Genomic DNA, 975633 nt, shown 5'->3' with positions numbered 1-975633 from the left:
AGGGAGAGAGAGAGAGAGAGAGAGAGAGAGAGAGAGACAGGGAGAGAGAGAGAGACAAGGAGAGAGAGAGACAGGGAGAGGGAGAGGGAGAGAGGGGGAGGGGGAGAGAGAGAGAGAGAGAGAGAGAGAGAGGGACAGGGAGAGAGAGAGAGAGAGAGAGAGAGAGAGAGAGAGAGTGGGTGGGTGGGGGCGGGGGGGTAGTTGTCAGGCCCCTGCGCCCAGCTCTGGAGGATAAAGGACCTAGGCACGGAAGGAAAGCCCCTCTCCCGAGCCTCCTGGAGCAGCTCATTCCCAGTATCTCTAGTTTCCGGACGCGTTTCTCCGCCTCGCGTTTCCCTTAACACCACGAGCCGCTCATTCCATGCAAGCCAGCTCCCGGCCTCCCGCTTCTTTGCTTCCTTCTTCGCGTCTGCGTCTCCCGCCCTGCCTCTCGGCCCCCGGCCGGCCCCTCCCTCGGCGCCGGCTCGCACCTCTCCCCATCCGGTGCACCTGAGGCGGGCGCGGGCGCGGGCCGCGAGCGGAGTGCCAGAGGCGCGCCGGCGTGAGAGCGAGGCGCGCTGACGGCCACCTTCAGCCCGCGCCCGGTTACCGCACGCCCGGCGTTCGGGGACCGTCCTCCTCCGCCGCCGCTGGAGCTACGGGAGGGCAGCCGTGCGCCCCGGGCACCGCCAGCCCCGGCGGCCGCTCCTTCCGATGCCAGGGCCGGGGCGCCGGGCGGCCGCCGGCAGGAAGATGAAGGGCTCGGCGGGAGGAAGGAGAGAAAAGCTGCTGGGCTCTCCGAAAGCTCTGCTCGGCCGCGGTAAGTTGAGCGCAAAGAGGTGGCTCGACTCGTGTGGTGGAGTTGGCGGGGGGTGCTGGCCACGGCGCTGGGGGGTGAGCCCCTGCGGGATGCGAGGCGCGCGGAACGGGCATTGGCACGGTCCGTCCCCGGGACCTCCAGACCCCCGGGCCTCCAGCCCCCGGACCTCCCGGGCCCACGCTCCCCCTTCTCCCCCCATCCGCGTGCCCTGTTCTATCCGTCCCCTGCCTCTTGCCTCCTCTGTTCCGCGCCCCGCTGAGAGGTTGCGGAGCGGGAGTGGAGAGCGCGGAGCTTGAGGGTCTCCGGACACAAAGGCTGCCGAGGACCAAGGGGTCGGGGAGGCAGGCAGAGGAGGGGCGTAGGGGTCGGCCTGGCTCTGGCCATCGCCGTCGAGGGCTGGGCCACCGAGGCTGGACACCCCGCCGCGCGTCTCCTGTTGGTTGCGTGCGGGGCGCGCTCCCTCCTCGGGAAACCTGGCGAAGTTGTTGGGATAAGAAAGCACAGCGGGCCGGCTTCCTGATTGCCTTTTCATTTTCTTCCTTTCCCCGTGAGAAGCAATGGTGCTATGGGAAGCTTCTCTCCAGAGGAGTTATTTTGACTTTTAGGGTGGGGTTGGGAGGCTGAGGATAAACCAGCGCCCCTGGATCGGATCGCCCTCCTGGGCAACTGGGACCGCGTTAGAAGTGAGAGCACAGGATGGGTGTAGCCTGCGACTTCTTGCGTTTTGGGAGAAGTTTTATTGCGTGTGCAGATTGGAGTCAGAGGAAAGCAGTTGCGCCCCATATGGTGTCACCCCTTGTGGAATGTCCAATTCCTCATCTGTCCCCCTTACCGTTCAGACTTGGCCGCATCACCTGCTTCTGGAGGCCGTGTTTATGTCTGCTTTAGCCTGAGCTGCGGCTAAAGTAAGGGGCAATGAGCTGTTCCTGGGTGTTTGAGTGTCTCCAAGTTCTGGAGCCGTAAACCGACTTAGGAGACTATCCTACATTCTGTAGGTATAACTAAGGACCCTCATCTGGCGCTTTTATATGACGTTCCTGCGGTGCTTTCTGAAATGCGATGGGGAGATTTCTTTTGAGGCAGTTTGTTAGCTGGTCTGTTAAACGTGGCTTTCACGTGTCCGCTTCATTCTGATTCACCATGTCCCCAGCAATCGACTGAAAGGTGTCTCAGCCTCTGGGTTTTCATGCCACCCTTGCCCCGTCCTGGCTAATTCAGTCACTAGTCTCTGGTCTCTGAGCATGAAAGGCAAATATGGGTCATTTCAAATTATGGAGGTTGACGCAGCACAGCGAGGCTGAGGTTTGATGCAGTTTCTTCACGTTTCCTTCCAGATGTTCCTCAGAAATGAATTTTGGCCCTCTTGTCATGGAGCTAAAATATAGACTGGGGGAAAGGACAAATATCTTGAGTTAATGTATTATCTTAGATTTATTTATTTATTTAGATTCTTTTTTTTTTGGCTGCGTTGGGCCTTTGCTGCTGCTCGCGGGCTTTCCTAGTTGCAGCCAACGGGCTTCTCACTGTGGTGCCTTCTCGTTGCCTGCAGAGCACAGGCTCTAGGCACGCACGCTTCAGTAGCTGTGGCACTCAGGCTCAGTAGTTGTGGCTCACGGGCTCTAGAGCACAGGCTCAGTAGTTGTGGCGCATGGGCTGAGTTGCTCTGCGGCGTGTGGGATCTTCCCGGACCAGGGCTCGAACCCCTGTCCCCTGCATTGGCAGGCGGATTCTTAACCACTGCACCACCAGGGAAGTCCCTGTCTTAGATTTAAATAAATGAAGTTTGGAAGCTCTCTGGATTAGGAGAAAGTGACCTGAGACAAAAGTTAGGGCTTTTGGACTATTTTTGCTGTATGACAAAGTGGCTGAAGGACCTCTGGGGGCACTTAATGATGACAATAATAAAAATAGTATCAACAATAATAATAGTAATGGTGACATCAGACATTTGTTTCCTGTTCACTGCACACCAAGTGGATAAGGAAAGGGAGGCTTCAGAGATGTTAGATTTGGAAAAGTTCCAGAGTCAGTGTTTTGGAACCCCAGATTGCTGGACTCCAAAGTTGGTTCCATTAACAACTACGTGACCTCTTTGAGACTCATTTGAAAAGTGAAAGGACAACCTAAGTTCTAAATCCCGTGAAAAGGTAGTAAGTTGATGACAGTGTCACAGATTGATTCATACACAGCTATTTCAAATGTATTTTTAATGTAACAAATGTGGAACTCGTGACTTGAAATCAAGTGAAAATTGGGTGGCCTTTATGTAATTCAGCCTGCCAGCTCTAGAGAGGACTAAATGCTGAGGTCTTGGTGTTTACCTTGTTGATGTACCTTCCTTGAGCCCGTTATTATAAATCAGTAATAGAACTAAATATATTATAGCCCTGCTCTTAGAAGTGTGTAATTTATAACATCAAACCTACCTTTGAATGACTCTATAGAGTTATCCTGAGGTCTGCCTGGACACTGTCCTATTTCAGCCAGCTTATAATTAATGTTTAGGTCCTAACAGGATGTTGAATTTCTGTTGAGATACTAGCAGCCTGTTTTAAACATTCCTCTTTGTTTTCAGCTGTATTTCCAAAACAATTACACCCCCTGCTGTGATTTGCTATTTACTAGGTGCAGCAAAAGTTCAATCATGAAACATGTTTGCAGTTCAACAAAACATAGTGTTTCATCTATAATGACAACTCTGGCTAAAAGATTCACATCTAATCTAGGGCTTATTTTATTGGAAATTTAATTAAGACATTTAGTTTCTTATTGCAGTGCAAAGTGTGTGCAGGTGGCTGAGTACACATCTTGCATTCTTTTCTCGTAATCTCCAACTTTATAAATTCATTGCTTGTGAGTTCTTCATATGTTATTGTCAGTGCCTGTCGAAAGATTTTGAAGTTTTTAAAACTAAGAGCAAGAGCAACAAAGATGTATTTATCATGTTCCTTCACAAGCTGATATGCTTGTTCGAGGAATAGTGGTAAATCACAGATCTGATTCGCCTGCACTTATGGAATTACCAAATAAAAGTGTATAAATCTATTGGGGTGCTATATTAATATGGTAGAAGTGGGAGCAGCTTTGGGAAATAGAGAACCTTTGAGGAAGATTTTACTATGTTTCATTTTATTGTACTTGCATGGCATCTTATTGTTTTCAAATAAAACTGTATTTCTCTGTACCAGTAAACGAATGGTTATTGCCATGTTTTCTCTTTTGTTTTAGGGCTAAGTTGTATTTTCTAGTAGTAACTTAACATTTCATGAAATATACATTTTTGTCTTTTGATACAGTTGAAGTCTTAAAAAAAAGCCTATTTTTCCAACTGAAAACAATACATTTCTCAATATGTAAGGGTTTTAGCAGGAGTATAAAAATAGAATAGTAATGATTTGCCTAGAGGTTTTGTTTGTTTTTTGAAATAATGAGGTTGTTATAGAGGCCAACATATTTAACCTTAGTAGTAAAATATTGAAACTAATTATAAACTTGAATTGCGAAATACTTTATGGTAGTGGGAGTCTTATGAGTTAACCTTATAATTACTTGAACATATGTCCTCCCATGTTTCGCGATTTTTGAAGTTCAGTATTTGCACAGTAAGACTAATAGTTTATTTGATAGTATTGGTGATTTGAGCAATCACATCTCTGAAAAGTGATTTAAACTCCATCATCATCTGTGTCACACTGATATCACAGTTTGAAGAAACTCATATTGGGGAAGGGTTTGTAATTTTGAACGTTTCAAGAGCCGAGAACTCAAGGTAGATGACGCTTAGTTTTTTGACAAGGGCTCTAAAGTGAGAGTTTGAATAAAATGAAGCCTGTAGATGGACAAGCAAGCAAGCACTTACATAGCCTCTTAGGAGACCTAGATCAGCACAAATAGACTGCAGGCCGAAAATTCACGAGTATCATTAATCTTTTGACCCGTGGATAACACATTGGAGATCAATTTTAAAACTCCAGGACATTAAAAATGTATACATTTATATCTTCTAGGGCCGACTAAAATCAGCAATCACTCCTCTTTCTGGAATAACCCAGTCTTAACTTAAAAAAAAAATAAATAAAAACTGCAATGAGAAAGAAGTGTAAAGATATTGAGGGGCAGAGATGAATCAAACTCCTTCACCAAGTCTTTATTCCATTTAAAATGTGACTTTCATCCCATCTAGATAATTCTAGACCCCTTTCAGCATTTTGTCTAGACTGAGTATGAGTTTTAAAGAGTATCTTACTCCTAACCTACTGATGCACTTGGAGAGGACACTAGAACACAGTTCTAGAATGGGATAGGGACTTCTAGACCACTTAAGGGCCTGGGTTACTTTGCCTATAGTGTCATCCAAACAAGCAAGTGTGTAGCACTTCTAAACAGGTCCTTTAAGTGAGAGGTTGGCAGTGAAGGAGGGTTCTTATTTACCTTCTGTATAGTTCTGTAGCCCATCTTTCAACAAACAGTACCAATCTTGGACTATCTTGAGTTTAGATCTATGTGTCTCCAAGAGAGGAAAAAAATATTACTATGGTGCAGCGTCAGGGAAGTCCATGGGGGGATTTTCCTAAGGATTTCTCATAACATGGGGTCAGATGTTCTCGATTTAGGTTTTTTGTGATCTTGTCCTGTGTTCTGTTTTTATATCCAAGGAGTTCTTCATTGCTGTCTTTATAAGGTATTATTAGAAATTATCACAGATTTCTTTTTCCTTTAACTATCTCTCATCTACCTTCATGAAATGAAAGGAAAGTGAATGAAGGTTTCTATACTATCTTTACTTTCACTTAAACAGATGAATGGGACTTCCCTGGTGGTCCAGGGGTTAAGACTCTGAGCTCCCAATGCAGGGGGCCCGGGTTCGATACCTGGTTAGGGAACTGGATCCCGCATGCCGCAACTAAGGGCCTGCAGCCAAAGTAATAAATAAATAAAAGAAAATAAGTCTCCCTCTCGGGGAGTCAAGCCATGTTATAAAACAAAAACAAGAACAGAAGCATACACAGGAAACTCCAAAAGGCATCTTAAAAAAATCGAGATTTTTAAAACTGCATTTTGTTGAGAACAACTTCTGAGAGTTAGTGTCCGTGTACCAAATCTATCCAGATTACCTAGAATTTAAGAATAAATGTTTCAAGTGCTGGGTTGAGTTCTCAGGTGTTGACCTATTTTACATTCATAGTAAAACATGACATTAAAGTAGTAGAGGCAAAATAGTCAGTTAACATGGTGTAACACTTAAGAGTGCGAACTCAAGAACTAGAATTCCGGGTTTCTCTCCTTGCTCTGTTTCTTAAAAGCTGTGAGAAGTTCGTGAACTTACTGTTCATCTCTTTGCCTTGGTGTCCTCGTCTATAAAATGGTGATAATAAACGATCTATCGCATAGGTTGATTGAAGACTCAATAAGATATATATGGTACTTTGTATATTTGAAGCACATATAAAGTGTCTAGTGTACTAGTGTCTAGTACAAAGTGAATACGCCTTGGATGTTAACTATTTTTAATTATCATCATGTATTAGTTTCCTGTGGCTGCTGAACCACATTACCGCAAACGTGGTGGCTTAGGACAGCAGAAGTGTATTCTCTCACAGCTCTGGAGGTCAAAAGCCAGGAATCTGTATCACAGGGCTGAGATCAAGGTGTTGGCAAGGCTGTGCTCTGTCAGGATGCTTGAGGAGAGAATCTGCACCTTGCCACCTGCAGCTTCCGGCGGCTATTGGCGTTCTTTGGTTGGTGGTCTTATCACTCCCCTCTCTGCCTCTGTCTTCCCTTTGCCTTCTTCTCTGTGAGTCTAAACTACCTCTGCTTTTCTCTAAGGACATCTGGGATTGCATTTAGAGCCTGATATTTTATTGCTGATAGATCAGGATAATCTCCCATTTTAAAATCCTTAATTTAATCACATCTACAAAGACCCTTTTCCCCAATAAGGTGACATTTACCGGTTCCAGGGATTAGGATCTGATGTAATTGGGGGGAGTGCACACTATTTTGCCTACCACAATCCTCCTCCTCCTATTTTTTTTTTTTTTTTGCGGTACGCGGGCCTCTCACTGTTGTGGCCTTTCCTGTTGCGGAGCACAGGCTCCAGACACGCAGGCTCAGCGGCCATGGCTCACGGGCCCAGCCGCTCCGCAGCATGTGGGATCTTCCCAGACCGGGGCACGAACCCGTGTCCCCTGCATCGGCAGGCGGACTCTCAACCACTGCACCACCAGGGAAGCCCGAGCCCATCCATGTACTTTGATCAATTCCCAGTGCTGATACTCTTTGTGACGAGTTGAAAGCTGGAGTCCCCTGAACTCTTTTGGGAACCTGAGGAAATGGATACCTTCCGGGAATGGTAAGGATATCTCTGGGGTAGGAGTAGTGGGCAAGTTGATATTTGCCCTAAGAATTAACAAGTAGGGTACAAGGAATGAACTTGGATTTCCCTTGATAATGCAGCTCTTCACAGGTCGCCCTGAGCATCAAAAATTGAGATAATAATAGATATAATCCCATAGATAATAATCCCATTATGGGGAGGGGAGCTATGTTTTATTGATCTTTCTACCACCTGCAGTGCTTGTCAGTGCCTTGAACAAAAGAGGTGTCCCAAAACATTTGTTGAATGAATAAACAATTACATTCTACTGTGTGGTAGACATAGAATTTGTAAAAAATTGAGGTAAATAGCCTAAAGATACTCTGAAAATTGCCTTAAATACAACAATAATTTCTCAGATTTTGATATGTTTTGTCATTTTCTCTCTCCTGAATAAAGGAGACACAGCTCTGTTACTGGTTAATTGATGGCTTTTAGTAGGTTGAGTAAAGTTTTTTAGCATATCATAAAGAAGAGTTTGACCTGAGGAAATTGCTTTCAAAAGACCATTTTTCAGTTTCCATGAACTTTGGCGAGCACTTCGCATTTATAAAAATTCCTTTTTAATTAGTGGCATGATTCTTAATTATTTATTAATCATAAATTATGTCTGATGCCAATGTATCCTTCTTTGACTCTCTATAAATAAAATACCTGAACAAGTTAATCTGAAGAGATGATTCTGGGGAAAAAAACAGTTTTCTCTTTTAAGATCATAAATTAGAACATGTCTTCTTAAATTTTCAAAGTTGAAGAGAAACTTTTCAGAATTCTGAAGAAGTTGGAAGAAATAATTCCTTTCTTAAAAGATTGCCTACTTTAACAAGAGTAAACGTTTTTCCTAATTAGGATATTTTAGCATGCATAAGAAAATTTGAGAAAAATGAAATCATATTCAGGGTAGAAAAGGTTGCCATTACAAATGATGGGGTTCACATTTTCTATGTCCATTTAGAGCAAAAGTTTTTTCATCTTTTTCTACTAATACACATATTAAAATCTCATATGGAAATAGTGTTTCACAGAGTACAAAAATGACATGTGAAATTTCTCAATGGTTTCTTCCCATACTTAGGTGAGTAGGTGTTACCATTAGCCTTATTGACAATTTTTTTAAAGGTAAGGAAACAAAAGAAAGGTTATGTGATTTTGCAAGGTCAAGTAACTCGCACTTGATAACGTTGAGTTGTGAACTAACCATGTCTGATTCAAAGCCTGAGCTTCCCTGTACTACCCTGAAAAGCTTCCTTTTTTTTGCCACATACACAGGGAAATAGCTTCTGTTAAGTCTATCAGACATTGGAATGATTTACTGGAGGACAGTGATAGTACATGAATGGAGTGGAGATGAGAACAGTCAATAAACGACAGTATTAAGGGAACCCTAATGAAACTTTAATTTGAAAATTGCTCCGAAATGTACTCCAGGATAGGCTTTATAACCATACTCAGATTCCTTATGAAGATAAACTAATTTTATGCAAATGCTAAAGCGACTTTAACAGTGATTTTCTATACCTTGATGTGGTCCTTAAGGAAAATTGTCAGGTCCATTAATACGTTTCTAAATTGATTAGGCTACTTTGGTACTCCAAAAGGCATCTTTCTATAAATTAATGCTCCCTGTTACGTTCTGATTACAACGAATTGCTTGCTGTGCCCAAGTCTGAAAGTTTCGTTTCTGCATTTTTGTGCCTTCTCAGCCACTGGCTTTCCTTTTCGTCTTACCACGTGAGAACAATGAATCATCTTATCCTTAAGCTGAGTTTGGAAATTCTGTGTTATTCAATGAATTTGTTGTTACTCCACCCCTGTGATCATTTGAAACCTGGCAACTTCACTACTTTCCCAAATGTGTTCATGATACAAAATCAACTAGTTTTGTTTGGAGCAGCAAAGGGCTGCCCTGGTTTTTCATCCTTATACATCAAATGGACTGTTTTAATAATTGACATCATATGTTTCAGAATAATAAAAGGTTTAAGGTAATAATAGCTAGTGATCTCTAGAGGGGCAGCATAATCAAATAATATTAGAAGGTTCTCAGTTTTTCTGACCTTAAGGAAACAGAAATGTGCCAACTGAGTGATCACCCTGATTAGCAGAGTCTCTTAGGAATGCACAGTCATTCATTTCTATTTCATGAATTCCCACTCAAGAAGAGTCAAACGTTAAAGTTGCAGTGTTCTTTGTTTCTAACAGTGAAAGCATGAAATAAACAGAGGGACATACAGCCGGACAATGTATGCCAACGCAATGGGCCTCTCATACCCCCTACAGGAAACAGGGAAGATGACGGCCTTGGTATCTGCTACACTTTGAAAGAATTTTTGAGATTTCATGCCATTGCTTTGTCATTAAAATAAATAGCAATGAATCTTGGAAGCTGGCTGTCACTGAGGGGTCAGTAGTACAGTCTAATAAATGATGATGGTAATAAGTTATAGAAATTTGGTTGATTGCCATAATGCGTATAGAGAATGTAGTGAAGTGAAGTATGATCTTTAGGAGACTGCCAAGCGCTATGTAATAGCTCTTGTGTCTGAAACCAGAATTGTGGAACTGATTCCAAGAAACCAGAATCGTGGAACTGATTCCAAGAATACGACTCTGTGTGTGTGTGTGTGTGTGTGTGTGTGTGTGTGTGTGTGATGTGTATCTACAAGCTAAAGTAGTTTAGAAGGCATTGAAAGGTTAGTTTGAGGATGGCTTGGCATACTTTTGTGGAAAACCGTAAAAGGAGTTTGGTCTAAAAGAATAAAATAACGAGGTACATGTTTTAAAGAAAGAAATCGTGCTCTTAAAGGTTTATTTGACTAGCAAAGGTTTATTTGACTATTGCTTTATTAGTTCCTGAAAGTTTTCAGAAAACGTAACAAGTTGTGAGTGTTTGACTGTCAATGCTTTCCAAGATAACATTGGGAATGTCCCCAAAGAGGATATTGTTAAAGGTGATCAAGTGCTGTGACTTTAATAATCACGGTAGTCCCAACCTCAGTTTTGTCATGTTGTTTGATCTCTTCTTTTGCCTTCCATTCAAGTAAAAAAAAGTGGTCCCATAAACAATTTTGAGAACTGAAACCTACGTTCAAAATACCTTTTTCTTGAACATTATGCTGCCTTCAATACATGTAGCTAATCCTCTTTTCCATGAAAACAAATAAGTCATATGGCCAAGTACCATAAATGATATACACATTGGTTTGCTTATGTATGATTCATAACTTAATTTCTGTACCAGGGAGAGATTTACTGTCTCTCTAGGGCATCATCTCCTGTCATTTCTACTGGAATTCCTGCTGTCATCTCAAATCGTGTTGATCATTTTGCTCCTAAATGCAGCTCCACTTCTTTTGGACTTGACTCTTTCAATACCAGCACTGTTCTCTCAGAATTTAACTATTTCTGTACATTTAGACAGCAGATACCAACCTTGACTTACAGTGGCTTGTAATGGTTGCTTTGTTATTGTCGTACATTAAGAATCAAGGGAACCTTAAGAAAGGTCCTGTAGTTAGTATCATTACATTTCTTTTTCATATCTCACCATTGCTGAGACCAATACTAAATTCCATCAATATACCCAAGGTAGCAGAACACCTGCAAATATTCAAGGAAGATTTAGCTTCATTTGTGAGGAAAACGCAAAAGCTGTCTATTTTATTTTTCCTTCCTTTACAAGGCTAATACCAGCTCATTTTTAAGGAGGTATTGGATTCCACAGGACAGAAAAGTCTCTTGGAAGTCACATAATAATATTTCTGTGTATGTTTTAACTGAGTTGAATCAGTTCCAGCCTCCTTGTAGCACTACCCAATGAGAGTAGATTTACAATGGCCACATTGAGAAGTCATTCCACAATTACGTTTTTCTCTCGTTCCCAATTATTAAGTCAAAATGGCCAACCATAGTTGTAGAGTTTTTTGTCCAGGGAGTCAAAGCATCACATTTTTTGCTGAATGATAGAAAGGGGTCATCTGGGCCTGGATTGTAACCAGTTGGTTTGGAGGATCATGCCATCGAGTCACTAAATCATATAGATGCTTCTAGTAACTGAGGAGATGAGTGTTTGCTTTGCCATTTAAAATTTCACTCCAACTGGACATCCGTTTTCGGTACTGCTCAGCCATTCTTCCAGTTCCCAGTAGGTCCTCCTGTAAAGGCCACTCTAATTTGGTCCTGCATGTCAAGTCTTTTGTCCAGTGCCTGCTCTTACATTCAGAATATGATCTAGATTCAGTTTCTCAGATGAAATAAAGACCATTAGACAGACACATCTTCAAATGTTCCTTCTTTCGTTACCCATCACAGCTTTATCTACAACCATCAGATCACATTTCTCTCACAGAAAGATTTCCCAGTCATACACCTTTCTTTTTTTTTAAAATAAATACTGAAGTTCAAGTTAAAAGACATAAAATAATGCAAAATATAGACACAATTATAAATAAAAATGGACATAAACGTGTTGAAACGATTGTATGTGTGTGCGTGTGTGTTTCCTAGTCTCAACTGTGAGGAATAAAAAAATAATTTGCATATAAACAGCTCACTTATTTTATGGTCATACTTCAGGAGGAGTTGCCTCTTAAGGACTTCATCCATCACTCATCCTCTGTCTTAAACTTTACTCTCTCTTTCCATCTGTCCTCCCTGCAGACCTGCTCAACTCTCCTTTTTACGCAGAATAACTTCCTTTGAGCTGCTGTCCTAAATCTCTTCTTGGGATCATGGTCAAACTGTGGAAAGGGCAGCCCCCATGCTTTCCCTTCATTTTCTCACCTCAATTTGTCATGCTTCCGAGACACTTTACAATGATTGCACATGAGCTTTGTGTCAAAGCCAAAGGTCTCTTTTCAGTATCATTTCCTCTTGAACACGCTGAAATATTTGACGCTGCCGACTATCCTTGTTTTTTATTCAGCAGTGCTTATCGAGTACCCAGTACTGTATAAGGTTACAAATTATACATCTTGGAAATATGGATAACTTTCAACACTTTATCTCCAGGAACTTAAAAGTTAACTGGGAAAGGAGGAAAGAAACCGTTTAGAATAGGGCATATCCAATGTGGTAGTGATTTGATCTATTTCCTAATATTTCTTCTTCTCTTCTTTCCAATCATCTGGAAGGATTACAGTTCTCCACCGCCTGAAGTTAGGTTATGACATGTTATTTGCTGTGGCTGAGACCGTGTGAATGGAAGTGATGTGTCACTTTCTAGCAGAAGACAGTAAAAGCCGGTGTGTGGTCTGTTAGGTTTTTTTTTCCCCCTATCACGGAGACCATTGGTGTTTCAGATGGTAAAGGCTTTAATAGCTGTGACCCTGAGCCAGGATGCATCGGAATGGAAGGCCTGCTGACCTGAGATACACATGTTGTATAAGCAAGAAGTACGTCTTTGCTTCTTTGAGTCGCTGAGATTTTAGGATTTTGTTATTGCATCACAACCTAGCATATCCTAACTGATACAGTGCTCTATGATAATGTGAGTAAAGCACCATGAGAATATAACTAACTCTGTGCTTTCAGGCATTGTTATCTGCACTTCCAAAGCTTCCTTCTAGACTTTTCAAACTGCATGTTCCAAAGTCACCTTAAAACTCACCGTATTAAAAAGAAGTTCCTAAAAATATGAAAGTAATTGCTAAGCAATAAGTGAATTTAGCTGTCTTGCATCTAACTGAAAGGTAACAGAGGGTCTGTGAGAAAATCAATTCACAACCAACTATATATATTTCCTAACATACTTGTTATTGTGATTCATGGATACTCTGAAGTTTGCATTTTCTCCTTTTTAAACTTCTTGAAACTTAAAAACATTGCAAGTTCACTTAGCGATGTGGGGATAATGATATGCTTTGGTCTATTTTTCTTCCTATCTGAAAGCTTCATTGTGTTAAGACTGGAAAAGTACTATGTAATTATGTGTGTGAACTTCTTGATAGTCTCAACGACGATGGAATTTTCTTTTTATGTGCTAATGCTTATTCCTGCACTTTTCATGTAATTAATATCTTCACAATAATATAGGTCCTATTATAACTTGCTGTCTCACTTCCTGTCGACACTGAAGAGAGGGCATTTTTTGGCTAGTAAATGTTTTGCTCACTTAATGCTAGCCTTTTATTTTGTTACCACTCTTGCCTCTTGTTCTCGATATTTTATATCATGTTCTCCTCTCTTTTAAATATTTTATGAAAGACTTACTTTGTAATATGTATAATTATATATAATCGAGGATAACTTTGAATTGACTAGACCCAGAAATAATATCCCGTTGGAATGGCCTTATCTGTGCTCATAGATGTCATATATTCCTCTGTCCCTATATATTAAGGAGTTAAGCGATAACAATTCCCTATCCTTCCCTCCATCCATCCATCCATCCATCTTTCTTTTTCCTATCTATATGTGTGTCTATCTGTCTAACCTTATTTCGATACTTGCAACCATATCTTTACATTTTCCTGGGCTCTTAGCTTTATGATCTGCTGGGAAACAGAATTGTAGCATAGAGGGCCTGCTGGATTCCCATTAAGACAGTAGTTTCTGTGGCCGCAAGGAAAGGACACCATTGTGTTTGGCTTCTTTTTTCTTCACTTCCTCTGCCTTCCCTATCTGCTGCCCCACCTCCAGGTACCCCATATAAAATCTTTCTTTAAGAAATAAAGGTGATCCTATAGAAAAATCACACAAAGATAACACTCAAAGCAGCAATGTTTATAAAATTTTACATGCCACATTCATCAAACTATACCTTCTGTACAGTTGCAGTTTCATGTGTGGACCGTCTTACAAAGGCTCAATAATCAAGGAAAACAGGACATCTGTGTTGTATAACACAGATGCTCTGGTTACATAGCATTTTCATGGTTTTGGTCTCTTGATTTCCACCTCCAGGTAGTCCTTGGCATGCAAAGTAATTAAATCTCAAACTGCTTAGAACATGCACGTGTGCTTACACAGATGCATATATTATACATCCACAAAATAAAAGTTTTTACTTTTCCACTGTATTTTCTACATGCTTGTTTTTGGGAAAGAAATCAGAAGTATTTGCAGCCTACATGCAGAAAAGATAAATACTATTGAAAGGATAACACAAAGCATTTACTGAGTTATATGTCTGTCTGTTGTAGTGTAGTTTTTCATGTGTCCTACCTTCTGTGCTTTGGAAACATATTTTTCTTTTTCAACGGGCTCTATGGTTAAATTTGTGCTATACAGTTGTATACAGTGTATCCTAAAAATTTTTTTATTTTTTCCTTGGGTTAGGACTTAATGAACGTTCTTTTCTTATACTCTGCAAATGATGCAAAGTCATAATACATTTTAGCTTGTTTCATATTTGATACTCTTGTGGGTTTTGAAAATTTTTCCTTGAAATTTTCTTTTTTAATCTTTTTCTTCATCAGCTTACTAATATTGTCCACTTTTTCTTAATTTCTTGGAATCTGTTTAATATTCCTTCTTTAGGTTTTCATGAAACTCACTGACTTCTTGGTCTCAGTTACTTGCTAGACCTCTTAAGCAGCTACCACTCTGAGATTTTATTTCTTCTTTCGTACACTCTTATTTTCTATTTCTTATACCCCATATCATCATTTTCCTAGATCTTACTGTCATTTTACTGGAATATATAACAAGAAACTATGTTAGAAAGGATTTGTATGATGTAAAGTAGATCTGAGTGTTTGCAAGACTTGACAACATATATCCAAAGTTTAAAAAATGTGTGTCATTAGAACTATACTTCAATTTAAAAAGAAAAAAGAAAAAAAATGTATGTCATTAGAGATAACAAACATCTGGGAGTTTCTTCTAAAATTCATTTATTTAATGAAAATATTACAGCGCCTATACAAACTTCATGATAAATTCATAGATGCAACTTTTTTTGCAAGACAATTGGAGACCATATAGAGGGCCTCAGAATACAACATGATGGGATACATGAGGTAGCCAAAATGTATCTATTGACATTGAATTACACTTAACTGTATTGTGAGGAAATAAAAGGAATCACAAATACATGTAGATTACAATATCTATTAAATTTTATAATTGTATGTGTGTAATGAAAAGGGTATATAGACAGTGCTATGCAGTAGAACTTTCTGTAATGAGGGTAATGTTCTATATTTGTTTTGTCCAATATGGTAGTCACTAATCACATGTGGCTATTGAACATTTGAAATGTTCTTAGTGTGACCAAGTAACTGAATTTTTAATTTTGTTAGTTTAAGTAACCACAATACAGTATAGGACTGCTTAGGTATAGAAGACTATTATATTCCAAGATGTTAATGGTGATTGTTTCTATGAGAGAATCATTTGTTACAGGTTTTCCTTATGTTTTTTGTTCTCATCTATAATTTTTAAATGATATTTATAATAAAAACAATAAAGGAGGCTTTATTTTGACTAAAACATGTCTGATGGATATTGTCATATTATCAAAACCATGGTATCTAAATCATTATTTAACATTTTAATAATATATAAAAGAGTGCTCATTTCCTTCATATCAACATCTCTGTCATATTTCAGAATTAATTAAATTTTTAAAAGTGATTTGCCTCTCTAGGGTCAAGTTTGTGTTTTTAAAGGACAGAAAGGTATTTTTAATAATAGCAACAAAACAGCTAACATTTATTGAGACCTAGTGCCAGGCACTGCTTTACATGTATTAACTCTTTTAATCGTTATTGTACATAATTGAGATATGTACTAATACTTTCTCCATCTTACAGAGGAAGAAACTGAGGCCCAGAGAATTTAAATAGGTCGCCTAAGATCACTCAGCCAGGTGATCTGAGTGTGCAGGGAGAGAATCTGGCTTTCAAACCCAGGCAGTATAAAAGCCCTATAATGAGCATACCCATGTGTTTGTCCATATTCAGCAGAGGGGGGGGCTAGTGAGAAGCAGGTGGAGCATTAGATTTAAACAGGGTTATGGTTTGGCCAATTAAGAAGGAAGAAAAAGCCAGAAAAAGGCAAGGGAGTGGAAAGTTCATGTGTGTTTGTGATTAGAATCATGGAACTGATCCGTAGATTAGTTCATGGAAATTATTATTATTTTTTGCTGTATGCGGGCCTCTCACTGTTGTGGCCTCTCCCGTTGCGGAGCACAGGCTCCGGATGCGCAGGCTCAGCGGCCATGGCTCACGGGCCCAGGCGCTCCGCGGCATGTGGGATCCTCCCAGACCGGGGCACGAACCCGTGTGCCCTGCATCGGCAGGCGGACTCTCAACCACTGCGCCACCAGGGAAGCCCCATGGAAATTATATTTGGTAAGATGGACAAGCAGAGCAGAAGGAAGAGGAACACTAAAGTGTAGGTGGGGATAAAAAATGTTTCAGTCCTGGTAGTAAAACATCTCAGCAGGAAAGGTAGGCGCTGGTGGCCAGAAAGTGGGATGTCTCAGATCTTGGAGGGGGTTCAGTTATTTGTGCAGTTAAGATTAGGGTAGACGTTCATTGTAACACCACGATCTAGCAGGTAGTAGGTAACTGTATCAGGATGTCATAAGTTCCAATTGGGCATATTTCATGCATTTGGAGGGCTACCAAATAGTACAGAGAGTGCAGCTGTTACCGAGTCCAAGCTGCTACTGTTCACTGCACAACAGGCTAATAAAATGAGAGACGAGGTGTTGGAGCAGGGAGTAGGGACTTTATTTGGAAAGCCAGCAGACCACCTAGAACGTGGTGGACTGGTGTCGCATCTGGGGAACCATCTTCCCCGGATTAGAATTCAGGCTTCTTGTATACTAAAAGTGGAGGCAGTATGGTTGGTTGTCACAAACTTCTTAGTCAGGAATCCTTTGTTCTTGTAGCTGTCCACATAGGTCCGGTGACATTGTTCCTATAAACCTCCAACAAGACAAGTGTTACTCTCTGTTTTGCCACTTTTTATCTCTATTGGAATGGAAAGTGTTATACCTTTAAAGGTCAGAGCCTTGAGAATGACCTCTCCTGTATATTTCAGGCTCTAGGCAACATTCTTAACTTGTAGCAAAAGCAGTGGAATACAAAGGTTAAAGTAAAAGAAACATCCATAATGAAGTCAAATTTGTTCTTCCCTATTAGGCAACAGTAAATCAGGGAGGAGTGATTGTATCTTATATGTACGTCCCTGAGCCACTGACCTGGTCGAGAACTTGATGCTGCTGGGTGTGGATATGGTCCAGGAGACCCGGTGGAACTCAGAGCAGGAGTGTCAAGGGAACAGACCATGTCTGTATCACTGGTGCAGCACAGATGAGTGCATCTCCATGGAGAGAGGACCATCCACTGGGTGAGGAGACCCCAGCAGCAAGAGGCCATGGCAGGGCTCAGGGCTGCGGGTTTAGGTAAGACCAGATCTCCACACCAGGAAATAGCTTGGATGCTGTCCACACAGAGGAAATCACAGGAAGGAATCTATAAGCTCACTATTGGTTAGTGAGATTTTTTCAAATAAGGAACAAACAATCACAGGAGAAGACAGCCAGATCTCCAGGGGCTAGCACAGCAGGAAACACCTTTTCTTCCTCTTCTTCCTTTCTACCTCATCTCCAGAGGAATAAGAAGCTTTTTTGGGGGGGGGGGAGGAAAGTTGTGACCACAGATGAGGCTTTGTGTCACTCCACACAGAACTCCAGAGCTCAGAAGGAAGGAGGAAAGCTTTTAACCAGATATGAGACTGAAATCTGAAAATGGATCTGAGTGACTCGAAAACTGAAAAGAACTCACAAATTATAGAATTAGGCTGAAATGTTGTTAGGGGAGGCTGTTACCTCATGGAAAAGGAGCCTTCAACAGAAAATATTTGGTAACAGTTTTTAGAAAACCATGTCTGCCCCCCAATTTTTACTGACCGAATATCTGTGGAGTGAATGAATAACTCAGATTCGATTACAATTTGATGCTGCATTCTTAAGATCTGAGACATTGCTACATAAATCTTCAGTGACAGGAGATTTTATAGACCTGGGTGACGGCTGTGTCCTTATCAAGTCAAGATGAAACCCCTCCTCTAAAAATTTGTTAGGAAATAAGTATGCTGCGGGAATCAGAGATCCAAAGAAATCTTTCATTTTGGTATCCAGGAATCTTAAGACAATGTTCCCATCTGGGCTGTGAATTAACACTTCTCGCCTCGGAAAATGCTAACCTGGGTCACAACGTGTCACGAGCAGGGTAGGATCACGTGTCACTGTGAAAATGCGACAGTGGACACACACTCTGTCACAAATACTTAGCAATACTTTGGTGAAGTCTGATCATGTACATAATTGAATATTTTCATAAGCTTTGTAGATGAGGGATGACAGGAACTTTCATCATAGATTTTTAAGCAAGAAATGGGTAACTTTTGTCTTACTTTTTTTTTCTTCAGTTTTTATTTTATATATGCCAGGAAAAGTAAGGATCATAAATTCCTACCTATTTGATGTTATTACATACAGATTTCTCAGCCTTGCAGGGAGAAAGCAAGTCTGTGATACCCATGGTGCTGTGAATGGTTTCTTTCCCGCTTCTGTGGAAAGGTCTGTGGCTGGATCAGAGAAGGAAACATGCACAGACTCCCTTTATTTGGCTGCTGTGAACAATATGAGATAATGATACAAAATATATATAAAAGCCCCACATGAGGGTCAGAAAGAAGAGGTCAAGTAATTCTTTCGCTTCCAGTTGGCACCATTTTTATTCCATATTTGGAAGGAAAACTAGCTTAAACTTCCCACTCATACTTAACCTGATTTTTGAATTGCCTTTATTGTTTTGGTAGGGAGGGAAGCAATTTAGATCTTTAGGCTGTGAATCCCTTAACTGTACCATTACATGGAAACTATTCTGAAGATATGAATTAATCTTAAACATGCCCTGTGTCGACTGGTATTTATTTGGTCTTAAACTACTACCACTTTTCACTGTTGGCTTGTTTGCATTGGATTTTCATATTCCTCTCATTCTGTAGAGTTCTTGGATGTATTTGTATTTCAAGCAACTTAGTTAAGGCAAGCATACTACTTATACTGCAGCTTGGTATATAGAAATCTAATTCAGAGTTTTGAAATACAGCATCGAGGAAATGACCCTTCAAATATTTTTCAGCCAGTTTGGCCAGCTGTTTTAGCAATTATGCTTGTTAACTTTTAGTGATTATATTTCTTGGGTCTAAACATCTCATCTCTGAACAAACTGCTCATTTCTGAAACAGAGAATCTTCCTATGTTCTAAAAAAGAGTGGTCCAAGGACAAACCATAGGTGAGCATTACATTGCTGTGCTTTTTAGGTGAGGATTTTGGTAGAATCTCAGGGACTTTAAAATGCAGTGTATTGGTTTAGCTAAACTAAAGTTGCTATTTTTGTGCAAAATGAACAGTTCCGGATACTTTGCTTTCCTTTTTTATAACCTGGGTGGTTATTTTATCAGGCTAATTACTTTTTTAATTAAACTTTTTATTTTCAGATAATCGTAGCTACACATGCACTTGGAAGAAATAACACTAATTACCTTTTGCTGGTGCCAATATAGCACTGTGGGTTAAGAGTAGGTGCTGAGTCAGAGAGAAGCAGGTCTGTTGAATCTGTTCTGACACCTCCTACTTATGGGACCCTGTGCAGCCTCATCATTGAGAGTGAAATGTGAATAATAATTTAGACCTCTCAGCACAATTTCAGATGCACTCAGGGTGCAGAGTGCAACAGCTACTCATTAAGCAGTGGTTATTATTTACAGTATCTTTAAAGGGTTGTTGTGATGAATTCTAGTTTTTTGTTGTTTGTTTGTTTTTTTGCTTTTTTAACCACAGCAGAACACATTTCCCACATGGCAAAACACAGTGGAAAATATCTGATATTTTTACATTTAAAATGGGTGCTCTTTCAAGAAATGGATCCATTTCCATAAAGGAAGCTCTAATTACCTATGGAAAAACTCAGAATGTTTATCTTCTATATAAGAGATATTACCTCTAGCAGTATTGTTACTCGAGTATATGGTTATCTTCTCCCCTAAATTATGAGTTCCGTGAAGATAGTAACTGAATGCTATTTTGTACAGTATGTCCTCAACAAATATTAGTTGAATTAACTAATTCAACTTGGCAGGTTTGCCAAGCCCCAAATCAATAGCTTACACAAATAAATTTGTCTTGGGGTACTGTTCTGAATGTACATAGTTTGGACTTTGATTAGTAATGAGGACTCTTTTTCATGGTCAACATTTTATTAAGATTTCATCCACACTTGGGTTCAAGGGTGAGTATGTAAACACATGAGCAGTGCCACCTAAAGGGTTAGCTGTACACACACAAAATTACTGAGGTATTTCCCAGTCATACACCTTTCTTTTTTTTTAAATAAATACTGAATTTCAAGTGAAAAGACATAAAATAATGCAAAATGTAGACACAATTATAAATAAAAATTGACATAAACGTGTTGAAACGATTGTATGTGTGTGCGTGTGTGTGTGTGTGTTTCCTGGTCTCAACTGTGAGGAATAAAAAAATAATTTGCATACAAACAGCTTGGCCTCAAGTCATGGGTATAATGAACTGGACATCCGGAACTTAAGCATTGTGAATTCACAGGACAAGAAAGAATTTTAGTAGGTTCTACTGAACATTTTATGGTTTTATCCTAAGCAGTTGAACTGAACCCAAGTGTATACACTTTTTACTTAACATAACCAAGTTTTATTTCACTTTTTTTTAAAAAAATATTTATTTATTTACTTTCGGCTGCATCAGGTCTTAGTTGTGGCACACAGGCCCTTCGTTGCAGTATGCGGGCTTCTCTCTAGTTGTGGTGCGCAGGCTCCAAAGCGTGCGGGCTCAGTAGTTGTGGCTCACGGGCTCAGTTGCCCTGCGGCATGTGGGATCTTAGTTCCCCGACCAGGGATCGAACCAGGGTCTCCTGCATTGCAAGACAGATTCTTAACCACTGGACCACAGGGGAAGTCCCCTATTTCACATTTTACACAATTGCATTATTATTATTTTTGTCACTCTTGTTTGATAATCTTTTGCCTCTCTCTTACAATGTTATGGGTGGTTACATCTTATATTATTAATTGGTTAATGTGTGCTACTCTACAATTCAGAAAATTAAAAGAAAACTGTGGCCATGCTTAGAAGGTCATAGAAGTTTGTGGTTCTGAATACATGATCACCTTCATTTCATTCTCACAATAAGTGTTAGACTCGACTGTAAATATCACTTTGGAAACTGCATGAGAACTCAGATGCCCTCTTGATTTATGGTCCGATGCACTGACTATCTTTCACCCATCCCTGATCATATATGGCTTCTGTTTTTTAAGGTGAGGGATGCCAGCAACAGTAAAACATTGGGTTTGGTCCCAGAAATGTCAAACCTCATAAAAGATGTTTTACAAAATATGTTCTCTTGTTTGTTCCTCACCTTGAAGGGTAAACGCTTAGCACAAGTTAGGTAAGAATGGTAGATGTCACCAGCGTACCGTGATTTACTCAGCGGATGGCACTGCCACTAGAACGCCTTGCTTCTGGTTCCACATTGAGCAGTGTTTCTGCTAAATCACAGTTTTTCTAAACAGGAGCTCCTGGCACCACTGTTTATTCACACCGACGGTGAATATGGTGCATGGGTAACTGGGTAGTTATCCTGGTTCAGCTTGAAGCTCTTCTGCTGTTACTATTGTGCAGTCCAAGAGCATTTGTTCACTCACTCCTTCGCGGACTCCTCTTCTTGAAGCATTTAATGCATGTTAGACTCCGTTCTATTTCTCTGCCTGCTAAGATTAGTAAATACTGTTTTTATGCCCTTGAGAAATCTGCAGTCTGGTAAAGGAGTCACAAACTTCTAAATTTTAAGCAAGTATTAACCTAAAAGAAGACTAATTAGATAAGTAAGATAGTGAGATTGACGAATTGCTTGAGTCATACATGTAACAATCAGCATTTGCTCTGGTTGGAATCATTTGCTCTCAGATAAATACCAGAGTAAACAACTTTATGTGGTTACGGTGTGTGATGACTAGCTTTGTCTACATGCCTGTCTTCGTTTGCTAGGGCTGCCATAACAAAGTACCATAGACTGAGTGGCTTAAACAACAGAAGTTTATTTTCTCACAGTTCTAGAAACCAGAAGTCTGAGATCAAGGTGTTGGCAGGGTTGGTCTCTTTGAGGCTTCTTTCCCTGTCTTGTAGATGTCAGCTTTCTCCTGTGTCTTCACATGGTCTTCCCTTTGTGTCCTAATTTCCTCTCCTTAGAAGCTACACCAGTAATATTGGATTAGGGCCCACCCTCATGACCTCATTTTATCTTTATAACTTCTTAAAAGCCTCTTTCTCTTAATATAATCACATTTTGAGGCAATGGGGGTTCAAGCCTCAATATATGAATTTGCGGGGCACATAACTTACCCCATAGCGAAGTCTTCATAACGGTGGGCTTATATTATTTTTTAAAAAGCCCATTAAACAACTAACAAGTTGCCTGTTTTCTCCTGTTAATGTAAGCTCCATAAAAAATATGCACCAGGTAAAGAACATATCATATATTATTAATGCTCTCAGTGTAGTTAGATTTCATGCATGCTGCAATTGTCACACCCAGAAATGGGGGTACTGCAATTTCCCCTGGAATTTATTCTTATTTTAGGTGATATGAGACACAGCAGTCAAGTTATAGGCAAGCTCTCGATTTGTACCTAGTTATTTGAGTGGTGGGTGAGTTTATAAAAATAAGAAACTTAGAATTTCCTTCATTTATATGCAAATTTAAAGTTTATTATTTGAGAAACTATATACTCTGATATGAATGTGGCTCTAGAAATTTTGTTTTAAAGATTTTAAGGAGTTTCCCCCATTTTCATCCTTCTGCGGATTCTGTGTTGTTATGCCTTACATAAACTTAGATGGGCTTATCATCATTTTACAAACTTACCCAACAATTTAACCTAACCTTTCTAATGACACTGCCACATAGAAGAACCTATTTCCATTTGGCTTGCAGCTCAGCTTTTGATTTTGTTAAGCAGTAAATGGTCTAAACTTCTATTGCTGTGTCTGATTGTTTTGAAACTGCAGTTTTTCTAAAGTCAGGGAGGCTTTCCTGAAATTGACTTGGCATCAACTTTACTTTTTCTTTTTTGAGGGCTACTGATCAAGTACTGTTTTTTATAATGATTCTAGGAGAGACTTTTTGACTTCAATTCATAACTGCATGGATCAGAACTTGGGGAGATAAGTCTTTCTTCCCTGCGGTGATGTGACCTAAAATAACTGTGTTCCAGTGCTACCAATGATATATTTTCCTGTAAATTGTAGTTTTTCCCAACCTATTCTTTAAAAAAGATCTATGGTAAATTTAATTAAATGCATCACTCAAATGTGAATGATTTTTTAAGAAAAATGTTTTAGAATATAGTTGATTTACAACGTTGTGTTGGTTTCAGGTGTACAGCAAAGTGAGTCAGTTATACATATACGTATATCCACTCTGTTTTAGATTCTTTTCCAATATAGGTTGTTACAGAGTATTGAGTAGAGTTCCCTGTGCTATACAGTAGGCCCTTATTAGTTATCTATTTTATATATAGTAGTGTGTATATGTCAATCCCAATCTCCCAATTGATCCGTCCTCCCCTCCCCCCATTAACCATAGGTTTGTTTTCTACATCTTGTGACTACTTCTGTTTTCTAAATAAGTTCATTTGTACCATTTTTTTAGATTCCACATATAAGTGATATCATACAATATTTGTCTTTCTCTGTCTGACTTGCTTCACTCAGTATGACAATCTCTAGGTCCATCCATGTTGCTGCAGATGGCATTATTTTGTTCTCTTTTTATGGCTGAGTAATATTCCATCATATGTATTACCACATCTTCTTTATCCATTCATCTGTCAATGGACATTTAGGTTGCTTCCATGTCTTGTTTATGGTAAATAGTGCTGCAATGAACACTGGGGTGCAGGTATCGTTTCGAATCATGGTTTTCTCTGGATATGTGCCCAGGAGTGGGATTGCTGGATCATATGGTAGTTTTTTTTTTTTTTTTTCTTTCCTTTGTGCGGTATGCGGGCCTCTCACTGCTGTGGCCTCTCCTGTTGCGGAGCACAGGCTCCGGACGCGCAGGCTCAGTGGCCATGGCTCACGGGCCCAGGTGCTCCGCGGCATGTGGGATCTTCCCGGACCGGGGCACGAACCCGTGCCCCCTGCATCGGCAGGCGGACTCTGAAGCACTGCGCCACCCGGGAAGCCCCGTATGGTAGTTTTATTTTTATATTTTTAAAGGAACCTCCGTACTATTCTCCGTAACGGTTGTACCAATTTACATTCCCACCAACAGTGTAGGAGAGTTCCCTTTTCTCCACATCCTCTCCAGCATTTACTGTGTGTAGAGTTTTTGATGATGGCTGTTCTGACCAGTGGGAGGTGATACCTCATTGTAATTTTGATTTGCATTTCTCTAAAAATTCGTGATGTTGAGCATTTGAATAAAAATACTGTGGACCAAACCATATGATTTTTCTCTGTAGCTGAAAATGAAATAATTTTGGAAAGGGTAATGAAAAAATGCTATGTAGTACATAATATACTGTATCTTTTTTGTATCACTTTCCTTTTTGCAATATCTTACTCAGTTACTTGAAATTTTACTTCTGTTTCAACATTATACTAGGTGGTATTAAAAGCCTCAAATGGTCAATACCTCAGGTGAATACTTGGCTTTTGCATTGCCCCACTAGCATATTAACAAGATCTGAGTGATCATAACCAGGACAAAATGAAAAAGAGCATTATGACAGGGGAGTGGAACACTCTGGAGAAAAGAAAGGAAATTTCCTTTTTCTTTTTAAAGTAGGAAAAAGTGTCAGGTAGTATCTGAAATTTACACAGTGGGAAATTACCTGGTTGTCTTTATTTTCAGGTATAGTGTAAGATGTACTGGGTTCCTTTTGAGATGGAGTTAGAGAATTAAAAAAAAAATTTACTGAAGTATAGTCGATTTACAATGTTGTATTCATTTCAGGTGTACTGCAAAGTGATTCAGTTATACATATGTATACATTCTTTTTCATATTCTTTTCCATTATGGTTTATTACAGGATATTGAATATAGTTCCCTGTGCTCTACAGTAGGACCTTGTTGTTTATCTAGAGAATGAGATTTTTAAAATAAGTATATGAAATGGCACCTAAATCTTAGAAGAGTTTCTAAATGGTTTAGGAAATGACTCTAAATGGTGGCTGAGTGTCAATGTCCACTGCCTGGGTTTAAATTAAAACTAAAATTTTATCACCTACTCGATTTGGTTCATTGGACACATTTGTTTACACCCATTAACCTCAGTTTTCTTCTTAGTATAATGGGATAAAAATAATTTGTAACTCAAAAATGTTTTCTTGGGATTAAACAAAATAATGAATGTATTTGATGCATAGCAAATGCTCTATAAATGTAACTTGCTAGGATTGGTGTTTAAACCTTCAGGATAGAGGGAAGGAACATATTTCTCAGTTAAGTGCCTCAAATACACCGGATTCTCTTTTCTTCTAACAAAGAAGTCATTCTTTCCATTTCAGACAAATATTTTGGGAGAAAATAATGAGTATTTCTTTGAGGCCAAAATTGGATCCTATTTTTTTGAGCCGAAGAAACTGGTAGACATGAATTTATAGAGAGCCTGGCTTATAAATTAGGTCATTCCATAAGCATAAAGGCTAGTGGGAGCAGGACACATGAAATAAATTCTGATAGGCAAGACGATGCCAGGAGAGGCAAGCAGGCGTTTAATGTTTATTTCCAGCCCAATCGCAGTCGGGTTCCAGGGGAAGCAGGCTCTGGGAGGAGATTAGTGTGCGAGGGTTTATTGGGGATCAACATGTACGGGGGAAGAAAAGTAAGCGGGACTGGGGTAAGGAAGAAGGTGGATTATGATGCCGTCACAGAAAGGGTTCAACCAAACCACGAGCTCTAGAACTGGGATGACCCCGTAGACGTGTCCCAAGTTGGTGCAAGAGTCCAACCTTTCTATCCCCACATTGACCAGTCATTGAATGCTGGCTGTCCTGGAGCGGGGACATGACCTGGGGCGAGGTAGCTCTCTTCACCTGCGTGAAATAACTTGAGAGGTATGACAGCTGCATATCAACCAGTAGCATTTCTAGAAGCTGAAAAATGAAGTCACTTAATCCTATGGGGGATCTGCATGGTACAGCACAGAACCCACAACACAGCCACTCTCTTGTATATAATTATTTTATATTCCCTGTATATAAGTTATATTAAGTATCTGTTTATTTATTTGGTTATAGTCTGTCCTTCCACCAGAATGAAAACTCCGTGACAGCAGGAATGAGCCTGTCTTGTATATATTCATTGGCTAAAATGGTGCTTGGGACATTGTGATCACTTGAAGTCCTAAAAAGGAGTCCAAAATGTTTTTTTAAGAAAAGGATTTGAAGCCTTCATACTGTAAAAATAAGCGTTTTAGTTCATGTGTAATGCGGCCAGTAATTACCTAGTCTTTAATCATTGGACAAGTAGGTGCTTTTATTTTTGAAGTCCAGACAAAGAAATTTATTATTATAAGGCTGAGGAGAACTTTCTGCTCTGTAGCTAGTATGATCTAGTAAAGAAATCACCTGGACAGTCAAATAATTGGGTTAGTAGAGAACTACAACAAATGCAATTTCCTAATAAAAACAATAATGCCATCAATCATTATTAATATGGTTTGCAGTTATTACTATGATTGCTGTTGTTATTACTATTATAGCTAATAATGTATCACATAGCCAGTATCTTTTTTTTTGTTGTTTTTGCGGTACGCGGGCCTCTCACTGTTGTGGCCTCTCCCGTTGTGGAGCACAGGCTCCGGACGCGCAGGCTCCGGACGCACAGGCTCAGCGGCCATGGCTCACGGGCCCAGCCGCTCCGTGGCATGTGGGATCCTCCCGGACCGGGGCACGAACCCATGTGCCCTGCATCTGCAGGCGGACTCTCAACCACTGTGCCACCAGGGAAGCCCCAGCCAGTATCTTTTGAATACCACCTGAGGGAAATGTTATACCAGGACCTGTGGTGGTCATAAACAATCACAATACCTTGTAGGGACTTAGAGCTAATGCTTTTCAAAATAAGGTCCCTGGACCACCATAACAGAATCACATGGGAATCATGTAAAAGTAGGAGTTATGGGCCCAAAGCATCTCACTAGGTTAGGGTAGGCAACTACGTTTTTCAAAATCTCCCTAGATCTCTCTAATGCACAGTAAAGCTTTTGATCAAGTTAGTTGATGCCTAGACCATAAAAGAGAAAGAAGGGAGAAGAGAAACATAACCACCATTTATGTTTGTACCAAGACTACATTAGATGTTACCTTCATTAATTTTTATTAATCCTAACTTTAAAAAGGCTGAAAAGTAGATGCTATTGTCCTTACTTTAAAAATGGGACTGAGCTCAGAGGAATTAGTAGTTCTTTGGTTAGGAGTGAGTGGAGATGAAGTTGCAATCCATCTCTGACTCCAAAGCTCATTTGCGTATAAATATTCCTCAAAACTCTGTAGGCAAAATAGAGGAGTTTGGTATTTATCTTCACAGGAATAGTATACAGTACGTGCAATAAGGTCACAGCAGGGAGAAATCTCTAATTTAGGGAAGGCGTCATGAGGAAGGAGAGCTGGGTTGGACAAGAGAGAATTAGAAAGAATCTTCTCAGTCGTTCAGCTTAAAAAAAAAAAAAAAACTAGAGTGGTAAAATGTTACATGTGCTCTGTATTCTTGCAACTCAAAGTGTGGTCCATAGTCCAGCAAAATCAGCATCACCTGTGAGCTTGTTAGAAGAACAGAATCTCAGGCTTCCTGCCAGGTCTGCTGAGTCACACTCTGCATTTCAACAAGACCCCTGGGTGAGTTGATACATAGTGAAGCTTGGGAAGCACAGCTCTGAAGGACAGTAGTGGATTGGTGTTGCTGGGACCAAAAGTATAAGTGAATTGTCAGCAAATAGACATACGAACCAGATCGTGGAGTACTTCTTCTTCAAGACTAAGGCATTAAGATTTTAATTGTCTAATACCGTATCAAAACTCTAAAACATAGAAATTAAGCAAGCTAGAAAAAGTAGGAAAGAAAATGCTATTTATTGAGAAGACCTTCTAAAGGAAGCAGCAGGAACAATAATTACTAGGACTGTGGTTCTCAAAGTGTGGTCCCATGGGGCTTCCCTGGTGGCACAGTGATTGAGAGTCTGCCTGCCGATGCAGGGGACACGGGTTCGTGTCCCGGTCCGGGAAGATCCCACATGCCGCGGAGCGGCTGGGCCCGTGAGCCATGGCTGCTGAGCCTGCGCGTCCGGAGCCTGTGCTCCGCAACGGGAGAGGCCACAGCAGTGAGAGGCCCGCGTACCGCAAAACAAAAACAAAAACAAAATCAAAGTGTGGTCCCAGGAGCAGCAGCATCTCAAGGGACTTGTTAAAATGTAGATCCCGGGTCCCACCCACACCTACTGCATCAGAAACTATAGGGGTGGGCCCCAGCAATCTGGGTTCTAACAAGCCCCTCAATGATCTTGATACAGTCCATTCAAAAGCACTGTACTCAGGGCACTGCATGCAACATTATTTCCTAATGAGAGGAACAACAGTAAAATATTCTAAGTGTTGTATTTAATGTTATTAGATGCAAGCATAGGAGCTAACTTTTCTTAAGCTGGATCAGAATTTATTAGAAGGTAGCGTTTGATTGAATACCTGGAGGACTATAGCCTCTCCAAGTTGACACAAAAAAACAGGGAAAGAAACAAAGTCCTCATAGGAGGGCTGCTATCTCTCAGAATATCCATGAGGCATCAGGTTAAGTTTATTTTGAAAAAATTAAGAAATCCTCTCTTCATACCTTTCAATATGCCATAACTTTTTTCTTGGGAAACTATGCAGGGCAAAAAACTCAAACACAACTGAGCAAAACAAGGGATAAACATAAATGGTTTCCATTTCAGAACAATGGACCTAGTGCGCCTGGTTGCCTCCTTTTCCTCCCAAGTGGATTAGAATTACAATAAAGGAATGCTTAAAGAAACAACTCCAAGTGCCCGTTAGGAAATCAGGAAAAACTCTAGGCATTTCAAGCATAAAGGGAATGAATACAGAAAAAAAAAGAAGTTTACAAAATAATTGGAAGGGCTCGAAGAGGAAAATAACAGGAATAAACAGCTCCTAGTTCTTTAGGCCACACAGCAGCAAACTGCAGTCAAGAGGTTAGGAAACTACCACCCAAGTTCACAAAGCCATAGTTGCTCTCAAGCCAAAAAAAAAAAAAAAGAGAGAATTTATTAGAATGCTATAATAAATTTATTATAGCATTACAGAATGCTATACAGAGGGAGCTTATGCTATACAGAGGGAGCTTACAGAATCAGTGAAATCACTGGGGAGTGAGGTGAAGGAAATAGGCAGAAACCAAGGGTGTCAGAGGATCAGAGAACCTGGCCAAGATGAGGTCACAGGTACAATCTGTGGCTGTTGCCACAGACACTGTTGCCAGTGGACGTGTTCTGCTGCCCCGACGGGATCATCTATAACTACTTAGGTACCTAGTGGGTCTGTTTATCCCTTCAGTTCCAAAGTCCTGGGCAGGAACCTGATTGGCAGAGCTAAAGTCACACGTTCAACTCTAGGTCCAGAGAAGAAAGAGAGGATACATCTGGGCACCTTTGGTTTCCGCAGTGAAAAATTCCCTAAAATGAGACAGTAGATATGCCAGAATAATTCCTGGGTTGTATTGTTGTTGTTTTGTTTTTCTGTTTAGTGAATGGTTTTAGAGATACTGACTTTTCCCCTCCATCTTTATTGAGGTGTAATTGACAAATACAAATTCTATATACTTAAGACGTACATACAGATTGATGTTTTGATATCCAGTGTCAAATAATCGCCACAAATGAGCTAATTAACATGTCTATCACTTCACAAACTTACCATTTTCTTCCTTTTTTGTGGTAAGAACACTTGAATTCTACCCTGTTAGCAAAATACCAAGCGTACAACACAATATTGTTAACTATATCCCCATTGCTGAAACATTAGATCTCTAGAGCTCTTCATCTTGCATGACTGAAACTTTGTACCCTTGAAGGACATCTCCCCATTTCCTCCCCCCACCCCCAGACAAATAAATAAAAGATATCCAAATCTGAAAGGGAGAAGTAAAAGTATCTCTGGGTTTCATATGACTTGATCATACATGTAGAAAACTCTAAAGACTTAACAGAAATACTTAAAACCAATAAACAAATTCAGTAAAGTTGTTGGATACAAAATCAGTAGACGAAAATCATTTGTGTTTCTATACACAAACAATAAACTATTCAAAAAGGAAAATAAGAAAACACTCCCATTTATAATGGCAACAAAAATAATAAAATACTCAAGAATAAACTTAAACAAACAAGCGAAAGACTTGTACTGATGACTTTATTGACGGGTCATTGAATCACTTCTTTTATACCACTGTTGTCAAATAGAAATACAAGGCAAGCTATGTGTATTTTAAGTTTTCTATTAGCCACATTAAAAAAAAGTAAAAAGAGATGGGAAAATGTTAACAGTTTATTTGGCCAAACGTGTCCAAACTGTATCATTGCAACATATAATCAATATAAAATTATTAATGATATATATGATTTTTTTCTCACTATGTCTTTGAAATGAGGTGTATATTTTGCACTGAATAGCGCATTTCAACTTGGACTAGTCATATTTCAAGTTCTCAATAGCTATGTGGAGCTAGTTGCTACTATTAGACAGAAATTTTAGATTACTAGGGATCTTCGATTGTGATTTGGAATATTCAGGAGGCTTTTCAGCCAGAAGTCTCTTATACAAGTTCTTTACAAAAACATTTAGAGCCTATGACTAAATTATAACCCAGTGAAGACATTTCTAGAAGAGTTATAGGGTGTTATATGGTCTGTATTCTTTGTTTGTTGTTCATCTAACTTAATTCATGGAAAATCATGTTGCAGAATACAGGAGACTCAACAGTTCAGCACTGCTTCTCTTTTCCCTTTCTTGTTTAAACTCTCCAGCAACTGTCTGTTACATATAGGTTAAAATCTGTCCTGCTACAGAGATGTATTCTTCAGGTAGATGTCATAGAATTCTTTCACGCAGTAATGTGGAAATCACGGGTTATATATGAGTTTCTAATGGACTTGTTTAGGCAGAAGGAAAGGGAGACGATTCTACATGCAGGGAGAGAAGTCTGGAGACTCAGATTCATGAAGTTTGCCAGTAAATAAGCCACAGAATTTGATTGTGGGTCTATAGGAGATGTTAAGGCCAAAAGTAGGGCTGAGGTTTTAGCTCAAGTAACTGGTAAAATGAAATTATCACTAGTAGTAATTCATTTGATCTTTTAATTCATTCATTAATTAAACAAACTTATTAAGTGTTTACGATTCCAGAAGCTGGGGCTAGTACCATAACTGGTAGTCACAGCTCAAATTTTTGGAGCACTTACTGTGTGTCTGAAATTGATATATGTGCTTTACACGAAATAGTGTTGTTTTAAGGGTTATACGGTATTAATGCATTAGGAGATAATGAATAATTAAGTGGAAGAGCTCAGAGTATAACTTAGGAAGGTTGCTACCATCTGCACTTGTGTGTTTGATACTCATAATCCCCATACTTTACAGATTTTATTTTATTTATTTATTTTTTTTCTTGCGGTACACGGGCCTCTCACTGCTGTGGCCTCTCCCGTTGCGGAGCACAGGCTCCGGACGCGCAGGCTCAGCGGCCATGGCTCACGGGCCCAGCCGCTCCGCGGCACGTGGGATCCTCCCGGACCGGGGCACGAACCCATGTCCCCTGCATCGGCAGGCAGACCCCCAACCACTGCGCCACCGGGGAAGCCCTCCAGATTTTAAAAGATATGATTGTATAATGTTGACTTTTGTGGCACTTACCTCTTACGATGAATAGTAATAGAGGAAGAAGAAAAAAAAATCCACTTTGTCATCCAGATAATGAATATATATTTTTGGTTCATTTTGGATGTGTGGTGATGGTGCCACATCCAAACATTGCTTTAGCACAACAACGTAGTTGAAGATACAGGATTGACAAGTCATCAGAGGAGAACTTGGGGATTTATTGGTCAGCAAACTTTTTCTGTAAAAGGTCAGATAGCAAATATTTTGGGCTTTGTGGGCCATATGGTTTCTGTTGCAGCTATTCAACATTGTCCTTGCAGCAAAAGAAGCCGTAGGCCACATGGCATGGATGGATGTGATCCTGTTCTGGACAAATCTATTTACAAAAGCAGGTGGCAGGCCAGGTGTGGCCTGCTGTTGTAGATAAAAGTGTTACTATATCACTCAAATGAGTGAGTTTGAAGAGAAATCAGTAATCATGAAGTTCAACCTTATTTTTGTAGGTGATGAGAAAACAGAAGTATAAAGGAAGTCAAAGACTTTCTCAAAACCATGGATCTTGCTAGAACTGGATAAAGACGCCACGTTTCCTTGATCTTATTCTAGGTCTCTAACCATTGTACCTTAATGTTCTATTTTGAAAGACCTCAACTGTCACCTTAATGCTCATAGAGCTATACTATGTGACAGGCCATGGCCTGGACCTGCCATTGACCTGATAACATGGGAGGAAATAGAATATGGAAGGGAAGAAAGTCATGGTAGCACAGCAAAGAATTCCCTTCTATGACAGTAGATAAATATTAAGGCTGGTAGGGCTCCCCCCTTAGCCTAAAGGCATAAAATCCATGGCTCCAGCTTCCTTTATCCTGGTGGATTCCTCACTCCATGTGGGTGCAGTTAATCACTCATGTTGGTAGAACATTCTTGTGGATCTAAGGAGACCCTTGGAAGGCGGGACCTATCATGCCCTTGACTCTGCATCTCATGGCCTATTCACATTGTGTTTTTGAGCAGAAAGTGAAAGCAAATTTTGGCCTGGGTGTACATCTTCATTCATTCCAATTTTAGAACCTGGACCTACTCTTTCTGGTCTAACACAGCTCAGACGTTTGTTATCCAAGTAGCAGTTTCACAGGCTTGCTTATAATTTTGTTTAATTTAAATCCACCTTTCGTAAGAATAATTTTTTTTTTCTGCCACGCTGCGGGGTGTGTGGGATATTAGTTCCCCTACCGGGGATCCAATCTGCACCTCCTGCATTGGAAGTGTGGAGTCTTAACCACTGGATCACCGGGGAAATCCCAACAATAACCTTGAGATAAGCAAAATTCTGAATGTCTCGCCAAATGGGTAGTGTTCCATTTTCATTCACAGATAATATTTAAATTATAGTTTACTTTTTTAAATAGAATTTTCACGGAGCTTATGAAAAATGGCTGATTTTTATGAAGTAGAGAGGGAAGGAGTATTAGTATGTAACTGATGAATCGGCTTTGAGAAATGATTCCAGAAAGTAGAAGACACAGAGAGAGCAACAAATGGTATAGAGAAGTGCTCAGAGAATCGGGAGGAGAAACTCAGAGAACCAGAGATTCAGAGGGGAGAGTTAACAAAAAAAAGGTGAATGTTGAACAGTATTGAAAATTGCAGAAATGTTCACTAGATTGATCTTTCTGGTGATATTTCACTATGCTGAGTCCAGAAACCAGTGTATGGATGTCTAGGGAGTGAGCAAACAGAGCAGGTAAGCATTCATTCCAGAAACCTGGGAAAGGAAAATGGATCTTAGAAGAGTATCTTGGATACACACCTTTCTTTTTTAGAGAGAGACATTTATTTATGTCTGAACACTAGATGGAAGGGGTCAGTAGAAAAGTAGCAGATTCATACCTAGCATGTATTGAGTATACTGAGAGCTTTCAGCTCAGATTTCTGTCCTGCATACTTTCATCTATAATAGCCCCTTGTGGGTAAAGATGGTTAAATAATCTTTGGATATTCAGTACATACCATACTATAAGGCACAGAGTATGTATTTGTTAAATATTAGTTAAGCTAAAAAGACCAGGCCCTGTTTACAAAGAAAGTGAGAGAATGATATGGACAAGAGTGAGTTATACCAACATAACAGTGACTAATTTCCAAGTATTCTAGCTCTGGACGTTGGCTATTTCAATGTCTTTGTTTTGTGGTATCAAGCTTTTATAGTATTTAGTTATTGGGCTTCAGCAAAAACTACTCAACTTTACAAATGATGGAAAGATAACAAAACAGGGAAGGGCAGTTTCTAAGCAAGGCAGCATGCAGGAGCACATACTTTATTCTTTTTTAATTTTTTATTGAATATAGTGGATTTACAGTGTTGTGTTAGTTTCAGGTTACAGCAAAGTGATTCAGTTACATTTGTGTATGTGTGTGTGTGTGTGTATATATATATATGTGTGTATATATATATATTCTTTTTCAGATTCTTTTCCCATATAGGTTATTACAAAATATAAGTATAGTTCCCTGTGCTATACAGTAAGTCCTTGTTGTTTTTCTATAGCATATACTTTAAAACACATATACATGCATAATGCATGTATATGTGTGTGCACATATTTATGTGTGTCTGTATATATGTATCTACACACATATTCAAACATTGACAATATTTCTTTTTTAAAAGCCCAGTAAACATTGTTTTGCTTCCTACTATCTTTGTTTCCTTTACATTCTTTTCCTATTGCTTCATAACGAATTTCAGGCCTAAAAGTATTGCTGTGTTCTGTACTCTCAAAGCACTTCTCAAAGTAGAAAGAACAAGTAGCTACAACCGTTTATATTCAACTTATTCTTGAGTTAGCATCAATTTCCATTCACTCTGCATTGATATTTTTGTAATTTCTTTGTTTATCCATTGTAAAAATCACATTTCACACTTCTTTCCATACAGTGAAAATTCAATCTGCACCTACACAGATCTTGAATTGCTAAACTGCTGTGAAATTCTGTGTTATCAAAATGAAGAGATTTTCTCTCATTTGTTTCTGTCTCTCTCGGAATTACTGAACTAGAAATTTCTGTAGAAATCATATATTCACCAAAGTGTTTCTCAGAAAATAGAATATTCAAAGTGTCATTTGCTTTAGTCACGTTTTATACTGTATGTAAAATTAAGCATGCACTAAGTAGAAATTATTTAAGATAATTACTTGAAAAGAACCTACATTCTACATTGCTACATTCTCTTCAGTGTTAATAGCTAACTTTCACCTATCATCTCCAGTTTTCCAAGTTATTAGAAAAATATTTCAACCAAATTTTAACAAGACGTTTCTATGCTTGCAACATTTTATGAGAAGTTCTGAGACAAACGATGTGTAGATGAGACAGAATTCCTATCCTGTGGCAACTCCAACTCATGTTCAGAAAGAGGCTGTGTCTTTTCTTTATTTAGTCAACTTGCTGTATGGAAAGTTAGTTGTTAAAGTCAGAGGATTCGCTGTCTGTACTTCCATGAGGCCAGGTCACCTCCGAGTTAATGTTCATTATTAACTGGATGTAAACCTGGGATAGCTCTGGTCATCCCTAGGGCTCTCCTATCATCTTGCAGATATGAAGCTAGTGTGGGATCATTCCTCGCCTGTCCTTTTGAAATGCTATGAATCCCTACAAATATAAAAGGATAAGGGAAGAGGAAGGCTGAGAAAATAGAACCTTTTCATTATGTCTGCTATTTAATTTCTATCAGCATCGGTCTCATCTTAAAATCAACAAACATTTTAAAGTACATGTCACATCTGTCCACTCTTCTGTAACCATTGAGTGAATTGGTCGTTTGGGGTAGGTTTTTAATACCAAGCAAGCATCTTAACTATATTAGTTCTGATAAAATGTGTGGAACTACCCATTCTTATAGTGAGTACAGCACGTTAGAAAAAAAGTGTCACGGAAAAAGTTAAGTTTTATTTCCAAATGTTGACGTGCTTCAGAAAACATCATTAGAATGATTTACAAAGTGTTCCCAAATGTGCCATTCTTAATGACTTTCCACTCTTTAGTAGCAGGCAAATGAATGTGTTTTGAAGACTCTTCATTTGAATCATTATAGGCAGAGAAAACTACTAGGGGTTTTCATTAAAGGTGCATAAGATATCCCCTCCCCACTAACACAAAGGTTTTTTCCACAGGAAACTAAAGCACTGTTTGCACCATGGTTTCAAGGCTGTCACTCATCACCATTATGTCTGTAATAAACCACTTTAGGCACATGTGTTATTTCCCTTGAGCACTCTGGTCCTACATATTCAAGCTCAGTGTTTCAAGATTACTAAACCACGTTATGTTAAGATTTGGGGTAAAACGTGGCTCTGTTTTTAGGCATGCTGTAATAAAATAGTTTCTTTTTCATAATAATAATACAGAAACAATTTTAGTCTAGTTTGGTATTTAACCTTGCCAGGTATAAATATGAACTTGGATATCAAGTAGTGAAACACTTGATAATATGCTGTGGAAAATAGCTGTCATATGTGATGAGATAAAAATACCTAATTTCCCCTGTTAGGTCACCAGCTTAACTTTTGAAAATAGTAACTTAGAGACTTCTTCAGCAAAAGTCGCATGGCGTATATAAATAGCCTATGTGTCATTAAGACCAATAAAAAAAAAATTAAAAGGCACACAGTGATTTAGAGTTACTGCTGAATAAGTCAGTGCCATAAAACTCTGATACAGTTGGATGGTTTTTGAGTTCCAACAGATAAAAACAAAATTAGGTTTGGTGTAATGCAAGTTTCAATACTATTTCACTTACTACCCTAGGAGGATGGCTCTACTTTATGTATTTTACTTAAAAGTCTATATTACATTATAATGGACTAGACCTTTTTAAAGATGTTTTAAATTTTCTGAATTTTATTTAATTCCTTATTGTAGCTTTCTACTTCAGGCCAACAGTTTTACTGTGTGAACCTTATCCAGTGAGGAGACAGACACATTGTCTGGGTTCCTTTGAAGGGGAGGATTAGTCATATTCTTTCCTATTATTTAATTTAATCTAGATCAGTAATTTAGTGTATTTAATCTATAACAGTGCCAGATAGTGTTTTAAATAGAGTTGAATTGTTTTAGTGGACTCTGAATACTAAGTACGTATACATTTTAGGATATGCAGAAAAGCCCAAAGTGAAAATATAAATTATCCAAAAACCCACCACCCAGATATTCATAGTATTTTCATTTTGGCAGACAACACAAGGCTACTGCATTCCAGGCAAAATATGTGATAAGAGATTCTATACACATTTACATAATACTATCTACTAAAGGTTCACAGATTGACAAATTTAAACTATTTTTTTTTTTAATTTGCAAAGACATACATGTTTAAATCTGGAAAATGAAAGAAGAAAAAAAGATCTTCCTCAGAAATAACTACAACACACTTTTGGGTTCGTTTTCTTGTGGTTTTACTTCTACACATATGTTTACATATGTCAGAGACCCCCAGGAACACACCTGTGGTTGAACGAGTTGGGTTTATGACCTGGTGTAGTCAGGAAGAATATATTACTTGGGGAACTGCTGAGTAAGACTGCATTAGAAAGGAGTAGAATAGGGTATTAGAAAGGACTGATTATAGGATTTAGGCTTTGGTTAGGTGATTTGGAGGAGGGTTTAAACAACGAAGGCTTTGCTTTGAATTGGGTGCTGTCAGGAAGCAGGGCTAATTCTATGATTATCTTAAGAAATGTTTCTAGAAGGAGGGAAGACCAGACGGAGACTGTTGCTGTAATTGGTGAAGAAGCAACAGTCGCTCACATCAGCCAGGAGAGTGGCCATTTTTGCAGTTTGACACTATTCATTATTTGTCTGTGTTCAGACGTTATGGAGTGATCTTATTTTTGTCTGGAACTATCATGATTATAGAGTGGCCTTATCTGATAACCGACGGTCTGTGAAATTATTTACGTTCCACAGGAGAACAAGCCCTACCTGTGAGAGCCAGGTCAACTTGTAGCCATGCCAGGGCCCAGCTCCTGGATCACAGGGGCTCTTTCTCATATATTATGGTCATATTTTATATTCATTATAAAGGATAATACCCTAGGAGAGCAGGAAACCTTTTCCATTTACTGTTGCCATTGCCAGTATCTAGAAATCTGCTTGGCTCACAGAAGCTGCTTAATATTTGTTGACTGGATTTATTGGTTATTTAACAAAAGATATGTGCTCACTATAGAGAATTTGATTAATGCAGAAAAGAATCATGAAGAAAATAAAACTTATGAGAATTCTACTTCTCACTAGATAATCTAGTCCACCACTAGATGGTGGACTAGATAATTAGGATCCATCCTCCTAGGACAAATATGAAACTGGAAAAAATCTGAGGGATTCAAGAATAATCAAAGAATGAAAGAATTATGAAACTTGGAGGAGAAGAAAGCCCAGGGGACCAAGTCTAGCCCTGGGGCCCCTTTTCCTGAGAAACATTTGGTTGCTCCAAAAGAAGAAGCTGAGGGGTTGAGAGGTAAAAAGAGCTTTAACAAAAATTGGAGTCTCAGGAACTTTGAGTCCTCCAGGACCAGACCCTAGAAGTAAATGCAAATCCAGAATTGACCAGTCCCCACAAGTGCTAAAGACCAGCTTTGAATCATCTCAATCCTGGACTGGACTGAGGTAATCTAGGATGGCTAGGACTCTTGCCACCAGCCAGGTATAAAAGTAAAGTCTCTCTGTAGAATGATAACATCCTATTAGACTTCAAATAATGGCCACAGTTTTCCATGCGCAATATCGTGCAGTCAATCTAAAAATAGCCAGACAGGGCTTCCCTGGTGGCGCAGTGGTTGAGGGTCCGCCTGCCGGTGCAGGGGGTGCGGGTTCGTGCCCTGGTCCGGGAGGATCCCACATGCCGCGGAGCGGCTGGGCCCGTGGGCCATGGCCTCTGAGCCTGCGCGTCCGGGGCCTGTGCTCCATGATAGGAGAGGCCACAACAGTGAGAGGCCCACGTACCGCAAAAAAATTAAAAAAAAAAATAAATAAAAATAATAAAAATAACCAGACAATGTGATGAAGAGCCAGGAGGAAACATAGCCAATAGGAATCCAAATAATGTAGTGATCAGACACAACTCTAAAGCAATTCAGTCTATTTAAGGACATAGAACAGAAGGTTGTAATTTTGGTTCATGGAAAATCGTGAAATAAATCCAAATAAATGCAATTAATGACTTTAAGAGTAAGAAGACACATGGGAAAGGAGAATTAGCCAATTGGAAGATGGTTTAGAATGTATCCAGAATGAAGCACAAGAAAAGGATACCAAAGATAGAAAAGAGAATAATAAATGTATGGAATACAGTAAATAGGTCTAACAAATATGTAATTGGAGTCTCAGGGGGAAAGATGTGACAGAATAGAGCAGAAGCAGTATTTGAAGAAATATTCGTTAAGAATTTTCCAAAATTTGTAAAATGCATTAAACGATAGATTCAAGGAGCACTAGGAAATCTAACCAAGAGTTACAAAGGAAAACCCGTAGATGCACGTTACGATAAACCTGCTAAAAAGCAAATATGAACACAACTATCTTAAAAGCAGCCAGAGTAAAAAGACTGTCTTTAAAGGAGCAATAATAAACTTTCACCTGCCTTCTCAACAGTGAAATTGAAAACAATGGAATAACATCTTTAATGGTGTGAAGTAAACTAGAATTATATTCCTGAGAAGATGTTTCAATTATTGTTGTCAAATAGTGACATTTTTAGACAAGCAAGTGGAGAGCTTTCATCACCAGAACACTCACACTGAAAAAATACTAGAGAATGTTTTTCAGGCAGGAGTAAAATGATATCGGGTACAGGATCCTTGGAGATACAGGAGAACAAACATGGACTAAAGGAGAAATGAACAGCAGTTAGGTAAAGTGTGAGTAAATTCCATTGGCTTTTCGAAATAGTAACGTATTTAGGATTTCAGATATACACATGATTTAAAGATATGATTTGTCAAGAGAATGAGAACAGCCAAAATATATGCAAAAGACGCATCTGATAAAGGACAATTATCCAAAATATGCAGAGAACTCTTCACATTCAACAGTAAAAAAAACAAACCATTCTCTTAAAAAACGAGCCAAAGCCTTTAATAGACACCGCGCCAAGGAAGATATACAGATGGCAGAAGAGATGCTCCACGTCACGTGTCATCAAGGAAATGCAAACTAAAACAATAAGATACCCCTGTACACCTATTAGAATGACCAGATTGCACAGCACTGACAACACCAAGTGCTGGCGAGGATGTGAAGCAATGGGAACCTCATCACGGCCGGTGGGAATGCAACACGGCGCAGCCACTTTGCGTGACACTTTGGCAGTTTCTTTGGTTACAAAACCAAATGTACTCTTACCGTATGATCCAACGATGGTGCTCCTTGGTGTTTATACAAAGGAGTTGAAAACCTATGTCCACACAGAAACCTGCACAGGAATATTTATAACAGCCTAATTCATAATTGCCAAAACTTGAAAGCAGCCAAGGTGTCCTTCACTAGGGGAATTGATGAATAAACTGCTGTGCTGGGTAGATACCAAAGAGCATGACTATATGCATATTTATATATAAATAATTTGGAATCTTAATGGAGTTTAAATGTTCTAAAGTCCTTTCATTCTTAGGATTTGAGAAGTAAATAATACTCCCCTAATCTCTGTGATAGGCACTAAACATGTAATAAAAGAATATTGAACTATAAAGCCAGTAGGAGTGAAAAATTGATTATTAAGAAGAATGAATTCAAAGAAGGCAAGTAAAGGGGAAAAAAAGTGACATAGAACTGGCAGAACAAATAGAAATTAAACAATAGTTTGAAGGTTATAGTCCCTTTAACACCAAATATATCAGTGATAACAATAAATTTAGGAGAACTACCAGAGTAAATAGATAAAAATTGTCCATCTGCATTTACCTTAAATATATTGATGCCCAAAGTAAAAGTACGTATCACAGGCAAGATGAAATAAGCATAGTCTCCTCTGTCCCTCCACTGAAGGTAGCTCTAAAACCTGGCAAGAGTAACTATTTGAGGACTAAGAAAAGTCTAATAGTGGACAGACTGGGGTAAGACCAGAATTTTCTTCTCTCTGGGATCTACCAGGCTACACCCACGGCCCTCGGAAACCTGGGTGTCTGCATCAGCACAGATGGAGAGAGTGCCAGGAGAAATCATTTGGTTAGCACTGAGGAGTGTGGAAGGGGTTCTCTTCTCAGTGACAGAGAGGCAGCTGTTATAAATATGCTCTGATGAGTCCGAGTGAAACGTATGGAAATGAACGGAAATGTAGAAAGTCTCAGGAAAGAAAATAGAGGGTGTCTAAAGAGAACCAAATGGGAAATTTTAGAACTAAAACATAAAATAGCCAAATTAAAACTTTCTTTTTTCTTAGCAAATTAAAACTTTCTTGATGGGCTAAATATCAGAATGGAGATGACAGAAGAAACTGTAAAGTAAAATTAAAGATAGTTGATAAGAATTATCCAATTCAATTAACATAGAGAAAAAAGATTGAGAAAAAAAAATGAACAGACCATTAGGGACATATGGAACAGTACTGAAAAGTAGTTTCCAGCAGTATGTACATATACATACTGCTGGAAACTAAAGGCAAAGAAAAATCTTAAAAGCCACCAGAGAAAAACCTATTAGGGGATTATGATTCAAATTACAGTAAATTTCTAATCAGAAATCATGGGAGTCGGAACAAAATGGCACAACATTTCAACGTGTTAAAAGAAAAGACCTGCTGACCTAGAATTCTGTATCCAGCAAATACATCATACAAGAATGAAGGTGAAAGTGTTTGCAAATATTGAGTCATTACATTGTACACCTGAAACTAATATAATTCTATATGTCAATTATACCTCAATAAAAAAAGAGAATGAAAGTGAAATAGACATCCTCTTATGAAGATCTAAGAGAATCTGTTTCCAGCAGGCAGAAGGACTAATGAAGGAAGTTCTTTCCCCAGAAGGGGAATGGTATCAGAGAGAAGCTATACTTCTCTAATATGCTGGTTAATTTCTCAGAAACATCTAAATTCCTAGTCCGAATCCTATTCTTAGCCCTTTGTAGTAAAATTGTTTTCCTCATTTTTTTTCTTCCGTAACCATTTGTTTCCACAGGCTGAGTCAAATTCTTATCTTAGTTTTCCGTATAAATTGCATTCACAATCTGAAAAATGAATTAAGTTCTTTTTTTACCTTTAATTTACTTTGTAATTCTGCGATTGCATTTTTGGTTCCTTTCTAATCCGTTTTTATCCTATTACTCCTCAGTTTTTAAAATTCACCCTGTTATCTTTTAATATAAGCCTGTTTTCCCCTTATTGACTTCAGCTCATAAGATAGAGCTGCCATGCCTTCCTTCTTCTTTGACTAATATCAAATAGTCTTCAAATTATTTTGTTCCTATAGAAATCATTTTCATAACTCATATCTTCAATCAGTTTTCAGGCTAATATTCGTTGTGTGTAGGAAAAAAAAGTTCATTTCAATCTGTGAGGCCATACTAGATGAAAACCTGTTAATTAGTCTCTGGGAACTGAAATACTTGATTTACAAATAAACTTGGCATTATAGCTGTAGTTCTGAAATGGAATTTGCCTAGCCCTCAGGTCAACTTGTAGTCATGGAGGCAAGTATTGGGGTGCTGGGCAAAAATAATGAACATATCCTGAATATTGGTACAACTAAGTGTTAATGGATCTTCTCTTAGTCAATATGGAAAAATAAAATGTTAAAGGTTAGAACAAGATATATTTCAGAAGGAGTGGAAAGGACTGCTAGCCTCATGACTAGTAAAACGTTAACAACTAGATTAACTTGAAGATTTCATGAGTAATCACTGCATTATTCTTTTACATTTTCTGCAGGCTTAAAATTTTTCAAGCAAATAAGTTTCAAATAAAAATCTAATAGTTGATATTTAGAAAAATGAGACCACAAATTTTAAATCAAGTGCATGGATCCAGAGCTACAGAATTTAGAAGTTACCTAAACCCAAATGATACGATTTTTGAATCTGATAATTACAAATTTAATCATTATCATTACTATTTTAATGATGTTCCTTTCTTAGGAGAATTTTGAAAAATGTAGGTGGATCAGTAGTGCTTCTCAGGTAATTCCTAGCAAACATATAGGGCAACATATAGGTAGCCTTTGGCTGATACAAATTTTATTCCGAGTTCTAGCTAAAAGTACCCTTCCCAAAGTTTATTCTTTCTCCTTTCTAGAGGCCATCTTCGATTCTGTTTTGGGAAGAGCTATGTCTGAAATTTTGTGATGTGATTAAAACCCCCCCTGAGTAGTAATGACAAAACTGGTGCTTTACGGGTATATTTTATATAACTTAATTTCATGAAATAATAGTAGTAAGCTTTCATTCATGTTATAATTATGTATAGCTGTTAAAGTAAATACCTCATTATAAAGGTTTTTTCCTTCATTCACATTATATGCAGAACAGTTAGTACAGTTTCTATTAATATAATCTATTTATATTAATTGCTAAAATAAAGGTAGGTTATTAAATGAGTGTTGGAGAAATACATGCTTCTTATAAATTATTTATTCCGATTAGTGAGTTTTCATGGACAGTCCTACGTAGACAGGACTTGACAGCCACTCATACTGCATAACCTAAATGAGCTTTTTCATCATAAAGCCTGACATGAACTAAAAAAATAATAAATGGGCAGCATTACTGAAGTCCAGAGTAAAGGCACTGAAATACTTGTCATAGGACTACGTAATGAATAGTTTGCTCTTAAATCAATTTATAGTAAAGTCGGCACTTGGAGTTTCAGCTTCAGTAAATCTTCTCTGCTGCAAATACAAAGCAATGATGAATAAACACACTAAACCAAAGAAATGCTATTTACAGAGAGAGCAAATACACATATGACATGTGTAGCAACACAATAAGGTAAACATGGCCACAGACCAGAAAAGAGGCAGACATTGGGCCTTCTGAGTTCTGCATCTAAATGTTGGAGTGGTTGTCCAGAGTTGAACCTGTGGGGTTTTAGGGACAAAAAGTGCAAAGTGGAGGCTCAGGCTTGCTATCCAAAGCAAGGATTTGATTGGGCTCTCCATTTATTCAATAGTTAGTTCAATAAAGACTCAAGCCCCTATCATGTGTCAGGCACTGTTCTTGTGCTGGGAATGCATTTGTGCAGACATATTATGGTGAAAAGAAGCTCATGGGCTAGCTAGGAGACTCTGTCGTAGCAGAAGAGGAGCCGTGACCGATCCTGTAAGACTTGAATTTCGGAGGGTATATGGGGCTATATGTATACCTATAGCTGATTCACTCTGTTACACAGCAGAAACTAACACACCATTGTAAAGCAATTATACTCCAATAAAGATGTTAAAGGAAAAGAAAAAAACGACTTGAATTTCAACTAAGAATCCCAGGGATGGAGACAAGGTCAAAACTGTTACAAGAATAAGAGTGAAGTCACCAACAAATTAAACAACAGATAAGCTCCAGCCTAAATGATCCAGCAAATCTAAATTCCAAAACCCTTGAATAACTCTAACTCCAAGAAAGACGGTAAAAACAAAAAATAAAGCACTAACCCCAACAGTCAGTACATGAATTCACTCCAGATAAAACTGATTTTATGGAACAGTCTGATGAAGATTTTAAATAAACATGTTTGAAGGCTCAGATGGATAAATGCAGGCTTAATTTCTTTTGGAAATTAAAAGTGAAAGTATGAAGTAAAAGCAGGCAGAAGCGATATAAGAAAAGTTCCTGTAAAAATGAATCAATTAGAAATTTTGGATGTAAAACACGCTGTCATTGAAAGAAAGAAAAACTCAATAGGTGGAATAAATGCTAGTCTAAGCTTAATGTAAAGGAGAATCAGTCAGTTTGCCATACAGATAGACAGGGAGATAAACATACAAAAGAGCAGTTAGGAGACACAGAGGATAGTTTAGGGTTTATAACCCAAGCTGACCAATATGGTAGCTATTAGCCACTAGTGACTTGTGAGCGTTTGAAATCTGTCTAGTCCAAATTGGGATGTGCTATAAGTGTCAAATACACACCAGGTTCCAAGGAAGAATGTAAGATATCTTATTCATAATCTTTATGTTAACTACATGTTGAAATTATAATATTTTGGACATATGGTGTAAAAGAGTATTACTAAAATTAACATCGTCTGTTTCTTCTTACTTTTTAATGTGACTGCATAAGAAAAATGTTAAATTAATTATGGGTTGCATTACATATCTAGTGGACAGGGTTAGTCTGTATAATATTTACTCTTATGCAAGAGTTCCAAGAAACAATATCACAGGGAATGGTAGAGAAAATATTTGAAGAGCTGTTAGCAAAATATTTTTCTACAATTGAAAAAAAAGGTAGGTGTCGTGACATCAATATGGTACATCAGGTAATGGTCAGGATAAATAAAGTAAGTTCATACTTAGGAACTTTATAGCGAAATTGAAGAACCTCAAGTATAAAGAGAACAACTTTAAAACTGCTAGACTGCATCCCACAGGTTACCTAGGAAATACCAGTTGTATCGGGAGTGGGTTACTCTGGAGGGCACAGATGATGGAGTAACATTTAAATTAGTGAGCAAAAATTACAGTCAATCTAAAAACGTTGTACCAAACTAAACCATTATTCAAGTAGGAGGGAAGAAGAATAAGGAAAAAGATATTGTCAAATGAACAACATCTAATTAGTTTAACGTCCAGAGATCCTCGCTAAGAGGTCTTGAGGGAAGTACGTCAGCATGGACAGTGGACCAGAGGAAGGCATGGCTTGTGAGAAATAGTGAGTATAGAAAGTGATAAAATATTAGTAACTTTAATTCATTTTTATTGAGATATATTTGACATACATTATATTCATTTCATAATGATTCAACATTTGTAATATATTATGAAATGGTCACCATCATAAGTCTAGATAACATCCATCACCACACTAGAATCATTTTTTTTCTTGTGATGAGAATATCTAAGATCTACTCTCTTAACAACTTTCAAATGTATAATATAGTATTGTTAATGATAGTTACTGTGCTGCCAATGACATCCCCATGATATTTATTTCAAAACTGGAAGTTGAACTAACTCTTTTTTATTAACATTTTTAAAAACTTACAAAACAGGTAAGGTTGAGTAAAAGTAATAAAATGGGTCAGGTAGGTGTTCAGTGTATAGTTAGTGTGTGCTAACACCCAGAGTATAGAAATACTGAATCATTTAACTGCAGCAGACTCATTTATAACCAAGAATATGAATTATGAAATTAATGATAATCCCTAAAATAATAGACATGTAATATAGAGTTTCCAAAGTAGAAAAGAAGAAAAAAGGATTCTGTAAACATGTATCAATCCAACAGAAGCATGAAGTGAGGGATGAAAAAAAAAAGAGGTAGTGAAAGTGGATATAGTAAGCAAGAGACAAGAAATAATATATATATTTTTAAAGTCCAAATGGATCAGTAATCACATAGGATGTAAGTGTGTTAAACACATTAAAAGTCAGAAATTATCAGGTGAAAAGGAACATAACCTAAACAAAAGGCATTTGTAAAAGACTCAGATAATGGAAAACAAACATTAAAAAAAGGGACAGAAAAGAAATATATTTAGAAGAGTGCTCACCACATACCAGCAATTCAATAAATGTCCCTTGTCTTTTCGCAGTTTTCTCCCAGATGATGGATGTTTTCATATTAAAATGACTAGGTTCTTTTTTTATCCTTTAAACTGTTGAAACAGAGACAAAATGAAGAGAAATGCGTAAAGACAGCAATGTTCTTTTCTGTCCAAGGACAGCATTTGCAAAGCGTAGGGGTGAAGGCGGTGCATCACTTCTGCACAGCATCGCTGAACCATGTCTCCTTTACTCTGACCTAGAGCCTAGTTAAAACATACAGCAACGCAGATGGACCTAGAGATTGTCATACTAAGTGAAGTTAGACAGAGAAAGACAGATATCATGTGATACCACTTATATGTGGAATCTAATTTAAAAAAATGATACAAGTGAATTTACTTACAAAACAGAAACAGACTCACAGATTTCAAAAGCAAACTTTGGTTACCAAAGGGGAAATGTGGCAGGGGAGGGATATATTAGGAGTTTGTGATTAACATATGCACACTACTGTATATAAAATAGATACCCAACAAGGTTATCTATATAGCGCAGGGAACTCTACTCAATATTCTCTAATAACCTATATGGGTAAAGAGTCTGAAAAAGAATGGATATATGTATATGTATAACTGAACCACTTTGCTGTACACCTGAAACTGACACAACATTCTAAATCAACTACACTCCAAAAAAAAAAAAAAAAAAAGCATCAGGTTCTCTCCATCTGCCATGCAGTGGGCAGTCTGCTTCCGGGCGGGCAAACTAGGCATGAAGATCTCTGCAGAGAGAAGAAATTCTTCACCGGGTAGGTGGGTTTCCATGCAGATTTGTGTTGGGCTTCAGGAAATGCTTGGAGTCCCTGAAATGAAGCACAAAAATGTGGCTCGATGCGGTTTTCAGCGTGCTGGTCCATCGTTTGTCACCGTTTTCTGGAAGGCTTGTACCCGCCCCACCCCCCAGGCTTGGTTAGCTAATGTGTACCCGTAGAGCTCAGAGACAAAGCCAAGAGGTAAGCTTGCACATTTTTTGGTTTTCCCTACTGATAGTTTAACTTAGGAAATTAGATTTCTCCTTGTCCAATGATTGTCATCTGAAAGACGAGCCTTTCTCCCACTCTCTTTGCGGGTAAAGCTGTCCCTACCTTCTTCAACTTGTAAGATGTAACACTCCAGACCACCCATTTTCAAATTGAATTTTGTGGCCTGTTCTCAATTAGACTTGCAAATGAGGGAGGATGAGTGATGAAAAGAAACTCCGTCTCCAGACCTCATGTTAACCAATAATGTCTGCACTTTCCCCATTTATTTATTTTTACAAGAAGTTAAAATAGGTTTCAGAAATAAACCATCTGGATTTCACTTCCATCTACTGACCCTCTGGCCCCTAGAGTGAAGGTGTTAATGACACAAAGCAAAAGACCTGGAACCTTGTAAATGGCACAGGGAGTTTACACATGAGGTGATAGCGTAGTTTCTGGCACGCCAGCTGCTTTTATCAACTTACTTTCAGCCTTATGATAAATGCAGGCATAGGTGAGAATAAAGAGTATAAAATACTTCATGTGTTTTATTCTCCTAAGTTTCCTTTTTTCCCTCAGGCAAAATCTCCATAAAAGTTAACTAATAAAAACCAATGTATGATGTTGCATTGGAATTTTATGATATTGTTTTTATGTGATATGATAAAATCATATCACTTTATGGGGCTGCTTTTCTAATAAGCCAAAACCTTGACTTTAGGTGGTCCTTTTGTATTTAGTAACCAAGCTGCTGTGGGTATGGCTCTCAGATCAGCCCATCCTACGGAGCTTAACTTTGGGGAATAATTCCGTATTATGTTTTAGTGTGTAATGCAGTTTATCACAAAGATATCACAAGTATCTTTTAGTGAGGACTCAGAATAGGCTACCAAAGTTTGAATCTCAGCTCTCCTGTTCCTTATAAGTAGTGTGACCTTGTTTACTTGACTTTGCTAAGCCTCAGTTTTCTAATCTCTAAAATGGGCAGTGGCATTGTCATTATCAACATAACTTATAGGGTTATTGGGAGGACAAAATGAAATAATTCATGTAACACGGTCTACACAGTCACCGGCCCCTTTTCGAAAAAGGAATATTTAATAAAAGACGTGATTCTCCTCTTAAGTAGCCAGGTGACACCTTCCTTTTTCCCACTTCACGATAGCAAATGCAATACTTTATCGCTTTCCTCTTCTCACATATTTCTGACTATTCCTAAAGAATGGTTTCTTGATGCTATAAAGCAGTAGGTGTGTGCTATGGACAATTGCGTACAAACTAGGAAAGAATCTCAAATATTGATTCAGAGCCAGACACAGAAGATTATACACGGTCTGATTCTGTTTGTCCCTTGGATGGGTCGGATAGTGATTGGAAGAGAGCAGAAAGGGACCTTCCGGGGTGCTGGGAACGTTCCATTTCTTAAACTGGTTGCTCCTTCCATGGCTGTGTTTAGTCTGTGAACATTTATCAAGCTGAACGCTTGGGATCTATACACTTCTATAAGTAGATTTATTCACAAAAATGTCTTGAAACAAATGCTGTCTTTGGTTTTTATTTATTTTTTCTTTTTTAAAAAAATTGTATTAGAGTACAGTTGATTTACAATGTTGTGTTAGTTTCAGGTGTACAGTAAAGTGATTCAGTTATACATATACATGTATCTATTCTTTTTCAGATTCTTTCCCCATATAGGTCATTACAGAGTACTGAGTAGAGTTCCCTGTGCTGTGTATATATATGTATATGTATATATGTATATGTATGTGTATATATATATATATATTAGTGTGTGTATTTTAATCCCAAGCTCCTGTTGCTGTCTTTTGTTTTTAAAATACCAATCCATCTAAATATCTTGACCATCCATCTGGTACTGATGTCCCATTCTTGGCTGGTTTCTTCTTGCTTTCTTAAGTTGCCTCTACTCTCTGCTCACCCCATTCTATCTCGCCCTGTATGTGGATTCAGACCTCTCCCTTTAGTGCCCAAAGCATTGAGGAGAATAGATGTTAATAAAACTTTCCTTGTGAATAATAGGAAAGAATTAAACCACATGCAGACAAAGCCTAGGAGGCAGGTAAGGGCTCGATCCCAGGGCCGCAGCATCTGCACGTGGCTCTTGGCTGGCTTTCTGGTGGCCCATGGAGTGACACTACCTGAAGCCCAGAGACCCCTCCCTTTCCCCTAACCACAGAAGTTTCTTTGACAGTGTCATCTGTCTAGCCAGGATTTTGGGCCCCTCAGTTTCTCTAGGGCTTGGGAAAGGGAGTTTCTGCCTCACGTCTCAGACCCAAGTCTACCCCCAAATCAGCGTAATCAATGCAGACAGGAAATTTGACCACTATCATTAGAGTCAAAGGATCCATGGCCTTTCCCCTTGTCATGTAATGAATGGAGATCCAGACTTAAGTCCAGATTCCAAGAGGCAAATTTGAGCCATGCACTTTCAGAACTGAGTGGGCAGGGGAAAAGAGAAGGGAGTGGGGGAATGGGGATGGACCTCCCTTTGCAGTTGGCAACTAGAGGCCGAGAGGAAGGGGAACCTGAGTGGTGGGCTGTGTGTGAGAATGGGGAGATCGCAGAACCACTGTGAGGGGTGGTGCTTTTTTTGGGAAAGAGATGGATAATGAGGGTTATTGGGAAATTCTGTCCTGTGTTATGTGGTAAATTTCCTCTGGGCCACCTCTCAACAGGATTTTCAGTTAAGAGCTACTAGGCTTTAGAGAAAAAAATGTGTTACCTTTTCGATCCCTCATGATACCGAGACTGGCCTTAAGAGAGGGTGAGATGGCCCAGTTTTATCAGATTACATGTATCGATGCAGATATAAAGATTTTTAGTGCACATTTCCAGAACTTGCCATTTAGGAGAGTTTTTTTTTTTTTTTTTTTTTTTTTAGGAGAGATTTTTTACTTTGTTGTTGTACAACTAAAGGATCAATTCAAGGGCCTAGTCCATCTGCCCCCTTCCCCCACTAAACTAAGAACAAGGGTACATTAGCACTCCGGCATCCCTAACCATATTTAAGCAGTTTCTAAATAGCTTATTTTTCATCCCAAACTCTAAAAGATTTTGGAACAATTTTCTAAAAACTCAAGGCCAAAACACCTGGACTTTCTTTTCTTCAGAATTTATTATAGTAATAATCATATTTAACAATTATGTCGCTCTCTGTGGCATGCACTGAACTAAGAACTTTACCTTTTCACTTAGTTCATCCTCACAACAAATCTACAAAGTGGGTATTATCATTATAACTCTTATCTCCCTTTTACTCTAGAAGAAACTGACGCACAGAGAGGTTAAGTGACTCGCCTGAGGTCACACAGCTGGTACGTGTCGGATTCAAACCCAGGCAGTTTGAGATCTCTGCTTTTACGCACTATGTTTTACTGTCTCTAAAAAAGCCACTTTGTCAATCTCATGCTCAGCATAGATATTGGTGATGATAAATCAAAGGGGAGGTGGTATTGAAGGGGAGACACTTAGGATGAGTGGAGGGCAAGACATGTAGGGGGCAGTAAAAGATTTCTCTTTCCAAAATGCTCTTGCTACATCCTATATTTCCTTTTCCAAGTGCACTTTAGAATGAGCTTGTCAGATTCCACTAAAAAATGCTGTTGGGAATTTGAGCTTGTACTGAATACATAGATAATATGGAGAGAGCTGAAATCTTTAGAATATTGAGACTGCTCATAGGATCATGCATTGTTTTTCCATTTTATTTTCTTCTTTTGTATTAGGCAGCAAATTTGTGTATTTCTTCACCTAAGTTGTGCACATTTCTTTTGTTTATTTCTGGTTTTATTTGTGTTGCTACTGTGAATGGACTTCCATTATGTTATAAATCCTATTCTTAGTACACAGAAGAGTCATTACATTGTGTGTATTTATTTCACAAACGGACACTTTACTGAAGTATCTTATTAGCTCTAGACAGTTGGGGGCAATGATTCATACTTATCACTTAGCACACTGCCCGACTCAGAAGAACACAGGGAAGGTTACCTGCTATAATTTTTATTGTTAAACAACAGATTCAGTTTATTATTTTGTGTATGATTTTGCATCTCTATCCATAAGCGATATTGTTTTGTAGATTTATGTTTTAGCTTCTCTCTCTTTTTTTTTTTTTGCGGTACGCGGGCCTCTCACTGTCGTGGCCTCTCCCGTTGCGGAGCACAGGCTCCGGACACGCAGGTTCAGCGACCATGGCTCACGGGCCCAGCCGCTCCGCGGCATGTGGGATCTTCCCGGACCGGGGCACGAACCCGTGTCCCCTGCATCGGCAGGCGGACTCTCAACCACTGCGCCACCAGGGAAGCCCTAGCTTCTCTTTGTAAAAATCTGTCTTTCATCATTTTTGAGAATAAAACAGTATTTAGTGCTCCCTCCCTTTAAAAGAAGAAATTAACCATCTTTAGCTAAATTCCATATTCAGTTGCCCCCGCCTTGTACTCTTGAGGTTTTGTACTCTTGAGGTTTCAGGTCTAGATGGTTGTTATAACCACACGTATAAGCGTTGTCAGCAATCAGCTAGCGAGCAGAAGCCAAGGTGGGGGGGCTGGCGGATCCAGTATTTTACCCACTTTTTGCTCTATTCCCCACTCTCATCTACTGGTTTTCATAAAACCCTGTGGAGCCTTATGAATATCAGAGATAATGGGAGAGGTTTTCTCAGTTATGAGCCCAGCATGTCCTTGTTTGTTTGGTTTTTTTTACATCTTTATTGAAGTATAATTGCTTTACAGTGGTGTTAGTTTCTGCTGTATAGCAAAGTGAATCAGCTATACACATACATATATCCCCATATCTCCTCCCTCTTGCGTCTCCCTCCCACCCTCCCTATCCCACCCCTCTAGGTGGTCACAAAGCACCGAGCTGATCTCCCTGTGCTATGCGGCTGCTTCCCACTAGCTATCTATTTGACGTTTGGTAGTGTATATATGTCCATGCCTCTCTCTCACTTCATCCCAGCTTACCCTTCCCCCTTCCCCTGTCCTCAAGTCCACTCTCTACGTCCCAGCATGTCCTTGTAATCAGCAACAGAGAGTCCTGGGCCAGGGCCACAAAGGGATACATGCTAGGAAGAGCTTGACCGATGGAAACCCGAGGGCCCTGGTGTGGGAATGATTGCTGTTAAAACCAGATGTCTGTGCCAGTTCTCCTGTAAGCCACAAAGAGGCTGGGCATGTTTTTCCTGCCCCTAAGAATGCGGGAGGACCAGGAACCCAAAGAGTGCCTCTGCTGAGGCCCGTTACACATTTCCTGGCCCTAAGGGTAGAGACTGCCTGCTTCCACCATCTTAAGGAGGGCTGTCACCTACAGTCCTCCAGATCCCATCAGAGAAAAAGACTGTTTAAGATACCCCAGTAATGACAAGGGAGACAGGGCTGCTAGGGAGGCATGTGACAACCCGATTAAAAATAATCAGAGGGCTTTCCTGGTGGCACAGTGGTTGAGAGTCCGCCTGCCGATGCAGGGGACGCGGGTTTGTGCCCCGGTCCGGGAGGATCCCGCGTGCCGCCGAGCGGCTGGGCCCGTGAGCCATGGCCGCTGAGCCTGCGCGTCCGGAGCCTGTGCTCTGCAACGGGAGAGGCCACAACAGTGAGAGGCCCGTGTACCGCCAAAAAAAAAAAAAAAAAAAAAAATCAGAAGTGCTTGAGTGAAGACTATCTAGGGCTTAAAAATATTTTTGAGCTTGATAATTCCTGAAAAAAGTTGAAGAAGAAGGAAAGCACTGAATGGTTGGGCAAATGGAAGCGCAAAGCACAAGATGGATAAGCATGTGAGGAAGTATTTGTAAGAGCCTTGGAGGATCACGCAGTAGATGTTTTATGCAAAGAATGGTATGCCAGTGGGACAGAAAAAAAACAGACAAAAGAGAGTTGATTAAATAATCAACTAACCCAAAGGAATCGCAGAGTGGCCAGATTGAAAGGGCTGTGTTGATGAGAAAAGGCTGGGATAGACTGTAAAGTTCCTCATGTGTGAAGTTAAGGGGGAAACCTTATAAAATTCTGCAAAGTCCAGTCAAGTTTCCCCAAAAAGTCGGACTCATCGTGTTGCTTCTTTATAGCACTGTGAGATACAGTCAAGTGAAATAGTGTCCAAACTTCACAGGGAAACATCCTACAGTGTAATACGACTGCATTCAGTCAAGGTATCCTTCCCCTATTTAGATGAGAGGAAACATTTGAGGATATAAATAATTCAAAGAGTACATGCTATGTCCCTCTCTGAAGAAGGTGTTTTAAGAAAAGACTATAAATAACAAACAACAGGTAGCACAAGTCAGGGAAAGAAGAGAGTAAAAAACTAGTGGTGAGAAATGGTATATAGGTATGGTAAAAATATATCGCCTGGAAATACATGCAATGTCATTGTGAGTGAAGGACCCTAGAAAAGATACATGCTATAACCAAGTTTAGTAATAGCTCAGACCTAGATGGACTAAGTAGTCTCAGAAAAAACAAACTATGAGCTGGGAGAGGAAGAAAGTTTTCTAAAACTCTCATTTTATGGGGGGATGTGAGGGGAATAGAGATGAGGAAAAGAAGTGATGAGAAACAGTGGAATAAACAGCTTGTATAAGTCAGAGAAATAACACTCTAACACAGAGGAATTGTAGCTGTATTAAGAAACTCAGTAAGGGAATGATAGCTATTAGCTGAATTGAGACCATTAAAGGAACAGAAAAGCCCAATAGATCTTCCTGTTTAGCAAGGAAACAAAAGAATAGTAAATTATTAATACTAGGAAATGAAAGTAAAAGAAATAATTAGGAAACTGCCTTTGAAATAAGTAATAAAGCAAGTTGAAAGGAGTAAAATAAAGAGTGTCAAGTCATTGCATTAAATATAAATAGCCTAAATTCCTGTAGAAAGGGTTAAAAATAAAAGGGATATGTGTTATTTACATGGAACATGCTTAAAATAAAGTGAAAATGAAGGGTTGATCATAAAGTGGTGGCAAAGATACCAGAAAATAGAAAAAAAAAAAATCCAAAAAACAGTGTAGGAAGGCCAGGAGTGTTAGTATCAGAAAGGGTGAAATTTAGGGTAAAAATCCAAACAGGATGAAATATGATATTAAATAATGACAAAAAGTATAATTTGTGAAACATAAAAGTCAGGATCTTTGTACCAATTCACACAGCATGATTTATCAATTATATTTTTCCATAAATTGATTTTTCTTGCCTTAGTTTCAACAAAATGATTAATTTTATTATTATAATAGATTTTAGTTGTAGTAAGAGACATAATCTAAACAATGAAAAAGTAATTATACTCAAAGTGTACAAAATTTCTATTTTCATCAAAAATAGAAATAAATGCAAATATTAAAAAGGTAAAAATTCATTTACATATGATCATTATAGTTCTGTTCCTTTAAAAGTATTTAAAGTTATCTATTAAAAGTAAAAGACAAAATAATAATATTCTTTAAGGAAAGGTGACATTTAAAAATCAACTTTTGTTTCTAAAAATCTTATATGTTCTGGTATAGTGTTATAAGTCATAATTCTAGTTATTACTTTAAAATGTATATCTCAGAAATAACTAAATTTCCTTGTCAATTGCATTATTATGAACTTTCATCAAATCTTTAACCGTGGTCATTTTTAAGTCTTTTGTCATTTACAGACAGTTCTGGGTGAACTCTGATGCTTTTGCAAATATGTTCCTATAAAAGGGTTTCATCTTCAAGGAATTCATGGAAAAGACTCTGACAAGTACAGGTTTCTGGTAACTGACTATACTGCTGAACTGAATGAATAAGCATTTTCAGAACTCTAATGGAAAACTGATGAACTCATAAAAGTGCTAACAAAAGATCAAGATGAAAGAAAAAATTAATTACATGGGACTGAGTGAACTGATGAGGATGATTATAATTTTTGTGACTTTCTGTTTGAATAATAATAATAAAAATCCCACAAGGACTCAGAGGCAAAAATATACAAATCAGTTTTCACTGCAAAGTAAAGGAGCTGTTACAGTGGAGGATTCCTGGACTGAATGTCAATATTATGACATAGTATGAGTGTGTTTCGTGTTTGGTAATTGCAATCATTGTTGCTTTTGTTGTGGTCATCCATTTACAATGCTTGGTGTCAGTCTGTTTATCACTCGTAAAAATAAAATACAGTGTGTGTGTGTGTGAAAAAAAATAAAAATCAACTTTTGAAGATTTACTTCTATTAAATATTTTAATAAAATAAAATTTCTCATTCTAATATATTCTAGTATTTTGGGAGTACTAGGGAAATGATCCTTCATGAAATAATTTATTGCATTCATAGCAAGTGAGAGGAAAGATTTGGGACAGTTACTTTTATTAGAGTACTAATCCCATTCACATCCTCTTTGAGCTCGAAAGCAATGTCCATCTCTGATATTAGCTGTAGAAGAAACTATAAACCTTGATGACATTTAGAATGAGTCCCTTTTGATTTTTAAAAATAATTTGATTTCATTAATATATATAAATACAGAAGTAGTTCTCAAAAGTAAACATCAAGTTATGAACCATTTGATCATGTGTGTGTGTATACATGTATGTATATGTATTTCTGAAAAACAATTATCAAGTTATCAGCAAAGATTATGGTTGCTTTGTTGGCTTATTAGGGTTTTACTTTGGTTTTGCTTTTGTTTAATTTTGTAATTTTTCTACCATGGACATTTTCTGCTTAAAAAAAGTTTTACTTTTGGAAAAATACACAAAGATGAACCATCCTTCAAGTCCAACTTTTCTCATTCACACATTTTTATTGTATTTTAATTTTTTGTCTTGCCATGAAATATGAATTTTATTTCACAATGTGAAGTAGCACTTAGAGTTGACAGAGAAAAACAGCAATTATTATACTATAGTATGCAGCTTTTGGTAGCTTCGAATGCATCCAGTACCCTAGAAGCACAGACCTACATAGCATCAGGAAAGACTACCTTTTTTTCCCTCTTTTTATTATTATTATTATTTTTAGAGTCCCTTTTAGTTTTGAGGACATAGGTTAGGAGAGGGGCAGAAATGTTTTCCCTGGGATGTTGGTGTGTAGCCCATCAGATCCCACGTGAAGCACACACATACGCTTCCAAAGAATATTATTTGAGTGCATGTTCTCTGTGGTGTGAAAAGTCCTCCAAAACAGTACCCTGGGCAGGGGTCCATTTTGCTTGTGTTAAAGGCAGTTCTGTTTATAAAATATCTTGAAATAATAAACAGTAAGGTAAATGTTTTCTGTTAAAATTTATGGGACTAACAAGCGATGCCCTCAAAGAAAATGTATGACTAAAATGCTATCATTTAAAAAATCTGGGGGACTTCCCTGGTGGTCCAGTGGTTAAGACTTTGCCTTCCAATGCAGGGGATGGGGGTTCCATCCCTGGTGGGGGAGCTAGGATCCCACATGCCTAGTGGCCAAGGAGCCACAACACGGAACAGAAGCAACATTGTAATGGATTCAATAAAGACGTTAAAAATGGTCCACATGAAAAAAATCTTTAAAAAAAAATCTAGTAGAAATTTAAATCACCTTAAGGCCAACTCTTTCATGTCCAAATTAAGGAAAAGAGTTGTCTGCAATATCAGCTTTGTGCTTGTTGTGGCCTTTTGATTCCCAGTTTGTCCTCGTCCCTTTGAATTAGACAATTTTGCTGATATTTTCAGAGGGCATCATCCAGTGACTTCTTGGGAACAGAGCTTTTCACAGGAGGAGATTGTGAGTCAGGGTTCAGGGAGTGACAAAGCAGAGCTCAGGAGCTCATGGAAAGCTAGGGGTCCCGGACGTTTTAAGAAAAAATTTGCATTTGTGCTTAATCGCTAATTTTCTGAGTGGAAGATTCGGGGCTTTTTACCATATTCTCAAAGAGATCCATGAAGGAGAATGCTACTGTGAGCCTCTGAGTGGTTTTTGTTGAGATATTTCTTGTTCCTGCCATTTGAAGTACCGTCTTCTAGTGTCCACTGTGGTCATTTGCCGACTTCCCCCACCCCAATTTTTTGGTCTTGTTTTGTTCTTTAAAGTAATTTATCTTAATGTTGTCTAAATTTTAGGATTTCTAGCAGGTTCCTTTCATGAAAACCCACTTTAATATTGCATATTATTCTATGGAAGTTATTTGTTGTGACCTTTTTAGACATGAATATCCATTCAAAATGAATACTTATTTAATGTTAATTTAATTGATGAACGTTCCAGATAATATTAGACACAAACTTTGTAAAGGTCTTTACCTACAGTAAAGATGAGGTTAAAATGTAGTTTTGGTCTTTTATATTTTCCATATCCCTTTCAAAAGTGATTTATCATTTCTTGTTCTCCCTGGCATTTATAATAGGCAGCTGCATGATAGTAATAAATTTAGCTTTTGCATTGTGCTAATTTTTGGCATATTTTCTGAAATGGAAAAATTTCTAAAAGCCTGCACTGCAGGCATTTTAGGTAACCTCTTTGGTCATTTATAGGGAAAATATTCATGCTTTTAGAAAGCAAAGTATTCTACCTCTTTCAAAAAATGCATTCTAGAGAACTTAACCTCTGAGTATTTCTTCTCTGACTACAGCTATCAAATTCCTATTTCTCTTATTTCTAATAATATTTCTCTTTATTCTCACCATGACCCCCAGTCCCCTAGTCATTGTCTTTTTTCACAGTACATCTTCCTTTCATAGACAGTACATAACTACTTCAACTATGTTCAGTCCAGTGTGCTCTGATTCCTCTCTCTCAAAAATGCGGGATTTCCTGGGATCATTCCTTTCTGGTTTAGTGTCGCTGATACTCAATCTTGGATAATTCCCGCCGCTGAATATCTGTTTCTCTGCTTGCTGTTTGCAAACTATTGCTGGAAATGTCAGGCAGTGGGCCAGTTTATTCGCCTACCAATTCAGTAAGTGCTAATTCATCTTGGTGCCCCTCTCCATCAGAAACACTTGTACTCGACTTGAATTTATCTCCTGGTTTCTTCTCCCCATTTTTTTTTCTTTTTCTTTTTTTTTTTTTTTTGCGGTACGCGGGCCTCTCACTGTTGTGGCCTCTCCCGTTGCAGAGCACAGGCTCCGGACGCGCAGGCTCAGCGGCCATGGCTCACGGGCCCAGCCGCTCCGCAGCATGTGGTATCTTCCCGGACCGGGATACAAACCCGCGTCCCGTGCATCGGCAGGCGGACTCTCAACCACTGCACCACGAGCGAAGCCCTCTTCTCCGCATTTTTAGCTCCAAAATTTTCCATTTACCTCAAGTATCTGAGCTAACTCTCTTCACTCTGGAGACAACTTATCTGATTCTTTATTAATTTATCAAGGTTATCTGAGGTTTGTGTTTTTCCTGGTTCTCCTTTCCACATCAGATTTTCCCTGCATCTTCATTCATTTTCTGTCTTGCCTCTTCTATCTGATAAAGAATTTTATTTCGTCCCACTTGGAGCTTGCTTTCCACTCGGGCACTCAGTCCAAACTTTGTCTGCTTCCCTTTGGACCAGTCTGCTCCACCCTTGGCATTTTCAGTATTGTAACTTTCTCAGAATTCTTCCTTGCGGTTAAAAAATAATAATCGCCAAAGGATACTGAGTACTCCCAATCTACTGACACTCTACTGCACATTTTATGTTAAGTATTTCATTTGATCATTAGGATAATCCTGTGTGGCAAATACTATTATTCCATTTATGGATGAGCAAACTGAATCTTACTCAAAGTTCAAAAATGGGACTCAAATCTAGACCTGTATGACTCGAGAGCAAGGAATCTTAAGAATCTAGTTCCCTATAGTGTTACTTTTCTTCTTTTTTTTATTATCAAACTTATCGGGGAGGGGGGAAATCTACCTTTGATTTCTTAAATGTTTTATTCTCAGTTTGCTGGTTAATCACATCAGTGTATCTCATCCATTGACATAGGCCTCCTTCATGTAAAGCCCTGTCTTAGCTCAGACGTCGGTGGTGTTTGACACTGTCATCAGTGAGACAACTTCTGTTGTGAATTTCTCTTCTCCCTAGCCTCCTTCAATCTTGTGGTCTATTCACACCTCTCCTCTCACTCATCTTTCCTTGGTATCTTCTTCTCTCCCCAGATAGTATGTTCCCTAAGGTTCTGTCTCTGGGTTCTGTCTGCTGTAGAATCTATACCCTGGGTATCTCCCCTTCTCCTAAGGTTTCAAGCACCATCTATAGGTTAGTGTCTCTCTAACATAAACATTAACTTGGAAGTCTCTCTCAATAGCCAGATGGGAATTTCCAACTGCCTCATGGTCATCTCTGAGGGCAATCAATATATCCATAAAACAAGTCATTATTTCTCTGAAGCCTTCGTTCACTCAACCTGACTTGTTTTCTCATCCAAGACACTGCCAGCCGCTCATATGGCTAAGAAGCTTTGGCCTCTGCTTCTCCTTTATCCCCCATAATCAGTTGGTCATTGGATCCTATTGGTGCTGTTTCAGAAGGTTCTGCTTCCTTGTTCTCCTTTCCTTTGTCTCTTGCCTGTGCCCTTGATTTCACCATCTCTCTGTGAATATCACCTATCACAGTAGCCTGGACCTCTTGCCTCTCACCATTGCTTTATTCAGTTCAGTCTTTGCCCCAGTAGCTTTGCATAAACAGAGGAGGAGAAGAAAGGAGGAGGAGGGGGAGGGGGACACACGGTGAACCTAGATATGACTTTATTCATTTTTTTAATTTTTAAATTTTTATTTATTTATTTATTTATTTTGCGGTATGCGGGCCTCTCACCGCTATGGCCTCTCCCGTTGCGGAGCACAGGCTCCAGACGCGCAGGCTCACCGGCCATGGCTCACGGGCCCAGCCACTCCACGGCATGTGGGATCTTCCCGGACCGGGGCACGAACCCGTGTCCCCTGCATCGGCAGGCGGACTCTCAACCACTGAGCCACCAGGGAAGCCCCATTTTTAATTTTTTTAACCCTAACTCTACATCAGTTTACCTTTCTCTTCATCATAGTTTTGTGCATTTCCCTTTGTTACCCAGTCTTTCCAGCACCTGTTTTTTTATGTGGGGCTGACTCCATTCTCACCTGGAGGAGATCACGTGATCCATGCCCAGCCAGTCAGCAAGTGACCATGATAACTGGCTTAGAGTTACAGCCACTCAGACTTCAACTAGAGCATGGATTCCCCATGGGGGTGGTAGTGCCCCCAAGGAGGTAAAAATGGGCTCTTGGGGGGCGGTGAGAAAATCTTCAAATCACATGACAGTGATTTGTGGCCCTCCAGAGCTCAACCCTACTGCTCAACATTACCTGACAAAAATCTTATTCCTTAGTTTCCTGAGAAGGGGACAACTAGGAAAAACTATGTTAGAAGTCTCTTTAGGGGAATGATAATGAAAGAAGCTTGAGAAACATTGAGCTATTGTAACTGAAAGAGAGAGATACTTTCATTTCTTGCAGGACTGGGATCTGAAAAATAAACAAAAAACAAACCCTAGGTTTGTATTTCTGCAGCCCTCTAATACCACAAAGCAATAGTATGTCTGAAAGTAGAGCCAGAATGAGGAAGCAAAACCGAGGATGAATGGAAGAGGTTGGGTCCTGACCACATCCTTGTGCCCCTGAATTCACCTGTTTCTCAAGTAAAAACTAATGGTAGGCTTCTGAATTTTGTAGGCAAATTTTTATTTTTGGTTACGCCATTTAGGGTTGTTTTCATTTTATTTTACTTTAGTTTTTTAATGAAAGTTTAGTTGATTTACAATGTTGTGTTAGTTTCAGGTGTATAGAAAAGTGATTCAGTTGTACATACATATATATCTATTTTTTTCAGATTCTTTTCCCTTATAGGTTATTATAAAATATTGAATAGAGTTCTCTGTGCTATACAGTAAGTCCTTGTTGTTTATCTATTTTATATATAATAGTGTATATAGGTTAATCCTAAGCTCCTAATTTATCCCTCCCCCTTCCCCTTCTGGTTATAAGTTTGTTTTCTATGTCTGTGACTCTGTTATTTTAGTTTTTTAATCACTTTCCACCGTAACAACACTTAAGGATATTCTGACTCTGCTGGTGTTTATACATACTTCTCTACTACCCATCTTCTCTTTCAGTTTTATCATAAATTATACATTCATGTCTTGTCTTCACTTGAGTTTTTGTTCTCAGCCATAAAGTTCTTAGGTTTCTACATTGTAAACTCCTCTTTTAAAGACATGTTAAATATGACATGTATATACCATAGTCTTCAATGAATCTCTCCCACACCTTACTGTAATAGAAATTTATCCATAAATAATCTTAGAATTTTTCATGATGTGTTTTTTAAAAATGTTGATATGTCTATTTCTTAGTGAGATGGTGAGATTTCGGAGTTTTTAAGGACACTTTTATTCAATTTTGTATCTCCAGGTACTTGTAGAGTGCTTTCAAAATAAGAACTGCTCAAGAAAATGGATTTAATTGCATTTTCACTAGCAAATTGCTGTGCATATCTAATTTTTCCTCAACATTTCTGAAGAGAAGAGGGAAGCTGATTATCAGAAAAGTATCTACACAAATCAAAGAATTAAAACCTAACCCAAAGGGAAGACACTCAGGATTCCATCAGTGATGAAGTAACTGGGTCCGTACACACTTAGGCAATTTTGCCACTTGAGTGAATGGAGTGTGTGAATGGGTGATGGGAAGACTCTCATCACAGTGGTCCAAAATGGTGGTTGGTACTGAGAAGAGGATCATTATAGAGCTCCAGTGTCCCCAAGGGATGTGCTGTTGCATAATGCATGAATCGAGGCTAATTTTGTGTTGGAGCTGACATCCTTCATCAGACTAAAGGCAAGTATGCCACTTGACAAAATTATAGGTGTAGAGCAGAGCTGCTGAGAATACTGATTTCATAGCCTGACAGGGATTATAATAGTAAAAATTGGCACATTTCGTTGTAGCAAAGCTGACTTTCTGAAGCTTTAAAAAAGACTAGATTTTCACCATATTATAAGACAGCAAAGCTTTAATATTGTCTTTTCCTCCTCTGTTTTCATCATATCTTCAACCAGAATGTTTTTCCAGCTTTATTGAGACATAATTGACATATAACATTGTGTAAGTTTAGGGTGTAATATGTATATGATTTCATATATATATTTATCGCAAAATGATTACGACAGTAAGGGTAGTTAACACATCCATCACCTCACACAGTTACAGTTTTCTTCGGTGTGGCAAGCACTTTATAAATCTACTCTTTCTCTATCAGAATTCATATTGCAAGTTTATACATGCACACCAAGTACAAAATTCTGTGGAGTTTAATTTAGGATTAAATTAAAAGAATAAATTAAGAGGAAAAAAATCACATTCACATAAAATCAACTTATCTTTTTTCTTTTCACTAAATGTAATTTTACTCAAGTTGAATTAAAGTATTTAATATAAAATAAAAGTACTAATACTCGTAGTCATTTATATGTGAATACAGTAAAGACTTTCTAAGCGTAAAATCATTGTCTGATACTAGAAAGGAAAAGACTGATAGTTTTGACTTCACAAGAAATAACAACTCTTCAACATTAAAAGTTTCATATATAAATAATTGTATTTAACTAACATGACAAATAGAACAAAAGCCTTTAATATAAAAATTGTACTTCCAAATCAATAAGAAAACTGTTAATTAAAGTGGATGAATAACATTTACATTAGTACAGAATGGAAGTAAAACTATGAAAGAATTGTTGAACTTCAACAATCTTAAAAGTGAAACAAACGAAAGCAGCATATATAATTTTCACTTGCAAATTTTGAGAGCATTAGAGAAAATGTTCCTAATGGTGAGCTTAAAAGATAAATGACTGGTAGAAGCATACAGTCGTTTTGCCTTTCAAGCAAGCAATTTGACAGTAAATATCAAAATATTTAAAGATGTTTATTTTTATTTTCTTTGAGTCAGTAATTCTGCTTCTAGGAATTTGCTGTAAGCACTAATCATTGATGCAACTGTGGGTTAATTGCAGTAATATTTATAACAGTGAAAGCTTGGAATAGCACAAATGTTCGAAATTTAATAATGGATCAAACGCATTATAGTATAGCACAAAATATAAGCATTAAATTATGCTTTCAAAAATTTTAGTTATGTAACAGTCATGAAGGTAACCATGTAAAAGTCACTGATTATTTGCCAAGCCCTATGCTGAAGACTTTGGTGTAATACCTCATATCATTTTCACAGCCATCCAGGAAAGATAATATTTTAAAAATGTTTATTGTTTTAGCATTTTATTTATTAATTTATTTATTTTGGCCTCACCGCTGGCACGCAAGATCTTAGTTCGCCGACCAGGGATCGAACCCATGCCCCCTGCAGTGGACGCGCAGATTCTTAACCACTCGACGTCCAGGGAAGTCCCAAGGAAAGACGATTTTTCTGTTTTAAGCATAGTAAAATGAAGCTCAGAGAAGTTAAATATCTTGCCTTTGTTCACAGCAAGTAATTTATGAAGCCTGGATATAGATCCAGGAAATTGTCTCTGGAGCCCACTTTTAACTTCTATACCAGACTGTCACCGGAATGGTCAGTGATCACAATCCAGTATGGTGAAAACAAGTATGATATTGTGCTTAATATAAGGTGTGATCCAGACAGGCAGAAATATTTACTGGGGGTCTTATCCCTGTTCTGGTGCAAGTAACTCTGACCTCTCAAGGGGGGTACTGTTTGTTCAGTTGAACGGGACATCAAGCCTCCATGCCTTTATTGGGGATTGGCAGGTTTTCTCCTGTTTATTTTGGGTCTTGTAATGTCTATCCCTTCTGGGATGTAAAATTCCACCCGATCGGCCATTGGTACCGGTTTCCTCTTGGGTATCAAGACTGGTTTAGAATAAGGTGGTAGAAAGAATGGAAAGTTGAAGTGTGAAAAGAGTGACTTGAAATGTTAAAATAGATCAGTCGATTACAAAGATGAGAGGAACAATACTCTTGCCAAAGACTGACTAACCTTTGAGATTTACCAAAAACAGGACATTTGATTAGGTCCTGTGACTTTGGTCAGCATAATTGTCAACTATTGCCATTGACCTTCTACTTATTTTAAAATACAAGAAAGCTATCTAGATGCATTCTAGTTTATTCTAGATCTGGCCACGATCTATCTGGGAGCCTGTCTTTTACATTTAAACATTACTTGTATATTTTAACGCTTAAATAAAATATATGTTTGACCTTATAGTTATATTAATACTCTCTCTACAAACAGCCTAGACCAAAATAGTTTGATATCCTTATTTTCATCTTTAGAGGTGAGAAACTGGAACAGGGTCATGTCCTCTTAAATCCAAGGAGTGTTTTATTTATACCTGCTTTCCCCCTTCCTTTGTATGCTTTATTAGAGGAAGGATTACCACATGAATAATTAAAGTTTTCAATGTACACGGCAGAGATAAGTAAATAATTACAAGCAAAAACTTATTTTTATTTAAAGTAACAGCAGCTGCAGAGGAGAATTTAAGATGGTGCTGACATTCTCAAGAAAGGACAGGTTCCTTCTACCTTCCCACATTTTAATACACTTATTCAAAATGGTGAGTAGCCTGGAGATTCTCACAAGGACCACTTTTCCTCTTTTGTTTCAGATCCATTAGTGGAATATTTTGGCACCCTTAGAGCTGCACAATGTGGTTTTCTGGGTTACTATTTCCTTTCTGGCAGTATTTAAATACAAGTACAGAAAACGGAAAAATTATCTTTGTATCCTCCATTTTATTGCAGAAGCAATGCAGGGATTAATCAATTTGCAGCTAGAAAAAAAATCCCTAAATTATTAAGCAAACTTTTAAAATTTATTAACTTGCAATCTGCAGAAGGATTTTTGCTATCTTTGTTTTCTCTGTTGCTGAGAGAAAATTAGAAACTTACATGAAAAATGGATTCACCCCAAGTTCATATTCTGCATGGTAATATTTGTGTAAGCCCTGTTAAAATCTCCACGTTTTCATTCTCCAGCATGAACTCTTTTTGTCGCTACTCTGTGTTTTCAGAACATTTCTAGTCTGGCGTGAGTTCCTCTCAATAAATTCCCATATCCATAAATTCCAATCTCAGGGCCTTTTTCCCATGCTGCCTCTCTGGGGGCTCTTTATCTGTTTCTCTGCCCCATCTGATCAGTGCCCAGTGAGGAAGAAGCCCTCAAGAACTTTTAAGTCCAGTATTCAAGCAGAAATTAAGGAATTAAAAAAGAGAAAAGCTCTAGAACCTATGAGACGTTATTTGAAACAACAGCACAAAGAGTAGCATAATACTCTAGGAGCAGATAAATGATGCCATAGTTTAGGAGAAAAGAATATGATTATATGCATATTTAGGAAACATATGCTTTGTGTCCTTCATAAAATCTAAGAAACTAGTAATTCTTGAACAAAGGGATTACAAAGAATAAAGTGATAAAAAAGATAAAGGGAAGCTGCCAGAGATGAGAGCTGAGAGTAAAAGAGAGCTGGATGAGATAAGGAAGATATTTGGAGATTAAAAATGCAAAAGTGTGGGCTTCCCTGGTGGCGCAGTGGTTGGGAGTCCGCCTGCCGAGGCAGGGGACACGGGTTCGTGCCCCGGTCCGGGAAGATCCCACGTGCCGCGGAGCGGCTGGGCCCGTGAGCGGTGGCCGCTGGGCCTGCGCATCCGGAGCCTGTGCTCCGCAACGGGAGAGGCCACAGCAGTGAGAGGCCCGCGTACCGCAAAAAAAAAAAAAAAAAAAATAAAAATGCAGAAGTAAAATGGAAGTCTTCATTGGATATAATAATGAGCAAAATTGACACGATAGAAAGAGGAAGAATATTGGACTAGGGACTCAATGCTTTCATTATAAAAAGAAATAACTAAAATAAATTCATGATTTTACTAAAAGAAAGAAGACAAATTTAATGACTGTTGGAGCAGATTTTAATTGAAATACAGGGAAACAAAAAACAAAAAGTAGCAATGACAAATAAAATACCTGGCTACTTAGAAATAAAAAATAGTTCTTACATGCCTAATAATATAAAGACAGAGGATAGTAAATAGTCAAACTGACAATAAGAAAAATATTTTAGGCATAAATGTGAAAACATTTTTGAAAAGAGAACCTTAAATGTGGTTGCAGATCTCATTATGGTAATCATTGTTCAAGAAAAGTTATACTGGGCTTCCCTGGTGCTGCAGTGGTTAAGAATCTGCCTGCCAATGCAGGGGACACGGGTTCGAGCCCTGGTCTGGGAAGATCCCACATGCAGTGGAGCAACAAAGCCCGTACACCACAACTACTGAGCCTGCGTTCTAGAGCCTGAGAGCCACAACTACTGAGCTCGCGTGCCACAACTACTGAATCCTGTGTGCCTAGAGCCCGTGCTCCGCAATGAAAGAAGCCAATGCAATGAGAAGCCTATGTACCACAATGAAGAGTAGCCCCCATTCACCACAACTAGAGAAAGCCCGTGCGCTGAAACGAAGACCCAATGCAGCCAAAAATAAATAAATAAAAAAATAAAATTTATAAAAAACAAAAAAAGTAAACGATACATTATCAAAATTGGTGCCTGAAAAAGTAGCAAGCATGATTATATCACTAACCTTGAGAGATACTAAAAATTTAAAAAGAATTATCTCCACTAGAGCCCTGGCTGCAAAGGTTATTTCAAAATTTCTGACACATAAAGAGGAAAGTCTTTAGTGCATTTTACAGTGTTCACACAGCATTGAAATTAATACTAGAAAACTAACAAAAAAGAACATTGCACATCAATGTCAACTAAAATAAATGTATCCAGGAATCTTAAATAAAATGCAAATAACTTGAATTCAACAGGATACAAATGAGGAACAAAATGAATTGGACTTTTAAAATATTTTATCTATTAAATCACAAAATATAATCTTTTTAACATCTTTATTGGAGTATAATTGCTTTACAATGGTGTGTTAGTTTCTGCTGTATAACAAAGTGAATCAGCTATAAATATACATATATCCCCATATCCCCTCCCTCTTGGGTCTCCCTCCCACCCTCCCTATCCCACCCCTCTAGGTGGTCACAAAGCACCGAGCTGATCTCCCTGTGCTATGTGGCTGCTTCCCACTAGCTATCTCTTTTACATTTGTAGTGTATATAGTGTAGTGTGTATATGTCCATGTCACTCTCTCACTTTGTCCCAGCTTACCCTTCCCCCTCCCCGTGTCCTCAAGTCCAGTCTCTACGTCTGCGTCTTTATTCCTGTCCTGCCTCTACGTTCTTCAGAACCTTTTTTTTTTCTTTAGATTCCATATATATGTGTTAGCATATGGTAATTGTTTTTCTCTTTCTGACTTACTTCAGGCTGTATGACAGTCTCTATGTCTATCCACCTCACTACAGAAAGCTCAATTTTGGTTTTTTTATGGCTGAGTAATATTCCATTGTATATATGTGCCACATCTTCTTTATCCATTCATCTGTAGTTGGAACGTAGGTTGCTTCCATGTCCTGGCTATTGTAAATAGAGCTGCAGTGAACATTGTGGTACATGACTATTTTTGAATTATGGTTTTCTCAGGGTATATGCCCAGTGGTGGGATTGCTGGGTCATATGGTAGTTCTATTTCTAGTTTTTTAAGGAACCTCCATACTGTACTCCATAGTGGCTGTATCAATTTACATTCCCACCAACAGTGCAAGAGGGTTCCCTTTTCTCCACACCCTCTCCAGCATTTATTGTTTCTAGATTTTTTGATGATAGCCATTCTGACTGGCGTGAGATGATATCTCATTGTAGTTTTGATTTGCATTTCTCTAATGATCAATGATGTTGAGCATTCTTTCATGTGTTTGTTGGCAGTCTGTATATCTTTGGAGAAATGTCTATTTAGGTCTTCTGCCCATTTATGGATTGGGTTGTTTGTTTTTTTCATATTGAGTTGCATGAGCTGCTTGTATATTTTGGAGATTAATCCTTTGTTAGTTGCTTCATTTGCAAATATTTTCTCCCATTCTGAGGGTTGTCTTTTTGTCTTGCTTACGGTTTCCTTTGCTGTGTAAAAACTTTTAAGTTTCATTAGGTCCCATTTGTTTATTTTTGTTTTTATTTCCATTTCTCTAGGAGGTGGGTCAAAAAAGATCTTGCTGTGATTTATGTCATAGAGTGTTCTGCCCATGTTTTCCTCTAAGGGTTTTATAGTGCCTCATTTTACATTTAGGTCTCTAATCCATTTTGAGTTTATTTTTGTGTATAGTGTTAGGGAGTGTTCTATTTTATTCTTTTCCATGTAGCTGTCCAGTTTTCCCAGCGCCACTTATTGAAGACACTGTCTTTTCTCCATTGTATATTCTTGTCTCCTTTATCAAAGATAAAGTGACCGTATGTGCATGGATTTATCTCTGGGCTTTCTATCGTGTTCCATTGATCTATATTTCTGTTTTTGTGCCAGTACCATACTGTCTTGATTACTGTAGCTTTGTAGTATAGTCTGAAGTCAGGGAGCCTGATTCCTCCAGCTCCGTTTTTCTTTCTCAGTATTGCTTTGGCTATTCAGGGTCTTTTATGTTTCCATACAAATTGTGAAATTTTTTGTTCTCATTCTGTGAAAAATGCCATTGGTAGTTTGAAAGGGATTGCAGTGAATCTGTAGATTGCTTTGGGTAGTACAGTCATTTTCACAATGTTGATTCTTCCAATCCAAGAACATGGTATATCTCTCTATCTCTTTGTATCATCTTTAATTTCTTTCATCAGTGTCTTATAGTTTTCTGCATACAGGTCTATTGTCTCCTTAGGTAGGTTTATTCCTATGTATTTTATTCCTTTTGTTGCAGTTGTAAATGGGAGTGTTTACTTCATTTCTCTTTCAGATTTTTCATCCTTAGTGTATAGGAATGCCAGAGATTTCTGTGCATTAATTTTGTATCCTGCTACTTTACCAAATTCATTGATTAGCTCTAGTAGTTTTCTAGTTGCATCTTTAGATTCTCTATGTATAGTATCATGTCATCTGCAAACAGTGACACTTTTATTTCTTCTTTTCCATTTTTGATTCATTTTATTTCTTTTTCTTCTCTGATTTCTGTGGCTAAAACTTCCAAAACTATGTTGAATAATAGTGGTGAGGGTGGGCAACCTTGTCTCATTCCTGATCTTAGTGGAAATGGTTTCAGTTTTTCACCGTTGAAGACTATGCTGGCTGTGGGTTTGTCATATGTGGCCTTTATTTTGTTGAGGTAAGTTTCCTTTTTTTTTTTTTTTCTTTTTTGCGGTACGAGGGCCTCTCACTGCTGTGGCCTCTCCCGTTGTGGAGCACAGGCTCTGGATGCGCAGGCTCAGCAGCCATGGCTCACGGGCCTAGCCGCTCCATGGCATGTGGGATCTTCCCGGACCGGGGCACGAACCCGTGTCCCCTGCATCAGCAGGTGGACTCCCAACCACTGCACCACCAGGGAAGCCCGGTAAGTTTCCTTTATGCCTACCTTCTATAGGATTTTTATCATAAATGGTGTTGAATTTTGTCAGAGCTTTTTCTGCATCTATTGAGATTATCATATGGTTTTTCTCCTTCAGTTTGTTAATATGGTGTATCACATTGATTGATTTGCATATACTGAAGAATCCTTGCATTCCTGGGATAAACCCCACTTGATCATGGTGTATGATCCTTTTAATATGTTGTTGGATTTTGTTTGCTACTATTTCTTTGAGGATTTTTGCATCTATATTCATCAATGATATTGGCCTGTAGTTTTCTTCTTTTGTGGCATCTTTGTCTGGTTTTGGTATCAAGGTGATGGTGGCCTTGTAGAATGAGTTTGGGAGTTTTTCTCCCTTTGCTATATTTTGGAAGAGTTTGTGAATTATAGATGTTAACTCTTCTCTAAATGTTTGATAGAATTTGCCTGTGAAGCGATGTGGTCCTGGGCTTTTGTTTGTTGGAAGATTTTTAATCACAGTCTCAATTTCAGTGCTTGTGATTGGTCTATATTTTCTATTTCTTCCTGGTTCAGTCCCAGAAGTTTGTGCTTTTCTAAGAATTTGTCCATTTCTTCGTTGTTGTCCATTTTATTGGCATATAGTTGCTCGTAGTAATCTCTCATGATCCTTTTTATTTCTGCGGTGTCCATTGTTACTTCTCCTTTTTCATTTCTAATTCTATTTATTTGAGTCTTCTCCCTTTTTTTCTTGATGAGTCTGGCTAATGGTTTATGAATATTTTTTATCTTCCCAAAGAACCAGCTTTTAGTTTTATTGATTTTTGCTATTGTTTTCTTCATTTCTTTTTCATTTATTTCTGATCTGATCTTTATGATTTTTTTGCTTCTGCTAACTTTGGGTTTTTTTTGGTTCTTCTTTCGCTAATTGCTTTAGGTGTAAGGATAGGTTGTTTATTTGAGATGTTTCTTGTTTCTTGAGGTAGGATTGTATTGCTTTATACTTCCCTCTTAGAACTGCTTTTGCTGCATCCCTTAGGTTTTGTGTCATCGTGTTTTCATTGTCATTTGTTTCTAGGTATTTTTTGATTTCCTCTTTGAGTTCTTCAGTGATCTCTTGGTTATTAGTAGTGTATTGTTTAGCCTCCACGTGTTTGCCTTTTTGACAGATTTTTTTCCCGTAATTGATATCTAGTCTCACAGCTTGTGGTCAGAAAAGATACTTGATACGATTTCAATTTTCTTAAATTTCCCAAGGCTTGTTTTGTGACCCAAGATATGTTCTGTCCTGGAGAATGTTCCATGAGCACTTGAGAAGAATATGTATTCTGTTGTTTTTGGGTAAAATGTCCTATAAATATCAATTAAGTCCATCTTTTTTAATGTGTCATTTAAAGCCTGTGTTTCCTTATTTATTTTCATTTTGGATGATCTGTCCATGGGTGAAAGTGGGGTGTTAAAGTCCCCTGCTATGATTGTGTTGCTGTCAATTTCCCTTTTATGGCTGTTAGCATTTACTTTATGTATTAAGGTGCTCCTATGTTGGATGCCTAAATATTTACAATTGTTTTATCTTTTTCTTGGGTTGATCCCTTGATCATTATGTAGTTTCCTCCTTTCTCTCTTGTAATAGTCTATTCTAAAGTCTATTTTATCTGATATGAGTATTGCTACTCCAGCTTTCTTTTGATTTCCATTTGCATGGAATATCTTTTTCCATCCCCTCACTTTTTGTCTGTATGTGTCCCTAGGTCTGAAGTGGGTCTCTTGTAGACAGCATATATACAGGTCTTGTTTTTCTATCCATTCAGCCAGTCTATGTCTTTTGGTGGGAGCATTTAATCCATTTACATTTAAGGTAGCTATTGAGATGTATTTTCTTATTACCATCTTCTTAATTGTTTTGAGTTCGTTATTGTAGGTCTTTTCCTTCTCTTTTGTTTCCCACCTAGAGAAGTTCTTTTAACATTTGTTGTACAGCTGGTTTCGTGGTGCTGAATTCTCTTAACTTTTGCTTGTCTGTAAAGCTTTTGATTTTTCTGTCAAATCTGAATGAGATCCTTGCTGGGTAGAGTAATCTTGGTTGTAGGTTTTTCCCTTTCATCACTTTATTTTATTATTATTATTTTTTGCACTACGCAGGCCTCTCACTGTTGTGGCCTCTCCCATTGTGGAGCACAGGCTCCGGCCACACAGGCTCAGCGGCCATGGCTCACAGGCCCAGCCGCTCCGCGGCATGTGGGATATTCCCAGACCGGGGCACGAACCCACGTCCCCTGCATCGGCAGGCAGACTCTGAACCGCTGCGCCACGAGGGAAGCCCCATCACTTTAAATATGTCCTGCCACCCGCTTCTGGCTTGTAGAGTTTCTGCTGAAAGATCAGCTGTTAACCTTATGAGGAATTTCCTTGTATGTTATTTATTGCTTTTCCTTTGCTGCTTTTAATATTTTTTCTTTGTATTTCATTTTTGATAGTTTGATTAATATGTGTCTTGGCATATTTCTCCTTTGATTTATCCTGTATGGGACTCTCTGTGCTTCTTGGACTTGATTGACTATTTCCTTTCCCATATTAGGGAAGTGTTCAACTATAATCTCTTCAAATATTTTCTCAGTCCCTGTTTTTTTTTCTCTTCTTCTTCTGGGACCCCTATAATTTGAATGTTGATGCGTTTTAATGTTGTCCCAGAGGCCTCTGAGACAGTCCTCAATTGTATTCATTCTTTTTTCTTTATTCTGCTCTGTGGTAGTTATTTCCACTATTCTATCTTCCAGGTCACTTATCCGTTCTTCTGCCTCTTCCTCAATAGTTATTCTGCTATTGATTCCTTGTAGACAATTTTAAATTTCATATATTGTGTTGTTCATCATTGTTTGTTTGCTCTTGAATTCTTCTAGGTCCTTGTTAAACATTTCTTGTATTTTCTCCATTCTGTTTCCAAGATTTTGGATCATCTTTCCTATGATTACAAAGTATAATGTTGTTTGTTATATTCAAAACACATTGCTGATAAAATGTCATACTTAGTAGAAAAATGCATGATAGGAACATTTATTAGAGAAGACAAGAAGAGCCTGCTCTTGGCTTTTTTATTGGTAGTTATATGGGAAGATCTATGGAACAAAAAAGAAATAGAAGTAAGTGACAACAAAAATTGTAAAAAAGGAAACAAACTGATTTTTCATTGAGGTTATGTTTTCAACATTAAAAATATACCGTTAACTTACATAAAATATAAGGAAGTAAAATCATTGGTTGAATTTAATTATAGCCCTTTGGTTTAGTATGTAAACCATAAACTCTACTGGGACAGAAAAGCTAAAAATCCCATATAGAATATGCTTTAAAAATCACTCTAAATGCATAGACAAAGTGATCAAAGTCAAAGCAAATCTTCATAAGCTAAAAAGGATGGGTCAGGATAACTGAAGGAGCTGTAGAGCTAACAGCTGTCTTGGGTACACCAGCATATCCATGGTGGTTCGAATTTTTGTTTTTAATAGGTCATATGTGTATTAAGGGAGTAGGGACAGGGGACAAAACCTGATCATGTTCAAGGTGGTGATGCTGAAAACTCGACCTCTGTGCACCAGTGCTGAATCAAATCTTGGAGACAGAGTTTTGGGTGAAGTAGAAAAGAATAACTCTACTGGTTTGCTAGTTAAATGGGGACAGAGCGGGATCATGCCTCAGAAAATGTGTGTCCCAACCCAGGGAGGTTTGTTGAGGAGTTTTATAGCAATAGTTCAGGGGTGGAGTTGCTGATAAGGATCTGGGTGTGTGCAGGGCTTGCGCTCCTTTAATCTGGTCTCAAGGGGTCTCCTGATGAACTTCTCTGGTTATCAAACTGTGACCTTCTCTGGAATGAAGAATGCTAACATCTTCCTTTTGTTGGGGGTTTTAGTTCTGTAAAGACCTCAAAGATGTTGTTACAGTATCCTTTGAGGCGAACCAGGACCCAGCCCCAAGGCTGCACTCTTGTTTTTTGGCTTCTCCTCCCTTGTCTCTGCATCCCCTCCTTTTCTCTGATTAACAACTGCTTGAAAAGCTTCCATGCCAAGCAGCCCCACAGGGTCCTGCTTGGTTTTGCTGGGAGATCCCACTAGTAGTGCATATACACCAGTCTGCTGCAGGCAGTGCATGTAAGGAAGTCTGGGGAAAGTGGTCATCACCCTAGCAACAAGCGTGGCCAACAGTCTTATTACTACCAAAGAAGGGAATGAATATGGCAGTTTTTGGTGTGTGGAACAAATTCTGACAACTATCAAAGAACTATTAGTATGCATGAATCATGTTCTTTTAGAATACAATTCAATTAGCAATGTTAACTGTCGCCTTTCAAATTTGGAAAAGAGAGAATTCATTAAAATTTTACAGCTTTTCATGAAAACTCATAAAACTAAGAGTAGAGGCAAACTTGCTGTCATAGCCACTATGAGACATTTTAAAAAATATTTATTTTATTATTTATTTATTTATTTTGTTGTGCCAGGTCTTAGTTGCGGCAGGCAGGCTCCTTAGTTGTGACCAGCGGGCTACTTAGTTGTGGCATGCAAACTCTCAGTTGTGGCATGCATGTGGGATCTAGTTCCCTCACCAAAGATTGAACCCAGGCCCCCTGCATTGGGAGCATGGAGTCCTAACCACGGCATCACCAGGGAAGTCCCTGCTATGAGACATTTAACTAGTTCCCTTAGCTAGAGAAATAAGACAAAAGTGTAAATATTCCCTTTAAAATAAAAACAGAAATATTAAGTAACTAAGAATAAGTTTAAGGAAAGACATGTGAAGCCTTGATGGACAAAATATTTGAACTGTTTGGAACGATGTTAGAAAACATGTAAACCAATAGGGATAGATACATAAGCAAGGATACAACGGTAAGGACCTTAAATGTCTCCAAATTATTCTATACCCTCAATGTAATCCAATCAAAAGCCCAACAGAGATGTGCTGTCTGAATTGAACATTTTATTCGAAATGTTAATGGAAGAGCAAAGGACAAAAAAGTAGCCAGAACCATTTGGAAATATAGACCGCTATCCTAAAACTAGTATTTACTCTGGGGACCGATCTGAGCACATGTGTAAACTCTGCATATCACAAGAGGGCAATATGAGCAGGGCAGTCACAGAGGTTGGGAATGAATGGTGTGTTACAGAATTTTACTACTACTTGATAGAAATACAAATTAGAATCACACTGAGAAAGCAACTTGTGCACAGAAATTGGAATCAGAAGTTTCCAGTATTGCGGCAATATTTAAGTGTTCGTGAGGATTGGAGCAGTGGGACTTTGCCCCAGATACTGTCTGGTAGTGAAAATCGGTGAAGCAGTTTTGGGGATGAATTTGTCAAGAGATAGTAAAATTGAAAATCTACATCCCTGTGTTCTGGGATTGTGAATCAATTGTACAGTTTAGAAAAACTCCCCGACTATATGCATAAGGAGACATGAGTAACATGATTACAATCACATCAGTGTCGTTTGTAAAATGTAGACATGTTAACAACATAAATGTCCACATATAGGAGAATGAATATATAGTAAGCTGTGCACTTCGGATAAATAATGATATATGCAGTAGTGAAACAAATTGAAGAGTCTCCACGTATCAGCACAGCAAAGAATCTCAGAAACACAATATAGAGCAAGGAAAAGCAAATTGCAGAGAATACTCACAGCCTGATACCCACTATGTAAATTTAAAAATGTACAAGAAAATAGTATATCTGCTAAATAATATATATTTCTTTATAATGCCACGTTCCTATGCAGTGGCTTGAAATGATGAACCCCAAATTCATTGTAATGGCATCCTCTGGACATGAGGATTCACCCATATTTTCTGTATTTCATTTATTAAGCATATTGGTTAATGCATAGGTTTTTTTTTTCTTTTTGTATGTCTAAACTTTTTTCAACAAAAAAATGTCTTTTTATTGGTATTCTAATAGAATGTTTTACTTGTGGCATTTTTCAGAGTATGGTTTGTTCATTGTTACTCATACATTCCTCTCTGCCCTGTCTGGAGTATCATCATCCTTTGGGTAGGAAATATTCCCAGCATTTGATTTCCTCAGGCCATAAATTAAAGTAGAGACCTAAAGAGTTATTCAGCTATAAAAAAGAATGAAATAATACCATTTGCAGCAACATGGATGGACTTAGAGATGATCGTACTAAGTGAAGTCAGACAGAGAAAGACAAATATCATATGATAACATTTATATGTGGAATCTAAAAAAAAATGATACAAATGAACTTATTTACAAAACAGAAATAGAGTCACAGACATAGAAAACAATCTTATGGTAACCAAAGGGGAAAGGAGGGGGAGGGATAAATTAGGAGTTGGGATTAACTGGTACATACTACTATATATAAAATAGATAAACAACAAGGTCCTATTGTATAGCACAGAGAACTATATTCAATATCCTGTGATAAACCATAATGGAAAAGAATATAAAAAAGAACGTATATATGTGTATAACTGAGTCACTTTGCTGTACAGCAGAAATTAACACAACATTGTAAATCAAGTATTCTTCAATTTGGAAAAAAGTTACTTTGACAGTGGACTTCTTCCATTTTGCTTTTTTGTTTTCTGTCACTTTTTGTCGATATATTCTAAATTGCAGTCATCATATAAATGATAATCTTAAGAGAACACAAAGTCATTTCCACAGCAAACTTGTGTAGGTGTTAGTCATTTTATTTGTTATTAAAGTCACCATCATCCTCTTTCATTTCCACAGCCCCAGTGAACCCTGAAAGCAATTTGAGAAGAGATGCCAGTTCATTATTGATAGAAGCATATTCTCCTCCTGACACAAGCTCACAAAATTTGAATTATGGTGGAAACTGCTCTAGAATACATTTTAATCTTAAAAGGGCCTTGGCTCTGTCTGTGTCCCCTCCGCCAAATCGTGTCTTCTTAGAATTAAGTGGAATCAAAAGAGCATTGCAAGTCTTTATTTGAGAACCGTCGAACATAAAACCAGTGAAATTGCCTGGGTTTGGTGGAAAAATAAAACGAAAGATCCTGAGTCCATGCCCAAGTACTTTCAGGAAACTTTTAAATAGAGTTAGAAATGGATGTACTGTTTCTCAGAGCATTGTGTTGTTTTGATGCTATAAAACTCAAATTCCCCCGAATGGAAATGTGACCATTTTACAATCTTTCATTTTGTTTTGTATCCTTTTTATTTTATTTTATTTTAAATTTTAGGCATGCCCATTAGTATTAGTCCCCGAATTCAGCTGGAGAGACACTGATGTAACACACTAAGAAAGTCACAGGGCTCCTCTCTTCTCACCCTCTGTGTGCTTTTTAAAGTCCCACCTCCACTACTCTGTTTAAATGGCACCTTGCACAGTGACCTTTAAGTCACCAATTGGATGACCTTTCCCAAGTCTTTATTCTCTTTGACTACTATGTCTGAAATTCTGAACAACCTTCTAAAAAATTCCATCTTTAACAGCTTCCATGTTCCTTAACTTGAAATTATTTGTCTAAATTTTTCTGAAGCATGGAAAAGTATATACCTATTTTAATAAATCAACTGATAGAGACACATCTGGGAAGAAGCTCAGAAATTCCCTCTTCTCAGTCCTGTACCTCCACCAATCCATTCCCCCAAAGTGGTCAATGTTAACAAGGCTGGTAACTACTTAATGTTCTCTGTGCTCAAAGCTACTGAAACATACTCATAGATGTATAGATTATTGTTTAGTTTTGTTTCATTATCTATAAATATTGGACAGAAATATACATTGCACATTTAAACGTGCTTCTGAAATGCAAATGTAATTGTGTATCATGTGCTTCTAGATCAATACAGGTATAGATATGTATATGCAAACTCTTATAAAACTAAGAGTAGAGGAAAACATGCTGTCATAGCTACTACGAGACATTTAACTAGTTCCCTTAGCTAGAGAAATAAGACAAAAGTGTAAATATTCCATTTAGAGTAAAAACAAAAATATTAAGTAACTAAGAATAAGTTTAATAAAAGACACGTGAAGACTTTATGGACAAAATATTTGAACTATTTGGAAAGATGTTAGTAAAGATGTAAACCAACAGGGATAGATCTGTATATATATGTGTATGTGTGTGTATATATATATATATACACACACACACACAGGGATATATCTGTATTGAAGTATATGTGTGTATGTATATAGACATCCTTTTTAATATTGTATAGAAAATGTCCACTTGTACATTCTTGTCTGTGTGTTTCCTGTTTCAAAGAAGAATATGAGAAGAGGGAGGGGAATATTAGGTCACCGAGTGCCCCATTCTACTTGACAGTTCCAAGTTCATTAGCCAGTATTGCCCAGACAAAGGGGGATTTCTGCTCTGGGTTTTGCCCTTTGCAGAGCCCTCCTCTGGTCCTCCTCTGGCCATGCCCCCAACCTCTGCCATGTAAGAAGTTTGCAGATCAAGGAACTTGCCCTTTTAGAGCCCAGCTCTGTCCCTCTAGGCTTTGCTCTGGGTACGCAGGATCCTGGAATCCCTCCAGGGTGTGTGTGCCTCTCTTCCCCAGGCTATCCTTCCAAAGGCCGGCTGTGCCAGAGATCGGCCAAAAGACAGCTTTTCTTGGCAGGGGACGGTGGAGGAGGTGAATGGATCAGGGCTGTGTTATCTGGGCTGTCTAGACATCCGTGTGATGGGCCTTACTGGAGGGAGTTCAGGCTGGGAATAAAGGCGGACGAGCCCAGTCTGGGAGCTGGGATCAGAAACCAGCTGTCTCCCTATACCGGCATATTCTAGTGTAAAAACCTGAGCAATGCAAGAATTCTACCTTTGAACCTGGCCCTTCAGGTCCTTAGGAGATTATATTTGTTAAGATAGGAGAATACAAATATTTGAATAGTTTGCTAGTTCACTCTAGAACAGAAATCCAATCTATAACGTAAACAATGAGGGGAGGTAAGAGAGCCCCCATTAATACTTACGCCTCAGTATTAATACCAGTGGCTCTGTCATTGTGAGGATGGGCCTATCAGTGCTTCCATGTAGATGGGTACTTTGGAGACCCTCCGTGAACTCTGTGTCCTGGTATTTTCCTTTCTGGATGGTCTCCTCCCCTTAAACCCTTTGGCTTGCTTTCACCAATAGAACACAGCAGAGGTGGCCCTCGGGGGAAGCGGGCCACTATGACTGGGCCCCGTGTGCTGGGGGGGAGGTCAAGGTGGCTGTGCGACCTTGATCGCTGTGCGAGAAGCCGCGTGGGGGATCCTGCGGCAGCCATGGAGGTGCGCCCCGTTTGAGAAGGAATCTTCCGTCAGTAAGGAGTGCAGGTAGCTGAGAGCCACCGGCTGAAGCTTCTTCGGGCTCCACCTCAGTGCTCAAGATGAGGACGTGTTTTGATCCGTCAGCCGCCAGCCAATGGCCAAGCAGAGTGGGAATGCTAGGGTCTGGCCACTGCTGCCCACTATGACAGTCCTAGCTGTGGAGCCCCAGCAAAGCCTGGGTTGACAGAGGCTTTGTCAGTGGTGCACTGCAGTCAAGAGCTCTTCTTGTCCCGTTCATTCTCTCTGCTAGAGCTGCCAAACCTGCATCCTGATCTCAGGGCGTTCTCTGCTCAATCCGGCTTCTCCCCCTTTAACGTTCACAGGCATCACTCCATCCTCCCCCCAAAACTACTTGAAGTCCTAACTCCATTTCACTGTCTTCTTCCTGGAGGACCCAACTGATGCAGAAACCGAGGCACCTGCCAGCAGTAAGAACCTAGGACTTGGGACTTCCCTGGCGGTCCAGTGGTTGGAACGTCGCCTTCCAGTGCAGGGGGTGCAGGTTCGATTCCTGGTCGGGAGCTAAGATCCCATGTGCCTCGCGGCCAGAAAACCAAAACATAAAACAGAAGCAATATTGTAACAAATTCAATAAAGACTTAAAAAACAATAGTCCACATCAAAAAAAAATGTTTTTTTTTAAAAAAAGAAAGAACCTAGGACTCAAGTAGGTGACACTCATGGGGTCATTCCTGCCAGCCCTCAGCCATTCAGATTGCCCCAGCTGAGGCCACAGGGAGCAACGATGAGCAAATATTAACACAGTGGTTTAAGGCCCATGTTTTGGGGGGATAGTTTGTAGCAGTAGAAAACTGAGACAGAAATTGTTAGCCAGAGTGGGTGACATCCTAACAAAAAGCCTAAAATATATGGGATTGGCTTGATTTGTAAACTTAAATGTTTAGATATTTAGGTATCTGGTATGTGGACCTCCATTTGTGCTTTTCCCCCAGGCTTGCAAATGTTATAGCTGAGCCTGACGTTGGTTCCTGTGAAACTTTACTATCTCTTTTGTTCTCCTTTGCCTTGAACATTCTTATGCACTTTCTCCCGTTTCTTTTTCAATCATCTAAATGTCGTTCTCCTTCAAAGATTACCCCTTGAACAGAAACTCTTTTGGGAGAGACCACGGGACAGGGGTGGTAGCTTTCTCTGATCACATCTTCTAAAGGTGATGGTTTTCGGTGGTTGCCAAGAAGGTGATGGAAAATGTTAAATGAAAAATGGTTAAATATGAGCCTGAAACATCAGAGGTCAGCTGTGTGATGTGCAAGATAATCACAAAAAGGTGGTGCAGGGCTTCCCTGGTGGTGCAGTGGTTGAGAGTCCACCTGCCGATGCAGGGGACACGGGTTCGTGCCCCGATCCGGGAGGATCCCACATGCCGCGGAGCGGCTGGGCCCGTGAGCCATGGCTGCTGAGCCTGCGCATTCGGAGCCTGTGCTCTGCAACGGGAGAGGCCACAACAGTGAGAGGCCCGCGTCTGCAAAAAAAAAAAAGGTGGTGCATTTTTATGTTCATAGTTTTCCATCAACCAAGGGTTCAGGTCCACGCCTTCATCTAGTTCAGCTCTGGGATCATCCCACTGAGGACAGAAACTTCCTTTATTAAGTTACAGCACTCTCTTCTGAGTGTTCTTATCATGACTTTTTGGTGATTCGACCCATACACGTAAGTATATGTCCAATTTACTTTGCAAAAATTTATTTTCCTTTATTTTATTTTCCTTTGTTTTATTCGATGTATTTCTGCTATGGGGCCTGGAGCCAGATCACAGCCCTTGGGCACATGGATGGTAGACTCAGTCATCAATTTCTCTCCCCAGTGTGCGACTACTGCTTATCTACTCTATATCCCACGTGTTTGCATCAGAATTGAAACTTTTCTAGAATACCACCTTTATTTTGTGCAAAAATGACACCCAAACATATTGGGGATGTTTTAAGTCCGATTTTGCTATAATTTACCCAGCCTCTGAATGACCGCCAATTTTAGTTTAGGAATTTTTACAGCTTATTATTCAAGGGTAGAGAAAGAATTTATGATTGTCTACGGTATGTAAGTCCAAACACATGTTATTAATATTACCAGCTTGATGACTTTTCCATTAATAGGAACACTGGAGTTTTCCCACTAATAATAATAGAAATTAATGGGCCATAAGCAAACATTTTGAAACCAGTTATCGTCCTATTGTGAAGATGTGTGAATGTGTATATAAATAGAGATAGATAGTTATTCCTATGGTCCTATAATTGAAACCAGGTATCTAAGTCTTCCACTCCTTTGGATTAATATGTTGAATGCTGCTTGTTTTTTTTTTTTTTTTTAAGTTATTTATTTATTTTTGGATGCGTTGGGTCTTCGTTGCTGTGCACGGGCTTTCTCTAGTTGTGGCGAGCGGGAGCTACTCATCCTTGCGGTGCGCAGGCTTCTCATGGAGGTGGCTTCTCTTGTTGTGGAGCGCTGGCTCCAGGTGCGCGGGCTTCAGTAGTTGCAGCATGCGGGCTCAGTAGTTGTGGCTTGCGGGCTCTAGAGCACAGGCTCAGTCGTTGTGGATCACGGGCTTGGTTGCTCCACGGCATGTGAAATCTTCCTGGACCAGGGATCAGACCCGTGTCCCTTACACTGGCAGGCGGATTCTTAACCACTGCACTGCCAGGGAAGTCCTGAATGCTTCTTTTTAACACAAAGGATATCTAGTAATGGTAATAGACTGAAGAGCTATACTATTTAGTAACATTGTAATAAAAGCCAAATTTTTACCATATTTATATTTACTTATTTATTTTGAATCCTTACAACAATCCAGAATTTTGAGTCATTTTTTTTTTTTTTTGCAACTGAGAAACTAGAGGCTTAGCGATGTTATGTCGCCCAGCCATCAACACACAGCTGGTGATTGCCAGCACCAGCATTCAAACACTGCTCCCTCAGATCCTGAATTTCATGTTTTCTTTTATTTGATTTATTTTAGCCTTGAAGTATTAAATTAAATCAATGTATCCATTTAGCTAACCAGTTAGGCTCATGATGAAATGGAAATATGTTCTCTAATAATAGAATAAGGAAGAGATTCACAGGCAAATTTTCCTACCAGGAGAGATCCTGGTGGCACATATGATAAAAATGTCATTTAATACTGGAGGCTGACCAAGGAAAGAAGAAATTGTACAAAGAGGCACCAATAGGAGTGTTAGTTTTGGGGAATCTAAAACTTCATCTACCTCCTATTAGAGCCACACATACAATGGAATATATATATATCACATCTTCTTTATCCATTCAAAAGCATATTGTAACTCACCAAGAGATGAAGTCAGAAAATAATGGATGTGATAGAAAGTATATTAGATACTGCAGAATTAGTCAATTTGAAACTGTCTTAATCCATCTGGGCTGGTAGAACAAAAATACCATGGACTGAATGGATTAAATAACATTTATTTCTCACAGTCCAGGGTCAAAGCACTGCCAGATTCAGTGTCTGGTGAGAACCTACTTCCTAGTTCACAAAAGGCTGTCTTCTCTCTGTAACCTCACATGGCAGAAGGGACTAGGGAGCTTTCAGAGTCTCTTTGTAAGGGCACTCATCCCAATAATGGGGGCTCCACCCTTATGACTTAATCCCAAAGGCCCCACCTCCTAATGCCATTACACTGGAGGTTAAGATTTCAATGTATGAATTAGGGGTACACAAACATTCACTCTATAGCAGAAACCAATGTTAGGAATTCACCCAAAACTCAAGGAAAAATCCAATATCCAATATTCTCAGAGAGATAACAGAACACAGTGTGATTATCTTGTGTGAAGATCAACCAGTTCTTTATCTATTTTATAAACCCAGCACAATTAAGATACCAAAATCTGAGAATGATAATGGAGGAAAATGATCCTGATCAATTCTACATGTGAAAATTGAAATAAATAAATAAATATGTATGTAAATAAAATATTAAAATTTAATTTTTGTACATTAAGAGTAATAGTATGTAAACAATATGGTTAATTCTAAGAATGCAAATTTTTTCAATATTATGAAGTTTTATAAAGCATCCCATCATTCAGTAGAAAATATTCCTAATTAAGTGAAAAGAAGAGCAAAGATCCCATTATCATAAACTTCCCAATATTTAAAACAGCTTGAAATGTTCTTGATAATGCAATAAGACAGTAAAAAGGTATAATCATTTTAACTATTATAATGAATAATATAAAACTATCATTATTTGCAAATAATATACTTAATCAACTAAAATACATTGGAAATAAAGTTCAGTAGGGTACTCAATTATAAAAGCTATATAAGGATGGTATTAACATTTACATATAGTCGGATATAAAACTGAATAGAAAATTATTCCACTGAATAATTTACTATTAAATCAATGTACCTTGAAATAAGATTATCAAGAAATTTGTGGGACCCAAATGATTTAAAAAAAACACACAAACAACTCAAAGGGGTAGATAATAAGCCTTGATGAAAATGTTGTATAACAGTGTAACTTTTTTCTCCAAATCAATGTACATTTTTAGCAAATCACAGTGAATATTTCAATATTCTTTGGAAGGAGGCTTTTCAAAATGAATTTAAGTTTGTTTGCAAAAAAGAAATCAGAGAATAGTGAAGACCATTTTGATAAAGAAGGGTAAGGGTTAGTAGAAGGAGGGGAGAAAGTAAGAATTGCATTAACAAAAATGAAATAAATTTCATAATCAGCAAAACACAGATAATCTGAATTCAATAACAAAATATTGGGACTTCCCTGGTGGTGCAGTGGTTAAGAATCTGCCTGCCAATGCAGCAGACACGGGTTCAATCCCTGGTCTGGGAAGATCCCACATGCCGTGGAGCAACTGAGCCCACGCGCCACAACTACTGAAGCCCGCATGCCTAGAGCCTGTCATCCACAACAAGAGAAGCTACTGCAGTGAGACGCCCATGCACCACAACAAAGAGTAGCCCCCGCTCGCCGCAACTAGAGAAAGCCCACGTGCAGCAGCGAAGACCCAACACAGCCAAACAAACAAACAAACAAAATATTGAGAATATATAAAGAAGGTTGGATGGCGGACTGAGTTCAGCTTGTTATGGTGTGATATTTAATATGGATGGGCCTTTGTCACCTACAAACTTAGTTACATTTTATTTTTGTCGTTCCCCCCTTTCAAACTACTCACCGGGGGGATTGATTTGGGGTCTTCAGGTTGGTGTAACTGTCAGACATGGTTGATGCAGCAGCAAAATTCTATATGCTTTGCTCAGATCTGGAACATCCGTGGAACACTAAAAACGATACCCAGAGTTAATAGCAGATTTTTGGAAGAAACATCAAAAGGAAATAGAAGAAGGAGAAGAAAGAGAAAATAAAGACAGGAGGAGGAAGTTCACAAAAGACAGAGAAGGGAGAAAGAGAAAAGAGGGAAGGGAAGAAGGAAGAAAGGGAGGAAGCAAGCAAAAAAAAAAAAAAAAAAGAGAAGGAAGGAAGGAGAAAAAATAATAAACTATCAATATAGAGAGAACTGTGTAGATGAATAACAGAAAAAGACCCTAGGAACTATTAGAGTTTAGAATATGATAAAGCTGCTATTGAAAAGAATAGATATTTAGAAAATGGAATATGGGTCATTAATTATTATTGGGGGAGACAGAGTTGGGTTACTATTTCAAATTATGTAGTCAAAGTGAAAAACAATAAAAAGTTTTCAAAATTTGGAAAATGTATGACAAAAATCAAAATCTTTTAGTGTATGAAGGCATCTTATAAATTAAAGGGAAAAAATTATAACACCCAATAGAAAAAATGGGCAAAGGTTACTAGTATGTAATCTGTGAAAGATAAATATAATTAGTATTCACATATATGAAAAATATTTAGGCTCAGTGGTAATAAAGAAAGGTATAATGAAGTATAAGTGAGTGATCATTTATTAACTTAGATTTTGGAAGGATGAACACATACAGAAATACACACCAGTTTTTGGTAAGGATGCAAGGAAATGGGCTTTCATGCACTCTTGCTATTGGTGTATTTCGGGAAGGCAGTTGGGAAAGGTGTGTAAGCTTCGACTTGATGTTACTTCTCTTTTAGAAATTTATCCAGAGGCCGTAATTACAAGGGCAAACAAAAATACACATATTGGTTAGTGGAAATGATTAAGAAAATCTTGACGAATCCATGAGATGCAGTACTATAGAACCATTAAAAGCTCTCAAAGACTTTAAGATATGATATCCTAGGAACATATTTGTAAAGAGAATGGAAGTAGATTTTAAAATCGCACTATGGTATATGCTACAGTTTTATTTACTATTCTGCACATTGCTATTTTCATTTAAGAATACACCTTAGAAGATTCTTCACTAGTGATTAATTAACTTTGCTTCGTTTTAGTTTGATACGTCTTTGAAAAATCTTCTCAAAGCCAGCGTAGGTACTTGTCATGTCGGGGATGTAATTATGGGAATGTGGAGCTGTCCTGAGGCTGCTAGAAAGCCTACTCGTGTCTCCCTGAGGTGAAGAAGGACTTAGAAGTATGTGCTGGTCATGTAATAATAGTTACCTACCAGGGTTCTTGGCTTCCTTAATCAATAGAAATTCATAAGAGGCCAGACTAGGAATTCAGGCAAGGCTTTACTGGGACCCCTGCTGCAGCAGAGGGGAGTGAGAACAAGTAACAGGTTCCCTTGCTTGCTCCCTGAGGAGGGGGGAAATCTGGTTCCTTATATGGGATGAGGGGAGGGGCGTGGCCAGGGGTCGGGCCAGAGGTGTGGCTTAGGTGGTCTGCCCGCCCCTTAGGTGGCGCTGAGTGCAGGGGGCATGTGCAGTGCCCTGCTTTTGCTCCCGGCTCTTCAGAAGTGGCAGTTGAGTTTTGGTCTTTTTGTATTTTGTTGCCCATTATTTGACCCAACCGCACATGCCCACAGTTAGTTTTAGTCCCTTATAGTTTCTTTGTGTTTTGTTGCTCAGGGAAACATTTGTCCAGGTGCAAGCCCTGCAGCAAAGGGTCCCAGGTCCCAGGTCCCAGCCTGTCTCAATATCATGTGTTATGACTGCACTTTTAAAACGAGGTTAGATGGGCTTATCTCTAAGGCTCCTGCTGACTCTAAAATTCTGTGATTCTCTTGTATCTTCATCTTCTCCTAACCCTCTTGCATTCTCTGTAGTACTGTGAACAAGCACAGTATAGAACAGAAGTGCACATGTCCCTTCTCACCTGGCAGGGACTAAGTGGCTTAGCTGATGGGACACACTTTCTCCCCGACCATCTGATCAGCTGTATTGATCAGATAGCTGGTCTTTCACAGCTACCTGGCTGTGACTCCTTGTTCACTTCCTTTGCTGAGAATCTGTATGTTCATAAAATTGCTCTCATAAGACTCTTGGGAAATAGTTCCAAAATTAGAAAGCCGCTGTGTGGCAAATAGTAAGTTGTGGACTGCAGTCTCATGGCCAGTTAAATGTATGACATTCAGCATGAAAATTTTAAACTACTGATTTTAACAGATCCCTTAAAGAACTTTATTTAAAGTTCCAAAAAATAGAAACAATGAATACTCACTTTTTAAAAAATTAATGGAAGGGAATATTTTTATTTTTAAAATTGCATGCTTTGCTGACATAATACAAAGTATGCATTGTGTGAGAGATTATAAATAAGTTTTTAAAGATTTTTCTTTGTCTTTTTGAATAGGTAATACTGTCAGAAAAGAAAGAAAAGGAAGGCCCCCCCTTCCTTTTTAATTCCCTTTGATGAGAAATTTTTCCGATGTATTGGTCAGGTGATTTCAATGTGCATCCAAGGCTGAAAAACCTGAAAAAAGAGCTGCTTCTTAATTCTTCCTTCTAAGCCTCATGGTACTCCTGAAAATTCAGTTGCGTTCCCTAATAAAATTCCAAAATGCTTGGAACCTCCAGTTAGCAAGACTTTTTCTACTCTCCTCTTTTAGGACAGAGGTAAATTACAAGAAAATAAGCACATATTTAAGATCACATGCATGTGTGCCTACGTGTGTGTGTGTGTGTGTGTGTGTGTGTGTGAAAATCAGTTTTTCTGGAAAAGTTCTGAACAGTTTATTGATACCAAATTTCTATACCTATTAGGTACACATGTTCAATGATCCCTGATGTTTACTTTTATGATACTGAGGGGGTACAAATACTTTCAACCAACAAAACAATAATACCAATAAAAACTTCATTTATGGTGAACATATTCTTGTTGCGCCTAAGAATCTACTATTATGTTTTTAAATGATGTTGACTGAGATGATTGAAACAAAATGAGGATTTCCAGAAAATTTAAAAATTCAGTGCTCCCCGTACTATGAGTATTTTTCTTAGAAAGAAGATTTTGTTGTTTTGTTCATTATGCTCTGTATAAGAGTACAGGTGTTAGTGCATTACACATCATAGAAGAATTAGGAAAACGTCAGTTAGTGGATCTTAAACCCAAAATGTATTTGCCAGATTCTATATGTAAGTTGATAAATAACTATGCTGAAAGTGCCTACACATTATAAAAAATCAATACATTGAATCAAGAAAGATTAAAATGTTAACTGTACACTCCTCTAGTCTCTTATTTCAAACCTTCTTAGTGTGTCCTTAATCTGTTTACGAAGGAAATAAATTTAAAAAGAAATGCCCTAGAGAGGTATTAAGACTTACTTGATTCCTAGGTGACCGGGCCACCTGAATTTATGTGTAGCTTCTGTTTGCTGGAATATGGCTTGCAATAAGATTTACAGCCAATACTTCTTTAAAGATTAAATGATGCTATTAATACTAGATATGTATTTTAGGGACAGTTTGTCATTTGGATGAGAGGAAATTCCCATAAACTGACAACCCAATCTTTGCATGAAAGCAAAGCAGATATCACTTTCCAATTAGAACATTTCTTCCTAATTCATTCTTAATTCCTTCGTAGGGGAAACAGTGATATAAAATAAACCCTCAAATTTCAGATATATCCAGTATTTTTCCACCAGCTAAATGGAAAATAAATGTTTTTCATTTGTGATAGTCAAGTGTCTCTACTTAGACACATGAAGTTGAAGATACAGAGGGGTAGGTTGGAGGATGAGATTTGGGTAAATCTCTTATCATCAGAATCTTTGCTGCTTATTTAGAAGCACTCACAAGGTAGTCTATTTGAAGATATCTTCTCTAATGATAATAATCTTACTTTTATCACCAAATTGCTGATTCAGTTGGTTTGCCAAGAATACACTGCCTCTAATCACTGTTGAAAAATTCCTTTTTCTGTCCTTTGAGTTTGTGTGAGGCCAGTTTCCAATGGATTATTCAGCAACATTTAACTCACTATTCAGCAACCTAAACATTTATTCTGTAACCTTTTCTCCTCTTTGCTTATTTTCCTCTGCATCTTGTTCCTTCCATATTCACTTCTTTGTCCATTTCTTTTCCCTGTCTGCCCTTTTCATGTAATAAAATATTCTTCTCTCCAGAATGATTTTTCTCTGTAAAAATAGACTCTCTCAGAAAATGATTTTCTTTTTTAAGCCTACCAGATTCATATTCTTCTTCTCTGCCCTGACATTCTTAAATTACGACTGAGTTTTCCCTCATTTCTTTCCACAAGAATGAAAGATCCGTAGAGCAAGAACGCTGTATTGGGAAGTAGTTATGTATGGATAGTGTCGTTGGTTCCCACTTGCTTTTTCTTTATTTCACATGTAATGAAAAGGTTTTTCAATTTTGGCTGTGCCTTTTCCTTTTTTAAAATTTATTTATTTAATTTATTTATTTTTGGCTGCGTTGGGTCTTCGTTGCTGCGCGTGGGCTTTTTCTCTAGTTGCGGTGGACGGGGGCTACTCTTCGTTGTGGTGCGCGGGCTTCTCATTGCGGTGGCTTCTCTTGTGGCGGAGCACGGGCTCTAGGCGCGTGGGATTCAGTAGTTGTGGGTAGTGGGCTCCAGAGCTCAGGCTCAGCAGTTGTGGCGCACGGGCTTAGCTGCTCCGTGGCACGTGCGATCTTCCCAGACCAGGGCTCAAACCCCTGTCCCCTACGTTGGCAGGCAGATTCTTAACCACTGCGCCACCAGGGAGGCCCTGGCTGTGCCTTTGAGATTAAAATCAGGCATGGTGTGTAAAGGCTCTAAAGGATCACTCTTCTTTGTGGTCTGCCCTACAGTTTAGAATTGATGCACAGCAGGCAAAAGGTTTAGGGCATTTAAAAGATACCTGTGTTTATTGATAATCTTTAAGTAAAGAAGAGGATTCCTTTTCATTGGTGGATGTAGAATGGCGGTTGAAGTATCTTAGTGTAAGAGGATGTCGGATGTTAATTTTCCTGTCTTGAAATTATACCCATAATAAAGAGAGCCATCAGACACAACATGAATGGACTCATTAAAGAGCATTAGCCCCAGGTATGGGAACCTAACCATCCCTCTCTACCCTCTTCCTAAAGATCTAGATGAATTCACGGGTCAGAAGTGATTGGAAATGTATTCCTGTTGCAAGATTTCTCTCTTCCTTTCCTATGGGAAAAAAAAGGGGGTGTAAGATGATACCTTCCTACCAAATACAGGGAATCCAGGAGAAATTTGTTAGTAGCTAACATTTATTGAATGTTCACATACTCTGTGCCAGGGAAGGGAGTAAGCACATCACACTTACTGTGAACTTCTCTGAGGCAGGAGCTGCTATTATCTCATACTTACAGACGAGGAAATTGAGGAATAGGTATACAGCAACAGTGCCTTTCCACTGCTTGTTATGGCGGGATACACAGGATTCCTGGGCATTAAGTGGACACCATAGAAAGTCCAAAGTCCAGGTTGCTATTTCCATGAACCTGCCCAAGAGAGCTGCCTCTCAGGCAAGGGGCTCAGAGAGTCAGAACCATGGGGGACGTCTGTGCAGGGGGCAAGGAGAGGGAGTGTGTGGGAAAGGGCACACGCAGCCCATTCCTATGCCTGGTGCAGGGGAAGGGCTGCAGGGCTTCCCGAAAAACCCACAGGAGAGGGAGCGTTTTGGTTCCTGGCCAAAGGAAAGAATTGTGAACCAAGAGAAGATTATCATTGGGTTTTTAATTTATTTTTTATTAACGTTATTTTATTATTATTTTAAAGTTGTATTTTATATTGGAGCATAGTTGATTTCCAGTGGTGTGTTAGTGTCAGGTGTACAGCAATGTGATTCAGTTATAGCTATACCTGTATCTATTCTTTTTCAAATTCTTTTCCCATTTAGGTTATTACAGAATATTGGGTAGAGTTCCCTGTGCTCTACAGTAGGTCCTTTTTGGCTATCTATTTGATGTATAGTAGTGTGTGTATGTTCATCGCAAACTCCCAATTTATCCCTCCCCCCACCTTTACCCTTTGGTAACCATCAGTTTTTTTTCTAAGTCTGTGAGTCTGTGTCTGTTTTGTAAATAAGTTCATTTGTATCATTTTTTTTAAGATTCCGCATATAAGCGATACCATATGATATGCGTCTTTCTCTGTGTGACTTACTTCACTTAGTATGATCATCTCTAGGTTCATCCATGTCGCTGCACATGGCATTATTTCATTCTTTTTTATGACTAATATTTCATTGTACAGTATATATGTACCACATCTTCTTTATCCATTCCTCTGTCGATGGACATTTAGGTTGCTTCCATGTCTTGGCTATTGTGATAGTGCTGCAATGAACAGAGAGGTGCATGCATCCTTTCGAATCATGGTTTTCTCCGGATATATGTCTAGGGGTGGGATTGCTGGACCATACATATTCTCGCATCTTTAAATGAAAATAAATTTTGTCATTTTCTCTGATCGTTTCTCAAACCCCACCCCCCGAAAGAACTGGAGGAGAAGCAGAAGGAGGCGGGCAGGAAAACTGAAGAGCACAGATTTGCCTTCTGCAACTTTTGACCTTAGCAAAGGACTGGCTGGTGCAGGAGTGTGAAGGGGAGAATTTGGGAGCTAAACTGAGAAGGAAATCACAGTTCAAATTAGATGAGCTGAACTGGATTGTTCAGTACTTGAATTATTGGAAAGTCATTGGATCTGTCCAAGGTAATTTTAGGGGAATGAACAGAACAGGATTAAAAGTGGAAAAAAATGGAGAAAAAAAATGAAAACCTTTCCTGAGGTGTATCCCTAGGTTCAGATTGTTCAATGGATTAGCTACCTAAGAACTCTCACTTCCTACCGCAGGTGAAGAACACTGGCTTCAGATTAGAAATATATTCACAATAATGATGTACTCAGGACAGTGCAAAATGGGAAGGTTTATGAATTTCTGTGACTGTGTGTTTTTTTTATTTCACTGTTGTGTGCTCAATGACTCCACCTGCATTAAGTTTTTCTTTCCAATAGTAATTTATTGTCTATCTCATTGATACTGTTGTAGGTCACATGGTATATTTAACATGACTAAGACACGTTCAGTACTAAGTAATTCAAGGGTACAGTGCAGAAAATGTAATTTCGGTAGATAATTATCACAAAATCTGAAGTAAGTGCAGTGGTGGAGACACACACAATATTAGGAGCACAGTGAGGAGAAATCAGGAAGGCTTCCTGGAGGAGGTGTCGATTAAAATATTTAGAGGCACTACTCCTCATTGTTTGCACTTTACCCACACTGTTTTTTGAACTCTAAGCCTTTAGCCCTACCTCGGCCCTCCCTCCTGCCTGAACATCCTCACTCTTCCAGCACCTAACGCTTAGCCATTCTTTAAGATTCAGCAAAAATGCCATTTCTTCAAAAAAAGATTACCTGAGCTACGCATCTAAAATTTTCCTCCCTACTATTTCATCAGAGCCGGCTATTTCCTTCACACCTCCCCATTAGTAACTTCTATGTTAATATCGTTATTACCTTTCTATCCCAGGAAATTACAAGCCTCATGAGACTGAGAATCTTGTTTTCACTATTGTGCTTCTAGAATCTTGTAGGTGCACAATAAGTATTTGCTACATTAATTTGATTGGTGTTATTTGGTGAATCATTCATCAATGTGTGGTTATTTTGGCTTTTGACACTCATTTCTTCCCCCTGCTTTCTTCAATTTGATGATTTTTTTTGTTCTTGAGCTTTTTTTAGGGCCAGTCTGAATAGGCCTGTTGTTTTTAATTACTGTTGTCCAGCCTACAGGTCCTTTAAGACGATAAAGATTCCTTTCTCTGAATGGATTACATCCAGGGATTCTTCTAGATTCAGCCTCTTGAGGCTCCTTGAACCTTCTCATCCCAAACCCTCTCTTTTTTTAAACTTTTTAATTAAATTTTTTTTTTTTAATTTTATATTGGAGTATAGTTGATTTACAATGTTGTGTTAGTTTCAGGTGTATGGCAAAGTGATTTAGTTATACATATATCTATGCTTTTTCAGATTCTTTTCCCATATAGGTTATTACAGAGTACTGAGTAGAGTTCCCTGTGCTATACAGTAGGTCCTTGTTGATTATCTATTTTCTATATAGTAGTGTGTATATATTAATCTCAAACTCCTAATTTATCCCCGCACGTTTCCCCTTTGGTAACCATAAGTTTGTTTTCTAGGTCTGTGAGTCTGTTTCTGTTTTGTAAATGAGTTCATTTATATTACTCTTTTTTTAGATTCCACATATAAATGATGTCATATAATATTTGTCTTTCTCTGTCTGCCTTGCTTCACTCAGTATGACAATTTCTCGGTCCATCCATGTTGCTGCAAATGGCATTATTTTTGTTCTCTTTTTATGGCTGAGTAATATTCCATTGTATATATGTACCACATCTTCTTTACCCATTCATCTGTTGATGGACATATAGGTTGTTTCCATGTCTTGACTATTGTAAATAGTGCTGCAGGGAACACTGGGTTGCATGTGTCTTTTCGAAGAATGGTCTTCTCCAGATATATGCCCAGGAGTGGGATTGCTGGGTCATATTCCACCTTCTTTTTATATTCATTTCTCTTTCTCCTCTGATTCTCTTGGACTAATAGCCTGGCCTCTGCTCTCATCAATACTAACTTTGCAGTCTTCACATGCCCTCCTTCCCCCAGCTCTGACTTCATTTTTTATTTTTTACTGCTATTTTGGGAAGTTTTAATAAAGGTAGTTTTGCTGTGGAAAAAATAAAATCTGTTGCTAAGAATTAGAATTTTGAGCTGTCTCCTGCTTTGTAAGGATAGAAAAAATAAGCACAAGTAAATGCAATGATATATGACATTATGTTAAAATAATTAGTGCTCATATCTTCTATTTTTCTTTACTGACTATGTAAACTAAAGTGAACACGTGGTTGTAATAACTGTGAACTCTTATTATTTCTGATAATTGATTCATACGATCTATTTTCAGACGCAAAATTTTAGAACAGAAAAAAGAGGCTAAAGTTTTATCCTTGTATTATATGATGCCATTCTATATTTCTTGCCCCTGACATACTCGTAGTGATAATTTTTTATTTCCATGACAGTACCCTCCATAAGCAGCAAAGGCCAGTACTCTGGTTTAATGAACAGCAACAAAAACAAAAAATGGAGATGCGTTTGTGTCACCAATAGTGAAACACATGGTAAAGATGATGAAAATCACATATCTTTACTGTGATTTTTTCCAACATTTCCCAATTGCATTTGCCCATTTAATCCACAAAGTAGCACTGACATAAGCAAGGGGTGTACCATCATCATCAGTTTTAAAATATAATATTTATCTTAGCATCTTTGAATGGCCCGATTGAGCTTACACGGCTGAAGAGTTGGTAGAACTGGGTCTCAAATGTAGGTCTTCTGATCCTTGGTCCAGGCCAGTGCCTGCTAAACTCTTCTACCTCTTTGTAATATCTCTGTGACAGGTAGAGCATTGTCAAAGCATTTACTGAGTGTATAAATCATAATAGTGGCTGCCACAAATGATAATGTCTAGGGCAATTGAAGTACACACTAATAGGAGAATGAATCTTCCTAATTTAAATTCTGAACTTTCATGCTAAGGATTGAATCCTAGTGCTTCTTGCACTGACATCCCAGAAGCATGGAAATGCCCACTACAGACAAAATTGAATTCGTTCCTGAAGAATCAATTTTCCTTTAATGCTTTTTTTTTCTTTTTGCCAATGCCCATCACGACTGTCACCGTTTCCATTCTTACAATTCTTGAAAGAATATTAACGTGCAAATTTATTGAAAGTTGCCGACATTGGTGTTCTGCCAGGAGAATCTTTTGATATCATGTGGACTTTCTGTGATTTTTTAAATAATTTTTATTGGAGTAGAGTTGACTTACAATGTGTATTAGCTTCAAGTATACAGCAAAGTGAATCAGTTATACATATTCTTTGTATATGTATAATATTCTTTTAATATTCTTTTTAATATTCTTTTCTCATATAGGCCATTACAGAGTATTGAGTAGAGTTCCCTGTGTGATTTTCTGTGATTTTTAAAGTTGATCAAAGTATCATTATTGCCTTTTCCTAACTCCAAACATTCATACTATCAAAGGTGAAATAGGATATTTTCTTAGATAAGAATATTCATCTGGCTTTTAACTTTTTGAAATGGCAAAAAAGAATAGTCTACAACCCCAAGATTGGTAGAGAGATGATGCACTTTTTTAACCTCGGCACAAGTGAACTGTATCTTAATAACACCTCAATCTTACCTTGATAAATACAGTTTAAGCCTCCAAGAACCATTGTGCTCTGAAATTACCTTGATTAAAGACGAATAAAAGAGTTTTTACAGCAATCAGAGGGCTCTCAGACTCTCCTGTGTTACCAGACAGTATCTCCCTGCTTCTAGCCTGCAGGTGTGGGTTGAAGTAGGGGACTAGTTATGCCCTCTTGACAATCTTTGATTAATACCTTTTTTTTTCCATTCTGCAAGAGCTAATCAGATTTTTAATTTGCTAATCAAGGTTTCCTTTTGATTCATGCTGTAGTAATTATTTAAGGAAATAGAATACAATGTCCCTCGCTGAAAGTGCACACTCACTACTATATACTATAGTGGAAGCTTTTATCTGTACTATATAGTCCCACTAGGTATTTGTGAGATAGCATATTCTGAAATAATTGAGAAATGACATAGAGTGATAATAAAACCCAGCTGACAAATGTGGCTTATTTGATTCTGATATTTAGATTAGTGATGATCATGGGGTCATGGGATTCAGACTCAATAAAAGGACCTTTCAGTAAACATGACAGCTATCCACTGGTCTGTCTTATTCACTTGTCTTGTTTCCTTACCTAGTCAAACTTAGTTGTAATTTATTATGTTGATTATAAATGTTTTAAATTTTGTTTACATTTTCAGTAGCTCCGTCATTCTGAAGTCTAGTTAAAATATTCTTGACAATTTCAGTATTTTAAAAAAAGAGAATAAGAAAGAAGCCTTTTAAAAAAAATTTATTTTGGGCTTCCCTGGTGGCACAGTGGTTGAGAGTCTGCCTGCCAATGCAAGGGACACGGGTTCGAGCCCTGGTCTGGGAAGATACCACATGCCACAGAGCAACTAAGCCCGTGAGCCACAACTACTGAGCCTGCGCGTCTGGAGCCTGTGCTCCGCAACGAGAGGCCGTGACAGTGAGAGGCCCGCGCACCGAGATGAAGAGTGGCCCCCGCTCGCCGCAACTGGTGAAAGCCCTCGCACAGAAACGAAGACCCAACACAGCCAAAAATAAATAAATTTATTTTTAAAAAATTTTATTTTGTGTTGGACTATAGTTGGTTAACAATGTCGTGTTAGTTTCAGATGTACAGCAAAGTGACTCAGTTATACATATACATGTATCTATTCTTTTTCAAGTTCTTTTCCCATTTAGGTTATTACAGAATATAGAAAGAAGACTTAAAAGTATGAAAATTAAGTTGTTTTGAATCCCAGCCAACATTTTCCTTTCTACTAGATGATGAAATAGAAAAGAGAGTTTAATCATACCTACTTTACTTCCATCATTTTTTCAAATTTAGTAAAATGAACACCTTTGGTATCATTCACTGGAGATCTATTTTCCTGTTCAGTCACTCAAACTGTTAGGAAGCCAAAGGAATTTAACATCTTGATTGCAATGCACTCTTGGCCAACCTTGGTGAAACAGTTCACACATAAATGAAGTTAAGATGGTGAGCCATTAAAAATCATGAGTGATTTCTAGGAGGTTGAATTATCCATGCTTCCATAGGGGCCTATCCTGGACATTCTAAATAGTCTTTAGAAACTTATTGTCTCAATCATTATTTCCAGGCTTATGGTTTTTTATGAATCATTTAATTGGTCCTCCATACAGATTATTGTGCGGTATTACAGTGTCCTCATGGTTCTGTTATAATGAAAAATGATATCTTCTTCCAAAATAACCATTTAGAAAAACCAAAAATGTGATTCTATGCAATAGTTTTAGGATCTAGGAAGACAAAGACAAGAATCCATTATCACGTGTTCTTTTTTGTTTCTTCGATGGGCTCGTCTGATGGAGCATATGTTTTATTGAGATGGAGGTGGAGGAAATAAAAATTGAATAAAAAAGTCCATTTTAAATGTGCACCTTACAGGATAAGGGGATACATTTGAGGAGATTCTGGAAGTAGAATCAGTGAATTTGAAATATTTGTTAAATAGAAATCTTGTTTATATGCTGGCTAAACTCATTCTCTGCTGAATGCTACCCAAAAGCCAAGAATATACTTGGCCAGTGGTAGCATTGATGGTGACCAATGTCTCTACCTCTTCTGCTTTCTGTAGGAAAAAAAAATGTGTATTTAAGTGACAAATTATGCATTGCCCATAGCACACGCTTCTGTCTTACCTGATTCTGACTCAGCCTGAGCTATTCTGCAGTTCTGTAAATTGTAAATAACCTATACTGGTACAATAGAGGTTCAGCTGAATTCCTTCCCCATCCTGTGGAAAAGATAGTGTTGCCTCTATTTGCACCTTCATTTCAAATTCCTAATCTGTAAATGTGTCTTTCTCAGATCCTCTTTTAAACCACTCATGACATCTTCTTGGCTGCCTCATTGATTGGCTGAAATAAAATCTTCAAACCATATTCATTTCACATCCATATGAGAATCATGATTTTATCCTTTTTTGAAAATTGTCTCTTATCACCTCTCTCTCCAGGACAGGTTCTCATCTTCAGTAGTGTTAGCATTTTGGACCAGATAATTCTTGTTGTAGGGGGCTGTTCTGTGCATTTTAGGATATTTAGCAGCTTTCTGGCCTCTACCTGCTGGATGTACCTCCTTAGTTGTGGCAACTAGAAATATCTCCAGGTACTACCCAGGGTCCCCACTGAGAATATTTTAAATAACTCCTGGTTAGGAACCCTGCTCTAGGGTAAAATATATATGCTATAATTTCTTACAAAAAAATCAATGCCCTCTGCTCACTTATTCATTTAACCAATGTTTATTGAGTAGCACACACACACACACACACACACACACAGAGTTTTCTGTTAATAAGACCAATCACAAATTTACTTTTAGGAAACTTGCAGCTAATTCCATTTAGGATCATATACTCTTCATGCAGTTTCTTGTTTACCTTTTGGTGCTTGAAAACTTTCTTTGTAACTTTAGGAAACTTTTCCTTGTTTGACCTGTTTTCTCTTTTTATCTTCTCTGTCTCTTTCCTTGACTTTTTTCATTTGTGAGTTAAATAATGACCCTAATCCTAGCATAAGCATGAGCTATATATCTAAGAAATGTCTGTGATAGATGTGTAAGTGAAAATCATCATCGTGAATAGGACCTTGTGTCCTCCCTGAAAATTCCTGGAAGTTGTCCATGGAGGTACCCCCCAAGTGAAGGATTAAGTGCAAAACTATATGAGCGCTTAGAATATATTCTGGGATGCAGTATGTTATTTGTGTTAGAAGAGATACAGATATTTAAGACTTGTCGAAGATACCACAGTTGAGCTTACCCATGACAAAGCCAGATGAGGAAAAAAGTAATTCACATTTGGTTTGTGGGAAGCAAATACACCAGATCCTCAATAAGTCTTTTGACAATTATCCCCAAAGGAAATATGAAACAAAGTTTTGTGAGTAGAGGGTCTTGATGATGTCATAGTGGTAGATATCAGAATATCCTACCTAAACTCAACTACAGGGTTCATAAGCCTCTTTCCATCACTAAAAAACCTAGGTTACTGCTCCCTGAGCACCCAGGGAACACACTTAAGCAAGGGTCGCAGTAAGGTTGGTGGAAGCATTAAGTCTGGGTCAGTAGGATGTATTTATTGAGTGCATGTTGAGTACTGTCCTAGGAGGTGAGGATATAGAATTAAATTCTAAGACAGACACCCTACCGTCAAGGACCCTAAATCCCCAGGGGGAAAGAAAGTTGTAAGATGAAAAATAAGGTAATTTCAGCTACTGAAAATGTAAAATAGGGTAAAATGGTTAAGCCTGACTGGTGGTTTGATAGGTGGGCCTAGGGAGAGCAGAGAGGTGCCTTTGAGGATAAACATTTGAAAAAAAGCTTAAATAGTGAGGAGGCAGCAGGCTTGGAAAGGTCTGGGGGGAAAGTCGGTGAAGATGAAAGATCAAGTGCATGATTTTGAGGTGGGAATGAAGTTGTTGTGTTTCAGGAAACACAAACCTAGCATGCGGCTGGGAGCATCTCTGGGGTTTCTTGGGAAAGTGGTGATGGTTTTGTAGGCTGGGGACAGATGAAGTGGGGCCTTGAAAGCTATGGTAGGGAATCTCTGCTTTGGTTCAAGGGTAATTTCTTTTTCTCTATGCAGTCAGGTTTATTTTTCTTGTTTTTGTCTTGAAATTATTTGTCTGAGAAAATCTTTGGAAATTTCGAAGGAAACGTCTGCATGACAAAAGACCTTTCTTTTTTTTGTTTTGAATGGATTTCTTTTTATTTTTTTTACAATGGTGTGTTAGTTTCTACTTTATAACAGAGTGAATCAGTTATACGTATACATATATCCCCATATCTCCTCTCTCTTGCGACTCTGTCCCACCCTCCCTATCCCACCCCTCCAGGCGGTCACAAAGCACCGAGCTGATCTTCCTGTGCTATGCGGCTGCTTCCCACTAGCTATCTACCTTACATTTGGTAGTGTATATATGTCCATGCCTCTCTCTCACTTTGTCACAGCTTACCCTTCCCCCTCCCCATATCCTCAAGCCCATTCTCTAGTAGGTCTGTGTCTTTATTCCTGTCTTACCCCTAGGTTCTTCATGACATTTTAAATACCGTATGCTAACACATATATATGGAATTTAAGAAAAAAAAACAAAAGACCTTTCTGAATAAAAAGAAATGGCGTATAGAAGGATTGTGTGGAAAATGAACCCAAATTAGTCTTTTAAAAATTTTACCTCTTCCTTTTCCTTCTCTTTTTCCTCCTCTTTCTTCCTTCCCTCTTGTAAAAGGAAGCTGTTGTAATAGTCACCGAATGATAATAGCTCAAAAGACAATGCTCAGTGTATTACTAAGTGGGTTTCTAATACTTAATATCAGTGGATATGAAGAAATGAATGAGCAGGAGACTGACTAGATGGATAGATGCCAGGGTCTGTGGTTCAAGACGGGAACTGTCCCAGAAAAGTTTTGCTGGGAGTGCAGGCACCAAGGGGAGGTACTTGGGTAAAGACATCGAAGAGTGTTACATGATAACACCAAGAATGCAAACTGTGAAGAGGCTGAACGAACAGAGCAAACTCTTGGGGATTAACTGAGAAATGGGTCCAAGGTAAACAGAGTAAGATGTTGGTGTGATATGGCTTCTTGATTTCAGCAACTTCAAAGAGCATTTCAGGCTAGAGAAAGAGGACAGGAAATTTATATAAGTGAACTCAATACATTTATTTCAATGTGTAGACACTTAAAACAAGATTCAATATACCTTATTCGAGAGGTATATCTCATAGTACAACTCTGGAAAAATATACCACAAACAATGTAGGTTATTACTACACATAATGTAGTAATAACCAACGGGTTCATATCCTTTAACTTTATTGTTTCTATATGCATCCTTAGTGTGGCAACATATATTGAAATTTTGTTACATTACACTGTCATTCACTCTATACAATGATAATAATGTAATTTAAAATAAGGAGTAAGTGTTGCTTTTTGATTTAAATACAGGTATAGCCAACAAGGAATAAGCTCACAGAAACATTTTCAAGTATATTAAAAGAAAGAAAAATGGAGAATGAAAACGTGTAGTAGATTTTGGCAGAGGGAGAGTGAAACGGCCTTCTTAATCTCAAAGCCCCGTTCCATAGCTTCTAGTTTTGAAAACTCTAAGCTACTGTCCTAAAATCCCTCACTGTACAGATCCATTTAGGGGATTCAGAGAAATATTTTTCTGATATTTTCACCAAGTGAAAGGAGAAAGAGGAAGGGACCACTCGTGTGCCATTTGAGCTGTGAGTCAGAGAGGAGCCTTTTTCCAGGGAAAAGAACAGAATGATATTAGGCAGGAAATAAGCAGTCAGTGCTCGCTGCACCTTTGCTCCTCCGTGTGGGGTTCATGGATCAGCAGCTTGTGAGAGAGGCAGACTCTCAGGCTCCACCCTGACCCTCTGAGCTGGAATCTGCCCTCGCCCGGTGCCTAGATGCTACACCGCAGGCACGTCCAGTCTGAGAGACGCTGCTACACCGACTAAGGAGAGTGAGGGCAGTGTGGGTGGAGGAACCAGCCCAGGACAGGACAGCTGTTCACAGCATAGCCCTTGGCGAGCTCCAGTGATCTGTGCACACAGAACCTTTATGTACTGGCAGTGTGCACACACCTATTTTGTTTTGTTTTGTTTTGTTTATTATTTACTTTCTGATGACCAGGAAAAGCTGGAAAATAGGACTGGACCTTTGTTTGCCCCTTACAGGCTATATGTATGGAAATGAACTTTTATTATAGTAGATGGATGATATTACTTAGTTCTAACTATTTACTAGGGATGGTTCTGAGCAAATACCTGAATTAATTCGTTTCATCCTCAAAACAACCCTGTTTCCACCCCCATTTTCCAGAGGAGGAAGATGAGAAGACAGAGGTAAGTAACTGACATAGGTCCCGTAGCTGATAAGCAGAAGAGCTTGGAGGCAGAGGGAGGTCGTCTGGCATCAGAGCCCTCCCCTTATAAAATTCACTTTGAAGCACGTGGTTACCTATAACATAAAGCGCCTCTCAGTATCTTTTGGTAGATGACAGCAATACCTCCCTCATTTTACATTCCAATACCTCTCCCACCCTTTCCTACAGGAGGTCTACAAGCCACAGCCCATGCCAAATTTATTTTATAGATAGAATTTATTGGAACACAGCCATGCTCATTTTTTTACATTTTGCCCACGGTTGCTTTTGTGTTAAAATGACACAGGGTGAGTCATTGTGGCAATGACCTTCTGACCTGAAAAGCCTAAAATATTTCTTATTTGTCTCTTCGATGTAAAATTTGCCAGCTTCTGTTCAAACAAAAGTACAAACATCAACGCATAGCTCATGTATTACCTAAAAAATTCGAGCAATAAACTTTCATATACTGAGTATAGCATTTGCAATGAAACCTAATGGAAGAAAATAAAGAAATGACATTTATTTCAGTCATATAATTTTAAAGTGGTCTCAATCAGAATTAGAGGGTAAATAATTCTTTCTTTCAAAGAGCGCAGCTGGTTCGCTCCATCGCTGAGTGCCCTGGTGATGGCTTCCATGGTCCTGATGTTGGAAAACTGGGGCTGCCATCCATGAAGTTGTAATAGCTACTATTTCCTTTTTTTCTTGTTTCATGTTCCCAAGCTGAATGATACAGTTTTGTTAGTAGTTATTTAGCATAACCTGAAACTTCAAAATAAATTTACGTAATAATTTGTCTCTCGTAGTACACACCTGCACTGTAATTGGAAAAGAAGTGAAAGAATATTTGCTTTGTTTCAGTTATTGGCACGCCAAGACTCAAAAAAACAAAGTATTAACAAGTCAGGTTTGTATCCAGTTCCAGCAATGCTTTTTACTGCCTTCTATTTTGTTTCACATAAAATACGAAAAGTATGCTTTGCATATGCATTTTTTTACTAGTTTAATTACTTAGAGCTTAATTTGTTTTAATAATTTAATAGATGAAATCAAAGTAGAGCATTTGATTGTATATGCATCCTTCTAATCCGGGAGTGCATTTAAGGAAAGCAGTGAATCATTTGCACAAAATCTTTTTATATGACACATAAAGGAAAGTATAATTAAAACAAAAATACGGTGTTTTAATAAAGTTAGAAGGAATTTTTTTCTTAATCATTCTGTTATTGTCCATCTGGGATCGCGAGGCCTTCTTTCTTACTGAGGAATATTGATTTGACTATTGATCTTATTTTCACTGAAATTAGAAGTTTTGAAAGTGGAAAAATCAAACCTTTTCAAATAAGAAAGAGTTATAATTACTGTTAACTTTGCAAATTCTTCTTTACTTTCTGTTTCTTAAAAGAAAAATGGTATCTAAATATGCAGTTTAAAAAATCATATTCTCTGCTAAAATATATTGAAAAACAGTTTGGTTAGAATTAGGAATTAAGAGATTGATTCTTTTAGATTAGGACGAAGAAAGCATCTGAGAATATAAACATACATAATTTTTACTTCAAGTAGTTTAGACTATGTGTGCTCTTTATCCTTTGAAGTTTACCTGTTTAGTTAATTCGGACACATGGTGACTACTTCTCACATACTTTTTCCCATGGACATTTGACGCAAATTCAACTCTCTTTTTGAGTTCTTCTCTGAAGAAAGCCATGGCTTAGTTCATTTATGAAAGTATTTGAATAAGTACCTTGAATACTTTATGTTTTACAAATTAAAACTCAGAAGAAAGCCTAATTTATTTGTGTTTTGCTTTATACGATGCATGTAATGTTTAGAATATTGTGTCAAAGCATTGGGTATTAGGGTCATTGTCATTACGTAACCTCGGTAGGAAAGTTTGTTTGTATTGTTTTGCTTAGTTTTGTGCATGGGACGCAAATGATGGATGACACACTGCCTTTCCCAGAAAAGAGAAGCTGACTTCACTTGGGTATCTGTGCATCCTCATATACTTAGGAGCTTATTCCCTGATAATATTTGAACAGCCTTATCAAATAATGATAAATTTGAGAGCAGTGGCCAAGGAGAGCGTTGCTTTCGGACATGAAATATACATACATATCAAATTATAGAAATAGCAGTTTTACAGCTGGAATAGAAAATTTCCATTACATACCACTTACCTGTCCTAACTGTTCAATTGAGTACTTGATCGGCAAACTTTCCTAAGATGTGTGCCCTTAAAATGTGCTGTTTAATTTCTGAGTGTGCTTTCTCAGGATTCTCAGTTGTCTTCCCAGGTATTATTATTAATTAGAATCATCCTGGTAGCCTCTTCAATGTAAGACGGCCGTCAGCCAGCCAATACGTGTGCACAGTTCTAATCCACACACCTGTTCTTTACCGCCTGGTTTTGTTTAAGCTCTAGTTTCCAGGGGAAAAGGAGTTAATTTTACTCCTACATTCTAATCAAGAGGAGGGCGTTAAGAAGCATTATGATCCTGGGTGATGATGAGTGTCATGCTTTTATTCCCACTATCTGTTTTACCTTTGGTAGTGTATATATGTCCAGGCCACTCTCTCACTTCATCCCAGCTTACCCTTCCCCCTCCCCGTGTCCTCAAGTCCATTCTCTACCTCTGTGTCTTTATTTTTTTTGGGGGGGTACGCGGGCCTCTCACTGTCGTGGCCTCTCCCGTTGCGGAGCACAGGCTCCGGACGCGCAGGCTCAGCGGCCATGGCTCACGGGCCCAGCCGCTCCGCGGCACGTGGGATCTTCCCGGACAGGGGCATGAGCCCGTGTCCCCTGCATCGGCAGGCGGACTCTCAACCACTGCGCCACCAGGGAAGCCCTACCTCTGTGTCTTTATTCCTGTCCTGCCCCTAGGTGTGTCAGAACCAATTTTTTTTTTTTTTTAGATTCCATATATATGTGTTAGCATACGGTATTTGTTTTTCTCTTTCTGACTTACTTCACTCTGTATGACAGACTCTAGGTACGATTGCACCTTTCTTTCATGTCTATAATTCTATCACTTAATGAGTTTAGACTGCTGACTCACAGGCTCCGTGTCATAATCCTCTGTGACAAAATTTGATTTGATCGCAGTGTGTTAGGTTGATGGTGACAAGGTCAATTGAGTTCGATTTGCTTTCCTCTCTAAGTAATCAACTCTGTTCCTCTGGTACGTGGAGACCTTAGGAGACCTGGAGAGTTTTAAATGTTTCTACTCTACAAATGTTTATTATTCAGATACAGAAGAGTTCATTTAAACTCATTTGCCAATAATGCTTCACAAAATAGATTTTGTAATTTCATGATGAAAGCGTAAGTGTTTTGATTCACTTAAAAGTGATTCCAACATTGACTTTTTTTATCCTTAAATATTCTAAGCTTAAACGTCACCTCCTCCGAGAAGTCTTTGCTAATCATATTATCTGAGTAGGTTGCCCTGTAATTGTCTTTAGCTATAGTTTTTGTTTATCTTTCCATGTCAAATAACACAATTTGCACCTCCATTTGTTAACGCGTGCTTCCTTCAATAGTCTGTAAATTCCATGAGAATTAGGGTCAGGTCTATTTTGCTAATCATTCTCTCCAAAGCACCTAATTTTACTTGTGGCATATAAAATCCGTGTTGAAAGAAAAAATTTGTCCATTTTCTGAGGACTTTGGAACAGAAGGTGACAAGGACAACCTAAGGCAACTGCAGAACCCGGCTTGGAAGGGGCCCAATGCAATTTGAATTTGAATCCTTTTCTATTGGGATGGAGAGTGGAATTTTAGACACCTGAATGTTCATTTTTGATAATGAACCTTTTTTTTCTTCATTGCAGTGCAATTCATTGCTGGGTGTACCTTTATTCATTAGGTCATCCAGCAAATGTTCCTCAAGCACACCAGTAGACCTTGGAATGCCATGGGGAAGCCAACGGCAATCAAGTAAACATATACATGAATATATTCTTACACCTGGTGATAAGTATAATGAAGAAAGCAAATGGAAAACCTGTTTTAAACTGTGGGGAGAAGAGTCTCTCAGAAGCTCTTTCTAAGGGAGAGACATTAGGGTCTTACTCCTACCACGTCATCTGCATTTAGCTGCTCTGCTGTGACCCCGGTGGTCGTGACCCTCTTACCCCCACAGGTTACTGGGTGTAGATGATCCCTAGTCCTTGCTGTATGAACACAGATCTGTCACTGACTTATTGTATTCACCTCTCCCAGTGGAATTGCTGTCCTACCCTGATACCTTTCCCTTTTCCCTAGGACCATGTCAACGTCCCCTCCGCCAATCCTTTAACCGAGGAGAAGCACAGAGTTTCCTGTTTAGCAGCTGCTGGCTCACTTCCTGTTTCGGATTCATGGATGAACATTTTCTCTCTCCTACCACCCTCATGTTGTCACACACTTCCTGGATTCCTGTTGGGACTTATTAGCCCATGTTCACTGTGCACATGACCTGAATTTTGATTGAAGTCAGATTCCTCCAACCTTCTTCCCCTTTGAGTCTGTCTTCTTTCCTCTCTCCCTTCTCACTCCATTCCGTGCCCCTCTGGGTTCCATATTTCTGGGTTCACCTTGCAGATGATTGATGATTGTGGAATACGGCAGCAGGACGTATGTAGATTTTTTAGCCTCTTCAATCAGAGTTTCTCAACCTCAGCACTACTGACATTTTATGTCCAATAATTCTGTGTTGTGGAGCTGTCCTGTGCACTGTTGGATATTTAGCAACATCTCTGGCCTGTACCCACTAGGTGCCAGGAATACCCCTCACCCAGTTGCAACAGTCAAAAATGTGTCCAGACATTGCCCAACGTCCTCTGGCATTAGAAATTTCCCAGTTGAGAGCCGAGTAGACCGAGCTTTCAAGTAGCCGTGCGTTTTGTTACTTACCTACTTATCCTTTCTTTCACTTATTCATATTTATCGAGTACCTACTTGGTGTCAGAAGCTATTCACAGCAGTGGGAATATGGCTGTAATCAACACAGACAAAACTTTTGCCTTTATCAAGCTCACAGTTTTGTAGTGGGAAATAGAATCAATATGAAAGCAATGTAGTCACTTCATGAAAAGAACAATAAAGTAAAAGAAAGAAAGCAAGGAAATAGGACACTATTTCAGAGACAGTGCTTGGAAACAGTCTCTTCGAGAAGAGAACCTTTGAGCAGTTTTGTAAAAAAAGCACACTTGAGAGTTTTGTGAAGATCTTGGACAAAATCATTGCAGAAAGGAGGAAGCAGAAAGTGAAATGTCCCTGAGTGGGAACAAGTGTGCTGTGATCGATAAACAGCAAGTATGGTTGGGGTGGAGGGAAGGACACCTGGGTGTGATGAGAAGTCACGGGAGAGCTTTGAGCTGGACTGTAATGGAATCTAATTTGTAATCAGGAAGAGACATTCTGACTTCTCTGGACAGAACTGACAATAGCGAAGGAGCCAAGAATGGGCTTGAAGAGACCCATTTAGGAGGTTCCCATGGGAGGATGAGAGAGAAGATGCTGGTTGGAAGTGGGGTGCTGGTACTAGAGGAGGTCAGATGTTGTTGAATTAAGAGATGCTCTTTGAGGAAGGCCTGGCTGTTTCTGCCGATGAATTGGATGTTGGATGTAAGTAAAAGAAAGGCCTAAGAGGGACTCAAAGGCACAAGAACTTAGGTGACTCTTGATGCCAATTTCTGAGATGGACAAGAATTAAAAAAAAAATTTTATTGAAGTATAGTTGATTTACAATGTTGTTTTAGTTTCTGCTGTACAGCAAAGTGATTCAGTTATACATTCTTTTTTTTTTAGTTTATTTATTTTTTAACATCTTTATTGGGGTATAATTGCTTTACTATGGTGTGTTAGTTTCTGCTTTATAACAAAGTGAATCAGTTATACATATACATATGTTCCCATATCTCTTCCCTCTTGCGTCTCCCTCCCTCCCGCCCTCCCTATCCCACCCCTCCAGGTGGTCACAAAGCACCTTATATTCTTTTCCATTATGATTTACCACAGAATATTGACTATAGCTCCCTGTACTGTACAGTAGGACCTTCTTGTTTATCCATCCTATATATAATGGTTTGCATCTGCTAATCCCAAACTCCCAGTACATCCCCCCATCCCCTCCCCCTTGACAATCACAGGTCTGTTCTCTATGTCTGTGAGTCTATTTCTGTTTCATAGAAACGTTCATTTCTGTTGTATTTTAGATTCCACATATAAGTGATGTCATATGGTATTTGTCTTTCTCTGTCTGACTTACTTCACTCAGTATGATCATCTTTAGGCTCATCCACATTCCTGCAAATGGCATTATTTCATTCTTTTTTATGGCCGAGGAATATTCCATTGTATATATGTTCCACATCTTCCTTATCCACTCCTCCGTCGATGGACATTTGGGTTGTTTCAGCATCTTGGCTATTGTAAGAGATGCACAAGATTAAGAGAGGAGCAGGCTGGGGGTAGAAGGTTAAGAGCTCAGTTTTAGATAATTTAAATATGAAATGGAAATTAGCGGGGATGTTAGTAACACAGTTAATTTTGCCTCAATTACCTGTTTTTGTTCTCATGTCAAAAGTGTGTACAACCATTTGACAGTTGTACAACTAGTTGGTACAACCTTTTTTTTTTATATGAGGAAAGCAAAACTGAGAAATCTTGAGTCAACTAGGATTTGTGCTCAAAAATTGAGACTCTAGTATTTTCCTTGGTCACAACTGCCAAATAACTTTCTGATGTTTTTATGTTAAAACTGGAAAACAGAAAGCATTTGCTATGGTACTTTCAGCAAATAGAAAGTAAGTACAAGTTCAAACTGAAAACACACGTGCCTGAGTAACTTTTATTTTTTTAAAATCTCTGTTATCTCCAGTATTGTTAAAATGAAGGATGAAATTATGAAAAAATATTTGAACGATTGGATTGACCAGAACGTAATCGGATCAACATCCTCAAATACCATTCTTTTTCTTTTTCCTTACACATTCCTTTGTATGAGGTAGTTAACCCATGCATCACTTAGAAGATTTTCCTAAATATTTCCCTCATAGTCAATGCCTGCAGTCCCCAGGCCTCTAACAATGCAGAAATCTCCTTCCTCATAGTATCTCATTATATTGCTACTAAAATCCCAATGTGTTCCATTCTGCCTTTACTAGATCCTAGGCCAAAAAAAAAAAAAAGATGATAACATTAAAAAATAATATTTAGAAGATTTATAACCTTGAAAAAGACACTCTTTGTGAAATGCTTTCAGAATATTATGTTTACATACTTTATATGATTATACATTGAGATTTTAAAAAATGAAATATGTTAATGGATCAGTCTTTCCTATCAGTCGGAGTTCTTGTAGGAAACAGGCGGTACATTCAAATAGGGTAACTGAGGAAAATTTAATGAAAAGAGCAAGGTTAAGATAAATCCACAAGGAAGGGGCTAAAAGCACATTGCCACCCTATGCCTGAGGGGAAGTACGGGGATGGGTTTCAGAAACTCAGAGAGAACCCCTGTTGAAGAGGCCAGCAGATGGACACCATGGCCTTGGGTCGATGACCACAGCAAACTTGAGACAACACAGCAGGGGCAGAGGAAGAGTTCAGTCTCACTATTCCCCACCCTCACATCTCCTTGACAATCGCCACCAACCCCCTTGCCCCTCTTCCCTGCATTTGTAAAGTCCAGTCAAAAAAACAAGAGGCCCATTGGGGCATATCAAAAAGGCCAGGCTCCCAGGCACAAAATAGGGTGGGAAAGGGTGAGGAAGGGTGGGGTGGGGTGGTGCAAATTAAGCACACTCATTGACACTACTTTTTTGTTTGTTTGTTTTTTACAATATATTAGCTCCTGGAACACCTTTGATGAGACATCCTGCTCCATTCCTCTGAAACTATTTTTAATGCTTACTGCACAGGGCTTACCAAGCTAATTCAACCAACTCCTCTCAAAGCAAATACCACTCAATCCATCTGCATACCACTGTGCATTGTAAACCCATGTGGGAATTGTTTTCCTGATCTCATACTGCACCCTTTTCCACCTAGTCTTTAACTGGGCTGTTGCAGTCTCTCTGGCTGCTTCCTCTCTCTTCTCCAACTACTTAATTATTTCTCAAGATCTTGTCTTATGCCTTTACTATACTTTGCTTTGGAGGAATGTGGAAGAGCAGGGAGTTGGGGATAGTATAAATATATAGGTAGGAAGGTAAGTAGGTAGATAGATAAATAATAATTCTGGGAGAAACACTTGGTTAAATTAATTTCAGTGCATTTCTTGCACATATCTGTCAAATAACTATCCTCATCTAAATAATATTAAAAGCAGAAGCAAGAAGAACTACAACCCTGCAGCCTGTGGAATAAAAACCACATTCACAGAAAGACAAGATGAAAAGGCAGAGGGCTGTGTACTAGATGAAGGAACAAGATAAAACCCCAGAAAAACAACTAAATGAAGTGGAGATAGGCAACCTTCCAGAAAAAGAATTCAGAAGAATGATAGTGAAGATGATCCAGGACCTCGGAAAAAGAATGGAGGCAAAGATTGAGAAGATGCAAGAAATGTTTAACAAAGACCTAGAAGAATTAAACAACAAACAAACAGAGATGAACAATACAATAACTGAAATAAAACAAACACTAGAAGCAATGAAGAGCAGAATAACTGAGGCAGAAGAACGGATAGTGACCTGGAAGACAGAATGGTGGAAATCACTGCTGTGGAACACAATAAAGAAAAAAGAATGAAAAGAAATGAAGACAGCCTAAGAGACCTCTGGGACAACATTAAACTCAACAACATTCACATTATAGGGGTCCCAGAAGGAGAAGAGAGAGAGAAAGGACCTGAGAAAATATTTGAAGAGATTATAATCAAAAACTTCCCTAACATGGGAAAGGAAATAGCCACCCAAGTCCAGGAAGCACAGCGAGTCCCATACAGGATAAACCCAAGGAGAAACATGCCAAGACACATAGTAATCAAAGTGGCAAAGATTAAAGACAAAGAAAAGTTACTGAAAGCAGCAAGGGAAAAACGATGAATAACATACAAGGGAACTCCCATAAGGTCAACAGCTGATTTCTCAGCAGAAACTCTACAAGCCAGAAGGGAGTGGCATGATATACTTACAGTGATGAAAGGGAAGAACCTACAACCAAGATTACTCTACCCAGTAAGGATCTCATTCAAGTTTGATGGAGAAATCAACAGCTTTACAGACAAGCAAAAGCTAAGAGAATTCAGCACCACCAAACCAGCTCTACAACAAATACTGACAGAACTTCTCTAAGTGGGAACACAAGAGAAGAAAAGGACCTACAAAACCAAATGCAAAACAATTAAGAAAATGGTAATAGGAACATACATATCGATAATTACCTGAAACGTGAATGGATTAAATGCTCCAACCAAAAGACACAGGCTTGCTGAATGGATACAAAAACAAGGCCCATATATATGCTGTGTACAAGAGGCCCACTTCAGACCTAGGGACACATAGGACTGAAAGTGAGGGGATGGAAAAAGATATTCCATGCAAATGGAAAGCAAAAGAAAGCTGGAGTAGCAATACTCATATCAGATAAAATAGACTTAAAAATAAAGAATGTTACAAGACACAAGGAAGGACACTACATAATGATCAAAGGATCAATCCAAGAAGAAGATATAACAATTATAAATATATATGCACCCAACATAGGAGCACCTCAATACATAAGGCAACTGCTAACAGCTCTCAAAGAGGAAATCGACAGTAACACACTAATAGTGGGGGACTTTAACACCTCACTTGCACCAATGGACAGATCATCTAAACAGAAAATTAATAAGGAAACACAAGCTTTAAATGACACAATAGACCAGATAGATTTAATTGATATTTATTGGACATTCCATCCAAAAACAGCAGATTACACTTTTTTCTCAAGTGCACATGGAATATTCTCCAGGATAGATCACATCTTGAGTCACAAATCAAGCCTCAGTAAATTTAAGAAAATTGAAATATCAAGCATCTTTTCTGACCACAACACTAAGAGATTAGAAATCAATTACAGGGATAAAAACGTAAAAAACAGGAACACATGGAGGCTAAACAATACACTACTAAATAACCAAGACATCACTGAAGAAATCAAAGAAGAAAGCAAAAAATACCTAGAGACAAATGAGAAAACACGACCATCCAAAACCTATGGGATGCAGCAAAAGCAGTTCTAAGAGGGAAGTTTATAGCTATACAAGCCTACCTCAAGAAACAAGAAAAATCTGAAATAAGCAATCTAACCTTACACCTAAAGGAACTAGAGAAAGAAGAACAAACAAAACCCAAAGTTAGCAGAAGGAGAGAAATCATAAAGATCAGAACAGAAATAAATGAAATAGAAACAAAGAAAACAATAGCAAAGATCAATAAAAGTAAAAGCTTGCTCTCTGAGAAGAGAAACAAAATTGATAAACCATTAGCCAGACTCATCATGAAAAAGAGGGAGAGGACTCAAATCAATAAAATTAGAAATGAAAAAGAAGTTAAAACAGACACTGCAGAAATACAAAGCATCCTAATTGACTACTACAAAGAACTCTATGCCAATAAAATGGACAACCTGGAAGAAATGGACAAATTCTTAGAGAGGTATAACCTTCCAAGACTGAACCAGGTAGAAATAGAAAATATGAACATACCAATCACAAGTAATGCAATTGAAACTGTGATTAAAAATCTTCCAACAAACACAAGTCCAGGACTAGATGGCTTCACAGGTGGATTCTATCGAACATTTAGAGAAAAGCTAACACCCATCATTCTCAAACTCTTTCAAAAAATTGCAGAGGAAGGAACACTCCCAAACTAATTCCATGAGGCCACCATCACACTGATACCAAAACCAGACAAAGATACTACAAAAAAAGAAAATTACAGGCCAATATCACTGATGAACATAGATGCAAAAATCCTCAATGAAATACTAGCAAACAGAATCCAACAACACATTAAAAGGATCATACACCATGATCAAGTGGGATTTATCCCAGGAATGCAAGGATTCTTCAATGTATGCAAATCAAACAGTGTGATACACCATATTAAAATATTAAAGAATAAAAACCATATGATCATCTCAATAGATGCAGAAAAAGCTTTTGACAAAATTCAACACCCATTTATGGTAAAAAGTCTCCCAACGTGGGCATAGAGGGAACCTACCTCAACATAATAAAGGCTGTATATGACAAATTCACAGCAAACATCATTCTCAATGGTGAAAAACTGAAAGCATTTCCTCTAAGATAGGAACAAGACAAGGATGTCTACTCTCACCACTGTTATTCAACATAGTTTCGGAAGTCCCAGCCACGGCAATCAGAGAAGAAAAAGAAATAAAATGAATACAAATTTGAAAAGAAGTAAAATTATCAGTGTTTGCAGATGACATGTTACTATATGTAGAGAATCCTAAAGGTGCCACCAGAAAACTACTAGAGCTAATCAATGAATTTGGTTAAATTGCAGGATATAAAACTAATGCACAGAAATCTCTTGCATTCCTATACACTAATGATGAAAAATCTGAAAGAGAAATTAAGGAAACACTCCCATTTACCACTGCAACAAAAACAATAAAATACCTAGGAATAAACCTACCTAGGGAGACAAAAGACCTTTATGCAGAAAAGTATAAGACACTGATGAAAGAAATTAAAGATGATACCAACAGATGGAGAGATATACCATGTTCTTGGATTGGAAGAATCAATATTGTGAAAATGACTATACTACCCAAAGCAATCTACAGATTCAATGCAATCCCTATAAAATTACCAATAGCATTTTTCACAGAACTAGAACAAAAAATCTTAAAATTTGTATGGAGACACAAAAGACCCCGAATAACCCAAGCAGTATTGAGGGAAAAAAACAGAGCTGGAGGAATCAGACTCCCTGAACTCAGGCTATTCCTCAAAGCTACCATAATCCAGACAATATGGTACTGGCACAAAAACAGAAATATAGATCAATGGAACATAATAGAAAGCCCAGAGATAAACCCACGCACGTATGGTCAACTAATCTGTGACAAAGGAGGCAAGGATATACAGTGGAGAAAAGACAGCATCTTCAATAAGTGGTGCTGGGAAAACTGGACAGCTACATGTAAAAGAATGAAATTAGAACACTCCCTAACACCATACACAAAAATAAACTCAAAATGGATTTGAGACCTAAATGTAAGACTGGACACTATAAAACTCTTAGAGGAAAACATAGGAAGAACACTCTTTGACATAAATCACAGCAAGATCTTTTTTGATCCACCTCCTAGAGTAATGGAAATAAAAACAAAAATAAACAAATTAGACCTAATTAAAGTTAAAACCTTTTGCACAGCAAAGGAAACCTTAAGCAAGACGAAAAGGCAACCCTCAGAATAGAAGAAAATATTTGCAAATGAATCAACGGACAAAGGATTAATCTCCAAAATATATAAACAGCTCATGCAGCTCAATATTAAAAAAAGCAAACAACCCAATCCAAAAATGAGCAGAAGACCTAAACAGACGTTTATCCAAAGAAGACATACATATGCCCAAGAAGCACATGAAAAGCTGCTCAACATCACTAATTATTAGAGAAATGCAAATCAAAACTACAATGAGGTATCACCTCACACCAGTTAGAATGGGCATCATCAGGAAATCTACAAACAACAAATGCTGGTGAGGGTGTGGAGAAAAGGGAACCCTCTTGCACTGTTGGTGGGAATGTAAATTGATACAGCCACTATGGAGAACAGTATGGAGGTTCCTTAAAAAACTAAAAATAGAATTACCATATCACCCAGCCATCCCACTACTGGGCATATACCGAGAGAAAACGATAATTCAAAAAGAGACATGCACCCCAATGTTCATTGCAGCACTATTTACAATTGCCAGGTCATGGAAGCAGCCTAAATGCCCATCGACAGACGAATGGGTAAAGATGTGGTACATATATACAATGGAATATTACTCAGCCATAAAAAGGAACGAAATTGGGTCATTTGTAGAGACGTGGATGAATCTAGAGACTGTCATACAGAGTGAAGTAAGTCAGAAAGAGAAAAACAAATATCGTATATTAACGCATATATGTGGAACCTAGAAAAATGGTACAGATGAAGTGGTTTGCAGGGCAGAAATTGAGGCACAGATATAAAGAACAAACATATGGGCACCAAAGGGGAGAAAACGGCGGGTGGTGGTTGTGGTGGTGTAAGAATTGGGAGATTGGGATTGACATGTATACACGAATATGTATAAAATGTATAATAAGAACCTCCTGTATAAAATAATAATAATAAAATTAAAATGCCACTTAAAATTTTTTTAAGTTTCGGAAGGATTCCATGATAAATGCATTTAAAGAAATTGTGAAATCATAGCATAATAACTAGTTTTCTTAAGCATAGTGCCTCACTAAAACTTATTTCCCTAGAAAAATTGGTAAAAACACATTTCTTCCCAATTGAAAATCTGGCTCTAGTTTTTGTGTTTGATAAATTATACATTCAGTGTTTAAAATTAAAACCATGACCAAAAATGTATGGTTGAATTAGCCTTTTTATATAGGGTAAAAGGAGAAGATATTTATTATGTTAGGTCAACGTTCTTCCTTGTTGAGCACATGCAGATTTATAACCGTTTTACTAATGAAGACTTGTTTAGTAGTAAATAGAAATCCTAAAATAACTATTCAATTCATACTGATTTTATTCTTCTCAGAGGAGATTACAACATGATTTACAACCTACCAAAATCAATTTTTAAAAAAATAAATGTATTTATTTATTTTTGGCTGTGTTGGGTGTTCGTTGCTGTGCACGGGCTTTGTCTAGTTGCGGCGAGTGGGCGCTACTCTCTTTGTTGCGGTATGTGGGCTTCTCATTGCGGCGGCTTCTCTTGTTGCGGAGCACGGGCTCTAGGTGCCTGGGCTTCAGTAGTTGTGGCACATGGGCTTCAGTAGTTGTGGCACATGGACTCTAGAGTGCAGGCTCAGTAGTTGTGGCATGTGGGCTACAGTAGTTGTGGCACTCAGGCTCAGTAGTTGTGGCTCACGGGCTCTAGAGCACAGGCTCAGTAGTTGCAGCACACGGGCTTAGTTGTTCCACAGCATGTGGGATCATCCTGGACCAGGGCTCGAACCCATGTCCCCTGCATTGGCAGATGGATTCTTAACCCTGCACCAGCAGGGAAGCCCTCAAAATCAATTCTAATGTAATTTTAATTTATTGACTACAATAATCACACCTTTCAATTAGAATATAATTTAATTTTTCTTAACGTCTGTATTAGCCCAGAAAACCTGAATGAGATGTTTGAGTAACCTATCACCTAGAGTGGAGCATATTGAAAATAACCCGAGCAATTGGGTTTTTACATGAGTAATTGTACACACTGCGTGCCTGTCTCTTTCACATACTGGATTTCTCTGTTTTCTTTATTACCAATTTATGTCCCAATAATCCTTTTCTCTTTTATGTGGAGAGTAGAGAAGCACAAGGTTGGTAATTCTCTTTTAGAGAGCCTGAGAAAGGAAAACTATTTTCATAATAAAATGGTGATTTTTATTTGCTTTTTTTCACTGTGTTGGTATTTCCACTGATACTAAACAAAGCAAGGGTGGTAAAATTGCCAGTACTTAGCACAAATTAAGGCAGTCGCACCAACTCTACTAGTGGTTATTGGATTCTTCACACTGAATGCAGTTATTATTTTTTTTATTGACACTTTTTTAAGAGCAGTTTTAAGTTTACAGAAAAATTGAAGGGGATATACAGAGATTTCCCATATACCTCCTGCCAACCCCCCTTATAGGTATAGCCTCCTTCATCATCAACATCCTCCACCAGAGTGGGACATTGGTTGTAAATGGTGAACCTTCACTGACACACCTTAGTTACCCAAAGTCCATAGTTTACATTATGGTTCATTTTGGTTTTGTACATGGTATGCGTCTGGACACACTTATGATGACATGTATACATTATTATGGTATCATATAGAGTATTTTGTGGCCCTAAAAATCCTCTGCTTTTATTTACGAATTCCTCCTATGCCGCAGTAGAACATAGTACTTTTATTTATTTATTTATTTATTTATTCTGGCTGTGTTGGGTCTTTGTTTCTGTGCGAGGGCTTTCTCTAGTTGTGGCAAGAGGGCCCACTCTTCATCGAGGTGCGTGGGCCTCTCACTGTCATGGCCTCTTTTGTTGCGGAGCACAGGCTCCAGATGCGCAGGCTCAGTAGTTGTGGCTTACTGGCCCAGTTGCTCCGTGGCATGTGGGATCTTCCCAGACCAGGGCTCGAACCTGTGTCCCCTGCATTGGCAGGCAGATTCTCAACCACTGCGCCACCAGGGAAGCCCCAGAATGTAGTACTTTTATTAAATCTCAGACCTTAAGTATACACATCTTTTTATTATTCTAGTGACAAAAACAGGAAGCGTGCATGAAGTACTTTTGCTACATTCTAAAATATGAATCCATTAACCACGTTTGACAGAACAATTGTATTGCTAAATTTTTTTCTGAAATAACTGAAAAGTTTACAAAGAGGTATATCCAATAATATTTATCCAGCCTTGTTAAGAATGGAAAAAAGAAAAGCCCCAAATGCTAAATTAAATAAAGTATGTAGCTAAATTATTTCATTTCTGTAGGATGAAACACACCCAGAAGTGGAACAGTGATATACACTGCTATCTATTGATATCCACATTACATTAAAGGAGGAGAAAGTATAGGTTTTAAAAAAAAGCATAATATCCCGTTTGTGGGAGAAACTCTTGCATAAATATATAATCAGTGTCAGCACTGATTTGCCTAAAGTTGTTGGTGATTACGAAATTTGTTTTTGCTTATCAATTTTTTAAAAAGTGTATACAATAAATGAAATTTACTTGCATATTCAGGAAATGAAACATATTTTATAATGAAATGTGTAAAGAAATGGAAAAATAACCTTAATATAAACACAGAAGAGACTTGCTAGGTCAAAGAAAATGCACTCCTGGTATAGACTGTCAAACACTTCAGAAGGTGGCTGTCAGGGGAGGGGACAACCAATATGACACAGATGTCTTCTGCCTACACTGAGGTATAAAATTAAATATGTACATAGAGATTAACCAGTTTAATAAGCTGATTATTCATTGCTTCTTTAATTTGCATAACTATTGTTAGTAAGACTCGAAAGTTTAAAAATATTTGTTACTCATTTCCATTCCTTTTTTAATAAATTGTTTAGGTATGTTTCATGCTGCATCTGCCTCTGTAAGAGATTCTTTCTCACTCTCTCTCTTTAAGTGATCATAAGGGAACTGTGTACATTAAGGTCCTCAAATGCTTTTTAGATTATGTATGTTAATATTTTCCCAGTTAATTATGGTGTTTTTTAAAACATACAGAAAAAGTTAGCTTTTAGGTACTCATAACTACCAAAATTCCTTTTTTGTTTATTTGCTTAGGAAAGGAGTTTTTAAAAATTTGCCATGTTGAATGATAGGGGAATCTCATTTTACTTTAATTTCCTAATAGTTAAACCAGCACAAACTGAATAATGTTTTATTTTCCCACCAATTTGAAATGCTTCTCTTATCATGTTTATACTTGTTTCTAGATTTTCTCTCATGTTCTAGCAATCTGTTTGGCCAATCTTGTTGCACTGTTTCAGTAATTATACTTCTAACATGTTCATTTATACAGTATCTTCTTGGTTATTATTGTCTAGTTATTCTTTCAGATTAAACTTTGAATGACTGATAAAAATCCCAGAATATAATCTCATTTGAGATTTCAAATAAAATTTCATTGAACCCTATGAAATTTCATACAAAAAAACTGGAATTTTGTCATTGGTGGGTGTCCTCATATCATGGGAAAGTGATAAGTCTTACCTTTAGGCAGATTTATATTTATCACCCTCACCACTATTCAAAGGAGAACTATTATTGTACTGGAAACCCTCCAGTCTTTGTAACTGAAGGGATGGCTGGCTAATGAGAAAATGCTCGTATAATTTACAATTGCTAAGATGTTGAAGTTGAAGTTGAAATTCAAAACCGATGAACTGGTCAACCTAATTGCTTTCCTGATTACCTCTAACCATGTGGTTTCAATGACAATAAATTCTACAAGAGTTTTTACACCAGTATCTTCATCCTAATTCCTTCCTACTCCATCACCAAGACTCCACAATTATTTCCAAAAACCTAATGGACAGCCGCTCATAGAGGTCTCCCCAACACCACAACTTAACATTTTCCTATGCTCAGAAGTGAATTTTTGTGTTTTTATCTCAGTTACTTTCATCACAGTCTATTCATTCCTTCATGACTTATTTGTCCAGGACATGTCCTTCTTCATCTTCTAATATCCTACCAATGATCAAATCCCCTTGCTCCTCAATCCAGGTTCACACTGGGCCACCACAACGGAACAGACTGGGAGTTTGGGATTGACATATACACACTACTCTACATAAAATAGATAACCACCAAGGACCTACTGTAGAGCACGGGGAACTCTACTCAATACTCTGTAATAACCTAAATGGGAAAAGAACTTGAAAAAAGATAGATACATATATATGTATAACTGAATCACTTTGCTGTACACCTGAAACTGACACGACATTGTTAATCAACTGTACGCTGATATAAAATAAGAAGTTAAGAAAATGGAGTTTACTGTGTCATGCTGGGACTTGAAACAATCACTTGTTACTTCTGGTTCCTAGAGATAAAAAATAATGTCTTTAGTCTGGAGTAAGAGACGTTTTTACAGTTTTGGCCACTATGCCTCTTGGTTTTCATTTCTATCTTTTCAGGTCAGAAATACACCTCTGCTTCAACCACACCCAGCTTAAACGTGCCACACATTTTAGTGCCTACATGCAAATGCTATTTCTTTTTCCGTTAATGCTCTTCAGTTTTCCGTCTCTATTGGATGCATTCTTCAATATTGAGGGCCAGCTTCTGCAGCCTTCCTCAGCTACCCAGTGTTAGTTAAATGAGATAATGTGTAAAGTACTTAGCACAATGCTCAGTACCTAATAATCGCTAAATATATGGTAATTACTTTTTAAAAATTTTTTACTGAAATGTAGTTGATTTACAATGTTTTGTTAGTTTCAAGTGATTCAGTTATATCTATAGTATTATATATATTCGGTTACATATATATAACTAAATATATATTCAGTTATGTCATATATATAATATACACATTCATTTTTTACATTCTCTTCCATTATAGGTTATTACAAGATATTGACTGTGGTTCTTTGCACTCACAGTAGGTCTTTGTTGATTATTTATTTTATATGTAGTAGTGTGTAAATTTTAATCCCAAACTCCTAGTATTTCCCTCTCTCTCCCCTTCCCTTTGGTAACCATAAGTTTGTTTTCTATGTAACTACTCTTAATAACATTGGTTTTCTTATGTGTGCTCCCGTGAATTCTGTTTATACCTGTAAAATGTCACTTACTTGGTGATAAAATGACACACTTAAAACACATCTCCCCTACCTCGAAACTAGGACTTATAAGAAGGTATGATCTACATCTTAAGCTTCTCTCCATTGGGTCTCTTTCCCCACGGCCTGGTGACTACTCTTTTCTGATTAAGTCAATGAATATCAAATAATTTTCAAATTGAGGGAAACTCAGTATATTGGCATAAAATCTAATTACCAGTGTTCTTCTCTCCAATTTACCTTTACAAGGATGGACTGAAACATGTGGTAAGAAGGCATACAACTGTTTAAAGCTTCCTAAATGACCTTTTTAGAATTCTGAAGCAAATAATATCACAGTCTGAAGTTCACATTCAAACTGAGGAAAACAAAAGTCTTTAGTTTTGGAAATGTATCCATCTCCGTCTTTTTCCTCCCCGAGTTCTTTGTTCTCATTTTATCGATTTGAATTAGGTTGCGTTTCAATTTCAGTTTTTAAATAACATTTGTTGAATATTTAATAGGTGCCACGTACTAAGCTCAGCACTTTGCAAGCATTATCCATTGAGCGTTGGCCCCAGTCCTACGAAGTAAATCTCACAAACTCTGTTTTACGAGGAAGACGTTGAACTTTAAAGCGGCCGTGTGAATTTCCCGGGTCCATATAACATCTGAGTGACAGACATGGAACTAAACATGGTATCTATAGGATCCCAGGCCCAAACTCTGAGCCATTGTTCTATGCACTCATTGTCTAGGTCTAAGGCACTTTTTTCAAAGGAGACAGCAGGCAGTTTTGCCCCTCGGGGGGCATTTGGCAATGTCTGGACACATTTTTGGTTCTTACGACTGGGAGAGAGGACGCTACTTACACCTAGTGGGTAGAGGCCAGAGGTCCTGATCAGGGACAGGATGAAGACAGCCTTCCACAACCAAGTATTGATATTATCTGTTCCAAAATGTCAGCAGTGCTGCAGTTGAGAAACCCTGGTCTAAGCTAAAGGCAGAGAGCTTCTAAAAGTGACGCAGAGACTCAGAGAACCGGTTGAGGAAAGGGTTACACACAATCAAGCCTTGAAATATATGGTACTTGCTTTATTTATTTATTTTTTTTGTGGGATACAGCTATTATCAGGGAAATATAGATGATGGGGTGCTTATTTCTCTTATCGAATGTAAAACAAGAAAAGCTTACCTTAAATCGTTCAGTGAAGAAAAATTACAGTTGACACTTCTGTAAGGCTTATAGTTAAGCAGGGATGCTAATTTTACGTATCTCTTTCAAAATCTCATGTTTTCATGGCTAATTAATTGTGGTCTTAATTATCTTAGCGAACAGGTATAAGCTAAATCTTTTAAATTTGGTGAATTTTTCTTAACCCGAATTAATATTGAAATTGCAAGTGGCTCAGTAGTCTAATGCGTTTTTGGGCTGGATGTTTTCATTTTGCGGAGGCAAGAGTGATTCCTTGGCCTTCTCCTGATCTCAAGATTGATACACTGAGGGTCTTCAGATGGACAAACCGGTGTGGAAACCCATTTTGCTGAAGTGCTTGGTAGATTCTCACACCCCAGTTGGTAATGTTCTTGGTGGGTTGCTGGATTCCAGGGATGAAGGCTTTCTTGGCAAGAAGGATTCAATTTAAAAACCACTGACGTACCCACAGATTCGGTCCCACTTACTCTCCACTGACAGAATGTTTTGCCTTTTGCTCAATTGGTCACTGCTCTGTTTATGTTGTATTCTTCAGATTTTTTTTTTTTTGACGTATATAGTTGATTTACTATGTTGTGTTAATTTCTGCTGTACAACAATGTGTTTCAGTTACACATATATATATTCTTTTTTATATTCTTTTCCATTATGGTTTATCACAGGATATTGCATAGAGTTCCTTGTGCTATACAGTAGGACCTTGTTGTTTATCTATTCTATTTATAATAGCTAACACCTATGCAGTATTCTTTAAATATTTTGCAGCCAGGTCTGGCTTCATGCATGTGTGACCTGTCATGTGGCACAGGGCTCTGTGCTTTGTTTAGTCCTCTTCTCGTAAACTTGACATTCTTAACTTTGGAACCAGGGGCCCATATTTTTACTTTGCCCTGGGTTTCCAAATTATATATGTGATTCTCCTGCAGCATGTACACTTTGCTTATGTATTGTCAGGTTGAGCAAACAGAGTACTGGGGGCGATATTCATGCTCTCCCAATGAATCAGTTAAAAGCAAAATCACTTCAATCTGAAAAAATAGCGGGTTTTCTTCTAGAAAAAAAACGGAGAGAGGGGTAGCCTAGGGAGGACGATACAGGAATACACCCGTTTGCAAAAAGGTCATCATTTCATAATGCCATTTGCAGCAACATGGATGGACCTAGGGATGATCATACAAAGAGAAGTAAGCCAGACAGAGAAAGATAAATATCACATGATATCGCTTATATGTGGAATCTAAAAAAAGAAAAGACGCAAGTGTACTTATTTCCAAAACAGGAAGAGACTCACAGACGTAGAAAACAAACTTAGTTACCAAACGGGAAAGGGGAGGTGAGGGGAGGGATAAATTAGGAGGTTGGGATTAACATATACACACTATTATATATAAAATAGATAATCAACAAGGACCTACTGTGTAGCACAGGGAACTATACTCAATATTTTGTAATAATCTAGAAGAGAGAATCTGAAGAAGAATATATATATATATATATATATATATATAACTAAATCGCTATGATATACATCTGAAACTAACACGATATTGTAAATCAACTATACTTCAATAAAAAATCATCATTTAACTCAGTGTTTGTTGAAATATTTATTGATAAATCTGTTTTAACATCCCTATTAAAACAAGAATCAAAAATTTTAAAGGCTTTTTGCAATTAAAAAAACCAGGATATAAGCCACTCAGGGAATACTAGACATTTCTCTGTAAAGACATTTTCATTTTTTTCATTGTATCTTATTTGATTGTACAGCACTGCGTTTTGCTGTATATAAATAAAATTGGGGGAACGACTTTAGGTTTATTACATACTTGCCTTGTTTTTTTCCCAAATGACAAATTCGAGAGTGAATAACTGTAAATACTTAGAAAATAGACTTCATTTAACTGTGCTGTATGAATGTGGAGATTTGTTTTCTGGCAAAAGTAAGTTTCCATTTTATGTACTTGCTTTGGGTGATTTGGATAATATCTCGCTGAGAAAAAATGTGGTGCCCAGTTAGCCTGGAAGGGGTGATCAGTATCCTTGTAGGCACGTGGTGAGAGGCATCTCTGTAGAGGGGAGAAGCTGACGTGGCGTATACATCCCTCTCACGATTCAGATGAACTCTTGCGGACCTAAATATCAATAGAGGCAACACTATTTTAGCTTCCAACATTAAGAATTTGAAGCTCAGCGTAATTTCAAATAATGCGCATTTGCACATTTCTTGGAGCTTTGAAAGGGCTTGTCAAAAACCATTGCTGTTGCTTTGTGTCAACCTCTATCCTTACTAATTTCCAAGATAACACATCAGGCTGCTGACTCCATCCCTACGAAAGTAGGATGTGCATTGCGTTCTTCTATTCACACACTTTAAAAACAGTATTTCACATTATTAGATTCCTTAAGTACAGATCAGAATTATGATGATGGAATGCCCTTGGGGTTGAAAAATGTTAGCTCGATGCTTCGGAGACTCTCTTGCTATCGTGTGTATGGCACTCCTTTTGAGTTTCTGACAAGCCATATAATGAAAATGTTACCCTTTGCTTAGTGCCTGTAATTTTCAGGACACTGTACTGACTACTTTAAATTTATTATCACAGTTGCTGCTGTGGAGGATGGGATTCTGATTATTGCTACCCAACACTTACTGGCACAGAACAGCAGCCACTGTATTATGCTTATAGATTGGAAGATTAAGGACTAGGATAGGGGATTCAAAATGGACATGGCTTGTCTGTTCCACAAGTCTGGGCTCTCAACTGGGGAGACTCAAATGGCTAGGAGTGAGTAGAACAACTGGAGTGAAACTATCAGTGTAGCAATCTTAAGAAAGAGGAACAGAACTAAAGGAATAACACTTCCTAATCTCGGACTGTTTTACAAAGCAGTAATCAAAACTGTATGGTACTGGCATAAAAACAGACGCATGGATCAGTGGAACAAAATAATGCGCCTTGAAATAAACTCACACATCTATGGTCAACTCATCTTTGACAAGGGCATCCAGAATACACAACAGGGAAATGATCGTCTCTTCAATGAAGGGTGCCGGGAAAACTGTACATCCGCATGCAAAATAATGAAACTGGACCCTTATCTTACACCATACACAAAAATTAACTTGAAATTGATTAAAGAGTTAAATATAAGACCTGAAACCGTCAAACTCCTAGAAGAAAACAAGGAAAAGGCCTCTTAGCAATGATTGTTTTTTGGATATGACACCAAAAGCATAGGCAATAAAAGCAAAAATAAACAAGTGGGATTACCTCGAACTACAAAGCTTCTGGAATATTTACTTCTAAATGGCTTCTCCACTCACATGAGAGGTGGCTAGGTTGGAATATCAACCAGAGAACTTACAGACAACATCCCCCTATAGCTTGGGCTTCTCTCCGCCTGATGGATGCCTTCTAAGAAGAGAGACAGGTGTAGCTTCATGACCTCACTGACCTCACCTGAAGAGAAGAGCATCACTTCTACTGTGCTGGACAGATCCCAGCAGTCACTGCCTAGCTTCAGGCGGGGAGACCTAACTGCACCTTTTCATGGGAGGTCTGGCAAACAATCTGTAGCACCCCTTGAAAACCTCCACAGCTAGGAATTAGTTCCCATTGCAGAGTTGAAGAAGAGGAGATTAAAGGAGGTTCAATAATTTGCCCAAGTTCACAGAGCAAGTAAGTGACAAAACCAGAATCCACCTCCAAAAGCCTGGGTCTCCTGAAGGCTAATGCCAGTCAGTTTAGCGAGGCTTCTATTTCTCCATCATCATCTGGATCTTAATTGTCTATGTGTAATTACATTTCATGTTTTGACTCCCCATTTACCACTTCCTGAAAGTCAAGGACTATGTTCTTTTTCTTCCTTATATCCCCAAAGCAGAAATTAAGGGCTCAATAAATATTTCCTGAACAAAGGAAGGAAATGAAAGTTTAATGTCATCAAGCTTGGTTAGGACTTAGACTGATTGGTCCCGTAGAGAACGTGTGGTCGTTATACCTTTTGCAGGTGATTGGTGATTGTTGGATTTCTCTTCCCTTAGCAACGTGAGTGATTGACTAGAATAACGTTGATTACATTGGAATGCTAAATGTTGAGATCTGCCTGATTCTGGGAAACAGAATCTTCAGACAGCAAGTTTGTGTAGTTAAGGAACCATTGCATCAGCTTGTTGGAGGACTGCCAAACAGTGTGGTCACATTTTTTGTAGACTTAAAACTTTATTATATGCTTTTTGCTAACTTATTTGTATAGAGTACACAGTACACAGTTCTCGTTTTGATGCATATACTCTTGAATTCATGGGAACTCTGCCTTGCAAGTTGTCATATTAGAAAATTGTGAGAATTTTGATATACAAAGAGCAATGTGTTAAATATTGAAAAACAAATCAAAGTCAGTTTAATCTGTTTGACTTTCAGGAATAACACTGGTTTCCAAAACATCTCGGACAAATCTTCTTCATCAAAATCTGCATTTTCAAGCTCTCCTATTTTTCACTGACATAATTGTAGGTGTAGCTTGCATGCAGCTTAACTTAGTCATCAGCAACAATTTTTCATATAATTTAAAAATCTGATTTAAATTCTGTTATATTTATATGTTGAACATGCACACTTAAGTTTTTACACTTAATTTAGGAAAAATATTTCTTGTTTTCTGATTAGCCAAAAGATATTATTTTTTCTACTAATCACTCAGCTTAACAGAGTAAAAAATTAGCCCTCTAACGGACATGGTTAACAAAGAAAATGGGAAATAAAGCTGCATTTTTATGGCCCAAGAAAACTGAGTGAAATAACCAGAGTTCAACCTCCTGATACCTAGAAATTTAAAATCTAATAGAGAAGACAAATGGAACTCTGAGTGTGTCTTAAATAAAACTTTGTAAGTATGTAAATGAAATTGTGTGTGTGTGTGTGTAGTTTGGGTGTGTATAAAAATTGACATTGTGAGTGTTGTGTATGTGCATATAACTGACAAAAAGGTGCAGTGATATATGCTCCAAATATGTCTAACCAGATAACGTTAGTTATGAAAAAAATTTTGAGGAGTGAAGCCTAATAATTAGAATCACAGTATTTCTAAAGAAACACAGACAGTATTTACCAGAAAAAGTGAAAAAAAAGGCTTGGGTATAGGAGTGTTTAAACAAACTGAGAGAATTAATTGATAGAGTATCTCTCAAAGTCATTTCTGAAAGGACATCCTTTTTTCAGATCTTCATTATAGGATTAAAAACATGCAGTACTCCCCGCTTCTTCCACCCCTCATATCACAGACTAAGAAAATGAAAGCTCCTTGAAGTTTTCTCTTTGTTTGATTGATTGAGTGTGCATGTTAGGCGATACAGATACTACCTCAAATCTTAATATCATAAAGTTAAAAACACTCCCAAGCTTTTAAGTTAGTTTTATGGCAAGCTCAGTCCTGGGATTTGGAGTGAAAGAAAGTCTATCTTTGAAGTTCATCAGTGTGGTTCAGAGAATGGTTCTCAGCTGCTGGTTGAGTTTCCTTTGGCAAAGGTGTCTGGGTGGTTTTTGAGGGCCACCTAGAAGTAGTGGTTAATTCATGTTTTCTGGTATTGACGCAGTTTTTTTTTTTAACACCTTTATTGGAGTATAATTGCTTTACAATGGTGTATTACTTTTTGCTTTATAACAAAGTGAATCAGCTGTACTTATGCGTCTCCCTCCCACCCTCCCTATCCCATCCCTCTAGGTGGTCACAAAGCACTGAGCTGATCTCCCTGTGCTATGCGGCTGCTTCCCACTAGCTATCTATTTTACGTTTGGTAGTGTATATATGTCCATGCCTCTCTCTCACTTCGTCTCAGCTTACCCTTCCCCCTCCCCATGTCCTCAAGTCCATTCTCTACGTCTTCATCTTTATTCCTGTCCTGCCCCTAGGTTCTTCAGAACCATTTTTCTTTTTAGATTCCATATGTATGTGTTAGCATATGGTATTTGTTTTTCTCTTTCTGACTTCACTCTGTATGACAGACTCTAGGTCCATCCACCTCACTACAAACAACTCAATTTCGTTTCTTATTATGGCTGAGTAATATTCCATTGTATATATATGCCACATCTTCTTTATCCATTCATCTGTCAATGGACACTTAGTTTGCTTCCATGTCCTGGCTATTGTAAATAGAGCTGCAATGAACATTTTAGTACATGACTCTTTTTGAATTATGGTTTTCTCAAGGTATATGCCCAGTAGTGGGATTACTGGGTTGTATGGTAGTTCTATTTTTAGTTTGTTAAGGAAACTCCATACTGTTCTCCACAGTGGCTGTATCAATTTACATTCCCACCAACAGTGCAAGAGGGTTCCCTTTTCTCCACATCTTCTCCAGCATTTATTATTTGTAGATTTTTTTTTACATCTTTATTGGAGTATAATTGCTTTACAATGGTGTGTTAGTTTCTGCTTTATAACAAAGTGAATCAGTTATACATATACATATGTTCCCATATCTCTTCCCTCTTGCATCTTTCTCCCTCCCACCCTCCCTATCCCACCCCTCTAGGTGGTCACAAAGCACCGAGCTGATCTCCCTGTGCTGTGCGGCTGCTTCCCACTAGCTATCTATTTTACGTTTGGTAGTGTATACATGTCCATGCCTCTCTCTCGCTTTGTCCCAGCTCACCCTTCCCCCTCCCCATATCTTCAAGTCCATTCTCTAGTAGGTCTGTGTCTTTATTCCTGTCTTACCCCTAGGTTCTTCATGACATTTTTTTTTTCCTTAAATTCCATATATGTGTGTTAGCATACGGTATTTGTCTTTCTCTTTCTGGCTTACTTCACTCTGTATGACAGACTCTAGGTCTATCCACCTCATTACAAATAGCTCAATTTCGTTTCTTTTTATGGCTGAGTAATATTCCATTGTATATATGTGCCACATCTTCTTTATCCATTCATCTGATGATGGACACTTAGGTTGTTTCCATCTCCTGACTATTGTAAATAGAGCTGCAATAAACATTTTGGTACATGACTCTTTTTGAATTATGGTTTTCTCAGGGTATATGCCCAGTAGTGGAACTGCTGGGTCAGATGGTAGTTCTATTTGTAGTTTTTTAAGGAACCTCCATACTGTTCTCCATAGTGGCTGTACCAATTCACATTCCCACCAGCAGTGCAAGAGTGTTCCCTTTTCTCTACACCCTCTCCAGCATTTATTGTTTCTAGATATTTTTGATGATGGCCATTCTTACCAGTGTGAGGTGATACCTCATTGTGGTTTTGATTTGCATTTCTCTAATGAATAGCGATGTTGAGCATCCTTTCATGTGTTTGTTGGCAATCTGTATATCTTCTTTGGAGAAATGTCTGTTTAGGTATTCCTCCCATTTTTGGATGTGGTTGTTTGTTTGTTTGATATTGAGCTGCATGAAGTGCTAGTATATTTTGGAGATTAATCCTGTGTCAGTTGCTTCATTTGCAAATATTTTCTTCTATTCTGAGGATTGCCTGTTCGTCTTGTTTAAGGTTTCCTTTGCTGTGCAAAAGCTTTTAAGTTTCTTTAGGTCCCTTGTGTTTATTTTTGTTTTTATTTCCATTTCTCTAGCAGGTGAGTCAAAAAGGATCTTTCTGTGATTTACGTCATAGAGTGTTCTGCCCATGTTTTCCTCTAAGTGTTGTATAGTTTCTCATCTTACATTTAGGTTTTTAATCCGTTTTGAGTTTATATTTGTAGATAGTGTTAGGGAGTGTTCTAATTTCATTCTTTTACATGTAGCTGTCCATTTTTTCCAGCACCACTTATTGAAGAGGCTGTCTTTTCTCCATTGTATATTCTTGCCTACTTTATCAAAACTAAGGTGACTGTAGTTGCGCGGGTTTATCTCTGGACTTTCTATCCTGTTCCATTGATCTATATTTTTGTTTTTTTTTGCCAGTACCATACTGTCTTGATTACTGTAGCTTTGTAGTATAGTCTGAAGTCTGGGAGCCTGAGTCCTCCAGCTCTGTTTTTCTTTCTCAAGATTGATACAGGTGTTTTTAACAGTTACCAAGGTAAATCATGTCAGTTGTAACAGGCAACATGTTCTATAGTGGACAGAGGATGAAAAAAACACATTTAGTCCTTCTGTATGGGAATCAAGAACTGAAAAATCATTTTGCTATTAGCCATAGAAAGGCACAGATCCTAGTGAGAGAGATTCTGGAGAAGGACAGAGAGGTTTGAAAAGAAATATATTTCATCTTGTGTGAACCATTAAAATATAATAATTGTAATCCCATGCTTGAGTGAAACTTTACATTTCAAACATTTTTTCATTATCTGTGGTTTCATGGATCTGATCCCAGCATCTATTATGATGTCGAAAGTCCCTGGCCAAGTGTTGTGTCAGGAAGTAAAAGTCCTGATCCTAATACTGTCACTTTCACTGAGATTGGTTGGGACAGAGACTTCTCCTTCATAAGGAACCTCGATTGAGCCATGACACTTAAATCCAAACCACATTGCAGATTTTCCTGGAAATGATTTAGAGTGATTATCATTTGATTAGAGTGGTTCTTCATGGCAGCTTCAATCACATTTCCTTCCAATTTGTGACAGACTCGGAAAGCTTATCATCCTTCATATAAGGCAGGTGCAACTAAATATTTTCCACACAAACAAAAAAAAACCTTTTTTTTTAAAGAAAGAGAAAAGGATCAATTTGTTAAACCACTGCAGTTTTCACTAAACCCGTCAAAATTGCTGTACAGTACCTATCCAGCTATCATGTATTGTGGCAAGCTGCTAAATCCTAAACAAATTTGCCATTTAAAAATTCAAATGCTTTCCTCAGGTGACTTTACAGTGCCAAGTAGGGAGAATAGAAGTGGACATGTGCTCTCCAATTTTTTTTCTGATTTTTGTTTGTTTGTTTATCCTGTCTTTGCAAAGTCAAAAAGCTGAGTCATAATTGCAGTGCTTCTAAATACTTGGGAACACACTGGTTTATATGGAATTTTCTGCAGTGAAACCAGAAGTCTGCTTCCCTTGGAAAGCAGAGATCACAGCTGGACTGGCCCCAGGACATTTGTATCATGTGGAAGGAATGTTGACGCTAGGTTGCTGGTGAAAAAAAATCAAGACAGAAATACCATTTCTCTTTACTGTGACACCTCCTTTAATCAAAAATTTTATATAGAATAACCTAAAACTTACTAAAATTAATCTATTTGTTATTTTGACTTTCTTCTCAAATGCTGGAACCTCACAGTTTCCTTGAATGCAATATATAGTAGTGCATTAGTCAGCTCAGTGGTTTAAATAACAGATTTAATTCTTCACAATTCTGGAGGCTGGGAAGTCCAAGGTTAAGGTGCTGGCAGATCTGGTGTCTGGTGCAGCCTGTTTCCTGGCTTGTAATGGCCAGTTGCTTTGTGTATCCTGTTACCAAGTCTAAGTTTGTACTGCTCACCACACGACAGGCCAATAATCGACAGATGAGTGGTTGGGGCAAGGAATAGTGACTTTGTTTGGAAAGCCATCAAACTCAGAAGATGGTTATCTAGTGCCCCAAAGAACCATCTTGCCTGTGATAGAAGTCAGGCTCCTTTTATACTAAAAGGGGAGCAAGGAAGTCAAGCACTTCCTGGTTCCCATCAGCCTCCAGAGGGGGGTGTGCTAATTTCTCCTTTCCTGCTGTCAGTCACATGGTCAGGATGTTTCAGGTGAGCTAAACAAAGGTATTTTAGATTAGCGCTCATTACCTGGGAAGCAGTATTCCCAGAGATGGGCCATTATGTAGAATTTAAGCTTATAGGCACCATCCCTTTAGTGATTAACTTGTAACAGAATACAAAGGCTTAACAAATCTGCAGCCTGTGGAACGAAAACCACATTCACAGAAAGATAGACAAAATGAAAAGGTAGAGGATTATGTACCAGATGAGGAACAAGATAAAACCCCAGAAAAACAACTAAATGAAGTGGAGATAGGCAACCTTCCAGAAAAAGAATTCAGAATAATGATACTGAAGATGATCCAGGACCTCGGAATAAGAATGGAGGCAAAGATCGAGAAGATGCAAGAAATGTTTAGCAAAGACCAAGAAGAATTAAAGGACAAACAAACAGAGATGGACAATATAATAACTGAAATGAAAAATACACTAGAAGTAATGACTAGCAGGATAACTGAGGCAGAAGAATGGATAAGTGACCTGGAAGACAGAATGGTGGAATTCACTGCCATGGAACAGAATAAAGAAAAAAGAATGAAAAGAAATGAAAATAGCCTAAGAGACCTCTGGGAGAACATTAAGTGCAACATTCACATTATAGGGGTCCCAGAAGGAGAAGAGAGAGAGAAAGTACCTGAGAAAATATTTGAAGGGATTATAGTCAAAAAATTCCCTAACGTGGGAAAGGAAAGAGCCACCCAAGTCCAGGAAGCACACAGAGTCAGAGGCAGGATAAACCCAAGGAGAAAAACACAGAGACACATAGTAATCAAACTGACAAAAATCAAAGACAAAGAAAAACTGTTAAAAGCAACAAGGGATAAACAAAAAATAACGTACAAGGGAACTCCTATAACATTAAGAGCTGATTTCTCAGCAGAAAGTCTACAAGCCAGAAGGGAGTGGCCTGATATATTTAAAGTAATGAAAGGGAAGAGCCTACAACAAGATTACTCTACCTGGCAAGGATCTCATTCAGATTTCACAGAGAAATCAAAAGCTTTACAGACAAGCAAAAGTTAAGAGAATTCAGCACCACCAAACCAGTTCTACAGCAAATGCTAAAGGAACTTCTCTAAGTGGGAAACACAAGACAAGAAAAGGACCTACAAAAACAAACCCGTAACAATTAAGAAAATGGTAATAGGAACATACACGTTGATAATGACCTTAAACATGAATGGATTAAATACTCCAGCCAAAAGACACAGACTTGATGAATGGATACAAAAACAAGACACATATATATGCTGTCTACAAGAGACCCACTTCAGAGCTCGGGACCCATACAGACTGAAAGTGAGAGGATGGAAAAAGATATTCCATGCAAATGGAAATCAAAAGAAAGCTGGAGTAGTAATACTGATATTAGACAAGATGGACTTTAAAATAAAGAATGTTACAAGAGAAAAGGAAAGACACTACATAATGATCAATGGATCAATCCAAGAAGAAGATATAACAATTATAAATTTGTATGCACCCAACATAGGAGCACCTCAATACATAAGGCAACTGCTAACAGCTGCAAAAGAGGAAATTGACAGTAACAATAATAGTGGGGGACTTTAACACCTCACTTACACCAATGGACAGATCATCCAGACAAAATTAATAAGGAAACACAAGGTTTAAATGACAGAATAGGCCAGTTAGATTTAATTGATATTTATAGAACGTTCCATCCAAAAACAGCAGAGTACAGTTTCTTCTCAAATGCACATGAAAAAATCTCCAGGATAGATCACATTTTGGGTCAGAAATCAAGATTCAGTAGATTTAAGAAAATTGAAAGTATATCAAGCATTCTTTCCAACCACAGCACTGTGAGATCAGAAATCAATTACAGGGGAAAAAACGTAAAAAACACAGACACATAGAGGCTAAACAATACATTATTAAATGACCAAGAGATCACTGAAGAAATCAAGGAGGAAATCAAAAAATACCTAGAGACAAATGACAATGAAAACATTATGACCCAAAACTTATGGGATGCAGCAAAAGCAGTTCTAAGAGGGAAGTTTATAACAATACAGTCCTACCCGAAGAAACAAGAAAAATCTCAAATAAACAATCTAAATTTAAACCTAAAGGAACTAGAGAAAGAAGAACTAACAAAACCCAAAGTTAGTAGAAGGAAAGAACTCATAAAGATCAGAGCAGAATTAAATGAAATAGAAACAAAGAAAATAATAGCAAAGATCAATAAACCTAAAAGCTGGTGCTTTGAGAAGATAAACAAAGTTGATAAACCTTTAGCCAGACTCATCAAGAAACAGAGGGAGAGGACTCTAATCAACAGAATTAGAAATGAAAAAGGAGAGGTTACAACGGACACCGCAGAAATACAGAGCATCATGAGAGACTACTACAAACAACTCTATGCCAATAAAATGGAAACCCTGGAAGAAACGGCCAAATTATTAGAAAAGTATAACCTTACAAGACTGAACCAGGAAGAAATAGAAAATATGAACGGACAACCACAAGTAATGAAATTGAAACTGTGATTAAAAATCTTCCAACAAACAAAAGCCCAGGACCAGATGGCTTCACAAGTGAATTCTATCAAACAGAGAAGAGCTAACACCCATCCTTCTCAAACTCTTTGATAAAATTGCAGAGGAAAGAACACTCCCAAACTCATTCTACAAAGCCAGCATCACCCTGATACCAGAACCAGACAGAGATACTTAAAAAAAAGGAAATTACAGACCAATATCACTGATGAATATAGATTCAAAAATCCTCAAGGAAATATAAGCAAACAGAAAACAGCAACACATTAAAAGCATCATACACCATGATCAAGTGAGATTTATCCCAGGGATGCAAGGATTCTTCAATAAATGCAAGTCAATTAATGTGATACACCATATTAACAAAATGAAGAATAAAATCCATATGATTATCTCAATAGATGCAGAAAAAGCTCTTGACAAAAACCATCATTCTCAATGGTGAAAGCTGAAATCATTTCCTCTAAGATCAGGAACAAGACAAGGATGTCCACTCTTGCCACTGTTATTCAATATAGTTTTGGAAGTCCTAGCCACAGCAATCAGAGAAGAAATATAAATAAAATGAATCCAAATAGGAAAAGAGGAACTAAAATTGTCACTGTTTGCAGATGACATGATACTATACATACAGTATCCTAAAGATGCTACCAGAAAACTACCAGAGCTAATCAATGAATTTGGTAAAGTTGCAAGATACAAAATTAATGCACAGAAATCACTTGCATTCCTATACACTAACAATGAAAGATCTGAAAGAGAAATTAAGCAAACATTCCCATTCACCATTGCAACAAAAAGAATAAAATACCTATGTATAAACCTACCTAAGGAGGTAAAAGACCTGTACTCAGAAAACTATAAGACACTGATGAAAGAAATCAAAGATGCCACAAACAGATGGAAAGGTATACCATGTTCTTGGATTGGAAGAATCAATATTGTGAAAATGACTGTACTATCCAAAGCAATCTACAGATTCAGTGCAATCCCTATCAAGTTACCAGTGGCATTATTTACAGAACTAGAATAAAAAAATCTTAAAATTTGTATGGAGGCACAAAAGAACCAGAATAGCCAAAGCAGCCTTCAGGGAAAAAAATGGAGCTAGAGGTTTCAGAATCCCTGACTTTAGATTATACTACAAAGCTACCATAATCAAGACAATATGGTACTGGCACAAAAACAGAAATATAGATCGATAGAACAGGATAGAAAGCCCAGAGATAAACCCACGCACCTATGGTCAACTAATCTGTGACAAAGGAGGCAAGGATATACAATGGAGAAAAGACAGTCTCTTCAGTAAGTTGTGCTGGGAAAACTGGACAGCTACATGTAAAGGAATGAAATTAGTACACTCCCTAACACCATACACAAAAATAAACTCCAAATGGATTAAAGATGTAAGACCCAACACTATAAAACTCTTCCAGGAAAACATAGGAAGAACACTCTTAGACATAAATCACAGCAAGATCTTTTTTGACCCACCTCCTAGAGAAATGGAAATAAAAACAAAAATAAACAAACGGGGCCTAATGAAACTTAAAAGTTTTTGCAAAGCAAAGAAATTATAAACACAACGAAAAGACCAGCCTGAGAATGGGAGAAAATATTTGCAAACGAATCAACTGACAAAGGATTAATCTCCAAAATATATAAACAGCTCATGCAGCTCAATATTAAAAAAACAAACAACCCAATCCAAAAATGGGCCGAAGACCGAAATCGTCATCTCTCCAAAGAAGACATACAGATGGCCAAGAGGCACATGAAAAGCTGCCCAACATCACTAATTATTAGAGAAATGCAAGTCAAAACTACAATGAGATATCACCTCACACCAGTCAGAATGGGCATCATCAGAAAATCTACAAACAACAAATGCGGAGAGGGTGTGGAGAAAAGGGAGCCCTCTTGCACTGTTGGTGGGAACGTAAATTGATACAGCCACTATGGAGAACAGTTTGGAGGTTCCTTAAAAAACTAAAAGTAGAATTACCATATGAGCCAACAATCCCATGACTGGGCATATACCCAGAGAAAACAATAATTCAAAAAGACACATGCACCCCAATGTTCATTGCAGCACTGTTTACAATAGCCAGGACATGGAAGCAACCAAATGCCCATTGACAGACGAATGGGTAAAGAAGATGTGGTACATATATACAATGGAATATTACTCAGCCATAAAAAGGAATGAAATTGGTTCCTTTGTAGAGACTTGGATGGACCTAGAGACTGTCATACAGAGTGAAGTAAGTCAGAAAGAGGAAAACAGCGTACCCTTCCCCCTCCCCATGTCCTCAAGTCCATTCTCTACATCTGCATCAAAACTGGGATGAAGTGAGAGAGTGGCATGGACATATATACACTACCAAATATAAAATAGATAACTAGTGGGAAGCAGCCGCATAGCAGAGGGAGATCAGCTGGGTGCTTTGTGACCACCTAGAGGAGTGGGATAGGGAGGGTGGGAGGGAGATGCAAGAGGGAGGGGATATGGGAATATATGTATATGTATAGCTGATTCACTTTGTTCTACAGCAGAAACTAACACAACAATGTAAAATGATTATACTCTAATAAAGATGTTAAAAATTTTAAAAATTAAAATATAAAAGTAGATTAAAAATAAATAAAAATTTTAAAAAGAAAGGAAAAACAAATATCATATATTAATGCATATATGTGGAATCTAGAAAAGTGGTACAGATGAACCAGTTTGCAAGACAGAAGTAGAGACACAGATGTAGAGAACAAACGTACGGACAGCAAGGGAGGAAAAGTGTGTGTGTGTGTGTGGGTGGGGTGGGGTGGAATGAATTGGGAGACTGGGATTGACATATATGTGCTAATATGTATAAAATAGATAACTAATAAGAAACTGCTTCATAAAAGAATAAAAATATATCCAATACAAGGACACATGAATATTACTGTTATCTAGAACCTTATTTTATATTTTGTCTTCAGAATAAAATGTTATTAAGTTGACTTGAAAAAAAGAAAAGAATACAAAGTTTCTTTCCTATTACAACTCTACATTTGGAGAGCCGATACAGTAAGAGTAACTCATCATTCTCTTCTTTATCCCATCATGAGGGCTCTATCCTCATGACCTCCTTACCTCCCAAAGGCCTCTCCTCCCAATACCATCACATTGGGGGTTAGGATTTCAACATATGAATTAGGGGGTCAGGGATGCAAACATTTAGTCTATAACACAGTATGTCTAGTTTTCCATGGAGTTCAAACTTATAGAACATTGAACTGTTCACTCAGAATTCACTTCCTCATGTCTTTGGCAATTTTGGTGCAAGTGCAGCAACTTAAATAAAATAAAGTAGACCGTTTTGCATCTGGCATAAGCCAAGGTCACAGTTCCTCAGGCATAAAGTTTGGAAATCACAACTGGTATTGAGACCTTGGAAGAGTCAGTGACTTGATGTTTATTCTTCTGTGTACATGCCAAGCTGTATGACAGAGGAGCTAAAAAATGTATCCAAAAAATTTTTACCTAAAAAAATCGCTACACCCAGAACATTTTTAGTATCTGCTATTACTTTTGAATACACCTGTGAGGCATGAAATACCTGCATTTGGAATGTTCCATGAAATAGTAAATTCAGTATATAGACTGTGAAGTTACAGAGTTGAGTCATTTGTACTTAAGGAATATTAAACACACTTTGAAACCCATCCTATTTCAGACTTATCAGTTGTACTTTGGGAACTGATGTGCCTGAAAGGGACATTAAATATTAATCATTCTAAGCCTCTCTTTTTAGATGTGATGATCCTGATTCAAAGTACTTAAGGGTTTCACTTTTATTGGCGTATTTGTTAAGAAGCAAAAGACAGAGAAGAAATTCCACTTCCTGGATTGATAATGAGAATATAACTCATATTTATTATACTCTACTTTTCAGTTTTTATATTTTCAATGTCTTTTCATGTTCAGTTGCCTGGTATTACTTTGCTTCAAAGCTAAGTAAGGAATATCTCTTGAAACTCTCCAAAGACTAACACAATTTCAAGATGAATCACTTCACAAGTCTTAGGCAGTTATAACAAAGCAACACATTGTGGCAAACTGTAGGTATTCTAAACCCTGGAGCAAAAAGTTTAATAATGGCTCATTTATTTATTTTTGCCCCTTAGGCAGGTGCTTGCACAGAGTACTAACACATTTTGGAACTGTAGATTTTATAAAGGCTTGTTTACTAAGGGAAAAAAAAAATCTCAAGAGATTTTTCAGTAACTTTATTCTGGTGGAGGAGTGCTAAGTCAAGGAAGAGATTTACTAACCGAAAGATTGACTATTGTCATGGACTATAAATTTCTAGTCATTATTATCAGAAATATAAAATGGATAAATTCCAAAGGTGCTCTTATGTATCTGCAGAGCTTAAGCCCCATATTTTCAGCTGTGTATTGAATGCCCCATTGGATGGAGTGCTGAGCTCCAGGCTTGCCAGGATCAAAGACTGAACATCTGTTAAACCCAAACGGGGCTTCCCTGGTGGTGCAGTGGTTGAGAGTCCGCCTGCCGATGCAGGGGACACGGGTTCGTGCCCCGGTCCGGGAGGATCCCACATGCCGCGGAGCAGCTGGGCCCGTGAGCCATGGCCGCTGAGCCTGCGCGTCCGGAGCCTGTGCTCCGCAACGGGAGAGGCCACGACAGTGAGAGGCCCGCGTACCGCAAAAAAACAAAACAAAAAAAACCCCAAACCAATTTCTTCAACTGACCTGCCCCATTGTTATCCAATGCAAGTTTGTGTGCCTGACACACAGTGAGGCCAAACAGTACGGAAACATCAGAGTTGGGAGCAGAGAAAGGTTTCTTGCAGGACCATGCAAGGAGATGGGTGGATTATGCCCCAAAGAACCCCAGACTCCTCAAAGGGTTTCAGCAAAGCACTTTTAAAGGCAGGGTGAGGGAGGAGGTCAGTTCATGATGTTGCTGTAGACCTCCAGTAAAACAAATGTTATTCTCCATTCTACAACCTTTTATCTCTACATGAATGGACTCTCAGATCCCTGAGAACAGGCTCTCCTGTGTATTTCAGGCTATAGGCAACATTCTTTTAGGAAAGGTGCAGAGCCAGTATGACTAAGCACAGGAAAAGGAACAGATCTAATACGGAGTCAGATTTTGTTCTTCACTATTACCAGGCTCAACACCTAAAAGCTGCCTTTCCCACTTCTCTTTCAAACTATCCAGTTAGCCACTGTGCTTAGGCCTATTCTTGCCTTTCAAGTACTCTGGAACCTCTTGACTTTCATTCCCATTGCCTTGAAATGATTGGGGAAAGGATTCATGTCATTTCTGCTGTCATCATAGTAGACTAATTTCTCTCACTGTTTTATGACTCAACCCACCTTTCAATACACACCTTTTAAGATCTCATTCTTTTGCTCAGAAATCTTCAATAACTCCCCATTGCTAAGGATATAGCTATATATATTTTAGTTTGGAATTTAAGACCTGGTTGCTTTCTTAGCATAATATCAAAATATTCAAATCTAACCCTTGACAGCTCTCTGTGCCTCCCTTCGAAATACTCAGTTTCAGTGTTTCAACATATAGTCTGGCCATGAGGTCTAGAGGTACAGGCAATATTTGGCTTATTTGACCATGTAAAGTGACTACTTAATGCCTCTCCTTGATGGTCTAGGGAGGGAAGGTCACCTTGAGTGATTCAAACAGGTTGACACACTGCCCAATATTTCCATTGATAAGGGGCTCTTTTTTTTTTTTAACATCTTTATTGGAGTATAATTGCTTTACAATGGTGTGTTAGTTTTTGATGTATAACAAAGTGATTCAGCAATACATATACATATATCCCCATATCCCCTCCCTTCTGCGTCTCCCTCTCACCCTCCCTATCCCATCCCTCTAGGTGGTCACAAAGCACCCAGCTGATCTCCCCGTGCGATGCAGCTGCTTCCCACTAGCTATCTATTTTACATTTGGTAGTGTATATATGTCCATGCCTCTCTCTCACTTTGTCCCAGCTTACGTTTCAACCTCCCCGTGTCCTCAAGTCCATTCTCTACGTCTGCATCTTTATTCCTGCCCTGCCCCAAGGTTCGTCAGAACCTTCTTCTTTTTTTTTTAGATTCCATATATATGTGTTAGCATATGGTATTTGTTTTTCTCTTTCTGACTTACTTCACTCTGTATGACAGACTCTAGGTCTATCCACCTCACTACAGATAACTCAGTTTCGTTTCTTTTTATGGCTGAGTAATATTCCATTGTATATATGTGCCACATCTTCTTTATCCATTCATCCGATGATGGACACTTAGGTTGTTTCCATCTCCGGGCTATTGTAAATAGAGCTGCAAGGAACATTTTGGTACATGACTCTTTTTGAATTACGGTTTTCTCAGTGTATATGCCCAGTAGTGGGATTGCTGGGTCATATGGTAGTTCTATTTGTAGTTTTTTAAGGAACCTCCATACTGGTCTCCATAGTGGCTGTATCAATTTACATTCCCACCAACAGTGCAAGAGGGTTCGATAAGGGGCCCTTTGTATGATAATTTCCAGGACTGGATTGAATGATGTGGCCATGCAGAGTGAGCTGTTGGCTGGTCAGATCTGAAGGAAGCTCTTGTTTACTTCTACACAGTAATGCTGTAGGCCCAAGTTTATTCACTGAAGAAATTCAAATCACAGATGCATATGCTGGGACTGATGGAAATGTACTAACACACCTGTTACTGCAGTTTTCCATTGCACAGCAATGGACTGTGCACATTGCTTATGAGGGACATCGTATTGAACATGGTATTGTTACCTACCAGGCTTCTTGGTCTCCTTAAGCGATAGAAATTGACAAGAGACCAGACAAAAAATTCAGGCAAGACCTCATTGGGGCCCCTGCTGCAACAGAGGGGAGTGAGAACAAGTAACAGGTTCCATTGCTTGCTCCCTGAGGTGGGAGTGAGCTGGTTCCTTATATGGGGTGAGAGGAGGGGTGGGTCCAGGGGTCAGACTGGAGGTGTGGCTGAGGTGGTCTGCCCGCCCCCTTTGGTGGTGCTGAGTGCAGGGGGCATGCGCAGTGCCCTGCTTTTGCTCCTGACACCCTGCTTTTGCTCCTGGCTCTTCAGGAGTGGCAGTTGGGTTTTTTTGGTCTTTTTTTGTATCTTATTGTCCATAATTTGCTCCAACTGTGCATGCACGCAGTTATTTTTAGTCCCTTTTAGTTTCTTTGTATTTTGTTGCTCAAGGAGATGTTTGTCTAGGTGCAAGAACTGCAGGAAAGGGTCCCGGTCCCAGGTCCCAGCCTATCTCCGTGTGAATTGATTACATATTGTCATGAAACATAAATAAATGATTTTTATGTATATTTTCTTAGTTTCCCAGATTTTTGGCCACCTTGTAGAATATTCTTTCTTTTCTTACACAATTATTGTTGCTTCTATTTTTTTCTCAATCTCCAAGTTGGCTTCTCCTATGGCATCTTTCCTGGTCACTTAGCCTGGAATAATTTGCTGAATCTACGTAGAAATTATTCTTTTGTTTGTGGTGGGATGTTTCCAAGTATTAATTAATAAAAGTGATGTCCTTCCTATCAACTTCAATTATTTTCTTCATTTGCAACCCCAAACATCCCCCACTTCTGCACCCTGCTTAGAGAATGAAACGTAAGTGTTCAAGTACTTTTCCAGATGCTAAGTCATTGTAGAGGCACAGCATTTAAAGCGCTTAATATAAAAAGGAATGGGTAGACATTTGGAACCTAAGTTTTCCTTTTCCCGAGACTGGCTAATCCATGGGCTGGAGAAGAGAAAGAGAGGGATCATGTGGACAAGAGAGTAATTAGAAACTTCACTCAAGTTTTAACCTCATGACTGGCTCTCCTTTGAAAGCAGCTGGCTTGTTACCTACTGACCATAAAGGACATGTGAGGCTGATTTGTACCTCGAGATTTTTCTCGGCAGCCTTCTTCGAGGACAGCCCTCTTCCAATGGCCAACAGCTCTAGTAGGATCCGTTTCAAACCAGCTGTATAAAGCACCAGTTATGTATTTTTTTTAATGTTTCTTATTTCTAACTGGCTGCAGAATGATACTTTTATAACAGAATAAAAATGAATTGCTAGAAAAATGGAATGAATAATATAGAGACATTAAAAAGTCAAGTCCCCAAATCTTCTGAGAATCAGCAGTCATAATATTATCCTGTCAAATCACTATAGAAGTTTTTAAGTAGTAACTTGCAATGGCTGAATTGATTTCATTTTGACAAATAGTGTCCAGATGAGCATTCTTCTGTGGACCACACTGTTCTAGGTAGTTCCCTGAGGTCAAGTGTGGAGCAGGGACAATCAGAGGTGGTAGAGGACCGAGAATGCTGTCACCTGGCATGTGTCACTGCCACCATATTGGGGTGTGGCCGGGCAGGCTGGTAGTTCAGACAACCTGCCTGACTCCACTGCCAGGGAACAGTGGTCCAGCAAATGCTCTGTTCATTCATTTAATACTTAATCGTGAATTAGTGCACAGCTCACTTAATACTTAATCGTGAATTAATCTCTTCTTGGGAGACTTATCATATAGTGGCCTTAAAATTTGTTTTAAAAGTATTAATCTTTATCTCCTCATTTAGACTTTATTTTCCCCCGAAAGATCTTAAGGTTCTTGGGGTGAGACAGTAAATTTTATTTTTCTTTGCATTTGCCACATTTTCTAGTACACCACCTTCCATAACTGCTGGAAATCACTTATTTGTTTTGATTAAGCAAAAAAGCCAATCAATTCTGAAGAACACATAGCAAACTTTAAATTGTGCAGATAAAATATAACAGCCCTTCGGGTTATCTTTGGTGTTCTGAATTGTCTCCTGCCTACCCAGGTGCAGAATATTTATTTAGGCAACTAAAGAAATGTGGAGTCAAGAAGGACCTTGACTCTTCTAAGCTTTAGTTTGTTTCCCCATCTGTAAAGTAAACATAAGAGCACTTTTAGGTTGTTTTGAAGGCTAAATAAAATAGTAATTATAAAGCACCTAAAATATGCTCTGTACATAGCCGTTGCCCAAGAAGTATTAGTTGCCCTCTTCTTAGCGGTACTATTTTAAATGCTTTGCTCTTACTGCAACCAGTATGCAATATAGGACTGTTAGTAAAATGACATTTTTTTTTTACATATTGATTGCATGCACACAAATATAGCTACTTAATAGAAGAAAATAGTTTTTAAACTCTAAATTCTAGCTTTAAGGGAAAGACAAAACTACTGAATGACAATAATAATATACACTTCCTCCCAGTGCCAGGTTTATGATACTTTCCCTACACATAAATTCCCCAAGGAATCTTGTATCCCTACGGAAATCATCTTAAGGGGACCCAAATATCAATTTTGCCTTTGGGGACACCAGGAATGTGGACCAACATCTTCCCCAGAGGATTGTTAGTGGTGACTTGCATTATTACCTTAGCCAAGATCTCAGCATCTTAGGGTGTAATTTCCCATTATGACTTACTTGTTTTTCATAAGCAATGGAATTTGCATCCTCACGTTAACCGTATCGTGAATTCACAGTTCTCATTCAAGGCTATAGTAGTGACAGGGAAAAATGGGTGTGTTTGTGTTCATGTCTTAGCTTTAAATTTGCTCTTAGGAGCAAATAGAACACAAAATCAAGGATGTTAACTTCTTTTGTGTCATTTTCCATTGTTGCTAGTAGTTCCTTGTGTTTCAGTGTCACCCTTGAGTTTGCCAACTTATAGGTGTTGTTTTTAAGGCTAGAAAATAGGTATGAATGGGGTTTCGTAAGCAAGAGAGATGTACGTATAGCCTGGGGTATTTTTCACTCCTTTTAAATTGCCTAGTCCCAGGGTAAGTATCCCCATGTTCATGTTCTAACTGGGCTCTGTATGCTAAATACTGAGAGCTCCTTTTCCTTCCAAACCTGTCATTGGCTTCAGTAACACAAATCAATTACTTTTGACTCTACAACTTTATCCCTTCTCTTATGTTTTTGAACTTTGACTTGCAAAGTTTCTTATGCTGTAAGTTGTTTCTTCTTTGTCTAACGACTCATGGTTTATTTCTTTGGATGAGGAAGAAGCTCATTTTATAGGGGTTGGCAGAATCCAGAGATTGGGAAAATTAGAGTTAAGCTGTTTATATAGATTCATGTCATGGAAACACAAGATGTGTATTTTCTAAACTGAGGCACAGCCTGTTTCACTCTCAGTGCAGGGGACTAGCCCACAGCTTCAGGACATTGTACTACTCAATATTTACTGATTACTTGCCCTGGTCTGCATGAACAGTCACCTTATGAACTGTATTTTAAAATATATTTACACAGTATACAGCTAAACTTTCAATCAGCTATATGATTTCCTGACACTGTTTTAACACACAATGCTTCTAGGAGAAAGCCTGGATTTCTTCTCTTTTAAACATTATTTGGAAATAATTTTAGATTTATAGAAGAGTTGTGTACTCAGAACAGAAACTACCTGTGTATGCTCCTCCCAGTTTCTGATATGTGAACATCTTACATAACCTTAATATGTTTTTCAAATCTGAGACATTAAAATTGGTATAGTACTGTTAACTAAATTATAGGCTTTATTCAGATCTTACTTACCTTTTTTTCCCAGTGATACCTTTTTGCGTCCCAAGAGTCCAGGATACTGTGTTGTATTTAGTTCTGATTTCTCTTTAATCTCTTCCAATCTGCAAATGTTCTTCCATCTTCCCTTGTTTTCATGACCTTGACATTTTTTTAAGAGTACTGGTCAGGTATTCTTGTAGACTATCCCTTGTTTTGAGTTTGTTGTTTTCTCCTAATTACACTGGAGTTGTTGATTTGGGGGAAGAATACCACAGAGGCCAATTCGCCTTTTAATCCCTTCATAGCAGGGTTTACGTAACATCGGCATAGCCTATTACTGGTGATGCAAATCTTGGTCATCAGGTTAAAGTGGTGTTTGCCAGATTCCCCACTGTAAGGTTCCCCTTCCCTCCCCACTTCTATACTCTGTTCACTGGAAGTGAATCACTAAGTCCAGCTCACACTCAAGGGCAGGAATATTAACCTCTACCTTCTGGAGGGGAACGACAAGGAATTTATTGACAAGTGTTAAAGACGCCACAGTAATTAATATACGTCAAGGATTAGCACATATTTCATTTCTTCTTAGAGTTTTGTCCACTATTTTTATTATCCATGCATGGACTTTGCCTGCAGTAATTACCCTATGGTGTTCCAGTGGTGTGATTTTCTATTTCTTTCATTCCACTTACATCTATTATTGAAATTCTTCTTTAGAGAAGATCCAGCCCTTTTGCATTTACTTATGAACTCAGTCATTTATTAAGATAAGTATGGACATATGGATATTGCTTTATTCTTTGAGTTATAGACAATGCTATCTTTATTAGTTTGTCGCTTAAATTAGTCTAGTTTTGACCATTAAAAGATTTTTCAGGTTGGCCTCTGTCCCCTTTTGTTGCAGCCCATCCTTTTCTGTTTGTTTGTTTAAGCACCTCCTCACTTTCTGACTATAAAATACTCCTTGCTCTCATGTCTTTCCCCTGCCCTATGTCTAGAATCAGCTATCTCTCTAAAGGGTCTGCTATGGACTAAATGTTTGTATCCCTCCAAAAATTCATGTGGTGAAATAGAATCCCCACTGTGATGTTATTTGGAGGTGGGGCTTTTGGGAAGTAATTAGGTCATGAGAGTGGACCCTTCATGAATAGGATCAACGCCCTTGTAAGAAGAGTTCAGAAAGCTAGCTTGCTGTCTTTCTTGCGATCCGTCTTACCATATGAGGATACATTGAGAAGTCGGCAGTCTACACCAGGAAGAGGCTCTCACCAGAAGCAGAATGCTGGCATCCTAATTTCAAATTTCCAGCCTCCAGAACTGAGAGGAAAAAAAAAAATCCTGTCGTTTATAAGCCACCCAGGCAGTGGTACTTTGCTGTAGTGAGCACTCACTAAGACGGAGCCCCACAGCACTTTATCGGAGAATGATACTTAGAAACCAAACTCTGGTGCTGGGTGTGCTCACGATGTCATTGCTTTTCATCCTGCTCAGTGTACGGAGCTCAGTTTCCTGAGCTGGAAAATATATTCATGTATATGAATGCACATGAGTGTGTAATATCACTATTTACCTATTAAAGTAAACATGATTTTATATTTATAATATCTGAGTCTAGTTTAGCAACACAGGGTTCATGCCAGCCTTCCTTCTTTACTTACTTGTGAGTTTTCTCTCTGACCATATGAAACATGGCTCCCACCAACTACAATCTATATAATTATTTGTATAATTAAACTCAGCTCTAAACTACATGAAAAGTGGTTTCAGAGTTATGAATCCATACAGTGTTTATGTACAATTCATTTTATGTTTAGTCTTACGGTGTTTCGTCAAAACGCCATTTTCCAGAAGGACTTAGATCTACTCCTTTTCTCCCACCCCCTACAGAGAGGTCAGGTTCAACAATTGCAGTACATTTAGATTCACTTTAACAATCTGCATCTGTCCCAGGATCTTCTGCCATCGTTTCCTTTTGTTTTCTAAAAACCGCATATCAGATTCACTCTTTGTGGTATAGAGTTGTATGGGGTTTGAAAAATTCGTAGTCACGTATCTGCCACCAAGCTAGCATATAGAATATTTCCATCACCTTAAAAATTCCTTGATGAGGGGGAATGGTGCACGGTTGGTCTGTTTACTACAGAGGCTGAGGCCTGTCTGACTGTGTGGGAGAAGCTGCCATATGTTGCTGGTGGGGAGGGAGCTCTCGAGATCTGTTTGAAATGCAAGTTGAGAAGTTCTCAATGTTTCCACTCTGAGTCTGTGGCCAGGCCATGTGACTACAGGGTCTTCGTGCTCCGGCCGGGTGTCAGGCCTGAGCCTCCGAGGTTGCAGAGCCGAGTTCAGGACACTGGACCACCAGAGACCTCCTGGCCCCACGTAATATCAATCGGCGAGAAATCTCCCAGAGATCTCCGACTCAATGCTAAGACCCAGCTCCACCCAACGGCCAGCAAACTCCAGTGCTGGATGCCCCATGCCAAACAACTAGCAAGACAGGAATACAACCCCACCCATTAGCAGAGGGGCTGCCTAAAATCATAATAAGTTCACAGAAACCCCAAAACACACTAGAGGACGCAGCCCTGCCCACCAGAAAGACAAGATCCTGCCCCACCCAACAGAACACAGGCACCAGTCCCCTCCACCAGGAAGCCTACAAAAGCCACTGAACCAACATCACCCACTGGGAGCAGACACCAAAAACAACAGGAAATATGATCCTGTAGCCTGTGAAAAGAAAACCCCAAACACAGTAAGTTAAACAAATAAGAGGACAGAAAAATATGCAGCAGATGAAGGAGCAAGGTAAAAACCCACCAGATCAGAAAAATTAAGAGGAAACAGGCAGTCTACCTGAAAAAGAATTCAGAGTAATGATAGTAAAGATGATCCAAAATCTTGGAAATAGAATGGAGAAAATACAAGAAATATTTAACAAGGACCTAGAAGAACTAAACAGCAAACAAGCAATGATAAACAACACAATAAATGAAATTAAAAATTCACTAGAAGGGGGCTTCCCTGGTGGCGCAGTGGTTGACAGTCCGCCTGCCGATGCAGGGGACGCGGGTTCGTGTCCCAGTCCAGGAAGATCCCACATGCCGCGGAGCGGCTGGGCCCGTGAGCCATGGCCACTGGGCCTGCGCGTCCGGAGCCTGTGCTCCGCAACGGGAGAGGCCACAACAGTGAGAGGCCCGTGTACCGCAAAAAAAAAAAAAAAAATCACTAGAAGGAATCAATAGCAGAATAACTGAGGCAGAAGAACAGATAAGAGACCTGGAAGATAGAATAGTGGAACTAACTACCACAGAGGAGAATAATGAAAAAAGAATGAAAAGAATTGAGGATAATCTCAGAGACCACTGGGACAACATTAAATGCACCAACATTTGAATTATAGGGGTCCCAGAAGAAGAAGAGAAAAACAAAGGGTCAGAGAAAATATTTAAAGAGATTATAGTTGTAAACTTCCATAATATGGGAAAGGAAATAATCAATCAAGTCCAGGAAGCACAGAGTCCCATTCAGGTTAAATCCAAGGAGAAACACACCAAGACACATATTAATCAAACTATCAAAATACTAAATACAACGAAAAAATATTAAAAGCAGCAAGGGAAAAGCAACAAATAACATACAAGGGAATCCCCATTAGGTTGACAGCCAATCTTTCAGCAGATACTCTGCAAGCCAGAGTGGCAGAGCATATTTAAAGTGATGAAAGGGAAAAAAGCTACAACCAAGATTACTCTACGAAACAAGGATCTCATTCAGATTTGATGGAGAAATTAAAACCTTTACAGATAAGCAAAAGTTAAGAGAATTCAGCACCACCAAACCAGCTTTACAACAAATGCTAAAGGAGCTTCTCTAGGCAGGAAACACAAGAGAAGGAAAAGACCTACAAAAACAAACCCAAAACAATTAAGAAAATGGTAATAGGAACATACCTATCTATAATTCCCTTAAATGTAAATGGATTAAATGCTCACACCAGAATATATAGACTGGCTGAGTGGGTGCAAAAACAAGACCTGTATATATGCTTGTCTACAAACAAGACCTTTATATATTGCTGTCTACCCACTTCAGACCTAGGGACACATACTGACTGAAAGTGAGGGGATGGAAAAAGATATTCCATGCAAATGGAAATCAAAAGAAACCTGGAGTAGCAATTCTCATATCAGACAAAATAGACTTTAAAATAAAGACTATTACAAGAGACAAAGAAGGACACTACATAATGATCAAGGGATCAATCCAAGAAGAAGATATAACAATTGTAAATATGCACCCAACACAGGAGCACCTCAGTACATAAGGCAAATGCTAACAGCCATAAAAGGAGAAATCGACAGTAACACACTCATAGTAGGGGACTTTAACACCCCACTTTCACCAATGGACAGATCATCCAAAATGAAAATAGATAAGGAAACACAAGCTTTAAATGACACATTAAACAAGATGGGCTTAATTGATATTTATAGGATATTCCGTCCAAAAACAACAGAATACACTTGTCAAGTGCTCATGGAACATTCTCCAGGAGAGACCATATCTTAGGTCACAAATCAAGCCTCGGTAAATTTAAGAAAATTGAAATCGTATCAAGTATCTTTTCTGACCACAATGCTATGAGACTAGATATCAATTATAGGAAAAAAACTGTATAAAATACAAACAAATGGAGGCTAAACACTACGCTACTAATAACCAAGAGATCACTGAAGAAATCTAAGAGGAAATCAAAAAATACCTAGAAACAAATGACAATGAAAACACAATGACCCAAAACCTATGGGATGCAGCAATAGCAGTTCTAAGAGGGAAGTTTACAGCAATACAATCCTACCTCAAGAAACAAGAAAATCTCAAATAAACAACCTAACCTTACACCTAAAGCAATTAGAGAAAGAAGAACAACAAAAAAACCCCCAAAGTTAGCAGAAGGAAAAAAATCATAAAGATCAGATCCAAAATAAATAAAAGAGAAATGAAGGAAACAATAGTAAAGGTCAATAAAACTAAAAGCTATTTTTTTAGAAGATAAACAAAATTGATAAACCATTAGCCAGACTCATCAAGAAAAAAAAGAAGACTCATCAACAGAATTAGAAATGAAAAAGGAGAAGTAACAACTGACACTGCAGAAATACAAAGGATCATGAGAGATTACTACAAGTAGCTCTATACCAATAAAATGGACAACCACAAAGGAATGGACAAATTCTTAGAGAAGTACAACCTTCTGAGACTGAATTAGGAGAAATAGAAAATGTGAACAGACCAATCACAAGCACTGAAACTGAAACTGTGATTAAAAATCTTCCAACAAACAAAAACCCAGGACCAGATGGCTTCACAGGTGAATTCTATCAAACATTTAGAGAAGAGCTAACACTTTTCCTTCTCAAACTCTTCCAAAATATAGCAGAGGGAGGAACACTCCCAAACTCATTCTAGGAGGCTCATTCCACCATCAGCCTGATACCAAAATGAAAGATTTCAGAAAAAAAGAAAACCATAGGCCAGTATCACTGATGAACATAGATGCAAGAATCCTCAACAAAATACTAGCAAACAGAATCCAACAGCACATGAAAAGGATCATACACCATGATCAAGTGGGGTTTACCCCAGGAATGCAAGGATTCTTCAATATATGCAAATCAATCAACGTGATACACCATATTAACAAATTGAAGGATAAAAACCCTATGATAATCTCAGTTGATAGAGAAAAAGCTACTGACAAAGTTCAACACCCATTTATGTTGAAGCTCTCTAGAACGTAGGCATAGAGAAAACTTACCTCAACATAATAAAGGCCACATATGACAAACCCACAGCCAACATAATGCTCAGTGGTGAAAGACTGAAACCATTTCCTCTAAGATCAGGAACAAGACGAGGTTGCCCACTCTCACTGCTATTATTCAACATATTTTTGGAAGTTTTAGCCACAGTGATCAGAGAAGAAAAAGAAATAAAAGGAATCCAAATTGGAAAAGAAGAAGTAAAACTGTCACATGATACTATACATAGAAAATACTAAAGATGCTGCTAGGAAACTGCTAGAGCTAATCCATGAATTTTGTAAGGTAGCAGGATACAAAATTAATGCAAGATGAATGGTTAAAGAAGATGTGGTACATATATACAATAGAATATTACCCAGCCATAAAAAGAAACAAAATTGAGCTATTTTTAGTGAGGTGGATGGAAATAGAGTCTGTCGTACAGAGTGAAGTACGTCAGAAAGAGAAAAACAAATACCATATGCTAACACATATATATGGAACCAAAAAAGAAAAAAAAAGGTTCTGACCAACCTAGGGGCAGGACAGGAATAAAGATGCAGACATAGAGAATGGACTTGAGGACACGGGGAGGGGGAAATGTAAGCTGTGACGAAGTGAGAGAGAGGCATGGACATATATACACTACCAAACGTAAAATAGATAGCTAGTGGGAAGCAGCCATATAGCACAGGGAGATCAGCTCGGTGCTTTGTGTCCACCTAGAGGGGTGGGATAGGGAGGGTGGGAGGGAGATGTAAGAGGGAGGGGATATGGGGATATATGTATATGTATAGCTGATTCACTTTGTTATACAGCAAGAACTAGCACACCATTTCTAAAGCAATTATACTCCAATAAAGGTGTTAAAAAAAATTCTTTGGTGGGGCCATTTTGTAGTCAACACCCCTCTCCCAACTGCTGTCAACGACTCTTCTGTTTTCACTATAATTTTGCTGATTTTAGAATGCCTTATAAATGATTGCATGCAGCCCCCTTTTTTGGTTTGGCTTCTTTCACTTAGCAAAATGCATTTAAGATTCATCCATTATGTTACATGAATAAATAAGAGTAGGATTGCTAGGCTGTATAGTAAATGTATGTATAACTTTATTAAAAACAAAACACCAAGTTGGTTTGAAAGCAGTTGTACCATTTTGCATTCCCGTCAGGAATGAATGAGAGCACTAGTCATTCTCCAGTGTTGTCAGCATGTCATATCATCAGTTTTTGCTTGGTTGTTTTTAGCCTTTCTAATCGGTGTGCAGTTGTATCTCATTGTAGCTTAAATTTGCATTTTCCTAAGAACTAATGATACCATGCTACTTTTTATATGCTTATTTGTCATTAATTTATAATCTTTGATGAAGTGTCTGTTCAGATCATTTGCATTTTTAAAAAAATTTAAGTTTTCTGTTTTCTTATTGTTGAGTTTTAAATGTTCTTTATATATTCTCGATACAAGTCCTTTACCTGGATAGAATTTGCAAATATTTTCTTGTAGTCTGTAGCTTATTTTCTATCTCTTAACGCTCTTTCATAGAACCATCACAAAAAGGGCTTAATTCTGACAGAGTCCAATTTACCACTTTTTTCTTATGGCTCATGCTTTTGATGTCCTATCTAAAAAACTTAAGGTCACAAAGACATTCTGTTTCCTCCTCAAAGTTTTATATTTTTATATTTGACATGTCATCTATAATTAATTTTCAGCTAATCTTTAAAATAAAATGCATGGAATATGTTAGGGTTCATTTTCTTGCCTTTGGATGTCCAGTTGTTCCAGGACTGTCTGTTGAAAAGACTGTCCTTTTTCCATTGAGTTTATAGCTGTGTTTTGATAACTGGGAAACAGTCTCCTAACTACAGAGTAAATTGTTATGGTTTCCATCCTAAATTTAAACTTCTCCCTTAGTGCCATCCACAAGCAATATTCTACTTCTTAAGATGTAAATATTTAGAATATTTGTCTCTCTTCTTAAAAAGAAGCTCCTTTACAATAAATATTACTGTGATAAAATATGAGAATAAGTCTCATATTCAGAATATTCAAGAGTTATCTGTACATTGTGTCTAGGATTGCAAATGATGGACATTGCCTTGTAAAATATGTATTAACCACCGTGTAGCTTTTTTCCAGAGAAAAATGTTGCCTTAAGTATCCCTCACTTCAGCCTCAAATAAGGTAAAGCAATATAAAAGCATTCTTGCCTCCCTTCCAGGAAAGAAAGGAAGTGGAAGGTAATATTCTCTCCCAAGCTAAAGAAGCCAAGTGAATTCATTAAGGGCCAAAGGGCTGCAGGCTTAGAAATAATAAATCCCAAACTTGAAGCAGACAAATTCAAATGTCTACAAGTGTGTAAACACAACATGCAAAATAAATCTTGTCCATGATTTGTAAACTGATTTGGAGATGGACCAAAACTGAATCATTCAGAAAAGAGATAAGTCCAAGTAAGAAGGTGAGCGGAGACTGCAAACAGAACAGCTGAGATGAAAGCCAAGAGAGAATGAACAAGGAGATAAGATTTGAGAAATAAATTTGGAGTCAGGGAGGTTGAGTGAGTGGGGACAGTGCCATTTAGAACTTCGTCTTATTTAGAAGACCAGAGCCCTGCCAACTTCCCCACCTTACTCAGCTTTCTTTCACTTTCAGGCTTGTGGTTGGTTTTCTGAGCACATTAGGTGGCACGCATTTTGGGAAAAGAGCAGTTAGGCTGGTTGAGTTTCTCAGAATACAAGGAGCGTTTATGCATTTAATCATCCAGCAAACACATACTGAATATCTGCTACTTATGAGCTCCTCACTGGGTGTTCAGGATTCAAAATATATAAATCTACTTAATTGAACAGGCATTCGCAGGTAGTCTAAAATATGTGTAGTGTGGTTGGAATGTATTTATAATCTAACAGAAACATTGGTTGAGGAAGCGAATTAGTTATACTTCACTTTGATATGCAGCGATAGAAGCATGCACTTAAAATGGAGGTACTGCAGACAAGGAAATGATTAGATCTGTAGAGGTAAAGTTAGGGGGGGAATGCTTCAAGGAGGGCTACTTGGAGGAGGTGGCATGCGTGCTGGTTGTTGACAGGATTCTCTCCCGACAGCCTCGTAGTCTGGAGACAGATAATCTAGTAATCATTGTTTAGGTGTGGTGCCAGGGGGATCCTCAGGAACTAAGTGGAAATTCAGCAGGATAAGGGAAAGAAGGAAGAGAAGGGAGAAGGGAGGAAAGGAGGGAGGGAAAGAGGGAAGGAGAGAAAAAGAAAGGAAAACAAGGGAGCAAATGAAAAGAAATACATGGCAATTTGAAAATTATTACTCTGGGTTTCTGGATTGTAGAAGATTTTAAATCTCTCTACTTTTCTATAGTTTTTTCATTTTTCTGCTAATGTGTATATTCATTTTTGCATTGGGAAAACAGTAAAAGTAATTTCTTTAAAGTTTTGCCCAAAAAAGTCAGAAAAGGCAGCAGAATCCTTTTAAGATAGCAGAGCAGAAAGAATGCTTATTTTTAGGATGGAAATCGGAGAGAATTTCTGGAGCCAACAGCAAGAAGGCAGCTGGCGCTGCAGTAGTTCCTTAAAAAAAATCATAGACCCACACGCATGAACTCTACTGCTGTACGTGCAGCCATGAACTTCATGGCTATGCCACCCCTTGAACTTATTTTCATGATGAGGGAGATGATAGATTTTTTTTTAATCTATTGAAATACTTGCTGAATTAAAGAATATACCTTTAGAGAGTCAAAGGGAAATAGAAATGATGCAATATGATTTAAATGGCTATTAAAACTCCTCTGCAAAGGGCTAGTGTTGACTGAGCAAAGGCAATAAATGTTTCCACTGTGGAGTTCAGAGAGCCTGAAACTGGACAAGGTAAGTGGCATTCTGCAAAGCACTTGGTACATTTTGAAAATCAGGAAGTTTGCCAACCCCTGAACACTGTGTCATTTGGACCCGACATCATTGTTCAGACTCAGGTTTTTTTTTCCTTGGGTCAGTCTTCCTTGTGCCTCTTGCTGACGCGCGTGTGTGTGTGTGTGTGTGTGTGTGTGTGTGTGTGTGTGTGTGTGTTTGATACACTATCTCCAGTTTTGAAAGGGAACAAAATTATCTAGCAAGCAAAACTTAAAGTATCCTTAAAATCTAGTGAGTTGTGAATCTGGCTATTTTCTCTTGTTTTGATACACTCTCCTGCTTTTTTTTCTTTACTGTAAATAAGCATTAATGATTTGTTGCTTTCTTTGTTATATTTTTTCATCTCAGTGTATGGAAAGTAATGCCAGTAGCTTTTTGTTTTTTAATGCAGACAAAAGTAAAGGCATATGAAATGTATGGAAAAATTGAATACAATAAACTGAAGCTTTGAGCAGAAGAGATGATTCCAACAGGAAAATAAAATTATTCAAATGTTATCACCAAATATACTTCTCAAATTACTTAAAAGGTGCTGGAAATAACTAATTTTAAACTGTTGCCATCTTTTGAGGTCCAGGTGGTTTATCATTTGAAGTTAAATGCCCTCAGTAAAATATGGAGTTGTAATATTGTGAAGATCTAGATAATATTAATTATTTATCATTTCAAAAACTGGAAAATATAGAAATGTATTGAGAAGAATTTGCCATCATTCTAATACCATTATTAATGGTACTGCCTAATATCTATCTAGCACTCAGTGCCTCTAGGCACTCTTTCACATTTTCTCCATGGATTGTCTCATTTAATTCTTCCAATAACCTCATGAGCATAAAGTTATTATTATACACCTCATTTATAGGTTAGGAAACTGAAGCACAAAAAAGAAGCCGGTCCCTTAAGATGGCTCAACTCCATTGGTAAAGAGAATTCAAACTGTAGAGAAATGAATTACAGAATCCCAGTAACTAACCATCCAGAGAATTCAAACTGTAGAGAACTGAATTACAGAGTCCCAGTAACTAACCATCGTATGCATCCTGCCCCAGCCCTTACCACTCTTAAAGTCTTTATGTTCCATTCCAAGTTTCTCTTTCTATACATACGTATATTTAAACAAGTGCCGTTGTAATGTATATATATAAAAGTTTGTTTGTAGTTTTATTTAACTTAATATTTATCCTGAAATCCTTTCCATGTTATTAAACAATCATTGAAAATCTATAAGTTTTAGAGTCTCTATTCTATCATGTGGCTAAACCACAATTTACATCATCATTCTCACTTAGGTAGGCATTTAGACAACTTCATATTTTTGTTAATATGTGTAATCCTGAATTTACAATCCTCGTGGCTAAATCTTTGCTCACATCTCTTATCTGTAGTAATTAATTGGTCAAGAATAAAAACATTTTTCAAGTGCAAAAGACCTTGTTAGCTTATTGTAGGACTGTCCTCTGGAATGAGTGTGCTTTTCCCCCCGCAGTATCTAAGAATGTCTTTCCTACAGCTGGCCACCGGTGCCACATACTTAACCCTTTTCAGTTCAATACATAGACTGGTTTACAATGTGGATTTATAATAAATATCTTTGATGCTAATGAGATATTATTTTATAGATTTTTTGACTAATGCAGATCCTATTTTGCCTTTTTATGTACTTTTTCCATATTTTTCTTTGCATTCTTCATTCTTTCTTTTTTACATATAAGATTGCATTATATATTAATCACATTCCAAATGATTTTTTCCAGTTGTCATCAGACTTTTAATTTTTTTATTGAAGTATAGTTGATTTACAATGTTGTGTTAGTTTCTGGTGTATGGCAAAATCATTCATATATATAGATTCTTTTTCATATTCTTTTCCATTATGGTTTATTATAGGATAGTGAATTTAGTTCCCTGTGCCATACAGTAGGACCTTGTTGTTTATCTATTTTATATATAGTAGTTTGTACCTGCTAATCCCAAATTCCTAATTTATCCCTCCCCACCTCCTTTCACCTTTGGTAAGCATAAGTTTGTTTCCTATGTCTGTGAGTCTGTTTTGTAAATAAGGTCATTTGTATAGTATTTTAGATTTCAGACTTTTAACTTTTTAATGGGTTTTTGTTTTTACCAAGTTTAAGTTGTATGAAGCTTTTTTCTCTATTCTTAAAAAAATTAAAGTGTGTTGAAATATTAAACTCACACTGCCAGCCCAAGTTTAAATTCTGTCTTTAGAATTCTTAAACCCCCTCTTATAGCACCCTGCTTACATCTTTAGTAATCTATCTCTCGTGTTGCTGTGAAACACTGTATCCTCACTTGTCTCAGGACGAGCCACCATGACAAAGTATAGATGGAAGTGTTCAACGGTTGGTCTTTTTAATGATGTTTGGCTTGTACCAGTCAATATGTGTCTATCAGGTCGCTGAATGTTTAGCAGGAGTGATCAGGAAGACACTTTACATTACTGAAGCCAGAGTGCTGTCTTCGCGGTAGTAATTGTTTTGCAACATGACTGCAAACTGATCTATTGTTGAAGTCTGTTCTACTGTAAGCTCTTTAATGGCCATCTACATAGAGAAGCTCTTCAAAACTGAGGGTTTTTAATCAGTTATGATTTCCTATCCAGTGCTTGCATTTCACACTGTCCAAGTTTATGAGCTTCTGTGAGACCTCCTTCCTGTTTTTAATTTCTTCATACACTCTCATCTTCTTAGGTATTTAGGTGTTCATTTGCTTTCTTGCAGTCATCCCATACATTTTGAGACAAATTTTTTGTCCATGAAGAGAGCCATTCTCTTCTGCAAATACATTGCCTACATTTGATGAAACAAAAGTTTATACATGCTTATCTAGAATTTACCAGTATTGATCCAACCCTGAGGTTCCAGGAGTCCCGTTTGTGTGATTTTTCTCTCGTTTCCCGAGCAGCGTTATCATAATTTATACGTTCATCCATTCAGCAAAAGTTTAAAGAAAGTTAGAAGATAATGAGGTAAAGGAACACTACAAAAATGTCGCAGGTATGATTAACCTTAAATGGACCTAGATGCTCAGATAAGCGCAGAAGAAACCATGAATCAGCTCGGGAAAGCAGGTGTTTAGATTTCTACTGTAGTTTAACAAAATATACTTAACAATGTATTGCAACCATCCTGTTATTTTTTTCTTCACAAATTTTTGGGTCAGGAATTGGAGAATGTCTTGGTCGGGCAGTTCTTTTGTGGTCCTGTATGAACTTGTAGTCACTAGTTTGTTGGGGATGAGTCACCTGAAGCAGGTTCAGCTACATAATTGGTGGAGCCCAGTGTAAAATGAAAGAGTGGGAACCCCTTATTCACAAAGTAGAAAAAAAAGTGTTGTGTTAAAAGTAGTTTTCCTTTTTTACACAGTCTCTATCAACTTGTAATGACATATTTTATTTGCTATTTGATGTCTTTCTAAGTAAAGAAAAAAATTAAAATTTTTGATTATCAGCATGAGCAGTACCATTCCTCTTTATGTTATGCAATACTAGAGTTAAATGCAAAGCTAAGAATATTTAACTCGTGTGCGAATCACTGAAATTAAACGCAATGTGCAGGTCCATGTCAGCACTCTTTTGTAGAGATATATTTCATAGTATATCAATTTAGGAGAATATGGTCTGAAAAAAAATAAAGCATGTTCATTCAAATCACTACATTACAGAGCAATATCTAATTGGCAAATATTTGAGATAAAGTAACTTAGGAACACGTGGAGAATATATCCCTTAACCAATCGTAAATAAAATCATTCTAAAGGGGTGGACACCATTTGTGTCATCAAGGCATTGCTAGTCATCACAAGACATGTATAGGCCGAGATTATGGTGGGATACTTTTCCATCAAAGAGAAGAATAAAACAGAAGTTCAGGAGTGAAAAAACCTAAAGCATTCTTGGGGAATAGTGATTCTTTCAGACAGGATGAAATGTATGATTTGGATTTGAAGATAGAATTTAATAAGCCTACAGGGGAAGACATTGCCATGGGCTCAGGATTTGAGACTGTCTTCAAAAGACATTGGTGTGATCTTTGTGGTTTATTGAGCTGCTGAGTCGAACAACCACCACAGTGCATTTTAGGCAATAAATCTGATGGCAGTAAATGGAACGCATTGAGGAGATAAAGTTTAAAATGGGAGTTCTGTAGGGAAGGAAACCAGTTGTATCGATAAGACAGCAGAAAAAGGCCTGAGTTCAGATAGATGAAATGGAAATGGAGAATAGAATCTGAATTTGAACGTCCCTAAAAATAATGTGCTTACACACCTGGTGGATCTTTGGTGTGAATAGGTGCAGATATATGTATATGTACAGCTGATTCACTTTGTTATACAGCAGAAACTAATACACCATTGTAAAGCAATTATGCTCCAATAAAGATGTTAAATAAATAAACAAAACTTAAAAAATTATTTGGAAATTTTTAATTTGAATGACTGAGAGATTGTCAGAGATGTTAGGAGGAGCGGCTGGCTATAGATTGGAAAGTGGATTTGTTTTCAAATACATGAACTTGGAGGTGGAGCTGTGGGGTGCAGATTAGGACACAGGAGAGTAGAGAGTGTGATGTTTTCACAAAGGAGAGGATACTTGTAGCTTCAGGAAATCATGGTAAATCATGAGCAAGGCAATGGGTTTATTATTATTTTTCTATTTAACTATAATTGCTTTACAACATTGTCTTAGTTTCAGGTGTACAGCTTCAGATTCTTTTCCATTACAGGTTATTGCAAGATATTGAGTATAGGTTCCTGTGCTATACTGTCAGTCCTTTATCTATTTTATGTACAATAATGTGTACCTGTTAGTCCCAAACTCCTAATTTATCCCTCCCCACCCCTTTCCCCTTTGGTAACCATGAGTTTGTTTTCTGTGTCTGTGAGTAGGTTTATGTTTTGTAACTAAGTTGATTTGTATTATTTTTTTAGATTCCACATATAAGTGATATCATATGATATTTGTCTTCCTCTGTGTGACTTACTTCCCTTAGTATAATAATCTCTAGAACCATCCATGTTGCTGCAAGTGGCATTAATTCACTCCATTTTATGCCTGAGTAATATTCCATGGTATATATATACTACATCTTCTCTATCCATTCATCTGTCCATGGACATTTAGGTTGCTCCCACGTCTTGGCTGTTGTGAATAGTGCTGCTATGAACAGTGGGGTGCAAGTGTCTTTTTGAATTAGAGTTTTCCTCTTTTCCAGATACATACCCAGGAGTGGGATTGCTTGGTCATATGGTAACTCTGTTTTTAGTTTTTCAAGGGACCTCCAGAATGCAACCCATTTAATTGCTTCCAAATATTAGAATAAGAGTAAGAGGAGAAAGATTTAGGGGAAGAGACGTACAAGAAGTATTCAAGTAAGTAGGAGAGTAACTAAGCCATTTCACCCTAGACGTCAAAATAAGAGAAAATTTCAAGAAGGCAGAGACTCCTAGGACTGTATTTGCGACATCCACTGGAATAGTTTCAGTGAAATGGGTTGTGCAGAAGCCAGATGCCGTGGGGCTTATTAATCTAGTTTTGAGGTTATATACTCAATATTTGAAAAGTCAACTTTCTTGAAGTATGAATTACATGCAGTCATATGCACCAGTTCTGTGTGCATTTCAATGAGTTTTGATGAATGTATACATACCAGCATAATAAAGATATAGAATATTTTCATGACTCCAAAGGGTTCTCTTGTGAACCTCCTCAATTCAATTCCCTAACAGGTTGTCCCGGGCAACCACGAATTGGCTTGCCTTCGCTACAGGTTACATTTGTCTTTTCTAGAATTTCTTGTAAGTGTAGTCATGTAGTACTAAAGAAGGGATTTTTTTTGTGCCTGGATTTTTGTACTCAGCATGACTTTGAGATTCATTCATGGGATTGTATATGTCAGTGATCTGTTTTCTTTTACTGCTGAGCAGGTATATATGGTTTTGAGCAGTGTTATGAGTGAGGTAAGATGCTGTAATAGACAGATACAAAAAAAAATTTCTTGCTTGTTTTTGAAGTAGCAGAAATCTAAGGGTGTTTACAAGCAGATAAAAGAATTCAATAGGGAAACTAAATAGATAATACTAAAAAGGAAAGAATTTATCTTAAATATTCCCAGAGGATAAAGAAAATTAAAATATTCATCAAAGTTTAAATAAATAAATAAACAAATAAAATATTTTCAAAGGGCCATGGGTTCTAAGAGGGAAAAAGCCATGAAATAAGAGTACAAATGGGGAATTTACTCTTAGGATTAAACAAGCAAGCAAGACCAAAAGAACAGGAAAAAAGTTTGTTTAACAAGACTGAAAAAGATAAGAAGAGCTTCTAGTTAAAGTAAACATTTCAGGTTGTAACGAATATGTCAGGAATTGTGGCAGAGAGAAGATCATGGGGACAACGTATATCAATGGCCTATTTTTTTTTTTAAGAAAGAGAAGCCATTCTCTGAGTGTGAGAAATGTAGGGTTGGAGTTGGAAATTTGAGGAAAAGGGATAATACTATTTTATTAACATGAAACATGGAATCAGCTGGTGACTTCTTAGTACAGTCAGCCCATTTCTTATGGATTCTAGTAACATTAGAATACTTACGTTACTTTCCATGTATTTGGAAAGTAGAGGGGTGACCATCACAAATGACCTTGTGTCATTGCACAATGAGTTGAGTCTGAGGTCAAGAATGTGAAGGATTTCAGTGTGCCACAGGAAGCATCATTTGAAACCTAATTTGGGGACCTAAATTGAGAAGGAAAAAAAGTCCAGGAAATTGATGGATGACAAGAATAAGAATGGAAATGGAGTGAGAGGAAAAGCAAAAAGAGTGGAAGATTAGAAAACAGCCAATTCATGGAACCTTGGATGAATGGAATGTTCCATAAGTTAGACACCAGTGTGTCCTCTCTGTGAGATGGGTCCTTAGGCGATTGATATTTTCCTGGGTTGGACTAGAAATCTCTGACAGCCCTTTGGGTTAAGTAATTGGAACAACATATACTTCCTCAGAAAACTTAGCGCTGCCTTGCATTCTGTACCATCCCTTTTCTTAAATCTCCCAGAATGCTCTGTGATCCAGTGCTTTTCTCATTCCTTCTCTATGAAGTCCTTGCAGTTCCCACTCTGCCACTTGACCTTTGTCCAGTCATGAATAGTCTTAAGATGAACATTTACCATCATCAGAAGTCTACAAACAATAAATGCTGGAGAGGATGTGGAGACAAAGGAACCCTCCTCACTGTTGGTGGGAATGTAAATGGGTGCAGCCACTATGGAGAACAGTATGGAGGTTCCTCAGAAAACTAAAAATAGAGCTACCATATGATCCTGCAATCCCACTACTGGGCGTATATCTGGAGAAAAACATAATTTGAGAAGATACATGCACCCTATGTTCATTGCAGCACTATTCACAATAGCCAAGACATGGAAACAACCTAAATAACTGTCGGCAGAGGAATGGATAAAGAAGTTCTGGTACATATATACCATGGAATGTTAGCTATAAAAAAGAATAAAATAATGCCATTTGCAGCAACATGCGTGGACCTAGAGATTATCATACTAAATGAAGTAAGTCAGACAGAGAAAGACAAATATCATATGATATCTACTGTATGTGGAATCTAGAAAAAATGATAGACATGAACTTACTTAAAAACAGAAACCGACTCACAGACTTTGAAAACAAACTTATGGTTACCAAAGGGGAAATGTGGCGGGCAGGGATAAATTAGGAGTTTGGGATTGACATATACACACTACTATATATAAAATAGATAATCAACAAGGACCTACTATATAGCACAGGGAACTCTACTCAATATTCTATAATAACCTATAAGGGAAAATAATCTGAAAAAGAATGGATATATGTATATATATAATGGAATCACACATCTGAAACTAATATAACATTGCAAATCAGCTATATTCCAATATAAAATAAAAAATTAAAATATATATAAGTAGGGAAGAAAAGATGAACATTGAAAACAGCTATGAGTTCTGTCCATTACCATCTACATTACCTATATTAAAGCTCCTGGAGTTTTCCTGTACATATGAATAATGAATAATGGTCTTACTAAATGCAGGTTCTGATTAATTGGGTCTGGGCTGGGGCCTAGATTCTACATTTCTAGCAAGCTACCAGAATATGCTGATGTGTTTGAATCACACGCTGAGTAACAAGGATCTAGCCTATGCTTCTTCATCTTGGCCTCTGCAAGCAGAAATAAGTCAAAGGAGAATGAGCTCAGAGATATGATTAAACATGTGGGGAGATTGAATGGAGAGACTGTTAAGGTCATTGGGCTTGTCAGCATTGCAGTACTCAGAAGAAAAACCAACAGAGATGCTAACTCATGCCATATAATAAAATGACAGCTGATGAGGAAGAGGGAGAAGCAAGACAAGAGGGTAAAAAATGTGATGAAAATAAAAATATGACTGACAAGGACGTGGAGAGGACGCTATAACTCGATGACCTAGACTTCAAAAGAGACAACTGTTGAAAGCTTTCCTTGGAAAAGAAAGTCATAGCAAAACATATCATAAACAAATGAAATTCGTCTTCTGCTCCGTAACTTTAATAAGAAGTTGCTAAACAAACACAAAGGAATTATGCCACGTGTTGCCAAGGTTACTGTTTTTACAATTTAAGTGTTTTCTCACCTGTAGATAGGAGAACAAAACAGCTGAGCTTTGGAAGATAACTGTTGAAGGCTGGATAAAACAATAATCTTCTAGGGATCAGGGAGTTCTGAGCTACTTTCTGCTGAGCTCTCTTTGCTTGTGTTGTATAGCTTTCTCCAGTGTCATCCCTTTCCATTGTCTGTTTATGAGTCTAAGATTTCAGTGGCCTGTCATGCTGAGGCCCCATGCTTCTAAGCACCTTGATCACTGCTGAGAGCTTACTTATAATTTTTGTGTCCAGCTGTGGGAAAAGCAAATGCTCTTGAAAAAGGAATTGAGGGTTTTTTTCTTTCTATAGGATAAAACTTGGAAAAGGGACCATCAATATAAAATGAGCAGTACTTAGATAACATTTGTTTTTCGCTTCCATTTCCTTTGGAGAGATAAGATTCTTTTCCACTTATAGTTTATTTTCATGTTGGATCCCCCAGGGAAAGTACAATACTGTTCATTTGGAAGTAGTCGTCAGGGTTTTAATTTCAATGGGAATCAGTGGTAGGTCAAGGCAGAGGGAGTGGTTTAGCGAACCCTTCCCAAGCTCTTTCAGATACAGCATAAGGTACTGAAGAGTGGTGTATGTGCAAAAGTGTGATTACGGCTAAACTAAACACACTGAATGTGTTAGCGTTACGGGCAAAGATCATTTGATAGATGTTAACAAGATCACATTTGTATTAGTCTCGCAAAGAAATGTTTCCTACATTTGAGATGAATGTGAAAATTTGCTATTGCTCTTAGTTGCGGTTCCATCAGAGGTAGACTCGTGACAAGGATTTGAAGTTAAATAGTTTCTTTGGCTGTCGAACCCAGCAAATACTGATGGAGAAACGGAAAAGTGGAACAGAGAGGGCAAGACAGCTTTTGGGGCATGTTATCCTGCAGCTCCACAGCGGGCAAATGTTGCTTAGAGACTCAGGCAAAGAAATGCAGCTGGTCCTTGGACATCGGGCCATTGCACAGTGAAGGAGTAAGGGTGGAAGAATCCGGGTAGGGCACCAACAGTGTCTATATCTGCTACGTACTATGATATAGCAAATTCCAGTTCACGTGTGTTGTCTTTTCCTCCAAGTATATGCTACTCAAACAGAATTAGTTTTGAATGTAAGAAGGAAAGTAAAGGAAGCAGATGATTACTATATGGAATCAGGAATTTAGAGATGTGAAAGTGTGACAGAAACTTTTGGAACATAATCTTAGCTGTAGTTGTAAATAGACATTCATTGTTAATTAGAAATCTGTCAGACTTCTTTTTTTCTCTAGAGAATAAGATATACTAAGGAACATGTTGGTGTGTTTTCGGGGATCAGATATCCTGATGATATAATTCATTCTTTGAGAACAGAAGACAGAGAAATGTGTATTCCAGTTTGGTGATGAACAAAGTTTATAGCCAAAGTGTAGTGAACAGAGGTGAACCGGTGGCTTCTGCAGTGGGTCTCTGGTGTCCTATGGTGGGAGCAGTGCTCGGTCAGTTGAGTTGGGCTGGTGACTTGGTAGGTCTTAAACCTACTGACAGATTGTCCCAAGCTTCACTTGTTTGTGGGCAGATTAGGTTACTAGGAAGGCTTAACTTCGATTGGATCATGGCATGACTTGCTTACAGAGGTCTTCCACATCTGTTTGCCTCTGCTGTATTGTTTCTTTGCGTTACCAGCTTGGGCCTCAGTGTATCTCAGTTGTGTTTTCCATGAGTCTGATACCACTTAATTGTCCTTTGCGAGTTACTGCAAAGCTTTGTTTAATTGACTTTGGAGGTTGTCTACCATGGCTTCAGGTCAGAAGGGCAGTCAACTCATTTGAAGTGTCTTGAAGATATAGCATTATAGAGAGGTAGAATGGAGAATACATGCTTCAAATAAAGATATTTAAATTTAGATATTTTAAAGTACTCACCCAAATAAAATGTATACATGGGGTGTGCTAAGCTGGACAGTGGCAGGTTTCTGACTATGACTCCAGTGAAGATTAAAAATATAAGTAAATAAAAGCTCCAGTTTAATGATCTCTTATTGATCGTTGAAATAATATTTCCCTCCTCTGAAATCTACCTGGATTGAATTTATTTACATTTATATCTGACTGTCTCATTATGAATATCCTCTCTCCTCGTTCTTCTGTTGAGGGTCAAGTTCATGACCAGTTTATCTTTGATTGCCTCAAAATAGGCCAATGCCTTGCATATACTTGAAATGGGCAGGATTTTATTCATTTTTAAAATGCATACCTTCTTTGTACAACTATTTGTGGGGTTTTCAATGAACCAAGTATCAGGTGCTGGGAATAGGCAGTGTATAATGGTGAATAAAATAGGCCAGGTTCTTGAGTTTATATGGCTTCATTCTAGTGAAGTCGGCTTATGGTAAAAAAGAATAAAAAACAAATCCCCAAAAAACAAGAAAAAATCCCCCCCCAAAACAACCAATCAATCAGTAAAAATATTAGGATACTTTAGGTTACATGAAATTGTATAACATCTCTTATAATTTTACAAATAATAATGATTTTTCCAAAATCATTAAGCTACACACACTCAATTTTACATTCAAACTTTTCATTCACTTACTTTCTGTTGACACATTCTTAGGCATCTTTGTTTCTTTGTCTTGTGCATTTTACTTGTTTAAAATTGTTAAAGTATATTCAATGCTAAGCCCAGTGGCTGGCACGTAGTATGCTTTCCATAAACAGTGTTTAAGGTATTTAATGTTAAATATATCATGTTCTGCTAATGGTCCGGAACCCGGCCACATACTTGCGAGCCATCCCTATTTAATTTTCATAACAATTCTGTGATATCAGTACAAGTACTACTATCGTCCCCAATTTACAGATAAGGCATTTGAGGCACAGGGAAATGAAATAATATATTCAATGCCACACCATTCAGTAAGTAATTGTATGTGCAGCAATACATAAAAATGTGTTCCATTTCAGAGCCTACATTCTTAAACACTATACCTCGTAGCTCATATCAGGTCAGTTTGCCAGAAGCAATAACTATACCTATGAAAATTACCAACAATTTCTACAAGAAACCGTCCAGATATAGAAAACATGAAGGAAAAAGAAGCACAATATATTAAATTTCTCATTAGCTGTCTTATCTGCTGAACATTTATAATTAAAGCCTAAATATTTCCTCCAGAAAATTGAAGGAGGGCTAATGAGAAACCAGATAAATGAAATATAATTATTGTAAATTTTATATTCAAAACTTTGAATGATATTATACTAGAAATTATACATTGGTGAAACTAAACTCTTGATATCTTTTAAAAAATGGAAATAATGGCATGTCTGTGTTTCTTAACTGAACTTGGATCTGCTCACTGGACATACAGCAAAGCCAATCTACTGACACCAGGTTGTAGTGGAGGAAAACACAGTGTTTATTGCAGGGCCAAGCAAGGAGAATGGGCAGCTCAAGCTAAAAAGACCCAAACTCCCCAGTGGCTTTCAGGGAAAGGTTTTTAAAGACAGTGTGAGGGAAAGGGTCACAGGGTGTGTGATCAGCTCAGGCACAGGTCTCTAACTGGTTGATGGTGAGGAAACTGGGTGATGTTTCAAGACTAACAGTTGTCAACCTTCTAGTTCCAACTGGTCTGGGCTCTATGTGCTGGTGGTCAGCATGTAGTTAACTTCTACTTGCTGGGGTTTTAGTATCTGCAAAACACCTTAAGAATATCTCTTAGAATCTTATCTGTAGCCCATGAGAAGGAACTAAAGATCTTTGACTTTGGTTTTTTTTTTTTTTTCTGTATATTTATTCCAGGATATAAGAAAAAAACATAGATCACTTTAAAAAAATTATTCAGTGAATATTATGGAATTATATAGTTACCAAAAAATAATTTTATAGGTTAGTATATTCTAAAATTTTATTTTTTCAGTTATACATATACATATGTTCCCATATCTCTTCCCTCTTGCGTCTCCCTCCCTCCCACCCTCCCTATCCCACCCCTCCAGGCGGTCACAAAGCACCGAGCCGATACCCCTGTGCCATGCGGCTGCTTCCCACTAGCTATCTACCTTACGTTTGTTGGTGTGTATATGACCATGGCTCTCTCTCGCCCTGTCACAGCTCACCCTTCCTCCTCCCCATATCCTCAAGTCCGTCCTCCAGTAGGTCTGTGTCTTTATTCCTGTCTTACACCTGGGTTCTTCATGACATTTTTTTTTTCTTCTTAAATTCCATATATATGGGTTAGCATACGGTATTTGTCTCTCTCTTTCTGACTTACTTCACTCTGTATGACAGACTCTAGGTCTATCCACCTCATTACAAATAGCTCAATTTCGTCTCTTTTTATGGCTGAGTAATATTCCATTGTATATATGTGCCACATCTTCTTTATCCATTCATCCGATGATGGGCACTTAGGTTGTTTCCATCTCTGTGCTATTGTAAATAGAGCTGCAATGAACATTTTGGTACATGACTCTTTTTGGATTTTGGTTTTCTCAGGGTATATGCCCAGTAGTGGGATTGCTGGGTCATATGGTAGTTCTATTTGTAGTTTTTTAAGGAACCTCCATACTGTTCTCCATAGTGGCTGTACCAATTCACATTCCCACCAGCAGTGCAAGAGGGTTCCCTTTTCTCCACACCCTCTCCAGCATTTATTGTTTCTAGGTTTTTTGATGATGGCCATTCTGACTGGCGTGAGATGATATCTCATTGTAGTTTTGATTTGCATTTCTCTAATGATTAATGATGTTGAGCATTCTTTCATGTGTTTGTTGGCAGTCTGTATATCTTCTTTGGAGAAATGTCTATTTAGGTCTTCTGCCCATTTTTGGATTGGGTTGTTTGTTTTTTTTGTTATTGAGCTGCATAAGCTGCTTGTAAATTCTGGAGATTAATCCTTTGTCAGTTGCTTCATCTGCAAATATTTTCTCCCATTTTGAGGGTTGTCTTTTGGTCTTCTTTATGGTTTCCTTTCCTGTGCAAAAGCTTTGAAGTTTCATTAGGTCCCATTTGTTTATTTTTGTTTTTATTTCCATTTCTCTAGGAGGTGGGTCAGAAAGGATCTTGCTGTGATTTATGTCATAGAGTGTTCTGCCTATGTTTTCCTCTAAGAGTTTGATAGTTTCTGGCCTTACATTTAGGTCCTTAATCCATTTTGAGCTTATTTTTGTGTATGGTGTTAGGGAGTGATCTAATTTCATACTTTTACATGTATCTGTCCAGTTTTCCCAGCACCACTTATTGAAGAGGCTGTCCTTTCTTCACTGTACATTCCTGCCACCTTTATCAAAGATAAGGTGACCATATGTGCGTGGGTTTATCTCTGGGCTTTCTATCCTGTTCCATTGATCTATCTTTCTGTTTTTGTGCCAGTACCATACTGTCTTGATTACTGTAGCTTTGTAGTATAGTCTGAAGTCAGGGAGCCTGATTCCTCCAGCTCCTTTTTTCGTTCTCAAGATTGCTTTGGCTATTCGGAGTCTTTTGTGTTTCCATACAAATTGCGAAATTTTTTGTTCTAGTTCTGTGAAAAAGGCCAGTGGTAGTTTGATAGGGATTGCATTGAATCTATAGATTGCTTTGTGTAGTAGAGTCATTTTCACAATGTTGATTCTTCCAATCCAACAACATGGTATATCTCTCCATCTATTTGTATCATCTTTAATTTCTTTCATCAGTGTCTTATAATTTTCTGCATACAGGTCTTTTGTCTCCTTGGGTAGGTTTATTCCTAGATATTTTATTCTTTTTGCTGCAATGGTAAATGGGAGTGTTTTCTTGATTTCCATTTCAGATTTTTCATTGTTAGTATATAGGAGATATCTGTGCATTAATTTTGTATCCTGCTACTTTACCTTTACTTTTGTATCCTGCTACTTTACCAAATTCATTGATTAACTCTAGTAGTTTTCTGGTAGCATCTTTAGGATTCTCTATGTATAGTATCATGTCATCTGCAAACAGTGACAGCTTTACTTCTTCTTTTCCGATTTGGATTCCTTTTATTTCCTTTTCTTCTCTGATTGCTGTGGCTAAAACTTCCAAAACTATGTTGAATAAGAGTGGTAAGAGTGGGCAACCTTGTCTTGTTCCTGATCTTAGTGGAAATGCTTTCAGTTTTTCACCATTGAGGATGATGTTGGCTGTGGGCTTGTCATATATGACCTTTATTATGTTGAGGAATGTTCCCTCTATGCCTACTTTCTGCAGGGTTTTTATCATAAATGGGTGTTGAATTTTGTCAAAAGCTTTCTCTGCATCTATTGAGATGATCATGGTTTTTCTCCTTCAATTGTTAATATGGTTTATCACATTGATAGATTTGCGTATATTGAAGAATCCTTGCATTCCTGGAATAAACTCCAGTTGATCATGGTGTATGATCCTTTTAATGTGCTGTTGGATTCTGTTTGCTAGTATTTTATTGAGGATGTTTGCATCTATGTTCATCAGTGATATTGACCTGTAGTTTTCTTTCTTTGTGACATCTTTGTCTGGTTTTGTTATCAAGGCGATGGTGGCCTTGTAGAAGGAATTTGGGAGTGTTCCTCCCTCTGCTATATTTTGGAAGAGTTTGAGAAGGATAGGTGTTAGCTCTTCTCTAAATGTTTGATAGAATTCGCCTGTGAAGCCGTCTGGTCCTGGCCTTTTGTTTGTTGGAAGATTTTTAACCAAAGTTTCAATTTCAGTGCTTGTGATTGGTCTGTTCATATTTTCTACTTCTTCCTGATTCAGTCTTGGCAGGTTGTGCCTTTCTAAGAATTTGTCCATTTCTTCCAGGTTGTCCATGTTATTGGCATAGAGTTGCTTGTAGTAATCTCTCATGATCTTTTGTATTTCTGCAGTGTCCGTTGTTACTTCTCCTTTTTCATTTCTAATTCTATTTATCTAGTCTCATGGCATCGTGGTCGGAAAAGATACTTGATACAATTTCAGTTTTCTTAAATTTACCAAGGCTTGATTTGTGACCCAAGATATGATCTATCCTGGAGAATGTTCCATGAGCACTTGAGAAAAATGTGTATTCCATTGTTTTTGGATGGAGTGTCCTATAAATATCAATTAAGTCCATCTTGTTTAATGTATCATTTAAAGCCTGTGTTTCCTTATTGATTTTCATTTTGGATGATCTGTCCATGGGTGAAAGTGGGGTGTTAAAGTCCCCTACTATGAATGTGTTACTGTCGATTTCCCCTTTTATGGCTGTTAGTATTTGCCTTATGTATTGTGATGCTCCTATGTTGGGCGCATAAATATTTACAATTGTTATATCTTCTTCTTGGATCGATCCCTTGATCATTATGTAGTGTCCTTCTTTGTCTCTTCTAATAGTCCTTATTTTAAAGTCTATTTTGTCTGATATGAGAATTGCTACTCCAGCTTTCTTTTGGTTTCCATTTGCATGGAATATCTTTTTCCATCCCCTTACTTTCAGTCTGTATGTGTCCCTAGGTCTGAAGTGGGTCTCTTGTAGACAGCATATATAAGGGTCTTATTTTTGTATCCATTCAGCCAATCTGTGTCTTTTGGTGGGAGCATTTAGTCCATTTACATTTAAGGTAATTATCGATATGTATGTTCCTATTCCCATTTTCTAAATTGTTTTGGGTTCGTTATTACAGGTCTTTTCCTTCTCTTGTGTTTCTTGCCTAGAGAAGATCCTTTAGCATTTGTTGTAAAGCTGGTTTGGTGGTGCTGAACTCTCTCAGCTTTTGCTTGTCTGTAAAGGTTTTAATTTCTCCATCAAATCTGAATGAGATCCTTGCTGGGTAGCGTAATCTTGGTTGCAGGTTTTTCTCCTTCATCACTTTCAGTATGTCCTGCCAGTCCCTTCTGGCTTGTAGGGTTTCTGCTGAGAGATCAGCTGTTAACCTTATGGGGATTCCCTTGTGTGTTATTTGTTGTGTTTCCCTTGCTGCTTTTAATATGCTTTCTTTGTATTTAATTTTTGACAGTTTGATTAATATGTGTCTTGGCGTATTTCTCCTTGGATTTATCCTGTATGGGACTCTTTGTGCTTCCTGGACTTGATTAACTATTTCCTTTCCCATATTAGGGAATTTTGCAACTATAATCTCTTCAAATATTTTCTCAGTCCCTTTCTTTTTCTCTTCTTCTTCTGGAACCCCTATAATTCGAATGTTGGTGTGTTTAATGTTGTCCCAGAGGTCTCTGAGACTGTTCTCAGTTCTTTTCATTCTTTTTTCTTTATTCTGCTCTGCAGTAGTTATTTCCACTATTTTATCTTCCAGGTCACTTATCCGTTCTTCTGCCTCAGTTATTCTGCTATTGATCCCATCTAGAGTACTTTTAATTTCATTTATTGTGTTGTTCATCGTCGTTTGTTTCATCTTTAGTTCTTCTAGGTCCTTGTTAACTGTTTCTTGCATTTTCTCTATTCTACTTCCAAGATTTTGGATCAACCTTACTATCATTATTCTGAATTCTTTTTCAGGCAGACTGCCTATTTCCTCTTCATTTGTTAGGTCTGGTGGGTTTTTATCTTGCTCCTTCATCTGTTGTGTGTTTTTCTGTCTTCTCATTTTGCTTATCTTACTGTGTTTGGGGTCTCCTTTTATCAGGCTGCAGGTTCGTAGTTCCCGCAGTTTTTGATGTCTGTCTCCAGTGGCTAAGGTTGGTTCAGTGGGTTGTGTAGGCTTCCTGGTGGAGGGGACTGGTGCCTGTGTTGTGGTGGATGAGGCTGGATCTTGTCTCTCTAATGGGCAGGTTCACATCTGGTGGTGTGTTTTGGGGTGTCTGTGGCCTTATTATGATTTTAGGCAGCCTCTCTGCTAATGGGTGGGGTTGTGTTCCTGTTTTTCTAGTTGTTTGGCATAGGTTGTCCAGCACTGTAGCTTGCTGGTCGTTGAGTGAAGCTGGGTGCTGGTGTTGAGATGGAGATCTCTGGAAGATTTTCTCCGTTTGATATTATGTGGAGCTGGGAGTTCTCTTGTTGACCAGTGTCCTGAAGTTGGCTCTCCTACCTCAGAGGCAGAGCTCTGACTCTTGGCTGGAGCACCAAGAGCCTTTAATCCACACGGCTCCTCAATTTGGGATGACTTGTTGTCTATTCATGTATTCCATAGATGCAGGGTACATCTAGTTGATTGTGGAGCTTTAATCCGCTAATCCTGAGGCTGCTGGGAGAGATTTCCCTTTCTCTTCTTTGTTCTCACAGCTCACAGGGGCTGAGCTTTGGATTTGGCCCTGCCTCTGTGTGTAGGTCGCTGGAGGGCGTCTGTTTTTTGCTCAGACAGGACGGGGTTAAAGGAGCCGCTGATTGGGGGGCTCTGGTGCACTCAGCCTTGACTTTGTTTTATGGCTAACCTGTTATTCTTTCCTCTTGCTTGAGCGTTTTCTTTTGTTTCTGCATTTTCTCACTTTTCTGATTAAATATGTTCTTTGCATCTTGGGGAGGACCTAAGAGGCCAAAGGCTTTCTACAAACAAGAGGTGGGGGATGAAGTGTGAGGGGGTTCTTCCCGCATGAAGGTCCCTGCAAGGTCCTGCTTGGTTTCAGCAAGGTGAACTAAATTTGGGGAAAATGATCATTACATGAGGGAAGACTTCAGGGATAATTATCAGATGATTAAAACAAAGCCACATGAAAAGGACACAGTGTGTTGTATTAACTGAGTTATATAATATTAACAGTGAATATTTAAATTCAGCAAAAGAAGCTTTAATAGTCTCAAGATTTTAATTGTCATTTTAAAAAGGTCTCTTCTTGTTTGGTAGCAATACAGAGCAATTATTTTATCCTCTAAAGTTTTGAATACTCTAACTTGCCTAGTAATAAATGAAAACTCACATTTTACTTAACGTTTTCAATTTGCAAACGTACTTTGACACCTTTTCTTTCATTTCGTTTTTTACAGCAGCCATGTTGTTAATCTCAGTTTACAGATGGAAATAGTGAGGCTCAGAGCAGTAAGTGAGTTGCCCAAGTCCATATAGCTAATCCACTGCCCTGCCAGTCTCTGGGTATGCAAGCCCAGTGCAATTCCAGCTACTCTAAAAAGCAAGTTCAAAATGAAGTTGACTCCTCCACTTCTTACTGTCATTGTCCTTATAGAGATATATGAAGAAATGTTCTTTACCTTTGAGGGCCCTTAATTTGAATATATTTGACCTCATAACTTTCTGTATTTTTATGATAATTTTCTGAACAAGTGAATGCAAATTCTATTCATTCACTGGGCTGTCTTCTGACTTTTTTTTTTTTTTTTTTATATTTGAGGCTGGCTGGTGAAGACTATGTAACTTTTACGGTCAGCAGCATTGAGGGTGGTTAATGAAGTCTTTGGTATAAATAGTTTTGAAAAGGATCCTAGAAAACCTATGGTTTCTCTGTGCATTCATTGAGGTCATTCACATCTCTACTCAGTCATAGAGACATTTCTTTCATGGATATCTTAGAGCCTTGGATGAATAAGGAAGACAAAGCTTAACTTGAATCGATCATACAAAGATTAATTTAATTTATATTTAAAGTCAAAATTTTTTCAATCTTTGCACCAGCTTTTTTGTGCATATAGTCTGTAATTAAGTTATTGTCAGCTATGCAGACTACACACCATTAGACTGTCTCTACTGAGAAGTTAAAAAGAACACATAAGTTGTCTTTTTTATTAAAAAGATCAAAGCACAGCTACAAAGAAATCTATTTTCTCATAGGCCCTGAAGTGATTAGCAATCCCAGTAAAATAAAGATTTTTATTAGAAACCTCAATAAACCATCATTTATCAAAATTACCTCTGTGAATTTGAAAATTAGTAAAAATTTTCAGTGTTAAGAACACTCAAAGCAATGCTTATCAAACTTTAATGTGCATACAGATTACCATATTTATGAATCAAATGTTATGATGTTTGGGATTTGCTTCAAAATAAATGAGATTTGCTTCAAAATAATGGGTAAGAAATAGGAGTATAAATCCAATATGATTAGCCATGAATGGATAATTGCTGAAGCCAGGCAATGAATACATAAAGTTCATTGTAATAATTTTACTACTTCTACAAAAAAAGTAAAAATAAGAAAAACATTTATCACTCTAATATCCCATATGTTCATTGAGTGCATATATATGTGTATATATTTATACGTGTGTGTGCACGTGTCTATGTGTGGATATGTATGCCTGTGTATGTTCCTATGTTTCTGTGTATGTGTATACTGTATACACACATACACAATCACACACATGTTGCTTCCAACTAGAAAGCATGGTGAATAAATATTCTGGATCTGATTACTATTGTTGCAACGTTCCGGAATAAATTATATAGAGATGAAAGGAGACTTTTATTTTTCTGTTCTCTAGAGATTATTTTAATTGTCTGTGTGAGAATCAGTTTTTCCCTAAGGAAAAATGGAAGATAATGCATTTTCCAGTAATGTCTTTATGGAATATAAATACACCATACTTATGGGACAAAAGTTATTAAAAATTAAATTCTGCAAACAACAACAACACATCCAAGTTTCTATAGTAGTATAGTAGAAATAATACTTAGTGAAAATGATGATGGTGGTAGTAGTTTGTGATGGGAAGGGGACAGCCAAGGAATTCAGGGATTTAACATTGAATGAGTCTGTAAGAGTTTATATGATTGCGAGGTAAATGGAATTCCTTACAGAGGCAACCACACATGTGAAGACCCGGAAGTATGAAGAATCATGGTGTATATGGAAAATTCCAAGATTAATATGACTTGGGAATAGGCTGTATATTAAAAAGTATTTTTAAAATTCTAGAAAAGGAGAGAGATCTAGATGACCAAAGCCTTTTACCTATAGGAGCTGGGTCCCATTGATGGTTTTACGTTGAAAGGCAGTATTTCCAGTTGAGTTTTAGATGGTCATGTTTGCAACTGTTGCTATAAAATTCTGATTGAGATTGAAGAGATTACAGTCACAGATAACTATTGGGAAGTAACCATAACTGTCCATGTCTAAATTAAAGCAGTGGCATTAGAGAATAAATTGAAAGATAATTAGAATATGGAACTAACCCATCACATTGAATGTACTGAGAAAAGAGGAAGAAAAGTATTAAAAAATTGACTCTTGGATTTCTTACTTGGGAAAAGGGCTACAGAGTTCAGGCCCATAATCATTTATCTACAATCCCAAAATCTATAAATCTCTGAAACCAGGAATTTTTTTATGTTTGTTACCAAAACTCATTTAGTGGAAAACCATTTCTTGAATTGATCCAATACTATTCAAAAATCTTTATGTATTCCACTTACTATAAATATTTATACACTTGATGCAGAAATATTAATGTGTTTAATTATGAGTCATTGCCCTAGAAAGAGCTGAGAGTGTTGTGTAATACATGATGTATATACCTCATTATCATTATAAAATCCAAAATATTCTGTATACGGAAATATCAATATATCTAGTCCTAAAGACTTCTACTAGGAATTATGGATATATAGTACTATTTAATAAGATGTCATTTATTAATAAGATGCCACCTAACCTCTTAAAAGGTAAAATAGCTCTATAAAATTCAAGCATGGCCTTCCTGGGCATTACTTGAAGAATAGGTTATAAAATGAATGACATCAGATTTATTGATCTGACAAAATGATCAATGACTGAGTCACATGTAGACCAGGAAGACTATACTCTGAATTTTCCTATTTCTAGATCTCTAGTGCTTGGCTTGTTTACATTCCCTTGACTAGAATACACATGAATACACATGAAAACATTGAAGGGGCAACTCTGAGGTAGAAATATAAACTAAGACTAAAAATATTAGAGACAACTAACTAGGAGAGCATTGAAAGAGTTCTCTGGTGAGCATAGTGTTTCAGACGCACCTTTGTAGGAAATGTCTACCAAATGTATTGCAAGTTTCAAAGAATAACATCTCTTCATAGTCAGTTCCAGGATACATAAAACAGAAAAAAAAAAAATCAATCTCAGCCCAAAATAGAGCTACAGTAAGTACCAGCTCATTACCATATATTTTGTCTGAGTTATGTCAATGGATTTGCCTTGCTTGTAGCTTAAGCTTTGATACTGTTCAATTGAAATGCCCATCAGAAGAGGAATTATGAAATTATGTTACACTCGTTCCATGTAATTTTCAGTAGTAAATAGAAAGAGTGAGGTCTATTTTTATATACTACTGTGTCAAAGACTAATTGTGCCCTACAGAGCTAAATAGGCAAGGAAGATTTTATTCAAGACTATTGCAATAGATGTTTCAGTTCATCATTGAAGCAAAAGATAAGAGGCTTTTGAAGCACTGGAATCAGCTAGTGGAAATAGTCTCTAGCATATTGTGGAGGAGATTGGTGAGTGTGATTAGGCCATCTGTGTTTGCTAATTGGTACTTATCTAAGTTAGACTCCTACAATTACATGGAACCCTGGAGATAGGGGCGCTATGTTTTGTTTTTGTTTTTTGTTTTTGCTTTGAATTTTTTGAAACTGAAAAAATTCAGATATAGTTGTTGTACAATATTATATAAGTTTCAGGTGTACACTGTTGTGACTCACAATTTTTAAAAGTTATACTCCATTTATAGTTATTATCAAATATTGGCTGTATTCCCTGTGTTGTATAATATATCCTTGTAACATTTGTTTTATACATAGTAGTTTGTACCTCTTTATCCCCTACCCCAATCTTGCCCCTTACCCTTCCCCTCTCCCCACTGGTAACCGCTGGTACATTTCAAAGGGGACATGATCTAAGAAAAGTGAGGTTGGGGGCCCTGTAGTCAGGAAGAAACTTGTCTAAAGTTTAGCTCAGCTGAGAGGGACATTAGTCTTCCTGGTTATCAGGAATCATCTTCATGATGTAATTTTTTAGTGGAAAAAAGTGAGGCATCTACTAATGGCTGACTAGATAATTCAGATGAGCCTTCGCACTAAGGACAGAAGAAATTCTGGACAAAAATCTATACTTTATAATCTTCTTGAAAGCAGTAAAGAACTAGCAAGTCAGTAAAACCTTAGGATGTTGAAAGTCAGCAACAAATATAGAAATATAAATTTTTAATCAGTTAGAAGTGAAAAAGGAAAACAATGGAATAAAGTCCTGGGAGAAAATATGGGCAAATACTAAATTTTGAGGTAGAGAGGACTTTTTAACATGGACACAATAAAATAAATCATCATAATTTAACACCACTTAAGGTTTGACTACATAGATACAAAATATTTCTGAACCATACAACTATAAAAAAAGAAGCAAAAGGCAATTCTGGAAAATATTTAAATCAACATAAAAGTTAGATAACAATATTGCTGTTATCGGAAAAGCTCTTGGGAATAAATATGAGCAAAACATTCCAATCAAAAAAAAGGCAAATAATGTGAACAGGCATTTCACAAAAGAAGGGCCATAAATGACAGAGAAGCAAGGAAAAGAAACCCAGCTTTCCTTGAAAGCAACTCATTTCAAATTAAAACAAAATACCGCGTAGCAATTTGTTCCCTATATATCCAATACTGAAGAAAAATCGGTAATATTCGTACATTTATAGAGCATCTTGGTATTGTAAATTGGTGCACACTATGGGAAAAGAGTTTTGCAGAATGTTTCAGTCCTTGACCTAGTATTTCTTCCAAGAGACTGTGTCCTTGGGAAATAACAATAGTGGATGTATGTACATATGAAATCACCTAAATACCTAATAGTCAAGGAATTTTAAAACCGGTTATGAAACATTTAGTTTGTTTGGCTGTTAAATACTCAAAATAAGGAATTATGTTAAAACCGATATGATTACTTACCCGGTGTGAACCTATGTATAAATAATAGAACATAAAACAAAATATGTTTATCTAAAATCTCTTCCCTATACAATTTTTAATTTTCTTAATCTTTTCCAATAGGCGTCCTAATTTTAAAGAATAAGGTATTTAAAAATTTCAACATCTTTCCCTTCTTCATGGGGCTTTCTACTCTCATTCATTCCCACACCATTTTCTTCTTTCTCTGAAAATTACTAAAAATAATTATATATGAATATAATTGAATGAATATAGACAAATATAATATACATTATGTATACACATATATATGTGTATACACATTATATATAGACACTATATGTGTATACACGTTATATATATATGAATATAGACAAATATAATATACATTATATACACATATAATATACATTATATATACACATATATATGTATATTATATATTATATGCAGGAGATACTGCAGGTTCTGTTCCAGACCACCCCAATAAAGCAAGTCACAGGAATTTTGGGGGTTTCCCAGTGCATTTAGAAGTTATGTTTACACTACACTGTAGTCTATTAAGTATGCAGTCAAAGTATGTCTTAAAAAAAAATGAACATACCTTAATTAAATAATACTTTATTGCTAAAAATGCTAACTATCGTGTGAGCCTTCAGCGAGTCACAGTAGGTCACAAATCACTGATCCCAGGTCACCATAGCAAGTAAAATAATAACGAAAAAGTTTGAAATATTGCAAGAATTACCAAAATGTGACACCAGAGACATGAAGTGAGCAAATGTTAGGAAGAAACAGGTCTCCAGGTACCACGAAGAATTTTCAAATAGCTTGGCTAATGGTTATATGGTAAACTACAGCATCTTCGGTGCTATCAGTTTGGTGACCGTGTCTGTTTTGTTTACTGCTTGACCTCAGTGCCTAGTACAGTGTCTGGCAAACACTAGTCCATTCATAAATACCGTTCTTCAGTGAATGAAGTTTTGCGGACTGCAACTTTTATGCCTGGTTGAAATGGGCTAAAGGTTAACTTGCCATGTTTCAAGTAATTTCAAGATTATTTGAAATTCCCCGTGATCTGGATGCTACCTCCATCTTTTTTTTTGGCTTTGGAGGTAGTTTCCTCCAGCTGCTGCTTCGTAGCTACAGGTAACCAAGATCGCTTACTGTGATCACTTACTGACCCAAGCTGTCTTGGGTCACTGCTAACTGCCTTAACTTAAGCAGTAGTCCAGAGGAGGGTCTCTTCCTTTGTTAAAATTTACGGGAGTTATAGGTACACCCACAGTGACCCTAAAATGAAGCCAGTCCTCCACTCCGTACATGCCCATATGTGTGTGATAAGGTTTAGGTGCTCTTCTAAAAAACAATGCGTTTTCCCAGCTGTCAGATGCACAGGTGAGACATTGAATTGATCCAGCATGACTGATCTACAAAGATCTACAAAGAGGAAACCTTAAGTCCTTGAGTCTGTTTCTGTTTTGTAAATAAGTTCATTTGTATCTTTTTTTTTTTTTTTTAGATTTTGCATGTAAGCGATATCATAGGATATTTGTCTTTGTCTGACTTAACTTCACTCAGTATGACAATCTCTAGGTCCATCCATGTTGCTGCAGATGGCATTATTTCTTACCAGGGGGGAAGGGTGGAGGGGAGGGATAGTTACGGAGTTTGGGATTGACATGTACACACTGCTATATTTAAGATGGGTAACAAACTGGGACCTACTATATAGCACAGGGAACTCTGCTCAGTATTCTGTAACAATCTAAATGGGAGAAGACTCTGAAAAAGAATAGATACATGTATATGTGTAACTGAATCACTTTGCTGTATGCCTGAAACTAACACAACATTGTTAATCAACTATATTCCAATATAAAATAAAAAGTTAAAAAAAAAGAGGAAACCCTGCCTGCACTGGTTGTCAAATATTTAAATGTCACTTTTTTTGAATGGAGAATTTTTTTATTAAAATAGTTGAGGGCTTCCCTGGTGGTGCAGTGGTTCAGAGTCCGCCTGCCGATGCAGGGGACGCGGGTTCGTGCCGCGGTCCGGGAAGATCCCACATCCCGCAGAGCGGCTGGGCCCATGAGCCATGGCCGCTGAGCCTGCGCGTCCGGAGCCTGTGCTCCGCAACGGGAGAGGCCACAGCAGTGAGAGGCCCGCGTACCGCAAAACAAAAAAACGAAGAAAAACCCCAAAAAACATTAGTTGAATATTTCCATACTTGGCTGAGGATTTGGTACGATGGATGAATAACTTTCCCTTTTGGTAACCATAAGACTATTTTCTATGTCTGTGGGTTGTTCTCTGTTTTGTATATAAGTTCATTTGTATCTTTTTAAGGTTCCACATATAAGTGATATTGTATGATATTTGTCTTTCTCTGTCTGACTTACTTCACTTAGTATGATAATCTCTAGATCCATCCATGTTGCTGCAAATGGCATTATTTCATTTTCATTCTTTTTTATGGCTGAGTAATATTCCATTGTGTATATATATATATATATATATATACACACACACCCACGGCTGAGTAGTATTCCATTGTGTATACACACACACGCACACACACACACGCACACACGCACACACGCACCCCACATCTTTATCCATCTGTCAATGCACATTTAGGTTGCTTCCACGTCTTGGCTATTGTAAACAGTGCTGCTATAAACATTGGGGTGTGTGTTTATTTTCTTGATTATCTATTTTAATAGAAAAAATTCCGATAGCAATTGTTTTTGCCGTCTGACTTTGGCCCTGGTATCCTTTTTCTCCCCTCCCAGACTGTAAACTTAGGAGGGCAGGGCCTCTATAACTCCTTTATTTCTCCTACAGAACCTTACACAGTGTCTCCTTTGGATGGAATAGGAGTGAAATAAACTTTTGTTGGATGGCAACTTCAGGTGAAGACATTAGGTTTGTAGTTGTTTGCTAGAACTGACATAACAAAGTATCACAATTCGAATGGTTAAACAACATAAATTTATTATCTCTCATTTCTGGAGGCTAGAGGTCTGGGATTCAGGTGTTAGCAAGTTTGCTTCCTTCTGAGAGCTGTGAAAGAGGATCAGTCCCATGCCTGTTGCCTAGCTTCTGGTAGTTTGTTGGCAATTTTGGGCATCCCTTGACTTGTAGAAGCATCAGCCAGATCTCTGCATTTATCCTCAAACTGTGTTCTCCCTGACTGTGCGCCTCTGTCTATATTTCCTCTATGAGTATAAAATCAGGACACCCGTCATATTAGATTAGAGGCTGTGTTAATCATGTTCTTTTTTTTTTTTTTCTTCTTTCTTTTCTGTATTTTATGATGACATCTTGGGCCATTGCTAACCCCGGAGAGAAAACTCCCCACATACACCCAGGGTTAGAGGTAATATTCCTCTGCCCCAAACATCCCAGCGGCAGGCATCGTACAACTAGGGGCAGCTTCTAGACCCCAGAGCCTGCTGCAATATTGAAGCTAGTCAATCCCAAACTTGTCATCCTGTTCCCCCTGCCTTGGCCGTTCCTTCCCACCAAACCACAATAAAGCCTCTACCCATGCTTCCTGTACACTCTGCCTCCTGGCTGACCCATTGCTTCTCCTCGGGACTCCATGTGGCGTGCTGTATCTCCTGTTTCTAGTGAACTCTGAGTGGAAACTTCTTCCTGTGTGACCGTCGTCTTCTGATTGGTTGACATCAGATCTCACCTACAGTAGTTAAGAGGCTCACTCTACTCCAGGGTGACTTCATTTTAACTAATTACCTCTGCAATGACCCTATTCCAGAAAAGGTCACACGCCATGGTCCTGAGAGTTAGGATTTCAACATAGGAATGCTGGGGACACAACTCAGTTCATAATAGAGGCCAGTTGCACGTATTTATTTGTAGATTTTTGTGTTAAAAAATTCTGAAAACTTCCTAACATGTAACATTCTAGAGTATATCATGTTATGGCAAATATATAGAGTATGAATTGGGGAGAAAAATCCAGGACTGGAAAAACTGAGAGTAGTCTAAACATGGCAGAGAGCTGGAGAGATGATTGAAAGCCAGTTTCTATGCAGATGTTGAAGAATTTCTAATGATACTACCTGTGCAATATTTGTTGCATTTTCTCCATCTAATTTCACAATCTCTGCTCTCGTTTGCAGAGAGTGGGGTGTACTCTTTTACAGAATATCGCAGCAGATCTCCACCCGGTCTCCTGCTCTTTCAAATGCATTGTCTTTTAATGTTTGTCTTTCACTTTTAGACTAATACCCAAAGTTTAAGCTAATTCTAGCTGCTTCAACAGATACATAGCAAAATCCAAGTGGTTTCAACAAAACAGAAATTTAATTCTCATTTATGAAAATTCAAGATAGATGCTTCTATGTGGCAGGTGCTTCTCTTCCCTGTGGACATTTTGTGGTTCACCCCTCTTCACATAGGGCTTCCAGATTAGCCACAGAAGGCAAAAGAGAGTGAAGCATCAGGTCTGGGAGGCTTTTATGGGCCATCAGTCCTGGATTTGCCGTAGGTCGCTTCCAATCATTCTTCATTGGCCAGACCTTTGTCATCTGACCACATGGAACTGTGATGGAGGCTGGGGAATGTCCACCATCTGTTGCCTTGAATTCTACCTGGGACCTTTGCCTCCTCACTCCTAGGTCTCCGTGAAGAAGGTGACTTATCTTTAAAGACCTAGTTTCAGTACCCCTGCCATCATGAAATGTCCCCTCTACCTTCCGGGACTTAAGATGACAGGGCTTTTCCTCTTTTGGAGTCCCATAGCTCTTTACCCACAAAGATTGTGTTGTGGACAAGACAGCTGTGAAAATCTGAGGCAAAAATTATAAACTAAATGAATGTTTATATTCATGGAGCTATGAACATTTTTACCATATTTTGAATCAACTTATCAAATTTGATACCTATAAAAATATTATTTTAATGTAAGAAGGAAATGATTCTGGCAAAAAGAAAGAGAGTAATCAAAGGTTGATTCTACTTGAATATCTAAACAGTTTTTGAAGAAATGGTCTAACTTGAAGGGCTAAGGGGGGTAAGTGAGTTAGAGATACAGTGAGACGTGGGAGTCCCTCAGAAGGAACGTATTGATGTTTTGCCTGAGACATGGAACACTGCAAGGTCACAGAAGCAGAAGTGGCAACCACTCCTTAGCACTGGTCAAGAGAAAGTTCATCTGCTCTACAGAGCTGTCCAGTTTTCACCTAGGGCGGATGTACCCCTAGTTTGATGGATTGGTTCTTAATAATTGAAAAATCTGACTCAAAAAATCTAATTCCCCTTGCTCTAACTCCATAATAGCCAAGTCACTTCTGCTTTATAAATGGCTTCCCATATAAATCTGCCTAAGGATAGGAGAACACTCAGGCCGCAAAGATATAGGCATTTGACATTTGGGATTTCAATCAGTCTCTTATGATTTTCTTAACGTATGCTGAGATTTCTCACCTTCGGTGTGCTGGTGAGACTGCCTTTCTTACCAAGTACCAGAAGCTGGGCCATGGAAAAATTTGTCTTCTGAAACCTTTGGAGTCATAGTGACCTCATAAACAATATTTTCCAACATCAATGGCCTGAAGCTTCCTTGTGGCATTCATCACTTGCTACCTTGTGTTGTAGTTCGAGAGGTATAGTGAAATGACTTTGCCGTATTAACTCTGAATATTGGATCTCAGACTGACTCATTGTGATATCTGTAGTGCATACCCAGCGCTTTGTTAATGACAGGTCGTTAATTAATATTTTTTTCTAATTAGGAGCCAACATGAATGCGAGAGACACACAATATTCTGCTTCCAGGAGGAAATCATATCTGGTCACGTGACAGCCCAATCACCCTTTGCTTTAGAGCAACACACTTCAGCCCATGGAGCAAATATGGTCTATGGCTTGTTTTTGTCCTGCCCATGAGCTAAGGATGGTTTTAACATTTTCAAAAGCTTGTAAATCCAAACAAACAAATAAAAACAAAAAAGAGAGGATATGAAACAGAGACTGTATGTGGTTCACAAAGCCTAAAATATTGACTACCTAGCCTTTTATGGAAAATATTTCCCAACCCCTGTCTTAGATTACCAAGCCAGACTATGACGTTACTTTGATTTACCAATTAGAGTGTCAGGTGACTTATCTCCTGTAATTATATCTGCTCCTTGAGAAATGTCCTTTCCATATGAAAGAAGTTTTCTGAAAAGAATGTGATTTGCAAACTTCTGCAGATTAACTTGCATTTTATTCAGCAGAGGCTAAAAAAAAAAGAAAAAAAGATTTTAGTTAGCATGTTACTCACTACCTCCAAATAAATGCAATCTAGCCGTTATGTTTAAACAATCGTTCATTGGTTCCAAGTGAACACATTTTATGTTCTTTTCATCCTAGTTAATTTGGGAGTGCATCTTAGCCTAGTATGTTACAATTAAGTAATACTTAGTGATTTATTCTCAGAAAGGCTGTAAATAAGAGAACAATTTAGTGCTTTAAGTTTAAATAGTTCTATACTCACTATAGCTATACTATTAGCTTTGCCCTAATTTTACTTTCATAATTATAAAAAAAAGTATTACACATTACTTAACCTGAAGATGAGCTTTTATTTGTCTTTACATTTTCTCACCTAAATCATCTTTATATTGACATTAGAAATGGCCTTTTTGACTTATTTAAAATAGTCACTCAAAAGGGGAAACATATTAAGGCTGATTTCTTTAATGATGAGGGAATAAAGCCTGACATTTTAGAAACGTATTAGTTCTAAGAAAAGAGAATCTCTTAAGTGAAACATCACTAATGTGTTTCCAAAAGGTCAAGGATTTATTACTTTATAACAGGTGGATCAGAGCCACTTGATCTGGGCTAATCAATTTCTTTTTGTCCTCCAAACTTCTTGGTTTAAAAATCGTTACAGGAAGACATAAGCGTATGGGAATGTGGAGAGATGGCATGACGAGATGGACGCATAGAAGTTGTGTGTTGGTTTGTCCTTTTGTGGAGCAGACATTGGTAGATGGCGGAGCAGGGGCTGAGTAGTGGTAGGCAGTGCGAGGATGCAGTATTTGGTGGTCCAGCCCCTTCTATTCACCTTGTATTCTTCTTCCCCTGTGTTTTGCTGTCCACTGGGCATAACTGAGCAAGAGCCTACTAGGCCTTTCTTAAATGTGCAGAAGGAAATAGAGGTTTGTGGAGAAGCAAGTTAGATACAGTGAGGCCAGAGAAACGTTACTTCTCTGTTGCCTCCGTGCCTTAGAAAATTACCAGTTGTGTGGCTATAATTACCTCCTGTCTAAAGAGGATTTGCAGGGAAGAGAAAACTGGAGAAGAATTCTGGATGGAACACATTGCTGAGGTTATCTGCTGCCAGAGGCAGGGTTCATTTAGTTGAATTAAAAACATAGTAAACGGAATATTACTCAGCCATAGAAAGAAACGAAATTGAGTTATTTGTAGTGAGGTGGATGGACCTAGAGTCTGTCATACAGAGTGAAGTAAGTCAGAAAGAGAAAAACAGATACCAAATGGTAACACATATATATGGAATATATAAAAAAAAATGGTCATGAAGAACCTAGGGACAAGATGGGAATAAAGACACAGACCTACTAGAGAATGGACTTGAGGACACGGGGAGGGGGAAGGGTAAGCTGGGGCAAAGTGAGAGAGTGGTAGTGTATATATGGACATATAAACACTACCAAATGTAAAGTAGCTAGTGGGAAGCAGTCACAAAGCACAGGGAGATCAGCTCAGTGCTTTGTGACCAGCTAGAAGGGTGGTATAGGGAGGGTGGGAGGGAGGGAGACGCAAGAGGCAAGAGATATGGAGATATACGTATATGTGTAACTGATTCACTTTGTTATAAGGCAGATGTTAAACACACCATTGTAAAGCAATTATACTCCAATAAAGATGTATACTCCAAAAAAAAAAAAATAGTCAAACTAGATTTAGAAAGGAAAAGGGAGATGAAGGAATTTGCAGTAAGTATATAGAGTGATCTCAGAGACTGGTACGAGAAATTCTGTAAGGTCTCAAAAAAAAGTATACCTCCAAAATATAAGGCATTCAGGAACCACTGGAACCTTTCTTGTCCACTTCCAATCTCTGCCCCACTATCCTCCACCACCCTTCTGTTTTCCTACCCTCTCTCTTGATCTTTCTGCCCCCAGGCAGCATTCTACTTTCTTTGTAGATCTGATTTCTCAGTGTCACGTACAGCAAGAACACACACAGTTGCTCCTACTCTGTATCCCCTCCTAGGTCAACCACCCAAATGAAACACGAAGGCTCATCTCTGAATCTAAATTCCAGTCTTGTCTCTGAATCTAAATTCTCCAGTTGCAGAGAATCAGATTGTCCTTGTTTGGGTCTGCTGCCCACCTGTGACACAAATGAACTGCAACCTCTGGAGTGAAGTTACATGACTGATTGACTATGCAAGAGGGTTCAGGAAACCAGATTATCTGAAAAGGTGGGAGACCAAGATGAGAAGAATGGCCACTGACGTTTATGTACTCAGGACATTTATTTGGTTGTCCAGTCATTGCTAACTTTGAGGAATATTCATTCATTCACCAAATGCTTTATTGAGCATCTGATATGTGCTAGAAATATAATTGTGGATAAGATGTTGTTCTCTCTTTTCAGGAATTTCTAATCTACTGCGATTGACAAACAACTCTGTAAACACTTTCATTCTGTTTAAATCAGTTCTTCAGCTGGGTAAACCCAAGATGTTCATAACAGGAATTTGGGGGGAACTCAATGATTTCCTGGAAAAGCAAGTGAGAGATAAGCCATCTATTAAAAGATGAGTAGAAGTTAGCCAGATGGATAAAGTTGGGGAAAACCATATAGGGTGCTATAAAATTCAGGATCTGAGTCCATTTGTTGAAGATCAATCGTCAAAAAGAACAATTTGTGAAAAAGCCAATTCACCAAAAAGTCAATTTTCCAAACTTGACTTGTAGTAACTTGACAACTTTCCAGTAGTAACTTGATTTTTTGCTGGAGTTCTCAAAACTAAATGGAAAAAAAGGAAGAAGATTATTTTAGGGATACTTAATATGAATAGTCATGCAAAACAGCTAAAAAATTTGCCAGTACTCAGAAAAGAAAATGGTTTGCTTATAGTTCATGTTTATATTTACCCCTCCCAAACCAACTTTATTTGAAAAATATACTAATACCAATAACATAATACCAGATATAGAACAGAGGAATATAAAAGCATTAATAATGATACATAAACAATGTTTTTACAAAATATGATGCCTTCAAAGTGTTGGTAAACTCTAGAGTTGAATCACCTCCTATCGTATTCACCAGACTCTTTAATTAGCTTCTACTGGTAAGTTTAGCGGTTTAGTTAATTTGTATTTATAGGATGAAACGTGTGTGGGAGCATTTGTGACATGTCCCTAAGCTATCTGTTTTGTAGCTTTAAGCTTTTCAAGGGAATATGCCCTATCTGCTCTTCTTTTTGTAACTCTCCCAAGATATATATAGCATGCTTTGTTCACAGTGTGCCTTGGGTAAATATTATGGGCTGCCTGAATGGATCTGAGAAGCAGGATGCTTTTATGGCCTGCAGTTCTCCACTGTAGTACCATTGTCAATGACTCCAGGTGGCCTTATCAAAGCCCGAGATGCTTAACACTTATTGTCTCATAAAGTAGGGATCACCTTGAAATCTGCAAGTGGAACTATAAACTGGCAACAAACATTACAGAACTGGCAACAGAGATCCCTGATACCTCATCACCTGATTCTCTAGGAGCCTTTCCAGCTTTGGAGACCATGATTCAACCCTCCTTTTTCCTGGGTTTTGTCAGCTTGTAAATTTTGGAAACTGCTGACCACTCGCCATCTGATGGCTGACAACACCTGTCAGAAAGCTGTCACGCACAAGAGGCAAATTCAAGGCCCTAGAGCCCTCGCTGAAACTCACCTCACCCAGACACAGCTTCCTGGGTGGGACCAGGAGATTATGCGACCGTTTTCTGTCATCTCTTTGAAAAGTCCTTCCACCTGTTTCTGACACAAAGGAGACATGGCTGAATCTTCCCTAAAGATGCCCTAGCAACTTTTCCCAAAGACCTTTCTCAAGGTCCTGGCTTCTGATGCCACGAACAATATTTCCAATGAAGTCTATGACAGGCTTTGCCATGAGCTTTCTTATATGTTGTATTTTCAGTTAGTTAATCCTTCTATCCTTCTTGTATACTAAATAACATAAAATAAAAGTAGGAGAGAAGGTACATCATCAGTCTGAAGTCTTTCTAGGTTCCCAGTTTGCTGACTCAAATAGGAAAGAAAGACTTTCTGTGCAAAAGCCATCAATAGAACATTTGGATAAATTTTGTAAAGCCTCATTTAGTATCTCAATTTGTCTAACACACCCACTTTGTTGTTGTTGTTGATCTGTGGGGTTTTGTATATGTTTTTTCTCCAGTTAGCAACTGATTTTCTTTCTATCGAAGTTCAGAAGGGAACTGCAGAAAGAATTCTGTGCTGTCAAAAGTATCAATTTAAGATGATTTTTATATCTCTTTTATCAGGATAGCGGATTCACTTTTTTCTTTTTCATATATAAGTAAAGACTTTTTATGGCTAGAAAAATAGTATTTGAATGTTATTTAAACTTGAAGAATTAAAACAGGAATCAAGCACATGTATTTTGTAAGCATCTTCTCTCAGTTGACTTTATCATCTTGCCATGATTGAGATGGAATAAAAAATGAGTTGACCTCTTTCTATTTCTTCCCTAATCAAACTCCTCCTATGTGAAATCTCCAGGGCTGTGTTCTCTAAGGGTCATGGTGGTCAGGCATGGGTTCTGGAGGTTTCAGCTCCCTCTTTGACAGTTTCTAGTTACGTGGTCTTGACCGTTCTATGACCTCCTGGTACACAGTCTCCACCTATAAAATCAGAAAAACACGAATACTTATTCCTCAGGGTTTCATTGATGATTAAATGCAGCAGGGCAGGGAAAGTCTTAAAAGCGTTTCTACTATATAATAAATATCCATAATACTAAATATTTATGGTTACTGTGATTGAGTCTCTTTCCATAAAACCACACTTTATCCTGCTTCCTAATTAAACCATAATTTGTAAATTCTGCCTACACATCACATATATGCATCTCTTTGGTTAACTGTGTATTCATCCTCTTCAGTTCTTGGCCTTGCTGTTAACCATGCCTCATTTAAGTCACAACTCTGGCTTAACTAATGAGAACCGACTGCGTAGCACGGGGAACTCTACTCAATGCTCTGTGGTGACCTAAATGGGAAGGAAATCTAAAAATGAGGGGATATATGTATACGTATAACTGATTCACTTTGCTGTACAGTGGAAAGTAACACAACATTGCTGTACAGTGCAAAGTAACACAACATTGCTGTACAGTGGAAAGTAACACAACAAGCAAGTGTACCCCAATAAAATTAATAAAATAAAAAACTTGTCGCACTTCAGAAAATTTGCTTAACATGCTTGGCTTCAGTTTTCACATCTGAACAGTGAGGATGACAGTAGGACATGGTTTCCAGGATGGGCATAGCCCCTCCCCCATAAGAAGAATGTGGAATGCTAGCTCCCTTCCTTCCCTTTTACAGTGTCCTTTATATGCTTACATAGTAGCACTGAACTTGGAGTCAGCAAGTCTCATTCTTTGACTACATGGAGACTGGCAATGGCCCTTTTGACGGTGAATATTTCCATACCTAGCATCTTATTCCTTTGAGAGGACAAACGTTCTTGCATTCAGCTGTGCTGTCGGCGTTGTAATTGATGCTGCCTCTTCAAGTATGCACTGAAAAAACATTCAAATCATGTTATTTATAATGTCTGTATTTCCTTCCACACATTTCCCTAGATGTAAACTGTAATCTACATTGGGCGGAAAGTTATAGCTCAGTGAAACAAAGGGAAGGAAAAGCAGAGGGATGCGGGGGAGGACTTCATGCCGTAAAATGGCAAAAATAATGCGGAGATGGGATCGTGGGATTGTGTCTTTTGTTCGTTTGGTTTTTTCCCCACAAATCAGAACTAAGAAATTCTGGGATCTTCAGACATTTCAGAAGAGAAACGTGAGATCTGGTCAAGGAGGAGTGATACATGTAATGGTCAATGATCTTGAGATGCGTTGAAGAGCAACAGATGGTGTGGAATTCATAATCTTGCAGACGTTAAAGAAGACAGATTTAATGAGATTTACAGCAACAGGGAAGTTGCTACTGTGTCTTTCCTTCAATTAATATATAGCCTACGGACAATGTAGTAAATTTTAAAACCATCATTTTCTATTTAAAAGAAATGGTGAAATCTAACTTAAGAAAAGGAAGTTAGTAATGGGGCAAGTTCTCTTATATGAAGACTGAGAAAAAGTTATTTGTTGAGTTGTTTACTTTTGTATTAAATGTATGCCTCACAGCTGTGGTTGCCTGCCCTGTACATATTTTTTTTTTTTTTTTTGCTGTACGCGGGCCTCTCCCTGTTGTGGCCTCTCCCGTTGAGGAGCACAGGCTCCGGACGCGCAGGCTCAGAGGCCATGTGGGATCTTCCCGGACCGGGGCACGAACCCGTGTCCCCCGCGTCTGCAGGCGGACTCTCAACCACTGCGCCACCAGGGAAACCCCCCTGTACATATTTTAATAATAGCAATACAAATATGTGGTTATTTACATTTTGTGTTAGCATGAAATACAAGAGAGATACACAATATAAAGATTCTAAAAGGAGATTTTCAACATGCCAAAGCCATGATTTTGTTGAGATCAATTCTTTTTTTTATTCCCTTGCTTTACAACTACTTGCCATTCAATAAGATAGCAAAACCTAACTTCTCTCTCATTTTCAGTACCTGTTCCCTGAAAGCTTATTTATACAAACAAGGACTCATCAATTTTCTCCTATGTATATAAGACTTAGAGCTGTCTTTCACAATAAGGTTAGTACCAGATCATCAGGTATCCTCCAGTTGTCTCTCAATGAACATCCTTTCACAAGTCAGGCTTCGTATGTCTCTGCTGCAAATATCAGTGGTCCCCTCGGCACCACACATTGAGAATACCATTGTCCTCTTCTAAACGTGAAACCAGTAGAAGCCCCGTCTCTATCTTTAAACTTAATCTCATCTTTTAAACTTAACAGGTGAACCTGTCAACTCCAGGTATTAGGAGTTCTTTGTTCATTTTGGTTCTCTTTTCTGTATCATTGCTTAAATTTTCTCATTTCTTTATTATTATGTACACAATTTCTGGCTCTGTTCCCCAGTCTTTTAATTCAGGCTCTTAAAACATTTTACTTTCCTTTACACATTGTGTATAAGTAATTCATGAATACACCCTGTTTTTTTTAAATTTTATTTTATTTTATTTTTGGCTGCATTGGGCCTTTGTTGCCGCGTGGGCTTTAGTTGTGGCGAGCAGGGGCTACTCTTTGTTGCGGTGCGCAGGCTTCTCATTGTGTTGGCTTCTCTTGTTGCAGAGCATGGGCTCTAGGTGCGCGGGCTTCAGTAGTTGTGGCACGTGGGCTCAGTAGTTGTGGCGTGTGGGCTCAATAGTTGTGGCTCACGGGCTCTAGAGCACAGGCTCAGTAGTTGTGGTGCACAGGCTTAGTTGCTCTGTGGCATCTTCCTGGACCAGGGCTCGAACCCGTGTACCCTGTATTGGCAGGCGGATTCTTAACCGCTGAGCCACCAGGGAAGCCCACATCCCTGTTGAAGAGTAACACATACATATAGAGGGTAAAAAGTACAAGAGGATATCCATGTCTGACTATGACAGAATGGTTTGTATCAAGCCAACCCTCTCTTCAAGCACAACTATGAAAATGACATAAAGTAATAACAGACGGCTCTTTGAAATCTGAACACAGTAAAGAAAGACAAGACTTTTGGATGCAAGATGCCAGAGAACAGGAAACAAAGAGAAGTGAGATGGATATTTTAAGCAGCATTTGTCTAGTCCTGAACCGTGGTGGGGTCATCAGTCACTGTGGCTGAACAGAATGAAAATACAAAGAGGATGCAGCTCTAAGAGGAGCTTCTGACAGATGCACAGAGCTGGAGAGACAAACACTGACTTCGTGGTCTAGGGGAAAAGCTGGGGGAGATCCCCCGACTTCCATCTGAGACTCTGGAAGACTCCTACCCTAGGAGTTAGGGCCAAAAGCCCAGACTCTAAACATCTCACTCTCTGATTGAATCAAGAGGGTCTGCTTCAGTTCTAGAAGAAGGCCAGAAGAAAAGTAATCCTCTCTGGAGGAAGACAGATATCTTCTGCAGCCCTTCCAAATTTTTATACACATTTCCCACCATTCAATAAAATTTTTCAAGCAAATCAGGAACACTTAAAAAAAGTCCAAGAGAAACAGTGGGGCTATAGACCAGAGATTATTCAGATATTGGAGATATAAAATGTAACTGAAATTAATATGTTGACAAAAATAATGATATGATGTAGAATTTCACCAGAGAACTGGAATCTATAAAAATAAGTCAAACTCAAGTTTTAGAACTGAAATACATAATCGTTAATTAAGAGCTCAATAGATAAACTGACCAGTCAATTAGTCAAAGCTGAAGAGAGGTCTTCTGAACTGTTGTACAACTCAGTAGAAACATCTGGAATGAAGCACTAGTAGGAAAGAAAATTGTGAAAATACAGAAAAAAAAGATGGAGATACGTGATTCATTGAGAAGAGTTCCAGCATTGTTATAAGTATAGTCCCAGAAGAAGAGGATAGAGTCTTGAGTAGAAATAATATAGATGAAAAACATAAGTTGCTCATCATGTTTGGATCATAGATCTCTAAGTGTAAAATGTAGAACTATGAAACTTTTTGTAGAAAATATAAGAGAAACTCTCTATGAACTGGGTCAGGATAAGTGTTCTTATACATGCCACCAGAAGCATAATTCATTAAAGAAAAAACTGATAAATTCCATTTCATCAAAATTTTAAAGTTTTGCTCTGCAATGAGAATGAAAAGATAAGATATTTAATGAGAGAAAATATTTGCAGAGCTCGTATCGAACAGTTTTGGCTACAGGATATGAGGGCCCAGTGCAAAATAAAAATGCAGGGACTCTTGTTCAAAAAGCAGGAAAAATGGGCCATTTAATGTACTGAAATGTAAAACTTGTCCCTATCTTTCATAGTTTCTCTCTCAAACTTCCTAGTATTTTTTAAAAAGAATTGATTTTTTAGAGCAGTTTTAGATGCACAGCAAAATTGAGAGGAAGGTACAGAGATTTCCCTTATACTCCCTGCCCCCCACCCCCACAGGCATGGGCCTCCCCAATTTTCAGCAACCCCCTCACCTGAGTGGTATGTTTGTTATTATCTCTGGACCTACACTGATGCATCATAATCACCCAAAGTCCATAGTTTACCTTGGGGTTCACTCTTGGTGTTGTACATTCTTTGGGTTTGGACTAATGTATAATGACAGGTACCCAGTGCACTGTATCACACAGGGTGATTTCTGTTGTGCTCTCTGCACTGCTTAGCCATCTCTCCACTCCCCTTCAACTCCTGGCAATCACCGATCTTTTTCCTGTCTCCATATTTTTGCCTTTTTCCAGAGTGTCTTCTAGCTGGAATCACACAGTATGTAGCCCTCTCAGTTTGGCTGCTTTCCACGTATTTTCATGGATTGAGAGCTCTTCTCTTCTTAGCACTGAATAATATTCTGTTGTCTGGATGTAGCACCATTTATTTACCCATTCACCAAGGACATCTTGGTTCCTTCCACATTTTGGAAATTATGAGTAAAGTTGCTGTAGACATCTGTGTGCAGATTTTTGGGTGGATGTAAGTTTTCAGCTCCTTTGGGTAGATACCAAGGAGCTTGACTGTTGGATTATATGGTAAGAGTGTGTTTAATCTTGTGAAGCAGAACAAAACAACTGTCAAATGATCTTTCAAAGGGGCTGGACCATGTTGCATCCCCAGCAGCAATGAATGACAGTTCCTGTTGCTTCACATCCTCTCCAGCATTTGGTGTCATCAGTGTTCTAGATTGTGGCCAATCTAATAGATCAGTAGTAATGTCTCATTGTTTGTGTTTGCTTGATGACATTGATGTGGAGCTTCCTTTCATATGCTTATTTGTCATCTGCCTGTCTTCTTTGGTGAGGTGTCTGTTAAAGCCTTTGGACCATTTTAATCAGATTGTGTTCTTTATTTGGGGTTTTAAGAGTAGTGTGTGTGGATGTGTGTGTGTATTTCTTTTTCATTAATTTATTTTAGCAGTAAGTGAAGGACTGTATATAAACAGTGGGGTTATTGGCAGTTATCAGCATTATGAGTCAGGCTTATCATTCAGAAAAGGATATTGTGTTCCTGTATAGTTTGGATAGCAGTCTTTTCTCAGAAGCATCTCTTGCAAATATTTGATCCCAGTCTGTGGCTTGTTTTTTTTCATTCTCTTGACTTGTCTTTCACAGAACAGTATTTTTTAATTTTAATGAAGTCTTGCTTATCAATTATTTCTTTCATAAATTGTGCCTTTGGCGTTGTAGCTAAAAATCGTAAAGCAGTTTTCACGTATGTGGGTTTGATGGGGTGACAGAGAGAAGGCTTCTTTTCCGTTTTTTTTGGCAAGTGGCACTCCTGACTCTCTTATTTATGGATGTACAGTGTGGTAAACTTTTCTCCTTCTTGTGGTTGAGAAAAGCTCTTTCTTCAGCACCTGTTGTCCTGTTTCAGCACCTGGGACACACTCTATATGTGAAAGTTCCTCCAGGAGGATGGCATATTATTGTTGATCTTCTTATTCACTAAGGCTAATCTGTCTTCATATCTTCAGTTTTATCTGTTGATCAATATTTCTAAGATAATGGAGAGGAAACTATAGCTCCATTAAATAACTACCCTGTGAACCAAATAAGAAGAAACTGCCCATCTCTATGGAGGGAAGAGGAGGGCACTGATGTTGGGACACAAGGGTGGTGCCTAAGATGAAGTGCTAAGCCACAGACATGCGCTTTGTTATCATTTTCTATTCATTTCACTAGAAAAATTAAGGAAAAATAGGATACCTCATGCTGACCGGAGTTTAATGAAACTGACATTCTCACACCTTCACTGTAGTGCAAAAATGGGTAGAATCATTTTGAAAGCCAGTTAACAGTGTAGGTGACAAAAACTAAGTTGCTCATTATCTTTGCAACAATACTTACATCTTTGAGCCTCTGATTTAAGGAAATTGTTCAGAAGGTATCGCTATAAAAAGAAAAAAATCAAAGTAAATGCACAGAGATTTTTCTCCTGGACTTACTTAGAAAAGTGAAAAAATTGAAAGAGCCTAAATATGTAACAGAATATTGTACTTATTCTCAGAGTTCCGCGGAACCCTAGTGCAAAAGGGTCAAGTAAATTAGGAAAATCCTGCATAGTATATTCCTAATTTATAAAATCACAATAAAAATCTCTATATTAAGGATTCTAAGATGTCTGTCCTGCAGGAAAGAATTCTGCCTAACTTTATTTAACCCAGATTTTTTCAAATTAATTTGTTTTTAGATCACATGTTTCCCATGTAGTATCTGTTAATATCGTACATAATGAATTTTAGTAAAATAAGTGTTAGAATAATTGTGTTAAGATTTTAATGTTTTCCTCTGTTTCAAAATCGGTATGACTGTATTGCTTTATAATAGAAGAATACATAAGAAAAATGACTAAGCTCAAACTGCTACCCGTAAAAAGTTCATAATCGATTGGAGAGAGAAAGGCATTTCTAATTAATAAAGGCTGTATTGTGAAAGAGTTATGTTAGCCCTATGAATGAACTTCTAAGTGAACAAAATGATGGGAAAATTAATTCCTCCTGGAGTGGAAGAGTCAGAAGAAGACATTAAGCAAAGTAAAGGGCGTCCCCAAACTGGTTGAGATACAAACTATACCTAAGGAATCATTATTAATTTTCTAACAATTTAAATCTAAGTTGTGATAACTACTAATTTCCTGTGAAGATAGAGTGATATCAACAATTTCTCCTTCTTTACCTGAGATTAAACCCTCTTTAGATAAATGGAAATATGAACTATAGAGTCATACTGAAAAAAACTTAGCCTTTGGTGTTAAGTAGAGCTGTGTCTAAAACCCAGTTTTGTTCCTTGGTCAACATACTTAAGGACTCAGTTGTGATTTGATCATAATAATAACAACCTAGCAGAGTTGTTAAAGGATTAGAGAGAACTGTTCAGTCTTTGACAAGGTGCCCAGTTCATTAGAGGTGTCACTGAACAGTAGCTATTATCAGCACCGTCATTACCAACAGCCCTATTAATACTCTTTAACTTGCAAGTGACCTAAAACCAAATCAAGTACCAGAGCAAGAAAAATAATAGCAAATTTGACACTTACAAATGGGAAGGTTCTGAGTGGAAGGAAAAGTTAAGTAAAGCAGGGCTCAAGGTGGAATTCTGCTAGCATTTTCTCTCCCTTTCTGCTTCTCATTTCTTCATGACTGACTCTACTGATCTTCAGTATTAGTTATCAATCTCTATGCAACAGGTTATTCCAAAACTTAGCAGCATGAGACAATAAACATTTAATATTGCACATATTTTCCGTAGGTTTGGAATTCAGAAGCAACTTAGCTGGATGATTCTGACTCAGGGTTTGTCATGAGGCTGCAGTCAAGATGTTGGCCATGACATAGGCCATCTCTTGACGGCCACTGGGACTGGAGGATCCACTGAAAAGGTGGTTCATACACGTGGCTGATGTGCTGGGGCTGGCTCTTGTCAGGAGGCCTCAGTTCCTTATCACGGGTACCTCTTCCAAAGGCTGCTTGAGAATCCTCACAGTGTGACGGCAGGTTTCCCTCCAAATAGATGAGCCATTGTAGTTTTGCTCTGCATTTCTTTGATAATTAGTTCATTCAAAAAGGTACATGCACCCCAACGTTCATTGTAGCACTATTTACAATAGCCAGGATGTGAAAGCAACCTAAATGTCCATTGGTGGATGAGTGGATAAAGAAGATGTGGTGTATATACACAGTGGAACGTTAGCCGTAAAAAAGAATGAAATAATGTCATTTGCAGCGACATGGATGGACCTAGAGATTGTCATACTCAGTGAAGTAAGTCAGACAGAGAAAGACAAAGATTGTATGATATTGCTTATGTGTGGAACCTAAAAAAATGGTACAAATGAACCTATTTACAAAACAGAAATAGAGTCACAGGTGTAGAAAACGAACTCATGGTGACCAAAGGGGAAGACAGGGGGGATAAACTGGCAGATTAGTATTGACATACAGGTAACTAATAAGATCCTACTGTATAGCACGGGGAGCTCTACCCAATACCCTGTAATGACCTATATGGGAAAAGAATGGATATATGTATATATATGTATAACTGAATCACTTTGCTGTACACCTGAAACTAACACACTATTGTAAATCAACTATACTCCAATAAAAGTTAATTAAAAAAAACAAATAGGTGATCCAAGAGGGTGCAAGGCAGAAGCCTTATGATCTCACCTCAGGAGTGACACACCATCATTACCGTGATATTTCTTTTTTTGTGAAATATGTTAGCCTTATTTGTTGTGTAGGGGGACTCCCCAACAGCATGAATACCAGGAGGGGGGGTCATTGGGAACCATCTTGGAATCTGCCTAGCACAGCTTCATTTTCTTCATTTTATCAAAGGATTTCTTCACTGGGGGATGGGGTAATGCTATTGACAGCCACCTCTAGCATCACAGCTTGCAAACTAGGATGAAGGAAGTACCTCTCTGTATCTGAACATCAAAGCTCACAGAAGGTCTCTGACTGGCCCAGTGTTGGGTCATATGTCCTTCTGTGAAAGAAGTCACCATGATTGGTTAGTCCTGGGATCATGCTCCTAACCCTGAGGTTGGGGCAGGGGTCGATGGTTGGTAGCATCACTTGAATCACATAAGTGGAGGGAGGAGAGGAATGAGATCCAGCTTTTTAGGGTAGCAGGGAAAAAATTACATCTTCTTTTTCATTATCATCCTACCAATGTCTATATGGGAGAGAATTCTATATGGGAAGAACCTGCCTTTGTTAAATGGATCTGGACATTACCACTGATTTTTTTTAGGGTACTTCAGGGTAATTCTGTAAGCATTAGCAGTAAGATGTTGATATATTTTTTTCTCGTGTTTCTCATAAAGTATAATTTTTAAAAGGCTTGCATTACTAATGCCTGGGTCATTTTATTACTTCCCTGAAATATTTTAAATTCTAGTTTTTATTTTAATCATATTTCGTTAGACTGTGCATCAAAAACATTTATTCATTAATTACTGTTTTACAAGTACTACACATTTTATTAGTCTCTTGATTTTTTGGAAAGTGATTTTTTTTTATCAGCTTAAAGGCTTAATAAACAATGGAGAGCTGTATAAAAACATAATGCTCATATTCTACCATAATATTGTCCAGTTCTAGGAGACAGATATGCTCAAGGGGCACCTTTAAGTGATTATGTTAGGCAAAATAGTCCTAAAAAGTCAATATAATACACTATTTAAAAATATACTTAATCAGGCCAATAATAATTATCTAGCCCAATTAACAGTATAGAAAGCAGTTTCTGCTTTGCATTCCCTATGTTTATAAAGAAAAAAGAACACTGCACTTAATTCTCTATGGTAAATCAACAGTTGAAATAATAAATACTGCCAATTTCATTAAAATTGGGCTTCTTTCTTAGAGGTGAATCACAAGAGTCTTGTAATCGGAGGGAAAAACTTGTTTGGATATGAATTTTAGGTATTTTTCAAGCATTTTAAAGTAAATCTTAGAATTTCACAGAACATCCTTTGTAAATAGTAATTGTAAAGTGGTAGGCCACACTACTGTTATTTTAAATTATCTTAAATGACACCCCAAATTACAAGAATGGGAAGCTATCTCTGTGGAGAGAAAAAAGTGCATATCTGTATCATATTTCTTATTTTGTATGGATGTTTGTGTTTAAAGGCTTACAACTTCATGGAGAAATCATAGAGAAGCATAAGGTAATTGGAAGAGATCAGTTTTACATATATATATATATTTACATATATATATATATTTACATATATATTTACATATATATATATATACAACATTTAATTTTACCTCAATACCAGTTTCCTCCAGCTAGTTCTAGTGGGCTTGTTTCACACTGCTATGCTACTGTTTATGTAACCTCGGCCCCGTAGAGCTCGGGATATTAGCAGTTGCTTCCTGAACTTATAGCTGCTAGGTGTTAGGCTCAGTGACCACAGCAAAACCCTTAACACGTACAGTCGGACAAATTCCCTCTTGATACTTGAAAAAGAACTTTTTACTTCTTTAAAATGAAATCAAGGTTACCAACATATGAATTAAAAAATAAGTTAATAGCAGAGAAGAACTATGCTGAAAAAATCAATTTGCTTTACCTGGTACATGCAGCTACCATCACAGAAGGCACAAGTCAGAATAAAATTAACACATGCTGAGGGTTCTGAGCCAGGGGATGGGCTGTTTTGCAGACAGAATGTCAGTCTGAGCTTGAAATGCCCCATCTTGTAGATTTGCATTTTCAACTTTGACTGTATTTGAATATTATTAATATATTTGCCCACAAGTAATTGTTTTAGAAATTACTCCTCAGCAGCAATATAAAATCTCAAACTGTGATGGTAACACTTACCAAGAATACTGTTTTTATTGCTTCAGTACATCCATGGGGCCATTTTTTATCGTTGCATTTAATGGGTAAGTGTTCATTTTCCAAACAGTGCAAACACATCAGGGCAAAAGTGTGTTAGAATTAGTAAAGAATAACAGATGGCGTATGGGGGATAGCATATAGATAGTTCTGCAAGTCGAGCTCACTTTCTAGGATATCCTACTGTCATTTGGAAGGCAGTGTTTGTGCTTGGTGGACAACGGGGCACTTTCCATAGGACATAAGACAACGTAGAATCATCCACTCAGGTCCCCTGTTTGCCTATTAACTGCTGCTTTTGTAAATGCCACACGAAACAACTTGGAGCTATTTAATTTTGTCTTATTATCATCACCTAAAGAGAGACACAGAAGCCAAGTCTAAAAATGTAAAATTTCTGATGGTAAGGAGGAGGATAAAGACTTGTATTCCTGTGATGCCTTTCTCCACGTAATGTGAATCAGTTTTTTAAAGCAAATCTACAAACCCATCCAAATCTGCCCAATATTATCACAACTCCCTCCCTCCCTTTCTCCCTTCCTCTTTTGGGTTCCCCTGTTCCTGACTCAAATCTCCCCTCAGTTTTTTTTTTTTTTTTTTTTTTTTTTGTGGTACGTGGGCCTCTCACTGCTGTGGGCCCTCCCGTTGCGGAGCACAGGCTCCGGACGCACAACGGGCCCAGCCGCTCCGCGGCATGTGGGATCTTCCCGGACCGGGGCACGAACCCGTGTCCCCTGCATCGGCAGGCGGACTCTCAACCACTGTGCCACCAGGGAAGCCCTCTCCCCTCAGTTTTAATTGCCCCCCTTTTTATTGAAGTGTAGTTGATTTACAATGTTGTGTTAGTTTTTGGTGTACAGCACAGTGATTTTATATATATATATATATATATATATATATATATATATATATATATATATAAAAGAATATATAAACATAAGAATATATGTATATTCTTTTTCAGATTCTTTTCCATTATAGATTATTATAAGATACCAAATATAGTTCCCTGTACTATACAGTAGGTCTTTGTTGTTTAATCTATTTTATATACAGTAGTGTGTATATGTTAATCCCAGCTCCTAATTCATCCTGTCCTTTCCCCTTTGGTAACCATAAGTTTGTTTTCTATGTCTGTGAGTCTGTTTCTGTTTTGTAAATAATTTCACTTGTACTATTTTTTAGATTCCACATATAAGTGATATCATGTGATATTTGTCTTTCTCTGACTTAACATCTCTTAGTATGATAATCTCTAGGTCCATTCATGTTGATGCAAATGGATTATTCCATTATTTTTTATGGCTGAGTAGTATTCTGTTGTATGCATATACCACATCTTCTTTATCCATTTATCTGTTGAGGGACATTTTTGTATAATTTCCATCTTTAAATAAAGTTTGAATATTGTGAATTGACACTGATCTAATAAATTGTTATTTAGAATGTCTAAATATTCCTCATGAGAGCAAATTTGTTCCCTCTTACTTCATTACTAACTCCATTCTCCCTACAAAATGAATTAAATTAAAAATCTGTGTACAGTTAAAAAAGTATGCATAGGGGTGTGTGTGTGTGTGTGTGTGTGTGTGTGTGTGTGTGTGTCAGTGTGTATTTAGAAAGAGAGAGAAGGGGAGAGAGAAATTATTCACTGCAGGAGAGCTTTCATATTTTAAAAATTGATTTTTGTAAATTAATTATAGTCTTCAATAGTTCTAAACCACCCCAAGTGCTCCATTAGTTAGAATGAGCTTGAGAAATAGATGTGTATTACCAGTTAATTGAAAAACCTATGATGTTGATTAGTGCTTAGCTATCTTATTTTCATAGATCTCAATTAAATAAATGACTGCAGTGCTTCCAGACTACAAGATGACAGTTTAAGTTTGCTGCTAGAAAAAGGTACTGAGCCAAGAAATGAAGAAATTTCAGGAAAAAAAATGACCATATACTTTCTTAAGAAATTACACATACATTTTCATATGTGAGGGGATTTTAGATTGTAGAATCTCCTCGTTGGTTACAAGCTTGTTTGTAGATATCCTTAGACTGATTCTAGAGCCGGGACCTGAGTTCAAAATCCAGCTATGCCTCAACTTCTTCATCTGTAAATTTGGGTTAATTATAGGATCTACCTCATTGGTGATATTTTGAGGATTAAGTGAATGAATATTTGTAAACTGTTTCACCAGCGTATGGCACCTAGTAGATACTAAGTGCTTCAAATTATTAGTTTTTTTAAAAAATCAAACCAAAACCCCTGACATTTTCATTAGTGTTATTCATTTAAAAAAATATTAATTGTGAACACATTTCAAATATGGTATTGTTGCCAATTACTCTGGATCCTTGTCATGAACAAAACTATTTTATAGATATGGGCGTGTAGTCCATCCAGTAAGAGCATGAGATGAAGAGAAATTCCAGGATTTCAGCACGAAATTACTACCCAGGATCAAAAACATATCAAGTTGCTATGATTGGATTATTCTGCCCTTGCAGACACATCTTCCCATATAAGCAAAGCCAGATCAAAACCGAAAGGTTGCTTGGTGGTCTTCTCATCAGAACAGGAGAGTTGAATGAACCACGAGTTTTAGGATATCAGGACATTGAAGCCTGCAGCATCTCTGTCACCAGAGATGGTCATACCAACATCCCCTGGACAGTATTTTAATAAATCCAAGTCACGCTGCTTAGCGGATCCTTTCTCGTGCTTTCCTGGTTGACCAATCCCTTGGAGTCAATATTTTTTCATAATCTGGGTGCCTTTGTTCAAGCCACTTCAGGTTTCCTCTGAACTTTCTCTCCATTGCAATTTTGCAAAGCTCTTTTCCGACCCACTGTGTATTTATTTCAAAGCTTAATTCTTCAGAGCCTTTTCTTATTTTCAAGTTCCTAAAAAAGAATTCTCACTTTCTAATGCCTGTTTAACATTGAGTAAGCAATTAAGCAATAGGCATGTAAAACCTAATTGAATTTTGAAATATTTAAAAGAATGTGACTGACCAGAAAAGTCTCAAGTTACGCCTATTTTCCAGTTTAGCAAAATATTATTATTAAAAGTTGCATTAAAATAAGCCAGCAGGAGTGAGCAGCTAATATACTCTGTTATGCCAATTTCTACCATTGTCCTGCCTTTATGCAATAGAGTTTGTTCTCAAAAGATGATCAGCAATAACTTGGTTTCCTGGACAGATTTCAGACACAGCATAACTAACATCTCCCTTTCCAGTGGAATTTTCCAGGTGGGACGGGAATCCAGTATCCAAAAACTGGAGCTCAGTGGTTTGCATCATATTTACATATTTGGGAATTGCTTTGAGAAAAAAAGATAGCTGATATGCATGCTTTTGGCACACGGAATTGTCTGGTTTGCACTAAGCCTGCAATAAAAGTTGTTTAACTGATAAGCATCATTGAGTTAGAAATAAGTATGACAGCAAGAATATTCTATCTAAACATTTGTCTACCGTGCCATTTCATTTGGCTTAAATGTTCTCTTAGTATTCTTTTTCTCTCCTTGTTCATTGTTGATCTATACATGCTTCCCCCAAATTTATGATTTTAAAGTCTCCCCAGCCTTTTCCATTTTCATCCCTGGCACTTTGGATCAGAAAAAGTAGATCACTGTCTCATCTGGTAAATTATAGATGTAATGAACTGAAGTTGACAGTAAATAGTAATGAGTGTACTGATTTCAGAATTTCTGGAAGGAAAGACATGTTTGTAAAAACATCTTTCATTTCAACATACCTCAAAACTTAGAATAAAGCTGGATAAAAGAAAGGTTTTTTCTTTCTTTCTCTTTTTTTAAATAGCCACATAGCAGTGCCATAAGTGTTAAAATTGGAGATATATGGAATCACAAATCTATAAAATCTTGGAGTGTGAAGGGACTTCATGGCAATCTGGTGAACTTTCACAGTTTTGATTCTTGGGCCATCAAGGCTTTGCTTGAGTAGTTCAATGCTGAGAGTTTAATCCTGAGATGTGTCAATAAAATGCAACAGTCTTATCAATTAACACACACATTGCTGAAGATTTGAGATCTGGCATCATTTTAAAGGAAAATTAAATGAGAACATGTCTGTGAAAATAGTTTATCAACCTTTACAATCCAAACAAATATCAGATTTTAAAACTTATTCTAAGGACAAAACACCATGTTACACCATCAATAATGGTAGCATGAACATAAGTGTAAAATATCACTTCCTCAACTAGGCTACAGTTTGTGGAATTAGAAGGGAACAGAGATCAGCCGCCTACTTCCCTCATTTTACAAATAAGGAAACAGAGCCAGAGGGGTGAAGGGATTTCTGGAGACCAAACACCTGGAAAATGTTAGGATCAACACACTTTGATGAGCCTTGATCTTTATACAGCTACTGTAAATTCATGATCAGAACTCCTTCAGGTAAGCTTTGAATTCTCCAGAGACTTGGAGTTGATATTTAAATAAAATCCAAGTACTGATAAAGAGAAATTTATGGTTTTGTACCCCACATCTCTCTTTTTTTAAAAAAATAAATTTATTTATTTTTGGCTGCATTGAGTCCTTGTTGCTGCGTGCAGGCTTTCTTTGGTTGTAGCGAGCAGGGACTACTCTTCGTTGCAGTGAGCGGGCTTCTCATTGTGGTGGCTTCTCTTGTTGTGGAGCACAGGCTCTAGGCACGCTGACTTCAGTAGATGTGGTGCTCAGGCTCAGTAGTTGTGGCTCGCGGGCTCTAGAGCACAGGCTCAGTAGTTGTGGCGCACAGGCTCATTTGGTCTGCAGCATGTGGGATCTTCCCGGACCAGGGATTGAACCCGTGTCCCCTGCATTGGCAGGTGGATTCTTAACCACTGCGCGACCAGGGAAGTCACACATCTCTTAAATAAAACCTTAACCTAATTAAAAATTATAACTTTTTTTTCTTTCTAGATTCATTCTTTTTATTGGAGTATAATTGCTTTACAATGTTGTGTTAGTTTCTGCTGTACAGTGAAGTGAATCAGCTATATGTATACCTGTATCCCTTCCCGCTTGAACCTCCCTCCCCCCCCACCCCATCTACGTCATCACAAAGCACTGAGCTGAGCTCCCTATGCTATACAGTAGGTTCCCACTAGCCATCTGTTTTACACATGGTAGTGTTTATATGTTAGTCCTAACCTCCCAGTTCATCCCACCCTCCCCTTCCTGCCCCGTGTCCACCCTTATGTTCTCTACGTCTGAGTCTCTATTCCTGCCTTGCAAATAGGTTCATCTGTACCATTTTTCTAGATTTCACATATATGTGTTAATATATGATACTTGTTTTTCTCTTTCTGACTTACTTCACTCTGTATGACAGACTCTAGGTTCGTCCACATCTCTACAAATGACCCAATTTCTTTCCTTGTTCTGGCTTGTTATTCCACTGTTTATATGTACCACATCTTTATCCATTCCTCTGTCTATGGCCATTTAGGTTGCTTCCATGTCTAGGCTATTGTAAGTAATGCTGCCAAGAACATAGGGGTGCATGTGTCTTTTTGAATTAGTTTTGCCTGGGTATATGCCCAGGAGTGGGATTACTGGATCATATGGTAATTCTATTTTTAGTTTTTTAAGGAACCTCCATACTGTTCTCCATAGTGGCTGTATTAATTTACATTCCCACCAGCAGTGCAAGAGGGTTCCCTTTTCTCCACACCCTCTCCAGCATTTATTGGTTCTAGATTTTTTGATGAAGCCCATTCTAACTGGTGAGAGGTGATACCTCATTGCAGTTTTGATTTGCATTTCTCTAATAATTAGTGGTGCTGAGCAGCTTTTCATGTGCTTCTTGGCCATCTGTATGTCTTCTTTGGAGAAATGTCTATTTAGGTCTTCTGCCCATTTTTTGATTGGGTTGTTTGTTTTTTGATATTGAGCTGCCTGAGCTGTTTTTAATGAACATTTTTATTTTAAAAGCTAAATATAAAAGATGTGAAATATATTTATTGTAGAAAACTGAATTAAAAAAAAAAACTAAAGCTACAAAGAAGGTGAAAACAGTTACTAAAAGTCCTAAGACCTATACTTTGCTAAATTTAAAAGCAATTTAAAAGCAACAATTTAAGGGGAAATTAAAGTTTATTTTCCTACTAACACTCTTTTTAATGAAAATATATCAATGTGAAATATAAATAAACTTTTAAAGAATCTTTTAATTTTAGGAAGATTCCTTGTTATTAAATCATTTCATTCTCTGGAGATCAAAGCACTTGAAAAGAGCAAAATCCATTGTCTTACCTTTAAAAGGATTTAATTTTAACTACCCTAGAGAGATGAAAATCTATTTCAAAAAAGCCAACCAATGAGCTTCCTTTTTAAATGAGTAAATACTCTGTGTCACCTAAATTTTTCATGCTGTAGTTTAAACTCATGTATTATTGCTCTTTCATTGATAGAAATGGACAGAAGCTGAAAATCACCTTCAATTTAATAATATTACTTTATGTATTTTAAGACTGTTATTAAGGTTCTTCTTAGTCGTCTTTTTATATCTAAGAAACCTAATTTCTTGTCATTTAAATGTATAATCCACTGTCTACCATTTAATGATCTTTCACATTTCTTCTTAGACCTGAATTCATATCTATCATGTATCTATTTGGAGTTTAAATATGAATATAACACATTTGAGGAACATGAGTATAAGGAAATCTTTTCTAAACCCTTCTACATATAAAAATCTCTATTATATAGTTATTTTCTGACTTAAATTTACCACCCTGCATTACCTTTTTATTTATAATAACTGCTATAATTTAACAATGTCATTTTCAAATTTGATTGTTTTTACAGGGTCTAGAATTACTGAGTTCTGCAAACTTAATTAACCATCTTCAAGCTTATCATTCAGATGATAGAAAAATATGTTAAATGGTACTATAGTGAAAAATGACTAATGCATTGTTTCTTATTTTTTGGAATACGTTTATACTTTTCTCTAAGTCAAACCTGATATATCGGACAATGTATCTAGTATCTAGTAGAGAAAATAGGTTTTTATCTTATATGGCAAATTTGAACAATTCTTGGATTCTTAGAGTGATGTGTTGAGTATGTGAAACTCAATTCAGGCTCTGAAGGAAAGGGTGTCGTGATTGATTAGTGATGTCTGCCAGGGATGTACATCGGGTGATTTAAATCTTTATGGAGAAAATAATTAATTTACTTTGTAATCTATTTTATTCTAATATGCTTTACATATTTGAGGTTAGGGATACAGCTGGGATGTTTTAACCATTAAAAAAAAAGAGTTAAATCATTTTTAAAAGGTTAGGTGGTAAGTTGTCTGGAACTTTTTTTAAAAATTTTTTTGCCGTACGCGGGCCTCTCACTGTTGTGGCCTCTCCTGCTGTGGAGCACAGGCTCTGGACGCGCAGGCTCAGCGGCCGTGGCTCACGGGCCCAGCTGCTCCGCGGCATGTGGGATCTTCCTGGACCGGGGCACGAACCCGCGTCCCCTGCATCGGCAGGCGGACTCTCAACCACTGCACCACCAGGGAAGCCCTGGAACTGTTTCTTGGTGAGCAAATACATTGCCTTGGAAATTTAGGTCAATTCCCAATTTTTACTATTAATACCAGAGAGTTCACGGGTGTATTAGTTTTTTTATTGCTGCATGACTTTATACATTATCACAGCAAACATAATGGCTAAAAACAACACAGATTTATTATCTCGTAGCTTCTGAAGATCAGGTGTCCAGACATTGCTACTCTGGGTCCTCTGGGCCCTCTGCCAGCTTGCAGTTGATGAACAAAAAGAGAAAGTTAAACGAAGTATCATTTGGGTAGCGAGTTAAAATGCTGTGACTCAGAGTCAGATGACTCAGTGACATACCAGTTACTTTGTGTGGGTTTAAGAGTTTTGGAGCAAAATGGCTCTAAACAAAACACATCATCTGAGCGCATAGGGCAACTAGGTATATGAAATACTGAATAAGAAAGCTGATGAAGGGAGGTTGTGGCAGACCTTTTACTTCTTTTAGTCTTCTAGAAGTTGATTACCAAGGTATCAGCCTGGGCTGTGGTCTCATCTAAGGTTTGGCTGGGGAAGGAACCCCCGCCTCAATCATATAGTTGTTGGTAGCATTCAGCTGCTTACGATGGCTTCAGTTTATTCTTGGATGTTGGCCAGAGACTACCCTAAGCTCCCTGCCAACTGGTCCTCTCCATAAGGAAGCTCATGACATTCAGCTTGCGTTTTCAAAGCTAGCGAGGGAGAGTCTCTCCTCACAAAATAGGCATTAGAGTCTCATGTAACATAATCATGCCCCTTAAGCACATACATCCCATCATCTCTACCATATTCTGTTTGTAGAAGCAAGTTACAGGTTCTCCAGGGGAATCAGCTCTGCAAGGATCTGACTACCATGAGGTAGAAATACTAGGGACCATCATATGGTATGTCTGCTCCAGCTGGAATGAATACATTTTTCAGGGAGCTTTCTCTTAATATGAGAAAATATTCTCAAACAGCCTGAAGATACTCTGTATCATCAGTTGCATCTGCTCTAATCCTCTGAGACTGAGAGGGAGAGAAAATGTGAAAGGAAACATGGAACTTAGAGTGATTATTTCGTTCTTAAGAATGCTTATGGAAAAAACTGGACACGTAATACCATGAGTAAATGTATATATTAGAAAAAGACTAGGCAGGGACAAAAGCTGAAATCACTAAAATGTCAAAATATATTTTAAGAAGACAGAGTCCATGGGGGAAAAAAAAAAGAAGAAGAAGAAATCCTGGGCTCTAAGCACCAAGACTGAGAGAAAGCAAAGCTGTTTCTTAAAAGAAGTGAACAACTTAGCCATCCAAATGCTGAATTGGCAACCCCAAGTGTTAATCACAATAAACATCACAGTTTTACTCTTCCTTAGTGGGTAATTGATCATCAAAAGTCAAAAAAAAAAAAAAAGTCAATCCAAAGTCAATATAACCAAGAGGTATTTTCACCCTCAGACTCCGCGGAGAACTAGGATATTTGCTTATGGGGTGCGTTAATATCCTAAGCGTCTACAAGAGTGCTGGACACAGAGGAGATGCTTAAACTATGTCTGTCCAATCACTTTTTGGTGATTCCTTGACATTACTTTCACCAGAGACAAGCCAAAACAATCTCTGTCTAACTTAGGTCTTCAGAAGTTTTTCTGGAGCAGACCACTCTGAAGTTTATACGAGCTGTTGTAGTTGCAAAGTAGGGTACAGATGAAAGCACAAAGAAATTTGGTACATTCTCAAGAGAACAGGGTTAATATTTAAAGCAGCTTTGTTAAAAATATGGCCTGAGAACTCAAGAGCTCCTAATTCATTTTCAACATCCCTGCTAGGGTGGGAGGGATGCTGGGTGGCAAAATTCTAGGGGGTCATGTGTTGCCAAGGGCGCCCTGAAGACATGACTGATTCAAGAAGAGATTCTCCAAAATAAGAAAAACACGTCAGAATATAGGAAACTATTTGCACCTTGTTTGTAAAGAATAATAATACGTTTTTTTAATAGGACTTTGAAACTTTGAGGGATAACATTAATTACACTGAAATGTGAGATATATCTGACCTATTATTGAATATAGGTTCTAATTGAAGAATGACCTCACAAAATAATTACCTTTGTTTTTATTTTTAAGATTAAACTATGAGCTCCAGTTTTGTATCAAAGATATACTAGCCATGATTTTATGATGAGTCTATTAAAGAGTAAGGTAAAATTTTCTTTATCTGAGGTTTCAAAATAGAAGTTCTGATTCTGAGTTTACAGTACTGAAAGCGTGCTCTTTGAATAAGGGAAAGGAATACATTTAAAAGTTTCGTTCTATATTTGTTCCTACCACTCCCGGTTTAATTTTGTATGTGAATACTTGACTATTTAGTAAGAGTTCCATCAGCTTTTGAAAACCATAATCTTACCGAGACTGACAAATTTAGTTTGATGCCATGAAGTAATAAAAATAAGTTGAAATACTAACCGTTAATCTTGATTTGTCTCATGTAATCTTCTGTAATATTATTTTCGTATTATAAAAGTAAGATATTACTAATTTGAATATCCGCATTTTTAAAGTTTCAAAGTGATAGTTAAGTCAAGAGGCTATATAAGAAAGAGTTGCTGCTTATTAGTAAAACCTTATGATAATATAGGATGATTGATTTAGTTTGTCAGCTTTTCTATGACTTTCCTCCAATTTATCTTGTCTTTTTTTTGTAGGTGTATTTCGGTGAATTAGCACAGAATTCATTAGCTATACTATATATACATGCCACTGAAGCTGAATATTATATATATATATATATATACATATGTGTATGCATCAGATATTTACAAGATTACAATAATGCTATTTTTATGCCTAGTGTTATGGGATTCTCCTAATACTGTAGTTGTAATTTTAAATTCATACTGCACTCTAGTGGAGAATGAGATCAATGCAAAATTTTTCTTATGTTGGTACTTTATAGTGCTATTTATGGATTATTTACACTTTAAAAAGTGAAATGTATAAGAGTGTTGTGATCTATAATTTACTCAAAGGTGAGATGGTATAATTTAAATATTCCATATAATATATGATATTTAACCTTATAGTACATTTGCGTTTTCCTCTAAATTGGTTTTAAAAATAGAGGAAAATTCACTAATGAAACAGTTCATTTGATTTCTCACAGCGTTTTTGGCATATATATATATATTTATACATTTGTATATATGGATATAATTTATACCATGCGGATCCTAATATAAGGAAATATAGAATAAAAGTTAATCCCTCATTTTTTCTAACTAGAAGACAAAAGAGTAGCCAATTTTCTTCCATAAGTTTGAAAAATGAGGATTAGATTTTAAAATATTGGCTTGTAACATTTCATTTTTGATCTTAATTTCATTCAGCAAGTTTATTTAAACTCTGTGGAGGAACCTTTGGCAACAGTATCTTTGTCACCACTAGAACCACCTTTCAAATACCTAGCAGTTTTCTCATTTTTTTCTAAGTTATCTCAAATTAAATTAGTGCTTTTGAAATCCATTTATGGTGTTGTCTCTGGAAATTTTATTCCAAGTAACCAGTATGGAATCACGTACCAGTAGTACATATTTTTTTCTGTTTCACTCCATAAATGCTTATTAAGGATCTCCACAACCTTTTTCTAATTTTTAAGATCACCTTTGAAAGGTTTCTCCAAAATATCTTACAGTTGCAGTTGTGAGATCATACCCTCATAAATAATGACTGAATCTTTGTTACATTGTATACTTTCTTTTTTATTGAGCCAGTCGAGAAAAGTTTCATGAGAACTACAATCTCTATAATAATTTGTACAGATTATACATAGTACAACTTCCCTTTAGTGGAATGGTCTAGATTGATGTGTCCTCCCGAGACATTATTTTTTTTTATAGTAAATTAACTGAGAGAGCTCTTTATATTAGACTCTGTAAGGCATTCAATATTAGTAGATTCCGCTTTTCAGAGAGAGAATTTTTGAGAACAAATGTTGTCATGCATTTGGGCGATATTTAGACTTTGACTTTGATTTTCTGAAAGATATTGGCTTCAGGGAGTTCCCTCGTGGCGTAGTGGATAAGACTCTGCACTCCCAATATAGGGGGCCTGGGTTGGATCCCTGGTCAGGGAACTAGATCCCACATGCATGCTGCAACTAAGGAGCCCGCATGCTACAACTAATGAGCCCTCATGCCACAACTAAGGAGCCTGTGGGCCACAACTAAGACCCAGCACAACCAAATTAATTAATTAATTTTAAAGAAAGAAATTGACTTTGAAAGAAATAGCCAAAATTTATCACTTGCCACCCTCTGTATAAATACTATTAAAACTCAAAGGATTGAAACATCTTATCAAATGAACTTATAATTTCGTATTTTTACTAAACAGTTGGTAGTCATCTACTTAAACTAGTCATTTTCCAACTGTATCACCATGAAAAATCTACAGTTCAAATTTTTATTTTCATCTAGTTGAAAAATGACTCTTAGATGTACTTGCAGACCAAGATTTTTAAGGGATTTCTTGTTTAGTATTGGTTCTGCCACCATTTATGGAACAAGCCTGTGCTAAATGTGTTCTACACTTATAAGTCCCTGTCTTCCTCATTTAAAAATATTTTACGGCAAGAGAAAGCATTGCAAAAACCAGAATATTTTAGTTTAGTTTACTTATGCTGTTTACAGTTGTATGCCTTTATAGGTCATGTGAAAAATCCTTTTTAAAATATGGTTTATTGAGCTCTAAACTGCCTGTTGGCCAAGGTCGTATATTGTCATTTCATTATCAGTACAAATTATTGTAGAACCTCAAGATTCTTGGAAATCTTAGATTTTGACAAGGGAGCAAATCCAAGAACAAGGGATAAAACCAATCATGGGCAAAACAGTGGAACCTGGCTTGTTAACTTTGAAATAAAACATTGAAAGTATTTGTAAGGAAAGTTTTCCATTCAATAAAATTAGGTTTGGTTGTCAGCTAATATACACTCCTTTAAACACTTTTGATTTTGTGTTAATATTGATTGTTGTGATAGGGTTGAAATACTAACCAAAAATGAGGTTTATGAATTCTCAATTATATGGAGAGTGGTTGGATAACACTGTGTGTGTGTGTGTGTGTGTGTGTGAAAATGGCTCATCCTTCATCTTCATTGGAACCGATCATTATTACACACGAGGACTCAGTGGAGGTATGTTAGATTCTTTGTTAATGAGTTGGCAGGTTAGTTATTTTGCTGTCAAAGTTGATTTAGAGAAAATTCCTTGAAGCCATGGTCCATATTGGATTTCCCACCCTTTCCTTTCTGCATTGAATTTACCTCCAAGTCACGTGCAGGGTAGCTTGAGAAACCAGGGTTGTGAAGCCTTGACACTTTATGTTGTATTTGGAAACCGAGAAGATAAGAGAATGTACTTTTAAGCCAGTTTGAAGTACAGGGTCAGGATGGCAGGACCCACGCGAGGCAGTGGGCCTTCCCCTTCCCCTCCCCCTCCCCCTCCCCCTCCCACTTTACTTTTCCTGTTGTGGAGATGAATGAGCAAAGGATGAAGAGAAGAGAAGCTTCTGTCTTAGTTCTTTCCCAGAGTACAGAAGCTCCCAGGAAATTTCCGTTGTATTGGTCAAGGAAAGAGATAGACAATGGTCCTGAACTAGTCCCTAACTCTTTTTTTTTCAATTTAAATAAACTTTTTATTTTAGAATAGTTCTGGATTTGCAGAAAAGTTCCCAAGTTAGTAGAGTTCTGTAAAACCCACCCACCTACTTTTCTTTACTGTTGACAGATTGGTCTGGTGCATTTGTCACAACTAACAGACCAGTAATAGAACAGTAATGTTACTGGGACTCTATACTTTATTTGGACTTTATTAGGGTTTTTGACACCAATGTTTTTGTTCTTTCCCAGGATCCCATCTATGACAGCACATTATTTTCTATTTGTGCAGTCAGTTGCTTTTTTAAAATTTTTATTGAAATATATTTGATTTACAATGTGTTAATTTCAGGTGTACAGCGAAGTGATTCAGTTATATGTGAAAAACTATATATGTATACATATTCTCTTTTGTATTCTTTTCCATTATATGTTATTACAAGATACTGAGTACAGTTCCCTGTGCTATACAGTAGATCCTTGTTGGTTATCTGTTTTATATATAGTAGTGTGCGTATTTTAATCCCAAACTCCTAATTTATCCCCCCTCCCCTTTCCCCTTTGGTAACCATACGCTTGTTTTCTGTGTAGGACACCAACTTTTATTTAGTCCTAATATTTCCTTAGGCTCCTCTGGGCTGTGATAATTTCTGACTTTCCTTCTTTTTAATGACCTTGACGGTCTCCGGGAGAAATGGTCAGATCTTTTGTAGAATGTCCCGCTTTTTGGGTTTGTCCGATGTTTTTCTCACGGCTTGACTTGGGTTGTGTGTCTTTCTGAGGAAGACCGCAGAGGTGAAATACCATTCTCCACCCATCATATCAAGGATGCAGGTCATTAACATGATGTAGCACTGGTGTTAGCTTTAGTTACACAGCTTAGGCCGTGTTTGTCAGGCTTCTCCGTTGCAGAGTGACTTTTTCTTCTCCTTCCACACTGTGCTGTTTGGAAGCAAGTCACTAGACATGTAGCCTACACTTAAGGAATTGGGAGTCATACTCCAGCCCTCCTTGAGGAAGGAGCATCTGTTTAATGATTGGGGATACTCCTATATGGGAGGTTTGTATCTTCCTCCGCATTTAATTTTTTTTAATCAGTATGTACTCACCGATATATATTTTATATTTTGGGTTATAATCCAATAATATATTTAGTTATTTAGCTGTGTTCACAGGGAGCTCCTTCAGTTCACTCCTGTGTCTGTCTCTTCCCCAGCTTTTAATCAGTTGGGTTACACCAAGCTTAGGGTTCACCAGGGGTGCAACCTGTTACCCTGGGATGAGGTGGGAAAGAGATTATCAGCACTTTTTCTTTTTTCATCTTTATTGGAGTATAATTGCTTTACAATGTTGTGTTAGTTTCTGCTGTACAACACAGTGAATCGGTTATATGTGTGTGTATATATATATATATATCTCCCCATATCCCCTCCCTCTTGAGCCTTCCTCCCACCCTCCCTATCCAACCCCTCTAGGTCATCGCAAAGCACCGAGCTGATCTCCCTGTGCTATGCTGCTGCTTCCCACCAGCCAACTGTTTTACATTCAGTAGTGTATATATGTCGATGCTACTCTCACTTCACCCCAGCTTCCCCCTCCCACCCCATTGCAGCACTATTTACAATAGCCAGGACATGGAACCAACCTAAATGTCCATTGACAGATGAATGGATAAAGAAGATGTAACATATATATACAATGGAATATTTACTCAGCCATAAAAAGGAACAAAATTGAGTTATTTGTTGTGAGGTGGATGGACCTAGAGTCTGTCATACAGAGTGAAGTAAGTCAGAAAGAGAAAAACAAATACCGTATGCTAATGCATATATATGGAATCTAAAAAAAAAATTAAACAATGGTAATGATAGGGCTTCCCTGGTGGCACAGTGGTTGAGAGTCCACCTGCCGATGCAGGGGACACGGGTTCGTGCCCCGGTCCGGGAAGATCCGACATGCCCTGGAGCGGCTGGGCCCGTGAGCCATGGCCGCTGAGCCTGCGCGTCCAGAGCCTGTGCTCCGCAACGGGAGAGGCCACAGCAGTGAGAGGCCCGCGTACAGCAAAAAAAAAAAATGGTACTGATAAACCTAGTTGCAGGGCAGGGATAAAGAGGTAGACATAGAGAATGGACTTGAAGATCAGCAGTTTTTAGGACAACCTTCATACCAAAAGCTGGTGCTTTGGTACAAGTGATGATGTTTCAGTTTTCATCTCAGAAGGCTCTAAAGTGGGTCAAAACAATGCGCTAGAAATCAAATTCAACAAGCATGTTGCCTCCTAGGGAAAGAAAATATTGTTTCCAGTTTTATTTTTCTCAAGTTATGCTCAGGTACAGTGTTTAATATGGATGATCAAAGATAAGTTCTCGATGTATGCCACCTTTTAATTATTTCTTTGAATCTGTAGGAGCAAATTCAGCTCCACATCTACAGAATTAAAAAATATATACAGACAAACACCTGATTCCTACAGTAATCATTCCTGTGGTAGTCCTAGTGTTTAAACCTTTTACATGATGCAGTGTGGATACACATTGTTGTGTGAAGCAACAGACTTTCATAGCATTTTAGTGGTTCTGGACATGGAGGTTAGGTGGGGGAAAAAAAAAAGATAAATTGATAAAATATTTTGGGTTTCAGTCCAGTTGCCAAGAGCCTGTGGATGGTGACCACTAAAGTTTTTCTCAATGCATCTTAAATGAGAAAAATTTCCCTTCCAGCTTTTAAATGGTACTTTTACCATATTAGGAGTAAAATAGTAAAAATTACTCATTCATATTGCTTCCTATTTCAGAGAGTACCATTTGAAATAACGGCAGTTTTCTTTCAAAACCTGTACATGTTTTTTGATGTCACACAAGAGTTAATTTGAAATTCCGTTTTTCCTTTAAGAGTTTTTATCCTTGCCCCTCCCCCTCCCAGTGCAAAATCAATTTTGACTCAGGTGGTATAGTTGTCACTTTCTTTTGTGATAAGGGAACTCCTCACATGTAAGCAAATAAATCTCACCGCCTTGGAAGGAAATTTCTTCTCCAGCATTTTCCCTGCTAAATCGTTGGCCAACATTCTTATTTTATAGGTCACGATGGAAATAATCAAGAAAGAAACTATTTCTCTCCAAACATATACATGTATTTCTCAAAAATGTTGTGTCACAAGGACTCGTGTACTGGGATTGTCTGTGTAGTTTGACCTAGTTCTGATAAACATAAACCCTTCATTCAGTAGGTTAGTACAAGCTCTTTTTTGGGCTTATTCCTTTCAAATATATTGATTTATTTTTTCATAATAAATGTAATAAGTGGTCATTAGGTACAATTTTGAAAATACGGAAAAAATGAAGGGGAAAAAAGCCAACTCTAATCTCATCATTCAGAATCAATGACTACTAATATTTTTCCTAAGTCTTATTTGTGTTTTACATAGTTGTAAACATATTATATGTAAATTTACATCTTGTGTTTGTTTTTCACTTGTATAGAAATAATTTCTCATGTTATATAATTTTCCCTATCTGTTTTTATTGCCTATAGAACATCACAGTGATTAAATGCACCTTCATTTAATCATTTTCATTACTTAATGATATTTGAGATAAAAGATTTTAAAAATACAAATTAACTCTAGAAAAGAAGTTTTGAAACATTCTGAATACAACCTGTAGTAAATACGTAAATTGCTTTATTTATATGAAATTAAAAAAGCTAATAAATATAGTTATGTACTTTCCTTTAACTAAAATTATGTGATAATTTTACAAAGACTGTAAATTTTCTTTTCTTTTCTTTCTTTCTTTCTTTCTTTCTTTCTTTTTTTGACTGTGTTGGGTCTTCGTTGCTGCATGCCGGCTTTCTCTAGTTGTGGCGAGCGGGAGCTACTCCTTGTTGCCGTGCACGGGCTTTTCGTTGCAGTGGCTTCTCTTGTTGCGGAGCACGGGCTCTAAGCGCGCAGGCTTCAGTAGTTGTGGCTCGCAGGCTCAGTAGTTGTGGCTCATGGGCTCTAGAGCACAGACTCAGGAGTTGTGGCACACGGGCTTAGTTGCTCTGCGACATGTGGGATCTTCCCGGACCAGGGGTCGAACCCGTGAACTGGCAGGCGATTCTCAACCACTGCGCCACCAGGGAAGTCCCTAAATTTTCTTTTAAATATGACCACTCAAATTGTGTATTTAATATTATTCTAATAGCGGCCACCTGAGTAAGAAAGATAAAGTTTCCTTTTTGAAAAGAGGTTAGTGTATTTTAAATAAATTAGTCCACCAAAAAGCATGAATTATACACTTAAAAGCTTTTACTGTCTTTAAAAATTGGATACTTCAATATCCATTAAGAGATTCAAGTATTAGGTGTTTAGCTTGAGTCAGTAGTTAGATTTTCTTTCATCATTTACTGAAAAACTACTTACACATTGTCAAAATTATTTTGGCATTTGTTATCTCGTTTGCCTGATACCAAAGCCCGTGTTCTTCCCGTCATTGTCAGTAAGTTTTGTAACGGCAGGACCACTCTAGTCTTTTCTTGCCCATCAGTTTTTCTCCAGCATCAAGGAGAGTGCCTGCCACCCAGTAGGCAGTTAATAAATGCATGTTAAAATAATGATTGTTCTCCTCTGCTAATATTTCCAAAGACTATGAAAAGATCTTTGAAGAATCTGGAAAACTGGAATGGAAAATCATATCTGGACTGTAAAAGTTATGCAGAGTCCTGTTAGTAAAAGCATAGAAAAATCTTACAAAGGAGCCAGTATTCTTTTAAGTGATTTATAAATAAACAGTAAAATATGTGTTGCAAAGGTTGCTTTAATTATTACCATCTCAAGGTCAGAGATTCTGCAACTGTCAGTTGCCCATTTCTCTTAGATTTGAGCATACAAAGCTTATATTTATCCAAAAATAATGTATTCCAAAATAATCCTTAGATCTGTCACACTTTTCTTGCACCCTGAGTATGAAGGTATCTTGGATATTCAGAACCTCTTATGTATTTGAGGTACAAACATACATTTGTAGGTACTGGAACAATTTTAGCTTTTTTATATGTGTAGGATGTGTCCATCCAAATGTAAGTGATTTTACTTAATTGGTAAGGAATATGAAAATAAGATAATTTTATTTAGTTGTTGAAATCAAAAGGGAAATATCTAATACATTAATACTTAGTAAAGAGCATGGTGATTAAGAGCTTGTGATATGAAGATAAATAAAACCTAATGCTGATCCCAAAGATACCACTTATTAGGTGTGTGACCCTAGGTGAGTTATTTAAACACTCTAAACCTTTGTTTCTTTAGTTATGAAACAGGAAAAACTATAATTTATTCGTTGTTTCCTTTTCCATTGTTATGATGGTTAAATGAGATAATGCATGTTAACCATTTGTCATTTAACACGGCATTTAACACAGTGTTTGACATAGAAGAAGCAAAGTGGGGCTTCCCTGGTGGTGCAGTGGTTGAGAGTCCGCCTGCCGATACAGGGGACACGGGTTCATGCCCCGGTCCGGGAAGATCCCACATGCCACGGAGCGGCTGGGCCTGTGAGCCATGGCCGCTGAGCCTGAACGTCTGGAGCCTGTGCTCTGCAATGGGAGAAGCCACAGCAGTAGAGGGCCGCGTACAGCAAAAAAACCCAAAAAACAAACAAACAACAACAAAAAAAAGCAAAGTGAAACATTTGCCATTTGTATCCCAAGAAAGATATAAAGGTGTAATGTATAGTGTGAAAGCAGCCTATTAAAATGGAACGAAGTGGAAAGTTTGAATTCTAAGTGTCTGGGACAATGCTTATTTGCTACTCGATTTAATAAGGAATCTTTTCGTTTATTTTTAATTTTTATTTGTATTATTTTTTTTCTATTGAAGTACAGTTGATTTACAATGTTGTATTAGTTTCAGGTGTACAGCAAAGTGATTCAGATATATATATAACATATATATATATGTTCTTTTTCTGATTCTTTTCTGTTATAGTTTATCACAAGATATTGAATATACTTCCCTCTGCAATACAGTAGGACCTTGTTTATTTTATATAGAGTAGTGTGTATCTGTTAATCCCAAACTCCTAATTTATCCCTCCCCCTCCTTTCCCTTTTGGTAACCATAAGATTATTTTCTATGTGTGAGTTTATTTCTGTTTTGTAAATAAGTTCATTTGTATCGTTTTTTTTAGATTTCACTTATAACTGATATCATATGATATTTGTCTTTCTCTGACTGACTTCACTTAGTATGATAATCTGTAGGTCCAGCCATGTTGCTGCAAGTGGCAGTATTTTCTCGCTGTTTATGGCTGAATATTATTCCATTTTGTGTGTGTGTGTGTGTGTGTGTGTGTGTGTGTGTGTGTGTGTGTATTTAGTGCTCCTACACTGTTGGTGGGAGTGTAAATTGGTGCAGCTGCTAAGGAGAACAGTATGGAGATTCCTTTAAAAACAAAAAAATAAAGTTACCATATAATCCAGCAATCCCATTTCTGGGCATATATCCAGAAAAGATGAAAACTCCAATTCAAAAAGGTACAACCCAAATGTTCATAGGAATCCAGGAATCTTGATTGGCTTGTTCATAACTTTCTTTGCCCCCCTAGCTTCTGCATGTGCACAAGATGGAGAGAGTGAGGCTGAGTTTTTACCTGATGACTTTGAAGAAAAACCAGAAAGAGAAAAGAAACATAACAATTTCACTTTGTGCAACGTGTGTAACATTCAGCTGAATTCGGCCGCTCAAGCCCAAATCCACTACAATGGCAAATCGCATCAAAAAAGATTAAAACAACTCAGCAATGGCATGGTGAGAAGCGACAATGGTAAGTGTTTCTAAAGATATATTCTCAGTTTTACATCATCAAGTTATTTGTGTACCTGCAGATGGGGAAGTAAAAGAATAGGGTAATCTGTATTTTTAAAACCAGGCTTAGTAGGTTAAAATAAAGAATATCTCACAGGTTTTTGAGAGAGAAGGGGAGCTTTATTTGTTGTCTATGCTTAAATTTTTTAGGATTGTGATCTTGACCCACCAGGACATTTATGATAATTTGAAAAAGTTGACATTAGGTTTTCTTGATGTTTGACTTTAATATAGTTATTTGGAAATGGACATTCTTTTACATTTTATATAAAACAATGCTTTTTATGTTTGTTTTGTGCATGTTGGGGCTTCAATTGGTTAGTAAGACTGCAATTGATTTTAAAAAAATACCTGTCTTTTCAGGTAGGTGTTTTAACCAATAAAATATGATCTATTAGTATGTACAGATTGTTTAAATTTGCTGGTGAAAATTCATGGTTTGCTTAATCACTTTAGACTGCTTTTTAAAAGTATAAGTTGAATTTAGGAGTAAGCGGATTTTTAAAATAGCACACATATACTTTTGGAAAAGAATGGAAGGTTATTAGAAAAAGCATGGAGTGGTGAGGGAGGGAAGGGTGGAATTCTGCCACAGGATGTAGGGAAGCTGAAACAATAGCAACTCCAAAGAGATACAATATTGTGGTCTGGTTGGATGTTTCATGTTTCATCGATAAGGTATATTTTATCTAAATTTTAATGACATTTAAAAATGAGACTGAATTTTGATCTGTTCCAGTATTTGAGATCAAAGACAAATATAATTTCGTAGTTTGCTTCAAGGAAATTATTTCTACCTTGCTTTCTAGTTTTTACTATGAATGAACTGGAATATTCTAACAGAAAGGACTCCTTGTTTCTCTTTTGTATGTCAAATAGTTAATCATGGATCTTATCAGTGAAAAAGATGTAAAAAATAAAGATCGTCATCAGAAAGTAAATAAGAACTACTAAATTCCCTAGACCCAAGATGAACTAGTGAGGCAGATGTACTTATTAAATCATGTTTAAAAATATGGATTTCACAGTCTCTATCTTGAATCTCCTAAGGAAAATCTTTTCCCTGTCCTTGATATTTAAGTAAAATCATCTTAAGCACAGCATGATTCAATTTCAAGTTGTTTTTCTTTAAGTACAGTATGATTCAATTTCAAGTTGTTTTTCTTTAAGTTGGTGTTGGTGGGGAAGCAGGATCTGGCCTCTTTCCCTGACGCTGAATTAAATCTCAGAGACAGTTTTGGGTGAAGTAGGAAAGAATAGCTTTATTGCTTTGCCAGGAGAAGGGGGACACAATGGGCTAATGTCTCCTGGACATTCTTCTGATTGGTTTGGTGGGGAGGTAAGCGGCAGTCGGCATCATCAACCTTCTGGTTCCAACCGTCTGGGGTCTCTGTGCTTGTGGGCAGCATACAGTTAACTTCTCCCACCTGGTGGGGGTTTCAGTATCTGCAAAACAGCTGAAAGATATTGTGACCTGTATCCCTTGAGGGGGAACCAGGACCCTGCCCTGAGGCTGCACTGTTGTGTCTTGACTGCTCCTCCTTTGTCTCTGCATCCCCTCCCCTCCCTGATTAGCAACTGTTTGAACCTGCTTGTTTGGAACTCAGGGAAGGTCATGGAGGCTGAATGAAGCCTATTTTCTGTAATCAAGATATGAGGGACACGGAAAGGCTTTTGTGCCCAGGAGCCCTACAAGGTCCTGCTCAGTTTCAGTGGTGCTAGTGGTGTCAGCTTTGGTGTTTTATTTCACTTACATTGATATTTACAAACCTCTTCAGAGAAGCAATAAATTACATCACAGAAAGAAACTCAAGAGACATGCCTGGTTTAGAAATTCATATCAGAGCTAGTCTCAGATGAAATTTAGGATGGTCAACAACTTTCAAATCATAATACTAGGAATGATTTTCCTCAAATCAAATATTTTAAAATAATTACATCAGTGCACATATTGTGGGCTAGCATTATACTAAAGGCTTTATGTACATTTTCTTATTTATTTTTTCCTCACAACCAGAGAGATATTTCCATTATCTTCCTCTTACAGATGTGGAAATTGAGGATAATGTCAATTGAATCCTGTACTGAAGGTCACCCACCTGTTAAATGGTCAAACTAGAAATCAGACTCAGGTGTTATTCATTAAATAGGTGTATTCTAAAGTATACTGTCTCCCCAAAATTAATATTCTGTAGAAACTGTGCCTTTCTTTATTCAAGGAGAAAAATTATTTTAAGAGAATATAAAAAGTAAAATTCTATCAGATTCCCAACAGTGCATTGATCAATATAGTACTTAACAAATTTTATTGCTACATTTTCGACATATATTATCTTTTCAAGGTTCTTATTAGCATTAAATTAATAAAAGCAGTTAAAAATGAGGGCTTCCCTGGTGGCACAGTGGTTAAGAATCCACCTGCCAATGCAGGGGACATGGGTTTGAGCCCTGGTCTGGGAAGATCATGCCGCGGAGCAACTAAGCCCATGCGCCACAACTACTGAGCCCACATGCCACAACTACTGAAGCCCATGCGCCTAGAGTCTGTGCTCCGCAACAAGAGAAGCCACTGCAATGAGAAACCCACACACCACAGCAAAGAGTAGCCCCCACTCGGCGCCACTAGAGAAAGCTCGCGCGCGGCAACGAAGACCCAACGCAGCCAAAAATAAATAAATAAAATAAATAAATTTATTTAAAAAAATGATTATGCATTAACGGGAGCACTTGGTTTAGGTCATATTAGTTTGACCTGAAATCATACTTCAGAGGAGCCCTCACCACTAACTCCAGGTGGATCTAACTATAGACAATCCACTCACAACTGAGTTAGTTGTTACTTTACATTAATATAGCAACATATTATTTCTTTTAAATATCCCTCCGTCCCCCCACTCTAAAAATGTACTTTTTCAGACCTGTTGGGAAAAAGAAAGGAGCCCAATTCTGAGCCTTATGTACTTATTAATTGTCGTTCCTTTACCTACACAGAGACAAAGCTAAAGTCAGGAATTCTCAAGAATCATGGATCCTCTAAGTTTTTAGTCGAGAGCAGTATCATTTTTAGTTTATCTAGAGAATGAAATGGGACAGAGAAGGAGATAGCCTTCTCCTTGAAGATGCACACACACACATATGACTGCTGTGGACTTCTTCTACCTTTAGAAAACCAACTCAGTTTAGATTTCAAATGGGAAATATATATTATATATATTATATTTATGTATATAAAAATATAATATATATTATATATTATTATAAATAATAAATAAAATTATAAATATATATTATATTTATTATTTATATATATATATATTCCCAAAATATATATCTATATTTTGACACATGTAGTGTCAAAAAAGGAATAAGATACTAGAGATATTTACCTAGATTCTTCCAACCTTATATGTTACTTGTTTTGAGGAATGCAAATAACATAAATAATAGAAATGGAACTAATTATTATTCCTTGGAGATGGTCTACATGGGAAAAAAAAATCACTTCAGTCCTGAATGACTGTAGAACATTATATAATTGCATGCCTAGAGGCATATCCTAATATATGAGGACAGGAATGAACGAGAGACACCACCCTATGAAAAATACGGTTTCTGTGTTTCTGAGCAAAATGTGGCATTTCTCATGTCGCTTCTCATGTCATCCAGGGAAAATGATCTTCTGAAGATCACAGTGAAAAAATGTCATGTGTGCTAGTTAATTAGGAGGCCATTGTTCCCACAGGTGAGACTTAACTTCAGTTTTTGACAGTTGCTGCCCTCTTGGCAGAGGTAAAGTTACCTAGGACACGTGTCCACCACTTGCATGTGTGCTGTCCCGAGACACCCAGGTCCTTCCTGCCAATCGGGAGTGTTGCCTGCTGAATTCCTCCTGAATTTGCTCCCTTACTGGAGCAAAACCTCCCAGCTTCTTGCCTCAAAAGGCTGTTCCAGCTTCAGATTTGCTGATGCCAGAGTTGCAATTCTATCAAGTCCAGCCCACCCTCCACCAGGTTCACTTTCCTCCTGCCTCTCACTCAGTTCCTGATCCCTAATCCACCACTTGCCCCCGAAATCTTTCTCTCAGAGTCTGCCTGCTGGGAATCCACCTAAGATATCACCAATACTTCCTATATATTCATAAGTAATATGCACAATATGTTTCATTGTGCCAAAGCAACAGCATTTAATACTTTCCCCCATATGTAGTTTCCATTTAATGCCTATATTTAAGCTTTATCATAAAAAATGCCAAGGGAACAAAAAGTGAACTAGTATTTATTTATTTATTTATTTTTAAGAAGATGTTGGGGTAGGAGTTTATTAATTAATTAATTTATTTTTGCTGTGTTGGGTCTTCGTTTCTGTGCGAGGGCTTTCTCTAGTTGTGGCAAGCGGGGGCCACTCTTCATCACGGTGCGCGGGCCTCTCGCTATCGCGGCCTCTCTTGTTGCGGAGCACAGGTTCCAGACGCGCAGGCTCAGTAGCTGTGGCTCACAGGCCCAGTTGCTCCGCGGCATGTGGGATCCTCCCAGACCAGGGCTTGAACCCGTGTCCCCTACATTAGCAGGCAGATTCTCAACCACTGCGCCACCAGGGAAGCCCTGAGCTAGTATTTATTGTTCCAGGTATTTTATGTACATCATTTATTGAACCCCAATCAACAATTCTGCAAAGCACCTGTTACTGCATCTATTTCACAAATAAATTAGCCAAGAATCAAAGGGACTAAGATACTTGCCAAATAGTAACTCTTTGTATTTGTAAAGTTTCCCATGTCTACATTAGAAGCAATAACCCTCATCTCCAGGGCAGACTTACATTCTACTGTCAACAAAATTATGCCATTTATTTGGGTATTTTCTTATGCGATTGACTTTATGTCACTTTTAAAGCACTTAACTTACATTATTACAATAAAACTGATGTTTCCTTAAATTTTCTTTATCAACATAACTGCTGAGGACATTTTGTGCAGTGTAATTTATCACTGTATTTTCTGTTATTCCAGAAATACATTTATGTTTATGTTAGTGCACTTTTTGAAGATGAGGTGAGATACAGAAGTGGCAGCAGTGTATTGCATAATTAAAAGTTGCTTAAATGTGTAGAATTTATCATATTCCAGAGATTCCACGCTTTACCCTTTCATGAAAACTATAAACCAAAGAAATTCCAGTACAAACTGCATGACTTACTAACTTTCTCTTTGGAAAAAGTCTTTATTTTTATATTTATGAGGAATGTAAGTTTTGCAAATAATGATTAGTTTCTGATGATAATAACGTTGTCCTCTCTGAGCTGTACATAAATGTACAAAAATAAAACAAAAATCACCAAGAATCCTACAAAGGTAATTACTTCTAATCTTTTTGTCACCATTCTACCAGGTATGCAAATAAATATGAGTAAACAATATATGTACAATATTACATGCATTATAGCATAATAGTGTTTATAGATGATCACCTTTTTATGACTGCATATTTTTATATGACTGTAAAGAAATTAATAACGCAGTTGAGATTTCTAGTTGAATGTTGGGATTTTACTCACGTTTGTCATTTTGCTTTCCGACTATGTGATATATTCTGTAGTGGAAAAACCTCAGTATTATCATGAAATATAAAATGAAATGTTAAAATGAAATATCACAAGGGGTTTTATCAGAAGACAGAAATTTGAACATAAGAGTAAAAATGCTTCTTTGATTCATAAGAGCGTTTTGGAATACGTATTACAAAGGGTACAACTTTCAGGGTATTGAAAGCTTCTGTGGCCAACTAATTTAATTCAATTTCAGCGCTCACCATGGTTAAGCTCCGATTAATGCTTGTTGAAGTATCGAGTAACAAGTCAACCTATTGTGGCAGCTTTACTTTATATACACCGTCTTTGTCATATTTGAGTTATTTTAATAAGCCTGGTTTTCTAGTTTTATTGGGCTGAAACTGCTATCAAATAATTCAGTTTTATCTTAACAGTATTCTAGACTCTTTTGGTGATCGTTGTCCTGTAGCACATAAATCTAGTATCGTTGCCCTTATCTTTCCTCTTAGCATTACATTTTCTTTTATTTAACAGAGAAGCTAAATAAAATTTTACTTTCTAGCTTTCACTGATCTATTCTCTTTTCTCTTTCCATTGATTATCCCAGATGAGGTTAAAAGTGTCAGTAGATTTTCTATTTACAAGATGTTCCTTCTCCTGCAACATTGGTAGTTAATAAAAACAAAATAGCTTCATAGAATTTTCTGGTACTTCAAGCCTTGATATATACACACACACACACACACACACACACACACACACATATAATATATGTAAATTTCTCATTTACGTATAATTTTGTCTCATCTTTTAATCTCCAAGTACTATTCATGCTTTTGTAGAATGTCAATAAGCTAATTAGAATTTGCCAGTACATTTGTGGATTCTTAGTATTCCCTTTTGAGATCATTTTATTTAACAATGAAACCTGCTTTCTTAATGATATCATATCTATATTAGTATATGACATGCAATAAGGAATATTTCTTTGCTCATACTTCTCTCTTATCAACCATACCCTTTAGAAGGTTCAGTCAAGGGGAGAAAATAAAAAAAATGCTGATGTTAAATTGCCCAACATTATGTAATAAGTTATTTTGTTCTTGTTTGAGTCTTCTAAGTTTATTTTTTATCACTGAGGGATAAAAATATGGGGAAAAGTAACAAATGTTGATTTACTCTGTTCAAATTTTAAGTAGGTCTCTGGCTTTGGTTACTGATTTTTTTCTCCCTGAAGAGAAAACACATTGATTATTCCCAAAGGGATAGATTTCTAGTCATTAGCTACTTGTTTCACCTGGACTTAATATTAATTCCATTGAAGGACAACATCTTTTTCAACACAGAGATTTCTTTATGCAATCTGTGTCCTGAAGAAACCCCTCTTTACTGGGGTCATGGTGAGGTTTTACAAACTTAGGTTGGTAATCTAGGCTGACTCCTGTCAGGAGACCATGCCACTGTGCCCAAGAAAAGTGTACTCTAGTTCTTCATGACCCCTGTTATCCATGACAAATTAGTGAAATGATCATTAAGGGAAACTTGAAGAGAAAAAAGGATGAATTAAATGCATGCCATTTAGTTAGAGGACAGAATTTATTTGAGATAGAAGAGATTTCAGTTTGTGATTCTCTGTGTGTATATGGGGGTATATATTTGGGAGCGTTTGAAGAATTGCAGGAATTGGGGGCTTATAGCAGTGGTGGTATAAACTGGGAGTGCAGAAGAAATTTTTTTGGTCCATCTAAACTTCAGATGTTTAGCATGGGTAGAACTACCTCTTCTTTCCTTACCTTTTTCCTCTTTCAGTCACTAACCATTTCCAACAGAAGCATCTTCCAGTCCTAGTGTTTCCCCACCCTCCAATCTTAGAAAAATAAACATTTTCCCCACTTTTCTAGGTTTGAAAGTATGTTTTTTTCAATTTTGTTCTGTTTCCTTTATACTTCCCCTAAAAGTAATTTGCCCATGGTGACAGTGCTAGTAGGTAATAAAGACGGGATTCTTTTAGGTATGAATTCCCCTTTCCTTAAAAGTTATTTTGCACTTGGAGGCAAATCCTATTTAAATTGGCTTCACAGTTTCTACAGCTCCACCCCAGGTATGTCACGCTTCATCTTTTTTTTTGCACGGTTCTCAGAAACACTAAGCAGTGGTATGAGCCTGTGTGTGTGTGTGTGTGTGTGTGTGTGTGTGTGTGTGTGTGTATGTGTGTGTGTGTGTTTAAGATGGTACAATAGATTAATTGTTAAGTAGACCTTTAAAATGTTAATTTTAAGTCTTTAAATAAGGGATAAGAAAGTAATTTTCAAAAATACCAGCCCAGATACATGTATTTCTTCTGTTTTCAAAACTGCAATGACGTGACACAAGAAATTTGAGAACAAAAGTAAATAAATCCATAGCAGCATTGCACACTTGAGAAGAGTAAAATGGTGAGGAATTTCTGGAAGATAAAAAGGAAATGGGATGAAAATGTGGAAAACATGAAATCTAGACACAAATAAGGAAACTCACAGAAGTAGGAAAAAAGAGCCCTGTCACTTAGGTTTCCAACAAAATTTCAGAATATCTCTAAGGTTGATCTGAGGTAGCCTTAAATGTAAGGCTCACTGTTGGGTGAACATCCTAATGAATTTACATATGTTGATTTGCAGTTAGAAGCTGGGATATAACTGACCTGCCCAGCCTGAACCTAGGAAACTGAAGAGCAAATTACTCTGGGGACTACAAGCCAGAAAGGTCAGAAAGTGAATTGTTTGATGGGGGTAGAGGATAAGAGAGGTAGAGGAAATAGACATGTCTAATATGAATTTTTAATTCGTTGCCTCTGTAATAATGTGTGCTGTAATTCCCCCTTACATCTCACCTGTGGAATCTTCAGTAAAGACAACTTTGCTTACTGACATTTTATGTGAGCTTAGAGTCCTTCTTGGGGACTGAAATGAGCGCCAAGATTATATCCAGGTTGAGGAAGATACAATCACGCAGGTAGAAGGACAAAAGACATATTTCTCTATGCACTGCTCACTTGCAACCACTTGTGTCAGGTACAGTACTGAAGTCAGAGATATGACCAAGACATTAACTAGTCACTTAAAATTTGCCAACCTTGGGAGGAGAAAGCACATGAACATAAATTTCAATTCAAGATTTTACTTGAGAGAAAACAGGTACTGATAAAAAGACTTTTTTTTTTTTTAGTATAGTTGATTTAAATTTATTTATTTATTTGGCTGCGTCGGGTCTTCCTTGCTGCACGCGGGCTTTCTCTAGTTGCTGCGAGCGGGGGCAACTCTTCGTTTTGGTGTGCGGGCTTCTCACTGCAGTAGCTCCTCTTGTTATGGAGCACGGGCTCTAGGCACAAGAGCTTCAGTAGTTGTGGCACGTGGGCTCAATAGTTGTGGCTCGCGGGCTCTAGAGCGCAGGCTCAGTAGTTGTGGTGCATGGGCTTAGTTGCTCCACGGCATGTGGGATCTTCCCGGACCAGGGCTCCAACCCGTGTCCCCTGCATTGGCAGGCGGATTCTTAACTACTGCACCACCAGGGAAGTCCACACATATGGTTTTATTTCAAGATTTTATTTCAGTGACTCAATAGAAGTATAGCAATACAGAGGATTGTGTGAATGCATCAATGAATAAGAGGTAAAGGACTATGGTTTCAAGAAGAGAAGAATAAAAGCAGAATTAATATAAGAAATTTAACTTCCTTAACGCATAGTAAACAAATACTTGTGTATGTGAGAATAATTCTGATGAATAATTAATATTTTCCAGTTCCAAAGAAGATACAATTGGTGCAAAATAGGTCACTTGAAGGAGGAATAAAATAGTGAATACAGCCTGAATGAGGAATTAACAAGGTTCTTGATCGAACCCTGTTTGTGCACTGTGTGTTTAGAATAGTGTGGTTGATGTTAAGAAATTGAACAGAGGAAAAGCTGACTGAAGAATAACAAAGCTGGTAACCTGACTTATGTACATATTCAATTTGTACTCCTAAGACCTGGGTTTTATCCTCAATGGTAGCATAGCTACAGTTGAGGGAGTTATAAAATAGGCAGAAGAAAGAGGAAAAGGGAAAACAACCTTAAAATGTAATTCTTGTAGGAGGAAGAGAAAGGGTATCTTAAGGAGTTAATGAAGGTGTCAGAAACATAAATGATGGGTTACATTTGTTGTGCATTTAATCATATTTTCAGTCCTATTTCCAATGCATGCCCCAGCCCAATGAATTGCCAATTGTGCCAATGACTTATTGATGCCCTCTTCATATTTTCCATAGTGTAGGGCTAAGAAATAAAAATTAGAAGATTTTACTTTATTTTTCAATTCACAGCTTCTCTCCCTAGAAAGAAGTCAATGTGGGCTGGGGCTTAGGTCAATCTGAGAATCACTCTTTTCTTTAAAGACAATTTTATTGAGATGTTTTTATATATCTGTATAAATTGTAAAAAAAATCACCACAGTCGAGCTAAATAACTTATCCATCACTTCTGCATAGTTATCCTAGTGTGTGTGTGTGTGTGTGTGTGTGTGTGTGTGTGTGTGTGTGTGCTGAGAGATTTAATTTAAGATCTGTCCTCATAGGCAATTTCATGTGTACAATACAGTATTATTAACTATCGTCACCATGCTGTCTAGGTGCCCAGAATTTATCTACTCACATAGCTAAACCTTTGTACCGTTTGACCAACATCTCCCCATTTCCCTCACCCCGCAGCCCCTGGCAACCACAATTCTACTCTCTGCTTTTATGAGTTCTACTTTTTCAGATTCCACATGTAAGTGAGATCTGTGGCACTGATCTTTCTGTGTCTGGCTTATTTCACTTAGCATTATATCCTCCAGCTTCATCCATTTTGTCTCAAATATCAGGATTTTCTTCTTTGTAAAGGTTGAATAATTTCCCATTGCATATGTGTGTGTATATGTATGTGTGTGCGTGTGTGTGTCTGTGTGTGTGTATATATATATATACACACACACATATATATATATATACACACATACAGACACACAGTTGATCCTTGAAACATGCGGGTGTTATTAGGGGTGCTGACCTCCCACGCAGTTGAGAATCCTAACTAAATAACTAAAATAATAACTAAAATCCTTGTATAACCCTCCATATCCATGATTCCACATCCACGGATTCAGCCAACTGTGGATCTGGTAGTACCATAGTATGTATTTATTGAAAATAAAATCCACGTATAAGTGGACCTGCTCAGTTCAAACCCATGTTGTTCAAGAGTCAACTTATACACACACACACACACACACACACACACAGAGGCCACATCTTTATCCATTCATCTGTAGACAGACACTTGGTGTGTTTCCATACCTTGGCTCTTATGAAAAATGCTGCAGTGAATATGGGAGTGTAGATATTTGTTTGAGATGCTGATTTCATTCCCTTTGGGTGTATATGCAGAGGTGGAATTGCTGCATCATAAGGTAGATGACTCTAAAGAGACCCACATAGAAACCCATTAGAATCAAATTGTTAAAAGTTAAAGAGAATATTGAAAGCAGCAAAAGCGATTTGTTATACACGCCGTTTCAGCAGAAACCTTGAAGGCCAGAAGGGCGTGGGATGTTACATTCAAAGTGCTAAAAGGAAAATAAAAACCTGCCAACCAAGCCACTAAACGTGGAAAATGTATCCTTCACAAACGAAGAGGAGATAAAGGCATTCTCAGACAAATAAAAGCAGAAGGAGTTCATCACCACTAGAGCTGCCTGACAAGAAATGCTAAAGAGAGCTCTTCAAGTTGGGTCAAAAGGATGCTAAATCGGCAACACGAGAGGGTAAGAAAGTACGAAACTCATTGGTAATGTTAATATACAGACAAAACCAGGATAGACTGTATTACCTTAACAGGGGTGGGTAATCACTTTTAATTCTAGTTTAACAGTTAAAAGACAAAAGTGTTAAAAGTAACTGTAACTAAATTTTGTTAGTGGATACACAGCATAAATAGATGTAAACTTGGAGTCACTCTTTCCCTTCAGTGCTCCCAGACGGTTAACTTTAGCTCCTGGAAGATAAGCCTTCCCAGGAGGCTCAGTAGTCAGTGAGATTGTCTCCCAAGGGACCCAGCCCCAGTTGCACTTTACACATGATCAGATAGGTCTGCGTTTTCCCATGAGTGTCGCTCAGATGAAGCTAACGCCTCCACTCGTTCTATTTATTTACGTTTTATTCCGGGTGCTCCTCTTAGCATATTAAATATATTTTCAACACTAATATTTGGGTTCACAGCAAGCTTGTTAAGCCATGTCTTCACCACTGTCCCTATCCTTCTGTATTTAAATGTGTTATCAGACTAACTGGGTTAGTGGCCCGACGGAAGAAATGAAACATATTTATCTTTTACTTAATACTCAATGCCTAATACTTGAAAGTATGTCTTCTATGGAAGGAATTCCTATTCATAACCTAGAGGAGAAGAAAAGTAAGCATGAATTCTTACTATTAACTGTTGACTGAAGAAAAAAAATTTTGCCTATTCGTATTTCTGGGGATATTTATTCCAAGCATCTAACACTTGATTTCTTTAAGTAAAATCTAGTAGGACTGTAAGTCTTTCCTACTGAGGAATGTTTATGTAAATAAAGCAATAGAGCGATGTATGTATATATGTGTATATAATACACACACACACACACAAATAACTAACAATTACTGTGTAACTTTGAAATGTGTATAAGGCCCTGTTTGAACTTGTAGGGACAGATGAAAATATTGCTATTCTATAAGGAAGATCTTCTTAAACTAAGACTTATTTTGCTGTTGCTACTTTCTTTCCAGTTCATTCTGATTGTTTGTGACATTATTTTATTTACCTTGCCTATTCAATAAGCTTCTTGAAAGAAGCAAATGAGGCAATATAGGTGAAAGGATTTCACCAATCTCTTTTTCATACAAAGATGTGAATTTTAATTAGTTGTTTTTTTTTTTTTTCCCTCTGAAGTGACTCTGAGTTATTTGAACATAAAGGGCTCCGAGCATTTAATAGGAATTTAATTCCATATTAAAACCTAGACTAAAGGTCAGGGAAATACACTGTGAGGATGTGTGAGATTTCTGGAATGTTTCTTACACATCAATTACCCATCACTGCAGTACTCCGCTCTGATACCATCAAAGCCGAAAGATGTAAGACTTAGGGACAGCAGGGGGAGGAGAAGTGGGGCAGGTGTGTTGTCTTTTATATGTGGCCTTAAAGAGGAGGAGAAAATGGGCAGTGACCACTGTGGGTAGGAAAGGAGCACAGACGGAACCCCTAGAACTGGCCACAGAAAGGTGTAAAAGAGTCTGAAGAACTCGCCTGCATCTGAGATGTGGGCCCCGGTGACTGAATTAACAGACACTTGTATTTGGGGGCCTCTCTGTTAGTGCTTCCAGTCAGCATCACCTGCATACTTGGTAAAATCCAATTCTTGGGAGCGTCTCCTGAGTTTCTTGATCCAGAAACGCTGACAGTAGGCCAAGGAATCGGTGTCTTAAAGAGTCCTTCAGGGGCTTCCCTGGTGGCTCAGTGGTTGACAATCTGCCTGCCAATGCAGGGGACACGGGTTCGAGCCCTGGTCTGGGAGGATCCCACATGCCACGGAGCAACTAGGTCCGTGCGCCACAACTGCTGAGCCTGTGCGTCTGGAGCCTGTGCTCCGCAACAAGAGAGGCCGCGATAGTGAGAGGCCCGCACACCGCGATGAAGAGTGGCCCCCGCTCGCCGCAACTAGAGAAAGCCCTCCCACAGAAATGAAGACGCAACACAGCAAAAATAAATTAATTAATTAATAAACTCCTACCCCCAACATCTTCTTTAAAAAAAAAAAAAAAAGAGTCCTTCAGGCGCTTCTGTTACAGGCTGAGTTTGAGAATCGCTACCCTGTGTAATAAATACCATCTCAGAAGCAACAATTTTAAGGTTAAATAATGTAGGCAATGTGTTTGGTGCACACAGGCAGTAGACCTTCGATAAAATAAGATGTAGCTCTTACTATGGTTAGTCTTGTTATACACTATAATCAGCTGGAAGAGAAGGTTGGGAAACTGTCATATACAGGCTTTTAGAATTGATGGTGACCTTAGAAAAATAGTTCAGGGACCCCCTCACATTTTGACTTGCATACAACTCCCATGGGAACTGAGAAGGGCCTGAGGTTCAACACCGATACTCAGCTCTTAGGTAACGACGTTGCTGTTGGTCATACGATCACAGTGTGAATAGCAAGGATCTGGTCCATGGTCCCTCTTACTTCTGCTTGACATTCTTTGCAGCCCGCAAAGTCATCTGAAACAAGTAGGAGTATTCATAGAAAAGGCAAAGGACAGAAGGTGGATAGCAAATTGAGACTCTGGAGTTCATGTGCTCTACTCCCTTGAATTGTGGCTTTTGTTCATCTGTTTTTAGGAAGCCATTCAACAGTTCTCAGAAAAGACAGTTTGGAAAGCAGCCATACATTACTAAAGTTTTCTGGTCATTTTCTATTAACTATATACCTTCAGAGGGAGACGAATAGTACTGCTGGACTAGATAAAATGAGACAAATGCATTAAGCAAGCCGTATATAACCTCCACCATGTAGATCTTACTTTGCAGAGTCACCTAGAAGAATCCATGCTCTTGCTTTGCTTAGTAAACCTTTCACTTTAATTTAATTTGGAAAATTAAAGCAGCTTCTTTTTTGAAGCTAAATTTAGTTTTAATCGTTGACTCATACGCATAGATTCTTGGAGTGTAGCCACAAGGATGCTGCCACGGTAGATTTTTCAATAATTACATTATATTGAATTGTGGTCAGCCCATCCTTCTGCAGTTTGGAGGGTTTTCCAAGAAAGGACTGAAAATATGGTCTCCACTTTAAGGAAGGTCTGTCCTTTAAGCAATGCAGTTAAGTTTAAATGTGTAGTATGATAGACTAGAAGTAACAGAACTTATATAAGTGGAACCCATTTAAGCATAAGACTTTTCACTGCTTCTCATGCTACTCTTTTAGGGTTGGTGAATTTGTAGTTAATTGGATCTGATCTCTCCGTCATGCATGGCTGAAGAGAAATTTAAAAAGCACACATTTTAACTCGTTAGAGCTTCCTTGAATTGTATGGTTTTATATTAAGGTTGTTACACAAATTTTACACAATTGGAATTCTATTCATGCACCTCTTAGTCTAAAGTGGTATTGAATCATAAGAGTAAGGTATAATCAAACTACATTTTTATGATAAGCAGTCCTAAAAACAATGATCACAGAAATGAAATATTTCCTCAGGGTCAGCCTCAGAAACATTGTTTTTTAAAGCCCATTCCTCGGGTCAGCCTTCTTCTGTCTTGAAGCCACCATTGCCAGCAGCTTTGGACCTCCATTGTCCCAGCTTCTCACTCAGTAAAAGAGAATGTCTTTTCCTAGTTACGATAGCAAAAAGCCTCATTTGTCACTGAATTCTATGGCAAATGCAAGACTAGAGAAAATGGGTAGTAGGTTCTAGAGTCAATCCTTATTTACTCTCTCACTGTGGAAGAAATACTTCCTGAGTGCAGTTACCTGGAAAATTATAATTATCAGGTCCCTCTAAGGTATTACAGAAATTTAAAGGATAATAAACATTAACTGAGCTCTTGTATGGGCCAAGACTAAAATCTCCCTTTCAAAAACTTTCTATGGGAAAATCACATAATCTTTGCAAACTCAAAAAGGGCTCTCTGGCCCATAATGGATTTTAAAAGTGCATCTAAGAACATCAGGTCGTAGCCTAGTTTTATATACCTTGTGGGCAGGATTTAGCTGATTTGGGGGTTTCAAAATAATTTGAACTTCTGCTAAGAAAATTAATTTTTGAACATGCAAACATTTTATTGCTTGCTGTCCTCTTATATGTTTAGATTTTAATATTTATCACTTAGAAGGATTTTTTTAGTTATAAATGAACACTCTGCTAGTAGGTAGCCTTGGTTTTAAATTTCAGATTATTCCGCAAAATAGAAAAATAATTTTATCAAGATATATCACATCCTGACCCCTTCAAAAATTCTATCGAAAACTCTTATTAAGAGTACTTGAATAACGAGTTTGTTTGCTATTAGTGTAAACATTACTCTCAATAATTCAAAATTCTTCAAAAATTCTATCAAAAATTCTATCCAAAACTCTTATTAAGAGTACTTGAATAACGAGTTTGTTTGCTATTAGTGTAAACATTACTCTCAATAACAGCCTTTTTTAGTTTCATCGTTGTCGATCTGAGTTTACCTTAGAATGGCGAACTTTTAAAAGACATGTATTATTTGAAAGTAGTTAATTTCATTTTATGAGATATCCTAATAGTGACACTCTAGCATTTTAAAGAATAATCATATATTAAAAAGTTCTTTAAAGACGATAGGAAATATGGATTCCGAATAAAATTACATTCCCTATGAGAGCAATAACTTTAAAGAAGTTTTCTTTTTTATTAAAACACAAACACACACACACAGCATCTATCCCAAGTTAATTTTTTGGGAGGAGGCAGGGGGGACCATTATATAGTAGCCCTCTGCTACCTCAGTATACTCATTCTTGTTCTTATCAGTATGGAGCTGTATTATCAGAACTTTTAGTGGCAAATGTAAAATAAAAATCAAACTGAATTAACAAAAATTGACTTTATTGGCTCATTAATGAAAAGTCGTGGGTGGAGGTCAGAGAGTGAACTATACCTGCCTTTAAGCAGAGCCATGTTTAATAGGGTGGCCTCTGTAGTCAGACTGTCCTGGTTCCACTACTTACTAACTCTATGATATTTTGCTCAAAATACTTAGTCCTTATTGAGCCTCAGTTTCCTCAGCTGTGCAACGTGTTTAAGGTTATCTTTTGCAGAGTGTTGTATGAATAGAATGAGATGTGGTACTTAGCATACAGTATTACCATACACTTTCCATTTCTGAATCCCTACTCCTCAGGTGAGCTTTCCTCTGTATTGACACCATTTTTACCAGGAGCTCTAGGCTTTCATTTCCCCAAGTCTACGGTCAGCAAAAGAAGTATGTTTTTCCTAGTTACCACAGCAAAAGGTTCAGGATAACATTCATCAGACCAACTGGGTTATGGGGCAGTCCCTGTGGCCAGGAACCATATGTCCTACTCTGAAAAGCCAAGTGTGGGTCACACGCCTAGCCTGAGAACTAGTCTTAGGGTGAGAAAGGGTGGTTTTCCAAGAAAAACTGAAATCTTCTTACCAGAAGATAAGGAATTAGATTTGGGAAGGCAAGGGCAACAGCTATTTATTTTTAAAGTTCACTGATTTTAATACTTTGGCTACATACTTTTGTTTGTTCTCAGTTGTTTGGTGTCTTTCTAATTACAAACATTCATAGAATGGCAATAGGAATATTTAGTACTAAACCTTTGCATGGTTTATAAGGTTATAACTATAGCCCTCAATGCAATGTAAAATTCGCTAACAACTAGCATGTAGCTTTTGGTTACCAAAATTTGTGTCTCATCTGAAGAGCTTACTCTATGATTTTTCTGTTTTATCTCCCATTAATAATGAAAACAAAACAGGCTCTTGAAAAAAAAAAACAAACCACTCCCGAAAAAAACCCACATCATAACAAAAAAATCTTCACATAATATGCTTCACAATTTAGAAGAAATTCCAGACACGTTGGCTGACATATCCATTCACTTTATTTTTATAAGATAATCGCTGAAGTGTATTATTTTGATTTGCTCTGCAATCTAGTGTTTTAATCATCCAAATTATTCTATGAAGATTTTTTCAAAGATGTGCGGATTCTTAGCTTTACAGTCTCAGGAGAACCAGAATGTCAGAATCAACGTGATCTAAAAGTAATCCTAAAAAAATATCCTATGTAATGTGCTAATTCGTGTATTCAACAAACATTACAGGGAACTTCTTTTTTTTGCCAGGCAAAAATCTTTGCCTTCCTGAGTTTCTGTTTCAACAAGTAGAGACAGACAATAAAAATGGGCCCCATAAAAAAGTAAATTACACTGTAATAATATAGTGCTAGAATAGCATAATATAGTATGGGGACTGTGTGGATTTTATTTTAGGTGCTCAACGTGATTTATTTCAGTCTCAAGCTTTAGGAAAAAGGGGAAAGACATACGAAAAGTGTTATTCTGTTCAACCCATTGTTGTAGCCTTTGGTTCACAAAAGTTAATGATATTAATGGAGAACACCTATGGAATGCTTGTACTTTCAGCTGGCGTAATTAAGTAATAGGAAATAAAATCATTCTAACTGGAACTACTTATTACATACTATTGTATGTTTCTATTAAGTGAAACATTGTAGACGTGTTACGTCAAGTCGTATAAGTAAAAATGAACCTTTCCTGCTATTTTAGTAGAGCAGATGATTCCCCCCTCAGGCTAATTAATCTTTCCCTTGAATGCTTATGGGACTCCCTTTTTCACTGTGCTTGTTGCAGCCCACCGTTCCTTTGTTTTGGGTCACGTGCATGTGTCATGGTCATTAGTCCTGCAGGTCACTGTTCCATTCTCCCTTCACTGAATAGCCAGTCTCTTCAGGCATGGGCTTTTATCATTGCACCCTTTTGCTCTAAGATCTGCAGTCACTCTACCTGTTGTTTACTCCAGCTAACATGAGGGAAACCATGCTCTTACTGCTTTATGGGGAAGAAAGTTTCCTTTTCTCTGATCCCCAGCTACCTGGAGGTTTATCCCCCTCCAACTCCCATACTGACTTGGACTTAATGGCCAGTGTGGTCAGTGGGTAAGACACAGAGTTCCTTGTTGGGAAACCACTCGTCTCCAAATTCTGTTTTTAGGCTCTCTAACCCTCTGGATCATTATTACCTTGTTGAAATGCAAAATGACTACATCTTTATTCTTATATACGTGTTCTTCAGGTCTGAGCTCTTTTCTGCCAACTCCATCCCCACCCAATCAAGGCTAGTTTCTGAAACTCAAAACCCAGAAATTGTATTTATTTTTTTCTTTGGGTCCTATCGGGCTATCTCTTCCTGTAGACGTAAATCTGGGGATGCTACATAGGAGGAGAGCTAAGGGTAGGAGGATATGCCCAGAAAAGAAGCCTAGAATAATGTTTCAAAACAGTATTCTGCCTTGTGTTTATGACCAGCACCCCAAACTAGGGACTGAGTTCCCTTTGTAGGTGAAGAAGAGAGAAGTCTAGTGAGAAGAGAGAGATGGGGTAGTTTAAAGAGCAGAGCTTTGAGGACAGGGGGACTTGCATTCAAATAAGGGTCTGCATGCAAGCTGTGTAGGCTTGAGCATATTAATTTCTTAGTCACTCTATGTTCAACATTAGATTCACAAAATTATAGCATAGTTAATGATGGTTGTGAGGAGTAGAGAAAATATATAAAGAATGAAATGCAATATTTACTCAATTAAAATATGTCATAGTTGCTAGTATTTAAAGAACATTTGCTAGTAATAGCTCAGGACAGATATAGATAGATATAGATATATCACTGACACTGCATTTTTAGTTATGGTTATTTTATTAATAAGGAAGTATTTATATTTCTAAACATTTTACATTTTCTATCAAGCAGCCAATTCAAACAAAATTTCATGGACCAAAGTTCTAATAAAGTTAGAGATGATCATTAAGACTTTATTTAAACAAAACCAAATAGAATAACTATATTTTATTAATTTTCAAATTCTCTTCTTGTGCATATGAACTTCTCTCCTTTTTTACTTGAATGATATACATATAATAAAAACACGGATAGTAATTTGAGTACTGTTGATCTGTATGCAGTATTGGTGATATCAACTAATTAAGACACCTTAAATTCACTATCATATTCACTAAAAATATAAATGTTTGAAAGGAATTGTTGAAAAGTATAAATTGCTTTACGTTTACCTATTTTTGAAATCCTGGTTCTATGGTTATTCTTTGTGAAATTACAGCTGCCCAATTTTAACCAAAAATTGAATTTCATATAATTGTTAAAGTCCACGCAGATATTTTTTATCAGATTTTCTCCCACAATTAAAAAAATTATGTAATGATGATCTTCCAAGCAAGATTTTACTCTTCAATCAGTCCTTCTATGAAAAGCTAATGTTAGAGAAACAAAGAAGGATAAAATAACACTAAACATAGCTGATGCTATTTATTTTGAGCCCCTTGTTTGAAAAAAAAAAGTCTTTTGAAAATTTTCCTGGGAAACTGCTAATATTAAAAATGAAAAAATATTAATGAGTATGATATTATTTGTAGAGAAGTAAAGAGTTTAGTAGTTAAAATATTACATGAACTTAACGACAGAAAGTTTTACTGATCTGGAAGATAAACTCTTTTATTTTACTTTGTATTTATTGTTTTAACTTTAATGCATAATACTGTGACATGCATGATTTAATAGAATATGTCAAATGAATCTCTCTCTCCATACATATTTCATTATCATTGTCACCATTCATGAACTGGGGGGAAACAAGTGACACTCAAAAGGGTGGACAGTGAAAAGGGAAAGATGATGCTTTTAATAGTGAGCGATTACCACTGCTATTCCCCAGGGAGTGAGGACAGAGAGCTCCTTGGAACCCAGGGCAGGAGAAATCCTGTGAAGAAAGCTTTCTGTTTTTGGGGTGGCATGTGTGGGTATTTTTGTATTCTTACAAATATTTATTTTCAAGTTGGCTATAATTCTTTTAAAAAAGTTTTTATATTGGATTATAGTTGATTTTCAATGTTGTGTTAGTTTCAGGTGTACAGCAAAGTGATTCATTTATACATATACATGTATCTATTCTTTTTCAAATTCTTTTCCCCTTTAGGTTATTACAGAATATCGAGCAGTGTTGCCTGTGCTATACAGTAGGTCCTTGTTGGTTATCTATTTTAAATATAGCAGTGTGTACATGTCAGTCCCAAACTCCCAATCTATCCCTATTCCCCACCCTTGCCCCGGTAACCATAAGTTCATTCTCTAAGTCTGTGAGTCTGTCTGTCTTGTAAATAAGTTCATTTGTATCATTATTTTTAGATTCCACATATAAATAATATCATATGATATTTGTCTTTCTCTTTCTGACTTACTTAGTACAATAATCTCCAGGTCCATCCATGTTGCTACAAATGGCATTATTTCATTCTTTTTTATGGCTGAGTAATATTCTACTGTATATATGTACCACATCTTCTTTATCCATTCATCTGTCAATGGACACTTAGGTTGCTTCCATGTCTTGGCTATTGTAAATAGTACTGCTATGAACATTGGATGCATATATCTTTTTGAATTAGAGTTTTCTCTGGTTATAAGCCCAAGAGTGGGATTGCTGGATCATATGGTAGCTCTGTTTTTAGTTCTTTAAGGAACCTCCATACTGTTCTCCATAGTGGCTGTATCAATTTACATGCCCACCAACAGTGTAGAAGGGTTCCCTTTTCTACACACCCTCTCCAGCATTTGTTGTTTGTAGATTTTCTCATGATGCCCATTCTGACCGGTTTGAGGTGATACCTCCTTGTAGTTTTGATTTGCATTTCTCTGATAATTAGTGATGTTGAGCATCTTTTCATTTGCCTCTTGGCCATCTGCATGTCTTCTTTGGAGAAATGTCTGTTTAGGTCTTCTTCTGCCCATTTTTTAATCTGATCCTTGCCTCCAGAAGGTGAACAGCAGGCCAGTAAACTATTACTAGTCTCACCAGAGAGGCTCTGGAGGGCTCAGATTCACCAGGCTGAGTTTTAAGCATTTTCTACTTTCCATGACAATGCTCTCTTCTGTTGGTGCAAGTGATTGAGAATCAGTCTCCTTAATCTCATAAAGTTCAGCAAACTGAAAAAAGTGGATAGGATTCCTGCTTTGTCTTTAACCAAGATGTAAACCAATCAAGGTTGAGGACAGGTGAGTGGGGGATGAGTTCAAAGTATGTATTTTTAAATAATAAAATGATTTTTCGTGTCTTTTGGCTTTATTAGAGAGATGACTTCCAGAGAAAGAAAATATATTCTTTCAGATCTAGTTTTGCCAGTGGAATTTTTTTAATAAGGAATTAGGGCTTTGGGACTGTTCCTGTACTTCCTCATGAAGAACCGGTGACACTTTACATTTGTATATAAAGCATCCAAAGAAATTTTAAATTTTTTGTGCAGTATTTTTAAAATTTCTTTAGGAGCTCTATAAACCTCTCTTGTTTCTTTAAATGATGAAATGTGTTGCTCTTTAAATATTAGGCTTCTAAATATGTTACAGTTATTCTTTTAATCTCTGAGTATTTTTTGTACTCTGAATTGATCAGGACTTGAATCCCAGTGGCCTTGTATAATTTGTATTTAAGTTCAGTGATTATATGAGCTTCAGTGTACATTATTTCATATAAACCAAGGGTCAGCCGCCCCAAAATATGAATGATTAAAGAAATAGAGTATTGCCCCATTAGCCCTCGGAAAAAAATATAACCCAATCTAGCACAACCTTCTCTTGCCTTTGGCCTTCAAGAAAATAATGTGAGAAATGGCAATATCCTGAGGTTATATATTGACTCAAATTGCCTCCAAACTTATTGACTTTGTTTTATTTTTCCATTGGCATTTTAATTTTTTTGTTTTGAAATAATTTAAGACAATAAGATGTTGCAAAAATGTTGCAGAGAATTTTTATGCACCTTTAACACAACTTTTCCCAATGATAATATCTTATACAACCATAGTACTTTATCAAACCAGGGAATTGGCATTGGTATACTAGTCTTAAACTACAGACTTATTCAGAGTATACCAGTTTTTACACACACTCTTTTTTTTTGGTTTTGCTTTATATAGTTCTGTGAAATTTTATTTCATGGATAGATTCATATAACCACCACCACAAGCCAGATACAGAACTGTTCTATCACCGTAAAGAAACTCCCAACCTACTTATAACCCTAATTCCTACCTTCTTCCCCAACCACTGATCTATTCTCCATTACTTTAATTTTGTTATTTTGAAAATGTTATATCAATAGAATGATATAGTATATAAACTTATCATATTTTAAAAACTGAAGCATAGTTGATTTACAATGTTGTGCTAGTTTCAGGTATACAGCAAAATAATTCAGACCTTTTCAGATTTTTTTTTATGCAGCATAAAGAATTTGAGATTGTGTGTTTCACTAACCAAGTTCTGTGTTTCAATAACCCCTTCTCTTTTATTGCTGAACAGTATTCCACTGTATTGGTGCAAACTCCTGTTTGTCTATTCATTCACCAGTTGAAAGACATTTGACTGTTGCACACAAAGCTTCTAGGCATATTCATGTATAGGTTTTTGAATGGACATAAGTTTTCAGTTCTTCAGGGTAAATACTAAAGAGTGCAACTGCTTTTCTCAAATGGTTAAACATAAAGTTACCATATGATCCAGCAATTCCGCTCCTTGGTGCCTATCCAAGAGAAATGAGAACATATGTCCGCACAAAAACTTGCAAACTCATGTTCATGGAAGCACTATTCATAATAGAAAACAGTGGGAAAAACCCAAGAGTCCATCGGCTGATGAGTAGTTAAATAAAATGTGGTGTATCCACGTAATGGAATATTATTTGTCAATAAAAAGGAATGAAGTACTTCTTAAAAAAAAAGTGCAGCTGCTGAGTTGTTTGGTAATACAGTTGACCCTTGAACAACACTGATTTGAACTGCAAGGGTCTGCTTATATGTAGATTTTTTTCAGTAAATATACAGTTGGCCCTCCATATCCATAGATGTGGATCCTGCGGATGTGGAGGGCCAACTGTAAGGGACTTGAGTATCCATGGAATTCTGCATCCATGGGGGGTCTTAGAACCAATCCCCTGCAGATACTGAGAGATCACCATATACATTTAATTTTGGAATAAACTGCTACGTGTATTTCCAGAGTGGCTGTACCATTACACATTCCAACTAGCAACACAAGAGAAATCCAGTTTCTCAGCATCCTCATCAGCACTTGATTTAACCTGTTAGTAATTTTTTACTTTTTCCATCCTAGTAGGAGCATAGAAGTATTTAAGTGTGGCTTGTATTTGCATCTCCCAAATAACAAATGCTATTCAACGTCTTTTTGTGTGCTTGTCATCCATATATCCTCTTTGCTCAAATGTCTTTTCAAATCTTTTGCCCATTTACTAATTAGATTTTCCCATATCATTGATTTGAGAGCGTTCGTTATATTCTGAAAACAGATCCTTTATTGGCTATGTCATTTGGAAATATTTTCTCCCAATCTGTGATATATCTTTTCATTATCTTAACAATGTGTTTCACTGGGAAAAGGGTTTTAATTCTGATAACGTCCAGATTACAAGTATTTTTCTTTTATCCGGGATTGTGCTTTTGGTGCCATACCTAAGAACTCTTCACTAACCTGAGGTAACAAAAATTTTCTCCTATTTTTTTTTTTTCTATTAGTTTTGTAGTGTTATGTTTTGCATTAAGTATTTTTTTTTTTTTTTTTTGTGGTACGCGGGCCTCTCACTGTTGCGGCCTCTCCCGTTGCGGAGCACAGGCTCTGGACGCGCAGGCTCAGCGGCCATGGCTCACGGGCCCAGCCGCTCCGCGGCATGTGGGATCTTCCCGGACCGGGGCACGAACCCATGTCCCCTCCATCTGCAGGCGGACTCTCAACCACTGCGCTATCAGGGAAGCCCTGCATTAAGTTTTGATCCATTTTCAGCTGATTTTTGTATAAGATGTTAGATTGAGGTTGAGGATTATTATTGTTGTTATTATTTTGCCCATGGATGTCCCATTGCTCCAACGCTCTTTGTTGAGCAGCTAACCTTTATTCACGTAATTGTTTTTGCACCTTTGTCAAATATCGGTTGGCTGTACTCTCGCGGGTCTACTTCTGCACTCTCTGGTTTGCACTATTTGGATCTATGTGTATACCCTTTTGCCAATACCACAGTGCCCCAATTACTGTAGCTCTATAGTAAGTCTTAGTATCACGTAATGTGGTGACTCAAATTTTATTCTTTTTCAGAATAACTTTAGTGACGATAGCTCATGAGTTCCTTTTCCCTTTAAATGGTAGCGTCAGCTTATCTATATCCTATCTATATCTATATTGATAGGAATGCTTTAAACCTATAGATCAATTTGGAGAGATTCGACATCTTTACTATGTAGTGTCTTCCATTCCATTCCATTCCATGAAACTAATCTTTATAGTTTTGTAACCGAAAGTGGGGTCCGGCTGCTTGATACTCGAAAGCCAGTAAAGAGGCCAGGCTGGTGGAAAGGAGGGTTTGCTTTATTTTGGATGGCAGCAACTGGGTGGGGGAGGAGGGTGGATGCCTGTCCAAAGGCCGTCTCCCCCCTCCCCTGACAATCAGGGTGTAAGAGCTTTTATAGACAGAGGGAGGGGGCTACATGCAGAAACAGCACAGGCAGCTCTGACAGTCATCTTGAAATTTGTCATGAAGTGGTCTGATCAGTGTCATCTTGATTGTTTTAAGTACAGTTAATCTTCAGTTCCAGGGTCGGTTTGTTTCCATTTCTTGAGGCCAGCTCTCAGAATTGTGGCAGCTTATGTCATGGCCACAGCATGGTCATCATGTAGTTAACTTCTTCCACCTGGTGGGGGTTTCAGTATCTATAGGACAGCTCACAGGATATGGCTCAGAATATTATCTGTAGCCCTTCAGGAGGAACTAAAATCCTTGACTTTGCTGAATGACTAAATTATTATTGTTTGGTCTCCTTTGACTGTTTTCCATTGTTTCTGCTTTTTCTCACTTCTCTGGTTATAAACTTATTCTTTGGCTAAAGTTTTTTCATAGACAAAAGACAGGCAGAGGACATGGCGGGGAAGGACCATAGGGTCCTGCTCTGTTTTAGTTTCAGTGCACAAATTCTGTATATGTTTCTTTAGATTTATACTTAATTATTATAATTTTTGGAACTATTACAGACTGCATTTAAATGTTCTGTTTTCAGTTTTTCTTGCTTGTATATAGAAACAAGATTGATATGTCTGTATGTGTGTGTGTGTGTGTGTGTGTGTGTGTGTGTGTTTACTAAACTCTCATTAGTTCTAGGAGTCTTCTGTATATTACTTGCAAATTTCTATGTAGCTAATTATGTCATCTGCAGATAGGCAAGATTGCATTCTTCCTTTTGAATCTGTATTCCTTTTTGTTCTTCTTGCTTTATTGCTCTGGCCAAGACTCACCATATGATATTGAATACGAACGGAAAGCATGACTATCCAAATATTTTCTTTCTCTTTAAGATTTTTAGTATGATTCCCTTATGATCAGGAAATAAACTTTGTATTATTTTTAATTATTTTCCATTTGTTGAGGTTTGTTTTGTAGACCAAGATGGGGGCTCTCTTCATGCATGTTCCGTGTGCACTTAAAAAGAAAGTGATCTCTGGTGCTGTTTGGTGATATGTTCTATAACTGTCAGTTAGATTTTGTGGGCTTCTGGTGTTGTTTAGATGTTCTTAATCTTCGCTAGCTTTCTGTGTAGCAGTTTTAGTGATTACTGAGAGAAAGGTTTTGAAGTCCTTAACAACATTTCTCCTTCCAATTCTGACATTTTGCTTCATGTATTTTGAAGCTCTATTGTTGGATGCATATCCGTCAAGCGTTGTTATATCTTCCTGATGAATTGACCTTTGGTGATCTTCTTTGTTCTGGATTCTACATTGTTTTGTACTAATATGGCACTCCAGCTTTCCTTGATCAATGTTTATATGCAATTTCTTTCCTGTCCGTTTTCTTCTTTTTCCAGATTTAATGAGATGTAATTGACATATAATATTCTATTAGTGTAAGGTATACTGAATGATAATTTGGTACATGTATATATTGCAAAATGATTTTTACAGAAAGGGTAATTAACACTTCTTTCACCTCAAAGAATTATCTTTTTTTGTGGTGAGAACATTGAAGATCTACTGTCTCAGCAACTGTCATGTGTATATTGGTAACCATAGTCACCAAGCTGTACATTAGATCCTCAGAACTTATTCATCTTATAACTGGAAGCTTCTGCCCTTTAACCAACATTTCCCCATTTCCCCCATCCCCAACCCCTTATAACCATCACTCTCTCTCTATGAGTCTGAGTCTGACTTGTTTACATTCCACATATAAGTGAGACCATAACACAGTATATGCCTTTCTCTGTCTGCCTTATTTCACTTAGCAGAATGCCTTCCCTGTCCACCCATGTTGTTACAAATGGCAGGATTTCCTTCTTTTTATGGCCGAATAATATTCCATTGTGCATAAATACCATTGAACCTTGAGCAACACAGTAGTTACGAGTGCTGACCCTCCACATAGTCGAAAATCCACGATTTCTTGTAGATTTTATGTAGTTGCATCAATCTATTTTGATAATCTGTCTCTACTGGTTTGTTTAAACTGTTTACATTTAATGTAATTATTGTTACATTAGCATTTGTAAGTTTGTCATTTGATTATGTGTTTTCTGTTTGTTCTCTCTGATTTTTCTTTCTCTGTTTCCCCTTTCCTGCCTTCCTGTAGATTATTGAACATTCTATTCATTTTCTTGTCTGGGTCACTCATGGGTCCGCTCAGAAGTTCATACACAGCTTAAAGAATCCCTTTCAGGCCCGTGTACTGCAAAAAAAAAAAAAAAAAAAAAGAATCCCTTTCACCAGCAGTTACATCTCGCATAACCCTCCCTTTATTCTGTCATTGGAAGGCGGAGAGGTGTTCTTTGCTCTCCTTTATTTTACTTCATGGCCATGGCGAGGATAGGCAACCACACTCCTCCCTACCGTCTGCAATTGCTGTGGGCAAATGCTGCCTCTGCAGTGTTAGCACAGGGTGCGGAGGGCAGAACGGATCTTGCCTTGAGTACTGAGGTCTCTAACCAGCCTGCCTTCTTCTCTCCTTCCGTCTTCTGACGGTTGCTCTATGTATATTGTCCAGGGTTTTTAGATGTACTTAGCAGGAGCGTTAGGGTAGAATGTATGTTCTTTATCTTGCCTCAAACTAGAAATGCGATCTGTAGCAAACTTCTTTAGCATTCTTATTATTTTAATGTGGCCATTGTACTGTGCATAAAATAAAATCACAGCATTTTTGGATTGTTGTTTTGGAAAGCCTTCTTTTCTCTGTCTCTCTGCCCGCACACGCATGTGCATATGCACACCCCACGTAGAGAGTCCGTGTTGAGTATTCTGCTCCACGGTCTGGCTGAATTGCTTTTTTAAAACCTTACAGTCTTCACGTTATTGAGTAGGAGATTAAGGAAACTATTTGTGGGGATGAAGAAAAAGACATGTTGAAGATATGAAGTATGTCCCACAGCCAAAAAATATTTAAAAATATGAACCTTCTTTTGTCCCTGCCAGGAAAGGAACATCTGAGGTCTTTTTTTTTTTTAAAAAGATCATTTATATAAAACTAATGAGTGTTTTATTAAAAGAGATAAATTAACTGCACTTTCAGCTAATAAGCCACTTAAGAGGTTTTATAAACATCTAGAATGTTAGTCGTTGGAGGGACGGTAGCGATTTCCTAGGCTACTTCGTTCATTTTATTGTAAAAAGGAACAATTTAAGGCAACTTCACAATATTTACACAGTCTGAATCTATGGTATCATATTTTTGTAAGCTAATGGAATTTTCAGTGTATAACTGGACTAGTTAATCTCTAAGTGTTGAAATGTCTGTAACAGTTTATACAAAGTACATTTTCTGGAATTTCAGAATGGGAAGAAATCACTACTAATTTATTATAAATATACCTTTTACTGACTTTATTTTTTTACAAGTTTAATTTAATTTATTTAATACAGCAGGTTCTTATTAGTTATCTATTTTATACATATTAGTGTATATATGTCAATCCCAATCTCCCAATTCATCCCACCACCACCCCTACTTTTACTGACCTTTAGATATGTCACTATTAAAGACCTATGGGTACATTATTAAATTTTTTAAGTATTAATATTTCCAAGGTACTAAATCATTATGCAGTAAGTTTCTGCAATGTCAATAAGTTAAAGACCATTGATCCTTATTGCTATTCAGTGATGTTTCTGCAAGTCATCCACAGGAATGTTTTCACAAAATGTATTTAATGGAATGAATACTGTTCGTATAGTATAGTGAGGTGTATTTTGAAATATATTTGGATATAACAGTCTCTTGCATTGATCTTACCGTCTATCCACTGAAACTTTCCCTCATCTTGTTCTTAGTTCTCTCCTTGTGTAGCTTAAATTATACACTTTACCATTACAGTCACTCCCTTGCATATACCCTAAACTGCTTTCCTCCTTTCTCACTTGAAGGACAAAACATCAACTGTAGTTCAAACACCTCTCTGCTTCAGACCTGCACCACACAGCTGAATGTATTTGACACACACAGAGACCCATGCTGGCTTGTTTCATTTTAAATTCATGATCATTGACTTCCTGTGGGTTCTCAATGATGCCTGGGAGTCACACTGAGTTTCCCTGGTTTATTTCTTCTCCGGATCCACTAGATGGCTTTCATACTTTCCCTCAGTCCTCAGACCTTCATGGCCTTCTCCCCATCTAATGAATTTGCTCCGTCTTTCACTATGAAAATAGAAGCAGTCAGCCAAGAACTTCCATGAGCTCCCCTGCGGCATCTGCCTGCCCACCTGCGTCTGTTCCCATCCTCTCTTCTCTGGATAAACATCTGTTCTCTTGTCCCCATCCCCCTGCTCCCCCCCACTCAGCCCCGTGCCTTAGGTCCTGTTTTTCCCTGTGTGTCCTGTATTAGTTCACCCCAGTCTCTCCTGACACATCAGTTTTTCCTTCTCTGCTGGGTGTTTCCATCACTAACCAAATATCCTATTATTCTTTCATATTGAAATCATTCTCTTCATGTTCCCCTCTACCTTCAACCCCACTTTTCTCTTTCCCTTTAGAGAAAAGCTCCCTGGAAGATCTGTTTCCGCTAGTGGTTGCCAATGTCTCCCTCCAGCAGGCATTGCTTCCTTCACCCTGTCGCTGAAACTGTTCTTTTCAAGGTCACTAATGACTTCATGCTGGTAAACCTGAAGGTCAGCTCTCAGTCCTCATCTTACCTGACTTATTAGAAACAGATCACTCCCTTCTCATTAAAAGATGATCTTCATTAGCCTCTAATCTTCGGCTTTTCCTCCTAACCTCCTGACCACGTCTTCTCTGTTTGCTGGTTCCTCGTCTCCCTGACCTCTCAGTGTTGGAGTGCCACGGGGCTTAGCCCTTGGAACTATGGTTCTATCCGTTTAATTTCCTCCGTGATTTCATCCAGTGTCCTGACTTTAAGCACTGTCTAAACATTGGTGATTCCCCAAGTATTTCTAGCCAGGATTTCTCCCCTGAACTTATATAGCCATATGAGATTTACAGGGCTGATGACTACTTAATGCCTGTATTAATATCTAATCAACCAATCAACGATCAATCAACCTCTCAAATGTAGCATGTGTAAAACTGAGCTCCTAATCTCCCCCCGCCTTTTAAGATCTGCTCCTCTTACCTCTGTGACAATTTGGTGTTCAGTCATTCTGTTCTATTCTATTACCTCATCTCATCCCATCGTATCCATTCTATACTAGTCTAATAACTCCCAACATTCTATCTTCAGTATATCAGCCAGAGAGTTTCTACCAAAACAAAAGTAAGATTATGTTCCTTCTCTGCTTACAATCCTCCAGTGTCTTTTTAGTGCACTTGAAATAAAAGCAAAGTCCACAGAGTGGCCTTCAAAGTCCTATATAATCTGACTCCCTAACTCTTTCTTATCTCATTTCTTCCTCCTTTCCCCTTCACGTATGGCAGACCAGCCATACCAGCGTGCTTGCTATTTCTCTGACTGCACACTAAACTTGATGTCACCACAGGGCCTTTGCACTTGCTGTTACCGCTGTTTGAAATACTTTCATCCAGAAGATTGCATGACTCATTTCCTTCCCAACTTAGCTCTTTACTGAAACATCATCGTTTCACTAGACCTTTCTTGACACTTTGTGTGTCCACATTGTGACCCCTTCACACGCATGCTTTCCTTTCCCCTTCCCTCCATAGGACTTATTCAACAAACCATTTATTATACTTGTTTATTTTATCTATTTTCTCTCTTCCCCACTTGAACCTAAGCTCCATGAAGGCAAGGAGTTTTGTCAGTGTAGTTTATTGCTGTATCTTCAGTAGCTAGAAAACACTCTGGCATATACTGGATGCTCCAGAATGTTTGTAAAATGAGTAGAGTGAATGAAGAAATTTTTCAGGCAGGAAAAGAACCCATTCCATATAATTGTTATAACTTTATTTGGGAGAATACTATTGGGAAATGACATACACAACTCGTTACTCTGTAAAATCCAGAATCAATCATACTAGGAAAAAACAAAGAATTTTCTTGGGTAAAAATCGAATCCTGTACAGGTCTTCAGGGATTCTGCTTTTCAGGTTATCTATCTCATTTTTCAATATAAATACAGCTCACACCATTCAACAATTTTCTCTAAGTTTAAGTCCATGAACAGGACGACCAGAGGTCTTTCTGCTGCTTGCTTTGTATCTGGAAATCCTTTGTGCCTTGTTCACAGTGTTCCTCTTGCCAGGCAGACTCACCAACTCAAAGCATTTTCTTTTCTCATCTGAACAGCTTCCCATTTGAAGATTCTTTAATCAATACCTTTTTCCATTTACATCAATATTAAGAGACAATTTGAAAGTTTAATCAAAGACTTCAGCAATTGTTGCTGATTATGCATGCTGAATTAAATCTGGGGGCTGCAGACTTGTGAATTGATTCATGGATGAGGTCCTCAGTGGTGGGAAATGAAGGCAAATAGGGTTTCTCTCTTGTGCTGTGAGCGCTGGGGGGAGGAGTATTGATCTATTTGCCTTTGTGCTTCAGTGCTTACCTGGTCAGTTATTTACAGATCACTGAGACAGGGGATGTTGGGGAGTGAGTGAAACAAGGAGGTTGAATTTCCTGGGCTTAGAGGTTGGCATTAATGATGAGGTTATAAAATGAAAGCACATTGTTTTAAACAAACAGATTCGTGACAGTGGGTGACGACCAGGGGGCTTAATCCAGGTTTCTTTATTTTATTTTTAATTAACTTTTATTGACGTATAGTTGATTTACAATGTTGTGTTATTTTCTGCTGTACAGCAAAGCGAATCAGTTATACATATATTCATTCTTTTTAAGATTCTTTTCCCATATAGGGCATTGCAGAGTACTGAGTAGGGTTCCCTGTGCTATACTGTAGGTCCTTATTAGTTATCTCTTTTATATACAGTAGTGTGTATGTGTCAATCCCAGTCTCCCAATTATCCTTCCCCTTCCCTTTCCCCTTGGTAACCATAAGTTTGTTTTCTACATCTGTGACTCTATTTCTGTTTTGTAAATAAGTTCATTTGTACCATTTTTAAAGATTCTACATGTAAGCAATATCATGTGATATTTGTCTTTCTCTGTCTGACTTCACTCAGTATGACAATCTCTAGGTCCATCTAATTTTTAAAAATTTTTATTTATTTTACATAGTTCCCTGTGCTATACAAAAAAATGTCACTTTAAATAAAATAATTTTGGTACAAAGCATCTCTGCATCTCTATGTGCAATTTTCAGTGGCCTTCCAGATGTTGAATATGGCCCCATCAGAAGAAAAACACAAACTGGGTGATTCATTTTGGTTTATAGGTGTAAAACTAGATGGTCTCAAAGTTCCCTTCTACCTTTAAGAGTCACTCCTTCTCATATGGTGCTCATTTTGTAAGAAATATTTTTCACGAGCCAGATTGTTTCAAGTCCTATGTAATGTCCTGGGGATACAAAAAGTGAATAAGAAAGTTGTGGGTTTTTTGTTTTGTTTTGTTTTGTTTTGTTTTTTGCAGTACGCGGGCCTCTCACTGTTGCGATCTCTCGCATTGCAGAGCACAGGCTCCGGACGCGCAGGCTCAGCGGCCATGGCTCACGGGTGCAGCCGCTCCGTGGCATGTGGGATCTTCCCGGACCGGGGCGCGAACCCGTGTCCCCTGCATCGGCAGGCGGACTCTCAACCACTGCGCCACCAGGGAAGCCCACGAAAGTATTTTAAAACTTCTTTTCTGAGGAACTAATTATGAGTATTACATGAGATAAGCAGTAGTACAGTGAACTAGGTTATATTAATATTCACAAAATATAGATGAAGAAGTTAAGACAGCTTAGTTTTCCTTTGAATATTACGTGCAATGTCACACAGCTAGTAAGAGGCAGGGAGAATATTCCAACCATGGTGGCCTGAGTTCAGAGCTGGAACATTTGTGTGCTGTGAGGCAGGTTATGGGCTGTGTTGTACCCCCCCCCGCCACGAATTCATATGTTGACACCGTAACCCCCAATGTGACTGTATTTGGAGACAAGGCCTTTAAAGAGGTGATTAAGGTTAAATGAGTTTATTCAGGGCAGGGCCCTCATCTGACATGACTGATGCCTTTATGAGGAAAGGAAGAGGCACCAAAGCAAAGGCCATGTGAGGACACAGGGAGGAGGTGGCTGGCCGCCAAGGAGGGCTGCCAGGGGAGAAGCCCAGCCTCCAACACCTTGAGCTGGGACTTCCAGCCTCCAGAACTGTGAGAAGTAAATTTCTACCCAGTCAACCAGTCTGTGATACTTTGTTATGGCAGCCCTCGCAGACTAAGGTGCTATACCTCTGTCCCATGTGTCTGAAGTCCCTTTTTTAGTTCGCCACAGAACCTTGTATGCAATAGGTTCTGAATAAATATTCACTCATAGAGGCTCAGCAGAACGTCCTCAAACAATTCAGCAGAGAGATCCCAACCAATCCTCTGACGGCAGATCCACTGGATTGATGATAAGAAACCTATTTTCAAGTCCACCGCTACGAGAGAGGCCCCAGCGTCAGACCCGCTTGGTGGCGGAAGGACTTATAAGAGGTCCCTGGAAGCGGAGTAAATGATCAGAAGCTATCGAGGGAGACACAGTGGCTCAGAAGTGAGAAACAACTCTGAAAACGTCATAGATGAGGAAGCTTTAGTTCTTCTGTGGAAGCAGAACTAATGAAAGAAACAGAGAACAGATCCATAAAATGTGATGAATACAAAATTATTTGAGCGTGCACACACACAAGCCTACTCCATGCCCTTGAGTGATTTCTAAATGAAACATGTTTTCCGATGAAAGTGGAAGTAAATCACTCTAGAATGAGTTCCAGTTCATATGCCAAGGAAGTATGATTTTAGAGTTTAGAGCAGATTTGTGAAAATTAGTCATAGCTCAATGCCTTCTCTTTTGCGTTTGTTTAGTATTTCTCCTGACTTAGTTTTACAGCAGTGAAGATGTTGACTTGTATCCGTGTATCCTAGTAGCCGACTAGGCATTTATCTTATATGAAGTTCCAAGCAGGTTCCTTCCGAAGGCAGAACCAGTGGCAGAGTTCCTCTGGCAGGTGGCATTCCTGGCAGCCCACGTGGGCATCTCATTGGTGGGCTCTGTAACTCCTATAGAACAGTTACTCTGGACTTGCTTCTTCCCTTATTTAAGAGAATTACTGTTCTTTTTTTTTTTTTTTAGAGTTAGATCATGCCTGAAGAAGCAATACAAATAGCAGGTGACAGTTCCCTGTACACCCTAAACAACTAAAAGCATTTCCATTGGGTCGACAGTGTCGTAAGACTTGTACTTGTTTCTAAAAACTTTTATCCAAAAAATAGCAGTGAAAAGTACATGTGGAATGCTCATCTTTCTACATCTGGGATGAACCAAGAGACAGTGTTAAAATAGTGCTTACCTCACGTTCTTAGGACTGTGAAATTCTAAATCCGGAACTGCTACTATTAGCTGAGGTTGTGCTAAGTCAGGCCAAGGATATTATGCTTCAGAAATGCTGTACCTATCAGGGCTTTGCTTGCCTTCACAGCGTATAGGCTGCCCTTGTACTGCAGTACTAATGGACTTTTTTAACGTCCCAATGACATCATTGGAAAAAAATGTTTAATTTCTTAATTCAAAATACTAGAAGTCCCAATGGCATCGTTTACATGTGTGCTATCATTTAAAAATATTTTATGTGTACAACACCCTTTGGAGGTGCACAGTCTACAACCTGTGCAATTGTATGTAGCAACCTTCCTGTCCCTCCCTCCACCCCCATAACCACAGTCTTCTACTCTGAGCACCATGCTTGTATTTCTACTTGTATTGCAATTTCCTAAGATGTGTTATCTCTTGCTCCATGAAGGAATGTATCAGTTATGGCAAAACAGTTTATCATTGGGAGGGATTACCAACCTGAAGTCATTTTCTCTATGCAAGTCATCTGAGATTACCAAACTCATAGAAATAAGAGCATACTTTAGAATTATAGTTCATAATACCATAAGTAAAGCATACCACATTTATTTTACTTTACAGTGATTCAAAGTGTTTGTGTCTAAACATCTGGTGGCATTCATTATAAATGTAATATTCCTCATGAAGAAAACCACATTGTTTTTTATTTCGTGGTGGTCCTGTTACTTGTCACAGGCTTCATTTAAGCAAAATTAATTTTGGTGATCATCTTTAGGTGGTGTACTTATTCTTCATGCTACGTATGTAATATCCATGAGAGGGCAGTAGAGTACCTAGTTCAGATGTTAAGAAATTGTGCCACATGAAATTCTTTGTACAAACGTCCCAACCTTCCAGTTACTGTTCTGATTGTGTTAAAGAGGGTGCCACCTTTGTCAGCTAAATGCTATATAATATGGAAAGGTGAATCTTTTTTCTCAGTTTCTTCTTTTATTGGCAATAGTGGACATCATCTCATGTAAACACGTTAATGATATTCAGTGATCATATTACTAGTAATTTTGATCAAGTTAGAGGTTTATGATCATTAAGTTTATTTATAAGTAAATATCTAAAATATTCAATTTGGGTCAGTTTTTTTAATTGAGAAAGTATCAAGTGTTTGTAAAAAAAAAATCCACTTGTATAAATTAGTGTGAATTGAGATGCTTTTTCTATTTGCCCTGTTATTTAGTACTTTGATGCCAGTTTTGGTTGAGCAAAAAGCATGTGCCTCATCCCTTCCTCTTGAAGCCAGAAAGAATCATCAATTTGTATTACCATCCCCCATATTTAAGTTGACTCATAGCTAATATTCCCACATACCAAGTTAACTCAGTTAACAAGAAACCCATTCTGTACCCTGTTTGTCTTGGAGGGACCATTTGGAAGTTATATGGCTCAAAGGATGGCTTATGAATGGTTACTAAGTTCCTATTGGATCTCCAGGAGAGCACGGACCTCATGGTGTCAAAAGCCTACTTCTACTTCTAATAATTTAAGACCTTTCTATAATCTCCATATTGCTGGAGTTTTCTGTTCATAACCACTTAGATATCATGACATTGGACCTACCCAATGGGAACTCCTAAAGCCTAGCATCTTAGAGCCTGAGTTTGGAATCATCAACTTGAATTCTGTCCATGCCACTGATGGAGAAGTGATCCTGGGCGACTGATGCCCTCTTTTCTGAGCCATTTGCCTGAGCTGTTGAAAGAGGATAATAATTTTGCCTCTAATATAGGGTGGTTATGATGAATAAATGACCTAGCATTTAATAAAGTGACTAGCACATGGGAGCAACTCAATGAATGTTTATATTTATTAGTTTTAGTGTTTCATATAGTTTCTGTAAAAAGGCTGTTAGAAATAGCTTTATAGAACCTATTGTCCTATTTATAGAAAATATATTTTTGAGGATATAGTCACTATATTACTTGACCCCATGGAAGAAATGTGTCTCTAATTTTAACACTATCATGCCTTAGATTATGTTAGCAATTAATTGACTTTATCTGATGATCACTTTGAATCAAATCACAGTCATGGTTGTGTCTTTGCACTAGTTGTTAGAAAACTTACATTCAAAATTTTGCCTTGTTTCTAGCAAATTTGATTTTGCGTAATTTTACCTCTCATATTTCTTTATGTCTCTTCCTTTATAGACATTTCCCCCTTTTTTCTGTTTTCTTAATTCACTTCTATTACATTTTATTACGAATGTTTTTGCCAGAGGTCTTAAATTTCTTCTTGGACTAGTTATGAAGTTCAGTCATCCATGCAGGCAAATGAACAGAACGAATTTGAGTGGTCCTTGAGTAGGAAAAGTTCTAATATATTGAAAGGAAGGTGATATACACTAACCACTGAATCTTTCACCCTGTGGGTTCTACTAATTATGACCTCAGTAAAAAAATATTATTTGACATTAAACACCAAACGTAGATATACAAGAAGCCTATATGCAACACATCTAGGAGATCATTCAGAGGAAAGTTTGTAGTGTGAGAGACTGATTCTCCCAGCTCTCTCACTCTGAATATCTGTTTGTTATACAAATTCAGTAGTTCTCAAGGATCATCATTCTATCCCAGCATGGTTGAAATCATATTCATGTGTAAGTGCTCAATTCCCAATGCTTGCGTCCTTTATAGGGACACGGGAAAATACAGAAGTTAATCCTGCTGCTGAGATAGAAAAGTTTACCCCAAATAGGCCCTTGTTAACCCTCCAGTTTTAATATGAAAGTGGTCAGGACTGCAACCTCAGAAAGCTTTAGACACGGAGTCAGTTGACTTTACAGTATCATCAAGATCCTACGTTGTCAAACATCTGAGTTTTACAATTAGAAAACAATAAATTTTAAGTTTTCTTCTCTAAGCCAGTATATAGAAGTATGTGCATTCTAGAGGAACTTAATTATGTTTTAAACAATATAGAAATAGCACAAATTCAATAAAATATTCATTTTATTATATCGGGGAAAAAAAGATCATATGTTGTAAAGGTCACTTTATTCTGAGAAGGCAAAGGCCTCTTCCCTTAGGAGGTTGGAACCCCACCCCTGGAGGGTTTTCCTGATAATTACCCAAATCACTCAAGTGTTTCAGAGGTCCTGTGACTAAAGCTGCGCTGCACCTAATTTTCCTTAAATTAAGGAAACTACAGCCTGATTACATGTGGGGCTTTGCAACAAAGCTAATTAAGCTCTCAGAGTTACCACTGTGGTTCACTGGAAGCTCACGTTTCCAGAACTGGCCGAGTCTCCTTAACTTTCTTTGATGTTATTGGCAACCTCTCACTAATTCTCTTTGTCCTTGTTAACGATGGCTACCGTGGAGCTGTAGTGTCTCATCCTTTGAAATACGTGGGCAATGGCTAGTTTCCTTCTATTCACAACAAAGTGAAGGATGAGAGGCAGCAACCATATGATACAAAATAACGTGGGCTCAGCTGTCAGACAGGATGTTTTAGGACATCTGAGGACACGGCTGCTCCCTTTTTAATTTGTGCATACACTTCCTTTTTGTTCATGTTTTTAGCTGTATGATAATCACTGATTTCCAAGGTTTACCCATTTTACTGGAAACTCCATGAGCATAGAGTCTGTGCTTCCTTTTTATGTCTGCAACGTTTAGCATTCTCCCTGGATGTTGCAAATATTGTCAATGCCCTGACCAAACCTGCTAGGTTCTCGCCTTCCACCAATGACTTACTGCTGCCCACCCTACGGTGGCAGGCCCGATGGATTCCTCTGGCCACTAGAGAATACACCCTAATCAGTCTAGAGGTGCCAGAGAGTTAACACCCCAGTATAACTGATGGAAGTTGGTAAGAAAATACCCCAGATTTCTCATCCCTTAGCTGGAAGAACTCTTAGGTATGCTCTACACACTGTCTTCCAATGGCCACCAGTGGGACTGAGCCCAGCTTCCTCATGTCAGTGATCTACTCATGAATGTACCTACTTTTGGCTTCCTTTCTTTTCCTTTTCCTCTTCTCCAACCGCCTAGAGTTCCCTGGGATCACCTCCCAGATAAACTACTTGCAGTCAAGTCTCTGTTTCAGGATCTACTTCTGTGGAAACAACAAGTAGAACATTGTGTATGCCAGGATCACGCTATATATTGGGGTTGGCCAGAAAGTTCTTTTGGGTTTTTCCGTAAGATGTTACGGAAAGACCCGAACAAACTTTTTAGCCAGCCCAGTACTTGGCGAATGATGGATGGATGGGTGGATGCTTGGAGAGGGGTGGATGGATGGGTTGGTGTATGGGTACTTGTGGATAAATTATGCCTTTATTTCAGTTACCAAGTTATCAAGTGTTCTTGTTTTAAAGAGAAATTTAGGTAGTAGCCGATTAGCTCAGGTACCAGTCTAAACATTTTATTTCTCTTTCCTCAAAGTTATCTCTTTGCTTCATATAGTATCAACATATGGTAATTTAATAGCTAGGTAAACTGTCCTTTGTCACAGTAACTGAGAGGAGGAGAAACAAGCATTGTCCTTCATGTGCAGAAAGACCAGTATAGCTATTTTGCACAGATATTTATTGAGAAATAATACTGCACTTTGAATTGAATTCAGTGTGAAAGATCAATCTGTCAAGATGTTATCACTTTCAACTATAAGCATAATACATGCAATGTAGTTGCTATAGTAAGAAGAGAAATCAGATATATTGATGAGGGAAAAAAGGTGTCTGTTACTTTCATACACATCATGTTTTATTTAAAAAACTTGAATGGCGTCATTTTCTGAAAGTTTTCTCATTAAAAAGCACATACTATTTTGCAGTTTATAATAAGTCATATGCTCTGTGGGTCATAGAAAATATTACTATTATTGAGTTAGTATTTTCAGACAATTCTATACAATAATTTTATGTGAAAAAATTACAATTGTTATATGTTCACTGTGAGTAAAAATGAAACATAACATTTTAGTGTAAAATAAACAGTACATGCCCTGTTATACTTCAAAATAACCTTTTAGCATTGAATTCTTGATCACCAAGGCTGCTGAATAGACTTGAACTTCAAGAACAAGATAAAATTGAAAATTCTGAGTTATTTTTCCAAGTGTTGTAACAATACTAGCTGTATACCTAGAAAAGCTTGCTACATAACAATTTTTGCAGACATTGTTTCTTACTCTCTGCAATATTATTTCATAATGACTATAATATAGCCCCACAACTTGATTCCAGAAATTTTATAGCTTTTATGATTTTGTATTACTTAACAATACAATGTAATTATTCTGAGAGTTATTATTGAAGTTTTTATTTCCTTAGATATTGGAGGGTTTTTTATTCCCTAATTTTTGCCACTTTAATCATTTTTCACTCATCCTGGGTCTGAGCATTAAAATAGAATTTGAAAAATGAAAAAAAATTTTCAGTAATGGTTATCTCCTACCTTAGTACACAGAATATCAAATACATGAAGTGAGTATTTACACTGTACTGCTATGCCTGTGGCAGACATCAATAATCAATCTGAGTGTTCATTCCTACTGAGAGGACAAACATTCTTCAAATCCTTCTCAGTATATGTCTCTTGGAAGCTCCTCCCAATGAGACCAAGTTGACAAAAGAGATTATTTCTATTTGCTATTTCAAATATAGAAGTAACCGAATATAATTTGTTAAAACTGCATATTTATGTGCAAATGTGTAAATTGTATATTCATATACATGCACGTACATACATATACGGCCTGTGTATCACATATAACTACTCACATTTTATATTTGCAAACGTTTATTTGAATTCATAAATATTCATATTTCTGCCAATATAAATATTTAATGTTATATAAATCTTTATAGGTAATGTTTTCTAGAGAGAAATAAATATGCAACAAATAGAAATAATTATTTTCACTTGGCCTCTAGCAGTAATTTGAAATCTACTCAGTGTTGCATTTTCATCCAACTGCTATAAACATTTAATTTTAAATGTTTGTAAAGAATGTGATTCATGTTTGCTCATTTCCCTTGTTAAATATGTATTAATTCATTTATAATACTGTTAATAATTATAACATTTATATCATCATATTTATCACTTCTCAATTGGAGTATACGAAGGGCAAATTAACACTTCTAACAAATGCCATGGCTAGGATTGGTGACTCTTGATCTGATGAATGGACTCTAGTATTTTCATTTAATTCTTTTGACCTAGATTAGCCAAGTAGAACTGTGCACTTTAATCCTGGGTGGTAGATATGGTCTCTATTGATATACTCGAATATTCTTGAATAAGAGCCAGGTTTTCTCACTTGCTTTAGCAGAGCAGGCCCCAAGAGACACTGTAGGAATAAACACACTTTCTTTTGTATCTGGGCGTCATGTGGTCAGTCTCCCATCACCCACATCCCTGACTTAGAGACACACTCCTCGTATTTGTCAATAAGACAAGGCTTCCGATCTCCTGGTTCCTGAGTGGCCCACTGTCTGTTTCAGTCTACACTGTCCTTACTGACAATAATGTCCCATACATAAGACCTTTCTCCTTTTTACTTATATGCACATATTTTTCATAGACTTCATTTTTTCCAAGGTCCTCTATCATCGTAGGTTAGCTCTGTCCATCAGTTAATTTGAACTAAGGTGTTAATGATTAGTAATACTTCAGTCTGATCATAGCTGCCTTGATCACCTTTACCAAAAGGATGAACAGCTAGAGAAATTTGAACAATTGCATACAAAGCAATGCAACTGAAGGTGATATTTTTAAGTACTAGGACCTTTCCTAAAGTCTGTTCAAAGATTGCCTGCTTTCCTGATGTGCTTCAGCATTACCAGTTATCCTGATGTTACATTATAGAGGCAGAGAGATTTAGAAATAGGAATTACCCAAGGATAAACCAGTTCAGCGGTAATAAGCAACACTTGAATTGCCAAAGCCCCTACCCGCACCCCATGCTTACTTGTTGAGCCATGACATAGACTCATGATCTGTTTCAATCTAGAGCACCAAGCAGCTTCCTCCAGCCCACCATTATTGGCACGGATGTGAAAATGATTTGTCATTCTGGCCCTCATCTAGTCCCTCATTTTTACACATGAGACAGCGAGAAATTAATGGGGTTGACCAAGGCCATACAGCTGGTTAGTTGAAGAAGAGAAGAAAATTCCATACTTCCTGGGTATGTTCACTTTCACTACCATGGATGTTGTGTCTCTCTATCAGTGATTCATCTCTGGATTCACTCAAAAGTACTTGAACTTGGTAGAAAATTGCTTCTATATTTTTTCCCCATGGAAAAGTGACAGTTCAGCCCCTGAGTAAGACAAAGTCTTAGCCCAGAATGGAACCTGCATTTCTCGACATTACATCAAAGCTTTTTTCCCTTTTTCTAAACCATAAACAAGGTGAAAAGACAACCCTCAGAATGGGAGAAACTATTTGCCAATGAGGCAACTGACAAAGGAGTAATCTCCAAAATTTACAAGCGGCTCATGCAGCTCAATAGCAAAAAACAAACAACCCAATCCAAAAATGGGCAGAAGACCTAAGTAGACATTTCTCCAAAGAAGATATAGAGACTGCCAACAAACACATGAAAGGATGCTCAAGATCATTAATCATTAGAGAAATGCAAATCAAAACTACAATGAGGTATCATCTCACACCGGTCAGAATGGCCATCATCAAAAAATCTAGAAACAATAAATGCTGGAGAGGGTGTGGAGAAAAGGGAACCCTCTTGCAGTGTCGGTGGGAATGTAAATTGATACAGCCACTATGGAGTACAGTATGGAGGTTCCTTAAAAAACTAAAAATAGAACTACCATGTGACCCAGCAATCCCACTACTGGGCATATACCCTGAGAAAACCATAATTCAAAAAGAGTCATGTACCAAAATGTTCATTGCAGCACTATTTAGAATAGTCAAGACATGGAAGCAGCCTAAGTGTCCATCGACCGATGAATGGATAAAGATGTGGCACATATATACAATGGAATACTACTCAGCCATAAAAAGAAACGAAATTGAGTTATTTGTAGCGAGGTTGATGGACCTAGAGTCTGTCATCCAGAGTGAAGTAAGTCAGAAAGAGAAAAACAAATACCGTATGCTAACACGTATATATGGAATCTAAAAAAAAAAAAAAAAAAAGGTTCTGAAGAACCTAGGGGCAGGACAGGAATAAAGATGCAGACGTAGAGAATGGACTTGAGGACACGGGGAGGGGGAAGGGTAAGCTGGGACGAAGTGAGAGAGTGGTATGGACATATATACGCTACCAAATGTAAAATAGATAGCTAGTGGGAAGCAGCCACAGAGCACAGGGAGATCAGCTCGGTGCTTTGTGACCACCTAGAGGGGTGGGATAGGGCGGGTGGGAGGGAGACGCAAGAGGGAGGAGATACGGGGATATATGTATATGTATAACTGATTCACTTTGTTATAAAGCAGAAACTAACACACCATTGTAAAGCAATTATACTCCAATAAAGATGTTAAAAAAAAAAAAAGCTTTTTCTCTTTTTCAAGAATACAACTCATACCTCTTGATTCTCTGTGCATAGCTTTCTCAATATACCACCTAGGTTCATTGTTCCAAACTGCATCTATATATGTCTAGCCCTCATTTATTTATAAAGAGTGAAAATAAAGTTAAATCTGAAAGTGCAGTATATTAATAAAATAAAATATATTCATAGATGATTTATGTAAATTGGTAACGCTGAAAAATATAATTTTGTTTATCAACAAGAAATAAAGAAGTGAATAGTGTGATTAAAGTCCTCACCCACCACTGTCATTCTATTGATGTCCTCTGAAGCTTCTATTCTATGTAATATATATGTGCATTATTTCTTCTGGTTTCTGATGGTTAGAAGAAAATGATCAGTCTAAAATTATTAATTACTGAAAAGGTTTCTTGTGGTTATCCATTAATTATTTTCATTTCCCCGACTATGAAATTCAGAAATCATTCTACTTACAGTTTCTGCAAAAGAGAGACAGTTTTTCAGTTAAAGCTAATCAGATATAGGGCTAATAAATAATACCCTATTAAACAACAGCCTAACCATTTCTAAGTTCAGGAAACTGCCACATTGGTGGCATTTACATGTTAATTTATAGTTATTTATTGGTTTTAATGCATCATCTTGACTTTATTAGTGTTCAAGTCAAGTAAAATTGGTTGCAAGCCCTTGAGATTAGCGTAAATGGAGGTTTAAAAAAAAGTCTGATTAATTTATGTATATTATTGCAGCCAGGTTTTCTACTTTTTAATGACTGGGATGCCTTTGATGGAAGTAGGCAAGCCATAATTAAAACTGAACATAGCCTCTCCTGTGCTTTCCCCTGGTTGGTAGTGTGTTCTCCGTCCCGTAAGCCCAGCCTGTGTCTCTATTCTTTATAGAACCAACGGAACAAGGAGTTAAGTCCACGTTTCCCGTTCAGATTTTCATGAGAGTCCTGAGCAAAAGCATTTGGAAAGTGGTCAAAAGAAACACAAGAAATAACAGATAAAACTTTGATCTGATGCCTTCTACTTTTTATGGGTTTCAGCCTACCATCTACCTACCAGTGTAAGTCAAACAACAAAACCATGAGCTGAATTCACTGAGTCACTGAAAGGAAATATATAGGGAAATCAGCAGTGGTTGAACACAATGCCAAGATGGTATATTAGGAAAAGGCCCAAAGTGTCTAATCCAACAGTTTTCAGTCACTTGCGTGTGGCTTTTTCACGGTCCGAACGTAATGACCTTTGCTGACTGCATCATCCTGTGGGCTCCCCAGGAGTTTGCCAGTAGCTCCAGTGGGGCCCTCTCTCTGCCATGTCCAATCTGGTGTCCTTTGCCGGCGTAACTGCTCTGCTTGCTTGTTTTTGAGTTTACTAAGTTGACACTCTCATCCAGATTTAGTCAGTTTACGTTTACCAAGTTCACGGTCAGGGCAGATTTCTACCTTCCAGATGTTCCTCTTCTTTTCTTGAATTATTACTAAGTAAATAGAGCTGTTTACAGACTCCTTTTCCACATTCAGAAAATGTAAAACAGTCTCCTGAGAGTATAAAGCACCAACATGGAGCCCTGACATGTCACTGCCTTAGTTTAAATACTCATCCGTTTAAGGCTAAATTCTTATAATAGTCTTAGTAGTCTCTGAATTTACACCATTTTAATCTGCCTTTAACAACCATACCAGAGGGACCTTTCCCAAACAACCTGATGACACCACACTCCACAGCCCCAAAGTCTTCAGCTCATCACTTGTTAAAATCATCTATAGAGGGACTTCCGTGGTGGTCCAGTGGTTAAGACTCTGAGCTTCCACTGCAGGGAGCACGGGTTTGATTCCCAGTCAGGGAACTGAGATCCCGCATGCCACGCAGTATGGCCAAAAAAAAAAAAAAAAAAAAAATCATCTACAGAATCCATTTCATGTTGCTGGTCCTTACATACAAGACTCTCAGCTAAATCCAGCCTCTCTTAACAGCTGCATCCTCTGCTTTACTCCCCTTGATAGTACCCCCATACCTTGTGCTGCACCTGTAGTTCTCTTGACATTTTTCATACTACCTTCATCTTCACTATTGCCACTTTGAAGAGCCCTATTTTTCTACAGCTGCATCCATCTGACAAATACCTATTCCTTTCCAAAATTCAGTTCAAAAATTATTTGCTCTAAAAAGTTTCTCTCCACTTGCCAGGGAGAAGCCACAATGCCATCCTTAAATAGCTCAAGCCTTACCGTGTACACACTTCCGTAATGGTAGCTATGACACATTAGGGGCTTATATTACATGTCTGTACACAGGGCAGTATCTTCTATTTATTCTTATATGTCCAGATGCATGTAGTGCCTGGGACATACTATGAGATTAATAAATCATTATTGAGTGAATGAGTATAAAGGAAGGGACTAAATAAATGAATGAGTGAATGAATGAATGTGTAGGGTCACTTCTGGCTGAGCCATCCTTCCAAAATGGCCTGCCATCACCGAGAGTTGACTTTCATTATCTGTAGCTTCAAGGAGCAGAAATCAAGTAGAGTTTCCTTCCCTGATGGGTACACCTTAAGGAAACAGTGGTATTATGGTAGGAGAAAAATAATAACTACTGTATGTTGAGTCTTTACCCTGTGTAAGCACTATTGCCTAATGTTTTTCATACTAACCTTGTTTAGACTTTTATAACACCTTTGTGAAATAATTATAGATTATATCCATTTCACAGATGAGAGTACTGAGCCCAAAGAGGTGAAGTGACTTTCCTAAGGCCACTCTGATAATGAGTTGCAAAGCCTGAATTTGAACTTGAAATTGTCCAACTGCAAAAAGCTTATTAGTTCATACACAATAAACTAATTTGGCCATCGGGTCATGGGGACCGGGATAAAAAAATGTGTCCCATCATTCAAATCTTCCTATCTCTCTCCCCATCAAACTATAGTTTCCTTTCCCCCATTCTTACTTCTTTCCTCTTAAGAAATGTCAGGCCGTGACAGGCCATGAGAAAGAAACTCCATTATATGTAGAGCTTCTGTGTTGAAACTCACCTCTTGGGAGAAAAGCACACACCTGACAGCTGTTCTGACCCAATCTGTGGATTAAAATGAAAGAGAAATTTCTATTGAAAATAAAGCATGATAAAAAAAAATATCTGCTGTGATATTAAGTTTGCCTATGGATGCAAACATACAAAATTTTGTATATAAATATCTACATAAACCAACATTATTAAAATTATACTACCTATGTATGTAAATAACATACATTCATACAGTTGGCATCATGCAACACATACACAGAATAAAGGAGACTAGAGAAGGAATTAGACCAACCACTAGCGATTAGCTATGGATGGTATTACTCAATAATTTTATTTTATATTGTTTTGCAATAAGCATATATTGTTTTTATAATTTAAACAAAGTTACGAAATTATAGTTATTAGAGAAGTCACGTCATGTTAGATTCCTATTTGCATATAAAGCATTTCATTGCTAACTGGCCCCACTTTATTTCAGAAAAATTGAGGATTTTTTAAAAGTTTGACACTTTGATAAACTATATTTCAATAAAAGAAAGAAAGAAAGGAAAGGAAAGGAAAGAAAAAACAACCTTGACAGTAAAGTATATTGCAAAAAGTAAATTTCAAAAAGTTTAACAGTTCGTATTTTCACGTATAACCTCTGCTTTCTATACATCAGTTCATTTTACAATCCGCACTCCCAGAAAGAATCTCCAAAGTTTAACAGAATTTTCTGTCAAAAGGGAAATTGCCTTTTAAAAACCGTAATTGCACATTTTTTGCATAATTAAGTAAGGTCCCCGTATCAGTTAGGTGAGGACCCCTGGGAGCTCCTATCAAGGAGCTGTTAGAAAGAGAGCAGCAACCAGCCAGGACTGGCTGGAGTGGAAAAAGGATGAGCTGACCCCTCCAGGGAAGAAGGAGGGACCAAATCATCAAGTTAAGGGATCGTAGGGAATCGGGGTTGCATCTATGTTGATACAGATCCAAACTGGTCAAGCGTCTCAGCTTTAAGCAAGAGAGAGATTCTGGAGGAAGGTGGGCCATGGAGGCAATTTGAGGAGACCCTGGAAGACAGTTCAGCTGCAAGGATTCAGCACCAGGCAAGAGGGCAGGCAGGCCTTCTGCCAGCTGGGCTCAGGCTCAGGGCTAGGCTTGCAGGAGCTGGTCAGAGAGACTCAGGTTTACTAACAGGGGTCTCAGAGCAGACAGCCACAAGCTAACATCACAGCACACACTCCCCAGACACTCCCGGAAATTTAAAGCAGAAGGTCCTAAAATGCTGCCCGTTCAGGTCCTCTCTGTTTTGTGGGCTGAGCCTATGAGGTGCAGACGTTGATTTCCTACAGCTGAACCCAGAACCATATCTCAGGTTTCTCATCTGTCAAATGGGAGCAATGATCGCCTCCATCTCACACAAGTGTTGGTGTGATACATAATGTGTTGAGTGCTACGTTTATTATTGGGAAAACTTGGTTCTTTTTGATGACCAGTTCCCTTATAACCTAATGTTTATACCGGTGGTTTTCAACTCAGGTCACAAGCAAGACTAGCCTATGGAGTATTTTGTAGTTGCCAAAACCTGTACTCTACTCCAGTCCTATTAACCTAGAATTTCTTGAGCTGAAGTGTGAGGATCTCTGATTTTCCGAGAACTCCAGGGGTGGTTTATCCTGTAAAGAATGACGAAGCATGTGATAGTGACACTGTTTGATTTACTAAAAATTATTTATGATTATTTACAGTAACACAAACATTATTGATGTTTACTTAAAGTAACACCCTAGTAACAGATATATGCTGTTAGATCAGTTCCCAGGTTTAGAACTGAAATAACTACTACACTAGTCTCTGAAGAAAAAAAAAGAGGCGATAAGTTTCATTGTCTTAGGTGCGCTAAAATGCACTATTTGGTACTTGTATTCACAACAGAGAAAAGTGTCATTCGCATGATGCTGTTTCATGATTCTTTTTCTTTTTAAAGAGCATGCACATTTATAGGTTTTTTTTAAAAATTTATTTTATTTTTGGCTGTGTAAGGGTCTTCGTTGCTGCGTGAGGGTTTCACTAGTTGCGGCGAGCGGGGGCTACTCTTCGTTGTGGTGCTCAGGCTTCTCAATGCAGTGGCTTCTCTTTGTTGTGGAGCACAGGCCCTAGGCACGTGGGCTTCAGTAGTTGTGGCTCCCGGGCTCTAGAGTGCAGGCTCAGTAGTTGTGGCACAGGGGCTTAGTCGCTCCGCAGCACATGGGATCTTCCCAGACCAGGGCTTGAACCCGTGTCCCCTGCATTGGCAGGAGGATTCTTAACCACTGTGCCACCAGGGAAGCCCTGTCTCATGATTCTGATAATACAGAGGACCCTAATTTCTTCTGCCTACCTTCCACAGCCCTGCCACATGCAAATGAATGAATGAATGAATGTTGTCCCCAAATAGACAGTAAAAGTGAATACTTATCCTAGTTCCCAAATCTCTTTATAAAGGGATTCCATTTCTTTTTATTGTGCAAAGAGAGTTCAATTTCCAACATGTCAGCAATTTTAATCTTCTGAATCTCTTTGATTTTCTAATCATACTGGGTTGGTATTAAGATATTGTGGCACTTAGCGACAAACTTCAATAAAACGTGGACCGTTCTTCCGAACTCCCTTCAGGTACAGCAGCAGTCACTGGATTCCCTGGAGAAAATATCTTTTTAGTTAATTCACTCAAGTTCATAGACTGTTGTTGTTTTTTTTGATTTCAGACTTTATACTTTCAGGAAGTATGACTTGTGGCACAGAATATGATTCATACTTGTTAGATGGTGCAGTTCATCTCCCATAACAATTCTTTATTTTCTCATGCTTTTGATTGGAACCATTTTTCTTTCTAGTGTGGGTAGAAAGAGGCTAAAAGCTTTGGGCTCATTTTTATGCCGCTGTTTCATGTTGTAGTTTTTATGTAGAGTGCACTAGAAATTCATAATTCTAAAAAATGAAGCAAGGGAAGCACCACTAGGAAGTACACATCCCAACAGGAACTTCCTGCCAAACTCAGGGGGTTGTAAAGTATTGAATGAAACATTTACAGTCAGGGAAATAGAAGAAATTGCTGTGTTAAAAAAATGAGTCCAAGCACCATTAATACTACCTGCAGAAGAACGGCATTATTCTTCCTCTAAAGCAGAGCAATGTCAAGAATCAACAAAGTAGATTATAGTGAACAAGTAATAAAACATCTTTTTTCAAGCAGTCTTTGACAGCAGGAGGCACACTCAGTGAATTTTAGTGCCCATGAAAGCCGAGAGAGATGGCCCTCTACAGAGGATGCCACATGTAGGGAAATGGAAGGTTTCTGCAGATGCGTTCGCCAGAATCCCTCATTGGCAGTGATGGCAATTGCATTGGCAGAAATGCATTTTCCACAAAAGCTGGATCAGTTTGTTTCCAAATTGAATACTACACAGATACCTTTTAAAGACGAAAAGGAAAGGCTCTCACAGGCCTCCATCCCTCACCAAGGCAGGCAAATTATTTTTATAGTGTGATTTTTATGTATAATGTATATTTATATATTTTTATTTATACATATATATTTTATGTATTATATTTTATATATATTTTTAGATATATGATTATAAATGAAGAACAAATTCCTAATGCTGCTCGACTTTGTATAACTAAAGTCAAAATTGATTTACCTATTAAATTCAAATAAAATTTTGAAGCCATACAATTCAGGTTAATCATGCTACTTTAATAAGATGGATGTTAGTGTTTTCTCAAAATGAGATGAGCCCTTCCAGTGTGAAATTACCCCTCACGACTACTCTAAGGTATAGTTTGCTGTTCTGACATGAACCGCACGAGGACTCAGTTCTCCTACTCCTGGCTTCTGGTTGAACTATAATGAGATTTTTATTTCATCAGTGGTTTTGCTTGATCTTCACATGGTACCAGTGTGACCACAGGCACCAACCCAAACGTGGGCACTGAGGTTGCAAAACAGGATTCAGTTTTAATTTTGTGGATTGCCCAGATGATCCAAAACGTTATGTTGGTTTTCCAGATCATCAAAATGCAAAGATAGGACTTCCCTGGTGGCACAGTGGTTAAAAAACCGCCTGCCAGTGCAGGGGACACGGGTTCGAGCCCTGGTCCGGGAAGATCCCACATGCCACGGAGCAACTAAGCCCATGCACCATAACTACTTAGCCTGCACTCTAGAGCCCGTGAGCCACAACTACTGAGCCCATGAGCCACAACTACTGAAGCCCTCATGCTGCAACTACCGAAGCCTACGTGCCTAGAGCCCATGCTCCGCAACAAGAGAAGCCACTGCAATGAGAAGGCCACGCACCACAACGAAGAGTAGCCCCTGCTCGCTGCAACTAGAGAAAGCCTGTGTGCATCAGTGAAGACCCAACGCAGACAAAACAGAAAACAAAAACCATACAAAATGCAAAAATAAATTATCGAAGAGAATTTCTCAATACTCAGATCATTTCCTCAGACTCAATTTGGGAAACAAAGAAGTAGACTGAAAATACAAGCTTATCAAAATCACCGAATCATTCATATCACTTGTAGGGCAGCCCAGGGCAGTCTGGGAGTCTTGGGTAGTATTTGGGACAAATACTTATTTTGTAACCATATGATTTAATTCTTACTTTTTCCCAAATATTTATTGAACACTTACTCTTCCAGGCAAAATGGTAGACACTGGTGAGCTAATGAGAATTTAGATATGGCCCTTGCCCTCAAGAAGCTCAGAGTTTATCAGGAGAGACAAACACATATTTTGAAAAATGACCCCAGTGCAAGTGATCAGTCCTGTCACAATGACCACAGAAGTATGTACGAAGTGCTGTGAGCAAATATAGAAAAGCACGTGACTTTTTTTTTTTTTTTTTTTTTAAATCTTAGAACTAGCCAGGGCTTGGAGAGCAGTCAGAACACCCTCTTAGTTTAAAGATGAGGTAAGGATTTTTTCCTTTTCTTTTAATCCCAGTTTTCCTTTTGTCAACGTATATTTTTCTCATCTCTACCTGTACGTTGTTTGGCCAGTGACACCAAAGAAGTTGCTAACTTTCCTAGGAGGTCCTCAGTACTCCAGAGCCAGCCTATTGCGGTTTTAGACTATATATATATATATATATATATATATATATATATATATTTTGCGGTACGTGGGCCTCTCACTGTTGTGGCCTCTCCCGTTGCGGAGCACAGGCTCCGGACGCGCAGGCTCAGCGGCCATGGCTCACGGGCCCAGCCGCTCCATAGCATGTGGGATCTTCCCGGACCGGGGCACGAACCCGTGTCCCCTGCATCGGCAGGTGCACTTTCAACCACTGTGCCACCAGGGAAGCCCTAGACTATATTTTGAGTAGACATACTGTCCATTAAATCTCAGTGATGTGGGAGATGGGGTGTTGACTTAGCATAACCTTTAAGTACAGGACTCTTGACTCAAAACTGCCAGGATTCAGATCTTCCTCTTACGATCTAAGCAAACTTGCACTCCTAGCCTCATTCTGTTTTGGTTTCTTCACCTTTCAAATGAGAATAAAAATAACTGGATTGCTTCATATAGTAACTAGAAGAATGAAATGGAGTCGTGAATGTAAAGCATTGAGCACAGTATCTGGCAAATATCGGGTGCTTCAGTAAATACTGGCCAGGTTTAGAAGTACTGACAGCCCTCAATGGATAAAGGTATCCCCATGGGAAAGAACACAGACAATACAGTTGTCTTGACTACCAGTCCTGGGGTATTTTGAGTTCTAAAGGAGAACTGATCATGGTTGATGCTTTTCTTTCATAGCAGGACTATACTTTCCCATATAAACACTTTTTAATTTTTATTCTGTTTAGAAAAAAAAGAAAACCTGATGTGGTATATTAAAAAGGTAACAGGATACTACATCCCATAAAATTTGATCTCTGGAGAGGCCCAATTCGTTCACTAACTCATTCTGTTCCTTGGAGTAAATCTCTAGGCTTCAGCTCGCTCATTTGTAAAATTTAAAAGTCTACAGTCGCCAGATGATTTAAAATATGTCCTTGGGTTCATTCTAAGATTTCCAAGAAGTGGACTTTTTTTTTTTTTTTTGATAATTGATTTCATCTTCTTTTGGGTCCACAGTTTATGGGCACCAGAACACTGCTGACTTGGTATTATTTTTGCCAGAGAATCCTTTCTGTGGTTTGTAGCCGAACTGAAACTCTGCAAAACTTACATACCCTTATTGTTTTTTATAGAAGCTATAGTTTGCAAAATTAAATGTGTCATTTTCTATTCTGATGTTGCCAGTCTTTGCACATTATAAATAGAACTTATAGGAAAATGGTTCAGCGTGGGAGTAATAATATGCTATTTTTCAGTCGTTTAGATTAAATTTTAAACTCCATCTCTGCTGCTTATTACCAGGCTGACAGCAGACACATTATTTCACCTCTTTGAGGACACTTAACACACAGACTGGCGTATGGAACCTGCTCAGGGAACTGACATCCCTTTATTTTGCTTTTTTTCCAGCATCTCACATACACACTCATGGAAGTCCAGATAGATAAATAGTTCTCTTTATGTATCTTATTGTTTTGTACTTTGCTGTAAATTAAGCATTTTTTAGTTATTGCTTCATGGTAAATTTTGGTGCTTTTTCACTCCTAAATGCATTTTGAGTACTGCTAGAAAAGACAGTAGATTGTTGATTTTTCTACAAATTGTAGTCCAAATAGAACCTGATTATTTACGAGCATTAGGATTCAACAAAATCTCATTTTCTTTAAGCTTCTATTAACATCAAGTTAATGCACCTCAGAAACCGTAGCATTAAAAACTTTGGGGGTGGCCCATTTATAACACGCCCCATGGATTGCATCGTAGACCTGAGTATTTGTATTCAATACAAGGTTGCCTGACTTCACGTTTACCATTTTATTTATTCCTAAAATCTCTAGCACAACACTCAGAGTCTTATCATTTCTGAAAATATCTTAAAGGCTGACATTTAATATTGGAGATTTTTGATAAAGTGTACTTACCCCGTTCTTAGGCCTAGCATTTTAAGAATTCTACAGTCAGACCCCAATCTGTTTATTCTTCTTCTAATAGCTCCTACTCATTGCCAGGTAAACACTAGACGTCTGGCCTTTCCACAGACCCCAGTCAGGACATGCTGACCTTCACTGGTATCTGGTACTGGGTGTCCTTCCACTCCATCCATCTATTGGTATCCCTCCTATACTTTAAGGTCCGCTGCGAGTCCAGTGTCTTCCATAAGGCCCAGGAGGACTGTTTACCTTAGCGTCTCTTCTGTGTGGATGTGCGCTTGAGGGACTTTTTCCGGTTCTACTCAGTTGGGTTTATCACTTGTTTGGTCAGTCCTTTTAAGCACCTGTCCTCTACTCATACTTTTCCTATAAATCCCACTCTCTCTGGATAAATCCAGTCATTGCAAGGGAGTAAAGGCATAGGTTCTACCTCTCAAAGGGAGGAACATCGAAGAATTGTGGACCTAATTGTAAAACTCCACAGATATCAATGTCTGTTATTTTCTTTTTCCAGTTATCCCTTCCTGTTCCATGTCCCAGACAGCATGGGGGAGGCTAGAAATATCCCTTCATTATGACTGCCTCAAAAAGAAGAGATCATACAGTACAGGGATGTCTGTTTATTTATTTATTTATTCATTCATTCATTCATTTATATTTTATATTGGAGTGTAGTTGGTTAACGACATTGTGTTAGTTTCAGGTGTACCATGAAGTGATTCAGTTATACATATATGTGTATGTATTCTTTTTCAAATTCTTTTCCCATTTAGGTTGTTACAGGGATGTCTTCTCAATTTTATTTTAGGCAAAGAGCCAGTGGCTTTAATCTCAAGGGGGCAGGACATCGAGGAGAAACAAAATTTCTCCTCAGCGTTTTTTGAGGAGTTACGTTCGTTAATCTTTGTATTTGGAGAGCATTTGTCAGCGTTATTCTCTGATAGGGAGAGCTCTTTTTAGAATTCTCTAGGTCTCTAGACCTCTAGGTCTCTAGGTCTCTATATCCATGACCAATTCCTAATTTATTCCTGCTTGAGGAACGGTTGAATTTCTGCATAAAGTGTCTACCATCTACTCTATTTCCAATTCTCTCCACTTTCAAAACTAACCTCAAACTTTCAGCTTTTATCATTAGAGACATATGTTTTAGTCACTTAGAGGAGCATTCTCAAAATAAATTCTATATCAATAGTCCAGTGTGGCATTAGTAGATATAACATGGTGAATACCAGCTCCATGATTCAAGAATTTTGAAATACAGTATACGATATTTGCTAAATGAAAAATTGCCTATTTCTTTCATAATTAATTGGTTTTTCAAATTAATTTATAGTGAATTAATTTTTCTTGAACAGTAGAGATGTTAACTAATGCCAGGTAATGGAATCTTCTCTGCTTTCAAAACTAAGTAAAATAAATAATGGTTTTATTTTTAAAACAGTCAGCAATAGCAACAAAACTAAGATCCAAGAGCTTATTTTCATGCCACAGGTTTTCATAGGCTGCACTCTGGAAAAGTCAGAGAGAGGAGAAGATTCTGTGTGTCAGAGCAGCGTCTTTAGAGGGAGGAATTTCATCCGAGGCTCACAGCAGCCAGAGTTCCACACTGGTCAGGAGGTAGATCAACAACCCTAGAGTCTCACCTCATAGAAGTGGGATATACTGTAGGATATACTCTCCAGAGTCAAACTAGGTAGAAAATATCTAAGAAAATTCTCAAAAGAAAGGTCAGTACCCGTGTCTTCTGATGGAACAGAAAGAGAAAAAATAATGGCGCAAAAGAATTCCTTGAATAAAGAAGCAAATGGATGTGAAGAATTAAGACACAGAGTGGTCCAGAAAAAAATAAAGCTATAATACAAAATTATTTGATTTCAAGGTTGATTTCAAGGATGAAGCATACAAGTCCAGGCACCTAGAAAGGGAAAGAGAGAATGCCCTAGCAGACGTGGAGGTGTGTCTTCAGGAAGGAATGTGCCAGTCGGCCGTTCGGCATGTAGTAGCTGAGAAGCTACAGTTAACACTGTCTTTAAGATCTGCCAGGGCCTTTGATCTGAAATCACATATCTCCTGGTGTGGAAATGTGAACTGCTGATCATGGTGGGGATGTTTGCTTGTAGCCATTTTCCCACCAGCCCAGGACTCATCAGTGGGCAGTCTTGGAACCAGAGTTCCTCATTGGATGGCTGAAATGTTCTCAGAACCATACATCAGTTTGAGGCTCTTCCTTCCTCCCTCTCTCTTTTCATGGGTGTCAGACCTGTGTCTTTGTCTGAAATTTTCCCCTGCACAGTTCTGAACTCCCTCTTGTCTTTCTCTCTCACAAAAGTTACCTCCAATAAACGTCTGGCGCTTCTAAGTCTGTCTTGTCTTTTTCTTGGCCGACTCATCTGATACAGTGCTTTTGTATTTCTGTTAAGCAAAATTAAAATACAGACGGGAGTATGCAATGTCTACACATTTCAGAATTTTTTAAAGATGTAAAACTTAAGAACAAAATACCTAGCCAAGTTATCATTTAAGTATAAAGGCAAGATACATGAAAGAGCCATGAGACTTTTTGGAAAAACAATACTACTTGCTGTTGAAATACAAACATGAAAATGTGAATGAGATCATTGTTAAAAAGGAAGATGATCAATAGAATCCTTGATGTCAGGTGACATTATATTAATGACTATAAGTGTAAAGGAAACACATGTAACAGATACATATTTAAATATGAAGGAACTTGGGGAATTTGATAACAATAAGCCTTTCATTAAAAAATGGACAATGAAATCCCGTTTTTAACTCATTTATTAAAAACTGAAAGCATTAAACTGTTATTAGTTTAGAAATCAAGGTACTAGTTTCCCTGAGATAGATATGGCTAATTAATTGAAGGAAGCAAATGGGCTTGGAGCTATTTGGAGTGATAGTAAAGTTCTATTTTGTGATCTGGGTATGGTTGTATGGGTTTCCTTAGTTTATAAAACCTTAATATTAGTATATGTGTACTTTTCTGTGTATATATTATACCTTCATACAAAACTTTATTAGAACCCATATTAATAATAGAACTAAAGCCTGAACGGCTGTGGGAATTATAGAACATAATCCAAATATTACTAAGCCTCGGGGAAAAACAGAAACAAAAACATGAGTAACATGAGTAATAAAAGTGGGAATTTGGAAAAGGGTAAGTAGGAGGACACAGCTGAATGCTTGCTAACTTTCTGATTGTTTTTCATAATGGAGTGTCACTTGATATAATAGATGAGAATAAAATGTATTGTTAAAATCACAAAGCTGGGCTTCCCTGGTGGCGCAGTGGTTGAGAGTCCGCCTGCCGATGCAGGGGACACGGGTTCGTCCCCCGGTCCGGGAAGATCCCACATGCCGCGGAGCGGCTGGGCCCGTGAGCCATGGCCGCGGAGCCTGCGCGTCCGGACCCTGTGCTCCGCAACGGGAGAGGCCACAACAGTGAGAGGCCCGCGTACCGCAAAAAAAACAAAAACAAAAACAAAAAACAAAAAAAAAATCACAAAGCTTTTCAACCCTTAGTACTTTTCAAAATGTTTTTACTCATGAATGAACTTTTTCATAATATCCTGGAAAAGAAATATTCATATGATGTTCAGCCATTCTATTTATTTTACTTTGACTTCTTTTACTTTTGGTGAAAATCAAATAAAATAAATTTAACATATTTTATTCAAATTGCATTTTTATCAAATTATTTATAACCCTGTATGCTTCTAACAGTGATATATCCTTGAAAATTCGTATCTATAGGTACATTGATGGGTAGGTTGATTTACATGTATTAAAAGGGCGCTTTCTGAATTTTAAACGATGGGTGGTTTGCTCTTTTTAAAGAAACATGTTTTCATTTTATATACTAGTAGAATAGTAAAGTCGTTAGTCTTTAAACTCAGAAAATGATTTAGACACAATTCAATGACTGTTTTTCCCGGTGAGTTTTTCTAATTCTGTATTATGTGGGATAGATTGTATCATTTTGCCCCAGGGCTTCACTTCTCCCAGTATCCACTCTCCTTGTCATGTGACTTTACATCTTCCTCCCACTTTAGGGGTGGGGAAGCTGTGATCCGCCTGCCCCTGGACGCTGGACTCAACTATGTGACAGGCTTTGCTTTCAGCAATAAAATGTTAACAGGAGTGACCCAGTCAGACACGTGATATGAGCTTGTGCATGCGTGTTGCCATGACTAGCAGAGCTGCCAAACCCTCAGCTGACTCTAGACAAGTGAACAATAGGTGCTTACGGTTTGGTTTTGTTTTTTTCGGTTTCTTAATTTTATTTATTTATTTATAAAATTTTTATTGAGGTATAGTTGATTTACAGCCATACTAACATGTTAGTATCAGGTGTGGAGCAAAGTGATTCAGTTTTACATATACAGTTATTTATTCTTTTTCAGATTCTTTTCTCAGATAGGTTATCACAGAATATTGAGTAGAGCTCCCTGTGCTATACAGTAGGTCCTTGTTGGTTATCTATCATATATAGTAGTGTGTGTATGTTTATCCCAAGCACCTGCTTTATCCCTCCCTCCCAACGTTTCCCCTTTGGTAACCAGAAGTTTGTTTTTTAGCTATCTGTGAGTCTGTTTCTGTTTTGTAAATGAGTTCACTTGTATCAACTTTTTAAAATCAGATTCCACGTGTGAGTGATATCATATATTTGTCTTTCCCTGTCTCACTTACTTCACTTAGTATGATAATGTCTAGGTCCATCCATGTTGCTGCAAATTATTTCATTCTTTTTATGGCTGAGTAATATTCCAGTGTATATATGTACCACATATTCTTTATCCATTCCTCTGTTGGTGGACATTCAGGTGGTTTTCCTATCTTGGCTACTGTAACTAGTGCTGCAATGAACAATAGGGTGTATGTATCCTTTCAAACCATGGTTTTCTCTGGATATATGCCCAGGAGTGGGATTGCTGGATCACATGGTAGCTCTGTTTTTAGTTTTATAAGTAACTTTCATACTGTTCTCCATAGTGGTTGTACCAGTTTGCATTCCCACCAACAGTGTAGTAGGGTTCCCTTTTCTCCATACCCTCTCCAGCATTTGCAGATATTCTGATCATAGCCATTCTGACTGGTGTGAGGTGATACCTTATTGTAGTTTTGATTTGCAGTGCTTATGTTTTATATCACTCAACTTTTTGTTGGCTCGTTTTGCAGCATTGTTGGGGTGATCATAGCAGTATGTTATGCTATTATGCATTTGTATTTATCAACTATATATTAGCATTTGACTCCTTTTTGGTGGGGGTAAATCATTAAAGTGTGCCTCAATATATCAGACTAGAACACACGGGCCTCTTGGTCAAAGTCCAACATCCTTGGCAAACGATACAGGCCCTTCGATGCCCATGACCTTAATAATTTTCTAGTTTCATTTCCTATGTGACTTCCCAGGTACTCTCCCTGTGTATCCCAAATATGGTACATCCAGGACTTCAAAGCTTTCTTCCATTATTATTGCATCACTAGCTACTGGAATCCTACTTGTTCTTCAGGATTTATCTCAAACAGAACCTCATTCAGGGGCATCTTTTCCTTCTCCTACACTTCCTAACAGAATCAGGCCGTTTCTTTTTCTCGAAATTTCCAGGCACATTTGGCATTTCATTTGGAGCCCTTATAATTATACTTTCGTATTTCTTTTAGTTTTCATGTGAAAATGTTTCTCACTAAAATGTAAGCATTTTGAATACCAGGATTCTATGATCATCATCTGAAGTCCTGGCCCATGAATAGAATGGGCTCTTGATAACTCAAATGAATGGGTACATGAGTGAGTGAACAGATGAATGAATGAAGCCATGTTGAGTGTGATTTTTATTCAGTTGTATTAACGTATTTTTAAATATAGAAACAAGTGAAGATGCACCTTATGATTAAATATATAAAAATAAGTTATAACTTACTAAAATTCAGGTGTTTACTACTTCTTTGCTGATTCTTCCTTCTGTTTTAAATCTTTGAAAGAGGAACCTGTACTTAATATCAAATTGAATGATATTTGTAGAGATAGGCAAATAACAAAGTACTTTGATTTCATGCTTCTCTAGCCAGGCAGCAATCAAAGAACAAAGAGTACTGTTATGTACTTTAATTCATATTTTTATGTGCCTACAGATTTTCTCTGTAAGTTTCTAATGTTTGGCTTCTACAGAACAATGCCTCTGACAAATTTCCTTAAAAATCTATAATCAGGGTTTATGCTTCGTATTTTTAGGCTAAGAATAAGGATGCTCATAACTAGTAGAATTTTGCACTGTTCCTTATTTTCTTAAGATTCAATGTAGAGATGACTTTACCGAATAGGGTTTATACTTCTAATCTGTTCTTTCTCCCGGAAGAATACATTTTATTTAATGAACAGAAAACTTCAATCCAATTCAAAACAAAACAAAACAAACAGAATACATGGAGTACTTAAATCTCTTCATTTAAAAAAAAATGTAGATTTACTTTTTTTCTTTTTCATGAGCACACATTAAGTTGGTATAAATAATATATTTTAAAGTGACAATAATAAGCATTATAATTGCGTGCATGAAATTAAAATACATTGTTCAAATCTTTTAAATGTTGATTTATATCAGAAGATAGAAAATAAGCCTGTAAAAGTCAAAATGGTTTTGAATTCAGAAGTTGAAATTATGCAAGGGAATTATCAAGATGCACTTTGATAAAATATTAACTAAGTCTGAGTTTTAAATTTACTTTTAGCATGATTAACCGTGGAGATTTTTAGAGCATGCCCAATTAAGCAATTGGTAAAACAACAAATGTGTCAAAGACTGAAAGTGATTTTGCAGAAGAAAAAATAAGAAAGAATTAAGAAGCCCTTCATAACTTTTTTTTTATAAAAAATTGTTTGGGGCTTCCCTGGTGGCGCAGTGGTTGAGAGTCCGCCTGCCGATGCAGGGGACACGGGTTCGTGCCCCGGTTCGGGAAGATCCCACATGCCGCGGAGCGGCTGGGCCCGTGAGCCATGGCCGCTGAGCCTGCGCGTCCGGAGCCTGTGCTCGCAATGGGAGAGGCCACAACAGTGAGAGGCCCGCGTACCGCAAAAAAAAAAAAAAAATGTTTGATGTGAAACTTTCAATAACATGAAATTTCTTTCAAATTCATATTATCAATCAAAATGTTATATGTTATTAAGTAAAATAGTAAATATATATGTAATATAACTATATATGTGTGCATATGTATATATAATATTAAATTTGCCATTTTAAGCAAGGCACCAAGATGCAACAGAAGATGTATATACAAAAATGAGATATCAAACCAAAATGAACTTATCAAACTACATCTAGTTTCATTACTTTTGCACCCCTTATCCAATAATACTAAACCAGACAAAAGAAATAAGAATTTCATAAGAATGACCAGAAACAGAAAAAGAAGACCACTTTTTGAAAACACCTGTTGGAGTAATGTGCATCCTATCTTCTTCCTAAGTAGAGTGGAGGGCCCGTGTCCATTTACTTTAACTGAACTGAGTGAAACTTCAGTCCTTGGAGAATTCGCAGTTGACCCTACGTTTATAATTAACATAACGAAATAATTTTTTACTTTTAAAATATCAGCCAATAAACCAAGGGATGTACTAGATTCTAAGATTTCTTCCTGGATTCAGAGAAAAATGGGCTTCCCCTGAAGTTTAAGAGAATATTATTAGGCAAAGCTAAAGTCGTATTTCAGTTATATCACATCTGTTATGTTTGTTTAATCTTTCCTTCAGAATTACATATATAAAATATTTGCTCTTAATTTTAACAGACCTTTCCGAGATTTTGGCTTCACTAAACTCAGTAATTTTATCAATAAATAGGACCAAATCGTATCTTGCACATTTTTCTTATACAGGCTTTTTTGTAATACTAAGTTTTGATCGGTTTACTAATTTTAACTTTACTTAAGTAACGTTTCAAATAGTTATTTCATTACATCTAACTCACTTTAGATCATTTCAAGAATACATGAAGTGATAAAGAACTTAAATGTAGTGATACAGAACTTAAAAAGGAATGATTCCTGGGAGATTATGATTAAATCGTATCTTACTTAGTTTTCATGCTTTCTTTATTCCCCAGCTAAAATATTGAAATTTTAAGAGGTATATCAGTTAGAATTCGGGAGAAGATGAGAGCACACAGAAGTCTGAACATCAAAAATTATTAGCTGGGCTTCCCTGGTGGCGCAGTGGTTGAGAGTCCGCCTGCCGATGCAGGGGACACGGGTTCGTGCCCCGGTCCGGGAAGATCCCACATGCCGCGGAGCGGCTGGGCCTGTGAGCCATGGCCGCTGAGCCTGCGCGTCCGGAGCCTGTGCTCCGCAACGGGAGAGGCCACAACAGTGAGAGGCTCGCGTACCAAAAAAAAAAAAAAATTATTAGCTATGATGGGGGACCAGCTAGCAATAAACAGAACTGTAAAGAGTATAGTAATAACAGATACAGGAATAGGACCCGGTCCCTAGGACTTCAATAGTGTGCAATGGATGGAAAAGGATCTGGAAGATGCCCCCATGCCATAGACTAAGATGCAAACAGGCACAGCCATGACTGTCTGGATGGCCGAGTTTTCTGAGGCTGCAAAGCTGCTCAAGGGGGTGCCAGCAGAAGCCATTCACAGGTGATGTCCTTCCAGCAAGAGTCTGCCCTGAGCCACCTGAAAGGACTTCTGAGTAAGCAGTCCCTGAATGCCTGGAGCTGGCCCTTTGAAGACATGGGACATGGAGCAGGACATTGCACAGATCAGAGGTGCTTCCGGGCTACCTCAAAGAGCATGCCAGGACCCCGAAGAGAAACCCATTCCTCCTCCAGGTTCTCTTAGCAAACTTTAGCATTGTGCCAACCGGCAAAGGAGAAATGTTCACAGGGCCCAGCTCCATTGTGGTAGAGAAGGCAACGAACTGTGGATTTGCAAGGGTTGCTGGCATTCAGCAACTCGCACAATGAAGTACCGAGTTTGGTTTTTAGCAAGATCAGCCCTCTGGCTACAATAAATCAAATAATGTGTCATGCTTCTCACCGTAGCTCCCTACTCCTCAGGCTGTGACTTGAGCTGAGAGCTTGTCATTTTTATTCTGTAAGTGCTCAAGTGCACTTAGAAAACACCTCTTCTTCACCAAAGTCCTTGTAGCCATCATCACTGCCGTCATGGTCAAGCGCAGCAGACACTTGGGCTCTCGAGACACTTGCTTCAGTTGGCACTTTATCACAGTACACCACAGGTGCTAGTTTAAGTGTGATGTCATTGCGTGCCCTGGGCTCCTAGAATGCCACGTACCATTAACAGAGAGCTCCGCGCTCCAGTCAAGCTCAAGGGTACAACCAAACCCCTCCCGAAACCCATCTTTGCAGATCTGTCCCCTGGGACCACTCCCAGGGCAGAAAATCTCCTACTGATTTGAACAGGAAAGGCTTAATATAGAGAATTGTCGTTATAACAGAGGATCGAGGTAATCATTACAGGCATGTAATGATTCATGATTAATATAGTACCCTAACCCTAACCCTAACCCTACCCCAGACTGGATGGTGTCCATAAGGTCTCTAAAAAATAAAGGAAGAGCACATACAGGGAGCACCCATTACCCCTTGGGTCGAGTGCAGCCAAGGAATCATTAGGAACTGGAAGAACCCCTTTCCCAGGGCTGAAATCTAAACCTCATTGGAGAGGGTGCATCTGAGGTCCACTGGAGAGCAAACGTTACTGAGGTCACGAGCCCCTTGGGGGAGTGGCAAGGGACACTGCCCCCAGACAACTACCATATGCGGGTAGCCACCAGGAGCTGCTGGGAGCCGAAGCCACCCAAGGCTTGTACTGCAAGAGCCTATCCCAGAGTTCATCAGAACCAAGAAAGTTTCCTCTTCCTGGATCCCTTTAGCGCCCTCTGCTGACAAAGCTTAACACCACGCCACTGATACGTGGCAAGTCTTTACAGGGTCCGTCAACATTTTTACAGAATAGACAATGAAGGGTGGATTTAGGGTAGAAAGATAAAAATTGTTGGCTATCACAGAACACTAATGATAGCCGTTAGGATTATATTTGCAAATAATTTTACTCAGCAAGTAGGGACATATGCTCTAATATGATGTGGAAGATGTAGGAGAGTGAGCCATATTTATTTTTCTGATGATAAATGAGTGAAGAAATCTATATATTAATATTGGAGCCAGGTAGGAGCAATGTGAAAATAATAATAACAACGGCAGCAGCAGAAATAGCAATAATAGAAACAGAAGAGAGACTGTTTGAGGAAAACTGAGCCTATTCAATGCACTGGTGGCCCACTCAACATGACATTATAACAGATGTTTACAGAATAAAAGGAAAATATAAATAGTCTAAACTTGGAATAAATTGATAGATTTTTCTCTGAAGTTACTTAAAGGAAGTTTCCATTAATTTATTAAGCTTCATTCTTATGTTTCATTTTGATGTAGCTGTTTCACCCTTTTTTACATCTCAGAAATAGTAAGAGATATGCAAATAAATTATTTTAATCTTTTAAGAAAATAGTCTGTTCAAAAGCTCTTTGCCACAATTAAAAGGAAGCGGTGTCTGACATGCCTTCTCTTTGAACGTTGTAAATACAGTAATCTGTTTAACTCACAGAACAGTTAGGGGTGTAAGGAACATGTATATCTCTGTTGGTTCTTTTGGCTGATATAATCTTTCTTATGATCACTACCTACTGGAGAAAGAAAAAAATGGTACAATTAAAAATTTTTTTTCCATTATATTTTATTACAAGCTATTGAATAGAGTTCCCTGTGCTCTACAGTAGGACTTTGTTGTTTATCTATTTTATATGTGATACTATACATCTGTTAATCCCAAACTCCTAATTTATCCCTTCCCTCCTTTCCCCTTTGGTAACCATACCTTTTTTTTCTTTGTGAGTCTCTTTCTGCTTTGTAAATAAGTTCATTTGTATCATTTTTAGATCCCACAAATAAGTGGTGATATCATATGATATTTGTCTTTCTCTGTCTGACTTACTTCACTTAGTATGACAATCTCTAGGTCCTTCCATGTTGCTGCAAATGGCATTATTTCATTCTTTTTCATGGCTGAGTAATATTCCATTGTGTGTGTGTGTGTGTGTGTGTGTGTGTGTGTGTGTGTGTGTGTGTGTATACACAACATTTTCTTTATCCATTCATCTGGACATTTAGTTTGCTTCCATGTCTTGGCTATTGTAAATAGTGCTGCTATGAACATTAGGGGTGCATGTATCTTTTCAAATTAGAGTTTTCCCCAGATATATGCCCAAGAGTGGGATTGCTGGATCCTATGGTAACTCTATTTTTAGCCTTTTAAGTAACCTCTGTACTGTTTTCCATAGTGGCTGCACCAATTTGCATTCCCACCAATAGTGTAGGAGGGTTCCCTTTTCTCCACACCTTCTCCAGCATTTATTATTTGTAGACTTTTTTTTTTTTTGTAGACTTTTAAATGATGGCCATTCTGACTGGTCTGAAGTGATAACTCATAGTACAGTATAAATTTTACGATTTATATCTTTAATGATATCTTTAAAAAAATATCCTTTTAGATAAACTAGCCCTTTTAATATAGTGCTCAATCTCTTTGAGCCCGTCCCCCTTCCTGTGTTCTTCTCTCAGTGATATCTAGGTGTGAAGGCAAGGCAGCTTAGTTACAGTAGAGAAGGATGAATCTCAGTTCTCACTGGTCAGTGTTTTCTGGATTCTCACTGGCTCTTGCTGTGATGCTGTCTGTTTTTCTCCTTTCCCAAGTAAGGTTTCATCTTGGGTATTTTTGGCAGAGGGGTGATTCCGCCACTGGAGCCCAAGGATCCCAGACTAAACCTCCTCCTGAGTTGCCCACTGGTTCCTGCACAGCTCTGTCTCTCCGCAGACCAAGGACATTTCTAAGTCTCTTCCACAACAATTTCAGACCACAGGAAACTAGGAGCCATGCACGCATTTGCTCTTGCTTTCTTTTTTTTTTTCTTTTTTTTTTTTTTTACAGTACACGGGCCTCTCACTGTTGTGGCCTCTTCCGTTGCGGAGCACAGGCTCCGGACGCTCAGGCTCAGCGGCCATGGCTCACAGGCCCAGCCGCTCCGCGGCATGTGGGATCTTCCCGGACCGGGGCACGAACCCGTGTCGCCTGCATCGGCAGGCGGACTCTCAACCACTGCGCCACCAGGGAAGCCCTGCTCTTGCTTTTGGATGGTGCAGAGCTGAGGTGGGACCTGAAAGTCACCCAGCAACAAAGAAAATGGTTCCCCAGACTCAGTGCTGTCAGGATGTTTCTAATTCTGTCATCTATAAAGATCAGGGAAAGAAATTATCCAGAGCCCCCTTTGTGTGCTATCTCATATTTTGTCTTCCATCTTCCTCTCACGGAAACTTTGGATTTTCTCATTCTCTACATCCTATGTACATTGTACACACCTTTACATGCCCTGTAGCCCAACGTTATGGGTAAAACAGTAATATTTCGAATTACAAATGGAGAAAATTTATGTTTTCAGCCCTTCCTTCCATGCTTGGTTCTGACGTTTTTAGTTAAGTTTGTACAATATTCTCGTTCTAGACAAAGCCCTACTTCAGTACTAGCAAGAGGATTATCTTTTGGGTGTCAGAAGCTGATTATTTACATTCTTTCTACATTCCTGCTGTGACCACCCTAAACCTTTCCAGTCAAATCCATGCTACTGGCAGAATAGCAGGAATGTTGATTAAAAGAAATATGAGAGACAGGGGCCATTCATATAGTTCAAAAATATTATCTCTTTTATACAGGGTTTTTTTTTTGGATAATCACTTTTATACTCTGCTATTTGGTTTTTGTTGTTTTAAAATTATCTCACTGTTTTACTTTCTTTTTCTTATTATTAATAAATTGTTAATTTCTAGCTCACTTTTCTATTTTATCAAATGAGATTAAGTTGGGCCTCAAGTGACCAGACTCAAACTTAAAATCTTTTTTTTAATTCATGTGTATTTCTGTCTCATGTGAAAGTAGGATGTCCTTGGTTGGTATAATGGCTCCAAAATCACCAGGGAAGTCTCCAGATGCAGTGGTTAAGAACCTGCCTGCCAATGTAGGGGACAGGGATTCGAGCCCTGGTCTGGGAAGATCCCACATGCTGCGGAGCATTTAAGTCCGGGTGCCACAACTACTGAAGCCCGCGTGCCTAGAGCCCGTGCACCACAACAAGAGAAGCCACCACAATGAGAAGGTCGCACACCGCAACAAAGAGTAGCCCCCACTCGCCACAACTAGGGAGAGCCCGTGCGCAGCAACGAAGAGCCAATGCAGCCAAAGATAATAAATTAATAAATAAATTAATTTAAAACATCACCAGGGATTCTCTCTTGTTGAAGCATCATACTCAATAACTGAGTTCTACCTCGAGGTCCAAGAACAACTCCGTAGCTCCAGCCATCATGTCACATTTCAGCAAACAGGACAGAAGCCACGGAAGGAGAAAGCATCCTTCTCCCACTCCTGGAATTTGTACACCTCATTTTCACTTACTTCTTTCGGCCAGGTCATAGACACATAACATGGCTATTTGCAAGGGAGACTGGGTAACGTAATCTTTTTTGTTTCTTCTGGGCACCCACGTGTTTAGCTAAAACAATGAAGGGCTCAGAGGAAATGGATATTGGCAGACAATTGGCAGTCTCTGTCACATGCATATGTTACAGATGGTGGCCATGGTAAGTGCGAAAATAGTACCTTGTTTAATTTGACTATCTTGCTGGAATACAAGGCATCATTTTCAAGAGTCATGTGTGATATTCAAATAATCATTGCTCTTCAGAGAATATCTCACAAGCCTATGCTGTGTGGATGAACATACTCCAATCAGAAGAGTCCTAACACTGTAACCACTGTTACCACTGTAACCATTGTAACCACTGTAACCTAACCATTTATTTGGCTTGATAGATTAAAAACACGAAAGGAAACAAAGAAGCAACCCCAAAGCAAGCCATTGCCTTTGGGACTACTAAGGGGAGAAATAGATAGTAACTTTAAGAGAATGGGAGATCCTTGTGTTAGCTGGGGTAATACTATGTGCTGTAAAAAGCGAATCTAACAATTTCAGTGGATCTATAGAGTAATAGTTTGTTTTTGCTGAAGTAGTGGACTGCACCTTTTTTGCAAAGGGCCAGATAGTAAATATTTAGGGTTTTCTGGCCATATAGTCTCTATCACAGCTACTCAGCTCTGCTGTTTTAGTTTGCAAGCAACCATGGATAATACATGCATAAGTGGGTGTACTAATATCCAGTAGATTTTTACTTACCGAGACAGGTAGCTGTCAGTTGCCCCTGACTTAATGTGGGTGTTTCTGGCCAACAGGAGGCTAAGATATTCAATCTTCTAGAACACCAGTCTGCTAGGAGAGCAGGCTGGCTGTGTGCTTAGGGGGAAGAGGAAACTGCTGTGGTGAATGGCTAGCTCATTTCTGCCTCTGCCATTATTGTAACAATTCTGAACTTTTACATTATTTCACAGTTTTAAAAGCATGTGTACATATCTGTATGTTTCACTAGAAAGCTACGAATTAGATAATTTGGATATTAATACAATATTTTGTATTACAATACAATACAATACAATATTTTGTGGGAGAAGGAGGTTAAGGAGCTCGATCAAAGCTCTTAAATGTGAGAATAAGGAGTTAAACTCACGTTCCCAAACTAGTCTGTAGCACACTACTTCTGACATCTTAAAGTAGAACCCATGGGTGGATGGAATATAGGAAGAGGGTAGGAAGAATTTTGTGCAAATAAATTAATAAGCTAACCTAAATTAACAACAAGCATTTAACAAAAATCATTAATTGAGCATCTATTACATTTTAATTGGTAATGTGGTAGATATAAAGGGATTTAAGATATGCTTGTTAATCTTCAGAGATTTATAATATAGTTGGAGATACATAATACATATATATTTTATATATACATATATGTAGATTGAATACCTATAATCTATACTTATTGATATGTTTATATAATCTAGAGCTATTACAGCTATATAGATGTATGCATACAAATAACAACTGTGATGAATATATTGAGGGGCAAAGAACTTACAACTTTGAATTACATGATGACTTTTAGTTTCCTTTAAAGTTTATGAGTTTCTATCAAGATACAGAATGAAAGCAGATTCTTTATTTCCTTGTTGTTTACTGCTCATGGACATTGGGTTCTCTAAAGGCACAAGTAGAATGAGTGTTCTCAACACATGAGTTTAAAGCAGCCGTTGTCAGCTGCATGGATAACTGTATCAATTGTCTATTCATTAAAGTTTCCCAGGGTCGTTGACACAAGATCCTCACAACTTTGGAGCTGTTAGGACCTACAGTATCAGTAACATTCTAACTTGTGTGATAAAACAGAATGGGTTTTCAGGACCCATTAGCTGTAAAGAGGTAGACAAGGAACATACATAACTTCCTAAGTAATTACGTGACAAACTATGGTGGCAAAAACATCTTATGAAATGATCATTGAGGTTGACAATATAGGAGAGGGAAAGGCTTCAACTCAGTGGTTTCAACTCTGGTGTCATGCTACAATCATATGGGAAAATTTTTAAAACATCAATGGTTGGGCCAATCCCAGACCAAGTTAATTAGAATCTCTGGGCGTGGGGCTCTGGAACTGGTATTTTAAAAATTCCCCACATAGGGCTTCCCTGGTGGCGCAGTGGTTGAGAGTCCGCCTGCCGATGCAGGGGACACGGGTTCGTGCCCCGGTACGGGAGGATCCCACATGCCGCGGAGCGCCTGGGCCCGTGGGCCGTGACCGCTGAGTCTGCGCGTCCGGAGCCTGTGCTCCACAACGGGAGAGGCCACAGCAGTGAGAGGCCCGCGTACCGCAAAATAATTAAATAAATAAATTAATTAATTAAATAAAATAAAAATTCCCCACATAATTCAAATACGTAGTTAGTATTGAGGGCCACTGAACTAACTCAGTGGTTTCTCAAACTTTATAAGACTTCAGAATAACCCTCCAGAGTTTCTGATTCGGTTCCTAAGTGATGCTGCTGGTCTGGGGACCACATTTTGAGACCATTGAACTAGCAGAACTAAGGTACCTAATATAAAGATGTGAAAGAGAGGGGGTCCAGTGTACCAGTGGAAGGATGCACCCTTGATGGTCAGAGGCTGCCTTTCTCCATGATCCCAGGAGGGGACGGTGATGGGAAAAGGATGATTGATCTGAGATGGGAAGGTCAATGAAGTATATCAAATGAGAGTTGAGTAGAGGATGGGAGCATAAATTTTGAAGAAAGAAGAAGGTTATTTTCTCATATTGTGAATATTAAGCAAACTATAGAAATACAGTTGTGTTGCCTAAATCCAGCCTCTATTCACTGAAGCCGAATAGAAACCGGGAGACACAGTTTGGGGTGAGGTAGAAAAGAATAGCTTTCTTGCTTTGCCAGGCAAAGGGGGCCACAGCGGGCTAATGCCCTCAAGACTGTGTGTCCCGCCCTGGAGGGGGTAGTGAGGAGTCTTACGGTGTTCAAAGAGGAGGGCGTGGTCAGCTCGTGGACATTCTTCTGATTGGTTGATGGTGAGGTCATTGGGAGTCGGCATCATCAACCTTTTGGTTCCACCTGTTCTGGGGTCTGCATGCTTGTGGGTGGCATACAATTAACATCTCCCAGCTGATGGGGGTTTCAGTATCTGCAAAACAGCTCAAAGGCCATGGCTCAGAATATTCTCTGTAGCCCTTTCGGAAGAACTAAAGGTCTTTGACTTTGTTTAATGGCTAAAGTATTGTTTTGTCTTGCTTGACTGTTTTCCTTTCTTGCATTTTCTCACTTCTCTGATTAAATTTATTCTTTGACTAAAGTTTTTCTACAGACAAAAGGCAGGCGGAGGACATGGGCGGGATCTGTTCTGGGAAGGGCTCATAGGGTCCTGCTCGGTTACAGTAGTGATACTAGGCAGTCCCAATTTAGGTTTGAATCAGGAATTTAAAACGGGGAGGTAGTCTGCTTGTATAATTTTCACTTGCAACAGTCAGAAGTGACCAATGTTTAAGATTCTTGTTCAACTACCACTTTTTAGTAATCTTCTAGTATTAAGCAATGGACCAAATCCTTTTTGCTTAGATCCATCCACAGAAAAATTGAGAGTTGGCTTCTCTGCTAAGAGCTAGATGATAGCAATGGATGAAATTATAGCTGTTGAAACACTTCAAAGGCTGTTTATGGTGGCTATGTGTCTAATTATTCTTGCATTGACATAATCAGTGCCTTCATTCCATCTGATCATTGTGGGATCAGCTTGTCTTTGCCTTTTCTGTTCAGAACAAATGAGCTGGCACAGGCAAGCAAATCATTCAGCTGTTGACATTTGTTTCTGTAAACCCTTTGGGAATTTCACTCTAGATGTCTTCATCATGTAGGTACACCAAAACAGAAAAAATCATCCTAGGAAAATATTAATGTCCACCAAGAGTTACTTAGGGTACCAGAATACTCAGGAACTAGCTTTGAAGATCCCTGGAAATGTGCAGGAAATATTAAATCAATGTACTTTAGGATAAGCAGAAAAGAAAATTAACCAGATTTTTAATAAGTATGTTCCTTTCAACACACAAGGGTAGGCTGCCCTTTTAAAGGATGCAAAACCATTTGTGAATTATATAAAATAATCTTGCTTGTAAAAAGTTGCTTCATGGGAGATAAATGTTTCTCTCGGTAGAAATGGGTATATTGCCTTGGCGAAGTCTATGGGATTGGCATTTAACCTCTTTCTGCATTTTTTATGACACTTAAAAGTGTGCTTCTACCTATTTAGAGAGATTCCAAATGTATTCCTTAATTCAGCTAATAGTTCATAATCCCTACTGTGCAAGCTCCCCTTCCTTTAATGACCACCACAAACTAGAAAGGTAGGGAAGCTAATACAAGCATCCCCCGCTTTTCAAAAGTTTGCTTGCTTTATACCACTTTGCTTTTACGAAGACTTACATTATTTTATTACTTGATTTTGCTAACTGAAAGAAATTCGAAGAGGATATTTGCTTTTACAAAAAAAAAAAAAAGTGAAAAGCAAAAACAGTGTTCAACATTTTTTTTTGCAGCAGCAGCTGTGATAGAGGCAATGCCCTCACGCCCCACCTTCAACCCCACCCCACCCCTGAGAGCGGCATCGCCTCCAAATCCTTCCCCTTCCCCCGGGAACTACACTCAGCATCTCAGCGTCAAGTCACCAATGGCTTTGAACTGTCTCTGTGAGCATCTATGCTTTACCTCGATTTATTTTGTGCATCTGTTAGGTCATTGCATCTTCACTTTACACCATTTCCACTTAGGGAAGGTTTCACAGGAACACACTACTTTCAGATAGCGGGGAAACCTGTATTACCCTCCTCTTACAGGTAAAGAAAAACTAAAAGCCTAAACTAATTGCATAGTCTTGTAATGGGGGACATGGACTAGGCTCCATGCTTTTTTATTCCTTGCCAATGTTTTTCTACTCAAGAAAGGTCGTTGAGTGTGGCTTTTTTTTTTTTTTTTGCGGTACGCGGGCCTCTCACTGCTGTGGCCTCTCCCGTTGCGGAGCACAGGCTCCGGACGCGCAGGCTCAGCGGCCATGGCTCACGGGCCCAGCCTCTCTGCGGCACGCGGGATCCTCCCGGACCGGGGCACGAACCCGTGTCCCCTGCGTCGGCAGGCGGACTCTCAACCACTGCGCCACCAGGGAAGCCCGAGTGTGGTTTTCTATACTCTAAAAATAAGGCAATTATTAAATTTCAAGAAAGATTGAATTTCTGGAAATTTAAACTCCTCATACCCTAAGGAGTAAAGCATTAACAGGGGAGAAATCATGGCGTTTTACCCTTCTCACCCCAACCTCCTTCAGAGGAAATCTGGCTCATTTTCCCTCCCCTAGCTACCAATCTCCTCGTTACATAAAACAAATTTTAAATTAAAGTAACTTAGAAAACGAAAAGCGGGGACCTGAAAGGGGAGTATGATAGGATTTGTCTCCAAATTATGATTTCAATGAATAATTTGGGACTTAAAGATGACTAAAGGTCTGGGTTTTGACCAGAACCTAGCTTTGTTTCCAGCAGGTGTATTCCAAGGGTGCTTTTAGCTTGCTAAGTCCACGCATCTCTGCCCTGATGGAAGCTGTTTTTTTATGTCTGAAGAGCTTTCTACTTCAATGGTGATTTGAGGTACTTTGAGCTGGAAGTCTGCACTTCTGAAAAGAATGAAACTGGAAACCAAATAAGAAGAGAGCTAGCTTCTCTGTGTACTGAGAGCAGAAGCTTTTAACTTGGGCCCCAGGGAACCTCAGTTAGAATCAAGCAGCGTAGCCTCAGGGAAGCATATGTATTCCAGGGCACTAGGAATCAAATCTAGACCTTTCCTTTTAGTTGCTTAGTTTCCTTGGCTCCTCTCCTCTATCCCACCCTTCAGCCAACCTTTAGTATTTCCTCTGTATTTTTGTCACCGAGTCCAAGCTCATACTGCTCGCTGCGTGACAGGCCGATAATCGAAAAATGGTGTTGAGGCAAGAAAGAGCGACTTTATTTGGAAAGTCAGCAGATGGAAGATGGTGGACTAGTGTCCCAAAGAACCATCTTTCCCGGGTTTGGGTCTGAGATGAGGCTGTCACCAAATGTACCACCTGTAAATAGAAAGGGCAGAGTGAAAATAGCATGAGCATATGTATTAGGCATTTAACTGCACAGCCAGAAAGAAAAACTTAGAGCTTTTTTTTTTTATGTACAGCAAGTTCTAATTAGTTGTCCATTTTATACATATTAGTGTATATATGTCGATCCCAATTTCCCGAAATTAGAGCTTTTACTTACCTTCTTTGAGTCCTTGGATAAAACATATGTTCCGTACTTCAGCTTCCTCATCTGCCAAAGACTCAAAAATAATCAGGGATATTTTTGAAGTACATTGAAATATTGAGCTAGTGTTTGTTCTCTGGAAAATGAGAGACATACATGAGACGGCTTAGCTCAAGATGGCAGAGTAGAAGGATGTGCACTCACCCCTTCTTACAAGAACACTGGAATCACAACTAACTGCTGAACAACCATCGACAAAGAAACACTGAAAGCTACCAAAAAAGATACCCTACATCCAAGGACAAAGGGGAAGCCATGGTGAGAAGGTAGGAGGCACGCAATCGTGATAGAATCCAGTCCCATACCCACAGACTGGAGAACAATTGTACCACAGAAGGTCTCCGACTAGAGTGAAAGTTCTGAGCCCCACATTAGGCTTCTCAGCCTGGAGGTCTGGCAACAGGAGGAGGAGCCCCCAGAGAATCTGGCTTTGAAGGCCAGTGGGATTTGATTCCAGGACTTCCACAGGACTGGGGGAAACGGAAACTCCACTCTTGGAGGGCACACACAAAGTCTTGTGCGCACTAGAACCCAGGAGAAAGGAGCAGTGATCCCACAGGAGACTGAATGAAACCTACCTGCTAGTGTTGGAGGGTCTCCTGCAGAGGCGGGGGGCAGCTGTGGCTCACCAAGGGACAAAGACACTGGCAGCAGCAGTCCTGGGAAATACTCATTGGCATGAGCCCTCCCGCAGGCCACCATTAGCCCCACCATTAGCCTGTAGGCTCCAGTGATGGGACGCCTCAGGCCAAACAATCAACAGGGAGGGAACACAGGCCCACCCAGCAGCAGAAGACAAGTAGATTAAAGTTTTACTGAGTATGGTCCTGCCCACCAGAGGGACAAGACCCAGCTCTACCCACCGTCAGCCCCTCCTATCAGGAATCTTGCACAGGCCTCTTAGATAGCCTTATCCACCAGAGGGCAGACAGCAGAAGCAAGAACTACAGCCCAGCAGCCTGCAGAATGCAAACCACAATCACAGAAAGTTAGATGAAATGAAATGGCAGAGGATTATGTTCCAGATGAAGGAACAAGATAAAACCCCCAAAAATAAACCAAGTGAAGTAGAGGTAGGCAACCTTCCAGAAAAAGAATTCAAAATAACGATAGTGAAGATGATCCAGTATCTTGGAAAAAGAATGGAGGCAAATATCAAGAAGATGCAAGAAATATTTAACAAAGACCTAGAAGAACTACAGAACAAACAAACAGAGATGAACAATACAATAACTGAAATGAAAAATACACTAGAAGGAATCAATAGCAGAGTAACTGAGGCAGAAGAAGAGATAAATGATCTGGAAGACAGAATGGTGGAAATCACTGCCGCAGAACAGAATAAAGAAAAAAGAATGAAAATAAATGAAGACAGTCTAAGAGACATGTGGGACAGCATTAAATGCACAAACATTCACATTATAGGGGGTCTCAGAAGGAGAAGAGAGAGAGAAAGGACCTGAGAAAATACTTGAAGAGATAATAGACAACATTCAAATAGATAATATTTGAAAATTTCCCTAACATGGGAAAGGAAACAGTCACCCAAGTCCAGGAAGCACAGAGTGTCCCAGGCAGGATAAAACCAAGGACAGGATAAACCTGCCAAGACACATAGTAATCAAATTGTCAAAATTTAAAGACAAAGAAAAAATATTAAAATCAACAAGGGAAAAACAACAAATAACATATAAGGGAACTCCCATAAGGTTATCAGCTGACTTCTCAGCAGAAACTCTGCAGGCCAGAAGGGAGTGGTGTGATATATTTAAAGTGATGAAAGGGAAGAACCTACAACAAAGAATACTCTACCCAGCAAGGCTCTCATTCAGATTTGATGGAGAAATCAAAAACTTTACAGACACACAAAAGTTAAGAGAATTCAGCACAATCAGAGAAGAAAAAGAAAGAAAAGGAATCCAAATTGGAAAAGAAGTTAAACTGTCACTGTTTGCAGATGTCATGATACTATACATAGAAAATCCTAAAGATGCTACCAGAAAACTATTCATCAATTAATTCAGTAAAGTTTCAGGTTACAATATTAATACACAAAAGTCTGTTGCATTTCTGTACACTAAAAACAAAAGATCAGAAGGAGAAATTCAAGAAACAATCCCATTTACCATTGCATCAAAAGAATGAAATACCTAGGAATAAACCAACCTAGGGAGACAAAAGACCTGTACTCCAGAAACTATAAGACACTATGAAAGAAATCAAAGACAACACAAACAGATGGAAAGATATACCATGTTCTTGGATTGGAAGAATCAATATTTTCAAAATGACTATACTACCCAAGATAATCTACAGATTCAATGCAATCCCTATCAAATTACCAATGGCATTTTGCACAGAACTAGAACAAAAAATGTTAAAATTTGTAAGGAGACACAAAAGACCCCAAATAGCCAAAGCAGTCTTGAGAAAGAAAAACAGAGCTGGAGGAATCAAGCTCCCTGGCTTCAGACTATATTACAAAGTTACAGTAATCAAAACAATATGGTACTGGCACAAAAATAGAACTATAGATCAATGGAACAGGATAGAAAGCCCAGAATTAACCCACTCACCTATGGTCAATTTATGACAAAGGAGGCAAGATTATACAGTGGAGGAAAGATAGTCTCTTCAATAAATGATGCTGGGAAAACTGCATAGCTACTTGTGAAAAAATGAAATTAGAACATTCTTTAACACCACACACACAAATAAATTCAAAATGAGTTAAAGACCTAAATGTGATGCGAGACATTATAAAACTCTTAGAGGAGAACATAAGGGAGAACACTCTCTGACATAAATCACAGAAAGATCTTTTTTGATCCACCTTCCAGACCAATGGAAATGAAAACAAAAATAAACAATTGAGACCTAATTAAACTCAAAAGCATTTGCACAGCAAAGGAAACCATAAATGCAATGAAAAGACAACCCACGGAATGGGAGAAAATATTTGCAAATGATATGAACAACAAGAGATTAGTCTCCAAAATTTACAACAGCTCATGTGGCTTAATATCATCAAAACAAACAACCCAGTGAAAAAATGGGCAGAAGACCTAAATAGACAGTTCTCTAAGGAAGACGTACAGATGGCCAAGAAGCACATGAAAAGATGTTCAACATTGCTAATTATTAGAGAAATGCAAATCAAAACTACAATGAGATATCACTTCACACCGGTCAAAATGGTTATCATCAAAAATATACAAACAACAAATGCTGGAGAGGGTGTGGAGAGAAGGGAACCCTCCTACACTGTTGGTGGGAATGTAAATTGGTATAGCTCCTATGGAGAACAGTATGGAGGTTCCTTAAAAAACTAAAAGTAGAGCTACCATATGATCCCATAATCCCACTCCTGGACATTTATCCTGAGAAAAACATGGTCCAGAAGGATACATGCACCCCAGTGTTCATTGCAGCACTGTTTACAATAGCCAAGACATGGAAGCAACCTAATATCCATGGACAGAGGTATGAATAAAGAAGATATGGTACATATATACAATGCAATATTACTCAGCCAATATAAAGAATGAAATAATGCCATTTGCAGCAACATGGATGGATCTAGAGATTGTCATAGTGAGTGAAGTAAGTCAGACAGAGAAAGAGAAATATTGTACGATATTGCTTATATGTGGAATCTAAAAAGAAATGATACAAATGAACTTATTTACAAAATAGAAACAGACTCAGGGACTTAGAGAATGAACTTATGGTTACCGGGGGTGAAGGGCGGGGGGAAGGGATAGTTAGGGAGTTTGGGATTGACGTGTACACACTCGTATACTTAAAATTGATAACCACGGAGGACCTACTGTATAACACAGGGAACTCTGCTTAATATTATGTAACAAGCTAAATGGGAAAAGAATTTGAAAAAGAATAGATACATGTATATGTATAACTGAATCAGTTTGCTGTATATCTGAAACTATCACAACATTGTTAATCAACTATACTCCAATATAAAATAATAAGTTAAAAAAATGAGAGTCATGTAGAGGAATAGGTACAATTAACTTCAAAGGTGGCTCCTCAGAATGGCCGGTGGTCAGTGATGGCAGATTTGCAGTGGGATTTAATAATTAAAGGTATGATGCGGAGGCAAACGCCAGTGATTTCCTTCAGTTGCTCAGTGATCCCTAGTATGAAGCCAGATGAAATCGTCAGGTTTGCATCTAAACTACTGCTTCTTACTTTCAGAGAAGGATGCATCTGCCCACTGTTTAGATGGGTTGCCGTGTGCCACAAATATTCCTGAGATTCTACATTGGGTAGGAGTTTGATTAAGATGATTTAGAGATATGAAGAAGGGGATGGAAACTGGAATAGTATTTATCTGTCAAATATTATAGTTCTTACAGTAAGAGAGGAGGGTAATTTGCAGTGCAGAAACATGCATTGTTTAACCCTGTGTGAAGCCAACATTCAGCATCCAGGATTGAGCTACTTCATGAATATCACACTGCCTTTCTCTTTCAGAGTGTTCAGTCTGTGGACATTTTGTATTCTGTTCATAGATTTGGTAAATGAACGTGTAGAATGTTTTAAATTTTGGCCAACTATGGGGAATGCTGGATTCAATTGTTTTCTCAATATAGGTTAACATCTATACTTTTCAAAGATGTTTCAATGTACTAAATGCTTTCCGAAGACAAACGAAAATAGAGATTAATAAAAATGATTAAAGTGAGTATATGTACAACTGAAAAAAAAAGTGGCTATAGAAACTTAAAAAAATTATTTAAATCATCTTCAGTTTTTGAGTAATGCTTTATAGTTTTCAGCATAAACATTTGCACATGTATTGCCTGTTATACCCCTCAGTATTTCAAAATTTTAATATTATTTCAAATGGTACTAATTTTTAAATTTCACTTTCTAATTGTTTACTGTTATTGTTTAGAAGTACAGTAGATTTTATATATTAATCATGTATAATGCAAACTTAATAAACTCACTAGAACTTTAAAGGAAGTGATTGAATTGAATCTATTTGAAATTGTAAGTTGTTACAAACAACATAATTGTTTTTTATTTATTTTTCACGTTAGATATATTGTTGAAGTAGAGTTGATCTGCAATATTATATTAGTTTCATGTGTACAGCATAGTGATTCAGTACTTTTATAGATTATACTCCATTTAAAGTTATTACAAAGTCATGACTATATCTCCCTGCACTGTACAATATATCCTTGTAGCTTATTTTTTTATACATAGTAGTTGTATCTCTTAATTCCCACCCCTAGCGTGCCCCTCATTTTTCCCTCCCCCACTGGTATCCACCAGTTTGTTTTCTGTATCAGTGAGCCTGTTTCTGTTTTCTTATATACATTTCTTTTATGTTTTATATTCCACTTGTAAATGTATAGAGTATTTGTCTTTCTCTGTCTGCCTTATTTCACGAAGCATAATCATCTCTAGGTTCATCCACATTGACTCAAATCAAAGAAGTTCATTCTTTTTTATGGCTGAGTAATAGTCCATTGTGTGTGTGTATGTTTGTGTGTGTATGGAATATATATCACATCTTCTTTATCCATTAATCCGCTGATGGACACTTGGTTGCTTCCATATCTTGGCTATTGTAAATAATGCTGCTATGAACATTGGGTGCATGTATCTTTTGAAATTAATGTTTTCTCTTTTTCTGGATATATACCCAGGAGTGAAATCGCTGGATCATATGGTATGTTTTTTTTAGTTTTTTGAGGAACCTCCATATGGTTTTTCACAGTGACTAGATGAATTTACATTCCCACCAACACGGCACAAGAGCTCCCTTTTCTCACATCCTTGCCAACATTTGTTATTTGTAGCCTTCTGATGGTAGCCATTCTCACAGTTGTGAGGTTATAACTCATTCTGATTTTGATTTGCACTTCTCTGATGATTTGTAATGTTGAGCATCTTTTCATGTCTGTTGGCCATCTGTATGTCTTCTTTGGAAAAATGTCTATTCATGTTTTTTACCCATTTTTTATTTTTTTATATTGAATTGTATGAGCTGCTTGCATATTTTCCGTATTAACCCCTTGTTGGTCACATCATTCGCAAATATTTTCGACCATTCAGTAGGTTGTCTTTTCATTGTCAGTGGTTTCCTTTGCTGTGCAAACGCCTTTAAGTTAAATTAAGTCCTATTCGTTTATTTTTACTTTTGTTTCCTTTGCCTTGGAGTCAGATCAAAAAAATATTGCTATGATTTATGTCAAAGAGTGTTATATGTTTTCATGTAGAACTTTTATGTTTTCTGGTCTTACATTCATGTCTTTAATCCATTTTGACTTTACTTTTGTATAAGGTGTGAGGAAATGTTCTAATCTCATTCTTTTACATGTAGCTTCTCAGTTTTCCCAGCACCCCTTATTGAAGGGACTGTTTTTTCTCCATTGTATATTCTTGCCTCCCTTTTTTTGCATCCTTTTTTGTTGTTGTAGATTAATTGAACATAGGTTCGTGGGTTTATTTCTGGGCTCTCTATTCTCTTCCATTGATCTACGTGTGTTTTTGTGCCAGTACCATGCTATTTTGATTACTATAGCATTGTAGTATAGTTTGAAGTCAGGAAGCATGGTTCCTCTGGCTTTGTTCTTTTTTCTCAAGTTTGCTTTGGCAAATGATGGTCTTTTATGGGTCCACAGAAATCTTAGAATTATTTGTTATAGCTCTGTGAAAAGTATCATGGGTATTTTGATAGGGTTTGCATTAAATATATCGATTGCTTAGGGTGGGATAGCCATCTTAGCAATATTAATTCTTCCAATCTGTCAACCCAGGATATCTTTCCATTCTTGTTATCATCTTCAATTTCCTTCATCAGTGTTTTGTAGTTTTCAAAGTATAGGTCATTCACCTCCTTGGTTAAGTTTATTCCTAGGTATTTATTTTCTTTAATGCAATTTTAATCGAATTTTTTTTTTGCTCTCTTTCTGATAGTTCATTATTAGTGTATAGAAAAGCAACACATTTCTGTATATTAATCTTGTATTGTGCAGTTTTGCTTAACTCATTTATTAGTTCTAATAGTTTTTTGGTGGAGTCTTTAGGGTTTTCTATACATAGTGTCATGTCATCTGCAAATAGTGACAGTTTTACTTCTTCCCTTCCAATTTGGATACGTTTTATCTCTCTTTCTTGTCTGATTGCTGTGGCTAGGACATCCAATACTATGTTAAATAGAAGTATCAAGAGTGGGCATCCTTGCCTTGTTCCCAACTTCAGTGGAAAGACCTTCAGCATTTCACCATTGAGTATGTTGTTAGCTGTGGGTTTGTCACAAATGATCTTTATTTTGTTGAGATACGTTCCCTCTATACCAACTTTGATGAGGATTTTTATCATGAATGGATGTTGAATTTTGTCAAATGTTGACAAATAGCATAATTGGAAGTGACCTCATTTGTTAATGTTTATGCTTCTGTAATTGCTTGGTTTACCTATAAACCTGGGGATGCTGCAATGGTTTGCTTTGGTGACATCATTTATCTGGATTTCTTGGACGCTTAACAAAGTTTAACATTATAAATATTCTGATTTTTCATTTGAAAATTTTGTTTACTTTTTTATCATCTTTTTTTAGTGTCTTCTCATGCCCTTTATCCTTGAGTGACTGTAGGACTTTCTGTGACTAAAACAGCTGTTTGGTCCTTTGAAAATAGCCTCACCTTTCTATGTCCCCTCATCATAATGTGTCCAAGGCCGGGAGGAACCCTCATAGAAACTTGTTTCATTTTTCTAAGTGTAAATTTAAAATATTGAACAAAGCACCCAACTAACACCCTCTTACAAGTTATAACGGGAAAAAATTAGCAATGTGTGTGCCATCCAGTGACATGCTAAATATAAAGTTTTAAAATTTAGGAACAATGTATCTAGAAAGCAGTTACTTCACAGACATCAGCTTCTCTGTAGGATGTATTGCTTGTCTTGTCTCTTTAGAAAAATAATTTTCGGTGGTACTATTTAAAAATAAGCGAACCCCTTTCTTTATCCAGGGCATAGATAGTGCTTTAAATAGATAAAATCACCAGTTTTCTAAAAAAATGTGAATAGATAATGTTCATAAAATATAAGTTTGCTTATGTTTAAAGTTCTAAGGAACACATTTGTGGAAAATTATCAAACCAAGAAGGAAATTAATGTGTTTTCAATTCTAGGAAAGCACTGTTATCAATGTGAGGGCACAGTACAGAACTCAGCCAATTTGTGACACAAAAAATAAAGCAATTAGAATAGCAGAGCAGCAAAGTCTCATTTGCCCTAGGTTGTTCTTTTCTCTAAGTGTAGCCAAGAGCTTAGCACTCTGAAATCCATCCTGTACCAGACAGCAGCAGAAAAGCAACAGGGGACATGGGGAACAAAGGAAGGCGCCTGCCTTTAGTTGAGGTTCCCTAGGCTGCTGGCTTGGTCTGGGCTGTTTCAGGGGACACAGAAGGGAAAGAGGGCCATGTAGAGGAGTCCCCGTTTATCAATGCTGTGGCGTATCTACTGCCTTTGCACCTAGAAAAGTGGTCTGGAATCCTGGGGTTTCATCTTCATTCCTCCTTAGGGGAAGACTATGGGAAGAGGGAGTCTTTGTGGAGACATTTTATTTCCCCTTAGAGACCAAAAAGTTGTAGTAGATACCATTCTAAAACACTGATATGTTTGTGTCATTATTCTGTTTCAAACTCTTCTAGGAACTTCAGTTTTCTAGAGTCAAGTCCATCATGTTTAGCACGCCATTTTCGTTGCTTCTCTTACCTTTATATCACCTATTTACTATCTAATCCAGCCCCACTGGGGTCTTGCCATATCCTGAATATATTCTGTTCCTCCTCCCCCCATCCCAAGGCTGACACTGGCTCTTGCCTACCCAATAAACATCCTGCTTTCCCCTCGTATATTCCTTTCCTGCTATAAGAACCTTGACTTGTTAGCCAGTGGCTAGAGATCCTATGTTGTGAGGGTACGTAGACCCTTCAGCCATATTCAAGAGATTATCCATATTAGCCTGAGTCACCATGATCTCACTTTTCCTTTGACTCAATACTGACCAATGAGATATAAGGAGAGATCAGCTGGGGGGAAATTTGTTAAAACATTGGATTTTCTAACACAAGGGACACCTGCTGCTAATCTTGCACTTTATACCTTCCTAGTAATTGAACACAGATGTGATTTCTGGAAACATGGCAGCCCTCTTGTGACAATGAAACACCAAACATAAAAACAAAAGATTAAAGCTGAGGGTGATGGAGAGTAAATTAGAGCCTTGGTATGTAATGATATCTTGAAGTGTCTGTACCAATTCTGAGATACCTTCTTTTATATTTATTGTTAAGTTAGCTTTACATGACATTTTGATCTAAGATACTATTAATAGACTCTCTGTTACTTGTAGCTGGAAGCATTTCTTCACAGTTGTGCATTTGCCAGCACTTCTGTAGCGTCCTTCCTCACATACCAGCTGTAGAAATTCAATTATCTTTGGTATAAGAGTTCAATTAGGGTTCAACTAGGAGTATGTAGAATGAAAAGTTTATTATAGGAATTAGACCTCAAAAATATATGGGAGGGAATGAGGAAAAGAAGATGCAAAAGGGATCAAAGAAAAATCACCAACCAGAGAGGGTGTTAGTGAATGGTGTTGAACTGGTAGGAAACCAGGCACATCCAACTGCTGGAGTAGATCTTCCAAAGAATATAATGAAAGTTAAAGTTCAAGAGTGAGTAATGGACGGGGAGGGAGGGAGGAAATAGAGAAATATTTAGCTCTCAGATCGCTACACACAGATATGCCAAGGATGGCATTTTGAGTTTTGTTTTTTGGGTTTTTTTGGGGGGGCCATGCTATGTGGCTTGTGGGATTTTAGTTCCCTGACCAGGGATCGAACCCACGCCCTTGGCAGTGAAAGTGCAGAGTCCTAACCACTGGACGGTCAGATGCCAAAGAGGGGACAGGATTTGTAGTATTGCTAAAAGCATGGAGCTGGAACTAAACTGCCAAAGAGTTGTCTGGTTCCTGTGAAGACGCAGTGTCACTAGGTGCAAGAAATGAGTGGAGTTAGCACCAAGATATCTAGAAATTATACAGTGATCTGAAAGAGCCTCTAAAATAGCTATGTTTAAACTATTAAAATAGATAAAATGGAGATAAGCCATAATGGAAGAATACAATCTTGTTAAAGTTAATGGATTTTACACTTTATGGCATTTCAATTAATTTCTATTTTTATTTCAATAGTCGCAGGCAGCCAGTGATTGTTACTGTATTAGAGAGGTCTTAGATAATTTTGTATTCTTAAATGGTTGTAGAATAATCACTTCTTTGCTTCTTTCATGTTTGTCATTTGAAGTTCTGGGAGAAAGACATCCTTTCCCATTAAAAAGTTGATTTGTTTACATAATAATAGGCATCAGGTTTTGAAAATTGAAGTGCAGCAACTCTGAGATTGACTCTCATGAGACATTAGAAAGAGAGAAAAATGGGAAATGCACTTCTGTTTTGTTATAGCTCAAAAGAAGATTTTCTAAGGCTTTTCTGAAGCTGTTGCCAACTCACAAACTATGTTGTACAAATCTGTAGTGACTTCATTATCTGTTACCTGTTATCGCCTTGTTGAACTAAAATAAACTGTTGTGTTATGTGACCTATAAAATGGTATTAAGCATTTTATTACTTGCTTTGCTGTCAACTTGAACGTAAGACAGTTATTAAAGATTACATGGAGAAGATTTAGAGGATTACAAATGTTATTTTACAGAGCTGACAGGTTGCCCTTAATGTCTCCAGTCATAAAAGACAAGAAACGGGATAAATCTGAAGCCAGTGATATAAACTCAACAGGCAATGTGATGAATAGAACACAGACACAAGTAATCTTCTTTTCCATAGTCCCTTTTGTTTTTCTGATGCCTCTGCCATTACTTTAACAGCTTCTAAATGATGTAAATTGGAAAGCAGGAACATTAAAACAGTAATTCCACCAAGGGAACCATTCCACCATTCCACCGAGGGAATGCTTCTTTACAGTCGCATTAGATGCCTGAGTGTGATCTAGACTTTCATCATCCACTGCTGAATTTATGGATGTTAGAAAGGAGGGAAACTAAACGGGAATGGGGCACGTCTGACTATAGACATTGTTGATAGTGTGAAGAAACCAGTAGAGGTGAAATTTATTTAGCAACTTGGATTATGTTTCCGAAGAGATGTATTTTCAGTTTCTTGTTCATATGACATTTATGCTCCATCTCAGGTCCTGAGCCACCAACTAGGAAACGTGAGCTAAACGTAAATAGCTAAGTGCGCACCACTTACCTTCACAGGTGTTCCTCCCGAACTGCATTGCTTCTTCTGGTCTAGTTACTGCTACCAACAAAGCTGCCCTGCTTTTACAGTGCCCCCTGGTGCATAGGTAGGGAATCATCTCACCCAGCATCTTTTCACCTTCATTTTCCCCCTTAGGAACACATTTTTGTCCTTTCTTTCATATTTGATTTTTCAAAACTACAATTGTCTCATAAAGGGTCTTTTTTTTCCCTCCTATCTGGAAATATCTTTTAACTCTATCCCAACTTACTGAATGGGCTGAACATAATACACCACAGAAACAGACTGCATTTTTTTTCTCCCATCATTCCTTTCAACCTTTTTCTGGCTCTCCTTTCCCTGGCACTGAAGGCATCTCAGCAAGATACAGTAGGTCTCGTCATTTTCAATCATAAGAACAATCTTATTTTTTGATAATCCTCACTTTCAGGGATAAACAATCCTTAGGTGATCCGATTTCAAAATTGAGCCTCAAATATTACTCGGATTCCCCCAGTCCACTTAGACAAGGCTGTGATCTGTGTTTTATTTTTTCTCTCTCTCCCTTCTGACTTTTCCAGACTCAATGTAGCGAGTGTAGAGATTAAAAGAAAAAGGACAAAATGTCTTTTATTCCTGGTACAATTTGTGGCTACGGGTCATGATAGGTATTTTGTGCTGGTTTTCTACTGCAGTGTATTTTATGTTCTTTGGAAACGACCTCCTTTGCCAGATTTCTGGTCTGTGTATTTGCCTAATTGGAGCAATACATGCTCCAACCTTCCACTTGCTTATTCTCACACCCAGTCCGTTCCTCAACAGATTGATCTGTTTGCTTTGCCCAAGCAAGCAAGGCCCTCCTTGATTAAGGTCCCATCAAGTTGGCTTACACCTGGATGCTGTCATACACCCACCTGCAGGGCCAACTCAGGTATCCCTGCCACACCAACATGGGAGTGCAGACCATAAACGCCTGTTGCCCTACTCTTTGCTCTGCCACTGGGGAATGTTCCAGAGGCTTCCCACCTTCAGAACTTCCTGGAGAAGCAGGCACCAGTCTTCACAATCAAGCAGAGACAAGCTCTCGCAATCACTCTAGACATCTGAGTTGGGTGTCGGTTTGACTGTTTCTGCAGCTTTGCAGGCATCTATCTAGCTGGGGTCTGGGGTATTTATTTCACCCTCTTAAAGGTCCTCCTCCTCTGTTAGTGCTTCTCTTGGCAGATCTCTCAAAGTCTTAGGAGGAGGGCAAGAGAAAAGCCAAATAATTTCCTTACTTATTAATTCCAGAACACTAAACTCCTCTTCTGTATATAGTTAACATTTATATTTCTATTTACATCTACTCTTAACTATATATTATTTATGTTTGTATTATATTTGTACTTATTGAATAAAGTTAGCATAAGGGCAGAAAGGCCAGTCTGGTCACCTTTTGGGGAAACTTGTTCGGTTTCCCCAAAAGGGAAGTGGAGGCGTATGGAGGGTGCTTCTAGCTATTGTTCGCATGTTTGCGGGCTTTAACCAGATTTCTGAGATAAGGGGCAAGGCCCTTCAGCATTACGTTACATTTCTTCTTTGCCCTGTCTTTCTTTTTTCTTTTCTTGTTTTTTTTTTTTTAAGTTTAAGGGTTTTCTTATCAAAGTCTTGTAAAACAATTTCAGAAACTGTACACCAACATGGCACAGACTATAGTACTTTTGTTTTTACTGCACAAAAGTGAAGCTTGGAAACTCCTGTAAGAAAACAGTTGCCTAACTACTTTGCATTTCACATGGAATCACTGTGTGCCTCAGATTACTACTGCAGTAACAGTAACACAAAATTTATTGGTTTTATACAATTATTGAGATCAACTAAAAAGTACATTATCAAGTAGATTTGTCTTATTTTTAAAAGCATATGAAGGTCAATTTAAAATGCACTATCCCCCTTTTCCAACAAGATTAAAACAAATTAATAAAAGTGGAAAATTGAAAATCAGGGCAAGAGATAACTTTCTTTTACAGATGGACTTCAGCATAGGCAGATAACTTTCACTGATGTAGATGTTCAATAAATTATTTTAGGAAAAAAAATTCCCAAACATTTTATGAAAAAGTATACAACTCTACTTCAAAATATGCTATTTACTTACTGCCAAAGACAGTTTGGTTTGAAATCTTGTTTCTGTAATTGAAGTCTAATTATAGCCATCAAAAAAGGTGAGTGCATATATAACCTTTCAAAGTTAAACAAAAGCCACAAAATTTTAGGCACAAGGCTTATCTGTTTCAAATGCTCATTTCCAGTTGTAACTATAAGAATGTTGATTTGTTATGTCAACAAACAAGACCATAAGTAGATCCATCATGCTGGAGGATTTGAATGGCATTTAGGATACTCCTGCCACAATGAACATGCAATCAGCGCATTCTCTACATGGCTCTATTACGGCAATGAATCAAATTCTAGAAATACTGTAAGTAAACTTAATAAAGGAGATCATACAACATAAACGATCCATGCCTACTATAGATGCGTGCAGCTTTTCATTCTTGTTATGAAGCAGACCCAGAATAGTAAAACTGCTTGTTTACTCAATCAGATTTCTACCTGTCAAGAATTGGTTACTCATGTATCCTTTTTCTAAAAGCTTTTGGATGTAAATAACTAATATCAACATCAAGAGCTTTATAACCATTTATGACTCAGAGCTGTATACATCTAGATTTGAGATGAACAAATACAGCATTAAGAAATCACACAGCGGAATGACACTGATGCATGTAGACGGTTGGAGTCCCACAGAGGCAATATTCAGTCACTCATATCCATGTCTTCTTCTTGAGATCATCTGCCTTCACTTTGGGTTCTCTTAGTGAATCACCAGTTCCCTTTTCCGCAGAACATCCTTTTGTCTTTGGAGAACCTGGTTCTTTTTGTTTCTTCTCCTCTTTTTCTCTTTCTCGCTGTCATACCCTTGTTCCTCTTCATTGTAGTCCCCGTGTAACCTGTTTTACACCTTTATCGCTCTCTGATTTTCTTTCCCGTTCCCTTTCCTTATCTTTACCTTTCTTCTTCTTGCTTGTGGATCGTTCTCTTTCATCTCTGCTTCTTTCTTTGTCTTTATCTTTCTTCTTCTCCTTTTTATGTCTCCTAGGGGATGTTGAGCGAGACAGTTTTCTTTTGGGAGACCTAGGCTTTTTAGGAGCTCTTGTGCCATTACTGCTTCTTCATCGTCATCTCTCTCTGCTTGCACTTCTGGGACGTCTGGCTGTGCTGTAACTTTCTGGTGGTGTTTTAGAACATTTCTTTTCTTTGTCTTCTTTCTTTCTGTCTCTGTTTTTTGATGTGCTCCTTGACCTTCTACCCCTCTCTCCGGGATGAGATCTTCTCTGTCTTGGACTTTTGGATCGTTGTCTACTCCTTGACTTAGAATGTGATCGCCTTCTTGATCTGCTTTTTTTTTTTTATGGTACACGGGCCTCTCACTGTCGTGGCCTCTCCCGCTGCGGAGCACAGGCTCCGGACACGCAGGCTCAGCGGCCATGGCTCACGGGCCCAGCTGCTCCGCGGCACGTGGGATCCTCCTGGACCGGGGCACGAACCCGTGTCCCCTGCATTGGCAGGCGGACTCTTAACCACTGCGCCACCAGGGAAGCCCTTGATGTGCTTCTTGACCACCTGTGCCTAGAAGGTGAGAGAATCCTCCTCCTCCTAGAACATGATCTTGACCTCGAGTGCCTTCGTTTTTCTTCCTTCTTACCTGGTCATATAGCAGCAGAAATGAGGAAGTGTGCCTCTGGTACGCTCGTCATGGCTTCCTCTATTTCTTTACTAGAGGTATCTGATTTCAGACTTGGTGAAACAAGACGAGCAGCTACATGATTCAACTTGGGATCAACAGGACTCATAAGTTACAGCCACTGATCGGCAGCAAGAGACTGAGAGTCCAAGTTTGCACCAGGAAGCCCAAGTGCAGCAAGGGCAGGACCAAGAGACGAGCTCCCAAAGCAGCCAGTGGAACAGCGCCAATCTGGGTAAGTGGGTTGGGAGTAGGCAGGAGTCCATCACCAGGCAGAAGACCTGCCACTGCATTAGCTGGTGCCAACAGAGACAAAGCCTTAGTCTCATTAGGAATAACTCCTTCTGCATATGGTACGACTGTCAAAGCTCTGTCAACGAATACAGTGTTTGTCAGATGCTGTGCCGCAACTGCTGAGTCTGGATCGTGGAACTTAACAAAGCAGGCTCGGGATGAGAATGGCGAAGGCGAATCGTCAGGCGGGAAGAGATGCCGTTCGTCGATCTTCCCTAGGGAACCGAAGAGGGTCCGCATCTGCTCAGAGCTAGCGCTCGGGGAGACATTAGTCACCTGGATTACCTCGGTGCCGCTCCCTCCCCCGCCCCCTGGCCCGCCGCTGAGGCCCGGGCCCCCAGTGCTGGGGACGATGGTAGTATTGCTTATGGCGCTCTTGCCTACTCGCTCTCGAGTGAAGTAATTCCAAGATATAAGGCCGGCACCGGCAACAGGAAGGGCTCCTCTGTCCTCCTGCCCCAGACGCTGGCGGTGCCCTGTCTTTTAAGATGATCCATTGCAAACATCAGGAAAGTCTCTTTTAGTACCTTTGCTTTCTGTGTTTGTAACAAAAACAGAAACAGTCATCACGTATTGAGGTTTTAAGACGTGGAGCAAACAGCTAAATGGTTTACAGGTCTTATCTCATTGTGATCACAATAATTTTGAGAGGTGGGTCTTATATTCCCTGTTATATGGATATGAAAATCAAAGCTGGGAAAGGTTAACTAATTTATTTCAGAATTTACAGACAGTGAGAAGCTTAACTTGGATTTGAACTCACATTTCTAAGATTCTAGAGGCCATGATCTTAATTCCGACATTATACTGTCAAAACATGATGGGTGCTTGCCTAGGTGAATTACCCTATTGATACACTAGCATTAAGGATACATTATTAAAGAAATTCATATAATAATCAACAAATTCTGTACTTTTTAATAGCTCTTAAAATTGTCCTTGAGTTACCATGCAGAGTATCACAAAATCTCTGCCCCTCTAATTCCATTTCCTATTCCTAAAACAGTAGCACGTAGGTTAGAGAACAATCTCTTTCCACTGCCCTCTGGGGGGACTAGCCTGCATTGCCTGAGGAACCTGAAATGACCTCCCTTAAGACTCAGTGCTGGGTGTCCTCACCACCTCCCTCTGTTCCTCTAGACCCACAACTAGAGTGTAACGCCAGCAGATCCCTGAAGGTGAAGTGCAAAGTGAGACCCACGAGGAGGTGCAACTTGGATTCTCCAGAAAGCAAATTCTGGGATGGAGATTTGCTTACAGAGAGTTTCTTGGGGCGTGCTCTCAGGAGTAATAACTGTCAGAGGGAATAATGGGGCTGTGCTGCCGTCACAACAAAGGCCTCGGCCACCCCAAGGGAGAATTGAAGCTGGGAGGCTTGTTCCTAATTGCACAGCTGGGGGCAGGGAGCTGGGCATTTAAGTCCCATGTGAACCTGTCACTGGTTGCTGGCTGCCCCAAGAAAGGGGCTGTGATGTCGGGGAGGGCAGCTCTCTTCAACTGAGCATAATTCCTGGAGAAGGCTGAGATCAGGGCTGTCAGCAGGGGCATGCCCAGCAGATGGACACAGTTCCTTCAGCCTCGGAGGGGCGTCTGAGGACAGAATCCTCTACCAATAGGCGTTCATTCTATTGTTATTTTCAGTTTAACTACTTTGAGGGACTTTATAAGTTTTCATAGGCTTCAGTGGGATTTCCAAGTATTATGCTCTTTTTTCCCTAGAAATTTTTATGAGAAAACCTATTTCAAATACAGTTTATGCGCTAAGTTTTGTATCATGATGCATTTGGGAATCAAGCTCTCTGTAACTGTGAGGCCTCCCTGCATTTTTATCAATCTTTTGAGACGTGTAAACAAAGTGACATAATATGTTTGCAGGCTCCTTATTGAGGAAAAAGTAAGTAAATCAAAATTAGGGGCTGCCCTGGTGGCGCAGTGGTTGAGAGTCCACCTGCCGATGCAGGGGACACGGGTTCGTGCCCCGGTCCGGGAAGATCCCACATGCCGCGGAGCGGCTGGGCCCGTGAGCCATGGCCGCTGAGCCTGCGCGTCTGGAGCCTGTGCTCCGCAACGGGAGAGGCCACAACGGTGAGAGGCCCGCGTACCACAAAAAAAAAAAAAAAAAAAAAAATTAATTAGGCAGTGTTCTAGTCATTGTGTACAAAAAAATTAATTAGGCAGTGTTCTAGTCATTGTGTACATATGATAAATTGTTTAATTTTCACAGTAAATCGACGTGAGAGATAGCATCATTTCCATTATTCAGAGGAAGAAACTGAGGTTCAGAAAAGTTAAAGAAATCAGGCAAAATTTCATATCAATGGCTGCTTTAGGAATTCCCTGTTTTAGTGAAAAAGGTGTATTATATGTCTGTATTAGTTATACATTGTTGTATAACAAGTCACCCCCAAATTAATGGATAAATAGTAAACTGTTATCATCTCATATAATTTCTGTGGGTCGTGGAAGTGGCTTAGTTGGGTGATTCTGTCTCAGGGTTCCTCATTCGGTTGGAGCTGAGATGTCCAAGGAACAATATGGAGACTAGGATGGTTAAATTGTTGGAAGGGAGTTATAAGCAGTGTGGCTACAGTCACTGAAAGCCTTGACCAGGGCTGGAAGATGCACTTCAGCTGTTGGTTGGAGGCCTCAGTTACTTGCTGCATGGACGTCCCCGAAGGGCTGCTTGTATGTTCTCACCACATGGTAGTTGGTGATAGAGCAGGAGGAAGCTGCAATGTCTTCAAGGACCTAGTCTCACAAGTCCCACACGGTCCATTAGGGGCAGTGGAGATGGGCCACACTTTGGGGATGGGAGGCAGTTGAGTAATTTAAAAATTTGTAGACATATTTTAAAACCATCACAACGTTACGTATGTTAAAGTAGAGTGTATGCTTTATTTACAAAATTTTCATCACAAATTGGGCACATTATAATTGAACCAACTTTCTTCTTTATTTTTAATTGGAGTATAGTTGACTTGCAATATTGCATTAGTTTCTGGTGTACAGCAAAGTGATCCAGTTATATATATATATATATATATATATATATATATATAGTCGTTTTCTTTTCATATCCTTTTCTATCATGGTTTATTACAAGATACTGAATATCATTCCTTGTGCTATACGGTAGGACTTTGTTGTTTATCTATTTTATATATAGTAGTGTGCATATGTTAATCCCTAACTCCTAATTTATTTCTCCTTCACTCCCTTTCCCCTTTGGTAACCATAAACTGTCTTCTATGTGTGTGAGTCTGTTTGTATTTGGTAAATAAGTTCATTAGTGTCATATTTTAGATTCCACATATAAGTGATATCATATAGCATTTGCCTTTCTCTGTCTGAGTTACTTCACTTAGTATGATAATCTCTAGGTCCATCCATGTTGTTCTAAATGGCATTATTTCATTGTTTTATATGGATGAGTAATATTTCATTGTATATATATACCACATCTTCTTTATCCATTCATAAACACTTAGATTCCTTCCATGTCTTGGCTATTGTAAACAGTACTTCTATGAACATTGGGGTGCCTGTACCTTTTCAAATTACAGTTTTCTCCAGATATATGCCCAGGAGTGGATCATGTGGCAACTCGATTTTTAGTTTTTTAAGGAACCTCCATACTGTTTTCCATAGTGGCTGCAGCAATTTACATTCCCATCAACAGTGTAGGAGGTTGAACCAAATTTCTTGATTGCTACAAGAGGCAGGCCTTTTATATGGCAATATTTTCTTAGTTATGAATATAGATTTTCTCATGTACAATGTTATGAAGTGGAATGAATGTTCATCCTTTATGGAAATTTTGAATATTTTAAGTATTAAAAGATTGTCTTAATGTAACAATAAATATTTTCACGTTTAAAATTATTTTATTCATGAGTTTATCCAGTGATTATTTATTGAGGGCATGCTATTCACCAGTACTGTTCTAGCTGCTGGAGTTAAGGCAACAAACAACACAGGAATCACGATATACCTTCATACATCTTGCATTTTCGTGGCAGAGATGAGCAACAGCAAGTGACCAGATGATTACAAGTAATCTAGATTGTTAGCTATGAGTCAGGGTACAGTAATAGCTGGTGGAGTGTCTGTAGGCAGGGACCTTGGTAGGGGGTGGAGGGGGAGAGTAAGAGAGGGCACATTTTTGGTTAGCAAAGACCACCCCTGACAGGCTAACACTTGATATGCTCAGGGGATACTGTGGAGGCTAGTGTGGCTGAAATGGTGGAAGGGAGTGACAAGAAATGAGGTTGGAAATGTGTCCAGGGACCAGATCCCAAGAGTCTTGGAGGCTATAGGCATTAAAGACTTTGAGTTTTCCTTTAAGTGTTATATAAGCCAAGGGAGGCTTGAGAACGAGAGAATGATATGGTCTAACATACATTCTAAAAGCCAGATGCTTTTTGGAGAATAAACTCTAGTGAGATAAAAGTTCAAGCAGGACTCCCAGCTGGGAGATGACCCAGAATCCAGAGATGACCGTGTCTTAGAATAGGGAACAGGACAGGGGAGGGAAATGGTCAGACTCAGGTACATTTGTACAGGACAGAAATAAAGGGGTAAAGGGTAACCCAAAGGCTCTGACCTCATGGCACTAGTCAGTTAATATATAAATGAGTACTTTTCTCTATAATTTATGCTCACTGCTGAAATGTTTTCAGACATTGCTTTTCCCCTTGAAGAAATTCAGAAAACAGCTTAGTTTGAGAGAACATTCTTTACAACGACCAAGTTATTAAATTAACTTTTCCCCTGTTACCCAAGCTTTAGTCACATTAATACTGCACTCAGAGAGCGAGAAATCAATAAAGCCTTTAAATACCCATGATTATTAGTTCATATACGTTTATATAAAATTTGTTTAATAAAAGTATCAATATTTAATCTTAATTTGGTATGAAATGAAGTTTGTTATCAATTTTAAATTTCTTTTGATAACGTTTTTATACTTTAGGAGTCAGAATATTCTATGTCTGGTAATTGAATAATGAAGCAATTGGAAATGAACCTCAAAACTCTCTTCTTTAATTAATAATCACTATTTTTGTAAAATTTCTCAAGTGGATGGCCTTTCTTATTAGATTTTCTCTTATTTTCTGACTGAGCAGTGCTAACCAAATAATAATCTATGTTATGTCATGTATTAAATATTCCAAACTTTATTTCTTCATGCTGTAGGGTCAGTAGTTTCCATGGATGTTAAAATGTTTTAAATGAGAATTAAAATGGATTCACTGTTCAAGTAAGTTTTAGAAATATAAACAAAGTTTAAAAAATTTCCCAGAATTTTGTAGAGCATTCAGTGTATCAATGTGCATTTTCTCTGTCCAAAGAGGAAGTACAATTTACATAACTAAAACTTATTGACCAAGTAATGGTTTAATTTCCCCTTTAGTAAAAGGCTTGCCTATCCTTTTCCCTTCATTAATATTACTCTATTCACTTACTTATGGAAAATAGAGTGTATATTGATAGTGGATTGAAATTCACTTTGAACTTAATCATTCTTATTCATTTTTTTCAATAAATATTTGTTGAGCACCTAGGATGGGTGTTTAGGGCCAGGGATACAGCAGTGAAAAAAATTGACATCATCTCTGATCTTGAGAATTTATATATGGTCTTCAAACTGAGTCCCCATATCTGCTGGAAGAGAAAAAGACATTCCCAGAAACTGATGAATGGATTTAGGGAATACAGTTCCAGATTTGCTGTGCATAATCTTTCCTGAAACGAATGTACCTGAGAAAGCTCTGGCAAACGGTTCCTGCCCACCCTCTTCTCCCCACAACCCTATCGCAAAAGACATTTCTCTAGCTTTGCACAAGAAAGGGATACCATTACCCACCTCTTATCTCACTTATCTTACTTCGGTGCATTGTTTCATGGAGGAAAATCTTCCCAGCACCAGCCCCAGGTTGGTGTTGGTGTTAAGAAAGCTAATAACCCCAATCCCCTAGTCCTAGCTCACAGCCCCACCCGCACACTCACACACAGACACTTTGTCTGTTGTGTCTGTTGTTGTGTCTCCCTCTCCCTCCCTTCCTCCCCCTTTTCCTCCCTCTCTTACACGCACTCACACACAGACACTTTGTCTGTTGTGTCTGTTGTTGTGTCTCCCTCTCCCTCCCTTCCTCCCCCTTTTCCTCCCTCTCTTACACACACACACACACACACACACACACACACACACACACACTCCTGTTGTGCAAGTGAGAAGTTTGTTGTTTTATTAACTCTCAGTGCTGACCAGAAGGGCAGTCACCTCCAGGATCTCCAGAGTGCCACTGGGAGACATGACTCCTGATAGTTTAGTTCCTGAGCCAGGTCAGCAAGTAATTTCCTGGCTGCTTGGCTCTTCCCGATGTGATGTGTCACGTGGATGTTCTTTTCCTTCTTCTCAAGTCAGAGCTAGTTGGAAGTTTAGGAGCGATTGAACTAAAACTCCTGTGAGCTCAACTACACTCCTGGCTAATAAGCATCCCTGAAAAAGATGTTCAGAGGAAAAAGCTGGCTTTAAGGGAAGATACCAGCCTTCTTGCTCTGGAGGTAGGCAGTGGTCCATCCGTTACCCGGCAACAGTCATAGGGCAAACCACAGGACCTTAACCAACTATACGAAGGAAATTATAAACGAAGGTTAAAATGTCAAATTGGCTTTCAGAAGCTCATGTAACACATCATACATTTGAAATAGTGCAGATTTGCAATAAAAGTATTTAAAAATAATTTAAACTATTTAAGTTGTTTCAATGTCCTGACTATTGTAAATAGAGCTGCAATGAACATTGTGGTACATGACTCTTTTTGAATTATGGTTTTCTCAGGGTATATGCCCAGTAGTGGGATTGCTGGGTCATATGGTAGTACTATTTTTAGTATCTGCCATACTGTTCTCCATAGTGGCTGTATCAATTATCATTCCCACCAACAGTGCAAAAGGGTTCCCTTTTCTCATGTCCAATGATAGATGAATGGATAAAGAATATGTGGTACATATATACAATGGAATATTACTCAGCCATAAAAAGGAACGAAATTGGGTCATTTGTAGAGATGTGGATGGACAGACTCTGGACCTAGAGTCTGTCATACAGAGTTAAGTAAACCAGAAAGAGAAAAACAAATATCATATATTAACGCATATATGTGGAATCTAGAAAAATGGTACAGATGAACCTATCTGCGGGCAGGAATAGAGACCCAGATGTAGAGAACAGACATGTGGACACAGTGGGGGAAGGGTAAGTTGGGATGAATTGGGAGATTAGGTTTGACATCAATACACTACCTTGTGTAAAACAGATAGCTAGTGGGAAACCGCTGTATAGCACAGGGAGCTCAGGTCGGTGCTCTGTGATGACCTAGATGGGTGGGATGGGGGAGTGGGAGGGAGGTCCAAGAGGGAGGGGATATAGGTATACATAGAGCTGATTCACTTCACTGTACAACAGAAACTAACACAGCATTGTAAAGCCATATTACTCCAATCAAAACAAAAAGTATTTAAAAATGTAAAGAGAACATATGGTAAGGTCCCTATTTTTTTTAATGTGGCATCACTGAATTATTTAACTCTGAGAACTCTCAAATGAGTTCACGGTCCTGAAATATTGTTTGGCCACACTCATTTGCCTGCCCCCACCATAAACTGCCCGCCTCCCATGCCCTGTGACCAATCAGGGTTGGAATCACAGCCTCACTTTACAGCACATCCATTATCCAATTCTCTGAAGAGGCCATCGTTGTGTGAGGAGTGGGGAGAGCCGAGCCTGTTTTGCTGAGTCAGCAGTTCAGGAGTGTTGCTGCCTTAGCTCGAATCCTGGAGGCTTGGGTCCCAGGCAGCTGTTGATAATCCAAGGCAGCTTTTTGGAAGCAGCTCATATCAAATTCCCTTCCCCATTTCTTATTCTTCATTTAAGCTTCATTGAGTCCCCACTCTTTTGAAATGAAAAGTGTGCTGACTAATACAGTTTGTTTTGTCCAACAAGAAAGTGGATGATACAGTGCCAATAATGTTGAATTATCAAAACATGAATTACAGGAATTTTAAGAAACCATCTCTCTTTCAGCCAAACTACAATTCCTTCCTGGCCTCTGCCAGCTCCCGTAGCATTGCCTAAGGGTCCTGCATGATCAATTGGAATTATTCAGAGTTGGTCTCCCTCCCTCCCTCCCTCCCTTCCTTCCTTCCTTCTTTCTCTCCTTCCTTCCCTTCTTCATTTATTTTCCATGATACTGCTTGATTGGAGTAAACAAGAATATGGCCTAAATGCCAGGCTTAGCAGATGCAAACCATGAATTATAATGATTTTTCCACCAGTCTTTATTTCAACTGATCTAATTATCTGCCAATTTGGTGTTTCCAGGGTGTGGGGGCCAGAAAAAGTAAATTGGGCTTAAAAAATGCTTTGGAGTAATTTACATCTGCTTTTAGTAGCGAGATTGCAATATCAGTTGATATAATAAAAACAAAATACTGATTTTCCTATTCCAAGTCCTTTTCCAAAGCAATTTATAATGATGTGATCTAACATATCATGTTGAATGTTTTGCTGTGTTCCAGGAACAGTGCTAGTCACTTTAAAATGATTATCTGATTTACTGCATAGAAACTATGAGATAGGCATTATTCCTATTGTTATTTCTATTTTAAGAAGAGTAAGCCTTGGGTGGGAAGAAAATGTCCTTAAATACTAAACACCTATAACTATGAAATGCACGCTGTTGGCACCCCCCCAAAAAGTAAAATATTTTATTAACATTTTATAGGGATTCCATGTTGAAATGATACTGTTTTCGGTATGTTGAGTAAAATAAAATTTGTAACTCAAGTTAAAAAAGAGAAAGAATAAGCTGCAGTTGAGAGAATTTAATGAACCTGCCCAGGGTCACACAGCTAGCAAATGGCTTGGCTAGAATTCAAATCAGGTCGATGTCTCTCTAGAGCCTGAGATTTTACCACAAATATCTTACACAGGGTCACACAGCAAATGCTCAGATAGGGTTGGTTAAATTATTAGTTTCAATATGTCATTTCACTGTGTTTCACTTCACATCTCTGCCACAGCTTCATGATGGATAGAGGAACCTTACTGATTTGCCTTCTCATTCTGAGTGGCCATTGCCCATCCTGCCTGGGTGCCACCATGAGACACATGGAACTTATTTGAATGGAACCTGCAGGCTGTAGATGAGCCCAGCCAAACCCACTGAGATCAGCTGAATCCCATCTATTCAAACACGAGCATGAGAAGAAATGACAGTTGCTTTAACCCAATGAGGTTTTTTTTTTTTTTTTAAATTGAAGTATAGTTGATTTACAACGTTGTGTTAGTTTCAGGTGTACAGCAAAGCAATTCAGTTATACATATATATATATATATTTTTTCAGATTCTTTTCCCTTAGGGGTTACTCCAAAATATTGAGTATAGTTCACTGTGCTATACAGTAGGTCCTTGTTGGTGATCTATTTTATATATAGTAGTGTGTGTCTGTTAATCCCAAACTCTAATTTATCCTCCCCGCCTTCCCCTTTGATAACCGTAAGTTGGTTTTCTATGTCTGTGGGTCTATTTCTGTTTTGTATATAAATTCATTTGTATCCTTTTTTTTAGATTCCACAAATAAGTGATTTATGGTATTTGTCTTTGTCTGGCTTACTTCACTTAGTGTGATAATCTCCATGTCCATCCATGTTGCTGCAAATGGCATTATTTCATTCCTTTTATGGCTGTTTAATATTCAGTTGTATACACATACCACATCTTCTTTATCCGTTCAGTCCACTGAGATTTGCTGTGGTTTGTTACACAGCACTATTATGACAACAAGTGACATGTTGCAGAAAATGAATTAAGACGTTCAAAATGCACTGGCTGAATTTGGTCTGTAGACTTGGGTTTTTTGTTTATTTTGTTGTTTTGTTTTTTTGATCAGAATCATTTTCAACTTCTTTCTAATCTGAATGTCCTCAGGAGGACAGGTACCCTCCAATGTGCTATGGTTCCCAAAACTCAAGCCAGTTCTACCTGGGATTTCTTAAACCCAGTTACATTCCCACCTACCTGGCCCTTGACAGAATTTCAGCTTGTGGTCTTTGCCATAGTCTATAATGGAGAGGCGCTAAGCTTTCACCTGGTGTATATTTTATCTCCTCCTTGACTTAAATTTACTCTCTAGAGATCTGTATCACATATTGAATTTTTGGAGTAAGTCAGAAACCTGGATAGATTGTGAAAGTCAGTAGGAAATAGTCACTGTTTTGGGTTGTTTTTATTTAGTTTATTTTATATAAACATATATATTATATTACATTATACTATATTATATTGCACTGTAATGGATTCATAGAATTTTGGAATTTTATTTAGATATATAACATATTAAATATATGTAATATTCAATGGAATAATAGAATTATAAATTAGATTAGACCTGAAAATATAAGGCATTAAAAACTGCTTAGTTTACTTGGAAAAATTAGGTGGCTTATATCTGTTTAATGATTTAATCAAAAGTGGAAGTCTTTACTATTGACATAGAGAAATCAAGTGAACTGTTAATTTATAGTACAGTTACGAGTATAATTTTTCCTTCAAATTCTTCAATTTTGGTCACATAAAAATTAATATAAATCTTAGTGATTGTTCTTTGTTTATTCAAAGTAGGTATAATTGAATATGTACATATATTTTCCAATTACCTGTTGGATACATGCAATATAATCTACAGTAAAGTTTTCCTTGGTTCAACTTTTCCTTTGTTTTTATGGGATAAGCCTTAAAACTTTTCCATAATATAAATTACTTCTCCCAATACAATTTAATTTAGAAAATTACCTGTTTTTGACCATTTTACAATGTGCTCCAAACAGAAAACTGATCTGAGGATGACTCGACTCTATCCATCACAACTGGAATGTAACTTGTCTTGAATGAATTAACCAACAGATGATGGATTTCTTATGCATTAAAAGTAACTGATTCAGTAAACCTCACGGTATTTGCCATCACTTATGTGAATGAAAATGAGAGAAGAAGATGAAAGAAGAAAACATCACTGGAAGAGCAGGGAATTGCTTTCCTACCATGGTAGTTCTCTGAGCATTCCAGATAGCAGACTTGGGGAAAAATGGCTGGTGCGTTGTCCATTTTAATTAAATGCCAATGAACTACCTTAAACGAGATTTTAGTCAAGCCACATTGTCCTTTGTATATGAACATATGTAGCAAAGGGCTGTCAAGGCGTTGTGTTTTTAAGAGAATATCTCTATTGAGTATTCGAGTACAGAGAGAAAGACAGTGAGGAATAATAGTCCTGAAAACATATGGTTAATGAAATTGCAGCAGACGTGAGCAGTTTTAGAACAGTTTATCTGGTCTGCAAAAACGCGTGTTGGTGCTTTGAATTGAAACCCTAAGTGAATATTTTCCTTCCACTCTTTCTTCTTAGTGGCCATTTGTTTATCCCACTTAGCAGATCCCCTGCTGCCTGCTCTACTGTCATTTTGGTTGGAACAGTTGTGCTGAGCTACTATCATCAGTTTTCCTCCTAGTTGAATCTGCCAGGGCTGACAATGATACTAAAAAGGGCTTGTTCAGTAATGTTCAGTCATTCAGATTACCTTCCTCATTATTTTTCTTCCCTGGAGGCAGTGGATATGAACAGTCCCCAGCTCTTCACCTGGGGCTGAGAGAGAGAGAAATTTGTTTAGATCTCAGTTATAATTCTATCTTTGATTAATGGCAAAGAGATTTGAGTCTCATTTCTCAGGAGCAGCTGAGGTCCCAAGTAGCCACATATAGACAACCTAGATATGACTTCAATGTCTCCAGGCTTCACTGGCTTGAGGGAAAGTTCTGGAAACCAAAATACAGAGGGTAAAAAAAAAAAAAGAAAGTAGAAACAGGATGTTCTGAATAATTTTTAAAAGTGATTACAGTACTTTATACATAAAATTATTTTTAAATATCACCTAACCTCAGCATTTGAAATGAGGTGGTATTAGAAAAGTTGTTCATGAAGAGCTCATCTCTCTGAATCTCTGAATAACTTTCTGGCAACTGGAAATGAAGTGAAAATTGGAAGGGAGGTAGAAGCTTGTAGCTTTCTCTTCCCAACAAATACTGTGGAAGACGAAATTTGGTTTTGTGTTCTGGACTGAATCTCCTTCCCCATTTCTTAAAAACCCCTCCCCTTTAATTATCTCTTTTTTCTCTACTAGAAGTTTTCCGTGTGTGTGTGTGTGTGTGTGTGTGTGTGTGTGTGTGTGTGCTATATTTAATTGCACAAAGCAGAGTCTTTACCTCTGCCCCCCACCATTTGGCATCATATATCTAATAGCCTTTACAGTAAATCATGACAAGGAAGTTTCTGCATACAGCATCTCTTTCCATCATCAGAAGGACTAGTTCATTTCCTCTCTGACTCTCCTTCCTCACATTCAGCTGAAGTCCTCATCTTTTATATTTTTAAAGACTATTTTTTTAGAGCAGCTTTAGGTTCATAGCAAAATTGAGAAGAAATTACAGATTTCACATATACTTGCTGCTCCTGTGTATGCATTTGGGGTATATCACCCAGAATGCTCTCTGCTTTGTCCCTTTTAAACTAAGTCACAGTGGCTTCTGCTCTCTGAGTGGCAAAGATGTCAAGGAGATAGCTGTGTGGCAGAGTCAGCCACAATGAACTCCTCACTTTGAAGTTTTGTTCAGCTCTGGAACATTGCAAACTATAGCCTGTTAATAGGGTCCAGGAAATTGGAGAACTGCAACCTATCCTAGTTGTGAGAACTGGAATTTTAAATTAGTCTCTTGATTTGGTGATTGCAAAGCTCAGACCTCTTGCCTAATGTAGAGTAAAAAAAAAAAAAAAAAAAGAGGTTGAATAGTTAGTATTTGACGCAAGTCTGTGATCTTCCAAAGAATCAAACAGGCCATCTCAGACACAAGAGTTCATTTTGATTCTGAAGCTGTACAAATGTCTAGATGTTCTTTCTTAAATTGGAGCTTTACAGTAACTTCAGTTACTGAGCCAGTCTGAGCCCATATTAAGTATCCAACTCACCCTGTTGGTTCATATCGAGCTTCATGTCATCTGAAAAGCCCAAGACCTTTTTTTTTTTTTGCGGTACGCAGGCCTCTCACTGTTGTGGCCTCTCCCGTTGCGGAGCACAGGCTCCGGACGCGCAGGCTCAGCGGCCATGGCTCACGGGCCCGGCCGCTCCGCGGCATGTGGGATCTTCCCGGACCGGGGCACGAACCCGCGTCCCCCGCATCGGCAGGCGGACTCTCAACCCCTGCGCCACCAGGGAAGCCCCCAAGACCTTTTTAATATTAGTAATACTGTAGTTAAGCTATGTCTTCCACATTCGGTATTTTTGAAATTGTTTTGAATTTTGTTGTTATTATCCGTTATCATGGTGTATTTGTCTAATCTAACCCTCGCCCACTGTTCTGTTAATCACATCTTCCTGATTTTTCTTTAGTGTTATCACCCTTCTCTAAGTTGTATTCATGTGTTTGTGAGGATTCATCCCCCTCTCAGAGCTGGGCATGGGATTCGTGTCAAGCCAATCAGATACCACAGTCCTCTGGCCACAGTCCAGTATTTCAGAGCCAATGATATACAGTTCTGGGTCATTTGTCGAGATGTTTCAAAGAGAGTTTTTCTCTTCTGAACCTGAGAAGCAAAATAACAACCCGTGCAGTGACAGGAACCTTCTCAAGAGTAAACATAGAGGAAAGCAGAGGAGAAATCTACAGAAGAGGAGATCTCATCTAATGACATCATTTGAGGCCCTTCTTTAATTTTTATTTAATGTTCACCTGTAGAATCTTCAGTTACCTGAGTCAGTAAATGCTCTTCTTCTCTGCTTAAGGCTGTTTGAGTTGCATCTCTGTCTTTAGCAAGCAAGAGAGTTGACTAATACAAACATAGCTCAGTGCAGCAGTGATTGCCATTCAATGTCATTTGCCTTCTCTAGTTTTTCCAGCCCATCAGCATTTTAGAAATCCTGATTCTATCCCAGCTTTGCATCGTCAGAAAATTTAATGTCGGTCTTCTCTGTATTTCAACTTAGGTCGTTGACACAAACCTGGAACATCAAATGGCAAGTCTCCAGTGTCTAATTAAGACTTTATTCCCATAATTGTTTACCATGTCCCCAAAACATACCATATGAGACAACCTACCTTGTCTAAGGAATAATCCACCCTGCAAACTTGTCATCAGCACGATTTCTTTGTATCAGTATATGATTTCTGAAGTTTATTTTTCATCATTTTACAAAATCAGCATAGCAAATCCCCATCACCCATCACAACCATAGGGTATGGAGTCAGACTGTTGAAATCCCAACGCTACATCTGCAACCAATTGTTTGATCTCGGGCAAGTTATCTAGCCTCTCTGAGCTACAGTGACTTTACCCATAAAGTGAGGATAAGAATGAAATCTTCCTCAAAGGGTTGTAAGAATTAAATGCGAATAACATATATAAAGAATCTAGCCCTGTGTCAGTTAGTATTCCAGCACACAACAGATGACACATTCAAACTAGGGTGGTTGGTTCACAATGGTTTCATACGGAGACCATTTACTAAGGTGTGGGCAGCATGTGGAAGAATCATGAGGATGATGGTGGAGTTGATCACACCACAGGTTTAACAGCAAAAGGAAGGAACAGCTGCAGGAGCTCAGAAGCGGAGTCAGGTAAACACAGAAACCTAGGGAAGAGCAGTGACCATCAATGGGAACAGGGGACGGATACACAGCCAGCCTCAAGCAACTCCGCATGGACAGAGCAGGAAACCAAATTCCAACCCACTGCTCTTCCTTCGCTCTGATATCCCGCCAGGGATCCCCGGTGGCTAAATCCAATTAAGAGCCAGAGGACAAGGAAGCCAGTTGATGCGCCCAATGTAGATTAGTCTCCCAGTCACAGAACAGGGTGGAAAAGAATGGAGAGTCCTGGAGTAGCCAATGGAATACATCCATCAAAAGTTCAGTGCCTAAAACAGTACACTCATAAAAATTATGTCTTTTTTTTTTAACCAAAATCATTTAGTAACCTATTCAGTTTCCCTAACAATCTTGGAATATAATTATCCTAGATTTGCAGAAAATTTAACATAAAATGTCTCCTTTTTATGTTTCGTATTAGGTTGAACCACATGAAATTGTCATTTTGCAGGTCAAAAGTAGCTTACTGCCTATCCTTTCATGTGATTCAAAGTAATACGCTAAAATTGAATATTCTCTAGTCTGATGGGACTAGATTTATGGTACACTTTGCATTAAAGGAGAATGATGGAAAATTTGGCTGGAATGGTAGACTGGAGACAGGTAGATAAGGACATTGGATGTCATGATCAGAAGTTCTAAACTTAGCATGTACTAGTTAAGAAGCTACTGGGGTTGTTAAAACTAGGGTGTGATGCTTTCAGGGTTAGAAAGGTAACATTTTCTAGGGCTAGCATGCCATCTGCCTCTGACGATGAGCCTGCTTCTTACCTGTATCTTATATATTCTGTCTGTTGCTTGGGTCATAGCCAAAGAGAAAGTTTGTATTGTTATTAATCATTTTAGAAGGCTCCATTCATGATTTACATCAGTCATATTGACGTCCTTAGAGGTTTTTAGCTACTTTTGGCAATAGCTTTCCCACTTTTGGCTTCTTTCCATGTTCTGCCTAGGGATCTTTTATAGTCATTTTGTTAGTATGTCATCGCGAAACCCCAAAACCTCCCTTGACCGCTATATAAATTGCAAGGCATTGTTGAAATGAAAGGTAATTTGATTATAATTTGGAGTCTCCATCCTTAGGATCATGCCTGATCATATATATTTTAACTTTCTTTGAGATAATAGACCCAATAATGATAATATCCATCACTGCAGTGTGCATTTAAGAAACATGCTTAACTATAGAGTCTTGGGTGTATATTTCTTTTTTTTGTTGTTTTCCGGTTTACAAATAGATTTATTCAAACGCTTGAGCAAAAATACCTCTTACGTTATTAAGTTTAGCGCAATCAAAGGAAAACTTCTCAATGTACCTTATTTATTAGTGGTGAAAGTACACCAAATAGAGAAATTAAAGTTAGGTCTTCAGTTCACACTCAGCATCAGGATAAACCCCAAGTAATCGTAGAAGAAACATAGATCAATATTGTTATAAATGTGGCACGTGGACATATATCCCAAAACAGCTAACAAAGAAGAAAAAGACAACAGAATTGAATACATGAAAGTTTAAACTTTCATATCGGCAAACTGTCATAAATGACCTGAAAATAGAATCCAAGCAAACTATTTACAATTTATATCAATATATCTGACAAAATTGAAATAAATATGTAAGACCCAAGTAGACAAATAGGTGAAGAAAATGATTTATAATTTACATAACTGACAAAAAATTGAAATAAATATATAAATAACTAAGATTGGGTGTATATTTCTTTGCTTAGCATGTAGGAATCTGTGATGCTTATCATTTATTATCAAGATCTGAAGTTCTTGATGTCAGAATATTAACTGTTTCTTTTCTGCCTACAACCAAAAGAATTAGAATTAAGCTCCCTAAATAAGGCTAGTTTCATGAAACTTTTGATTCATTAAGCTGTCGGGAATGTAAGTAAAGAATGTGTTTGGAACTCTGCTTTAGTAGAATAAAATTTACTTCAGTCTGTAGATTATGATGATAATGACACCAACAGCAACACTAATAACATTTGTCAATGTCAATCCTGCTCCAGGCTCCATTCCAGCTGTTCTGCGTGTATTATCTCATTTAACTGCCTTGAACAACTCTGTGAAACAGGTGCTACTATTATCCCCATTTTTTTTTTTTTTTTTTTTTTTTTGCGGTACGCGGGCCTCTCACTGTTGTGGCCTCTCCCGTTGCGGAGCACAGGCTCCGGACGCGCAGGCTCAGCGGCCATGGCTCAAGGGCCCAGCCGCTCCGCGGCATGTGGGATCTCCCGGACCGGGGCACGAACCCGTGTCCCCTGCATCGGCAGGCGGACTCTCAACCCCTGCGCCACCAGGGAAGCCCTATTATCCCCATTTTAATGATGAAGAAACTGAGGTAAAAAAAAAAACAAGTCAAAGGGCAGGCAGATAGTAAGTAGGACAGCCAGGATTCTAAGGAAGGCCATTTGATTCCAGGGATCGTGAAGTTAGCCAGTAATTTATAAAGTCTCCTTAGTAATTTAGGGAGCCTACCACTGACACATTTTGTCTCTCATGGATGTTTGTATTTAGTTGAGAGACATCTTCTTTCATGTGTATTAGTCATCCTGTTGTCCTTGCAAATCCTAGTCCAGCACTTTGCTCTTGGTTAGTGCAATTCAATGAAATTGAATGAAATTCAATTTTCTATACCATACACCCTGATGTTTATAGTGCTCCTGCTTTTTCTTCTCTCTCTCTCATTCCAGTATTTCCCACTATTCCATTCTCCCTGGGTTTGTGAGTTTCTCACAATACTTTCGTCACTTGATGTAATTCTCTTGCTTTTCCTCTTAGATCACTTCATATATAGAAGACTTATTCCAATCATTACTCTTTTTGGACCCAAACTTGGTGACCTCTGTGTATCTCGGTTGGCAGCATGCTTTAAAATATTGTCTTTTGTGTCTTTTTGGGCTGTGTTGGGTCTTCATTGCTGCGCGGTGGGCTTTCTCTAGGTGCGGCGAGAGGGGGCTACTCTTCGTTGCCGTGCGCGGGCTTCTCATTGCGGTGGCTTCTCTTGTTGCAGAGCACAGGCTGTAGGCGTGCGGGCTTCAGTAGTTGTGGCATGTGGGCTCAGTAGTTGTGGCTCATGGGCTCCATAGTTGTGGCTCACGGGCTCTAGAGCGCAGGCTTAGTTGTTGTGGCGCACGCACTTAGCTGCTCTGCGGCATGTGGGATCTTCCCGGACCGGGGCTCAAACCCATGTCCCCTGCATTGGCAGGCGGATTCTTAACCACTGCACCACCGGGAATTCCCTAAAATATAGTCATTTGGTTGATTAACCATGCTCTGCTGTGGAGAAAAGTGAGTATTATCTGTATTCTTCCCTGTCGTTTACTCCTGAGAACAATTGAGCAGTCTCTCCTCCATGAATCTGCTCCCTTTTACCTATGGTCTTCAGTTGATTTAGTTCCTACAGTTTATCTGAATCCTTTTCTCTAACCCCCGAACATCATTGAGTTTCGTATATGTTGTTTAAATGCTCTTGGTGGAGGCGAGGCTCCTGCCAGAAGGTCCTTGTCCTCCTGGTAAGCGCCCTACCACTTACTGGCACCATATCTTTTTAATCCTAGTTGTCAAAGCCTCGGAAAACGAATACATTTTACTTTGGCTCGTTACTTTCCATTTCTGCTTTTTTCCTTTTAGCTCTGCCTTTTCGCTTGGACTGTTCGTGCTCACTGTACCTAATCATTCATCACTGAGCCACCAGGACACTGCATGTCTTTACTGCCTGGGACACCTGACAGGATCCTTAGTGCTCCTGGATGCCAAGATTCTCTTCATTTTTCTGCAGAGTGGTCATAATTTTGTAGCCTACAGTCTGCCTCTTAGAATGAACCACAACCACCTGTTTCTTCCAGAAACTCCCCTTGAAAATAGCCCTGGCGCATTGCTTCTTTTATAAAAGTCTCCACGATAAGGTGGGAGTTTGGAGGAATGTTTCCTTTAGGCTGATCTGGTCACTTCTTTCTCCTGTCTTTCTGCCGTATTTTCCCTCTGAGCACAGCTTATCAATGATGATTACTTTAGCAACTACTCATGGCTTAGCTCACAGTATTTCAAAACAAAGACAACACTTTTAAAACTCCTTTTAAAATGTCGTTTTCAAGAAACCACTTTTTTGGTGCATGCGCGGTCATGCTCTGGGTTTCCGTGATAAGTTATCGCGTTTTCTTTTTAGTCGAAGGGTATTATGCTTGGATTTAGTGCAGCGTTTTGCTTAACATTCAAAAGATCTTTGAAAGAAAGAAGTAGGGGAGATTTTGCTACATCAGCAAAGGGAACAAGGCTGAACAGCTCTGTATCTCGCGAGAATTTAAATGGCATTACCTGGCCCTGTGAAGACAGGGTGGGAAAGTTTTGTCGGTCTTCTAATATTTCTTCGCACTCTACTAGTTGTTCTGAACCCGATTGCTTTTTAATGGAGATCCGACTAAGCGATATAAGGGATTTAACACTCTTCACCCGGAACATTTTCTATTCACTATACGGTTCACTGAGACCCAGATGCAAGCTAACATTAAATTACTCAGTGTTCAGTGATTTTCTTGCACAGACGGTTGTATATAAATCTGCAGTGTTGACTTTATGTGCAAATCTTTTGGGTAACCTAAAAACAATGTAAAATGGTTAAGTGGTGCTATTTTTAAAATTTGCCCATAAAACATATGTTTAAAAGTATTTGACATCTAAATCTTGAAATACTCTCACACCAAAGGATAAATTCGACACATCTCTGCACTGATTTCAGATATTTGTATTCAATTATCATATGCATTACTTTTGCCGAGAATATCAAGGAAACTAAAATGTGCAATCTTTCATTGCCCTGATTATTGCTTTTACCATACTTAATGTTACTTTTTAAAATATTTATTGATGTATTTTTGAATTAAAATATTTGTGATGATTACAGTATTCTTAAAAATAACATGCCAGTAAGAAAGCTGGTGTGAATTAGCATTGCATGATACTACTTATGAGATCATTTGATAGCTCTAACATCTATTTATATATTTTTATTGCATAATGTGTTAAATCTGTGATACATATTTTTACAGTTTACTATATTCAAGTTGACTTCTTTCTCCCTCATTTTAAATGTCTTTCTGTCAACAAATTTTAACCATGTAAATTCCCTCTTTTGAGATTCAATTCATGATAATTAGGATAGGACTTTAATTTAATGTATTATCCTGGTAAGATGACCAACCATTTGGTTTGCCCAGGACTGTTAGGTTCTCTGGGAGCAGGACTTTCGGTTTTAAAACTGGGACTACCTGCTCCAGGAAAATCACTTTTGTTTGCTTGGGCTCAGGGATTTCCCAGGATGCAGCTTTTTGTGTTAAAATGGCGAACGTTCTCGGTGAACCAAGATGACTGGCCACCCTACATCCTGATTATTACTCTAGTTTTAGCTAGAGCATTTTTAGTCGTGGTTCTTGGTACCGAAGTAAATATTAAAGGTAATCTGGTGTAACCTAATACAAACTGCTCCAATAAGTTTTTACTGGAAATTGTTTTTTATATTTTTAATTTCTTCTTGATCACAAATTGTTCAAGGAAGTTATTCCTGGTATAATCACTTTGCTTTCCATGATGATAGCCATGGAGTTATTTCAGTTAGCCTTTGGGTCTCAGGATGTGTTCCTCCCAGTGGAGTGATGCTCTGAACTTTGACAGATAACATCTCCTTCTGCTATGTCCTTAGAACTTCAGGGAAACTTGAGGTCTTTCCTTCCAGGATTTTGTGCTTCCCTGTGTCTTCAACATGTCACATTGTTCCTCTTCCACTCTGGGACCTCACCCCATGCAATTGCAATGTTTGGATAAGAACTCAATCTCTGAATTTCAGCTCAGTCTTCGTTGCTTGGTGTGGTGGCTGAGAGCAAGGATTTCAGAACTGGGTGGTGTAGCTCAAATGTTGCTCCACTCTTTGCCAGCCATGGAACCTTGGTCAAGTTACCTTACCTCTCTGTGCCTCTGTGTTACCGAACGCAAGTTCGTGTGCCCAGCACACTGAGGCCAAGCAAACCTAAACATCGGAGTTTAGAGCAGAGAAGGGTTTATTTCAGGGCCATGCAAGGAGATGGGTGGCCTATGCCCCCAAAACCCTGAACTCCTCGAAGGGTTTCAGCAAAGCATTTTTAAAGGCAAGGTGAGGGAGGGGCATGGTTAGCTGTTGCAAACTTCTTGGTGTGGGAATCCTTTGTTCTTGCAGCTGTCCACATAGGTCAGGTTGCAATGTTCCTGTAGACCTCCAATAAGGCAAATATTATTATCTGTTCTGAAACTTTTTTTCTCTATATGAAAGGAAACATACCTTAAAAGGTCAGAGCTTTGAGAATGGGCTATCCTGTCTATATCAGACTATAGGCAACATTCTTTTACAAAAGGTGCAGAGCCAGCATGACTAAGCACAGGCAACAGAGCACAAAGCTTAAAGTAAAAGAAACAGATCTAAGATGGAGTCAGATTTCTTCTTCCCTATTATATGTGTACTCTCAGCTGCTTAATTAGGGCAGTAATAGGATCTCTACTTCTTTGGGGATACTGTGATGATTCAAATTAATGCATCTAAAGCACTTAAATCAATCCACAACGTATAGTAAGTATTTGGTAAACATTGATATTATTCATCTTGATTTCTTTTATCTGACAGTTGTAGTAAGTTACCACCTGCCTGAGTGCCCTTACCCTCACCCCCTGATTTTACTGAATTGGTTAATTTGTAAGTTAATTTGGTAGATCATTGTTAAAACCTAAGCATCTAGAACTAAGAAAATCACCTCTTTAATTAATTCTGAACAGTGCTGGACCTTACCTATACTGAGTCCTTTAATGAACCCAGCATCACTGGCCCCAGCCAGCCAGTTCACTGTCTGCTAACTGCAAGGTACCCTTCGAAGTTCTTACTTACAGCCTTCGTCTATAATAAATCACTCCTTTCAGCAATATGAGATTCCTATGACTTGACCTGCAGTATATTGGAATCCATGAGAGAATAAAGTACTTTTGACTGAAATTCACTGAATCCTCATTTTGATATAAAACGCATTTCTTAACTTTCAAGCCATAGTTGAATGTCTGTTTGTTTTAATCAACTTCTCTTCATTTGCCTTTGGCCTGAATCAGCTTTGTAATTTATCTAAACATGCAAAGGGAAGAAACATTGTCCAAATGACTCCATTTTATTCTCAGTGAAGATGGATTTTGATGTAAAACTTTAATTTGAAAGGAGAAATCAGATGGCGTCTCTCAGTGGGATCCTTTTAAGAAATGTCCTATGCTGCTGGGTTTTGAGAAAGTGGGAGAGTGGCATGGATATATATATACTACCAAACGTAAGGTAGATAGCTATTGGGAAGCAGCCGCATAGCACAGGGAGATCAGCTAGGCGGTTTGTGACCACCTAGAGGGGTGGGATAGGGAGGGTGGGAGGGAGGGAGACGCAAGAGGGAAGAGATATGGGAACATATGTATATGTATAACTGATTCACTTTGTTATAAAGCAGAAACTAACACACCGTTGTAAAGCAATTATACTCCAATAAAGATGTTAAAAAATGTTAATAGAAAAGCGATATGTGCATGATAATAACATTATGAGGATGTTCCCACCAGTCCAGGTCTTTGAGTTTAAAGCATGTGGTCTCTAAGTTGACTGAGCTACTTGGTGGCACTAAGCATAAATGAGTTGAGGTGTTTCCTGACCAGGCTCAGCTGCCACTGCTTCCTCCTGTTCTCACGTTTGTCTTATCCCTCACAATCTCTTTCTGCTACTTCTCTACCATTTAACCAGGTTAATTGAAAGTTTCATGATACCATGCCCTAGACAAAGCATGGGTAGGGAGGATAAAAAGAAGAAAAGCCTCAGTGAGGGGGGAAATGTTTGTAAGGAGCAGGCTGAAATACATGCTACCTTTGAGGTACAGAGAACTGTGTACTTTGATTTTCTCTTTATTTCCCTCCTCCAGACTTCCCATTTTTATCTTCAGTTCTTTGCCTCTTCCCTGACCTTTACAGTGTGATCCATTGCTGCCTTCCATGTGAAACAAACAAACAAGCCACGGTGGACTTTTGACCCTTAAAAAATATTCACTTTCTTTTCCTGATAACTATTTTGCATATGTTATTTGAGAGAATAGACGCTATTTCTGAATAGTATTTTTTAAAAAATTTTAAATGTTTTCCTTGAATTTTTTCTTTTCCAATTTGTTTTCTATTCCTTTTTCATTCTTAAAAAATAATCCACTACATAATATTGAGTTTTCTTAGGACTTATTATTTTCTTTCTAGAACCATAGATTTCTGATAAGATCCAGGGTATGCTATCATAGTGTCCAGGCTGTTTACTTGCTTACCTTAGGAAGTTTTGATGTGTCATTTCTTTTTTATTGATTTTTGGGGGATTGTGTTTGTTTTAGGTACAAAGAGCTGAGCTAATATCATAGAGTGATGTGTTATTTCTTGATAATATTAGTTTTCTCTGAAGTTCTGAGAAGCTGAGAGTAGAAAGGTCACAGAGTAAGCCCAAGTTGAGAAAATTAGAATTCGGGGAGGGGCTATTTAATAAAATCAATACTGAAGTTAGTAAATCAATATGGAAATGGGAGTGCAAGATTAGCAATTCAGTAATTAATGTGTGCAATGCTTGTGAGTTAAAAATAACGTTAATAATAATAGCTAACATTCTTTAGAGGATTAATCATGTGCTAGTCTTTGTACTTTATATAGGTTATCTTATTTAGATATTATAATAACCCTCTGAGTGTTACAGTTCTAGGTACCTTATTTATAGATGAGAAACCTGAAGTACAGAGAATTTAAGTTGCCTTAATTGCAGAGCTAGTCAGTGACTAAAACCTTATTCACCCTCAGTTAGTTCTGTGTGCCAATCTGGTGCTGTTAACCGAACATAGAGTCCTTATTCTATACCTCTCTCTGCCTATCCATGTCACAGATAGGGAAACTGAGGCTAAATGAGATTTCATGCATTTTGTCATGTCGCAGAACAAATTAGAGCCAGGTTCCCAGACTTGCCTGTGCATTAGAACGAGCTAAGCGTTCTTTTGAGTATTCCAAGTCCAATCCACACCCTAGACTAGTTAAATCACAATTTCAGGGAGAAGGACACAGGTATTAGTAATTTCTGGGGATGGGATTCCAATTTGCATACAAGTATGGGAAATATTGAGTTACAGGAAGTGCTTGAAAAGAGCCAAACGGTACTCATTCCTAAGCCATTTTCATTATATTAGGCACCATCTTTGTTGTGGATTCCCAAAAGAATCTTTCTGCTTCAACTCTTCTTGAGTACTTAATTATGGACCCGGCATTGAAGTGAGAACTCTACTTGGCTTAACTCACTCAGGGCTCCCATAAAGTACATGAGGAAACTGAAGTTGAGAGAATTAAAGCAACATGTTTAAAGGCACAGACCTAGTTAGTGGTGGAGCCAGGATTCAAACCGCTTGACTCAGAACCCAAGGCGCTGGAATCTGGGAATAATATTGACTGCTTCTATTTTAAAGTCACTTTTCTCTGTTTCCATCCTCGAATACCTGGGAGCCTGCCTGGGCTGTGGGTTTCTGACATTTCTCTTTGCTGACCCTGCCTTCTCCTGAGGCTTTGAGGTTTAGAGCATCTGCATTTAGCCTAAGTCTGGTTGCTCCCATGTCAAGAGTCTTAATCGTGCTAACTGCTGTGTTTAGAGCCTTATCTATATTTAGTTTCCAGCTGTTCTTGCTGATGAATCTGCTGGAGCACAGAAACTGTCTCCATCTTGAGTTCCCCATGGGGTTCAACTTAAAAAAAGAAAAAGAACTTCCACCATCATCCTTGAAATCTATGCATCCAGCATTGCCTCTCCTGCCGGGGTCTCCTTTCAGGGGAGACCTCGCTGGCTGTCCTCGTTTGTGGTGTTCTTAATTCCCAGTCATAGCTCTGTAACTCTACACCACTTTAAGAATTCCTTATCCTATATTGTGTGACAAATCATGGAATAGTTACATAGAATCCAGACTTTTCTAAGCACCCATGAATGAAGATTCTTAAAGAAGAGTGCAAATTAAATATTTGTATTGCATTTTTGAAATTTTATACATTCTGTTTGAAAATCGACAGAGTTGCTAATTTTAACTTAATTAGTGAAACAGTTATAAAATACTTATGCAGTCATTTAATTACAAATGTTATTTCCTTTTGTTCATTTTCTATCACAGCACTGATGACATTGAAAATTCATAAAAACACATTGCGGGGGACACACAATTTTCGAGGGCAGGAGCCCGCTGTGTCCCCCTTTGGCAAAGCAATAAAGCTATTCATTTCTACTTCACCCCCAAAAAAGAAGAAAAAAACACATTGAATCAATGAGTGAATTAGGTTTACTGAATCTCGAAGTAGTAGAGAGAGAAGCAAAGCCTGCTTCCTGGGCTTGTGACTTGTACAGTCACGTGGAACTCCCTGGTCAGAAGGCAGCTTAATGCCCTGCTTTCTGTCTTGAAATTCTTAATAATTTGTAAAACAGGCCTCCCATTTGCACTTTTCACCGGTTGCTACAGATTATGTATAGGAGCGTAGGTTCATGTAGCTAGTCCTGAACGGAGGGTATATACTGAAGCACAAAATTAGTTTCCAAAGTAGTTAAACAGAACCGTAGGGGTACATACACTCCTATGTGAACATACTGGTCACACACCCCTAAGAAATCTTTTGGTTATTGTAATGAGTGTAGAAATTAATACATAAAAAAAAGGATTTCCTTTAGAATTAGGCTGAATAATCACGTTTTGTATATCCGTACCCACATTTCTCGTGTATATAGTGGTGATTAATAAAACACACGTTCATTTAGTATCTTTACTGAATTCATAAACGCTGGAAGTTTAGCCATTACTACGTGAGGGGGGTCAGACATCCGTTTTGACATTCAAGTTGTCCTGGACATAACTGATGCCCTCTCCTGAACCTATCTGAATGAATTAAAATGAACTTTCCCACCTCTGCCCATAGAGATAAAAATATGTGAAAAATGTAACAGTAATTTAAAAAGTATATGTATTTGAGCTTAAATAAATTCTTATTCCAGAAACAAAGTACAAATGCCTTGCTCTGGAATTTCAGATCAGATACTGGTCCTATGTCCTAGGGCCTCCGTTTATTACCCTTCCCGTGGAAAGCAGATGATAGACTGGAATAGAGGCTTCTGCGTGAAGCCAGGACCCTACAGGGGTAGCTCCTCCAAAAAAAGGAATTTAAATAACTCTACCCATGAAACTGGAAGTGGCAAGGAGGTTCTCTGTCTATCCGGGCTGTAAGTGTATATGTGGGTAGAGAAGGGGGCTGAGGAAATTACACTTCCAGACCTGGGCTCTGTAGGTAGAGTCCAAATTTACACATCCTGTGTATTATGAATGTAATTTCAAAAATGAACATTTAAACTCCACCAAATTCTGTGAAAAAGCTGATCACTCTGTAAAAGCAAAGGTCAAATATCTCCGTAGGGACACGCCCACAACCCAAGGCACACAGGATACTATTGCAATCCAGACGAAGGATAAGACATGATGGACATGTGAAGAGACCACAAGGAGGGAAAGAAAGCAAACACAAGGAAGAGGAGGATTACACTTGAAAACTGGATAAAAGGGAATCCTCTCAAAGAAACTCTAAAGAAGAATTTCTAAAATTATCAGAGTGATAGAGAAGAACTAGTGGGTGTCACCAAAGAGGAAATGACAATCACTTAGAGAATTAGAAACTAATCAGATATAATTACAAATGAAAAATATAGTAGAGATATTTAAATCTCAGTAGGTACATTAATAGGCAGATTTGATCATTTTGAAGGAGGAATTCTTTGTGTGTTGGGAGTTACTCATAAGAAAATTACCAGAAAAACTATAAAAACAAGACAGTTATAAAAAGGAAGTTAACAGAAATGGAGTTTAGAGTGATAAGACACAATCTATGTGGTGATAGACTATCCAGAGTAAATAGAGAGAATTAAAAATAGACAATAAAGAAAAAAGAAACTAACCAATGATTTCCCATAATTGTTTAAAGAAAGGCATATATCCTTAACAGACAATAATTATGCATAGTTCTAAATAGGGTGATTGATAGTGCAAAATATCTTAAAAGTAAAATCAAAGTGAAGAGCACATTTTAAAAGAAACCAGAAGAAAAAGACAGTTTACCTACAAAAAATTAATTAGTTGAATTAATATTCAATTAAATTAATATTAATTAATTAATATTTGATTAAATTAATATTAGTTGAATTAATATTTCATTATGAAATATTATCTTCAGAGTACTAATGGGAAATAAATATTGTAAAATTCTAAACCCAGCTTAATATCTTTTAATAGGAAATTTGAAATGAACACAAGATAAAATCTGAATTTTCCATTCCTAGAACTCTACTGAAACAAATATCAAAGTTGTGGTTCGGAACTACAACTTACCAGAAATAAAATGAATAATTGAATCTGTAACAAACAAGTTAGATGCAAGGAGAAATTCAGTTCAAATATATAGGTGAACATATTAATAAATCCAAATATAGATGGTTAAACAATAGAAATATTTTAATTTGGGTAGAACAAGGCATGCTAAAATACTAGAAAGCCATAAAAGTGAAAATGGGAGGAGAAATGTTATTACTTTAGACTTTGTTGCCACGAGTGCAACTTAACAATTAAATGTAACTACTAAAAGTACTTAAAAAGTAGTGGATTCACTTACTGCAAATGAGTATGGAGGGAAAAGTTGAATAAATTAAAATCTATATCACAAAGGGGGAAAAGGGAAAGAAGCAATGATAACACAAAAAACAGTAGAGATAACCCTAAATCAATCAAAGTAAATATAAACATATTAATTTTCTAGTTACAATGCAGAAATTATTGACAAAATTAGAAGCAAAAAATAATAGAACTTTGATTTCCTTACAAGGGATATAGTGAAAATGTAACAACACAGAAGAGTTGAAACAAAGCTGGAACGAGATCTGCTAACCAAAAGACCACTGTATAGCAATACTAATATAAGACAAAATGGACTTTCACAAAAGTGTTACCCAAAATGAAGAGTTCCTTCGTTCTAAAAAAAAAAAAAAGGAATGATTCTCTATGTCTTCATGTAATCCCAAACTGATGTACACTTTACACAGCCTAAAATATATATACAGCAAAAATTTACAGAAGAAAAATGAGCTTCAATTTTGTCTGGAATGTTATTTCTTAAGACAATAATACCTGTAAAATATATAACAGAATAGTAACCTGTATTAAATCTGAGTGGCAGGTACACTGGATCTTTTATATTGCTCTCTGGACTTTAAAAGTTTGAAATATTTTCTAATAACATTTAAAAAGCTCAGTGGCTTTTGCATGTTAAAAGTTAGGAAACTATTGTTCCAAATAAAGTCATTTGAGCTAAGACAGAGTTGTGTGTGTGTGTGTACATATATGCATATATGTATAAATTTATGAATTCAATAAACATTTATTAAATGCCTACTGTTTTTCAGCCATGAAGGCAGGTTAGAAGTTTGGCATGTAAAAATGCATGTCAGGAGGATGGGCTAGGTTATGCTGCAAAAACAACCTTAAAATCTCCAGCTTTTTCACACAAAAGGTTATTTTGAACTTACGTAAAGCCCACTGCAGGGTCACATGGCTCTCACCCTGATACGGGTGGAAAAAGCCTCTACAAAAAAGCCTCTAAAAACCTTTTGGTCTTTACAGAAGGGAAAATGAGAAGATGAAAAATCACAGGTTCTTACACATTCTCACCCCTGAATGTTCTCAGTCATCCTTGGCTTCCATTGATGAAAGAAATTCAGATGGCCCTGTCTGAGTTCAAATAGGCAGTGAAGTGGCAGGAAGGAAAAAAGAACTAGAAAGGTCAGTTTAGCTTAGTTTGCAAGAACACAGTTCTCCTGCCATCTTGGAACTAGCGGTTAAGTATAGTGTCTAGATCGATTTCTTAAGCTCATCACCATTGACCTTTTTGACTGGATAATTCTTTGTTGTGTGGGGCAGTCTTCTGCATTGCAGAATGTTTAGAGGCATCCCCGACCTCTACTCATTAAACGCCAATGGCATCTCCCAGTTATGACAAACCCAAATATCTCCAAACATTGCCCTGTTCCCTGGGTGGGGGTTCAGGGGGATTGTTCCCGGCTGAGAAACACCGTTCTAAAAGAGATAGAAGAACTATTTTAGAGAGTAGGTAGCGAATCTATGAGATCTCATAGTAAGAAGTAGCACGTGCTGCAACTACAAATAAGTTTATCTCCAAATTTATGTTGATTCCCCCATGACCTTTACAAAGCCCTGCTTAACGATATGAGAAACTCTCCCTTGTCTTTTTGGCTTGCCCCCAAAAGGGTGGCAATCATGTGCTCCTGTAGAATGGCCATTGTTTCCCATGTCAGTGGAAAAGATCCATTTTTGACAGGTATGTGGGCACGTCAATCAAGGTGCCAGCCAGAAAAATGCAGGCTTGGGATGTTTCCTAGAACCCTGGCGTAGGTTCAAACATCAAAACACAAGAGTGATTTCAAGCAGGTCTTCATAGGGAAGCCAGGAGATAGAGATCATTTCCAGAGGTAATGCTGAAAGAATATACGGGGACGGTGAAAACAGGAGAAAGACCAAGAACCAGGAGCCAGATGTTTTCTGCAGTTAAGCACTTGTCTCCAGAAACACACAAGAAGTGTGGATGTTCACTCCTGTTCACTCCTGGATGAGTGTTCACAGCTCAGATTTCCAGGCTGAGAGATATAAGTACGAGGGTGCCTGCCTGGATGAATGGACAGGAATAGTACCAAGAGTCACCAAAAACAAAGTTGATAAACCAAAGGATTAGAAATGAATTCCAGTGAGCACTGGGGCTATCTAAGAGGGTGGAGACAAAGTTCTCCAGCATGACAGCTACAGAAAGAGAAAGGAAATAATCAGGCGGAAGTTGAGACAAGCCTGGATATTTTCTTTCAAGTTGCCTTAGGTGTCAGTTTCATGAAAGAGTTTGTATCTTTGCACGATGCCTTATGGAGCATAGGGGAATAAAAAATATATAGTGCAATCTATGTGTTTGCAATCTATTTAGCTATTACCAATATTTATATGCTAATTTGTGGTATAATAAATTGATGAAATGGTCCTATAAAGTGGATCCACTGGCACATTCTGTAATGCTTGACACTGAAGCTATTTGCTTTGAATTAAATCCTGTAATTGGCAGGGAAGTAATTCTTTAGTATCTTTCTCTATAAATTATTTGCTTAGGTAAATAGCAGATAGACCCATCCTATGGCCACAGGTATGTTTAATGTTTAAAAAAGGAGTGATATATGCTTATTATAAACAATTCAAACAATAAAGACATATATAAAAACTGAGAATTCTCTCTTCTTCTGCCTCTAATTTAGTCCCGGAACCTTTTTAAGAGCCACTTTAAACTGTAAACACTTTTCAGATTATTTTGCAGTCTTATAGTTTTCTTTTTAATTTGTGTAAAGTCTGTTTCCAAAGAGTTACTTTTGTCAACCATTTATTAATTTCTATTTTGATTGCACTCTGCATTTCTGTTTTGTGAATATTTACATCGAAATTCCATTATTAACCAATATATTACATTAATCACTATTCTTAGCAGCTTTGTCTACTCATTATTATTTCTTGTATACCTGCCTTCATTTTTCCCTTCAATTCATTTTTCCATTTGCATACACCTATCATATTTCTTTTGGATAATAATTTTTCTGAGTATTCACATATATATATATATTTTCTATTTTGAATATTTTGGAGGGTGGATGTACATTTCAGGTTCAAAACAGTCTTAGCACATTTTACATATTGCTATACCGGTCATTTAGATTTTGTTTTGTTAGCATTTCTTGTTACAAGTGAGTTTGGTTCATATTTCTTCCTAGGTATTCTCTTCCTTCTCTCTGGCAGCTTGTAGGATGGTTTTGTTTATCCTTGGAGATTGCACTGTCCAGGAGTGAGGGATGTGAGGATGCATTGATACCTTTGTATTCTGTGTTCCGGAAGAAACTCTTTCCTTCCTTTAAACTTCTAGTGCACTGAGTTAATCTGTTGCCAATGGTAATTCTATATTTCTATTGAGTTTTCTTTTCTTTCTTTCTCCCCCCTCATCCCCCATTTTAAATTTCAGCAGCCATGCTTTTAATATCTGAGAAAGGTAAATTGGGTTTTGGTTTTTAAATAACAGACCTATTTTTAGAGCTGTAATAGCATCTTGAAACCCTTTGAAGATACAAATTATACATTTATATTTCTCCAAGATTTCTTCTCATTCCTGATTTAGCCCTGTTTCTCAGGGTTACTCCTTGTTTTTGTAGTCTTTCCTGCCAATTATTTTCCTCAAGCAGTTGATGATTTGGGCAGTTTGCTTAGATATGTAAATAAGCGTTGTGACTGACCAAAGCTATTGATGGAGGGTTTTAACTCAGTTAAAAGAAAATCTGTGCGGTTAATCAGAGGATACTGCTGGGAACCTGAGTCCCGTTGTCTTATGTTTCTGTGACTGTGGAACTCTTGTGTTCTAAGAACGGGGTCTCCTCTGCCAGCCTGGGGTCCAGATGCTCCTTGGGGTCTGACCCAGCTTCATCCTCCAGCCCCATCATCCACTTTGGGTCTCCTAAGGGACTGCCCACTTTATTTAGCAAGATGTACTTAAAACTTTGGCCTGGCTGGATCTTCTCAGCTAATCAGCTCCTTTAATTGTTTTCTACCTGTCAACACACAGGTTGATTTTGCTTCCAACCCTGCTACCTGAGCTATTGGAGCTATGTCAAAGCTCTACTGGGAAAATTCACTTTTTTGAGTTATTTTTGGGAGGCCCCAACACAAATAGCCAACACATTAAAGGGTTCCCACATCAACAGTAAATGCAAATATTTTAACAATACAAAACAATTAAAATATTAATTAAAAAATTATTTGGCTTAAAGTAACTAACTTAATACTGTTGTCTCTGGTGTCTCAGTAATCATCATACTTGGGAATTCTTGCAAGGTAAGAATATGTAACTTCATTAACAAATGTAGAAGAATTTTTATATACGCTGTGTACAACAAGACAGTTATTAAAATTTTAAGTTCAAAGCCATTTAAGCAAGTATGTTTTTTTTCATTTAAGTTTTGTACTTTTTGTATTTTGAAGCCAATATATGTTTTCAAAAGTCAAACAAATTTGTACATCTTAAGCACTAATCCTCTTTTTAACCTGTGTGGATTGCACATTTCTTAGCTCTTTTGGGTTTTACCTTCTGTTTGCGCTTACCTACTTTAAATCTTCCATAAAGTCCTCAAATTTGTGTTCTGCTAATGGTCTTCCTCTACTTTCCATTGCTAATATTGGTTTATTTTTAATTTTCTATATTTTTTCTATTATTCTAATGGGATTTGGGGAGATAGAAAAAACCTAAATACCATTGTTGAGTCAACAATCTATGACTAGGAGCCGGTAATCACTTTTGATTGAGAAACTCTCGATTTTCTATATACATTTTAAATGAATATAATCTATTGCCAGTAATTAAACGTAGACAGAAGCTGATTCCACTTCCTAATGATTCTATGTCTAGCAGCTCATGGAGAATGTTCTTAACCCTATACTGTTAACGCGGTGGGTGGACACCCCTGGGGGAGTCAAAATGTATCCAAAGACCAGAATAAGTTGTTGTACTTCCTTGCTGAGTGACAATGAAAGTGATGCCAGCTCTGGAAATTGTCCCCCAGACTACTGTGTCACATCAGTATTCCTCTCTTATGGTAATTATTTTAAATACTCTTTGGATATGAGTCTGGTCTCCTCATTGGACTACAATCTAGGGGTCATAATTTATTCACCTTTATAAGTCCCATTTACGGGACACTTTCTGGAGCCACATGCATTTCCCGGTGAAGAAGAGGGAGAGAGAATAAGAGAATACAGGAGGGGGCAAGGAGGGAGGGGAGAGGGAGGGAGATTTTTATAAGCAATGTTTTATAACTACGAATGCATATTTGTATAGTTTATTAACTACTTTGGTGTTTGGTATGAAGACACATTTGTAGAATATATTTAGTGTGTAATCTCCTTAGGATTCACCAAATCTTTGATCATTGCTAATGGAACTAATACTTTGGATAAAGTTCAGAAAGTGCTATGCATTTCAAGCTTAGCTTGTGAATGTAAGGACTTTAGGACAATAACCCTTAAGATGTCAAGGAGGAGGTGGGTCTTAAACCCTTTCAAGAACCTAGTGTTGAAAAAAGGTGCTTCTTCTCCCCAGAAAAAAAAACAAATGGTGCTAATAATTTCGGAAGGGTAATAGGGTGTCTGGATCTCAAGTTAAGAGTCCTTGTTGCAGAAAATTAATATCCATACAATTACCTGTTTGATAATATCATGTACACATACTGATTATTTTATGTGTATCTTGAACTACAATATTTGAAAGAAATAAAAGAAGAAAGGAGGAGAGGGAGGAAGAAGAAAGCTGCTACTTTTTCGAGTCCTTTTTGAAATGTTTTGTTTGTGCTACAAAATACAAGGTGTTTTGTCGTAGCATCATCACAGTCTTGAAGACTTGAATTTCAGCTCTGTAACTTAGCAAAAGTGTGATCTTAAGTAAATTACTGTGTCACTGTATGTCTCAGTAACTCCCTCCTTAAAATACAATCATAATCATTTTCCACCTTCTACAAAGGATTGTTATAAGTATTAAATGATTGTTTTCTATTTTTATTTTTTATTATTATTTATTTTATTTACTTATTTTTGGCTTCATTGGGTCTTCGTTGCTGTGCGCGGGCTTTCTCTAGTTGCAGCGAGCGGGGGCTACTGTTCTTTGTGGTGCGCGGGCTTCTCACTGCAGTGGCTTCTCGTTGCAGAGCACGGGCTCCAGCCACCTGGGCTTCAGGAGTTGTGGCTTGCAGCCTCAGTAGTTGTGGCTCGCAGGCTCTGGAGCGCAGGCTCAGTAGTTATGGCTCACGGGCTTAGTTGCTCTGCGGCATGTGGGATCTTCCCGGACCAGGGCTCAAACCTGTGTCACCTGCATTGGCAGGCAGATTCTTGACCACTGTGCCACCAGGGAAGCCCCTGTTTTCTAAATTATAGATTTTATTATTACATCATTAGATGTTTACAACCATTCTTATTAATACAACCACTAAGTTACTATTATTTAGATTCCAAAAATTTCCTCTGATCATCCAGGAGTTTATTTTATGCATCAAAATTTTAAAGTTTCTACGAAATACCAAACTGTAACATTTTGTGAATTGCATCCCCTGATAGTAAGAGTTGTTTTCTTCTTGTCTTGAGCTGAGTCTGTCAAGCTCATCGGGGTGAAGAAATGCTGTCAGGTTGGTAACAACCCAGTATTGGGTTTGTTTTTGGGCGGTTTGCTTCTATATTAATGATGGCTATATTGGGAGACAGTCAAACTCTGATGAAGTATAGACAGCAGTGTTTTTTTCTAAGAATGAGTATACCGTTCTTCAATATTTCAGATGCTTTAAAATAGCCATCTACCCACACTTTGTACTTATTTCCATAAAAAGCTTTCTTATTAGGGACTTCTTTGCTTAAATATACTTATTTTAGAAATAATAAATGGTGGAATTTACTCATAAATTACTGCAGTCTTATGCAAAAATAAATCAAGCTCTAAGTAATTATTTATTATGCTTCTGGGAATAATTTAGGGAAGATTCATTAACAAAACTTGTAGAAAGCCATGTATCATGTCTTCAATGAGTTATATTAGTAGTGAAACGTTTTCAATTATGATCAGGTGAAATATTCTGTCCAGGACTCTACCATGTACATGTAGTTCTAAATAGATAATATTTTCACTGGGGGGTGAGTGGTAGGGGCACAGGAGAAAGGAAGGAATAAAAAAAAATCAGACAAGATTTATTGAACTAGCTCTCCTTACATTAGTTTCCCTGTTCCAAATATAAACAACGTCTGCCCAAATAATTATTCTTACAGAAGCACAGAAATTGTTCAGTTCTTATGAGGAGATAGTGATGCACCTGGAAGAATGTTCTGCCTGTACGGTGAGGTAAATTTGTGGAATCCAGTTTGTCCCCCAAATATTTTTGTAGTGTTGGGTCCTTGGGAGCCTCATGTCCAGCTAGAGCCCATCAGAGAGTCTTAGATTGTGGATTTCTAGGTTTGACATGTAGTCATCCCAACTACATCATATTGGGCTCCCAGTCTCTAGACTGGCAGAGATGCAGGTCTAAGCCTGAACAGAGCAAACTCAATAGATGTCTTTCTCCAACCCCACTTCAGCCAACTCGAGAACAGGTTTAGAAGTGAACTGGTATTTGGAGTAAATAGTCGCCCCTGGTGCTAATGCTTCTTTTCTTGCGGAGGCAGAGAAAATTATGTTGGCAAAGTATGTGTACGGAACTCTTGTGAATTTTGCTCTGCCCCAAAGTTAGTTTTCTAAATATTCTGAGTCTCATGACATAGGCGGATTGTATGTTTATGACAACAGCAGTTTATTAATTAATTTATTTGTTTTTGCTGTGTTGGGTCTTCGTTTCTGTGCGTGGGCTTTCTCTAGTTGTGGCAAGCGGAGGCCACTCTTCATCGCGGTGCGCGGGCCTCTCACTGTCGCGGCCTATCTTGTTGCGAAGCACAGACTCCAGACGCGCAGGCTCAGTAGTTGTGGCTCACGGGCCTAATTGCTCCGCGGCATGTGGGATCCTCCCAGACCAGGGCTCGAACCCATCACCCCTGCATTAGCAGGCAGATTCTCAACCACTGCGCCACCAGGGAAGCCCAGACAACAACAGTTAAAATGGCTCCTCTTGATCTTTTTTGCCCACCGTGTTTTTTCATACACGCTGATTTTTAAAGCTAATAAATATTCTTCATATTTTATTAATTGTAATGTTCTAATCTTGAAATCTCTTAGAGTTTTTTTTTTTTTTTTTTTGCAGTAGGCCACTAAGGGCAAATACAATCAGGAAGATGATTAGACTAATTGTAGGTCTTTGATACCAAGTCAGAAGGGAATTTATCCCTCCATTCTCCCCCTTTTTCCTTGATTCTCTTTTATCTCCAGTCTACTGTTTCTATTCCTACTATTATTTCTACTCATATCCTGTTCCTTTATCATTTCTTTTTTATTTTGCTTGTTTTGTAATATTTTGATTACACTATTTACAAAACTATATATTCAGTATAATAAAAATCTATATATCCATAAGCAAACAAGATGTAAAACACAGTGCAACCATTTGCAGCAACATGGATGGGCCTAGAGATTATCATACTAAGTGAAGTAAGTCAGGCGGAGAAAGACAACTGTCATATGATATCACTTTTTTGTGGAACCTGAAAAAGATGATACAAGTGAATTTATTTACAAAACAGAAACAGACTTACAGACATAGAAAACAAGCTTATGGTTACCAAAGGGGAAAGGGGGGGCAGGGATAAATTAGGAGTTTGGGATTAATAGATACACACTGCTATATATAAAATACATAAACAACAAGGACCTACTATAGAGCACAGGGAACTATATTCAATATCTTGTCATAACCTATAAGGAAAAAGAATCTGAAAAAATATGTGTGTAACTGAATCACTTTGCTGTACATCTGAAACCAACACAACATTGTAAATCAACTGTACTTCAATTTAAAAAAAAGAAAAACATGACCATGCAGCTGATGGCCCCTCAGTAGCATTTGAAAATCCCCTGACTTTTCTTCAGCCAGTTCTTTGGAAAGGAACTGCTTTCCAAATTTTGGCATTTAAAAATCCCATATTTCAGTATTTCATTGTATATCTAAAGTTTATACTAATTGTATATTTGACATCACCTTCTGCAACTTATTTTCTCATTGAAATTATTTTTTAAAGATTCAGTTATATTGTATAATTTTTCATAGTATGTATATACTACAATGTATTTGTTCATTCTCTGGTTGAGGGATACGGATAGTTATAATTTTTCCTATCTAGACTTTACTGGAATCAACATTTCCCTATATATTTTAACACACTGTACACCTAATAATAGGATTTCTGGGGATTGCTTGGCTTAAAGTACACTGGCTTTTACTTTTTATTTATTTATTTTTTGTTTTTTTTTTCAATTTTTATCTTATAGTTGATTAACACCGTTGCATTAGTTTCAGGGGTACAGCAAACTGACTCAGTTATACATCTACATATAGCCATTCTTTTTCAGATTCTTTTCTCATTTCGGTTATTACAGAATATTGAGCAAAGTTCCCTCTGCTACACAGTGGGTTTTTAAATAGATATTACGAAGTGTTCTCCAAAGTGGTTTCACCAAGTTGCCCTCCTACTCTCAGTGTATGAGAATTCGATTCCTTCACATCTTTCCTAATATTGGGATTTGTACAACCTCGTAATATTTTGATTTCTGTACTTCCTGTTGTTTCTTATTTCCTACCTTCCAACTTTTTGAAATGTATTTTGGTTTTAATTCTGCTCTCCTAGGTTAGGCATCTCTCTCAGTTTTCAGACTTCCTTCTTTGCTAATATAAAAATTTAAATTTACAGTTGTTATCATGCACACTGATTTAACTAATCATTACTTGTTTTGATTTGCAGTAATTTTATAATTATTTGGGTTTAAGCATTTCCCGATTTTAATTCTTGTTACTCGAAGTGTGTATAGAAATTTCCACACACCTTTTAGCTGTTTTTGTTGCATTTTTAGTTGTGTGGAACCTAGAAAAGTGCTTTCCAGCTTGATTGCATTTTGGTTGGAAAAACAAAGTCTGTATGAAAGTGATTCTATCTGTTGAGCTTTGCTTTATGTTCTAGAAAGTATTTTCCCCAAAACCCAGACCAGTAAAAGCAAGTTTCCTTGTCCTCTGCCTTTGCGTCCAAGTAGATATTTTTCCAGTCTACCTTATTTTGAAAGCCTAGCATTCTGAAGACCTGAATTTTATGAGGAGTCTTAGTTCCAATGCCCATCTAAATAAAGGTAATTTTTGAAAAATAAATAATGATACACCGACTAAATATCCATTAAACAAACAAAATGGAACCCTACTTCTCACCAAACACCAGAATGAACTCCAAATTCATCAAAGATTCAACTGTAGGGAGATGAACTATACAAAGAAGACTAGAAGAAAAGATGTCTCAGTTTCTTTATAATCTGGATGTGGGAAAGCCTAAACAAGACACAAAATTCAGATGTGATAAAGAAAAGATTGATAAATTTGACCCTATAAAAATATTAAAAGAAACCTTTTGTATGCACAAAAAGAAAACCTTATAAACTAAAAATAACATAAATGCCAAACTGGGGGAAAATGCCGTATATCTATTATATATACATCACATGGCAACTTATAGATGATATTTTTATCTGATAAAGGATGAATATCCCCAATATGTAAATTCCTAAAAAACCAGAAAAATTACTGAAAACCGAATAGAAAAGTAGACAAAATATCTGGGCAGTTCAGATTAAACATATACAAATGGGCCTTACACAAATGGTGCTTATTAAATTTTCCTTATAAATTTAAAATGTAAACTAAAACTACACTGAACTCTTATTTCTCACCTATCAGATTGACAAGACTTCTAAAGCTAGGAAGTACACTCTACTGATGAAAGTGTGAAGAGTTTCTGCTCCCATACGTTTCTGATAGTCATACACAACCCCTCTAGGGAAGAATCTGCAAGATTTATCAAAACTGCAGAAGCACACTTCCCATTGAACCTGCAGTGGATGCCATTTATTGCTATATACACTGAGGATAAACCTCCACTCATACCAAACAACTCATACCCAAGGTGATTCATGCAGTGTTATTTGTAATAACAGAATTTTGGAAACAACCTAAATAAAAATCCATAAAAGCCTGATTTGAATCAACGGTAGTAGACTTACACAAAAGACTGTTGTTAATCAAATGTTTAAAAATGAAGTCGATCTCTATGAACATTTATGGAATGATTTCCAGAATATTTTGATTAGTGAAAAAAGTCAAGATGTGGTAGAATGTTGCTAGTTTTACATAAAGAAGCATGAGAATGACGACAGCAACGTAAGGACAATGGTTGTTAATAGGAGTGTGTGAAAACAGGACAGAAGGGGTAGGGATGAGATGGAAACTACTCTGGGAATACCTTTTGATTCAGTGTTTTTCTTAAACAATCTACCTTTTCAAAACATTGTTAGTAAATGAGGATTTTAAAGGAACTAAAATTGAGTCTCTTTGTCTAATTGACACATGAACAACTTCACACTTCACCTGTACCCAAGGTCTAGATGTCTTCCTTGTGGAACTATTAAAACCCAATCCACTGTTTCCACCATCTGTGTGTCAATTTCTACTTACTGCTCTTTTTTTTTTTTTTTTTGCGGTACGTGGGCCTCTCACTGTTGTGGCCTCTCCTGTTGCGGAGCACAGGCTCTGGACGCGCAGGCTCAGCGGCCATGGCTCACGGGCGCAGCCGCTCCGCGGCATGTGAGATCTTCCCAGACCGGGGCACGAACCTGTGTCCCCTGCATCGGCAGTCAGACTCTCAACCACTGCGCCACCAGGGAAGCCCAACTTACTGCTCTTTTTTCCCTTGATTTTTCTTGTTGTTTTTGGTATTATTAACTTAAACTTACCTATTTCAAAGGATGTTTATTATATTTTATCCAATGTTTTTGTGTTTTTGCAAAAGAGAAGTTTTTCAGCAAATCATTTTGCTGTATTGCCAAATATAAAAGGCATTCTTTCTTGATGTCTCATATTTTCCTCTTCTTTCCCTTCTGTCCCACTTCTCTCATCATTCTATAAGTATCTTTTAAATCTTATTGACATTTTATTTCTCGTTTTCCATCCGTGATTCAGCTTCCTTTCTCTCATGTCTATCCCTATTCAGCATTTGTCCCTATAGCCAAAAAGGTTATCTGGTTATTTTTATATAATCATGAAAGATCATATAAAAAATCACCTCTGAAAATACCTGTATTTTCGTAGAGTTCTACATTTGAGATAGTGTGTCATAGCATTTCATTAAGTAAAAAACATAGAAACACAGCCTTGATTATCTTGTGGCTATGAAACACCCAAACCATTTGCAATTGACTTTTTGAAATGGGTTATTAATAAGGATGCAATTTTTCTTCTCACAGAAGCACTGCTTAGTTCCTTTCCCTCCTCTTCTCAAAGAGTTAAACTAAACATATTTTTTTCTAAATTGTGTTCATTTTGCCTCTTTTTTTTTAATGTATCTAAAGATTTAAGAATGATGGGAGCCCAGACCACCCTCTGGAATTAGAACCAGAAGGGTGTGTCTCTTGGGCTGTATTAAATACATAAAAGTGCTATTCTTTTCCTTTACATTTCCAGTCAGAGCTCAAAGAGGCACATTCAAGAGGGGAAAGAAAGCTTGGAAAACTTATAGATCCCCCCAAAATGGCTTTTTGTGTGTTTCCATTTCTGCTTTTTAACTCTAAGGCTCATTCCCATTTCTACCAATGTCTGTTGGAACAAAGGCATGGGCATTTTCAGTAAAACAGTAGCACTTAGATATTTCACATTTAGTGTTCTAAAGATTGTCTAATGGCTCCTTCCTTATTTTAGATTTTCAGAGGGCTTATAGTGGACCATTCCTTTAAGCGGTTGGTGGTGGGGTGGGATGGAGGGGAAGAATGTTGAATGTTGAATTGCAAATGCTGAAGCACACATTTTAGGCAAATAATGTATCGTTTTCAAAGCTTAAGCAATTAGTTTAATGAGTGGACTCTCACTAACACACATTTACTTCCCAAGTGTGTTTTTAGCTCGTTAATATAAATATATATAATATACTATAACTGTCCCTGCAGAAGAAACAGTATGAAAAGGAAAGGGAATAAAGAGAGAGAATGTGACTCTGGCAGGCAAAAGGAAAAAGGAAGAACAGGCAGGGACTTCCCTGGTGGCGCAGTGGTTAAGAATCCGCCTGCCGATCCAGGGGACATGGGTTCGAGCCTGCATCCGGGAAGATCCCACATGCCTCAGAGCAATAAAGCCTGCGAGCCACAACCACTGAGCCTGAGCTCTATAGCCCCGAGCCACAACTACTGAGCCCACATGCCACAACTACTGAGCCTGCACGCCTAGAGCCCATGCTCCGCAACAAGAGTAGCCACCACAATGAGGAGCCCGCGCACCACAAGGAAGAGTAGTCCCTGCTCGCTGCAACTAGAGAAAGCCCACACACTGCAACAGAGACCCAACACAGCCAAAAATAAATAAAATAAAAAAATTTATAAAAAAAGATAAAAAGGTGAAAGGACAATAATATAATGTTTTTGGCAACATGTAAAATCTAGAGCATCACCACAAAATAATACTAACTTCTTTGCACGGCTACTAGACCCTAAAGACCAATGGAGAATGTCTGATCTACTAAATATCTTAGCTATTTCATTTCCAAACTTGACGTTCAGTTAGTTCCCATATGTACGGGCATGTTTCCTGGGTTTGAGTTATTTCTTACAGTTTTATTGAGATATAACTGGCACACAGACCTGTTTAAGATGTATAGCATAATGACTTGACTTACTATATTGTGAACAGATTACCACCGTAAGTTTAGTGAACGTGCGTCATCTTATATAGGTACAAAAAAAATAAAAGAACTGTTTTCTCTTGTGATGGTGTGTTTGCATTTCTTAGTTTCTCTCTTAGCTTTTCTCTCTTTCAAGTGATCAGAATTTTGTTTACTTGAAGTCCCAGTGATACCAACCAGGGTTCTTGGCCTTCACCAATCAATAGAAATTGCTAGAGGCCAGACAAGAAATTCAGGCAAAGCTTTACTGGGGCCCCTGCTGCAGCAGGGTGGAGCGAGAACAAACAACAGGTTTCCTTGTTCCTTTGCGCCCAGAGAGGGGGCGAGCTGGTTCCTTATATGGGGTGAGGGGAGGGGTGTGGCCGGGGGTGGGGCCATAGGTGTGGCTTAGGTGGTCTGCCCACCCCTTAGGTGGTGCTGAGTGCAAGGGGCATGCGCAGTGCCCTGCTTTTGCTCCCAGTTCTTCAGAAGTGGCAGTTGGGTTTTTTGGTCTTTTCATATCTTTTTGTATATAATTCTCCCTGAGCATGCACGCAGTTACTTTTAGTCCCTTACAGTGTCTTTGTATTTTGTTTCTCGAGGAGATGTTTGTCCAGGTGCAAGACCTGCAGCAAAGGGTCCCAGGTCCCAGCCTGTCTCACCAGTAGGATAATTTAATTTGCTCTACCTTTTAAGAAAATGGGCAAGTTGCATTTTAAAGTAGAAACATGTTAGTAGGAATTCTTGACGTGGGGTCTTTGGATAGACTCCAGTAGTCTCTTTGCTCATGTTGTTGCTGTTGTTTGGTGTGTACGTGGGTGTGAGTGTGGGTGTGTGTAATAAGAAATTTTAAAGAAATCACATCCTTATTTTTAGTGCCTCTAAGGGAAATATAGCATTTCTTCCAATTATGGGTATAGATGACAAACCATAGTATTATTTGGGAATTCCTGTGACTTTGTCACCAATAAACATAATAGAAATTTGTTGTTACCGATATCTTGATGTATTCTTTCTACTTATCACCGCCTTGAAATAATGATCATTATTAGACCTTCTAAGACATCTGTTATTTAATGTGGTAATAAGCAAGAACATATATGACCATATCACATTTTTAAAAATTTTGATTACTGATATTTACATGTAGTTTCTTTGCTTTGTAATTATTTGTATTTTAATATTTTATCTTAGGTATTTAAAACCATCATTATTAGAAGTGCCTAAAGGGCCCATTGCATGTACTCACACACACACGCACACACACTCTGAAGAGTTCTTGCATTAATTTATACAATTATATTAAAGCAGAAATTGTCTTTTGCAGTGCATGCTACTTGAGAGAGAATAATACAGAATTCGTTCCCTGGGTTCCTTGGGTTTAGGTTTCTAAAAGGCCTTGCCAGACCTCCTAAGTCCAATCTGCTGTTAACAAACATTCTCATTTTGAGTTTTATTCTAGCAATGCAGCCATATGCATCAGTCAGGCTCCCTGAGATGCAGCATTTCTCTTGCAGTTTTGTTGTTTTTATCTGTAAGGAGCCAAGGGCATTCCACTGCATTAAAGTACCACATAGAAAAAATATCTTCTAAAAAATATTTTCACTGACAAGCAATTTCTATGAAATTAGCTTGGTATCTTCCCTATTGTTGCTTCCATCTGAAAGGACACCTAAGACAAAACAAAGTTGTTTTTTCTTCTTCCTGCCATGTCTGACATTAACATGGACAAGTTTTAATACAATCTAAGCACACAAAATGAGACTATTTAATATTGCTGGTTGATTTCAATACTTTGTGTCTGTTATCAACATCCTTGAGCCTGCTGTCTTCTATCAACATTCCCATCAAATTCTTTAACTTCATTGTATTATTAGAAGGCAGTAGCACAGTCTATGGAGTCAGCCTGACTAATATTCAAATATGATTCTACCATTACTTTTGACCTGAAGCCTAACCAATATCTCTTACGCAGTGTTCTTGTTTATTAAATGAAAATTATAGCAGCTATATCACATAACTCTTTAAGGAGTCAATGAAATTATATACACACATGTGTATACATATGTATATATACACGTGTGTGTGTGTGTGTGTGTGTGTGTGTGTGTAGTGTCTTGGAAAGATCCTGGCATAGAGTAAGTGTACACAGTGAGTGCAAGAAAAAGACTAGACATTACTATATTATGATTTCTAAATCCTTGACACCAACCTAGTTCTCCCTCAGGAACTAGAATTCTGCATTTCCAGCCACCCACTGAACAGAAGAATGAGAAAGTCTTAATGGCACTCAAACAAAATAAGCCTAACACTGAACTATCTGTCTCTCAAAAGGTCTCCTACTTCCCCATTTATGATAAGGGCATGAGCATTTTGACAAGGTTTTCAGACTCAAAAGTTGGGAATAATCTCCATTTATCAATGAGGTCTCTAATCAGTTGGTGAATGCTGTTGATGTAAAACAGTATGTAGGTCTCTGTGTATGTAGCAACCTAACAAACCCCAAGGCTCACCAGCCAGAGATTACCCGGAACACAAGTCCAGTCAGAGTCGGGTTGATTTAACTTGGAAAACTGCACTGCAGGAAGGTATCTTGGGAGTCTCAGTAAAAGGGTGTGTGGGGGGGCTTTCATAGGTTTGGGATTGTGTTGCATGGCTCTTAGGAGGATTTGGGAATGCAGCCCCTGACTTCAGATTGGGTACTGTCAATGCATGGGGCAGCTCGTCTGTTGGGTATCTAACTATTGGGTGACTTCATGGAGGAGACAAGATGAATGAGACAGAGCTATATTCGGCATTGGTACAAAGCAGAAATTACCCAAAAAGGAGGTGTTGTTAGTCATTCTGCAGCTGTGATATGACCTTGGGAGAAACACTGAAACATTTTGTACGTGGCCTTATCAATGTCGCATTGGAAACATTGTTCTTGTTTTGATAGGAACTTCACATTCTGATTACCAGCAAGGCCAATTTTTATTTTCTCACAGTACGGTTCTTTTAGAATGGGGTAATGCCACTACACGTCTTTATTCAGTCTTTAAAGTGTTCCATAGCACCTAATCAAGAACATTATTGCTTAATGATGAGTAAACCCACGATTTAGTCAATCAGCGAAAAATTGACTGAAATCCAGAGTCAACATGTTTTTATGGGAAGTTCTAATTAAATTTGTTTATGAGACTTTCCACTATCTGTTGGGTCTTAAAGATCCAGCAAACCATAAGAGCATGTGTTCTCCAGTAGCTCATAATCTGGAAGAGACAAAAGAGAAGTGAACAGTAATTCCACTCTGATGAGTAAATGAGGACATAATGGCATGTGCAGAAGCAAGCTTTTTTTTAGACAAGTTGGAGAAAACTTCCAAATATTGTAAAAATTAAATTGGGACTTGGAGTTTTATAAAATTCTGTTCAGGGAAAAGCAAAGGTTGAATGCAAAGAGAAGGCTGAGGGATAGAGATTGATATGAATGTTAAAGTATCATCCATATGTTTGGTTTTCAATAAGTGATACTTTTCTCCCAAAGCACCCCAGTGGAAATTAAAATGCAAATTAAATCAATAAGGGACTTTTGAAAAATCTGGAACATTGATAAGAAACTTTTTAAAAGCATATATTGGTAGCATTCAGGATTGGCAAGGATGAAATGAAATGAACAAGCTCAGAAATTGCAGAAGGGAGAACGAATCACTATAACATTCCTGGTGGGTGATTCAGCAATTTGCATGAGAGATTTTAGAAACATTCAACTCCTTTGGACTCCTGGCTCTACTTCTTGGCGTTTATACAAAGAAACTAAGCAACCATGTATACAAAGGCTCATACATGAAGATTTTTATTGCAAGTCATTTACAATAACTGAGAGACTAGAAACAATCTAAACATTTGTCTGGACAAAAAAGGGTAAATACATTATGGTACAGCCACGCACCAGGACACTTTGCAGTCATGAAAACATGTTTGTGAAGAATATTTAATGACACAGGCAACATGCTCATAATATCATAAGGACTTCAGTAGAGTATAAGAACATGCACTCTAGCCTCAGAGAGACCTAAGTGCTTGGCATGTCTTTGCTAACTATCCATATAGCCTGTGAAAAGTTACTTAAGTTATGTGAGCTTCAGCCTCTTCATCTATAAAGTGGGTGAAATAATAGTACTCACTCCATTGTTGCTGTGAGGGTTGATTGGCATGACGTTTAAGGAGTTTAGTGCCTGACACCATTGTAAGGGCTGAATAAAAGACATGATGGCTGATGATGCTATACTTTCAAGTTGCTCTTTTTCTTCTGTCTCATAGAAACGGTTATACTGTCTCTTACTGCTGTCAGCTGTTATTTGTATGTCTTCTATCACGTTTAAAATGAACTTGTTTGGTAATAGCCTAGCGTATCCTTATATTCTGTGTGCAGAGCAAATACTAAAGGCTTCAGACGCCCACAGCTATTAGATACCTTCTAGAGGATTTTCTGATCTTTGACTTTTTCTGGATATCTACCTTCTGTAAAATTCGGTATTATGTTAACCAGTAGGCAATATTTATAGCACTGCTGGGTTGGGGTGGAGGTAAAAATAATAGCAAATAACCTGTGTAATTCTGAGTGCCAGGCATTATACTTATACACAGGCTAACTCATTTAATTCTCATAACATCTACGTGAGACAGGACTGTTACTATTCTCATTCCACGATGAGCATACTGGAGAGATGAGATCATTTGCCCAATATCGCACAGATAATTAGTGGAGAAGCTAGAATTCAAGTCCATGTGGTCTGGCCCTGGAATCCATAATTCATTAACACGCTAAACTAGCTTCTAGGGAAACTGGACTGTAAAATCCATTAAGGCAGACACTATAGCAGACACACGTACTACTAAACCTCCACGTCCTACCACTGTGATTGATACAAAGTCACAACTCAATACATCTTGCTCAAAACTTAACTGACTGGCCGAAATGAAGAGGGTGGACATTGCACGATCCAAATTCAGTCTGTAATCATTCCAAAGCTGCCCATTACCTTCTGGGCTCTCAGGTCAAGTACCTATATGGAAGCAACACCATAATACAGTCTCTCATTGTAACAGCTGTCATGCTAGAGCATCCCTGTTTGCGGTGGGAACATTATTTACCAGCAGTGTGGCCAATCATTTCTAAATCTTGGAAACAATCCACCTAAAAGAATAAGATGACTTGCAAGTTATTTTTCTTGTTTTCTCTGTATAAATACTACAGTTTTATCTCCCCTTGCTCCAAATGTTTGCTAACAAAACAAATGTGGTTTTTGTCTCACTTCATAGAAAATTCACAGCTTTGTGATGGCATGTGGCTGCAGATCTCAAAGCTGAGAGCATGATTTTGGCTCTCGTTTCCTGTTTGCCTGACTGAATAATTTATTACAACTACAATTTTAAAATTCCTTAGAAGCACGAAACATTCGTTGCCAGGAGTACAACTGCTTTGCATCCAAAATGCCAGCGTTTCAGTGTGTCTTGCAACATTTTAATTACTTTGCTTGTGGAACCAAATACATGCATAAAATACTGAAGGCAAAGGAAAAGTCTCCCTCACCATAATTACATCTTGCAAAGGCTTACTTACATTTTCATAATCATTCCAGTGTTTTTGTACAGGGAATTTTACATGTTAAATGGAAAATTATACCTCCATAAAAGCCACCGCAAATTAGCAGCTTTAATATAGCATTTGAATTCTTGGTACAGTGTACTGTTGATTCTGCCATCAGATCACCCACTGATTGTTTGAAAAGATAGATTTGCTGCAGCAACCTGTTAAATTTGAGTTATTGCCAGAAGATTTGTTGTCCTTTAAGGTAGCATTCTGTTTTCAAAGCAAGTCCAAGCTCTACAAACTGTTTGTCAGTAGTTTTAAGAAGCTCAGAATTTCCCCATGTGGGTAGCAATAGCTGTTTCAGCTCATAATCTTTTTTCCACAGAGGATGTAGAGATAGGCTGAGCTCTATAAGAAGAAAAGAAGAAAAATGTTGAATAAGATTCCTGGACCTACATTTGAGTCAACTGATGAATTTATATATTACCTCTAGTATTAGTGTGCCTGATAGACTTACTGGGTTTACGCAAAAATACAATATGTGTAAATTATATATTAAGTACAAATATGATTACTAATAATTACATATTTATAGAATAGAATAGAAATACATATTTGCTCCTAAAATTAATGTTAAGGAATAGAAATGAGTAGAAATTAAAATAAAGATCAATTCTAATCTCACTACCAAGAAAAAGGCACAGTTAACATTATGAGCTCTTACTAGGAAGTTAGGTAGATTCATGCTCTGAAGGTATACAAAATGGAGCGTGATTTCTAACTTTAAATTTGTGAATAGTTCCTTGTTGTTTCTAATTAATCACTGGTGTTGACCAGACCTTTGTTGGATATAATCATGAGAAGAAGTAAATACCACACTTGTTCCACTGTCACTAGATTCCCTAAGATGACAGAGTAATTTAAATAGAAAATCAGGGATTTCAGCTTAGGGATTTTTTTTTTCAGAGAAAATAAGGACCCCATAACAGTTATTCATATGTGACACATCCCTGTTAATTGTTAAGAAAGATCATTGATTAAAACCCTTTAAAATAATAGCAGAGTATTGCATTTGGGGCCAGGGTGAAATGTACCAATTTTTGTACACTCCCATTTAAGATTTGTCTTCAATTGAAGCTGAAAATGAAGGAGATAAGAGAGAAATTGCTGTGATCTGGTGCTGGAAAATTTGCACAGAAAGCTTTGCACTAAATCAAGCACACACATGAAAGCTCCAGGGAGATGGAAGAAGAAATAAATTCTCACTCAACAGCTTGACATATACAGAAGTGTGGAAATAGCAAACGTTGTACCAAAAGAGATACTAAGTTATCAAGAGGCTAATTTTATGTTACCTGGACCAGCTAAGGCATTTAATGGGATTAAAATGAGGAGAGCGTTCAAAGTTAATTAATTACATACTTACAGACTGGAGGGTTTGCCTCTGTGTGTGTGTGTGTGTGTGTGTGTGTGTGTGTGTGTGTGTGTGTGTGTTTGTCCTAAGAACATTCACCCAGTGCTTCTAAGGGTCCGAAGAAAATAACTTTCTGTATGTAGGACTGTGTGAGAAATTTGAAGCATATTTCAGCATTTATTCAAATCTTTGTTCCAAATCCAAAATACCTTTGGAAAGAGAGAATGATCATCATTTGCTAATAATTATCTTTTACATGTCTAAACTAAGAGGTAATCCACAAGTAATTGGTTTCCAACTCTTGCATCAGAACATTATGTCAGGAAATTATGACTGTATCTCCATTTGATTATAATTTGGAAAATGGCAAACACATTGGACAGATGCATCCTGGGTGACCAAAGTCCCATCTAAATCAAGAATGAAACAAATTGGTAGAGTCCCTGTGCAGTAGGTTGAACCATATGGAACGGAGATCTGTGACCTACAAAAAGAGCAATTTCAAAAAAAAAAAAAAAAAAAAAAGAGCGGTTTCACATGGTTCACCCCAATAGTAGTTGTGTTCTATAATATGACACTGCTCTTCACTCCAACATGACATTATTCGTTACCTATTGCAGTGCAAGAAATGATTCTGAAATTTAATGATTACATTTATTATGTCACAGTTTCTATGAGTCGGGAGTTCAAAAGTGGCTTCGTTGAGTGGTTCCACTTCAAGATCTCTTATGAGGTTACTGTCAACATATTGGCCTGGGTTGCAATTATCTGAAAGCTTGAGTGGAGCTAGTAGATCCATTTCCAAGGTGGCTTACTCACATACCTGGCAAGTTAGTGTTGGCTGTTGTCAGGAGGTCTCAGCTCTTTGCCACAATGGCCTTTCTACAAGACTGCTTTAGTAGTGTCCCCACTATACGGCAGCTGGGTTAACCCAGAGCAAGACATCCAAGGGAAAGAAAGGAAGTCACAATGCTTCTTATGACCTAGTCTGGGAATTCAGGCACCATCATTTCTATGATATTTTATTCATTAGAAGTGAATCACTAAGTCCAGCCCAAGGTCAAGAAGGGGAGAATTAGGTTCTGCCTTTGAAACAGAGGATTATCAAAGAATTTGTGGACATATTTTTAAACCACCACAGTAGCAATGGTTACTGTCCATGCAAACATATATGATTGATACTCATACGACATTTCCAATACAAGTTCCTTTGTTCTAAGGCTTGACACATACTTTTCCACCCCGGCGTTCTCCATCTTTGATTACTTATCTCTTCTTCATCTGGAATCTTTCTGCAAAGACTTCACTCTTCTCTCTTTCTCTTCTAAGCATTTTTGCTGAGATGGAGCATCTGAAAAGTAGTAGTTGTTTCAGGGGCCTAAGAGACAAGTATTACTGAACTTTCCAGATTAGAAAGTACACGTTTTACTGGAGGAGGGCAAGAGTTTTATTCCTTCCCTATTTATTTCAAACCTCAAAATCACACATTTTGAAAAGAGCTCCTCCAACGGCTTGTTACAGGAAAGCCTCCTTATTGTTGACCAGAGTTAACTAAGTTGTTCAACTTACTTACTAATCAGCTGTCAGGTGTTGGGTAAGGAGTTCAGTCTCTAGACCTCAGGGTTCCTTACCTCTATGGTAGGGTTGCCTAAGGTGTTATTTAATAGAAAAATATTATATGGTTATGATTAAAGTGATCTGTGGAATTACATGTACATAGTGTAAGAGCAGAGAATTTTATTTTTTTCCTTCTGGTTAGCGCAGTTGTACAGGACAGTGACAAAATCACTCGTACCCCATTTTATTAATTTTTGAAACTTGTCCAGAAAATTCTCCAGGCAAATGAATTATCAACTGTGGATCATTTGGTCAAGGGGACTACTGGAGAAGAAGTTCAGCATGTACTAGAGTCTGTCAGGACTATTACCTGTTGTTCTCTGAGTCATCGTGTCCGATGGCAGGCTCCTGGAGCTGGTGAACCTGGATCCTTGGGAGCTCCATCCAGAGCAAATAAACTTTTACGCCTAAAGTTCTGATTTTGATGTTAACATGAAGCAAGTGTGTTTTGTTTCTTCATAGATTGTATGCTCTTCTAGGCTGTGTGTGTAGAACTGAGGTCAGTTGTGTAGGATACTTTTATGGTGATACTGAACATCTTAAGATAGCTTTCACATGCCATCTAGGCTTACTACCCAGGAAGGCTTTTTAAAGTGTTAATTTGCCAATTTGTGATTATCTTACTGATTACACTCGCGGGGAACCATCTAGAGGCATAATTAGGAAAATGTACTCACAAAAGAGTAGCTGGATAAAAGGGTAAATGGAAAGTTTTACTAATATCCATACTGGTCTAGAGACAAAGGCAAAATCTGATTATAAACATATGAGTCAGATCACAAGCAAGATCTCTAATCTCAGAGAAAATATAGCATGAGTTTAAAGTCACACAAGGGCAAACACATCATAACCTATGTTTGCCAATGATGGCATAGTTCCTGGATTATTTTCCTCTCTCTTTCCAGGAAAAAAAAAAAAGCAAAGGAAAAGTATGTATCATATATAAAATACTACAATATTATCCCTAATTTAAATCCTGCTGGTACATAAAAAGAAACAAGATTGAGTTATTTGTAGTGAGGTGGATGGACCTAGAGTCTGCCATACAGAGTGAAGTAAGTCAGAAAGAGAAAAACAAATACCGTATGCTAACATATATATGGAATCTAAAAAAAAAAAAAGGTTCTGAAGAACGTAGGGGCAGGACAGGAATAAAGACGCAGATGTAGAGAATGGACTTGAGGACACAGGGAGGGGGAAGGGTAAGCTGGGACAAAGTGAGAGGCATGGACATATATACACTATCAAATGTAAAACAGATAGCTAGTGGGAAGCAGCCGCATAGCACAGGGAGATCAGCTCGGTGCTTTGTGACCACCTATAGGGGTGGGATAGGGAGGGTGGGAGGGAGACACAAGAGGGAGGGGATATGGGGATATATGTATAAGTATAGCTGATTCACTTTGTTATACAGCAGAAATTAACACAACATTGTAAAGCAATTATACTCCAATAAAGATATTAAAAAATAACTAAACAAGTCCTGCTGGTAAAAGAAAACACCTGTTTCTTTAGTACTTATTCTTTGACAGGTGCTTGATTAGGGAACGTGTATACATAACTAAATAAGAAAGGGACCCTGTTTGCCAGGATATCACCATCTAGAAACAAGAGAACCTATCAAAGGAGTATAAAGCAGTGAAAGAGTTTCCAAATACATTTGGAACATCTTACCTCTGGAAGTGATAAGACAAGCAAACAAGCAAGCAAACCCAAAAAAAAGAAACAGAGGAAAAAATAGTTTATGCCTTCATATGGAAAAGAAGACTGGAAAAACTTTGATTTATTATTTGTTTATAAATTGTATGGTGGTGGCATTATTAATATCTGTTATTTCTGAGTCTTGCCTTTGGCTACATTAACTTTACTACTAAAGGGGGAGGAATTGCTGGGTAGTTTGCTTGTTCTTCAGCAACATCCATTCTGCTCATTGCTTCAAAGATATACATGGCTGTTGAGTAATCTTTCAGTTATACACACATCCCCCATCCGACCTCCTTTTTTTTTCTTTTTTTTTTTTTTTCCATTTTTGACATTCTCTCTACTGATTAATTCTTCAATTCCTTGGAAGCCAAAAGTAATCAATGTCCAAAGGGACTTTATTAGCTATGGGAGAATGTAAGTGACTGACATTATCCCACAAAACTTTAACATACTCAGACTTTAATTCTTTAAGATCTTTTTTTAATTGAAGTTTAGCGTACGTACACAAAATCACAAATCATAAGTATACCATTCAATGGATTTTCACAAAGCAAATATACTCATTGTAACCACCACTGAGTGAAGAAGGAGAATATTAACAGCACCCACAGCAGCCCCAGTAAATTAATTCCTCTTTAATAATAATGATAGCTTCTACCCATTTTTGAATTGTATATAAATAGCATGATATGGCATGTACTCTTTTGTATATGGTTTCTTTTTTATCATAGTATATTTGAGTGATTCACTGATGTCTTTGCCTGTGGCAGTGGTTCAGTATTTCTCAATATTAAATATTTTCCATTATATGAACATATCAGAATGTCCATTCTACTGTTGATTTGGAACTATTATAAATAATACAGACATGAACAATGTAGTCAGTGCTTTTTGTTCTTATTGCTTGTATATAATACATCTCTTTTGTTCCTCCCTGCACCTTCCATCTGTTTTGCCCTCTGTGCTATAGTCTATATATTTTCCATTGATCTGTCTTCTAGTTCACTCATCCTATCTTCACCTGTGTCCCATCTCTCATGCTATGATTTTATTTTATTTTTAAATTTTATTTATTTATTTTTCATACAGCAGGTTCTTCTTAGTTATCTATTTTATACATATCAGTATATATATTGTCAGTCCCAATCTTTTAGTTACTGTATTTTTCAACTCAAAAGTTTCCACTTGATCATTTTCTGATTTTCTGTTAAAATTCTCCACCTGGTCATCTATTTGCTTGAAGAAATTAATCACAGTTATTTAAACATTTCATCTGATAACTGTATTATTTGTGTCACTTTGTATTTCCTGTTTTTTCTTCTGGTCCTTTTTTCTTCATATTTTAAACAAGTTTGGTTTTGTTGCCAATCTTGCATATGAACAATTTTAATGATGATTTACCCTATCCTCTGGAAGGCCAAAAAGAGACATAGCACCTAAATCCAATCAGATCTTGAACTGACTGGATGCTACTTTACAGTCTTGATAAGGTCCAGTCTACCCATGGTTAACCTTCCACACTTACGTTGTATCCCTCCAGGGGTCCCCGTTAGAGCCTGTAGGGTATTTTAGTGCCATTCCTCCTTGGAGGTCTTGAAGTGCCATTTTGGTCTTCCTAGTACTGCGGGAATGCTGAAAACTCCATGCTACACTTTAGTCATGTTAGCTTCTCTTCATGTATTTTCTGCTTGGCTCCTTTGCACCTCTCCAAAGTAGCTTAATCAGGTAACGACTCAATGGGGCAACAGGTTTTGAGTGTTAGTCTCACTTCTGTGACCCTCATTCATCATTGGAATTACGGTCAATCAAGTCCTAGAAGTCTTGTCATACCAGAACTCCAATGTTTGTTTCCCCAAAGGCTGTGAAATCACCAAACGCTCTTCTGTGTTTTAGGACTCTCAGCAGCTTCTACTACTTAGCAGCATCTGAGTCACATCTTTGGCATATGTCAATAATGTCCCAAGGAGAAAACCAATGTGCAAAAAATTTAGCGTACCTTAATAAGAATTGCTTCTTTCCAAGATCTTGCTTTTCAAAACTGGCTGCTTCAGCAGCTCTCTTGTTTCAAATCCAGTGTTTAAATTTTCATTCTGTTTTTTATTCTTGGCAGCATTATTTGTCTCCTAGAAAATATCTCAACATAGCTGGAAGTGCAAGTTCCAGGCTTGAATTTTTATTTATCCTATATTTTAGAATAAATACTCATATGGTAATAAGATAAAGCTGTTGCCAACATTTAAGACGGTAAATTAGGGAGAAACAAATTGTCTTCACATTAGGGACTTTTAAGGAATTTGCGTAAAGTAGACCAAATATGATTTCCTTGCCCAAGACTGAAATAGGTCAAAGGAGGCCAACATTACCAAAGCTGAAAAGTTAAAATAATGGCTATTACAGTTTCAGGTTTTAGATTTTCACAAGTACCCATTTTTCACAAGTCAAAGATAAAAATTTTCTTTGTAGAACATATGACGGACAGTACTTTGCACAAATATTTGACCTTATTTTTTCCCATCACGTTAACATTTTTATCTGTTTATATGTGTTCTTTTAGGTGTGTATCCGTGGTTTTCTGCTCTAAAACACACAGGCAAACTGATACATTCACATGCATATACATGCACACTTATTCTAAAACATCGGAAGGAAATATGCTAGTTGACACCAGTGGGTTTATGTGTGACACTATTAATTAGCGTAATCGAGAAATCAATATAATGAGTAGCTCTGATTATGGAGCGTGTGCTGCATGTTATAGGTCTGACCCAGTCCATGAAATGCTGGAATAATTAAACTGAAAGCCACAGATGCATCTTTACTAACTTAAAGCTCTTCATTTCTCTGACTTGTTATTGGAAAATGAAGGTGAAGTTCCTTAGCTTTGAAATGTCAGTGAGCTTTTGAAATTTCCTACACAATTAGTTTGTTTTCCAAAGAAACCACCAGCTTTAGAAGCTGTGCCAAGTATTTAGGGATGCTCTTTAATTCATTCAAGTCAGTAATATAATTCTACCTGAAGTCCTGTACTATAAATTATTGATCTCATCAAATCCACTGAGGCAGAGTACTACTCAATATGGAGGAAACACAAAAGTGTAAGTCTGTATTTCTACTGCTGAAATTCTAAATAACATTAACCAAATTTATTTAGCGAATTTAGCAAGATTCCAAAAGAAGGAAAAAAGGAATGGATACTTGTTCAATGACTCTCTACCTTCTCGCCATCAAAGTACCTTTTGTTTTTATATAATTTGAAACTTACAGAAAATTGGCAAGCATAGTGCAAGGACCTCTCAGATAGACTTCACCAAGATTGACTAATTATTTACATTTTGCCCATTTGTTTTATTGTTATCCTTCCTTCTTGCATCCTCCTTCTCTTCCCTCCATGTTTTTTGAGCGTTTTGAGGGTTGTTGGAAACATTTTGCTCCTTTACCCCTAAATACTTCAAGGTGTCTTTCCTAAGATAAAGGGTTCATATTCCAGTGTGTCAGTGAATCCAGTGATGTCCCCCGTAGCCATTTATATGCCATCCAGGGCTGAATCTAGGATCATGCACTGCATTCATTTTCATGTTCTTTAGACTTTTATTGTGAGACAGTTCAGCAACCTTCCTTTATCTTTCTTTGCTTGACGTTTGTGAAGAGTACAAGCCAGTTATTCTGAAGAATATTCCTCAATTTGTATTTCTGACCTGAAACTTGGTTACTTTCTGTATGCCCTGGTAGAATATGTCTAGAAAAATGTATCAACCTTGCTCACTTGTGTTTCCTCATCACTAGGACTGCGTCTTGGAGCATAACAGGTGCTCAGTAATTGATTTTTGAATAAATGAGTGCTTACAGGTGGCATGAGCTTTAGGCATATTACTTCATTTTGAATCCCTGCTACAACTTTTTAATCTGATTATTTTTAAACCCACCTTGCAGATAAGAAAACCTAGGATCAGAGACTAGTAATCACCCAAATTACACAAGCTAGTAACTTGCAGCACTGTGAGGTCAAAAATATCTTCACATTGTCCACACTCTCTCTCTTTTTTTTTTTAAACATTTCAGGTTTTGTTTTGTTTGGCCATACTGCGCGACTTGCGGTATCTCAGTTCCCCAGCCAAGGATCAAACCCGGGCCCCAGCGGTGAAAGTGCTGAGACATAACCACTGGACAGCTAGGGCATTCCCCATGTCTACACTCTCCTTGAGTACAGATTATTCCATCTTCTGAGCATCCTCCTTCCCAGTTCTAGTGTCAACTTTGGTATTCATTCTGCTGGAAACCTTTTAAGGGTTAACTGTAGCTGAGTGGAATGAAATAAACCTAAGGGCTAACATTATTTTTATCTGCTTGATACATGAACACGTGCATCTTCCTAAATTCAGTAGCTTCTAAAGATGTTTCAGTCTCACATTGATCGTCTCCAAATATAGCCTATAATAAGAGAAGAAATTACCTTTGAACAAGAAACAAGATATTCTGTTGCTTCAAAATTTTTGAAATTGGAGTTTCATCTTATTTTCTTTTTTTGAAGGACTAACTGTAGAGCAAGTACTTAAGAAGAATTCTTGGAAGCAAGTGTTTATGAAGAGCCCCAGGGATTTTTTTTTTCCATTTGTGAAAATCTTTTCACTTTGTTGAACACAGAATGATGTTAACTCCAGGTTTTAGTGGATGAAAGATACAGAAAGAGACAGAAAATTATGTTTCATATCTGAAAGAGTTTAAACGTGCTAATCTTGGTTATTTTACCCTGGCTAATAATAGTTGGTCCATTCTTTACTCAAGATTACAAATTGATTTGTGGACCAAGTGGACTATTATACAAAATTGAATTAGAAAAGTTAAAAAAGGGGACTTCCCTGGTGGTGCAGTGATAAAGAATTCGCCTTCCAATGCAGGGGACATGGGTTCAAGCCCTGGGCAGGGAACTAAGATCCCACATGCTGCAGGACAACTAAGGCTGCGCACAACTACTGAGCTCGCGTGCCTTAGTTAGAGAGCCTGCGTGCCACAGACTACAGAGCCCATGTACCCTGGAGCATGCACACCACAATGAAGAGACGGTGAGCCTCAACAAAGATCCCGCGTGCTGCAACTAAGACCCGACACAGCCAAATAAATAAATAAAATAGATAAATATTTTAAGAATTAAAAAAATGAGTTAAATAAGAATAGTGATAATAACTAACATTTATATACCATTTATTGTATTTCAGGCACTGCACTGAACACTTTGTTCAAGCTGATGTGTATGGCTTGTTTATTTATAATCTTTCAAGCGATATTTGTCCTTTTTGCATTAATGCTTCCATGATACGTTGTATCCAGAATAGTATATAACGTAACATTAATATTAGCAACCATTCTAAAACTGCTCGGCTTGTCATTATATATCTGCTCTGAATTTGTCCTCTTATTTTGATCAGCATCATTGCCAGAACTGTCGTTCTCATTTATACTTCATTGCTTTTAATGTATATTTTTGGAATCCTGGGTATACATACCTTTTTTGATTACCAAAGAGAAGAAGTACATAACACCTCTTAAAGAGATCTCTTGAATGTTCATTCATCAAAGGCAGATGAATAGAGACATTATTTGACCACCAGGGGCAGCAAATTATTAAAAAAAAGTTTCTAGAAGTGGAGTTCAGTATTTTGATTGGTATAGACTTTCAGAATGTAGATTCAGCGTAGAAAATTTTATATGTGACACTATGTTCAGATTCTTAGGCAATAAGGATATTAATTTGGATATGGATGGGAAGCAATGACTAGAAAAAGCAGTAGAAACTCTTTCCCCTCCTTATCTATTTTTTTTCCCTTTTTTAAAATTATTTTTTATTGGAGTATAGTTGCTTTATACAATGGTGTGTTAGTTTCTGTGGTACAGCAAAGTAATTCAGTTATACATATACATATGTCCACTCAGTTTTAGATTCTTTTCCCATATGGGTTATTACAGAGCACTGAGTAGAGTTCCCTGTGCTATACGGTAGGTCCTTATTAGTTATCTATTTTATACATAGTAGTGTGTGTATGTCAATCCCAGTCTCCCAATTTATCCCTCCCGCCTTCCCCCGTTGGTAACCATAACTTTGTTCTCTACATCTGTGACTATTTCTGCTTTGCAAGTAAGTTCATCTCTACCATCTTTCTGGATTCCACATATAAACGATATTATACGATATTTGTTTTTCTCTTTCTGACTTACCTCACTCTGCATGACCCCCCTCCCCATTCTTGACTACTTTTCCACAAACTGCAACGCCTAGATCACTGATTATAAGCTGAAAACCTGTCTTCAGTGCTGCTCTCCCTCCTTCCTGACCACAGCCTCCACCCCACCTCCAAACACACCACACACAGAGCCAGTGCCGCCCCAGGCATGAAAGGTGACCTGATGACCACTCTTCTTCCAAGTCATCACTGCAACAGCGCTATAAGCGTCACCGCCCAGTTCAAGCTTTAGCTGCCAGCAAAGCAAATGAACATTTTAAAGGATTTCTAGACAAAGCCTACTGAACCTCTTGGGGCAGGACTATTGTGGCTCTTTTTAAAAATCTTTTCCTTTATTAAAGTACAGTTGATTTACAAGGTTGTGATAGGTTCAGGTGTATAGCAAAGCGATTCAGGTTTATATATGCATATATGTTCGCTTTTAGATTCTTTTCCGTTATAGGTTATTACAGGATATTGAATATAGTTCCCTGTGCTATGCAGTAGGTGCTTGCTGTTTATCTATTTTTAAAATTTTTTATTGGAGTATAGTTGATTTACAATATTGTGGCTATTTTGATTTTTTAAGCCAGGATGGGACTGTTGAATAAAAGATACTCCTTGGGGCAAGAGACTGCAGTTTAACAAAGAGTTCCCAAAAATATAATTCATAAAAGACTAGTTGTAAGAGATGATCTTGGAAAAAAAATGTTTTGTGTTCAAATAATTAAAGAAATGGGTCGTTACCCTATCTCCCTCACACATTAGACTAATAGTAAGTTAGTCTATAGTAAGATATCTTGCAAGATCAAAATCAATTTAACTTTGTTTAATGAGACATTTCCCTGGTACATATTAATTTTCCTTCCTGAGGAAACACACTTTTAAAACCACAAAACTATGAAAATATATGCGAGACAAAGAAGGTATAACACAGAAAAACAAAATGATCATCAGACACAAAAAATTATATTTCCACGGAGGGCTGGACACCTCACCAGCTAACAGAAATGGTCAGTAGCCAGTGTCAATATTGTACCAGATTTCTCTTCTAGGAGCTGAATTGCTGAGTTCTATCTGGAAGGAATCAGTACTCCCAAGTTGTATGTTCTTAAAAGAGAGATAAGGAACCCAATTTTCTCTACCATTTATTTAAAATCCAGACTAAACCTCTTTCTCAACATCACTTTGCTCACCTTTGAAATCCCTATTTATCTGCTTCCCTTTTTGTTTACCACCAGGATTTAATCGAATACATCTCATCTCTTTCCAGCAATAAACATTTTCTGCCTGTTTTTACGTTGCCCATCATCTGTTCTCTCCACTTCGGTGAGAAGCATCTTCGTGCGATTTTTTTTTTTTTTTTTGGTTTGTTTGTTTATTTTTCAGTTTTCCAAAGAACTTTTTTTTTTCTATTCTTTTCCATTATGGTTTATCACAGGATATTGAATATAGTTCCCTGTGCTATGCTAGTCCAAAACTCCCACTCCATCCCTCCCCTACCCCACTCCCCCTTGGCAACCACAAGTCTGTTCTCTATGTCTGTGAGTCTGCTTCTGTTCCATAGATAAGTTCATCTGTGCCATATTTCAGATTCCACATATAAGTGGTATCATATGGTATTTGTCTTTCTCTGTCTGACTTACTTCACCTAGTTTGATAATCTCTAGATCCATCCATGTTGCTACACATGGCATTATTTCATTCTTTTTTATAGCTGAGTAACATTCCATTGTATGCGTGTGTGTGTGTATATATATATATATATATATATATATATATATATATATATATATATCACACCTTCTTTGAGAAGGATCTTTGAAAGACACTCTTATAACCATGTCTCACCCTGCTTTCCATTCTTTAGTGTCTTCCTATTGCTTTTAGGATTAAGACCCCATTCCCTAACCTGGCCTACAGGGCTCAGGATGGTCTCTTGACAACCCAACTCACCTCTTTTGGGGTGATCTCTCACTCCTACTCTCTTCCTTTTAGTCACATTTGTCTTCTTTCAATTTCTTGTAGGTGCTATGGTCCTTTTCATTCAAAGTCCTACAAATGTTCCTCCTCTTTCAAGATTGTTCCTCATCTAGTCCACCATGCTCTCCCATTAAATAATGGGTTTGTGTGTATTCTTCAGAACTGATGTCTCCAAGAAAGCCTTTCCTGCCCCCAGATAACTTCAGAAACCCCTGCTGTAAGCAGTCACTGTACTGTCTGTTTCTACACTGTAGTATTGGTCACAATTTTCATCTAATACTAAATTGGCTAACTCGTTATTGAGTGTTTGTCTCTCTAGAATTAAAGAAAGAGGTAATGTTTTTCATCAGTAAATCCACAAGGTTTAACACTTAGTAGCTGAATGAAGGAACAAAAGCTTCGATGAATGGATGGATAGATGGGTGAGCAGATGGATGGATGGATGGTGGTGGGATAAATGGATAAGTAAACTAAAAAAATGAATGTATACATGCATGAATCCTTGTTCTATAAATATATGAACATACTTGGACTCTGAAAGATAACCGAAGTTTTTATTACTGAATACTTTTGTTATTCAACAATAATTTCAAAGATGAGCTCTCTTCACCTCTCTTTCTTCAAGTCAATTTACTGCAGAAATATAATCTTTGTAGACTTTGGAACTATAACCTGAAGCTCTCCTTTCTTTCATGATTTTTATTTGTATCTCTCGTGTATTCTAATGTAAGGAGGGGTTACCTTCTCTTGCTCTCACATACTTCAACTTTCCATGCCACACTGAATTTGGAGTAACTTTTTTGGGGGGGGAGTCATGTGTATGTTTGTTTGTTTTAAATTATTACCCAATGTTTGGAAGCTGCAATCAGTTCACTTCAAAAATACTAGGGAATCAATTATTCATCAATTGAAATATAACAATGTAATGATATAACGTGTGTGGTCCTACACATCTTAGACATCTTATAGTTCTAGACAAATGAAAGGCATTATAATTCCAATGCAAAATAAACTCATTTAGTTTACCCTTGTAGTTTCTTCTACCAGAAACTTTTGCAGCATTGGAAAGGAAGGAAATTTTTGCAAGGAAATGTCGAAAAATTGCAAGGAAGTTTTTGCAACATTGCCATAATTTATTTCATTGCAATTGAACCAGTCCTACAGTTACTTAGTATTTATAATTAAACTGGCTTCTTTTTTAAAAGGGTTTTTGACAAAATACCTGTTGTAAACCAAAAAGAGAAAAAAATATTAACTTAAAATTTTGTGAAGTCCAATGTTCAGTCCAGTGTTCTGCAAGTGTGATATGAAATTGGCCAAATCGATGACAGGAAAAATGATCCCTTAAGTAAGTTCTCATTCATTCATTCATTTAATAACTAGTTACTAAGACCTTTGACATGCGGGTCCCCCTCTAGGGGCTGGCAAACAGAAAATGAAGAGGGCAGAGCAGGCTTCCGCCCTCTGTGGAGCTCACGCCCACCTTGTGTAAGTCGTGTGATCCTTCTGGGTCAGGTTCTCTATTTTGTCATGGAGTGAGGGAAGCAGTTAGATAAGCTGCCTTCCAGGGTCCCCCTGTCCCAGGCCAACACACTGGCCCAATGCTTCTTTTCCCTGTGCCCATCTTGGGTCCAGCCCCCATCCTCTGTGGAAGGAAACTGGGTGACACAGTCCCCTGCATCACACTGATGGGCTCTGAGTACTTCAACCCCTGTGACTCAAGTCAGGGAAGGATCCTTGGATGGTTGTTTCCAGTGCTCTGAACATATATGGAAATGAATGCCTTAATTGCCTGCATCCTGAGCTGGAGGGGGAAGAGAGAGATTAAATTTTGACTGTCTCACTCTTTCATCAGAAACACTGTGATATTTTATAACTTTATGAATTATTTTCTGTTATCATTTTGGCTTGACCAATGGGAAGAAACTCTTGAAGGAGCAATTGGATTTCTTTAACTGCATTCAGCATGTCCATTTGTTTTTGACTATTCTTATTGCCCTATTTGAAGTGTGTTTTTCATATCCATTGAAGCATTAAGCTTAATTCTGATTTGCTAATTAATTTTATTTATTTATTTATTTATTTATTTTTGGCTGTGTTGGGTCTTTGTTGCTGCACGCGGGCTTTCTCTAGTTGCAGCGAGCAGGGGCTACTCTTCGTTGCGGTGCGTGGGCTTCTCACTGTGGTGGCTTCTCTTGTTGCAGAGCACGGGCTCTAGGTGCGCAGGCTTCAGTAGTTGTAGCACTCGGGCTCAGTAGCTGTGGCTCACGGGGCTTTAGAGCACAGTCTCAGTAATTGTGTCACACAGGCTTAGTTGCTCCGCGGCATGTGGGATCTTCCCGGACCAGGGATCAAACCCGTGTCCCCTGCATTGGCAGGCGGATTCTTAACCACTGTGCCACCAGGGAAGCCCTGATTTGCTAATTTAAATAAATTTCGGAGTGATGAGAAGCACAGAAAGCTCACAATGTTAAAACTAAATTTCCGACTTGGATATCGTATGTTATTTGTGATACTATAAGAGCAAAGGCATTTATGTAACTGAACTATTGGTTGCAAAAATCACTTTTAAAGTGGCTTTATTAACTACATGAAATAAAAACATCAAATACTAGAAACATATATTTTATGCTGTAATCCCAGTAGGTGTTATCTTATAATGTTGCATTTTGAAATCTCAGGGCTTTAAAGGAAGAACATTATGGTTTCCATTTTTTCCCTCTGACAGAAGATGTAACACAATGTTTCATTTACCTTCCATGCTTTCTTTTCCTTGTATTATTTGTAATGAAAAAAAAAAAATACTGGCACATTACTGTAGTAAGAGAGAAAAATAATATTGTAAACATTCATGGTTTATATTTAGTTCATTTTCTGATTGCTAAACCCCAAGCCGTCTCTCTCCGGCTTAATATTTACTTGGATTTTTATTTCAAATACGAAACTTTTGCAATAATTTGGCAATGTAGGCTATCCAGTTATTACATAATTTGATAACAGACTCAACTTCTACTCTGAGCTTATATTACAGGTGAAAATGTTCATTTTCATTTACTGAGAGGAATTGATTTTTTATTAGATATACAGCTTCTTGTCATTGATGATAATGATAATAACAATAAGATTGCCCATTTGTTAGTTATATTCCACATGCCCAGCAAGTTGACACTGTATAAATAATGTCTCATGTGTTCTCACAGCAAGTTTATGGAGAAACATTGTTATTCCCATTTTAGAGATAAAGTTTGAGTTCTGATCTGTCTGACAGCAGAGCCCATGTTCCTGACCTCTGTAGTCACTACCCAATGTCCCTAACTACAAAATACAGGTCTTCTGACTGTGATCAGCTAATAAAATGATTTTGCCTGTCATTTGCGCAAGCTGGCATTCTTAGGTAGGGAAGATGAAATGTGATCCACAAGGCTTAGTTGCATTCATTTTGAAAACGACTAAGGAGACGAGGATTTTTCGGAGAGGAGAGGTAAGCCTGGTCCTTGCTTATTGTACATTTCAATGACGTAGAGGAGTTTTATTAAAAGAGAATGTCTCTATAGCTACCTTGCTCCCCTCACCTTCTCCTCATATGTGCGTGAGTCTGTGCCCGTGGGCAAGTGTACAGAGCAGCCCTTGGGCACATCAGGGGTGATCTGGAGAATCAGGGTGCTGATTTAAAGCGAACTGTTTCATCAAGTACTGTCTGCTACCTGCACCCACAAACTAGTGGTCAATTAGTACACTGAACGCAACTACTGCGTTTATTATTGGGACGTTTATTTACCAGGAGCGTGATGGTGGTGGTGGCTGGGCTACAGATAGAGAATGGGAGGAGAAAACACCAAAGCAAAGTGTTGAGCAGGCAGACCTAAATGCACTGTCTGTTAGTAGCTTCTAGGCTGTGAGGGGAAAATCCACGTAAGAGGAAGTGAGATGGAAATAAGGGGAGATCAGATAGCTATGGTCAGAGGCAGAGGTCAGGAGACAAAGCCCGCAGTGATTCCCTAAGCACACCGTTTCAGCAATATCTTCTTTTTTTTTTTTTTTTTTTTTCGGTTGCTCTGTGAGGCATGTGGTATCTTAGTTCCCCAAGCAGGGATCATACCTGGGCCATGGCAGTGGAAGTGCTGAGTCCTAACCAGTGGGCCACCAGGGAATTTCTCGTTTCCACAATTTCTTATGTACTTCCCCTGGGACCTGGGCAGGCTTGTGCCGTGTGAGTTTATGGAGGTAGAAAAGAGCATAATTTTACTCGGAAAGCTGTTCAGTAGGATTGCAGCAGAGAGCTTTTTCTCCTCCAAGAATGTCCTCCTCTTCAGACGCGGATGAGAGCTGGGATGCTATAATAACCCCCTTGGACGCCATTGTTTATAAGGTAGGAAGATTCATGAAGCTTAGTAGTGGGACAGGATCTGGGGCTTTGGAATCAGGAAGCAATCATCGTGTCTTGGAGTCATTACCAGAACAAAGTTGTCAAATTGAAGTGGAATTTTAAAGGAAGAGTAGAGTCGGTAACTACAATTACTGAATTAGGTCACTTGCAGGGTAAGGACAGCCTTAATGCAAGAAGCAATTAGAGTATCAAGACTAGGGATACAGAATATCCAAAGATAATAAACCTTAAGTCAAGGTTTCATTGGATTACCCGTTGAGGAGAGACTGCGGATCACAGGATAAAATAGTACAGATTGCTTTCTGCTTGAGGTATGCTTTCACTGGAGGTCTGGCATTGGCCCCTGCAGCCATGCATCCCTCGTTCTGAAAGCAGGCTTATTTCATGATTATTTTGAGAGACGATGCTTAGCATAACACTCCCTCAAATGACCAGAATCCTGAACCACTCTTGCACATGTTTATTACAAGTGGAAGTTTCATCCATCACTGGGCACAGGTTTCTCTGGCATATTAATTGCTTTAACTATGCCACCCTGTTGGTCAAGAACTCTGTCCTAATTATTGAAAAGCTAAGTAAAATGGAAAGTTTTTAGTTTTATCGGGGTAACTTCTTAGTTGTCTCCCTTTTAAATGTTTATAATTAGGTCACTATAGAGGGTCCCCCTCTCCTCCCCACACCCAAACTTCATCATTTTGGAAGTCGCCTCATCTTCTTTTTATTGCTATAATACAATTTCAAAGTGAGAAAGAATATCACATTTTTAAAACAAACCCCAAATGATAGGACTGGACAGAATCAATACTACTTCTTAGGGAAAAAGTTGAAACAACTTTATAAAAATACAGAAGCAATTCCCCCACCCCTAGTCAATTAACTATTAGGAAATTAAATAAATTGAATCTTTTATCTTAAAGCTATCACTATTTATATTTACTCTAAAGGCAATGGTTTTGTAAAATCCAGATTTATGGGAATATTTGGTAATTTTATGACATTTTTAAGGTAATGGACACTATGTCAAATCAAAGTTTCCTTCTACATCTAGGAAATCAGCCTTTAGTAAGTGAGTAAGTCAAGCTTGATCATCACAGTGTTATTTCAGTGGTTTACTAAAGGCTGTTTGTACAAATTCAATTAAATGATTAGTTATGGAAACAATATTGAAAAACCGATGATATTCTCTATACATACTCCAAACAGGTTCAATTATATTTTATAGAAAGAGAGTATACTTCCTACTCTTGGTGGAGACCTATCCTCTGGCATGACTGGAGGACTCCACCAGCCTTTCTTATTCTCTAAGTTCTGCCATCTTGGCAGGTGTTTGGATGCTTCATCTTTGGGCCATGTTGGAGCTGGAGACCAGGATGTGGCTTATGACTAGGGCTCGGGATGAATAAAGCTAGGTACTTATCTACTAGTGAAAATCCCTCGAAGATATTCTCTTATCTGAATTATGGAAGAGTTAATTTTCTGTATCATCCCTGGGGCACCTAGCATGTGCTAGTACAGAACTGACTTGCAGTAGGTATCTAAGGCAGGATGAAGTTAACACTCCAACCACCATCACTGGGTGAGTGGATCCAAAATGTTCGATTCTGTAAAATGTGAGTTAGTGAAATGGCCAAGATGAGCCTACACAGCTGACTGGCTAGGAATTTGGGAATATGTGGAAAATTTTAGACAAATCTAAGTTCTTGTTTGGTTTGCCACCAATTAGGGATGCTTGCTTGCCCTGACTTAAGTACTGATAGAGATGATTGTGGATCGAGTGGCTAGCTGGAGCTTCCTGGCCACCATCAGAGCCTTAAGGAATCACCTGTTTAGTTGATACATGTTTGCTAGATCTGGGGAGATGGGTATGGGAGAATGTTGGGAACGAGAGGACCTGTCCTCCCTCTCCCCTTTTCTTTGGGTGGAGTTTCCACCCAGCCTTGTTTCCTTTCCATGTCCTCTCCCACACCCACAAGAAAATAGGAACGTTAAGCTGCCACCTCCTTTACCACCCTCTCCCTCCAGCCAATTTGAGAACAGGGTCAGGAAGAAGAATAAGAAGCCAGGCACCAACAGCAGTGCACTCAAATGTGTGTTATTGTGCATGTGTTATGGGGAGAAGGAAGGATTTCATCTAGTCATTTTCCTTTGTTTGAGAAAAGAACTTGGCATGACTTTCCACAGTGATGCACCACTCATAGTGTCATCAAACTCAGGTTCAGCAGCTCACAGCTCAAGAATCCAATACTGAGAGACAAGTAAAAGGAAAGAAAGCTTTCTTGAAGAAGCCAGCAGACCTGGGGAGAAGGTGGACTCATGTCCCAAAGAACCAACTCCCAGTTACCCATCAGGGAGCAGGAGTTTTTAAAGGGGAGTTTCAGAGGTGTATAGGCAGAGGGAGGGCGCCATGTGCAGAACAGCACAGTCAGCTCCAACAGTCATCTCGAAATTGGTCATGCCGTGGTCTGATCAGTGTCATCTTGGTTGTTTTAAGTACAGTTAATCTTCAGTTCCAGGGTTGGTTTGTTCCCATTTCCTTGAGGCCAGTTATTGGAATTGTGTAAGATGGAGTGGTTGATGTCATGGCTACAGTCTGGTCATCATGTCATTAACTCCTACCATCTGATGGGGGGATTCAGTATCTGCACAAAAGCTCAAAGGATATGGCTCAGGGTATTATCTATAGCCCTTGAGGAGGGACTAAAGGTCCTTGACTTTGTTTAGTGGCCAACCTGATATTTTGTCTTTTGTGACTGTTTTCCTTTGTTTCTGCATTTTCTCATTTCTTTGATTAAATTTATTAGTTAGCTAAAGTTTTTCTACAGACAAGAGGCAGGCAGAGGACATGGTGGGGGGCGAAATCTGTTCAGGGAAGGCTCCATAGGGTTCGGCTCCATTATAGTAATAGGATACGAAAACCTTATTTGATGATAACAAAATAGCTTGCATTTTCATGATAAAAAACAATTGTGTAAGGTCATGGTTCCCAAATTATATGCAAAGGTGTTTCAAAGCACTTTGGTAAACTCACAGGGGTGTCACCAGATATTTAAAATTTTTTTAAAGGCAACACAGCCTGTCAGACTTTGCATACACCACTTGATGGAGGCTGTTCACAGTTTCAATACTACATCACGTAATCACTTTTCATGATGTCATAGTTTTGCAAAACTTAGTTTTTGTTAGCTGCTGTGATTGGAAGCAAATACAACACAAAAGTCAGTGAGGAACAGGAAACGATTGTGAAGGTGTTCAATCAATCTTATCCCAAAGTTTGTGAAAATGTTTCAGACTTAAAAGAGGCATGTGCATCCCATTATTAAGTAATTGTAGTGAATTAAGAATGAAGTAAAAATAAAGTTTTACTTTCATTAATATCTATTCTTAATCATTTTGCTACTAACTTTATTAAGTTGTTTGGCCCCAAGTGCTTAGTGCATAGGACTCATATATTTCTTTTGAGCTGGGAATATCATGTAAAAATTAATAAGACACTAAAAGTACCACAAAAGGAAAAAGTTTGGAAACCTCTGGGTTGAGGAGTTACTCTAATTCCTCTTCAGATCCCTGTGAGTCAATGAAATAACTGAAAAATCTGCATTATGAGAATGTATCAAAACCTGTAATTTTGAGTAAATTATTGATCCCTATGTGGTTACTTGAAGCAAAAAAGAAAAAAAAAAAGGGAAATGGATTACTTAAAGCAAATTCCAACTGCTGTGGGTCTGTCTGGGAGGAATAAATTTTTCTCTACCCTTCTAGGTTCTTCTGTCTGTTCCAAGAATTAAATTGACATGAGACAGATTAACTGGAGAAAATCACACAAAAATTTAATAACATGTACACATGAGAGAGACCCAGAAAAACTGAGTAACTTTCCAAAATGGCTGAAACCCTCAACTTAAATACCATCTTCTACTAAAGACAAAAGAGGATGTCTGGGATAGTGGTTTGGGACTTCAAAACAGAGGAAGGAAATTGACATGAGATGGAAAAGCAAATGTTTGGTAAACAAATGTTTGCTGGACCAGTGGGACACAGAGAGGAATTTTAACAAAGAGACTTTGTTAGGTTCCTCCCGGTCTACACATCTGGTTCCTACTGTACTTACCTATGGTGGTGCTCCCTTCCTGGAACATGTCCTCTGTTTACACTCTTTTAGGGAGTTAGAGGGAAGGTCAGTGTTTCTCCCTGAGTCTTTTGGGTCTTGAATGTTTTCAGCTCAAAATAATCAGCATGCAAAAAAGACCTTTGGAGTGGAGAGTTTTGTTCCCCTATGAGTCAAACATCACTCAATAAAAATGTGTTAAAATTGAATATTCAGCCTTTGAAATTTTCATTGTAATTAAAAGATCCTTGTCATAGCAAATAAACTGAGGCACAGAGAGTTTTATTTACACAACAAAGCAATGAGAACATTGTGACTCAAAATTGTGTGTTTTGATGACATATGTCATGGCTTTATTATTTTCTTAATGGAGATGGCGGGTAGCTGTTATCCTGTAATTAAGTAAGGTAAACTCCAATCTGACTTTTTACCTTAAGCAATTCAATTAGAAGTAACTTAAGAGTACCCTTCTGGGGGCTTCCCTGGTGGCGCAGTGGTTGAGGGTCCGCCTGCCGATGCAGGGGACACGGGTTCGTGCCCCGGTCCGGGAAGATCCCACATGCCACGGAGCGGCTGGGCCCGTGAGCCATGGCCGCTGAGCCTGCGCGTCCGGAGCCTGTGCTCCGCAACGGGAGAGGCCACAACAGTGAGAGGCCCGCGTACTGCAAAAAACAAACAAACAAAAACAACTAAAAAATAATTAAATTTTTAGAGGGTTTATTTTAATATGCAATAAAAATAGGTCCAGTATAAAGACTCTCTGGGTTCACCCACAGCAGAGCATTTTTCTGGAAAGCAAATAGTAGCAATAGTGGCAGAAACCCTAATTTAGACTGGAAGTGAGGGCTAGACTTGTATGAGAAGGCAGTCATTTAGTTTAGAAGCCCTTCAACTATTTGAGATCAACAGCATTCAAATATAACCACACTAAACATGGGCACCCTGATAAAATGTATTAATATAATTAAGAAATGAGAACAGTCAACCCAGTTTTGAAAAAGAAGAGCAACACAGTGGATTGAATGATCAGATGCTATAAAAAGCACTAGTAATTATAACAGTGTGATACAGAATAAGGTAGATATTAATTAGTGGAGTGTATTAGAAAGTTCATAATCAGACACAAGTTTATATGAAAATTAATTATAATTTAATGGCAACATTTCAAATCAGTAGATAGAGAGCGCTTTTTCCAAATGGTATCAGGACAAAAACCTAATTATATTGAAAATTAAAAAGCAATAATTGGATATCCACTTTGTATGATATGATAAAATGAAACCTGGCTGAAATACTGGTTCAAAAGCAACAAATAAAATAAGATTCTAAAGTTAAATATTGACAAATACATAATTCTGGCTTGGGAAAGGCTTTCTAAGCCAATGACTGAAGCAGCAAAGGAAAAGACTGATAAACTTTATGCAGCAGTAAGAGCATAGAAGATAGATGGATGATAGATAGATAGATAGATGTAGAGATATGTCATTATGCCCCCCAAACTCATGGGAATGACGATATGAAAATAATTTGAAAAATGCATGAAAGAGCTCTGATAACTAAAAAAATGTTGTAAATTCATTAAAGAGTAGCCAATATAATGTAAATTTGCCAACATTTATAAACAAGCAATTCAAAAGTATATTTAAGTTATAAATGTAATATTTTGTATCTGTCTACTTGACATCATGTGTAGAGTTATGTGTAAGATATTCCGACATTTTTAAGCACAAGTGGTATATGAGCTATTACAAAGTTTCATGAGGGCAAGTTGAAACAGTCACATCACCTTTGGCCCCCAAATTACATTTTGAAAAATGTATGCTAAGGAATGAATTGTAGAGATTTATAAGAATACTTCTCAAGTACTCAAGCTGATTTTTTGTCAAGAAGGTCAAATGGGCATTAAATCACGTATCCAAGGCAGACGATTATTGAAAGAATCATGGTAGATCTACCCATTGCGATGTTATATGGCCTCTTTCAAAATTGCCTTCATAGAAGACTCTTTACAAAGTTAGAATGTCATTCTTAACATAGCTTAAGTTTTAAAGAAGTCAGCTTTTAGGGAATTCTATTTAAAATACATGTAAGAGAGAATAAAGAAAAATTCAAAGCAGCTGTCTTTAGAATATAATAAATGCAGTTTCAACTTTGGGATCCCTGGAAAAGTATAGGTGAGTGCGTAGGCTGATTTATCTATTGGTTTTCTTTGTACATAATGCAAAACACTGGATAGGTATAAAAATATTTTGTGTATATGAATAATGTAAAACAACTAATAAGCTATACATCTTTCATTTTCTCTAATTATTTCATTTTAAATAAAGGATGGAAATGGGTAAGTTAAAAGAGAAAAGCTGCAAAATCAAGGAACCAGTGCCTCCTCTAAAGAAGAGATCCTAATTTTGTGGTTCACCAGTGTATGACTTTGGAGAAATATATAAATACATTTGGTGAACTGATCCATGAACTGAGCAGGGGTCGGCTCAATCAGCTAATTTGCGTGAATATACACACACTGCATTAAGTAAAATTAAGAGATGATTACTGGGTTCAACTTAAATTCATATTACTGTGAACTGATTTCTTAATTCTTGGAGAACTATGAAATTGAGCAGCAGAATGCAGAATGTGGAATTTATCCTTATTAATATGAGTTCCTTAAAGAGGAAATGCAGCATCGTTTCTAATGTTTCTGGAATATACACGGAGTACCAGGTCATAAACTTGATCTATCGGTGCAGATATTTAAGTATCTTTTCTCCTAAGACATTTAAACAAGTTTAGCAATTTGACTATATAAGTTAATATAAGAATTCTAGTTAAGGATATGATTAAGATGGTACATCAGTTAGGCATGGGATCATTGAGCAAACACATTCTATTACAAGTATAAAATCTATTTTTGAAAATACATTTTTGCCATCATGTAAAATTCTTGGTTCAGGAAAACCAACATTTGTGCAACCTTCTTTATTTTTGACACGAGAGAAATAATTTAATCTTGACAGTCTTCTAATTAGATATGATTTCTGTTTTATAGAAGTTGAAATTAAGTTTTTAAATGAGTTGACAGTTCACACAGCTAATGAATAGAAGAACCAGGCTTAAAATATTTGCTCTTCGATGTAGCAACCATACAACTAACACAAATTTCACCATAAACATGCATTGTACATGCATGAACATCCACATAGATTATAAAAAATGCTTTTGAGGTCCAGACAACATTGGAGGATAGAAATATATTCATAAACGCTACTGAGTCAGGTACCAGTTTCCTGTTCCAGCCAGTGCTTGTTTAGCACAGGAAAATCCCTCTCTGTCTCTGTCTCTGTCTCTGTCTTTCTGTACATTAGACTGTATGTATATGTACATTCATATACAGAGTCAGTGAATATATGCATTCAGTATTTGAGAAACCTTCCCATTATTATGTACATTTTCTAATAGTTTACCTAAGTTTAAATTGAAAATAAGTAAGAATTTCAAATTATTCATATTTACAGTACATTTGTAATATGTTCTGTATAAATGAGATTTCCCAAGCTCACTGTGAACTACTCTACTTAGATGTAAAATGAAGATGAAGGTCTTGACCTTCAAAGTACCTTCCGTATGTATCTATATTTCTATAATTCTCGTTTGCAATGAGTTTACTTACTTATCCTGAAAATAGATGTGGTCAGAAGATATTAGAAAACAGTAATCTGAATTTGACTTTCAAATAATTTCCTAGCCATCCACCCACTTCACCCTATAAATCTTAATGAGCATTTTCTTGTCAAAGATGGGAGTTAAGACATTTCGCATTTCTACAGGATTCTGTGAACCTAGTTGTTCTCCCACTCTGCAGCTGAACAGCTCTGAGAATACAAGGTGCACAACTGCAGATTAACAGTACTCGGATGTCTGGGGTGGATGTGATTTCAAGCAGCTTGAATTAACTCTCTTTGACAAGCCTTGCCTTGCAAACCACCAGCAGCAAAGTGCCTCTGTGGCTACACTTAGAAACTAGGCTCCGGTCTCTGGCAGGTTTCACATTGTTTCTAATGTATTGGTGGTTGGACAAAGTCGAATCATCCCCTATGAAAGCCTGACTGCCCAAAGGGTATAAACCCAATTGCCAGTGGTTTATTCAGCTTTGACAGTTCTCAGTGTGATCCTAACAGCCTTTGGTAATACAAGAAGGCAGGGGAAAAGCTCCAGAGACTTCCTTCTATTCATTTCTGTAATAGTTTTCTTGCCTCGGGACACTAAAGAAGATTTGTACAGCCTGCTGTCTTTTCATTAGCAGCAAGTGCAATGCTGCTGGGTAAGTTAATGTATAAGACTAGGAAAAGGAAGAGTGGTATATGTATGAATTTTTCTTCCATTTAAAAAAAACTGTCCTTTTACTTAAGTTCAAAACAGCTGAAAACAGAAAGAAAGAGTAAATGTACTTTTGTGTTTTCTAAGTCATAGACTTAATGTCTGGCTTCCTTCTGTTTGTTGAACGCAATACCATGGTTCACTGGGTTTTTGGAACAGACGTGAAAATGATCGTTATTGGACGGGCCGGGAAACCTGATTTTGTTTTCAGCACAATCCTAGTTCTTGTCATGGAATGTAACAGTATTTAATGATTTCTTTGTATTTCCCTATGCAACAAAATGCATCAGTATTTTCAAACGTAGTTTGGCCATTGCATTAAAACGCCAGAACTGAATTACTGTTCGTGTAGCATCCTTCTTTCCTTCTTTGCTAGAAAAAGTATATCTGGTTGGTGAAATCTCTGACTCTGGTTGAGAAAAATAAACACATTTATATTGGGTAGAGCACAGTGGACTAAGCTGTGAATATGTGTATATATTATATATATATGAAGAAGATATTCCTTATAAAAGTAATTTTAACAGCTATGTAAGTTGTTGGTTACATGTTCTTCATTTCTCTTTTAGAATTTGTCTGCATTTTATCACGTGGACTAAGTTTTGAATTAAAGATTGATGAAATACGCTGAATATGTTATAAATAGTCAGTAGATGTATCACTTGTGTACTTGAAGTTATTACTGCACAAGTCATTTACACTTTAAAATTCAATATTTGATAAATTGGAGCACAGAGAAAAAGACTAACAAGATAGAATGAATCAAATAAGGAGGTGTTACTCATTTCTTTATGATATTTTTTATTTCTTATAGGATAGACAGAACCAAAATATGGAATGGGTGGACTGAAGTAATTCTTTCCTCATTTTTAGGTCTTTAGAAATAAAACACTAAATTCGGCCTAAAGTTAATACATTTTTTCTGGCTTCTCTGATACAATTTTTATTATTAGAAATATGTTTTTATGTGAAATACTATGACAGATATAACTATTATGTATTGAGAAGATGCCAATATGAACTTAGAAGGGTTACGTTGTAACATCTTACAAGGGGAAATAAACTAAATGATGACTTTAAGACAGATGAACTTGACATTCAGCTTTTGGTAAAATCCTCATGTTTTAGAGAAGCAGCAGAACTGCGTGTATTATATCCCTGAGATTAGAAATATCTCAAACAATGACTTGATTAAAGAACTGCAGATAGAACTGTTCTTTCCTCTCTCTACATCCTTAAATTTTTTTCCCCTGACAGTTTGTGATGGTGTGTTGACATTTTGAAATATCAAAGCAGAGAATAACCATTGATACAGCTGTCTGACTTACCATGGTTCCTTATTATAGCAATCATGTTACCACGGGCCATACTTCTGTCAAGAGCATTTCATCACAGATGCCCCAATTGCCCATATATGCATGGAAGCTTGGAGCACTGCCTGCCAAAGAGGTAATAAATCAAGGAGCAAATGATGTGTTGCTTCTGCAGTGCTTAGATTGTCTTGTGTTCTCATGGCCATGTGCTCTGATCCAAAGTTAGTAAGTCCCTAAACCATGCACTAGCTGGTGGATGAGTCCCTGCATTCTGTTTGTATCATATTTTATAGGACAGAAGGATGACTCACTAAAAATTAGAATGTGGAGCAAATTAAAGAGCCCTTTACTGGTGCAGGCTTTTAGGAAAGGAATTGGAAACAATTATTATTTGCTTATTCGTCTCCGACTGCTCAAAATAAGTGTCATTTTATTTCAGATACAGGTTACTTGAGTACCACATGTGTATGAATTATCTGAAAATGAGAATTTATTAGTATATAAGTAATTTTTTAAATTATCACATAAAATTGTTGACAAACTATCGGTTGCTTGAAGTAATACCAACACATCGTTACAGTGTTATTGTTTTGTATGCTCTTAGCTATAATGTACACATGTGCATGCATATGCATACGTTGTATATATTTTCTTTATTAAAGACAAAGTTTAGTCAAGTAGAATTTCCCAAAATCAAAGAGGATAATCGTAGGTAACCTGATGGTATCTAGTTATACCACTTGTTAATAGTACCTGAGTCTGTAAAAGAGAAAGAACAAAATATTTTTTATTTCATATTTCTTGCCAATCACAGAGCTTAAGGATTTAGTTGCTGCAAATTAATTGTAGAGTGAGGTGGGCCATAATATATAAAGTAAATGAAAAGTCACGGAATTAAAACTGGAAAAGACTATTGAAAATGTACAGCCTAATCACTATATTTTATAGACCATTATTTTTTTCACTTGTTCTAGTTAAGGAGGAAATTTTATTATAGCTGACACTTGATTTAGCTTTCTATGTACATATGATACTACTTTTTTCCCAAAAGATATCATATTTTTACCATATAGTATATTGCTCTTTTCCTAAAAATGAATTTCCCACAAAATTGGCATCATCAAAACAGTAACGTTTAAGTTATATAAACAAACTCACACAGCTAAGAAAAATCAGAGCTTGAGGACCCAGATATTTTGTTTGCTGAAGCTTCTCTTTGAACCACCACACAATAGAGACAGTACTCAGGTCATTTTATTTAATAGTTTGTTCTTGAAATAACATAAAGTGGGTACTTAAAAGGAAATATATCATAATTTCCCACTGGCTGAAATCACACTTTCAAAGACAAATCGTTTTTGTTTCTCATTGATTGTTACCAGTTATTTGTTTCAAACACTTTAGATTTAATATTCTTTGTCTTTCATCCATTGATGAAATACTAATTATTCAAAAGTGTTTGGATGGAACCTCTGTGATGCACCTCTATTTGAAGTAAATTCTTGTAACCTTGATAATATTTTTGCAGTATTCAACTAAATAGAAACTTTTCTGAATCATCCCTTTGTTGACAGATATTATATTTAACATATTTTAACATACGATATTTTCTTCATTAAGAACAAATCTGTATATTGGGACATCCCTGGCCACCCTGTCAGAACTGTTCACACCCCTAACCCCACTCATATCCTCTCAGCCTGTGGTATTGCTCTTCACAGCACTTAACTACAGCTTAAATTATATTACAAATTTATAATCTGACCGTTCTCTTTGTCCCGAACTCGAATATAACTTCCTTGACTGCACGTAGACTGTTTCGCTTTGTCTTCTGTTTGTTTGTTTTGCTGTACTACAATAAGAAAAGGGGGTTTCCAGCATAAAATATAAGCCTTTTGACATGGTTGTTGAAAGAATCGATAATAACCAGAGCTAATATTGTATTTATTATGTTGTAAAAATGGTGCTTTGCATATAGCATTTTCAGTTTTCACATCACACTTGGCAAGTAGTTATGATATTCTCCATTTTCTAGATTAAGACTGTGAGATTTATAGGGGGTAAGCAACTTGCCCTTAAGTAGTTGAACTGGAGTCAAATCCAGCTCTGCCTTCAAAACTTGGGAATACCCGTTTGCCACACCACGTTGTCTGATAATATATTGCACCTGAAATATTTTTCCTTCACATGTTGAAAAAGAAAAGGAAGTCGGGGGAAGAAAGAAATACTGGCAAAAAGGGTCATGGTTCATGATTGGCCAGAAACTTAGAAAAAACATTTAAAAAAATGAGAGTCTTCTAAGACCTAAAAGACAAAGGCCCAGGGAAGAAAAGAGGAGAGGAAAGAATGGGAAACACATGAGGTAGGCACAGAGAAAATTCTTTTAGTTTCAACTTCCCTACCACTCTGGTCCGGAAGGCTGGCCTTTCTCTTTTCTTGGGGCCACTTTCCAGCCTTTCATCTGTTACTCCCTGTGTGGACTCTTCGTTTTTCGGATGAGTTTATCCAACGTCGTCTGAACCAGTTCGTCTGAACCAGAATGTGCTTTCCTTAAGACATCTCCTCCCAACTCTGAGGTCTTCCCATTTAATGATACAAGCGCTTTCCTTTCCTTCCCCAAGTTCTTCCTCCATCTGATCTATTCTCCGAAGCCTTCAGCCTGAGAAGACTTGTTACCCCCCATAAAAACTCAGGGCACCAGTTACTGGACACATCACATTCTGCTGTTAAGACGTGTCTTATTTTGCTAAATGTTTATGTAATTCTTGATTTCTTGACATCCACGTAAATTTTATTTTTCTGTTGAATTGTAGTTGGTTTACAATATTGTATTAGTTACAGGTATGCAGCAAAGTGATTCAGTTATATAAATATTTTTCAGATTATTTTCCACTATAGGTTTTTATAAGATATTGGATATTGTTCCCTATGCTACGCGGTAAATCCTTGTTGCTCATCTAAATTTTACCCTTAATTATATAAGGGTTGTATATTTAATGCCTTGTATATTTTACAATATCAATGCATTCAACAAGGTTTCATTGGATGATTATTTGAGATTAATGTCTTAGTAAAAAGTACATAGTTTTTTTTTGTTTGTACGCGGACCTCTCACCGCTGCGGCCTCTCCCGTTGCGGAGCACAGGCTCCAGAGGCTCAGTGGCCATGGCTCACGGGCCCAGCCGCTCCGCGGCATGCAGGATCCTCCCAGATCGGGGCACGAACCCGTGTCCCCTGCATTGGCAGGCGGACTCCCAACCACTGCGCCACCAGGGAAGCCCCAAAAGTACATAGTTTTTAAGAAATCTAAACTCTTCAGAGTTCTGTGGTAAAAAGTTTTAGAGTTAGACTGAACTAATTTTTTTTTAACATCTTTACTGGAGTATAATTGCATTACAAAGGTGTGTTAGTTTCTGCTTTATAGCAAAGTGACTCAGCTATACATATATCCCCATATCTCCTCCCTGTTGCGTCTCCCTCCCACCATCCCTATCCCACCCCTCTAGGAGGTTAAACGGGTCTTGTTTTTGTGTCCATTCAGCCAGTCTATGTCTTTTGGTTGGAACATTTAATCCATTTACATTTAAGGTAATTATTGATAGGTATGTTCCTATTACCATTTTCTTAATTGTTTTAGGTTTGTTATTGTAGGTCTTTTCCTTCTCTTGTGTCTCCTGCCTAGAGAAGTTCCCTTAGCATTTGTTGTAGAGCTGGTTTGGTGGTGCTGAATTCTCTTAGCTTTTGCTTTCTGTAAAGCTTTTGATTTCTCCATCAAATCTGAATGAGAGCCTTGCTGGGTAGAGTAATCTTGGTTGTAGTTTCTTCCCTTTCATCACTTTAAATATGTCCTGCCACTCCCCTGTGGCTTGCAGAGTTTCTGCTGAAAGATCAGCTGTTAACCTTATGGGGATTCCCCTGTATGTTATTTTGTTGCTTTTCTCTTGATGCTTTTAATATGTTTTCTTTGTATTTAATTTTTCATAGTTTGATTAATATGTGTCTTGGCATGTTTCTTCTTGGATTTATCCTGTATGGGACTCTCTGTGCTTCCTGGACTTGATTGACTATTTCCTTTCCCATATTAGGGAAGTGTTCAACTATAATCTCTTCAAATATTTTCTCAGTCCCTTTCTTTTTCTCTTCTTCTTCTGGAACCCCTATAATTCAAACGTTGGTGCGTTTAATGTTGTCCCAGAGGTCTCTGAGACTGTCCTCAATTCTTTTCATTCTTGTTTTCTTTATTCAGCTCTGCGGTAGTTATTTCTGCTATTTTATCTTCCAGGTCTCTTATCCATTCTTCTACCTCAGTTATTCTGCTGCTGATTCCATCTAGAGAATTTTTAATTTCGTTTATTGTGTTGTTCATCATTGTTTGTTTGCTCTTTAGTTCTTCTAGGTCCTTATTAAACCTTTCTTGTATTTTCTCCATTCTATTTCCAGGATTTTGGATCATATTTACTATCATTACTCTGAATTCTGTTTCAGGTAGACTGCCTATTTCCTGTTCATTTGTTTGGTCTGGTGGGTTTTTACTTTGCTCCTTCATATGCTGCATATTTCTCTGTCTTCTCATTTTGCTTAACTTACTGTGTTTGGGGTCTCCTTTTCACCGGCTGCAGGTTCGTAGTTCCCGTTGTTTTTGGTGTCTGCCCCCAGTGGGTAAGGTTGTTTCAGTGGGTTGTGTAGGCTTCCTGGTGGAGGGGACTGGTGCCTGTGTTCTGGTGGATGAGGCTGCATCTTGTCTTTCTTGTGGACAGGACTCTGTCTGATGGTGTGTTTTGGGGTGACTGTGAACTTAGTATGATTTTGGGCAGCCTCTCTGCTAATGGGTGGGGTTGTGTTCCTATCTTGCTGGTTGATTGCCATGGGGTGTCCAGCACTGTAGCTTGCTGGTTGTTGAGTGGAGCTGGGTCTTGGCGCTGAGACAGAGATCTCTGGGAGCGTTCTCGCCAATTGATATTACCTGGGGCTGGGATGCCTCTGGTGGTTCAATGTCCTGAATTCAGCTCTCCCACCTCAGAGGCTCAGGCCTGACACCAGGCCAGACAACCATGATACTGTCAGCCACACAGCTCAGAAGAAAAGGGAGAAAAAAAAGATAATTAATTAATTAAGCTTATTAAAATAAAATATTTCTAAAAATATTATTAAAAGAAAAAAATTAAAAATAATAAAAAGTAATATTAAAAAAAGAGAGCAACCAAACCAGTAAACAAATCCACCAATGATAAGAAACGCTAAAAACTATACTAAGATACACATAAAAATCAGAAAGTCGTCAGTCACATACAGCAAACCCCAAGTCTACAGTTGTTCCCAAAGTCCTCTGCCTCAGTTTTATGATGATTCATTGTCTATTCATGTATTCCACAGATGCAGGGTACATCAAGTTGATTGTGGAGATTTAATCTACTGCTTCTGAGGCTGCTGGGAGAAATTTCACTTTCTCTTCTTTACTCGTGCAACTCCTGGGATTCAGCTTAGGATTTGGCCCCGCCTCTGCATGTAGGTCGCCCTCTGCCATATGTTGTTCACTCAAACAGGAGGGGGTTAAAGGAGCAGCTGATTAGGGGGCTCTGGCTCACTCAGGCCAGGGGGAGGGAGGGGTACAGAATGCGGGGTGAGCCTGGGCCGTAGAGGCCAGTGTGACGTTGCACCAGCCTGAGGCGCATTGTGTGTTTTCCCATTGAAGTTGTCCCTGGATCACGGGACCCTCGCAGTGGGGCTGCACAGGCCTGCTGGAGGGGAGATGTGGATAATGACCTGTGCTTGCACGCAGGATTCTTGGTAGCTGCAGCAGCAGCCTTAGCATTTCATGCCCATCTCTGGTGTCCACACTGATAGCCGCATCTCGCGCTTGTCTCTGAAGCTCGTTTAGGCGGTGCTCTGAATCCCCTCTCCTCACGCACCCCGAAACAATTGTCCCTTGACTCTTAGGCAGGTCCAGACTTTCTCCAGGACTCCATCCCAGCTAGCTGTGGTGCACTAGTCCCCTTCAAACTGTGTTCACGCAGCCAACCCCAGTCCTCTCCCTGGGGTCTGACCTCCGAAGCCCGAGCCTCAGCTCCCAGCCCCCACCAGTCCTGGCTGTTGAGCAGACAAGCCTCTCGGGCTGGTGAGTGCTGTTCGGCACTGATCCTCTGTGCAGGAATCTCTCTGTTTTGCCCTCTGCACCCCTGTTGCTGTGCTCTCCTCCGTGGCTCCGAAGCTTCCCCACCACCCATCCTCATCTCCACCAGTGAAGGGGCTTCCTAGTGTGTGGAAACCTTTCCTCCTTCACCGCTCCTTTCCACTGGAGCAGGTCCCATCCCTATTCTTTCGTCTCTGTTTTTTCTTTTTTCTTTTGCCCTACCCGGGTTCATGGGGAGTTTCTTGCCTTTTGGGAGGTCTGAGGTCTTCTGCCAGCGTTCAGTAGGTGTTCTGTAGGAGTTGTTCCACGTGTAGATGTATTTCTGATGTATCTGTGGGGAGGAAGGTGATTTCCACGTCTTACTCTTCTGCCATCTTTAAGGTCCTCTGAACTAAGTTTTAAGGCAATTTTCACTACTCTCTTTTTATTTATTTATTTATTTAGGCTGCACTGGGTCTTTTTGCTGTGCGCGGGCTTTCTCTAGTTGTTGTGAGTGGGGGCTACTCTTCGTTGCAGTGCACAGGCTTCTCCTTGCAGTGGCTTCTCTTGTTGCAGAGCACAGGCTCTAGGCATGTAGGCTTCAGTAGTTGTGGCACATGGGCTCATTAGTTGTGGCTCATGGGCTTTAGAGCTCAGGCTCAGTAGTTGTGGTGCCTGGGCTTAGTTGCTTCGCGGCATGTGGCATCTTTCCAGACCAGGGCTCAAACCTGTGTCCCCTGCATTGGCAGGCAGATTCTTAACCACTGTGCCACCAGGGAAGTCCCACTACTCTTTTTCTAAAAATCTTTTTTATATAGTAGTGTATGTATGTTAATCCCAATTTCCTAATTTATCCCTTCCCACCTTCTTTCCCGTTTGGCAACCATAAGTTTGTTTTTATGTCTGTGAGTCTGTTTCTGTTTTGTAAATAAGTTCACTTGTATCATTTTTTAGATTCCACATATAAGTATTATCATACATTTGTCTTTCTCTGTTTGACTTACTTCACTTAGTACGATAATCTCTATGTCTACCCATGTTGCTGCAAATGGCATTATTTCTTTATTTTTTTATGGCTGATTAATATTCCATTGTATATATATTGATATCTTCTTTATCCATTCATCTGTCGATGGACACTTTAGGTTGCTGCCATGTCTTGAGTATTGTAAATAGTGCTGCTATGAACAATGGGGTCCAGGTATCTTTTCACATTAGAGGTTTTCTCTGGATATATGCCCAGGGGTGGGATTGCTGGATCATAGGGTAACTGTTTTTTTTAGTTTTTTAAGGAACCTCCATACCATTCTCCATAGTGGCTGCACCAACTTATATTCCTACCAATAGTGGAAGAGGTTTCCTTTTTCTCCACATTCTCTCCAATATTTATTAGTTGTAGACTTCTTGATGATGACCATTCTGACTGGTTTTGAGGTGATATCTCATTGTAGTTTTGATTTGCATTTCTCTAATAATTAGCGATGATGAACATCTTTTCATGTGCCTTTTGGCCATATCTGTATATCGTTTTTGGAGAAATGTCTATTTAGGGCATCTGCCCCTTTTTTGATTGGGTTGTTGTTTTGTTTTGCTTTGTTATTTTGATATTGAGCTGTATATGCTATTGATATTTGTATAGTTTGGAAATTAAGCCCTTGTTGGTGGTAGCATTTGCAAATATTTTCTTCCTTTCTGTAGGTTGTCTTTTCGTTTTGTTTATGATTTCCTTTGCTGTACAAAAGCTTATAATTTGATTAGGTCTAATTTGTTTATTTTTGCTTTTATTTATTTTACCTTGGAAGACTGGCATAAGAAAACAGTGGTACCATTTATGTCAGATAATGTTTTGCCTATGTTCTTTTCTAGGAGTTTTATGGTGTCCTGTCTTACATTGAGGTCTTTAAGCCATTTTGAGTTTATTTTTGTGTAGGGTTGGAGGGAGTGTTCTAACTTCATTGGTTTACATGCAGCTGGCCCACTTTCCCAACGCCTCTGGCTGAAGAGACTGTCTTTTCTCCATTGTATATTCTTGGCATCTTTGTCGAAGATTGAAGGCTTCACTACCCTTATCTGCTGAATGGTCTTTAACAAGTCCCTTGCTCTAAAACTCCCTTTCCTCATCCATAATTCAGAGATAGGAATACCTGCTTTACAGCATTGTTATTCATTGGTATTTCAGTAGGCAAACACAGGGATTTTACCACTATTGTACCCTGGCAATGACAGCACAAAGCGACTTCTCCTTGCCTTTACTGAGTGGATTTCTACTTCCTGTTCAGCTGTCAGCGTGGAAAATCAGTTCAGTGAAAAGTCTGTCTCTTCAATAGGACACCCAGCACTGTTAGTAACCAAAGTACAGATGCCAAGAAGCACAAAATATGGGCCCTGACCTGGGAGACCGCACAGTCCAGTTAGATGACTACCTGATGATCTTGAAATAATTAAACACACACACACACACACACACACACACATACACAAGCACTAAATTTCAAAATAATGACTCAAAGTAGAATGAAAATAATTGACATGGACTGAAACTGGATAAGGAATCATAAAAGAAATGAACTTGGTATTGATTTGAGGGATGAAGGGCTTTGTACTGCATAAAGGTAGAAAGATGGACATTTCAGATTGGGGTGTTGGGATGGACATTAATTTTCAGGCCAAGTGCACTTACAACACAGTGAGGAAAAGAAAACACAGAGAGGAATAAATGAGTTTAGTGTGTGTTATGGTTGAGGGATATTAAGTGTGATTGACATGGCAGGTGTCTGACATAGTTGGAGGGGAGGAACATGGCAAATTATAGACATGCTTGAAATATAAACAAACATTTATTGTGAGGTAGCAGAGAGTGGATAAAAAATCACTTAAGCATCTGGGACTGTATATAATGAATGATGGTCTGACAAAGGACTAATTCATGTATGGGAGGTGGGCAGGCAATAATTGAATGGAAACATCCTGCCTACTTTCCTTCTTTGGTCACTGCCCTCCTTACACTGGCAGTTCAGTTACCTTCCTAGGAGATTCTTTCAGGTTTGGACCTGATACACTTGGATGATAACAGGCAGTCCGCCCCAGGCACCCTCATCTGCCAGGCTCACCAGTGTCAGTGCACAGAAACGTTCTTGGTGTTTGTTATTCAGAGCTTGGCCTGATTGGGAGAAAGCCCTCACCAGCTATAAAGTCAATACCTACTTAAGTGTTAGGGTGACTTTTTCAACTTAAATGAGTACATTTTAAAATATTCAGTGGATGGGACTCCCTGGCTGTCCAGTGATTAAGACTCTGCGCTTCCAATGCAGGGGGCATGGGTTCGATCCCTGATCGGGAAACTAAGATCCCACGTGCCATGCGCCAAAAAACAAAAAAAACAAAAAAAACAAAAAATCAGTGAATAAGTAAAATTACATTAAAAAATGAAGCTGTCTATAATGTTCTATGCATTGGGATTTTGTTTTGCTGAGTATTCCTTGAAGCAAATTAAAAAAACTTCAAGCTTTTTTACATGGAGATTTGGCACTGTGTTCATATTTGTGTAAATTATGCGTCGGGCATATGGACAAGTTTGGACACATTGCAGGGAGGAGAGTTTTTTGGTTAATATTATTTTCTACTTGTTTTCTTTTGGTTTTGGCTTGAGTCTTTGGTGATTGAAAAATATGTATGTTTTAGAGACCACTTTAAGCTATACACATAGTTTATATTGAATGTTTTAAGAGAATGTTGGGATGATAAGAGCTTAGAATATGTATAAAACAATGAAAATTAGTGATGAGTATTACATTCATCATCAAAAGGAAAACACCAGTCATTTTCCTGTTAATATCAAACAGTAAGAACACTTATGGGGAGAATTTTTCCATTAATTTCAAGAAAAAAGAACATAATAAAGTACAAATAAATGTCCTTTGTGTTTTTATTTCTAAATATAAATGTAAAGGTAAATAAATCTTTGAAATTTAAACAATTGTGAGAAATTCAGTATAGTTGAAATGCTTCATCATCAATAACACAAAACATCTTTTAAGTTTCTTGATTAGATTTTACAAAGACTTAATGTGGCTAAAATACCTCTAGCATAAACAATTATTAATACAATGTCCAATAGGTCCTTAGGTGAACTCAATTACAGTGGCACAATGGGACAAATTACTGTAAAAGTCATTGGCATTATTGTTCTCCAAAGGTCAAAGGCACTGGAGTGGAGAATGGTGAAATTAGATGACAGAGCAGAATAAGAGGATGTGATTGAAGATGTTCTGGATCACAGACCTTTATTGTACTTTGATTTTTTTTAAAGCTTACTTTATTTGGGTCTTTCACGTGTGGAAAAAAAAAATAGTGTATGCCGTACTATACTTTGCTTGAAGTAACTGAACTTTTACGAACACTTATTTTTTTCTCCCCTTTCAAGAAGTACTTTTTCTTTCTTGTATCACCTAAGCTGTGAGGCTAACTTCTCTTAGTTATAATGCAAATCTCTCTGGTCCAGAGAGTGCTTTTTTCTCTCTGCTTATTGCAATGTTGCATTACAAACCTTTTGTATTCATAAATATTTCACATCCAAGACCCTAAACAGTTGAAATGTTAATAGGGTTTAACCACTTGGAAGAAGAGTGTTTAAATTTGGCAATTCAACTATTCCTAATCTTCGATTTCTAATCAAAGCCCGAGAAGTAGACAGACTTTGATTTCATTTTTCAACATAGTAAAATGGATAACATCTCTCGGGTGTTACTTAGTTTTTTAGTTTCTAAGTTTTTGAAAAAACTTGGCTTTTAATAAGGAGAAGAAACCTGGATCATTTATTTATTTACCTTGTGCCCAAAACTGTGCTAATAACTGGGTATGCAATGCTGTAAAATGAGATAAAGTGCATGTCTTCATGAAGATTTCAGTCTAGTGGAGGAAAGAAACGTTCAACAAGCAAACATGTAAATGATTAAATAATTACAAATTATGATAAATGCTCTGAAGGAAAACGTACGGGTTCCATGAGAAAGTAATAGGAGGTACTAATTTAGATTGAACCTTCCAGACGGGGCTTGTAGTTACAGGGAGGGAACTATAGTATTGGTCAAAAGTTTCTCTACACAGACCAGGGCTGACATAGCCAAAAATATTCTACATCTCAACTAAGATCTATTTTTACAAAGCTTTAGAATTTTTAGCCGCGTTATGCTAAAGTGGTGATTGAAATAAGCCCTGATGTGCATTATTCAGAAGTCACATTTATCTTCTCTCTTCCAGCTCTATGCCACCTTCCCTGTCCTTCAGCCCCACCCCCCCCAAAAAAAACAAAAAGATTCTTCTCGCTCCCCACACTTGAAGCTCTGGAATCACCTTGGATTTCTCTCTTTTTCTTGTCCTTCTTCTCTGGCCTCCTCACCCAAGTTACCTGATTCATTCGTTTCCCTAGCCCTTCAGTGTCCTACTCCAATTCCCTCTGCACCTTTCCACAAACTAGTCCTCAGGCGTGGCTTCCAGCTGTCATTTCTCTCTCTGAGAACCTGTAGCGGCCTCCTATTCTTTTGAATTTAGACTGAAGACCTCCAACTCAACATTCAAGATCCTTTCACACCGAACTCAATTCAAATACACTAATTTCTGTTGACACTATGTTGTGACGATTTCCAAAACATCACATGGTGTGGGCTCCTAGGACACTTACACGCCAAGCGCCGGCAAGAGTAGGTACTGCTGTGAGGTATGCCCAGCTGAACACCAGGCGGCAAAGTAGAGCTGAGACTCAAGTCCAGTGTCTGTTCAATCCACTTTAACTTTGCTGTCCTTGGACTGATCTCTTAGGGAACCTGAGTCAGCCAGTGTAGTCTTCATTCTATGTGCTAAGAGAGGCCATTACCAAACACACAAGCAACGTTTAGTCTGTCCAAGAAAATAGACTGATAGGAAATTGTATTTGGTCAATAAAACTGTCACGTGTACAGTCGTGAAGTGAACTCTGAGGGGACAGGGCTGAAAACACCAGCAGATGTTAGAAGCCATGCCCTGTGACATGACTACCTAGGTTCAAACCCACTTTCTAGCTTTGGGACCTCAGTGAAGTACTTCCTTTTATACTCAGCTCCTGCTTTCTTCATCATATGGGGTTACTACCTAATCCTATAGTTATGCTGAGGAAGAAATGAGTTAATAAAATACTTAGAAGAATGTGTGCTGCTTAGTAAGAGCTGTGTAAATGTTTACTATATAAAATAAACAAATCCATGTTTTAGGAAAACAGTGTTCTCATGAAGATTATTTTAAGGAGTGCATGGGGCTGAAAATCGACTTATTAATCACTAACACCAACAGTGTATACTTTCCATGATCAGAGGGCAGATACTCCTCCGCCGCCTTTCCTTCTGAACAATTTATTTTTGTTTTTATTTTTTTTTGGGGGGTTCGCGGGCCTCTCACTGTTGTGGCCTCTCCCGTTGCGTAGCACAGACTCCGGACGCGCAGGCTCAGCGGCCATGGCTCATGGGCCCAGCCGCTCCGCGGCATGTGGGATCTTCCCGGACCGGGGCACGAACCCGTGTCCCTTGCATCGGCAGGCGGACTCTCAACCACTGCGCCACCAGGGAAGCCCCTGAACAATTTATTAATAGATCATTGCACATTTAACTACATACATCATCTGTAAGGAGGACTTATTAGACAAATCAGGTAAATTGTGATGTAGGTTTAAGGAATATCCTTAATAATAACAATACAACTAAGAACAAAAGTGTGCCAAATAGCATGGACAGTGAAGTAAAAAAAGTTTTTACTCAACTTCTTATTCACATCATTTAAGCTGTAGGTAATATTTGTGCAATCAGTCCTCTGTATTTAAGAGGAGTTGAGAATTATTTGGTAAATAAAAAAGTGGAGGAACAATGTGTATAAATCAAATTAATTATATTTAACAGATTTGTTTACTCATTCACTTGCAAAACAAGTTCATCTGTCAGTACAGCAGAGCTGCCAGCCAAAGCAGCGTTCCTCCGGGCTGAAATTGTTTAATTATCTCTTAACTGGAGCAATTTGGTCCCCCAGTCTGAACTCTTTTACTGTATCACTAGGATTCCCTAATGCTGTGTTATCAATCTGGAAACATTTTTTTTTTTTTTTTTTTTGCGGTACGCGGGCCTCTCACTGCTGTGGCCTCTCCCGTTGCGGAGCACAGGCTCCGGACACGCAGGCTCAGCGGCCATGGCTCACGGGCCCAGCCGCTCCGCGGCATGTGGGATCTTCCCGGACCGGGGCACGAACCCGTGTCCCCTGCATCGGCAGGCGGACTCTCAACCACTGCGCCACCAGGGAAGCCCTGGAGCCAGTTTTTGATCATGAATATATTTTGTCTTTATGGTGGAGTCAGTAAATAGTTTAGGTCTTAGGAGTTAAAGCTATATTTATTCTCTGCATATGTGATTACAAGAAGGGGTTATCTGGTAAAACAAAACAAAACAAAACAAAACAAAAAACCTTTTCCCAGATCTTTACAGGTTGCTGAATATTTAAGAATTTATTACAAATCTCAGTATAAATAATTGATGCTGGATGCTAGTAATTTAAAAAGCAGCAACATAAAGTTTTTTGGAACTCAGATAATCTTTTAGCAGTTATTTCTAAGCAACTCTTCTTATTTGAAGGGAATACACAAAGCATAGAGAATAGTTCAACCAAATACAGGCCCTGGTATTCCAGGTTTTGTAGACTTTACATAACTCTTAATATATTCCTATCTAAAAGAGAAATATGACACAATGATAGTTGTTTTCATTTGATTTTCAAAATAAGAACCAACAAAACTAATAATATTTGCCTCTCAGAGCTAAGAAAAACATTATAGGACATGTTGAATATTGGTTCTTTTCTTTGTCTGAAAAACATAGGTTTCTTTAACACTGAAAAACAATGTTCTCTCTAAATTTTCATTTCCAGTACTTTTTCTGCCAAAATTAGTTTTATTATTACTAATGAATTACTATGTAAATAATAATTAATGTTTTTCCTTTTTTTAGTGATGGAGTAAGGTTTATTCCTTTAAACACTTAAACATGCCTTGCATATATCTTAGGGCAAGCAGAATCTAATGCAATTTGTATATATGGATAAACTTGCATTGTTAAAAAAAATATTGAGCCCTTAGTTGTTGCTTACAAACATAAAAATCAGCTATTATAATTAACATGGACCCTCTAATAATATATCACTGTTGGGAATAAGAATTTTTTACAGCCTTTGGGTTTTTTTTTTTAATTGAAGTATAGTTGATTTACAATGGTGTGCTACTTTCAGGTGATAGTAATTTAAAGGCAACAACGCACTAGCAAACTTTGCAAGGTACCTGGCAGTCCTATGATCTCAAAGGAATTAAAATTAACCCCTTTTTGGACTTGAAACAGAGGCTAAGGAGCATCAGTGCTATATTTAGGAGACCAGGAGATATGAAAGTTGTACACATTTTACTATTTTAGGCTTTTTTGAGTTGACTTGAAAATATTTGGACTTTCTCAATAAGATTTAATTTATTTGAAGGTTCACTGGTAGAGTGGGACCCATTTATCAAACCTGTGTATCTATATTTGTCGCATATATAGAAATTAATAAAGGTTCTCCACGTTTTCTCAAGTAAAAAGTTACTATTACGTTTTTGTTTTCCCTGTCAAGCTAAATACCAGGTTAGCCCCAATAGATACAAAACAGGTCTAGTGGTTTCAGTCCTGAGATACTAAGGAAATTATAGCTATGATGCATTGGCCTTTCAGTAAATGGGTAAAAAATTCTGTATATTAATATCTTCTTTAATTACTGTTGTTACTGACCAGGGTTCTTGGCCTCTTTAATCAATAGAAATTAATCAGAGGCCAGACGAGGAATTCAGGCAAGGCTTTATTGGGGCCCCTGCTGCAGCAGAGGCGGGGGTGGGGGGGGAGCGAGAACAAGTAACAGGTTCCATTGCTTGCTCGCTCCCTGGGGGGAGGGAGAGCTTGTGCCTTATATGGGGGTGAGGGCAAGAGCGTGTCCAGGGGTCAGGCTGGAGGTGTGGCTTAGGGGGTCAGGCTGGAGGTGTGGCTTAGGTGGTCTGCCCACCCCTTTGGTGGTGGTGTGCGCAGGGGGCATGTGCACTGCCCTGCTTTTGCTCCAGGCTCTTCAAAAGTGACAGTTTGTTTTGGTTTTGGGTTTTTTTTGGTCTTTTTGTATCTTGTTGTCTATAATTTGCCCCAACTGGGCATGCACACAGTTATTTTTAGTCTTTTATAATTTCTTTGTATTTTGTTGCTTAAGGAGATGTTTGTTCAGGTGCAAGCACTACAGCAAAGGGTCCCAGGTCCCAGGTCCCAGCCTGTCTTAATATCATTAATCCCATGATATATTTATAAACCAGCTCACTGTTACATGAGCTGCACTGTGAATTTAATAGCCAAATCTAGACAAAGTCAAAGAAATTTCTTTGGGGGCAGAGAAGCTAAAAAAGCTGTGATGAATTTTTTCAGTCCTTTAGGTCCCAGATCAAGAAGACCACGGTGTGGATGGAGAGGAGGAAAAGCAACATACATTATTCTTTCATCTTTATCTAAGTTCCCAAGTCAAGGCAAATGTCAATAGTGTAAGGTGCAAAGAGTCTTAATAGCACCTGAGGTAAGCGTTCCATAGGAATCAGTCCAGAGCTGCAAAGTTCAGGAAGTTTCCCTTTAATTCCCTTGGGTTCAGAACCTGGTCTCCTGAGGAAAAGCTCACCCAGCGTGGTTTGGAAAAAGCCATGCATCTGCTCCATTCCTGTGACGTCCTATCCATACAGTCAATTTCAGAAAATACTTCACCAGAGGTCCAGGTAGCCATCCATAAGTAGTTATTACTGTCATAGTCAATATAACCAGGCTCCTGAAAAGGAACCAGCATGCTAGTAAAATTGTTTTATAGGCTGTTTTTATTCTGTGGCATTTTCTAGGGCAGAGAGGACTGGGTGTGGCTGATTTTGAGATGTTGTTCACCTATTCTCTTTGAGAAAGCAGAAAGCCAAGAAATAAGGTTTGGGGGGTGGTTTTCGATTCCAGAGTGTTTTCTCCAAGCTACTTAACATTCTCAAGAAAAGAGTAATCCTGACTCCAGCTCAATTGACTGTTCAAGCTGATGTCTCCCCTACCTAATCAGCCTCGCAGAATAACTGCTCTCCAGATGCTGGTCAAGGATTATAGCGTCAACTCACCGCTATTCAGCATTCAATCAAAAGCTAGGTAGAGAGGGACATCATACCTATGGCAGATAGCCTGAAGGAGATGCTGCCTGCAGCTTCAGGGTAAAATATCTATCCCCGTATTAAGCCACAATCAGAGGGCTGCGTCATGACACGAATACTTGCTTTCACTAATTTCATATCACATGGTTTTCCTAGCCCTAGATTTAGGAACATTAACAAAGTCAGCTAAATCTGGTGTGGTAAGGATGTCATTCAGAATATCGTTTCCTGTATCCCAAAGGGTCTTTTCTCTTTTGCTTTGATCCACTCACACTCAAAATTTAACACCTTTCTTGAGGTATTGTTTACATACCATAAAGCTCACACACTTCAGTATACGATCCCATGACGCTTAGTACATTTACAGAATTGTGCAGACATCAACACAGTACAGTTTGAACATTTCCATCATCCCAAAATATCCCTTTCGTCTGTTGCAGTCAATTCTGGCTAACACTCCCAGCCCGAGGTAATGACTAATATGCTATCTGTCTCTATAGATTTTCATATAAATGAAGTCACACAATGCGTGCACCTATCCATCCCGCATCTTTCAGCAGCATAGTGTTTTGGAGGTTCATCCAATTTGTAAGGTGTTTCTCTTTATTGCTGAACCATATTCCACTATGATATGAATATGATAGAATAAAAACATTTCGATAATCCATTCACCAGTTGATGGAAATGTTGTTTCAACTTTGTGTTACTGCAAACAGTACTATAGTGTGCATTTGTGGACACATCTTTGTGTGGACATATGCTTTGCATTTCTCTTAGCTGGATACCTAAGAATGCAATTGCTGGGCCATCTGATAAGTTTACCTTTTTAAGTCGCCAAATGGTTTTCTACTGTGCCCACGTCCGTTTACATTCCCGCCGGCTATACTGTACGTGAAGGTTGCACTGTCTCTGCAACACTTGTTGCTGTCTGTCTTTTTGATTATAGCTGTTCCGCTTTCATCCCGTGGGGGTTTTAATTTGCCTTTCCCTAATTACTAATGATGTTAAGCATCCTTTGTATGGTTATTAATTAGCCATTTGTATCTCTTATTTTGATATTCAGATCCTTTGCCCATATTCAAAATTGGGTTGTCTTTTTATAATTGAGTTGTAAAAGTTCTTTATATATTCTGGATACAAGTCCATTATCAAACATGATTTGTCTATATTTTCTCTCCTCCTGGGGCTTGGCTTTTCATTGTCCTAATGTGGTCATTTAAAGCACAAATGTTTTGTATTTTGATGAAGTCGAAATTATAATTTTTTAATTTTTTTTTATTTTGCGGTACGCGGGCCTCTCACTGTTGTGGGCCCTCCCGTTGCGGAGCACAGGCTCCGGACGCGCAGGCTCAGCGGCCATGGCTCACGGGCCCAGCCGCTCCGCGGCATGTGGGATCCTCCCGGACCGGGGCACGAACCCGTGTCCCCTGCATCGGCAGGCGGACTCTCAACCACTGCGCCACCAAGGAAGCCCGAAATTATAATTTTTTAATTGATCGTGCTTCTCGTGTCGTAGCAAGGAAATCTTTGCCTAGCCAGAAGTCCTGAAGATTTTTTCCTATATGTTTTATGGTTTACTTCTTACCTTTAGGCCTGTGGTAAACTGGGGAGGTAGGGGTGTGTGTGTGTGTGTATGGTGTGATGTAAGCACTGAAATGTATGCTTTGCATCTGGATATCCGATTTTCCTAGTACACATTCTGGAAAGATTATCCTTGGTCACACTGAATTGCCTTGGCATCACTGCCAAAAAATCAATTGGCTATGAATGCAAGGATTAATTTCCGGTCTCAGTTCTGTCTGCTTCTGCCAGCATCACACTGTCTGTATTAACAAGGCAATCTAAATCTGGCAGCATTGATGAGACTTTAATATTCATGTGCATTATGCAATCTCCAAGAGGAAAGATGGGTATGGAAATAAATAGTTCCCCAAATTCTTTGACCAAGCCCACCCCTCCCCCACATGCCACTTTATTTTTTTTTTCCTTTGAGAACCTTTAGATGGAGATGTAATTACATACAAGAAATTAAGTGGGTCTTAAATGTACAGTTCAGTAAGTATTGGCAAATGCCTATACTCATATAGCCCACAGTAAAAGCAAGATATAGAATATTCATTCTAGAAAGGCAGGCAGATTCCTTTTTGTTCCTTCAACTTTTTATTTTATATAAAAGTATAAAATATACTTTTATATTTTATATATAAAATATATATATTTTATAGTTGATATAGTTGATTAACTATATAGTTGAGTATAGTTGATTAACACTGTTGTGTTTGTTTCAGGTGTACAGCGAGGTGATTCAGTTATACATATACGTGTATCTATTCTTTTTCAAATTCTTTTCCCATTTGGGCTGTTATATAATATTGAGCAGAGTTCCCTGTGCTATACAGTAGGTCCTTGTTGGTTACCCATTTTATTTTTTAAATTTATTATTATCTATTTATTTTTGGCTGTGTTGGGTCTTCGTTGCTGCACGCAGGCTTTCTCTAGTTGCAGCGAGCCAGGGCTACTCTTCGTTGCGGTGCACGGGTTTTTCATTGCAGTGGCTTCTCTTGTTGCAGAGCACGTGCTCTAGGCACATGGGCTTCAGGAGTTGTGGCACGCAGGTTCAGTAGTTGTGGCACACGGGCTTAGTTGCTCCGCGGCATGTGGGGTCTCCCCGGACGGGGGATCGAGCCCATGTCCTCTGCATTGGTAGGTGGATTCTTAACCACTGTGCCACCAAATACAGCAATGTGTACACGTCAATCCCAAACTCCCTAGCACTTCCCCCCACCCTTCCCCCCTGGTAACCATAAGTTTGTTCTCTAAGTCTGTGAGTCTGTTTCTATTCTGTAAATAAGTTTATTTGTATCATTTCTTTTTAGATTCTGCATATAAGTGATATCATATGGTATTTGCCTTTCTCTGTCTGACTTCACTCAGTATGACAATCTGTAGGTCCTCGGCAAGCAGATTCTTAGGGTACTTTTATTGGCTACACGGGGAGCCCAGTACCCCTAGATTCAGGTAATATTCTGGTCCAAGCCTGGTTGTACGGAGTCTCTCATCAACTTCAGGAGAACACCAATTCCTCTCAACAGCAGCTGTGTAGTTGATCACTGACAGCTATAAGAGGTAAGGGTTAGATAGGTTTTCCTTGGTTTGTTAGAAAAGCAGTATTTTATGATAAAGAGGGACCACGGGACCTGGGGACTTTGAGCTGATTCCATGCATTTGGGTGAAGAAGAAATGAGGGAGCCTTATAGCATCTTCAGTGAATCCCACTTATGTATTCTTATGTAGTTTAGTTGGGAACTTCAACTGCTCACTACTAAAAGAGTGACATGGCATCAAAGGTTTAAGGCCCCTGGAATCAGAGTCCCCATAATCTTGGGACTGAATAATAAACAGTGCAATCAGAATGACTTTTGAAAATAGTCCATTCTTTCTCTTGGGCCAAAATGCAGATTAAGGACCATCTGTCAGAGCCCAACTAATTTCTTTTGCTTCCTTACCAGGAAATGTCTATAGAAAAGTAGAGATATTTTATATTTGTGTATTGTGTTATGTAGGGGTCTAAGAACATTTTCCAAGATGAATTATTAAATAGTTTTTTTTTCTAGTTTTACTTATTTTTTTCTTTTTGAAAATTTTATTGGCGTATAGTTCATTTACTATGTTGTGTTACTTTCTGCTGTACAGCAAAGTGAATCAGTTATACATATACATATATCCACTCTTTTTTAGATTCTTTTCCAATATAGCCCACTACAGAGTATTGAGTAGAGTTCCCTGTGCTATACAGTAGGTCCTTATTAGTAATCTATTTTATACATAGTAGAGTGTATGTGTCAATCCCAGTCTCCCAATTTATTCCCCCCTTACCCCCCAGTAACCGTAAGTTTATTTTCTACATCTGTAACTCCATTTCTGTTTTGTAGATAAATTCATTTATAACCTTTTTTTTTTAGATTCCACATATTAGTGATATCATATGATATTTGTCTTTCCCTGTCTGACTTACTTCACTCAGTATAAGAATCCCTAGGTCCATCCATGTTGCTGCAAATGGCATTATTTTGTTCTTTTTTATGGCTAAGTAATATTTCATTGTATATATGTACCACATTTGTTTATCCATTCCTCTGTTCATGGACATTTAGATTGCTTCCACATCCTGGCTATTGTAAATAGCGCTGCAGTCTCTTCAATAAGTGGTGCTGGGAAAACTGGACAGCTACATGCAAAAGAATGAAATTAGAACACACTGTAACACCATACCCAAAAATCTCAAAATGGATGAAAGACCTAAATGTAAGGCCAGATACTATAAAACTTTTAGAGGAAAACATAGGCAGAACACTGTGACATAAATTGCAGCAAGGTCTTTTCTGATCCACCTCCTAGAGCAGTGAAAATAAAAACAAAAATAAACACGTGGGACCTAATTGAACTTACAAGCTTTTGCACAGCAAAGGAAACCATAAACAAAACAAAAACACAACCCTCAGAATGGGAGAAAATATCTGCAAACAAAGGAACTGACAAGGGATTAATCTCCAAAATATACAAAGAGCTCAATATCAAATGCAGTTGAATATCAAAAAAACAAATAACCCCATCAAAAAATGGGCACCTAAATAGACATTTCTCCAAAGAAGACATACAGATGACCAAAAAGCACATGAAAAGAAGCTCAACATCACTAATTATTAGAGAAATGCAAATCAAAACTGCACCAGTCAGAATGGCCATCATCAAAAAATCTACAAACAATAAATGCTGGAGAGGGTGTGGAGAAAAGGGAACGCTCCTACACTGTTGGTGGAGGTGCAAACTGGTACAGCCACTATGGAAAACAGTATGGAGGTTCCTTAAAAAACTGAAAATAGAGCTACCATATGACCCAGCAGTCCCATTCCTGGGCATATATCTGTAGAAAACCATAATTCGAAAAGATACATGTACCCCAATGTTCATTGCAGCACTATTTACAATAGCCTGGACATGGAAGCAACTTAAATGTTGAATAGTGTTTTAAGCACTAATGAACATAAGTATATTTCTGGGCTCCTCATTCTGTTCTACAACAATTAATCTCTTTTATACTAATACCAATGCTACATACTCTAAATTACTGTGACTTTATAACACTTGTTGTCTGATAGGGCAAGTCTTTTCATTTCATTTTTTGCAAAATTGTCTTGGTTATTCTTTGCCCTTTTCTCTTCTGTACTAATTTTATTGTCATCTTCTCAAACATCACACAATACTTTTTGAGATTTAGATGAAATTTGAAGTAAATTTATAGTTTAATTATAAGGAAATTAAGACTTTATGACATAGATTACTGTTATTTATTTAGGTCTTCTTCAACGTCTTTTAATATTCTTTTCTCTAAAAAAATCCTTCATAGTTTTTGTTATGGCTTCATTGATAGGTTTCTTATATTTAAGTTGCTGTTGTAATGCTATGTTTCTTTTCTCATTTTATTTTCAACTCTTTCATGTTGCCAGAGAGGAATAGATTGGTTTTTATATTGATCATGAATCTAGCTGCATTGTTAAATATTACTATTATTTTTAATAATGTACAGATTCTTACAGTTTTCTAGAGTACCTTGGAAGCAGTGTTATTTGTATAGTTCCTTTTGCAAACTTTTGGGCTTCTGAACTTACTGTTCTTCCTGCTGTTATTGCCCCAACTGGGATGTTCATATTGACTACACGTGGTGGTGGTGGGGATCTTGTGTCAATGCTGATTTACAGGGAAGATTTCCCCATTAAATATGATGACTGTCTCAACGTTATCTTCAGTGATTACAAAAATGAATATTTGGAAATAAATCTGAAATTGGTTATGTTTCTCAGGAAGTACCATATTTCACTTTTTTTTTTTTTTGCGGTTCGCGTGCCTCTCACTGTTGTGGTCTCTCCCGTTGCGGAGCACAGGCTCCGGACACGCAGGCTCAGCGGCCATGGCTCACGGGCCCATCCGCTCCGAGGCATGTGGGATCTTCCCGGACCGGGGCACGAACCCGTGTCCCCTGCATCGGCAGGCGGACCCTCAACCACTGCGCCACCAGGGAAGCCCCCATATTTCACTTTTAATAATTCTATTTCTGAAGAGTTTGTCTATTCTTGGTATCTTAAGACGGGATAACCAAAATTATGTCTTCCCAAATGTTATGCTTACCTAAAAACCTGTTCTTTCTTCCTTGTTTTTCCTTTGGGTTCCCATTGGTCAGCATCTACTCCTACCATCCATGAGCAAATGGCAATAATGTCCAAGACTGATTGCCACTATCTGATAGTCCTTTCCCAGAATAATTGTGTATGTGAGCACAAACTGAGACTTGAAAGGAAATCTTAAACATTAACACAGATTTTGTATACATGTTCTTAAACTCACCTTTGACCAGTCATTTTTTTTTTAATTCTATGCAGCTTAAAATGTTAAAAGGAATTGTAAAAGAAATAAAAATTGTTGGGGTATAGATTTTATTTTGACATGAATTATCTGAATTTTATTTCAAATGGACATATCCTGAAAACACATTGGATCACTTATCAGTTAACTTTGCATACATATGAATATATGAAAGCTATATTTTCTAATTTTAAAATTAATTTGTGCTCAGTCTAGAAAACTTGGAAGGAAGAAAAAGTATAACCACTGTAATGTAGTAAAATCTGTAACACTGAGAGTCAGCGACTCTTGAGTTGTTGGTGCTTTTTCTCTCAGTCTTTTCCTTATGCTTAGGATTATTAAGCAGGTACATTTTTGTATACTATTAAGGATGTTTCTAAATCAATACAATATTTTTAATGGCTGCACAATACTTCTCTATATAGAGTAGAATGACGAACTGTGGGTCTGCAGTCCAAGTACAGCCCACAGCCCATCAGCAAACAATGGGATTTACACTTCTAAATATGTGCAAATATCAACATATTATTAATAATATAATATTTTATGACACATGAAAATGTATGAAATCCAACCTTCAGTTTCTGTAAGCAACGTTTTATTGGAACACAGCCGTGCTCATTTGTTTGCGTATTGTCTATGGCTGCTTTCCCACCACCAGCGCAGAGTCGCAAAGTTGTGACAGAAAAGGTTCGACGCGTAAAGACAGAAATATATTCTATCTCACTCTTTACAGAAAAATTTGCCAACCCCTGATACAGGCTCACAGTGCTTTATATAACCAGCCCCATTTTGTTCAACAGCAGTTGGTTCCTATTTTTTTCAATTTATTTTATTGAAGTATAGTTGATTGACAACGTTGTGTTGAATTTCTGCTGTACAGCAAAGTTAGTTATACATATATATATTCTTTTTCATATTCTTTTCCATTATGGTTTATTACAGGATATTGAATATAGTTCCCTGTGCTGTACAGTAGGGTTTTTTTGTTTATCCACTCTATATATAATAGTTTGCATCTGCTAATCCCAAACTCCCAATCCATGCCTCCCCCACCCCCTCCCCCTTGAGGAGGGGTTGCCAAGGTTCCTATTTTTGATTATTCACAGACGATCCTGCCATGCTCTCTCACCTCTCTGTGCTTTTGTTCTAGGTGTACCCTGTGTCTAAAAGTCCTCTCTCCCCTTCTCTACTTCAAGGTGAACTCCTCCCTGTCCCTAAAGTCGCAGCCTTCACCATATCAAGAGATAGTGTAGGGCTTCCCTGGTGGCGCAGTGGTTGAGAGGCTGCCTGCCGATGCAGGGGACACGGGTTCGTGCCCCGGTCTGGGAAGATCCCACGTGCCGTGGAGCAGCTGGGCCCGTGAGCCATGGCCGCTGAGCCTGCGCGTCCGGAGCCTGTGCTCCGCAACGGGAGAGGCCACAACAGTGAGAGGCCCGCGTACCGCAAAAAAAAAAAAAAAAAAAGAGACAGTGTAAGTCCCTCAAGGTCCAATATTTCACAAGGCTGTGTATTTCACTCTCTCATCAATGTCAGTAATGATAAAAACGTATGCCGATTGAGTGTTTACTCTGTGCCCCAGTTTATGCCGAACCTTTTACATAGTATGTCATTTAACCCTTGACAGCTCCATAGGCTGTGTACAGTTATCATTATCATTTTATATATTTGACCACTGACTTAGGCAAATTAATTTGCCCCACATTACACAGCTAGTAAACAGAGGAGGAGCTCCTGGATGGCCAATTCTGGTCCCCAGGGTTACACCTTTCAAAATGGATTATGACTGTAATTGCCTGTGTTTGCAGCTAGAATACCCATCTCCTTAATGCCAGGCAACATGTATATTACATCTTGTAACTGCTAGTGCCAAGCCTGGTTCCTGATAATGGTTGACCATCATACATGCTTGTTGAATAATGAATGAATGAAGACTGAATCCTGACATTATTCTTCAACATTCTCTAAATCCCTCAGCAATTTTACAACGGAACTATCAAAGGCAAGACATGGGGGGCAACTATTCAAACAGATGTTATTATAGAGGACCATGTTCCTGATGCCATTTAATACATTATGAAACCATCTGATAGCAAGTGAAGAGATTTTGAAATTAAGGCTGTCTTTATTTGATAGGAGTGGGAAGGATTTGAATATTTCCTCTTGGATGTTGGGATCTAAGGCCAGCATTTGAAATAACCTTGGAGCTAATAAGTAACAAAGGCTGGCCCTGAAGATAAAGACATTGCTTAATATCACAAGATCTCCCTGTCAAGAGTCATTGCAGGCTCGCAATTTAGCTTAAATGATTAAAAATTAAAGGGAGATAAAATGACTTAAACATCACACGCTTCAGTGAATAAAAAGATAAATACAATATATTGCAGAATTATAAAATGATGTTGGAATAAAGAAGAAGAGAGGGAAAATGTCAGAAGAAATGAACAGGGTTTTTTTAGCCACAAACAACCTAATCCCCTATGTTATTTTATGTTTTGTATCAGATTACTAAAGCTATTGACATTAGTGTGAAAAGGACAGTTATGAATGTTTCACGTATATTCTCCAATTTGAGGGATAAAAATATTTATATCATTCTTACAAACCAGAGACAATTTTCTGAAATATCAAGGAAGGAAATTTTAGACTTACGAACTCCACTGAAAAAGTCACTGATTCTGATTGCTGCATTCTTGAATAAAAGCACCAAAATAATAACGCCGATAATAACTTCTTCCAATACCCAAATATCACACAATAAAGGACCGAGTAGATAAATTGTTGTAGATCTTTACAATAAATAGTATGAATTAATTTCAGTTGCTTGTGCAGAGAATGTTTACTTGATAAGACTAACAGAGTGTTAAAATTAAAGTTACAAAGCAGTATACACGCTACACTGGAAAAAATCATGCCTAAAGTTATATGACTGACTATATTCAAGCATATTATCAGTGGTTAAAATAATTACTTTGGGATTTAGGCATATATGTCATTTTTGTTTTCCTTTTTTGCTTATTCTATTCTCTAAAGTCTGTAATAGGTATTATTTGTGTAAAGATGACATTTTAAACATAAATGCACAATTAAAACCATGCATCAGGGCTTCCGTGGTGGTGCAGTGGTTAAGAGTCCACCTGCCAATGCAGGGGACATGGGTTCAAGCCCTGGTCCAGGAAGATCCCACATGCTGCGGAGCAACTAAGCCCATGCATCACAACTACTGAGCCTACACTCTAGAGCCCGCGAGCCACAACTACTGAGCCTGCATGCCACAACTACTGAAGCCCGCGCTCCTAGAACCCATGCTCCCAAAAAGAGAAGCCACTGCAATGGGAAGCCCGTGCACTGCAACAAAGAGTAGCCCCAGCTCGCAGCAACTAGAAAAAGTCCACACACAGCAGCAAAGACCCAATGCAGCCAAAAATAAATTAAAAAACAAAACAAACATAAAAAAAAGCTATGCATCAGAAGCAGCCAAATACAGAATCAAAACCCAAGAGAAAAGTAAATAAATGATGTGGAAGATCAGCTTGAAGAGCTGACAAAAAATAAAATAAGAAATAAGATTCAAATACTACAAAAATATGCACACAGTATTCATTACTTAAGTTGATAACCTCTAGCCAGGAAAACCTTTATTAATTTCCAAATATTCTAATTTTCTTTATTCTTTGACTATAAATTCCAAGTTCTGTTGTGTTCAGGTAGCAGAACATGACTTAGAGAGTTTTTACCTTTTGATATATATTAAGCTTTGGTGTGGCCTAGAATACCTTCAATATTCATGGACATTTAGAAAGAACTGTTTCTTATATTAAAGTAGGAAGTTTGAAAAACAAAGTCCAGTACATACTTGGTTGTTATTGGTTATCATTTTTGGTTTTAGGTTAGAATTTTATGGAACCAGTTTAACTTTTAAGCTGCCACTGGCTGGTGTAATAAGCTCAACATCACTAATTATTAGAGCAATGCAAATCAAAACTGCAATGAGGTATCACCTCACACCAGACAGATTGTCTATCATCAAATAATCTACAAAAAATAAATGCTGGAGAGGATGTGGAGAAAAGGGAACCATCCTATATTGTTCGTGGAGATGTAAACTGGTACAGCCACTATGGAGAACAATATGGAGATTCCTTAAACAACTAAAAAAAGAGCTACCATATAATCCAGAAATCCCACTTCTGGGTATGTATCAGAAGAAAACCATAATTCCAAAAGATACATGCACCCCAGTGTTCATTGCAACACGGTTTACAATAGCCAGGACATGGAAGCAACTTAAATGTCCACGAACAGAGGAATGGATAAAGAAGATGTGGTACATATATACACTGGAATATTACTCAGCCATAAAAAAGGGCAAAATAATGCCATTTGCAGCAACATGGATGACCTAGAGATTGTCATACTGAATGAAGTAAGTCACACAGAGAAAGACAAATATCATATGGTAGCACTTATATGTGGAATATTAAAAAAGGCTACAAATGAACTTATCTACAAAATAGAAGAGTTACAGATGTAGAACATAAACTTCTGGTTACCGGTGGTTAAGCAGGGGAGGAATAAATTGGGAGATTGGGATTGACACATACACACTGCTATATATAAAACAGATAACTAATACGGACCTACTGTCTAGCACAGGGAACTCTTCTCAGTACTCTGTGATGGCCTATACGGGAAAAGAATCTTAAAAAGGGTGGATATATGTATATGTATAACTGATTCATTGTGCTGTACAGAAGAAGCTAACACAACATTGTAAATCAACTATACCCCAATAAAGATTAACAATAAATACATAAACTATAAAAAATAAAGTAAATAAAACAACAATAAAATAGGAGACATAGCCATGACAGTCCCAACAGGAAAATCTCATTTTAAAATAATCTCTTGACGTATATGTTGAAACTCACACACTAGTGACAACATTTTTCCAAATAGCCCTCCATTTACCCTGAGTCTCATAAAAGGTAAGAGGTGTGGACAGTGTCTTTGCTTTCTGATGACTCAACCTACCCTTGCTATTCTACCCCCTTAAGTCTCTATTCAGCTGGCCCCCTGGTTGTTTGTGTATAGGGATAGATACCACTTTTGCTATTTATTTTGTCATTTTCTCCTTTTATTGTGGAAAGGAGGGGATTAATTTCAGTTCTCTTGAATGAACCAGTTGCTTTACTGTAACCACTAATGTAAACCACTAATACAGACAGTATGTGGAGAGAAACTGTGATAATTTCTTTTACCTGATAACAGAAAAAGAATAGTTAAAACAAGAACATGAAAATGAGGGCAATACACTGACATGGAAGAGAAGTGTGACAACATGGCTCAAGTTACACAAAGCTGTTCCGTGTTTATTCTTAGAATTTTGTTTGCATTGTCTTCCCTTAGCAAATACCTGCAACAATAATAACACCAATCCTAAAAAAAAAGAAAACTAGCCTCAAACCAACATGCCTTTTGGGAAATGAAAAACAGTGTGTCAGCAGTTCTATAGCAGGTGGAATTTTAATGAGCTATAAACCCTTTTTCTGAGATTCTGAAAGTATTTATCTTATACCCAAATAACTATGATACTGTCAAGGAAACCACCCTGGGTCCCTGGGTGCTAAGAAAAATATGCCATATAAATGGAATGACAGAGAACTACGCGGGGTGTTGAGAAGCATGCAGGGATCTTCTTTGTTGTGTTTTTACTAATTCTTAAAGTAATTTTCACACTCTGGGTTTCTATTGATCATCGTTTTGTTGACTCCCATGAACCGAGTCTCAGAGCTCTCCCTATGTTTGTGATATCTGCACACATACTAATTTTGAAAATAACTTTTTATTGATTTTTTTTGCCATTCATTTTTTTTAATGTTCAAAGCTATTTGTACTAAAGCCTCAGGGTAATTTATCACAACGTTGTTAGCTTTGATAGGATGTGTTTGTAAAAGAAAGACTTTATCTTCCTTTCAATACAAACGAACCAAAGGGCATCTAAGATATTTTCAATAAACCTCTTTTGTTTTAAAGATGCCATAGAGTTATAATTTTATATTTCACTTTCTTTTTAGCAAAAATACACAGTTTTTATCATAACTTCCAATTCAGTGGAATGATGTAAATAGATGCCTTTCATCATAACCTTCTGTTTCTAGAAATGTTCCTAATTTAAATAATTATGTATCTTGACTTCATGCCAATTAAGTTTGTTCATCTAGGGACTGAATTTTAATGAGGCATTTGAATGAGTTTTCATTGATATGATCTTTTGGCCGGGACACAATCAAATGAGAAAGGGTTTAATCTCATATATTTTCATTTCTTCAGTATTTGAAAAAGACAGATAAGACCCTTCTTCCCCCAGAAAACGTCAAATAGAAGCACTGAACAGAAGACGGGTTTAAGTACATTCAAAGATCCTTTACTTCCTAACACTTGAAGTCAGCGTGATTCATCTCAAAATTATAATATTAAGTGTTCACCCGCTCTCTTCAAGAAAATTAAAATAAAAACCACAGTGACCAAATTTGGTCATGCTTGAAATAGTTCACTAGTTTTAAAGAGGCTATCCACCAAAATCTGGAACTAGCAACTGATTTAAAAAGCCTCCAGTGTTAAACTGTAAACTACATGGCTATATGTGTCTCCCTGGGACTGGACAAAGCATAGTTCCCCGGAGGAAGAGGATTTTATTAGCTAAATGCCTAACAGCTGCCTCGCAAGCATGAGCCTAGATAAACTAAACAGGCAGCAAATCTGTGCGCCCTGCATGAAAGGCCACATAATACAAGTTGATTACGTTAAGGCTTGTATTAATGTGGCTGTGAATAAAAATAACCAACAAGCAAATCTTTGCCTGATTTTGACAACTACTGATGAGAAAATCTAAACAGATGGATCATTATGAGGTGTGGGTTTATGATGAATTAGCATCGTGATCAAAGGCCAGAGGATGGCCACGATGGGGAGGGAGGTGGGAGTCTGATCTTCACCAAGGAGGAGTTCTGATCTCTCTGCAGAAAGACAAGCATTTGGTACTTTCATCCCAAATTGATAGAAACACAGTAACCTTTGTATGAACAAAAGGAGCTCTAAATGAATTTGGATTTGTAGTTTAATAAAGACAAGGCTTTTGATGTAGAAGCTTCCCAAAGGTAAACAAAATAAACAAAATGATACAAGTACCTGTTTGGAGAAATCCATCTTTTCTAGAGGAATATGAAAAGCCATCACTTTAAGGATGGCAGTAATACCTGGAAAATAGTAGTCATTTAGAAAATGCTTTTGAATGAATTAGCAATACAAAACAAGGAAATTCATGTAGGTGGTCTCCTTCTGATGTGACGTTTGCTAAATGAAATGTGCTGAACTTTTCTAGTGGGTTGTTTCATACAACAGCGGAGGTGTAACCTGAGGAAATAGTTATGCATGTGGAAGATAGAGCTACAAGAATTGGGTTGTGTAGGTCAAGGTACCAGTTATAACTAAGACACACTGCAGCACTGCATGGTGTCTCTCCTAGCCCAGACCTTCCTTCCCTGTGGCACCTACACCTGTGGTCACGAGGATTCATTTCTCCTGGTGAGAAGGTAGCAAATTACTCACATTTGCAGGAAAATGGTCTCTCCAGCGAGAAGATTCCGTGTGGTTCAATCACTCTTCTAGAGTACCTTTGAGGAACCCTGGTCCAGAGCAGTTATCCACTGGTCTGAAAAAGTGAGAACCCTATCCAGAAAGTGACAGATTCACCATTTATTTATTTATTTTTCATCAATGCAGTTCTGTTTGTCTCAAAAAGCAGTAGGATTGTCAGTACAATTTCAATTTCTTAGATGTGGAAAACAAAATAGTTTAAGCTTCCTCTAGGAAGGGAGCCAAATGCTTTTTCAGAAAAGTGTTCAAGAGTAAAGGTGCAGGCCTCACCCACTTCCTTAGGCAGCAGCTCCCACAGAACTGCTGTGGCTCCCAGTCTTAATGAGTTTACTCAGGTCTCACCAGCTAGCACAGGGTCGGGTTCCCAGAGGACGCTGTCAGCTGAAAAGCCATGTGGCTGACAGAGTCTTGGTGCTCCTGCCGGGTGTCAGGCCTGAGCCTCTGAGGTGGGAGAGCTGAGTTAAAGACATCGGACCACCAGAGACCTCCTGGCCCCAAATAATAAGAATCGGAAAGAGCGCTCCCAGTGATCTCCGTCTCAACGCTAAGACCCAGCTCCACTCAACGACCAGCAAGCTACAGTGCTGGACACCCCATGCCAAACAACTAGCAAGACAGGAACACAGCCCCATCCATTAGCAGAGAGCCTGCCTAAAATCATACTAAGTTCACAGACACCCCAAAACACACCACCAGACGTGGTCCTGCCCACCAGAAAGACAAGATCCAGCCTCATCCACCAGAACACAGGCACTAGTCCCCTCCACCAGGAAGCCTACACAACCCACTGAAACAACCTTAGCAGCTGGGGGCAGACACCAAAAACAATGGGAATTACAAACATGGAGCCTGCAAAAAGGAGACCCCAAACACAGTAAGTTAAGCAAAATGAGAAGACAGAGAAACACACAGCAGATGAAGGAGCAAGGTTAAAGACTCACCAGACCAAACAAATGAAGAGGAAATAGGCAGTCTACCTGAAAAAGAATTCAGAGTAATGATAGTAAAGATGATCCAAAATCTTGGAAATAGAATGGAGAAAATACAAGAATCGTTTAACAAGGACCTAGAAGAACTAAAGAACAAACAAACGATAATGAACAATACAATAAATGAAATTAAAAATTCTCTAGAAGGAATCAATAGCAGAATAACTGAAGCAAGATAAAATAGTGGAAATAACTACCGCAGAGCAGAATAAAGAAAAAAGAAGGAAAAGAATTGAGGACAGTCTCAGAGACCTCTGGGACAACATTAAACACATCAACATTCGAATTATAGGGGTTTCAGAAGAAGAAGAGAAAAAGAAAGGGACTGAGAAAATATTTGAAGAGATTATAGTTGAATACTTCCTAATATGGGAAAGGAAATAATCAAGTCCAGGAAGCATAGACAGTCCCATACAGGATAAATCCAAGGAGAAATACACCAAGACACATATTAATCAACCTATCAAAAATTAAACACAAAGAAAAAATATTAAAAGCAGCAATGGAAAAGCAACAAATAACATACAAGGGAATCCCCATAAAGTTAACAGCTGATCTTTCAGCAGGAACTCTGCAAGCCAGAAGGGAGTGGCAGGACATATTTAAAGTGATGAAAGGGAAAAACCTACAACCAGATTACTCTACCCAGAGTTTCCCTAGTGGTGCAGTGGTTAAGAATCTGCCTGCCAGCACAAGCAACACAGGTTTGAGCCCTGGTCTGGAAAGATCCCAAATGCCACGGAGCAACTAAGCCCGTGCACCACAGCTGCTGAGCCTACACTCTAGAGCCAGTGCTCTGCAACAAGAGAAGCCACCACAACGAGAAGCCCATGCACGGCAATGAAGAGTAGCCCCCGCTCGCCACAACTAGACAAAGCCTGTGTGCAGCAACTACTGAAGCCCACACGCCTAAAGCCTGTGCTCTGCAACAGGAGAAGCCACCACAATGAGAAGCCTGTGCACTGCAATGAAGAGTAGCCCCCGCTCGCCATAACTAGAGAAAGCCCATGTGCAGCAACAAAGGCCCAACACAGCTAAAAATAAGTAAAAATAAAATAAAATTTAAAATATTTACCCAGCAAGGATCTCATTCACATTTCACGGAGAAATTAAAATCTTTACGGACAAGCAAAAGCTAAGAGAATCCAGCACCACCAAACCAGCTTTACAACAAATGCTAAAGGAACTTCTCTAGGCAAGAAACACAAGAGAAGGAAAAGACCTACAATAACAAACCCAAAACAATTAAGAAAATGGTAATAGGAACATACATATTGATAATTACCTTAAATGTAAATAGATTACATGCTGCAACCAAAAGACACAAACTGACTGAATGGATACAAAAAAAGACCCGTATATATGCAGTCTACAAGAGACTCACTTCAGACCTAGGGACACATACAGACTGGAAGTGAGGGGATGGAAAAAGGTATTTCATACAAATGGAAATCAAAAGAAAGCTGTAGTAGCAATTCTCATATCAGACAAAATAGACTTTAAAATAAAGACTGTTACAAGAGACAAAGAAGGACACTACATAATGATCAAGGGATCAATCCAAGAAGAAGATATAACAATTGTAAATATTTATGCACCCAAACATAGGAGCACCACAATACATAAGGCAAATGCTAACAGCCATAAAATGGGAAATCGACAGTAGCACAGTCATACTAGGGGACTTTAACACCCCCTCTTTCACCAATGGACAGATCAACCAAAATGAAAATAAATAAGGAAACACAAGCTTTAAATGACAATAAACAAGATGGACTTAATTGTTATTTATGGGACAATCCATCCAAAAACAACAGAATAGACTTTCTTCTCAAGTGCTCATGGAACATTCTCCAGGATAGATCATATCGTGGGTCACAAATCAAGCCTTGGTACATTTAAGAAAATTGAAATCTTATCAAGTATCTTTTCCAACCACAATGCTATGAGAATAGATATCAGTTACAGGAAAAACACTGTAAAGAATACAAACACATGGAGGCTAAACAATATGCTACTAAGTAACCAAGAGTTGACTGAAGAAATCAAAGAGGAAATCATAAAACACCTACAAACAAATGACAATGAAAACACAACCACCCAAAACCTATGGGATGCAGCAAAATCAGTTCTAAGAGGGAAGTGTATAGCAATACAACCCTACCTCAAGAAACAAAAAAAATCTCAAATAAACAACTGAACTTACACCTAAAGCAATTAGAGAAAGTAGAACCAGAAAACCCTAAAGTTAGCCAATGGAAAGTAATCATAAAAATCAGATCAGAAGTAAATGAAAATGAAATGAAGGAAACGATTGCAAAGATCAATAAAACTAAAAGCTTGTTCTTTGGGAAGATAAACAAAATTGATCAACCATTAGCCAGACTCATCAAAAAAAAAAATAAAGAGAGAAGACTCAAATCAAGAGAATTAGAAATGAAAAAGAAGTAATAACTGACACAGCTGAAATACAAAGGATCATAGAGATTACTACAAGCAACTATATGCCAATAAAATAGAGAACCTGGACGAAATGAACAGATTCTCGGAAAAACACAACCTTTTGAGACTGAACCAGGAAGAAACAGAAAATATCAACAGAGCAATCGCAAGCACTGAAATTAAAACTGTGATTAAAAGTCTTCCAACAAACAAAAGCCCAGGGCCACATGGCTTCACAGGTGAATTCTGTCAAACATTTAGAGAAGAGCTAACACCTATCCTTCTCAAACTCTTCCAAAATATAGCAGAAGAAGGAACACTCCCAAAGTCATTCTACGAGGCCCCCATCACCCTGGTACCAAAACCAGACAAAGATGTCACAAAAAAAGGAAACTACAGGCCAATATCACTGATGAACATAGATGCAAAAATCCTCAACAAAATACTAGCAAACAGAATCCAGCAGCACAGTAAACGGATCATACACCATGATCAAGTGAGGTTTATCCCAGGAATGCAAGGATTCTTCACTCTACGCAAATCAATCAATGTGATACACCATATTAACAAATTTGAGGTTAAAAACCATATGATAATCTCAGTAGATGCAGGAAAAGCTCTCAACAAAATTCAACACCCATTTATGATAAAAACTCTAGAAATTAGGCATAGAGGGAACTTACTTCAACATAACAAAGGCCTTATATGACAAACCCACAGCCAATATCATTCTCACTGGTGAAAAACTGAAACCATTTCCACGAAGATCAGGAACAAGACAAGGTTGCCCACTCTCACCACTCTTATTCAACATAGTTTTGGAAGTTTTAGCCACAACAATCAGTGAAGAAAAAGAAACAAGAGGAATCCAAATTAGAAAAGAAGAAGTAAAACTGTCACTGTTTGCAGATGACATGATACTATACATAGAGAATCCTAAATATGCTACCAGGAAACTACTAGAGCTAATCAATGAAGTTGGTAAAGTAGCAGGATACAAAATTAATGCACAGAAAAACCTTGCATTCCTATAAACAAATGATGAAAAATCTGAAGGGGAAATTAAGGAAACACTCTCATTTACCACTGCAACAAAAAGAATAAAATACCTAGGAATAAAGCTACCTAAGAAGACAAAAGACCTGTATGCAGAAAAGTATAAGACACTGATGAAAGAAATTAAAGATGATACAGATAGATGAAGAGATGTAGCATGTTCTTGGATTGCAAGAATGAGCATTGTGAAAATGACTATACCACCCAAAGCAGTCTACAGATTCAATGCAGTCACTATCAAACTACTAATGGCATTTTTCACAGAACTGGAACAAAAAATTTCACAATTTGTATGGAAACACAAAAGACCACAAGTATCCAAAGCAATCTTGAGAAAGAAAAACGGAGCTGGAGGAATCAGGCTCCCTGACTTCAGACTATACTACAAAGCTACAGTAATCAAGGCAGTATGGTACTGGCACAAAAACAGAAATATAGATCAATGGAACAGGATAGAAAGCCCAGAGATAAATCCATGAACCTTATCTTTGATAAAGGAGGCAAGAATATACAATGGAGAAAAGACAGCCTCTTCAATAAGTGGTGCTGGGAAAACTGGACAGCTACATGTAAAATAATGAAATTAGAACACTTCCTAATACCGTATACAAAAATAAACTCAAAATGTATTAAAGACCTAAATGTAAGGCCAGACACTATAAAACTTAGAGCAAAACATAGGCAGAACACTCTATGACATAAATCACAGCAAGATCCATTTTGACCCACCTCCTAGAGAAATGGAAATAAAAACAAAAATAAACAAATGGGACCTAATGAAACTTAAAATCTTTTGCACAACAAAGGAAACCATAAACAAGACAAAAAGACAACCCTCAGACTGGGAGAACATATTTGCCAATGAAGCAACTGACAAAGAAATAATCTCCAAAATATATGAGCAGCTCATGAAGCTCAATATCAAAAAAAACAAACAACCCAATCCAAAAATGGGAAGATGACCTAAATAGACATTTCTCCAAAGAAGCCATACAGATTGCCAACAAACACATGAAAGGATGCTCAACATCACTAATCATTAGAGAAAAGCAAATCAAAACTAGAATGAGGTATCACCTCACACTGGTCAGAATGACCATCATCAAAAAGTCTACAAGGGGCTTCCCTGGTGGCACAGTGGTTGAGAATCTGCCTGCTAATGCAGGGGACATGGGTTCGAGCCCTGGTCTGGGAGGATCCCACATGCCGCAGAGCAACTAGGCCTGTGAGCCACAACTACTGAGCCTGTGCGTCTGGAGCCTGTGCTCCACAACAAGAGACGCTGTGATAGTGAGAGGCCCGCGCACCGCGATGAAGAGTGGCCCCCGCGTGCCACAACTAGAGAAAGCCCTCTCACAGAAACAAAGACCCAACACGGCAAAAATAAATAAATTAATTAATAAACTCCTACCCCCAACATCTTCTTTAAAAAAAACACAAAGTCCACAAACAATAAATGCTGGAGAGGGTGTAGAGAAAAGGGAACCTCTTGAACTTTTAGTAGGAATGTAAATTGATAGAGCCACTATGGATAACAGTATGGAGGTTCCTTAAAAAACTAAAAATAGAACTACCATATGACCCGGTAATCCCACTACTGGGCATATACCCTGAGAAAACCATATTTCAAAAAGAGACATGTACCACAATGTTCATTGCAGCCCTATTTACAATAGCCAGGATATGGAAGCAACCTAAGTGTCCATCAACAGATGAATGGATAAAGAAGATGTGGCCCATATATACAATGGAATATTACTCAGCCATAAAAAGGAATGAAATTGAATTATTTGTAGTGAGGTGGATGGACATAGAGACTGTCATACAGAGTGAAGTAAGTGAGAAAGAGAAAAACAAATACTATATGCTAACCCATATGTATGGAATCTAAAAAAATAATCGTTTTGACGAACATAGGGGCAGTACAGGAATAAAGACACAGATGTAGAGAATGGACTTGAAGACACAGGGAGGGGGAAGGGTAAACTGGGACGAAGTGAGAGAATGGTATGGACATATATACACTACCAAATGTAAAATAGATAGCTAGTGAGAAGCAGCCGCAGAGCACAGGGAGACCAGCTCAGTTATTTGTGACTGCCTAGAGGGGTAGGATAGGGAGAGTGGGAGGGAGATGCAAGAGGGAGGGTATATGGGGATATAGGTATACATATAGCTGATTCACTTTATTATACAGCAGAAACTAACACAACAATGTAAAGCAGTTATACTCCAATAAAGATGTTAAAAAATAGGTCAGGTCCAAGATAACATGAAATAACTGAAAGTATTAAAGTGACTTTTACAGAATTCTATATAATTTGGCTATTATTTTAAAATTTCTAATATAATGGCTTATTTCTATTGAGTTTTATGCCAACTGATATTTCAAATGCGTGTATTTTGTTACTAACTTTCCTGGAATAGTGGAAAATCATATTTTTGTCTCTGATGAATTACTATTTCATATCACTAATGTACTGCCTTATAACACCTTTTTCCTACATGAAGTATTAATAAATGCTTATATTTGAGGAAAAAAAAGTAAAGGGGCAAATAACAGAATAGGAATGCTGATCTACTTTACAACAGCTTTTCTGTAGAGGCCCAAGGGTAGCACAATCCCTGTTGGTATATTGTGGAATATAATAGAATTAATTGGATTTTTTTCTTACTTAAGTTACAAAAGAGTAGGGGGAGTTCTAATGGTATCCATTTCCTACTGACAGACAACTGTCTCTTGATTTTTGTGCACTAGAGAACGATCCCCTGGATTTCTTTGAATGGCACATGACTTTTAATCGAAGTATGACTGTTTAGTTTCCTCTGCACATATTCAGATTAATCTGTACACCAATGGAAAGAACACGTTACCGTTTAACATCAAGAGGATATAAGATATTCATATATTGTCTAGATACCATAAGAGTTATCTTAAAATTGGTGTCCACTCTCTAAAAGTCCACTAGAGAAATCTGTTGATGAAGCAAAGCTAAGTTTCTTAGACCTACCAGGGAGTGCCAGGGAGTGCATCACTTAGAGCTAATAATGTCTCAAAACAGGAAATCAGGGCAGGCATTTAAGCAGTGGTAGGACAAGGATGGATAAGTTTGACAGGTTCTGCAAAGCAGAGAAATGTGCTGGTATGGACAGCAAAACGAGGGCCCTGAAGTGAGCCTTCATAGGCAAACTGTGAGTCTCGATAAATAAGCTCTTCAGTTGATTTATAGTGTCAGATTCCAGGAACAAGTATTCCTTGGAGCAAGAAGCTAGGTTAATTTCGTTTAGAGTACTGTTTAGCACAGAAATAAGACCTTATTTTGTTTTCAATTCTGATTTTATTTTCAAAGTCCTAAATCACTCTCAAGTTTATTTTTAGTTTGATATATTGATAAATGTCCATTTTACTATCTTCTGTGACTTCTGAGAAACTTTACAAAAGTGATCATATTGTAGTTTTTTAGAAATCTCTTGTAAAGTACAATTCTCTCTGAATCTTGGCGTGATGTGCAAGGATGATAAATACCTATGTATAGAGACATGGTAAATCCATCCTATCTCTCCAATTATAATAAAATAACTTGTTGGCCAATAGTTAAATACGGAAATATTTAATGACTTTTAATGGAAATAAAAATTGGACAATGCTAAGGGAGTAGATCTTAAATTTTCTTACCACACACACATAAAAAAGGTAATTTTCTGAATGATGGGAAGTGTTAACTAACCCTTTTGTGGTTATCATTTCACAATATATGCTTGTGTCAAGTCTTCTTATTGTACCTCTCAAACTTACACAAGGTCAGATGTCAATTATATTTCAATAAAGCTCAAAAATCAATAAATAAAACGCAGTCAAAATGTTCTAGAAAAACTGTGCAACTTCTGCGATGTAGCTTTTATATTTCAACAAGAATGCTAAAGTATACTTTGAGCATTTCCAGTTTGTCACGTTGAATGATTTATGAGTATCATTTTAGATCCTTTGATTCTCAAAACCACTTTATGAGGTTAATATTAGGAATATGCATATTACCAATAAAAGAAACCCTTAAGAACCTTTGTAACTTTCCTGGAGTCATGTAGCTTTGTAGAAGGCACAGGGAGAACATGAACTCAAGTGTCCAGCCCCCTCATAGCACGACCTGTCACAGTGACCAGATTGTCACCATGAAACCAGTGATCTCCAAAGCACTTTATGTTTTCTTTAATTTCACTTAGAATCTTAACAATAAGGTTTACTAATATTTCTTAGAACATGGATTTTATATAAGAATAAGAGCTGATGAGCTCACATAAACTCTTATTTTTTTTTTAGTTTATTTAAAAATAGCAATTCTGTTAAGGTTGATCATTACCTAAATATTCCCAGTTTTAGGAGGCATGAATATTTACAAGTTCATGTGGAGTTTTAAAGTATTTCCAATATGAAGTGTAACAGATGGTTAAACTCTATTATTTTAAAAACATGGAGATAACCCCTTTTTCCTCCTCAGCATCCTTCCCCAGCACAGAGCGCAGTACAAACACACACACACATTTCATTCTTAGGAATTTTAGAAAATATGATGTAGTTTTTCAAATACTAATTTAAGACTCGTATGTTTATTTTTTATTTAAAACAAATGTATATATACATTTAGTCATCAAATATGATGAAATTCTCCTATGAAATTTAATTTAAAGCCTATTTACTCTACATTCTGCAATTATGAGTCATATTTATTTTGTTCCTCAAATGCTATCATTTTATAGTCAGGGAATGTATGGAGTGTTCTGTGCATTCTCTCCTGCTTTCTCCAGTAAAAGCCTCCTTTGTTCCCCTTCCCTAGCCCGTGTCACTTCCCACATTTCCGCATTTAAATTTTGACCGGTCAATCATATCTGTACATGAATATATTATACGTGAGATGCAGTGATTACCGGTCTCTGTGTTATCGGACTGTTGGTTAGACTTAAAAAACTTTAAACTCACTGCACTAAAGCAGCTAGATATTATTTTTTTTAATTATAATTTTAATAATTTCCTGAAAGTAGTAAATTCCAGTTTTTAGTGTTTTTGGCAGCAAGCGAAGGAGACCCTGTTTAAAAGAGTTGAAAGGAAGTGCAAAAGCTCTCTGTATTTGACATTTTAAAAGGTGGTTGAGCTAAGAAATTTCAAGAGGCTTATTTTAACAGTTTTTAATAAGCAACTGTCTCTTACCTATTTTAGAGATCTAGAAACTACATGAAATAGATGGAACCTATATGATAAACACATAGAACAGATATAATGCCTAGCAAATCTTATCATTTCCAACAGTGAACTAAATGGCTGAATGAAACTCTAGAGCCGCAGAGCTTTTGGGGGGCAGATCAGTCATGCTGGAGAGGGAAATAGGACAGTGATGGTTTAGGAAGAAGAAAGACAATTAGCAATCTGTGAGCGTGTGTGTGTGTGTGTGTGTGTGTGTGTGTGTGTGTGTGTTAAATATATGTTTAACCCATAACTAGTTGGATCTATACACACTTTGAAATACAGCAGTTAGCTAAATAGTGTTAGTATCTGAAAAGCAGTTTAGTACTTTTTCTCCAGCCATCTTTAGTTTTGTGTGTTAATTGTCAAAGGCTCAAAAGCAATTTGTGGTAAATTCTTATCCCATATAAAAATAATGATGCATTATTCATAAAGATAGATTTCTAACACTTTATGGTTTATAAAAAATTTGTCCCATATATATTCTCATTTTGCTCTTTTACATAATATGTTCTCATTCGTGGTCCCATTTTGCATTCAAAGAAACTGATAGCCATTCAATTTTAGAAAATGGTTTTGAAAGCGTTCTGAGAATTAAGTGACTGGAATGTGTCTTCCTACTCCATATACGGTGTGCTTTCTCCCTGACAATAACCAGCAGACCTGTGTCAGTACTGTGGTGTTTACCCATGCAAAATGGGGTAGTGATTGCAGGGCCCTTCATTCAAAGCCTTGACTGGGTGTGTGCCCAGTAGTGGGATTGCTGGGTTATATGGTGTTTCTATTTTTAGTTTTTTAAGGAACCTCCATACTGTTCTCCATAGTGGCTGTTTCAATTTACATTCACACCAACAGTGCAAGAGGGATCCCTTTTCTCCACACCCTCTCCAGCATTTGTTGTTTGTAGATTTTCTGATGATGCCCCTTCTAACTGGTGTGAGGTGATACCTCATTGTAGTTTAGATTTGCATTTCTCTAATAATTAGTGATGTTGAGCTTCTTTTCATGTGCTTTTTGGTCATCTGTATGTCTTCTTTGGAGAAATGTCTATTTAGATCTTCTAAATTTTTTTATTGAGTTACTTGTTTTTTTGATATTGAGCTGCATGAGCTATTTGTATATTTTAGAGATTAAGCCTTTGTTTGCAAATATTTTCTCCCATTCTGAGGGTTATCTTTTCATTTTGTTTATGGTTTCCTTTGCTGTACAAAAGCTTTGAAGTTTAATTAGATCCCATTTGTTTATTTTTGTTTTTATTTCCATTACTCTAGGAGGTGGGTCAAAAAAGATCTTGCTGTGATTTATGTCAGAGTGTTCTGCCTATGTTTTCCTCTAAGAGTTTGATAGTGTCCGGCCTTACATTTAGGTCTTGAACGCATTTTGAGTTTACTTTTGTGTATGGTGTTAGGGAGTGTTCTAATTTCATTCTTTTATATGTAGCTGTCCAGTTTTCCCAGCACAAACTGCCATATGACCCAGCAATCCCACTCCTGGGCATATACGGGAGAAAACCATAATTCATAAAGATACGTGCACCCCAATGTTCACTGCAGCACTGTTTACAATAGCCAGGACATGGAAGTAACTGAAATGTCCATCCACAGAGGAATGGATAAAGAAGATGTGGTACCCATATACAATGGAATATTACTCAGCCATTAAAAAGAACAAAATAATGCCATTTGCAGTAACATGGATGGACCTAGAGATTGTCATGCTGAGTGAAGTACGTCAGACACAGACAAATATGATATTACTTATATGTGAAATCTTTAAAAAAGGGTAAACATTAACTTATTTACAAAACAAAAGTAGAGTCATGGATGTCGAAAACAAAGTTATGGTTACCGGGGATAAGGCGGGGGAGGGATAAATTGGGAGATTGGGATTGACGTATCCATACTACTATATATAAAATAGGTAACTAACAAGAACCTGCTGTACAGCACAGAGAACTCTACTCAGTACTCTGTAATGGCCTATATGGGAAAAGAATCTAAAAAAAAAAAGAAAAACAGTGGATATAAGTATATGTATATCTGATTCACTTTGCTGTACACCTGAAACTAACACAACGTTGTAAATCAACTATACTCCAATAAAAATTAAAAGAAAAAAAACCTTGACCGGGAGATTACAAGGATGAAATAGAATTTGAATGCCTATCTATCAACCTTCTCTCTTTTTACATTTGACTGTGGAGCTCAGTGTTCAGCTATATTTAGAGATAAAATGATTGTTACAAAGATTCTGTTACCAGTAATGATTCCCACCTGCATATCAGCCAAGAGGACAAGCTTTCCTAATGTTGCTCTCAGTAATATTTGGTTCCTTTTCATTCCCACCTGACATAATGGAGAAATGAAATGTTGCCAGGTTTTCAGAACGTCAGAGTTATTTTGTGTCGTTAAACTGAATACTTGCTGCATACCAAAAAAAAAAAAAAAAAAAAAAAAAAGTTGGGGGCCGGGAGAAGGTTGTATTTTGTGCAGTGACAGAGTTATATCAAGTGGTTCCAAAAATAGGATGTGATTGCTTCCATAAACAATCCATATTCTATTTGCATGAACTTACATCTCACAGGACGTGGCCATTCTGTAGGAAGAGAAGTTATGTAAAGCAATGGAACATCTGTGTTTTCTACAGTTGCACTATCAATGAGCAATTAGCTCTTTGTTCAGACACTGAGACCTTTAGAGAAACAATGATTTCAATATTGGGAACTGCACTTCTGCTTTGTCTTACCATATTTTTAAAAGTACTAATTTGAGTTTTCTGTAACTTTTCAATAGCCTAAAAAACATGCGATTATTTACTATATGAACTAGAGCTAGCCCACGGGAATAATGTCTCACATTCTTTAGTAATACAACCATTTTTTAACAGCTGAAATTGTCATAACATTGACACGTGCGCCTGCGTGTTTCTCAGGCAAAGGTTATTTTAAGGAGCTAAAATGATCCCTGGCAATGTTAATACTAAGAGGTATTAAATATAGATGGAGGTGGATTTGAGAACTTTGCCCATGCTCTTTCCTTTCCCTGGAATTTTTCCTGTCCCTTTGGAATCTGGCCAAATCTGCCTCATTCACAAGCCCTGATTTACAAGTTACATCCTGCACGAAGACCTTCCTCCCTCTTTGGGTGGTTAAGCCTACCTTCACTATGTTCCAACAGCACTGTACCAGCCTCGGTTTGAGAACTCAGCCTGTTACAATGTTTCCAGCCATCCTCCCCTGCTACAGGTGATTTCTTTACAAACTGGGATTCTCAGCATTTATCCTCAAATGCTGACATTCTCAGTAGGTGTCTGGAATTGTTTGTTAGAATAAATGCATCATATACAGCAAAACACCATTTTCAACAGAAAAGGTACCTGTTTCTCAGGCAGTGTCAATAGGGCAGGCTCTTTCCTATTTCCAGTGCAGCTTTGCATCCTGCGATGACACTTTACTTTTGCTTACGGTTTCTCGTAATCCACCCATCTTATTTTCAATTCATTCACTTGCATCTTGGCCTCATCTTTCTTTTCCTGTTTCCTGTTTCCGAAAGTCCTTGTTTTCATAAAATACTTTAAAAAGTAAATAAATTACTTTTTCCCCAGTTTTTATCAGTAATGTTTTAAACATATTTTTTCCTCTTCATGTTGAATATAATGTTCTCTGTTCTTTAAATGTTTCGCCCTTTCACAGGCCCCTTGTTGTTTTTATTTCCACTGTTTGTTTATCCTTCCATGAGAAAAGGTCTTTCTGGGCCTGCTGTTTCTAATAGGCAAGTTCATGGATTCTCCTTCCTCGGGTCCTGTTAGGATTCCTGTCTCAGAGCATAAGCTGCAGGGAACAGTGATGAGCGCAGCCTGTAGCAACATTTTCTTTTGCTGGGGATGTTAGTCCTTTCTTATACTTTACTGAATTTTTTCTAATCTGACTAGTACACATTTATGATCAAAATTCCACTGCAGTGCCTTTTGTAATGGTGAAACAATGAAAACCACCTAAATCCCAACCTTAAGGAATTATTCGCATCAACATTGGTCATCTATACAATGAAATGCAGTTTAGTTATTTAAAAGTATACATATTGACATGGAAATGGATTTTCCTGTATACAAAAAGATTTCAAAGGGCAATAAAATGCCATTTTTCATAATAACGTTTTTTATATTTATGTACTGTAGAAGTAAAATTATGAAGTGTATTCCATGCTGTTAGCAGTGTTTATCTCTGGATGGCAGAATTATAGCCATGCTATTTTTTATCTTATTGCAAATATAGATAGATAGATATAGATAAACTTCACTAAAGTGAACATTATTACATACCTAACAAAAAGTAAAAGAAAAACTAAGGTTTAAGAGACCATTGTGTTGCCCAAGGAGGTGGTGTGAGAGTTCTGATTAATGTTCCTGATGGTAAGTGGAAGGTGTATTTTCCAATGGTCTGGTGCAAGGGGCCAAATTAGCCACACTAGAGATTGATGTCAAATGGATCGTGGGTTGATGCAGTATGATGTGGCAGCCCTCTGAAGAGAATGACCACGTTGCTAACTGTTGAGCGGTGGGAAACAGGGAGGAGAAGAACTCTAGAATTAATACAAAACTCAGGTTGACCTGCTGTTACCAAACTCAGGTCCGGCTGCCCACCACTCAAAAGCCAGTACTCGGGCTTCCCTGGTGGCGCAGTGGTTGAGAGTCCACCTGCCGATGCAGGGGACGCGGGTTCGTGCCCCAGTCCGGGAAGATCCCACATGCCGCGGAGCGGCTGGGTCCGTGAGCCATGGCCGCTGAGCCTGCGCGTCCGGAGCCTGTGCTCCGCAACAGGAGAGGCCACAACAGTGAGGGGCCCGCATACAGCAAAAAAAAAAAAAAAAAAAAAAAGCCAGTTGGTAGAAAGGAAAGTTTGCTTTATTTTGGAGACTAGCAGCTGGGGTAGAAGGTGGGCTTGTGTGCAAAGGCCAACTCCCCTCTCCCGATCAGGTGGCAAGAGCTTTTATAGGGGAGTTTCAGGGGTGTATAGGCAGAGGGAGGGGGCTACGTACAGAACAGCACAGGCAGCTCTGACAATTATCTTGAAATTGGTCATGCCATCGTCTGATCAGTGTCATCTTGATTGTTTTAAGTACAGTTAATCTTCACTTCCAGGGTCGGTCTGTTCCCATTTCCTTGAGGTCAATTCCCAGAACTGTGTAAGATGGAGCAGCTCATGTCGTGGCTACAGTCTGGTCATCATGTAGTTAACTCCTTCCACCTGGCGGGGGTTTCAGTAGCTGCAAAACGGCTCAAAGGGCATGACTCAAGAGTATTATCTATAACTCTTGAGGAGGAACTAAAGGTCCTTGACCTTGTTTAATGACTAAACTATTATTATTTGGTCCTGTTTGACTGCTTTTCTTTGCTTCTGCATTTTCTCACTTCTCTGATTAAATTTATTCTTTGGCTAAAGTTTTTCTATAGACAAAAGGTAGGCAGAGGACATGGTTGGGGGGCAGGGGATTCCTGTCCTGGGAAGGCCCCGTAGGGTCCTGCTCCATTTCACTGCCAGTGGACTTTGAAGGATGCAGAGGCTAAAGACTGAGAACTGTAAGTGCAGGGACTTGGGGGTATGTCCTCTCGATCACACGATAAGTTCTCTCAGCTGTTCAGACTGCTGGCAGCTGGGGGACAAGGTAGTGTGGCAGATACACAAGGGCCCGGATTTGAGAACAATAATAGCGTCCAGAATCCAACCCCCTCAAATAACTTCTAAACAGCCTAAGTCTCTGGCCAAACCTGTGGTTTTCGAGCCAAGGCTGGGTGTAAGAATAGAGTGGCGCTGGCCCAGGGCTGGGGGAAAGGAGCCCACAGAAACCAAAGAGAGCATATTGGGTGAAGGGAAATTCAAATAGGAAATCAGAAGTGAAAGAGGAAAGCAGAGGCGAGATCTGGATCCACCCTGAAAGTTCTACAGAAGTAAATGTTCTCCGGGTCATAGATGGTGGTGAAGCCCGAGGTGGAAGGGTGTCCTGTGATAGTTAGGGAACTGCTGACCGAAACTGCCTGCCTTTCCCAGTGTCTCACGGCAGGAGGTCCTGATAAGGAACAAGGTGCTGCCACCGGGCGAATTCGGGAGGGGCCAAAAGGAAGAGGGAGGAGATGATATTCCTGCCAACCTCCCAGAAGCCCTTGCGCTGGAATCCATCTTGGCTGAGAGATGTGTGCACCACCACGAAGGACCCTGAGTCAGACCAAATGCGGGCCAAGCAAGGGACAACCCGGAAACTAACCCCATCACCATAAAGCCTGAGACCGTGAGCCACGTGGCAGAGCGGTTCTCCTGGGTTCCCTGCCCCTCCTGCTCTCTACCTGGACGCCCCTTCCCGATAATGTCGCTTGCTTTGTCAGCACGGGTATCTCCTCGGACTGTTCATTTCTGAGTGTTAGACAAGAGCCCACTCTCAGGCCCTGGAAGGGGTCCCCTTCCTGCAACGTGATGATCATTTATTTAGGGCTTTGCCCCACCTCGAGAGGTCAGAGCTTCAACCAGCCAAGGTAAAGCTCCACTGGGATGCACCAGCTAAGAATCTGTAAGTCAAGGAGCAAGGCGGTGCATCTTTCAGGGATCAACTTCGGTCAGTGCTGGGCCAGCCTGGACAGGAGCTCACAGTGGGCATGAAGCTAAGACGGAGCCAGTAGTGACATTTCAGCAGATCGATGACAATACAAAATAGCAGGTGCTTTAAAGAAGGATGAACCAAATGATTTGAAGGAAATAACTTTTCTTGGGGAAATACTGACAGCCTTGCAAAGGCAATGGTCATTTGCTGGTGATGAGCGCTGAGACTGTGGAGGGGAAGTGCTTTCCAAGTAGAAGGAAATTCCCGGACAGCGCTGTATCCTTTGACAGGACTTGAATCTTCTTTCACGACATTTCTTTGTAGGTTTTTGTCCCAAGTACCCATGATTGATGTACCCTCCAGTTACATGGCTCAGCCCTTTCATTTTAACTTTCTTTTTTTAAAAAACGGCAATTTGCTTTTCAATTTAATTCTTGATCCTATTGTTAAAATATAACTTTTAAAAAGTAAAATCATGATTGCCAGGCAAATAAAGAACGAACATGTGGAATCTTTTATTTTTCATTTAACTCATTCATTAATGACACAAAAAGTAAGATGTTATGACCAATTAGGAGAGCATTTAAAAAAAATAGGTGTATTATAGACCATTTAACAAAGAGATATTAGGTTAGGTTAATTGAGTTAATTTTTTTTTAATTATAGATAAATGTCCAAAATACCATACATTTTGGAGTTATCTGTTTCAGGAAAAAAAAACATTTGCACCTCTATCAGACAAAAGTAATTAATGTAACAAGTAACTTTACCAAGTTTGAGACCTTTAATCACTAGTAAGTAATATGCTGAACTGAATATATTCCTGTAGATAATCCTTGAGTGACCTTTGCCCCTGAATGACACTGAAATGACGTGCCACCACGTTTGTGCATTGTGTCCAAGTTTTTGATGATTCTTCTGATACTTTGGGCTTCTATCATTTGTTTTCCTTACTTTACCATCTATCCTCCAGCCTCTGAGGGGTTTAGATTCCCTGGGCAAATCCATTATTCTGTCAACTCTTCTTAGGTTGTGAAGTGTGCCCTGATTTGAAAGTGAGAAAGATTGTCTGATGCTGACAAGTTAAAGTATGGGAATAAATGCAACCTTGGACAAAATTTAACCTTTACGTGATGAGAGAAGACCCTGCTGTTATCTGTGAATATTTATCTCTAAAATATTAATCACAGCTTGGCTTAAACATGCAAAGTAACAGCTACGTGAAGTTGTTTTTATGCCTTTGCCTTTACAAAAGTAGTATAATCAAGACAGGTTAATTATTTTTGTATTTTATCTTAAAATACTGGGCCACTCTCTGACCTTGAGTGGGGAAACTGGTATAGATGATCAAATTCCTTTGTAAATCCAAGATTCTCTAACGTCATAATTTCGAAAACATATGGTTATTTCCACAAAAGTCAAGGACGGGTTTGACTTCTTCCAATGGAAGATACTTTAATCTAGTATACATCTTTTGTTAAAATATTAGAGATGAATCATAACGTCATTTCCTTTTTATTTTTCCCTCCTCAATAATGTTCTTTTTCTTCCTAATGTTTTCCCGACAACCTCAACTTCTAGAACATTCCTTCTACCAAATCCAGTCTACTGGAAAGAAATTAGTATCTTTAGAGTGTTTACTCTGTGTCTCACTGAGATAACTAAAAATTTTTTTCTCATTGTCTCATTAGCACTGTTCCTTTCTCCAAATCTAGTACGACAAAAGAAAAGAAGGTATTAGGTAATAATAAAAAGAGAAAATTTTCAGTTAATAAGAACAGAGCTTCTAATCCATGAGCTAAGTATGATTTATGTTGTTCTATGTCATTGGGCATTATCTGGGCTAGCCCCTTTATTTTATAGAAGCAAAATTAGAGATAGCTCCAGAGAGATGATAGGACTTTTGCCAAGGTCACACAATCAAGGTCGTGTCTAGGACTAGGTGTTGCCTCTTAGTATATACATTATTACGCATTTAGGAAATTAGCCTACAGAATGATACATCTTAGATATATTTTCAATAATCCCAGAGAAGTGTGCTACATTTTATTTTCTTGAAAGAACAAGAAGATGCACTCTTCCTAGTTAATGTGCATATATGGGGATATAAAGTTTGGAAACCATTGAGCATGCTAACACACTCTCATTGGTTTGATAAAGGAAAAAGCAAATACCAGAGGCACATGTTGAGTGATGGTTTTTGTCTTTGAGTGTAAGATGAAGCTCCCAATAGATCTCTAATTACCATCCCCAGTTTCTCACCAAGAATTCCTTCTGCTCATGACTACACAGGTCTTAAATGCTATATTTAATCTTTATTTGTGTGCACCCAGAGCTGACTTCATGGACTTTTATTGCTTTTGCCCGAGAGGCATGTGTTCATGGTCAAAACGGACAGCTGTCATTTTTTTAAATCAACTTTACTGAGGTATGATTTCCATACAATGAAACATGCTCCTTTTAAATGTATGGTTCAGTGAATTTTGAGAAACATTTACAACCACGTAACCACCGCCACAATCAAAATACAGAAAAATTCCGTCGACCCACAAAGTTCTGTACAGCCATCAATTTTGATTTTCATAGAATGCTTGCTTAGACACTTGGCCTATTGCCTGCCTGAGATGGTGCAGTTAAGCCAGCCTCGCAGACATCGAGGATCTTTTAAAATAGAGCACAGGTGTGAATGTGACACAATGGACCTTGGGTCCTATTTTAAATGACTGAATCATTGCATCAAATATTATATTTTGCCCCCGGCAGTGGTTCTTATTTGAAGTATGCCTTCTCACACACACATCTAATTCTGTGATGCTGTATTTGAAAGAGGAGGAAATGCCTTCCCACATCCTTCTAACCATGAGTTTCTGCCCGAAGGCTAAAGAGCTTGTGCATATCACTAGTTATTAAAATGGATCGTCCCTTTTTAGAAGATAACGATGGTTTAGTTTATCTTATGGTGTCAAGACCTCATGTCATGGTGTGACAGATGCAATCGTTTTATAGGTGTGGGCTTGCGAAGCAAGCATGGCGAGTTTGTTTACTTACAAATCATCATACCAGAAACTAAATTACTCTTCCGCTAGGCCAGTAGTGAAGTTTGAGTCATGGTCTCAAAGACTAAGGAAACAGGCTTGTATTGATGAAGCTAATTAAAGGACAAAGACCATTATAATTCTATAAAAATAAAGCAGCTGGGCTTCCCTGGTGGCGCAGTGGTTGAGAGTCCGCCTGCCGACGCAGGGGACACGGGTTCGTGCCCCGGTCCGGGAGGATCCCCCGTGCCGCGGAGCGGCTGGGCCCGTGAGCCATGGCCGCTGAGCCTGCACGTCCGGAGCCTGTGCTCCGCAACGGGAGAGGCCGCAACAGTGAGAGGCCCGCGTACCGCAAAAAAAAAAAAAAAAAAAAAAAGCGCCAAGTGTAGTTTGTTCACGGGTGCCAGCTTCCAAGAATGGCAGGGTGCTCAGAGGTGTGCTTCAGAAACAGGGTGTCTCCCTCTCCAATGGGGGACAGGCTTTACTCTAAACTTCAATTTCCACCCTTCAAAAGAAGGATGCCGGAGTCAAATCCAACACTGGACCTACATAATTAGACCCAAAGTTGCTTTTCTCCATGTCAAAGTATTTGTAGAAGTACCTAGTACCTATCTGCCTTTAAAATTTTATTCCATTCATTCCAAGTTCATTTTAAATTTAGTGCAAAACCTTTAAAGGCTGCACAATGTTGTGTATAGGTCGCAACAACTCATAGAGGCCTCAAACTATTGATCACTCAACATGAAATAGCTTTTTATCTGACGGTAATAGATCTAGTTATCTGACTTCATGTTCTGCTCCTTCCTCATTTTAGAAAATGAAGTCATTTTCAATGAAAAAGAAATGAAAGGAAGCAGAAATGAATGGAGTTTGGGAGTAAGAATGAGTGGAGGTTATTCAATAATCAACAGAATGATATCACTGAAGATTATTTTTCCTTGGGTTACTGTTTGTATTTATTTTTAGTATTTTAGTTTTATTTTCTAGGAATCAAGGCAAAGGTGTCTGAAAGAAAATGACATTAAAAAAAGATTTGTGATACAGTTATTTAATAGGAATAACTACCTGCTTTTTTGTGTGTGTGTGTGGTATGCGGGCATCTCACTGTTGTGGCCTCTCCCGTTGCGGAGCACAGGCTCCGGACGCGCAGGCTCAGCGGCCATGGCTCACGGGCCCAGCCGCTCCGTGGCATGTGGGATCTTCCTGGACCGGGGCACGAACCCGTGTCCCCTGCATCGGCAGGCGGACTCTCAACCACTGCGCCACCAGGGAAGCCCCACTTGGCACTTTTAACACCACGCTGTAGGCTCATCCAGGCCTTCCTCCCTTTCGCAAAGATCATTCACCCGTGATCAGTCTTCCTACCTTCCATTTTACCCTTAAAATAACCCGTCAGCCTGGGCCTTTCTCTCCCAACTTGTGTCCTAATGCTTTTCCCTCTCACCACTTTCTAGAAAGCTGTCTGTTGTGCAGTTTTATACGCTGGGTGAGCACCTATGGTTTGGAGCTAAATAGTTGGGGGATAAAAATCCTAACTCCAGCAGTCAACAGGTCACCTAACCATTCTAGACCATCCCATCACGTAACCATCACTTAACCATCCTTAACCATGACTTTCCTTGTCTGTGAAATGGAGATAATGATGTACCTTAAAGGAAGGTCGAGAGGCTAAATGGCAATATGTTTTTTAAAGTGTGTAGCATAGGGCCTGGTGTCTGGGGCGCAGGTAATACATGCCAGCTGTTGGTATCACTCTGTAATTATCTTACTTGCACTGTTAGCACATCACTACCTAATGTATATATTGCCAGCTATTTAGTGTACTTTTTGAGAGGACATAAATGACAGTTGTGAATATTAAGATGGGATTATCTTTTCCTGTCCATGTGCTTCTTGCAAGGAGATAGGGAACAAATAACTATGCTGGGGATTTTTCTTATTTATAAGAGCTATTGTAAAATCGCCACTTGCAACTTTTTAGATCTCTCTGTTGCCTGTTTAATATCTCTCTGTTAAAGTTGAGAAGGGTTTTCTATCCACTGTTAATGTCAATGGGATAACATTTTGTTGAGTGTTTTTTTCTGATTCTTTGATGCTAGCTGGGATTGAAGAAATGACATTGACCTTATTCTCATAAAGACATATTTTAGTAATAAAAAAAATCCATTTTAATTCCCACTTTTCACACTCCTCCAAACTTTGGAGAGTAAACCATTGATAAATTTAATAATGAAGATTTTAATTTAAACCAGAGTTTAGGATTTGGAGGTGAGGGTGGAAATGAAGAGCTAAATCAAGGCATATAGGGCCTTCGCACAGGGTCCTTAATCCATAATAAAGTAGCAAATCCCTAATAAAGTAAAAAATCCCTCTTGCAAAGATGATCATCAGTGAAGAATTTGTTTCTCCCTCTGGATTTTTGTTCCCCTTTCTTTCCTCATATTAAGAAAATTAAAAGTTACTTTAAAAAAGAGAATAGGAGAAAGTGGTTTATGTGTAGCCTTTGAAATCACGCAGACCTGGTTGTAAGGGTTCTGTGACCTTGAACTATCCTCTTGATTTTATCATCTACAAGTGGAATAGATAACAGGATTATACTGAGAATTAAATGGGATAATGCAGGCAATTTGCTTAGCCCAGCACTTGCTACTCAATAAATGTTAGTCTTTAATGGTATGATGTTTATTATCACCATCCGAGGGCAACACCAAAACTATAGTAGAAAGAGATCTAGAAGAGATAACGAGAGAGAGATCCAGAGCTAAGCGTCATTGTGGCCCCTTACAAGATCAAGAAAGAAGTTGTCTTTAAGGAGTTGTCTTGTAGGAAAATATTGCTCCTTATGGCTGAGCAAGTATTTCTGCCAATGGGGGAGGTTTGGTCCATGCATAATGCAGATATACAACACACAGTGCGGGGAGAGAGGAGACCAGAGGGCAGAGAAAAAAATTTTATGTTTAACTTTTTTCTTGTCTTGCCATAAAACGTGAATTTTATTTCACAGTATATATGTACCTAAATATATCAACCACAGTGACCCTACCCTAATACTACTGTTGTTATTTTTTCAGTTTACTTTCTTGACTTAGTTCCATATTATGGTTCATCTTGAGTGACTTGTCAGTTCTTATTATTTTTCTATCTATTGTCTTGTAATTTTCCCTTTAGAGCTAAATGAGCACTTACAGCGTATGCATAGTACCCACTTTCCTGATATATTTAAATGAATGTTTTTCTAATATCTCTTCCTTTTTCTTTTAGTGTGTTCATAAACTAGGGTATGTCATCATCATTGTCAACATCATCACCATGAAACAGCCTAATGTTCTCTACCATTCTTCCATAAATCTAATAACGATCTCATTTTATTTTCTGTTTGTTTTTATTTTCCATAATTTGATTTGTCTTTCTTATTTGATTCTGTCGTCGTTCTAGAGTGACATTTGCTAAATAGTGTCAGGCATGGGCCCGGTTATTTTCCCCTGTTCACCAACATCCAGTGTTTTCCTTGTTCCCTTTTTGTCAAAACATGGAAAATATATCTTGTGGTTCTTTTAATTGACGTTTCTTTGTTGGTTAGGTTGAACATTTTCTCATTAGCAATGTGTATTTCTTGTTTTGTAAATAGCCTGTTCAGACCCCTAGTGCAATTTTTCAAATGTTATACCTGACCAGAGGGCTGGGAAAAGAGCCTTCCTTACCAGCAGCCCAACCCTATACGTTCAGCTGCTTCACCTTATATTGAGGAGTACATTCTACTTAGAAGAACTTCAACTGGTCTGTTTTTTCTTTAATATTGTTCACATTTTACTATATTTTAAACACAACCTTCAAGGTTTTTGATTTTCTATTACGCAAAACCAGTACCATGGAGGATGGGGCGCATCATTTCAATGGGAAATTTGGTTACAGAGGAGTCTAAGCTCACCAAGTTGTATAAAGCAATATGCCTTTAGTTAATTGCCTGTTTTACTAGTGAGAAAGCGGAAACCCAGAGAGGTTAAGTTAGTTGTCCAGTGTCACAATCTGATGACTGCTTATTCCCGATCTCCTGGGCCATAATCTTAACACAGTGGTTCTCAGCATGTGGTATATGGACCAATAGCTAAACATCACCAATATATAACTTGTTAGAAATGCAAATTTTTGAGCCTTCACCTCAGAACTACTGAATCACTATGTCTGGGAATGGGGTCCAGCAATCTGGGTTTAACAAGCCCTCCAGATAACTCCTATATGTTCTAAAGTTTGAGAATCATCTATCTAATAGATTTGTTTCCCTTGTGGAAGAGACTATTGATGTATTGCTAATAGAACCTTGACTTTGTTCACTTATCCAAAGGCAAACCAACAGGGAAGGTGAATGAAATCCTGGGACCTTGTCACTATTGATATTTCTCAACCTTGTCACTATTGATATTTCGGGCCAGATAATTTTTTGTCGAGACTGGCTGTGCTGTACATTGTAGGATGCATAACTGTCCTCTATTCACTAGATTCTGGTAACCGCAACCCCCCACCAAGTCAGGACAATGGGAAATGTCTCCAGGTAGTGGCTGTTATCCCCCGGGCCTCAAAACCCCCCTTCTCCTGGTGGGAATCACTGCCCTAGAGGAAGAGTCCTGTCTAGTAAAGTTGGAGATGCACAGGCGTTAGGTCTCCTTTCTTCTTTCTCTTTGGACATTATCTTTTGCATCTGGGATGTTTGGAGTGGTGGCAGCCCCCGCATCATGAGCGGAATGCCTGTAAGATCGGAGGGAACTTGTCATAACTGAGCTTCTACGTAAGTTAGTCCAGAAAACAGCTACCATCAGGCCCCCTGTTATTTGATAAAATCACCTATTGTTTTTGCAGTCGTTAGTTGGTTTGTGTTACTTGGCGCTAAAGCATCCTAACTGATGTATGCGCTATGATTGGAGATAATGCAATTACAAATTGTTAACTATGCAGAAAAGGTTATCTGGAAATAGTTTATGTATGAACAACATTTTATGTGTTTATAGACGAAGTTTGTCTTCCAATAGCAATGAAAATGAAACTCTTCAGAAATCACATTCAGGTATCTATATTAGGAAAATTCCATTACAATGTGCTATTTTAGTAGAGAGGAGTGCCATTAGGCTAGATCTCAGGGGGGTTTTATTAGTGACTATGTGCCCAGGTGTCTTTGCTGTTCAGTGATAATGAATCATTTTGTGAGATTGAACATCACTGAAATGTATCTCTTTATTGCTCATTGTTCCTTTTTTTAGTTTTAAAATAATTGGCCTCAAAAGTCATACTTAACTTCTAGAGGAATGGAAAGTTGTATTTTTTTTTGTTTGTTTTGTTACGGTACGCGGGCCTCTCACTGCTGTGGCCTCTCCCGCTGCGGAGCACAGGCTCCGGACGCGCAGGCTCAGCGGCCATGGCTCACGGGCCCAGCCGCCCCGCGGCACGCGGGATCCTCCCGGACCGGGGCACGAACCCGTGTGCCCTGCATCGGCAGGCGGACTCTCAACCACTGTGCCACCAGGGAAGCCCAAAACTTGTACATTTTGATGCATGTAACTCATGATCTAACATTTCAATGAACAAAAATACCATTCCAGTGCTCATGATTTAGTCATCTATGTTAGAAAAAGAAATTTTAGGTGGGTAAAAATAAGGAATAAGTTTTGGTTGATACAAAGCTAGAAGCTAGATAGTATAGCTTATTTACAACTAAAAAATAATAGCAACAAAAACTAAAAAATCCATGTTGGATTTTGATTAAGATTTTGCTCCCTCCCTTCCTACACACCCAGTGATAAGATGTAACTCTCAGATCTAGTTACACTAACGTGATGGCCACAGATGAAGTTGTAGACGCATAATTCCAGATCAAGAATCTCTGCTTGATGTTCAAGGCTCCTCCTGCTTGGTGACTATCCTACCTCAATATTCTGAAACCTAGGAAATAAGTTATAAAGTTAGCTACAACCAGCACATCCTGTATACAACATAAGGGGAAGGCGGGTAGGAAAAGGGTAATTAGCTGGCATAAGTAAACAAATACCTGACAAAATAAGGAGGGAGGAAAATTAGGATAGCTGCTGCAGCCCTGATTTCTGAACATGAAACTATAAATACTCAAAAGAATCACATTAGATCTCCTGGGTTCAATATATATTTTTCTTTCCTAAATGTGGTGAAGCACTCTATTTCCACTTAATAATCAAGGTCAGTCACCCAGGCAATGTATCCATCCCTTTTTGCCTGTTTTACAATAGCATGAGTAGTCTGAAATAACCATGTGGCAGCCCCAAGAGAACCACCGTTATATTCATTGGTCTAAGCATCCTTATTCAGGTATTTAAAACCTCTAAACTGGCAAAGCCCAAAGTGGCAAGTCTAATGAAGCCTGTGGCTAATCAGTCAGCCTTCGTGGGGCTCTGCATGTGCCCTTGGATGGTCATTGAAGTAGCTGTTTCATGACTACTTACCACGGATTACCAGTGCTCCATTCTCTGATGATAACTGGTTCCTCACTGACTATCAACCCATCCATCAGAAAACCAATCCCAGTTTCTTGTTTACTTAAGATTCCACTGCTTTCAGTGACTGCTGATACTTGTGTACTGGTCAACATTCTTAACTGCAGACAACAGACTCCCCTCTGTCTAGGTTAAACTAACACCATAGACAAAAATAAACTCAAAATGGATCAAAGACCTAAGTGTAAGGCCAGACACTATAAAACTCTCAGAGGAAAGCGTAGGCAGAACAATCTTTGACATAAATCGAAGCAAGATCTTTTTGACCCACCTCCTAGAGTAATGAGAATAAAAACAAAAATAAACAAACTGCACCCAATTAAACTTAAAAGCTTTTGCACAGCAAAGTAAACCATAAACAAAACGAAACGATAACCCTCAGAAGGGGAGAAAATGTTTGCAAACGAAGCAAAGGATTAATCTCCAAAATATACAAACAGCTCAATATCAAAAAACCAAACAACCCAATCAAAACATGGGCAGAAGACCTAAATAGACATTTCTCCAAAGAAGACATACAGATGGCCAAGAGGCACATGAAAAGATGCTCAACATCACTAATTATTAGAGAAATGCAAATCAAAACTACAATGAGGTATCACCTCACACAGGTCAGAATGGCCATCATCAAAATATCTACAAACAATAAATCCTGGAGAGGGTGTGGAGAAAAGGGAACCCTCTTGCATTGTAGGTGGTAATGTAAATTGATACAGCCTCTGTGGAGAACAGTGTGGAGTTTCCTTAAAAAAACTAAAAATAGAACCTCCATATGAGCCAGCAATCCCACTACTGGGCATATACCCAGAAAAAAACATAATTCAAAAAGACACATGCACCCCAATGTTCATTGTAGCACTATTCGCAATAGCCAGGACATGGAAGCAACCTAAATGCCCATCGACAGACGAATGGATAAAGAAGATGTGGCACATATATACAATGGAATATTACTCAGCCGTAAAAAGGAATGAAATTGAATTATTTGTAGTGAGGTGGGTGGACATAGAGACTGTCATACAGAGTGAAGTAAGTCAGAAAGAGAAAAACAAATATCATATATTAATGCATGTATGTGAAATGTAGAAAAATGGTATAAATGATCTTATTGGCAAAGCAGAAATAGAGACACAGATGTAGAGCACAAACACATGGACACCATGGGGGAAAGGGGAGGGTGGGATGAATTGGGAGTTGGAGATTGACATATATACAGTATTGATACTATATTTAAAAGAGATAACTAATGAGAACCTATGCTATAGCATAAGGAACTGTACTCAGTGCTCTGCGGGGACCTAAATGGGAAGGAAATCCAAAACAAAGGGGATGTATGTATACGTATAGCTGATTCACTTTGCTGTACAGCAGAAACTAACACAGCATTGTAAGGCAACTACAATAAAAAATTTTCTAAAAATTCAAAAAAAGAATGCATTGGAGAAATAAAAGAAACAGACTCTAGGGTGAGTGTCAAGAACATTTTCCTATTTCATGTCACACACCTCCCCAAACCTCACCACTCCCAAGAAGGAACTGCTGCCTCTGTGAAAATCATGCCTTATTGATCGCATCAGAGAACTACTACACAGTTGCTGGCTCTAAAACCACTCAACCTCTACCCTAATCAGGGGGCTCCCAAAGGGCAGCTGCTTCCATAGCTCTTGGTTCCAAAGACATGCTGCCTGTTCATATCTCAGTTTAAAATCAGAGTCTCCCATGTATGACATCTGATTGTAGAACCCAACTCACATGTATGTGTCTTAGTATTGGGGGAGGCTGTGAAAAATAGATTTTCTTTTTCTTTCTGCTTTGGGAAGATGCCATCTACACTGTGAGGGTTATCAAATTATGGTGTTTTGGGACAGCCGTGAGTGACATATATCTAAGCAGCAGTGCTTACCAAAGATTAGCTATTGCCCACTCAAACTCCACGTTTGTAGAATAAACCATCAGGGGCTGGGATTGCAGGTTTCCCTAGCTTCCCTTTTCCTGGTTTCCTTCAATATTCTTTCTAGTAGATGCAAAGTGTCACAAAATTTCTTTTATCGACATGGGAACAGAGATAACTCAGAACCCTGAATGAGTCCCAGTGTTAAAGAGAGGAATCCCCTTCTCATGTCCCCAATTTAATTTTAATATGGTCCAAATAACTATTTCGCTTGCTAATGTAATTGTCATTGACGATATTACATAAGTTTCCAATGACATAATTTTTAATTTTAGAAATTCTACATATTGGACATTAGTTTGAATGCAGTGTAAACCAGGCTTCTAGAAGACATCACAGACATATTTTCATTTCTCTGCCATAACCTAAGATCTTAACACCCCTTGACTCTGTCTGCTTAGTTCCATCTTGCAATCGCTGGCGTTCACTTCCTTCTTACCCTTTGTTTGTTTGATTTTCCTAAAAATGACCAAGCTGAACTCCCTGAACTTGGTTTCACTCCCTGTTGTAATCTGTCCCTCACACCACCACTACACTTATCTTTTTTCACATGGAAATCTGTCCCTCACTCCCTTTTTAAAAACACTTCAGGGCTTCCCTGGTGGCGCAGTGGTTGAAAGTCCGCCTGCCAATGCAGGGGACACGGGTTCGTGCCCCGGTCCGGGAAGATCCCACATGCCGCGGAGCGTCTGGGCCCGTGGGCCATGGCCGCTGAGCCTGCGCGTCCGGAGCCTGTGCTCCGCAACGGGAGAGGCCACAGCAGTGAGAGGCCGCGTACCGCAGAAAAAAAAAAAACCACAAAAAAACACTTCAGTTTTTCAACTACCAAGAAAGTATGTTCCAGTTATGTCACGGGAATCTTGTGGCTCCACGTTCAGATCCCCATCTTCCTATAAATCCTTAGCTCTTACAAGTTACCAAGGGACCTCTCTAATCAATCAAACAGAAATACTTAATTTTCCCTATATTCTCAACTATTGTATGAATCTGGGTCTTTGAACGTGTTATTTGCTCTCTTCGTCTGGAACGTCCTACCTTCCAAACCACGTATCCATTGAGAAGTCTTCCCTGGTCTACCTGCCCAGATAACTCACTTCCTCTCTGGGGTCTCTGCTCCACTCTGCTTTGCCACCATAATAATTGTGCTCACTTACTTCACTGGGTTTTGTTAGGGGGCGCTTTTCACTGTTTATACACATCTGTGTCACCCCTTTAAATTGAGCTCCTAGAGAGAGGTTGCCTCGTATATTGAATCTCCAGAGGGTGGTATGATGCCTGGCATATATTTTTAAGCTTCGCTCTTTTTTGTTAAATGAATAAACAGAGCAACCGTTTATGGTTACACGCTCACCTGATACTTACCGTTCCAAGATTTAAACTCAGAGAGTTTGAAACCGTAGCTGATCATTGCTTAAACAAGCTTAGTGGTTTAAAATGACCACTTCGAAAGATTTGTGGATGCTAAATTAGCCACTGGAGGGAGCCCATATACCATAGATTTAGAGAATTATTATCATTCGCAAGCTGTATTATTTGAAAATAATCATAAAGTAGACCTTTACATTTAAAATAAAATGAGTTTGGCAGTTCTAAAGTAATAACTAAACTACTCTGTAATCCTAAAAGAAATCCGATAAACTTCTGAGTCTGTTTTTACCACAAAGACAAGTTATGTTATAGAAAAGGGAGAGAACAAATGGGAAAAAAAATAGGAAATCCAAAAATCATGGGCTTGAAACATTGGTCCAACAATTTTTCTTTGCATTTATAACAGCATAATCTTTCAACTTTTTATTTTAAAAGCATGTTTTCCAAGCCATGATATTAGTTGAAGAGACCAATTATGACATACTAGTTCTTAAGTCATTATTAATGGTATTTGGAATGCTTCATTATTAACTTAGAGGCCTGAATTTTTTCATTTTAATTAGTATGGATATAAAGCTGTGTCTGTCTTGTTATATTGTTCAAGGAGAAATAAATCAGAAATTATCTAGATTAAGGCAATTTTAAAATATGATTTGATCTACACAAATATGCAAGTTCAAAAATGTTAGAGGTTTTAAGAAATGTGAAACACATGTCTAACTGCCTAGAGACACATATACAAATATTCTATCATTGGATCTTTCAGAACTAAGTCCAGAACTAAGTCTAGCTGAAGGTTTCAGATATGTTAAAAAGTTGCTTTTGTAAATTATCTAATGCAGTGATTATCTTTAGATTGATCTACAGCCTGTACAATCAAAATTATTTTCTTTTTGGATGATAAAATTAAAAAAATATATTCTATCTCAGGTGATGTTCTTATCAGAAATCTGCACAGAGTAGAAACTGATGATTGCCTAAACCCAGGTACCAAAATTTATAACAATGGCTTTGATAAAATGTAGAATGTCTCTTTACTAATTCTCCAAGTTCTAGAGCCAACAACTGGAATTCTAATTGTTATCAGCTCTTAATATCAAAGTTCTTTTTATAAAGCAACTTTCAACCTTTGGGCCACTACTGAGGCTCTCTCTCTGGGCACATTATAATTTCAGATGGAATTCCCAAGGTAACTAATTTGAATGAGCTCAGTGGAAAAACTTTCAAGGAGGTAAATTATCTGAGGACCCATTCAACATTTAAAGGGTTTTCTATTTCACATAAATGCTAAGTTATTTATTGTTTAGCCTTTTAAAATGTTGTTCACGGAGATCCTGACTCAACGGTGTATATCTCATGTGCCAGCTCCCAGACCACAGTCCAGCCCAGGAAGACAGGTTGATGACTTGGGTACCAATTAAGACTCAGTTGGCTGGCTGCCATGTGCAAGACACCTTTTTTGTTTGTTGGTATTTTTACCAGTGTTTTAAATGTTGTGCCTGATCTCCCTCGCTTCCATAAATAAGCAATTCACATTTGGAATGAGGTATCGCTGTGATAAAAGCAGGTGTGGATGAGATATAATGTCAGTCGAATTTGCTCTGTCTCATGTTCAAGGTGGTTCTAAATCTACCAGTATTTTTCCATTTCATCACCTGGAATTATCGCCATCATCTTCAATGAGAAATTTGAGGCTCCCAGAGGTTACTGACTCAGTGTCAGACAGGGAGTGTTAGAGCCAGCATTCAGGCTAGGCCTCTTTGCGTCTAAATTCCATTCGCTTCTCTGTTCCAGTGTTTTTCAAACTTATGTTTGGAATCTCTTCTAAAAAGCACATTTTACAGGAGACCAAATGTAGATACACACAGTAAAAACATTTTCAAAAAATACTTATCTTTACAACATGTGATTTACTCTGAGCCTTTGCATTCGATTCTACTCTACTTCATTTTGTAAGACATGAAACACTAAATTGATTTCCCGATCCGCAAATTGGTCACAAGCCATGGTTAGAAAAACACTGATTTTCACTTCTGGACTTTATCTTGCTGTACAAATAAATCGTTTTTGGAAATTAACTTCAGAGGGTCATGGACCCGTTGAGGTAAAAAGGAGTAGGAAAGTTGATGGAGAAAGTCAGTGTCTTTTAAATTTAATTTAATTTAAATTTAAAATCCATTAAAGACCTATGTTTCATTCCTTTGAATGTAAATAGGACTTGTGGAAGAAAACCAATACGTCTTAATCTTGATATTTCTTCACGTGTATTTTGAAAGAAGACATGCTTATATTCACAACAGTTTTACCTAAGTAAATCAGTAAGAATAATAATAGTTTTAAATCTAATGAGAGTAAAGGACAAATAAGTTTATTTGGCGCAGCAATATTGAGTGAAATATAGGAGTGCATTTTGAGAATGATTTTTCTGGATTGCTACATCCTTAGAGATTCCTTGAGGAATTTATTTGGCAACCCTGAGGCAGTCATTTACTATTGTTTTTCCCCTGAGGTTTCTATGCTGAACCAGCATATCCCTGACACAATAGGTTTTCAAGGTTGTAAATTACGGGGTCTGAGAAATTCAGGCAAGCATCTCTCTTATACTCGAAAAACCTAGCTTCTTCCATTTCCATTTTTAAGATAAAGTACCATCCTATGTGTTTTAATTTCCACTACGTTTAGTCATGTTTTCATTCAGAATGCCTCCTACCCCATGAAACAGGTATTGGTACTTAATTTTTAAAGTAAATTTTAGTCGCCCTTGAAGTGAGTAGATACCGTGTATTGCTACAGTTGAATTAAAATGGATGTTTTGCATGTATACATGGAGACCTATATCGTTGTTGTTGTTGATAGTATTTGTTTGATTTAGTATGTTGTGATCAACTTAGATCTCTATTTCAAAAGGCTATTAAGCTGACAGAGTGGACCTTTGCTAAATCACATCTCTGACAGATAATCCTGCTATGGATTGCTGAATTTGGGGAATTAGTATCGATTTAAAGTTAACAGAAACTTACTGTGTCTTTAGAAGTTTAACACATACACCATTTTGTAATACTGATAGTAGAATACAACCTTGTTAATTTGTATCTCAGATAATTAGGAAATTTCAAGGCCTTTCAACTTTATTTCAAACTGATTCAGCCACTTGGTAGAACATTAGCTGGATTAGCTGGATATTAGCTGGATATTTGCTGTTGCTATGAAGTTTCTTATTCATTTCTTCAATGAACATGTATGTTTCCTGTGTGCTAGGCTCTCTTCTAAGCACTAGATACATACAGGTGAAACAGACAAAACCCATGCTTGTATCATTTACCTTCTAGTTAAAAGGAAAGATAATAAACCACTACATAATACAGCGTCTGGTCGTGATAAGGACTTTCAGGAAAAGTAGGGTAAGGGATTGAAACATGAAAGCTGGGGAGGTATTTTAATCAGGATGGTTGGGGAGACCCTTCTGAGGAAAGGACATTTGAGCTCAGTCATACCCTTTCTTAGAATTTGTGTTTCAAGGTCTCAAATGGATTTTTCTCTTCCTTCCCTACCCATGTCTTCAATTCACTGCCCTATGCATTTTTTGCAGGAGAGTTAGAATACCATACACTTAATACTGGCAAAGAGCTTACCCTTAGACATTCCTAATTGATTTCCATTTAATGTTTATCATTGCCTATGAACAATGTTGAAGAACTTTCTCCAGAAACAGCCTAAGATGATAAGATTAAATAAGAGAACACTAATTTTCTGTTTTATCTGCATATTGGCCTCATTGATGCATAATTTTTATTCTTTGAAGACAATTTTTTGTTTTGGAAAGGACTTTTTTTTGACTTATGAGCATATCTTGACAGACCATTCTGTGTTTGGTTATTTTTGGTTTTGTCTTTAATAGAAGGTTGCAATAAGTACCATTTAAATCATGTTTTTCCTACCACCTTGACAAATACAACTAATGCAATTCGTGGTCAGCAGTAAGTGGAGATATTTATTAATAATTATTGGAGAATGAGGGAATAGACATATCAAGTCAATCAATGTTGTGAACTGGTTACTCACTGAGGACTCCCTGAGGCAGCTGTGGTAGATGGACCCTAATGTGACCTCCAAGAATTCTTTTCTCCTGGTGTCCTCACCTTTGTGTAAGTCCTTCCGCTGGAGTGTGAATAGGACCTGTGACTTTCTCCTAACTGTAGAATGTGACTAAATGAATGAGCTGTCACTTCTGTGAATATGTTATGTTCTCTAAGACTCCATCATAGCAGAATGGAGCTAGAGATTCTCCTTATGGGCTTAACGATGTCAGTAGTCATGTTGACGAGGGCCACGTGGTTAAAGAGCTCTGGGTGGTCTCTGGACCTGTGGGAGGCATGCAGCCTCAAGGAACTGAATTCTGCAAACAGCCTGCTTGAGCTTGGAAGTGGCTTCTTTCCCAGTTGAGCCCCAGATGAGAATGCATCCCAGCCAACATCTTGATCGCAGCCTTGTGAGACCCTGAACAGAAGACTCAGTAAGCATGCCTGGACTCTGGACCCATGGAAACAATGAGATGATAAACATGTGTTGTTTCAAGCAGCTAAGGCTTTGGTAATTTGTTACAAGAGCAACAAACTAATAAAAAACATACAGAACTCCTTCCTATCCTTTTACCCCAATCACCCACCAAACTTCCAAATCTGAAAAATGATGGTGAGGATGACGATGATGATGAGAATCTTAACGCTGAAAACAGAGCAGGGCTTCCCTGGTGGCACAGTGGTTGAGAGTCTGCCTGCCAATGCAGGGTACACGGGTTTGTGCCCCAGTCCGAGAAGATCCCACATGGCGCGGAGTGGATGGGCCCGCGAGCCATGGCCGCTGGGCCTTCGCGTCCGGAGCCTGTGCTCCGCAACGGGAGAGGCCACAGCGGTGAGAGGCCCGCATACTGCAAAATAATATATATTAAAAAAAAATTACAAAAAACAGAGCAATAATAAAAATATCTACTATTAATTGAGTACCTACTCTGTGCCAAGGAGTATAACAGATCAGTGCTTTCCTCTATTATTTTATCTATTTTTCATAAACATTTGTAAAGAAAGTATTAGTTTAACCATCTTCCAAACCAGGGAAACCTAAACTTTTTAGAAAGTCTGCAAAGTGGCTGCATAATGAGCGTTAGAGACAAAATTCACACCTATATCTGTCCAACTGCAAGTTGGTTTGCGGCTCTGTTCTGCTGCTTCAAAACTCACTTTGTCTCTTCCCCCTTTCAAACACTTAAGTGCTGCTGGGGACAAAAAGTAAACACAAAAACAAAATCACACAAACAGTATGGTTTGAGGCCACTGCAAGTTCACGGTTTCTCTTCTCTTTTGGCCTCTGGATACCAAGAGTCAATCTTTATTTTGCTTTCCCTTTCCCATTACTCCTCCCATCAGCAACTTTCCTGCTGCTCCCTCCCCTTGAAAACTTGAGCCACCTGCCCCCGTCCCGCCCTCCCACCGCCACCAACTTCATTCTCCCTCTTATCCTCAAAGATTACAGCAATTGATGTTTCCTTAGACTCGCTTGTGCCCCTCACCCCTTTTCTTATGCCCACCTGAGCCCACCACCATTCTTTCTTTCCTACTTCTTTCTAATCTTAAAGACTTTTTTCCTACTTTGAGGCCTATCTACGAACTTAAAATCCTTTCCTTTCTGGTACACATCAATTATTCCTTCTCTTGCGTATACTGAAATGGAGCAGGACCCTATGGTCCTTGCCCGCCATGTCCTCCTCCGCCTGCCTTTTGTCTGTGTAAAAACTTTAGCCAAAGAATAAGTTTAATCAGAGAAGTGAGAAAATGCAGAAACAAAGGAAAACAGTCCAACAAAACTAAATAATAATAGTTTAGTCATTAAGCATAGTCAAGGACCTTTAGTTCCTCCTCAAGGGCTATAGATAATATTCTGAGCCCTCTCCTGTGAGCTGTCTTGTAGATACTAAAACCCCCATCAGGTGGAAGATGTTAACGACATGATGACCAGGCTGTAGCCATGACATAAGCTGCCACAATTCCGAGAATTGGCCTCAAGGAAATGGGAAGAAACCAGCCCTGGAACTAAAGATTGATTGTACTTAAAACAATCAAGATGACGCTGGTCAGACAACCTCATGATAAATTTCAAGATGACCGTCAGAGGCGACTGTGCTGTTTCTGCATGTAGCCCCCTCCTTCTGTCTATAAAAGATCTTACGCCCTGATTGTCAGGGGAGGGGGAGAAGGCCTTTGGACGGGAGTCCACCCTTCCCCCCGCCCACCAGTTGCTGGCCTCCAAAATAAAGCAAACTTTCCTTTCCACCAACCTTGCCTTTTTATTGGCTTTTGAGCGACGAGCAGCTGGACCCCACTTTCGGTTATAATATAATCTGTATATTCAAAAATTAGGTCTCACCGGGTATTATGGGTTGACTGTGTCTCCTTACCCCCCCAAAAATACATCAGCGTTCTAACCCCCAGCACATCAGAATGTGACCTTATTTGGAGATATTTCTTTAAAGAGGTAATCAAGTTAAATGAAGTCATTAGGGTGGACCCTAATCCAACATGACTCATGTCTTCATTAAAAAGGAGGAAAACAAACTTACATTACCAAAGAGGAAAGGGGGGTGATAAATTAGGAATTTGGGATTATAATATACACACTACTGTATGTAAAATAGATAACCAACAAGGACCTACTGTATAGCACAGGGAATTACACTCTATATCTTGTAATATATATATAAAACTGAATCACTTTGCTGTACACCTGAAACTAATGCAACATTGTAAATCAACTATATTTCAATAAAAATTTTTTTGAAACACAAAAATCCCCAAAGACAAAAAGCAAAACAAGGGGGTGGGGAGAATTCAGACACAATCACACACACACACACACACACACACACACACAGTTGCCACATGAAGACTTATGCTGCCACACACCCCAGTACCCCCAGAAGAGCTAGGAGAGAGGCCTGGAGCAGATCCTTCCCTGGTGTCCTCCGAGGACACCTTGATCACAGACTTCTAGCCTCCAAAAATGTGAGATGATAAACTTCCGTTGTTTTAGCCACTCAGTTTGTGGTCTTGGTTATGGTAGCCCTAGGAACTGAACACACAGGGTGACATGAGAAAAAAAAAAATCTTCATTCTTTGCCCCACCCCCGATATCAGAGGGGCTGTAGGTGTTTCAGACATTCTGCTTGGTGCCTCAGCTACTTGCTTCTCTGTAGGCTACTTTCAGTGTCAGATGCTTGTCTACTGCGTCCCCACAGTTGCTCTAATCAAGGTCTCTGAGCAGTGTCCTTCCTGTGTCTCTCACCCGATTTCAAGGGCACTCATACTATCTACTCTATCTCATCTGTTTCCTAAGTTACTCTGGGCGTCCAGCCTCTTTTACTGGCATGGGAGGGAAGAGTAGAGTAGAGTCATTTTTCTGATGCCATCCTGCAAGTCCCTTTTGAACAGGTATTTGGCTGGAGATGGGCAGTCAGGTAGGAGCCGCAGACCTGGCCCTCTGCCACCGCCTTGGTACCCCAGCTCAGGGGAACTGGCATCTCACTTTGAAAAACTTCACTCCCCTATTATTTTGCTATCAATTTGAGGTCTTGGATGATATTGAAAACAAGTCCAGCTTTAATAACCTGTTACCATTTATCTTCAACGTCCGTCACCTTACCTACCTGCCCTTGCGTGTTATTTCATTTTCCATTTCAGCCAACCGTCCTGAAAAAAGTAGCTAGATGTGTTGTTTCCATTGGTCTCCACGTAGTTCTCAGTCCTCAGCTCTATCTTCTGTTTCCACAGCAACACTGAAAAGTGTCTTTGAAGAAATTACCGCTAAACTCTTAATTGCTTCATCCAATGTTCAGTTCTCAGTACTGACCACCCTGTGGCCTTTTTGAACCTCAGTGAACCACTGTGAACATCCCCTTCCTCCTTAAAACTCTCCCCCGTGTTCCCTGCCTTCTTATCTTCTCCTTCTCTTATCTTTTCCATCTCCTTCCAAAAGCTCCTCTTCCTCTATCCATCATTAAATGTTTGTCGTCCCCAGGTTTCTTCCTTGACACCTTTTTTTTTCTCCCTTTCCCTTTACAATCTAACCCAACATAAAAGTTTTTTTCACTAATCACTTCCAAATCTAAAGGTCCACACTAGCTCACTTTCCTCAATTCCAGATCATTATTTTACTACCTAATGAACATTTTTGAAGCTAGGCAATTTCGAACTATTATTCTTGATACAAAAATTTTACAATCTAGACAATGGAGGGAGGATTACCTGGAATGAAAAGCATTGAAGAGAAGATCTCTCCAAAAAAGAGAAGGAGTAATTACTGAGTGTGAATAAAAGGAAAAAATGAAATGGAAGTAAATTCTTAATCATTTCATCATTTTATTTTAAGAGTAATTTTTTTCACTGTGATGTAATTTTCTTCACGAAATGCTTGTTATTTTATAATGTATTAATATGCTTTCAGTTGAAATATGTCATCCATCTGGAAACATTCTGTTATAAGTTTTTAAAAGCAACAATTTAAATCATTTTACCAATTTATTCGTTATGCTTTTTTTCCCCTCTCTTCAATTCTGTATATTTCAATTCTGTATATATATCTCGGTGATAAAGGAGAGGGTAGTAGGCATCTTAGAAGTATCTTCTCTATACAGTTGCTATTTAGAAATCATCAGAGCCCAGAACAAGTTTGAACCACTTTGTTAGGTGATTTAAAATTTATAATTTTCCTGTTCCCCTTGCTGAATGATTGTTATTCATATAACTTATTTTATTTTTGCTTTTATCACAGTTTTGCCCCTAAACAATTTGCAGGAGAGCAAATGCCATCTGTGTTGTCATTTTTTGTATCCCCCACGTGCAGCAGCTGTTATAAAAATGTTTCTTAAAAACTAAAACAAAATTCCTTTTTATGTTTATGTCTAAGGCATTTATCAATCTGCTCGACTTCTAAGACTAAGGTTTTAGCTGTTGATGTTGTTTTTTGCTCTCCGAAGTGCTCCAGACACAAGTATTGTCTCTTCATCCCACAAAATCATTTTTTATAAACTATGCCATTAAACAGCACAGTTATGTTTCCTTGAAGGATTTCCAAAATGTTAGAATCAATTACTGGTAGTAGATAGCTAAAGGGCACACTCAGCAACAAACTCTCTGATATTTAAGACTAAATCCACAAAAATTAAACATCCTTCATGACATTTCAGTACATGAAATAAACTGCCCCTCCACGGTTGAGAATCGACAAACTACAGCAACCCAAGTTCAAGTCTTGTTCTCATAAAGGTTTACCCTAAATACAGTTTTTCTGTGAACCCGCCAGAGGCCAGGGACCATTTCTTTCTTACAGTTGTGAGCACACCGGAGCAACTTGAAACATCCATAGAAAAAGAAATCAGTAAATGCCGCTTCCAGAGGGACAGACTTGGAGAGGTGAGGAGGGGAAGGAACCCTTGCCAGGTCTTTTGAAAAAGTCTGGCATGGAATGGGATGACAGACGTTCTAGCCAGGTGGCCCACACATACAAATGAAAGGATATGCTAGAAGAGGACCCATGGGGACGCGGTGCGTCCAATCATGACCGCAGCTCAAGATTAAATTCATACCATTATGTAGGAAGAACTATTAAAAAATACCTACGCAACCCATTGTTCGATTTGCTTATTCAGAGCCAATGCTAATCATGCATTTGAACTCAGATCTCATCAACCCTAAGGTCCTTGCCAAATGGAAACCAGACGGGATTCCATAAATATATATCAGCTGTCCATGTTTCCATTTCTTTGTACAGAGGCATGCTAATTCAATATAGACAAGGAAGCATTCTATGATTTAGCAAGACTAGGCTCAGAATTGTAAACATTGCTGTGGTTTTTCTGAGTCATCGATCACACTTCCACCAGAGGCTCCATTTCTTCAGAAGGGATAAAGGCCAGAGCTAGTTACAGGGACATCGTGAGAGAGGGTGATGCTCAGAGAGGAGGGTGAAAGGATGCCAAATGCAGGCAGCACACCTCAAAAGGTTGCTGACTTCTGCATAAAGGTTCTCCCTTCTCTCCTCCAAGCATCAATCCCACCCAGACCCAGATCCTATATCCACAGTCATGGTGCAGTGAACTGAGTGCGGCCCCATCTGTACCATGACCCCTAGAAGGGAGGAACTTCATCCATCCTCCAGCTGTATGTTTGAAGTAGAAGTAGGAAGCTGAACGATGTGATGAAACAGGCGGACAACCCAAGGATATGGGTGTCATTCAGTGTGTGCCGGTTGATGTTTAAACGGGCTTCAAGGAAAAAAACAAACAAACATGCATGTATGTATGTGATGGTTAATCTTATGTGTCATCTTTTCTGGGCCGCGGCAGCCAGTTAGTTGGTTAACATTATTCTGGATATTTCGATGAAGATTTTTTTGGATGAGATGATCATTTAAATCAGTGGACTTTGAGTAAAGCAGATTACCTTCTGTAATGTGGGAAGGACTCATCCAATCAGTTGAAGGCCTTAACAGGAACAAAGTCGAACATTCCCAAGCTAGGAGGAATTCTACCAGGCTGCTTCTTTTGGACTCTTCCCTGGATCTCCAGACTGCCTACCTACCGTGTAGACTTTGGGCTTACCAAACCTCCACAATCATGTGAACTAATTCTTTAAAATCTCTCTCTCTCTCTCTCTCTCTCTCTCTCTCTCTCTCTCTATCAGTCAATAATCAAAGATACCCATCCTTGATTTGTAGTGTTTGCTGATGTCCACGGTGTACGTTTCCCATCATGGTTGATTTCAAGCTACCAACATGTTGTGGCTGGCCCTGAAGTTGGAACGAGATGCGCAGGGCCACACCATTGCATAGTATTTCCGCTATGCAGACAACAATACACATCAACAACCTCAAGAGAATAGACACTAATAAAATGTAGTAAAATAATGAAGAACTGATGAGTTCCAACCATTTATTACCTTTGTTTTTAATATCATTTAATTGTAAGCATCTATAATATATATTTTTTAATATTGGCTATGTTGACTAACTGGAATGCAAAAGTTCCTGAAAATTTTAAACATTAGCTCTTGTGAACCAGTACAGGCTGGCTCCAAAACACCACAAGCCAGGATCAAGATCCAGCTTAATAACCGGGTTAAGGCCGTGAAACTCTTCCAGGGGATAACTATGGGTTAGGAACAGAGATACGAACTGCAGACATTAGAAGGGAAACTCTGCAACAGCAATAAAGGAATTTTTTTTACTTTGACAAAGCTACTTTCAGAGTCGTCTACTGATTTTCAAGGCACACTGTACCAAATGCCTGATAGTTTCAGTTTAGCAACATTCTGGGTTGAAAAGGATTTTCTAATTTGACCAGGGAATAAAATTATCCTATAAAACACTACTTCTATGGAAAATAAATCTCAGGGTCCAAACAACCAACTTCAAAAGGTCGTTTTTAGAACAACACTGTGTTCATAACTTATAGCCTCCCTGTACATATACAGAGGACAGTCAGTTTTGCATGGGTAAATTGTATTTTTCCCAAATAATATGAAATAGAATTCACCGTGATAGTTGTACTAAGTGTTTAATTTAGTAATCTTAATTTTTTTCTTGCAAAATAGTAACAAGCAATCAGGTAACCAACCCTCAGTTTTCCTTACCCCTCTGTGGACTCCCTGCATCATGACTGTGTGTCTTGTGTTACACACCAACACTGAAAGTCTTAGCATCACCCATTGACATGCACTAAGGATACCATAAAATCATGCATGAATTGATTCCCTTTGAAAGACAAGAAATTTGACTTCGTAGCTATGATTTCCTGCTGAGGATCGGGAAATGGATGAGATGGCGTAGCACGTCTCAATCTGAGACCAATTGTTCTTACCTGTGGTTCAGCCTACATTAGCTGCTGAGAGCACCTCAGAGATGGTGCTGGAAATGCATTGCTTCAATAAACAATCATGGTTTCCACATATATAAATTCTACCCTTATGGGTGCAACTATTTGATGAAATACAATCAAAATGAAATGACCTTCATTTCTCTAGTCAATATGCTTTATTTTGCTCTGCAGAAAGCATCGTGTATCACTACAACCCATTTCTCATCATTTCTAGTAAATTTATTTAAACTTGTACCTTTTCAGGTTTCAGGAATCTTGGCAAAGTCTGCTAAACTGTATGTGTTCCTTCATATCATGAAATAGCATGAGTGAAAATAAATGGTAGAATCATATAATCATAATTTTTTTATATCTGAATATATATTATAAAACCTCATGGTCAGATAAAACCTTCTTGTTCTATAGATAGGAAAACGAAGATTTAGAGTATGTAAGTGACATGGCCAGTTTGGCTAGATATTGTCTCATTAGAAAAGGTTTATTTTTTGTTTCATGGAGGAAAAAGGAGTTTGTTAGTATATTTTTTTAACTTTTTATTTTATATTATAGTTGATTTACAGTGTTGTGTTAGTTTCAGGTGTACAGCAAAGTGATTCAGTTATACAGATACATTTATCTATTCTTTTTCAAATTCCTTTCCCATTTAGTTTGCTACATAATACTGAGCAGAGTTCCCTGTGCTATACAGTAGGCCCTTGTTGCTTATCCATTTTAAATATAGCAGTGTGTACATGTCAATCCCAAACTCCCTTAGTATATTTCTAAAGATAAAAAAAATTATTTTAAATGATACTAATACATGTTTCTAGCTTTAAAATCAATTTGACTTTTCCCCCATGGATTAATTCTTGTAGAACAAATGATTATAAAATTAAAAAGTAGAGTTCTTGATGGGAAGACAGACTGCTAACACATTGTCATAAATCTAGACAAAAGGGTGAGATAATGACCTTTTACACATACAGACTAACCCATAAATGATGTATGGTGTTTTCTCATGACATTTTTTTAATGTGGTAGGAGACATAGCATAAGTCTGTCACCTCCAAATAATCATAAATAATATTATTCCAGAAGAATCTTTAAAGGAGTGTTCTGTTAAATAGTGAGAACTATTCAACTGTACTCCATTCTTTTTTCTTTTCTTTTTTCGGTACGCGGGCCTCTCACTGCTGTGGCCTCTCCCGTTGCAGAGCACGGGCTCCGGACGTGCAGGCTCAGCGGCCATGGCTCACGGGCCCAGCCGCTGCGCGGCACGGGGGATCCTCCCGGACCGGGGCACGAACCCGTGTCCCCTGCATCAGCAGGCGGACTCTCAACCACTGTGCCACCAGGGAAGCCCCGTTCTTCAAAATAAATATTCTAAATGTAAACACTATAAGCACGTTTTCCTAATCACTCTCTACCTTCACCTAAAGGCCCCTGCACACTTTTTTTGAGGACAAAGTGGAGAAACTGGGAAAGTTTCCAAGTAACTGTGCCTTTTATTTAAAAAGTCCACATAATTGGCTAAGCAAGACACAGTGTTGCCACTGCTCATGTACTTGGTCTAACAAAAATTAAAAACAAAATTATTCCTGACTCCGTGGTGTAGAGCTATGTTTCTCAAACTTTAATATATGAGAATCAGGGGATCTTGTTAAAGGGCAAATCCTGATTTACGAATTCTGGAATGGGGCCAGAGCTTCTGGAGGTCTAACAAGCTCACAGGTGAACCTGATGCTGCTGTTTCAGATCACATCTGAAGTAGCAAAATTCCTCCGCTATAGTCATGTTTATACTTCTGGAGCCTTGAAAGAACGCTGTGGTTGAAAGCCACATGCCCGTTTGAAGCACTTTCCATGGTTTGATTTACACGTTACTTGCATAGCCATCACAGTTTTACATTTGTAAAGATCACTTATTAGCTTTATTTTATTTATTTATTTATTTTCTGGTCACGCCACGCAGCTTGCAGGATCTTATTTCCCTGACCAGGGATCGAACCTGGGCCCTGGCAGTGGAAGCACGGAGTCCTAACCACTGGACCACCAGGGAATGCCAATTTGGTCAAAGCAAAGTAGACTGATGTAAGCGTTCAGGGGAGTATGGGGAAGGGTTTGCTCACCTACTTCTACTTTGTTTCCCGTGAAAGGCGAAAACATTAAGAAGGAAGAAAGATTGTCACCTCAAATCCCCTCTGTCCATTTTAAGAGCAAAGGGATCACATTCTGAAACCAACTAAAGGCTCCTGTATTCATGATTCTCTGATACTAAAGTCTGTAAGCAACTTTCCAAATGAGGACCCTCTGGGGCCCTTTTATTTATTTATTTATTTTTTTTTTTTTCAAATTTCTATTTTTTTAATTAATTAATTAATTTATTTATGGCTGTGTTGGGTCTTTCTGTGCGAAGGCTTTCTCTAGTTGCGGCAAGTGGGGGCCACTCCTCATCGCGGTGCGCGGGCCTCTCACTATGGAGGCGTCTCTCGTTGCGGAGCACAGGCTCCAGACGTGCAGGCTCAGTAATTGTGGCTCATGGGGCTAGCTGCTCCGCGGCATGTGGGATCCTCCCAGACCAGGGCTCGAACCCGTGTCCCCTGCATTGGCAGGCAGATTCTCAACCACTGCGCCACCAGGGAAGCCCTCTGGGGCCCTTTTAAATGCAGCACCCAGTGGCTCAGAGACAGCTATTCATTTTATGTTTAGTGATTCTTAAACCATGTGACTCTTTTTTTTTTCACTGAAGTGCTTCTGTGTGTTACAGCACTTGTGAGCCAAGTGTTATATTTAGAGTGTGTGTGAAGGACTTGATACTTCAGTTAATAAATTCATCTTAATAGCTTCCTGCCTCTGAAGAAAGGTTGGTTTAGAGCTGATCAGCTAATACACAAAAGCCTACACCATTTCAAGATTACAGCCCTGCGCCTAATATGAGGGGTTAGGATGACATACCTTTGCTTAATGCTAAACAACTATATTAAGAATAGAGACAAGAAGCATCTGCAAAGGTAGCAGAGAGCAAACATCTAATCCCAGAGATGGCAATAAACAGGCTCCTGCACATCCTCTCCTGAGCACACATTCTGTCATTCAGATGACACTGCAGTTTCGCTGAAATCACTCATGAAAACAGACACTTTGGAGTCGAGAGCACTAAACTCATTGTGCTGAAAGAATATGAGAAACAGGACTTTTTTTCCCTATTTATGATTTTTTTGATCCAATAAGGTAAATTATCATATCATTTGATTTCTCGTTAGTGTCATCTGTGACAAGCAAACTGTCGCTGTCTTGACGTTTTACAAATTTGAGAGGAGTTTGAATGATGAAAACTAACAGGGGCACCTGTTGTCATTCTGGTAGGATATAACAGGAGGACTATTCTTGTCAGCAAGTCTTGTCCTAGCCCTCTGCTCTCCAAATAGATGGAGTTCTTCATACAGAATATCTTTAGGGTGTGTATGAACCTAAATAAACATGGTATTCCAAAGGATTCTCTGCATAACACAGAGAAGCGCTTCAAAGGAGTTTAAGAAATAACTGCTTTAATATATAGCTGCAAATAATTTACTGCTTAGCAACAAAATGCAATATAACAGATATGGTGTGTTATAGCTAAAATATTTAAATCTTCTAAAAAGCAAATAGAAGTGTATCCGTGACCCAGTAATTACAATTCTTGGTATCTATCTAGACAATAATTTGTTTACATGAGAACATTGAAATGTTTCATACAGGGCTGTTTATCATAGTGTAAACATGAAAATCACTTACATGTCCATTCATGTAGTGCAATATTAAGAGGGAAGTTAAGTTAAAGGACCCCATGCAAAAACTATTATTGGATAACGAAAGCAAAAGAGAAATCTTTGCACAGTATGATACATTCTTCTATAAAAACACGCAGAATACTCTGTATTTTCTATTTTATACATATTAATCCCTTCTTCATGCCGATGGGATATACATGAAACTGATAGTGGTGGTTTCTCATCAAATGGTCTTGTTCAAATGGCACCTGAATCATATCTAAATGGGTCCATGAGACATCTCACAGTAATTACGAATTGAGTCTGGAACCAATTGCTTACATTTGAATCACAGTTCTGCTCTTTACTAGATATATCACATTGAATAAGTTACTTAAGATCTCCCTGTGCTTTGCTTTCCTCAAATATGAGATGGGACTAAAAACAGTACCTCCTTAAGAAAGTTTCTTAGAAGATTACTGAACCTAAGATGCCATCACTTCTAAGATGTGCTATTATGATACATCATCAAATCCAAAGACGCTAAAATGGGGAAAGATGAATATCTTGGTTTTTTGTTTTTTTTTTTTTTTTTTTTTTGCGGTATGTGGGCCTCTCACTGTTGTGGCCTCTCCCGTTGCTGAGCACAGGCTCCGGACGCACAGGCTCAGCGGCCATGGCTCACGGGCCCAGCTGCTCCGCGGCATGTGGGATCTCCCCGGACCGGGGCACGAACCCGTGCCCCCTGCATCGGCAGGCGGACTCTCAACCACTGCGCCACCAGGGAAGCCCGATGAATATCTTAAAATGGAAAAATACACGTAAAGCATTTATAAGGAGCACTTTATATGTGTTGCTTATCATTATATTCTGAAATCTTCACTTATTGCTATTATAATTAAGATGCATAAAATAAAGAAAAGGCGGATAGATTTTAACGAGTCCGTCTATGACTTCAAAAGTAGGTTTATTTTGGGAAACCATGAAACAGACTACAGCTACCCCCATTAACTATTTCCACAAGCAGGCACACCAATGCCTCAGCTCTAAAAATTAAGCGGCATCGGCGGAGTTAATTTTCGTAGGTTCATCCATTGCAAATCCCAATTCCAACAGCATCTGACACCGCGGCTCATGCATTCCCCTGCAGGCCCCTTAAGAAAATCAGCTTTATTAACTAAGTACTAAAAATAGTTTATAATCCAGAGCCAACAAGAACTGTTACACAGCACAGCTGTGTTTTCCTTGAACCATTTCGGAGGCTCTCCAGAATCCATTATCACCAGTAGTCTATTGTGCCTTATAGTTCTAGGGAAAGGTCAGGTTAAATTAATTAACTTTCAATAACTACCAAAGTCTGTGTGACACCACTGTCATCCTTCGATTCTAACACATTTCTGGGAACGTGCATGCTACCTAGAATCACAGGCTCAGAGAATGGGTCATAGATTGAGGGCATCTGCTCTTGAATTGATTTCCTTAGTGGATCAAAATTCTGAGCCACTGTGCTTTTGAGACTTGACTGCGGGCTGCAGTAGGTATTTGGGTACAGCGTTTGCTGGGTTCATTCTCAGCTTCACAGAGGGTCGTTATTATAATACTTATTCCTATGCAAACAGAACATCCAAAATGACCTTGCTTATGGAATCTGAGTGCTTTGGTGCCCCACAAGATAAGCCTTTGCCTTCTTGTTCTACAGGTCACACAGGGCAGCAGAACAAACCTGATCCCATGGCTCGTAAAACCCTCCAGGAGTCCACAGTCATGGTGTTTTACTGCAAATGCAAATGGATCGTAGAAATTAAACGGAGCTTTAATGGTGTGAACAGTTGCTCTGAATCCTTCCTTAGAGTGGGAAAAGGGTGGGGAAAAAAATGCTGCTCCGGTTAATGGGCAAAGGCATGATGTAAACAATGATTCTTTGGAAGATTAGCAATCCTGAAGAAAGCAATTAGAGAGAGGAAGAACGTTTAGACAGAAGCTAAAGCTGAGTAACTTGCAGCAGGGTGTAGCTGTGCAGAATTCTATTTTCACATTAGATGGAATCCTTTCAGAGCTTTTTGTACTACGAAACAGGAAACTTGAGTTTCCAACGATTCCAAATGGTACCAAAAATTACATGAAATATGAGAACTTTTCCAAACTCCTATGTTATTTTCTACCTATGACTTATTGTAGAACAGCTATTTTGTTCTTCATGTATACCCAGCTGGGCACAATGCCTGGGATACAGTAGGTGTTCAATAAATGTAACAAGTGTTAGTTAATTGAAAGGGTAAATGAATGAAAAGAAAGAATAAGTGTATATTTTACTCTCATTTTTCTCGAAGACCAATGCCTGATTAATTTGTGTTGAGAGATGAAACTTATTTAGGTGTCCAGGAGATCTTCAGTTGTCCATGGTAAATTACTTTGTCTACCCATTTTGTCCAGGCAGGAGGCGAAAATCACTGTGCAGTTTCCCTAGAAATAAGTAATAGAACAAAGAGGAAGGATCACCAGGTTTGGAATAAAAAGTTTGACCACTAACAAGATATGCATTTTGGCAAATCACATACATTTTCTGTGCCTCAGTTTTTTGCTTTTTTCACATTTATAAGATGACAACAGTATGAATTCTTAATATCTCAGCATAAATTGAATGCTATGTTATGTGTGAAAACGTTTTGAAAGACTATAAAGCAACACTTCTCAAACCATGTTTGATGAAGAATCTTCCTTTTTTTTTTCTTGGTTTTTCATTTCCGGTCCATCGAGAATGGATACTTTTAAAACTCCACATTTGCATGTCGCAGAACTGTTACGTCGATGTCAAGGTTTAAAATGCTTTCTTTCAGTTTCCGTCATTATCTTATTGTAGAGCAGTATGAAATGGTTAGCTAACCGGCCAGGGTCTCCCAGGATTTACTCGTTGAGGAGCGATGCTATTATTGTCTGTACAAATAGAATGGGGATGACGATGATGATGATGATGACGATAGCAGGATAATACAACAGTGACAATGACACGGCTGCTGGTACTCAGAGTGGACCCAGATGGGGATCAAAGGCTGGACTGGATTTGAGCTGGCCGAGTGGGAAGGGAGAGGACGTTGTATGTACGAGAAAGTCTGAGCAAAGATGAGATGAGAATCATAGGACACCATCAGGACCACTTCACACTGGAGCGGATCACATGCCTTCAGAAAATAAGTTTGGAGGGTGAGATCTTGAAGAACATGGGGGCTTTAGCTGGTGAGCCACAGGCTTGAAGTGGTATCGAGAGAGGCTACATTTGGCAACTTTAGGAGGGATATACTGAAGCAGGAATACAGTTGAACGTTCAAGCTACGAAGTGAAAAGAGTCTAAACTAGAGTGACTAAAGTGGGATCCAAAAGGAATGAATGGATACAAGAAAAACAATGAAGGAAGCTGTGATCTATTGGGAGGATGAGAAGGAGAAAGGTGTGAAAGGTATGCAACCATGGTTTATTTCATAGGTAGAAATAAGTAATAAACATGGTATATTTCACAAGTAGAAATATACAGAGCAGGGTAATATATGTGAGAAAAAGCAAAGAGTTGAGAGTACATCTTGTCTCTGCCACTTGCTCCCTGTGTGCCTTTGGATCGTTCAGCTTTAGGAGATTAGTTCTTCAGTTAACTAAATTTAAACACGTATACCTCGGGCTTCCCTGGTGGCGCAGTGGTTGAGAGTCCGCCTGCCGATGCAGGGGACACGGGTTCGTGCCCCGGTCCGGGAAGATCCCACATGCCGCGGAGCGGCTGGGCCCGTGAGCCATGGCCGCTGAGCCTGCGCGTCCGGAGCCTGTGCTCCGCAACGGGAGAGGCCACAACGGTGAGAGGCCCGCGTACCGCAAAAAAAACAAACAAAAAAAGTATACCTTATGTGTTCACTGTGATTTTGAGTGTTATGACATATGTAATATGCATAACATATGTAAGATGTGCTTACATGTGTGTGTTTCATGAACACACAAATGCACCCATGTCTGTGTTCGTAAACCACAGCATTCTCTTTCCATCATCTAGCTGTCTACCTCACATATGTACTTTTTCATTCCAGTATATATTTAAAATTATCAAGATCCATTAGGTACAAATACAGATAAACTTTAAAAGAGGGAATGAGACTAAATTGTGTGCCGTGGTGACCTTGATTTGACCTGGATCCATGCTCTCCTTCTACACAAATCAGCTGGTAGGAAATAGAGGTAACAGTTGTGTCATCCAGTCTTGAACGCACAGGACGGCCATTCAACTGTAAATAGATGTTAAAACTGTTCTGCACGCATCCTGTGTTATTAATACCAACATTATCAGCTGTATACCCTCAATGCTCTGATTTACATGGATCCAATTACATCTTTAAAGAAACTGTGTTAACAAGGCAGGATGGTAGTGGCTGTGACATTTCCTGAAGATTTGCTGTTAAGTTTTGTGATGCTCCTACTGCTTCATAACTTTAGATTTGCAGGCTCTGCAAACTGTTTCTCTCAGGCCATTTTTACTATCCACTGAAAGCAACAACTTCATCATGGCCTCAGGGTCTGGTTAGTACTGCTTCACAGAGGCATGGAAACCATTCTAAGTATACAAGGATGGTATGGAAAACCATGTAATTAGATGACTTCTAGATTAAGTGCTGTAAGTTTTAAACTCCTGTCCCTATGGATGTGTTGTTATTGCATAAGACCAATATATTCTAATTTGATTATCTACAATACCTTCAGTATTTTCAATTCAATAGAGTTCATTATTTCAAAAAACATACGTATTGAGTTCCAGTTGTGCATTGTGTTAGGAATATACATATGATGAAAGATAATTCTTGCCCTCAAAGAGTTTACACCCTAGGATAGCACGCACTATGGGAAAATGCAACTTCAAACACACTCGAATAAAACCAAACCTTGCTAAGGCTGTCCAGCTGTCTCCAAATATATTGAATCATGCATCAATATCAGTAAATTTATATACTGTTTGTATGTTGTATATATCTATGTACTTATAACATAAATAACCTCCTACTCATAACAATGTACATAAACATCGTCAAATGTGGGCATTAAATAGGATGTAAAAAACATATTTTAATATATGTGCTGTATTTATGTTATATAAGAAAAATGTTATTTTTTCTTCTTCGTTCTCTCTTCTTCTGTTATATGCATTATATATATGACCTTTTGTAATTTTTCCATGGTTTTTGAATATTCCCTTTTTTTTTCCATTCTATTTTCTCTTTGTATTTGAAGTTAGGAAATTTCTGACACATCTTTCAGTTTGCCCAGCCTACTGACAATTCCTGTACAAGTATTCTTCTTTTCCGTTTTATGCTTTTTCTTTCTAACATATTTTCAATTCTTAGAGTTTTCATTTCTCTGCTTACATTATCCATCTGCTCTTGCGTGTGGTCTGCTCCTCCAAGTATAACACTTAATATATTAACCATAATTTTTTAAATTCCCTGCATGATAATTCCAGAATAGGTGTTATACCTGAATCTGGTTCTGACACTTGCTTTGTCTCTTCAAACTGTTTTTTCTCCTGTCTTTTAATATGCTTTGTAATTTTTTTGTGGAAATCTGAACATAATGTTTCTGGTTGTACTCACTGAGATAATGAGGCATTTAGTGTGAGGTTTTATGTTAATTTGGCTAGAAGCTGAGCTATGTTTAATATCTGCCATAGCTGTAGGCTTCATTTCCTTTAGTTTTCTTTTTTTTTCTTCCTTTATATCTTGGGGTTCCCTAAGAAATCCTTCTTAAATAGAGCATGTGTCTTGCAGCTCTCTCCCTTGTACTTCCCTGTTATGCTGAAGCCCTGTGAGGAAGGAGAAGCATTCTTTAATCTTCCGATTAAATCTCAGTTTTTTAATTGGCCTGAGTCCCTGGGCTGTGACCTTCAGAAGAATTCCTTAGACCTTTTATTTTTCCTTCTATTAGGTGGAACAGGAAGGCTAAAGTGTCCTGGAGTTATTTAATTGTCACTTTCTCAAGCCAGATAAGGCCCTGACTGGAATGGTAGGTGTTTTTACTGGAGAATGCCCTAGAAGTATTTCAAAGTTGACACTTTTCACCTCTATCTTCCTAACACAAGAGTAGATTTTTTTCTAATCTTCATTTTTGAGAAGCCAATGAAATTCTTAGAGGTAAAACTCATGAGCGTGGGAACTCCCTCTTAAAACTCAATCCCCCAAACTCTTTGACTTCCTAACTAGTCCAAGCTAAGCCTCCAGCAATTCATGAAATCGCCATTTAAATTCTCTTATCAGTTACTGGCTGTAGGGATAAGGTGTCTGCAGTTGTCACTCTCTGTATTTACCTGTCTCTCTAGATTTGAGTGTGGTGGTTTTCCCCGTAACCTCATTTCTGAGATGGATCTAAGAAAAGTCATTGAATTTCAGTTTGCTCAGCTTTTTTCTTATTGTAAGGTCAAGAGACATAGCTTCCAAGATTTGTACCTGTTCATATTTAAAACTGGGAATGTGTATTCTGTACACTTGACCTTAATTCCACAACAGCATATAAAAGTACTGGGGTTTTTTTTTTGTTTGTTTTATCATCTTTACTTACAAACCTTCTTTTACCACTTTTGAGCTTATCTGTTTTCATCTAAATTAAAGAAAACTCTTCCCTAATGCTAAGTTGCAATTCTCTTTTTAAGAGATTCATAACTACTTTATTGAACAGCTTTTCATACTCCTCGGGCAAGAAATGTATTTAAATAATACTTAGGTTGGTTCTAGGCTTAATTTTCTGTTTTATGGTGTAAGAATCTAATCTGGACTCAAAATAGGTGACATTAACCAATTACTATAATGCATAAAATATTTAATTTTCTTCTTTTACGGCATTAAAAACTGAGGATATTATACAGTCTTTTTCGCTTACGAGTGCATCTGAACCGTATCATTAAGAACATGTAATACTTCTTAAGCCTGTATTTAGCTTGTCAATTATTCATTATTAATCCCTCAGAATATCGTTCTTATGGTACTTATTCAAGTAGGTGGATTTTGCTGACCTTCAAACCTGACAATATCAGGCTTGCTCTCCAAATGTAATATATATTCCTACTTTAAGAAAGACACCTTTGTGGGACGTGGGGATGTCACCTGTTGAAGAGATATTTGATGTGAAGGTTTGTGATAGTTTCTATGGACATTATAATTAATAACAATAACTATAATAATAATAAAAAATAAGTTGATGACTATGTGTTGGGGAAGTTGACAATAGAATGTGTGCATATTGCCTCTGAAGAGGATTTCGGGTCTCATCTGAATGTTATACTATTTGACAGCGCACCTCTACCCTATCAAAATACACCTACCCGGGCTTCCCTGGTGGCGCAGTGGTTGGGAGTCCGCCTGCCGATGCAGGGGACACGGGTTCGTGCCCCGGTCTGGGAAGATCCCACATGCCGCGGAGGGGCTGGGCCCGTGAGCCATGGCCGCTGAGCCTGCGTGTCGGGAGCCCGTGCTCCACAACGGGAGAGGCCACAACAGTGACAGCCCCGCGTACCGCAAAAAAAAAAAAAAAAAAAAAAAAATACACCTACCCATTAGCACGGGAATGATAGCCTTTAAATGCGATGATAAAGTAATCTCTTTCTGTTGCCTTAATCTATGTGCTAATGAGTTTGTATAATGTCTGGGCCCCTCAAAGCATTGTTATGCAGCACATAACTATTGTAGGAGGGAAAACAAGCATTTTCCATTTAAAAAAATAATACTGAACTCCAACTGAAATGAAGATAAAATGAATCCCGTTTTCTTCATAATTCTTGGGAACTGATGTGGCATTTTATTTTATTTATTTATTTATTTTGGCAAATAGAAGGCATTTATTCATTTAAAAAATACACCCAGTCAATTATGCTGTAATTATGTAGAAGAAGCTGTGCAAATATACCTTTTTAAAATTTGTAAAGTTTTTTGATTGAAATATAGTTGATTTACAATGTTTCGGGTATACAGCAAGGTGATTCAGTTATACATATATATGTATATCTATTCTTTTTCAGATTCTTTTCCATTACTGGTTATTACAAGATATTGAATACAGTTCCTCTTGTCATAACTTTGCATGGTGACAGAGGGTAACTAGATTCAAAGTGGTGATCATGTATAAAAATATTGAGTCACTATGTTGTACACCTGAAACTAATATAATACTGTAAGTGTACAATACTTCAATTTTAAAAAAGACTAATAAAGGAATGAAAACTGATACAAGTAAAAAAAAGAAAATGTATAAAATAAAAATAAAGAATCTGGAGGCAGGGGTAATAAGCTCATCTTTAACATCAAGGATGTCATCAATATTGTTTTACATTGAAAAATACAGTTTAAATATCCACAACAAACACTTATTTTATAATCTTCCTCTTTTTTAACCTTAGAGGAAACTTTTAAATCTTGTGACAAAACCCAGTAAATATCTTGTGTGTGTTGTGGCATTTTAATGTGTCAGGTAATCTGTAGACTATGAAAGAACCTAAAATTTTACCTCTGAAAATAAAGTTTTATTCAGGAAGGCATGGTTTGCCTCGAGCTCCCATGTAACAGACGGATAACATGTCCACAGTGAAATAAGAATGCAGTTAGAGAAAGTATCACTATGATTGAGAATATTATGCTCTATTCAGATAAAAATACACCATCTTCTACTAACCTATTCAGATGCTGGAAAATTAGTTTTACTTGTCATCTGATTTACATGTGTGAAATAATGTGCTTTACCTCACCATGATATGTTCAATATACATTTTGGATTAATGGCAATATATTTAGAGTTAACAAATGGCAAAGGAAAAAAAAAGAATGATAAGATTACCAAGCAATTCCTGAAAATGGCAGCATGGCTCATTTAAAAGGAATGGTAAGAAGAAGAAAAATGAGGAAGAGGAAGAAAAACAGGAAATAAGTATATTGTTAATATACTGAAATAACAAAAATATACTGAAGGCCATTTTTTTAAATGTGGATGAAAGATTAGTGTGTGTATGATAGGTTTCTAGTTGTTGTTACTGTTCCCATTCCTGTTAATGGATTGTTTCTGCTGTATTGCATCCTATGTGCTTTGGAGCAGGTGTGTACCAAATTGTCTTTTTTCTCAGTAATAATCACTTACTGAAGACATACCCCTCCTTCATCTATTCACGGTTACTGCAAACGTCTTCACCCCATGCGTCATATAGTTCTATCTTAAGAGTTCTAAGATATCTGTGTTGACTCTACACATTTTGACATAGTTTGTTTTAGATAATACAATGTCAAGACTTGAAGCTGTTTGACCCTATTGATTGCTGGGTGACAGTTACATCCCTTTGACCTAAAACTCTATTATAATATAAACCAAGATAGCCACATGATAATAAATTATAACATTGCTTCTTGTGTAAACACAAACTTTATAGCCATATAGACTGGTCCTTCCATAGGGTGTGTGTCTTCATATTACATTTTTCAACTTTCTTCCTTACTTTTAATTCCCTTGGGGGGACTTCCCTGGTGGTGCAGTGGTTAAGAATTCACCTGCCAATGCAGGGGACGCAGGTTTGATCCCAGGCCCATGAAGATCCCACATGCTGCAGAGCAACTAAGCCCTTGTGCCACAACTACTGAGCCTGTGCTCTAGAGCCCGTGTGCCGCAGCTACTGAGCCCACGTGCCACAACTACTGAAGCCCGTGTGCCTAGAGCCCATGCTGTGCAACAAGAGAAGCCACCACAATGAGAAGCCTGCGCACCGCAGCGAAGACTAGCCCCTGCTCGTGGCAGCTAGAGAAAGCCCGCAAGCCCGAGTGCAGCTACGAAGACCCAACGCAGCCACTGAATACACTGAATACATACATACATACATAAAATAAATTCCCTTGACTAGCTATGTTTTATATGGTAGAGAATACTCTTGAAACTAGACCCTTGGAATATCTTTCTGTTGTTTAAATAGTGTATTCATGCTTTTCCTACTTAATATCTTAAAGAAACAAAATATCTTTTTTTTTTTTTTGTATTCTGCCAGTAGCCTAGCAAAATTCTGGGCAAATTGAATTGAATTGAATTCTAGTAAAAACTGATCTCTAGCTTCTCTGAAATACATAGCTTCCAATTCTCTAAATCAACTTACAATAATTTATGAACATTGCATTTCCGTACTCAAACTATAGGTTTCCTGGAAAGAATCATGCCATACTCTCCTGAATCCCACAATAGTACCAGCACTATACCTTGAACATAATAGGCATTTAATTTCTGTTAAATAAATTAATAAATATACATGGCAGATCAGCATCTGATTGTTGAATTTAATAGTAATATACATACACTCACATAAATGTTTAACTGCTGTGTAATAACTCTCCTTTCTGGCCAGAAGCTGGAACCAAGAATTGCCCCATAAAGTCCCAGCTTACAAGAACCTTACAATAGTGGGCCTAACAATAATATAAGGACATTTGTCTCTGAACAGATAACCAGGAAGGAATGTATGAGAAGGAGCTCCTTATGATGGATAATTCGTGTCAAAAAGTTGTGTCTTTCAGTTCCAATAAAATGATAATCGGACATAGGGAGGGGAAAATGGAAGTAAGTCTGTCTAGTAGAAATAAAACCCTTGTTTGGAGTGGCTATGTACTCACTTTCTGCTATTAATTCTTTACCTATAAAATTGTAGAATTATCATGAACAGGGGTCTACTAATTAAGCCCCATGGGCCAAAACTCACCTGGTGCCTATTTTATAAATAAAATGTATTGATATATAGCCACACTCACATATATAAATTGTCCAGGTATGCTTTCACTATAGCAGCAGAGTTGAAAATTTGCAACAGAGATCACATGGCTGAAAAGCTTAAAATATTCTCTGGCTCTACAGAAGAAATGCACCAACTGCTTATCATGAGAATCAAATGAAATAATGCGTATTTATTCCTTAACAGAGTTTAGCACATAGTATATCTTTAAGAATCATTATAGGTATGTATGTATCTATCTATAGATATGCATGTATATACTAGAAGTTTATTACATATATATATATAATATTAGAAGTTTAGAAAATATTTCCTAATATTCATTACAGTCTGGTTTTGTGCTAGATTAAGTTTATCGTTTAAGGCTGTTCTGTCCAATAAGGCAGCCGCTAGCCAAGGGTGACTATTTAAATTTAAAATAATTAAACAAAATTTAAAGTTAAGTTTCTTCGGTGCACTAGCCAAACTTTAAGTGTTTAAAAGCCACATGTGGCTACTGGCTACTTATTGGACAGAGCAGATATAGAAAATGTCTATCAACTTAGGAAGTTCCATTGACCAGCTCTGTTCTAAGCTCTTAAAACTGACTAAAAAAGTCTGTTGAGGATTGTTTCCTACTATAATCTATTTCCTCTTGGCATTATGTGAGGGATTTAAAGGCATTACAATAAACTAATAAAATAGCATGACATATTAAAATAGAGGTTAAAATATATGCCTTTCTGGTAGAACATTTATAAATACCTAAAAACTAGAGATTTAAATGTACATAGAGAAAATACAAATATGTGATCAAGACCTATTGGTCTGGGCTTCCCTGGTGGCGCAGTGGTTGAGAGTCCGCCTGCCGATGCAGGGGACACGGGTTCGTGCCCCGGTCCGGGAAGATCCCACATGCCGCGAAGCGGCTGGGCCCGTGAGCCGTGGCCGCTGAGCCTGCGCGTCCGCAACGGGAGAGGCCACAACAGTGAGAGGCCCGCGTACCGCAAAAAACAAAAACAAAACAAAACAAAAACACACGAAAAAAGACCTATTGGTCTCTTTCTCTCTGAAAGAGAGAAAGAAAGAGAGAGATTGGTGTCCATGATGATTACAGCCCTCCTGGGTAGAGAGCGATAGAGTGCACATTGGAATACAGACCCTAACGTAGCAGTTCTCAAGCGTGATGCTTGGTCTCAACATTGGTCACACCCAGGAATCACCTGGAGCGCTAGTGAGGCCTGAGTCCTACCCCCAGAGATTCTGACTTAATTGGCTTGGGATACAGCCGGTGCATCCGGACTTTTAATAGCTCTCCAGTTGTTTCTAATAGACAGCAAAATTTTAGAACCACCGCTATAGAAACCGGGGCCCCAGGTTAAACCTACAGATGTGAGGCCCAGGTATTCATATTTTTTTAAATACTCAGATGATTCTGATGATTGATTTAAAGTATATTATGATAATACATGGGAGCAAATTCTATAAATCGTTGTTACAATGGGGAAAAAATAAGAATCAAAAGAGAACATCTAGCTACTGTGTACTTCAAATAAAAATGAGGTGTTCCAGAGCAGGGGATCTCAAAGTGTGGTTGCCAAGACCAGCAGCAGTAGCATCAGATGTGGGACCTGTTAGAAATACAGGGTCCTGGGTTGCACGTCAGGCCCTACTGAATCAGAAGCTCTCTCAACAACCCTGCCTGCCGTGGAGTCTGACACCAAGTCCAGTTTGAGAACTAGTACCCCAGATGCAGAGTATGTACTCAGGAAGCCTGAGCAGTATTTTTTTTTTATTTCCAGATTATAAAATCAAAATAAACTATTTTTATATTGCTACAACTTTAAAATCACCAATGTGCCTATTTATATGCACACATACTAATACAGACTTATATTATACCAGCATATTATACTTATAATTATGCATGAGGCTTTAATCTAGTATCATTTGCCAAGCTAGGGTTTGGTCATTTGAAACCCAATGATGTAAACTTTGTGAGTGTCCTTTGCACCATCATAGCATTCGGTAGCTCAAACCAGATAAATTATAGCTCTAAGCTGCAAATGAATATTTTTGCACTTAAAAATCTCTTGGTGCTATTGAAGTAGTAAAGGGTACACATTTGAATAAAATGACAAGATCAATTATGCAATATTTGAATCTCAGGTACCTTGGTATTGAGCAAAATCAATTTTTTTTAATTTTTAAATTTAATTTTATTTATTTATTTATACAGCAGTTTCTTATTAGTCATCAATTTTATACACATCAGTGTATACATGTCAATCCCTATCGCCCAGTTCATCACACCACCACCACCGCCCCCCGCCTCTTTCCCCCCTTGATGTCCATACATTTGTTCTCTACATCTGTGTCTCTATTTCTTCCCTGCAAACCAGTTCATCTGTACCACCTTTCTAGGTTCCACATACATGCGTTAATATGCGATATTTGTTTTTCTCTTTCTGACATACTTCACTCTGTATGACAGTCTCTAGATCCATCCACATCTCAACAAATGACCCAATTTCATTCCTTTTTATGGCTGAGTAATATTCCATTGTATATATGTACCATATCTTCTTTATCCATTCGTCTGTCGATGGGCATTTAGGTTGCTTCCATGACCTGGCTATTGTTAATAGTGCTACAATGAACATTGGGGTGCATGTGCCTTTTTGAACTATGGTTTTCTCTGGGTATATGCCCAGTAGTGGGATTGCTGGATCATATGGTAATTCTATTTTTAGTTTTTTAAGGAACCTCCATACTGTCCTCCATAGTAGCTGTATCAATTTACGTTCCCACCAACAGTGCAAGTGGGTTCCCTTCTCTCCACATCCTCTCCAGCATTTGTTGTTTGTAGATTTTCTGATGATGCCCCTTCTAACTGGTGTGAGGTGATACCTCATTGTAGTTCTGATTTGCATTTCTCTAATAATTAGTGACGTTGAGCAGATTTTCATGTGCTTCTTGGCCAGCTGTATGTCTTCTTTGGAGAAATGTCTATTTAGGTCTTCTGCCCATTTTTGGATTGGGTTGTTTGTTTCTTTAATATCGAGCTGCATGAGCTGTTTATATACTTCGGAGATTAATCCTTTGTCCATTGATTCATTTGCAAATATTTTCTCCTGTTCTGAGGGTTGTCTTTTCGTCTTCTTTATGGTTTCCTTTGCTGTGCAAAAGCTTTGAACTTTCATTAGGTCCCATTTGTTTATTTTTGTTTTTATTTCCAATACTCTAGGAGGTGGATCAAAAAAGATCTGGCTGTGATTTATGTCAGAGTGTTCGTCCTATGTTTTCCTCTAAGACGTTTATAGTGTCCAGTCTTATATTTAGGTCTCTAATCCAGTTTGAGTTTATTTTTGTGTATGGTGTTAGGGAGTGTACTAATTTAATTCTTTTACAGGTAGCTGTCCAGTTTTCCCAGCACCACTTATTGAAGAGACTGTCTTTTCTCCATTGTATATCCTTGCTTCCTTTGTCATAGATTAGTTGACCACGGGTGCGTGGGTTTATCTCTGGGCTTTCTATCTTGTTCCATTGATCTATGTTTCTGTTTTTGTGTCAGTACCATATTGTCTTGATTACTGTAACTTTGTAGTATAGTTTGAAGTCAGGGAGTCTGGTTCCTCCAGCTCCGTTTCCTTCCCTTAAGATTGCTTTGGCTATTCAGGGTCTTCTGTGTCTCCATACAAATTTTAAGATTTTTTGTTCTAGTTCCATAAAAAATTCCATTGGCAATTTGATAGGGATTGCATTGAATCTGTAGATTGCTTTGGGTAGTATAGTCATTTTCACAATATTGATTCTTCCAATCCAAGAACATGGTATATATCTGCATCTGTTGGTATCATCTTTAATTTCTTTCATCAGTGTCTTAAAGATTTCTGCATACAGGTCTTTTGTCTCCCTAGATAGGTTTATTCCTAGGTATTTTATTCTTTTTGTTGCAGTGGTAAATGGGAGTGTTTCCTTAATTTCTCTTACAGATTTTTCATCATTAGTGTATAGGAATGCAGGAGATTTCTGTGCATTAATTTTGTATCCTGCAACTTTAACAAATTCATTGATTAGCTCTAGGAGTTTTCTGGTGGCATCCTTAGGATTCTCTTTATATAGTATCATGTCATCTGCGAACAGTGACAGTTTTACTTCTTCTTTTCCAATTTGTATTCCTTTTATTTCTTTTTCTTCTCTGATTGCTGTGGCTAGGACTTCTAAAACTATGTTGAATAATAGTGGTGAGAGTGGACATCCTGGTCTTGTTCCTGATCTTAGAGGAAATGCTTTCAGTTTTTCACCATTGAGAATGATGTTTGCTGTGGGTTTGTTGTATATGCCCTTTATTATATTGAGGTAGGTTCCCTCTGTGCCCACTTTCTGGAGCATCTTGATCATAAATGGGTGTTGAATTTTGTCAAAAGTTTTTCTGCATATATTGAGATGATCATATGGTTTTTATTCTTCAGTTTGTTAATATGGTGTATCACATTGATTGATTTGCGTATATTGAAGAATCCTTGCATCCCTGGGATAAATCCCACTTGCTCATGGTGTATGATCCTTTAATTGTGTTGTTGGATTCTGTTTGCTAGTATTTTGTTGAGGATTTTTGCATCTATATTCATCAGTGATATTGGTCTGTACTTTCTTTTTTTGTAGTATCTTTGTCTGGTTTTGGCATCAGGGTGATGGTGGCCTCATAGAATGAGTTTGGGAGTGTTCCTTCCTCTGCAATTTTTTTGGAAGAGTTTGAGAAGGATGGGTGTTAGCTCTTCCCTAATGTTTGATAGAATTCACCTGTGAAGCCATCCGGACTTGGTCTTTTTTTTGTTGGAAGATTTTTAATCACAGTTTCAATTTCATTACTTGTGGTTGGTCTGTTCATATTTTCTATTTCTTCCTGGTTCAGTCTTGGAAGGTTATATCTTTCTAAGAATTTGTCCATTTCTTCCAGGTTGTCCAATTTATTGGCATAGAGTTGCTTGTAGTAGTCTCTTAGGATGCTTTGTATTTCTGCAGTGTCTGTTGTAACTTCTCCTTTTTCATTTCTAATTTTATTGATTTGAGTCCTCTCCCTCTTTTTCTTCATGAGTTTGGCTACTTGTTTATCAATTTTGTTTATCTTCTCAAAGAACCAGCTTTTGGTTTTATTGAGCTTTTCTATTGGTTTCTTTGTTTCTATTTCATTTATTTCTGCTCTTTTCATTATGATTTCTTTCCTTCTGCTAACTTTGAGTTTTGTTTGTTCTTCTTTGTCTAGTTTCTTTAGGTTTAAGGTTAGATTGTTTATTTGAGATTTTTCTTGTTTCTTGAGGTAGGCTTGTATAGCTATACACTTCCCTCTTAGAACTGCTTTTGCTGTATCCCATAGGTTTTGGATCGTCATGTTTTCATTCTCATTTGTCTCTAGGTATTTTTTGATTTCCTCTTTGATTTCTTCAGTGATCTCTAGGTTATTTAGTAACGTATTGTTTAGCCTCCATGTGTTTGTGTTTTTCATGTTTTTTTTCCCTGTAATTCATTTCTAATCTCATAGAGTTGTGGTCAGAAAAGACACTTGATATGATTTCAATTTTCTTAAATTTACTGAGGCTTGATTTGTTTCTTGGGTTTTTTTTTTTTTTTGTGGTACATGGGCCTCTCACTGTTGTGGCCTCTCCCGTTGTGGAGCACAGACTCCAGACGCACAGGCTCAGCAGCCATGGCTCACGGGCCCAGCCGCTCCACGGCATGTGGGATCTTCCTGGACCGGGGCACAAACCCGTGTCCCTTGCCTCGGCAGGCAGACTCTCAACCACTGCGCCACCAGGGAAGCCCAAGGCTTGATTCGTGACCCAAGATGTGATCTATCCTGGAGAATGTTCGGTGCGCACATGAGAAGTGTAATCTGCTGTTTTGTATGGAATGTTCTATAAATATCAATTAAATCTGTCTGGTCTATTGTGTCATTTAAAGCTTCTGTTTCCTTATTTATTTTCATTTTGGATGTTCTATCCATTCGTGTAAGTGAGGTGTTAAAGTCCCCCACTATTATTGTGTTACTGTCGATTTCCTCTTTGAGAGCTGTTAGCAGGTGCCTTATGTATTGAGGTGCTCCTATGTTGGGTGCATATATATTTATAATTGTTATACCTTCTTCTTGGATTGATCCCTTGGTCATTATGTAGTGTCCTTCCTTGTCTCTTGTAACATTCTTTATTTTAAAGTCTATTTTATCTGATATGAGTATTGCTACACCAGCTTTCTTTTGATTTCCATTTGCATGGAATATCTTTTTCTCTCCCCTCACTTTCAGTCTGTATGTGTCCCTAGGTCTGAAGTGGGTCTCTTGTAGACAGCATATATATGGGTCTTGTTTTTGTATCCATTCAGCAAGCCTGTGTCTTTTGGTTGGAGCATTAAATCCATTCACGTTTAAGGTAATTATTCATATGTATGTTCCTATGACCACTTTCTTAATTGTTTTGTGTGTTTTTTTGTAGGTCCTTTTCTTCTCTTGTGTTTCCCACTTAGAGAAGTTCCTTTAGCATTTGTTGTAGAGCTGATTTGGTGGTGCTGAATTCTCTTAGCTTTTGCTTGTCTGTAAAGCTGTTGATTTCTCCATTGAATCTGAATGAGATCCTTGCCGGGTAGAGTAATCTTGTTGTAGGTTCTTCCCTTTCATCACTTTAAGTATATCATGCCACTCCCTTCTGGCTTGTAGAGTTTCTGCTGAGAAATCAGCTGTTAACCTTATGGGAGTTCCCTTGTATGTTATTTGTCATTTTTCCCTTGCTGCTTTCAATAATTTTTCTTTGTCTTATTTTTTGCCAATTTGATTACTATGTGTCTTGGCATGTTTCTCCTTGGGTTTATCCTGTATGGGACTCTCTGCACTTCCTGGTCTTGGGTGGCTATTTCCTTTCCCATGTTAGGGAAGTTTTCGACTATAATCTCTTCAAATATTTTCTCAGGTCCTTTCTCTCTCTCTACTCCTTCTGAGACCCCAATAATGTGAATGTTGTTGTGTTTAATGTTGTCCCAGAGGTCTCTTAGGCTATTTTCATTTCTTTTCATTCTCTTTTCTTTATTCTGTTCTGCAGCAGTGAATTCCACCATTCTGTCTTCCAGGTCACTTATCTGTTCTTCTGCCTCAGTTATTCTGCTATTGATTCCTTCTAGTGTAGTTTTCATTTCAGTTATTGTATTGTTCATCTCTGTTTGTTTGTTCTTTAATTCTTCTAGGTCTTTGTTAAACATTTCTTGCGTCTTCTCGATCTTTGCCTCCATTCTTTTTCCGAGGTCCTGGATCATCTTCACTATCATTATCGTGAATTCTTTTTCTGGAAGGTTGCCTAACTCCACTTCATTTAGTTGTTATTCTGTGGTTTTATCTTGTTCCTCCATGTGGTACATAGCCCTCTGCGTTGTCATCTTGTCTATCTTTCTGTGAATGCGGTTTTTGTTCCACAGGCTGCAGGATTATAGTTCTTCTTGCTTCTGCTGTCTGCCCTCTGGTGGATGAGGCTATCTACGAGCACAATCATTTTAATGGGAACGAAATTCAGTCTTTGTAAATGAAAGCTCAATTTCTTCCCCAAAGTAAGTTCCTCAAGCTGTAAGCTTTTAATTTACCAGTGTACCCAGCAGTGTTCAGCAAGTTCTCAGTAAAAACCTTCTGAGTGATTTTTTAAAATTTGTTTTGTAATTTTCAAGATTGTAAATGTACAATATTGTCAAGGAAGATTTGCAGATTCTGCTTCTATAAATTGAAAGCAAGGTTGGTGTTTGTCACACTGTTTGTTACACTGTATACTCTTGGATCCATTAAAATACCCTCATAATAATATATTGTTTAAGAAAGGTAAATGAACTTTTTAAATTGTGTAGCAAAGTTTGTTTTCTCCTTCCAGAGATAATGCAAAAGCACCTTCAGTCAGACCTATGTCCAATAAATCACAAATTCTAAACTAGCATGGAATGAGTTTTTGAAGTTTCACTGTGTTTTGATTCCATCCATTTATAAGTTGTATAGTAGATTCATGGTATTTCTTAATGGCTCCAGAAGCCCATAATGTGTAGCAAATACTCTAATTACTTGCAGTGCTCTCATAGGCTAACCTTATAAATAATGACGTGAAGAAACACAAATGTGTTATACCAAAGCAAGGGGTGGCCTCCTCCGAAAGTAAAACAATGCCCTTCCCTGTCCCCAGAGTATTTGCTGTAAAAGAGAAGATAAACATTGTTTTGCAAAAGTAGGATGGCTCCTCCAGGCCATAATAATCACACTAACAATGTTTGACTGTTTGGTCAGTAGCACTATTAACTCTGAAGGCTTCATTTCACACACCACTTGTATTTACTTGACCTACATTTCTGAGTTACTGGCATAATAAAGAATGATATTTTACAAGGACGTTTTTTAGGCTTGAATACCAAGCTTCTTAGTAAGAAGATACCATGAATAGGATTCAACAGGGTGGCCGAAGAGAAGCAATAATAGCTTCTCTTAATAAAGCAATGGAAAGCTTTATAGTTATCTTCAGACACACCCACACAGCCAGAAGGCTAATGTTAATCATAGCAGTAATACTAAGCCTGTATAGTCCTTTAGAAAATGGATAATAGCATTGGATTGTTTTACTATTATTTATAACAGTCATTTAAAGAGCATTCATGATGTGCCATTCATGATGTTCACTTTAAATATGTTAGCCTGGGGCTTCCCTGGTGGCGCAGTGGTTGAGAATCCGCCTGCCGATGCAGGGGACACGGGTTCGTGCCCCGGTCCGGGAGGATCCCACATGCCGCGGAGCGGCCAGGCCTGTGAGCCATGGCTGCTGAGCCTGCACGTCCGGAGCCTGTGCTCCGCAACGGGAGACGCCACAGCAGTGAGAGGCCCGCGTACCACAAAAATTAAATATGTTAGCCTGTTTGATCTTCAAGTGTATATATTTTATCCATCATTGAAAAATAGTGAAACTGAGTCTCATAGCGATTAAGCAGCTTTTCCAGCCACTCAGCTAAAATTAGAGGAGCAATGAGTCAGAAAGGCAGGGCAAACAGTCCAAATCATAGACGATGTAATTTCTGCTCAGAGAATTTGTTAACTGTCCGATGCATTCCAGTGCATTCCCTTTTTATCATAAATGGGGTTGATATGAAGAGGATGCTTACCGGGCCAACCCATCAGACCTCATGATAAAGACCAAATATCATGTACCTTTCCTTTAAAGATCTAGGTTGTTGAGCTCTACGTTTTCAAAATGGCAACAAAAGGACTAGTTGAGAACTAAACTATGAAATAAAAGCTGTGTGTGTGTGTGTGTGTGTGTGTGTGTGTGTGTGTGTGTGCGTATGCATATGCATGTGCATGCACGTTCACATGAGCAAATTATATACACAACCTATATATTGCTGAAGCATAGTCATTGTCTGGATCTCCTGTATTCGTTATGAGGATCCTCTTTCTTTGCTACAAAATCCATGTCAGCAGCATCATTTGGTTAGCTCCTTGGAAACGTAGAATCTCCCCCAGACATTAGGAATCAGAATCTGCATCTTGAACAAGATTTCCAGGTGATTCACCTGCACATCAGTGTTTGAGAAACACTGTTAACTCACTATGTTCATTTCCTATTGATGTCTGGATCCAGCTGCCCACTTCCTTGAATCTACACAGATACACTTCCTTTACTTTCTTAGCTGGCAACATGAGTCCAGTCTTTAAAATTCTTGACTTCCTGCATCAATCATACTGACGTATATTGACTGTCTTCCTTTGCAAGCCCTGTCATTTTCTGTTACATTCTTGCTGAACTACTCTCTTCCAGGATTCAGTAGAACCTCCTTAGATCCTTATCTTATCTCCACTGTTAAATTTCCCCAACTCTTGAGTTAAATGCTGTTTGAGTAAACACTGGTTTTCTCTGGGAAACATAGGTTTAAATCCTACGATTTGATGACCATTCTATGTGTGTTCAATGTGAATACTACTTGTTTTTCTCATAGCCAAGAATGTTACTCAGAGAATGCAGACAAATGTTTCATATGAGCATTTTGACAGTTATTAATTTATTCATCCATCCAAACACTTAACAGTTAATGAGTTTCTACAATGGCACAGAAAAGAGAAGATATATTACAAAATATAATCAAATGCTGACATTTATTTTGAAAAGAATGTCAACAATTTTGAACATTTAGTTTGACAAAATTGAAAGAAAAGGGACAAATGACAAAATACAGAAAGAAGAGAAATTAAACTCTCAGTGTATAGTTTTATTTTTTAAGTGATACTTCTAATCCAATATCAGTAAGTTATTTTGCTTAGATATCAGCTCTAATGTTGTTTCCCAACATGATTTTATGCTACTGGCATCTAGGATTTTGAGGACAGTGGACTCTGAATATTTATGCATGTGTTTTCGAATATGGATATCCCTTTGCAAGCATATTATTTGCATATATTGTCACATATTTGTACACAAAATGAGGTGAAATCAGGAAAGGAAGGGAAAGTGGATTTTTCAGACTAAACCCAGCAGAGTGGAATGGAGGATGACATTAGTCTACCTTCATTAGGCTCCAGAAGTCCTGGAAACAACTGAGACCAGTTGTAATTGAGCTAATAGTTCAGTCTGACTTGAAGTTAGGTGTGTCTTAGGTCACTAGAACTGTTGGCACAGCCCTGTCCGATCTGTGGTGGCAGATGTGACAGGGCCCATGCCAATAGGAAAAGGACATTTCGAGGGAGGTACAGCGTCTTGCCTGGACACTTCATCTGGGCTGCAGGATGATGGAGTCCAAGGTCTTTTGGCTCTTTCTAATTTAATCACCTCTCTTTAGCATAAGTCCTTATGCTGGAATCCCATACACACAGCACAATAAGGATGGGGAGAGAAGAGAAGTCCTCGTTCAAATGTGCCGTATCATGAGTCAATGGTAGAAGTTACCTGTGGCTTCCTTATCAAAGTATTGGCATGTCTTTGGCCAGCAGCAATGATAAAGGAAAACGTTGTGTTCTGTTTCTCTCGCTCATTTTCCCTTCTTATAATCCTGGTGTTAGATAAGAATCTCCAATTGGTCCACGTTTGGGGTTGATTCGTATCACTCTGATCATGTTTTCAGTATCATATCTGTTGCAATTACTGCATTTTTTTTTAGGCTTTTCACCTGAACTTGTTAATAAATAGAGCTCTCCTGCCGCTAGGACACAGAATCCATCAATAGCTCTTCCCTGATGGGGCTCTTTCTGTTTCTAATCACGTGAGTGCAGGACGATGAGTTAAGATATTCTACCACATTTTAAACTCTTTTTAAAAAGGGATTAGGTTTCAGTATAAAAATGTGTTGACATTTCCTAATCTAAGTGAGATACTTGGGTATTCGTCCTAGTATTTACTCTACTTTTCTGTATATTTGAAATACTTTATAATTTAAATATATACATTACACTTATAAAACAATAAAAGAATTATTTAGGTCATATGACCAGACGGTCTAGTTTTAGGGTTGGTTTAATATAACTGTGTGATAATGTCTTCGAGCCATGGCGTGGCTTTCCTGATGTGTGATAACCTCTTTTTCTTAGAGCTGGTAGAACTTTTCTCGCTGTCTCACTGGCCCTGATTATGTGTGAGGTACCCAGGGAGTGTGCTATGAGCTGATCAGCACAGGTTACCTCAGCCAACCACTGTGGCAAGAGAATGGGATTGCCTTGATAGGGTTAGATATAGACGATCCAACCCATAAATTCACCCATTTCATAAAATGAGAGAAGGAAAGGCTTTTGAGGAGGCAATACACACCCACTATCTTCTCTGCTGAAGCTTCATCCTTCTGTGGCTGTTGGACAGATTCTCCCACCATGTACCATCTGGCTTTCACAGCTAGAGTTTGGAAAACAATGCTACCTGATCAGTGATTTTGGTGTTAACCTCTTTCAAATCAATTATAATTGGTCAGCTTCTCCCCATACTCATTTTAATTAATTGCATTTATCTAAATTTCCAGTCTGCACACTAGAAAGAGTTTACCTGCTTTCCAGGTCCTATTAGACACGTCATCAAAGCACAGCACATTGAGTGATATGCCTGAAGGCAATTAGACAAATGCATTGTTATAGCAGTGACCAATGCCCCTAAATTTTCACTTACTTCTGAACACAGAAAAATTGCAATTATTCTAAATTTTCCGCTTTATGATGACAGACTGTGTTGATACAGTTGAAACACCTGTACTATGGTGTGACAAAAAAAAAACAAGAGCTTGTTTTGAAAGCAGTCTGTTTCCTTGGGTTTCCCAGCTGTACCAAAGCTGGTTCTGTGACTCTGAGCTGGTCAACCTCATTGGCTGCATGAACTCCAGTATTTGGTTCGACCTTGAACTGACAGTTTAAACTCTGCTTTTTACCTGCTCCATACAGTGTATTTTAAGCCTTGTAAGATTTGGAGGTATCTTAATCAAACCTTTACCATAAATCAGCCATAAAAATAAGCACTGGCAGATGTGCCTAGGGACTAAAAGAAATCAAGTCAACTAAATGAGAATCAAGCCGTGTATCTAAAGGGATGTTATTACATTCTGCCCCTTTTCATTTGGTTTGACAGGAATATCCAAATAGAGACTGAGTAAATTTGCTAGAGACAGATGTTCAAATTCCCTTAGCCTGGCCTTCCCTGGGGCAGCCACAAGCCGTTGTGATGGAATTGCCTTGGGTACCAGTGGCTGAAATTAATATGTGATTTTGAGGCAGAAGTTAGAGAAAATGTTTGTGAGCCTGGCATTGAAAACAGTTAAGATTTTATTAAACCTGATGATGGAAATATTAAATCTAATACAGAGAGGGTGCTTGATCTGTTCCCAGGAGCACTTAGATGTTGGCAATGTAAATGTCTCCCTTCTTAATTGATGGTGATGAGAGAAAATCTGTATTTGTCCAGCTGATAAAAGCGGCCAGGAGTTTATCAGGGGAATAATCAACTTACAAAAGTAGGCGATACTGTATGCTTTTAAAGATTTAACTTGCCTGGTAGAAATATGAATTAATATGTGAAAGTACCTTCTACATCAGGGGTTGTCAATCTACAGCCTGAAGGCCAACTCTGTTTGACACCTCCCCTTGTAAATACAGTTTAATTGGGACAGAGTCCCACCCCTTTGTTTGCACATGGCGGACTTTGCACTGCAAGGACAGATTTGGGTATTTGTGATGAAGGATCATGTCACCACAAAGCCTAAAAAATTTAGTATCTGGCCCTTTACAGAAAAAGTACACCGAAACTTGGTCAATAACAACCTCTTTCAGAAAGACAAATACCATGTGATATCACTTATATGTGGAATCTAAAATATGATACAAATGAATTTATCTATGAAACAGAAACAGACTCACAGACAGAGAACAGACTTGTGGGTGCCAAGGGGGTGGGGGTGGGCAGGGATGGAGTGGGAGTTTGGGGTTAGCAGATGCAAATTATTATATAGAGAATGGATAGGCAATGAGGTCCTACTGTATAGCACAGGGAACTGTATTCAATATCCTGTGATAAATCATAACGGAAAAGAATATATATATATATATATATATATATATATGTATAACTGAATCAATTTGCTGTACAGAAGAAATTAACACAAGGTTGTAAATCAACTATACTTCAATACAACAAATTTAAAAAAAATAACAACCTCTTTCAGAAATGCATAAAAGACTGTACTTCTGTAGTTGTTAATGTGCTATTTCAACATTCATCTTAATTTCATGATAATTTTTTACCCAGAGGAGAGTAAACTCTCTTACTAAAAAAACTCTATTACTGAAGTTTCTGAGTCCCAAAAAGTGAGTTCCAAGTTTTTTTTTTTTTTCTCTTCTTTTTTGAGTTGTGATACTTTTTCAAGTCAAACTCTGTCTAAAATGATTTCCCCATTTCAGCAGGATGCGGAGCGTGACATCCGCCGTGTCCCGGGGAAGTGCGGCATGCATAATGTATGAATCTTCGGGAAGATCTGAGCCCTTGAATACGTAATTACACTTTGGGCTTAAAATGGAAAGTACCACGTTTGGAAGCAACTCAAAGTTTCCCAAAATATTTGTTTGCAGTTCTAATTTCAATAATTAACATACGGATTAAAACATTTTTCTTATCTTCCAATTCCAGCAGTGAGGTCAGCACCTCATAACTACAGGGGAAAAAAAAGAAAAATGCCTTTAGAACTTCCAGAGTCAGAGCCAGCAATAATGTTGTTTCAGCGCCAGGCCCTGTGCAGGGAGAGCTCCGCAGGCCGCTGACTTGATGGGCCTGCACCTTGACGTGGCCTGAGACATGCTGTTTTGTCTCCTTTTTTTCCCGAATGTCCTATTCAGTGGGCCTCTGAGGAGAACAAAGGGAGGAAAAGCAGAATGTTCTTTACATCTCCGTGAACATAAAATGGGCAACTCTATTCCTCCCTTTATTGTTTACCCATCTTTTTCTATTTCTTTCTTCCCAGACCCAACTACTTAAGAGGAAAGATCAATCCACACATGTATAGCCCCTGACTCTCCAGCTTCTGGGTTTTCCACGGGCTGTGTTTGTTCCTAGCTTTCTTCTGGAAGCAAAAGTAAATCTACAGGCAGAGTGTAAAGTATGGTTTTGCTGAGAGAAGTGCTTTGAGCTTCTGGGATCCCTTGGAGCAGAAAGGCTCAGTTGCTGTTTTGTGGTTTTCATCTCTTCCCTGTGTTTCCTTACAGTTTACAGAAATCATCAATTCTAGTTCCAGGTGGTATTGCTGCTGAAAAGAATCCCTTCCTCAAATGTGAGGTTTGAAAGTTGAGGTATACCTTTTCTGCTGTGCCGTACGCAGGGGTGATGTCTGCCATGGCTGGTATTCTGGCTTCCTGATAGCAAGTCAGATTCTAGGTCTCTTGACATAAAGCAGAGCTCACCAAAAGTGGAGTAGACAATCAAGAAAAGCAGGAACCGGGTGGCGTTTACAGCTTGGCCCTTCTGTTGGATCGGTGGTCACGCTGAAGCAAGCCCTCTGCCTTGCCTGTGTGTTAGAGGGACACCATGGCTGGAAGCTGGATTAATGACACAAACCATGAATGCCACCCGGTTCAGTGGAGGACATAGAACTAGGAAACTGGGGGGCGTGTCTATCTACCTATTTGTGTGAACATCTTAATTTTTACCAAAGGATCTACTGTGTAAATAACCCTTCCTTATGGCCCATGTCAGAACATTTGAAGCTGCCTCCTTACCTGAACCCCTCTCAGACTTGTCTCTCCTGAGTTTTATTTGGATTTTATGCCCTTGGTATTTTTTAAAAAATTTATTGAAGTATAGTTGGTTTACAATGTTTCGGGTGTACAGCAAAGGGATTCATTTATATATATCTATATATATATATGTGAATATATACATACTTTTTCAGATTCTTTTCCATTATTGGTTATTACGAGGTATTGTATATAGTTCCCTGTGCTATACAGTAGGTCCTATTGTTTATCTATTTTATACATAGTAGTGTGTATCTGTTAATCCCAAATTCCCAATTTATCTCTCTTTCCCCTTTAGTAACCATACTTTTGTTTTCTGTCTGTGGATCTATTTCTGTTTTGTAAATAAGTTCATTTATATTATATTTTTAGTTTCCACATACAAGTGATAGCACATGATATTTCTCTGACTTAGTAAGATAATCTCTAGGTCCACCCATGTTGCTGCAAATAGCATTATTTAATTACTTTTTATGGCTGAGTAGTATTCCATTGTGTGTGTGTGTGTGTGTGTGTGTGTGTGTGTGTGTGTGTGTGTACCACATCTTCTTTATCCATTCATCTGTAGATGGACATTCAGGTTGCTTCCGTGTCTTGATTATTGTAAATAGTGATGCTATGAATATTGGGGTGCATGTATCTTTTTGAATTAGAGTTTTCATCTTTGTCAGATGTATGCCCAGGAGTGGGACTGCCGGATCATATGGTAACTCTAATTTTGGTTTTTCAAGGAACCTCTATACCCTTGGCGTTTTTTAAGGTCTCTGAGATAAATAGTCATTTGGATTTAATTTCTAGTTTTCTTTTATTTTTTATTTTTTTGTGGTACGTGGGCCTCTCACTGCTCTGGCCTCTCCCGTTGCGGAGCACAGGCTCCGGACGTGCAGGCTCAGCGGCCATGGCTCACGGGCCCAGCCGCTCCACGGCATGTGGGATCTTCCCAGACCGGGGCACGAACCCGTGTCCCCTGCATCGGCAGGCGGACCCTCAACCACTGCGCCACCAGGGAAGCCCTCTAGTTTTCTTTTAAAATTACATTTTAAGGCCACTGCCTTGCCTTTGTTCCATGGCTGTTTATTAAGTTTCTATCTGCTGGTTATTTTCCACTTACCCCTCGGCTCCGTTCCTGTTCTTCTCTGCCGGGTGCTGTGCCCTTGGAGGTTGACCTCCAGCCTGAATTGCTGGGCTCCATTGACCTTGGCTTTCCATGGCTTGGCCAGTGGGTCACATCAGTGGGAGACTCAAGGCAGGAGACAACAGAGGCCAGGGCATGTATCTTCTGCTCCCTGCTGCTTCCCGCTGTGTGACTGGGGCCATTCCCTTTCCCACCAGGACTGCAATTCCTGCCAGGCAACCCCCACCATGGTCTCAGCTCTGCCTGAGCCCCTGGACCTCTTTAGCCTCCCCGCTTCCTCTTGGGGCCTCAGGATTATAAGGACTTCTCACAGTTGCTGATTCTGGGTGCTCCAAATCCCTTGTTGATTTCCCTTCACACTCCCTATGTACTCTCTACAAAAAAGAAAGAAAGAAAAGAAAGAAAAGAAACCAAAAAACACAAAACCTACTATTATATTTGAGTCAGATTCTATTTTCTGTTGGGACCTGAACCACACAACTTACTACGTGCTAGGAAATGTAATAGCTGGGGATGCAATGTGACTAAGACATCAAAAACCCCTGCCCTAATCGGGGAAAACAACAATAAAAATATAGAAGTAAATAAATAACTAAATATATAATATGTCAGTGGTGCTATGAAGTGATGTAAAAAGGATCAAGGGAAGGGGGAGAGCTGGTGAGGGTTGAGATCAGGTTCTTACAGTTTTAAATACAGTGATTAGGGAAGGTCTGGATAAGAAAGACATGTTAATTATATTTCTGCTATAAATGGTACTCTTCTTAGGTGGCGTCAGGTAGAAAGTGTGAAGGCTACCTACTTACCTTGGCTCCACTTGGAATTTCTCCCTTGAGTTTTATTTTGATTTTTTGTCTGTGATTTTTGCTTTCAAGGTTTCTGATATAGTCACTTGGAATCAATGTCTAAATTTCCTTTGAAACCATCTTTTAAGGACATTGCCTAGCATTTGTTCAAAAGTTCTTTACTTTGAACACCTATGAGCAGGCTGTTCCTCATCTGTCTTCTCAGAGGTACAAGGGCAAGAGGAGAAATTTGCAGTAATCTGGGCAAAAAGATGATGGTGGCTTGGACTGGGTGGCAGTGGTGGAAGGAATGAGACATGGTCAGATCCTGAATTTGTTCTGAATGTAGAACCAACTGAATTCCTGATGGGTTTATATGTGGTGTGTGAAAAAAAAAAAATTAGGGGGAAAAAACCCTCCAAGATGTCTTGCCTGAGCAGCTGAAAGGATGGAACAGACTGCAATTAGAGCAGATTTTGAAAGGAAGAGCTGGAGTTTCCCACTGACTTTGATATTCAAGTGGAGATGCCCCAGAGGTAATTGAGTTCTATGTTCACAGGAGGGGTCCGGAAAGAAGATAAAAATTTGAGAATGTTACTTAAAACCAAGGAACTAAATGACAGGGAGAATGAAGGCATGTAGAGAAGTAGAGGGGTCCTTGGAAATAACCCTGGATACTCCCTTGTCTACACTTCAGTTGTTGAAACACAGCCATCAGAAAGGGCTGTGAAGAAATGATCAGTGAGAGAGGAAGAAAATGAGGAGAGTTTGATGTCAACCACAGCTATAAAATACCTCGTATGAGGGCTTCCCTGGTGGCGCAGTGGTTGAGGGTCCGCCTGCCAATGCGGGGGGCGCGGGTTCGTGCCCCGGTCCGGGAGGATCCCACGTGCTGCGCAGCGGCTGGGCCCGTGGGCCATGGCTGCTGGGCCTGCGTGTCTGGGGCCTGTGCTCCGCAACGGGAGGGGCCGCAGCGGTGGGAGGCCCGCGTACCACAAAAAAAAAAAAAAAAAAAAAAAAAAAAAATACCTCGTATGAATAATTTCTCTTGGAGATTGTAGCAAGAAAAAATTTACCCATGATGAGCATTTTGTAACTTCTACTCATCTACTTATGCTTCAACTAATAGGACTCTTAAAACCAGATTATACACACATACACTATATATATGTATATACGTAAACATGTCTACACACACACCTACCATAATTCACATAGTATATTCGATGTATGTGTGTGTGAAGATAGACTGATTTCATCCAGTCCTGTGTTTGGTAGTATATTTTTATTAGCTACCTCCTCCCAAAACCTTTGGCAAAATGTAAATAAACGGAATTAACATCACCATATATTAGAGTTATCCCCACAGCTCATTATTAGAAAGACTCAAACATGATCTAGATCAGCATGTCCTTCAAGCATACTTACATTCAGTCGAAATTTACATAAGTTATTACTTCAAGTTTATTCTAAAAACAAGTTCTCATTCTCTATGACTTGCACAAATGGTTAAGAAAAAGCCTTTGGGGGTTGACTAAGTGGCAGTTCCGTAAGTAGAAGGGCTCCAGGTCTGTATTGGTCTATAACTCATTTGGACCACTTTTCTGGATACGTGTGGGAAGGAAGAAAACTAGAAAAGGTTATTTCAATGGACTGTGATTAATGCAGTGATTCTAATTTCCTGCCAAAAATAGGAAAGAAATGAAATCCAGACTCACAGGATTAAAACAGGAAATAACAGGAAAGGCTTTAGTTGCACAGAGGGCAAATGACAAGGAGCCTATATAATACCGTATCTTCATGAAGAAGCACCACTTCTAAGAGTCTGTGTAGAGCCTGCATCTTGTCGTACACCACACTGTGATTAGTTCCCTGGGTGGTGCAGATGTAATCTCAGCTTGAGCAGGGCAGTGTGCAGTGCCAAAGAGTGCAATTTTTCATCAACGAAAACATTCTGAAGGGAAGGAAAACGCGTTACTCTGAGCCACTATGTAAGGGCTAGATTGCAAGCAAACTCTCAGAGAAAGTAACAATATGCTAAGTTACTTTCCAGGATGGGTATGGGAATGGGTTTGGGGAGTCATAATGTGACTATTGACAACCACATTGCTCATTTATTAAAAGACCTAGAATACTCAATAGTCTGTAATGGCCTATATGGGAAAAAAATCTAAAACAGAGTGGAAATATGTATATGTATAACTGATCACTTTGCTGTACACGTGAAACTAACCCAACGTTGTAAGTCAACTATACTCCAATAAAATTTTTTTAAAAATAAAAATTTCAAATTAAAAAGAAAAAGATCTGGAAGCCATTGAGAAAGGCTTGATGAGAACTCTGGTGGGTGGAGTATGGACGTGGCAAAAATCATGGCGTCTCCAACAATTTGCCTCTGAAACAAAATGGATATTGCAATGTATGCAGTACCACTTCCAGAGCCATTTTCTCCCGTCCTCTGTTTCTCACTCCATTGGCCAGGAGTACATTGCCAAATGAGTTGCCGAGGAGTGATTTGATGAGGTTATACGATGAGTAGTGTTTAAAGGAAAATTAGGAAGTAAGCTTGAAAACTATATGGCAGCATGCCTAAAACTTACTTATTCTGCCCAGCTTCACCTTCAGCTCCTGCCACTGTCTTCAGGGACAGATGAGCTGCACAGAGGCAGTGGACTCTCTTGCTTTGGTCCAGGTATATGGGGAGGATGACAGTCAAATCAGGCTGTCGAGGGGGAATGCTAGATGTGATTGCCAGCCAATCAGATCTTCTGGCACAGCATAGGCACCTAATGCTTGTTGACGAATGTGTAGATCTGATTAATGAATGATTACAGTTTTCACTTTACTCCCCTACTCTGTTATCATTTCTTAGTTTGCCCCTATCACTCCCTTGCCCAATAACATTAATGAATTCACTTTGTTATTAGTTCATTCATCCAGTTAGTGGGTCAGTTACTTAATGCATCAATCAACAAATACTCATTAACAGCCTATTAAATGCTAAGAGGTATGCTAGGTTCTTGGAATGGAAAAGCCGTAGTCATGATTTAGGGGATTCTTGGTAAGTAAAGGAGCCAGAGAAGTAAATAGTAATTCTCAACAACAAAGAAAGGGGCTGGTACACGTACAGAGAAATGTCAGAAGAGCAGGACGCAGTACATAATTCCAGGACTCACTGCAAAATGGAAATGTATGTTCCCTTGTTGAAAAATTAAGAATTTCAAGTTGGCTATAGCAGAGCATTAACCAAGTGCAAAGCCTTTCCAGGCATGGAACTCTATGCTGCCTCTGAGGTTGCATGCCCACGGAGCTGTCCCGCATGAGGACTGTCTGATTATCTCTGTGTAGAATATTTCTGGAAGGTTTTTGGAAGAAGTGGCATAGGAACTCTATTTTTAGAGAAGAATTGGAGTTTGCTTGGCAAGGTTGGGATAGGATGTAAATAAATAAAGAGATGGACCTTTTACATTTCTTTTCAACTGTAAAAAGGCGAATGTTGTGGCCAGGAAATAATTGGTTCAGAAGTTGATTGAAGAAAGAGAATGGAGTGGCCAGACTTGAACATAGAAAAGTAGATAAGAAGCAGGTCATGACTGTCCTTGCGGCCATGCTAAGGAACATGGGTATCTTCCTTCTATTTATTTTATTGAGGTAATTTACCACAAAATGCACAAATCTTAAGTGCACATTACTAGGACTTTTTATATTGCGTATAACAATTTTACCACCACTTGCATACAAGTATAGAATATTTTGTCATCCTAGAATGTTCCCTGTGTTTCTTTCCAGTCAATAGCCCAATCCCTCATAATTACTGTTTTGATTTCTATCACTATTCTTTCGTTTTGCCTTTCTTAAATTCATGTAAATGGAATTGTACAGTACATACTCTTCCTTTTGTTTTGCACCTTTAGATTTTAACGAATGACTTCACAGCCAATTTTTCAGTTAATCCTCACAGCAATACTGTGAAGAAATTATTTTTGGTCCTCCTTTGTACAGGGGAGGGAATTAACACTCATAGTTACAAAATAACATGTCATGTCACATGGTTAACAAGTAATAAAATCAAGGCTCGAAATCCATTCTTCCAACTTTAAGCTAAATTTCCCTTCCTTTTTTTTACAACTGCCTATTTGGGCATTTATAACTGATAAAGTACCATAACAGAACTCAAGAAAACACAAATTTTGAAAAATTAAAGTTTAAAGCACTTGAAAACTTCGGCATTTTCATTAACAATGATAATGATTTTGATAACCATCATGCTACAAATACGAAAGTGGATTGACTTTCCAAACATAAGATTTCTGAGCTAACAGAGATGGCCACCTTTTTTCTTCAAAACAATGTTTTTAAACCACCAAAAAGAAAAGAGATAGTTAAAAAGTCAGATATAGTTTTCTACACCTTTCTTTTTTTTTTTTTTTTAACTCTCCTTTCACTGAAAAGAACTGTAGGAATTTCTTACCAACAATAAGAAAAATTTCATCTCCTTAAGTAGGTGTCTGTAACTTCAGTGACACCTAATTTTAACATATTTGCTGGGTTTTAAAAACACTACTCTGAGTATATCCTTTGGTTGATTAGTTTTGTCACAAACCACTTTCAATTTCTTTGGAAGTATTATTTTTAAAATGTATGCAGAACTTTAATTGGCTTTGACCACTGGGGAAGGAAATTTAGAAACAGGTACAAACAGATTTTGCATTAGTATGTGGAGGGAATGAATATAAGAAATTAAAACCAAATTTAGAGGTCCCACAATATTCCTGAACGTTTCCTGATGGCTTTATCAGGGGCTTGAGGGGGGAACAGTTTCTCTTGGGATACAGTTTCCTCCAGATCTTATCATCTTTCAATAACCTAACCCAGGCTCTAATCCCTTTTCCATTAAGGTTCGATTATTTTGCACTGACCTTGATCCCTTGAAATAGTTCCTCATTTCATAACTTTTCATTTTATCCACCATTTGATTCTTAGTCAGTTCTTAGTAAACACAGCACCATCTTGTGTGAGCACCTACTATTGCCCAGCTCAAGACAGTAATTACCACCTAATCTTACCCTATTGAGAATCGCAACATTTCTTCGGATTCTTCTGAGAAAATAAACCCCTTTAAAATCAACCATTTGGTATGATATTCATTTTGTTTCTGACTTTGATGCCTCAAAAGTAAAAGCAGTGTAGAAATCAATTAAGCTACACGTCTAGAGGTGACAGGTTTCAAACGAATACTGTCCATTACCGTCACTTAGGGAAGCTCTTTTATGAATAAGACCTCGGAATGGTGTTGGAAATGTCCTAAGGGAAACTACTATGCAATTAATTGAACTTGCTGAAATTTCGACATTCTCTAAATTGTTTTGCAGTTAAAGTTTCCTTAGAGATGTACAGCCAACTGAGAGACATATGGCATACAGCATGCATCCTGCGGCTTTAGGAAACAATAAATTCACGTTGGAAAATCGAGCAATTTTTTGGTGTTCAGCAACACCAAAATGTCTTTTAAACACGAATGCTTATAAAAACGGCTTTGTATTCATTATTGACTCATCCACCAATCCAAAAAAATATGTTCTGAGAGTCTACCAGACACAGTTCTAGGTCATGGAGAGAAATGAAAATAAAAAACAAGAAAGGTGGGCTTCCCTGGTGGCGCAGTGTTTGAGAGTCCGCCTGCCGATGCAGGGGACACGGGTTCGTGCCCCAGTCCGGGAAGATCCCACATGCCGCGGAGCGGCTGGGCCCGTGAGCCATGGCCGCTGAGCCTGCGTGTCCAGAGCCTGTGCTCCACAACGGGGGAGGCCACAACAGTGAGAGGCCCGCGTACAGCAAAAAAAAAAAAACAAAAAAAAAAAACAAGAAAGGTTTTGATTGTGCTGTCATGAAACATATTAAAAGAGGGAAAGGGCAACAGTAGCAGACAGTGACAAATGGTGGGAAGTGCAACAGAGCAATAAGACAAGCAGTGTTTACAGGGACTGCTTGAGGTTGTGTGAATAACCAGGGGACAAAGGCCCATGTAGGAATGAACTTGTTATGTTTGAGAAACAGAGGGCTGTCGATATCTGGAACCCAGAAATGGAGAGAAGGAGAAATGAGAGAGGAGAGAGTGACGGGCTTCAGAATTGAAGAGTTTGCATTTTATTCTAATTGCAGTGGACACATATAAGAGGGTTTTAAAGGAATAGCAATGGAGTTTTTTTTTAAAATCTGATTTTCATTACCAGAAATATCACTTAGGCTTGCTGCTGTCAGGAGAGTGGATTGTAGGAGGCATGTGGTACTGATGAAGAGCTGTTTGAGCCCTGGTCTTCAGGCCGGGGATGCTACCCCTGGGGGGTAGTCATTCTAAAGAGTACCTGTGGCATGAATTGTTATAAGGGGATCAATTTACAACTCTTCAGCTTTCAGATGTGCTCTTTTCTAAGATTGGCCTTCCTGAAAATACTCTATGCATGTTCAACTTTCTCACCTCCCCTTTCACAATTTATAAAAGAAAGTTTCACCTCTTACCCATCCAAAAAATCTACTACTGTGTATAGCCCTGGTACAACCCTCTAGGACGCCAAACTGTGGGACCGATTGGAAGTATTGGTTTGGGTACTGAAAACGTACCAAATGGGATAACAAATTCTTTTGCAAATCAGGTAATTTCCAATTCTTCACTTTAACAAGGTTGTTGAAAATATTTTTTGAAAGATCACAGTGTGATTGCTGGCCTAGAGAGAGCTCCAGTATTTCAGTAATATTGCCGTAACAAAACTTCCTTTATCCATCTACTTATGCAAGTGAATAGAATACTCAGCTCTAGCAATCTATAAACACATAAAAAAAGAAAAAAGGAAGAGAATTGATGCTGAAGTCTATGTCCTTTATTTTAGTCGTTTTTCTTTTTTGCCTAGCCATTTTTTTATATTTTATTTAATTTATTTTTTTATATAGCAGGTTCTTATTAGTTATATGTCATTCTTAATGTTTGTAAAATGTGTTATTTTATGTTCTTTTAATCAGCTATTAATAATCATCACACGAGATTTTTAACACATGGAGTTTTACGATCACAGATTTTCTTTGTTGCTTTTTATGCTGCTTAGCATTGCTTTAGGTGAATGTGCCACAAGTGGTTTATCCATTAGCTGTTTAAGGATACATGGAAGAGTTCTAGTTTTTAGTATTTTAAATAAAGGTTCTGTGAACATTCATGTACAAGTGTTTTTGTGGGAAAATGTTTTCATTTCTCTTGTGTTAGATACTTAGGAGTGGAATCGTTGAGTCATATGTTGAATGTATAATTAACTTTAAAAGAAGTTGCCAAACCAAAGTGGTCATACATTTTACACTCTTACCAGCAAAGTGTTACAGTTCTGACTGATCTACATCCAATAATACTAGATGTTTTTCAGAACTTTTAATTTAGCCATTCTAGTAGAGTGGTGCTTGTATCTCACTGCAGTTTTAATTTGCATTTTCATGATGGCTAATAATACTGATAATCTCTTCATGTGGCTATCTGTCTACTTTCTTTTGTGAAGTATGTGTTAAAATATTTGGTCATTTTTCTTTTTATTATGGAGCTCTAAGTTTCTTTATAAATTTTGGATAAAAGTCCTTTTTAGGTATATGTATTAGAAATCTTTTCTTCCACTCTGTGGCTTGCTTTTCATTTTCTTAAGGAGAAATTTTGAAAACCAGATAATTTTAAATTAAATAAAATCCAATTTATCTTTTTCTTTCCTCTAGCTAAGAAATCTTTGCCTAACCAAAAGACATAAAAATATCTCCCTTTTTTTCTTCTAGAAATTTAAAAAAGTTTTTTTCATGCATAGGTCTTTGATACATTTGAGTTTAATTTTGTGTATGGTGCAAAATAGGCATCAAGGCTTATTTATTTCCCATATATATTCCTATTAAATAGCATTGGCATGTTGAAATTTAATTGACCATTTATGTGTCGATCTGTTTCTGCACTCTCTACTTGCTCCCATTACCCTATATATCTACGTTTTTGTCCAAATACCACATTTTCTTCATCAATTTAGCTTTACAATATGTGAAAGTCCCTCAACTTTGTTCTGATTTTTCAAAATTTTTTCACTAGTCTATGTTCTTTGCATCTCTACATAATTTTTGGAAATAGATTGTCAATTTCTACAAGGAAGCAGGCATGGATTTTCAATGGGGTGACACTGAATGTACAGATCACTTCTGGGAGAATCTCATTTTAACAATACTGAGTCTTCTAATCCATGAACATGATATATCTCCCTATTTATTTTAATTTCTTGAGTATTTATGAGCGATACTATGTTCTTTTTAATATGCAGTCTTGTGTATCTTTGTTAAATTTATCCCTTTGGATTTTAAGCTTTCTAATGCCCTAAAGTGATAGCTTTACTAAAAATAGAACAACCATATGACCCAGCAATCCCACTACTGGACATATACCCTGAGAAAACCATAATTCAAAAAGAGTCTTGTACCACAATGTTCATTGCAGCTCTATTTACAATAGTCAGGGCATGGAAGCAACCTAAGTGTCTATTGACAAATGAATGAATAAAGAAGATGTGGCACATATATACAATGGAATATTACTCAGCCATAAAAAGAAACGAAATTGAGTTATTTATAGTGAGGTGGATGGGCCTAGAGTCTGTCATACAGAGTGAAGTAAGTCAGAAAGAGAAAAACAAATACCGTATGCTAACACATATGTATGGAATCTAAAAAAACAAAAAAAGGTTCTGAAGAACCTAGGGGCAGGACAGGAATAAAGACATAGATGTAGAGAATGGACTTGAGGACATGGGAAGGAGGAAGGATAAGCTGGGACGAAGTGAGAGAATGGCATTGACATATATACACTACCAAATGTAAAATAGATAGCTAGTGGGAAGCAGCCACATAGCACAGGGAGATCAGCTCGGTGCTTTGTGACCACCTAGAGGGGTGGGATAGGGAGGGTGGGAGGGAGATGTAACAGGGAGGGGATATGGGGATATATGTTTATGTATAGCTGATTCACTTTGTTATACAGCAGAAACTAACACACCATTGTAAAGCAGTTATACTCCAATAAAGATGTTACAAAAAAGATAGTTTTAAAATGATTGCTTGTTGATCATATACAGAAATATAATTATTTTTATATTGATCTTACATCCTACAATATTGCTAAACTACCTGCTTCTTGTTTGTTTCTTGAATACTTGAAATGAGCATATATTCTGCACTTGTTGATAGAGTTCTACAAATGTCTTTAAGGGAATTTTAGTTATTCTAGTCTTAATTGTAATGTTTTTCATCATGAATATCCATCTTTATCTCTGACAATATTACTTGTCAAAATACTTTATCTGATATTAATATAATCACTCCAAGTTTCTCATGTTTATTATCTTTTCCATCATATGCCTTTTATCGTCTTCATTTTTTACATTTAAAGTGCTCCTTTTTAATACTGCTCTTACAGTATCTGCATTTTATGTGGTATATTTAGACAACTTGCCTTTAATCTAATATCTGGATTTAAGTCTACCACTTTGCTCTTGGTTTTCTCTTTGTTTCTTTTTTTTCTTTGTTCCTTTTTTACTATTTTTATTTTTGTATTTTTTTCAGTGAGTATTTGTCAGTATTTCACTTTACATCCTCTACTGTCTTACAGACTAAACTTCTATGTTTAACTTTGAGGGTTTTGCTCCAGGGTTTACAATTTTTGCTTTTATATCATCACAACCTAACCTTCAAATGATTTCATACCATTTCCTATGTAAAGAAAAAACTTAATAATAGTACCTTTTAATTTTTATCCATCTTACTCTTTTTTCAGACATTTGATTTTTATATTTGATATAAACCTCACAAATGTCTTTAAAGAAATTTAGTAATGAGAAAAATTTATATTTTTCTACATGTATACTGTTTATTGTGCTATTCATTCCTTTAGGTTGATCCAAATTTCCATTTGGCATTAATAGTCCCCCAGCTTAAAAAACATTCTTTAACATTTCTCTTATTGCAGCTCTGTTGGAGATAAAATATCCCAGCTTTTGTTTCTCTGAAAACATATTTTTTTTCTTTATTTTTGAAGGATATTTTTTCTGGTAGTAAAATTTTAAATTTGCAGTTTTATTTTTTCCCTTCAATTACATTATTTTTGTCATTTCCTTGTCATGTGGCTTGCATTTGATCTGATGAGAAACTGGTGATATTATTATTATTATCTTTGTTTCTTCATATTTAATATACTTGTCATAGTTGTTTTACATTCTTTTAATTATCTGTTTTCAACAATTTTCTTATAGTGCATCTTGGTGTTCTATTTGGTTTGTTTATTTTTCTACAGGTTCTTTGAGCTTCTTGGATATGTGGGTTGATATTTCTCATCAAATCTGAAGCATCTTTTGACTACTGTTTTCTTAAATTACATTTCTTTCCTCCTTTCTAAAACTCCACTTACATGTATGCTGGGCATTTTGATCTTGTCGCACAAGTTCCTGAGTATTTCTTTATTATTTCAACTTTTTTCACATCTCTCTTCTGTTCAGATAGTTCATAAGGCCTTTTCATCAAGTTCACCAATCTTTTCTTCTCTAGTTCCTAACTGGCTGCCAGGCCGATCCAGTGAAATTTTCATTTCAAGCATTGTATTTTTCGCCACTACAATTCATCTGGTTTAGTTTTTATAGTTTCTATTTATCTTTTCATTTTGTTCATATTTGCCTTTAAATTGGTAACATAGTAATAACAAAAACTATTTTAAAATCCTTATCCTCTAATTAACTTTTTTATTTCTAGGTTTGTTTCTACTGACTAGTTACATGTTGTATTTTACTGCTTCTTTACATGTTAATTATTGTTTATTGGATCCTGGATATTTGAATGATACATTGTTGTTTATGTGAATTTTGTGTTTTTCCTCTAAAGAGTTACATTTTGTTCTGGCAAGCAATTCATTTATTATACTTTTGTGTCAGCATTTTCATTTTTAGAATATTTTAAAGATTTTTTTTTTTTTTTTTTTTTTTTTTTTAGGACAGATGAAGAGTAGCCTTTATTGCAGAGCCAGTTTATCCTTCCTTTTAAGGAATGGCCTTTTTGGAATCTCAGCTGAACATCTCAAGTGTTCAGCAAGGTCTCTCTACTTTGGCTGGTGAGAACTTTTAAAATTTCCAGCCATGTTGTGAAATCTGTCCATTTCCTAAATTTTAGCTCCCTATACTTATTCTGTCTCCTAGTTGTCCTTTGCCCATTTTGTGATTTCTTACCCTAATATGCTATGTTTCTGTGCAGTGTTAGAAAATAACTTTTTAAAAGAATTCTCCAATTCTCTAGTTCTTTATAAAAGAGTCTGGAGTTATTCTGTTGTGTGCAGAAGCTTGATATCGTGAGTATCAAACTTTTATATTTATCATCCATTGAACCTTTGAAGAGTAGATATAACAGCTTATTTTTACATGCCAATGTTGATAAGCAGTAACAAATTACCATCCTTTGCAACTGTTTAAACTCGCAATAAAAATTTTTCGATCTCCACTTAATATCATGCAAAGAGAACAAACATAGATTTCTCAAATGTTTGAGGAAGTATGTAAGCAACAGATTTAGAAGACATCTATATTAACAGATATTAGAGTAGTTCAGGCAAAAAATGATGATGTCTAGGGTGATGCTAGTGGTGAAAATGGAAATGGTATGGATTTAACATATAGTTTGGAAACGTAACTTCCATTTAGAGCATAAATGGAAGAAAATAATTAGGAAAACTACTGTTTCATTATTTTAATGTCCCATTTTAGGATCTGTGCTGTATATTTTATCCTTTAAGCACAGAATTAAAAAAAAAAGATGGTGTTGGAGAAAGGGCAGTTTGAGTATTTAGATTTCATATTCTCTTGTGCTAAAAAAAGAAATAGAAAGTCATGCTATTATTAATTTGTAAATATTTAAACACATAGTTCATAAAAATATGAGGTAATACTTAAGTATTAGCTCACTCTTTAGCATTAATTTACAATTCTAACTCTTACCATACAAGAAGCTGCACTATTTTACTGAATATGTAAGACACAGGGAGTTAGATATTCTGAAAAGAAATTACTTTGATGTTGATATTTTTAAGACTTACAATGTGTAAAACTAGTAAAATACCTGGAATTAAAAAATACAGGTGTAACAGGTACATGCATATGTATAATCCCCAAGTACAAATAATATAGGCAACAACTGATATGTAGAGTTTGAATCTGTTATATGCAGACATGATGAGAGTGATTATAGAGAAGTATTTTTACACTGTTAATAAAACCTTAAGACAAGAGTCTTCAATGAGTTTATATTGAAAATTTTTGTGGGAGATAATGTTTATGTCTCTGAAATAATGGCTGTATTCTAAAATAGAAAAACATGATCTCTATTTACCAAGAAGATGTGATGTCTGTTGGCATTTTTAGAGTCCATTTCAGGCAAGAGAAAATGATCATAAGCTTAGTAAATGCAGTATTATTCATTATGTTCTGTTTTCTGGTGGAAAAGAGAAGCTATATAATTAATGATAAAGGGAGCTTTGAAATTTCTAGGCTAACAACCAGTCAGTTTTCAAGGTTTCTAACTCATTTAGTGATTGAGTGTATGTGACTTTGGAACATTTTTATCCAGCTACTCTACAAATTGATTAAAATACAATACTCTGAGTACCCAATGTGGGAACAGATTCTTAAAATAAGATAGCAACATCCTGTTGGTACTTTAAATGCTAATCCCTATTAATAAGTCCAAAATAAACCCACTTTACACTGACTTCAATGCTTTAAAAAAAAATTTTCCCCCCAAAAATGTTTTTTTTCTATGGGCAATATCTAGAATTCAGAAAAGAAAAAAAAACATTTAAAATGATACTTGAAAACTATTTGAAAGGTCTTTTCATCTTTTGAATTTCAAATAATTATTCTCAAATTTATTTTCATGTGAGATCCGGTCATGGAGAAAAGTAGCCAAAAAGAAAAAAAAGCTATTATCAATTTATTTTTGTTTGTTGTTAAGCAGGATTGATCTGGATCAGAACAATCATGACTGTGATAATCTGTCCAAGTCTCTGCTATTCACGTTGGACACAGGGATCATGAAAGGTTGAGGTATAAGTAGCTCTCAGAAGGCATAATCAAATATACTTCTAGTCCAAGGCTCCTACTTCACATGTGGCAGGGATTTCCCCCCTAAAATCCAAACACAATGCCTGAGAAATGTGTCTTTGCTTTTACTGCAGGATCCTAATAGTTGTGCACAAATATATGGAAAAACAGTAGAAGGAAGAGAGAAGTCAGGTGAAAATGTGTTCATTACGTAGGACCACAAGATGAATCAAACTATCTAGCAACCTAAGAATCAAATTCAACCTTTAGTAGGATTTCCCTAAATTTCACCAGCCAGAGTCCATTTACTTTATTCTCTCCACTATTTATATGGACCAATGTTTTTTAAAAAGCTATTCTTTGCTTTTTCAATTTCTTAACAGTTCCTTTTGAAGAAACAAACTTTTAACTTTGATAAAATCCAGTGCATTAAATTTTTCTATAGTTTGTGCTTTCTGTACTCTATTTAAAAAATCTTCACCTAACTTTAGGTCACTAATAACTTCTCCTCTTTTATATTACAGAAGTTTTATAATTTTATCTCTTACATTTAAGCCTATAATTATTTTTCAGTGTTTGTGTATGGTGTGATGTAAGGGTTGAGTTTCATCTGTCTAACGTATATTTATTTTGCATATTGTTACACAGTTATTCCAGCACCATTAGTTGAAATGATTATCTTTTGGCTATTCAATTTCCTTGGCACCTTGACAAAAATAAATTGGCCATGTATATATGGGTGTATTTTTGGACTGTTTATAATGTTCCATTCATCCATACGTATATTTCAACCCAGTATCACAGTGTCTTTATTGCTATAGCTTTACAATAATAATCCTTGAAACCATGAAATATGAGTCTTATGGTATTGTTCTTCTTTTTTTACCAATTGTTTTGAATATTTTAGGTCCTTTCCACTTATATATGATATATATTTTAATTTATATATTATATATTACTATATTTATATATATCTTGTATGTCTAAAAAAGCCTACTGGGATATTAATTTGGGTTACTTTGAGCCCATAGGTCATTGTGAGGAGAACTGACATCTTAACAATTTTGAGTCTTAGATCCATGGACAAGTATATTTCTTTATTAACTGGTATATTAGATATATTCTCTCAGCAATATTTTGTAGCTTTCAGTGTATGGATATTGTGTACATTTTGTTAATGTTATACTTAAGTATTTTTAAAATTTTATACCTTAGTAAATGATAGTTTTATGCATTATTACCAATTTATTTGTTCATATTCATATAGAGAAATATAATTGAGTTTTGTATATCAACAAAACCCTACAATTTTACTAAATTCTCTCATTAGTTCTAGTAGTTAATTTAAAAAATTATTTAGTATTTTCTACATAGGTGATCAAATTATCTTAGAATAAAATAGTTTTACTTATTTCCTCCCAATCTGTATGGCATGAAAGGCGCCTTTCACAACTTTGTAATGAGAAGACAAAAAACCCACTTAAAAAATGATCAAACTATTTAAGCAGACATTTTAGCAGATATATGGGTGGCTAATAATTATATAAAAAATCTTCAACGTCATTAATCACTAGGTATAAACGAATTATTAACTAAAAATCAGATACCATTATCCATACTCTAGAATAATTAAAATTAAGAAAATGATAATACAAAGTGTTGGCAAATATGTGGAGAAACAAGAATTCTCATATATTGCTTCCAGAATTATAAAATTGTACAGTCACTTCATTTTTTTAGTTTCTTCTAAATTTAAACATATACTTACTATTTGGCACAGCAGTATTACTTTTGGTCATTTAAGAGAAATGAATACCTGTGTCTACACAAAAATTTGTATATAAATATTCATAGAAGCTTTTTTCATAATAATACTAATTTGGAAACAACCCAAATATCTAATGGATAAACACCACAAATATCAAATGGATAAACAAATTTGGTATATCCTTTCAATGGAATAGTACTCAGTACTAAAAGGTATAAACAATGGATACTTGGAACAATATGAGTGAATATCAAAAGCGTTATGCTAAGTCAAAGAAGTCAGACACAGTAAAAGTGCATCCTGTATTATTCCATTTACAATGAAAATATAGAGAGAAATGGCAAAATAAGAGTCATAGAAAACAAATCACTTATCTATCTTTGCGTTTGTTGCTTGTGCTATTGGTATTATATTCATGAAATCTTTGCCAAGACCAGTGTCATGAAGGTATTTACCTATGATTTTTTTCTAAGTGTTTTATAGTTTCACATCTTATATCTAAGTCTTCAATCTATTTTTGAGTTGATTTTTGTGTATGATGTTAAGATGAGAGTCCAGTTTCATTATTTTGAGAGTGGATATAGTTTTCCCAACAGCATTTGTTGAAGGACTATCCTTTTCCTGTTGTGTATTCTTGACATGCTTGTTGCAGATCAGTTGACTCTATATGCGTGGATTTATTTCTGGACTCATTCTGTTCCATTTGTCTACATATCTTTCTTTCTGCCATTATCATAATGTTTAGATTACTGTAGCTTTGTAATATGTTTTGAGTCATAAAGTACAAGGCCTTTAACTTTGTTCTTTCTCTAGATTGTTTTCACTCTTCAGGATCTTTTGTGATTCCATAGGAATTTTAGGAATTTTTCTTTCTAAAAAATTGCCACTGACGTTTTGATAATAATTACATTGAATCTGTAGTTAGCTTTGAGTAGTGTGGACAATTTAACAATATTAAGTATATTAAGTCTTCCAATCCATGAGCACAGCATATCTTTCCATTTGTTTGCGTTCTAATTTCTTTCATCAATATTTTGTACTTTTCAATGCACAAGTGTTTCACCTCTTAAGTTTATTTCTAAGTATTTTATTCTTTTTATGCTATTATGTACATTAGATTGTTTTCTTAATTTCATTTTCAGATAGTTTTTAGTGTATAGAACACAAATGATTTTTGTATGTCGATTTTGTATTCTGCAATGTTACTGAATTCTTTTATTAGTCTAACAGAGTTGTGTGTGTGTGTGTGTGTGTGTGTGTGTGATTGTGGAGTCCTTAGGGCTTTCTATATATAAGAGCCTGTCATATGCAAAAAGTAACAATTTTATTTCTTCCTTTCTGATTTGGATGTATTTTATTTATTTTTCTTGCCTAATTGCTCAGGCTAGGACTTCCAGTACTATGTTGAATAGAAGTGCCAACAGTGAACATCCTTGCATTGTTCCTCATCTTAGAGGAAGAGTTTTCAGTTTTTCACCATTGAGTATGATATTAGCTGTGGACTTTTTAACTATGACCTTTATTATATTGAAGTAATTTCCCTCTATTCCTAGTTTTTTAAGAGTTTTATCATGAAAAGATGTTGAATTATATCAAATGATTTTTCTGCATCTATTAAGATGATCATGTGAGTTCTCTCTTCTCTATTTTATCTCTGATCTTCGTTATTTTCTACCATATACTCTAAAAATCCCACTTCTGTGTATTTATCCAAAAGAATGGAAATCAGCATCTCAAAGAGATGTTAACACTCCCATGTTCATTGCAGCACTATTCACAATAGTCAAGATGTACAAGCAATCTAAATGCCCATCAACAGACGAATAGATAAAGAAAACATGCTACATACATGCAATGCAATATAATTCAGCCTTAAAATAGAAAGAAATCTTTCAATATGTGACAACATGGATGAACCTTGAAGACCTTGTGTTCAGTGAAATAAGCCTGTTACAGCAAGACTGCAAGATTCCAGGTATATGAGATATCTAAGAGTCAAACTCATGGAAGCAGAGAATGTAGTAGTGGTTGCCAGGGACTGAGGGGAGGGGAAACAGCTGATAATCAACAGGTATGAAGTTTCAGTGCTGCAAGATGAATAAATTCTAGTGATCTGGACGATATTGTGCTTACAGTTTGCATTATACACTTAAAATCTGATAAGAGGATATATCTCATGTTAAGTGTTCTTATCAAAATAAAATGAAAATAAAGAAAAGAAAAATAATCATTGGTTGTCAAGGCCAAGGGTAGGGAAGAAGAATGATTGCAAATGAACAAGAAAGAACTTACTGTGGGTGATAGAAATGTTCTATATCATGACTGGACTGACTATGCACTTCACAAAATTCTAAATTGACACTGACATACAAAAAAGAGGGGGAAAACTGCAAAAGCATTATTATATTCAACAAACTAGATTCATTATGTAACTGTTTTTTCCCTAGTTATCTAAAATATGTTAAGAGCTTAATAGAGATCCAGTTCAGCATAAAGCAATTGGATTATTAAAATGTTTGCTATTATTCCTGTCAGAAGCAAGACAGATGCAATCTTTTACTTAACTGATTCAGCATTATCAATGGATACCTTTAAAATATTACTGTTCTTTTGAAATTGTGATTATAAGTCATAGATGCCTTCTTACCTGATTCTCAATCCCTTCAAAGCAAAGGAACCCCAGCAGCAACTGTTTTGAATATAGATAACGGAATGCCTCCAAACAACTGAAAAACCCTTTGCATGTATAGCTTTTTTATTCCTTCAGGGTCTCTGGGAAATGAGTCATAAAAATATAAATTCTTCCTTGTTTCTACTGATGAAAATGGCTTTCGCAGTTGGATTTCCAGAGTTGAAATCTGTGACAGCTGATGTGAGATTAGAATTTAGAATTAGCTTCATCTGCAATGCTGAGGTTGGAGCCTGTAACAGAAAGGAATCTGGGTGGGGCTTGAGATCTGGACTCTTGCTTTTGCTTTACATTCAACTAGTCATGTGATCTTTAAGTCATACATCCATAGGGTTGTGAAAACCAAGTACAGCAGTAATAAGTCATCGATATTATGGGTTTCTACCAGGACAGCCACTATCTCAGTGTGCAGTGTGCGTGGCTTTGGGATGTGATTGGGGTACCACTCAGCCACTCCTTGCTGCCTTTCCCATCTTACTCTCCCAACTTGAGGTGTGTGTTGGGGATGGGTAAGGCCTGGGAATGAGACCCCGGAACCCAGAGGAATCTCAGCCACTCTCCATTCTCTTAGATCTCCCCTACATCACAAGGGTACTCTGCTGCTTCCTGCCCTTCCAGAAACATGTCAAGTTTCTCAATGATCTCCTGCAAGGAAAAGGCTACTTCATCTCTCCACCATGGCAGAAAGCCCTAAAGCAGTACATTGCAAACTCTTGCCACCTGTTTGAATTCAAAGACAAAAGTGCAAGAGAGCACACACAATTTAATGTCAGTAATTTTCTCACTATACATCCTGCGCATTTGCTGTCTGTAGTACATTAGAGCTTCCTGAGATTAAAAATAGAGGGGGAAAAGAGTGTGGAGATTTCAATTTGCTTAGTGGCAGAATTTTCTGCACGGATATGACTTCTGGTGTCATGAAATATAAGAGGGATGATAATAAGGGTTTATGGGAAAGTGCTTTTTAAATCTGGAAAATCCTACCCCAACACTGAGAAACTTTAAATAATTTGGCTATCACCTGTTCCAGGATTGGGCAGAAATGTACAGGTGAAAAGGTATAGGATGTACTAATTAGATTTAAGCCTCTAGAGACCTCCAGAACTGAGAATCACTTCTCAAATACTTCTTCCAACTCCTCCACCCTACCATCCTTGGCCTCAGTTTTTCCAGCTGTACAGTTATACCTAGGAAGCCATTCCCTAACAAAGGCTAATGTGCAGTTTTTCTCCCAACTCCCATGGCCCAGGTTGAAATGGGCTGCATGTTAATTCTGACTTTGGAGCAGAATTTTTCTCTCTGTGTTACTAGCGGACTCCCCAGAAATCAGAACTGCAGTATGGTTATCGGCTCTGGCGTGCTTTGGCTACTCTAGGCATTGTATAGAGTTGTTTCATGGTCATTATCGATACAATTAATTAATTTTTCCTCTGGTGGTCTGTTTTATGTGAATCTTCAGATATTTTCCTATATTCAGGTGTGTCTTCTTAACCTGACATTGATGGAGAAATTGCAGTCAAGCTCTCCTTTAAAAGTCAAAGACGTTGATTCTTAGGAGCACTCATTAACCACAAAAATCAAGTCTTCTAAGCCCTCTCACTGAACATCCTGGTGTTATAATATGGCAAATGCTGCTGAGGTTATTCAGGTCTTTTCAGGGGGTATATTATACATCAGAAAGCACTTACAGGACTGTAAAAAAATGTCCTTCCTTGGGAGAGATTGTAATGCTGAAAGGTTTACTGAATGAATGGAAACTGGCATGGTTTGTTCATTTCATCTTTCTAAAATTTGACACTGAAAAAAGTTATTTTTGCTTAGAAAGCTCTCCATATCAGTTCAGAGAGTAGATTTCCTAACTGAATAGGGATTTAAAGAAGAAAGAGAAGACGATGGAGAAGAAAGAGAAACCATCATAACGCTGGTGTAGGAGCTACTGTCTCCTTGGTACATTTATGCATGAATTCAGGCCACAACCAAAATTATCATCCCTCTTATATTTCATAACACCAGAAGTCACATCCGTGCAGAAAATTCTGCCACTAAGCAAATTGAAATCTCCACACTCTTTTTGCCCTCTATTTTTAATCTCAGGAAGCTCTAATGTATTACAGACAGCAAATGTGCAGGACGTATATGCAACCCATGATCTGACATTCATAGAACTGGACTGGAGAGTAAATAACTAATACTGCCTCCATCCGTGTTAAGTCTAAGTGATTCTCTGGAAGAAAGGAGTTGCAAAGTAACATGAAAGCCTATGTCGGAGATTAGCAAATTCTGTTTCTTTCTCATTGTTGTTTGCTCTGTTCATGGTTTAGCAGTACATCAAGCATGAGAGGTGAAACCAATGTCTGTAAAACCAGTTCTAAAGTCCATCAGGATCCCTTAAATTATCTCAGGATAGTCACAGGGGTGCTGTACACTGATGTTTGTGCATGAGGTTGAACAAGGCAGCTCTGTAAAATTACAGTAAAATTGATCTTTTTTGCCTTTCAAAGCTCAATGAAAATACCAGCTCCAAGTAGAAGGCAAACAATGTGGTGAACAATTTTGCTGATTGTGACGAATTCCTCATAGACCTCAATATTTCAGACTTTTAGCATCTTTCACAGAGATGAATTTTAAAAATGATGTGATGGCACTGAAGATGTGGACTGAAAGTTCACCGTGCAAAGCTTAATGCCTTGGGGCTTCCCTGGTGGCGCAGTGGTTGAGAGTCCACCTGCCGATGCAGGGGACGCGGGTTCGTGCCCCGGTCCGGGAAGATCCCACATGCCGCGGAGCGGCTGGGCCCGTGAGCCATGGCTGCTGAGCCTGCGCGTCCGAAGTCTGTGCTCCGCAGTGGGAGAGGCCACAGCAGTGAGAGGTCCGCGTACCGCAAAAAAAAGGAAAAAAAAAAAAAAACTTAATGCCTTATTTTGTGTGGTGATGTCTCATTTTGAAAGGGCTTTCGCATTTGATTTTGTTAATAGGGCAAGCTTTATTACCCACCCACTTCAGACAAATTCGGCATCCAGGTTGCTAATCAAAAATGCTAAGAAAGCCAAGAAAGCATCATCCACAATGTCCCATCAGCTGATGAACTAGAATAAATTAAGTCTCAACTCAAGATGAATTCCCTTTAGCAAAAATATTCTTCAGAAACTACATGTTGAGAAGCGAAACAAAACTACAACAAAAAATAACAAAAAACTCTACTCTTTTTTTTTTAAGTTTCATTTTATATTGGAGTATAGTTGATTAACAATGCTGTGTTAGTTTCAGCAAAGTGATTCAGTTAAACATATACATGTATCCTATTTTTCAGATTCTTTTCCCACTTAGGTTATTATGAGCATGGTTCCCTGTGCTCTACAGTAGGTCCTTGTTGGTTATCTATTTTATATTTAGTAGTGTGTATATGTCAATAGGAAACAAAACTCTCCTCTCTTGACCCAAGTTTTCTCATCTGTAAAATAGGGATAATAGATCTTAGCCTTTCTTGTATCCTCTACCTCTCATGGTTCTTTCCAGATTACAATTAGGTAACGTAGTGAAAATGCTGTAAGGTGGACCTGTTTCTCCAAATCCCTAGTCTGTGGCCTCCTGTTAGGCTGAATATCATCTCTCTAAATTCCAACACAATTCCCAGAGCAAGGATCTATATGTCATGTGTAATGCATTTCTTTCAATCTTGTATTATATTTATTTATCAGTATACCTTACCTCACTACTGGAGTTCATTCCTGCACAATCCATGTCCGTTTCTACTTTGTTCCCCAGCAGGAAGCATGGTGCTCTGAATGGAGTCGGTTCTCACTAGAGTCAAAGTTAGAATGAATATGCTCCTCGCACCTTGGAGGGACCTGTCCTCCCGTCTCCATCTGGGACCCTTGGAAATGTTTCTGCCTGTCAAAGTTTGTATGGAATAACTCTTTCATTAAGAATTCACCATCTGCTGGGATTTCTTTCCTTTGCAAAATTGCTAATTCTTTGGTTATTCCTCTTTCCCACACTCTGACTTTAATGTGCACCCACTAATAGGGAACTCCTTGGTTTTTTCTGCAGTGCCTAGTACAAGGCCCTGTATATTTTAAAGGTTCAGTCAATTTTAGTTGAATTAACAAATTAATATTTTCAATTGTTACCACCCTTGGATCAGACTCTACTTCTCCCTCACTTGGGCCAAAAGCATATGAAATATAAATGGCTTTGCAGCCCCAGAACGCACTTTTCTAAAATAATGGGCTGACATTTATCCTGGGCTGAAACATAGCCTCAGGGGTAACTCAAATGGCCAAGATAATTCCTGGGCCACTAATGCCACATTGGTGACCTTTTGGACTAGGCCCATTTTAAGACCCCGAGCAAAGGGCAAAGTGATAAAGGAACTAAGTCATAAAGGAACTAAGGTTGATCTCCTGAGCACTTCCACCTGCTGGTTCTAAAGCCTTCTTCCCCACATCCAAGAGCTCAGCATCTTTACACCATCTTCTGACTCTTCAGAGCTTCCCACACAGGGGTGGTCCTGTTCAGCTTGTTCTGAAATAGGACCACGACCATTCTCTAGCCATTATCTGGGAACTACTTTCTAGGATAAACCACAGTTTCCAATAAAAGCCAACCCAGCTTCTAAAGAAACTGTTCTTAAAAGCTTTTATTCTAAATATTTCAAACAAGAACCAAGCATTCTTCAGAAAATAGAACGTAGTGCAATTTGAAAGAGAACAGATTTTCAGAAGTGCCCCAACCATGTCTGGCCGAATACAATTTATTTGACATTAATGGGAAAGACCATAATGTTCTTGTTTTGGATTCTCTCTTTAGAAATGGCCTTATCAAAATAATCCTCCTGCATCAGCTTAACGGCTGTTTGACAGCAGATCAAATATAGAAGTAACCAAAGCTGAAAAGTACTATATTTCTGCACCATTTTGGCATCCGAAATGTGATGGATCGACTCTGTGGCTGAATTAAACAAGAAAAGACTTTCATTCCACTTTCAAAGTTTTACAACTGTAAAACAACCCTTTGGATGTAAATTCACATCCTCAGACTAATATACAAGCAACCATTCCAAAGATCTAATTACAGCATCAATAGAAAGAAACATCGCCATAATCATCCACCATGGCGCCAACGGGGTTGAGCAAATCGAATTTGAACTTTTCTTTCATGCCTGCCAATCACTGCCTGGCTTTTCAAAAATGGATCAAATTCCATTGAAACTGCTGGAAATAAGGCAGACGAAAGTGAAGCTAAGCAAGAAGAATCAGATCTGATAGGGATCCGAATTTGGGATAACATTCAGTCTCCTTCCTGTCTTACTCCGTCCTCCCGACTCCCTATTTGCCCATCAGTCCCAGATGAGTAGTATGTCAGATTCCAGTCCCGTTGTTCCAGAGAGAGGCTATTTTGTCAGCCTGGGCCTCAGAACAAAGTAGAAGGGGGTCCCACTTGACCTATACTGGTGAGAAAGATTATTTATTTAATTATTATTCATATCAAAACCACTTATCTCTCTGTGTTTCTTGTATCTGAAAGAAGATATGTATTTTTAAGGTGTACAAAAGATCTAAACTTTAGAAATAGTGAAAGTATTAGAATAAATTTTCAATTAATATTTGTGCGTCATCAAGGTATGGGAGACTTTCTCAAGGAAGATCAGAAACTGAAAACTGTATAAAAGTAAAGAAAAATGCATAGGAATTTACAAAAATTAAAAATATTATAACAAAATACATCATAAATGAAGTCAGCAAAGTCAAAGTCATGATACAAAAGTCAAGACAAAGTGGAGGACAAGTGTGCATAATTTGAATGAAAATTTGTTAATAACCTAAGTATTCAAAAGAACCCCTAAAAACGACAGGAAGAAGACAATGTGGAAAATGTTCAGTGGATATAAACAGGGTAATCACAGAAAAGGAAACATTTTCAACTTCATCAGTGGTCAGGATAGTAAGAATTATGATGAAGAGTTATCACTGGGCTTTTCAAATTAGCAAAAATTATTAAGATTTGCAACCTACACTGCTAGGTGAGAAGATAAATTGATACGGTAGTCTGGCATTTTTTTAAAAATGTAATACCCTTTGATTCAACAGTGTCAATTTGGGAATTGATCTTGGGAGAAATCAAGTACCTAAGCCTACAGTTATACATAAATGAATGTTTACAGCTGCACTGTTTTTAGTAGCAAAACCCTGGAGATAATCTGAAAGTCCATCAGTAGACGGATAGTTGACTGAATATGTGGGATACCCACGTAGCTTGTCCTAGGATTCCCATGTAGCTATTGAAAAGAGTGAGCTAGGGCTGTCACCCCTGATCTGTATTACATTGATGGGTGGTGGAAAACACCAACTGCATAGTAAAATGAAGAGATGGTACCATCCTTGCTCTTGAATGTTCTTGCCTCCTTTCCTTTGACTTGCTTTTCCTCTCTTCTTCGCAAGCCATTCATCATCATCTATCTTGTCTAATTCTGACATTCTTAAAACATTCAACAGGAGCCTCAGCTTATCAGGAAGCTAAATTGGTCAACCCAGCTGGGCTATGTGTCCATCACCTGTGCTGCCTAGTTATCCTGAGCAGACCTCAGTCACAGCCATTTATTCAACTCTTGGTTTCTTGTAGACCATGAACTCTTTGAAACAAGGGACTATATATTTTATCTCAGCATCCCCAGCATGGTATATAGATGTAATATCTGACATAAGGGGTGATTGATCAAACTCTGTTGAATAGGTGAAAAAGTAATCGGTCCCATCACATTCCCCAAATTAATATCTAGATAAGTAATGGTAGAATATTAGAACTAGATGGAACATCACCAAATACAGAAGAGTATCCTCTGCTGGGTACTTTCTTGCTTAAGCAGTGGTATCCCCTGTGAAGAGCTATGAAATCCCCAAGACATTTGTGCACCAACATTGGCTGAAGACAAAACTTTTCTTGAAAGTTTCCAAAGTTGCTCGTAAAGTATAGAAATTTTAGGAGTGTGTATACAAATTCACGTGCTTGCTAAAGTGTGAGCACTACCTACTAGAGAGCAGTGCTCAGACCTGAGCAAGCGTAAGAAAAGGAAAAAAAGGAAGGAATAAAATGTCTTTATGAAGTTGTCTGGCAATAGAGTGAACACTGCATTCTGTGTAATGATCAAACTCTTTCTTTTGCCCTCTGATAGATGGAAAAGTGAAAGTGATCCCATTGGCCTGCGGTATTTCTCCATTCTGTTTTAATTTTAGGTCTTTGAAGTCTTCATTTGTTTTGTTTGTTCTTGTGACGGTTACTGAGCCACATCTTGCTACATGTCCATGACCAACTTGCAGAAAACGCCATAGAGCTTAGCGATTAAGAGGCCAGGTTTTGGAGTTAGAAAGACCAAGGATAGAATCTTGGCTTTGCATTTACTGGCCATCTGACCTTGAATAAGGTGCCCTAATCTCTTCAGCTTCAGTTGCCTTGTCCGTACGCTAGGAATTAGAATAATGGAAAGTCTCTCATAGACTGTTAAGCACTGACAGAAAAAAAATATGCAAAGTGCTTAGCAGGTTCCTGTGCTCATTATTTAGTTCATGTTTTTGTTATCATTATGACCAAATTCCATCAGCTCTAAAAAGTGTGTTTACTCACAACTTATCTTTGAAATCAATCAGGATACATCCTACAGGTGGCATCTTATAGTTACTGAATGGTATATAAATCAGGATTCAACTTACAATAGATGGCATCTTAGGTTTGAAGAAAAAGGCTATTGTTAGTACCGTTGGCAGGTTTCTGGGTGGGACTGACTTGAGCATCACGTCGTGATGGCTAGGGTCAGTGTGCCATCCTGCAGCAGTACCATTCTTTGCTGCATCTCTTCTCCCCATCCCTCGAACTATGGAAACTCAGAGCCCCAATGGTTTCCTAGTGACCTTTGAAAATGTGTTTTCCAGTATGGTAAAGAGCTGGTGTGATATTCTCAACAAAGAAGGTCTCAAACCTGAACTAAAAACACTCTAACAAGGAAGGATGGCCACTTTATTATTGACTCATGCCTAAGTTCACTAGGACGACTTCTGGAACCTCTTCCTGATCCACAGTTCTGACTGTGACCGTGACCAAAGAGATCCCATGTTCTCTGTCTTTGCAATCTCTACCATACGTGGTTTCCATTCTCCCAAATCCTTCAAGTACCTGTCCCGAAGCCTTTCCCTGCCATGGCTGAGGTTCCCACTAGCATTTCCTTCATGCCCGTCCTCTGCATTGTCTCAACAGGCAATCTCTCTGAGTTTTCCTTTTTACCAAAATGACAAGAGCCGAGACAAACCAATTTTATGACAATGTCTAGTCTTGTAAATGGTCTTCATCTGTGGTCCTCTTGAAAGCTCCTCACTAAGCTTTGTAACCATGTCATTAAAGTTGTTTCTCTTAATATGCAGTTACGAAAATCAAAATGATTCAACATAAAAGGCATAATTTGCACCCATAGCTTCCACAAGCCCTGAGATGTGTGATATGGTAGATTGCTCAGTGGCTACAAATTCCCTGTTGAATCTAGGCTGGTGTTCTGACTTGCTTTGAACAATAGAATGTGGAGGAAATGAAAGAATATCATGAAAATTCTGGAACCTGAGCTTCAAGAGGCTTTGCAGTTTCCATCTGGGCTCACCTGGAATGCTGTCCTGAGCTATCCATTCCATGAAGAAGCCTGGGATGGGGAGAGAGAGACCTAGCCACCCCAATCATCCCAGGCGAGCCCAGGCTTCTATCTACCCACCAGCTGAACACAGTGACATGAGTGAGCTCAGGAGAGACCGGCAGAAGAACCCCACAGCGAACCCGCCATATTGTAGACATAAAAAATGGCTGTAGACATAAAAAATTACATTTAGAGTGGTTTTTATACACCAGTAGGTGACTGAAAGAAGCCAAAGTCTTTCAATAGCTAGAACATATGTCTCTAAATTAGAGACTGAAAGAAGAAGGGCTGTAGGAAGAAATCTGACAATAAAACATGAAAAAAAAGTTTCACTTCACTTTTATTGAACTTTTGTTTCTGTCACTCCAGTGTATGTGACATGTGAAAGGCTTTATATTTTATAGAGCTGTAAAGATGAGTACTTTGAATTTTTTACACCCCTTTCATAAAATCGTGACAATGTGCTCTTCAGACAAGTTTCATGTCCCTACCTAAGATTTCTCTTACTGCAATGTACAAAGGTGCTATGATCGGCTCAAGAAGTGGGAAGAGGAAGAATCCCAGAATAGGATGGGTGATGTTTCCTGTTTTTCACCATCCTAAGGTATTTAAGAGGGGGGGATCCCGAACAGGGTCAGCAAACCATGGCCTGGGGGCAACGGCTGTCTGTGATATGTTTTGTATACCTGTGAGCTAAGAATGGTTTTTACAGTTTTTAAGTGGTTGAAGCACGAAGCATAATATTTCACAATATGTGGAAATTATATGCAATTCACATTTCAGTGTCCATAAATAAAGTTTTATGGGGACCATAGAGAAACGCTCCTCCATTTATGTATTGTCTAAGGCTACTTTGTTCACTATAACAGCAGAGTTGAGTAGATGTGATGGAGGTTGTATGCAAAATCTGAAAGGTTTTCTATATGGCTCTTTACAGCAAAAGGTTTGTCAACTCTGGGTCTAGAATGCAGATTTGAGCATTTTCTCTGTAGGTTGCTGTCATGCGTTATATCCCATGGCGGTATTTGTGAATCCGTAAATAAAAGCACCTAGCTGACCTTCTCCACCTCATCCTCGGAGTCCGCACAGCTTGTTCATCTAATATGGAGAAGTGTAAAGGTGTTTAAGTCCTAAAATTGGTTGGGAAGAGATGAGAGCAATGAGAGAGGACAAGAGGGGGTAAGTCACGGAGTAAGCGCTGCTGATAAAAACTGAAGGAGTGACTCGAAAAACGCGTTCTGTATGTTTCTCTCTTGGTACCTCTTCTAAATACCTTTTTTTTTGATGGATCAGAGCTCTTTCTGAAGAGCTGGAATAGCAAAGAACTAACAACATTAGCCCTAAAGAATAACTTTGTCTTTCCTATTAGCTTCCATCATCAGCAATTAACAGAAGATCTTATTGTGACAATGTCATTGACAATAGATAAATAAATATATAAATAAAACGACTAGACACATCTTTCCTTACCTGCCTGGCCTTCCCAAGCTCCAAACTCCCTCTTCCCACCCTAACTTAAAAGGTGCTCCTGGGCTTCCCTGGTGGCGCAATTGTTAAGAATCCGCCTGCCAATGCACGGGACACGAGTTCTAAGCCCTGGTCTGGGAAGAACCCCCATGCTGCAGAGCCACTAAGCCCTTGCACCACAACTACTGAGCCTGAGCTCTAGAGCACACAAGCCACAACCACTGAAGCCTGGGCACCTACAGCCTGTGCTTTGCAGCAAGCGAAGCCACCGCAATGAGAAGCCCGCGCAGTGCAACGAGGGGGTAACCCCCGCTGGCCTCAACTAGAGAAAGCCCGCGCGCAGCACCGAAGACCCAACACAGCCAAAAATAAATAAGTTAAATAAATATATTTTTTTAAAAAAAGGTGCTACCAGTCCACCCCATGAGTTATTTTAAAGTCATATTCAGAATCCATTCATGTGCTTTTCTTCTACAACAGTCTGAGGTATTATGGAATATAATCTCAGGATACCAAAGAGATCCTGAAAGACACATTCGGTTACAGGAACAGTCATTGTTAGAATGATCATTGGAACAACCATTGGAAGAATTTTTAGGAACAATCATTGGAATCATTGTTAGGAACAATCATTGGAAGAATTTTTAATTGTTTTCTGGAAATGACACACCATTACTAGGAGTGGAAGAAGAGAAAACAAGTCTTTTCTCCTTATCACAATATAGTGTCAAGTATAATTTCTGGTTACCAAGAACCTTTCCAAGTAACATATACAACCTTCCCTCTTCTGGGCTGCATACTTCTTTTCCCATGATTTTTTTTTTTTTTTTTAGTTTTTCCTATTAGGCCATATGCTAGTATTTATTTCTCGTGTATTTGACCTTACTGAACATATGTATTGGTTTAGGTATTTAAAAAAAATAATTTCACTTTGATCCGCCCTCCAAATCACATTGTGTTTACCACGTTCCTGAGCGGGCTAGGAGTCGTTCAGCAGGGAGCATCATCCAACTAGAGAATTTTGGAGGAAACATGTTATTATAATAACTTTCTAGAGGGAAAACTGTTCAAAGAAAATTTTGCAATGAAGGAACAAGAACCACTTGCCATATAGTCACGTAGAATCTATTTAGTACAAAAAACTACAAGTCTTTTTGCTTCTTTTCCTCCAAACCTAAACAAATATGCAAGCTATAGATACCCTCACTACATTTTATCTTTACTTCTTAGCTGTTGAGAATCGTTTTCTCGTCAGATGTCACATATGACACTACCTTTATTAGATTGGAATTTAAATAATAATTAAATTGCACTAAAGGAATGTTTAGTTAAAGCCATGACTCTCTGTGAGTGAATTTATGTAGGGCCATTTATTTAGCATTGTCTAGGCCAAGTCTATCACTCAGGATGTATAACATAAAATATAATACAAAATTGCCTTTTAAAAAATTAACGTTTTTATTGGCTTGCTTAGCTGGGAATGCAAATGTAGGGTGGAGCTCAGTGTTGGTTGATGGCAAAGGTCAGTGCTGGAGTCGTCAACCGTCTCTCCATTCTGTAGTCCAAAGTGCTACCTTCCTCCTAAAATGCCATAGAATGGCAAAAGTAGCATTCTTCCTTATTCACACTGAGTAGAAGAAAGATAATTCTCCTACTGTCTTTCCCAGGTAAACAAAAAAGAACTTTCTAAGGAGCCCTCAACAAACAGGTCTTTTGTGTCCCATTGGTCATATCGTGACATGAATCCACTCCCAAGCCAATCCTTTGTGCAAAGGATGGAGTTTTGGTACTTGGACTTGAAGCTCAGGAGGAGGAGGTAAAGTCAGCTCTGAGTCTCATGGGCTGTGTACCTATTTGAACATAACTAGGTTACTTCAGAAAGAAAGAGACGGGGATAGATGTCTGGTAACGAAACAGCGGTATCCACTTTAGGCAGCTATATGTGTATGAAATACAATAAGATTGATGTTATAGAACAACTGTATCCCCCTTTCCTTTACTGGCTTCTTTTTATTCTGTTGTTATGACTAACAAAGATCACAAATAGATAGAAGATTTTGTGTGTATTAATTTCATTATCACCAATAAAGTAATTCTAAAATGACTTTTTCCTTTTTTTAATTGAAGTATAGTTGATTTACAGTGTTGTGTTAATTACTGCTGTACAGCAAAATGACTCAGTTATACATATATATAGTATATACATTCTTTTTCATATTCTTTTCCATTATGGTTTATCACAGGATATTGAATATAGTTCCCTGTGCTGTACACGAGGACCTTTCTATATATAATAGTTTGCATCTGCTAATCTCAAACTCCCCAGTCCATCCCTCCCCCTCGGCAACCACCAGTCTGTTCTCTATGTCCGTGATTCTGTTTCTGTTTCACAGATATGTTCATTTGTATCATATTTTAGATTCCACATGTAAGTGATATCATATAGTATTTGTCTTTCTCTGTCTGACTGACTTCACTTAGTATGATAATCTGTAGTTACATCCATATTGCTGCAGATGGCATTATTTCATTTTATGGCTGAGTAGTATTCCATCGTATATATGTACCACATCTTCTTTATCTATTCATCTGTCGATGGACATTAACGTTGTTTCCATGTTTTGGCTGCTGTGAATAGTGCTGCTGTGAATATAGTGGTGCATGTATCTTTCTGAATTATAGTCTTGTCTGGATATATGCCCAGGAGTGGGATTGCTGGATCATATGGTAACTCCATCTTTATTTTTTTAAGGATCCTCCATACTGTTTTCCATAGTGGCTGCACCAACTTACATTCCTACCAACAGTGTAAGAGGGTTCCCTTTTCTTCACACCCTCTCCAACATTTGTTATTTGGAGACTAAAATGACTTCTTCTTAACTTTCGACTGAAATTCTCTAAAATAAATATCTTTTATATATTTTTTAAAGTGACTGCTGGCTAGGTTGTTCAACCATGACCACAGTCAATTTGAGAATATTTTCATCATTCCATACCCATTAGCAATCACTTCCCATTTTCCTATTCTGGACATTTCATATAAATAGACTCATAAAATCTGTCTTTGGGATTGTTTTGTCCCATTTAAAAATTTTGTTAGATATGCATAACATAAAATTTACCATTTTAGCCATTTTTAAGTGTACAGTTCAATGGCATTAAGTACATTCACATGTTGTGCAGTCATCACCACCATCCATCTCCAGAACGTCTTCATCTTCCCAAACTGAAACTCCGCACCCATTCAACCACTCCTTTTTCCCATCCAACCAGCCCATCTCGGCCCCAATTCTACTTTCTGTGTCTAGGCATCTGACTACTCTAGGTGCCTCATGTAAGTGGAAGCATCCTGCGTTTGTCCTTTTTTGTCTGCATGATTGCACTTGCATAATGTCCTCAAGGTTCATCCATGTGTTAGCACATATTCAAAATCCATTCCTTTTTATCACCCAGTAACAGTCCATTGTGTAAATACCGTATTTTGTTTTTCTATTCATCATTTGATGGCATTGGTCACGTTTCAGCCTTTTGGCTGTATAAATAGTGCTGCTGTGAACATTTGTGTACAGGCTTCTGTGGGGACATAGGTTTTCATATCCCTGGATGTATATACCTAGGAGGAGAATTGTTGGGTTGTATAGCTTTTATCTTTGAAATATTCCTTTATGCTAAGAATCCCAAAGACATTATTAAGGCAAAGGAAAAGAATCTTTTTACAGCATGCCCCTTGATATCTATTGCTCAAATTTTTTCCCAAAGGGTTCTTGAACGGATGCTACCTTCAATAATGTGATATTCTAGTTTCACTTTAACCTTCCTTCCCAGCAATGGGTATTATTTTTTCTAAAGTGTGTGTTAAGAGTAAGAACTGGGCTTCCCTGGTGGCGCTGTGGTTGAGAGTCCACTTAACGATGCAGGGGACACGGGTTCGTGCCCCGGCCCGGGAAGATCCCACGTGCCGCGGAGCGGCCGGGCCCGTGAGCCATGGCCGCTGAGCCTGCGCGTCCGGAGCCTGTGCTCCGCAACGGGAGAGGCCGCAAAAGGGAGAGGCCCGCGTACCGGGAAAAAAAAAAAAAAAAAGAGTAAAAACTTAACTTTGTTGTTTTAACATGAGTGGTTTTTTTTTTTTTTTAATTATTAGCTGCTATTCCTCCTAACACTGGACCTCCAGATGGGAAAACCAGCTAATATTTGAGCCTTACTCAGATGGGTTGCTTTTGACTGCTCCCCGGGACAAATGCCCTTGAGTACCACAAATGCTATGATGGTGGCAAGGAGTGCTCCTCTTTACCAAGTTCTGAAGGACAGCTCTTTGCAGGAGTGAGTCAAAGCATTTTGGCCTTACCGAGCACCGCAGGTGTGAGCCTTGGGGAATACTGGGGAGAGCTTCTCCAGGTTTGGAATTTTGTAATCACTCTTTTTTCTTAACTGACATATAGTCAACTTACAATTTATGCAAATCTATTAAAAACACTGAATTGTATACTTAAATGGGTGAATTGAATGGTATCTGAATTATATCTCAATAAAGGTGTTGAAAAAAAAGCGGGAAAGCTACACATGTTCAATATAATATTATTAAAATTCTTAAAACTTCACAAATATGAATGAGGTAAAAAGTCATGGCTAAGTAAATCATGATAATTTTATGGTAACAGAAGTACATATTATATAGCCATTATAAGTAATCATTACGAAACCCATATGGAAATATTTTGTAATGGTGCAAAAGAACACAAGACACAAAACTGTTAAAAAAAAGAGTGCATATGGATAATGCCTGGAAGAGAAATGGGGAAAAAAAGTGAAAACAATCAATGTGTTCAAGTATTTGCCTCAGAGGCAAATCTTTACTTTTTTTTCTCTATGATTATTGTTTTATAAAGAAGGAAAGGGGATACTGTACTGACTGCAAAGGACTAACAAATAAAATAACCAACTCATAACTAAGAAAAAAGACTACTGGCTATAATGTTCAAATGTGTACCGTTACTGCATGCTTATTATGGTCTAGACTTATGACTCAAACACATAGTACCTTTCAAGCCAACAATTAAATAGAGATAGACAGTGTTTTCCCACTTCACAGATTAGTCATCTAGAGCCAGGGAGATGACGTGATTTGCCTGAAGTCATCCATTTACTAGGTTGCACAGCTCAGAGTGTCCAAGTCTTTGGTTCCTAAGTCCTAACTTCTATACTATTTGGTGGGGTGAGCGGGAGCTGTCGTAACAGATGACTGTAAACTGAGGGGCTTAAAATAACAGAAATGTATTCTTCCACCATTCCGGAGGCCAGATATCCAAAATCAGGATATCTACAGGGCCACACTCTGCAAGCTCGACGGCACAATCCATCCCTTGCCTCTTCCAGCTTTGGTGGTGGCTGGCATTCCTTGATTTGTGGCCACATCTCTCTCTGCTGCATCTTCACCTTGTTTTCTCCACTATGTATAGAGTTGAACTTCCTCTCTTCTCTATTAGAAGGATACAGGTGACTGCATTTAGATCCAGGAAAAACTCCTCCTCCCAAGATCCTTAATTTAATGACACCTTTTGCCATGTAAGGTGATATTCACTCTTTTGCCGTATAAGATAATAATCACAGGTTCCAGAAACTAGGATATGGGCATATCTTTGGGACCACCTTTCAGACGACTAAACGCACCTGGCTAAAAAACCTGATTAAAAGAAAATTCGATGGTACAGGATTCCTGTCTCTCTTGATCTCTGCTGAGTTCCTAGTATCCAACACAACACAATGTTTGATAGAGTACGTGCTCAACAAACATTTGTTAAATGGATAAATACTTTGGCATATAGGAATAGAAAGTGTCCTGATACTGGTAGGATGTGCCCTACCATGGGAAAGAAGTTGTGTGTGAAAGAATAGCTGGGGAAGTAAGATTTATTTTCTATAAGATATTCAGATATTCTCATAAAAAAGTTTTGACCACAAGGATGTCCTTAAGTGAAGTCAGAGACATAACAGAATGGCTGCTGCATGAATCTTCTCCCTGTTACAGCTGTGAAACAGAAGTAGGTAAAAAAGGGAGCAGAGGAACTCATAGAATCAGATCATCTTCAAGTTTGCAAGGACCTGAAATGTTGTCTAGTCCAAGTTCACACCCAGTGACAGAGGAGCACACCTGGGAGACACTGAGAGCTTCCATTTAAAGGCCTCAGCGCTCAGGATCACAGCACCTGACTGCTCAGCCCATTTTATCATTGGGCTGATCCAGGAGGGTGAAGGTGAATTAGTACGAAGCTTCGAATATATGTGATCAGTTACACAGACGTTGTCTCAGGCAGCTGTAAGTTCAGTCTCGGAAGAGTGGGCTAGCAAAGGGAGAGCAGCTTCCCATTTCGTAAATTTCTATGAGCATAAGAGGTTATGGCTTTTCTGATCCATGAGAATGCTAGGCACTCTATTAAATGGAAGATAATTTCTACTCAGAAGTAGGGACCGAGCACCACTGATTTTCAAATTATTGGTTGAAAACAATGTTTATTTTTTATCATGAAACCCTGACAGCATGTGAATGAGTCTAACACAGAAAATGCTAAAAGGCAGACAACGTTATAGAGATGAGTTGATTTGCTGTAAGATTCGCTGCGTTAAAGAAAAATGCTGTAATTATTTTTCATATTTTTATTGAATCATTTCTAAACCAAAGTAGATGTGAAGAAAAAAGAATCGAACATGTGGTCTATTAACATATGCAGCATTATAAAATTTAATAAAGAGAAAAAATATATATAAACTTGAAGGAGAAAACAAGACTGAAATAAGCAAAAGATACATTATTTAACACTACTGTCTAGAAAATTTATTGGATTGATTTTTAATGTTTTTCTAAGTAAATCTGGAAAGATGATATCCATGCTAGTTCAAGGGATAGTGCATTTTAATGTCAAAATGTTTATATTTTGAAAACGTATTTCTCACCCCATTTCTCATAAGATGTTTAAGCATAAACACGTGCATGTAAGCCTCTTTTGATATTTTCGAACTGTAGGGTATTTTGGCGTGTGCAGAAAGTTATGCAATATTAAATATATTACCAAGATAAGAGAGTTGAAATTCTTCGTGGCAAGACCCACCATAAAAATCCAGAATTGATAGGACTCAGTTGTCTGACTGCTGTGTTGGAACTGTGGCCCGTGCAGGAGGAATCTGTTGCGATTTACATCCCACAGAGGGGAAAAGCAACCTCCTTCTCAGTGGTTAAAACACTGAGCAGGACAGTTCTTTTAGGTCTGTGTTCCCAGAGGTTGTGTTTATGAACTGAATCAGGTTGATTTGAACCAGATTGAATCTCAGTAAATATTTTCTGAATAAACGAGCAGCTAAATGGGATGGGTGACCTCTGAATTGAGTGTAGAAAGGTCTGGGTTTATGTTCAAACACTACCACTAGCTTGGAACAAAGCTGAGGTTTTCTTATTTCCAGTCTAGGGTTCATTCATCAAGAACAATTTGTCAGTGAATAAATGAACTATAAAAAGGCTGAAGCAATATTGAAAAAATACAAATATATAATATTTTTGAGTACCTGCTCTGCCTCTGCCACCTGGCTTTGTATTTATTTTCTTTTGTACCATAGTATCCTGTGAGGTGCGATTTCCACTCCTCCCTGCCACAAGTGAGGTTAATCAGAGAAGAGTCCTGGAACAGTTAAATTTTGAAGAAAATAATAAAACATAAGAGAAAGGGCATTCCAGGTACCAAAGGAGAGGATGTTTTTAAGCGATTTTTTTCCCAGTTATTGAATTGTGCCTCAAAAAACAACCTCCAGTGTTGATTTGTTTCAAAAATAAATGTCAAGAAAACATTTCCTTTCATGCTTAGATCCAGGCTGTAGCTTCCCTGCGTACATAAATTCTGAAGTCCTGGAATCTGCCTCCTTTAGTTTTATAAAACTTTACTCTTTAAACCCAAATACTAGTTTTTTTTTTGACAGAATATTTTATGCATCAGTTTTTATGCCAATTTTGACACACCCTCCTCCAAATGAACTCGGGTGAATAAATGAGATCAATTGCGTGAATATTGTCTTCCAGATACATTTCAGGATTTCTGTCTCTCCCAAGGAAATAACAAAGATGGACTTGCTTTTTTTTCCCCTCCAGGAGTACAAAGTTCCTTTGTACACTGCAAGCAAAATTTCCAGACACAAATATTTGCTAAGGAAAAGAAATCACAAACATGGAACACCCACTTAAAATTTGACAGGCCCATTCATTCCAAAACTGCTAATAAAGATGCTGTGAGCAGAATGTTGGCTGAAGTCCACCTCATCCTGGACAGACAGGGGCAGGGCGGTGAAGAAGGAAGGCAAACAAACACTGAGTAAGAATGCCTAAGCCAATAGAGTTTCGGCTACAGAAACAATTTGACATCAAAGGACCATCGGTACAAATGATAGGTAGATGCATTTCCCAGTGTAGCCAAGAAAATATCAACTAAGATGATTACAAGTGGCTTTATATCAAAGGAATATAAGTGGAGAGCCTAGGATACCCCAGAGATGGTGACAGCTGTCTCAACACTACTAAAACAACAGATCAATCCAATCAATTCAGCCAAACAGCTGGTCAACTCAGTTAAACAAATATCCCTCGAATCAACAGCCAGACTCAATTAACTAGCAGACAATCCCCAAATACTCATGCCTGTTATGTATGTACAAAGTAGACACGGTGGTAATTTGGTGCATGTGAAGATTGCATTCTTCTAGAGAAATTAGAGGGTTAAATGCAGATCTTTTAGAGGATATTCTATATATTTCAGTAATTTCTCAGCATCTTCCCCAAGACACCACGGCATCCTACCTGGGCTACTGAAACTTCTCCTCCTAGCCAGTCTTTCACTGCCACCAGCTTGACCCTCTGTAATCCACACTTTTAAGCAAAGGATAAGCTATATCACGCCTTCTTGATTAAAATTCTCCTTTGCTTTGTCTTCTATTATGGGTAAAATTCAAGCTTTTTACTATGACCTACAGAGACCTATCTGGTCAGGGCCCAGCCTTTCTGTCTCTTGCCTCTAAAAGGCCCTTTTTCTGTCCTAAAACACCCAAGCTTGTTACTAATTCTGGGCCTTTGCACTTGCTGTTCCTTCTACGTGGAAAGCTCTTTTCTTTCCCTCTCATCATTTAGACCCGAAGCCTCCTATCTCAGAGGCTTTCTCTGACCATCTCAGATAAGACGCCATTTTCTCCATACCAATTACTCTCCTACTGCCCTTTAAATTTTTTTCATAGTACATATTCATTCTGAAATTATGCAGTTTCTTGACTTGGTTTCATATTTATTGGCTTCCCCTTAGAATGTAAGCTTCATTAGAGCAGGTACCTGGTATGGGAGACAGGATAATGTCCCACCCCAAAAAATGTCTACATCCTATTCATCAGAAACTATAAATATGTTTCCTTACATGGCAAAGGGGCCCTTGAAGATATGATTAAGTTAGGACCTTGAGATGGGAAGAGCTTTCTGGATTATCCAGGTGGACCCAGTATAATCACAAGAGGGAGGGAAGAGGGTCAAAGTCAGGAAAAGGAGTTGTAAGGAGAGGACCCGTGGTTGAAGTGATGTGCTTTGCAAATGGAGAAAAAGGCAATGAGCTAAAGAATGCAGGTGGCCCATGGAAGCCCCCAAAGGCAAGGAAATGATATTCCCCTCCTGTCTGCAGAAAGAGCTCACCTTGAGAGTACCTTGAACTTAGTCCAGTGAAACTAATTTCAGATTTCTGACTTCCATAACAGTAAGATAACAAGTGTGTATTGTAGTGGTTATTTGTTAGGGCAGCAATGTGAAACTAATGCACATATTTGCTTTGCTCCATGCTGAATCCTTCTGTCAAAACCTGTCTAATACATAGTATATACTCAATAAATATTAGTAAGACAAACGAATGGTAAACTACATGCCAAAATTTCCTTATGGGAAAATGTGAATGCCAAAGTGGTTTAGACTGTATATGAGTAAGACTGTAGTTACAGGTCCAGTTATATTAAAAAGCTATAACCACTGCCCTACCCATTATCTTTTGGTTATTTCCTTTTTTAAAATTTAATTTTATGTTTTTATACAGCAGGTTCTTATTAGTCATCAATTTTGTACACATCAGTGTATACATGCCAATCCCAATCACCCAATACATCACACCATTACCACCACCACCCCACCGCTTTCCCCCCTTGGTGTCCATGTGTTTGTTCTCTACATCTGTGTCTCAATTTCTGCCACGCAAACTGGTTCATCTGCACCATTTTCTAGGTTCCACATATATGCGTTAATATATGATATTTGTTTTTCTCTTTCTGACTTAGTTCTCTCTGTATGACACTCTCTAGATCCATTCATGTCTCAACAAATGACCCAATTTTGCTCCTTTTCATGGCTGAGTAATAATCCATTGTATATATTTACCACTTTTTCTTTATCCATTCATTTGTCGATGGGCATTTAGGTTGCTTCCATGACCTGGCTATTGTAAATACTGTTGCAATGAACATTGGGGTGCATGTGTCTTTTTGGATTATGGTTTTCTCTGGGTATATGCTGGATCATATGGTAATTCTATTTTGGGGTTTGTAAGGAATATCCATACTGTTCTCCATAATGGCTGTATCAATATACATTCCCACCAACAGTGCAAGAGGGTTCCCTTTTCTCCACACCCTCTCCGGCATTTGTTGCTTGTAGATATTCTGATGATGCCCATTCTAACTGGTGTGAGGTGATACCTCATTGTAGTTTTGATTTACATTTCTCTAACAATTAATGATGTTGAGCAGCTTTTCACGTGCTTCTTGGCCATCTGTATGTCTTCTTTGGAGAAATGTCTATTTAGGTCTTCTGCCCACTTTTGGATTGGGTTGTTTGTTTTCTTAATATTGAGCTGCATGAGCTATTTATATATTTTGCAGATTAATCCTTTGTCCATTGATTCGTTTGCAAATATTTTCTCCCATTCTGAGGGTTGTCTTTTCGTCTTGTTTATGGTCTCCTTTGCTGTGCGAAAACTTTGAAGTTTCATTAGGTCCCATTTGTTTATTTTTGTTTACATTTCCATTACTCTAGGAGGTGGATCAAAAAAGATCATGCCGTGATTTATGTCAAAGAGTGTTCTTCCTATGTTTTCCTCTAAGAGTTTTATAGTGTCTGTCCTTACATTTAGGTCTCTAATCCATTTTGAGTTTATTTTTGTGTATGGTGTTAGGGAGTGTTCTAATTCCATTTTTTTACATGTAGCTGTCCACTTTTCCCAGCACCACTTATTGAAGAGATTGTCTTTTCTCCATTGTATATCCTTGCCTCCTTTGTCATAGATTAGTTGACCATAGGTGCGTGGGTTTATCTCTAGGCTTTCTATCTTGTTCCATTGATCTATGTTTCTGTTTTTGGGCCAGTACTATATTATCTTGATTACTGTAGCTTTGTAGCATAGTCTGAAGTCAGGGAGTCTGATTCCTCCAGCTCCGTTTTTTATCCCTCAAGACTGCTTTGGCTATTCGGGGTCTTTTGTGTTTTCATACAAATTTTAAGATACTTTGTTCTAGTTCTATAAAAAATGCCATTGGTAATTTGATAGGGATTGCATTGAATCTGTAGATTGCTTTGGATAGTATAGTCATTTCCACAATATTGATTCTTCCAATCCAAGAACATGGTATATATCTCTCCATCTGTTGGTATCACCTTTAATTTCTTTCATCAGTGTCTTATAGTTTTCTGCATACAGGTCTTTTGTCTCCCTAGGTAGGTTTATTCCTACCTAGGTTTATTCCTACCTAGATTTTGCAAGACAGGAAAAGGGAAAAAAATGAGTGGAAGGTGACTTGGCCTTATATGTATAATATTATAAGTCAAAAGAATTGCGAGAGAAGAGGGATGAGAAAAGAGCAGGAGCGACTTTGGCAGTCTGGCCCTTCCCTACTGCACTGTGGCTCTTCATACGCGGGCCTCTCACTGTTGTGGCCTCTCCCACTAGGGAGAGGAGGCTCCGGACACGCAGGCTCGACGGCCATGGCTCACGGGCCCAGCTGCTCCGCGGCATGTGGGATCCTCCCGGACTGGGGCATGAACCCATGTCCCCTGCATCGGCAGGCGGACTCTCAACCACTGTGCCACCTGGGAAGCCCGTGATTCACAATTTTTTAAAGGTTATACTCCATTTATAGTTATTATGAAATATTGGCTATAATTCCTGTGTTGTACAATATATCCTTGTAGCTTATTTTCCACATAGTATTTTGTACCTCTTTATCCCCTCCCCGTGACTTGCCCTTCTCCGCTTCCTTCTCACACTGGTAACTACTAGTTTGTTCTCCATAGCTGTGAGTCTTGTTTCTTTTTTGTTATAGTCATTTGTTTGTTTTATTTTTTAGATTCCACACATAAGTGATATCACAATGATAAAAAAAAAACATAGCAAGGGATGTTATTTTTTTGTTGTTGCAATGGTAAATGGGAGTGTTTCCTTAATTTCTATTTCAGATTTTTCCTCATTAGTATATAGGAATGCAAGAGCTTTCTGTGCATTAATTTTGTGTCCTGCAACTTTACCAAATTCATTGATTAGCTCTAGGAGATTTCTGGTGACATCTTTAGGATTCTCTATGTATAGTATCATGTCCTCTACAAATAGTGACAGTTTTACTTCTTTTCCAATTTGTATTCCTTTTATTTTTTTTCTTCTCTGATTGCCATGGTTAGGACGTCCAAAACTATGCTGAATAATAGTGGTGAGAGTGGGCATCCTTGTCTTCTTCCTCATCTTAGAGGAAATGCTTTTAGTTTTTCACCATTGAGAATGATGTTTGCTGTGGTTTTGTCATATATGGCCTTTATTATGTTGAGGTAGGTTCCCTCCTTGCCCACTTTCTGGAGCATCTTTATCATAAATGGGTGTTGAATTTTGTCAAAAGCTTTTTCTGCATCTATTGAGATGATCATATGGTTTTTATTTGTTAATATGGTGTATCACATTGATTAATTTGCATATATTGAAGAATCCTTGCATCCCTGGGATAAATCCCACTTGATCATGGTGTATGATCCTTTTAATGTGTTGTTGGATTCTGTTTGCTAGTATTTTGTGGAGGATTTTTGCATCTATATTCATCAGTGATATTGGTCTGTACTTTCTTTTTTTGTAGTATCTTTGTCTGGTTTTGGTATCAGGGTGATGGTGGCCTCATAGAATGAGTTTAGGAGTGTTCCTTCCTCCGCAATTTTTTGGAAGAGTTTGAAAAGGACGGGTGTTAGCTCTTCTCTAAATGTTAGATAGAATTCACCTGTGAAGCCATCTGGACCTGGACTTTTGTTTGTTGGAAGATTTTTTATCACAGTTTCAATTTCATTACCCGTGATTGGTCTGTTCATATTTTCTATTTCTTCCTGGTTCAGTCTTGGAAGGTTATACCTTTCTAAGAATGTGTCCATTTCTTCCAGGTTATCCATTTTATTGGCATAGAGTTGCTTGTAGCAGTCTCTTTCTATTTCTGCAGTGTCTGTTGTAACTTCTCCTTTTTCATTTCTAATTTTATTGATTTGAGTCCTCTCCCTCTTTTTCTTGATGAGTCTGGCTAATGGTTTATCAATTTTGTTTATCTTCTCAAAGAACCGGCTTTTAGTTTTATTGATCTTTGCTATTGGTTTCTTTGTTTCTATTTCATTTATTTCTGCTCTGATCATTATGATTTCTTTCCTTCGGCTATGTTTGGGTTCTGTTTGTTCTTCTTTCTCTAGTTCCTTTAGGTGTAAGATTAGATTGTTTATTTGAGATTTTTCATGTTTCTTTAGGTAGACTTGTATAGGTATAAACTTCCCTCTTAGAACTGCTTTTGCTGCATCCCATAGGCTTTGGATCATCGTGTTTTCATTGTCATTTGTCTCTAGGTATTTTTTGATTTCCTCTTTGATTTCTTCAGTGATCTTTTGGTTATTTAGTAATGTATTGTTTAGCCTCCATGTGTTTGTGTTTTTTAGGTTTTTTTCCCTGTAATTCATTTCTAATCTCATAGCGTTGTGATCAGAAAAGATGCTTGATATGATTTCAATTTTCTTAAATTTACTGAGGCTTGATTTGTGACCCAAGATGTGATCTATCCTGGAGAATGTTCCATGCACACTTGAGAAGAATGTGTAATATGTTGTTCTTGTATGGAATGTCCTATAAATATCAATTAGATCTATCTGGTCTATTGTGTCATTTAAAGCTTCTGTTTCCTTATTTATTTTCATTTTGAATGATCTATCCATTCGTGTAAGTGAGGTGTTAAAGTCCCCCACTATTATTGTGTTACTGTTGATTTCCTCTTTGAGAGCTGTTAGCAGTTGCCTTATGTATTGAGGTGCTTCTATGTTGGGTGCATATATATTTATAATTGTTATACCTTCTTCTTGGATTGATCCCTTGGTCATTATGTAGTGTCCTTCCTTGTCTCTTGTAACATTCTTTATTTTAAAGTCTATTTTATCTGATATGAGTATTGCTACTCCAGCTTTCTTTTGATTTCCATTTGCATGGAATATCTTTTTCCATACCCTCACTTTCAGTCTGTATGTGTCCCTAGGTCTGACGTGGGTCTCTCGTAGACAGCATATAGATGGGTGTTGTTTTTGTTTCCATTCAGCGAGCCTGTGTCTTTTGGTTGGATCATTTAATCCATTCACATTTAAGGTAATTATTGATGTGTATGTTCCTATGACCATTTTCTTAACTGTTCTGGGTTTGTTTTTATAGGTCCTTTTCTTCTCTTATGTTTCCCACTTAGAGAAGTTCCCTTAGCATTTGTTGTAGAGCCGGTTTGGTGGTGCTGAATTCTCTTAGCTTTTGCTTGTCTGTAAAGCTTTTGATTTCTCCATCGAATGTTAATGAGGTCCTTGCCGGGTAGAGTAATCTTGGTTGCAGGTTCTTCCCTTTCATCACTTTAAGTATATCATGCCACTCCGTTCTGACTTGTAGAGTTTCTGCTGAGAAATCTACAAATCAGAACTACAAATCAGAACTCCTTTTGGGAGTTCCCTTGTACGTTATTTGTCATTTTTCCCTTGCTGCTTTCAGTAATTTTTTTGTCTTTAATTTTAGACAATTTGATTACTATGTGTCTCAGCATGTTTCTCCTTGGTTTATCCTGTATGGGACTCTCTTTTCTTCCTGGACTTGGGGTGGCTATTTCCTTTCCCATGTTAGGGAAGTTTTTGACTATAATCTGTTCAAAGATTTTCTCAGGTCCTTTCTCTCTCTCTTCTCCTTCTGCGACCCCTATAATGTGAATGTTGTTGCATTTAATGTTGTTCCAGAGGTATCTTAGGCTGTCTTCATTTCTTTTCATTCTTTTTTCTTTATTCTGTTCTGCAGCAGTGAATTCCACCATTCTGTCTTCCAGGTCACTTATCCTTTCTTCTGCCTCAGTTATTCTGCTATTGATTCCTTCTAGTGTAGTTTTCAGTTCAGTTATTGTATTGTTCATCTCTGTTTGTTTGTTCTTTAATTCTTCTAGGTCTTTGTTAAACATTTCTTGCATCTTCTCGATCTTTGCCTCCATTCTTTTTCCAAGGTCCTGGATCATCTTCACTATCATTATTCTGAATTCTTTTTCTGGAAGCTTGCCTAACTCCACTTCATTCAGTTGTTATTCTGGGGTTTTATCTTCTTCCTTCATGTGGTACATAGCCCTCTGCCTTTTTATCTTGCCTATCTTTCTGTGAATGTGGTTTTTGTTCCACAGGCTGTAGGATTGTAGTTCTTCTTGCTTCTGCTGTCTACCCTCTGGTGGATGAGACTGTATAAGAGGCTTGTGCAAATTTCCTGATGGGAGGGACTGGTGGTGGGTAGATGTGGGTGTTGCTCTGGTGGGCAGAGCTCAGTAAAACTTTAATCTGCTTGTCTGCTGATGGGTGGGGCTGGGTTCCCTCCCTGTTGTTTGTTTGGCCTGAGGTGATCCAACACTGGAGCCTACCCGGGCTCTTTGGTGGGGCTCATGGTGGACTCTGGGAGGGTTCATGCCAAGGAGTACTTCTCAGAACTTCTGCTGCCAGTGTCCTTGTCCTCACTGTGAGACACAGCCACTCCCTGCCTCTGCAGGAGACCCCCCAACACTAGCAGGTAGGTCTGGTTCAGTCTCCTCTGGGGTCACTGCTCCTTCCCCTGGGTCCCGATGCACACACCACTTTGTGTGTGCCCTCCAAGAGTGGAGTCTCTGTTTCCCCCAGTCCTATCAGAGTCCTGCAATCAATTCCCGCTAGCCTTCAAAGTCTGATTCTCTAGGAATTCCTCCTCCCACTGCTGGACCCCCAGATTGGGAAGCCTGACATGGGGCTCAGAACCTTCACTCCAGTGGGTGGACTTCTGTGGTATAAGTGTTCTCCAGTCTGTTAGTCACCCACCCAGGAGTTATGGGATTTGGTTTTATTGTGATTGCGCCCCTCCTACCGTCTCATTGTGGCTTCTCCTTTGTCTTTGGATGTGGGGTATCTTTTTTGGTGAGTTCCAGTGTCTTCCTGTCGATGATTGTCCAACAGTTAGTTGTGATTCTAGTGTTCTCGCAAGAGGGAGTGAGAGCACGTCCTTCTACTCCGCCATCTTGTTTCAGGGCCTGAGGGCCATTTTTCTTTTGGTTATTTGTCCTGGTGGGCAACAAAACATTGTAAAATATATGTTGATTGTATCACTCAGAAGGCATTTAAAATATGACCCCTGCCAACTTCAAGGTCTATGAACACTGGTCTGACTATTTCCTTGGAACTGACCCACAGAGATTAGCATGTCGGGATGTATATATGTGACTATATGGATACAAACTTCTCAGCACAGTTGAACATACTGGCTTAAAGGGAATATCTGTGTAGGGTATATTCTGTGTAGGAAATATGGCTCTGGTTTTTAGAACTTATAACCAGCACTGGCATGCATGGAGTTGTCCCTTTGTGAAATATACAGTGTTCATTATGTTTCTGATTAGTTTCTTGACATGATATTCCCATGGGCTTAGTTGTAAGTACAGGGTAGGAAAAAATGTAATCAGAAGAAAATGCATAAACTATAAATCAAGTTATTCTTAATATCCAATACAGCTGACTCATAATGGCATTTCTCCAGGTAAATAAGCTGAAGCTTAATGTTGAGCCCTTTACCAATGTTCTTTGAATATTAGAGAAACACAGACTACAAATTCGGTGTGTTTCTTCCTGCACCATATATTTAACTAGTGAAAGGCAAACTTCCGAAGGATCAGAAATTGCATTTGAATGAAGAGCCAAATGCCATGCACATTTCGAAGACTTCTTTTCTAGAGTGGTAACTCCTGGGAGAATTAATCCTTTTTGTAATCTGTCCTCCTTCTGCATTCCAAGAGTACTTGTAATGCTTCAAAGTAGGGGCACTCCAAGTATAGTAATATAAAGAGGCTGAGGGTGTAATCACGGATCTCCTTCCTGTATGAAATCTGGATGAAATATAAACTATTTAGTATGTGAATTTAGTTCCACAAGTGATTTTACTGATTTGGTAGAGCATGTGGCGTCTTGAGACATGAGTAAACTCAAACCTATCGTATAAGTGGTGCTGCTCGCCCACAAGTGCCTAGTTGATCTCTTAAAAATATGTGAAAGCATCCTTGTAAGTCAAGACTCTGAAGCCTCTAAAAGGCTGAAAATGATCCAATTAAATATATTTATATACACATACATACTCATATACAGGTATAATATACGTGTGTATGGTTTGTCCATAGTTTGCACAGCTGATTTAAAGATGTGTTACTATAAAATAAGCAATATTCAGGGAGGATGTGGTATCGATTGCAAATCTTTTCCTGAAGGACTGCCCATCCTTGAGTCAGGTGTGGCTTAAGAGTATCGATGGTGGTAATAGAAGTTAACAAGAATTGAGTACCTACTGTGTGTCCGTGTTCAAGGGATGTAACATGTTACTTAATGTTGTCCTCACAATAACCATATGAGAGGAGTGTTATTGGAATCCCCACTTTAGAGACAGCAAACGGGGGCACAGAGAGATGGAGCTGATAAAATCTGAACAGTCGAGCACGTGGCAGTGCGAAGCTCTGCGCTCAGGCTCTTTGACTTGAAGCCCCCTCTGGTCACTGTTTCATCAGGTACATCCAGAAGAGGATGTTGTGACCACCTACACCCTTGTCCTGCAGGAGAGTTTCTGTCAGTTTCCCGATTCTTTAACAATCCTCCAATTTTTTTCTCTGTTTATACTAATTGCAGAGTATTCTCTAGTTTTCTTTCTGCAGTCGTTTAATGATCAACAGAGTCTTCATTACTGTAGGAAATCACCTATTTGTAAAATTCTGAAACTTAAGGAGTGCATCCCCCCCCTTCCATTATAGTTCCTGTTCTGCAAAAGTTGTGTAGACCCCCAAACTTGTTTTTCCGGCTGTTTGAACAGTGACAGAAGTTTCCTAGGCCACCCACACTTTCTGAAGAAAGGGAAGAACTTCCAAGTGAAATGCTGCCTGGACCTCTCTCCCCACCCCCTACCACTGTTTAGAAACCAGTAATTAATATGGCTTTCTGTGTGCCTTATCAAGTATTTCTTCTGACTAGCACCACCTCAGGGAATTTTACCAATGATGTTAAGTTACCAGCACTGAACAGGCCACTCTACTGGAAACACAAGTAATACATTACCTAGCCCAAGTCTTTGGATGACTCACCATCAGGTCTGGGACTGCAGTAGACACTGTTGTTAACTTACTCACCAGGCATTCTCCTTTCCAAATTCTTATTGATAGAGTCAGCTTTCCATGATAGAGACTACAGAGGCCAGATATTTATCTTCCCAGCTTCTTTTGCTCCTGGAAGTGATGATGTGACCTACTTCTGGTCCATGTAACATAAGGGACATTCTGCTGGTGGGTGAGTTTAGGGGAAAAACGAACGTGCGTGATTTAAGAGAGAGAGAGATGGACAAGATGATCTTATTCTCCTTTTCTCACTGTCCTTTCCTCTGTCCTGCTCTTAAGTGTTGCCATGTAAAAATTTGGTGTTTGGATTGCTGCAGCCATTTGTGGCAGTTTGGAGTTGGGTGGGGGGGTGGAGGAATAGACAGTGCAAATGAACTGAGGAATGCAGAGAGAAAATAAAGAGTCTGGATCTTTCATGAGGTGGGTAAGCCAGTGAGACAACCTTGGGATTACTTAACTCTATACCTTTTTCTATTTGCAAACAATCTGAAATGTTTAGCCAATTGTAGTTTAATAAAAGCAATGTGACTGATATGGGAAGACAAACCAGAAATACTAGAAGTAGTTCGAGAAGAATACAAAGTAGTGTGTATTCAGGTGGCAGACTAGTTCTGGCAATACATGCTGTAGGTAAGAAAGAAAGGATACAGGAGTTTGATGCAAGCATCATGGAGCTTGTGGAGTTTCACTCAAGTTCCTTTTGACATTCCACTTAAAAACGCTTGTCATTTTAGAACATTCTTTAGGGAAAAAAATCATGTTGTTTACCTTGTTTGCATTGATGTATACATTCATTAAATACTGGCAGGGGAAAAAGATGTTAATATTAGAAGAAAAAATGTCTTTATGTATGACCTAGGTGGTACTGATACTTACAAACTGAAAAAAATCTCAAATAGACAGTTGTATCAATATTTAAATGATATAGGAGTCTCTGTTACTATCATAAAATCTGAACATATTAATTTTCTAAATACTTATGCGTATGAGTGCTTGTCAATGAAAGTAATTTTGTTTGAAATGCCACATTATCATATTATAGTTATAATCAGCATTATTGTGCAGAAGGATCCGTTCCCTGCCATTTTCTTATAGTGTAAAAACAGTCACCGAGTCTCAGTTGGCAATTTTAGAACAATTAATGCTTTTTCCTTAAATTCTCTAAATTATTTATTAAGATATTAAACTGTTCCATTTTCATCCGTTGCTAATAGTTTTCACGTACCGGAGCATCTACGTCACCACCGAGTAGAATCATTTCTTTCATTTTAGTTTCTACTCAGTCTTACCGCCATTCTATATCAAGTTCTTAAAAGACAATTGAGGCTATACATATAACAACATAACTATATATATGCATGGTTATACAGATGTAATGGATAACTCTATGTTGTTTTATATATATGTATATATATATGAATGATCAAGAGCTATAGGACAAGGTGAAGCATATATATAGACATATGTGTATATGAATGTACGTATATGTGCATGTATACACATACATGGGTGTGTGTATGATCTTTGGCTTAAAGAAGACACTTTTGTTTCATCTTGATTTTGTGTATCAGTGATTTTCTTCGATATGTGTGTGTTCTTACTCATGTATTGAGACAAATGTATTTTTTTTTATAAAAACACCACTGCTGTGTAGTCTTTTTAATAAAAATTCTCAAGGGCATAGATATTTTGTTTGGAATATAAAGTTAATTCAAACCACGTGAGGGGTGAGCCCTTACTATTTTGCTCAGAAGTCCCAAGGCCTCAGGTGATGCTCTGTACTGTGATATAATGAATTTTGAAAGAAGTTGTGTTTTAATTAGTCACCTTTTGTCATCTCCTTTCAGTTTTAGGTTTACACAGATGGCCATGCTGTGTTCAGGGAACTGACAGAAATGCACCATTTTGCATGACTAAAACGCACAGTCTATACCCAGAATGCTTTTCTTCACAATTGCATTTTGCTTTCATGCATCATTAAATAATATAATAATTGAATGATTTCTCAATAAAGTGACAAGTTCACCTCAGGTTTGATGTACACGTCTGTGCAATCCATTACCATAAATTGAGTTTTTTAAACCTAAGCAGAAGAGACCCCTTGGGAGTTACAGAGGCAGAATGATTTTTTTTTCTTATCTGCAACCTTATTTGATAACGTGGCCCAATCTGCTTGGATCGTATGTTGGAATTCTGTGCTCCGTTTGCATTTACTGGTGTGTTCTTTAGAAAACGTACCCTCTGTGGTTAAGGATTTTTCTGCTCGATATTGGGATTGAATTTTGTTTCACTCGTTGAGTTTTCTGGTTCACTTCTGGGATATTGCTATTGACTGTGCAAAATTATCTCCTTGGGCCAGAAAATTCATCTGAACATAGCAACGCTTGACTGCATCTCCAGAGAGAGCCCATAATGTCTGAGGAAAAGAGAAGTGAATTAAAACAAAATGTTTATATGCTATATAACATAGTGTGTGGGTTTTGGGGGCACGCATAGTCTGTAGGTGGGGACATGTAGGTGTGGGACTTGTCATGAATACCCGTCGAATACATCAGTGTTTAGAGTACAGATAAGAATTTCCATCACCCAAACAAGTATCATGGTGAAGACTGGGCTACAGTGATTTAAGTCTAAAGTTGCCCCAGATGATATCTTACCAATTTGTATAACATCAGATTTGGTATGAATAAGCAGCTACATAAACTATGATGTTCAAATTCGACCTACTTTCTAATTATACAGTCTTTGAAGGTTTTTATGCAAGATAACATTAACACCCCAAAATATACATAATGTGTGTATGCAGTGTAAGTATGACAAGCAGAAGGACACCTGTGTACCCACTCTGCAGCTTGAAAAGTAGAAAATCACATCTTTGAAGTCTTTTGTGTTACCCTTTTTGATTGTCAACTCCACTTCTCGCCCTCTCTCCAGGTAACTAAACACTCACCTGAATTTTGAGTGATCCATTTCCTTTCTTTTGCTTATATCTTCATAACATATGCACATATCTCTAAACAATATTTTATGTAGTTTTGCCTGCATGCTTTTGATCTTTCTGTATGTGCAAGATTCCAGGAGCATTCTTCTCTCACTTCTTTTTTCCCTCAGTGTTGTTTCTGAGATTCACCCATGTTGATGTATGTCACTGTAGTTCCTTCCTGTTCTTGTTCTTTTACGATCTACAGGTGTACTGCAATTCATTAGGCCATTTTACTGGAGCTATACCTTTGGCTTGTTTCCAGAGTTTGCTCTGTTAATAATGCCACTGTCAATATTCTTGTACAGGTCATCCTTTGTACCTTTGCACAAGTTTCTGAAGATGATACACCTAGGAATAGAATCACTGGGTTATAGGATACACGCATCTTTAGATTTTCTAGGTAATGACAAATTGTTTTGGAAAATGGTTGTACAAATTGACATGCCCACCAGCAAATTATGAGAGTGACTGTCGATTCACCAACGCTTTTGTTTAGCCAACTTTTAAATTTTTGGCAACCTGGTGAGTGTGCAGTGACATCTCTTTGTAATTTTGATCTGCATTTTCCTGATTACCAATGAAGCTGAACATCTTTGCACACACATGATTATAATTTGTTTTTTGTTTTCTTCTCTGAGATGCTCATTCAAACCTTCTGGCAACTTTTTGATTGGTCTTATCAGCGTTCTCATCTTATTTCTGATTTTAAAGTGAATAACTTTTACATTTCTTTATTAAATATGATGTTTGTTGTAGATTTTTAAAATTCTAAGTACCCTTTATTGGTAGAAAGACCTTCCTTCAACTTTTAGTAGGTTGAAGTTATTTTTTTTCATGACAGTCTATTTAAAAATTGTCAAAAGCTTAATAATTTTTCAATATTAGGATGAACATATGAAATTTTCACTTGAACTAACCTTGCTCTTTTGAGATAAAACCAACTCATTTATGATAGCTTACATTTTTAAGTATCCTACTGAATTTCACTTACTCATTCCTTGATAGCTTACATTTTTAAGTATCCTACTGAATTTCACTTACTCATTCCTTGATAGCTTACATTTTTAAGTATCCTACTGAATTTCACTTACTCATTCCTTGTTGAAGATTTTTTCATCTAAGCTTATGAATAAGACTGACCTGTAATATAAATGCCTTCTACTATCCTTGTCTCGTAAAGTTACTTCGAATTTTTTCCCTGTAAAATCTTATGTAAGGGTAAAATTTATATAAGATTACAAGTATCTACTTATTGAAGTTTGTTAAACATCTCTGAGAAACCATCTGTGCCTGTTGAAATATTTTAAATTATTATTATTATTTTATTTATTTATTTTGTCTGCACCGGGTCTTAGTTGCGGCATGCAGGCTCTTAGTTGTACGCGGGATATAGTTTCCTGACCAGCGATCAAACCTGGGCCCCCTGCACTGGGAGTGTGGAGTCTTACCCACTGGAACACTAAGGAAGTCCCTGAAATATTTTAAATTATTGATTCAGTTTAGCTCATTATTGTCAGTTTATTGAGGTTTTTAATTTTTTCTTGTCATCCCAATGCTGTTCATTTGTACTATGCCTTGAAAGAATGTATATTCTACAATTTGGAACTAAAGTGTTATAAATACGTCCATTAGATAAAGCATGTTAAATATGTCATTCGTATGTTCTATTTTTTTATTGTTCTTTATATGCTTAATCTATTATTACTAAAAGGTACATTTATATAACATAGCTCTGTGGTACGGTGATTCATTGGTTTCGTCTGGTAGTTGTTTCAAATTTTGATTTCTAATTTTTATTTTATGTTATTTTATATTATACAATTTGTTACTTCCTGGGGAATTGTCTGCAATTGTATTGTACGTTTTACTCTCTATTAATTTTATTCCATGTAGCATAATTTTTCTTATGTTAATGTAACATCAGATTTTCTTTATATTTAGTATTTGGCTGGTATATATTTTCCCGTTATTTTACTTTTAGACTTTTTGTGTTATTTTGTCTTAGGTTTGAGTCTCTGTTAAAAAGCATATAACCATTTCATTTCCAATCTTGTCTGACAATCTCTTTTAATTCTAGAGTTTAGTCTGTTTACATTGATTGTGATTATTGTCATATTTGAATTCATTTCTAACATCTCATCTTGTGCTTTTTACTTATTCTACTTTTATTTTCTGCTTTTTGCCTTTTTTCTTGCTCTTTTTTCCTCTCTTTTATTTCTACTTTTTTTTGTGGCTATTTGAAAAAACATTTAACAGCATATTTATTGTAACCATGTATAAATTTAAATTTTTCCATTCCAGAGAAACATAAGCCCCTTAGAACTTATTAATATCCATCACCTCCTAATAGCTTATATGCAGTTCTCTACCATAACTTCAGTTCAGTTTTGTTTTATTTTCAGTGTGAAAAAATTAAGTAGATTTGTTATTGTTTAACGTAATGTTGGTTTAGATTCATCCCCATGTTCTCAATCTCTTTGTCCGTTACTCCATCTTTAATCTCCCTCCTTCCTTCTGGCATCTTCAACCTGAAATTACTTTTTCTATTAATATAGGATCTTAAAATATATATACAGAAAAGAAGAGATAGTATAACAAATGCTCATTACCCAGCTCCCACAATATCAGTGTATGTCCTGATAGAGGCCATATGTCTTATTTCAGTGTTGCCCTTCTCCCATGTCCTCACTACCCCATATGCCCTAATGAATTGTTTCAAGCAAATCCTAGGTATTACATTTTTAATCTAGAAAAAATTCAAAATATATCTCTAAGAGATAATTTCTCTTTATTTTAAAAATAATGCATGATCACACTTAAATATAAAAAATAATCCCTTAATACCATCTAATATACAGTTAGTGTTCAAATTTCCTCCGATAGTCCCAGTAATATATTTTGACAGTTGATTACTTAAATCAAATTTCAAACAAGGTCAAAAGTTGACATGGCATTTAGTTGATAAGACTCTTTTATCTATAAGAGTTTTCTCTATTTTTTTTTTAATTAAAGGAGCCAGATTGGTTTTTTTTGTAAAATTTTCCATGTTCTCAATTTGGGTGATTACATTCCGTTGGTGGTATTTAAATTGCTCCTCTGTGGCCTGTGTTTCTTATAGACTAGTAATTATAGACTTGATGAGGTTTAGGATTCTTTTTTTTTTTTTTGGTAAAAATATTTTGTAGGTGGTTCTATGTACTTTCTACGTCATTCTATCAGAAGGTATGAAACATTTCATTTCTCTTTTTTTGTGGTGTTCAAATTGATCAGTGGGTTTAGATTTTTTTTACCATCATCCATTCATTATACAGCTTATCAATCAACCTTTTGCTAGAGAATTTGGCAACATTTGAGCATTGCCTGGGTAAGTAATTTCATTAGAGAGTGCAAAATGGTGATATTCTAATTCTATCTTTCTTTCTGCATTAATTAGCTGGAATGCCTTGATTAAGAGGTACCTTTTCTTATCAGTTGTTTGTTTCCTGTGGTACAGTTTACACAGCAAAGGCAGAAGAAATGCTAGATGCTTTTCTTCCTTTATGAGTTTTCAGAATAATTAATTGATGCCATATATTAGCAACCTGTAAGTATGTTTGAGTTCTGTTATGTTTTGTTGTTTTTATCGAGGTCTCCTGTTTTCAGGTATTTTATATATGTTCAATAAGTTACCTTCATCACCTTTTTGTTGTTAAAACGGTCCCCTTTGGGCTTCCCTGGTGGCGCAGTGGTTGAGAGTCCGCCTGCCGATGCAGGGGACACGGGTTCGTGCCCCTGTCCGGGAAGATCCCACATGCCGCGGAGGGGCTGGGCCCGTGAGCCATGGCCGCTGAGCCTGCGCGTCCGGAGCCTGTGCTCCGCAACGGGAGAGGCCACAACAGTGAGAGGCCCGCCTACCACAGAAAGAAAACAAAAAAACAAAACAAAACAAAACAAACTGTCCCCTCCTAAGAAGTGGGAATCCCTTTTACTGACTCTTGATTTTTCTGAAAAGACCTTAATAGTCTTTGATAGCTTTCTTGCTTCTAATACGAAAATATATTCTGGTCTCATCTTGAACAGTTCCTCTCCCAGTCCTGAGAATATGCAGTTTTCTGAAGAAGTCCTGGTTCTTCTTTGTAGGATATATATATATTTTTAAGACCACAGTCTCAGTGATTAAGGTGTTCATTACTACTGTATTTGTCATTTTTCATGGTATGAGTTAGGAAACAGGATTTTTGCTAAATCAAATAAAATAAGTTTATACTAGTATTTTCAATGCAAATTTAAGATTTCAGGTTATTTGTGTTAACTTCTCTGAGTTTGCATTCGTATCCTTTTTCCATCTCCTTTCTCCTACATGGAAAATGTGGTACTAAAAACCTTGAATAATTACTTATTTCATGCTAACATATATAATATGATTACCATTTAAAATATACTTATAATTTATTTTATCCTTTGAATACATTCACCAGGAATGTATGTTCAAAGTCCTTTGTTTAAATGCACTCAAAGAAATCTTATCAGGGTAGTTAAGTGTCCAACTTGACATACAGCTAGTTTCCTTTGATTCATTTTGTTTAATAATTATGTAAAACATTTATATGGATCCAAAACCAAATTTTAAAATAAGGGGTATTCAGAGAATTCAGCTTCAATCTCTATTGTCTCCATCGTCTTCCATTCCTTCCCCATAGGTAAACAATTTCTTTAGTTTTGTTATACATTTTCATTGTTTAATATAAATATGTGAGTGTGAGTATCGTATGCATATATATGCATACGCACACATACTTCTTTATAAAATAAGAGGTAGCATCTTTCTTTTTATCATGAAAAGTAAATCCTTTATACAGATCAATTGATACAATTATGTAGTTTTCATCTTTAGATTGATTGACTTTTAAATATTGCACTTGCCTTGCATTCCTGCAGTAAATCCCACTTGCTCATGGTGTGTTTCTCTTTGTATATATTGCTGAATTTGCTAATGTTTCATTGAGGATTTTTCTGTCAGTGTTCATGGAGGATATTATTCTGTATTCTTTTTTTTTTGTATTGTCTTTGTCAGTTTTGGTATCGGGAAAATGCTGATCTCATAAAATGAATTGAGAAATATTCCCTTCTCTTCTATTTTCTGGAAAAGATTGTGTAAAATGGGAGTTATTTCTTCCTGAAATGTTTGGGAGAATTCTCCAGTGAAACAATCTATGCATCTGTGCCTAGATATTTTGTTTCACAAAGTTTTTTAAACTATGAATTTAATTTCCTTTTTAGTTATAGCTCTATTCTGGTTATATGTTGGTTTCCTGTTTATTCCTCTGTGTTTTTTGTTCTTCTCTCCTTCCTTGCCTCCTTGTTCATATTTTTGTATTCAGTCTTAATTTATCTTCAGTGTTTTCGACTATATCTTCGCATACTGGTTTTTGTGGTTGCTCTAAGGGTTGCATATGTTTCTAAGTTATCACAACTTATGAGCTTGTTTCAATAATTTATCACATGAAGGTGAATGTAACAACCTTACCAGTCTTGAGGTCCCTCTTCCTTTCCCACCTTTATAACAAAATTGCCTTAAATATTAGTTGTATACACAGTGAAAACTGCATCAGAGCCCGTGCTCTGCAACAGGAGAAGCCACCACAATGAGAAGCCCATGCACCGCAACGAAGGGTGGCCCCTGCTCGCAGCAACTAGAGAAAGCCCGTGTGCAGCAACAAAGAACCAATGCAGCCAAAAATAAATAAATAAATTTATGAAAAAAAAGAGAAAATGTTATAATTTTTGCTTTCCATCATCTAATGTAATTTTTAAATCTAAAGTGGATAAGAACAGCCTGTTATACTTACCCAGGTATTTACCTCCTCTTTTGCTCTTTATTTATTCTTGAAAAGTTCCTGAATTTCAGTTTCTTTTTCTTTGCTCAGACTTCAATTTTTCCTTTTTTTTTCTCCAAGAGTGTTTGTAATAGCTTGCTGGAGCATTTTATGATCGCTGCTTTAAGGTCTTCATCACATTCCAGGATGTGAGTCATCATTGCACTTGGCATCCTTCGATGATTTTTCCTTATTTCAGTTGAGACTTTCCTAGTTCTAGAGATGATGAGCAATTTCGCATTGTATCTTGGACATTTTAGGTTATGAGACTCTGGTTTCTATTTAAGTTGTCTATTAGAACATGCAGGCAAGCTCTTGAAGTTTAGAATGCATGTTCTGTCTGTCCTTGTGGGCTGTGGTTCAAATAGCAATTTTGTTGTTAAAGCCTTTGAAGTACTATTCAGTCTAGCCTGTCTACTTGTATGCTAACCTGGGGCCAATCTGAGACCTGGGCAGCATTTCACACCGGTGTTCATTTCTTAAGGCTTTTGCTGTTTTGATTCTGGGTGGTTTCATGCAGGAGCTGCTCCAGGGTGTGCCCTGGGACTTCCCCCAACTCATTTAAATCCTTGCTTCATCCAGATCATCATTTTCCATCATCTTTCCCTCACTCTCTAGTTGGGAGAGTTGGGTGATTTGTCCCCTTGCTGTCCATTGTGTAGGGCAGGAGAGGAATAGTTAACAGTGCTCCACAGGACAGTTTCTGTGTAGCTACAGTTCTGACAAAGGGGCAGGGAGGTATTTGCTACATTAGTGCGGGGAGAAGATGGTCAGCCTGGGGGTTCTCCTCACGGTCTCTTCAACTGCCATGCCCAGAGGAGAGTGCAATGGATGCCAGTCACCTAGCACAGGAAGGGGTTGGTTAATGCACAACTGCCCACCTTCTAGGAGGCCACAGTGCAGAGCAGGGAGTACGGAGCCCTGGCTTCTGGTGTTTGCCTGAAGTAGGGCAGGTATATTCAAAAGGGTTTTATCTCTCAGGTCCTTTTGTAAAGAGAGGGTGTTTATAATGGGATGGCTTCTTTTTTTTTTTTTTTTTTTTACAAGTTTCCCTGTATTGTCTATTTAATTCAATCCTTCAAGCATCCTCAACTTGTTTTTTTTTATGTATTTGAAATAATGCCAATACTCCTTGTTTATACTATGTCACTTTTATTTCACATGCAAACAGAGTGTGTGGATGAGCATTTTATTTTTCTAAGTTAAAGAACTAAGCTCCTTAAGAAATACTCTAACTTTGAGTTCTTGCCTTTATCCTTATCATTTAAATTACCTGGGAAATACCCTCATGGTTTTCATGGTTTCTGGCATTTTGTTATCCTATACATGTTTTTTAAAAGATTAATACTCATGATTGCATATGTATGTATGACATATATGCATACATATGTATATATATACAAACATATGTACTACATAGCTCACATATATATTAATCTAGTCACATTAAAATAAGTGTATTAAAATATACATTCACTACCTTATCTTTGACCCTTGTCATGTCTAAATCTTCATGAATTACATAATTATTGCATATATCATATACTATTTTATTTAACACATAAAATAATATTTTCATCAATTATGAAATTTTCACATTTTCCTAAATGTGTTGACTTTACTTTCTTAATTATTTGCCTGCTTTTTATTTCTAAAACATTCAGTTTTCTACAAATATTTTCCCTCACTCATAAAAATTATCTATATGAATTGTTTCTTTTGGAAGGAAACCTAGTACGTGGTAGCAAAACTCCCTTCAGAAAATGTCTATTAAAATTGATGACTGACAGCATCTTTCATGTTCCTCGTGGAATCCAACATCTAATAAAGCTTTTGCATCTGAAGCAGATGGGCAATCTTATGTTTTCTTATAAGTCAAGGGAAGACAGGATTGTGTGCTTGGCATATACTAGCCATCACAATTGACTTTCTAGGCAATGAGAATATCAGGGTGAGCTCTGGAAGAGACAATTTGGAAAGAGCAGATTTAAAAATCAATTTAAAGAGTTTATATATTATATGTAAGAAATTACTTTCTACTTCTTATCAGCACAATGCAGCTCCTATCTGTGGACACTGTTGGAAGTTTCTGACAGTGTTTGGAGACATTGTGCATCAAAGTGAACTGCTTTCTGGTATTCTTGACTCAGGACTTAGCAAGGTCAAGATGACCCTATTAATAGCTTTAATCCTCGTGGTCAGATCTTCCAAAACTTCTTCCTAATCATGGATTTCTACTCATAATTTCATCACGTCCTGTGTTAATAAGACACTAGCCAATGTCCATAAAACTATAACAGTGACAAGAAAATTTAAGAAACCAGAAGACCCATTTTTGCTATTTGAGGCAGCCTGTCATAAGGAGGAGAGAATATTATCAGTGAGCTCCATGTTCCGTCTGAAAAAATGATAATATTTCTAATATATTCAGAAGAGTTCTTCAATGTGTTCCAAGACTATCGCATATTTTCAGGAAAAGTTATTAAATGGACAGATTTCAGCTTTAGGTGAAAGAAAGCAGGTACAGAGACTGTAACCCATGATGACAATAGGCACTCAGATTACCCTGACTTTGTACTTCACCATCCTTAGGGCAAGCATCCCTCCTCAGACATTTGGTCTGAAGATCAAGAGCTACTTTATCTCCAGACATCAACTGAACAGTCTCGGCAACGAGGAAACGTGAAAGGTAGTGAAAAAAGGGACAGACTAAGTAGATCTTTTCTACTATAAAGAGAAAAATGCCCCAACCAGAAATTTCTGCTTACATTTAATTGATTGTCACTGTGTCACATGGGCAGCCCTAACTTCAAGGTAGGCTGGGAAATATTTGACACCCCAACTTAATTGTGCTTCTGTTTGTAAAGGGGGTTGGAGGGGTAGAGACTGGAAATTTAGCCAAAACCTGCCACTGTGTTAAAAACGACATATTTGAATTTCTTTCACGTTAGGACCTCAGGAGATCTGTATCTGTCTTTTCCTAATACAACAGGTGTGCTTGTGTGTGTGTGAGTTTATACATATAAGAAACAGTAGGAAACATGTATGCAACAACAAAGGAAAATGTTACCACTATGCAATAAGCATAGAAACATTTGATTGGCGGATTATTTTTTTTTTCTCCTTTTCTACCTAATCCTACTTTTGGCATTCTATCTCTTTTTTTTTTTTCATTTTCTTCAACTTTTTTTTTCTTACATCTTTATTGGAGTATAATTGCTTTACAATGGTGTGTTAGTTTCTGCTTTATAACAAAGTGAATCAGTTATACATATACATATGTTCCCATATTTCTTCCCTCTTGCATCTCCCTCCCTCCCACCCTCCTTATTGCACCCCTCTAGGTGGTCACAAAGCACCGACTCGCTCTCCCTGTGCTATGCGGCTACTTACCACTAGCTATCTATTTTACGTTTCGCAGTGTATATGTGTCCATGTCACTCTCTCACTTTGTCACAGCTTACCCTTCCCCCTTCCCATATACTCAAGTCCATTCTCTAGTAGCTCTGTGTCTTTATTCCTGTCTTACCCCTAGGTTCTTCATGACATTTTTTTTTCTTAGATTCCATATATATGTGTTAGCATACGGTATTTGTCTTTCTATTTCTGACTTACTTCACCCTGTATGACAGACTCTAGGTCCATCAACCTTACTACAAATAACTCAATTTCGTTTCTTTTCATGGCTGAGTAATATTCCATTGTATATATGTGCCACATCTTCTTTATTCATTCATCCAATGATGGACACTTAGGTTGTTTCCATCTCCAGGCTATTGTAAATAGAGCTGCAATGAACATTTTGGTACATGACTCTTTCTGAATTATGGTTTTCTCAGGGTATATGCCCAGTAGTGGGATTGCTGGATCATATGGTACTTCTATTTGTAGTTTGCTAAGGAACCTCCATACTGTTCTCCATAGTGGCTGTACCAATTCACATTCCCACCAGCAGTGCAAGCGTGTTCCCTTTTCTCCACACCCTCTCCAGCATTTATTGTTTCTACATTTTTTGATGATAGCCTTTCTGACCAGTGTGAGATGATATCTCATTGTAGTTTTGATTTGCATTTCTCTAATGATTAATGATGTCGAGCATTCTTTCCTGTGTTTGTTGGCAGTCTGTATATCTTCTTTGGAAATGTCTATTTAGGTCTTCTGCCCATTTTTGGATTGGGTTGTTTGTTTTTTTGATATTGAGCTGCATGAGCTGCTGGTAAATTTTGGAGATTAACTCTTTGTCAGTTGCTTCATTTTCAAATATTTTCTCCCATTCTGAGGGTTGTCTTTTGGTCTTGTTTATGGTTTCCTTTGTTGTGCAAAAGCTTTGAAGTCTCATTAGGTCCCATTTGTTTATTTTTGTTTTTATTTCCATTTCTCTAGGAGGTGGGTCTAAAAGGATCTTGCTGTGATTCATGTCATAGAGTGTTCTGCCTATGTTTTCCTATAAGAGTTTGATAGTTTCTGGCCTTACATTTAGGTCTTTAATACATTTTGAGCTTATTTTTATGTATAATATTAGGGAGTGTTCTAATTTCGTTCTTTTACATGTAGCTGTCCAGTTTTGCCAGCACCACTTATTGAAGAGGCTGTCCTTTCTCCACTCATTCCTGCCTCCTTTATCAAAGATAAGGTGACAATATGTGCGTGGGTTTATCTCTTGGCTTTCTATCCTGTTCCATTGATCTCTATTTCTGTTTTTGTGCCAGTACCATACTGTCTTGATTACTGTAGCTTTGTAGTATAGTCTGAAGTCAGGGAGCCTGATTCCTCCAGCTCCGTTTTTCGTTCCCAAGCTTGCTTTGGCTATTCAGGGTCTTTTGTGTTTCCATACAAATTGTGAAATTTTTGTTCTAGTTCTGTGAAAAATGCCAGTGGTAGTTTGATAGGGATTGCATTGAATCTGTAGACTGCTTTGGGTAATAGAGTCATTCTCACAATGTTGATTCTTCCAATCCAAGAACATGGTATATCTCTCCATCTATTTGTATCATATTTAATTTCTTTCATCAGTGTCTTATAATTTTCTGCATAAAGGTCTTTTGTCTCCTTAGGTAGGTTTATTCCTAGATGTTTTATTCTTTTTGTTGCAATGGTAAATGGGAGTGTTTTCTTGATTTCACTTTCAGATTTCTCATCATTAGTGTATAGGAATGCCAGAGATTTCTGTGCATTAATTTTGTATCCTGCTACTTTACCAAATTCATTGATTAGCTCTAGTAGTTTTCTGGTAGCATCTTTAGGATTCTCTCTATATAGTATCATGTCATCTGCAAACAGTGACAGCTTTACTTCTTCTTTTCCGATTTGGATTCCTTTTATTTCCTTTTCTTCTCTGATTGCTGTGGCTAAAACTTTCAAAACTATGTTGAATAATAGTGGTGAGAGTGGGCAACCTTGTCTTGTTCCTGATCTTAGTGGAAATGGTTTCAGTTTTTCACCATTGAGGATGATGTTGGCAGTGGGTTTGTCATATATGGCCTTTATTATGTTGAGTTAAGTTCCGTCTATGCCTACTTTCTGGAGGATTTTTATCATAAATATGTGTTGAATTTTGTCGAAAGCTTTCTCTGCATCTATTGAGATGATCATGTGGTTTTTCTCCTTCAGTTTGTTAATATGATGTATCACATTGATTGATTTGCATATATTGAGGAATGCTTTCATTCCTGGAATAAACCCCACTTGATCATGGTGTATGATCATCTTACTGTGCTGTTGGATTCTGTTTGCTAGTATTTTGTTGAGGATTTTTGCATCTATGTTCATCAGTGATATTGGCCTGTAGTTTTCTTTCTTTGTGACATCCTTGTCTGGTTTTGGTATCAGGATGATGGTGGCCTTGTAGAATAAGTTCGGGATCATTCCTCCCTCTGCAATATTTTGGAAGAGTTTGAGAAGGATAGGTGTTAGCTCTTCTCTAAATGTCTGATAGAATTCGCCTCTGAAGCCGTCTGGTCCTGGGCTTTTGTTTGTTGGAAGACTTTTAATCACAGTTTCAATTTCAGTGCTTGTGATTGGTCTGTTCATATTTTCTATTTCTTCCTGATTCAGTCTTGGCAGGTTGTGTGTTTCTAAGTATTTATTCATTTCTTCCAGGTTGTCCATTTTATTGGCATAGAGTTGCTTGTAGTACTCTCTCATGATTTTTTGTATTTCTGCAGTGTCAGTTCTTACTTCTCCTTTTTCATTTCTAATTGTATTGATATGAGTCTTCTCCCTTTTTTTCTTGATGAGTCTGGCTATTGGTTTATCAATTTTGTTTATCTTCTCAAAGAACCAGCTTTTCGTTTTATTGATCTTTGCTATCATTTCCTTCATTTGTTTTTCATTTATTTCTGATCTGATCTTTATGATTTCTTTCCTTCTGCTAACTTTGGCTTTTTTTTGTTCTTCTTTCTCTAATTGCTTTAGGTGCAAGGTTAGGTTGTTTATTCAAGATGTTTCCTGTTTCTTAAGGTAGGATTGTATTGCTGTAAACTTCACTCTTAGAACTGCTTTTGCTGCATCCCATAGATTTTGGGTCATCGTGTCTCCATTGTCCTTTGTTTCTAGGTATTATTTGATTTCCTCTTTGATTTCTTCAGTGATCACTTCGTTATTAAGTAGTGTATTGTTTAGCCTCCATGTGTTTGTATTTTTTATAGATCTTTTCCTGTAATTGATATCTAGTCTCATAGCATTATGGTTGGAAAAGATACGTGATACAATTTCAATTTTCTTAAATTTACTCAGGCTTGATTTGTGACCCAAGATATGATCTATCCTGGGGAATTTTCCATGAGCACTTGAGAAGAAAGTGTATTCTGCTGTTTTGGGATGGAATGTTCTATAAATATCAGTTAAGTACATCTGATCTAATGTGTCATTTAAAGCTTGTGTATCCTTATTTATTTTCATTTTGGATGATCTGTCCATTGGTGAAAGTGGGGTGTTCAAGTCTTCTAGTATTATGGTGCTACTGTCAATTTCCCCTTTTATGGCTGTTAGCATTTGCCTTATGTATTGAGGTACTCCTATGTTGGGTGAATAAATATTTACAATTGTTATAACTTCTCTTGGATTGATCCCATGATCATTATGTGGTGTCCTTGTTTGTCTCTTGTAATAGTCTTTATTTTATTATCTGTTTTTTCTGGAATGAGTTTTGCTACTCCAGCTTTCTTTTGATTTCCATTTCCTTGGAATATCTTTTTCTATCCCCTCACTCTCAGTCTGTATGTGTCCCTAGGTCTGACGTGGGTCTTTTGTAGACAGCATATATACAGGTCTTGTTTTTGTATCCATTCAGCCAGTCTGTCTTTTGGTTGGAACATTTAATCCATTTACATTTAAGGTAGTTATCGATATGTATATTCCTATTACTATTTTCTTAACTGTTTTGGGTTTGTTTTTGTAGGTCTTTTCCTTCTCTTGTGTTTCCTGCCTAGAGAAGTTGCTTTAGCGTTTGTTGTAAAGCTGGTTTGGTGGTGCTGAATTCTCTTAACTGTTGCTTGTCTGTAAAGGTTTTAACTTCTCCATCAAATCTGAATGAGGGCTTCCCTGGTGGCATAGTGGTTGAGAATCCACCTGCCGATGCAGGGGACGCGGGTTCGCGCCCCAGTCCGGGAAGAACCCACATGCCGCGGAGCGGCTGCGCCCGTGAGCCATGGCCGCTGAGCCTGTGCGTCCGGAGCCTATGCTCCGCAATGGGAGAGGCCACAACAGTTAGAGGCCCGCATAACGCAAAAAAAAAAAAAATCTGAAGGAGATCCTTGCTGGGTAAAGTAATCTTGGTTGTATGTTTTTCCCTTTCATCACTTTAAATATGTCCTGCCAGTCCCTTCTGGCTTGCAGAGTTTCTGCTGAACTATCAGCTGTTAACCTGATGGAGATTCCCTTGAGTATTATTTGTTGCTTTTCCTTTGCTGCTTTTAATATGTTTTCTTTCTATTTAATTTTGATAGTTTGATTAATATGTGTCTTGGCATGTGTTTCCTTGGATTTATCCTGTATGGGACTCTCCTGTGCTTCCTGGACTTGAGTGACTATTTCCTCTCTCATGTTAGGGAAGTTTTTGACTGTAATCTCTTCAAATATTTTCTCTGACCCTTTCTTTTTCTCTTCTTCTTTGGGACCCCTATAATTTGAATGTTGGTGTGTTTAATGTTGTCCCAAAAGTCTCTGAGAGTGTCCCAAATTCTTTTCATTCTTTTTTCTTTATTCTGCTCTGCAGCAGTTATTTCCGCTATTTTATTTGCCAGCTCACTTATCCATTCTTCTGCCTCAGTTATTCTGCTATTTATTCCTTCCCGAGTATTTTTTATTTCATTTATTGTGTTACTCATCATTGCTTATTTGCTCTTCAGGTCTACTAGGTCCTTGTTAAACGTTTCTTATATGTTCTCCATTCTATTTCCAGCATTTAGATCATCTTTACTATTATTACTCTGAATTCTTTTTCAGGTAGACTGCCTGTTTCCTCTTCATTTGTTTGGTCTGGTGAGTTTTTACCTTGCTCCTTCATCTGCTTCATATTTCTCTGTCTTCTCATTTTGTTTAAGGTACTGTGTTTGGGGTCTCCTCTTCACAGGCTGCAGGTTCATAGTTCCTGTTATTTTTGGTGTCTGCCCTCAGTGGGTGAGGTTGGTTCAGTGGCTTGTGTAGGCTTCCTGGTGTAGGGGACTGGTGTTTGTGTTCTGGTGGGTGGGGCTGGATCTTTTCTTTCTGCTGGGCAGGGCCGCGTCCCATGGTGTTTTCTGGAGTGTCTGTGAACTTAGTATGACTTTAGGCAGCCTCTCTGCTAATGGGTGTGGTTGCGTTCCTGTCTTCTTAGTTGTTTGTCATGGGGCGTCCAGCCCTGGAGCTTGCTTGCTGTTGGGTGGGGTTGGATCTCAGTGTTGAGACGGAGATCTCTGGGAGAGCTCTCTCCAATTGATATTATGTCGGGTCAGGAGGTTTCTGATGGTCCAGTGTCCTGGACTCGACTCTCCCTGTTCAGAGGCCCAGGCCCAACACCTGGCTGAAGCACCAGGACCCAGCCAGCCACATGACTCAGAAGAAAAGGAAGGAAAAAGAAAAAAACAAACAACCAGATAGAACCCCAAAGCAAATGGTAACGGCAATACTAAACTGACAAAATCACACAAAGAAACATACACACACACACTAATAAAAAGAAAACAAACAGCAACAACAACAAAAAACGGACAGAACCCTAGGACAAATGGAAAAAGCCAACCTGAAGAGACAAGATCACACAGAGAAACATACACATACACACATAAAGAGAAAAAAGGAAAAAAAAAATAATTTAAAAAATTTTAAAATAATAATAAAATAAAAATTTAAACATTTTAAATAAATAAAGGAAGAGAGCAACCAAACCAATAAACAAATCCACCAATGATAACAAGCGCTAAAAACTAAACTAACATAGATGCAAAACCAGAAAACAATCAGATGCAGAAAGCAAACCCTGAGCCTACAGTTGCTCCCAACATCCACTGCCTCAATTTGGGAACATTTGTTGTGTAATCAGGTATTCTTCAAGTGCAGCATTTTTCAAGTTGATTGTGGGGATTTCATCTGCTGCTCCTGAGGCTGCATGGGGAAGTTTCCCTTTCTCTTCTTTGTTCTCACAGCTCCTGGGGTTCAGCTTTGGGTTTTGCCCCTCCTTTGCATGTAGGCCACTCTCAGGGATCTGTTCCCCTCCCAGACTGGAGGAGGTTAAAGCAGCAGCTGAATACGGCTCTCTTGCTGACTCAGGCCTGGGAGAGGGAGGGGTACGGTAGTCATAATTGGAATGCGGGGCGAGCCTGAGGTGACAGAGGCCAGCATGACATTGCAACAGCCTGAGGCACGCCGTGTGTTCCCCCGGGGAAGTTGTCCTGGATCGTGGGACCCTGGCAGTGGCATGCTTCACAGCCTTCTGGGGCAGTGTGGATAGTGACCTGCGCTTACTTACAGGATTCTTGGTGGCAGTAGTGGTGGCATTAGCGTTTCATGCCCGTCTCTGGGGTCCGCGCTGATAGCCGCGGCTTGCGCCCATCTCTGGAGTTCGTTTAGGCGGTGCTCTGAAACCCCTCTCCTCACGCACCCTGAAACAATGGTCTCTTGCCTCTTAGGCAGTTCCAGACTTTTCCCCGGACTCCCTCCCGGCTAGCCGTGGCGCACTAACCCCCTGCAGGCTGTGTTCACGCTGCCAACCCCAGTCCTCTCCCTGCGCTCCGACCAAAGCCCGAAGCTCAACTCCCAGCCCCGCCCGCCCCGGCGGGGGAGCAGACAAGCTTCTTGGGCTGGTGAGTGCCGGTCGGCCCTGATCCTCTGTGCGGGAATCTCCCCGCTTTGCCCTCCGCACCCCTGTTGCTGTGCTCTCCTCCGCGGCTCTGAAGCTCCCCCCTCCGCCTCCCGCAGTCTCCGCCCGCGAAGGGGCTTCCTAGTGTGTGGAAAACTTCCCTCCTTCATGGCTCCCTCCCAGAGGTGCAGGTGCCGTCCCTATCCTTTTGTCTCTGTTTATTTTTTTCTTTTGCCCTAACCAGGTACGTGGGGGGGGGGGGGGTTCTTGCCTTTTGGGAGGTCTGAGGTCTTCTGCCAGCGGTCAGGAGGTGTTCTGTAGGAGTTGTTCCACGTGTAGATGTATTTCTGGTGTATCTGTGGGGAGGAAGGTGATCTCCACGTCTTACTCCTCTGCCATCTTGAAGGTTCTCCCTGGCATCCTATCCCTTGATCATTTCATTGTAGTATCAGGGAAGGAGGGTAAAAATAAAATCTATGCTGAGCTATTCTCTGTTGAAACACACTTGGCCATACATAAGTTTCGACTTACAATAAGATTTGAATTTTTGGCATATTACAAATGTCTAAGAAATCATTTTCTTCTGTAAGTTTAGTTTAGATCCTCAAAATAATGCAGATTTTGAATGTAGGGTAAGAGACAAGGTAACTGTGACCATATAGTGTTTATTAAGCCTTAGCCTACTCAGGGAGCAAATTTGCGTCCACATATTACCAAGGAAGTGGATTGACTTTGGAATCCAGGTACTGATGTTCGACTTAGTCTGTATTCTTTCTTTATTTTTATAAAATAACTATGGGAAGTTCACCTGGGCCTTATTTTCAGGATCACATATGAGGATTGAGTAAATAGCTTTTGTAAGAACTGTGAGAGCATCTCAAAGACTTTCCTCAAACCTTCCTCAGAAGCGGGACCTTGTCAAAAATTGAGATGACACTGAAACACAGATGTTGGCATTCTGAAAAGCTGAAGAAAAAATATAAACAGAGCTTATTTTGTTAAAAATATAGCAGAAAAAAGAAACTGAAGTATTCTAAGGAACATTTTCTCCTTGATTCCATTCCACTAATACTAAACAATTATCTAAATATTTTAAAAATATAATGTGTTATTGGCATGGTAAGAATTAATACCTAACACCTACTAATAAGCATGAGAATATATTCCCTATTGTATTTATTAATTCAATATCAATTTTTAAGTGATGAAAATGAAATACTATCTACAAGAAACTCTAAAGCCAGGCCATGTGATTTTTGTTACCTGTTCCTGCTTTTCTTTTTCATCTTGGCAAGTCAAATCATCATTAGAATGCCCATAAATTGTTGTAATTTTTTTCAAGGTAAATGGTTGGGGCAAATTCAGTTACTGTTTACTTTCATCATGCCATAAACCAATAAATTCTAAATCTGCCCTGAACACAGTGATCAAACACTTAAAAAAGTGGCACGTCCAAACACGGATATGCACCAGGTGTAAATCAGACTTGTAAGACTTTGTTTGAAAAAGGAATGCAAAGTATTTCAATAATTTTTCTATTATTTACATATCAAAATGATAATCCTTTGGATATATTGAGTTGTATAAACTATACTATTAAAGTTAATTTCAACTATCTTTACTTTTTAAAATGTGACTTATACAAAATTGAAAATTACACATGTGATTGGCGTTATATTTTTATTGCACCGTACTATTCTAAATCCTTTATTGCCTCATTCTTTCTTCTGGCTTTCCACATTAGTGTGGACTATGAAATGGGCTAGATTCACATCAGAAAAATAGGAGGGAGGTTGGCGTTGATTTCAGAAAAATCACACACAGGCAATGAAATTTCCATTCTGGAGGTAAATGAATGGTTTCCGAGCTTGGCTTTTACTGTGAAAATTACTGCTGTTGCTCTGCACATGCAGATTGTAAGGTTTCTCTCCTTGAGAGTATTATTTCAGATCAAGGGGAAATTCCAGGGTTTGTATTTTTAACAAGCGTCAGGTAAGTTTTCTGACTAGGAAGGTTGGGAGGCCATTAATAGAGGGAGACAAAAACACAAATTTTTATGAGTCGATTTGAAAATTAAATTTCATTACTGTGAAATGACACAGATTTTGCACTGACAACAAAATCTATAAAAAATTAAGCATATGTTGGGCTTCCCTGGTGGCGCAGTGGTTGAGAGTCTGCCTGCCGATGCAGGGGACACGGGTTCGTGCCCCAGTCCGGGAAGATCCCACATGCTGCAGAGCGGCTGGGCCCGTGAGCCATGGCCGCTGAGCCTGCGCGTCCGGAGCCTGTGCTGCGCAACGGGAGAGGCCACAGCAGTGAGAGGCCCGTGTAAAAAAAAAAAAAGAAAAAAAAATTAAGCATATGTGGTTTAGAGGAAGAAATTCTGGAATGACATTTGGTTCTATTCTCCTATAAAAATAGCACTAGCTTCATGTATACTTTTATTATGACCTCAATCAACCATAAAACAACTCCTAATCTGTGTCATTTCTTCCAGTCCTAATTAACTGGTGTAAAGTGGTCCTATTATATTTAATGGAGGAAGCAGATTTTGGTAAATTGGAATTCTTGGAGCAGGTTGCTGGTGATCCTCATCTTGCTTTAAAAAGGAAGTGAGTGACGTTCCTGATGAAACAGTGTTGGATCCCTATCAGCAAGAGTGTTACTGGCACCTGTGTCGTAGCAGTCTCTTTTCAGGTACTAAATGCAAAAGGAGCCTAGATAGGTGTAACAAACAAAAGAAAAAAAGGAAGGAGGGAGGGAACAGAAGGGAAGAAGAAAGGAAGGACGGAAGGCAAGCCCTACTTGAGTACCAGACATATAAGCAAGCTTTGCTGTTCAGCAAATACACACATCACTTTCACCTGGCAAATACGAACAAGGGTATATGCAAGACTTTATTCAATGCTATGGACTTACAGACATTATATTTTATGGTTTCCAAAATGTATTGAAAGTGACCTCTCCCAGATTCCCATCTTGCGGTCTATGGAGGTAAATAATAGCAACACACAGTAGGCATTTCAGCCACATGCTAATTATCCAGGAAAAAATCTTTCATCTTTTATGAAATCCTGGTGCTCCGAGCCAGCTGCTCGTTCTTTCCCCACATCTGCACGATGGGCCATTTGACTGCTCATCAGCATCTCCATTTGGTAGATGGGAGAGAATTAAGAGAAATCCAGTCTTGTCAGCACTACCATACTCCTGGCAACTCCGAGGAAAGTTGTGACAGAGGGGAATCCACACGTCAGATGTGGGATGGTCCAAGATCGCTCAGCTTATTCATTGTATAAATGAGGGCATTGGTCTCCAGGGGAGCCATGGGTCTAGGTCACATGGGCAGAGACAAATCTCTGAATCTTAGGGTGCTCTTTTGTTATCTCTCCTAATCGCAAGTCAGCTGTTTGACTTGGATTGAACGGACACTATGAACTTGTGGATTGCATACCTATAACCATGAAACACAGAGAATCAGCAGTACTAACTTTCAGAGCCTGGTTTATATTGGAGTCCACACCGAGAAAACTGCCAGTGACCAGATTCCATACATAAACACCCACATTTACACCAAATTGGCGATAAAATTACATGTCACTTATACAACCACATGATCTCGCCTTTATCTCCCTCTTGTGAGCACGCATGTGTGCACGGGCACACACACTCGCACACACACACACATATCTAATTTGAATTAATCTAATTTAGATAATCACCTAATTTTTCAACACCACTCAACAGACTACCAGCTCTTCTGTTATCTGCATCTGGTACTGCTTTCCCACATAATTCATGTAAATTGGAGGAGAGGGTTCAAGGAGAAAAAGACTAGTGATTAGAGTCCCCCTCTGAACAGCTTGCAAGTTTAAACCCACTTAGAGACATGAGCCACCCTCATGAGCATCAGAGCGGTCTTTCTACTCTACCTCCCAGGGTCAATAGGAATCAAATTTTTGCTTCTGTCCGAAGTGGCACTTGCTTTGGCTACACATTTTCCCCTTTGTATAAGAAATAAACCCTGGTGGCGCAGTGGTTGAGAGTCCGCCTGCCGATGCAGGGGACGCGGGTTCGTGCCCCGGTCCGGGAAGATCCCACATGCCGCGGAGCGGCTGGGCCCGTGAGCCATGGCCGCTGAGCCTGCGCGTCCGGAGCCTGTGCCCCGCAACGGGAGAGGCCACAACAGTGAGAGGCCCGCGTAACGCAAAAAAAAAAAAAAAAAAAACCGAAAAACAAAAACAAATAAAAGATGGGAAAGCTTAGTAATTATTGAGTGTCTTAATATCAGGTGTATTATTTCTTGACTTCTGTCTGTCTATCGAAGACTCTAAGCTGCATCTTGCGTAGAGTTTGAGTATTAGCGGCAGTCTTCCAGGCTACTCAAATAATGAGAGAAAATGTCTGTGTTTCCAAACCCCTTGATTTATTTGTTATTTTGCAATGTGATTTCTGTGTTGCCATATACCTGACAAAATACTTAAATATGAGGACTGTCATGTATGGTTGCAAAAGTAAGCTAAAATACCATGCCTAGGAGTAGGACCCCAAAAAACACACAGATGAAACGCTAGTGACTATAAAATACAATGTTGGAAGTCTTGGATCTAGACTCTAGCCAGCAATACCCAATGGAAATTTCTGTGATGATGAAAATGTTCTTTATTCCTGCTCTCCAGTATGGTAGCTAGGAGCCATACGTGTCTCTTGAGCACTTGGAAGGTGATCCTTGCAAGTGAGGAATTTGTCATTTGTTTTTTAATATGAATTTTTTTACATTGAAATAGCCACATGTGACTGGTGGCTACCATAGTGAATGGCATCGCTCTATCTGGACCCTCCTAGAGACTCTTGTTGTGTTTTGAACTTTAATTTCTCAAAGAAGAAATTATGATAATTATTAAATTTTCATCCTTAAGAGTGATTTTCTGAGCCACATTCTTTTTAATTATCAAGTGATAGAAGTAAATAGGGTAAGACAGTGGAAACAATACACATAGAATCTCTTTGAACTGAGACCCACCTCCTCATTTACGATCTTGGACAAACTACTCAACATCTCTGATCCTCAGTTTCCTCATCTGTAACATTAAGTAAATGATGTAAATAAAAATTAAAAACAGTTTAAATTAAGCAAGGGAGGCAGAATCTGAAGACGAGAGAGTAAAATGAATTGTACAGGAACGAACAGCTCAGAAGGGGAAGGAGGGATTTAAGCTCTTGCCTCCTGATTGTACATGTGCGCTTTTCACATGCTGGGCAAGGCTTGATGCATGGAAAAGAATTGTCATTCCCTCTACTTGTGAATCATCTCTGTTTCATAGACATTCCGCACACCCTGGAGAAATTTAAGTACTTCCTTATGATAGATTTACTTAATTTTTCACCTGATTAATTCCTGATTAACACCTGATTAACGCACACCACATGTGTGTTCATTTTAATTACAACTTGCAAATAGAGACCTGTTTAGCCTTTGCAAATTGAGATGGCAGTTCCATTTCCTCATGTAAGAAAACAAATACAAGATTCACGGAGGACAATAATAGGGCACGATAGGCATGTGGTATAAAAAATCTCATTCCGTTTACTAAAGCCGTCACATCAAACATTTTAATTTAGTCATAATTGTATCCAAGTCATTTCACTGTGGGTAAAATTGTGCAGAAGGTTTCATTTGCCCTGTGACGGTGCTAGGTTTTCAACAGAAATAATTTACACCTTTATAAAATTCCTTAAGTTTGGTTTCTGATGAGTTGAGATACTTCTAGCAAAATCTCCTTCTTTGTCTAAACCTGAAATGAAATTCTACAGAACTTGACAATGTTCGTATCGAGGTTGAAGAATGCTGAATTTTTCATTCTCATATGACAGTGCCACAGATGCTGAGTGCAGTTCCAAAATGAGTGATGATTGATTATCCCACAGGGACCTGTTAAAGCATTTTCCCCATCCACTTGCTTGCCTTCCAACACTCGGGATAAATGGTTCTAAAGAAAAATAGATTTTTCCTTATTGTAAAATTAAGCTGAAAACAGAAACTTTTTGAAAGGCTATTTTGTTATGGAATATTTAAGCTTTATGCTGAGTTCTGGAGCCATAACTGGTTTGCACAGTTATTAAAGCATATTGATTTTAAATAGCAGTGACTATATCTACAGAGAAAAAAAAAACAAAAACGCTGTCTAGATAATTTTCTAGAAGGCTGTTAAAAATGAAAGTCTGGGAATGAAATGAAACGTTAAGGAAGATTGTTATAGGGACACTCTTGGAAGATCAGTTTTACTATTTGGAGCACCCATCCTCTTACCCTCACATTGGATGGTTTGCTTTTTTTTGCTTTTTTTTTAAAATTAATTTTTATTGGAGTATAGTTGATTTACAATGTTGTGTTAGTTTCTGCTGTACAGCAAAGTGAATCAGTTACACATATACATATATCCCCTCTTTCTTAGATTCTTATCCCATATAGGTCATTACAGAATATTGAGTAGAGTTCCCTGTGCTCTACAGTAGGTCCTTGTTGTTTATTTTGTATATAGTAGTGTGTATATGTCAATCCCAATCTCCCAATTTATCCCTTCCACCCCTTGCCCCCTTGGTAACCATAAGTTTGTTTTCTACATCTGTGACTCTATTTCTGTTTTGTAAATAGGTTCGTTTGTATCATTTTTTTTGATTCCACATATACGGAGTATCCTATGATATTGTCTTTCTCTGACTTACTTCACTTAGGATGATAATCTCTAGGTCCATTTGTGTTTCTGCAAGTGTCATTATTTCATTCCTTTTATGGCTAATATTCCATCGTGTATATATACTGTATCTTCTTTATCCATTCATCTGTCAGTGGACATTTAGGCTGCTTCCATATCTCGGCTATTGTAAATAGTGCTGCAATGAACATTGGGTGTGTGTATCTTTCTGAGTTATGGTTTTCTCCAGATACATGCCCAGGAGTGGGATTGCTGGATCATATGGTAACTCCACTTTTAGTTTTTTTAAGGAACCTCCATACTGTTCTCCATAGTGGTTGTACCAATTTATATTCACACCACCAGCGTAGGAGGGATCCCTTTTCTCCACAGCCTTTCCAGCATTTATTGTTTGTAGATTTTTTTGATGATAGTTTGCTTCTAAGATGCCACGTGTATCTGTGACTCTCTTTGGTCTTAGATGCCTAGAGCTACTTTGCTCACAGAAAGCTGGAGGTTTGTGGCCAATAGTGGGGACCTTAGCAAGGACCTACCGCCATCTTGCCTTGAGGTGAAAGGAACCCTGACATAATCAAAACTCCAAAGCTCCCAACAGAATCAACATTGCCTAAATTCCCCTTCTTCCCTGTGCAGCTTCCCTGACTCCCTTCCTTGTTTCTTAGGGGAACACTTCTCAATCACTTGCATACAAATCCTTGGAAACTTTGCTTATGTCTGGGGCTTTCAGAGCATTTCATGAACATTATGTTACTCACCTGTACAATGGGCAGGTGAGCATTTTTATCCTAATATTAGAGGGGAGGAAAGGAAGACTCAGAGATTAAGTGACTTGCCTGGGGTTCACACAGATGGCAGGACGGCACTGCCAGGACAATGTTCTTACTGAGTATGTTTCTACCCCCAGAGTAGGAAAATCATCGTCTGATGCAGGTGGTCTGTGTGAACTGCCCTGCTGTCACCCATGGACGTGTAGTTTAGGTTGTACCTTCTACACTTTATCCACCAGAATGGATCCACTCTCTGCAAATAAAGTTATTTTTCTGCAAGACAAGATGCTAGTTCAAATGTTTTGTATTATTTTATTTGAAGTTATCTATTATATAAATGTTGCTTTGACTCTGTGCTTTTGAAAGGGCTCAGAACGCTTTGCTTCAGGGGTCTTAGGCAAAGAAAACAACAAATTGTTTTGGAAACAATAATGGAAGGTCCCTTCCAAAGGAGTGAGTCCATTTCCCTGTAGAAATGATGATTGGATTTGTCAAAGAAATGAGTCCATCTCCATGATGGAAGCTCAAAGTCTTTCTTACTCTCTGCTCTTCTTGGAAAAAAAATACTTAATATATGCTGACTCCTTGGTAAGTATAAACTCCTGGGCAATATTGGAATTGCAATCTGTATTAGATAATAGGCATCATTTTTATAAGCCATAAATTAGATTTTTATTCACTTCTTTGTTTTTAAGGAAATGTATCGATTAGACATTTCTGTAGCCAGTGACCGCCTAGTGTGTGCCCTAGTTTGAGAAAGCTATCCAGTCTCTCACAAAGGTTAGAAATTATTTTCCTTCCCTTTTATGGAGAGAGGTACGTTTTCTTAATTGTTTGTTTTCCTTTTAGTGTTTATGAGACAGAGATTAATTCCTTACAGTTAATTTATCTTCTAAATCACTCAAGCTTCAATACCTCTCAGATAATAAGAGTAACAGTTTTCTGTAGCTCCCAATTCTGAGCTGGCAAATTATCTGTTCTCCCTCTCCAAGCCACAGCAGCTGCATGAACTGCTAGATCCCATTTCACTCCAATGTGGCCTTCCTGTTAAATAAAGTGATGGCTTTGCCACAATAGATTCATAATGCAAGTGTTTTGGCCAAAGAGAGAAAGGAAACAGTGCCTTAGTTAAGTTCCAACCACATAAACTAGAAGTTTATAATTAAAAATAGATAAATAAAAAGGTAAAAAGAGTGAATTGGTAACTTTTGAAAAAGCTCTCAACAAAAATAGTACAGAACCAGATGGTTTCGCTAGTGAATTGTACCAAACATTTAAAAATGAATTAACACTAAAACTCTTCAGGAAATCGAGGAGGGGAAACACTTCCTAACTCACTCTAGGAGACCAGTATGACCCTGATACCAAAACTGGATAAAGACATCAGAAGAAAACTATAGACCAATAACCATTTTTAACATTGATTCAAAAATCATCAAGAAAATGCCAGCAAGCTGAATCCAAGAGTACTACACATCAGGATCACATGGGATTTATTCCAACAATGCAAGGGTAATTCAACATATGAAATCAGTCAGTGGAATACAGCACATTAATCGAATGAGAAGGAAAAAACACAAGATCATCTCAACTGATGCAGAAAAATCATTTGGCAAAATCCAATACCATTTCATGATTAAAAACAAAAAAAAAACCACTCAAACTAAAGACAGACTCCAACTTCCTCAATATGGTAAAGGGCATTTATGAAAAACCCACAGTTAATAGTATACTCAGTGGTGAAAGAAAAAGCTGTCCTCCTATATCAGGTATAAGACAAGGAGGCTAATATTGGAGGTTCTAGAAAGCAATAAGGCAAGAAAAAGAAATAAAAGGCATACAAATTGGAAATGCAGAAGTAAAACTATCTTTATTTGCAGGTGACATGATCTTATTTATAGAAAATCGTAAAGAATCTACAAAACAAACAGAGTTAATAAATGAATTACACAAATTTGTAGGATACAGGATCAATGTGCAAAAATCAATTGTATTCTATAGACTAGTAATGAATGAATAATCTGAAAAAGGAAATTAAGAAAAACACTTCCATTTATGATAGCATTAAAAAATACTTAGGAGTAAATTTAACCAAAAAGGTGCCTAACTTGTATAGTGAAAACTACAAAACATTGCAGATAAAGCTAAAGAAGACCTAAAAAAATGGAAAGACAACCCATGTTCATGGATTGAAAGACTTTATTGTTAAGATGGCAACACTTACCCAAAGCAATCTATAGATTTGGTACAATCCGTCTCAAAATCTCAATGGATATTTTTGCATGAGTGGACAAGCTGATCCTAAAATTCATACGTAATTGCAGGGCAACTCGAATAACCAAAAGAATCTTGAAAAAGAAAAACAAAATTGGACTATTCACATTTCACAATTTCAAAATTTATGACAAAGCTACAATAATCAAAACAGTATGATACAGACAAGAGGATAGACATATAGATAAGTGGATTAGAATTGAGAATCTAGACATAAACCCATAACTCTTTGATCAACTGATTTTCAACAAAAGTACTGTGCCATTCTACTGGAAAAGAATAATCTCTTCAACAAATATTTCTGGGACAATTGGGTATGGAACATGTACAAAAAGTGAATTGGACACCTATTTCACATAATACATAAAAACTAACTTAAAATGGATCAGAGGCCTAAGTGAAAATATTAAGCTCTTAGTAGAAAACATAGGGGTAAATCTTCATGGGATTTGGCAATGAATTCTTAGATAAGACTCCAAAAGAACAAGGAACAAATGAAAAATAAATAGATACATTTTATAAAATTAACTTTATAAAAATTAAACATTTTATGCATCAAAGGGCACTATCAAGATAGTGGAAAGATAACCTACAGAATGGGAGAAAATGTCTGCAAATCATATATCTGACAAGGATCTAGTGTCCAGAATATATAAATAACTCTTAGAACTCAAAAAGACAAACAACTCAAATGAAAAATGGCCAGTGGACTTATTTTTTAGACATCTCCCTAAAGAAGATATAAAAATGGCTAAAAGGTACATGAAAAGATATCTATATCACTAATATTAGGGAAATGCAAATCAAAACCACAGTGAAATGCCATTTTACACCCCCTGGAATGGTATACTACTACTACTAATTTTTTTAAAAAAATCTGAAATAACAAGTGTTGGTTAGGTTATTGTGAAACTGGAGCATTCATATATTGCTGGTAGGGATGTAAAATGGTATAGCCACTGTGGAAAATAATTTAACAGTTACTGTGTGATCCAGAAATTCCACTCCTAGGTAAGACTCAAAAGAGTTATTAAGATGCTCAAACAACTTGTACAAGAATATTCATAGCAATTTGTGTTTTTAGTGGAAACAATACAAATAGCCATCAACTGTTAGAAGCCAGACACAAAAGATCACGTATCATATGATCCCATTTATACAAGATATCCAGAAGAACTAAATCCTCGGAGACAGAAAGCAGATGAGTGGCTGCCAGGGACCAAGGGGAGTGGGTAACGGGGAGTGACCGCTTAAGGGGTGTGGAGTTTCCCTTTGGGGTGATGAGAATACTTCGGAACTGGATAGAGGTGATTGTTGCACAACGTTGTGAATGTGCTAAATTCCACTGAATTGTATACTTTGAAGTGGTTAATTTCGTGTTATGCAAATTTTACTAAAAAAATAGTGTGTCACACAGAATTCAAAGAGAGCCCCCAAGGTCCCCACCCTTTGGTGCGCATGCCTTGTAGGATCCCCTCCCCTTGAATGGTAATGTTTTCAGCGAGCGAAAGGACCTTGGTCCTTGTCTTCTTTGAAGAAAGAATTTGAGAAAGAGCACAGGCACAACATTTATTAGAAGCACAGTACCTGTGGGAGAGCACATGGGTGAACTCGTAGAGTGAGTTGCACCTTATAGGGGTAGCTTAGGTTGTTAATATGGGGTTACTCTTCTGGGGTTTAGATAAGGGTGACTCCCTTTTTCCCTTCCCTATGATCATGTCGTCTGCAATTCCTTATTTCCCAGGCTGTTTATTTTATTTTATTTTATTTTTGCTGTACGCGGGCCTCTCACTGTTGTGGCCTCTCCTGTTGCAGAGCACAGGCTCCGGACGCGCAGGCTCAGCGGCCATGGCTCACGGGCCCAGCTGCTCCGCGGCATGTGGGATCTTCCCGGACCGGGGCACGAACCGGCGTCCCCTGCATCAGCAGGCGGACTCTCAACCACTGCGCCACCAGGGAAGCCCCAGGCTCTGTTTTGAATCTTTCCTGTGAGCACCTAAGTGAAACCCACAACAGGGGGAGGGGGTCAGAACCACAATGCTAATGGTATTACAATGATATTACAATGTGGCCAAGGTTACTAGAGGATGACTTGAGACCCCTTCTGTGCAAGTGTCGGACTGGGAAATCCTCTCGACCACAAAAATGAGGAGGCTGCAGTGGGTTACCTTGTGTTTCATCCAGTCAGGGTGCATCATGTCCAATGTAGTTTATTTCAAAGGGTCATCATGAAACTGGCTGCAGCTTAACCCAAGGCCTCTCTGTCTCCTACATCAGTAACAGAACCTGTGAATATGGTGAGGTAACACCCATGATTAGGTTACATTATGTGGCAAAGGTGAAGAATTTTACAGTCGTAATTAAAGTCCCTAATTACTTAATTTTGAGTTCACCAAAGGGAGATTATCCTAGGTGGGCCCGTCCTAATCAGGTGAGCCATTCTAAAATTCAAGATGCTGTAGCAGATGCTCTCCTGCTGGCCGTGTAGGGAGGGGAGGAGGCCAGGTGGCAGGGACCTGAAGATGGCCCAGAGGAGCTGAGAGTGGTCCCTGATCTAGACCTAGCAACAAAATGGGGACCTCATGGTACAGACTAAGAAGTGAATTCTGCGCACAACCAGTGGGCTTGGAAGAGGATCCTGAGCCCGGGCAATGTGTTGATTTCAGCCTAGGGAGGCCTTGAGCTGAGGAACCAGCTAACCTGTTCCTGGGGTCCTGTCCATCTAACTCTGAGATAATGACTTTGTGTTGTTTTTAAGCTACTTAGCTTGTGGTCCTTCGTCACCAGCGACAGAAAAGCAAGACAGGTAGGAGCGAAGTTCTCTAGGACACTCTGACTCTGTGAAAGCTCAGGAGGACTAGGGAAATCTGCCATGACTTGATTTCAAAACAACAACTACGCTGCTGGTCGCACTGTTTGCATCCAGAGGCCAAGAGGAGAAAGAAAGTGCTGTCTGGGCTTTGCTACGACGCTATTGTTCTAAATCAACTTCTATCTGAGCAGATGACCATAGACTCCTAGACCTTTCAAATATGTGTCTTAAACACTTCTACTGGTCTCCGTAGCTAACTACCAGCTTTTGCATTCCAGGTCTTAAATATTAATAATCATAGTCTTTAGTTTTTGTTAAAAAGCTATGTTCTCTTTGCCACTGAGCATGGCTTTCCTTTGGCTTGCTGTCTGATGGCTGTCCCTTCACCAGATCTGAGTGTCTATAATTTAAATAAGTGAAAGACGGCGAAACGTTTTTTGTGTTGTGGTTGTTTTAAATACGTTTGCCCAGTAGCCAGTGTCAAAAATTTTTCCCCAATTCACTGAATGTTAGCACCTGTGGATATCGTGTTCTCTGCTTTATTTTTCCCTCCCTAGGAGACATCATGACTTTTCTCTTTCACAGAAATAATGAAATTATTTGGGCTTATCTTTCCTGTTTCAGGAGAACCAAGGGAAAGAATTTTTTTTTAATTTCTTTCAGCTTGTTTTTTGTTTTTTCCTGGGTGACATCAAGAGGGCATTGGGGGGCTTCCCTGGTGGCGCAGTGATTGAGAATCCACCTGCCAAGGCAGGGGACATAGGTTCGAGCCCTTGTCCGGGAAGATCCCACATGCCGCGGAGTGGCTGGGCCCGTGAGTCATGGCCACTGAGCCTGCGCATCCGGAGCCTGTGCTCCACGACAAGAGAAGCCACCGCAGTGAGAAGCCCGTGCACCGCAACGAAGAGTAGCCCCCGCTTGCCACAACTAGAGAAAGCCCACACGCAGCAACGAAGACCCAACGCGGCCAAAAAATAAAAACAAATAAATTAAATTGAAAAAAGAGGGCACTATCTCCCTCACTGTCAATTATCTTCAGACCTAGCTTTCCTTGTGACACAGCCACTTCTCCACCAAAGTAGAACAGACGCTAATGACCACATGCTCCGCCCTCAACCAGGTATCTGGCAGAGGCCACCCATAAAACCATCTGTCACCAGGGTGAGGCCACAGCCTGCCACTGCTGTAATTTAGGGAGGCACAGATTTTCCAGGCTCCTCTTTTATAAGAGGGCCAATGAGGCCCCTGAGGCCTACAGCAACTGCGGACATAATTACGTGAAAGACTTTGATGGCTTTTCCATTCACACTGGGTGTTCTTAGAGCAGGCTAATACAGTGGTTAAAAGACCAAACCTGGAGAGTGAGCTGAGGACAAACAGGGCTGGAACACTCCAACCGGAGCGTTCGATTCTTGATGTATTTTACACGTTGTCATTTTGTTTTAATGAAGGGTCCTAAAGGAATTGTTGGATCCAATACTCAACACACACTGGGTACCGGACCAACAAACTGAGCCTTAGTGAAAAAGGAAGAGGAGGGAATGGATATATGATGGGCACTCACAGTTTGCCAACACTGTATAACCATTATTTCATGTAGTTGTCATAATAACATTATGTGATATGTGACATTAATTCACAGTCTTCAGAAAAGCTCAGAGAGGTTGCCGGTGCTACAGGAGATCACACAGTAGTGGTAAGGGGCGGAACTGAGACTCAAGTCCAGGCTTCTTTTATTCCAGACCTTTGGCCTTTTCTGTTACATGCCCAAAGTGAGCTGCAGCAGCTGCTTCAAAGATTATTCTTCTTTAAATGTTATCATTCAACTTGGGTCATTCTCCCCTCCATTCCCATCTACCATTCTCAGGGTTCTGAGAGATAAAAGATAAGGAAAATGCTTTCACCCGACTTGTGAGACTTCTGCTCTGAAGCCTGGCTGCTCCCTCCGCTTGGTGGTCTGAGCTGGACAGCCTAGAAGTCGTCTTTCCTTTAAACTTGAGCTGAAACCTCTCAGTCTGCTCTCTGTTTTCGGTCCTCTGAGTGGTAGTCTGGCACCGCCAGCTCTCAAGAGGATAGATGGCTCAGAACCCAGAACCCAGAAACCCTCAGGAATGTCCAAAAGTTCCCCATGGTCTAACCCCCACCCATTTCTTCCTCTCTTCACATCTTCTTGCATGTGGTGGAGGAGTAGTCTGTAAAGCCTACATGATTTTCCTCCTGCTTTTATTCCATCTCCATGAGGGATTACAGAGAAATAGATATGCCGCTTCCCATATGACAGTTTTGCAGATAAAAAGAAGATCTAGAAATCTACAGCTTGCCCTGACAATGGTTCCATGACCTCATAATAATAGATGGCAACTCTTTGTGGATTTCAGCATCTTCAAGCTGTTTCTAAGCTTCCCACAGGATGTTGTGCTTGTTGTGTGATACGTCTCTTTCGCTAGGCAGTGAGCTCCATGAGCACAGAATTATTATTTGTTTAATTTTTATTTTATTTTGAAGTATAGCTGATTAATTATGTTGTGCTAGTTTCAGGTGTACAGCAAAGTGATTCAGAATTATTTTGGAAACATTTCTAAAATCTAACATCTCCTGTCTCTTTTGCAACTTGATGTGTGCAAAATCTCAGCATGTCCTGTGAAATCTGTGAGCCTGTTTCCTTACCTGAAGGAGATCAGCCTTATGAAGTGGTGTGTACTTTGCAGAGAGATCTCTCGCTGGCAACATTCCCCAAGTTTGAACATGTGCAGAGATCACCTGGCCATCCTGTCAAAACGCAGAATCTGACTCACTCTGTCTAAAGAGGGCCTGAGAATCTGCATTGCTCACCAGCTTTCAGGTGCTTGTCTGAGGATCACGCTGTGAATACAGGGTGTCTGTGATTCTTTGTCCCCTCCTGTGAAATGGGTTGTCAACAGCCCTCACCACTCAAATAGGAAGAGTTGTGTGGTTTATAAAATGTTCTTACAATTACTTCATTGGATTCTTATCACAGACTGTGGAGTAGACAGGGCTACTATTGTTTTCACCGTTTACTAAACCAGGAACCCAAAGCAAAGAGCATCTCAGTGGCCTGTCCTGTCTCCTTAGTAGCAGAGACAATGCATAAACGTGTTCTTTGGGCTCCTCATCTGATATTCTTTCTGCTATATCACATCAGCCTTCAATCCTATATAATAATATTGACCTTTAGAATATTATACAAATGATCACATTGAGATGCTGTTTTGGCCGTGTGTTCTGAGGTCTTAGACTAAGATGAACCATTCCCCTCGCAGAAAATTGGGTGTAAAATGTTGTGTGAATTTCACAAGCCCATTTTCCTGGGGAGGATCCACAGCTTTAATCAGATCCTCTAAAACGTCGGTGACCAACCAAACAGTTTGAGTGCTGGTCAGAGCCTAGTTAAAATGTCCAAAGGAAGGAGAATTTAGAGCATGTTTTTTGAAACAAAGAAAACAACCATTTGGCATCGAATAGCTATGTTTCTCATGAAAGCTTGTCTTTTAACCTGAAGAATCTGGATGTTGGGTTTTGCTCCGTTTGGGGATTTGGGGCTCCACCGGTGAGAAGTGAACAGGATGAGAAGTGCCCAAGAGGGACATGGGCCTTTGGCTACGTGTGTACAGTTCCTGCACCTAGGCACCTACCTAGGTCCCCACCACTCCCAGGGCCCAAGAAGGTCCTTAGCAGCTCAGAGATCTTCTAGGCCAGGGGTTGGCTGACTCTTTCTGGAAAAGGCTAGCTAGTGAATATTTTAGGCTTTGCATGGCCAGGTGGTGTTGGTGCAAATGATGCCAGGGTGACCTGAAGGCAACCATAGACTATAAGCCAACCAAAGGGCTCTGTGTTCAGATAACTGGCTGGATTTGGCAGGAGGGTTGAAATATGCTAACTCCTGCCCCCTTTACAAAGGTTTGTGAAGACAAATATTTACTTACCTAGAGGCAGAGAGTTGTTGTCATAACTTTTTTTGTTTGTTTTGTTTTGTTTTGTTGTCTTGGGGGTATGCGGGCCTCTCACTGTTGTGGCCTCTCCCGTTGCAGAGCACAGGCTCCGGACGCGGACGTGCAGGCTCAGCGGCCATGTCTCACGGGCCCAGCCGCTCCGCGGCATGTGGGATCTTCCCGGACCGGGCACGAACCCGTGTCCCCCTGCATCGGCAGGCGGAGTCTCAACCACTGCGCCACCAGGGAAGCCCTGTCATAACTTTATAAATCCCTATGCTCTTCTTTTAATAGAGGGTGCGAAATGCTCTACAGAGCAGAAAAAAAAAAAAAAAAGCCTTTGCAATTGAATACTAAGGTCAGGTGTGACATCAAAATTTATCTGACCCATCACTTATTTTGCAGATACGGAAAGTTAAGGCCCAGAATAGCGGATTGTTCAAAACAATACACCTTATGAGAGAAGCTTAAATTTTTGAGTCCCTGTCTTTTAATTATCAAATGTCTTTCGCAGAAAAGGCCAAAGGGAATATGCAGATGACTGAGGTCAGGCCCATTATTTAAAGTGTGAGTTGTTAATACTTACAACTTTGTAAACTTTGCTCTAGTTTTCATTCAGATGCAGGCTGTTAGAAATCATTAAATAATGAAAACCATTAGTGTCGCTAATGTTTTGTAAAATATCCCCTGGCGACACCGTAAGCCTCAGCAGAGTTCCAGATTTTTGTCCCCAGAGCAGGATGGGAAATTGAAGGAGGCTGATTTCTTCCTTGGGAAAGGTAGTGTCTCTTAAAACTTGCAGCCAAAACCCCTACATTTCAGAGGCCGGTCATCTGTCGTGCAGACATTTCTGCAACACGTCCCACATCTGCCGCTACTTCTCTTGGGTAAATCTTTGTCATTCTCTCCTGTCTGTCTCATGGCCGCTGCACACCTATGCCATTCTTCATTTGAGCCACTGAAGGAATGTGTGTTGTTAAAAATGCACCTACATGCGATGAAAATAATGTACTGAGTCGGAAGCAAAGTAATTGTCCTACCTCGTCATATGATAGAGAAGACATTAAAAATGAAAACACAGAAAGCCTTCTATTCTGCTCCTTTTACATACCTAAGAAAAGGACAGAAAACATGCAGTAAAGCTGGTAAATTCTGTGTTGACCTTTATAAAGGCATTGACTTTCCAGGAAAAGTACTTGTGATTTTTAGAGCTATCACCTCTAGTAAATGGAAAATGAAGTTGCTTGCCTTTCTGCAATGGTACTATGCTTGCTTGGCTCGAGCGCCGTTGGTTCTGTGAATATCTTCATAGTGGCTTATAATGTTCTGTTCTGTTCCGTTCTGTTCTGTTCTGTTTCCTTAGCCCTTGTTTTAAGATGTCGCAACTTAGGGAACAGAAAGAAAAAATAAATAGGCCTAAAGGACAAGTGAAACGTTATCCCTCTCACCCCCACCCATCCAAGCTATCACAATTTCACATTCTACAATTTACAATCCTTATAAAGAAAAAAAATAATAATTTCAATAGTGGGGGGAACTCCTTAAGAAATAGCTAAGCAGATGTCGAAATCACATATTGGAGAGAGAAAAGTCAAGCATAAGAAGGAAGTAGTCTGCCAAGGTTTAAAATAGCAACTGGTGCTTCTGCAGCAGCAATTTTCTTTGAGAAAATCTACCATATGCTTTGTACGAAGTCCATCTGCAAATGTAATGCCCAGATGCTTACAATCCTGTTCCAGAAAAGCTACACTCTGGCTGAATATCTTCTGTGCCCTAGAGAATCGGTAAAGGAATGCCATTTTCTCCTCTTTTTTCTTTCTTGGTGATATTTTTTCATTTTAAAAGTAATAGAAAGATAACTGTAGAAAAATTGTAAACTTCAAAAAAAAAACTGTAAAGAAGACACAGCAATCACTCCAAATCTCACTCCCAATCTTATAACCAACAGATAACTCTTTGTTAGTTTCACATAAATATGGTCATAATTCATTTTCCCCTTTGTATAACGTGATAGATAATTCCATTCTTCTTCAAAGCCATCTATTTTAATGGTGGCATGATATTGATTGGCATTTTAGTTATCTTTATGAAAATAAAGTATATATGCATACGGTTTAAAAAATCAGACTATTAAAGAGTTTTGAATAAAAGTACGAATTTTCCTCCTAAGATTTCTTCCTGATAGGCCAACACTGTTAGCATATAATAAGCATCGTTTTCTTAAAATTAGTCTGTGTGTCCACAAGCATAAATATGTGTGTGTGTAAAAAGGGAATCATCGAATACATGCTGTTCTCTACATCTTGATCCTTTTTACTTAATATTTCCTGGAGATCTTTTCGTGTACATCTGTCTCAGCCTAGTAACAGCTTCAAAATGTTTCATTTTAAGGTCTGACTATACCTTCAATTTCCCTTTGAAGAGCCTTGAGTCCCTTGAACCCATCCTCTTGCTGTATTCTGACAACACTGACAAATTAACAGAAGCCAAGAAGTCATATACGTGAAGGTCATAGAGTATTCATTATGTCCAAAATCTGTTACAGGAGATGTGATAAAGGTAATAAAAATGCAATAATCCTGCTAAATACTTTAAAGCCTTTTAGATCTTTCTGTAGTATTTAATTGAATTTCTCGTTTTGCATTATTTATTTATTTTTAACATACACAAGCAAATCCAGAATTTTCTAAAAGACAGGCAAATAAGGCTGTTTTCTGACCTTGTAAATCAGTGATCCCTACCTTTATGCTTCAGGGAGATTTCTTTGCAGTAATGCAGGTAAAAGGCATCTATTAACTTTGGAAAAATTATTAATTTATATAGTTAACAAATGAACCTGTGCCCATCCTTTGAAAGTCTCACAGAACTTTAAATGTTTAGAGCAACCACTAGACTCATATTCTGTCCCAACTCTCCCCATTCCCAAGTTCTGCTGATCAGAACATACCACTTTCAATTCTCCTACGTAATCTCTTCCGGTTTTTGTTTTGTTTTTAAACCAGTAACAGGAAGTTTGTTGATTTATAATTTTAGACAGTGCGTCTTAAATTTTTCAACTGTAATGTCTGTGGCACTCTCCCCCACCCTCCAATGATAGCTGTATTAAGTAAGGATTTAATTAATTCAGTATTTTGTGTTTTCTTTGTTATGCCTGTGGACCTCCTGTTTGTGGGGAAGCCAAATAAGGGACTCTAATTACTTTTTGCTTTATTGTTTAATTTCTTTTTGTTTTTCCTGGAGTTAAACATGGTTTCCATTTTATTTTCACTTGCTTCAGGCTTTAGGGGTGCCATACTTTTTCCCACACCTTTCAAGAGCACGTGGCCCAGTCTGTCAGATTCTCTATCTGATCCTTCTTCTTTAATTCCTCCTTCCTGACACCCTCTGACTTCCTGCCTCAATCTAGGCCAGCAGCCCTTAAGCCTTCTGTGTGGCTGTTTTTTCACAACGTAGGTCATCACCTTAGAAATTTCTAGACTTCTAGCAGGTGTTGGATCCCGATTCCTATTTCCTGGAGTCCGTGCTTTCTCTAGCATGAGTATGGCCTCCTTAGAATACAGCACCTCCTGCAGTGAACAGGAGTGGAGAAGAGGTTATTCTTTGCTGTCTTAAAAAGGTTTCTATTCTATCCTTATACTACGTGATGTGTTTTTAGTGAAGATCCTGTTTCCCCCTTTTTAAAATTTAACTTGGGTCCTCTCTCTCTTCACATATGTTCTTCTATGTAGGATATATATATGTGTGTGTGTGTATTTATATGTGTATATATGTATATAAAATATGTATGCATAAATACACACATGTGTATATATGTATATATATAATTTTATAATTTGTTATCCTTAATTTTATTTCTGGATCTCCTGTTAGGCAGAGAGCAAATTGTATAGATTGATTCTCTAATTTTGTTATCATTGCTCTCTTACTTTCCATCTAATTGTCTTTTTTTATTTCTATTCTTTGTAAGATATTCTTAACTTTACCTTCTAATGCTTCTATGTAGGATATATATATATGTGTGTGTGTGTATTTATATGTGTATATATGTATATAAAATATGTATACATAAATACACACATGTGTATATATACATATATGTATATTTTATAATTTGTTATCCTTAATTTTATTTCTGGATCTCCAGTTACGCAGAGAGCAAATTGTGTAGATTGATTCTCTAATTTTGTTATCATTGCTCTCTTACTTTCCATCTAATTGTCTTTTTTTTTTTTTTTTTCTTTTTTGCGGTACGCGGGCCTCTCGCTGCTGTGGCCTCTCCCGTTGCGGAGCACAGGCTCCGGACGCGCAGGCTCAGCGGCCATGGCTCACGGACCCAGCCGCTCCGCGGCACGTGGGATCTTCCCAGACCGGGGCACGAACCCGCGTCCCCTGCATCGGCAGGCGGACTCTCAACCACTGCGCCACCAGGGAAGCCCTAATTGTCTTTTTTAATTTCTATTCTTTGGAAGATATTCTTAACTTTACCTCCTAATGCTTCTATTGAATATGTGCTCACACCTATCATAATTTGAATTTCCTAGTGTTCTTCTTATCTGATTGCCCCTTTTCAGGGCATCCTTCTTTTTCTTGTGTGATGCAATATTAACACCTACTTCTCTGAGGTTATTAAATATTCTTTTTTTTTTTTTAAAGATATGCCTTCTGCCCCTAGTCTTGTCTCTCTTTATTTGAATTTTGTCCTCAGTATCTTGGTCTCCGCATTTCATGATGGAGGCTCTCCTCAAATAAGTGGTGATCTTTCTGCTCATTCATATTTAAGAATGAGGTGTTAGAAAGGTGATGGCAGAGCTGGTGGGCTGGTGACCTTCACTGAGGTGACTGGGTGGAAAGCTGGCTTTTTCTTGGCAGATTTCAAAATGTCAGCCTCTGAATAGCAGGTTTCTGGGATCTTCCTACTTCTCCTGAGAGGAGCTTCTAATGTCCCCCAGGGCAGGGGTGTGGGGTAGGTGGTGTCTTGGACACTGGTGTCTGGATTCCCAGCAGGAGCAGAGCCCTTGGGTGGGGCGGTATTCCCATCACTACATACTTGTGTGTTCATTTTCGCTTCTCCCTCTCTCCCTCTCTGTGCCTCACGTCCCCACTTAGTCTTTGAACTCTCCTCCTTTCTTCTGCAAAAGCTAGAGGAGGAAATGTCCTCTGCTTGTACCCTCACCTTTGGAGGAACCTCATGGCTCCAATTCCCGAGGCTTTTGAAGGTTCTGGAAGTTCAGCAGGCTGATCTCTCATCCGTATCTCCTGTGGATACTTACTTTCAGCTTCCCCCGCTTCGCTTGATCACGTATTTTTCCTCCATGCTCTCTTTATCTTCCAAAAATGAGTTCACATCATTTATATGGTGTTGTTTCCGCTCTTATGATTTATTTATTATTTATTTATTTCTTTGCCCTTATGATTTATGCTTTTCTTTTTCCTAGCTGTCATTTAAGTGTGGTTTCAGGCGAGAATGAAGATAAACATGTGTTCAATCCACTATGTTTTATCATCAGATTTAAATAAATGTAAAATTTTCTTTCTCTTTTGTGATGATAGCGTTAAGTCCTGAAATAACATAATGGGCTACTTCACTTGGGACCCAGGAAAATATATTTGGAGATTTAGCTTGGGAGTTTGTTTCTGGTTTAAAAGATAAGGTTCATTTATACAGAAGAAAAAAGAAATTAGTTCATTTCATTCATTAGCATATGTCCACAGACATGGCAAAGCTTTAATGCTTAAAAAAAAATAAAATGACTTCAGTGCGACTTGGTTTTACGAATCATCAAACAGAAAAGTATCAACAGCCTTATTGTTCTGTCACCGCTGAGGCTGTACTGTTCCAGATCATGGTTTTTGCACAATGGGAGGTATTTGAGAGTTGTTTTCCCTCCCTGATGGCCCAGCATAGATTGATTCAGAGATAATGTACTGAGGTAGACAGGTTATGTGGTTTCAGGGTGCTGAATGTGAGCAAAATTTCTGATTAAATCCATTTGAATAATTCTTGCTGGAGGTGCTATATCCCATTTCCTATGAATTGTATATATTTAAAATCTGAAATATGCCAAAGGAAACAATGAAGATTAAAAAAAACTGACTTCCCGGGAGAAGTAATGTACTTTCAAGCTGTGCTTGGCTCTCTTGGACTGAGACTGTCAGAAAAATCTCTGACCAGACCACTGCACAGGGTGCCCAGGACAACCTGGTACGGTCACCAGGGCCACATTAGCATTTGGAGCAGTTTGTAAAGTTCTTCATGAGGAATCCTGGGAAAGGAGAGTCAGAAAGAGCTGCGTTTGAGTCCCACGTCTACCATTTATGCTTGTGATGTTGAGGTCACAGATTAGGAACCTCTGTGACCCTCTTCGTTTGAATAATAAAGGTATCCATGCTGTAGAAGGATTTTATAAAGGTGAAATGAAGTCTTGTGTGTGTGTGTGTGTGTGTGTGTGTGTGTGTGTGTGTGTGTGTATGTTCACATAGTACTTAATAATGGACTATTTGAGGGACTTCCCTGGCAGTCCAGTGCTTAAGACCATGCCTTCCCAATACAAGGAGCATTGGTTCGATCCCTGGTGGGGGAGCTTAGATCCCACATGCCGAGGGGCTGTTTGAAATGCTTTCATAGCTTCCATTAATCTGAAATCTATATATTAAATAACCATATTGAAGCCACGTAGAATAGAGGTGCCTTCACCTTAGAAACTCCTGGTACCCACAAAATGGTTAATGTGATTATGCTGGTATCTTTGAAGTGTGACACCCAAAGATAGATCTTTAGGTAAGTAAGTAGCCCACACTGAGAGTTAGCTAGGAAGAAATATTTCCATTTTTAAGAATACGCATCCAATGGCGGATTATAGTTTTCCTTTTAAATATTTGGATTTTGAAGCCATAATGACATTCTTCCTCTCTATAGGCTGATTTTGAAAGTTTTATTCTGGGCAGAATTTGCTCCCTGTAACTCGGTCCTAATACCCATAGTGCACGAAATGACAAACTTCTTACAGGAGACTGATAAGCCCGTGCCTGAGAGGACCCGGCTGCCACCGAATTAGTCTGGCAACGCTGATAAAGAGGAACTGCTGTCTCTGAGGTCTGATGGAAAAAGAAGAAAAAAAAAAGAAAAAAAGAAAAAATCACTGCCACAACTTTCTTTCTGGAAGACTTGCCTACATGCTGTATTTTTAGTTTTGTCAGAGGAAGTGGGTGTCGATCAAGATATTTTAGGAAAGGCTTAACTTTCCCCAGCTATATTGTGAGCTTTTGAATGTTTCCGGATTCACAAAAATATCCCCAGATTCGTAAGGGAAAAGATCAGTTGGCTTTATCCGGGGCTGCTATTTTATTTTATTTATTTACTTTTGCGAAGAGCATCTTTTAGCTGGTACCTTTGCTCAGAAAGGCCCAGGGATGGAGCCTGCGCTGCGGAAACAAGGCTGGAGAAATTGCTGGTTCAGAGTGAAGGGAGAGAGATGCACTTTCCAAGCACTTGGTACTTGCACATTAAACTGTGCTGTAGCGCGTCTGAGATGTTTGCAGATGCTTTTTAAAATTCCTGCTCTAGATGGACAGTCTACTTGCAACGAGGCCTCTCTGGAAATGCTCTTCCAAATGGTCACGTGTAGTAACATCTAAGTGTCTTCCTAAGAGAAGGTGCTTTTCCCTTCTACCGGAGAGATTTTCAGGGACCATCTCTTTTCAGGCTTTTCTCTCTACACTGCTCCGATGGAATGCTTGAGAATCTCGGGGAGCGCTTAATTTTGAATATCATTTAATGAAAGCCCTGATCAAACTAAACACTTTACGCATAAAACTTTGAGTTGATGGCTTTTTCATTACCTATCCAGGTCCTTCATATGTCAGGTTATTTTCAGTATCCATCTATTTACACCACCAGAAAATTGCAACACATGAGGGTTCCCAAATAAAATTTTTCCATGGAATATGGTATTCTTCTCCTAGGATGATCTTGAAATATTGAGCTAAAGATCAGGAGGAATAGTGATCAGTTACTAATCATGAAGATGAAGCAAAACAGCAAAGCTATGAGTAGGAAACGCAGGTGAGGCATGAATGTTTTAGTGAAGTCATGATTCACCAAGTCTGAATGCAATTAGAACTGCATAACAGATTTTCCAGTAGGTAGACCTAATTATCGAGGGTGTGAAGTTAAATCAAGTTACTGTTCCACTTTCCCTCTTATCCTGTGTTCAAACGCACCTTAACCTACTTATTCATTATTTCAATGCATTTTATCATCCTCGCACAAAAAGTAATGGTAGGCAACTAACATTTATCAAACACTTCTTGTATAATATTTGTAACAGACCATGTTTTCGAAAAGTGTTGTCTTCTTTAATTGTCCCAGCAATCTTAAGAAGAATGAGCTATATTAGTGATGTATATTATAACGCACATTTTTATTTATAAGAAGGTAACTTCAGAGAGGTTAAATAACCTGCTCAGAATCACACAGCAAGTCTAGAGAGGCTTAAAGGTAACGACAGGTTGGAGAAGGAGATACAAATTAAATTAACGATCTGCCCATTGTATGAAAATTAAAATGATCAGAGTCTTGGCGGATATCCTGAATGAGAGGCTCATTTGTCTTGAGTGACCTTGAACAAAATTCTTTATTTTTGAAATAAATACTTGAAAAAGTATTTATTTTCACTTGAAAAAGGTGTATTTAAATTCTCTGGTCCCTAAATTCCCTCCAGGTGACAGATCATTTTTCTCAGTTCCATGGTGCTCTCCACCTGTCAGGCACCGCGAAGCGTTGCCCAGGTGCGGAAGACAGACAGGCACACAAGCATGGCTCTTACAGGAGGAGCTGTTGACCTCCATGAAAAGTAGGGCAATGTCTTCTCAGAATGAATGATGTTAATGGTGCATGACATGAGATGATGAGAGAGCTTCAGTTTTTGACCCAAGACCTGAAATGAGTCCCTTTTCATCAAAGAGAAGGATCAGAGAGTTTAGGGTAGGTGGTGCACATGAGTCTTTCCCCTGGTGGAGATGACAGAAAGCTGAGAAAGTGAGGTGACTATTTTATTGATAGAGGCAATTTTCATCAGTTTGAGGAGTGATGAAAGTAGCTAGTCACTCCATCCCCATTTAGCCCTTTCAGCTCTCACTTTATTGCAAAAGTTTTTTTTTTTTTTTTCTGGGTCAAATGCCATTGCTGGGGACATCAATTATTTGATTCATCTTGACCTTTGGGCTGGAGATGTACTTGTAAGAAATTTTCACGGATAAACCACAAGGTCCTACTGTATAGCACAGGGAACTATATTCAGTATCCTATGATAAGCCATAATGGAAAAGAATATTAAGAAGAATGTATATATGTATATATATGTATAACTGAATTGCTTCACTGTACAGTAGAAACCAACATAACATTGTAAATCAACTAAACTTCAATTTTTAAAAATCTGGAAAATAAAAGAGGTTTTCTCTGTCAGTCTGGTAACAGAGGGAGCCTCTAAAACCCATGCTATTTAGATTCTGTAACCTTTGATATTGTGAGTTTAGGAGTCATAATAATAACAAGACTTAAGTGTTTGTTCAAGGTGTCTGGCTTATATGGTCAGGAACAGCGAGGAATCCTTAGTCATTCTCTGGCCTGAATTTAGATGAGGGACTATTAGAGCTGAGACTCGCGAAACATTTGTCTCGGATCACTTGTAAAGGAACCATTATTCAAAAAGATTTCTCTAAAGAATTATTTTCTCAAAATATTTTATAGCTCATGGACACGTAAGACCTTGACAGTCCCTGGCACAGCCTTCGATACATTTAGTATTTGCTGTTCATGATTTGCTTCCAGATGAAGCCTAGAGGGAGTTGAAATGAATTAGGAATTTGTGGCATATTTTAGGCGCTATCTCCATTTTAGTTGCAGAGAGGCTGCCCGTCCCATTTAGGCAAGACAGCATTCGATTTCTACCCTTGCATTCCATCGGATATTTACTCTGAAAATGCACGGTTACTGTATTTCTTTCTCTTGCTGAAGTCCATTCTTTTCCGTCTTAATCGTTCAAAGAAAGCAATAGCTATCCTGTTCATAGACGTCACGTTTATTTGTACCCTTTTCTTTCATTTTCTGAAAGATTAGTATAGCTGACTTTACCCCTCTCTTCTGAGTTACCTCTCTGTTACAATCTCTTAATTTCTCTATCCAACTTGGGGGAATCCATTAAAATCATTGCCTCAAAATTTCTCAAGTCTGGTGGATCTAAAGCTGATCGCTTCGGATGTTCACGCCTTAAGTAATTGCTACGAGAGCTTTGGAAATACCCAATCAGCAGCCATGCTGGATGGATCTCACAGGAAGTCCTTGGTTTTTGTGGTTATTGTTAATATCTGAATATTGTTATTAGTCACCTGGTGGAGAAAGTTCCAGAAAAAGTTTCATCTGGTGCAAGTTGGAGGAAAAGGGTTTGAGGACGATGCAGTAGTTCCCTGGGGGTCTGTGGGTTACTCTACCAAAATGTTAGGTCACTGATGCTGCATCTCTGGACATTCAAAGGTCTCTGTGTCTTGGCACTTCCCTGTATGAACTGCTTTGAGTCCCTATTGGATCTTAAGTATTCAAAGAGAAAGGAAAAGTAAACACTCAGCAAATTCACTCTTAAAATTTAAAAAGAGAACATATTTGTGTTTTCAGTAAATAAACACTACCAATTAAGAGTATAAATGTATATTATATCCATATATACAAAAATAGTGAGACGGAAAAATACACAGGCTGAGACAGAAACAAAAGTAAGTGAGGGGGCTTCCCTGGTGGCGCAGTGGTTGAGAGTCCGCCTGCCGATGCAGGGGACGCGGGTTCGTGCCCCGGTCCGGGAAGATCCCACGTGCCGCGGAGCGGCTGGGCCCGTGAGCCATGGCCGCTGAGCCTGCACGTCCGGAGCCTGTGCTCTGCAAGGGGAGAGGCCACAACAGTGAGAGGCCCGCGTACCGAAAAAAAAAAAAAAAGTAAGTGAGGAAGAGAGTGACACGTGAGAGGAAAACTCAGTGAAGTGTGACATGAATCCCCTGGTAGATGTTGCAATGGTAGTGGGCCCTACATCTAGTGGCCTCTGGCCACAAGCACTCTGCTCAGCTGGTACTGTCCTTTGAAACGAGTGAAATTTGTTCATAGGAATTTTAGGAAGATTAAAATACTTAATAGAAGTGAGGTAGTTAGAGTAATGCCTGGCACATGGTAAGTGCTGTGTGGTTTTAGTTGTTAGTGGTGGTGTTAACTCTCCAGAAGGGTTTATTTCCTATCCAGATGGTTTTGTATGCATGCGTGCATGAACATACTAAACACTGCAAGTCACTTTCACATACAATAGGTAACCTCACCCTTCTTTATTCTGCTCAGTTAGCAAGGCAGCCTTGTAAGACAGTGCTTGGAAATTACATGTGGGACCAGGGTTTCTTCTGAGCCTGTTTTTGTTTGTTTTTAATATACATTTAACTTTTGGACTAAGTCTAAGGAAATATTTAGTGAGGACAAAAAAATAAAACATTACTTTGAGTAACTGAGTTAGTAGATCCTTGTACCTTTCCACAGAACATAGAATCTGCTCAGTCTAAGGCCATGCTCATAACTAACATAAACATGTCTAGATACCTGAGACCTTGCAGTTCTAAATGCGTCTGAGCTTCATATTCTGCTTACGCTTTTCCCATAGATTTCTTGACTGTACCATGTTAAAGGAACTCACGTGTGTAACCTGGATGTTACTCTGAAGGTACTCAGTCAATGTGAATTGCCTACCCCTTTCTTTTTCTCCAAGGTAGAAATTAAAGTCAGAAAAAACATTTTTTTTAACGTTCAGCAAGAGGGATTGTATAAACTCAATGTGCTAAGTTCACTAATTACAATAGACATTTAATTGCCTTTTTATTATATTCACCATATAATTAAATATTATGCTTTAGGCCATACGATTTATAGAAAGGCAATAATCACCCCTTTTTAATTTTTTTCCTCACATTTTTGAAAAGCTTTTAGAAGAAAATAAATCTATTTCTCCATATGCTGTGTAGACGTGTTTCTGAATACAAACATTTGAACAATTTGGGGCTTATGATCCTTGAGATAGAAAGCAATTTGTCTTGCATAATCTGTTTGATATTTTTTTAATTGAAGTACAGTCGATTTACAATGTTATGTTAGTTTCAGGTGTGCAGCAAAGTGATTCAGTTACACATACATATATATCTATTTTTTTCAGATTCTTTTCCCTTATAGGTTGTTACAGAATATCGAGTATAGTGCTCTGTGCTATATAGTAGGTCCTTGCTGGTTATCAATTTTATATATAGTAGTGTGTATCTGTTAATCTCAAACTCCTATTTATCCCTCCCCCCCACCCCCCGCTTTCCGCTTTGGTAACCGTAAGTTTGTTTTCTATGTCTGTGAGTTGGTTTCTGTTTTGTATATAAGTTCATTTGTATCATTGTTTTAGATTCCACATGTAAGTGATATCGTATGATATTTGTCTTTGTCTGGCTTGCTTCAGCTAGTATGATAATCTCTAGGTCCGTCCATGTTGCTGCAAATGGCATTATTTCATTCTTTTTTATGACTGAGTAATATTCCATGGTGTGTATATATATATATATATATATATATATATACCATATCTTGTTTTTTTTTGTTTTTTTGTTTGTTTGTTTGTTTGTTTGTTTGTTTTTGCGGTACGTGGGCCTCTCACTGTTGTGGCCTCTCCCATTGCGGAGCACAGGCTCAGCGGCCATGGCTCACGGGGCCAGCCACTCCGCGGCATGTGGGATCTTCCTGGACCGGGGCACGAACCCGCGTCCCCTGCATCGGCAGGCGGACTCTCAACCACTGCGCCACCAGGGAAGCCCTGAATGTATCTTTTTGAATTATGGTTTTCTCTGGATATATGCCTAGGAGTGGGGCTGCAGGATCCTATGGTGGCTCTTTGTTTCACAGAGAATAGGGTATTTGAATGTTTCTGTCCTGAAACACGCAGTGGTGCTTAATGACACTGATGTTGGTGGCTTTCACTGGTGCTGAGTAGGTAATGTGTGTGGGTGTTTAATCTCCAGGCCGTTTCCCGTGTCCCAGCCATGACTCTGGCTGATCTTTTTCTGCTCCAGGCCAAATCGTATACCTCTGTACACGTCAGCCCTCAGATCCTCACTTCCTGAGTCTTGCTAACAGAATCTTCTTTTCCAACCTGGTTCTGTGTAGGGAAGATTGAGTTCTGCCTAAGGAAACAAGCTAGGTTTGTTGTCCTTAGAAAAACAGGGATATTAATAGTATCTGGTCCACATATAGTAATGTTCCAGACCATGTGCCAGACAGTCATTTTGTTTTATTAAAATAATCTTTTCATCACAGTATTTTTCCTTGAGTCTGCTGACTGTTTATAAAACACTTAGCCACAAGTGGCTTATTGATTTTGGTTAAAAACTGATTCACACCACGGACAACCGAGAGTTTGTATTTGATTTTTAAATTTTATTTTTAATTAAATTATAAAAACGATACTCTTTTTTACTGTGGGAAGTCAGAAACATTAAAGAAGACATGGGATGTGATTTTTCTGCTTCATTTGAGACGGGTATACATATATTTTTTTCTTGATTGTAGATTTGCTTGTCATGAGCCCTGCCTTGAATCAAAACTGTTTCTCTGCATCTTTCGAGAGCTGGCAGTGAGAGCTTGCCTGATTGACTATGGAGAGCTTCAGTGTTTAGATTACCCTGTGAGATGAAAAGGAAATGGAAAGGCTTGTTTGATTTCTGAAGTCAACCATCGCCACCCCCAGCTCAGGTTCTCTGCATCTCTGTGGGTAGGGAAAGAGTGAAGTAGTTGGGAGGAGCTTTGAAGAGGGATGGATAAGTGTGTTGAGGGAAAAAAAGTTTATTTTTAGTGAGAAATGCTTCTGAAAAAGCCAATAAACAGAAATGCTTCCAGCAGCTCTTACTCAGCCATCAAAAAGAATGAAATAATGTCATTGGCAGCAACGTGGATGAACCTGGAGATTATCATACTAGGTGCAGTAAGTCCGAAAGAGAAAGACAAATACTATATAATGTCCCATGTATGTGGAATCTAAAATATGATACAAATCAACCTATCTATGAAACCAAGACAGACTCACTGATATAGAGAACAGACTCGTGGTTGCCAAGGGGGAGGGGAGTTAGGGGAGTGATGGATTGGGAGTTTGGGATTAGCAGATGCAAACTATTATATATAGGATGGATAAACAACAAGGTCCTACTGTATAGCACAGGGAACTATATTCAATATCCTGTGACAAACCATAATGGAAAAGAATATGAAAATATATATATATGTATACCTGAGTCACTTTGCTATACAGAAGAAATTAACACAACATTGGAAATCAACTATACTTCAATAAAATGAAAAAACAAAATGCTTCCAGTGGGAGGCATATCTCAGGAGCCATAACCAAGAACCTGAGCAAAGTGTGCATCACCATTCTTAAATGAGGGGCACTGATTGTCTTTCTTCCTAACTTAGGAGCTTTTAAAGTTTTTCATTTTTGCATTGAGTGTGTAAGTCATATGTGGCTAAAATTTCTAAAGGTATTTTGTTAGTTTGTTACTGCTGTTTAACGAACCATCCCGTTGACTTAAAACAGCCGTGACTTATTATCTTTATTCTCGGACACATGCTGCCTGTTGGCTGGGGTTCAGCTGATCTAGGCGTGGCTCAGCTGGGCGGGTTGGCTTCAGGCTGTGATCGAGGGGCAGCCCTGCTTCTCTTTATGGGTGTTAATCCCACTGAGTCGTCTCTGTTCCGCATGTCTCTCATTCTCCTTGGACCAATAGGCTTGCCAGGGCAGGTTTTTTTTTTGTTGTTGTTGTTGGAGTATAGTTGATTTACAATGGTGTGTTAGTTTCTGCTGTACAGCAAAGTGAATCAGTTATACATATACATATATCCACTATTTTTTAGATTCTTTTCCCTTATACGTCATTCTTATAGGTCATTACAGAGTATTGAGTAGAGTTCCCTGTGCTATACGGTAGGTCCTTATTAGTTATCTATTTTATATATAGCTGTGTATATGTCATTGTCATACCAGAGGCATAAGAGAGCTAGGCTGAAATACGGCACACTTCATCCTATTAATTGAAATTGATCCCAAGCCCAATAGAAGGCAGGGGTCGAAATCTAATATGCCCATTGAAGGAGGAACAACATAAGTTACATGGCAAAGGGCATGAATATGGGAGGGGTAAAAATTGGGGACCAAAAGAAGATATACATATTGCCAAGAAACACATGAAAGGATGCTCAACATCACTAATCATTAGAGGAATGCAAGTCAAAACTACAATGAGGTATCACCTCACACCAGTCAGAATGGCCATCATCAAAAAACCTACAAACAATAAATGCTGGAGAGGGTGTGGAGAAAAGGGAACACTCTTGCACTGTTGGTGGGAATGTGAATGGATACAGCCACTATGGAGAACAGTATGGAGGTTCCTTAAAAAGCTAAAAATAGAACTACCATATGACCTAGCAGTCCCACTACTGGGCATATACCCTGAGAAAACCATAATTCCAAAAGACCCATGTACCACAATGTTCATTGCAGCACTATTTACAATAACCAGGACATGGAAGCAATCTAAGTGTCCATCAACAGATGAATGGATAAAGAAGATGTGGCACATATATATATCCAATGGAGTATTACTCAGCCATAAAAAGAGTTGAAATTGAGTTATTTGTAGTGAGGTGGATGGACCTAGAGTCTGTCATACAGAGTGAAGTAAGTCAGAAAGAGAAAGACAAATACCGTATGCTAACACATATATATGGAATCTAAGAAAAAAAATGTCATGAGGAACCTAGGGGTAAGACGGGAATAAAGACACAGACCTACCAGCGAATGGACTTGAGGATATGGGGAGGGGGAAGGGTGAGCTGTGGCAAAGTGAGAGAATGGCATGGACATATATACACTACCAAATGTAAAATAGATATCTAGTGGGAAGCAGTCGCACAGCACAGGGAGATCAGCTCGGTGCTTTGTGTCCACCTAGAGGGGTGGGATAGGGAGGGTGGGAGGGAGACGCAAGAGGGAAGAGATATGGGGATATATATATATGTATAGCTGATTCACTTTGTTATACAGCAGAAACTAACACACCATTGTAAAGCAATTATACTCCAATAAAGATGTGAAAAAATAATTGGGGACCAATGATGCAATCTGCAGTGGGGGATCTGTATGGTCAACGTCACAGACATAATGAACTTAAGTGCAGAGTCCATGGAATGTCTCAAAGGATTCTTCTTTCCCTGCTTGATTATTTCTTCCCTATGCTCAGAATACTTTCTATTCAGAAGTCAACTGAGGTATGTCCACTTCCGTGGTGCTGGGATTATCTGCAAAAAGGGATGCTTTCCCCATCTCTGCTCACCATCTTGCCCCAGTGGGCGGAAAAGAGAGAGGTGTTTGGGGAGGACGTGGACTAGAGGGAAGGAACTTATGCAAATTTTGCAAATATTTATTAAAGAAAGAAAATAAATTCAGGCTGATGTGATGAAAATGAGTTCCTGACAGAGATCAAAAAAGGGTTTGGAGTCAGAGTGGATTATCAAAATACAAATATTTCAAATAAAACAGGATGTTGCAATTGCATACAGAAGCTATTCCCTCAGAGCCTACTGGGGACATTTGCTAGTTTACATAATGTAATTAAAGTCAAGCCTGATGAATTCAAATTTATCCCAAAGACATTATTGGCAACATCATCCCATGTGGTGAAAAGACTGAGGAAGTAGCATGTTTGGGGGCCAAGGGAGAATTAGAAAATCATATCTAAAGTTCACAGCAATTGTTTGCAAGGATTCCTCTGCAGCTCTTATGGGAAGGGAGCTGGAAAGCCTTCTGAATCTGGTCTTTAAATCCAAGTGCATTCATGGACAGAAGAAGAAACCTTCAGTATCTGCCCAAAAAGGTAGTAAATACGCCTTTCTCATGGAGTTCTCAGAGCTGTAAGGGATAATGTTTCTTTTTGCTTTGTATAATTATGATTTGTAAATATCCTTTTCATAATTTCGCTTTATTTTCCCTTTTATGGTAATTTCTGATGCTCCATTTAGAAATTATATTTCCAGAAGTTCAATTAAAGCTTGTTATTTCAGTTACCTGCACATTACATCAAATTCCTTAGGTAAGGTAAAATGCTAAACATCAATTTAAAAAATGAGAAAGGGATAAGAAGAGAAATTCTCTCTCACACACACACACACACACACATGCACACACACTTTTTTTTCACAGAAAACATTAACCTATCTTGATAAAAGAAAAATAAATGCAAATGACAATGAAATGCCAATCGTAATCTTTGTGGTGGGATACATACACACACATACACACAAGCAGACACACACCCATGTATATTCCCTTTTTTAAAGTGAATAGTCAACGCTGGTGATGATGGAGTGAAAATAGACACATACAGTGCCGATGTTATTGTAAATCAGTACCATCCGTTTGAGAACACAATTGAGTGCTACGTACTGAAATTCTTTGCAGCAATTTTACCTTTTACCCCAGTAGTCATATTTCTAGGACTTTATTTAAGGAAACAATGAGTAATAAGCACAAAAACTGATGGAAGAGGATGTCCATTGCCATCCCATTTACAATAATGAAAACTTGGAAACCATGTAACTGTCCAAAAATAGAAGAATATTTAAACAGGCCCACTCATGACAGAGGAGTTCAACAGTTAAGATTATATTTTGCAGAATCTAATGACATGGGGAGGACGTTGATTAGTATAATATTAAACAAAATTTCAGAATACAAAGAAATAGTATAAAATATTTAATATGTACATAATATATATTGTCAATATAAGCTACAAAGTTGACTAGCTGAAAGGAAATAGTACTCTTATAACATTCATGTATGGGATTATAGATGCTTATTTTCTTCTTTACTTTTTTTCTGAATTTTCCAGATTCTTTAACAGGAGTAAAATTATTATTAATTTTCCCAAATTGTATAATTAGTGAAAAGTGTTACTGTTAAAAAATGAGCTGTAGAAAGAAATGTACACTATTTTTAGCTAGGTAATCCAAAAATATACTCTAGAATCACATTCTTGTATCAATAAGAAAACGATTCATGATTCCCCTGTCATTAAGAACCTCAAGTATTTCAGTATAAAAACAATTTCTGGAGACACCAAAACAGAAAACATATAGGGAGGAAGAAAAGATGCACAAATAACCAAAACGGTCATGATAAAATTGTAGAAGACAAATTTGGAAATCAGATAACGTATAAGGTCCCGTTTGCTAAAGGCCACAGCCAGAGATACAAACTTCAGATAGGTGCAAGCAGGTTCATTGAGAGTTCAGAGTATTTTAGAGATAGTAGGGCCATGAAAGCAATTCGCGTGCCCTCCTTCCCCCGTTTTTTTAAGTAAGAAGGAACAGTCTTCCTTTACTCTAACATTCTGATGACCTTGGGAAGTAGCAGATGTTGCAGGTGCCAATAATGAATACTCTATGCTGCTTTAAGGAACAGTGCCAATTCTTTCTGAAAATACTAAGCGACCCTGCACGAAAACTTTAACGTAAAAGGAAACACAGGTGAAACAGAAGCAAATGATATGCAAAAGCCAGCCCTTAGCCAGAGGAGCTTACTCAACTTTCAACAAACTCTTTATGCTTTTGACTGTTCCCTGTGTCTAGAATCACCCCTTATGTGATGAAACTGGCTTGCACCCCCTTGCAAGAGCCAACTGTGCACATCTCATTGGAAGCTCTGTTGGTTGTATCGATGCCATGAAATGGGTGCCTTGGTGGGAGTGTTTAAACAACATGGAGAGTGGCTAATGCTACAAATCAAGGCTTTGTTTCACTGGAGAGTCAGCTGTTACATATTTCCGAGCATACCCCTGGCCTCCATCTGTCCCCTCTGTTTCAGATCCTTTGTTCAACTGTCTGTGTTATTTTTATTTCCTTGTTTCAAAGGTACCACGAAGATCTTAACCAAATCTGTTAATGCTCCCCCTTCACTGGGCATCTTCAAAGCTCCCCAAGTGCTCATATCAATGACAGGTCCTGGACTGGAAACATCAAAATCCTACATGATTCCTAATCATATCCACTTCATCAGTCATAGCAGCACCATCATCATCTATCCAGCTAGTCAGCAGAATCTCTTCAATATTTTCTAATCAATCCACTCCGTTCCAGCTCTGAACCTACCAGAATATCTTTCCTGGGAATTGCTATTTCTTTTTCATAAGCCTTTGGGCTTTGTGAGACCATGGAATTGAGTCACTACTTCCTCGTTCCCCTTTCTTGCTTCCATCAGAGGGTCCCCACTGGCTTCTCTTTTTAAACGTGTTACTTCTTGTTGACCCTTGTTTTTAACAGAGAAACTCACTTTGGGGAGGAGAAGACTAGAGAAGCCTGAAGTGGCCAGGCATGGAAGCACAAAATAGTAAATTTCTCTTTCATGTTCATGTAACTCTTTTAAATTTGCGGAAATTAAAATGATGTTGTTAAGATGATGGATAATAATGATGATAGCAGCTATTTACTTAGCACCTATATAAGCCAACTGTTCAAAACCCAAAAGCAAAGTAGAGATTATCATCCCAGTTTTACAGATGATGAAATGAATCTCCAAAGGTTAAGTAACTTTCATGGGGTCACACAGCTGTTGAATGGCAATGCTTGGATTGAATCCTAGGTCAGGATTGCTCCAAAGTCATGCTTTTTCTATTATAACATTATGTCTTGCCAAAGCCTGAGGGACCCATCGCCCCTGGTTTTTGTAACAATCTTACTTTAAGTCCATTAGAAATTTAAGATTCATTTTGATTTTTATTTTCTAACCATATCATATAGCTAACTCCAGCTTTCAACCTCATGTTTACCCAATCCAATTCTTTTGTGTGTCTATGTGTGTGCTTAGCATTTATTTTTTTCCATTTCTCTTTTCTTTAGAATATGATTTAATAAAAAGTATACAGTTCTTAAGTCTAAAGTTCGATTAGTTTGGCAAATGTACCCATGTGACCGCCACATTAATTAAGATATATAGAATTTGTACACCTGAACTCTATAAAACCATATTTAGGAATAAAGCTATTTGTAGGACTTTTGTAGTTAAATAATAAAAAATAAGTACCTCGAATTTGGCAATATCTGTCCAGCACTGTCCAGATGACTGGGACTCTAAAATTTTTTTTTTTTTTTTTTTTGCGGTACGCGGGCCTCTCACTGTTGTGGCCTCTCCCGTTGCGGAGCACAAGCTCTGGACACAGGCTCAGCGGCCATGGCTCACGGGCCCAGCATGTGGGATCTTCCCGGACCGGGGCACAAACCCGTGTCCCCTGCATCTGCAGGCGGACTCTCAACCACTGCGCCACCAGGGAAGCCCTAGGGACTCTAAATTTTAATGACATAAATATCAAGGACATAAAATGGAAGTTTTGTTGAGGAGCTCCCAGTGGCCTGGATAAACCCTTAAGCCTTCCCATCTCCCTATCCTCTGATGTTATGTTTCCTAAGAACAACAAATTATCTAATATTTCCGTTCCTCAGATTAAATAATATCAGGAAATGGAGATGGTCTTAGGTAGGGAACAGTGGGATATCAGTCACTGGAAAAAGAAGTTTCCCATCTTAAAATGATAAATTACTGTTTGGGGTATAAACAAAGCAAAACAACAAACACAACAACTTCTCATGGCAAAAATTGCATTCTCAAATATGTCTTTACTCTCTTTTCCAGAGATTCATCAGGGAAAATGTACAGATGTCCAGACACATGGTCAATGGTGACTCTTCTTCCTCTTGTGTTCCTTCATTCACTCCTTCATTTACCCATCTAAAAACATCTTTGCAGACTCACTGTGGACATTATCATGGGAGCCAGGAGCACAGACATGAGTAAGATAACCGTAGATGCCAACATTCTGCCCTCAGGGAATGCACCGGTCCAGTGGAGGAGGGCACACAAGCATAGATGCACCACCCGCTGTGATCAAAGCCTCAAGAAAACTGTGTTTAGGTTGAAATTGATGGAGAAAGTTGTAAGTTCCTATCTCTTCCCTGGGAAAAGGGTAGTAAAGAAAGACTTTCTTTAGAGTTTCATTCCATAAGGTGACCTTGCCGGGTTTGGGCAAACCTGTTAATTGTGCGTCGATTCTGCTTCCTTAAATAGAGATAAAGAGGAAATAGAAGGTAGCAAGAAAATAATTAGTACTTTAAGAATAAGTTCTTATTAATTAGCACCTTCCTTTTTTGTATATTTAATCATAGTGTGTCACTCTTTTCTAAATGCTCAATTCTGGTTATAAAATGGGTCTTGACTCTATCTTCAAGAAGATCCTTCATCTTTGCCCATAACCAGAATGCAGGCATAGGTCACAAGGCATGAAGGACCCTGGGGGTTGTCTCAGCCGCCTCAGGGGCTCCATAACCCACTAAAATATCTCCCTTTGAGACCCTTTATTACATACAGCAAGGCTAGAAATGAGAGACAGGTATATGTTCGTATAATCCTCTTATGCTTAGAATGTACTTATGTGGATAGTTAGAACAAACTGTAGTAATGTAAAAATTCAAGTATTCTTTTCATTGTCGGCTAGAATTTATGGTAAAGGGCTAGTCCATTGGATATTCAGTGGGTGTTCATAGTGATATAAAGCTATCATTTATACTTTTGTGCCCTAACCCAGCATTATAGAGTCCACTTCTTTCATTACTAAAATGTTCCAAAAGAAAGGTCATATGTATCTGTGATCCAAATATCTATTGATACAACTGTCATATATTCACATCACGGTATCTTATCCTTCCTCCCTCCTCTCTTTTTGTCTGTCTTGTCCCTTCCGCACATTCCACCCCAACTGTCTCTGCACTCACCATCCATCCACACATCCATCCACCCATTTAACAGGTATGTACTGGATAGTTACCATGAACCACACACTAGACCCTGGAGGTACAGTGACCAGTTCACCATGGCATCTGCCTTATAGTCTCGTGAAGGCGAGTGTCCAGACAGTTACAACAAATGCATTACCACCAAAGAGAGGGTGCTGAGGAAGCGTGCGGAGGCTTATCAGCTGTCATGAGGTGCTCTGGAAGAAGTGATGTCTGAGATTGGAGGTCAAGAATATGTGAAATTTGTCAAATACAGGAGGGAGTTGAGCTGAAAAGGTAAATATATTTTGTAGGATAGTTATACAAGCCTAAAACACGTGTGTATCTTCAACCTTGTTTAAAGGTGGCTGTCTCACAGTGTCCTAGTGTTCCCCTAAGAAGTGTGATTACTGTAAGGCTCTCAACGGATCACATTTCCGTTTCAGTTTAGGCTTAGACACAAGTGGTTGTGGTGTGCGTATGTGTGTGGGGGAATGTTTGTACGCAGGCTCTAGCCACGTTTCATGAACAACAACAAAAAAGATTGGATGTGAAAAGATCTTATATTTGATAGCTACATTAAATGTGGTCATTGAGCCCACAATTTGAATCAAGCAGTGGATTAGATAAGATTTATATTAATAGAACCTCATCTGGCTGTCCTGTTTACCCATAACCACAAATCCTTTCAAGCACATTGGTTCAACTCCAGACAGTTTTTCTAGTACATACAATTTTAACTATGTGTTCTTGACTTCAAGGGTCTCCAATACTTTATCCTGCCTTCTAACTTGTTTTATCCTTTCATTCCACCTTTGCTCCATTTAATACACCTTCTTTCAAATTCCATCTATTCTAAATTACTTGTCTTGACCTCATTATTTATTTATCTGTTATCCTTCATCCTCTAACGGACTTTCCATAGTGGTTTAATAAGACTTTCTCTGTTCTCCTGCAGGATCTCTGCTGAGATTTGCATCTTATAGCAAATCTGGTAGATCTATTGTGAACCATCAGAAATTGAGATAACAGAGAGAATCAGTGAATCCATGTTACTCGTGGCCAGTAATATGCCCAAACTCAAACTCATCTCTAGAAAGGGTGCTAACGGTGCCTTGATACACGGGCCAAAGTCATGATTTGGAGTTCTAACACTTCAGTAGGCATGTCACTCATTCACAACAGATAGGAAGTCATCTAGTTGACAAAGTTCAATGTTCTTCATCACTCTAGGAATAAAAGAGGCTTGATTACCAGGAAAACAATACATAAAAACATAAGGAGAACAGGCTACGTATCAACCCTAGGAGTCAAAAGCCTTTACTCTTATTGTTCACAAGCACATCTTCACAAAATGTTGGTGGAAAATAAAGGTTGGAAGAGAATAGCTCTTTGTTCTGGAGACCTAGAAGCTATTGTCATTTTTCTAGAAACCATTATTATCATCCCATAACTACTCTTAGTTCACTTCCTGAATACCCTTGATTCCCTCCAGCCTGACTGTTGCTTTCCTTCTTTTCTAGACCACTGTGTTTCTCTTCTTCACGATGCTGCCATTTTCTCTTCTTTGGGAGAAATAGTCAAAAGGCTAGAGTACAGAACTTGACCATGACGCCCCCTAGTGTCAGTCTACGGAATCTCTTCCAATTAACTAAGGGAGTGATAAGAGATTATTACTATTGGAGGAACAGAGACTTATTAAAGTTACCTCAAGGCGAAAAATGAAATCATTTGAAAGATGCCCGTGAGAAGAAACCATTGAATAACCAAATCCTACCCGATAAGAATGAGCCTCTCTTTCCATCCAACAGACAGCTTGCCTGCTCTCTTTCTGTCTCTCTGCCTCTTCCCCTCTTTTCTACCTTCCTGGGCTTATCCACCTTGCACTGGACTCTGTAAGGCCTAAGTTTATATGAACTCCTAGTTCCAGGGTCCATCACCAATTGACAAGTTCCTTCTCCATCTCTTAGTTTGTTTTCAAGAACAAACAGGATTGTCTTGGTTCATTTTTTCAAGCTGAGCCGTACAAGACATAGGTCTCAGAAAATCCTATCCAGAGGCCACCGTAATCAAATCAGTCATGTCCAGGGGTGAGTAAGACCTGCATATTTCATATGGAAAAGGAACTTCCCAGAGGGGAGGATGGCTTGGCCACCACCTTGAAATATGTCCAAATTCCCTATATTTCCCATCAAGATTGACGCCTTGCTTATATTTCTAGGAAAGTTAAGACAGTGAAATCTCACATACTCACATTACATATATATATATATATTGTGTAGCTGCTATACATACATAACATTTAGGAAATGGCTGCCTTTATTTCTCAGAAATAAATGCAATAACCTGCTGATCTTTTGAAAATACTACTGTGATTAGACAGACACTCATTTTTGAAACTTTATGGAAGAAACAAGACACTCGTGGCCACTGCAGATCCTTGAGGCCACCATAGGTCATGACAGTCTCAGAATACTCTTTACTGCTTGAGGATCTTCAAAAGCAGGGCCACCCATAATGTGAGAGACGTTACTTAGGAAATTTGAAGGCAGGAGAGGAGTAAACAATTTTACAAATTGGGCATGTGAGCCAGAGATGTAGAATTATACTACAGATAAACATAAAACCTTGTGGTATACACCTCAAAGTTTCACTTTTTCTATTTTCTTCCGCGTATCACATATACATGTATACATTATGCATATACGATAGGTAATTATATTACAGACTCCCATCTAGCCAACACACTGACTCCATCATCTGAAGGCTAATCTGGGTCAATTGTCAAACAATCAACCGTTCAGTTTTCATTCTTGTGTTCAATGCTCAGCTCCCGTGACAGCTGAAAAAGCTGACTTACCCTGAAACTGGCTGAATTGGTGATTCTCAACTAGACAAGCCCAGCCATGCAAAACGTCCTTTTTTTTTTTTTCCTTGTCTGCTACGTTTCATTGGATGACATGTAGACAGAAAACCCAAGCAAGGAAAAGCGGGAATTATGTCAGAGATTTAGGGCATTTCTGCATATGCTTATCTCAGAGTCGCACGGTTATATGAGTGCTTTATTTCCACGCAATACTTAGTAGGTCACTATTCTAGTACCTATTGAATCCATAAGCATACAGTCCATCCCTTTCCTGATTAAACCCTTTGTGGTTTTCTACATCCTTGCCACAGGGTCATGACTGCCTCCAAGGTACCTGCCGTCCCTCATTCTGTACCACTTTCCTCTGCCTCTCTTACCTCCTGTCCCCATGCTCCTTTTTTCTTCTGGGCCTTTGCACCTGATGTGAACTATGCCTGGGATATTTGTCCTTTATTTTTCTTTAATTTGAAATTCTCCATACTCTTCAACGTAGACGTCATGTTCTCCAGAGTCCTCTCCAACCTCTCTTTCTGCCCATCAGAGGTTCAGGGGGTCTTATTGCTGACAGTTTCTTTAGAGCAGACTCTTCACACAGCTTTTACTAAGGGGAAATATATATATATATATTTTTTGTTTTTTTCCCCTCCAGAAAAACTGGTCTGGTTATTTAACTAATGCAACATTATTTTCAAAGATATGTGATGTATATTTTAGATACTAAAGTGCATGATAAATTACTCACTTTAAAAGGATCTCCCAAGCAATTTTATACTTCAAAATTATGCAAGTTCCTTAAAGCTAATGGATTTCTTCATGCTCAGATTAATTAGGGTCTTTTTCTCCTCTAGTTTTTTTTTTCTTGTTCCTTTTTATTGAAGGTGAAGAGAAAACTTTCCACTACCTAGAAACCCTTGTGAAACTTTTATTGTCTTTTAAAAACAATGACACCTTCTAGAAAAGATAAAATGCTGAGTGATTACCTTTCTTGAAAAGAAAGAGGAGAGCATCATGATTGAATATCTCCTGGCAGACCTGACAGCTCTGAGCCATCACTATTACTCAGACAGAGTACAGGGACCAGGGCATTCATTTAAATTCTGAGCTTTCCTTTCTTCACATTAATTCCTAAATCAACAAGTCTCTGGAGAAAAGGTGGGTTTTCTTTCTCAATTATCCAGTAATTTCAAGGGCTTCTTGGGGCATCAGCATACTGTCTTCTTTGGGAAATTAGTCTTGCTTGCCTTTAGGTACTTGGGACTTAAATTTATACCACCAAGTGTATATTGAGTACTTCCTCAATGACAGTGTCACAGGATGGGTTCTCCGGGAAACAGACAGAGATGAAGGTTAGCAGGTAGAGTGTTTATCTGGGAGCACTCTGGCTTGGCTCTGTGGGAGGGAGAAGAGGAATTCGACTAGAGAGAAAAAGAAGTTGAGCTGGGATGCACGTCCAAAGACAGCTTTGGATGCTCTAGCACTTAAATGGCCCAACTCCACCAAATTGTCCCAAATTGGTCTGAGATGGCCAGGACGTTTATTTCCACATTGATCACTGATGTGGTCCACCACAGGGGGAGAAAGCTTAGCAACGCAGCTCCCAGCATCTGAGACAACACCTAAAGAGGCTGGCAGGTGAAGGCCTTCTGTCTGAAGCATTCCTAGCAGCTGAGCAACAATTCTCATTTTAGGGAGATCTGGGAGGTGTGTCATGGGCAGGCATTATAAGAGCACTCAGTGGCAATAAAATAAACGAGACATATTAATTCTTCCGAATGAGATTTCACATTATAAACAGGAAGACATACCAAGGAACTTTATCAAGGGATAAATCACGTTTCTCTCAAGGCATAAAAAAAGTTAGTCACTAATTATGAACTTGGCAACCATCCTAGAGAAGGCTCATCCTTGCTGGTCGATTAATGACTTAGTGATCAAACTGTGCAGTACTTTGTGCATTTTGGATTTTTAAAGTTTTTTTTATTATGTATTATATCAAATCTACCGCTGTAGGAGTGGAGATTAAGGGTTTATGTTGTTTTGTATTTCATAATATTTCTTCAGATAAATCTCTCCTATAAACCAAACAAACAAAGAAAGAAAACGATTAAGGATGACAGATAATCGAAAACAAACTTATGGTTACCAAAGGGGAAACGTGGGCTGGGGGGTGGCGGGGATAACTCAGGAGTTTGGGATTAACGTACGCACACTACTGTATATAAAATAGGTAAACAACAAGGACCTACTGTACAGTGCAGGGAACTATACTCAATACTCTGTAATAACCTATATGGGAATAGATCTAAAAAAGAGTAGATATATGTGTATGTATAACTGATTCACTTTTGCTATACAGCAGAAACTAACACAACATTTAAATCAACTATAATCCAATAATTTTTTTTAAAAGTTCTCATTACAAGAAAAAAAGATTCTGTAACTATATATGGTGACAGATAGTAACTAGATTTATTGTGGTGATCATCTCACAATATATACAAATATCAAACCACTATGTTGTACACCTGAACTAATATAATGTTATGTCAATTATATCTCAATGAAAAAAAAAAAAGATGAGCAGCATTTCAGTAGGTTAAAAAGGTATGAAGAAGGGCCTGCCAGATGCAGGGGAGATGGTGATACCAGACAGAGAGGAATATGAGTTGGTAGATAAAGGTAGAAATTTGATCACGAGATCGAGAAGGGTAGAGGGAGTGGTGGAAGGGGAGAACAGATTGGAACAGCTGAATGCAGTAGCAGAGACCCTTGAATAAAATCCTAAAGATATCGGAAAATGCAAAAGAAGGGAAAAAGAAAATGTTTCATAAGAAGGAACGAAATTGGGTCATTTGCAGAGACATGGATGGACCTAAAGACGGTCATACAGGGTGAAGTAAGTCAGAAAGAGAAAAACAAATATTGTATATTAACACATATATGTGGAATCTAGGAAAATGGTACAGATGAACATACTTGCAAAGCAGAAATAGACATAGAGAACAAAGGGGGGAGAGGGGGTGGGATGAATTGGGAGATTGGGATTGACATATATACACTACTATGTATAAAATAGATAACTAGTGAGAACCTACTATATAGCACAGGGAACTCTACTCAGTGCTCTGTGGTGACCTCAACGGGAAGGAAATCTGTGAGGGAAGGGATATATGTATACATGTGGCTGACTCACTTTGCTGTAGAGCAGAAAGTAACACAACATTGTAAAGTAACACAACATTGTAAAGCAACTATATGCCAATAAATAATTAAAATAAAACAAAACAAAAAAATCATAATTTTAAAACAATGTGGCTTCAAGTTGAAGTTCCATGAAAGATTTTAACAAGTGGATACTGTTTTCTTCATAGAAAGTAAAAACTTGGTGGGGGAGAAATGGAAGAATCTAGCAACATTGGGTCCGAATTCCCTCATGGCTTCTGGTCAGTTGAAGCAAAATAATGGGCACTCGTTGACACACACTGTCAATCCTCCAAAGGCTCTAACAGTCTCTATAAACAGACATCTAGCTCACCCCATGCAATTATATTATCAATACTTTCCTCACGTCTATCCAGAGACTCTTGCATTGGTGACCCTCACTCATTCCCACTCCATCATTTCACGCATTAAGAAACCAAAACCCAAAGGGATACATACCTCTCCAAGGCCCTATGTCTATGTCTATCTCAGCTGAGCTCTATATCACACTGTCATCATTTTAATTAATCTTGTAATGTCCCACTGTTACAACTAGGCTATAAAGCTGCATGATGCATCTATTGACATATTTTTTAAAATCCCAAACTTAGAAGCTTAGAACAATAATAAGTGTTATCATCTCTCACACTGCCTCTGGGTCAGGAATTTGGGAGTTTCTCAGTTAGGTGGTTCTGACTTGGGGTCTTTCGTGAGTTGCATTTAAAATGTCGGTTATAGCTGCAGGTATCTGAAAGCTTGACCCAAGTTGAAGAATCTACTTCCAAGGTGGCTTACTCACATGCCTGGAAACTTGATGCTAGGAGATGCTGGAAATCTCAGTCCCTTGTCATGTGTCCCTTTTTGTAGGGTTTACTGAGTGTCCTCATAGCAGGGCAAGTCCCCTCTCCTAGAGGATGTGATCCAAGAGAAAGAAACCAAAGCCGCTTTGCCTTTTATGACCTCATCTTGAAAGTCACACCTTGGTCATGTCAACAGCATCCTATTAGTTGCTCAGGTCAGCTCTACCCAAAATGGAAATGGCCCATGTTGAGCTACTGGTGAGTTGCTTTTCTGGTTCTCTGTGGCTATCCCACAGGACTGAATTGACTTTCATATGGTCAAAAGGCGATGACATTTTACAAAATCATTCCAATTTCTTTTTAGTAAATTAAATTATGGCCAGCATTGAGAAAACAATGCAAAAACAGCATATAAGTAAAATTATACTTAAAATATACACGTATTAAACCAATCTTTCCAAAATATGACTGACAGTGAGGGCCGGTACTGTCATTGAATGATCACTTGCTTTGCTGTATCAGTTAAACCCAACTTTCATCTGCTTACCGGTGGTCGGTGAAAACGTCTAGATTTGTTATGCATTATGTTCTATACTGTATTTTGTTAGTACAGTTCATGAGAATGAATTAAGCATCACTATTCATGAAAAGAATAGAAAGAAAAACATGACCTTTTATTTCAAATACATATTCTGTGTATAGATTTTAAAGCAGTTTCGCGGTTGGGAACAGAATAGATATTTATGTTTTCTGTGATTTTGTAATCGTAAATAGGAAATGTGAGGGTTACTTCCATGTTAGAGTAGCAACAATAATGTCTGTCTGCATCAAAGCTCCCTACCACAAAGGTGAGCCTTTGTTTACCTTTTGAAAATGCTTTTCCAAGAGGCTGTGGGTAGCCGTTTCCAATATGGAGAAGTCCATTTGATCAGATAGCAGCAAAACTGATGAAAAGCATCATGGAAGTGACAGCAAGATTAATTAAGTTCCTTCAGCTGTATTCACGTATGGCTGTGCAGAGTTCCTTTGGGTACTGCCACAGTTAAATGGTGTTCATGGTGATAAATACTGTGGATTTCCAGGACTGACATTTTTGAGTCAAGGATAAAAAATCACATGCGGTCATTTTATCCACCGAAAGGATCAGAGATGAGCCCTTAGGATTGTTTCTACGTTTGAGCAAAGCCAAGATTGAAACTGAGATATAATTAAAAGAATGTTGAAACTGGAATCGTTTGTTTTCCTTTACACATTTCCTTCATGTGTTTTAGACATTTGACAGAGGAAGCCGAACAAATTTCCATCTACTGTATTTGACTTGAGGTGCAGATTTATGCACACCTGGAAGCACTTTCAATTTCTTTGTGAATGTATGCAAAGTTGGGGGCACACTGCATTGTCTCTGTGCTCACTCTATAGCGTTATTATCACGGTCTATATAAAAATGGAATGTCCATGACCTGAAGCATCCAACTTTACTTGACCTGTACTCAATTTACCTTGAAATATCTTTTTTTTTTTAAAGCAAAAGAAGAAATTCAATATGATGTTGTTTTCTTCTTCCATTTGGTTTGCAAGCACATTTGTTGTGGGGAGAGGGCTGATCCTCAAATTGTTGCCCGGAAACCATAAATGAATTTTATTTTAAGAAAAATCGGAAACCTCTGGAGCGTATAAGATCTCTCAACCCGCTCTACAAGATGTATTAACTCATGGTAGCGTGTCACCAAATATCTTGGGAGGCATATTATTACATTTCTGTCCTTGGAAACACTTTAAGGTTCATTCACATATGCATTCAGTAGACACTTCCTGCATCACGTGTCGCTTCAAACCCTTTAATCTGGGATGTGAGGTCACATCCAACGTAGGCTCTGTGTTTTCCTCTCCAGCTTCACTTGGCATGAAAATCTTTCATGAAACTTCCTCTTGAGTGCTCTTGTTGTTTCTTTGTCCCCCAGACCTACCATTCACAACTCCACCCTTGCTTTATGTCATTTGCCAGTGTCTGCATTTTATCAATCTGGGCCAATAATAAAGATTGAACTTAAGTGCCACCTCTTCTCTGCAGCTTTCTAGGTTTGCCTTGAAGCCATTATAATTTCATCTTTTACCAAGCCCTTACATACATGTCCTAGATTATTCGTTTGTCATTTACTTTATACTACCTTTTTTTTAACTTATATTTTTGTAGGAATGCTTCATCTCCTTAAATAAGACACCAAATGCTTTGAGAAGCAGAGCAGTAGCTTAAATATTTGAGTTCAGTGTGTTGTTATATAGGATCTTCACTTCTTTTTTTTTTGTCCCTGATGATAATAGTTATAATAATTAAACTTCCTATGGGTGAGGCACCAAAGTACGTGGACTGGGGACTACCAAACTTATGATGTGGTGTCCATTGATTTTTGGAGAAAATATCTACATAGATATAAAGCAAGAGGTCAGTCAGCCTTATTAAAAGCTAGATAAAAATGTGAACATGTTCCTGAAGGGCTTTGGAGGGGAAAAAAGAAAATAAGAAAGGGAAACGTGACAGGGAGCTAATCCGAGAGACTTCAGAAAGGGAGCTTGTGATGCCTCCTGTTATAAGGGAATCAGGACAATCAATCAGTCAGGGTAAATGTGCTAATAAAAGGCACCTGTAAGAGCAGCTGGGGTTGGATCAGCTTTTCCCAGATTCTTCTCTGGCTAAACTGTCTGTTCTTGACTCTGGTAATACTTGGCTCCCGTATTGGATTCCTGACCTGCTCCACCCACAAAATTTCTGATTTGTCTTTTGCCTAATGGCTGATCAACCCTCCGGTTCCTGGCTGGCCTTTCCTCCCAGCTTTGGGATTCTCTCTTCACTCTAAGATTGCTCTTGAAGTCTCCTCCTCGTCTATGGAATTCTGGTACTCGTCTCCAACCACAGCAAAGGTTGCTGCTTCCTAAGTCATGGATGTTAACGGCACGCTCCAGTCACTAACCCAATCTGCCATGCCCTTGGTGTGCGCTTCTGCTATATTCTGAGGTATGTTAAAATACTAAAGGAATTGATATTTATCTATTTCTCCCATGACTCCAAAGAACCTTCATTCTACTTCAGGGATATTGATAACTGGGCTGCTTATTGAAATGCAATCTAATAAATACTGTAATAAAGTTTTGCAAACAATGTTTGGGAGCACATTAGGGGAACATGTGAGTCAGACATAGCCTAGGGAACACTTCTTAGACAATGAAATATCTGAGCAGTTTTGGGTGGTGAATACAATTATTTAGACAGATAAAGGGGAATAGGCAAGGGCATTCCTGGTAGAATATAACTATATTCTTGGTAGCATCAGGACAGAGCATCATATGGAAGACTTTTGAGATATTTATTCATTCAAATAAATAATAAATCAATACAAATAAATATTTATTTCATGTCTCTTATTGTTGAGACACTTTTTGAGGCACTGGATACAGTATGAACGTGGTAGATATGCCCCTGTCCTCATGTCCATTCTGTTGGGGGTAAAGAAGCAATAAACCATAACCAATGAATGAATGAGATGAAGGATGTTTTAAGTCTTCCTCTGCATGAGACAAAGCTGGAAGATGTTCCAAATCCTACTGGATAAGTTAAGCTATGGAAACCGCAAGAATGTAAGCACCATGTAGACAGAGAGTCTGTAATTTCATCAATGTACTTTCAGCACCTAGAACAGTGCTTGGCACATGAGTACCCGATAACTATTTTTTGAATGAATAAACATGCCTAGGCCACAGCCAGCTCCAGGGTAAGAATTCTAAGAGGGTTTTCAATGCCAGTTAGTAAATCTTGTAAAAAAAGCCCATGTTAACTGACCACATATAGAAGGAATTTATTAGATGATGTCTCCAAGGTTAGGGAATTTCAGATATGTAGAATTTTAGAATATTATAGTATTTATAGAATTTTTCTTCTTATCTCAATATTAGCACTTCTTTTCCTGTAGGCTATTAATTATCCAGATTAAGGTCCCTAGGCATTTAATTTCAATGGAAGCATCAAGTAGGAATCAATGAATAAAAATGAGTTATGAGTGTGTAGTCACGTCTACACCATCTACAAAATTCTGGGCAAAAGACTACACAGATTAGTTGCACTTGTCATTTGTTCTCATATAGACAAATTAGTTATTTCTCCACCTTTCAACCTGTTTTGACATTGGGTGGAGGTCTATTAGACGGAGGCAAACTCAGGCTTAAAATAAATAGCCTTCCATCAAATGTCATTCATATGTCAACAAATATTCATTCAACAGATTGTTGTGCTTTTAACAAATATTTAGTCACAAGATACACACATACTTGGTCTCTTGCACTTATAATTCCCCAGGGCTCAGTGTTGACCCTATTCTACTTTTCCATCTATATTCCCTTGGAGATCACCTGGTCTCATGGATTTAATCACCATCTATAAGATTATGATTTTTTTATTTGAAAATACAACTTTTTATTTGTTTATTGCTTTTTTTCCTCTCTTGTTTTAATTGAAGTATAGTTGATTTACAATGTTGTGTTAGTTTCAGGTGTACAGTAAAGTGATTCAGTTATACGTGTATATACATATGTATATATGTATTTTTTTTAGATTCTTTTCCCTTATAGGTTATTATAAAATATCGAGTATAGTTCCCTGTGCTCTACAGTAGGCCCTTGTTGGTTATCTATTTTATATAGACAGATATATAGAGCAGTGTGTATTATGTTAATTGCAAACTCCTAATTTGGTAACTGTAAGTTTATTTCTATGTCTGTAGGTCTATTTCTGTTTTGTATATAAGTTCATTATAAATGCTGGAGAGGATGTGGAGAAAAAGGAACCCTCCTACACTGTTGGTGGGAATGTAAATTGGTGCAGCCACTATGGAGAACAGTCTGGAGGTTACTTTAAAAACTAAAAATAGAGCTACCATATGATCCAGCAATCCCACTCCTGAGCATATGTCTGGGGAAAACCATAATTGGAAAAGATACATGCATCCAAATGTTCATTGCAGCACTATTTACAATAGCCGAGACATGGAAACAACCTAAACGTCCACTGACAGATGAATGGATGAAGAAGATGTGGTACATATATATACAATGGAATATTACTCAGCCATAAAAAAGAATGAAATAGTGCCACTTGCAGCAGCATGAATGGACCTAGAGATTATCATGCTAAGTGAAGTAAGTCAGACAGAGAAAGACAAATATCATATGATATCACTTATATGTGGAATCTAAAAACAATGATACAAACAATGACTTTAAATATGAAGTTCAAGCATCTCCCCTGAACTCCATACTTCTATAGCCCAACTGCTAGGGAATGTTTCCACTTGAATATTATAATAGGACTCAAACTAAATAGGCCCTGCATTGACTACCTCCTACCCCCCCACCCAAACATGTTTTTCCACAGTCTTTTATCAGTTAGTGGAAATTTCACCTTCCAATTGCTGAGTCTCCAAATTTCAAATAATCTATTACTCTTTTTTTTCTCTTCCGTCACTTTCCCGACTCATCAAGAAATCCTATTGACCCATTTTGTCATACGTATAGATTCCAATCACTTTTTACCATCTCCACTGCTCCTACCCTGGTCTAAGCCACCATTTCTTTTCTAGATTATTACAAACGCTTCCTAAGTGGTCACCTGTGTTTTCCTTTGCTCCCTTTTATCCATTCTCCATGCATCAGCCATAGTGAACCTGTTAAAATATGTCAAATTACGTTACTCCAAAGGCATTCTATACAAGTCGGAATAAAAGTCTAAATCTTTATGATATGGCCAACCAAAGTCCTACTGAATTAGGCTGCATGTAACCTATTTCACTTCAACTACTAATATCCTCCTCAGTACCTACTTCCTCTCTAGCGCATTGACCTTCCTGCTCTTCCTGGTAACCCTCAGGCACGTCCCCCATTGCCTTTTGCACCGCAGAAAGCGGTGTTATTTATCCATCACCTAGTACAATGCATGGCACAAAGTAGACATTCAAAAGATATGGAATTTATTCAGTAAACATGGAATGAATGAATAGATAAATAATGGAATCATTCATTAAATACTGATTTATACTAGGTCTTGGAGATTTAAAAAAAAAAAAAAAAGAGCATCGTCTTTCATTTGGGAGACGGACAAGTAAAGGGCAATCCCCACACTATGTTTAAGTGCTTACGTAGGACTTAGATAATATGCTATCTGAAGACAAAATGGGAGCAGTACCTCCTTCACCCTTGAGGTTAGGAAAGGTTCTCAGAAGAAATAATACTTGAACAAAGCCCCCAAAGTTGAATAGGAACTGTCCAGATAAAGACAGCAGGTAAGAGGAGTGTAGTCTTCAGGGGAACTGTAGTCCTGTAGTGGGATTGGAGTAGCTTGTGAAGGATCAAGCATTCACAAGTGGAAAAGTAATCAGGGGCTAGCTGTGAAAGGCCCTATATACCCTGGTAGGTGAAATAGACAATGAAGAGTCTTAAGCAAGGGAGTGAGTTGATCACATCTGTTTTAAAAAGATAATAATGGATCTCATATGGAGCATGGGTTGGCCTTGGGCAAGCCTGGAATAAGGAACATTGGATAAAACTTTACTGCGGATACATAAGGAAGAGATGAAAGTGGACAAAACTAAGACGCAGAGGAAGGCAACATAAACGGGCTCTGCTAAGTCAGGGCTGCATGACTGCTGCATTCAGCTATGAGACAGGACAAGCAAGCTCACACACTGTGGTCTGCAGGACCACCTGGCATCTGTATTGCATGGAATGTGAGAACAGCTGCTGCTAAGCATGGACACACTCAATTTGTGTAAACAGTTTGCCTCAAACACCATCAGTCTCAAAGATTTGCCTGCAGGCACATAGGAAAGTGTGATGTTTTACGCAGAGTAAGGCTGTACTCGGTTATGTTCATTCATTCACTCATTCACAAATGTTTATTGAGTAGCAGCAAGGGCCAGATACCCTTGTAAGGATGGTGGAGAAAGCAGTGAACAACAAGGAAAATCCTTGCCCTCGTGGAGATGATATTCCGATGGAGAGAGATCAAAATGAACAGATGTCCACAGTAGTGGGTCAGATGGTGATACATGTTATGGAGACTTAAGAGGGTGGTGAGGGGTTAGGAAAAGCCAGGGGAAGGAGGAAGGAAGTCTGAACTGTTAGAAGGGAGACTGGGAATGACTACCCTGACAAACCTTTGAACAAGGCTTTCAGGAGACGGGAGAATCCAAGCAGGCGGCTCTCCGGATATCTGAGCAAAGGGAAAATTCACATCTTTCCATGATGTTTTCAGTCCAAATATGTGACTGGTTTTAGGGCATCCTTTGTCTTACTCGTGAAAGGTCTATTTCTACCTTATTCCCCCTCAGAATTTCTCAGCTTCTTATACTTTCTGAGAGACAGAGAAAAGCCACGGGTGTGAACGAGGTCCTTCCCTGGGAGCTGCTGGGTCCTCTCCTGGGGGTGACATATGGGCACATGTCTCAGGCACGGCTGTCATGTCCACAACCCTACGTCTAGCCAACCTCAGCTGTGCCTTTGTTTAGATGTTATTTTGTTTCAAGATAAAAATAGTCGCATTTTTTCTTTATAATATATACACATAAAGTAATTTTAGAAGGAATGATAATAAGTATACAAGTAAAATAAAAACCACTTGTGTTCCATCCAGAAATAAGCAACTTTTCTATCGGAGGTCTTGACATTCCAGATAACCCTGAATTGGAGGTGGATGGGACACACGTGTTTAAATAAAGCAGACACCCTCATTTTTTTCTTTGAACAGAATTCCATTGTATGAATGTAACACTCAGCTCCTTGGATGCCATGTTCTTTCAGAGGCGACACTGCCCTTTCAGACCCGGCAGAGGTTGGAATGTTCTAGTACCAAATGCTCTCTGCCTCTATTTTCATGACCGTATAAATATATATTTTTTTTCTGGAACATGCAGTGATGTAATATGATTGGGGGAGATCTTTACCTGAGTCATTATAAACAGAAAATTTAGAATTTATATATTTGAATAAACAGCTCTGCTGGGGACTTGAACATAAAGTCAACATACACATAGTAGGACAACAATTCTGTATTGACATTCACTGACATCATTGAGAAAGTTGCCTAAAGTCTCTGAGCCTCAGGTTCTTGTGATTATAATATACGCCTTTGGAGATCTCAGTTTGTTAGCAAGGAAGATGACATAAGTGAAAAGACCTTGTGACTGCAGAATGCCACACAAATTCAAGGGTGTTATTAATTATTAAGAGAGTCTTTTAGTATCTTAAATTTCCTGTTTTAAATGCAACTCTAAAAGCTTCCACCTTCTAACTACAGGAAGTCGAAAGGACCAAAAACTCTAACATTAAACTACAGCGCCCCCTAGCCCACGTAGGCCGTCAAGACACCTGATGAGCTTCAGGAATAAGCTCTACCACAGATGGTACTTTTGCCTGAGGGAAAGGCCAATAATTGTACTTTTGGATGATTTCCATCTGTCCAAAAGGAAAACCACTTATGTGTTTTCTTCAGGATTTTCCTGTAACATTCTTTTTAGTTTTAATTTTAAAATAGGAGTAAAAAAAGTAAATATTCTTTACTATTGATATTTTCTTCCTCCAAATTGCTTTAAATGAAGACTATTTCTAAAAGAGCATCACCAGATTTATCCTAAGACTCGCTGTAATGTTTCTGACTTATATATGATTATCTATTTGCATTCACCAAATTCTTTGTAATCCACTGCAAGATTGCAGAGCAAGCTGTTATGAGCTTCAGCCCCCCCCCCCCCCGTGTATTAAACCCATCAACAGACACAGAATTGTGCAAGGAAAGACCATGGAATATTTTAATATCACAATGGAGAAATATTGGCTACCATGGCTTACCAAAACTCCTATTAAAATATATCAATTGCTTGCTTCCATAGGCTACAGTTCTTTATCTTCAGTTCTTTATTTTTTTATTTGCTTTTTTCTTTTTTTATATTCTTTTCCATTATGGTTTATCAATATCTTCAGTTCTTAGTTTAATAGATTTTTGTAGAAATGTTTAAGTTTAAATGGTCCAGTAGGTAAGTTGGACCCCAAAGAGATGAGTCCTTATGAAACTGAACTTGCTCTATGGGTTTATTTTCAGTGCAGAGCATTGAAATATTAATCAGTCCAGCTTTCAGGGATTTCTTTTTAACATCCTTTTCTATGTAAGGGCTAAGCTTCCTTGCTAAGCTTTGCCTTTCTCGACTGTTCATCTCAAATGTAATGGGAGTGCTTGTGTGTGTGTGTCTATATTATACTGGTGACCAGACTTGAATTATGACACAATCCTGGTTATCTTTCAGGCTAAAATGTCTCTCCCCTTTAGGGGTCAGGGATCATTTCAGCCTCAGTGTCCTTTCTACTACCTGCTTCGGGAGGCAGCAAATGTGATCTCGTGCAGGTGCGAGGTGACTTTCATCACCAGTTATTTTTCTTTACATTTCTCTATCAACCTAGCTCAGAAAATACTCAAGAAATAAAAACAACTCTTCACCAACTGCTGGGTTTCTGTGATCTGATCACTTCTCAGTGGAAACCTGTATTACCCTAGCATGGTCCCTGGAGTCTTTTAGGTAAACCATCACAGACAACAACCAACCCTCAAGCCTACAGCAAAGAGAATGCAGGCACAAGGCACCATTCCCCTTCCTACTGCCTTTTAAACTTGGGAGGGGAGACTCAGTTGGGGCGGGGATGCTGCCATTCGCGGGAGGGGCGGGATAAAAGTGTGTCTAATGACACGTCAGTGACAGAAGTCGCCTTAACCCTGTCCCCTCCCGCCCCCCCCCCGCCGGTGAATTTCTCCCCCCGTGCGCGCCTCAGTGGCTCTGGAGACCCTTCTCTCTTTAAGACAGCCTCCCGCGCCCCTCACTCCGCCCCCTCCCAGGTCTCTGGGCTCGTCAACGCTTCCCGAGCACCATGGTTGGTCCAGGCAGGCAATCGAAGCACCTCCCGGAGCCGCGGCGAACCGGGGGTGGGGTGGGGTGGAGTGTGGGGGGGGTCTGTTTGTAGTACTCTCAGTCCTGATGTCACAGGCGCAGCAAGGACATCGCAAGGAGGAGTCGGATTACAGTAAGGATGGGCAGTGCAGCAGGCAGCCCGAGTGCACGCTCCAGCCGCCGGGGACCGTAGCCCGGGAAAGGCGGCCCGCGAGGCGCTCATCCCGCGGCGGAGGCGGCACGCTCGGCGCCCCTGCTCTCCACGCCGGGGACGTTTCCGCCGAATGTAGCATGAAACGGGTTGGCTCTGCGCGGCAGCCCTGGGTGCGAGCTGATGCTGAAGACGCCGCGGTGGGGTTCCGGCTGTCTGATTAATGAGAAGCATAATGTATTTTGGTGAGTGTTCACGCTGATGATGTCATGCTGAGGGTGCCCAGCTCTTCATCAGGGCAGACAAGCCCTTTCGAAAATCTCGGCAAAGCCTCGAGAATCTATTCCAGTAAACCTACCTTCGGCAGGCAACTGGAGGACCCAGCTGGTGCAGCCCTAGGAGCTTCCTTTGTGCTACGATCGGGGCTGTTTGTTAGTCGTAGAGGAGTTGAAGTTGGAAGAGGAAAGGGGCAGGGGTGAGGGTGGCTAAACTTTGCCTTGATTTGTGTGATGAAGTTAATTTTTTTTTTAGCTAGGTGAGGAAGGAGAAATGGTGCGGCGTGGGAAAGTCATGGGCAAACTCAATGGAATGTAAAAGTTCTGTACTGTGGACGCTGTGGAAGCTTAGTCAATATCTACGGTTCATTAAGCATTTTGGTTTTCCCCTAATTCTGAGGCAGAAAGGGAAAGAAAACATTCTTTGGTGTGCGGTGCTCGGACAGCTGAGAGCACCCTTCCACAGCATCCCGGTTTTCCATCCCGCGAGAGCATCCTGGCACAAAATGCATATTATTTTAAACCTTTAGACGTCTCGGAGCTGTTAAATGTTTGTGCAGTTTAGTTGCGTGCCGTGGTGGAAACCTCCCTTAGGTTTTCTGCGGAGCTGCCTGCCCTTCCAGAAAACACGTTGAGGCTTAGATCTGGGCTCTTAGCGGAGCAGTGTAAGTGGGCTGGGAGCTGCACATTTGCACTGTAACGCTGCAACTTACTGATGGGGAGAAGGCAAAACCTTTCCCTGAATACGAAGCCAAGGGTTAGACGGAATATCCTTTCCTCCTCCCTGAAGTTATGCTTTCCTTCTGTAAGTTTCATCCCGCATCATCACCTAAGGGCATCTCTCTGATATTAAAAGGTTTGTGAGAGCAGCTGAAGAGGATTCCATGATGCAAATGCTCTGGGTGATCAGTTGCCTTGCTTGGAAATATGTAAGCCAGAGTCATTTTTCAATTAAAGAGGTATTTCGAGAAACTTGGGGCAGTATTAGTTTCTCGGTTGTTTATTGCTGTGCGTACTGTTTGCTTTGTTTGTTCGCTCGAGCCTTTGAAACGTTTGCCAAAGTATGCAGAAGCTGAGTGCTTTTTAGTTGTCTTGACAGCAGTTTTGATTTCCCTTTAATTTGCGTCATGTTAGGAAAGAAGTCTTAAAAATAACTAAAATCGATTTTAAAGAAAGGCTCCTCATTTGAGAGACACATTTAAGCAGAATCCAGAGTTAACACTCTTTCCAGGGGGTAGTGATAGAGGTGGTAAGCGTGTGAATTGACAATTCATAAAATAGCAAGTGTTTATTGTGAATGTTTTTGACACGCTCAAAAGCTTGTAAAGATAATATGCCTTTTGGACAAAATCACATTTCAGCATCTGTACTGGTATTTGAGAGATGGAAAGGAAGATTTTAATTTTAGCTTAAGTTTTCAACCTCTTGCAACAATGCCTAAGGTGATGGTGGTGAGGATGTAGTGTTAACCAGAGCAGTGGTGTAAAAGTACTGGTCCAGAGGCCATCCATGCTGTACTGGATTTTCCTGTGTCTCTTGGAGAAATATTCACTGGGCTAGCTCGTATTATTAACTGCGTGCTAGTCCAGCCGTTTTGTAAAGCAGGGTGATTCACAGGGCAATTAGTTTCACTGTGTAATGCAAGTTTTTAATAGCACACATTGAAATATGATGTCCTGCTTCAGATGAAACTATACTCTTTTAAAGGCAAGGCTAAAGTTGCCCTCTGTGTCATGAGCACGGTTCGGTCTTACCATAATTCCGGCGTGAGATATGGTTTTATATTCTCGGAGGAAATCGTGTGTATTTAGGAATGCTGTTTCTTTCAGGTTCTGTTATGCAGCCCCTCGCTCAAGCTGTTTGGCATCCAGAGCTCTGGGAGCCCACCTGTCTCTCATAAAATGTGTGGTCCACGATCTAGGGTCAGAATTGACAATACGACCCAGGCGTGTTAAGATTCAACAGCATTTTAATGTTGCAGATCCTGAACAGTATGTATGTATGTGTGTAGGTACGTAGGCACATACGTGTATTTATGTGTGTGTAGCTATTTCAGGTAATTTTTTCAAAACAGTGCTTTCACTTTGCAGTTTGGTCACCCGTGACTTTCTTCTTCATATTTGAACTGCAGAGGGTTTATCAGGTCAGGGAGAACAGGGACAAAAGGAAAGCAGGGCTGAATTCTTGGGCTTTTCTGGTGATTTGCGGGAATGGGGTAGAGGTGTCAGAAGTCTTTTATTTGTGTCCCCAGCAGGGAGTGATGGAGAGCATGGTGTTGCTCTAACACCCTGGGAATTGATATGCAAGGAGGGTATTTACTTCCCTTGTAAATAATCTAATTTGTCAGTTTTGCTCGCCTGCTACACCTTTCAAGTTTCACTGAAGACTCATTGCCTGGACAGACTGGCCCAGCCTCTGCTTCTCTGTAGACCCTTTCCCCTTAGGGGCTGGACACTGTGACCCTGTCCTTTCTCAGTTGGTGTCAGCTGTGTGTGTGCAAGTTGGTGGAATAAGTAATATTTCCAGTTCTCCAGAATAACTCGTGTTTTGAGTGTGCTGTCTCAGACTCACGAGGCTAATGGACCCTTTTAATGACTTAAGCCTCACTCTTATCTCCTACTGAAATTTTAGTGCAGTGTTTTCAATAATTGTTCATCTGCACTTACTGCACAGTAATTTAAGAGTTTGCTGTTCAGTCACCGTGGATACGTTTGTTACTTATTCTGTCGATCTCGCATTCATTACTTGGAGTTAAGAATCAGGTTCACACGGGAGAAAGAAGAGAGGAGAAATACCAGCAAGCAACCTGACTGGGATTTACTGTAAGAGCAAGGGAAAATCATAAAGACTTGTGAAGTTACCCTCTCCACCCGCAGGAATATTTGACAGACTTAAAAATGGCGTGTGCTGAGGATGAAGAACCATTAACAATTGATCCGGAAATAGAGAGTTCCCTGGTGGTCCAGTGGTTAGGACTCTGCGCTTTCACTGCCGAGGGCCCGGGTTCAATCCCGGGTTGGGGAACTAAGATCCCACATGTGGCCAAAAAAAAAAAAAAAAAAAAAAAAAAGTAGTATTATGATCCCCGGTTTGCAAATGAGACCTAGAGATAATAAATAAGGAAATAAATTAAAAAAAATTTGATCCGCAAATAACAAGAAGCAGCTGGGAGACTTCTGACTGGATGAAGGGAGCGGTCCTGGCTGGCTGTGAGTACAGCAGACCTGCCCCATGCCACCTGGTTACAGTTGGGTCAGGGGACAGTGCTGGCATGAAGGGCAGGTACATCCCAGCAGAAGGCTGTAACCATGTACTGTCTCCAGTATGTCTGAATCATCTTCCCCTTCCATCTGGCTGCACACATTTCTCCACTGCTGGAGTGATGAATGGCTGCCCGTGGTCCTGCCAACCTCACAAACTGTCCACAGTTTGCCAGAGAGGTGTCATGTCACAGCCCTTTGCCATCAGGAGAGAAAATGGGAGCCTGATGGCACTGAGGAAATTCGATGTGCCCGAAAATCAACCAGATGGAGATTCTGGGGTACTTACAGCCAAGCAGGGGCGAGGGCTTGCTCCCTGAGAATCCTGCTGCAAAAAGAAAGGATGCATCTTACACAAATGAGTAGAACTTGAGACAAACATTAGAGCTCCCTCTCAATGCTGCTATTCATGGCATATTCATTAAACCTGGAGAAAAGGGCGAGCAAAATTTAGAAAGTGCGAATGAGCCGTTCAAGTGCAGCGTGGTGCTAATTGTGAATCAGCTGTCTTCCTTAAAATGCCTTAGAAAAACCTGAAAAAGACTTAGCGCTGTGCATATCATAACAAGAAATACTTGATGGAGGAAGCTTTTAATACAACAGTTAGAAAAAAAGATCTCGTAGGAAAATTCTAGACCAGCAGCCTATTCCCCTGCCTATAATAGACACGTTTATACATTGTCATAGGAAGGACTTTGTTTTTCCGCTGGGATGTTTAGGACATTCTCCAGTCAGCGTTTACACTTTTGGTTGTGTTAGAAAAGCAGTTAGGCGGCAAGGCTACAAGGAAGGAAATGAGCAGAAAACAGCAGGCAGCAGAGAAAAACATTCCTCTTTGTGTGTGTGTTTTCAGTGGAAACATTTAACTCATCCTAATTAGTTGGTACTAGGTGATCTGTTATGGGGAATTAGGTCTACTTGAGTCCCTCAGGCACTCTGGACGTGTTTCTATTTCCCCGAGGTTGCCAGCGGGAGAGAATAATTCAGGAAGGAATTTGTTCGTCCAGGTTACCCTTTTTGAAGTTTGAAGTCATTACCATTGTGTTATTACAAATTAATCTAAATGACATGCAATCAATTACTACATAACAGGGATGGCGGATGTGACAGGTGAATATTGTCAGAAAGCATCAGATGCAGGAAACTGAAATCTAAGAGAACCCTCTCAAGACATTTCTCTTTCAGATTCATAGGAATTTCTCATTTTCGGGAACCAAATTCCAAGGATGATCAAAATGTCAGTAACATGGATTCTTTAATTAGGACCTTTAAATTTTGAGCTAAGTTTTTCTTCTTTTTTTAAAGGGCCTTCTTAGTTGCTGTAATTACATGGAAACGAGATGAGTTTATTTAAGGGACAAGTTCCAAAATTCATGAGATAATGACGACTTGCAAAGTTACCCTTTTGTGGGTGGCATAATTGTTCCAAAAAACAAGTGAAAAATTTAAATTAGTGTTTTCTGACTTCCACTGCAGAATATTTGGTCACAGCTGCTTTTGACTGAAATCTCCCTTGATAAGACCAGGTGTGTTGGCTAGAATATATGTGTGCGTGTGTGTGTGTGCGTGTGCGTGTGTGTGTGAGTGTAACACTGGATCCTAAAACAGTGCCTTGTTATATAAATACCCAAATTTTATTTCTCATTCACATCTTTTGTATATTCGTAAATGTTTTCACATCATTTGAAAGGTAAAACTTTAAGTATTGATTTAATAAGATGGATACGAAACTGTATTTTGAGCACAGCTGGTTTTCAAGTTTATCAACCATTCTATACCTTAGAGGTTTTTAAAGTCAAGTCATGAGGATAATTTTCAAGGCTTTTCCTGCTTAAGAAAGAGGGGTGCTTGTATAAGCAGAAAACTATTTTGACTTTGACCTTGAGAAAGCGCTGTTTCCATCTGTATTACACTATGAAAAGCATGTCAAAAAACAACAAAGGTCATAGTCACTGCCCTCTCTGTCTCTCTTTAAAGAAGTCATTATATATCATTTCCCACAAAGATTAGTTTTGCAACAGAATTTCACACATGATTGGTGGCATTAAGAGAAAATACAGCATAAGAGGTGGCTAGAAATATCAGAGCTTAAAGTGGCTGAGATCACGCTTGAACCAAATTGCTAGGGTTGAAAATAGGAAGACGCTCTGCTCTGTTGTCCCGTTAAAATCGTTATAAAGCAGCTGGAAGTCAGCCTTCTTTGAATGTGAGCTCCAGGTTTGCACAGCCTTTAAAATTGAAGGCATTTCCGTGAATCCCTCTGGATTCTGACAACTGAAATGCATATGAACTTGTATCATAGCACTGAATGGGATGAACTGAACCCCTTCTTCTTCTTTATGTTTTTTTTTTTTTTTTTTTTTTTTCTGCCCACTTGCAGTAATCACTTTTCTGTAAGTAGGGAGGAGGGAGAAAAGTTACCTGGGCCAAGGTCAGAGGGGAAATGGGCAGCAGCAGCATTTGGTGCTCTGAGCAATGCTGTTTGCCCCGAAGTACAGCGGTGCCTGGTGGGAGTTGGGGACTGGGGGGCAGGGATGGGGCTGTGTGCTGAGAGTTCTTTCAATGCATGAGCGTTGTTTAATCTCAGGTGTCCTCAGCACCCCGCTCAGCTCAGTGCCAGGCACATAGGCACTTACAAATAGGTGTGGAAACTGCAAGATGAAATGGGTGCTGGAGATCAGAGAGGAAGGGAATCCAGTTCCTCAGCGGATCCAGAATGCTGGCGTTCCCTAGCAAAACTGGTGAATGTGAGTTGACAAGAGAAACACACCTCTTTGCTCCTGGAAGAGTAGCTGCTTCTTTTTGTTTGTTTTCCAAGTGTCGAAGTCCGGACGCGCCCTTAGATATTAGATATTTAAATAAATGTAAGAAATTCCACAACCTTTTTTTCTGTTTCACTTTACTTCTTGCTTCCTAGGACTCTGCAGCGTAAAAGGAGAGGGACAAAGCTATAGAATATTAAGACTAATGTTGGAAAATGTCGGAAGAACACGTAAAATCGTAAGATGGTAGAATTGCACTTGGTTTCAATCCACCTGGTCACAACGTCAGTTCTCAGCTGCACTTGGCTTCTGTGCCTTTATCCCAGATGTTGGCATTTTCTGTGTCTTCACTCCAGATGTTGGCTTTCTCTGGCCATGAGGCTGGGATAGGCAGGAACCGCCTTATGTGCAAGTAGCCGGAAATGCTCGGCACGGCCACCAGTTTCGAAAATTGCCATTTGTTAAGGCTGCGCAAAACTGCTGTTTGCAAGGCTTTTGTAAAGTTGTTCTTCACACGTACCTTTTTCATATTAACGTATTTTGCTGATGAAGGGAAGCACTTGCGGCAGATTGCTCTGAGGATAAAAACGCAGTCATGAATATAAACGTACTTTGATAAACATGATCCTTGTAGAGCAATTTGTATTTTTTAAAATGCATCTGCATTATTTTTTTATTCTCAAAATGACCCATTGTAGGAGGTCGACAAAATATAATTATTCCTCTTTTTAGACGAGGAATCTGAGCCTCAGATGGCTGAAACAACTTTCTCAAGGTCACACGTCTAGTAAAAGTTAAGGCCAAGACTCCAATTCAGTGCTTTGAGGCTTATTTCAGTGCCCTTTACTCTTTATAGCAGAGCGTAGGGAGATATTTTTTATGAAAGGAAGATTCTTTGTAATAATAATGCTAGAAAGAATATTCTAGCTGATAGCTAAAGAAATAAAAATGGTTGAGGTCTAAGACGGATGTGTGTTTTGACTTTGTGGAATCACAATTGATAACAGAAGTCTGAATCTAATCCATACTTTTATTATTCTGCCTTATTTTTTCACATCAAATAATAATCAGAAAAAATCTAATAAAAAGGCATGAATTGGGCTTCCCTGGTGGCGCAGTGGTTGAGAGTCCGCCTGCCGATGCAGGAGACGCGGGTTCGTGCCCCGGTCCGGGAAGATCCCACGTGCCGCGGAGCGGCTGGGCCCGTGAGCCATGGCCGCTGAGCCTGCGCGTCCGGAGCCTGTGCTCCGCAACGGGAGAGGCCACAACAACAGCGAGAGGCCCGCGAACCCAAAAGTTTTTCCAAAGCATCGTTAGGTATTAAGGCTTGTATTAATTATGTGTTACATATACCTGCTGTTTCACTATTTAACTCAATGCTTGTAAAAATAATGCAAGGCATTTGTACTACAGACTTTGATATTTACAACATTATCTCCAGTATTTGTTCAAGAAGGGAGTCCCAGCCTGGTCTTTATTTCATGACCCATAAAGAAGTAAAAACAACCTAGTTAGAGTCTCAGCCGTTCCACTTACTGGCTCTGTATTCTTGGGCAAGTCACCTCACATTTTGATATCCAGGTTTTTCTGTGAAAGGAGAATAATGATAATGTGTTTTCCACAGTTGTCTTCTGAGGACTAAACTATACAAGGCATGTACCACTGCCAAGCCCCAGGAAGTCCATGGTGAGCCATCAGTAAAATTCGATTCTTTCTCGATTTTTCCCTCTATATCCAACCCAGTATACAAGTATGTAAAAATTTTTAAAAGCGATGATATCTTTTGGGATCAAACCGGAAAACAGGAACCATGTCAGCTAATTCACAAAGAAGGACTTTAATGCAGGTCATTACTTATGTGGTAGTTATGTGGGTGATGGAGGAGCTGAGATGCCCCATGAGGGGTGCAGAGGCAACCCAGAGATTAGCGATAGCAAGAAACTGGTAGTGTAAGATGGAGAGAGACGAGATGCGGTCCTGGAGGCCAGGACCCAGGGCCTCCTGGTAGGAGCTGGAATTGTGGCAGGCCTAAGACACTGAGGATGGAAGGATCCAGCCTCAGGCACAGAGGGAGATGGAGAAATAACCTGCCTTCTCCCTTGCGCCCACCCTCCAGTGCATAGCCTCTGCCTCTCATTGGTGGAATCCAGCCAGAGGGCACCAACAAGGCAGCTGGGCAGTGCAACCTGCACATGTCAGCACCTGGGCAGTCCAAAGTTTGAGAGAGAGATCTCAGGGCAAATTGGCCACAGACCCGGAGGGAGATCTTACAACTGATATAAGTAGCACTTTATTTTTTTATTTTTTTTTTGCGGTACGTGGGCCTCTCACCGTTGTGGCCTCTCCCGGTGCAGAGCACAGGCTCCGGACGCGCAGGCTCAGCGGCCATGGCTCACGGGCCCAGCCGCTCCGGGGCACGAACCCGTGTCCCCTGCATCGGCAGGCGGACTCCCAACCACTGCTCCACCAGGGAAGCCCTAAGTAGCACTTTAAATATCTCAGTTATCAGTGAGAGGTTTTCTCGGGGGAGATGCAGGTAAGAGGGAAAGAAATATAGGTGAAGAGCTTTCAGGAACTCCTCACCAATCCTCCCCGGTCAAGTTCCCACTTTGTCACTTTCTGGTATTGTGACATTGGACACGTTAGTGAATCTCTCTGTGTCAATTTTTCCCTTTATACGATGGGTTAAAGGGTCTCTCTGACAGAGAGATTCAATCAGAGGTTGAAACAAACTTCATAATCTGCAAAGCACCGTAGGAATTGGCCTTGGTATGAGGATGTGAAAACCAAGTGCGTTAGAAAGAAAAGAGTGGATTTTGAAAACATGACCATTTGGAAATATATGTCCAGCGATGCAGCTTAGCATCCCCATGGAGGTATCTGAGTGCACTGAGAAAAGGGGCATTTGGTTACCTCCTCAAATAGCCCCTGGTACTTTGGGATTAGATGTACCGCCCAGGCCACTTCTAATCTTTTATTTGTCATTATTCTATAACAAAGGGAAATGGCAGAAGCAGAGGCAGAATAGAGAAATGATCAGGGCAGGAAACCTCCATAAAGACTCCATGCCCCATATTCCTTCCTTCCCAAGACTCTAATGGGGACAGACACATTGCAAGCTGAGGGAGTTTATTAATAGTTGCTTGGGAAGGAAAGAGGGATTTGGTATCGATTTTTATCTATCCTTCTGTGTGTTGCTCGACTTTTAAACACTGATTTCTTTGTCTGACTGGCTGTGCTATTAAAAAAAAAAACTTTCTGCCCTTCCTGTATGGAATTATTAGCATCTCTCTCAAAACCTGCTTCTAAAGCTCTGCGACAGTTTATAATTTATGGTGCCCTTGTTGTGAGGCAACGCGGAGGTTACTGACAGGGAATGATGCCCTTGCCATGCTCAATCCGGAAGCCACGTGATCACTGCCGTGTGTTTCCATTAGCTGCCCCAGGAATGGCGGGCTGTAACTTACAGTTTTATGGGGACACTCAGGAGCTGTGTCCTGAGGAAGCTCTATCAGTTAAATGGTGCATTCGAGGTAGATTGCTCAGAATTTTTCTTTTTCCTTAAAAAAAACAGAGTGGTGTAAGATCCTGAATACTAACCTTCTGGTACATTAGTTTGTTTTGGGAACGTTTATTTTTTTAATATCTTCATTGGAGTATAATTACTTTACAGTGGTGTGTTAGTTTCTGCTTTATAACAAAGTGAATCAGCTATACATATACATATATCCCCATATCTCCTCCCTTTTGTGTCTCCCTCCCACCCTCCCTATCCCTCCCCTCTAGGTGGACACAAAGCACCAAGCTGATCTCCCTATGCTATGCGGCTGCTTCCCACTAGCTATCTATTTTACGCTTGGTAGTGTATATATGTCCATGCCACTCTCTCACTTCGTCCTACCTTATTACCCTTCCCCTCCCCATGTCCTCAAGTCCATTCTCTACGTCTGTGTCTTTATTCCTGTCCTGCGGCTAGGTTCTTCATAACCATTTTTTCCCCTTATTTTTAGATTCCATATATATGTGTTAGCACACAGTATTTGTTTTTCTCTTTCTGACTTACTTCACTCTGTATGACAGACTCTAGGTCCATCCACCTCACTACAAATAACTCAATTTCATTTCTTTTTATTGCTGAGTAATATTCCATTGTATATATGTGCCACATCTTTTTATACATTCATCTGTCGATGGACACTTAGGTTGCTTCTGTGTCCTGTACTGTAAATAGAGCTGCAATGAACATTGTGGTACATGACTCTTTTGTGTGTGTGTGTGTGTATGTGTGCGCGATATGCGGGCCTTTCACATTTGTGGCCTCTCCCGTTGCGGAGCACAGGCTCCAGACACGCAGGCTCAGCGGCCATGGCTCATGGGCCCAGCTGCTCCGTGGCATGTGGAATCTTCCTGGACCGGGGCATGAACCCGTGTCCCTGCATTGGCAGGGGGATTCTCATCCACTGTGCCACCAGGGAAGCCCCACACGACTCTTTGAATTACGGTTTTCTCAGGGTCTATGCCCAGTAGTGGGATTGCTGAGTTGTATGGAAGTTCTGTTTTTAGTTTTTTAAGGAACCTCCATACTGTTCTCCATAGTGGCTGTATCAATTTACATTCCCACCAACAATGCAAGAGGGTTCCCTTTTCTCCACACACTCTCTCCAGCATTTATTGTGTGTAGATTTTTTTTTTTTTTTTTTGTGGTATGCGGGCCTCTCACTGTTGTGGCCTCTCCTGTTGCGGAGCACAGGCTCAGCGGCCATGGCTCACGGGCCCAGCCGCTCCGCGGCATGTGGAATCTTCTGGACCGGGGCACAAACGCGTGTCCCCTGCATTGGCAGGCGGACTCTCAACCACTGCGCCACCAGGGAAGCCCTGTTTGTAGATTTTTTGATGATGGCCATTCTGACTGATGTGAGGTGATACCTCATTGTAGTTTTGATTTGCATTTCTCTAATGATTAGTGATGTTGAGCATCCTTTCATGGGTTTGTTGGCAATCTGTATATCTTCTTTGGAGAAATGTCTATTTAGGTCTTCTGCCCATTTTTGGATTGGGTTGTTTGTTTTTAGGTTATTGAGCTGCATGTGCTGCTTATAAATTTTGGAGATTAATCCTTTGGCAGTTGCTTCATTGGCAAATATTTTCTCCCATTCTGAGGGTTGTCTTTTGGTCTTGTTTATGGTTTCCCTTGCTGTGCAAAAGCTTTGAAGTTTCATTAGGTCCCATTTGTTTATTTTTGTTTTTATTTCCATTGCTCTAGGAGGTGGGTCAAAAAGTATCTTGCTGTGATTTATGTCATAGAGTGCTCTGCCTATGGTTTCCTTTAAGAGCTTTGTAGTGTCTGGCCTTACATTTAGGTCTCTAATCCATTTTGAGTTTATTTTTGTGTATGGTGTTAGGGAGTGTTCTACTTTCATTCTTTTACATGTAGCTGTCCAGTTTTCCCAGCACCACTTATTGAAGAGGCTGTCTTTTCTCCATTGTATATTCTTGCCTCCTTTATCAAAAATAAGGTGACCACATGTGCATGGGTTTATCTCTGGGCTTTCTATCCTGTTCCATTGATCTATCTTTCTGTTTTTGTGCCAGTACCATACTGTCTTGATTACTGTAGCTTTGTAGTATAGTTTGAAGTCAGGGAGCCTGATTCCTCCAGCTCCGTTTTTCTTTCTCAAGATTGCTTTGGCTATTCGGGGTCTTTTGTGTTTCCATACAAATTGTGATATTTTTTGTTCTAGTTCTGTGAAAAATGCCATTTGTAGTTTGATAGGGATTGCATTGAATCTGTAGATTGCTTTGGGTAGTAGAGTCATTTTCACAATATTGATCCTTCCAATCCAAGTACATGGTATATCTCTCCATCTATTTGTATCGTGTTTAATTTCTTTCATCAGTGTCTTATAGTTTTCTGCATACAGGTCTTTTGTCTCCTTAGGTAGGTTTATTCCTAGGTATTTTATTCTTTTTGTTGCAGTGGTAAATGAGAGTCTTTCCTTAATTTCTCTCAGATTTTTCATCATTAGTGTATAGGAATGCAAGAGATTTCTCTGGATTAATTTTGTATCCTGCTACTTTACGAAATTCATTGATTAGCTCTAGTAGTTGGCACTGTTGCCTGCTTTTTCCTAACTTTAGAAGGCTTAATAAGGGAATTCCCTGGTGATCCATTGGTTAGCATTCCAGGCTTTCACTGCCAAGGACTGGGTTCAATCCCTGGGCAGGGAACTGAGATCCCACAAGCTGTGTGGCATGGCCAAAATAAGTAAAATAAAATAAGATGATAAAATGAAATCAAACGCTTAATAATAAGAACATCACTGTGAGAAGCCCAAGCCATGGACTTTACGGACCTCTTGGTTTCCTTAGAGAATTCGTCAGCTCCCGTTTGTGGAGAGCAGAGCTGGTGCTGACAGGTGATGCGGCACCACTGACTGAAGAGCAGAATTTAGCAGAGCTGGGATGTCTGTCTTTGTCCCAGATGCTGGCATGAGTAACTTCATCAGCCCCTCACCACCATCCTTAAGAGGAAGGCCAGTGGGTCTAAATCCTGGCTGCACAAAGGAATCCCCTGGAGAACTCTGAAATTATGCTACCATCAAGGGCCAGGGCACTCTGATTAAATCCACTTCTCTGAGCTGGAGCCCAGGCATCTGCATTTCTTTTAAAACGCCTCAGTTGATTCTGAAGGACAGCCAGCTTGAGAACCACTGGGACGGGTGACTTTAACCCACTTTACTGAGTGCACTCTGTGACCCAGGAGTCCCCACTTGCTGGGTCACTCAGGCAGTGGGTCAGGACTCCAACCCAGGTCAGTCTGAGCCCAAAGCTTATGTTCTTTCGTCTCAACACACTGCTTACCTTGAGGGAAATCAGTCCATGGCATGAAGTCTGGACCTGATTGCAAGCTGCTTTGTGCTGCCCCGCCCACTCCCTGCCTCAGTTTATAGACTGGAAGTCCCTAGGGAGGAGCCCTCCTCCCCTGTCCTTGGGACCCTTTATAGAGCTGGCATCCAAAAGAGATTCATGCTGTGCAAGTTGATTTAGGATCACAGTGGGATGGTTCTGGAAAGGATTTTAGAACTGTGCTTCTCAAAATTTAACGTTCATACAAATCCCCAGAGGATCGTATTAGAACACAGGTCTTGGTTCAGTAGGTCTGGGGTGTGGCCTGGGATTCTGCCTTTCAATGAGCTCCCAGGAGATGTCTGTGCTGCCGGCCCACTGACCACACTTTAAGGAGTGAATCTTTAGCGATCATTTAGCTGGCCTGCGGCTTTCTGCTGACATGGAAAATCTGGTCTAAGTCTCCAACCTATGTCCCTCTGTTTCTGTTGTACAAGATACTGAATGGTCCACAGTTAGAGTTCAACTTAGGGTGACCAACCATCTCACTTCTGCCTGAGACTGAGGGGTTCCCCAGGACGTGGGACTTTGGGTGCTGAAATGAAGTCTCATGAGGACGGGGATGAATTGTTCACCCTAGTTCCAGTAGCTCAAGTTCGAATCCTAGCTTCAGTGCTCAAGACCCAGCTCCCCACGGGGAACTCGGGCAAGTGACTTGCTTTCTTTGAGCCTCCATTTCCCTATCTGTGCAATAAGAATAATAAATGAAACTTCCTAGAATACTTATAAGGATTGAATTAGATGGTGTACGCAGAGCACTGGGCCTGCTGTTACTATATTCATCCTGACTGAACATTGACCTGACTCAGCACTCCCCTCCATCACTGAAAAGAAGAAACACCCCAAAGATCAAGTGTAAGTGGTCACGGATCATCTTTATTGCGCCATCTCTGTACAGAGAGGGCAGCTTGTAAATTACCTCCTGCCCACAGATATGATGGACAAGCCGGGGTGAAGTCATTCGTCATTCAGCGTGCAGCTTGCCTACCCCGAATGTCAATACTAATGATTTTTGCTTGTTGTTTAGGGGAAGAGAGGCCTGGCTAAGGCTTGGCCACCTTGGGACACTGTGAGCTGGCCCCTTGTGTTCTGTTGACCTTGTTTATCCATTAGTGTTTCTCTGAGCGTTGTAACAGCTTATGAGGGCGGCCGCAGCTAATGATTGTTTTTCCATCTCCTGAGCCATCCTTGTCTTAACAATAGATAGCCTTAAAACAACAGGTACACAAACAGACAAGGCAGCTTCCACTGAAATGCCCGTGCTCCGTTGGCCTCGTCTTGGGTGAAAGTGGCTGGCTTTGCCCGTCCTTACCTGGGAAAGCCGATTCACTCACCTGTCAAACGCCAGCCATTTATCAGAGCACTTAGTCTGCCAGATATGTGACGATTATGTGAGTAGCAAAGTGCACTTTTGTTTTTCTACGAGGACTAGTAAGTAGGGCTGCTCCAAGCAGCAGATTATTCCACAGTAGTGGTTACCTGGCCTGAACCGCTGCCTACTAGCATTTTAGACAAGAAAACAAATGAACAACAAAGCAGAGGCTACTCTTGCTTTCCTCGAGCATAAAATGTGACTGCAGGAAGGTTCCAACACGGTTGCACTTTCACTTATGAGCATCTTAAAGGCAAAATTGGGAGATTTTTTGGTCTCTGGTCCCATCTCTGCTTGCTGTCGTCAGAGCTGCTGCCATTCTAACGTATGCTCTTTGACGTATGGAGTCAAAGTCTCCATTTCACAGACAGGAAAATAGAGGCCAAGTGCTTGGTGAATGCACGTATCTGGCGCTAGTGACGAGGCTCCGACCACAACTTACAAGCCAAGCCTCGATTTAGTGGCGTGAATTTGCAAAAATGGCCCCGAGCCTCAGCTTCCAAATCAGTAAATTGAGACAGTGGTAGCTCATCAGGCAACCCTCTAACTACTAAAAATAGCTGAGGTTTATTACGTGCTTGGTCCCTGCCAACCACTGTTCTCAGGGTATGGCCTCCACCGCTGCTCCTAATGGCCTTGTTGGAAGAATGATCAGTGCCACTTTGCAGATGAGGAAACACGAGTACAGAGAGTGCAAGCAAAGAGGCAGCAGTAAGTGGCCGGGCTGGGTCAGACCCTGGCCACACTCCTTGAGTAAAACTCAGCCTCTGAAAGCCAGAGTCCGGGAGCACATCGTCTATATGCAGATAGGTCATGGGTTTTTGAAGGAGGCAACAAACTAAAACGTGAACCCACACACAAGCAGAGAGCATCTCACCTTGTCTTCCAAGCAGCCACCTGCTGGTGGGGCCTGAGACTGAGAGCAGGGAAAGATTCCGGCTCCCTTCCAGAAAGGGTAGGAGATAGGAAGTCTTGTTCATGGAACACGCAATGCTCCAAAGTCAAGGCTTACACAGACTGCAAATGGCATTGATAGTTGGCCTCCCTGTGCAGGAGCGGTGCCTGGGGGCATGGCCTCTGTGTGTACGTGTTCCTGACACAGTGGCTACTCTCTTCCAAATGGAACAGCAATTTCTTTCTCACTGGCTTCTTCCTGAGCACATACAATGTGCCAGGTGTGAGGTGATCTTTTCTTATCAGATAACAATCCAAACTTTTGGGGGGTTCCCTAGAACACCAGGAACTGAGGGAGACCATGACATCTTTCTATACCTTCAATAGAATATTTTTATTTTTTGAAAAGGTAATGATACATGTACAGTTTTTGAAAGGGAATATTGTAGAAAGGCAAATAGTGAAAACGAAATCTTCTGTCCCCACCCTAGTGCACTCTGTTTTATTCGAGAGACTGCATTCTACAGAAGGGGAAGGGGGTGGATGAAGATGGTCCAGCTATAAGATCAATACATCCCAGGGGTGTCATGTGCGGTGTGGTGACTATAGCTAACAATACTGTATAATATATTTGAGAGTTCTAGGAAAGTACATCTTAAAAGTTCTCATCACAAGAAAAGAATTACAACTGTGTGAGGTGATGGATTTTAACTAGAGTTATTGTAGTATTATTCTCAATATATATACACATCAAATCATTATGTTGTACACCTTCAACTTATACCATGTTATGTCCATTATATCTGAATAAAGCTGGAAAAATAAACTCTATGGAAGGGTATATGTTTACACCCCCCTCTTGTTTTTACATGGAATGGAAACATACCATGTCCCCTGTTTTTCATATTGCTTTATTCAGCATATATTGATGTTTCTATTTTTTTTTAATTTTATGGCTACACCATTTTCTAATTCAGGAACATATTGTGATTTATTTTCCTGGCCCTTTTAAAAGAAAAATAAGTTATTTTCATTCTTTCACTAATAAAAACAATGAATATCATTGTGCATACATAATTCTTTTTTTTTTTTTTTTTTTTTTTTTGCTGTACGCGGGCCTCTCACTGTTGTGGCCTCTCCCGTTGCGGAGCACAGGCTCCGGACGCGCAGGCTCAGCGGCCATGGCTCACGGGCCCAGCCGCTCTGCGGCATGTGGGATCTTCCCGGACCGGGGCACGAACCCGCGTCCCCTGCATCGGCAGGCGGACTCTCAACCACTGCGCCACCAGGGAAGCCCGACATACATAATTCTTTGTGTACATGTTCACATATATCCATAGAGTAAATTTACAGAAGTGGAATTTAGGGGGAAGGCATATTTAATTCTCATGCGTATTGCCAAAGTGTCCCATGGAAAATTTTTATTGATCAATTTCTACATCTATTTCTTTCATTAAAGAGTAGAGTGGGGCCTTTCAAACTGGTAACCTCTTTATGTGAAAACTGCCTTGCAGACTTCTCAGAGCATGAATTCTCAAAGTGGAACAAAATGAGTGACTTGCTGCTTTTTCGTCCTTGCAATCCCCTCTCCAATCTGTTTCTCCACTTACTTCCGTAGTGCTACTTCCATATGACTATTGGTTTCAATATTCAAAAAATCAATAATGCCGTAAAATCGAGAGATACCCTGTGCTTTCAAATGGGGATGAATGCAACAGAAAGAATGCATCTTGTAAGTGGGGCTGTGCCTCAAAACTAGAATGCTGATCCTTGAAAGAGCTCAAATTCTGTTAGATCTAAAGCCAGCTATGGTTGGAAGTTTCATTTTCCTTGGAGTCCACAGCCATTAAAAGGCAAAAGCACATTTGCCTAATTCTGTATTTCAGTGATTTTTTTTCTTCTATTAACTCCATATTTTTCTTCTTATTTTTTCATCATTGCTATTTAGAAAACATTAGGCCTAGAAATCATCTGGAATGTCTATAGTGTGTGTCTATGGTAAAAATGCCGTATTTATCGAAGACCCGAAATCTCCCAAGAGTAATGATGATCACCGTTTATTGAGCTCTTGAGCTGTTTACAAACATCAATTCATTTACTCCCTAAAGGAATGATCATGTTTTAATGGACTAGATGTCATTCTCTCTACTTTACAGAAGAGGAAAGATGCCCTTAAAGGTTAAATTTCTTGCCCAAGACTAAATAGATTGAAAATGGTAGGCATGGGATTCAAATCCAAGACCTTCTGACTGGACATCTTGTGTGCCAAATGTTGACACCACCCTTTGGTATTTTCTTCCCAGCGCATTACTCCTGGGCCACTTCTGTAGAATCTTGGTAGGAGGGGACATTTCTATAAAGTGGAGGTTATCACTTCCCTGGTCCGTGCTGTTGAATAGTCTTAAGGACAATCGCAGCCACCCTTGATAAAATATAAATAGTACTAACAGCCCTACCCTAAAGGAAGGGAGACGGAACAGTCCTCTTTTCCCTCTTCTGTTGGAGATGGTCTCCTATGTTACCTGCTGTCTCTTTACACCATCCTAGCAGTCCCCAGTGCTGTCAAAGCAACAGAATTAAGTGAAGGAAATCGGTACATCATTGCACTTTATGACATGCTAATAAGGAGTACTGGGTAGAACTCACTCCCTCATGTCCTAAGTTACGTTTCCCTCTGTTCCTTGAGCATCTAAAGTTCTCTCCCATCCTAGAGATCATATAAGCCTTGTGTAACAGGCATTAGAAGAACCTCCTATCTGGATGGCATCTTGCGATCTTGTCTGACACCTGGCACCTTTATATTTATAGGTAGAAAATGGGAAGTTAATGTGTTTAATTGTTTAACCCAAATAGAGTCAGTAGTGAGTGGTGGAGCTGGGCTGCCTAGAATCCAGGTCTGCTGACTCTTTCCCAGGACCTTTTGTCCTCCTCAGCGTGTCAGGGGAATTGGTTATTGTCTCATTCTTTCTTCACAATGAAAGTATAAAATGAATGTTCTTCTCATTTTGTAGATGAGGAAACTGACATTGTTACTTGGCTGATGTTATACCCAAAGTGTGGGGGCCGGGGGTGAATGCAAGCTCACAGCTTTCTACTCCTCTCTCTCTGCTTCCTGAGTCAGGGCTCCTGTCTGCCGTCCTGTGCTTTGGGTTTAAACCTGGGTGGATCCCTGCACTTCTCGGCCTCTAAATGAATTCAAAGGTCCCTCCCAGCCCTATGATTCTCTGATCCTACAGTGGATGTGGGGTGAAAAGGTGGGACTCATTGGAGCAATAAATCACTACAGCCTGCAGGAACCCGGAAGCAGATCAAGCCTCCTTCATTCCACCCCTCACTGTCAGCTGTGCACAGCGTTCATCTCAGTGTGAACTGCTGTAATCGTCCCTACTGAGTTTCCTGACTTACTCTCTCATGCTTCCAACTTAGCCAACACTGTGCTAGGCCAGGACTTAGCTGCAGACCCGATAGCCCCCAACACACACACACACACACACACACACACACACACGCACACACACGTGCACACACATATTCAGATGCCCGTAGCGATTCTTATTTCCTCATGCAGAGCTTCCAAACTTCTTATTCACGTGGCCAGGATGATCCAGGTTCCGGCCCCAATTTACCTTACACTTTCATGTTTACAAAACTCCTCTTCTCTCATCCCAAGTTCTGGCTCTGCAGAACCACGCCTAGTTTCCTAACCCTTCTGAGACTTGGCCTCAAATTTTCCTTCTTACCTGACGTGTATTTTTTTTTTTTTTTTGCCTCTGTGTCTCTGAAAATTTAACCATCCATTGTTTTTTCACTCTTACTTTTTCTGTCCTTTAAACATTTTATGTGAAAACATAATCTTACTAATTCTTCCAGAAGGTCTACTCTCAATGTACCACCTTTTCTTGAAGACCACCTAATTCTTCATAAGAGGAATAAACATCCTTTCTCTGAATTTCCATGGATGGTATTTCCCAAAGTTGTCTGAACAAACACTTGGAGAGTTTGAAAGGTTTCCTATTTCCTAAGTTTCCTATTTCCCACTCTAGATTTACTGAGTCAGACAATCCAAGGAAAGAACCCAGGAATCAGTATTTTCAACTCTCCCCCCCCCAACAATTTAATATCATAAGATTGTTGGCTCTTCGTAGATAAACCCAAAAATGTGATGCAGTAGCGCAAAAGATACTAATAGGTGTTAATTGTGAACTAGACAAAATGATGCAATAATTTATCTGAAAGAAGAAACATCAGCAAACACTCCAGGAAATTATGAAAAAGGAGCGATCTGACAGGAGATACTTATCCTAAATTGTATCGTAAAACCATAATAATTAAATAATTTGGTCCTGAATAATAGGTAATAAAATTCAGATGAGAACATCTAGAAGTAAACCTCAGTGCTTACGTATATGGGGGTGTAAGTTATGATAAAAGTAACATTTCAATTCATTGTTGAAAACAGGAATTATTAAATCCATGGGTTGGGTACCACTGGGTAAACATTTAGACAAATAAATAAAGTAAATTCCTATTCCACTCTTTATACCAAAATAAATTACAGATTGAACAAAGGTTCAAACATAAAAACTTAAGCCGTAAATTTATGGAAGGAAGCCCAGGTGAATAAACTTATACTCCTGTAATGGAAAGGGCCTCTGTAGTCAGGACACAAACCCAAACTATACAGGAGAGAAATGATAAATCTAACTACATAAAATTAATAACTTGTGTTTGGGAAAAACAATTCAAAAACTAAGTAAAAAAACAAATGACATTTGGAAAACAATATTTAAACACCATTGGCAGATAAATGACCAATTTCTTTAATTAACAAAGAGCTTATAAGAATCAATAAGAAAAGACAAACAACTCGAAAGAAAAATGAAGAATATGAACAGACACATTACAAATAGAGAAAAATATATTGCCAGTAAAAATATAAAACTACACTTATTTTCACTCATAATTAACAACATATAAGTAAAAATAATGGGATATATAGTCATTCACTTAGGAGATTAGTAAATTTTTAAAAGTTGAGTATGGCAAAAGCCACTCTTACACACAGTTGTGTGCAAGGAAATACATTTTTTGTGAACTCTGTACAAGGTGCTTTGATGATACTTATATATGCTTGTTTTTTTATAGCAGGTACTCTTAGCCCTAACAAGCTTGTTACTAGGAATACACTGTATAAGGTCACTCACACATATAAATAAGGATGTTAAATGCAGTGTTGATTTTTAAAACTCAAACTGGAAACAACAAAAGTGAACATCAGTAGGGGATCCATTAGATAAAATTATGGTACATTCAAAATGTTGGAAGGGAGTACAGCCGTGAAAAAATAAGTATATCTTTATGTTGTGATGTGGAAAAAAAAAGTCTCGAATGTCACAGCAGTGAAAGCAAGGCTCAAGAGTAAAGAGAAATCCCCAAAGAAATCCCTTTGGGAGTGAGAATATGAGGGTTCTTTGATAGCTATCCTGATGTAACCACATTCATTTCCAAAAATAAACATAAGAAATCATTAGCAGTTGTTATCTTTGGGAGGGTCTTGGGTTTTTTAAGTCACTTTGTGCAGATAAAATGTTCCACTAGGTACAGATGAACCTGTTTGCAGTGCAGAAATAGAGACACAGATGTAGAGAACAAACGTATGGACACCAAGGGGGGAAAGTGGTGGGGGGTGGTGGTGGTGTGATGAATTGGGAGATTGGGATTGACATATATACACTAATATATATAAAATGATAACTAATAAGAACCTGCTGTATAAAAAATAAATAAAATAAAATTCAAACATTAAAAAATTTTTTAAAAATTTACAATAAAAAAAAAAAAGATCCACTAGGCCAGGGATAGATGTCTGTCTTGTGCACTGTTCTGTGCCCAGCAATCAGAGGTGCTCCACAGCTGTACATGGGGTGACTGGTTTGATTTGCTTTTTGTAAAAATAAATTTATTTATTTATTTGGCTGTGTTGGGTCTTTGTTGCTGTGCATGGGCTTTCTCTAGTTGCGGCGAGCAGGGGGCTACTCTTCGTTGCGGTGCGCGGGCTCTAGGCATGCGGGCTTCAGTAGTTGTGGCACGTGGGCTCAGTAGTTGTGGCACACAGGCTTAGTTGCTCCGCGGCATGTGGTATCTTCCCGGACCAGGGCTCGAACCGTGTCCCCTGCATTGGCAGGCTGATTCTTAACCACTGTGCCACCAGGGAAGCCCTGCTTTGCTTTTCTCATCAAGGGTTGTGTTTCATTGTCCTGTGAGCTGCTTTTTTTGGGTTCTCTTGCTTGTATCCCTCTGCACTGATAAAGATAGGACCTGTATTAATTTAAAATGATTGTGAATTTCATGTGAAAGCTCCCCGGCCAGTGCTATGCTCAGTCAGAGCTGGGGACCACTGTCATGCCTGATCTGCCCCTGGGGGGCATCCCTTTCTCATGACAGGACTGTGTGTGTGGCTGGAATCCTCTGTTTTAAGGCCTCTGTAGGTAGAGGCGTCTCTGGCGTAGTGCGGGGAAGTGATTTAATCCCATGTTCTGTGGTCAGGTTGCCCCTTGTGTCTGTTAGCGGAGTGACTCCGGCCGAAACTCCACGTATGCGTCTCAGCTTCCTCACAGGGTGGTTCTTTAATGAGATAATGTGTGTACTGTGCATAATGCAATCTTCTTGATATTCCATGATAGCGGCAGAAGTGATACAGCCAGTAACTGATGACTGAGTGAATGAAGAAGGGACAAGTGAGTGCTTGGAGCTCCTGCCTTGTGAAAGGGGGCCATGGAAAGGCTGTGCCTGCATCTCAGTAGCTCTGGGGAGAACCTAACGAAACATCACCTGGTGGTTTACTCCAAACTGGATATGTAACCAATCCCCTTTTGCTACAAGGAGCTCTTGGGCTCGATTTGCTGTCCTTAGCCCCATCCCCTGGTACAGAAGGTCTGGGTCTTTGCAGGGGTCATGGGCGCCCGTCATCTCTCGAGCTCATGAAGACATTTCCCCTTTATAGCCCTGGCTTTCTGAACTGTTGCTGTCCTTCCAAAACCCCCTTGGCTTTCACTGGATGCTGGATTTCCCACCCAGTCAATTGACGGCCCGATTCAGGAGCAAGTTCTGAGAGATTACAGAACCCAGCCTGGAAAGGCCACTGGGAGAGCCCAAGACCTTATCTCTAAAAGACTCATGGGGAGAGAGAAGCCTCCATCCCACTGGAGTTCTCAGAAGTGACAAGATCTCGGGCGCCCTAAATCATAGCGCCTTCCACTGCTGGTGGAAATGACAGTTTTATCTTCAAAGATGGTGCACTGAGAAGATAATCCGTTTTCACTGAGGGTTATAAAGTAAGCGCTGCCTCTTCTTCATCTTAAAATAGCTTCAATGAAGGCCTGTTAGCCAATGACTAGGAAACCATTATTTAAATAATTATACAGACTTAAAGGTTATCAAAGGGGAACGGTCAGGGGAGGAATAAATCAGGATTTGGGGAATAACATACACGCACTACTACATATGAAATAGATAAACAGCAAGGACAGGGAACTGTAGAGCACAGGGAACTCTCCTCAGTACTCTGTAATAATTTATATGGGAAAAGAATTTGAAAAAGATTAGAGACATGTCTATGTATAACTGAATCACTTTGCTGTACACCCGAAACTAACACAACATTGTAACTCAGCTATACTCCAATATAAACTAAAAATTTTTTTTAAATAAAAGAAAAAAATTAAGCCTTAATGAGAAATTCATGTTTAGGGTTTTATTGCTTTTAAAGTCTCATTGTTTCCAAATCTTTGTACCTCTAGGTGGAAGGCATACTTGAATACTTATTACTTGGATTTTTGGTGTCAGTGAGACCAGAAGGTGAATTATGACCAGGAAGGTGACCCTGTGTTGGGAGGGGGGGGGGTGGAATTTCCATGTCTACACACAGAACAGGGAGGGTGCAGAGGGCTAGTGACGGGCGTAGGCAGTGGAGGCATCACCGCTTTATTAGAAGGTCCCTCCCCTATATGCTGGAGGGCTGCCATGTCCCAGGCACTGTTCTAGACACTGTGGATAAATCAGTGAACAAAACAAAATCCTTGCCCTCGAAGCATGTCCATTTTCTTGGGAAGAGACAGACATTCAATAAACAACAAAATAAATAAAGTGTATAATAAGGTAAAATATAGTAAACACTAGGGGTAGGAAGTGCAGTTCAGAGGGATTTGGCAAAGCATGGGAGGAGAGGGGTGGGCTGGCGTGCTGTTCCAGGGGGTGTGGTGAAGGTCATGTCCAGGCCAACGTCTGAATGAGTCGGAGCTGTCCTCTCCTACCAGCTGGCTGAGCCAGTTGGGCAGGACCCCTGAGCACACTGGGGCTGCGTTTCCTCACCTGTGAAGTGGCAGAAATTTCTAACTTACTGTTGATAATTAAAGGGACAAACCTGGATAAAGCAACAGACCTAGAGTAGGTCCTTAGAAAGCTGTAGGGTTTTTCTTACTTGTTTTATGATTACACATTCAGGCAGTCTAAACTTCTGTTTAAAAAAGGTGAGTAAAATAGTGTTTAAATTGAATGTATTTTTTTTAAGAGGATACATGTCCTGGGGGATGGTGTCACACAGGCCTTGAGGTTCTGTGACCTGATAAAACCTTGGATTTTTTTTTTTTTTTTTTTTTTTTTTGTCTGTAAACTGCGCCTGGGAAAGAAAATGCCAGCATACTGGTTGGGAGGGCACCTGGGTTTGTCTTTCTTTCACCTTACATAGTATTGGGGAAGCCACCTGGGTTCTGACCTGGGCAGGCTCATGTGAGGCATCAGGACCAGAAGGCGACACATAGCTGGGTGGGCAGAAGGGTGAGCCAGGACTGCATGGGCCTGGGAAACTAACCCAGGACAGCCAGCTCAAGGGACCACTGTCCGAAGGGACAGCAGGTTCACAAAAGTGTGTGGATGGCCAAGAGGAAGATGGAAAAATCTGATGAACGAGGACAGCAACACTGTAGATTTGGAAGCAGTTAGGGTTACTTACAGGCTTTAAGACCTTTGTTGAGTGCCAGTAGGCTTCCAAATTGGTTTGAAACCTGGAGAAAATGATCTAGTCTCCTTGATATGGAGGTTGGCCAGAGAATCTAGGTCACATCAGGGAACATGAGGCAGAGGGAGTTTGAAGTGTGAGACCTGGAACTCCGCTGGGCCCCAGGAGAGGGTGGAAAATCAAAGCTGCATCTCAGAGGCCACAGTGGCCCCAGGCCTCTCTCTGGGTTAGCTGAGAGCAAGACAGAATCCTAAATTCCTCCAGCAGGAGGGGCCCAGGGGCTTCAGAATCCAGGCTCTGGTCTGTCAGGTAGCCCTGTTTGCCGTTGCATTTCCTGTTGGGAAGAAACAGAAAAGAAAAGGCAAGATGAACGGAGAGGGCCTGAGTATCAGGTAGCTGAAAGCATTGATTTTCAAGGGTAAAGGGGAGAGGGAGAAAGAGGATATCAGAAGTTATCACAGAAATATCTAATTGTATACACACTGTGGTGTCTAAGGAAGAGTTTGCATCCAGAGTTGCTTTGCTGGACCACAGGGTCTGCTAGAAACATTACCTTTGCTGGGGGCTGCCATTGACTTACATTGCTTCTCCCCTTTGGGGACCAGATACCACCCCTGCTGCCCTGCTATTTGTTTGCAAATATCTCTAGAAGATGGGACACTTTTACGGTTCAGACATAAAATGCCAAGCTGGCCTCCAGATTCCACGCTGATCTTTATAAAATACAGTTGAGAGACTTTGTGTACCCAGAAACGCATCTCTTCCATAAAGTGTAACAGTTCGCTTGCATAATTTAAAATGGTCTGAATTAATATTGCTATAATTGCTAAGGGATTTAAGGATCAAAAGTATTTTCAGGGCTTCCCTGGTGGCGCAGTAGTTGAGAGTCCGCCTGTCGATGCAGGGGACACGGGTTTGTGCCCCGGTCCGGGAGGATCCCACATGCCGCGGAGCGGCTGGGCCCGTGAGCCATGGCCGCTGAGCCTACGCGTCTGGAGCCTGTGCTCCGCAACGGGAGAGGCCACAACAGTGAGAGGCCCGCGTACTGCAAAAAAAAAAAAAAAAAAAAAAATATTTTCAAATAAGTTAGGTATTCTCCAAAATAGGATTTTCTTGTCCTCATTTTGGTTATAAAACCTCAAAGAAACTCAAGGCCCAAGAAAATTATTTCTTTGTATTTAAAGATGGGAGATTTTCCTGTTTTTGTGAAGTCTTTTTTAGGCTATGCCAATGTTTGGTACTCTCTTCTCCGGATGATTTCTTTTTATAACCATGGGAAGGATGCTTCATACCACTGAGAGACAGAGTCTGTCTAAAAGATTTCTTCCTATGCAATGGAATGTCCAACTATGTTCAGATCTCACCCACCTGGCTTCAGCTCTCTGGTTGATCATGGGAACCTTAAATTCTTTGATTGGGCCTGGTCTTGGAACAGGCAGAGTGTGCCCAAGGCTGAGACCTGTAAGGAGCTTCTAGGCAAGTAAAGAAGAAGGGAAGGTAGATATGCCCCTTTCCAGGAATAAAGACCATAGGGTTTTATTTACTCTTCAACTCTGCTCATTAGAAAAGATTCTATTACAGCTTTCTCTTGAAAAAGAGAGATGTGTTGAAAAACAAAAGAAGGAATTCTAAGCAAAGCCTGCCCTTCAGCAGATGGGCACATGCTCTTCATGCCACCTCAATGGTGAAGGTCTTCTTACAGGAAAAAGGTACACGTAACTGCCTGATTGCTATCAGGGATCTTTTGTCACCACTTGGAAACCTTCCTGAAGACCTCGACTTCTTTCCTCTCCCCCACCCCAAAATAGAAAGTCTTGAAATGAGATGTCATGGGACTCACGGGGCAAACATACAGTTGACATATCCCATCAGAAAGCGCTAAAATTCCAGCTATGCTGAAGGAAAAGGACCGTGATGATTTCTCCAGGTCAGTGTTCTGGAACTGGGGTATACAGCGGAGCCCAGAAGCTCTGCAGACTCAGAGGTCTTGTGAACCGCAGACCGCTGGGCCCCGCCCCCTGAGCTGCGCATTCAGCACATCTGAGGTAGGATCCAAGAATATGCATTGCTCACTTGTGCCCAGGTGATTCTGATGCTGCTGGTTTAGGAGAAATGCTTTAAACCTCCATTCTAGGCCAGTGGTTCTGAACCTTAGCTGCACATATGAATCCTTGGGGACAGTGTTTAAAATCCCAATACTCAAGCCACACCCCTGACCAATTTAAATTAAATTAGATTCTCTAGAGGTAAGAACTAGACTTCAGTCTTTTTTTTCAAGATCCCCAGATGATCCCAGTGTACAGCTAAGTTTGAAAAACACTATTCTAGGTCCATCTTTCTTTCTCCTTATTTTTCCAATGAAGAAATGCAGGCTGAGAGCAGTGAAATCATTCAGGGTCATCTAGCCAGTTAGGAGAGATGGTTTTCTTGATGTCTGGACCAGGGCACTTTTACTACGGGACACTTCTTTATTGATATGTCTGGAATTAAAATTTAGCATCAAGAACATAAGAGTCTCCTGGGATCTTGTTAAAATGCGGATTCTGACTCAGCAGGTCTGGGGTGGAGTCTGAGAGTCTGCATTTATAGTGATCCCCCAGGTTTGGTCCATACAGCTGGTTCACAGAGTACACTTTGAGTCGTGAGGTTGAAATATACCTCTGCCTGGGCTTTAGCAGCATTTCTAATACAAACGTAATAAAAATCATGAACCCAAATACAAGGTTATAGCTATTACAAGGAAAATTGGCATATCGTAGGCAACTCTACTAGACCAACTTACAGCCATTTAAAATTTTAGAGGCTTTGGAGTAATGTTTTTTCCTTCATTTCCTGGGCTAGAATTTTAATACTTTATTTATTTGTTTATTTATTTAACGTTTTTATTGGAGTATAATTGCTTTACAGTGGTGTGTTAGTTTCTGCTTTATAACAAAGTGAATCAGTTATACATATACATATGTCCCCATATCTCTTCCCTGTTGTGTCTCCCTCCCTCCCACCCTCCCTATCCCACCCCTCTAGGTGGTCACAAAGCACCGAGCTGATCTCCCTGTGCTATGCAGCTGCTTCTCACTAGCTATCTGTTTTACCTTTGGTAGTGTATATATGTCCATGCCACTCTCTCACTTTGTCACAGCTTACCCTTCCCCCTCCCCATATCCTCAAGTCCATTCTCTAGTAGGTCTGTGTCTTTATTCCCGTCTTGCCCCTAGGTTCTTCATGACCTTTTTTTTTCTTTCTTTTTTAGATTCCATATATATGTGTTAGCATACAGTATTTGTTTTTCTCTTTCTGACTTACTTCACTCTGTATAACAGACTCTAGGGCCATCCACCTCACTACAAATAACTCAATTTCGTTCCATTTTATGGCTGAGTAATATTCCGTTGTATATATGTGCCACATCTTCTTTATCCATTCATCTGTCGATGGACACTTAGGTTGCTTCCATGTCCTGGCTATTGTAAATAGGGCTGCAATGAACATTGTGGTACATGACTCTTTGAATTATGGTTTTCTTAGGGTATATGCCCAGTAGTGGGATTGCTGGGTCATATCATAATTCTATTTTTAGTTTTTTAAGGAACCTCCATACTGTTCTCCACAGTGGCTGTATCAATTTACATTCCCACCAACAGTGTAGGAGGTTTCCCTTTTCTCCACACCCTCCCCAGCTTTTATTGTTTGTAGATTTTTTGATGATGGCCATTCTTACCGGTGTGAGGTGATACCTCATTGTAGTTTTGATTTGCATTTCTCTAATGATTAATGATGTCGAGCATTCTTTCATGTGTTTGTTGGCAATCTGTATATATCTTCTTTGGAGAAATGTCTATTTAGGTCTTCTGTCCATTTTTGGATTGGGTTGTTTGTTTTTTTGATATTGAGCTGCATGAACTGCTTGTAAATTTTGGAGATTAATCCTTTGTCAGTTGCTTTGTTGGCAAATATTTTCTTCCATTCTGAGGGTTGTCTTTTCATCTTGTTTATGGTTTGCTTTGCTGTGCAAAAGCTTTGAAGTTTCATTAGGTCCCATTTGTTTATTTTTGTTTTTATTTCCATTTCTCTAGGAGGTGGGTCAAAAAGGATCTTGCTGTGATTTATGTCATAGAGTGTTCTGCCTATGTTTTCCTATAAGAGTTTGATACTGTCTGGCCTTATATTTAGGTCTTTAATCCACTTTGAGTTTATTTTTGTGTATGGCATTAGGGAGTGTTCAAATTTCATTCTTTTACAGGTAGTTGTCCAGTTTTCCCAGCACCACTTATTGAAGAGGCTGTCTTTTCTCCACTGTATATTCTTGCCTCCTTTATCAAAGATAAGGTAACCATATGTGTGTGGGTTTATCTCTGGGCTTTCTATCCTGTTCCAAAGGTCTATATTTCTGTTTTGTGCCAGTACAATACTGTCTTGATTACTGTAGCTTTGTAGTATAGTCTGAAGTCCGGGAGCCTGATTCCTCCAGCTCCTTTTTTCTTTCTCAAATTGCTTTGGCTATTTGGGGTCTTTTGTGTTTCCATACTAATTGTGATATTTTTTGTTCTAGTTCTGTGAGAAATGCCATTGGTAGTTTGATAGAGATTGCATTGAATCTGTAGATTGCTTTGGGTAGTAGAGTCATTTTCACAATATTGATTCTTCCAATCCAAGAACATGGTATATCTCTCCATCTATTTGTATCATCTTTAATTCCTTTCATCAATGTCTTATAATTTTCTGCATACACGTCTTTTGTCTCCTTAGGTAGGTTTATTCCTCGGTATTTTATTATTTTTTTTTGCAGTGGTAAATGGGAGTGTTTTCTTAATTTCACTTTCAGATTTTTCATCATTAGTGTATAGGAATGCAAGAGATTTCTGTGGATTAATTTTGTATCCTGCTACTTTACCAAATTCATTGATTAGCTCTAGTAGTTTTCTGGTAGCATCTTTAGGATTCTCTATGTATAGTACCATGTCATCTGCAAACAGTGACAGCTTTACCTCTTCTTTTCTAATTTGAATTCCTTTTATTTCTTTTTCTTCTCTGATTGCTGTGGCTAAAACTTCCAAAACTATTTTGAATAAGAGTGGTGAGAGTGGGCAACCTTGTCTTGTTCCTGATCTTAGTGGAAATGGTTTCAGTTTTTCACCATTGAGGACGATGTTGGCTGTGGGTTTGTCATATACGGCCTTTTTTATGTTGAGGTAAGTGGCCGGACATATTTAAAGTGATGAAAGGGAAAAGCCTACAACCTAGAATTTTAATACTTTAAAAGTATTTTTTAACTTTCTGCCAAAATTGAGGTTAAAGTGAAGGAAAAATAAAAATTGAGAGATTTGGAGACAACCTAAGTCCACAATGCTAATTGTTTTAAAATTGATTCAATTATATTTTCCAGTTCTGTCTGAACATTTTCCAGTCATGCTGGGAAGGAAATTATTTAACTGTTTTAGTTTTCTCTTTTCTAATGTCATATTTAGGAGAAGATATTGTAGCATCCTGGTTACAATTCTGGCCTCTGGAATCAGGATATGTGACTTTGCCACTAAAATGCCACTAAAATGCTAAGCTGTGAGCGTGATACTTAATCTTGATGAGGTTTGTCATATGTAAAATGGAGATAATAATGGTACCTGCCTCATAGAGTTTTTGAGAGGATCTAATAAGGCATTACTGTAAGTCCCCTACCTACGAACAAGTTCTGTTCTGAAAGCACATTAAGTCCAATTTGTTAGTAAGTCCAGCAAAATTAGCCTAGGTACCCAACTAACATAATCGGCTATATAGTACTGTACTGTAATAGGTTTATAATACTTTTCACACAGATAATATATAGAGAACAAACACAAAATATCAAGAAAACATTTTTAATCTTACAGAACAGTACCTTGAAAAGTACAGTCATGCAGTACAGCAGCTGGCATACAGGGGCTGGCATCGAGGGAACAGGTAAGAAGAGTTACTGACTGGAGGAGGGAAGGAAGGTGGGAGATGGCAGAGCTGAAGGATCGTCAGCAATAGGGGACGGAGGGCCAGCTGCAGTGTCACTCACGCCTGACGCTGATGGCGTATGTTCTGGTTCCTTGCTGGATTCAATTCTATCCACCCTCTTGAAAAAACGATCCAGTGATGTCTGGGTAGTAGCTCTTTTTTTCCTCATCATAGGTTACATGGTAGCAGTGGGTTGCATTCTGAACAGCTGCTGCAACCTTTGTGTACCCTTCTACGTTCAGGTCCTGTGCCTCAAAAACTAACAGTGCCTCCTCAAATAAAGAAAACCCCTTGGCCTTTTCCTGCGTTGTGAATCTCTTTGTTCTTCAGTTATTTCTTCTTCTTCTTGTCTCTTTTTGTCCTTTCTGTGGGCCTCCAATTCTATCAGATCTTCATTAGTAAGCTCCACATTCGCATCTTTGAAAGTTCACAACTTGAAGGTTCCTATGTAGGGAACATACGGTACGTAGAACGTTCTTAGCAAATATCCAGGCACTTGGTAAACGCTTAGATAAATACTGGTTTTCATTGAGATTCTACCTTGTTGGCTGGTGGCCACAAGCTGGCTGATGGATATGGACACCAGTGGTTCCCAGGACTCAGTCCTCTGACTTGGCTGTCAGGAATTTCCCCGGAAAGGTTTCTCAGGAGACCAAACAAGAATTGTATTCATATTAACCCCAGGGGGTCCAATTGCAGAGGAGCCCCGGAAGAGTTGTTCAGGAGCAAACTTGGACGAGCATTCCAGGAAACCTCCCTGTGGACTGGCCCCAGACTGCCTTGTTCTGGAGGATATCACGTGGGTTCATCTGTGGGGGACGTCATAGGGTGAACAAACGTGTTCACTTTTCAGCCCAGTGATACTAAAGATGTGGTTCTAGCACCAAGAGTAACTGAATCTCCTGAGAAGTTGTTGGAAATGCAGATTTTCTGCCTCTAGCTGAGATGTACTGAATTCGCAACTCTAGCGTGAGACTCAACCATCTGTGGCTTAAGGAGTCCTCCAGGTGCTTCTAAGGCAGGTGAAAATTTGTGAAGCACTGTTGTGGGCATAAGCAACCTTAAAGGACTTTAACCAGAGGTGTGTTGTAATGGAGCATTATAGTTTGGAACGATTACTTTGGCAGAATAATGGAGCATTCGTTCTGATCTCTGCATCAGGACTGCAGAGAGACCCTGGAAGTTATCACAAGGGATTTGACAATCTCACAAGGCTCCACATATCATCTGTGAGTCTGAAAATTCCAGAGGGGCTCCAAATATTCTTTTGTACATATCCATTCTACCCTCCTTTGAAGGTCCCAAGTGATTTTATGGTTAAAAAAAGGCAAAATCCATTTAATGGCATAATTGCATGTATGTGGACTTTTTGCCACGTATTGCCTCAATCAAATAATAGCTTCAGGTAAAACATTTATTCGTTCAATATTTAATAAGGATTTGCTATGCACTGGAAACTTTTCTAGGCACTGGAGGCAGAACAATGAAAAAAAGAAATAAGATTCCCTACGCTGGTGGAACTTACATTCTAGTGGGGATATAGAGATATAGTAAGTTAAATAAGGAAAATGTTTCCTATGCTATATAGGAATATTATTTTTTAATGTTGAAGTATAGTTGACTTACAATGTTGTGATAATTTCTGCTGTACAGCAAAGTGATTCAGTTATACATATATATATTCTTTTTCATATTCCTTTCCATTATGGTTTATCACACGTTGTTAAATATAGTTCCCTGTGCTCTACAGTACGACCTTGTTGTTTATCCTTTCTATATATAATAGTTTGCATCAGCTAACCCCAAACTCCCAATCTTTCCCTCCCCCACGCCCTCCCCCTTGGCAAGCACAAGTCTGTTCTCTGTGTCTGTGAGTCTGTTTTTGTTTCATAGGTATGTTCATTTGTGTCGTATTTTAGATTCCACATATAAGTGATATCATATGGTATTTGTCTTCCTCTGTCTGACTTACTTCACTCAATATGATAATCTCTAGGTCTATCCATGTTGCTGCATGTGGCATTATTTCATTCGTTTTTAGGAACATCCATATTGCTGCACATGGCATTATTTCATTCTTTTTTAGGAATAAATTTTTAAGTAGAAACATAAAGGAAGGAAGAGTGAAGGGACATGTTGGGGGATCAGGGAAGATTTCAATGAAAAGGTGAACTTTGAGTAATGTATTTATGAAGCTGAGAAATCAAGCCAGGCAGATATATGGGCAAAAATCATCCCAGGCACAGGGAACAGCGAATGTAAGAGGCCTGAGGGAGAACTTCCCCTGACATGTAAGAGGCATAACATGGAGGCAAGTGTGGCTGGAGTGGTATGAGAGGGGTAGAGAGTTGTAGAGGTTGGACTTCCAGTGGTGAGGGTGGTCATGGTGGGAATCACATAGGGAGATAATCATGTGATTATAGGGGACTTTAGGATATTATAAGACCCTTGATTTCACTCTGAGATGGGAAGGTATTGACAGTTTCTGAGGAGGGGATGTATGTTTAAATAGTATCATTCTGGCTGCTGTGTTGGGAATAACTTCAACGTGGACAAGGATGGAAGCAAGAAAATCCATTAGGAAGCTATCAAAATATTTCAGTCGATGGGCAAGGGTGGTAGCAGCAGAGGTGGTGGGAAATGTGTATTTAAAGCTCGAGTTGACAGGATTTGCTGAGGGTTGGGTGTGGGATATTGAGGGTGATTGAAAGTTTGGGGGCTTGAGTAACAGAAGGATGAAGCTTCTGTTTCCTGAGATGGACGCAATGTTGACAGGAGCAGATTTGAAGGGAAAATAGCGGGGGTTTGGTTTTGGACATGTAAGGCTTGAGATGTCTGTGAGATATTCAGTGGAAACATGGAGAAGGCAGCTGGATATACTGAGTGCAAAGTCTAGTGTTAAGGTCTGAGCTAGACATGTGAATGTGGAGTTGTCAACATACAGATGATGTTTAAAACATGAGACTGAAAGAGGTTGCCAGTAAATACCATATACATGGAAATTCAGTAAGTTATAAGGACCAGACTCTGAGGCCATGGAGATGAGGCAGAACCAACAAAGGAGAATAAGAAGAAAAGGTCAGAGCCGTGGGAAGAACACCAATACCTAAAATCCTAAGAGGAGCGTTCCATAGGTCAAGTGATACGAGGACTAGACATTCTCTTTAATGGTCTTAGTAGGAGAAGTTTCCATGGCATGGTGTGAGCAAAGGCTTGGTTGGAGTGGGATTAATAGAGAATAGGAACAGGGATTTTGGAGACAGCCCTTATAGACAACCATCTCAAGGAGCTTTGCTGTAAAGGGAAGGGGAGAATTGTGTTAGTTTGCTTTTTGTTTGTTTTGTTTTGTTTTCGAAGACGGAAGAAATACTAACACATGTGAAAAGTAAGTGGACTGATATAGAGTAGGGAGGGAAATTTGATGATGTGGAAGAGAAAGCAGTGGTGAAGGAGTGGTGTCTGTGTGCAGACTTCAGGGCAGGGATCAAGAAGAGGGATTGTCCTTAGATGAGATACAGTTCATTCCTAGAAGGCAGGGATGGTACAAGATGTAGGCTCAGATGAGATTATGACGATGTATGGTACTTGTCCCTTGTTGCTTCCATTTTCTCAGTGAAGTGTGAAACAAGGCCACTGGCTCAGAGGTAGGTTGGGGAAGAGGTATTGGAAGTTTCAAGAAGGAGAAAAAATACAACACTTGTCTAGGAGAGAGGGAGAGTGAGGGACTGGATTTGGGAAAGGCCATTTGTTTACTGGGCAGCATGAAGGGCCCTCTTGATACTGAAATGATCCTGGGTTTAAATTGAGGGATGTCGTAATGGCACATTTCATTTCTTCTCCTGTCCAATTCAGCTACATGAGCACAGACGCACATGTAGGCAAAGATTTAAATTTAAGCAGGGCTTCATTTAGTCAAGGGGATAAAGAAGCTAGAAAGGGCTAGGTAGTTGAGGATGCAGACAAGAAGGTTATAATGATTAAGCTGAGTAAAGACAGAAAAGCATGAACAGGGTAAAGGACTGAAAAGGTGAAAAGATCAGCAGATTCTAGGCACTCATGGGATGAAAGATTGAGCTGGCGTAAAAAGAGTGACCAGCAAATAAGGAAGACGGTGTTTGGAGGACAGGATACTTGAAACTGAGATTATGGTGACGTTGCAGTTATTGCAAATGACAAGGTCTAGCCTATGACTGGGAAGGAGTGGCTGAGGAAGGGTGGAAAACAGGATTACTGGAGAAGAGGAGGCCAAAGAGAAGAACCTCCAGGGAAGTGGAAATATTGGCTGTGGGTATCTTAAAATCATCACAAGGTGTGTTAAAAATAGTGCAGGGGACAGTGGTAGAGAAACAAGTGCTGAAACCATCAAGGAAAGAAGAGATGAAACTGAGCAGAAGCCTGTGGGGCTCCGGGGCACGGAAGCCTTTCTGTGTCCCCTGTTTCTTGGTTTTAGGGTATAGGCTTCAGCCAGCATGACCGTCCCTGAGTTCCAAAGGGCAGGTTCAAACAGTTGCTAATCAGGGAAGGGAAGAGATGCAGAGACAAGGGAGAAGCAGTCAAGAAACAGTAGTGCAACCTTGGGGCAGGGTCCTGGTTCCACCTCAAGGGATACGCATATCAATATCTTTGAGCTCTTCTGCAGAACTAAACCCCCAACAAACGAAGACGTTAACTACTTGATGAAGCATTCTTCATTCCAGAGAGAAGGTCCCAGTTTGATAACCTCAAGAACCAGAGAAGCTCATCAGGAGGCCACCTGAGGCCAGATTAAAGGAGTCCACACACCCTGATCCTTCCTTATCAGCAACCCCACCCTTGAACCATTGCTATAAAACTCCTCACCAGATTCCCCCGGGTTGGGACACACAGTTTTGAGGGCATGAGTGCACTGTGTCCCCCTTTGCTTGGCAAAGCAATAATGCTATTCTTTTCTACTTCACCCAAAACTCTATCTCCGAGATTTGATTCAACACCTGTGCACAGAGGCTGAGTTTTTGGCATCAGAGGCATGCCCTGTGGTCAGGGATAATGGCAACAATGGTTGTGAAATGATTGCTCTGAATGGTTGCGACACTTTGAAGCTGGGGGTGCAGAGGGTGAATGCCCTGGGGATGGCGATAAGGAGAACATGTCCCCTGCCTCCCCTCCTATGGGTACAAGGAAGGGGGAGGAGAAAACACCCACCACATGTGAGGGCGCAGGGGAAGGGGCGCCCTCAGTGCCAAGACCATGAAGGGCAACGTTACAAAAGAGGTCTTCAGGAGCACAGAGTTTGGGGGTTGCCACTAGACTCCAGGGTATGGACAAGTGGAGGTCTCAGAGGGGCCAGCTTTTCTCTAGAATGGGACTTCCTCGTTCTCTGCTGAGGGGCACCCCTGGGGCCTTTGGAAAGGGATTATTCCTCCACATGTGTAGATTTGCCCTTGGCGTCTGGCAGTGGAATAGAGACGCCATCTTACTTGATGCACCTGGCTACTCTCTTGGCTCTCTCCATTAGAGGCCCCAAGGTTGGTCAAGTTAGCATGGTGGGGAAGGGAAAGGAAATTCCTTTTACCTTGAAAAGTGATCCTTATGTTTCAGAAAGCTGGCATCCCTGGTAAATGGAAAGCAGAGTATGTGCATATGTATTTGTGTGTGTGGTGGGTTGAGACTGAAAGCCTCAAAGCCATTTAGGAGTTCGTTGCAGTATTTCAGGAGACAAATAGAGACTGAATTAATTCACTGCCAGTAGAGGCTGAGAGAATATGATGGATTCAAGAAATAAATTAATCCTGATTGAGCAAAGAAAACTCTATTTGTTCAGAGTAGATAAAGGCAGCTAACAGGTTTTATGTATTTAGACAATAGTAAAATCCATGTTTTCAAGAGCTTATATATTTGCAAACCTGAATAATTTTCATATGCACTATTTTCATTTCCTTCTGCATGAAATTTGCACATTGGATACCCATGTGCATAGATGTTTCTCAAAATCAGAGTTTTATTTAATAGAATTTTGCAAGGGTGTCCAAATTATTGAGAAATCTTTTCCTCTAATCCGTACTTTTCTATTACTTAAAATAACATTGTTTCCTGGTGGTTGAAACCAAGCAAATATGAAGATGTCACAGACTGTAGAAACTATAGGTTGAAATACGGGGAGGAGAGCTTCCCTGGTGGCGCAGTGGTTGGGGGTACGCCTGCTGATGCAGGGGACACGGGTTCGTGCCCCGGTCCGGGAAGATCCCACATGCCGCGGAGCGGCTGGGCCCGTGAGCCATGGCCGCTGAGCCTGCGCGTCCGGAGCCTGTGCCCCGCAACGGGAGAGGCCACAACAGTGAGAGGCCCGCGTACCGGAAAAAAAAAAAAAAAAAAAAAAGAAATACGGGGAGGAGAGTGATCTTCCACATAAAGAAGTAAGAAAGGAAGAGATGGTGAGCTCAGCTGGCCAAAGGGCTGTGCTGGGCCAGTAGGGGAGGTTCTCACGGGAGGACACCCAGCCTGAAGGGGCAGAGATCCTGTTCCATAACGTGGGCGTCCGATTCCTGCACTGATTCCTTGGAAGCAAGCATGGCCAGGGGAGAGAGGGCAGGATTGCAGAGATCCATAGTGATTTGCAAGAGGGAAGGGCATCCTAGGGCAGAGTGAACAGAGGTGCAGAGATGTGAAAGAACATAGCAAGTTCAGGGACACGGTACTCGTCCATTGCCCTGGACAGGAGTGACAGTGTGGTAGGTGGTGGCAGGGAGGCCAGAAATGGTGGCAGGGCCTTTAAAAAGGCCTCAAATGCTCCATCAATTGAAGTTTTGTATAGCATCATCATCATATGTTATAGGGAATTATGGAAGGGTTTTAATTAGCAAAATGACATTCATATATGTCACTGTAGGTTTTTAAGATGGTAGTTATAATGCCAAAAACTCAGCTTCTGTACCCTGGTGCTGAATCCAATCTTGGAGACAGAGCTTTGGGCGAGGTGGAAGAGAATAGCTTCATTGCTTTGCCAGGCAAAGGGTGGAACACAGATTGGAGGGGATGCAGAGACAAGGGAGGAACAGTCGAGAAACACTAGTGCAGCCTTGGGGCAGGCTCCTGGTTCCCCCTCAAGGGATATACATAATATCTTTGAGCTCTTCTGCAGAACTAAAACCCCAACAAAGGGAAGATGTTAACTACTTGATGAAGCATTCTTTGTTCCAGAGACAAGGTCACAGTTTGATAACCTCGAGAACCACAGAAGCTCATCAGGAGACCCCCTGAGACCAGATTATAGGAGCCCAAGCCCTGCACACACCCTGACCCTTATCAGCAGCTCCGCCCTTGAACCACGGCTATAAAACCCCTCACCAGACTCCCCCGTGTTGGGACACACAGTGTTGAGGGCATGAGCCTGCTGTGTCCCCCTTTGCCTGGCAAAGCAATAAAGCTGTTCTTTTCTCCTTCACCACAAACTCTGTCTCTGAGATTTGATCAGCACTGGTGCACAGAGGCTGCGTTTTCGGCATCAGTTATTTGGTCTATAATTCTATGTATTTTTTCATTCCCAGTGATACGGGAAAGGTAGAAAAATGGGTTTTCCAGATGGAATTCCAGTCCCAGGGCTGCTGTCCATTTCTCGGAGTCTCAGTTCTCTCTCCCAGCTCTTGGAGGAGATGGGGATGGGCCTTGGAGATTGCCATTTATTTTCCTTTTAAGATCTTTGGAAATTCATATGTCCTTAAAGCTACATGTAAACACCCAGATTACTTGGATGTGTTTTACAATTTGAAAAGGCAGAATGAATAAGGGTTTTTTTAAAGGAAAATTTCTATTCCTTTTCTCCATATGACAGCTACATATGATAGCATGTTGGTGGTGTATGGGCTCTGGGGCTGTCAGAACTGGATTACTGATAACAGAATTGTCCTATAATTACTGTTGTAAAAAAAAAAAAAGCGTTGAAATGAGTTACAGGTGAATTCTTTCCAAATACCTAAACCATTTCTCCCATCTTTCCAAACTTATTAATAGAACGTAAGAAACTATGAAATCGTTGTAGAGGAAGAGAATTATATATTTGATTTCTAGAAAAACTGGAGGGATGGGAAAGTTAGGCCCAGGAGGGTTCAGTTTCCCAAGGACAAAGGTCACATAGTTATGGTAGAGGACTGAATAAGGGAAAATCAGAGACGCTTTAGATTAGCAAATACAATCTGAGCATTTTGGTTCATGAGGAATGAGTGGATTTCAGGAGGATGTCTTAACATCAGGCTGTGAAAGAGTTACGCAGCCTTGCTCAGGGAGCAGTGAGTTTCTCCACCCTCCAAGTGAGGTTAAATCAGTCCTTGGAGGAACTAACATAGAGGAGATGGTCAAGCATCGTGGTCCACAGACTTTCAGCGTCACTGCCAACACTGAGAGTCTGCAGAAACAGCACAATCCCTTCTTTACTCAGGCTGTTATTTAATAAGTCCTGCCACAAACGTTCCTGGGTGTAGGTAAAAATGAGGATCAAACTGGGAAAATGTAAGGACTGTGCAATGGCAATTCAAAAATGCAGTACCTGGGACTTCCCTGGCGATCCAGTGGCGATCCCTGTGCTTCCAATGCAAGGGGCACAGGTTTGATCCCTGGTTGGGTAACTAAGATCCCACATTCTCCGTGGTGCAGCCCAAAAAAAAAAAAAAAAAAAAAACAATGGTCAAGGCATCCAGCTGGACCTTGTTGCTGGGCTGCACCCTGCAGGCACGAAAGACCTGTACTTGCCAAGCCTGGGGACCAAAGAAAGAGCCTGGAGTCAGGGACAGAGACATCAATGGTCTCCTGCAAGAGGGAGCTTACACGTCTGAAGCAAGGTCCTGGAGCGACAGCCCGCCGTGTGCGGTGGACAATGGGGCAGGAGATTGCAACAGTCTTTGCTCCCTGGGGGAGGGGGGGTTTACCAGTTACAGGGGGAATTGATGTCTGGTTGGCTCATCAGTTACCAAGGAAAGCAGCAGAGGGACACGCTCCTCCCTGCCCCTTTGACAAGCTATCAAGGTGATATACTGATCTAAAGAATAGAACCATCGCTAGCTGGGGACAAGTATGTAGGCATTTACTGCTTGGCTCTAAGACACACATCTGTTTCACCAATCATTGGGTCTGGCAGACCCAATTTACTTTCTTAAAAAAAAAGTATTATTATCTATTTATTTTTATTAAGATTTCATTTATCCCTTTAGTCTAGAGTTCTGTAGGTTTAGAAAATGCATGTAATCATGTGACCACCACGACAATCAAAATATAGAGCTATTCTATTTTCTCCCCCAATGTCTCCATGCCTCTTAATAGGAAATGCCTACTTCCATGCCCAGATCCTGGAAGCACTCCTGGATTTCTGTCCCTGTAGTTTTGTCTTTCCTGGAATATCATATAAATGGAACAGTAGGGTATGTAGTCTTTTGAGACAGACTCCTTTCACTCAGCCTAAAGCCTTTGAGAGTCGTCCATGTGGTTTTGTGTACCAGTAACTTGCTCTGGTTTATTTATTTTTATTTAACTGTTATTTTACCTATAGTATTGCATGTATGGGTGTGCTACAGTTTGTCAATCTAGTCACTTATTGAAGGACAGTTTTGTTTCCAGTTTTTGATGATTACAAACAACTCCACTGTATACATTCAGAAATAGTGGGAAAACACTTAGGAGTGGGAGAGCTGGGTCACATGGTAAGTGTATACTTAACTTTATAAGAAACTGGGAAAAAAATGTTTACTTTAAAAATAATTATTTAAAAAATACGTACAGTAGTTTCTCCCATCCGTGAGTTTCGTTAAATTTTGTAAGCGAAAGTTTTCGCTTTATACAACCTTGAGTTTTTATCGTGCAAGAGGCACTTTTTTTTTTTTTGCGGTACGCGGGCCTCTCACTGTTGGGGCCTCTCACTGTTGTGGCCTCTCCCGTTGCGGAGCACAGGCTCCGGACGCGCAGGCTCAGCGGCCATGGCTCACGGGCCCAGCCGCTCCGCGGCATGTGAGATCTTCCCGGACCGGGGCACGAACCCGTGTCCCCTGCATCGGCAGGCGGACTCCCAACCACTGCGCCACCAGGGAAGCCCAAGAGGAACTTCTGTTGAAAAAAAATTAGGAAATGAGAAACTGATGTTTCGGGAATAAACAAAGAGGCTAAAGAAAGAGGTGAGGTTTGTTTCAAGCAAGCCTAGGGAGGGGTGTAATAGTTGTCTACAGCCCCTGTAGACAGCCCCTGCTTCTTAGAGGATGGTAAGTAAGCTGAGGGTTAGAGGGCCTTTCTGGAAACTCATGGGGACCGAGGTACTAGTGAGAAGGAGGTGCAGACACAACTCTGGGTCATAAAATCATAAAGGCATTGAACATTTGGTAGGTCACAGAAAATGAACAATATACCTGCCTTTTAGTGTATTGCTTCGTCAGAGTAAAACGAATTTATGTGCATCCTTACTTAAGGTGTGTGAGATCCTGAAGGAGACTGGAAATGGAATTAAACAGTTGGGTAGCCATTGCCATAATGTGAAATGCATACTGTGTCACTGACACACATTGTATCTGTGGTCTGTGCATATTTTAAGAAATATGAAAGGAAGTATTGCGCCTGCAAGAGATTTAATCACAGCTTTAATCCCAGTCTACGCATCTGGTCTCAAGTCTCTGACTATGGACTTTTCTACCACAGAAGCTTTAGAAACAGACCTTGCCTTCTAGGAAAAATTGCTTTATAATGTGTACGTCCTGGTAAGGCCATTGTGATCAAATATTGCTCTGTGGGTGTACGTGTATGTGTGTGTATGTGTGTGAGTGTAACACACTCCAAATGTTTTAATCCTTGGCTTAATTAAACAGGTGGATTGTAAAAAGAACAAAAAACCAATATGACCTATTATTGAGACAAATCAGTTGAAATTCTTAGACAGTTAAATGTATTTTTTTGGTCATAGCTGGTGATGAAATTTAAATGTTAGGATTGAAGGGACTCAGACCACACTCTATTAAAATAATTTTGAACATTTAATACCAAAAAAAGTCAATGAAAAAATTTTTAAAAATGAAATGAAAAGGCAGGATTAAAAACATCTTTTTGATTCCCAGTAATGGAAAATAATAATATCAAATTTATTTCCCTACTCTGGGACTTGAGGTGAGCAATTTCTTAAGGAAAATTGGTAAAATATGAAGGCAGCTTAAATGCCCATGGGTGGGAGGAAGCTATGGGATTGGTTGGGACATTCAGGAATCCCAAATTACAGGGGGAGGTGATCGTCGTTAAGAGCGATAGCATTAAGCCCGAGAAACCTGAGTTTCCCTAGGTTTCAGTCCTATTTCTGCCACTTAGGATGATGTGCCACCTTGGGTAAGTTATCCCTAGAGGAATCACTGCTTCCTCGTAGGGCTGTTGTAAGCTAATGACGTGAGCTCGCCAAGCTCTTAGCTCAGTACCTAGAACATGGTAGTTTTCTGTTTCCTGCTGCTGCCCATGTCACTGATAGTAACCAAGATTAACCCAAAGTGCCTTTGCTTTTGTTTTTTTTTTTCCTTTTTTCCTTACAATCACCAATAATTTTAAGCTGATCCTCTGGGGCTTTGGCCTCATATTAGAACTGGTCACGGAGTTTTGGAGCTTAGGTAAAGTCCAGCCGTTCCTTTGGCAGATGTGGAAACTGAATCACAGAAGGGTTGTTACTTTCCAAGGTTCCACATGCGTTTAGCACCAGGGCCAGTGCTAAAACCCAGCTGTCTGTTCCCAGCCCAAAGCTCCTCTACGTCACCATGAAATAAGTGAGTTTAGGTCATTTAAGTCCAGACACACACATGTATAACCCAACTTACTCATTTCTCACCTTTTAACATTTTAAAGAGCGGATCTGTCATCTTCTACAATTTGTGTTTTTTCCAGTCTCTGAGGGCTGATTAGGGACCAGGGATTACTAACTGGAAACATTAACTAAGACGCAGTTAAAGAGACCAGTATATTCTCAAATGATCTCACCTTCAGAAGAAATTTATAGCAGTACTCAGCTAGGCCTTGCCCTTTCCAATCGCTACTTTCCCAAGGGAGCCCATAGCAGGTTTTGCCCATATTAGCATACACTCCCCTAATCTGCAGCTTTTTTCCCCCCCTAGAGCATTTAGGGGATTAAACGTTTTCTATGTGTAGAGATCTTTCCCTTTCAAGATTTTAACAAAGAAGCGCTTGTAGTGTCCTTAAGGTGGCATCATGATGGTGGTGGAGTCTTGAAGTTGATCTGCATTGACAATTGCTTCAATTTTTTTTTTTTTTTTTTTGTGGTACGCGAGCCTCTCACTGTCGTCGCCTCTCCCGTTGCGGAGCACAGGCTCCGGACGCGCAGGCTCAGCGGCCATGGCTCACGGGCCCAGCCGCTCCGCGGCACGTGGGATCTTCCCGGACCGGGGCACAAACCCGTGTCCCCTGCATCGGCAGGCGGACTCTCAACCACTGCGCCACCAGGGAAGCCCAATTGCTTCAAATTTAAAGACTCCTTATAATGATCCTAACATTTCAGAATTAAATGGTACTTACTGCACCATGAAATATAAATGAAAGCTTGACTTCCTGGTATACCTGAGGACTGTAAACAGTCCCACACCTGTGAGTAAGTCAAGCATTCCGAATTTTGTTTCATGTTGAATGTTTTAAGTGACTTTAATAAAGACGATGTGATTTGTGAGTCACATAATGAAGCCAATCTAAATAGGAGTTATTAAAAAGAATAATAACTATTTAACCAAGCATCTCTCTCCCCCGGGAGTGTGATCCAGATCATCAACTCGCTCCATTTTTCTTTAAATAATAAAAAACCCTCTTAGCAAGTAAGGCCCACTCAAGTTTGAATCACATTTGTGTTTTATTATCGGAAAGTTACTGAAAGCCTTTGAACTTAAACGTTACCAGACTTTCCAAATTATCTCTGGATACGTCTACACGTACTGAGGAATACAGGCTGAGGCAGCCACTTGAAGGAGGAGGGTTAAAAAATAAACTGTCAGCTCTCTAAACCAGATTTTTGTCTCTGGTGTTAGAATCTATGTTAATATCTATCTATCATCTACCTATTTAAATGCCCCTCCCCCAGAAGTGGAATTGCGGATGTGACCCTCTGTTACCCTAGCAACTGCCTTCATGACACCCGGTACGTGCAAAACAATAGGTTTCTGGGTATTGGCCATATTATAATTAACTCTGACATCTGAAGAGGTTAGAAACTGGAATAAACCCTACTGGTCCATGATCACTTCTGATGATAAGATTATAAATCTAATATAGACATCCATTTGAAAACATGCCCCTCAAGCCCCAATATCTGCCTCTAGTCAAGGTGCCAACAGTGGCTTAGAAAAGAGTCATAAAGTTTTCTTTTGTATATTCTCAAGTCATAAATATGCTGTGACTCATGCAAAATGAATCCCTGGCCTCACTATAATTCCTATGGAAAAATACACCTTCTTTGTAGGAATATGTGGTCTTTCACTGACCCCAGTGTAAGAAGTTATAGGTGAGCTATCAGAAGTTGGTTGTCTTTAAAGGGATGGATTGTATGGTGTGTGAACTCTATATCTCGATCAAACTGTTGGGGGAAAAAAAAAAGGAAAATAGCTGATTGCGTGACAAGGAACTTTGTGATAAGTCAAAGTGTGATCGTGTAAGGTTGCATGGCCTTGTGGACATCTGTTCTGTTTTTGTCCTGTGGGGAAAGTAAGGTGATGTTTCAGTCACTGCTGGTCCTGTCACCACTGAGCAACTATTTTAATATGGGCAAGTCATGTGGAAGTGAGGTAGACCCTTGCAGGATGCGAAGCAGTGCATCAGAGGTTCTGCGGGGTGCAGGATGGTAAATTTCCCTTTCCCGCCTCCACCTCCGCCATCACTGGTGACTGAGCTCATCTGGGCACAGGTCCCAGGCTGAGGCTTTGGCAACCGGGACTTGGTGTGGGAGTGGCAGAAACTGAACCGTTGAGTACTGCGGGGCGGGAAACACAGGACAGTCTAGAGAGTCAAACCCAGTCTTGTGAGTGGATGAGCCAGGTCCGCATCTAGTGCAAAGGGTCTGGACCACAGGAGAGGCACGATGGAGCAGGTGGATCTGTGGGGGATAGTAGACGGAGTGGGTTCTGCTTCCAGCTCTGCCCTTCCTCACAGGACCTCTGGCTAGTCTCCGATTCCCCCACCCTAATTTCCTCAGCTGTACAATGGAGGTATTGGCAAAATGACTCCTGACTCTCATGTACTACGCCCTCCCTTGCCCACTTAGGAAGTAGAACCACATTACAAACAGATCGAAGGTTGTGGGATCCTGGAACTCACTGAGTTTTTAGCACAGGAAAATTCTCTCTTGATTAATTTTCAAATGAAGTTTTAATTAGTGGTTTCGTTTCATACTCTTTGTGTCTTCTAAGAGAGAACTTGAAAAAATATAAATATAGGAGCCTTTGCTGTTCCTTTTTAATCTATATTAAGAAATTACTTTAGATGTCTTTGAGTTCCCGAGTCCAGATGCTGGTGTTTGTTAAAGTTTACCCTCTTTTATGGAGGCATTCTACAGGGCAGGGATGGGGGTAGAGTTCTCACACTGATAGCCCACTGGCTGCATCCCACTTGCAGACATTTCGCTTGGGTCCCACCATATTTTATATTTTAAATTCATTGCCACCTTTAAAATGGAGAAGTTTTAACATAGGAGAATCAAGAATTTTGGCTTTTCTTGAGATATGGGAAGCTCTGGCAGAACTGAGCCTGCGTTCTCAAATGATGATACTGTCTGGGGTTGAGACCAGCTGCCCCTTCTAGATGGCTCAGACGCTGAGGTAACCATGTTTCCTCCACACTCTAGAAGACCTCTTCTTGGAAATGCGTGAACTGATCAGCACGCCACTGTAGTGGCCACTGTGGTCGGGTACTAGAATGAAGGCACTCTGCATTCCTATAAGCACTTATTAAGCACCTACTCTGTCCCATACCATGTGAAAAACATGAGATTATTTGTTCATTCATTAATGCAACAGATATTTATTGAGGGCTTTCTTTGTATCAGGGACTATTCTAGGTACTAGGGATACTGTGATTAACAAGGTATGATTTCATGGGTTATACTTTAGAGAAAGAAAAGGATAATGAATAATGAAGCAAATAAATACTATTAGATGTCGATAAAGACTATGAAATAAAATGAAGTAGGGAAAGAGGATAAAGAGTGAAGAGTGACACTTAGGAGGAAGACAGGTAGACCCAGTGATGACAGTAAGGTGAGCTCAAGGTGAGCTCAGGACTCTGCGGGAGGTACACAGTGTGTGCCAGGTACACATGAAGTAGGGCTCTTAATCCAGAGTCGAGGCTTTAGTGCTGGCTTTTAGTAGGAAATTGCACCTGAGTAGAATCTCATGGAAAAGAGGGGAACATTGATGTGTGACTGAGTAGGCAAACCAACCACAAACTGCATTTTAAAAGTTGTGCAGCGTCACCTCAAAAATAAGAAAAGTTTGGTCCCAGGGAACTTATGTGGGATCAGAAACACGAGGAAATGCTATTCTAATTTGTCTTTTACAGCTGAGTATTGTTTTTATTTTAACTGCATATAGAGAAGGGGCACACAGTTTCTTTTCAGTGTTTGTGGCTGGTAAGGGACCTCAGCAGGTAGAGTCATGGGAGAGCAGGTGTGGGCACCAATGACCGGTGGTACGGTATGCAGGGCACAAAGTCTGCAGGAGTTTGGCATGTGCAGTGACCTGAAAGGTGCACCTTCACAGCACGAGAGTGTATGGTTTAGGGAAGGACGTGGTGCGAGTTGGCCACGCAGGAGTAGCGGTTAATTACTATGAAAGTGGCGGGGTTCATTTCAAGGCCAAAGACCAGAAAGAGGAGGAGCCACAGATAACAGATTTAGCCAAGTCACCAGCCTTGAGGTCAGCGTCATGGACCAACAGGAGAAAGAACTATCTACAGTGGTGTTTTTCATGCGAGGGTACACAGCATGAGCTACTTATATAAGGTTGCAATAACTGCTTCCTCATTTAAATAGTTTATTTTACACATACTTAGTTACTGACAGTCAGGGATTCAACAAGAAACAGATGGCACACCAAAACTGTGTCCTTGAGAAGAATTTAACATGAGGACTATTTACAAAGGTTGGGTAGGATTTAAGGAAACCAACAAAGCTGTGCAGTGCCCTGAGCAAGGAGAAGAATGGGCATCTTTGAACTGTGTGGAGAGTGGTGCCTCATAGGAGGTTTGATAGAAGGACACGGACAAGCAATGGAGACCCATCAGGGAATAAAACCCCCAATCTTAAATTCATTCTGACGTCGATCACTTGTTACTTCCCAATGACCAAAGCCACCAGAAGCTACATGGCAAAGGAGTCCACGGATACAGTCCACATAGGTTAGTGTTTCAGGGCTTAGCAAAGCCTGGAGAGTGCTAAAGAGGACACGTGAGGGGCAAAGAGAGAACGTTCAGACCGGTTAAGATACTTTTTCTTTAAATCTGAAGGACACCCTCACACCTATGGTCAACTAATCTATGACAAAGGAGGCAAGGATATACAATGGAGAAAAGACAGTCTCTTCAATAAGTGGTGCTGGGAAAACTGGACGGCTACATGTAAAAGAATGAAATTAGAACACTCCCTAACACCATACGCAAAAATAAACTTAAAATGGATTAGAGACCTAAATGTAAGACCAGACACTATAAAACTCTTAGAGGAAAACATAGGAAGAACACCCTTTGACACAAATCACAGCAAGATCTTTTTTGATCCACCTCCTAGAGAAATGGAAATAAAAACAAAAATAAGCAAATGGGACCTAATGAAACTTCAAAGCTTTTGCACAGCAAAGGAAACCATAAACAGGACAAAAAGACAACCCTCAGAGTGGGAGAAAATATTTGCAAAGGAATCAACGGACAAAGGATTAATCTCCGAAATATATAAACAGCTCATGCAGCTCAATATTAAGAAAACAAACAACCCAATCCAAAAATGGGCAGAAGACCTAAATAGACATTTCTCCAAAGAAGACATACAGATGGCCAATAGGCACATGAAAAGATGTTCAACATCACTAATTATTAGAAAAATGCAAATCAAAACTACAATGAGACATCACCTCACACCAGTTAAAATGGGCATCATCAGAAAATCTACAAACAACAAATGCTGGAGAGGGTGTGGAGAAAAGGGAAGCCTCTTGCACTGTTGGTGGGAATGTGAATTGATACAGCCATTGTGGAGAACAGTATGGAGGTTCCTTAAAAAACTAAAAATAGAATTACTGTATGATCCAGCAGTCCCACTACTGGGCATATACCCAGAGAAAACCATAATTCAAGAAGACACATGCACCCCAGTGTTCATTGCAGCACTCTACAATAGCCAGGTCATGGAAGCAACCTAAATGCCCATCGACAGATGAATGGATAAAGAGGATGTGGTACATATATACAATGGAATATTACTCAGCCATAAAAAGGAACGATATTGGGTCATTTGTTGAGACGTGGATGGATCTAGAGACTGTCATACACAGTGAAGTAAGTCAGAAAGAGAAAAACAAATATCGTATATTAACCCATATATGTGGAACCTAGAAAAATGGTACAGATGAACTGGTTTTCAGGGCAGAAATTGAGACACAGATGTAGAGAACAAATGTATGGACACCAAGCGGGGAAAGCGGCGGGGGGATGGTGGTGGTGGGATGAATTGGGCGATTGAGATTGACATGTATACACTGATGTGTATAAAATTGTTGACTAATAAGAACCTGCTGTATAAAAAAGTAAGTCAGAAAGAAAAAGACAAATACCGTATGCTAACACATATATATGGAATTTAAGAAAAAAAATGTCATGAAGAACCTAGGGGTAAAGCAGGAATAAAGACGCAGACCTCCTAGAGAACGGACTTGAGGTTATGGGGAGGGGGAAGGGTGAGCTGTGACAGGGCGAGAGAGAGTCATGGGCATATACACACTAACAAACGTAGTAAGGTAGATAGCTAGTGGGAAGCAGACGCATGGCACAGGGATATTGGCTCGGTGCTTTGTGACAGCCTGGAGGGGTGGGATAGGGAGGGTGGGAGGGAGGGAGATGCAACAGGGAAGACATATGGGAACATATGTTTATGTATGACTGATTCACTTTGTTATAAAGCAGAAACTAACACACCATTGTAAAGCAATTATACCCCAATAAAGATGTTAAAAAACAAAAAAAAAAAACAAAAACAAAACAAAACAAAAAAAATTCAAAAATTAAAAAAAAATCTGAAGGACATCCTTTTCAACATAAAGCATTACAGGCAGTTGCAACAGAGGTGAACTAGATTTGTGTTGGATTTCTCCCCTGTACATTTCAATGATAAAATTAGCATGTGTATATCACTTGAGAATTCCAATGTGATTTTTCTTGCATTATATAATTTAAATAACTTTCTAAAGCTTCACATCAATTCTCTACAGAAGACAGAGCCAAAATTCTTATTCACCTTTTCCCTTCATTTTATCAATACATACCAGTAAATGAAACTCAGAAAGGCCAAGTGAGGTAATGAAGGTCACAAGGTCACAAAGCTTGTCAGAGCCAGAGTGCACTCAGATCTGTTAGTCCAGCTGGTTTTCCATAATCCCTAAAGATGCTTAATCCTGGCTGTTCCCTCTTGGAAAAAGATTACTTAAAAGATTACTAGTTTTTAAAATTAATCAGATGGTATAAATTCAGATCTTTATATATCAGTCCAGGCTTTTGGGTCTGAGGAATCATTAGAGCTAAAGTTTACTGCTTTACTAGGTGTCAGGCTCTTTTTAGTTGTGTAGCATCAATTATTTCCTTTATTTCTGACTTTGCCCACAGTCTGGAGTGCTTCCTCCCGAGAACCCACATGGTGCCCTCCCTCATTTCCTTGTGGTCCTGCCCCCACGTCATGCTATTAAGAGAGGTCTTCCCTGACTACTTTATGCCCCCTCAGCCGCACATCTGGCTCCCATCCCTCTCTAGCCCAGAAGACACAGAATTATCACATGAGCCACAGATGCAAGCCACATAGGTAATTTAAAATTTTCTAAAATTTTAATTTTATTGAATTTAATAATTTAAAAATTTAATAAAATTTATTTAAATTTAAATTTTTAGGTAGTCACATTTTTTAAAAAGCAACAAGAAACAAGTAAAATTTAATTTATACAATACTTTTAGTTAATTTATATACCCCAAATATTATCATTTCAACATGTAATTAACATAAAAGATTCATGAGATATTTTATATTCCCTTTTTCATATTAAGTGTTCAAAATCTGGTAGTTACGTTTAGGGTACTTCTGGTAAATGCACTGTATTTACACTTGGAGCACATCCCAAATTGGACCGGCCACATTGTAAGGGCTCAGTAACCACACGGGATTGGTGACTACCATACTGGACAGTGCAGCTCTATGCCCTTTACTCCACTTTACTTTTCTTTCTTTCTTTCTTTCTTTCTTTTTTCCTATTCTTATCAGGTTCAGCAAGACCAAATGAGTTTCTTGGAACAGATCACAAAACTTACTACTATCAGAGCAAAGTTATCCCCTTGGCATATTATATATTGATTTACTGTCTTTCTTCATGTGATTATAAACTTTTTAAGGGCATGAAAATGTGTAGAATGGTATCTCACCCAAGGTGAGCACTCAGATCTTTTGGGGGCAAATAGCAATCTTATGCAGCAGGTTCAGCTTTGGTCTCCCCTATTTACAAGAGGAGGAGAAGCAAAGGCACACGGAGACGTCCTCTCCCCAGGCCACGTGGCCAGTGGGAGGGTTTCCACCCAGGCGGGCAGCTCTTCCAGAGCACATGCTTAGTGTCAGCTGTTCTTCTGACCTGAAAACACACACAGACACGTTCATAAGAATGCTATACTGTCACTTTCTAAGGCATTTCCAATCATTTTACTTTGTTTCAAATCATACTTAAACAAAGAATATTAACAAGACACAAGCTGATGAATAAAATGATAACTTTGGGTCCTTTAGAGCTATCCAGAGAGGACTGGTTCCCTTCCGGTTCAGGTAGTTCACACTCTACTGATTTACAGGGAGGTTGACTAAGGAGTAGATTTTTTCCCAGGATAAAGCATTGTTTGGCAGAAGCTGAGTTCTCATGATCTTGTGGGATAATTCTCTGGAAATGCATTGCATGGGCTTGATAGGCAATGATCAATTGTTTCAAGAGCTGAGTTTGATGGATGTGGGCAGGTTATGTGGACCCACGGTTATGCTGATTAGATCAGAAAGCCTATTATTAATTGATGTAGTGGCTTAAGAGAGAAATGTTTAAATGCACTGAATGGTGACTGAATTTAATGTCTCAGTTTCACTCACATGGGCCAGCTTCTACGTGCCACTGTATAGTGGCTATCTGTTGTCACAACACAATGAATATTGTAACAACAACAAATATGTGTTGTGTTTCCTGTGCCGGAGGGGCCAGGGATTATCTCAAGCATGCTCAGGTAGGAGAGTTTACAGTCTCCATTCCACAGATAAAGTAACTGAGGCCAGGAGACATCCCATGATCCCCCAAGGTCACACAGCTCTATGTGGCAGAGCTCTGACTTAACAGGATCTGAATCCAGAGCCTGTGTCCAACCTTGCTGCCTGCCCACCCCCTACATTTGAAGCATCCAGACTTCTGCCTCTCTACTCTGGGAAGGCACATCAAAGGAGGTGCTCTCTGGTGGCCTTGGAGCCAGACAGAACCAGGTTCATCCCCACTGAAGTCCTTTTTTGCTTATTGTTTTAATTCGACTCAGTGAAGTTAAATAACCAGCTTGACCCTGCACAGTTAGTAAGACGTAGATCTCAAGTGGCTTCACTGAGATCCATCACTGGAAGCTTTCTAAGTTACCCTCTTTCATTGTCGTATGTTCAAACACCCAAGAGTCCATCTGTTTCTAGACGTACTCAAATAAGCACTCAACTCACCATAGTTACGACTTCTCTCTCTCTTTTTTTTTTCCCCCAAATTATCTTCCTGTGTCAAGTGTGGGATGTTCCAAGACCCAAAAATGCTCCCCTAGTGCCCAGATCTGGCTGTCAAGACCAGTTTCCTACTTATTACTGTAAGAAATTGGGCAAAATGATTTACCCACTGAGAACCTCACTTCCTTTATTTGTAAAATGGCACTATGATACCATTAGCACTAGTATGATGAAAAGTTGTATATCTAAGTTGTTTAGCGCAGGGTCTGGTGTTGACAAGATGCCATAATGGCAATTATCTCTCTAATTACAAAGTATTTCAGGAGAATAAGATGCTGTTCTTGTTTGTGCCACATATTTTCACCCCAACAAGAGGTAGCAGTGATTAGAATTAGAAGGGAGGGCATTTTAAAGGAATAAGGTGGAGCATCTCCATGGACTCTCTCTGGGTACAACGTATGTATAACAGCATCTACAGTTTGACTACAAGGCGGAAATTATGAGGAGGGCTGTCAGGTTTCATGCTTCTGGGCATAGCTTGATGACTGGCCGAGGTCAAGAGGCACCCCTCTCTATGGTGATGTAGAACATGGTGAGGAATATTTTAAGGTTTTTACACTTTCCCATGGAAGGGTCTGGCAGTATTTGAGAATGAGGTCTAGCATTAACTGGATGGGCTGTTGGGTGGTTCTACTTAAGCTGTGATACGTATTGTGTCCTGCAGTGATGCTTGCTTAAAATCACATGTGGCTGCAACCTTTGAACTAAAAAGTGCTGCACAGGGCGGTCTCTTGGGGATAGCACACATTCTGCAACCTAGACTGTTTCCCTTAGCTATCACCATCCACTATTGATCAGCTTCCCTTTTGCTCAGCTCTTGAGAATCACCTGTCTCCAGAGGCATTTGAAGATTAATTTAAAAGGGAAAAGAAAAGCAATTTCCGAAAGCTACTTTAGAAGAGAAAAATAACTCCATTACACTGCTTTTCTTCTGATGTCTTTTGGACTCCCAGCTCTCGGCTTTAGCATCGACTTCTGTATTCTGGGAAGTGATGTGATGCCAATACTTGTAACGATGGTGACGACGATGATGATGAATATCAGGTCCACTTATGCATAACTCCTATGTTCCAGGCACTTTATATGCCCCATATCTAATCTTCAAGATAATGTACTCCTTTTATAGAGAAGTTAAATGATTTATTAAACACAAAAGCAATTCTTTGGTGGAGCTAGGATCCAAGCGCAAGTCAGCCTCACTTTAAAAGCCAAGCTTATGCTTCTATCCTTCCTCCTTTTTTCTCTTCTTCCCTTTCTCCTTATTTTCTTTCCCTTTCCTTCCCTTTGAAAAATTGTCTCTTTTTTCTTGCTTGTTTGTTTTAATTAGACTCAGTGAAGTTAAATACCCAGCTTGACCCTGCACAGTTAGTGAGATGTAGATCTCAAGTGGCTTCACTGAGATCCATCACAGGAAGCTTTCTGAGTTACCCTCTTTCATCATTGTATGTTTAAATACCCAAGAGTCCATCTTTTTCTAGACGTACACAAATGAGTACTCAACTCACCATAGTTATGACTTCTCTCTCTTTTTTATTTTTCCAAATTATCTTCCTCTGTCAAGTGTAGGGTGTTCCAAGGCCCAAGAATTCTCCCCTAGTGCCCAGATCTGGTTGTTAAGACCAGTTAACGTTCTGGAAGGGCTGAGAGAAAGCAGATTCAGGCCACATGGAGAAGTGAAACCTCCTAATCGGAGCTAGTTCTACTTTGCTCTTGAGTATGTATCCAAGTTGCAGGGTTTCCCCCATGAGTCCTGATTCTCTCAGAAGGCACTCCTTAAAGATGCTACGGAAAAGATTTCCTAAAGTTTTATATTATCAATAATTTTGACTCTGTAGCTCCTACTTCTCTTTGGCTAGATGATACATCATTTTCTTTTTCTTTTTTTTTTTTTTTTTTTTTTTTGCGGTACGCGGGCCTCTCACTGCTGTGGCCTCTCCCGTTGTGGAGCACAGGCTCCGGACGCACAGGCTCAGCGGCCATGGCTCACGGGCCCAGCCCCTCCGCGGCATGTGGGATCTTCCCGGACCGGGGCACGAACCCGTGTCCCCTGCATTGGCAGGCGGACTCTCAACCACTGCGCCACCAGGGAAGCCCTCTCTTATGTTTTAAATTCATAACCTGTTTATTGGCTTTTGTCGATTGGCACCAATCTGTGAGAAATATTTTTAAAAACTTAAAAAATATTATTATGGAGATCATTAGTTCTAATATTTCTAAAACCTGCTCTATATTACACAGAACATATACTTTTTTTTAGCTTATGAGTTTTAGCCTAATTCTTCTTGGTATCTCTTCTTTACAGATGAGGAAAACTGAATCCTAGGGAGGTCAAGTGACTTGCCCAAGGTTTCTGAGCTTGTAAATGACAAAGCCACGCTTATGACATAGTATTCTGACTGTAAGTTTGAGATACCCCAGAAAGCAGAGCCTGAGACAATAGTCTGCACTGCAAGTAGTATATTTTGAGAAGGGATCCCAGCGAACAAGAGCAGAGGACTGGGAAAAGTGAAACAAAGGCAGGTTATCAAACTGATCACTGCTATGGGCAACCAGGCTGAATCATACTGGGACCCTCTGAGTGCCTGGATGCAGTAGCCTCAGAAATTTCCACCCAAGAGACTGAAAGAAGGAGACAGTCCACCAGCTCTCATTTCCCTTTGGGTGGCAACATGGGATAATTCTCGCATAAATCAAATCTTCGTGTGTGTGTGAACTCAGGCTCCCATAAGGCATCCCTCATTGAGGTATCAGAAAAACTCTGTGGAAGAGAACAAGAGATACCTATTGTCACTGAAGCAAAGAGTTATCTGGTTACAGCTGTGTGAAGCTAGTTGCCACAACTACAGCCAGAGAAGAAAATTTTTTAAAGGTTAAGAGGCGGTCACGAGAAATATCCACTATATATGTTTTTTACTCTATTTAATATACCCCTATGTTCATAGCAGCACAATTCACAATAGCCAAGACACAGAAACAACCTAAATGTCTATCAACAGATGAATGGATAAAGAAGATGTGATACATATATACAGTGGAATATTACTCAGCCATAAAAAAGAATGAAAATGCCATTTGCAGCAATGTAGATGGACCTAGAGATTATCATACTAAGTGAAGTGAGTCAGAAAGAGAAAGACAAATATCATATGCTATCACTTATATGTGGAATCTAAAATATGACACAGATGAACTTACCTATGAAACAGAAAGTCTCACAGGCATAGAGAACAGACTTGTGGTTGCCAAGGGGGAGGGGGAGTGAGGGAGGGAAGGATGAAGGGAGTTTGGGATTAGCAGATGCAAACTATTATATGTAGAATGGATAAACAACAAGATCCTACTGTATAGCACAGGGAACTATATTCGATATCCTGTGATAAACCATAATGGAAAAGAATATGAAAAAGTATGTGTATATATGTATAACTGAGTCACTTTGCTCTACAGCAGAAATTAACACAATATTGTAAATCAACTATACTTCAATAAAATAAATTTAATAAAGAATAATTCGAACATAAATAATAAATTTAGGGCTTCCCTGATGGCGCAGTGGTTGGGAGTCCGCCTGCCGATGCAGGGGACGCGGGTTCGTGCCCCGGTCCGGGAAGATCCCACATGCCGCAGAGTGGCTGGGCCCATGAGCCATGGCCGCTGAGCCTGCGCGTCCGGAGCCTGTGCTCCACAACGGGAGAGGCCACAACAGTGAGAGGCCCGCGTACTGGAAAAAAATAAAAATTAAAATTAAAAAATTAAAAAAAATAAAATTTAAAAAGATTTAAAAAGTAATGATTGCCTTCAAGAAGTCGACAGTATCTTGGAAGAGGAAGGCAGATGTTCAGATAATGAATGATACTACAATTCTGGGGCGGTAGCATCCATAACAGTAGCTCAGAGAAAGACATGGTTACTCTGAGGTAGATGGGAGTTGAGGTGGCCTGGGAGACGCCAGCAAAAAGGTAATTTAGGATGGGCTGAACATGAGTTTGTCAGAAGGAGCAGTGGAAAGAAGGACCTTCTAAGGAAAATGTTGGGGGGAAGAATGGAGGCATTCACTCTGCAGGAAGATGGATATCCTGTAGCTTGTGGCATTCTGTGCGGAGTGAAGTGAGGGGTGTCATTGGCGGATGAGGCTGGAAAAGTACATTGGTGCTGGATTGTGAAGGCACAGAATGACTGGCACTGAGTAGGAGAGCAGGGGAACAGACACTTAAGACATCATTCATGACCTCTTGAAACTTGTATTGGAGTATAGTTGATTTACAGGGTTGTGTTAGTTTCAGGGGTACAGCAAAGTGATTCAGTTATACATATATATGTAACCACTCTTTTTTAGATTCTTTTCCTATATAGGTCATTACAGAGTACTGAGTAGAGTTCCCTGTGCTATACAGTAGGTCCTTATTAGTTATCTAAATGTCCATCGACAGATGAATGGATGAAGAAGACGTGGTACATATATACAGTGGAATATTACTCAGCCATAGAAAAGAAGAAAGTAATGCCATTTGCAGCAACATGGATGGACCTAGAGGTGATCAGACTGAGTGAAGTAAGTCAGACAGAGAAAGACATTCACGACCTTTAATGGCCACATTTGGGAGAATTTGGGAAGTAAATTGAAAGAGAGAAGTCAATTGTTTTTAGGGTTGAACGGAATTGAATATGATTTTAGAAAGGAGTGGGTGGGCACAGAGAAAGGCAGCTTGACTGAGGGTGGAAAACTGATGGAGTATAATCTCCAGAGAAGTGGACGTATATGAGATAGAGCCGGAGGGATATCGTGGGGAAAGCCGGAGATATGAAGGTCGAGGTCCACCTGCTTAGCAGCTGTGTTAACCTCTTTAAACCTCAGGATCTTCATCTAAAAGTGAGGTTAAAAATTGACACCACACATAAGTTTTTTTTTTTTTTTAAGAAGATGTTGGGGGTAGGAGTTTATTAATTAATTTATTTATTTTGGCTGTGTTGAGTCTCGTTTCTGTGCGAGGGCTTTCTCTATTTGTGGCAAGCGGGGGCCACTCTTCATTGCGGTGCACGGGCCTCTCACTATCGCGGCCTCTCTTGCTGCAGAGCACAAGCTCCAGACGCGCAGGCTCAGTAGTTGTGGCGCACGGGCCTAGTTGTTCCGCGGCATGTGGGACCCTCCCAGACTAGGGCTCGAACCCGTGTCCCCTGCATTAGCAGGCAGATTCTCAACCACTGCGCCACCAGGGAAGCCCCACACATAAGTTTTATGAGAGGAAACAACCCACATGTCCCTTGATGGACGAATGAATGAACAAAGTGTGGTATATCCATACAAGGGATTACTCTTCAGCCTTGAGAAGGAATGAAATTCTGATACCTGCTACAACATGGCGGAATCTGGAAAACATGATGCTAAGTGAAATAGGCTGGACGTAAAAGTATAACTATTGTGTGATTCCACTCATACGAGATGCCTAGAACCGTCAGTTTCATGGCAACAGAAAGTAGAACAGTAGTAACCACGGGCTGGGGCAAGAGGGGGAAACGGTGAGTTAATCATTTCACGTCTATGGAGTTTCTGTTTGGGAGGATGAAAAGTCCTCGGGATGGATCGTGGTGATGGTTGCATGACAGTATGAATGTGCTTAATGCCAACGAGTTTTACACTTAAAGGTGGTTAACGTGGTAAATTTCGTGTTATGTATATTCTACCACAATAAAAAACAATTCAAGAGCTGTGAAAATTAAGGTGGACAGTCCGTAAGAATAACATAGTTTCATAGCAATGACGGTCAGAATTATCGGTAGGCATTAAGACCTTGGAGAGTGTAGGCTAGGAGAGAAGGGAGATGGCGGGATGACCTGGGGAGGGCCAGACAGCTCTTCTCAGAGGAAAGAAAGGAGGAAAGGGTGGGCACACGTATTTGAGTCCATTTTGAGGCAGAGGTGGAAGGGGGTGTAAGGAACTCCTGCCTTACAGAGAGTCTCCTTGGTGAAGGAGTGTGAAGGTTGAAGGTGAGGTTGGAGCCACTGGGAAAGTTACAAAGCTGTGGACCAGCTGCCGTGGGTGGGAAAGGAAGCAGACTGGGGAAGCATGAAAGAATTGCCAAGTCACAGAGAGCAGGCAGCTGAGTTGGGTAGAATACAGTTGTAATGGAGCCAGTGAACATAGCTGTGTCATTTTTTCAAGCAGTGCTTGGCAACCCAGAAACAACCTGGAGAAACAGGGAGTTGGACTGGTTTAGGGTATGGCCTCGGCAGGACAGCTGTGGTCAAGAGTTAAAGAGGTGAGGGATTTGAGGATGCCCTTGAGAACACAGTTTAATTGGTTGCCCATGTGGTTCAGTCTGGGGAGGAGAGACGGCAAAGAGGGAGGGGGTGGCAGGCTGAGAGGTGTCTTGGAAGCATTCAAGGGACCAGAGATTTTAAAAAAGGGAAAGTGACACGGATTGTGATCAGAGGTCAGAGTGCCAGGGTTCAAGAGTAGTTTCAGATATTGACCAGGTAAGTGTTCAGGCTGAAGGCAGGTGGGTGTGAATGAAGTAGAGCTGTGGTTCTCAGATGTAAGGTGCGTCAGAGTTACCTGAGGTGCTTTCTTTCTTTTCATTTCCAATTTTATTTTATTTTATTAATTTATTTTTTATTGAAGTGTGGTCGATTTACAATGGTGTGTTAGTTTCAGGTGTACAGCAAAGTGATTCAGTTATATATCTATCTATACATACATATTCTTTTTCAGATTCTTTTCCCATATAGGTTATTGAAGAATACTGAGTAGAGTTCCCTGTGCTATACAGTAGGTCCCTGTTGGTTATCTGTTTTATACATAGTAGTGTGTATATGTTAATCCCAAACTCTTAATTTATACCTCCCCCCCTTTTCTGCTTTGGTAACAAGTTTGTTTTCTATGTCTGTGGTTCTATTCCTAATTTTAAAAGACACCCCCCCACAATATTCATAGCAGCACTATTTACAATAGCCAAGACATGGAAGGAAACTAAATGTCCATTGACAGATGAATGGATAAAGAAGATGTGGTACATATATACAATGGAATATTACTCAGTCATAAAAAAGAATGAAATAATGCCATTTGCAGCAACACGGATGGGCCTAGAGATTATCATACTGAGTGAAGTAAGTCAGAAAGAGAAAACAAATACCATATGATATCACTTACATATAGAATCTAAAAAAAAAAAAGATACAGATGAATTTATTTACCTGAGGTTCTTTAAAACATGCTTTGCTGGTCCCAACAGCCAGACTTTCTGATTCCAAGGGTCTGGGGTGAGGCCAGTGACTTCATTTCTTGTAAGTTCTCATTTGATGGTGATATGCTGCTGGCCTGGAGACCACACTTTGAGAACCACTGGAGTAGAGTGCAGAGAAGAATCTATGGCTGGGGGTAGGGTGGGATTTTCCAGTGCAGGTGTTATATGTGGCAGAGGGTGAAGGAGGGATGCTCTGTTCAGGTGCTGAAGTTTCCAGAGAACATGAGGAGATGACCTGGGGCTCTGAAGGTGATAATCAGGAGAATGTAAAATTAAGAATGTAAGCAGGGTGAGGGGTAAGCCTGAGATCTCTGCTAGGTTGACCAGTTTACCATCCATAGGACCTTACATAGTGTCCCCACCTTGGTGTGGCACTGAGTCTGCCAGCTTACGTACCCTAAGGACCCCTAGACAAGGCTATATTGAGTTATGTGTACATCCCAGACGGTTTAATGGTTTAGCACCCTTTCAAATCAATAGCCTTTGACTTTTGGGTATACAGATGTATATGTATATATCATATACATTTATAAATACATAAATAAATGTATATATATCCATGTATATTTATAAAGACATAAATAAATGTATCCATAAATATATCCATATGTATTTATTTTATATTAAAACTATGTTATTTAGTGAACATTTTTTAAACTGATCTTTCTACTAAAAAATTAAAATTTCATTTGTATACAAATTGCCCACAAATTTTATGTCTAGAATAAAGGATTTTTTGCATGTACTTTATATATTCGGTATATTTAATTTTCAATCTTTCTGTCATTCAGAAATGTTTACTGGATCATCCTCATTAAGACAGTTGTAAAGTCTCTTTCAAAATATGTGTAAACGTTCTCTTATTCAATTCTTTCATGTTGGTAAATATTTTCCACTAAAATGAACACTTCTTTTTCTTCCTTTTTGTTTTTTGCAATTTTTTTGACTTAGCCAACTTTTTGGAAGGCCTGTTAAAGGCTTTCACATTCAGATTTTTTTAATTATGAAAATAATCCCCTCTTCCCCAGTCAACACGCATTCTTCAGCCTTAGAATTTCAGCTAATGATTTCTAGCACTTTCGGGCAGCTGTGAGCTCACTGATCCCAGAATTGGTGACAAGATCTGTCATTTCAGACTTAGATGGTGCGTATGTAACCCTTATTCATTGGAGGTAAGTTAGTGAGAATGAGGGTAGTGTTTTCAAATTCTATAGGCAGTAGACAGATGTTCTGGGCTTCCTTGGAATTACTCAGTACCCCCATTTTCTAGACCCTCAGGTTCCTGCGCTGTGTCACCCACTATCAGAGTCAAGGAACAAAGTCTGCCTGGGTCCTCACGTTCTCTACCTGGTGGGTCCAGTGGCCAGTCTAGGATGGCCAGATCCTCCTTCTAGGCTAAGGATAAATGGCTAGTGTAGCCAGTGCTAAGCTCTGGGTTTCTGGCTTTTCCTGAGACTTCTAGCCTAGGGTTGAAGTGCTGCACTTCTTGAAAAGTGGAACGTGGTTCCCCCCAAGGAGGTCAGAAGATGCCCCTGGGGGGGCAGGGAGTTAACTTCCAGTGGGCACACTGGAAGGCAGGAGAAAAGGAGAACGAAGGCAACCAAACTCCCTTTCTGCCCCCTCTGTCTCATGGGCTCCTCCGAGGTGCAGTTTCTCTGAATAGCATGTCAGGAGACATCACACATGGCCCAGTGGAATGGGCGGTGTCTCTTCACAGCTTATCACGAAGCAGTGGCCATACACCACCTCACATGGCTTGTCCTTCGGCCCTCCTCATGTCCCTTTTCCTCACCCTCACTGCCCTGGCTGGACATCTCCCAAATGAAGCAATAACACCTAACTCTTATCTTAGGCTCTATTTCCTAAGGAACCAGGTCTGAAACATCACTCGAGCGCACTTACTTTTCATTGCATCTGTGAACAGTCCTATTTGGAATCCAGTATATATATATATTTCATTGGAGTAAAATTGCCTTACAGTGTTGTGTTAGTTTCTGCTGTACAGTGAAGTGAATCAGCTATATGTATACCTATATCCTCTCCCTCTTGAACCTCTCTTCCCCCCCATCCCACCCATCTAGGTCTTCACAGAGCACCGAGTAAGCTACCTGTGCTATACAGCAGGGTCCCACTAGCTATTTTGCACGTGGGATTTATATCACCTAATCTCCCAGTTTGTCCCACCCTCCCCTTTCCCCACTGTGTCCACTTGTCCATTCTCTACACCTACATCTCTGTTCCTGCCCTACACATCCAGTATAAACTGCTATAACATTCCCAATGTAATCGGAAGATACCTTAGGGTCGTGGCTCACCAACTAAGGTCTCCAAATCAGTAGCAACAGCATCACCTAAGAAGTTCTTAGAGATTCAAATTCCCAGGTGATGGGGCCCAGAAATCTCTGGGTTTTAGCCCTCCAGGTGATTCTGATCAAGTATGAGAATCGCTGCGTTAGAGCTTCTTATCAATTGACGCTACCTGACTGTCCTCCCCTTAATCAGAAACTGCTACAGGAAGCAGCAGGCAGGTTCTCGAAGATTGACACCTACGAACTCAATGCATGTGGAATCTAAACTACGTGTCTAACTACTAATGTGTAGTTGAGCCCACACCGAATTTCCCGTGACTGTTCTATTTATGGCTGCTTTTCGAATTGTAAGTTCAGTGGGCTTTACGCTACCCCACGACAGAACACGTCTCTCCAGAGGAGGAATATTAGTGATTCATTGAATTGGGCGCTGTTGTCCTCTGGACAGAGTTAGACCAACACGGCCAAAGTCTCTCTCCGGGGACTCTACTTTTGTAGATAGTATGGTATGAGAACACGGTCAGTTTGTCATAACTCCTTTGAGATTCAGCTGTTCAGTCTTTCACTGTGATAGGATATTTGTGCTTCAAGAATGCGAGGCAGGCCAGATGATTGTAAATATTTGGACATCCGAAAAATCTCCCCGTGTGGAGATTGCAGTCTCAGCCATGGGAGTAGGTAAGATTTGTGCATCTAAGCTCCCTTTCATTGTCATGGAGAATACTTTTCTTAGCTTACTAGTTTAAGAAGACAATAATCTTCTTGACTAAGGACGTCTCTCTATGGGTACTGAAGTGCGTTGTTGGGAAAACAAGCACATTATATAATAATAACTTCATAGCGTACACATACTGTTTTCAGATACCCTGGTGTGTTCTTAATTGATTTTCTAAACATATGATTACAGTATAAAGCTGTTGAGTGGGAAATGAGAAACTTCTCTTTGTCATTTTAAAAATTACGTGACTTGGTTTTTAGTTTTCATGTTACATATCTAGAGTTATTCATTGAATATTAGGATATTAATTGAATATTAGCATGTCATCAGATGACAAGAGTTATGGCAGAATTCATGGATTTTAAAAGCAGTTTATTGATACAGATGCCCTATGGAAGAAGAGACATTGCTAAAGACCCTTAAATCAGCTGAGACTTGGAGAGAATGCAATTAATGTCTAGCTGTGATAAACACTTGTTTTGCAAGTTTTAGTATAGAAAGATAATTAATGAATTATGCCATTATATGTTTCATGGTACGCCTTGTCTCCTCCCCCCAATTTACTGATTGCCTTTTTATCTTGTTTCATTTGAAATAACTTATTTATGATTATAAACATCTTTTATGTCAGCTTCATTTATAATGGAAAAAATCGGGTACGTATGTAAGTGCCCAGTGATGAGGCCTTGATTAAATCAGTTATGGTATATCCCTAAAAGAACGTCATTCTCAGAATTTAAAAGGAGATTTTAGGAGTATATTTACTAAAATGTGCAATTATTCTCAATAGAGCAAAGGCAGTTTGAAATGATTCTGTGTTTTGTAAACTAATATGTTTGACCCCCTCAAAGAATACATTTTTAAAAGGAGCAAAGTAGTAGAGATGCCCGGATAACAGAGGTGACTTCTGGTAGTGAGATTATAGAGATTTTAAAATTTTTTTCTGTTCTTTGCTTCTTTATATCGTCTCACTTTTTTACAAGGAACATGAGGCTTCATTAAGCTATTTATCTATTTCTCAAGGGGAACAAATCAAAATTGTGCATGGTCATCATTGATGAACCATTGTTTTGCCTTTTTGTGTTGAATTCCTGTGAATGTCAAAGTACCTTATGCTTTATTCAAAAAAACATATCACAGGTCATAGTTGTTATAATAGTTTTGTCATGATGGTTTTGTTATCTGTTGCTGCATGACAAACCAACTCCAAAACTAACTGGCCACAACAATAACAGTATGTCTCATGATACTTTGTGTTTGGGTACCGCCTCTGCTTGTTTTTTTTAAAAAATACATTTATTTATTTATTTACTTATTTTTGGCTGTGTTGGGTCTTTGTTGCTGCGCGGGGGCTTTCTTTAGTTGCGGCGAGCAGGGGCTACTCTTCGTTGCGGTGTGCGGGCTTCCCATTGCGGTGGCTTCTCTTGTTGAGGAGCATGGGTTCTAGGCACGCGGGCTTCAGTAGCTGTGGCTCATGGGCTCAGTAGTTGTGGCTCATGGGCTCTAGAGCGCAGGCTCAGTAGCTGTGGTGCACGGGCTTTGTTGCTCCGCGGCACGTGGGATCTTCCTGGACCAGGGCTCGAACCTGTGTCCCCTGCATTGGCAGGCGGATTCTCAACCACTGCGCCACCAGCGAAGTCCCACCTCTGTTTGTTTTGTTTTTCATCTAGCAGCCTTTATCTGGAGAGTCTCCTGGGCTGGAAAGTCCAAGATGGCTTTTCTGGAGGTTGGTACTGACTGTTGACTGTGGACCCTGGTTCTCCTCTTTATGGCACCTCTTTCTTCATTGGACTAGACCCACTTCCTTTCCTACTGGTCTCTGGACAAGCTTACCAGAGAGCAAGGGGCCAGAGAGGAAGGCCTCTTGAGGCCCAGACCCCGGAATGCATGTGGCATCACTTCTGCCATGTTCTGTTGGGAAAGCAGACCATCGGGCCATCAGTAACTCATGGGGCAAGACAACAGTCTCCTCTCCATGATGGGAGGACCAGCAAAGTATTAGCGGCCACATTTAATTTGCCACAAGGGATGACCAAAATGCCGAAGGCAGAGTCCCACAGTTATCGATCAGAAGTGTTTTATGGCTCTCACATCTTGAGACTATAAGTAATTCCAGTGTTATATTAAAACATTATTATTAAAACTAAAAACTATTAAATGTTCAGGTAAGTATCAAGTCAGTATTCATTTTTATAGGAATTATTTAATCAACAGAGTAACTCTAATGGTAGTATTATCACTTTTCCCATTTTCGGTTAAGAAATACTAATCGTGCTGCCTAGGTCACAGCTAGTTAATGGTGGGGATAGCGTGGAAGTTCAGAGTCTGACACCAAAGGCTTGATTTCTTAACTTCTGTGCCCAGGCTGCCAAACGTGGTCACTGGCCCCGTGTGGGTATTGAAGACTTAACACTGGCTAGGCTAAATTGAGATGTGCTATGAGTTTAAAATATACACTGGTTTATGAAGACTTAGTAGAGAAAACAAGAGTGTAAACTAGCTCATTTTTTTAGATGACTCATATGTTGAAATGCTCTTTTATGGATAAAGAATGAAATAAAATTATTAAATTAATTTCACCTGTTTCTTTTTAGTTTTTTTCATGTGGCTGCTAGGAACTTTAAAATTACACATGTGACTCACGTCTGAGGTCACATCATATTGCATTTAGCCAGTGTCGCTTTATACACTGATGCTTTATTTTTTTAATTTTTATTTTATACAAGGTTGTGTTAGTTTCAGGTGTACAGCAAAGTGATTCAGTTATACATATACATGTATCTCTTCTTTTTCAAACTCTTTTCCCATTTAGGTTATTTTGTTAAATATTTATTTATTTATTTGGCTGCACTGGGTCTTAGTTGCAGCACATGGGATCTTTGTTGCTGTATGCAGGATCTTTAGTTGCAGCATACAGGCTCTTTCGTTGTGGCATGTGGGATCTAGTTCCCTGACCAGGGTTCGAGCCTGGGCCTGCTGCATTGGGAGCGCGGAGTCTTAACCACTGGACCACCAGGGAAGTCCACAATTTAAGTTATTACAGAATACTGAGCAGAGTTCCCTGTGCCGTACGGTAGGTGCTAGTTGGTGTATACTGATGCTTTTCATAGTTTCTCATAGCACGTCCCAATCCTGAGTTTTACAATTACATGGCTAGAAACCATACGTAATTTGAAAGTGCACTATTTCAATCTCTTTATACCAATGTATAATCTGCACTTGCCCAAAATAATTAGAGCAACCTTAAAAGCCAGACACAACAATAATTTGGTGTTACATTACTGAAGAGACTTTGAAATAAGCTATTACAAACTGAGTACACGTTTCTGCACATAATATTTATATATAATATATATATAATATAGCGCTACCAAATTTCTTGGCGTTTAAAGAAAAGTTACTTTCTTCATTTTCCTTGTGTTTCCATTTCCTTTTTCTGTATTATTTATCTTTAATGATTCTTATGTGGATCACAGGAAAGGCAAGAATGTATTGATTTGCCTTTTTGTCCTTTATCTGTGTGGAAACCCAAACTGTACATCTGTGCCAGCCAGGGCGCCCGCCTGCCAGTTTTCACAGTTGTCCTCTTTCGCCTTTCTTGGTTGACCCATCCTCCCTGCTCTGATTGTCTCAGTTGAGGAACTACTGCCCCAGGAATCCACCTGTCTTGCTGCCATGCTTGGCTTATTGCTTTACTGGTCCCTTGGCCAGAACCTCAGGGTGCCTGATCATTTGTACCTTTAGCACTTCATCTTCTAAATTAAGAGAGGCAAGATGTGTTGTTTTCATGCTTTTCCAGAAATCTTGTGTCATGAGTAATTCGGTGATGCCAATGACCAATTTCATCGTTTAATGTGTTTCTACTGGGTCTTTTTCTGAGCTGTGCTATTTGGAGCCCTTGAAATCTGGCTGGGATGTTTGGTTTAAACATCAGGTGAAACAGCTCTTTGGAGCCAATACGTCCTCTTGTTGGAGCAAAATTGCGTGTGCCAGCTCGTCTGTTGGGTTTGTACAGTTCATCACACACAAGGTTAGAGAAATTCAGCTGGAAAAACTGAAGAGAGATACAGAAATTGGAAGATCGGATGCTGTCTGCCACTTCTGTCGTCTTTTATGAACTGCTAGGCTATGCTGTATTGTGTTTCTTTTTGTTAAGCTTAAATATTTTGAAAGTGTGCTTAGATTTCAAGAGTGGGTTGAATTCTTGTTACCAAGGCAAATAATGTTTCCAAATAGCCAGTAGGCACAAAATCTTCAGCGACACTCCTCTCCTTAGCATTTCTTGAATATTAAAACAAAAGAAGTCTATTTTAGTTTATTATTTTTTTTTTTTTTGCGGTACACGGGCCTCTCACTGTTGTGGCCTCTCCCGCTGCGGAGCACAGGCTCCAGACACGCAGGCTTAGCGGCCATGGTTTACGGGCCCAGCCGCTCCGCGGCATGTGGGATCTTCCCGGACCGGGGCACGAACCCATGTCCCCCGCATCAGCAGGCGGACTCTCAACCACTGCGCCAACAGGGAAGCCCAATAAGTCTATTTTATTTTTAACACTCAACAAGAAGGGAACTATCTAATATCTCTCTTGCTAAGAAAAAACGGAAAGGTAATTGTGTAAGAAAATAAAGTTTAACACCTTTTTATTTTCAGTATTTCTTAGCATTAATAGATGTCCCTTCCATCATAAACACATTAAAAAACTTATTGCCAATATCCACTGAATTCTTTGCGAAGCTTTTAGACCCCATCGGTTTCCTTGCTAACTGGCAGTGTACCTGCTCTAAAGCATGAGCTTAAAAATTAGAATTTTCCAAATGGCCATGCAACTTTGCTGAACTAGCAGAATGCATCTCTGTCATTTATTTCCTAAGCTGCACTCCCCCTTCGTTTAAAATGAAGACATCCCTTTAAACGAAATTAATTTTTTTTCCAAGTAGGCTCTTGAAAAATGTGACAGACTTAAGTAGCTAAGATGTTCAGAATAAAAAAGAGGAAATTCTTTGGCAATCTGTTTGCGACCTAGCTTTGCTCTGATTAATAACTCTTGCAAATGTGTGTTTATTGTACCATAAACATGACCTTTATAAGAACATTAGAAAAATCAAACCATGGATACACCATGTCAGAAACTTTTTAAATGTCAGAAAATGTAATGCTTTTAAATTAATAGGATTTTATAATATTTTATAACTGTTGAGGGTATTTTTGAACTTTTTATGAATTTGGGGCTTATTAAAGAATCTTAAAGGGTCTCTGCCATTGAAATATTTGGGGTTGGCTCAAATTAGATACTAAAGAATGTAAAGCTCCTTGGAAAGAAGACACTATTAACTATTTTTAGGTTTAGTAAGACTACGCTTGCCAAACATTGAAGCTACTTCTTACCTCAGTTTCTTTGTACCCCTGACCAGAAGAGGAGAGTGAGAACTCAGAGAATGTTTTAATCCAGAGAGAGCTGCTTCCGAAACACATGCATGCATGTGGAGGGGGCAGCGGGTAGGCAGAGCACTGGGGGGTTGTGGGAATTAATGATGTCGGCCAGTGGATACCTCCTGTTCGACTGGGGAGGTTTAGGTCTAGGGCGGGACACACACCACACACAGTGGTAGATTTCTATTACTGTATAATAGATTTACCAGAAACTAGGGGGCTGAAAACATGTATGTATTTCATTAGCCCACATATATTAGTTCACAGGTCTGTTGGTCTGAAGTCCAGCACTGGTATGGCCGTGTCCTTTGCTCAGGGCATCATAAGGCTGAAATCAAGATGTTGGCTGGACTGAGTTCTCCTCTGGAGACTCTGGAGGAAAAAAATCTGTTTCCAAGCTCATCCTTGTTAGCAGAATTCAGTCCTGTGGTTGTAGGACTGCCGTCCCAATTTCCTTGTCACTGTCAGCCTGGGGTTGCTCTTAGCTCCTCAACACTTGGCCTCCAACAGCACACTGAATCCTTTTGTTGCTTTTGTGACCAGCCGGAGAATGTTCTTTGCTTTTAAATCCCACATGTGATTACCTCCGGTCCATTTTAATAATCACCCAATTTTGAGGTCATTATCACATAGCATAATCTAATCACAGGAGTAATAACCACCAAATTCACAGTCTTGGGGATGATACCTGGTATGTGAACGGGGAGGAAGGAAATCTTAGGGACCATCTTAGAATTCTGCTCACCTGACCCTTAGGCATCTCATTTCTGTGCTCTGGCCTCTGGGTTCTCAATGTGTGGTCTCTGGACCAACAGCATCAGTGTTACCTGGCAATTAGTAAGAAATGCAAATGAGCAGGCCTTGGTCAAAACTCAGTCAGAAACTGTAGGTGGAAGTAGGCCTCAGCAGTCAGCGTTTAACAAGTCCTCTAGGTGTTTCTGGTGCTCACTAAAGTTTGAGAACCAACATTTCCGACCAGGGTCAGCAAAGAGCTGGTGCCAGACAGCTAAATCTGGCTTGCTGACTGTTTTAGTAATTATTGAAACATAGTCATGCCCCTTTGTTTACATATTGCCTGTGGCTGCTTTCACACTACAGTGGTGGAATTGCAGTTCAGACCATATGCCCCACGAAGCCTGAAATATTTATTCTGTGACCCTTTCCTTTAAAAAGTGTGCCTACCCCTGCTCAGGAAGTAGATGACTGGATTGCTTAAGTCCCATCCAGTTCTAACTTGTTCTGATTTTGTACATCTTCCCATAGGAATTCACAAAATTTCATGAGATTTAGGGACTCCTTCTTCTAAAAAAGGTTAACCCTTAACAGTCATTCCTATTAGAGGGCCTGAAAGTGTGGCATTTCCTCCAGACATGATTGCAACTAAAAAATAACTCTTTTCTCCTTCCTCTGCACTTTTAGTCCTCTGTCTGCTTTTTATGTCTTAGGTGAAAATGGAGAACATCTGTTCACCATCCTTCTTATATTCCTTTTCAAAGAGTTGAAGGCTCTTAAGTCACACTGAGTCTCTTCCCTTCAGGCAAACATCACCAATACCTTTTGCTTTCCCCATCCCTTACCTTTTCCTATTTGCCTGCCCTTTAATCATGTCTGTTTCTCTACTTTGGATATTTACAGGCTGTGTATATCTTCTAGAAGTTATTAGACTCTGAACATACGTAGCTACTCTTTCTGGCTTCTATTAAAACGAAACAACAATTAAACAAACCCTCCAAAAGTCCAGGTTTCAGCTCTTTATTCTGTTAAGAGTTCTGTGTAATTGTATATCTTCTGCCCTTACCTTTGCTTGAAGTTCATTAAATGTGGCCTGCATCCCTTACTTTACATCCCTTTCTCTCCAAAATCGGTCCAACAATCAGACTTTAATGCATTTAATTCTTATTTTCTGAGCCCGGACTTGATGAGGTCGAACATTTGGCTCAATGGAGGTTTTCACTGGTATCTGATATTTTTAATTGGTCAACCGATTGGTTCAACATACTCCAAGTATGCAACTCTAATTTTATAATCCTTTTCTCATTTCTGTTTTAGAAAATCTATCAATCATCAGTGAAGTCTCTGCTTTCTCTTTCTTTCCTTTAATCACATTAAGTTTGATTTAGTCTTGATATTTCCTGATTTGTGACGCTAATAATATACATGATTGTTTTTTGTTTGGTTGCTTTGTTTCAAGTTTTGACATTCTTAGTCTGCATTCTTCCAGAAAACATATTTTTGTGTGTGTCTTCCAAATACAAGCAGAGTTGTTGTTCTATCCCCTTGGGTTTCCTTTCTACCCAATTTATCTGTGATGTACCTCTGTGCTCTTGGCATCATGGACTTCTTTGAGGAAGAGCCAGTTTTCCTAAGCTCGCCCCTTGAGGTATGCCCTGCTATTTCCTTGAGCAGATTAAAGCCTGCTTATTTGAAATATCTCATTACCACAATAATCACTTTTAATTTACCAGTTGTGCAGCCTTTACCTTTCCAGAAACATAATGAATAACATAATTTGCTCCACTCCAATCAAATTTGCATCCCATGTGCCAAAAATGTTTTACTCATAGAATATATTCACATGAGATTTCTGAACATATGACTTACTTAATATAAAAATAACATGCTTTGTGAGGAGATTTACCTTACCATATTCTTCTATGCTATCAGGGAAGAACTTCAGTTATTCCATAACAGTATAATACTCTGAAATGTGATGGGAGAGTCTGAGTTCTTTGCAAACAATGTTACTATGCTCATATCTATAAGCATAGAATTTATCAGTCAGTTGAGACCCAACCCAGACTAGCTAAACAAAAATGTAACCAAGTGCAATTGAAAATGGAAGACAAAATTAAAAACAAAAATAGAAACTGGCTGTCTGTGAGGAAGAGGGGATGTAAGCTTATGAGCTGGTGTATATGGAGAGAGAAGAAAGGATATTTTTGTGTAGAACTGTATAGCACTCATGATTTGGCTAGAGATATTTGAAAAAAAGATCCAACTAAAATTTTGGCTGGACTAATTGAATTCTTCAGCTACAGGCAAGACTGCCATAAACAATTATTATCAAGTAGTCCCCAGTGTCAATATGCTGTCTTAAACTTTGTCTGCCTGAAGTAGTGGGTAAAAACGGAGCAAACGGACGAGAAATCCACTCAGAAAATTGAGTGGGCTTGATTCTAGTCCGTGCGAATGACAGAACGTATCACATTTTGACAAAAAGGTCAGTCATCTTATCCGATACTGTTAATTAAACATCACATATGTCTCTTTATGAAAGGAAGTGGGTTTCAAAGTATGTGAAAATCTGGAGGAAAGACCAAATTGAGGCCAGCCAATGTCCAGTTCGAAGCTCATTTGCTTTTGTTAACATATGCTAATATGAACAAATTGCATTCGTTTTTACTGCATGGTTCAGAAAAAGATTTCATTTCGTTCAACAAGAGAAAACCATTATTCCAAAGGGGATGCTGAAGAGAATAGGAAAGGAAAACAATGTTTTGCTTACTCCCTTGCTGTTGCTTTTGTGCTTATGCTTATTTAAAGGGCTTGGGATCATATTTACTTTTATTGAAACTTACCCAGTGCATTCAAGAGAGTGAGCAACCAATAAATACTTGACGAATGCTTGTGAGAGAGAATGAATGCGCGAAGAAGTAAATCTGAGAGGGAGGAGAAGTGAGGGGCAGTAAAAGAGAAGAGGTGGCTGTGAGCAGGTGAGCAACTGAGAACAAGGAAAAATGGACGAATGTGAACTAGTGTGTCCATTTTCCCACTGACCAAAAATAATAATAAACGTTTCCATCACAGATTCTGAGTCAGCTATTATGTTTCGTATATCCGCTATGAATTAGACACTGAGCTAGTCTCTGTTCCATACGATACTTTGTCAGATAATATCATGTGCTTGATTGGTTATTTTCCAATTGAAAAGCTAGAAATGCTTCTGTGAGTTACCATGAGCTCTTTTAAGAGTAAGTATTTCCAAGTAGGATATCTTTGGGGGGCCATTTCCCTGTTGTTTAGAGGCTGTTGCAGTAACAGTTTTGTCTAGGTCAAGTGAATCCTGTGCATATCTGATTTGGATGTGACTATTTCCCTAAATTATTGCCCCCCCGCACCATTCCTTCCTTATTTCCTTCCTTTTTATCTTTCTCTCTCTTTTAAATATTGTTTCCTTTCCCTATCATCACAATGCTCGTGCATTGAAAATGGGCAGCAATGAATATTTCACGTTCTTAATAGGACTCAACCAATAGTGTTCATGAAATTATAGTTTGCCATTTCCACTTATTCTGTTTTGATTAGCCTTCAGACAAACAATGTCTTTTTTACCCATTCATTCATTCATTCATTCACTCAAGAACACTTGAGTGCCGTGGAAAAGAATATTAAAAAAAAAGAATATATATATATGTATGTATAACTGAATCACTTTGCTGTACAGCAGAAATGAACACAACATAGTAAATCAACTATACGTCAATAAAAAGAGAAAAAGAACACTTGAGTTCCTTTGTTAGCCATCATGAAAAAAAAAATTAAGGTAATACAGACATGATACTCCCCTTCAAAAACTTTTAAGGCTGAACCAAATAACTTTATTACTAAACAAAAGGTAAGACCCATGAGAGATATAATGATTAATGATTTAAATAATAATGACTTTAATAAAATCAAATTTAAGAAAATATCACATATCAATTTATTTCCTATCATTTAAATAAAATAATAAAAAAGGCAATAAGAATAGTTACTATAATTTAGTATGTCCTCTGTTAAATATTTCTCCAAGTAATCCTTACAGAAATCCTGTAATTTGGGTGTTATTTTCCTTAATTTACAGAAAAAGAAACTAAAAAGGTGTGAATTTCCTTAGAACATGAAAATGTTGGAATTTGGATTCAGATTTCTGATAACAGAAACTGTTGTTCTCACCACCACTTAAAACATTCTGTGGAAGTTTGCAAAAGAGAAAATTGATTATGGTGCTGAATGGACCGGGGCGGGGTAGGGAACTGGGAGAAGTGACATTTCCGCTAAACCTTGAAAGACAGGGAGGAGTTAAAGAAATAACACAAACGTAAAAATGTTAAAAGTATTTTCCTTAGCTTAGGTATATGAGGATGCCGCTAAATAGTATGAGTAGGCAAGACAAGGTCATAATGACATTGATGACATTGAGGCGAATAGTGAGCTCTTGGAAGGCGTAATGACTTTCGAAAAGTCAGGACAGATAAGAATCATTCAGGAAAATGCAGGGTCAATTTCAGAAAAGTCGCTCCTTATAGACTTTCTCTTCTCTCTCAGCAGGTTTTCCTGCTGAAAGCAATTTGACTCATTCTGTTTTGTTCTTCCTTTGGGATTAACATCCTTTCAAAAGCACAACAATAATCTTTACAATGTAAGGCAAACTAGCCCATGAGTTTGAAAGGACTAACTTGAATTCTTTGTACCTGTGATCAGAGCCCCTTCTCAGGTTTCTTTTTAAGGTCAGTTGTTTTCCACCGGACTTTTTGGGTTTACATGGGTCAGGTCAGTCCTCAGGCTTTTACTCTCTAAGACAGATCTATGAGGAAGAATGGCGATATGGGGGCTGTATGTTCTCAAGATGGTCAGTCATGCCAGGGTCATCACATAAGAGTCATGAGGGGATCTCACAAAATATGTTAACTGTGTCAACACTCACTGATTCAGAAAGCTAAGGAATGGAGGCAGTTCTCCAAGTATCCTCACAATCTGGGCAAGCTTTGGCAGAAAAGTCCTCTCACCAGATTTCAACCAAAAGAGGACAGAGCAGTTTTCCCAATGACTTGGTATAAGAAGCCAGGAGGATTATTTCACTCTCCACCTTCCATTTTTGACAAAGGATTTCCATGCATCTTCTAACCTGATTGATGAGCATAAAGGTGGAGTTTGGGATGCCCTGATGGTGCCATGTTTAAATTATTTTGAGTTTGTATGTTGGGGCTAGCAAACTCTGATGAACTGGATTAGATACCACTGGTATGGTGTGTTATACAAGGATTTTGAGGCCAACTACAAATATGGTTGATTGCTAAAATAGGCCCTGAGTCCTACAAAGGAAAGCAATGTCATGGCTTTCTATCCTTGGCTATAGGGACAATGGATGGAATATGGTGTTTTACAAAGAGCAGGAGTATTGAAATCAGTCAACCTTCGTTTGCATCCCTACTTTGAATCTGCTGCTATAAAGTACTTAATCTTCTACAGCTTCAGTTTCCACCATTAAACTAAATTATTAAGAACTAATACAATTGTGAAAATTAAAATCATATATATATATATATGAAGTGCTCAAACATTGATAGTGATTGTTATTATTATTTTAGTAGTTACCATTATTATTTGAAATTAGAGCTATTTGAATAATTCAGTCTATATGGTCCACTATGTACCAGCAGTGTACAATTTAATTACCGGAATATTTTACTCTTATTTCTAAATTAAATTTTTCTCTTAGAAACTTATTTAGGCCTGTACTATTCTGGACACTCCAATTCTAAGGAATACTAAGAGAATGAGCTTCTAGTCAATTTGCAGTCAAAGAAAAATTGGAGACAATTTCTGTGATGTCCTGCATCAGTCAGTCAATTCTGGCTCAGTCTGAGTGGAGTAAAATGGATGGGAATTAGTAGCACAAGTCAAGATGTGCATGTGCCTCATGGCAAGTCAAGAACTCTATGTTTTAGGCAGCAATTCACAGGAAGGTGAGAACTTGATCACGGCAACCAGAAGAACCTGTGTTCTCTTATGTACCTTGGCCTCTGATCTTCACCTTCTGGTTAGTGCCTTGTATTCTCTGAGCTCCGGGACCCTCCAGACGGCTGTCTCAGATTTAAGTTTTAATGCTAGTCATCTCTATCAACATGGCTCCCAGCAGGGACAGCTCCCACTGATTATTTGTTTCTCCTTCATTTTAGATTCACTTAATCCTTGTACTAACTGCAGTATTTTATGATGTTTTTGATTTAACACAATATAGATGTCCCTTTTCATCATGTGTTACATTTTAGGGATGGTCCTATAAGCTTGGTATGATGACTTTCTCCTTCCTGAGGCTATAAACAATTTCTGGTTTTTTCCTGCATTTGTAAATCCTCTGTCTGCTGACTCCAGGCTATTTGAATGTGGAAACTTAAGTCCTTTCCTCAGAGACAATTACCACTTTCATCAATTCCTCTTTCAGATTGGTGGGACTCACAACTTGGTAGGTATTTGAGGGGTGTAATATAATCAAAGAATATGGGCTTTGGAATCAGATATCTCTGGTTTCTAATTCTTCTTAGCTCTACCCCTTAATAAGTCAGTTTATCTTTGGAAAAATGACCTCACTAAGCCTCCATTTCTTTACCTGTAAAATGAGAACAAGGATACCTTCATTGTTTACGTAAATATCTATGTAAAGCCATCTAGCACAGAACATAGGCTATAATAAGTGCTCACAATGACAGAACTCCTTATAAAAATAAAATATGGTTATGTGTATCTTCTTGCTTACAATCACTTAAAAGCATTTTATTTCTCTTCTATTTTAAAACCAGTCATTTTCAGCATACCACAATTACTAGAGTTCTATTAGTGACTGATTTTACATCTTTTCCAAGGACCAAATGTTTCAGAATTAAAAGAAAATATAAAGTTAGGTTTGTTTTATGCAAAACCTGCCAGAAGAAGCAATCACATTGAGGCCTAGACTAAACAGAGCACATGTTAGCTCCACAGGGGATATCCTTGAGGAAATTGAAATCAGAATTTCTTTTTGCTATTATAGACTTTGTAAGAATGTTCACCAAAGCGATAGAAACCAGAACTCATGGTTCCTAAATCTCAGAAGTTAATGGATGCTACAAATGGGATGTGCTAAGTATAGGCCTCTTAGGATAGCAAAAATGTGATCTTCCTTGTTATTAATAGATTTTATTTAATTTGATGATAGTAATGGCGACATAGTCTTTTCTTCCATGGCTATTTCTCAGTGTCATCCAGTGCTAACTCCAGAGGTGTTCCCTAGAAATTTTGTACCAAGGCTCTTTGAAAGAAAATTCAATTTGAAGATGAAAAAAAAAAAAAAAAAAGAAATCACAGTGAAACACCAAGTGAAAATATTCACACTAAGTGAATGCTCTAGGAGATATTACCATTAAGCTCAATAGAGTTAATTATGATGAATATAAATTGAGTTTCTACATTGCCCTTCTGGAATATGTAGAGTGAAAGGGAGAACTGAACAAATAACAGGTTCATTCAAGTAGAATAGAAATCTGTTACCTTTGGATTAACACATATGTCCTAGTCTATTTGGGCTGCTGTAACAGAACACCATAGACTGGATGGCTTATGATCAACAGACATTTATTTCTCACAGTTCTGGAGGCTGTGAAGTCCAAGATCAAGGCGCCGGCAGATTTGGTATCTGGTGAGAGCCTGCTTCCTGGTTCATGGATGACCACCTCATGTAATGGAAAGGGCAAGGGATCATTCTGGGGCCTCTTTAATAGGGCACTAGGTCCATTCTTGAAGACTCCACCCTCATGACCTAATCACCCCCAAAGGCCCCGCCTCCAAATACCATCACATTGGGGGTTATAAGTTTCAACGTATTAATTTGGGTGGGGAGGACACGAACATTCAGTCTATGACATTATGGTATCTGGTAGACTCAACACGTGCATAATATGCATTATACTGGATTATAAACCTCAATAAAGGCAAGAAACATGAAATTGTTCCTTAAATAATCTAGTGCCTTACAAATGAATGAATCTTAGATAATTGATTTGATTGGCTTTGGCCTAGTTTAAATGAAACCAGCTATTATTTATGGAATTATTTTTTTCTCTATCACAGGTCATCCAAAAAAATATGGCCATCTCTGAATAAAATGTAAATATAAGAGCTTAGACTTTGGAGGTGGAATGTTGGGCCTCAAATCCTGTCTCTACAACTTATTGTGTGGCCTTGAAGAATTATCTTCACTTCACCATGGCTCCATTTCCTTAAGGCTGTGAGAGCACAAAGGAGATACACTCCATGGATTACCCAGCACACAGGAGCTGAAATGTTACTGCCTTTATACCTGTGGAGGAAAGGAGAGTTGTTTACGAGATAGAATAAATTCATACCTAAAAGTGAAAGATGTTTAAGAAATTTATATAGTGCCAAGAAAAAATGTTAATAAAATTCTTATCTAGAAAGATTAGAATTTTGACTGAACCACTTATTTATTATTTTAAAGAAAAAAAAATCAATCATGGAGGCTTCATTGTCTTAAAAATCTATGATAAAATGTTCCTCATCTTTTAGCAACGCACTTCAATAAACTCTCTGATTGTCCCCTTTTCTAGTTCTTCAGGGAGGTTACTGGGTTTTGAAATGGATAAGATTGTTAGTTTGGGCACAACAGAAGAAAGGGTACAATATCTCAGCAGGCTGTGATTCAATTTCACTCAGTCATCTGTTTGCTCATCTGCCTATATATCCATCCATCCATTCCAGGAAAAAGAAAAACAAGTCACCAAGTAGGTACTAGGAACCCCGTAATGCATAGAAGTCAAGGAGGATTACACTAGACATTCTCCTCAAGACCCCACATCCTCATGTTGGGAGGCAGACCCAGAGCAAGTAAATGCAGCGATGTATGTGCAGACAGAGGAGTGCAGGGTAGAGTGCCAAGGGAGTGCTCTTTCTACCCGGACATCTATAAGATACCCCGCAGAGGAAATCATCCTTGAACTGTGTTCTGAACCAGGACTATGAGTCGTTATTTGCTATACTTTGATGTAGGTTTAGAGTATATGTGGAGGGGGATGTAACCGAGATAGATACAAATTACAATGCTTAATATGCTGCCATGGCTTCATATTTTCTAGGCTTAATTGGTAGTGGAAACTTGCCTTTCCAAAAGTGAGTTACACTAAATATTCTAGATTGAATCAATTCCTTTCCATACCTTGAAAACATATTTACCCACATGTATAGGGTCCTACTTTACTTTCCCTTCCCAGCCAAGTTGTTCAAAATAATTTTCCCCGCTAGACTCCATTCTGAACCCCTCTTCCATCCCTGACCCTCCTAAAAAGTGACTTCACTTTTTTTTTTTTTTGGACACAGGTATTTTTATTTTTGTTGTGTAAATACCTAGGGGATTGCAGGGTCATATAGTAAGTGAATATTTACTTCATAAGAATTTGCCAAATTTTTCCAAAGTGCTATATTATTTTGCATTTCTACCACCAAATATGAAATTTCCAGTTGTTCGGCATCCTTGCCAACACTTGGTATTGTTTTTCTTTTTAATTTTAGCTGTCCTAGTAGGTGATAATAATATCTTGTGGTTTTAACTTGTATTTCCCCAATGATGTTGAGCATGTTTTCATTCGCATATTTGCCATTTTGATTTCTTTGTTTGTGAAATGTCTGTTCAGAAGTTTTGCCTATTTTTAATTGAGTTAATATCTCAGTATTGAGCTATAAGAGTTCTTTATATATTCCAAATACAAGCTTTTTGTTAGATATATGTTTTGCATTATTTATTTTTCTTGTCGATAGCTTGCCCTTTCTTTATTATTTTTTTTAATACTGTCTTTCAAAGAGTAGGAAGTTTTAATTTTAATATACATTCAGCCCTCTCTATTTACAGGTTTTGTGTCTGCAGATTCAACCAACTGCAGGTGGAAAATATTGAAAAGAAATTCTGGGAAGTTCCAAAAAGCAAAATTTGAATTTGCTGGGCACAGGAGACTATTTACATAGCATTTACATTGTATTAGGTATTGTAAGTAATCTAGAGATGATTTACAGTATATGGGAGGATGTGTGTAGGTTATATGCAAATACTGTGCTATTTTATATAAGGGACGTGAGCATCCTCAGATTTTGGTATCCAGGGGTCCTGGAAGCAATCCCCTGTGAGAAAGTGACTTCTTTTTGATGTTACCCACTAAATAGCTCATAAAGGTCACCAAAACTCTCGACATTAAATCTCATAGAAGTTGCCATCTTACTTGCTGCCTCCGTGGGCAGCCTTAGACAGTGCTGACCACTTCTTCCTCATATAAACAACCTCTCCCTCTTGTCTCTGGGAAATCATTCTCTCCACCTCCGTCTTGTTCTTTCTCCAGTCCTGCTCAGTCTTCTTCACTGGGCTAACGAGACTCCAGACTCAGGCTTAGGCCCTGGGCTCTTTGTTCCACACTTTCCCGAGGAAATCTTTTTCATGTCCATGATTTGAGTTCCTACCTGATGAGTCTCCACTCTTTGCTCAGAATGGAGTCTGCCCAGAGCTGTCTTCTAAGTGCTAGTACCACTTACCCAATGGCTACCTTCGCACTTACACCTCAACCTCAGGATGTCAGAAACTTAGCTTGTCTTCTTCTCTTAGACTTGCCCTTCCTCAGCTGTTCTCTCCCTCAACTGACATCCTCACCCTCTACATCTTGAGGACGCTTTAGGGAGATAAACAGAGGTGTTCCCTAAGTTGTGTGATGCTTGCCTAAGTCACCTTGATGGTACTGGGAAAACCACACTAAACCATTTAAGCCAGGAGATGTTTCATTAACACCTTGGGTCACATTGAAGGTCTACACAGATTGGTGAGTGCTTGGAGAGGAAGCAAAGAATACATCACAGTAATATCACGTGGAAAGAACATGGGGAAAGAAAGATATTGATCAGGCTTTGGAGGAACAGTGAACTGTACACCCAGATGTGCTGGCATAGAGAAATTCATGTGGGCAAGTCCCAACTGAAAGGCACAGATCATGGAAAAAACAAGACCATATCACAAGATGACAGCATCTTTTTTTTTTCTCTTTTAATAGTGAGATGACTAACGCCTGGATGTTATGAACAGAATTACCCCTCAGGGTAATTCAGATGTAGCTAGGCAGGTTTAACTGCCTACATTAGCTGGCTTTGAACACTTGGTTTTTTAGCGAGACTAGATTGTGACACACTTCGGTGAAATAAAAGCTTTGTGGTAGCACTCTCAAGAATTATCAGATATTAATAAACATCCATTTGCCCCAGGTCTGGCCCTTTTTCCATCTTTGGTTTGAAGATATGGTATCTTTTTTTTTTTTTTTTTTTTTTTGTGGTACGCGGGCCTCTCACTGCTGTGGCCTCTCCTGTTGCAGAGCACAGACTCCAGACGCACAGGCTCAGCGGCCATGGCTCACGGGCCCAGCCGCTCCGTGGCATGTGGGATCTTCCTGGACCGGGGCACGAACCCGCATCCCCTGCATCGGCAGGCGGACTCTCAACCACTGTGCCACCAGGGAAGCCCTGGTATCTTTTTATCCAGAGCACTCCTTACTCAATATTGATTTCAACATCAAATTTTTAAAATTAGGTTGCCCTTTGAGGATTATCATCATTGATCACATGTGAAGATTCATAGACTGGCCATTGTCCTCTCAAGGAATGGAGAATTCCTTGAGAAGGAATTAATTCTTTCTGGCACAATCCCAGCAGGGTCTGCCTTCTGACAGTGGCTATGTTTGGCTCTGGGAAAGCTCTCCTCCTCAACCCCAAAAGGAGATGGACCCAGGAGAAAGCAAGACTTCTCTCCTATCGGCAGTGCATTCTAGAACAGACTGTATCAGGCACCTTATCTGCAAATTACTCCTCACTGGAGATTGTTGGTCTTGCATTGAAGCCTCAAAGTCTAATAGAACCTTCTATAGTGATGGAAATTTTTGTTTTTAACTGCAGTATACAGCGAAGTAGCCTTTGTCCGCACATGGCTGTCAAGCCCTTGAAATGTGGTTGGTGTGACTGAGAAACTGAATGTTTAATTTTACTTAATTCCAATTTAAAAGAACGGCACATGGCTAAAACCTACCACATGGGACAGCTCAGCACCAGAGCACTGTTTTTTATTAGTTACAAGTGATTTTGTGGAACGAAATCTTGGGAAATTCCTCTTGAGGAAAATTTTACATTTTTATGCTTACTGGTGCAGACATGAGAGGAAGTTTCCAGGCAAAAACTTTTGATCGCCTGTGAGGAGGTCCTTGTCCTGACTTATGCAGTGTTTGACAGAGGGGCTGAAGTGCAGAGGGATATATAGGATTAAATGTCTAAAACTCCTTACTCTGGTACCCTTGACAGAATCTCCCAGGCACCAGAAATTGTCATGAAAGTTGGGTAAATAAGTGAAAGATTCCACTTTTCTTCTAGTGAAGACTTGACTCAGTATATTGGCAACTAGATAATAGCAGTATTTTGATTTTGGTCCCAGTATTCAATAACTAACAGAGAAAACATTAGTTAGTCCTTTTTTATAGCTTCCTTCCGAAATGAGTTTTCAAGTGATTTACTGCATCATTTATTGTTTGTTTGTTTGTTTATATTTTTTCATATTCCTTTCCATTAAGGTTTATCACAGAATATTGAATATAGTTGCTATAAAACAGGACCTTGTTGTTTATCCATTCTATATATAATAGTTTGCATCCCAAACTCCCACTCCATCCCTCCCTTGCCCCCGTCCCATTTGTCAACCACAAGTCTGTTCTCTATGTCTGTGAGTCTGTTTCTGTTTTGTACATATGTTAATTTGTGTCATATTTTAGATTCCACATATAGGTGATATCATATGGTATTTGTCTTTCTCTGGCTTACTTCACTTAGTATGATAATCTCTAGGTCCATCTATGTGACTGCAAATGAAAAGGATTATTTCACCCTTTTTTTAAGGCTGAGTAATATTCCATTGGATTTACTGGAATATTTAAATACTACAACTTAAAATGAATAAATAAAGGATTTAAACAAGGGAGAATGGATCCCTCACATGGGCTTTCTTTCATGGGTAAAGTATGAGTCAGACAGTTGACTTGGCAAACGTTTCTGTGTCACTGTTTCCAGATCAGTGTTCCAGTTGCCCTGACTCACTCCCATTCTCACCTCATTCCTCTTTGTGGTCAAGGACAGGATGGATGAGGCAGCAGTCACCACCCTGTGTGGCTTAGTGCTGGCAACTGCCCCTGTGGACCAGACCCTGCTTTAATATTTGAATTGACCTGCCAAGTGCTGGTCACTTTAGGCCAATGAGGACCTTCAGCTCAGGTAGAAGGTGCTGGATCAATTTTCCAAACCTTAGTAAGTGAATCAACAATCTAAAACAGAGGAAAACTGAAAGCAATAAAAGAAAAATTGTGACCAAGTCACAGTAAATTCAAATTTTATCTCAAAATTTGTTTCTAGTTGTATCTTTCAGTTGGGAACAACATTTAAACAAAGATAGGAACTGAATGGGAGTTTGGATCACTTGAGGTTGAAGGAAACAGGATAAACATACAGTTCTCCTAGCTAAGGAATAAAAAATAATCTCAGCGACAAACTGCCCATTGTAATCCCTAACCTTGAGTTTTTTAGAGACAGCTGCACAAGGGAATACCACAAATACCTGTTTGCTTTTCTAATTTGGCAAGTAGATGTTAAAGAATGTAAACCAGAGGACTTTCAAACATTTGATATGATATTCGTGTCTTTCTGGATACATTCTCAAATATAGGGCAGAACCAGCATCTTCCCATGCAGATAAATATTGGTAATAAATACTGAATATTCCTTTATCTTCTCCTGTACAAGGAAAGTGTCTATTCCTTTTTCTTTTCTTTTTCTTTTTTTTTGAGCAGTGGTAAAATTTTCTCACAGGATTTCTGATTTAGTGCTTTCCGTTCTGGCTTCAAGGGAGCTGGCTTGCCTTGTATGACAAAACCGACTTCTTAGAGTGTTCTTTTTTGTTGTCATTTTGTTTGTTTTTGCTGATTTAATTTAAATGCTATTGGCATCAGTGTGTTGAAACTTGTTAAGGTTACTCAGGTTTACATCGAATGCCATTTTTTTACCTGTGTAATTGGAGGTGAGATGTAATTTAGGTAATAGCTTTGACTTTTGAGTTTGTAAATTGGGTAATATAATAGATACCTGACAGAATTTTTGTGCATTTTAAAGGAATTAAGGGTAAAACAGGGCCTAGTTCATACCAGTTACTCAATAGATTTATAAAGTTTAGCTTTTTTCTCAACGTTTGCTCCCATCCACCCTGGCTGGCCCATTTCACCAACAGCATCCCATGGCCATTGTTCTGTTTGTGTTAAATCAAGTTTTGCCTTTATGCCCCAAATCCATCATTTCTTTTCTATTTCTTGTTCATACTATCAGATCTAATTCTTTTATGTCCTCTATCACATAGACTCCAGAAATCCCCTCGTGCCCCTCCCTCCCCCAGTGCACATGACAAATTCTAACCAAAATAGTTGGGATTGGATGTGAATAATGTTCCACGTCTATCAAATTAGTTGCTTTGCAGGTAACTACTTAGGACTTGATGTTACATAAAATGTTCTTGATGTTCTCCTAATAAGTATAAATATTCTGAGCAGTTTAACAGTTTAACTATGGCTCACTGTTGACACTATTGAAATATATGTATGTATTTCAGTATAGATAAGCAAATATATACATATATATAATTAAATTGATGGTGAAAAAAGAGATATGATAGAAATTATTTCTCCCATCAGGAAATCAGGGATTTCTTCTGCTTTCTATAAATGTATATATATATATATATACTATGTAATGATAATATATTTTAACAATAAATATGTATTATGTATATTGTTTTTCAATGATTCACAGTTTTAAAGCATACACTGTCATGAATACCGAATAGCAGCAACCCTTGATCATTCTGAATGTTGGTTTTGTCACTTGGGGAAATGAATGATTAAGTAGTTGGTTAAGCTGTCAGACAGGACATCTGCGACTATTTGATGAAACCTGAATGCATCAAGTGCAGAAGTTCAAGGTTAAAATGTTGTATTATGGAAAGAATACTACTCCACTCTCAAGGAATATTTCAAAATATTGACTTGCAAAGTAGCCTCTTATTGTGAAGTCTCTCCTTCTGCAGGGGTCAAAATAAAAGTGAAGGATAGGCAGGTGCTTTTAAAATTATCTTGATTGACCTCTTTCAGGGAGCCTGGATTTGTGTCTGGACCAACCTGAACAGCTCCTCTGGAATTTACTGAATTCATTGAAACAAAAGACACTCCTCACTTAGCATCAACTGGCCAGACACTCTGCTAGGCACTTTATATACATTATCTCTAATACGGTAGCTTCAACTGACAATCACTGGTTTAGAATTCCTATTTATCTGTATAAATTATTAAAACAAACATTTCCAAATTTACATTTTAATTAGATTTGCATTTCAAAAATGCAAACTTCTGAAGTGAATGTGTCTTATTTTCTCAGATAGTATTAACAAATATTCATGAACAAATAGGTTATTCCGGTATTTTTTTCAAATTCACAAATTCATGCTTTTGTGAATACACAGCTGTCTTGTGAAAAAGCCAAAGTAATATTTAATATGTTTGCTCTATAGTTCAATTCAGAATTCTAAATATGAATATAAACTAACAAAACCAAACTTCAAAAAGGGACGGAGAGGAGTTTCATGAGTTTAGATCGCTTACTTCATCATATTTACCTTATTTCCCTTCATTATTCAATACCTTACTCAATATAGCTATAATAACTAATCTCTACTTAATGACTGTTTTTTTAGTTTAACTTTAATGGCATAGAGGAAATTTGGTATAGAGAGATATTAACTGCTCTGAAATCTGAATAATTTATTAAGGTTTAATTTTTAAAACCTGCGTAAATTAAAACTGCATAGGGTTTGAAATACATAGTACTAGATGTAGGCCGAGTTTCACATACAAACGGCAATATTTCCAGAAGTGTGACATTCCGATGAGTGAAGCAACATTGTCGGTAAATGGTAACAACGAAACAACTCTTTTTTACCTATAGTCCTGTCTACAAATTCATTATGTATTTTGAAGTTAATTATGTTCAGGATAATTTTAAAGTAAAGGAAATAAACAAAAATTGATGTCCTAAATGTAATACATTCTAATAAAAATGAAAGAATGAAATAGCTATTTTCTCAAGGAGCATATTTTAGTCTGCTTTACAGATGAAACATGTTATGTTTGCCAGTTTTGATTTTACACTATTTGCCAATAGTATTCTTACTGCTGAGCATATACAGATTGAGACAAGTAAAATATTTCAGAACTTATACTCATTTTAAAAGCAGAAATATTAGTCACAGGTAATTTTTGAGAGACAGGCTCAGTCTTGTGCCTCTCTATAGATCTGTAAGGCAATTACCTATTTTAGAATAAAGCAAGTCAGCATTTCACTCAGACTCAAGAATGGTTATACTCTTAAAAAAAAAAAAAAAAAAAAAAGAATGGTTATACTCTGATGTTATAGGTCAAGTTCTTCCAGCAGTGGATTCTTTCTTGGGGAACATCTCCTGTGAGGAGTGAGAGATACAGGGTTGGGCAAAGGGAAAAGTTGAACTGAGATGCAGTCACAACAGAGGCCTCAGTCTATCCTAGATTCTGTGAGGAGCTTTAGAGCTGAAATAGAGCTTCAGAGTCTCCCTGCCTTGAGGCAAGGGGAAGGAGCCACTAATTAAACCCTTGCGTGAATCCGTCATTGTATGGGGCTACCAGCCCCTCCACTGGGGAGGAAGTTTGACCTTGGGTGAGGTATCTCCCTTTGACCTCTGCAATGCTTGAGGAGGATCTCAAGTGAGAGTCTTCCATAGGGGGTCCCCCAGCAGGTGGGGGAGGGTGTGCCTCAGTCCAGAAGGGGGCTGTGGGGAGCACACCGCAGCATCCAGTACACCTGGGTTTGCCTAGCCAGTGGCCAAAGACTATGTGGTCAACATGGTCTCTCTTTTCCAACTATCTTTTACATTTCTCTCTTCAAATAGGTAGGAAAGGATGAACTCAAATAGTATCCCCAGCTTCCCCCCAGCTTTATGACTCTTCTTTGATGTTTTTAATCCCTTAGGTAGGGAACCCCAGTTGTAACACTGAGAGAGGGCCCTGAACTGTCTGTATAATGAAATGTAAATGAAATACATATCTCAGAGGAAGAGAGGTAGGAATTAACTTTCCCTAGCAATAGCATCAATGTATTTTTAATTCTTTGTTCCTCTCATTGTGGTGGATTAAAAAAAAAGAAGGTTGAGCTTTTCCAGAACCTCTTTGGCTGTTCTGAACCAGAGGGGACATAGAAATGAAATAATTCCAGAATATGTTCCTGCTAAATTGCATTCTTGTAATTATAAGGATGGAACGTCTCTGTGGAAGCAACATAAACAGCTAAAGAGTTTATCAACTTATTTTTTCTCTCCATGATATTATGTTAGCCATTAGCTGATTTCTGAGATTTTAGGGTCAAACAAGGTAATGGATATATATGAATGACTATCTTTTGCAAAACATGACCTGTGACACAGATAATAAATATTTAAAATGATTTATTTAAAGCTCACTGTTACTTGTGGACAGGTTAAACCACACCACTGATTTCAACCACAGCTTAGTTGACTTCTGAGTTTTCTAAAGAGGCGCCAACCAACATTTTATTTTGGTTCTTTAACTTTTTATCAAAAGAGAAATTGGAAAAAAACAAAAGAGAGAGAGAGAGAGAAATTGGTAGCAATACTAAATTCATGACAGGTCTATCACCAAAGTTTTATGAATGCCCTCTCTAAGAAAGTATACCACCAGGTGGACAATAAAATAAGTTTATGGTGTCCTCTGGCGAATGGAGACTTATTATGTTTTGCTCTTATCTCTGTTTTAACATTGACCCTCTATTTCCTGACTCATACTACTTTTTATTTAATTGGTTTGCTGTTTCAAACTGGCTGTTGTTGGCCTTGTAGCTGGTGAAGAACATTTCAAGAGAGAAGTAAAAAGTGGGAAAAAAAATACTGTTTTTGTTAATTTGGGTCCAGATGATTGGCCAATCAGGAGGGCCAGGAGAGCTAATGGTTTTTTTGGTATAGTTAATTAAATCCTGTGCTGATGGCTCCTGTTTTAGGTATTAAGTCACCCACCTTGTTAGTAGATACCCTGCTCCAATAGCATTGGATTTAACATTGCAGAATCATTTTTTAAATGTTGACCTTTGTTCAGGTAACTGATGAAGGGCAAGATGATGGTCTGTGTGCAATTGATGAGAACTGATCATGAGATTTCTAAAGATAATTTGTACGGGATCTCACTCTACTTTGTTTTAAAAGCAAGATGGCAGGCAGGGAAGTGACACAGACAGGAGCCTTTCTTTACTTTTCCTTTTTAAAAACTATTATTATTCTTTTATTGGAGTATAATTGCTTCACAATGTTCTGTTAGTTTCTGATGCGCAATGAAGTGAATCAGCTCTATGTATAGATATATCCCCTCCCTCTTGGACCTCCCTTCCACCCCCACCATCCCACCCATCTAGGTCATCACACAGCACTGAGTTGAGCTCCCTGTGCTATATAGCAGGTTCCCACTAGCTATCTACTTTACACATGGTAGTGTATATAAGTCAATCCTAATCTCCCAATGTTCCCACCCTCCCCTTTCCCCCCTGTGTCCACATATCTGTTCTCATCAGATATCATATCTGTTCTCATCAGAAACACGTCATATCTATGTCTTCGTTTCTATTCCTGCCCTGCAAATAGGTTCATCTGTACCATTTTTCTAGATTCCACATATATACGTTAATATACGATATTTGTTTCTCTCTTTCTGACTTACTGCACTCTGTGTGACACACTCTAGGTCCATCCGCATCTCTATAAATGAACCAGTTTCATTCCTTTTTAGGGCTGAGTAATATAACATTGTATATATGTACCACATCTTCTTTATCCATTCATCTGTTGATGGACATTTAGGTTGCTTCCATGTCCTGGCTATTGTAAATAGTGCTGCAATGAACACTGAGGTACATGGGTCTTTTTGAATTATGGTTTTCTCCTGGTATATGCCCAGTAGTGGGATTGCTGTGTCATATGGTAGCTCTATTTTTAGTTTTTTAAGGAATGTAAAATAGCTGTATCAATTTACATTCCCACCAACAGTGCAGGATGGTTCCCTTTTCTCCACACCCTCTGCAGCATTTATTTTTTGTAGATTTTTTGATGATGGCCATTCTGACTGGTGTGAGGTGATACCTCATTGTAGTTTTGATTTTCATTCCTCTAATAATTTGTGATGTTGAGCATCTTTTCATGTGCCTCTTGGCCATCTGTATGTCTTCTTTGGAGAAATGTCTATTTATGTCTTCTGCCCATTTTTGGATTGGGTTGTTTGTTTGTTTGATATTAAGCTCCATGAGCTGTTTGTATATTTGGGGGGATTAATCCTTTGTCCATTGCTTCCTTTACAAATATTTTTTCCCATTCTGAGGGTTGTCTTTTCATCTTGTTTATGGTTTCCTTTGCTGTGCAAAAGCTTTGAAGTTTCATTAGGTCCCATTTGCTTATTTTTGTTTTTATTTCCATTACTCTACAAGGTGGATCAAAAAAGATCTTGCTGTGATTTGTGTCAAAGGGTGTTCTTCCTATGTTTTCCTCTAAGAGTTTTATAGTGTCCAGTCTTACATTTAGGTCTTTAATCCATTTTGAGTTTATTTTTATATATGGTGTTAGGGAGTGTTCTAATTTCATTCTTTTACATGTAGCTGTCCAGTTTTCCCAGCACCACTTATTGAAGAGACTGTCTTTTCTCCATTGTATATCCTTACCTCCTTTGTCATAGATCAGGTGACTATAAGTGTGTCGGTTTATCTCTGGGCTTTCTATCCTGTTCCATTGATCTATATTTCTGTTTTTGTGCCAGTACCATCCTGTCTTGCTATCTGTAGCTTTGTAGTATAATCTGAAGTGAGGGAGCCTCCAGATCCATTTTCCTTTCTCAAGATTGCTTTGGCTATTCAGTGTCTTTTGTGTTTCCATACAAATTGTAAAAATTTTAGTTGTAATTCTGTGAAGAACGCCATTGGTAATTTGATAGGGATTGCATTGAATCTGTAGAATGCTTTGGGTAGTATAGTCATTTTCACAATATTGATTCATCCAATCCAAGAACATGGTATATTTCTCCATCTGTTTGTGTCATCTTTGAGTTCTGTCATCAGTGTTTTATGGTTTTCGGAATACGAGTCTTTTACCTCCTTAGGTAGGTTTATTCCTAGGTATTTTATTCTTTTTGTTGCATTGGCAAATGGGATTGTTTCCTTAACTTCTCTTTCTGATATTTTGTTGTTAGTGTATAGGAATGCAACTATTTCAAATACATTGATTAAATCTATTAGTTTTTTGGTGGCATTTTTAGGATTTTCTATGTATAGTATCATGTCATCTGCAAAAAACGACAGATTTACTTCTTCTTTTCCAATTTATATGCCTTTTATTCCTTTTTCTTCTCTGATTGCCATGGTTAGGACTTCCAATACTTTGTTGAATAGTAGTGGTGAGAGTGGACCTCCTTGTCTTGTTCCTGATCTTAAAGGAAATGCTTTCTGTTTTTCACCATTGAGAATAATGTTTGCTGTGTGTCTGTCATATATGGCCTTTATTATATTGAGGTAGATTCCCTCTATGCCCACTTTCTGGAGAGTTTTTATCATAACTGGGTGTTGAATTTTGTCAATACTATTTTCTGCATCTATTGAGATGATCATGTTTTTTATTCTTTAATTTGTTAATATTGGTGTATCACATTGATTGATTTGTGTATATTGAAGAATGCTTGCATTCCTGGGATAAATCCCATGGTACATGATCCTTTTAATGCGCTGTTGGATTCTGTTTTTTAGTATTTTGTTGAGATTTTTGCGTTTATGTTCATCAGTTATATTGGTCTATAATTTTCTCTTTTTTGTGATATCTTTATCTGGTTTTGGTATCAGGATGATGGTGGCCTCATAGAATGAGGTTGGGAGTGTTCCTTCCTCTGCAATTTTTTGGAAGAGTTTGAGAAGGATAGGTGTTAGCTCTTCTCTAAATGTTTGATAGAATTCGCCTGTGAAGCCATCTGGTCTTGTACTTTTGTTTGTTGGAAAATTTTTAATTACAGTTTCAATTTCATTACTTGTGATTTTTCTGTTTATATTTTCTAATTCTTCCTGGTTCAGTCTTGGAAAGTTGTACCTTTCCAAGAATTTGTCCATTTCTTCCAGGTTGTCCATTTTATTGGCATATAGTTGCTTGTAGTAGTCTCTTATTATCTTTTGTATTTTTGCGGTGTCAGTTGTAATTTCTCCTTTTCTCCTTTTTCATTTTTAATTTTATTGATTTCAGTCCTCTCCCTTTTTTTCTTGATGAGTCTGGCTAAAGGTTTATCAATTTCGTTTATCTTTTCAAAGAATCAACTTTTAGTTTTATTGATCTTTTCTTTTGTTGTCTTCATTTCTATGTCAGTTATTTCTGCTCTGATCTTTATGATTTCTTTCCTAATAACTAACTTTGGTTTTTTTTGTTGTTCTTCTTCTTCTTCTTCTTTCTCTAGTTCCCTTAGGTGTAAGGTTAGATTGTTTATTTGAGATTTTTCTTGTTCTTGATGTGAGATTGAATTGCTGTAGACTTCCATCTTAGAACTGCTTTTGCTGCATCCCATAGGTTTTGGGTTATTGTGTTTTCATTGTCATTTGTTTCTAGGTTTTTTAAAATTTCTTCTTTGATTTCTTCAGTGATCTCTTGGTTATTTAGCAGTGCACTGTTTAGCCTCCATGGGTTTGTGCTTTTTATAGTTTTTTCCCCATAATTGATTTCTAATCTCATAGCATTGTGGTCAGAAATGATGCTCGATATGATTTCAATTTTCTTAAATTTTCCAAGGCTTGATTTGTGACCCAAGATGTGATCTGTCCTGGAGAATGTTCCATGTGCACTTGAGAAGAAAGTGTTTTCTGCCATTTTCTGGTGGAATGTCTTATAAATATCAGTTAAGTGTGTTTGGTCTGTTGTGTAATTTAAAGCTTGTGTTTCCTTATTTATCTTCTGTCAGGATGGTCTGTCCATTGGTGTAAGTGGAGTGTTAAAGTCCCCCACTATTATTGTGTTACTGTCAATTTCCCCTTTTATGACTTTTAGCATTTGCCTTATGTATTGAGGTGCTCCTATGTTGGGTGCATAAATATTTACAATTCTTATATCTTCCTCTTGGATTGATCCCTTGACCATTATGTAATGTTGTTCCTTGTCTCTTGTAATAGTCTTTATTTTAAAGTCTATTTTGTCTGATATGAGAATTGCAACTCCAGCTTTCTTTTGATTTCCATTTGCATGGAATATCTTTTTCCATCCCCTCACCTTCCGTCTGCATGTGTCCCTAGGTCTGAAGTGTGTCTTTTGTGGGCAGCATATATACAGGTCTTGTTTTTATATGCATTCAGCCAGTCTATGTGTTTTGGTTGGAGCATTTAATCCATTTACATTCAAGGCAATTATCGATGTGTGTGTTCCTATTACCATTTTCTTAATTGTTCTGGGTATTTTTCTGTGGGTCTTTTTCTTCTCTCGTATTTCCCACCTAGAGAAGTTCCTTTAGCATTTGTTGTAAAGCTGGTTTGGTGGTGCTGAATTCTCTTAGCTTTTGCTTGTCTGTGAAGCTTTTGATTTCTCCATTGAATCTTAATGAGATCCTGCTGGGTAGAGTAATCTTGGTTGTAGGTTTTCCCCTTTCATCACTTTAAATACATCCTGCCACTGCCTTCTGACCTGCAGAGTTTCTGCTGAAAAGTCATCTGAAAACCTTATGGGAATTCCCTTGTATATTATTTGTTGCTTTTCCCTTGCTGCTTTTAATATTTTTCCTTTGAATTTAATTTTTGTTAGTTTGAGTAATATGTGTCCTGGTGTGTTTCTACTAAGGTTTATCCTGTATGGGACTCTCTGTGCTTCCTGGACTTGGGTGGCTGTTTCCTTTCCCATGTTAGGGAAGTTTTCGACTATAATCTCTTCAAATATTTTCTCAGACGCTTTCTCTTTCTCTTATTCTTCTGGCACCCCTATAATTCGAATGTTGGTGTGTTTAATGTTGTCCCAGAGGTCTCTGAGACTGTCCTCAATTCTTTTCATGCTTTTTTCTTTATTCTGCTCCACGGCAGTTATTTCCACTATTTTATCTTCCAGGTCACTTTACCATTCTTCTGCCTCAGTTATTCTGCTATTGATTCCTTCTAGAGTATTTTTAATTTCAGTTATTGTGTTGTTCATCACTGTTTGCTTGTTCTTAAATTCTAGGTCCTTGTTAAAAATTTCTTTTATTTTCTCCATTCTGTTTCTGAGATTTTGTATCATCCTTACTATCATTACTCTGAATTCTTTTTCAGGTAGGTTGCCTATTTCCTCTTCATTTATTTGGTCTTGTAGGTTTTTACCTTGTTCCTTTGTCTGTAATATATTTTTTTGCCATCTCTTTTTTTTTTTGATGGGTGGGGCTGTGTTCCTGTCTTGCTGGTTGTTTGGCCTGAGTCTTCCAGTATTGGAGTTTGCAGGCAGGTGGGTAGAGCTGGGTCTTGTTGCTGAGATGAAGACCTCTGGGAGGCCTCACTCCAATTAATATTCCCTGGGGTCTGAGGTTCTCTGCTAGTCCAGCGGTTTGGACTCAGAGCTCCCACCACAGGAGCTCGGGCCCAACCCCCGGCCTGGGAACCAAGATCGCGCAAGCCAGGTGGCACAGCCAAAGACAAAAAGGAATAGAACAATAACAAAGAATAAAAGTAAAATAAAATTAGAAAAATAAAAAATATGTTATAAAAAATAAACGTATAAATGAAACAACAACAAGATAAAAGAGAACCACATAGCAAGAAAAAAACAACAAAAAGAAGGCCGAAAAAGGCCGTGGCTGTGGGAAGTGGAGTTTAGGCGGGGGCAGGGCCTAGGCAGGGTGGGGCTTAGGTGGGGTGGGGCTTAGGCAAGGGGCAGGGCTTAGGCAGGGTGGCAGGGCTTAGGTGGGGGGCAGACCTAGGCTCAGGACCCAAACAGCCAGAAAAGGCCCTAGGGGTGTGGGGGGCAGGGCTTAGGCTCAGCACCACACAGCTGGAGGGGGCCTTGGTGTGCGGAGGTTTAGTCCAGGACCCGAGTGGGCAGAGGAGATGCTGGCCATGTTCCCTTCTGATCCTCTGATCCCCCGAACATCTCTCCATGTCCACCTGATCCCCTCGTAGTGAGTGGGCCCCTCCCCTCCCCCAACTGCCCCTTAGGTGTGTTGGTCCCCTCCCGCCTCTACTTCTCCTCCCCTCTCACTCCACTCCACATCCTACCCACTCACTCGGGGGTTCCCCCTGTCCCCTTAGGTGTCTGAGGTCCTGCACCAGCACCTGGTAGGTGCCCTAGTTGTCAGGAGATGCAAACTTTGCATCCTCCTACTCTGCCATCTTCTCTTTTCTGTCTCCTGGAATTCTTTTCCATGAGAAAGGAATAATTCTAGTGCATTTTGTTTTCCTCATGCTTCTTGGATTCTCACCAGCAGGTTTTTACAGTCCATTGCTTGCCTCTCAGATTAGAAGAATGCTGGCATATTTTAACAGTTTCCTAGGATTCAAACAGCCTTTAATTAACAGCCAATTGATGCTTTGGAATGTTACCAAAGTATGAGAGACATAACAGGGAGATGGGCTCCTTTCAGCTTCTGAATGCAGTGGAATCCTAGAACAGGGGGCAGAGGTAGGAGTCCGTTGCAAACAGCCTTTGCCCACTGGTATGCAAGGGAGCTCTCTGTGTTGCCATAATATTCCATTGCCTGCTCATTGGTGACCTTCTAAATTCCACCTACTTATGACTGGGAAGGAAGGGGGCAGCTAGTCTTGAATGTTTAAAGCCACAGGGGTGCTAAATAGCTCAGGGATCACATGATATGTAGCTGGATTTGCTGGTTTTAACCCTCCAGTTGCCAGGGAAGTAAGGTACAGCTGCCTGCATTTGCGTTAAGTTTCTTTTCTGTGCCAGGTTCATGTCATCTTGCTGCCAGAGTTTTGGATGCGGTGGAAAAGAGCAGCTCTGTAAAAGAATCCCTCAGACTGCATGTATATTTTGAGCAGGAGTTAGTTTTCAAAGAGGGATGGGGGAGCATTGGAGGGGTTTTCCCTTTGAATCAAGGGATGTTGCTTATAGATTTGTAGCTGACTCAGTCCCGGGTTGTAGGCAGGAAAAGAAGGATGGATTGGGGAGTATGAAATGTTCGAAATGTTAACAATTCCTTATGTAACCAGATAGTTTTAATCCAAGAGGGAAAAAGGAGCAGCTCAACTGGTTTTCTCTGCTTAATGGCACATCTGCTCGTTGGCCGGTTCCCAGTTGAGGTCAATACACTCCATGTCTTGTTTTTTCCAGTGACCCATAAAGCTGGCCTTTTGGTCTCAAAAGAGACCTTGGTGTTTGTGTTGTGTGTTTAATATGCACCATGTCCCTGATCGCTCCGTTTGTTCTCCTCTGTGCAGGTGGTACATGCCAGAGCCCCGCTCTCCCAGCCCTGGTCCGTCCACCAGCCCCTCCTTTGCAACCATCGCTGGATATTAAACCGTTTCTTCCCTTTCCTCTTGACACTGCGGCCGCAGTCAACCTCTTCCCCAATTTTAATGCGGTAAGTCCCACATCATCTGCATATGCCAGGGTGGTAGGTACTGGAAAACCTTAAGGGCCAGGAGTGAGCTGCTCACTACCTCTCATTTACTCTATGCTTTGTTCCATAGATTGTCTGAAAGCACATCAGGGTTAGTTGTCTGCCTCGTTGTGTAAGGTCCCCAGAGCCAGGCTCCTTCAAAGGGAAAATGAAAAGAGATGTAATCTGATTAGGTTGATCATGAATTCATGTCTCCCTTTTAGTGTCCTTTTGGACAACACTAACCATTTTATTAGTTTATTTTCCATGCCAAATTCAATTTAATTGAAATTTAATGAATGTGTTAGAGAGCATTCAAATTCAAGTAGATGTCTAAAAACTTAAACATGTGTTTCTTCTCTCTGGGCCTTTTACTTTAATTTTCAAATCTGTTATTTCTTTTCTGATTTAATAAAGAGGACCCTTATAATCACACTAGAGATACATTCCATGTATACAGCACATTTTCTCTCTTAACTTAAAACAGTGTAGGGTTCTGGTACCAAGAATTTTCATTTTATTTTCTTCCTGCTCAGGCACAGTTCCTCAACTTAAGTCTTTCTTAAATGACCTTGTTTTGGGGGCTTTTGTCAGCAGCCTTCTCAACAAAAGTTCAATACTTACCTGTTTTCACTCTTAAGCATGTCTTTATAAGTGGACAGATTCCTCTTATTTATCATCATCCTTTTTTGTACAAGCAGTGAGAATATTCCTAGGATGGAAATAGAAATAAGGGCTGAGGTTAGAAGCCAGTGAGTGACATTTTTTTCTAATATCATCTGATTCAGCCTTCAGCCGTTGTTATAATGCAGGTCTGAGTTTATCAATGACGGGACATGTCAACACAACCAAGGTGAAGGGGGTTAGGACGCAAGGTCTCTGAATGCCCAGTGAGCTAAATAAAACAGATTTCTTACTGCAACATCTTACCCCCATGATGGATTTTTAAAAAATCTGCCCACAATTAGATCATTCTCCTTCAGGAGACAGAAGTGGGTCTTATTTATTTTAATCATGCTTTGTCATGGGGACTTTGGACCTGCCAAGGAGATGGTATGGTTACATACTAGGCTTTCCTAAAGGACAAGGGAAAATCACAGTGATTTCATTGCTTTGGGGAGCATGAAGGATTTTCCATAGGAATATTATTTTGAAATTGATGGAACCTAAATAGAACAGCATAAAGATCATATTTCCAAAGTAGAGGTTTCTAATTCTAGGTATTTCAATAAGAATAGAGGAAAAAATTGCTCAGAATCAAATTTCCTGATTCTTGAATGACCACAGTAAAGTCCCTGGGTTTCCTCTCTCTGAACTCTTTGCCTGCTCCACTGTTAAGTGGCTTCTTGGCACCATTTTGCTTCCTGCCACCTGGAGATGATCCATCAGGGTTCTTTACCTGGCCTCTGAGACTACTTGGCCTCCTGTCCCTCACGTCTCATATCAGCTCTAGAGAAGCTGAGGTACAATTCCTGGAAGGATGTAAAAGGCTGGGTTTTAAACTTTTGATTTGCCCTTTGGGAAACATTAAAAGCAAGATGATTAATTTGATTGGCAATGAGTATTATTTGTCATAAAACAAAGATGAGTGATATATGGAGCCATGGGACGCTGAGCAAATGTCTTAATCCTCTTTGGTACTGTTTTGTCATCTTTAAAATAAAGGGAGTGGACCTGATAATCTCTTCCTTTGGGGTTATCCCATTCAAAATAGTTGAGCTTTTGTGGGCAAAGACAGCATTGCATGGTGGTCAAGTTGGACTCTGAGCTAGAATGACTGGGTTCAAGTCAGAGTTGCTACTCACCATCATCACGACCTTGGGTGAGTCACATAATCCTTACGTATCTCGATATCTTTGTCTGTAAAATGGGACTAATAACCTACTTTGTAGGCTTGTGGTCATGATTATGTGGGTTAAATCACTTAGAACAGGGCTCAGCATTAATAATCATTGTTTTAATGACAGGTATTATATTCATAAATAGCTTGTAAATCCTTATTTTGAATTTGGAGGTTCATTGACTAACTGATTGCCAAAGTTTTACTTGATTCTTTTTCTTCTATGATGATTTGGACTTGTGTTGTTATTTCTTCCATTTAAACCAAGAGACCCTCTGTTGCTCCACCTGTTGGTTATTTCCTTCTAGTGCTGGTCAAGCTGCAGCCAGTCATGGATTAAGCCATTCTTTGTTTCCAACTGAGTGGAATGGTTGCAAAGCCCCAAATCTGGTAGTTTTGGACTGAGAATTATGATATAGAGCATCTCTTTAAGTAACAGCCTGAGTTCTTGATTTTGTAGCAGGTGTGATTCTCAATCTACAAATTCAGGGTGTGTTAAATGTAACATTTGATTGCTGTAAGTTGATTTTATTTCTGGCTCAAAAGCCCATTCCATTAGTCTGTAGGGAAGTGAAATTTAATGGTTTCAGGATGTGCTAAGGCTCTACAATCTAACAGATTATCCACCCAGCTTTTGGTGGGAGACTTCCTCTGTTCATCAAGTTATGTGTCCACATAGGCAGCCATGGTATGATGAGCCCCTAGTGAGCATGGCCTTTTAGGCCCAAACTCTTGACTCTGAACACACAAACTGGTGAGGTTCTAGCGGTGCCTCCCGCCTAGATGTGCGACACTGCTATTACCTCTTTCCCACCCCACAATTTTCTTTCATCTGACCTTTTGAAACAAAGTCCATGGTGATCAGAAACTGTTTTCCTGTTATATTTCTTCTCTGAGTATATGAGTATAGAATGGTCTATTTGGGATAAAGTGTGGCAGAATGGTAAAGGAAAGAAATTTCAGTTATATACATGTAACAAAATACACACGTGAATATCTGAGATTATTGTCCTTAAATAAGAGTATAAACCATTGGGTTCAGATGTGAGTCAGGAAGAATCATGAAACATCTGTTAAGAAAAACACACACAGGGCTTCCCTGGTGGCGCAGTGGTTGAGAGGCCGCCTGCCGATGCAGGGGACACGGGTCCGTGCCCCGGTCCGGGAAGATCCCACATGCCGCGGAGCGGCTGGGCCCGTGAGCCATGGCCGCTGAGCCTGTGCGTCCGGAGCCTGTGCTCCGCAACGGGAGAGGCCACAACAGTGAGAGGCCCGTGTACTGCAAAAACAAAGAAACAAACAAACAAAAAAACCAAACAAACAAAACAACACACACACAGTTATGAGAGAAACAGATGTAGGATATGACCTGGGCTATGGATATATAAAAGGACATTCAATAAAATCATTAGGATCCCTTAATATACTTAAAGCCAACTTTAAGGAATAGCAACAGAAGCCATTCCCTTGACCTAGGGATGTTGTATCTCTGGTTGTTCCAGTAGCTTTCAGACAAGAGAAATTTTCCTTTAATTCCTCATATACCCCTACTCTATCCTTCAATCTCTTCACTGGAGTTTCAGTGCTTAGGACCATTCTTATCTCAGTGATCCCATTCTGCGTGTGCATTTCTTGAAAGGAACCAATCCTGGAAATAGGTAAATGGTATTTAGTAATGAAATATTTCTTTTCTAAGTAGTATGAGCTTGGTCCATTCAGTCAACTGCTAGTTATCAAGCATCTTCTATGTGCTAGGAATAGTGATAACAAAATTTATGTTATGACCTCTACCATGAAATAATTTAGTTTATAAAGAAGAAGCTGACAAATAAATAAATATTTATAAATATGGGTGCTTTTATAGAGAATGATGTCTAGGATAGAATGTCTGCTCAAGGACAGGAGTGAAAGGCTGTCCTTACGTTTGTCTTAGTGAGGGATTGATGAGAAAAATAGAAACTCTTCTAGGCATGCTGACAGGAAGGGAATTAATAGAAGGATTTAGATGCTTAAAAAACATTTGGAGGTGTTGGGCAAACAAAGGTCAGGGAAGGCTCTTGCTGGCTCTTGGTTTTTCTACTTGCTTTCATGGAGTCGGGAAGTTGCAGAAATACAGGATGCCCAGTAATCCCAGTTACTTTCATCCAAATCCCACGATTTTGGATTTTTTTTTAAGAAGATAACAATAGATTATAATCCATTGAATAAAATAGGAATCCATGATTCCACACAGATATAATTAAACACAGAGAAGGTAAAGCTTTTACTTGCAGTAGAATGACTGTGAATAAATGTAGGAGGAAAAATGAAAATAAAAAATTGGCATTTGGCAAACATTCAAGTTATTCAGCCAGGGGACATATAGGGAACAGGCTATTTACACAGTCTCCAGATATTTCCACACAAACACCTACTAATTACAAAGAAAAAAAGGAACTTTACAGTGGAGAAACCTAGCAGGCACCATCTGACTCAAATGATCAGTGTTATCATCTGTAATTCGGCAAATAAAGTTCACGTGCCGCCCAGTAGGACACGATAAGACAGCTTCACTAATGTGATATCTGAAAGACGTGTATCTCGAGTACTTAGTGGGCTCTTGCACTGAAAATTGCTGGCCGAGATCTGTGGGAACGTACGCCTCAGGCTTCCTGTCTTTAGGATGTAAGGGGGAGCACATAAGAGCGGAAGCAGTGCTGAGTTGCCAACAGAAGACTTGACGTGATGGCAGAATGGAAAGGACTATTGAGAATCAGAAAAGCTAAAAGTTTCTGCAATCTTGGGCGAGAAGCTAAGTCCATTGGCGCCCCAGTGTCCTGTGCCAGAAAAGGATAGTGGCTAACTATCTCTTAGGTTTGCTATCAGTGAGGTAGCTGAGTTTTAAAATGCTGGAAATGGAAGCAGAGAATGGGCTTGGGTAAGACCTTGGGATATTGTTTAGATTGGAGCTAACCTGTAAAAAATGGCTATACTCCCTGACAGTTTTCTCCAAAGGTCTCTGAACTGCCTTTTTGTTTTTCATGTCTCTAACATATTTTCTTCATATTCTGCTCAGTAGTCATGACAATAATGAACATTGAGAATGTCATTGAAAAGTACAAGTTTTGGAGGACATGTTGATGGGAGCTGACAGTGAACCTGACTCCGTGCTCCCCTCCCATGACTATATTTCCTGTTGGCATAAAGATTAAATGAGTAAGCTCGACCTAGTGCACCTGCGTAAGCCAGATACTCAGCAAATATTGAGTCTTGTCTCTTCCAGAAGATTCACAAGGAAGTGTAAGGAGGTCATGCAGAGTGCAAAGAGGCAGCAAGGTGTGCAAAAACAGGAGATGACTATTTTGTTTTTCAGTCTGCCCTGGCTAATATTCTTTAACAGTAAAAAAAAAAAAAAAAAAAAAAGTAAATTAGCCTAGAAATTTTGACTCTGTCCTGTTCCCCTGTGTAATATGACTTCATTGCCAGAGAGGGAGCAAATGGGGAGGAAGAAAGGGGGAAAAGAAAGAGGCTGAGAGAGATCAAATCCTAGCATCTGACTCCAGTTCTGAGTTTTCAAAAACACTGACCCTACAAGCAACCAGCCATATAAACTTGAATGTGGCATTAGTCTGGGTTCAGAAGTTTTATCAGTTGGTGGGGGGGCAGGAAAGTGAACTTGATGTGTCTTATAGGAGTGCTTCTCATAATTAGGATGCGTGTGAAGAATCAAGGGAATCGTGTTAAAATGCAAATTGTGATTTAGTAGTTCAGGGATAGGGCCTGAGATTTTGAACCTATGTGGGTAGAGGGAGGGAAAGCCAGGAGAATGACTACATACACTGGACACTTCTTAAACGCTTCTGCAGAGTATCTCTTCATTCACTTAACAAATATTTATTGAGGGCCTACTATGTGCTGGGCCCTTAGGATTCCACAGCAAAACTAACAGGCCAAGTCTCTGCCACTGTGGAACTTGCTTTTTGGTGTATGTGTGGTGGGGCGTTGGGGACATTTGAAGTTATTGGTAGCTGCAGCTCTACCCCAAGCATGATCCTTCTACGGTGTGCTTTAGCTCCCAGAAATACTAGGAGCCTTCCCTATAGGGTGACATTGTTCAGGACTTTGGTCATAGGTGCCATTTATTGAATGCTTAGTATGCACCACATACCTGAAATCATCCCTTGCATCCCAACTGGTTAAAAGCAAAATTTTGCTGTGAAATTTTAAGCTTTTATGTGTGTCACAATCTCCAAATTGTTGGCGAGAAAAATACAGGAATGAGTTTTTCATTCGTTTATTCGTTCAACGCTTTCTTCATTCTACAAACTTTTGAGACCACTGGAAAAATTCTATAGATTGAAAACTGTGCCTCCTAAAAATAGCTGCATCAAAAGTATCTGTTGTAAGGAAAGTACTAATAAGTATAATGGAGAGGATGAGGAGGGAGAAGAGGTAATTCATCTCTTACTCACTGATTCACTCTCTGGGCATTTGTTAGGCACCAGCTATCTGTCTGACACTCTAGTAGACCTGGAAATACAAGAAAAAGAACAGGAGGAGTGGGAGGACTCGTCTTTGTAACTATGGCATCAACCCAGTTGATTCATCACTCTTGAAAATACTCTTCTATCAGCAGGTGGTAAAGCATCTAGATATAAAAACACTACAGTAGGGTTTGCCTGGTGGCACAGTGGTTGGGAGTCCGCCTGCCGATGCAGGGGACACGGGTTCGTGCCCCGGTCCGGGAAGATCCCACATGCAGCGGAGAGGCTGGGCCCGTGAGCCATGGCCGCTGAGCTTGCGCGTCCGGAGCCTGTGCTCCACAAAGGGAGAGGCCACAACAGTGAGAGGCCTGCGTACCGCAAAAAACAAACAAACAAAACAGAAAAAACCCACTACATTAGACAATAAGGTCTATGCAAGCATGCGGTGAAATAGTTAAAACGTTCTATAAAGAACTCAGTAATTAAATCCTTAAATAAAGTCCTGTGAAAATAAGTGCTACCTGAGGCCAAGGGAAGGAGTGGTGACTTGGAGATGGCCAAGGAAAGCTATATGGTAAAAGTTAAGGTTTAATTTGGGATCCGTAATCGGTTCCAAATTTATCTCTTTCATTAAGTTATAGAGCCTGGGATATCACAAGGACTCAATACACATGTCTTTTTTTTTTTTAATTGAAATGTAGTTGGTTTACAATGTGTTACTTTCTGGTGTACAGCAAAATGACTCAGATATATATATATATATATTCTTTTTCATATTCTTTTCCATTATGGCTTATAACAGAGTATTGAATATACTTCCCTGTGCTATACAGTAGGATCTTGTTGTTTATCTATTTTATATATAGTAGTGTGTATCTACTAATCCCAAACTCCTAATTTATCCCTCCCCCACCCCCTTTCCCCCTTGGTAACCATAAGTTTGTTTTCTGTGTCTGTCAACACACATTTCTTGAATGAATGAGTGGAGGGTAGATGGATGCATGATAGAAAGATAGAAAGACAGATGATAGAGAGATGATAGATAGATAGGAAAAATGCTTGACAGAAAACTAATAGAGGAGAAATAGTCATTACAGTTGTATCATATGAAACATAACGGGAGGAAATGTCTCAATGAAAATTTAAAAAATCTAAATACTGCTTCATATGTTAGATTATTTCTATTTAACTGAAGTTATTAATTTATGCAATTATTAGGAAATATAAGGGAACATAGCATCAAGCCATCCCCTTAATATGCATTTATAATTTTATGTTGGCTCATATATTTATTTATTCCCATTATATAAAAGGACAGTGATGTAAAAATCCCAGTGATTGCCTATAGACTGTATTCTAAAATCAGTCCTTTGTATTATTCATTAACTATTTCATGTGAGTCCAGAACGGCTGTCACCATAAAAATGTTGGTGAGGCACTTTAGGACTCTAAAAGGACAAATTTAAGTATGCTTAACATACAGAGATTATTCTGCAGGTTAAACATGCATTTATAATATTACAGGTGAATGACAAAAATACAGAACTCAAAATAGAAAATTTCAAATTCAACTTTTTGTTATCTTCAGATATATAGCCTTTAGGATCTTTATTTCCTCCATCTTTAAAATGGAAAGACTACCATATTTACTGGCACATTTTGTCTCCTGTTTTTTCAAAAATTATTCTTGACTTTGGCTTGCCCCTGTGGCTCTGTACTTTGTTACCTGATCCAGCTACGAGGATGCCTCCCCTCCCTCAGCCAGGATTAGAGTTAACAGAAACAGTGTTAATTACATCTCCATTTGTTTGGTTCAGAGAGATGTCAATTAAATTCAGTTTACACGGAGAAGTTGAGGAAGATGGCGGAAAGGACGCGGAGATCACCTTCCTCCTCACAGATACATCAGAAATAGATCTACACGTGGAACTGCTCCTATAGAACACCAACTGAACGCTGGCAGAAGACCTCAGACCTCCCAAAAGTCAAGAAAGTCCCCACGTACATGGGTAGGGCAAAAGAAACAAGAAAAAACAGAGACAAAAGAATAGGGACGGGACCTGCACCAGTGGGAGGGAGCTGTGAAGGAGGAAAGGTATCCACACACTAGGAAGCCCCTTCGCGGGCCGAGACTGTGGGTGGCAGAGGGGGGGAGCTTCGGAGCCACGGAGGAGAGCGCAGCAACAGGGGTGCTGAGGGCAAAGCGGGGAGATTCCCGCACAGAGGATCGGTGCCGAGTGGAACTCACCAGCCCGAGAGGCTTGTCTGCTCACCCGCCGGGGCGGGCGGGGCTGGGAGCTGAGGTTCGGGCTTCGGTCAGGCAGAGGACTGGGGTTGGCGGCGTGAACACAGCCTGCAGGGGGTTAGTGCACCACGGCTAGCCGGGAGGGAGTCCGGGGAAAAGTCTGGACCTGCCGAAGAGGCAAGAGACGTTTTCTTCCCTCTTTGTTTCCTGGTGCGCGAGGAGAGGGGATTAAGAGCGCTGCTTAAACGAGCTCCAGAGACGGGCGCAAGCCGCGGCTAACAGCGCAAACCCCAGAGACGGGCAGGAGACGCTAAGGCTGCTGCTGCCGCCACCAAGGGGCCTGTGTGCGAGCACAGGTCACTATCCACACCCCCCTTCCGGGAGCCTGTGCAGCCCGCCACTGGCAGGGTCCCGGGATCCAGGGTCAACTTCCCCGGGAGAACGCACGGCGCGCCTCAGGCTGGTGCAACATCCCACCGTCCTCTGCCGCCGCAGGCTCGCCCCGCACTCCTTGCACCTCCCTCCCCCCGGCCTGAGTAAGCAGAGCCCCCGAATCAGCTGCTCCTTTAACCCCGTCCTGTCTGAGCGAAGAACAGACGCCCTCTGGCGACCTACAAGCAGAGGCGGGGCCAAATCCAAAGCTGAGCCCCTGGGAGCTGTGAGAACAAAGAAGAGAAAGGGAAATCCCTCCCAGCAGCCCCAGGAGCAGCGGATTAAAGCTCCACAATCAACTTGATGTACCTGCATCTGTGGAATACATGTATCCACAACGAATCATCCCAAATTGAGGAGGTGGACTTGAGAGCAAGATATATTATTTTTTCCCCTTTTCCTCTTTTTGTGAGTGTGTATGTGTATGCTTCTGTATGAGATTTTGTCTGTATAACTTTGCTTTCACCATTTGTCCTAGGGTTCTGTCCGTCCAGTTTTGGTTTTTTTTACTTTAAAAAATTTTTTTTTCTTAATAATTATTTTAATAACTTTATTTTATTTTATCTTACTTTATTTTATTTTATCCTCTTCCTTCCTTCCTTCCTTCCTTCCTTCCTTCCTTCCTTCCTTCCTTTCTTTCTTTCTTTCTTTCTTTCTTTCTTTCTTTCTTTCTTTTCTTTCTTTTCACTTTTTCTCCCTTTTATTCTGAGCCATGTGGATGAAAGGCTCTTGCTGCTGCAGCCAGGCATGAGGGCTGTGCCTCAGAGGTGGGAGAGCCAACTTGAGGACACTGGTCCACAAGAGACCTCCCAGCTCCACATGATATCAAATGGCAAAAATCTCCCGGAGATCCCCATCTCAACACCAGCACCCAGCTTCACTCAATGACCAGCAAGCTACAGTGCTGGACACCCTATGCCAAACAACTAGCAAGACAGGAACACAAACCCACCCATTAGCAGAGAGGCTGCCTAAAATCATACTAAGTTCACAGACACCCAAAAACACACCACCAGACGTGGAAATGCCCACCAGAAAGACAAGATCCAGCCTCATCCACCAGAACACAGGCACCAGTCCCCTCCACCAGGAAGCCTACACAACCCACTGAATCAACTTTAGCCACTGGGGACAGACACCAAAAACAACGGGAACTACGAACCTGCAGCCTGCAAAAAGGAGACCCCAAACACAGTAAGATAAGCAAAATGAGAAGACAGAAAAACACATAGCAGATGAAAGAGCAAGGTAAAAACCCACCAGACCTAACAAATGAAGAGGAAATAAGCAGTCTACCTGAAAAAGAATTCAGAAACATGATAGTAAAGATGATCCAAAATCTTGGAAATAGAATAGAGAAAATGCAAGAAACATTTAACAAGGACCTAGAAGAACTAAAGAGAAAACAAGCAACGATGAACAACACAATAAATGAAATTAAAAATACATTAGAAGGTATCAATAGCAGAATAACTGAGGCAGAAGAACGGATAAGTGACCTGGAAGGTAAAATAGTGGAAATAACTACTGCAGAGCAGAATAAAGAAAAAAGAATGAAGAGAACTGAGGACAGTCTCAGAGACCTCTGGGACAACATTAAACGCACCAACATTCGACTTATAGGGTTCCCAGAAAAAGAAGAGAAAGTTAAAGGGACTGAGAAAATATTTGAAGAGATTATAGTTGAAAACTTCCCAAATATGGGAAAGGAAATAGTTAGTCAAGTCCAGGAAGCACAGAGAGTCCCATAGAGGATAAATCCAAGGAGAAACACATGAAGACACATATTAATGAAACTATCCAAAATTAAATACAAAGGAAACATATTAAAAGCAGCAAGGAAAACCAAAAAATAACATACAAGGTAATCCCCATAAGGTGAACAGCTGATCTTTCAGCAGAAAGTCTGCAAGCCAGAAGGGAGTGGTAAGACATATTTAAAGTGATGAAGGAGAAAAACCTACAATAAAGATTACTCTACCCAGCAAGGATCTCATTGAGATCTTTTTGTTCTTGTTGTTGGGGGTAGGAGTTTATTAATTAATTTATTTATTTTCGCTGTGTTGGGTCTTTGTTTCTGTGCATGGGCTTTCTCTAGTTGCGGCGAGCGGGGGCTACTCTTCATTGCAGTGTGCGGGCCTCTCACTACCGCGGCCTCTCTTGTTGTGGAGCACAGGCTCCAGACGCGCAGGCTCAGTAGTTGTGGCTCACAGGCCCAGTTGCTCCACAGCATGTGGGATCCTCCCAGACCAGGGCTCAAACCCGTGTCCCCTGCATTGGCAGGCAGATTCTCAACGACTGCGCCACCAGGGAAGCCCCCTCTCATTGAGATTTGATGGAGAAATTAAAACCTTTACAGACAAGCAAAAGCTGAGAGAGTTCAGCACCACCAAACCAGCTTTACAACAAGTGCTAAAGGAACTTCTCTAGGCAAGAAACACAAGAGAACGAAAAGACCTACAATAACAAACCCAAAACAATTAAGAAAATGGGAATAGGAACATACATATCGATAATTACCTTAAGTGTAAATGGATTAAATGCTCCCACCAAAAGACACAGACTGGCTGAATGGATACAAAAACAAGACCCATATATATGCTGTCTACGAGAGACCCACTTCAGACCTAGGGACACATACAGACTAAAAGTGAGGGGATGGAAAAAGATATTCCATGCAAATGGAAATCAAAAGAAAGCTGGAGTAGTAATTCTCATATCAGACGAAATAGACTTTAAAATAAAGGCTATTACAAGAGACAAAGAAGGACATCACATAATGATCAAGGGATCTATCCAAGGAGAAGATATAAGAATTGTAAATATTTATGCACCCAACATAGGAGCACCTCAATACATAAGGCAAATACTAACAGCCATAAAAGGGGAAATCGACAGTAACACTTTCATAGTAGGGGACTTTAACACCCCACTTTCACCAATGGACATATCATCCAAAATGAAAATAAATAAGGAAACACAAGCTTTAAATTATACATTAAACAAAAAGGACTTAATTGATATTTATAAGACATTCCATCCAAAAACAACAGAATACACATTTTTCTCAAGTGCTCCTGGAACATTCTCCAGGATAGATCATACCTTGGGTCACAAATCAAGCCTCGGTAAATTTAAGAAAATTGATATCGTATCAAGTATCTTTTCCAACCACAATGCTATGAGACTAGATATCAATTACAGGAAAAGATCTGTAAAAAATACAAACACATGGAGGCTAAACAAAACACTACTTAATAACGAAGTGATCACTGAAGAAATCAAAGAGAAAATCAAAAAATACCTAGAAACAAATGACAATGGAGACACGACAACCCAAACCCTATGGGATGCAGAAAAGGAGTTCTAAGATGGAAGTTTATAGCAATACAATCCTACCTTAAGAAACAGGAAACATCTCAAACAACCTAACCTTGCACCTAAAGCAATTAGAGAAAGAACAAAAAAACCCCACCAAATTTAGCAGAGGAAAAGAAATCATAAAGATCACATAAGAAATAAATGAAAAAAAAAATGAAGGAAACGATACCAAAGATCAATAAAACTAAAAGTGGTTCTTTGAGAAGACAAACAAAATTGATAAACCATTAGCCAGACTCATCAAGAAAAAGAGGGAGAAGACTCAAATCAATAGAATTAGAAATGAAAAAGGAGAAGTAACAACTGACACTGCAGAAATACAAAAGATCATGAGAGATTACTACAAGCAACTTTATGCCAATAAAATGGACAACCTGGAAGAAATGGACAAATTCTTAGAAATGCACAACCTACCAAGACTAAACCAGGAAGAAATAGAAAATATGAACAGACCAATCAAAAGCAATGAAATTGAAACTGTGATTAAAAATCTTCCAACAAACAAAAGCTGAGGACCAGATGGCTTCACGGGCAAAGTCTATCAAACATTTAGAGAAGAGCTAACACCTATCCTTCTCAAACTCTTCCAAAATATAGCAGAGGAAGGAACACTCCCAAACTCATTCTATGAAGCCACCATCACCCTGATACCAAAACCAGACAAAGATGTCACAAAGAAAGAAAACTACAGGCCAATATCGCTGATGAATATAGACGCAAAAATTCTCAACAAAATACTAGCAAACAGAATCCAACAGCACATTAAACGGATCATACACCATGATCAAGTGGGGTTTATTCCAGGAATGCAAGGATTCTTCAATATACGCAAATCAATCAATGTGATACACCATATTAACAAATTGAAGGAGAAAAACCATATGATCATCTCAATAGATACAGAGAAAGCTTTCAACAAAATTCAACACCATTTATGTTAAAAAACCCTGCAGAAAGTAGGCATAGAGGGAACTTTCCTCAACGTAGTAAAGGCCGTATATTACAAACCCACAGCCAACATCGTCCTTAATGGTGAAAAACTGAAACCAGTTCCACTAAGATCAGGAACAAGGCAAGGTTGCCCACTCTCACCACTCTTATTCAACATAGTTTTGGAAGTTTTAGCCACAGGAATCAGAGAAGAAAAAGAAATAAAAGGAATCCAAATTGGAAAAGAAGAAGTAAAGCTGTCACTGTTTGCAGATGACATGATACTATACATAGAGAATCCTAAAGATGCTACCAATGAATTTGGTAAAGTAGCAGGATACAAAATTAATGCACAGGGCTTCCCTGGTGGCGCAGTGGTTGAGAGTCTGCCTGCCGATGCAGGAGACACGGGTTCGTGCCCTGGTCCGGGAAGATCTCACATGTCGCGGAGTGGCTGGACCCATGAGCCATGGCCGCTGAGCCTGCGGGTCCAGAGCCTGTGCTCCGCAACGGGAGAGGCCACAACAGTGAGAGGCCCACATACCGCAAAAAAAAAAAAAAAAAAAAAAAAAAAAAAAATTCACAGAAATCTCTGGCATTCTTATACACTAATGATGAAAAATCAGAAAGTGAAATTAAGAAAACACTCCAATTTACCACTGCAACAAAAAGAATAAAATACCTAGGAATAAACCTACGTAAGGAGACAAAAGACCTGTATGCACAAAATTATAAGACACTGATGCAAGAAATTAAAGATGATACAAATAGATTGAGAGATATACCATGTTCTTGGATTGGAAGAATCAACATTGTGAAAATCACTCTGCTACCCAAAGCAATCTACAGATTCAGTGCAATCCCTATCAAACTACAAATGGCATTTTTCACAGAACTAGATCAAAAAATTTCACAATTAGTATGGAAACACAAAAGACCCCGAATAGCCAAAGCAATCTTGAGAAAGAAAAATGGAGCTGGAGGAATCAGGCTCCCTGACTTCAGACTATACTACAAAGCTACAGTAATCAACAGAGTATGGTACTGGCACAGAAACAGAAATATAGATCAATGGAACAGGATAGAAAGCCCAGAGATAAACCCACACACATATGGTCACCTTATCTTTGATAAAGGAGGCAAGCATACACAGTGGAGAAAAGACAGCCTCTTCAATAAGTGGTGCTGGGAAAACTGGACAGGTACATGTAAAAGTATGAAATTAGAACACTCCCTAATACCATACACAAAAATAAACTCAAAATGGATTAAAGACCTAAATATAAAGCCAGACACTATAAAACTCTTAGAGGAAAACATAGGCAGAACGTTCTAGGACATAAATCACAGCAAATCCTTTTTGACCCACCTCCTAGAGAAATGGAAATAAAAACAAAAATAAACAAATGAGACCTAATGAAACTTCAAAGCTTTTGCACAGCAGAGGAATCCATAAACAAGACCAAAAGACAACCCTCAGAATGGGAGAAAATATTTGCAAACAAATCAACGGGCAAAGGATTAATCTCCAATATTTACAAGCAGCTCACGCAGCTCAATAACAGAAAAACAAACAACCCAATCCAAAAATGGGCAGAAGACCTTCTTTCTCCAAAGAAGGTATACATATTGCCAACAAACACAGGGAAGAATGCTCAACATCATTAATCATTAGAGAAATGCTAATCAAAACTACAATGAGATATCATCTCACACCAGTCAGAATGGCCGTCATCAAAAAATCTAGAAAGAATAAATGCTGGAGAGGGTGTGGAGTAAAGGGAACAGTCTTGCACTGTTGGTGGGAACATAAATTGATACAGCCACTATGCAGAGCAGTATGGAGGTTCCTTAAAAAACTACAAATAGAGCTACCATACGACCCAGCAATCCCACTCCCGGGCATATACCCTGAGAAAACCATAATTCAAAAAGAGTCATGTACCAAAATGTTCATTGTAGCTCTATTTACAATAGCCAAGACATGGAAGCAACCTAAGTTTCCATCAACGGAAGAATGGATAAAGAAGATGTGGCACATATATGCAATGAAATATTACTCAGCCATAGAAAGAAACGAAATTGAGTTATTTGTAGTGAGGTGGATGGACGTAGAGTCTGTCATACAGAGTGAACTAAGTCAGAAAGAGAAAAACAAATACCATATGCTAACACATATATATGGAATCTAAGAAGAAAAAAAAAGTCATGAAGAACCTAGGGGTGAGATGGGAATAAAGACAGAGACCTACTAGAGAATGGACTTGAGGATATGAGGAGGGGGAAGGGTAAGCTGTGACAAAGCGAGAGAGTGGTATTGACATATATATACTACCAAACATAAAATAGATAGGTAGTGGGAAGCAGCCTCATAGCACAGGGAGATCAGCTAGGTGGTTTGTGACCACCTAGAGGGGTGGCATAGGGAGGGTGGGAGGGAGGGAGACACAAGAGGGAAGAGATATGGGGACATATGTATATGTATAACTGATTCACTTTGTTATAAAGCAGAAAGTAACACACCATTGTAAAGCAATTATACTCCAGTAAAGATGTTAAAAAAAAAAAAAGTAATCACTTTTAAAGCAATTTACAGTCAAGCACTGTTCCTGGAGTTCCCTGGGTATTAAATAATCTAATCATCAAAACCCTAAGAGGGGGTTCCCTGCTGGCACAGTGGTTAAGATTCCACCTGCCAGTGCAGGGGACACGGGTTTGAGCCCTAGTCCGGGAAGAACCCACGTGCTGCGGAGCAGCTAAGCCCGTGCACCACGACTACTGAGCCTACGCTCTAGAACCCTCGTGCCCCAACTACTGAAGCCTGCGTGCGTAGAGCCTATGCTCCGCGATAAGAGAAGCCACCGCAACGCAACGAAGAGTAGCCCCCCCCCCGCCTCGACGCAACTGGAGAAAGCCCGCGAGCAGCAACGAAGACCCAACGCAGCCAAAAATAAATAAATAAAATAAATTTATAAAACAAAAAACCCTACGAGGAAACAATGATCACTAACTCCATGTTATTTTACAGATGAGGGAAACAGAGGCAGAGAAGTAGAGTAAGTAGAGCAGCACAGCCAAGGTCACACCACTAAGTAGCAGAGCCACACTGTGGACTCAGGACGCTGGGTGCCATTCCTGCTCACGGAGGTGGTAGTCTTCCCATTCACCAAGGTCACTGAAATAAAATGAACACTGATAAACTCCCTTAGGAGTTTTAGGAACTAAGACACTTCGGTCCGTGAAGTGGGAACACTGCTTGCAATAGGCAGAATTCTAACAGAGCCCCTAAGACTCCTACTTACTGAAGTCCAGAAACCTTCCACTTATCCAATCAAACTCTAAATCTAGGTGCTGCAGTGAAGGGATTTTGCAGACGGAATTAAGGTTCAAAATCAGTTGTTTTTTTAAGATAGGGAGATTATTCTAGATGGATGTGACCTACTCAGGCACCCCATGAAAAGGACCTGAACTCTTCCTGAATTGAAGTACAAAAGGGACAAGAGGGAGAGTCTCCATTGCTGGCTCTGAAGAAGTCAAATGCTGCAGCAGGGAAGGCAAGCGAGAGGCCTCTAGGAGCTGAGACTGTCCCCCGGCTGACAGCCAGCAAGGAAATGGGGACCTCTGTCCTGCAACTGCAGAATCTGAATTATGCCAACAAGCCAAAGAAGCTTGGAGCCATTCTTTCCCAGAGCCTCTGGATGCTAACACAGCCAGACTGACATCTTGATTTCAGCTCTGTGACCCACACAAACTATGGTGAACATCCAACGTTTGGGGCTCAATGTCTTACACTTAAATTTCACGTGCTTTAACACTCTCGGGAGGGAACTCCCATGTTCCCGTGTGTATCTGAGCAGGAAACCGAGTCACACTGTGCCTGGACTTCTGACCTACAGAACTGTGAACTAGTCAAATAGGTATTGTTTTTAGTCAGTAAGAGTGTAGTGAAAGAATTAATATTCTACTCAACCTCCAGTTTCGTGAACAAAATAAGTGATTGTCATTGTTTTAAAAATAAATTCAGTTTACACATCAATAACTTCCTACAAAGTCTTTACAAATGCTGCTGTCACTAAAATAGATAGGGAGCCAACGTAAAATTATGGGTAGAAAAATAAACCTGTCTTTCTTAGCCGCAATGGTAGAAGGTGTGGAAATTTTGCAGGTGAAAAATACCATAGTAAATATGGTATTGATTGCTAAGTTCCTTGCCCTTTGAAGACAAATGTAGCAGATTTCTAGCCAGTTCTGTGCTTTAAGTGCACCATATTTGTACAACAGAAGCATCTTAAGAAACATATGGATATTAAATCTTTCAATATATGTCTTCATGCTGAAACAGGTATGTATGCATGTTTGCTGAGCCCTACACCTTCCTGTGAACCAAAAACTGTAAAAGTCAAGCCTACTTATAAGGACCCTCAAACACAAAATGAATTAAATACAGGATATCTAGGCTTGAAAATAAAAGACTAAACAATTGCACACCACACAGATATTTTTTTCTGTTTTAATGCTTGTGTACTCTTTGAGCAGGTAACATATTTTTCTATCATTCAAAATGTGACCAAGTAACATATTTTCCTTTATTTTTGTGACGAGAACAAAAAAGTTTCCCTTATTGCTTTTCCCTTGCCACTCAGTTCTCTTTTCAGTGACAATCCGTGTGGTCACTGGCTTTTGTATCTATCCTTCCAGTGATATTTTGAGGTATGAGCGTGTTCCTCTCACTAAAGATTGAAGCATAATACACATTATGGATTTATTTTCCTTTTTCAGTCCATCTGTCATAATAAGCTGAAGCTTTGCTTTTGCAAGAATATATATTGTACCTGTTTGCTTTCTTACTAACTGTGATCCTGGGCAACTAAGGGAACCTGAATAAGGGACTGTCTAAGCTCCTAGCTTATTGTGGAATCCAGCAGCTCTTCGGGAAATTCCCTGCTCCACACTTACAGACATTTTAAAAATGGAAGAAACATTTTAGAATTAACTTGTGTCTGCTGCAAATCACTTATTTTACAGATAAGCCTAGAATGATGGAGAGATTTCCAATTTCATGGCTCATAAGTGGTAGAGCTAAGAGAAAACTGAGACCCCTGACTTCTGTTTCTCATGAGGATGCTAAACATTGAATCAGAGCATTAAGAGTTGAATTGTGTACCCCCAGATTTCCTAACCCACGGTGCTTTGGAAATGTGACCTTATTTGGAAATATGGTCGTTGAAGATGTAATTCGTTAAGATGAGGTCATTAGAGTGACCCTAATCCATTATGACTAGTATCCTTATAGAAAGGGGAAATCTGGACACAGAGACAGTCATAGAGGGAAGATGATAAGAAGAGACGTGGGGAGAACACCTTCTACAAGCCAAGAAGAGAGGCCTAGAACAGATTCTGTGCTCACAGCCCTCAGAAGGAAGGACCCAACCCTGCTGACACTTTAATTTTGGACTTCTAGCCTCCCGAACTGTGAGACAATACATTTCTGTTGTGGAAGACACCCAGTATGTGATACTTTGTTAGGGCCACGCAAGCAAGAAAGGATTCTTAGAGCCATCTGGCCTACGTACCTACACTTGCACTCTACAATGTTTCTGACAACTTGTAATCCAGCTTTTTACTTAACTATCTCCTGTGATGGCAAATAAGTCTACCCCTGGGGTAGGGGGTCTCTCCACTGTAGGTCACCTACACTGTAAAGAAGTTCTCTATTGGAGCCACTGCCAGCTCCATATAGCTACTTTAAACCGAGGAAGAAGATAAAACACAGTATGTTGCTTTTTTGTAAAAAAAATGTTTATTGATCACAGACTAAGTGACAAGGGCTATTAAGGAAGACAATTTTACACCCACCTTTTAAAAAATACAATTTCATGAGAGCCTTACGTATTATAAGTGTTATCTGGATGACATAGGTAAGGAAACCCAAAGGTGTGAAGTAAAATAACTTGCCCCAAATTACACAAGTAGTGAATCACCGAGTCATGGCTAGATTTAGATGCAGTGATCCAAGCCCAGTGCAACTTCATCTATGACAAGGCTCTCTTGCCTGCAAACGGTTGTGGTTTCTTTTTTTTTATTATGATTTTTTATTTTATATTGGAGTATAGTTGATTTACAGTGTTGTATTAGTTTTAGGTGTACAGCAAAGTGATTCAGTTATACATATATGTATATCTATTCTTTTTCAGATACTTTTCCCATACAGGTTATTACAGAGTACTGAATAGAGTTCCCTGTGCTATAGAGTAGTTCCTTGTTTATCTATTTTATATATAATAGTATGTATATGTTAATCCCAACCTCCTAATTTATCCCCCACCCCCTTTCCCCTTTGGTAACCATAAATTTGTTTTCTAAGTCTGTGAGTCTGTTTCTGTTTTGTGAATAAGTTCATTTGTATCATTTTTTAGTTGTAGTGTCTTTCATCAGCTGTCAGAGCCTTGGTGTACATTATAAGCTAATTAACTAAATAATCTGTAGCCCCTTAGAAGGCTTAACTCCAAGACAGTAAGCTATTTCCTAAATAATATCCTGGCTGTGATGGGACAGTTATGAAAAGGAACATCTAGAGCTTCAGTGGACTTTATATAATGTCACCCTCACAAGCATTCATGTTGTATATGGCCAGTCATCATTAGGGGAATAAATAACTTTAAGTGGTAGTAAATGTTAAGAATCTATTCCTATCCTAGTAACAATTTTAAGACTCAAAACCCATCTGCACACATAAGAAAAAATACCAAACTTAGAATCTAAAAGGTCTGAGTTCTATGTCTAAAAGACAAAAGCCTGAGTCCACGTTTTCTCATCTGTGAAACTAGAGTAATCGTATTGACCTCATAAGAGTATCTAAAGGTGTTAAAGATTGAAGGTGCTATAGAAATGGTAGGCATTAAGGAAGTCTACTGAATTCTGAACTCTGGGCTCTGGTGTTGGGACCCTAATGAGCATCTTTTACAACCTCCTGAAGGTGAGTCCTTGGCCCCTTAAATGTTGAGAATCACTGAATTCCATTCTGTGACCAAAATTGGTGGGAAAATCCATTTTCACAGTGAAGTACAGATGAAAGCGTAACCTTCTCAGACTGTCTTTTGAGAAAAGTTGCACACTTCCCAACACGAATGTAAAGAACAGTGTTAATGCTGTTTCTCATGACTCTTTGTCAAAGGAATGAGAACTTTTTGCCAGCAGACTATTTGGTTTTATGACTCAGTGCTTCTCAAAGTATGGTTCTCAGACCTGTATGTTCCTGTCTAAGAACTGATTCCAGGTCAGAAATAAGATAAGTGCTGAGATTTAATGTGAGCAGCATTCAGATGTTATAGCAACTTAGGAGAGCAAATGGACATCTGTTGAAGCTAGTAAAGAATCATGACATATTTTGCATATCTTTGTCATTTCATTTTTTCTTTTAATTCATTTTTGTTATATTTCTTAAGAGTTTTGGCTTATGATTTATGGGGGGATGCAGGTCCTTCAACCAAGAGGTTTGGGAAGCAGTGGTCTGTTACTGTGAAGGTTTCAGATTCCATCTACACATCAAAAGTGAAGGGTTTATTTATTTATTCATTTGTTTATTTATTTATTTTTGGCTGCATTGTGTCTTTGTTGCTACGCACGGGCTTTCTCTACTTGCAGCGAGTGGGGGCTCCTCTTCCTTGTGGTGTGCAGGCTTCTAATCGCGGTGGCTTCTTTTGTTGTGGAGCACGGGCTCTAGGTGCGAGGGTTTCAGTAGTTGTGGCTCACGGGCTCTGGAGCATGGGCTCAGTAGTTGTGGCGCACGGGCTTAGTTGCTGCATGGCACGTGGGATCTTCCCGGGCCAGGGATCGAACCTGTGTCCCGTGCATTGGCAGGTGGATTCTTAACCACTGCGCCCCCAGGGAAGTCCCCATGAGGGGATTTTTGGAGCAGTTATTAAATTTAGGTAAGTCGCACGGTATTTGGTTGAGGAAACAGCAAATTCAATTTGACTCAAATTCCTTTAGCTTTACCTGGTTTTCCTGATCCTGGTGACATGTGGCAATGGCAAATGGCTTCCTCTGAAACTCATAAATCAAGACAGTACTAGTGACAAAAGTAGGAAAATTTGCATTTTGCAAATTTTCCTCTCTCTGAAGCATAGCCATTTATGCCACATTTTATCTTGAGTTTGGGCAAATAATTAGGTAGTAAAATTAGTAGTTAATTATTGAGCTTCCCTTTTTGAACAATCTGAAATGGAATTTTTCTTCAAGGACCTTGATGAGGGATTTTAAAGAACTGAAAAAAAAAAACAAAGAAAAAAGAGGAAAATTTAAGTGACTGTATATGGGGATAAGATACTTCATAGTTTTGATGTCTACATCCAAATTATTTTTTTAAATAGAAACTAGAATAAACAGTCCAGTAGTACAATAAGTTGGGAACATTTTTTAAACCAGTTTTTTAAAAGCAATCACATAGAAAAACAGTTAGTTTTACCAAACATCCTTGTGTTCTTTAGAACCTCTACGTATACATACAGTTTTAGTGCTTCTGTGACTTTTGTCACGTGCTACATTGAAAAGCAACAGTCTCTGCTTTTCTAGGAACGTGAGGTAGGAAAGATAGACAAGAGAGGTAAACAGCCCTTTCTGGCACTTTCTACATTTACAGAATTTATATACTCAGATAGATGGTGCTTGTGTGTGATGGGCTATGTGGGGATCCTGGCCTTTTTTTTTTTTTTGATAATTTTATCTGTTTTTTAAAGTAAAAAAAAATCCAGAAAATACTAATTTGACCTCCAGAGTCAATTTAATTAATTTTAACTTAATTAGCTCTTAGACTACCTATCAGGTCCTATTGACATACTCTGGGTTTGAAATCCTGGTTTTGAATGAGGCAGAGAAATAAAGTAGAATGATTTTAAGCTCAGAGTTTGTTTTTAATTCTACTTACCTAAAATTATAGTAAAAATTCAGAATTTTGAAGAAAAAAGTATATACACAAATGGATATGTATGTTTATGCATGTACACATGCTTTTTACTGGGGATCATGGTTTAAAATAATGCAAGTATGTGGAAACCTCCTGCATAGGTGTTTCATGAAGCTTAATTCAGAGATGTTCACTGCAGCAAATTTTTAAAATTTATTTTACTGAAATATAGTTGATTTACAATGTTGTGTTAATTTCTGTTCTACAGCAGAGTGACTCAGTTTTACATATATACACATTCATTTTCATATTCTTTCCCCTTATAGTTTATCCAGCAATGTTTTTATTAGCCAAAACAACCCCCAAAACACGTAACAATTAATATGATTATCAAAGGAAAAATAGATATCTATATTGAGATCTATTTTGAAATGTACCTTAAGAGACGTTTGAAATGAAAAAATTGTTTTTATGTGGAAATATCTTAAAAGCATAATGTCGGGTGGAGAGGAAACACAAGTTGCAAATGTGTACAGAATTATAGAATATACGTGTGAATGTGTGTGTGTGTGTGTGTGTGTGTGTGTATTTTGAAATCGTGGCAATTAGAGAGAGAGAGAGAGAGACTGAGTTGATTATCAGCATATAACATGGGCTGGAAGGTCATGCGTCAAATCTTAGTTTGCAGATGGCTCTGAGGAATGACTGAGTGACAGGAGGCCTGGTGAAGGGAACAAAGGACATGTCTGTAGCATTCAAGTTTTCTTATTTAATAAAAGACATATCTGTAGCAAAAATAGAGTTAGTAGCCTGTAGTTTTTCATTCTATAAATGAATATTATAACTATTATAATATTCTATATTTTTATATATTAAAAAACTTTTCAAACTGTATACGTTGCAAATATCTTCAGCAAAATACTTAATTGCACCGTGTACTACCTATAATATATGATTAGTTAAGGGCCCAGCTGATATTAATACTTAGATGTGCCCCCTAGTTTGTATTTTCTGATCGACATGGCCCCAGCTCTGAGATTTCTGTGTCACACTTAGCATTTGGCTTGCTGAAAGGCCGTGTCGAGCTATTTAGATTAATATCTAGGTGGAAAGGCTAATGCATTGATTCTTGTTACCTCTCCTATTAGATGAGATTACAAAGTCAATCAGAAAACATGTTGACCAAGCTTGGCAACTTATTCCTAAAATCCAATTTCAAATTTAATCATTACAGACATTATCATTTAAACACTTGCACGTTCAGTGAAGGTCAAGGAGGTTAGTAAAATTTCTGGTTTGTATTATTAATACCGATTGTAATGGAATTTGATTGAGATAGTGCTAGGTTATATCGAGTTTCATAGCATAGCAGGGATGGTATTTTAAGGTAGTGGGCAAATTAATATCACTGTTTAAACACTGCCGTTTAAGTATTTCTCAGAAGTGGGCAACTTTATTTACACATCCTTAGAGCAAATTGTTCCAGCCAGCAAATTAAAATGTCAAGTTGACACTTAATTTTCTGTTGAAAGCTCTGTGTTTTTCAAGGAATTGCTGTAGTTTTTAGACAACCACTGGGTTCTGAATATTAGGAAAATTTTTATTTTAGAATCAAGGATCATTGAGTTTACCATATCTGTCATATAACTCCTTAATGAAGTTAAAAAGTCCAATTTAAATAAGTTGATTGACTGGACTTGACTATACATTTAACCATTATTCTAAACAATTTTAGTAATAACTTGTAGAAATCTCTCCTCACCACTAAAAAAACAAAGGAAAAAAATCCAGACTGCTGTGCTTCCAAATACAATGAGAACCAGGGCACCAGAGCACCATTTCCTCCACACAATAGAGTTTAGTGATCACAGATATACTATATGGTATATCTGATGAATATATTCATCTTTAGCTGAATGAAAATGTGATAAGCCAGAACATAAATGAGGTAATACCTTATAGGCTCTTAGCCTCAAATTTTTCCTTCACTTTTTTCTTTTAAGAAACTGTCACAGAGAACAGACTGGTGGTTGCCAAGGGGGAGGGGCTAGAGGAGGGCTGGAGTGGGAGGCTGGGGTTAGCAGATGGAAGCTTTTATATAGAGAATGGATACACAACAAGGTCCTACTGTACAGCACAGAGCACAGAGAACTATATTCTATATCCTGTGATAAACCATATTGGAAAAGAATATATATATTCTTTTATATATATATATAAGTATATATATATTCTTATATATATATAAGAATATATATATATTCTTATATATATATAAGAATATATATATTCTTATATATATATATATACACGTATGTATATGTATAACTGAATCACTTTGCAGTGCAGCAATAATTAACACTACATTGTAAATCAACTATACTTCAATAAAAATCGTCAGATAATTGTATGAGTCTGCACAATGTATTTCTGGCAAAAATAAAAATGTAAAAGCTAACATACGCCATAAAAGGAAAACAACCCACAGCAAATTCAACAAACTTCGTATCTGTTGAAGACTTCTACAAGCATCACATGATGACTCTCACTCTTTTCAAAGCCAAATGCACTCTTCTCAGAAACCGTTGGTTTGTCCAGAATGAGGAGGAAACACCCCACACCCTGTGCTACATTCTTCGGTTTCTAACTTCACTGAAAAGTGTTGGGAATCTGACAGGAGAGCATGCAGAACAGCGAAGCCTGAATTGCTCTCAGAATTCTTCTGAAAGTGTGGTCCATTTTGTTCTTTATCCTAAAGAGCATATCACTTGTGGATGCCTGTGAGCTGTTGGAAGGAATTTTTTTTCAATGTATGTCTTAAGGACTTTCATGCCTAATAAAGAAAAACACATGAATGTAACCACTTCTTTCTCCGCTGCTTATTGTGCTGTCTGCTTTACCTCGTTAAGAAGGCTTCTATGGTCGTTGGCAGGGAGAGAGCATTAGCTTGACTCCTAATAAAGCCAAGTAAACCTAAAAGAACATCCTGAAAAAATACTCACCGCAGGAGCAAAGAAAAATGTTCCAAGTTGAGTTTTGGCTCCCGAAATCATATCTGGGATTTAAAGTTTACAACACATGGAATTTGTTTATGTTTAATATACAATGCCATAGGTGTTCAGAAATGTTGATTACATATGTAATACCTCATGCCCTGCTTTTATTTTGGCCAACCTTCCCACACCTTCAGTTTTTGAAATACTAAGACTCCAGGTTGCTTCCCTGCTCGTCATATCTTTGGATCTTCCTGCTAGCTTCATCGTTTGACTGTAAATATGGTAATTAGTTCTGTGATTGCTGTCTGATTCCATATTTAGTACATTGGCTTGCTTCAGTGGAGTCTGTTTTCTATCTTTCTATGGATGTATTGGCTGGTTGGTAGCCATTATTTTTAACTGATGTTGACAACTTGTATTTTTTCAGTAGGTGATGTGGAAGAATAAATGGCCCTAGATTTCTCTCATGTCCTGAGCATATCTGTAGATACTTTCTTCTTTTTCTTATTTTTTTAAGAATGACATAAACGGGGCTTCCCTGGTGGCGCAGTGGTTGAGAGTCCGCCTGCCGATGCAGGGGACACGGGTTCGTGCCCCGGTCTGGGAAGATCCCACATGCCGCGGAGCGGCTGCGCCCGTGAGCCATGGCCGCTGAGCCTGCGCGTCCGGAGCCTGTGCTCCGCAACGGGAGAGGCCACGGCAGTGAGACGCCCGCGTACCGCAAAAAAAAAAAAAAAAAAAAAAAAAGAATGACATAAACGAAAATGTTATAGATGTGAAATGGTCTAAAGAACACCATTATAATAAAACCTGTATTTTATCTATACCCTTTTAAAAATTTGTCTTTATGTGGAATACTGATATGTAAAGACCTGACCTAAGGAATTCTGCTTCAAAAAAGCATTAATGTAAGTTTCCTAATTGTGAACTTTGCTCTCATAAACGTTGGCTCTTGATAATGTGAGTGTTAAGTAGAAGTTTATTGGGAAGTAAACATTATAAATATATAAATGTGTTTACCAGCTTGATTGCTAGCAGATGATATTCAACCACATGAACTAGTGGGGAATGAATACAGACTGAAAACTTCATTAATAACTAGTCTCATTTAAGGTGTTTAGGACATAAGGATTCCATTGTTCGTTTACATTTTAAAATATAAAATACTCATATTATTGCCATAAAAGTGGCAACTTGTTTGTTGGAATGAACATTTTTCATGGTCACTTCAACAGCATGGCTACTTTCTACTTCTCTGCAACCTTTTACTCATTCATTAGTTTAAGAAATATTGCTACTGTCAAATTTCTAGTCACGGGAGATAGACAATGACCAAGACCCAGTCGTTCTCTTCAAGGATCTTAGAGTCCTAATACAGGGAACCTGAAAAAAATTATTTTAATTTATGAATCAATAAGTATTTATTTATTATGTGATTAATATAACTCAGAGATCTGAATAACATAGAATTAATAAATGTTAGTGGAATATTTAGAATAAATGAAGATAAAGCTCATAATTTAGCTGAGGAGGCAGGCACATGAAACCAACACATTTTATGTAATTTTAGTAGTAAATTCAATGCTACTAACTTGACAGATTGATTCCTATTAGTGAATCTGTTGGCTTTTATTTAGACAAAGTAAAAGAATTCAAAGAAAAAATTCCATCCTATCTCATCGTCTTTTAGCTAACTTGCATTTATGATAAGAAAAGCTATATCCAGTTTTGCATTCAATATAAATAAATTAAACTTGCTCTTGCTTACACCCAACCTCAAGAATATTGTACTGACTTTGGGAAGTTGTGAGAATGGCAATGACAGTTGCTCCTTTGTTGCTCTTTAAAACATTCAGTAACAGGGACTGGAGCTTTAAATATTTTCTAGTTCTGAAGATTTGCTTTGCCAAGATTCCTCCTCATTTAAATGGAAACTCTCAGGGAACAGGTTTCTTTCATTATATCCTGAGAAAGGACAGTTGGTGTCACTTTTGGCAAGATAGCTTTTGATGTGGTTAGACAACCCTTCCTAGGCAAGTTCGGCAAAATCCCATGATGTCAGCCCACTAAGTAGCTTCTGGGGACATGAATTCATGACTACTCCCTTCATAGTTCTCCAAGAGTATATCTGTCCATGTTATGTTATAAACTGCAGGACCAAACATTGTCTGGTGACGTCCAAATAGACTCCTTTTCTTCCAGAACATTCTTACTTGCCTTCTCACCTTGTCTTGCCCACAGTTAAGCAGTATCTGCGCACATAGTTTTAAGAAATAAAGAAATATATAACATAAAACACACCATTATTAAAGTCACAGGTCAAGCTGGTGCTGCTTGGCTGGGAACCACACATGGAGGAGCAGGGCTTTAGAGCTTCAGGCGATGGCTTTTGAGTCAGAGTCTAAGGTTTGGATTCTAGATTCACTACTGACTAAATATGCAATGTTGGGGAAGTTGCTTGCTTTCCCTATGGCTCAGTTTCCTCATCTGTAACATGCAAGTAACACTACTAATCACCTTATGGGTTGTTTCTGGGTTACATGAGATATCACATATATCTTACTTCCTGGGACACACCCAACCTCGAGAATACTGTACTGGCTTTGGGTAGTTGTGAGAATGGCAATGACAGTTGCTCCTTTGTTATTTCCTGATAGGTCTTTTACAGTTCTTTTGTCACATGCCTTAAATCTGTTGAACTCCTGTTATGGGATATTTTGATTAAGTTAAGTAATCATAAAAGATGTGTAAGACACAGAGTGTAATTGGCAGTGGTTCCGTCTTTATTTGTATCGATGTTTGTAGAAAACTAAAACTGTTAAGCAAGATCGTGATTCCCTGCCTTTCCTTCCCACCTTGATTTGTGTAAGAAACAATTTGCACAGCAGAACTGCAAGAAATAACTGCTTACAGGTCTCAGCAACTCCAGACCACCCAAGCCTCTCTTGGGTGGAGTTTCATAGTCCTTCAGGTTCTTTGCATGCAAAACATTCTCATAAAGGAGATCAAATGAAGTGCTCTCCAGATTTGTCAAGTCTTAATGAGAAAAAAATTGCTTTAAAATAAATTTTAATAGAGCGTCTTAAGTAACAGTTTAATCACTTGAAGTTTACACCGTTTTTCTTAGTAGCATTCAGATGAAAAAGATCAATGATTATTTTATTCTGCTCAGCCTATAAAATTGGTAATGGATGGCATATAATATCATAGCACATAAAATCTGCAGTTAACTGTAGGCAGTTGTTAACTTGTTTTTTTTAAGCTACATTTAAAATGAAAAGTGACATACTTTAAGAAATTATTCGGTTCAATTATATTAAGTCAGGAATACAAAGAGAGAAGCACATTTTACCACCACAACTAATTCCGTGGATAAAAGAAACAGATGTATAGATAATGAAAATGGAACCAAATCATTGTTTTAGGAATTCAGCTGTGTTAATGGATATTATATAATCAGCTGTATTACCTGATCTTCTTTAGAACTTAAAGCACTCTTGAAAAATAAGCATTTGTGGCATCCGTGGTGGTAAGTAAATGGAAGGAAGGAGGGAAAGAGGGAGGGAAGGAAGCAAGGAAGGAAAAGAAAAAAGGAAGGGAGGGAAGGAAAAAAAAGATGGATTCATCACCATTTTGCTTTTTCAACCAAAGGCATGTAAGTCTGCGAATGATTTCCAGTGGGATAGTAAGGAGACTCTCGTGGTGAGTTTTGTGTTGTTTTTATTACATGTTATTTAGGCAATCCCTTTAAAAAGTTAGTACTTAGAAAATGACTGTAATTTACTTAAGAGCCGTATCAGAATTTGGATCATGAGAATTATTCTGGACCTTTGGATTGTCTGTAAATATGATATTGAGACATTTAGATCTGTCTATACTTGCTGTTTTCCTTGACTCTTCTGTTTTGCTTAGAAATGAGAAACTACATATGTCCTTAAGAAATTGATTACCGATTAAAAAGATCACGGTCATTTAGGATAAATGACAGATCACAGAATCACTTTGGACTGGCTCTCATTCTGTCCAGCTATGATTTCAGCCTAGCCAGGGAATCAGACAGAGTGGGACTGGACAGTGCTGCCATTATGCACAAAAACCCAGAACTTTTCCATGCTTTCTATGTGTGATCCATGTGCTGAAGCTGTCAGCTCTGAAGGCTGATTGAAAACGTTCCCAGATGAAATATGGGAAGAAAGTAAGTGGAATGGTCTATACAGGCCTCTGACAGTGGAAAAGTGAAAACAGTTAATTTCGTTATTTGTAACTGCCTCTAAAGTAGGTGGAGACTGTAGACTTGTCAGAACTATCAGATTTTCTCTAGATTTGACATGTTTTCCAAATCCACTGTTTGCCATTTTCCCACAGCCCTGGTCAACACACAGTAGGCACCCACTTACCACTGGCTGAATGAATCAGTCTCGGGTACCCCTGAGGAGAGTCTGTGGCTGGTAAATCCTCATTCGAACTTTCAGCTTACGTTTGAAGGTAAACATCTGGCTCAAATCAAAGCATTGCCCTTTGGCCGGTGTGGTTCTCAGTCCATTAACTTCACCTCCCTGAGTAGCTAATTCCTCATGTATAAAATAAGGATAAGACTGCCTAACACAGTAGTAAGCAAAACCCCCGATTCAAAAACAGTTTGTATGGGTTTCCCTGGTGGAGTGGTGGTTGAGAGTCCGCCTGCCGATGCAGGGGACGTGGGTTCGTGCCCCGGTCCGGGAAGATCCCACATGCCGCGGAGCGGCTGGGTCCGTGAGCCATGGGCACTGAGTCTGCGCGTCCGGAGCCTGTGCTCCGCAACGGGAGAGGCCAAAACAGTGAGAGGCCCGCGTACCGCAAAAAAAAAAAAAAAAACAAAAAAAACGGTTTATATGGCAGTACTGAGAAGTCGCAGGTAAGTAGGTGTTCAGTGAATGGCATTTTCCTCCTTCCTTCATTTTCTTCAACATAACCAAAGCCACGATTGCCTTTACTTCGGGGCTTATTTTCACATCCCAAAAGTATATAGCCCTCTTCCTCAATTTTTGAAAAGAAAAACCATTTTTGAAAGTTCCTTGAATTTTTCCACCTTAGAAAGCATAATTTGGCCCTGTGGCCATGGGCAGCCACTCCGCTTTTTTAGATCTTTTCTGTCCCTGTACACCAGGACCCTCTGAGTTTAACAAGATGCTCGTTTCAACCCAGTTCCCGGAATTTGCTGCCCTTTGAGGTAGAAGACACATTTGAGATTCACCTATATCGAATCATAAACTAATCAAATGGGAAAACCTAAAACCCTTGCTGGTGAAAGAGACATTGGCTAAGTTTTTTTTTAATTTTTTAAATTTGATAGAAGTATAGTTGGTATACAATATGGTGTTAGCTTCAGGTGTATAGCAAAGTGATTCAGTTATATATATTGATATATATTCATTTTTAGATTCTTTTCCATTATAGGTTATTATAAGATATTGAATATAGTTCCCTGTGCTATACAGTAGGACCTTGTTGATTATCTATTTTATATATAGTAGTGTGTATCTGTTAATCCCAAACTCCTAATTTATCCTTCCTCCCCTTTTCCCCTTTGGTAACCATATGTTTGTTTTCTCTGTCTGTGGGTCTATTTCTGTTTTGGAAATAAGTTCATTTGCATCCATTTTTTAGATTCATTTTGCACAATTTTTCATTAATGTGCAGTTTTTCTCGGTACCTAATGGCTGATCATGGACCTAGAAAACCTAACCGTGACATGGGACCTAGCAGCTGTGACTTTGAGCTGAGTGGGAAAACCCAGGAAGTAGGAATGAAGTCACTTTACCTTTGTCGAGCCCCCTTCTTTCCATCTTTTCTTCTTCTCCGCAGGGACCGTTGGCATGAAACTTGGTGACGGGGAGGGTGGCTGGCTGCCTCGGAAGTAGGTGGGGACTGCAAGGAACTTCAACTTTTCTGGGAACTTGTATGTCACACACCCTTCTGTAATTGACTAGCTAATTGACTAGCTCTATTTTCCTTGGATTCCCAGCCCAGTTCTGAATCCCTCAACACGGCCTGCCAGTGTGTTTGGAGGTTTATCATTTATTTCTGTGTTCTGCTGTCACCCTCAGAATGCAGCCTGTACAGCAGGAATAAGATCCCTGAGATTGATCTGTTCTTTTATCCTTTCTGTCAATTGCAAGTGCAGTTAAGATCCCCCACTAGTAGGGTTAGAGAGTGAATAGGTTAGTTATTCTGGGGTCGACAAGTGTCACAGGGTCACACCATCCCTTTCTTCCTTCACTTCCTCATTCACCCCCAGCCCCCGCTGCCGGTGTGACCTCACCACCTGTACCATCTCCCTCTCAACAGCTGTTTATTTTTTTCAGCAGCTCTAACAACCTTGGCTGCAATTTGATTTGGACAACAGTTAACTGATGAGTGTGCGTTTGACAGCACAGCTGTTACCATTTCTGCTACTGCCCATATGGGCAAGACCCTGGGAGATTCTCTAGTTTGGAATTCGCAGAACTTTCTCAGGCCGTGCTGCCTCAGAGCCACACTGAGCTTTCTGACTTAGAGGACCTCGGGGCCTCTTACTGGCTTCTTATTCTCAAAGGCAGTTTTGTCCTTTTTAGATCGGGAGGATTTGCTTCTTCTCAGATACCCACTTTTATTTCGTATGTTTATAATAAGATGTGTGTACGGAGTAGTCATCACAAAAGCTACCATTTTTGAGTGCCGTCTGTAAACTAGGTCTATAAACTAGGCCCCAACTGGGTATTTCATTTAGGGGGAGGACACAATTTTACCTTAAAACGGTGCTGTGGTCACTTTTACCCGAACAGGGAACTCTGTTCCATCTCAGGGAAGTTTGGTTTACGTGTTTTAATCCATAAGGCTATGTGTGCAGGAAAGTTTACATTTTTCTAAAAAACTGAACTTAGTATCTATAGGTATACTTCGTTTTTTATTGTACTTCGCAGATGTTGTTTTTTTTTTTTAACAAATTGGAGGTTTGTGACAACCCCATGTTGAACAAGTCCCTGGGCACCATTTTTCCAAATCATTTGCTCACTTCGTGTCTCTGTGTCACATTTTGGCAATTCTCACAGTATTTCAAATCCTCCACTAGCAAAAAGATTATAACTCAATAAAGGTTCAGATGATGGTTAGCAGTTTTCATCAAAAAAAAGTATTTTTGATTTAAGGTATGTGCATGATTCTTTTCGGTAAAAGGCTATTGTACATTTCATAGACTACGGTATAGTGTAAACATAACTTTTATATGCACTGGGAAGCCAAAAAATTCATGTGACTTGTTTTATTGCAATATTTGCTTTATTACAGTGGTCTGAAACCACACCTGAAATGCCTGTATTTTGAACTTTCATTCTATGTGTAAAATATAATTTTAGCTAATTCAGAGTCTTTCTCTCTACTTTCCTGGATTATGTTTATATTCTAGGTGCTTTAAAAATGTCAGAGGGCAGGAGACACCTGGTTCTTTGTCTTTTTCTGTCCAGATTGGCAAGAGGTGAGATGCACTCTGGTCTATTCCATATGATTCTTGGTTGTCCAGCCACTAAAATTGCTATTATAGCTCTTTGTTCTAAACCATCCTTGTCCAGTCAAACTTTCTGTGATGCTCTGTATCTGCTCTAAGTGGGTAGCCACAATCCACATGTGGGTATTGAGAATTTGAAACGTGGTTAATGCAGCTGAGTGCTTGAACATTTCATCGCATTTAATTTTAATTTATTTGTACTTCGAGAGCCACACATGGCTAGTGGCTACCATATTGGACAGTACAGCTCTAAAACACAGGGTCTCTGCAGGTCACTTCGATTCCAGCTATTTCTACACACTAAGAAGGATCTTAAAATAAATTCAGTCCTTTCTCCATGACACGCTAGATCTCTGGAAGAGTGAAGAGGCTCCCTGAGGCCATGGTAGCTTCATTGCTCCTCTGGTGTGTGTTAAGAAGCCATTCTACGGAATGTCACATCATTGCAGCCTTCTGGAACTCTGTGAGGTAGACTCACTCATTTGCTTAGATCCCCTCTACCCCCCATGCAGACATATGTCTTGCTCCTGCACCATGGTGGGCACAAGAAATCTTTGGGCTCTTGCTGTGTTACTGGCTCTGACCTTGGGTGGCCTCGGCCTGCAGCAGCTTGAAGCAGGATCCCAATTCCGCAGCCAGAGATTGAAGTCAGGCCACAGCAGTGAAAGCACTGAATCCTAGCCACCAGACCACGAGGGCCAGTGGCCAGTGACAAGGCCCTGGCTTGTCTGCTTTGTAGGAATAAATTTCAACAAAGAGATGAAAAGTAGTGAAACAAGTCAAGGGTTTATTAAGAAGAAAAAGAATACATGTGAATAGACTCATGTGGGTGGGCTCAGAGTCACGCCCTCATGGTAGTTTAAATCACTTATACGGGGCATTTCTTCCGGGTTTCCTCTAGCCAGTCATCTTGCTTTCTTTGCCTGGTTCTGAGTCCGGATTTAGAATATCTCAGGGTCCTCCCCTGTGTGCGCGCATCTCTCAGCCAAGGTGGATTCTAGCAAAGAGGCCTATGGGTAGGTTGACATCACCTACTATGGGGTGGCGGCCCCTCCCCTTTGGCCCCAGAGGAGCCTTTCTGTGCATGTGTAGTCTCCTTGACCTTGAGAATGAGGAACATGTGGTCTCTTTATCTCTTATCTGTGCAGGGCTCAGCTTCTCCTTGCTCCTGTCATTGTCTTACCTTGGAGTATCTGTCCACAAGGGACAGACTTCAGCTGCTCAGCCTGGGGCCCATCTATCTCCTGCCTCAGCCCTTCCTGGAGTTCAGGGGTGAAGCTGGTCTCCTTTCGTCTCCTTTCCCCCAAAAGCACATGGTGGTCCTGTCATCTTGCCACTCAGCTTGACTTTTACTATTTACCAACCAACGCTAAGATTTCGTCTTCTCCGACTCTCTGCTGCCTTCCTCAGCCCAGAGGATGGTCTTATACTTTGAAGTGAGAAAAAAGGCTCTTACTTGAGCATGCGTTTTTCTCCATCTGCCTTTTGATGGTGGCTACACTATATACTGCGGCCTTTAGAGCTTATGCTTTTAAGCTCAAGAGCCCAGCTCTTAGAATTCAAAAACATTAGCTTTTAAAAACCAATTGCATTTTCTCTGCTTTGTCTTTTTTAAAATCACGTTCAGTTATACTTAATATAAAACTTATCATTTAAACCATTCTAAGTGTATTAAGTGGCATTAAGTACATTCACATTGTTGTGCAACCGTCACCACCAAACACCTCCAGAAATGTTTTACATTGCAAACCTGAAACTCTGTACCCATTAAAGAGCAGCTCCCCTCCCCCTCTCTCCCAGTCCTTGGCAACCAAGGTTCTACTTTCTGTCTCTATGACTTTGAATACTCTAAGTACTTCATGTAAGTGGAATCATATAACGTTTTCCTTTCGTATCTGGCTTGTTTCACTTAGGATGTCTTCAGGGCTCATCTATGTTGCAAGCGTGTGCCAGAATTTCCTTCCTTTTAAAGGTGGAGTGATATTCCGTTGTATGTTAGATACCACCTTTTGTTTGTCCATTCACCCATCGATGGATGTGCGTGTTATTTCTACCTTTGGCTACTGTGAACAACGCTGCTATGACCATAGGCGTACAAATACCTGTTCAAGACCCCACTTTCAAACCTTCTGAGTATATACCCAGAAGTTTCTGCTTTCTCTTAGCTGGTGAAAGCTACTGATTAAATTGGGATTCGGGTGAAAATATCTCAAAGCTCATCTTGACTTATAAGGAGACTTTAAGGAGATTTTTAAGAGGAGAGGTTCTTTGTTCTGCATACTAAAGTGAGAAGAATTTTACATTGTCTGGTTGTAGAAAGTGGGAGATGTGTGGGAATGGAGAAGGGAGAGATGCAGTCATTGTTTGGAAAGAAAGGAGTCAGTACATGGCAGGAGGACTAACAATAGAGGGATATGATCCACGCAGTTCCTAGTGATAGGAAATCATATAAATAATCATCATTATAATTAGTTTTTTTCTTTTTTTTCTTCCTCCTTCTCTTTCTACCCCTCCTGTTCACCTTCTACTCCAAGTTGGCTAGTATTATGCTTCCTTTCCCATGCTAAAGTTTACTCTAGGTACCCCTTAATTGTTTATAACAGTCTCCTAAACACAAGAGCTCTAGGAATACTGAAGTTGTGGGGTCATCTCCAGAGTGGACAAAAGCAGACCAATGAGAAAGGATGGTAACTGCAGGAACTAGTAGGGAAGTAGTTACAGCAAAGACACATATAGGAAAACTATAACTCTACTTCAACTGTTGGAGATAGTGCTGAGAATTTTGGGCATTGAACTGTCAAAAGTTTATAAATAGCAAAAGAAAAACCAATGAATCATCGAAGTAGTAACTAGTAAAATTTTATGGTATACACCAAAGGGACAGTTTACAAACTGGGAGCCCTCAAACCAAAACATGAAGTGAGGCTCAAGGGTATATGTTTATACGGGCTTCCCTGGTGGTGGAGTGGTTGAGAGTCCGCCTGCTGATGCAGGGGACGCGGGTTCGTGCCCCGGTCCGGGAAGATCCCAAATGCCGCGGAGCGGCTGGGCCCGTGAGCCATGGCTGCTGAGCCTGCGCGTCCGGAGCCTGTGCTCCGCAACGGGAGAGGCCACGACAGTGAGAGGCCTGCGTACCGCAAAAAAAAAAAAAAAAAAAAAAGAGTATATGTTTATAAAGCAGTGTATATAGGGAGAAAGCAGTGATTGTTTATTCTTCACAGTGATGAGTTATAGTATTCAAATTTTCTTAAAGGATACAGATTTGGTTAGTGGTTACCTGCTATCAGTTTCAGGAAAGAGTTTAAACTTTGCTTATGCATAAGCAAGAAATGAGCCAGGGCAGGTTAATCTTGCGAAATAAGCTAAATTAAGCTTTATCTGTGTAGCTCAACTGGTTTGTCTGCTCAGCAAATTTTCAAGGTTAGTCCTTGTTTGTTTTTGATATTAACGCCATCACATTAAGATGGGCACCAAGACACTCTTGCTTATGAGCGAGTGGACTGAAAGACTGAATGACTTGGTGCCCTGTAGATTCGAACGTCTCTGTGACACATGCAGTTAGAAACATTTTGTGTAGTTAAATTATCCTCATTTTACAAAATGATATGAGACACAAAGGCAGTAATTAATTTATCTATGTTCATAAAGCTAGAGATGGACCGACCCATGCTTCAGACCGCCTTTTTCCAATTGGATACTCAAAAGGTACCTTTGGAGTAACTGAAGAAGAGACAGCAAATATAGCATCTTATCAAAACCCCATGTGTATGTGTTTTTATAACAAAAATGTTTGGAGGTCAATGTGTGATTTTCTTTTTTTGTGTGGACATACATGCCAGTATTGTTTAGCCCATCAAGACTCTATAAATGGTATAGGTCGTGAATTTAAGGTCCAGAGTAATTAGGTGATTTACCTGTGCTTAGTCACTATGCCAGAAGAGAAACCAATAGAAGCCGAGACTCAACAAACTATAGCCTGTGAGCCAAATCCAGTGGGCCACCTATTTCATAAATAAAGTTTTATTGGAACACAGTCAATAAAACTTGTCTCTGGGTGCTTTCATGCTACAACAGCAACGTTGAGTAGGTGAAACATACAGAGACCCTGTGGCCTACAAAGGCCAAAATATTTACTCTCTGGCTCTTTACAGAGAAAGTTTTCAACCCTGGTCTAGAACTGAGCCCCATTTTAGTTCTCTTTGCATTATAATAGCATATATCACGTATTGCTTCACAGGGCTCTCAGTTCTCCATGCAGCAAGTTTACAGACCAATGAATAGAGCAGGCACTGGCGTGAAACTTAAATTTAGTGTGTTGGAGAGACTTTGACCCTGTGGTTAAGAAAACAGAAGGGGCCAACCTACCGTGAGCTTTGTCATAAAGAAGCTCTAACTTCCTGTAAGGGGTCTTCTCAGAGTTTGTAAGTGAAATTCTTTAACTGTTAGAGTTATCACACCATCTCACCCCTTCATACATTTTTCCTAGGAGGCAAAGCTGTTGAGTTCTCACATGTGCCATTACATGTACCAAAGAGCATATTCGCAAAAATTTCTGGATGGTTGTTATAAGTATTTAGTTGGTAGCTCTAGATCATAGGAGGCACTTTCACCTTTAATAGCCATTGTGCTTCTTAGTGTCTATAAAAAAATTGTGATTGATTTGGAAAATAGTGAGCATCTGAATTTCAGGAGTGGTGAATCTGAGATGATCCATTATTTGGAGATAGACATTAGAAGCATGGTTTACATGGAGTGGGACCCTCTTTCACACTTTTTTTATTTTTTTGGCAAATACCATGGTTCAGTCAGAAAGTGGAAAGAAGCCAGAGAGACAAAACTATGATGATGAATTACTGTGATAATCTCAATAATTGTGTGCGTGTGTGTGTGTGTGTGTGTGTGTATTTCAACTCTAAGGCCCTCTTTCCACCATGTTAATTGCAACAACTGTGTGAATTAGAAAGATTGGGAGGACCAGTATGAGATCAGCAAAACTTCCATGTTACAGAGTGGATTTCAAGCTTATTTTGTTCTCAAAGATTTGGAAAAATAAAATAAGTTAAAACTTTAAACAAGGAGGAAAAGAACTCCAGTTTAAAAATCCAATATAATTTTGAGTTAACAGTTTAAATGTTCAATTACTTACACTGTTGGGAAAGAGAAATAATATAGAAAGATCATTTGAAAGACTGAAAGTATATTTGAACAGTTCATTATATAATAAAACTAAGTCTGAGATGTTTGGTCTCCATTTTCTTTTTTCTAAACTATAGTAGTGTGGTGAAGGAAATTCTCTTCAGCAGACTCATATGATGAACTTTTTTTAAATAAAAAATCTATAACTAATACAAATAATTATACTTTATCAAAAAATTTTTAAAGTAGAGCAAGTCTGTCACACAATTGTTTTTCATGTAGAATTGTATAATTAGGAGTTCACTGAAATGAGGATATCCTGCATTGGAAGTGTTCAGATAGCCAAAGATTAATATTCATGGGAGTACAAGGTATGATATCAAAACACTGAATAAAAGCCAAGTGTCTACCAATGAGGAAATATTTAAGTTACGCTACATTAGTAAAATGGAGTTTTATATCATCATAAAAAATAATGGCTTGAAAGAATATTCAATGCAAGGCTCATAATATTTTAATTTATAAGGTAGAATGTAAAATTCTTTTTTCAGTATTTCCCTAATTTTGTAAAAAAATCAATTAGCACATCTATTTATTTATTTAATGTATTTATTGATTCATTCAGTAGACGTTGACTGGGTACCTACTACGTATCATATTCTGTTATTGTTCTAGAGATCATACTGCTTGCATTTTAGTGGAGAGAAGCAAATAATAAATAAGGAAGTGATGTATAAAGTATGTCAGATGGTGCTAAGTGATCTGGAAAAAAGATAAAGCAGAGATGGTAGGGACTGCAGGAGTGATGGGTTCTATGTTGTTGAAGGACTTAAGAACGAAAATGATATACTTAACAATTATATGAATTACTCTTGATAATTAGAAAAATTGTAATTGGTTCTATCCAGGTTCTGAAATAGCAATAAATCACAGAGTGGTAGTTGGATTAGATGGAATTATGAAGTCTACTCTTTTTGAAGTTGGAATATGTGTGGCTCTGTGTGTGTGTGTGTGTCTGTGTGTGTGTGTGTCTGTGTGTGTGTGTGTATGTCTTTATCTGGTAAATTTAAGAAACTGCCTCTTGTAATACCTGTCAGAAATGCCATTTCTTTGTAGTTTCATACCAATGAATAGGGTGTATGCTTCAGCTGTTGAGGACATTTCTGTAGGTAAAAGGTTTCTCTGTGATTGCCATTGGGTCATTTCTTGTCAAGTTCAAATACAAGCTTCTATTTCACTATGCATTCGTCCAGAAATCTGAGGATTACAAGAAGTAGACAAAGATTTCAATAAAGTGTAATTAAAATAGATTTCTAGACACAAAGTACCTCTTACCGAATTGGAATACATCAGGAACAGTTCAGGATCTGAGACTTCACACTACATTGCAAGGTAAGAAGTAAGTCTACCACAGTTTTATAGATGCTGGCAGGAGACATGAGGCTCCTAGGTCAGAGACAAATGACTTATTACTGACACTCATCAGGCACAAGGAGCTTCACGTTCCCATCAGTTCCCTTGGCCTACCAAGGCCACAGGGTGATGCCAGGGAAGGTTCACAGCTGAGGAACCCTGAACTTAGCAAAATCACCATCTTACAAAGGAGACTCCTAGCAAACCTGCCCAACCTTTGCCCCAGTGAAAGACATTATGTTTGTTGTACTGGTCAGGAAAAAATATCTGTCCTCTGCCCAGAGGAAGATACTGTCTAACTTCCAAGGCTGTTGTTTGCTATACAAACATCCTTGAAATGGTAGTCCAGAAAGCTGTCAAGCCCCTTTGCTCAGAAGTGCAGAAACACAAAACTCTTGGAGAATTTTCTCCCAAATGAATGTTGCGTATTAAAATTTTTGTGAGTTATTTGTATTTTCTTAAATTGTTTCTGTTTGCTTGAGTTTGTTCATATTTGTTAGTATGTTTAAGAAAAATGCAGGTGAAAATTTCTCTGTCAGTATGTGTACAGTGTAACGTAATGACCAATATTGTTTTATTTTTACTGCTATGTTTCTTTTAATTTCCTCTGATTATTCTTTAGAATTTTGTGGGTGACTTGTTCAATAACAGATATGGATAGGAAAGTACAGGGACAAAGGCATTAGGACCAAATGTTAGATTCCATTTAGATCCAGAGCCAGTAGTAGAGATTTTGGATTTGTGGAAACAATCAGGAGTTTCTTAAAAGTTTATTTCCTCCTTTAACAAAGAAGCAGTTTCCTCTGAGGCTCACCATTGAAGTCCTCTAAAATCTAGAATCTAGGTGTTGCGGCGAGAGATGTTGGGAAGAAGAAGCAGGAGAATGGAAAGGGAAAATTGGACCACTTGGAGAAAGTACATTCTTTAAACTCCGCATCAAAAGTTCCTTGGTGGGCTTCCTTGGTGGCACAGTGGTTGAGAGTCCGCCTGCCGATGCAGGGGACACGGGTTCGTGCCCCGGTCCGGGAAGATCCCACATGCCGCGGAGCGGCTGGGCCCGTGAGCCATGGCCGCTGAGCCTGCGCGTCCGGAGCCTGTGCTCCGCAACGGGAGAGGCCACAGCAGTGAGAGGCCCGCGTACCGCAAAAAAAAAAAAGTTCCTTGTCAAATATGGACCATGGATGTGCACACACAGAGTCAGGTACCAAAGGTCATGCAGTGTTTAAGACAGTGGACTCTGGACCAAGATTGCCTGAGCTAGAATCCCATACCAGCCATGCTACTAGCTATGCAGTTTGGGACAAGTCACTTAAATCTACTGTGCCTCAACTTTCCCATCTCCGTAAAAGACATATTAATATAACATAACTTGTAGGATTGTTGTGATGATTCAAATAGTTAATACGGAACAGTCACTTTCACCAGAGCCAGGCATTTGGTGGGCACTTGATACATTTTAACTAAAATAATATCATCTAATTGTTTATGAATTTTTTTCTTAGAAAACAATGACATTTTCTGAATCCATTGAGTCTAGCTTGCTCACCATTATATATATATATTTATATTTATATTTATTTATTTATTTATTTATTTTTCCGGTACGCTGGCCTCTCACTGTTGGGGCCTCTCCCGTTGCGGAGCACAGGCTCCGGATGCGCAGGCTCAGCGGCCATGGCTCACGGGCCCAGCCGCTCCGCGGCATGTGGGATCTTCCCGGACCGGGGCACGAACCCGTGTCCCCTGCATCGGTAGGCGGACTCTCAACCACTGCGCCACCAGGGAAGCCCTCACCATTATATTTTTAGGCAACCACAATGCCTCGTACAAAGTAGGTGCTTGATCATATATTTATTGAATAGGTGAATGAAAGATATTTAAAAATGAAAATCCTGAAACAATCTACAGGGACCTAAAGAAAGGCTGTGATAGTGTTCTGTACATATGTGTGTGTGTCTGTGGGTTTCTGTTTGAATAGAGATCTGCTTTGATTTTTAGGGAAGTGCCTCTTGATAGCACAATTAGACCTGAAGAACAAAACCCTGGGTTGCCCCCATTGAAATCCTCAGCGAATTAACACAAGTTGCCTTGATATGTACGACTAAACTCATTCTCTTGACTCACATTTTAAATTGCATTTCTTCTAAGTGACAGTTCTCTTCTCTCTGTAAAATGAAATCTAAAAGAAAAATTTTGCAATCCAAAAAAAGAGTAAGCCTGAAATCATACTGAAGGAAAATGTCAGGCTTGAGAATACTGGTTAATTAACATATAATTTGATTAGCTAGATACTTGTGTACTTTTAAGCCATCACAGCCACATAACATGCATGCAATTTACTGAAATGTTATTATGCAATTGGAAAAACTAGAATATTACTTAGCCTTTATGTCCTTCTCAACTAAGTATATCATACCTTTATATTGACTGGAAAATGATAATTAAAATGTGGTAAGTACCTCTCAAATTTAATACTAAAAATACGCTTCAAAAATAACAGAGATGTGTAGCATTCAATGCTATTTAGAACTTAAAGATCACGGATTTCCTTTATGGCTGATTTTATGGTTTCTTTTTATTATGAAAAAGAAAAGCCATCTTTTCCTTTTATTTGCTTTCTTTAGCTGCCAGTATCACTGGTTTAAAACATTAACAAAATATATAAGATCATAGATTCACTAGGTTTATCAGTATGCTATGAATAATGCAATATATACATTAATGAGAGGCTAGAGGTGGAAGAAATGTACAGTTTTATGAAATATTTATACTTCATAGTAAATTTTCTGTGTACTAGAGTCATTACAAGAACGCAATGCTAAAACCTCCAGCTTTCAGAATCTTAATGAATTTATTGATTATCTAAATAACTTAAGAAGGGATTTCAGGTTTCCTCAGTGAAATCATGGCCTCCAGAACTAATACTCAGTACAGCTTGCAAGTAGTAATTTGGCTCAATAGCTGAATACAAGTAAATATATTAAAGTGTTTTTTTTTTTTTGCTCCACCTCTTTACTTTTTGTTGTTTCGTTTTTCTACATTTACACATCTACTGCAATTTAAAGATTAGTCATTCTGACACCTACACTCATGCGACTTTATATAATTCAAGTTCTATATATAGCTAGCTCTTATTCAAGGTAACCGAATAATCATGAAATAGAGTAAAATAAAGATAAAATAATAAAGGTAAAATAATGGAAGAAAATAAAAACTGCTACACTTCTAATGATTTTATTTTAATTTCACTTCCATATGATATGGGAACAAAATGAATGAATTTCTTTTTTTTTTTCCTCTGCCTTTAAACACCAGCTTGTGACAGATAGATAATTGATAACTTTTCTGTTAAGTCTCACAAATATACTGAATTTTACATTTTTTCTTCAGTATGTTTCAATTTCAACTAACGGTTAAAAAATCCATTTTAATAACATCATAGATTTGTTCAAAATAAATATATTGGAGAGGGTATATAAGAATAACTTTCCTGGGCTTCCCTGGTGGCGCAGTGGTTGAGAGTCTGCCTGCCGATGCAGGGGACACAGGTTCGTGCCCCGGTCCGGGAAGATCCCACATGCCGCGGAGCGGCTGGGCCCGTGAGTCATGGCCGCTGAGCCTGCGCGTCCGGAGCCTGTGCTCCTCAACGGGAGAGGCCACAACAGTGAGAGGCCCGCGTACCGCAAAAATTAAAAAAAAAAAGAATAAATTTCCTATAAATTAATTCATCAAATAAATTAGTAAAATAGGTATAATGCAAATGCCTCAGTTATTCAGATTTTGATATTTGACTAAGATACATGAAAAGATAATTTCTCAGGACTTCAAATTGCTTGGTGACCATGTAACTTGATTCCAGTGTTCACACAAAACGATGGTTTATATTTTGTTTTCCCAAATTTTGTCACATCCGATCCAACAGAGATGATGTATGTACTCCACTACAAATTAGGGGGAGGCAACAGTCTGTGTCAACTGCATCTGAAAATAGATTTGTTATGTCTCCTTTCTCTGGTTCCTTTCATTAAAGAATACACTCTGTGGTCCAGTTCATATCATGCAGTATTGTTCAATCTCCCAGAGCAAAATGCTATGACATTGCCTTTTTTCCCCCTTAACGACATTCTTTTGGAGATTAACTTAATGTATTTCATGCAGAATTGTTTTGAATTGACAAAAATCAGCATGAGAAGTAAGTAAAATTTTCATATATTTCCCAAGGGTTTAAACTAATGGTATCAACTCAGTAAATGAACATATTAAGAAAGCCAGCTTCAAACTGGTTACTTTTAATTAAAATTTACCAGTTTTCATTACCTCACCAGTGTGCCCTGCCTCCTTTCCAGAACTTACCAAAATCTGACATCATGTCACATATTAGTTTAATATCTTCTCTCCACCACTAGACATAAGCTCTCCGAGGGTAGGAATGTTACGATTTTCCCCCATAGTATAATTGACTGTCTCTCCGCCCACTAAATTGTAATCTCCGTGACAATGGGGATTTTTATTTTTTTGTTCATCGCCATGTCACTGATGGCTAGGATAGCGCATATTAGGAATTCCGTAAGTATTGGTTAAATGAGGGAACATCCATAAGTAGACATATTCATAGTATGTACTTATATAAATTTGAATTTTAGATAAGCTCCAAATTAATAAGGATCCACCTCTGTGAATTTGAAGCTTTAAAGGAAAAGCTTTTATTTCAAGTAACATGATGAGAATACATCCTTAAAATCCTTGCGCTGCTGCTTATCAGGAATGTCTACTTATTTTATACCAAGTTCTAGCATTAGGAAGCTTTCTCTCCTTATCTTGGCTGTCCTTAGTATACTTTTTTTACACGAGTCAAAGGACTACCATATTTGAATTTATCTTCTTCATCGCCTACTAATTATGTGGACTTGGGCAAGTACTTCATTTCTTTAAATCTCCTACCCCATCTTTAAAATAGAGAAAGTCAATAGGTCCTATTGAGAAACTAGTTCATAGAGTGTGTAAGAGAAGTAAAACTCTACATGGTGATTAATAGGTTTTATTAATTAAATTCTCTTAAGTAGATTACTATATATGAATTAGATTTTATTAATCTATTAATAGGTGCTTAATAGATTTTAGTGATGGAGATTGTGGCGAAGACTATGATGGTGGTGAAGAGGAAAGAATTGCACATTTCTGATGAGAGCAATGATTTAATAATCCTCATACATCCAAACTCGAATGTACTTTTGAGTTTGTTTAGCTGTGTCTCCCTATTTTATAGATGAGCAAAGTGGGGCTAAAAAAGATGTAGTCACTTGCCTAAGTGTACATACTGTGTGAGTGACACTGAGATACAGGTGATTTCAGAAATGCAATTAAAGTTTTGAAAACGAAGTTTGTGGATTTGGAAAAATCTTGATTTTGAATGCTGGTTTCATCACTTACTAGCTGAGTAGTTATGGGAACATTTCTCAAGTTTTATAATCTTCACTTTCCTCATCTGTCAAATGGTCATGATGATAATAAAACCTACTTTGTGGGATACTTGGGAGGATGCACTGAAAAAGCTACACAGAAGGACACTTTCTCCAAGGGTCCTCCCAGAGAAAACACCATAATATGATGAAAATCTGATCACATCCTGGCAGCAAATATTGTGATGGGTTTCCCCACCCTTCTTTGTCAGCGACCAGTGAAATGATGTCAGAATACAATACCATCAAAGCAAGTCTAGGGTGGGCCAAGACAGTGTGTTCCAGTTTTGCATCTTTCTGTTTAATCCATGAGTAGACTTTCAAAAGCTGGGTGACTCTGTGTTATGTATCGCATGTTAGATTCTGGAAACTAATTACCTATATAGTTTTTCTTCTTTTTTAAGAATGAACTTTCTTAACTGGTAAGAGAAGAGGTCTGGAGAGAAACACGTGGAAATCAGAAGGAGATTTGCATAGAGTGCTGTGTGGGGAGGGATGGTAGGGCCATCAACCTCCACCTCGAGGTCACAGCAGGCCTGGCCAGCAGGGTCCGGATGAAGAAATCTGCCCCTCTTGCTTCTCATTGCCCATGGCAAAGGGCTTTGACAGCCCACAACTTTCAGTAAGTCTGCAGGAAGAGAGGAAATACTGCCCAGTATGACAGGCTCATTCTCCCCAGAGTTGACGGGGAACAGATCGCGAGGAAAAGAGCAGTTAGTCTGATCGTCTACATTGTAACCCAACAGTTACTGTTTGTTAATTATAATAGACAGTGTTGATTGGGGGATTTTCTTCAGAAAAGAATTAGTGTCCTGCCCTTAATAAATATTTCCCAGCCAAAATACAAGTGGCAAGGTGCATGAAGTCATAAAATCATGGAGTTAGAAGGTCCTATGGGAAACGAGATTGCTTATGTCGTCTCTGGCAAGCTAAGTATCGGGGAAGTTGAGCTATGGTTGTTACAGTTATTTAATAATAATACTCCCATTTTTGGTTATCTGTTCAGATTCTGTGATTCCTCCTCAGACTCACTAAGGGAGAATTTTCAGAGTGGTTCCAGGGAATCTGTATAATGAAGATCCCAGGTTGTTGCCACTCTGGTAGCCAATCACCAAGGCACGAAATGGAATTGACTAACTCCTGACAAACTCACCTGCCTTTCTTAGTAGACAGAAACTTGGAGATGCTAAGCAACTTCCTTTTCTCATTTTATTTTATCGACTTTTTCTTTTCTCTAGGCTGTTCCTAGAAGCCACCTCAAATCCTTTCTCTCCAAGAGTATCCTTTAGGAAATGAATAAAAACGACTTGCCCAAGATGGCATAGCCAGTTGGTGGCGGATCTGGGAATTCATCCTCCTTTTTTGCCCCCTGCTGCCAGTTCACGCTTCCTCTGGTGAACTCCACAGCCTTCCGTAGCTCTTGTCAGTCCCCAAGCAGCAGAGTTGTTCTTATGAGCAATTAAACCGGGTCCCATCTGACAGTGAAATGCCCCTTGAAGCCCTGGTGTCAGAGTAAAGAGCTTTTGTATCAGCTTCATCCCAGGTCCAGGCCCTCCAAATGCACTGCCACCTCACATGCTTTCTGAACGTCTGACAGTAGCAGCCTGTCCTGCCGAAGCCTCATACGCAGCCTAAAAAGGGCTGAACGGGAGAAAAGCCTCCAGGTGGTGGGAAGAGTGGTCTTTCAGGTCATGGCTCAATGTTATCTCGTAAATCGCAGACAAAAGGATTATTTATATACCCCCTCCTTGTTGCAGGATAGATTCGCCAAGAAAACACTTGACATGTTTGGTCCGCTCTGCTTGTTGTCTGCACAACAAAATTTAAAATAAACTCGTTAAAGCAGATATAGTCATAGTATATAGCAAAATCTCCCAGTATTGTGGCTTGATTCAAAAGCAGTTAGATGGCAAGCAGACCTCTTTCTGTGTAACTGGCTGGAACAGTGTTACGTTAATCGACCTTTTCTTCCAGCTTCAAAGCCGTAGACACTTCAGGGGTGACGCTTGCTCCATCGACATGCATTTTGATGTGTTGTTTCATGGGAAAACCACGTCTGCCTCAGACTACTGTGCATTGCCTATGGCAGCTCTTTTTAACCACTTTTTTTTTTTTTTTTTTTTTTTGGTATTTTGGCTTCCTCTGTTTCTCGTCTGTTGTTTGTGATTTGCACAGCTAAGAAGCCCTGATAAACAAACACGATGTGCTAAATTTGGGGTCAAGACTTTTTCTCCTAATGCCCTCAGGTAACATTGCTCTCTTACATTGTTCAAACGTCCTGAATACATGTGTGCTCTTACAGCCATCCGTGAAGGAAGAGAGCAATGTTGCTAAGTATTCTTGTTTAGGAGGCCTAGCTTCAGAAAAGGATTCAGTGGATGACTTCGTCCCTGAAGTCCTGAAAGCTTTACCATAGCTGGTTTAGAAGCTCTACTAATTTTCATGTAGTCCTTCCTGCTTGTTCCTCGTTTGGGTCATTTCCTCTTCTGACTCTCAACAGAAAGGACAAAAACACGTAATACACCTGCATCTGCAAGAATGTGGACCTTGGGAAGACTTAGAAAGATCTCTCACCCTGAATTTGGTTTTTTTTTGTCTTTTTTTGTTTTTTTTCTCTTGGCGGTGCCGTGCAGCATGTGGAATCTTAGTTCTGGGACAAGGGATCGAACTCGTGTCCCCTGCATTGGGAGTGCAGAGTCTTAGCCACTGGATCACCAGGGAAATCCTCTCTTACTTTGAATTTGGAATCATTAGGAAACATTTTCTTTACTTTTTATTTATAAAGCTAATTAGATTATATGTGTATTACTTTATTTGACTATTGGGGTCTACAATCAAAAAATTTTTTAATCAATTTTGTTCTATCTTGTTACATTATAATTTTAATGTATTCATCCTTAAAGCTGGATCAAAGAAAGTCTTTGAGAGACAGGCAAGAGGTACATCATGAAAATATTCATGAGTGAATAAATGCCTGCAAAGTGTAATTTTTAAGGAATCTTAATCCTTTCTTTCCAAGCCTACATGTTTGGCAGTGGGAATCAGGTGGGTTTGGCAGGTCACTCTGAGGGTTTACCTCTACCTTTTAATGCATTCAAACTTGCCTTCAACTCAGAAATAGGAAATAGTCTGTAGACTAAAGAGTGGATTCTAGTGGAAATATGATGTTCTTTCCTCACCTTCCCGGATTCAGAACCCAGCTGGCTCATGGTTTTCTGGGAATACTCAGCACTAAAACCCTGCATGAGACTCGACTGGGTCCTCTGAGGCTGCTGGGCGAGAGCTGGGGAGTTATGGTTTCCTTCCTGAGTTCTGAGTAGGGACTCAAGGTTTCCCTGGCAGTGGTTGAGCCAACGTTTTCCCAGCTGCTTGGATTTCCACCAATTTAATTCTTGCCAGTAGTCATTACGCGGCCTCAGAGTATGAGTATTTCCCAGATTTGTGTTATTTTAAAATAAGCTAAATCTTTTCCAATTCCGGTCATGTATTTTTTTCATCTCTTGTAGGTATCTGTCTGACTAGAAAGTAGCATTGTCATTTTTATTGCAGCACTTTTTGAAATGAAAAAAAAAAAGAATTACTTTCTTTAATGCCAGTTTTTCATATTGGACTAATTTTGTAGGTCACCCAGAGAGCAGATATATGACAGGGTAATCCTCCCTACAAGGAAAAGCTGGGCTCCTTTCTAAGGTTTTTGGCCAACCTGGGAATCTCCAAAGGCAACCCAAACTGTAATTTTCAAAACTGGGTTGTGATGACAATAGAAAGCAATTTTTATGAACAGAGACATCTCTTAAAATAGAGCTGTTGGTTTTCATAAAAGAAAGAATGTTGATTGGTTGCACGTGAAATGGGAATAAGAAACCAAACTGAATCCTCCATCTTGACGAGATGCATGGTTCGGTCCATTTTTGTCTCTGAAAAAAACAAACTAAATAACAAACAAACACCATAGGGCTCTTCCTCCCTTTTCTCAATGCACCCTGATGATTTTAACATATTTCAGCTACTCTCTACAAACCCATTGACGTGCATATTCAGTACTAATCTTTGTCAAAGTTGTACTGCTTTACTTTTGCAGGAAGGAGAATGTGCAGCTCAGATCGTCATGACACTCTGAATGGAGAAAAACGGTTTAAAATTAGGATCCTGGGGCTGTGCGTTACAAAAAGAGGCAAAGCAAAATGGCTGTGGTACTTGCAATCATACCATCTACTGTAGCGATATTTTAAGAATCACGTGCAAAGTCACTTTCTTCTTGGAATTTGTGATTAATATGTTATAAAAGTTTTATGAAGGCAAAACACTATTTTATGGTCTATGATAAAATAATAGGAACTTGCATTTATTAAATAGATTCTAGGCTTGGGACTTCCCTGGGGGTCCCGTGGTTAAGACTTCGCCTTCCAGTGCAGGGGGTGCAGGTTCGATCCCTGGTTGGGGAGCTAAGATCCCACATGCCTCGCGGCCAAAAAATCAAAACATAAGACAGAAGCAATATGGTAACAAATTCAATAAAGACTTAAAAAAATGGCCCACATCCAAAAATAAATAAATAAAATAAAATAAAAGATTCTAGGCTCCCGGTACTATACTTAATTTCTTGACCTACTTTTTTTGTCTGGATCCTTTCAACAACCGAGTAGAGCGTGTGCTGTGTCATCTTTATGTACAGATGAGGAAACTGGGAACCAAGATCACACAGCCAATGAAGACCAGAGCTCTGATGAGAGGGAATAAAATGTAAATAAAATGTTCTCACAAACAGGCTATACTGCCTCTAACTATAAAAGAATGGTAGTCCTAGTTAAGAACATTATTTGGTCATTACTTTTTCTCAGTGACAAGTTGGAAAAGAAAGGCGAATAAACATTTTCATTTGGGGGCCAGATTTTTAAATCATGATTTCCCTTTACCATTACAGTTCGCTTGGAGCAACCACATAAATCATTCTGAAAGAACAGATGAATTAGTTTAAAGACATGAGTCTTAGTTAAAATGAGCCTTGGCTGTAAGAGGCATTATAGCCGTCAACAAGTCAAGTGAGGATTTGGCAAACTACAACATTTATTTTACATTAAAAAGCAAAATAATAATTATGTTCAAGAGAAATGTAAACTAAGGCCTCTTGAGCTATATGGATGGATTGAATTCAGCATAGAATTAAGTTGACTGTATGTGTATGTGTATATATACATATTTTTTTAAAATAAAACAATGGCAACAAACAAAACATGACACCCCACAAACTTGCCCCTTAGCATAGGCAGAGCCTGGGCAAACTTTACTTGATGGGGCTCCTGTCTATAAAACAAGCTGATTACAGAATGTTACAAAATTCATGGGCCTGTATGAGATACAGTGATCTATTTGGAGAAAAATTAGAATAATGGGTGGACAAGAGCTACTTATGTATTTATTTATTGTCCGGTCAAATGCAGATGAAGCTTCTTTGTAACATCCAGACACCACCTTGTCCTGTTCTTTATTGTCCAATGCACCATTCCTGGTTGATTTTGTATCTCCCACTGGAAGGAGGGAACGGCTTTGTTGCTACAATGCCAGGGCTCTCCAGAGCTGGTTTGTGTTGAAACAGAAGAGATCCTGCTTCTGCTTTTCCCAAACGCCATTCATCTAAGGGCTGTGGCCTTGTTACCAGTGAGTTGCCTTATCCATTCCGTTCTGGGGGAAGATTGGCCCCCAAAACCCTCTCCAAGGTCCTTACTGTCCTTCCCCCTTGATGATGAACAGAAATTGCATGTCTTCCTGAGTTTGCAAGAAAGTGTGAAGGATCATTGTTTTGGGGTGACATGAAATATGCTATTTGAAATTTTCTAGCATAAATGCAGAAGCTTTTCCACTGTGTTCTGAGCAATTCAGGGGGTAATCAGTACCTTTGTAGAATGTGATCTCTTTCTATGGGGACCACATCCCTGCCTGCCACAAGGCTGCCAGCCCTGAGGGTAGAGGCCTAAGGGAAGAGGAGGGGGAAGCAGTTACATTCAGGAACAGATATCCACCGTCATCAGGCGGGAAGGTAGACTGTGTGGACAGCAGGAGGTGGGGGACCGGAGAGGGCAGTGACCAGCAGAAACAGCCTGGAAAGTCACCTCGGAAGGCAGAGGAGGCTGCCGTGAGGGGTGGGTGGCCTTCCCAGGTGTTTGTGGTAAGGGTGCACAGGTTCAAGGTTGCTGCTCACCCCTGTTGGTGCTGCAGAGCTGGGAGGTCAGAACACAGAGGGGAGACCCACACAGGACCACACGGGCAACGCAGGCAGCGTCTACGGTGGACGGTGGTAGCCCAGCGCTCTAAACACACCCCATGTTCTATGTGCGCGGTCAACTCAAATCAGATGCGAGCCTCACTGGTGCCTAATCTCCTACAGCAAGCAGTGCGCAGGGCACTGGGAGGGACCCAGGCTGCCCTCCTGGACCCTGAGGCCACAGGTGTCCTGGGGACCTCAGAGGCTGACCCCTCCCCTGGTCCCAGCCCAGGGATCCTGATCTACTGGGCCTGCACTGATCATACATTTGTCTCTCAGTAGCTATACAGATGGACTGAATTCAACACAGAGAAGTCATTCAACATGTATGAACCCTCTCCTGTCTGTAATCTCACATGAAGTCGAGAACATCTCAATACCTCCTTAGGAGAAAGGAAGGGTGTGTGCTGTTTTTTACCTCCTTTGGGTAGATGGAAAATCTAGCTTCAAGACCTTCAGCTTACTGAAAAACAAAGCTACAATTTCAACCTTGACCTTTTCACTCAAAATCTAGGACTCAATTTCTTCCATCACTTGACTTCTTAAAAATGTGCGTTTCCACATCTTCTTCTTTTCTTTTCTTTCCTTTTTTGGCTGCGTTGGGTCTTCATGGCTGTCCACTGGCTTTCTCTAGTTGCGGCGAGCAGGAGTTACTCTTGTGGTGGTTTCTCTTGTTGCGGAGCACAGGCTCTAGGCGCGCAGGCTTCAGTAGTTGTGGCTCATGGGCTCTAGAGCGCAGGCTCAGTAGTTGTGGCGCACGGACTTCGTTGCTCCGCGGCATGTGGGATCTTCCTGGACCAGGGCTCGAACTTGTGTCCCCTTCATTGGCAGGCGGATTCTAAGCACTGTGCCACAAGGGAAGCCCCTACAGATCTTCTTTAGCCATTCCTCTGTTGATGGACACTTAGGCTGCTTCCAGGTCTTGGCTGTTGTAAATAGTGCTGCTATGAACATTGGGGTCCCTGTATCTTTTCAAATTATCTTTTCATCTTTTCTGAATATATGTCAGGTGTCAGATTGTTGGATCATAAGGGTTTACTGTATAGCACAGGAAACTATATTCAATATCCTGTAATTAACATAGTGGAAAGAATAAAAAAGAATATAGATGTGTACATATATATGTATAACCAAGTCATTTTGCTGTATACCTGAAACTAACACCATATTGTAACTCAACTCTAATTCAGATTTTAAAATGTGCCTTTCTTCTGCTTGGTGAGGGTCAATATGAACCAATCTGAAAAAAGCAAGTCCCGCAAATCTGGGAAGTTTACAAACTAATAATCTCTCAAACTAATGTTAATTGTTTGGTGTCAAGACAAATTTGGGATGTTGCAAATTGGAAGGCAAATGCCCTTGACCTTGTTTTCTTTGTAAAGCATTCTTTTTGAATGCCTTCCTCCTGCATCACTTTTCTCCTATTAAAATGATTCATCTTTAATCTATGAAAAGACCTAAGGGAGATTTCATTGCATCAGAGGCTCAATTTGTGAGTAATAAAAAATGAGTGGAAACTCTCAGTGTCTCCTGTTAAAGAAATGGTGTCCTTTATTAGCAAACTGGCCTCTTCTGGACTGTAAAGCGACAAAGCACATGCTTCTGGCTAAGGAAATAAAAGCAGAAAAAAAAAAAGAATTAAAATCCAGAAGAATAATAATGTATCTCCCCTTGTGTGCTAAGGACCAAACACACACACACACACACACACACACACACACACACTAGCACACCCACACACAGCGGTAAAGGGTTGGAAGGGACACTTCAAACTCATACAAGAACAGAAGACATAAAATTAGTAATCAAATGGGAGCTTTTTGTGATGAGAACAGCAAATGTGCTTGAGTATCTCCAAGGATAACGAGCTGCTTTCATTTTTCGAACTTAGCTCATTTAATTCTCCCTTTTTACAGCTCTCGGGGCCCCTGCATTATTAGCCGGAGGCGACATTTCCCACTTAAAGGTCATCCTTAGTGGTGATCCTTTGCTGCTGTGCAAGACAAACAATTTACACACACACACACCTTTTTTCAAACTGATGACAGGGCACATTGGTGTTCTCTTGCTCACTGCATTCCTGCATTGTGAACACCTTGCACAGTCATCGCTAGTAGCCACTGCTCGGCCTGTCTTAAGCTTTGACCATAGCTCCCACTCAGGTACGTTTTATTTTTTCCCCACCACAAACTATTCTTTGCAGAAGAATGTTAATTAGTAACTGATAGATATAAAGATTGCCAGCGACAGCCCATTAATTCCATTTACTTTAATAGGACTGCAAACTTAGCTTGCAGTACAGCTGTATTCAGACTGGATTATAAATGTAATTTTTTGCATCATTAACTTCCTTGATTAATCTTAGACAGCAGATGCATAATTATCAGGGGGAAAAAGCCACCCAGTATGTGCAGCAAGGAGTTCCCCTTTCCAAGCTGTGCTTTTGCAGAGTCCTTATTAATATCACGGTAAGTAATGCAGGTTTTTAATAAGTAAACGATTGCTTTCCATTGCTTAATGGTTAACCCATGCTAGGCATTTACTGCTTCAGAAAATAAGGAATGAGTGTGTGGTTGTGTGTGTGTGTGTGTGTGTGTATACACACATGTGCACAGCACATGGGCACATAGACTTGCTTACCTACTGTATTTGGTTTGTGATGAGTTCAACCAAAGGATTGGCATAGTAATGACACCCATTAGCAGTTTGCAACTTAGAGCCCCTTTGCCAGTTCTGCCTCGTGATCCCTTTGTGGAAAACTGCCTCCTACTGTGACACGGTTAGGGTGAAGTTCACTGACAGGCATTCTATCACAGCCACCCGTGTTCCTGTTGGTGTATGAATCAGGTTTCAGCATATTGGGCAAAACTGAAACACGCAATCAGATAGACTAAGGGCATTCAAATGAAAACCCGGTGGTCTGAGATGAAAATACTTTGCTTGCCATTCTGTGCAATCTGATGCTGAAAGACAGCCCTGGGTACCGAAAGAAAAACGCCCTGGCATAGGGGGAGGCTGAATCCAATTCTGCACTCAATGACTGCTTTGCGTGAGACTAATTACTGGCTTTTTCGTATAAAATGGAACTTTGTTAACACAAAGTTTCCTGCTAGGAAAGTAGAAAAAGTCTCACCCCAATCTCATGTCTATTCACTGAAAAGTGCCACTAGGAAGGGACCCAGGAGGTTGGGGAGAAGGGAAGAGGTTTTAAAAATTGGCAGAAGGTGGACTCTTCAGTAAAGAGTTGAGATGTTTCATTTGAATAACAATCAGCCCCATTTTAGCCGTTGTTCCTCTGTTTGGAACACAAGACCTGGTAGACCTGGTGCCTAGATATGGCCTCAATTTAAAATACAAAGTAGTCAGAGATCTCTGATTGCTTTTGTTTTCAAACATAAACTTCCCCATGCTGTATTTCTTTTCTTTTTTTTTTTTTTTTTTGCGGTACACGGGCCTCTCACTGCTGTGGCCTCTCCCGTTGCGGAGCACAGGCTCCGGACGCGCAGGCTCAGCGGCCATGGCTCACGGGCCCAGCCACTCTGCGGCATGTGGGATCTTCCCGGACCGGGGCACGAACCCGTGTCCCCTGCATCGGCAGGCGGACTCTCAACCACTGCGCCACCAGGGAAGCCCCATCCCCATGCTGTATTTCTGATGTACTCTTTGTTGCCTTCTGAAATACTTTTCCCTTACACTGAAATATGTGCAAATGTTTTGCTAACAGGCTCTTGAATACCTACAATGCTAATTCTGATGGGCTTTTAGTCAAGGTACACATACCATTGCATCATACTTCTTATCGTCATGCACGGAAGACAGATGCCAGGCTGGTGTCCAGAGCAGGGTGCTGACTCCACATACATGAAATAATCGCATCCCTTGTTCTTTCTCTGGTACGACATGGACGAATTGCTAGAGACTGCACTTAACTAGGGTTCCAGTCTCCTGTTTATCTAATGCAGTTTCTAGAATCACCTTATCAATTAAGCTCAGAACATAGCAGGACCTTCCCCATCATGGCTCCCCTAGTGTGTCTGGGCTGAGAACATTAAAGCTGCTACAGATTTTGCAACGTCTACTGCCACTCTCCGGTGACGTCTCTTTTACAGCATCGATTGCGTTGAGCAGGAGAATAATATGATCATCAGATTTGTGTTTTATCAGTGTTGTTTTGACTGAGTAACTGAGTATGAATTTAGAAAGGAAAAACCACAGGTGCTACAAAACTGAGTAGACTTCGTTTGACCTCGTGGGACACAAAGAGCAGATAGGGAATCAACGGGCTTCGCAGGGAGGAGAAAGCTTTATTGCAAGGAAACAAGAGGCAAAGCTCAAATCTGTCTTCCCAATAGCAAGGTGAGGTTGTTACCGAACTCAGGCCTGGCTGCTTGCCGCTGGAAAATCAATACCCTGGAGAGAGGCAAAGGTTGGTAGAAAGTTGCTTTTAATCAGAATGCCAGCAATCTGGGGCGATGGTGGACTCAATGTCCCCCCCAAAACCACTTCCGAAGATTCTGCTCAGCCATGAAAGTTTTGTAAAGGAAAAGGGAAGTAATCTCAGTTACTCACTGAGATTGGGGGTCGGAGTCATCGCCATCCCTAGCTGTGTACAGGCTTGTTGACTTCTTGTGACCTTTCTTTAGATGCTGTCTTGTTCACGCAGTTTGTTTGTGAGATCACTGAAGGGGAAGCTAGGGAAGAGGTCTGGTCATCTGTTAATTACTTATTCTTCATTTCTACTTTGATGTACGGAAAGAACCAACAGGTTAGGCAAGGTATTGTGTGATCCATAGATTGGAAACGTGTGCTTGGGCCAGAGATGAGTAGAGCATGGGAGGGCCTGGTTTAAAGTTAGTGACAAGACCAGAGGGGCCCCCTGCAGAGAGCTCTTTCTTGCTAAAAGCTGTTTACAAGGGGGATATTTAAGGGTTAGGGTTTGGGGGCAGTGAAGAAAGGAGAAAAGCAGTGGATTACAAAGTTTAAAGAAGTGTTATACGCAGGTGCAAGTAGGCTTCATAACTCTACCTGGCGCAGACGTGCAAATTCAGGGGAGCTGGTATGAAATATGCTGTGGAATTTGGGCTGTGACGTCAATAGGTCACCCGTCTGACAAGTAGGTTTATACTGCACAGGCTCCAGTTCACCATATTGGTTTTATCCGGTTTCAGCTGGTTTTGTTGTGTTCCAAGCAGAGGGGATTTCAACAAGCTGCCCTCTCATCAGTCATCCTGTAAGAAGTTCAAGCTTTGCTCAGTACTCTGTAATAACCTGTAAGTGGGATAAGGATTTGTAACAGAATAGATACATGTATATTATAACTGAATCTCTTGGCTGTACACCTAAAACTAATACAACGTTGTAAATCAACTATAGTCCAATATAAAATAAAAACTTTTTAATTTTTTTTTTTTTTTTGCGGTAGGCGGGCCTCTCACTGCCGTGGCCTCTCTCACTGCGGAGCACAGGCTCCAGACACGCAGGCTCAGCGGCCATGGCTCACGGGCCCAGCCGCTCCGCGGCATGTGGGATCCTCCCGGACCGGGGCACGAACCTGTGTCCCCAGCATTGGCAGGCGGACTCTCAACCACTGTGCCACCAGGGAAGCCCTAAAATTTTTAAAAATTAAAAAATAAATAAAATTTAAAGAAAAAGAATGTTTAAGTTATTGGTTTCTTTAACCCTCTGGGACATGACTTCACAGACCTGCCAGGTTGGATCTAAACATGCCTGTACTTATACATGTATACACATATGCTCACAGACGCATAAAGGCCGGAAGATAGGTTTAAATCTCAAGTCTTCTTGACTACAATTGCTTATATTAGGTCGACTTCTGTTCTTTTCCTGATGGACTTTTTCCTTATTTAAGTTTATCGTCCTTGCCACTGTTTCCCAACTTACACTTAAAGGACCTAACGTGTACGGATTTCTGTGATGTGATTTTATAGTTAAAAGAATATGTTTGTTGCTCATTTACTGTGCAATCATTGGGATATAAAAATGATTCAGACTCTTTGACTTACCCAAGTCATCCTGAATAAGATACTCTATTAGTTTACTAGGGCTGCCAAGGGTGGCTCCAAACAGCAGAAACTTAACCTCTTATGGTTCTGGAGGCTGGAAGTCCAAAATCAGGTGTCAGCCGGGTTGGTTGCTTCTGGAGACTCTAGAGCAGAATCCTCCCTGCTCTCTTTCTAGCTTCGCTGGCTCCCAGAAACCCTTGGTTTGCATCCACCTCATTCCAAGGTCTGCTTCCATCTTCACATGCTCTTATCCTCTGTGTGTTGAGCTTTAAAATCTCCCACTGCCTCTATCTTATACAATCTGAGCTGTTTTTAATTTGTTTTCCAGTAAAACTGGTTAGAGTTAAAGGATAGAGAAACATTTGTGCTTTGCGAGATTAACTCTGCCCTGTTTGGTAGAGGTCATTTTGGGAATGCAGGTGTTTTGTGCTCTAATTATTTAGCCTGGTGGGCCCACTTGGATAATCCAGGGCAATCTTATCTCAAAATAGTTAACTTTATTACATGACGAAGACCCTTTTCCCAAATAAGGTAACCTTTAGTCTCTTGCTGTATGTAAAGTAATATTTACAGGTGTCAGGAGTTAGGACACGGACATGTCTTTTGTGAGGCCACCACTCAGCTCACAACCTAGGAGGGAAGGAATCATTGTGCTAGGAATCTAGGCTTCCATTCACAATGAGAGGTGTGCCATGATTCAGAATTAAATTCCCACAGATGAACTGGGAGGGACTTTAAGGATTTGTGTAGCGCGGAAAACTTATTGGTAGCCTTCCTGGCTTCCCACAACTTCTTAAGAGTGCAGGAGGGAGAGAAGGCAATTTGCCTGGTCCCTGGTCCAGCTGCTTTTCCTTCCGCCATGTTACTCGTCTGAAAAATCTTACCAGGGACACTGGATCTGAGTGCTTTGTAAGAGAGGTTGATATACATCAGAGCACAGCAGGGCTAGAAAAGACCTTAACTGTACAACGGGATGGCTAAGAGGTGGAGTCTGCTTCTCGCTCACTTGCTGTTTTGACTCTGGGCAAGATTGGTAACTTTGCTTTGCATGGGGTTTCTACATCTGTAAAGCAAAGGTTATAAAAGTATCTTTCTCATTAGCAGTTATACAATACAATAAGTCCCCTACATAGGAACTTTCAAGTTGTAAACTTTCAAAGATGTGAATATGCGTCCCCATGTTCAATCACATAAGTTAGTTCCCATGTCTAGAGTACATTATCATGTGCGTGCATCCTCTACAAGTGGTTGTGCTTTTGTGTACTTTACAGTACAGTATAGAGTACAGTATCTTTATTTCAAGCCCAGGATGTCCGGAAGCAAGCGTAAAAGCAGCAGTCATGTAGCTGGTACATACTACTGTACTGTTCAAGGTACTGTACTGTAAGATTAAAAATGTTTTCTTTATTTTTTGTGTTTTTCTTTATATATTATTTGGGTGAAAAGTATTATAAACCTATTACAGTACGGTACTATATAGCCAATTGTGTTAGTTGGGTACCTAGGCTAACTTTGTTGGACTTAGGAACAAACTGGACTTATGAACGCGCTCTTGGAATGGAACTCGTTCGTATGTAGGGGACCTACTGTATTCATTTTGCTGTAACTCATTGAGCTGTGTATTCTGTTTTGTGCACTTTTCGGTATGTATTACACTTCCAACGATAAAGGTTAAAGATGGGTTAAAAAAAAGTACCTTTCTCTTGGGGTTGTTCTGAGGATGAAGTGAACTAATCCGTGTAAAGCAAAGGGAAGTGTCTGGGCCACAAGGGCACTCTGGAGCATTAGCTGTCATTAGCATGTATCTCATCCAAGTACCTCACTTTGTAGATGTGCACAGGAGGTCCTAAGAATTGTGCTTGGTCAAGGACACACAGCTGTTTAATAACAGAGCTAGTCCCAAGCCCAGCTCTCTAGAGCCTAGTTAGTTCAGTTCTGTGTACCCATCACCCATGTGTGTACTTCAAGTTCTTGCTAGAAAATTTTCACAGAGAACTTAGCTTATCAGCCCATGAGCATTGAGACAACTTACTCTCAACTTTATTAAGTAGGAATGAAAATTTGGTATCCTCGGGGGCTAGAGAAACCAGAATTCTCTATTCCCGAACACATTTGGGTTTATGAACGTAGATATGGTTATTGACACAAGTCTCAAGGACAGAGGGAATGTTTCTGAAATTCAGGCTCTTGAAAAGAAGGAAACTTTCAGGTTTGTATTTTTAAAAGATGCGATAAGGGCAAAATCAATGTTCTAGTGATTTAGTCAGATGGGGTGCCTTCTGACTTTTTTGAAGCCTTTCAGAAAATAATCAGCAAAGAGGAAGTAGTAATTTGGATATTGCTATAATAAAGAACTCTACTGCAGATTCATAAGTCATGAAAATGTACATATTCTTTTATAACACATTGAAATTCCAGCTTCAAAGTGACCTATGTTGGTAATTTCTGTCTTGTTTATCAAAAGCTACAAATATCGTGACAATTATTTTGTTCTATACTCTTAGACGCCAGATATGAGTGAGCCTTACACACACATATGCATATATTTCCAGAGCTGTTCACTGTTGTTTGGAGACATTTTAACAAACCATTTAGTAAATACTAACAAGCAATAAGAAATAAGCAGGAATACCTGAGTTGTTTTTTAATTTTTTAAATGGTAAAACTAATTAGATTGAAAGGATTTGTGATTTGCCAGACTAAAGGTGCTGTGTTTTGTAGAGGTCATTTTAGGAATAAAAGTGTGCTTTGCTGTGACTAGTTACTTAGCATAAGAGTAGAAGGTCCCCCAGCTTTCTTCAAAACTCTCCTGCAAGGAAATTGATTTTCTAGCAGAAGGTACTGAAGGGTATCTTTAGCATCAGTGGAGAAGCAGCTAATTTAGCCCTATCAGTGAATCAGATGTCTGTATATTCCCAGCAGTAAACAAGAATTAAGTCATTCCTTGCCCTCCTTCTGTTACCCAGATTCCTTTGCAAAAAAAATATTATGAATGGTGCCCCCTTGCCCCGAATTCTCAAATTACCTGATGCTGGTGTGTTCTCACCCCTTCAACTGACCTTTATTTTCATCCCATCATGCACATTATATGATTACTATTAGATTTCCTTTTCCTGGTTCTTTTATTCATTTAGTTTTTAATATTAAGGGGGAGGGTAGTCATAAGGTGATTTTTATTTTTTGATTTCTAATAGATTTCAGCTTATTTAAATAGAGCAAACTTGATGCCTGATTGTCATGTTTCTTTTCCTGTTTTCCATGCATTAATTTTAGCCCTTAATTTTTCTATTCATTATTTCTGATTAGCCTTTCAAAAAGTTATGTGTTCAAATTCTAGGTAAATAGAGCTGCTCAGATTCCTGACGCCGAGAGTTGAGATTAGCTTGTTATACCTTTTCCCCCCTTTCACTGAATAATGAGGTCTTTTGAAATTGATCAGTTTTTTCTACAGCTCTCTCAACACACACACACACACACACACACACACACACACACACACACGCACACGCACACACACACATTTCCCCCTCATTCTAGACCGCCTTTCTCTCCAGAAATTAGATAGAGGAGGCGTTATTATAATATGGCTTGGCTCCCTGAAACCCTAAGCATTCAAAGCTTTTTAAATGGAGAATGAAATATAAAGCAAAAGGAAAACTGCAAAAACAATGAAACTCTAGTGTTTTGAAGTTTGAAAAAAAGGGTCAAGGACGTGGCTAGATGGCAAGATCTATAAAAGTAGGGGATGAGAGCAGGAAACAGAAGAGAAATGAAATAAAATCATATCTGTTGAGTTATTGCTATGTGAGTTCTTGACCACATTTTAATAAAGAACCTACAGATTTGAACACAGAGCTGTGACAGAGATGCCTTCCTGTTCACCAAAAATGTGTCCTGCCTTCCATTGTGTGAACTTTTGCTAGGAGGCGGCGGCTACCTAGGGATACCAATTTACCAGCTTTCCATGTGAGGACTGCCCCATGTCTGAGTCCAGCTGAAGCAATGGTACTGGATTTGATCATCCTGTACTTTGGGCCTGGCTGATAAAAAGCCACCCAGTGTTATTTCTCTCCATATTTCTTTCCACTTCTGTGTGACTGGACCTTCTGTGTCATCAGTAACATGACAGAAATGTTTAGATCTCAATATGAACCAATATGAGGGATAACTGTTTCGGATTAAATTGTACCCCCAATTCACATGTTGAAGCCCTAACCCCCAGTACCTCTGTATTTGGAGACAGGGCCTTTAAAGAGGTAATTAGGTGAAAAGGAGGTCATTAGGGTGGGCCCTAATCCAGTCTGACTGGTGTCCTTATAAGGAGAGGTGATTAGGACACAGAGAGACAGTACAGCTACACACATACAGAGGAAAGGCCAGTGAGGACACAGCAAGGCAGCCGTCTGCAAGCTAAAGGAGAGAGGTCTCGGGAGAAAACAAACCTGCTGACACCTTAATCTTGGACTCCCAGCCTCCAGGACTGTGAGAAATAAAATTTCTGTTGTTTAAGCCACCCAGTTTGTGGTGTTTTTTTTTTTTCTGGCAGCCCTAGCAGACTAATAGAGTTACCTTGGAAGCTACATGGTGAGGCTGGTAGTATCTCTGTCATCCAGGGTCCCTGAGTGACCACACGGATGAGAGTCTCACTTCCGACCTGCTCACCCTCCCAGCATTGTTTTGTGCATAAGAATTGAACCTTCCCTGTATTTGGGTCATTCTTATATTTGGGTACTAGCTGTTAGAGCAGTTTGCTTCTCCCAACGAGTATAGGTGATTTCTTCGCACAGTAACCTTAGGATGTAGGGGCAAGGATTGAGGGCTGAAATAACCATAGTTGTGGCCTGAGGAGGAACTGAGAACAAGGGTGACCGTTCCCTTACGAAGCAGGGGTCTAAGATTCATCCATAGGCTTAGCTCCAGTGTTCAACCCCGATGTTCTCACTCTGCCTCTGTCTGATAATACACGTCTGCCTGTTTACTGCTTCCAGAGTTCAAAGGTCCATTTAATGAATTAAAGAGCAGAAGTTTATGTCATTACAACAATGGAAAGCTCATTAAGGGTCTTCTTGACCAAACTTGCTGTCATGTTGGGATCTCTTCTGTGTCATCAGTAATGCAGAGAGAAACATAACAGAAATGTTTAGATCTCAGTATGAGCCAATTCTAAAAAGCCTGTCACTGAAGTTATGTGCAACAGAGAGGAAAAACAAGGTGTGAAATGTATGAAGCCAGATACTGGTCTTTAGAGAATACCTCTGAATGTTATAGCCCAAATAGAAAAGAAACGTAATAGAAGTGCCCCAGATTTGGCAACAATCCTAAAAATGTACCTTATATTGCCAATGGGGAATTGGTTTTAAGCTGAAAGAAAAACTGTTCAAAAATTATTATTTTTAATTATATTTTTATATTTTTATTTTAAAAATTATATTATATTGGCGTAGAGTTGATTAACAGTACTGTGTTAGTTGCAGGTGTACAGCAAAGTGATTCAGTTATACATATACATGTCTCTATTCTTTTTCAAATTCTTTCCCCATTTAGGTTAATACAGACTGTTGAGCAGAGTTCCCTGTGCTCTACAGTAGGTTCTTTTATCTATTTTAAGTATAGGAGTGTGTACATGTCAATCCCAAACTGCCAGTTTTTCCCTCCCCCTCCCCCTTTGGTAACCATAAGTTTGTATTCTAAGTCTTTGAGTCTGTTTCTGTTTTGTAACTAAAAAAAATTATTATTTTTAAAAACCAGTCAACCATACCAGAGGAAAAACTGATCTTGTTTCTTTAATCTCTTCACTGAAAATTATAACATCATTGCCATATGAAGAGGCAATCAAAGAGTATGTATCCAAAAGATATAGAGGCGGAAAAAAGTGTTATCAAGTAGGTTAATTTAAAAACATATTTTAAAAAAGAAAGCATAAATAATAAGATCTCTACTACTAGGTTTAGCTCAAATCTGAGCTTTAAAATGTTCTTTGTGTTGAAGAATGTGTGTTTACCTCAGTGGATTTTTTTTTTTTTTTTTTGCTATTTATAGTAAAATACAAATATTTTATTTAAAAATGGTCACAAATGACTGAAAAAATTTTTATTATAGGAAATCTTTAAGAAAAACAATGCTTTCTTTTAAAAACAGAAAAACGAACAAAAAAATAAAAACATCTTTTTTATGAATTTTATAATGTTCGTGGTGTCTGTCAGTTGTTTGTTTGTTTAATTTGGAGTTTGTTGTATATTTTCTCATTATAAAAAATATTCTTTTTCTAATCTAATTTTGTATTTGAAAGCCTGTGCTCTTTTTCTTAAAAATACTCACCAAAATGGTATAAACTTGCACTTGAGGCCCCACAAAATCTGAATCTGCCCCAGTGATAAGCCTTGGCTTGAACTCTCCTTGTGACAAGGGCCTTCCATCCCCATCCAGGGCTTTCCTTTCGGGGTGGGCAGCCCAGTCAGTTCAGTGTGTGTTCTGTTGTTATCGTTTCCTTATTTGTTTTGATTTGAACGTGCTTCAAAGTGATTTTGCGTGAGGATGTTTGTTTTTTGACCATTACTCAAAGCTAAGTAGGTCCAAGATTGGATTTGTTTATCCATGACTGTGATAATTCCTTACATTTATACTGCTTTATTTTCTCAGGTATGTTAATTAATTTGATACCCGTAGCTGCTTTGTGAAAACAGAGCAGAGGGGATTGACACCGTTTTTACAAGGCTTGGACGACAGAATCTAAATCAGTTGACTTGGACACATGGCTGGTTAGCAATACAGCCAGATGCAAGGACAGATGCCTTTTGAGTCCCAAGTCAATGGTTTCTCTTTCAAAATGCTGTGACGTTGAATCTGACTTCCCATTGCTTTATATATCTGTGACTAATATATTATAAGAGCTCAGTTACTCCATGGTGATTTAATAACTGAATAAATGAATGAATTCCACTGTGACACATTATGTGTGAGTGTGTATGTATATGTGTGTGTGTAATTAAATATGTATGTCCTCTATTTGTCCAACTTGAAGAAGTCTTGGATTTGAATTCTATATTGAAAGTTATACGCATCTCTGATTCTTAGTTTCTTAACCTGAAATTAGAGTTAATAATGACTGTTTCAGAGAGTTTCTGAAGGTTAAATGAAATAACATCCATGAACTGCCTAGAACAATGGTAACTTATAGGACATGCTCACTAGATGTGAAATTCCTTCATTTTCCCATCCATTGTTACCAAAGTTCTCTCTAAGTCTAGCCGTTTTAGTATTGTGGCCTACGACAAGCAGAGAATAGGGTTAAATTTGGATAAACCCATCTGTCCTTCTAGGCAGGGTTCTCGAGTGTCATGTCTTGGTGATGGTGAAGCATCATGTGTCCTCAGATACTTTTCTCACCATCTCCCTCTGTTCAACAAGACTGGACTCGGTGTCACTGTTGCAGAAAGCAGTGGATGATTTATTGGCCTTTGACCATGTAAGTGCGTAGAGTTGTAGCAACTCATAGTAAACACAGTACCTACTTATTTGGGGAAAAATTAATTTAGAGTAATTTCATTTATATCTTCCTTCTATATCACAGGGATACAGGGTAATATTTTTCACACACTATTTTTAGCCTTTCAAAGTATACTTATATACGTCATGCCATTTAACCATCACAAAAAGGCAGAAATACTTTTATTTATCATTTCTGTTTACAGAAGGAAAGAGTAAAGTGGAGATCAGAGAGATCAAGACTTTTGTCCCAGCTCACACAGCTGGTAAACATCAGGTCTGAGACTGGTATTGGCCATATGTAGTTTGCTTTTCTTTTTCCCATAAAGAGGAGCGTAGTGGAAGCAAACTGCCTGGATTTGTAGCATAGGTTTGCATTGTCACTTGTCTGTTAAGGAAGCCTCAGCATCCCCCTCTATAAAATAAGAAATAATGATGTATACCTCTGTGACAGGCAGACCCTAGGTGTCTCCCATGCGCCCTACCTTGTGGGCAGGACCTATGTTTGTACTTCTATCCTGCAGAATATGGCGAAGGTGACAGGACAAACATGATTATGTGTACATGATTATGTTACATATGATTGAAACACCAGTCTTGCAAGGAGATTTTCTCTCCTGCTAGGTTTGAAGAAGCAGGGTGCCCTGTTGTAGGTTGCTTATAGAGAGATCCCCATGACAAGGAACTTGGGGTAGCCTTAGGCCAACAGCCAGCAAGAAAATGAGGCCCAGTTCAACAGCCCACAAGAACTGAATGCAGCCAGCAGCCAAGTGAGTCAAGAGACGGATCCTTCCCCATCTAAGCCTCAGATGAGACTGCATCCCAGGCTGACAACTTATTTGCAGTCCTGCAGAGGACCCAGCTAAGCTGGGCGATAATAAAGGCATGTTGTGTTAAGCCACTGAATTTGTAGTTAAATTGTCATACCTCCGTAGATAACTAATTCACCCTAACAGAGCTGTTATAGGATTAAATCTGGTAATAGATATAAAGGCACATTGTAGCAACTCAGTAAAAGTTAGTATCATCATCATGCTTTATTCTTTAAGCCAGTAATGTAATGAGATTTTTAGAGTTATATCCTGATGTTTATGTTCTTATCTAGTCAGCTATATAGTTGGCTGTATGCCTGTCCAATCTCCTAGAAACTTATGGTGATGCCTTTATGAAGACCTATTCTTACATTTATGCGTGCACTTATATGTATATCTTTTCTGTAGGTATGCCTAAATGTAGGTATGCCTTTTCTGTAGGTATGCCTAAATTGCCCCTATAATTTTAGGGTCTTTTAAATGAAGCAAGTCTCAACAATATTTAAAGAAAGTAATTCTGGTGTGGTGGCTTATTAATCAAGACATTTTGATTGCAAGTGATAGAAACCCAAGTTAGATTAGGCAAAGAAAAGTTTAAGAAAAATGGGAAATTTTAAAGCCTTGTAATTGGGAATGGTATGAGTAAAGCTAGGGACAGATGAAAGGGGGGATTCAAATGCCATCGGCGTCTCTCTTCATCCTTCTTGACCTCTCATCTCTGTTTTTCTCTGCATGTGGGTTTCATTTCTCTTTGTATGGCTTTGGAAATGGCTGCAAGCCAATATAGCTTATATATTAATAGTTTCAAGACCACAATGTCAAGAACACATTCTGTCTTAGCTTCTTCTTGAAAAGAATCCCAGAGATGAATATTACCAGCACCTCTTAGGTTCTTTTCTGACACTTCAGACCAATCAGTATGAGCACCATGGGCCAAGGTACACTTAGAGGCTTAGCTGATGCAACTACTCCTATTCCTGAGGGGGTGGAACTTTTCCCAGAAGAAGGGTGGGAAGACGTGTTAACTAGACAAAACAGTGGTATCTGGAGTTTATTTAGCAACATTTTTCTCAAGTGCCTGGAATTCGAACATCTACTACTGGAAAACCTGATTTGGATAGCATCCTCCATAAATGAGCCATTTGGCTTGTTAGTAGATGATTATGAAGCATAAATTGACTCTACATTTCTGAGCACTTTTTTCTTCCTTATTTTAATTAGGGATCCTGGAATGAAAGGCCCAGAGATTGAAATCTGAAAACAATTAATGGTAATTCTATCTTTAGCTGACCCTAATTATTTAGCTCAGTTGGCTGGAGCTGTGTGTTAATGAGGCTGATGTGGTGGGCAAATCCCTGTGCGGACCAGAAGGTTTTTACTCATTGTGGAAATATGGATTCTTCTCTTATGCTAACCTCCTTCTGAAAACACCTTCTTTGGGATGTGGGACAAAGCAAGGGAAATTATTTAGCACAGTTCTATTTAGCACAGCTGGGAAAACAACGCCATAGCTACTCCTCGTGAAAGTGATTGGTAGTCATGTACATTTAGGAAAGAAAGCACAGTCATTTTCATATGCGGTGCCTGATTACATCCCAGAGTCGTCAGACGTATCATGGACAAGATGTTTAGAAAGATTCCCCCTCACTCCCCACCCCATTTCAGTGAAGTCTCATCATCCCAAGCCATTCTTAGGAGAAGGAATGAAGCGTATTGGAAATTTAAACAAAGATAAAGTAATAACTGTACATGTTAAAACGATGACTATGGCAGACCTTGATTTTATTTCACAACTGGAGTTGAAACTGCTTTCATCTGTAGATGGGATTTTGATGTTTCTACATGAAACCAAAAGTGAAGCTTTGTCTGAAGAGCAAGACAGGGAAAAGTAACTGTGGATATGATCAGAGTTTTATAACAAGAAAAACAAAAACTGACATTTTTTGAGCTCTTCTTTGGGTCAGTTATGGTGGTAACTGATTTCCACATGTTCATTTATTTTCAAAACAACCTTTTCAGGCACATCGTTTTATTTTCCATATTCTACAGCAAAAGAAGCAGAAGCAGAATAGGTAAAAATAACTTGTTTTATGTTACATTTATGCAGAGGTTTGAACCTAGGTATTCTGAATATAGGCCCACAGTGTTAACCACCATCTGCTAATTCTACATTGTCAGTTATCTGTCATCCCACTAATGCTTGTGATGTAATAGCCCACAGCATCCAGAATTCATGTTCGTAATGACATTCCTGAAATTTATAGTTTTGCTTATGGGTCACTTGGTTGCAAGTAACACAATGCTATTCAAACTTGCTTGTCTAAATTAAAGGAGGAAGTATTTTACTGGAAGAATAAAGGGACATCTCATGGAACTCAAATGCAGGACCAACGATCAAGCCTCTTACAGGGATGAGACCAGACAGCCATCAGGGGCCTGGATTCCTCTCTCTCTAGAACTAAGTGGTCTCTCATCTATGTTTCTCTCTGGAGATAAGCATTTTTTTTCCTCTGTCTCTGTAGCCAGCTCTCTCTGGTCCTACATGCACATGGCCTCCATTTCACACTCCCACATGATGCTTCCATTTAAGCCCCAACGGAACTTAAACCGGTATCTCTAAGAACCAAATATAGATTCCTAGAAGAAATGGGGTTTGACCAGAGGGGTGCTGTCCCTTTAAGGGTTAGAAGATGGGAGGGTTCTCCAAGAAGATGTAGGGACTTGAAAGAAACGATTGACAGAGGACATCCCTTGGCCTCATCAACACAATTATCCTCTGTGGAGCACTGTGATAAGTGTATTGATTGTAGAGCACCAGAAAAATGGAAATCGCGTACAATTTTTAGATAGGAAGACCTAGGTTCACACTTGCAGTTCTTGACTTATTAGCTCTGCTAGCTTAGGCTGGTTTTATTAATGTCAATATGCTTCAGTTTTGTCACCTATTAAATGCCTCTTCCAGTTGTTGGAAAATTCAATAAACTCATTAATGCAAATGTTTCCCCAGCTAAACAATAAATAAATGTTCATCATTTTTATTGTAGAATAATCGATTTTATCTTAGTTTTTAAGGACTAATTTGTGTGTATATGACTGTATATACTTGTGTATATGTCTGTATACATTTCTGTGTGTGTTGTACGTATTTAAGATACTATCCAATATTGTGTATATCATCAATTTTAAGAATAATTTTGGGGAGAACAAAACATAGCTAGGAAGTCAATATTGATTAATGTAAATAAATTTTCTACTCTGTAAATGCATCAGAATTGAAGAATTGTTTTAGTTAAAGACTGCATTCTTCAACTTTGCCTGATGGTGTATGATTTGCTATAAGTATACAAGAGAGGGCGAGAGATACCCCTCCACCCTGACACAAGAAGCAGATTTAAGAAACTTCATCCATTTGCAGCAGAATTGATCACAAGAAAATAGTTTTGACCCTTAAGTAACATTTCTTTTTGAAAGCTGGCAGCCTTCTGCCTCCAACGTGGAGGTTAAATCCTAATTATCTCCACAGAGAGAGTTGGTAGCGATGTTCTGACAATGGGGTGGAAAGGTCTGAGAGTGGAATTTATTTAATAGAAGCCACAGTCACTGTCTTGCAGCTGCTTCCTCTAATCAGAATCTTTTGTTTTCTAGTTCAGGTCACCCTGTGAGGGAGCCCACATACTGGGGCACAAATCATCTGTTCTGGGAGTTGGGAGCTCTGCCCCCTTTCCATTTTGCTCTTAATAGTTTTTCAGCCTGGGAGCCAATTTAGTACATCTCCAGCCCTCAGTTTCTTCATCTATTTCAGATGCATTCCAGAGTCACCTCTGGATCTAAAATGTATTATTGATGTTCCATTTTGTACATAAAATGTATTTCATATACACTCAGGGTAACAATAGGAAAAACATCTACCCAAAAGTGTTTCATAGGAGACAATTAATCAAAGGATGATGCTCAGAGGTGAGGACGATGCTGAATGAAGCAACCCAGAGATGGCATCCTGACCACACCTGGCCAAAGAGACATGGGGAAGAAGTCATGCTGCTGGAGCCTGGGACAGCTGGGCTGGGCAGAGGGAAGCAGGACTCCAGCTAGAGTCAAAGAGAAGCCATCACCCTCAGGGTGGTGTGAACCTTCAGAGGGAGCTGGGGAAGATGGACTCTACCTCTCTCTCCTCCTGCCCTCTGTTCTCATGTTGGTGCCTCCATGGGCCAAACACAACTAGAAGTCAGGTGGAAAGGATGCAGGTGATGGAATCTATAGAGTGAGCCCCTCAGGGAATAGAGGAGGTAAGAGAAAGTCAGAGACTTGATGGAGGTGCTGGAAAGACAGTAACCGGTCTAGTCCGTACATTCTAAGGTGTACTTTATGTGGTTTTCCTCTATGTCGTATACATGAATCATTTTGCATTTGATTCATACAGTGGCGGATAGGGAGAGTGTTGAGTTGAGTAGGCTGTTATCATGGCATGTTTATGTTCAATTATTTTAATAAAATCATTACAGATCATAGTAAGAATCTTTCAATTTCTTCATCTGTTAATGATAATCCCTAACTCACCCAATGGTAGTAATGATTGAGATAAAAATAACACTTAATCTTCACATGAACCCTATGGTGCTTGCTATGATCATTTTACAGATGACGAAACTGAGTCACGGAGAGTTGTAAAGCCATGGGAGTGAGTCAGACAAAAATGCTGAAAGACATCTGCAGAGGGAGTGATCCCTTTACTGTGATCAGGAAAAGCTTCATTACCTAGGTTGTCTATCAATCACTGCCATTCTGCTATCCCCTCTGTTTGTTTGCACATCACTGGTGGTCAACACATTTAAAATTCCTTCATATTTGTGGCCAGGCATTTAGAAAATTTAGTGATAACCTTGCTATGAGTCACATCTTTGTCTTATTCTTCTCACTCAATTTACGCCCAAGGAGACGCCAATTCTGTTTTCTGCACTCTGTCCACAGGCTGCAGTGCCTACTTGGAGGTATTAGCAAACATCAGTATTGGGTCCAATACAAATCCTTCCTCTTTGTATCTGAACCCTCAAGCGGGCTCAGTTAACCTTATGTTTCTTCCTTCCTAACTCCCTGTCTGTTCCTGGAAATTAAATGTCCCCAACTCCCACACTGCCCTGTCCAGTGATTCTCTGACTTCTAAAGGACTTGCAGCCTCCATACTCTGATGAAAAAGGCACACCTTTTGTTTCCACTGTGAAGTGTTAAGACCAAGGTTACTTTCCATGTAAGTTCCCTGTCTGCTTCAGAATCTTTCAGCGGTTTCGCCCATTTTCTCATGCTTCTTGCTTATGTCACAGGTGCTCACAGCTACTCTCTTCACCTGTGTATTTGATTGTCCCCATCCCTCACGTGTGGATTGTTACCAAGTCCCAGTCGTACTGCTCACTGCATGCCAGGCCAATAAGTTGAGAGATGAGTTGTTGGGGTAAGGAATAGCGACTTTTATTCAGGAAGCCAGCAGACCAAGGTGGTGGACTACCGTCCCAAAGAACCATCTTCCCGGAGTTAGAATTCAGGCTTCTTTTTTTTTTTTTTTTTTTTTTTTTTTTTACGGTTCGCGGGCCTCTCACTGTCGTGGCGGGCCCAGCCGCTCCACGGCATGTGAGATCTTCCCGGACCAGGGCGCGAACCCACGTCCCCTGCATCAGCAGGCGGACTCTCAACCACTGCGCCACCAGGGAAGCCCCAGGCTTCTTTTATGCTAAAAGGGGAGGGGGTATGGTCGGTTGTTGCAAACCTCTTGGTGTTGGAATCCTTTGTTCTTGCAGCTCTCTGTTTAGTTCAGGTCAGGACGTTCCTGTAAACCTGCAACAAGACAAATGTTATTCTCTGTTCTGCAACTTTTTATCTTTATATAAATGGAAAACTGTTATCCCCTTAAAGATCAGAGCCTTGAGAATGGGCTCTTCTATATATTTCAGGCTCTAGGCAACATTCTTAACTTGTAGCAAAAGCAATGGAATGCAAAGGTTAAAGTAAAAGAAACAGATCCCGTTTGGATCCTCCCTATTACAGGGAATGCTGTGAATCACTGCCCTCTAACATTGTTTCTATCCTCCTGGTATAACTCCTCTATGTCCACAAATAATTCTTTATCTTCCCTGTCTGAACAAATAGTAAATATTTTAAAAATTAACTAAATTTTCTTTAACTTTTAATACATTTTCTTCAAGCTGTTCCCATTTCTCCCCTTTCTTTAGAGTTTCCTACACCAAGTGACCCAGTTTCCTACCACCCACTCACCACTCATACTGTTAGAACCTACTTTCTTTTACAAATTACTTTCTCAAAGTTTATCTGTTAATCACCAGAATCACTTAATCCTCAGATCTCACCTTATTTCCCCTCCTTGGTTCACACTGTGAACCACCCATTTCTTCCTTTGTCCTTGGATTCTAAAACACAAAACACTCCTACTTTTCCCTTTCTCATCTCTCCCTTCTTTGCTGAGTACCCCTCTTGCATTTTCCAAACTAGATATCCTTCTCAGCATAGCACTGCCAGGCTAATTTTCCCAAGTAATTGAAATTCCTAAACTTTGATCATGTCACTTCACACTTAAAGCAGAAACAAAACAAAACAAACCAACAAACAAGCAAATAGAAAACTTTTAGCAATGTATCAATCTAAACAAATGGAAGGTAACTTTTCACTTTTGTGGTCAATTTCATTTACCTTTCAACTCCAGGTCACTTTCTTAGCATTTCTCCATCCGGTCCTTCTACACACAGAGACACTCACTGTTATAAATATAGACTTCCATTTTTAAAACCTTTCCTTATATAGAATTTATTTCCTCTTCTGATGTCGTCTGTATCATTCAGGCTAGGCTTGGCTCTAGTAACAAACACCCCCAAATCACAGTGGTTTAACACAGGGAAAGTTTCTTTTTTTCTTAATACATTTATTTCTTTATGGCTGCATTGGGTCTCCATTGCTGCTGGTGGGCTTTTCTCCAGTTGCGGAGAGCGGGGCTACTCTTTGTTGCAGTGTGCAGGCTTCTCGTTGTGGTGGCTTCTCTTGTTGTGGAGCATGGGCTCCAGGCACGCAGGCTCAGTAGTTGTGGCTCATGGGCTCCAGGTGTGCGGGCTTCAGTAGTTGTGGCGCATAGGCTTAGTTGCTCTGAGTCATGTGGAATCTCCCCGGACCAGGGCTTGAACCCATGTGCCCTACATTGGCAGGCAGATTTTTAACCACTGTGCCACCTGGGAAGTGCTACACAGGGAAAGTTTATTTTTCATTCTTGAGGATTCACATGACACAACAGAGCAGCTTTTCTCCCTGAAGTTATTCAGCAGTGCTTTCTACCAACTCTTTCTCTCTGATGGCATCAGATTATACAGGGGCTTTCACTGCCTCAGCCTGGGTATCAGATGCACTTCCACACGTTTTTCATTGGCTGGAGTGAATCTGATAGCTATGCCTCACTGCCATGTGCTGGGAGTATAGTCCACTCTGCACAGAATCCTTCTACTATCTTTGCCATTGAAACAGCACCTACCCTTCAAGGCCTCTGTCAAATATCACTATCTCATTTAATCTTTCTCCAATATTCATATCACCTTCCCATCAACTAGGTAAATATCCACAGACTTTAAAAAACTTTCTTAGCTGTGTGTGGTTAAAAAAGTCAAATATTGGAGAATAAACACTGAAAAGTACAGACCGATCCCTACCCACACCCTGGAATCCCACTTTCTAGAGACAATTGATCACGACTTGTAGTCTTTGATTATATTTTGATAATTTTAATGTATGTAATGGTGGGTTTGCATGTATAGTCTTAACCAAATGGAATCATATTAGACATATTGTTCTGTGCTTTGCTGGGGTTACATTTTATGTTTGAGTTTTCTTCTCCATTAGCTCATAGAGAACTAGCTCATTCTTTTTCACACAAAATAGTATCTGTATTGATATAATACAATTTATGTTATGTCATCCTATAAAGGAAAACTTATTTTACCAGTTTTGGACTGTTCAAAAACTGCTATAGTCATCATTAATGTACATAAAAAAATGAACACATATAGGAGAATATTTTTATGAGAAATTACTAGAAGCAAAATTGTTGGTTCTGAGGGGACAGGTACTTTTAAATGGAAAGACAGCGCCAAATTCTGACCCTCAAAATGAAATGAAACTGTGGAACTGATTTACATCCCTACCAGCTATGTGCAAAAATGTTTTTTTCTTACCTCTTACCACTCTAGATATTATCAACCTTTTCATCACTTAGTTCCGTTGTATGCTTCTTGAAGAGAGGTTATTCATTATCCATCTTTTGGTCTTCTCTGTTGCTTGGTACATAGAAACTATTCGATTTTATTTAATTTATTTTTATTTTTGTAATTCAATGTGATTGTATTTAAGCTGGACCCTGAATGATAGTATGTTTGAGGTAAAGATACAGGCAGGGTATTCCTGGTATTGACAGAGCCATCAAAGACAGGAGCTGCAGGGGGTAAGCTGGGTTTATCCCAACAGTAAACATCTTTTTTGTCTGCAGATGTAAGTGTAGTGGAGGACAAGTAGTGGAGGAGAAAGTTATGGTAATTTTTCCGTGACCCTTGCGCTGAGTTCTGTTTTAATACTTTAGAAAAAGCAATAAGCAAGGAAGCAGGAGACCTAAGTTCTGCTCCTGGTTTTCCTCCTAACTGACCCTGGGCTGGTGTTTGTGCCTCTAGTACTACATTGCCTTGTCACTGAAATGAAGAGTTCCATTTTCCATTCATTTTTTTCCATTACTTTTGTCCACCCGCCAAGGTGTTCTAGACAGTTTATTAGGAGCTCTGGGTACAACAGTGAATAAGGTCTCTGAACGTAAACTATCATGGAGAACAGGGACGAAATGAAGAGATCATTATAATATCGTGGGCGTTCTCCAAATGGGGATGTGGAAGGATGCCTGGGAACCCTTAGTTGGAGCATATCATCACCCTGTGTGGGCTGATCTGTTCAAGGTTTCTGGAGGAAGGGACGGCTGCAATCGTCTTAAGGGTCAAATGCGTCTTCCAGGTCACTAATGACTGCAGTTACTTGGCATGGTAGGGAGCACAGCATCTTTGGATGCTTGTGAACAAAAATGATGTGATCATTCCTAACGTTCTATAAATAATTAGCATTAAATTTTGCTTTCTTTAACTGGTTTCACATTTAGCAACTTTATAAAAGTGAAGCATCTGCTCTAATCCAGACATGTAAGTACTAGTATATGTTGCTTTTTAGAGATTTTCATTTACAAAGGAGGCCAGATGCTTTTCTTAACTCCCCAGGCCTCATCCCCAGGGGTTTTCTCCATTCTGGGAGAGCAGCCTCCAAATTTATATGTTACTTTTTACTCTTGAGGTTTCCTTGTAACACTTGGTGCTAATCAATTGGAAGTATTCAGGCTAATGAATTTGCACAAATGGCCTCATTAGCTGGAGTTTTTATCTTTCTGGAGGTTTTGAATGTTTTACTTTATTCATGCAAATGAGTCAGCAGGAAAAATTCAGATCTGTCTTTGTCCATGGTTTATCATCTGTTTTCTAAAGTGAAAAATCTTTCGGGCTTACGTTGAGGAACTGATCTCAAACATGTACCTTATAAATAACTTGGTAATTCAGCCAGTGTAATATATGGATTCAACTACATTTTGTAAAATCGTTTGTGGGTTTTTAAATAATTATTATTATTTTAATTTTTATCAATGTTAGTCACATACATGATAATGGTAATAATGATAAAATGCTCCTAAGAAATGACACCAACAATAAAAATAATAAGTATTCCCTCAGCTTCTACTACAACTTTCTCTATTTAGGAAAATATCAGGATTTCCTTTTTTTCTCAAACTCCCATTACTCAGATGTGGGCTCTATAGGATTAATCTTTCATTTTCTTATCTTTTCATCTCCTGTTCATACCTTTGGCTTGTTTTTTATTTTTAATTTTGAGGATATATTCTCGAGTTTATCTTTAAAATTTTTGACTACGTTTTGCATGTATATGTCCTTATTTACAATTTCTCAGGGATTTTTCTTGCATTTGAATATTCCCTTTTTAACAGCATCTTCTTCTAATTTAATGCATGAATATATTCTGTTATCTATCATGGAAATTAACTGTTTTTCCATTCCCTGCACTGCTCCTGTTTCCTCTGTATTTCCTGTGTGTGTGTGTGTGTGTGTTTAGTTTTTGTTTTTGTTCAGAGCTCTGTCTTCCATGTTGGAAGGTTTTCTCAAATGTCTCATGATCATCATCTTTCAATTCATTTTCAAGAGGAAATCATGGAAAGGCTAATTTGATGCCTTGTGTGAATGGTGGTGGTAGGATCAGCAACGTAGGGTGATAAGACTGAGTTATTTTTTGTTGGAAGACTCTTAACAACTCTTATTTTGGAGCTTTCGGATGTTATCGGGAGGCACCATTTAATCTTTTCTCTGGTGGCTGTAACGGATTGCTCATTTCTGCATTGCTGTTCAGTAGAGCTGTCTGTTCTGTGATGACAGGCATGTCCTATACCTGGGCTGTCTGGTACAGTGACCACGGGCCACATGTAGCTGTTCAACTCTTGGAAGGTGACTACTGCAATTAAAGAACTGGGTTTTTATTTTATTTCATTTCCATCTGGCCAAAAGCTACCGCATTTGACAACATAGTCCTAGATGTTGGGAGGAAGACTGGAAACTTTCAGTTATTTTATTGATCTTTACTAAACTCAAAGTTAGTCAATTACTTCTCTCCAGATGACGACCTGGTTTGATATCTTCTGGTCTTGAACATTTCCAGAAAATATGCCTCTTACTTCCTGTGGTGATGGATCAAGAGTCAGCATGAAATAGGAAATGGAGGTGGGACCTGCACATGTAATCGTTCCTTGGAAAGTACCCAATGCTTTTAGATCCCCAAGTGTCACCCCCCAAGACACTGGGTGTCCCAAATACTGATGCTCACTGTGACTCTGAGTGGCAAATCAGATTGATTTTTTTTTTGTTCTCTCTCTTGAAGTCTAGACTTCATTTTTTTTGCTTTGTTCTATATTTGTGGTTTAGGGCCATAAATATCACCTGTTGATTCTGGTTCTCGTGTTCCTTGAATTTTTTCAGATGGTAAATCAAAGGAGAAAGGGTCAGCAATTTACCTATCCCTAATTACCCTATTTATCTATTAATTATCCTAATTATCTATGGTAGAGCTGTCTCACCTTTCACTTGAATTCATTTTGATTCCATAAAATAATGCTTTGTTATTTGACTTTTGTCAAATATTCAGTTTAGAAATTGTGCCAACCACCTTAGAAATTCAAATTTCTTAAGATTTGAATATCTCGAGTCTTAAAAACTTGATCATTTACCAACATGTTGCATAGGAATTCATAGTATCAGTCCAGACCTGTCCATATTGGGTTAGAAAATCTTATTTCATTACCATGTTTTCATTTTTTCTTTAAAAAAAGCAATAAAATTGACACATATAGTATATCTTATGAGTAAATATAATTCAGTTTATTATGAAATTGATATTTTAAAATTGTACAGTAAAATAAAAATAAGGCATACTGGATCCAATAATTCATCTTTTCAAAAATTGGTATATTATACTGATATGAATGATTTTATATCAATTGACTTTATATAATTATATGATATTAGTCAATATGATTGATTATATCATCTTAAAGAAAAAAATCAAAATCAGGTTAGAAGCCCTTATTTGGACGTTTTTAAAATTGGAAAAAGGCATGGGTATATATCAAAATAGAAATGCTCAACTGTTAGAAATCAAAAACCCTGAAGAGTACTATTTTCCTTCAGGTTATGGACTTCGCGGGCAGCCTTAGATATTTGTTCTACATACAGTGTGACTTTAAGTAAGTATGCTCTCTGAGCATCATTTTCCTCATCTGTAAAACAGGAATAATGACACCAAACTTCAGGTTTGTACAGTGGATGAGCATTACAGTCAGCAGATTATCATGCGTGGGAGATATTCTAGTTAACCTGGAGAAGTCATCTCCTATGCAAACCTTGGAGGAAACGCTTAGGCAACTCTGGAAAACCTTTGGTTTTAAAAATGCAAACTTCATGTTTAATGTTTTTTTGTTACCGCACGTCACTTGCCCATTCACTAGCTGTGTGTTGGGTATTTGGTATTTGCAAGCACTAAACTTATCCCTTACAGAACGTTTCCAGAATCCTTTCTCAACTTCTCGTTATTCTCACATCTGCAATGAACAACATTTCAACCAGGTCTGTAAAATGACTTGCCGTCCGTTTGCTGTAAGAGGGCTGGATGTTTGTAATGGGAACCAGTGTTTCTTTAACAGTGACCTCCTATAGAAAAGTTGATGTGTAACCCCAGATTCACATTTAGAAAAATAGTTGCAGTTCATTTAGAAATCACTACCTTTCCAAGGGGAATTCTCTTCAGCCGCTTTTATAAACACACCATTGGAAATCGTTTTGAACATGGTGGGTAGACTGAAGGACGCCTTGCTCCATGGAGGTCAGTCATGTAGAGAATCCCTACTTAAAATTTTTATGAACATTAGACAACAGAGTGAACTTGTCTGGACTCATTAAAGAACTTGAATAAATAATACATAATTTTGAAATTGAACAGATCTGTATTTGCCTGAGAAGCCAGAGAAACTCTGCCGAAACTTGGCGTGTTATTTCAGACATTTGTATTCATCTTTCAAGTCCACAAATACCTATTCATGTTACCTAAGTCACAGTACCTAGTCTGTGCTTTAAACTAAGGTACATAAATTCATATAGTCATAAATTCACTAAGGGCATAAATAGATGCTTGAGGTTTTTATTTTTTTCTTCCAGGATCCAAGTCGATGAAAATTGAGACTCCAGTTTTTTGTCTATTGGGCAGAAATCCCACTTTCTTCAGTTTTGAGCAATGACATTGCTCCACTGTCATTAAATCCAATTATAGAATTTGGTCCAGTTATATTGTGTATTCACACTGAAGTGACCCATTTGAGAATATGTTATACAGTAAATGCCAGCTCTTTCTCCTACATTTCCTTTTTAATGACCAAGCTTAAAATGCTTCTATGTGTTCTAAAATTATTATTGTGGATTTTCCTCCCATTAAGCTAAAAGCTACATGTCTGTAGTTCTCTACTATTGTCTGTCCTTACCTTTTTGAAACATCATTTTAAATAAAGAATTTAAAAATTATTTAGGAATGAGATGTGTGTATGTATAGTTTTATCCCTATGAAATATTAAGCTAAATATATCCTTATAGATATTAAGTTTGAAAAGGATGAAAAAATCAGCACTTATTTCCAAACCTGATTTCTCTAAGACTCCCATGGTTATCTTTGATCATAAATAATTCAGCCCCTCATGAATTATTATAAATATATTTGCTAAAAGGTGTTCTGTAAAGTAGTAGGGTTTTTTTTTTTTTTAAGGTGGCATGTGAATCAGTAGGTATCTTGCTATTCCCATTTAATTCTTCCATTTTGATCTCAGACATTCTTCTAGTTCACCTTTTGCTTTTCATCACTCATTAAATGTTGCCTGGACCATTGTAGAAACATATCTTAGTTTCTGCGTCTTCTCCTTTCTTCCCTACTCAACCATCTCTCCACAGGAACATTGGAGTAAACTTTCTAAAGACCATCTATGATGCCATGACCAGCCATTCACAAACACATTGAGGACCTTTGGTGAGCTTAACTTAAAACAACCAACTCCAGATAAATCACAAAAGGCTCAGTTGGCTGAAAAGCTTTGCTACCTCTATTGCATTTTTATGTGCTGTTGCCTTGTCTGATGTGCCTCCCACCAATACTTTCATTCGTATGGTCCTACCCAACTCTCAAGTCCAAGCTTCAAAGCCATTTTCCACGGAAATCTTCCTCCTTTACTCCTATCAGAAATGGTTCTCATGTTTCTCTTTCTCCCTTCCAAACTCCTATGCCATTTTAATTTGTATGTTGTTTGTTACTCTGTATGCATTCTCTTTGTAAGTTTTATGGGAGTAGATATCTCATTTTTCTTTACACATTTGAATAACAGCTTCTAGCTCACATAAATCGAATACCGATGCAGGAATTTTGCTGCTTCTTTTTTTAATGGCTGACCCCAATTTTATTTTACTTTTAATGAAGTATAGTTGATTTACAATGTTGTGTTGGTTTCAGGTACAGAGCAAAGTGATTCATTTATACATACATACATACATACATACATATATATATATATATATATATATATATATATTCTTTTTCAGAGTCTTTTCCCTTATAGATTATTACAAAATATTGAGTAGAGTTGCCTGTCCTATACAGTAGGTCCAGTAGGTTGTTTATCTATTTTATCTATAGTAGTGTGTATATGTTAATCCCAAACTCCTAATTTATCCCTCCCCACCCCTTGCAATCCCATTTGGTAACCATAAGTTTGTCTTCTATGTCTGTGGCTCTGTTTCTGTTTTGTAAATAAGTTCATTTGTATCATTTTTTTAGATGCCACATACAAGTGATACCATACAATATTTGTCTTTCTTCTTTTATTTAATAAATATCAACGTGGTGTGTATTGCATGGGTTCGCATAACACTACTTGAAGATAACTTTTATGAATGTTCCCAAAGAAAAGAAAGGAAGCCACTAATTAATTAGGTTATAAATTACAACTATTTGACTAAACCAAGAACTGAAACATAGCTTTATTTTAAAAGCAAGCCCTAATTAAAATAATGAATTAATTCAAATACCTTGTTTTTAGGTCAGCCGTCAAAATCTTTTTCAAATCTCTGAATACACCAACTATTGACTATCACATTATACAGCATCAAGACAGCTGGCATACTCTGACACCCAGAAAAACATAGGGAAAACTAGCATAACTGGTATAAAAGTAAAACTTGTAATGCCTCAGGGTATATTAGCAAAGGGCTAATTCTCAGACTGAATTAGTAGTTTTCAGATCTGGAAGTGGGAAGAGAAGTCAGAAAGTATGTCACAAGGCTGTACTCTGTTTTTCCTTCCATCAGTAACTTTCACTGTAGCTCTTACCTATGAAGAGAAAAGAAAAGGTGAGGGTGGCAAGGACTCAAATCTCCTCCCTGAGAGCACTTCTGATTATATTATACCCCAGGCTTCCATTTCCTCATAGCATCACCTGAAAACAATCAAAGGATGTTTGACGGATGAAAAATCTATCTTCTGACTGCATTATCCAGCTCGTGGACTATTTGAAAACGAGACCAAGAGTCTCCAAAAAAATGTGAGGTCCCCTCTTACCCAGCTCTGTAAACTGAATAGTGTGGTTTGTGACTTTTAAATATTTGCTATGTCATTTTATTTATTCTTTTAATTTTGTTAGAAAATTACTAAAGTGTCTGTCAGTAAATTATTCTCAAACTCAAATTACCCACTCCCCTACTTGCACTTGCTAAAATGGAACTCAGAACCACTTTGAATAACTTTCTTTCCGGTATCAATTTTTTTTTTTTTTTTTTTTTTTTTTTTTTTGCGTTACGCGGGCCTCTCACTGTTGTGGCCTCTCCCGTTGCGGAGCACAGGCTCCGGACGCGCAGGCTCAGCGGCCATGGCTCACGGGCCCAGCCGCTCCGCGGCATGTGGGATCTTCCCGGACCGGGGCACGAACCTGTGTCCCCTGCATCGGCAGGCGGACTCTCAACCACTGCGCCACCAGGGAAGCCAATTTTTTTTTTTTTTTTTAAATGAAAAGGTGATGGAGAGTTTCTATGAACTTTTGCCCCTCAATGTTGATTATGTTTCTGTCAAAGCTGCCAAGTGGCTGGTTCTTATGACTGGAAAAATAAAAATTCCTTCACATTGTGAAAGTGCACTGATATCTGTGCCTCTAGATTGATATTTTTTAGAAGAGACTGAATACCCAGTTAGGTATCGTGCATGTTTACATTGCAGAAGTTGTTTTGGATGTTTTGGCCCAGAGCGGGGTCTAGTCCAAGGGTGAAGACAGCAAGACAAAAGATTTGCCTGGGAAGTGAGGTAGGGGAAGGGGAGCCAGAATCATTACTAAGATCACCACTGAGGGAGCCAGGGGAGGTGGGAAGGATGGAGAAAAGGCAGAGCCTTGGTCACCCCATCCCAACGCTACTGCATTGGTCCCTCCTTTAGAGGGAGATAATCGTTGCAAAATGAGAAGTGCAATTGGGTCAAGAGAGCTCAAGTGAGACTAGTTGGGAGTAACCAGAAAAAAGGGAAGATCGGAAACATACTACCTGAGCTGGAGGCAAAGGCATGATGTGACCTGGAGCTACCATCCTCTGGTGGCTTTAGATGTGTGCATGACACTCTGAGGTCAGGCAGGGATCTGCCTTGCTTGGTGTCATTTCACAGCCGGCCAGCAGCTTGCGGTGCAGCCCTATTTCAGCCCTTGTTGTTCCTCAGCCAGTATGGGGGACTAGAGCACGTTCAGAAAAGGGCCTACTTAAGAGATGCACCTTTTCATTTGATTTAGATCAATGAATGGCTTTATGTTCTGGAATGCTTTTCCCTTGTGGAAGTTTTGTACTTTGACTGACAGATTCCAACTGCTTTTTATTCTTGAAAGGTACCTGTTGCTGGGATTTGAAATCTTAAAATAGAAGCTACCATTCCTTTCACATCTAAAAGATCTGACTTGAGAACAGGAGTTTGAGCAAAACTAAATCTTTACTGCAGATAAACTTTTTTGACGTTTTTTTCCCCAAAGTAGAAAATTACACATAATGCAATAATTGATTTTTGCCAAGAAGAAAAAAATAAGAAAGAGGGAAGTCTTTCTGAGAAAATATGAATCCTATTATAGAGGACACAGTGAAAAGAGGGAAATATAAGACACATGGATATATGGCCATCTACAGCAATCATCAACTTGCTTCTCTCGATATTTATTTTTAATTTTAAAAGTAGTCACAGGACACTAGATTGTAATAGATACATAAGTCATCAAATTGGAACACAGATGGAATAGTGGAGAATAGTATCATTTAAGGGAAGAGTAGAGGAACAGGATTGTCATAGAATTTTTAGAGGAGCTGCAAGAGTGTGGAAACTAAGCAGGAAAACTACATGAGTGCTTCATTTGCTTCAGATAGGTCAAGAAAATTGCGAATAATCATAAGTGATAATTATGAGAATTTCTTATGTGCCGGAAAATACACTAATTGAGTCGTTTGCAAATATAATCTCCCTTGACCTCCCACAATATACCTATATGTCACCTGTTATTATCTTAATTATAAATACTCAGGCTTTAAGAGGTGAATTAACTTGTGTCACATCTCACCTCTAGTCAGAGTTGGGAGGCTTGAGCGGCTGATAAAAATAAACAGTAATAATCAAAAGAGCTAAGAATTCAGATGTTTGATTGATCTATGATGGGAATTTTATATAAAAAAATGTAATGGCAGTGTATGGAACAAGGGAGACAGGAAAGCCATTGATATGAAAGGTTTTAGGCTAGGTATTAGAGAAGGAGGTACAACTAGTGAGAACTGGAGTTTTGAAGGAATACATGAAAAAGAAAAAAACAACAATGGAATAGAGCTCAAAGAAGCTTGTAGACAGAGTGAATGATGTATTTAAGATTTGAGAGACAGTGAAGTTCCTGGTAAACCAAGGTTTAAGATGTAACCCTAAGATTAGATTAATACTTAATAAATTAATTTGTGTGTGTTTTCTCTATATGAGGACAATGTAGTCAACATTTATGAGTACCTAGTAAGCTCATTTATGTTCATATTAGACTTCATATGGTTGGCTTTTAAAACTAAACATTGATTATCATAGTATTTAATCATGTAATCAACTCACTAAAGGTAAGTCTGGGTGAATAATGATTTTAGAAATCTATTATATTTCTTTCACTTCTCTCTATTTTCTTAACCATTCAGTGATTCCTCCTTTGCCCCAAGAGGTATCTAGGAACAAACAGACCCTTCATTTCCTTTTGGTTAGATAAAAGAGAACATTGTTTCACCAGTGACTCTGCCTCCTCCGTGAAGAAATTTACCATGTGGCAATTCAGTTTATTACAATGTAATTCAAAGAGGATGTGAACAGACTCAAGAAACATTTTTCATACTTATTTTTCTGAGTTGCCATGCCTAGCTTGGGATGTTAAGATGCTGGATACATATTTAAAAATTTAATTTACTTCTAAAAAGTATAGTGAGTTGAAATTCTTTTGAATATTTTGTGTTTAGTTTTTCTCCTTGATCAGGTAGAGATACAGACAGCTTAACAGTTTCAAGGGGGCTCCAACAGACCCTTGCTGCCCCTCTCCATCCCCAAATGAAGAAAAAGAAATGGAAGGAGTAAAAATTGCCTCCACTTCATTACTTTTAATTCACTTAAATTCCTAGTAGTATTAGCCATTTTTCAGTGATTCTCCAGCACAAAAGTTCAATGGGTAAAAGCAATGTAATTCATTTTTTTATGGTGCATTTTTGAAGGTTCATTGTAAACATATTTCAGAAACTCTCTTTTGTTCTTTTTTAGTGAAATACTTGATGTCTAGAAATATACTGCTATAGTATGTAAATTCTAAAGCATAATATACTGTAAACATCATGTACTTCCTATTCAGCTTAAGAAATTGAACACTTTAACTTTTACAATAATTTGTTCTTTTTCCCTGCCTTTCAATCACAGGTTACCAGTATCAAAAATGTTTTATTCACCAGTCCCATGTTTTACTGTATTGTTTCAGCCCCTAAGGACATGCCCTTAAATAAAAGATGATTTAGTTCTGCTTGGTTTTTGGCATCACAGAAATATCACTGTATATATGTATCTCCTCTGTTACTTATCTCTCCAATCAGAGCCATGTCTCTGAGATCCGTGCCTGCTGACGCATTTAGCTGAACTTCGGTTCTTAGCATGCTGTATGGCTAATGCAGTTATGAGTAGACCATAGGGCATAGCTAGGTCTATTCTACTGCAGATGGATATCTGGATCCATGTTTCTGCTGTTGTAAAATCTGTTCCTATTAACTCTCTTGCATATGCCTACTTGTGCAGAGACACCTGAGTTTCTCTAGAGTCTGTTGCTAGGAATGGGTCTTACAGTTCTGGGGTCTCATCTTCAGTATAAGTTCTTCAAAACTGGTACCTGTTTTTACTCCTACCTGAGTGTATAAGGATTCTTTTTGGTCTACATTTTTTTCAAATGGTTGGTTCTATTACACGTTTTTTAAAGCTTATGTCAATTCCTTGGGTTAAAAAATAGAACCCTAGAGTAATTTTGTGTTTTCAAAAATGTTCCAGAATACTGGCAGAGTTGATCAAGTTTTATATTTATTGGCTATTTATTTTTCTTTTTCTGTGAAATACCCATTTTCTGTTAGGTTATGATTGTTTCTTACTGAATGGTTAGAGTTCTTTTTCTATTAAGGCTATTAATCCTTTGAAAGACTTGTGACTCGTCTTTTTGCTGTCTTTACAGTGATATTTGATGAACAAATGTGCTTAGTTTCAAATTATTTGAACTTGTTTTGACTTAAGTAAAAAAAAAATTTTCCTACCTTATGGCCATTACAATATGTCTTCTTAAAGGTAAAGTTTTACCTTTCACAGTTAAGTCTATAATCTACAGGAGATTAGATTTTGTGTATAGTATGAGGTAGAAATCCAGTTTCATCTTTTTGCCATTAAGGTAAACAAATGTTCCAGCTCATTCATTGATTTGTCCTTTCTGTCTCCGCCACACGACATGTGGTGGCATGTCTGCCTCAGCTACGCACCCTCTTGAGGGTCTTTGCCCTTGCTTTGCCGTCTGACTGAATTGCTCTCCCCTCTGGTGGCTACATGTTTCTTTCCTCACCTCCTTCAGGCTTTTTCTCTCCACTTTTCAGTGAGACCACATCCATTTGCATTTAAAAGCCGACGCTTCCCCAAATTTATGCAATCCCTCTTCCCTGCTTTATTTTTCTCCATCACTCTTATGTCTATTTGAATTTGTTTATCTTGTCTTATTCATTTCATTGTGTATCCCCTCCCCGCCCCCACTATATGCACAATGCAGAGAAAGGACTTTTTTCTGTTTTGTTTACTGTGGGAACCCCAGCTCCTAGAAAATGCCTGGCACTTAATCAGCGCCCAGTAATACATATTGAGTGAGTGGATGAATGAGCACATTTTGAAAATGGATTTGTTAATGGGCTTTCAGACTGTTTCGTTGGTCTGTTTCTTTTTCTCTGGGTAAGGACCATTGTCTTAATCTACAACGTTACTATAAGTTTTGAAGTCTGATAGGACATGGTCCCTCCTTGTTCTCATTCTTTAAGAGTGGTTTGTTTATTCTTGACAATTTCCTCTCCCGTGTCAATTTTAGAATCACCCCATCATGTCCATGAAAAACCTCACAGCTATTTGATTCACTTTGCACTGACTCTGTAGTTTGATTTGCAAAGAACAGAGACATTTTTATTATATCATATCTTTCTATCCATAAATATGATATATCTCTCATTTCTTTGGTTCTTCTTTAATGTCTTTTTAATACATATATTTCTAATTATCTCTATAAGGTCCTGTACTGTTTGATAAATTCTTATTATTCTTGCAGACATAGTTAAGTTATTCATATATTCTTCAGTTAAATCAGTACATCCTTATCTTTAACTAAACCTTGACACTATACCTTCTAAAAATTCAATCATAAAATATCATAGATTTTTGGACAAAGGTAAAATTTTGAAAGAAGCTAGTCATTGTAATTCATCAGAAAATTTCCATTTAGCTAAGAGACGAGAATCTAAAAAGAAAAACCTAGTTAAAACTACTGAGAAGGTTTAAGGAGAAAAAACACTTTACTCTTAACTTGGAAATTTTCTCCCACTATGAAGCCTTATACGACCCATCCCCAACAAAATTCATTAAGTTCTCCCTTGTGTTTATAATGCTGACCCTGTTTTACAGCAATTATCATAACGTTGTCTTGTGCTGTCGTTATCTTTGCATACATCTCTCTTCCTCACTGGATTGCACTTTCATTGAGACTAGGGACTTTATCTTGTCTTTGTGTCAGCAGTTACAGTGACTGCCATGTAGCACCTAGGCACTAGAAGCTTCTGGACATTAATACTGGACATCTAAAGGAGATAATAGACTCTACTCTCAGTAAAGTCTTCAAAAATTGCATAGAAATTGGCCTGTGTGATAATCCCTCCCTTTTAGATCTTCTCTCCCCAGATACTGGTGTTCCTATTTCTCCCCCAACTCTCATCTCTTCTGGCTCCTTTTTGGGATCTTTTTGCCCTCTGCCATCCCCAGAAACATCAGTGCACCCCCAGAAGTCTCTTCTAACCTTACTCAAAAGCCTATTCTGTATCATCCACTCCTACGTCTTCAATTATACCGAGAATTATTAAATTTGCTACTTTAACACTGCCCACACTTTTAAACGCCTGTGATGTATTTCTAATGTCCTATATATCTACTACATATCTCATATAAAACCTGCTGTTAGCACATACAATTTTTAAAAATTTTTATTGATACTGGAATATAGTTGGCTTACAATGTTTTGTTAGTTTCAGGTGTACAGCAAAGTGATTCAGTTTTATTATACATATACATATATGTATTCTTTTTCAGATTCTTTTCCTATATGGGTAATTATAGAGTATTGGGTAGAGTTCCCTGTGCTATACAGTAGAACCTTGTTGATTATCTATTTCATATATGGTAGTGTGCATCATGTTAATCCCAAACTGCTAATGTATCCCTTCCCCACACCTTTCCCCTTTGGTAACCATAAGTTTGTTTTCCAAGTCTGTGAGTGTGTTTCTGTTTTGCAGATAAGTTCATTTGTGTCATTTTTTTTAGATTCCACGTACAATTTAATACCTTCCCAGTAACGAATTCGTTAATCCCCCTACCCACATATACACACACCTTTCTGAAACTTGTTGTTTTTTTTCTGTATTCATGGAATGGTTAGTTTTGTCACTATCCTTTCAGTTACCTAGCTGAAATGAATCAGTCTTCTTTGGGCTTTGTTTCAAACAGATAATGCTGACTTAAAAACCTATCTCTTCAAACTCTCCCCAGTCACTCCCTCAATCTCCCAATTGCTACTGGCTGAATTATGACTGGCTGTATTTTTCAGGTGGAATCCTGCAACAGCCCACTGATTTGTCTTCCTGACTCCAGATTGATTTCCTCCCTTCAAGTTCTTATCTAAGTTATTTTTCTAAAGATACAGATATAGTTACCTATCCTTTTGAACTGGATGTTTTCTTATAGCTTAACCTTGGTCAAAGGACAAAAGTCCAAACTCATCAACACAGCACACGTGTCATGTACATGCCCCAATTTCCCTTGCCATTTTCATGTCTTCCACTCACACTGTTCTCCTTTCACACCTTAAATTTTAAATGTTTACTGACAACATCACATTTTTTATACATTTGCATGGGCTATTTCTGTTATAATTGTCATTTCCATCCAAATAATTCCTACTCATTGAGCCCAAATGGGGTCATTTATATGACGTCTTCTGGGATACCCCCCACTCTGAGTAAAGGTCTCCTCTCTGCTTCTCTGACACTTTGCTCAGATCTTTATTTTAACACTTGCTAATTTGAGCTAAAGTTTACATATGTTTCTCTAACTGTATTCAAAGTTCCTTTCTGGAGATTGAAACTATTTGTTTCGCATTGTTGTATCTGCCCCAGGAGTTAGATTACATATCCTTCTTCAGACAAACATCTAGGGAAATCCAGAAAACATCTCTGGCCCCTTCCCAAGGGTGTCCTTCTCTGTCCTTGACAGTGATCCACCTTGCAAGTTCTACCTTAAAACCTTATCACACTGATCAACCTTCCCAATTTATCTTTAATCCATTGCTTTTCATTTGTTGTCGTGTTGACTAATCTCTCAACAATCAATACAGAATATTTTTAAATGATTTTGTGTCTCAGACATCATCTTACCCACTCTGGAGAAACAGCACAGTAGTTATTATTTCTCCCACTTATTTGGCTGTAAATATCTGGAGGATGATAGTGTCTGGAAACAACAATACCATTATGGGCCCTGAATATGTCTGGCTCTGTTTTAAGTGCTTCACAGATATTATCTCATTTAATCCTCCCAGCACTCATTCCCAAGGTCAAAAGATTAGTACATGACCATTCTGGAATGTGAATTTAACTCCATCCACCACAAAATTTGGATTCCAGGATACTTTATTGTTTTAGAACCAGTTTCATCTTCATTTTCCAATGCTGAGCTCTCCCCTTCATCACCTTTTTGAACCCTGTGTTGTCTATATTGTATTCCTTTTTGGATTTATGTGATAAAGAGCAAATGGTTACAGGAACTCTTGCCAAGCAGTGTGTCATGCAGTGCATGGTCTCTTCCGGTTCATTGTTTTGGAATTGTTTGAAATTCAGTTTAGGAGCCTGACACTTGATCTATGATGGGTGTTTCTTAAGGGTTGATATTTCCATCCTAAAGGCGCTCAGGCAGCCAGATTTCTTTTTTTTCTTTCTTTCCTTCTTTCTTTCTTTTTTTTTTTTTTCCAGGTAATTAGCAGAAGTTGTTTAGCATTAGTAATTTTCTTCATTGTGATTGCTTTTCTTATGTTTGCTTTTCCTTAGCCAAGAATTCTTTACCAAATGCAAATGGTTTTCAAGAAATATCTGGAGAACTGGTTTAGAAAGTTCACTTAAAATACAAATAAATTCAGCAACAGAGGAAGGATGAAAATGTAGTTTTTCACTGTCATGTATTATTTTCCTGATCGAAGGAATTACATATTGTAAGAAGTGGAGGAAAGCAACTTCCACTGAGTTCCTGGAAGATTTCAGAGGAAGTGACATGATCCTAAATCATATTCTTGATGTTAAAATATTGTTTAGAAGAGTGATTATTTTAAATGGAATAGCTTTTCTGATTAAATATGACCAACAGTGATCCTTTATCTGCAACTATAATTTATTGATCTCAAATATCAGATGTTTTGGACTAATGTATATTTTTTAAGAGCCAAGGTTCCTTTTATTCAGATTTTTTATTTAAAACACATTTAGATAAAACTTCTAGTTTTTATTTCAAAATGGGACAGAGAGCATACAAATATAATTCCTTTTCTCTCGAGATTTCTTTGAAATAGATCTAAAGAAATACAAAAATGAGAGATTGCTACAAAAGAACAGAGATGTTTCAGATCACCATGGATGGAGGTTTAAACATCTCTGGGAGCCAGATGGTGGAAGGAAAGAGCATAGAAAAAGAAAGGAGAGAAAAGTATGAAGTCAGAACCTTGGTGAAGGTCTGGAATTAGGGTCTGCAGATACCATGTTGAGTGACTAAAGCAGAAAGCATGAGACAAGGGGGTCTGAAAAAATGAGGATTGACTGAGAAGAGGAGAATGTGTTTTAAATTAAGATTAAAAACACATTTTTATAGAAAAGGAAAGGCAAAAACGAACAATAGAAAAGTATGCTTTATATATGTAGCAGTCGAAAGTAAGACAGAATTTCAAGCAACTGATGGGTAATAAGAAAGTAGAAGCTACTTTGCTTGAAGCTAAAAGATTCTCTTTTGAATGGGCCAAGTTTTGTAGCATTGGAACCATAGAAAATGTAATCTGATCCTATCATGTTACCTGGTCAGTGGACAAAAATATTGATGAAGTCAAAACAATGATAGTGTTGATTATTAGCTTTCAACTTTTAGATTCTTCCTTGAACAAAGCCTAGAAGAATGTGTAGTAGTTAGAGTACTAACTATTTCAGGTAGAAAATGTTGAACATTTAAAAGTGTAAGAGTAGTTGAGAGAATTTGGAAATTGGAAATTGAGGAAGAAAAAATGTACGAAAACGAGTAACTTCAAGCAGGGAATCTGAGATCCTGACTCAAGTTAATGGAACCAGACATAACTATGGAAACATATTATGTACAGTTGTAAAATAATAAGAGAATATTCAACTTAGAAAAATTTGAAAATGTTTGTAGAAGATTGTGGAGAGAAAGACAAAGTGTGATAGTGTATATGTATTAAATTCTCATCTTTATTAGTGTCTAGAGATATATTATGATGTCTGCCATGATGTCAACAGGCAGAAACTTATTAATAATAATAATAAACATTTCATTTCAGGCATTTACCTCTGGGCTGAAGCTCTTTTGTACTATTTGGTTTGTTACCATATGTGCATTATTTGATAGAAAGAAACAAAAATAGAAAAATTATAGCACAATATTTTGAGAGTCTCTCTGGAAGAAGACTTGAAGTGCCCAGGAATTACAAAATGTACTAGTTAGTATTCCAACTAACAAAATAACCTCTTAAATCAGCGGTTCTCAACCTGCTTGCTCCTGGGTATCAAGCTGAGATTTGCAACCTGCTTCAGGCTATGTGAAGAGAGGTTTAAGTGGTTACAGTTTATATTTTACTTTTTACAGTTTATGCAGTTAAGCCACCAATCATCCAGCAACATTGTATTTGTGGTTTTTCAAAAATTTATACAAATGTTTCTGTATGATAGACACCAGAAGTGTTTAAATTACAACCAAATGCAACTATGCCTTTATGGTCAAAAGAAGTCCTTAGGTACTGGGTTACCTTCACTTTTGGTTCAGACAGATTTGATCTGAAGGATTTCTGGAAGGACATGATAGCCTCAGCTTCATTCTTCCTTGACCTTCACAGTTGAGAACACCTTTGCTGACCACTTGTCTATCACTGTATCTGATTCAAGCTTTTAACTACAGTTCAACTTTACAGTGGTTCCTTTAGGTCCTTAAAAAGGTCAGGAAGTGAAAAACAGGCAGAGTCCAGAAAGATGTAGAGAGAAGTGAAACAGTTTAACAACACTCTGGAGATTAAAAATAACCTACAGTGTCATTTATTAACAAGCAAGTCAATGGTTAGAAGTACTTTAAAATATCCCTTGTTTATTTCAAGTTGTTCTGGTTTAGTTTTCTTCATCAGTTCTTTTTTTTTTTTTTTTTAATGTGTATGTGTTTCTGCCCATGGGTTGCCAATTCCCAAGAACCCCAAATTCAGACACAGTTTTTAAGTTGATTTCAGAAGTTTGTTGAGCTCCTACACATGTTTGAGAGTCAGTATGATATGTAGGAAGAACACTGGTTCTTAATAAACCTGGGTTTAAATCTTGGAGCTGCAAATCATTTATCTTGGCTATTCTTCAGTTTTCATTTCTTTAAACAAGGATATTACCATATCTTTTATAGAATTCTTTAGCTAAAAGTTATTTATTGGTGGCAAAGAAGACATTGGTTTCCTGGAAACATCTAGGGAAAACATTTTAATCACAGGAAGTTGAGTCTGTTACCAAGGTTTTGACCAATACTTCTTAGTCATCCCCCATGGAGCCTTTTAAACTTTGAACTAATTTGCCTTGGGTTGGGGCTCTCAATCTATACCTTTAACAAGCTCCCAAATGATTCCTGGTGTACAGCTGAGGTTGAGAATGATTGCTTTAAACACATGGCATGCATTTTAAGAGAGATTATTATTTATTTTTAAACCTGCAGTTTATTTTGAATATTTCCATCAAGACCTCCAAACACAGTTGGCCTTAGATGACAATGCAAATTTTCTATGAAATTGAACTGCATGCTTCAACCAAGAATTATATCTTGGGCCACATTTTTCTCCTTAAAATGATTGACAGCAGCTGGAGTGCCTGCTTTCACATAGCTAATGACTTTCTTCGACAATAAACCTTTCTTGAGCGTTTTCTGTGTTCAGGCACTTGTTTTTCAAAGATGAATAAAACTGACTGTATCTTTCGCAGTTTCGGGAAGGGAGAGCTGTAAGCAGAATATCTGGGTGGTGGAGAGTATATGACATGACATTGGAATGTACAGGGTGTTGTGAAGACTGGGGGGAGGGGTATTTAGCCCCGCCTACCAAGAGACCCCAGGGATTACTCTTGGATAAAGAACATTAGGAGGGGTAGGCAGGAATTACACATGTAATAAGTAATAAAGATTGGATAAAGGAAAGAACCTTACAAAAGAGAAGGAGACAGTAAACCATACCAGGTTATACACGAAGTTGCCAGCAAATCTGTAATACTGGAGGAAATACAAGGAGGCAAGGAGGAATGGAAATGAATCCAGACACGTGGGCCCGGGCTGGTTCGTGGAAGGCAGTGTTTGCCAACGTAAAATGCCCTTCAAGCCTTGCATTCCCAGTTGATGGCTAAGAAAAATAGGCATCTGGGACACCTATGGGGAGGTGGGGGAAATGTGTGTGTAAGTTAGCGAATGAATACTTCAGTGCAAGGAGAAGTCGAATAATTCAAGAAACTATCAAGTCTAGCCCAAACACAGAACGAAAGAAATTGAATCCTGCCAAATTCAAAAGAGTGAGAGATTTTATGTAGGGAATTGGTGGAGAAATACTGGTACATAAATTGGTACATAAATAATATGCATGCATGTGTATACACACACAGACATCTGCACAGACATATATGTGTATTTGCATTTTTGAACAAAACGTAAAGACAAGTAAGGATATTCTTATGTGCCTAATTCCATATGTATGTGTTCACTTGGGATTTTCATGCTAGAAGAGATCATATTAATTACCCATTGAGATGGAATTTGTTTAAAAAGAACCATCCCACACATCATTATACGTTCTCAAAGGCATTAAAGGTTGATGAAACAGAGACAAACAAGCAAAGGAGCAAGAAAAAAAGGCACAGTGAGAAACATGTACCCCCAAATTTATGTTTTTTTTCTAATTTAACCAAACAATTAAAATCAGGATAATTGCTCACATAGCTCATACCAATGTGCCACTGTTTAATTTTTCTATAGATGATAACTTTTCACTTTGTGACATTTCAAAAGGACCTCATCAAAATTTATTTGAGGGCTCACTAGTAAAGATCTGCTTCTTTCAATTTCATGAGCCTCATCTCTATGTACATTTCAATTTCTTAAACATATTTCTTCTTCCCAGACTCTTGGGGATGACAAGACTCTTTGAGGCTACAGTTGATCACGTCAGAGAGAAGGCAGGCAAGGAATGGTCTCAGTGATCCATTGCTGGTTCAAACTTTCCCTTTTAGGCACTAAAACAAGAAAACTGGTTTTGATTTTTCCTTTAATCAAGAAGTCCTAGAATTAGTGCCTGAGTAAAATTTCACAGTGGTTTGTAGATTTTTATATTCCCCATTCCATTTCTTATGGGTTGAATCGTGTCCCCCCAAAAAAGGTATGTTATAGTCCTAACCCCCAATACATCAGAATGTGACCTTACTTGGAAATGGTCGCTTTACAGAGATAATCAAGTTAAAATGAGTTCAGTAGAATGGTCCCTAATCCCATATGACTGGTAGCCTTATAAGAAGTGGAAATTTGGACACAGAGATAGACACACACAGGAAGCTTGCGACATGAAGATGGAGGATTAGAAAGATGTGTCTATAAGCTAAGGGTTGCTAAAGATTGCTGGCAAAAATACCAGAGGCTAGGGATAGGCAGGAAGAATTCTCCTTACAGATTTCAGAGGAAGTAAGTATGGTTTGCAAACATCTTGATTTCGAACTTCTAGCCTCCAAGACTATGAGATAATAAATTTCTGTTGCTTTAAGCCACCAAGTTGGTTAGTAGCCGTAGGAAACTTATACATGGTTCAGATCTTAAAAAGGGGGTATTAAAAGTCCGGTCAACATAGTCCTTTCACCCTGTTATCATTTCAAGCTAGAGCATAATCCATCCAACCATCTGTCCATCCATCCAGCCATCCATCTATCCATCCATCCAACCATCTTTTCATCCATCCATCCTTCCATCCATCTATCCATCCATCCAACCATCTTTTCATCCATCCATCCTTCCATCCATCTATCCATCTATCTAGTAGCACCATGATTTTGAAAGAGAAAGGAATTTAACACAGAAAAATAGAAAGGACATAATTTTAGATTAAGAGAAAATCCTTTCAGTTCAGCCATCAGTGATTTACGTACGAAAGTATTTTGTCCTCACCTTTCTTTTCACCTCAGAATACAGCAGGTTTCAACACCTGGCTCACATTTTGGTGACCTGCTGAGGAACCAGATGTGTTTGTGGACTTCTGGTACAGCTGGTAATAGAATGGATTTCTGGAATTTATCCTCCAGCTCAGTCTACAACGCCATGCTTTCTGGGGCATTTTCTGTAAATGGAATCCCAGCTCTGAAGTTGTTGGATTTAATTACCTAGACATTATTCGGAGACCAAGGCTGACCAACCATTGGGTAACCTGTCTCCTGGCTCAGGCAGGCCCCATAGGCATTCATTGTCTTCCAAAGAGGTTTTGCCATTTAAGTCCACCAGAAACGGGATTCTGATCAAAGCATTTGAGTCAAATTTCATACCTGTAATGCTGATAACAAGGTTTCTAAAGTGTCCAAATTAAGCACTGGTATCTTCTCTACAGAGTGGTGTTAGTGTGATCAGGCAACAGTTATCCCTCTTAAAGAAACTTAATATTCTTTTGGCCAGAGAAAAAAATCTCATTGCAGAAAAAGGGAGCCCATACATAGAATGAAATCACCTTCTTTCCTTCCTTTTTTCCCTCTGACCTTTTCCCCTCTCCTGGTATAGCTTTTCTCATTGATAAAGTGAGATATTTCAGTAAAATTTCAATATATATTGAGTACCCACTGGGTTCCAGGAAAAGGAATGAGAACCACAGGAGGTGAGAAGATGGGTGAAACATAGTGCCTACTCACTGAAAATACCACAAATAGATGATGTCTAAAGGTGAGCCAGGATTAAACTTCCATGACTGAGATATTGTGTCGGTAACGATTCCACATATCCACTTAAAAATCAAGGAACTATACTCAATATCTTGCAATAATCTATAAGGGAAAAGAACCTGAAAAAGAATATATATATATATGTGTTTGTGTGTATATATATATATATATATATATATATATATATATATATATATATATATATGGCATATATGTATATGTGTATGCATATATATCTGGTTTCCTGTCATGGTTAGCTTTTCTAGGTAGGTCCACGCTCAGCATTAGGTACAGAGGAAAACTGTACATTAATGAATTTAAAATAAATGATACAAATGAACTTATTTACAAAACAGAAATAGACCCACGGACATAGAAAACAAATTTACGGTTACCAAAGGGGAAGTGGGGGTGGAGGGATAAACTAGGAGATACACACTACTATATATAAAATAGATAAACAACAAGGACCTACCATATAGCACAGGTAATTACATTCAATATTTTGTAGTGACCTGTTATGAAAAAGAATATGAATATGTACACCTGAAAGTAACACAACATTGTAAATCAAAAATATTTCAATAAAAAAATATTTTTTAATGACAAAAAAAGAAAAAAATACCTTGAGTACAGCTATCTGTGGGCATTCCGTGACAGCACCACAACACATTGGTTAAATGCAATTTGCTGGAGCACATAAATGATTCTAAGAAAAATAATGTCTTAAGATCCCCCTAAGATCATCTATTCTTTACTTTGAACTGTGTTTCACTTTATTAGCCTTCTCATAGAACATTAGGGAAAATAGCCATGGCAGAAAGCTACTGACAGTGAAATGTCTCTTCCATTTAGACATGTCCTGGGTACTTGGAGAGCATCTGAATGGCTTTGCTCATTTAAGTTCAAGCATTGGTTTCCTGAGCAAAATCAGCTTCTCTTGAACTGATCAGAACAGTATGTCTGTTAGCCTTTGTCTAGGAAGAGGCCTGGTGGAAAAATGGTCTGATATTGGCACTAAAGTATAAAGCGAACCAATCAACCATTGCCTCATTACTTAGATGACACTATGTCTATAAATGAATTCATAGATGAATACACGTAAATTCTGCTTGGTGGCTTCCAGTTGTAGATTCTACTCTGAGCTTCTATATTCCGATTGTATCATGGAGTCATTTATCCACATGCTTTTGCTTCTAATAACCTCTCTTCACCCCTCATGCCCAAGGTTCCCTTGTGAAGCCAGGTTTTCTCACTGCTGTTGTTAACACCATTCCAAGACTGATGTTAAGTTTTGTTATTGGGCTTTAATAATATTCAATTTATTTAGCAACTCAACAGTCATGTGTTGAGCCCTGGCCCAAGTGGGAGACACTCTGCTGATTCCTGGGTACAAACAACAAAAGGACTCAGCCCTGCCTTGACTCTTCCCTCTTTTGGGTGAAACAAAAGCAGCTAAGAATTCTAGAAGAAGAGATGAGTTCTGATTGGAGTCCTGAAAAGTAGGTAGGCATTAGCCAGGGAAAGATGGACCAGAAAGCATGGGGAAAGAGTTTTCAAGGCAGAGGAGGAGGAATGTGCAAAAGACTTGAAGGTAAAGGAAAGCTTGGTGCATTGAAAAACCGGCTGTGCCCTTAATATACTTATGTGACTTAGTCATGTTGTATTTCCTACTTAAATGTATCAAATTAGCAAATTTGGGCTTGACCTGATTAATGAGATTGATGGGAAAAGCCTACCTCTAGTTGAATGAATTCCTTTGTTGAAAGCACTCATGCATGTCCTTTGCTACTCGACAAAATCCAAGAAACCATGAAACTTCACGTGTACCTTCTGTTCCACATCCCCCGAGCTCCACTCAGAGCTGCGTCTTGGTCTTGAGTGATTGCTATTCTTGTTAAACTCCCTTCCAACCCGAATCTTGTAGAAGAGAAATGCTGAAAATGTTCTGTATCTTAGTGGGGATGGTGATACCATGGGAGTATGCACATGTTTAAAAAAATCAACTAATACACTTCAGATGTATGCACTTTTTTGGTATGTAAGTTATATGCCCATTTTAAAAAGTTTTTTTTTTAAAGGACAAAAGTTGCAATTTTTTCAAACGGACAAATTTGTTGGAGTGCAATTATTGGAATTTTTAAATTCGTGTTTTCTAAGGTGTGGTTATGTCATATAAACACCAGTTTTACTAGTTCATAGTTGATGGAATAAATTACTCAGTGTCACTTGTTATTTCATGGTCACAGACATCCACGACAGTGGATATCACAGAGCTTTATCGTGGTACTGGATGGAGGTAGGGGTGGGTGCCGAGTGGGAAGCTGTGGGTATTAGTTGACTCTGCCACTTACTGCTTCTGCGATAGGCAAAGGGGGAGTGAGACCTCCTCAGAAAGTTGTTAGGATAGAAATAATACTCACAAACACAGTAAGTGCCCTTAAGGTAACCTTTAGCATTATTGTTACTGGACATTGTTCCCTAGAAATACCAGCCCGAAGAGACAACCTTTATATTTCTGGACTTCTAACTTCCTGGCATTTAAGTTCTTATTCTTTGATTTGAAAGCCACAGTACTAATGGGAACAGAAAGAGGAGAGGTCTCTTGGAGCAGGAAGTGTAAACTCAGGGTTAAGCCTCGTCCTCTCTGAAAACACAGCAGCATCCTAAGAAAGGGAATATAGGGAAAGAACTGTGGCTGACTTCCCTGGGAAGAACTGTGGCACTGGTTACTCATTTACAAATCAATTTAGCAGAAAGCCCTGAGGGGAGTTGAGGAAAAAGCTAGACCCGGGAGAGAAATGCAAAGACCCTTAAACTTGAAATGAAGGAAAACTTATTCATTAGGCTTTAAATAAGGCCATAGACTGAGTTTGAAATTGAATTTTACTCTGTAGTTTGGGTAAGCATATCAATAGCTAGTGTATCATTCTTCACTTTTGTTTGTTGGTTTGGGGAGGGGTGGATAATGTATTTAGAAAATTTTAGCTTTCAAAATTTCCCACTTTAGAAATTAAATAAATGTCTTAAAATGCCATGTAGCTTTCACCATTTCTTTTCGTTTTTAATTCAGGGCTGCATGGGTTCAGTGAAATGTCTGGCTCTGATTTCTGTGTATTGCATGTTTAGTTTAGTGACTTTCGTTTTGTACGAAGGCATTACATCTTATTCGTATTCATATAACGATTTTATTTTACCAGATGACTATTTTTTAAACTCTGCATTGAACAAAGATGCTAAATTTAAAAGCAAAGAAAACAGCAAAAGCTTTGGTTATATTATTTTAGAAATTATTTAAAGCAGATATTTTTATTGTGAGACATCTCCGCGAATTTAATATTTGATGTGCACTGTGAATGTCCAGGCTGTGGTACCTAGATTTCCTACAACTTATTTGATCCAAGAATCCCTTTTCTCTTTCCTACACACATTGGCATTTCTTCAGACTGGTTCTGTAGACAAATTCCTAATGATGATATGCATACACACAATAAGGTGTGATTATTTTAACAGATCAGACCTGTTGGTTCATGGGGAGAAAACCAACATACATGACTTTGTTTTTGAACAAAATGTTTGATTATAATGGTAAATAATGGTGTGTTTGGACAAAATGATCCAAGTGGCTGTGTGTGTTTCCCCTGAGTGACAGTAGATGCTACTTTTAGTTATATACTATGTGGTATCATTTAATTAACTATTTAACAACAGAACTGGTTATTATTTAGATTTTGCCCTTTTATAATTCCTTGTTGTAAGTGGTTTTACATATATTTATAGATATATATATTACAGAGGTGATTATGACTTACTTTCATTAATAAAGGCATTAAACTTTTGTCATTCTGTTGTACTAGGTTTCTAAAATAATAAAATATAATTACTTTTGGTGGTATAACTATGTTTGTGGAAGCCATCATTAAAATATAATTCGGTTGTGCTGTTTTAAAAGTATACTGGGAAATAAAATGGTCTCTGAATTAGAATACATTACCTAGCATTTGGAAATTTGATTTTATAGCAACAGTGATCAGAACAACATTCAATTCAAAAAAAAGAATTAAATCTAGAGAATATGACACATTTGTATGAAGTGTCTACTTCCAAAATACCTCCTACTCTTTTCCGGATCGAATGTGGTCACTGCAAGTGTCCAGTGTTAATGAAAGACAAAATAATATGTTACTTGCAAAATATGATAAAAACTCAACAGTGTGTATTTTCAGAGAGCCCTTAGTATAAATCTGTAATTCATTTTTATTTCAAAGTTTCATTATAAGGGAGCTTCAGTGTTCCTAAATGGAATATAGGCATAATTCACCTGATCCCTAATAGAAATGGACCCCGTTTGTGCAGACAGAACAGATACAACAGAACATGATGAGACAGCTACCTCTACATCAGTACCTCTTTCAGCTTTTAATTTTTCTCTGGCTGTTGGCTGAAAGCGAAGTTATGCCCCGGTGTTCTCTGTGCTGTCACAGAAGCATTGTGATGGCATTTTTAGAGTCGTATAAGAGTGATCCTGGGAAGCAGAAAGTGGGCTCTCAAAGCCTCCCAGATTCACTCATCTGTGTGGTCAAGGGGTTTCTCAAGTTCTATGCATTGTCCATTTTGGTTCTGAGGAAATAGGGGTGAGGTGAGGTTGATGGAAGTTTGACTTACCTGGGGTGGGGGACTTGGCAGTGTATATAGAGAAAAATTCTGTACCACGCCCTTTGAACTTTCACACTATTCCTCTAGAGCAGGTTCAAGCTAAGATAAAGAAACTGTAATTTTATGTTAATTTTTAACGCTTGGATTAAGATGCTGAACTGAATTTAGGAATGCACTTAGATTATGTATTAAGATTTGAAAAAGTTATAAAATTTACTGGAAACAATTCAAATATCCATCAACTAACAAATGGATAAACACATTGGGGTATATCCGTATGAAGGAATACTACTCGGCAATAAAAAGGAATTAGCTACTGATAGATACAACAACATGGATGAATCTTAAAAGCATCATACTGAATGAAAGACGCCAGACACAAAAGAGCACATACTGTACAATTCCATGTGTATGAACTTTGAGAAGATGGAAAAATATCGTGACAGAAAGCAGACCAGTGCTTTCAGAGGCTGGGTGGAGGCAGGAATGGACCACAGAGGGCAGGATGGAACTTTCTGGGTAATGGAAATATTCTATATGATAATTATTAAGGCTGTATCTATTTGTCAAATCTCATCAAATCGTACACTTAAGATTGGTGAATTTTATTGTACATCCATTACACTTAAATAAAACTGGTTAAAAAGAAAATATGGTAGAATTGGAGGGGGAGGGAGTGGATCCTAGAATGTGTTAATTCCTGGAAGTGACCAGAAAAAATCATGGGGCTGTTGAGCTTCATCCAGAATCTGGGATTAACATGAGAAAAAATTTAAAGTGATGATGGAAGATAAAAATGAGAACCCATGAGTTCTTCCTGATCATAACTGTTTAATATATAAACCACCCAGCCCAGTACTTAGCACACGGAGGCACTTAATAAATGCTGAGTGCTATTAGTTCTCTTGTTGATGTTGTTGCTGTTATTACTTAGAACAGTGCACTAAGAGTGTCTAGACAACCTTTTAGGAGTTGTGAATGTAGACAGAACCTTGCTCCTAACCAGTGAAGAGGGCTTATGAGTTAGCTGGTTCTGATGATTTGGAATACACAAAAGGAGGTGGAATGTATCAATGACTGGTTTAGGCTAATTACTGAACTATTATGTATCCCAGAAGCTGAATATTAGAGCATCGTTTCACAGACACGTTCTTAGCTTTTGTGTGTATGTCAAATCTTTTCTGAGCTAGCTCAGCCCATTGGGAAGACTCTCATAAGAAGTTTATATCTGATGAGAGTTAAGAGTTCCAAAGTCTACAAGCATTCAACAAAAACGATGGCTGTATGTACAACATTGGGATGATTTTGAAATGTTTTTTGGCCATGTGAGAAATGGAAGGTGTGCCAACAAAGACCACAGGAGTGTGAGGCACCTGTTAACCTTGATCATCACGTGGGATGTGCAAAAGGGAAAATGTAATGGACAACATTTATTGACTCATTTTTATTTATTTATTTATTAGGTTTAATAAATTAATTAATTTTGGGGCTGCATTGGGTCTTCGTTGCTGCGCGCGGGCTTTCTCTAGTTGCGGCGAGCGGGGGCTACTCTTCCTTGCGGTGCGCGGGCTTCTCATTGCGCTGGCTTCTCTTGTTGCAGAGCACGGGCTCTAGGCACGTGGGCTCAGTAGTTGTGGCTCACGGGCTCCAGAGCGCAGGCTCAGTAGTTGTGGCGCACGGGCCCAGTTGCTCCACGGCATGTGGGATCCTCCTGGACCTGGGCTCAAACCTGTGTCCCCTGCATTGGCAGGCAGATTCTTAGCCACTGTGCCACCAGGGAAGCCCCTTGACTCTTTTTTTAAATTAATTTTTATTGGAGTATAGTTGCTTCGCAATGTTGTGTTAGTTTCTACTCTACGGCAAAGTGAATCAGCTATATGTATACATATATCCCCTCTTTTTTGGATTTCCTTCCCCTTTAGGTCACCACAGAGCATTGAGTAGAGTTCTTGTGCGATACAGTCTGTTCTCATTAGCTGTCTATTTTATACATAGCATCAATAGTGTATATATGTCAATCCCAATCTCCCAATTGCTACCATCCCCCCTTCCCCCTTGGTATCCATACATTTGTTCTCTACCTCTGTGTCTCTACTTCTGCTTTGCAAATAAGATCATCTATACCATTTGAGAGTCCACATATATGTGTTAATATACGATATTTGTTCTTCCCTTTCTGACTTAACTTCACTCTGTATGACCATCTCTAGGTCCAGCCACGTCTCAACAAATGACCCAATTTTGTTACTTTTCATGGCTGAGTAGTATTCCATTGTATATATACACCACATCTTTATCCATTCCTCTGTTGATGGACATTTAGGTTGCTTCCATGTTCTAGCTATTGTAAATAGTGCTGCAATGAACATTGGGCTGCATGTGTCTTTTTGAATTATCGTTTACTCTGGGTATATGCCCAGTAGTGGGATTGCTGGGTCATATGGTAGTTCTATTTTTGGTTTTCTAAGGAACCTGCATACTGTTCTCCATAGTGGCTGTATCAATTTACATTCACATCAACAGTGTATGCGGGTTCCCTGTTCTCCACACCCTCTCCAGCATTTAGTGTTTGTAGATTTTTTGATGATGGCCATGCTGACTGGTGTGAAGTGATACCTCACTGTAGTTTTGATTGGCATTTCTCCAATAATTAGTGATGTTGAGCATCTTTTCATGTGTTTGTTGGCCATCTGTATGTCTTTGGAGAAATGTCTATTTAGGTCTTCTGCCCATTTTTGGATTGGGTTGTTTGGTTTTTTGATATTGAGTCGCATGAGCTGTTTGTATATTTTGGAGATTAATCTTTTATCAGTTGCTTCGTTTGAAAATATTTTCCCCCATTCTGAGGGTTGTCTTTTATCCTTGTTTATGGTTTCCTTTGCTGTGCAAAAGCTTTTAAGTTTAATTAGGTCCCATTTGTTTATTTTTGTTTTTATTTCCATTTCTGTAGGAGGTGGGTCTAAAAGGATCTTGCTGTGATTTATGTCATAGAGTGCTCTGCCTATGTTTTCCTCTAAGAGTTTTAGAGTGTCTGGACTTATATTTAGGTCTTTAATCCATTTTGAGTTTATTTTCGTGTATGGTGTTAGGGAGTGTTCTAATTTCATTCTTTTACATGTAGCTGTCCAGTTTTCCCAGCACCACTTATTGACTTCTTAATGTGCCCGGCACTGTACTGTACTCAGTAATTTCAAGAATCATTATGTTTAAACTTCATCACAACCTTAAGAGATAGATGCAGATGAGCAAAGAGGTAGCACAAGTATTAAGAAGCAGATCAAAATTTGTATCTGACGCTAACAGTTGAGAATCACTGATGTGGACCCTGGGACAAATCTTGATGAGGAGACATGAAATTTTATCAGAGCTATGTTGCTGACATTATGTTTTGGGTGTCCCTTGTCCTGTCCTGGGAATGGGATGAAGAGAAGTAACTGACATCTGGCCCAAACTCTCTGAACCTCAAGCAGTAAGTCCATAGGATAGCAGTATGTATTAGGTGATCAGTAAATGATTGTTGAAAGAATCCATAGCTCCATGTCTGAATACTTAGAAAGCAGGATTTGTGTACAGGTAACCCTTGCTTTTCCAAAATTCTCTTTCTGTCACCTCGCTTTGACCAAAGATCTGTATTAGTACCTGTTTCTGCTAACCAAAGGAAATCCAAAGAGGTTTTTCATTTTTACACAAAAAGGCAAACAGTGAAAGTGATGTTCAGCCTTTGTTTTGCAGCAGCTCTTACAGAGGCAGCATGAACCCTGACCAGCAAGGCTGGCATCTCTAAGCTCCATCCCCTCCCCAGGCAACTACACTCAGCATCCAGCCTCCATGACTTTGAACTGTGTCTGTGCGCATCTGTGCTTTATCTAGGTTTACACTGTGCAGCCGTTAGCAAGATGTGCCCTAAGGTAGTGGCTTCTACTTTCAGATAGCAGGGGAAATCTATACCACACTCTTAAGGCAGAAAGATACCAAACATAGCATAAGGTTAATTATCCATAATGGGACTTAAGTTATTTTCATAGCTGCTCATCTGACTAAGTCTATTTTGAAGTCCGTTTGGGGCAATGGCATAGACTAACTTCTGTGTAAGGTTTCTGGCATTCACAATAACTTGAGTTTGGATAAACCTTTAATTATATTTGAGGATTATCAAACTGAGGCAATTGTTGATCCTAAATGAGAAGAACGGTTTAGCATGCAGACTCTAATGGGTACATTTATCATTTCCTTATCGTACTGCGCTGCGGGCTTGTTGTCTATTTTTCAAGAAAGTAGAAATGCCATTTCTTAGAATAAAAATGTTCTTTATAATGTAAGCAGTAGATTGAAGCTGTACAGATTGGTTCTTTAATGAAATAGGCAACATTCCAATGGAACGGACAAGCTTTATTTCTATTTGTTGTGTTTTTTTTCTCATTACAGATGGACCCGATTCAGAAAGCTGTAATAAATCATACTTTCGGGGTCCCTCTCCCTCATCGAAGAAAGCAAATCATATCATGCAACATTTGCCAGCTGAGATTTAATTCTGATGTAAGTTTATCACTTAGTATTCACTGAAAAAAAATGTATTCTGCTGTTCTAATCTTGCAGAAGAGATTTCTTAAAAAATTTTCTCCAATAACTGAGCATGTCAAAATGCAAAGGTAACATTTTAACTCCTTATGTGTTTTTAAGTTTGGACTTTATTATATGATGTTTGGTTGTTTTCTATAAAAAACATCACACCTAAACAAACTGGTATACTTGCACTTTAATGGTATTTTTTAGTCTCTTGGGAATGCTAAATTTAGGTAACACACTTTGCCTTTGGGGAATGGTAACAATTTAGGACTAACCAGGCTTTCAGTAAATCACACCTCTGAAATAAGGTAGGTCCCAGATTATATTTCAAAGCCAAGGTTTTGGCTTTGTAAATTCTCTTCGCCTGCCCTGACGGTCCCTAATTGCAGATCTCTGGTGTCTTTAATTGTATTTGTGTTAGAGACGTCCAGTCACTGACCTAGAAGTATAAGCATTTTAACAGGGGGTTCTGAAGACCTCAAAGGCCCCCAGCCCCTAATGAGTAAAAGTTAAGTGGAGAACATGACAGGAGCAAGACAGTGTAGACCTGACACTTTCCAAGTTATTCACAGAGAGGGATCCTCATCTTTTATACCTTTTCTAAGGGACAGTGTGGACTCTGGGTTCATCACAGAAGCTAATTTTGCTTGTGGTCAATATGAAGAAAACTGCCGCCCATCCCCATCCTACTTTGGAATGTAGTCGGTCCTGAGATACAGAAAAGAAAAGGGACGTTGGTTTGGAAGGAATAAAAATTGAACATCTTGTTGACACTCTTGGTAAACAGAGGACCCCATCTATCAAAGTGGCCTTTCCAGGGTGCCATGTTATTGCCCTAAACGGATATGCTGTATGGAGATAACCAAACAGCTCTGGATTCTGGAGAATGTTAGGCCTTCCAGTATTTAATCACCCTAGGCAAGTGTGTCCCTTAGCTGATCTGATGATAAGGGTTTCATATGAGATAATCAGGCACAGGGAATAGATGTGGCATAAATAAAGTGGCTTTTCCCTTCCATGAGAGCATTTCATTTGTATAAGGATTGCTACTGTCTTATGAACTCATACCTACTAGTATAATCATCAGGTAATTTTATAGCATTCCTTCCGTTGGTTTAAAAAGAGGGATAGATTGCCTGCATAGCACTTGAATGGCATTTGCTGCTGTAAAAAAAACACACTAAACATACAGCATTTTATTTGAAGTGTTGTCTTTTTGTTTTGTTTTGTTGTTTGTTTTTGAATACTGAGCACCTTGATTCGATTTGAATTTTAAGAAAATTACTATAGTTTAATTTATTAAAAAATATTTCACGGGCTTCCCTGGTGGCGCAGTGGTTGAGAGTCCGCCTGCCGATGCAGGGGACACGGGTTCGTGCCCCGGTCCGGGAAGATCCCACATGCCGCGGAGCGGCTGGGCCCGTGAGCCATGGCCGCTGAGCCTGCGCGTCCGGAGCCTGTGCTCCGCAACGGGAGAGGCCACAACAGTGAGAGGCCCGCGTACCGCGAAAAAAAAAAAAAAAAAATTTCAAGTGATGAATGTTATATAATAACCTCTTCCAGCTGGTGTAAAAAAAAAACAAAACAGTTTTCCTGACTTGCAAATAAGAGTTCTGAACTCAACAGTTGCAATTTTGATCATTTTTAAATACTCAGCAAACAATCATATAGTTCCATAATTGTTAAGTGTGTCCTTCTTTATTCCTTTTCTTCTTAAATCATATTGATATTTCACTTTGGTATTGATCAGATAATGTTGCAAAAGTCTCTGAGGAGCCCTGTTTCCCGCTCCTTACGTCTAATAGGGACTGTTTCAAATATCAACCCTTCTGCCAACAATTTCACTGCTAATGTTTTTCTCTGTAAACTTCCTGTAAACTGGAAGCCAGAAAGAGACTTCAAGCTCGTTGAACCCACTCTCCCACTAAATGTAAGAAAACCATTTGCTATATCTAGACTAGGTCTTTGCGTTGATTATCCCCAGTGATGGGTAACTCACCACTTCAAGACACAATTGGTCTTTTATTTTTGGCTGGTGTTTCTACTAATCCTGTAGATGGATATCAAAGTCATATTTAAAACTTTAGAAATACAGTCAGGTATGCTTTAGGAAACATACTATGTTTCCATATATGATTATTAACATAAAGAACATAATGTAAAATAAAGATTTGCATATTTCTTTTCTAAAATGTAATCTTATTTTATTTCTTAGTAAGAGATTAAAAATGTATTTGTATCCATTTGCTAATGAATTTTCAAAGTGATATAGGAATCAATATGTATTTATTAGGGAAATTGCTTCTCATTCTTAGAACTTTGTTCTCAGGTTTCTCTAAAAGGAAAATGGCCAAGGTATTTGGAGAATGGACAAGAATCAGTCTCGGTCATAATTAAACAATTGCAGACTTGACCACTCATTAGATGGTTACTGTGTTAATCTTTTATTGTTGCTGTAACAGATTACCACAAATTTGGTGGTTTAAGACAACACAGCTCTATTAGTTTATAGTTCTGGAGGTGAGAAGTCAGAAATGGGTCTTACATGGCTGAAAGCAAGGTGTTAGCAGGGTGATGTTCCTTCAGGGGCTCTGGGGGAGATTTCAGTTCCTTGCCTTTTTTTTTTTTTTTTAATATTTTTTATTTATTTGGCTGTGCTGTGTCTTAGTTGCGGCACGCGGGATCTTTAGTTGCGGCATGCGAGATCTTAGTTCCCTGACCAGGGATCAAACCCGGGCCCCCTGCATTGGCAGTGTGGAGTCTTAACCACTGGACCACCAGGGAACTCCCCTTGCCTTTCTTTTCTAGCTTCTAGAAGCTGCCCTCTTGGCTCGCGACCCCCTCCCATCCTCAAGGCAAAGAGGCCAGTTGAGTTCTTTGCATGTGGAATTACTCTCTCTCTCTTTTGCTTCCCTCTTCCACATTGAAGGACCTTTGTGATCACCATGGACCCACCTGGATAATCCAGCATAACTTTTCTATTTTAAATTTAGCTGTTCAGCAACTACTTTCATCTGCTAATTTAATCTCCTTTGTCACGCCACGTAATGTAACATATCCATCGATTCCAGGGATTAGGACTTAAACATCATTATCCTGCTTACCATAGGTACTCACGTGGATGTCTGACTTACATTTGAACTGAATTTCATGACCACCTGAATTTATCAGATAATTACCCAGTCCAAATCTTCGGTCTGTATAAACTGGACACATGAATTCAGTGCCCTTTTCCTTTCCTTGAACCTTGAATATAAATTCACTATGCAGTGCAAGTTTTTTAAATTGCAGGGTTTTTTTAATAGGAAGACCCAATGTTATTGAGTTTATAAATGACATAGCAACATATTAACTGTGATTTACAAACAAAATATAATTATTGCAAAATTGAAATACAGGAGTAGAAACTCCTTTAGAGACTTTAAATATCTCCGTAGCATTATTATGTCAATAAAGGGGAACTAATGTGCTGAAAATTTAAGATTTGTTTATTTATTGACTGGTCATATCTATATATACTAATTTCACGAACTATTTAGTACTGAATGCCAAGATCAATTGGATTTATCATTCATTCATTCATATATAAAAAAAGAAAATGCATACATATGTATGTGTATATATGTATACATACATATGTATGTGTATATATACGTATATATATATATTTATATAGATGTATAGATATAGATATCGAGCATTGTATTCCCAAAAAGCTTTAAATCCCAATACAACTGTCTGTTTGCTCTTTCCAGGTAAATCTGGAATTTATCTTGCTATTTCCATTCTTAAACCTGGAATCTGGAAAAGTAACACTGTAATTCACTTGTATGCTTGGTTGAATCCTCTATCACGTAGGAAAGTATTTTTGCCTTGTGAACCTTTTTACATTTCAAAGCTTCTTCCCCTTCCAATGAAAATAATAGCTTCTAGTTCTTTTCATCTCTGCATCATGAAAATTCAATTTCCTTTCCCTCTAAGCTTTTATTTATTTTTTTAACCCTTCGTATTATAAAGTCTGTAGTTTGGTGGTATGCCATACCCGTTTCCTGTACAGTACTTTTTCCATTTTTAGCCCTGCAGATATCTTTCTAAGTGGCACATTATATTGTATGCACTTTAAATCAGATTGCCTTCTCCTGGTGCAGGCTTTTTCTTTGGGAAAAAAAAAAAATTCTTTTTGACATTTATATGAAACACACATGAGGTTATGCAGAAAGCTTCCAATTAAAGAATGAAAGGTTGTAATTTGTCCAATTATTTTATCAGCATCTTAAGATCAGCATAAATTACCATTGGCCTGGACCAGTTAGTAAGTGTGCCTTTGAAAGACAACTTACAGCAAGGCCAGCACATATGTAAAATTATTGAGGTAGAAAATGATTAATTACTCAATGACTGTTTATAGAATGAGAAATAAGATCTCAGGCCCCAAAATTGAGGGATCATAAAATTGTGGTATCTGATCATCACTCTGGTTAATATCCCCAAAAGAACATTTCATGATATGTTAAAGATGGAAGGAAACTTTTGCTAATTTCACAGTGGAAACTGAAGTGTAGAGAGAGTGTAGGAGGCTTATACCAGGCCACCTAGCCAGAGGCTAGCCACACAGGGTCGGAGTCCACTTCCAGGCTGTTTCTGCTTCACCTGGTCCAGGTAGGGCAGCAAGTCCATCCAGAGATCCAGCAGCTGCGACAACAATGGCATGGATGGCATCCTGTGTGTTTCCTGCCCAGTCCAGCTGCCCCAAAGAGAAAGCCTGAGGGCTCCTTCCCCCATGGAACTAACCCAGGGCAGTCAGAGCTGCTGTGGAGGTCACCCTCACTGCGGGCTAGGCTGACACAATGACTGACAAGTCCTCCCAAACGGCATCACTCCTGTTCACTCACACAGTTCAGTCATAAACATGGTGAAAATTTAAAGATAAATGCAAACTACTGAACTATAATACAGTAACAACAAGTCCTTTATCACTCAGAATGGCCAACCATTAATTATTTCAGGTGACTGTTATGAACCAGAGAAAAGCAACCTCATTAGAAGATAACATTAGGGCTTCCCTGGTGGCGCAGTGGTTAAGAATCCACCTGCCAATGCAGGGGACACGGGTTCGAGCCCTCTTCTGGGAAGATCCCACATGCCGCGGAGCAACTAAGCCCATGCGCCACAGCTACTGAGCCTGCGCTCTATAGCCCGCGAGGCACAACTACTGAGCCCACGTGCCACAACTACTGAAGCCCACACTCCTAGAGCCCGCACTCCGCAACAAGAGAAGCCACTGCAATGAGAAGCCCGCGCACCACAATGAAGAGTAGCCCCGGCTCGCCGCAACTAGAGAAAGCGTGCACGCAGCAACGAAGACCAAACACAGACAAAAATAAATAAATAAAATAAGTAAATTTATGAAAAAACAAAAAGAGAGAAAGAAGATAACATTACTTACAGATCTCAGACCCCTCCAAAGGGAATCCTTGGGACCATCACCAATATAATTGATATTTACATTTTCCAGTGGTATTATAAAATAGAAATCATTATTGTTCTGCACTTTAGAAACCAGATATGTAGTGAAATGAAGCAATAAATCTGAATTTAATTCATATCTCTGTCAAAACTTCCATTACCAAATGTGGCAATATAATGATGAAGATGCTAATAGGAATATTTCTTCCTACCAAATGACCAAACTTAGATAATTACACTTTCGTTAACATCATATCTTAAGACACATTTTTTTTTTTTTTTTTTGCGGTACGCGGGCCTCTCACTGTTGTGGCCTCTCCCGTTGCGGAGCACAGGCTCCAGACGCGCAGGCTCAGCGGCCATGGCTCACGGGCCCAGCCGCTCCGCGGCATGTGGGATCTTCCCGGACCGGGGCACAAACCCGTGTCCCCTGCATCGGCAGGCGGACTCTCAACCACTGCGCCACCAGGGAAGCCCCCGTGCTTAAGTTTCTTAAAGGAAAAAGGATGGTTGCATCTACTATCCTATTATGGTTTTCAAACTGCACGTTTTATCCCAAATTAAAAATTATATTTTGAAGATCTCAGTTGCGCTTTTCTAAGTATTTCTGGCCTCTTTCTGGCCGTGTCTTCAGTCTGAGACACGCCCAGGAAAGTTCATAGATATTATTTTTGTCTCATTCAGATTTTAGCATTTTATTGCATATCCTAGGAGGAAGGTTAATACAGATCTATGCATGGGGGATACACATCAAACCCCAGACCTGAAAACAGCATCAGGGAAGCCCAGTGCAATGGTAGGAAAAACAACCGATCAGGAATTTGACATCCTGTCGTCTACATTTGTCTTCTCTTAATTGGCTGTGTGTCCTTGGGCTCTTCATTGAACTTACAGGTTCCAGAATCATCTCATTTAAAATAACTAGCCATTCCTTACAGCCACGTTGTAAGGATTATAAACTACAACATGTAAACAATTGGATTATAAATTCTATAGTGAATGAAACAGAAAGGTCATTTTTACTTTGTGAGCTAAAAATGAAGTTACAGTTGTTTCATTCTTCAAATGTTAAATTACTTCTTAAGAAATACAGAAGTTTGAAAATATCTCTCTTTTTAAAAAAAAAGTACTTATAGGGATCTATAAGTTGAAAGCATCTTTGTGCATCTTAGTGTATCTTTGTGTTAAGATCTGAGGTGCCCACTCCTGGTAAATCTTTACCTTTTACCTTTTAAAAACAGCAGGAACCACTTGCCCTGGCAAAGCTGCATTTATTAAAAACTCTCAGCCTCTTTAAGTCTATTGCTGCTGCTGCTAAGTCCCAAAGGAACTTCAGAGAAACCCAGTTATAAATTAAATTTTCAGGCAGCTTTGAAACAGCTCTTTCATAAGACTGTGTCCCTTCCATGTCTCCAGGACTCACAGAGCTATTTAGAGCATTGGCCTGAGCATCATGGCTTTCCCACTGGGTGCTTTTTCTTCTTCAAAAACAGTTCTAGGACAGGGCCATTCAGCTTCCCTGCCAAAGGAGATATATCTGGGACCTGATGAGCTTGAGTTGGGCTGCCAGGTCGTCCCTGTGTGAGGAGTTGGGTCTGGAGCACGTCCTCTGAGTGTGCGTTTGGGCCATTTCATCCCTCAGTTTCACTGGCTTCTACTTCTTGAATAGAGCCCGAGGCTCTGTCAGAAATTCTCAGAAAGCAAAACTTGAACAGAAAGACCAAACAAGAGATACTGAGTCTGGCTGTTCGAGATTTCAGGAGAAAATGAGCCGTTAAGAGCACAGAAATCTATTGAAGCAGTGTGTTTCTTTGGCAGGCTTTTGAAAATAAAACTTCAATATTGGGTCATTTCGGGACTCTGAATTGACTTTGATATTCCAGAGTTTCATCTGTGGATGGAATGAAGGGTATGGGACTGAGAAAAAAGAGAAATCATTATAAAAGGGTCCATATTTCTCTGGACTTCTTTTCTTGATAAACAAGGAAAAACAAATTAATAAAACTCACTTTTCTATCAAATTCTCCTAGACATGGAAAATTTGACTTTGAAAGTTTAGGAGGAGAAAGTTGATTTTAGCTATGACAAGTAGATGTGTACAATAACCTCCAATAATCAGAGAGGTACTTGTATTTCTGTGGAATGCTGTGAGCCCCTCAGAGAATTGTTATAAGTTAGGACTTAGAGAAGTATAAGAAATCATTCTGTCCATTTTATAGATTGTACAGTTGGAAAAACCAAAGGCCAGAATATTGAGTTGACTTTTTCAAGGTCTCTAAGCTGTTGAAACAGATAAGAGGACTGAAAACCAGGCTCCTAAGTCCCAACTTAGTGTTTTTACTTAACGTATCACATGACCTTCCCTAAGGGAAATTAATTCCCAGACTTGCATTGGTATCAGCTGACAGTTTTCAGCTAGGACAGCTGGTCACTGAAGTTCTACACACGATGTAGACGTTAAGGTCGATACCAGTACTAAACTCCTTGCTAGATTGCCAGTAGTATAGATCGCTAGAACCTAGAAACATATTTCAAAATTGAGAACGCCTCAAAGGCAGCGCTCTTGTAGTAAGTTTTGAAGGGGGCGGGGCAGGGGGGGCAGTAGACAATCTCCGCCAAGTCTGTTTCATCAAATGCCACCTATTGAATGCAGAATTTGAGAAGAGGGTTAAGCATGTGCAAAGCATCAAAGGACAGAATGTGATGGGGAGGGTATGATTCCAATTAAATCAACTAAAATCGTCCACGTGTCCCCAAAGATGAGACAAGAAACCTATTAATGTTAGGAAGGCTCTACAAGTCTTAGGTATCACTCAGTAAATGTTGAATAAATAAATGGATGAAGTGCTTAAGACCAGACACATTTTTTTTTTATCACCTTAACAAGAAAACGAAGGTAGAAACGGGATTCTCTAAGATGGTCTAAGTTGCAGCTTCATTAAGAGCATTTAGAATAACTTCTACATTTTGAAAAAAATGAAATTTTAGGTTGCCTTTTCGCCAGTGCCTGATCCCTCTACAAAGCAGGATTCGTATCCTAAGCAACTACTTCCCTAAAACCTGAGAAATGGAAATGCACATGACTTGAAGAGGAAATGAATAAGTGGAAATAGATTTGAGCACAGCCTTAGAAGCTGGTTCTTGTGATTTGGAAAGCTTGCCTTGTAGCAACCTCTGAATTTCAGGTTATTTGCAAAAAAAATCAGTATAGTCCAAATTCCCCCATTTTAACTTTATGATTATACCCTGAAGATTTTGGAGCACCCCAGCCGCTTCATCACTTTGTGACTGATGAAGTCTTTATTAGCCATGGAATAAAAACCTTGATGTAGCCCAGTTGCCCATAAATCGCTTGACGTACATATCTCATATAAATGTCATCATTTGTTTTGTATCTCTTTCTGCAACCATATACATTTCTCAAAGTATTAATAGGCACTAATGAGCTTATAGAAACTAAAAGTAGCAACTGCATTGATCATCACCACTAATAGAAAGTCTCAAAAATCAAATTTGTTCATCCCTTTCCATTCATTGTAGTCACTGTTTGTCAGGCCCCTTGCCCTTTTTATTACATTTCACTATAATTTATTTCAGCATTTCATAAATCACCACTTTCGCCATAGCCCTGGAAATTTAGGACAGTAGAGGGGCAGAGGAGCAAAGGAATTGGAGAGAAAGGTAATTCCTATGACTTTGTTCTTAAGTCATTTTGGGTTTTACGATCTTTATATCCTTTCTTTCCTTTTACAGTTATTTGTTGTTATCTCTTCTGCTGAGTCCTATTCTCTGTATTAATTAGCTAGAGTAATTGTGATGAAATATACTTTCTTGAGCATCCCCATGGCCACAGATCTCTCTATAGGTGAAATGAACCTACCCATTCATTTTACCTTCTTCCCACTACGTTTCTTAGGATGACTCGTTGAGGAATGGCTATTTGGTTTTATCATGGATTTAAGAAGAATGACATTGTACCAGGCGTGCTATAAATTGCACACTACATTTGGGTTGCATTACTAGAGTATGACGTTAAAGCCAGAACTTGAAAAGATGGGTACATTTATTCATAGTCTATGGATCTCTGCATAATCTAGCTACTGTACTATTTTAGAACACTGTACTTACATCCTGCATCCTGGCCCGTATTCACCTTTTTCAAGCCTGCCAAACCTCATTTTCAATGCAAAACACTGCCTCTGGGATCCATTGTCTCCCTCCAAATCTATGTTTTGATGTAAATTGAATCTGAAAGTGGTAAAGGTTGCAGTCCTTTGGGGAACCCATTCCTTGTGCGGAGGGAGCTGTGGAGGGCTGTGAAAGTTTAATTTTCTGTGTCCACGTGTGATTCACAGGCATACTTTGAGAGGCGGAGACATAAAGAATCACACACATAACATTGAAAGCATGCGGTTTACTTTTTATTGGGTCTACGTGTACTTTTAAATTCTGTACCTAGAAGTATCTGAAGAGGGATGCATGGCAAATTTATTCTTATCAGGTTTATTGGGATATCAGGTCCGTTCATGCAACTTTAAGCCTTCTCTTAGATTCCTATATAATAAGGTTCCAGGAGGTAGTCTCTGAGCAGGTTTTATCCATTTCCCAAGCAGAGGCTTATTTTCTCTGCATCAGCAAACTTGTCATGGTAATCAACTTTTTTGTCCCAGCCATCAATCACTCTTGATTACAGCTGGCTAGAAGTTCTGTTCTGCTGATCAGCTCATCAGTGCACATAATATTACACCTGGAGGTCAGCACAAATCATCCCTCCAAGGGAAAAGCGTTTTCCTTCAAGGCTTTTGTCCATGGTCTTATCGTTTGCATTTGGGTCTCATTGACCTGTCATGCCTATCTTTGGCTCAATCTGCTCCATCAGATAAAAGATGCTCCCCAAACAGTGCTCAAAGTCTGGCTGATAATTTTTACTCTATTGTTCTTAGTATCGTGCTTTTGCCTTCTTCATTCCAAAGAGTAGTTTATGATCTGTTGTTTCCTTATTTTTGTATTAACGTTTTCCCATTCTTAAAGCAGTTATGGTAGAAATTAAAATCATGTGAATGATAATTCAATGAATATTCAGTGCTGCTGTAAAAAAATAGTTTAGCACATGTTTTACTAGAATGTTTGCAAGTCTAATTTTGTTGATTTGCAATGGTTTCCTAAGTTAGAGTTTTTTGTTTTCTGTTTTGGCTTGGGCTAGAGAATATTTATCTTTAATTTTCAGTTTATTGTAAGTAACACGAACTAGCTATCTTCATGGTTTAAAAAGCATTGAGAAGTAAATGTTTTTAAGTCAGTTGCTGAGTCACCATTACTCTTAGCTGTGTCTGTAATATTCTTTTAGTAAAGTATAGTTGATTTACAGTGTTCTGTTAATTTGTGCTTACAGCGAAGTGCTTTAGTTATTCATGTATATATATATATATTATATATATGTGTGTGTTTTAATAATCTTTTCCATTATGGTTTATCTCAGGATATGGAATATAGTTCTCTGTGCTGTACAGTAGGACTTTGTTGTTTATCCATTCTGTATGTAATCACTTGCATCTGCTAGTCCTAATTCCCAGTCCATCCCTCCTCAACCCCTCTCCCCCTTGGCAACCACAAGTCTGTTCTCTATTGTAATATTTGTTATATGCAGTAAAAGGAATTTTTATTTCTCTAATCCAACTCATATTTCTTAAAACAGTAGCATTTTCAGAGTAGTACTAGAGCAATGATTCCATGGTAAAATATTTATTGATTTCATAAAGTATTGAAAATAAATATCTGATTAAATAAACATTTAATATATCCTTTGTGTATTCCACAAAGACACTCTTTCTATTTCTTGTATTTTGTTGTATTTTTGTTACTTTATAAAATCCAGAACAGTAATTTAGAAAAGCATAAAAAATATTTAACTTTTAGAGTACACAATTATAAAGAAAACTCAAAAGAATATGGAAGTACAGAATAATATGGATTTAATTAGAAATCATGCCTCTTTATCAAAAGGTTGAATTAGCAAAAACTCAAATTTCTTCTATGGCTGGACTTCCTAGGATAATGATATATTTCTATCTTTTAATGTATTATTTTATTTTTTTGTTGGGAATCTTTTTTCTGTCTTTCTTTTAAATTTTTATTGAAATATAGTTGATTTACAATGTTGTGTTAGTTTCAGGTGTACAGCAAAGTGATTCAGTTACGCATATATATATTTCTTTTTTACATTCTATATTCCATTATAGGTTATTACGAGATAGTATAAATTTCTATTTCTGAGTGAAATAAGACAACAAAGAGAGACTGCTGTTTTCATTTGATGCCGGCATTTAGACATTATTGGTTCTTACTTTAATCTATGAAACAAAACAAGGGCAAATGGCATCAATTAATGAGACAGCAACCCACGTAGAAACATAGAAACCACACAACACTGAATGGGATTTGGTTTTGAAAATCTGAGCCGAAAGCTCAAACTGGTTCTCTGCTATATCTGTGGTCTCAAATCTTCCCAGGATGGGAGCCAATCAGTTTTGTCAAGGGGTGCTTTGTCATTATGCAGGTTTAACAATTAACATAATATTTTGCTGCACCCACTCTTGCTTCTCCTTATTGGCAGTCAGCAGACTGGATATTTTCATGAAGAGTCAAAATACTATAGTTCATCTCTTCTTGGCCCAGAGAGTCTAGTCAAATAGTTTGCCACAAGAAACTTGTCATCTTAGCCAGCCATATGATTTTTATACTTTTAAACAGTAGCCGCAGGATATGAACTAATGCCTAACTTTGCAAATCAGCCCAACATAAGTGGCCAAGTTTGTATACTCATAAAACACTCAGATTGTCTAGAAAATGTATTACCATTTATTGCAGACTGATTTGAAATGACTGAGAAGAGTTTCTCTCTCTCTCTCTCTCACACACACACCCCTCCCCCTCCCGCTCCCCCCCCTCCACCTCTCTCTCTCTCTCTCTCTCTCTCTCTCTCTCTCTCCAGTTTTTCTCCTGTGGATATGTTTACTTACATTGTACTTCTGTTAGGACTTTACCTGTTGGTAGAAAATGTGATGCAGATTTTGGGAAGTGACACATTTTGGTGGGATCCTGTTACTAACATTCTGACCTCTAACTTGAAACATGTTGCCAATCTTTAAATTGAGAAAACGCTAAGAATTAAAACTCCATGGAAACATATTTGACCATAGGTCTTTCATGTAGAGAATCCAGTTTCTTCTGTTTTTAAACAAATTCCTAGGCCACTGGAAAAGCTCAAAAGAATGAAAGTTAACGTAGTCCTACCTCATGAAGACATGTATCCTCTACAAAAGCTTTCTCAATTCTAGTTTACAGAATAATGGCTTCAGTATCTGGAGGTGAAGGAGGAGAGTAAGTTGTCTATATAGATTTTAAGGTGATGTCCATATTTATTTCTCCAGCTGAAATCTCTTCCTCCACTTCATACTCCCGTATCAACTCCCGTATCAAGTGACCACTCAGTGTGGTCACTTGATGAGCAAATAGATACCGCAACCTAAAATGTTCAAAACTAAAGGCCAGGGGCTTCCCTGGTGGCACAGAGGCTAAGAATCTGCCTGCCGATGCAGGGGACGGGGATTCGAGCCCTGGTTCGGGAAGATCCCACATGCCGCGGAGCAACTAAGCCCATGCGCCACAACTAGTGAGCCTGCACTCTAGAGCCCACGAGCCACAACTACTGAGCCTACATGCCACAACTACTGAAGCCTGCACACCACAACTACTGAGCTTGTGCTCTAGAGCCTGTGAGCCACAGCTACTGAAGCCTGCGAGTCACCCAACTACTGAGCATGTGCTCTAGAGCCCACAAACCACCACTACTGAGCCCATGAGCCGTAACTACTGAGCCCGCGCACCTAGAGCCCGTGCTCCGCAACAAAAGAAGCCACCGCAATGAGAAGCCCACGTACCACAACGAAGAGTAGTCCCTGCTCACCACAACTAGAGAAAGCCCGCGTGCAACAATGAAGACCCAATGCAGCCAAAAATAATTCATTAATTAAAAAAAAAAGAAAGTAAAAGCCATGGTTCACTTGCCCAAACCTGCTCCCCAGACAGCATTTGTCTGATAATGGCAATTCCATCTTTCTGGTTTATCTGATGAAAATATTGGGATCATCCTTTCTTCCTGTCTCACACTCTATGTCCAATACTACACACAACATGTTAGGTCTACCTCCAGAATATATCCAGCCATAAAAAAAGAAGGAAATCATGCCATTTTCAGCAACACAGCTGTACCTAGAGATGATCACACTAAGTGAAGTAAGTCAGACAAAGACAAATAACATATGATATTGGTTATATGTGAAATTAAAAAAAAAATGACACAAGTGAACTTATGTACAAAACAGAAATAGACCCACAAACATAGAAAACAAATTTCTGGTTACCAAAACGGAAAGGGGGGAGGGATAAATTAGGAGTTTGGGATTAACAGATACACACTACTGTATATAAAATAGGTAACCAACAAGGACCTCCTGTAGAGCACAGGGAAATCTACTTAGTATCTTGAGACCTATATATATATATATGTGTGTGTGTGTGTGTGTGTGTGTGTATACATGTATATGTGTGTGTAATTGAATCACTTTGCTGTATAACTGAAGTTTCACACACTAACACAACATTGTAAATCAACTACACTTCAACTAAAACAAACAAACAAACAAAATATATCCAGAAACCAATCGCTTTTCACCACCTTCCTGCTACCACTCTGGTCTTACTCACCATCACCTCGCATCTGGAATATTATACACACCCCCTTAATCATTCTCCCTGCTTCTACTCCTTTTACTCATCATTTTTAAAAGGCAAGTTGAGATCAGGTGGCTTTTCTGTTAACCACTCTTCAGGGGTGGTGCATTTCATTTAGATCGAAAGGCAGAATCCTTAGACTGGCTGCACAGCCTCTGAAATGTGGCCTCCAGCTGCCCTCCTGGCCTCACCTCCTCCCACTTCATCCTCTGCAGCCACGCGGGCCTCCTTTGCAGGGCCGGGTCTAGGGTGAGGCACCCGAGTCACAAGCAGAATTTAAGTGGGGGAGAAAAAGCTCAGTCGTCAGAACAAATAATAAATGCAGTACGAAAGAGTCCAAAATGGCACACTGCGGCCCACGGGCTGGCCGCCTGTTTTCGTAAATAAATTTTTATCGGAACCGGGTGAATGAGGCAGGGTTGGACCATGTAGTGTCAGATCCTGTCCTATTTCAGATGTTGATATTTTGTTCACCTTGGATTTCTTTATGTTGCATGGACTTTAATGTTTACAAAATGTTGCATTAAAATAGCATTCTTCTTGATTACTGAGTCTTTTAAGATCCCCTTACATTTTTCTCCTGAGGCAAATATTTCACTCACCCCAAACTAATTCCAGCCGTCCTGACCCTATCTTAAATACACCAGGCTCGCTCCCACCTCTAGGCCTTTGCATGGGCTCTTACTTCTGCCTGGAACACTCTGCAGATTTCTACGTGGTCTGTTTCTTCAAACTTTGACCCAGTGTCACCACCCCTTGATGCTGACTCTGACTACTATATTTAGGATTTCAACACCTGTCATTCCGCCTCTCCGTACCTGGCGGTTTTTCTCCTAAGAACTAATTACCTTGTAATATACTACCTAATTTACTAATTTATTATGTTTATTGCCCACTGCCAATTAGACTGTAAGCTCTTTGGGGGCAGAGATTTTTGCCTGTTTGCCTTTGTTTTATCTAGGTACTTACTTAGAGCAGTACTTGATGTATTGTGCTTAATACGTATTTATTGGGTGCATAAATTAAAGACTAAATGAATATCATGACGCTTACCAGTTATATATATCCAAACTTTATTTCACCCAGGCTTGGGAACATCTCAACCCTCTCCCAATTTGTCTTTCCTCCTCAAATCATAAAAAGCCACATCCCGGGCTTCCCTGGTGGCACAGTGGTTGAGAGTCTGCCTGCCGATGCAGGGGACACGGGTTCGTGCCCTGGTCTGGGAAGATCCCACATGCCGCGGAGCGACTAAGCCCGTGAGCCATGGCCGCTGAGCCTGCGCGTCCGGAGCCTGTGCTCCGCAACGGGAGAGGCCACAACAGTGAGAGGCCCGCGTACCGAAAAAAAAAAAAAAAAGCCACATCCCATGATAAGAAATGGAGACATTCTTAGAAGAGATGCAAGAGGATACCTTTGCCCCAGTTCATCCTTGATGAATGAATAGCTTTCCTCCTGTGAGCTTACTTCATTTTCTGACATCACAGTATTTGGTCTGTCCGTGGACATTAGGTAGTTTCACACTGGATCCAGGCTTTTCTTGGTATCTTGACACCAAACACATTGTTGGGGTCCTCCATCATGTGCTGCAAAAGCAAATAAGATGAATAACCAATTATGCAAACTCCCACGTGTCCACCAGGGCAATAGTAAAATGAAAATGCACTGGATTTCTAGGTAAGATGTCACTGTTGGGTCACAGGAAAATTCAGGATGATCAGGGGCTTTGGCAGTGCCCTTGGAGAGCAGAGAGGGTATGTTTGTTACCATAGTTAATGCAGTTCACGCTCCCTGTTGTGACTGTGGAGAATCCAGGCTACTTTCCTGATCCCAATTTAAGCCCTACCTGCTCTACCACAGACTCAGGTAGATCAGTAATACAGACGGCTGTGTATCTAAGTAAACTTGGGGTAACAGTGATGGGATGGGGTCAGGGAAAAGCAGGACCACAGATAGGCATGAGTAGCACCACCTTTTTTCCTTTGCGTTTGTTGACTCGTGTGGACCAGAAAGCACATGAGGGAGTGTCTAGTTAGAAGCACATCATGGGTTACGAGAGTTTCTGGTCTCCTAGTCAAAGTTCAATTACTTAGATGACAAGTGTTTCTCCGTTACATGCAAAGCCAAACTGAAAGGCCAATCACAAAAATCCCCATTGTGGATATACCTTTCCTTTTCTAATTTTCTACTCCTCAGAGCCATTTCCCATTACTCTTATTCTGATAGTTCTTTGAAGTGATTGGAAGTTCCACAGTCATCATTCTCCATGCCTAACAAAACAGGAACAGGTAGAAATGTACATTATTCTATTGCATTTACTCTGACAGCTGCCATCAGATGAGATCTTCATAGATATTGGTCAGGCTCAGGTTTCTTCTGTCACCCGGTGGAAAAAGTAAGAAACTTCCTCATAACCAGGACTGAGTATTTTCTGAGATTTTGTTGGACTAAAGGCATGAGGATCAAAGCTGTGGAATGGTTCCGTGAATGCTTCACGCGTTCGGTGTTCTAGAAGGTCACCATTAGCTGGCAAGTAAATGAATAAAAAGAAAAAAGACTGTATCAACTTTAATCGATACCTCGAGTAACAGGATTCTATAGGCAGGATCAGTGATGGCTACTGATTTTTCACTCTCTTGTTACGTCTAGTTGCCTTATCCTATAGATGATTTAGCCTAAAGTCTTGGAGTCCTACATCCTAAGGAGACATTATCCGAAACAGTCTCCACGCCTTTCTTCTGATCTCGATTTTACTTATGTGGAAAAGACAGTTGAGGCAGATTTTAAACACCTGGACCGTTTTTCCATAGGACTCCAAGTCCTCCCTAGAGGGGCAATTGCTCCAAGGCAAATAAAAACAAATGGCAGCTACATATTTCTTCTTCTGTAATGCTAGAAGGCATTAGGGGTGTCTTTCCTGAACTATTGCCTCAAAAGCCATCCATCACTGCAACAGTTTTCCCGTAGATTAAGGACCAGATTTGCATTCTAAATTAGTTCTTCCAACAGCTGCTGTAAAATAACTTGGCTGTAAGTTAGGAGTTTGCATTTGATCCTCTGCCAGTGAAGATCATAAAATTCAGCTTGGCAAGAGAATTTAGAGAAAGAGGTCTTCTCAGCACAGCTGTGCTTATTGGACTGAGTGGCATGTGTAAAGCTGGACCCCAGCTCTCTCTCCGGTCAGCACGTGAGGGATTGCTGCTGAGAAAAGATGAGTCTAGTCCCAGCTTCTCTGTGACAGAGCTGAACCACCTTTAGCTGGAGAATGGATGGAGGGTTATATTAAAGCTGCTGATGTAAACATCTTTGGGTGTTGATGGAGCAATCTGTTCAAGTCTTTGGATAATCCCTTGAGAAATCGCCAGGACCCAAGTGTCAGTGGTGCACCTGGCCCACCGTGGAAGTTCAGATGACAAAGGAGTTATTTTCCACGTTACTATCTGCTCCAACTTTGTGAAGGGAAAGTCTAAGGGACTTGGATCCGGCTAATCCTATCTCAGTGCTTATTTGTTGTATAATTCTGTGCAAGTTTTTTTAACATCTATGCATGTCAGATTCTCACCTGTACAGTAAAGATGCTAACACTATAATATAAGGTGTCTCTGAGGATTAAAGGGAGTATTATAAGCAAAGCAGCAGATTCACAGTAGGTATTTGGAGTTAATCTTTTTCCTTCTTATATCTGATACTGGCATAAAGGGAGTAATGTTTTTCATACTCAGTACCTTTTCAAAATCACAAGTTATGTGTCTGAGGCAAGGCTTGCTAGGTGCATACTTTGATCATTCTTCCTCAATTAGACAATTGATGTTGATTAGGCTCTGCCAATGTATATTCTATCCTTTTGGTCAGTTCTTTCTTCCAGTAAAGCTTTGAACGTGCATAGTCATCACGTTGTTTTTTAAAATATAGATAGATGATATCAATTAATTCTGGGAGCAGTTTGTAGCTTGACTCAGTCACCGACAGGTTGATTCTGGGTTTTCTCTCACTTTCTAATCCTAAACCACAAGATCTTGTGTAATAAATGCAGGTTTGACCTAAGATTTTTAGAAAATGGTATCCAGTGAATTGCTGTTCAGGTATCAGACAGTTGACATGTTGAGTCGTAGAGGTGCATAATAGGGGCACATCTATAGTTATAAATAAATGTGTATACCATTGACAGATTCATGAAACGTCTACTGCTAGAGGATTAGTGGAACAAACTAGAGTTTAAACGATTAGTGCACCCAAATGTACTGCAAAGAGAATTGGCCTTTATTTTCAAATACGAGACAGCGTGGGTGAAAAAAAAATAGGCATTTTCCAACTGGCAAGCGATCGCCTAGTACTTACGGTTTTCTAAGTGGGGAAAAGTTTCTTGTGTCAGCAATTCATGTGACAGGCCAATGATGAAGTGACTTCCTCCACTCATGTGAAACGGAGAAGTGCTTATTTCTTAGTCCATTGGGAAGATTTAGAGCTGCAGTGTCCTGGGCGAGGGCTACCTGTTCTCACTCACTGTAGGTTTGGGTAGTTCATCAGTAATTTCAGTGTGATGGCTTGTGGCCTTGTTTGTCACCGTAGCTTTATGCATAACTGGCCAATTTATGGCCGTGATTACATCCATCTTCACGGAATACAGACTCAGGGTTTGAGTCACAAGATCTTTAACCCTCGAATTTCTGGACCTGTAGGGGCCAGCTGCACAAACTCTCAGAAGTCAGAGGTTAGGGATATTTTGGAGTGCCAGATAATGAATTGTATAGGCTATCTGTCCCTGTCAAATGCTCTGATTTACTACCTTAAGTGTGCTTTCGAATACACAGTACCTAGAATACTTTCTGGCCATCTTAGGTGTTCAATAAGCACTGAGTGAACTCAGTATGTGCTACAATGAATTGGTGAAGGATAAACAGAAATCTAAAGAAGAAAATGATGCTGGAAGTTGTTGAAAGTGTTTTTATTTGGAATATTTACTCAGAACATTGTACGATGGACCACTGACAGATGGAAACTTTTGTACATTTGCTGCCTACGTTTCAGATATGGGATATGGATGATTTAATTTTTAAAGCATTTTTCATTAGGCTTGGAGAATTTATATCAGAGCTATAGCCAGAAGGAAGCCAAAATGTTCCATTTTTAGGAATATCTTAAAATCTAATTATCAGAAATCTATATTTAGTTAAATGCGATGTTGAATAGACTGAAATTTTTGCAACATGTACAAAATTCAGCACTCTGTGTTCTCCTTCCCACTTACGTCTTTTCACGCCCACCTTCCCACTGCTGACATATTAGGATGGGCATATGAAATTGCTGGTTTTATAGGTCAAACTGGCCAAATGCTAACAATTTCGTACGATTCATACGTATGTGCATGCAAATCCACTTTGGTTATTCAAACAGCAATCCAGCATGGGAGAAACACTTCATCTGAAAGCAGATCGCTCTTTTTTGCTGATTTTTTAAAAAACTGGAAATCTAGAAATCCCCTAAAAGCCTCATTACCTGCACCAAGGTCGATCTGTGTGTCATAATAATTACAGGGTCCTGAGCAGTAATAGATATAATGATCATGTATTGAGAATGTGATGTTTTTTAAATTCAGTCTCCTTTAATCCTTATGATGCCAAGCTCACCAAGGACAGGGACTGAGTCTGTTTTTTTCACCTCTAGCCCTAGATCTAGCCCAGAGTTGAGTCCGTGGTACAGATTCTCACAACATTCGATGCAAGAATGAATGAACAAACAATCAAGGATTGTTACCTTGGCTTTGCTAATGAGAAGCTCAAGCTCTGGCTTGTACCTCCCTGTACCTTCAAGGAGTGGGGCTGGGATTGAACCAGGTCTTCTGACCACAGAATCCACACATGTCATTAGGTATAGTGCTTCCCTGCAGCCACCACAAAAGGGAAGATGCATCTTTTGGCAGTTTGCACTCCAATTTTGTTCCCTGTTTTCTTGAAAGGTCTTGGGGAAATGTGACCCGTATCTGAATTACAAAGAAAATGAGAGAGTAGGAGTTGAAACTAAGTGTGATGTTAGTCAAGCCAACGTTTAATTAAACAAAAATACCCAACAAAACCATCGTTTATTTTCCCACCAAAACTCTAAAGAAAAAGTAAATCTGAATTGTGTCTTTTTATGTAACTTAACAAGAGCTAGAATATTTGAGGAAGAAAAAAGGAATGTTTCTGAAACACTACATATCTTGTTCCCTGTTTCTTTAAAATATACTATGACCGTGGCAGCTAAGGGTTTAAACGGAAAGGTACCTCTTACAACATCCCTTTTCTCCATCCCTTCCTCTTGAGGCTCCCATAGAAAGTCCTCAAGTCCCATCTGAAGAGAGATCCACCAGTGTCTGTGGGGAGGAAGACCAAGAAGCTGAGGATCATTTTCCCATGTCCTTCCACTCCTAGCTTGTAACCCAGCAGTTTTTATTCTCTGTTACCTGCAAGGAGGAAAGATTTCTTTGTAAGCACTTTTAAGAGCACAGCTATGCCGATGATACTAGGTTGGGAAGATCTAGCTCCTTGCCAGTAAGGAAATCATAGACTAGTTGGCTATACCTGCTCACAAATTTATTTACCTCTCCTATCTAGGTATCTATCTATCCATAAAGTCATATGTTGGTCCCTTTGGATGAGACTCAGGAATTCCTTCCTCCCCAATATCTTCTTCATTTCCTCTTTTCCTGTGTTCTCAGTCTTTAACACCTTGGAAAGCTCTTCTCTCTGCACTTCTGTCAGAGCTGGTCATCTGGTCACCTGGTCAACTCCTGCCATTCTGTTTTCCCTTAGGTGTAACTACAGCAGGAAAGGACAACTTCAGATCTTGCATCCCCTGGGCTCTGGAGGGGCACTTAGATTTCTCAAGTTCCTTAGAATGAAATGCCCATGAAACAAACTTTGTGTGCTCACGCTGAGGGTTTATGCTATCATAATAGCATAAGCCTTGCAAGTTATTATGAAAACATTCTTAACATCTCTTTTTCTATGTTGCTAAGACTATTGATATATCCTCCTCCCATTAGCATAGCTGATTGGGGGCCGTTAGTGGAGGTTCCCAAAAGGGGATGAGTGAGGATTGCATAGAGAAAAAGCTAACCCTTCCACAAAAGAGTTACAGTGTGATAAAGAGTGAGTAGATGAAAGACAGGAATGGAGATTCCAGAATGTCTCACTCAAATTTAGTCTTTGTTCAAGGCACTGAAATTTTACTTTTTACATTTGATTCTCACGAAGTAAAAAACAGCCTTTCCTATAATAATTTTGCAAATGAAGAAGCTGAGGTTTGGAGAATAGTCACTTGCTTAAGGTCACACAGTCCATGAGTGGTAAGCCAAAATTTAAATGCAAACTTAGTTTCATTCCATTTTACTTAGAAGAAGACGTATGCCTAATGATTAGCTCATAGATTTGGGGTAATGATCTTCTGGGTTGTATTAAGATTTATACAGTGATTTGTGGATTTTTTGAATTTACACACCCATTTCCAGCTTCTTATCTTCTTCACTTGAAGTTAATGAAAAATGAATGAATGTTTACAAAAGGGACTTAAAATCGATAGATGAAATTCAGGTAAGACTGAAAAAAGAATCACAAGATTATCTTGCTGTGTTTCCTGGAAAGATTTTTTTTTAAAGGCATGAGTAAATTATTTTAATTTTTAAGCTTTCTAAATGTGTGATGAGAAAGGGCAGTGAGGAAAAATGAAGAAACATAAAAGACTGTCGATTAGAAAGGTTCTTGGGAAAAAAGTAGTGCATGGTATTTGAAGTGCATGATATTAAAATCGTGGGGAGTTTCATCAATCATTTGCGGGTCTCTTTAGGAAAGAGCGAGGTCTTTTGATGTATTCTGTCAAAGTTAAATAGAATATCAGAAACTAAAATTCTATTGCACTGTGGTAAGAAGACATTACCTGACTTTGATGAGAAAACCCTTGAGTCTTGGTTCTGCTTCTGGTTTCAGGTAGAGGATTTGGGAAAACTGGGTGTGCCAACCGTACCAGGGAAACAGTGATCTAGTAAGAATTGACAACGAATTATATTGAAATGGTGACTTGGGTCTGTTCAGATCTGTGGCTCAGCACGTCCCCTAGATGTTTCTTTACTCCAGGCTATCCAAAGAAATACTTAAAGAAGCTGAAAGAAAGACAAGTTACATTCTTGTGTCTCTCAAAATCAAGGAACTGTAGATTTTCAGAGCACTTTGGTGCTTCATTTAGGCAAATATTAGTTAAAAAAAAAACTTGCAGGCTTAATTAATTGTGCCTATCTGCTCACATGCCCTTTCTTCTTTACATTGGCCAGGAAGTCTCTGTTTATTAGGTTTAAAGCATAAGAAGAAGATAGATGCATTCATTAGTTTAATATAACTCTGGCCGTTGTGTAAATCAATCAAAAGTTATACAGTGGCTCTAATCATAGATAATTAAATGTTGCTTATGCAGCATCCGAAATATGTGTCCTTCATCCATTGGCGCATCTCTTCCAAGCGGTGATTCAGGAATCTAGGCCCTTCCATCTTGTGGTTTTAACATCTTTAATGTGGAGCTTCCAAAATGGTTATGCTCAACTGAATCAAACAGGCAGAAGGGGAAGGAGCCTGGAAAACTGTGTCTGGGAAGTTTAGTAAACCCAGCTGGACATACTGCAGATGACTTCCACTCATCCTTCGTCACTCAGACACATAGCCACTTAAGTATAAGAGAAGTGTCACCTGGCTGCGGGCCAAAGAAGAATAAATCTCCCTGACATTGTGACCTGGAAACTGGCTAGAATATTATTCTGTCTAGTTTCGGTGTTAAAAGATAGAGGATCATAGAAGAAAGTGGGAAATCTTCTCTATCACTTAGGTACTCTTTTTTTTTTATCTTTTCTGTTCTTCCTAGATCTATTTTTTTCACTTTGCTAAATATCTGCATATTTAGCAGAAATATATTTGAAAAACATGCATCTTTAGCAGAAAATATTTGAAAAATTCTGTCTGGTGTTGTGGAGGGATCATGAGCCTTGGAGACAGAAAGACCTGGTTTCACATCTTTCCTTTGAGGTTTACTCCTTATGGACCTTGGGCAAGTCACTTAAATATTATGTACCTCAGTTTCCTTATCTGTGAAATAGATACAGTAAAATCTAATGTTGAGGGAAACCACAAACCTTACATAAAGTCCCTTCAATCATACATAGAATATATTAGCATACATAGAATATATTATTAGAATATATATATATTAGAATATATTAGCATAGAATATATTGCTAGCTATTTTTATCATTTTTAGCTCCTATGTGTTCTTTGCTCCTCGCCTGAAAATCGATGGAAAGGGTTTGCACTTACTTATGTTAACTCTAAGCTACTGTAACAAATAAACCCTAAACTAGACAGACTTAGAAAACTTAGATGCTTCTTTTTCTTTTATATGATCTCTGCAGTGAGCATTGCTGGTTGCCACCAGCTTTACTCCACGTGGTTTTGGTGACTTCGCCAGCCATAGCCATTGCAGACACTGAGGAGATTGAATACCAGAGGATAGCCAATGTAAACTGTTAATCTGTGGAGGAAAGCCTAAAGTTAATATTCCTAGGGATAATTAAGATCAGACTCTTTTTTAGTCTTTATCTAACAGTATACTTTCACAGTAACTAATAAATCATTTTGCTCGGTAACCTGACTATAACCTTTTGTACCATTGCAAAAGGTAGCTATTTTAGGGATAGGGAACATTTCATACTGGTGGTGAAATGATTTATGTTGGGTGTATGAATAAAGTCAGGAGACTATGCGGGAGCCTTGCTTTCACTTTTCTAGCTTGTTGCTTACTGTACCTGCTACATCACCTCTTCCTCAGAGCAGGAGTCCTCATGAGGATGTGAACCCCGAAATCTTGATCAAACGTAGAAATGTTGAAGATACATTAATAAGTGAATAAAGTACGTTATATAACAGTAAAGAGTGTGATCTCATTTTTCGTATGATGTATGTAATTATCATTCAGCAAATAGAGATTAAGCACCTTCTATGACAGAAAAAGATTCCTGAAAGCCTGAAAGTAGTAAGACAAGATAATTTGTTTATAGGTTATTCTACATTACTCCTTCTCTTTATTAAGATTTAAGATTTTCAGATTTTCTACTCTATGGAATGTTTTTTAAAAGTGAAAGTATTTTAAGATAACTCATTGGTGTTATTAAATTATTAACTCACCTTTGTACGTTTACAAATGATAGAATCGAAATGCAGGTCTGCTTCCAGATATCCACTTAAAATAAGGAAACATATATTAGTAGAATTAAATAAGATAATAGTGCCCAGTTCAGAATGATAGTGTCAGGAGGTTGAAGTTTGTGTCTGGAGGCCACCTGAATTGGCAACTCCATGACCAAGCGTTCGGATCCATCATTTATTCCAGACCTTTCCAAAATCCATTGTTTCAATTAATTAAGCATTAAATTATCCTGTCCTATATCATAATCACCAACAATATGCATGTTGCAAAATCCAATGGACACCTCTATTCTCTCCTTTTCCCTGATGTGACAGCAACAGGCAATAGTGATAACCATTCCCTTCCAGAAGCTCTTATCTCTCTTGGCTTTCACAATACCAGATGCTTTAGGTTTTTGTCCTATTTCCATGGCCACATCTTCTTCATCTCCTTTTCTTGTTCCCCTTAGGCAGTGCCTATCTATATATTGGAATATATCTATATATATCTATATATTGGAATATATATATATATTGGAATACCCCACAGCATAAACATGTTGAATACATAAATATTTAAATGAACAGATAAATAAATCAATAAATCTAATCTTTAACCCAAAGGCATCACATTCATAGTGCAAGTTTTAGGAAATGGGAGCACAGTCAGCAGAGGAGCTCATCCCTTTGAAGTTTGTTTGCAGGACTCACTCTGCAAAGGTGAAAACACTTCTTCGAATAAACAACCTCAAGGAACAGGGGCTCCAAACATTCCTTGTGGAAAACTGAAGTTTGGAATAATTTTGCAAACTCCATGCTTGATTTTTCTCTTGGTTTCCATGCAGCTTGAATCACTGAATCATTCTTGAAGTTCTTTTGCTGTTTTAACACATTAAATTGGGTCATTACAGCTGAATATGTAGTGGAAAATAGCATCTGTTTACACTGTAATACTATAAAAATTACTTACCAGTAACAGAATAAAGAGCAATTTGCAAAATCTAATCATATTTGTGCATTTGTCTGCAAAAAGTAAATTGTTAATATATGCCCAAGGGGGAAAATCACTTGCTGGTTTAAGCAGTAGAAGCAGTGATATTACCAAGCACCACTTAGACAACTTCTGTATTTAGGACTGGATCCAAAATGTTCCAGCTTGTCATGAAAATATAGAGTTTATTAATTTTGTTAACTTACTTTCACCTTGGAAGTTCAAACAATTTAGAGATTCAGATAATACCACAGAAAATCCAGTGGCCTAGAAATTTCTCAATATTTGCCAAGTCAAAATTTCAATTACCCTTATTTAGAGAAAACTTTCTTTTTTACTTTTTTTTGGTGCTAATCACAAATACTATGGGAAAAACACATGTCAAATGCAGTTCCTGTTTTGACCTCCTGCCCCAAACTATGTAAATTAAAAGTCAGTTTAAAAATTCAAAATTAGGGCTTCCCTGGTGGCGCAGTGGTTGGGAGTCCGCCTGCCGATGCAGGGGACACGGGTTCGTGCCCCGATCCGGGAAGATCCCACATGCCGCGGAGCGGCTGGGCCCGTGAGCCATGGCCGCTGGGCCTGCGCGTCCGGAGCCTGTGCTCCGCAACGGGAGAGGCCACAACAGTGAGAGGCCGGCGTACCAAAAAAAAAAAAAAAAATTCAAAATTAACCTTTGAACATGTTGAAAAAATGGTTTTAGTCATCTAACTATGTTGCAGCTGTTAGTTTGTTTCGTCACATGTAGAACCAGAGAGTGCATAAAATTTATAATTATTGAGACATTTATAAGTATCACATTTATAAAATTTTTATTGTATTTTAATAAATAAAAATGATTATAGAACAGACCCTTTCTCCTTTGATCATAATAGAGACAGATGGCATATTTGAGAGTAAGATTAGTTTCCTTTTTCCTTATATTTATCAGGGAGAGAGAGAAAAAAATCTATATGAAGTTGGTCTTTAAAGTCACCTTTTCTAGAAGCCAGGATGAAACCTATTCGACTAACGTAGCCTCAACTTCAGATATGTTAATACTATTCGTTAAGCACAGTCTTCTTCTACATTTAGTCAGCCTTTGATTAGGACTCCCATCCTGCCTCCTTGCTTTTGACCTACCCTTTAATAAGGTTCCTGTAAATGGCTAATTCCATCCACTATAATTTTAACTCAGAGAGAAGGACCAGGTTCTGCCAGGTTTGGAGGCTGCCTCATTGTAGCTTTCAGTAGTCAGACTTTATCAATCCTCATTTTACTGCTCTACTGATAAAACTTTTATCTTTATAAATCTAGTTTCTAGAGACCAAATGCTGAGGTATGATACTTCATGTAACAGAGAGAAATGTGTCCTGCTGAAACTTCAGAGATGCATTTCTGGGGCTCAGAGGAGCTCCGGTTCTTTATGGCTCAGTGCAGAAAGAATTCAGTGAGAGGCGAAGTGATGTATTAAAATAGGATGCTGTGAGGTTTACAAGTGGGCAGGCAAAAGGGTGCTGCCCTGAGAACTTGGTGGGCTACAGTTTTATAATCAAAGGAAAAATGGGGAGGGGGAGAAGACCACCTTCTTCCTCACTGTTGGGTAGATGTCACGCTTCCATCATCAGCTCCTTCTTCATGTCAGGTGGGGGAGTTTTCTTGTCCTTTCATGGTCAAACCAGGACTGCCATGGAGAAATGGAAATAAGAAAGAAGGCAGATACTAAACATACTATACTGTACTCACATATACCAAAATATGGTAAGTCATCTCAGGGTTTCACTATAATGTCACCCTTTCCCTATATTTTGTTTTTAGTGCACGCAAAGGAGTATGTCCTAGGAATCATTAACTTACCACACTGGGCAGGATGTGGGTCTCATTCCACCATTGTTTTATTGTTTGGGGACATGTCTCATGCTTCTGTCGCACATTTTTTTTGCTAAGCAAGCCTGCTTGGTTTGTGGCTAAGCAAACCTGCTTTCTTGAGTGATTATTAACTTACAGGGGTCTCCCATACTTTCTTCTTTACTTATGATTCCTTAGTGGGATTTAATCACCTATTTTTTCCTTTTACTCTGTCTCTATCACTTTCCTTCTAGTTAACTCAGTTTGGCATGAGGATGAAAAGGGAATGATTCTCTCTATGCTGAAACTTGAAGATTTTAAGCACTTTCAGAAAAGACTTTAAAAAAAAAAAGCTGAGTGATGAAGTATACTCTAGCTCAATGAAGAATTTGAAAATCTGTTATTGCATACACTGTCAGTTGGAGGCTTAGTTCATTCATTCAAATGTTGCAGCTGATTAAGGATTGTGTTTCAGTGGTTAAACAGGAAAAAATCTTTTATTTGCCTTTCAAATGGCATTTCCCAACAGCTTCAGTTACCATCTGTTGCTGATAACTCCCCAATTTAGCTACGGCCCAGACTTCATGTCTAATCTCCAGACCATATAGCTAACTGCAGAGTGCATGTTTTATTTAGATGTTTTAAAGACTCCTCAAACTCAACATATCCCAAACCAGCCCACGCTCTTCCCCCAGACATCTGGGCCTCTTTGAATATCAGCAGTTCTAGGAAATGGAACCTCTAATCACGCGTTTACAAGCAGAAGCCATCGGAGCATCTTTGCGACCTCCCTAAAAATTCACCATGAATGCTTGACGTTTCCAACTTACATATTAATCACACGTGTGCACTCTTCTCTCTCTAATTTCACCATCATCATCCAGTTCTTAGGTGTGGCCATCTCTTCATGAACCCTAACAATAATAATAGAACCTTCTGCTCCTTAGTGATCTCGTAAAAATGCAAGCATGTTTATGTTTTGTTTTGTTTTTTGCGGTACGTGGGCCTCTCACTGTTGTGGCCTCTCCCTTTGCGGAGCACAGGCTCCGGACGCGCAGGCTCAGTGGCCATGGCTCACGGGGCCCAGCTGCTCCGCAGCATGTGGGATCTTCCCGGACCGGGGCATGAACCCGTGTCCCCTGCATCGGCAGGCGGACTCTCAACCACTGCGCCACCAGGGAAGCCCGTATGTTACTGTACTTCTTAAAACCTTGAGCAGGCTTCCATTTGAACAGAGAGTAAAAAACATAACCCTGAACTGTACCTACAGGTCTCTCTGTGCCAGAACTGACTTCTGCTCAAAGATACTCCCTGATGCCTGAAGGCTTCATATTTTGGGATATAATCAAACACTTTGTTTAGTAAATCAGCATTAATTTATTGGACCTGGTATTGAAAGAATCTAACTAGGGTAGACCCTCAGATAGAATGATGCTAATAACAGTATCTAAAACATGGTCCTGCGATAAACTCTGAGTGAAATTAAATGAATTAATGACCACAGAAATTGACAACTTTTTTTTTTTATTAATGAGCTTAATATCTATTTAGTCTTACCTGTGTTCTATGCAAGGTTAGCCACAATGAAGTCACATAATAGGATCGTTTTCCATTGTCCACTCCCATTGGGATTAAGGAGTTATAAGTGTGGTCTCTGGAGTACAAGTGCTTTTGCCCTTCCTACACAGTTGAGCTGCTGTAAGTTTCAGGATCTCAGTCTCCTCATGTATAAGATGCCCTTGATAACTGCAATTCCCTTGTAGGTCTTTGTAAGGCATCAGTGAGAATATTCATATATAGCCTTTAGCACACCACATGGCCCAGAGGAGCATTCCATAAAATCCTCACACTAACATCCCCTGGGTAAAGGACCAGCAGGATCTCCTCAATGCATTTATGAATCACTTATCTTTTCCTCCAAGCATCACCCTGGGGAAAAACCCTCTGGCCAGAATGCTCCCAAGAATTACTGAATGAACATGGGGGATACTGTGGTCTCAGCACCTGTTTGTGGAAGTTTTCTCTAAACCCTAAACTGTTGGAATTGGCACTCTTTCTTGCTAATACAACTCATCTATACCATGGTCAATCGGGAAACATAAACACATTTTTTTTTTTTTTTTTTTTTTTTTTTGCGGTACGCGGGCCTCTCACTGTCGTGGCCCCTCCCGTTGCGGAGCACAGGCTCCGGACACGCAGGCTCAGCGGCCATGGCTCACGGGCCCAGCCGCTCCGCGGCATGTGGGATCTTCCCGGACCGGGGCACGAACCCGTGTCCCCTGCATTGGCAGGCGGACTCTCAACCACTGCGCCACCAGGGAAGCCCCATAAACACAATTTTATTTATGCCATGGGAAGAAATTGGACATAATAGGAAATCAGGCCTTTATACATGTCCAGATAAATCAGTCTTCTGGAGTCATTGTCTCTTTCTTGCTCAGCCTTCTTCTAAAGTTAATCCAAGGCCAAAGCCATTTCTTTCTGCAACTTTGGTAAATGAAAAGTTGAAAACAATGGCAACAAAAACAAATGCTTTTTTCTGTCCACCAAATATTTTCCTAAGTCCAGGAAGAAACTCTTATTTGAGAAGCTGGGTGGATTTCCCCAGGTTTTGCCTGTAAAATGTCTCACTTCAGACCTCTTTGGTCAAAAGGGTGTCCTGAGGTCAGGTCAGGTTGGTTGAGCTTCTCTTAATTAAAAGCATTTTCTTTTCCTTTTTTCCTAGAACCACAATTTCCACAAAAATACAATTTTTTCACAATTTGCATCCATCTCAAGAGTTCTCTAACTTAGGCACCAAAGTGATTTATACAAAGGAACATTAGTTTTCCTTTCTTTTGACAAAAATTAGCATTTATTCTCATTATTGAGCCCATATTCTGTCCCAAGAAGCCTTAGGTAGTTTGTCATAATTTATTTCATTGAATTGAGTTGGGGCTTTGCCAGTTTTGCTAATGGCTGTTGTTTTTTTCCTCCTAATTTTCTAGATACTTTTCATGGAACGTAGAGCTTAACCCCTTTGCAGTAGGACTTTCAAATATGGCTTGTATTTTTTTCTCATCGTTTGAGTTTGCCTATGGTATTTTGGGGGGGGGGGATTTTTATTTTTATTCAAACAGAAAGTCACAAAAATTATAATCATCCTCATCAGTTCACTCACTCCCATGTAATTAATTTTTTCTTTCATCTTGATCTTTTGTTAGCACTTTTATGAATTCATCAGTTTTCCATTAGAGTTCTGAAAATGCTTATTCATTCAGTTCAGCAGTATAGTCAGTTACCAGAAACCTGTACTTGTCAGAGTCTTTTCCATGAATTCCTTGAAGATGAAACCCTTTTATAGGAACATATTTACAAAAGCATCAGAGTACACCCAGAACTGTCTGTAAATGACAAAAGACTTAAAAATGACCACGGTTAAAGATTTGATGAAAGTTCATAATAATGCAATTGACAAGGAAATTTAGTTATTTCTGAGATATACATTTTAAAGTAATAACTAGAATTATGACATAACATTATAACAGAACATACAAGATTTTTAGAAATTTCATGTAATGTCTGAAACATTTATATTAACATATTTCCATACAAATAACCCAAAGAAAGTTTAGTATTAGTTGTTTTTTGTTTGTTTGTTTGTTTATACTGCAGGTTCTTATTAGTCATCAATTTTATACACATCAGTATATATGTCAATCCCAATCGCCCAATTCAGCCTATGGTATTTTTAATAGAGAAGATGTATTAATGTGGCCCAATTTATCAGTGTGCCTCATTCTCTACTCTGTCCCCATAACTACAACTGTCGCCATAACTACAGAAGCGTTTAGCCACTGTTCAGTGAGTCCTTTGTGACTGAATGAGCAGTGAAAAACCTGGAATACGGGTGTGCTATGCCCATCGGAGTTGAGGTTCTCGAGGTTATTTGTGGTCCCAATCCCATCTCTTCCCAGTGCACCCAAAGTGCTTCAGAAAAATGCTATAGTACTAAACACTGAGAAAACGTCTGTTCAACTCTATACCATATATTTTGTGGGCTCCACAAATCTCATTTACAATTACATATTTCAGCGAGGATCTTTGAAACAAATTCATCAAAAGAACAATCAGGACAATTCTCAGACTCATGGATTAGAGATGAGAAATGCTATAAACCTAGAGGGAGGAGGCCTTCCTTGATTTACGGAGAAGTAGGGAATTTAATATTTTTCCCCAAATGAAAGGTGCTCTTTTTCAGCAAATGCAGGGTATAGATTATTATGTGGATTTGTAGGGAGGAAAATGGGTTAATCATGTCATAGTTAATTTCTGTATATTGTTTTAGAGCAATATAGAGAAAATATTCCATTTGGAAACTTTAACCATAGTGTTAATAGAGAAATAGCATTCTCCACATCCTGAAAATTTCTCTATGTGTATTTAAGAGAATTTGGACTTGCAGAAAAATCTTAAAATGAAAAATCATCACCGGAAACATTCATGGCAATTCCCAGATTTAGAAAAAAAACCAAAAACGTTATTCATCAAAATTTTTAAAAAGTGAAACAATCTCCAAATGATTCGTTGCTGCGTCCTATGCAGAGAGCTCCCATAAATAGCACAATTTACAGTTGATGGTAAGCTTCTCTCTGAGAAAAAGTAATAGTTTGTGTTTCTGCCAGATGCTTTTCTAGCATTAAGTGCTATAAATATGCCCTGAAGTGTGTGCAACAGATAATGCAAAGTGCCAAAGAATGGCAGAGAATTAAGTTGCACCCTGTTCACATACAGAATCCATAGAGACACCATATGCATATTTATATTTTAAAATCAAAATGTGAAATTAATTCAAGGTGCATTTAATAGGAACCTATTTAGAGATCTCTGCTAGGTCTCAGGGACAAAATGATGATGTCTTTCTCTGTCTGTTGAGGAACTTACTCTCTATCAGAAGAAACAGACATTTAACCCTAGTTATGGCAGTGATGTCAGTGCTATAAGGAGTCACTCCCTGTACCCAAGGCCACATGGAGCTGGTGACCTGTGATGAACAGGTATCTGTCAGGCAAGTGAAGGTGCTCCAGGCAGAGGGAGAAGGCTTTGAAAATGATTTCTTCTTGTGGTATTTTCCTTAAGAGAATAAAAGGGAGGGCTTTCCCTCATTTATCTACACTGGAGGCAGTTATTCTTGTTAGAGAGCAGACATCATGACTGGGGTGATGGGTGGGTAGGTTTCTTGTGGGAGGAGATTGGGACGATTTAGGGGAAGCATGCAGGTCACACCCGGAAATAAAGTTTTTCTCTGCATCTGATACCAACATCTTTGACAGGTTGACCCTCGGACATGATTAGATTCAACATGTCTAATTCCCCCCACGCTTTCCAAGGGTGGGTGACAGTTACGCACTGAGGGGAGTGTTCAGCTGTGGACATGGTGAAGGGTTATTGTACGCTGGTTGAATAGTTAGACACAGTGGTTTTTCTGATTTCTCTCAGTTTCTTACAAGAAATTATTGTGATTATATCAGTAGAGTTAAAACTCATTTGCGGTCTCTCATTTACAAAAAGATCCCCAAAAGCCTGAGCAAACTTCACTAGAACCAAATGTTCCTTTTGGCTCAATTAGATCTGAGACAGGCTGCGACCTGGGCCCCTCTGCTGCAGTGCTTGCACCTGGACAAACGTCTCCTCCAGCAAGAAAATACAAAGAAATTATAAAGGGCTATAAATAACTGCGTGCATGCACAGTTGGGGCAAATTATGGACCACAAGATACAAAAAGACCAAAAACCCCACTGCCACTTCTCAGGAATCGGGAGCAAAACCAGGGTGTCAGGAGCAAAAGCAGGGCATTGCGCATGCCCCCTGCACTCAGCACCACCAAAGGGGGCGGGCAGACCACCTAAGCCACACCTCCAGCCTGAGCCCTGGCCACACCCCTCCCCTCACCCCATATAAGGAACCAGCTCGCCCCCGCTAGGGCAGTGAGCAAGGGAACCTGTTAAGCCTTGCCTGAATTTCATGTCTGTCCTCTTATCAATTTCTATTGATCGGAGAAGGCCAAGAACCCTAGTCGGTATCAGATCATGAGCACCGGCTTCCAAAGCCCACTGTCAGCCAGTGTCTCCCAATCAGGACCCCACCATTAGAGGTCACGGGGTCAGCTGTTTGTACCCCAGACATACAAGAACGGTGGTTTCACAACAGGAGCCAGGCAAAACCTCTCAAATTAGCCTCTCTTACTCAAATAAGTGCTATTTGTATCATCCACATTAGATACTTGAAAACATTAAGTACTTAATATTTAAAAATCATGAAGTTTCTAGATGAGTTGAGAAGCTTTGAAAAAGATAAGTGAGTCCATCAAGAGTTTTTCACAGCCACTTAGTGACAAGGTATTTTTATTGCTTATAAAAGTTAGTTACCTAATATATCTGAGAAACTGTGACACGCCTCTCTTCTTTTTCTCTATGTTTATTTAGAATTTGTTTTTTCAGTGACTACTGGTAGTGTATAAAAATGACCCTACTCTTGTGGTATTATCTTTTGTTGTTTTCTATTTTTCTATTCCTGAGGCAGGTACTATTCATTTCTGTATTGAAGAGTACAGAAGAGAGGAACACATTTAAAGCAACCATCAATCATTTGAGCTCAGAGAGAACACTCTTAATTGAATCATGTTTTTCACTTTGGGACTCAATGCAAGTGAATTTTCACTTTTATTCATATTGTAGTCATCTACCTAAATGTTAGCTGCACAATCACAGATTAAAATAAGTTGTTAAATATTCTTTCTGGGACATGTAATTAAGGAATAAAAATATCTTTCTCATGTCATTTTCCCCATTGAGTAAGAGAATTTGAAAAGTACATGTCTTCCCATCAGTAAGGAAAATGTATAACCATAAACTATTCTATCTTAAAATTTCTTCTTCAAATATTTTGTTAAGTGGAGTAACAGGGAAGGCAGTCTCTTGGCTTACTAGGGTGGTTCTTATTTGCCTGCTGGCTAGGTGTTTCCTTCAATTAAAACAGCCTTAAGTACATAAGGAAAGAACTTAGCCATGGCTGACACTGAATCAGTTAATGCAAATATAATAGTGAGTTAGATGCTTGTTATAGTGAGGTTTTAAGAGACATGACACAGGGCCTTGCTTTTGCTTATTTTTATACAGAACTAGCAATTCCCCCAGCCCACCCCCCCAACAACCCCACCCGGCACAAATGGATCACAGCAAAGCATTCAACATAGAGATACAAACAATGGGGTCAGAGGTCATGCTGCAACAATAATTAGCTTGGAGAGAAAAGGTAAAATGTACAGAGAGAATCACAAAGGCTTGGAAAGCACTTATATGGGGTTTGAGAGTTACAAGATTTCCAAGATTGATCTACTATTTTGAATTCATCCCTCTTGTATAGAAGTTCCCCAATTCCCTATGTTATCTGAGTTATTTTTTACTTCTTTTTACGGCTTGTTTTTAAGGAAAGAAACTTTTGATTATTTTTCTTGAGTAATACACATGACTCACAGTTAGACATATGGAAAGGTTCAATCTTCAAATGACTATATATTGATCTTTTAAAACCTAGACATTGGCCACTTATACAAGAAGGGGCCATCTTTGGAGAAAATGTACTAATATTTAGGATGAGTGGTTCTAAAACTTTAGTATGAGTCAGGAGCACCTGGAAAGGTTGTAAAACACGGATTTGCTGAGCTTCATAGCCATAGTTTCTGATTCAGTGGGTCTGGGAAAGAAGTTGAGAATTTGCATTCCTTTTTTTTTTCAAGTTCACTGAATATCATCTTATTGCTTTTTTTAATTGAAGTATAATGGATTTACAGTATTATGTTAGTTTCACGTGTACAGCATAGTGATTCATTCTTTTTTCCAGATTATATTCCATTGTAGGTTATTATTATAAGATGTTGGGTACAATTCCCTGCATTTCTGACAAGCTCCTAGCTGCCACTGCTGCTACTCATCTGGGGACCACACTTTAAGAACTAATGCTTTATATGAGTATTAAATGAAACTGAGAGTTGATAATAAATTAAGATAGAATCATTAGAAACTTTCTATTGATATATACAAAAGTGATATTCAAAATATTTAACAAGCCACTGAACCATTAGAATGCATACTGGTCTTAATCCACATGGCTGAACCTATGCAGATGGCCTCAATATTAGATTTGAGTGAGTGTATGCAACATAAAAACAACTGTACAGGGCTTCCCAGGTGGCACAGTGGTTGAGAGTCCGCCTGCCGATGCAGGGGACACGGGTTCGTGCCCCGGTCCGGGAGGATCCCACATGTCGCGGATCGGCTGGGCCCGTGAGCCATGGCCACTGAGCCTGCGCGTCCGGAGCCTGTGCTCCGCAACGGGAGAGGCCACAACAGTGAGAGGCCCGCGTACCGCAAAAAAACAAAAAACAAAACAAAACAAAACAAAAAAAACTGTACAGAGATAAATACAAATTTTAAACTTTTTTCCAGGAGTAGTTTTTCAATAATTTTCAAAATAAAAATCTAAAGTAAGTGTTTTAGAGTTTAGGATACTATAGCTTTTTATCATTTCATTTTTTTTATATCCAAAACAACAATCTAAGTTAAAGTTTTGAAATCAGATAATTTTCTTAAAAAATAAAGAATTCCTCTGTTCAAGTATTACCTTTTGTCTCCCCAAAGAGGATGGTAACTTCTTTCATAACCACTCTTTATTTTTCTGATGTTACACTTTAATAGGATAATGTTCATTTTATTTTAATAAAAATTGAATGTGATAAAATGAAATGACATCAGAAACTAACAAAGACCACCTTGTTCTTTTTGAAATCACGTGTTCATGAAAATGAATTGGTTATCATTGCCATATATGTATGCTTACAGTAAACTTCCTAGTTCTTCAAAAGCATATCACGAGACTTTATGCCAAAGACATGCAGATTAAAATTGTACAAGGTATTGGAGCTAAGGGAATAAAAGGATGCATGAACATTAATTTTGCAGTGAGTTTCACAGAATAATAGTGCTTTATAACAAAGCCTCATAGATAAGCAAAATAGATGTGTGTATATGTGTGCATGTGTTTCAAAATGATGAAACTCTTCCAAGTGTTCGCCATTTCACGGTTATTTTTATCTAGTTTGGAACTTCAGTTGCATTTAAACCTGAAGGCTTTTTGAAATACTGAAGACAAATTTTGAAGATTGAAAAGTCTGACTGGCTACTGAAGGCTAGGATTGGTGCTGACATTTAAAGTGGCATCGCTATTCCGCAGGAACGTGTGTGCATATCTTGAATGTCACCGCTTGCCTCTGGGATGACACTTGTTAGATTTCATGGTGTCATGTGCTAGTTCAAGGTCGGCGATAGTGATTTTTACACTATACCCGAATATTCCATTTATGATCTGAAAGGAACTTGTTGAAAGCAATGTTTTCTTGTTCTCTGTGTACTTTGATCACCTAATTCTCTTTGAGTTTTAAAATACAGAATTCTGACATGTGCTGTGATGAAGTAGTATACTTACTTAACTTTGAAATCATTCCTGTGAAAAATAATAGTCTGTTTGTGTTCGATGGTTCCCAGGTTTCTGAGGATGACTTGACTCAGAGACTGGCTAAGAAATAATAGGAGACAACCTTGGAGGGAAAATGGCATGCTACATACACCCAGCACCTCTCTGCCCAGAGGCAAAGCAGATGAGGCCCAAAGACACATCCCTGTCCAACTACTGCTTTTTGAAAAATCTCTCAGCACGATTCCTTCTTAGGCTGCAGCTTTGTCTACAGTCACAGAAAGGTTAGATGTGGCTGAAAAATCTATCCAGTCCAGTGAAGTGGGCTAACAGGGTAAGGAGAGCTGTCTGGGCTTTCTTCATTTACACAAGGAACACGCCTTTATGCAACACACCTGTATCAAGGGGGCTTGCGGCAACAGGGATGCAACTAGAGATTCTCATACTAAGTGAAGTCAGACGGAGAAAGACAAATACCATATGTATCACTTATATGTGGAATCTAAAATATGACACACATTAACTTACCTATAACAGAAACAGAGTCACAGACATAGAGAACAGACTGGTGGTTACCAAGGGGGAAGAGGTATGGGGGAAGGAAGGATTGGGAGTTTGGGGTTAGCAGATGCAAACTATTATAGAGAGAATGGATACACAACAATGTCCTCCTGTATAGCACAGAGAATTATGTTCAACATCCTATGATAAACCATAGTGGAAAAGAATACAAAAAAAGAAGAGTTCAGGGGGCAGTATACATAGATATTAAAATTAATAGCAGTAGAACCCAAGAGCAGTCCAATAAATTATACAAACATAAAGATCAATGACAAAGAAAATTTACAGTATCCAGAAGGGTTATCTGTCTGCATTCTGCTTCCAACTTGTATATCGACTTCTACCCCTAGCACACACACACCCTACACCACCACAATCACATTGAGGCTACCCCGATCCGCCTCCACTATATCCAACATTTCCCCCGAAATTCTACAGGTCTCTCCATAGCATTTTGGACCTTCATACCATTCAACTTTTTCTTTTCAAATTTGTGGGAGGCTCACTTGCTTTTTTTTTTAATAGCAGATATTTTCATTATTATCAGGGTGCTTTGGGACTATTATTCAATTAACGAGTGTGCATATTGTCTTCTTTTGTTCTGCTTTTTAATATGTCAGGGGTCTCAACTGGGAGCCTACCAACTATTGGTAATTTGATCACTCTCTTTTCCCCACAACTCCCTGAGCCATTTCACTTGTAGGAAGCATTGGCTTAGCTGTATCTGTGCAGAGGGTTTTTTTTTTTTTTTCAGCCGGGGGGCGCGGGATATAAGTACACTCTTAAGTGTCAGGATTCTTTTGGAGTAACTTTCTTAATATCTGAAATAGTGACATTCACCCGGTCCCATGGTGTATTAAAACAAAGTCGTATCTGATTTGAAATACCACCGAGAATATAGATTTGCCAGAAACCTTAGAATGAAGTATATGTACAAAATGTATATTTTGAAGATATATGTGGGGATAGCACTGTTTATCTCAACCTTATATTTTAATATGCATTATATATAAAGCGTTCACTTCTATACCAGGAGTAGGAGATGAGCCTTGCTTTAAGGGAAAGTACATCATCAGCTGTCTAGAGAAGATGACCGACTATATATTGTGGAATTAATTGAATACAGCATCATGCCCTCAAAAGATATACCCAAAGGATTTGAATTATTGGAAATAAATCAGGAAGGAGAAAAAAGGGACACCACTCTGTCCATCAAAATAGCATTTTCCATGTAGAATCAAAGCAATCCAATCTATCACTGGTTCCTCAATTAACTATAGTAAGTCTTAACTTCATATTTTGACTCACAGTATGTCTTTTGATGTTATGTGTTGTTGGAAAACTGATGCATGAGTGTCCTCTCTGTTCAAACTGTTTCTAATATACAATTTCCTTGTCCAGTGTTCTTTCAATAAAGGTACCTAGTCCTTTGAGGATACTTGTCAGAATGATGCAAATGAAGGTGTGGATTATATATTTATCTACTTATAAAAAGATATTATACTGCAACACCCTACCTACCACAGTTGCTGTGATGAAGAGGCCAATGTGCATTTTTCTGGCAAAATGGAACATTGAGTTTAAATAAGTCATGGGAAGTGATGCATAGATACTATACAGAATTAGTCCTCCACCGAGATTTCTTCCTTGTGAGGTCATAGTTTTAAAGGTTTTGAGCTGGAAAACCTTCTAATCTAAGAATCTCCCTGCCCACTTCCACCTCACCCTAAACTACAAAGGCTTCCCCGTCACCACCAATAAATTAACATTAATAAATATATATTTTTTAAGATGATTTTCTATCTCATTGTCTCTCCAATACCAAAAGATAAGGTTAAGAAAATAGAAACTTGGGAATATATATATTACTATTTATAGAAATCTCAGAAAGCAAAGGCAAAAGTATTGCATCGGCCACATGAAGTGCTCAAAACACACTGGATCCTCCTGGCAATGGACCAGGGCACAAAGGACACACGTGTGGAAAGAATACCTTGAACTCAGACTACCCTCTGTGGGAAGCAAAGAGAAAGAAAGAATCATAAAATCGCCCAGCTTCCATATACTCCATTTGGACTTCAGCAGTGCATTTGATCTTGAACTCTCACGCCCCCATCTCAGCCTCCAGGGTGCCTATTTCCCTTGTTATCGGTGAATTTTTCCCGGTAGACACCTGTTGGGTCCTGTATTAGTAAGACACATTGTAGCAGGAGAAACATATTTCCGGAGCCAAGAAGGGGAGAGCTACTCTTTCTAGGGCCCTTGTTAATCTCTGGGAGCCCAGCATCTTCTGTGACACAACAAAGGCAATACAGTTGTAAATTCTTTTTTCTCCCACCCCACAAAGAAAATGTTGTTGCTATGTTAGTGTTCATCTACATTTCTCCGAAGAGAAGCAATAGCATATTTCTTCCTTCCATCCAGAGGTTTTAGAACTTGATTCCCGTTGCTTCGTAGCATCATTCTAAATAGAACCCCACCGTTTGACCACAGCCAGAAGTCGCGTGAATGGTACCTATTATTGAAAGGGAGTCTGTATTTGCAGTAATACAGAGAATATGCCAGTTTAGAAATGAGCCTGATTGCATGGTTCATTTTGTTCTCCTTTGTAGAGCCAGGCTGCGGCCCACTACAAAGGCACGAAACATGCCAAGAAGCTCAAAGCACTGGAAGCCATGAAAAATAAGCAGAAATCTGTAACTGCCAAGGACAGCGCAAAGACTACCTTCACCTCCATCACTACCAATACCATCAATACCAGCTCTGACAAAACAGGTTAAGCGATGCTCTTTGTTGTGTTACTGTCGTCCTCATCCTTGCTGTTCGGGGGCTCCTTCCCTTGCCCGAGTGTATCTGTTGCTGGTGTTCCTTCCATCTTGATGCATGCTTGATCCATCTTTCTATGTAATGGTAATGCGTCCCCCTCATTTTTCCAGTACCCTTGAGCGATGTCGATAATCGCTAGCAATGTTGCAGATTTTGCATCGGAAACAGTCCTATGGCTGTGTTAGAGGAACACAAGAGTCAGAAGGGCATCTAAAGCCATACCTCTTTTTGAGAAGTGAACCTTTCCGGTGTGTATCGTTTGCATCTTGTATGCAGGCACGTTAGCCTATAACCGCATGGCAGATTTGATTGAACTGTGAGTACACAGCAGAATATGCCGAATGAATCATGAAGGCCCCCATAAGGGCATTATTCCTGACAGGGTTTATTCTCATAAATCCCAAACATTGCATTGTTTTAAGTAGTGGCTGTGTGAATCTGGGCTTGTTATGGCTGGGTAACCTTCCCTCTGCGTACACAGGTAAGTGTTATTGATACCAATTATTCTTTTTAACAGTCTTCACAGTGAAATGACGGCCTCTGAATGGTGCCTTGGGATAGCTCCTCAAGCAACCAGTGTATTCACGGCAGGGGAAGCCAGTGGGGTTTCCATAAGCTGGCATTTAAAAATATAAGACCACTGGTCCTCGAAACTTACATAAAAAGAGATCCCGTGTGATTCGTGGATGTACACACATCCGTTTAATGAATCACTTTCTAAGAATACAAGGGCTGGTATGTGCTAGTTGCTTTCCAGCCCCTACAAATAGCAGTGATCAGGAAGCATTTCTATTGTCATTGATGGGAGTGTCTTACCTAGAAGAGATCTTCTGGCCCTGGCTGATGAAAATATAAAGTCAACAGTGAACCAACGCAACAGATTAAAGCAACGTTATTACACGCGGTACACCCATGGGACCTATAATACATGGTCCTCAAAGGATCTGGAGAGATGCTTGCTCCTGTGTGAATCTGTAAGGGACGACAGTGTCCTCTGTGAGTTCCCACAACACACTTTATATACTTCATCTGAATATTATTGGCGCATGCATCATGCCTCCTTCCTCAGTAACCTGTATACTCTCTGAGGCTGAGTGACCTCTCGTCATCTTTGTACCCCAGCACCTGTCTGACGCGGGGTAGGTGCTGAGTACAATGTCTGTTGGCTGCATTTTCTTTCATCCCTTTGATTCTCTGATTCATCCGGTTTTGTGTCACAACACATAAAGGGGGAAGAAGAAAAAAAAAAAACTTGTCATGTTCATTTCTTTGGTATTCAGAGCAAGAGCTGAATTATACCGTCTTATTAATTTAGATGTAAAACCTTGTAGGGAACACATTATTCTTTTCTCCATTAATTGAAAAGTCACCGCCCTATGTGGGGGGCTGTAGGGGAAATGAGCAGTCTTGGAGCAGGTGAGTGTAATTTCTGCTCCCAGATATTGGCATCTGGGATGGGATCCCTAAAGCCATACTCGCCATAGAGACATATATTTCATTTGCAAAAAGACAGTAGGTAGGAAGAATAAAGATGTAAATTTGATGTAAAAGGTTTGATATAAAGAGATGAGTTTGATGTAAAGTTTTTGCTCGTTGCCAGACTCTTCTACTCCTAGACATTTTTATCAGTAATGGCTGTTTGGATTACCTTGATTTCTCTTTAAAATGCAAAAAATCCCTGTTACATTGAGATGCATGGCATTTAAAAAGATATATATGTACATGGTGGGTAGAGCTGCTGACTGGGCTTAAGAAGTGCTCCCTTGTGTGTCATCTCCATTACATAAATGAGTTATGAATACATACCTCCATCCCTCACCTGAGAGACTAGAGTGGAAAGGCTCTGTCCTCTTGGAGGATGGATGGAAACTAGTTTGGACTGGGTTGTGGGACAGAGCCTATATAAGATAGACAGAATCCTAGTGAGGATGCCAGATTCACCTAGTGGTTGGAATGGTGTTGAAATGGTGAAGTGCCCTTTCTAGCTGGAGCTAGAGAAAATTCCAGAAGGACAGAGGGATAATAAAATCTGCAAAGTTAGTACAAATATCTTAAAGCCAAAGTAAGGAAGTGATGGGCATCTGGAAGGGGTTGGCTTCCTGATCCAAGGGGACCTCTACCGACAAAGAATCAGGTCATACAGGTTGAAAGACTAACGAGTCCAGCACACTCACTAGGTGTTTTAAGGCAAACTCTATCCTTATCTGGGATTTCTGCAAAACTACCTATAAGAAGTAGCCCAAGAAAGCTCCTGGAATTTCATAGGCTCTTAGCCCATTCGTATTGCAGTATGAATCCGAGGCACCTATGCTGATAAATGGAGTTTTCTTAAAGCTATTGCCTGTCCTTTTTATTACTGCCTGTGTCCTCATACTGATTGGGAAGGAGCACAGCTCTGAAAACAGGATGGGTCTCTGAGCTAGTTTCTTACAACAGTTAAATACTCGGGGGCAGAAGGGGAAAGAGAGAAGACTCTGAAATCAAAGACCACATATTTTTTAATAATAAAAAATTGTAACCTTTCTACTTAATGTAAAAAGTTGTTTTGGGGTGTGTGGACTTATCCATGCATAAAAGGTATAGAGACATTAAACCATTTTCAGTAAGTTTACCAAATTGGTCTTAACAAGAATGTAATATGTATGGAGGCCAGTTGCTTTTAAAAATGCTTAAATATACAGTGATGTGATAGACAAGAATCTTAAGAGAAGGTTGGGCAACAATAGTAAAAAAAAAAAAAAAGAAAGCAAGAAGTGATATAGACTTGAATTTAAAAATTGCTTAGGAGGTTTTCCTGGGATTCTTTAAAACACAAGAAATAGAATACTCATAAAAACCAAATTCTCATTCCCAATCTACTTACAAAAAGAGAATGTAGACAAACAATTCCTTCTAAATTCCTAAATCATGTATTATGGGCTTAAATTGCTGCCTTAGGCTAATAAATATGTCTACATATTTGGGCTTACATGAGGGCTGAGGTCTCAGTCGCTAACTTCGTGATCTTGGGATTCTTTTCCCCTCCTTCTACCAGTCTGCAGGCTGCAGTGGTGAGCAATTCAGTGATCCACCACCAGCTGCTCCCAGATAGCCTCGTTCCCCTACTGCTAGGCAAGAAGACACTCCCTAACGTTATACATAATTTTAGTTCTTACAATCTAATGAGGAGTGTTTGGTGAATTTACACAAAGAAAAATTTACAGGCAAAAGTAATATTTTAAAAAATACTTCGAACACTCAAAATTGTTGGTACGGGAGGGTGATTGCTATTCATTCACAGAATATTTCATGGAGCAAACATTTCCAAAGGTGACCAGAATAACTTTGTCTGACTTAGCGAGGTTTTGTTTTTAATTGAAGTATAGTTGCTTTACAATGTTGTGTTAGTTTTGGTGCACAGCAAAGTGATTTGGTTTATATATATACACACATATACATATATACATACATATATATATATATATTATTTTTGGATTCTTTTCCATTATAGGTTATTACAAGATACTGAATATAGTTCCCTGTGCTACACAGTAGGTCCTGTCGTTTATCTATTTTATGTACAGTAGTATATAGTACTATCTGTTAATCCCAAACTCCTAATTTATCCCTCCCCACGTTTTTCTTTCAATGCAAGTTTTCTATACAGAAAAAGTAATGACAAAACTTAAGAAATTATGCTTAACATAACTTGGCAAATATAGCTCAATTGATTTTTTTTTCCCTGTGAAATGACACATTCGCAGTTGTTGGATTAAGTCTTGTGTGAAGTCATCCTCTGGTCTTTCTTTACTTTCCCTTTGGGGACAATTTTATTCATTCCTATGACCTATCCATTAGGTTAGGCTGGTGAATCTGCAGTAATAAACAGCTGTCAACTCCTGGTGGCTTTTACAGCCACTAATTATTTCTCTCACACCCTACAGAGCAGCTTTGGGTTTTTGTTTGTTGTTTTTTTTTTTCCTTTGTTAATTTAACTCTAGGGCCAGGCTAATGAAGCAATCACTAGCTGGGCATTACCAGTTCTATGGAAGAGGAAAAAAGAAGGGTGTGAATCAATAGGCTTTTAAAGCTTTTTAATGCAAGTGACTTAACTTTCCTCTCACTTTCCTTGGCGAGTCACATGATCAAGCCTGATTATAAAGGGCAGGGAAGAATAGTCTTCTTCAGGGAAGGGGACAGATATTAGTGAGCAATAAAGCATCACATCCCACCATGGCTTCCACGGAGTCTCAGCATTCCACATCTCCAGCCTTGTTCTTCTCCTAAAATCTGACCTGATTTCTTTTTTTTTTATATACATTTTATTTATTTATTTATATTTATTTATTTTTATAAATTAGAAAATTTTTTAATTTTATTTATTTATTTTTATAAATTTTTATAAATAATATTTTATAATATTATTTAAATAAAATAATAAAATATAATTTATATTTTATATAAATAAATAAATAAATATAATATAATATAATTTATATTTTATAATATAAATTATAAAATTATAAATTTTATTTATTTATTTTTATAAATTATTTTTATAAATTTTTATTTATTTATTTATTTTTAAAACCCAGCTGCATTGTGTCTTTGTTGCTGCATGCAGGCTTTCTCTAGTTGCGGCGAGCGGGGGCTACTCTTCGTTGCAGTGTGCGGGCTTCTCACTGTGGTGGCTTCTCTTGTTGCGGAGCATGGGCTCTAGGTGTGCGGGCTCAGTAGTTGTGGCTCACGGGCTTAGTAGCTGTGGTGCACGGGCTTAGTTGCTCCACGGCATGTGGGATCTCCCCGGACCAGGGCTTGAACCCGTGTCCCCTGCATTGGCAGGAGGATTCTTAACCACTGAGCCACTAGGGAAATCTCTGACCTGATTTCTAAGGCTTATTGGTCACTCACTTGGATGGTTTGTTAGCACCTCTATTTTGCAGGTTCAAAAAAAAAAATAAGCCTAACTTTGCCCATCCTCCCCAACTCTGTCTCCATCCTGTCTTCCCGAGTTTTACTTTTGGTCCTGGAGCTCATAGACCTGAAACCTTCTATCCGTCTTAGCCTCTTCTTCCTATCTCAGTCCACACATCTGTTCAGTGGTTGGAACCCACTCCCCTCACATTCCCAGAAGACATCCTTCACTCTTTCACACATGGTTTCTACCCATATCCTGGCCTCATGGGTCTCAGTTTTACTCCTACCATTGCCCTAGCCTCCATGCAAGTCCAACTGCCTCCATTCTGGCCCCTTGACAACCATATCCTTCATGCTACTGCCCATTCATACTAGACAGTATATAGGGCACAGCACTAACCCACTCAGAAACCTTCATTGTGCCTTTATGCTGGACCTCATGGTCCCCCATGGTTTGATCACAACCTGCCTTTCCAAACTTTTCTTCTGTTGTTCACCTGCAATATTCTCCACTAGAGACATGATCCCCCTGCATCTTTGTTTCTTATACTGTTCTTCTAAATTTCTCCCTTAAAGTGTGTCACTTTTCTCTTCTTCGTTCTGCCTATGAAGTCCCATAAGAATCCGTATCTTCCCAACTGCCCTATCTTATTCTTGTTCACATATAATTTTTATGTCTTTACCTTTTCCTATGGCCAGATGATATGCTCATTTAGAGTACATACTTGCATAATCCATTTATTTATCTTTTTTTCTTTAAAGAGTACTTTTTGTGTAAAAGATAATAAGTAGGTTTTTTTTTGTTTTTTTTTTTAATAAGTAGTTTTAAAACCTGAAGCAATCAGTTTTGCTCTCTTGTTCTTGAATTAAAAGCAAACCTCTAGACTTTTTTATTTGTGAATACCTGATTGCATGAAAGAACAATGGTTCTCATCAATCCAAAGAATTCTGAGATATTGCTCATCAAATTTCAGAGTTGCAGGTTTTCTTAAAGGTCATCAAGTCTAACTCCTAAAGTCTGTTTGTTCTTTGTTTGCTTCCTTTGAGATTCCCTGGTTACACAGGTAAAGAAGACTTGACATTTCTAATGTTCCTTCAGTGACTATCAGTCAGGAGTTAATTAGCCTATTGAGTTTTAGATTTAAGATAGTCATCCACTTGGTAAGATCTGAGAACATTTCTCCCTGGTTCTATTACATAATTCTCTCAAGTCTCAGCGAATTGCAAATATAGTCATTAGATAAAGCTACTATGTTACAAGTTAAATTTGCACTTTTCTCTCTTATGATTCAGTCTTCTTTGTATCAATTTTCCCCTCTCTTTTTCTTATTGGCAATTCAAAATTATCATCCAGGGATGTTGTACTTACCTGACCCAAAGGTGCCAAGAGTGAAATACTTTTGAATCTATTTATGAAAAGGTCTATGAATGCAAAGGAACATTTATTTACTCTGAATTAATAATTGATTCTAAGTGTTTATTGGAATTCAAATTATTTATACTTAGAGTGATGGAGACTTTTCTAATGATAAAGAAGATATCCAATGGAAAGTGATATCCAATGACTACAAATAAATACATTAGGAAACAAAGCCTCTTTGTGAATGTCAGTCAATTTTATAAGGTCACAGAGTCTGGGGTCTTTCCTTTTCTGAGCCTTATCCTCTCAAGCCAGCTGTTTACATCAGGCCCAGTGCCAGGCAGTGCTAGGCACACACTTTTTTTTTCTTTTCCATTTAAGTAGAAGCTAAATCATGAGAATGGTGACCTGGAAATAAAAGTGGTAGATGAGTAGTTTGTAAGGAAAAGCCAGTCCAATGCCATTTAGAAAACAGAGACATAGTTTTCAGCAGAGGACAAGAGAGAATTAGCTTTGTTTCTGTTTTCATAAGGAAGTTGGGAAAAGTTCGCTTTTCTTGACAAAGGCTTCAGACAAAGGTCCCAAGTGTTGAAAATTATAACAGAATACAAGCTGGGTTTGACATCAGAAAGCCATGCATCTTTGAAATTGTGTTATACATTTGTATGTATGATCTAGTATGGAATATATCAGATGGTATTTTATTATATAAATATTTTGCATACATATTTATTGATATGCAAGGTTCTGTCTTTAATACCTGTTCCTGAAATACCCCACTACACCAGGTCTTCATAATCAGCATTGCCCATTTTCTTTAAGAAGAGGAACACATGCTTTTTTGGCTTATGAAGCCATAGCTCTTTTGACCTTTCAGAGGCAATACGAAGTCATTTGAAAAGGGACACATTTCTATCAGCACTTACAGATCTGGTGTAGTGACGTAAAAATGCCCCTCTTGGCGGAGTAGAAATTGTGCTGGCTCCTGGGGTCTTTCTTTTCTCACCCATTCTCCCAAACAAAGACCCCTTGGAACAGTCACTAATACAATTAAGGACCCCATTGCCAGCATCTTGGCACAGGCGCTGAAGCACTGTTGCGAGACCACTGATGCCTTAAGTGGTTTTTCTTTTCTTAGCGCTGGCTCATGACATGCTTCTGACTGGTCAAAGAAAGAGCCTTTACCAAGTGTTCCCTGCTCAAGATGTGTGATAAGTACCAGCAGAGTGTGCTGGTAGCAGATCTCTAGAGAGATTAAAAAAGAGAAGGGAAATTCAGAAAGGAAACACACACACAAACTCTAGCTGCTTATTTGAATATTGTGGTTCCAGGATCCTTGCGTATGAATCAGTGATGACAGATCATACGTTAGGGGTGATGTGGAAATCACAAACAATATTCTCTCCTGTTCTTTTTGTGCCTGAGGAAATCAAGATGAATGGTATTGTGCTGATAAAAGCTTTGACCCAGATACACTATACAAACCCAATCCTTGAATCGCAGAAGAATTTCACCAAGAATTCTTCATCTGGACAGGAACGTGTTGTCTTCCTAAACGTAATGAATGAGTGAAGCAGTGAGGACCTACATTTCCTAAAGAACCTGTCGTCTATCCATATGGTCAAGGGCTGGGGTATTGTGTGCATGATAGGAGGGGAATTAAAACTAAACTGACAAGCTAGACATAATTTATGTTATGGTTCAAAGCAACAGGGTCCCTGACGTGTGTGTGTGTGTGTGTGCGCGCGCGTGTGTGTGTATCTGTACACACTTCGTGTATGTGACTGTCTTTCTTTAAGAAATACCAAATTGAATAAAATAAATGATAAGCTAAACACCTAACCAGTATCTACGAAATAACAGACATCTGGATGAATTTTAAAAACTAAATTAAAACTCCCAGTGGCTTTGTCTACAGCTGCTACACTTCTGGAAACATCTGTATCTATGTGTGCATTTGTGTGTGTTTTTTAATTAATGGAGGGGTTTTTTTCTCCCCCTATTTTTATGTTCTTCTTAGGAATCAAGTGGACATAAGCTTATATAATGATAAAATATTTCAACTGCAAAATAATAATTCTTAATGTTAGACTCTTAACTATAACAAAAAAGTTTAACAATGATCAAATATGACAGAACATGAAGTGAGCACCTGTAAAAAACACGTGGACCATGAGAGAACTTTGTCTCCAAAGTGGAAAAGTGAAGGGTTTAATATCTAATAGTAATAGACATGAAACGAATGTGAAACAAAACATGTTAGCAGCACATTTCTTACAGTCAGGAGCCATAAAGCTTCTACTGAATTCTTAGTAAAACACAAACTGAAACAGATATTTAAATTAAAAATTATACTTGCATTTATGTTCAATGAATTCCAGACTCTTAAACATGGCATCAGAACTTTTTTGTGGTCTGACCTTTGCCTACCATTTCTGGCAGTCCTTCACATCTCTGTTGAGCTCCAGCGCAACAAAATTACTTGAGAATCCAGGGCAAGGTGCGTATGTTCTTTTGCTTCGAGAAATCCTCCCTTATACCTCACCTCATCCCATGTATCACCTACGGAGGCACAGAGGATGCACACGTTGTGTGCCAGTGATGGATACGCACAAGCATGTACAGATAGAACCACGTTCTTTGCCTGGCTGATTCCCATTTCCAGGCTTCTGTGTAAGTTCCGTCCTAGCACCTACTGAAATTGTGTATCTTCCTACTTGTCAACCCCATCAAATTTTCACCTCCTTGGTGGAGCATACACCTTCATCCCATACGTCGTTATCCCAGCCACTAGCAGTTTTACATTAAAACTGTCAATAAAGTGATGTATTAATTTTATTTTCAGGACTATCATCCTAAGAATTCTTTTAACAGTGAAAACTAACACACTCCCAAAATATATAGTACCAATTTCAATGCCTAGAGTCAATATATTTTACTAATTGAACTCTATTACATTTAACTACTTTATAATACACATCAAAGATATTAACCAATGTAACTCAGAATTTGAATGTGCAACCCTTGGGTTGAACATTTCGCAGAGACAGCATAAATTTAAGTTGCTATTTTAATTACCTTAATTACATTCAGATTCATCATTAAATTACCCTGCTACTTCAGTTTCTAATGAGAGTGAAGAACATTTTAAAAAGCTCTATTGAGTTAGACTGACTATGTACTAACCGAGTTGTGTCACTGGTATCGGGTTAAATTTGAGGGCAGAGAGCATATTTAACTCAGTGGGGTGGAGTCTGCGCCATGCGGCCAGTACACAGCCTTTGCTTTGCTTTTGCTATGACTCAGTGTGCAGGCAGCCGTGACAGCATTTGATACTTACATGATTGCTCAAGTCAATTACCCTCAGACTAACAGCTGGTGGTGCCTGGCCAAACTCCAAGGTGAAGGTCAAGATGCAGAATGTGTAGCAGTCAGGATACTTACCCATTTGGACCTTATCTTAATTTTTGCCTGGCTTTCTGTTTCCTTGCCAGCTCTCTGGTAGAATTAAAGTAAAACCAGAAAAGAATAGTGCATTTCTTTCATGCTGCTCAGGAAGTAGAAAAACTTGCGGAAAAGAAAACCTTTCCCATCCTTCTCTGAACTGGTCAGAGATTTGAGCATCTGACTCTTGAGCTCTAGGGTATTTATTTGTTCTTTTATCCACCCATTCATTCACACCCACTCATTGCTATTCAAATAATTTTGCAATATTTTAAGATACTGCAGAGCTGCAAAGTAAGGTACAGAATAGGTGTTCTACTCCCAGGGTGACTCCAGTCTGGTTGGAAAACAAGAAATAAACCTAAAATATAATCCAGCGTAGGAAATGATTTGTCAGGGGAAAACAGCAGATATACCGCCATGAAAGTCCAGAGCAATTGGAATGATCCTTTCATAGGAGGGAGGTAGAGGGTTCACAAATACTACTAACCACATGTGCTAAACATGTCAAGGGTGGCAACCCCTAAAACAGCTCCTTAGATGAAGTGTTTCCCTTAAACATTTAGGGCATATTCAGTATTCCTTCCTGTCCTCTCGTGGTTCACTTTAGCAAGAAGAAAAGGCTAAAACAAAGAGGTCTAGAAATTCGATGTTAGAGGCTAGTGAAGGTTATAGGAGAATCTAACTCTTAATTTGCAGTTCAAGAAACCAGATTCTGAGTGAAATAACTTCACTGATGTCAACACGTTTGTACGAGGCAGAGCTAGGATTGGAACCTAGTTCTGACCCCTGCAGCCTTGCGATCTCCTCGTAGGCAGCAAACCCCTTGATCCTCTGCTAATCCTTGTTAGCCCTACCCCACTGGGGTTTTTTGGCAGTCAAATGTTAATTTTTCTAAATGAATATACAAAATTATCAAATAAAGATACCACAAGACTGACTACAGGGCTTCCCAGGTGGCGCAGTGGTTGAGAGTCCGCCTGCCGATGCAGGGCGCATGGGTTCGTGCCCCGGTCCGGTAAGATCCCACGTGCCGCGGAGCGGCTGGGCCCGTGAGCCATGGCCGCTGAGCCTGCGCGTCCGGAGCCTGTGCTCCGCAACGGGAGAGGCCACAACAGTGAGAGGCCCGCGTACCGCAAAAAAAAAAAAAAAAACTGCCTACAGTGGAAGGGATTAGAGTCTGGCAGGACATGTATTATCTTCTAGGAATTTCCAGTTTGGAAAGTGCTTTAATTCTTTCAGGCAACTAAGGTGATATTTAGTGCAGTAATTTTGGTAATTGAAAATCCAGTAACTTAGAAAGGATTGATTCAGGGCCCATAAATGCAAGCTTCTTCCTGTGTTACTAAGACATTTTAGATCAGTATATAGTGGTATTTAAAAATAAGGTAAAGTAGTCTAAAGTTCAGGGGCATAAATAGTTTGCTCTATAAAGTTGGTGATTTCCCAAACAGGAGAAAGAGTGTACTTGTTATTTATATAGCTTTGAAAATTTCAATAGGTCATCATATTAATTTGTAAATTACTGACATCCCCATTTTAAGGAATTTTCTTTGCAGAAGACTGTATCAGAAATGAGACAAATCATATTTATCTCCCCATTAGTAGAAATATTTCATAAATCTCTCATTTGCCAAATATTTGGAAAAACACGTTAGTGGTGTTGGATTTGTCTCTTAGTTATTTTGAGGTACCAGTATGTGTTAACCTTTGTGCCCTAGGAAGAGGGGGTGGCTAATCGTCACCCTGAAAGATGAATGGATCTTAAAAAGGGTTTTGAAACAGTAGGTGAAAACCAATTTCTTACTTCAAAGTAATCCAGGATTCTAACCCGATTATATGCCTTTGTGTTAAAAAAAAAACACAAATCTAATAGCTGTGGTTGGAATAGCCATAGAATAATTTACTTGGCGTGGCTGTCAAATTCCTTGAGGATTTCTGTCCTCTATTATTCCCTTTTTTCCAAAGGGTAAAGGTGACATCTTCCATCAAACTTGCAATTAATGGGGGAAGGCAAGATAGATTTTTTGAGTTGTCCCTTGCAGAAATGTAATTTTTTATAATGCAAAGAGTAATGAAGGAAAGAAACCAAGTGGGACTCGATCAACAAAGTACGTTTTTCACGTACAACACATCTAGAATCCATCAAGAAGGCCCATTCAATTTGCAGGTACTTTGTCATCAGATTAATTTAATTTAGGTGCTGTTAAAATTACTTGCCTTTACTTAAAAACCTCAGAAAGTCTTTGTTTTTTAGCTTCATCGACATTCCACCCAATGTAAATTTCTGCACAGCCAGGAGTTGCCAGTTTTATCCGTTGTCTTCTTATTCCAGAAAGAAAAATAAAACATTTACTATAATGTGCCCTACTCCCTGGTTTGGTCAATGTGCAAATTTACTTTCGGGTACCTCATTCATACTCAATCCAGCATCAGCATCATGAAAACCGCATGTATGGCCGTTTAGAATCTCTGTGGTGTGTTTTAATTTAATGAAAGCTTTTCCCAAATGCTTGAGTGTATATGTGTAGGTTTGCCTGCAGAGTGCAAATTAATATAAAATTTTACATAGCTGGATAGGATACAAGTATATTAGGCTGCAAAATGGTGAATACTCACTGTCAAAAGCAAAAAAAAAAACAAAACAAGACGAAAATGGAAAAGTCAGCCATTTGTCTATCAGAGTTCAACAAAACTTTTCTCTACGGAGTCCAGATAGTAAGTATTTCAGCCTTCGTGGGCCATGCGATCTCTGTCACAGCTACTCAGCTCTGACCCTGTCGCATGAAAGCGGCCATTGCCGATATGTAAACGCACGAGCTGTGTTCCAGTAAAACTTACTTACTAAAACACGCGGCAGGCTGGATTTGGCCCACGGGCCATACTTTGCATATCCCTGGTCTAGTGGCCTCCAAATGTTCAGCTGTTTGATATTTTTTCCAATTATCTGTGCATGCAAAACAAACCACTCGAAACTTGGTGGTGGGAAAAAAAAATTGTCATTTATCCTCAGTATCTGTCATGATGATGAGCATCTTACTAGTAGTATTATTAGTACCATGTTATGAGATCTCTCATGATTCTGAGGTTAAGTAGGCAGGTTTTTTTTTTTTTTTTTGCGTTACGCGGGCCTCTCACTGCTGTGGCCTCTCCCGTTGCGGAGCACAGCCTCCGGACTCTCAGGCTCAGCGGCCATGGCTCACGGGCCCAGCCGCTCCGCGGCATGTGGGATCTTCCCGGACCGGGGCACGAACCCGTGTCCCCTGCATCGGCAGGCGGACTCTCGACCACTGCGCCACCAGGGAAGCCCAAGTAGGCAGTTTTGGCTTGGGTGGAGGGCTGAGGAGGGCTGTCTCCCATGTACTTACAGTCAAACGGCAGCTTGTGATGCAGTCATCCCCAGACCTTCCTCACTCACAGATCAGGCTGTTAGTGATGCCGCCTTTTGGTGGGAACCTCAGTGCGAGCTGTCTGCCCGAGCATCTACTGGTGGCCTTTCCACATGTCCTGGCCTCCTCACAACATGGCATCTGGGTTCTGAAAAGATAGCTAGGCTGAAGCTCTAATTCCTTTTATGACCTAGCCTCTAATTTCCCAATATCCTTTCACTGAACTTACTCTATTGGTCGAGATGGGCACCAGAGATGGCCAAGATGGTACCCATCGATGGCAGAGTGGCAGAGTCACAATGTCAGCTAATCACGTGAGATGGGAATTCTTGCTCTGGCCATCTTTGTAAAATGGAACTGCCACAGTCTGTTCTGCTCTGTGGTATTTGAACAGCAGCCATAGAAAAGGCAGGACAGGATTTGGAGATCAAGGGAGAAATGGGGACCGTAATAGGAAGAACACATTGATCATGGAGATGCAGGCAAGCAGGACCTAAACCCAAGTTAGTATAAGACTCGAAACACCAGAGCCGTGTGTTGAAGTGAAAGAATTTTAGGAATGTATATGAAAGATGAATGCATAGCGTCCTGTTTTCAGAGGAAGGTTGTGAATCCAATCTAGACCAACAGGGAAGCCCATCAGGAAGAGACCTCCATGACCAGAAGCAAGAGATACCCTTGACTTGGAGGCCACAGTCTGAGTAGACTGGGAGCTCCATAACCTTGTGACAGTCTGGAAGCCATTGCAACCCAGGACAGCCCGTAGCATAGAGTGGTGCAGACAGACGGCTGTTTCTAGGTGGGAAGAGAGAACCAGGTTTAGATAGTGAAGCTGAATCCTGGCAGTTGTCCCCAAAGCAAAAATCTCACTAAAATGACTGCATCAGCTGGTTGCTTTGACATCACCTTTCCAAAAATAGATGAAACAGCCCATCTGGGAAGTTCAAGAACGAGGCAAGACTCTCAAACTCCATCCCCTAACTTCTCTCATTTTTGCGCTCAATCAGCTGTTCTCAGCGTTAGAACCCCCGGAAGGGCCCTTCCAATCCTGCACCTTGGTATGTGAGCCCCGAGACATCTGTTGTGCCATTTGGAGCCTCCCTCCCCTGTCCCCGGCCATCTCTGTTCGTGGACCAAATGTGCCTGTTTTTTGCTCTATTTGTTTAATAGCCCCAGGAAAAGTTGATAATGCAATCATGGAAGTTCTGTCTAGCCTTTCTCTGGGACTCCTTGGACCCTCTGGACTCTAGGTTCTGCTCCATTCCAGATGCTTTAGGTGTAGAGCCTATTGAAATTAACCTACTGTGTGTGTGTGTGTGTGTGTGTGTGTGTGTCTTTTACTGTGGAGGAGCAAGAAAAAAATTTGCCATATTATTTAGCAGTGTCTTAATGGGTTTCAGTCCATTAAAAGCAAAAGAGAGCATTACATAGCATTCTTTGGCTTTTAACCAGTGAGCTTTCATCGGTTTATTAATAGATGCTAACTACAAATGTGCCTGTTCCATGCTAGGGGTTTAGGCTGACTCCAGCAGCAATCGTCCTTTGGGACTAGAAATCCAATTCCAAGTTCTACCTCCAGGTAATGCTTTTGGGCTGCTTTGGAGAGATTAAACAAATAAATGGCACAACTTTCCTTCCAGAGAGCTGAAGCTGACTGGATTTATTCATGCTCTAAAAACCCTGGCCTAAGATAACAGCCAGGACTGAAGTAGCAAACTGCCCAGTGGGCCCAATGGCAGTCTCCTTATTGTCCTATTTCTAAAGGGCTGTGACATTGGATGGACAGAAGGCTGAGAATCAGGGTAATGGAAGGGATACATCTGAATTCTTCTAGAGAACGTCCGATGCATAAGAACAAGATTGGGAGTTTTGCCTTGGTGCTAATAGGGTAGAAGATTCCATTCTAAGTATACGGACACATACAGGCAGGAGAAAAGGTAAATCAATGTTAGCTCCCTGTGGCACTGGCATGTTTCCTCCTTTTTTCTTAATGAGTTGTGTTTCCCTTTTTGCCTTGACTGCTAGGAAGATTAGAACTAACTTGATGAACAACTGTAATCTTCCTGAAGTTAATGGAAGGGAAGAGGAAGAGGTCGATCAAGCACAAGAAGAGAAAAAGACACAAAATTTTAACTCTGTGCAAGAGTTTAAAAGAATCCTAAAGAGACTAATCAGCCTGGAGAGGTTGTGATGATGTGAATATGTAAATTCAATGTTAAAGTACATTTTCCCTCCCCTTTTTAACTTAGCATGGAGGAAGCTTTTAAGGAAGACTGACTTGGTCTTAGCAAATAATAAAATTGCATTTTCATGGCACATTTAATTGTAATAACGATTAGCGTAGACATCTATAGCACTAGCTATGAGTCAAATACTCTAATATTTTACATAGATTGGCTTGTTTAATTCACACAGAAAGGTTTTATCTTATTGCCATTTTGTGAATGATGGCACTAAGGATCAGAGAGGTTAAGTACTTACCCAGAGTCACACAGCTGGTAACAATAGAAACAGGATTGGAATCCAGCAGATCTTCTCCAGAGCCTTGGTCCTGAGCACAGGCATGTAAGGTTGTGATTCAGCTATATTTCAGTAAGCATATTATTCGATAATTTTTCCTCTATCAAGTTTTCTCCATATTATTACTATATTAATATTGTTCTGTGTGTGCATATTATATAGTGTATATGTGTCTGTGATTATGCTTGGAAGTATCAGTAAAGGTATAGGATTGACAGTGAGGAAGGTGATAATGGTAGATCTTCTGCTGTGATGTTAGGTGAAATTTGGAATTTGCAGTAAAGGCATCACTTACTAAATACCCACGTCTTTCCCTCATGTTCAAGTCCCTCTTACATTTCTGTTGGGGCCATATAATTCATTGTAGCTAATGTGATTATGAACAAAAGCATAGATTGTGAACCACTGCATTTACAGAGAAAAAAACCTAGCATGTAGGACCAGAGTGGTGTTGGAAGGGCCACACGTTTTGTCAAAGGCGAAAAAGTTAAAAAAAACTCTGGAGATATATTTGTTCTGGAAAAGTTTTGACGGTAAGAAGGTAGCTGTCCTCAAATATCTGGTGTGTCGCCATGTAGAAGAATGAAAACAGCGTCGTTCTGTATGGCATGAAGCTATACAACCAGGGCTACTTAGTAAAAACTACAGGGTCTTCCCAGTGGTTAAGACTTCGCCTTCCAATGCAGGGGGTGCAGGCTCGATCCCTGGTTCGGGAGCTGAGATCCCACATGCCTCACGGCCAAAAAACCAAAACATAAAACAGAAGCAGTGTTGTAACAGATTGAATAAAGACTCTAAAAATGGTCCACATCAAAAACAAAAAGTCTTAAAAACAAATACAGAGGAACTCACTAAGTTCAATTAAAAAAGAAATTCATTTTGATATCCCGTTATGGACTCTCCATCCCACTTGTCAATAATTTATTTGTTGTGCAGTTTTGTTTATTGTCTGCCACCTCCAATAGAACAGACGTTCCTTAAGAGCAGGAAGACGTCTGTCTTGTTCATGGCTGTTTTCCTAGCGCCTTGCATAGTCTTGGCTCATTAAGAAAAAGCACAGTGTAAATAGTCAGCCAACAAATGAATGGAGGAACGATTGAATGAACAAAGGAGCTTTCAATCGGATAGAACATTCCAGATATTTTACTGACCACGGTGGAATTCTGCTACAGGCTATGTGACTGACTAGTAGTTAGGAATATTTTGGAGTAAGCTTTGCATTGTGGTTCTACTAGATGTGAAGCAGTATTCCAATGCCCAGATCCTCTGATGTTTATCTCTTTCCTTTGGAGCTTTCTTGATATTTAAAGCCTTTTGCTTTTTAATCCTTAGCAGATAGGAAATCCAGTCAAGGTGCTTGTTGTTGCAAAACCACAGAGAAATATTGCATGCATTTTTTTAGCCCTACCTGTTTGTGAGCACATTTATCATGTTTTGATAACATATCATCTTCAGAGAAACGGGCAGCCTGTTCTTTGTCATCAGGACGGGAGGCTGTGGCGTGACTGATGTGAGCCTTTATCAGGGATCATCGTCAACTAGGTGTCTCTGAAAAGTGTGTGTTTAAAGGCTGTGCTTGCATTTATGACACTTGGGTCCATTTCTCCTTATGGAGCTGTAAACTAATGCACCTGTACAGCCTCATCTTAAGTTGGGTGCTCCTATACATGCATGGCCAGACTTTGATCACTGGTCGAATTAACCTCATTATTCACCGAGCGTCCCTTCTACTCAGCGGTCACTGGCTGGATTTGTGACTCTCTAGATAAAGTCTTTGAATCTCTCTGCTAAGTCAGTTTCCAGAGAGGACAGCCCCTGGATTGGTAGCTATAAAAATCAGCAGCCACTCAATGCCTAGCAGAGGCTACTGTGTTAGGACCTAAGAAAATTCACTGCCTTCAAGGAGACTTCAATCTTGTTTAGTAGATAAAACCAAAATGGAAATACTAGAATGTTCGCCTAAAGGTCCGAACAAAAAGGGTGGTACAGACATGCGGTAGAAGGAGTGAAGGCAAGAGGGTGCATCGGGAAAAGTAGATGGCGTTTGGAACAAAACTCTGGGTTTCTAAGCTCTGCTGCCTCAGTTAATTTTCTTCATCTATCAAATAATATGTTGTAGTGAGGATGATCAATGATGCAGTTAAGACACCTATCATAATGCCTGGCATGTGTAGGTACTCTGAAACGGTAAGAAGGTTACCGTGGTTACTGTTTACTGTTGTGATCATTATTACCATCATGGACCCACTCCTCTGTGAGCCTCACAAGTGGGGTATTAAAAGGAAACCTCCTGGAGAAAGCTGATAGCTAACAAGATCAGAAATGAAAGTATAGCCAAGAGTGCCGAGGCATCTGGGACCTTTGATTGGTCACAAAGGTGAGTGCGCGTCGGTGATGGCAAATGTACATTTTCTTCCACCAGCTGGCAGTTCAGGACAGTTCAAGTTCTTTCCTCGTGTCTGCTCCAATATTTAGTAAAGCTTGCCCTTCATGGTAACACAGGTGAGTATCTCTTTAATGCCCACATTATAGCCTGTGTCCAGCTTTAGCAAATAAGGAAGACTTTTAGATCAGGATCAATGTGTTTTTTAGAGGGAATCCCCCTGAACCAGCTGCTTACAGCAAGACCATGGCTCAGAAACACCTACACGTGGAACGAGCATCAGAAATAATTTAAACAGAGAGAGTTTCCCATTCCAAAGAAAATGGAGTAAGCAGATTCCATCCTATCTTCCTGCTGATTACAACCGGAAACGCTGGACAAAATACAGAGAACAACTGTCAGAAGAGTCTGACAAGTGGAAAAGTGTAGGACTGACCAAGGACCTCAGGACTTGAGGGATGACCTAGGGGGAAGTTCCCTGGTTGTTTGCTTTTTGTTAGTTTCTTTTGTTCTGGGCCTTTGGTTTATTGTTTTTTGTTTTCCTTCTATATATGCCAGCCTGGGCACTAGAGCAGCCTGCAACCTGGAACTGCCAATGGGTGCAGACACAACATCTGAAGGACAGCCTGCTCTTTCTAGCCCTCTTGTAGGCTTGGAAGACAGTAGCCCTGTAGGATGGAGCCCTTCTGGCTATACACACTGTACTCTGGGCAAACAGGACAAAAAGCCCAGCCTCTCCCCCTCCCCCCAGACCCTTCAGAAACTGGCAGGGAGAGTCCTACTGACCATCTGTGCTCAGCACTGTTAACAAGCAGACGCCATATCCTCTCTACGAGATGCTCGGCCAGCCCCACCCCGTGAAGACGGATCTGGGTGGACGCTTTAAATTTTCTTTCTTTACCAGCTGGCAGGATGGTAAGCTTTGTCAGTAGAGGGCACAGGGGAGACATTGCAGGAGGAAAGGGTCTTTCTTCCTGGTCTTGGGTACTCACTGGCCAGACTCCCACGGTATGGGCTGTGTCTCCATAGACACCCAGCTCCTGCTGTACCTTCGGGCCAGCAACGTCTCCCAGCACAGCAAATGGCAGTTGTGTACCTTTGTATCTCTAGATAAGTTCTTCTCTACGAATAGCTTTCTCTGATGCCTAGAGGGCGGATTTCCAGCGAGTACCACTGGGGAGGCCCCAGAGCAACCTCTCAACCTTTCAGAGAGCCCTGGCCACACCCTCTCCAACAAGGTCTGGAGCTCAGGCCTGGGGCACGGGGGCTCTTCCTTAGGCACGGGACCTCAGCCCTAGAGGTGGTAGCTGCCCCTTACATCTGCTAGTCCTGTAGTGTTTAGAGATCTCTTTACTTTGTACTAGGCAATCGTCATTAAGCAAGAGCCTGCTTACGGTTAATAGCAAACTCTTTTTTTCAGTTTTTTTTTTTCCCTGTGCTATACAGTAGGTTCTCAGTAGTTACCTATTTTATACTTAGTAGTGTATATATGTCAATCCCAATCTCCCAGTTTATCCCACCCACCCCTTTCCCCCCTTGGTGTCCATACAGTTGTTCTCCATGGCTGTGTCTCTATATCTGCTTTGCATGTTCAAAGTACTGTGTCGTTTCTCTCTCCTGATTGGACCCTGACTAATAAAGACTGACACCAGTGCATGACCCATTAACACAAAAATGGATAAAATAGCTTTCATCGATATTAAAACCTTTGTTCTGTGGCAGACAAACCTCTGTCTGGGAGAAAATATTTTCACTTCACACATCTGACAAAGAATATACAAAGAACACGTTAACCTCAACAGTAAGAAGGCAAACATCCCAATTAGACAATGAGCAAATGCTTGAGCAGATACTTCACCAAAGACTGCACGGATGGTAAATAAGCACATGAGAAAATATTCAACATCATTAACTATCAGGGAAATGCAAATTAAAGCCACTGGTAAGAGATCACTGTGCGCTTACTAGAATGGCTACAGTGAAACAAATAACAAGATCTGACAATCCCACGTACCAATGAAGATGCAGAGCAACTGGGGGGAATGCAGACTGGTCCAGCCATCGGGGAGTGCAGTTGGTGGTTTCTTATAAAGGTAAATATATACTGGCCACTTGACCCAGCAGTTTTATCCCTGGGTATTTATCTCCCAGAACTGAAAACGTCTGTTCACATGAAAACCTGGATGCAAATCTTTCTAGAAGTTCTATTAATGCTCACCAAATACTGAAAATAACCCAATGTCCTTCACGGGGCAAATGGATTAACCAACTACGGTACATCAATATGATGGAATATTACTCAACAATGAGAAAGAATAAATCATGGATGTGTGTTGCAGCTTGGGTGGATCTCAAGGGCATCACGGTGAGTGAACAAAACCAGCCTCGAAAAATTCCATACTTTATTGTTCCACGTATGTAGCATTCTCCAAATCAGATTCTGCAGTAGTTTTGAGGATTTAGAGTTGGAGAGACTCTGTGACTGCAATGGGGTAACATGAGGAAGTTTCTTTGGAGTGATATAACAGTCTATTTCCTGATTGTCATGGTGCTTACCAGAATATATACATGTGATAAAATTTCCAAGACATATACACTAAAAAAGGTCACCTGTTAAAACTGGTAAAATCTGAATAAGATCTGTAGTTCATTTAATAGCACAATCCAAGGTCAATTTTCTGATTTTGGTACATTTGCTATGGTTATCTAAAATGTTATCATTGGAGGAATCTAGATGAAGATTACACAGGAGCTCTCTCTATACTAAATTTTTTTTTTTTTTCCGTACGCGGGCCTCTCACTGCTGTGGCCTCTCCAGTTGCGGAGCACAGGCTCCAGACACGCAGGCTCAGCGGCCATGGCTCACGGGCCCAGCCGCTCCGCGGCACGTGGGATCTTCCCGGACCGGGGCACGAACCCGTGTCCCCTGCCTCGGCAGGCGGACTCTCAACCACTGCACCACCAGGGAAGCCCCTCTCTATACTAATTTTGCAACTTCTCTGTTGGTCTAAAAATTTGTCAAAGTAAAAATGAAGTAAACAAACAACCACAACAATAACAGCAAAGCCAGAAATAAGCTGAAGGTACAATGGTAAAAGGATACGGCTAAGACAGGGGGTGCTGAGGCCAGGGATTATTCTAAGCCACACTCTTGAGTTTCTGAGTTAGTTAACCTAGTTTGAGGCCCAGGAATTGGCACTTTAAAAAATTTTCACAGATAATTCTACTGATTACAGACGTGGGGGAAATGCTGCTTCAAAGGAATTCTAAGGCAAAAGTTAGCTTTGCCTTGAAAGGAGTAGTTTCCTTGGTTCCCTGGGTTTGTAGTATTTGGTGGTACCGCTTCTGTTGGCCTGAACATTTTTTTTAGCTTTCTTTTAATTGATGTGTAGTTGCTGTACAATAAGGTTTAGGCGTACAAAATAGTGGTTCACAATTTTTCAAGGCTATACTCCATTTAATTATAAAATATTGGCTAGATTCCTTATGTTGTACAGTGTATCCTTGTAGCTTATTTTATACCTAATAGTTTGTACCGCTTACTCCCCTCCCCCTATATTGTCTCTCTGCCCTTCCCTCTCCCCACTGGTAACCACTAGTTTGTTCTCTATATCAGTGGGTCTGCTTCTGCTTTATTCACTAGTTTGTTGTATTTTTTGGATTCCGCATATAAGTGATCTCATACCGTGAACTTTAATTGGTCCTGGGCAAGGATGCACAAACTTTTTCTCTAAAGGATCAGGTAGAAATATTTTAGGCTTTGCAGGCCGTGTGATCCCTCTCCTGGCTACTCAATTCTGCCATGGTCAGGAAAGCAGTCATAGATAATACATAAAAGAATGGTTATGCCTGTGTTCCAATAAAACTTTATTTACAAAAGCAGACAGTAGACCAGAGGTAGACGCTGATTTAGAGGATTGGGTGGATGACTCACTTTGTAAGAATCAACCATGGGATGGACCTAGCCCATGAGGTTTTGAATCCTGCTGTGAAAAAATGAGTCCAGACTTAAAGAACCATTGGCTCTATGTACTCTGCTCTCGTCCAGCCATACTTAGTGCATTCACTTAGTTCTGGTCTCCTCACTTCAGACAAAGTGTATGAAACTTTGCAAAGCCAGAACAGATCACCCAGGAGGGTGAAGCACACACGGGAGAAGTACTTGAAGCAACTGGACCAGAGGAAAATGTTGAGAATGATACCATGTCTGAACACTTTGCTGTTTGGAAGACAGATTATGAAGCTTATGACTTAAAAAAAAAAATTAAGGTTGTTTCTTCACGTATCCAACAAATATATATATGAACACTTACTACATTCATGTGCTGTTTTAGGCCCAGGAGATACATAGTAGTTGCTTCTTATGCACGGGGGTACCAGGCACTCGGTGGATGCCTGAGACTGCAGATAGTAACAAACCCTCTATATACTATATTTCTCCCTGTACATTCATATCTAGGATAAAGTCTAGTTTGTAAATTAGGCACATCAGGTGATTAACAGCAACAAGTAATAATAAAATAGAACAATTATAATAATATAATAAAAGTTGTGTGAATATGCTCTCTCTCAAAACATCTTAGTGTACAAATTTCATGCCTTTTCCTCCTTTACTAAGCATTTATCATGCACTGTGGCCATAACTTTTGCCGTTCAAGCAGCAACAGCACAACTAGCAGGAATGTCTTTTTCCTTCCTCCCAATTTCACAGGTAGAAGATTTATTCTTATCGTAGATCTCAGCAACCTCAGGATAGGATGTTTTTTTCTTTTCTTATTAAGTCAAGACCTTTTACCTTTTCACTTAATAACTTTATGGCTTCTCGGTGGCATATTCGAATTGCTAGCATCATTACTTCTGCACTTTGTGGGTCATTATTAAGTAAAATAAGGGTTATTTGAACACAAGCAGTGTAATACTGCGACCATCCATCTGACAACTGAGACGCTGCTAAGTGACTAGTGCTGGACAAAGGGATGGTTCAAGTCCCGGGAGGGACAGAGCAGGATGGCACATTTTATTATGCTACTCAGGACAATGTGCAGTTTAAAACTTATTGAATTGTTTATTTCTGGAATTTTCTATTTAATATTTTCAGACCATGGTTGACTGTAGGTAACTGAAGCTGCAGAAAGTAAAACTGCGGATAAGGGGGAACAACTATACTAACTAACCAGACAGTGGAAGGAAACTGCAGCGAGATGAATTTCAATTCTGTAAGACAGGCCTCTCTACAAATGTAAAGCTATCTGCAAGTGGACCCAGCTACTTTGGGAGGTGATTTCTTGGTCTTTGGAGTCATACAAAAACAATCTAACACGTAGGGTAAGCTGGCCCCGGGCATTTCAGTGGGGAGTATATGTGGGCCAGGGGGTAGCAGTCTCCTCTGCGGACGCAGGACTCTCCCTGGGCTCCGTAAAGGACCAGGGGCGGGGGTGGGGGGGAGTTCAGAACTACAGATTGCTCATTCCAGTTTCAGACTCGGTGCTCATCTATTAACAGTTGCACTTCTGCATGATCTATTTCTGAAGAAAGTGTCCTCTGGCTAAAAATATATTTTAAAACCACTGAGATAATAATTACCATCAAATACCCTGTGAGATAGGTCCCTTCTAACTTTGAGCTTCTATTATTTTATCAAAGTAGGGGGTAGCAAGTGGAGCCCTTCAAAATTAGAATACATGATCAGAAATCTGTAGATTTGAAGAGACAATTTATAGGAATCCAAAATGTTACATTCTCTTAAAGGAATAATACTTACTTTTGGAGTTTGAATAGTGTCTTATTTTTACTTTTCCTGGGACCCTGCCTTTTAGTTCTGTATCAGTGGCTTTTATTTTATCTCATCTATTGCATCACATCCCTTTTGTGTTCAATTTTCTTTTTTTTTTCGGCCATGCCCAGCTGCATGTGGGATCTTAGTTCCCCAACCAGGGTTGGAACCTGCGCCCCCTGCACTCGACCGCCGGGGAAGTCCCCGTGTTCAATTTTTACAGTCTGTACATTCTGATATATAATATCTTCCTTCTGTTCCTACAATTCAACAAACTTCTGTCTAGGTCTCCATTTTTATGACAGTAGGAACGTTTTCTTTTTAAATTAATTAACTTATTTATCGGCCGTGACATACGGCCTGCAGGATCTTACTTCCCAGCCCAGGGATCGAACCCATTCCCCCTGAAGTAGAAGTGCAGAGTCCTAACCACTGGACTGCCAGGGAATTCCCGACCGTAGGAATCTTAATTGTATCCTTTCAGGTAAGCTCAGTGATTCCTCACCCAATGTCTTAGATAACTTTGAGTTGCCCATCACCTCTCCTTCTGCCTAGCCTGGAGTAGGCCTCAATAAATCAATTCATAAACTTAGAAACCCTTGAAGATAAAATCAATATTTAAGGATTATCTTATTCAATAAGAAAATTAAAAATGTGCTTTCAGTATTCTGTAATATCCTAAATGGGAAAAGATTTTGAGAAAGAGTAGATTTATGTACACGTGTAACTGAATCACTTTGCTGTACACCTGAAACTAACACAACATTGTAAATCAACTCTAGTCCAATATAAAATAGCAATTTAAAAATAAATAATGCAACCCAAAAAATAAAATAAAATGACATTTGGTGATTTATGTAACTGATGATATGACAGTACATGACACTGCTATGGGGTTAAAATCGTTGAGAATACCAGATCCAGATATCCATCTGAATATATTTGAATCATAGCACAGCTTTACACTATGTGCTACTTTGAAATGATCTCTATTCCCTTTTTTAAAATGGATTATTGGGAGATGACTATGTTCCTGGGCTGTGCTTACAAAATTGAACAAGTCAGATACCAAATATTGCCAATCAAACAATTTACTAGTGAATCAGGCTGTATGTGTTATGCCGTTTAGTGATCTTGAAAGTGAAAAAAATCCCTCTTCATCTTCTGGATCTTTCCTTATTGAAAGGAGCTGGTGGTCTGACTGCATGTTGAGGACAGGGGAGTAGCTTTAGAAAGCAGCTTTGGAGGATGAACTGAGAGTGAACCTTAACCTTGTGATAACAAGTAACTCATCCACCTGACATCACCTTTCTTCTCTTACGAATGAGGAGTTTGTCGTTTTTTAAAAGTTTCTTCTTTTCTCCGAATAAATATGCGTCCACCATGTTTATCATATGCCACTACCTCTGTATAATGGCTGTTTTAATATGGGGCAATGATAGTAATACAAAGTGTATTTAAAAAGCAGATATTTCTAATCTCTGGTGGCTGGAGATTTTATTTGCATTTTTAAATAGAAGACCAGAGGAATAATCTGTGTGTTTAAATAGCAATAATTACCATAGATTCTGCTTGCATTAATACTGTCTGAGTACATTGTGAAGCATTTGTCATAGCTAATGCATTTCTGTCAAATCAAGTAATATTAGAAGGGAGCTTTTGTAATGAATATTAATGTGAGAGACAGCCGTAAGTAAAGCAAATTATAGAGGCAGGTAAATGTAGAATTAGCTGCAACTGCAAAGTAGCCTTTCATTACAAATTAAGTTCTTCTGATATTAATAAAAATGGAAGGTTCTACCTAGAGAACCTTCATCAGAAGCCTGCTGAACACTGATAGGAGTTTGTTAATACTATTCTAGTCCTCTTAATTGTAAATCAAAAGCCTTAAATCAGTTCGTCATGCAAAAGAATATGTGCATATCTTAATTTTTTATTCTTGCCCTTAAAAAAAAATCTTCTTTTACAGAAATCTACTCTTTAGTGGAGTTTATTTTTTAGTCCAAAGTTAGTTCCAGATGCATATGTTTGGAGGATAAATTAAGTAAATAGAGTACTTTGTGTTCATTGAAGCTACATGCTGTATAAATAAGAGATCATTAACACATCATTACATGTGTTAATTATACATGCTAAATTATGGATCAGATCTGAGAAGGAAAATTTCCACAAAAGTTACATAAAGCAAAGGGAAATTTCTCAGGTGGTATCCTAGATGAAATTATACAGAGAGATATGCATTTCCTGCCTGAATATTGAACTAAATTAATTTACAGCTCTAGAATCTGCTAAAGTTTTCCATAGAGGGAATAATAACAACATTTTAGGCTACCAGTTTAAGTATAAAAACATTAACTTGATAATGTGTGTTTTGATCTGAAATAGTTAATATCTTCACCCAATGTTTATAAGAAATGTATGGCTGTCACTTTATCCTATCATATACTTTTTATTATTACTACTATTTTAATTATACATAGTACAATCTCATTATACACATTTTATAAGATTTATATGACCTAAAAGCTAAAAAACTTCCTATAATCCCTTTTTCCTCAAAAGGAGATTTTTCCTCAAAATTTTCCTTCTGCCAAATTTTAATAAAGGTAAAGAGAAAAAATAAAGTCCCTCTCTTTCTGTCCCTTTAGTCAGTCTGTTTTCTGTTTTACCTGGGACAATGTTTTTTTACTAAAGATATTCACAAACCTAAGTAAAAGGAAATGCCCTTTCTTTCTTTCAGAAACAATATCTACTACTAAGAGAGAATAATCCTACTGCAAATATTTGGTTCTCGCTGTATCAGACAGCTTAGGCTAAGTTATGCAATGGTAATAGATGGCCCCCAAATCTCAAGGGCTTACAAAACAAAGATTTGTTCTCTGCTATGACTCTGCTGAACATGCCTTCATTTCTGGACATAGTTTGATGCAGCAGGTGTATCTGGGCATTGCTTGTCTTATGTGCAGGGAGAAAGAGAGAAAAGGTAGGCATGCCTTATCTGTTAAATCATCTGCTGGGCGGTGGCATGGGTCACTTTCACTCGTGTTTTTGGGGAAGGGCCAAAGTCAGCCACGTGGTGAGTTCTAATGTCAGTAGGGCACAGGCATGTACAATCCTCTGGTAGGGAAGGGGTCTTTGGAGAAAGGGTTTGGATATTGTCAACAGTGATGCTATCAACCATGCAGTAAATGTTTGTCTATACAATGCATATTTTGGAACATCTGATAAGTGCTAAGATCTGGGTTGGGGTTTCGGCTTGAATAGTGAATAGCATAGACATACTTTCTTCTTTCATTGATGTTACATTGCTTGAAATTTTATGTTACTTTCATAGAGACTACAAATACTTCTTTCTGAAAGAAATTCTCATCAGGGAGAGGGAGCAGGAAATGAGCCTGACGTTTTCATACGCATCCCTGGCGATTCTGATCAATTCTGGAAGAGCCTCCTCCAGCTCTACTGGAATATAGCAGAGAAAGTCACTGTCAAGTGTAGATTTGTGTCTTTTTAAAATGTGGGGTCTGGGCTTCCCTGGTGGCGCAGTGGTTGAGAGTCCGCCTGCCGATGCAGGGCACACGGGTTCGTGCCCCGGTCCGGGAAGATCCCACATGCCGCGAAGCAGCTGGGCCCGTGAGCCATGGCCGCTGAGCCTGCGCGTCCGGAGCCTGTGCTCCGCAACGGGAGAGGCCACAGCGGTGAGAGGCCCACATACCGCAAAAAACAAAAACAAACAAACAAACAAAAATGTGGGGTCTTTGCGTTATAGGGCAGAAAATGGGTGGCCATGCATTTATACTGACTGGTTTTATATAGCTTCTGAGCATGAGGCTCCGTAAGAGATGTAAAATTTAAAGGAAATATTGGCTTGGGCACAGGTTTTTGAGATGTCAGAGGACAAAGCCAGCCTGGTGAAAGTAACCATGAACAAAAACGGGGCCGCAGGAATGGACATTATGTTGGTCCATAGGGAGTTAGAATGCCAGGGTTGGAATAAGGAAGATGAAACTCCAACAGGAAAGGGCAGACCCAGTAGATGAAGGACTCAGGCCTTGACATTACAGAGACCAATCTGACCCTCGGTAGGATATTCCAGAGCTAGCAGTAACTTGAAGAAGGTATGCTAGGGAGATCTTTGTGAAGTAGTAAATTATGATGCAGTTACTACCCAGAAACTGTGGGTGTTCACAGGACAGGAAAGGAAGGGGTGAGCTGACGTGGCATTGAAGTCTGTTGATGTGGTCTAGCAGACAAAGCAAGAGGTAGCAGTGCCTTAAAGACTGACTTGGAGTGTCTTAAAAGAACTGTGGGGCAGTTACAGAAATGAGCAATGTGATGGGTGACAGTGATTCAGGGATAACTCTGGACTCTTTAAGTGATGGGACCGGATCAAGGTTTGTGCATGTGGATGAGTCTCTGCCTGTAAGAATACGGTCACCCCAGAATCTCTTCCATGGATGAGAAAGAATGGGAGCTTCCTGTAACTAGTTTTTGAGGGGAGAATTAGGTTTTAGCTAGAGTGAAAGATGAAAGGACATAAGAAATAGATTTTGGATGAGGGCATTTTTTTCTTCGATTGAGGAGAAATGCTCTATTTTAATTCTGACCTAAGTTCAGTTTCTATAATCTAAAAAGGGTAGCCACTCTCACCTAAAACAGTTATATTTTATATGCCACAAATGCAAAATAAAAGAGAGTGTATAAAAATAGATACGTGTGTATAACTGAATCACTTTGCTGTACACCTGAAACTAACACAACATTGTGAATCAACTATATGTCAATTAAAAAAAAAGAATTTAATGTGCTTCACCTTCAAAAAAAAAAAAAAGAGAGAGTATAAGCTTCCTTCCAACACACATGCCCACAAGCACATACACCTACCCTGAGCATACATTTCCTAAAGATATGATTCCAACAAATACACTGTCTTCTACTGTAAGAAAGAGAAAATTGAGTTCAGTGTCATTAAAAAACCTTTCAGTCTGTATGTGAAAGGAGTGGAGGCTTTAACTTTTAGAATATTAAGTAAATAATAAATTTGACAATTATCCCATTGAAAGCAGTCCCCTTTTATTATTTATTATTTATTTATAATTCTATGCATTGTCACGTCTGTTTTAGGGGCTGAGTGAACATTGAAATAAGGAATGGTCTTCCTTCATGGAGACAATGTTTAAATCATGCTTGAGACCACAACTAAAGTGGATTTAATTCTATGTTTACAAATCTAGGTTTTTTGTGTTTTTTTTAACATCTTTATTGGGGTATAATTGCTTTACAATGGTGTGTTAGTTCGTGCTTTATAACAAAGTGAATCAGTTATACATATACATATGTCCCCATATCTCTTCCCTCTTGCGTCTCCCTGCCTCCCACCCTCCCTATCCCACCCCTCTAGGTGGACACAAAGCACTGAGCTGATCTCCCTGTGCTATGCGGCTGCTTCCCACTATCTATCTATTTTACGTTTGGTAGTGTATCTAGGTTTTAAAAGAATAAAGCAACCACACACACTATCATAGCTCAGAGGTTCTCTGCCCAAACAACTTTCAGTTGTTTAAACGTCTAACACTACAGTTCAGAGTTGAGTAATGTTTACAGAGCTGTGTTCAAATAATCAGGAATATTTAACTGTGCTCTATCTCTCTCTTTTTTTTTTTTTTTTTGTGGTACGCGGGCCTCTCACTGTTGTGGCCTCTTCTGTGGCGGAGCACAGGCTCTAGACGCACAGGCTCAGCGGCCATGACTCACAGGCCCAGCCGCTTCGCGGCATGTGGGATCTTCCCAGACCGGGTCACGAACCCATGTCCCCTGCATCAGCAGGCGGACTCTCAACCACTGCACCACCAGGGAAGTCTAGTATGCTTTATCTCTTAATCCATATGACCATCCATTGCTGAGAAAGCAACAATGCTTATGCATCTGTTGATGATTTACTAGGCATGCAAAATGCATATACACAGGAACTGTATCTAAAAGATGAGGTCTTTTCCATGCATAATACACTGTAAATGATTTTATAGCAAGCCATTAAAAACCAAGAGAAAAGAAATGGATTTTCCTAAGCATGCCAATGGAGTCTACTTTAAACTCAGAATTTAAGTATCTATAAAATATAATCTTCTTTCTGTCTTAAATTTGATTTGCACTAATAGAGGTAAGCACTGATTGTTTCCTTAGGAGACTGAAAGAGTTAATGGGCCTGACATTTTAAATGTGTGTGTCTTTTATAGCAGAATGGAGCTCTTTGGAGCTTAAGAAAAATAAAGATGTTTTGAAAAGTCACACAATTTTAGAATGTAGGATTGGGAAGGAATTTCCTCTTGGTTCTTTTTAATATTTGAGAGGTCAGGCTAAATAAGGGCTTTGGATTTTAAGAAAAGAGAAACCTTTTGTTTTATGGCTGTAAAAAATTCTAAAATGTGTATCAAATCCCTAATTTCTTGAAGAAAAAAATTGAACAAAAAGGCCATGAGATATTTTAAACAAAGTGATATTCTAAGTTTATACATGACATTATTTACCTAAACATCAAAAACAGGAGTTGACTTCTCAGATTTGAAATAGATGCCTTCAGACATGTTGTTACAGAACACCTATATATTTTAATAAAAAGTCTAATAGAAATCTCTAATATAAACATCTAATATAAATATCAATTCAAATGTTATTGTCTAATATAAATATCAATTCAAATACTAGTAATGATAAGTGGAATAACACAAAATGATGATTGACTCCCCTCAATCAAAATTTTTTGGTATTTTTTCTTTTAAATTTCTTTTATCCCAGTAGCATTTCTTTTATCACTCTGTATACCCTGTGAAAAATAAACAACATGTCGGAGATTTAGCTGTAAAACAAAATTTTTTTCTTAATTCATCCTGTATTTTCTATATAAGCAGCTAGGGAAAAGAGTCCTTCTCATTTGCATCAAATGTATCTTAGTCAAACTTCAAATATTAAACTATTTAAGAAAATGTGTTAGGAGGAATGTAATCATTAATATGAGAAATGCATCATTTATGTATAATGCTTAAAGACCTAGATCTGGGTTTCAAGCTGTGTAAAATCATTTTGGATTTTTTTTTTTTTTTTGCAGTACGCAGGCCTCTCACTGTTGTGGCCTCTCCCGTTGCGGAGCACAGGCTCCGGACGCGCAGGCTCAGCAGCCGTGGCTCATGGGCCCAGCCATATCCGCGGCAATGTGGGATCTTCCCGGACCGGGGCACGAACCCGTGTCTCCTGCATCGGCAGGCAGACTGTCAACCACTGCACCACCAGGGAAGCCCCTGTTTTGGATTTTGAGAACAGCATAGCTTGTGAGAGAGCTTTGATTAGAAAATATTCTGTGTATTTTAACGTTTAAGTACCCAAAAGGTTATTCAATTTTCCTTCTCAGGATTTAAAAAAAATGAAATATATTTCTAAGCTCAAAAATTAAATGGGGGCTTCCCTGGTGGCGCAGTGATTGGGAGTCCGCCTGCCGATGCAGGGGTCGCAGGTTTGTGCCCCGGTCCGGGAAGATCCCACATGCCGTGGAGGGACTGGGCCTGTGAGCCATGGCCACTGGGCCTGCGCGTCCGGAGCAGGTTCTCCGCAACGGGAGAGGCCACAGCAGTGAGAGGTCCGCGTACCGCAAAAAAAAAAAAAAAAAAAAAAAATTCAATGGGACACTTAGGTTGCTTCCATGTCCTGGCTATTGTAAATAGAGCTGCAATGAACATTGTGGTACATGACTCTTTCTGAATTATGGTTTTCTCAGGGTATATGCCTAGTAGTGGGATTGCTGGGTCGTATGGTAGTTCTATTTTTAGTTTTTTAAGGAACCTCCATACTGTTCTCCATAGTGGCTGTATCAATTTACATTCCCACCAACAGTGCAAGAGGGTTCCCTTTCCCCCACATCCTCTCGAGCATTTATTGTTTGTAGATTTTTTGATGATGGCCATTTGACAGATGAATGGATAAAGAAGATGTGGCACATGTATACAATGGAATATTACTCAGCCATAAAAAGAAACAAAATTGAGTTATTTGTAGTGAGGTGGATGGACCTAGAGTCTGTCATACAGAGAAGTAAGTCAGAAAGAGATAAACAAATACCGTATGCTAACACATATATATGGAATCTAAAAAAAAAAAAAAAAGGTCATAAAGAACCTAGGGGCAGGACAGGAATAAAGACACAGATCTACTAGAGAATGGACTTGAGGACACGGGGAGGGGGAAGGGTAAGCTGGGACAAAGTGAGAGAGTGGCATGGACATATATACACTACCAAACGTAAAATAGATAGCTAGTGGGAAGCAGCTGCATAGCATAGGGAGATCAGCTCAGTGCTTTGTGACCACCTAGAGGGGTGGAATAAGGAGGGTGGGAGGGAGGGAGAAGGAAGAGGCAAGAGATATGGGGATATATGTATAACTGATTCACTTTGTTATAAAGCACAAACTAACACACCATTGTAAAGCAGTTATGCTCCAATAAAGATGCTAAAAAAATAAACAATAAAATAAAATATAACAAAATTTTAAAAAATGGGAGAAATTTCAGAACTATGGCAAATTGAACTATAAAAGAATGATATAAGGAATAGGATAATTTTTGTGTATCTGAGTATACTGCACCTAGAATCACCTCTAAACAACATCATTGACTTTGGGAGAGTGATTTAGCTCTGAGGACCTCGTGTTACTCTCAGATGGAAGGATAGAATAAGATCAGTTCATTTACCATACATTCATTTCTCGAGCATCCGCTCAAAGTGCAGAGACCTTGCCACGTGCTGGGGAGATAGAACAGTACAGAGACACAGCCACCATCTCTGACAGTTGTACTATGGTTTGCCTCTGTGCTGTGGTCAGGGGGAACTTCCACAGCCACTCTGGACGGAGAGTTCCCTCTTGGTTTCCCGACTAGGTCATGGTCATATGAAAAGCAATGAAAGAAAAATGGGCTGGTTGAAAAGTTGGACAACTCCTAGAAACAACATAAATTTACATTTTAAATATTTGTGCCAGGCACTGTTCAAGGTACTAGGTACACACTGTTGAGGAAGTGGCAGAACGTATAATTTAGTGCCTGAACTTATGAGTAAACAATTTATATAGATACAGGTATATCTCACATATGGGATAAAAAGTATCTGATATTTTATGATATGTTTATATTTTATAGCTTATGTTAACTACTATTAAAAAGCAGAGTGTTTGATTGGAAAAAATTGGGTAGTATCTAAGTTGGGTTGATTAGCCAAGGAAAGTATTTTTGAGGAGCTAAAATTTATGTCAAGAAGGGAGATACCCAATAGCAAGGTTGAACATATTTTCATATCTTTATTGGCTGTTAATACTTTTTAGTTTGTGACTTTATGACATCCATTTTTCATCGATGTATAACAACCTTTTATATATCAATGTGTTTATTTTGTTATTTGTTATAAATGCAATTTTTTTCTCTTCAAAAAAAAAAAAAAAAAAAAAAGAAGGGAGATACCCAAAGAAGGCCAACCCAATAAGGGAAGAAAGTATGTGCAGAGACCTTAAAAGAAGAAAAAGTTTGCCATCTTAAAGAAACTGAACACACACACACACACACACACACACACATACAAACACACACACACACAAACACAAACACACACACACACAAACACACACACAAACACACACATACAAACACACACACACAAACACACACACATACAAACACACACACAAACACACACACACAAACACACACACACAAACACACACACATACACACACACAAACACACACACACACATACAAACACACACACACAAACACACACACACATACAAACACACACACACATACAAACACACACACACACACACACATATAAAATTCAGGGTCGAACAGCAGGATTTGGAATTCACCTTAGCTCATTTTAGTAGAAAGGGTAAAATGGATTACAGGTTCATTTGGAAAGCTAAAGAAAGAAAGCACCTTGAGAAGCAAGCTGTAGAACTGGGCCAGCAAGGGACCACTTCCAATATCTGGGAGACACCACATTCAGGGAACGCCAGACCCCTCCTTGACACTACTTATGTCAAGACAGAAGTGCTGTCTAGTTCCCTTCTTCCAATCTTCTGCAGTCTAATTGGCAGAAACTAAACTGTAGCCAGAACCTGTGTGGGAATAAATCTGGGACCACAGAGTTTGTAGCTCTCAGCCTCTGGCATGGTTGCTGAGCCTGATCACACAATCTCTACAAAAAAAAAAGAAGAGGATGTACAGTCAGGCAGGAAGCATGTCATACTGCGGTTTTGTAAGCTATTATCAGCGGCTGGACTTTTAAGACCAATGGGAAGCCACTGGAGGGTTTTAAGTAGGACTCATCTTCATCGCTTGTTCTTTGGGGTTCCATAATGGCTGGCTTGCTCCTGTGCCAGAGCCCTCCTTTTATGTCCCCTTGCATTGCAATGGGGTGAAGTTCTTGTCTTCTTCCTTGTCTTAGTTGTAAACTCTTCAAGAAGAGAGATTTCTTTTCAATACTTTTTAAGAATTTACTTTTGTATTCCCCTGAAGTGCCTAACAGAGTCCCTATGTCAGCAAAGGTTAAAATAGAATTAAATGTTCCGACCTTTGGCAACATGGTTGTATTATAAACATTTTAGGAATTATCATTTTAGAAGCTTCTAGAAACTTCAACTTGAGAATTCATCAAAGAGTGTAACGTGATACAATTTCAAAACTCAGGTCACACAGCTTTGAACATATTTCAAGACGAAAATAGCACTAATCAGTCCTCACACAAGCACAGAATTTCTCCCTAAATTAAGCAAAGTGATTTAGCAAATTTTAGCATTTTGTTTTCTGAACCTATGTATGTAACAAAATGGGAAGAAGGAATTATGTTTCCCTCCAACAGGGAGGGAAAAAATATAACCAGTCTACAATAATTGATTTCTTTTGTCTCTGAGGTTTCCATGCACAAATATATTCAGAAAGACCCTGTAAATATACTTGGAAAGAAATCATTTTTCAAACTGTATCAAAACCAAAGAGTCTTAAGAGAAATGTTACATATTGCAGTCTATTTCGAATAAGACAAAACTGATTATAATAAAAATATGTTGATGTTTTAACTTGAGGGTGAAAAGTATTCTCTCTACTTCATCCTCTGGGAATTTTTGATCATGAGAAGATTTCCTATAGTAGATTCATGAACAGAGAAATATTCCCAGCATAAATCTAAGAGGCAACATTTTGTTGCAGAGAATTGAGTTTGCTTATTTGCTCTGGGCTCTTTACTGAGCATTATAAGAGATGCTTTAGGGGTTATGTTTTAGCTGAACCTCTGCAGTATCAGAAGACTATGGCTTTGAACTTTGTTCTTGAAAATAATATCCTTGTATGAATAGATCCTACCAACGAATGGTAAGAAAACAAGCCCAGGTATAAGTGGGCCAGAGAATGAAAGCAAGAGAGTTACAACATGAGACCCACCATCGAACTCTAAAATTTAATGATTTTATGGGTCACTAGCCTGTCTTGTCATTAACTAAGAATGGTATATAGAAAATGGATTTGGAGTTTCACTACATGCTTTAGTCTACTGTCAGATTCTAATGGTCACATGGTGTTGGAATATAATTGCAAACCTTCCCAAAGTGTGTCCCATGTATATAAAGGTGTACTTGGGCCCAGTGGTGGCTGGAGGTTGGGAGTGACCATGCAAAAACAATGATACACAAAAAAGTAGTTGATTCCAGGCTCTTTTCTTAGCATTTCGCTGTGTCCTATATTTTTTCACCTCCATAGTCAGTCCCAAATGACATTTCTTCTGTCTGCAAGAGCAGTTTTCAGATCGTAGGTGGGCTCAGTTTAGATCTGTGGTAGGAAAATAAAGAACATTCCCTGATAAAACGGTAGCAAAATCATTTGGTTTTGCTCTCAGAAAAATTAAAGACAGAAATCACATTAGACACATATCACGCTTAATTTCGTCTTTTAAAAATTTATGTTCATGCCACCAATTTACTTTGAATGATGCCGTTTGATACTAATGGTATAAAACAATATTTTAACATTTTAGAAAGATTTATTTGGAAACGGTTATTGCGTTTTCTTAGTCATTTTATACTCTGACAGTTTTATAGAAATCTGAGGATAATGTAGGCAAGATACACCCACTCCTATCACATTTTAAAACAATACTAGTGACTTTGGGCCAAGAATTCTAAATCTGGGCAGCTGCCTACTTTCCTCAAGCTACCTAGATAATTACTTAGGATCAAGCATGTTTTTAATATAAAGCCCTTTAAAAATGCTCTTAATTCTTTAGTTCTCTCAGCACATGTTTGTTGAAAAGTTGGTCTGCGCAGCACTGTACTAGGCAAAGCAGGAAAATAGAAAAGAGGTGCATGAAATATCCCTTACCGTGATTATGCAATGCACTTGTATTTTCAAGGGAGGAGGAAGTGCCGTAAGTGCCTAATATGACACCCAGCAAGCGAAGTGCTGAGAGAAAAGCAGTTCTACTAAGTTGATATGACTCCCATTTTATCCAACTTTAAAACCAACGCATTCCATTAGTAGCTATATTCTTAGTCCTCTTACCCATCAATTTTTTCTTAATGCACCTGCTTTGTGGAGTGCTTTGCAAGAAAGGAGAGATTGCTTTGTATCTCTACTATTACACTTCAAGACCACAAAACAATTACTGAATTTTTTTTCTCTTTAAGTCTTCTTTGTATAGTTGTTTAATACCCTGAGTTCCATGTTAATGATTCTTTCTTAGGCGTTAAGTGGCCATGCTTATGCCAAATTATTTGTCACACTAAAATAAGGAAAAGAAAACGTAAAAACCTTTCTCAAGTAACTGATCTTCCATCAGCCTATATTGTTATTTTAAAAAGAGAGAATGGAACTTGAACATCAGTGGAATAAGTTATAATGAAAACAAGCAAAACAACTTTTCCCATCAGGTGACCTAAATCTACTTTTATCTGATAGATGGCCAATTTATATTAATTATTATAGTTGGAAAAAATGCCACTTAGACACTCCCTATATTTCTTAAATTCCCTCGGAAAAAAGCTGTTTAAGAAGAAGGGCTAGTATAATGGCTTATATTTTGGCCCCCAAAAGGAAGCAACATATACTCAAATGTGTTTGGCAAGGCAGGGGGTCATCTGGACGTGAATTCAAACTTGGGCCGGTTGTGCAAGGGCTCAGGGTGGCAATAACTGGTGAAATCACAGTGCTACCGTGATTATTTTCCAAGTCCAAGGCACAAAAGTCTATGTCTTCCTCCCATGTTGCGTCTATAATATCAGAATCAGTCTGAATGAAGAAATTGCAGTTGCTTACTCTTTTTCTGAGGCATGCTTCATATATAATCAAATGCATAGATTTTAAATTAGTTTAGATAAATCTGTTCACCGGTGTAACCGTCACCCTAGTCAAGATATAGGACCTTGTATAGCACAGGGAACTCTACTCAATATTCTGTAACGACCTATATGGGAAAAGAATCTGAAAAAGAAGGGATATATGTATATGTATAACTGAATCACTTTGCTGTACACCTGAAAATAACACAACATTGTTAATCAACTCTAATCCAATATAAAATGAAAAATTAAATGAAAAAAAAAATAGGACCTTTCCATCACTCCAGCAAGTTCACTCATGCCCTCCCCACTCAGAGGCAACCACTGATCTACTTTCTGTCACAGTAGACTAGCCTTGCATTTTCTAGAATGTGATAGAGAGGGAATCATGTACTCTTGCACCTCGTGTTTTTGGTGCAACACAGTGATTTGGGGTTCATCCATGTTGTTTTTATATCAGTTAATTTCTTTTTATTGCTGAATAGTGCCCTGTTTTATGAATATACCACCAACTCTTCGTTTAACTGGTGATGGCTGTTTGGGTTGCTTCCCAGCGGTGCTTTTATGTACAAAGCTGCTCTACATATCTGTGTATACTTTTTTGGTGTGTATGGACATATTTTTATTTTCCTTCATAAATACTTAAAATATAATTGTTATCTTCTAGGACAGGAGTATATTTCAGTTTATAAGAAACTGTCAGACATTTTTCCAAGGCGATTGTATCACTTTACAGCCCATAGACAGTAGACACTTTCCCCACATTCTTGCCAACAAGTGGAATTGTTATTCTTTGAAATTTTAGTCTTTTCTCAGGGGGTGTGATAGGATTTCTCACTGTGGTTAATACTCCCATGCTGTAGATGCAGAAACAGTAGTTTAGAGATGTCCACTTGTTCAAATTCACACCACACACAAGTGGCGGGACCAGCATTTCCAACGTGCTCTGAACTACTACGTATATTCTCACAAGTTTGAATTTTTGGGTCCTGAAGAACACGGCTGATTCTCAAACAGTCATTGACAGGAAGCATAGGTTTGCTCGGGTAGAACCGGGATGTTATGCATTACCAGGGAAATCCCACAAAAAGATGTCACTAAAGCCAAGACGAAGCTCTCTTAGTGAATTGGAATCAACATGTTTGCTAGCGTTGCCCTTGCTCCTGTTTGCAGGTTAGACTCACTGGGAGATGCTTAAGATTGGTAAAAAAAATGCCTCCTACCACTTTTGAAAACTCTTTTGTCCCCCCAGTACTACACAATCTGTATGCATTAGGGATAGTGTCTCAAAGAAACATCTCATTGAGTCTTTCAACTTAGGCGCACTTAGAATCAGAATAGCGCCTTCGCAAAAAAATATACTTAATATCCACAAAAGTATGTAAGCCCTTAACAACAACATCACAACGACAATTACAGCACCCACAAAAGCAAAACAGTTCTTGTCACATTTTGAAAAAGCTGTCAAGTTCACGCATCAGGAAAGGAAGCGTGTTCAAGATTCGACACAGAATTTTACGAGCTTAAGTTTCCTTCTTAGTTTTGCTTTCACTTTATTAATGAACACGTCGCTGAAGCAGTGATGATGAAATAAGCTCCCTACCCCCATCAGTATCTGGCATGGATAAGGGTACGAATGTTCGGGCCAGTGACACAAGAACCTAAGGAGTAGGTGAGAAATTCCTCGTCATTAGTAAGTAGCTTGGTGTAGTCGAGGGAACTAGACCAGGATTTAGGAGAACTGGGTTCAGGTCCAGAGCCTGCTGCTCTACACCACCACCACCCCAGTGTCCTGGGCAAGTTGTCTTGTCTCTTTGGGTGAGTGTGCTCTCATTTGTCAAATGGTGAGACAGTAATAGATACTTTCCCAAGTTTCCAGTCCTCGGAATTTTTCTGTAGTTGCTTATCAGGGCCAATAACTCATGGGGACCTAAGGCAGGGGGAAAGAAGACGTGTATCACTGGGAGAGAACGTGGAGTTATAGGAGATGGAACCAGCTTTTCATTAATTTATCTCATTTTTGTGCCGAATGAATGCCTTGAGCAGGAATCACAGGACATCATGGAGAAGAAGATGAATGTGTTACTATTTTTTATTAGGGCTTTCAGACTCCTGAGGAACACAGCTAACTGGTAGGCAGAAAATTGAGATACAGATGTTGAAATCCATGACTGTTAGTCCCAGCACACAGGAGGGGTCGACAGCCCATTTAGGGGATCCCTGAAGGCTTCCTGGAAAAATAATTCTCTTAGCCGAGAAATATTACCTGGATGTGGAGGAAGAATGATGTTAAAGGCAAAAGTGACATAATGTTTGAGGCCTTGAGATAAGAATGATTTTCAAGGAAATGAGAGAAGTTCAATATAACTAGAGCCAAGGGATTATACGGAGGAGGGGTCAAGGGGGGAGAGCTGAGTCTAGGAAGGTCAGCAGGGACCAGACCCTTAAGGACCTTATAAGCCATGTCAAGGTCATTGGATTTGGTCATCCAAATAGTGAGTGAATGAACATATTATAAGCTATAAATTGAGAATGGATTTGCATGTTAGAATGGATTAGAATGGTGTCATAGAAGATAGGCAGACATCATTTGCAGGGCTATTTCAGTGGTGTGGGTGAGAGATAACAGTACTCCGAACTTTGCTATTAAAATAGATGGAGATAATAAAATTTAACAAAATTTCACAAATCTCTGTACATTTGAAGTTACTAATTTAATAATAATTAAAAATAAAAATAGATGGAGACAACAACATTTCAAGATCCTTGCAAATGTAGGAGGAGGTGCCTGACAGGAATTTATGCAGGAGAACATCTCTCTTCATGCTCACAGCAGTCTCTGGAGCCTGCAGTGAGATGGGGAAGGAGTGTGCTGTAGCCTGAGAGAAGGGTCAGCCTGCAGACAGTGAGTCTGCTTCTGTACCAGATCTGACTTCCGGCCCCCAGCTTAGGGCTAGTCATCTACTCCTCACAAACATAAAATGGGTGATCAAGAAACAGATTGTAGAAATGTTACAAAATCCACGCAGGTGGGCTCTGCATGGGTTACTTTTCACAGGAAAGGAAGAAGCTGGGTCAGGACAGAAAACCAGACACCCTGAGACTCACACAGCTGTGAGACAAGAGTGCCGAGAACAATAAGTAACTCCAGTACATTCTTGGGGGAATTATTTGAGAACTCAGGCTTAAGCCCTGGTGGTAATTGGCAGTTTTGGCTTCTGATTCATTCATTCTCTTACAGCTTTTCCTGGACTTTAAGATGTTTTGTCTTGTGTTAGCTACGCTTGCCAGATGATGGAAGGCTGGGGCCCTTTTGGGAGCGGGGAGGGGCTTGCGAAAGTGTGGATAGGAAGAGAGAGGCCCATTAGATCTATGCTCTGCACGAAACATTTCCATACACAATTCTTCCCATTTGGAAAAGAGGAAGTACTTCTAACTAACAGATTACATAGGCTGTTGGTAGATCAGTCCACAGCACCTTACATCACCACGGTTCTGAATAAAAAATATTCAGTGAAGAGAAAATCTTTGAAAATTCGTGTTTTTCATTCAACACAACGGGTGATATAAAAATGTAAGCTAAAAGCAAAAGAAATTGGGAAGGCTCTAGATATAAATGTATTGCCTACATGGAAAGGCACTTTAGGTTTTCCATGTGGGCACGGGGACAGTGAAAACACAGATGCCAAAAATATTTAATAGAAAATGTCCCCTATAACGAGAGATGGCTGGAAGTCTGTTAAAACACAGGATGTGGAGTACTGGGGGATAAAGTCTTTCTGTGAAGATGACCAAGTATTTAATGAGAAAGAAATTTATAGCTTCTTACTTTGTAGCAGCCTTTGGCTGGCAGTACGGTCACATGACAGCCTCATAAATTTGCTTGGGTCCCTCTGCTTGCACAGCACTGAAACAGCCAAGTGGCCGAGTGAGGTGTGGTAAGCACGGGTGCTGTCTCATTTTCTCATGGGTTATATTTCTGCAAACATTGTAATGTGCAATACATCTGCTGCGATTTTTTTTCCTCTTAATCCAGAAATGATTGCAGAAATAGTGTTCATGCAGAAATGGTATGTGAGTGTGTATGTGTGTGTGTTTACTTTAAGGTGGCTGTAAAGAATTGAGTGTATGTGTCTATGTTTTTCACAAACAAGGGGTTTTGGAGACGATGAGTTGAAAACATGGCATAAACATATTAACTTTGGACTGCTATTTCTAAAAGCTGTGGTTTTAAGACTGCTATTCTAGAGCAGATTCTATGAGAAGAGTTAACTGCCGTTGTTTCTGAAGCTGATACGATGTTTCAGAGAGAAAAAAGCAATAAGCATTTGAATGTTTGAGGTACCCTGGGCTCACATACATGTGTATGTGTGTCCTTGTGCCTACAAGGAAAGGGAAACAGACAGAAATACAGAAAGAGACAGCAATATATATATTTTATATATATATTTTTTTATACATACAATGTATTTATTAGCCTTAAGATTTATTTGCTTCAGGTTAGTAGCCCCATTTACAAGAAGGCTTTTGGTTTTCCATTTGAGAATATAAGATTACATAGTTAACAAACACAGTATATGTACATAATGTGTTATTCTAGCTTAACCTTCCCGTCAGTGATTATGAAGTTATTTCGAAAATCTCTGCGATTACTTTCTCAAAAGTCTGCATTATGTGTTTGAAGCATTACTTTATCAAATACCCTGAGAATACTATAATCTAAACTATTTGCTTTCAGAAGAGATTTAAGTGGGTTGAACACTTACCGTGACCTTCGCTTACTTTGGGTTAAGGCGAGAGTTGTATATAGAATTTACGTCAGTGGAACACACCCCAGTCCGTTGCTTTGTTTCCTTTGTTTCAGGTACCTGTGTGCTGAGGCCCCCTTGACATAAGACAGTGTGGGACGTATACTCTGATTCTTGTTGGCTGTGAAGCAACAGGAGCTAAGTGGCTCTCCCAAGAGTACGCTATAGGATGGTAGCAGTCTGGGAAGGAAACTGTCAGCGTTTAGCCGTATCAGTAATTTTGGGTTTCATTTAGCAGGGCCTGTCACTGAAAAGTGAGGGAGCTTAGATCTGCAGAGGCTTCTTCTGATCCCCAGATGTCTGGGCTGCAGGGTTCCCACCTGGAAATGGGCGTCTTTTCATATCCGTCAGCGTCTGTGGAGAAGTCAGTTAGCTTGGAGGCCTGGTGAGAACACTAGGCAGCTGCTGTGGAGCCTAGTCTTCAAGGCCAGGGTCAAGGCGCCTGGCTGTTCCTCGCCTCCCGGGGATCCAGGTTCAGAGGGCCCTCGGGACTGCCCGGGCTCTAGTGCGCATGCTCTGTGCGCATCTCAGAGGCAGAGCTTCCTGTGCCTGCCTTGCCGTTGCCAAGGCTTGCACTCCTTGAATCATCGTTATTCTAACTCATCTGTATTTTTTTCTAATTGTGAAAGCAGTAACGTGGATATGTATTTCAATACAGAAAAAAAAAGATTCTATCAATCACTTCTATTTCCCTCTAGTCTCCCTTTGAAAGTATATGGGATGTACTTTTTATGAAAATGGGATCACGTTACATGTAAAGTTTTACAGTTGTGGTAGGTATTGAATATTTTCTGCTCTACTTTTCCTCTTTTTTTTTTGCATATTTACTATTTTAATTACCTAGACTGATAAAATTGTATGTATTACTATTAATATCATTATAGCTTCGTCTACTTATTTTGTCTTTCAAGCCTGTGTGTTTATTTGTTGTCAAAACAATTTTTTTTTTTTTTTTTTTTTTTTTGCGGTACGCGGGGCCTCTCACTGTTGTGGCCTCTCCCATTGCGGAGCACAGGCTCCAGACGCGCAGGCTCAGCGGTCATGGCTCACGGGCCCAGCCGCTCCGCGACATGTGGGATCTTCCCGGACCAGGGCACGAGCCCGCGTCCCCTGCATCGTCAGGCGGACTCTCAACCACTGCGCCACCAGGGAAGCCCTCAAACAATTATTTTAAAAATTATTTTACTTGGTGTTGCCTGCCTATCCTTTTAGCTTACCATATAAAGCATTATATTATATTATTATTATATACAAATATGTTATATATAAATATATGTAATTATATATCATATTGATACTTAATATATAATACATTACATATAATCATCATACATCATATATAGTTTTAATATATTATAAGTATGTAATTATTTATAATATATAATTATTATAATTTAATATATGATTATAAGGTAGTCTTATCTAATTCAAACTTTATGGCATTTAAAATTCATTTTAACTTAATTTGTCTCTTGGCACTATTACGTTTTTATCCTTAGCCTCCTAAAAATTGCTGTTTACTTCTAGCATAAGGTTACATGTATTTTAATGTCTACTTTTACCTTTAAAACAATGTTTTGCTACTTATCTACTTACTATCTACCTATATGCCTATCTATTCTTTGAATTGATGTTTCTTCTCTTGACTTAATTGCAAACAAGCATTGTAGGGGTAAGGATCAGCTATGAAGTAAATCTCTCTCTTCCAATTAATTTCATGACAACTGCTCTAGGTACTTATTGTACCTCTTTTCCCCTGCAGACTAAATCATGACTCACAAAATGATAGCCTAGGAAAAAAACAAGAGATTAAATTCAAAGTATAAAGTTGTGTTTAGATTTGAATATAACAGTTCCAACCACCAAGCCACTATGGGATGATCTAGAATTTCTAGTCGAAGGGATATATTGTTTTTGTTGTTGTTGGGTTTGGGTTAGGGTTAGGGTTAGGGTTAGAAATGTTTTAAAGGACCAAAAATTAGCTCACTCATAAGATATTTGTTAAGCAACTACTATACACCAGGTTCCTATTTTTATCTAGTTTACTAAGAATTACAAAGTCACAGGGAGTCTCTAAGCCCAATGCTAAGTGTTCAGAGGTTAAAAATACTTTAATAAGGCTGCAGATGAATTTGTGTCCCAGTTTGCTCCAGTGAGCAACTTACTGGGCATTTGCAACTGACCAGGGAACATGCTCTCAGAAGAGCATCCCGTTTCTTTCCATGAACATTTGAAATGTACAAGTTGTTAGTGTGTGATTGCAACTGGCTAGAGTCCTAATTAGTTGCTGTGCAAATTTGAAGGCAGTTAAGTTACTATTTAATATTTGGCCCAACATGAATATTTTAAATTTATAACGTTTTTACCAGAGTCACTTTCTTAAATTTTCTTCTTCAAAATTCTCTTCTTCAAAACTTAACAAAATTAAAACGAGTTTTAAATTTTAAAAATTCATATATCATTTAAAATGTGAAGACCAAAGAGAAAAAACTACAACTTGAAGATGATTTTAAAAGATGAAAGGCAGAGAGTCTCCTTCCATTTTACATCCTTTCCTCACCTCAATTCCCTAAGATACCATCTGTGATGGGACAGGTCCACCGTGGTCTTGAGCTGCCGGTCAGAGCTTGTGTCTTTAGGTGAGCTAGGGCAAGTCTTCGAAGTTTTGTTACCACATTTTAGAAGAAGCAAAATAGTGCTGTTCTGCTTTAAAAGAATTTTTCAAGAATGAATGGGGGTGGCTTCCCTGGTGGCGCAGTGGTTGAGAGTCCGCCTGCAGATGCAAGGGACACGGGTTCATGCCCCGGCCCGGGAAGATCCCACATGCCGCGGAGCGGCTGGGCCCGTGAACCATGGCCGCTGAGCCTGTGCTTCCGGAGCCTGTGCTCCGCAACGGGAGAGGCCACAACGGTGAGAGGCCCGTGTACCACACACAAAAAAAGAATGAATGGGGGATAAATCATTTGGCGAAGTGTACAGTGATAAACAAATCTTAGATATTATTAAAGCAATCAATTTAATGTATTTTTTCATGGCAGAAGGATGAGTCTTGAGTCTTTCAGTAATTGGCTTACAAATCTAGTTGCCCTTATTAATTGCCCTTTTCTTTAGAGAAGTCTACATCATGACTCTATATCGAATTAGAAGACCATCAATTTTAGAGATGACAACTGCTCTAATAGGTACCTTTGTTGCATCTTCTTTCCTTAAAATATGACTGTTTTTGTTGGTTTGTTTTTTGTTTTTGCTGCACTGCAAGGCTTGTGGGCTCCTAGCTCCCAGACCAGGCATTGAACCCAGGCCCTTGGCAGTGAGCTCACCAAGTCCTAACTACTGGACCGCCAGGGAATGTTGTATTTTCAAGAAGAATCAGTTTCTTTATTTCTTTTGTCCCCACTGAAGTACACACTTGAGAAGCTTGTTGTTAAAGCTTTATACTGAATATAATCTGGTAGAAGCCAAGTTAAATGCTAAGTACCCAATATCCACCAACTGCTTTCTGGCTCCGTACACTATTTCTCACATGATCTGATATCTACATAATAGGTATTAGGCTGAAGCATCTGAATTTCAGACAGATGGAAACCAACACCTCCAAATCTACTTCAGCCATTCATGCAAGCTAGGACATGCGACACTAAACTACATCTGAATTTTATTTTGTCCAGCGCTGGAAGGGAAGAAGATGGTGTTACTGAAAGAGCATCTGAGCATGAACTTGAGGTCAGGCCTGAGTCTCTCAGGAATCTTCACGAAACAGCATCAGCAGAAACATGGATGCAGAAGAGCAAGGTTAACATTCAGAGGAAATCGACTGAAAATTTAGAGAATTTGACAGGTGACTTAGCAGCCGCCAATAATCTTAGTGATGTGGGCTGGTGCTTGTGGCAGCCTAGCTTATGAAGCAACACTAGCGTTACTGAAAGTGGAGTCTGGCTTCTCACTGCGCAAAAGCCAATAAAGAGGCAAGTTGGTGAAAAGGAAAGTTTGCTTTATTTCGGATGCCAGTCACCAGGGGGTTAGGGGGGAAGGTGGACTCCTGTCCAAGGGCTGACTCCCCCCACCACTGACAGCCAGGGGGCAAGAGCTTTTATAGACGGAGGGAGGGGGTTGCATGCAGAAACAGCACAGGCAGCTCAGACAGTCATCTTGAAATATGTCATGGGGTGGTGTTTTCAGTGTCATCTTGATTGTTTTAAGTACAGGTAATCTTCATTTGCAGGGTTGGTTTCTTCCCATTTCTTTGAGGCCAGCTCTCGGAATTGTGGCAGCTTATGTCATGGCTACAGCCTGGTCATCACGTAGTTAACTTCTTCCACCTAGTGGAGGTTCTAGTATCTATAACACAGCTCACACAATAGGGCTCAGGATATTATCTATAGCCCTTGAGGAGGGACTAGATGTCCTTAACTATGCTTAAAGACTAAACTATTATTATTTAGACTTGTTGGACTGTTTTCCTTTGTTTCTGCATTTTCTCACTTCTCTGATTAAACATTCTTTGGCTAAAGTTTTTCCACAGACAAAAGGCAGGCGGAGGAGGACATGGCGGGCAAGGGCCATAGGGTCCTGCTCCATTTCACTAGGGGATGTTGTAAGTGGTCTCCCTGAGACCTGGAGCAGAATCCGGAGTCCTCAGACTTACAGAGTGGAGTCCATGGGAGCTGGGTGCTAAAGTCCTCACCTAAGGTGAAAATCCGGTATTATTAGAGTTACCCCGGAACATACCTTAAAAAGGAGGCAGTTTGGTATAGATATTCCATCTTTCTTGTATGTCCAACCTGTTCCATTTTCATGAAACAGTACAATAGATTATGGAACGCTGGGTGACTGCTAGACGAGACAGTTGGTTTGTGCTTATGGGCTGTATTGTTTGAACATAAAATATACGTGCATGGTGGAATGCTCTTTGGACAGAGATTGAGAACTCATTGAGAGTTCTCAAAAAGCTGTGTGCTTTTTCCATGCATTGTCCACTCACTGATTGTGTGGTGGCCCACACCACTTCAATAATTTTTAAACGGACATTTCACTTCTAAAGCATTGTGTCACTCCACCCTCACCCTCCCTCCCTGTAGAGCAGGGAGGTCAAGCAGATAGTTAAATGCAATACTAGATGCAATACTAGATGCAATACTAGATTCATTCATCCAGCCAGCCAAATAAGACATACTTAATTTAAGCACTTGCCATGTGCCCTTGGAAGACACAGCCTGGGGAAAAGATGACTAATTTATTTATTTTTTTTAATTTTTATTGGGAGTTGAGTTGATTTACAATATTGTGTTAGTTTCTTGCTGTTCAGCAAAGGGAATCAGTTATATATATCTATATATCTATATCTATATATCTATCTATAGCTATATCTATAATCTATCTATCTATCTATCTATATCCACTCTTTTTTAGATTCTTTTCCCATATAGGTCATTACAGAGTATTGAGTAGAGTTCCCTGTCCTATACAGTAGATCCTTATTAGTTATCTATTTTATATATAGTAGTGTGTATATGCCAATCCCAATCTCCCAGTTTATCCCTTCCCGATTTCTCTGCCGTGGTAACCATAATTTAAAAAATAATTATAGGGGCTTCCCTGGTGGCGCAGTGGTTGAGAGTCCGCCTGCCGATGCAGGGGACACGGGTTCGTGCCCTGGTCCGGGACGATCCCACATGCCGCGGAGCGGCTGGGCCATGGCCACTGAGCCTGCACGTCCGGAGCCTGTGCTTCGCAACGGGAGAGGCCGCAACAGTGAGAGGCCCGCGTATTGCAAAAAATAATAATAATAATAATAATTATAGTAACATGAGTACGAAAATAGGAATATGGACAAGGTGTTGAAAGTATATGGAGAAGGAATCAACGATTTCTACGGTGACATTTGTACTGAGCCTTGGCCAAAGGGTGCACAGAAAGCTAGGAAAAATCATAGCGCTTGGGGCGTTAGGATAGCTCGACAGGGTAGTCTGTGGGTGAGGATCTAGAGTTGTAGCTCAAAGGCTTTCAAGGGTCAGCTGTTTTTTTTTTTTTTTACAGAATTTAGACTTTGCTCTACAAGGCTTTTAGCAGGGGCATGATGGTCTTATCGTAATCTTAGGAGGATCTTTTTGGCTTGAGATACATAATAACTACCATCCCATTTGCATGCTTTAACTTATAAGGCTCAGCCGCCCCAAAGAGCAACCTGAAGACAGAAGCAACATGGGGCCCTGCCCCTCTTGATACTTCTGAAACCTACTACTGCACCCACACAAGAGCTGGTATAACCTGCCATCCCCTCTCATCCTCCCAGCTGGCAGGAGTTAGCATTTGGTCATGCTTCCTCATAGTAAACCAGAAACAAAGCCAGAATTTTCACAGCTTATTACTTGTAAAAATTTTTTAAAGTTTTTATTTTTAAAATTTTTATTGGAGTATAGTTGATTTAAGATGGCGTGTTAGTTGCTGCTGTACAGCAGAGTGAATCAGTTATACATATATCCCCTCTTTTTTAGAGTCTTTTCCCATACAGATTGTTAGAGAGTATTGAGAAGAGTTCCCTGTGCTATACGGTAGGTCCTTATTAGTTATTTTTTTTAAAAATAACTGCTTTACTAAGATATAATTCACATACCATACAATTTGTATATTCAAAGTTTTGTGCAACCATTACAGCTATCAAATTTCAGAATATTTCCATCACCACCAAAAGAAACCCTGGAGCTCCTAATTCCACTTTTCCCCTGTTCCCTGGCCATCTCTAATCTACTTTCTGCCCCTGTGGATTTGACCATTCTGGTAAATGGAATCATACAATATGTGGTCTTTTGTGGCTAACTTCTTTCACTTAGAATAATACTTTCAGGATTCACCCATATGGTAACATGTATCATTACTTCATTTCTTTACATGGCTGAATAACATTCTATTGTATGGACATTACTACATTTGTGTATCCACTCATTAGTTGATGCATATTTGGGTTGTTTCCATATTTTGGTCATTATGAAGTGCTGCTATGAGCACTCATTTACAAGTTTGGGCATAAAACTATATTTTACTTATCTTGGGTCTATACTTAGAAGTGGAATTGCTGGAACTTACCTGGTGGTCCAGTGGTTAAGACTCTGTGCTGCCACTGCAGGGGGTGTGGGTTCAATCCCGGTTTGGGGAACTAAGATCCCACATGCCGCATGGCATGGCCAAAACAAAGCAAAACAAAAAAGAAGTGGTATTGCTGAGTCATATGTCAACTCTATGTTTAAATTTTTGAGAAACTACTGATCTTTTCCACAGCCCCTGCATGATTTTATATTCCTACCAGCAATGTATGAGGATTCCAATCTCTCCACAGCCTTGTTAACACTTGTTATTTTCTGTTTTTTAAATTTAACTTTTCATCATTATTATAGCCATTCTGGAGGGTGTGAAATGATTTCTCATTGTGGCTTTGATCTGTATTTCTCTAATGACTAATGATGTGGACTATCTTTTCAAGTCTTTATTGGCCATTTGCACCTTATCTGGAGACATTTCTATTCAAATCATTTTTCCCCCTTTTAGTTGGGCTGTTTTTCTCTTTATTGTTGAGTTGTAGGAGTTCTTAATATGTTCTGAACAATAGATTCTTATCAGATAATTGATTTGCCAATATTTTCTCCCATTCTGTGTATAAAAGTTTTTATTTTGATGAAGTCCAACTTATCTATTTTTTTATCCTTGTACTTTTAATATCATTTTAAGAAATCATTACTTAATCCAAGGTCACAAATCTTTACAAGTATGTTTCCTTATAGGAGCTCCTACATTTAAGTTGTTAATCCATTTTGAGAGGCATTTGGTATGAGGCAGGGGTCCAACTTTGTTCTTTGGCATGTGGATATCTATTTGTCTCAGGGCCATTTGTTGAAGAGACTATTACTTCCTCTTTGAATGGTCTTACCACCCTTGTCAAAATTACTTGTCCACAGACATATGGGTTTATTTCTCAGTTTTATTTCATTGATCTATATATCTGTCCATCCTTATGCCACACTGTTTTTTTTTTGTTTTTTGTTTTTTGTTTTTTGTTTTTGCGATACACGGGCCTCTCACTGTTGTGGCCTCTCCCGTTGCGGAGCACAGGCTCCGGACGCGCAGGCTCAGCGGCCATGGCTCACAGGCCTAACCGCTCAGCGGCATGTGGGATCTTCCCAGACCGGAGCATGAACCCGTGTCCCCTGCATTGGCAGGCGGACTCTCAACCACTGCGCCACCAGGGAAGCCCCATGCCACAGTGTTTTGATTACTGTAGCTTTTTAGTAAGTTTTCAAATCAGAAGATAATGAATACTCCTGCATATTCTTCTTTTTCAGTATTGAAAAGCATTATTGGGATCCTTCATTTCTATATGAACTTTCATTCAACTTGTCAATTTCTGCAAAAAATAAAGCCAATGGGAATTTAATAGATTTTGCATTTAAGCTGTAGATCACTTCTGGGAGTATTACCATCTTAGCAATATTAATTCTTCCAATCCATGAATAAAAAAAGTGTCTTTCCATGTTTAGGTTTTTAAAATTCCCTTCAGTAATGTTTTATAGTTGTCAGTGTACAAGTCTTGCACTTCATTGGTTACATTTATTCCTAAGTATTTTATCCTTTACATGTCGTGGTAAATAATTTTTTTTAAATTTTGTTTTCAGACTGTTCATTGCTAGTGTATAAAAGCACAACTGATTTTTGTACATTGATCTTGTATTCTGCAACTTTGCTGAACTAGTTTATTAGACCTATTTTTTTTTTTGGTAGATTCCTTGGTATTTTCTATATATAAGATAATGCCTCCTGAAAAGAGAGTTTTATTTCTTCCTTTACAATCTGGATATCTTTTATTTCTTGTTCTTGCTTAACAGTCCTGGCTAGAACTTTCAGTACAGCCTTGAATAGCAATAGCAAGACAGACATCCTTGTCTTGCCCCTGAGGTAAGGGAGAAAACTTTTAGCTGGACACTGGCTTTGACTTGGGGCGAAATAAGGCGTCATTGTGGTAGTTTGAGGAGAAGAGTGATGGTATCTAACCCCTATTTTAAAATGATACTGTCTTTTTTATGTTTTAAATGATTATAATTTCTAAAAGTAAGGCTAGAAACCTCAGTAACTATGTTAAGCTGGTATTAAAATCTAACATGGTTCATTACATTTAAATAATATAGTAATATTACCACACAAAATTGTTAATATATGCCTCTATTCTAAATACTATAAAATTAGTTCTAAATTAAATATATAGTGTGTCCTAGTCATACACATTGTCTTAGCAATAATATTTTTGTAGAAATAAAAAATTACTTCTATATGATTCTGCAATGTCCTACTGATATTATGTAATTTTTTTTACACTTAGCTCTTGATGTTAAAGATTTTTCTTTTAACCAGGTGGCGGCAATAAACCCTAAAAAAATCTTGGTGCTGATAATAATAATAAGCCAATAATCTTGGCTTTCCTAATTAATAGCTATATGGTTCTAACAAGTGACTGATAATAATAATAAGCCAATAATCTTGGCTTTCCTAATTAATAGCTATATGGTTCTAACAAGTGACGTTATATCAGTAAGCCAGTTTTCTCTTTTATAAAATAAGAATTCCAATGTCTATCTCACAGTATTTTCCTGAGTCTAAAAAAAGAAGGGTCTACAAAATATGTTTGAAAACTCATAAAAACCAAACAAATGTAGGACATTACTATTATTTTGTATCTTTTAAGGTTTCTTTATAACACATTTGTTTAATTTTGTAATTATTTAGGTTTACATTTGAGAAAGTGTACTGTTATACCAGATAGCTGATTCCTGTAACAGTAATGACATTTAGAGTAAGGACCTATAAAATGAGGCAGCTAGATTGTTGGATTAACTAGAGAGAGCCACTCTGTATCATGCAAAATTTAAAATAGCAAAAAATAATGAGACATAAATGTAGTTGAAGAAGCAGTCTTTATCTTATTTTGAGTGATGCATTATCTGTCATTTTGGGTGTATTGTATAACATATATCTTGAAAAATCATCTGTAGACTTCTTTGGCATTTACCATTCATTTGCGTGTTTCAGTGATATTCACATCAGAATTCATAAATCATCGTATCTGGTGGCACCTTTTCTGTTAGCATCTCAGAAATCTTAACAGGATTTATCCATCAAGAGAAACGGAACACCTGTGATGATGGGACCTTCAAAGATCGAAAGAGAAGAATTTCATCCAAATTCTATGGGTTGGTTCATCATATCGATCCATCTGGACTGACTGATAAAAATATCCTTTAAGAGGAGAAACTCACAAAACTTCCTTCCTTATAAAATCTGTAATTTAGAAGGGCAAATAAGACACGGCTCTCTTGCTTTTCTCTCTTGCTTCTTTTCTTTCTAGTTCTCTCTTATCTTGCCAACAACAGAGTTAATAAGCAAATACAAATAATTTCTATCTCATTCAGATCTATTCAACTTAAGTTAATTAAACGTCCAGTCTGAGGAAACATTTATCAACCCAGATTGACAAGTCAAGCAGTGAAGAGACTTCTACTGGCTTTGGAATTGTGTTTTGAAGGTTAGGTCACAGTGGAGATCTTCTGACATGTTAAGTAAAAAGCAAATGATTACTGATATTATGGCATGGCAATGCTAAAAGCCCATAAATCGTGTGTTGAGTAAAAATGAAGTGAAACTACAATACATTATTTTTTTCAATATCTAAGCACATTCTTCAAGAATTCCCCCAACTCTTAGGATTATCTGTCCCCTCAAAATACCTAGGTGAATTTATATGGGGCTTCAATTTTGGTAAAGAGCATTGTATTTTTACAAAGCTAGACCTAAGCAATGATGTTCTTTGGATGAGCTTCTGAGAAAAGATGAACCAGATCATACAACTTAACTCTGTGTGTCGACATGCCCCAATCCTTGGTCACTTCCCGCATCCCCCAGCTGACCTGGAAACATTTTAAAGTTTAAAGTTTTGCTTTCTCTAGAAATGCCTTCAATGAATGGTGGCTTACAGGAGCAAAGTAAAATCTCAAAGGGAGACATACATACATACATGTGTTATTTTAATTATTTACATTGTTATTTTTGATAGGGTTGGGCGTAGGCAGGTTGAACAAAAGAGGAAAAAATAAAGGAGCTTGAGTCTAGCCTTGTTCTACCTGCCTGTTCATCCCAGTGTGATCCAGGGGCATGAGACCCAAAGACCAGACCCACACACCCATCTCTTCCTCTGCCTCTCCTGCCCTTGCAGGTGGTAGCCATGAGTACTCTTTCCTCAGTAAAACCATGACAGGGCTGTCCAAGAGGTAAAGCCATTATGCTAAAAATAACCCGACAAGGTCACCACATCATCTGCCTGCCATGGTCTTAAGTCGTGTCCTCAAACACCCCAGAGCTGCTTCTTCTCACCCAGCTTGCCTTCTGGCTCCGACTTCTCTCTCCAGCCCTGTGAATTGCCTGTTGGGACCTGGCTGTGATCTTGACTGCTTGGCAACAGACTTCCCAGTGCCAGGCGTCAATGTGGTACCTACATTGCATACTCTCTGCCCACCCAGACTTTTGACTCCACACATCCAGCCCTGGACTGCTCGCATTCTTGGCCTGGCTTCCCTCCCAGGCAAGAGGAGGCTGCCAGGAAGGACGTGAATGGAGCCAGTCACATGTTGCAGTAGGCTTTTCCGCTTCTAGCGGAACTTCTTCAAAAGAACCAAGTGTTGATATAAAACAGGTTTACAGAAAACAGGATACATAAGATGAAAATCTTCTCTCCCAAGAAAATTAGCTTTAAAAAAGTGATCTATAAAACAAGGTGGTTTACCCAGAGTACTGGCTTTTAATTTTCACAGTTGGGTTTGAGTTCAAAGTGATCAGCTCGGTGCTTTGTGACCACCTAGAGGGGTGGGATAGGGAGGGTGGGAGGGAGGGAGATGCAAGAGGGAGGAGGTATGGGAACATATGTATATGTTTAACTGATTCACTTTGTTGTAAAGTGGAAACTAAGACACCATTGTAAAGCAATTATACTCCAATAAAGATGTAAAAAAAAAAAAAGAAATAGAAATAGTGATCTAATAGTGATCACTAGAAATAGTGATCATTAAAAACAGATAAATTAGGAGTTTGGGATTAAAATATACACACTACTATATATAAAATAAATAATCAACAAGAACCTATTGTATAGCACAGGGAACTCTACTCAATATTCTGTAATAACCTATATGGGAGAATAATCTGTAAAAGAATGAATATATGTATTTGTGCAACTGAATCACTTTGCTGTACACCTGAAACTAACACAACATTGTAAATCAACTATACTCTGATATAAAATAAAAATTAAATTAAAAAAAGTTATAGAAGTATATATTCTAAATAAAATAATGACTCTTTCCTGAGGCTTAAGAATTATATTTTTAAAGTATCTTATCTAAGTTAATGATGAAATCTCAGAACTTCTATTCATATCAAATTGTCTCTAATATACTGTTCTGATTTGACTCATGAAATGAGTTCCCAAAGGGCAAAATGGAATAGAAATGCCATCATCCTTTGAGAAGTCAGGTTGCTTGAGGCTAGATTTCTATCCCTTCATAGCTGTAAAAATATTTAACATTCTGCAGGATCAGAATTACCATACAGACTAACCGTCAGAGATAATAAAAAATTATTGTTAAATTAATGTTTTCTACAGTGTATTCTTTATTAACACAGATCCACTTTAAAAGTATATTTATCTTAAAGTGTTGAATTAAATTTTAGTTGATAGAGCTAACCAAGAATAAGTCTTTTTTTTTCTTAAATATATTCTCAAAATAAATAATTCGATTTGAAGCTGTTTGAAATAACGCCAAAATAACTAGTCTCTTCAATAAGGCCTAAGGAAAATTCAAATGTTTTCTCTGCATCATTTAGACAAAAGAGAGATTGACATATATTTTTTAGTGTTTTGGTGAAATGGTGATACAATTACAATCAACATGTTCTCAAAAACAAAAAGAAGATTTCGTAATATGATGAGTTTTTGTGCAAGAGGCAGTCTGCTGTAGCTTGGAATTTCTAGAACTGTGTGATAGTTTATGAGATTATAATAGGAGAGACAATTCTATATCTGGAATTTCATGAAAATCTGGTTTATATGGTTTCTGTAGCTAAAAAAAGGAATATTGGAAATAGGTCTGTTGGCTTTTCTGTGAAGAGAGGCATTTGCTCCAGAATTTTATGATTTCCAAGCAGTTCTATTAATTTTTCAGCAGCCAACTTTTAAGGAAATAATGAGTAGAATTGTGATTTCTCCTGTTTATTTTGCTGTGCACAGTTTTCTTAATTTTTCTGTGTCCTCCAACTCTTAAAAATCTTCTTGACTGAGGTATATTAACATTACATGGAAACAGCTTCTTCAAGGAGAGAAATTTTATCAAAAAGTGATTGTATTATGTGACGACCTCCCATCTTCTTGCCCTTCCTGATGAGGGCAAAATAATAATAAATTGCTGTTTTGGGTGAAATAATTTGGGTAGTTTGAGTCTTGAGACAACACAGTTTATAGTTTAAATGGAATGCCTAGCAGTTGTTGAAAACTTGTTATTAAAAATATGTGTATATGTAATATGTTTTCTTGATTTTTTAAAGGTCCTCTCTTTCTCTATATTTCTCTCATGTTTGCCAACCAGTTCCCATAATTTGTCCAATAGAACTTACTCTCTGAAAACTTCTTTCCTGGTTCTCTGAAATTAAAAAAAAAATTATTCTAGATGTCTGAGTGTGGCAAATATATAACAGTTACATCGTGGTATCTTTCTGGTGGTTAAAATGTTTTCTTCATAGTCAATCTATGAAATGCTAACACTGTAATGAAAACTACTAAGTAACTCTTAGACATACTATAAAATGCCCCAGATCAGATGGGTTAATGGTCTAAAATATATCTGCACTAAATATTTTATCATTGTGTCATCCACGATGAGAGCTTGTTTTCTTATCTTCAGGACAGCTCTGCAGTACAACAAAATTTGAAGAGCTGACAGTCACTACTTCCTTTTAATTATCTGGACTTCCTAACAGGATTGTACAGCAAGGATTTGTGAGCTAGATGGCTTGGAGTGACTGTCTCCACATTCTCAATTCTCCACATGCTCTAAATTCACTAGTCAGAAAGCAGGCTCTCCCTCACTCTGTGTTCAATTACAATTAGTAAAAGCTTTCAAAATTCATGATTTATCATGTCCTAATTCTAAATAGATATTATAGATTTAAGCACACAAGGCAAACCCTCAGTTTTAACCTAAAGCACACAGCCAGAAGGAAGATTATTGCTTTACAAATATAACAGATAAACTACCAAAGGCAATTGTTGTAAAACTCTGCCTTGACTTTTTGCCAGATTGGAAATTTTGCAATACGCGTGTCTCCTCGTTAATGAAATGGGAAGTGTCACTGTGGCATGCAGCAATTTTTTTTCCTTGCAGAAAACTTGTGGAAGAGGGGAACTACCATTCGTAGATTTGGAAAGATTTTCTTTTTCCTTCTGCCTTACTAAGGAAAAAAAAAAAAACAAACTCTATTAGAAACCCAAAAAGGCAGCTTCCTATGCCTTTTAGTGGCATCTGAGTCACTTAAAATAGCCTTGGAATTAATGGATTTTCTTTTTATCTTCCTCTTTCTTTCCCTTTTGTAATGTTTATCAGAAAGTTCACAGATTCTGACAAAACTCACCCCTTCTTCTTGGTGCTTATCAGTTGTATGTACAGTGGTCGAACCTACTCAGTCAACTCTCCCAAGGTCTCGCGGTCCTGCCTTCCAAGTAACCTGGGATTTTTGTTTGTTTTTTGCTTTTTTTTTAAATTTACTTTTTATTTTATATTGGAGTATAGTTGATATACAATGTTGTGTTAGTTTCAGGTGTACAGCAGAGTGATTCAGTTATACATATACACGTATCGATTCTTTTTCAGATTATTTTCCATTATAGGTTATTGCAAAATAATTGCATAGAGTTCCCTGTGCTATACAGTAGGTCCTGGATGATTATCTGTTTTATATATAGTAGTATGTATATGTTAATCCAAAATTCCTAATTTATCCTTCCTCCCCCCATGTCTCCCCTTTGGTAACCATAAGTTTGTTTTCTAAGTCTGTGAGTCTGTTTCTGTTCATTTGTATCATTTTTATTTATCACTTACAACATATAAGTGAAATCATATGATACTTGTTCAAGTAACTTAGTTTTGAATTAATTTACTTTGGATTAATTTATGTTTGGAAAGGATGAAGTACACATTCTGTGAGTGGTGTAGGAAACAAATTTCCTTGGAAACACACAGATTCTAAGTCAGGAAGAGAAGACTGTATCTTACAAAAGAGCCCCTGGTTTAAAGGCTAAATGGCAGGTTAATTAAGCCCCATAGTTATTCTTCTCTGTTTCAAGGATCTGAATTGTCTCCATCCTCCCTCATTTATAATCACATCTATCTCCAAAACTGCATCTTTCAGCAGAGATAGTCATTGCTTGTTCAGGTATCTAAAATATTTTCTAAGAGTTTTTCTCTAATTTATTCTGAATTCCTTCTTAGGGTGGTTAACTTGTCCTGACTTGCAAGGGACTTTCCCTGAAAGTACTGAAGGTCCCATGTCTTGGAAACTCCCTTAGTCACAGGCAAAATAGACCTTGGCCACCCAATCTCTATTTCCCTTTTTTTACATTCATGACTTTCTATTTAATTGTCATTATAGCTCTAAAGCTGAGACCAGTTAGGCTAAACCAGAAAGTAGTTGACAGGTCTGTCAGTGGTGGTTCCTGAAGTGTCATCCTCAGCCCAGCAGCAGCAAAAACATGGGGGGTATTTGTTAGAATAAAGATATTCAGGCCGCAGCCCAGACCTAGGAACCATAAACTCTAAGGGTGGTAATCAACAATCTGTGTTTGATTAAACCTCCAGGTGGTTCAATGTATAGTAAAGTTTCGGAACCACTAGTTTACAGGAACAGGATGATTTTTGATTCACAAAAGTTTCCAACATCTTGGCTGCATCGTTGTTGGATGCTGTGACAGCCAAAAGAGCACAGAGAAAACAGAGTGAAAGAAAATTATAAGGTGAAAATGACTGAGGATGAAAACTTAGGTTAGCAGGTCAGAGATTTGCTATTTATATCGCTGTGCCGATGTTCAGTCTAGTGCCTTATGGGGGCACGACATCAACTTTTGAAAGAATGGCAAATACCTAACAGAACTAATTTGTTGACAGCAGCCTCTGTATTTATCAATTACCAAATATCTAGCAAGCTTTGTTATAGTTGCATATGGAGTATATTAAATATAAGCTGTAGGAGTAGGGAATACAATCCCCATTGACTTTGAGAAACTAAGGCTGCAGTGTGATAAGATATTGATTGAGATGTCATGTTGAGGTGACACTGGGATATTAAGTCATAATCCTTTACACACAGCTGACAAGACATGTCAGGCTCCTGCCCTAGAATGAGTCTCTCCTTGTGAACTTGAACGAAAGAAATGAGGGCAAACTATCTGGTAAAGAAAAAAATAAGACTAACTCTAACTAGCTTTCTCTCCTTGGAATAGAGACCTTGCCTTCTGAGGGACAGCCTCAGGCCAGTCATAAGCCCAGCGTCTCAGAACCACTGTGGGAATGAGCAGGGTTTGAGGCACAGACACAGTGTCGCTAGAGCACCTTTCAAAATGGCAGCCCACAGCCTACAGAGACGATTGTGGTCCACAAGCGTTCTCTCTCTCTCTCTCTCTCTCTCTCTCTCTCTCTCACGCACGCACACACACACACACACACACACACACACACATACAGCTGCTAACACTTAAAATTTGGAAATTGTACATGAAACTTTCTGGCTTTCACCAAAATAATAATCAAAGCATCTGGTAAAACAGGGCATGAATTTCTAAGATGGCTGACTAGAAGTGTACAATGAACTCCCCCATTTTTGTGGCGTTATGTGCTCTCCAGTTTACCACTGTGAGTAATTCTATCAGTGTCAATTGCCCAGCTTCACTCCTTTACATTGTCTGCCTTTTCCTGTTGGGTGTGTGTGTAGGGCGGAGGGGGGTGGGGGGGGCTGACTACCGCCTAGATTTATGCTGCTTTTACTTGGTGAAATCCCAGTTTAAACTACTATTATGTAACAGCCTAAATGGGAAAAGAATTTGGAAAAGAATAGATACATGTATATGTATACCTGATTCGCTTTGCTGTCCACCTGAAACTAACACAACATTGTTAATCAACTATGTTCCAATATAAAATTAGAAGTTTAAAATAAATAAATATATAAGCAAACAAACTAGAGACCTCCATTCTGAGGTCAAGGACATTTAAGGTTAGAAGATACAAAGTAGTTCTCAGCTTCCGTTGGCCAACTGTTGGATCCCGCCTAACTCCCCAGGACCTGGGTAATTTCTGCTGAGCCCTTGGTGTTTCCAGAGCCTGTGATCTCCCTCCTGCTTACCCTGGTCCTCTTGCCTTCTTTCCTTCACATTATCCCCACTCTCTGCTTCCTGTCCCAAGCCAAGCATCCTTTGGTCAGGTTCTGACCACCACCACCTTCTGAGGGCTTCTGCATCATTCGCTAACCTGACAACCTGATTCTCTAGGCTTTTTACCCCCCCCAATTTTAGGAATTGATAGGAATAACCTAAATTCCTGATAAGTGTTCCTATAAAAGAAAGTAATCTCATGTTACCCTCTCAAATCACATGAACTTCTTAAAAAAATGGCCGATCCCCATGAAACTAATGAGTCCTGGCTTCAAGAGGAAAATCCAGAAGTTGAATCAGCTCTTTCTTTCAACAGGCTCTGAAAATCGTTTTCAGCAGAATAATTTATGTTCTAAGCTGCACCTGGTGTACACGGCCCAAAGTGAGTTCAGCAGATCAATCACCAGGATCCCTGAGTCTGAATCTACTCTTGATGTAATTGCCTCAAACAGATGGTAGATTGGGCAGCTTCGGGACACATCTCAGAAGTTGCAGTTAGATATGTTTGTTATGTAGGTTTTTGAAATCGCTTGCCTTCCTATAATTTCTGCACATGCACAAAAGACATGGGAACTCTAGTTCAAAGGATGTAAAGGTAGAAAGAATTACTCACCTGATCCCTTAGGACATTAAGAGTTTTAATCAGTGGATCACTTTTTGCATAGCACTTCCAAATAACAGAACTTTGGAGGTGTGATAAAGTTAGAGTTTGAAGTACTGGTATTTTCTGGCGATGCCTCTTCCTGCTCTACTTCCTCAAAGAGAGCAAATCCATTGTTCCCTCCCTTCTTGTGGTATTGGAGCCCTGTCACTCTAGTACACAAATGACATTGTGTTTACTTTTTTTTTTTTTAATTTTATTGAAGTAGAGTTGATTTACAATGTTGTGTTAGTCTCAGGTGTACAGCAAAGTGATTAGTTACACAAATACATATATTCATTCTTTTTCAGATTCTTTTCTCCCTGTGCTATACAATAGGTCCTTGTTGGTTATTTATCTTATACATAGTAGTGTCTGTACGTTCATCCCAAGCTCCTGATTTATCCCTCCCCCGCCCCACATTTCCCCTTTGGTAACCATAAGTTTGCTTTTGATATCTGTAAGTCTGTTTCTGTTTTGTAAATAAGTTCATTTGTGTCATATTTTAAAAAATTAGATTCCACATATGAGTGATATCATATATTTGTCTTTGTCTGACTTACTTCACTTAGTATGATAATTCTAGTTGCATCCATGTTGCTGCAAATGGCATGTCGTTCTTTTTTATGGCTGAGTACATCATGTTTACTTTTTAACCTCCAGTGATTAACACAGGGTATGACACATGAGCGTTCAGTCAGGTCCACCCCAAAAGTTTCAGGGCCAAGACAAGAGTTCAAATGGAGACCATGCACTGTATAGCTAAATGTTTACAAGCTGTACCTCAAGCTTCCCTGGCAGCCCCCCAGCCTTTACCCAGGGATTGCCTTTGTGACCTGAAGGTCAAAGAATCTCCCTGCCTGAGTCAGCCCTGAGCCCTACCAAATGATAACACAGCTCTGCAGGAACAGGGCAGAAGCTGTGCCCCAAGCCAGCCCTCTGATCCCCAATCAGGTAGCCCACTGGGGAAGCATCCTTCCTCCCCAACCTCATTTTGTGGACTCAGGATTCCCAAGCAATTTTAAGCATTTCCTGTATCACTATAGCAGAAAGAGGGAGGGAATGTTTTGGGGGGACTTTGCCTAGACATACCTTTCGGTGATTTGAGGTGATTGGTGATTTGAAAACAAACCTTTTTCTCTGGTTCCCAGATAGAGGCTGTGATCTCCTTTTACCTCTCAACATACATAGCCACACATGCACACACATAGACACACATGCACACACATAGACACGCATGCACACACATAACCACACATGCACACACATAGATGCACAAATCATAAACTTCTATGCACACAACCACACACAAACCTGTGAACTTTCAGACTCGATACTCTGGCCTTTGGGACACCCAGTCCAGCTCTCACTTCCCTTTCTAATTAAAATTTCCATTTGCTCAGCTGGTTATCAAACTGTCTAAAAAGTGTTTTTATAAGATCAAAGAAATGCAAAAATAGACTTGTTTCAGTGGCTTGTAATACATGGAGGCCAGTGCAGGGGCCATTCCTGCCTGTGTCTAAGAGGCTGGTACTATGCCCAGTCAATGTTGATCAAATTGGATGAAATCCAGAGGAAGGAAACCACCGGTAATAATTTCTAAAAACTTGCGATTTTTTTTTTTTTGTAACGAAGCACCTTTTTATACTTCAGAATGTCAGCATATTTAAGAGGAAGCAGCTGTTCTCACTTGCTAGCAAGCCTGGTTGAGACTTTATTTCACACAGAGAAGAAGGAAATAAATTGTGTATCATTCTGAGTCTTCAGGCTAGCAGAAAACATGATGATTATCTTTGGGACATACTATTAATTTCTGTTACCTGGGAGGAAACTTAAATAACTCACATCTGGTTCTGTCAGTTGGGTTATGAGGTCTCTAACTAGGAGAATAAATTTCTTACCTGGACCATGTAACTTGGCCGTTTCATTTTATTATCTAGAATTCAAGTTGTTGATTATTTTCTGGAATCTTTTCTTATGCTTTTCTTATTTTCTGGAATCTTTTCTTATGCTTTTTGAATTTTTTAAAAAAGTATTTACAGTGTTTTTGTATAAGAATGAGGGCCAAAATGGGCCACTCTGAATACTGACAAGTTTCCTTTCATTCTCCACTAAAGCCCCATTCCACAAAGTATTAACAATCTGTTTTGATGTCAAAGCCAAATAGTGACAGTTACAATAATGAATGTTTGCTAGAGGGCACTGGCGAAAAAACAGCACAGAAATGCAAACCCCAGCCATCTCAAACTGTTCCTTCCCACTGGAATGTACCCATTCTTTTCGACTCCCAGTCACATAGATTGTTCCCATTGGGTCATTGGTTGAATAGTGCAAAGAAATCTGAATCTGGGAAACATTAAGAAAAGTGAATTGTTATTCTAGTTTCGCATCTTTTGGAAAAGATAAAAGAAAACTGTGCAGTAAGGAAGTCTTGTGCCTTACTCTTATCATTTTGCAGAAGAGGTTGTTTGAGGGCTGTCGGGTTTTTTTTCTCCTCTCCTCCTAAATGGACTCCAGCAACTTAATACATTAGCATAAATGGATGATTAGACATACATGATTGACTCTAGCTCGGGCCAAGTTCAGTTTTTTTTAAGTCAAATTTTTAAGATTCTATCTTCCTACACTCATAATAAATCATGACTAATTGGAATTAACTGAAAGGGATAGAGTCAGTTCTTTTACGAACAAAATCAAAATTTTAGCAATGAAAAATAAATGAAGAGCTTGTGCTTCTGAGCCAGACTGTCTGAATTCAAATCATTGTACTTCAGCTGGCAGCTCTGGCATTGCACAAGTTCCCAAATCTCTCCATACCTCAATTTCTTCACTGAGATGAGGATAAAAATGGTATGCCCATCTTTGTTTTTTTTTAATTGACGTATAGTTGATTTACAGTGTTGTGTTAGTTTCAGGTGTTCAACAAAGTGATTCAATCATATATATACATATATATGTACATATATTTCTATATTCTATATTACTTTGTATGTTATATATTATATATATTATTTTAATGATTTTTTTCCATTATATGTTATTACAAGATATGGAGTATAGTTCTCTGTGCTATACAGTAGGTCCTTGTTTATCTTTTTTATATATAGTAGTGTTATCTATTAATCCCAAACTCCTAATTTATCCTCTTAGTTTTTTAGGAGGCTTGAATGAGTTTATACCTATAAATGCTTTAAAATTGTTTTTACTATCATAAGCTATAATTGTGTTTTGTTCATTCATTCATTCATTTATTCATTCATTGCTTTCTTTCAATAAATATTTATTGACTGCCTTTTTATGCCAAGCATAAGTGCAAGGATATAGCAATGGACAAAACTGATGAAGGATTGTTAAATTTATTATTATTATTATTCCAAGTCATTATGGGATGTCTCATGAACCACTCAGCACATACTGGACATCTATTATCCTTCCCATCTCCTAGCACAAAATAGCAACTCAATAAATGTTGACGGAGGGAAGTTCAAATACATGAGTCATTGCAACATAGAATAACAATCCGGAATTGCAATAAGGATTTGGAATTGGGAGATGCAATGTCAAGTCCCAGTTTTACTGAAATTTCCTAATCTAAAAACCTAGAAAGCTATACCATGAAACCACTAAGATCCCTTTTGACTATGATTCTAGAAAGTAACTGAAATGATGCACTATTTTTTGACTGGTTATAATTCTATTTTTCTTAAAATAAATAAACTTCTAATTTTAGTCTAGCTTTAAATCTACAGATAAGGTACAAAACACAACAGAGTGTTCCTGTATATGCTCTCAGTTTCCCTTATTATTAACATCTCACATTACTATGGTGTATTTGTCAAAGCTAATGAACAAATATTGATATATTATTACCTGGAGTCCATATTTCATTCTGATTTCATAAGTTTATACCTAAAGTTTTTTTTTTTAAATTATGTAAGTTTCAGGTAAACAACATTATAATTCAACATCTGTATACACTACAGAGTGATCACCAGCATAAGTCTAGTTACCACCCATCACCATATAGTTGACCCCCTTTTACCCATTTTGCCCACCTCCACCCCCCTTCCCCTCTGGTAACAACTAATCTAATCTCTGTATCTATGAGTTTTGTTTTGTTTTCTTTTGTTTGTTCCTCTGTTCTCGTTTTTTAGATTCCACCTAGGAGTGAAATCATATGGTAGTTGTCTTTCTTCATCTGACTGTTACAATTGTGTGTACGTACCGCATCTTTTTCTGAATTTAATTTCTTATTTTATATTGCAGTTTCGTTGATTTACAATGTTGTGTTAGTTTCCTTATGTTCTTTTTTTTTTGCCCCAGGATCCTAACCAGGACACCACATTATATTTAGTAATCCTGTCTCCTTAGACTTGTCCAGACTGTGACAGTTTTTCAGACTTTTCTTGTTTTGATGACCTTAATATTTTTGAGGACTCTTGGTCAGGAATTTTGTAGAATGTCCTTAAATTTAGGTTTGTTTATGATTTTCTCATGGTTAGACAGGGGTTATGAGTTTTAGGAGGAAGATCACAGAGGTAATTCTCATCACATCCTAGCAAGGGTATATGCTATTAACATGATCAATGATATAAAATTTTATTTTAATGACTGGATAGGTGTTATATATAATTGGTAATTTAATGTACCATATTAAGGAAAATATCTTTGCTGTATGTAATTTCTACGCAAAGTACAGTCATCCTTATTCGCGCGAGATTGGCTCCAGAACCCCTGTGGTTACCAAAATCTGTGGATGCTCAAGTCCCTTATATAAAATGATGTAATATTTGCATATAACCTACACACATCCTCCCGTTTACTTTAAATCATCTCTGAATTACTTACCATACTTAATACAATGTAAACGTTATGTAACTAGTTGCAAATACAATGTAAATGCTATGTAAATAGTTGCCTACCCACAATAAATTCAGGTTTTGTTTTTTGGAAGTTTCTGGGATTTTTAAAAAAAATATATTCAATCCTTGGTTGGTTGAATCCGCAGATGCAGAACCCCCAGATACCAAGGGCCAACTAAATGAAATAGTTGATTCTTTTGTGGCATAATCTTAAAATATATTTACTTTACTTAAAAAAAAAGTCCTCTTTACTACTGGCAAATGAAGAGTAAGTGAAAAATTCATGTCTTGTTATAAATTAATAGTACTCTTATCTTTGTGGACTCAAGATCTACATATTAAATTTAATGTCAAACATATAACTGTTTGTATTTCTTTCAAACTAACCACAAGCTTGAGAAAATTCGCAGATCTTTGTTCAGCTATGTGGTCTGAAAGATGCAACAAAGTAAGAAGTGCCGGAAATTAAGCATTTTGATACTAATTCCCCTAAGCCTGTCTCGTGCAAGGGACTTGCCTTAAGAAATATCGATGTTAATACTTCACTAAGCCCCGGACTTGGAGACAGTCTCGTGTCTCTAATCTTTGGTGTCCTTGGTATAAATGTACATTATCCTCTGGGATTAGGAATGACGCTGATGTAGCTGTCACAGAGATTGGAAGATCCATGGTTATGTTTATTCTATACTTTTGTTATGAATTTCACTGTAAATAGAGAAGTTGGCTTAAGAGTACTATAATCTATGCAATGTAAAATTTTCAGATCAAGACATAAAATAAACATTGTCAATCGAGGGGAAAATTGTTAGAAGTAGGGTACTACTAGGGATATCCTTATTTCGATTTAAATGAAATAAATACCTACAGTATCACACTCTGGCTCCAGCAAGCGGGCACAATAAGTTTAATTATACCTATCTTTATGGTTGTCCCTTCCCATAGAACTGACCATAAAAACAATTGAGTGGTTTTAGTCCGCTACTCTTTGTGACCTTACTCTGGAGGTTCATTATTATGGCCAAGAGCATCATTCACAATACATTTTTCCCCAAATCCCTAATTTCCTTTTTTTTTTTTTTTGCGGTACGCGGGCCTCTCACTGTTGTGGCCTCTCCCGTTGCGGAGCACAGGCTCCGGACGCGCAGGCTCAGCGGCCATGGCTCACGGGTCCAGCCGCTCCGTGGCATGTGGGATCCTCCTGGACCGGGGCACGAACCCATGTCCCCTGCATCGGCAAGCGGACTCCCAACCACTGCGCCACCAGGGAAGCCCCCTAATTTCTTAATTCCATGAAACACTGTGTCCTGACTCACCATATACTACTTGTGTGAACTTTGGAAATTTCCTTAACGTCTGAAATTTCTTCATTTTCAACAGTATGTGTGACGGTTAAATGAAATTATGTATATAAAACACTTAGCAAATGAACTGGCCATTTGCTATTTGTTCATAGACACTCATGCACCTGCTTTCAAAGAATAATTTCCAGTTTGCTGGGAGCAATGATGCCTACTGGACCATCTCAAGTTGGTTGTTGTGTTTCATGCCATATCTAGATTCTCAGAAATATTTTCTAGCAATTACCTGATATTTTAATGTTGGTATCTTAGTAGGCAAGTAAACACTAATCAGGAAGTGGGTCTCTCGGTGTTTAAGGAAATAAATGTATTCTGGTGGCAAAATTCAGTGTTAGGATCATTTTATTTATTTTTCTCTAGCCTTGAGAGAGACTAGTCATGGCACTATGTTTCTTTTTTTTTTTTTTCTAACATCGTTGGAGGATATTCTCCATGACACTGCAGGGGACTTACTTAATGGTCTTACAGCTAAATAAGTGATTAAAAGTATAGGAAGTGTCAGGCAAAGGGAAGAGCCAGATGAATTGTTTTATACAATAGCCCTCAACATGAATCTGAAAAAGAATATATATATATACATATATATAAAAGTATATATTATATGTATACATATACACACATATATATATAACTGAATCACTTTGCTGTACACCTGAAGCATTGTAAATCAACTATATTTCAATAACATTTTTTAAATGAAAATTAGTTCATTAATTAAAAAAAATAGAGCCCATTCCTCTTCTGATTGACTAGTGTGTCTGATGCCATATTTGGGAAAGAAGCCATAAGCAGCCTCACCCCTATTCCCACCTCTCTCTCTGGATCAAAGGGAAAATCCAAGTTACAAGGCATCTTGATAACATAAACTAAAAGGAAGTAAGCGTTTATGAGGACAACACTTCATTGCAGGTAGACCACTGTCCTTTACAGCCACTGCCCACTCCATTTATCATGGACTTTACAGCGTGGCACTGGATAGTGACCACAGCAGCATATGGAATGAGAAACGATTCCAAGAGCAGCTGTGGCTGGAGAGACAGCCTGGGAATAGTTTGAATAAGAGGTTAAGAACTAGCCAGCCGGGAGGCAGCAAAAAGTAACATAAAAATAGAAAGCACAGGGCATAGGGCTCATTTGCAATTCATTGTTGGGTATGGCAGACATTGCTGACATGGTGTTAACTAGCCTGTTTGGGTTGGGAGCTGTGTACACCCGAGTGAAGTTAGGACAAAGTAGTCTTACTTTGGAGGTTGACCTCTCCAGCTTTAGAATCAGACTTCAGAGGCAGAAGGGTTGTAGGGTTACAGCGCATCAACTCTCTCTTGGTCATCAAGCTCTTGAAAGCTGTGACATTAACATGATATGACCAGTCTGTGAATTCCTTATAAAGAGTGGCTGTTGATGTTTGAATACTTTTGTGTCACAAGCTCCCTGAACACAGCCTGGTGCAGAGCATACATTTAATAAATATGCTACATTAGAATTCATCTTATTTGTATATGGATGATTTTTGTACCTGTCCAATATACAACTCTTTGTAAATAAGGCAATGGTTTTCTAAACCTTTGATCTGGACAAAGCGATATGATATCAGGGTTCTATTTTTTTTCTATATTTTGCACAAGCATACACAGGAGGATCAGTACCTATTTTTTAATTAAAGAAAGAGATGTAGAAAGAAAATAGAAAGACAAGTAGTAAAGAAAAATTAAAATATCTTAAAAACATTTATCCTCCATTTTATTTTTTTTAAGCCATCCTTGTAGAAATATACAAAGCACAATGCACTGTAAAGATTATTTTACTAAGGCCATATGTTAACAAGAAAAATTTGTGAATATGTTTATTTACCTCATGGGAAAACGTTAAAGCCTGTTGGTATATATTTTCTAGAATTGTCCGAACGTGTTATATCAATAGACAAAACTATAAGTGGTCATCTATGTACATTTCCTCAGGAGATGATTGACACGTAGTTGACAAGCAGCAATTGCTAGCTGTTCTTATCATTATTAGCAGAATGTAATATTAGTGATACCCTTTCGAATAGGGAAAGGTAATACCACTGTTTTTGCCTTTTCTTCTGTGCTACTTTGACTGCAGACAGTACCACAGGGACACCAGCAATATCAACGACGACAACTGTGGAAATTCGCAAAAGCAGCGTTATGACAACTGAGATCACTTCTAAAGTGGAGAAAAGCCCCACGACAGCCACCGGCAATAGCTCCTGTCCTTCCACGGAGACTGAGGAAGAAAAGGCAAAACGGCTGCTTTACTGTTCTCTATGCAAGGTTGCTGTCAACTCCACCTCACAGCTGGAGGCGCACAACAGTGGTGAGATGCAGCGATTTATTTTCTGTCTCAACAGCTCTGCAATTATCTTCCTCTGAATAGATTAGATCTTTTGCAGCAGGGGACAGAGGGGGAGGCAGAAAACTGGCAACTATTACATGGAATTCATTAACCATTAAGAAGTAAAAATGACAAGCAAAGTGTCACTTACAGGGGGGCAAGGAAGGGTTTCCAGGGCTCCCTTGCCATGCTGTATATGTGTTTGTGTTTTATAAACATTAAGAGAGACAGTAAAATATAATTCTGAAGTGTCAACTTTGCATTTATATGATTTCTAGATTGCTATGTTACTTCCACACATTTGCTTGTAACTGAAAATTTCTGAAGTTGCACCAATAATATAGTTGAAAAAGTTGGTTGCATAACTCCATTCACTTTTGGTTAAAAACCTCCCTATTATGGTTTTTATGGCAAATAATGTTGTTTGGGCTAAATCTATATGAGCTGGAAAATTAAACTTAAGAAAATACTTCTTAGAGGCAGCCATGATGTCTACATATAATATTTTATTTATTTTTTCTGACAACGTAAAGATACTATTCCTTTGTTTTGACTGAGGCTCAGAGAAGACACATGACCAGTTAGGTGACAGAGCCATTATTCAAACCCAGGTCTCTCTAACTAACACTAAACTTTCATATAGCATAACAGAAAATACTGGTAAGGCGGGATGGAATTCTCTCCTGATGTATTTTGATTCCATCTCCCTGCTCTTTCTATACATATATGTTTATATCTATATCTATATTTAAAGATGTTTTATATATATATAAACCTATCTAACTAGATACATATATAGAGTATATCTATTTAAATAGATAAAGATTTTATTGCTTTATTTGTTTATTTATTTACTTATGTCCTGCCTGAGGTTTTAGCCAGCCCTTTGTCCCAAGATCAGTTTTTCTCTAAAAGACTGGGTTCATTGCGAGGACTCTGTCAGCAATTACAATCGAAAAAGAATCATTTGTGAATCATACCCTGAGTTAATAGTGCAGCTGTGTGTTGATGGCGTCATCGACCAATCATTGTGCTGCACGCGTAATATTCAAGTACTGACTTCAAGGCTCTAAGGGGGTAATTGCAGAAGGAGGACAATTCCTTCCACACACATCCTCGTCCTGCAGGCAGCATGAGTTATAGTCAGGGAGAGTTCATGAGTTCAGGGGCTGGGAGACAGAATAGCATCTGGCCCCAAGTCAGAATCTGTACCATTCAGATTTGCCCTCTGTTTCCTCCCGCGAATACGTTCTTCCTGAATGTGAGATCACTGGGAGAGGGTGGGCATCATTGGAAATCCATTTACTTTTCCAGAATTCTTGATCATCCCCCCATAGTGACAGAGAAACACATTCACTTTGAGGGAGGATCTATTTTGACAGATAACCCATAGCCTTTGAGGTTGGAGTTAATTTACGAAGAACTTGGATGTCCTTTCTGAATTCTGATCAGAAACATCTGATTAGGAGGCAAAGAAGGGATGACTTATTTGTTTACGTCACATCAGGTCAACATTTTCCATATTACAGTTCTATGGTCATCTCTGGTTCGTGTGTAAGAATTGCCGTTGGAGCTTTCTGTATATATATATATATTATATGAATGTCAAATATATCCATATGTTTATATATAAATACATTTATATTTGTTTAAATACATATATATACACACACACACACGCACATATATATATATATATATATATATATATCTCCTACATCCTGGGATTCTGATTTATTATATATCCAGGGCCTGGGAAGCTACAGTGTTTGGGAAAAGAAAAAAAAACAAAACCAAAACCTGGCAAGTGTTTTGCAGGCAGACCTGAGAACTAGTGTAACCATCTCACCTGGGAGTTTAAGACATGCTTTCGGTTGTCACCCTTACTTGAATCCCTTTCTAAGGGTGTCCCCTCCAAGCCTTCAGCCCAGTCGGGGGACTTCGGCCACTCCCCTTCCCTCCAAGGTGCTGCTTGGGGTTCTCGGTTCCTATATTTCTCTTCCTGCATCAGAGATCTTCCCCTCGGGGTGTGATGTTGGTAAACCTGCGGGGTGATTGTAGAGGGCAAGGGTCCGCATATGTCCCTCTCCTGTCAGGAGTAGGAATGGTCCTTGTAAGTCTCATCATAGGATTATTGTGGTGGGTTCTAGTTTGGGTTCCATGAGAAGCAGACTCTGAGACAAGGATGTCAAGGCAAATAGTTGTTAGGGAGATAAAGGGACAAGGTTAGTGGAGTTGGGAAAGGAGATAGGGCAGGGAAGGTGGCCAGCACAGCCAGCTACCAACATGGGCAAACTGGACCTTACCCACCAAAGCCGGTCCCCCGCCCAGCTCCTACTCTTAAAACCTTCAAGTGATCACCTAGAATGACACAACAAAATTAACTCAAATTCTGTGTCTTTATCTTTACAATCTCAGCACTATCATTGTTCATTTATAATCCGCTGTTTTCATGAAACATAGGTATTAACACAAGGGCATGAATTGCAGCCTTTGTGAGCTCAAAGGATTTCGAACCGCTATGAAATGATTAGTGAAACTAAAGCTTGTAACCGAATTTGTGTGTTTCTGGGGATGACCGTATAATGGAGAGTTCTACAAACTAATTTCCATGGAGCAGATGATGTGCTAATTTAGTATATACTAAATCTCAACAGTAACCACCTCCATTGTTTAGAATATAGACCAATGAAATATTATTTAGGGAAGAGTCCTTATCACTGACATTATTTAGAGTTACCAGATCATGGTGCTGGTGGAAAGCAGGCCCCCTTTGGTTTTTTTTTTTGGTTTTTTTTTTTTTTGCGGTACGCGGGCCTCTCACTGTTGTGGCCTCTCCCGTTGCGCAGCACAGGCTCCGGACGCGCAGGCTCAGCGGCCATGGCTTACGGGCCCAGCCGCTCCGCGGCATGTGGTATCTTCCCAGACCGGGGCACGAACCCGTGTCCCCTGCATCGGCAGGCGGACTCCCAACCACTGCGCCACCAGGGAAGCCCCAGCGGGCCCCCACTGTATAGTCCATTTAATCATTGTTCTCTAATTCTCTTTAAGGACCCCCTTCTTAGCTGCGCACAGGGCAGACCACAATCACCAGCCCATCCACTGCATCCTCCACTCACCCCCACCCTGTCAATATAACTTTAAAAGACTTCTCCAATTACTTCTTAGAGCCAGATATTAGGAAAATACTGTTAAGATTGGGCTGTGTTTTTCAGGAAACCAAGTTTGAATATCAATTTTGCTCAGAAGCAACCAGGATGCAGCATGGGGAGATGTGTCCTTTGCATTTAAATGTAATTCTAAGTGTTTCTCTTTTTTATCCTTTTAGAAATACATCATAGACATGGAATCAGGGCTATAGCACCGAGCGGAGAATTATGCACTTATGGTCCGTTCATGGGAAGCCTGCCACCTTCAAAACATGTTTTTCTCCTAATCTTGGAAAATGCATTTTTAAAAAAAATTTATTGAAGTATAGTTGGTTTACAATGTTGTGTTAGTTTCAGGTGTGCAGCAAAAGTGAATCAGTTATACATATACATATATCCATTCTTCTTCAGATTATTTTCCCATATTGGTTATTACGGAATATTGAGTAGAGTTCACTGTGCGATACAGTAGGTCCTTACTGGTTATCTATTTTATATATAGTGATGTGTATATGTCAATCCCAATCTCCTAATTTCCCTTCCCATGCCGTTTCCCCTTTGGTAACCATAAGTTTGTTTTCAAAATCTATGAGTCTTTCTGTTTTGTAAATAACAACATTTGTATCATTTTTTAAAAATTAGACTCCACGTGTGAGTGATATCATATGATATTTGTCTTTCTCTGTCTGACTTACTTCATGTGATTCACAAAACTGTCTAAGAGTGCTTGAAATACCCTGAGAGGACATACTCTTTTCGAGAGATCTGGAAGGCTCCTTTTCTTTGTGTGTTATAGACATGTATTATAGAAGATATGTTTTGCCTTTTTCTTTAAAGAAATTCCCCCCAAACATCCTACTAGGTAATGCTTTGCTTAGCTATTTTTGATGATTTTCTCGATATAATTGAAAAAAACTTTGGAATGTTTTATAATTAGTCCTCATTAGTAATTTGGGCAGATTTTTCTGGTAATGACTTAAAGTGGTAACATTTGATCATTTTCACTAAGCTCATTCCAGTTCTTCTATCCCTACACAGAGCTTATTTTTAAGTTCACTAAGTTTTAATATATAGAAATGACACGTTATCAAAGGATGGAATTTCTAAATTTTTGCCTAAACACAAAATCAGTGTTAAGAAGGAGAAGAGAAGATTGACTAAAATTTCTTGAGCATGTGGGTGTGCCAGAAATAATGCTTAAGATAAAAAATGCATCTAATACGATACTTCAGTAGAGGAGATATTTTTTTTTTCTATAGCTACAGACATTGAGGCACAAGTAAGTTGAAACTACTCAGCTGATGGAGGCAAATTCTGACTTATACCATTTCAGAGCCTGAGCTTATAAATCTCTTTCCAGAGAGTTTGCTGTGTTTGTTGATCTTTATAAATATCTAATACTTCACTAATCTTCACTGATTGTCTATCATGTGTTGCTCACTGAGAATCTAAATTTGAGCAAAGCCCAGGAGTTGCCTTTTAGGAAGCCCTGGTCTAGTTTGTGCCTCTGTGTTCAGGAAGAGAATGGGTAAAGACTTGTTTCATCCAGAGATGTGTCCTTTCATGTTTCAAGTAAAAAACTCATTTAAGCCAAGCAGCCATGGTGGTCCATGTTTATGGCCTTATTATTATTAAGGCCCAAAGATTATCTACCACTTCTCTTCAGCATCTTCTAGGGTAATGGTAAGACTTCAACTGGATGGGAAATACAGATACAGACTCTTCTATCACAAGTCTGCTGTTGCACCTTCTTTAAACTTTCTACAAATGTTTTAAAAACCAATTCAGCCCCATAGGCCTCCATGTTATGCATGTTCCTGCAGGGCATACTTGAGCAGGAGAGCTGTACTGTCTAATATGATAACGACTAGCCTGAGACGGCTATTTAAATTTAAATTAATTACCTGTTCAGTTTCAGCTGCAGTAACCTTATATCAAGTGCTCAAGGGCATCTCTGACTAAAGGCCACCATATTGGTAGGTACAAATCAAGAACATTTCCATCAGCAAAGAAGTTTCTATCAGAGAGTGGACTGGAGCTACAATTCTTTTTCCTTTTTTTTTTAAATTTTTATTGCAATATAGTTGATTTACCATGTTGTGTTAGTTTCAGGTGTACAGCCATGTGAATCAGTTACACATATATCTACTCTTATTTAGAGTCTTACAATTCTTTTTTTTTTTAACATCTTTATTGGAGTTTAAGTGTTTTACGTTGTTGTGTTAGTTACTGCTGTATAACACAGTGAATCAGCTATGTGTATACACATATCCCCATATCCCCTCCCTCTTGCGTCTCCCTCCCACCCTCCCTATCCCACCCCTCTAGGTGGTCACAAAACACCAAGCTGATCTCCCTGTGCTATGGTGGCTGCTTCCCACTATCTATCTATTTGACATTCGGTAATGTATATAAGTCCATGCCACTCTCTCACTTTGTCCCAGCAAACCCTTCCCCCTCCCCATGTCCTCAAGTCCATTCCCTACATCTGCGTCTGTATTCCTGTCCTGCCCCTAGGTTCTTCAGAACCATTTTTTGGTTTTTTTGGATTCAATATGTATGTGTTAGCATATGGTATTTGTTTTTCTCTTTCTGATTTACTTCACTCTGTATGACAGACTCTAGGTCCATCCTTTCAGTACAGATAACTCAATTTCTTTTCTTTTTATGGCTGAGTAATATTCCATTGTATATATGTGCCACATCTTCTTTATCCATGCATCTGTCAATGGACACTTAGGTTGCTTCCATGTCCTGGCTATTGTAAATAGAGCTGCAATGAACATTGTGGTACATGTCTCTTTTTGAATTATGGTTTTCTCAGGGTATATGCCCAGTAGTGGGATTGCTGGGTCATATGGTAGTTCTATTTGTAGTTTTTTAAGGAACCTCCATACTGTTCTCCATAGTGGCTGTATCCATTTACATTCCCACCAACAGTGCAAGAGGGTTCCCTTTTCTTCACACCCTCTCCAGCATTTATTGTTTGTAGATTATTTGATGATGGCCATTCTGAACAGTGTGAGGTTTGCATTTCTCTAATAATTAGTGATGTTGAGCATCCTTTCATGTGTTTCTTGGCAATCTGTATATCTTCTTTGAAGAAATGTCTATTTAGGTCTTCTGCCCATTTTTGGATTGGGTTGTTTGTTTTTAGGTTATTGAGCTTCATGAGCTGCTTGTATATTTTTGAGATTAATCCTTTGTCAGTTGCTTCATTTGTTACTATTTTCTCCCATTCTGAGGGTTGTATTTTCATCTTGTTTATGGTTTCCTCTGCTGTGCAAAAGCTTTTAAGTTTTATTAGGTCCCATTTGTTTATTTTTGTTTTTATTTCCATTTCTCTAGGAGGTGGGTCAAAAAGGATCTTGCTGTGATTTATGTCATAGAGTGTTCTGCCTATGTTTTGCTCTAAGTTTTATAGTGTCTGGCCTTACATTTAGGTCTTTAATACATTTTGAGTTTATTTTTGTATACGGTATTAGGAAGTGTTCTAATTTCATTATTTTACATGTAGCTGTCCAGTTTTCCCAGCACCACTTATTGAAGAGGGTGTCTTTTCTCCATTGTATATTCTTGCCTCCTATGTCAAAGGTAAGGTGACCAAGTGTGTGTGGGTTTATCTCTGGGCTTTCTATCCTGTTCCATTCATTTATATTTCTATTTTTGTGCCAGTACCGTGCTCTCTTGATTACTGTAGCTTTGTAGTATAGTGAGAAGTCAAGGAGTCTGATTCTTCCATCTCTTTTTCTCTTTCTCAAGATTGCACTGGCTATTCGGGATCTTTTGTGTTTCCATACAAATTGTGAAAATTTTTTGTTCTAGATGTGTAAAATGCCATTGGTAGTTTGATAGGGATTGCATTGAATCTGTAGATTGCTTTGGGTAGTATAGTCATTTTAACAATGTTGCTTCTTCTAATCAAAGGACATGGTATATCTCTCCATCTGTTTGTATCCTCTTTAATTTCTTTCATCAGTGTCTTATAGTTTTGTGCATACAGGTCTTTTGTCTCCTTGCGAAGGTTTATTCCTAGGTATTTTATTCTTTTTGTTGCACTGGTAAATGGGAGTGTTTCCTTAATTTGTCTTTCAAATTTTTCGTTGTTAGTGTACAGGAACACAAGAGATTTCTGTGCATTAATTTTGTATCTTGCTACTTTACCGAAATCATTGATTAGCTCTAGTAGTTTTCTGGTAGCATCTTTAGGATTCTCTATGTGTAGTATCATGTCATCTGCAAACAGTGACAGTTTTACTTCTTTTCCAATTTTGACTCCTTTTATTTCTTTTTCTTCTCTGATTGCTGTGGCTAAAACTTCCAAAACTATGTTGAATAATAGTGGTGAGAGTGGGAAACCTTGTCTTGTTCCTGATCTTAGTGGAATGATGTTGGCTGTGGGTTTGTCATATATGGCCTTTATTATGTTGAGGTAAGTTCCCTCTATGCCTACTTTCTGGAGAGTTCTTATCATAAATGGATGTTGAATTTGTTGAAAGCTTTTTCTGCATCTATTGAGATTATCATATGGTTTTTATCCTTCAATTTGTTAATATGGTATATCATATTGATTGATTTGGATATATTGAAAAATCTTTGCATTCCTGTGATAAACCCCACTTGATCATGGTGTATGATCCTTTCAATGTGCTATTGGATTCTGTTTACTAGTATTTTGTTGAGGATTTTTGCATCTATATTCATCAGTGTTATTAGCCTGTAGTTTTCTTTCTTTGTAATATCTTTTTTTGGTTTCGGTATCAGGATGATGGTGTCCTCGTAGAATGAGTTTGGGAATGTTCCTCCCTCTCCTATACTTTGGAAGATTTTGAGAAGGATAGGTGTTAGCTCTTCTCTAAATGTTTGATAGAATTTACCTGTGAAACCATCTGGTCTTGGGCTTTTGTTTGTTGGAAGATTTTTAATCACAGTTTCAATTTCAGTGCTTGTGATTGGTCTGTTCATATTTTCTATTTCTTCCTGGTTCAGTCTCAGAAGGTTGTGCATCTCTAAGAATTTGTCCATTTCTTCCAGGTTGTCCATTTTATCAGCATATGGTTGCTTGTAGTAATGTCTTATGATCCTTTGTATTTCTGCAGTGTCGGTTGTTACTTCTCCCTTTTTCATTTCTAATTCTGTTGATTTTAGTCTTCTCCCGTTTTTTTTGATGAGTCTGGCTAATGGTTTATCAATTTTGTTTATCTTCTCAAAGAACCAGCTTTTAGTTTTATTGATCTTTGCTATAGTTTTCTTCATTTCTTTTTCATTTATTTCTGATCTGATAGTTATGATTTTTTTCCTTCTGCTAACTTTGGGGTTTTTATGTTCTTCTTTCTCTAATTGCTTAAGTGTAAGGATAGTTTATTTATTTGAGATTATTCTTGATTCTTGAGGTAGGGTTTTATTCCTATATACTTCCCTCATATAACTGCTTTTGCTGCATCCCATAGGTTTTGTGTCATTGTGTTTTCATGGTCATTTGTTTCTAGGTATTTTTTTATTTCTTATTTGATTTCTTCAGTGATCTCTTGATTATTTAGTAACGTATTGTTTAGCCTCCATGTGTCTGTAATTTTTACATTTTTTTTCCTGTAATTGATATCTAGTCTCATAGCATTGTTGTCAGAAAAGATACTTGATATGATTTCAATTTTCTTAAATTTACCAAGGCTTGATTTGTGACCCAAAATATGATCTATCCGGAAGAATGTTCCATGAGCACTTGAGAAGAAAGTATATTCTGCTGTTTTTGTATGGAATGTCCTATAAATATCAATTAAGTCCATCTTGTTTAATGTATCATGTAAAGCTTGTGTTAACTTATTTATTTTCATTTTGGTTGATCTGTCCATTGGTGAAAGTGGAGTGTTAAAGTCCCCTACTATGAATGTGTTACTGTTGATTTCCCCTTTTATGGCTGTTAGCATTTGCCTTATGTATTGAGGTGCTTCTATGTTGGCTGCATAAATATTTCAATTGTTATATCTTCTTCTTGGATTGATCCCTTGATATTTATGTAGTGTCCTTCTTTGTCTCTTGTAATAGTCTTAATTTAAAGTCTATTTTGTCTGATATGAGAATTGCTACTCCAGTTTTCTTTTGATTTCCATTTGCATGGAATATCTTTTTCCATCCCCTCACTTTCAGTCTGTATGTGTCCTTAGGTCTGAAGTGTGTCTCTTGTAAACAGTATATATACAGGTCTTGTTTTTGTATACATTCAGCCAGTCTATGTCTTTTGGTTGGAGCATTTAATCCATTTACATTTAAGGTAATTATTGATATGTATGTTCCTATTACTATTTTCTTAATTGTTTTGGGTTTGTTATTGTAGGTCTTTTCCTTCTCTTGTGTTTCCTGCATAAAGAAGTTCCTTTAGCATTTGTTGTAAAGCTGGTTTGGTGGTGCTGAATTCTCTTAACTTTTGCTTATCTGTAAAGGTTTTAATTTCTCCATCAAATCTGCATGAGATCCTTGCTGGGTATAGTAATCCCTTGCTGGGTATAGTTTTTTCCCTTTCATCACTTTAAATATGTCCTGCCACTCCCTTCTGGTTTGCAGAATTTCTGCTGATAGATCAGCTGTTCACCTTATGGGGATTCCCTTGTGTGTTATTTGTTGCTTTTCCCTTGCTGCTTTTAATATTTTTTCTTTGTATTTAATTTTTGATAGTTTGATTAATACGTGTCTTGGCGTGTTTCCCCTTGGATTTATCCTGTATGGGACTCTCTGCACTTCCTGAACTTGATTGACTATTTCTTTTCCCATATTAGGGAAGTTTTCAACTATAATCTCTTGAAATATTTTCTCAGTCCCTTCCTATTTCTCTCCTTCTGGGACCCCTATAATTCGAATGTTGGTGCATTTAATGTTGTCCCAGAGGTCTCTGAGACTGTCCTCAATTCTTTTCATTTTTTTTTTCTTTATTCTGCTCTGCGGTAGTTATTTCCACTATTTTATCTTCCAGGTCACTTTTCCGTTCTTCTGCCTCAGTTATTCTGCTCTTGATTCCTTCTAACGAATTTTAAATTTCATTTATTGTGTTGTTCATCATTGTTTATTTGCTCTTTAGCTCTTCTAGGTCCTTGTTAAATGTTTCTTGTAGTTTCTCTATTCTATTTCCAAGATTTTGGATCATCTTTACTATTATTACTCTGAATTCTTTTTCAGGTAGACTGCCTATTTCCTCTTCATTTATTTGGTCTGGTGGGTTTTTACCTTGCTGCTTTGTCTGCTGCATATTTCTCTGTCTTCTCATTTTGCCTCTCTTACTGTCTTTGGGGTCTCCTTTTTGCAAGCTGCAGGTTCGTAATTCCCGTTGTTTTGGGGATCTTCCCCCAGTGGCTAAAGTTGTTTCGGTGGGTTGTGTAGGCTTCCTGGTAGAGGGGACTGGTGCCTATTTTCTGGTGGATGAAGCTGAATCTCGTCTTCCTGGTGGGCAGGACCACATCCAGTAATGTGTTTTGGGTTGTCTGTGAACTTATTGTGGTCTTTGGCAGCCTCTCTGCTAATGGTTGGGGTTGTGTTCCTGTCTTGTTAGTTGTTCGACATGGGGTGTCCAGCACTGGAGCTTGCTGGTCATTGGGTGGAGCTGGGTCTTAGCATTGAGACGGAAATCTCTGGGAGACCTCTCACTCTCACTGACTAATATTACTTGGGGCCAAGAGGTCTCTGGTTGTCCAGTGTCCTGAACTCGGCTCTCTCACCTCAGAGGCTCAGGCCTGACCCCTGGCTGGAGTACCAAGATGCTGTCAGCCGCATGGCAGTGAAATGTGGCTGTCTCCATTATGAAGTCAGATTATAAGGGTCTACAATAGCTGTTCAGCTACAACAACAGGCTGACTTGGAAGCCCTTTGTCTACGAGGCTCTCTCCAGCAGCTGGTGGCTAAAAGAGTAGGTCTCTGTGTGCTGCCAGAACCTTAAACGTTTATATAGAGGTCTTCACTGGTTTCAGTCACGGATTTGGTACAGATGGTCTCAAGAACATCTTACTCTGTCAAGGCTGTGTGCTTGAAACTGCTCCTAAGCCTGAGGGTCCACAAGCTGAAGGAAGATGAGACTGCCCAGGGTGGCCTGAAAGCCGTGATTCTTGCCACGAACCCTGCTGTTGCTGTCATGGAATCCAGCTTCCCCCGCTGCTCTGCAATCAGTTTTCAGTGAAGCTTTCTCTCTGTGCTGATGAGATTCCTGCTACTTGACTTGCCCAAAGCCATAGAGCCCTTAAATGTTGGGGCTGTGATGCAAACCCAGCCAATCTGGCTCCAAGGTTGGTGTCACCTCACCCTAAATGCCTCACCCCTGTGAGCCACCTCCTCAGACCTGCACTGCCACAGGAAGAGTCGCCTGCATTCTTACAATTTTTAAATAATGTACTTCGGGGTTTGCAACATGGGTGATTTGGGATATATTACCTAATAGAAAAATGTTATGTAGCTGTGAGCATTCAGGGTTTAGGTATTTCGTGTTTGGTGACATCTCACGGATGAACAACCAGAATAAGTGATTTCAGAGTTGTGTTGAGATACGTTTTCTTGCTGTGTACTTTTACGTGCTGTGCTTCTTAGGAGTGGTTTCATGCGCAAACCAAGTAGAATGTTCAACCTACATTATTTTTTCTACTCGAGCCTAATATAATGTCACTGATATTTAGAACATTTCAGGAAGTTTGCACATGAAACTCTTTCCCTACTGAGGGCATGCGGCTTGAAGGTGAAAAGTGGGAGGGCTTTTGCTTTTCACCTTATACCTTTCTGTGCTCTTTGAATTTTCTAACAAAGTGTTACTTTCATTTAAAAAAGTGAAAACTGAACTAGTTACACAAAAAGTAAGCAAAAACACTGCCTTTATAAATAACTAAGACAACATCATATCTGTTATACTATGGGAGTGTCTAATTTTTCCATTTATTGAGTGTTTATTATGTGAAAACCTTTTTGCCGGGTTCTCTTGGTTAATGGCTATGAAAGCAATGGAGCATTTTTCCATGCTTTTAACGGCCTTGTTTCTAAGCAGCAGAGATGGGTGCAAATAAGGATTGTTAAGTGCATGTCTAAAGCAGCACAGGAAATCCTCCATCTTCCTTGTAGTCCATTGTTATAGATAAAAGAGGCTTTCTGGATGCCTGAAAATTCTCATGTGCTGGTATGTCCAGGGTTACTGCCATATCAATTCCACATGTTTATCTCCCCATCAAACCCAGGCAGTGCCCCGCTTACTGGTTCCCAGGGTCTGCAGAGCTCTTTCCTGAGCTGTCTTTGGACACCAAGTCCATCCCCACTGGTGCTGTGTGGCTTGCCTCCCCTTCTGTTCCCACTTCGTAGCTCTTCCTCAGAGGACGTTTCTGATGCTAAAAGCAAAGTTCTCCTCTCCTCTGTTTCCCTTGTGTCTACTTTCACCTCTGCCATTTGGACTTGGGATGCATTACTGATGAGTCAACAAATTACTTTCAACCAGGGAGCTAACAGAAATAACACAATTTTTTACTCATTTGCGGCATTCCTTGGTCACCTGATACCATGGATGCCATTCTGGGTGCTTACTGTTTGTTGATATGCTGATAAAACAAACCAAAGATTTCATTTCAAAGACGAAATAAAATTAAGATTGACATGGAAAATACATAGTATATATGAGGTCAGGGTAATAAAAGGTTAATTTGACATTTAGAGGATTAAAAACAAGAGAGAACATGGAAGCTCTTGATGCCAATTATACCCTTCAGGTGTAGAGATTCAAAACAACTTTCTTTCCTTAGGACACACAGAGTTGGACTATAATGCCATTTTACTGAATGTTATAAATAAACACATCAAAAAACACCTTTGCATTTTGCTGTTTGTATGGAGGCTGACCACTTTCCTGCCCATGTATCTATAAGCTGGAATCATCTGAACTTGTCAATGAGAAGGTAACTAAACGATCACTGGCAGTCACGTGGGTTTGCTAAGGGTCTAGTCTAACACTATTAAATCTCATCTCATGGACATTCTGGAAAATTGAACTTTAAGGTATTGATATATATTTTATAGAAAGGTGAATTTTGCAGACTCTACCAGGCTACATTTCCCTATAAAATGATCTCTCTGAAACTTCCTTTGTACTGTTTAGACAGTTAATCTGACAGCTTGAATTGAGGCTTAAAATAGCCATATTTTGTACCTATAATACTCCTTATGAAAATCTATCCTAAGGAAATAACCTTAGAAGAGAGTTTAAAAGATTAACAAGTAGGATGTTCATTACACAATAATTATACAGGGAAAAAAAAAAGAAAATAATCCAAATGTCTAATATTAGATAAGTGGTTAAATATATAACGTTCATGTATTGTAAGCCTATGCTGTCATTAAAAATCATGTGCATTTTTAAAAGTATGTATAAGTCCAAGGGAAGTTCTATACAAAATTACTTTAACTAAGTTATCCAGACTTTTTAAAATGCACATATACAAATAGAAAATAAAAGACTGGTACATGATGACCACCATTAATATTTTGATATGCTTCTGCTTCTCCTTGATGGAATTCTGGGGTTTTTTCCATTTTAAAGAAATTTCCCCAATTTTCCTGATGACCTAAAGAATGACTGATTTAATTTTAAAAAGTCATTTGCCAGTTTTCTTGCTCACCCACCTTTCCTTTATGCCAGTACCTAACTTAAGAGCCATCTAAAAAAGGAAGTTGCAAAGATGATGAGGAATTAAAGGGAGGGCTAGCCTCTATTCACTCTGCAGCACATATTATTTTGATTTTTGCAGATACAATATCTTGACCCAAGGCAATCAAAAGCAAACAAATAAAAAAAGCAAACAAAATCAGTATTTCTAGGAGCACGATGACTTGCTGCATTTAAACTGTGGTTGGAGAACGGCTCCACATTTCAGGAATCATGGAAGCTTCAAACGAATGTCATTATCAGTGATGGCCTTTTAAAAGTGATGGGAAGAAAATAGTCCCTTTAAAGTACAGAAGCAGCTTTGCAATGGCCCTACTGTGCAATCACAGGGGAAGGCACAAGCCTTGCGAGATGTTTACACATTGTTGGAATCTGAGGTATTCAAACCTGCCATCACAAAGCCACTGTCATTTATTATAGCGTCCTGGTTCCGGGTACTCTGCTGAGCAGAAAGGAGCATTACAAGAAAGCAAGGGGAACGGGGATTTGAAAGACTCAAATTAAAATCCGAGTTTAGAAAAGACTTCATTAACAAAATAGAAAAATTAAAGGTACTATGAGAGATTCCTGTGTCACTGGAATTCAGCTAGCTCAGACATCCTTAGTGGATTTCTAGCTAAATCCCCATAGCTCTAAGGACTTAATTAGAAATCCACTTTCTACCTGCCAGTAACTTCAAGTAGTGTTTGCTTTGTGAGCTGGGCAAGTAACTTAACCTTTCTGAGTCTCAGTTTGTTATCTGAGTGCATGATAATAGCACCTAAACTCGTGGGTGGCTAAGAGCAGGTCAATAATTTATCACAATATGTGCAATGTTTAAAAAATAAAATAAGTATCAGTTCTCCTAATAGTCACTATTTTAGAGTATTCATGCAATCTGATCTCTCAAAACTATAAATGCTTGAAAATTAAGAGTAGTACATCTCTCCTTAATTGTAGCTGTACTTGAAGGAAAAACAGCTACCTTTACAGGCTGTTCAAGCTTTAAGATCTTATAAAATGATCTAATATCTATTTAATTATGACTGACAAGCTGCTCCTAGATGCAGGAGGTTACATTGCACAAACGTTCCACTCTACGTGATGATGAATAGTAACCCCAGAGTCAAAGCTATTAGCTGAAGTTTTTCACCCAGTCTCAGCACAATTTTAACCACATGTGTTTGGTGTGTGTGTGTGTGTGCATGTGTGTGTAAGGCATGCATGAGTGTGTATATTTAACTTTCCTATCTTTACTAGCTTTTGTGGAGAGACTACACTGACATAATAATGCTAATGACACAGTGATTTTTCTGAGGTTGGGTAATTCTCCAATGCTCACGTATCTTCTGTTTCTTTCCTTCCCCTAGGGACAGGACATAGGTGGGTCTTAGCTTGCCAGAGATAATATGGAGAATGTCTGTTTTCTGGATTTTTACTTACTGTTGCTATTGGTAGCAACTTAGTATTGGGAGCAACTTTTTTGAATTTCTTCTCCTCCTAACCCACCTGTCACTCAATCCTGAGGCAAGCCACCCACGCCTGACTTTTTTTTGTCCTCCCAGGCAAGATGAAGTACTTCCATATCAGTGAATAGGTAGAAACAGTTTTCTGAACCATTCTGGTTGCCACTATCAAACGCCAGCTCAAATCACATAGGATATTAACCAGAGTGAGTCAAAGGGCCTTCAAGAAAGGATGAGGGGCTTCCCTGGTGGCGCAGTGGTTGAGAGCCCGCCTGCCGATGCAGGGGACGCGGGTTCGTGCCCCGGTCCGGGAGGATCCCACATGCCGCGGAGCGGCTGGGCCCGTGAGCCATGGCCGTTGAGCCTGCACGTCCGGAGCCTGTGCTCCGCAACGGGAGAGGCCACGACAGTGAGAGGCCCGCGTACCGCAAAAAAAAAATAAAGTCAGGATGAGAATTTGTCTCTTACTGACTGCTATTTAGACATTCCTAAGCCACAGCGGCCCCAGGAGAGCTTCTCAGTTTGACTATAGAGGTTGCATGGGAAAAAAATATTTTGATAAAATCACCTGTTTGGATAGAGAAGGTTGGATAACCCTCTACTCACATAGTGGCACAAAAGCTTTGAATTTGTAGGAAGATGGTATAAATGAAGGTAGGAGAAAACAGTGTGTGTGTGTGTGTGTGTGTGTGTGTGTGTGTGTATGCATATATATACTCATTCATTAATTATTTGTGTAGGTATGTATTGCTCACCAGAACATTGCTTGCCCTACTCTCATTTATGGTATCTTCATACAAAGCAGAAAGCATTAGGTCACTATATTGCAGTGGACATGGGTGAAAGTGAACCCCGGGGCAGCCTCACTGCTACCACCACCACTACCACATGGTTCTTTGACTCCGTATTTCAGCCTCTCCCGTCTTCTCACAAAACGTTGACTTTTTTCTCTCTCCTTAATATGTTGAGATATGAACATTTTCATTGCTGTGCATAAGAAAATGAGATTCAAAGTGGGGAACCTAAGTGGTAAAAATATGCATTTTTTAATATTGGACTCAGTAAAGGTATCATTTTAAAGAGAGAAACGTATGGCTCTAAACCTGTTCCGTGTGTGCATTGCCTCTTATTGAAGACATGGGTGATTGACATGGAGCTGGAGGGCCCTCAGCATCTTTTCTTCATTGATATGGAATGATTCTGAGAGGCAGGCCCAAGAACCAGAAGTTAAGAATTTCTCTTTTTTTCTATGCTTCCAGAACTGATAACAATCTAATAAATACAATTAGGAAGGTGAAACCCCTAAATCAGGATTTAGAAAACCAGAATGGCAGAAAGGACATCAATGATTACAAGAGAAAATTTCATAGCAAAAACATATGGCTAAATGAGAAAAGTAAAGAATACTTATCAACTCCAAGGAGAAGGAAATTGTGAGCAAAGTTTTTGAAAGCAAACTGCTATCCTGAATTTTATTGTTTAAAAAAAGCAAATCTTGATAAGTAGAATTACATTAGTTATGTGGGACAGCCAAAAGATGTGACTGGTTTAATAAAAAGAAGGGTTTCTTTACAGTGTATCTGCTTAGCCGGTGAATCCCCCCGTTTTTTACTCATTTGTTTATATTTGAAATTTCATAGCCAATCAGTGTGAACTTTGCTATTCTAATAGGACTTTTTTTTCCAGAGTCATTGAGATCTCTATGCAATTACTCTCCCTCTTTGATCCTAAACCCCATAGCCAGGAAAGCTTGTTTGTATTCTATTTAGAAAGTGGGCCTTTAATTAGTGCCACTTCTGTAAACACACCGTGTTTAAACTGATTACACTTGTTACACCTCACCTCCAACTACACCTGTAGCAACTAAATCACTCTTCCTCATCAGCTATCATTTATGTCTCGTTAGCATCAAGAGGAAATGAAAAGAAGTCACACCCATTTAATTTCATCTCAGGACTTTTAAGTTTAGTTCCTGTACTGATGGTGCTTATTTGTAAAACAGGACATTATAAAAAGATGAGTGATTAAGTCATGTTATATAAGGTGATCAGAGCACATTGTTACAGTTTTCTATGTCATAAGCATATTTCAAGCATAATCCCTGGAAGAACTGCATTCAAACTCGGCATCACATCATGTTGTGTTGTTGTATCGTTTCCTGGAGGAGATTACTAACTAAGATTTTCCCCCTCTTTTTTCTTTTGTGAATATTCCTGGCAGGTACTAAGCACAAAACGATGCTAGAAGCTCGGAACGGCAGTGGGACTATCAAAGCCTTCCCTAGGGTAGGTGTGAAAGGCAAAGGACCAGTGAATAAGGGGAATACAGGCCTGCAGAACAAAACGTTTCACTGTGAAATCTGTGATGTGCACGTCAACTCGGAAACACAGCTTAAACAGGTAGGCGGTACCCATTCTAGAAGTGAAAACAGATGGGGGTCATGCACGAGCAGACTGTGTGCTTCCTCTGTTCCCTTTCTTTTCTGTTTTTCTCTCCCATCCAACCATCCATCCATCCATCCATCCATCCGTCCATCCATCCATCCACTTAGCTTCTTATTCACTCTCCTTATTTATTTATGCATATTTTGGTTGGTTAAAGGAATACTAAAATGTAATGGCTTCTAAGATCTTTCTGAAATTGCCTGAAGTGAGTCTGTGCTATTTTTGTATATGAAGAGTGGGAGGAAAGGGGGTAGTAGATCTTTTCTTTACCAGGTTTCCCACTCAAAAGTGTTGATTTCCTTTAAAGGTCAAATTTCAATGTTCCATTTTTACTTGTTTAGATATTTACATGCTACCACTAATTTTATGCTGTGCTCTTCTTTTATTTTATGTACTCTATTACATGGTGGTGTACTGTATTTCTAAATCCTGCAGCCACCTGCTAACATGATGACTAATCCTGTTGCATTCACTTTTACTCTGAATAGCCTTCCAAAGAGATCAGTTCTACGTTTCTAGTTGAAGTCCCAGCCCTCATATAGTGTTGTGTTTTATATGCAGACGTACATTCTTGCACTGATTTTTACACACCTTAGTTATTTATCTTTAGAATTTAAGGGGTTGACATTTGGCTGTACAAATGTGAGGATAAATATTAGTATGGAAATAAATTCATGCCCGCCTGGCCATCTTTGTTTATTTGCACATAAAATTCCTTCAGACATTTATTTCCTTTGTAAATGTCCATAAAACAAGATCTGTGCAGTAATAAGGAAAAATGCTGGGAAAAAGAAGACCCTGCTATTTGTTTAAAATAGACTAAAACGGCTAGCACAAAGGTATCTCTCCTCAAAGCATCAGCGTCTGAGGACAAAAGTGCACGCTCTTGTATTTTTGTCTTTCTTCAACTTGCATGAAATAATTAATATCCTGCCCCAGGTTAAAACAATATTTATGAAGGGTTTGGGGGATAATTTTTTTAAAGCTGTCATTTTTAATTGCTTTTAATAGCATATTAGCAGTAGAAGGCACAAAGACAGAGCTGCTGGGAAGCCCCCGAAACCTAAATACAGTCCTTACAACAAACTGCAGAAGGCAGCACATCCGCTGGGGGTGAGTGTCCTTTTTGCTTCCCAATAGAGAGTAGCCTTTCTTTCTTTTTTTTTATTTAATAAATTTATTTATTTGTCTATATTTTATTTTTGGCTGCATTGGGTCTTCGTTGCTGCACACAGGCTTTCTCTAGTTGTGGTGAGCGGGGGCTACTCATGGTTGCGGAACGTGGGCTTCTCACTGCGGTGGCCTCTCTTGTTGTGGAGCATGGGCTCTAGGTGCCCGGGCTTCAGTAGTTGTGGCACGCAGGCTCAGTAGTTGTGGCACACGGGCTTCATTGCTCCATGGCATGTGGGATCTTCCCGGACCAGGGCTCCAAACCGTGTCCCCTGCATTGGCAGGAGGATCCTTAGCCACTGTACCACTAGGGAAGCCTGAGAATAGCCTTTCATGTCCTGCAGTCTACTCACTGAACTTGGATTTTTTTTTGTCAGTTACTAAATGAAATGAATGGAAGATACCTAAGTAAAGACAAACAATTGATGTGAAAGTCCAACTCCTACTCCACCAACAGAATCATTGGTTTCGTGAGTTGTTTGAGTGTTTTGTCACCATTAGCCAAAGTCCGACGTCTTATCTTTTTAGTTGGGCACAGGTTTACAGCAGAGCATGGGGGTAGGAGGAAAACCAAACTCTTTTGTGTCAGGTAGGTAATCGCATGAAATCTGGACTTGAGGTTAGTGGATACTATTAGGAAAAGGTCGGTGAAAACAAATTCTTGCATCTCCTTTTTAAGGTCTTCAGGAGACAAAGCACCAGTATTGTTGATTCCCTCAACAATTTTGTCTTTTGAATAACACACTCTCAAAGACATGGCTCCTTTTAAAAATTATTCACCTAAGGACACTATCTAAGGCCTGGGAAATATTTCCTGAGACATGCCCTCTTGTTTTAGATTAGTAAACATATTAGTACTGATGTCCTGGCCTAGAATTTTTGTAGGATTTTAGGGGAAGTCTGTAAATCTCCTGACATCTTAAGCTAATATTTATAAGCATATGCTTTTGTTCTGGTTGAAATGACGATAGCTTACATCTAAGAGACCCAGGGCTCTGCATTGTTTAGCTGTAATAAACCATAACTGTGTGCATAAAAAAATTAAGATGAAGAACAATTGATCTACAGTATGTGCTGAATTATGCATTTTGAAATCTGTTTTCTTCAAAATAGATCTTATTAATAATCAGTGCTACTGTGTGCTGCTGACACGTGAAAATACAGTTAAAGGAAAACTGTAGTCATCCATTATGAGACCTCAGAATGAGTTGACCCAATTAATTTTGTAGCATCACCCATTTTTATGCAAATGAAGTCATTTTACTCTCTTGCATAGAATCAATTTTAGCTGCATTGAGTGGCTGTGAATTCTTCATGGAACTGATGTTTCAGCACCACTAGTCATAACCTGAGTGCTCTTTCTGACCTACGTAGATGAAGCTTTCAACAGTCAAGTGAATGGTTCTTAAATAAACAGAGAAGTCAAATTGTGTTAATGTTAGCTTCCAAACCTCCTGTTTAACTGTCACTGTTACTATTTCCATAAACGGGACCATTCCCTTCCTGAGAACAGCCATCTTACTAATGCTACTAGTCAGAGAATGAACTGATTTTATATAGTAGGTTTGAGAGAATGTTGCTACCAATGCAAGCAAAACACGTCAAACTTTTAGGGAAGATAAGTTTTCTTTGCTTCTTTATTGAAAGTGGAATTTCATTATTTTTATAATGTCTCTTGATTGGTACTCACATCTTACTAGGATACTCACTTGACATACTTGCATAGTCTAATAGTAGCTGACAGCATTAATTAATCTCTCTTTAAAAATGTCTATACCCTGCTAGTTAAAATGTGTGTAAAGAGTTCAGTAAATTCCCTTTTTTTTCTCAAGATGAATACTTTCCTCATGAGGTATATTTATCACAAAAATAAAATAGAGAGCTGGAACTCCTGGCTTGGGTTCTCTTCCCTCCACCATAACTAAACTGCCCTGGAGCCCAAAGGGAGGGTGGCCTCACTGAGGCTGCCAGCTCTGGAAGGGCCCCAGCAGCCAAAGCTGCAGCGGTCCTGGGGACCATGGGCCGGATCACTCATCCTGGGGTAAGCCAGCTGCCATGTCATGTGGACACTCAAGCAGCCCTAAGGAGAGATCCATGTAGCAACGAACTGAGGCTTTCTACCTAGAGCCACATGACCGTGTAGATGACAGGCTTTTGGCACTCCAGCCAGGCATGAGGGCTGTACCTCTGAGGTGGGAGAGCCAAGTTCAGGACAGTGGTCCACAAGAGACCTCCCAGCTCCACATAATATCAAATGACGAAAATCTCCCAGAGACCTCCATCTCAACACCAAGACCCAGCTCCACTCAATGACCAGCAAGCTACAGTGCTGGACACCCTATGCCAAACAACTAGCAAGACAGGAACACAAACCCATCCATTAGCACAGAGGCTGTCTAAAATCATAAAAAAGCCACAGACACCCCAAAACACACCACCAGACATGGACCTGCCCACCAGAAAGACAAGATCCAGCCTTATCCACCAGAACACAGGCACTAGTCCCCTCCACCAGGAAGCCAACCCAACCCACTGAACCAATCTTAGCCACTGGGGACAGACATCAAAAACAATGGGAACTAGGAACCTGCAGCCTGCAAAAAGGAGACCCCCAAACACAGTAAGTTAAGCAAAATGAGAAGACAGAAAAACACACAGCAGACAAAGGAGCAACATAAAAACCCACCAGACCTAACAAAAGAAGAGGAAATAGGCAGTCTACCTGAAAAAGAATTCAGAACAATGATAGTAAAGATGATCCAAAATCTTGGAAATAGAATGGACAAAATACAAGAAATGTTTAACAAGGACTTAGGAGAACTAAAGAGCAAACAAACAGTGATGAACAACACAATAAATGAAATTTAAAATTCTCTAGAAGGGATCAATAGCAGAATAACTGAGGCAGAAGAACAGATAAGTGACCTGGAAGATAAAATAGTGGAAATGACTACTGCAGAGCAGAATAAAGAAAAAAGAATGAAGAGAATTGAGGACAGTCTCAGAGACATCTGGAACAACATTAAATGCACCAACATTCAAATTATAGGGCTCTCAGAGGAAGAAGAGAAAAAGAAAGGGACTGAGAAAATATTTCAAGAGATTATAGTTGAAAACTTCCCTAATATGGCAAAGGAAATAGTTAATCAAGTCTAGAAAGTGCAGAGAGTCCCATACAGGATAAATCCAAGGAGAAACATGCCAAGACACATATTAATCAAACTATCAAAAATTAAATACAAAGAAAAAATATTAAAAGCAGCAAGGGAAAAACATCAAATAACACACAAGGGAATCCCCATAAGGTGAACAGCTGATCTTTCAGCAGAAACTCTGCAAGCCAGAAGGGACTGGCAGGACATATTTAAAGTGACGAAAGGGGAAAACCTACAATCAAGATTACTCTGCCCAGCAAGGACCTCATGCAGACTTGACTGAGAAATTGAAACCTTAGCAGACAAGCAAAGCTAAGAGAATTCAGCATCACCAAACCAGCTTTACAACAAATGCTAAAGGAACTTCTCTAAACAGAAAACACAAGAGAAGTAAAAGACCTACAATAACAAACCCAAAACAATTAAGAAAATGGTAATAGGAACATACATATCAATAATTACCTTAAATGTAAATGGATTAATTACTCCCACCAAAAGACATAGAATGGTTAAATGGATACAAAAACAAGACCAGTATATATGCTGCCTACAAGAGACCACCTCAGACCTAAGAAAAAATACAGACTGAAAGTGAGGGGATGGAAAAAGATATTCCATACAAATGGAAATCAAAAGAAAACTGGAGTAGAAATTCTCATATCAGACAAAATAGACTTTAAAACAAAGACTATTACGAGAGACAAAGAAGGACATTACATAATGATCAAGGGATCAATCCAACAAGAAGATATAACAACTGTAAATATTTCTGCACCCAACATAGGAGCACCTCAACATAAGGCAAATACTAACAGCCATAAAAGGGGAAATCAACAGTAACACAACGATAGTAGGGGACTTTAACACCCCACTTTCACCATTGGACAGATCACCCAAAATGAAATTAAATAAGGAAACAGAAGCTTTAAATGATACATTAAACAAGATGGACTTAATTGATATTTATAGGACATTCCATACAAAAACAACAGAATACACTTTCTTCTCAAGTGCTCATGGAACATTCTTCCGGATAGATCATATTTTGGGTCACAAATCAAGCTTTGGTAAATTTAAGAAAATTGAAATCGGATCAAGTATCTTTTCTGACCACAACACTGTGAGACTAAATATCAATTACAGGAAAAAAGCTGTAAAAAATAAAACCACATGGAGGCTAAACAATACACTACTTAATAACCAAGAGATCAGTGAAGAAATCAAAAAAATCTGGAAACAAATGACAATGAAACACGATGATCCATAACCTATGGGATGCAACAAAAGCAGTTCTAAGAGGGAAATTTATAGCAATACAATCCTACCTTAAGAAACAAGAAATATCTCAAATAAACAACCTAACCTTACACTTAAAGCAATTAGAGAAAGAAGAACAAAAAACCCCCCAAAGTTAGCAGAAGGAAAGATATCATAAAAATCAGATCAGACATAAATGAAAAAGAAATGAAGGAAACTGTAGCAAAGGTCAATAAAACTAAAAGCTGGTTCTTTGAGAAGATAAAGAAAAATGATAAAGCATTAGCCAGACTCATCAAGAAAAAAAAGGGAGAAGACTCAAATCAATGGAATTAGAAATGAAAAAAGGAGAAGTAACAATTGACACTGCAGAAATACAAAGGATCAAGAGAGATTACTTCAAGCACCTATATGCCAATAAAATGGACAACCTGGAAGAAACGGACAAATTCGTAGAAATGCACAACCTTCCGAGATTGAACCAGGAGGAAATACAAAATATGAACAGACCAATCACAAGCACTGAAATTGAAACTGTGATAAAAAATCTTCCAAAAAAACAAAAGCCCAGGACCAGATGGCTTCACAGGCAAATTCTATCAAACATTTAGAGAAGAGCTAACACCTATCCTTCTCAAACTCTTCCAAAATATAGCAGACAGAGGAATGTTCCCAAACTCATTCTACGAGGCCACCATTACCCTGATACCAAAACCAGACAAAATGTCACAAAGAAAGAAATTTATAGGCCAGTATCACTGACGAACATAGACGCAAAAATCCTCAACAAAATACTAGCAAACAGAATTCAACAGCACATTAAATGAATCATACAACATGATCAAGTGGGGTTTATCCCAGGAATGCAAAGATTTTTCAATATATGCAAATCAATCAATGTGATACACCTTATTAACAAATTGAAGGAGAAAAACCATATGATCAACTCAATAGATGAAGAGAAAATTTTCGACAAAATTCAACACCCATTTATGATAAAAAAAACCTCCAGAAGTAGGCTTAGAGGGAACTTTCCTCAACATAATAAAGGCCATATATGAAAAACCCACAGCCAACATTGTCCTCAATGGTGAAAAACTGAAACCATTTCCACTAAGATCAGGAACAAGACAAGGTTGCCCACTCTCACCACTGTTATTCAACATCGTTTTGGAAGTTTTAGCCACAGCAATCAGTGAAGAAAAGATATAAAAGGAATCCAAATCGGAAAGGAAGAAGTAAAGCTGTCATTGTGTGCAGATGACATGACACTATACATAGAGAATCCTAAAGATGCTACCAGAAAACTACTAGAGCTAATCAATGAATTTGGTAAAGTAGCAGGATACAAAATTAGTGCACAGAAATCTCTGGCATTCTTATACACTAATGATGAAAAATCGGAAAGTGAAATTAAGAAAACACTCCCATTTACCATTGCAACAAAAAGAATAAAATATCTAGGAATAAACCTACCTAAGGAGAAAAAAGACCTGTATGCAGAAAATTATAAGACACTGATGAAAGAAATTAAAGATGATACAAAAAGATGGAGAGATATACCATGTCCTTGGATTGGAAGAATAAACATTATGTAAATGACTTTACTGCCCAAAGCAATCTACAGATTTAATGCAATCCCTATCAAACTACCACTGGCATTTTTCACAGAACTAGAACAAAAAAGTTCACAATTTGCATGGAAAAACAAAAGACCCTGAATAGTGAAAGCAATCTTGAGAAAGAAAACGAAGTTGGAGGAATCAGGCTCCCTGACTTTAGACTATACTACAAAGCTACAGTAATCAAGACAGTATGGTACTGGCACAAAAACAGAAATATAGATCAATGGAACAGGATAGAAAGCCCAGAGATAAACCCATGCACATATGGACACCTTATCTTTGATAAAGGAGGCAAGAATATACAGTGGAGAAAGGACAGCCTCTTCAATAAGTGGTGCTGGGAAAACTGGACAGCTACATGTAAAATAATGAAATTAGAACATTCCCTAACACCATACACAAAAATAAACTCAAAATGGATTAAATACCTAAATGTAAGGCCAGACACTACCAAACTCTTAGAGGAAAACGTAGGCAGAACACTTTAGGACATAAATCACAGCAAGATCCTTTTTGACCCACCTCCTAGAGAAATGGAAATAAAAACAAAAACAATACAAATGAAACCTAATGAAACTTAAAAGCTTTTGCACAACAAAGGAAACCATAAACAAAACGAAAAGGCAACCCTCAGAATGGGAGAAAATATTTGCAAATGAAGCAATATACAAAGAATTATTCTCCAGAATTTACAAGCAGCCAGTGCAGCTCAAGATCAAAAAAACAAACACCCCGATCCAAAAATGCAGAGAACACGTAAATAGACATTTCTCCAAAGAAGATATTCAGATTGCCAACAAACACATGAAAGAATGCTCAACATCATTAATCATTAGAGAAATGCAAATCAAAACTACAATGAGGTATCACCTCACACCTTTCAGAATGGCCATCATCAAAAAATCTACACACAATAAATGCTGGAGAGGGTGTGGAGAAAAGGGAACCCTGTTGCACCGTTGATGGGAATGTAAATTGATACAGCCGCTATGGAGAACAGTATGGAGGTTTCTTAAAAAATTTAAAATAGAACTACCATATGACCCAGCAATCCCGCTACTGGGCATATACCCTGAGAAAACCAAAATTCAAAAAGAGGCATGTACCAAAATGTTCATTGCAGCTCTATTTACAATAGCCCGGAGATGGAAACAACCTAAGTGCCCGTCATCGGATGAATGGATAAAGAAGATGTGGCACATATATACAATGGAATATTACTCAGCCATAAAAAGAAACGAAATTGAGCTATTTGTAATGAGGTGGATAGACCTAGAGTCTGTCATACAGAGTGAAGTAAGTCAGAAAGAAAAAGACAAATACCGTATGCTAACACATATATATGGAATTTAAGAAAAAAAATGTCATGAAGAACCTAGGGGTAAAGCAGGAATAAAGACGCAGACCTCCTAGAGAACGGACTTGAGGTTATGGGGAGGGGGAAGGGTGAGCTGTGACAGGGCGAGAGAGAGTCATGGGCATATACACACTAACAAACGTAGTAAGGTAGATAGCTAGTGGGAAGCAGCCGCATGGCACAGGGATATTGGCTCGGTGCTTTGTGACAGCCTGGAGGGGTGGGACAGGGCGGGTGGGAGGGAGGGAGACGCAACAGGGAAGACATATGGGAACATATGTTTATGTATGACTGATTCACTTTGTTATAAAGCAGAAACTAACACACCATTGTAAAGCAATTATACCCCAATAAAGATGTTAAAAAAAAAAAAAAAGAGTCATGTACCACAATGTTCATTGCAGCTCTATTTACAATAGCCAGGACATGGAAGCAGCCTAAGTGTCCATCAACAGGTGAATGGATAAAGAAGATATGGCACATATATACAGTGGAATATTACTCAGCCATAAGAAGAAACGAAATTGAATTATTTGTAGTGAGGTGGATGGACCTAGAGTCTGTCATACATAGTGAAGTAAGTCAGAAAGAGAAAAACAAATACGGTATGCTAACACATATATATGGAATCTAAAAAAAAAAAAAAAGGTCATGAAGGACCTAGGAGCAAGATGGGAATGAAGACGCAGATTTACTAGAGAATGGACTTGAGTATAGGGGGAGGGGGGAGGGTAAGCTGGACAAAGTGAGAGAGTGGCATGGACATATATACACTACCAAACGTAAAATAGATAGCTGGTGAGAAGCAGCCGCATAGCACAGGGAGATCAGCTCGGTGCTTTGTGACCACCTAGAGGAGTGGGATAGGGAGGGTGGGAGGGAGGGAGACGCAAGAGGGAAGAGATATGGGGACCTATGAATATGTATAACTGATGCACTTTGTTATAAAGCAGAAACTAACACACCATTGTAAAGAAATTATACTCCAATAAAGATGTTAAAAAAATAAAATAAAATAAAGTACTTTCCTGGAGGACTTTGTAACATCATAGGTCAAACCATTTTCCGGGATCTTCCAATTTTCCCAAAAGGAAAGATGTTCTACACTTTACATTATTTTTTAAAATTTATTTTATTGAAATACAGTTGATTTACAATGGTGTGTTAATTTCTGCTCTAAAGCAAAGTGATTCAGATATATATATATATATATATATATATATTCTTTTTATGTTCTTTTCCATTTTGGTTTCTCTCAGGATATTGAATATAGGTTTCCCACTTTGCGTGATTTTTATCATCAATTCCCAGGTGTGAGTTTATCTTTGTATTTGTTGACTGCTGTATTTTAAAAGCTGCTCACCCTTTTGGATTCTCATTGAAGACTTTTGTTCATCTACTCTTTTTTTTCCCCCCTACCTTGCAGGTAAAATTAGTATTTTCAAAAGAACCTTCAAAGGCTTTGGCTCCACGAATTCTACCAAACCCTCTGGCAGCTGCAGCGGCTGCTGCGGTTGTGGCAGTGAATTCCCCCTTCAGCCTCCGAACTGCTCCAGCAGCCACACTGTTCCAGACTTCTGCAGTCCCTCCAGCCCTCCTGCGGCCAGCTCCTGGACCCATTCGGACCGCCCACACTCCTGTGCTGTTTGCTCCTTACTGAATTCCAAATGGGAGTAACTGTACTGCAATAATTTTTCAAAAAACACAAAACAAAAAGAGAACTATGCAGTGTTTATTTATAGTTTAAAGTATACCTGAAGAGCCAGGACTTTTGATAGTGAATTGAAAAGATTATTAAAAAAAAAAAAAAAAAGGAGGGAGGTTTAGGGGTGGGAGGGAGGGGTGGTATTTTCTCCAAATTAAAGCATTCCTCTTGAACATTGAGTGTTTTAGAAGTGATCTCCAGCATTGACTTGTAGTGGTATCTAGAACTTCTGAAGCCTTTGTGACTGTGCTTTTGGGCACTTGTTTCCCCCTGCATTGTCTTTCCTGCTTTATGAGACAGCTATACATTGTCTAAGGGCATTAACTGGTTCCAATGTACATATAACAATTTACTCTGTAGATTAAAATAATACAAAAAAAAAAAAAAAGAAAAAGAAAAAAACACAAAAAACAAAAGCAACACTGTGAATAGTAGTACCCGTGCTGTTCCTCTTGCTATGACAGCAATTCCTGGGTATTTATCCCAACAAAAGTAGATACAGTAGATGTCTTGTAAAAACAATAGTGCTGTGTCTCAATCTATGCCACTAGGTTTTCAAGAATTGGAAAAGGTAGAACGAACAACTATTTCATGCCTGTAAGCAGTCAAAAACTAAACACCACTGGATGGTGTGGGGGAGGTCCCTGGTTCACATTCTCCCATCCTACCCAGCTTGGAGATGACTTTAAGTTCAGAATAAAAGAACAGGGCTAAGCAAAGAGGTGGGAGAGATTAATAAAAATGGTTTCTTACAAAGTACTTTTCCCTCCCCCTGGAACAGTGTTGCTGGAAATAGGAAGTGTTTGTAAAACACCTATATCTGAAAACAGGTAAACCCATGCATCATAGGTGTTCAGAAAGAAATCAGTATAACAATTCTGTTTCAAGGATAATGGATGATCCTAACCTAGCATGATAATGCAAAGTAAAGGTTTTTTTTAGTGCATATCCAATAAAAACAAAGAATATTGCATCTCTGCAATATCCCCTTTATATCAAACCAGTAGGGTTGTCTCTTCAGCAAAGGTTTCTGCTTTGACTATGATGGTAGACATTAGCTATTGTTGTGGGGGGTTTTGTTGTTTTTTTAGATTTCCTACTGACATGATATAAACAATTAATATATATTTAAATATTAGTAAACCAAAAAAATGAATCTGCATTAATTTCAGACCAAGGATGTAGAGTTAAAAAATACTGGTAAGATGCATTTGACCATCATTTCTCTAGTGGAGTTGTGAAACACTGACAGCCTTCAATATTCACCATAAGGCTGAAAGGAGTTGATGTTTTACCTTTAAAACAAGATTTTTCAGGGGTATATATAAATATATGTATATTGTATATATGTTAGAAAGATTAAGAGAATAACTTATAAAAAGAAAATCTATATAAAATAATTATATAACCATCCCGTGTTACATGTTATCATTAAGTTGGTAACAAATGGCATAAAAATAGCTGTGCCTTTAATTTGTGATAAAGGCTATTTGCTTTTTCCCATAGAAAGCTAACATATACCTATCATTATGATGGGGTTCGATGCAGCCAGTCTGTTGCATTAAGAATAATGACACTCAAACTCAGAACAATGAAAACATGTACAAATCCACCCTACCAGATTTAGGTTTAGAGAAAAAAAAATATTTTTGAAAGGTTTTGTAAAGACTATTTAAAAATATAGGGAAAGGCTGCGTATGGCCTTCCTGAAACTGCTCTTATCTAAACTGTAGTAGACTTTTGAGAGGTCTAAAGACTCAAGGTGAAACAATTTGAGAGATGGGTATTTAGTATTTGTCATTTTATATTTAAGAAACACCCATAATGTGCTTGGTGCTCAACGTTAAACATGGTCTTTGGAGTTCTTCTCCACCATATAGCTAAAGACATTTGTCATATAAATATATCTTTAAAGCAGTTGACTTTATAGAACTTTTGTTAAACAACCAACCAAAAGAAAAAAGGAAGGAAGGAAGGGAGGAAGAAAGGAAGGAAAAGAAAAGAAAAAGTATTCCATCAGTCTTTGGTAAGAGGAATTTCAAACCATACATCTTCTGCCTGAACATGTTTGTTACAATTGAAATTTGTTTTTGAAAGTATCTGGTGATATTGCATCTGCCAGTATCTCTACTTTCTGGTGTTAGTAAGTGTTTCCTTTTTCCACCCTCAGACCCTGCTAGTTCAGCCAGGGAGAGAGTTAGCTCATGAATTCTGTTGTTTGGGGCTGTCTATATCCTGTGTGACCAGCTTCTGACCGTTTTGAACTTCAGTTTCCTCTTTCTGCTTTGTCGAATATTTTCATCGTTCACTATGTCAGCCTGAATCCCTATCCAACTACATTTACACCTCTAAAAACCTCTCTTTCTGTTGGAGAACTTAGTGTCAATTGATGAAATCTTACTACAATGTACTTTTGCTGTTCTTCCCCATTTTCACCAAAGTGAAAGAGCCAGTCCACTAGAAGTCAGGGCCGGTGGGATACAAGAGTCCTGGATCACAAGGCGTTACTAACTTTAATGATTTGCTGGGAAACAAACAAATCAGCCATATTTTCTCCATCAGCCATAGGAGAAACCTCAGAAATACCTAAACCCCTTCTGCCTCACTTCACTATGGAACCATTTTTGTTTAAATGGTCTCTAAAATTGGAGTTGTAATCATCAGTTGTCTTTAACTCACTACCTAATAAAGGATGAAGCCTAACCATGGAACTTATGGTGGATTCTCTGTGAATTGGTTCCCAACATTCCATGTATTTATTAACACCAGATCCATATCTACCATTGTTCAGACTGCTATAAAGCTCTATCCTTTCCCTTAGGGAACTTCTTTTCATGAATAAAGATCAGTAATTCCAACTGATCAGCAGTAGTCCTCTGAACATCCCTGAGGGGGGTCTTACTTTATGGTTATACGTTCCTTCCCATGCATCATACCCATGGCAGGGATGGGATAGATAAAGCATCTCTGATTTCATTTGCAACAAATATAAATGCATTGCAAGAGTCAAATGCCTCTGGAAAAAACATTCTTGCACCTCATCCAGATTACCCAGACAACTGGAAACAGTCTTTGGGAAGGCACCGTATTTCTCTTCCGATAAAGCAGGTGATTACAAGTGACAAATCGCTCCTCTCACTGCTCCTGAACTTTGAAGAGTGGTTGTTGTGTACACCTAAGCACAGTTGTGTACACAGTTGGCTTTGGGCAATTTATATCATCACTGACTCATCTCAAATGATGCAATCTTCAGGTACCGTTGGGTTTCCGTTCCTCTCTTGCAATAATTCATTGCCGTTATCATCAGAGATATAATTTGGTTTTTAGAAAGGTGCTACATATTTTGTTGCCAAGGAACTAGTTAGCCAAGAGAGCATTTATACTCATTTGGAAATTAAAAGAGCAGGAAATCACAACACAAAGGAGTAAAAATGAAAAGGTTTTAAAAAAAGATTATTCAGAGTTTATTGTGGATGTGCTGATGTATGTTTTTAAGGTACAGAACCACCCCACAGTAGAGGTGGGCATTAAATTTCACTTACAATTAATAGCTTAAATTAATATCTTTGTCTCCACACCCATGGAGTGTTTCAACTTTCCTGAAGAAATCAGATCGTAAAGCTAAAAAATGACTCTGGTATAGAGACCTCTTCCTTCAAATCTGAATTGATCTATAGAACTAAACTACCTTTCTGTACATTAGCATGGATGACATTGTATTAACGTCTCTTTGTACACAGGAAAGCATCTTAAAGTGGTGAGGAAAACAATGAGCCTGAAAGAAATCAGAGCCTATTGTAGACTTTGTCCCTGCCTAGCAGGGTAACATTTAAATAGTCAATGAATGCTTTGTCCTTACTCTCTTCATCAGCAGTGTGGGTGAGAGTGAGTAAAGGCTAAACTTGTTACCTATTTTTGCATTAAAAAAAACACTTTTCTCTCCCTCGAAGAAGTGCTTTCTTGTAGTGAACCATACAGCTACTCAAATATTTGCATTTTCTCAGAAAAGTGTTCTGTATTCTTTTCCTTCCTAAGGATACATCACAAGGTAGTAGGTCATTCATCTGACCAGTCAGATGTAGACCTCACCAACAGTTATCAGAGGAGTTGCTAATTCACATTGGATTTATAACAAAGTCATTTAGGATATACCACATCTGTTTTTTCAGTCCAAAACATAATACATTAAGTCCCCTACATATGGACCTGTTGCATTCTGAGAGCATGTTCGTAAGTCCAATTTGTTCATAAGTCCAACAAAGTTAGCCTAGGTACCCAACAAACACAATCGGCTATATAGTACTGTACTGCAATGGGCTTATAATTCTTTTCACACAAATAATATGGTGCTTCCGGACATCCTGGGCTTGAAACAAAGATACTGTACTACTGTACTCTATACAGTACTGTACAGTAAAGTACACAAAGGCACAACCACTTGTAGAGGAGGTGCACCCATGACAGTGTACGCCAGACATGTGAACTAACATGTGATTGAACATACAAACACATGTTCGCATCTTTGAAAGTTCATAACTTGAAGATTCATATGTAGGGGGCTTACTGTAAATTCTAAATAAAACCAACCCATATAAAAGCAAGAGAATATTGACAGTGTGGGTGTGAAGGGGGCAACAGGTATTTGAATGTCTCATCCTCATTCTTTTTGTTGTGTAATCTCCCTTCAATAGAAAGGGACCCCCACCTGAGCCATTACTAATCCAGTCCTGGGTTTGCATGTGTTTTAGCTAATGACCACCTTATTCAGATCACTTCCTCCACAGCCAAAGGATATCGGTTATGCCCTCTTGTTATTGATATAGCAAGAATTTTTTTGGACTTAGTCCTGACAGTGAATATTTTACAAACTGATTGCTGTTTTACAAACTGATTGCTGTTGGTTTTCATTAAGAGAGCAGATTTATTTCTGGAGCATCTTTTCTGGTCTTTCTATGGTATCTTCAATAACGACAACAGTTACTATCAAGAAGTGAAATGGATCATGTGTATGGCAAGTATGGCAAGTCTCCATTGCCTACTTCCTTGTGCTGAGATGGGTATCAGAGCTTCCAGTGAAAGATGGATATGTTGATATATCATCTTCATGTGGCCTACATGGTTGTTACTTCCAGAAATGGACTTATAGCTTACCAGAATTACGAATGGTGACGAAAGACAGGTTCTACACTGGGAAAACCTCCTACCTATGTGCTACTTGATTAGAAGTCCATACGGGTTCCAAAGAGTCACAGAGTTTAAAGAATTCTCTGGTTGTGTCATCAATGCTCAGATGTGAAAGGACCAAGAATTGCCTTGAATCTGGTCATCTTCTGTCACCTCTTCTCAGTGATGGAAAGCCATCCTTCCTAGATGGTTGACTCTAGAAATTGCCAAAATTTGAAGTCAAATCTGATGACTAATATAGATGACCCAGTTGAGAATGGGATCAATAGAGAATGAGGTCATGTTCTCTTCATGACTGAGAAGTCAGCTCTAAAAGCAATTCCCAAAGAGTAGAGCTAACATGATTTGTGAGCAAAATTATAACTAAACATAAATACTTGTACAGTGGCCAGTTCGTAAGTCACTACATCTATATCTATGTGGATATGGATAGAGATAGAGATACATGTATTTTTGTAAAATATGAGCCTTAATACCTCTTTTACCTGTTACCATTTTTCAAAAAAAATTTTTTTTTTTTTTTTTAGTGAGTAGGTTGATTTTACTTTTAAGAACAGGAACTCTAATTTCACACTTGGGAATCCTAATCATTTTAGGGCATTGCAGAGGCTGAGAAGCAGATATAATATCAAGGTACTATGCTCTCTAGCGAGGCTCTTCTGCTACCAGTTTGTATCGTTTCATAAAAGCTACTGATTTTGACTATAGGAGTTGAACCCTCATCAGATCTTCCAATCCAGGTAGTGTGCAAGACATGGTAAAACAAGGCTAAAAAAACTGACAAAGAGATAATCCTTTATTGGAGGCCCAGATTGCATTTTTTTCCCAGCAAACACATTTTTTAAAAAAGTTACTCTGCTGTTTGATTGTCCAAATCTGTGAGGCATGAATCCATTGAGAAATGATGTTATGGAGTTTTAAGCCATGGTGAGAGGGTATGGAATTTTATTAACCACAAATAATAATGTGGGTATCATTGGATATTTTTCAACTCAGTTTAAAATACATTATTGTATAATTTTAGCATCTGACGCTAGGGCTAAAGGAGGTTCATACTGGGTGAAGACCCTCCACCAAATGCTTTGTGTCTCTTGTTGACTGAGCTAATATTATTAGAGCAAGAAAAGAAATAAAGTCTCAAAGTTCTAGAAAGTTTAGTTTTCATGAAATAGTCAAGAAGAATTTCACGGGATGCCATCTGTTTTTTTTTAACATCTTTATTGGGGTATAATTGCTTTACAGCCATCTGTTTTTTTTAAAGGGATTATGGAAACGTGTGGAAGTGTTTGATATTGGGGAAAAGTCTTGTGGCCAAGGGATCTGGGCACAAGATTGACCATCACAGAACAAAGAGTGGTTTCCAGCTTCAACACAAATTATCTATGAGGAAACTGAACCAACTCAGTATTTTGATGATTTCCTTCTGGAAAAAATAGGAATAATAATGAAATTACTTTATAGAGATATGCTTCAAAAAAGGCAGTATTTAGTAAAAGCAGGTTATTTGCCTCTTCAAATTGGTCCCAAAATCTAAGCCTAATTCCTCTAAATTTCACTAAAATTGTTTTAAAATGCATCTTATATTTACAGTGTTCATATTCCTACATACTGTTTGAAATGGAACTGATCTGATGCCAAAGCAACATCATATGTAGCTCTATTAGATACTCAATTTTGTCCTGAAAAAAAAAAACTTGATGGATTGTTTCAAGAAATATTGCCTTATACACACATGGAGCTATAGGCTAAGAACATTGCTTTCCTTTTCTTTTTTTTAATTTTTATTTTATATTGGAGTATAATCAACTAACAATGCTGTGTTAGTTTCAGGTGTACAGCAAAGTGAATCAGTTATACATATACACGTATCTATTCTTTTCCCATTTAGGTTGTTATATAATATTGAGCAGCTTTCCCTGTGCTGTACAGTAGGTCCTTGGTGGTCATCCAGTTTAAACATATGTCAGTCCCAAACTCCCTTCCCCCATCTCCTCCCCCCACCCCCCCAGTTACCGTAAGTTTGTTCTCTAAGTCTGTGAGGGGAACATTGCTTTTCTTGGGAAATTTGTTAGTCCTATTTTTTTTTTTTTTTTTGCGGTACGCGGGCCTCTCATTGTTGTGGCCTCTCCTGTTGTGAAACACAGGCTCCGGATGCATAGGCTTAGTGGCCATGGCTCACGGGCCCAGCCGCTCCGTGGCATGTGGGATCCTCCCGGACCGGGGCACGAACCCGTGTCCCCTGCATCGGCAGGCGGACTCTCAACCACTACGCCACCAGGGAAGCCCATTATTCCTATTTTTTAAAATTTCTTTTATAAGTTTAAATCTTATGTCAGTTCAACTGAAGTTTCCTTATGTAACTGTAGACAAGCATTTCTGCTAGTAATATTTACTGTAATTTTACAATTAATTTTAAATTGTCTCCTTATACTGGTCAATCAAAGGAAAATTTAGTATTAACCAATGTATGATGAGATAGTCAACTCACAAAAATTGGAGATTTGGCTATTTTTATTTTTATTGTTTTTATTTTTTATTGAAGTATAGTTGATTTACAATATTGTGTTAGTTTCAGGTGTACAACAATGTGATGAATTATACATACATATATATCTATATTTTTTTTTTAGATTTTTTTTTCCCTTATAGGTTATTACAAAATATTGAGTAGAGTTTCCAGGTCGGCTATTTTTAAATGGTGATTCTTAACAATAGAACTACAAACAGACCCTGTTGAATGAATTGAGTGATGACAGTATGGCTATTTAATGACAGAAGCCAATTGGAGCCTTAATCTCAAGATCTAAAAATAGCCTAATCCAAATGCATTTAGTGACCACAAATTAGAGGCTGTATTTGTTTTTCACAACCAGACTTCTGATGGGAAACTCTGGCATCAACATTTTAAAAAATTGAATAATATTTTCAAATTTTAAACAATAGTCTATGGTTTGCCCTACATTTGTGTAACCCAGCCAAAAGAAAAAAAAACTGCTTAAGGGAAAAAATTTTATGTGATTTTTCTCTCCTTATATTCTCATAGCTTAGAGAATACAAGCAGGGCTTTGTCCAATATCAACCACCTGGCAAAAAGTTTTGTAAGGTTTTACTTGATAACAATAATACCTCATATTCAAAAGAACATTACCACAAATACTGAAGAGGTACAGTGGACATGGCTAGCTTGATTTTTACAGGAAAAGGAAAAAGAAGAATGGAACCAAAGATTAAAGAAATTGACTTGCTAGTCAGACAGGGGTCTCTGATTCAACACTCAGCTACAATAATGCTTCACTGGGGTGGAACTACTGGGGGAAAGCAGCTTCATCTCCTCACGTTGGGAACGTGGCATGAGCTGCAGAAGCCAAAATGCTCAGTTTGCAAATTTGTGCCACCTTCTCAGCCCACGTGTTCAGTAAATGGCTTTGTTCTTTTCATCTTGCCAAATCATGCTGATTAACCTTTCATCAAAGGTTATAGATGTCCCCAGGTAGACTTGGACCGTTGAGATGGAATTTTTTGCATGTGTTTTACATTTTGATAGCTGAATGGTGATTGTTTGTGTTGATGTTATTATTTATTTTAATTGCAGACCCAAAGAATGGCCCTTGGTGTGCCAGTAAAGTCCTAAAATACTAATAATAATCAGAACAATTCATATCACTCATATCATGCCATTTTGTTTTAAATCATACAGTAAAATCCCCTCATATGCCAACAGTTTCCACAATATGAAATGAAGCTGCTATAAATTTTATTGACAGAGAAATGTAAAATGTAACATATTCTATCCTGACTCTGGTCCTGTACTCAAACTTGCAGCTGTGAACAAATAATCAGGAATTCTTTAAGAAGAACTTTTCAGTTTCAATAAAAGAAAGTCACTAGTGGTATTTTTATGGATGAAAGCTCCATAATTCCCTCAGCAGCTCTAGAAACATCCATAGCCATTGTCTCCTCTCTCTTTGACAATTGTAAAATTGTCCAGGTAAATGTAACATTACTGGTGGTTTCAGGAAATTTGTTCATCTACATCTTTATTATTCACTTAGTTCATGAAATAAAGATGGTTGCTTATTTTTCTTTCATCCATAAATAACCCATAGGCAATGTATCTAATTTGGGAAATATTTTTCTTCTTAGTTTAAGTTTTAAGGCTCTTTGGAAGAGGATCCTTAGCACAAATTAAATTTGTAAACTACATGTTCTACTTTACTTGTTTGTAACATCTTACCATTCCAAGAAGTACAGAAAAACATATAACACTATTGTTCCAAGTACCAGCTAAGACATTTAGTGACTCACAGGATGTGTGTCTCATGACTGTTTCTCAAAAGAAATGTGTTGGAGGACCTTTAAGATGGCAGAGGAGGAAGACATGGAGATCACCTCCCTCCCCACAAATACAACAGAAATACATCTACATGTGGAACAACTCCTACAGAACACCTATTGAACACTGGCAGAACTCCTCAGACTTCCCAAAAGGCAAGAAACTCCCCACATACCTGGGTAGGGCAAAAGAAAAAACAGGGACGAAAGAATAGGGACGGGACCTGCACCTCGGGGAGGGAGCTGTGAAGGAGGAAAAGTTTCCACACAATAGGAAGCCCCTTCACTGGTGGAGACAGGGGCTGGGCAGGGGGGAAGCTTCAGAGCCATGGAGGAGAGCACAGTAACAGGGGTGCAGAGGGCAAAGCGGAGAGATTCCCGCACAGAAGATCGGTGCCGACCAGCACTCACCAGCCTGAGAGGCTTGTCTGCTCACCTGCTGGGGCAGGTGGGGGCTGAGAGCTGAGGCTTGGGCTTCTGAGGTCAGAGCCCAGGGAGAAGACTGGGTTGGCTGCATGAGCACAGTCTGAAGGGGGCTAGTGTGCCACAGTAAGCTGAGAGGGAGTCTGGGGAAAAGTCTGGACCTGCCAAAGAGGCAAGAGACCTTTGTTTTGGGGTGCACAAGGAGAGGGGATTCCCACTCCATGTGCCCACAGAAGGCAGAGCACCACCTAAGCGAGCTCCAGAGATGGGCTATCAGCTCGGACCCCAGAGAGGGGCATGAACCACTAACGCCACCATCACTGCCACCAAGAATCCTGTGTGCAAGCACAGGTAGCTACCCACAATGCTCCAGGAGCCTGTGCAGCCCGCCACTGCCAGGGTTCTGTGATCCAGGGACAACTTCCCCAGGAGAACACACAGTGCACCTCAAGCTGTTACAATGTCATACTGGCCTCTTCCGCCTCAGGCTTACTCTGCATTCCAATTATGACTACCTTATCCCTCCTTCTCCCTAGCTTGAGTGAGCATGAGAGCCCTAATCAGCCTCTGCTTTAACCACCTCTTGTCTGGGAGAGGAACAGAAGCCTGAGGGTGACCTACACGCAGAGGTGGGGCCAAATCCAAAGCTGAGCCCTGGGAGCTGTGCAAACAAAGAAGAGAAAGGGAAGTTTCTCTGTGCAGTTTCAGGAGCAGCAGATTAAATCCCCACAATCAATTTGAAAACTCTCTATTTGAAGAATACCTGGTTAGACAATGAAGGTACCAAATATTGAGGTGGTTGCTTTGGGACCAACTGCTTTGGAAGCAACTGTAGACATGGGGTTTGCTTTCTGCATCTGATTGGTTTCTGGTTTTATGTTTTTCTTAGTTTAGTTTTTAGTGCTTGTTATTATTGGTGGATTGGTTTGGCTGCTGTCTTCCTTTTATTAATTTAATTTAACTTTTTAATTTTTTTATTATTCTTATTATTTATTTTTAAATTTTATTTATTTTTTCATTTTTTATTATATATATATTTTTGCCTTTTTTCTTTTTTTGTGAGTGCATATATGTATGTTTCTTTGGGTGATCTTGTCTGTTTAGGTTTGAGTTTACAATTTGTCCTAGGATTCTGACTGCTCTTTTTTTTTTTTTTCACTTGTTTGTTTTCTTTTTATTAGGGTGTGTGTATGTTTCTTTGTGTGATTTTGTCTTTTTAATATTCTTATTACCATTTAGTTTGAAATTCTATCTATTCAGGTTATTTTGTTTTTATTTTCCCTTCCTTTTCTTCTGAGCCATGTGTCTGACAGGGAGTTGATGTTCTGGCCAGGAACTGGGCCTGAGACTCCGAGGTGGGAGAGCCTAGTCCAGGATATTGGACCAAAAATCCCTCCTGGCCCCATGTAATATCAATCAGTGAGAGCTCTCCCAGAGAACTCCATCTCAACACTAAGACCCAGCTCCACCCAATGGCCACCAAACTCAAGTGCTGGACACCCCATACCAAACAACTAGCAAGACAGGAACACAAACCCACCCATTAGCAGAGAGGCTGCCTAAAGTCATACCAAGTTCACAAAACACAGCACCAGACGGGGCTCTGCCCACCCCAAGGACAAGATCCAACCCCACCCACCAGAACATAGGCACCAGTTCCCTACACAAGGAAGTCTACAGAAACCACTGAACCAACCTCACCCACTGGGGGCAGACACCAAAAATAACGAGAACTACAAACCTGCAGCCTGTGAAAAGGAGACACCAAACACAGTAAGTTAAACAAAATGGAAAGACAGAGAAACACACAGCAGACAAAGGAGCAAGGTAAAAACCCACCAGACCAAACAAACGAAGAGAAAATAGGCAGGCTACCTGAAAAAGAATTCAGAGTAATGATAGTAAAGATGATCTAAAATTGCAGAAATAAGAGAAACATTTAACAAGGACCTAGAAGAACTGAAGAGCCAACAAACAATGATGAACAACACACTAAATGAAATTAAAAATACTCTAGAAGGAATCAATAGCAGAATAACTGAGGCAGAAGAACAGATAAGTGACCTGGAAGATAAAATAGTGGAAATAGCTACTGCAGAGCAGAATAAAGAAAAAGAATGAAAAGAATTAAGGACAGTCTCAGAGACCTCTGGGACAACATTAAACACACCAACATTTGAATTATAGGGGTCCCAGAAAAAGAAGAGGAATAAGAAAGGGTCTGAGAAAACATTTGAAGAGATTATAGTGGAAAACTTTCCTAACATGGGAAAGGAAAGAGTCAATCAAGTCCAGAAAGTACAGAGAGTCCCACAGGGATAAGTCCAAGGAGAAACATGCCAAGACACATATTAATCAAACTATCAAAAATTAAATACAAAGAAAAAAATATTAAAAGCAGCAAGGGAAAAGCAACAAATAACATACAAGGGAATCCCCATAAGGTTAACAACTGTTTTTAAGCAGAAACTCTGGAAACCAGAAGGGATTGGCAGGACATATTTAAAGTGATGAAAGGGAAAAGCCAAAAACCAAGATTACTCTACCCAGCAAGGATCTCATTCAGATTTGATGGAGAAATTAAAACCTTACAGACAAGCAAAAGTTAACAGAATTCAGCACCACCAAACCAGCTTTACAACAAGTGATAAAGTAATTGCTCTAGGCTGGAAACACAAGAGAAGGAGAAGACCTGCAAAAAACAAACCAAAACAATTAAGAAAATGGTAATATGAATATACATATCAATAATTACTTTAAATGTAAATGGATTAAATGTTCCAACCAAAAGTCATAGATTGGCTGAATGGATACAAAAGCAAGATCCGTATACATGCTGTCTGCAAGAGACCCATTTCAGACCTAGGGACACGTACAGACTGAAAGTGAGAGGATGGAAAAAGATATGCCATGCAAATGGAAATCAAAAGAAAGCTGGAGTAGCAATACTCATATCTGACAAAATAGGCTTTAAAATAAAGACTATTACAAGAGACAAAGAGGACACTACATAGTGATCAAGGGATCAATCCAAGAAGAAGACACAACAATTGAAATATGTATGCACCCAACATAGGAACACCTTAGGCAAATGCTAACAGCCATAAAAGGTGAAATTGACAGAAACACAATCATAGTAGGGGAATTTTACACCCCACTTTCATCAATGGATAGATCATCCAAAATGAAAATAAATAAGGATACAGAGCTTTAAATGACATTAGACCAGATGGACCTAATTTATATTTATAAGATATTCCATCCAAAAACAACAGAATACACTTTCTTCTCAAGTGCTCATGGAGCATTCTCCAGGATAGATCATATCTTGGGTCACAAATCAAGCCTTGGTAACCTTAAGAAAATTGAAATCATATCAAGTATCTATTCTGACCACAATACTATGAGATAGATATCAATTACAGGAAAAAAAACCTGTAAAAAATACAAACATATGGAGGCTAAACAATATGCTATTAAATAACAAAGAGATCACTGAAGAAACTAAGGAGGAAAGCAAAAAATACCTAGAAACAAATGACAATGAAAACATGATGACCCAAAACCTATGGGGTACTGCAAAAACAGTTCTAAGAGGGAAGTTTATAGCAATACAATCTACCTCAAGAAACAAGAAAAATCTCAAATAAATGACCAAACCTCACACCTAAAGCAATTGGGGAAAGAAGAACAAAAAAACACCAAAGTCTGCAGAAGAAAAGAAATCATAAAGATCACATCAGAAATAAATGAAAAAGAAATGAAGGAAACAATAGCAAATATCAATAAAACTAAAATCTGGTTCTCTGAGAAGATAAACAAAGCTAATAAACCATTAGCCAGACTCATCAAGAAAAAAAAGCAGAAGACTCAAATTAAGAATTAGAAATGACACAGGAAAAGTAACAACTGAAACTGCAGTAATACCAAGGATCATGAAAGACTACTACAAGGAACTATATCCCAATAAAATGGACAACCTGGAAGAAATGGACAAATTCTTATAAAAGTACCACCTTCTGAGATTGAACCAGGAAGAAATAGAAAATATGAACAGACAAATCACAAGCACTGAAATTGAAACTGTGATTAAAAATCTTCCAACAAACAAATGTCCAGTACAAGATGGCTTCACAGGTGAATTCTATCAAACATTTAGAGAAGAGCTAACACCAATCGTTCTCAAATTCTTCCAAAATATAGCAGAGGGAGAAAGAGTCCCAAACTCATTCTATGAGGCCACCATCATCCTGGTACCAAAACTAGAGAAAGATGTCACAAAAAAAGAAAACTACGGACCAGTATAACTGATGAACATAGATGTAAAAATCATAAACAAAATACTAGCAAACAGAATCCAACAGCACACTGAAAGGATCATACACCATGATGAAGTGGGGTTTATCCCAGGAATACAAAGATTCTTCAATATACGTAAATCAATCAATGTGATGAACCATATTAACAAATTGAAGGATAAAAACCATATGATATTCTCAATAGATGCAGAAAAAGCTTTCAACAAAATTCAACACCGATTTATGATAAAAACTCTCCAGAAAGTGGGCACAGAGGGAACCTAACTCTACATAATAAGAGACATATATGAGAAACCGACAGCCAACATCATTCCCAATGTTGAGAAACTGAACCATTTCTTCTATGATCAGGAAAAAGACAAGGTTGCCCACTCTCACTGCTATTATTCAACATAGTTGGGAAGTTTTAGCCATAGCAATCAGAGAATAAAAGGAAATAAAAGGAATCTAAATCAAGAAAGAAGAAGGAAAACTGTCACTGTTTGCTGATGACATGATATTATACATAAAGAATCCTAAAGATGCTACCAGAAAACTACTAGAGCTAATCAATGAATTTGGTAAAGTAGCAGGATACAAAATTAATGCACAGAAATCTCTTGCAATCTTATACACTAACAATGAAAATTCTGAAAGAGAAATTAAGGAAACACTCCCCTTTACTACTGCAACAAAAAGAACAAAATTCCTAGGAATAAACCTACCTAAGAAGACAAAAGACCTGTATGTACAAAACTCTGAGACACTGATGAAAGAAATTAAAGAGGATACAAAGAGATGGAGAGATATACCATGTTCTTGGATTGGAAGAAGCAACATTGTGAAAATGACTATACTACCCAAAGCAATCTAACGATTCAATGCAATCCCTATCAAACTACCAATGACATTTTACACAGAACTAGAACATAAAATTTCACAATTTGTATGGAAACACAAAAGATCCCAAATAGCCATTGTAATCTTGAGAAAGGGAAACGGAAAAGGAAGAAACAGCTCTCCGACTTCAGACTATACTACAAAGTTACAGTAATCAAGAGAGTATGGTACTGGCACAAAAATAGAAATACATCAATGGAACAGGATAGAAAGCCCAGAGATAAACCCATGCACATATGGTCACCTTATCTTTGACAAAGGAGGCAAGAATATACAATGGAGAAAAGACAGCTTCTTCAATAAGTGGTGCTGGGAAAACTGGACAACTACATATAAAAGAATGAGATTAGAACACTTCCTAATACTGCATACAAAAATAAACTCAAAATGGATTAAAGACCTAAATGTAAGGGCATACACTATAAAACTTTTAGAGGAAAACAATGGCAGAACACTCTATGACATAAATCACAGCAAGATACTTTTTGACCCACCTCCTAAGAAATGGAAATAAAAACGAAAATAAACAAATGGGACCTAATGAAACTTAAAATCTTTTGCACAGCAAAGGAAACCATAAACAAGATGAAAACACAACCCTCAGAATGGGAGAAAATAGTAACAAATGAAGCAACTGACAAGGGATTAATCTCCAAAATATACAAGCAGCTCATGCAGCTCAATAACCTAAAAACAAACAACCCAATCCAAAAATGGGCAGAAGACCTAAATAGACATTTCTTCAAAGAAGATATACAGATTGGCAAGAAACACATGAAAGGATGCTCAACATCATTAATTATTAGAGAAATGCAAACCTCACACCATTCAGAATGGCCATCATCAAAAAATCTACAAACAATAAATGCTGGAGAGGGTGTGGAGGAAAGGGAACCCTCTTGCACTGTTGGTGGGAATGTAAATCGATACAGCCACTATGGAGAACAGTATGGAGGTTCCTTACAAAGCTAAAAATAGAACTACCATATGACCCAGCAATCCCACTACTGGGCATATACCCTGATAAAAACATAATTCAAAAAGAGATATGTACCATAATGTTCATTGCAGCACTATTTACAATAGCCAGGACATGGAAACAACCAAGGTGTCCATCAACAGATGAATGGATAAAGAAGATGTGGCACATATATACAATGGAATATTACTCAGCCATAAAAAGAAACGAAATTGAGTTATTTGTAGTGAGGTGGATGGACCTAGAGTCTGTCATAGATAGTGAAGTAAGTGAGAAAGAGAAAAACGAATACTGTACACTAACACATATATATGGAAGCTAAAAAAAAAAAAGTTCTGATGAGCCTAGGGAGAGGACAGGAATAAAGATGCAGACAAAGAGAATGGACTTGAGGATACACGGAGGGGTAAGTGTAAGCTGGGATGAAGTGAGAGAGCAGCATTGACATATATACACTACCAAATGTAAAATAGATAGCTAGTGGGAAGCAGCCACATAGCACAGGGAGATCAGCTCAGTGCTTTGTGTCCACCTAGAGGGGTGGGATGGGGAGGTTGGAAGGGAGATGCAAGAGGGAGGGGATATGAGGATATATGTATACACATAGCTGATTCACTTTGTTATACAGCAGAAACTAACACAACATTGTAAAGCAATTATACTCCAATAAATATGTTAAAAAAATAAATCTGTTGTTTACAGGTAAAAAAAATGGAAAATATAGTGTGTTTATTCATCTCTGCTGGACTCTGTTCCATGGTCGCTTCTTCCTCCCATGTTAGAAAGACAAGAATTCTCATCTTAAGACTTTTCACTTAGGATATTTCAATTAAGTGTAAGACAGAACAATCATTTCATTTATAAGTTTGAAACCCAGTGCTTGGCCCTCGCTGAAATTAAATTCTGTGCAGAGAGGAGGTTGCGAGATAATAGCCCATGTTTCCATAGGGCACAAAAAGTGTCTTTTTTGTTTGTTGGTTTGTTTTGCCTGAACATTGTTTTTTACACAAATTTTAATTAGCTCCCAAATATCTTTAAAAAAAGAAAAATTTTTTAAGTTGGAAATTCTGATTTCTCTTGAAAATTCAGAAAAAGCTAAGAACCCTAGTGCTCCATTCCCACTAGGTAACTATTGGCCGCTATTGAACTGACTGCCCCCTGTGGACAAAGGGGGGAAGTACAGGTTATTATGATCTAGACTCAGAGACCCCAGTAACTGCTTCCTGCCAGGCCCCTGTAATCACTGGGTTTGCAAACCCCAGTACAGCTTATTGGTTTTCAACTACCACATACTCTTTTGCCAGCCGATCTTCAGGGTCTTCTGCATCCCTGCATCTTCCCCCCACCCCCCTCCCCAAGTTCATTGTTGCTGGTTTCATCCTGTAGTGCTTTTGATTCTCATTTTGGATAGGCGGTTTCATAAGGGACAATGTTTTGCCAACATCAATTTCAGTCCAGTCTCCCTTCACTAGAATATGACCTACAAGAAATTAAGGATTGGAGTGTGTATGTGATTTCTTGGAGTTGCCACCGAGGAATGATTTGATTCAGGTGTGGGTGACTATATTCAAAAAGGGATTCTGTCATTTTCTTTGCATTTTCCTTCAGGTGAGTTTAGCTTCGGCTAATAGCAGAAATTAGATTTCAGAAACAAAGTATCTTACACATGAAAAAAAAATCCTTCTCTCTTCTATTCTTTCTTCAAGTTAAAACATGATGAAAAATTCAGAAATAGTAAAGTTTCTGAACATAACTTTGCTCGATTTTGGTTCTTTTTATGGTGCGGGCGAGGGAGCCACATACAACTTTCCCCCAAATACCTGGAAGCTGCCAGATTATTAGTTTGAAAAAAATCCATACAAAAGTATTTTTATTATTAACATTTGAAATAACCCCCCTTCCTTCCCAAACTTAGGAACAGCATTCAAAATATAGAATTAGCCATAGAGTGCAAAAATATCTATCCTTATTATCTGCCTGGTCAATAAACTGACACAGTGACATTGATTAACCTCCAGGATTTTTAAATTGCTAACTATCTAATAGCAAAGGTCTCTTTCATGTTGTTTTGCTTAGAAATAGAACACTATGGCTGATCATAAGTTTCTGTTGAATATTCCAAGCCAGGAGCCTAAGCCAAACCTAGATTTGGAATCTTGACTAACATACAACTTCACATTTTTCAAAGTGTGTAATCCAGGCATCATGAATAATTTCTGGCCAAGTCCTAGGAAACTGCTCATGGTCTTTCTAAACATAGCCTGGGAATTGTTATGCTGAAGCTAAAACCAAATGTCAGCTAAGGTCTGATGCTGGGGAAAACAATTAGAACAGTACTGAATTACCCTCCTGTTAAAGAGTTCATCTTCAAGTGCTAATTATTAGTTGATCATGTTTTATTCATTAATCAGAATTATTTTCAAGAGTGTCAGAGAATTTCAGGTGGGTTGGGTTATGATGGGAAAGACTACATAAACATAACCGCTGCATGTTTGTGATGTATTTAGATGAAGATGCAGGACTCAATGGAAGCAAAATGCTTTACAGCGTAGGATAAAACAAAGCCTCTTTTGCACAGTTTTCTTTTCTCAGGATTCTTTCTAGGTGAGAAGTGGGAGAGGCAGGGTTCAATTGCCAGCCACACTGGTACAGATTTGTTCTGCCAGATTTATGAGCAAAAGCCTAGCTTATGCTAACTTACTGCTATTGTATACTTAGGTATATTTATTTCCTAGGGCTGCCGAAACAAATGACTATAAACTTTGATGGCTTAAAACAGCAGAAAGTCATTCTCTCCCAGTTCTGGAGGCTAAAAGTCCAAAGTCCAGGTGATAGCAGGTTAGGTTTCTTCACTGGGGCTCAGAGTGAAAATCCATTCCATGCCTTCTCCTAGTTTTCTGGGTGTTGCCTTCAGTCCTTGACTGTAGATACAATGCACAATCTCATCTCTGCCTTTGTTTTCACAGTGGAGTTCTCGTTGTGTGTCTTCTCATCACCTTTCTCTACAGGGCTGTGTCTCTTCTCCTTTTCTTATAAGGACACCATTCACACTGGATGTAGGACCTCATCTTAACGGATTACATCTACCAAAATCCTATTTCCAAGTAGGGTCACGTTCTCACGTACTAGAGGTAGGGCTTCAACACACCTGTTTTGGGGACACAGATAAACCCCCTTTGAGCTCACCTCACCTTTCCCAGGGAGCTTATGCACACAATTTGTACCCTTACCTTTAATGGGTTATTTACAATCTTAGGACTTTCCTAGTTCTTGAGCCCAACCAGCACCATCAAGGCTTACATCTTTATCCTTGAAGTTTGAGGTACGGGGAAGCAGAACAGGGACCCCCAAACTATCTTTTCCCCAACTCTTCTTTTTTCTTGAACATTCTGCCCCTTGCTGTCCACAACCCATCCTGTGGTTTTCAGTTGGGTCCTCCAGAAGCAGAGCCTGAAATGGCATTCTCATGAAAGTTGTTTTATTCAGAGGGTGTATTCTTGGTGGAAAAGGAATGAAGGAAGTAGAATAGGGCCAGTGAAGAAAGCTAAGGCTTCAGACTGATTTCATGGGAAGCTCTGAATATTTTTAATAATTCTTTAAAATATTATTTGATCCATAATATAACCTAAGGGTAATGTATTAAAAGAGACAGGTGTGGTCAGAAAAAATGCTGAACTGAGGAAGAAAGAGATGACTAACATCAGTTCTTAGGACCATTGGCAAGTCATGGGCCATCTTTGGGTAAGCTGATTAGTAACCCTAGTTTGCCTGGAACACTTCCAATTAACACCTGTGGCACTGATGAAATCATTAATAGTGCTCCATTTTAAGCTCAGAAATGTCCTGGTTTGGTTGATAAATAGTACGGACAGTTTATTTTTGACTCTCCTTTTCCCAATTTACAAAATGAGTGTGTTGAAATGATGACATATAAGGACCCTTCCAATAATAAAATTTTCTGCGTGGTACATTCTATTAAATAAAACATGTTTTTCAAGGAAATCTACTTGGGAAAAAGACACAATGCTTCCTTCAAAAGAGTAGTTGATCTTTTACCTTATAAATAAAGTTATTGTATTTTTTATTTGTTCATCCTTCTATTCCCCATCCATGCATTCTTTATTAGTGTGCAGTTATAATATACCCTATACTGTATCAGATAAGTGAGGGGAATATAACTAAAACATATTCAGTAACAGTCTCTATACCAAATCCTATGCTTTTTTAAAAAAATTCATCTTGTCAATGATCACACGGGTGAACTATTTTTAACAACATATGATAAATGTAAAATAAATAAGACCAGAGAGATGGACCAGCTGCCCCAAAATAAACAGTAAGCGAGCTTTGGAGACAATATTTAGATCAAGAATTCCAATGCCTAAATTTTTTTCTACCATACAATGCAAAAATTTTAATCAGGCTCTTTCATAGAGAGAATGACAAAATTTCATAGAATCTAATTAAAGAATAGATAACTGGAAAACATTTGTAGTACAGGTAAAGGGCACAGTTTTTAATCAAATTGGTTGACTAATAATAATGTTGGCAGTGATCACAATGATAGCGACATGATTGTGCTGATGACGCCGAGATTAGTTCAGATTCAGAGCACTTCACCATTTGTTTACCATATTTCCTTTTACAGAACAATGATCTAAGATGTTCACATCAAATTGCAAAATCTATGCCCAGTCATCAACACTTCTACTGCTCTTGGCCAATACCTGTTGTATTCAGATCACAGATTGCTTTTATTTAGTCGGCAGTGTGTTGCAGTTGCTTTACTACAATGATAAGATTGATGTTAGAAGGGTCATCGATTACTCAGCATCAAGGAGAGGCCCTGCTGGACTAATGAATTCATTTTTTTAAAGTATTCATTTTTTTAAAATTGCAGTGTAATTGCATTACAAAGTTGTGTTAATTTTTGCTGTACAGCAAAGTGATTCATTTATACATTTATATACACATTCATTTTTTATATCCTTTTTTAACACCTTTATTGGAGTATAATTACTTTACAATGGTGTGTTAGTTTCTGCTGTATAACAAAGTGAAAAAGCTATACGTTTACATATATCCTCATATCTCCTCCTTCTTGCATCTCCTCCCAAACTCCCTATCCCACCCCTCTAGGTGGTCAGCAAGCACTGAGATGATTTCCCTGTGCTATGTGGCTGCTTCCCACTAGGAATCTATTTTACATGTGGTAGTCTATATATGTCCATGACACTCTCTCACTTCATACCAGCTTACCCTTCCCCCTCCCTGTGTCCTCAAGTCCATCCTCTACATCTACGTCTTTATTCCCAGCCTGTCCCTAGGTTCTTCAGAACCATTTTTTTTTTTTTAGCTTCCATATATATCTGTTAGCATACGGTATTTGTTTTTCTTTCTGACTTACTTCACTCTCTATGACAGACTCTAGGTCCATCCACCTCACTACAAATAACTCAATTTTGATTCTTTTTATGGCTGAGTAATATTCCATTGTAATATCGTAATATATGTGCCACATTTTCTTTATCCATGCATCTATCAATGGACACTTAGGTTGCTTCCATGTCCTGGCTATTGTAAATAGAGCTGTAATGAACATTGTGGTACATGACTCTTTTTGAATTATGGTTTTCTCAGGGTATATGCCCAGTAGTGAGATTGTTGGGTCATATGGTACTTCCATTTTTAGTTTTTTAAGGAACCTCCATACTGTTCTCCATAGTGGCTGTATCGATTTACATTCCCACCAACAGTGCAAGAGGGTTCCCTTTTCTCCACACCCTCTCCAGCATTTATTGTTTGTAGATTTTTTGATGATGACCATTCTGAAAGGTGTGAGGTGATACCTCATTGTAGTTTTGATTTGCATTTCTCTAATTATTAGTGATGCTGAGCATCCTTTCATGTGTTTGTTGGCAATCTGTATATCTTCTTTGGAGAAATGTCTATTTAGGTCTTCTGCCCATTTTTGGATTGGGTTTTTTGTTTTTTTGATATTGAGCTGCATGAGCTGCTTGTATATTTTGGAGAATAATCCTTTGCCACTTGCTTCATTTGCAAATATTTCTCCCATTCTGAGGGTTGTCTTTTCATCTTGTTTATCTTTTCCTTTGCTGTGCAAAAGCTTTTAAGTTTCATTAGGTCCCATTTGTTTATTTTTGTTTTTATTTCCATTTCTGTAGGAGGAGGTAGTTCAAAAAGGATCTTGCTGTGATTTTTCTCATAGAGTGTTCTGCCTATGTTTTCCTCTAAGAATTTGATAGTGTCTGGCATTACATTTAGGTCTTTAATCCATTTTGAGTTTATTTTTGTGTATGGTATTAGGGAGTATTCTAATTTCATTCTTTCACATGTAGCTGTCCAGTTTTCTCAGCACCACTAATTGAAGAGGCTGTCATTTCTCCATTGTATATTCTTGCCTCCTTTATCAAAAACAAGGTGACCATATGTGCGTGGGTTTATCTTTGGGCTTTCTATCCTGTTCCATTGATCTATACTTCTGTTTTTGTGCCAGTACCATACTGTCTTGATTACTGTAGCTTTGTAGTATAGTCTGAAGTCAGGGAGCCTGATTCCTCCATCTCTGCTTTTCTTTCTCAAGATTGCTTTAGCTATTAGGGGGCCTTTTGTGTTTCCATACAAATTGTGAATTTTTTTGTTCTAGTTTTGTGAAAAATGCCAGTGGTAGTTTCATAGGAATGGCATTGAATCTGTAGATTGCTTCGGGTAGTATAGTCATTTTCACAATGTTGCTTCTTCCAATCCAAGAACATGGTACATCTTTCCATCTGTTTGTATTCTCTTTAATTTCTTTCATCAGTGGCTTATAGTTTTCTGCATGCAGCTCCTTTGTCTCCTTAGGTAGGTTTATTCCTTGGTATTTTATTCTTTTGTTGCAATGGTAAATGGGAGTGTTTCCTTAATTTCTCATTCAGATTTTTCATCATTAGTGTATAGGAATACAAGAGATTTCTGTGCATTAATTTTCTATCCTGCTACATTACCAAAGTCATTGATTAGCTCTAGTAGTTTTCTGGTAGCATCTTTAGAATTCTCTATGTATAGTATCATGTTATCTGCAAACACTGACAGCTTTACTTCTTCTTTTCCGATTTGGATTCCCTTTGTTTCTTCTTCTTCTCTGATTGCTGTGGCTAAAACTTCCAAAACTATATTAAATAATAGTGGTGAGAGTGGAGAACCTTGTCTTCTTCCTGATCTTAGTGGAAATGGTTTCAATTTTTCACCATTGAGAACAATGTTAGCTGTGGATTTGTCATATATGGCCATTATTATGTTGAGGTAAGTTCCCTCTATACCTACTTTCTGGAGGGTTTTTTTAATAAATGGGTGTTGAATTTTGTCTAAAGTTTTTCTGCCTCTATTGAGATGATCATAATATTTTTCTCCTTCAATTTGTTAATATGGTTTATCACATGGATTGATTTGTGTATATTGAAGAAACCTTGCATTCCTGGGATAAACTTCACTTGATCATGATGTCTGATCCTTTTAATATGTTGTTGGATTCTGTTTGCTAGTATTTTTTTGAGGATTTTTGCATCTATGTTCATCAGTGATATTGGCCTGTAGTTTTCTTTCTTTGTGACATCTTTGTCTGGTTTTAGTGTCAGTGTGATAGTGGCCTCGTAGAATGAATTTTGGAATGTTCCTCCCTCTGCTATATTTTGGAAGAGTTTGAGAAGGATAGGTGTTAGCTCTTCTCTAAATATTTGACAGAATTCACCTGTGAAGCCATATGGTCCTGGGCTTTTGTTTGTTGGAAGATTTTTAATTACAATTTCATTTTCAGTGCTTCTGATTGGTCTGTTTATATTTTCTATTTCTTCCTGAATCTTCCTGATTCTCAGAAGGTTGTGCTTTTCTAAGACTTTGTCATTGCTTCCAGGTTGTCCATTTGATTGGCATATATTTGCTTGTAGTACTCTCTCATGATCCTTTGTATTTCTGCAGTGTCAGTTGTTACTTCTTTTTCATTTCTAATTCTATTGATTTGAGTCTTCTCCTTTTTTTTCTGGATGAGTCTGGCTAATGATACCAATTTTGTTTATCTTCTCAAAGAACCAGCTTTTAGTTTTATTGATCTTTGCTATTGTTTCCTTCATTTCTTTTTAATTTATTTCTGATCTGATCATCATGATTTCTTTCCTTCTGCTAACTTTGGGGTTTTTTTGTTCTCCTTTGTCTAATTGCTTTAGGTGTAAGGTTAGGTTGTTTATTTGAGGTGTTTCTTGTTTCTTGAGGTAAGATTGTATTTCTATATACTTCCCTCTTAGAACTGCTTTTGCTGCATCCCATAGGTTTTGGGCTGTTGTGGTTTCATTGTCATTTGTTTATAAGTATTTTTTTATTTCCTCTTTGAATTCTTCAGTGATCTCTTGGTTATTTAGTAGTGTATTCTTTATCCTCCATGTGTTTGTATTTTTTACAGATTTTTTCCTGTAATTGATATTTAGTCTCATAGGGTTGTGATCGGAAAAGATACTTGATATGATTTCAATTTTCTTAAATTTACCAAGGCTTGATTTGTTACCTAAGGTATGATCTATCCTGGAGAATGTTCAATGAGCACTTGAGAAGAAAGTGTATTCTTTTGTTTTTGGATGAAATGCCCTATAAGTATCATTTAAATCCATCTTGTTTAATGTATCATTTAAAGCTGTGTATCCTTACTTATTTTCATTTTGGATGATCTGTCAATTGGTGAAAGTGGGGTTTAAAGTTCCCTTTTATGATTGTGTTACTGTCAATTTCCCCTTTTATGGCTGTCAGCATTTGCCTTATGTATTGAGGTGCTCCTATATTGAGTGCATAAGTATTTACAATTGTTACATCTTCTTCTTGGATTTGTCTCTTGATCATTATGTAGGGTCCTTCTTTGTCTCTTGTAGTAGTCTTTATTTTAAAATCTATTTTGTCTGATATGAGAATTGTTACTCCAGCTTTCTTTTGATTTCCATATACATGGCATATATTTTTTCCATTCCCTCACTTTCAGTCTGTATGTGTCCCTAGGTCTGAAGTGGGTATCTTGTAGACAGCATATATACGGGTCTTGTTTTTGTGTCCATTCAGCCAGTCTGTGTCTTTTGGTTGTAGCATTTAATCCATTTATGTTTAAGGTAGTTATCAATATGTATGTTCCTATTACCATGTTCTTAATTGTTTTGGGTTTGTTATTGTAGGTCTTTTCCTTCTCTTGTGTTTCCTGCTTAGAGAAGTTCATTTAGAATTTGTTGTAATGCTGGTTTGGTGGTGCTGTATTCTCTTAGCTTTTGCTTGTCTGTAAAGGTTTTAATTTCTCCATCGAATCGGAATGAGATCCTTGCTTGGTAGAGTAATCTTGGTTTTTCATTTTTCCCTTTCATCACTTTAAATATGTCCTGCCACTTCCTTCTGCCTTGCAGAGTTTCTGCTGAAAGATCAGCTGTTAACCATATGGGGATTCCCTTGTGTATTATTTGTTGTTTTTCCCTTGCTGCTTTTAAAGTTTTTTCTTTGTATTTAATTTTTGATAGTTCGACTAATACGTATCTTGGTGTGTTTCTCCTTGGGTTTATCCTGTATAGGACTCTCTGCCCTTCCTGGGCTTGATTGACTATTTCCTTTCCCATATTAAGGAAGTTTTGAACTATAATCTCTTCAAATATTTTCTCAATCCCTTTCTTTTTCTCTTCTTCTTCTGGGACCCCTATAATTCGAATGTTGGTGCATTTAGTGTTGTCCCAGAGGTCTCTGAGACTGTCCTCAATTCTTTTCATTCTTTTTTCTTTATTCTGCTCTGCAATAGTTATTTCCACTATTTTATCTTCCAGGTCACTATCCATTCTTCTGCCTCAGTTATTTTGGTATACTGCCTATTTCCTCTTCATTTGTTTGGTCTGGTGGGTTTTTACCTTGCTCCTTCATCTGCTGTGTGTTTCTCTGTCTTCTCAATTTGCTTAACTTACTGTGTTTGGGGTCTCCTTTTTGCAGGCTGCAGGTTCGTAGTTTCCATTGTTTTTGGTGTCTGTCCCCAGTGGCTAGGGTTGGTTCAGTGGGTTGTGTAGGCTTCCTGGTGGAGGGCACTAGTGCCTGTGTTCTGGTGGATGAGGCTGGATCTTGTCTTTCTGGTGCACAGGACCATATCCGGTGGTGTTTTTTGGAGGTGTCTGTGACCTTATTATGATTGTAGGCAGCCTCTCTGCTAATAGGTTGTGTTTTGTTCCTGTCTTGCTAGTTGTTTGGCATGGGGTGTCCAACCCTCGAGATTGCTAGTCATTGAATGGAGCTGGGTTTTAGTGTTGAGATGGAGATCTCTGGAGAGCTCTTGGAGAGCTTTCGTTGTTTGATATTACGTGGAGCTGGGAAGTCTCTGGTGGACTAATGTCCTGAACTCGGCTCTCCCACCTCAGAGGCACAGACCTGACACCCGGCCAGAACATGAAGACCCTGTCAGCCACATGGCTGTGGGTCTTGGAAGGTCTCCTGGGGAGGCGGGGTGGCTGTCACTCACCGTGGGGACAAAGACACTAGTCGCAGAAGCCCCAGAGACTATTCCTCTGCATTCCTATGAGCTCTCCTGGTGGCTGTCATTTTCTCCCGTTTTTTATATTCTTTTCCATTATGGTCTATCACGGGATATTGAATATAGTTCCCAGTGCTATATAGTAGGACCTTGTTGTTTATCCATCCTATATATAATAGTTTGCTTCTGCTAATCCCAAATGCCCAATCCTTTCCTCCCCCAACCCCCTTCCTCTTGGTAACCACAGCTTTTTGTCTATGTCTGTGAGTCTGTTTCTGTTTCATAGTTAGGTTGGTTTTTGTCATATTTTAGATTTCATATGTAAGTAATATCATATGGTATTTGTCTTTCTCTGTCTGACTGACTTCACTTAGTATGATAATCTCTAGGTCCATCCATGGCATTATTTTGAATTCCACTCCAGGGTGTATATCCAGACAAAACTCTAATGAATTCTTTACCAGCAGTTAGAAAGCATGAAACCCTGGACTTCTGGACAAGGGATTTCCCTGTCCCCTCTATGTAAGAACAAGGGCTCCAGCCAACACAGGTGAAATATATGACAGGGAATGGACATCTTAAATATGGTAGAAAAATTTACAAGGCCAAATTTGCCTTCCAATTTCCTATACAAGGATACCTACATATCTTAGGATCTAATGACATAAGGGTTAAGAGATCATTTCTGTAATTCTTTACAGTTTTGGGAGCATTTAAAACAAATAGTATTAACTATTAAACAGCTAAAGATGCCCTTGAGCAGTGTTTGTCAAATCACCAGGAAAACTCATTATGTACCTAATAGGAGAGTCAAAAGACAATGCCTTTGCTGTTTACAGCTCTCCTGATGATTCTTATGTACACTAAACCCCTATTTAAAGGAGATACTAGTTCTGACATCTTTTAGTAGTCTTTCTTTACATCTTTGGAATAATACAAAACATTGGAATGCTGTCACCACAATGGTTGGACTTCTTTCACAAAAGGAATTTTTCCACTTTGGCATAAATCTTCTGTAACAGTACATTATTTAGGCAAAGAATGCATGATTTTGGAATTTGCTATTCATTTATGCCATGCCTCTTCCATAGATAAAACAAACAATTGAGAATATGTGTATGTAGTTTTCATTTTCCGTGATGACTTCATAAGTCTCTGTAATAAAGGGCAGGTGAATTGTTTTTCATAGATATAAGCATTATGCAGATGGACCAGAATAAAAATGGGAAGGTTTAGATATCAGCTGATATGATTACGTAGCAGAGGCAGCTTATGGAGAGTTCACATGTCCCAGCTATCACCGCTTTCCACTTCAAGTACAAAACACACACAAAGTATTTTGAGCTCCAAATCCAAATGGCATCCTGGGCACCTGCACTGTATACCCCTGCCTGCCACCCACCGTGCCTGAGAGTCTTGCAACTTGAGGTGCCAGCAGATAACAAACAATCAAAGACACCATTCACTAGGGTGAGAATCTGAAGCCTTCTGATCCAACCACCACACATATTTTGGACTTACGTATATGTTTCTGTAAATCCTTTCTAAGATGTTTAGCTTGATAAGGTTGGGTATATTCTGTTCTGGAAACATGGACTGGCTTCTGACAGACATCTGTTTCATAGTGAGGTAACTTCATATCACTGCAACCTTAAGGAACTTGCCCAACAATTATGCTATTTACTAACTGCACGAGCTTGAACTAGTTATTGAATAACTCTGTGCTAAGTTTCCCTACTTGTTAAATGGGCATACGAATAGTTCATCCACTTCATAGTGTTCTTGTGTCAGTTAGCTAACTTAACAGAGGTGAAGTGCTTGAAACAGCACCTGGCACATAATAAGCACTATATAAATATTACCATTATTATTATATTATTATTATCCCTTAGTATGCCTTGTACAAATAAGCAAGAGTTCTTTGGCCAAAACTTGTATTTTTAGGGAACAACAGACATTTTATACTCCTGATTGTGTGTGTGTGTGTATGTGTGTGTGTGTGTGTGTGAGCATGTATGCATGTGTGATAAATCATCTATTTGTTCAAACTTTAGTGTTAAGGAGAACATGTTTGTGCATGCATTTGTGTGTGCTGGGAGATCTTCAATTATCTTTATTTAGAAACAAAAATATGTTTTAAGGTGTAGATAGGTCCTTAGGTTTAGAAATAAAAAGAGCTACCATTTATTGGTCACTTATAATTGACCAGACTCTTTCTATACGTAACCTTGTTTCATTTTTGTAAAAATCCCTTTATAAAAGAGATATTTCATGGTCTCAGAAGTTAACCAATCAGACCACATAGCAAGTAAGTGCTATAGTAGACATTTAAGCCCAAGTCTTTTTTCTTTTTTTTCAATGATTTTTCATTTATTTTCAGAATTGTACAACTATCAACATAATAAAATTTTAGAACATTTTCACCATCCCAAGTCTTCTTTCTTTAAAACCAATTCCTCTTTTCACTCTATTTAATCATCCTAAATTAACGAATGTTTAATTAATGAGCTTTAAAGGTAGTGATGCCAAGATTTCCATTAGGTCTTATCATTTAGTTCGGTCATCTACTCATCCACCCATCCAACAAACATTTCTTGAAAAAACAATTTGCTAAGCAATTGGGATTTTAAAATAAAACTTAAGACCTAGCATCCACTTTGAGAATTTCACACTTTAGGAAGTAAATGGACATGCAGATGAATAAATGTAGATTATGCTAGGGAAGTATACAAAATGTCATGAGAACCAAAAGAGAGGTACCTAAGAGGAGACGGGAGGTGAAGAAAGGCTTCCAGATGAGAGAGCATTTCAGAAAGCTGAAAGAGGAGCTGAAATTAGTCTAGAGCCAAACAGGAAGGGATTCCGCGATCTTTCTAAAGGATGAAGTTCTGTTCTACAGAGGTTGGGTGAATGCTTTTCAGACAGCTAGAGACATTTGATAAGAGGACGCTTTGGCCTATGTTAGATCCACTCACCATAGACATTGGAGGACAGAAGTGGGGGATGATGAGGGGGTGAGTGAAAATGGAACTGTTTGGCATTTCAATAGAGCTTACTTGGAGCTGATTTCATCGGTTCAATTGCATAATTGCATAATTCTATTGCAAAACTATGTGTGTAAAAAATTATTTAATGTTTTATCTTGTATTTTTTCTCTTTCTTCACTCCACCATCCCCTTTCCCCAGCAAACTGCAAGATTCTTGAGAGGAGCACAGTGCAAATCCAGTGGAAATGAAATCAGGACAAATCCTCAGCCAAGTCAGGGTTCTAGTGGTGGATTTGGAAATGACATCTGACAGAGATTCATCCTTTTAAATCAAAACTCTCATCCCTAACATTGTTTCCCCCGTAACTCCAGAGAGTTTTGAAAAACAATTTTTTACCATCTCCTGAAAACCAAAGCATTTTCCACTTGTGAGAATAATTTACAGAGAGGGAAGAGAGTTTGTGTGGTTTTTAGATTCAACACAGGAAGAACTGAACATCAATTGCTATTCAGATGGAGAAGCAAAATCCTGAAATCTCTCCTCAGTGAATAAAGTTATTTGGAGAACGATTTATTTATTAAAAATGTGTGTGTTGCTATGATACAAGTTTGCAGCAGGCACAGAACTTTGCTTAAAATTGCTGCTTCCTGGAGGGTGGTGCACTGTGGGTGTGTGGTACCCTGGACTGCCAAACCAAACCCTCTGTCCCCTCCCGGCCAGAGTGAAGTCTGGACATCATTCCCCTCTCCTGGTGGCCAAGAGGGATACAGAACTGACTCGTCTCAGAGAATTGGCTGACAAATCCCCGGATTCAATGGATTGCCTCTATTACAATTTTCTGTCATAAGAAAAACCTTGATCCCTATTTAAATCTGTATTTTGTTAAATTTTAGACAGACTTTTGGTGAAACACATTGTGAACTATCTGTTTGCTTTCAGTGACATATATTTGTTTTGTGAATTTCCCCCCAGAGTATCTTTAATAAACGACTTGTGATGTAAAGTAAGTGAAGCAGGGTGGCTGGGTGGGGTTGGGTGGGTGAGGAGGAATGATGAGCCTTAGATGGAAGGAAAGAGAACATTCTCATGGTTCAGTGATGTGCGCAAAATATTAATAACAAAACCTAAGACGAAGGGGTTAAAATTTCATGGACACAGTTTGGCTTCACGTAGAAACATGCTTTCTAACTCACAATTTTATCTCACAATCAAGAGTCAGGGTGTCAGCTGCTGAGAAAACAGACTTTGGAGATATAATGCCTGGGTTAGAATTCTGGCTGAGCCACTACTCACTCTTGTAACCTCAGGAAATTTACATCACCTCTCCATACCTCATCTTTCTTATTTGTAAAATGAGGATAACCATAGTGCAGAAAGTACAGAATTATTAAGAGGATCAGGTGAAATAATGTATGTGAATGGCTTAGCACAGTGCCCTGCATACAAGAACAAGAAAAACAACTTACAATCTACTTAACATTTACTAAATGTCTCTATGTGCTGTCAGTCCCAAGAGTTTTGTGTGTATGACCTCATCTTATTCTCACAATAACCCTACATTATAGGGAATCTTATTATTCCCCATCTTAGAAATGAGAAAACTAAGGCGTTAAGTGAGGTACAGAGGTCCAAGATCTCACAAGGGTAGAATAAGGATTCAAACCCCAGCAGTGACTCCAGAGCCCATGGTTAAAACCACTGATCATGTTTGGATTTCGGAATGTGCCTGGCACATTGCAAGCATTACATAAATAGTAGCTATTCTTTCTCTTATTATTAAAGATGGAGTAGATGCCTTGGAAGGCAGAGACCTGGAACTATTCAGAGTTTGGTTCATCACTCTCAAAGAATTCTGAATGAAGGATGACTACAGTTTGTAGAAAATTATGAATTGGCCTGAAATGACCCTTTCAACTCTGCATTGGCTTTGGAAACAAGCTGATGTGGATTAAAATCCTGATTGTGGAATCTAGAAAAATGGTATAGATGATCTTATTTGCAAAGCAGAAATAGGGACACACATAGAGAACAAATGTATGGATACCAAGGGGGAAGGGGAGGTGGGAGGAATCGGGAGATTGGGATTGATACACATACACTATTGATAGTATGTTTAAAATAGTTAATAAATGAGAGCATACTGTATAGCACAGGGAACTCTACTTAATGCACTGTGGTAACCGAAATGGAATGGAAATCCAAAAAAGAAGGGATAATGAGAGTAGCATCGACATATATGCACTACTGAATGTAAGATAGCTGGCTGGCTGTTGGGAAGCAGCTGCATAGCACAGGGAGATCAGCTTGGTGCTTTGCGATGACCTAGAGGGGTGGGATAGGGAAGGTGGGAGGGAGGCTCAAGAGGGAGGGGATATGGGGATATATGTATGAATATGGCTGATTCACTTTGTTGCACAACAGAAACTAACACAGTATTGTGAAGCAGTTATACTCCAATAAAGATCTATTAAAAACTTTTTTTAAAAGACAGGATATATGTATAGCTGACTCATTTTGCTCTATAATAGAAACTAACACAACATTGTAAAGAAAATATACTCCAATAAAAATTAACTTAAAAAATTCTGATTCTGTCACTTTCTAGTTATGTGACCCTGGACAAGATGTTTGACATCAATGAAAAACCTCAGTTGCCCATGAAATCACAGCAGTAATATCCATATTGTAAGGATTCAGTGGAAATCATGTGCCTAGAATTTCGCACACTGCTTGATACATGGTAAGTACTTGGCAGGTGATAGCAGTAATTTCTATTATCAGAATATTTATACTGATTAGTTTGTTACTTCTTCAATCTGTTTTATTCTCTAGTCTCACCTTTTCATGTTGGACTACTTAATATCTTAGAGGAGACACATTTTTCAGATGGTTCTGTTACTCTGTCAAAGGAAAAGACAGAATTGGGTACCCAAGGTTAAAGGAAGATGGAAAAAACTAGAAGAAACCATTGGAAGTGGAGGAAGTGGCATTGAAAACAAAGAAAGGAGGAGATGTAGGAGATCTGTGTGGCTGACTTCTCATTTTAGCCTAAATCTGGTGCCACTGCCAAGCACAGTTAATTCTGAAGATGAATGAAAGCAATGGCTATCCCTTGGTCCCTGAAAAAGCCCATATGTCCCCAGCAACAATGACAAGAGAGGATGGCCCCACATGGGTCAAGCAGGCTCACTGGACCTAGTTTCATCTTCAAAGACAGTGACTCTAAGCCCACCTCAGACACCCCTGGCTCCACTGTGAAAGAACCATGGTGAGTTCTGTGCTGGCTTCTACGACAGAGCTGTGATATTTAATCAGAGAACAAAGAGGATATCCTAACAGAGATGAATGACTGTGATGGGAACAAATCAAGGTGAATACCCCCAAATGCAACATATTTAGGTAAACATCTTGGGTTCAAATTACACATTTAACTCTTCAAGGATGGCCCCAAACTCATATTTTTTTATAAAAATATTTACCTGGATCCTGAATAATTTAACGTCCTTCTTGTATGGGAGGAAAGAAGAAATTATTAACAGGTCTATTTTATTTTTAAGCATTTCTATCCTTTTACAGGTTTCAGGCTATGCAAAGGGAGAGAGGGTGGGAGGAGACCATTCTAGGGAGGACTGATAACACAAAGAGAATGAAACAGAAGCCGAAAATTCAGGCTCCATGTGCTTCTCACACTATAGTTAGCCTGTCACTAATGTGGCTATTAACTTTTCATGTTCAGATTTATTATGCTGTCATTATAGCACTTTTCTTTGCTGATGTATCAAACCACTATTACATATTTGTTGGCATCTCATCTATTTAAGGGAAACAAGTGATTACCCGTTGCCAAGGAGACTAATAAGGAGTGTGCAAGCAAAGGACTGCAGAGTTCTTGTTGGAAGATCAAGTTGCTGATATCTTATTTTCGATTAAATCATAAACTACCTCATTGTTTGAAGAAAAATCATTTTCTTCCTCCCATTAAATAAAAACTTAGAGCACTTATTCAAAGTGTAAGTATAACACTTTTTAAAAATGAAATAGGTGAACGTGATAGACCAAAAATTTGGAAAATAGTAACTTCTAATAAGGTTCCCTAGAAAGAAAATGAATTTCTGAGATTGTTGAAAGTTTTCTTCTCCATCAGAGAACCGTGGAACCAAAATATGGCCTGTTTCTAAAAAAAAAAATAAGAGACAAGGTTATGGATATGAATTGTAGATTTCCATAGACTCTGTGACACATGTTTCAAGAAAGTCACATGGGCTTTAAAGTTAGGCAGATCTGGGTATCATTTCTCAGTCTCAATAAGTGGGCTGTCAACCTTGCCCAAATTGCTTGTCCTCTTGTTTTCCTTCCCTTGCTTATAAAATAAAGAACATGACATATACCACAAGCATTGTTGTGATAATTAAATAACATTTATTAATCACCTAATATATGTAGTTTCCATATGTATCTCCCAATACTTCAAGTCATCATTCATTGAATTCAAGCCTTCATTGAACATCTGCATTTATTTAGGGATACAAATATGAATAAGACATGGCACAGTCTTGAAACTCAGAATTATTACAGCAGTCTAGTAAATGATTCAGATAAATAAAAATATAATTTCAATACTATGTTTTCAGTATGATTATGGAGAGTATGTGTTGAGGTAAGGCTAACTACTGTAACAGATAAATCTCTAAGTCTTAGCAGTTTAACAATTTTTACTAATGATTTCAACATATGTGTGCCTAATAGTTAGGTTGATGGGCTTCCTGTGTTCACATAGAACCCAGAATCCTTTCGTCTGATGATTCCATCCTCTTCTGAAAACATCTGCTTAATCTTCAGTGTGGCAGACAGAGAGGATGGAGGATTATCCTGGAGAGGTTCTCCAAGGCCAGACCTGGAAGAGTCACATATCACTTCTGCTTGAATTCCATTGGCTAGAAACCAATTACAAAGCCACACTTACCTGCAAGGGAGACTGGGAAAGGCCAGCTAGCTTTGAGCCCAGGAGTAAGGAAGTGGTTTATGAGCATCTGGACAGCCTCTGCAACCCAGAATTAAGCACAGATATGAAGGAAACACCAAATAGGACCACAGACTTCAATCTAAGGTGGGTGGTGGAGAGGGTGTGGGAAAAGACTTCCTGGAAGAAAGGATCATTGAATTTTGTTGAAAAATAAGTAAGCATTATCTAGGTAACAAAAGACATGAGAGGGGGCTTGTGGTGGTGGAAACAATATAAGTAAAGTCTTATCAGTGGAAATAATGTAAGTAAAGCCTTAGAATAAGTCAAATAATAGAATGAACAGCATAGTATAAGCAGGATACCATGAGCAGTTCAGTATTACTGGAGCAAAATGTGATGGAGTGTAATAGGTAATGAGGAAGGGGTGGAATAATAATAACACTGATAATAATAATAACATAATAACAGCTAATATTTATTGACCACTTATTAAACACCAGGCCCTGTTCTAAGCCTTTTATATGTATTAACTAATTTGATCCTCAGCAATCCTATGAGGCAGGCATAATTATCCACGTGACATGGGTGAGGAAATTAAATAATTTGTCCACAAATACAGAATGAATAAGTGGTAGAGCTGGGATTCAAACCCAGGCTATGAACTCCAAATCCTAACCTATAAGCATTTGAGCACTTCTGGTAGAAGATCCTAGTAGATCGTATTGGTTATGGGTAGCTTATTGAACCATGTTGAGCAGGGGAAGGGGTTACACAAGGAAACCGCATTCTAGGT

At 38.7% G+C, this 975633-nt stretch overlaps 1 protein-coding gene and 1 pseudogene across 3 annotated transcripts; one reads left to right on the top strand and one right to left on the bottom strand.

Moving 5' to 3' along the window:
* Positions 1-732: 732 nt before the first annotated feature.
* Positions 733-941003, top strand: ZNF385D (zinc finger protein 385D; the record flags this gene model as incomplete). 2 transcript variants are annotated; one of them, XM_082840504.1, is made up of 9 exons in its annotated part: positions 733-799; positions 218722-218940; positions 698982-699124; positions 803284-803394; positions 843387-843549; positions 912009-912242; positions 929750-929928; positions 930985-931086; positions 939964-941003. In XM_082840504.1, 9 exons carry the CDS (start codon positions 733-735, stop codon positions 940195-940197), a joined length of 1452 nt encoding a protein of 483 aa, XP_082696630.1. In that variant the 3' UTR covers positions 940198-941003. The 2 variants fall into 2 exon arrangements, with proteins under 2 accessions (XP_082696630.1, XP_082696631.1); XM_082840505.1 differs by lacking the exons at positions 733-799; positions 218722-218940 and adding an exon at positions 606521-606584.
* LOC309962610 lies at positions 305952-307048 on the bottom strand (annotated as a pseudogene). The gene is made up of 2 exons: positions 306780-307048; positions 305952-306590 (listed from the first exon to the last, which is right to left on the bottom strand). The product of its transcript is annotated as an uncharacterized misc_RNA (transcript).
* Positions 941004-975633: the final 34630 nt, after the last annotated feature.

Source organism: Leucopleurus acutus (assembly GCF_964270905.1).
Source record: "Leucopleurus acutus genome assembly, chromosome: 5".
Lineage (NCBI taxonomy): Eukaryota > Metazoa > Chordata > Mammalia > Artiodactyla > Delphinidae > Leucopleurus > Leucopleurus acutus.
Note: the sequence above shows the minus strand (reverse complement) of the source record. Positions and strands in the feature narration are given on the sequence as shown.